Source organism: Canis lupus, chromosome 26 (genome assembly GCF_003254725.2).
Source record: "Canis lupus dingo isolate Sandy chromosome 26, ASM325472v2, whole genome shotgun sequence".
Lineage (NCBI taxonomy): Eukaryota > Metazoa > Chordata > Mammalia > Carnivora > Canidae > Canis > Canis lupus.
In genome coordinates, this window is record NC_064268.1 from 14,258,854 (window position 1) to 15,412,286 (window position 1,153,433).

Genomic DNA, 1,153,433 nt, shown 5'->3' on the forward strand with positions numbered 1-1,153,433 from the left:
CTATATCTGTGCTCAACATGATGGTCCAGGCAGTCCTTTCCAAACCCTGTGGGATGACATTTGAGATGAAAATCAGGTGTTATTCCTGCCCCCGAGGGCCATCTTGAGGAGAAGACATTTCTAAGCCCTTGGTCACTAATTTCATGACCTCAGATGATTTCCCAATGACATGAGGGAACCCCCAAACCCTTCTAAAACTGCTGAAAACAAACCCCACCCAAAGCTTGGCTGCCTCCCCAAACACAACTATTTCTGGGAATTGACCTTTCTGGAGCAATATTTGCCTAATATCCCTAAATTGCAATTCTTGGCTCTCCCTCTTCTAAGACGTACAAAACAGATAAGGCAATCTACCTTCATGGGCGTGCCTGATTTTAAGGCTGTGAAAATATTTTGCAGAGAAATAAAGCAGCGTGATAGCTGGTGATCACCAGGACTGCCACCTCCCAGCAGTCCCTTCACAGTGTCAGGCACAGTGTGAAAGAGGGCAGATTGGTGGGTGTAGACCCTCATGTACCTATGGAGACTCTAGGTCCTTCTCGCCTGCTCATGAAAGTTTCCCAGTTACTGAAAGGGACATTTTTGTGGGGACCTCCTAGAATCTGCTCTGACTTGTCTTGAATCAGGTCTTTATACACTCAGGTGCTCTAGCGTCTCTTGGTGGGTCCTGACACACCACCACCCCACCTTGGAGGGGAGAACCATCACCCTCAGCCATGAGACCAGAAATGACCTCTCTCATCCAGGGCCCTGAGTCTCTTCCCCAGTAGCTGATACAGACAAGTATATACCATGTGTACTTGCTGAGGAGTGCAATCCCAAATCCTGAGCCTCTCTCCTGCACCACTGGAGGAGAGCATCTCCTGGATCTGCCCAACTGTCGCCATCCCGCCCTTTTCTGGGAATAGCACCCTGCTTTCCTTTGGGGAACAATATTCCCCCCTTCCTTTCATTGCCATGAGATTGGTTGAGAAGCAAGTGGCTCCAGCCAGGGCAATCAGAGGATCAAGCACACATCAACTGCTTCCTGCTCAGGACTCCCCAACACCCTCCCATTGCAATTATTTTAGAGAGTTTATTATCCTAAGTTATTTATTGTCTGTCTCTTCCACTAGAATGTAAGCTCCAAGAGGGCAAGAGCTCTGTCCATTTTGTTTACTGATGGCTCCTCAATTCTTAGAACAGTGCCCAGAACATAGTAAGTGCTCAATAAAGATTTGTCCAGGAGTAAATGGTGACTCAACTGTGGCTCAAGTGATGAGGAAAGAGAGCCTCTTTTTCCACTGGAGTTGCTATACTGGTACCACAAGAGCCTACCTTGAAACAGAAGAGAATGCCTCCATGGGGATGAAGAAGGCACAGAGGAAAGCAGATCTAAGTGAACGGAGAAAGATCCCTGATGACAAAACCACCTGGATCCAACTGTGCCTGAAGCCCCAGCTTGGAACTACAGCATAGGTGGCCGTTTTTCTCACTCTATTATGTGTATAATTCATTGTGCTGGGTAACATGTTGGTAAATAAAACACCCATGGTCCCTATTTCCATAGTTCAGAGTAGGAACTAGACAGTGTACATGCAAGCAAATGAACAAAAGGTATAATTACAATCCACAATAAGGGCTATGAAGAAATACCACAGGGTGCAGTGAACAAGGATGACCAGGGAGACTTACTTCAGTCAGGTATTCTGGAACATTTACTCCGACTTGAAATGTAAACTTGAAGGCCAAGAATGAGCTCCCCTGCCCCTCAGGTGAGGATGGAATATTCCAGGTAGAGGACAGGGCATGTGCAAAGGCCCTGAGGTTGGGACAAACTTGGTATGTTTGAGGATGCCAAAATCCTGATGTGGACAGAGGGTGAGGGCCCTCATGGCTCAGGATGAGGCTGGATAGGTAGACACGAGCTCGTCACTTAGATCATCACTTAGACTAGAACTTAGAGGTCAAGATGAAGCATTGAGATTTTCTCTGGTGTGCACTGAGAAGCTCCAGAAAGATCTGGAACAAGGGAATGGCAGTCAGTCTGTCTCTAGACAGATCCTCTATGGGATACCCATTCCTAGTCTGTTCCCGAGACACACTTAGTCATTTCCAGGCCTGGCCTCCCAGACTCATTCTCTTACCTGCTTTTCTCTCTGTTTTTTAAGCTCTTCATTACTTCCTAATTGTCCTGATTTCAGTTCTTTCTTGTTCTTGTCAAACACCAATTTAAAAAATGAGTCATCATGAACTTCACGCCACTCTTCATTTATAATTAGGCCCATTTCCCCGCTCTTCCTATCTCTCTCTCTTTTTTTCTGCTTCAAAAAACCAGGGAAGAAAAAAATTATTCTTTTTGACATCCTTTTTTAAAACATCTCTTTTGCTAGCATAAATGCTGTTGGCTGTTCGGTTGTCTCACTGGTCCCTTCTGTGGCCTACCTAGGCAGCCTTGTGCATTGGCTGGTTTAAATACTACATAGATCACATCTGGGGATCCAGGAAGCCTCCAGATGTCTGGGAAAGCAGTGCACTTGACTCTGCCCTTTGATGGCTCCTGGGGGCATCTATCAGTGAGCCTGACCGCCAGGCCTCTGGATTCAGTTTCCCAAACTGGCCAGCTGAGGAGCAAGTCAAGCTGAGGCTGGATTTCTGGGGACATGAGTCCAGTGCTCACCCCAGGAGCAAAGCTGGCCTGACTTTGAGTCACCTACCACCTGGGAAGTAACCCTAGGTGCTTTCACTTGTGGCAACTCCAAAGACCAGGAAGACAGCTACTTTAAGGGGGTTAACTTCACCTAGCCAGTTAGCAAACATTGATGGCACATCTAGTGGGTCGCAAGGCTCCATTGGGAGGGAAGGCAGGATAGTCCAGTGGTTAAGGACAGGCTTTGGATATAGGCTATAGGCTGTGTGTTTTGGAGCCAATGTCTTAACCTCTCTGAGCCTCATCTGTAAAATGGCAGAAATATAAACACCTTCCTTACAGGGCTGTTTTGAGAATTGAAATAGATGATACAGAAACCTGTGTCTGGCCCAGGACAAAGAGCAGTAAGAGGATCTTACTTATGCATCTTATAGAGAGGAAGAGGCACAGGGAGCTGTCAATGGGTATAGTCACCTGTGTTCTCTGGAGGGAGTTTTTTTGGAATGAATGAGAAATAAAAAATACACAGTCCAACTATCAAGAAGGAACCTATGGCACAAAGACAACATCCTGTGTGTTTCCGCCTTGTCAAGTTCAAGAAGAAGGACCCCATTCCTTCCAGAATAGTAGTTACCTCAAGGGATGGGTTATTGATTATGGGGGCTCGTGAGGTAGACTGTAGAGTGCTGGAAATGTTCTGCATCCTGATCTAGGTGGTGGGAAAACAGATGTGTATCCATGTAAAAGCCCCCCAGTCCTGTGGCTCTAAGATTGGTATGCCTTACTGGGCCTGCACTATACCTCCATTCAAAAGAGAGAGCAGGAAATAAATAGAGAGTCTGGAGGAGACTGCAGAAAGGGCCAGGATAGAGGAGAAAGGAGGAAAAGCTCAGGGACCTGGCTGAGCACCTTTGACTCCAGCCATACTGATGCTTCCTCCTCTTACCAGAGCCACCCCTCGATGACACAACTAGGCTCTGAAGGTGGTTATGGAGCAGGAGCAGGTGCATTGGATGAATGTCAAGTAGGAACGTGTTAGAAATGCACATTCCTGGGCTGGCTCAACTTGCTGGATCTGATCTCAGATTAGCCCACCTTACACCAAGCCCCTCTCAGGGGAAGCTTAGGCTCTGATGACCTCCAGCCACATGAGAGACCTTTCTCCTCTGATTTTCACAGCTGCCCTATCCTGGCCTCTCCCTGTCCTGTGGACACCTCTTCCCGTGTCATTCCATACATGTTTCTTTGTTCACAGTTTCCTCTCCATCACCCTGATTTTCTCCCTTCTGCCCGCCCCCCGAACTTTAGCCATCATAAACCCACTGTCATGTCCCCAGACTATCCCATCAGGCCACACCTCTGTCCTGAGCTACCAACATGTCCCTAGACCCCTGCCCGGGCTGAGCCTCAGCTTCACTGCACCCAAAACAGGGGAGCCTGGCACTTAATTTTATTCCCTGGGTGTCAATTGCTTCACCTTAGAGTAGAAATAGTGATGCTACCTCATCAGTCTGCTCTGAGAAGTAATGGAGCTAAAATATGGATTCCGATCCTCATTGTGCCGCACAGTGCCTGTGTGACTCCCCGCTGGACCATTCTGAGCCTGAGTTTCTTCATATTAAATGCATACACTCAGTGGAGCTGTTGGGAGCCCTTCTTAGTGCCTGGAGGGAGATAAGTGTTGGCTGGACTTTGTTATCTATGATTTTGCTGAAGCCGGGGCTGTTGGCTTAGTTGGGGTAGACTTGGCATTAACTTCAAGGTATTTGGGGAAGGAGGCAGCTATTTTACAAGGTAGGGGCCAGCCCCAGACTGCCCCTCATTTAAAAAAAAGATTTATTTGTTTGTTTGTTTATTTATTTATTTGACAGAGAGTGAGAGAGTGCACGACTCAGGGGAGGGGCAGAAGGAGAGGGAGAGAATCTCAAGCAGATTCTCCATTGAACACAGAGCCTGATGTAGAGCTCGATCCCAGGACCCTGAGACCATGACCTGAGCTGAAACCAAGAGTCAACTGCTTAACTGACCGAGCCTCCCTGGGTGCCCCTACCCCTCATTTAAAAATGAAAGCCCTTCCAAAGCTTCGGAGGCTTTAGTGTAACTCCTCTTCCCTTGTCTCCAAACCTGGAAGTACCTCAATTCCAGCAGAAAAACAGGCCGTGGGCCATGATGAAACATCTACAGTACACTTAGTTATGTGAGCAATTTAGATTTAATAAGAGGGTTCCTGGATTGTTTAATAAAATACAATGAGTGGGTTATCAGGTGAGGTCTGATCTCTATTTAATTAGATGCCAGCTTCCTGTGGCTTCGGGGGATGGCAAAGGACTTCTGGGCTGGATGATAGCTTTTGCAGCAGGGTCTGTGTTCCTCTTCAGGTTATCTGTTGAAATTAGCAATGAAATATAAAAATGAAGGGGAAGACTTTATCAGGTTGTAAGCTAGGGAAGCATGGCATCCACATCACCTAAACTTCAGATAAATTATGCAACATAGAGTATAGATGGGATTAAATTGGAGGGAGGTCTAAACATCCATGGAAGGTCATATGTGAAAGAATAAGTCAGTGTCGAGTGAGCAAAAGAGACCCCAGAGCATACCACTGTCAGGAATGGGGAGTAACAAGCAGCTCAAGTAAGTCCAGCTGGTACCTATGGGAAGGGTACAATATAGGTCGCCATGTTATGGAGAATCCCAAGTGGGCACTGCATGGCTGGCTGCCACTGAGGAAAGCCAGGCTTGGCAAGAGACTAAGGGCATTGCCTCAACTCTTTCCTTGATTCCACTATTACTAGAGAAAAGACACTATTTAACCCAAAGCTGAGCTTCCCAATGAGGTTGCCCATGGTACAACTCTCTACCTTGTGCTCCCAGGTGGCTGGAATCCCAAAGCAGAAATGTTCCACTGTAACAACTTCAATTTTCCCCTTCTTGTTTCTACTAGGCCCCAAAGTATCAACAGGTTGCATAATCTTAGAAAAACCACATTCAACTCCCTACTACACTGTATCCCCAGAAAGCTCCTGTAGGAAGAATGAGTAAGCAGGAAAAGATGGTGGACCCAAAAGAATGGGACAGCATATTCTTATGTAATGGAAGGATCAAAAGCAATCAGGGAAAACTGTCAAATTTCTAATTTGTGTTCTTGAAACTACTCTAAGGAATGTTATGTCTGAGAACCCATAGGAAGCATTCTTGAAAGAGGCATTTCTGAGATTAAGGAAGACTGGGGAGAGGCAAACATGATTGCTAAATTAAAAGCTACACGGGAAACAGGGAACAGAAGATGAAGTATTGCCAAGAACTAAATCAGAGAATAAAGGACAAGCAATAAGCACATGAAAAGGTGTTCAATACTGATCAGCAAAGAAATACAGGTTAAAACCACACCTAGCAGAATGGTTGGAACAAAGCAAAAACCACAAAGCAGCAATTTTTAACTCCTGCCCCCCAGCAATTATAAGAATTGTTCAGGATATGGAACAAAATGTAAAATGGTCTAACCACATTGGAAAAGTGTTTGACAGGTTCTTACAAAGATAAACATTAGTGTGCCTATGATCCAGCAATCCTGTTCCCACATGGGTACCCCATGTCCACAAAAAAACCTACATGAGCATAGTAGTCCCAAACTGGAAACCACTCAAGTGTCCATCTATAGGAGAATGGAAAAGCAAACTGGTCTATTAATTCAATGGAACACTACTCAGAAGGAAAAAATAAAAGGAATAAACCAGTGATACACATAACAATGTGGATGAATCTCAGAGACATTGTGTTGAGTGAACAAAGCCAGACATAAGAGACCATACTGTATGATTTCATTTATGTGAAGTTCAAGAACAGACAACATGAGACTATGGTACTATCGGACCACATCATGTGGTGGGTTGAAGTACAAATACAAAGACCACAGGGGAACATTATGCAGTGGTGGTGGAAATATTTTATATTTGATCTAGTTGATGGTTACATGGTTAAAGTATTTGCCAACATTTTATTGAATGGTGCACTAAAGATTTCTGTTTTACTGTATGTTTATGATAACTGAATACAGTACTTTCACACACATCCATGCATGTGTGCATGCACACATGCACACATAGTTCTGGGCATGAATTCTAGTCCAAGAATTCTGAACCCTTCAAATCGCCTTTATGTGTTAAGGCATCAGAAATACATTCTTGCACATGCACAGATTTGAAAAGTTTGCCATCTATGTGTCCTTAAAAAAAGTACTCAAATATAAGCCCCAGTTGACCCAATAATGAATCAAAATAAATAACCCAAGAATGGATGGGACTGTGGTTTTAAGCACTGACACTGAGTGATAAACAGGAAAATGAAAAGATAAATCTATTTTTTTTGTCAGTGGTTATTGACAATGCAAAGACAAAATAATTACCTAAAGCAAGATCCAGTCTATGAAACTATTTAATTATAATTTGAATCTAAGCTCCCTAGAAACAGGGGAATCAAGGGAAGAAATAAAATCTCAAGAAAATAAACAGACACAGGACAAAGGGTGAATGTATAAGGAGGATCAAGTTATTGACCAGAGAGAGGAAACAATGTGTTTGACAATAGAGGACTGGATGGTGGAATATTATGTTCATAAAACTATGTCCTCTTATCCTCTTACAGGTTGGGAAGCTTCATGTGAGTCCCTTTACCTTTGAGTCTTAGATTTCTTGTCTGTACAATACGATCATTCATTCCAATCTAACAGGGTCATTCATCATCAATCAATTGTTCATTCATTCAACAAATATTTTTTGAGCATTTACTAAGTGCCAGGGACTGTGCTAGTTCCCAGGGACACAAAGTGGACACACCAGGTACTTGCACTTGTGAAGCTGACATCTGACACTTTAGTGTGTCGGGAGGTGATGGTGCTCTGGAGAGAACTAGGGCAGGGCAGGGACCTGATAGGGACAGTGGATGCTGGGTGGTTAGTAGAGGCCTCTTGATGAGGAATCACTTCTTTTTTTTTTTTTTAAAGATTTATTTATTTATTCATTCAGAGAGAGCGAAGAGAGAGGCAGAGACACAGGCAGAGGGAGAAGCAAGCAGGCTCCATGCAGGAAGCCCGATGTGGGACTCGATCCCGGGTCTCCAGGATCACACCCCGGGCTGCAGGCGGCGCCAAACTGCTGCGCCACCAGGCTGCCCAGGAATCACTTCTTCATGATCATGTATGTAGATGAGGGAATGAGACAAGTGGACACTTGGGGGAATAGGGTCCTAGCTAGAGGGAAGAACCAGTGCAAAGGCCCTGAGGCATAAGCATGTTCAGTGAACTGGAGAAACAGCAGTGTGATTTGAGACAAGTCAACGAGAAAGGAGATGTGATAGGAAAAGACCCTAGAGATAATGGGGACCTAATGAACCATGGCAAGGACCTTGAACCTCACTCTGAGTTTTCTTGGACATCACTGGAAGGCATTGAGCAAGCAGTGATGTCATTTGACTCCTATTTTAATAGAATCCCTCTATGTGGGAGAATAAACGTAGGGGCACTATAAGAATATAATCGACAACCAGGGTCATAGGGAACACACATGACACACAGGCACACTTAATAATTTTTTAAACCTTACTTCCCTTGTACACAGGAGGAAGCAGGATTCCTTTTGTAGTAAGGAATGGGAAAAGAGGAGGCACTTTAAATGTCTATTTGGTGCCTTGTTTTTCTAATCATGCCTCTTCCGGAGGGCTCCAGCTATGCAGTGACTGTTTGCAAGGCCCAATGGACATGTTGTGCTTTGCTCCTGTGGCTCTGGTTTCTGCTAAGCTCTGAGCAGTGCCTGGTACAAGGAAGTATATAATAAGTGTGAAATCAGTACAAAAGGTCCAAATTGGTCCCTGTTGCTACATGCCACGCTGACACCAGAAAAGAGGGCAGGGTGCATTTGATCTGGAGGAGGCCAGAGGGAACAGTGGTTTTGTCTCCCCCTCCCCAGGAAGAACCCTCTGGCTCATCTATCTGGTGTGCATGTTTTTGTTTGTACCCCTCCCACACCCTGTCCAATGTCCTGGACTATCATGGAGACAGCAGAGTTGAAGGGACATGGTGTAGCCAGGAGAGTATGAACTTTAGAGCCAGACATGCTTGGTCTGAATCTTGATGCTGTCACCTCCCAGCTGTGTGACTTGGACAAATCTTCTCCCTGCCCTGGGCCTCAGCTTTGTTATCTGCATAATGGGATGGTAATAATGGCACTCACTTGGATAGATTGTTGCACTATTAACTGAGACCATTCCACACCTCCCTGAGCCTCCTAGACTGGACCCCATGGCAAGCATAGTGGTACAACAGCGAATGGGTCAGGAATAGTCCCCAGCCTTGACCAGGGAACACTGTCACAGAATGAGCATTTAATAACTAAATGACAGTGTTCATTCTCTCTCCTCTGCTCCAAATAATCCAAAGACCCATTACTCCAGTGGGGATAATCATGCTCTTCTTTTAGCACCTCTGGCTTCAGTGTCCCCAGGCTTGTGGGAGGCTTGCTGGATGATCCCTGGGGTCCCTTGCATGAGGGTCACCATGCCTTGAGCCAGCCTGATACTCCCATCCAGGAGGACCCAGCTCTTTCGTGCCCTCTCAGGACTTGTAGCCTACAAGATGTCCCAGAGCACACAGGCTATGTTTATTAAATGAGAGCCTTTGCCAGTGAGAAGGGTTCATTGAGACAAGTTCAGGCCAAGGAATCTTAAAAGTTTGTTTTCAGACCAAATAACAAAACCATAAGAGGGGCTCTTGGCCAATGCTTAACATTCAAACTTGAGAAAAAAGGTCTTGAGATTTTCTGACAAAACCACTTGGGTTTTCCCTGGGAAAGCAGACAGGAGGATTGATGGAGAACCACTGGAGGCTTGTCAAGCTTTGGCTACTGATGAATTATAGGAGACTCAGCTCAGGGGGAGAGATGCACGTGCCCAGCGTGAACAGCCGGCCCTCCTTCTGTTTCAAGGACAGATAATGAAATAATAGGCCTTTCGTTCTCCACTATCTTATTTGAGCTTTATGACACTCTATGAGACTGGCAGGATGGTTATATTTTACCTTTAATATAAATGGGGGAAAAAAAACCCCAACCACTGAGGTTTAGTTTCTCTGGACTTCCCAAGGCTACATAGCTAAGTAATTGACAACTTCTTAGAACCAGGTTAAGTGCTGGTGCCACCAACCATGAAGATTCCAACTAAATACCTGACCTGGGCCTGGAAGGAAAATGTCACTGTGGCAGATCACAAAAATGACGGCAACATTGTGTGACTCTTCCTGCTAAGAAGTTGCATTTATTTCCCCACTTGTTCAATCTGGGCTGGTCATGTAACTCGCTTTGACCAATAGAAGGCAGCAGAAGTGACATTTCTCAGTACCCAGTGTAGGTCTCAAGAGTCCTTTGTAGCTGCTAACCTGCTCTTCAAATCCTGCCCTGCATGTTTACAAGTGCAGACTCACCTGCTGGAGGATGAGAGAGCAGGTGGGGCAGAGATAAGCCATCCTTGATCATCACATTTGAGACTGAACTGTTCACATTCTTAAACACTCTTAAAATGGTTAGCTGATCACAGGGCATCAATGAGCCCACCTGAAACCAGAAGTACCACTCACCTGACCCAGCCTACACTGCCAATTTGTAGAATTACAAACTTCAATAGCGACTTAAAATAATAAGCCTTTACATTTTGGGGTGGATTGTTACACGGCAAAAATTGACGGATACATCTTGAGGAGAGACTACTTCAAAGGGCCATCACTGACCCTACATCTGTCCGAACTTGGAGCATCCATAGCAATAGGACCTTACCCCATCCGAGGCCAAGGCCTTGGTAATTGCTGTCTGATAGACAGTTCTCTTGGGTCTCCACCCAGCCTGATTTCAAGTTGGGATCACAGATGCCTCTTAGGCAATGAACAGGTATACTTGTATCTTGTTTGGAGTAAGCATTCTAAAAGCTGTTCATTGGTTGACTAATCTAGTATAGTATGGGTTTTTTAAAAAATGATTTTATTTATTATTTATGAGAAACATAGAGAGAGGCAGAGACATAGGCAGAGGGAGAAGCAGGCTCCCCGTGGGGAACCTGATGTGGGACTTGATCCCAGGACCTCAGGATCATGACCTGAGCCAAAGGCAGATGCTCAACCACTGAGCCACCCAGGCGTCTCTAGTGTAGTGTTCAAGAGTTCAGTCTCAAATGTGATGATCAATAACACTACCTCTCCAAGCCTCACTTTTTTTTTTTACCTGCAAAATGGAGAGTATTAAGATTCCCCACCTTATAGGGTATCTGTGAGAAAGCAATAATCTAATCACATAAACTGCTCACTACAGGCCTAGCACAGAGTAAATGCCAACATGCATTAGGTGTTAGCACTTCTGGGCCTCTCTCTCATTGTGGGCTCCCAACAGCAGCCCACAGCAGCATCTTGACTTCTCTTTCCTATGTTTCCAGGAAGAGAATGCAACATCCTCACACGGTGACAAAATAAAAGAAGTGGTGAGACACATAGCCCAGGGGCTCTTAACCTCAGAGCTGTTGACATTTGGGACCAGATAATTCTTTGTGAGTGGGGGAGGGCTGTCCTGTGCCTTGTAGGATGTTTTCCAGCATCTCTAGTCTACCCACTGGATACAAATAGCACCCTCTACCTCAGCTGTGACTGCCAAAAATGTCTCCAGGCATTGCCAAATATCTTCAGTGGGAGAGAGGGGGGATAAAATTGTCTCTAGTTGAAAACCGCAGACATAGCCACTGTCTAATGCCCACAAACCAGGGCAGAAGTTCCTCCATTGCGGAGGACAGCAGAAGGTGGAGAGAGGCAGCTAAAAATAGCGCTGCCCAATCAAGGATCATAAATCACCGCAAAGGGAGCTCTCTCACCCAGATGATGCCATCTGCTTCCAAGTTGGTGGTGGAGGTGCCTGAGTGAGCCAGCTGGGAGGGGAAGGCAGAGTAGGGAGGAGGTGGGGAGAGCAAGGAAGCAATGGAACCAGGTTGAGAGGGAGGGGCATTTGCAAGGCTGAGATGGAAAGAGATACTGCCTTGGTTGTGTTCCCCAGAAGCAGACCCTGAGATGAGGATATGCCTGGCAGTGATTGATTGGGACATGTCTCCATGAAAAATGGTAGGGGAGAGAGGGAAGTAGAAGCAGGGAGGGAAGGTGACCAAGAGGATGTGGTATCAGTAAAGTCCCCAGAGCCTGGTCTCATAGGGAAGAGCTGTAGACAGTGTAGACAAGACCCCAGAGTTGTCCCCATTAGGGCTTGAGGAGACAGCACTCCTCAATCACTGGGTAGGGATCACCCCCAGGAGGATGTAAATTCCCAGACACTTGGGTTCTCTCCCAGGCATAGCAGGTTCTGGCTGTTGGGAGCAAATGCACATGGAGAGCTAGCATGCAGAAACATGGTAAAGAAATCTTTGTGGGATTGCATCTGCTATAGACACTTAGAGAAAGAACTAGACTGAAGAAATAATAATGCACAGATGCATTTGTATTTTTTGGAATAAAGTGCCAGGTACTGTGCCCATTCCTTTATGAAATGGCCCTGTCCCATCCCCATGAGGTGGCATCATTATTGCTCCTGCTTAAGGGGAAGAAGGGAACTCAGCATTTCCTAGCACCAAATTCTGAGCTGTGATTATGGGAAAGGCAAGTAAGGGCAGAGGTGAATAAGTGGAACTGAGAGAATTGCTTTGGATGAGACAGAAGGAAGTGCTGGGGTTGGAGTTCCAGCCTTCTCTTTCCAATCCCTTCCCTCATTCCCTTGCTTCCCTTTGTCTGGACAGATTACAGTCCTTTGAACCTGACTCAGCCAACCTGGCCTCTGGAGAGCAGCCCCTCCAGGTGGGGCTAGAAGGGGTGGTTGAGAGCTTAGGATCCCCCACACAATCACCATAGATACCTCATTGCACCAAAGGGGTGCTGATCAAATATGTGTGGTAGCAGGAAATAGGGTGACTTGTGGGGTATGTTGGAACCTTGACATGGAGGGTCCCAAGGTAGGGACCCCAGCCCTCAAGGCCTCCTGGGGCCAGGCTGTGTACATATAAATGAGAAAATGGGCTGAGAGTGAAGGGCAGATTGAACTGGAGAGCCTATTCTGCTGTCTACTAGCATACCCATGGCTGCCCCTCAGCTCTGGTCAATCATATGGGGTAGGAATGTGGGGCCTTTAGAGTGGCCAGATTATCTGATCTTTCACAAGAAGGTAGAAAGCTAGAGTTTTGTACTTTTATTATAAAATATCCTGAATTTTAAATCTGGTGACTCATCCCAAAAGCAAATCTAACAAGATATAACACTGCAGACTAAACAAAATGTGCCCACCTGAGAGCCGTTCGTGTGTGACAACTGGCCTATTTGATTGAGGACAGAAGGACCATGGAAATGGTGAGACTATAATGCTATCCTTTACTTTACAGTATCCTATCCTTTTTTTAAAAAGTCTTTTCCTCTTCTAGTTTTCTTCTATTTACTCCCCATTCCTATTACCTTCTTCCACCAAAACTGTACACAGGACCAACTTTCCAGCCTGCCTCAAATCAAATATATCGTTGCCATTTTGCAAATCTGTGTCTTTGTTGTTCCCTGTGTGTGGAGTGCCCTCCCTCACCTTTCCCCTCTGGTTTAGCCTCTACTCATTCCAAGAGAAGCAACTCATTGCAAATTCCTCTAGACCTACACAAGACAGAGTCAGGCAAGTTCCCAACACCTCTAAAACAGAATATAACTCCCATTATTGTAATCTGCTACTTACTTGACTTTTATACCCTTCTCTTTTCCCCATATTTAACTCTAGGAGATAGGAATGAAATATTTCTTGAGTAACACAGTGCCTAGAAGTACAGTAGGTGTGTACCCAATATGTGTGGAGTAAATGAATGAATGAAAGACTGAATGAGTGTAAGAGAACACATTCTCCCTTGGGTCCAGCAGATTGGCCTAGTGGCGAATCACATGCTAATAAGGGCCAAGGTAAGGGTTCATGTCTACATTATGTGGTCAGGGACCCATGTGGGGACAACCAAAATCCTGGGAAAGCCTGGACTTATGATGAAGACTGGCACTCAAAATTAGTCAGGCAACCAGATCTCTCCCTTGGGTACTAAAGCCCCCAAACAGTCAGCAAAAAGTTCTGTATCAGACAGGGAGGAGCTGGGATAAGGAAGCAGTCAGAGGTGCCAGAGCCCAGAGATGCTCAGAAGACAGTGGTGGGTCCTCCTAACCTTGAGTTATCCTTTAGCCGTTGGCACTGGAGCTTAGAAACAGCTGTCCTCAGTCGAGCCTTCAGATGAGATCTGTTTGCTGGCTGATACTCTGAGTGCAGCCTCATAAGGGATCATGAAGCAGAGGAACCAGCTGAGCCATACTCAGGTCCCTGATCTGTGGAAACTGAGACCATATCTGTGTGTTGTTTGTTGTTTTAAGCCATTAGGTTTGTGGTGATTTTTTTATGCAGCAGTAGATAACTAATATATATATATATAAAACAGATAATTATGTATGTTAATTGCTAATGTTTTTAATAGTTAATATATATATTATTTATTGATCTATCTCTTATCTATATAGTTCTGATGCCTGGCACCCACCTGCTGGGCTCTCCAGGAAGAGGAGTCATTATTTTTCACATTATTATTTTGGACGGGAAAGAGAAGCCACAGGCTTGCCCATGCAATGCTCGACCCCTGTGTCCTTTCACACTTCTCATGACAAGCAACCCAATCATTTTGCTTTACTGTATTTTCCACTTTGCTAACAAAGGACACAAAAACATGCCAAAAAAAAAAAAAAAAAAAAAAGCCCCACATTGGCATTATCTGTAAGTAAAGCAAGTCTGGCTGAATTGACTTTGGGAATTAAAGACCAAATTCCTGAATATACCCAAGAGGACTCCGTCTCTGTGTCTGCCGATGCACCTCTCCATCCTCAGCAGTACTACCAAGGGCTCCAGGCCTCTCTGGCCATTTCGTGCTCTTCCTTCCTCTGGGAGTCCTCTTTGTACCCTTCTTTACACGGCTCATGCTTGTTCATCTTCCAGGTCCCAAATTAGACCCACCACATGGCCCCCTGGTTTTCCCAGCTTGGGTGAGATGTTTCCTTCATGCTCCCATGGTACACTGCCTCATTCCATGGATGAGGGATACAAAACAGAAAATTTACCTTCAGACCAGAAGGCTGGCCTACAGCCTGCAGAGTTCCGATAAAGATCAGATACGTGTTGGTTGCTACATTCTTCAAGGGGCTCATGACTGCCTGTACATCTCACAGATAGTTTGTCCAACTGAATGATAAGCACCAATCTTGCAAAAGCAGTTTATAAGGAGATATTGGAAGAATACATTTATGATCTACATGTCCCTCTGCATGTCCCTTGCCCCTTGAGCTCTAAGCATAGAACCACCAGCTTCATACAGCAAAAGTGCAGCCCTTTCTGCCCACAAGTCCTGTCCCCGTGCTACTCAAATAAACTTACTAAGTTGCCCCATACAAGGTCTCGAGAATTCTTTCCCGTGCTCCGCAGCCCTGCAACACAACCACCTCTCCTACGTCCACTCACAGAAATTCCACGTCTCCCTAATCACCTGCCTGGAGGCCTTGCTCTGCAGGAAGACAGTGACCTCAAACCCACATACCTGACCTTATCTCTGAACCGAAGTGACTGTGGTCACTCATAGTCACCGAGATACAGTGATAGGGTCCCAAGCAGAGACATTCATTAGCTTTTAACTTCTACCCAGCTCTGGGCTATGAACCGATATGTAAAACAAGTCCTCATGTTTTCCTGTGACCAGCATACTGGCATTGCCCTGTTGTGGGTGGGTGTTAAATGTCCTCCCATTAGTTCCCTGCAAGTGTTTAAAGTACCATGGCAAGTTTTCAACACCCTGTTTAGAAATTTCCTCATTTTTCAGTCTACTGGAAGTCTCGGGAAGTCTGATCTCTCTAATGAGTGCTGAGCTGTCCTGTTCTTGGCTCCCACTGTTGCTCCCTCTAGGAACACCTTACTGATTCCCTTCTGCCACCAAACCTGCCCTGACCCCTCCCATACCCACGATGGGCAATTTCCTTAACCAAATTCAGACCCTACCCAGGCCCCTTGGGTGGGTGGTGGGTACGGAGTCTTGGCAGAGGGCCCCTCCCTACAAGGCAGGAGGGCTGTGCTCTTCCCTGCCCAGGCCTCCTACCTGCTGAGACCCTTCAAGGCTCCTCCTCTTCCTCCTCCTTCTGGTTAGGAGCTGGGCGGGCGGATCCTGTGGGCACTTCTCTCCTTGCCTCCTGGAAGCCTGGCACTGAACAGGACTAAACCCTGACCCCAGTAAGCCCTCCCTCCCAGGGCTCCAGGCTGTGAGAACCAGCCCAGGTGTGTCCCCTGGGGCCCTGTCACCCGGGGCCCAGCTGTCCCCATGATCCTGGAGCTGTACCTGAGGATTCAGGGCTTCAGCTGAGTGTAGGGGAAGAAGGTGGAGCTGGAGGCTCACCCACCCCTGGGCAGCACACACCTAAACACCCCTGGGGTCAGAATGGGGAACTTGTTACACTCAGGGTACCTTCATGGGTATCTCCAGGAGGGTTCTAGAAATCTGTATTTTTAACAGGTGCACCGGAAGGTCTCACAGTTGGGTGAGTTGGGGCAAGAGTGAAGACAAGTTATGGGAAGGAGCCTCTGGGGGAGCAGGATTCTGGGGGCTGCTCCCAGCTGTTATCAGGACAGACAGAAATCTCAGGAGAGGTAGGAACACTAATGGATGGATGGCCAGCTAGATGGACAGATAGGCAGCAGCCTGAATCTTTGCCCAACTTGTGATTATATAATTGTGTGTTTGTTTACTTATTATTGCTGTGTCTTGCACTAGAATGTTAGCCCTAGGAGGGCAGGAACTGTGTCCGCCCTGTTCACAGCAACGTCCCAGGCTTATCCCAGTTCCTGGCACATAGTATGTGCTCAATTACTATTTGTGGAATAAATGAATGAATTAATGAAATGGATGCATGAGAAGAAGGACTGATAGATAGGCAGACAGAAAGGCAGGTGGGTGGATGGATGGATGGATGGATGGGCAGATGGGCAGAGGGATGGAAAGGTAAATGGACAGGTGGACGGATAAGCACCAGGACTAGTGCTCCAGGTGGGCTCCTGTCCAGTCCTCTGCCTTATCTCTCCATCTTAAGAAGGCCCCCAAACCTTGAGGTAGCTCCCACTTTCTTTATCAACCTGGCCCAAGATCCTCCCACTTCCTTGGCAGCTCAGCTTCTCCGTGTGTCCACTTCAGACAAAGAATATCTACTCAGAGAGAGAAGGTGCCTCCTGGATCATGTCAGAGAGTTCCACAGGCCAGGCCATAGCTGTCCTGAACAGATCTCGAAGCATCAGACCCAAAGCTGAAGGGTGTGCTGAGGGCAGGGCTCTGATTCTGCAGCTAAGGCCCCCAGGACACTACCTCACTGCCTTCCAACATCAAGATGGGTGTGTGTGTGTGTGGTACATTTAAGAAAGCACAGATAATAAAATAGCCATCCCACATATTCCTGCTATGCTGCATGAACCTTGATTAACAGAAAAAAGGCATTCTAGCATTTTTTTCTAGACATATCCTCCTTTAAAAAATAAATTTTATTTTTTAGGGTGGTTTTAGGTTCATAGCCAAGTTGAATGGAAAGTACAGAGTTCCTACAACCTCTTGCTCCCCACCGACCTTCCCCCAAGTCAACATCCCACACCAGAGTGGGACACTTGTTATAACTGATGAACCAACACTGACACATCCTCATCACCAAGTTCATAGTTTACATTCAGGCTCACTCTTGGTGGTGTGCATGGGTTTGGGTAAACGTATAATAACATGTATCCACCCTCAGGGTATCATAATGGATACTTTCCCTGCCCTAAAAATCCCCTGTCTATTCATCCCTCCCTCCCCACTAACCCTTGGCAACCACTGATCTTTTTACCTTCCCTCTAGTTTTGTCTTTTCTAGAATGTCCTATAGTTGGGATCACATGTTCTGTGGCCTTTTTAGATGGGCTTCTTTCACTTATGGCATATCCATATCTTTCGTGGCTCATTTTTCCTCAGTGCAAAGTACTATTCCATCCTATGGACAGACCACAGTTTATTTATCCATGCACCCACCCATGGGTATTTCAGTTGTTTCCAAATCTTGGTAATTATGAGTAAGGCTGCTATAAAAATTTGACTGCTTTTGTGGGGTTTTAGTAGGGACAAAAGTTTTCGACTCCTTTGAGTAAATACCAAAGAATGTGATTGCTAGATCTCATGATAGGAGTAGACTTAGGTGTGTATTTAAAAAAAATGACATTCTTAATATGTATATACATTGTCCTTCTAAAAACGTGGCTGATGTTATTGAGCACCTCACATACACCAGGAGGGGTTTCTATGCATTTTATACGAGTTATCTCACCTTATCCTCACAGCATTGAGTGCCTAGTGTACGCCAGGAGGTGTTTCGGTGCATTGTATACAAATCATCTCGGGGCACCTGGGTGGCCCAGTGGTTGAGCGTCTGCCTTCAGCTCAGGGTATGATCCAGGAGTCCTCAATCCTGGGATCAAGCCCCACATCGGGCTCCCCACAGGGAGGGTCTTCTCCCTCTGCCTGTGTCTCTGCCTCTGTGTATCTCTCATGAATAGATAAATAAAATCTAAAACAAACAAACAAACAAACAGACAAAAAATCCCCCACATTATCCCATGTCATCCTCACAGCCACTCTTTGATATAGGCATTATTAGCTCCATGCTACAGGAAAAGGAAAGCAGGACCAGAAGGAATTAAGTTACTAGCCCAGGGTCACACACCCATGGGGCCAAGATGAGAACCTCAGAAGTCTGACTTTGGAGCCTATGCTCTTAGTCACTGTCCTGGGAAAAATTAGAAAATTATGGATAAAGCCAAAGTCTCCTTTGACCCCTAGCCTAGATCCTGGTCCGTCCCAGCCTTCCTAGCAATGGGGTACCAAGGGCAGGGCTGAGGGGGTGGCCTACTCTGAGAGCAGGCAATAATGAGCTGCCTGTAGAAAAGTTTACAGTAATAATAAAACAGACTGAAGTCGATCTGCTTTTTATTATCACTGAGCATCATCTATTCTAACCAAAGGTAGTGATCAAATGAATACTCCCCCCTGAGAAAGTATTTTGTTTGTCTAAGCTATTAGCCACTGCTGCTAAGCTTTACGAATAGGCTTAAAATTAGCCCAATTTTATTACTTATCGTTTAATGAATGTGATATTCTATCTGAGAGCGATTTCAGAGAACCCCCTGGTATACACTGGCTCCTGACATAGGCGGACTCAGCTACACGTGATCATTTAGGAAGTTCCTAACAGCTTGAAGTTGTTCGAAGTCACTTTGGGCTCGATTTGTATCTCCTGCCTCTTGGATAACATATATTCCTATATTTAAACAGCAGATTCAAAATAAACAGTGGTTATAGACACAAAGAAATAGCACTTGAGTTACTTCAGTCATTCTTTGTCACTACCTGGAGTGGTATTTAAAATGTATCTATTTAAAATTTAAGAGTAAAGTGGAGTATAAAATGCTAGGCGTAATATTTTTTGTTTTTTGTGAAGCACAAATGTTTAGTTCATTCACGATCTATTTTAGTGAATTTGAATATATCTCTGACATTGAGATTTTTTATTCTTTTAAAATTACTGGTTTAAAATCAAAGACCAAACCATGGAAAAAATAATTATTAGTATAGAATTACTACAGCAAATAATCTTGTCATAGAGAGGAGAGGAGCGTTAAAAATGATCTGTATATCAGATATCTTCTAAGATTAACTACTTCCCAGAATCTCTCTATGCTGTGAATTTTCTAAATATTTTTAAAGATTATTTATTTATTTATTTATTTATTTATTTATTTATTTATTTATGAGAGACACACAGAGAGAGGCAGAGGATGTGTCTGAGATCTCATCATGTGAATGCTTACAGATTGATTTCTTTCTTTTTAAATTGCTATATCCAGGAAAGAAACCATATTTTACTTATTCACTCCTCTCCTGATGGGCATTTGGACTGTTTCTAGTTTTTCTTTCTTTTTTTTACTATTATGGACAACATGCCCCTTGGCTGCTGTTGCTCTAGACCTGGCAAGGTCAGAGGCAGGAGGAGTTCTCAGGTTAACAGGTCCCATCAGGTGCCTTCCTGGAGGCTGTTCCAGCCTGTGACTTCTGACGGTCCAGGGCTATTTGCACCCTTGCCCTTTTCTCCGGACGGCCCAGGGCCAGGCAAGGCTCAGAATGCCTTTCTCATCTAAGATGGTCCCTCCTGCTCAGATCGCGTGATCCTGTGGCTGTCACAAACCCTGCACCATGAGCCTCGTGATCTGGGCTATTTAGGCAACCTCATCTATCCCAGCGTGCTCGACACACACACACACACACACACACACACACACACACACACCATCCGTTGGTCTCTCCGTGCCAATGAGAGATTTCCAGGCCCGATCATGTTTCTCTGCTCTGTCTGCGTCCTGGGCTGGCAGCTGGTGCTGGGGATCCCAGGGGCTGTTCTCATTGCTCGTCTACACCCGTAGCTTCTTTCTCTTCCCCCAAATACTCCCCTGGCCGTTGCCCATGCCTACGAGGTACACTAGATGTGATTCACTCTTCTCTTCCCTTTATATACATGTCTCCCCCCCCCCCCACTAGCCTGTGACATCCTTGAGAGTAGGGACAGTGTCTTGTTCACTGGGTCCCCAGATGCGGCACAAAATAGGTGCTGAATCACTGGAGAATTAACAATTGATGAGTGAATTGAGTACAGTGACTCTGTGTGGGGTCCTTGGTCTATTGGGCATCATTCTTCATGTATATTTTCTCATCTAATCCTCACACAGCCATAAGAATAGATGCTGTTATGTTTCCTGGGAGGTAGGTAATTATCCTTATTTTATGGTTGAGAAAACCAAGGCTCAGAGAGCTTAAGTGGGCTGCCTAAGGCCACATAGCAACTTCCTCTGTGACCAGGATCTGAACAGGGATGTACCTGACCTCCACTGGGGATACTCTCTACCCCCTGCCATCTGACTAGGTTGAGTTTCGAAGCCCAGAGGTAAGACAGGCATCATTTTATCCTCAATTCCTTAGCCATATTAGAAAGCCTTAGGCTCCCACCATCTCTCACCAGGATTGCTGTGAACACCTGCTAACCGGTGTCTTGCCCACTCTTCACTCCCATTTAGCCAGGGAGGTGGTTCTAAAGTGCCAATCTGACTTCATCTCTCTCCTTCTGTAGCTCTAATCCTCCCCTTGACTCCCCACTGACACCAAACTCCCTAAGATGTCTGACGGCGCCTCCTTGACCCAGACCTGCCTTTGTCCCAGGCTCACTCTCTTTACCACCTGCCAGCCCCCATCCCCGGCTCTATGTTCCAGCCACACCTGGGTGCCTTCAGTTCTGAGATTGGTTGCACCTCCCTCTTCCTCACCCCAGGGACTTTGCACATGCTGCTCCATCCACCTGGAGCACATTCCCCCTCTCCCTTCCTCTGCTGACTCAATCTTCAGATCTGTCCCATATAAGCTGCTGAGTTTCTCACTGGAAGGAAGGTCTGGCCCCTGTTATCAAGCTGCAGCCCTGATCTGGGGTTTGGTATCAACTGACTCTCCACCCTAGGGGCTTGTCTTAGTCAGGGGAACATAGAGCAGCAGCGGCATAGGAGGGAGAGAAAAGCCAAGGTGGCCCTGGCTGTGAGGCTGGATGCCACCCCACAGACACGGATTTCTTCTGTGCCTGCGTGGGGATCCCCCAGGAGCTGCTCTGGAAGAGATCTGCAAGGGAGAAAAAAATCAATGCTTTATTTGCCAGATGCTGGGAGGAAGACACCCACCAGAGGGACAGAGAGAGGACCAGGCAGGAAAGTGTCCAGTCTAGGACTTGGCTCAGTGGATCCTTAGAACAGCCTATAAGATAAGTAGTCTGGTCCCATTTTATAGATGAAGCATCAGAGACTCAGGAAATAGAAAAAGATGGGATTGGTGCAGCCTCATGGCCAGCAGCCCCTCTTTGGTTCTCCTCTGAGCCATGGACACCTCATCACTCAGACAGAAGGCCCTGGGGCCTAGCTCTGCCTCCAGGACAGCCAGTGTTCATGGGCTGGTTGCTGGCACATGGTGTCTGTGTGATGGGAAAAGACTCAGATCCAGCTGGTGACAGATGGGGTCTGGGGCCAGGGTGAGGAGGGGCCTGGCTAGCAGCTCCGGGAGGCAGGAGCCCCCAGTCCCAGACTCTCTGGGGGGCCTCCCTGCCAGTGGTGTCAGCCCTAGGCTTCCAGTGGCCATCGGCAATTCTGGATTCAGTGGCTGTGTGAGGAGACTGAGGCTGGACAGGTGGCTTCTGGGGCCCCCAACGCCATGCTTCTCGGGCCCCCTGGAGAAGGGTCTGTTCTTCGCAGGCAGTGGGGAATTGTCACTCTAGATACCCTGGGAGCCACTCTGCCTGATGTGGGCCTGGAGCTGGAAGTGGGGCCTCATCTCACACCTGGGCCAGCTCTGGCCACCCCACTACCTGCAGAGGCAGGTGTCAGAACGGCGGGTCCTGCCGTGGAAGGATGATCATACAGGTGGTGAATCCTCCATGTGGGTGATACGCCGTGTGGCCTCATGTGATGGCAGTGGTACCGACCAGCAGTGACCAAAGGTGAGACGGGGCTCCAGCTGCAGGTGCTTGCAGAGCGACCACACCCTGGGCCCCATGCGGGCAGCCTCAGCGGATGCCCTCGGGCCTCTCCACCCCAGGGACCTGCCCGAGCCCACAAACACGCAGGCTGGGCCTCTCACCCAGATGCACGCTCGGCCTCCAGCCTACAGAGGGGACATGAGGAATCCGGTGGCGAACCACTCCCCCACCGCTTTGCCTCGCTCTGTGGGTGTCCAGGGGCAGTGGGGGCCAGCGGCTGCCCCCCCACCTGGCACAGCTGCCCGTCTGGAACTCTGGCTCCAGGCTCCAGCAGCCGCGGGGAGCCCACGGGCCCCGGGTGGGGAGTCCACAGCAGGACCGGCCCTGTAGACAGGCTCCCCCCTTCAGAGCCTCCAGCCCCTGCACCCGGCCCACTTCAGGTAAAGTTTGTGTCTTTTTATCTGGACTCTAGATTCTAAGGGTGAAGAATCTTATTTCTGGAAATGGTTTCAGTTATATCTAACTTTTTTTTTTTATCTAACTTTTTAAACAAAAGGGTAAAACATTATAAACTGGGGGTTTTAAATATTTTCCATCTTTCAGCTTCATCATGAGATTTCCCTTCCACCAATTTTTAATAATTTTAAATACATTTTTAATGAATCTGCCCCTGCTTCTTGAAAATTAAAAAGTAACTTCTGATAAAAACAAAACACCAACAACCAAAAAGCTGGAGTGGGGCCAAGGTGCCCTTGCTTGAGGCTTCTTGAACTCTGAGGTACACAAAGTTCACCTGGGGCTCTTGTTAAAATGCCGATCCTGATTCGGCAAGTCCAAGACAAGGCCTGAGATTCTGCATTTCCTTCTTATTTATTTATTACTCTCCAGCTGTGACTGACATGCCACAGACACTGTGTAAGTTTGAGGATAGCTTCTATATTGCAATACGATCAGTTAACACCTCTACCACGTTGCATGATTATCGTTTCTTGTTTGTGGTGGGAGCGAGCGTGATCTTGTCTCTTAGCAACTTCGAAGGTTATAATACAGTCCTGTGGACTCTCATCACAAGGTGCTGCACATCTAACCGGCTCTCAGGTGGACCACACTTTGGGCAACGAGGTATTCGATAAGGCACTTTTCAAATGGAACAACAAAACCTCTTTTCCCAAATGTGGGCTTGTGCCCTTATGTTCCTGAGGAATGCCTGTTATGTCAATCTTAAGATCCCTGGTAGAAAGTTTAAAAGTTTAAACTTATTTAAAAGTCTGTGAAGCAAAAAAGCAACTCCCTAAAATCAACCCGTTATTTATTGAGCACTTACTATGTGCCAAATCCAGCCAGGCGAGGCTTGGGCCCATTATGTCTGTACTGGTTTCCTGAGGCTGCCACAACAATTAGCCACAAACTTGGAGGCTTAAGACAACAGCCACTTATTGTCCCACAGCTCTGGAGGCTGGGAGTCCTCCATCAAGGTGCCTGCAGGGCCACATAGCCTCTGAAGGTTCTAGAGGAGAATTCATTCCCTGTCTTTTAGTTTCTTCTTCTTCCTTTAGAAATATATTCATTCCTTTTCCTTAAAAAAAAAAAAAAACCTTCTTATTTGGAAATAATTACAAATTCATAGGAAGTTGCAACAATTGTACAGGGAAGGGGGGATCCTGGGTACGCTCACCCTTCCTGTGTTTGCTGGCTATCCTTGGTGCTCCCTGCGTTCCTTTCTTCTATAAGGACCTCAGTCATTACATTTGGGGCTCACCCTAAATCTAGGATGATCTCATCATGAAACCCTTAACTTAATCACATCTGCAAAGGCCCTATTTCCAAATAAGATCCCTTTCACAAAGGCAGCCCAGTGGCTCAGTGGTTTAGGGCCGCCTTCAACCCAGGGCCTGATCCTGGATTCCCAGGATCGAGTCCCACGTCGGGCTCCCTGCATGGAGCCTGCTTCTCCCTCTACCTGTGTCTCTGCCTCTCTCTCTCTCTGTGTGACTATCATAAAAAAAAATCTTTAAAAAAGATCCCTTTCACAGGTATGGGGGGCTAGGACTTGGATATATCCTTTTTCTTGGGGGGGGGGACACTGTTCAACCCTTAGCAAGAGATAAAGATAAGAAGGAGAATTAAAAGCATCCAACTGGATACTAATCCTATTGATGGGCTGCTGCAGTGAGCTGTGGCTTGAGGTGCCTAAATCGACCACTACCTTCTGCAGGAGGCTCCCCAGGATGGGTCCAGGTCACAGCAACCTTCCCTCTCTCCTCCTGAACCCTCAGGACTGATTACATTGTCTCATTCTACAGAATATAATCTTTTTCTACAGAATCTAAAATCACTGACTGGACTCCCAGCTCCCAAGTTGTGGATCCTCGGCCTCTGGAATGATGTGATTTTTCACCTAGAACTTCTCTGGGTCCATAACCAGGTCAGGCAGAGCCAAATCAATCCCTGTGGGTCTAGTCATGTGATGAGAAACCCATCCCAGTGGTGCTGGGATCAGGGCTTGGGCTAGGGCAGGGGGGCCCAACATCTCTTCCTACTTGGGGAGTGTCAAAGGTGTGCCCACCTGGAGGGTTGGCAGTTGGGATGTGGAGAGATTAGCTGGTTGACCATTGCTCAAAGGTCCTCACAGACCTGAGAAAAGTCCCTCATCTTTCGGCACTGGGTGGGGACATGCTGGCTACTTTTAGCCCTGGAAGATCCTACGTAAGCATTCCTTGTCAGTCTTTACTTTTTCTTTATTCTTTTATGTTCCATGTTAACTAATTATCCATCCCCTCAACACGCCAGGCATTGGGATAGATCTGACCCCAATCACAGGCTCAGCGAGAGGACTGGAAAGGTCAGACCCTCTCTTGGGCATGGCTTCTCTTGAAATCCCAGGGTGTTCTCTCCTTGGAGCTCTCTGGTGTGGGGTCCCTTGAACATGGTGCTGAGGATGCCGCCTGGAACACTGCTTGCCCTGACTTTGCGGGGGATCCTAGCTGTTGACTTCTTTTTAGCACCGGAAAGGTACATTGTTCATTCAAGTTCCACCTTCCTGACATCTCTTTGGGGTGAGCCTTAGTCAAAGTCACCCACAGATTGTGTTGGGGCTTGTGAGTCGTGAGTAGCTGAGAGCCGAGGACCCAAAGATTGTCCTTTAGACTCTACCAAAGTCCTCTCCAGCAGTGGGAGAGACAGGGGCCAAGTCCCAGGGGTTACCCCTTCTCCACCTGCCTCGAGGGAGCGTGGAAGGAGGGATCTTCCACAAGGCAGCCTTTCAACAGTCTGAAGGTTACTCTTACACCTTTCCTGCCAGGTAACATGTATAGAACCATCTTTAAGAGATTGGTGAGGAGTAGGATGGTCATGCAGCCCAAACCTGCATGTCCAGAAAGCTCCTGCAGCTTCCCCTCTCTGGGCCAGGTATCTCCAAGGATGGTCTGTAGCTACTTGCACCATAATCACAAGGACTCAGTAAAAGGCAGATTCCAGGGCCCCACCCAGACTTTCTGAGTCAGAGTCATGGGCAAGTAACCTGTGTAGCTACATAGCGCTTCACACTTAGAAGGGCCCTGTGCGTCTGCTGTGCTTTGCTGTTGCTGTCTTGAAATTCTATTAACTTTTGAACGAGGGGCCCCACGAATCATATAGTCCGTCCTGGTCAGAATCTCCAGAAGTGGAGCCTGGAAGTCTCCTTCTCCTTGTTTTACCAGGTCTGCAGGTGGATCAGATTTATGCTGAAGTTGAAGACCTGTAGCTCTAGGGTCCTGAAGTAAGTGTGTGTGTGTGTGTGTGTGTGTGTGTGCGCGCATGCACGTACACACCTGAAAGTAGGGGGACAGTTTCAGAATCCTCTCATTTAAAAAGGCAAAAGCAAGATGCCTGGGTGGTTCAGTGGTTGGGCACCTGTCTTTGGCTCAGGTCGTGATCCCAGGATCCAGGATCAAGTCCCATATCAGGCTCACTGCAGAGCCTGCTTCTCCCTCTGCCTCTCTCTCTCAGTCTGTGTCTCTCATGAATAAATAAATAAATCTTTAAAAAAATAAAAAGGCAAAAGAATTGAATGCCATTTCTGTTTTTAAACCCCCAGAGCATGGGGATCCCTGGGTGGCGCAGCGGTTTAGCACCTGCCTTTGGCCCAGGGCGCGATCCTGGGGACCCGGGATCGAGTCCCACGTCGGGCTCCCGGTGCATGGAGCCTGCTTCTCCCTCTGCCTGTGTCTCTGCCTCTCTCTCTCTCTCTCTGTGCGACTATCAAAAAAAATAAACCCCCAGAGCTTCTTTGTCCACCATCTTTGGCCACTCAATTCCCTTGTCTGTAGTGGTGTCTTCTTTCATATAAAGGAATCATTCTCAAAATGCACAAGCACCTCACTCGCTTTATGAGAGTAGGAGGGAGGGGCGAGAGAGGAGGGGGAAGGAGGGAGGCAGAAAACTATAACCCAGTTCTGGAGACAAGCCTGTGTCCTTTACACTCAGGCTCTGCACATTCATTCGTGACCACATTCTCCCTCCCCACCATCCTCTTTCTCCTCATCCATTTATCTGTTGGTTGACTGCTTACAGAAGGGATGACCAGTCCTCAAGTGTTCTTCCTAAGTTGCCGTGGCATCCTGTCTTGTGGCTGAATTGTGACCATCCCCCCCCAACTTCTAATTAATTCACATATAGAATTCACATAGAGTCCTTACTCTAGTAACTCAGAAGGTGACTTTATTTGGAAATAAAATCACTGCAGGTGTAACTACTTAAGATGAGGTCCTATCTTAACCCCTAGGTGTGGGGGGACAATTAGATAGGACTGGTGTCCTTACAGAGAGAGCACACATGAGGAGCCAGACACACAGAGAGGAAGATGATATGCAGTCAAGTTAGGGACGACGCCACTTTTAAGTCAAGGAACACCTGCAGCCCGCAGGGCCAGGAGGGAGGCAGGCAGCAGATTCTTTCCCACAGCCCTTGGAAGGACCCATTCCTGCTGGCACCTTTCCCTTGGACTTCCAGCCTCCAGAAATTTCTATCGTTTATGCCTAGCCATCCATAGGAGCTTGCTATGGCAGCCCTAGCAAACTTACACATCTCTTATTCAAGATGGTTAATATCCCACAGGCCAACCGCAAAGTAGGCACTGCCCCTCACATTTCGCAAGTGGGGCCGTGGTACCCAGAGATGTCAATAATGTGCTTGGCCTCCCCCAACACTTCCGGGCCTGAGCGAGGGATGGGCTTGGTATATTTCTGGGCTGCCTCTGTCCTCCTTTCTGTGGTGATGCATCGCCCACTTTCCTGGGGTGCAGGTGACAGAGGGAGACAAAGCCTCCATGCAAGGGCTCTAATTGGCATAAGCTGGTGGTTCAGGCGCACCCCCTGTGGACGGCGGCCAAGCCCACCCAGGGACTGAGGCCGTCCCTTCACTGGGTCTCTCCGCCTTGTGTGTGGGAGGACACCCCCCTCGGGCTGACAGCCTGGTGCTTCTCTGCCTCTCAATGTCATGGTGGAGAAAAACCCACTACAGCATCCCTTCCAGGAGACAACTGGGCAACTGATTTCCGATGACTGCACGGCCCAGTGCTTTCTCCTATTATTAGACAGTTCCAGAATTCGAGGAATGAGACTGGCCATTTGATGAAAGGATGCCCATGTGCTGTCATTAAACTGTCCTCCGCTGTTCTCTGCCACTGTCAGAAGAGCAGCCCATGTATCACCAGCCTGGGAACCTCAGAGGGCTTTGGAAGAAATGGGCTTAGGGAGCTTCGGGTCAGTGGGCAGCCCACACAGTGGGTCCCAGGGCAGGGGGCAGAGCACACTTGGGTGAAGGTCACTATGGCCACCTCTGAGGTCTTACCAGAGGGGTGGGGGTTCTCGCTGCATCCACCTCTGCTTCTGCTCTCGCCCTGTGAGCTCTGGTCCAACAGGGACAACGACTTACCATGTTGATCTTTGGGGTGTGAGCAACCACTGGCCCTAAGTCACACTAATCATCTTATACTAGAAACACGACAATTAGAATTAAAGGCATCCACATTCGAATCCTGGCTCTGCCACTTCTTGAATGATCCTGGGCGAGTAACTTCACCTCTCTGAGCCTCCATGTCTTCATCCATAAAATGGGGATGAACTGAGATGATTCTGTTCAGAAAATGCTAATGAGACTAAGAGTCTTTGTGTCACACTTAGACTGTGGGAAAATGTTCAAGCATTGATGGTGGTGGTGGTGATTTTTATCAATTCATAGATGCTTCAGAGCATTTCCTTGCTTATCTCTAGGGAGACTTTCAAACTAGGTCATCCATGGTCCGTTGGGTTTCCAAAATCCAAAATCACCAAAATGCTAACGTGAGTAACTATATGACTTACACCTTAGTGCTAAGACCAGGAGGTCTGACTTTGCACCTGCACTGGTGTGCTAACCTCCTAAGATGGCATACCTACCCAATTCAAGGTATATATACATTTTTTTTATTTTAGAAAAAATTTCTGGCTGTTATCAGATACTCAAAGGGGTTCTATGTCTACAAAGGGAACATCTCTGAGAATGATCTGAGGAGGTTGCTTGTGCCCAAGAGTCAGGAGAAGGACCCACCGTTTACTGAGCCCTACTATGTGCCAGGCTGACATACATCATCCCCATACAGACAATTGGGCAAAGTAGACACCATCATTTCCACTTTCCAGATGAGGAAACAGAGGCTCTGAGAGCTCAGACTGGAAGATAGACACTGGGCTCAGTCACTCACCTGTCCCATGGCTGGCACAGGCCGGGGATTCCAGCTCAGGCCAATCTGACCCCAAGCTGGGCCCCACATCCTTGGCACCATGCTGTGTCTGGGGAAATGGAGTGAGGTATCCTAACCGGGGTGTGCATGCCCTGCCCTTGGTCAGAGGCTTAGCTCAAGCTTCACACCATGGAGCTCACCAGGCACTGAGGTATCAGGGATCATGGGACAACCCCTCTCCAACTCTGTGAACGATGCCCCTCAAGTCCACAGAGAACCCACCATCCTGAGTGAAGTCTCTGCCACTCGTCTAGGAGGAGTTCGGTACCTGGCTTAGAGCGCTCTTGGTCCCCTCCTCGTGCTCTGCTGCATGTTGTGGCAGGGGCCGTGCAGTTGTTTGAAGCCTGGTCCTGGAAGCAGGGAGAGTTCTGGCTCTGCCACTTAGCAGCTCCCTGCCCTTGAATTATTCCACTAACCCCTCTGCACCTCACTTTCTACATTTACACAGTGAAGTTCATAGCACCTCCCTCACATGAGAGGATATTATATTTTTCTTGTGCTTTCTCCCACCAGGGACACTCTCACTTCTTTCTTTCTCCATCTGTGTTCTCTTCTCCTTCTAGTAAGACCTCAGCCAGTGGCAGGAACATTGACTGCCAATGTCAGTGTCATCATTAGCTGAGTGCGTATTTACATCTGCCACGTCTCCCACACTGGAAGCTCCAGGGAGGCAGTGATGGTCCCCTCCACATCCTGGCACTTACAATAGTTGCTGGAGCATAATATATCCCTAGGAGATGTTTGTTGCTGAATAATAAATTCAAAGAAAGTCCTGTGTACACCATTGATAATAGACATCTAAAATTTAGAGCTCCAAAGGCACCCCATAAAAATATAGGTTCCAGGAAGGTTGAGAGACATTTTTGAATGAAAGATCCCTCATGCATTACTGCAGGGCTGGGAGAAGTTGAAACATGAACTTAAACTCAGAGCTACATGAAATAAGGTCACACAATAGGGCATATGTTTTGATGTCTCCATCAATGACAGAGTTTTAGGATGACAGAAATATGATGTTTGTTCCCTGTGGCATTTCTTATTATATGAATCCTTAGCAGGGACCAAAAGGTCATCTACTATCTGTCCTTTCAACTCCTAACCTTTTCACTCACCTGCATATCCATCCATCCATCCATGCATCCATGCATCCATGCATCCATGCATCCGTGCATCCATCCATCCATCCATCCTTCATCTGTCTGAATATCCACCCAGTCATCCCCTTGTCCATCTATTCCTCCATTCCTCCAACTATCTATCCATCTATCTATTAGATCATCTATCCACCCATAGCCCATGGTGAACATATGTACCAAACACTTTCTACCTTCCAGGCACTGTACTAGGCACTGTTGTGATCTAACACTAAATGACATACGGATTCCACTTTCAAGGAATTGACATTCTAGAGGAGGAGACACAAATAGGTTATCTTGATTCGATGGCTGTGGGTTATGATAGGGATGCATATGGAGGCTGTGTCTTCCACAAATCTGCAAGACTTTCTGGCAGAGGTAATGTCTGAGCTGAGGCAGGGAGGTCCAGGAGAGGACACTGTATGGGGAGAAGGGCCTTCCAGGCAGAAGGAAAAGCTTGTGCACAGACAGAAGCAAGAGAAAGTATGCCAGGTTGGGGAACTGTGAGGTGCTCTGTAGGGTCAAATCATGGGAAGTAAACATGGAAGAAATGAGAGAGTTGTCTAGAGTCCAGGCCCTCGGGTTGAGTTTGAGTTTGGACTTGGTCCTGAGACACTGGGAAGTCTTTGGGTGGATGTTAGAGAAGCCTGAGTGAAGAGAGCAGGGGCAAGAAAGGTCTCTATCACAGGAAATAGATTCCCTTTTGAACAGGAACACTACGTGGGAGGCAAGTCATCAAATTTACAAAAGATCTGAAAAGACTCCTTCCTTCTGAAATTTGGTCTTGCTGTCTCCTCTCCCAGAGCCATTTTATGCCTGGCTGAAAAATCTAGTGACACTGGCAGGAGGGAAACTAATGATTCAGACAGTCATTAATAGTCTCCCCGAAGAAGCTTCCTTGAAGCTCTAGAGGGAACTTCAGACCCAAGACCAGGAGAGGATTCCTGTAGTGCATAATTATGGGCAATGATGTTTTTTGGCCGGTTGAGAGGGAGAAGCTTACATTGCATCAGTCCTGCTCTGTCCCCTGGTCATGGTGGTGGCTGGGGGCTCATTGCCCACACAGGTGGCCAGGTTTTGGGGTGCATACAACTGCCAAGGGGCAGTGCACAGACTTATGCATCCCAAGCACTGTGCTGGGATACAGGAGAAAGCAAGCCAGATCCTTGCTTTGCAGAAGCTTGAAATGACATTAGGTAGACAGGTCCTAACGTTAAAAAGAGTGGGTTATCAATGTTGCCAGCGGAGGGAAAAGGGGGAGAGGAAAGGAAGGTAGACTACCAACCTCTCATCTGAAATAGTGTGGAGTCAAAATCTACCGCCTGTAGTTGATGGAATAAGAAGGAATAGAGTGAAGGCATTTCTTAAAGTTGCCAAGGTAACCGGTGTGGACCTAAAAATAGTGATAGACCTCTATTAAGACGACAGGGTGGGAAATGTTGATAGATAAGGTCTAAGGTCTGTCAATCAATAAATATCAGAGATTTGCAGATAAGCACAGAAGGGATAGCTAGGAAACATAAGGACAGTAGCTCCTAGGAAGCAGGCAGAGTGGAAAGAGGTGGGGTGGGCAACTGCTCCCCAAGGTAAGGCTTACTCTTTCACTTGAGTATTTTTTTTAACCGTGTGTGTGCTTAGAGAAAAGATTTTGAACATTCAAAGAGACATAAATTGTCGCTTAATAGAGTCAGTGGCCAAAAGCCAAATGCATGGCACAGGCAGTTAACACCACTGGATTTGGAGCAAAGGGTCTATGGGTACAATTCAGAGAGGTCATGAACTTGGATAGGAAAAATAATTACATCTCTATTTTCCTAACCCCTCACTGAAACTCAATACTTGCTTTGATTACGAACACAGACAAAAAGGCACGGTGGTACTACCAAACCTGTGACTCTCTCACCAATGAAAATCATAGGTATTTTCATATAGCCTTATAATTGTTGCAGATATCTCGAGATATTTATGCTCATCACTACTTCAAAATGAGAGTATTTGTTGCCCTCACAGCTTCCCTTTAATGCATCGATGGAGAAGCACACTTTCATCATATGACATTTGTTTCTTTAAAGTACATTTTTCATAACTATAGTTAAATATGATTTGTTCTTCCCAATCCTGAGCATTTTTTGTTTTTATTTTGTTTTTGCACTGAAAAACATTCTTCAGAGAAGGAGTCCATGGGCTTCACCAAACTGCCACGGAGTGTATGGCATGAAATAGGTTGAGAACCTCTTTTCCCAAGAGGAGAAATGCCAAGTAAGGCATTTAATAAAGTCTTGGAAGCAGAGAGCAGGACCCATATATTGAGGGAAGCTAGGATCCAGGCTGATGGAGAGGCAGATAGCAGGTGCATGAAGGATTACAGCTGATGGCACAACGGTACAAGCATGTAAAGACATCAATAACTCTAATTTACTGAGCTCACAGGTTCTGGACACTGCCCTAAGCCCTTTGCAAACAATATTGGGTTCAACCGTGAAAATAATTGTAGGAAGACAAAAATGCAATTTCCCTTTTACAGCCTAGGATACACATCCCCAGATGTGTTTAAGGTCTAGCCTAAGGCCCCATAGCTGGTAAGGCGTAGAATAGAATTCAGACTTTGGCTGGCTGGACTCCCCAGCCTGTGCCCTTAAGTAGTCACCTACACTGTCCAGTATAAAGGAAAGTCTTGCTCTCGTGTAACTGATAAAGAAATTGAAGATGAGACGAATCAAGTGCAGCCAAGCCCAGGATCCTAGTGTTCTTGGGAACAACCCAGCTGTTTTTCCCTTGCCCAGCTGCTTGTTTATTCCTTCTTCATGCCTCATGGTTCGCTAGGGCTCTGGGAAGCTCAGGGACCCATGCCAGTTCCCTGGGCATCTGGACCAGGAAGACTCACATCCTGCCTACCTTCCGTTGGCACACGATTCAAATCTTCCTTCCCATTCTAGCCTTTGGAGCCCTCCCGGCATAACATCTTCATGCCACCATAGCCTCCTAATTAGGTTCCCCAACTTTGGTGCACACTGCCCATGACTGCTCCATGCACCTGCACTTGAGTTCCTGAAATCGGGGTTCCTTGGGGGGTTGTATACTACTGTGATTGTGTTAGAAGAGTTATAACTGTGCTGTGGTCCGTAGGACATTACCACCAGCCTTTCCTGGACTCACTGATAACCATCTTATCACTAAGAATTACCACCTGGGCAATTCAGTGCCCAGTGACTGCTCTATTATGACGGTAACTGCTGCTTTAATCACAGCACAATAATAAGAAAAGGCTGCAGATGTGATACAAGAACGATTCTCTCCATGCCTGGTGAAGGCCAGAGGCCAGAAAGCCACATTGTAGGGACAGAGGATCCGCAGCAATGCATGGAGCAAAGAAATGGCAGGAGATTGAGTCATCGTGGGGCCCACCTCCAGGCCCGAGAAATCTAAACAGACCTCTGGGCAGCATGTCCTACACTCACATGCTGAGCAAAACATCACTCTGCCCATGGCACACAGGCTTTGAATTCAAATTGGATTTTTTTTGCATTGTGATTGCATTTAATTTGTGGATTCGTTTTGGTTTTACTGCGATATTAGGGTGACGAACTCATACCTGCGGCTTTGCCATAAGCACTGAAGCCACATCATAATACCAATATTTCATGGTAATGTTGGGAGGGAAGTATCTGAGAGAATATTCTGTGTTTGAAAGATACTGAGCCACCATGCTGTTTTGCAGGCCATACCCCTTGCTCAAAAATTGTTGCCCATTTTGAATTAATATTCCAAATGCTTAGCCCCGGTCCCTGTATCCTGCTGGTCAACATGGGCAGGCCCTCCACACCAGCCAACAGGTCAATTTAATACCCTTCAACTAGTTGGTGCTAGTTCCCAGCCGTGGTAGGTAAGGCTGGGGTGCGCCAGTGGCTCGTGCAAGCACCTAAACTCTGATCAGTGCCTGATGACTACTCAAGTATTCCTCTATCTCCTGGGGCTTAGGGAAGAGATGTCTAATAGTATAAAAATACCCTCTTTTGGTGTTCCTGTGTCCATCTCTTACATCCTGGTCAAGAAAGTAGAAGGAAAATGGAGATAAAGGTGTCAGTCAGAGTGGAGAAACACCTGGGAAGGAGACCCGGGGACTCTGTGATGCCATCAGAAGGAGCATTCTGGACTGGAAAACACACAGTCTTGAGGGTAAGGCCCAGCTCTGTGTGACCTTGGACAAGTTAAATAACCTCTCTGAGCCTCTGGCTCTCAATATGTTAATGAGGACAAGGAACCATTCCAGCCTTGCCTACTTCCAGGAGCTGTTGGGAGGACCAAGGGCTGCCATTATTGTTGTAAGAGGGACAGTGCAAGGCAGAGTGGGAGAGATGCTCAGGAGCCAGTGAGGAATGAGAAGACAGAGAGAGGGAGAGAGAGAGAGAGATTCCCCTCATCCGTGGGAGTCGCTGACCAACAGCACTGCCAGCTTGCTTAAGACTGAATTTGTTTTCTCTGCTTTGGGGCTTGACTCTGTGAAAATATTTGGTCTTCATTTGAGATCATTTGTTTTTCTTCGTAAGCATTAAATGTCTCCTTTATAATGCATTGTTCTCAGGGAATCATGGGGAGCATTGCAAACCAATTTTTTTCCCTAACCGTATTTTCTTGAATAATGAACTCCACTTTGGGTTAAACATTTTTACCAGAATTTTCCTCTTAATTGAAAAGTGATTTCTAAAATGCATTTGGCAGAGCGGGGGGTGAGGGACGTTAAAGTTACAGTCTCATTTATTCTTGGTGGAGTGGAAGCAAAGTGGAACCCAGGGGAGAAATCAGATAAAAAAAGAAGGTAATAGAATCAACGGAGAAAAGAAATAATATAATGAATGCACGTGGGCTCTGCATAGGCATCTTGTTACGTGCATAAGCACTTGAGTTAGAGGAGATACGGAAATGAGTAGTCAGAGCTGACATCTGGCCAAAGACCAGTTCCCATGACTTAGAGGCACTGCCATCCCCTTGTGGGTCCCCGGGTCTCAGTTTCCCCATCTGTGGAATGGGATGAAGCTGTCTTCAGAGGGCTGTGGTGAGGGTCCCAGAGAAGAATGAGTGGGAACATGCAAGCTATAGGGTGCAGTGCACATGTGAGGTGAGTGGTTATTTGGGCAGTGGGGTCCAGGGGAAGGTCGTATTGAGCAAGCTTCAAGACTCTTTCTAGCTCTAAGAATCCAGATTTTGATGAAAATGCACTGACACAGTACACACAGGTACACACACATGTTCAGATACAGATGCATACTCACACATAGATCTATACACACACCCCCTCGCACACTCATTCTCACACACATGCAAGCTAATTCATATATACCCTCACACACCCATATATACACCATTAAATACACACCGCCTCACACATATACCCCCATTCCCTGCGCACACACTTATATGCTTACACACTTATATGCACACACACATTTTTGCACATAGCTCCCCACAATCCCTCACATACAGACCCTCTCATAGATAACACCCCTACACCATCACACATGTCCCCCCAACACCCCCTTATGTGCACCCTCACACCCATGTATCCACTGTACCCCCACCTGAATCCTCCATACACAGCCCTACACACACACACACACACACACACACACACACGTGTTCTTCAAATTAGACAGTCCCTGCCAGAGTTCCATGTCTCCTCTGCCCCTTTCCAGCTGAACTTGGGTTGAAAGCAAAGCCTGTCCCCTGTGCTGAGCCCATGTCCTCACCGTCTCGCCACCAGGTTCTGCCCCACGATCCCCAGAAACTGCTCAATGCTTTCATATTCTTGGCAACATCCCTCCTTTTGTCCTCTATCCTTGGCATTTGGTGACCCCTCCTTCGTCCCACTGTGAACTTTGAGCTTCATAGTATAGGGATCTTTTCTGCCTTATACACGAGTGCATCCTCAGAGCCAGGGACATACTGGGTGTAAGAAGTATGATTGAATGAATGAAAGAGACCTAGGGAAGGACGTGGTGTCCTCAGACCAGGGCTCTGGGCTTTGGAGTAGGCCTGGGGAGGGGACAGGGCCTGCCCTTTGGTCAGTCTCAGTGCTCTGCTCTCTCTGGCGCTCAGTCAAGCTCTGAGCCAACTCTGCTCCATCTGTGCACATCCCACCTTTGCCTCCTCCTCCCGAGGGACCCAAAGTGCCAGTAATATTTGGGACCTGCCCCTGGTAGCCATTCCTGGCTCATGTCCCAGGGCCTCCCAGGTGCCCGCAGAGTTTACAGGAAGGGCCCAGGCTCCGAGGGAACACAGGTTCTTTGCTGTCTCACCTGACCTCCGTACACACACTCACAGGCTCACCGGCACTGCCACCTGCACGGTCCCAGTAGGTTACCACTGCCAGAAAAGGGCTGCTCCATTCTCACATGAATGCTGCCAGGTAGTCTTTACATCCCAGAACTGAGCAAACCCAGCCTCCAGCAGGGAAGCAATTGGCCCAACGGCATGAGCTGGCAGGTGGCAGTCCTAGCATTTGAACTCTGGCCTCAAATTCTTCAATGCTGCATTTCCCTGACTGCCCACACCGGGTCTGCGCCCCCTCCTGGGTTCCCTCAGCTTCTGTGCTTCTCCACTGGGGCAACGCACCTTCCACGTCCTCCTATGCTCACTGCCCATCTCCCACGCTGGGCCAGGAGCGACCCGGGGGCAGTGAGGTGGACGACTCTGGTGCCTTGTCCCGGTCCCCTTTACCAGGCCAATGCACCCATTCCCCAGCTGCTGACTTTTAAACCATATTTTTTTTTTTTTTTATGATAGTCACACACAGAGAGAGAGAGGCAGAGACACAGGCAGAGGGAGAAGCAGGCTCCATGCACCGGGAGCCCGACGTGGGATTCGATCCCGGGTCTCCAGGATCGCGCCCTGGGCCAAAGGCAGGCGCCAAACCGCTGCGCCACCCAGGGATCCCGCTGCTGACTTTTATTCTGGAGTATTGCCTTATATAGGAAAGCTCTCTTGCTGGGGAGATGATGACACCCCTCACCCCAACTGGCGACAGCCTGAACCAGTGACTGGAGGGCATGGGGATATACACCAAAGGCCTGCCCCCCTTGTCTCAAGGTGGGATCACGCTCCAGAGCTCCTCACGGGATCCAGCTGCGGCATCTCCAGCTGAGACCCCAGCCTTGCTCAGCCCCTTCTGCCCTCTCCTCCTTTCCTCACTCACTCTTTCTAGAAAGCTCTCCTTCCAGAAAATATGTGCATAGGATATCACGTCTCAGGCCCTGCTTCAGAGCCGGGAGAGGCCAGGACAGCCTGATAATCATTGAGACCCCAGTGTCAAGGCATTTGGGAGTCACAAGCATTTATTGAATGAACAAGCCATTTCTCCTACCTTCTTTTTTTTTTTTTTTTTTTTTTTTTAAATTTTTATTTATTTATGATAGTCACAGAGAGAGAGAGAGAGAGGCAGAGACGTAGGCAGAGGGAGAAGCAGGCTCCATGCACCGGGAGCCTGATGTGGGATTCGATCCCGGATCTCCAGGATCGCGCCCTGGGCCAAAGGCAGGCGCTAAACCGCTGCGCCACCCAGGGATCCCCATTTCTCCTACCTTCTGTGCAAAGTCTCTGCTCCAATCACATGGGCCTCCTCGGTCAGGCCATGCAGAGAATCAGCTCTTGGCCAAAGGGAGGAGCTTGATTTTCTGTGGTCCCCACTGCAACACTGGGGCCTAGACCAATGCCTGGCACAGAGTAGGAGCTTAGTGAGCATTTGCTGAATGAATGAATATTGACATGAATGACCATCTGCTTTTCCGAATTCCTGTTAATATTCTCTTCAGACCTTCAAGGCCACCTCTACCATCACCTTTCGGGTATCCTCACCTGCCATGTTCACCCTGGCTGGCTTTGACTTCATACCAAAGCACTTTGCTAGCTGCCTGCATACCTCAGAGGTTCACCTAGGGTCCTCAGGTGTCCCCCGAGGGCAAAGGATCAGAGGGGGCCTAGGGATCAGTGTTTCACACAGAACAGCTGTTTGGCCTATATCCATTAGGTTTTGTTTGGACGAAAGTGCTCGGTGGCTTCAAAGACTAAGAAGCCCCTCTGCTGTCTTGCATTTTCTATCTGCTTCCAACTCCCATGCCTCTTGACCTGGGGCACACCCTCCCTCATGCTGCCCTGTCCAAACGCTGTGTATTGACGTCCTCTTGTGTCCCTATCTAATCGAGGACTCTAGGTTGAAAGCACAGGTTTTGGAATCAGAAAGGCCCTGGGCCAATTTATTTATTCCCTCCTAGCCTCAGTTTCTGTATCTATGAAATGGGAAAATAGCAGAGCTACCACCTGAAGCCTGGGCAAGAATTCAACAAAATGGATCACGTGATGTGCTAAGCCAGCGCCTGGCTCCTGGCATTTGGGGGACATGAGCAATTACAGAATGAACAAGCCATTGTTCAAAAATAATAAGTGGTACCTTCTAGTATTTTTTCATTAGCCAAGCAGTGCTCTGGGCATGCTTAGAAATTAACTGTCAAAAGTATCATACTTTACTTTGGCAAGGGGAGCTCAACCATGGGTATGTGTGAAGCTCATCTTGTCCTGTTCCAGAGCCCCAACATGGTGTATCACGGCCATGATCACTGGGCTCTAGCAAAAGCCACCCATCCCAGGTGGACACTGGGGACATTCCAGGTGGCAGCTGCATGGCTAAATAGAGCCCTCATCCCTTGCTGCAAAGGGACCAGAGAAGGAACCCTAATGTTCTTCTGCTTCTTAAGCATCTGGCTTTCTCCCAGACCCAGGCTCGTTGTGTTTAGACACAAGGAAAAGTTGGAAGAGAAGGTGGATTCTCATTTCCCAGATTCGCTGGTGCATCTGCAGCGGCTTGCCGAGCTCGTGCACAGTGTTTGCTCAGTGAGCATCGCGGAGTGAATGCAGGCACAAAGGAAGGAGCGAATTTGAGCTCTGCCATGTGAGCTCAGCACTGAGGATAGGTGTCTCTCAATAAATGTTTTGGAGTGAATGAATGAATTCTAGTTTCGCTGCCCTGTTCTCAGTTCTGAGCCCACATCCCAGCACACAGGCGGGTGATGAATATTTATGGAGGAAATGAACCAGATCCAGTGTTTCCCTGGATCATAACTGGACTTCAGCTGTTATTCTATCTTCCCACTTGCCCCAGCGTCACAGATGTGGGTTCTAGGAATTGAGCCCCTGAGTCCAGCCACCAGCCCAGCTTGGCCTCAGCCGGGTAGAATGTTTTCCAGCCAGATCTGGAAAACAGAGCAAGGGAAGCCCCCCAAGGCGCATAACTGGGACACTGTCTTGCCGGTATGCTCATAGGTTATTCCCTTGGGAAATACTCACCACCGCCCACCACCACCACCATGGACTGTGCTGGAAAGAGCAGAGCACAGTGACCCGGGGATGCTTCCAAGGAGCCCTTGCTTGCTTGGCATTGGCATCGATATTACCACACATGCACACACAGATGGGGACATGTGGCCATGCTCCACTGGGCACAGAGTGCTCTCCTGTGACCCATCCTTCCTCCCCAGTCTACATGTCGGAGCCACTGTCCAGAAAGGCTCCAGAGATCCACACAAGTGATCCTATTCATCTTCCAGATGCACCCCAGGTGGTACAAGCATGTGGATACACACCCATCATTGCCCCTGAACCCATCACTCCTCCAACCTCCTCCCCCCCCCGGCCTGTCATCCCATCCAAACACACCTTGCCTCTACCCCCAGGCAGACGGTGGCCACGGACCACCCTGTGGTCCCACCAGGAGATAACACCACCTGTCATGAGGGACCCCTTTCATGGATCACAGAACCCCTATCAGCCAGGAGCTGAGGCTCAGAGTTCATAGTGCAGAACCAGAAACAAGTCATGTGTCACCTCATTTCCTGGAGGTACCAGAGCTGTCCCTCTCTAACCCTCTGGTCTGTGCCACGGGCAGGCAGTTGCTCCTTCCTTTGCCACTACTGGCGTTGATTCTCCCCGCCCACCCCGGGAATCAGGAGGTGGCTCAGCCCCTATAGGATTGCCTGGCCTGTGGGCTGGACTGGTGTCCCCAGAACTATGTGGATCCTGGGCCAGGGCCCTACTTGGCCCCCCGCCGGGCTCCAGGACGTGTGGTGCTGTGAAGCCAGAGGCCTCCTCCCGACCTCGGGCTTGCAGTACAGCAGCCTCCCCATGCCTGCTTCCTGCAGGGGTCTCTGGCCAGCCAAGCAAGTGGGGCTACCCCATGGCACGAGCTGGCGGGGTGGAGGGACACGGCCTTCGATGCCCAGACAAGCAGCACAAAGAACCAGCTCCTCCGGCGATGATGAGGAGGCAGCTGGGCACACTCAGGCCCTTCATTCAGCCATCAGGTTCCCCCTAGCCATGGTCTGGGGTTGCCCCTGCAGCCGCATGGCCCCAGGGCGGACGCTGGGCTGGCATCAGGTCCCCTTGGGTTCCCTTCGGGTTGGGCGGAGGCGAAGGAGGTCGGGGATGCTGGGAGGCCCCAGAAGGCCCCAGGAGAACAGAGCACCCGGGGGCCCTTCCCGAGATGCCCAAGCCGGGTTGGCCCCGCCTGCCCACTGGCCCCCCGGGGGAGCAGGGCCCCCCGCCCGGTACTCACCGGCTCCGCAGAGGCCTCACCCGGCGTGGTGGCAGCCGCCCCCTGTCAGGCGGTGCTCCCCATCTGGAGAGGCCAGCGGCACTAATCAGCCGCCTGGCGTGGTGCGGCCGAGTGGCTGGGGTTTAATTGACACCAGGTGGCCCCTCCCCAGGGGCAGGCTGGGAGGCGGCTCTGCCCAGCAGGGAGGCCAGGCCCCGGGCAGGGCAGGGGGGCTGCACCCAGGCCCGGCCGGTTCGGGCCTCCCCTGGGGAGACGAGGGCGGTCAGGCAGCTGCGGGCCACTCCTCCCGTCCTCTCCTGCCTGCTGCCTCCATAGCACGCCCCAGCCCCGCTTCCCTAGGCTCTGACCTTTCTTTCATTTCAGAGACAGCAGGGACAGTGACAGCGTCTGCCCAGGAGGAGGGTGGCTCAGGTTTCTGCCTGGCTGGCCGGGGGCAGCAGGGAGTGCATGCACTAGGTCTGCGGTGGCCAGGCCCGGCCAGCGGGATGCTCAGGAGGGCCACCCATTGTGGCCGCAGAGGAGTCCCCAAACCCTCTTTTATTGATCACTTACTACATGCTGGGCCCCGCATGGTGCCTGTGCGGTGCTCGGAGAGGTGGGTGGTTATGAACTCCACTTTGTCGGTGGAGAGACCGAGGCTCAGAGAAGCCAAGCTTCTGCCCTAAGTCACACAGCCAGAGAGACACCTAGTCAGGGATTTTAGCCCCCACCTGCAGACTAGGGCACCCTCTTTCAGATAATTGGGGAGGCCAGTTCTCAAGGTCACACAGCAGAGTGTGGAGTTTGGATTCGGCACCAGATGTGTGGAGCCAGGCTGCCCAGAAAAGCCAAGTCCGCGGCTGAAACATAGGCCTTCTCTCCTGACCTACGTGCATCCCTGCTTATATTAGGTCTTCAAGTGAGCTGTAGCTGGGGTTTAGGGGAAAGAACATCAGATGTGGAGTCAGAAGACCTATGTTTCTGACTGTGTGACTTTGAGCAAGTTACTCTACCTCTCTGGGCTTTGTGCAGCTGTGGTGAGCGCCAAATAGGACACCACGTGGAAAGGGCGTTGTGACTGGGACTCACTGGGCAGGGTCGGGGAGTGCTGAGGTGGTCTCTAGTCTGCCTCAGTAGCCTTTCCCAGGGACCTCCCCTCCCTGGTTTCTCCCTTTACCACCAGAGGCTGTAAGACCCAGCAGTTAAAAGCACACAGTGTCTGTAATAATAGACATGGGTCCAGATCCTGGCTCTGGTCTTCACAGGCCACTTGGCCTTCAGAGGTCACTTCACTTCTCCGGGGTCTCCATAAGGTGCTCAGGAGCCCTGCCTCCCCACCTGGGCTATGTGAGGACAAATGAGAAACTGCACAGCACCTATCTCTTTATTCAATAATGTTTATTGAGCATCTACTATGTGTAGGTCACTGTGCTGAAGACATAACGGTGGGCAAAATAGAGTCAGTCTATGCCCTGGTGGTGGATAATAAATAAAAGAGAATAGTAATAACAATAAACAGATAATAAAAGAACACACAAATAAATATGTAATTCCTTGTAGCACATCCTTGAGAAATAGAGGAAGCTATTGTTGTTTATGCACTTAGTCAATAAGAGCACTCGTATGTCTACTATGTGCCGGATACCGTGATGGACACTGGACATGTAGCAGTGAGCACTGCAGACGGGTTCCTGTACACAAGAAGCCGGCATTTTCTAAAAATTAACCGTGATAATATGTAGCAATAATAATTATTATAATAGTGTTCTCAGGCAGGACAGGACTCCCCTGCCCTGTGTTCTTGGGGGCACAGAATAACATGACTGTTTGCTAGGTCTGTCCCTTGGGGAGCTCCAAGGTACAGTGTGGGATTCCAGAACATTCCTAGGTCTAATCCTCAGTGAGGCTCATGGGCTCCTTTTGGTCTGACTTCTGGGCACCCTGGCAGGCAGCTCATCCCCCTGGCCCAGACCCAGACCCCACGTGGGTGGGGAGGAGCTAAGCCCATGACTCAGCCTGCCTGGCTTGTCAAGCTGAGAAGGGCGCAGGCAGCTGGCCGGGTTGCCAGCCATGAGGCCTTCATGAGCCAGACGTGGGGCAGGTGCCCAGGGTACAGACTGGACCGGACTCTTAGGATGGCAAGAGAAGGGCTCTGAGCTCAGGTGACTGCACCCCAGCTCCCGGCAGTGCGTGTCACTAGTAAAGAGAATATTCTGGTACAATGTACTGAGAAATCATGGAGCAGCCTGCCTTGTAAGTGAGTGTCAGCCAGAGGGTTCCAGCGGGATGTTGAAAAGGGGACTCCAGAAATTGGGAGAGAGTTCTAGAAAAGCTAGTTGATTTCTATGCCACCTTCAGGCCTAATTTCGGACATCACCTTCCCCTGGAAGCTCTTCCTGAGATCATCCCCCACCTAGGCAGGTGCTTCCTCTGAGCTCCCATGTTCTGGGCCTCCCCCTGCCTTGGCACTCCCATGTTCTGGGCCTCCCCTCCCCCACACAGCCGAAACTGCCTGTTCATGTGCCTGGTTAAGCCATAAGACTGAGCTCCAGCTTCTTGGTCCCATACACACCATTACACACCGCCCATGCACTGAGCAGCTTGTCCCCTGTGTGGGCTCTCTGGTCCTGCTCTGTGCCTTCCTGCAGACTCAGGGACTGGCACTCAGTAGGTCAACAGAGCAGCGCCACCCCGTAGAAACACACTGTGAGCCACGGACCTAGCTATAAGTTTTCTAGTGGCCACATTAAGAAGCTAAAAAGAAACAGGTGAAATGGATTCTAAAGTACTTTATTTAGGGGCATGTGGGTGGCTCAGTCGGTTGAGTGTCTCTTGATTTGGGCTCAGGTCATGATCTCAGGGTCCTGAGATGGAGCCCCGAGTCAGGCTCCCGTGCTCACCGGGGAGTTTGCTTGAGATTCTCTCCTTATACCCATTCCTCCACTTGCTCTCTAAAAATAAATAAATCTTAAAAAAAAAAAAAGGTACTTTACTTAACCCCATAGGGTTAAAAATGATCATGTCCATGTGTAATCTATCTAAAAAATTACTAATGAGATATTTTACATTCTTTCTGATCTTTTGAACATCTTAGAAATGTGGTGGGTATTTCAAACATCTCAATTTAGACTTGCCACATTTCAAGGTCTTGATATCCACATGTGACTAGTGGTTCCTGCATCAGGCAGGCCCAAAAAGTTTTGTTGACTAAGAGAATGAGGATAGGGGGTAGGATATTCTCAGATCAGTGGGAAAGGTGTCCCTGAACCCACAGATCCTGTGGGTTGCCATGCTATTATTTTTTCATTATTCATCTCTCTCTTTTGCTTGGCTGAGGACTCCTCTCTGTTCTTTCTGTCCTTAAAGCCCAGCCCAGTGCTGAACTGGATATGGACCAGCTTTTCCAGAACTCTTTCCCAATTTCTGGAGGCCCCTTACAACATGCCGCTGGAACACTTAGACTGACAGGGAGCTCATTCACTCATAAGGCAGTCTGCTTAATGATTGTTTACTGCTTCTTACCGAATATTCTCTTTACTACTGATACTGGGTCACCCAGTAGAAGAGGTGGTGTGGTCTGAGCCTCAATTTCCCCACATCATCTGTAAAGTGGGGATGATACCACTTTTATCTGATGCATTGCTGTTCAGAAGGACTTTCTGCAAGGATGGACATGTGGACACTAAGGTGGTAGCCTCTACCCACAGGTGGTTCTCAAGCACTTGAAATGTGCCTGACATGATGGAGGAACAGATTTTCAGATTTTACTTGACTAATTAAATTTACATTTAAATAGCATATGGTGGCTATTGGCTACTGTATCAGAGAGCACAGCTTCCCAATGTCATGGGAGGATTGAGGATAAATTCCCGAGCACAGAGCAGAACTTCACCTGCTGCCTCGTTTACCTGGCTGGTGTGTCTACAAAGATTGTAGCAGCTCCTCCCAAGTAATCACGAATCCTGATGGTGAGTGTAAGGAAATCACCCAAGGCTGGGAAAGAAGTATCAAGGGGGTTAAAGATGCAGAAGGTGCAAAACCCCCTCAACTCTCAGAAAAGCCTCCTCCTCCAGACATGTTGGGAGGCGGCAGATTCCTTCCAGCAAAAGCCTCGAGTCTGAAAAGTCAACTTTTGATGAGGCAATGAGAAAAGAAAGATGGACCAGGTAGCTCGCAGACTTGGGGGAGGTGGAGGCTGCCGGACTGTTTACACTGTGACAAATGGAGACAAAGCGATGACTTGGAAATAGCACCGACCTTTGACTAGTGGCTTATAAAATTGCTCACCATAGCTATCATTTATCCAGTTTACTATGTGCCTGGCTCTGTGGTAAGTGGTTTACATGTATCATCTCACTTGATGCTCACAATGACCCTATGGCATAGAGACTACTATTGTCTCCATGATATGAATGAATGGTGAAACCGAGGCTCAGAGAGGTCAAGCAACTGGCCTAAAGTCACACAGCTAGTGAGCAACAGAGCTGGGATTCCCCCGTTAAGTCTGGCTGACTGTGAAGCCTTGCTCTTTCTCCACAGTGTGATACTGTTCCCCTGTCCAACCCTCTTTATGTTTCTATAGCTCCTCAGCAATTTTGCATCAATCTTGACATTCATCCTTTAAGATCATGTTATATCCCCATTTGGCAACGATGAAAAAATTGGGCCACCAATAGGCTCAACAACTTACCTAATAGAATATTAGTTTAAGGGCATCTTTAATGAAATTGTCTCAGAAATCATTTTGTACAGTTTTCTTTTATATTTAAAAATATAGTCAGTCATATTTTGCTCTGTTCAGATCTTTCTAATTTACTTAGGGGGTAATTGTCTCCATCTTCTTGGCTCTGGATGTTTCACAATAAATACCTCTTTGCAAGGAGAAATGACATTTTGACCTGACTTGGTATCATACGGATCTAGAGCAGAGCTCTGGGCTAGAGACCAGGTCCCTCTGGTTTGCTTGGTTTGCAAGTGACTGAAAAAGATTCCAGTTGAGCTTTGGAGGAAAAGAAGAGGAAGGGGCAGAATTGATTAGAATATTGAACATCTGGTGAATCCAAGGAATCAAGGAAAAGCAGAAAACATCTCCTCAGGGGGTGTCAGCAAGCAAAAGTTCTCAGACCTTCTTTGAACAACAGACTTAGCTCCTAATACTACCCAATAGCCCCTGCAAATCCCAGGTCAGAATTCTAAAGTCCCAGGAAAATAAATCTGATTGGCCCAGCTTGGGTCACATGCCTACCCCCTGGCCCAATCAGCTGTGGTGGGCAGGCAGATTCATGCAGTGCTGTCCTAGACAGGGCTGCTGGGGACTCTCGCACCTGCGGGGAGGAGAGAAGGTGAGCCACCCGGCAACCAGAGCCAAAGAGAGAACCTTCCCAAACCCAATCCACTGTGGCTGGATGACCTTCCATTGTCCCATCCTGAACAGGCTTGTCTCCTCCTTCCCTAGAGAGTGCTGACACGTCTGTAAATGCAAGAGTCAGCAAACAATTTCTGTAAAGGGAGAGACAGTAAATATTTTTGGCTTCGCAGACCATACCTTGGGCATGGCTGTGTTCCAATAAAATGTTATTTATGGATGCTGAAATTTGAATTCCATATAATTTCCATATACCATGGAGTATTCTTCTGATTTTTCCCAACCACTTAAAATATAAGGATCAGTCTGTACAGAAATAAGTGGCAGGTCAGACGAGGCTTAAGGGGCTGTAGTTTTCCAACTCCTGCTGTAATGAAAAACAACATTAAGTCCGTTGATCTGAATTTTTACTTTGAGATAGAGAAATCAGCAATAGAGGCGCATACCATTTCAAATATGTTATAAATGAAAAATGAAAGCTAAGTGGGCCTTAAAAGGACTTAATTTCATATTTAATAAAGTAATTGCAAACGGCGTCAGTGAGTGATACGGATCAATCTACCCCTTTCCCTGTCAGTGTCCAGGGGATTTCACCCTGCTGTGTTTCACATCTGCCTCCTTGTCAAAGTGGCATCAGCAATTAGCAGATTCTGGTTTCCTGAAGAACTTCTAGCCGTTGTCCCTTAAGATCTGACTTTCCTTTCTTAAAAAACAAACAAAAAAAAAAACAACAAAAAAAAACACCCCCTCAAAAACCCCCTACCTCATTGGGATTGAAGAGTGTCACACAAAACAAAGAACCAGGATAGAGCTGGACTAGATAGAACGTCGCAGGTCTGCTGCCCACCTCCTCCCCACCAAGCCCGACCCCATAGTCACGCTGCTGGTTTGGAATCAGATGTTAATATTTAAAAAAAAAAAAAAAAGAGGAAGAAAAATTTAAAAAAAGATCAAAATCCTCAGATGTTTTGTTGGAGGTGTCGAAGCTCCACTCTTTCTGAATGAAAAGTCAGTGGGGAAGGAGCCGGGTGCTAGAGGGGACTTGGAGCCAGAGCTTCAAGCTCCAGGCCCTGTCACCCTGGTGGGTAGGTGGAGGGGGGCTTGGGGAGGCTGGATCTGCAGCTTCCAGCTGGGATCCCAGGTAGGTCATTCTTGTACCAAACTGATCTCTTGGTTTTCTAGACTAGGGAAGCTGCTACAAACCCCAAAGGCACATAGGTTCCCATAAAATGTAAGAACAATGGCAAGTGCCAGCCTTTCTTGATTAGGAGCTAGGCTCCCTGCTAAATGATTCACATAGATCTCTGCCTGTAGTCTTCACTCCCAGCTAGGAAGGTAGGTGAGATTATTAGGGTGCATATCCCCACATGGCGCCCGAGGACACCGAAGCTCGGAAATTGCATAAGGTCTTAGTCTGGGTTCTCCCAGAGCCTAAGATGAGGAGCCAGGTGCAGCCCATTTATTAAGGAAGTGTTCCCAGGGGAGATGGGTAAGGGAGGGGGCAAGCGAAGAGCTATATCAGGGGAGGTCCTAGCCTTAGTGTGACACTGCAGGGAGGGCAGGGAAGGGGCTTGGAGTGTTAGGTGCATCTAGGGGTCAACCCCCTTCAAGGGTTCGTCAGTCACCACTAAGGGCTGCCCTGGAGGCATTTGGAAGCACCTCCAGCACCCCAAGGACAGTCTTCCCAAGAAGTCACAGGAGCAAAGACACACAGAGGAGGCCAAGGGACACACATAAAGGCAACGACTCAGGGCCAAGGTCCTTGAGTGGAAGATCTGGGTTCAAAGCCCTGGCTTCCAACTCCAGAGCCTGGAGCTTCAACTTGAAGCTGGTGCCCCGCCCAGCCACACCTCTTCCAAACACTTATATATGGACTCCTGCTGGTCCATGGCAAAGTACTCACCAGGCTTTGGAGAAACAAGGAAATATACTAGTGTATTTGCACTTTTATTCCTCAAATTCTGGTCACTCAATTTTAAAAAATGTTTTTTTTTTGTAATAAGCTAGGTTTTCTTTTATAAAACAATGATGATAGTAAGTTGCAGAGATCCTATCTGGGTTTTGCTTTTTTTTTTTTTTTAATGTCTCTACTTGGTAAAATAAAAAGCTAAGACAATATATCAGCTTCCATAAGTTTTTTTTTTTTTTCCTTTTCATTTAATGGTCCAGGACACGTGAACCATCAAGGTCTAAGAATATACTTTGATTTTTTTCCACGGCTGAGAGCAATGTTTCTCAAAGCATTCCATGCAACACGAATCCTCTAAGATACAGTGAATAAAAGGCTCTGGGGACAACTAAGTTGTGAAACTTATATACTTTAACTCCCTCTGGGAGAGTTTATAAGGTACATGAGCATAGTAAAGACTCTGACAAGTCCTGTAGCAAAGAAGTGTACTTAACTTAGTTTCACCCAATGCGCTTTTGCCGTTTGATCACACTCATTAACCTGCCATGAACATATTTCAGGAAAATTCCATATATTGGCTAGAGTCACTCTTTCTGGGGCCCAAGAATGTGTTTTTCCTTGTTTGGCTCATTAGTGGCTGAGGTGGCGTTTCACTTGTGCGTAAAGCCCCAGGAGAGCCTCCTGAGTTATAAATGGTGCAGGGGAAACAATGACCCAATTGCCAGACATTGTGGTGATTTAGAGCCCTTGGAAGGCAGGGACATTTATGACATGGCATAGAGCTGGAGGCAGGCAAGTGCCAGCCTGCCTGCCTGTAGCCCCAGAACCAGCAGCCCACTCCTGGAGCAATGATCGTGGATTGTTCAGACAAGCAGTGACCTTCAGGCATGTCTTAGCAACACAAATGCGGAAGTCAAATAAGGCTTGCAGGTACCCAACTGCAACCAGTGGGAAAGAGTGGGGTGAGGGAGTGGGGGGGGTGTGGGGATCAAGGGGTGTGTGTGCGCGTGTGGACGAGCAGTGGGAATTTGAACAGTCTGCAAGTGGGGGAGTGCAAGAATGTGTGAATGTGTGTGTGCACGCTCATGTGAACGTGGGGAGGTCAGCTCTGGAAGGTAAAGCAGGGGCTTGAGGGCGGTACACCCCTGGGACCTGTAGGCTGATGAGAAGGGAATGCAAGCCAGGGGCCAGAGCCCCTCCTTTGCCCAACTCCACTCCTACTGGAGCCTGAGCCACCTGCACAGGCCATACCTTCTTCATCCCCAATTCAGTGCTGCCTGGACCTCTTGGAGCATCTTGGAAGATGTAGGAAAGGTCAAGGGGCATCCTTCCCCCAGGATGTTTGTTTCAGGAAGGAGGGAAGCTCACCCCAGTGCTCCGTGAGATTCACGTGTCCGAGCACTTCACATCAACTGACCGGTGACCCCTTATTCCCACAGCTCATCAGGCCCAGCCCCCAAAACCCCATCCTGTCAAATCAAGGCCTTCCACACATGTCCCCTATCCAAGTCCCAACCCTGTTTTCCAGAATGTCCCAAACTAAAACATGCCCCGAGGGCCTACCCTGTGCTAAACACTTTCAGTAATTTATGCCACGTCACCGAGTCTTCATAATGATCTCAGGACAGAGACCCTGTCCTCAGGTCCATTTGACAGATGAGCGGTGGAGGCTCTAAGAAACGAAGTGACTGCCCCAAGGTCGCAGAGCTGCTAAGTGGTTTACAACCCAGACTCAAGTGCAGATCCTGGGGTCACCCACCGGCCTGTGCATCGGGGTGCTCCGGGCGTAGGCCCACCTGCTTGGGGGGTGACAGACACCGGACATCGACATCCTTGGTTTGTTGTTCTCATGGCAGATGACCGGAGAACCAGGTTCCACTCTCAGCTGGGCCCCTCTGGCTGTACAACCCTGAGCACATACACAACCGGCCACCTCCTGGGGTCAGCGTCCACCACACAGCACGGGGATGACTTCCTACCTCCGAGGACTCTGATGTAGCAGGTTAATGTCTGAATGAATGACTTTTATTTTTATTTTTTTGATTGATTTATTTACTCATGATAGACACAGAGAGAGAGAGAGAGGCAGAGACACAGGAGGAGGGAGAAGCAGGCTCCATGCAAGGACCCCGATGCGGGACTCGATCCCGGGACTCCAGGATCACTCCCATGGGCCAAAGGCAGGCGCCAAACCGTTGAGCCACCCAGGGATCCCCTGAGTGAATGATTTTTAATGCATGGATTGGTGGCCTCCATGCACCATGCCCGCCATGTGGAAGGTGTTTAGTGACTAATACCTGAGTTTGAATCTGTCCCTTAGCAATTCATATGGCTTCTCTTGCCCCATCTATGACATGAAAGTTGAATTGCCTTTTTCCAGGAAAGCTTTCCTAACTGCTCCTCCTTAGACTCAGCCAGAGCTCCCCTCCCCGCTCTAAGCCTAGCACTATTTGTAGCAGGGTTTCTTGACTTTGGCAACACTGACCTTTTGGGCTGGATAATTCTGCATTATCTGTGTATGTGAGATGGTGGGGGGCTGGGGGCCTGTCCTGTGCATTACAGGATGTTGAGCAGCATCCCTGGTCTCTTGCCATTAGATGCCAGTAGCATTCTCCAGTGGGGCACTGCCAAATGCCCCGGGGGGGCCACACTGCCCCTGGGTGAGAACCAATGATTCATGGCAATTGCTTGAATTCATTGCAAACTGTCTTGCATGGAGTCCATCCAGCACTGCCAATCAGAACGTGGGTCCCAGGTTCCTATTGTCAGGATTTGGAGCCTGGCTCCATGCTTAGCATCGTACTGTTTAGGGTAAGTCAGCCTCTCTGAGCCTCAGTTTGCTTCATCTGTATGAGAGGGACAATGTAGTATTTGCTTCACAGGACAATGGTGATGATTAAATGCAATGACAAATATAACTTGCTTAGCATGGTGTCTGGGAACAAGCTGATAGGAGGCGGGAGATGGGGGTGGGCTCTGGAGGGTCTCAAGTGGGGCAAACGTGAGGAGGAACCCAGGGGCCAGAAGGGACTGAGAGCCCTTGTCCCTGCCACCTGGGCAACTGGGTGGCCTCCTCTGTGCCTGGCTGCTGGCTCCCAGGTACTTCCCCTGCAGCTCATGCACGGAGGTTAATGAGCTGTTCAGTTCCGCTGACTTGCAAGGCCTCCTTCCCTCAGTTCAACACCTGCTGTGCCTGATTAATGGTGGCCCTGCGGCCACAGAGGACCACAAGCCAGAACCGGGACAGTCAATTAGTTCCAGGCCCCAGGGAAGACTCTGGCCCCTTCTCTTTGCTTGAAATAGGAGCAATGAGGATGGAAGATTCTGGTTTTATCCCACACCTCCTCCCCAAGTCAATACTGACCCGGAGCTAAATGTCAGATCTGGGCTTGAAATAAGTAATATCTATTGGTTGGTGATGCCAGGAATGGTGTTAAGTTTTTTTTTTTTTTTTTACCTGCTTTCAATTCTGAGTACAGCTCTTTGAAGTGAGAGCAATTATCTCAATTCCACAAATAAATCAGAGCTCTGAAAGTCGACATCCCCATCCAGCCAGGTCATACCACTGGCCTGGGTAGTGCAGCCCAGGACTGAGGTTCAGATGCTGCATGAGACTTTCACTTTATGGAACCTCAGTTTCTCCATCTGTAAAAATGGGGCCCCTCAAACCCACCTCCCTATTTGATCATGGTGAGTGGGAAGAAATCGTGCTCGTGAAAGTGGAATATTTCCTGCCTCCCTGACTGATTTTCCACATTAGAAGAGATCTTGTTTCATAGAAGCACTTTGTAAAGTGGCTTCAGCAATCCAAGGTACCTAGGAGCCGCTGTGCTGTGTGTATACTCAAGAAAGCATGAGCTTCAGGTTCTTGCCTTGGGTTGGGCCAATTATTTCATCCCCTTGCACCCAGCTTCCCTGTCTGTCAAGTGGAATTGGATAGTTGTAAGGATTAGTGAGACAATGCTAAGTATTTTCTGATTTGGGCACAGAGCAGGTGGTCAATATGCAGAGCTGTATCTGCGTGTGGGTATGTAGAGTGTGTGTGTGTATGTGTGTGGACTTATGAATCATACCGTATTACCTCTAGGGAGAAAACTCACCTGTGGCTGGCTGGCTGGAACAATACTTGGCCAGGCAGTGATAAGCCACATTACTGTTCAGCAAACACTCACTTTCCTTTCCTTCCTGGTCTGAGTGAAGTTTACAGCCCCATCTTGTTGAAAGGCTGGATAGGGACACTTGAGTGGCTCAGTAGGTTAAGCTTCTGACTCTTGATTTCAGCTCAGGTCATAATCTCAGGGACATAGATCGAGCCCTACATTGGGCTCTGCGCTCAGTGCAGAGCCTGCTTGAGAGTCTCTTTCTCCTTCTGCCCCTCCCCCTGCTCGAGCATGCATGCACGCCTGCTCTCGCTCTCCCTCTCTCTCTCTCTCAATAAATTAAAAAAAAAAAAAAAGAAAGGCTGGGTCATATGATTTGCTTTGGCCACTGAAATATTAGCGGATGTAATCTGAGAAGATGCTTTGAATGTATTCGTGCAGTTTGGCTTGGCTCTTCTGATCTGATGATCGGCTATAGGACGAGCATGGTCCAGGAAGGTTTTCCTTCAGCAGGGGTGCTGAAACAGAGAGACGTGTGAAGCAAACTTGAAGTTGACCAGAAGCCTAAATAGGAGACTTGGTTAAGCAAGTCAAAACCTACAGACCCAGGAGCATGAGAATAAATGCTAGTTGTTGTAAGCAATGGCGTTTTGGGAAAATTTGTTATACCCCATTATTGCAGCAAGAACTGGCTAATATACTGGCCACCGTCACATCTCAGGATTTCTTTCTTCTGTACAACAAACAACAACAGAATTCACACCTGTTTTGGCGGCAGTGTGATGCAGTAATTCTCAAATTCTTTATTGGCATAAATAATTCAGACAATTGGATTCTCACTAAACATTGCACTAAACACAAGAAACAATAGGCTTGCCGGCTCAGAGGCTCACAACCTGTCCAACAGCCCAAGTTAGAAATACTTTTTTGAGAAGTGTAGAAAACTTTATAAATGATTCTGTACAAATATACACAGTGGACCCTCCATCCATCTGGCCTTCTTTTCCTGGATGGCATCTGAATCGACTGTTCTTTCTCAGCAATGAGACATTGGCAATGAGTAAGAGAGAGACAGAGACCGAGACAGACAAAGATAAAAAGGGAAGAAAAGAAGTGGCCCCAAAAGGAAAACATGAAACCAACTTCTTACATTAACTCATTCTGCAACAGTCAGCACAAACACAGAGAAAACAATTTGGACCACTGGTCCATTTGGTCTGTACAAGAATTCATCTTTATATATATATATATATATAATATATATGTATAATATTTATAGATATATATACTTTTTGTATAGAAAAGGTAACAGCATAATTTACATAGAGAGAAAGCCTTTTTACAATTGAGAATTTTCCTAACTTTGAGAGTAATCAACCGAATGAATCATGCGGTAAAGTTCGTGGAGTGGACCCTGGTGCAAGATCAAAGCACAGGGAGAGAGAAACAAGCTCAGGGTAGAACTCTATGGCCCAAGTTTTGGATGTTCTCAGCCTGGCCCAGCCACAGACAAGGGTGCTCATCACGTGTGACCAGTCTCATCTGGCCTCAGTGAATGCCCTTGGCCTCCATCTTGGGGCCTTGGAGGGAACTGGTCTTCCAGAGGCTCTCCAGCTTCCTAAGTTTGAGCCTCGCCCTGATGCATGCTGATTCCACAGCAGCTGGAGGGTGTCTTTAGGAGTCTTGGGTCCCCCTCCCCATGTCTACCAATGCACCAGCACCTAAGAAAATGGGTGATACCCACCACCTCTCTATTCCAATTCTCCATTTTGTTTTTCAGGAACATTTCCTTAGAGGTGGAATTCCTGGGGATGTTTTGGTTGGGCTATTGAGAAAAGAAATCATGTTTCCTGAGCACCTACTGTGTGCCAGGTATTGTGCAATTCTATTGACATTCATTATTTCATTTACTCCCTCCAATAATCTTGAGGGTTAAGGATATACTAAGTGCTAGCAGGCTGCATGAAGCTAAGAAAAATCCACGGAAGGCTTTGGGGGAACTGCTGGCGCTGAGAAATTGATGGTGAGGTCATTATCCACAACAGGGAGTGGCTTAAGAAATGCATGTTGAGTCAAGTTGAAGCAGGTAAAACAAGCCCTGATAATTTACAGCAACCACACAGACACATACCATGAGATCAGCAAAGGAACTATGTTTCCTATCCTTCAAACCCTGACATACATTTATAAGGACAGTGGGACACCATCCCATCAAGAGGGTTGACACATTCCCACATTTTATGCTATATTACAGACTTGGCTTGTGGCCCACTATGATCCCTAGGTCTTCTTCAGCTACACTGTAACAAACCAGTATTTTGCCCATCACACCTGTCATGGTTAGTTGGAAACCCTTAGAGTAGGGTCTTTCCATCAGTAAATTTCCATGTCCTTGACCTCAACACTCCAGTGGCCTATGCCACAGAGTGACATAGACTCTCCAGGAAAGAGGCCAGGGTGAGATATCTTTCTGGCAAGACAGTTGTGTGGGCCTCAGAGAGATCAGAGACACAGGTCACAAGAGGAGGTAGAAAGGGTTGTGAAGCAGAAGCAAAGACAGGGAAGAAAATGCTTTAGAGGGAGGGCTGACTGCTAACCCATCCACGGCAGAGATGCCCATGGTTTGAAGAACCCGATGAAGAGGCACTAAGACCCAGAGAGAGCAGGTGCAGGCAGTCAGGGACACGGAGGGAGGCCCACGGGGCCAGAGAGAGATGCAGAGAGGATCTCAGGCAGCCTAAGCAAGAACTGACTCTAGCAAGTATAAAACTCTCCCAGGACATCATCTTCTCCAGGACCTGAAGGCCAACTGCCAGGACCAAGACATGGTGGGAGACGTTGAGGTCTCTATGCCTGAGCCAGGACACCTCCTGTTTGGGAATGGGGAGGTCTCCCAGGACCTGATGCCATGTTTGGGGGACTGGGAACAGAACAAATGCCCAGTGTCAGGCTTTCAACAAATCATGATCTTGCCTCTACACATGGGCTGTTCCTCTACCCAGCACACTGTTCCCTACTTCCCACTCCCACTCTCTACTCAAATCTCAAGTCAATGTTCAGAAGTCCCCTCCTCTAAGAAGCCTTGCCAGGGTCAGGTGCTCCTCTGGGACCTCAGGACCTCTCTCAGGACTTGTCTGTCCCTTCCCCTGGACTCAGTTTTCCTTGAAGGCAGGTGTCACCCTTCTTTCCTATTTTCCCAGGGGTGCAGGAGGCAATTAGTAAATATTTGTTGAATGAATATATGACCTGCAGTCTCAGGAAAAGAAGGCATAAGGGTTGTTTGATGCTGGGGTCAGCAGAAGATGTAGTGAGTGTGGCTAGAAATACGGGGAAGATTGTTCTAGAACCCTTCAAGTAGCTCAAATGGTGGCACTTAAAATCCACACATAGGCCAAAAAAGTTGGGAGTTTCGGTGGTGCCAGAGGACCATGGCATGGCAGCAGCACTGTGTGGATCGTGGGACCGATGTGGGGAGGCCCATGAGGAGCACAGGCTCTCAAAGCCACCACCATGCTCAGATGACCGCGTGCCCAACATTCTGCCCTTTGGGCTTGTGGCCTCTGTGCGCCAAGGCCTGGGCTGTCTGCAGATTTATTTCTGACAGCAAGCTTGGGAGGTGTGCATGGGCTGGGAGAGGAATAGCCCACAGCACTCCCTGGGGCAGGGAGCACGGGGGCCCCAGGGAAGGGGTGCTTTATCAGGGGGAGGAAGGAGCCAGAAAAGACTTTGTGCATCTCACAGTTGTGCTGGGGCCGGGCCCCGTGTTACTGCCCGCTCCCGCCAGGCACTGCCCCGCTGGCTGCCCGGGGTTTGCAGGGCGCTGCTCAGCGCTCCCTAGGAGGCTGGTCGGAAAGCCAGCGGGCCAGGGTGGGAGCCCCTGCTGCGGCTGGACCAGTCCATGAGGGTAGCCTGGTGTCTACACTGTAGCTACATAGCAGTTACTTGAACTTACACGAGTTCATAAGTACCCATTTTATTATTAATATTATTATTAGCAACACAGATAGAAAAATAAACAAAGGGAAATGGCTACAATCTTGGATGACCAATGCATTGCATTAATTGTCCAAGACACACTTAAGCTGCCGCTGCCCCAAGTCGGGCAGGGCTGGGGTGGGGAGAGGTCGGCCCCCCCAAGGAACAGGACCCCAATTGATTCTGCATCCTTCTTGGAAGGTGCTTGGCTGAGTATCCCCAGCTTCCAAAAATGGCTTTCCCAGCCCCCATCCTTTGCATGCCTGGCTGCCCTGCCCCCCAGTCCTGGGACTGCTGGAGTCCGTGGGATCGGATTCTAGGGGTAGAGCCATAGGCCCCACAGAGCTCATCCACACCCACTGCCTGCCACTGTGCCCACATCAGCCACGTGGGATGGGATCCAACTGCCACCTCCCATCCATACCATCCATTTTACTATATCGTCTCCACCAGAGACAGCCCTGTTAACTCTCTCCTCAATAGTAAAGTAGGGGATCGGAAGGAGTTTGGTGTACCTGGGGACTCTCCTCTGAGGAAGACAGAGGGGACTTCCCTGAGTGGCTCCAGAGAGCTGCGTTAGGGTTGCCTGAGGCCAAGGTCGAGGGAGGAACTGCTTCCTAGAAGGACCATGGGAGGATGGAGTGGACCACCATGGGAGGAAGGGGAGGATGTGACCAGGAGAGCCTGAGGGTCACTTCCTACCCCTGTGAGCTGCGGTGTCACGCCTTGTCTATATAGATGGAGAATGGCCAGTCAACGTCCTCCTTCCCTAGGCAGCCTTCAAATCTCTAAAGATGCTAAATATTACTTTTAATACCAATTTCTGTGTTATTGTCACTCAAGAATCTTCCTTCTTGAGATTTCCCATCTCTCTCTGTCTGATTTCCTTTTTCTCTGCAAGGCTGCAGATGGCAGCAGGCTGGACCTGGACCCTAGTGATCTGGCCAGGAGACAGCCTACTCAAGACCTCATGCCTTGGCTCAAACCAGTGAAGATCAGACAGTGACACGGCATTCCTGAAACTGTCCCCTCCTCGCCTGCCCACCCAGGGCTTTGCCACTGCCCTCGGAAGACCTTCGAGACCTTCCCCAGCCCGGATGCTCCAACTCTCCAGCCCCCCTGCATAGCTCATCCCTTGTCCACCCTGCTCACCGGTCCCCTGGGGTCTTTGTGTTTGCTGCTTCTATTGTCTAGAATGGTGGTGATTCTATACCTCCCCACCTGGTGCCCCCTTCAGTCGTCCCCACCTGGAGGACATATGGCAATGTCTGGAAACATCTTTGGTTGTCTCAACTTGGGGGTGAAAGAAAGGGAGTGTGCCACCAGCATCTAATGTGTAGAGACCAGGGATGCTGCTCAACATTCTGCGGTGCACAGGACTGCCCCTCCACCACAACAAATGGTCCCAAGCATCACCAGTGCCATGTTTGAGGGACCCTGGCCTAGAATGATCATCCCTTCCTCTTTCTCCTCCTTGAGATCTCAACTCAAATGTCACCTCCTCAGAAAGACTTTTGCACCTGCTTCCTCCACAGTGGGTGCCCCCCCCATCTCCTGTTACTGGCCCCCTGTTGGTTTTCCATCCACAGGGCTCCATGAGTTGTGATTCATATATTGCTGGGTGGCTCCTTATCCATCTCCCCTGCTGGACTCTAAGGTCAAAATGACTTTGTTTCACTCATCGCTGAATGCCCAGTGTCCAAGATATAGTAGATGCTCAATAAATAACCCATGAAATACAGCTGATGATGAAATAAGCCCACTGCATTCCGAACCCACCTAGACAGACAGACGTCGGCATCTGAGTGAGGACGCAAAGGCCCCTCCCCCACCTTCAGCACCTCATCACTTACCACTCCAGGAAGGCCTCTCTGTCTATTGTCTGCCTGCTATCCTAGCACCAGGCTTTCCAAAATCCTCACTCTAGCTCTGGAAGTCGGGGTATTTTTAACCAAGAAGAACTAGCCAAGCTGGTGGGTTGTTTTTTTTTTTTTCCCCTCTTAAGTGGTGAAAAAGAAAAACTAAGATTTGCTTTTAATCATTAGACTTTCAAATCTAAGAAGGCACGATGCAAATAGCACGTTGGCATAAACAATTGCTGCCCGCTCAATGGAGGGAGGGAGCCTTTCTTCTGAGCTAATTTAAGCTGAATACATGGCAGCTATTTTTCGTCTCTACTATTGTGTGATTTTCTCCTCAGCTCACGGCGGGGGTGGGGGGTGGGGGGGGAGATGTTATCTGGCAGGAGGTGGTGGTGGTGGTGGATAAGGGGAGGAAGGAAGTGAAGAGCCAGCAGACGGAGGGTACTCTTAGCCACCAAGCTGGTTCCTAGGGGCATTTCAAAGCTCAGGAGTAGAACTGGTGGTCCACTAGGACCCCAGGGAATTCCATCTGGATGAAAATTTGATTTTGCGCCTTCTTTGCAGGGAAGAAATCCAAAGCAACTGGAGTCAGGTTCCTTTTCCTTCCCTCCATATTCAACATTCTGTAACTTCAAGATGTCCAGATTGAACCACAGAAAGTTTTACAAACTGCTCCAAGAACAGCCCTTCCTGCTTCCCGGCCTAGTACCATATGCACACACACACTATATTTCCTGAAGGTCCCGGGGCCTTCCAGCCCAGCTGTTACGTGGTTGGTGGTAGCATTCTGGCCTCGAGGAGAAGCCGTTCCTTGGAAGATGGATGGTGTTTCTCCAAGCAGGCAGATTACCAAACAGGCTCATACCCTGGGTCTTAAGAACAGAATCTTTCTGCATTTTCTAAATTTCCTGCCTGAAAAGGAAACCTCTGCAAGGGCCTTATAGACAATCACCAGCTACAGCCAAGACTTCAAATGACTGGGTTTTTGGAAGCTTCCAAGGCCTTAGGACTAAACCCACCTCTGCCTCTAAGAAAGGAATCTAACTTGGGAGAGTTTACCTTCCCCACTGGGCCGGAGTTCTTTCTTCTCTGAAAGGAGGGGTGTGATGAATCAGGGATGGTTACCTGTGCCCCCATCAAGTGGCAACTCTGATGCCCCGAGACTGCATCTGGGCCCAGCAGAAAGGCGTGCTGTGATTGATTAGCGATGTCTGCCAAGTGTACAGGATAGGGCAGCGGTGGCAGAAATGGCACAGATTTGCCCTCCTTGGATTAGATCTTCTAGATATTCATCCCAATAACCTAGTTGAGATAAAAATTCTGGTGATGGGGCAGCCCGGGTGGCTTAGCGGTTTAGCGCTGCCTTCAGCCCACTGAGCATGATCCTGGAGACTCGGGATCGAGTCCCACGTTGGGCTCCCTGCATGGAGCCTGCTTCTCCCTTCTGCCTATGTCTCTGCCCCCCCCCCCGCCTCTGTGTCTATGAATAAATAAATAAATAAATAATCTTAAAAAAAATTCTGGTGATGACCTAGCTGACCCCCCCCCACCCGAGGGCAGGACATGTCTATTATTTCCATATTGGTCTCCAAGCTGTGATACGTTGGGACAGTCACCAACACGCAGCGGATTCGGCTCCTCCACTGAAAGACACAATCAGCCAGAGTTTTCTAGTTCGTGGCATCCTTGTGCATGGAACCACACTGTCCACATGCATGGCTAGGTGGTCGGGTCCACCACCAGCAGGCCTGCACAGCATGTGTGAGGTGGCAGGAGCAAACTTTTCTGGGGCTCAGGGTTTCCGACCAGTATGGAATGGAAAAGCAAGAGCACTGGTGGCCAGTGGCCATCCCCCACCTCATCTCTCTGCCCAGGTTCATCATTCACAGTGCCAGCCTCCCAGGGAGGCCAACTTTTAGCAAGTGGTCTGTAAATCCTGGTGATTAGCTGCTCTTTTCTGGGGGCCAGCACACTGGCCTTTGCTCTCAAAGTACCGTGCAAGATATCAAGTAAAATTCACAGAGATTAATCTTTGTTGTAGATTTAGAAATCAGCCTGGGAAAGCTTGGGAAGAGCAGCCTGCTGTCAGCCTTTTAAATATTTTAACCACACAGTGGTATGCTTCAATGCTCTCCTAAGTCCTGCAACCAAGAAATAAATTTAATCTTGGTTTGCTTAAACATTTCCAATGCATATTTGTCCCTGGACCCTTCTAATAATGCAACATTATTTCTATCTAGTCTGCTATGATATTAAAGGTCTATGGAACATGCTTGGTAAACTGGGTCTAACCTGGATCAGGCAAGCTCCAGGCAAATCTCATTTCCTCCAGCTCAGTCCTCAACAGAAGGAGAGCAGCCATCTCAACCCCATGGAGATGGATCCTTCGTATTCTTGGAATTAGGCTGTGTGGTCCCAGTGAGCAGGAAGGAAGGAGCCCTTCCCACTCCTGAGAGAGAGGGGCCCTCACTGCTGAGTTTCTTGGGACAGGGGATCACAGTTAAACATCCAGTCCAGTATGAGAGAGGCAGAGGGCTGGGCTGACGGTGCAAGCTGCTTGAAGCAGGGGAGCTGGAGGGACCTGGGAGCAGCTTTGCCAACCTAGACGCACACTTTCCGGAAACCCAGGCCGTTGCTGGCAGCCTGTCAGTCTGGGAATGCAAGTGAGAGCTTCCGTGCAAACCCCTCCAAGGGTCCGCACCCTCTCCTGTACCCTCCTTCAACCACTTCCTGTTTTCTCTCCCTCTCTCCTGGTTACAAGCTACACATGACGACAGAGGCTGGTACAGTAACATCCCAGTGGGCATTGGGGCATAAACCACTCAAACGGTGGTGGGTTCCTCAAAACGCATGGGTTCAAAGACTCCTATTTAAAATGTTGGCCCTACCTCTTAGTAGGCTGGCTTGCGTTTCCCACAGTTTTGTCACCTGTGAAATGGGGAGAATGGTTCCTCCTTCCCAGGACTGTCCCATCATGAGGATTCAGTGGTGTTGGCACATAGGAAGTGCTCAGTGAACAGAGGCTGTAAGAGATGGATTACTACTCTGGCCTCACAGGGCTCAGATGCTCTGGGACACCTGCCAACGGGTCTCTTTATGAGTCACATCCACAGAACCTGGCAAGTTCATGTGGGGTGATGTGGGACCCATAGCACAGAGCCTGGGAATCCCATTAGTGCCTGGCCCTGCCTGTGGAGTCCCTCTGCCTTCCCTGCAAGGAGGGGCATCTGGCCCCCTGTGCTAGTGCTTGCTCCCCCTCTGCATTCTGTAAGCATTTACTGAGCACCTACTACGTGCCAGGAAGTATACCAGGTGGTAGCACATAGATAAGTCGAGGAGCTCAGGATAAAAACCTCCCCCAACTCTCTGCCCCAGCTGTTTAGAGCAGCATGGCTGGCAGGGCCTCAAGATAGGAACCAGTCATTTGAATTGATCGTCAGGAGCAGTGACTAGAGAGGAACGTGGCCCACGTGGCATGACATGGAGAGACTCAGGGAGAACAAGAACCTTCAAGACCCTGGTCCCCATGTTCTGAAGCCCAGACCTCATTTTGCTTCTCCTTCCCCTTAGAGGTCAGGACTTTGCCCTTACAGGTGTGTGCAGCTGATGGCTGTGGTGGGGGCAGTTAGGGGAGGCTGGGACCTGGGGGGAGGATTTCCTGAGCCTGCTCCAAACTTCCTCATTCACAAGCACAACCAGAAAAGGACACCAGTAGGTGCACAGCTCACCACGATCTGTTCCTCTGCCGCTGAACATGAGCAGCACAAATAAAAGCAAACGTCATGCCATCAACCATGTCAGACTGGGCTGAAGCACATTCATTCAGCGGTCAAGTGACCATCACATCACAGACGCGCCACCCACCCTCACCCTCACCACTTTTGGACTCAGTGATGAAGGCATCAAATTTGATAAGATCAACATCAATGTCCTGACCCTCATGGCCCAGGGGCTCTGGGGCCATTCTCCCAGGAGGTCTGCTGGGGAGGGACCGCAGTGACCAGTCAAGGCAGGAGAGAAAAGCTCCTTAGAGAATGTTATGAGTTGACTCGTGTCCCCTCCAAAAAAAAAAATGTTGAGGTCCTAATCCCCAGTCCCTCAGAATGTGACCTTACTTGGATACAGGGTCATGGCAGATATAATTAATTAAGGTAAGGCCAAACTTGAGTAGGGAAGTGTCCTTATATGAAGATGGCCCCGTGAAGACAGCCGTGCAGGAAGGCCATGTGATAGAATCAGGGGCGGAGAGATCCACCTGCAGCCAAAGAATGCCAATGCTGCCAAAGACGGCCAGCCAACCACCATAAGTTAAGAGGAAGAGGCCAAGGAAGGACTCCTTTATGGGGGACGTGGGGGATCAGAGTGGAGCCCTGCTGACACCCTGATTTTAGGCTTCCAGCGTCCAGAGCTGTGAGAATCCATTCCAGTCGTTTAAAGCTGCCAAGCTTGTGGACTTTGTTATAGTGGCCCCGGTCCACAAACACACAAAAGAGGGGCCTGGGTGGTGGAATAGTTGAAATAAGACCAGTCCTTGGGGGCGCGGGGGACGGTGAAGTGAAGGCTGGAGGGGGATGAGAACAGGGAGGACCAGTCCGGGAACTCAAGGTTGAGAACAGCGTGGAAACAAACAGCAGGAATAGGAGTGTTGCCCAGAAGGTCCCTACAATCACAGTCTCAGGAATATCAAGGGTCTTGGTTAAGGAACCGAACTGTGCCCCCGGCCACAATACACACCCCACCCCAGCCCCCCAGATCCCTGTGTTGCAGCCCTAACCGCCAAGATGATTACTGGGATTGGAGACAGGGCCTTCAGAGAGGTAATTAAGATTAAATTAGCTCATGAAGATGAGCTCCCATCCAATCTGACTAGTGCCCATAAGAGAGACAGACCCCGTGGATTGAGTGTATAGCAGGAGGCAGGGCTGACCTAGAAGCCAAGGAGGGAGGGCTTAGCAGAAACCATTCCTGCCGACACCCTGGTCTTGAACTTCCAGCCCCCCGAACTGTGAGAAATCCCTTTCTGCTGCTGAAGTCTCCTATCTATGATATTTTTTGTCTTCCAGCCTGAGCTTAGTACAGTTTTATATAGAACTGTCCTTGCATCCCCCAAAGCTGGTGCTCCCTCTTTGTCATGCCCACCAAGCAGCCATCCCCAAGGACAGGGAGCTTCCTACCTCCCCAGGTGGCCCACTGCATCTTGAAGCAAGCTGTCAGAAAGTTCTTCCCTCACTGAAACGAGTCCTCTGCCCCTGTAACTCCCAGCCTGACTTATGTTCCTCCCTCGGGAGCCATATGCAAGTTGGCTGCTTCTTCGGTAAGACAGTCCCCAAGATCAGAGGTTGGAAAAGTCTTCCATAAAGGCAAGGTTAGAAATGTTCTTAGCTTAGTGGGCCACACGGTCTCTGCTACAAGTAGTCCACTCTGGCGCCCTAGCACACGAAAACCCCACACCAAGCCCCGAGGTTCATATGTAAATGAATGGCTTGTGGTCGTGTGCCAATAGCAATTTTGTTTATTGACACTTGAATTCTATCGCATTTTCATGTCTTAGGAAATATTCTTCCGGATTTTCCCCAACTAGAGAATGTAAAAGCTATCTGGTGGGTTGGATTTGGCCCAGGGCCATCATTTGCGGACCCCAGTTCTAGATTTCTGAAGATAAGGATAGGGCTGGGGCCAAGGGTGTACCATTTCCTTTGTGTTCCTCAGACGACAGTCCACTGGCAGTGGATTGGGGTGGGGAGGCAAAAACTGTGGGAGCCGATGAAGTCTGATTCTGTGGGGGCAGGGCGGGAAAGGGGCAGAACCAGGGACCCTGAATACAAAAGTCTAGTCATGGGGCGCCTAGGTGGGGCAGTGAGTAAGCGTCTGCGTTTGGCTCAGGTCATGATTCTGGGGTCCTGGCATTGAGTCCCACATCCGACTCCCACAGGAGAGCCTGCATCTCCCTCTGCCTATGTCTCTGCCTCTCTCTCTGTGTCTCTCATGAATAAATAAAATCTTAAAAAAAAAAAAAAAAAGTCTAGTCATCAGAGATCAACCCAGGGCTTCTATGCACCAAGAATCCAGAAAGGAGGTGGGCGTGGGGGCTCTGTGGCCAGATGAGGTTTTTCCCTTTAACCAGAAAAGGAAAACAAGGACAAAACAGAATTAAGTAAGGACTTTGAGTCTCCAGCTTCGTGCCTGGGGATATCCCTACATATGGCCAAGGGGGTGCCCCTGGAAAGGGGGCCCCATGGTAGGAGTTATACGTGGCCTGGGAAGTTGGGTGGCATTCAGTAGGCAAATCCACATGCCCTTCAAAGAAGGCAAGGTCAAGGCTTCCCAGGGCATCTTCATCCTGTGGACTGGTGCACTGGTGTATGTAAGGGTTTGCTCAGAGCAGGGCATGGGGATAAGCAACTCGCTGTAGGGCATGGGGCACCTGCACACAGCTGTGACAGGGACAAGCATGCACACACACAGTCTTTGTGTGTGGATTCTATAGAATGAGTCACAGGCGAACCTGGCAATTACTATGTAAAAATACACACACCTCCCTTTTTTTTGCTCTCGCAAAAGATTAATGAATATGACCTCCTCCCAGTACTTGACTCATGAATAAGATTGAGGTCAGCAGGGAAAGCAGAGGTTTGGTTCTTCCTGAATTGAAATGTCTGCAAATTAAAACTGCCCTCTAAACAATTCAGGGTGGTGTCTCCAGGAGGAGGGTGGTAGGAAGGGGCTGGAAGCCTGGCTCTGTGGAGGACAAGGGAGATGCGGGCAAAGTAAGAACGTGGGGGAAGGGGGAGAAGTCAAGAGCAGGTGACGTCGGGCCAAGGACAGACTCAAGGAACCCTGTTTGGCAAAGCAGAGAAGCTCTTAGGAAGCGGGGAAGGCTGGGGTATCCCCCTGGATCCTTCAGACTTTGTGCTCACTCTTAAGCTGTTGTTCATGAACAGATGGAAAAATCAGCCTTTGGAGACCCCACCCAGCCCCCACCCCCCACCCCCCACCACCCCGTGTCTTGCCAAAGGCTCTGGGTTGCCATGTCAGTGAATTATGGAAATGGGAGCCGCAGGATGGAGCAAGTTGCTATCCTGGTGAGCATTTCGGCTTCAGGGTACCTGTGTCCTGTCTGCTCCTTCCGTTTCCCCATTTCCTGCACCCCGGTCCACAACAAAGGCTGCGGTCCGCAGACCCCAGAAGTCCTGGTTGGATTAAAGGGAAGGCAGGATTGGATTTCAGGCCTCTGGGAAGCAGCTAGGCAGGCCCGTGCCCATGTTCGGGGTTGGTCCGCAAGGGGGCTTGCCAGGATTTGTGCAGGTGTGTAAAAAACCCACTGTTGACTCCAAGATACACGAATGTTGAGTCAAGAGCCCCAGTTATAGGAGTCCCCAGAAGAGGTACATCCACTTAGGAACAGCCCTCGCAGGGGCCTTTAGTCTCTGGTCCTGTGCAGGTAGGGAGCCCATTCAGGAGGGTCCTCTGGGAGGCTCATGAGTATCCCCTGGACAGAGTCTCCAAAAGCATGACTATCTCATCATTTTTCCCAGTTTGGAAGTGGCTTGGCCCCCAGAGCATGAATTCGTCAGGGGATCACCCAACATGGGGAAGACCTCCTCACATCCCTTACATCAGGTGGGATGTTGAGTCTGAGCTCAGGTAGGATTTCTGAAGTCTTAGGTCCCCTTTCTGGGAGGGGGATGGATGTCAGGATAAGGTGGTGACCAGAAGAAAACCAAGCCTGGGCAATGCCCAGGGAGGACAGAGATGCTGTGGGCTGACCCTGGGCATCCTGGCTACTACCCAGCTGCTCTGCTACTGCCCTGCTGGGGGACAGGTTTCCTTTTGGAGCCAAGTCAGATGGACTTTGGGAACATAAGACATACCCTCATATGGGATGGAACATAAGAACATAAGACAGAGGCTCACTGCACTACTCTGCATGCCCGACCTGCTTCCTAGATCCTTTGTGCACAACACTTGGTCCCAAGGTGGCTGGGAAAAGCCACCAGCCCAGGAGGGAGCAAGAGGGAGGGATGGAAGGCATGGGCACTGAGCAAGCACAGACAGACCTCTCCCAGGAAAGCCACTCCAGGACTCCATACCAGGCTGGAGCTGAGAGCGTGAACCTCTACAGCTTCCCTCCTCACCTCCCCAACAGGACTTATTAAGGGTGAAAGGAGCTGGGGGTCCTTTGCAAACAAGATGCCGCACATATGCCATATAATCCAACACATGTATATCAGGGACCCGCATCCATCGCTGTGGTGGACAAACTTAGCTGGTGTCGATGCTAGAGCAGGAAGAGGAAAAAGGAACATTCTAGAACTTCCCAGACCTCCCAGTTCTCATGGCCCAGACTTCAGGGGGTGTCAAGGATGAAGGTGAGCTGCAAGGAGCCCCCAGAAGTCATCTTGGCCAGGAAGCCACTGTGCTTTTCGAACGGCAGGGGAGCATGGGGGCAGTGAAGCCAAAAGGGACGGTGCTCTTACAGAACAGGAGAAGGTGGCAGAAATGGGGAACCATACCCCAGAGAGACCCAGAATTCAAAGACATGCAAGACTGTTTTGTGCACTTTGGAGCTATGTGCAAAGGGACCACAGACCATGACAGGATTGGGTGGGGACTTCTGAGAGCAGAGGTTTACAAAGGAACAGCTGAGCCCCCCTCCGACCTAGGTCTTGGCCCCGTGGCCTCCATGAAGTCAGAGCTCAGCTCCCCACCCACCCCATCTTTCCAGAGCACAGCTGGAACCCGCCACCCAGGGACCGAGTCAGCCGAGGGGAACTCCAGGACTGGAGCAGCCTGGCTCTTGCTTGTCAAGGGGGATAGAGAGCAGACGATGTCGCGCACAGACACACACATGTAGGCACGCACAGACCGGTCCTGCAAGCCTGCCCACGTGGGCCTCCTGCCCTCATCTCCGTGGCCCAGGGGCTCTACGTGCAGCCTCCAGGTCTCTTCTCTACACCGCCCCTGGACCTCATGGATCAATCCCGCGTCTCCCTGGCTGGTCTCGGTAAGTCCTAGCTCAGGGGTCCCCAACCCTGCCCAGGCAAAAGGGCACGGGTCTGGGGCGTGGGGAAGCTGCCGAGCGGGGTCGTGCAGTGCTCCCAGGCCGGCCGGGGTCGGTACCCTCTGATGGTGAGCCTCTGGTCTCCTGAGCTGGCAGAGGGCAGAGCAGGGAAGGAGAGGTGGCTCGGGGGCTGAGGCAGCTGAGTGCTGTCCGTTTGTCCAATGGTCACAGCCTGGAGTGGGGAGAGAAAAGAGGGGCAAGAGGTCACTGGATACAGCAATGGCATCTTTGGTCAATGAGAACCCTCTTGGTGGCCTAGGAGGTTTGAGATGAGCTGCTCCTGTCCTCTATAAGAAAAGGTGGAGGGCGGCTGGCTCAGTGGTTTAATGCCACCTTCAGCCCAGGGCCTGATCCTGGAGACCCGGGATCGAGTCCCACGTCAGGCTCCCTGCATGGAGCCTGCTTCTCCCTCTGCCTGTGTCTCTGCCTCTCTCTCTGTGTCTCTCATGAATAAATAAATTAAATCTTAAAAAAATAAAACAAAAAAAGAAAAAGTGGAAGGGATACCCATTTATACTGAGGTCCTACTATATACTAGGCTCTGTGCAAGTGCCACATGTACCCGATCTCATATAAACCTGAGAGCAGCCTGTGAGATAGGCACCCTTTCTACATATGAGACAATGGAAGCTCGAGAGGTTAAGTGTTTTGCCCAAGGGTGCACAGCCAGGAAGCAGCAAGGTCTGGATTTGAACCTAGAACTCTTCCCATTTGAGCAGGTAGGCTCTAGGCTAGGGATGGTTGCTAGCAGGTGGGCTGGGCTGAGGCCACGTGTTGCAGCTGAGCATGCTAGATAAGGACTAGAAATACAAGAAGAGGAGGTGAGACCGGGATCCACACTGTACACTCCTGCTAGGAGCAGAGGCTTTGCCACCCACTGTTGAGCTGGGATCTGGGCATCCATGGCAGATGTTCATGCCCACTCTCCCAGCATGGTTCTGGAAAGAATTCTGAAGGTACACAGGTAATCTTTGTACAGAAGACAACAGAGTAGAGGCGTCAAGATCATGGATTTAGCATGATCTTGAACCCAGACCAACGTGGGTTCCAAGGCCTGATCCCTTAGCTGTGTGACCTCTAGGAAGGTACTTAGCCTCTCTGTGCTTTGGTTTTCTTCTAAGTAAAATAGTAACAGTGCCTGGCTTTTAGGAGGAGCTCTGAGGAGTCAGCAAGACAATGCAGATGGAATGCTTGACAGAGTGCCTGTTACACATGTTTAATAAGTGGTACCCAGATGATGGTGATCATGCTGGTGGTTGTGGTAATGATCTAGACCAAGGACGTGCAGTGGACATACAGCGCTATTTAAAAGAACTGGAAGCAGGGACTCCAACCGGTACTTGTACACCACTGTTACTGCAGCATTATTCACAGCAGCCCGAGTGCAAACAAACCAAGTGTCCACCAACGGATGGAAGGACAAGCAAAACATGGTACGTACATACGATGGAATATTAGTGGTGAAAAGGAGTAAGGTTCTCATACATGCCATGTGGATGAACCTTGCAGACACACTAAGCGAAGACCCCAGACACAAAAAGGACAAATACTGTAGGATTCTCCACTATGAAATATTTAGAATAGGCAAGTTCACAAGGGCAGGATGTAGGTGAGAGGTTCCGTGGGGGGCTGGAAGGAGGAGGGACTGGGCGTTACTGCTTAGCGGGTATGTACAGTTTCTGTTCAGAGGGGACGAAAGGTTTTGGAAATGGTGGTGGTGGTTGCACGACACTGTGAATGTGATCAATGCCACCAAATTGTGTACTTAAAAGTGGCTAAAGTGGCAAATTATATGTTATATATGTTCTACCACAATTTTTTCTAAGTAGGCTCCATGCCCAACGTGAAGCCCAAAATGGGGCTTTAATTCATGACCCTGAGATCAAGACCTGAACTGAGATCAAGAGTTGGACACTTAACCAACTGAGCCACCCAGGCACCCCTCTACCACAATTTTAAAAAACAATAATATGCCCAAGCCCTTTGAGTTGTATGTTTTAAGCAGGAGGATTAAAAGATATGTAAACTAATAACTCAACAAGGCTATTTTTTTAAAAAAGAAATGCCATGGAAGTCGTAAATTTTCTAGTCATATATTAAAAGGGTTTTAAAAAGGTAAACTTAATAGGATATTTTATTTTTTATTATTATTATTTTTTTTTTAATAGGATATTTTATTTAACACAATACACCCTAAACACCAGAATTTCAACATATCACTGTCCTATGTAATGGGACAAATTACTTTATGTTCTTTTTTTTTTTTTTATCCTACATCTTCAAAATCTTGGGTGGATTTTATACTCACAGGACATCTCATCTCACTGCATTTTGAGTGTTCAAGAACCACACGTGGAGAGTGGCCACTATTGGGCAGCATAGGTCTGGACCCTCGCTACTCAGAGGGTGATGTGGACCAGCAGCACCAGCATTGCCTTGGGGCTTGAAAATGCTAGATCTTGGGCCCCACCCCAGACATATACAATGGGAATCTGCAGTTCCCTAGATGTTTGGGGTGTATATTAAATTTCAAGATGCACTGCTCTGGAATGCAAGCTTGCCCCACGCCTGCCTCCAGTTTACCATGTGCTAAGGCATACTTGGGATTCTGGAAACCCCAGCTCCTCAAGTGTGACCCACTAGAAGGGTATACCCAAGACCCCAGAGGTAAGTTTGGAGTTTGCCACTCCTGTCCTTGCAACATGGTGGCTGCAGCTGAGACCTCCTGGTTGGTCTCCTCCACAGATTACAAAGGCCTAGATAGGACCCAGGTCCTGGGCTGAGTGTAGCTAAGCCCTCTGCCTGCTGACTTCTGAGAGAACTCCAACATTGAGCACAACACCAGAGTAGCCATCTCAAAGCCAGGTGAGTGTGACCAAGGGAACCCTAGGGGCTGATGTAGGGAGAGAAAATTTCAGGTGAGGGAGTTGAGCCTCACCTGTGTTCCCAGCTTTGTCAACAACACCCCCTGTAGATGCAGTTGAGTTTCTGAATGTCTCTGGGCCATAGTTCCTCCATATGTAAAAGGAGGTTGGGTCAGTCTGGAAGGGCCAATGGAGGCATTCCGTGCACTGATTCTGAGTTACCAGTGGTGGCTAGCAAGAGGGCTGCGTGATGGTGGATGTGCCATGGGAGATCCACCATGTCGGCCACAGGGGCAGGCATAGGGTATCCACCAGACAGGTAATCCCCAGGACTCTTCTACTTTGAAACCGAGAAACAAAGAGGACTTCTGTTCCCTCCTTCTGTTCATAGTGTCTTTTCATATTCCCTCTCCCCGAGGGAGGGGTTATGGTGTGGCCAACAAAATAGCTGTGCCAGGCAATAAACAGAGGGCCCCACGTGACAAAGTGGGTAGGGACAGACGTGGGAGCTGCCCTCAGCTCTCTGTACCCTCAAGCCCACCGCCAGCTAGTCCACAAAGGAAAAGCCCTCCACACCCCCCATGACCTTCACACCGTGGATGACCCTGGGAGGAGCAGGTGTGGGACCATGTGGCCTCCTGGGAGCCTTCTGGTTCTGAAAAAACTTCTGTGATGCTCTGTCATCCTCTGAACAAACCCTAACTCCCACCATGCCGACCTGGCCTCTGGCCCCCTGTGCGATCTCACCTGCCATGTCTCCCTCCTGGTCTCCATGGCCTGGTCACACCCACTTCCTACCTCTTGTGCCACTTCTGTATGCTCACTCCCACCTGGAGGGCTGGCTTCCTCTCAAGGGCTTCATTTTAACATGCCCTCCTCCGAGGGCCGTTCCCGGACCCGTCCCTTCTACCCAAAGCTCCCAGTCATCACTATCACCGACTTGTTTCATTATCTTTTCAATACGACTTCATCTGAAATGGTGACCCCTTTAAAACAGGTTTATCTGCTCATTGCACCAGCTCTGGAATGTGAGCCCTATGAGCTCAGGGACCTGATTGACTTGAGTCACCACTGCATTTGCACTCCAGGAACCGAGACTGGCACAGGACAGGTATTCATTACACACAGATGGAGGAAAAAAGTGAGTGGATAGGAAATTTCACTCCCATTCCGCCGGACCACAGGGTCTCCAGTTCCCTGTGCCTCAGCCCATCTGCACAGAAAAATATAGAAGAGAAGGTGCCCTGCTCTCCCTCCAACCAAGGGGCTTTAAGACCCTCTGTTAACTCCTGCCCTCTCCTCCTTGATCCCTGGGGAAAGTAGAGGCCACTGAGTGATGGCCCAAATGACACTCAGGTTTTGTAACACTGGGTACCCTGCCCAGAGCTCTGACACTCATGGGCCACCTTGCCTGCACTCCGTTAGCTGGAGAGAGTCCCCCCTTGTTAGAGCCTCCCTCCTTCCATTTTCACATTCAACCCATTCTCAGTTCTGGAAGGCCAGCAGAACACAGCTTGTCCTCCCTCTCGGCAGACAAAGGTTGCTCAAGGACACAAAACACCTGCCACGGGGGTAACACTGTACCAGGCGCCCTAGTGCATGACCTGACGGCACCCTCACAGCCCTCCTGCTAGAGCCGATGACCACCTTCCTTCTTTGGAGGCTGACACTGCAGCTCAGAGAGGCCAGGTAACCTGCCCAAGGCCACACAGCTATGAAGTGGTGGAGCGGAGGTTCCAAACCATGTCTGTCTGACCCGGGAAGTCTAAGCTCTAAGGAAGAGATCCTGCCCTCCCTGGCTCAGCAACCCCAAATGGTGGGGTGAGGGGCAGCTGAGGGCCTCCTGGGTCCTGTGGTGAGATGCTGACAACTACTCTGGTGTGCCTGCACACATAGCTGAGGGTTTGCACAAGCATGGACCTACATCTGCGTGCCTGTGTAAAGGCTTGTAGTGGTGAAGAGCAGGTGTGTGCGTGCATGTGTCAGGCAAAGTGTGTGCATGTACATCTGAGTCCACCTGCACGTGTGGGCTTGGGTATAGTGGTGTGTGTTCCTATAACGTTCTTGTGCGGTGCACACGTACATCTGAGTGCTCTTGTGTGTACATTTGCATAGAGGTATGTTTTTAGCTTAAGTTTCTGTGTCTGTGTGTATGTGTTTGTATGTGTGTGTGTACACCTGGCTGTGTCTGTGAGTGTACACAACCACATGTGCCTGGAACAGCAGGGCAGCGGGTAGCAGGGACCTCTCAGCAGCCTCATCTGGGCTAGTCTGGCTCTCACCTTCTGGAGAAACCACTGAGGCTAGGCCTAGGAGGGAGGCTCCCAGAGAGACGCCCCACACATTACCTCATGCAGAACCACTGATCTCTGTCCAAGAACAAGGATGGGGAGGGGCACAGCACCTCCAATGAGAAAGCCAGAGAGACACAGCAAGGAGAAGCTGAGAACCTTCCCTTCCCTGGTCATGCGACAGAGAGTTCTGGAAGCTGCGAGATGCCATGATGGGGAGAGGCTGCTGGCCCAGGGGGAAGATTTCCTGCAAGCCAGGCCTCCTGAAGGCATATACTGCTTGGTTCAGGGCATCACCTTGCACCTGATGTTTAGACTCACGTGATGAAGGAATTAACCTTCATTAGGAAGGGATAGGCAAGGAGGTAGCCATGGTAGCAGCAGGGACCAAGGACAGATGGTAGACTCTAGGACCCAAATCCCAGAGCAGAGTCCCCTGGACAGAAACCTGGTAAGGGAGGGTGGTGGCAGGGGGAGGGAGGTAGGTGGATGGAAAGGAGATGGCTGACAGAGATGTTGGGGAGGGGAGCAAGAAAGGCAGCAAAGGCAGCAGGGAGAGAGACTAAAGGAGAACACCTACTCTGCAGACTTCCAGAAATGTCCAGGGTGAGAAAGGCGGCGGTTTCGCTTTGGCAGTTTCTCCAGCATGTCCATGAGCTTAGTGAATGTAGGTCTTTCTTCTTGTTCAAAGGCCCAGCAAAAGAGAAGAATGTCCTAAAAGAAGTCAAAAAGTGGTAATTTAACATAAATGGTGATGTCTTGATACTCTCTGGTGCATCATTGGGTCTGTCCATTTGTCTATCCATTTGCCCCACTTGCATATTCCTCTATCATCCATCCATCTATCCAACCATCCCAATCATGCATTCATCCTTATCTTTTATCCATCCATCCATCCATCCATCGAATCATCTCAATTCATGCATTCATCCTTGTCTTTCTATCTTCTTTTTTCTTTCCATCCATTCATCTATCCTTCCATGCATTCAACTCATGAGCCCATATAGCAAACTAGGTATGTCCTATTCTAGAAGGTCTAGGATACACAGATATCAGTAATGCTCCCCAAGGAGCTCTTTGGCCATTTTTTTTTCTCAAAGGGAGGAAGGAAAGTAAATCCTGAGGTCTCTATCCACATCTCAATATCACAAATGCTCTTCAAAGTCAAAGAGTGGAAAGTTACTTTTAATAATCACCTCACTCGAGAAAGGAAACCTAGACACAGGTAATGCTTGAAAACATACCAGATAATAACTCCTTCCCTGACTTATCTGTCTTCTGATCAAAAGACAGCACTCTTCCTGCTGTGTTTTAGAGGGTGATTATTAATTTATTCTCAGGCTTCTCTGTTTGTGTATATCTTGTTCTGAGTTGGAGTATGCCTTAAAAATGTTTTTATCTAGATGCAAATGAAATTAGAATCATTAGTATATGTAATATTTTAGTGAATATCTTTTAAAAGTAACAGAAAAAGGGATTCATTGTTTCTACTTGATGCACCAACCATTGCTAGGGAATATCTGGCCAAGTGCTACTGCACCCTTGAGGCGCAAACCTGAATTGCAGGCACAGTTCAGAAACTTCACCTCCTAAACTCCAAATCACTATCTGACAAGGCTATGGGCAAGCTTTTGTACCACCCTCTGGGGAAGCATTCATAGCCTTAACACACAGGAGAAAGAAGGCCCAGAACTGTGTCTACCTTTTTCCTTGTCCCCCAGAACTGGCACTGTCCCAGGACTTACCGAGATTTCTTTTCCCATGCCGATCTGGCTGAGGTTGGGTTTCATGCCTGTGCCCATTTGCCAGATTATTGCCTCTGCTGGTTGGGTCTTGAAAGGCCACTCCCTGGCATGGAGTTCATACCAAATTGTGCTGTTGGCAGATGTTGTTAAAGAGGAGTTGATGTGCTGTGTCACTTCCAACCCTGTATCCCCTCACCCACACACACTGAGCCAGACCCCTGGCTAACCCCTTCACTCTCTAGTTTCTTCCTCATGGGCCTGGTGTTTTGCTAGCTGGGATGTGCCTAAATCTTTTTTTGATGTCTTAGAGGTCATGGTTACTCCAGGATACCTTCCCTGGTACCTGAATTAAAATGAGTCAAACCTAGAACCGGAAAGTTTAATAGAATGAAGCTAGGATTTCTGACCCTAGACTTGTAATTCTAGGAAACCACTGTAAGGAAATACTTAGAGATACAAAAACCACTTATAAGAATATTCTCTACAGCATTATATATAACACCAAAACAAGGAGAAATGAAACTATTCTTCAACAGAAGGAATAGGTTGTATATATTATGGTAAATTCATAAAACAAAATGGAATATGATATTATTATTGAAACATTTCAATGAAATTTTGCGACATGAAAAAATGTTTAATATGTAATTTTAAGTGAAAAAAGCAGGACACAAGACTGTATATAAGGTGATACTTACTCTTAAAAATCATATATGCATGGGCAAGAGAATAAAGGGACAGCAAAATATTAACAATGGCTAACTTGGGTGACTGCATAGGATTTTTTTTATAGTTTTGTTTTCTAAATATAAACCATCCCATGGAATAGTAGGGAAAAAAGTGCTGGGGCTGTGGGTGACAGTGAGGGCCTTGGCAGATGCCATGCAGTGCTCACAGGATGCTGGGGAACTGCTGAGCTGTACCATGGGACGAGGTCTCAGCTCACTGGGAACAAAATTCCCCAACTCAGGAAATATCTGAAACAATCCTAGGAAATGATCTTTCCTCTAATCTAAGATAATTTATGCAAATTTGCTTTAAAGAACATGAAGTGCTCTGTTATCTTTACTGATCAGAGGACTCTGTCAAACCAGCTATTTCTAGGGTCCCCCTTCTCAGCATATTCTCTCCCCTGCCACCGTCATCCCTCTGGGTTGAGGAGTGGTGATGCTCAGGTATTGAAGTGTTGAGTTAGATGGTCAGGAAGCTGTCACATTAAGGCGCTAGATGATGGCTGTTGTCATTGTAATAATCAGTAACACTTACTGAGTTTTTACTCTGCGGTAGGTGCTCGAAGCCCTTTGCATTTATTATGATTATGGGGGAGCTATATGAAGCAGGCCTTCTTATTTTGATGATTTGACATCTGGGGGCCTCCCTGACCCTGGAGGGATTGCCTTTCTCTCTGGGGCCAGCCTATTCCTAGAGATAGTAAAGGACTCTCCTGTGAGTTTGCACTTCATAATGCAAACTAAGCAATCCAAAACCCTACCCCCACCTCCAGCAGGCTTCCACTCAGGACAACTCCCCCACACACACAAATTAGTCAAACTAGCCAATCTTAGCCTGCTTACCCTGCCTCATCAGTTCCTCCCAAGTAAACTACATTAAAGGCTCTTGCCTGCATTTTCTTCCCACTCCCTCTGCCTCTTGACGCTGGTGCTTCCCTGTGTGGTATGATGTGCCCCTCCTTTTGGAAACCACAAACAACAAATCATCTTTCCAATGACTCTTGCCTCCTGATCTATTGCCTATCATCATACCTGAATAAAAATAAGACCTACATTTTCAAACAGGAGGCACGATCATCATCCCCATTTTACAGAAGAGGAAACTGAGGCTCTAGAAAGTTATATATCTTACCCAGGGTCACACAGCAAATGAGAGATACAGCCAGAAGCTGAATCCAGTTGTTCTGACTGCAGAATTGCACCACTGGCCATTATGCTACAAGAAACCCACACTCCATCCTATTCCAGAGTCCTTTATAATTGGGCAGTGAAGGATTTAGGGGAACGGGAGAGAACCCTATAGCTGATGTTTGGGGCCTGGGGAAGGAGGCACAGAAAGGCAAGGGCTCACGGGGGAGGGGGAAGGGAGCCCAGCAGGAGCTTTGGTGCAAGGGCTTTATAGGTGTTTTTGCATTTAATCCTCAGAGTGGGTTTATTATGTTTAATTACGGTTGAGGACAATAGGGGTTTTTTGTGGTGAAATGACTCTGAAGGTCTGATGCCAAATGCTCCAACTCTGGAGGTAGGATGTCCCAAGAGTGACTCCCAGATCTACCTCCGAATACCATAAGGCAAGTCACTGAGCCTGTTTCCTCACCTGTCATTTGGAGAAACAGCAATGGTACCTGCCACAAAAGATGCCTGTGAAGATTCCAGGAGACAGCACCCACAAAAACCTTAACACGGAGCTCAATATGCTTTTAAAAGTCCAGTTTTGTTCTAAACCATGTCTGAGCATGATGTTCCCAAGCAACAAGATGCACCTAATTGGCAGGAAACCAAGAGTGCCAGGTCCCTCGGAATTCAGCAGTGTCAGGAATAAAAGCCTCATTAAAACTTCCTTTCAAACCCAACTTCCAAGAGAAACTCACACTAAGAAAAAAAATAAATTGCTAAAGATTAAAACTCCAGTGGAAAACCGATTACTTACTTTGGTACATTTGTTAATTACATTCTTTTTTCTTTTGCTAAATTTATATGAAAATATACCAACTTAATTATTGTAGTTTGATTTCAGATAACAGTATCTAACTAGATAAAGTTCTGGACATCAACTAATCAAGGCAAATGACAATGCTTAAAGGGGTCCAAATGACAGACGCTGAGAATCCTGATGTGCCAGCAAATGTACCCCCTCCACCCCTCCTCCCCAAGATTTACAGAGAAGACACAGTAGGGGTACTTTTCCATGGGAGACAGTTTCTCTACCATCTCTTGTGGTGCTAAATCTAATTGCACACATCTGCAGGGCTGCAACTTGCCCAAACAGCTTCCCCAGCGTCGTCTCTGTTTGCAGCCACCAATCTTTGCAACCACCGCAGTAGACAGGCTAAGGCAAGGATTAGCATGGCTATTTGAAGAATGGGAGCCCAGAAGTCTTCCCATAAGTACCTTCTCAGAGTGCTCTGTCCCACAACTTGGGGCTGCATCCTGTTCTTCTCTACACTTGCAAAGACATCCCATTCTCTCTTACAGGTACAGTTTCTCTCTCTTTACTGAAAAGCCCTAAACTCTTTCCCAAAACTCTAGATGTGTAGATACAGCTGCCTTCTGGTTGGTTCCATTGGTCATCTCCAAGGTAGTCCAGACTCACTGTGTCCAAATCTGCTCTTCTTGCCTTCCTAGCATAGCCCAGGCATCCCCTCCAGGGTCTCTACCTTGGGAATGACACTAGTTTCCACTCAGTTGCTTAAGGTAGGTATCTGGGTACCACCTGCATTCAACCCATCATCAAACCCCATCCTAGCCACCCCCTAAATGCTTATGTCCATTCCCAGGTTCCAAACCCACTGGCACTGATTTAGTGGAGATGTTTATGTTCAGCATCTCCCCCTGGATTGGTCACCCAGCCTTCCAATCTTGCCCTTTTCCTTTCCATTCTCTGAACAGCAGAGTGATTGTTCTAAAACTCAAAATATGATCACATCACTCCTCTGCTTAATAACTATCAATGGCTCCCCAGTGCTGTGAAGATGAAGTGAAAACTCAACTCAGCCTCTTAGTCCCTGTAGGATTGACCCTGATTCCCTCTCTAGTCTCTTATATCACCACCCCAAGCTCATTTTATCCTGATTTTCCATCTCTCAGCTCCTTCCTCTGCCCCTTCCCCCACCCCCTCCCCACATGTTCCTCCATTGTGGGCAATTTGTTTTCTATTACCTTAGGCCTCTTCACATGTTCCTTCTATCTAGACACCTCACCCTACCCTCATCTGGCCCACTTATATTCAACCTCTAACTTAGGCTCAAGAGTAACCTTCTCCAAGAAGTTCTCTCTGGTCTCCCAGGCTGGATTTAGTTCCTCCTCTACTCTCACAGTCCTGTGTTTATCCTTAGCATAGCATTTATCACCCTCTGCTAAAACGGACTGTTTCCCTGTTGGTCTTCTACTAGATAAGATAGAGTAGCGGCCTTTGGTGGTTTAAAAATAGATCTACCAATTCTTTGATATTCCTTCTTGCAAAATCTACAGCTTCATTCAGAACCTCCCCTTGACTTAGTGACTTGTTTCTAACACACAGAATATGCTAGAAGTGAGGATTTGTAATTTCTGAGACCAGTTCATAAAGGCAATGCGGCTTCTAGGCACCATATCATGAGGTCACTGTAGCAGCCTATGAAAATGCCCTCATGGCAAGGAACCAAGGCCTCCTGGCAATAGCCGTGGGAGTGTGCCACCTTGGAAGTGGATCCTCAGCCCATCAAACTTTCAGACGAGACCGCAGCCCCAGACAACCCCATGAGTGATCCTGAACCAGCTCAGAACCATTCAGCTAAGTCACCCCCCAAATTCCGATTACAGAAACTTGAGATAATAAATATTGCTTCAAGCCCTTAAGTTTTAGATAATCTGTTAACAGTAGGCATTCCATAGATAGTTATTGCTTAACCAAATGAATGAATGGGTCAAGTAACTTGTTAAAGTCCATAACAAGTTAGAAGCCAGGCATGAAGGCTTGCTAAGGTCACCCTTTCTATTACACTCCATTTGGATACCCCCAATCTCACCCAGAAACGTAACCACCTCGGCCCCAGCAGATGGGTACCCCATCTCTTCCAAAAGTATGGAAGAAAGGCTTGGGCAATGTCCCTCTACCTGGGCTGGGGCTCTCCACAGCCAGTGTGGGCCACCTACCCGAGTGCAAAGACATCTGAATGCTTGGAGAAGGGGAGCTTGTCCTCTTCCGTGTCAGGAGACAGCTGGCGGATGATCTCTGGTGCCAGGTGGCACAGCCAGCCATTCTGGATGCGCAGCTTGTCCTCCCTCCTAGAGAAGCAAAACACAGAGTGAGCCCCATTTCACAGCCCAGGGAGGACTAATTCCCCAGCAGTGACCGTAAGTCTCTGGACCCCCTTTGCTGGCTTTCTTGTATCTCCCCCAATGGGCACTGCCTGACCTTGTACTTGAGGCTGAAACCCAGTGAAAGGGGCAGAGAAGACTGATCTGGAGAGACACACTCAACACTCAAACCCTCATTGGGTCCCTCTGCCTCTGAGGCACCCCCTTCTGCATATTCATTCAACCAATACAGCTGAGCCTTCTTATTCATGGTAGTCGTGTTTTATAAAGTCTCTGCAAATAGTGAATTAGCAAATAAAGAAAATTGCTCCTAGAGGAAATATGTATTCACACACACACCTCACATAAATCATAATCTTAAATCCTAAAAACAACTCATCCTAGTACATTCTATTTTCATTATTTTACAGAAGAGAAAACAAGGCTCAAAGTGTCATATAATGTGTCTGAGGCTGCCCCATGACCATTTGCCAGAGTTGCGAAACTCTGTCCAACTGGTCCCGAGGCCAGGACTTCCTGCCCTGTACTGCATGGCCCCCTCCCATTCCTGTCCCCTGGTCATCACTGTATGAGATGCAGAGCATCCCCTTGTCTGACCTCAGCTGGGAACACTTACATCAGGTGATTCAAATTTTCACCACCCTATGCTTGCCTGTGAATGACTGAGAAGGTGCTGCATTGATATTGGAGGTGCAAATAGATTTGAGTAGGCAAATTCACAAATATGGAATCCATGAGCAATGAGGATTCACTGTATTTTTGGAGAATCTACTATGCCTAAGCACCATGAACATAGCAGTGAAGGACACTGCAAGGTCTCTGCCCTCCTGGAGTCTGTGCTTTGGGAGGGGAAGGGGATGACAAATGAATTAAATTAATAGGAAAAATACAGAGAGAGATAAGCATTATACAAAATAATTTAAACAGGGGAATGTGTTAAAGATAAGAGTGAACTCACTTTAGATAAAATGTGAGCTAAGATTGACGGGACATAAAGGACCAAGCCATATGAACAAGGAGAAGGATATTATTCTAGGCAGAAGGGGAAGTTAGGATAAAGGTGTAAGGCAAGCCCTGTTTGGGGTGTTCTAGAAACCTAAAGGCAGCCAGCATCATTGGCACATATCATGCCAATCCCATGTATCTGTTAAAATGTATACAACCAATCCCTAGTTGATGGGCCTCCCTCTTTCATCAGTATAAACAATGCTGGGAAGAACATCATTTGGTAGCCACTGTGAATATATTTGCACCTACATCTATGATTATTCCTTAGGATAAATTCCTGGAAGAGGAAAGACGCTGGTTGCCTTTTTCACTATTGTAAGTACAGAGCTCTCCATCTGGAACTGGAATCTGAGCAGATCTCCCATAAGGTTCCCACTGATTCAAGATTCCCAGGAAAGGGCCAGTTAATTCAGGGAAAAGGGGCAGCTATGGGAGAGGGGGATAGATATCTCCAACCATTAGGAGTGAGATTGTGATGGTCCAGAGCCTCCTGAATGTGGGGGACCTGGGGCTGCCTAGATTCTACAGTTCTCCTAGGATGGCTTCTGAGCTATGTCAGGTGTGATGCCCTGCTCCCCTGATGATTATCTGAAAACCTTCTAGAGCAGCACTATCCAATAGAACTTTCCACGATGATGGAAATGTTCTCTGTCTGTGCCATCCAATATGGCGGCCACTAGCCAACATGACCCCTGAGCACTTGAAACCCAGCTAGTGCAGCTAAAGAATTAAACATTTAATTTTATTTAATTTTAATTAAAGTTAAAACTACATAGCCTTATATGGCTGAGAGCTATTGGACAGTGCTGCTCTTGACTATTATTTACTGCAAATGGGTTTTTTCATTTACTTCTTTACATGACCATATATGGGAACTAGCACTTTTTTAGTACTAAATTAATCTTAATTAAATTTTCATCTTCATTAAAATTAAGATGAAATATGCTTATTCATGCCATCCCTAAAGTTATCTTGTGGACCATGTGTAGGGGAAGGATAGAACCCTGATAAGAGAGCCTCTAGGAGTTTTGGGGCTGGATAATCCTTTCTGGTGGGGGCCACATGATTATTAGAATTGTGCCCTATAAATGTATTTTCATCCCGAGGACACAGAGATGAAGTTGAGCCTAGAGCCCAAAGTAAGAGCATCCTTCAAGAAGGGTGGGCCATGGCCTGAGCCAGCTAACACTCTCCAGGCATGGCCAGGCCATTGGGGGTATGATGAGATGCGGTGCTGTGGCCCAAATGGAGAGTACCCCAGTTCTGATCTCTTCCTGACCGTTTCTGCTGCCTATTCTAGACTTGCTGGCTCAGTGCAGGTTTGGAATTGCAAGATAGGCCAGAAGGAGGGGTGCTGGCCCCTTCCTAACCATCAACCCAGGATGGGAGGGGACCCACGCCTGGGAGGGGGCTCAATGCCAGGCCTGACCCAGACACTCCGGGATGTCCCGTTCCCATAGCGATGGGCCCATCAGTGACAAATTCAAATTGTCTTCATTATGGTTATTATTATGATTAATAACAGCCTGCGGGGGGCTGGCATGATGGTGCTGGCATTAAAAATGACACCTTTTCCCGACGATAGCAGAATAGCTGCATGTTGGCCATGCTGGGGACAGGCTCGAGGGAAGCCCCTGCGGTCTATCTGGATGTTCAGGGCATGCTCCCTTCACAGGGTAACCCCTACCCCTGTCCAGGCCCAGCAGATCTTCCCCTGCTGGGAACCCAGCACTGTGAATGCCCTAAGTCCCGACTGAGGCCAGAGCAGGATGGCAAGCAGCCCCCGCTGAGTGTCTCACGTGTGCCAGGTTATCCATTCCACTCAGTCCCACTAATCCGACGATCAGATGGATAAAATCCCTGTTCTGTGGATGAGGATACAGAGCTTCAAAACACTTAAGTGACCTGCCTGAAGCTGTAGATGTACTAAGTGACTCCAGAGACTCCCAACCACAATTTTACAGCAATTCCTAGAGAAACGCCCCCCTTACGGAGCAAACTGAAGTCCTATGTACAACTGTAGCAGGGAACATACAACAAGCACAGGAGATCCCTGATGGGGGGTAGGCAGCCAAGAAATGTGGATTTTTGTGGGAGAGGTCGCTGAGCACTCCCTGGCCTCTCTTGACACTGCCCAGGTTTGTTTTTATGACCAGGCTGGGCAGGGGTGGGGGTGGGGGGAGTGCCGGCTGGACAAGGCCAGCAGCCACTTTGCCCTTGACTTGAACTTGCTTGCCGGTTGACACTGGGCCCCTGTGAGTGAGGTAAAGGAAAGGATGCTCACGTCATTCCATTTCCTTTCTTCCTCTTTACCCTGAGGCTTTAGAAAACCAAGAACCAAAAGGGAGAAAATCAGAGGTCCTGCCTTCTTATCCTCCACCTTCAGGAGAATCCACTAGCCAGGAGAAAGGGAAGGTATGTGGACACACCTCCAGGAGGGAGCAACTGGATGATTTTTTTTAAAGAGCCTTGAAGTAGGTTCACAAAAGCATCTGCTAGACCTCTTTTTGTCTGGACACAAATATTTGAGTGCATAGTAATGTTGCCAACTGCTTTCTCTTCCTCTTAACCCCGGGGGGTTGGATGGATAGATGGATGGGTGGATGGATAGATGGATGGATGGAGTGTATGTGTATGTGAGCATGCATGTGTGTGCATGCATGCTTGCAAATTATATGTGTGCGCACATATGTGTACACATGCAAATTCTCTGCCAGCAAACCCACTTGTGAGTGCTGCTGGGAAGACCAGCGGAAGACGGAATGTGGTTCAGCCTTCCTGGCTTGTTGGGTTCTGACTCGATGGACTCTCTCCACCAATCTATCCACTGATATCTTTGTTCATTTACCTACGTCTTTTCTCATCTGAGGTGCCATAGATAGTTTGGGAGACCGCACTGACTCTTTTTTGGGTGGAGTAAAAGCTGAAGACAAACTTATGCTTTTGTTATGCTTCCTGTATCTAGATCACATAGAAGCAGCTAGATCAAGTGTTGCTGATTTTTGGAGGCTCTTAGATTTAAGATATTATACAGCTTGAATGAAATTCACTTTGGGTAGGGGGGAACCCTGGGGTGGACCTCAAAGAGATCAGTACCTCAAAGCAGCTGAAACTGTAGTAAAAGAAGAGTGTGGGGCTGCCATCCAGAGGAGACAGGTACCTCTTATAAAAGGCACGATTAGAGAAAACCGCAGGGTTTTTAAGTTTGTGTGAGTGCGCGCACGCATGCGTGCAGCTTCAAATTAAAAGTCACTGAGGGCAGACTTTCTGAATCATGGGTTGTTTATTTGGAATCAAGCTGTTTCTCATGGTCAACTCAAGGCAGCTTGCCCTCGGGTGAGTGGCTCCTGAGAATTAATTACTTAAGGATAGTTAATGATTCTCCTGGGTGACACTGGGGGAGGTATATGCAAATTAATAGTAATTTCAACAACTACTCTGTGTAGTGTGCTTCCTATGCTCTGGGCACTGTGCTGGACGCCTGATTGTGACATTTCATCCACACAATGATCCTACGAGGTAGGCATGATCACACTGTCATTTTTCCGGCAGACACAGAAACTAAAGGTCAGGGAAGTTCCATTTGTGTAACTAAAGTCACACTTATTAAGTGGCAGAGCCAAGTGGTGGGGGTGGGGCACAGGTGGGTCAGATTTTAAATCTCTTAACTGTACTCTTGCTGCACTAAAATGGATTGGTTCATAAGAAAACTCTGAGCAAGGACTCTTGGGTGATTCCAACTTCCAGGTGGGTACTCAGGGCAAAGGGTCTTCCAGCTAAATTCAAGGGCAAGGTCTTTCAGGATTCAGGAATGCTCAGTGTTCAATAATGCATGTGGGCTCAGGGGTGCCTGGGTGGCTCAGTGGTTGAGCATCTGCCTTTGGCTCAGTGTGATCCTGAGGTCCTGGGATCGAGCACTGCATCAGGCTCCCCACAGGAAGTCTGCTTCTCCCTCTGCCTGTGTCTCTGCCTCTCATGAATAAATAAAATCTTTGAAAAAAAAAACAACAACACGCATGTGGGCTCAAAAGTACTGCTTGCAAGACAGGCTCCCAGGGAATCATGGCTTGACCTGGCATCAGCACTGTAGCATCAGCAATAGCCTACTTAGCTGCTCAGCTAAATGACCTCTGGCCCAAGACCCAGTCTAGGTCACTGGTCATTTGGGTGACTTCTCACCCCTAAGTGTCATCTGTCAAGAACTCCACTATGCCCTTCTACTGCCACTCACCTGCCAGCCTGCAGCACCCCAGAAATGCTGAAGAGCCCGAAGTCTGTGATCACCACTTTGCCATTGTCATAGAAGACATTCTTTGACTTGAGGTCCTTGTGAAGGATCCCCTTTGCGTGGAGGTAGCCCATGCCCTGCAAGAAGCAAGGAAATAGGAATTTCCAGGGAACACCTGAGTGCTCGCTGCTACACTGGCTTGGGTTCACCCTCCTTGCCCTTCCAACAAGAGTGTCCTGGACAGCTGCAGCACTGGGAGCCCAAACACAGAGGCTTGGAGGTAGGGTGAGAGAAGTCATGGCAAGTGGGAACAGGCAGGGTCCCCAGGACACATGTCTGCCACCACCCCCGGATGACCACCACTATTCTTACCTAGCTTGTCTGCTTCCTGAAGAACAAACAAGGGAAGATGTCCCTTGTGGGGAAAAAAAAAATGAAGACAAAAACGAAGAAGAGGTTCCCGGAGAAAGGAATCCCATCAACCACCTCCCCACACTTCCTCTTTTAAAAAAATAACTCCTCTGCAGGAGATTTGTTTTATATCTACTTAACTCATATCAGTGCAGAATGGATCATGAGCCAATGATCAAGATCACAGAGAGTCTAGTGGAGGTCTCACTCAAGGGTGAGTCTCTAGATTTTTGGGGTTTTGCCTTTATGAGCAGTCACATTTTATCTCTTCTAACGGCTCAGTCCTAACACTTCCAAATGGGAACTAAAAGCCCCAGTCAACTGACTAACGAGGCACCTGCCAGAAAACACAGGATGTTCCAGTTTGTTTTAATCCCAAACAACTTGCAACAATTGGATGTTTCCCCAGCAGCTGCAGAGAGAGAGAGAGATGGTTTGCACTCACAGGAATTCAAGCATCTGAGGGGTAAGGGAATCTAGCAGCACAAACTTCTCCTGGTCCCTGTACATGCCCAATTATCATGACAATGAGGCACCAGATGGAAGTCAAACATCAGGAGACCAACCCTAATGGTGACATCTGGGCAAAACTCTTCTTCACTTGCAGTGTGGTATTTTTTAGGTCAAATTTAAATTTTTTTTTTAATCCAGACTGTTGATCTGAAGATAAACCATGCATCTCAGGAGGGAGCCCCAGACCCTGTGGTACCTTCACAATTTCTTGGGCAATCTGCCTCGTTTTGTTGACATCCAAGACGATTTTGGCATCCCTCACCACAGAATAGAGCGTCCGTCCCTTACAGAGGCTGGAAAGCAAAAGGACAAAATAAATGATTGGCAGTTGTTCCGGTGAGAGTGACCCACAGTAGTTGTTAGATGTGACAAATAAGACTGGATGTGCCCCTAGTTTGCCTATTGGATAATGAGCCTGTAACTGGACCTCAGACCTGGTTCTGGGATGCAGATCAGGGGCAAGTTCTTTGGGTTCATCACCAACACCGCCCCCCCGACCCCGGCATCATAGGATACCTACAGAATCTAACCCAGGCCCGAGTTCCATCTGTCCTAGGGTTGCACAGAAGGAAAGTTGCACATAAACCAGAAACTTCTGGGGTCCTCAGACACCACTTATCACTCTGCCAGCCACTCGTCCCAGCTGCTCCCACTCTCCAGAAGCTGCTGAGGTGGGGGGACAGTGATAAAACACCAGCAGAATGGTGGCTCACATCCACCAAGTACCATTGGCCAATGATGCATTCAAGCCTTCAGACGGTGGCCTGTCAACATCAATGCTCTTCCCCCCAAACCAGATGCCTGTCTACATTCTACATAGAGGGCTTTTCAAACCTTTTCAGCCTCATTGAATTCATTTTGAGGACCAATGTTTAAGATAAATAAAAAGATGACAAAGGACATTAATGCAGTGACAGTAACACCTCCTCATTTAGTTGCCTGCATGCCCATCCGTCTGTCCTCTCTGCAGCGGGCTCAGTTCCTGGCACGCAACAACAGACACTCAGTACGTGGTCACCGAATGAGTGAGTGAATGAATGAACTCTAGATTCCCCACCTCATCCCCAGCCCTTAGCACCACGTCTGGCTCATAGTATCCTGTGTTGGCCGAAAGAGGGAGGGATGGTATTAGGAAAGTTCACGTTCCATCTTGTGTCAAAATAATGGCTTGAATTTTTCTTTTAATCTAGGAGTTAATTGCTAAAAGACTCTCAGTCCCTCCTTTAGTATTGTTTGAGCCTTTGTCACCTGCAAGACTTAGCTGAGAAAATGTGGTTGGAGCTAGAACTGTGGCAGAGGGACCTCAGTTTGGATCCCAGCTCGGCTTCTTACTGTGTGTCTTTGGATGGGTTACTTAACCTCTCTGGACCTCGGTTTCCTTAGCTATCAAAGAGAATACCTACCCTTGTAGAGTCACTGTGAGAACTGAATGAGAGAAGGCATGTGGTGGAAAGTGTAGCAAAGCAGTTAGAACCGAGGTCTAGTCAAACTCTGTGGTTTAGAATCCTGGTTTGTCATTAGTGGCTGTGTGACCCCAGGCAGATGAGTTAACCTCTTTGAGCTTCATTTTCATTATCTGTAAAAGGGGGTAAATAGTTCCTGCCTTACGAGATTGTTAAAGAGAATCACATGAAATCAGGTGTGTAAAAGTACAGGCATCTCTCCGTGCTTGACGCATATTAAGTACTCACAAAATGCGGGCTGTTAGGAGAGGTGGCAAATGATCAATAAAATGGCAAATGCACGCACATCCTTGTGCAAATATGTGTAGTATATTTATACACGCATCACATCTGTTTGTCCATCTATTATATTTCTACCTATCTACCCAGCTACGTATTCACCCATCCACCCATCCCAAATGCTACCCATGATCTTTGACTAAGATGTGTTTCTTTATCTCCTTAAGGTGAGATTCTTAGGGAAGCTGACTCCCAGGGAGTCTGATTAACCTGTCCAAGGTCACCCAGTAAGCTGGCAGGTGGCAGCAACGGTGACTCAAGGCTGTCCCCTGTTGTTGCTGTCCTAGGGTACATTTGCTGTGGCTGCTGCAGGAGACGGGGAGACAGTGGGCTGTGCAGCCAATTAAACCATATTGACATTTAAATATTGGGGATGGTGGGGACCGTGGGTGGATTCTCTCCCCTGGATACTCAGTTCTTGAACAGCCACCTACACTCATTACAGGCCAGAGCCCAGAAAATACTGTCCCCACAGAGCAAATCATTGCAATAGGCTCCCGGATTCCCAGACTCTCCTTCCCAGAATAACTGCATACAAGTCGCAGGCTTCAAATATCCATCCCATCTTTCCCTGCTCACATCTTTCTCTCTAGGAGCAGCTGCTGAAACCTTTGCTTCTCTCACTACCCTGTGGTTTCTGGGGCTGCTGGAGAAACCAACACAGACTGGTGGTATGTAAATTTGCACGATCACAGCTTGGCACGGCTACCAACGTGAAAGATACAAATAACCCACGATCAGCAATTCCTCCCCTAAGTATATAGGCAACAGGCATGCATACTCACATTCACCCACAGATACACCAGAATGTACTACCACATTAGTAACAGCCCATTCATTACAGCCCCACACCGGAGCCAATCCAAGTATTCATCAACAAAGGTGGATAGATTGTGATGTAGCCATATAACAATATGTATATATTTGTACTGTATAACCATAAACTATTGCTAATGGCAAAAATCATAAATGCAACATTGAACCAGAGAAGCCAGGCACACAATACTCACACTGAATGATTTCATGTATATAAAGTGCAAAAGCAGACAAAACTGATCCAAGTGCTAGAAGTCTGTGCAGTGCTGACAGTTGGGGACTGGGAGGCTTGAGAGAGAATGAGGGGGGTGTGGGGTGGGAGGGGTGGCGCAGGCAATGTTCTGTTTTGATTTGGGTACCGGTACTGGAGTGTGAATTTAGTGGAAATTCAGCAGGTTGTGCTCTTAGGATCTGGACACTTTGCCAGATAGTCTTGCTTTCGACAAACAGGCAAGGATGAACAATTCACCGTGTAGAAATTTACCAGAGGATCTAAACCAACACGGATACCCCAGGTATCTGCTTCCAAGCAGTACAGTCCGAGAGGCAGTGTCTGCAGAGGAGTTAGGGGCTCCTGGCCTGGCTGTGCCTGCCAGGTGTGCATCAGGGCTGAGCTGGAGAGCAGGTGCAGGGAGAAGGCTGAGCTCTAAGCCGGAGCAGACATCAGGCAGGTGTCCAGGGCGGTTGAGGCTTGGATACTCCAGGCAAGTCAGTCCAAGTATCTTTGGCAACTGCTCTGAGCTTGGGGTTTCTGTGGCTAAAGGCGGTGCCCAAAAAGCTGCTTGTACGGTAGGAGGTGGGAAGGGAACGGAATAAAGGATGAAGGTTTACTGAGCATGTGTGTGGGACCTATTCACTTTCACAAATCCTCCCAGCAACGCTGCAGGGTTGACACCACTGGCCCATTCCCACAGATGAGGATATGGAGACCCAGAGGGGTGGAAGACCTGCTCACAGACATACAGAGATGGTGTCAGCCTTTTCCTGATCTTTCTCTCATCTCCTCCGTGGTGTGGATATGATTTTGGGACCATTTAAGAGGCATGCAGGCAAGGGAATCCAAATCTGACTCTACCATTTACTACTTGCTGGGTGACCTTGGGAAGTGACTTTGATCTCAGTTTCCTCATCTGTAAAATGGGGGTAATAGTAATAACACCAGCTAACGTGCATGAGCCCTTTCTATGTGCCAGGTGCCAGTCTACGCACAACAGACCCACACGGTGAGTGTTCTTTCTGTTTTTCATGGATCCTAAGATGTGCATTTCCTTGAAACTTAACATCTCTAAAATCAGAATGCATCTTATTCACGAACAGGTAACAGTTTTGCTCTCACTGTATTCTTTATAGTTCATGAATACATGGTCCATGTTGTGACTGATGGCATCTTGGATTTATTGAAGTCTTGGATCAGCCATGTTTTACAGAGAAGGAAACTGAGGCTCAGAGAGTTTAAGTGGAGCTAGGATTTGAACCCAGGCAACCTGGATCCAGAGCTTACGCTCTTTGACTCCCATCTTCTGCTCCATGACTTTTTCTGAGACTCTAGCACGTCGTACACTCTCAGTGAATAGTAGCCATAATGTTGCTACTAAGGCAATAAAGATTAATGAGGCCGCTGGCCTTGGTAGCAGTCAGTCTGGAGGTCAGGAGAAGATGTTTTAGTGGCTTCAGGATGTAGTTAGTACCTCTCTAGGTTCTGGGGCGGTAAGCATGCACATGTGGACACACACACACACATACACACATACACACATTCCCCTCTCAGTATCTCTCTGCGCAAGGATCACATTTCTCCAAAAAGAGAAACAAGGATGGGACATTTCCCACTTTATCTGCAGGCTGATAGGTCTCCCCAGCCTTGACCCCAGGTAACTCATTCACACAGTTCTGACCTTTGAACCCATGTCCCAGGTAACAGTGAGCCTTCTGGCCAGGATGGCACTGCATGTGTGAGATGCTTGTTACAAACCAGCCTAAAAGAGGATTGCTAGAAACAATAAGATAAAACCATCTACAAGGCTTATCAAGGACCTCTGTCCAAACTGGCTACTTTCTACCAAAAACAGTGACTGGGAGAGAAATCAAGATGTTGAGGCAGCCACTTCACTTCTCTCCTCCAAACCCCTTAGCACCAAATCTGGGGACCCAGGCCTGTGTGAATGAACCAGGCAGGGGGATATGTGCCTGGGGGCTACCTCCTCCTCCGACTGACAGATCGGCTCCCAGTCCAGCTTTGCCACCTCCAAGTCCACATGGCCTTGGAGACTGATCCAGGCACAGTGTCCCCATCTGTAACTGTGAGTGTGGTCGGCAAACAGTGATCCCCCAAAGACGTCTACATCCTAATCCTCAGAAACAGTGACTCTGTCCCTTACATGGCAAAAGGAACTTTGCAGAGGTGATTAAATTAAGACTTTTTCAGTGTGGGGGGTGGGTGGGGGATTATCCTGGGTTTTCTGGGTTGGTCCAGTGTCATCACAAGGGCCCTTAAAGTGAAGAAGGAGGCAAAAAAGAGTCAGAGAGAGATTAGAGTACGGAGGAAGGACTCAACCAGCCATCGCTGGCTGTGAAGATGGAGAAGGTCCATAAGCCAAAGGATGAAGGTCGCTTCTAAAAGCTAGAGAAAGGAACAGATTCTGCTGTGGAGCCTCCAGGATGTAATAGAGCTGCCACCTTGATCTTGGCCCTGTGAGGCCCATTTTAGACTGGTGACCTCTAGAACTGCAAGATACAGATGGCAGCTATAGGAAACAAATCCAGTGGGCAGCACGTACATACCGCCTGGCAGGAGGGCATGAGGTTGAAATGAGGTCATGCAGGTACAACGCTTGGCCCAGCATCTGGCCGGAACATGTACTCCTTCCAGCAGCTCAGATCGCTGCTAATAATATTACTGCTGATATTATTGCAAATACTACTACTTTCTTGCGTAGGTGGCCACAACTGCCCCTGACTGCCTCTCTGGCTTCCCTGATTTGGTCTTTATCCAGCATGCTGAGAGGCCGTGTCAAAATACAAAGCAGACCTGGCCATTCCCTGCTACAGTGTGTGCCCCCCAACTCTGCGCCCCGCCCCCTGTTCCCACTCCCCGCAGTGCTCTCTGGATACAGACCCAACTCCACCAGTGCCCACAGGTGCTACACAGACTGGCCCCACCCCTTTCTTGTTGGGATTTTTCCCTTTGCTCACTGAGCTCCAGCCACACATGCTTACCTCAAGGCCTTTGCATGTGCTGTTCCCTCAGCTCTCCCCATGCGTCCTTGAAAGCCTCCCCTGGCCTCCCCAACTAGTTCCCTCCTCCCCAGTAGGTCCCTGCAGCACCATGGACTTCATCTCTGCAACACTTGTCCTGGTTGGAATCATACGCTTGTTGCATGGAATCTTTGATGACAGGCTGTCTCCTCCTCTAGACTATGCTCCATGAAGGCAGGGTCTAGGTCAATCTGGCCGCACCTGTACTCCCACTACACAGAAGGTTCTGAAGGAATGAATGCATGCAATGCCTCGGGCTGCCTCACATGGCCAGACCTCCTCTTTCAGTATTCCAGGGAGTGAGATCGCCACCAGAACATCACATCCAATTAAACAGAAACTTCTCAAGGGTCTGTCTTCGTCTCTCCGGGCTTTATTTTGTGAGCTCTAAGGGCCTCTAGTTGAGGGTAACAGATGGTCCGTTGGTTTTGGAGGGGGCTGTTGGGCTTTCAGATATGCCTGGTCTTAAACTGGAATGTCCTAGACCTGGCATGCATGTTCTCCTCTGCCACACCTGCTCCCCTTCCTACAAGTTACACCTGTCTAGACCTCATAGTTGTTTAAGCATGAGGCCAGTGGCTGGCAAACCTAAATGTACTCAGAATTCCCTGGAAGAGCTTGTTAAAAAAAGATGGCCCCATCCTGAGAAATTCTGATTCTAGGGCAGAGAATTTGCATCTTGAACAAGTTCCCAGGTAATGCTAAAATGCTAGTGGTCCAGACACCCCACTTTGAGATCCACTGCTCAAGACCAATCTCATTTTACTGAGGCCCAGAGATAATCAGCTACACTCACCCCCCATTTAGTGAGTGCCATTGTGGGCACGGTAGCATTCTAGGGGTAGGTGATACTGTTGTGGGTATATGCAAGATAGGACCAGTCCTTAATCTCATGGGGCTGGTTGGCCAGGGGAGACATTGGGCAATAAATAAGTAAACCAAGCAGATAGATGAGATGTTCAGAGAGGCACAGGGGCTAAGGAGAGAATAAATAGATTTACTGGACAGAGAGTGATGGAGCTGGGGGCTACTTTAGCAAGGATGGTCAGGGTAAGTCTCTCAGGGGAGGTGATATTCATGCCAAGAGCTGAACGAAGAAAGAAGCCAGCCACATGAAGATCTTGAGGAAGAGAGTTCCAGGCTCAGACACCAGCCAGTGCAAAGGCCCTGAGGTAGGGTACACTTGAGTACTACAGCAAAGGCCATATGGCTGGGCTCTAGAGAACATCTCCCAGGGCCTGCCCCCCCCCCCCTCAAGTGCTGATCTTCCAAATAATAAAAAAAAAAAACAGTTGGGTGAAAACCATCCTTCTTAGCTCTGTCTGATTTGAGTCCCTAAGGCAATGGGTTTCAAAGTCAGCTGTTATTTTAAAAACACTCTATTCTGTCAGAAGGGATTTACAACCCTTTGCTTGTTCACTTACTTCTAAGCATCACCCACCACTCAAAACTCCAAACCCACTTAACTGCCCGTCTCCTCCCCCCTTCCCTTGAGCAAATAAATCACATTTCAAGCGACAAGTTGCATCCTCCATCAAATTCCAGCCGCAGGCAAGCTTTTAACTTCCAAGTCGTTCATGAATCTAACACTGAAGATATTAAACCTTGGGACTCTGGGGCTTTCTAATAAAAAATGCCAGGTTAGCTTCCTATTAAAAATGGGAAACGCCAGAAAGCAAGTGAGAAATGCCAGCTGTTTGCCACCTGCTTAACCCGACGTGCGTCCAGGAAATGAAGAGTTATAGAGTTCCATTTAGTAAGGGGTTGGTGGCAGAAGGCTCGTGTCCCAGCCAGACAGAAAGAGGATGGTGTCCTGCCAGATACTGGACCGTGTAGAGCAGGAGCCTAGCTGCCCAGGAAAGCGGGGCTTACTTTTTGCTAATGCACACACCCCCTTTCCAGCTTCTGATATTGCTGAAAAGCTTCGAGAAGTAGGGAGGGAAAAAGGAAGCTTAGACCCTACCTTACTGGATCTTTCTCTCCAGGGCTGGATCCAATTTTGCTAAGTGCAGAGGCTGCTGCTCTGAGTCCTTCCAGTATGGAGACAGGGTTGTGCCAATTAGTGAGCCCTCCTGCCCCTGACTGTGACCTCAGGCTTCTGGGTATCTGGTGACATCCTGCTCTTGGTGGTTCTGGGCTTCACAAGGGTAGGAGTGCTCCAAGGGCACAGGCAGCCAGTGGGGGAAACTGGAGCCTTTAGCTCACTACAGGAAGCACTTTCAGGAAATGGTAGCCTAGATGGTCCCCCTCTCTCCGGTCACATTGCGTCACATTGCGTGGTCCAGCTGCCATCTGAGACCTGTTCCTTTTGACCTTGTCCTAAAACATTCCAGGACCTGATCCTCCCTAACTCTGAAGCATATTGGTTTTTTAAAAATCATCTCCTAAGTGTCAGACGTGTATCTCATGGTGATCATTCCAGAACCACCTTAAGATTTCTGCCAGATGGGCCACCTTGCATTATTTATCGCTTGCTAATAATTTCATTTTGGTGCACTTCCTAGAAAAAAAATGTGTATTTAAAGAAATGTTTATCATTATCTTCTATCACTGCCAGGTAGAAAGCCAGTATCTCTAGCCTCAGATAAATGTAAAAGTAAGCATGGTGAAAGCCAACACGTTAAACAAAACGAAATCCTAGCTGGGTACTGTGGCCTGCCAAATGGTCTGATCTTGAGGCCCCTTCTTTGTTTTTTTTTTTTTTTTTTTTTTTGGATTTTTACAAAAAGAAATTTAGCAAGTCAAGGTTAAGAAGGTGTTGGATGCTAGCTTTGGGTGGAAACTTTCTCCTTTATGTCACCAGGAGGATGGAAAGAGAATAGAAGAAGAAAAGGGGGGGGGGTCTCACCCTCCATGATTCAATGCTATGTGGGGCGAGCAGTACCTGTCCTCCCCTCTGGGAAAACCTCATGTAATCCCTGTACCTGCAAACCCCTCTCTCCTGTCCTATGCACAGTGATAGGACAAAAAGGGTCATATCCTTGTTTTCAGGAAACTGACACGCTCATGGAGGAACAGACAGTAGCAAATAGAATAATTCTAAGTAGGACAATGGAGAAACTAACATGGGGTCAGAGAGACGGAGAAGAGGGAGGTGGGTGCCTCCATTCATAAGTGGTCAGGCTGGCATCTCAGGACCCCTCCTGAGAAGGGTGCCCCCCTTCCTGCCACATCATGCTGTCTTATGGCAAAGACTACATGGCTTTCTGGCAACTTTTCCCCACGTGCCCACCCAACCCCCCCAACCAGTCTCATCTCTCCAAGAAGGGCAGGCACCATCTTGTTCAGGATGATGAGCATCTCCTGAAGGCTGGCCAGGGGACCAGGACAGAGGCAAAAGGTTTCCAGGGATCCTCGCATTCAATGCTTCAAAGAGCTCTCTAAAGTGGGTAGGGTTCTTCGCATTGCAGGGATGGGAGACAGAGGCAGTAAGCCAGCTTGGATAGGAGAACACATTTCAGAATCAGAACCGCTTGGGATAAAAGTCTGCCCCTTCCTGGCTGTGTGATCTCAGGCAGGCTACTGGAAACCTCTGGAACTCACAGTGCTCTGTGACCTGTGAGGTGGGCTGAGGACGGAAAGGAGTTGCTTATGCATCGTGTGAGTATGTGTGTGGCCTCTGCCCCTAGTTTGAGAAGGAACTAACTGGCACTGCTTGGAAATGAGACAAGATGGAACAATGGTCTCTGTTACGTGGCTCTCTGTGACAAGGCACTGAGCTAAGCACTTCTCAGGCCTCTAGATTACAAACAAGGCAATTCATGTGCAGGAGGGTTATGGCACCAGCCCCAGGTCCCACACTCAGTAGGTGACAGGCTCTGGATTTGAGTCCAGGTCTGAAAGCACCACACCTTTCCAGGATTTTAGAAGATCCCTTGGGAAAAAATGATTTGGCCAAGAGGAGTGAGCTGAACCCACACAGGATGGCCCAACTTCTAAGAAACTTCATCCACTGAGCTCAGCTGAGACACCCTTTCCCCCTCAACCCCCCAGCTCAACCATCGTTCAACCCTCTAAATTCAGGGCCAGCCCAAGTCTGGCCTGACAGTCCACTTGCTGTTTCTGTTTGTGAATTCCTAGCCACCACCTGGAGATAATCACGGCAGGCCGAATAGGGGTGGACCATTTGAGGGGGTCTTTAGAGCTCTTGGATGCACCCCTACAGCATGTAGCTGAGCCAGGCCCAGGGGAGGAATTCCAGAAATGCTCCTAGGACAAGTGAATGAACCAACACATGGTTCCTACCACCTTCCTTCTTCCCATCACCCACTGTAGCTGGAAGAGCTGTGTTTAGTGCCAGGGCAGATCCTTCTTCCTGGCTTAGCACATGAAACAGACCCAGGGCCAAGCCAGGGTAAGTCACTGATGAAGCATGCAGCCTCTTCCCTGTCTGCGCAAGGTACCAAAAGACCACACAGACCGCTGGCCCTGCCTTCCAGAGCTGGATCGCATAACACATCAGTTCTTGCTGCTCCCTGACCAGACCATATATATATTTTAAAAGCTGAACAGTAAACTTAACTACCATTTAAAAAATGTATATGCATACCACCTAATTTATACACACTAAAAATCCAGAGAGGACAGACTCCAAGGTGTCAGCAGGGTTATTTCCAGGTAGTGGGATTTAGAGCTTTACAAGTTTTTTTTTTTTCCTTTGCTGCTTATCTCTCTTTTCTCATTTTTTCTCCCAATAAACACGTTACTTTTGTAAAACGAGAGAAAAAGGGGGAAAAGGCACCTCTGAGTCAGACTGCAATGAAACCACATGCATGTTTATCCTATAGACAGTTTGGAAAATACTGAGCTGGCCACAGACTAAAATGAGGATGGGGGCAGGTAGCTGAATGCATGAACTGCATCCATGCTCCAAGCAGCTCAGCCTTGGCCTTGCTCGGAAGGCTGTCCAGCTGTGACTCTTTCAAGGCAGGAAGCATTTTTTTGCGCCTTGTCCTCTGCACAGGCCTTAGCACATTCTGAGCATGCAGCAAGTGACTGGTCCTTACCTGAAAACCCCAACAGCGCTCTCTCCCTGGAAAAGTTCAATTCTTAATGAAGAGGGCAGAGTCAATGACCTGATTTTTAAAAATAACTGTGTGTCTGGTAGGAGGAGGAGGAGCAGACAATGAGTTATATGCATCACCCCACAAACTGCTGTGTCCTTTCTGCCTATGGGGCCCACCACCCAAGTGGGTAGAGGGAGATGGTGAGGTGGGGAGGGGTAGCAGCAGGGGGACGGGAGAGTCCACCTTCCCAGGAGATGGACCTCAATGTGGCACCTACCTGGCCATGATGTAAGAAAACATGTATAGAAAGTTCTAGAATTCAGGCTATAAACTAGTGTTATAGATCACTGGGTCCATCTCCTTCATGGAAGAAATGGGGATACCAAAATGCAGAGGAAAGTAGAATTTCCCAAGGTGGTGCTTCAAGTGGTACAGCCAGGCTTGAACCTCCAGATCTGCCTGAGGCTAAATTCTGCATTTGCAGCCTCAGAGCCATGCTGCCTCCTAAGAATCATCAATATGACGGACACTGAGGGGGGCACTTGATGGGATGAGCACTGGGTGTTATGCTATATGTTGGCAAATAGAACTCCAATAAAAAAAAAAAAGACAGAAGTGAAAAAAACTCATCAATATCATTCACTGAGAACCTTCCCACGAGCACTCTGATAAGAGGTTGACATGAATGATCTTATTTACAGTTGACCCTTGAACGACACGGCAGTCAGGGGCACCAACTCCCCACATGGTTGAAAACCCCATGTAACTTTGGACTCCCCCCCAAAACTTAACAGACCAGATGCCTTACAGATCACATAAAGTCGACGAACACATATTTTGTATGCTGTATACATTATATATGTATTCTCACAATAAGGTGAGCTAGACAGAAAGTATCAAGAGAACCATAAAGAAAATACCTCTGTTATACTGTATTTCTAGAAGCAAATCTGTATATAAATGAAATTGTGGTTCAAACCTGTGTCGTTCAAAGGTCACAAACAGATGCACTCCTGACTTCAACCTTATTAGGGAAGTGCAATAGCTATTTCAGATGGGAAAACTGAGACCCAGAGAGGTCAAGTCTCTGGCTCAGCTCATGTAGAGGACACCTACGGAGCAGAACTGGCTACCCGCCCCCGTTGTCTGTCTGACACCAGCGTCTTGTTCTCAGCCACTAAGCTACATGGCCTCTTTGGGGAATAGAAAGAGTAGGGCTGAGGGCTGAGGGAGCCAACATTTTTCAAGCTCCCAACATAAGCCTCACCAGAGCCCTGTGGGGGAACAGTTCATCTTCCTACTTTTCCAATGAGGAAGCAAAGGCTCAAGGGAATGAATGACTTGTCCAGGATCCTTCATGGCCAAGATGTGGCAACAGGATCGGCTTGCCCAAAGCTCCCTTTCTGCTGCTTCTCCCTTTCCTTGAGAATGGGACACCCCAGCACACATCCAACAAGCTCGTTGTTGACACTGCTCTAGGTTAGGAGTTCACAAAGAATTTGAAAAAGTGTAGATACACAGGCTTAAGAGACCAAGTACCCAGTAAACACTGTTTTATTGGAACACTGCCACACCCTTGTTTGCACATTGTCTATGGAGGCTTTCTTGCTGTAATGGCAGAGTTGCGTACTTGTAACAGACTCTGGCAAAGCTAAGAATATTTACTGTCTGAAAAAGATAAGTAAAAATTTTTTTAATTTAAAAAATATTTACTGTCTGACTCTACAGAAGATGTGTACTCAGCCTTGCTCTAAGAAACTGGGATGGGCCAACAGAAATAGGGCTACTAGAATTAGAGCTTAACGAGACATCTTGTTCCCCCACTGGAGCCCTCCCTGGCGGCCCCTGGGCAGTAGATGAGCAGGACAAATGTTCATCCAAGTGAGGCAAATCCCAAATTGCTTTAGAATATCTTCCTTACAGATCACTGGCTCTCACAGGGCCACCGCAGAGGAAATCACGGATCCTTTGCTGCCACACGATGGATCACTGTAGCTGAGTCAAAAGCCACAGGCATGACACATGTCTGTGTGTACCCATATGTATGTACACATTCTTGCTTCTATGGATGCCCGTGCTCTTCTCTGTGTGCATATGTTTATGTGTTCATGAATACATGTGTACACATGTGAGTGAATCTGTGTGTGCATATGGTGCAATGAGGTAGGACATGCATGCGTGCATGTTCGTGTAGCCATGCATACATGTGTGGGGGCATCTTTGCATTTATGTGTTCATCTATGTCTATCCCTGGGTATGTTTTTGTGACTGGTGTCGGGAGAGCCTGGGAGATATGACCATGCAGAAGTGCCAAAGCCTCTCACCTCTCAGAAAGCTCTCTGTGTTTACATTTCCCTTGGCCTTTGACATACTCCTATAAAACCATGGATTCTTTGTCTGAAAACTGGGAGTTCAGGTTGCCAGGAGTTGGGGGTTGATGAGGGTGGTGGTATAGAGTGACCATTAATGGATACAAGGTTTTTCTTTTTGAGGTGGTGAAATGTTCTAGAATTAGAGTTGGTGATAGTTGCCCAACTTTGCGAATACATACTAGAAACGACTCAACTGTATGGACGCTTTAAATGGCAACACCCTTTTTGAACTCGGCCACAGTAACTTCTTGCAAGATACATCCACGAAGGCAAAAGAAACAAAAGCAAAAATGAACTATTGGGATTTCATCAAGATAAGAAGCTTTTGCACAGCAAAGGATACAGTCAACAAAACTAAAAGACAACCTACAGAATGGGAGAGGATATTTGCAAATGACATATCAGATAAAGGGCTAGTTTCCGAGATCTGTAAAGAACTTATTAAACTCAACACCAAAGAAACAAACAATCCAATCATGAAATGGGCAAAAGACATGAACAGAAATCTCACAGAGGAAGACATAGACATGGCCAACATGCATATGAGAAAATGCTCCGCATCACTTGCCATCAGGGAAATACAAATCAAAACCACAATGAGATACCACCTCACACCAGTGAGAATGGGGCAAATTAACAAGACAGGAAACCACAAATGTTGGAGAGGATGCGGAGAAAAGGGAACCCGCTTACACTGTTGGTGGGAATGTGAACTGGTGCAGCCACTCTGGAAAACTGTGTGGAGGTTCCTCAAACAGTTAAAAATAGACCTGCCCTACGACCCAGCAATTGCACTGTTGGGGATTTACCCCAAAGATACAGATGCAATGAAACGCCGGGACACCTGCACCCCAATGTTTATAGCAGCAATGGCCACGATAGCCAAACTGTGGAAGGAGCCTCGGTGTCCAACGAAAGATGACTGGATAAAGAAGATGTGGTTTATGTATACAATGGAATATTCCTCAGCCATTAGAAACGACAAGTACCCACCATTTGCTTCAACGTGGATGGAACTGGAGGGTATTATGCTGAGTGAAGTAAGTCAGTCGGAGAAGGACAAACATTATATGTTCTCATTCATTTGGGGAATATAAATAATAGTGAAAGGGAATATAAGGGAAGGGAGAAGAAATGTGTGGGAAATATCAGAAAGGGAGACAGAACGTAAAGACTGCTAACTCTGGGAAACGAACTAGGGGTGGTAGAAGGGGAGAAGGGCGGGGGGTGGGAGTGAATGGGTGACGGGCACTGGGGGTTATTCTGTATGTTAGTAAATTGAACACCAATAAAAAATAAATTAAAAAAAATAAATGAGCAAATTTTAGGAGATATATAAATAAAATAATAAAGTTTTCAAGAAAGAAAATTAGAAGTTGACAAAAAATCCCCACTCATTTCTTCCTGTTGCATTGGCAGAGGTACAAAGGAGCCATGGTCTGGGAAATAGGAAAAACCCCTGATTTTGCAGACTTGTCAATCAGGGAAAGAATTTTGCCCCGTTTCTACAGCCCATGTCTCTGCCAGCCTGATGACAAAAAGCACTGTGTCCTTTGCACTGGAAGCTTTTTAGATAAAGCCAGAATGCTGAGGGGAGCTAAGGCAGGCTGGACGGGCAGCACTGCTGGGGTGACCACTTGGACAGAAACGAATTTAAGCTACCATTTCATTATCCCAGGAGAAACGGACACAGATCTAGAGACAGGGGAATGTGCTGGGAGTAAGTGTTCCTTTTACAGGCGGAAACAGAGAAAGAGAATGGAGGGGACAGAGACCATATCACGGAGGCAGTAGCACTTCAGGGCTAGGAGCTTAGAACTTGCAGTTGAGCAGAATGAAGTTCCAGGTCCAGTCTGGGTATTCTTTTTTTTTTTTTTTTTTAAGATTTTATTTATTTATTTGAGAGAAAGAGAGAGAAGGGGGGGGGGAGGAGAAGGAGGGGAGGGAGGGGAGGGGAGGGGAGGGGAGGGGGAGGGAGAGGGAAGAGAGGGAAGAAGACAAAAAGAATCCCAAGCAGATTCTGCACTGAACGTGGAGCCAGACACAGAGCTCAATCTCATGACCCTGAGATCATGACCTGAGCCTAAACCAAGAGTTGGATGCTCAACCGACTGAGCCACCAGGTGCCCCTAGTCTGGGCACTCTTAAGCTTCTGGGCAAGTCACCTAAAATAAATGCAGATGGACAAGCCAGAACCTGCCTCACAGGTCTGGGGGGATTAGATTAGAAAATGTGCGTGGAAGAGACAGTGCCACATGTCTCTGAATTCCAGAGATGCTTCAGAGATGCTCCCTCCAAGTGCCACTGGAGACCATGCTGCCCAGTTTCTTTGCAGTTAGGCAGCACCGGCTGACTGGTTCTGGCCAACAAAAGGTGACCCCTGCCACTTCCTGGCTGGGATACTGAGCAGCCCATCGATAATCTCTTTTTAGATGATAGGATAGAGCCGCAGACTGGAATATCCTGGGTCTCTGAGGGACTGCGTGGAAGGCAGCCCCACCCCCACCCCCACCCCCCAGAGCATTGCCCAAACTGCAGCAAATTCTATGTGAGTGAGAAGTAAACTTTCTGAGTGAGCCATGGAAATTTCAGAGTTGATTGTCACTGTTGCATGAACCTATCCTATCCTGACATAGCTCCCGGTTAATAATATACTAAGCAGGAAGGAGGAGGAGGTTTGCAGGTTTGGGGATTAGATGAATCAGGGTTTCCCAGGACACAAGATAGGTACCACCAGCCCCAAATAGCACTGAATCACATAGTTACAATATGAGTGAGGGCATAAGATGAGCATGAAAGAGAAAGAGACAACAGCAACATGCAACCAGGAGACTCTGGCCAGGGTCACACTAGCACAATAAACATCACCAGGGGAACCAGGATCTGTGATGGGAGCTGCATTTTCCTTGATGTTGAAGAAGCACAGTTCTCTTCCAAATGTCCACAGACACCTCCATTTGTACGTAACTGGGCAGCACAGTGGTTTCAAAGAGCAGAGGCAAATGGGAATCTGCTCGGTGAGATTCAATTTCATGTTTTTGTTAATAGCTTTCTCCTGCTTCTCACAGATAGAAAGCAAGTCACCCCAGGGATGTGACCTCACCTCTCAATCATTTAAAAACAGAAAATAAACGTCCAGAGAGATTAAAAACACAGGTTCCGTGCCCTGAAAGGTTGCCGTGTGACAATGTTGCATCTTCATGGGAAAGATGAAAACTCCATGTAATCCTATTACAAATATTTCCATTAGTCACCAAGCCTCACCTTGGTAATCTGTTTCAATTCAAAGCCCTGTCATTCCCCAAAACCCAATTTAGAAGGTGCACGAACAAAATGTAAGTTTGTGCCAATTTTTCAGAGACGGGCAAAAATTGTCACTCAAGTTCATTTGGGGTTCTTCCCCCCCTGCTTAAGCTCTTGACTCCAGGGCACCAAGAGAATTCCTTCCCGTCATTCACCAGGTAATCTTGCCCTCTCAGGCCTCCTTAAATCCCTCGCTCCTGTCTACAAAGTTTCCAGGGCAAAGATGCAGAGATTCTAGTGCACAAGGGTCCAGCCACCTCAACATGCAAGGGGCATGCACACTGGGATGCTCTGGGGAGGCCAGTAAGAGGGGATGTCCGGGCTGGGGGCTGGGATATTTATAAAGAGTTAGGACCAACCAGACCTCTCACAAGCTCAAGGCCAGAGCTCAGATGTCATGCCAGTCTCTAACCATCCTGCCCACCAGTGTGGAAGCTATCAATCACATCACTGCAAGCGCTGAGTGTTGGTGGGTATAGTCGGCCCCATTGTACAGTGAAGAAATGGAAGCTCAGGGTTTAACCCCAACCTGGAGCTGGCATGTGGAGATGCTGCTCACCCTCTAAAACCAGAGCCCAGACGTGCTACTCCTTCATCTCTGTGAGTTTCATCAGCCCTCCCCAGACTCCTGCCTGAGCAGACTTATGCTCCTGTGGTTTACCCCCGGGGAACTTGGGACAAGGAACGAAACTTCCTGGAGCTTGCTATAGACTGGATGTCCCTGTCCACGCCAAAAATCCTGTTGAAACCTCATCCCCACGCCAATGGTATTTGGAGGTGGGCCCTCAAAGGGGTGATGAAGTCATAAGAGGGGCGCTCTCATGAATGGGATTGGTGCCTTGTAACGGAGACCCCCAGAGGGCCCCCTTGCCTCTTTTTATCAGGTGAGGTGGCAAGGGTAAGACAGTCATCCGTGAACCAAGAAGCAGAGTCTCACTAAACATTGGCTCTGCCAGCACTTTGATCTCAGACTTCCCAGCCTCCAGAACTGTGAGAAATAAATGTCTGTCTATAAGCCACTCATTCTATGGTGTCTTGTCATAGCAGCTTGAATGGACAAAGACTGAGCCTGATCTATAAAAAGCTGATAAATAATCATAGTCACCCCCATGATTGGCTGTGAGCATTCATTAACACAAAGTGGCACTCAACAGTCTGTTCAGCACAGTGCCTGGCACACTCTAAGGCTTGATATCTACTCTTATTATTACTGATTATTTGTCCCTCCGGGTCAAAATACCTTAGACTTTGGGACCCACCATACCCCCCACCAAATTGGCACCATTACTTTCCTTTTTTGTTTTTTAACATCTTATTTATTTATTCATGAGAGACACAGAGAGAGGCAGAGACACAGGCAGAGGGAGAAGCAGGCTCCCTGTGGGGAGCCCAATGCGGGACTCCATCCCAGGACCCCAGGATCACGTCCTGAGCTGAAGACAGACACTCAACCGCTGAGCCACCCAGGTGCCCCAGCGTCATTTATTTCAATCCAACTGCACAACTGATACTTTTCCAAATGTGGCACCTTCTTTCTTGCTTTCGAGTACACAATCCCCTCCACCAAGAACACCCTTCCTTCATCTCCCACTTCTTTCAAAGGTCTTATTTGTCAGGAAATAGCCCATTGCCCCTCTCTGTGAGTTTTCATCATACCCTGCCCATACCCGTGTTTCCCCTCTTCCTCCCTGGTATAATGCTGAATTTCTTGTCTGTGCTGGATTGGGCGGCTGAATGGACGGCCAAGAGAAGGAACACATACATTAATGATTAACAAAGCCATTTTTGAAAATTTCGATTGGGGACACAGGTTTGGAATGTCCATAACTAGGAAGGAACCTTCAAAGTTGACACACATGCCACCGTATTGAGCCAACAAAACATCATTTCTATCAAAATTAGAAACAAAATGTCAAGGCTCTCAGATGTGATTTCAAAAATTATTTCAATGAGGCAGCCCAGAAGAATTAGTCTATGGATTTTATCGGTAGATCTCTAGAGAGATCATATGTTAACACTCTTTTTGGCAGCCTGAAAATGACATTTCTCTTCCCGGCCAATATCCTCTCTTTTCCCACTTAGAAAACATTGTTTTTGTTTTTTTTCTTTCTTTCTTTTTTTTCTGAGTTGTCAGTTTCAGGTTGTAATTTCTATTCCTGTTTAGCACATGTGAATGAGGGTCTGTTTGCTTCGGAGCTACCATCCTCTTGGTGTCAGAACAGCCCTGTTGTCCACAAAGCTGACTGTCACCTCCCAGTGCAGCTTCAAAAATCACATGGAAGATGGGAGAAGAAAGCCTGGTGTGGGGGCCTTTCCAGGAGAAAAGCAGACAAGCAGACCTTAGACTCTCTCCTATAAGAGGAGCAGCTGGACAGAGGCCCAGAGATAGCTCACGGGCTTCAGAGTGAATGGATAGGCTCTGGTGCCTCCCAGTCAAGGAACAGAGTCATGTGATTTAACCCCTTTGAGCCTCGATTCCTTATCTGCAAAATAAGAGTGACGGGACCATCCTCATGAATTGTCAAGGAAATGCCTAGATGTGAACCCTGCCTCTACCACTACATGTTGCTTTATCTTTCTTAGCCTCCATTTATTTCATCCATAAGCTGGATTTAATGAACCAAATTCACTGTTCTGAAAATTAAACAATTTATCTAAAGAGCTTACTGCTGTGCCTGGCACATGGAGAGTACCAACCAAAATACTGCTCTTCCTTATAAGGATTAAAAACAATTAACAGTGTGTTCATTTCCTGTCTCCCTGTAAGTAACCACTCAGGGTGTAAATTCATACAATAAACAGGTGACTCCTGGGTCTCAGGCTGAGTGCTAGACTCTGGGGTCAGTCACATAGCTCACAGAGACAATCCAGGCCCTCCTGGAACTTCTAGTGTAGGGGAGGACGCAGGCGTGAAAAGACCCTTGTCTGGCTCAGGCTACATGTGGGAGGATGGGCACAGAAGAGGGAGCAGAGCCTGCTGCGTGGGGGAAGGGTGGCTGTGGAGGAGGGTTTCTGGCAAAGGTGCAGAGAAGGCAAAGAGAGAGCATCTGCCATCATTAAGACATCATCCCAATATCATCAGGGTGTTGGGGCCCAAGGAGACGTCCCACTGCTGTCAGGAAGTTCTAAGGGCCCTTCTCAGTTGATGAACCCAATGATCCCTCACTGGCCTGCCTCCTCCTCCACTTCCCTCCCTCTAACCTGCTCTGCACACAGCAGGGAAATGAGCTTTGTGACTCAAAAAGGAAACCATGTTTGCGCCCCATCCGGTGCGCCAATACAAATCCTTCCAGAGTCCTCCATAGCAGAATGATGAAACCTTGTCCCATGCAACACGACTCCACCTACCACTACCCTGGCCTCTTCATGTGACCCTTGTCCCTTGTAACCAGCCAAAGGGAGCCCGAGACTGCTGCTGGGAGCAGGGAGGCAGTTATTCCTTCTGCATACTTCCAGAGCCCAAATGAGCAATTGCCTTCATACAGGTAATCACCTGAGTGACAGGTAAAGTTGGACCAGGGCAGTGTCTAAATCCAGGGGAAAGTAACTGCCAAGTGTCATGTCTGGGTGACTCAGGGAATGGCCATCTCTTCTAAAGGAGGGGGTAAGACAGACAGACAGGTGAGCAAAGTCTCAGCCAAGGCTGAGCTCCCAAGCCACATCACATCATGTCATGTCAGAGCCAATAGACGCTCACAGCGATGGTACAGCCAAACCCCAGCATAGTCTAAGAGATACATCAGCCACCTGGGAACTAACGTTCATTCCCTCCCTCATTCACACCTTCAAGTATTTATTGAGCACCTACTATGGTATCAGCTACTGTTTTAGGTAATAGGTTAAAAAGCAATGCCTCTGCCCTCATGGAACCTACATTTTAGCATATGGAAAAAAATGAAAACAAATGAATTAGGAATAAATCAATGAGAACAACAGTGGCATGGCTAACACTTAGCTATGCCCTGTGCTACTCTAAGCATCTGAATATTCAGACTGCTTTAATTTTCCACAGCCATCTGATCCTAATACCTAATACCGGACAGGGTATTAGGCTGTCCTAATTGTACAGAAGAAGAAAGTAGGGGCACAGGGAGGGGAAATAGCTTGCCCAAGGATGCACAGCAGTGTGGTAGAGGTAAGTTTTGGGGTCTGTGAAATCCCCAAGAAAAACAGTACAGCTGGACTAATCACTGTCTTTCACTAGCACTCCTTATGTGCACTGTTTCAAGCCCTTCACTGGCATCACCTTGGATCCTCTACATAATCTCATGTATTCTCATCATCTCCATTTTATGGGGCGGGAAAGGGGTGGTGGTGGTTGGAGGCTTGGAAACGGGAAGGGACTACCTGAGCATACTTGGCCCTAGTTCTCTTGAAAAGACAAGGTGGGAGAATGGTCTCCGCGCTTCGGCAGAACCGAAATGAGCCCAGGCACACGCCTAACCATCCCGGGCAGGACCACCATGGTTGTTATCTCTCTCCTCTCCAACTCACAGTGCAGAGGCTTGGGGCTTGGCTACTGGCCTCAATGCCCAGCTTCCCTGACTCCTCCCTGGATGGCACTAACCTTAGGTCTTTCATCTGTCAAATGGGAATAATAGTTGTACCTACTTCAGGAGGGTAGCTATAAGATGACCCCAAATCATTCAAGTAAAGGCTTTGGCAGGAGCCCTGATACCTAGTAAGTACCCAACAAACTGTAATTCTCCTTACTGTTGCTATTCCGAGTCTTCTGGTGAGAACTGTTTCTATCTATTAACACAGCTTTTGCTGCTCTTTAGAAACTGAATTTTATCTCTGAACTTTGTCCCAAGGAAGCCCAAAAGCTACTTGAAACTGGTATTTTATTGGCCAACCCGTGAGAAGTAACAACAGTGATGTTAGCTATCAGTTGTCAAGCCCAAGCTGTGCTGTTGGCATCAAAGAAACATACTTTACCTATGTTGTCGGATTTATTCCTCTTAATAATTCTGATAACTGAGACATAATCTGTCCTTTTTAAAGAACATAGCAGCCAGGAGGTTAAGACTCCAGGGTCCCTGTTACAATGGAACAGGGATTTGGGCGCAGGTCAGGGGAGAAGTTGAACATGGCTCACCTGGGAATTGTATAGTGGTTCCTAATCCTGGTTCCATGATGGAATTACCTGGAGAGCTTAAATGAAAGGACATCCAGGTCCCACCCCAGAACATTTGGATCAGGACCTTTTTTGGGGTGGAGTCCCAACATCATTCATTAAAAATTAAATTTTAAAAAGCTCCCCAGATAATCCCAATGTTAAGCCAAGGTTCAGAACTACTAGAAAAATGGAAACAACTCATTTTTCACTCAAAGGAAAAACAAAACAAAACAAAAAACAATGCCTCTCATTTTCATTGACATCCATCTAAAAAATGATCTGCCCTCACATCTGTTTCAAAAATTTTTTTGGTTTACAAAACACTGTCCGGTTTAATCTCCTGCTTGAAATATCTCCATAGCATAGGGATGTATGTATAGCATATGCATGTAGTGTGCCCATTCTACAGATAAGGAAGTGGAGGACCTGGCATCATCCAGCACCCAGATGGGAAAGCAGGTGTCCCAACTTCAAGTCCAAGAGGATGTCCTTAGATGAAAGGACCAGAGATCTTTAAGACATTTAAAGAAAACCATGGCCATTCATCTTACACAGGGGAAGGAGTTCAAGAGACCTGGTTTTGACACTTGACTCCCAAAGATATTCTTACCAGGGTTGACTGGAGCCTTTTACTGCAGTATTGAAAGGCAACACAGAACCAGTTGTCGAAACCGGGCCAGATGGAGCAGAGAAGGGGAGGAGATGCGTTCCTCAGAGAAAGACCACTTAGAAATAAAGTGAAGGTTTCTGGAATTACAAGGCAGGAACCATTAAGGCCAGTGGGTGTCCGTCTGTCCCCAGCAGTTCCATCTGCCTGCAGCCAGTGATTGTGCTGAGGCTCTACTCTGGTTGTTTTTTTTTTTTTTTTTGAGTGGGTTAAATCTACCCCCCTGTGATCTTGTTTGAACTGCTGATTTGCTTAGCAAACTCTTTCTCTATAAATAATGAATAACTCAACTCCAGCCTGCCACTGATACATTATTACAAGTTGGGAGTTAATGGGGTGTAAAGTAGGCAGGGAACAGCCCTGCCACTCATCCCTCTCCCCACCTCCAACCTTCAGAAAATGTGCTAAGCTACATTGGAGCCTACTAAATTGGCATCTTTTCTCCCCATCCCCACCAGCCCAAGACCTCCAGGTACTTCCAGGGTCTCTGCTTCCATGCTCATCAGCACAGAATCCCATAAAAATAAGACCAAAGGCAAGGAAACAGGAGGCAGAGATGATTCTTTCAGCCTTGCTGCCTGTTTTTTGTTTAGATGGTCTGTTTTCTTTTCATATCTGGGAATGTGCCACCCACAGTTCATTTCCATGGGCGTGCAGTCTGCTGCGATTACCGTCTATGGATGTTTCCCTACTCTACCCTTGCTTTGCTCCAAGGAGCTGGCTTTAATTATGACACACTGTCTGACTCCAACAGATCTCAGAAGGAAAGCTCTAAACTCTCATTCCCAGTGCCTACCAGTGCTAATGGGTTCTCAACAACCATTTGCTGAATGGCTAGATGGCTAGATCATTCTATATGAGTAGATGGGCTATGAGTAGGTGGATGGGCATATGAATATCTAGGCAGGAGATGGGAGGATGAGTTGGTAGGAAGAAGGGTACTTGAGCAGATGGATGTTGGATGGATGGATGGATGGATGGATGGATGAATGGATGGGGAAGACAGGGCAAATGCTGGATGGGTGCGGGAAGGAAGGGTGGTGATGTTGGATGGGTACATCTGTAAAGAGGGGTGGGGGTATGATATGGGTAGATGAATTGATGAGAAGGTGGATGGGTGGATGGATGGATGGATGGATGGATGAATTGAGGAGAGTATGGATGGATGGATGGATGGATGGATGGATAGATGGGTGGGTAGATGGGTGGAAAGGTGGATAGATGGATGGATAGATGGATAAATGAGTGGTCACTCACTCCTAAGGGTTCAACTTAGGCAAACCAGGCCCAGTCAAGGAGGAAAATGACCCAGATAAAGATGAAGTAGGTAATGTTCTAATCATTTCACAAACAGACAAACTGAGAGCTGGAAAGGTTAAAGGTTTGTCTGAGGTCACAGCAGAAGTAGTATTTGAACTTTTGGCTCCCTTCCGGCCCTTCCCTTGCCATACACAGCACATAATGGAAGGCCCATCCCTCCAGATGCCATGTCAACAGCACTCATTTTCCACCTCCATATTCTGTAACTGGATGAGTGAGATAAGCCCCAGGGATATCCCAGCACCAAGGCTGAAAGCTGGAGAGGAAGAGGGTGGGGCAGGGAAAGCAGAATTCCAACAGGAGGAACGCGTGCAAGGCCAGCTGGGCCCAAGAAACAGTGAGTTAACAAGATGAATAATAATAGCCCATTGGGCTAAGGTACAGCATCTTTTGCCTGAGAGCCTGTCAGAAGCACTTCTATTGCTTAGATAGAGATCGGACCTGGGTGCCAGACATGCAGGGACATGCCCCAGTGGTCTACATAAACTCCAGACAAGTCCACTGAAAATCCTTGATCTGGGCCTCAGTCCCAAAAGGCTGTACTAATAGTTGCCTAGGAGGGACTGGCTCCAGCTGGGGAAAGTCTGAAGATGGCTGGGACTCATTCCTTGCCTTTGAAGATATTGGGTCTGTTCCTGCTCGGCATTCCTTTGGGTCTTTTGAACACCTACAAGAAATGGAATCTGCTTTTGAAGAGGACTCAGAGACGAGCCTTTTGATTAGAGGCAAGAACAACTTCCCAACTCCAAGACTCTCTGTTTCTGTCAAAAGGAGAGGACAGCTGAGACCCGTGGCCCTATTTCTCATCTGTCAGTCATGGTAGAGGGATGGTCTGCCCGGGAGACCACTGAAGTACTGGACCCCAGGAAGGGGACACTGATTGCCGCTCCCCTCAGCTGCAGCCCCAGCTTGAAACTTGGGTCACTGCCACCTGCCAGTTCAAGAAGAAAATCCTCCTCCCCAGTAAAGTGCTTTATGTATACCCACTTTGACAACAGCAGACAGGAGCCCTGATCCCAGCTCCACCAGTACAGAAGTACCAACCTCACCTGGTAGCTGGGAAAAGTCAAAGTGCTTAGATCACCACCAGACATGTAGTCAATGCTTCATAAACTGTTATTATTAGACAATTTTAAAAACTAGTGCACATTTCTCTAATTCTGGCCATTTCATGCCCAGTTTTCAGTCTTGCCATTCCATACTGCTCCTCCTAGCCACCCAGGGAAACATACATGGTTATCTCCACTTTATAGATGAAAACACGGAGGCTAAGAGAGGGGGAGTGATTTGATCAAGGTCACACAGCCAGCATGTGACAAAGCCAGGACTCATAACTCCATGTCCAAAGTTCTTCCTCTTGTAGCATATGACAAGAGTGGTATTTGCATTGCCCCCTTGCATACTCACGATGCAGGGCTACTAGTAATAATCACTGCGGCAACGAGAATTGCCAATACTTACATAGAACTTCATGTTATTAGCCTTAAAAATAAAACACCCATTATTTTATAACAGCAAAATAGCAGAGAATTGCAACCCAGGATAAGCAAGCTACGGCAAAGCCATAGGCAAGTCCAACAAACAAAGAGGACGTTATTTTATGGAGAAGGAAGCGGAAGCTGGGAGGGGTTGTTTTGAAAGGAAAGTCCAGAGGAGAGAAGCAAGGGTTCAGGGTGAGGAGTTGCTCATCAGCTGAGTTCCAGGGCTAGTCGATCCTTGTAGGAGAAGCAATGTACATCTCTCCCTGCTGGGGTCTGGATTGATGATTCTTTCCTGTGGAGATTCTTTTGTTAGGGGTCTGTAAATTGATTATTCTTCCTGCCACTGACATTGAGTGGCACAGCTCCCCCTTCCAGCCTTCCCTGCCAGCATCCTGAGTCCACTTTAGTGAGGCTTTCCATTACCAATTTCTACAAGGTGTAACAGGCTTAGTGCCTTATATGTAGAAACCCACTTAATCCTCAACAATCCCTACCCACAAGGTAGGGGCCTATAATCTCCATTGCACAGATACAGAAAAGTGAGGCTCAGAAAGGCTTAAAAATTACCAGTCCAAACGAAAAACTTACATTGACAAACCTGTATTAAAGTCTAATTACTCAGATCCAGACAACTAGTAAACCGAGAGTTTTGGGAGCTTATTTTGGTGACTGTCGGCTTGTACTTTCTGATGACGCACGCGGCCGGGCACTGGGAGATGTACAGATTCTTGACTTTAACATGCAAGAATGCTTCCCCACCCCAGTTAAATTTTCTATATAGGGAAAATCCCCATAAATTTTACTCCATACTTGGGCAGCCCGGGTGGCTCAGCGGTTTAGCACCACCTTTGGCTCAGGGTGTGATCCTAGAGACCGGGGATTGAGTCCCGCATCAGGCTCCCTGCGTGGAACCTGCTTCTCCCTCTGCCTGTGTCTCTGCCTGTGTCTCTGCCTCTCTCTCTCTCTCTCTCTCTCTCTCTCTCTCTCTCATGAATAAATAAATAAAATCTTTAAAAAAATTTTACTCCATACCCAAGGATGAGAGAAGCGACCAGAGCATGACAGTGATCTATGAAACTCATTCAGAGAGCCTTGGAGAACAGTCACAAGGAATATTCGAACACAAAATTATGTCTGTTCTTAAGATGACACAGTAGAGCCTGGTAGTGTTAAGGCTCAAGAGAGCCTTAAGGATCAGAGAGGTCAACGGTATTGCCTGATTCAGACTCACACTAGCTGTAGGTCTTTGGATGAGCCACCTCATCTCCCAAAGTCCCAGCCTCCTCATCTGTAAAATGTGGACAACAATTATATGAAGCAATAGCTCTAAAGTACCTAGCAGAGAACTCAGCACGCAGTAGAAGCTCAACAAACAAGTTCCCCTTGACATCGAGAGTGCCACTTCACAACAAAGCCCTCTCTTATATCGACAAGGATTCAACCAAGCAACCAACTTCCCTTCCTTCCTTTTAGTTATGCTGAACATCAAGGATTGGTTTTGAAAACAATGCTGTGCCGTGCCCAGAAAGAACACTCCCGGAGCGGACTCACTTCCAGCCTCGGTGAATCCATACAGCCATTCTGATGAATTTCAGCTCTTTCCTGCTGTTCCTGGGAATGGATCTTCCAGCTGTGTGCCTCAGCCCCCTCTGAAACTATTACTAGCATCACTAAAATCGTCACCATCCTTCCAGTTCAGAGGGTAAAGAGCTCCATTCCCACGTGAACCTTGGCCCTAACCTGGAAGTTCACATGCTGTACACCTAGGAGCACAGGTGGGGCAGTCAAACATCCCTGGACAGGTAAACAGGGAAGTCTGCCAATGGGTGGAAAGCCACAACCCAACAAAATATTGAGGCTGCAGGAGTTCCAGGGAACACTTTTCCAGCTGCATCTCGCCTGGTCTTTCTATAGCAGCATCTGAGACTGCTGACCACTCTCCGTTGCTGAAATACTGTCTGCCCTGGGCTTCTACGATAACACCCTCCTGGTTCTCCTCGATTCTCTGGCCCCTCCTGATCAGGCTTCCTTATAGGCACACTCTACCTTCTTCTCACCTACATCTTTCCCCACTGCCCTCACTGGTTCTCAAAGTGGGGTTCCTACACCTACAATGTCAGCATCACTTGGGAACCAGTTAAAAATGCAAATTCTCAGGCCCCACCCAGGAGTTCCACTTGGAGAAGTGCTGCTCCAGGCCCTTGGTTCCTCGTTTCTCATAGCACAGATGACTGCCAGCTCTGGGCCTCACGTCCAGAACTGCACTCTGAACAGCCATTTATCTAAATGCCTACCTGACGTCACCTCTTGAAAGGCTCAGAGGTACCTTATGCTCAATGTGCCAACCAGACTTTTGATTTTGCTCCCTGTCCCTGACTGAGTTCAGCAATCTCTTCCTTGGTGGGGGTTGCCAGCCACTAAGCAGCCTGGTCTCCGTTCCCCATCACATCCAGGCTTTCCATCCTCTCTTTTCTTCCAGAGGAGGGTGCAGCCCACAGGCAGACGAGATTTCTGAGCACTCAACATTCAGAGAATGGAAAAAAAATACTAAATACCGTTTCCTTTAAAGCAGACCTTTCCTTGGATCTCTGTAGTTCACCAAAAAAAAAAAAAAAAAAAAAAAGTACCCAAGGTGTGCCAGGTACCATGCCTGCATCTAGGGATACTGTTTGTCTGTCTCGTCCTGCTCCGTCTCCCGGGTTCTCCCTCTTCTGCCAAAACAAACTCTTATTTCACATTCAAAGATATAGGCTCCCAATGCATATATTAATATACCTATTGATTTTCCTCTTGCCAGTCATTATCAAGATTTATTTATCCCCCTGGCTCCCCATTGATTGAGGAAAGCAGTATTCCCACTGGTCAATCAATCCTGATATAGTCCATGACAAAGAGTCAATATCTATTTATTATTTGATTTATGGGCTTAATTATCTTAAACATGACCAGGCAGGGACAAAGCAGAAGCTGAGAAGTGCTCAAGCAACCATAACCAGTTTGGGAATACATCAAAGCAAAGCCCAGGGCCCAGCAAGTTCCCAGAGCAGTGAAAACATACTGATCTGACACTTCCCACTCTCCACCCACCCACACCACCCTGGAGGCCACCACAAGGAGAGGGGAGGGGACGGACACATGCCAGGGTTACAATTTGCACCTGGCCACTCAACAAGTCATAAGCCAGGTAAGTTTGGTGGTTCAGACAAATGAACAGGACCTGGAGGTAGGTCAGCTTTTTCCCCCTGCCCAGGGGTGAGGACCAGCAGATCAAGGTTCTCAGAGGCCCAAGGGGCATTAGAAAGAAGGATGGACTTAGAGTTGGGAAGGGAAAGAACAGGAGGGAGTGGTTTGTTATGAACTCTGGTCTGAATTAGACAATCCTGAGTTCGAATCCTGACCATCCCCAGCATTATGTAACCATAGCCACCCTGCTTCATCTGCTTCCTCATCCATAAATGGGGGAATTGAATGTACCTACTTCAGACAGTCACTAAACCCATTCAAAAGACAGAAAATCCAGTATTTGCACGCAGGCCGATCAGATCGCAGAAAACCAGCTTTTAATTACAACCCTGATTTACTCCGCAAAGCTGCCCCCATGCTCCTGAGTCTGTTTAACCATGGCCTGCCAGCAAAGCTGAGGAAACCATCCCTCTGGTTTCTGGAACACATGTTAAGGACCTGATGTTGCCCACACTTGCCTTCAAAACATGGGAGCACAGCTGGCTATTTTTAACTTGGGTAAATAGTGAAAGCTGTTGAAAATGCCTTTGTTTCCAGAGGACTGCCAGCTTGCTGTTGCTCTCTCCCCTCAGGGAGTCATGCCAAGTATCTTTTAGAACCTAGGGCATTAAAACCCACATTTGTTCCCGCTGATGTCCGAGGAGGATTAATGCTGTCCACACCATTTTTGGAGGGGGGACGGGGAACAGATGGACAGTCCTGCTGCAAGCTCCTCTAAGGAAAGGGATCACCCCAAAGTGGTCTTTCTAAAATGTGAACTGGACTGTGTTACTCCTCTGGCTAAAACTCTGGGTAGTACTCCCTGCCTCTGGGAGAAAAGTCCAGATTCCTTAGCTTGGCCCATGAGGTCCTTTCAGACTATCTCCAGCTTCTTATCTCTTGCTAGTACCCAAATGGGTCCTATACTCCAGCTGCTGACTCTGCTGCCTCTTCCCTGTCTTGTTCCCTCCCAACGCCAGCCCTCTGCATTACAGTTCTTGGCTGTTAGGAATGCCAATACCTTCTTGTCCCTCTGGCCGGTTCCTTGGTTGGAAAAGGGGCCAGCTCCAGGTCCCCACAGCTCCCCAGGATCCTATTGCAGAGATTGTGACACTGAGAATCATCCAGTTACCTGTCTGTGAGCATCAGGGTGCAGGGGCCATGCCTTCCCTTCCTCATTTCCACCATTACACCCAGTCTCTTTTTGTATTCTCACTTACATCACATAGTTGGCATCTTTTGCTTTTGGTCCCTGTTAATTCCCCCACATCCTATAGCCACCCCCCCCACCAGTTTGTACTACATTTTACTTATGTCCCACTCATTTCTCAGTGATTCCGAGTAAACAGTACCATTCATTGTTTGCTGCTACACTTGCCTAGAGGAGCAGGCTGTGATAATGTGTGTGAATATATTTTTGGAAATAGTTATTCACTCATTCAACAAGTATTTAAGGAGGACCCAGTGTTTTAGAGACTGGGGATGCAGAGGTGAGCCAAATAGCTGAGGTCCAGCTTTCCTAGGGCTTATGTTCTAGGGTGGGGGAAAGGATGTAGGGAAAAGAGACAAAAAGCAAGCAAACATGAGGAAGATATCTTATGGTGAGAAGTGCTCTAATGAAAACAAAACAGCGATGGCGTACCAGGGAATGGGGAGGGGGGGAGGTGGGCAATGCAATACCACTTTGGATTGACTCCAGGGCCTCATGCTCTTCTAGGCTCCTCTAGTCCTGCCAGCTTCTTCTCAGTCCCCTGTGCATGGTGACCCTTCCCCACCAAGGCACCCTGTGCGGGTGGAGGTGCTCTAGGCTCTGTCCTTGGGTGACCTCAGCTTCCACAGAAGCCCACAGCTTCAATCACCACTTCTTTGCAGATGACTCACACATGGTTATTTCCAGCCTCAACCTTTCTCTGAGCTAGAGACCAGGATATCCAGCTCCTTTGTCAACATCTCCCTGTGGACAGGTCAAAGCTCAGAGAGGTTAAGTAACATGGCCAAGGTACAAGCCAGGAGCAGCACTGGACCATGAGTCCAAGGGGTCAACCTATAGCCATCACCTTGTATCATTTGATGTTATAATAAACATAAAACACCTGCTGCTTGTAGTGCCAGGGATGCCTTGGCACCCGGGAGGAAATACACCACTACTGTTAATTGCTATCACTATCATTATTGCCATCATCGTTAGAGTAGCATCATTATTATCATAGCAACTGGGAGATACAAGGTATTGAGCACCTCTGGCTATTGGAGGCATTAAGCTATAGCTTGATCTCTAATTCTTATTTCTACCTTGCAGGAGGGAAAAGGGTCATCCCATTTTATAGGTGAGGAAACAGAAGCACACAACAGTAAAGAAATTTGCAAAAAACCAAAATCCAAAAAATGGAGCATTCATACATATATTTGGTGAAAGTAACAAAGTCATAGAACAGGATTGCCAGATGAGTCTATCTTCATGGGATAGAAGATCTATCCATAAAAGTGTGCGTAGTCAAAGATCTGCTGGCTCTTCACCAAAACCCATGTCAGTTTCCTCCTGGGAGTACAATTGGCTCTTCCTCAGCTTCCCTTACAGCCTGGTGTGGTCAAGGAAATGTGCCAGCCCATAACACAGGTAGAATGATGTGCATCACTCGTAAGTATGGCTCATGGAAAACATCCCACACAACTTCTATGTACTTTCTTCTTTCCCCAGCTAGATGCAGAGCACTCTGAGCCCTAGGGTTGGATCCAAAAGTTGAGATTGGCCTTAGATCCCTCCACACCTGAGGAAAAGCCACCTACATTCCAGGAACACCCATCTTGGACTTACCATGTGAGCAAGAAATGGACTTCCATTGTGTAGAGCCATCTAATGCTTTACAACTTATTTGTTACAGCAGCTACTGTTACCCTGACAAATACAAACCATCAGTTTGTATATATATACATACACACACATATATATACACATATATATACACACACACACACACACATATATATATATGGAAACTGCATATATATATTGAGAAACCTGCCTGCAAAGATATATACCAAAATGTTAATGTGATTGCCTCTGGCTGTAGACCTTACAGGTGAATTTCATTTTCTTTTTGCTGATCTGTATTTTCAATAAGCTATCACTTGCCTAATAAGACGCCCAAGTGACTTTTTAAGTGATAACAGATGGCCCACACAGTAATTTAGAATCTTTGAGATTTTAGGAATGTGGTGGCCAGTGGCGAAGCCTTCACCCAGGCAACTCCTCTGCTGGTCATATGGTCATTTACCAACAGGCATATGCAATGTACATGAGATGATGTTAATAATAATGATGATAATGATGCAGTGCATTTATAGCGCTTCCTTCACAAAAGTCCCGGGGTGCTTCACATTCCAGCACAATTAAAGGCAGCCACAGACAAAAAACCTTTTCAGCTGTGCTTTATAAAGGAAAAGCAATTCAGCTTTTTGAACATAAAAGGAAGACGATTCCACTAGATGATGGGGGGGCGGAATCTTCATGTGCTCAGCGCCCCCCCACCCCCACTCTTGTATGTTATATTTAGGACAATCAAACTGGCCCAAAGGGGGGAAGAAATCAGAAAGCCCACAAGTACAGAGTTACTGGAAAAGGAAGTCAAAATCTCATTCGGGGATGGAGTTACTACTGTCTTAGAAGGCAGGGTCCTCTATTTGTCTGTCAAATATTGCAGCTTGGCGCTGTTATATTTGAAAGCACAAAAAACAAGAACTGATTCGGAGCTGGACGTGGTCTATTAAAAAGCTCCTGATATTTACCAGACTTAGAGTGCTGTGCAAATGAGGCCCCACGGCATTTCATTACTACCTTGCCCCAAGGGGTTGTTGGAGTAGGGGGGTGGGTGAAATCCAGCCAACCTCACATGACATCACAACTGCATTCAGACTCTGGGCACCCAGCGACTGAGGACACTTGCCCAATGAGAAATTTTTAAAAATCTTCCTGAAAGCAGTGGGGAAGTCCTTCTCTTTCCCGGGGTGTATATCCCAAACCCCTCTCTCACGACAAGATGTCTCTGGAATGCCCCTTATTGTCCTGATCCCTCCTATTCCCACCCCTGAAAAAGCCTCTTAAGTTTTTGGTGTTCCCAAACACAGAGGAACCACTCAGGCACCTATTCTGAAGCCCCACTCAGGTGGAAACACCACAGCGATGTCCAGGGCACCCCAGAATCCCATTTCCTCTGCTTGCATTCTTTGGGGCTGGGCTAGGTTGGTGCTTTCACTGCTCTCAACCAAATGAGTTTTGACACACTGAATTGACGAATGAGCAGAGTGTAAGAGGAGGCAGCAGGCAGCCAGGCCATCAGGAAACTTGCAGAGTGCTGTGAGTTAGCTCCTGTTTAAAATCTTTCATTGGCTTCCCCCTGCAATAGAATAAATTCTACACCTTTATTCACACCTTTGAAGCCCTGCAGCCTCCTTCCTGCCTCCCCGTAGTCATTCACATACTTCCTTCTGGTCTTCAAATGTGCCTGTCTCATTCCCACCTCAGGGCCTTTGCACCTGCTGTACCACCGCCTGGACCACTCTTTCCCTGCTGCTCCTCTTCATTAGGTCTCAGTGCAAATGTCAGTTCCCCCAGACACCTCTTCTCAACCCCTCCTCAAAGTAGCCCTCCTGTCACTCTGACCCATCCTCCATTTGTGGTCTTCACAGCTCTTAAGGCAATGCTGTAGTTATCTTACTTGTCTAATTTGTTACTGACCGTCTTTTCTGCTGGAATGGAAAGTCTTTGTAGGACAATAGGAACTGTGTTCTGAGAACCTAGCAGGCAGCCAGGCACTCAGCCAGGGTCCCATGCACATCTGTGAACACGCGTTAGCACTGAAGCTAACGGGTGGCTCTCAGGCCCCTGCTGGTCTTCACTTTGGGACATTTTGGGCCCTCCTTCTTCCTGGGCCCAGCCACTCACCAATCCGTGCCGCCTGGCAAAATGGTTCGTTGAGGCCGCAAGGAGGTTTCAAGGGTGTGCAGCTCTTGGCAGCAGAAAAGCCTGATCACTCAGGGTAGGAAGTGGGAGCCGGTCTCTTTAGAGCGATGGCTCTGATCTTGAGCACATAGAGACTTCCTGGAAGGCTTCTTAAACTCAGAGAGTGGGCCCACCCCCAGACCTTCTGATTAGGAGAGAGGGAATTCTTTATCCTATATTTGTCTTTCTAAAAAGCTCCGAGGTGATGCTAGCCAGGGGTCCACGCTATGAAGCATGGCTTTATTTAAGATTTTATTTATTTATTCATGAGAGACACAGAGAGAGAGGCAGAAACACAGGCAGAGGGAGAAGCAGGCGCCACGCTGGGAGCCCAACACGGGACTCGATCCCGGGTCTCTTGGATGAGGTCCTGGGCTGAAGGCGTCGCTAAACCGCTGAGCCACCCGGGCTGCCCTGAAGCATGGCTTTAAATAATCTGGAGATTCTAGGAAAAGATTGGAGGAGGGAGGTGGGGGCTTGTGGGCTATGGGATCTTCGTCAATTGTTATTGTTAATACTACAAGTCTTTTGCTGGGAGAGAGAAAGTGAGTGTGTGTTTTATAAGATAAAGAGCAAGACAAAGAGAAGAGAGAGTGTGTGATGTAGTGTATATGGAAGAGGCATGTGTGTGTGTGTATGTGTGTGCTGGCCCATAGCAACTTACAGGATATGTTAGTACATAAACAGAATCAAAGCTACAAAAAAAAAAAAATGAAACCGGTTTAATAAGCCAGTGGCTCTCAAAACACAGTGTACCAAATCCTCCAAAACTTAATTAAAAAGACAGAGGCTTTGGCTCATTGATCTAGGAGGGAGCCTAGCTCTTGCATTGTTACCAAGTCCCGCAGGTGAGTCTGGTGTGATCCGGGAAATCCTGCAATGTAGTAGTCTTGCCTACCCACCTCGCCCTGGCGGATGCAGCCCGAGGCAAAGAAGGAAGCCGCTGGGCTAACATCAGATCCATGTCTGCTCAATTCCAGGTCCTGCCAGTCTTGTTCAAGGGCTTCCCTTCCCTGTCTGACCCCAGTTTTCCCACTTGTAATATGGGCACAGTCACAAAAGGAATAACATCACCATGCCCGGCCCGAAGCAAGGCACTTGCTGAAGGCTGGTGGAACCTGTTGCTGTTTTGGTGTCTTTGGGGGGGCTCTGCCTTTATCAACATTAAATAAATACCTCTCAAGGCAGGGAGATGGTTTCAGACATGAGGATCAGCTGTGCCCCGTTTAGCTTCCAGGAAGGGAGCCCCTCGATGGACCCGGTCGTCTCCGCCTGGCCCATGAGCACACTGCATCTTCCTTTCCAGGGACAGGGCTGGGGCGGAAGCTAATAAGTGCACTGGGACATGGTGATAAACCTTTCGGGAAGAATGGGGCGGCTTCTCCCTCCCTTGACCCACCCTTAGTGACAACGAGGGTGGAGCTGCTGGTACAGACGCACCCCCGGCAGAAGGGCGACGGCGCAGGGCCGTCATAACGCAGTGCTTCCCGGGCTGGCCAAGGGCATCGGGACGGGATGAGGGACCAGGCACTGGCGCCTGGTGAAGTCATCGGCACCGACCAGAATGGGAAGTCAGGGCAGATACACTGGCATTTCCCACAAGCCCCCACCTCCCTCCTCCAGATAAACTGCCTCGGCAGCTGTCAAAATACTCTTCCTGGGCCACCACCCTCTATTTTGGGTTTTTCTTTTCTTTCTTTTTTTTTTTTTTGTCCTTTAAGACATTAGTTCCTGACCCTGCTCACAAACCCTCCAAGGGCTACCCTGAGCATAATAAGATCCAGACCTCTCGTCAGGCTTCCAGATCCTACAGCAGAGGGTCTCCCAGGTGCCTCGTAGAGTCTTATGGGGGAAGTTTTGTACTGAAACCTGTGGCCTCTACAGACTAATTAAACCAGAGACTCCCAAGGAGTGGTTCTTGACTGGGGGTGACTTTGCCCCAGGGGATATTTGGCCATCTCTGAAGACATTTTTGGTTCTCACAACTAAGGACTTGGTACTATTGGCATCTGGTGGGTAGGGGGCAGGGATCCTGCTAACCATCCTACAATGCATGGGCCAGACTCCTATAGATGAACAATCTTGCCCCAAATGGGCTGGTGCCAAGCTGATGGGCTGCTGTAGGCATCAGTGCCCAAGTCAACCAGGCTCGAGCACCACTCCCCTCCCCAGTCTAGCCCCTGCTGGCTTCTTTCCTCACCTCCCACCCTCTCGTCCTCACTGACCATGTTCTACCACATGTAAGTTGCTGTAAGTTGCTATGGTCCAAAGCACACCCTGCTCATTCCTACCCCCAGGCCTTTGCATGTGCTACTCCCTCTGCTAGGTGTGCCCTGCCCCATGTCTTCACAGCTGGCTCTTTGCACTCAGGTCTCTGCACGAATGCCACTTCTTCAGAGAGGCTGCCTGGATCCTCCCTCCCATAGTGCACACCTAAAATAACTCCATCCCCAAGTCTCTCTATAGCACTGCTCTGGCTTGGTTCCTTCAATATGCTGGGACCTATTCAAATGGTCTCATTATTACTTAGCACTACTCTGTCTCCCCCACTACAATGACAGCATTCTGAGAACAGGGTCTATGTCTGTCTTGCTCACCGTCATCCCCTGGCATCCAGCAAAGTGCCTGGTACTCAACGTGTTTACTAAGTATCTGATGACTGAATTAATGAATGGACAAGGATTGGGGGAGGCTAGGGTTTTCAAGCTGTTGGAGGATAAAGCTAGCTGTTTTCAAGCATTGCTAGAGACCTTGTGTTCCTGTCCCAGCCCCACTTTCTTCTCCTGGCCTCAGTCTCCATATCTGTAATATGGCCCAGATGAGTTCAATGGGATCAGGCTCCTGCTAATGAAGCCCTCCTGGAGACATCAGTGGTAGTGTTTTGCTTTGGTCTGGTCTCCATGGCACCTAGCTAAGGTAGGTTGGTCCTGGCTCCTGTCACCAGATTAATAACAAATTTCTTCCCACTGAGATCCTAATTATTTTGTAATTTTGTCTGGTCTTTTTTTTTTTTTTCCCAAAAACTTTCCTGTTTTCATTTCCCTCTGCACTAGCTGGTTTACATCGGCATCTGTGCTAAGCACACAGTAGGTACTCACTGGTAATATGCCCCAGGGTATGGTTCCCAGATATTAATCAGATTAGAATGGGCTGGGGAGCTTGGTTAGAAAGTCTTAATCTACAAACAGGCTTAAATCATTAGGTCCAAGGTGATGTGATAAACTAAAAACTGAAGCCCAAAGATATCCAGGTTCTAATCCCTGAAAACCACAAAAGTTATCTCAATATTGCCAAAGGGGGCAGCCCCGGTGGCGCAGCGTTTTAGTGCCGCCTGCAACCTGGGGTGTGATCCTGGAGACCCGGTATCGAGTCCCACATTGGGCTCCCTGCATGGAGCCTGCTTCTCGCTCTGCCTGTGTCTCTACCTCTCTGCCTCTGAATAAAATATATATATATATATATATAGCCAAAGGGACTCTGTAGATGTGATTGAAGTTGAGCATGTTGAAATGGGAGAGGTTTCCAGATGGATAGGTCCAAGATGCAATCACAAGTATCCTTGTAAGAGTGAGATCTGACCACAGAAGGAGGCTATGTGATCATGGAAGCAAGAGGGTATGCCGCTAGCCTTGAAGATAGGATTAAGGGGCCACAAGCCAAAGAATGCAAGGAATGTTCTAGAAGCTGAAAAGACAAGGAAATGTTCTCATTCATAAAGGAGAGCAGCCCTTGGCTGTAGCCCAGTGAGACCTACTCCAGACTTCCAACCTCTAGCACTGCAGAACAATAAATGTGTGTCATATTACCACCCAAGTGTGTGCCCATCACAACATCCCTAGGAAACCAATACAGGAGCACCCAGGTGCCTGCATTTGAACGACCTTCCTCCCTTTGCTGGCTCTGATGCAGGAGATCCAGGTGGACTATATTTCAGGGAGTACCACTCCAGAGCTGTTCCAGGCTGCTTTTCAAACCAGCCCATTCCTAGAGCTTTTTGTCAGAGTTGGAGGGACCCTGCCACAAGCACCCACTTCTGCCTCATTTTGCAGATGGGGACACTGAGGCCTTGGGAACTCTGCAGCAAGGCAGAAGGATGAGAGATGTTTTCATTCAGCTCTGTCGGCTTTAAATTCCACTTGGAGTTTTTAAAATGAACGATTGTGCAGACTGCCAATAGCTTTGCAATAATCTCATAATGACCCAATCGTGAAACGATTTAGCAATCCTGCTGCTAATTGTATTTGTGGATATAGCAATTGGGTAACTAGTTGGTTATTACTCATTCCCCAAGAGCCATACACATCGTATTACAAGGAAGCTAATCTTAGAAATACTTGTTAACTCCGATGATAATTACTAAGTAATTGGCTAGAACACGCCATTGTGAATTTAGTTGGAATATGCCAGGTAATTATCTGGTCTTATGTTCCCTGTAAAATAAATCCAGGGTCCCAAAATTGTTCCAGTTGGTTGGCTATTGTCCAACCATCGACCTCAGCCAGCCAATTATGTGGATGCAGGTGATTAATCAAATTACTCAAATATCAGGTTTCAAACTGAATGTTCAGATAAAAGGCCTGACGGTCAACAAGTGGATGGTGCTACATGGGAGAATGGGGTTCACAGAGCATCCCCCAAGATAAAAAAATAAATAATGATACAATAATATGGAATAAATGCCACTTCTTTGGGGCTCATCTGGCTTCTTCACACAAAATACCAAAACACTTCATACACCAATTACATGTCCCAAAGCTGCAGAGTCTTTATCACGGTGCCAGGAAAAGGCTGTGCTATTTGTGAAATCTGCAGGCAGTTACGGTGCTCGGGGAGTAGGGGGGCAGAGTTTGTACATAATAGAAATTTCAGGCCCCAAATGCAGCTGGCTTACAGGATGAGTGACACATTTTCATAATGACCACTTATTTCTCAAGGGTGGCTGCTAACTGAATCTGTCCACTTCTAATTACCCAGCCCTTGGGAAAGGGGTGAGGGAGGCTTGGGGTACTGCGATCCATCAGTAACACTGAGAAAGTCAGAGGGCGGGAGGCGAGAGGTCCTTAGAAGGGCCAGGCAAAGGACAGGAGATGATGGGATTCAAAGTTCTAGTTTGGGGATGTCAAAAAGAGGGGTTACTGGAAGGTGAGAAGCTGACCGGAGAGAAATTTGGGGTGACAGTCTGGTGGAAGCAGTAGAAAGAAGGCCAGTGAAGGGAGGGGAAAGACCGCCTTCCAACCAGATGTACACATCCCAAAATAAAAGGCTATGCAGGAGGATGATACATTCTGGATAATGAAGAGAGGAGGAAAGGAGCTGTGGCAGGTTGTAGAAGTAGCCACAGGTTGTCCCTCTCCCTGCATCTATGCTCCTGCCACATGACAGCACAAATCCTCCCATGCTGAGGTAAGGTCTGTTTCTCCATGCCTCAAATCTAAGTTGACCATGTGAGTTGGTTTGGCCAACGTTCATTGATCAACACAACATGACAGAGGTGTGAAAGGCACTTGCCCATCAGGGCTCAACCTCTTGCAGCACTTGGAATCCTGAGACCACCACAAGAATGAGCCCAAGCTAGGCTGCTGGGGGATACAAGGCCATGAAGAGGAGAATCAGGGCACCCCAGCTGCCAACCTGCCAACCTGTGGACACAGGAGTAGGGACATCCAAGAATGACCAGCTCCTAGTCTGACCTGCCAGCTAACCACAGACACATCCATGAGCCCAGCTACTGGGCCTGGCTCAGCACAGAACTGTCCACAGAAGAGAGGAAAACTCTCAAGCATTGGGGGTAGCTTGTTACTCAGCACAAGCTTATTGATACACTCACCTCATGAGAACAGCTCAGCCCCTGCATACCATCTGAGCTGGTTATTTGAGAGCCTCTTCTTTTCTGTTCAGGGTTGAGAACTAACATGTTTACCCTCGTTTAGGAAGGATTGAAGGGCCACTTCTCAATCTCCAATCCTTTGAAAACACTCACCATCTGACACATGGATTCCAGTCAATCCATCATCTGCACAGTCAATGCTGACAGACAATAACACACCTTCTTCTGACCCCTGAGATCTTATAAGTGGGCTCAAAGATGCTTTGTATCACAAGGGAACCAAAGACCCACTGGCTCTTCCTGAGCTCACAGCTCCTGCTATGACACCTGTCAAGATGAGAGGCTTGTGTATTTGGGATCTTCTCACTGGAGTTGAGAATGAGAAGGAGAGAGATCCTAGCTGACTCTTGGCATCACAGGCCACACCAAGAATGGCATGAGTATGGCTAGCCCTAATGCAACAGGGGAGCAACAGCCAGAGTTTAAAAACACACCAAAGAATTGAAACCAAAGCTATTTTTTTTTTTCAATGCCCCATGTCACTGAGTGAGGCTAGAGATCAAGTTCTGGAAAGTTGCTATCACCTGACATTTTCTTAATGTCAGTTCTCACTATGTCTCTTGTGCAGCTATAGATCATGGTTGTTGGATATTTAAGATAGCAATGGTAAAGTGCTGCAAATGTTTTCTGCTTCTTGAATGAAAGAAGTCATCATGATCTCAGCCCAGGGTTGGCCAAACTAGGGCCCAAGGGCCAGATCCAGCACATCACCTGCTTTTATAAATAAAGTTTTATTGGCACTCAGCCACATACAATCATTTACATCTTGTCTGTGGCTGCTTTCACATCACAGGACAGAGTTGAGCAGTTGGTACAGAAACTGTATGGCCCATAAAGCTAAAATATTCATTCCTGGGCCCCTTACAGAAAAAATCAGCCAATTCCTGATTGGATCCATTCAGCTCAATTTAAATACGGAGACAGTGAATCTCAGTGATGTTGTTTCACAAATCCTTGGAGTACATGGGGACCAGAACCAACTTTCCTAACCTCCCTTTTATGGTGCCCTTCCTGTGGCACCACTCTGCCAAAGGATTTTGGCATCAAAAGTATTTTCTGGAATGTCAAATCTTAAAACCACACCATTGTAAATGGTAGAGCCAGAAGAAGCGCCATTTACCAGAACAAGGCATTAACCAGAACCCCTGCTTCTCAAGGCCACCAGAGGCAGAGCTCTGGGAATGGATCCATGGGTGGGAAGCCTGGGAAGGACTGACCTGGTGATGATGGCCAGGTGAGGTGGGCTCATGCAGGCGCCCATGAAGAGCACCACGTTCTCATGCCGCGTCTGCCTGTAGGCCATCACCTCTCGCTTGAAGGCCTTTAGCTGTTCCTCGTTGTCCCTCTCGATGTCGATCAGCCGGATGGCCACCTCGCCATGCCAGCGGCCATGGTATACCTGCCCAAAGCGGCCCTTGCCAATGAGCTCGCCGATCTCCAGCTGCTCAAAAGGGATGTCCCACTCCTGCAGGAAGATGCTGGTCTGGCTGGCCTTGCGTGGGAAGCTCCTGGCTGAGAGCAGGGACAGGTTCATCTCCTCAAATTCATCCTCCGACTCCTCGGCCTCATCGTGGCCCTCTTCATTCTGTGGCCGGAAGGGGAGAGTGATCAGAGTGGCTCCTGCCCTGCCTTCCCACAAGGTCCCCCAGATCTGGACATGTCTCTATGTGCGTTTTTGGCCAGTGTGGACATATATCTATTTGCCCAGGTCACTCTTGTCCAGAATCATATAAGGTGGAGCTGAAAGGGAGATCATGGTTATCCAATGCCCTTTTGCTAGGCGAGAAACTGAGGCTCCCAGAGAAGAAATGCTAGAGGACCACCCATGCTGGTTTGCTGGACTTTCCTGGTTTGGGCACTGAATGTCTCCTGGGGGAGGGGACACCTAGCTGGCTCAGTCAGGACAGCATATGACTCTTGATCTCGGGGTTGTAAGTCTGACCCCTATACTGAGTGTAGAGAGTAATGAAAAATGGAAGTTCCCTCTAGAAGCCCCTCGGTCCTGGCAAACAGGGATGGTTGGTCATCCAGGGAGGTTGCCCAGCTCTGCATCGCACAGCCAGACAGAGCTCGGGTTAAGATACAAGTGTCTCAACTCCTAATATCCAATGCTTTCCTATTCTACCATGATGTTTTGACCTGCCTACTCATGCATGTGTAGTGAAGACAACAGGCTGAACTATGGGTGCATCAGGTGTCTGCATGGACATGTGACAACCCTCAATATGCAGTGCCTTTTGCTTCCCCCAAGAAAATTGGAACTGACGAATCAGAAACGGGAACAGGTCAGAGCTACTCTGCACAGGCCAGATGACCAGGCTTCCTCCAAAGCTATGAGGGCAAAGGGTGGGAGGGAGGCTCATAGGATGGGCTTAACAATCAGACAAAATGAGCTGGAATCTGGCCTCTGTGTGACCTTGGGCAAACTGCTTGACTTCTCTGAGATTGCCTTCTCTCATCATAAAGTAGAGCTAATAAAATTTGCCCCCGGGGACGGTGTGAGGTTTGCAATGAAATGAAAGCCTCATAAATCCCTTGCACACATCTGACCACCTGTATCCAACAGCCACTGGGCTTCCTGAGAAAATGCAGATTCCTGGGCCCTCCCCAGAGCTACTGAATCAGAAAAAAAGTAAGGCCAGGGTCAGAACTCTGCATTTTTGTCCCACACTCCTGCACGGTCCAGGGGCCTGTCTTCCCAGAGCGGTGGTTGCAAATGCTCTGCCCCTTGGGTTCTTTGGCTTGAGTGAGGGAACAGCAGGAGCCCCAGCCAGTGGGATTCCCAGAGGCGTGAGTCCTGACAGCAGCCTGAGAAGGTGGCCTCTTGGCTGGCCACAGATCTTCCTGACCCCAAACCTGAGCAACCTGTCCCTCATGGCACACTCTGGAGAAATGACACAGTTTCCGTTGGCTTCCCCCAGGATAATTTTTCAACTAGCGCAGTAACTGCAGAAAGGACTTGATTTTTTTCTGGAAACACTGGTTCTACTCCCTTCGCTTCAGGACACACCATTAGGGCTGAGGAGTCCATGGTTCTTTCCCAGGACACTCCATTTATTCCTCTAGTAGTTTTGGCACATGGGAAGAAGTCCTAGAACATTCTCAAAAGCCTGCCAAGCTCAGTGTTCCCGGAGATTCTACCTCCTCCAGTGTATTCTTTGGAAGGCATTGGGGGCACATCCCCCTTGGTATTCACCTGGCCCTAAGCTGATTTTTCAATGAAGAATGCAAATCTCTTGCCAACTTCTGCACAACTAGCTTTTCCATGATGCACACCATATAATACCCCATTAGGCTTGGTGCTGGGAGGAGCCCCCCACTCGTTAGCTGTCCTGGAGTTAGAACACCCACCAAACAGGGTCCCCCCACCTCCACCTGCCCCCAACCCTCTGCATCATTAAAGTCGGCTGTTAGCTCTCCAAGTCCTGGGCAGCCCCAGGAAAAAGGTGTTTTTCCCTCTCCGAATCTCACCTCTGAGGTTGGCTCCACTTCAATTTGAAGTAATGGATTTCCTTCCAAGCTTTAAAGAAAGAAAAATAAATGTGACCCTCAGGTGAAAAGGTAGGTCTGTGTATTGTTTATCCATGTATGAAGAGTCTGAATGAGAAGCCCTCACCATCAAGGCTTTATCTCAAAATTCACTCCAACACTTGCATCTAAAATAATCCATAACCTCACCATGAAGAAGCAATGACAAGGACACTGCTTTAAAAAGATTTTCTGGACTGCTCAGGGTTCATTTTTATTGCTTTGGTTTCCACTAATCTAGCAGCTTCCTTAGAAATTGGCCTAAATGCCATGGGCAGAAGAATCCTCAGCTCTGGGTGTTTGCTAGGAAAGAATTAATGAGATTGCTAAAGTTCGCTTGGGTTCGGAATCCTATGGAAGAATCTTAGTGTTCGGGATTACAGGTACCTCCTGCTTTCTGAAAGCTGGCATCGCGCCACTTTGCTCTTAGGAAAGATCTACATTGGTGTCTGTTTTGCTAACCAAAAGAAATTTGAAGAGGATTTTGCTTTTATGAAAAAGGGTAAAAAGTGAAATTGCATTCAGCTTATGTTTTGCAGCGAGTCGTTACAGAGGCAGCGTGCATCCAGGGCAGCCTGAGTGGGTGCATCCAAGCTCCTTCCCTAGGAGCGACCCTCAGCATCTCAGCATCCAGCCATCAGAGCTTTTACTTGTGTCTATAAGCATCTGTTTCATCTCCATTTATTCTGTGCATCCATTAGCAAGGTGTGTCCTCAGGTATCAGAAAAGCCAAGAGAGGTATTTTTTTTGGGGGGGGGGTCGGGGGAAACTCCTCAATTTTTTCATATAAATGAGTAATAATTGCTTCTTTGCATCACGCCATTTTGGCTCATGAAAGTTTTCATAGGAATGCTCTACTTTCAGATAGCGGGGGAAAACTGCATGAGACAGGAATGGGGTGAGGCCATCAGAGGGGACACAGAGTTTGAAACTGGCATGGATCCTAACTTTGAAGAATACTATATATCACTACTGAAGGGACTAGAGCAAGTGCAGAGATATTGTGCAGAAAGGCTAAAAATGACAAGGGCCAAAAGTTAGGTACAAATTGAGTAAATGGAGTCTGATGGAAATGCCCCGGAGAGATTACTGGATGTGTTTTGAAAATTCTCCGTGTTTGAGCTAGTTGGCTGTTGCCAATCACATGGAATCAGGATGTGTAGAATGAGAACGAAGCAAAACTGCATTAGACAGGTGTGTATGTGCATGCATGGGTGTGCATGTGTGCACACGCACATATGTGTCCATGCACGAATGTGAGGCAGTCATGAGCTTGCGAGCTGCAGCTGTGCTAAGCGTGGGCACAAGCCAGGTGTGGGTGCTGGGGGACACAATGTGTTTGTGTGTGTGAGTACTAAGTATATGTTGAGTACCATGTGGGTATGATGGGATATGCTCTGTGCAGGGGTTGTTCTGGGTGCATGTGAGTTGGGTGTACCTCCTGGGGATGTTGGAGGCATGCCATATGTTGACAGTGTAGCTGGCTATGTACTGGGGTATGAAGGGAGTATGGGAACACATGGTATGTGATGGGCATGTGGGGTACAGTGTGTGTTAGAGGTGTTTCTGGGGGTGTGCTTTCAGAGGAGAGAGAGAGAGAGAGAGAGTGTGTGTGTGTGTGTGTGTGTAGTGCAGTGGGGAGACAGTAACTGGGCTGCTAAAGGCAAAGAAAAGCTGGACCCAGGGGCAGAAAAGAACCACACCTGCCCCCTTCCTATTTCCCCTGGGCAAGCTCGGCAGATCCCCTTCCCACCCCTCATTTGAAGGGCCACTGCTCTCCTGACTCTGAAACCCAAAAAAACTGCCTACCCTGCAGAAAGAGCCAGTCCACTTGCTGGAGAGGCTCCTGCAGACAGGGATCCTGAGAGGCTGTAAGAATTAAAAGAAAAGGAAAGAAGGGTGGACCGCAAAGTGCTGTTTGCTTTCATACAAATGAGTTATTTACAGTACGGCTGGGGAGGCGGAATGCAACCACACAGTGACAGCTGAAATGCTGGGAACCTGATGACTTGGGGAGATCTGGGTGGAATAATGCAGCTGGAGTCCCTCCTCACGCCCAACAACAGAACAGGGAGCCCTCCTCTGCTTGCATCAAGGCATGATGATGGTAGCCTGGCGATGAAATTATTTCCTTCTGCGAAGAGTTAGTGCCCATCACTTTGTGCATGTTTAAGCAGATCACAGGCATTTCGCTGGCACTCCCCGACTGCCATTTAATAACCTGGGGTTCGTCTTACACAAATTGTAGAATTGGTTTATGTGCAGCCAAGAAATGATCCGGAGCTAGATGTCGGCACAATATCCCCAGCAAATTGCTGCTCTTTTGATTTCACAGATGTACCATTTGGGTCTTTAACAAAATCCATAACACGGGTCAGAAAGGATGGAGTAGTTAGGGGAGCCCAAAGAATAACCAAGTAGGCAAAAATGGGAAGAGTTGGGAAACTGGTTGAATCGAAATCAAGTCCCTAGCATGCCTCACACTCTGGCCACAACCAAAGAAGTTAAGTCAAGGAAAGTGGTTTCACTTGGGTGCAGAGAACAGACCACCTGAAAAGAGAGGATGCTAACAATGCCACATCCTAAGACACTCGTTGCAGTGTTATTTATGACAGTGAAATATGGGAAGATATGAGATCTGGCAATAAGGAAATGTTAAGGACAGTTTTCTACATCAATAATGATATTTTACAGCCATTAAAAACAATATCTATAAAGGGTCTGGAATAATACAAAAAAATGAGATGTTATAGCTTTCCAGGATAACAAGGCAGGCTGGAAACTGCATAGATCATGAATCATATGTATGTAAAACAGGAATAGAAAGAGCACACATCAAAGTTCTAAGAGTGGTACAATTGTGAGTGATTATTTTTCCCTTCTTTTTTTTTTTCTAGAAGAGTCCACATTTTCCAAAATTAGCTTATATTATTCTTATCATGGTATAAACCAGAGGTCAGCAACCTTGGTCTGTAAACAGATAGGAAACATTCTGGACTTTGCAGGCCATCTGGTCTCTGTTGCCACTACTCAGTTCTGCTGTTGTACTTTGTTTTATTTTTATTTTTATTTTTTTTATTGAAGTTCAATTTGCCAACATATAGCATAACACCCAGTGCTCATCCCATCAAGTGCCCCCCTAAGTGCCTGTCACCCAGTCACCCCCACCCCCCACCACCTAGCTTTCTACCACCCCTTGTTCATTTCCTAGAGTTAGGAGTCTCTCATGTTCTGTCTCCCTCTCTGATATTTCCCACTCATTTTCTCTCCTTTCCCCTTTATTGCCTTTCACTATTTTTTATATTCCCCAAATGAATGAGACCATATAATGTTTGTCCTTCTCTGATTGACTTATTTCACTCAGCATAATACCCTCTAGTTCCATCCACATCAAAGCAAATGCTGGGTATTTGTCGTTTCTAATGGCTGAGGAATACTCCATCGTATACATAGACCACAGCTTCCTTATCCAGTCATCTTTCGATGGACACCGAGGCTCCTTCCATAGTTTGGATATTGTGGACTTTGAAACCCATGATAGACAGTATGTCGTAGCAAATGCACATGGCTGTGTTCCAATAAAACTTTATTTAATAAAAAACAGGTGGCAAACTGGATTTGTCCCATAGTCTATAGTTTGCTGATCCCTAGCATAATCCTAAATCATGCTTTTTATGCTTGCACAATTTGTGCAAGATGAACCCCAATTATGCTTTTTAAAGTGGGGGGGGCAATGATGTAGAATAACTGTTCTTTCATTAAGCTCTAACTATTGCAGAAAATTATCTTCCTGATTATAGAAGAGCCTGGGCATCCTAAGGAAATGTCCAGCCCCTGGAAATCAGACTTGACAAGCAGGGCCAGGACATGAAGCAGAGCTGACTTACCCCAGTATCCCACCCATCAATTTCAGGAAAAGAAAGACAGAAGACAGTGACCCTGACTGGGCTGAAGGCCCAGGACAGGGGAGGGAGGTCTCCATTCCACTTACATTGGATTCGAGGTCACTGGATGCAGGATGACCTGGGGTGCCCGGGTCGGCGTCTCTGGCACCGGCACAACATCTGAGAGGCAGACATGAGACAGTCAGAAACCCAACGTGGGGTCCACAGCATCCCCCAAGAACCTGGTTCCTGGGAGACGGAGTAGCTAGTAATTTTGCAAAACATCACAGGTCCTTGGGGCTGGCCATCCCCTTTCCCTTCCTCCATCGCTTGAACTTTTCCTGCTCAGACACAGCAGGGTTCTAAGATGACACAAAACACCCCCCTGTTGACTACAGGGTGGCCAGCACCCTCAGCCTCTGACCGGAAGCACCCTGGTCACCTCCAAATCACCCCCTACTCCTGAGTTCTCTTCAGGATGGTGAGGCCACTTGGTTTTATGGCCCCCGGTGCCCCACTCAGGCCCTCTGACTACCTCTCCCTTACCCCCTCTCTCCCTCTGCACCCCTCCTCACCCTGGCCCGTCCCTCTACTGCTGACCACCTTCTCAGGCCTTTCTGTTTGCCTTGGGATCTCCCAACCTCTCCTCTTCCACCTCCACGTCCCACTATGATCCTGGGGATCTGGTGGTTCCACTGCCACCCTCTCTCTGAGCTTGACCACCCCGAGAGCCTTGCCTTCATCCATTCCAGCAACACATGTCCCTCAGCAGGCTTGCTCAGGACTCACCTGGGAAGATGAACTGCTGCTTGTATTTGTAGTAGTGGGATGCTTGCAAAACAATGAAAACAGCAAAGTCAGCGCTGCCCTGGGGGCTGTCCCTTCAAATAACAAATCTGGTCCCACAGCAATCATGTGAGTTCCCTGCCCACCCTTGAGGGTTTCCAGATCTCTGCAGACACCCTAAATGACAAGGGACTGGGAGGATGTATAAAGGAACCAGAGCTCTATACATCCAATGCCAACCCTCCCACTTGAAGCCCCCTGAAAACAGAGCATCTCAACTCGGAGGGTCACCCAGAGCACAGTCCCATTTTTGTTAACTGCATAGGGACACACACACACACACACACACACACACACACACACACAGAAAAAGTCTGTGATTTGCCAGAGTGATTACAGAGGCTTTCAAAAAATCCTTTCTAACACAATGAAATATTCTCATGTCTGTGAAGATGTCTACTATCAAAAAGACAAGAGAGAAGTGCCAGCGAGTGTGGAGAAAGTGTGTAGGGCATGGTTGGTGGGAATGCAAACCGGTACAGCCACTGTGGAGAACAGTTTGGAGGGTCCTCAAACAATTAAAATCATTATGTGTTGTGTGCCTTAAACTTATACAATGTTATATGTCAAGTATATTTCAATAAAATTAGAAAAAATATGCATTTCCTGTGTCTTCCAAATTTTCTGCCTTGAGCATCATATTAGCTTTCCTGCTGCTGGTGTAACGAATTGCCACATACTTGGTAGCTTAAAACAACTTCTTATAGTTCTAGAGATCACAAGTATGGAATAAGTCACAAGGGGCTAAAATCAAGGTGGCAGCAGGGCTGGTTCTTTCTGGAAGCTCCAGAGGAGAATCTGCTCCTTGTCTTTTCCAGCTGCTAAAGCCTACATTTCTTGGCCCAGAGTCCATCACTCCAGTCCCTGCTTTCGTCCTGACATCACCTCCTGCTGTCTCTGGCCTTCTTGGCTCCCTCTTGTAAGGACCCCTATGGTTACATTTAGGATCCATCTGGATAATCCAGGGGAATCTCCCCACCTAAGGATCCTTAACTTAATCACATCTGCAAAGTAAAGTCACAGATAAAGTAACATATTCACAGATTCTGGGATTAGAGCCTAGCCATCTTTGGGGTACCGTGATCCTGCCTACCACGAGCATGAGTTGGTCTCTATATTTAGGGACAAAAGAAATGTCCTCAACTTGATGCTGCTTTCCCTATGATTCATTTAACTTTCAGTCCACTCAAAAGAGGCCAGCTGCTCCGGACATCCCCGAGATTTCTAATGTTACCAGTTCCTCCAGTGGGGTCAAGAGGTATCATGGGCAGTGGGGGAGGTCACACAGAGCTTCATCTCCCTGGACAGAGGAAGTGAGCAGGAGTGGGGTCAGATAGGAGTCTGAATTGGTGACTATGCTTCTAGAAACAATTTTGTTACCTCCAGGGACAACCTACAACCGCACGTTGACTCACCAAGAATTCACACAGTGGTTGACAAACCATGGCCCACGGGCCAAATCCGTACCATCAGCTGTTTTTGTACATAAAGTTTTATTGGAAGACAGGCTCACATTCATTCAGTGGCATGCTGTCTTTGGCTGCCGTTGTGCTACAATGCTACAACGTCAGAGGTATTTGCCACAATGGAGGGGATACGGCCCACAAAGTCTAAAATGTTACTATCAGGCCCATTATAGAAAGTCTGGTGACTTCAGGGTTAAAGCAAAGAGGAGCTGCACAGGAGTAGGAGGCTGATCCTAGAGGGTCGAATCCTTGCTCTTCCTTCGGCTGCTTGTAAAAGCTTCGGCAACTGTCTCCTGAGTCTCAGTTTCCATGTGTGTAAAACGGAGATAATAACAGTCTCTCCCAACCAGGGCTGAGATTATCATTACATGAGATCACAGTGCGTAGAAACGCTGAATAAGCATTAGCCTCAACGAATAAGCCAGTATCTTTCTAAGCTCTGTTAATAACCAGACAAGAATGACTTATAATTAAGAGAAAATCAATTTCAAAGAGCGAAGTCATTAGCTGCCTCTGAGGTTGGAACTGATTTATAAACTCCCCCAGGACAGAGAACAAACCTTGGTATCTCAGGATCCCAAGGGCCCTTGGACCAGTGGGTGCACAACTCATGTTTGTGGAGTTAATCTACTCTCTTCTAGCACAGCGGTCCCCAGATATCCCAGACAGTTGGAATCCAAACGGATGCATTTTCTGATTCGGCAAAATGAGGTGCCGGGGATGAGAAGCAATTCATTCGAAGTCCAGGGCAGAGCTTTAAAAGAAAACCAACCCCCAAGATTTCAAGGACCTTCTTCTGTTAGATAACTTAGGTTTTTTTCATTGCACACAGTCAACAAGGGTCTAAAATTAAAAAGGAAGAACCACCCGGGGTTCTCAAGAGGCTTAGCTGATCTCTTCCCTCCCCAACTGGGACGGGATTCGGTGTCTGCAGAAAAGGCTAGCTGGCAGTGATATTCTTATACAGAGCAGCAGCTGGGGGAGGGAGCAAGCACTACTCTGAAAATGGACAGGTGTCAGGCACAGGGACAGTGGCAAACGTCTCCACGCACAGAGCCCCCCTCCCTCTTCGACTGCTCTGCGTGCTGGAGAATGGCTCACTCTTGATGACTGCAAGGGAGAGAGTGGCCAGAGAGGAGTCAAGGCGTCACTGTGAGCCCTGTCCTTGCTGCCAACAGACACCAGCAAGGAGCCGCTCCAACGGGAAGCCAATGAACCTGAGTGGCCTGTTCAGGAAAGCTGAGTGGCTCCCCGCTCTCTGGAACTCAAGAGGACTTGGGAACTGAGAGGCTGCAGGTGGCCAGAGGCCAGAGAGATAAGCAGACCACTTTGAAGGCACTTCTACTCTGAAGCCCTTCTTCCTCCCCTCCTTCCCCAAGGCCTTCCTCCAAAGCAGCCTGGATGGTTTTCTGGAAGGAAGGATCTAGAAGGAAGAATGGAGGAGAAGTCATCTCTTGCCCTCACCTCTTAGATAAAATCCAGATTGCTGTCATGCCTTGCAAGGCCCTTCCAGGCCTCCTCCCTGCAACTCTGAGTCTTGCCTGGTGCTGTTTCCCCTTATTCATGGCACTCAGGTCACAGGGACATTTTTTCTGCTGTTTCCTGGGGCAGGGACTTTGCACATGCTCTGCTCCCTCTACTGGTCAACTCTCCCCCATCTTTGGAACTCAGCCACTTCTGACCCTTCAACCTAAACTTGCTCTCCTCTCGAATTTGCTGTAGGGCTGCTCTAATGCTATGCTTTTCCCGTCAAAGCACTTGTCATAACTTATTTGAGGTGTATGTCTGTGTGGCTAACCCATCTCTCTCACTAAGCCATAGACTCCATGAGAACAGGGACGGTGGCAGGTGGAATAATATCACTCTGCCCAAGAGGTCCACATCCTAATCCCTGGACATTGTGACTACGTCCCCTTCCATGACAAAAGGGCCTTTGCAGGTATGATTCAGTTAAGGGTCATATCCTGGATCCTCTGGGGGGGCCCCAAATGTAATCACATAAGTCCTTATGAGAGGGAGGAGGATGGCTCAGAGTCAGGGAGAGAATCAGATATGTGAAATCAGTGATAGAAATAGGGTTGAGAGTGGTGTGGAGCTCTGTGCAAATGGGTGCAGAAAGCCACGAGAGGCTGGGAAAAGGCGAGGAAGTGGATTCTTTCCTAGCACTTCCCAGAGAAACAGCTCTGCGGACACCTTGATGTTTAGCCTGGTGAAACTGACTTTGGACTTGTGACCTCCATCACCGTAAGATAATAAACTGGGGCTGTTTAAAGCCACTAAGCTTATGGTGATTTGTTACAGCAGCCACTGGAAACTCATACTGGGCACTCCCGGTTTGTGTACTGCTCCATCCCTACTGCCTCGTGTAGTAATGGTACAAAGTAGATGCTCAGTAAATATGTGCTATGGAAATAGATGGAGGAATGCAGTCTGAGGGCTAGGGGATGACTTGAAGACAGAAAACTGCAGCCCTGGGCAGTTCAAGAATCTCAAGTCATTCGTTGATTCATTCAATTACTCCCTTATTTAAAAAAAAAAAAAAAACATTTCATTAGTGCCTTTGGCAGTAGGCAACATTCTGGGTTTCAGGTATAGAGGCATGAATGAAGCAGACATGTTTCTTTGTCTCATGGAGCTGACAATTCTTATTGTCATGAGGACATGAACACTAAAGTTAATAAATGAACAAGTTCATGGCAGGGAAGGAGGAGCACTGTTGAGCATTAAGAGGGAATCAGGGCAGAGTGAGGGGAGGTTGAAGGTTTTGAAAGGAGGAAACACCCACTTGCCACTCACCATGTCAAACACACCCACATGATTTGGAAGTGAGTAGCAGAGAACAAGGAGGTCAATCACAAACCCTACCAAGCCTGTGTCTGATGCACTTGGTTTTCCAACTAAAAACCCTCCTTTCCTATGTCATGAGGTTAACAAGTGAGTCAAATGTCTGTTTCCCCTACAAACCCTTTTGCAAAAGAATGTTCTAGATCAGTCCATGTTGGAGACATTGTTATACCTAGGCATTAGCTGGAACAGTCTTTAGAAAACTCAATATCTGGCAGGGAACCATGGTCAGAGCTGCCTCTCCCATCAGCAAAGGCTCACAGTCAGGAGTGTGACAAGTGACTAGGACTTTATGTGAACAGGACAGGCACTTGTCATCCTGAGAGAATTTTGCTATAATCTTCTAAGTCAGGAGAGAAGATTTGGCAGCTCTTCGGGATGGTCCTATTTTGCTTTCCATTTCAATATTGCATTTTACCATTATTATTCAATTATAAAACTGGTGCATGCTCCTTGGTATTCTATACATTGTAGCAATGCATAAAATAAAATTATTCTTCTTAGAAACACCTGCCATGAAGTTCTTGCAGACTTTTTTTGTGCGTGTATAAATACACAAGTTTATATATACACACATATAAACATACAACTATATATAATTATTTTAGAATAGTAGGATGTTATTATACCAACAGCTTTGCAAATCACTTACTTTCCCACTTAAATGACATTGTGGATATCTTTCATGTCAGGATAGCTACGAGAAGTCACCCCATTCTTTTTAAGGGAGGCTGAATATTTGATTATGCAGATATATTACAGTGTATCAGGGCCTCTTGATTGCCAACCATTCCCCACTTGGGTTGAGTCCAGATTTTCCACTATTGCAATGAAATCCTTACATACAGATCCCTGCGCCCTACGCAAGCATATCTGTATATAAAGTCTTAGAAGTGATATTGCTGGTCTAAGGAATGTACATATAAAACTTTGACAGACAATGCAAAATTACCTTCTCAATGGGTGATTCAATTCCTACTCCCAATACCAGAGTATATGAGGATTTCATCTTTATTTCCATAATTCTGATTAGGCCCATATTAACCAGCAGTGATGGAGAAAATGCCAAAAATGGTAGCCATGGTAGTTTTGTTTTTGTTTTTGTTTTTGAGAGAGAGAGAGAGAGAGAGGGTGAGGGGCAGAGGGAGAGGGAGAGAGAGAGAATCTCAAGCAGGCTCCACACCTAGCATGGAGCCTGATGTGGGGCTCAATCTTACGACTCTGAGATCATGACCTGAATGGAAATCAAGAGTTGAATGCTCAACCAACTGAGCCACCCAGGCGCCTCAGCATTTGTTAAGATCTTCAATGAGACAGGCACTCTGCTCAGCTCTGTACATGTATGATGAGGTTTAGTCCTTCAATGATTCTATGAAGTAGATACTATTATTATTTCCATTTTACAGATGAGGAAGCAGAGGCACAGAGTGGTAACAGATTGGCTCAGTATGATGCAGGTATTAAGTAGTAGGGCTGGAATTTGAACCCAAGCAGCCCAGGTCCAGAGCGGATACTCTTAATACTGTTTTAAAGTGCCCTCCCTCAGAGGATCCCTTGGCCCACTCCCCAAATGTCACAGTCATGAGATGCTCTGGAGTAGATGCAGATCCACTGGCAGGCTACCAGCAAATCAGCAAGGACTCCTCAGAGACCGGACCGAAGGAATGAAGAAGCTCAGGGAAACAGTGATCACTCCTGGTTAGCTGGGTCTCTTGTCTACAGATGCCAGCAGAGTTTTTTAGGGACAGAAAGAGCCACAGCTCTTTCTGGTTCTCCCTTAAGAGATCCTTTCTCAGCCCCTAGCCCTTATGCAAGCAGCAAACAATTTCAGGGAAAATACCCTGAAGTCAGTGTCTGGGGGTGTGGTGGAGTAGCTCTAAGAAAGCACCCAGACCCACTACCCTCCAGGTTTGGGGGGTCATGAAGTACCAACTGGTCTTTCTTCCATTCACCCCCTTCCAGTGAAGTAGAAATGGACCACCCTGGGGTGGCACTGGGAGCTCTCTATCTGTGGACATAGAGGACAATTTTGGCCTAATTGACTCAGGGAAGCACACACAGAGATGCTTCCAGCTGCTGACTCATGTTATGGTCCTTGGTGGCTGCCAAGTGAGTGGCCTTCACACCAAACAGATACAAGACTGTCTTAAGCTTGAACTTAACAAAAAAATCTCAGTTTTGCCAAGACTTCAAAATGTGCCCTACTCCTATGGACATAGCCCAGATCAAAACAGTGTGGGCAGGTGACAGCTTGTCCTTAAATCCAGTAGCTGTATCGGGATGTTGCCTCGGTGTGGGAGTGGGCTTCCACCTGCCTACCAGCCATGCCCCCATGGCTGATTAGGCTTGGAAGTGTGACCTGTGACTAAGGACCAGGAATTCCTCCCCCTGCATGAAGCTCCCTGGCTCAGGTGAAATCAGCCCCCAGATCAGCACCATTCAGTGGAATTTTCTGTCATGAAAAAAATGTTCTATAGCCACACCGTCCAATATAGCAGCCATCAGCCATAAGTGGCTACTGAGTAATCAAAATGTGGCTAATGTGACTGAGGAATTAACATTTTAATTATATTTAAATTTAATTCATTTAAATTTACATAGCAACATGTGCTATGGGTACCATATTGAGTGACACAGCTCTAGATTCCGGTTCCCATTGACCAAGCCAGACCTCATTCCACCAGTCTCCTTCCTGACATCAGCTGTGGGGCTGAAAATATGGCCAAGATGGAAAGTCCTTAGAGTTCTAGAAGAGGAAGTGGACTGGGCTAGACCTCAGAAGAGATGGGAACACTCTTAGATCCAGTTCACCTGAGCAGAGGAAGATCTAAGTCTAATGACTAAGGAGGCTCAGCAGCCAAACATCTCGTGAGTGGCTTCTCCAGCATTGCATAGCCCCGTGCATGGTTGCAGGTTAGCAGCCAGATGCCCTGCAATTTGTGAGCCAGGAGAACCTTTTGGATCCTCTCATTCATTTGTACCCTTTCTGAGGTGGGGAAGCTGAAGTCAGAGGTCAGGTGGCATGAACAGGACAGAACTGGATACTGAATCCAGGACTCCAGCTGCTCATTCAGGGCCCTATCCTGACATCTGGAGTAAGACTCTGTCTAAATGCAGCCCTGCATCAGGATCCTGATGCCAATTTCAAGCTATTTAGCTCATGAGACCACTGCCAGCTCGAATACATGTCCAACGCTTAGTTGGAGACACTGAGTTGCTATTGACCAAAAGTCCCTACCTCTCTGAGCCTCAGTGTCCTCATCTGTAAAATGGAGTGGAGAAGACTTATTTTGTGGCTAAACTAAAGATCAAATATGGTAATATGTGGTGATTCCCTGCACATGGGAAGGCTCAACTGCATGTCTTCAACCTGTTGACTGCCCTGGACACGGCTCTGATTTGAACCCAATCCCTCCCGCTTCGGCGACTCCCCAGTGCAGAGGTACCTGGCAGGTTGAAGTTCTTCTGCTGCCTCATGCACTGCGGGGAAGGGTGCAGGGGAGAAGGCGGTGTGGCGCTGGGAGGGAGCGGCGGTGCTGGCGAGGAGGGTGTGGAGGACGTGGTGGATGAGGGATTGCTGCTAGAGTCTGGCTGGTAAGGGACAGGGATGTGGTCCTGCAGAAAGAAAACAGGGCAGGAGCCAGGGGTAGGCAGAGAAGCAGAGACACAGCAGTGAGAGAGAGCAAGGAGGAAGGAACCCCCTGCCCAGCATCCTTAGCCCCCCTCCCCTCAGCCACGACCCTTCCTATGTCCCACCTGTTTCATCATCCCCACCTGCCAGCTGGTTTGCATCCAGCTGTGGAAGGAACAGTTTCTGGCATCAATTTCCTGTCCACTGTCTGGACTCCAGAGCAAAAGGTTACCACATAATGAAAAGCCACATAGGTGACAGCCATGCTCCCTGTGCCTTCTGATTTTGGAAAGTCCCACGCCGAGGTGCCCAGAGTGCTCTTCCCATCATAGCACTTCTCCTCCCGAGTGTTTATTAAAGAATCGACAGCCTGACAGCTCAAGAGAGAGAGTGTGAGCCTTTGGCTTCTTCCCTCACATATCATTTGGAGTGAGCCCTGCCTCACCTGGACCTCAAACCTGCTCTAAGCAAACAGGAAGACAGATCCATGTGTGCACCCTCAGGACAGACCCGGTGGCGGTGGCATCAGGAGCAGTGTTGTGGCTTGAATAGAGTTCCCTAAAGGATCTGCCTATTGGGAAACTCAGAATGACCTTATTTGGAAAAAGGTCCTTGCAGATGGAAATAAAGATCTCAGGAGATCATTCTGGATTAAGGTGGGCCCTAAATCCAGTATCAAGTGTCCCTACAAGAAATGGGAAATGAGAGACACACACAGAGGAAAAGGCTATGTGAAGACAGAGGTAGAGATTAGACTGCTGCATCTATAAACCAAGGAATGACTAGGATGGCCAGAGCCACCAGAGGTTTGGAAAGACGCATGGAGCTGATACTCTCTCAGAGCCCCACAAGGAACCCACCCCACTGACACCTTGATTTCAAACTCCTGGTCTCCAGAACTTTGAGAGAAATAATATCTGCTACTTTAGCTACCCAGTTCGTGGTCATTTGTCACGGCAGCCCCAGGAAACTCATACCAGCAGCAACCTGAGTCAGGCAAGCACAGATTCAAATCCCGCAACCACCTCCTCCCTCTATGTCCTGGACAAAATGCCTAACCTCTCCATCCTTCAGTTTTGCTCACTGTAAAATGAGAATAATACCAGCAAACCTCCACATCCTATAAGAGGGATTCCTGCCTCTCTAAGCCAACAGAACTAAGTGTTTTCAGAGGCAACTTAATCTGTCCACACACAAGACAGCAGTCCCTTGGTCCCCACATTACTCAGAGGTCCATCACTCTGACCTGCTCCGGGTGCCTGAGGACTCCATTATTTAACAACAGGTGTATTTACCTGCCAAATTCCAGAGTCAGCATAAAAACACCAACCAGCATAGGAGGGCAAGTGGGAATGGGACATGGACATTTTCCATCTAGATGCCCAAAGGGTGCCTGTGCTACACGTATCACCCTCCCAGGACCCGCTCACCCCCACTGCCTCCAAGTAAGCCACTTCACTTCTGTGAGTTTCAGTCTCTCCTAGTCCCTCATGGGGGCTAAGAACATCCATGTGCTGGGTCTGCTGTGAAGTTTAGATGAGGTTACGGATGCACCTATAGCCCTCGCGTTGGGCCGAGGCATTTTGCTGTCAATAAATGGTAGCAATTACGTTGATGACATAATTTGCTATTAAGGTTTTTATTTGAGGTAAGTGCAGATTCACATGAGTTTTAGGAAGTAACAGAGGTCTTGTGCATACTTAGCCAGTTTTCTGTGATGATTACATCTTGCAAAATTATAGCACAGTATCATAATGCAGACATTGAGTTGACATAGTCAAGATACAGAACATTTCTACCACCACAGGGATCCTGCACGTGGCCCTTTTATAGCTATCCCATTTCCCTCTCTTTCCTTGCATCTCTCCCTCCCATCTTTAGCACTAGACACCACTAATCTATTCTCCACTTCTATAATTCTGTCATTTCAAGAAAGCTACACAAATGGAATCATACAGTAGGTAACTTTCTGGATTGGCTTTTTTTCCCCCCAGAAGAATTCGCTGGAGATACATCCAAGCTGTTGTGTGTATCAAGTGTACACTTGTGTGTATCACTTTATTTTTAAAGATTTCATTTATTTATACATGAGAGAAACCTAGATAGAGGCAGAGATATAGGCAGAGGGAGAAGCAGGCTCCCCATGGGGAACCTGATGAGGGATTCGATCCCAGGACCCTGGGATCATGATCTGAACCAAAGGCAGACACTCAGCCACTGAGCCACCCAGGTACCCCAAGTTTCTGCCTTTTGATCGTCGAGTAGTATTCCATGACATGGATGTACCACCGTGCGTCTGACTATTCACTCATTGAAGGACAGCTAGGTTGTTTTTCCTTTGTGGCTACTGTGGATAAAGTTGCTCTGTGAACATTCTTGTACAGGTTTCATATGAACAATAGTGTTTATTTCTCCAGGATAAATACCCAGGAGTGCAGTTTCTGAACAGCATGGTAATTGAACTGCATATTTAATTTTTAAAGAAAATGCAAGAATTGTTCTTTGGAGTGACTATGCCATTTTATACAACACTGTATGAGTGATTGATTTTCTCTGCATCCTAGCCAGTATTTGGAGTTGTCACTGTGGTTTATTTTAGCCATTCTGATAGGAATGTAGTGATATTTCACTGTGGTTTCAATTTGCATTTTCCTAATGGTGAATGATATTGAACATCTTTTCATGTGTTTACTTGCCATCTGTATATCCTTTTTGGTCTTGATTACTGTTAACTATATAATAAGCTTTGAAATTGGGCAAACTGATTCCTCCCACTTCATTCTTTTCCAAAATTGTTTTTAGCTATTCAAGTTCCTTTGCCTTTTCATATAACATTTAGAATGATCTTGTCTTTATCTATAAAAAAAATCTTGCTGGAAAAAAAAGTCTTGCTGGGATTTTGATAGGAATTAGGTATCAATTTTTGGCAGAGCTGACATCTTAACTATGTTGCATCTTCCAATCCATGAATATGGTATGTTTATTTGCTTCCAAATTAGAAAATAGGAACAGCGGTTTATGTCTTTTGCCAATTTTGAGACGTTTTTGCCCATTATTTCTTGCAGAACTTTTTAGCTCTGCCCTCTTTCTCTCCTCACAGGACTCTAATGACACCAACACCATGCCTTTTATTGTTGTCCCAAAGATCCCTGAGGCTCTACTCATTTTTTTTCAGTCTACTTCCTTTCTGTTACCAGACGGTGTACTTTCTACTGCTCTATCTTCAATCCCACATATTCTTTCCTCTGCCCCTCCATTCTGTCATCAAGTCTCTCCACTATTTAATTTTAATTACTGCATTTCCTAGTTATATGTTCTAAAATTTTCACATGGTTCTCCTTTATATCTTCTTTTTATCTGCTGAGACTTTCGACTTCTTTGCAGTGATCTATTTTTTCATTTGTTTCAAGACTGTTCATAATTACTTATTGAAACATTTTTATGATGACTGCTCTAACAATCTTTGTCAGAGAATTCCAAAATCTTACTCATCTCATCTATTGATTGTCTTTTTTCATTCAGTTTGAGATCTTTCTGGATCTTGGTGTGATGAGTGATTTTTCACTGAAGCCTGGACATCTGGGTGTTAGGGTGTGAGACTCTGAGTCTTATTCAAACCTTCGGCTTTAGGGGCACCTGGGTGGCTCAGTGGTTGAGCATCTGCCTGTGGCTCAGTTTATGATCTTGGGATACTGGTATTGAGTTCCACATCAGGCTCCTCACAGGGATCCTGCTTCTCCCTCTGCCTATGTCTCTGCCTCTCTCTGTGTGTCTCTTGTGAATAAATAAATAAAACCTTAAAAATAAATAAATCTTCGGCTTTAGCTGGCTTCCTGTGACACTGCCCTAGCAGGGAAGAGGGTGTGTGCTGTCTTGTTATTGCTGGGTAAGGGCAGATGCCTAGGCTCTCTGCTTCTATTGGCCTGGCCACTGAGGGCAGGAGGATTTCTAATTGTTGCTGGGTGGGGATGGGAATTCCAGCTCCTTCATAGGCCTCCACTGATACACTCTTGTTGGGAGAAGTAGGAGTGCCTCATTACTACTCCCCATGGAACCTCCACTGATACCAGGGATGGGGAATAGCTTCACTAAAGGTGGGTGGTAGTAAATGTCCTGACTCTCCATCAGGCCTCAGCTGACCCTACCTCATCAGGTGGGGGTGCTGCATTACTGCTGGATGAGGGGGCTCACAGTCCTCAACACAAACCAGGCTACTTCACATCTTCAAGACTTGGGACATGCTCTTATTCCTACTAGGAATATCTGTCTAGTCCTAGTCTGCCTAGAAGACACAGCTTACCTTTCCTATCTTCTGAGAAGCTCCCCTGACCCCTGATCCACCCAGTAAAGCACATCATTCGCTCTGAAAGCTACCTCTGCATTACTCCCTCAGCTTCAGCTATCGCTTCTACCTCGTCACTTCTCAGTCTACTTGTTTGTCTCATTCTCATTCTCTAGGCTGGGTGCTCCCTATTCTCAGCACTTAGAAATATGCCACAGTGTGGTCCTTCCATAAATATGTGCTAGATTAAGGAAAACAAGAAAGAGTTGGATGGATGAAGAGAAAGAGAGAGGGAGGGAGGTTTGAAAAGATCTATCTCCTCCTACTAGACTGTGTCCCATTCATCTAGGAATCTGCAGAACTTAGCACAGAAATAAAAATGTAAAAGGTAGTAATAAGTGCTATATGAATGAGTGAATTAATGGAAAAGAAGGAGAACTGGAAGGAGAGGGAAAGGGAGGAAAGGGAGGGAATTGTGTTTTTAGAAGGAATGATCTCTACCTCTTTGAGGGTAGGAATTAGGTCTTTCTCATCTGTTTAGCTCAGGGCTGCTGTAAATATACAGAATCATCCCAAGAGAGCACTGCATAGGTACCTACATTCCTTGGCCGAATTGCTACAACAGGAGGGGAAATTCCTTCTGCAGGTCAGACCCAGAGCTACAGCCCAATGGGACCAGCAACTGGAGGTTGCATTCCATTGAGAGGAAACTCACACTCTATCAGATCATTCCAGGAAGGGCTAGTGGCATAAATCCTCTTTCTGAGCCCAGCTGAGATGCAGAAGTATCCTTCAGAGACCTCCCAGTCCAACCCCTTTTTCTGTAAACAGGGAGACTGAGACTTGGAGAGCAGGGAATGACTTGCTAGAGTCATATAGAGAGTTGTGACCCAGGTCCTAACCTCCAGCCCAGCAGCAGAAACACAAGATAGTGCCAAGTCACAAGAAATCCACATCTGACTCTGGGAAGGAAACAGAAGCATGCTTATCTCCCAGGTCCCCACTCCACTCAGTTGTGTACTGGTCTGGAGGTGGTGGTGATGATAACTGCCTCTCTCATGGACTTTTCCTGAGGAAACTGTCCCTACCCTCCAACCCAACAGATTGTGCTGAACAGGTAGTCCTAAACAATCACACTTGTCTTGTGACTTCCACAGCTCATACCCAACACAGGACCACAGGTCAGAATGAGATTGCAGCTGGCCCATGACTATGACATGGAATGAAAAGATGAACTGGCCAATAGGAAAAAGGGCAAACAGCATTAGGAGCACAGCAGAGAGGAAATGAGGTTCAAAGAGAACAGAAAGAGCTACAACAGGCCAGAAAACAAATAAGCCGAGGTGATGAAGAATAGGAACTATATGGCGGCAGAAGCAATGGCATGGAGAGAGGGAGGTAGAGGATGAAGAAACCAGTCAACAGTAACAGCTTAGAGCAGACCCACAAAGAGTAGCTGAGTCATGGTTCTGATGGAAGAACAGGATAATGATCCATGGTCTTGTGGCAGGTCCAGGGAGCTGGCCCCAGCGCAAGACCAGTTGGAAAGGGCATGCCTGCATGCAGCTGTCTCAAATAGCAGCACCGGAGCAGGCAGGTCTTCAGCCTTGGACACCACTGCACATGGGGTTTTGATGCCTTGATGTGGAAGCATAAGTGGTGTAGACTGGCCCCTGAGTTGCTGGCAGATGCTGCTGTTCCCCCCCCCCCCCTCCTGTTCCTCTTCCCCTCCCCATTCTGTCTCTTTGTTACTGAGTATCCAGTGGCGGACTAAACCCTTCACACGTGTCATTGCATCTAATCCTTTTCACAATCCCAATCACGTCTGCTATCGTACTGTCCCTTTTATGGGGATTGGGTTGGGAAGGGGGGGATACCAAGGCAGAGAGAGCTTGCTGTGACCACTCAGGTGAAGGAACAAAGTTCCAAGCCCAGGCCTTCTAACTCCCAAATGCACCCTCTTTAACTATTCTGTTGGGAGAAAAGCTAAGGCTTTTCGTGAACCTGGATTGACTGAGCCAGACAGGAGAGGAGACAGAGCAATGAAAAGGAAGTCTTCAGACCAAATTGGCTCAGAAATCTATTGCACTAACCACATCATTGCCTGACAAAAAGAATCTGTGTGAAGCCAGTGAGAAGAGAAAGAGAGGAAAAAATAACCCAGCCCTGTGATAGATCCTGTCCACCTTCAAGTCAAAGCTGCTTTCTAAATAGAGGTTAATTTATTTCTCTTATCAAATTCTCCTGCTGGCAGACAAGCAGAACCATGTCATAGTCACTGATCTATCTGACCTGTGTTTCTGTCCCATCTGATTGAGAGGCTCACTGTGCCGGCAAAGCCAGAGGGGAAGGTCTCGAGATGGCTCTGAGCAACCCACCCCCTAAGATGTCGCAAAGAAAAGAATGGGTTATAGACACACACAGTTACTTCTCAGGAGCTGTACCATTTGAGCCCCCTAAGCACCCCCAGAGGTGGGGATCCCTTCTTCTAGAGACATCTATGTATCTTTTGCAAATAACAAAGAAAAAGTGGACCCAGCCTGACATTTGGATTGGAAGCCCAACATTGAATCTGATAGTGGTATCTAGAATTTCCTGGGCACTTACCATGTGCCAGGAACCATATTAAGTGCTTTTACGTTAATTATCACATTTCATTCCCAAAACAACTCTCTGAGGTTGATGCTCTTATTAGCCACCATGAATACTTTATTTTTTATTTTTTAATGATTTTATTTATTTATGAGAGAGAAAGAGAGAGAGACTACAAGCAGGGGAAAGACAGAGGGAGACAGAGGGAGAAATAAGCAGACTTTCCGATGAGGAGGAAGCTTGATGTGGGGCTTGATCCCAGGACCCTGGGATCAGGACCTGAGCTAAAAGGGCAGATGCTTAACCAACTGAGCCACCCAGGTGCCCCCGCCATGGGCACTTTAAAACAGGGCCTCAAACTCCTTGGACTCCTCCCATTGACAGGTGGGATCTATGCCTGCCTCTTCCCCTTGAATCTGAGTAGGAGCATGAGAGCCTCTATCAGTACAGTATACATATACCAACCCTTGGCTAGTGACAAATCAAGACAATGCACTGGCTTTTATAATGCTAGGTTATAAAAGCCCATGCAACTTTCACCTTGTTGGCTAAAACACTTGCTCTTTGAGCCCTGACTGACCTTGTAAGAGACCCAACTACCCTGAAACTGCTATATTCTGAGGAAGCCCAAACCATAAGGCAAGTCCACGTGTAGATGCTCCCACTGAGTCTCTGCTGAACCCTGCCCCGTGCACTCCCAGTCCAGACACCACACAGGTGAGTGAAGAAGGCTCTAGATCAGGGGTTGGCAAACTTTTTCTTGACATGACCAAATAGTAAATATTTTAGGCTTTGTGAACCATGTGTCTCTATTAGAACCACTCAATTCCCAATTGTAGTGTGAAAGCAGCCATAGACAATATGGGTGTGGCTCATTCCAATATAACTTTATTCACAAAAGTGGGTGCAGGTGCTGAACTGGTCAGGCCTATAAGCCACAGTTTGCCAATCTCTGTTCTAGAAGAATCTAGCTCCCAGAGGTGTGAGTTTTCCCTGTTGAGTCCCTGAACATCATGGAGCAGAGCTCAACCAGACCCACTGTACCCTGTCCTAATTCCTGACCCACAGACTCCATGAGCATAATGAAAAGGCTGTGGCATACCAGAAAGTTTGAGGTACTTTGTCGTGCAGTGGTGGATAACCAGAACATACCCATTTCACATACAGGAAACTGAAGCCAAGAAAGATGAATGGCTTGCCCAGAGTCTCACTGCTAATAAGTAGGAAAAGCCAAGGTTGATGGCAAGGTTTGCCTGACTGCAGAGGCCAAGCTCTCTACTGCTGAGATGATGCCACAAGGAGCCAGATGGTGAATGGCTGAGAGCCAGTAGTAAAAACGGTGGGTGATAGTGCATGAGAGAAAGAACATATGTGCTTTGGTGAGGAGGCATGCAAAGAGTGATCAGGGATGGAGGGAGGGACCAAATTACGCAGGGCCTTGCAGGCTGCAGTAAGGAGGTTGATCTGTTTTCCAAATGCAGTAGAAAGCCACTGGATGGTTTTTAAGAAGAGGGGGATGGGATTCAAATAATGTTCATTAGGAATCACTCTGGCTACTATGTGGAGGGTGGGTTGGGGAGGGGGCAATGCTCTCTCCAGCCTTATGCAGAGAAGCAAGATTGAGCCTTGCCAGGGAGAGGTCACTCAGCCATTGTGATGCTCACCTGGGTCCTGAACACAGGTGGTGACTTCCCACATGCTTGAGTTGATCGACACTTTACCCACCTTCAACACAATACATGAAAGCACTGGAGACTTTGAGAAATCACCTGTTGGCATGTGCAGCCTTTGCCTCCTACTGTCACAGTAGGCTGCAAGTCTCCCTGGGATAGTTCTGGTGCTGTCTGACCAACAGACCAAACACAGGATGTGGAAATCACCCTGGAAATTTCCACGCCATGGTGGAGAGAAAGATGCACAGAGAAGCTCACTGCTGACCACCATGTGAGGACCAGCCACAAGCCAACCAAACTGGCTGAGGCTCAGAGCTTTGGGCCCCCCTCCAGCCCATATCTATCACTGAGCCTCCAGCAGGAGCTCAGAAATAGATGCCCCATCCCTCGGTGGTCCAATTCAAAAGATGTGTTAGCCCAGAACCATCTGCGAAGTTCATCATGGCAGATGGCAAAACATCTCATAGGGCAAAGAGGGCAGATCTGGTCCACTAAGGAATCTACTCAGGCTCTCCTGCTATATCCCCACTGCCCCTCCATGAAAGACTCATTCATTCTCACTTTTATGTGCCCTCTCTCTAAATTAGACAGATTTCTGGCACACTGACTCTTCCTGTGATGGCTGGATGTCCCCCAAGCTTAGCTTGACACAAACAACACAGAACTAGGACACCCCAAGTGGACTGGGAGGCAAAGGATCCCAGAGCCAGCCATGCAAGCTCCCCCACCCTGTCTTCCTGCCCCTCCCAGGCAGTGGGCAGCCCCAGCCCCAGCATGCCCCAACCCAGCAGGACCCCAGCCTCACCTTGCTGATTTTGTTGGTTTTGGGGAGCGTCTGACTGATGTGCAGGTCCGAATACCGGGGTGGCTTTCGTAGAGGGTTGTTGATGTCACATGGGACGGACTCTGTTCGGACTAACCTTGCTGGATCCGTAGGGGTAAAAACAGCAATTTGGGAGTTTAAGTACTACTTTGATTTTATACGGTTATGCCAGGAGAACAGAGCTGGGACCCTACCCCGATGGTCTCCCCACCCCATCCCAGGACAGAAAGGGAATTCTCTAAAAATGATAGCCCTTGTGTCATGGTAGTAAGATCCAGTGTTCTCTGTGGGTTCTAAAATTTTTATATTCTCAACAAATGACTCGTCAATTAGAAATTTTCATCATAACACTGAAGCTATCCGGCTGTTTTCAATACCATAATTGTTTCACACTGGCATTCATTTCAGACTTGACTCTCCATTGAAATACAAGAGGTTCCTCTTGATTCCTTAAGGTCTGCAGTCAATGGACAAGTTCAGAATGACCACCTTTCCCCAGCCCCCATCGAACTCTTGTGTTGGGATCCTCCTTCACTGCTTGTGGGATTTTTCAGGCTGTCCAACCACTGGGCTCCTGAAGGGAAGGCTTAGTATTCCCAGACCTCCTCTCAGTGCCATCCCTGAAGCCACACAAAAAGCTGGGCTCATAGCTAATGCTAAATAAATGCTTCCTGATCCAAACCACATCATCCAAGCTCCTCTTCCTGTTACTCCTCTGTTATTATCTTATCAGGATCACAGGGAGGGGCACATTGAGAAGCTCAAATTCAAATTCAATGCCTGGCAGTGTTACTCATTAGCTTTTTTTTTTTGCGGGGAGAGCAGGACTGGGGTGTTAGTGGAAAAGTTAAAGCTTTGCACTGACCCAGGGATTTGCTTTCTCTGTTTAGCCTGAGTTACCATCTCCATGGAAACCAACTATATTTTAAACTTCCTATCAACAAGGGTGGAGGGTGAAGGGGAAGCAAGAAGCTGGTGGACTTCTGGAAAGAGCCATTGTTTTCGCCTGTACAGGCACCTGCTGCCTTTGGGCGAAGGGGACATGTCCAGGAAGGTGGGTGGACAAGCAGAGGGAGCCCCTCTTTAGATGTCAGCCTCTGAAAGTGGGTCACCTTGCAGCAGGTTGGTTCTGGTCTCCACATGGGAGTTGGGCTCCAGCAGAGTCCACTATGGAGAGGAATTTCCCCAATGAACCTGACTCAAGGGTTCAAGAGTTGTGAGAATTCAGGTTTTAAAATGGCCTCGTTGACTGTATAAAGTTGTGCAAGGAACAGATGGTTCTTAATTAAGGATGTGGGTGGGAAGGGGCAAGAGGGCCGATGACTTTTCCTTATTTGCAATTTCCTCTCCTTGTGGAGATAAGCAATGCAAAGATCATTGAAAACCAATGGCCCATTGGCTTCGGAACATATCCTAGGACTTTTGGCACCAATTGGCAAAAAGTCTTTACATTTCCCTTGGGTTCATTCTAAAACAGGGCAGATTCCTCAGAGCCTAGGCCAGGGGAGCTGCGAGGGACACAGCAGGGATGAGGAGGGACTCTGTCTCAGATCAGCAGGTTGCATATTGCAACATCGACTCCATGGCTCCATCTAACCTACAGATGGGGTGACGGGGAATTGGCCAGCAAAAATTTTAAAACGTTTAATAAGTTGTTAGCATCTTAATACAACTATCTGGGCTTTCCTTTGAACCATGAGAAAAATGCAGAGTAGGTGCAGATGGCTTCCATCGTTGCTGGAGTGACTGTCCTCTCTAGACAGTGCCTGGGTTCCCTCTCCACTTTCCATGGCCCCATCTGGCCCCCTTCTCTCATTTCGGATCCTTGCTTAGCCCTGGTAGGCATCCGAGTTTGCAACTTCTACTCTAGAGCTTTGCTTCTTAACTTTAAGGGGCAAGGGAACCATTCTCAGAAGCAGTTAAAAATATGCAGATTCTGCTTCAGTAGGTCTGAGGTTGGGCCAGAAACTGCATTTCTAAAGTGCTCCCAGGGGATTCCCATGTTGCCAATCCACAGACTGCACTTTGAATAGCAAAGGTTGGGACCAGTGATACCCAATAGAACTTTCTGCCATGAGGAAAGTGTTTGTTATCTGCACTACCCAATATGGTAGCCACCTGTGGCTACTGTGCCCTTGAAATGTGGCTGATGTGACAGAGTAATTGAATTTTTGCTTTAATTTCATTTAAATCAAGCTAAGTTTAAATAGTCAGATGTGGCTAGCAGCTACTGTATTAAAGAGCACAGGCCTTGAGAGTCCTGTGGTAAATGAATTGCAATGTAGACAATAAGGTCAGAGATAAACACCCCATGAGACAAGAGTCAGGGGAACTATTTTGAAAGCTGAACTGCCAGGTTTCATGAAGAAAGGCTTCCCATTGAGTCCTTGAGTCTCCCAAGGGTAGTGTTAGTTCCCTGCTTGGACAGTTTGGCCCTGACACTCCCAGAGCCCCCAGGGACAGAACACAGATGGCCCAAACTCACAGACCCAAGCCCGACTCCTCCCCATGCCCACCTCCACAAGGCCCGGTGATTGAGTCTGATGAGCCCATCATGGGGAACACTCAGCCAGGACTCTTTTTAAATGTGAAGTAACAGCAATGAGATTGGGGGAAAGAGAGGAGAGTGGAAATTAGGAGAGTAGACAAGAATGAGAGTAAAAGACTTAGGAAGGGGGAGACGAGTCTGGGGGCTAAAGTATCAGTGAGACCAGCAGAGGGGCAAGGAATAGGGAGAATGGGGTCAGGAGATGGAGGAAGGAGACAGAAGTCAGGAAGAAGAGTGTCAAAGGGAAAACAATTAGGCAAGTATCAGGGGATTAAGAGGTACCCAGAAATGGCCTGGATGGGACAGCTATATCAGAGGGGGAGCCCCTGCTCCACCCTACTTACCCCTAGGGCAGCAAGTGTTAAATACTTACCTCCTCGGTGGATGATCAGGAGATGACAGGGAGGGGCTTCTTTGGTGCATTTGTTGTGGCACTTTAACCTGCGGGAAAGACCAAGAAGGAAGGAAGGAAGGATGAATGGATGGATGGATGGATGGATGGATGGATGGATGGATGGATGGATGAGTGGATGGATGGGTGGGTGGGTGGATGGGTGGGTGGGTGGATGGATGAGTGGAGGAATGAGTGGGTGGATAGATGGATAGGTCGGTGGATGGATAGAGGGATGGAAGAATGGACAGGTGAGTGGAGGGATGGGTGGGTGGGTGGGTGGATGGATGGATGCATGGATGGGATGCCCTGGTGGTTCAGAAAGCTCTGGAAGCTGTGGAGATGAAATGGGGTAGCTAAAACACCTCCTTGGCACCTAGGAAATTAACTCTGGAGAAAGTCTATTGTCATTCCATTCTCACAGGTCAGACCCAAGTGGTCCAAGATGTATAGCAACTCTTTTACCAGCAGTGTCCACTTAGGTTTTATGCTTTGAAAGATATTTTCCCCTTTCAGTCTGTATTTTGTTTTCCTTTTTTGTTTTAGAGAGAGAGAGAGAGAGAGAGCTGAGAGCAGGGGGGTGGGGTGAGGGACAGAGGGAGAGAGAGAGAGAATCTTAAGCAGGTTCCAGGCCCAGCTTGGAGCCCAACACAGGGCTCAACCTTATACCCCTGAAATCATGACCTGTGCCGAAATGAAGAGCTGGGTGCTTAACCAACTGAGCCACCCACGCCCTCATCCAGTCTTTTTTTTTTAATCATCCAATCCTAATAATCATCCACTGTTTACTTATAGACTCATCTGCCAGCCATTGAACTAAACGTATTACATATACTATGTTATTGGATCTGTACAATAGCCTTACACAATGGATACTATTATCATTCCCATTTTACAGATGGAAACACAGATTAACTGAGCTTTCCTGGCAGAAAACATGGGTGAGTGGTGCCAATGGTGGTCTCTCCTTTTTCTGAAAGGCTCAAGCAACAGGAACCAGCTAACCAAGGCTTCCATTTAGGATGAGATTAGTGACAGGTATTCCGTTTTAGAGGTAGGAAGAGTTTAGAGTCACAATGTCCTCCTTTGAGACAATGCCACCTTGCTCTTCCCTAAAGAGTTGCCAGGCTTCCAAAGGATAATAAAAACCCCAACTAATTGTGATCTGGCTTTGTCTTTAGAGTTTTTGTCAGTAGGAGGAATACACACTGTGGCATATGCTATCGGTGCCTGCATCCCTTTGAATTCCCTTACAATTTTTGTGCACACCAGCCTAACTTGCAGCAGCCAGCATCTCTGCCAGAAGGCACCTTCAGCCTGCTTAGAGGTTTCATATTTAAAAACTCTCTACAGAGAGGTGGGAGCTTGAGATTTGCTCTCACCTTCTTGCCCTCTAGAAATCTGATAGTTCTCTCTAACAGAATGATCCGAACACCCAGTCATAGACTCAACTTTCACTCATCTAGCTCAGTAGTTCTCAAAGTGGAGCCCCAGGACCAGCAACATCAGCACTGGTGGTCTGGGGACTTTCCAGGAATGCAACTCCTGGGCCCCCACCCCAGATGTGATGAATCCAAGACTTGAAGCTGAAATGCAGTAACCTGTTTTAATAAGTCCTCCACCTGAGTCTGATACATGCTGAGGTGTGAGAACCATTGGTCTAGTTGATTGTTTTGGAAAGCCTATGCACGTTTCTCCAATTTTTCTTGTCTTCAGTCTTTTGTGGCCCTAACTGGGTACTCACTGGATTCCTCTCCACGGTGGAAAAATTAGACGTGAGACCCCCAGGAGTGCAGAGGGGCATCAAGGAGGGACGTGGGCAGCATGGAACAGTGCTAGCATGAATCATATGGCAAAAACATTATTAGCCAGTCTCCAAATCCCCTTCACTTTGACTGCAGCCGGGAGAAGGTTTCTGCTGCTAACACATCTTTACATTTCTCTACCACATGCTAACCACAGTCCTAGATTCAGATGGGTGACAGTATCAACAGAAAATTTAAATTTATTTTTCCACTTGATGTCTTTTTTTCCCCCTGGTTGCCTTATATTAATGGATTTTCCACTCATGGTCATAAAATGCATTTTCATCTTTAAATAAATTTATGTAAGCTAAAAAGGCCATAAATGGTAAATAAATAAAAATGAGACTGCTACACAAATATAACAAAATCACGACAGGGTGGTGTGTGAATGATTGAACTAGACTGGGACAAGTTGGCTTACATAATTTGTAACTGTCAGAAAGAGGGGGCAGCGCTTGGCACTCAAAAGCCTAAGGTGGTTGAAAAACATTAGGGGGTACTATCGGTCACGAATGTCACAAAGATGCTGTGACTCAGAGAAGAAGAAGAGCTATCATTTGCCCAGTGCTTGTGAAATACCAGGCAATGCCCCCAGGGCTTTACACAATTTATATCATCCTTGTAACAATCCTAAAAAGCAGCAACTATCATTATCCCCATTTTACAGAGTGAAAAACTGAGGCTCAGCAAATTTGGATAACTTGCCAAAGGTCAAATAGCCAGGAAGAGAGAGAGATGCCAAGCCCAGCTCTAACCAGCATGCAAATGCCTCCAAAACCTCCATAAACAGGAAGCTTCCTGGGATCTGTAACCAGCAAAATCAAAAGGGCCTCCTTTGAGATAAGCCGAAGATGTCATCTTGCTCTTCCCCCTACAGCAGCCTGACTCCACAAGGATAGTAAAAGTCCAACCTTACTGTCGATTTGTCTTTTTCTTTTTTCTAAGATTTTATTTGAGAGAGAGAGGAGAGCAGGAACAGGGGCAGCAAAAGGTGGGGGAGGGGGAGAAGCAGACTCCCCACTGAGGAGGGAGCCTGATGCAGGGGCTTGATGTAGGGGCTTGATCTCTGGACCCTGGGCTCATGACCTGAGTGTAGGTAGACGCTCAACTGACTGAGCTACCCAGGCATCTCTGTCTTTTTCATTTCTAAAGCTCCCAGACTCTCAGACCTACAGGGAAGGTCCTAGCCCCCAGGGAGGTCATGGGTATTGCATCCAAACCCTAACAGGAAGCTCTGCTGGATGAACAACCAGCCTCTCATTCTGCAAATACTTAATTGCACCTACTGGGCTCCAGGTCCTGGGGACACACAGGCAAGGGACAGGGCAGACAAAGCCGCTATCTTTATGGGGAGGGATAAAACACACCTAAACAAAGATCAGATCATTGCAGGTGTGGCAAATTGGAGGGAAAAAAATCATAAGGGAAACAGGATGGAGAGTAGGAGAGTGAGAAGGGAAGGGCTTCCAGCCAGTGCAAAAGTTTGGGGACAGGAACGAGCTTGGTGGATTCAGGGGTCAGAGGGTAAAGAGTGAATAAAGACACAAGGGAGGGGAGGAGGCACGGACAGGGCCCCGGCAACCCTGGCAAGGAGCCTGTATTTGATCGTGCACACCCTAAGAAGCCACTGGAGGCTTGTGACAACTGTGACAGGTCAGACTGATGTTTGGGAAGCCCTGAGTTGGGGAATCTGCTGATGTCAAACTGAGAAGGAACCAAGAAGTTTCTGCACTCATTCTTGTTTGAAATGGCTTGATTCCACCCTGGAAGCTTCCAGAAAGAAATGTTTCCTTTCTGCCTCTCCCGCCTACGAGTCTTCCCAAACAAGCCCAGCTGGAATGGTGACGTGCAGATGTGAGGAAGCCTGTTCGCTCTCGTGGGCAGCATTCTCAAGCAGGGACAGGCAATTTCACACAACCTCTGGACCATGCCCGAACCAGGTCGGGGCAGGTGTGGCCTCTCCTATGACCTCGGTCATCTCCTGCCTCCCCCTGGCATTTTCCTCTCTAGTGTCCCTTGTTGCTTGTCTTTTGCACTTAGGGAAAAGCCTTCCTTCATCTCTGGCCAAAGGGTGGGAGATGAAACACTTGTCCTTCCAGCCAGCACTTCAAAGGGCAGCACTGGGGACAGAGGCACAGCCACTGCTCACGGAGAAAAGCCCAGAGAACTGGCTTTCACACTAAGACACTTAACCCTTTGCACAGAGGCTCATCCGTCAAGAACTAGCGCCCGCGTGTCCAGGATCTGCTAATTGAGTTGGCAGGATTAGCCCAGGGCTGAAATTACACAGACCCTGGAGGGGAGGGGAAGAGGGATGGAGAGGAGGCTTTCGCACGATGCAGACACACTTACGAAGAATCGTTTTTCCAGCAGGAAACACACAGGATTCCACTCAAATTAGACTTTTTCTTTCACTGCCCATAGAAAAGAAAGCTCGCACCACACACTGCAAAGATCGACCACCTGCTTCCCCATCAGATCCCCCAGGCTCACCTTCCAAGGTTCTGATTCGGTCTGTGCTGGGAATGTGAGTTCTCAGCAAGCACATGCCAGTATTCCAGAAGTGCTACATGAGGAGGACACCTTCTACTTCCCAAATGAGAGATATCTAGAAACCCAGATTTGCTGGAATCCAGCACCTCTCCTCCAAAAGGAAAATGGGGTCAGGAGAGTACGGAGAAGGAATCTGGGTTCACAGCCTACTTGGCTGTGACAATTTGGGGAAGTTGCTGATCTGCTCCGAGCTACAGTTTCTTTATCTGTAAAATGTGGAAATCATAGTATCTATAGTTATAGAGAAATGTAGTATCTGCAGTTGCAGAGAACCCTAATGATATGACATGAGCAGGGTGCTGAGGACAATTACTTGAAGTAGCAAGTTTATCAGGGTAGGTTGTTACTGTTCCAAGTTTGTGCAATAGCTTTCCTCTCAGCCCCTGAGATCCTTCCTCTTGCTGAAATGTGGGCTGGCTACAATGCCTAGAGCTTTGAAACACCCATGGGTGGGAGCTGGTTGGGGACAATCCCAGTCCCTTCTCCCTTGGGTGGGACAACTCAGAGGTGTGTAGACATGGGATTGGACCCCAGCAGCCTAGAGCCCTTACCTCCCCTACGAGGTGCTCAGTACTGGCTGTTCTCTATTCCCTGCCTTGCTCCCCTGCTCCCCTGCTCCCCTGCTGGTGTGACCTGGATCACCTCTCAAACAAACCATTCACCCTCAAATCCTTGTTTTGAGGTCTTTAGAAAGAAGGGAGTCCAATCAGGACACCATGATGGTTAAAAGAGGTTCAAAATCCAATGTGGCCTGTCCCAAGCTCTCACACCAAGACCAAGCCCTCTGCTCCTTGTCCCTCGTGTGTCCTCAGCACTTGGTCCTCAATGAATTTGGTTTTCCAGATGCTCCGTTCCATGCAGAGGAAAGAGAGGGGTTGGGGAGGACACAGCTGACTTCCCAGGACAAAGCTCCCCATCAAATGTGGCCAAGAGGAGCACCGTGAATTAATGTGGTGGCTCGGAACAATGCCAGGCACCAGGACAAGGTCGGATGTGGTTCTAGAAATGGTGAGAAGCTTGGGCTTCTGAGTCAAGCTAACCTGAGCCTGAATCCCAGTTCTCTTCTTCCCACACCAAGGGGACATCCATCTGCCTCTCTAAGCAACATGTTCCTCATCTCCAAAACTGTGATGAGGATCTAACAAGAAAATGCCCAAGTAGGGTCCATTCAGACAGCAAACAGGTCAACATTTGTGCAGGCAGGGCTAAAACCCACTTGAGCGGACAAAGAGAATGCATGCAAACCTCATGTAGCCTGGAACCTTGGAAAGGACATATTTAAAAACTTTTCATCAAAGGGGGTTCATTTTTTTTTTTTTAACTTTCAAAGCTAAGAGGATAAGCTTCAGTTATTGAGAAAAGTTGCTTACATGGACTATCTCGTTCCCCAAAGGAGCTGCTAGCTAAATGAGACATCCTCTCCATCTGAAAATTAAATAAATGAGTTCATCTTGGGGGCATGATCTGGGTCTTCTTCATTTTTGTAAATCCTGTTCCTACGCCCACCCCCCTTCAGTGCCTGGCCTGGTGGCTGGTGTGTAAAAATGCTGAATAAACACTACGGACAAGGAGGGACAGAAAAGGAAGGAAGGGCAGAAGGGAAAGCCATCCCACACCACTGGTGTATGGGAGCAAATAGTCTCTATCTAAAGGCTTCTTGAAATGATTCCTATTTCTTACAAATGGTATCTCTTGAAGTTTGTGAAATGCAGGAGTGTTCCTGTCTGCATTCCCTTCTCACGACCTCCAGCGTGAGAGCAGGACAGGTGTTGGGCCAGAAGCACAGCAAACTTGCATGGACCTTGCCTGGGAACTGTGGGGGGACACATGGCACCTTCCTAAGCAGCTCTGCTATCTCCCTAATGGATCTGTCATGACCCCCAGCAGCCCCATGGGGCAGATGCGAGCCCAGAGCCTGGTATGGCACAAGGATCAGAACACTAGCCTTCCTGGAAAAGAGGTGGGCATGATTCTTGCTGGTGAACACAGTCCCGCCCATTTCAAGTGGTTCATTGAGCTACTGTGATCAATTTACAAGAAGCTGGCTCCAAGCAGCCCAACTCTCTAAGCCTGCCTTTCTCTCATCCACACCAGCTTGCTTTGCAACCCATCTGAGCAGGGCATAGCCTTTCCACTCCGGGTGCACATGGTGTGTTTTGAAACCCTGGTTCCCAACATCTGATGGAGGAAATGTTAAAGAAACACTACCTTTGGGCCAGGTGCTCTTACATAACCTGGTTGTTCTGAACAGCAACGCCATGAAGGGTGGATACCATCACACCCATTTCAAAGTCAAGAAGACTGAGGCTTGGTAAGTGGTCCAATCATAAAGACAGTAAAGGGCAGAGTGAGGGTCACTCGTTCATTTACACACCTCAAAACAGGATTGCCTTCCTCCTCTGTGCCAGGTGCTGTGTGAGGTCCTGGGTGTGTGTAATAACAGGGCAGGAATTCTTTCTTTAATCATCCCCCTTGCAAACGTCTAGCATGGAGTCCACCTTCCAGGTATGTGAACCTATCTCTTTCTATTTCAAACATGAACATCTCTCCACTCATCCCACTGCCTCAGAGTTGCCTCCTAGAAAGGATCCCCTACTAGGTTACTGGGGCCTTGGGTTGGCAAGAACCACTTTCCCTGTGGAGGTTCCTTTGGAGATCTATTCCACCAACAAATATTTACTAAGCACTTTCTGTGTGCCAAGTACCATGTTAGCCCTGGAGGTACAAAGAGTGAACAACACAGACACAGCTCTACCCTCATCTAGTTTAAAGTCCAGTCAGAGAGACAGGCAGGATTTGGAGGCCAACACAACGTGGTTACATTATACAGAGCGATGGTGAAGGGCAGGGGGTGGCACTTCAGACCTGTGGGAAGTCCAGGAGGGCTTCCTGCAAGAAGTGGTGACTGAGATGAGCCCGAAAGATAAACAGGAGCTAGCTAATGTGTGCAAGAGAGAGCTGGGCAGGAGCAAAAAAAGCATTTCAAAGCTGTATTGATTGGTAGGCATGTGGCCTGCCACAGGGGTCAACAGTTCAATGAAGCTGTAGAGCTCTGGGTGTGAGGAGAGAGGTAGTGAGACGGGCAAAGGGACAGCTGAGCAAGAGACAGTGCGGTGTATCATCGTGAGCCTGGATTTACCCTGAGAGCAAGGGAGAACCAAGGGAGGATTTTAAACAAGGAGGCAAAGGCTAGATTAGCATTTTGGAAAGCGGCCCCCCCCCACCGCAGTAAATGTCTACAATTAAAAGGCATCCCTCATTCATTATCTGACTTCCTGCCTCTGCTTTCTTTTTCCCAAGTCACTGCATTAAGTACTTCTCAAGGCTTCTTGCAAAATCACTAAACCAAATCATTGCCCCCTTTCCAATGGGACTTGTTTCATTGAATATCCCAACTGAGCAGTTTCGTCTCATCTTGGTTTCCCTGTGGTCTCTCCTTTGAGCCAAGGCTTCTAGAAATGCCCCCATATGCTGTCAGTGGAGGATATCAAATATCAAACGTTTCTTTCCCTCCCTGCTGACAACTCAGTGAGGCTGAGCTCTTTGGCCCATGTCTGGGTTCAAGAGAAAAAAACAACCCAACAACACAAACAGGGTCGGTGGGGAGTGTTTACATATAACATATGATTTGTATGTGTTAACATATGGTTATATGTTAATAAGTTCCAGCAAAATAATGAACAATGATCAGGAAAACTCGGCACTTCTCTCCATAAGGGGATATACTGCAGGACAGCTGTGCATTTCTTAGCTGGAGATGTCCCCCTTGTACCCCGCAAGAGAGGACAGAGTGACCACAGAGTCTTCTTGGCTCCCAGGGCCTGGAGGCACTCAGCAAAACACAAAAACCAGTTTGCCCTCTCTCAATTCAAGAAATTGGGCCAGGGTAGTAGGCTGGGGGAAGGAGGAGGGAAAGATGACTGCTCTGGTCCAGGGGCAGGTTGAGATCAGATCCTCATCTTCCATTCCGCCTGTTTAATTCAAGGAGAAGCGGAGTGAGGGTTAGCATTTGTTGCTGGTGGACTGTGTAGCTGGCCCTTTACCCATGTAAAGTGGTTAAGAGTCTCAGATCTTGAATCAGAGAGACCAGTTGTTTGAGCAGATCTACCTGCTGGGAGATGTGGGATTTACTCCTGAAGGCCTCTATTTCCTCATCTGTAAAATGGGGGTGAACAGACCCTACCTTCCACAGTTGTTGCAAGGATTATATGAGATCAAGCATGAAAGGTGTTTGGCAAAATGTCCAGCAACACTCACATAAGGTACCACATATTCCCATTATGATCGTTGCAAAAACAGAAATGTTTCTATTAATGGAAAAGTAGTTCAGGCTTTAAGCTGGTGATCCCTGAAATGCATGCTCATAATTATATCCTGCCAATATCCTGTGTGTTATACAAATTCCTGAAGCTTCCAGGAGCTTTGCAGCAGCTGTGACACCAGTGCTGATCATCTCTCCAGGTTTTCCTGGGTTGGGAAAATTAGTGCACCCACTGGCTCAAACCAACCATGGCTTACTTCACACCTCTAGCTAGCTCATCGCCTATGGTTGGAGTCACTGTACAAAACCAGGAAATTTTCAGATAAAACACTGCATTTTGATGCAGAAACACAGGTGAGGAGAATATATATAGGGCAAGAAAGGAACCAAGAAGCACAGAAAATCCAAAGGAAAAGATCCAACAATAGAGCAAAGCTGGACAAAAGAGTGCAAGGCTCACTCAAATGAAAATTATTAAAGTGACAGCTTACATAAAAAGACCTAAGTCCTGGGGGATCCCTGGGTGGCTCTGTGGTTTAGCGCCACCTTCGGCCCTGAGCGTGACCCTGGAGTCCCGGGATCAAATCCCGCATCAGGTCCTCTGCATGGAGCCTGCTTCTCCCTCTGCCTGTGTCTCTGCCTCTCTCTCTCTCTCTCTCTCTCTCTCTCTCTCTGTGTCTCATGAATGGATAAATAAAATCTTTAAAAAAAAAAATGACCTAAGTGCAAGCATGTCCAGTGGCCAGGCTACTGAAGGTAGGAGACAGGATGTGTATAAAGGGCATGGAAGCACTGGGATAAACTGGAAAATTTGTGCTGGTTAACTCAGTTTTCCAAGCTCATTCTTTACATTTCCAAGTAAATACTTATGGGCCTCACTCCTACAGAAGTGGAGTATGAAACGTTCCTACGTGCATAGATCTGACCCCAACCAACATGGGTCACCTGGGACGTGGGACTTTCAGCGCTAAACACCAGAAAGTCTCAGGCAAACTGAAATGTTTGATCACTCTGTTGAATATTTTAGTAATGGCACCCTAACGCTGGCACTCTAGAACTGAATAATGTATACCACAGTCCTACTGGTTGGCAATGACTGATCTGTTATATAAACCAGCCGTGCTCTACCAAGGGCAACCATGCGCCCCCTGGGAAGATCTGGCAATGTCTGGAGGTAGTTTTGGTTGTCACAACTGGGGATGGAGTGTGTGTGTGTGTGCATGCGTTTTGAGGGTGCTCCTGGCATCTGGGGTCCTGCAATGCCCAGGATGGCCACCTAGACAAAGAATTATCTGGCCCCAAATTTCAATAGTGCCAAAGTCAAGAAACCCTGGTATAAATGCTTAAACATGTCTCCCAAGAAGCTAGATGATTCAGAAAATTCCAAAAGATGAATGGGGAACAAGCATTACAGAAAAGGAGGGAAGGTGCTAAATTTTCCAGAACTTCAAACTCATTTCAACCCATGGAGGTGATTTAGCAAGTAGGTTTCTCTTCCTACTTTGCATTAACAGAAAATAAGTTTCTACAGTAAATAAGTGCTGAACAACTTATTTAAAGATTCTGATTTGAGGGAATCCCTGAGCCATTAATGTGACTGATGCACTCATATGTCTTAATACATCAAATGAATGGCTCAGCCTCATTTTGCTTCAGAGAGGTTTGGAAACTTCCCCAGAATCACACAGCTGGGAAGTGGCAAAGCCAGGCAGGACCCAAACTCAGCTCTCTCTGGCCCCAGGGTCCGGATCCTGCTATTGTTTTAGCATAAAGCCACAGAGCTGGGTTCCCCAGAAACAGATCCTGAGATGTATGTTCTAGTGAGTGATATATGGAGGGAGTTCTCCAAGAGAACTCCATTGTGTGGGGAGCAGGATAGGAGATGGAGAAGCTAAGCAAAGATGTGGCTTCAGGTGACAAGTCTCAGTCTGATCCCTCCAAGGCTCTGGACTGTGAACTGCACCACTGAGGGCATCTGCCCTGAGCAAGCAAGCTGGCCTTCTGTACTCCTACCCCAGTTAGTGCCTGACTCTGAGCTAGTGGGGGAGGAGAGGGGAAGGCTTCCTCCAGGCACATAGGGGCAAGGCAGCTGCAATCACCCAAGGGCAAACCTCCAGGGGAGGTCTCAGGTACAGGCTGTTGGCAGCGGTGCCCACAGCAACTGGTAAATGAGGTCACTTGGGAATATAAGCAGGACATCAAGACATATATGGATGGGGGAAGGCTGTGCTCTGTGGCCACTAACTTCATCATCCTGTCTTCAAAGTGGAGGAGTAAGTCCTCCTCCTTGGTTTTAGAGAAAAATGAGTCTTAGCATCTGCAAGGCATTCAGACACTCAAACCCTTCCCATCTCAGGCTGTAAGAGCAAGTGACCTGAAGAACATCAAGACTCCTGGCTTCTGCCTCCCACTCTACTGCCAGGAGAAAAGGCCACCCTGACCAACACTGTCCTCCCCAAGGCCTTATCCTTGGCAAGCGACTCCCTCTAGCAAGATGACAGCTCCAGAGTCCAAGGAATGGGGCTGGATGGGAGTGAGTGGTCCCTACCCAAGCCTGGAGCCACAAGTCAGAGCGGCAGGGCTTGGTACTGTGGCTGCAAAGCAGAACTGGTGTTCTCCGGATCCCAGGCCCTGCCTGGTACCAACAATGGCAAAATATCCTCAAGTCCCTCTAAGTCCTGACCCAAGCTTTGCCCATGCCCTGTCCTCACCCAGAACATCCTTTCCTCTGCTCCACTGAGCTAATTCCCACTCCTCCCTCAAGACTTCAGAGGCCTCCGGGACAGCCTCCCCTGATGTGCATCTCTCCCAGCCAGAGGCAGCCTGGGCACTTCCCCCTACAGTAATAATTACTTACCTGGTTCATCTCTCCTTCCAGATCCATGCTCCTTATTTATGCTTCAGTGCAAATCCGAAGCTCTGGGAGGTTTCTTAAAAATGCGAGTTTCTAGGCCCTATCCCCAGTGACTGGGCCAGGAAGTCTTGGGAGGGGCTCAGACAGGACAAGTTTAAGCTTTACATCACTGGCAGTGACTTTGAATATCTGGAGGACAGCAACTGTGACTCTCTCACCCTCACACCCCAAGAGGTAGCACAGAACCTCCCCCAGGGCAGACACTCAGCCAGGGGGATGCTGACCTGACCAGAACCACAGCACACTCTAAAAAGAGAGTGGGTGGAGGGGGATGCATGAGAGACCAACAATTCAGATGCTTCCCCACTGGCAGTTTTGAAAGACATTCCCTCCCTTCCACACCCAGTCCCTGCAGTTTAAAAAAGGGGGTGGGGGGGGACTTTGGTTCAAACTCTTGTTTCCTAGAGCATAAGCCACCCGAATTTACCACCGTGCAACTTTCCTGCAAGAAATGCAGATAGGGGGCAGCCCGGGTGGCTCAGAGGTTTAGTGCTGCCTTCAGCCCAGGGCGTGATCCTGGAGACCCGGGATTGAGTCTCGCGTCAGGCTCCCTCCGTGGAGTCTGCTTCTCCTTCTGCCTGTGTCTCTGCCTCTCTCTCTCTCTCTCTCTCTCTCATGAATGAATAAATAAAATCTTAAAATAGGAGTGGACAGGTTTCCAGGGACCCAAACCTCAGCTTTGCAGAAACCTGTGGAAAGACCCCAAGAAGGAGGAAAGATGCAGATAACACATGCTTAAGAGCTGGGAAATCCATCAGCATCCTCCTGCAGCTGAATCCACAGTCATCAGACAATACGTGGATTGTGCTGACATCCGACCACTTAGAACGAAACTCCATTCCGCGCTCATGAACCTATTAGATGAAAAGTCCTCAATTTAGATAACTGCAAATTGCTTTCTGAGCATAATTTCCTATTAGTTCACTAATCTCTCTATTCAGAACGCCAACAAGACAGCTGATGATAATTCCGGAGGAAGTGGCCATTAAGACGAAGCAGGAGGAAAGGGGGTTAGACGTTTGTGAGTATTCTGGCTTCCTGGGGGGGGTACCCCAAAATTAATCCATAAAGTTAGTAACAATATTAGCTTTCGTGTATGATGTCCTCATAATGTGCCAGGTACTGGGCTGAGCATTTTACCTTATTTTACCTCACTTAGGGTTTTTTTATTTGTTTGTATGTGGTTTTGGTTTTGGTTTTTTGTTTTTTAACAATCTAGTGGAGTAGATATTTTTTTTCTCTTTTGACAGAAGAAGAAATGGTGTTCAGAAGTGGTCACACAGCTGTTAGTGGCAGAGTCAGGATTCAAATGCAGGGGTGTGTGTGTGTGTGTGTGTGTGTGTGTCTGACCTACAATTCTGGGTTCCAATCATGCCTTATCTTTTTGATTTATCACACAAATATTTACTAGATGAATGTACTGGAGAGATAATGCTGAACAAGACTCAAGTTTACAGGAGGCCAAGAGATGTAATAATATAAAAGCCTAAAAAATAGTTAGCAAAGATTGACCACTCTATAAAAAAACAAAACCAAAACCAAACAAAAAATCTAAAAATAAAAACCAATAAAAAACAAACAAACAAACAAACAAACAAAACAACAAAAAATCCAAAAAACAAACCACACATGCTGAAATGTCAGGCTGGAAAATAAAGTTTGATTTTGTCAAATTACTACTTTTATGTAGAGCAGTGGTTCTCAAAATGTGATGCCACGACCAGTAGCATCAGCGTCACCAGGTAACTTACCAGCCAACAAATTCCGGGCTCCACCCCAAACCTGCTGCATGAGGGACTCCAGGGCAGGCCCAGGAATCTGTGTGTTAACAAACCTTCCAGGGGATTCTGATGCATATTCGAGTTTGAGACCCCTGATCTAGAGAAAGAAAATCAGCTCTAAAGGGGAATTTGGAGATCACTCAGAGAAATGCTCCTCAAACCTTACTGTGTACAAAAATCACCAGGACAATCTTAAAATGCAGATTCTGATACAGCAGGTGTGGGCAGGGTCTGAGAATCTACATTTCTAACCAGCTCCCAAGTGAAGCTGATGCTGCTGGTTTAGGGGACCACACGTGGAGTCCATGGGTTCAAGCCAATCCTTTTCACCCAGGGAGTTTCTGGCATTAACAGAACCAGCAATGCTCTAGGTTTAAAAAAAAAAAAAAAAAAAGCCATTGCCTTTAGGGCAGATTCAAATTCAAACTCATGCCTCTGGGATGCTTTGGGACGACAGGAAATGACCTGTGTCACAGACCACTACTTTTCCTAAATTCCCATTCAAGCATGAGAACTTCCCCGAGCCCTTTAATTAAAATCTTAGCCCTTGCCCTGGCCCTTCCTCTCTCCCTTCCCTGCTTTGTTCTTTTGTTTAGCACTTAGCATCCCCTGAACAGATGCTCTATTTCACTGGTTGGTTTCCTGTCGCTCCCCAACCCTGGCCTGTGAGTTCCATGAGGGCAGGGGCTTTGTGTGGGTTAGTCACTGTGATTTCGCTTCTGCCCAGAACAGTGCCTGGCACAGAGTCGGTGCTCAATACACAGCCGAGTAAATGAACAAACCGTTCTGCCCATTTTTTTTTTTTTGAAAAGCTGCCTCCGCACTCTTGGTACCACCTCTCTGCAATGTTACTGTCACGGCTCTTCATGCAAGCGCTTCGGTTCCACCGAAATTCATTCTCTCTCTGTGTGCCTTCCCCTAAGCTCCTTGACAATGGCCTCTGTGTGTTACCTATTTCTGTCCCCCACCCACCTGCCAGCCCATTAGTATGTCCAAAATCTTGCCAATGATTGAAAACACATATAAAAGACAGTTCAGGGGTCCCTGGTGGCTCAGTCGGTTAAGCGTCTGCCTTTGGCTCAGGTCACAACCCTGCAGTCCTGGGATCGAGCCCTACATCCAGGCTCCCTGCTCAGTGGAGACTCTGCTTCTCCCTCTGCCTCTGCCCCTCCCCATGCTTGTGCTCCCTCTCTCGCTTGCTCTCTCTCTCAAGTAAATAAATAAAATCCTTAAAAAAGTAAAAGTAAAAGGCATAATTCATGTAAAAAATGCAGGATCTGGTTCATGGAAGAGTGAATCCACACTTCAGCTGGTGATAGCAGTAAAGCACGCTCATTATGTCCCGGAGAAAACTCTAAGCTCGGTTGTAGCTACAAAAACACAAAATTGTAGTCACACGAGTGTCAAAAAACCGGAAGCATGCCGGACCTTCAGAGCAATACAGACTCCGCTTTCACTGTTCTGGCAGCTTCTCTACCAGCTGAGCAAGCTGGTGAGATCAACAGTGCAATCCAACCATGGCTTGAATTCTGCTTCTTACACACCAGGAGCCATTTCTGTGCCAGATGGAGTGAGGAAGAATGTTCTTTGGCAGAACATTGTCATCTGGGGCAAGAACATTTCACCGGCTCCTTCCAACGGTCCTGTGGAGGATGCCAGCATCACACCCACTTTGCAGATCAGAAAACTGAGTGCCGAGATGACTGAGAAGTCACTGGCTCAAGCTCATACAGAGAATGCAGCAGTGGAGCTGGGCCTCACACTGGGTTCTGGCTGCTTCCGAAGCCTGCGTTTCTCGCCCCGGTCCCCATCCCTTTCCCAGCCTCCTCCCCCAACCCCTGGCAGGGTCTGAGTCTTTGTTCATTACTTCTAGAACAGAGAGCAGGAGCAAAGGCCGCCTCATGAGTTCTGCCTCTAGGGCTGAAAATTAAAACGGCTCAGAAGGTGTTCAGCCTCACTGACTCCTGGCTGCGTCCCTGTCACCTAATTACCTGACTTCAAAGCCTCCACTCGGCAGGTGTGAGGATGTGAGAGCTGCAGCTTCTCAGAACACGGTGTGACTACACGTGGACGAGGCAGGCCCCCAGAGCCGCTGGTGGTGGTGGGGGGCTATCAGACAGCCCTCAAGGTGGACCGGAGGACCCGGCCTCGTGCCTCTCCGAGTCAGAAAGACCAGGGATCACCATGCTGAGGGCTCACCTGAGAGCCAGGGTCAGTGGGAGACCAAGGTGGGGATGCCGGTCTCTAAACAGTAATGCTTGGTCATTTTTCCCCACCTCCTCTTCTGCCTGGGAGCCTATGGCTCTTTAGGGTTGGAACTAATGAATCCTCCGTGACTCCAGGAGGGAAGGGAGCTCAGCCTCACCTCCATGCCTCAGGTGAGACACCCAGGCTGGGGGTGAGGGGGAGTGGGTGCCTGCCACCGCTGCTGTTTCCCCTCCATCAAGGGGCAGGGACGTGGGGAGGCTGGAAGGAGCCCAAACAGGAGTTTGCCAGCCTAGGCTGGACAAGGAAAGAACAATTCCTACATTCTTTTAAACTAAATGGCTCCTATAAAGCAGACAGAGGCATTTCCATTTGTCACCCTTAGAAATAGTTAAATGTTATTGACAATCTTATAGGATTTGGACTAGAGAGATATTTCACACATGTTTATGGAAGGAGAGAGCGAGGCCAGGCAGAAAGGCATTCGAGACCTCCGACAGAGGCCAGAACTCTGTGCCTGGCACCGTGCTGTGTCCTGGAGTACTGATTTACTGGGTGCTTACTACCACATCCACCAGGGATGATGATAATTCCTTTCGTGCAGATAAAACAAAAAATGCAGAACAGAAATGTGAGGTGACTTGCCCTAGGTCACAGCCAGAAAGGAACAGAGCCAGGGTATGAACCCATTTTATTCTGACTCCAGAGCCCACGTTGGACATCACAATTTTCTCTCCTACCGCCCTGCCTTTTGCCAGCCATGACCTGGCACGGGGGGTGGAAGTGGGGGAGGTTTGTGTGGTCGAGACTTCTAAACCAGAACTGGAGGCCAACATGCTGCTACGGAAGGGAGAGGAGTTAGGGGTCAGGGCTGTGACCTCGGGCAGGTGGCTGATCCTTGCCGAGACTCAGCTTTCACATCTGTAAGATGGGGAGAATCAAATACCCCCTCAGAGGGGAAACGACTTCACAAACTCTCACTCAGGAATTGGCAAACTATCGCTGAGGAGCCAAAGCCAGCCCGCAGCATATTTTTGCAAATAAGATGCTTTTGGAATAAAGAAATTTGTCACACCCATTTGTTTATATATTGTCTTTGGTTGCTTTATGGTCACTTGGCAGAGTTGAGTAGTTGTAACAGAGATCCTCAGCTCCACAAAGCCTAAAGTATTCACTATCTTGGTCAATTAGACAAAAAGTGTGTCAACCCCTAATCTTAGATGCTAGGAACATCGACTGGGCATCAGCAGACAGTGTTATTTCCAGCACCTTCCATCAGCTCTGGTTCTTATTCGGAATTATTCTCCTTGACCCCATGGCCAAGGGTAGAGGTTCACTCAAGACACAGTTCTGAAAAATGGAGCAAGCGATCCTCCTGAAAGCCAAGACACCAAACTCTGGTAAACTATTTCAAAGCCCAGCATGGCTCTCGCTGACACCAGGTACTGTGAAAACATGCTTCCAGGTACAGCCACTTACTTGCAATTTTTACACTTGAGGCCAAAAAGCATTCCTTTCCCACAGACTGTGCATGTCTGAGACATCCAGTACTTGGTGGAAAACCTGTGGAAAAGAGATAGAAAACATTCAAGGGCAAGGTGGTGGTGACCGAGCTGCTCTCTGGAAGGATGAGCTGCTTAAAGGGTAAGCACACAGGCCCTGGATTCTAGTCACGCTGCTTCTGAGATGGGTGACTTCATCAATTTGTTTAGACCACTCGAGCCTCAGTCTCCCTATCTGTAAAGTGAAGATGATAGCCAACCTCTATCATGGGAGGTTGCTGGGAGGACCAATGGGCCAGGTATGTCAAGAGCCTCACACAGTGCCTGGTGCATACTCAGCACTCACCCAGTGGGGTTGTGACTATATTGTTACCTGGACGTTTGTGACAGTCCTTCATTAGTTCAGCAAGTCTTGCCTGGTGGCTGGCTATAGGCCAAGTTCAGTTCTGGGACAGAGTGATGGATGGAGCTAGAATGTCCTCAGAGAACCACAAGCAAGGTGGAGCCTCTCAAGAGTCCAGGAGACCCATCGCCCCTCACTGCCCAGCACATCACCTGGGGAGCTTTGACAAGGACCTCCCCCAGAAGATCTCAGGCTGCAAACCGGAGAAGCAGAGTCCCGAAAGTGAAAGCCCTTGCAGATCGTGAGCTCATCCTCCTCTGCCACCAGCACCACTTGCTGCAAACATAAGGCAGTTCAGAGGCCTCCGATACACAGCTAGGAACCAGGCACCCACAGGAACAGAGGTGCCTTAGATTAACTCCCGGGGATCCTGCAGCTGCTGGGGTGCTTTCTTCCCCCAAGAGATACCAGGCGGCAGCGGGGCCAGGCCACAGAAAAGTATTGAAGGTTGCCGGGTCAGAGTTAATTTTCATTTTCAATTTTTGCCACCTTCAGCTGGAGTTGTATCTAATCTCGACTGCCTCCGAGTGTCAAAATGAAAATCAGAAGTGATTATGTAAGTTGGTGCTTGAGAATTTCGAGGGCAAGTTTGCATCCCTGTGCTCTACCAACTTGCTTGATTTGGGTCAGTCACCCTCCAAGTGGAATGAGCTGCAGCCCAAACCTGCATACCAAAGCCAAATAGCAATATTCAGAACAGAGACTCTTGTGGCTAAGGAAACCCCCTCCAGTCCTGGACTGGGGGGTGGTCCAGACTTTTTCTGCCCCTTCCACGGGGCCAGCAATTTTGGCAGGGTCTACCTTGTGGGATTTGGCAGCCCTTAGGAATGAACAGAATAGGCTTGTGTTCACCCCCCAGCCAGCAGCGTGGGGATGGAGGGCAGGCAGCGTGAGCCTCGTAGTGCTGCGTTCTCTTTCCTTTCCAGTCGTCTCCTATCTCTGGGATCAGCGCTCTCTCCTGAGCTCTGGCTGAGGGGACTCTGAGGACAACAGATGGAATGGGATTTTAATTTCTTTACCAAGACTGGGTGAGTCTAGGTTTCCCCCTTCTGGCATGGAGCCCTGGGGAGAAACAGGGTGAGACTAAAGAGTAACAGGGCATTCCAAGTCCCGGCTCCTCTAAGAAGACATTCCTGATGCCCAAGATCATCATCCTTCCCCTGGGAATCAGTGTTTGAATCTGAGGTGACACCAGATCTAACAGTAGGTTGCTAGAGCTGGGGGATGAGGCTGAGCCAGAAGGTGGGGGGGGGGGCGCTGCAAGGTGCGGGGGGAGGGGGGCAGCTTCAATCCAGGGGTGGAGCCGAGCCAGGGGTGTGGCCAACCTGGGGGAGGAGCTGAGCCAGGGGTGTGGCCAATCCCGAGGTGGGATGGATTCAAGTAGGGAACTGAGGGAGGGCAGTGGGGAAGCTGTTAGAAAAGGCCCTTCTTTGTGATGCCTTTCTCCCTGCATCTCCCTGCATCTCCCTGCATCTCCCTGCATCTCCCTGCTGACCATCAAGGCGTCTATCACATGTTTCTCACTGCTTCCTCCACTGATTCTTCATTTGAGTCCTAACAACTAGCCTGTCAACATGTTTCTTCCAAAAACTGTTGACGAGGTGCAATTCCGGGAGAGCGTGCTCATTCGGGCCTCGCCCCCCAGCCCCCAACCCTGTGGCGATGTGTCTGCCCCTGATACTGTCCCCGGCCTTGCAGCCCCGATCCCACGGACTGTCATGGGCTGTTAGCCGCCTAACCCTCCACAGGACCGCAAGCTCCCCAAGGGCACAGGCCCTACGTCTTGTGCCGTGCTGCTGCCCAGGCACAGAAATTCTCCGCGAATACTAGCACAAAGAATCCATGAATGAGTGAACAGCCCCGTCCACTAGTTCCCAGAGGCCTCGGTACAAAGAAAACTCTGAGCAGCAGTGTCCAAAGAACACAGAGGACTGAGGTCAGTTAGACTGTAGGCCTGTCACTTAAATCGTGCAGGGCCTCAGTTTCCCTATCACCTGGACATGACCACACCTGTGCTACTTACCCCACTAAGTTTGTGAGGAGGCTGTGAAGATAATGACATAAAATGTAGAAAGTTAAATCTGGAAAGTTAAAGAACTTCTTATAAGGGATGTCTAGTAGATACAAGTCTTCTTCCAGAAAGGACAGGTGTACCCCAGGTGAGATTATTTCCACAGACCCATCAGGGCTGGAGCTCTGGGCTGACCTCCGTTCAGCAGAGAGCGAGCGTCTCTGAGTTCAGTATGCAATCTTGCTTTCTAAGTAGGGAGGCCCAAAATTAGGATGTAAAGCGTTTGTCTTGACAATGATACCATTTACTGAATGATTATTTTGTGCCCTTTGCTTAGCACATTATGTATATTATCGCATTTGATCCTCATGACACCCCATACGTAGGCAGAATTATCTGATGAGAATACTGAACCTCAGAGAGGTAACTTCCTCAAGGTTCCTCAAGGTTGCAACACTTTGCTAGCTGGGACTGGAAGACAAGACAGTCAGACTCCAAAGCCCTGGCTTTTAACCATTATGTGCTTATTTTATAAGGGCCAGGTTAATAAGATGCCTTGATGATGAGGTTTCAGTTGGCAGAGGAGAGAGGGGCATGGTGACACAGGAGCTAGAGCAAAATATCTGCCCAGCCTTTGCCCACTCTGGCAGCCAGAGATGCCAGCCTTCACTGTGCCGGAGGTGGGCACCAGCGCCCACAGGCATCCAGCCTACCTGTGCTTGATGGAGTTGCCGAGGTCTCTGCGAGGGATCTGCGGGGACCAGCGCGGCACGGACAGTGTGTCTGCAGGGACAGAAGAGAGGAGAAGAGCCGATTACACAGAGGGTCAGAGGATGGGGCAGGCTCCAGCCAAACCCCCTGGAAGGAAGAGGGAGGCTCACCAGCGTCAGTGACCACTACCATCACTTGCTAAACCAAAGCTAAATGGAACATTGATTTAACATGTGTTCCTTGGACTCAAGCAAGTTCCCCTGGGCAGGGCAGCCAGGGAGTGCCTTGAAAGAAGCCAGCTGTGGAAGGCATAAAAATGAGCATTGTTTCCATTTATGGAGTGGTTAATGTGTGCCTGGCATGTGGTAAGTGACTCACATGCTTTAGTTCATTACATCCTCCAAACAACCCCAAAGAAAGGGTTTGTTAGCATCCCCACCCTCCAGACAATGAAACTGAGGCTTGGAGAGAGGAAGTCATTGCTACAAGGTCATACACCTTGGAGGCTGCATAGCAGCTGTGAATCTAGATTTTTGAGAGCCCCTTGAGCATATGCCCTTGTGTGCAAAGTTCTAACGAGGTAGACTCCAGACACCAATCATGCACGGACCACTTTCCCAGTTTTGTCGTGTCCCGTACAGTCCATAAAATTATTTACTTCCTATTTTTAGTTAACTCTTTGTTTAAATACATTTATTTTAAAAGCACACTCTATATAGAAATCTGATATCACTCTCTGTATATTGTCAGTAACTATGTCCAACTATGTACCATCTAAACTCATTAAAATAAGTGGATGGAGGGGTGGGTGGCTCAGTTGGTCAAGATTCTTGATTTGTCCAATTCTTGATTTTGGCTTAGGTCATGATCTCAGAGTTGTGAGATCGAGCCCTGAGTCAGGCTCCATGCCAGATGTGGAGCCTGCATAAATTTCTCTCTCCCCTCTTCTTCTGCTCCTCCCCCCACTTCTCTCTAAAAAAAAGTAAAGAAACAAGTGGATGGATTGAGGAGTAAAAGGAAGGGTGGGTGGATAGATGGATGAGTAGATGGATTGGTAAGTGAGTGGATAGAGGGATGGGTGGATGAATGTTTAGATAGGTGGGTGGATGGTCAGATGAGTGGGTAGATGGACAGATGGGTAGGTGGGTGGTTGGATGAATGAATGGATGGATGGGTGGATGAATGGATACATGGATTGGTAGGTGGATGGATGGATGAATATTTCGATAATTGGGTGGACAAGTGATTGGATAGGTAGGTGGAAAGACAGATGAATAGGTAGATGGATGGGTGGGTAGGTGGGTGGATGGATGGATGGATGGATGGATGGGTGAATTGGTGGGTGGGTAGATGTATGTATCTATAGATTAGATAGATAGATAGATAGATAGATAGATAGATAGATAGATAGGCTGATGGATGAATGGGAATGAGGAAGAAACAAAAAAATCACACAGATTTCATTCAGACTGGATGCCTGGCTCTGGTCTTTCCTTTCATGCCTGAGGCTAAATCCCAGGGACTTCTGCTATCACTCCACCTCTGACTGAGTTCTGGGACTTCTTCCGCAGATGCTGAGCACCAGCCCCGGCCTTCACTCCACCAGCCAGCCGCCCTCACATCCCTCCTCTCAGACCTCAAAGGCCCTGGGGAGGTGTGAAACAACAGCAGAAATGAAGCTGTGCTGTGTGTGAAATCTCCACCAGCGAGGGAGAGAGGAAGCGAGTGGCTGATCCACACACCAGCTCTCCTTTCTTAGGCCAGGTAGATGGAGCCAGCTCCCTGTTTTTGGGGCTACAAATACCTACCTCATTTTTCACAGCCATTGTTATGGAGTGGTGTGTTCACCCGGAACTGGGGATGTCAGGGAATATTTGACCCCCAACCCATTCACTCCTCTCTTCTGTCTAATGACGCTGTCGACAGCCACCTGAGAGCTGTTTCCAGAAACTCCAATTCTGCCCTTGTAAGGCTGGGACCCTTTCTGGGAGAGCTAGTGATTTTCCAAGCCCAAAGGGCAGAGAAAAGCTACGAGAGAGACAGCGTGATATATCAATCAGCATCATAGCCAGTGGAATTTCCTTTAGTATAACTAAAAGGAAGTCCAAGCCATTTTGCCACTTTTTCCAGTTTCTGAGGGAAACAAGAAAGACAAGAAAGAAAAAAAAAACCCAATTTTCAAAAAAGAGTCTTCTTTCCATTCCTATCTCATTTGGGGACTTAAGTCTGATTTGGGAAGACGGATGCTACTTGCTAATTCCTTAAAATGCTTTCTCCAGCGCTGGGGCAGGTGCAGATGGGACAGCTGGGCTGAAGAGAAAGTGGTAGTTAGCTCAGATACACAGCCTCGTCATGGGGAATCTACAAAGCTAGGAGTGCCGAATGGGCTTCATCTCATGGGACATTCGTAGTAGCTGTCTAGAAAAGTGTGTTGACAATGATTCTGAGACCCAATAGAAAAGAACACCAAGATTGATTAGCAATGTCTGCCACGGGTGAAGAATAAAGCGGTACCAACAAGTGTGCATAAATGGGCCCCTTCTGCAAGGACTGGGACCTCATCCTCATCTTTGCACCACCAGAAGCAACGTACTTCCTATATGTTTGCTGAGCCCAAGCGTATTATGATAGAAGCACTGAGTTAATTGATCGCTCAATATGTGTTAGGCATTATGCTGCACAGTTTAGACCTGGAAACTATGCCTCTCGCAGTGTTCTCATTATTCCCTACACAGGAAGACACTCAGGGCACTCAGAGAAATGCAGTGACACCCTACAGGTCACACACTAGGCAGCCACAGAACCTCGAGGGGTAATTCTGCAATTGCTCCTAAGTTCAGTGTTTTCAACCAAGGTGACTTTTGGCCCCCAGGGGACATTGGGCAATATCTGGAGATAATTCTGGTTGTCACAGTGGAGTGGGGAAGTGCTGCTGGCACCCAGCAGGTAGAGGCCAGGGATGCAGCTCAACATCCTACTATGCGCAGGCTGGCCCCTACATCAAAGAGTTAACCAGCCCCGAATGTCAAAAATGCCAAGGTTGAGAATCCCCCACCGAGATGTTTTCCACTTCCCTAGCCACTCGCCTCCCTCCTCCCTACCCCCCCACCCCAAGACGCCAAGACGGTATTTCTGAGGCTCAAGTCCGCAAAGAACAAATCCTCTTTTATTATAAGCACATCTCACGTTTAGATTCATATCCCGGTTATGCTGTTATTCTCAATTACAGCCCCTTCTCGAGAAGTAGAAGTAATTAAGTTGAGTCGTTTGGTTTCATTTCCCGGTATCTGGTTGGAGGGGTGAATTCCGTCAATTACACAGCACAGCTACAGCATCATTAGTCTCAAGCAATAATAACCAGCACACGGCTTCGGACGTGGGTGTGCAGATCTGAACTTAGAGATCCTCTCTTCACTTCCTTCGTGTGGATTTCATTAAACTTGCCAACTCAAGCCTTAAAGCAAAGGAAAACTGTTTAAAGGGAATGGGGGGGGGGGATCTATGAAAATCCAGGCCTTATCATAACAGAGAAGGCAAACAGCATTTACAGCAATTAAACTGATACAGAAACTTCTGTTTAACAATCAAAGCGCCTATTAAGATGTCTCCATAGCTGAACAAAAGCTTCTTTTCTACTCTAATTTTCTGATAACAAGTCATGCAGACACGGAGGCAGAATTGTGTGCGTCCCTGGTGCCTTCAGTCCCAGGGGTAGAATAATAGAAATCTGTTCTCAGATGTTTTCATTTCCAGTGCTCCACAGAGAGGGAGTGCTGGAGGGAGGGAGGGTTCTTTTCTCCTTCTGCAGTTCCCTGTCTATGCCTTCTCAGCAGCTCTCTCCCATACAGAAAGGGGCCTCAGTCTTCGAAACCCCCTCAAGAGGCCAGACGGATAGACAGACGCCTTGACACAAGGAACCAACATTAATAAAGCATGTGCATTACATAGAGCTTTGAAATGAGAAGCTTGGGCTCTGACCTGGTGGGAAGAAGCTCAGGCTAACAGAAGAGCCAGATGTGCGAAAAATATCTAGAAACATTTAACCCAGAGACACCAGGTAAAAACGGGATGATAAAGCCAAGGAAGAGGAGGGGCAAAAGTAAGAGAGAAAAAAAATGCTGAAGACAAAGAAGAAGAGGAGAAATGAGGAAAAAAAAATAGATATGCTTTTTGTTGAGCACTACGGTGTGCCAAGGACTATTGCCAAATAAACCCTTTACGTACATTACCTCATGTAATCCATCCACTGCATGTTGGATGGAACATAGCAGCTGCTATGATTATTACCCCATCACCCCATCACCCCAACAAATAAATCAGGAAGTTACACCATTTGCCCGAAGTTACACAGCAAATAAAGGCCAGCAGTGGGGTTTTTAATTCAGGTCACGGAATTTGGGTTTGATAAGTGACGGCTACTTTTTTCCCCATTTCACAGATGGGAACACTGAGGCTTAGAAGCAATACTCAATCGTCCATAGCTAGTGATTGAGTTGGGACTGGAACCACAGAAAGGAAGAACGAACCGGATGCTTCTAGTCGAGACTGCTCTCCAGATACACGGAGCTCAAACCATTCTAGAGTGTCCACGCCTCCTACCTCTGTCTGGGAGGAACAAAGGAAATGCTGAACATTGACCCTTTTAAGCTCAGGGAAGGGCTGCAGAGGCCTGCAGGTGATGTAGTAGGATGCTGTTCATTTCACCCCTGCAGTTAGCCAACAATATTTTGATGAGCAGAATAATGCTCACACCCCTCCCCAGGATGTCCTAATCCCTGGAACCTCTAGGTAAGTCACCTAACAGGCAGAAGAGAGTTTGCAGATGTGATTAAATTAAGGATTATCCAGATGGGCCCAAAGTAAGCATGAGTCCTCATGTATGAAAGGGGGAGTGGCAGGAGGGTCTGTGTTCAGGAAGGCAACATGACAGTTGCTGGCTGTGAGGATGGAGAGAGCTAAGAACCAAGGGAGCTAGAAAAAGGCAAGAGAATGATTTTCCCCTGGAGCTTCCAGAAGGAAGCAGTCCTGCCGACACACCTTGACTTCAGCCCCGTGAGACGAATTTTCGATGTCTAATCTGCAAAACTAAGGTAATAAATTGGTGTTGTTCCAAGCCATCAGGTTTGTGGTCATTTGTTATGGCAGCCATAGGAAACCAATACAGCACCTTTGTTGTGCGGGTGACAGTTTTAGGAGGTGGGTGTATGGTGAACAGGATAATTAAATTTTCTGAGCCTAGAGTCTAGTGAGGGAGTCAGATAGTGAGTAAACAAAAGCCCAAGGTAATTTCAAACAGTGATACATTTCATAAGGGAAATAAAACAGTACGGACTTTGGCATTTGTTTTAGGGCGATGGGAACCCCGAAGTAGGTCTGGGTGGCTCAGTCAGTTAAGCATCTGCCTTAGGCTCAGGTCATGAACCCAGGGTCCTGGAATGGAGCCCCACATCTTCTTCTCCTTCTGTCACTTCCCCTGCTTGTGCTCTCTCGCTGGCTCTCAAATAAATGCACAAAATCTTAAACAAAACAAAACAAAACAGAGGCCTGATGCTGGGGGTAGAGGTGTGTGTTTGGGGGGTGGGGGTGGTCTCACTCATTGAAGAGCTCCCTCTGGTGGCCAAGGGGAGAATAGCCCGTCAAGCTGTGGTTGAGCACCCCCATTCCCCCACCAAACCCTCCTCCCCATCCTCCAACTCCCCATCCACAGTGGTCCAAAGCATCAGCCCTGACCCTTACAAGGCCATTCTCTTCCCAGCCCAGGGCTTTCCCACTTGAGCTGTCATGATGCTAGCTGCAGGCCCCAATAAAAAATCCACACCCCAGAGTCATCAGTCGGCTGCCTGGCAAGCAGGGGAGCAATGAGCTCGGTTTTATTTATCGGTATGACTCCCAAGCGGGGATATGCCTCTGGAAGCCATTTCTTCACTTAATCCAAACAATCCTATGAGGTTGTATTCCTAGTTTAAACGTAAGGAAAATGAAAATGTGAATTATTCAGAGTCCCACAGCGGGTATTGGCACACTTTGGGGATTGAACTCAGTTTCCTTGCATCCCTACACCACACTATCTTCCCATAGCATGTCTTTTTCTGAGGCAAGCGTAAGAATTATTGTTTAAATGATATAGTTCTGGAGCTAGAAGAGACCGAAAGAAGCTCTCTGCTGCAGCCTCTGAGCCTCTCAACCCTCTCGGATAGAAGCTATGCTAGCCTTACATGTTTCCATGGAGATAAAGACCTCTGAGCACAGAAAACTATTAATAATCACAGCTAACATTAATTGAGCACCTACTGCATGGCAGGACTCAGATTAAGTGCTTTAGATGTATTTATTTCATTTAATCTCCATAACTCCATCTTCACTGAGCTGGGGCTTGAGCCAGGGCAGTCAAACCCAGAGAGCTCATCCTCAGAAACACCACAAATAAAATGGAAGTTTTTCCAGCTGCCCATAAGCTTCCAACCCAGGGACATGATAGGAGATACCAGAAACTAATAAAACTTAGACCATGGAACTTGTCTTTTGGGGTCATAGGCCAGTCGCCAGCTAAAATCCCCCCCCCCCAATTTATCCAATGGGCCAAACAATCCTCAGCTAAAGCTGCTCATGATATGACTCACATAGCAGGGAATAACTCTATTTGCTTTAATATCCAATTCAAATATGTCAGATCTCAAAGTTTTTTAATTATGTACTGTCTCTAAAGGTTACGGTTCCATGGTTCTTTGAAGCCAAAATGGGTTTTTCTTTGTGTCTTTGGACATCATTTCCTCCCTGAGACATCTAAACCCCCTTCCCAATATCCAGATTTCATTATCTAGGGCTGTCAGTGGCTATGGAGGCACCCATGGAGCCACCTGGTACTGGTCAATGCATACATCCCTAAGACTGCCTGAGGGCCACGTCACGGGGGAAGACTCGGGCAGAGGGGGCTGACTTGGGTAAGAGATGTGAGGAGTGAGCAAGGACAGTGCTGCTTGCTCCTGATGGAAGAGACCATTGGGAGGAGAGTCAGGGATTCCCATGGTATTGAGTCAAAGCAAAGAGCATGGGGAAGCGATCTGTCTAGAAATATGAAAACTGCAGGAATGGAGGCATCAGGACCACACCAATCCACCTGTGTAGGGCGTTTAAACTAGTGACAAGGCCCTGAATGTGGACCTCCTTTAGAGACAGGGGAGCCTATTTACAAGAAGGGCTCCCAGGTCATCAACTTGCCCAGTGGAGTGTGGGAGAGAGTGTGGGACTTGGCCGTAAGCAGATCCTGTGTCAACTCTGCCATTTACTAGAGAGGAGGCTTGAGGCACTTTGACCTCTGTTTTGCCTCCTGGGAAAAGGGAGTCATAAGATCTTAGGGGGACGAGGAGGGGTCATGTAGTCAGCAAGGGGCTCAGCTGAGTGCCAACTAATGTAGTTGGCACTACATTATTATTACCAGAAACTAATAATAACATTATTAATGTTATTATTTCTTCGAGGATTAACACACCAGTTAGAACAGGACAAAGTTCTCCAAAGACTGGCTGACTGGCTGGCCGGGCCAACTACTACCTGCAGGCCAAATCCAGCCCTGCACCTGCTTTTGTAGGTAAAGCTCAATTGGCACACTATCACACCCATTCATTTGCGCATCATCTGTGACTACTTCTACACCAGGACAGCAGAGTTAAGTGACTGTGACAGACATGGTATGGCCCACAAAGCCAAAAATAATTATTACCCGGCTCTTTATAGGAAAAATGTGTCAACCCCTGGTTTAAGGCTGTGTAACTCATTTCCTTGGGGGGGAGAGATTCCCTCCCCACCTTTTTTTTCCCCTCCAGTTTTACTGAAGTACACCTGACAAATAATAAAATTATAAGATATTTAAAGTCTACAATGTGACTATTCAATGTACGTATCCATTGTAAAGGATTCTTTTCTCTGAAGCCAGAAGACCTGGATTGTAGATCCACTTCCGCCACTTACATGGTGTGACAATCCTTGGACAAATGCCCTGCACTCTCCAAGCCAAAGTGTGCATCCTTCCACTCACCTCATCCTAGCAGCCTATGGGCTGTGTCATGTTAACACCTATATTACAGAAGAGAGGAGCGAGTCACGGTAGCACCAGTAAGCAGTCCAGCGATGATCCTTTTTTTTTTTTTTAAGACTTTATTTATTCATGAGAGACACAGAGAGAAAGGCAGAGACATAGGCAGAGGGAGAAGCAGGCTCCCTGTGGGGAGCCTGATGTGGGACTCGATCCCAGGATCCCGGGATCTACGACCTGAGCGGAAGGCAGATGCTCAACCACTGAGCCCCCCAGGTGCCCCTCCAGCTAAGATTCTGACCCATACCAGTCTCGCCCCGAGACTGACTTCCTAGCCCTCCCTCACTCCTGATAGAATAATCCAAGAGGAGGCAGTGTCTCTGATTACCTGCCACTGCTGAAATCCATGTCAGCTTGTGAAAGCAGAGGGGAAGGCAAATTAACTCTCTCTTCTTGCCACTTCTGACGGGGCTAATTAATATGATTATCCAGTTGTCACTTTATCAGGCAGAGAGAAGACCTTGAGGACGTATAAGTTACAGTTGGAGGGGTGGTGGTGCTGGTCATGGCCAACGGGGAGAGACGGAGAAAGTGCCTTCTTGAGAGTGTCTCAAGGCAGAAGCCTACCTCGGAAGGACAGATGAGCAGTCAGGGCACTGAGCAAATAAATGGTAGCACAGCAGACAAAGCGCTGGTGGGGGCAATAGGCAGGAAGGTGCGGACACAGGGTGGGAAGGGAAGACATGACAGGGAATCACAAAGTTCTCCACACCCATTCTTTCTGGCCCCAGGTCACAATTTTTTTTTTTTTTAAATATTGAAGACAAACTGGAAGCACCTTCGAGATAGGGGACAAACTAACATCATTCTCCCCCTTTAAGAAGCCCATTGCCACCTGTGTCTGAGTCTTGGCAGGTCCCGGCAGAACTGGGATCCCCTGCGTTGCCCACTAATCAGGGTGGGGACGGTGAGGCCATCACTCCCTCTCCCGATGAGGGACGTGAATCCCAGAGTCATCACCTGTGATTTATCTCAGCCCCCTCAGGTGGCCTCAATTAAATTTCACGGCCGGTAAAGAAAGAGAGGATGGCTGAGGGATTTAATTACATTTTATAATGTGCTCACTGCTGAATTTATTAAAGTGTATCAGGGATTTTTAACCTCGTAACCAAACAATGGGAGACCTGGGTGCCATATGAGTAATTATCTTCCTTGTGGGGATGATGGATGGAGAATCCAAGATGTTAACAGTGAGAGGCAGGGAGGAGGGGTGCATACAGGGAGGGGAGGGAGGTTGGGAGACGCGGGGGCTCATGGGGAGCATAACAGGAAAAGTGAGGCAATGGGCCTCTAAGTCCATAAGCCACCACCCCACAGATTGGAGTGGGGAGTGGCATTAATGATCAAGCTTCCCTCGATCCTAAAAATAAGATGTATCGGGGAAACCTCTCTTTTCTTCTCGTATTCTTACCCCAAACCCTCCCCACAAATGTCCTCTTGGTATAATTTTTCTGCTGTGGTGTGGAAAGAGGAGGGGGGGGGGATCATCCTGAAATGTCAAAAGAGGCTTATGTAATAAGATAATAAAATTAAAATACAAAAAAGGGAAGAAAATGGTATCTCAAAATCCAGAAGAATCTCATGAAGATAATGGACCCACCTTGGTTTATTTGGGAAATAAATTATCAATAAGGAAATACGTGCTGTTGGAGTTTGGTGTGTGTGTATGGGGGGCATGTGGGTTCCTTAAATCTGATCCTTTGAGTGGGCTTGGTGTATCCACAATTGTTGTCTCAAGGACCTTTGTTATAGGTCATATCTACCACTCAAGTGACAGGGAAAGGTCAGAGAGGGAGAAAGAATAGGCCGAAGCTGGCCAAAAAGGACAAAAATGCTCCGTGCATCTGGAAGGCAGCAGTACAGAGGAAAGGGCCAGTCATGGTGCTCATGGCCCCACAGCTGTCTCCAGCCCGCGCCCAGCCCTCCTCAAGTCACATTCACACCATGGATCTGCTATTTTGCACCTCTTACCTTCAAAGATGCTGTTCTCTCTTTCTAGAACATGCTTCTCTACCCCCTCCCCCAGTTCTCTTAGCCTGACCCATCCAACTCCTCTTCCAAGATCCAGCCCAGGTGTGGCTCCTCCAGGAAGCCCTCCCTGAATGCACCTCTGCCATGCCCCTCATGTAGCATACCGTGCTTACCCCTCCAGGCCAGTTGCCTCCCTACATGGACAGCCTCTGCTTAGGAATCTGTTCTCCCCACCACCCCTGACCATGAGTTCCTCGAGAGTAGGAGCAGTTAATGATTCATCCTTATGTGTCCAGTGTCCCCTGTAGAGTTTGGCTTAGAGCTGAGAGGTGAACGTTCTCCTTGTTAACTCCAGCAAAAATAAGCCAGCAGCCCAACCCTCTGAATGAGGCTTTACTTCTTCACACGGGCCCCACTCTGCCCTGACCACCCATCTACACCTCCAGCCCCAACCCTCAAGCTCTGACCAGGGCTGGGACCACAACTGGGCAGCAGACCAAACTTTAGCCCATCTGCCCCAAAATGGAGCCCAAGCACTTCCTCTCCCAAACCTTTCCCCACTTGCCTGTCTGTCCAGGGCTCCAGAGTTTCCTCAGCTCCCTCAGAGTTGGGGCCCCTGGACCATTTTCAGCTCCTCTTGACTCCTGCCTATAATGGGTACCACTGACAGAGCCCCTCCAGAGGGCAGACCTAGCATTTAAGTTAATTTGCACATTGATCCCATTTTACAGATGGAGAAACCGAGGCTCTGAGAGCTATCAAACAGAGAAGCAGAGTGATCAAAAGAATGGGATTTGGAATCAGGGTTATTGTCCTCTTTTTGGCCCTAACTGCTTCTCTGAGCCACATTAGTAAAACGAATAAGGGCTAATGCAGACCAGGCATTGCCCAGGTCACTTCCCAAAACTGTCAGCATACTGGAATCATCTGATGCCTGCCTGCACTCCTGCCCCATACTGTGGTTTAATGTAAGGGTTGGCAAACCCTGACCCCTGACCCCTGAACCCAGGGTTTGCTGACCCCTGGGCCATGCATCCAGCCCATGGCCTGTTTTATAAATAAAGTTTTATTGGCACACAGCCACGCCCAGTGTCTACGGCTGCCTTTGCACTGGAAGAGCAGAACTGAGGAGCCAGGACAGAGATATAGAGCCTGTATCTGGCTCTACCGTCACATTGGCTGACCCTTGATTTAACAGTGTGAGCTCTGGCCTGGCTTTGAAAATTTTAGAAGATCTCCAGGTGATACTAATGTGCAGTCACGTTTGCGGGCCCCCTGGCCTAAGTGTTTGGCACGTGTTTGCTCACTGGCTGTAATAATCATGTGTCCTTCATTCCCTCCTGCATCCTCCACAGCAAGCACAGTGATGGGCACAGAGTGGCACTTCCATAGATAATGAATGAATGAATGAATGAATGAATGAATGAATGAATGAGTGAATGACCTGCCCCATAAGTTAAGTACTAATGATCTCATTTTGCAAATGGGGAAACTGAGTCTGGGAGTCAGCTAAGGAAAAGTGTTCTCCTGGGATTGGAACCTAGCTGTCCTTCACTGGGGAGTCCTAACACTTATGAGCATCACTGTCTCTCCAGCTAATGAGGAAGAGAGCCCATTAGCAGAGTCGGTAAGGGAGTCTTCTTGTGCACTCCTCCTGGGAGAGAAGCCCTGAGGAGAGGCAGCTGGAAACCCGGGGAGCACTGCAGAGCCATCTCAGACCACACAGATAAAGGATCTGTCTCCTTGACCCAAAGGAAAATGCTAATTGGAAGAGGCTGGCTTACTGTGCCAGGCTCAGGCTTACATGAGGACAAAACAAGAGCTGACAGACAGAGGCCCCACGCTGCCATCACCACAATGTCCCTGTGAAGGGAGAAAAACAGCCAGCCCTGTGCTCCATCAATTTCAATTGTAAATGGTCTCACGTTGAAACAAACCAACAGAAACAGCAGTATCAGTGACAGGCATGGGGGGGGGGGGGGGGCAGCGGTGGGGGACATGCAGACCACAGGCTGGAATCTACAAGTTGGGCTTGACATCTGGACCCAGAAACGGGTGACAGGACCCGTTTGTGGATCGCAATGAATGCAGGCAACCCAGGCGCCCAAGCCCCCTCTTTTGCCCAAGAAGCAGAGGGACAAAATGGAATTAATCCACAGGGGCAGACCTGAATTGAAATCCAGATTCTGCTATAAACGTTGGGGTGCAGGTGTTCCGGCATTTCACTGCATCTGTATCCCTTGTGTTGCTTTGTCTCGTCTTCCCCCCTTTGGACCTCCTCCTCTGTAAAACAGGAGTCATAGCACCCATCTTGCAGTTTCCCTAAGGACCATCCATGGATATGGATGAAGCAAGTGCTGGGCACATAGTAGGTAGGCATTAAAAGGTGGCGGTTTGTTGGCAGCTTTGTCCAGTGGCCCTTCTCTCTGGCCTGAGAAGACAAAACCTGGGGATGAGGCTTTGTAGGGAACGAGGCCACAACTCAGCGGAGAACAGCAGTGAGTTATGGGGAGGGTGGAACTGTCTAGGTCCCTCTGGCCATTTATTCCCCTCTTCTTGTCCTGTTCTCAGAGCGTGTCCATAGCCCTCCCTATGGATGGATGTGTGATGGATGGGTCTTACGTTCCTTGCACACTACATCATCAATTACTTACATATTTATTGCCTTGAACTGAGTTTATGGATCTTAAATCAGAGCCATTCTGAGTCGCTTGAGCTGAAATTCTCCCCCAGTGGAAATGTGATGCTTTTTAATTATGCAGCCGCCCGGTAGCTAATGTTCAGTGGAACTTAATTGTCCGTAGAACAAAGGGCTGCTGAGAAGTTCCCCACACAGAGTCGTTCCTTGGGATTTACTGCCTGACTGGGCTCAGCAAGGATGGACCAGGAGAGCTTGCTGTGAGAGACCCTGGTCTAGCTTCAAGAAACCCAAGACATCCTGGGTCTGAACTTCACATAATAGATCCTCTCCCTCTTTCAGCTCCCTGACGCTCAAAGCACCAACCAGAGACGGGTCACACTGTCTGTGGCTTGCAGACTGTGGTGGAGACGGTCTTGTAATGGATCACATTCCAGCGGCAGGGCAGGGTGTCCATGCCCCAAAGCATCCCAAAATGGGACTGAAGTGCTGGAGATGTGACTGGCCCTGGCCCTGATGTGGCAGCTGTGGAAGGGAGGCCCCTGAGAGAGGGGACCTCAGCTGCCATGGGGCCACGGTTTCTCAGTGAGAAGTGTTGTCAGTTTGGGAGGGGGACCTGAGGAGGTACAGAGAAACTTCACTCCCCAAAACCTTGAAGATAAGCAAAGAAGTTGACCCTTCAAGAGTGAAACTAGCCCAACTCCTAATGGATCATTGGACAGAGAAACATTAACCGTGGTTCTCAGCAGTGGGTGTTGTTGCCCCTCCCCCCGGGACATTTGGCAATATCTGGAGACATTTTAGGGGGTAAGTGCTCAGAAGGGATGATGCTACTGGCATCTAATGGGTGGATGCCAGAGATGCTATAAAACATCCTGCAGTATGCAAATGGCCCCCAGCACAAGAACTATCCAGCTCCAAATGGCAATTGTTTTGCAGTTGAGAATCCCTGCCCAAAGAGTCGAAGGGATCTAGGTCCAGAGCCTGATACAACTGGATTAAATATACAGACTGGAAGAGGGGCTCAGCCAACTATGAAAGGATGAGCAAAGAAAGCTGCAGGGAGCTGCAGGGATGGGTGTTGGCTTGACCTTCCCAGCCCACCTGGGGGGACAGAGGTGATTGGTCCAAGGGTAGGCATGTGACCCAAGATGGGCCAATCAGAGTCCATGAAATGCCCTGGGACCACCACCCCCTCCCCCCCCCCCCCCGCCTTTTTTGGTTAAGAGGTCCTCTAGCCCTTGGAGTAGTTTAATTAAGCAGGTGGGTCTGCACACCTGAGGCCCAGGCCTTACCTGCTGGAAGGGCCCACCTGAGAAGGAAGCCATCACACTTCAAAAGCAGAGCAGAAAGACGGAGACAACCCAAAGGCTCGTATGTCTGTTACTGGTGCCCCTGGATCTTCTCCAGTTATTGTCAAGTCCTCATTTTTGAACATTTAACGTAGTTTGAGTTGTTTCACTTATAAGCAGAAGAAAGCCGACCTGATGCAAGGTCATGGAGACAGATGGGACTAGCAGATTTCTGACAGCTACAGTCCCTAGGGCAGCCCCACCCCAACCACAAGATAGCTAATTGCCACAGAGGTGGTGCAGCACACCACTTACAGGCCAGGTACTAGGCACGAGTACCAAACACTTTATGGGTATTATCTCATTTATTCTGCACAATAATCCTATGACATCCTCATTATTATTATCTCAAAGAGGGAAGTAGTTCAGAGAGGTTGAACAACTCGATTTAGGTCACACAGCTAACAAGTGGTGGAGCCCGGATCTAAACCTGGGCCATTCGCCTGAACTCTCAGTTAACCCTACTCAGAGACAGCAGGCCGCCCCAGCCTGAGGCCTTCAAATATTCCCTGCAACAAACTTCCCTTCTCCCTATTCCACATTCACCAGGAAACCTGCTGAAGAAAATCTGGCATCCAGGAAGGGCAGACTACAGAGAGGAAATAGGATAATCACCTGATACTTGAGAAAGGCAGTGCCTGTAATAGCAAGTTCTCATTGTACCTTAATACACAGATATTCCAGTTTTATACATCAGTCTCCAAAGTCTGGTTAATGTGAATCAGACTCTAGGAGAATCTGTCTTCTGAACGGGCAAAGTAAGATCCAGATTTTTGAATTCTGATGGATTGTCTATAGCAGTGGTTCTCAAACTTGAGCATTCATGGCAGCATTATTTATAAGAGTCAAAAAGCAGAAACAACCCAATGGCCATCAACTGATGAATGGAGAAGCAAAATGTGGCACATCCCTACAATGGAATATTATTTGGCCATAAAAAAGAATGAAGTACTGATTCATGCTACAACGTAAATGAGTCTTGAAAGCATTGTGCTAAGTGAAAGAAGCCAGACACAAAAGGCCACATATTTTAAGATTCCATTTATATGGATGTCCAGGATAGGTAAACCCATAAAGATGGAAAGTAGATTAATGGTTGCCAGGGTCTTGACGGAGGGACAGTAGGGAGTGACAGTTAATGAGTATGCGGTTTCTTTGGAGGAGTGATAAAAACATTCTGGAATTAGATAGTGGCGATGGTGGCACAGCTCTGGGAATACACTAAAACTCACTGACTTGTTTGAAAAGGGTAAACTTTGCAGTAGGTGAACAAGCTCCAGGGATTCTGGTGCCTGCTTAAACTTTTTTTTTTTTTTTAACAGCTTTATTTTAAAAATCTGAAGCAGGTATCAGAATCACCTGGAGTTTGTTAAAATACAGATCACTGGGCTCTACTGCCAGGAGATCAGATTCAGTTAAAGCTGGAGCAGGGCCTGAGGATCTGCATCTTAATGAGTTCCCAGGGGATGTGATGCCGCCGGAGGCTGAGACTCACAGGGTGGTGTGTGCTGCTCTTCATCAGCCATAAAGTGAGGAGCAGCACTAAAAAAGCAGTGGTACCTAGACACCACCCTGCAACCATACCTTAGTGCAAGGGTCTTTTCACTCTTGGGTCTCCTACAGCAGAATGTGTTTAGAGTTGCCAATGACTTTAGACAATGTGTGTTATGCACTGAATGTCTGGGTACCTCCAAAATTCACATGTTGAAATCCCAACCCCCAAAACAATGGTATTAGAAGGTATGGCCTTGGGGAGGTGATTAGGTCAAGAGGGTGAAGCCCTCATTAATGAGATTAGTGCCCTAATAGAAGAGACCCCAGAAAGCTCCCTTGCCCCTTCTGCCATATGAAGACAAAGCAAGAAGGCCAGCTACAAATCAGGTGGCAGGCTGTCATCAGCCACCAAATCTGCTGGCACTTGAATCTCAGACTTCCCAATCTCCAGAACTGTGGGAAATAAAATGTTTGTTGTTTAAGCCACTCCATCCATAGTGTTTTTGTTATGGCAGCCTGGAAGAGCTAAGATTGTGCTAGGCTGAGTAATGCCCCCTGCCCGAAGTTATCCATGTCCTGATGCCCAGAACCAGTGAATGGACTGCATATGGCAAAAAGTACTTTGCAGATGGGATTAAATTAAGGAGAGTGAGATGAGGAGATTATCCGAGTGGGCCCTACATGTAATCACAAGTATCCTTATAAAAGGGAGTAAAGAAAGTCCCAGGAGGAAGGCTCTATGACCTCACTGACCCCCGGGGGAGAAAAGATGATGTGAGGCTGGCTGTGAGCCAAGGAATGAGGGCTGTTTGCTTCTAGAAGCCAGAAAAAGAAAGGAAACAGATCTTCTCTGGAGTCTTGTGAAGGACATGGAAAACCAGTCCTGCTGACACCTTGATTTTGGTCCCAGTGGACTCATTTTGGACTTCTGTCCTGCAGAACTGCAAGAGAATAAGTCTGTGGTTTTGAGCCACTACATTTATGATATTGTGTTATAGTAAACTGCAACCATAAGAAACTAATACTGCCATGTGTCTCCCAGCTCTTCCTTCAAAGGACAAGTGTAAATGGGCATTTATGAACCTGCTCCAGGTCTGGGGTCTTACGTACAGGACTCTCCTAGCAACCAGAAAGACCAAGATCACATCCCACTTCACGGAAGAGAAAACTGCAGATCAGAGAAGTTCAGTAATTTGCCCAACACAGCCAGTGAATTGAGGAGTGGGGGACTTCTTGCCAGTTCTTTTATCAGGAATTTTTCATAGGAAAGAAACCCGCAAATCTGTTTATTTGCCTAGTGGCCTGAAGCAATGGAACTGGTATGGTGGTAATATCTGTGAACAAGATCCCATAAAAGTCAAAGCCCCACCCTTTCTGGAAGCAGTTTCATCTACCAAGCCCATAAGAGAAGGCACCATCCAAAGAAGCCCAAGGTCTACTCTCTCTACAGTCACTTAGCAGGTCTTAATTTACCTAGAAAGTGCTTGGCCTCTCAGACTGACACTGAGCCCTGAGGTAGAGAGGTAGCGATTTGTAAAATGATGCAACTTCAAATGCAACTGAGATACTCTGAAGTCAGAGTCACATCCTGACCATGTAAACCAGACCTATTGCTTCTCCAGGCCTTTTAGACCACAGATTGCTCTAGATCAGTGCTTCTCAAACTTCTTGCATTGGTCAGGACTAGGTGAAATACCAGTACTTTATCCCAGAGTCGCTGATTCACTGAGTCTGGGGTGGGGAGCAGAATTTGCATTTCTAACCAGTTCCAGGGTGAACTGATGCTGCAAAGGACTGCACTTTGAGAACAAATGTCCTAGATCAGGGTTCCTTGACCTTGGTATGGTTGACATTCGGGACTGGATAATTCTTTGTTGTGGGGGTTGTCCTGAGCATCACAGGATGTCGAATGGCTTCTTTGGCCTCTACCCACCAGATGCCAGCAGCACCCTGCTCCCCCACTGTGACAAACAAAAATGTCTCCCGATATTGTCAAGTGTCCTCAAGGGGTAGAAGGGCAAAACTGCCCCTAGTTGAGAACCACTGCTCTAGATCAGAGATACCAAGAATGCACAAGAGGAAGGAAGTCACTGAAGGTGACCCTCAAACGTGTTGAGGTTCTTGACCATAGTCTCAACTGTTTATCAAGGGCGTGGGCTGAATGGTGAGCATGGGGCAGGGGGTGGAGGGGACAAGTTGCCTAAGTCTGTCACTCCTGCAGACATCATGAGGTCAAGAAAGCAGCCATAGGTTCTACTAGCCAAGTGGCTCATTGACTTCTCAAAGTTTCCCCAAGTGCTCAGAAAAGCCACTGCTCCCAAGTGACTGACTCAGCCCAGTCACTAAGGACGGAACAGCCAATCTTGGCCAATAACTAAGGAATGAGTCTGAGCCACTGAAAACACCCAGGGCCAATGCTCAAAGACGGTCTGACTGCAAATATCAAAGAGGAAAACATAAATGCACAAAGCGGCCCCAGTTCCCAATTCTCAAGCTCAGCAAACCAAATCCAAAGGTGCAATCTTTTCAGGATTTTCAAAAGCCACGTGACTGATAGTCGGTGTGGAAAGGAAGAGGTGCCGAATCCAGGCCTGATGGATGGGTGTGGATGCAATCAGATGCACTTTCAGAGCGCCTTCGCTCTGACACCTGCCCCCATTCTCCATGGAGCTGGGCTCTGAATGCACCCCTGGGCCACACCCTCGTCTCCTCTACCTGGTGCTCCTATTCTTGTGGAAAGGAACACAACCTAATGATGGATGTGTTCAGTGTGATCATTCTCGCTTATGTACCAAACAAAGGCAAGATTGATGAACTCTGAGGAAGCACATTCACCGGCCTGATGGACGCCTTTTACCTTGGAACAGGCAGCGCAGCCTCCAAGCACATGTCAACATCTTTGCATTTGTCAATAGGACCTTGATTCTCTAAAGTCTGAAAGGGGTTTTCATAAGTGAATGCCTGGAGCCAGCTCAGGGTTTTCAGAGCCCCACTCAAAGCCTCCAGGTGACTTGTTTTGCATCTGCTGGCTCCCTTCATCCCTAGATATCACCCTCGAGTAAGGGCAGGAAAAAAAGATTTTCTCCACCCACCTAAGGAAGAAATGGGAGTGTTAAAGGCATGGGGGTTTCAGGGAGGGGCTGCCCCCCTATGCTGGTAAGAGCCAGGTCCTGCTTCCTGAGTTCCCATCTCAGCTTTACCCTGGCCGAGCCTCTCAACCATCGCTGAGATCATTCCCTTATTTACTTACAATATAAGAATTTAAACAGCAACCCTGCAAGGTGGCTGCCAGAGTTAATAAAAGTTCTGGAGTCAGTTGTGCTGCCTGGGGTTGGCATCCTGGCTCTGCTACATGTCAACTAAAACTTTGGGCAGATTCTTGCTTAATCTCTTTGTGCCTCACCAGTTCCTCGGAGGATTAACCAAGCACTTAGAACGATGCTTAGCACTTAGAAGGTGCTTAATTAATATTTAATTTAGCACTTAATTAATATCCCTCTCTGCTTATTCTACTCAGCTTCAGAGTGCAGCAGATAAGGCATGAAGAGCCTGGGCTCATTATTTAGAATCAAAAGTCTTGGGGGTGTCTGATGTACTGGCTTGAAGTGTCCCCCCAAAATGTATGTCCACTCAGAGCACAATAACACACAGAGGGAGGAGGAGGTGACATCACACAGAGAGAAATTGCTGTGTAAGGACAGACAGAAATTAGAACAGGGCATCTACAAACCAAGGAATGCCAAGGATGGCTGGCAAGCATCAAAAGTCAGCAAGAGGCAATGGAGGCTCCTGCCCTGGACCCATTAGAGAGAGTCTGGCCTTGTCAATGACTTGACTTCAAGACCTCAAGCCCCAGAGCTAGGAGAAAATAATTGTCTTTTGTCTTCAGCCACCCAGTGTGTGGTCCTTTGTTAGAGCAGCCACAGGAAAGTACAACACCTGGTATGGAGAGCGGCCTGTTTGTTCACCCCTCTGCCTCCAGGCACAAGCCCACTGACCCTCCCATCTCTCGATTCTCGTATCTGGCTTCTACCTGACTTCCCTCACCTGGTTGAGAAGGACCCAGAGCAGAGGTCAGCAACCTCGGTCAGTAAAGTACCAGGAATAAATATTTTAGATGTTGTGGGCAACACCGTCTCTGTCACAACTACTTAACTCTGCCACTGTAGTGCAGAAGCAGCCACAGACCACATGTATGGCTTTTCTCCAATAAAACTGTTTCTGGACACTAAAATTAATTTCACATAATGTTCACATGTCATTAAATATGATCCTTCTTTTGATTTTTATACGTATTTAAAAATGTAAAACTACATTCTTAGCTTTTCGGCCAGGCAAGAAAACAGGCAGTGGGCCAGATTTTTCTGTTTTAATTGAGGTGAGATTCGAGTAACATAAAACACTTTTAATATGTACAATTCAGTGGCATTTAGTATACTGTCCGTGTTGTGCAAATGTCAGCCTCTGTCGAACTTCCAAACCAGAATCAAAACCCCTCAAAGGAGACTGATTGGGCAGCCACTCCTCATTTGCTTCTCCCAGCCCCTGGCCACCACCAATCTGCCTTCTGTCTCTACGGATTTACATTTTCAGGACGTTTCGCGTAAATGGAATCATTGCTGTGTAGACTTCTGTGTCTGGCTTCTTTAAGTGAGCACAGTGTTTTTGAAGCTCATCCATGTTGTAGAAGATGTCAGTGCTTTGTTCCTTTTTATGGCTGAATAATATTCCATTGTATGGAGAGACTACATTTTGTTTATCCATCCACTGATGGACATTTGGGTGGTTTCCACCTTTTGACTCCTGTGAATGGTGCTTCTACAAACATTTGTATACAAGCATTTGTTTAAAAAACCTGTTTTCAGTTCTCCTGGGTGTATAGCTAAGGGTGGAATTACTGGGCTGTATTGTAGTTCTAATGTCTAACTTTTGTATGGTAGCTCTAACATAAAATGCCAAACTGTTTTCCACAGTGGCTGCACCATGTGGTTTTCAGTGGGCCAGATTTTATTGGCAAGCCAAATTGGTTTGCCAGTCCTTGATCCAGAGTGAGGACATGAAACCTCAATGCCTACAAGTTACACAAATGAGAGACAAGTCAGAAAAATAAAACAGGAGCCCTCTCGATTTTTCCCTTGTTTTCCTAACCTGCATAGACAAATGGATGAGGGAAATTGTTCATGAACATGAATACAACTGATATATTTACTATCAGCATACATAATTATATATTATGTATATTACAATGGTGTGTCTGTAATGCTAGGTGGCGGCTGGCATCTGCCTTGTTAATGGGGACACACCAGGAATGGGGGGAACTGTAGCAAGTTGGAGATCGTGGACCAATCTAAAGGAGATGACTAAATAAATAAATAAATAAATAAATAAATAATAAATAAATAAGGAGGGTGACCACTACTCAGCTCTGGTCCTTTGTGGCCAAGCAGGAATGTGCATCCAGTGTTACTGGGTTTTCTGGTTCTTCCAAGAGAAACCAGAAATTCAGACTTTAATATGACATTTCCTAATTTTTAATTAATCCAGGGGGAAAATTAACTCATTTGCTTGGACCAAGCAAAATGTATTTGCAGGCCATGTTCAAGACTTCTGATCTCTCATGTTTTCTTCTAATATTGGTGGCAGCTTCTAGAGAAGAAGTCAAACAGACTCACTGGGGCCTCCGTAGCTTTGCATGTTCTGAGGTTCTCCCAAGAGTCTGTCAATGGACAGACACATACACCCTAACTTGGAGTAAGTGTTACTCTGGCGATCTGGTTGATTTGGGCTTTCAGGACACTCTGTCTGCAAGCCAACCAGGGTCCAACATCCATAAAGTTCTTCTGGTGCTGACAAGGATCCCAGACTTGTTTACCCCATCACTCGAGGGCAGGGCGTCCGCTGGACTAAATTACAGTGGGTTTATTTTATGCCTCATGTGGATTCCAGAAATAAGCAAAAGAAACTAAAGAAAGAACAATGAGGCCCAAAGTGAAGAAGGTTCATCCATTAAAAGAAGGGCTCTTTAATGTTAGGGCAGGGAACTGGGAGCTCTGCAAAGAAGCTTTGCCTGTTGGCAAGAGCACAGGGCTGGGGTTTAGGCTGGTTTTGAGGGGTGCTCTTCTACTAACTAGAGCCAGTCACATCACCTCTCTGTGCCTTGGTTTCCTAAGCCGTTAGATGGAGACCATGGTAAGCATTCTCCCTGCTTCTCTGACCTGCAAGTTAAAAGCATTTGGGGTTGGCAGATATAATTCAGCCTCTTCCAGTATTTCTCACATAGACCACGCTATCCCTGAGAGATGCTCCATGAAGACAGTTATGATTCCATGATCATTGAATTTTGAAAAGTCACAATGAACATTAAGAATATTATAAGCTGGGGGATCCCTGGGTGGCTCAGCGGTTCAGCACCTGCCTTTGGCCCAGGGCATGATCCTGGAGTCCTGGGATCGAGTCCCCCGTCAGGCTCCCAGCATGGAGCCTGCTTCTCCCTCTGACTATATCTCTGCCTCTCTCTCTCTCTCTCTCTCTCTCTCTCATGAATAAATCAATAAATCTTAAAAAAAAGAATATTATAAGCTTTGAAAAATCCTGTAGTAAGAGACCTCATTTAACTTGTTGGAACCCAGAATTTTCAAATTTGTTTGAGCCTGGAATTCTTTCTTCTCCCCATGATGCCTAGAAACATCCCACGTAACTACTATTTAACTGACACAATGGAGGCTCAGGATTACCACTTCTTGTTTGTGGCTAGTCCACCTAGCCTATGGCCCCTGGAAGCTTCTTAACAGCTTCCATGTGCCCTGTGCTGACTTCAATCTTTTATCTCCAACTCCTGGATTCCTTCTCCAGCCATGACCCTCACCTCTGGAAAAAGAGGAAGGGTCACAGTGGCTCCTTCTAAGGAAGGTCAGGATGAGAAAAATCCTCCAAATCTACCCACTAATGAGGGTGACATCAAGAGCTCATATGTCGCGGGGGCATGATGAGCAAGTTGCTTCTCTCTGTTTTCTTATTGTGGATGGTAATGTCTGTACCCCAAGGTTGGGGGGCATGGCTGATGTGCAATGCTGTGATATAACTATACACGTAAAGTGTCAGGACAGAGCCTAGTGTACAGGAGAGCTGAACAGATAAAAGCTGAACAGTTACAAAACTTTAAATAAAGCAGCAAAGCCTTGGTATCCAAACAAAATATAAATAGTCTCTGCTATGGGCTGGATGTTTGTGCCCCACCTACAAATTCACATGTTGAAATCCTAACCCAGTATGTGATGAGTTTGAGGCAGGACCTCTGGGAGGTGATGAGGTCATGAGGGTGGAGCCCTCAGGAATGGGATTAATATCCTTATAAAAAGACAGAAGAGAACATGCTTACATTGTCTGCTGTCTGCCAGGTGAGGACACAAGGAGAAGGCGGTCATCTGAAAACCAGGAAATAGGTTCTCACCAGTCCCCAGGTCTGCCAGCATCTTAACCTTGAACTCTCAGCCTCCAGAGCTGTGAGGAATACACTTCTGTCTTTCAAGCCACCCAGTCGATGGTATTTTGTTACAGCAGCCAGAACGGACTAAGACCAACTTCTTGGTGACTTCTGCTGATATTCAAACTGCTTGTCTGTCTCCCTCTCTTCTTCTGCTGGTGAGCACTTGCTGACTCATGGCTCAGACACTGAGCTTGGCTCTGGGAACATGAGGTCACTTTCCTTAAGAAGCAAACAGTCCCTTCCGAATGTGTGTCTTAAAGACTAGGAAACGAGGAAGAAAGTGAAGAATGCAGTGATGAACATAGGGATGGGGACAGGGTGGACGGAGTTCCCCGCTTGAGAGGGAGAGGGTCCTGCAAGCTCCTCTCTGGCCACTCAGCTTCCCTGCCTGCTTCCCAGACTTCTGACCAGCCTGAAGTCCATGGGCAGGCATGTAGGTGGCAGGACCCTGGACACAGCCAGGCCCGTCCTGGGTTGGTGGGGTGGTGGTGATACCTGCAGGCTGATGTGTCCTGTGTCACTATGCCCAATGACAACAATCTCCTCGATAAGGGATGTGTCTGGCTCATCTCAGCCTCCCAGGTGCTGGCCCAGGATCTGTGTGGCTCCGAATGGTCTCGACTGAAGGTCTAGTTGCATTAAATTAAAGTCGGGTTAGGCTAGTTTGCACAGAGGAAATCCCCCTAATATTAACTAATGACATAACTGAGATGTGTTCACCATACTAAGAGCTTGGTATGCATGACCCCATGAAGTCTTCCCAATGGCGGAGGGGAAGGGGGCATGCATATCCCCCTTTTGTGGATAATGAAACTGAGCCCAGAGAGAGGCACAGCTGATAGGAGGCAAAGCCAGCACCAGATTCAGGATGGGCAGCCTCAGAAGGCTCCATATTGTGCGGTCTCTACACCAGCCTCCAAGGCTTGTGCCCCCTCCTGGCATGAGAAGCTGAGATTCTCTGGGTTTTTCTCGCCTCTGCAAGCCCCCCACCACAAGTCTCTTCTCCTATTCTCTAAGGGGGAATCGGGCAAAGCTCAAAGCTGCCTGGCCTCATGCTCCACCACCCACCTTACATCAGCAGACCTCCCTGGAAAGGAAACTTTGAAGAAGCAATGGGCAGGCTTGATGGGCAGAGGGTGACAGTGTCAGGCCATTCAGTTGACAGGAGATTAACCCGGGGGTTCTGTGGATCTGAGGCCAACAGACAGGTATGACAGCCGGATAAAGAGTTTCTGACACCATGGGTGCCCCTCTGGAGAGAGTGGAGCCAAGTCTGGGCACAGTGGCTGCCACATGTGAGACTGGGTTGTCCCCGAGGCCACTGAAGCATGAGCAATGGCTCCTCAACATGGACAACCAGCCCACAGGGACCACTATACCAAGGGGGGCCAGCTCGACTCTGCAAGGGGAGCATCCCCCAGGGATTGTTATCTAATCTCCCTGAGCCTCAGTTTCTTCAGATGTACAATGCAGCTGAAAATAGTGCCTCGTTAAATGACAAACTACCTACTAAGTGCCTAATGGTGGCTCACACTTCCCAGTGCTGTAGGACGAGCTCACCTGGACCACAAGCTCCTCAAAGATGTGGCTGTGTCTTACTTGGTGCCTAAAGGTATCAGGCACATAGTAGCTGCTCAATTGAAGGCAAAAAAAAAAAAATCTGCTTAATAAAGGAATGAGCAAACAAACCAAGGAAACTTCAGATCATTTTATCATCACCTCCTGATAGAAGGTGTCATTGTTACAATTTTAAAAACAAGGACATCTTAGCTCAGAGAATAAGGAAACCTGCTCAAGAATGTAGAGCCTCGTAGGTGTGACTTGATCCCAGAACCCTGAGGAAGCAGCATTGGAGCAACCACTCTGCCCATTACAGGAAAGACATTGCTGGGGACCCTCAAAAATGCTTTCGCTTTCATTTCTTTTTAAGTTAGAAAATAAATGAATGTACTAATAATGAGTATAGAATAATGAATCCAGCATAGATCATAGCTGTCTTGATGCCAATATAGTCACAAAATATAATTAAAAACATTTTTTTTTAAATGGAGGAAGGTGCAAAAGTGGCTCAGACCCACCCTGGACAGTACGAATCTGTCTATACTGGGAAACCGCATGGAGCTAAGCACTGTGAGGCCTGCGATGGATACAGTTGGGGATCAGAACCTCAGACTGGGGTGCACAGGGAATTCTGGGAGCCTCCTTCCTACCTTCTGACAACAGGAAGCAGTGTTTTCCCTGACCTTTTCCCTGACATGCTGCATTTCCCCACGACTTCCTACCCACCTGTCTCCCCACCTCTTATCCCCACTTCTCACGTTGGTCCCAAGCTCAGACAGACACACTGAGGCCTGGGGAAGGCGCATGTGACTTTGGAGGCAGGTGGCCTGCTGATTTCATGCCTTGCTCCAAAAGAGTTCAAATCCCAGCTCTGCCACTTGTCACTGAGACGTCCTGGATAAGTGATTTCATCTCTCTGCCCCCCACTCACCTCAAGTTCCTCATCTCTAAAAGGGGATAGGACCCTCCCACAGGGGTGATATGAGAGTGAACACGATGATGATCCAGGTGCAGTGGCTGGCATATAATAAACTCTCAATCAGTAATACCCATCGCCTCCGTCTGACAAGAATCTTCAAACCCAGTGGTTGGCAAACTGGCTTGAAAGCCTGCCATCTGTGTCTGTATAGTCTCCATCTAAGAATGGCCTTTCCACTTTTAAATGATTGAACACAAATTTTTTAAAGAAGATTGTGTGACATGTGACAAATTATACGAAATTCACATTTTGGTGCCCACAAATAAAGTTTTATTGGAACACAGCCATACCTCCTCACCTCTGTATTGTCTGTAGCTGCCTTTGTACTACAGTGCCACAGTTGAGAAGTTGTGACAGAGACCAGATGGCAGTGTTTCTCAACTGTGGCACCACTGACATTTGGGGCTGGATAAATCTTTGTGGTGACGGCCACTCTGTGCATTGTAGGATGCTGAGCAGCATCCTTGGCCTGTACCAGGAGATGCTCATGGCATTCCTTCCCCAGTTCTGACAACCAAAGATGTCTCCAGACACTGGGAGCAGAAAAATCCCCCCCTCAGTTGAAAACTACTGCCATATGGCCCACAAAACCTAAACTATTTACTATCTGGCCTTTTATGGAAAAAGTTTACCAATTCCTGAGCTAACCCAACTTTCCTGTTGCACAAAACAGAAAACAGCTATGGTGAGTGGGGGGTTGGGAGGTGGGGGTGGGAGGCGGTGTGGGGGCAGTGGGTGGGGAAGCACTCCATGCCCAGACATACCCAGCTGGAGAGCAGCAGAGCCAGGACTGACTGGCTTTCTTATTTTTATATTTTTTCTGAGCGTTCCTTCTACTATATTACCCAGGCTCCTAGGCGGGAAGATTTTTAGCTTTCAGAGAGTATAAATCATACAATTTTTGTAGGGTAATTTGGCAATATAATTCAATAGCCTTATAAATATGCACACTCTGTGACAAAGAAATTATTCTTCTAAAAATGCCACCTAAGGAAACGATCATGCATGCACACAAAGCTCAATAGTCATGTAGATTGTCTTGAAATTGCAGAATTATTTAGAATGTCCCCAAATTAGAAAACAACGTGAACGTGAAACAATAAGAAAATGAGTAAATAAAACACAGGACATATTTTGCTATGACATTATGCAGTCATTAAAATTTATCCCAATTAGAAAAATACACACAAATATATTTATATATTTGGGGAGAGAGAAATACAGGAGACATACACATTTCAAAATATTTAATAAGAACTCTAGGGGCGCCTGGGTGGCCCAGTTGATTAAGCATCTGCTTTCAGCTCAGGTTATGATCCTGGAGTCCTGGGATTGAGCCCCATGCTGGGCTTCCTGCTCAGCAGGAAGTCTGCTTCCCTCTCTCTCTTTCCCGACTCATGCTCTCTCTCACTATCTCTGCCACTATCCTTATCTCTCTAAAATAAAATTTTTTAAAAATTTGAAAAAAGAACTCTAAGTAGTGAGGTCACTTCTACACTATTATGTAAAGAATGAGTTAGTGTTGTTGATTATAAATTTTCAAAGAACCTGAAAATCATCTCTCTTCTCTTCCCTCCTGGTACCCTCAGCACCCTGTAGAGGATTGAAATGAAGCCGAGGGAAGTATAAGCCCTTGAAGGGGGAGGGGAGGTCCCAAAAGGAAGCCTGAGCCACTATGACTTGGTTCTCATGTACAAAAGAAAGCTTACCAGGGTCTGGTAAGGCCAGGGTTCACATATGGTCTCTAAACCAGTCAAATCAAGGTATGCCCCTGAGCTTGACACAGATCTATCAATACTTGGGGTGCCTAGATGGCACAGTTGATTGGGCATCCAACTCTTAGTTTTGGCTCACGTTGTGATTTTAGTGTGATCTTCAGGTTGTTGGATTGAACCCCATGTCAGACTCCAGCTCAGTGTGGAATCTGCTTGAGGCTCTCTCTCCCTCTCCCTCTGTCCTTCCCCACCTCTAAAATAAATAAATAAATTAAAAAAAAAGAAATCTGTCAATAGTTGAAAACACACACACACACACACACACACACAAGTGTGTATTCACTGCAGACTCCCTGCTATCAGCAAGCAGGTTGGTGAGTGGCTGGGTCATGGCATAGGAAGGCATTGACCGAGCATATGTTCATGGGAAGGGATATGGGGAGGGGAGAGGGCACTTGATCTGGCCAGGAGCAGGTCCTGAGCAGGAGTGACAGATGAACCAGTGGTCAAAGAGCAAACTGGAGCCTCTTCTAATAATCATTTCCGAAACGAAACCTATAGTCTACTGGAGAACCATATGTAATTCTAATCAATAATAATTCAAAATCACATGTGTGTTCAGCCTTAAAAAGGAAAGAAATTCTAACACATGCGACTAAATGGATTAAACTTGAGTACATTATGCTGAGTGAAAGAAGCCAGTCACAAAACGATAAGCCTTGGGGGCGACTGGTGGCTTAGTTGGTTGAATGTCTAATTCTTAATTTCAGCTCAGGCCATGATTTCAGAGTTGTGAGACTGAGCCCTGCATTGAGCTCTGCACTGGTCATGGAGCCTGCTTAAGATTTTCTCTCTCCCCTTCCCTCTGCGTCCACCCTCCACTCTCAATCTCTTTCTCTCTCTCTCTCTCTCTCTTTAAAAAAAAAAAAAAAGGTTGAGTCTTATGTGATTCCACTGATATGAAATATTTAGAGTAGTCAAATTCTTAGAGACAACCTTCTGTGTCTAAGCAGGTATTCAATACCACAGAACTGCACACTTAAAAATGGTTAAAATGGCACATTTTATTTTATGAATAATTTATCACAATAAAAATTTTTGGAAAAAAGGTCATATATGTGTTTGAGTGTGGAGTTCTTTGGAAGGAATAATACAATTCTTTTCAGTAGAAAGAGTCCTTTCTTTAGGTTAAATCAGGAAACTACTTCAATGTCTTTGTACTTCATTGTCAAAGCATCCTAGAAGCTCTTGAGGACATAGAAATTTTAGCTAGTTCTAAGATCTATGAGTGGGGAAATTCACAGAAGAAAATCCAACAGCCATGTTATTTATGAAAAATGCTGAACCTCGCTCATCATTAAATAATTGCCCATTAAAACTGTTTCCACCTATCAAGTTGGAAAATGTTGATGAAGATTGATAATACCCAGCATTGGTGGAAGGGTAGGAAATGACTCTCTCATGCTCTCTTGGTGGGGCTGTACATCAGTATGACCTTATTGGAAAGCAATCTGTTGGAATCTGTCAAAATTCCATGTGCACACACTTTCACCTAACAATTCTCCTTCAGTAGAGACTGTTGTTTGTCAGACACAGCACTGGCCAGATTCTCCCAACCTCATGCCTCTCAGACCCTCACCTGTTCACTCTTCCTCAGCTGCCACCCCCTAAGCTGATTCCGTCTGTTAGGTATGGTTTAGCCAGGTAAGGCGGATTAACTGCACATTCAAAGCCTCTGTGGAGTCTCCCACTCTGGACTCACAGGAGACACCAAGCCACAAAGCATGGGACCTGGCCTCTCTGAGCAGCTGTTAAATGGATTGGATGATCCAACCTAGAGATACAGGAGGGTTAATGTACTGTGGTTGAACCACGACCCCTGAAGACAGACTGCCAAGCAACTAGGCAGATCCATTTTCTCTCCCTTCCCTTCTTCAGTGGACTGTTCTTGAGGCATGGTTTCTTTGTGAAGCCTATCCTAGACATCCCACGTGGAAGAGCAGATGCACCTGCTAAATGATGGCTGTGTCTCTTTCTGGCTCACAATGAATTAGCTGGCTTGGGGGAAGGAGATAATGCATTACCTTGCCTTGCTTCTCCTTCTGCCTTTTCTGACTTCTCATATCCCTTATTCTCAATATCCTGGAACTGCACCTCCCAAATAAACTATTAGTACTTAATCCTTGCCTCAGGCTCTGTGTTCAGAGGTAGGGTAACACAACTAGCACTGTGCTCAGAGACCTAAAACAAGACACTGTGGCCCTGAAACAGTGAAAAACTTAGTAAAATAGGTGAGCAAATAGATAAATTATGGTGCATCAAAACTATGAAATATTGTGTTATTAATGCCATAAACATGTATGTATTGATATGAAAAGATGCCCCTCATATATTAAGTGAAAACACACAAGGTATAGAATAACACATATTTAATTCCATCTTAAGAGTAGAACACTGTGTCTATGGCCATACCACCCTGAACGTGCCCGATCTCATCTGATCTCGGAAGCTAAGCAGGATCGGGCCTGGTTAGTACTTGGATGGAAGAGTAGAACACTGCTATATACAGAAAAAAAATTCAAGAAGGATACCCTCAAACTAGTTTAAATGGACACATTCTGATAATGGAATTTGATCTGTTTACTTGGTATGCTTGTTTATTGTTTAAATGTCTTGAAATAAGCATAAACAATCTTTTGCAATTGAAATAAGTAAGCTGTAAAAATTTAGAGAAAACTTGTTCTAAGGAAAAGACACACAGAAGGAAGTACACAAATGGGTAACTGAGAATTGACTGTACTTGGTCAGCCTCAATAATAATAATAATAATAATAATAATAATAATAATAATAATAAATGCTCTGAAGCTCTGGAACACAGCTTCCTGGGTGGGCTGCTCAGAATTCTGGTTCCTAATCTGATAAAATGTGAATGTAATCATGCTATTAGGAGCAAATGATTGATCCTGTTGCAAAGGGGAATTAACAGAAGATAAAAGGGGAGGCTGTTGACATCTCCATGTGGAGAAAGGCCTCTTAATATCTTTCTTCCATCCTTTTTTGCATTCAACTGTAGGAACTTGGGGAGAGGAAAATGAATCAACATTGCAGGGCTGACTTTTAATTTACACCCATGAAATAATTCTGATGGTCGTTCATAAGTGTTTAACTAATGTTTATTCTGGAAATGTCACCACTGCCTCTGGAATTTACTTTGATATTCTCTGAGTGTTATCTCTCTATTAATATGTGAGCATGGATAGACTTGCTCTCTGTTTCCTGTCCTGACATCTTTTCTGATGTGCTAGGACTTGGCCTGAATTTGATAGTAATGGTGGCAGTTAAGATAGAATTTATCTTAAGAGAAAAACTATTTAGGTCTCTTCTCCTCCCACCCAAAACATACAATGGGGATACCCAGAGTACCTGTGCTGCTTGGGCTGTTCCCCACTTCAGTCTACCTGTGATTGGAGGATGAATCTTGGGGTAATAGCAGAGGTGACCCCTCCCACTCTGTCTTCTCCTGATGAGACATACCCAGAGTGCATGAGAACATGCGAGAAGCATGTTCCCCTTCTCTCCAGTTACACACACCCACACGGGCATCATATTCCATTTTGGTCTATAAAAACTCATACTTTAAAGGTTTTGGGGTAGCTCAGATAAGGGGGTTACATCCTGTCCAATGATTCAGGGATATCTACTAACCAACATTAAATGCATTGCTCTTCTTTGCTACTCTCCCTCCCCTCATTACCTGCTCACCACCACGCCTTCAGTCCTTAGGAAAATGCCAATTTATGGCTATGTCCTCCTTGTGAAAAAGCAGACTGGAGAGACCAATGCAAGGTCAAGACTAGCCTGTGTGAAACTAGTGCTGCCATGTCACAAGGACACTCAAGCAGCCCTAAAGAAAGATTCCCATAGAGCAACAAAGTCCTCCTGCTAAAAGTAGGCACCAATTTGCCAGCCATATAAGTCCACCATCTTGGAAGTAGACCCTCCAACTTCTGCCCTGATCATACGTTGAGATCCTAACCTCTGAAGGTGATGGTATTAGTAAGTGGGGCCTTTGGGAGGTGCTCAAGCATGAGGATGGAGCCCTCATAAATGGGATTAATGCCTTATAAAAAGTGGCTCTGGAAATCTCCCTAGCTCCTCCCACCATGTAAGGACATAGCAAGAGGGTACTGGCTCAAGAAGAAGGTCTTCAAAAAAAAAAAAAAGGTCTTCATCTATCCATGCTGGCACCATGATCCAGGACTTCCAGCCTCCAGAACTGTGAGAGATAAATATCTTTCATTTATAAACTACCAAGTCTGAGGCATTTTTTCATAGCAGCCCAGTGGATGAAGACTTTTTAGGTCGAGACTTCAGATGAGTCCACAATCCCAACAACATCTTGAATTCACTTTCATGAAAGACCCTTATCCCAGACTGCATAGCTCAGCTGCTCCAAAATTCCTTACAGAATTCCTTATATGAGAATAAATATGTTCTGTTTCAAGCTTCTAAGTCCTGAGATAATTGTCATGCAGCAACAGATAACACATAAAGATTTTAAGGAGAAAGAACTTCGGGCCAAGTATAAAAATATTTTTATAAATATTTTAATACTGATGAATCATGAAATGAGTGAATTTTGAAGAAAAGGGAAGAAAATAGTCAGCAAAAATCAGAATAGGTAATAAGTGTCCCTCTCACCCCTATGCCTGATAAGAGAAATGCACTGTCTTCATTCACATAATGTAAGGACTTAGGTTATTGTATATGGGTGTAAGAAACTGGGTTCTTACAACTTAGGGTTCTGAGTTCCCATGCCAGAGGTCTATGGCAAAAAAGGAATGGAAGAGATACCAGAGAGCTAATGGATACTGTGGTGTACCACCTAGATGCCCACTTCCAGCACCTGCCTTGCCTAAAGAAAGCAGCCTTGCCCAAAGTCATACCCCATCCCCAGGGACAGCCCAAGGGCTGCTCAGTGGCATCAATATAGAGACCTGGAGTCCTTCAGCCCAATTCTGAACAAGTCTGCATTGTTAGCCCAACTCCTGACCACTCTGAAGTCCAAAGAGGTCTTCACTGAGACCATATCACAGCCCAACTTCTCCTTCTGTTCAATTTTGCATCCTTTATCCCCTCACTGCTGTTGATTTCAAGAGGCTTCCTTAATAAACTTCCTACATGATAATTTCCATCCTAGATTCTGCTTCCTAGGAAACAACCTGCAACACATGGCAAACCAGGGAAAGAAAGCTAGACTCTATGACACACCTCCTTCCTTCCCTCCCTCCCTCCATCCCTCCTTTTCTTCCTTTCTTCCCTCCCTTCTTTCCCCCATGCACATTGGCAATGGCTGAGAGCCCTCTATGAACCAAGATTTGATTATGTAGCTCACTGGGCTTAGCAGTTTTACAAGATGTTCTTGGGTGTAGTTTTCTTTGTATTTGTTCTGTTTGGGGTTCAAGACACTTCTAGAAGCTGTAGCTAGATGCCCTTTGTCATTTTAGGAAAATTATGTCATTATCTCTTCAAATTTTGTTTTCATCCACTTCTTTATCTCTTCACCTTCCGGAATCCCAATTACAAATATATTAGACCATTTTGACATGTCCATAGGTCTCACATGCATTCTTTTCAGTATTTTCTATCCTTGATTTCCCTTTGTGCCTCAATATCCATATTTTCTTCTGACTCATCTTCCAGTTCATTAATTCTCTCTTCAAATGTGTCTGACTTGCTGTTAATTCCACATATTGAATTATTAATTTCAGTTATAATGCTTTTGAGTTCTAGAATGTACATATGATTTCTTTATAGTTTCCAGATCTCTGCTGAAGTTCTCTAACTCATCATCTAATTTCTTACCTATCTTAATTATAGTTATTTAAAGTCCATGTCTTACCATGAAATATAAGCAAAAGCAAGTAACAAACCACTGATAACTGCACCACACAGATGAATTTCAAAAACATTATGCTGAGTGAAAGAAGCCAAACACAAAAGAGCACATACTGTATAAATCAATGTGTGTGAAACTTGAAAATGTAAAATAATGTATAGTGACAGAGGGAAGATAAGTGGTTGATGGGACATGAGGAATGGAGGGATTGACTGAAAAGGAATATGAGAGAACTTTTTGGGGTGATGAAAATGTTCTGTATCTTCATTGTAACAGAGCTTAGAGAGGTATATATACTTGTCAAAACCCATCCAACAGTAAATTTGAATGGGAACAAGTTATTATAACTCAATAGTGTTGGTTTTAGAAAACCTAAATTAGACCTAGACCAATTGGGGAGACAGCTTCTAATTCTGGCAAATCCCAAAACACATGACTTAAAAAATTAGATCATTCAAAATACAAGATAAAGTCCATGTTTGATAACTCACATATCTGGATCTCCTCTGGGTCTGCCTTTTGCTTCTGGTTTTAAGTCATGTGGTTTTGCCTCCTAATATGCCTGGTAATTTATTTTTTTATTGAATTCATAAAATTGTGTATGAAAATTGAGATAATTTGAGTTTCTGGATGATGTTATTTTTCTCCAGAGAGAATTGAAATTTTGCTTTCGGCAGGCAGTTAAGAGAGGGCAAATCATATTAATCCAATCAGGGATTGAGCAGAGTTGAAGCTCGGCTTCATTTTTATAAGCACTGGTTTATTTCTATTTCTAGTTTACCCTTCCTCCTACAGTATAGCCCCTTGGGGTTTTTACTGGACACACTGGTATTTACCAGCATCCCTTCTGTTTATCTTAAGCTCCAATGTTTGTTCCTCAGCTTTGGGAGATGCAGGAAGTTCCCAGCTTCTCAGTCTCTCAACCACTATTTTGGAATTAGCCATTCTTTGAGGGGCAAAGCAATACTGAATGCTGGGCTCACTTCTCTGTGCCTATTTTCTTCCTGAAACCCTATTTCAGTAGCTTGCTGATGCCTTCAAATAAATCTTAAAAAATATTTTTGTCCAATTTCTCTAGTTATTCTGATTGAGAGAGTTGGTCCACGTAAGAAAAGTGCACCATGGCTGAAAGTCAGAAATTTCTGCTGGACCCTGGGGAGGCAGATTCAAAACCAGCCCCTACCTTCAAGAAACTTACAACTTCCAATTTTCATTGAGTTACTACAATGATGTATGCTAGCCTGCCAGACGACCAAGCTGGTGTGATTGCTCTCCCCCAACAACATTTCCTGTGTGCAGTCAGCTGCACAGAACAGTCTACTTCCAATTTTGAAAATGCTAATGATAATGCACACGTGTACAGCATGTCATAATGTCTTAAGTGATGCCAATTCATCATCTCACTTGAGCCTCACAATTGATACTTTTTTTAAACAGCTTTATTGAGGTAGAATTTACATATTGTAAAATTCACTCAGTTTAAGTGTATAGTTCAGTGACTTTTAGTAAATTTAGAGTTGGGATCATCGTCACAATCCAATTCTGGAACATTTCCATCATACCAGAAGACACCTTCTGCCTATCTCCCCATTCCCATCCCTTGCCCCAGGCAACTATTAATCTACTACTTTCTGCATCTCTATATTTACCTTTCCTGGGCACTTCATACAGATGAAATTGTGCGGTATGTGGTGTCTTACATCTGTCTTCTTTCATTTATCACAGCTGACTTTCAATGAAGGTATTATCCTCACTTTGTAGGTGAGAAAATTGAGGGTCAGAGAGGTTAAGACACTTGCCCAAAGTTAATCAGCTGGTCAATGACACAGACGCTGGGACTCAAACTCATGTCTGAGAGCTCTGTCCCTCTACAACACTGTAGCCATCACCCACAAGCTACCTCTGAGCCAGAGATACGTTCCCCTCGATCCTGAGTAGTGAGCACACTTTCTTTGCCTATCATGGGTGCACAGTAATTTTTTTTTGAACTGAAATCAATTAAATCTTACTTGGCCCCTGCCCCCACCCTCATTCACTATCTCCAGGTACCATTTTGTGCAACTTCATGTCACCCACCACTCGTTGATATTTAGCTAGGGACCACATATTTGTGTTATGGCTAACCAAAGGAAAATAAAGGAAGAAATTATGGAAGTACACCCAGAACAAAGAGTTTGTGGGCTAAATGCTGCTGAAGCTTACACACTCCAGAGCTGCTGGCGAGCAGATATCTGTGTCCTGATAAGAGATAAGTTGGGTCTATCATGGGGGACCCACCTCCATTATGGGCAGCAAAGGTCAGAAAGGTGGACCATTCTCTGCCTACATGGCTCAGGATGCTGGTATCAGGTTGAGGCACTTCTCTGTGGGCTATGACAATGTGTAGGTATTTCCCATCCTTTTTTCCCCCCAGATTGTTTCCTTCCTAGTTCTTGTGACTTAGACTCACCAGCAAATTCTGGAAGAGCAGGAGGAGCCAGTCTTGTCATACTGCATCATCCCAACCTATGAGCACTCAAAACTAAACCTAAATATGTAGTGATCCCCTACCATCGGCAAACTGCTGCAAGATTAGTATGTATGATCCAAATCCCTACTTCCAAGGAATTGTATTACTGAATTGGGAGGCAGTACAGAAGAAGTCATTCAGAGCACAGGCTCCAGAGTTACATTCCAGGTTTGTCTCATGGCTGTACCACCTACTAGCAGCATACTCTTAGGCAGATTATTAACCCTCTCTCCGTCTCATTCTCCCTATCTCTAAAATGGGGATAAAGACAGGATCCACCTAAAAGTGTTCTTAAAGGGATTTAAATGATATCAGTGCATAAAGGGGTGGGCACAGAGCAAGAATTCAGTTACTGCATCCACATATATGAGCACATAAGCACTGCAGACCTTCTTTTGTCATTTGGCTGATTATATCCTGCCAGTATCATTTCCCTGGCTTTGATGATGCACTACAGTTCCAGAAAATGTCACTGGGAGAAGTTGGGTGAAGGGTCCATGGAACTCTGCAACATTTTTGCATCTTCTCACAAGTCTGAAGTTATGTTAAAATACAGAAAAAGCTTTTTTCTAAAATTCCAAAGTCAAATATGAAATAATAATCACAATGCAGACCTTCTCCCTATTCATCAGCCTCTACCTTCTACCCCCATCACCTACATCTCTATGCTTTAGCCTCCACAATGCAAATTTGCAAAGGGAGATGGATAAAGGGACCACAGACATTCTGCGCACATCTTGGGGAGGTATCTGCATCCTATTCTATCAATTTAGGGAACTAAGGGATGATGATCTCATTCAGCACATGAAAGTTATATAACAGCTTTGGCCTCACAAGCAAGATGGTGCCAGTTGCTAAACTCAAGCCCATCTTGATGGGAGAGTCCAAGATCACTCCCAACAATGATTCCCAATACAACCTGAGGCATGTCCCCATATCTCTCTGCACTTCTGATTTAAAAATGGGATGGGGTGGGGGATAGGAAAAGAACCCAGTCCTCTGGGAATCCAGGATTTGGGATGTGATTTGCTCAAGATTAAATCATCATTTCCTGCATCTAATTTTACATGTGTAATTCAAGAGCTCAGAGAGCCAACACTGTTGAGATTTACAATCAGCCTTCCCAGCCTCTGCACCCAAAACATCTGCAAAGCAAAAGATTCTCTTGCAGAAAGCCTCTTTGATAAAACAACAAAAGTTACTTTATTCAACTAGCATCTCCTTCGGAATGAGTCTATTTGTGTAATTTGAGGGTTGTACAATTTAGTTACCAAGATTCTTTCTCCCTGTCCCTAACAGAAAAGGTCAAACAGGATTAAACTCCTGTTAATACCTTACCTTCCCCTGCTTTAAAAAGAAGTAACACCATGTCTAACTCGCACTGGTTGGAGAGGTTATCTTACCACCACAGAAAATGTCTAGGACATTATATACCGAAAAGCTTCGATTCGATAGAATGTTTAGAATCTTGAATTGTTTAGAAATGCTCTTTACTCCACTTTTTGGAATAAGAGAAAATTGTTAGCCAAACCCAGACCAAGCTGATACCTACTCCACAAATATTTCTTGAACCTAGACTATTATATCTCAAGCATGATGCCAAATGCCAGAAATACAAGAGGCAAGACAGGAATACTGCCCTCCTGGAACTCACAGTCAGGTCTCAGAGAAAGATAAGCAGCAAAATAATTACAGTGCAGTGAGGTAGGCAAGTGCTCCAGTGGAGGAAATTGAAGGTAGTGATTCAAAGCACGGATTTTAAAGAACAGAGTTGACCTTAAAACTGGACTCTGCTGGGCACCTGGATGGCTCAGTGGTTGAGTGTCTGCCTTTGGCTCAGGTCGTGATCCTGGGGTCCTGGGATTGAGTCCTGTATCAGGTTCCCCGCAGGGAACCTGCTTCTCCCTCTGCTTATATTTCTGCCTCTCTGTGTCTCTCATGAATAAATAAATAAAATCTTAAAAAAAAAAAACTGGACTCTGCCAATTGCTAGTCTGCAAGCTACCTCTTTGCAGCTCCTTTTCCTTTTCTTTGAATTCCATCATGTAAATGTAGTCACATAGCCCAAGGCCTGGCACCCGGCAGATGCCCCATGTGCCCTCAGGGGTGAACAGTAGTTAAACCATGTAACAAAACTTAACATTTGCATGTTTATTTATGCCTTCCTTCATTCTGAAAAGGATTAAAAGGATCACACTCATTAGAGAGGAAGAAAAGTTTTTTGAACAAGCTAATAAAAAAAGCTGAGCCAGAAGGAAATAGAACCGGGAAACAAATGTGAAACTAAGAAGGAAAACAGACATAACACCTATGCTGGCAACTGCAAGAAGCTGGCCAAAGATTTAGTTTTGAATCTGTTCGTGGACAGAGGAAAGAGGAAAACATAAATAGGTCACCTGACCAGTCACTGGCTCCATCATATAAAAAACGAAATAAGAGCAGGTGACAATCAAGACTCTTCCTGTTCCTGACACAAGAAATAAATTACCTCTCAAGGTCCTTGACAGTTATTACAGCAATCAACATCCTCAGCGATACCCCCTTGGAACTCTCCTGAATTGTCCCTCAGTTAAAGTGAAGACATATAGGAACCAAAATATAAGTAGTGAAGGCAATGCTATGGGGAGTCATATAGATGCAGCCTGGGCATCACCACAGAGGTGTATTTTGGCATATCAAGAAGAGCTATGTGCATCCTCCATAAACTCTACCTTTTCAACCAACCTTTCCCAAAGTAAGAAACTGAACCCCTACCAACTGAACTGTCCACAGCTTCGTGGAGCAGCCCTTCACTTCACCTTCAGCTCCCTGGGCCCACACAGAAGGGGATCATGCAAGTGCTCATGGGCAGGCCAAGGAGATCCCATGGAGATCAAGCAGTTTTGGGTTCCTCCAAGTGTACAGGGGAAGAAGCAAGGAAAACCCCAAAGTTCTAAGGCAGTGGTGCTATAATGTCTAATGTACGCCCATGAGTAATGTCTCTCAGTCTCCCCTTGTGGAAACACTAATCTGCCATACTCAGGCAGAAGGGCAACAAAGATGATCTGTGCTCACTTGCATCCCAGGCTGAGAGAAGGGCATGTGCAAAAGTCCTGAGGTAGGAGAGAATATAGGGGTATGAGGGGCTGGAAGAAATGAGTGTGGCTGGAAGAGAGGGGAGGTAAGGGAAAGGAAGAGAGAGAGAGAGAGAGAGAGAGAGAGTGTGTGTGTGTGTGTGTGTGTGTATAGGAGAAGGAGTTGGTGGGTTGGGGTTGTGGGAGGTACAGAGCAAAAGGAAACACAGGGCACCCAGAGCGTGGTGGCCATATTAAGGAGTTTTGTCTTTGGGGAGTCACAGAAGGGTTATAGGCAGGGAGGAGCTGATAAGGTCCTCTCTTTTGCACAGATCCCCTTGGTCGCAGTGTAGGGAACGACCTGGAAAAAGGCAAGCAGGGAGGCTGTGGCTGTGGTGGTCATGGCTTTGACGTAGCAGTGGGAATATGGATGGAAAGGAGAATTTGGGAATTAGCAGACGAGTGAAAATTGGCAGGCACTGGGGACATAAGGTTTTCTGGGAGCTGTGGTCATTGGATGGGAGAAGGAGAATGGCGCTAATGGGTAGTACAGAGGGAGGTACTGACACCTGGCAAAAGTGAAGGTCAAGATTATGCTTCTGTAAAAAGCAGAAATCCCACAATAAAGGACCACGGTACGGTTTCCTGTTAGATTCAATTCCCCCAAAGACCTGGGGATTTACAACCCAGGCCAAAGGGCTCCATGAGAGGTGAGAATGCTTCCCAGGCTGACAGGAGCCTGACACTAGAGCAAGCCCCTCAATAACTTTTTTTTACTTTTATTTATTTATTCATGAGAGACACAGAGAGAGGCAGAGACATAGGCAGAGGGAGAAGTAGGCTCCATGCAGGGAGCCCGATGCAGGACTCAATCCCAAACTCCAGGATCACGTCCTGAGCTGAAGGTGGACACTTAACCACTGAGTCACCTAGGTGTCCCAAATGTTTGTTGAATGAATAAAAGCAAAACTGAGTCTGGAGCTGCCACTTTAAAGCTGTAAGCCTAGGTGATGGCCTGCCCTCCTATTGCTATGACTGTGTTTGAAAAAAATTTTAGACTCTTATTTTACGATCAAAAACCAACTTTGGGATCCCTGGGTGGTGCAGCAGTTTGGCGCCTGCCTTTGGCCCAGGGCACGATCCTGGAGACCCGGGATCGAATCCCACGTCGGGCTCCCGGTGCATGGAGCCTGCTTCTCCCTCTGCCTATGTCTCTGCCTCTCTCTTTCTCTCTCTCCCTCTCTCTCTGTGACTATCATAAATTAAAAAAAAAAAAAAAAAACTTTGTCAATCTTCTTTGTAGTGATTAGGAATCTAGGTCTGCACTGAGGGAGGCAGGCACTTGACAGGATGAGCACTGGGTGTTATGTTATATGTTGGCAAATCAAACTCCAATAAAAAAAATATACAAAAAAGAAAAGAAACAATGTAAGTCAGAAAAAAAGGAATCTAGGTCTGTCAATTCTCCATCAGAAAAAAAAAATCTTAACTTTTATCTACATCTCTCATGCCTGATTATTTTTCTTCATCTATATTCCAATATGCTAAATATTGCGATAATAAATCTAGATAATCTTTGGCCAGCTCCTTTTCTAAGCATACTAAGTGTTCATTAATGCCCGGAAACCAAATGAAACTTCAGTGTTTTCTATGTACTCACAAATAAGATGAATCAAGTTACTTGGGGGTAGGATGGGGATAATTATCTTGATTTATCAGATGAGATAATACACAAAAAAGTACTTTTAAGCCAAAAAGCACTATACAAAATGTGAGCTGTTATTATCACTCATTAAACAAAATTCCAAAGTAAAAAAGGAAATCATTAAAGCCCTCATAAAACATTTATTTATTCTGATGGAAGGAGAAAGGCAGGATGTTCAAGATGGAGCTTTAAAGGCCCTCACATGCCTCAGGTTCCCTGGAGAGCCTGAGACCCCTGTATCCAGCAGGTGCTCCTTGGCCACCAAACCTGCACAGGCCAAACATGAACTCAGAGAGTTGCCAGGCCATGATTACAAGAATAGAAATTTCACTCCAAGCAGAAAGGGGGGCTACTGGGAGATGTCCCCAGAATAAAGTTAGATGGGAGTTACCTCTCCCAAAGGCTACTGTTCAAAGGCACCAGCAAGAAGGAATTTCTATTTCAAGTCAAACATCAGTTACCCTATGAATTAGCCATAGGGAAGGCAGGAACTCAGGGCTGCATCCCCTTAGACCAGCCATGCTTAGTGCCCAACACCCCAGAAATGATCTGCCTGCCCTGAGAAATCTGTGATCAACCAGGGTTACCTCTGAGTAGATGGTATTTGTGAGTGTGGAGACAAATCATATCCATCTTCCTAGATAACTTGAGTGGGACCCAGAAGCAGACCCTCCAGCCATCCTGAAGTAGGAGATGTGAGAGCAGTGAGCTCAAATGCAATAACTCCAGATACCCAGGCCATGGATTTTCAGGAGGTGACATCACACACATGGCCTGTCCCAGGAATCATGGAAGTGACTGCTTTAGCAAATCAAACATCATCTGCACACAGAGAACTACAGCCTGCAGAAAGAAGGTTATCCCACAGCCTGTCTCAGTAGGGGACTAGGGGCTTCCTCCTTTAGCAGAATCTGCTGCTAAAACTCAAGAGTGGAAGGAAGCAAGCCTCTTGTGCCCCCCATTCATGGGGTTTGCTTCTTAATGTCTCCCCATGACCAAGTTTTTCTACTCTTATAAACATAACCAAAAATTTTATAACATATTCACAAAGAAGAAGGAGGGAAGAGTGATAGATCTTTTTTAATAAGTATAACTGACATATAATAGCCTATTAGTTTAAGGCATACATCATAGTGATTTGGTAAATTTATATATTAGGAAATGATCCCTATGATAAGTCTAGTTAGCATCCACTTCTATCGACTATGTCCCCTGAGCCATACACTATAGCCCTGTGACTTTTTACACATCATAAGTAATGGAAAGTAGATGATTATGAAGAGATTAAAGCCGAGAGAGCAAATGAGGAGAGATGAATAACCTAAAAAAAAAAAAAACCTTAAAAATGAGTTAGAATTTCAATATGTAGGAGACATTAAGAATTTTTACCTTAAACAGCGAGATAAAAGAGAGGAGATTCTTTTTACAAATTGCCAGGCAATGAGACAAAGATATAAAAGATGGTAGACCAAAGAAACAGAAGATAAATGGTTTAAACCCCAGAGATGCTAAATTAACAATGTAAAAGTAAATATGAATTTAAGGATTTAAGAGAAGGCATTGATTACAAAAAAGGCAAAAAAGTTTTTTTTTTGTTTTTTTTTTTTAAGACATGGGAGAAATCAGGGGCACCTAGGTGACTAGTTGATTGTGCACCTGACTCTTGATCTCAGCTCAGGTCTTGATCTCAAGGTCATGAGTTCAAGCCCTACTGTGGGGTCCATGCTGGGCATGGAGGCTACAAGGAAGGAAGGAGAGAAAAAAATGAGAAACTTTTTACATCAAATTTTTATTTTAGAGAGGCTTCTGGGGGGCTCAGTGGTTGAGCGTCTGCCTTTGGCTCAGGTCGTGATCCCTGGGTCCTGGGATCCAGTCCCACATCGGGCTCCCCACAGGGAGCCTGCTCCTCCCTCTACCTATGTCTGCCTTTCTCTCTGTGTCTCTCATAAATAAATAAATAAATAAATAAATAAATAAATAAATAAATAAATAAATAAATAAATAAAATCTTTTTTAAAAAGTTTTTATTTTGGAATACTTTTCAACTGGCCACAAAGAGTGTCTGGAGAGTTCCCATCTACCTTGCACCCAGCTCCTGCTCATATTGGCATCTTCTATAAACATAGCACAGCTGTCAAAGCCAAGAACCCAGCATTGGTACATTACTATTAAGTCAACACCAGACTTCATTTGGATTTCACTAGTCTTTTTGCTAACATCCTTCTGTTCTGGGATACCACAGTGGATTTAAGAAGAACTATTTTTAAAAGAAAATCAGTGCAAAATTTGAAAAATGATCCAGATACCTACACAAAAGGAAATACAAAGCACAGAAATGAGTGACAGCTAGTGGAACAGAATAAAAGGCAGAGGAATGTTCCTGAGTGAACTCAGACCACCTGATCAATGACCAGTTGGCACGGCAGAACAGTGGGGGCAAGGGAATGCTATTTGATAAATGGTGTTGGGAAACCGGTTATCCATTTAGGGAGAAAAGAAAATAAGACCCTGCCTTATTCCATATAGCAAAGTCAATTCCAGGTGGATTAAGGACTTAAATATGAAAGGCAAGACTTCACAACTTTTAGAGGAATATCTAGGACAATATGTTTATGACCTCAGGGCAGAAAGAACTGATTAAATACAATTTTTTAAAAGCAAAAACCATAAAGGGAGGAATGATATATTTAACTACATTAATGCTAAAAACTTCTATTCATCAAAAGAGACACTCACCACATATCAGAAGAAGATATTTGCCACACACATAACAAAGATTTAGAATCTAGAATTTTTTTTTCAGTTCCCAAATATCAATAAGAAAAAGAGAGACAGACAATTCTACGGAAAGAAAAAAAAAAAAAAAAAAAAAAAGGCGAAAGACCTAGACATTTCACCGAGGATGAAGCATGAGAGACCAACATACTTGTGGCAAGATCTACAACTTTCTCAGCCATTGGGCAAATAATAACTGAACCTAAGCTGAGATGCCACTTTATTTTCACCAGATGGGCAAAATAGGCAAATGGTCTGGCCATAGGAAAGCTGGCAAAAAATATGGAGCAATGGGAATACCTACGCATTGCTGGTGAGCATAGAAATTGACACAACCATTTTGACAACTGACTAAACATCATCTCAGTCCAGTGGTTCTCAGCCAGGGCTCATTTTGTCCCCAGGGGGACATGTGGCAATATCTGGAGATATTCTGGTTTCTCTGGGGTTGGGGGAGGTGCCAATGACATCTCGGGGGGTAGAGGCCACAGATGCTACTGTACATCCTCCGTTGCGCAGGGAAGTCCCCACCACAAAGAATCATTCATCCTCAAGGGTCAACAGTGCTGAAGTTGAGAAACTCTGATCTTGTCAAGTGACATATAGACTCAGACCCAGCAGATGTTCTCCCAGGAATATTTCTGTGATCAGATTTTCCAACACTTCCCTGATAGAAATTAAGAAAGGCACTTATCTCAAGGAACTAAATCCCAGGCTTTGCCCCAGAGATTCAAAAGACTCAGGATGATCCAAGATCTATAAAGAACTTATTAAACTCAACACCAAAGAAACAAACAACCCAATCATTAAATGGGCAAAAGACATGAAGAGAAATCTCACAGAGGAAGACATAGACATGGCCAACATGTGACTGGGTGATGGGCACTGAGGGGGGCACATGGCGGGATGAGCACTGGGTGTTATTCTGTATGTTGGTAAATTGAACACGAATAAAAAATTAATTTATTAAAAAAAGACTCAGGATGAGACCCACAAATCAGTATTTTTAAAAATATTTTATTTATTTATTCATGAGCGACAGAGAAAGAGAGAGAAAGACAGAGACACAGGCAGAGGGGGAAGCAGTCTCCGTGCAGGAAGCCCGATGTGGGACTCGATCCCGGGTCTCCAGGATCATGCCCTGGGCGGAAGGCAGGTGCCCAACCGCTGAGCCACCCAGGGACCCCCCAAATCAGTATTTTTTAAACAAATGCTCCCCAAATAACTGGTACTGCCAGAGAAGTTTGGGAAACTGTTCTAGATGCTCAAGTACATGGGGAGAATGTCCAAGAATACTTCAGAGTGAAAAACTGGGAGAGAATCCAAATGTCCATCAACAGAGGAATGCATGCATTAGTTGTGGTCTGTTCATACAATGGACTATTACCATATTTCATTGACTTTTAAGAAGCTACTGAGTGTAAGGTCATTAATTTATGAGCCACTAAGAAAGAAAGAGGCTGCTGATTAATCTTTGGCACAGTGCTTTTTTATAGTTAAAATTTTTAATTTAGTGTTATTTTTCAATCTCTCTTAGATTGATTTAGACATATTTGACCATGTATCACACTGCTCTGTGCCCAAGCCTTTCTGCATAGACAAGATGCATAGAGAGTTTCTTGTTTCAAGGCCAAGTGAAAGTGTAATATTTTTGAAGACCTTTCAAACTCCAATTAAATTCAACTCATGTAAGATCAATAATGCACAATGCCTCAGAAGTGACGACAAAAGGAAGAGCTGCATCTCTATGTGCTGGACGGGCAAGCAATGACCACTATAGCCGACCCTGCCAGACAGACGGTGACTATGAGGTGCCAGAGACTGCAAAGCACAGCCCAATCTCAGAGATGCTAATCTGGGGGGAGGTGTAGGCGTTACAGAGTTGGCGCAACAGTATGAGACGGCATAAACATGAATGAACTACAATTATTCCCATAGACTTGAATGAATCTCAGCACCAGAATATTCATTGGAAGGAGAATACGTGCAGTATGATCCCATTTTTATGAAGTTCAAAAACATGCAAAACCAAACTATATGTTGTTTGCGGACACATATACGTGAGGTGCTGAACAAAGAAAAAAAGAAGTCATGGTAAAACAAGTTCGAGACAGCGTCATCTCTGGGGGGAGAGGAAGAGAAACAGGATCAGGAGATGCACAGAAAGGGCTTCCAGGAACTTGTGATATCTATTTCTCAAGTTGGAAGCCAGTTTCTGAATATTTTTATCAGGGGGAAGGGCAAGCAAGGCACAAGCTTTGAGCACAAAATTCAAGGGAGTGGCCAAGACACTTGGGTATCAAGGTAAAAATATATGTTTTTAAAGATTTTATGTATTTATTCATGAGAGACACACAGAGAGAGGCAGAGACATAGGTAGAGGGAGAAGCAGGCTCCCCACGGGGAGCCCAATGCAGGACTCGATCCCAGGACCCCGGGATCACGACCTGAGCCAAAGGCAGATGCTCGACCACTGAGCCACCCAGGTGCCCAAGGTAAAAATATTGTAATGCAATGTTTTTTAAATGAATGCAAAAAATTCATGAACTAAGTATCAAACATTTATAGAAGGACAGGATTCCACCCTGCTCTTTGTTGTTGTTGTTGTTAAAGATTTTATTTATTCATGAGAGACACAGAGAAAGAGAGGCAGAGACACAGGCAAAGGGAGAAGCAGGCTCCACACAGGGAGCCCAACTTGGGACTCAATCCCAGGACTCCAGGATCACACCCTGAGCCAAAAGCAGCACTAAACCGCTGAGCCACCCGGGCTGCCCTCCACCCTGCTCTTATATGACCTTGCCTTGCTAGCCATTCCCTAATCCCAGATCTGGTACAAATAAAACTTTATCAACAAAAATAGGCAGCCAGTGCACAGGCCACAGTTTGTCATTTGATTTTTTAAAGCATTACATTAAAATTTTATTATTCTTCAAAGTGTCTGTAGATTATAAACATACAAGCAGCACATCTACATACATATGGATATATGCAAATGCACTATTTTTTATTTGTGACATGTTTTTTTGTTTAAGATTTTACTTATTTATTTTAGGGAGGAGGGGAGAAGTGCCGTAGGGAGGGGAGAGGCAGAGGGGGGTGGAGAGAGAGAATCTCAGGCAGCCTCCTCGCTGAGCACAGAGTCTGACACGAGGCTCAATCCCATGACCCTGAGATCATGACCTGAGCTGAAATCCAGAGTCGGACATTTAACCAACTGAACCACCCAGGCACTCCTGTGATACATTTTTTTAAAAATATTTTGCAGAAAGAGAAAAGCCAGTGAGAAGAACATCCACACCCAAAGCAACAATGGGCTGAGATAGTTCTATTGGTCATTACCAGGAAGATCAAGTGCTATTTCCCACTGCAAACCCCAAGCAGAGGGTAAGGGGCTTCACTCAAGGCTCTGCCGGCTGCACCAAGGAACCTTCTCAGTCAGCCTTCCCCTGGGGGACAGCATTCTCCAGTTCAGAAGCCTTTTTGCCATCTGTTTTTAAATGTAATCTTTATCTTACTGCTGTGAGGGAGGCAGAGGAAGCCCCAATTTCCAGATGGGGAAACTGAGTCTCGGCAAGGTTAATTAACCTGGCCAACGTTACCCAATAATGGATGGCAGAGCCTGGCTCATCCAGGGGGTTTGGGATCCATTCAACACTCATTCTGTCCTATGCCAGTTGACTGGTGGCCTTTCTGGGTTAAGAACTGCCTTGCCTGGTTTACCATGAAATCAGAAAGTGGGGTGATGCCAGTAAGCAAAGGGAGTTCCAGTGAAGCTCTTTGGGCTACGCGAACGGTTTAATCCGAAGAGCCTGTTGCCACCGTGTCGCAGGAGGCCTGGACCCGTGTGCCTGAGGGTGGGTGGCAGCAGCTGTGTCTAATGGGCTCCCACCCCCTCCTCCACCAAGGGTCCCCATGGGCTGCCTGTCAAGAGACTCTTCCAAGGCAAACAGCCACCCAGGGAGCCAGTGGGGCATTGGGGAAGCAGCACTTAACTCTTTATGGTCACTAGGAGGCCATCTGCGGGGTGATCACAGGAACGCACTGACTGATGAGCAATTTCACAGCTGAGAAGAGCTCACCGTGTTTTCACAAAAAGCACCCCGTTTACTCCCAGACTGATTATGCAGTCGCCGGGAGACTGACTCACCAGCATGTCGGGGCTGAAGATGTACCTCTGAGAGACCCTGGCTAGGGGCTGCCGTCGCCAAGCGCCACGATCTGGGTGGCCTCACAGGGCACAAAGACATCCTCGCCCTTTCAGAGGCTGGAAGTCCGGCATCAGGGTGTCAGCGGGGCCAGGCCCCCTCGGAGACCCCTGACTCCTCCGCGGCCTCCCCCAGCGTCTGGGCCTCAGTCAGTTCTCGGGCTCCTGGGCCTGCAGCCGCCTCCCCCAGTCTCTGCCTCCATGGTCGGATTGTATTCTCCTTGCGTGTTTCTGTCTCTCTGCCCAAATTTCCCTGTTCTTACAAGGACACTAGTTGTGTTGGAGCAGGGACCCGCGCTTCTCCTGCAAGACCCCATCTTCACTTCATTAATTACATCTGCGACAACCCCAGTTCCAAATAAGGTCACACGCTGCAGTCCTGGGGGTTGGGGCCTCCACATATCTGTGAGGGGGATTCATTCCAACCTGTAACAGGCACACCTGTCAGGTAGCAGAAACTGCCACTGAAGGGGATGCAGAAACCGCACAGGTAAGGTACAGCACCTGAGCCGGAGGCTGGAAAGTTTCCCCCAGCACTGAGATTAAACCCCAGATACTAGGGCTCCTGGGTGGCTCAGTGGTTGAGCGTCTGCCTGGCTCAGGGCGTGATCCCGGGGTCCTGGGATCAAGTCTCGCATTGGGCTCCCCACAGGGAGCCCATTTCTCCCTCTGCCTTGTCTCTGTCTCTCTCTGTGTCTCTCATGAATAAATAAATAAAATCTTAAAAAAAAAATAAAAATAAACCCCCAATACCAAACTATAACCCCTGATGGGGCTCCTGCTCACCTCTCCCTCTCCCTCCTGCTCCATCCATAGACTCTTGTGCTCCTGAAACATGTCCAATGCATTCAGCACAGGGGTTCCTTCTGCCTTAAATGCACATCCCCCACCCCCGCACCTGTCATCTGGCTAACCATTCAAGCCTCTCTGTGAAGTGGCTAGGTTAGGTATCCCTGCTCCCCTACCATCCCTGCTCCTCTCTTTTAGTTTTCATAGCATCCTAGACATCCACTCATTGCCACTATAACTGGTTCTGTTACATCTGTCTCCCCTAGCTGTCTGGATGCTCCATGAGAATGGAGATCTTGAATGTCTAGTCATCCCCATATCCCTGGTACCCACCCAGAGAGTAGGCATTCAAAAATATTTCTGGTTGGATGGACAGATGGAGGGATGGCTTTTGAAGTCATCAACTCAAGAGTTACATTGTTCGGAAAGCCACAGTTCCTGGATACAGGTTTTCCTGCTCTCCGCAAGTTCACTGTATGCCACCTTGCTTTTACAAAAGACCCGCATTAGGACCTGTGTTCGCTAAGCGAAAGAAATCCAAAGAGGACTTTCATTTTTACAAAATGTCATTACTTCTTTGCTTCACACCATTTTGGCTCAAAAAATGTTTCAGAAGACTGTCCTAGTTTTGGATAGCAGGGGAGCTCATAATTCCAAAGCCCCTCCAAGACTCCAGAGCTGGCTCTGTAGCATAAAGAAAAGTGGACAAAAGCCCTGGATCTTAAGCAATCATATGTGACCCCAGGCCCTTCCTCCCTCTTGGTGATGCTGAGAGAGCCACGTAATTTCCCTGGACCATGTTTCCTCTTTTTCAAAGTAAGAAAATCAGACCCTACCTCCTCCCAGGACTATTATGATGGGGACTGCACTGCTTGGCACATACAGGTGCTAAATCCATATGGGTAGTGGGAAGGGTCTCTAATTTGTCAGTGAAAGTCAGCCTTGGAATAACTAAACTCAGTTAGGAATCAGGACTTTTGGAATATACCCTTCCCTCCTAAGGGCCCTGCATTTCCCCATTCATTCATAACATTTATAGAAATGCCTAGGGTAGCAGTTTCCAAACTGAGTTTCACGGAAGTGTCTCAGGGTCTCTACTGTCAGGGGACAGGAGGAAGGGATGGGGATGGGACACCAGGTCCCTGCTGCACACAACTCAGAACAACTCCTCTTTTATCTGCTGATTCATATGTTGGAGGTTTATGTAAGATGCTTTTAGAAGAAGGGGCTTGTTTCTAAATAAGATTAATCATCAACCTTTGGAACGCCAATCTCTGACTTGCATTTTATGGACCAGTAAATGTAATAAATAAAGGACTAGAGTTGCCAATGTTTATTTCCAAGGAAAGAAACTACATAAAAAACAATCACCATCTATATAATTACCCATCATTCTATTTTAAAAAGGACATTTAACACCAGAAAGATATGAAGGATATTCTCTCCAACCAAAGGGCTATGTATTTAGTTCACAAACATGGATGATGGAAACACTGTTTCTTGTTTTATTTTTCTCACCCGGCTGGCAGCTGGTTGAAAACATCACCAGGTCACAAGCCTGGTCTAAGGGGCTGGTCTCTGTGCCCTAAATCCATGGGAGCTTTTTGTTAAATCTCCACCCTGAGAATGGGGTAGGAATGAGGTTCAGACGCAGCTGATGCAGAGAGCCAGCACTTAGAACTACCTGTGTCTTTTGTTCTAAACCTTAGGTATGGCATTAACAATTTTATTCTGACACCAACACACAGCGCCTGACTTTGCAGGTCCCCCATGAGCATCTGCTGAGCGAATGAATGACCCCGGGGTGGGGGGCGGCGGGTATCTTAGGCACTCTGGACAGCTGTTGAAGTCTCCTCATTGGTCCTGTCCCCACAGCCTGATCTGTCTGTCATCTGCCCCAGGAACCGCAGCTCTGTCTGCATCTCACACCTGCCTGCCCACCCGCTTCCTCCACCTCTGCAAATGTGCATTCTGGGACCTGAGCAGATGCCTCGGTGCCAGAGCAGGCGAGGATGCAGCAAGGGGACCAGATAATCTGACAGTCATCAGCGGGTTAATAAGCAGGAACGGTGCCGATGGAATACTGCCCCAGCGGGGCTCCAGCACCTGTAAATCACATGGCATCACCTCACAGTCCAAAGCCTGTCTCCTATTTATTTCTGGGGCTCGAGATGAGAAAAGAAAGTTTGCAGTACCTACATGGAAGTCGTAGGTGTTCAGAAAATCCTGCAAAAGCTTAGCTTTACCCATGTAGAAGAGTTCCTGAATACACTGGCTACTCCAGCTGGACCAGTGGTTCTTGACCTTGGCTGCCATGTTGCAATCACCCCCAGAGTTTAAAAAAGTATTGATGCCTGGGCCCCACCCTCCATGGGGTTTGATTCATTGGACTGGGGTGCAGCTTGGGAATCAGAATTTTGAAAAGCACCCCCATCCTGCCAACCTCCCCAACTCCCTGCCTCACCCCCCAATGGTCTGAATGTACAACCAAGGCTGGAACCACCAGGCTAGAAGAGGTTTCTTCTTACTTCATGGCCAGCTGAAAAGCAATGATGAAGGGGAAAAAGATTCCTGACACCCTCCAAAATGGGAATCTCAAAGAAGCAGAAAGGGCAATTCTTATCAAATAGGTTTATGCTCCTCTTCTGAATTAATAATCATTCATATTTCCCTCTGGCTGCTCAATGAGAGAAGCAGATGGGAGCATGCATCACGGGTGTCCTACCCACAGACCAGTGGGATTTTATGAGGGGCACTTGTTGATCTTGCCTGCTCAGTATCCCTATGCTGGGAGTTATATCCCCCCAGGATTCCTCAGAGGTCCATTCCCCCTTAATTGCCACCCAACTGGACTCCACTCCATGGACTCAAGAATGGGCCAGTGACTAGGGCCACATAAGTGAATTCCATCTAACTGACTAGAAAGATCAGTTCAGGATAGACATGTGTGTGCTTTTGTCAGACCAATCAGAGCTAATACTGAAACTCTTTCTCCTGATGCACTTAGATCTATAAAAATGGAAGCCTGGAACAACCAAGGGCCACTAGGAATGGGGAGCCTAACTGAAAATGAAACCCACTAGGAAGAAAGCAGGACAGAGAAAGAAATAGAGAAAGAACATGCCCTGTTGATACTGAGCTCCTGGATCCAGCCATTCCTGACACCCTGTTTGTATCTAGATTTTCTTTTTCAGTACACAAACCAGCAAGTTCCCTTTTATTTGCTGAAGCCAATTATATGATGGGTGTCTATTACCTCCACCACAAAAAGCCCTGTCAAATGCAATCTTGAAGGTCTCTAAGTCAGGTACCCCTCTTTTGCCAATAATCCCCCCACTCCTCAGTCCAGGTTCTGTGGGATTTCCAAGAGGGAGAGAAACTGGGTAAGGGCAGACTGCCTCCTCTCTCTAGACTCCTGAACCCCCCATCCCATACATCTGCTTTCAGAATTATATTTACATATATGCAGAGACCATACTGTTTCTTGGGAGAATCTCTATTTCATTGTCTACCTCTCCACCCATCATCCCTAAAAACAGAATCTCAGACTACTGGGAAGAGGCTGTAATGGAGCAGTCACCTCAGTGTGGATAGGCTGAGCCGTGCGCATGGTGGTCCCTGACAGAAGAAACAGGGCCTTGGCTAAATCCATCCTCATGAGGGTCAAAGGTGAAGTAGCCTCATTAAATACAGTGGAACAAAAAGCCTCACCAAAACCCACACTCTTGGCTCTTCTTGCAATTCCAAATCTAGCACTGAAAAAAACTGCACCTCTTAGAATGGATGTGTGTGTGTGTGTGTGTGTGTGTGTGTGTGCATATATCTAATATATACATATGTTAGTAACATTATGTTAATAACAATTACTGATATTTATTACCAACTCACTACATGCCTGGCACTGTGTTAGAAGTGCATACACATTCTCTGATCTAATCTAGCCATCACCCTCTGAGATCTGACTATTCTAACTTTACAGGTGAGAAACTGAGGCTCAGAGACATCACTTACCTAAGGCCCCCTAGCCTGCAGGGGGCAGAGCCGGGATCTGAAACAAGGTCTTGTTCAGCTCTGAAGCTTAAGCCAAATCTGGCCTACCACCCACATTTATAAATAAAGCTTTATTGAAACAGCCCTGCCCACTCAATTATGTAAGGCTGCCCCTTAGTGAGAAAGTAGCCAACCCCTGGTGCTGGCAGAGGCACAGCCTCTGTGCTTTTTCAATTGCAGCATGCTACCCCCTACCCCAGAAGGTCCTGCTCAGCCCCTGTTTGGGTGACTAAACTTGGTTAGCCTCCCAGGGAGAGCCCGGCTCCTGGGGCTTCCAGACAACAGTGAGACCAAATGCTGCTGGGAAACAGAAAATAATGGGGCAGCAAGCTGGGTGTGCCAATGAACGGCTAAGGCCCTAGGAGCCAAGGGTCTTTCATGATGGGATCGGTAAGGGTGTTCATCCAAAGGAGCATGCCATCCCCTGCCCCAGACAAGACATCTCTGCCATCTGCCCCTGACTCCTTCTCCGCAGCACTTAGCACCAAATGCTAGGCCTTCCTCCCATGGGACAGGTGCTCTGGTTTCTGTGGGTGAGGAGTAGTCTTCCCTCCCTCCAGCACCCCCTACCATGTCCAGACTCTCTCTACCAAGGAATGTGGCACAGAGTGGCCAGCAGTGCTCAGGAGGCTGGAGAAGATGGGTCACCAGGACAGGAGGGAGAGGAGAGAGAGAAAGGGATGGTGAGAGGCAAATGGAGAGAAGAGATGAGAGACAGAAAGGCAGATTGGCAGAAAGCAGGAGGGGGAAATGGATGCGGGTGCCAAGTGCCCACCCGTGCCTGCCTGGCGATGCCCTGGCTTTCAGCAGAGGAAAGAACTGCTTTAACTGCTTTAACAGCCTCAAACAGCAGCATGGGGCCTGGTGAGATGCTTGCCACTTTCATCTCTGGCCAAGAGGAATGTGGCCTGAGATGAAGAGCAGGTTCTCAGATCCTGCCCAGCAGCTGGTGAGGCCTGGATATCAGAGCAAGGATGTGTGCTGGTAATCAGCCCGGGGCCCCAGCCACCGCTGGTGGGCTGCTGGGACGAGGCTGTCTGAGGGCTAGGAAGCAGAAGGCAGCCTGTTATTTGGAGAAAAAGGACTCTCCCCATTCAAAAGGAGAAACAAATAAGCAAAATGCCCAGGGTGAAAAATCAGTTTTGAAAGCTACACCCTAGGAGCAGATGTATATCAGGGAGGATAGTCTCTGTGGCACATGAGTGACAGTGGAGGTCAAGAGGGGGGCCCCAGGACACAGTCCTGAGGGTGGAAAGGAAGGCTGACTCCACCTCTTAAAAAAGTTCCTGTTACAAGAATTAGCAAAGGACATCCCAGGTATGGTGGGTCTGGTCACTAGTTGGTGGCCCCCCCATGCAAATGTTGCTTAACCTATGACAGAATTTGTAAAGCATTTCCTCCGTTGCCAATATGTTAAAAGTTGTGTAATTGCCCACAGAAGTCTGGCTTCTCTTGGAAAAATTGGATGATCTGGTGACACTTTGTCCACTTCCCATAGAGCAGCAATTGGCTATGAGTGGTGACTGCCTTCTTTAGAAGGGGTGGGTGCTCTGTGTTTTTCCACAGTCCTCACCTCTCCCTACTGCCTGACACCAAGGGCATCCTTCACCCCCACCATGTCCCAAATGCAGATTTACTGAGTAATGAGCATGTCCCTAGCAGGAGGCACTGGGCTTTATTTATTCATTCAAAACATACTTCTCAGCATCCACGAAGTGCCAGGCCTTGAGGATGCAGCCATGAACAAGACAGACAAAACATCGCCTTTCTGGAGCACACCACTTGGTGAAGAAAGCTGACCTTAATCCAACTAACACTTCATCTCCTATAGTCTATACAACAACCATATGATGACAATATGGTTACACTCACTTTACATACCAGGAAACTGAGGCTTGAGAATTTTCTTATGTTTAGAGAAGTAGGCATCTACATTTAGGGATGTCTGAGAATATTTAACAATCGTTATGGGATGGGCACTGACCAATCAGAACACACGTCCAACCAATCAGAACACAGGCCCAGCTAATCAGGAGATATGCTCAGCCAGTCAGAACACAAGCCCAGCCAATCAGATTAAATAGCGTTACAAATGCATAACAGCCCAACGTCTGCACCGCCTGTCTGTATTGCTTTTTACTGGGCAGAGATAATGACATTTTGTCCATCTAAACAATTTCTAGTTTTCAGACGGTGGTCACAGACCTCCCAACAATGAACATTCCCGTGAGATGGGCAGATAATCACTGGCATGCCCATTGGCCAGATAAAGAAACCAGGGCTCAGAAATGTTGAGCAATCTAGCAAGGGCCACATGGCCAGGGGTAGCAGCCCTGCGAGGAGAACCCAGATCTCCCAACTCCTGGCCTAGCGGTTTTGGCTGTGTCTCATGTGGCTTCTAACCAACCAGACTGCAAGTTCTCTGAGGTCAGGGACGGTAGCAAACATTTATTTGATGCCTCCATGATACTCAGTGCTATGATCTGAATGTCTGTGGCCTCCAAATTTCGAATGTTGAAATCCTAACCCTCAATGTGATGGTCTTAGGAAGTGGGGTCTTTGGGAGGTACTTCAGTCATGAGGGTGGACTCTCATGAGTGGAATTGGATGTATAAAAAAGAGGACCCAAAGGGCTTACAGGCCCCCTTCCACCATGTGAGAAGACAGTAAGAAAACACTGGCCAGGAGAGGGCCCCCACCAGAACACTACCATGCTAACACCTTGATCTTGGACTTCCCGGCCTCTAGAACTATGAGAAATCAATGCCCGGTATTTATCAGCCACCCAGTCTGTGGTGTTTTGTTACAGCAGCCCTAATGGACTAAGACCCTTAACATATCAGGAATTCAATCAGTACTGACTACCCCATTCAGACATGGCGGTGGGAGGAGTGATGTCCAGCAGAAACCGACAAGGATCAAAATTGACCAAAACCCAAAGACCATACAGGAGTGTTGATGACTACAACACTTAGGTAGTGCTTTTTACACACTAGGCACCATGCTCAGCACCCTCTCACTTCAGCTTAGAAACCATTCCACAAGAAAGGCATATTATGCCTATTTTAAAGATGGGGAAACTGAGGCTCATAGACGTTAGGTAAACAGAGATAAGATTCAAACCCAAGCTTGTCCAACTCTCAGCTTGGTGCCTGGCCAATAGTGGGGTGCTATTGGTCTTGGGAATGGCCCTGAGCCTCTCCCCAGCACCATGGGTTAACCTTCTCTGGGAGGCTGTGTGCGTCCTAGAGACTCCCAGGGAATGTCAGAGGGATAGTAAAGAAACTCCTTGCCAGGGATCACAGAGAAACACAGTCCAAGGGAGATGTTGGAGAACTGAAAGGGTTTTCTGCATAGCATGGAGACATGGCCCCACTAATTTGGATAATGAACTGACTTGGTCATGTGGATGTTCCTCAAAACCTCTAGGATAGGGATCCCATTATTCATTGTTACTCTAGTGGACACTGGTTATCAGCTTCCCTGGCATTCATTCTCCATTCTTAGATAAAACCCACAATTCCTAAGCCCAAAAGAAAAGATCAAAGCCTAGGATTAAGCCAATAAGTTAACATCCCACAAGTCTGACCCCACTGATTGGTTTAGAGGAGAGCACATGGCCATGTTGATTTGAATCAGTGCATTTCAGACCTAAACAATCTCACTCTCCCATTCTGTACCAGAGTAGGGAAGGGACCTCCAGGATCATCTTACTACCACATGGATCCTAAAAGTGAAAACATCCTGGGGAAGAGGCTAGTCAAGAGATACAGAGAGACTGAGTCCTGACATGAACTGAGCCCCCCTGATCCAGCCATACCTGCAGCCTACACAACCCCTGGACTTTTCAGTTACATGTGTCAATACATGACCTTATTACTAAAAAACAAAAAACAAAAACAAAATAACAAACGCACAACTTGGATTGTTTGTCACTTGTGAGTGTTAAGCTCTATATTAGTACTACCACCACCATGCAGTGATAAAGACTACCCTGTTTCCAATTAACAAAATGGTTTTTAGCAGTTTTGCTTGAGTGCCTGTTTCTTTGGTCAGGTAAGGCAGGAGACTACCCATAACATCCCAAAGACTGCATCAAAGTCCAACAACTTCAGCCCCTGCCTCAGTAATGCCAAATTCAGCCAGCACCACAGCTCTGGATGATAACAGAATCCTTTCTCTTTTGTCCTCTAGACCCTGAGTAACTGAAGGCTCACAGTGCCAGCTACAGGGTGAATGTTCAAAAATGTTGTTGTCCGTTCAAAAACATTTACATGTTCCAGCTCCATGCAAGGCACTGTGGATACAGTAACAAGCAAGAGCAAAGTGGTCACAGCTCTTGAGAAACTGATAATGGGGAACAGGACACTAAACAAATACTCATATAAACAAACAGATGGCTGTGGATTATGATAAGTGCTTCAGAAGGAAAGCACAAGAGACAAGAGAAGATGTAACTGACATAACTCGGGGAGTTAGGAAATGCTTTCCCAAGGAAGTAGTGATTGAGATGAAGTGACAACAATGACAGGGTATCCAGTAGCCCATGCATTCAAAACAGGAGAGGACGCAGTTCACTTAAGATCATGGTAGAAACCATGAGGGCCAGATCACTTTGGTGGACTGGATATGGGACTAAAATGGATATAGAAAGATCCATTTGGAGACTACTGAATAGTCTGGACCAGGGTGGTGGTGATAGAGGAGGAGATGGAAAGAACTGGAAGAAGAGAACTCACAATATATAACCCCTGAGCCAAATCTGGCCCCTTGCCAGGCTTTGTAAATAAAGTTTTATTGGAACACACATCCACACCCACTTTATTAGAAGACAGTCTATGGCTGCTTCATGCTTCATGGCAAAACTAAGTAGTTATAATAGAGACCATATGGCCTGCAGATCTGATAGTATTTACTACCCGGGCCTTTACAGAAAGTTTGTCAACCGTTATTTAGAAGGTCAACTCAACAAGACTTGGATATGGGGCATCATGGAGAGGAAGGGCCAAAGATCACACCTAGATAAAATACAGACTTGCTCAGTTGGGTAGATATAAAAGATGAGGCCACTAGAGATGAATTTTTTTCTTGGGGAGGAAAACAAATTTGATAAAAGCAACCCAGGATGGGTAACCTGGGTGGCTCAGTGGTTGAGTGTCTGCCTTTGGCTCAGATCGTGATCCTGGGGTCTTGGGATCAAGTCCCACACCAGGCTCCCTGCAGGGAGTCTGCTTCTCCTTCTGCCTATGTCTCCACCTCTCTTCATATGTCTCTCATGAATAAGTAAATAAAATCTTAAAAAAAAAAAAAAAGCCACCATGCCCCAACTGGTGTCTCCTGGAAATGAAGTCCGACCAAATTATGTGCAGAGAACACATGCGACTTAGAGTCTAAAGGTACCATGGTTTCTAGTCTCGGTTCTGATGAGTTGTATAAACTGAAGCCAAGCATGGATTTCCCCTCTTGGAATATCTGTTTCTTCATTTACAGAATGGGGATGCGGGAACATGGGTGAGGAAAATGAATACTGGGTGTACATCGCGTAGTTCTACAGCCACATTACTTGTTACTTCTTTTCTCGTTGCTATAAAATTGGTTGAAGTACTCAGCCAGGGGTTGGGGGATATTACTGGGACAAAGGTACAATCAGACACACTCCTGATGACAGGGAATGGGTCTGCCCATGCCAACAATGTGTACCTGACTAAGAATCAGGACTCATTCCAATAGATATAAATGATCCCCTGGCTGCTAATGCCAACCACTTACCAACCAGTTTTTGCTGCCACAATTCCTGATGGGAGCAATCATAACAAAAGGTCTAAGGTTGTCTATTGCATGCTGAGCCCAAACTGTTTGTGCTAGGGCAAGAACTGCAAAATTACAGAGAAGAAAGGGTTGATGATAAAAACCCAGAAGCTGCCTCACCTAGAACATTCATAACTAACTATATGCATGCACCACGCACACACACACATGCATGCTCACACACAATTACCAGCCCTCTGTACACACAAATGGTGTCACCTTTTAAAGAAAGGTACTGTTTCCTTCCTCTAGAGCACATTCAGTAGCAGCAGACTCTATAATTTTACAATCATCTTGGCATAATGGAGAAAACTATTAGTTAGGCATAAGGAGATCCAGGTTCAAATCTCAGCTCTGAAACCCTAGGCAAGTTCCCTCTACTCTCTGGCTTCAGTTTCTCCATCTGTAAAATAAGGGCTTAGACTCAGTGATTTCTCAGTTCCCTATTAGGCCTGAGCTCTATGATTTTAGAACAGAGGTTAAAAATTGAGAGCCCCAAGACCAAATACAGCCCACAAATCTGTGGGATTAATACCACCTCAAACAGTGTTAAAAGACTTTTCATTGGGTGTTAGCATTTTAAAATTGGGAGATTTCTCATAAAAGTCACAGTCTCAGGACACCTGGGGGGCTCAGTGGGTTAAGTGTCTGCCCTCGGCTTGGGTCATGATCTCAGGGTCCTGGGATGGAGCCCCAAGTAGAACTCCTTGCTCAGTGAGTAGCCTGCTTCTCTCTCTCTCCCCTTGCCCCGCAGCTTCCCCACCATTATACCCCCTGTTCGTGCTCTCTCTCTCTCTCTCTAATAAATAAATAAAACCTTAAAAAGAAAAGTCACAGTCTCTGACTTCTTTGGAAAAATTTAAACACCTAGTCCATAAAGAGGGACTGCCCTGAAAAGCACACACCACCACATAAGTAGAAATCCTGCCCAAACCGCACAGCCTGTATCTAACATGGAGAAATGCAGACAAACCCAAATTGAGAAACATTCTGTGAAGAAGCTGGTCCTCGCTCCTCAAAGATGTCAAAGTCACAAACAACGAAGAAATGCTGAGGAACTATTCAAGCCTGACACAAGGACTTAATGCAATATGAATCCTGGATTGGATCCTGTGCCAGAAAAATAAATTGCAATGAAGGATGCTATTGAGACAATTGCCAAAATAGGAATATGGTTAGATGAAAGTCTTGAATCAGTGTCAAGGTTACTGAACCTGGTGCCTCTGTGTACCTCTTACATAAGAGTGTAGATGATCCAGTCCCAAATGGTTGACAAAAATGAGAGAGAAAACAAGGTGGGGGATTACAGAGGAAGCAAATGTAAGGAGATGTTAAAAATGGATGAATCCCAGTAAAGGGGGTACAGGAATCCTTTGTAGTGTTTTTGCAGCTTTTCTGTAAGTTTGAAATTATCTCAAAATAAACAATTTTTTTAAGTTGTCATATAACCAAATGATTCTCAAATGTTAGTGTGCGGAATCCCCTAGAGTTTTGGTGAATATTCAGATTGCTGGACTCTCTCCTCAGAGCTTCTGATTCAGCAGGTCTGGAAGGGGGAAAGTAAGAATTTGCATTTCTAACAAGCTTTCAGGTGATGCAGACGCTGTTGGCCTGGGACACGCTTTGAGAAGCCCGGGTACAATCTAGCTTAAACGGTGGAAGTGATTATCAAAAGAACAAGACGCAGGATGAGTTTTTTTAAAGCAGGATTGACAGAGAGATGGCACAGGGGACTAGTATTCTGCATTACGAACCTTTGTGGATTCTACTGGTGTCCAGGTACACATATCTTAATGGCTATAAGCGCCCTAGACCAGCACCTGTCCCGCAAGTGGCACATGGTCAGTATGGGTTAAGGACCTGCTAAATTATAGCAAAATTTCTAAAATACAGCAAAGATGCCAGGCAACAGGGGTGCTGCCTTGTATCTGCTGGGGGGAGGCGAGATGAGGAACAGCACTTTTAACCTGCTCATTTGAGAAACATTCTCTGGGACCCTCCTATGTGATAGATGGGTTCCCCCTTGAAACTGCCACCATTGAGTCTGGCCAGACAGAGATTTCTCAAAAATCTCAAAATTCTGAGATGAGAACATGGTTCAGGCAGCAAAGTTCTGTCAAGACATGCACTTCTCGTCGTCCTCTTCAAGGGGTAATGAACCTTGGCCTCAAGCCTCATTAAACCCCATTATATAATCACCCCCATCCCGAGTCTCTTTATAACCCTCCAGTGGCTGGTTTCTTGGGACCATGTAGTTCAGCTTCATCAGTCTTTATTGCTACCTGCTGCCTCCCTCAACAAATCAGGCTTCTGACTCAGCCTCAAGGCACACGGGGACCAAGCCCTCAGCTGAGGGTCAACTCTGTCGCCTTGTGTCCATGAAAAAGCACAGGAAATGCTCAGCAAAGAGATGAGGAGAGCACGTCTGGTGAGACAGGACAAGGGGAGGGCACACCATCATTCAAGACACCTGCGAAGGACTATATTTTATAGGATGGGGGCCGTGTATAAAACCCCAGCTGGTGCCATTAGGACCAAGAAGGGGAAATCTGGAAATCATTAGTCATCTGTTCCCTTTGGGAGCTACTGCCCTGAAGTCCTAGACCCCATAGGCAGCTAACGAAGAAACACCCAGAAAACTGCAGGTGGGAAAAGTAGAGCATCATTCCTCATCTTCTACTAAAGATGTCCAGGATAAACGAGTTGCAGAAGGTATTTGCAACTCATTCTTTTGGCTGTGTTCTGCAGCTGCCTGGCCCCTACAGGCACAGCCACCACCTGGGACAATGGCCCCTGAATATCGACACCGGAGTCTGGCAGGGTAACAATTTGTCAGCCAGCATGGGTGCTGCTCTCTGAGTGAGCACAGCATGCTGATAAACGAGAGGCATCCTTGGGGCAAGGTGGAACCCCACAACACAATTCCCCAAAGAGGCAAGGATGCCAGAAGGGAAACTGGCACAAGTTAAGGTCCCTCCAGGATAAGCAACCAGGTCTCAACGAAGACAGCATGGCAGTTGTGTTCCTCAGCACCATCGAATGGGGACTTGAGAATGAAGGCAAACTCCTACCTGCCCTTGTGATCTTGGGCCAGCTACTCAAACCCTCCCAGCCTCAGTTTTTCATCTGGAAAATAGGCATAAGAATAGAAACTACCTGATGGAGAACTGGGAAGCTTATATAATGCAAGTAAATTGCTTTGCCTGAATTAACGGTGCCTGCAACATCGTCAATGCACAGTAAAGGCCAATTGCTATTATTATCATCATTTTCATCATTGTTACAAGTTATCCCATCATAGGACAGGCAGCAATCGCTGCCAAACCTACCCTTTATGACACTTCGTGCTCTAAGCACCAGCCCCTGTGCTGGGAAACTTACACCCATTCCTCATTTTGTCCTCACTACCTCCTTGCCAGGTTAAAACAGACTCAGGGGGCTCAGTGAGTGCCCAACGACATGTCAGCAACCACTTAGTTGCTATACTCCCAAAATCACTTCCACCAACTGGTAATGAATGATGATGAGTCATCACTCTCTCCCATCTAGACAGTATTTTCTGCATTCTGAAGAAGACTTTTATTGGGGATTATAGTGGCAGCCTGATACCCTACAAGGAGCCACCAGCACACAGCTTGTTGGACCAAAACTGGTCGGTGGGTAGGGGGCATCCGATCAGACACTATCTGGGCCACACGACATGCCCAAACAAAACACAGAAGAAATGCCTCAAGGATGGGAAGATAAGTCCATTGTTCTCTGCTTCTTTGGGAGGTAGGTTCACTCCTGAGTCACCATCTTCCACTGAGTGGTAGGGTTTAGTAACTTGTGTTTTGACCACAGTTAGCCTCAGAGAAAGGTTCCTCTGAAAGCTGGGGCTCTGACACTCCCTTCTCTACCCTGCTCGTCACTCCCAGACCAGGAACACAGGGTAAGCCCAAGGAGGGGAAGTCCTTCTCATGACCCATCGGAGGAAGCAGGGCACCCTGAGGGTCTGAGTCTCTGCCACTCTACAGGCAGATCTGTCTAATGCTCTAATGCTGTCCCCAGGTGTCTCCAGCAGGGGTAACAAGATGGTGGATCACAGTGCAGCCACAGCCAGATCTGACAGTGACAAAAGGACAGACAGACTCAGCCTGGTAGGGACACAGCTTCAGCAGCTCCCTCCACTGGGTCAGAGGGAGGAAGGCTGGCACTGGGACCCAGAGGCAGAAAGGTCTTTTCTGAAGCTCATAGTAAGGGGAGAACAAACAAGGGTGACCCAGTGCCTGACCCACGCATCCTCCCAACTGTCCCAGCCCAGAGTCCTCAGACCAGCATTCTAAGTGATCAAAAGATTTAGTAACCCAGGAAAAGCCCACTGGGTTAGCCTTGGAATCACAGAGTTTCTAAGCTTTGGACTGGACCCCTGTGGAGTCATTTATTATACAACGAGGGAAACTGAGACCCAGACAGAGAAAGGAATTCGCTTCACCAAAGAACAAGGATACAGACTAGAGTTGAAACTGGATTCAAAACCCACAAGGCGGGCAAGATCATTTGTTCTTTTGAGTCTCAGTTACCTTATCTATAGAATGGGAATTATAATGCATGTCTCAAAGTTTGTGGTGAGTTTGAACCGTGGTGAGGAAGAGACAGAGGTCACACAAGCAATTGGTGGCATCATGGAAACTCTAACAGAGAGCTTCTCATTGCCTAACCTGGAGCCTATTCTATTGGGCTACCTCTGTTTCCATCCTTCGTTAGGATCAGCGGAAGTGGGACTGGCCCATGGGATTCCAGGTAATATTTGGGATACACACTAATTCTCCTGCTAAGATCCAAATGTTACTTTTCTCCTTTACGGAAGATCAGAGGGCGACCTCTCTTCATACAAGGACTGGGGCCGTCCAAACAGTAAACTGTGCTTCTGTAGCCTCTTAATGCTAAGGGCTGATTTTAATTAAGGACTTTGCTCCTACTCACAGGCAAGTGGAGCAGTCTCTCCTCTTACATGGAGACCAGGGCAGGCATGAAAAGTCGGGAGCCATGGTGAATCTTCCCAAGACTTTCTGGCAGGAGAGGAGGGGTCTAAATGAATAAGTATGTGGTTTTTTAAGCAGGCTGAAGATGTTTCTGTTCTGGACAGAGCTAAAGTGCAGAGCTGTGGTCAAGCCCCCAGAGAGGGCCATGGTAATATCACTCATAGGACAGTGATGCCCAGAGACAGATGGCTGCTGGAGGCAGCCACCCGGCGTCATGCCAAGGTAAATTCCAAGCACCCTTAGGGCCATGGGGAAGTATGTGTGTATGCTGAGGGGGGGTGAACTGAAAGACATTTTCCCACAGCCCCCTAATTAATCATAAAGTCAGAGGATGTAAATGCTGCCAGGGAAAAGGACCTCATAAACATCATAACAACAGCTACCATGTATTAATAAGCACTTACCGTGTACCAGGCCCTGTGCAGCTGACTCGACAGGCAGGAGCCGATCTAATCCTCACAACCACCGATAGAATGCATCTACGGTTAGCCCCATTTTACAGATGAAGAAACTGAGGCTTAGAAAGGCTCTGTACTTGCTCGAGGTCAGGCACATGGCTCAAAAAGAAACAGAGCTTGGCACTGGTACCTGGCATCACCCTCCGGGGCCATGAAATCCTGCCTCACCCTGCTGCTATGACACATTTGATACGTCATCACCCCTTTTCCTTGTCTGGGCTCCCAGGCCACCCTCTGACTGCCACACGGGCCTACCCCCACAGAGTATTTCTGGTCTGACAGTGATTTCTCTCGACAAATTAATAAATTGGCCTTCTGGTGTTGATATGTGTCATGAGTCTATTTTAGTTTGCTTGATTCAGGACCTGTGCCCCCCGGGCACAGACACAAGCCAGACTAGCTAGAAGTTCTCCTAATTGATGTCCACATTGGTCACTTCTGTTTCTTCTGGTCCCTGCCGTGGATGCACAATGCACATGTGTGGACTGTAAACAGTTCACCATTCTGCCCAGGCCTACCATCCAGTGGGGCTAAAGCAGAGCATCTGAGCTCAACAGTCTTGATACTGGACACCATGGTGGAGGTACAGTGTGCAATTTTCCAAGGAAGAGGAATAACAGATTTCATGAAATTCATGGTGGAGGGTCCATAGCTTCCCTAAAAAAAGTTCAAAGACCCTTATGCATAGGTAAAGAAGAGAATCCCACATTTAGAGAAAGGCCCCCAGCTGAATATTTGAGGGATCTTGGATCAAATCACATGTGGTGGTAAAGCTTATCCATTCTGGAGTTAGGAAGAGCCAGCTTCCAAGCTTGCCTCAATGACTCAACAGCTGTGTGACTTTGTCAAGTTATTCAATGTTCCTGAGCCTCTGTTTCCTCATCTACACAATGAGAACAACTCGTCCGCACAATGGCTTGTTGCAAGAACCAAATGAGGTCATGCGTGGGGGTTATGAGCATGTACAGGTGCTCAGTGAACATTGCTTCTCATTTATCAGAGCAGCAGCATGATCACCCCATGGCTGTACTGGGGACCCAGGGTTCCTCCCTTCCTGCTCTAGCAGCCCCTCCTCCTCCTCCTGAATTCCCAGTCCATAAAAGTCGTTATCTGAGCTAGAGGACGGGTTGGGCTTTTTTTTTTCAGGGGCTCCCCTCTGACCACATCTGTGCCTGTTCAGCAAAATGGGCCTCTGGGCAGAAAAGATTAAACGTCTTCTGAAACCTCAGCCCTGGATCACCAGAAAGTTCCATTTCCGTTCCGAGTAATAACCACTTTGTCTCCAGCAGAAATTCGCGGGAGCAGAATGTAAAACACCTCAGGCCACGCTCAACTCAGTTTGAACCCAAATACATCTTTGAAATGAAAGGTTATATGTGTTGACCTGAGTGGGGCAAAAAAAAAATTACAAAATTTAATCATAGATGCCTTATCCACAGCAGCCCGAGAAAAATCCTGTGACCCGGCAGGCCGAGAAGCAGAGAGAAAAAGCTGATGTTTCCTTTCATGCCCTGCATGCTTGCTTCCCCTCTGTCATCCCTCCACACCTGCAGGCAAAAAGAGTAGGAACGGAGGACCAATGACAACAGCCAGTCAGCCTCCTGAGTACTAATTACGCCCCTTCCCTTCGAAACCATCCCAAGGGGCGTGAGCGGCGCAGGTGGGAGGTGATTGAGCCACGTTCAAAGTGTTTCAGGAGCGTTTCTCTGCAGAGAACACAGAGTGTGCACCTGGCAGACAAGAAGGTACAACAACCCCAGGCGGGCGGGTGGGTGACTTACTTGCAGAGAAGTTGGCCTCGGTGTGGACAGGAGGGGTGGAGGGCAGGAAAGGTGCATGTCCCACAAAGAAGGAGCGGAGGGAGCGCTCGGACAGGAGTGGGGAGCGCTGCTGAGAAGGAATGTTCTCACAGCTGCCCACGCTGCTGTGAATCTTGAGGTTCAATGGTTTGCTTTTCTTCTTGGCTCTGAAAGAGAGACAGAAGAAGAGAGGACAACATATCCATAAGTGCACACAGGCAGACCCAGTCTCTCTAACATGGCACCAATGGGGCACCTGGGTGGCTCAGTTGAGCATCCGCCTTCAGCTAAGGGCATGATCCTGGGATCCCGGGATGGAGTCCCACATCAGGTTCCCTGCGGGGAGCCTGTTTCTCCCTCTGCCTGTGTCTCTGCCTCTCTCTGTGTGTCTCTCATGAATAAATAAAGAAAATCTTAAAAAAAAAAAAAAACAAAAACATGGCACCAATGTCCACTCCCCAAACTGAGCTGGTCTGTTGGGGCTGCTCCGTCTCCCCTTCAGTTTGGTTCTGTGCTGTTTCTCACCTACAACCCTTTGCTGGCGCTGTCCCCACAGCCCAGAATAGCCTCCCCATCCCTGGATGCTTAATCTCCATCAGTCTTCTCTGACTCCACTCTGGTGTCCTCTCCTCCAGGAAGCTTTCCTTGATATTCCCTTCCCTCCTTGCCTGGACTTCAATTCTATGATATTCTGTGTGTATCCCTGTGGCTATACTTTCTTATTTTCCCCAACCTGTTCTTTTAGTTTTTGTCTCCCAAGTGAACTGTGGGTCTTCGAGGGCAATGATTCCGTATTGTTCATTTCTCTGTCCTCAACCATTAGCACAGAACCTGGCACACAGTAGGTGGTCATTAAAAGCCTATTAAATGATCAATCTGGATTATGACTGGAATTTAATCATGCTGCATTCTAATTCCTTGAGGGCAGGAACCCTGTGGTTTTCCTTCCTGGATCTTTCAGCCTCTGGCTTGGCACCAGCTGAATGGAATGAACCTCTGGAGCTGGTTTGGAAACGTTTCTCCCCTTCCCAAGGAGCTTGGCTGATCAGTTTAACAGAGTGTGATTTAGAACAGCACCCCAAAGTAACCATTCTACCCCCCCCCACCCTCCCTCATCCCCCATCTCCACCCCCCCCCAAGCCCCATTCAGGTCTAGCTCGGAGTTGGGTGCCATCTTGTGGCCAAAGTGAACCATCCTTGCATGTGTTCTCCTAGATGGAGAGCCCAGGAAGGTGCCTTAATGAAAGACTGGAGGCCTCCCACACAGGCAGCCTAAAAGTCATCCTCTCCAGGAGGCCCGCTGCTCATCAGCTATAAGGAATCCAAGTGCACCTGCAGAGTCGCTTCCTCACAGTGCTTGGGCTGGCAGCCTTGCTTATTATTTCCCTAGGGGTCTGCAACAAGGCCCAGGAAGGTACTTCCCGTTATAGCAGGGCACAGTGGCTGGCTCTCCCTGCCCATGGGTGGAGAAGAGAAACAAGGGAGTGTTATTTCATTCCACAAGAATCTCCAATGGTGGAGATTTAAAGAGGCATCTACACCGAGGTAGTATAATTTTGAAGTTGGACTCGCAAACTTTGCGGTCAGGGAAACCAGCTCTCGGGTCCTGGTTGTGACCTCAGGAAAGTGATCTCATCTCTTTGTGCCTCAGTTTTCTCACCTGGACAATGAGGAAAATAATAGTATCTACCTATAAGATGGATGTTGTGACAATTCGATGAGATACGAAATAACGTACTTGGCACAGAGCCCGGCACAGAGTGAGGGTTCAGGTTACCTGTTATTAATATCACTATGACCAGGTTAAACTGGGTGTCTCTTTGGTATGGAGTTAACCTGGAAGAAGCCAAAAGTTAAAGCTGAGCCATGTTTTTCATCTGAAACATCCAGCAGCTCTCAACCCACCACTACCCCTGGCAGATGAATAGGATGCAGTCATACCCTCTGGCAATAGATATCATCATTATTTCCAAAACACTGACAGGAGCCTTGAGGCACTGGGCCACCAAATGACAAGGCCAGATCCCTTGTATAAGGATAACCAAGCCCAACACAGCATAAGTTTAACAGTAGTTCAGTAACTACTACAAAGTCAATTTGCTTTACTAACTCAGGACCACAGATGGAGAAGAGAAGGGGAATATATAAATAAATGTTAGTTGGACAGATGGATGGATAAAAAGCTGGCTGCTGGCTGGCTGGCTGGGTGGACAGATGGAAAGAAGGAAAGAAAGAAGAAAGGGAAAAATGAAGGTAGGAAGGGTAGAAAGATGAATGGACAGATGAGTGGATGGATGAGGAAAAGGACAAAGGATAGATAGATGAATGGAAAAGAGATGGATAGAAGGATGGATGGGTGAATGGATGGATGGATGCAGGGGTAGATGGATGAAAAAGCTGAAGGACAGGAGGATGATGGATGGATGGATGGATGGATGGATGGATGGATGGATGGACGGATGGATGGAGAAGTAGATGTAATGAAGGAAAAGAGGATGGGAGGATGGAAAGACGAATAGGAGGAAACGAGGGCAGGAGAAAGAGAAAGTGGAGAATGAATGGCTATTTGATGAGGATAGATAGAAGGGAATCATATCACTTCCTGCCCACCAAGGAAGTCTTCATGGACAGATGTGGGATTCACCTTTACCATCTGCCCTCATTACCCAGCACGCTCAGAGGAGAAAACAAACAAAAATGACTGTCCAATGACTGTGACTGTGTATGATTCGGTGCATATTTTGCAGTATGACCTGCAGGTGTAATTAAAAAGAACATCTCCCCATGATCGCAGGATATTAGAAATCTATTACATAAATGTCTTCCCTGGAATCAGGGCCAGTTCTGGGGAAAGCAGCAAAACGAGGTGGCACAAAGCATCGGTGAGGGCAGCTCCATCCTTTGGGGCCGTACGAGCCAAGGGTGGACCGTGCTGCTGTCTGCGGGCCAGTCCGAGCTCCCTGACAGCAGGCGGTGCTGACAGCAGCCCCAGAGCCGGGCTCAGCTGAGGCGGCACATCTATGGAGGGAAGACACCCAGCTTCGTAATCTGTGCTTAGGGAAAATGCACTTGTTTTACCAGGTAGAGCAAAGGATTATTCATTCCAGTGGTGGAATCTAGCAAAGTTCTTCTGACCTTCCCGAAGCTTAATTTGCACAGAATATATCTGAACTAAAAGGATCCTGAGAATCCTTACTTCTTCAATGGTTTCCTTACTCTCCATCTCCAGCCTTAAAGCTCTGGTCCGAGCCACCTTCCTCCCTCACCTCACTTCAGCGGCTGCTGCTGCTGTGTGTGAATCAGACCCCCAATTCAGCTTTTGAATTTTTTTCTTTATTTTTGATTTTCTTTACTTTTTATTTATACTGAGGTAAAATTCACATTAACCACTTTAAAGTGAACAATTCAGTGGCATTAAGTACATTCACAATGTTGTGCAAACACTATCCCTATCCAGTTCCAAAATATTTCATCACCCCAAAACAAAATCCTGTACCTACTAAGCAATTCCTTTCCATGTTCTTCCTTCCAGACCCTGGCAACTATCAACCTGTTTTCTATCTCTATGGATTTGTCTATTCTGGATATTTCATTTAAACGGAATTAGACAATATGTGAACTTCTGCGTCTGGCTTCTTTGGCTGAATCTAATGTCTTTTTGGTTCATCCATGTGGTAACAATGTAGCAAAACTTCACTCCTTTTTATGGCTGAATAATCCCATCCCATCCCACTTTTGATTCTTCATAATCCATTCTCCACCCAGGCACCAAAGTGAAGTTTTAAAAAGTATACGCTGTATCATGTCACTCTCCTGCTTTAAAACTTCCAAAGGTCTTCTTATAAAAGCTTCAAGGGACCCTCAAGGATCTCTCTCTCTGGAGAACTTCTTGTATTATCATTGCCTTGTCATGCTCAGACTCTATCTTTCTGATACCAAATTCTCGGGTACCTCGGGATCTTTGCACAGGCTGTTCCCTCTGCCAGGAACACCATTCCCCATCCTGTTAGTGAAGAACTACCTTAGGCATCACTTATTTAGAGACACAGTCCTCAACCCTCAGAACTAGTCAGATCTCCAGATTACATATGCTCCTAGCACTATCTGCTTTTCCTTCACAGAATGCATCCCAGTTGGAATTCTGCTTTTACTTATGTGGTTGCTGTATGAATGTCTATCCCCACCCCCCCACCCCCTTCATGGCTTGTGACCAACACACACGGGATGAGCCTGCATCCCAGCAGCTAACACAAAGCAGGCAACCCACAGTTGCAGAGCCAAGACCAGAAGCTAGGTCTATAGACTCCCACCCAAGCCCATGTGCCCCAACTCAAGCAAAGACAACCTGGAATCTTCTGTCTTGGGAACGTTTTAAAGGAATGTAGCCCAGTTTTGACTTGCAAGTCAAGAGACCTGGTTTGGCAACATCTTCTCAGCTAATTCCAGCTATGGACTCCTTGAGGGCAGAGACACACCTGATTTCTTCTGCCAGCCCCTGGCCACCCCTGGCCTAGGTCTGGCAGACACAGCTCTGCACTCCAAAGGCTCTTGATCAAAGCCCATTTGTCACCTGCCCTTGAGAGCTTCAATTGCAAAGATCACTGAGGGGGTTCCCAAACTAATGATTAGTCTCTGCACCACTTCCTATTCCAAAACTTTGCTGCGCATTGAGTCAAGCAGAGCTGCTGACTCACATGGCCTCTTTACCCTCAGCTTCCTCGTGTGTGGGGTTGTGTCCCCTTGAACTCAAATGCCTTCACCCGGCCATAAACTTCAGCATCTCATTAACGGTGTCTGGAGCATCTGGCCCAGCCAATTGGGAGGAAATGGCAGAGCTGGGGGCAGACAAGCTCCTCGCAAGCATGGCTGGAGGACAGGCACAGCACACATTCTCACAATCGCTCAGTGGAGCAAAGCACTCATCCATCAATCATTTTCCCAAACAGGAAAAAATGCCCACTGGCCTTACACAGGAGAGACAGCTCACTCCCTCTCAAATGGGGCCAGTTAAATCCTTTGCATTTGACCTGATCTAATTACCCAAACTGAGGCCTCCAGGCAAGACCCTTTCAAGACCAAAGAACATTCTTGGGTGGGGAGGAGGCAGGGGATACACACAGAACTCAGGGAAGGAGAAGGTTTGGAAAAGCAAAGGCCTGGTAAGTCTAACATCAGGAGACTGTTTAGTAGAATCTGCTCTGCTCCTTGACCACAGGCTACACCCTTCATTTCCGGGTTGAACACATTCCAAACAGGGCATTGATCCACTGGACCTCTGGGAAAAAGGAAGCATGAGTGAGTCAAACACCTAAGTCGCACTTCCCCAGGTGTGGATGAATATTTAATGCTTTCAGACAAGACACAGGTGAAACTCTTTGTATTTTAATAGGTAAAATTTGAAAAATGAACTTGCATATCAACTCCATAATCCCACAGCAATGACTTCCTCATATACAGTTTTATGTGAAATATACTAAGAAGAGAAAGAGAAGAAAGAGGAAGATGGGGGAGAGGAAGAGACATTGATTGAAAAACATGTTTAACACCAGTGCAGGTCCCACCAAACTGGCTAAAAATGGAGTTGACAGTACCAAATGTTGGCAAGAAGAGAGTGACCAGAATCCACCCCTCCCCCCAATCCTGGTGAGATTATACACTAGTACAACCATTTTGAAAAGCTATCTGATTATATCTACTAAAGTGAACATACCCTCTGACCCCAAAATTTCACCCCTCGGTATGTACCCAGCCCAAATGAGTGTGCCCATGTCCATGAAACAACCCATGCAAGAATGTTCCTGGCAACGTTACTCATATGGCCAAACACTGAGAATAGTCTCAATGTCTGTCAATAATAGGATAAATAAAACATAGTGTGCTCATATGATTGATTACTGCATGGCAACAAAAAAAGAGAAAACTCTGGCTAGACTATAAACATGGCTTAATCTCAATGATAGTGCATTGGGTAAGAGAAATCAGCAACAAAAGAGCTTGTACTGTATGACTCCATCAGGATTCTGTTTCCACTAAGTTCAAAAACAGGCAAAATTATAATCTATGCTAGAAAGGGCAGAAGGGTGATTTTCTTTGAGTAGGTTATTGACTAGAATGAGACTCAAGAAGCCTTCTGGGGGCTGGACATATCTTCAGTCTTGAGTGAGTGGTGAGTACATGGGTATCACAATATATACAAATTTATCAAACTGTACCTAAAAACTGTGCACTTTACTTTTGAATGAAAGTTATGCTTTACAAAAAGTTTCTTAAAACAATACTAAAATAGGGGTACCTGGGTGGCTCAATTAGTTAAGCGTCTGCCTTCAGCTCAGGTCATGATCCCAGGGTCCTGGGAGCGAGCCTCATATTGGGCTCCCTGCTCATGGAGTCTGTTTCTCTCTTGCCCTCCCCCCACTCGTGCTGTGTGTCTCTCTCTCTCAAATAAATAAATAAAATCTTCAAGGAAACAATACTAAAACATACACACACACACACACACACACAATATATATATATATATATATATATATATATATATATATATATATATATATACACACACACACACACATATATAGGCAAAGGACTAGAATAGACATTCTCCAAAGAAGATATACAACTGGCCAAGCCTACATGAAAAGATGCTCCACATCATTAGTCATTAGGAAAATGCAAATCAAAAACCACAGTGAGATACCACTTCACACCCACTAGGATGGCATGATCAAGAAGTCAAAAAAGGAACAAGTGTTGACAAGGATGTGGAGAAACCAGAACCTTGTCCATTGCTGGTGGGCTTGTAAAGTGGTGCACCCATTGTAGAAAAATCAGCATAAGACCCAGAAATTCCACTCCTAGATATATACCCAGAAGAACTGAAACCAGGTGTTCAAACAAAAACTTTACACGATGTTGATAGCAGCATTATGCACAAGAGTCAAAAGGTGAAAACAACCCAAATGCCCATCAACACATGAATGGATAAACGAATTATGGTCTATCCATACAATGGAATATGATTCAGAATTATGAAGTACTAATTCATGCTATGATATGGATGAACCTCAAAAATATTAGCTAAGTGGAAAACACACATACACACACACAAAACCACACATGATGATTCCGTTTAGGTGAAATATCAAAAATAGGCAAAAGCACAGAGGCAGAAAACAGATCAGTGGTTGTTCAGGTCTAGGGGCAAGAGGGGGAATAAGAAGTGACTGTTTAATGAGCTTGCGGTTCCCATCTAGGGTGATTAGAAAGTTCTAGAACTGGATAGTGGTGAGTTGCACAAGGCTATGAATGTACTTAATGCCACTAACTCATACACTTTAAAATGGTTAAAATGGTCAATGTTATGCTATAGGTATTTTACTACAATTAGGAAAATATATAATAGTAACATAGGAACTAGATCTCTCCTTCTTACTAGCTGGATGAAGTTCATGACGTCATTTAACCTCTCTGAACCTCAATGTCCTGTAAAAATGCATAATAATTCCTCTACTTCACAAGATTCTATGAAGATCCAATGAAATAATGTGCTTTGAGTACCTGAGAGAGTGTCTGGCACCTGTTAGGTGATAGTCTTTCTAGCACTGGTCCCTTGTCTAGATACTTTCTTTCCTCTAGATAGACTGAAGTTCTTTATGGGCAAAGATGATGTAAAAGTCAGGCTCAAAATCAAAGGAAAATGGACAAGTATCCATGAAGAGGACCAAAGAATTCCCCTTCACCCTGGACCTCTTGCCTCAGGGGAAATACACAAAAGTCCACAGACCACATCGACTGGGGAAGGAGGATTCCCATCACTGGGATGAGGTGATGACCAGGCCAGGCAGCCGTGAAGCCTTCCTGGAAGAAGAAAAATCACAACAGGATTTTCAAAGTTATCCAGAGAAAAGGCTTGGCAAAGAATGCTTGCTCAAACCACCCCTCCCCTGTGTCTCCCTAGGACAAGAAAAATGCAACAAAATAAAAATGGGATTAATTCCAAAAATTAATCCAATAAATATCACCAGAACACTAAGGTGCTTGGACTCTAGTAGTGTAGGATGTAGATGAGAGCCATGCCCTGCCTGGGCTGGTATCCTGGAACAGAAATAGAAAACTGAACAGAACAGAAACAGAAAAACGCATAAAATAGTAAGAAAATACTGAGTAATAATAGGAGCTTCATGGAGAATTAAAATCAGGTGATGCAGTAGTGAGTGGGTAGTAAGGCCTTTGTGGACAAATGGTATTTAGGCTGAGAACTGGTTGTCAAAAGAAGTCAGATTTGCAAAGATCTGGAGGGAAAGGGGACCAGGCAGTGAGGCAAAGTCAATGCTAGGGAGTCCAAGACCAGGGCAAGTCAACTCATAGTGAGCGAAGGGAGGAGGAGAGAGGGAAGGCAGGATCAGGGAAGATGAGACTGGATTAGTGCGATCAAATGGTGCTTGCTGGTTGGATGCTTGCCCTGGAGGGAGGTGGGGTTTTGAGAGCCATGGATACCTGCCGCAGGTTTTAAGAAGGAAGGTGACAAAACCTAATTCTGTTCTCGAAAGACCACTCTGCCAATGTGTAGAGTTGACCATGGTGCAGCCAAGAATGGGATTCTGTAGAGGAGGCTGTGGCAGTCACCCAGACAAAAGGTGATGGCAGTGGTGTGGACCAAGTTCTAGGCATCAGAAGGGAAGGGAAAGGAAGCATCTGGAACACAGCTCTTCTAGGACTTGTTGGCCAACAGTGTAGTGGGGTCAGAGGAAGAGTCATCTGACATCCTAAATCATTGCGTTATGTAGGAGCCCAGTCTTAGCTGGATACGGTCCCATGTATAGAAACATTTTCTGGAAGGATACACAGAGGCAATTGGCAGGCTGGTGAGGGGGCTTGGGATCTGGGAAGTAAGTACTTTTTTTAGGCTTTGAACTTAGTAACCATTGGAACTTAGTACCAGGAGTATTCTTTGATGATAATAATAAAACATAATTGTAAAATGACAGAAGTATTTTTGGCTTGAATTTTTCTTTATTTTATTAAAAGAAAACAAACAAAAAAACTCTACTTCTAGAAAACAAAGGTACAGACATGAAATAATGTGGTCAATCTTTATTTAATATTTCAATGATGTTTCATTATTTTTTCAATAAGTTTTAAATTGAAGATCAAATTTGAGATGGATTTTGTTTCCCAAATGGCTTCTGTCACTGGGTAACTGGTATCTCAGATTTAGTTGACAGATATACAAATGTGGTTGTTTATAGATTCCTAGGAATTGAACATATACATATGTTTCATTATATATAGTTATGTATTATATATAAACTTACATATTTATAGTACATAGCATATAATGTATATAATATAGTATATTACAGTATAGTATTATGTATGTAAATTTATATATAATATATTCAAGCATAATATATAATATAGTATATATTATGTGTACAAATTTATATATTTATATATTATATAATAGTATAATATACAATATAGCATATTATATATTTATGTATATACATTTATATACGTATTATAGTGATTGGTTAAATATATGTTATATACAAATATATATACTTGAAAAACATGTAAAATATCCTAAGAATAGATACACAGTATCTTTTTTAAGATTAAATTTTGCTCAGTAACATATTAGCTCTCAATATCAAACAGACTTTCTAGTAAGACTTGATCAGGAGAAGCAAATTGTTTTACATGTATATCTAAACCAAAAAAAAAAAAAAATATATATATATATATATATATATATATATATATTTTTTTTTTTTCCTCTCTTGTCCGCTAAGACACCACTTCAGATCCTCCCAGGGTGAATGAGAGAGGAAGAAGGAAAGAGAGAGGACAGGAAAAGTGTTCTAGCGCAAAGGTCGGTGAATTTTTTTTCTGTAAAAGGCGTCTGCAAGCCATATGTCCTCTGTCTCAGCTACCCAGCTCTGCTGGTGTGGCACAAGATCAGCCTGGACAACATGTGCATGAATGTAAAAACTATCTACAGAACTAGTTTATCTGTAGATAAAACTATCTACAGAACTAGACAGTGGGCTGAATTTGTTCCTTGGGCTGTAGCCTGCCTGCCCTTGTTCTAGTAGGGTCTGGACTTTCCTAAAAGTAGGAAAAGTGAAGCAAACCACCTAAACCATGCTGCATCCCCCTCCCCATCACCTGGCTCACCCCAAGAGCTGCAGCTCCTGCCACCTGGGTCTTTCCTCATCCTCCCCATAGACTTGGCCTTCTCATAGCACCTATTCGTTTCTTCAAGCTCTGGCCCCCTTCTAGAGTACATCCCTGCAATTCTGATGATCTGATGAGTGGGGGCTCCTCCCACTCATGTAGGGATCATGTGTGACCTGTTCTCAGCACAGCCTCCAGCACAGGACCTGGGGCATAGTGAGAGTTCAATGAACTAAATGAACACATGGAAGTCTGTGTGCTTCTACTGCACCAGCACACGATTGCTGATGGGCTCCTGGTTCAGGTGGGTTGAGGAGGAGAAGGTGGTCCTCCAATGCATCCGCTTTGCCTCTAAGCTGTATTAGGAGGGGCCAGGCCAGCACCCCACCCTATACATTTACTTCTAATAGGAGGCATGTGCATCTGGTGGCTGTGGTGGGGGGTTAATCTGCAGGAGGTAAGCACCTATATTAGCCCACCTGGGATTGTGAATTCCAGAACTCACAGGGCTGCTGGCGTCGGCATTAAGATCTGCCTGGCTGAGGGATCCCTGGGTGGCGCAGTGGTTTGGCGCCTGCCTTTGGCCCAGGGCACGATCCTGGAGACCCGGGATCGAATCCCACATCAGGCTCCCGGTGCATGGAGCCTGCTTCTCCCTCTGCCTATGTCTCTGCCTCTCTCTCTCTCTCTCTCTGTGTGACTATCATAAATAAATAAAAATTAAAAAAAAAAAAAAAAAAAAAGATCTGCCTGGCTGAGATGCCAGGAGTAAGTGATGTGCTTGGGACTGCTATCTCATTTGAGATAGAACAATTACAACCCCTATTTTGCAGTTAAGGTAACTGGGGTTCTCAACAGTTAATGTACTCAGGTCACAATTCAATAAAGGCCTGGGGTGTGAACACATATTTAACTGACTTCAAAGCCTGTTCTTTTTTTTTTTTTTTTTTTTTTTTTTTAGGAAATTTTTTTTTTTTATTGGTGTTCAATTTACTAACATACAGAATAACCCCCAGTGCCCGTCACCCATTCACTCCCACCCCCCGCCCTCCTCCCCTTCTACCACCCCTAGTTCGTTTCCCAGAGTTAGCAGTCTTTACGTTCTGTCTCCCTTTCTGATATTTCCCACACATTTCTTCTCCCTTCCCTTATTTTCCCTTTCACTATTATTTATATTCCCCAAATGAATGAGAACATATAATGTTTGTCCTTCTCCGACTGACTTACTTCACTCAGCATAATACCCTCCAGTTCCATCCACGTTGAAGCAAATGGTGGGTATTTGTCATTTCTAATAGCTGAGTAATATTCCATTGTATACATAAACCACATCTTCTTTATCCATTCATCTTTCGTTGGACACCGAGGCTCTTTCCACAGTTTGGCTATCGTGGCCATTGCTGCTAGAAACATCGGGGTGCAGGTGTCCCGGCGTTTCATTGCATTTGTATCTTTGGCGTAAATCCCCAACAGTGCAATTGCTGGGTCGTAGGGCAGGTCTATTTTTAACTGTTTGAGGAACCTCCACACAGTTTTCCAGAGTGGCTGCACCAGTTCACATTCCCACCAACAGTGTAAGAGGGTTCCCTTTTCTCCGCATCCTCTCCAACATTTGTTGTTTCCTGCCTTGTTAATTTTCCCCATTCTCACTGGTGTGAGGTGGTATCTCATTGTAGTTTTGATTTGTATTTTCCTGATGGCAAGTGATGCAGAGCATTTTCTCATATGCATGTTGGCCATGTCTATGTCTTCCTCTGTGAGATTTCTGTTCATGTCTTTTGCCCATTTCATGATTGGATTGTTTGTTTCTTTGGTGTTGAGTTTAATAAGTTCTTTTTTTTTTTTTTTTTTTTTTTTTTTTTTGAGTTTAATAAGTTCTTTATAGATCTTGGAAACTAGCCCTTTATCTGATATGTCATTTGCAAATATCTTCTCCCATTCTGTAGGTTGTCTTTGAGTTTTGTTGACTGTATCCTTTGCTGTGCAAAAGCTTCTTATCTTGATGAAGTCCCAATAGTTCATTTTTGCTTTTGTTTCTTTTGCCTTTGTGGATGTATCTTGCAAGAAGTTACTATGGCCGAGTTCAAAAAGGGTGCTGCCTGTGTTCTTCTCTAGGATTTTGATGGAATCTTGTCTCACATTTAGATCTTTCATCCATTTTGAGTTTATCTTTGTGTATGGTGAAAGAGAGTGGTCTAGTTTCCTTCTTCTGCATGTGGATGTCCAATTTTCCCAGCACCATTTATTGAAGAGACTGTCTTTCTCCCAGTCTCTTCAAGAAAGACAGTCTCAAAGCCTGTTCTTAATGGCGCCGTTCATTCCACTGAAAGAGCTGATTGCATATATTCCCATTTTATTAGGGGTGCCTGTGCACACTTGGGGTTGTGTAGATTGTTGATTTCAGGGTTCACTGCGAAGAGCCAATCTTGCTCTTGCGAACCGGGCATCTTGCCACAAAGCTGGTCTCACCCAGTTCTTGACCTGCACATGGATAATGCTGCCTCTGCCCATTCTGGATTATTCTGGAATAATCCAGAAGCCCATGGCCCCCCTCCCAAGTGAATACCACTGCACAGCCCAGCCTAGCCTACCCCGACCCTATGTGAGTTCACCCAGACAGCCAACCTCACTTCTGCCTTCCAGGCCCGCTGATTTTCCTGCATCCCTATGATTAGCGACTAATCTTATTTTTTTGTTCCCCAACCCATAAATCAGTTACAGACCAAATATTTACACAGGCCATCATTTCCGACTGAACCAGGGCTCTGACAGCCCTCATTATTAAAAAGGATGACTGATTTTGGGCAGAGATTTCACAGGCATGTGGCTGGATGTTTTCTTTTAGGCTTCCTTCCCCTCCCCTTGCCTGAAGAAAAGACAATTTCCAAGATAAATTGGCATAGAGGTCTGCTCTTGCTGTTTCCCTGGGGCCAGTGGGACATGGGCGGCCTCCATCAGCCCAATAAGTGATGACCAGAACTGGCTTCCTCCCGCTTTTCTTGGCCTTCCCATGGGCAGGGAGTCATTTGACTCATAAACCTCCCCTAAAATCAGAGCCTCTAAAGGAGACTGAGAGGAGAGGGGCCAGGAAGGGTGAATCAGCAACACGGTTGCCCTCCGCCCATGACACCCACCCTACTGGGTAACCCTGAGGGAGGCCATGTATTGGGTTGATAAGATGACTGGGTAGAGAAAGAAGGAGGCTGAGTTCCTGACCTGGCTCTGTCATTATTAGCAAGTCACTATGGGCTTTGAGGCTGGTTTCCTCTCCCATCTAAAGCAGGGATTTGTATACATAAACCACATCTTCTTTATCCATTCATCTATTACTCAGCTTTTAGAAATGACAAATACCCACCATTTGCTTCAACGTGGATGGAACTGGAGGGTATTATGCTGAGTGAAGTAAGTCAGTCGGAGAAGGACAAACATTATATGTTCTCATTCATTTGGGGAATATAAATAATAGTGAAAGGGAAAATAAGGGAAGGGAGAAGAAATGTGTGGGAAATATCAGAAAGGGAGACAGAACGTAAAGACTGCTAACTCTGGGAAACGAACTAGGGGTGGTAGAAGGGGAGGAGGGCGGGGGGTGGGAGTGAATGGGTGACGGGCACTGGGTGTTATTCTGTATGTTAATAATTGAACACCAATAATAAAAAATAAAATAAAATAAAATAAAATAAAATAAAATAAAATAAAATAATTAAATTAAATTAAATTAAATTAAATTAAAATTAAAAAATAAAAATTAAAAAAAAAATAAATAAATAAAAATAAAGCAGGGATTTGTTGAGTGGTCTCTGTCCCTTTCTGCTCAAGGTGTCTTGGCTCTAATTGTGACAGCTGCCATTCATTGAGCCCTTACTATGTGCCTGGCCATGTGTTAAGCATTTTCATAAGCATTAGCTCATTTTATTTTTTAAGATGGCAAAATTATCTGTGAGTGAAGAAACAGAAAGGCTAAGCAGCTTACCCAAAGTCACACAGCCTATAAAAAAGCAGAGAGCCAGGCACACCTGGGTGGCTCAGTGGTTGAGTGTCTGCCTTTGGCTCAGGCTGTGATCCCAGGGTCCTGGGATCCGGTTCTGCATCAGGCTCCCCACAGGGAGCCTGCTTCTCCCTCTGCCTGTGTCTGCCTCTCTCTGTGTGTCTCTCATGAATAAATAAATAAATAAAATTCTTTTTAAAAAAATAGGTATTTTAAAAAGCAGAGAGCCAGGACTTGAACTTGGTCCTGTCTGACCCGAATGCTCGCAGTCCTAAGACATATTCCAGCCTCCTTAGGGCCTGGATTTCCTTGGCACACCGTGGCAAGGAAGCATGCTGCCATTCAGATTCTCAACACCCCGGGCACCTCCAGATAAAATCATCCAGGGTCAGCATCCTCAGCAAAGGCAGAAATTGACAAATGTCAGATCAAATGTTAAGCCAGCAAAGGGTCTTCTCTCGTGAGCTGGGGTTGGCTCGAAATATTTATTCAGGGAAACAGTATTTTGCCACCTATGGAATACTTCAAAGAAGCTTCCTTTACCCTAAGGAGAATTAACTGAGAGAGAATCTTTGTGGACATGCCTTAAGAGGCAAATCTGTCAACCTGGTAGTTCTATGAAATCCACACCGAAAAACTTCCATCACAGCCCGTGAGACAGACAGTAGCAGCTACCAGCTGTTGATGGGAAGGATTCACAATACTGGGGGCTAGCTGGTGCCCCAGGCCGGCCGCTCAACCCAGTGTGATCTCGGCATCCTTACTTGTAAAACAAGGCCAAGAGCAGGCCATCCTTAAAAGCTCATCCATCCTCCCTGTGATGATTCTGCCGTGAGGCTCCCTTTCCTCCAGACTAACAGCGTGACCTTGGGCAGGTCAGAAGCTATGAGGCTTCTAGTCTTCTTATTTATACGGTGGGATAACCTCTCCAGACCCTCCGTCTGCCCCTTGCTTCAAAGGGGGGCAAATGAGTCAGCATGAGCTAAATGGAGAACACAGCAAAATCTCAGCCGGTGTGATCCCAGCAGTGTGGGATTTCCAATAAATCATTTTTGACTATCCTACGGTGACTCCAAGAAGTAAGTCTGAACCTCTTTTTCCAGATAAGTTTGAAGAATTATTGCCTGAAAACACTGGGTTTTTTTCTTTTCAAACCAAGGCCTCTGACCTGCTTTCAACTTTTGCATCCAACAGTGACTTGTTAGGATATAAAATTTGTTTATTTGGAGATGAAATAATATAGAGGATGGATGGGCCTTTGGGGAATTGCAACTTGATGTTCCATGGCGAGGACTTACTCTGGCCACAAAGGCTTGTCATGTATTTAGCCTATGACCTGTAATGCTTCTTTGCAGTGGGTTGTTTGTGACCATCTAGCATTCAGCCCCAATCCCAATTTGAGAGAATTCTCTTTCCTTTGAGCACAATCTCATTGGGGGTATTGACCAGGAGAACAGATGCCACCCTCCCCATGTCACCAGATGCCAAGTCAGACCAGTCAGAATCTCTCTGGAAAACATGAATCATGAGTGGCATGACAATGATGGGAAAAAATCTTTGAATCTCAGTTAACCTACTGGTGGCTCCCTCCAAAACCTATCAAGTCCTTCCCGCTACTGAGAGTCCTCCTGGAATGCTCTGGATCCTGTTCCTTTCTGGGCTTTCCTGTCTATCCTAAGAGTTACCCTAGAACTAGAATCTTCCATATAAGTTCATCCTTTAATTACACCAACCAGAGATGGCTTCTGTTGTTTGCAGCCAAAGACCCCTAATGCATTCTTGAAACCACTAAAGCTGAATTTCTCTTTTAAAAAAAAGTCTACAGCTCAATTTTTCTCTAAGTCAGATAAGTATCCTTGACTCCAGAGTTTCTCAAGTCTTTTGATGTTTGGTAGGGCCCTGATCTCTGCATTTTAACAAGCTCTGTAGGAACCCCTCCCCACTCCTGAGAACCACTGCTCACTTGGGAAGTCTACATCAATGACACCTGCCTTCATTGATACCAGTGGGTCTGGCAAAAGCTGATGCTCTGGAATAAAATACCATTCCCATCGCTAGCATCTGCTCGGGCTCTCCACAGACCAGATGACAAGGCTGAGAGTTGAGGTCATGCCAGAAGAAAAGAGGTAACGTAGCAGCAAAGGACATTCTCTGGGACACTCACAGGGACATAAACCCTGTCCTGTACATTGGAAACCCAAGCTCCACCCCGCTCTGCATCAGAAAAGCCCATAGTAGTTATGATCATCCCAGGCTCCCCAGAGACAGCCCCACTTAGCAGATCCCCACTGGAGTATGTAGAGAGAGCAAGACCAGAGACATCTTAACATGAGATGGATTTAATAAAGCATGATGGATCTATAGTTCAGATTACTATGCAGTCATTAAGAAGAATGAGGAGGCTCTATGGCTGGGGTCAGCAAACTTCTGTAAAGAGCCAGATAGTTCATATTGTGGACTTTGTCTCGTCCATAAAGTCTCCAACACAACTACTCAGTTTTGCCATTGAAACACAAAGCCATCCTAGGCAATACATCAACACATGGGCATGGCTATGTCCCAATAAAACTTTATTTGAAGAAACAAGGGACGGGCCAGATTTGGCTCAAAGGCCATAGTTTACCAACTCTGCTCTCCACAAGCAGATATATCAAACTTCAAGACACGATGACTTTTGAAGAAAGCAACACATATAGTATGATCTCATTTGTACAAATACAAATAAATAAACATAAACGTGATAAATACATTTGCAAAATTGTTTTAATGTATTTCCTATATAGTCATATGATGTATTGAAGGTGACATAAAATGGGGCCATTAACATCAGGGGGTTTTAAAAAGAACCCAGGAGTCCATTAAGGAGGTGGCATCCTCACCAAGTAGAACCATGAACTTCTGAACCAGCCCAAATGGCAAATAGTCCGAGGACTCAGCTGGAGCACTTGCAACCTGCTACAGTAAGAGACTTTGCTTAGTGAAAGCCTTAGCAACCAATTATGTTCAGCCAAAATTAGTCTTCTGCCACCAACACCAATCAAAATTCTTGGTAAACAACGAACACAAGTGTTCTTTTCTGCCTTTAAAAGCCCTTGACTTGTGCTCCCTAGTGGGATACAAATTCGGTTGCTACCTGAACCGTGGCTCCCTGAATTGCAATTCTAAGACTCCAAATAAGTGCTTTTGTTTTATTTCGGTTCTGCCTCCTTTTTTGTTTGACAAAGGCCACAAAAAAAGAACTGGAAGGGTTTCTACTGGGAAAAACAGTGGGAAGAGGGGGGCCGGGGAACTTCCACATTGGACTGTGTGTGTCAATTTTTACCAAAAAAATGCCTACCATGAGTATAATTGTGTGTAGCTTGCAAAGAAGGAAAAAGAAGCAGCTAGAGAAGATGGAAAAGAAGAATGAATTGAGGAGAGGAGGAAAGAAGGAGGGAAGGAAGGTAAGAAGGAAGGTTGTGTTCCAATAAAACTTTATTTACAAAAACAGACAGGAGGCCACAGTTGGCCCATGGGCCATAGTTTTTGACATCTGGTCTAGACTATCAACTCCAAGAAGGCAGAGTCATGGCACTTTTGTTCATCTCCCTCTATTGACCTGGAAAATGAACAATTCAACTATTATCTTAAGCCCCTGACACAAGCATGTATAAAGGGAATTTGGCTGTGTGTTACTTATTTAAACATCTTGAACTAATTGCTGCCAGCACACAGGTTAATTAAATGGCAGTGATCTCAAAAAAAAAAAAATTTCATTTCTCATACTCACATTATCACATCAAAGGGGTCTCATTCTGTGGCACTTTGCTGGCTTAGAAAAAGAAAACCAGGGCAATGGATTCTGCTCAGCATCTAGAGATCTGCTTTCCAGATCCCACCAGGCTCAAAAGCTGGTCTGTGGTCATGCAGGTTCCCAGATCTGCAGGCAGATGTTTCTATCTCCAAGGAAACCGCATCTCTAAATGCCACACAGTGTTTTCCAACCACAGGCAAACAGATTCTGATTTGGAGGAAAATCTGCAAACCTTCTCTGGAAAACAGGGCTTCAGGGAGGACCTGAGATGGTTTGGCAATGCTGCAGGGGTGACTTTCAAAAGAATCAGGGCTGTATTTTCGAGGGGACAGGAGGGAAGAAGCTGTGTAAGTGGCTTTTTAAAGTAGAAAAAGAAAATTGCTGCACTTTTAGACACTTTGTTCCACGGAGGCCCTGGAATCAAGGGCAATTGGTGTCTCCACTGGTTAATCAGGGAGGCAATGTCAAATGCCATCTTGGAGTCATTGGAAAATGACACAACCTGAAGGCTTCCCAACATAAAGAAAGACTCTAGCCATGGCCATGGAGTCATTGGTCCTCACCTTGAGCCACAGGGCTCTGGGAAGCTGGAGAGGAGACTCCCCTCTTCCTCCTGAATATGCAAAGTCGCCTGCTCTTCTGGGGCTGCTGCCTTCCCTGTGACTCTGGCATAAAGATGAATTATGCATCAGAGAGGTTTAGATGGCTGACAGAGACAGACGGCTGCCCACCCAAGGCCATGCTGGGTGCAAAGACAGCCATCACATCAAGGTGTTGCAGAATCCCTATGCTGTATGGCTGTCTCTTGCACTCTCTAGTGCTCACCCCAGATCTCTGGTGGACTCAAAAGCATCTAGGAAGGGAGTACATGTCATGGCCAGGCCAGGAGCCACAAGTGAAATCGAGAAGCAGGAGTAAATATCAGGCTACTAAGAAATTTTGCCACCCCGTGGGAGGGGGGTGAGGGTCTCCTCATGCTGGATGCCAGGATGAACATGTCCCCCTTGTGACCTCCGATCTTCAGAGCCCAATGTGGGAGGCAGAGCACCATGTCCCCATTGTACAGATGGGGGAATGAGGCACGGAGAGTGAACACTGCTTGCCCCAGGGCCCACAGAGGTGGCCTTCCACCCAGTGTCTATCCTCACTCCTCTCTGCAGATGTCCCTGGAACAACCAGGCCACTGGGGCTCAAGGGAAGGAGGGATGATGGATGTGAGTCAAAGGAGAGTATGGAACAAACAACCAACCCAGTGGAAAACAAAAACGTACAAAAGACATGAATAGACATTTCCACAAAGAAGACAGGCAAACAGTGGCCAACAAGCTCACAAAAAGACGTTCCACATCATTAATGCAAATGAAAGCCACAATGGGATGTCCCTTCACATCCACTATAAGGTGGCTATAATTTTTTAAAAGATGGTAAAGAACAGGGGCACCTGGGTGGCTCAGTGGTTGATCGTCTGCCTTTGGCTCAGGGCATGATCCTGGGGTCCTGGGATCGAGTCCTGCATTAGGCTACCTGCAGGGAGCCTGCTTCTCCCTTTGCCTGTGTCTCTGCCTCTGTATGTGTGTGTCTCATGAATAGATAAATAAAATCTTTTTTAAAAAATGGTAAAGAGGGCAGCCTGGGTGGCTTAGCAGTTCAGCCCTGCCTTCAGCCCAGTGCGGGATCCTGGAGACCAGGATCGAATCCCACATCGGGCTCCCTGCATGGAGCCTGCTTCTCCCTCTGCCTGTGTCTCTGCCTCTCTCTCTCTGTCTCTCATGAATAAATAAATAAAATCTTTAAAAAAAATTTTAAATGGTAAAGAACAAGGGTTTGTGAGGATGTGGAGAAAGGTGAGAGGGGGTGTACGAGTTGACTCTGCTGATTAAGCCAACAAGCAGAGGGCTCGATGGTGCCCCTGACACACAAAAAGACCTTTCCCCTAGGAGAGAGCCATGTGCACGAGGGTCGTGTGGCTTCTGCCGAATTGCATTCAGGCCCAAGTAATCCTAGGAGCAGAGACAACATTTATTATTTCTCAGCCTGCACTCAGGGGCTCTTTCGGCTTGGCTTTGCCAACAGAGACCAGCCACATCAGACAGCCTTGAAAACACCCACTGGTCCCAGGTCTCGGGCAGGCAGGAAATAACTTCACACAGGCCACCTGCTGCTTGTGTGACCGACTGCAAGGGAAAGTGTGAGTTGAGTGAATGGGATATGTAGTGCAGGGGGACAGGAAGCAGTAGGAAAGGAAAGGGGAAACCAAGCAGATCACCAGATGCAGGAGGCAGCCAGATGCCACTCTGCCACTTACGAAGCTGCGTGCTTGGGTGAGTCACTCCGAGTACACCAAGCCTCCACTTCCTCGTCTCTACAATGGGGTTAGAAATAGCGCCTATCTCCAAGGCTGAGGATTAAATGAGGTGATGTGTGTAAAGAGCATGAGCCCAGCACTTAATTAACGCTTCCTAAGTGTTTCATGTTATTCCTGTTGGTGAAACATCACCAGTCCCTGGAGCCCCATATCCTACTGCAAACAGCACTATAATCTCTGTAAAATAACATTTACTCAGGGCTTCCTATTTGCCAGGCACCATCCTGAAAAAAATTTAATGTGGACTCTTGACTGATTCTCCCAACCACTCCCGGGAGGTAAGTACTGTCGCTGTTGAATCCATTTTACAGATAAGGAAACTGAGGCACTATCTAGTCTTCTATTCACTCTCTGAACAAATATTTACTGAACAATAGAGCAGAATACATGTACAGGGACATGGAGTAACATATCAAGGCACTTGCCTTCAAGCTGCTAACAATCTATTTGAGGAGCCAAGACAGATCCACTCCCCCCACCAAGAAGTTACACAAAACAAATAAATAATGACAAAGAGGAACACACAGTGTTATATAAATGCCCAGTGCCTGCTGGGTTTGGTTAATCAAGGAAGAATACAGGAGATGCTATAGACTAAGAATCAACATGAAATGAACCACCTGTGGGCAGCGAATTACTCCCAATCCATGCTCTATGAAAGCCCAGAGAATGGAGCTGACTTTCTAGAACACTCTTGAATTGAAGGAAGAAGCTCAATGTTCAAAAACTAGACTTCCTCCCCTAATCCCATCTCTGCTCTGGTCACTGAAGATGAATGGACACTTCTATGGACCCCAGTTCCTCAAGGACTGGGTTTTGAAAAGCAACAATCACAACCGACAATATGTGGCTCTGTGGATCCCCCCACACCTAACACCAGCAGGTGGTTGATAAATCCTGGGTGGATAAATACCCTCCACCCACAGTGATATTCCCAGAGTGCTTATCTCCTGTGAAACCCCAGGCTAGATGCTTTATAGGTACAAGCTCATGGAATCCTCCCTATTCCAGGAAGGAGGTCCTACTACTATCCCCATTGACAAGTGACACCTGAGGCTTAAAGGGGAGCATCATGTGTTCAAGTCATCTACCCCATGAGTAATACACTCAGGCTGCAATGAAACCATTTCTGACTCCTATGCCTTTGGGCCAAACCACTCCACTCTTCCTTCTCAAATAAATTACTATTCCCAATTCCACATTCCTTAAGCTACACTGGCTGAAGGGTCATCACTTGGCCCTTGAACTTTGTCTGCAGGGAGGGACCTAAACCTGCATGGAGGATAGGCAGAAACCAGAGCCCTCGTGCATTGCTAGTGGAAGTATAAAATACTGCAGCTGTTTTGCAAAAAAACACTTACAGCAATCTCTCAAAAACATTAAACACAGAATTACCATACGATCCAGCAATTCCCCTTCTGGGTATATACCCCAAAGAACTGAAAGCAAGATCTCAAAGAGATACTTATATACACCAGTGATCACAGCAGCATTATTCACAACAGTGAAAGGGTAGAAGCAACCTAAGTATCCACCCACGAACGGGTGGATAACACAACATGTGGTCTATCCATAGTGTGGAATATTATTCAGCCTTCAAAAGGAAGGGAATTCTGGTTCCTGAGATAACGTGGATGAACCTTAAAGCTATTATGTCAAGTGAAATCAGAAAGTCACAAAAGGATAAATCTTGTGGGAGGCCACTTCAATGAGGTACTTAGAGTAAATCCAAATTGTAGGGACAGAAAGTAGAATGGTGGGTGCAGGGGGGTTGGAGGGAGAGACAGTGGGGAGTTAGTGTTCATGGCTGTAGAGTTTCAATTTGAGAAGATGAAACAGTTCTGGAGACAGTAAGGTAGGGAGGGCTTCAGAATAACGTGAATGTACTTAATGCCTCTGAACTGTACATCTAAAATGGTTATAATGACAACTGTTAAACTGTATACATTTTATCACAATAAAAAAGATGTGTTGACAAGTGGATAACCCATCTTCTGATCATGGAAAGCTGAAATGGGGAGGAGGGTCCTGAGGGGGGGAAGAGAGAGAGAGACACTTGGAGAGGGAATTGCTTTTGTTTAAGAGGACCAAATGGAGGTCACAAGACTCACAGAAGGGACAAGGTGCCATCCCTTGGGAAAAAGAGGCTGAACCTGTGCAAGTGAACGCTGACAGCCAGCACAGCCAGCTGAGTCTGGTTCCCTTACACCTTCTCTCCAGCTGTTAAGTGTCTTCTGTAGCTGAGTGCTCTCCACCTGCTCAGATCCAATTTAATTAGAGGGTCAGGGCTCCCCAAGTACCAGAAGCGAATGCCAGGTTTATGACCATTAACAAAGGAGCTGTAAAACCCAGGCCGGCGGAGGACAGTGCAGCGCCACCTGCCACCTGCCACCCTGGGCAGGTTGCCGGGCCCCAGCTTGGGTTTCTTTGGGGTCCCACAGCACCCATGATTAACATATTATCTGCATCATAAGAAAACCAGTGGACAGTGAACCCCAAATGAGAGTGGATTTCCCAGATGCACAACTTGTACAGACTTCCAGAAGTGATCATGGCAGTAATTGTCCTAGAATAACCTGAGCTATCCTTACAGCTAAGTTTCATGGTGGACGCCAAGAAAAATGTGGATCTGGACTCAGGCAAACCTGGAATTTGCTTCTCTGCACGCTGGATTTCTCTTCTGTAAGAAGGGAGGACCTACATCTTCATGATCCTGGGGTCCTGAGATTGAGTCTCGCATCAGGCTCCCCAAGGGAGCCTGCTTCTCCCTATGTCTATATCTCTGCTTCTCTCTCTGTATCTCTCGTAAATAAACAAAAAAAAATTTTTTTAAAAGAAGGGAGGACCTACACTTTAATGCTTTTGGAGGTAGTATCATGAAGTCATCTGGGATTTGGACTCAGGAGTTGGAATAGGAAACAGAACCCACCTCTGCAGCCAACCAGCTACACAATTTAAGTGAGGCTGTTTAATCTCCCTTGTAAAGGGACTGCCTTGGGTTAGACAGTGCCATTCCCCAAAAAAGACCCTTCTTGCTCTAATCCTCCCGGAGACTCACTAGTATGTCAACTAATGAGTGATTCCAGACATCCAAAGACATCCATGACCTCCCCCTTGCCACATCTAGGTAATGTCGAGACAGCCCCTAAGAAATTGTACCCAGAAGTCACCTTACAGAGCCTCTGCCTTCAGACCTGCCTAATGGAACTCAGTATAGTTCCTGCTTCCCTGGGTGGTGGGGAGGGTTTCCTGAGATGGTACATGGCAAGCCGGATTCCTCGACCTTTTTAGCCTCCTGACACAGAAAGTGACACAAGGCGTACACCAGGGGAAACAGATGAGGAGCTGTCCCCAGCTGTCCCAGGGAGTCAGGGGCCCGAGATGATCAATACTTGGATGTACCTTTAAACCCTTCTGCAGGACAAGCGGTTAGGAAGCTCACTGAGAAGCATCCAGCATGAGAGCAAAGCTGGCTCTCCTTCCCCGGCACTGGAGCAATCTATATCAGCTCTTTCTCCTTGAGTGGCTAAAGCTCTTTATTTTTAAGTTTAGTTTGGTTTTATTGTAAAAGTAAGTCCACATAGTTTTCAAATATCAAAAACAGTATAGAAAGGTACACAGTAAAAAATAGAAGCCCCCCTCTGGAAGGCTTCTGGGGATTCTTGATGTGGATGCCGATTACCCGGGTACAGTCATCTGATGAGAATTCAGGCTGTTATACACTTACTAGTGTGTATGTTTGTGTACACATGTGAGATTTCAATAAAAAGATTTTTAAGTGCCCCTGTTAGGGGTTGTATTGTATCCCCCCCCAAAAAAAAATAAAGTTGAAGTCTTTTTTTTTTTTAATTCATGAGAGACACAGAGAGGGCAGAGGCAGAGGGATAAGCAGGTTCTACGTAGGGATCCTGATGTGGGACTCAATCCAAAGGCAGATGCTCAACTGCTGAGCCACCCAGGGTCCGAGGTTGAAGTCTTTAAACCCAATACCTCAGAATGGGGCCTTATTTGGAAAGAAAGTCATTGCAAATGTAATTAACTAAATTAGTTAAATTCAGATGCACTCATACCAGAGTAGGGCAGATCCCAAAATCCTATGGGATTTTTGTCCTTTATGAAGAAAAGGAAACTTGGACACAGACACACAGAGGGAGGATGACATGAGGAGATATGGGGAGAGGAGGCAAAGATTGGGGTGATGCTCCCACAGGCTGGGGAATACCCAGGATGGCCAGCAAACCACAAGAAGCTAGGTGAGAGGCATAGAACAGGTCTCCTCACAGCCCTCAGAAGGAACCTTAATGGCTGACACCTCAATTTGGGGCTTCTTGCCTCTAGAACTGTGCAACTATCCATTTTTCTTTGTTTAAGCCCACCCTGTCTGCAGTTCTTGCTCAGGAAGCCTGAGGAAACTAATACATTCCCTCTGTCCCTTCCTCGAATCCCAAGTCAAGCTCCTGAGAGGCTCCCACAGTAATGACCTCCTGTGTCATTTGTTTTAATCATTGCATCTGTCAACCCTTCCTAGCTTTGTCCACAGCTAGGCTGGGAGCGGTTATGTACACCTTGATTCGGTGTGGAGGATTCGGTGGATTCACAGAGTGGCGCCTGGTGGAGACTTTGGGACACCAACCCACAGCTAAGAGCAGCGTCCCTCCAGCCAGCTCCCCACCCCAGCTGAGATCGCCGTCACCCTCAACACCGAAGAGCAAAAAGGATGCTGCAGAGTAGCTCCCCAAAGCTAGCAGTCTAGAATGTACATAGCCCTGATAACAAGATCCTCAGGGAGACGTTCCATAACCACTTACCCCAAAGTTTCTAGTAGCCTCCCATGTTATGTTCTGAACCCCTTGCTCACCTCATTTTTCTCCTTGGTTATCCTATCACCAGCTGACATTATGGTACCTCTTGTTTAATGATCTCCTACCCATCTCCTGACTGGAGCCGTCACAGTGCTTACTGGCTACCTCAGGGCCTTGGCACATACCGTTTCCTTAGCCCGAAATACTCTTGCTACAGAAATCCATACAGCTTGCTCCATTATTTCATTCATCTCTGTGCCCCAGTGCGCTCTCATCAGAGTAGCCACCCCAACCACCTCATCTAAAATAGCAGTTTGTTCTCCAACGTTCTCTGCCTCCTTACCTTGGCTATTTCCCTAACGGCAGTTATCATCACCTGACATCATGCACATCGATTGATTTATGCACCTACTGTCTAGCCCCCTCACCAAGCTACATGAGCACAGGGCCGTTAAATGCCATGTTACACTTGCAGGCCAACTCCTAAGGCAGCACATGGCATGCGCTAGGCATTCAACAAATAACTATTAGAGCTTCTGTGTAAAATGTCAGGGATAATGATCACTACCCTTTTACGGAGTATTTCTTGATGCCTTGTCCCAGGAGCCCAATAAAGTAGGTATTCTTCTCCCATTTTATAGGTGGGGTACAGAGTGGCTCAGTGACCCACCCAAAGCCAACCAGCTACAGGCTGCCAGAGGTAGGAGTGGACCATGAGATGTCACATCCCAGAGCCCACAGGCTGGACCATCTGCCTTGCTCCCTCTGCCCACCTCCTATGCATTCCATGTGACCATGACTGTCACTGTCTACCTACTACTTTGCCTCCTCAGCCATGATCTGACCTGAGCATCAGAGCAGAGTGAGGTCCTTCATGAAATGCAAATTAAGTGCAACCAACAAGCACCAAATTGCCTTTCTTATTTATTTTTTCCTGCACAGGACTGTCCTGGTTGTTATTTAAAAAAAAAAATAATAAGCCACTGAAAAATAATGATGCTGCACGGATGCCATGGAGATATATGGAGATATATAAAGCCTGCCCGTGCTTTAATTGGCTTCCTGCCACCGTGTGCACTTAACTAGATGAGAATGCTATTAACTGCTCTGAAGAAAACATTTATTCATGAAAAAGCCACATAATGAGGGAATCGTCGACGCAGGAGCAAATGTCGGCATCTCTCAGATAAGGGAGAATGGCTCATTCAAACAGTAAAAACATCCTCTTTCCAGGTCTTTGTATGATCCTCAACATCAGGGCTATCGTGCAGGGTGACACACCAAAGAAGTGATTCAAGCTGATAAGGACAAACTTCCAGTTACTTCTATCTGCTTCTCAACATCCCTCCCCCCACTGTTTCCAGGACTCACAACCATCGCCTCTCACCAGGTGATGGAGAAAAACTTCTGGTCGCTGCACCTGAATGCCCACCAATCCTCTCTCCAAACTAAGAAGAGAAAACTTTAAAAGTTTAAATCTGATCATGCCACATGCCTGCTTAAAATCCCTCAGTGATTTCCCAAGGCTCACAAGATAAATACCAAGTTCCTCGCCACTGCCTCTGTAGTGGGTTGAGTGGTACACACACAACCCCCCCCCCCAAATACATATCTGCAGGGACCTGTGAATCTTGCCCAGTTTGGGAAAAAAGGGTCCTTGAAGATGGAGTTAAGTTAAGGATCTTTAGGTGAAATTATCCTGGTTATCCAGCTGGGCCCTAAATCTAATGACAAGTGTCCTTATAAGAGAAAAGCAGAGGAAACTTTGAAAAAGAAGAGGAGGGGATCCCTGGGTGGCGCAGCGGTTTGGCGCCTGCCTTTGGCCCAGGGCACGATCCTGGGGACCCGGGATCGAGTCCCACGTCGGGCTCCCGGTGCATGGAGCCTGCTTCTCCCTCTGCCTGTGTCTCTGCCTCTCTCTCTCACTGTGTGCCTATCATAAAAAAAAAAAAAAAAAAAAAAAAAAAAAAACTATTAAAGAAAAAGAAGAGGAGAAGACACAGAGGGGAAGGCTGTGTAACAGGGAAGAGAGACTGGGGTGATGCAGCCACAAGCTGGTGACATGTGGAGCCACCCAAAGCTGGGAGAGACAAGGAAGGATGCTCCCCAAGAGCCTTTGGAGGGAGCAGGGCCTTGATGATACTTTGTTCAGACTTCTGCTCTATGGAGAATGAATTTCTACTGTTTGAAGCCACCTGGTTTGGGGTAATTTGGTACAGCAGTGCAGGAAGGTAACACAGCCTCCAAAGTCTCCATGGGATCTGGCCCCTCACACTTGCTCTCTCCCCTGCCACCCTGCCCTTCTTCACTTACTCAAATGCAACATGCTTCTTGGACACCCCAGGGCCTTTGCACATGCTATTGCCGCTGTCAGCTCCTGGTTAACTTCTTCACCTTCAGATAGCAGCGCAATTATCATTCTCCTCAGGAAGCCTTTTCTGATGTCATTGGCCAAACATTCCCTGTTTGATTCCCTTCCCCATTAGAGACCCTCCCAACATCAAGTAGCTCCCTCCACTTAATACAGCAAAGGTGTGGGACTCAGTCACCTCTCTCATCAGAACTTGTCTGCAAGGGTGGGGGTCACATCTATCTCTTTCACTCCTGTCTCTGGAACTATGCATACAGTGCTCGATACATAATAGACCCCCAAATATTTGAATGAGTGAAGGGAAGAGCAATTTAGAGTATCTCAAAAACAGAAGCTATAGCCAGATATCAAATAAACCCATCAAGCTATAAAGGGAAACACAAACCAAAAAAAGGTCTCTGGGGTGAGCAGGCAATTTAGCCCAACTTGTTTTCCCAAAACCACATCAAAGTTTTCAAAAAAAAACAACTTCCAGAGCCTATGGATGGTGTCAACTCAGGACTCCTTGTCTTCTAGATTCCCCCAGAGTTAGCAGAACTAATTTCCTCATTAAGGACCATTTTTAGCCCTGCCCCCACTGAACTGGAATATTCCCAGAGTACAAGTCAAAGGCTCCAGCCACTTGCAGAAAGATAAAAATTCGGTGAAGTGAGTGGCCAGCACACTGTGGCCCTGTTAAAAGCTCCTTTCTGGCTAATGGGATGTTCAGCTCGAAATGAGAACTTCCAGAGCTCCATTAGCACACGTTTGGGGCCATTTTTCTCTGTTCATGGCTGGACACTCAACTGGAGGGGAAGCCGGCCAGCTCTCTGGGGGACTCAGGCAGAAACAGTGAGGAAGGACCATTTTTCAGCAACAGACTTGTTTCCTTCTCATCCTCTCCAGACTCACACTCATCCACCCCCTAGGAAAAGCCAACCCAGAAATGAAGGGGAACAGAAGAAAGCCAGGACAGAGTTGAAGTCAGGGAGAGAGAGACAGATGGCTCTGGACTCAGGCCTGGGTCAAATCCCAAACTCAAAATCTGCCAGGTGCCAAATCCTCAGCAAGTTATTTCACCTCTTTGATTCTCGTTTCCTCATTTAGAGAGCAGGGTTTAATTTGTCCATTCAACAGACCCTTAGGGAGGGCCAGCAGGGTGCTGGGCGGGGCCAGGCCCCAAGGGAGGGGAGTGGGTGCCATAGCGCAGCAGAATTAAGGGGCCTCTTCCCTCAGGCACATGCTCAACCCCGCAGTGCACACCCTGAACATCATTCCCCTTGATCTTCATGTGCCTGGCTCACTTTGGCCCTGGTGCTAGCTGCTGGGGTCCCCCTGACAAATACCACCAAGACCATTTTGCTGTTTTGCTTCAAGTCTACATGCAGAAGGGGAGGGAACTTGCCTACACCTCGTGACCCTAAACCCCTGGCCACAACAGAAACAGCAAAAAAATGGCACCTTGAAGTTCTTAAAAGGTAATTCCACCTCCCGCTGAAAAACCACTTGTGAGTCCCAGGCCAGGCTGAATTTATCAAACGCACACAGCTACCCAGCAATCTTCCCAGAGAGCAGGATTAGAGGCCGAAGGAAATGAATGCAAACAAACCCCATCAAGATCCATCCGGCTCTCCCAACTCTACTCTGCCAGAGTGTATGTCCTCCCAACCACACGGGTGGTCTAGACCGTCAGCGCTGAAATTACCTCCACTCCATGCGGTGTAAATAGGCTGAAATCAGCGAGTCTCTTTACTTTGCATGGAAACCATGGGAAAAAAGGACAAAACAGCACATTGCTACAATTGAGAGGTATTCACATAAACAGAAGAGTTTGGGCAATTTCTGGGTAAAAGCTGAGTCTTGTTTTAGGGCACGATTCAGTCTGACCACTGCTTCTTATGGGGTTGCTACAGAAGAATTTATAATCAATGGGATTATCTGGATTTTGAGGAGGACATTTCATATTCATGGATGGAGGAAATTTATACTCATACCTTTGCAGTGAATGGTTCCTGGGCTGCATGTGCACCTGGAAAGATCTTTGGCATCAATTGTCTTCAAGTCATGAAAACAACTAACACCAGACCCCACCCACAGCCACCTCCCGCCAAGTGGACAAGTAGAAAAGCACGTTTCCAGCATGGAAAGGGAAACAGGTCACGGGTACAGCCAAAGGAATCCAACTGGCTACTGATCTGGGATCTGACTTCGGCATCTCTTCAATAACCCAGCAACGTAGCCCAGACCACTGGGGAGAGAGGGAATCCCCAAAGAGCACTGGATTGGGCCCCTGGAAATCCACGAAGCAAGAATGTCAAAAAGCATGAGATCCTGAATCATACTCCTGGGTCCAAATCCCTGGCCCATTCTGTACTCAGTTAAACAAAATAGTCCTCATAGACCTTAATTTCCTCATCTGTAGGATGGGAATGACAGTGGTGTCTCTCTCACGGGGCCATTGTGAAGACTTCATGAGCAACCATGAACAGCTCCCGTATATTGGCCACGTTGGCCATCAGCGGTTCCAAGCAAGACAGACACCCCCACCACCTGCATTAGTTTTCTCAGCTGCTGTAACCAACCCCCCCCCCGCCAAAGTGGGTGGCTTAAAATCACAGAAATTTATTTTCTCACATCTCTGGAAGCTGGACATTGAAAATCAAGGTGTTGATAGAGCCACACTCCTTCCAAAAGATCCCTCCCTGCCTCGATCATCCTCCAGTGGCTCCTGGTGAGCCTTGGGGTTTCTCGGCTTGTAGCTGCTCACTCCCATTTGTTTCTCTCTCCATCTTCACATGGCCTTCTTCTCTGTGTGTCTCTGTGTCTGAGTGTCTCTCACCTCGTTTTCTAAGGGCACCAGTCAGCAGACTTAGGGCTCCCCCTAATCCAGAATGACCTCGTCTTCACTTGATTACATCTGCAAAGACTCTTATTCCAAATATGGTCCAGATGGACACCGTTGTGGGGAGATACTACTCAACCCATTCACCCCTGATGCTCTCTCTAATCCTGAAATTCACCAGAAAGGAGACCCCAGTGCCTTCTTTCAGCAGACATCTTTCAGATGCCCACAGCCCACACTAACCTGGTCTGAAGACTCCCACCACCAGCAGCTGAGTTTGCATGACATGGACCCACCTCTCCTTCCCCCGCAGCCACAAGTGATTTGATGAGGGTGGACTCCTGACCTAGGATGGGCCAATCAGATTCTCTCTCTTGGGATTTTTGGAGCTGGAACCCAGTGTATCTGGTTGGTTAGCTGCAGACATTGCACTGTGAGGACGCGTGAGCTTGGGGGTGAGGCTGCCACACTGGGTGCCCACCTCCTGCTGTGTGCACAGAGTCGAGGAGGCTGACCCGCAAAAGGACAGGGGGTCAATAGAGGAGCAGAGAGGCGAGCACCTTCCTCTCTCAGGCTTTATAATGCCAGATCTTCCCATTTTTCACCTACAGTTCTCTACATCTGAGGTCAGCAAACTATGCCCTCCCACCAGATGTGGCCCATCACTTGTTTTTATAAATAAAGTTCTATTGGTACACAGCACATCCACTCGCTGACATATTGTCTAGGACTTCTCTTGTATGGTAAGCATGGACATAGTTGCAACAGGAACTTGCAAAGCCTAAAGTACTATCTGGCTCTTTACAGAAAAAAGTTTGCTGATCTCTGCATTACACCAAGCTCAAGATACAACGGTAAAGAATCTCAAGCTGGAATGATTTTTAATTAGAAGCTAAGTCTACAAATTTAGTCTAAGATTAGAGAGGAGGGCACAGTCAGAAGGGCTCACGTGTCATTTAGTGGTGTGTCCCATAACTGTTCCTTATTAAGGGCCTTCTCTATGCCCAGCCCTGGGCTAGACACTGGTAATATGACTGTGAACTGGAGCACTCAGGCTCTGCCCCCAGGCTGCTTAGAGTTCATTTAAGGATGTTTAATTCCAACTATGGAAAGTGCTACAGAAGGGCAGTCCTGGGTGCTCTGAGAGCAGATCAGAGCCATGAAGCCTAGTGAAGAAAGCCTGGAAGACTCCCTGAGGAAGCTAAGGCCAGTGGTAGGGCGCAGAGACAAGTCAGACAAAGGACATTCCCCGAGGGGGAGACACATGTGTCATTTCTCCCCTGCACTGAAAAATGTCAGCTTTGTCCATTTGCTTCAGTGTTCTTCCAGGTATATGAAAGGCTCACTTATGTATCAAGACTCAGGGACATGGGACACAGGACACTGTGGTTCATAGACACCCTTTCCTAGCTCCTCTATGCACAGTGGCAGGTGCTCTGATGGGGCCCCTGGAGACAACAACCAGAGGTCCCTAACCCAGTCTTTATCCTGATAACTTAGGATCCTAAGCCACAGCCTCAAGCATGGCCTTGACTTATGGCAAACAGCTGCATGTGCCTTTTGCTGCTGGGTGACAGTTTCCAACTGCTTCATTACCATCAATACTCAGAAACCACATTTGCAGCTAAGTGCTCTCAGCTGTAATTGGTTCCTGACAGATTGGGCCATAACAAAGCACTTAGAACCCACCAGGCAGGCTTGGGGCCAGGGGTTGCCCCCCTCTTTGGGAATTCTTGCCGGGAAATCTAGCCTGCTGGCGAGGTAGGAGGGCCCAGGCTCAGGAATCTGCCTATCTGGAATTCATTCCCAGCACCTCCGCCCACTTCTCTGAGCCTCAGTGTGTTCATCTGTAAAATGGGGTGATGACGCTTGCCTCATAGAGCTGGTAGGACAAAGTGAGACATGACCCTAGTGTCTTCATCTCACTGAGTGCCTACCATGTGCTGAACATTAAGCTGAGCGTTTCAAGTCTATTTGCCGATGACAACTTCCAGTCCTGTAAAACCATCTACAGTGATCAAGCCCCTAGATAAAGAGGTGAGACTCAAAGAAGTGACATCACCTATCCACATGCCCATAAGGGACAGACATTTAGAAAGGGCAGCCTCTTCTTTTTCGGTATTAGTCATTCTGCTTGGAAAACCAATTTAAAAGTGTCCTAGTGGCATAGGTAGGGACAGAAAACAGATCAGCAGTTGTGTGCAGCTGGGACAGAAACAAGGATTAATGGCAAACAGGCCCAAAAGGTCTTTTGAGGGGTGATGGACATGTTCTAAAACTAGGGTATAGTGAAGGTTGCATATCTTGTAAATTTACTAAAATGCATTGAGTTGTACTTAAAATGAGTGCGTTTCATGGTATGCAAATTAACACATGATTATGGTTTTTAAAAGTAGCCTGGTCAACATAATGGCTATAGAAATAAAATAGACATTATAATCAATAAGAGGGTTAAAATGCATAGGAAAACATGTCCATACAAAATCTTGAGCATCGATGTTCATAGCAGCATTATTCACAACATCCAAAAGGTAGAAACAGCCAAATGTCCATCAACTGATAAATGGATAAGCAAAATGTGTTCTATCCACACAAGGGAATATTATTCAGCCACGAAAAAGGAAAGAACCGAAAGACGCCAGACATGAAGGGTCACAGAGTATATGATTCAATTTACATGAAATGACCAGAATAGGCAAATCTAGAAACACAGAAAGGAGATTAGTGGTGGTCGGCAGTGAGTTTGTAGGCACAGGACGGAGTGATTTCTCATGGGCACAGGGTTTCTTTCCAGGATGACAAAAAATGTCCTAAAATTGGATGACGATAATGGTCTAATGACTCTATGATGATACTAAAAACCACTGAATTGTACACTTTAAACAGGCAAACTGTATGGCATAAAGATTTTATTTCAATAAAGCTTTTAAAAGACAAAACAAAATATAGGAGAGTTAGTTGTAATCTTGGACAAACAGGGCTCAAAGCTATATAAGGAGACAGCACCCAGAATTTTCAAAGCTAACTTGGTCACAAACCAATTTTGAGAGCTTCTGGTGGTACTACATTTTGGCAAAACAAAACAAAACAAAATAAACAAATACAAACAAAAGAATCCCTTAGGGAATACTTGGGTGGGTCAGTGGTTGGGTGTCAGGTTATGATCCCAGGGTCCTGGGATGGAGTCCTGCATCTGGCTCCCCGCAGGGAGCCTGTTTCTCCCTCTGCCTGTGTCTCTGCCTCTCTCTCTGTGCCTCTCATGAATAGATAAATAAAATCTTTAAACCGAGATCTAGGGCTTCAATCAACCCCCCCACTCCGAGAATCTACTGTTGGATATTAAGTCAGAGAGTGACACCTGAAAACTCAAATCAGGACTCCATCCTCCCACTGATCCCAGTGCCAGGCTCTCTGCGCCTTATTTTGTGGGATCCTCTTGAGAACAGGGAGGTAGAGGCTGGAACCTCCCCTCCTCTCTAGTGATAAAGGGGCTTGCTCAGCGAATGAGCAGTTGTGTTGAAACTAGAACTTCCGTCAGGGGTGGAGCTGCACCTGAAGATGGATTGCTCCATACGCAACAAGGTCACAGCAGCATCGAACACCCTGTAGGGCCACTAAGGTCTCCACAGAGACTCCTGTCCTCTCCTGTCCACCACCTCCTGCTCCTCAATTGCGCGAGTCTCCCACTGTTGCTGTAACAATGACCACAACCTGATAGGCTTTACACAACACAGCTGTGCTACTGTACAGTCCCCAAAGTCGGAAGGTCGATAGGTTTTGCAGAACTAAATCAAGGTGTCAGCAGGAGCTCTGGGGGAAAAGCCAAGTTACCTTTTCTGGCCTCTGGAGCTGCCTGCATTCCTTGGCTTATGACCCCCTCCCTCCACCTTCAGATTCCAGCATCAGCTTCTGTTGTCACACTTCTGATTCTCATCCCCCTGCCTCCCTCTTACAAGGACCCATATTCTTATAATCTCCATTACAAGATTCTTAAGCACATCTGCAAAAATCCTTTTACCACGTACAGTAGCATATCTGCAAGTTCCGGGATGTGGACTTCTGCGGGGGGAGGGCATTATTCTCACTCCCCTGCCCATCTTGCCTCTGATCTTTTCTTCCCCACATGTTGGTACCAAGAGCACTTCCTTAAAAATGCCCTGTTCACTATTTTTGAGCTGAGAGGCTGCTTCTCAAGGAACCTCACCCAATGATCCTGACCCAATGGCTACATGCTCTTTATGTTTTATCAACTTCAGTGACCCAGTGGGGACTCCAACAGGTCAAGTATCTCATCTAAGGTCATCAGGCTAATTGGTAGCAAGTTGGCTTGACCTCAAGCATCTGTAGTGAGTTGAACTGTGTCCCTCAACAAGATACATCTAGGTGCCAGGCCCCAGTACCTGTGAAGGGGACCTTATTGGGAAATAAGGTTTCTGCAGATCTGATTAAGTTAAGGATCTCAAAATGAGGTCATTCTGGATTTAGGGTGGGCCCCAAATCCAATGACTGACTGGCATCTTAAAAGAGGAAGATCTGAGACACACAGAGGGGACAGCCAGGGGAAGGTGGAGGCAAAGATTTGAGTGAGTTGTTTACAAGCCTAGGAATGTCAAGGATTGCTGGCAACCACCAGAAGCTAGGGGAGAGGCATGTGACGGATTCTCACTCAGAGCCTCCAGAAGGAAGTAACCATGACACCATCTTGATTTCAGACTTCTGGCCTCCCCAACTGTGAGAAAATACATTTCTGTTATTTAAACCATGCATTTTGTTGTCATTTGTTACAGCAGTCCTGGGAGACTAATACAGCCTCCAACTCCTAGAATGTCAGTTCTTAACCTCTAAGTGATTTTTTTTCTTCCCTGAGAGAGAACTCTGAGGGAATGTCAGGGGATGGCAGTCAGCAGGAATAGAAGGCTAGGTCAGGAGGGGGCAGGTTACAGTACAGATGGGCCACTTGTGAGGCAGGGAGTTGTGTGCCTATCCACAATGGGTGGGTGGAAAGTGTGATAGGGTTCAGAGGAGGAGGGACACTGGCACACCCTGGGGAGAGGGAGTCAAGGAGGGCTTCCTGGAGGAGGTGACACCTGACTTGAGTGTTAAAGAATACGTGGCAGTTAGCCAGGGGAAAAGACAATAAAGAACATGGAGAAAGGACCAAGTAAAGGAAATATACATGGCTGAGGGTTGCTGGAGAGGATCATGGAAGGATGGGACATGAGGATGGAGAGGCAGACGTGGTGCTCCCCAAACTCCTGGCTGAGGGCAGCCAAATAGATCATTCGCTCAGCTAACATTTATTGGGCTTCTACTGAGTGCAGGAACCCAGGCTGGGGACATGGCCATAGACGAGATAGCTTCCCACAGGAATCACAATCTAAATGACAGTTCTTCAGACTCAGCACTGTTGATATTTGGGGAGAAATAACTCTTCATTGTGAGGGGCTATTCTGTGTATGGTAGGTTATCAAGCAGCATCTCTGGTCTCTATCTGTAAGATGCCAGTAGCATTCCCCTTCCCAATTGTGACAACCAAAATTGACTGCAGGCATTGCCCCATGACTCCTGGGGAGTAAAATCAACCAGATTGAGAACCGCTGGCCTATAGAGAGACAGATTCTAAATATACTTGATTGTAAAAGACTAGATTCATACCCAGTTCTTATCCTAGGGAAAAGAAAAAAGGTCACAGAGTGGGTTTGCCCCCAGCTCTCAAGGGGGTGGATCTGCATAGGAACCTGGGCATCTCAGAGGTGCTTGAAAAATCAACTGCAAGACAGCTTAGAATATTGAATCCAAGCCCCGAATCTAAAAAGAGAAACAAGTGAATAAAACATAGCGAGACCCGACAGGTAATGATGCTATTTGAATACGGCCTCTTGCTCCGAACCATCAAACCATCGCTTCTGTTTTGTTTAAAGAAAAAAAAAAAAAATGACCAACAGAAAAATTGGCAGGTGACATCAAAGGCCTTGGGGGCATCTGGATTTCATTATCTGCCTCTCATCTTTTATTTAACAAGGAAATGGGAATGTTTCCAGGCATTTGGGGAAATGGAAAGAATGGAGCATTTAAGCACATTGTGAAGACTGTATGAGGGCTGGGGTGGGTTACGGGGAGCCTGGGGTGCTCATACCTCCCCACACCCCAAGTGCCCTTGGACACTGGGGCAGAGGAATCTGATACAGGAACCCAGTGTAGACAGAAGCAAGTTTAAAAGCTTGGAATCCCAGGTTCAAATCTGATCTGCCCCTGCACGTTGCAGGGTGGGCTTTCGGCACATTACCTTCACCTCTGGAGGACTTGGTTTCTTCATCTAAACCCTGAGAATAATCATACCCATGGTTGGAAGAATTAAAGGAGCTATACAGAGCTTTTAGCTCAGGGCCTCACACATACTAGGGATGAGAAAAAAAATGTGAAGTACCATTAGCTGGTAGTTTTTCAGCAGATGCAGCTCTGTCCCCTGCCTACTCCCTAGCACAGTCTCCTCTCCTCATTCACCATGCTCATCCACACCAACCTTCCTCCTGTGAACACACTAATATTGCTCCTGCCTCAGGACCTTTGCACACGTTATCCCCTCTGGGTAGGGCAGTCTCGTTCCACTCTGCACTTGGCCAATATCTACATGTCCTTGAGAGCTGGTCTTAAATGTCACCCAGTCGGAGACACTTTCTTCAACTGTCCAGCCTAAGCCAGATCCTCCTGGCCTTATTCCTCATTGGGCCCTTTATTTTCCTTCCTATCTCTTATCACAACTTTAGGGTTTGTATAATTCTGTTTGTAATTAACCTGCTTACCTACTATTGTTGCCTCTATGTACTACAAGAGCAGTGACATGGGTTGGCCTACAGGCTCACAATCAAATACATAAAATCATTTTGAAGTGTCCCATGTGCTACGAAGAAAACACACAGGGTGCTGAGATTGAGGATGACAAGGTGGTCAGGAAACCCTCTCTGAGCAGCTGAAGCTGAGATAGGAAGGAGGATTAGAAGGAGTCAGCCATGAAAATAATAGAGGTGGAGATGGGGACGGTGTTCCAGGGAAATGTCCCAGGAAGGCATGTGCAAAGGCCCTGAGGCAGGAAGTGTTTGCATGTTCTGGGAGCTCACTGGGCATCACTGTGGCTGGAGCTCTCTGGAGAATGGCTTGGAGGACGACAATCATGATTGGGAGGCAGTCACAGCCAGCCAACGGACATGCCAGTGGGAAGGGTAGACGGAGTCAAGACAGGCCTGCTGTGTGCCCAGGAGGAGTTGGCCCAGTGGCATGGGGATGAGGGAGACTGACTAGCCCACCCCCTTTCCCTGCTCCTCCCAAGGCCTGCCCTGCTTGGAGGAGGCAGAGCTGAGCTCACGGCCATCTCCCTTTCCATGCAGGTTGCAGGCATACATGTGAGGCTTGCCAGGGCATGAGGCCCACAGGACCCAGGTGTGAGTCACCCACACCAACCCTCCCAGGCCCGGAAGAAGGCTGCTGGCAAGCTCGTGCATGTCTTATCCCCACATTGGCAGTGACCAGGACTCTAGATCCTCATTCTCTTCAGGTGGGGTAGAAGACCAAGGTTCACAAGCTTTCTTTATCCTCATCTTCACTAACAAGACACTCCCAAGCTCTTTTCCAGGGGATAGGCCTTGGGAGGTGATAGCAACTCTTCCTAAAAAAGGATGAAGTCTGGGGACAGGGTCTCAGACTGGGACTGGGGAGGGAGGAGGAGCCACAGAGACCACAGCAGCTCAGCAGTGGAGACCCTCAGAAACACCACTGGTGGGAGTCAGGACACGGAGCTGCTCCTCCCTGCCCTGTAGGGGGAACACTCTCTCCAGCTCCCACCTGGGCTTCCTTCCTTCCACCTGTAAAACGTGGCAATGTGTTGAGTCTCTACCCTCTAGAGTAAGTGCTACAGTGCTGTTAAAGGGCTGAACACGGCACCTGCCACACAGGAGAAACTTCTACCTCCAGACTCAAAATTGCAACATCAACTCCGGCCAAGACTGCCCACCTGCTGGCTTGCCTTGCAGCTTTGCAACTCGCCAGCCCCCACAACTGCATGAGTCAATTCCTTAAAATCTCTCAAGCAGAGCTAGAGAAAATATAGCTAGAGAGGTAGAGATAAAGAGATCTACACACACACACACACACACACACACACACACACACACACACACTCCCTATGGGTCTGTTTCCCTAGAGAGCCCTGCCTGTTGAGTTTGGTATGTTAGCTATCACTCTCCAAAAAGATGCACAGCAAAGGGTTAGAAGCAGTTGCTTAGGGTCTACAGTTGGGGGGGGGGGGAGACTTTCACTGATTAGTAAATAGACTGCTGTGCACTTTTGCATCATTTGTATCTATTACACCACCAGATTAATTACCTTTACAGTTTAAAATAGGGGAAGGTGAGAGATGGGAATGGGGGGACAGGACAGGACAAGAAGAGGAAAGTCTGTCCAGCCTCCACAGTTCCATCCTCTGCCCTCTCTTCCTTCCCAAGTTCTATCAGGCCTGATGAGCAGGTCCTGGAGAAAGGGCTTCCAGAGTGAGGTGAGATGGGGCTGCTCCCCAGGGAATGAGGCAAAAACACAAATTACTCCCAGAGGCTGACTCAATTTCAAGTGCTTGAGCTCCCCAGATGCCAGCAACCCACTGCTTCTAAGTCGGAATTAAATGAGTTCAGCACAGCATTACTTGTGATGTTTGGGGGCTGGGGAGGGCAAATTATTCCCCAATCTTTTACTTCATCCTTTTCGCATTCATCGAAGAGGTCAGAATGAAGAAGAGGAATTTTCTTGCCTGATTTGGGGGCAGGTCCGGGAGAGGCAGCAGCTCTTCATTATCAAAGCCCGGATCGTTAAATATTCATTCAAATGCCTGTCACCGTTCCAGGAGGATGAGTGGATTTAAGGTTCGAATCTCACTGATCTATTATTCTTTTTAGAGCTCCAGGTGGAACTCTTTCATGCAGCTGCAAATTATAAGACCTGCGCCATTCTTTGAAGGGAGCTTTAAGTAATCAAATGCAACTTTTTCTTCACCCCCAACATGTGACCTCCTGTGCTGAATCTCATGAAGAATGGCAAGAGAGGGAGCAGGGAGAAATTTAGGAGGGCGGCCCGTGCCCATTTGCCCCTAGAGATCAGCTAAGAGGGAAAAGGATTCTCAGAATCTGGGGACAAGGGAGGAAGAAGAAAAGGAGGAAGAGGAGGAGAAGGAGGGGGGTGAGGGAAGGGGGAGGAGAGAACAGCCAGGAGAGAATGAAATCATGCCATTTCTTTCTTTCTTTTTTTTTTTAATCATCCCATTTCAACTCTACAACAACCTTTGAAGCAGGAATCTGTTCCGAGAGGTTAAGTGACCTGCCCAAGGTCACACAGCTAGCCGAGCACACCCCAGGGATTTGAATCCAGTCAACCTGACCTCTAAGCCCTGTACCCAACAGCAGCTGCCTCCAGATTCACACAGACATCTGATGGGCCCCACTTTACCAGTGCTTCTCACCCAGGGATGGCTTTGACCTCCAGGGGACAGTGGGCAGTGTCAGGTGACCTCTGTGGTTGTCACAACTTGGGGAGGGGCACGCTACTGGCATCCAGTGTGTAGATGCTGGGGAAACTTAAACACCCACCACACAAGAATTATGTAGCACCAAATGCCAACAGTGTTGAGGCAGAGAAACTGAGCTATGTGGCAGGCATTCACAATCACCCTGGCTTCTGGCTTTCATCCTGGGAATCTAGAAACTCCACCCGGCACTCTTCTATTTTTGCCCAGTGCCCAGGACTTAAACTCACCTGGTCGTGAGCAGGTATTTGGGGAATTCTTGCCTCTCTGCGTTGCCCCTGGATACATAAATTCTCATCTAAATTCATGCTCACGCTCACAATTTCACGGTGGCAAGAGAGGCACAACTTTTTCATTAAGGGGCATAGTCTAAGTTTCTCTCTGCCTAGAGCAGTAAGAATCTGGGCTCCTTTGAAATGAAGCGTGGCCGTAATTAACGTTAACGAAAGCCCAAAGTCAGCCCACCAGCCAACACATCAACACTCGAGGATTATCACAGGCAGGTCTGGGAGCCATGAGGACCCCATCCTAGCCCTGGCCCCACCCTTGCAAATAAAATATAACATTCAGAAGAGAGGGGCGGGGACCCAAAGAGGAAATTCAATCTCCCATTTCAGCTGCCTCAGAACAGGAAAGGTCCACAGAAGGCTGGGACAAGGGCTCAGAGAAGGATTTGAGAGAATTCAGTAGGGGAAATGCAGCTCTTTTGAGTGTATATAGAGATTAGTGTCTGGGACAGACAAGGGACATCCTCCTCTGATTGAATCCTCACAACTGTTAAATGAAGTTAATCTTAGTGTTGTCCCCATTTTATAAATAAGAAGTCAACACACTTTTTTCAGTAAAGGGCCAGATATAGATATTTTTGGCTTTGTAGGCTATAGAATCTCTGTTGCAACTACTTAGCTCTGCCATTTTAGCACCAAGGCAGCTGCAGACAACATATAAGGAATGTACCCTTCTGTCCATCCAACTATCCACACATCTACCTATCCAACCATCCAAATGTCCAAACATCCATCCATCCATCCATCCACCCATCCCCATTCATCCAACCATCCATTCAATCATCCATCCCATCCAACCAACAGATATTCATTGAGAATCTACCAAGCATCAAGCACTTTGGATATCAGAGCAAACAAGTCTTCTCTAAACCATTCCCCAGATGGCTTTGGCCATACTGGTCTTCATTCAGTTCCTGGAACATGCAGGTGCTTTCCTACCTCAGGGCCTTTGAATATGTCTTCTCTCTTACTAAAACACCCTCTTCCATCTGCATCCCCCACAACTCTTTGTGTGGCCACTCCTATAATTCTTCTGATCTTAGCTTCAGTTGCACAGAGGACCTGACCCCTCTATCACTCTCAATCCCACTACCGTTTGTGTTTCTTTCATAGTCCTTGGGACAATTTGAAATATTTTATGTATTTCATTTTGAATTTGTTTTGTGGCAGCCTCCCTCATTAGAATAGGGATTCCATGAAGGTGGACATCAAGTCTTTCTCGTTTGTCATTATAACTTCAGCATCTGGCACATAATGTATATTCCAACACGTAGTTACTGAACTAAATTAATGAATTTAAACTCAGAAAAGTTGGTTCCAAAGTATGGCTTCCACCTATTCCATCTAGCACAGCTCAGATTATAGCACCCAACAGGGAAGCCACTGGTCACATCTGGCTACTGAGCAACTAAAATATGGCTAGTCTGAATTGAGATGTGCCATAACGACAGAGCACACACAGATTTTGAAGACTTCACACAGAAAAAAAAAAAAAAAGTAAAATACCTCAGGTTTTTATACTGATTATAGGTTGAAATGGTGTTTTGGATTTAGTGGGTAAAATGAAATAAATGATTACAATCAATTTCACCTGTTTCTTTCTACCTTTTTAAAATGTGGCTGCTAAAGTTCTTTTTCAGTTACATATGTGGTTTGCATAATGTGTCTATTGAATGGCACTGGTCTAGAACCTCCCCAATTCTATTCCCAGACTTCTTTGTAATTAGCTTTCTGATGTTGATTCAGTCAATTAACCTCAATAGATCTTGGTTTCTTTATGCAACAAATGAATATAAGAATATCTGACTTGCCAACCACATGGGTTGTGGCACAGCTCAAATGAGATAATGGGTATGAAAGTGCCCAGAAGAAAATCTATACTAATACAAGCTCTTCTGTAATGAGATTTTTCTGACTCTCTCCAAATCCCCTAGTGTGTTCTTCCCTCCCTCACTGGCTCTTGGATATGGCCTCGCTTCTATCTTTCCCATCTTCTGATCCTCATGGTCTGACTTCTGGAGTCAGTATTGGTTCTTCCTCTCAAGTGACACATTGCTCTGTCCTATCCAGCCCAACGGATGGGATTTCAGAGCTGAAGAGTTTGGCAAGACAAGCCCACTGTCAGACTCTTCAAGTTCACCAAAGTCATCATCTACTTTCCCGCCCCTCTTTGGGTGATCTTTCAAGTAATGATGGTGCCATGGAAAAATGTGATCAATCAGAAACAACCTCCTCTTACATTACAGCTGCACACTCTTAACTATACCTTCCAGAGAGCCCTATATATTTAGGCTGCCCAGGGGCTGAGGTTTTGATTGTTTTTAAAATATAGATGAGATATATTGGTCTAGTCTTCCTGCCACACATCTCCTTTGGTTCCCATAAATGCAAATCATTTTGCTTTTGAGGACCCACTCCTGCCTGAGTCTACACCCACATGGTTTGTGTAGAGCAGACAGGTGTGTGTATACCTGTGCCAACCAGCTTATTCTACCTCCCTGGACACAGCAATGGTTTCAAAGATGGACATGAAACCCAAGCTGACTTAGTGAGGGCTAATTCCAGAACTTTACAGGAACCTTCAAGAACCTTGCTTTTACCACTGAGGCTGGAAGCCTGGAACTACTTGAGACATGGAGTTGGAGGAACCAGACAACCACAAGAAAGCAAAGCTATCATGGAGAAAGAATCAAGAGGGAGTCCTATTCAACGTTGTTTAAGCACCTAGATCTAACTATACCTGATGCTAGCCATCCCTCTGAACTTCACAGTCACAAAAGCCAACAAATACATTTTGTGGGAAAAGCCAGTTTGAGACTTAATCACTTGCAACCAAAAAAAATCCTGTCTAATGCAAAGAGAGTTCAAGTACAATACATTTTAAAATAAATTTACTTTTATGACTTTTAATTAATGTAGTAACTCCCTCTGGATTAACTGAGTGTTGTCTAGAGGAGTTGCTAAGAATCTTTTATAACCAGGTTATGAATTAAGTATAAAGAAGCTCTTCCAAGGTCACTGGAAATGCACAGAGGTCCACAAGAAGGGTACTTTCTCTGACTATTTTACTAAAATCTCATTGTTCACTATCCGTGGAAGAAAAACTGTGCTGGGCAAAACCATACTTTAAATTAATGTGGTCCTCAGGGTTTTATTCTTGTTTCTTGAGACAAACCTCCTGTTAGAATGCTGCCTGGAAAAACCCCACCTTTACCTTGAAATCTTGGCCTCAGGTCACCTTGTCAGCCAGCCCATGAGACTAGGTAGGTGCCTCATGGACAGATGCAGATGGGGAAACTGAGAGTCACACATGCCCAGCCAGAAGTAAGTGTGTGAATTTCAAAGTCCAGCTTTACCCTCCAAGTCAGGCTCCCTGTCATGAAGATTAATGAGGTGACAGTTGTCAAGGGCCTGGTGGTTAAAACAAAACAGCCACCCATACACCTGAGACTATTTTCAGCCTCTGCTGCATGGGGCTTGAATCCATATGCCGACAGCACCCTTGGCAGAGCATGGCCTTTCAGCTGTGTCCTGATCTCTGCTATGTTCCCTCTGCCATATATAATTTGACTATGGAGATACTGACAAGGTCCAACATAATGACATAGGGTCACCATCTCCCTAAAAGAGAGGACTTCTAACCTCCTGACCAATTGCCCAGCAATGGACCCCAGCAGGCTTTCTACTTTGGTGGACTTCAAGGAAAGCATTTATTAAATGGGTTTGCAGGGATCTAAATTTTGTATGCAAAGTGGTGACCTACAGAGTAACATCTGGACAGTAGACAAATGTTAGCTGGCTCTCATGAGGTCTACATATGGATTTTGTTGGCAACATTTTTTTTAATAGAGAAATTTCACATTAGAAATTCCACACTTCTGGTTTCTCTATTCACCTCTAAGTTGAAATAATTCAGGACCTGCATCCTACATGGCAAAAGTGAGCAGGAGATGAGTAGTGGCTGCCCTCTCTGTAGATGGGGCAGGGGCTTGCCCGTATGCCCCACTCTCCACCATGCCCTCCTGCTACTCCTTGAGTTAGAAGCAGAATGTCAACTACCATTCATCATCTTACACCAGGGCCTCTTCATCCATTTGAATCTCCTGACAGGTCCCACTAAGTATTGGGGTTTGTAAGCTTTGCAAAACATACATGAATTAACTGCACAGTAAATTGTTGAGGTAAAATCTAAACAAGCAAGTAGGTGAAATAAGATGTTTAGGCCACTGCTGAGAAGCATGAGGAACAGGTGTGTCTCCCACCCTTAATGTTTCTTCCCATGTGCAAGGAACTCTACCAGCATCCCCTTTGGGGTCCCTCTGCACCCTCAATCACTCCCTCCCTTGAATAGATGGTGACTCCATGACACCAGTTTGGTAGAGGAGCTGGCAATGTAACTTCTCTCCGTCTACGTTCTTCAGACCAGGAGCACCTGCAGGGGTGAACCACCTGCAGAAAGGACAGATTCCCATCTTCCCTCCAGGCCTGAAGTTCTACAAGCACCAGGTTCACCCCTGCTGAGGGAGGGAGGCCTGCCCTGATCAGGCACGGACAGGGACTAGGTGGCCTTGATTGATGTTGGGGGTGGGGTGGGGAGGGTAGTTGCTTGTCCACAGATGGAAGTCACATTCTCCAATATCTCTGAGTAGCAAAGAGTATATTTTGATTCCCATCTGCATCATTATCTAAGTCATATTTCTTAACTGATTCAGAGCTCATGCAGAGAGTGAGGGAAGGAGGGCTAGTTACTGAAGGTCCCAAAAACCCCAACAATCATCCAGGCCGACAGTTCTTATCATTTTAAGGGTTCATTACCCCTTGCTAAATCCAATGAAGGTTGTTGCCCCTCTACTGCCTCCCCCTCTTGAATGTACCTATTTACACCACATCTCCAGATTGAATATCAGGGTGTTCACAGACCCCTGAAGCCCATTCAGAAGCTCCAGGCTTTTTTTAATCCCTGATTCGTTTCCATCCCCAAAAACGAGTCATTCAAAGTGAGATGAGACAGAGGATAGACTGATAAAAGCCCTGACATCCTGACTGGCATCCTCTTCACTCTGCAGCATCAGACGGATTTATTCATTCAACAAACTCTAAATGCCTATGTGCCAGACACTCAGCGGGCATGCATTGATGAGCACCACCATTAATCCTAACAAGGGACTTGAACATCAGAGCACTTATTACACAAATAAATGTCGAAGCACATCATGATCAATGCTATCATGGAAAAGAACTCTTCTTGACAAGGGAGTCTGACATTTGACGGTGGTGAAGTAAGGAAAGATTTCTCAAAGAAAATAACATTTCAGCGCAGATCTGAGATCTAAGAGTATATAGGAATTAATGAAAGAGGGGGAAGGAAGAGAGGAAAAGCATTCAGACAGAGGGAAGGGCACAGGCAAAGTCCCTAAACCGGTGGGAAAGCAAAGGGGCATGAGACGGAACTGGAAAGAAAAGATGTGTAGGTGGTACACAACACATGTAGTAGCGTTGACCAGATAACCCCTCTAGGTCCCATTCAGCCATCAGACCCACAACTAGTGTGTGTTTTGGGTGGCAGGGAGTGCTAATTTAAGCTCTGACACAGAGTTAAGAGGTTTGTAAATTCAATCCCACTTCCCACTTATGGGAAAACTTCTCCAAAGGAAAGAAATCACCAAAAGCAAGGAGCTAGATACACCAAGACACTCACAACGGTGCTCTCCATAACATTAAAGCTCTGGAAATAATGGAAATCTCCAACTAAAAGAGGAACCACTCAAGAACCATGGGCTTCAATATGATGCAATACTATGTGCCAATTTAAAAAAGTGGAAATTCTAGTCAAAGTAGAAATTTGGGGGAAATGCTGATGATAAATGAACAGCTATATAGGAATGTAGACAAGAAATGGAAGGTCGTATACATCCATACTTGTAGGTAAGTCTAGAAGGTTATACAGTCAGAATGATACTATTCATAGTAACAGTGTAATAAGATATCAGGTTTCTCCTATTAATAAGAATTATGGTTAATGCCCAAAGCTAAAAATAGAAGACATAAATGACTTCACTCTTTAAAGAGAGTTGCCCATGAGCCAGAGTTGGGACCAGGCTCCTTCCCACAAGGGTAACAAAGAGAAGGCAGAGTCAGCCCCATACCCTGACTCTCACTGCCCCTCCGCCCTAGGCTATGGAAGAGGAGGCAGGGGGATAGGTTTGGTTTTGGTCTTCCAATTGTGAGGGCATAGGATTCACAAAGAGAGCGCATTCCTGTTCTCCAGAAATGCCTGCAAGAAAGAGAAACTGCTATCTCATTTCCTAGTTGTGCAAAAGAATGATTACATATTTCTGGCATAGAAGTACTAAGTATATGCTTTAAGTAAGCTAATCATTTCCAGATCCACGAAATTCTAAATTTTTTTAATCTAAGTATTTTAGACTCAAAGCTGTCTTCAAAGCCTGCTCTTACTATTTATTTCAGTTTACTCTTTAAAACATAATATATTTGGGGGATCAGATTTAATGTGCACCTTTTAGACTCTACCTGGACATAAGCAGCAACACCTCTCAGATACTAAGGAATCAATACAGGTTCTGACCTGTCATTTGCTTATACAAAAACTGGACGTTTCCTGAATTGTGATGCAATGAGCAATATAACCTTTCCATTCAGTCCTGAATGGAGTCATGAGACTCTTTGTGGTTATGCTGCTGATAGCTACCCAACAAGCATCATCTCTCTGGATCATTAGCAAAAAATAGTCTTGGCCCCCTACGTTCCTTCTATGCAGTTTTGGGCTGTTAGGTGCTCCATGATCCACATCAAACAGGCAGGGGGTCTGCACTGCCATGACATAGCCAATGGCATCATCCCAGATGCAAGAGAACATGCCAAGAATAAATGGGAGAGTCAACAGAGACAAGAAACATTTTCGATCCCTTGTAGAGATGGCTGTGAGTATGCAGCCCTGGCTTGATGAGTCACTCATTAGGAAAGAAGAAACATGACCTTTTCCTACCGATTCCAGGAAGACTCATGGGTGGGTGGGGGAAGAGATTTCAAGAAGTCAATAGAGTCAAAGACGAGGGGAAGAATCAGACTTGGCCAACCTGTTTAGATAGGATGTTCTTGGGACAGTGAGAACAAAGGTGTTGACTGAAAAATAAGAAAACTGGTTAATAAGAACAGGGATGCTGGGTAAAGCCATTTAATTTTATTACTCCTGGCTTAATTTTCATACACACACACACACACACACACACACGGAGAAGATGGCAAGGGACATAGACTGCAAAGAGGCAGGAAAGAAGAAGAAATTCACTTTGTTTTTCTCTCCCAACTACTCAGCAAAAGATGGGAAGTTGAGAGAGGAAGAAACAGAACGAGGGGACAAGGAGAGAAGGACCAGAGTGTGTGGTACTGGCATAAGAATAGAACAGAATAGAGAGTCCTAAAGTAGCCTCACATATAAATGGCTAGTTTATATCCAACAAAGGTGCCAGGGAACTCAGTGGGAAGTGGGTGCTCTTTTCAACAAACAGTGTGGGAACAAGTGGATGGTCATATGGAAAATAATGAGCCTTGACCCTTAACTCACACCATATGCAAAAACTAACGTGATACAGATAATATGCCTACCATAAATGCAAAAATTATAAAGCTTCTAGAAGAAAACAGGAGACTACATCAGTGTCTTTGGGATTTGCAAAGATTTCTTAGGATAGAAAAAGCACTGAGCATAAAAGGAAAAAATGTGATAAATGGCACTCCCATTTATGGAAAACTTTGGCTCTTTGAAAGACTACCCTAAGAGAGTGATAAAGGAAGCTCCAGACTGCGAGGAAATAGGCACAATACATATCCTGACAAAGAACCTACAACACAGTAATGGAAACATAAGCAACCCAATTTAAAAGCAGGCAAAAGATATGAGCAGATAATTCGATAGAGAGAGAGAAATGGCTAGTTAAGTCCACAAAAAGACGTTCACCATCTTTAGTCATCAGGGAAGTGCAAATTAATGAATTAATTAATGCAAATGAAAACACAATGAAATACCACTTTCCATTGATATTTCAGGTTGAGTAATTCTTTCCTGGAGGGTAAAGGTGGGGGTGATTCTGTGCAATGTAGAATAGCTCTCAGCATCCTTGGTCTCTACCCCAGGTGCTAGATGCTAACAGCACCCTCCTCTCAAGTCAAGACAACCAAACATGTCTCCAGACACTGCCAAATGTGATCCAAGAGACAAAATTGCCCCATGCTGAGAACCACAGACATAGAGCCACGGACTTTTATGGTGGAGTAGTAAAACCCACAAGCACTCTGGAAAACAGTTTGGCAGTTTCTTAGAAAGATAAATACATTCACTATGTCCTAGGAATTCTACTGGCAGGTATTTACCCAAGAGAAATGAAAACATATGTTGACCAAAAAGAGAAAAACAAAAAAAACCTGTATAGAATGTTCCTAACAGGGCAGCCTGGTGGCTCAGTGGTTTAGCGCCACCTTCAGCCCAGGGCATGATCCTGGAGTCCCGGGATCGAGTCCCACATCGGGTTCTCTGCGAGGAGTCTGCTTCTGCCTGTGTCTCTGTCTCTCTCTGTCTCTCTCTCTGTCTCTGTCTATCTCTCTCTCTGTGTGTGTCTCTCATAAATAAATAAAATCTTAAAAAAAAAAAGAATGTTCCTAACAGATTCCTTCTCAATACCCCCAGACTGGAACCACTCCAGTGTCCATCAGTGTGTGTATGTAATGGGCTGTAGTGTGTCCTCAAAAGATATCCTGAAGTCCTAACTTCCAATACCTGTGAATGTGACCTTATTTGCAAACAGGGTCTTTGCAGATATAATCAAGTTCCAGGAAGATCATATTGGAACTATGGAAACTAATGACTGGCATCCTTATAAGAAGAGGAGAGAACATACAGAGGGAAAGAGACACAGGTAGACAGAGGCAGAGACTGGAACGATGTAGCTCTAAGCCAAAAACACCAAGGGTTGCTGGGAGCCCCCAGAAGCTGAAAAAGGCAAGGAAGAAATCTTTTCTAGATCTAACTGGCACCTTGGTCTTGCACCTCCAGCCTCCAGAACAGAGGCATAATAAATTTCTGGGTTTTTAAGCCACCAAGTTTGTAATACTTTGTTACAGTGGCCCCAGGAAACTAACACAGGGAGGATGGCTAAATAAACTGTGGTGTTTTCACACAATGAAATATTATTAATATAGAGGAATAAAGTAATACAAAGGAATGAACTAATACATATAATATGGATTAATCTCAAAAAGATTATGTGGAGTGAAAGAAGCCAGACACAAAGGTATTTGTAATGCATGATTCCTTTTATATGAAGTTCTGTACAAGATCTAAACTATGTGATAAAGATCAGAACAGTGGTTGCCTTCAAGGAGGGGGAGATTATTGGAGAGGAGAGGCATAAGGGAACTTTCCAGAGTGCATGAGAAATGTTCTGAGTTGACTGGGGTGGTGGGTATATACATTGACCAAAACTCGGGACATCTGGGTGGTTCAGCGGTTGAGCATCTGCCTTTGGCTCAGGCTGTGACCCCAGGGTTCTGGGATCGAGTCCCACATTGGGATCCCCACAGGGAGCCTGCTTCTCCCTCTGCCTGTGTCTGCCTCTCTCTCTGTGTCTCTCATGAATAAATAAATAAAATCTTTTTAAAAACTCATTTAATTTAAAACTTGTGTTTTTATTTGTATAGAAATTAAGACTCAATTATAGAAACTGTAAATCAAGAGGCTACAGAAGGGGGGAAAAACCTGGGGACCATGTGACCCTTTCACAACGAGAAAGGGCAGATGAAGAAAAGAAAGGGAGAATGCAAGGGGTCACATGAGAAAAAGACCAACTGGGGAACACCAGCAACTTTGTCTGAACACTTCCAGCAAGTTTTGTCATTTTATTACACCTGCACTCGCCACCACGGTTAAATAAACTCACAAATTCTCCACTAGAGGCCAAGTGTGCCCAGCCACTCATAACAAATTGGCCCAGGCAGACATCCCAGCTGCTGTCCATTATGACCCGGAACAGAACATTAACTTCTGAGAGGCCCCTCTGGCTCCCACAGAGCCCCTAGACACCCCACACTTCAGGAGTATTCTTGGAAATTCTTGGACAACTGAGAACAACTGGGAACACAGTGCCTGATGAGCAACCCATGTGCATTGGCAGGGCCATGAAACACTCCTAGTAGGATGACAGTCCTGCAGCCCTCACCCCTGGGATGGCACCAGGCTCTCATTTCATGCAATGCTGCAGACCTGGACGGAGTGAGCTGCAGACGTTATTAGGATTCGCGTAAGGAAGTAGCAGCCAGAGGCCAAAGTCTCCTATGCTGCCCCTACTCATAGCCAAGCCATGCCAGGAGCTCACTGCAAATGTGGGGAGAGGCCAAAATCATTAACTTTGGCTCTGGATAGTCCAGAGTCAAGTGCAGGCACTGCTTCTTCTCAGGGCTCCTTATGCCATCAATTCCTCATCTAGGAAACTGGAAAAACATTAAACCATGCATGCATGTCAGGGATGAGTGCTCAATAAATGCTGGTTTCTTTTAGTAAATGCAGTTAGAAGCAGCCTTAAATTATGTTGTAGATACCCAATGAATTATATCCCTTGCTTATAAAAGTGTACCCTGCCAGAGACTTCCTTTTCTGTAGCCTTGGCATTTGACAAAACACTTCTAGGCACATCACTGAGTCTGGCCTCAGAGCAGCCCTTTCAGAAGGGTGATGCTGCTTCCCATCTCCCTAGACTTCGTTTCCAGCTGGCTCTTGTGCAGATGTTTTGTAGCAGCTCTAGGGAAGGATCCCCATGAGTTCACACTCAGGGCTATGCTTGCCATTCAAGCCAATAAGTGTTGCTTGAATACAATGGCATTTTAGTAGTGTTCAGAAATTGAGTTCCAAGCAAGGACAACTCTAAGAGGTTTGTCAAAAAGAACAGTAAAGAATGCTTCCTCTGGCACTGGGCAGGTGCTTCCACATTACTTTGCCTGGCAGGACCAGGGCTGGAAATGATGAAGCAGGTGTCTTCAGCAGGGCCAAAGTTTCTCACCCCCATTCTTGCCTTTAAGGGAAATAGCTGAAAAAGGGCCATCCTGTGTAGCTTCTCTCATATTCACTGTATAATAGGGAAAGCACTGGACCAAGGGTCGGGATGGATGGCCTCCAATGATGTAGGGGGTTGGGAAAGTCATCCATCCATCCATCCACCCAACCACCCATCCATCCATCTATCTATCCATCCATCCATCCATCCACTTACCTATCCATCCATTGGTCCACCCATCTATCCACCTACTCAGCCATCCATCATTCATCCTTCTATCCATTCATCTATCCATCCATTCATTCATCCATCCCCTTACCATTCCATCCATCCATCCACCCACCCATCCATCTATCCAAAAAACATTCATTGAGAATTTGTACCCAATGCTGCATTAAGTAGAGAAGTGAAAGAAATGAGTAAGACAGGATCTCACAGGCTATGAGTCTGGAAAACGATACTTAAAACCTGCTGGATGAACAAATGATAGGGATGGGCATAGCAACTATAAAGACAGCCTACCATATGTGCATAGTCATGAGTTCAACCTCTGGGTCAGATTTGTATTACATCTGCCACTCCAGCTAAGGCCAGGCATCTGCAAATATTTTCTGGAAGGGCCAAACAGTATATATTTTAGGCTCTACAGAGCATAGTCTCAGTTGCAACTACTCAACTCTGGCATAGCAGTATGAAAGCAGCCATAGATAACATGTCAATGGATGGGTACAACTATGTTCCAATAAAGCTTTATTTACAAACATAGGTGGAGGGCCAGATTGGGCTCTCAGGTGGTTGTTTACCAATCCCTGAGAGAGAAGGTGTGCTCTTAGGTGAGTTATATAATCTCCTTATATCTCAGTCTCCTTTACTACATAAGAGAAATGGTGATAACGGCCCATAAACCTGGTAAGGATGAAGTCGATGTTAACTCTATTATTATTATTAATTGCACTATAGTATAATAATAGAAGTGTACACACAGAGGCAAGGTCAGCTCCATGTGAGAAAACCATATCTAACAGTGTGGCCCCGAGCCCCTCTACATTTACCTATTAGAACAACATCAAAGCCTAACTAACTTCCCCGCAGGGCTGGGTTGCTGTCCACAATGCTTTCTTTCTTTTTTCTTCCCCCACAATGCTTTCTGAAGACCAGAAAACCCTCAGGTTCTTGCACACAGTGTTTCTGTGACACAAAGGATATAAGAAAATGAATCTGTACCCTCCCAGAGCAAAGAACATGTCTCTTGGATAATCCTCCTCATCTTCACTGAAAACAAAATGTTTTAAGTCTCAACCTCTTGGAGAGTGAAATCCAAGCAGGTGCCAACCGCAGGTCCCATGAGATGACATCCACCACAGCTCCATCTCCACCCCCAGATGCATCCCACACCCTCTCAGCGATTAAAGCCCAAGTCGCTGAGGCTGTAACCGCTAAACCTGTGACCGATTCAATTGCTGGACACAGAAAGGCCACCCCCCTAATGTACACTTCATGATCCTGAAGCACGGCCAGGCTGGAAGGAAGGACCCAGCAACTATCTCCTAAAAATCATTAAGCACCACTCTAGAAAATTAACCTCATCTGCTCTCCTTGTAGCTTCCAGAAGCCCAGCCGTGGTGGAGGGGGCCCCAGCTGGAGGCCTAGAGAGTTGTTAATGTTTTTATTCTTCCTCTATTAATTCCAGTTAATAAATACCGCCAGTCCAAGGGGAGCAGGGGGAGGGGGTGAAGAGCTCACTGCAAGCGACCAGACAGCCCCTGGCCACATTCATTTCAAATTACAGAGTCCCAACGGGGACCGTCAGGAGCCAGAGGCCAGGAGGCCATCGGAGGTGACGCACGTGGAGAAGCGAGCACCACTAAAGGGGGGCCAGGGGCTCCCTTCTCTGCCACCAGCCACCAGGAGCAGATGGCACAGCCTCCCATTGACTTCTGCTCACCCGTGTCACCAGAGCCACACTCTCCTGTGTCCTGGAAGGCACATTGCATACCTGAAAGAATTAATTAATGAGAAACAGGAAGAAAAGGTCTCAGAGCAACTGGACTGAGGCCTTGAGGCCAAAACGCACCGCTCTGAAAATGATGCACAGGAAGTCATGCCCCTCCACACTGAGAGCCCTTCCAGAGGCTCCCTATTGCCTGCCTCCTGGATAAACTCCAAACTGCCCAAGAGCACTTCCCTAACCCTCCCCTCTTACCCACACCATGCCAGACACACACATATACACACACACGCACATCCACAAAGTCTAGCCCCACAATTATTTTCAATCTCCCAACCAGTCCTGGCTCCCAGGCCTTGCCACCAGCTAATGTCCTACCTGGACACTTGCCTTCTCTTCACCTGGCCAACTCTCACTCACTCTTCAGGTCTTATCTTAGTCAGAAGTTGGCAAAGTATACCCTGAGGGCCAAATTCGGCCCAACACTTGTTTTTGTAAATAAGGTTTTATTGGGACATCCCCACGCCTAGCCACTGGCAAACCACCTATGGCTGCTTCTGCTTTACTACTGCAGAGTTGGGTGGATGCAAGGGAGACCATAGGGCTGCAGTCTGATGTATCTACTACTTGAGCCCTTATATGGAAAGTGTTCCAACCCCTGTCTTAGATGACAGTTCTCCCAGGAAGCTGACTCTGGCTCTGTTGGATGTTTTAGGAGCTCTTCACTGGGGCTCCCTCAGCCCTAGTATTACTTCCTCTCCCCTAGACATTTCCCCACTGAATTATAAACTGATGTTTCCATCCTAGCCACAGCAATCAGACAACAACAGAAAGAACCAAAAGGCACCCAAATCATCAAGGAGGAAGCAAAATTTTCACTACTAGCAGATAACATGATACTCTATATAGAAAACCCATCCCTACAGACTCTACCAAAAAACTGCTAGAACTGATCAATGAATTCAGTAAAGTCACATGATACAAAACATACAAAACCAATGTACAGAAATCTGTTGCATTTCTATAAATAATGAAGCAGCATAACAATAAATTAAGGAATCAATCTCATGTACAATTGCAACAAAAACAATCAAATACCCGGGAATAAACCTAACCCAAAAGGTGCAAGACCTGTACTCTGAAAACTATAAAACACTGATGAAAGAAATCGAACATAACACACACAAAAAAATGGAAAGACATTCCACTTTCCTGGATTGGAAGAACAAATATTGTTAAGAAGTCTACTGAAGGGAAACAGTATGGAAGTTCCTCAAAAAATTAAAAATAGAGCTACGCTACAACTCAGCAATTGCACTACTAGGCATTTATCCAAAGGATACAAAAACTGTGATTTGAAGGGGCACATGCACCTCAATGTCTATAGCATTAATGTGCATAATAGCCAAACTATGGAAAGAGCCCAGATGTCCATTAACAGAGGAATGGATAAAGAAGACGTGGTATATATATACAATGGAATATTACTCAGCCATCAAAAAGAATGAAATCTTGCCTCTTGCAGTGATGTGGATGAAACTATAGGATGTTATGCTAAGTGAAATAAGTCAGTCAGAAAAAGAAAAATACTATAGGATTTCACTCATATGTGCAATTTAAGGAACAAAACAAATGAACACAGAGGAAGGGAAGGAAAAACAAAATAAGACAAAATCAGAGAGGGAGGCAAACCATAAGAGACTCAACTGTAGGGAACAAACTGAGGGTCGCTGGAGGGGAGAAGGATGAGGGGATAGGGTTAACTGGATGATGGACAGTAAAGAGGGCATGTGATGGGATGAGTGCTGGATATTATATGCAACTGATGAATCACTAAATTTTACCCCCAAACTAATAATATACCTAATATATGTTAACTAAATTGAATTTAAAATAAAAAATAATAAAATAAATAAAATAAAATGTCTATATTGCCCAAAGTGATCTATAAATTTAATGCAATCCCTATCAAAATACCACCAGAATTTCTAACAGAGCTAGAACAAACAATCCTAAAATTGGTCTGGAACCAAAAAAGACCTCAAACCACCAAAGCAACCTTGAAAAAGCAAAGCAAAGCTGGAGGCATCACAATTCTGGACTTCAAGCTATATTCAAAGTTGCATTGATCAAAAAAATATGATACTGGCACAAAACCAGACACATATATCAATGGAATAGAATAGAAAACCCAGAAATGAATCCACAACTGCATGGTCAACTAATCTTTGACAAAGCAGGAAAGAATACCCAGTGGGAAAAAGACAGTCTCTTCAACAAATGATGCTGGGAAAACTGGACAGCAAGATGCAGAAGAATGAAACTGGACCACTTCCTTACATTATACACAGGAATAAATTCAAAATGGATGAAAGACCTAAATGTGAGACCTGAAACCCTTAGAATCCTAGAGAACACAGGTGGTAACCTCTTTGATATCAGCTGTAGCAACTTCCTTCTAGATCTGTCTCCTGAGGCAAAGGGAAACAAAAGCAAAAATCAACTACTGGGACTTCATCAAAGTGAAAAGGCCTCTGCACAGCAAAGGAAACAATCAAAAAAACCAAAAGGCAGCCAAAAGAATGGGAGAAGATATTTGCAAATGACATATCTGATAAAGGGTTAGTATCCAAAATACAAAGAACTTATAATGCTCAATACCCCCCCCAGAAAAATGAATAATCCAACTAAAAAATGGCCAGAAGAAATGAACAGACAATTTTAGAAAGAATATATACAGACACATGAAAAGATTTGGTTCAATACCACTTACCATCAGGGAAATGCAAATCAAGCCTACCATGAGGTATCACCTCATGCCTATCAGAATGGCGAAAATCAACAACCACAAGAAACAACAGATGTTGGTGAGAATGTGGAGAAAGGGGAACTCTCTTGCACTGTTGGTGGAAATGCAAACTGGTGCAGCCACTGTGGAAAACAGTATGGAGTTTGCTCAAAAAGTTAAAAATAGAACTACCCAACAATCCAGCAAATTGCACTACTGGGTATTTACCCAAAGGATATAAAAATACTAATTCAAAGGGATACATGTACCCCAATGTTTATAGCAGCATACCTACAACAACCAAATTATGGAAATAGCCCAAGTGTCCATCGATTAATGAATGGATAAAGAAAATGTGGAAGATATATATATAATGGAATATTACTCAACCATAAAAATGAATGAAATCTTGCCTTTTGCAATGAGGTGGATGGAGCTAAAGAGTGTAACGTTAAGCAAAATAAGTCAGTCACAGAAGACAAATACCATTTGATTTCACTCATGTGGAATCAAAGAAACAAAACAAATGAACAAAGAGAAATAGAGAGAGTGAGAAGCAAACCAAGAAACACTCTTAACTTTAGAGAACAAACTGATGGTTACTGGAGGGGAGGTCAGTGGGGGGATGGGTAAAATAGATGATGGGGATTAAAGAGTGCACCTGTTGTGATGAGCACCAGGTATTGTATGGAAGTGTCAAATCACTAAATTGTACACCTAATATTGATATTACACCATACATTAACCAACTGGAATTAAAATTAAAACTTAAAAAAATAATAAATAAATCGATGCTTCTAGTCTGTCTGTCTCCTCTGAACCCTGAGCTCCACAAGAGGAAAGCTGGATTTTTTGCAACTCTGGCAGCCCAGATCTCTCACACATCGTAAGCCCTGAAAAATAAATTTGTGGAATGAATGAGCAAACAAGTAAGGGTTCTGATGCAGTGCCAGAGAGCCCAGTGACACCATGAAAGAGCGTACAGCTAATGTTCACTGCTGATGCCCTGATCAGAAGACCACATGGCAGCAGTATTTCTTCAGAAAGAACCAGAAAAAAAGGAGAAGCTCATCCTTTAGAACAAAAAAAGGCCCCAAAGTATCTCCTAGAGAACTGTTCCTGGAGCAACAGAAGGGAAGAGAGAGGGAAGGTTCATGAACAGGTGGGCGTAGACTATTATTCCAAGTTGGGACTCAAACTCTAAACCCTATCACTGCTTCCAAGCTAGCCCCACTGGCCTTCTGTGTCCTGCTCAACACATATTACTATTTTAATCTGCTAATTAATCTCTCTTTTCTGCTCAGTTGTAACCTCCTGAACAGCAGGGGTCATTTGCTCACCAGGGAATCTCTTCAGGACTTGGCATCGTGTGGGCAAAAATGTATGATCAATGAATAAAGGAATGAATGAATGAATGAAATAAAACTCAATCATCAAAGTCTTCCATCTGGCTTATAGTGGTACAGAGTTACAGGTGGACCCAGGACTGGCCGCTGACCCAATAAAGAACACAGAGGACTTGCGGTCACGACTGTTGAGGGTGTTCATGACTGTTGCGTGGCTACCTTCCAACTGGCATGCTGAGGCCACACATTTGGCTTTGAATAGCTTCTCCATCATAGCCTCCAGGTTCTGGAGGCCTTTCTGGGGTCTCAGCTGTCCTCAGCCTTGCTCCTAACCTCTACCTTGGCTTTCAAAGGTCTCACGTAATTGCCTGCCTCAGTGTGACCACTCCACGTGGTGCTAGTATCATGCCCCCAGACGAGCACCCATTATCTTAAATCAAAGCACTGGGCAGCTGCCCTCTGTGACCCAAGCTGCCATCCAGGAGCCAAAGCACAGTGGAGAAAGTGGTCCTGCAAAGAATTTGTGTGTCTCCCCATTTATCACACTAAAAGGCTCATTTCAAATTCTATCAACTAGGTCAAATATCAAGATAGAGAGCAGGGCCTTCTCTTTCCAGAAATGGCATCACTCTCTAGAGTGAGTAGATTTGGGCATTTAATTTGGCAACCAAGTGACATTCCCTCCCAGAAACCTGGCGCCTACCAGAGCAGAGCAAAGAGAGGGAAGCAGGAGAAGCAAAAACTCAACATGATTACCACAAGGATAGATAAAAAGAAACCATAAATCCTACGTGATGAATGAAGTCTCTCGGGAAGCTTTGCAGCGTCCTGTACACGAGATGGGTGTTTATTCCAGGGCACCTCAAACCGAATCTAATTCTCACGCTTTTCCTTTTATCAGGGCAATAACAATAACTATAATTATGCATTCAAGATACCAGCACCAAGCAAACTGTATCATTTCACTTGTGGTGAAGCAGCCTATGGTTTGCATAAACAACAGGCCTGTAGGATGATGCTTCTGGATGATTTGGGAAAGTGCATCTATGAGATAATCACAGCACCATAAAACCACAGGGTGCCCTAAATAGTAGCTAAAAAATATGTTTACCAGTTTAAGGATGACACTTTCCCTCTCCCTCCTTCCTTCTTACCTCTAGCTTGGTTTTGCATTCTAAGTCACATCCCCATCAAGAGAAGAACCATTTTCCCTACCCTATAGAATGAAGGGCCCTGGGAAAAGACAGAAATCAGATATTCATCAAACATTCCACATTTGACTGACTGGCAGCCACTTGCCTAGGATGCTGTGTTGAGAAGGATTCTGAAGTCATACTGGGGTCTGTGAAAAATGCCTGCCCATGGAACTGGACAGACAATGGCCAGCCTTAGACTTACCAGAAACACCAACCCTCCCTTTGGCCATCTGACCATAGTTGAACCAGGTCAAAACGGGTCCTGAAATGTCTCCCCATTTCCGTACCCAGCCAACTCTAATACCTCCCCATGAGGTCCCATTAAAATGTCACTTACTCACTTCTGCTTTCCTTGGCATAGTTCCCTTCTGCTCAGGGAAAATAAACACCCCCTTGTTCAAACATGTAAAGTGATCAAACCTGTAAACTCCACATCTGCTCTTCTCTAGCTCTTCTAATACTGACCTGGGGAATCTGCCTCCACATTCATCTCTATATCCCTATTTTTTTTTTAAGATTTTATTTATTTATTCATGAAAGACACAGAAAAAGGCAGAGACAGAGGCAGAGGGAGAAGCAGGCTCCCTGTGGGGAGCCCGATGCGAGACTCGACCCCAGGACCCTGCGATCAAGACCTGAGTTGAAGGTGGATGCTCAACCACTGAGCCACCCAAGTGCCCTTCTATATCCCTGTTCTTACCCCAGTGCCTGGTCCATGGTAGGGGCCTGGCAAATATTTGTTGGGTTCGTGTTCCATGTGAACAAATTCCATCACATCCTCATCTCATCCCGAGAATTTTTAAAACTAATAAGGGGTATGGATATACTTCCACAAAGAGGAGATTCCAACAAGCTTATTCCAGAGCAGGAGGGCTTTTCTTCTCCAAGAACTAGGCTCCACAGCTCAGAGGGAAGCACAGAAGTTCACAGAGCAGAGAGCCACAGGGGGAACCTGATGCTTCCCCCATCTGTGATCCAAACTCTTCCATCTACAACTCTTCCTCCTCCTACCTCTGTGAACTTGTGTCTTTCATCCATTTTTGAAAGTTAAATCTGATCTTTTGTGGTAGGAAGATAACTTTGAGGTGGTATTTCCCAAACTTTATTCCTTTTCTGAACCACTTCCTGAAGCTCTGTCTTATTTGCTTACTGATGGTTTAAATTTATTATTATTATTATTAGCTAGTCTCATCTTAAGCAACAACTTCTAATGAATCCTGGATCTGATGTGTCAGCCACACTTTTTTTTGAATAGCACTTAAATGCTGGCATAATCTGAAAGGTTTCAAGCAGTCCCATGTGCCTCCTAAAGTCATCTTGCCTGCCTCAGTGCTCGGAGTCCCAGAGTGTCCCAATAATAGCCCTCACAGATTGCTCCAGAAACACATAGATATAGCAAGGTAGCAACCTGTGCCTTCTCCCAGGGCTATCTATCGTCACCAGGGATTCAAACCCAAGGCTCTCTTGGGCAGAAGTCAGCACTATCCGGGAAGCAGTAGGGTACAGCAGCTAAGCAATTTAGAGTCAGGGCGCGGCATCTGAACTCTGGCTCCCACTTAGTAGCTGCGACCCTAAACAATTTCTTCATTCTCTCTGAGACTCAGCTTCTCCATCTCTAAGATGGAGATAATGACAATACCCACCTCACATGGGGTGCTGTGGGGATAAAACAAGAAAATGCCTGAGGCATCACTGGCACTCAATAAATCACTGATGCTGATAATATTATTATTTTTTAAAGATTTATATAGAGAAAGGACATTGGCGTGTGAGTGGGGTAAGGGCAGAGGGAGAGAGAATCCTCAAGCAAACTCCCCGTTGAGCACAGAGCCCAACTCAGGGCTCGATCCCAGGACCCTATGATCATGACCTGAGCCAAAATCAAGAGTCAGACACTCAACCAAGTGAACCAGTGTCAAGGGAGCTTGACACTGATACTATCAAGACCCACTCATTCAACAAATGCATACCAAGGGTCTGCTGAATTTTCACTAAGAAACTAGTGCTGAGAAAGACTGGGAGGGCCCTCACAAAGCTAAGATAACTGGCAAAGACATTCTAGGCAATGAGACAGATGGGAAACAACTATAGAAGGTGGCTGGAGATCAGGCGAGGTGCACCATGGGGAGCCACCACTGGGAAGCTGGGAGCCAACATAAGCCCTCAACCCTGCTCAGAGCACAGGATCAAGGAAGAGCCCCAGGAGGTAGCTGTGGCACGTGGTTAGACTGCCATATTTGGGATCTGACTATTTTTATTAAAACCTGGCATATTCCAACCAGGTAATAATGAAAGTGATAAAAAAGGATCAGAAAGACAATAATATTTGCCCAGTGCAAACAGTCTCCCATCAAGCTGGACCTAAGCAAATATGCCCATGGGGCAGCCCCTCTAGAAGAACCTCCAGTCTTGTCATCCATCTAGGATAAAGAGAAAGTAGTGAGGAGAGAGAAGGACACGGCTTTCCCCCTGTGGCTCTGAATACTTATGTGATGGCCAAGAGCAAAAGGCAAACAGGTGGCAGCACCAGCCTTCTAAGACATTTAGTTTAAAAGACTCCAGAAAAACCCCCCATTCCCAGCCTTAGTGCCTGAGCCTTCCTTTGATCCTTGAAAGCACTGCAATCTCAAAGAGATCCTCCTCCCCCCAAATGCAATTTTAATGTATTAAATACATTGGCCCAGCAATTTCACTTTGAAGGGTGCCTTTTAAAGAAACTAAGTCTGTGCACAAGGAAACACATACAAGAATTGCTATTGCAGTTTCAGTTCCAATAGTAAAGGTGTGGAAGCAACTGAGATGTCCACCAAAGGGGGAATCAGTAAACAATGGCATGTTCATACAATGGAATATTATACAGCAGATGAAAGTAAGTGACAAGAAGCTATGCTGAGTGAAGCAAGGCAAATAACAATGATATATTTGTATTTACATACCAGTTATGAGAAAAGATTAAAGTGTACAAAATAATACCTATGCATACACTGAAAAGGACACACTCTAAAGTGGGTTTGTTGCTGCCTCTGGGAAGAAGTAGCAGAAACGGGGTTGAGTTTTCAGATGGATCCTTACCTCACCTGTTAATTGTTGTTGTTAGGAGGGAAAAATGGCAAAGCAAAGAGGAAAAAATGTTCATGTGCATTTATTCTGAGTAGTAGACCTAAAGCTCCATTCTATTAGTCATTGCATTTTTTGATATACTTTATAATTTCTCAGAAAATTACACCCCTCAAGGGACAACCTCTGAAGACTGTATCACTGTGAGGTAAGGGTCTGGGTACCAGAAAAGAAGAGATACTGCATGCCTTTGTGACAGCCAGCTGTGTTCTAGCAGACCTGCCTGTCCACTGCTACTAGAAAAAGATCAAGAGGTCTGAGGGCCTGTCAAGGGCTAGCACATCATCATAATAGCAAATGATTCCAATCAGAGCCAACACTTATTTTGCACCAGGCACAGCACTAAGCTCTTTACAAATAGTATCTTATACACAAGAAGAAGAAGAAGAAGAAGAAAAAAAAAAAGGACACCTGCCTTCAGATGGAGGAGATTCCACATCTTCTTGCACCAGAAAATAAGTTAGTACTAAAAGAAAGACAAGAACATGTCTAAAGGATGCAGGAACCAGCTTGAAGGGGTTCCACTGGCCACGTCAAAGACAACTGAGCGTCAAAATAAATAATGACAGTAAAGGACTATAACCCACTGCGTAAAGTAGGAATCCATGAGACCACATGAATATAAACAAAGAAGGGAAAGTATTTTCCTTTCAGTAGAAAGCTGACTAGCAGGGTGCAGCCTGGGTGGCTCAGTGGTTTAGCGCTGCCTTCAGCCCAGGGCCTGATCCTGGAGATCCGGGATCGAGTCCCGGGTCGGGCTCCCTGCATGGAGCCTGCTTCTCCCTCTGCCTGTGTCTCTGCCTCTCTCTCTCTCTCTCTCTCTCTCTCTCTCTCTGTCTCTCTCTCTCTGTCTCTCATGAATAAATAAATAAAATCTTTTAAAAAAATGCTGACTAGCAAATATGGAAGAAATGATGAAATTAGAAATGACCCTTTGGAAACCATCATAATAATACTTGATTCAAGTCCAGAATTGTCAGAGGATGTGAAAATCAGTAGTGGAATTTTGAGGAGTAACAAAAGGTCTGCGAGGTTTCCAAGTATCTCCCCATAAGATACATACTAACTTCAATGGGTAGAATAGCAACTGCACGGTGCAGAAATCAGGCCTCCACCAAATGGTCATAATTAGCGCCACCAGTGATTGGCCAAATTGACACGTGTTTCCCGCTCCAATGCACTGAGGATACCATCACATCTCTGCTAAAATTGTTAACCCGAATCCAATCATAAAGAAACAAGAGACAAACCCAAATTGAGAGATGGTCTATAAAATAGAGCTCGTCTCAGGGATGCTTCCCCATCTAAAGAAACTAAGGCGTCACGATAGTATGATTCAGCACATGATCTGTATTTTTCTTCTGCATTAGAACAACTGAAAGCTGAATAAACTTACACAACTGGGAAGTGGTGAAGTTAGGACACAAACCCAGGCCATCTGGCTCCAGAGCCCATGCCCTTACCCTCTCTATCCTCCAGGGTCCCCGTGGACTTTAGGTGAGAACAAGCTGCAACTCTAGTACTTCATTCATCTGAATGAGCTTGGACAAACCATGTTCTTTCCTAAAGCCTATTTCTCTCTTGCAAAATAGTATTAAATAAAATAAACCAGGTAAAGCGCCAGCATACAGTAAGTGTTCAATCAGAGATGGCCATCGTGCGTATTACTAGGGTTATCATGCAATCAACAAACCTTTTAATTTAGTGAAAATGTGCAGGGTATCGAGCTTAATGCAACTCAATTACCTGTCTTAGTTTGGGTTCCCCAAAATATCAGACCTTAAGAGAAATTTTGGAGGTGCAAGCAGTATATTTGGGAGGTGATCCCAGGAAGTATGATGAAGTGGAGAGGGGAGGCAGGAAAGGAAGGAAAGCCCATAAAGGATGCAATATGGGGCATGAGGTAGGGGTGCAGGCTCTGCCATCACGGGGCTGACCCTTAGGGCTCGGTCCCTCTGGGAACCCTCCAAGAAAGTGTGTAGAACACAAAACAGAGGCAGGTGCCAGATAAGTAAAACTTCTCCACATATAATCAGACCAAATCTCACCAGAATAGTATCTTCAGTTATTCCTTGTAAATAACAAGATACTCCCAACGAAATACCATGTTACCTAGCCCACAGCTCACCTGACCACAATAATTTCTGATAAAATAAGCACACTGCTGAGCTAATTTTTCATGGTGGAACTTATAAGCTGCTATGTCAGTAGAAATGTGGTGATGAACGATGCCTCACTGGTGTTTTTATAAGCCTCTGGGGCAAATACAAGGAGATGATTCTGATGATATTTAGAAAACCAGACTTATTTTAAATGAGTCTCATGGCCTCATCACAGGACTGACAGATTCAGCAGCTTGAGGAGAAAAGAAAGGTCTCAATGAGGGTAGGAACCTATTCTTGCTCCAGACCTAGGAAAGGGAACCTGGAATCTGGGAGAGGGGACATTAGGTCAATGCTGGCCAGGAAGATGGGGCTGTCAACAGAACTTTCTTATGCAAAATAGTAACAATACCTTAAAAACTTGATAAGCATGGATTCTCCTGGAAATATTTATAAATTACATTATATATAATATACATATTATGTAATAGTATACAAATTACAAAAGATTTCATTAAATACCTCACTGATTCAAAATAAGAAATGCAGTGTGAATTGGTGACAATTCCACCTTACAAGATTTTTAAAGAGAAACTATGGGAAAGAGTGAACACAGCCTTTTCATCTTCCGCAAAAGGAAATTTGACCTTGAGCTGATTCTTTAGGTCTGATCCTCTGAATACCCCCTAAAGTGGAAATGTCAACTGTTTTAGCAGACTGCACTGCTTGTGGTTGAACTGCCTCTGGTTGGTAGATTGCTTATGGACTGGGAGCGCTTGCCATGAGCTTGAAATACCTGAGGACGGATCCAGAGCCATTGGGACCCTTGAGTTGTAGGACTCTCCTAACTATGCATGTTCCCTGCAGGGCTCCCTGGGAGCCACATGGATGGAGCGGTTACAAGAGCTACTACCCCTTGAGTCAGGATGGCTCCCATACCTCCTTAACCTGGGTCTCATCACTTTACCCTTGAACTGCCACTTAGAGCTGGGGACAAGGAAAAGTAGCCCCTGAGGACCTGCAGAAAAGACACTCGAGGCTGCTCTGCATCCTCCAAGGTCAAACTCATGCCAGGTGTGACTTGTATCACATGTCTGAATATTTAATTAGACCTAAAAGGACCCCTTGCATGACCATGGCAAAAGCCTTCCCTTTTTAAATGAATATACTATTATATACAAACTAATCACTCCACTCTTGCCCTTACAAATACAGTAGAGTTTGTTGTAATAATCAGCACAATGATCTATAGGAATGTGTCAGTGAGTTTGAGTGTTTTCTAATTAGTTTTCTTTTTTTTTTTTTTCTTTTTTTTTTTTTATTTATTTATTTACTTATGATAGTCACACAGAGAGAGAGAGGCAGAGACACAGGCAGAGGGAGAAGCAGGCTCCATGCACCGGGAGCCTGATATGGGATTCGATCCCGGGTCTCCAGGATCGCGCCCTGGGCCAAAGGCAGGCGCCAAACGGCTGCGCCACCCAGGGATCCCCTCTAATTAGTTTTCTAAGACAAAAAGATCTCTCCTGAAATCTTATGTACATAATTAACCTGCTCCTACTAATGATAAAGCCCAGGCCATGGACAGAATCTGAATTCGCTGGAACCAGAATGAGGATGAGGGTGGGTCTCATCCAGCCCAGTTCCCTTACTTGCTGGCCACCTGAGGGTTTCCATGCGCTCTCCCAAAAGGGTAGGGGTGAAATGTGTCTACGTATACAGTATAGAGGTCTGAGAGCAGAGGCATGTACAAAGACCCCTTCCAGATGTGGTCTGGGGAAAACAAGAGAATTTCTAAAAGTGTGAGAAGGTTATAAATGGAATATTCATATTTATATAGGACTGACCAAGAGAAGGCACCTTAGTAAATGTATAGAGTGTGGTTCTGATTATGAAGAAAGTAAGCTAAATATGTAATATATGCACATACAAACACAGTATGTGTGTTTATGCAAGGATTCCCATCAAAGTATTCCAGCAGTCACAGCCCCTCTCTCTACAGCAAGGGGAAAGGGGACTTTGACCTTGGATGGCTTACACTTTATATTGCTTGTATTTTCAAAATAAAGATGTGTCTGGGAATGCCTTTCGTAATTAAAACTGTAATTGACAATCACCTTTAAGAAAAGATTTGCAAGAAAGGGCGGGGCTCACAGTGGAATTCCTCTTGAATACTGAGTGTCTCCCATGCATTTACAATGGGATTAGTTTTTAGAAAGCCAATTTACCCTTTCAGATGCCCTGACAAGAGAAAGCAAGTCATTTGTATCACAGGCAGATAGAAGAACGTAAAGACATACAACTACTCCGGCATTGGAATTGTTAGGTTTTTCCTTTTTCCATTTGCGTGGCCATGGGATCCCTGGACGGAAGGTAAGATGACCAGAGTCCCTGAGATTGTATGGACTTAATTTTCCAAATGACTGACCATAAGGCATTGGCGCCAACTGAACCATGTAAGTGTGGCCACAAAGCCAGAGGGAGAAAGACCAAGAGGAACACTGGAGAGACTCTTGATAACCTCCAATGTCTAAGTCTACCTGTATTTACAGGAATATAGCCAGAGGGTCATGTTAGTGTTTTTCAATCTTCTTTTTTTTTTTTCATTATGACCCTGTAAGGAAACTTTTTGGATTTTTGTTCTGTCACCCCTAACCCCCAAGGAAATTTTAATACCACAAATATACCATATATCTGTTTCTGTAAGTGGCTTTTTGGAGGGCCACAAACTATTGTAATATCAGGTGGGTTTGGGTTTGGGTGTTTTTTTGTTTTTTGTTTTTTGTTTTTTGGGGGTTTTTTTGTTTTGCTTTCCTCCACCAAGAACTGACTTTTGCTCCCCTGGGGATGATTTCAGCCCTGTTGAAAAAACACTATGTATGTGTATATATGTGTATATACATTCTATACACACATGTACACACACCTGCATAGAAAACAAAGGACTGGCATATACTTTCCACTTTCTTCATCAAATTGCCTGTGTTGTCTCAATTTCCACAATAATCAAGTATTGCTTTTACCAAGGGGAAAAAAGAGTAGTCTCTTCTCCCCGCCACCCCCCCACACACACACGCATGTGTGTGTGTGTGTGCCTTTTACTAATACCATACAGATAAAGCCACAGGGATGCCTGTGTGGCTCAGTGGTTGAGCATCTGCCTTCAGCTCAGGTGATCCCAGGGTCCTGGGATCAAACCCCCCATCAGGTTCCCCTCAGGGAGCTTTCTTCTCTCTCTGCCTATGTCTCTGTCTCTCTACTGTGTTTCTCATGAATAAATAAATAAATCTTAAAAAAAAAAAAAAAAAAAAGAAAAACCACACACTTAATTCAGATAAAAAAGAAAGAAAGAAAGAAGAAAGAAAGAAAGAAAAAAGAAGAAAGAAAGAAAGAAAGAAAGAAAGAAAGAAAGAAAGAAGAAAGAAAGAAAAGAGTAAATAGGACTTTGAGAATGAACACTAGGCAGGAAAAATGGTTTTGATAAGATGACTTATAGTAGTTCTGGTATTTTCCAGCATACCACAGCTCCCAATGGAGGTGAGAGATGTGCTATGGCTAGTATTTTCTTTTCTTGCCATGCTTTTTTTCTGCAAATGCCCATGGTATATTATTGGGGACAGGAATGGAACTCAAACACACCATCTGATACACACCACCACGGATATGCTGTGGGTAAAGAGTCTAAAATCTAGCCTTCCACCAACCCGAAACCTACCAGGGTGTTGGGGCTTGAAAATTCACAAAAATCAACGGTCGTGCAAGACTCAGATCTGTTCAGAAAAACCTGTGACTTCTGAAACTGTTTCATCCATTAAGGGCAAATAAAGGTAGACTTGCGACAGTCAAGATGGCAAAAAAGAACCATGCCCAGCAGGGGTACAAGGTTGGAGGAGGGAAAAAAGCAGACATGAAACAGACAACTGACACCAGAATAAGGGCGCCTGGGTGGCTTACTGGTTGAGTGTCTGTCTGCCTTTGGCTCAAGTCATGATCCCAGGATCCTGGGATGGAGTCCCACATCAGGCTCCCTATATGGAGTCTGCTTCTCCCTCTGCCTATGTCTCTGCATCTCTCTCTGTGTCTCTCATGAATAAATAAATAAATAATCTCTTAAAAAAAAAAAACAGAATGAGTTGAGTAATTTCAGGATAAAGGGCTGGCTTCTCAAACCTTCTCATCTAATCCCTGATGGGTTTATTCTAGCATCAAAGCTGCCCAGAGTAGAAAGAACCTCCAGAGTAAGAAAGATATATAAACACACACACACAAATATATGTATGTGTGTTTCACAAAACAACAGTAATAGCCTCACCACATCCCAATATCTAGCCTAGGCTATTCTATTTCATTTCCTTAATGCTGGTCACAGCCCATTAAACTGGTGCCACCATCCACAAATGGGTCATGACCACAGATTCAATAGCATACACGTATTCCAACCCCTCTGGTTCAAAGATGAGAAAACTAACACTCAGGCTAAGCCCAAGGTCACAAGGCTACTCCCCTGCAGAACCAGGACTAGCTCAAACCAAAGCAAATATTGGCTGTTAACAGTCTACGTATTGGAACTCAACTAATGTCTCTGTAAAAACCTTTCCTAAAGCTCCCTGATTAGATTTAATCTCTTCCCCTGCTCCCCCTGCCCACACAGTCCAAAGTGCCATTGTCTCGGTCTTCGATTTTTTTTACTCCCAAAGGCCAGGTACCCTAATAGCCCTGTGGATCTAATGGCTTGGTCCAAGGCCAAGTGGTCACACTGCATCTCTACGTCATGAAACTGACCACTCTACTGCTTCCATGCCATAAATCTCAGCATCTCATGAGGTGAGCCAGGAGAAGTATTTTCTTCAAGGAAGTGTTGAACTTGCTAAACTAGACAGAAGAACTCTGATGGGCCAATCTGAACTTGGCCTGAAACCTGATAGACAATTTCTAAAACAGCTATGGTGGACGGGTCAATTTGAAAAGGCCTTGAAAAAGTAGATGATTCAACCCTATTCAGACAAAGTAAATCCCTCAGGGGTCTGGGGAAAGGCTCACATTTAAAGTGCGGTACTGGCATAAAAATAGACATATAGGCCGATGGAACAGAATCAAAGGCCCGGAAATAAACTCAAGTATATATGGTCAACTAATATTTGACAAGGGAGGCAAAAACACTCAATAAGGAAGGATAAGTGGCATTGGGAAAACTGAATATTCACATGCAGAAGGAGGAAACTGAATCCCTATCTTATACCATTCACAAAAATTAACTCAAAATGAATTGAAGACTTAAAGATAAGTCCCAAAACTATAGCTCCTAGAAGAAAACAGGGGAAAGCTCCTTGATGACTCCTTTGGATATGTTACCAAAAGTACAAACAACAGAAGCAAAAATCAACAGACGGAATGATATCAAACTAAAAAGCTTCTGCATAGCAAAAGAAACAATCAAAAAACAAAAAAGCAATCTGTAGAATGGAGAAAATATTTGCAAATCTGATGAGGCATTAATAACCAAATTATATAAAAAAACTCTTACAACTCAATAGCAAAAAATAATCATCATCATCTGATTTTTAAATAGGCAGAAAACCTGAATAGACATTCTTTCCAAAGAAAACATACAAATGCCCAACAGATAAACAAAAAGCTGCTCAACACCACTCCTCATTGATGACATGCAAATCAAAACCACAATGAGACATCACCTCACACCCATTAGAATGGCTATTATCAAAAAGACAAGAGATGACAAGTTCCGGTAGGGATGTGGAGAAAAGGGAACCATCATGCACCATTGGTGGGAATGTAAATTGGTGCAACCACTATGGAAAACAGTACAAAGGTTCATCAAAAAAAAATTAAAATAGAATTGCCATATGATTCAGCAATTCTATTTCTGGGTATATATCCAAAGGAGATGAAATTTCCATTTTGAAGAGATATTTGCAATCTCTGTTTATAGTAACATTATTCATAGTAGTCAAGACACGGAAGCAACCTACATGTCTATCGACAGATGAATGGATAAAGAAAATGTTACACACACACACACACACCCACACACACACGCACTGGAATATTATTTAGCTATAAAAAAGAAGGAAATCCTAACATTTGCAACTATATGGATAGACTTTGAGGGTCATTATGCTGAGTGAAATCAGTCAGACAGAGAAAGACACTACATGATCTCACTTGTATATGGAATCTAAAAACATCAAACATAGAAACAGAGTCAAATGTCATTGCCAGGGGTTGAGGGAAATGAGGATATGTTGGCCAAAGGATGAAAACTTCTAGTTACACAATGAATAAGTTTTGGGGATCTAATGTACAGCCTAGTGACTACAGTTAACAACCCTGTATTATATACTTGAAAGTTACTAAAAGAATAAATCTTAAATACGCACACCACAAAAAAACTATGTCATTGTAGTAATCATTTTACAACAATACCTCTGTGTGTTAAATCATCAGCTTGCACACCTTAAATGTACATAATATTATATGTCAGTAAAGCTAGAGAAAGCCCCCAAAGGTCAGCCCTTCCTTATAGAGCAAAGATCATGTGTCTACAGAGATGAGTTCTACCTTCTTTTAAGTTTCATGACACCTGGTGGTCAGCACAGGGAGGGATGAGGGAGATGCACCGCTGGGAGAAACCACAGCCTCAGACCATGAGTGACTATCATATGGGATCATGCCTTCCACCCTGAAGACCTTCCCAGTGCCTTATAAGGAAAAATCACTTTCGATAGCACGGCTTCTGATAGCACAAACTATAGCCTGTGGCACCAAACCCAGCCAGGCACCTATTTTTGCACAAGTAAAGTTTTATTGGAACATTCCCATGTCCATTTATTTACCTATTAACTCTGGCTGCTTCTGCTATAATGGCAGAGGTGCAGACTACATGGCCCGCAAAGCCTGAAATATTCACTATCTGGCCCTCTACAGAAAAAGTTTGTCAAGTATTGTAAATATATACAACATAAAGTTTACCATTTTAGCCATTTTTAAGGGTACAGTGTTGGTGGCATTAAGTACTTTCCCATATTGTACAACCATCATCACCACCCGTCTCCAGAACTTTTTCATTTCTGAAACAGAAACTCTGTGCCCAATAGACAGTCATCCCCATTTCCCCTCCCCCAGCCCCTGGCACCCACCCTTCTACTCTCTGTTTCTATGAATTTGCCTGTTTTGTGTATTTACACAATAGCTGTCCTTTTGTGACTGGCTTCTTCTACTTAGCATACTGTCTTTATGATTCATCCATGTTGAAGCATGTGTCAGAATTTCGTTTCTTTTGATGGCTAAATAATACTCCACTGGATACAGAGGCCACATACTGTTTATCCATTCACCCGCCGATAGACACTTGGGCTGTTTCCACTCTGGGGCTGCGGTGAATAGCGCTGCCTCCTGCCTAACTCTGGAGTCTCCTCCTGCATCACACACCTTGGTCCTGTAGCCACAGAGGCCTTCCATCACCTCCTGTCGATTCCTCAAATGTATCATGACCCCTTAACACCTCTTGGTGGGAAGACCTCCCACGCCCTCCACCTCCACCCCTTTTCCATCTTAACTGCTCCCTAGCCTTCAGCCTAAACATCACTTCTGGGAACTCTGTGTAACCAGACTCTCCCCAAGCCCCTCACTCACCTTCTTGCCAGCCCAAACTCGATCAGCTCCATCTGGTCATAAGCTCTGATGGTGCCCTGCACTGCATCTTTATAGCCTGTAACACTGTTTGTAATTACTGGACACAATTTTACAATATTCATGTGTGGTTATTTGATTAATGTCAGACTTCACAAGATCAAGGCTATGTCTTTTTTTGCTTCCCATCATACCCCCACCAACTAGCCCAGAGATGAGAATAAACCACATTTCATCAATTCTAAGACATACAAATTTTACATTTATCTCAGGATGCAACTTAACAATCAATGTATTAGATCCACCTGCATATGGTGATGAGAGCTCATAAGACACTGGCTCAAACAGTGAAGACCCTCACAGGCAGGGGCTACTCTGAAACCCCTGAGGGGTGATCGAGGGCAATAGAAGGGGTCAGGTGTGAGTCCCAGAGGATCCTGGGACCATGTTGCAAAAGTAACAGATGACAGCCACATCACGGCTTTCTATTGCTTGAGACAGGAGGAAGGGAGAAGGTCTGAGATTGGGGCAAGCCCCCTGACTCCCTCTGCATATCTGCTGAGACAGAGAGTCAGCCTGAGTCAAAGAGGAATGGGTACAGCTAAGGGGTGGGGGGTCTGAAAATCCCTGAGAGCCTTTGCAATATCACAAGAAGCCAAGTGAAGGTCAGGTGCAGCCAGCCAGTGCCTCTCCATTTTGTTTCCTACAGAAGCCTGGGCCAGACACTTTGTCTCTAGCTGGCCTCAGCCCCCACATGGGCCTTGGCGTGCAATGGAACTCTGTGCACTGATCCCCCACATCCTAGCTGCAAGGATCCCAGAGCAGAGATCCAGGACTCATATGTGACAGGTGCCAGACTTAGAAGCCTTATGGTATCTCCTAAAGATTATAAATTATCATTTTTCTGTTCTATACCTCAATGGCAATTTTGCTCAAGTGTAAATATTTAATACATCCTACCCACTTTCGTAAACCTGTTTATAGCCTTCCTTCCATTTTTAATATACTGAGAACCTCAAAACAATGTAAGGGACCCAGGCCACAGCCTGCCTCCGAGGGACCCTGCAGAGGGCTTCCCTGTCCATCCTGCTAGCCATTATGTAGCTACAGATACCACATCACCCTCTGCTGGCAGCAAGATCCACCCCCCAAAGCACAGCCATGTATATATTGCACCCACTTTGATGACTGTCTCCCCTGGGTGCCTACAGGTCCACCCTAAGCTTCTGTATGAAGTCCTTTGCTCTGATAGTCTAATTCTCCACTCTCTGACCCACCCCTGACCCCAAGCAGACCTGACCATGCCTTCTCTTTAGAAACACTGAGCATGTCCCACATACATGCTGCCCAGTACAGCAGCCACTTGCCCCCATGGGGCTACTGCACACTTAGAATGCAGGGAATCTGAATTGAGATGAGCTGTAGGTGTAAAATACACACTGGATCTCCAAGCCTTCATATGGGAAAAAGAATGCAAGACACTTCGGTGTTAATATTTTATATCAATTCTATGTTGCAGTGGTAATCTTTTGATATATTGGATTAAATGACACATATTATAAAGATATCACTTGTTCCTTTTTACTCTTTTTAAGAAAATATAAGGCTAGATATGCAGCTCACAGCCTATTTCTCCGGGCACCAACAGCTCCAGCTCCGCAGGAGCCAGTGAGCCTTCCCTGTCAAGGACCCAGATGGCAAATATTTTTGGCTTTGCGGGCCATCCCCATCTCAGCCAAGCAGCATGAAAAGCACGCATGGGACAACACGCACAGAAATGAACCTGGCTGTGTCAATAAATGCAGATCTGGCCACTAGGCGATGGTTTACCACCCCCTACGTGAGAGAATCCATAGTTATAAAAAGGATTGTTTCTGGGAAATGCTATTCATTTTCTCATGGGCCCTCCAGGAAAAGCCACCTTTCATTCCACTGAAGAGAGGAAATGCAAGTGCACAAGGGGTGGTCCTGAGGCCATGGGACAGCCCCTGACGGCCCCGGGGTTCAGGAGCCCCAGGGCACCCACCAAACACACTTACTTGGGAGTGTGGACCTCATCTACACGGTGACCCAGCTGGAATTCGTGAGACTTGCTTCGATGCAGGGCAGTGAAACCTGGAATCAGGTGGATCAGCTTCCGGGAGGAGGGCGGTGGGGTCCCTGGGGGCTTCAGCTTGTTCTTCCTCCTCATGGGTGGTGTGCCAGGTGGGGTCACGGTGGTGACGATATTGGGGGTGCGTGGCGGGGTGCGGACCGCGTGCCGCTGCCGGGGCGACGGGGGCAGGGAGCGGTGGCCTGATTCCAGTGGTGGTGGCGGGCACAGACCCGGGTAGGCATCCACAGTTAGCCTGTCCATGTGAGTGTACACGGGGGCCCCGGGTGAGGGGCTGGCATGACAGTAGTGCTGGACACACTTGGTCTGGACCCTGGGGCTCTGGGAGAGGTGGGTGCGGATCCACGGGGTGGGCTCCGGGGGGCACACAGGGTTGTTCTCCTTCCCCGTTTCCGTGGTGGGCCACTGGATGGTCCAGTCTTGTTTGGAAAGGTTGCCTCCTGAGTTGGAACAAAGGAGCAGAGAGACAACAGATAAGTCACGAGAAAGCCTGGCCAGTTATACTGTACGCACCCTACCATGTATGCATGTTACAGTGAATGTACCTTATGGCCTGTGCACATCACATCCTATATATACCACACTGTGCATACATGCTACCCTTATGCCCCTTACAGCATACATGTCTTATAGCTCTGCATCTTACACCATATGCACATGACATCCTATACACACTGCACTGTGTGTGCACATTACACTGTGTGCTCACTATACTGCATACCCATTTACATAAATTCATCTCCCCTCAGCCCCTCCAAAAAGAGAATGAAATCCTTCTCCCCATAATCTTCATTCAACAGCCCTGCCCCCCTCTCTCCTGTGGCTGTGGAACCCACAATTCAAATGTCCAGGCAAGCAAAGGAGTTAATTCTCGCCTTTTGAGGTTCCAAGGGTCCTACTTCCAGCAATTTCAAGGTGATTTAAAGAATTTTCAAGGATAACTTTTCCCTTCCAAAGCAATTTTACTAGCTAGCCCCAAATGAGATACATGAATTCTGCAGAGGTCAAGTTCGTCCCCAGTCACTCCCTGTCCACTTATTCGGCCACTGCACACTTCTCCCAACTCTGCTCTTGCCATGAGCTCAGGAACACCTTCACCCAACACCTTCTGAATGTGCCAGGCACTATGCTTGAGAAAGGTATAATAGATCACACCCAGTCCAGGCTCCCTGGTACCCTAGACTTAAAAGTTCTGTGAAGGAAAGACACGACAGACAAGAAAAGACACCCATGAAAGGATTTCAGAGGAGGATGAGTGCCAAGTAGGGAGTTGGGGGTGGGGTGGGGACCAGAATAGATGTGATAAGAGAACTGGCAAGATATGATAAGAATTGGTGGATGGTCACCAAGCTGTGGGGCATGTCAGTCACAGACCGCTATGCAGCCATGAAAAACAATGAACTATTGAACACATAGTAACCTGGGTGACTTTCCAGAAAACTGTGCTGAGTAAAGAAAGCCAACCCCAGGTTCCATATTGGAAGATCCTATTCATGTTCCATTTTTGAAGTGACCATGTTTTAGAAGGGGAGGATAGATTGATGGTTGCTGGGGTTTAGGGACGGAGGACACAGGCAGGAGGCAGATGGGTGTGGCCATAAGAGGACAAAAGCAAGGGACATGTGCACTGCTGGAACTGTCTGCTGTCTTCACTGGGGTGGAGGATATGTGAACCTACCCAGTAATGAAATTGCATAGAAGTAAATACACACACACACACACACACACACACAAGTATAAGTAAAACTGTGGAAACCTGAACAAATCCAAAGGATCAGGAGGTTGCAACGAAGTCAATAATCTGGTTGCGATGCTGTACTACAGTTTCACCAAAAGTTACCAATTAGGAGAAATTGTGCAAATGGTATAAGGGATCTGTTATGGGCTGAGTGTTTGATTCCTTCCTAAATTCTGACGTTGAAATCCTAACCCCCAGGTGATGGTACTTGGAGGTGGGACCTTGGGGAGGTGACTGGGTTACGACTGAGGTGGTACAGGTGGAGCCCTCGGGATGGGATTCGTGCTCTTACAAGGAGATGAAGACACAGGTGGTCCAAGGAAAGAAAGGCCATGTGAAACCTCAAAGGTGGTTGTCTAGAGGCCAGGAAGAAGATCCCCAACAAGAACCAAATCCACCAGTACCCTGATCTTGGACTTCCCCTCCAGAACTGGGAGAAGTAATGTCTGTTGGGTAAGCCCCACCCCCCAGTCTGTGGTATGTGTTACAGTAGCCTGAACAGACTGTAACAGAATCACTCTGCATTATTTCTTATGACTGGATATCAATGTATAATTAGGTCAATAAAAATTTCAAATGAAAAAATTAAAAATAAAAATGTTGGGGGTCGGGCTGACACTAAGGAAGTGACATGTAAGCTGGCATTGAGAACAAGAAGGGGATTGCCAAGAACCAAGGAAAGAGCATGGCAGGTGTGGGGTGAGGGGAGGACGATGTCAAAGGACAAAAGCACACAGGTAGGAAGGCCCCGGTTTAAGTTAAACCAAAAAAAATAAATATTAAAAATCCAATTGTGCATTAATTTTTTTTTACTCATTTGCCATATTGGAGGGGTAAATACCAATGTGGTCTCTGCACAAACTCCATGCTAAGAGATACAAAAGCATGAGGATCAAAGAAGACCAGGTAGACAGACTCCAAACCCATCTAGGTTAGGGCAGGCACTTTCTTAGGTCCCTTTTTGGGGACCTTTTAGGGGTGCCTTCTCCAAAGCAGTAAGCCCAAGGCATGGTGATAATGAGATGAGTGGCCCAAGGAGAGCGTGAAAGGACAGGTGAGGGACAGACCACCAGGACCACAGGCCAAACTGCAGTGTGGATTTCATGCCACATTCAATCAGAAGCCAGTGAGAGTTTTGATAGAAAGCTCCTTTCTCAAAGATCCTGTTTGGACAAGGAGAGCCCGTGAAGGGTTTTGCAGTGTGCCAGGCAAGAGATGATGCTGGTCCCCGCGTGGGGAGTGGCAGCAAAGATGGAGAGAAGTAGTTGGGGAATCACTGCACGACAAAGCAGGACCTGGTGGAAGGGCCCTCCCATCACAGGCCAAAGAAGAGAAGAGGGGCAGAAACAAATTCCAGCTCATGGTCGACTAGCAATAAACATAATAATTACTATAAGGACCATAACAAGAGCTAATTTATAGAACATTTGACAGTTTGCAAAGTGCTTTCATGAACACTGACTCACTGCCCCATTTTTAATTAAAACTACTCATTTGGTTATTATATATTCATTATAGAAAAATTAGAAAATTCGGATAAGGAAAAAGGCAATGTAGCTCCACAGCCTAACCACCATCCCTATTAATGTTTGGCAGTGGAGCCTGCCAGATGGTTTTCTGTACATATTTTTTTAAGAAATACCATAAGATCTTAATGATTTGTCATCTGCTTTCTTCACTTGTTATATTTGGACCGCTTTACATCTTATTTAATTTTTGTAACTGTGTGCAAAGGGCCATATTGATCTCTACTTTGTAAATAAGGACATAGATGTGCAGAGATGAAGATGGGCTCAAGGTCACACCGGATGAAGATGGGGGACTGGAGCTGGGATTCAAACCCAGGACCTGGGCCACCCCAACAACCATGCCCCAGGAGCATCTGAAACAGAGGGCTGGGACTTTATCAAGGATCCTGGGCCATCATAGATGAGCCAAATGGAAATAGAAACTGGAGTGAGGGCTCATTTCTGACACTGGTCTCCCTCTTCCCTTCTCCCAGACTTTGCCAGAACATTCTACCAAAGTCACCATCACTATGGTGGTGTGTAAATCTTCAAATTTAGAGTTACACATTGTGAATCCCATGACTAAGAGCCAGCTCTGGAGTCTTGTGACTTGGCCCTATGTCTGGCTACCCGCTTACTGGCTATGTGGCCTTAGGCACTTATCTGATCTGAGTCAGCTTTACCACCCGTGCAATGGGACAACAATAGGACCTGCCTCAGGGGAACAGTATGAAGATAAATGCAACAACACAACTGATGTGCTTACTTAGCCCAGCACCTGACACCTGCAGGAACTCCATGAATGTTAGCTATGCATATTGTGATTCTCAGCACTGAGGTTGAGATATGGCATTATCTCCCCTTTAAAGAGTGTGCACTTGTACTAAGAAGTGTACATGTAGCAGATGCTACCATCACCCTTGCACCTCCCAGAAGCTCATGCTCAGAGGGGCTGAAGAGCTCTGATTACTGGGAGCAGAGAAAATCAAGCCCAGGTCAGCTTCTCCATCACCCAGCAAACTTTGGATTGGTGTATTTGCTCAGGATATACAAACTCATCATCAAATAACCTAAATAAAACATGTTTAAGAGAGTAAATCTATTTTTTTAAGTTATCTTAATCATACACTGCAGTCCAAGGCCACAGAGAAGCACTATGGAGGTTATCGCTATGGCTCTCATCCCCACCCCTTGGGAACTGGAAAAAATGTGGGATTTGTGACTCTGAGAGATCTGGCTTAAAACTCTGATTCTACCATTGATGAGATGTGTGACTTTGGGTAAGTTACTTGATCTCTCTGAGCCTCAGTTTGGGGATCTGTAAAATGAGAATAATCATGGCCCCCTTGGTTGGGGGGTACAATGAGGATTAAATGCATTCATTCACCTGAGTATTTCACAAATATCTGAATGCCTCTCATAGGCCAGGCACTGCTCTAGACACCAGGAGAGAACAATGAATACCAAAAAGACCAAGGCCCCCATCCTCACAGAGCATATGTCTTTAGTGCAGAAAAAGAGTAAAAGGGGAATGAACAAACAAGTGACATATATATTATCCATTATATGCCATTTAAAATGCATTGTCTATAATAGTCAGTGGTAGTAAGTGCCATGGAGGAAAAGAAAGTGGGCAGCACAGGTGCTGGCAGGCTACTTCAGTCAGACAAGGGTGAGGAGGTGACAGTGGACACAAGCAAATATCAGAGCCAGTGAGGGGTGAGCTAATGAGATCAAATGAGTCATGCCATCGGGATGCCTGGGTGTGGCTCAGTGGTTGAGCATCTGCCTTTGGCTCAGGGCGTGATCCTAGAGTCCCGGGATGGAGTCCCACATCAGGCTCCCCACAGGGGAACCTGCTTCTCCCTCTGCCTGTGTCTCTGCCTCTCTCTGTGTCTCTCATGAATAAATAAATAAATATTTTTTTTTTTAAAAATGAGTCACATAATTGGCACAGAGTCTGGATCACCACATTGCACAGACCGATGGGCAGATGATGGAGGGTAAGGAAGGCATCTATTCTGGATGCCCGGGACTCATCCACTTTGCTCCTCAGGAACTCGCTCCATGCCAGCCCCTGGGATTGGTTGTCCTTCCTCTGCCTGCAAGGTGCTTGCAGTCTGGCAGGAGGACTGACAAGGAAATCAGCATTCACTACAATTCCACTCCCGGGTGGAGACCCAAAGGAAGTGAACACAGGCACTCGAATGCTTGGATGTGACTGTTCCCAGCAGCAGCAGGCACAACAGGCAGGAGGTAGAAACAGCCCCAATGTCCACTGATCTGACAAATGGATAAACAAAATGTGGTATGTCCCTATAGTGGAATATTATTATCCTGTAAAAGGGAACGAAGTGCTGCCATGTGCTACAATTTGGATGAACCTCAAACATACTACATTCAGTCAAAGAAGCCACACCTGAAAAGCCACATTGTATAAGATCCCATTTGTGAAGTGTCCAGGACAGGCAAATCTAGAGACAGAATATGGATTCATGGCTGCCAGACACTGCGGGTGGAGGGGGGACAGGGAGCAGTTGTTTAATGTGTACATGGATTTCTTTGGGGGTGATAAAAACATTGGGGAACTTAACAGAGGCAGTGGTTACACCACATTGTGAATGCACGAAACGTCACAGAACTGTTCCCTTTAAAATGGCCATTGTTCTGTGAGCTTCACTTCGATGAAGGAAATAAGTTAAGTCCCCACCATGTGGAACAGGGTATCCGATGTCAGAGAAAGGGCAGGTGTGTGAGAGCAGAGGCGAGCAACCCGGCTCCTGGTGAAAGGGTAGGGAAAGGCGTCCTGGAGGAGGTGGTGCCTACACCCAGAGCTTGAGGTTGAAGGAGAACTCGCTAGGAGAGGAATGGAATCCAGAGTGGAGGGGGGAAGGGTAGAGATAGGACAACAGAGTCAAGGCCAGAAGATGACCCAACATGATGAGTATGGAGGACTACAAGTGGCTCAGGTGGCAGGGGCTACCTGGAGGGAGAAAGACATTCAAGCTGAGGCCAGAAAGAAGGACTAAGGAGGACCATCCAGGGACTTGCTCTCCTAAGAGCAGGGGGATATAGAGAGGGAGGGGTCAACTCAACTGGTCCCCTGCTGCTGGCCTCGCAAAGAGAGGTGGTCTCCCACAGAGCTTGGGTCTTCAAACCTGCAGGAGCCAAGGGTGCCTGGCCATAGGCCAGGGAACGGGCAAGGCCGAAGCTCTGTCTGCCACATCGTGCAGCTGTAAGCTCAAGGCTTGGGCCCCAGCCCTCTGGTCCTGCCAAGGGAGCACTTGGCACTGCCCCAACCATAAATGATTGCAGCCAAGTTCCTGCCTGGCCATACGGCCATATCCACAAGACTTGGGCCCCCAAACCCCTGTTCACTCCAAGGGCTGGCTCTCCCAACAGGCGAATGCTGAGAAGTGGTGTGGGTGTGGAGGCCAAGGATCTGCCCATGATATCATTGTTATACCCCAGCCCCTGGTCACACCAGGGCAGGGGCTCGTATGTCCCTAATCATGTGGCTTAAAAATCACATAGCCCATTGGGATCTCTTTGCCAGCAAGTCCTGCTGGAGTCCAGTATTCTGGCCCTGGCCCTTTTTGTGGTTAAAGCTGTTCCAGAGACCCTGGGGCATGGGTTTTTTTTTTTTTTAATTCCAGTATAATTAACCTACAGCATTATACCAGGCTCAGGTGTACAATATAGTGATTCAACACTCCCATATATCACCCAGCGCTCATCACAAGTGCCCTCCTCCATCCCCATCACCTATTTCCTCCATCCACTCACCCACCTCTCCTCTGGTAATCATCACTGTGTTCTCTATAATTGAAAGCCTGTTTCTGTCTGTCTCTATAGTTGAGAGCCTGTTTCTCTCTGTCTCTCTCTCATTCCCCTTGCTCATTTTTTGTTTGTTTGTTTCTTCAAGTCCACATATGAGGGAAATCATATGGTATTTTTCTTTCTCTGATTGATTTATTTCACTTAGCATTATACTCTCTAGCTCCAACCATGTTGTTGCAATTGGCAAGATTTCATTCTTTGTTATGGCTAATATTTTGTTATATATATATACACACACAAACACACACACACACACACACACACCCCACATCTTTATCCATTCATCACTCAATGGACACTTGGGCTGCTTGCCTATCTTGGGAATTGCAGACAGTGCTGCTATAAACATAGGGATGCATGTATCTCTCTGAACTAGTGCTTTTGTATTCTTTGGGTAAATATCCAGTAGTGCGATTGCTGGATCACAGGGTGGCTCTATTTTTTAACTTTTTGAGGAACCTCCATCCTATTTTCCACAGTGGTTGAACCAGTTTGCATTCCCACCAACAGTGCAAGAGGGTTCCTTTTTCTCAACATCCTTGCCAACACCTGTTATTTCTTACGGTTGTTGATTTAGCCATTCTGGCAGGTGTGAGGTGATAGTTTTGGTTTTCATTTCCCTGATAATAAGTGATGATAAGGATCTTCGCATGTGTAGGCATCTATTCTCGCTCAACAGGACCCACTGCGTGTAGGGAAGAGTCACGATCAGATGAGCATTGAGGAAAGTTGTATCTAGCCAGAGCATGGGAAAGGGATCAAATAGATCAAAGGTAGCAGCAAGATCAGCCTGAGGCCACTGAAAACATGTGAATGGGAGATGATGAGGACCTGGGGCAGGGTTGTGGCAGCAAAGATGGAGAGAAGTGCATTGACTGGGCACAAGTAGAGGAGGAAAAACCAAAACAAAAAAAAACAGCTAACATTTACTGAGAACTTACCATGCTCCTAACACTGTCGTATAATTTACATGTACAAAATTATAGAGCTACACAACAATCCTAGTACTAGGCAAACATCACTCTATTTTCTAGATGAGGTTAAATGACTTGTTCAAGACCACACAGCTGGGAGGAGGACAGCTGGGGCTGCAGTCCCCATCCTTAAGCCTGACACTAAACCAAGGTTGACCTTCTGACTCCCAGCCTGGGTCACATGGTGGCTTGTGGCACTGATCACAGTGATAGGAGACACAGGACAAGGAAACAGAGCACAAAGGAGGAGGTAAGCTTAGGGTCACATAGGCTGAGCCTGGGGCTCCTGCAGGACATCAAGCAGGAGATGCCCGGGATGCAGTAGAACCTCCCCTGCACCCCCTGCCTCTCCCCAGGAGTTCTGAGATCACTGCTTAGGAAGAAGTTATTTTTCCAGGCTGAGAAAATGGATCATGAGATTCTAAAAAGTCTATCCAAGAGTCAGGCTCAGCTTAGATTTTTTTTTTCTTTGACAAAGACATGATGTTCATCTCTGTCTCCTCTCCCATTGGATCCCTGAGTCTCCAAAGCAGACATCTGTCCCATGGCCCTAACTGACAGGTCAGGATGGGGAGGGAATGAGCACACCACCCACTGCCTGTCTCCCTCAGAAGGAAGAGAGACAGCTCCGTGTTTAGAAGACTTGCTTTCTGAACTGCAAGAGTAAGAATCAATTCTAAACAAACACCGAGCAAGGAAGCAGGAATTTTTATATGCACCGAACACCTGAACTTTGCAACATGAAGCTTAGTACTTAACTTGCTCTGACCTTGCCTCACTGTGACTTAGCTGCTCCAAATGTAGACTAAGAATCACAGTAGAGCTTCCCCCCTAGGATTGTCATGAAGATTAAATAAGACAATGCAAGTAGAGCAGTTGGCATAATTTCTGGCATCCAGCCGCTGTAGTATAAATGTTCATGTAAAATGGTAGTAAAACATCTATTTCATATGATAATGGGGAGGATTAAATGGACTAGGGGTAGTGGAAGGGAGGTGGGCGGGGGGGGGGTGACTGGGTGACAGGCGCTGAGGGGGGCACTTGACAGGATGAGCACTCGGTGTTATACTATATGTTGGCAAATCGAACTCCAATAAAAAAAGTATACCAAAAAAAATGAGATAAGCACATAAATCAACTTGCATTCAAGTGACTATATCCCTGACCTTGTCCTATAGAAAGCAAACCCATGAAGCAAAAGCCAATGAGTATTTATTACAGTTAAACTGTATCCATCAAAAAGACATGTTGCAGTCTGAACCCTCGGTATCCATGAGTGGGGCCTTATTTGCTAATAGGTTCTTTTTGGATGTAATCAAATTAAGATGATGGAACACTGGATTGCAGGGGACGGGGGAGGGGACAGCTAAATGCAATGATCAGTGTCCTTATAAGAAAAGGAGGACCCCAAAGGAAAGACCATATGAAGACAGAGGCAGATATCAAAGAGATGTAAATGCTAACAAGGAATGCCAAAGATTACCAGCAGCCCCCAGGAGCTAGGAGAGAGGCACAGGGCAGGCTCTCCCCCAGAGCCTCCTGAGGGAGCATGGTCTTGCCGGTATCTTGGCTTGAAACTTGGAGCCCCCAGAACTGTAAGAAAACACATTTCTGCTATTTAAAACCACTACTTTGTCGTGGCATTGTAGTAGCAGCCCTAGGAAATGAAGACACTCCTCAGCCAGGAGCCAAGGACACTTACTGACATGACTGACGGGTCATGACATAAAAGTTAACATTTGGAGGGCACCTGCCGGACTCAGGGGATTCAGCACTCATCTTACCTGCCCTGCAAGATAGGTGTTATTGACCCATTTTATAAATGAGCTCTGGCTGAGTGATAGGACGTGGCTAATGTCCCATAGTAGGTAATAAATCTACACATTTCTCTTCCTTTTTTGCCACATGGCATTCTGCAATTGAGCTGGGACCTACTGCCCCACCTTTCTGAAGCCTACAAGTCCCTCCAAACACACACACACACCTGTACCAGGTTCAAGAAAGCACCACATTGCCCCAAGAACCCCTGCCCTAAAGTGGTTTTAAGTCTGAGAGATGAAAAGAGAGCAAGCACAGCTTTACCCCTGCCAAATTCCCCGCTCCATCAATTACTCTTCCTCTCCACCTCTACATTTCAAAATCAGAAGTTTGGGAATGAAGAAGCCAAGTGCCTCATTTCATTATCCAAATTGCCAGCTGCTCAATTGACAGGGATTCGGCTTCTCTCTGCTGAGGCTTCAGAAGTGCTTTCACTGATGGGCTGTATTATATCAACTCTTCTCCTCTCTCTTTTGATCCTCTTTTTAATAAAGTCTGAGGGAAAAGGGTAATTTTTCATTTTAAATAGGGAAGGTGTGGTACCAAGGTGCTCTGGGGGTTATTAATCGTGGCTCTTGCTATCTTGTCATCCGTTTCTGGAAAATCATTTTATTTCAAGTCTCGAAATGGGCGGGGAGAAGGGAATAGGTTTGAAGAAATGAAAGGTCTGAGGATTGATTAAAGACGTTTCAAGGTGTAGGGTTTTTCTTTTGACATTCTCCGATAAGGGACTAAGAGAAATAAAAGCCATTCTCAGGGGAGAAAATGATTTCAGAAAGTCTAGGCAAGTGTCTAACTTCTTTGTCCCTTCCCATTAAAATTTTATAAACAGGCAAACGGGTGACTTCGAACTTGTCTGAATTTCAGAGCCAGCATCAGAAGGCATAGATGCATTAGCTCTTCAGAGGCAGAGGGAAAAGTCTGCAATTCCAGCATCACCACTGCTTGTAATTTTCGGGACTATTTCAAAACCCTTGTTAGTTTAATCCTTACAACTTTCTAAGGAGAAACACAACTTTTAGATGGTGACTGAATATATTAGATTGAAGTCATTGGGGGAACAACAAAATCAGTTTTTTACTTTCAACTTCCTAAGTTTGCATCAAGAAATGAAACTTTTAGATGTTGGTTGAAACGTTCCGCTGGAGTCATTGGTAAAAGAAGAAAAGTAACAGTAACAATTATTATTACCACTAATGACTATTTATTGAGCACTTTGTGTCAGTTAGTGTCCTAAGTATTTTAGATGCATAACTTCACATTATCCTCATAAGACCCAGGGAAGAAAATGTTGTTCTTGTCTCCATTTTGCAGTGGAGAAAGTGGAAGATTATCAGAGAAACTGAGTTGCCCAAGATCACACAGCTAGTAAGTGGTAGATTGGGGTCTCCAGTCCAGGTCTGTATCCCTCACCATCATGACTTTCCAGGGAGCCTCCCGACACCCTCCAGAAATGAGAAAACCATCCAGAAAGCCCTCAAAAGGCTAAATCATTTTACACAGACCTTCTAGATCAGCACCGGGAGCAATGCTGTCCAATTCTCCAAAAGTCAAATATGACACTCGTTTTAGCCACAATTTCTGAAAGAGTGAAACCTGAACCCCAGGAAGAATTTCAAGTTTCTAGTAGTACTTGCAAAAAAAAAGAAGCAAATAAGGACAAATGAAAAACACAGTTGCCAAAGCATTTCAACGCTGGCAAGAATCTTAATCTAAGACCTCATTAATGAGCTTGGCATCCGGCCGAGCCGTGGCTCCCGCTGGGCACTGCTCTCCCCAACCCTGGCGTCCCCAGGCAGAACCAAACAAATGCACCGACCCCGGTCTGTGGAGGTCATCTGGGAGAATGGATGGGGCAGGGAGCTTGGGCTCTGACCCAGTAATGCCTCTCAGGCTCTGTTCTATACAGCATTTGCAAGCTTATTACCCACCAAAAGATCCCGTGAGGTCAACCTCCAGTCACTAATTTCAGGGGAGCTTTCCTGTTCTAACAAAGTTCTTTAAAAAAACTGGAGTGCATGGGGCACCTGGGTGGCTCAGTGGTTGAGCATCTGCCTTTGGCTCAGGTTGTAAACCCGGGGTCCTGGGATTGAGTCCTGCATCGGGCTCCCCGCAGGGCCTGCTTCTCCCCCTGCCTATGTCTCTGCCTCTCTCTCTGTGTTTCTCATGAATAAATTAAAAATCATTTTTAAAAGTTTTTTGAAAAAAAAAAAGAAAACTAGGGTGCACTTCACATTAACCATTTTAAGGCACAGAATTCAGTGCCATTTGGTACATTCACAATGTTGCCTCTATGAATTCCAAAAATTTGTCATCACCCCAAAAGAGAATTCCATGCCCATGAAGCAGCCACTCCTCCTCCCCAGCCCCCCTTCTCCTGGCCCCGGACAACCACTAATTTTCTGTCTCTTTGGATTGACCTATTCTGGATATTTCATATAAATGGCATCATACAATACATGGCCGTGTGTGACTGGCTTCTTTCACTTCGCGTACTGTTTTCAAGGTTCATCAATGGTATCGCATATATAAGAACCTTACTCCTTTTTGTGGCTGAATCAGATTCCATCATAGGTCTATACCACATATCGTTTAGCTGATCATCAGCTGATGGTCATTTATTGGCTTTTGGCTATGATGAACAGTGCTGCCACGAACATTTGCATATAAGTTATTTGTCTGAACAACTGCTTTTCATTTCTTTGGGGGATATCCCCCCAGGAGTGGAATTGCTGGGTCCCGAGGCAGTTCTGTGTTTAACCTTCTGAGAAACCACTGAACTTTTCTACAGGAGCTACACCATTTTGCATTCCCACCAATAATGTGCAAGTGTTCTGTATCTACACATCCTAGCCAGCTCCTGTTATTTTTCTTTGATGATGATGATGATAATGATGACTGCCATCCCAATGGCATTTACCAAATCACTTATAATAATGGCCATAGCTGATGCTCACGAGTGCTTACTGGGGCCACATTCTTTCTCATCCTCATGTGCCTTATTACATTTAATTCTCTTTAACAACTCTGTGAGGTTAGTGAGGAAATCAGAGCTTGGAAAAGTTGAAACACTTGCCCAAGGCCAAGATCTAAACTCCAGCCATCCGATCCTAAAGCACGTTCTCTTGGCTGTCACATGACACACAGCACATCTGAATTAATCCTCACAGCCACCTAAGGGGAGCCATATTATCAGCCCCATTTTTCAGATGGAGAAACTGAGTCTCAGAGAAGAGCAGGGACTTTCCCAATACCCACCCATGTAAAAAGTTCCAGGTCTATCCCACTCCAAACCGCGTGGTGTTTTGCCTTCACTGTATAAATACTCTGACAATATTCAGTGTTTTTATTGTCAAGAACAATTCAAATTGTGACTGGGCTCCTTCCTGTCTCCAGAATGAAGAGAGCAACGGGGACCATCTGTTGGGCATTTTAAACTGAAAACAAGCTTTCCTGGTTAATATCACAGCTAGATTCTATATAGGGAATTCTGCAATAAAACACATCCCAGGGCAGCCCAGGGCTCAGCGGTTTAGCACCACCTTCTGCCCAGGGCGTGATCCTAGCGACCCGGGATCAAGTCCCACGTTGGGCTTCCTGTGTGGAGCCTACTTCTCCCTCTGCCTGTGTCTCTGCTTCTGTCTCTATGTGTCTCTCATGAATAAATAAATAAAATCTTAAAAAAAAAACCACACACACATCCCAGAGAATCTTGTAGCTAGGGCAGTTGATACAGCAGTGAGCAGCAAATGCTGCAAGTGCTGACCGAAGCCCCAGTTCATACAAGTCCAGATTTATGGACACAAGGGTAGAGGTACTGTTCAGGGTGGCATCTTCAACACCCACATTGTTGATAGTAATGGGGTTTGACATTGGATGCCGCAGTCTTGTTGGAACCATGGTTCTGAACCTAGTGACCATCAGCATCACAAGGCAGCTGTAGGCAGCCCCACGTGGACGGCGAGCAGAGTAGACTGCACAGGGCACTAGACTAACATCAGGGTTCCCAGGATCCACGTGGCCTTGGGCATGGCCCTGGCCCCCTTACCACAATGCTGAGCGCTCATCACCATGAGTCATCACCTCTACTCTCCTCCCCTTTGTCCCCCCGCTCCCCTTTCATGCCCTCACACCCTCCCCACTCAGTGGGATTATTTTGTCATACAATCAATTCTTGTTATTCGCAGTCATTACCTGCTGAAAAGATGCTGCAAACACTGAACCCTCATCCCTCATGGAAATACAGGGTTAGGTTCCTAAAGACCTATGTCATATTTTTTTTAAGATTGTATTTATTTATTTGAGAGAGACAGGCAGAGATAGAAAGAATGAGCACCAGCAAGGGGGAGAAGGAGAAGCAAGCTTCCTGCTGAGCAGGGAGCCTCGCGTGGGGCTCTATCCCAGAACACCGGGATCAGGACCTGAGCCAAAGGCAGACACTTCACCAACTGAGCCATCCAGGCACCTCACCTCTGTCACATTTTTGTCAACAGTTCCATATGTCATCCTGTTTTACGTGGGTTTTTGTTTAAAGGCACTTTGTTTAATATAGATAGTCGACTCATTAACAGCAAACTCATGGCCAACAGCTCTACCACTTGTGATATGAAGCTGGAACTAAACTTATGTAACAATGTGTTTTTCTCCATAAGGCACATGGCAGGCTTCTTGTGCTCAGGACCTGGAGATAGCACCTCACCACCATGTTCAGGGGTCGTCTTGAACAGTAAATCACCAACCAAAACACACAAAAGCTGTGAAAAACACGGCCTAAATTCAAGACCACCAAATTCGTACTATGTTCGTACTATGAGAGCTTAAACAAGAAGCCCAAATGTCACCACGCTGGACCTCAGCTGAGGATGTAAGCATCAGATGACTCAAATATTTCACGACTCTGCACATGCAAGTATTGATGGGGGGGGGGGTACAAATACATTTTAGCAAGTAGGAGAATCTACAAATATGGAATTCATGAATGATGAAGACTGACTGGACTTATCATTTATTTGTTTCTCTTCCCTGCTAAAATACAAGGTCTCAGAAGGCAGGGGCCCAGCCTCTCTTACCACTGTGTTGCTCGGCACCAAGCACAGTTGTTTTTTTTATAACATATGTGTATATCAAATCATCACATGGTACACTTTAAACCTATACAATGTTATTTGTCAATTAAGAAATGAGGTGGGAAATGCCTTACCATAACCAAAATTCCATTCATGCCTGGGATTGTCCTGGGTGGATGAAGTCTTGAGAAATAAAGGTCTGGTGACCAAAGAAACCAGGTAGGAAGATGTCCTTATCTCAATCTTGTCTCCCTTTGCCTCTACATCCTCTGAGAAATAGCATGCCTTCCCTACCACTCCCCGCCTTCAGCTTCCCTGCAGAAGAACACGATGCCCCACCCATGGGCCTCTGAGGAAGGAGAAGGAGGCAGAGGCTGGGGAGGCCCATCTGGCCCCAATCAACTCTGAGGGGTATGGCAGGAGAGAGTCTACACCAGGAGAAGCCACATTTGAAAAGATGACCTCTGAGACTCTTCTCATTCCAGAACTCACCACCCTTTGAGTGACAGGCATGATATTAGTTTTCTAACCTCTTGTGTTGGCGAATTCATGAACACTGAAAGCAGCATTAGATCACCTCATGTGTTGCAAAGCACCTTATTTTTATCTCCAGACAACTGAAGTAGCTTTTCTCAATCCTTCTGTCTTCTCCCTCGCCATGTGGATTGAGCAGCACCAGCATCTGCCTTGCTCTCTCTCCCAATTTCCCTCTCCAGGGACAATGCTTGTGAAGGTTTGCAGCCCAGTGCAGCAGGAGGTCAATTTTTTTGAGGTTATACTCACAGTCTTGACCCAGAGGCAGAGAGAAATGCATATGCCTCCATGAGAAAAGGTGTTGGGTAAACTTTTATTATCTTTCTTCACCCCTGTTAACAAAGGCAGACATCTCCATGGGCTTCTCCAAGACATCTAGGTTTAGCATTTCCTGAGATAACTCCTGGCCAAAGGACAACAGAACCCAGCTGGGTGTGAATCCCAGCTCCAGCACTCACTAGCTGTGTGACCTGAGGTATGCTGCTTGACCTCTCTGAGCTGCAGTTTGTACATCTACAACTGAATGATAAAAGTACCCACTTTGCAGGGTTGTTCTGAGAATTCATGAAAATGAAGTGCCTTGCAAACAGTCAGTCTGCCATCACTGTTACTATCATTGCTACTGTTAGCAGGAATTCTGTTCCCAGCAGCAGGCAGCTATGTCTATCCATCTTTGGGTTGGACACCTACTATGGACAAGGCACTTGGATGCACAAGATGGATAGCTTCTCCAGCCACACAATACTTACACACCCTGCAAACCACATTAATGAAGACTTCACAGGAAAATAAAGTGAGATTGCTCGTTAATAATTGCTCATTATATTGATTACATATTGAAGTGGTCTCTTTTTGGAAATACTGGGTTACATAAAACATATAAAATTTAATATCATTCCTCAAAAGGTTAAAGATAGAATTAGCCCATGATCCAGTGATTCCAGTCAAAGAATAGACCCATGAAAACAGAAAGCAGGGACTCAGACAGACATTTGTACACCTGTGTTCACGGCAGCATTCATCACAATACCTAAAAGACAGACACAACATTCATGAACATTGAACATTCTGCTAAGTGAAACCAGCCAGGAGCAAAAAGAATACCTATTGTTAATATTTTTCACTTCAATGTGGGATCCAGAGTAGCTAACTTCAGAAGCAGAAAGGAGGTTACCAGGGGCAGAGGTGGCTTCAGGGGTCAAGTTTCAATCTGAGATGATTGAAACGAGAGCTAGGGAGGGAGAATGCTGGTGATTATAAAACACTTAAATATAGAATGTACTTAAAGTCACCGAATGTACACTTAAAGTAGTAAATTTTCTGTTGTGTACATTTACCACAATAAGAAAAATAATGTCACTTGTTTCTTTGCATGTGTTTTTTTATTTTTTAAATATTTCTATTTATTTATTTGAGAGAGAGAGAACACAGAGGGAGAGGGAGAAGAAGACTCCCTGCTGAGCAGAGAGTCTGATGCAGGATTTGATCCCAGGACCCTGAGGTCACAACCTGAGCCGAAGGCAGATGCTTCACTGACTGAGCCACCCAGGCACCTCTCCATGTATGTTTTTTAATATGGTAACCAGAAAATGTTAAATTACAGACATGCCTTGCATTGTCTTCCCTTGAGATATACAATGTCCCACACGGGTCTAGGAGAGGAGGCGGGTGCTAAACACAGGAACACACTTTAGTCGTTTAGCTATGACAGAACAGAAGGAGCTGAGGTTTGGGGAGAGGTGTCTAAGGAGTAATATTTGAGCTGGGGTCTGGCAGATGAGCAGGGGCAAAGCAGGCAAAGGAATAGGGCAATCATCCCAGGTGGGACCAGCAGGTGTGCCAGGATGGGACCCACTGGAGGAAATGCAAGGGGCCAGTAGGGCCAAGTGGGTGGGAACTGAGCTGGGGGAACTGGGCAGGGACCCCGGGCCAAGGTGGGGATCTGAGCATTTATCCAGAGGACAGTGCCATCTGTGCTCCCACAGCCCTGCTAACCACCATCAGGAGCCCACTGCACTTAAGTAGCAGATCCATGTCTGCAGTTTGACCATGAACTGCAGGAGGCCACATCCTGGCACCTTCCATCTCAGCCCCTGGCACAACACTGGCACCCGTAAATGTCTGCAAGCTTGATCTGGAAGAGACAAACACAAGTGGGTCCGTCCCCCTTGCACCTAACCATTCCCTGCACCCAGCCTGCCACTGGAACCCAAACACCATGTTGACGATGCTTCCAAAGGACATTTCTGAAAGCAGATGCTGCCAAGCCCAGAGATGAAGAACAAATGCAAAACTAAAAATGTTCCCCCCAGGTCTAAACAATAATTAAACCTTCTACGCTGATAAAAATCACAGACCAAGATGAAAACAAGCATGGCTAGATATTAGCAATGCGGATGCTCATGGTTAACAGCATCCTACCCCCAGTTACTAACCCCAGGGTGGGGAGTCTGATGTTGATAGATAAGTTGCCAAGCTTGAGCCTTCCAGTTGCTCATTCATCCCACAAACATTTCTGGGGCACTTACTAGGGAGCGGAGAGAGCGAGCATAGGGGAAGGTGCTGGAAGTCTCGGCCAGCTGTATCTGAACCAGAGCTCTTGTGTCAGGCCTGGAACAGCTGCTCTCCCACGGCAGCAGAAACTTCTGGTTATCGTTAATATGGTTCATAAGGAAACTAACATTTTTATAAAAGATTTTATTTGTTTATTCATGAGAGACACAAAGAGAAGCAGAGACATAGGCAGAGGGAGAAGCAGGCTCCCCACAGGGAGCCCAACGAGGAACTCAATCCCAGGAACCCTGGGATCACAACCTGAGCCAAAGGCAGCCGATCAACCACTGAGTTACCCAGGCATCTGGAACCCAACAGTTTTTAAGGACCTACTATGCACCAGGAAGTAGGCTGGCACCTTGCCCATACTATCTCACTTGACTTCTCATAGCAACATAGTGAGGCAGAAACAATCATTCACAAGGTATAGATAAGATTGGGGGTGGGGTGGGGAGTATTGCAGTTTTATATGGCTGTTAAGTGAAAAAGCCAAAATATGGACCCAGAGCTCCTCCTTACCCCTCTTGTGGTGGAGGAGCATAAGGAAGGAGAAGGAGAAGTTCAACTGCCCCCCACACACAAAAAAAGGAAACCGGGGAAAGAGCAGGAATGGGAACCAGGCCCCAGCCCACTATGAGCAGTGTCAGCAGTTGAGGCAGTGAAATGGCCAAAAAATGCTAATGTATTTATGAAATAAAAACAACAAAGTACAATCCACCGCATTTAAGGGCAAAATGGTTTCACAAAAGATTGAACTCAACAGGTATTTCAATACATATTTCCTGAGCGCCACTCAGGATGGGTATGCTGGGTGCTGCGCTGCTCAGTGCTCACTATACGGGACCAAGTGATAACAGTGACAATGACCACAGCTACCCTGCACAGAGTTTACTACTGTGTGCCAGATGCTGCTTCCAATGTTTAGATTTCTGAACCCAATCCTTGCAATGTGCCACAAGAGAGATATTAAGATTTCCCCCATTCCATAGATGAAGGACAGGGGGGATGGGGCCCCCAGCCCCAAGGGTCCCCTAGCAGGGGAGGGGAGGCAAGGTACCCAGGGAAGCAGCTTCAATGCCACGTAGATGCTTTAGGCAAGCATGACGATGGTCTGGATCCTGACTTCACTTTTCTTGGCCTCTGATTTTTCCCCTATAAAATGGGAATAGTATCACCTACCTCCTAGGATTGTTCTGAGCATCTAGCGAGCCAACGTTTATTAAATACCCACCCCAGTTCTGGTTCTGGCATTGGTGGAGTAGGCCCACCCAAGCAGACTGTCTTCCCCACTGGTGACAGCCAAAAACTCTGGGAAAAAAACAAAACAAAACACAAAAGCAGCTGCCTGAGGGTTCAAAGAATGTAAATAACAGCAGAAGAATAGGGGAGGACGTCAAAATGTGAAGAATGACCAATAATATGGCCATGGTGCATGTCCCACCAATTCCTAGCTCTTCCTTGAAAGTGAGGAGAATCTCGGAACTGTGTGCTGGGTGGGTGTGAGAGTCAACATCCAGGGCAGCCTAGATTTCTGAGCAGAGGACCAAAAAATGAGGCCCTGCATGCACAAGAATGTGCATGTGTTTGTTTTGTTTTTTTTTTTTTTTCCTCTCTCAGCCCTGCCCCCAGTTCAACTTAGCCATACAATAGCATTGACTTGACTGACACAGACACAGCACAGGTACCTAAACCCCCAGGAGAAAACCCATCCCTTCGGGGAAAGAGAAACCAGGAGTGGGGACCAATGTTTTGTGAATAGAGTCGAGGGAGAGTCCATGGGCTTTTCTCTCGCCATCTTCTCTTACCATTTCCCTGTGAGGACATGATCAGACATCCAGAACTACGCAACAGGGCAGGAGGCTAAAACTTTTGGCCAGAAGAACTGGAGAAAGAAGCCCCTGGGGGCCAGAGAGTGTGGAAGAGATCTCCAAAGGGAAAGACCCCAAGAGCTGAAAGAGCTCCCTAACTCTCTGTGTAAAACTCGCCACGTGATTAGAACGAATGCAAAGAAGCATCACAGAAACTCTGAGAACGATCTGGCCCCGAACCACCAGCCACAGAAGGCAAAACAGAAGCCTGCTTAAGAAAAGCAAAGTAAAACAAACAAATCAATATTCTCCGGAAGAAACTCAGAATCTCGCGACAGATACTCCAAATGTCCAGGAGGTACTCCCAAGCTACTCTGACATTTATTGACAGAACGCATACGGCAGCTCTAACATGAAGGAGGGAGAATGAGAACCACAATGACTGTCTTTATACCAAGCACAATATGAAAAACCAGCCCCTACTCCCTGGGTCCTTATAATCTAAGCCCGATTATAATGATGTGATCAAATAGAACTAAGAAACCAAAAGCAATGGGTTACAATGATTATCAGCTGTCAGTTCCAACATCAAGCATCCTTCCCAAACCATCTTCTCTGGGTTGGTCTCCACCCCTTGCGATTCTCCATTACTGCCTTCCCACTTAGCACAAATTCAAAAGTTGTTATTTATGGGTTGGTTTGTTGTTGTTTTTTTTTTTAACTTTACCATTGCTCTTCTCCCTATAGACTATGAGGTCCATGCCCATCAAATTGGTCTCGTTCAGCTTTGGCTCTGAAGCACCTAATAGATGCCTGACACAGAGTGGACACTCAAAGATGCTCGCATGAATGAATAAATGGGCAAATTAAAAAAAGGAAGTCAATCAAATCAATTGGTTCATTAGAGTGAAGAGCAGAGTTTAGAAATAGAAAGGTAAGTTAACCACGCGGCTATCTTACCACGTGGTTATCTTACCTCTCTCTCCTCTTAAGGAGCTGTAAGATAAGCAAAAATTCTAGACTTGATAATCAGAAAGGCTGTGATCTCCCCAGATCTTTAGTAATAGGCTGGACTATTTATTATCTGTCTCAAATAGATGGAATGGGGATAAACTACAACAGAAGATTCTTAAAATACCTCTCAGCTCAATGATAAATGTTTGTGTTTTGTAATCACTTCTATGAAACCACACGTGGCCAAGAAGCCATTTGAAAGAAGCAATTTCCCAGCACTTCACTAGCTACAAAAGTCAGATCGTGTCTAGGGGATGGGAACTGAAGAGAGGAGTCTCAGGAAGACATGGTGGATAGACAGGTGTCTTTCTTTTGTCATACAAAAGAGGAATTAGCCCATCCTAGGTGGTTCTAGGGCTCAGTGCTAAAACCCACAGGAGGAAATTAAAGGCAGGCAGATTTGGCTTAGTATAAGGCAAATACTAACAATTACTAACAGTCCCTCTTAAAAAAAAAAAACTATCAACTCCCTGTATCTAGATGCCTTGGAGGAAAGATCGAATAACCACATATTTAGAGATAGGATTGTCCATGAGAGATTGGACTAGATCCATGTTTCCCAAACTGTGTGCAATGGAATATGAATCCCAAAAGTATATGGGAGAAAGACTGCGTGCTATACCCCTCCACTGGAGATTCACAACAATATGCATATCAGCATATTAAAGGCTTTGAGAAGTGCTGCACAATAGGGCTTATGTTCTACGACACTCAGCATCTTTCAAACTTATTTGATCATGGAACCCAAATCACCTCATTTCCACCACACATGGGTGAAACTAATGTTCTACTGCACACATTTCAAATAACCTGGACTAGAAGATAACTCTGATCTCAAGTTGTTGAACATTCTGATCCTCTCTCCATTAAAGGGAAAGTAGTATTGGAGGCTGGAAGCTCTAGGCCAGTGGATCTCAAGCTTCAGCATGTATCGGGTCCCCTGGAGGGTTGTTAAAACACCTATTGTGGGGCCCACCCCCAAGGTTCTAATGCCTTTGGTCTGGGGTACAGTTTGAGGTTTCCCACCTCCAATGAGGTTTTCCCAGATGGTGCCAATGCTGCTGGTCTAGGGACTTTCCTCTGGAAACCATTTACCCAGACTTTGAGATTAAGACCTTTCAGTGTCTCAACCAACCCAAAGTCAGAGAGCTTCACACATCTCATTCTGGAATTAGTCTTCAAACCTTTATAATTCATTCCTTCATGGGAGGCCGAGAGGAAAGGCAAAAAAGGAATGTGATCCTTAAGCTTGTAAACAGTCTGCAAAGCTCTCTCCAGCCAGAGAAAACCCAGATGGGGGCCTGGGTGGCTCAGCGGTTTAGCGCCTGCCTTGGGCTCAGGGTGTGATCCTGGAGTCCCAGGAGGGCTCAGGGCGTGATCCTGGAGTCCCGGGATCGAGTCCCACGTCAAGCTCCCTGCAGGGAGCCTGCTTCTCCCTCTGCCTGGGTCTCTGCCTCTCTCTCTGTCTCTATAAATAAATAAATAAATCTTAAGATATATATATATATATATATATAAAAGAAAGAAAACCCAGATGGCATTATTAGGGGATGTCAAACATAGCCAGCGCATGCTCAGACCTCTCAGGGTCTAACGCAATCATACCCCTACTCTTTCCCAGATACCGTGTGGATGCTTTCACTCATGCAGTCTCATTTATCCCAGCAACTACCATGATGCCCTTCTAATTGGAGGTGAAACTAAGGTTCAAGAGGTGGAGTGGTTGGCCAAGGTCACACAGTAAAAAGATGAGGAACTGGAGTTTGGACCCAGATCATTTGAGACCATGTTTGGGACTCTTCCTACTGCATGACTCTCTTCTTGCCAGTAGGATACCCTCCTCTTTCCTATCTTTCAATCTCTGTCTTTATATCAGGAATATATTCTAGAAGAACCCCCTCCCTTCTACTGACTTGTCCTGTAATCAATTCTGCTCAATTTCATGAAGAACTACTAAGCATCAGGTACCTGGAGACACAGCCGTGGGGAAGACAGACAAGGCACCGATCCCTGCTGGGGTCAAAGTCACACAGAGAGACAACTGTCACCAAGGGTGCAATGCATCATCCACACTTAGATATGTGGCACATCTGGTGGCTCAGACAGGGTTTCTGGGAGGAGATGGCATCTTAGCTGAATCTTGGAGAGGAGGGAGTTAACAGGGTATGCTCTTCAAGAGGAGCCCTGGGTGGACCCCTCCACTGTCACCCCTGGACCCTTGCCATTCCCCCTTAGCCCCCCAACTCCATACAAAGCAATGCCATCCTCTCAGCTCTTGGGGCCAAACCTAGGAGTCATCTTGATGCATCTCTGTCCCTTCTGCCCCTCTGTAGAGCTCACACTACCTCTATACACACCCTGAATTCTATTCTGTCACTCCTGCTGTTGCCCTGTCCAAGGTACCATCACCTCATGCCTCCTGGCTGGCCTCCCTACCTCCCCTACAGCTCCTCTAAAACCCACTCTGCAACAACAACTCATCTGGCATGGTCCTATAATGGACCCTCACTCCTCTACTATAAACCTCAATGGCTCTCTATTACTCTTAGAATTCAAATTCCTTCCTGGCATACCCACAAGCCTACCCTTCATCAGGGCACAGCCTACATCTCTCCTTCCTCATTCTTGCCTCCTCCCCAACCCTCTCACCTCCTGCCACACTGGCCTTCCTTCTTTTCTTCGAATATATCAACTCACCTCAGGACCTCTGCACTTGCTTGTCCCTATTTGGAAAGCTCTTCCCCCTCAATCCTTCAGGAACTGCCTCCCTGTCCTGCAGGTCATTAGCTTACACATCACCTTCTCAGGGCAGCCTCCCCTCTCCTTCCACTCACTTCCTAGTATATCAAAGTTGTATTTTCTTCAAAGCACTGAGTCATTCTCTGATACTTTGTAGTTTATTCATTTACTGTCTGTCTCCCCCCACTGGAATGTAAGCTCCATAAAAGCAGGAACTTTATCTTGTTTACTGTTCTTCCACCTAGAACTGAGCCTGGCACATAAGTCTTCAAATATCTATGGAATGAGTGAGTGAGAGGCCAAAAAATGCTGCAAGTCCATCTGATGGGAAACTGGGCTGATAATGGAGGGTGGGGAGGAGCATGAGTCTTTCCCAAATGTACTTTCAGGACTCATATTCTATGGCACACAGTTTGGGAAACATAGATCTAGTCCAAATGGATTGTTGGCAGAAGGAGGGAAGGTAGGGGCAACTTGACAGCAGGAAGATCCTTCTGGAGACTGGCAGGGCATCCAGCAGAGAGACCAGAGCGGCCAGAGGGACAGGAGGAACACGCATCAACTCAAGGGACATCTGGACAGACGTGTGACCAATGAATGAGGGGGAGAAAGGAAAAGGAGCCTAACCCATCAAAACACCAGCAGTCCATCCCACTGCTCCGCCCAGAGGGTGAACTGTGTCAAGCACACATCGGCATTTTGTCTCCTCACTAAACTGTTCCCTGTAGATGAGCCAGACACACCTTTTCCACATCCCTCTCTGCACCTCTCTCCACCCCCAAGAGATAAGTTGCACAGCTCACTCAGCATCCACAGTGAGTGACCGTTTTGTAACCACATGGATGTTATCAAGGGGAAAGGATCAGCATTGCCACAATAAGACATGAGGAGAAGCAGTGGTTAAGAACGGGGACTCTGGGCATCTGGGTGGCTCAAGGGTTGAACCTCTGCCTTTGCTCAGGTTGTGATCCTGGAGTCCTGGGATTGAGTCCTGCATCCAGCTCCCCGCAGGGAGCCTGCTTCTCCCTCTGCCTATGTCTCTGCCTCCTTCTCTCTATGTCTTTCATGAATAAATAAATAAAATCTTAAAAAAAAAAAAAGAATGAGGGGTCTGGAGTCATATGAAGCCAGTTACACTCCAGACAACCCCTCGACAGGCTGCCTAACTCTGTGCCTCCAGTGGCCACACCTGCAACAGAGGGAATGGGAGCCCCCATCTTGGAGGACACCTGCACCAAGTCCTTGGGACCCCACATGCAGAGAGCTGGGCACTGGGCCATGTGCAGAGCAAGCCCTCCAGCAAGGGAGCTTTGGTTAGGAATCCCGGTCACTTGAGTCAAATCAGCTGCCTCTGGTGGCCCCGCGGCCCCTGGCCCTCTGGCTTTGTCCCCATGTCTGACTCACTCTGCATCTTTCCCATGTCTCCACTGCTGGTTGGCCACTGTTTCTCCAGAGCTGGGATATGTCATAATGTGATTGATGCACCCAATAGTAAAAATAACCAGTTATTTTGATGTTGGGTGCGTCATCCCTAAAAATAACCGGGTGTCTTGGAAGTAAAGGCACCATGGCAAATGTGGGGTTGCATCAGACACACACATTCACATCAACACACACACACACACCAACACACACACTCACATCAACACACACGACACACACACACACACACACACTAGTCACTTTAAATGGGATGGGAAAACACACCAACTTTAATCAAGGGGCAGAAGTCCTCTCCTCCTTTATCATTCTCATTGTGAGTTGGTGATGGTGACGTTTTACTAGCAGCTCTTGTCAGGAGGCAGCCGGACGGGGACAGAATGAGCAGCCTACCTACAGGATCAGAGAGCAGCGGTGGCAAACAGCTGTCCCCAGGCAGCAGCAAAGCACTGACTCCCAGCTCTAGCAAACTCCCTGGACTTCATTTGCCACAAGAGTGTCCCTTACTCTAAGGTGGTGTCATGCTTCCTTGTTTTAGCAGAGAAATGCCCCCCGGACATGTCACCCTGACTTGCACAGCAAAGGGACACTGGCTCATCATTCTTCAATGGCTGAAAATTTGTCCCTTGCTTTTGAAAGTGCCTGGGAGGCTAAGCCTGTTTGCTTCTCTCCTGTATACTCCAGGGGCTACTGGCACAGGGTTTTGAAACCTCTAGGTTTTTAAGAAAATAGATGAGGCCCAACTTGAGGCCTGGGTATCATCTTTCCAGCGACCCTATCCCCCTTGCCTCCTGGTGACACCCACCCCAGAAGAGAATGCCACCTTTTCACATAGAAATCCGCATGCCAAGTGAAACAGACTAGAACACCTGGGAAGACGTGACAAGGTTTGGATTGCCAGGACATGGAAACTCTTTGAGAGTGATCCAGAATCTTCACAGATGCCCCCTGGTACCTAGAGAAAAACCCCAGCCTCCAAGATGCAGGAAAGAGGCCACACCAGCCTGCTGGCAGGAGAATGTGGGTTTAGGATGACTGCAGGTCAGGGTTGGAAGCCCATGTTTAAAAACAAGCTCTCCTATTTGCTAGCTAGTATTTGTGAGCAAGGGATTGTGTGACCCTCAGTTTACTTGTCTGTAAATAGGGGCGAATGGTATCTACCCAGTAAGGTGATGAGTGACAACTCAATCATATAATGCAAGGAAATCACTCAGGACCACATAGTAAGGACCAAGACATCACCCTGATCACTTCTAATGAGATGTGTAAGGGATATAAGCTGCCCTGCAAATTTCTAGACTTGTGTTACATTCCTGAAAGGGAAGCTGTTTACCCAAAAGAGAACATTGTATTGGATAAAAAGTGCACCCTTCAGAATCCAACAGACTTGGGTTCAGACCCCGGCCTGCCATTCACCAGGCCTGTGCCCCTCATTTCTTGATTTCTTTCTTTTTTTTCTAAGAAACATAAATCAGATTGGTAGCTGCCAGGGGCTGGGGAGTTGGGGGGAAGGAAGCAGGGAATGGCTGTTTAAAGGGTGTGGGTTTTTATATGGGGTGATAAGAATGTTCTGAAACTAGATAAAGGTGATAGCAGCACAATATTGTGAATGTACTGAATACCACTGAATCGTTTGCTTTAAATGGTTAATTTTATGTTATGTGAGTTTCACCTCAATAATGATTAAAAAACAGACTGCATTATGTATAACGGAGTAAGTGCTTGGAAGCATGAGGTGCTATGGGCAGCATGAGGCAGCATGCCATTGTTCCTTGTGGCTGTATTCACAGTAGCCAAAAAGTGGACTCAAATTTCCATCCATGGGTGACTAGATAAATAACATGTGGTTTTCACATAATGTACTATTACTCAGCCACAGGGCATCCCTGGGTGGCTCAGCGGTTTAGCGCCTGCCTTGGGCTCAGGGCATGATCCTGGAGTCCCGGGATCGGGTCCCACATCGAGCTCCCTGCAGGGAGCCTGCTTCTCCCTCTGCCTGTGCCTCTGTCTGTCTGTCTCTCTCTCTCTCTCTCTGTCTTTCATGAATAAATAAAATCTTTTTTTAAATGTACTATTACTAAGCCACAAAAAAAAAAAAAAAAAAGAATCATTGACACATACCTCAACATGATGACCCTAGAAATCATGATGCTAAGTGAGATAAGTCAGTCACAAAAAGGCATATGAAGAAGCTAGGATAGGCAAATGTATAAACACAGAAAGTAGAATACATTAGCCAGGGGTGGGGCGCCTGGGTAGCTCAGTGGCTGAGCGTCTGCCTTTGGCTCAGGTCGTGATCCCAGAGTCCTGGGATGGAGTCCTGCATCAGGCTCCCCGCAGGGAGCCTGCTTCTCCCTCTGCTTAAGTCTCTGCCTCTCTCTGTGTGTCTCTCATGAGCAAAAAAATAAAACCTTAAAAAAAAAAAGATTAGCCAGAGATTGGGAGAGAAAGAATGGGAAGTTATTGCCTGAATGGGTAACAGAGTTTCTGTTTGAAGTGATAATAAAGTTTTGGGAAAAGCAGTGGTGATGGTTGTACAACACTGTGAATGTTATTAATGCCACCAAACTGTACACTTGAAAGTGGCTAAGATGATAATTTTACATAATGCATATTTTGCCACAATAAACAAATGTTAAAAAAAAATCATAGGCAATGAGCAGTCGTTGGCCTCATTTGTCCTAAAAGCAAAATTCAGAGAGTTGGTTGGTATCAGCAATCAAGCAGATCGGTGTTTGCTGCTTAGCACAGCCACCTCCAAGCAGTGTGACCTTGGACAAGGCACTTGACATCTCCGAGCCTGGTTTCTAACCTATAATGGTACCCTGGGGGCTGCAGGTGGTTGTCAACATGGATGCAAACCACCATGCCTGGCTCTTGGTGTTGAATAAATAGTGATGATTGTTAAGAACCTGAGGAGCCCGTAAGTAGCACCAAACTTCTTCTCCACCTCCCATAGCTGACTCTACTTGGAGACAGAGGAGAAATATCCAGAATCCATCTCCCAAGCGTAGGCACCTGCGGGCACCAGCCCTTCTGAAGGGCCTCAGGCACCACCTGCAATTACACAGCTCTAGGAGCTGATAGCTCACCTCGGGCAGAGGCACAAATAACAACAGGATGGAAGCTCCAGTTGCCTGCTGGACACCATTCAAAGGTGTCAAAGGGACTAGGAGCCGAGATGGCTGTTCTAGTAGCATCACAGGGCTCTCACCCCGTGCCCATCCCTGGGGCGGGAGGTCAGGGAGCACTGGGGCGGGGGGTCAGGGAGCTCTGAGGGTAGAGCTCCCATGGGTGCTTGCTTCCTCATCTGCTATTCTTGATTACCAAAGCATAAAACCACCAGGAGTCACAGAGGCCTGGGTGCATGTCCCTTGAAGAGCTGGGGAGGCCAAGCCCTTGCCACTCAGCTGAAGAAAAGCAGATCCAACCGGACGGAGAAGGAGTGGGAAGGATCCAGGAAGCAGAAAGCTCCTCTAGCTGAGGAAAGCCCATCAGACACCTGCGTTGGGCTCCCAAGGGGCCCTAGGCTGAAGAATTTTACCTCATCTGAGTTTCTTACATAGACATTGCCCTGGAGGAAAGGGTAACACAAGGTAATAGAAGGGGTGTGGGATGTGCTTGCAGAAGAGGTGTTGAGAGGAGCCCGCCAGGTCACCTCGGACAGGTACATTAGTCCCCAATTGCTGCTGTAACAAATCACCATACACTCAGTGGCTCGATGCAGCATACATGCAATATCTTTTCCAGCTTCTCGAGGACCCTGCATTCCTTGGCTCACCACCCCCTCCCTCACATTCTAAGCAAACAGCATCCACCTTGCCATCTGGCTCTCTGACTCTGACCCTCCTGCCTTCCTATCCGTCTTATGGGGGCCCCTGGGATGACACAGGAGCCCACTGGATAACCCAGGATAATCTCTGCATCTCCGGATCCTTCACTTAATCCCATCTGCTAGGACCCTTTGCTCTGTAATGTACCATATTCGCAGGCTCCCGGGATGTGGGTGTGGACATCTGTGGGGGCCCTTATTTGGCTACCACAGCAAGCAAGCACCTTCTCCACACTGAGCCTCTGTTTTCTCACCTGTAAAATGGGGATGAAAATAATAATGGTAATAATTGCACCAATGTCCTAGGTTTCTGTGAGGATGACATCAGGCATGGGATAACCTCTGAGCACGGCACGTGAAGCAGCAGGTGGAGGCGTGAGTTGGGGCTCCCTCCCCCACCTTTACTCTCCTCACACTTTCCCAGAAAACCCCGGGAGTCCTGTTGCATCTCTGAAATCAGGTCTGAGGCTCAGGACAGAGTAACATTTGACTTCCAGCCCCAGCTCTGACAAGAAGGTATCATTCTTCATATAAAAGTGAAAAAGGTATCATTCTTCATATAAAAGTGGGCCATCTTCACACCCACCTCCCCACCCCCCCATCTGGGAGCAAATGGGATTTTCTAGGCAGGCTTCATTACAGTGTTTTGGTGCCATTTGATTGATAATTGCATCGCGAAGCTGGAACTGATAAATCGCCTGTGCATTGTCATTACTGGATGTTTACCTGATCTGTGTGATGAATATTAATTCACAAAAAAAATATTTCCATTCCCGAACCAATTCTGGGCAAAATGATGCCCTTTCTTGGCGCCCCGCCCCTCGCCTGCCAGCAACTGCCCAAACAATGTAGAGAGTTAAGTAATCACAAGCCCTTGTCAAGGTGATTTATGGGATGTGAGACTGAGGAGGGAAAGACTCGCTTCTCCGTCATTAAGCAACACCTGGGCGAAAGAACGAGGCGTTCCTCCCCAGAGCCGGGGCGCACGGCCATCGAGAGGCAGAGTCTGCAGGCCAGGCCGGGGACAGAGTCTGGACAGCAGAGCTCATCGTCCTGTGGCCACGGTTTCCGAAAGAGCTGCCAGCTGCCTCCCGTGCACCCTGCCCCACGCTGCGGAGCTCACATGCGAGTACTCACTGCACTAGTCCTCACTGCAAATCTGGGAGATCGGACCCCGTCCCTGTCCCCATGTCACAGATGAGTGCGGCAGGGCGCAGAAAAGACAAGGTCCCACTGCTAGAAGGTGGCAGAGCTGTATCTGGAGCCTAGGTTTGACTCCCAAAGGCAGCGCTCTTTCCACTACAACCAGCAGCGGGCTATTTCTGTAGAATCGATGTTTCCAGGACACGGCCACATTCGTTTGTGTATGTATTGTTTATGGCTGATTTCACCCTAGAATGGCAGGGGTGAGCAGTGGCCACAGAGACTGTCCAGCTTTGAAAACCTAAACCTGGGGCGCCGGGGTGGCTCAGGGGTTGATCCTCTGCCTTTGGCTCAGGTCGTGATCCCAGGATCGAGTCCCGTGTTACCCGCTGGGTGCCTGCTTCTCCCTCTGCCTGTGTCTCTGCCTCTCTGTGTCTCCCATGAATAAATAAAATCAAGAAAGAAAGAAAAAGAAAAGAAATGAAACCTAAACTTTTTCCTTTAAAAAAAAAAAAAAAGATTTTATTTATTTATTGAGACACACAGAGAGAGGCAGAGACACAGGCAGAGGAAGAAGCAGGCTCCACGAAGGGAGCCTCTCATGGGACTCGATCCCGGATCTCCAGGATCACACCCTGGGCTGAAGGCAGTGCTAAACCTACCCAACCTAAACTATTTCCTGTCTGGTTCTTTAAGAAAGTTTATGGATACCTGCTACCCTCCCATTTGCCAGCACACAATCTGTTTGGAGACCCTACACTACACGCTCAGTAAATGGTGGCCAAAATCATCCTTATCCTCATTATTGCTGTTGTGGTTTTATCATCACTGTCATCATTATGCCACTCTTACCATCTCTCCCTCCCTGAGAAAGACAAATCTTTCCAACCAGCCCATCAAGGAACCAGACTTCAAGATAATAAGTGTTGTGTTTCCTGCAGTCGATCACAAGATCCTTCCACATATTCAGTAATATTTTAAGGCTTTCACTGTTTCTGGGTTCGTACTGGGAACTCAAATCACAGCTGTGTTCCTTCAACAGGCTCTTCCAAAAATGTAAGTTGCTTTCCTTCCCACCACAGACCAATGCCAGGGATGTCCAAAGGTACATAGTAGGAAAAGGTGGAAGCTATTTAAGTAGGACAGGTGGGAATAGCCAGAGTAGAGGCACCTTCAGACATTTTGCCTTGCTGGCCTTGGCCAACCTAGCATCCTCTAAAGCCAGAAAAGAACTCCTGAACTCTAAGTTGGAGCTCAGTCTAACTGAGATGTTAGTCAAGAACTGGGGGAGAGGAGACCTCTAGGGACATGGGACTCTCTACACTAAAACCAGGAAAGTCTCAGACAAACAAGAATGAGTTGGTCATCCTCAGCATGAGACATGGGGAGTTCACATCATCAGAAACAGATGGGAAGCCCTGAAGAAGCCAACCACAAAGCTCTCCATTTAGGGGACCTATTTAATGAATCGTAATCCATGGACCTTTGCAGGGCCTAACTAAGCTGTGCTCAGTTTGGACTCTGAATATCAGGGGGCTGTCTTTGCACCATCTTGGCACCATCTTGGGCCAAGACGTGCAGGGCTAGCCCTCCCCCATCCTCTCCCTCCCGGCAGAGAAGGGTAGAAGCTGAAAGTACAGACTCCCATTTCTGCTACTTCAAGCTGTACAAGTGTGGGCTAGTTACTCTTGCCTCTAAGCTTCAGCGTCCTCATTTGCAAAACAGGAACTATTGAAATAGTTATTTCACAGAACTGGTGTCAGGATTAAATGAGTTTAAATGACCAGAGGGCATAAGGGAGCCTGACACTCAATAGTCATTGATAGCACATTGCCTTGTGCTAGCTGGGCTTAAAAAAGATCTCTGCACCCAAATTGTAACTGTGCTGATTTCTCTGCATTTCAGACCCTGGCTAAGTGTGGTACTGGGACCAGCAGCAGCAGCAGGCATCACTCAGGAGCTGACTGCACGTGTAGATTCTCACACCCATCCTGATCCTGCTGAACCCGACCCTTCCTTCCCCGTACAGGATGTACATGCACATTAGAATATGAGGAGCACTGTTTCCAATTTATGGCATTTCCTGATAGTTGAGACTCAGGAGGGACATGGGTATAAAGAAAGAACACAGGATGGGAGGGTGGGATTCAGGAGATGCTTGCTCTGGCTCTGGTTTTGCTGCTTACCTGCCACTTTTTCTGATCCTCACTTCCTGCCCCACAGATCCCACCAAAGATCCTCTGGTCGGGGAGCTCAGGCAGCCAGGGTTTTAAAAGCTCCCCAGGTCATTACAACTGGAGCCTGGCCATTTCAGTTCAAACGGATCCCAAAACCCCTTGTTGGGTCCATGTCCCACCCTCTACATTGACGACGTCAGACTAAGGACTTTAAAAAAAAAAAATTGAGGTAAAATTCACATAATATAAAATTCACCATGTTTACATATACACTTTGGTGGTATTTATATTCACAATGCTGGGCAATCAACACCCCTATCCAGGCCCAAAATATTTCCAACACCCCAAAGGGCACGCCGTATCCAGCAGCAGGCACTCCTCAACTCCCGTCCCCAGGCGCTGGCAACCACAGATCTGCTTTCTGCCTCTATGGGTATATCTATTCTGGACTTTCCACAGAAATGGAATCACATGCTCTGTGGCCTTTTGTGACTGGCTTTGTTCACTCGGCTAGTGTGTTGGAGGCTCCTCCACACTGTAGCAGGTGTCAGCACTTCACTCCTTTTAAATCATATTCAGGCTCTAGTGTTCCGTGAATCGAAACTCAAATTAATCCCTGCGGAGGCTTAAAGACATCGGTTGGTCTTCAAGAACAGAGTGGACTGGCCCCCCACGCCTGTCACCAGCCTCCCCCCAGCACCCCCGCCCTGTCAGGATCCATTACAGAGGGACACGGGTCATGGGAACCTGTTCTGCTCGGCCCCACTCAGACTCAGACAGAGCAACTGTGACACTTCCTTTTCATGGTGGGGAATGTGCGGTGCCACAGGGAGGCTTCGGGGCCCTGATGAAACCTGACAGCTGATCATTCTCACACGCCTGTTCCAGAAACAAAGTGAGGAGAAAATGAAGCAGATGTTTCCTGGGTCTCTTGGGAAACTCACGGCTGTACTATATTATAGAAACCCTCCTCTCAATTCCACCTGACCGCCAGGATGTCCCCTCGCCACCTGAAAACCAGTGAGGGAGGGCCTGAGTATGATGTAGAAGAGAGACAGGGAGAGAAGATGCACAATAAAACCACTGTCGCTGTAGAACATTCCCCAAACTGGATTCCGCCAGATAATACTGCTCCACAACACATCAACAGGTACTATGGGAAAGACAGACATGAGGCTACTACCCCTTGGGGACTGACCACCAGTGAGCTGCTGGCCAATGGAAGCCAACAAACCCACCTGTTTTCCACCTCCCTGAAGCCAGTCGAATGACAAAGAATCCACATCATTCACAAGCTGGGACTCCATTAAACCAGATGCTGCAGTATCTCTATCAAACACTAGTTTCATATAAAATGAATCCTCTCTCAATTTTGGATGTGATACCTGACTGGCAAGTCAAGTAATTGCATCTTGGCCCTCCTCTTAACATTCCCAGCTAATATGCAGAGGAATAGAAGGCCAGCCACTGCCTTATGTGGATGAGTAAGCCATGCTTAACCATCCCAAACCTTCAGCTAATCTCGGTTTTGTTTTGTTCATGAGGAATTATTTTCAGTTGCTTTTAGAAAAGAGAAAACAGGAAAAAAAAAAAAAAAAGAAGAAGAAGAAGAACCAAACAAGTAAAGTTAATGAGCTAATGAGCTTAAAAGAACGAAGCTAAAAATAAATGAATAAATGAGAATAATGTTGTGAAACAGAATAAGATTAAATCAATATTAAAATGTGCTGGGATGTTTTTTTAAAGAGAGTCAAACTTGATAAATTGATGAGTCCTGATAGAATCCACCAAGGAAGGGATTTTTTTTCACCTGCTCTCCAACTAATACCAGGTCTCAACTCCAAACTTCTTGGTCACTGGTACTTTAGAAGTCTCTTGCATGGAGGGCAGGCCTATGAATAGAAAACTCTTCCTTTTACGGAGCCCAATTCCAGATAAGATGACTTCCACCCTCCTGCTCCTCCTGTGCCCTCTACACACACAGCACGGCCCCCTCTGCCCCATGACAGCCCTTCTCCTATGTGACAACAGGGGTGACTGTGTGCCTCCCCACTTCTGCTCCAGAATAAATATCTTTAGCTCCTTCAACCTTCCTGCAAGGGAAATAGTCAGAGGAAGGTGGAACTGTAGCTAGGTGCTTCTCACACCCTAACCCCCAGACCAGCAGCATCGGCATTATCTGGGAACTTGTCAAAAATGCAAAATCCCAGGCCCCGCAGCCCAGCAACCTGTGCTTTTTATAGGCCCTCCTGAGGATTCTGCTCAAGCTTGAAAATCACCGTTTCACACTAAGACAGCTCTTAGCAAGTTACTTTAACTGCTCTCTGCCTATTTCCCGTCTATAAGAGGGGGGTCTGAGAAGTATCCGCACCACAGGGTGGCTGTGAGGAATGGGTGAGATAAGGTCTATGATGAAGTTAACATGGTGCCTGGCACCTGGGAAGCAGGTTGGTAAAATTCTGATCACTGCTATTATCACAATCTGTTTGCAACAGGGTTTGGTAGCTACAAAGAAGGCAGATCCTAATCTTGTGGAGGTCTCCTTAGGTTTGTCTGCTCAGAAAAAGGAGGTGCTTTGGAGATTCTGCAGGAACTCAGAGCGTCTTCTGGGCAGCATCATGAATTTCTTAGCCCCACCTGAGAAATGGGCCTGGTTGTCCTGGTCTCCTTCCTCAGCAGGCCAGCTGGGAATGCCACGCAGAAGTTCCTGCCAGGCATCAGACCACTGAGCCAGGGTCCAGGGAGCAGCCAGGATTCTGTTTGGAATGGGTTAAAGTCCCAAGTGTGAGGAATGGTTTGTTCATGTTCATAAACTACGTACCCGTACCTGTGAGAGCCCTAGAGCCCTAGCAAATACAGGGAAATCTCCAGCCACACGTGGCCACAGAGCACATGAAATGTGGCTGAAGTGAGATGGGCCGTAAGTATACACCACACAGCAAAGACTTAGCATGAAATAAAAGAATATAAAATGTCTCAATCATTTTTTTCATCTTGATTACATATTGCAATAATTATACCTTGCACGTACTGAGTTAATAAAACACGTAATGTTACCTGTCTATACTTTCAGTGCAATCCCTATCAAAATTCGAACACATTTTTTTTTTTTAAATAGAAGGGGTGCCAAAGTGTGTTAGTCAATTAAGCATTTAGCTCTTGATTTCAGCTCAGGTCATGATCTCAGGGTTGTGAGATTGAGCCTCATGTTAGGCTCCATGCTGAGCATGCAGCCAGCTTAAGATTCTCTCTCCCTCTGCCTCTGCCCCTCCCCCTGCCCCCGCATAATCTCTCTCCCTAAAAAACTTAAACAATTTTTAAAAATTAATGAAAAAAATAGAAAAAAAATCCTAAAATGTATATGAAACCACAAAAGACCCCAAATAGCCAAAGCAGGCTTGAGAAAGAATAAAGCTGGAGGCGTCATGTTTCCCAATTTCAAATTACACTACAAAATCATACTACAAAATGATAGCAATCAAAAGAGTATTGTATTGGCATTAAAAACAGATCCATAGACCAATGAAACAGAACTGAGAGCCCAGAAATAAACCCATGCATACATGGTCAACTAATATTTGACAAAGCAACCAAAAACACACAACAGAGAAAGGATAGTCTCTTCAATACCTGGTATTGGGAAAACAGGATATCCACAAGCAAAAGAATAAAATTGGATTCCTATCTTACACCTATCACAAAAATTAACTCTAAATGGATGAAGGATTTAAATGTTAGACACAAAACCATAAAACTAGAAGAAAACCATAAGGAAAAAGCCCCTTGACATTGGTCTTGGCAATGATTTTTTTGACATGGCACTGAAACTACAAGCAACAAAAACAGTAAGATTCCATGAAACTAAAAATCTTCCATACAGCAAAAGAAACAATCAATTAAATGAAAAGGCAACCTACGGAATGGAAGAAAATATCTGCAAACCAAAGTATACAAGGAACTCCCATCACTCAATAGCAAAAAAAGTAAACAATCTGACTTAAAAATGGACAGAGGACTTCAACAGGCATTTTTCCAATGACATGCAGCTGGCCAATAGGTACAGGAAAGGGTGTTCTACTTGGCCCCACTCAGACTCAGAGCAACAATTACTTATCATCTGGGAAATGCAAATCAAAAGTATAGTAAGATATCACTTCATACCTATTAGAATGGGTATTACCAAAAAAAAAAAAAAAAAAAGGACAAAAGATAGCAAATACTGGCAAGGATGTAGAGAAAAGGGACCCATGTACACTGTTAGCGGGAATGCAAATTGGTGCAGCCACTGTGGAAAACAGTACGAAGGTACCCTCAAAAAATTAAAAATAGAATTACCATATGAGCCAGCAAATCTACTTCTAGGAGTTTATTTAAAGGAGATGAAACCACTATCTCAAAGAGATGCCTGTACCCTCATGTTCACTGTAGCATTTTTCACAATAGCCAAGCTAACCTAAGTGTTCATCAATTAATGGATAAAGAAATGTGATAGATAGATAGATAGATAGATAGATAGATAGATAGATAGACAGATAGATGGAATATTATTCAGTCACAAAAAAAAAAAAAGGAAGGAAATCCTGTCATTCACAACAACATTGATGAACCTTAAGGGCGCTACGCTAAGTGAAAGAAGCCAGATAGGGAAAGACAAAAACTAAATACCGTGTGATCTCACTCTTAGGGGGAATCTAGACATTAAACTCAGGAACTCAAATAGTGGTTGTCAGAGGCTGGGGGGTGGGGGGTGCAATGAGGAAAGGTTGGTCAAGAGTACAAACTTCCAGTTATAAATGACTAAGTTTCAGACATTTAATGGACAGCATAGTGACTACTATTAATGCCGTACTATATTCTTGACAGCTGCTATGAGAGCAGAGCTGTGATATTCTCACCATAGCAACAGAAATGACAACAAACGGTGACTGTGAGGTAAGGGAAGTGCTAACTAGCCTTACTGGGGTCAGCGTTTCATAATATATTTGCAAATTAAATCATCACATCATACACCTTAAACTTATATGGTATCACAGGGCAATTATAGGTCAATAAAGCTGGAAAATAATTATTAGCTGTTTTTTTCCTTTTTTTAAAGGGGCTTCTAGAAAATGCAAAACTGCATTAGTGTGGCACGAGGGGGGGGGGGGCAGCCGAGCTTTAAGTCAATAGCTAGCACCAACCTCCAGACATGAGAGTGGAGGTCAGCTTTTAGATGTTTCCAGCCCCAGACACCATGGAATGGAGACAAGCCATCCTCACTGGACCGTGTCCTACTTCCCAACCCTCAGAATCCATCCACACAATAAAATGGTTTCACACCGAGTTCGGAGAATTTGTTACAGAGCAGGAACAATAATAACATGTTACAAGTGTCTGATAGCTGCTCCTGTCTTTCCTTAGTCATCATGCAACCTCTGGAAGATCATGATGGTTGAGGGGGCAAGTCCTGGACCACACAGGTATAACTCATTCTATTTATCAGCATACACATCTGTCTCCTCTAGCAACTTGCTTGCTCCTTAGAAGTGAGTCCATGTCATACACCTTCCTGCATCCTCAGTCCCCAGAGCAGAAACGGACCCAATGGAACACATGACTGAGTGTTCACAAGGGGCCAGGCACTGAGCTCAGAGCGAGCTGCACTATTTTCTTTAATTCATGCAACCAGCCTGGGATATAGGGATGACCACCCATGTTGCAGATAAGGCAATGAGGCTTAGAAAAGTAAAGTGAGTGTGCCTGTGGTTCGTCAGCTCCTAAGTGGTGAAACAGAAATGGCAACCCAGAGCCCTTGGGATAGATGCGTAACTTGCATTATGAACCATTACACAACACACCATAAAGAAGCCTCTGGAAAAACATATGGCCAGATGGATACATCACTGCCCCCGATGGATGGGCCACAGGGCACAATGCCCTTTTGCCAAATGTTGCCAGGAATCCCCAAACTCAGCTTTCAACCAAGTTCAACAATTACTCATGGGCATTTTGATAAGCCATGGAAGACCTTTCAGAGTACCTCTCAGAGTCTTTCCATAGAAGTTTCTCTTTCTGTAGAAGAGAAAGTTTGCTGACAAAGAGAAGTCCCTTAAGATCTACTGTCGGCTCATGTCTGAATTTCTAAAGCATTCTAGCAAAACTTCATTAGACTCTGAGCGTGGCATGGGAGATAATGATCTGATTTCTCCCTCCCTCATGCACCCTCCTCACGTTCCCAAATAAGAACGGCATGGGAAATTAGACAGCTCTAATTAATGACTCAATAAATAGAGAAAAAGGGAAAAAGTTGGCATGACACTCACTCCAGATCATCGATACACATCTCAGCTCCTAAAGAGTCTCCCTCCCGACAGCAGACTCACTGCTCTTTAAAGGCGCCCCATTCCAGATCTGAGATGGGGTCCTCATTAATGGCTCTCTCCCAATCTCCTTTGTCCACGTGCCAACACTGATGCTGCTCACGACACCCAGAGTAGATGCCAGGGACTGTGGCAGTGGATAAAGAAAGATCGCTTCTCCCTGCTGAGACCTCACCCACCTAACCTCCCTTCCTTCAGCTGTTCTTTCAAAGAGAAGGTAAAACAGAATAAGGATCTGGAGCCACATTGATGAAGCCAAATCCCAGTGTCACCATTTGGCCTCAGGAAACTTCTATACCGTAATATCCTCACCTGAAAATCAGGAACCACTGCACAGGCAGTATAGTGCTTCAGTGGCTCCAACCACTGACCTTGGGGGTTTGAGCCTGGCTGTGTGGCCTGGGGCAAGTGACTTAACCTGTCTGCCTCAATTTCCTCATCATAAAAATGCCTACCAGAGAAGGTTGCTAAGAGAATTAAGTGAGCTGAGATGCATAAATCACTCATACCAGAGTCTTCACACCCCACGTGCTGTAAAGGATTGGCTCTTATATTGTTAGTGGGAAAACTAGGGGAACGAGTGCATGGAAGTGCTTAGTGCTGGGAAGAGAAGCATTTGAGTGTTGTTGCTTCATTGTGGTTACTGTTGCTTCTGAGCCAGCTTTTGATCCTGCTGAAAATGTCCTGTGGCTGGAGGAGGAAATGATAAAGCAAGGACTGACTGCAGGATTAGGCAAGTCATGTCCTCCAAGGTGGAGCTCTCAGTGTCCTCTTGTCTGAGCACACAGAGAACCAAGAGCAGGTAGGAGATTGAGAGGTCCTAAAGTCCTGCCCACTGAGGAATGGTCAAACGAACTGAAAATGCTTGGTCTAGAGAAAGAAACTGAAAAGAAGCAGAAGCACCTAGGTGGCTCAGTCAGTTGAGCAGCTGCCTTCAGCTCGGGGTCATAGTCTCAGGGTCCTGGGATTGAGCCCCATATCAGGCTCTCTGCTCAACAGGGAATCTGCTTCTCCCTCTCCCTCTGCTCCTCCCTCCAGCTCATGCTCTCTCTCTTGCAAGTGTGCTCTCTCTCAGATAAATAAATAAAACCATTAAAAAAAAAAACAAAAAAATTAAAAATTAAAAATAAATAAAAAGAAGCAGATAAGATGCTATCTTCCAAACAGCAAAAAGCACGTTAAACGTCACTTTCCATGGAGGTCCTCCCTGACCATGGCATCCCCACCTGCCCCAAGAAAGGCCAGATCCCCATTATAAGCGCTCATAGCTCACGCCGGGGTTAAATCATTATTGACACAATTAGTCGCTGCAAGTCTATCTTCCCCACCAAACTGAGCTCTGTGAAGGCAGGCACCAGGTGTGTCCCACTCACCACTGTGGTCAGACTATTTCACATCAGCCCAGTGGAAAGATGAACAGGAAAGGAGCAGCAATCAAGAGGGTGAGAGAAGTGGCACACTGTGTGGAGTCTGGGGTGCAGAATTACCAGAGGGTGAAAGATGTGCTAGGAGGCCAGTTTGAGATGGCTCCAGGGTAGACTGTACACAACAAGTCAGCCGTGGAAGGAGGCTGACTTATCTGGGAGTGAGCTCCCCATCACTAAAGGCATCCACGGAAAGAAGCTGCCTACACCAAGCAGAAGAAAACACCCACTAAGACATCTCCTATGTGCAGAACATGGGGATCCAGAGTTGCTGCGAACATCCTAGACCACGGGAGGTCATTTTAAATGCAATGAGGACAAAGGGACTCACAGTTTGGAGGTGGCAGGTACATTTTCTATCTTGATTCATCATGATGGTTTCCCTTGTGTATCATATGTCAAAACTCATTAAATTGTATACTTTGTGTGGTTCATTATATGCTGATCATATCTCAATGAAGCTCTTTAAAAAACAGACCATCTTTTATGTCTGGCGGGCTGGGTGGGTAAAACGTGAGACTCTTGATCTCAGGATGGTGAGTTTGAGCCCCACACTGGGTGAAGAGATTTCTAAAAAAATAAATAAATAATAAAACAAAACAAAAAAAGACCATCTTTTTAAAAAGTGAAATGGCAGTAAATGATACAAGGACACCACGATACAAAGATGTCAGGGTGGTGAACATAACCAGAAAGCGCAACATAACCAAAAAACAATGGTTATGCAAACTCACCATATCCACAAGAAGAAATAGGGTATGGCTATTAAATGTGATGCATAACCCCTCCTCAAAGAAAAAGAGTGAAGGAAAAAGGATATGAGACTCTATCATTTGATATTTTTCCTATTTTGTTAAAAATACATTTTAAAAAAAACCTGGGAATTATCACAGTTAAAATGGAATCCTGTGTTACTTGGGTAATTTTAAAAGCATTTTTGAATATTGAAAGGACCCACCAGAAAATGTGAATCTGAGCGAGATTATGAGTGATTTAGGCTTTCTTTTTTTACTTTTCTAGAATTTTTGCAAATAAAAATGTTTTTAGTATCAAAAAGGGGAAATAAATATCGCTTTAAAACAACAAATAAAAGGTAGGTAAAGTCTCCTTATATCAGTTCTTGGGGAGGGAGAATACAGAGGAGCCCTAACGTCCTGAAGACCAACCCCTACGGCCCCTTCCAATCTCCAGACGGAGGTTTAGGGGGCACAGAGGTTGTGGGCAGGAGGTAGGGGATGTGCTGCCTGACACAGATGCCGATTGGATTAGGGCTTGCTTCTGTTTCCCTCTAAGTAGATTACGCTTTTCTTGAACTTGCTCCAGTGGGTCCCGGAAATTCAGCCCAGGACAGTCCTGCGGTTCGTTTTCAGAGCTCCCTGGAATATGTTTAAGCACGTAATAAATACATTTAAGTCTAATCTGATAAATCACTAAATCAAATCGTTATCTTGCAATTTGAAAACCAGGCTCTAGCTCCAGATCCCAGGGGCAGGAGGAATGGGAAGAAATGGAAGGGCTCAGGCAGAGAGCAAGGTCACATTCCGACCCAAGACCACCCAACACGGAAGGCAGAGAAGCACACCACCACTGCCCCCACCAAACCAGATGTTTATCAGCTGCAAACTGCCCTCAGTTTTGCAAAACAAAAAGACTTAGCAGGCATCAGAGGAAGTGTGAAAAAACATCATGGTGCTACCCACAAGGCAAGACCTTCTGAGGAATGCCAGGGCTGGAGTTCCAGGTGTGGTTCATCTGGTATACCTCCCTGCCTCAAAGCAAAAGAACTTTCAAGTTCTCAGCCAAGACCATCTTTTTTCCAGTCTGGAAACATGTACTGAGCTTCTGTATGCTAAAACCCTATAGAACTGAGACGAAGGAGCAAGAATTCAAGAATCAGACATTTCTGGGTCTGGATCTCAGCTTGGCCATGAACTCTGTGTGAGAGCTAGAATAAGTTCAGGTTCCTGTGCCTCAGTCAGCTCATCTGTAAAATGGGGATAACAAGAGCACCTACCTCATAGTAAGTGCTGTGGGATTCAATGAGATAATACATAGAAAGCACCTTGTACCACGCCTGACACGGAGTAATGAATCTGTTAGATACTGTTGTTGTCTGAATTATCTTTATATAACTTCTTACCTAGTATATTCTTATGTGAACATACAACATATCCTCATATGATATAAGCTCCCTGAGAACATATTCATTTTATTTTAACAAATATTAACTGAGAGCCACTCTCCAGAAGAAGTGACAGGGATACAGTAGTAAACAAAGCAGAGACAGTTTTTGGCCTCAGGGAATGCTACAGTATTATGAAACCGAGGTTAAACAAATAAGTCTACAAATATATATATATATATATAATTAATATATATATATATATATATATATAATTAAAAACTTGGACATATGCTATAAAGAAAAGGAACAGGGTAACCCAAGAGGAAGTAGAGGGGTGCCCTTTTGAGTTGCAGAGACAGAAAGATTCCCCAGAGGAAAGAACTTGTAAACCAGAATGTAGAAGTTCAGTAGGAGTCAGCTAGGGAAAAGGAAGAGAGAGAATGCTCCAGATGGAAGGCACAGCATAGCAAAGGCCCTAAGGGGAGAAAAGCATTCAAAGATCTGAAAAATAAGGTCAGTGTGACTGAATGGTTTTGAGTAAAAGAGAAAATAGGAGATGAGACCATTGAGGTAGGCAGGTAGATGGAGAGTTCAAGCAGGGAAATCACATGACTCAATTCAGGATTTTAGGGGATTAATCTGGTTCCAAGTGGAGAAGACAGTGGAGGGGAACCAGTATGAAAGCAAGGAAACCAGATAGGAGGCTGTTGAAGTCTTCCAGGCAAGACTAGAGGACCGGCTGTGAGAAGTAGGCAGATTTGACATACATTTCAAAGACAGAATTAACATGACCTGGGGACATGCAGCTCCTGAGGAGAGGGAATAGGGTTGGAATCAGAATGACTCCCAGATCTGCAGCTAAACACCCAGAAAGATGGTGCCGCCCTTTATTAAGAAGAAAGAAATCTAGTGAAAGAGCAATTCTGGGTCCTAGAAGATGAATCAATTCTATTTTAGGCATGTAGGGCCTAGATAAGGCAGGAGTAAATCCAGGAGAGTATGGGGGGTTTTTTGGGTTTGTTTTTTTTTTTTTTTTTTTTTTTGGTAGCCGAGAGATGAGAAAATTTCCAAAAGGAAAAAGTGGTTAGTTGTTTATGCTACTAGGAGGTCAAGTAAGAGAAACAGATGTGAGGCACTTGGGTAGCTCAGTTGGTTAAGCATCTGCCTTTGGCTCAGGTCATGATCCCAGGGTCCTGGGATTGAGCCCTGAGTCAGGCTCCTTGCTCAGCGGGGCATCTGCTTCTCCCTCTTCCTCTCCCTCCACTCCTGCTCTCTCTTTCCCTCCTCTCTCTCAAATAAATAAATAAATATTTTTTTAAAACATGTGTCTAACATATAGTAGGTTGTCAATGAGTGTCTGTTAGAGGCATCGATGGAGGATGAGCACATAGATGGATAGATGCATACATAAATCGGTATGTGGGTACATGCATTTGTGCACAAATGGATGGGGGTGCATGGATGGACAGATGAATAGATGGATGGGTGCATGAATGTGTACATAGATGAATGGACAGGTGCATAGATGGTTGGGTACATGGATGGATATGTGTATAAATAAATGGATGGATGTACAGATGCATGGGTGTGTATGGATGCATGGATGAATGGGTACATGGATAGGGCATGGACATAATAGCCTCAGACACAGAGAATTCTAGTTAGTTCCTCAAGCAGGAACCCCTTCTCCCTTTCATGCACCATTCCCTCAGTCTAGAGAATTCTTTATGTCACTTGCTCTCACCTTCACATTCTTCAAAGCTCAGTTCAAGTGTTACTTCCTCATAGAAATCTTCTCTCTGACTACTTTAGCTAACATGGCTCTCTCACTACTTTCTTCAAAATGTTAAACAGGTTTTCAGATCATCTCATCTCTATGTTTAATGGTCTGTCTCCCTCATTAGACAGTTTGGTCCACAAGGGCAGGGGCCTTGTTCACAATTTCTACATCTCCAGGACTCAGCAAACCACCTGGTGCATAAAAGGGACTCTGTGCCCATAAAATAGATGAGTGTGGGCAAATGGATGAACAGGTGAATGCATAGGTGGGTAAAAAGACAAATGAGTGGGTGGATGGAATATGGGTAGAGAGTAAATAGATGGCTGGATGGGTGGATGAATGGACGGATGGAGAGATGTGTGGATGGATGGATGAACATTTGGATGGATAGGTGGATAGGACAGGTGGGTGGGTGAGTGGATGAGTGTGTGGATGGATGGATAGATGGATGAATGGATACATGTATGGATGGATGGATGGATGGATGGATAGATATATGGATATATGGATGGATGGATGGATGGATGGATGAATGGATGAACAGACATATGGATGTACAGATGGATGGATGGAGCAAAGGAGAGGACAGAAGAAAGGAGGGTGGGAGAGAGATGGAGGAAGAATGGATGAATGAGTAAATGAATGAATGCACCCTATTCCCTTCCAACCTAGGCTCAGGACACCTGCCCCCTTAACCTAGTCTTGCTCTACCTGTGCTCAGCCACCTGCTGACAAAGCCCACAGTGCTCACAGAGAAGATAGATAACCCTTCCAGGTGCTAAAGGACTTAAATTCTCTCTCTGCAAAGGCCAGGGCAATTCTGCTCTGTAGCCTTGGCCAGAGCTGCGACAACATCCTACCCCTGGGGAGTTGACATTAGCTCACTCCTGTTTTACTGTCATAGATAAGCAAGGCAGGGTCAGGCTCCCAGGCACTGGGAAGGAAGAAAAAGGGAGGTTTTAAGAGACAAGGAGGGAAAAAAACCACTCTAATGAGCAAACAAACAACAACAATAAAAGCATTTTTAAAATACACTGGTTCTTAGGGAGGGGGTCAAGCACCCCACTCACAAAAATATTCAGAAGATGACAAGCGAGAGACACATAAAATCTAAAGGGTGACCTCCATGAATCACTGCCTGACATTAGCAGAAGCAGGTATTAGCATTTGGCAAGATCTTTTTAAAAATACATACACACACACATACACACACACACAGAGAACTGATTAAAGTATTAGGGCTCACATTTTCTTACGGAAAGTAGCTCTCTCTTTTACAGATATGTTCTCAGGAGCCCTGAACTCTACTTCTGACTTCTAAAAGCTGTTACAAAGGCTAGAGGAGGAAGAAAGAGAATCAAGTCTGTATTTTTGAAAGACAGCAAGGAGAAGGTGTACCTCTTCCCAGAAGTCTGAACACCGGACCTGGGTGACCTCAGAAATGCTCAACTGAATGCAGCCAGCCCCCTCAGCAGCTCCTGGGCTCTCCCCTCCATGCCCACCTGCAAGCTGGATCTCTGCTTGGTGGCCACATCCTCCCTCCGAAATAAGCTCAACCACACAGGGATGGAGCAGTAATTAGGATCTCAGGCACTGGAGTCTGTTAACCAACTTTAATACTTAGTTTCTTAGTTATGTACCCCTGGAAGTGGCTTAACTATAAGTCTCAGTTTTCTCATTTGTTAAATGGGGATAACAATAATACCACATAAAGTCACTGTGAGCAGTAAGTTAGACAATCCGTGTAAAGTACCATAGTTGGTCAATGTTGGCTGTCATTATCATAACACTAACAAGTACTTTGTATATATGTCAGTGCCTTTATAACTCCTTAAATCCTCATAACAACCCTATGAGGTACTAGCAGTACTCTCCTCACTTGATAGAAGAAAAAATGGAGATGCAGAGAGGTTAAGGTACTTGCACAAGGCCACACAGGTGGTAGGTAGCAGAGCTCTCCAACCTCAGCCAATTGATTTCAGGGTCTATGCTCTTCACTCCTGCATTATGCTAGGTATGATCCTTCCACAGCCCAGTTCCATTAATCCCTTCCCAAGCCAGTATCTTATATGATCTTTCCAACCTCCTAGTAAGATAAAATGCAGCAGGGTTCATATTGTTCCCATTTTATAGACTCTAACATTGAGGAGTAGAGCAGCTCAGGACTCTCGTGTTCACTCTAGGGGCTATCACCAAAGTCCATGAGGGTAGGCCTGTGTTCACCCTAATGTTCTCAGTTCCCACCAGCACAGTGCCTGGCACAGAGGAAGTCCTCAACCAACAGTTTTCTTAAACAGCATTTACCAAAGCCTGCTTCATAAGACTGTTGTCTCAACATATGTGCAAGGGAACAAGGAAGCCAGAGCCAAGTCCAAATGGAATCATGATGTTATAAGTAAAATCATAGTGCATAGCATCATACTAACTAACCAAGAAGCCTATAGAAAAGAAATCTGTTTGATTTGTTTTTTAGAACTCCTAATATCATTTAGAAAATGCTTTCCTGAGCAGTTATTTAATAACTAAACCATATTATTGAGTGCTTACTATTACAAAGTACTTGCTTTATATATTGTAATTCACTGAATTCTTAAAAGAACCCCAAGAAGTATTATAATTGTCTCCATTTCACAGATGAGGAAGCACAGATCTCCAAACCTCATTATCAAAGCGAATGTATAAACTGTGCACCCACCCTTAGAGCCAAGCTGTCCTGAGTTACAAGAACAGCTAGCATTCAAAGTCAACCAATCCCAATCTTGCCAACTCTCAGACCTCTCAGCCCTGACCTCAGGCCTAGGGCATCCAGTATCCAGACCACACGGCTGTTCCTCTGGGACTTGCCCAGACATTCTATGGAACACAGCAGACTGCAGGTGTGTCCCCAGAAGCCCCCTGTCCTTCTCTCCTGGCCAGTCTCCCACTGCCATCTGCACTATGTTATGAAAAGAGAAACTGGGGATGCCTAGGTGGTTCAGCAGTTGAGTGTCTGCCTTCAGCTCAGGGCATGGTCCCGGTCAGGGGATAGAGTTCCACATCAGGCTCACTGCAAGGAGCCTGCTTCTCCTTCTGCCTGTGTCTCTGCCTCTCTGTGTGTGTCTCCCATGAATAAATAAATAAAATCTCAAAAGAAAAAAGAAAAGAGAAACTGTGCCTTGGATTATTCTAGTGCTTACATTTCTATTGGCTTCAGAAGGCAAGGAGTAAAACCAAAAAAAAAAAAAAAAAAAAAGGGATCCCTGGGTGGCGCAGCGGTTTAGTGCCTGCCTTTGGCCCGGGGCGTGATCCTGGAGGCCCGGGATCGAATCCCACGTCGGGCTCCCGGTGCATGGAGCCTGCTTCTCCCTCTGCCTATGTCTCTGCCTCTCTCTCTCTCTCTCTCTCTGTGTGACTATCATAAGTAAATAAAAAATTAAAAAAAAAAAAAAAGTCATTCTGAAGAGTCTGGGAGACCTCTGAGACATTTGGGATAGGTATAAAAGTAGAAAGCCAACATGAATCCAGATCAGTCAGCTCCAAAGCTACCTGCAGGTGAAGTGACATTGGGGTGCCCTCCAGTCTAACGAATCTCATCAACTACACACTGCCCCAAAACTGTGGCTTGGAGCTAATCACCATGGAATTAACAAACAGAAGTCATCATTCCTATTCATAGAATGCTCCTCACGTGGCCCTTCACCTATGTTGCCAACCTCATTTCTTTCCCTCATCCCCCAAGCCCTCTTCCAGGTTGACTTCCACTTCCTGAGCTGGTCTTGCTTTATCACAACTACACACCTCACCACAGGCCATTCTCATACCTGGGAGCTCATGGCCCCCCAGCCTTTAGGCAACCTCATTTTTATAGCCATCTCAAATGTCTCCTCCTCTATGAATGCTTCCCCAGCTTTCTCCCGCACTCAACCTCCTAAATACTACCTGCCTCCTCCTCTGTGCCACCACTGCAATACGGTCTTCTGTGCCCTACTGCTTTGCAATAATTCCTCAAAGACAAGAAATACTCCTTGTATGTAAACATGGAGCTTGGCAGAAAGAAAGAGTTTCCTAAATACTTGATGAATGAATAAGTGAAAGAGCCTACTTGTTTACAAGTATAGGCAGCAGAAAAAATAATAGCAGACCACAGCCAAGGACTTGAACAGAGACTGGCAAACATTCTCTGTAAAGGACAAGACAGTAATCATTTCAACTTTTGAGCAGTATGGCCTCTGTTGCAACTCAACTCTGCTATTATAGAGCAAAAGCAGCCACGGACAGTACATAAATGAGTCGGTATAGCTGTGTCCTAATAAAAGTTTATTGTAAAAAGCAGGCAGCTGACCAGACTTGGCCTGTAGAACACAGTCTGTCAACTCCTGGGTTAGATTACTCATTTAACAAGTTAGATTATTTAATACGTCTCAAAATGGCATAAAGGAGATAGGCTCATCCTTAGCAAGTCATTTTCTCTTTCAAAGATATCTGGCCAGGCTAGAACAGGGAAAGGCAGGAAGGATAGAAGGAGGAAGGGAGGGAGGGAGGGAAGGAAGGAGAGAGGGAAGGAAGACTTGCCAGCTCCTAAGAAAGCCTGAATCATTTCTGGATGATTAAAAAGATTTTCTCAGAACTCCCTTAGACCTCAAGCTTCAAATCCTTCAGGCGGACATGAAAATAAAATCTAAGTAAGCTACAAGCTAATGACAGATTCCTCTGAAGAGACAGAGGTGACTTCACAGACTTCAGATAACAGAGGATGTGGGTGCCGAGTGGGTTTTATTACCATTTTCTTCTGTTATTACTAATACTGTCATTTCCATTGATAAATTCTGCCCTGACCAATGTCTTAGGAAGGAAAGAAAACAGAAGAGAAAATTAGCTCAAGGGAAAAACCAAACTCGAAGGAAATTTAATTAAATAAATAGATTTCTTGACGGTGAAAGAAAAGAGATGTGACATGTCCCCAAATCCAACTTCCTCCCATGCCTGCCCCCGTCTCTAGGGGAACTGGCAGTGCATGAAAAATCCAAATACTTGTCCCAGAGCAAGAAACTCCCTGATATTATTGTCAATATGCCCTGGCCACATTAAATCACGTCCGCCCAGACAGAACTGGTTTTGTTTTGTTCTTTCTTTCCCTTCCCAACAAATGTACTCGGAAAGAAAATTTGGGTTATTTCTTAGCTCCTTCCCCTTCATTCTACTTTTTGGTTGACAATCTCTCTCCACCAGCACTTAGCCATTCCTTTCCTTAGATAGTAAGTGTCCAGCATCACACTGCCAGAACCCTCCCACCTGGTGCACCTTGCTGGAGGCAAGGCAAGGGACCCCTCTCTCTGCGGCGCTGAGATCAGGGCATGTGGCTTCAGCCTTTGTATTTCTTTATTCATCTACAAATTGGAGCTGTGAACACCAGGCACTTAATTCACACAAAAGACAGAATGTAAAAATAAAGTGGCATTGAAAGAGAAGTCAAATCATCCTTGCGGGACTCCCAGAAGCATGAAGTGAGATCAGATGGGTGAAGAAACCAAACGTAACAATAACGATAGCTCCCTAATAATAAGAGCAAGGACCAGATATCAGGCAGCCACAGTAACTCTGTGCCAGGCAGTGCACTTTGCATTTTTTATCTAATTTCGTCCTCGCAACAAGCCAAGAAGTAGGAACAGGTTGCTACCAAATTTTCATGCTTGGAATGGTGTCACAGAGAGATGAAGGAACTCGCCCAGGGCCACAAAACTGGGCTCTCTCACACAAGGCCAGGAACACAGTAGGTGTTTAATAAATGCTGGTTAAAGCTGAGTATACAAGTGAACTACACACTAAAATATCCTTGTCTCTTGACTGCCACAACCTCTCTAGATGGCTAACTTGGCTCTCTTTCCAAGGGCGTGCTGTTAAGGCCACTCGAGTGTGTTTCCACAAAGTCTGTATCGTGTCCGCATGTACATGTTTTGGGGGAGGCAACCAGAGGTCCAAGGAATTTATTTCAACACAGAGACTCTGCCCTTCTTTGCTAAAGGCCCCAGACGAAGCGGAGGCTTCAGAGCCAGCCATCATGGCTCCTTCCAATTCTCGCCACTTGACAGCTTGCAAAAGCACGTTTGGGACCTCACCTTGTTCAGTCTGCACCAAGATCCTGGCAGGAAAGGAAAACAAGAATTTCAATTCTCTCTTTTAAAGGGAAAAACCAAAGCTCAGGTGATGTGACTTCCTCTCGTGACCTAGGAAGTGGGTACAAGGGATTCAAGGCAGATTTCAGGTCCAAATCTGGGGCTCTCCTCCCTGGGCTGCTTTTCTGTCCTGGGAAACTGTGCCCACAGCCCAGGTCTGCGAGGAGGCTCGTAGGTCAGAGACAGAACGGCTGCTGGCTGCAGAATCCAAGACATTCTATGGCCCTGAGAAGCCATGGAACCCGCAGGATAAGTACAAAATGCAGAGCAGGTGGTGAGTGGTAGTCACACGACCTCTGTCCCTGCTCACCTTGAACTTCTGGCCCTGTGACCCATGTCCCCTGCCTGGTTTGCTGGGCCTTTTCCTGATGCTCCCTGCTCACACGGCCCTTGCTCCACAGACTCACACAGATGTTGGCCTCATCCCCATCGAGCAGATGGGAACACCAAGGTCCGAAGGAACAAACGGACTTCCCAAGGTTACAAGCGGGTAAGCTGCAGGAGCCCAGAGTCTGAGACCAGGACCACGTGACCTAAATGCTGAGCCGGTGCTTAGGGGGATGATGCCTGTTTTGTGGGACAATCTGACACTTTTTTCCTTCTACTCTCCCACCTGGTGGTGCCCACCCTAAGCTCTCAGCCGTTCCCTGGGCTCACCCCAGCTTGCCAAAACCGTGGAAGCAAAGCCCTGAGACTTCAAAACTGGCTGCGAATTCAACTCAGCCCACTGAGAAGGGAAAATATCATGCTCAGGCAGACCTGGGCAGCCCCCTTCACTACATGGACCCCCAGGCCTTCCCTTGACTTGACACCTCACCTAAAGACACAGTCCCAGCGGCCACTCTTACTTGCCCCTTGGAAAGCTCCGTTTGAACTGTGCCACTGGAAATAATATAGCCAAAGTAGCATCTGTTGTTTATTGAGCACATACTGTACGCCACGTGCTGAGCCATGAGCTCTCACATGCACCACCTCATGGCATCCTCCACCCTGCCTTTTAAGGAAGATACAGGCACCATTATTGTTTCAATTAGAGATCCAACAAGGTCAGGCTCACAGCTGCCTGAAATCACAGAGCAGGATACTCCTTCGGACTCCAGGCCTGTCCCAGCCTCCTCCTGACCTCACCTTGCCTCTCCCTCCTCCTCACCTACTTCTCCCTCCAGGCTCACCTGCTGAGCTTCTCTGGTCCAGTCTACTCAAAGGGCATCAAACTACCCTCCAGTATTACCTGGACCAGGGCCAGAAAGTCACTACCATCTCATGGTTCATGTTCCTCAAAGTCGGGTCTAAATGGTAAAGCCCACGGGCTTTCTTTCAGCAGATCTGAGTTCACTGGAGTGACTTCTGTAGAGCACCTGGGTTCTCAGTAAGTGCCACCCCCTTCCTTTCTCTCCTTCAGAGCTTCGGGGTGTGGCGTAATGCAGTGATCGCACACCAAAACCCCAAGTGTGAGCCTGCCTTCATGCCTTGTCAAAGCTGTGCATCCTTAGCCAAATTCATCCACCTCTCTGAAGACCATCTCCTCCCTTTTTACAAGAATGGGGCAGCCCTAATCCTACAAAGTTGTGATAAGGCTAAAGGAGGCCATCCATGGAAGTCCCTGCATGCAACACACCTAGCACATCATACACATGGACCGATGCCTCGTACATAGCAGGAATAACAAACCTTCATGCAGAAAGAGACCCACAAAAGATGGGAGCCAAGAGAGGGTAACTCCTCCTTTCCACATGCAGTGGCACCAAGAATATCTGGAAAAATCCACTGGACGCCAGCACCTCCTTCATACAGAAACCTCCAATCTCCTCCTCTCCAACATGTTTGGCCCTACACTGATGTCATCATGCCCCTTTGCCAAAATCTCAGCGTCTCATCAGAGAAGTGGCATAAGCCAGGAACCTGAATAAAGCCCATGGTCAAGGCTTTCAAGGAATTCCATTTAAACTCCTCTTTTACCTTCTGGAGTTCAGTATGAGGATCAAAGAAAAGTGGATATATTTAGGTAAGATTCAGGCATTTTTCCTACATACTACCTCCTTCTTTTAAAAAAAAAAAAAGGGGGGATCCCTGGGTGGCGCAGCGGTTTGGCGCCTGCCTTTGGCCCAGGGCACGATCCTGGAGACCGGGGATCAAATCCCACGTCGGGCTCCCGGTGCATGGAGCATGCTTCTCCCTCTGCCTGTGTCTCTGCCTCATTCTCTCTCTCTCTCTCTGTGACTATCACAAATAAATAAAAAATTAAAAAAAAAAAAAAAAAGAAGGAAGGAAGGAAGGAAGGAAGGAAGGAAGGAAGGAAGGAAGGAAGGAAGGAAGGAAGGAAGAAAGAAAGAAAGAAAGAAAGAAAGAAAGAAAGAAAGAAAGAAAGAAAGAAAGAAAGAAAGAAAGAAAGAAAGAAAAAGAGGGAGACACCTGGGTGGCTCAGTTGGCTAAGTATCTGCCTTCAGCTTGGATCAAGATCTCAGGGTCCTGGGATCGAGCCCCGTAATTCGGCTCCTTGCTCAGTGCGGAGCCTGTTTGTTTCTCCCTTTCCTTCTGCCTACTGCTCCCTGCCACTTGTGCTCTCTCTTGCGTTCTCACTCACACTATATCTCAAGTAAAAAAATAAATAAAATATTTAAAAAAAGAGAGAGAGAGAGATAGGCATAGTCTCCCCCAGAATGTGTATGTTACGGACTTTAGTACTGAAAGTCTACAGACAGCTTTTAACACAAAATGGTCCAAAAAGAAAAAGAATTTTGAGCTATGATAATTTGAAAGAAAGCACATCCACCCTGAGCAGATTTGAGATACGGCATTTGGCGGCAATAAAACAAAATAACCAACCCAAGAAGAAGCCCAAACACAGACTGTCACCCTTGGAACCACACGTAGCAGGTCTTCCCTCTAGAAAGTGCCCCCTGACTCGCTTGGCTGCATTCTCGCCTTCCCCTGGGCTCTCTCAGCCTCCTTGCTTCCGTGTCTACAACAAATAATGTGGCAAAGGTAATCATACTACTACTGTGTATTGAATGCTTCCTACGGCATTTGAGCTGGCACTAATGAGAAGGAGCCAGCCCATGGCCTCTGTTGCAGGCAGAAGAAACAGGAACAAAGATGGGGAGTAGTTTCCTATGTTCAAAGCATCCAAAGAAGGTGCCACTGAGCTGATATGGGGCCCGATGCAATAATAATTAATAACAGCAGCAACTGGGAGCCAAGGTGAGAGCCAAAGAGCTGTCTACTGAGGATGAGGACATGATTCCTGCTGTCAGTTCACTGGCCTGATGTGAACGTCAAATTTCAGACATGGAATTGCTGGGGATTTATTGACTATCTTTCCTGTCCCCGGGTATTTTATAGACCAGGACACCAGGCTCAGCCAGGCCATGTGGCTCGTCCAGACTCCCATAGCCAGAGAAGTCAGGGGAGGGCTAATCCAAGCATCTGGTCCTCCCACCCTGAGCAATGTCCACTACTGTCCCCTTTCACGGAATCTTTCCTCAAGGAAAAGGATGATTGGAAGCTGTTTGCCTGTAAGCCTGAAGTTGCAGCAAGGTCCCTGGGAAGAGAGGGGGAGATTGTGAATGCGAGGGTGTGTATGCTTGCATGTGGTATGTTTATGTGTGAGGGAGAGAGGGAGCCACATCAAAGCTCCTAGCTTTCATCTGGTTCCTGTAAATGTGACTAAGGACCCCTGGGAAAATCTTGCTCTGGGCTTGATAAGCCAAAGTCCAACTCCCAACTCAATTATGGTTTTCTGTGCTTTTACAGGGCCTCAGTTCACAAAAATCTCCTGGCTTTCGTCTGGCCTCAGAATACTTAAGTTGTCATCATCCGAGCCAGAGCATCGTCAAGACAGTAGCTCTCAACCGGGAACCTTCGACAATGTCTAGAGGCATTTTTGATTTTACAGCTGAAGAGTTGGGGCAATGGGGGAGGGGGGGAGGATATGCTACTAACATCTGGTGGGTAGAGGCCAGGGATGCTGCCAAACACCCTGTAATGCACAGGACAGCCCCCACCATGAAGAATCATCCATCCCCAAACTGTCAATGGTGCCCAGGTTTGAAACCCCAGGCCAGCCCTTTACATGCTATGATCCCCAAGATCCCCTATTGGGGACCCACTGATCTGGTGAGGTCTGATGGCATTAACAGGCAACCATTACGTTCTTAAGCACGGCTCCCCCGCCGCACAGCCTCGAGACAGAGCTCAGCGAAAAAGGACCACATGTAATCCCACAGACCCCCTGCCTAAAAGCCCCTTAGTCTAGAAGCTTGTTCACTTCGGAGGGATAAATATAGTCCCATGGTTCTATAAAAGATTATGGGAGGTTTTCCAAACTCCCAAATATGTTAAAGGAAGACTGTGATTGGTCGCTACCTTTTTTCCCTGCTCCAAAATACTAAAATAGTTGCAAAGCCCCCAGTCCTGCATGGGGCACCAGCTCTGTCAAATTCAGGGGCTCCACCAGACAAAGTCCCTGAGGCAAAACCCTCAGGTGGCCCCACTCATCACACAGCAGGTGGCACCAGCTCTGGCGCCTGTGGCCATTCAGCTCCAGAGGAACTGGCCTTCCCGCCTTCCCAGCCTTCTCAGCCTTCCCAGCCTTCCCGAAGGAGGCTGGAGGCAGAACAGGAGACCAGGGAAAGAAATCTTTGACTCGGCCCATTCATTTGGGTGGTTCAATTTCCAATTCATTCCAGCCAAAAGAACCAAAGTAAGGTTCTGTTCCAACAGGGGGAAGCAGCCCCAGACTGAGGCAAAGCGTACAGCATCTCACTTATTCGCAACAACACCAAATGATTAGGTATTTCTTAGGCCTGTTTCAAAGACAGGCTCTGGTGGGAGACGGGGCTGGACCAGGTTCTCTACAGCCTGGGGTCTCCTGTGCCAATTATGGCTCTGCCTTTTCTGTATGTGCCCCCAATGCTGGGCATGTGCAAAGGGGAAGATGCTGGTTTTAAGTCTGACAAGCTTTTCCCTGAGCCTATCAACAGGCTCTAGGAGGGCTCCTACCACAGGAGGCACCCCAAGTCTGCCCCCCAAGCTCTTCTGAGATGTCTCCTGAGGAAATGAGACCCCTGTCCCTTTGAGCTCCCTTTGCATTTTCACTATTATTTGGAACCTGCTTTTCAGGGTTGCTCATCTTCTTCTCTCCATTGGCCTTGCAGCGTGGCAGGGAGACCAACGAGAGAGAGCGACAATGACAAGTGCCCTGCAGGGAGGTTAGTGACAGCAAGACCCCTTCTGAGCCAACCGGAGGCAAGCAGGAACCGCGAGCCTGCTCTGATGTCTGTGCAGCTGGAAAAGGAGACCAAAGGTCCCCCAACCCACCTGCTTTCAGCCTGCCCAGAACACTCTGTGGATGACACCCAGTGTGTAAGCCAAGCCCACACTTGTTTCCCGGCCATGGTTGGGCCCTGCCTTTCTCCTTTCTGGGACTCCATTGTTCCTTATTTGAAAGTTAAGAGGATGAGACTGAGGTGTCTTGCCGTTGGCACATTGACATAAATCTTTCGCAGCGGCACCTGAGCAAATCCTTTGTCAGGGAGCACCTCCTGGTGGCCGTCAGGAATCATCACAAAGCGGCCCTGGTGGGATGATGTGTCCAGAGTGATAAATGCAGGGAGGAAAAAAAAGTATCCCCAAGTATCTCAGTGTTCGCAGCTGACCAGCTCTTTGAGCTAACTTCTTCAAGCAAGGAGCCTAGAGTTGAAAGCTCTGGATAGCCCTGCCTCTGGTTCCTCCGCCCTCCACGACCATGAAGGCAGAAGGTCTTGAGAAGGGACGAGCACCAGCCTCAGCCTCCAAGGGCACCCTGGTATCCGATTACAAAGCCTGTCCTCCTCATTTCTCTTCCACAAAGTACCAGACAGAGAAGGGAAAAAACAAAAGCGCTAAAGAAAGAAAGTGATCAGATGATAGAACTAAACTGAGCTCTGTGCCCAAGGACGGGGCTGACGTGGAGGCTGGAGATGGCAACAGGTCTTCTGGTATGCTGGGGGAAGGGAGGCCATTTCAGGTTTCTTTTCCAAGTGAAGGCTGAAGTCAAGAAGGCGATCTGGAGCATGAGACACAGCAATGCCCAGAATCCCAATGGGATAGTGGGGCACTTTGCAGGGCATTAGTTGGACAGCACTCTAGAGATCATAAGCCATGGTCCCCAACCCCAGAGAATCCACAGTCTGGAGGGGACAGATCAGAAAAGTCAGCACATAGGACACTGTCTGATGAAAGGACATCCTTTGGGTGAGACTGGCACGGGTTTGAATGCAGGCAGGCTCTATCGTGTCCTAGCTGTGTGACCCTGGACAAGTTACTTAGCCTCTCTGGGCATGCCCATCCTTCATGCCCTTTATTCCCTCCCCAAGGCACAGAATATTGTAAGGCATCAATAAATGACAGCTCCACATAAATGCTGTCCTGCTGTGTGAAGAGTAGCTCACCCTCATCCATAGAGTTCTCCACAGGTAATGCCCTCCCCTCCCCCAGGACACCGTTCCTTACTTACTCCCCTCCTCCCTCTTTATTTCGGGACTGAGGTCTCTTCTGGTTTCGACCATGGATGCATTTGTTTGAGCTGACATTCATCTCCTGCCTGGCCTTTTATAGCAAGGGTTACCGAACTGTTTCTGCAAAAAGAGAGTGTTTTAGGTTTTCTGAGCCATTTTGCTCTGTCTCTGTCATATCGCTCAGCTCTGCTGTTGTGGTGTGAAAACGGCCACAGACAGCATGTGAACAAATGGGCATGGTGGTGTTCCAATAAAGCTTTACTTACAAAAGCAGACGGAGGGCAGAACTTGCCTGTGGGCTGCTTGCCCATCTCTGTTTCAGAGAGAATTCTCTCTCATTATCTGCTCCTCATCTCTACCCCATGAGCCCATCACTGACATATAGCCAGAAACTGTCTTCCACTCATTTCTCTCTCCCGGGGCAAATCTAAAAATGCTTCAACCTTCTGCTCCAAGGGCGCAATTTCCATGATTCAATTATGACAGTTCATTTGTTTGTTAATTCATTCAATGATACTTTTTGCCACTGTGATGAGTACTTTATAGAAAACAAAAGAGGGCAGCCCGGGTGGCCCAGCGGTTTAGCACTGACTTCAGCCCAGGGCGTGATCCTGGACACCCGGGATCGAGTTCAGCGTTGGGCTCCCTGCGTGGGGCCTGCTTTTCCCTCTGCCTATGTCTCTCTCTCGATCTCTCTCTCTTTCTCTCTGTCTCTCATGAATATATAAATAAAATCTTTAAAAGAGAAAGAAAGAAAGAAAGAAAGAAAGAAAGAAAGAAAGAAAGAAAGAAAGAAAGAAAGAAAGAAAGAAAGAAGAAAGAAAGAAACCCTGTGTTCGTTGAGTGTGTGGGCAGCAAAGCTGACTGGCGCCCTCCTGCCCCAAGTTTAATGGCCACATGACCTTGGATCACTCGGTTCACCTCTCTGTACCTTTGTTCTATCATCTGAGAACCAAAGAATATGAATCCCTATCTCCTGGGGAAGTTCTTTTTTTTAAGATTTATTTGTTCATTTATTTGAGAGAGAGAGTGAGAAAGAGAAAGCTTGCACGTGCAAGCAAGGAGAGGGCAGAGGGAGAGGGAGAGAATCCCAGGCAGACTCCCTGCTAAGCATGGAGCCCTACACCAAGCTCCACCCCATGACCCTGAGATCACAACCCCAAGATCACCACTCAAGCCATAACCAAGAGTCGGACACCCAACTGACTGAGCCACCCAGGTGTCTCTCTCCTGGGGAAGTTCTGAAGTGTAACTGAAGTTTTTTTAAAATCAGCTTAGGATAATACCTGATACATAATATGCTTTCAATAACTTATTGTTGTTATTTTTATTGCTACTAACTGATAGTGCCTGCTACCTTAGGAATTTATAATCTTGTAGGGGAGATTTATATATCCAAACAACAAGTATAAGATAACTGCCAAGATGAGAGCAGCGGCAATCAAGGCAGGCTTCCTGGCAGTGGGGGCATTTATGTCTTGAGGCATTGTCAGCAGTTGCTAAGCCATGGGAAGGTTTACTTCAAAACATGCAGTCAGGAGGCTTTCTCTTTTGAACAGATGCAAAGAGGGGATTTAATAAATATATGAAATCATCCAGGTCTGCAGGGTCTGAGCATCCAGGCCCACCAGGTACCAGCAGCTGGGAGGAACACAGGACAAGGTGAACAGAACAAGGTAAACAACGTGGAGTTTTTTCCTTCAAATTTTTCTCTTTGAAGTTACACAATTACTTGTTTCTTTCCCAGAAAGACAGAAAATGCAGACAAGCAAAAGAGAAAGAATAATCACCCCTGATCCAAGACAACTATGCTAAATATCCAACTGTATCTCCTTCTAGAATTGTTTGCTATGTATTCATTTAGAAAACAAAAATAACCCTCAAACTTGGTCAGAACAGTGCCTTTCCAGGGCCCCTGGATAACTCAGCAGGTTAAATATCTGACTCCTAGTTTTGGCTCAGGATCTCAGTGTCCCAGGATCAGCCCTGTCAGGCTCTGGGCTCAGTAGGGAGTCTGCTTGTGGATTCTCGCTCTCCCTTTGTCAGCCCCCCCCCCAGCCCCGCCCCTTCAAAATAAATAAATAAAATCTTAAAAAAAAAAACAAACAGTGCCTTTTCTTCCTCCTTCCCCGAACAGTAGTTTGGGCACTTATCATACAAGACTATCAGTCGATATTCAGGAAAATAATTAACACAAAAGGCCACCTGAGTGCAAAGCATGACATAAGGAGCTGGAGCCATCTCCTTGTGTCCAGCAATGCTACATCAGAGTGTTGGGACATGGAGAGGGGGCAAATTTGGTTCCAAGTAATACCACTTCTCTCCACTCCCCCCACCCTCCCTGCTTCCTCTGGCACATTTACTGAACTTTTCAAATAGAATCACATACCCAAGGATCAGAGACCCACTCTCTTCCAGAACCATTGCTAAGAACAGGGCAGAAATACTCACTGAGGGAGACTAAGCCTTGCTGGAGGAAGGGGGAGAAGCCTCCCAGGGCTCCGAGGAGGCGCCAGGGACTGCTGACCTTCCCAGCCACACCCACCTCAGGGCAGGGTCCCAGCTCCGCAGCTCTGGGATTCAACCTGGAGGGGCAAGGCGGCCCCCGCCAGCAGCCCCAAACACCCCACTGTAGAAAGGGCTCTGTGCTGAGCAGCAGGAACAGGTGCTGCCGTTCCAATTCCAGCTCCATGGCAAGTCAGAGCAGCCTTCTGCTGGCCTCTGTTTTCTCACCTGTGAAATGGGTGCTTATCCTGGTCTGCCCACACCACTCATACATCTGTGAGGATGAAAATAAGACCATCTGCAGGCAGGGGCTTCTTAAAACCGAATGTGTTCTGTGCATATGCAATGTTGTTGTTATTCAGTATTTACATATATGCTCTAAATAATGTCTTTTTCTCTCATTTCTGGTTTAAGCTGCCACACCCCTATAAGCTCCCCAGAGGGGTGCACACTCCAGCTGAGCAAATGGAAATACATGGACCCTCCCCCCCAACTCCAGGGCTAAGGAGAAAGCCATCCCCACCCTCTGTCTTATGGGAGGACGCTTGGCTTGACAGGAGTCAGACCAACCTGAGTTCCAACCCTGGCTCTAACACACTGCTGTGTGACCCTGGTGAAAGTGTCTACCTCTCTGGGCCTCCGTTTTCTTACCAGTAAATAAAAAAACTAAGTGTATAAACCTCATGAGGTTGTCGAAAGGATTCAATGAGCTAGTGCTGCCTGTCGATGATCTAGCACATTGCTTCTGTCAGTAAGAACTCCACCAATTTCTGCTTTTACTAGTATCATGGGCCACTCTCATTCACTTAACCACTCAGTGACTACCTTTTACTCAACCCTTCAAAGCCAGGCTCTGGAACGGTTCTGGCACAGCCGTTCTCCAAGTGGTGTCCCCAAACCCCCAGCCACAGCAGAACCTGGGAACTGCTTATAAATGCAGGTGCCTAGGTGCTTCTCTAGAACAGCCACAACAGAAAATCTGGGAGCCCTACTGGGGATGCTGATGCACACACAGGTCTGGGAACCACTGTGCTAGTGAGGCGTAGAGAAACAAACAGACACATAAACAGAATCATTTCAGATGTCATAGGAACAGTGAAGAAAACACGATAAAGTAAGGGGATTGTGAATGGCTGGGACAGACGTGGGACTCGCTGGGGAGGTGGCATCTGAGCTGACACCAAAATGACAAGGAACCAGCCATGGGAAGATTGGGGCCACAACACTCCAGGCAGAAAGGATGACCTGTGCAAAGGCCCTGAGGTGGGCTTTTCAAAGAAAAGCAATGAGGTCAGGGTAGCTGGTATGATAAGCTAATGAAGCCATCTGGAGATGGACCACCTGGGAGCCTGGGGGAAGGGGCTTGGGTCTGACTCTAAGATGGAATGGTCAGTTTCAGTCTGATTCAGCTCGGCTGGTTAGTAAACATAGAACCCACAAGCCTCAAACAATTCGGCCCCTGCAGATTCCACGGTCCAAGTTCAGTCTCAGTTTGGAGCCTAATTCTTCTCACTCTGTACATCCAGAATGTAAGGAATACAGGGAGGGGGGAACCTTGGCTTGGATCAGACATGAAAGCCAGAAACCAGATTCTCTTTGTTCTCACTGGGAGGCTCCTACAAAAGCCAGGGCTGACCGCATGAAGTGGCGGGGGTCTAAAGAGACAGGCCAAAGGTGGCAAGCAAGAAAGTAAAAGTAGCAGCTATATTGGGAAGGGCAGATGAAGCCCTGGATGAGGTTTCTCAGCAGGGGTTCTCCTTCCCTGGCTATAAGACAAAGGCCAGGGGCAGGGCAGGGCAGAGGGTAGAGGGAGCAACTTAAAATAATGAAGATAACCATAGCCGACCATGTATTAGGCATATAATTGGCCAGACATCAGACTGTTTATTTGTATTAATTCATTTATTTTGTGGCAACGGTGCCACAAGGAAAATACTACCAGCATCCCCATTTTACAGATGAGGAAAGAAAGATAGAGATAAATAAGCAGGGGGAGCTGAGGCCAAGCCCAAGGGAAGTAGAACTAAGGGATGAAAAAGGAGGAAGAGAGATTGGCCAATGGATTGGAACTTGCCTAAAACCAGTTCCATTCACCCTTGCCTGATGACCTGAATGAAATCAAACCAAGACAATTCCCTTCTTAAAACCCCTCCAATAGGGCAGCCCAGGTGGCTCAGTGGTTTAGCGCCGCCTTCAGCTCAGGGCGTGATCCTGGAGACCTGGGATCGAGTCCCACGTCAGCTCCACGCCAGGCTCCCTGCATGGAGCCTGCTTCTCCCTCTGCCTGTGTCTCTGCCTCTCACTTTCTCTCTGTCTCTCTCATTAATAAATAAATAAAATCTTAAAAAAAAAAAACACACACACACACCCTCCAACAGCCTCCTATTCTGCTTCAAAGAAACCCAATTCTTGCTGTGGCTCTGAGGCTCCTGAGGAGCTGGATACCTGACTCTCTTCCCCTCCCTGTACCTTCCATGCTGCTGCTCGCCTCTCTTCCTGCTCCCTGCACTTCCCCAGTGTATTGTCAACTTGGCTATGCTGGCATCCACGTTTCCAGAATTTCCTTCTCTGTTGGGTCCCAGATTAGAGCTGGCCAAAGTCATATAAAATGTGAGAAGTGTAGGAAGCAGGAGACTCCAGTGGGGTCCACCTGGAGTGTTGTGGTCCAGGACAATAGGAGACAGATGTAGAGGTGCCGGTCTAGTTTATCCTTCGTCGGGTCCTGCTCCTTCATCCTGACAGTGGGCCCTGGTGACCAACAGTGACCTCAAATCTGACACCAGACACTTTCCTGCAAACTCCCAGAGGGAACAGCTCCAAAGAACCATAACCTTCCATAGGTGTCTACACTGGTCCCTCTTCCTGGTCTCCCTGCAACAGATGGACATGCTGGCTTCCAGAGGTCTCCAAAAACCCAGACTGGCTTACCCACATCAGGACAGGTTAGAGACCTTGCTCTGAATCTCCAGTCTCCCCTTATGAACTAATTCTATAAGAAACCCAAGTTACATGGAAAGGCAATATTTGGGTGCCCCAGCACACAGCCCGAACTAAACTCACACCCAACAATCTAGTGGCTGCTTGATTGGACAGTGTGGGTCTAGAATATAAGGTCCCTGAGCGCAGGAAGCTGGTGGGCTGTACCCACCACTATGTCCCTTGGCCCCCAACAGTGACTGAGCCAGGAAGTTGGATTGGTATTTATTGAATGAATGCATGAGCCACTTGTGAGTAAGGCTGCATTAAGTTTCTATCACTCGCCACTGAGAGACCCCAAGTGGCACCTTGTGTGCAAGGTGTTCCTGGGGATCTATAGCCCAGGGCTGGAGAGGGTTTGATGATCGAAAGAGGACATGGGCTCTGGAACACACCAGACACTGTGGTGGGCTTTGGGAGGGGCCACTCTCCCTCAGCCTCCCCAGTCAGCCCAAAGTTAGAAGCAACTGGAACAATAGGGCAATCAATCCTGCTCTCACTCTTTGTGCCAGTCTAAGGAAGGCTGTAGTGAAGGCAAGGTTCTAGTGGGCTTCATTCGACGCCCAAACCGGGAAGGAGCAAGAGAACATCTGAGGCTGTCCTATTTCAGGGCATTTTGTGTCCTGTTTTTCTCCTGGCTCCCAGTCCTCCCCCTGGACACGCAGGAGGAGGAGCTGGAGGGGGCCCCACAGCACAAGCTCCAGAGAGGCTGCTAGGGCATGGGGGTACCTACTGGCCAATTGTACCCCAGCCTCCTCTCTCTCTCCCTGTGATAAGGGATGGAAGCAGAAAAAATGTTCATCTTTAGCCCAGAAGGCTGGCCTACAGCCTGCAGAGTTCCGATAAGGATCAATATGTGCTGATTGCTACATTCTTCAAGGACCTCTTGACTGCCTGTATTTCTCACCAATAATTAATGTCAAGCTCAATGATAAGCACTAGAAAAATCTTGGGAAAGTAGTTTTAGGAGTAGAAATCCGAAGACACTTAGGATCTACTCCCTACATGTCCCTTCCCCCTTGAGCACAAAGCATACAACCACCAGCTTCATACAACAAAAGTTCAGCTTTTTCTGCCCATTTTTTCTGCCCCTGTCCCCATGCTACTTAAATAAACTTACTAAGTTGCACCACACAAAATCTCAAGAATTCTTTCTTGACCTTTGCATTCCACAACCCTCCAACACCCTGGAAGTCCTCGAGCCTCCTCCTGCTGCACTTACCAGCAACTCACTCTAAGCCACTCCCCTCCTCTGAAACCAGAGTGTTTGTCTGAAAAGTGAACAATGATCTGAGCATCTTCTGCTCAAAATCCCATTATGCAAGCTCTGTGCCAGGGTCCACTGTGAAGGCCGGCCCAGACTTCCAGTCACACAGGTCTGTCTGTGCTTGGAATGTAACATGCTGCCTCCAGCCACAAGGCACTTCTGCATGCTACCCCCCCCCACCCCCACCCAAGTCATTAGGAGAATTCCTCCTTGCGCTTTGGTTCTCAGCTCTCCACCCTGAAGCCCTAAAAGAGTCCCCAAGCCTGGAATCTAGCACAGTGCCTGATACATACTGAGTGCTTGATAAATCAGTATAGAAGAAGGAAAGGAAGGAAGGAGAAAATCAAGGTCTTCCATGATGTGGGACCTGGGTCTTTCCTTGGGAAAGCAAAGATGCAAATGATTGCCCATTATTAGTCTGAAAACAGTCAAAAGACCAAGAGTACAGACAAAGATGAAGCAGAAGAGAAAGAAAAGCACAGCATCTGTATTCTGATCTCTGAGCCTTGTCCCCTCCAAGTTCTTCTCTGATAAGCAGCTGTGACCCAGAGAGGAGAGTTCAAGGAGAGAGGCTGTGGTCTTCAGGCCTGAGGCCCAGTCTGGGGCTGAAGGGGAGAGGGAGCAAATGGCAGGAATACACCCTTCCAGCAATAAATCAATTTAACCCTAGGACCTTGGCTCTGTACTGACCATGATGGAGAAAATGGGGCCATGTGCCATGAAAAAATTGTTTGGGCTTTTCTGTTTGATGCTTTTGGCCAGAGGAAACGTGGGCCACCTCTAGAGAACAATCAAGTCAAACAGGGGGCGGGGGGAATAGGTTCTAAAGAAGCAGCAATGTTGAGGGAGACAGTGGCTCCAGGGGAAGGGAAATCAGAGAAACACAGAATTAGAAGCATAATTAGAAAACTGAAGGCCAGGGACCCTTTGGAGAAAAAAAAAGGGAGGAGTATGGCAGAAAGGTAGAGGGAAAAGAGTTGGGGGCAGAGAAAGGCTAGTGGACCCTGGTGATGGTAATAGTGGTGGTGATGGTGGTGATGACAATGTTAGTGATGGTGATGATAATGGTGGTGGTGATAGTGTAGTTGGTGGTATGGTGATGGTGTAGATAGCGATGGTGGTGATGTTGGTGGTGATGATGATGGTGGTGATGGTGATGCTGATAGTAGTGATGGTGGTGATGATGATGGTGTGGATAGTGGTGGTAGTGATGTTGGTGGCACTAATGGTGGTGGTGGTGGGCTGGTGGTGATGGTGATGATGATGGTGTGGTTGATGGTGTGGTGATGGTGTGGATAGTGGTGGTGGTGATGTTGGTGGCACTGATGGTGGTGGTGATGGTGTGGCTGGTGGTGGTGATGGTGATGACACAATGGTGGTGATGGGTGGTGATGGCAGTAGAACTTCAGCAGAGATGGTGGTAATGGATGTAGGACAGGGGCAGGGATGGTGCTAATGAGGACAATGACAGTAATGGTAACAAGAGGACTCATCATGTACCTAATCTGAGCCAGGCCCCATGCTTTGCCTGTGCCATCTTATGTAATCCTTCCAACAACCACTGGGTGGAAATGATCATCATCTTCATCCCACTACTTAAGAAACTAAGCTCAGAATCTGGAGAGGCCATACTGAAAATCACATAGTTGATAGGTTGCAGACTCAGAATTTGGCAGAGGCTGGGTTTGTCCAGATTCCACACTGTTAGCAGACAGTGAAAGCCTGGGAAAGGAGAGCAGAGAGGAAAACTGAATAGGAGGAAGGCCTGCCCTGACCACACTATTTAATAGGACAACCTGGCCACCATTCCCAGAAGGCTCTGCCAACCGCCCTGAGACTGCTCCACTTTTCTTCTTCTGTCCCCCACTGCACTTACTCTAACACACTTTGCAATTCATTTGCTTATTATGATCATAACGTGTCATCTGTCTCCCCCGCTAGAACGTAAACCCCCGAGGACTGACATCCAAGCCTGCATTTTCAGAGATCAGAACAGTCCCTGACACAGTGCAGGCATTCCACAAACTTTGTTGAATGACTGAATGTTTTTTTGGTTTCAGGCCACATCTGATATGATAAGAAAAGGTTAAGATATCATGGATTTGGGGTCCCCCGAGCCTGTTGAGGCTTCTTCAGTTTCAGGCTGAGGCTGATCTAACAAGCTCTGAAAAGTCAAGAATGGTTAATTTTTTTTTTTCCTAACTCAGGGGCTCCTTGGACACTGGAAAACAAAAATATACCCAACCCAAGGAGAAAACTAAGATTAGAGTCACACGTCTAAAATAAAGTTGCCTGATCCCCTAAGAGAGAGAGAGAGAGGCAGAGAGTATCCTCAGCCAGGCATAAAGCTTACTTGTCTCTATCTGCTTCCATGAGTTTCTCAATACAACTTGCATTCCCTCAGTCATTTAACAAACATGCATCGAGTCACCATTTACAAGCCAGAATTTAAAATATCTGACTTCACTGCCGTAGAAGACTCCAGCCCTCCAGCCGAGAGCTGGGGTTACCAGGGTGCATAAATATGGCATGATGCTTAAGAACAAGAGTCTCGTGGGAAAGACACTAGTTTGTTCCTTAGTTTGGGATAACATTTTTAGTTAAAGCGAAGGGCAGGAAATGATGGAATCATCCAGCTCCCAAGATAGTTAGAAGCTTCTAGGAACCAATGATCATTTTTGAGGGAAGATTTAAAAGAAGGATGGGTGCAGGATGGCTCACTGCTTCCCCTTGGTGGAGATTAGTGGCAAGCACATCCAACAGCATCCTGGGTCTTCCCTTAACAGAGACAACCCCAGCCAGGAGCTAGGTTTGTCCTGCACCTGCCCAGCGGGAGGTCACATTTAGATGAGGGAGCCAGGAAACTAACAACCACTGCAAGACATGGTCAGTTGGTGACAGAAGCATTCATTCATTCGTTCAACAAAGTGCAGAGGCTTTGAGGCAGGAGTTGAGTTTGAGGATAAGCAGGGGTTCCCTGGAAAAACAAAGAGAAAGAGAATTCTAGGCAGTGGCACTGGGAGCAAGAAATCCATGTGAAATCCATGCCTGGTCTAGAAAACTCTAAGTAACTAGTAGATTTAGCCAATAGTCAAGGCTTGAGGGGGAAATGTGAACGGTGGGGCTCCAAATAGAAGCCAAATCCTGAGCTTTCTTTACAACCCATGGAAAGGCCATATACTTTAAGCCATTGGTGATTTGCGTGGGCTACATGTGGGGAAAGGTGCATTAATTCAAAAATATTTACTAAGTTCCTAGAGTGTGCCAAATATTGTATCACATACTGATCTCTGGCTGGGAATAAAATGGTGAGCCAAAAGAGGTATGATCCCTGCCCTTCTGCAGCTTACAGTTTGGTAGGGAGATAGGCATCCTTTTTTTTTTAAATCACACCCCCCCCAAAAAAAAAGGTTAAAATTTAAATTAAAATGTGACAAACAACTATGTGGCATACAGGAAGATCAGACATGAAGTATGACACCAAGGAAATTCGGAGCTGGGTGTGTAGACAAGACAGAGCTAAGGGTCCCCAGAAAAGTAAAGATGAGACACAGCTTTCTTAACATCACAGAAGTCATGTTAGGACCCCAGCCGTTTTGTGATCGATGCCAGACCAGCACTATTTGCACAAGCACATTTCTTGCAGAACTTCTTGGGATGCATAAAAATTGCAGGAAAAAAAATAGATCTTGGTAGTTAATGATTTTAAGGGAACAAAAGAAAGTGAAAAACAAACAGCCACTCCCAAGCCAGGACATAGTCTGACCACTGCAGAGACAATAAATCAGTGGTAAAGCTCCCAGTGCTTTTTCAAAAGTAAAGACTGACCTAATGTCCACTCTTGTGTCATTTCTGCAGGATTTAAACCCTGTTGAGTACACAAATACTGGACTACCTGGAGCCAGAGCGCTGATGATGCTGAACCTGGCTGGCCTGTGACTTCAGTCAACTAGGACCTGGACTCTGCCACCTGAGGATGACTTTTGCCCCAATTCTAGCCTGAACCATCCTTTGTCATGCTCCTCCCTGAATACGTATGAACCTGCAGCTTAAACCCCTCCCCGATTTTGTTGTTGGGAGAGGCCTTGCTTGGAGAGCTATCTCCCTGCCTCCTTCCTTATAACAAGTAATAACAAGGTCTTCGCTTCCAACACCTACTTGGGTTGTGTTCAATGGAATGTACCCCACATGGCACTGAGTTGCGCTGCTCCCCATGGTGACCTCAACACTAAGTGCCATAGGATTTGGGCAAACGTGCAGCACTTGGCCACTGATGTCAAGGTCCCAGTGGCCATAAGGTTGGTATCAGAAGCAGGACATTGTAGATGGCATCTGAGCTGCCTGGGAAGACTTTGTAGAGGCAAAAGGATGACAGGGAGCAGAATTTGCTACCCCAAGATATGTCCCTTTAGCATAAAAGCTATTTGAGGCTGATTATTTTGAAGAAACAGTAGACACGGGTGAAGCTCTGAAACATGAGTAGAAGTTGCACTTTTGCAAAAGACATTGACATTTATACAGGAAACCTCCATTTATAAAGGTGTCTCCAACTCAGTATCAGAAGGGTGACTCTAGAAACTTCTTCCTCTCAATGGAGAAGGCAGAGACTTTTGCACACCCACTTTCCCTTTGTTATTTGTGCTTTTCCCGGTCACCTCCCACAACTGCCCCACCCCCCAACTGCCTCCTTTGTCTTTAACTAGAGATGCAATTGAAAGTGGTGTCTTGGGTCACTCTAAGGAGTTCCTCAGTTTCCCCAAGGCTCTTCCACACATACAGGAAGTAACCATGTTATTAAACTTTAAAACTTTTTTTTCTTCTGTTAATCTGTCTTTTATTACAGGGGCCATTTCAGCCAAGGACCCAGAAGAGTAGAGAGAAAAATTTTTCTCCCCACCAGGACCACAAAGATCGCTGTCTTTCAAACCATGGCTCACAATCCATAAGTGAGGTGTGACATGAAAGTGGTGGGTCATGAACAGCATTTGGTAAGTAATACAGGATAAAATAGGAAAGGATGCAAAATACCATGCATAGTAAGAATGTGTTTGATGGCCATTCTTTATTTCACGAGACTCGTTTCAGGTATGTATGTGTATGGGTGTGTGTGTGTGTGTATCTGTACAGAGTTGCAGTGTAAATCCGATTCATTTCTAGGCATCTTGATCAAAACTGGAAAACACAAGATTAGAGGCCCTCTCATGGTCTTGTCCAGCCCAGGATGTCACCACAGATGAGTGAAACACCTATCTCAGGCAGAGCTGGAGGCCAGCTCCATTTATAAGGACTTCACTGAACTCAGTAGCAGAATTCTGATGGAAGTTGTGAACTCAGAAAAGCAATTAAGAACCTAACATCAATGCTCACCCTCGTGTATTGTAGGGGGCAGGATCTGGGGAGAGGCATAAATTGATACAAACTTTCTGGAAGGTTACCTGGCCACGTAGACTATCTGGAGACATTTTTGTTTGTCATGACCAGGACTGAGAGGGTGCTACTGCCATCTTGTAACTGAGGCCAGGGTTGTTGCCATATATTCTTCAATGACAGGACAGCCCCTGATTCAGGGTCCCTTTTGATGATAACTTTGATAAGGCTACGCTAGCAAGAAAGACTACCAAAGGGCATGCAAGGGGAATCTGGGCCAATGACCTGTTCCAAATACGTTCTCTTGCATTCCCTGCTGTATCCCAGCCTGCTGGCACACAGTAGTCAGTAAATACTTGTTGAATGTCCCATGCTGAACCCGGTAAAGGCTTGTGCAGAAAACCAGCTGCCTGATGGGTCCAGACTGAGGTTCTGCAGCGACACCTTGTGGTGGAAACTGAAACAACTATGTGGATGAACTAATAACCCTTTGGCTGGTGTTATCCAGAACCAAATGCCCTACACCTGAGCTCTCCCTTAAGGAAGAGCTTCCAAGAGCTGCCCTCACCACCTCTGGCTTCCGAATCCAGGCCTCTCTTTTCTCTGCTCATGAGTGGTATTTAAAGCTGACTCTGTCTCATCCTGGCCTGCAGCTCAGGCACAGAAATCTAGAGGAACTGAGGCAGATGTTTTGGGGACGAGTCTCCATCCCCAAGGCCTGCTCACCTGACATATGGACGTTCCGGAGACAGGACAGGGAGGCATTGAGACGGGCACACTCCTCCCGGTTGGCTCCGTATTTCTCCACGGTCTCACACACCTGCTCATCTGTCATCTCCAAGAGGTCCTCCAGACTCAGCTGGCCGGGGGTGATTTCCTAGAAGAGGGAAGGAAGAAAGATGGTAAACACACCTCAGGTGCCCAGAGGGAAGGGTAGTGGGCTTAGCCTCCACACTGCCCTCTAGCAGTACCTACGTGCAACACCCAACCCTGTGTGAACTGCAGCTGAGGTCTCTGACTCTAGGGTCAGACAGACTTGGATTTGAATCTCAGCTTTGCCGCTCATTACCTTGGGCAAGTCACTTACGCTCTCTGAGCCTCATTTTATTCACCTGTACAATGGGAGTCTTAATGGCACCTACTTTGTAAGGTAGCACCTATTGTGAGCACGCAGTCAGTGCTTCATAGATGGTGGTGGTTAATTATCTGCCCTCCTCTGTACTCTCTGAACTTCTTATGGGCAGATCCCACTTTCATCATCTTTGGATGGCTCTCTGGGCCTCCTGCTTGGCTTGGCTTGGCTTGGCCCCAATACAGGAGTGAACTCAGAGCAGAGCCCAAGTCTCTTGATGGCTGTCCTCCCAAGCTACACATTCAAGGGTCTAGATTGGGGCCTTAGGAATCCTAAGAGGCAGTAGCCTGAGCATAGAACAGAACCCTGTCTGTAGTCCAGTGCTGGAAATGGAACTGGATTTGTGTCCCAGCCCACAGGGCACAATTTTGCATTCTAAGACAAAGTGCTAAGGCTGGGGTATAGCATAGGATGGGGACATGATACCTCTGGAGAGGGTAGGATTCCCAGATATAAATTTCCCTTCACCACCAAAAGCAACCACCCTCCCTTTCCCAAAATGATGTGTCCCTGAACACCATGATATGGATACACCTTGAAATTTGTCAAACTTCAATATTTATGCATCTTTTTGCATTTATGCATCTGTGTACATCTATAGCTATACATGTATATGAAACGAAGAGGCTTCATTTTATAGCAGTTAATGGTATCCATTGTTTTTACATATATTATTTAAGTAAGAATTTGAGATACCTAAAGATGGAGTTTCTAGGACAATGTGGAATATTACTGCCCTCTTGTGGCAATATCTGTGTATTACAACAAAATCAGACCACCACCACCACCACACCAGCCTCTCTACCACACATACAGGCATTAAACTGGCAGCCAAAAAGAGGAAAGTTTCTTTCCCCACCTCAAAACAGATGCAGGCCAAAGGCCACAAAGACAAATCAGTGCCTTTCCAATTCACTAGGGCAAGGAGCAGGAAAAAACAATATTTGAGTCATTTAGGGCTTTTCTCAAATAGAGACACATGGCTTGTAAAGCCCACTTTAAGAAAACTGATGGTCCAGGATCTGAAGGTACAAAACAAATCACATTTAGAGAGACTCACTGACAGCATAAAATAATTCTCTTCTTTGCTGCAGGATTTACTTGTGCATTTTAATCCTATCATTTACTCCCCCAAATACTCAATTTTCACTGAAATTTGGGGTCATAGAAAAAAAACACAAAAGTAATAACGACATTAAAAATGGACAAAGCCTTAAGAAATGCGGACTAAGAGACCAGATGCACTTCCTTCCAATAAAATGATAATAATAAACCAAAATGAAATGGATGGTGCACTGTTTTAAGGGCTTTCCCTGGGGTCTTTTTTACTATCACAAAGACCACATAAAGGAATACTTTCATCATCATCATCATCATTGGTCTGTAATTAGGACACTAAAATTCAGAGAGATTAGACCACTTGCCCAGGGTTGCTCAGCAAGTAAGTCTGAACCTAGGCTGTTACTTGGGAGCCTTTTCCTCCTCAGAAAGGGGACCTCTGGTGGACGCACATGGGAGCTACAGACAGAGAGCTGGAACCCCAGCTCGTCCCCATCTCCCAGTTAGTGGACTCAGGATTCTAACAGACTAAGGTAAGAGCCAGAGTTGGGGCACCTGCAGGCCACGTAAATGTAAATGAGCAAAACCGCTCACTAGCAGGAGCCTACAGGATCCAAAGGGGCAGCAGAAATCAGGTCATCCACTGCCACCAGACAGGAATTCAGTTCAGTGAGTTCCCCAATTGGGCTTTTTCAAGAGAAGCCAGAGATCTGGGGTTTTTTAAATTTTTTTTTTTTTTATAATAGTCACAGAGAGAGAGAGAGAGGCAGAGACATAGGCAGAGGGAGAAGCAGGCTCCATGCACTGGGAGCCCAACGTGGGATTCGATCCCGGGTCTCCAGGATCACGCCCTGGGCCAAAGGCAGGCACCAAACCGCTGCAGCCACCCAGGGATCGATCTGGGGTTTTTTAATGCAAACTCTTTAAGCTTTTAAATATTGGCTCAAAAAATTTGTTGCAAACACTATACCAAACAAACAAAAAATGTTTGTGCATCAGATACAAGGAAGAACAGCATGGGAACCACCAGTTTTCAATCCCTGGCTGAAAGGATTTTGTCTCTGTATTCATCCAGCTTGATAAATAAATGGTCCCAAAAGCCTCTAAAAAGTGGATTTGCCCATGCAAATAAAATGTGCTGTCTGTAGTTTCTCGTGACCTTTCATTTTAAGGAAATTCACATGAAATTACCATTCTGGGAATGAAAGGAACATAGAATTATACGTCAGCCAGTGTGCATGCATGAGGTTGGGGTAGGGTGTGATTGAGGAATGTGTGGGCCTTTCCTCTAGCTCAGGATCAGGTGGGTTCATGCTAGCTCTCACATAGAGGTCAACGTCTGAAAAGACAAAAGGTGGAAGACCTCTTCAAGAAGAAGGGTGCACCATGAGAAATGGCACTTGGTCCTGCAGGCAAGGGGGGCACTCCCTTGTCTGCCCAGTTCAGGGAGCCCCCAGCAACATCAAAAGGAGGAGAAAGCACAGTGCTTCCCATAGGCTCCAGAGTCCTACTGAGCTGCATTTTCCTGCCAGCCCCATCTACTCTAACAGGAGAAGTTGCTTCATCTCTGAGCCTTATATTCCTGCTCTGCACAATGGGGATAATTGTCCCCACCTCAAAAGGTCATTGCGAGCCTCAACAGTTGAGATCCTGGGTGTAGAGCCCTTAGGACAACTCCTGGCCCCAAACATTCAGTAACTAGTTTTATTTGGAAGAGCCAGACTAGTCACTGGAATCAGTGGGGACCTAGAATCCAAGAGGGTAGGAAAAAAAATCTCACTATCCTTGAGATTTTAAGGATGTGGTCCACTCTCGTTACTTCCAAAGTTTTCAATGGTAAGATGCCAGACTGTGAGCGGAACATTTTAGATGGATCTTCTCATTTTATTCTGGCTACTTCAGAAGAGGAGATAATCTTTACCCCCATTTAATGGTGGGATCCAATATGGTGGCCACTGGGCACATTAATTAACATTAAATACAATTAAAAATCCAGCTTATCAGTCACATGCACTCATCACAATTCAAGCACCCGACAGCTATGTACGGCATGCTGTCCGATGCAGTAGCGCGGACAGCATGGATATAAATTATTTCCATCATAACAGAAGTTCTGCTGGGCAGCACTGGTCTAAAAGGTAATGTGACTTGGCCAAGGTGATTGAGCTAATAAATAGGCAGAGCTGAAAGAGGATCCAACTGAATGTAGAGCCATATTCTTAACAACCCACTTGGACAGCATCAGAGATCCTCTGCGCCTTCATCCAACACATATTTGCGTCAGGCACAGGCAAAAACCTGCTGTCGGAGGGGCTGGCTTCTGGCCAGGAAGGGGCAGGGGGTGGGGGGCTGTCTCTGGTCACCTCCAGGACTTCCTTGCGCACATCGACGATCCGGAACCAGTGTCGAAGCTGGGGGAAGCCATCCAGCTCGGCGTTGCGCTCCTGCAGGGCCACCTTCTTTTTGCAGGACAGCTGTCGGCTGAAGTACTTTACCAGCTTGCTCTGTGGAGACACAGATGAGGACAGGGGATGGGTCACAGGCATTGCCATGGGAGAATAGGCAAGAATCTCCCCGCCCCCTACCCCCCCTCCCTGCCTGAACCCCATCCAACCCCTATTTCAAACACCAGTGTCACTGTAGGAAGGAGGGGCACACGTTGTTACCACTTTATTAGGGGGCTTTGGGGCTGCAATCATGTACATTTCCACTGCATAAGTCCTCGGACCCAATGCAATGATTGCACTTCTAGGAAATCTCCTAGAGGCGCCATCCTGTGCAAGGTGACTATAAAAGAATAGCTCTTACTGTTCTACTTGCAATGGCAAAAGATTGAAAACACCCTGAGGGTCCATGAGCAGAAGACACAAATGCGGGTACATGACACAAGGGAATTCTACGCAGCTATAAACTAAAATGAGGAAGTGTGCTATGTAGTCATTCAGAACAGTCTCCAAGATACGTTGATACATAAAAATAAATATTCTCCATGCATGTGGGCACTGTTTACATTTATATAGCTTTGTAAATGCAGACACTCTGGGAGGATTTCCAAAATGCTATGGAAGGGAAGGGGGGGTGGTGGGGAAGAGAGGTGGAAGAAACATTTTTTGTTTTTATTTTTCTAATTGTTAATTGAAGTATAATCAACATGCAATATTATATTAGTGTCAAGTGTACAACATAGTGACTCAACAATTATATACATTATGCGGTGCTCTCTATGGTAAGCAGATAAGTGTAGTGACATTTGTCACCAGATAAAGTTATTACAGTAGTATTGACTATATTCCCAATGCTGTACCTTTCAGGAGAGTAAGAGGTACAAACTTCCAGTTAGAAAATAAATAAGTCACAGATATGAAAAGTACGGCAGAGAAACATTTCACTTAAATCCTTTTGTAGGGATCCCTGGGTGGCGCAGCGGTTTGGCGCCTGCCTTTGGCCCAGGGCATGATCCTGGAGACCAGGGATCAAATCCCACGTCGGGCTCCCGGTGCATGGAGCCTGCTTCTCCCTCTGCCTGTGTCTCTACCTCTCTCTCTCTCTCTCTCTCTCTGTGACTATCATAAATAAATAAATAAATAAATAAATAAATAAATAAATAAATAAATAAATAAAATCCTTTTGTACTGGGGCACCTGGGTGGCTCAGTGGTCTGCTCAGTAGTCTGCCTTCAGTTCAGGGCGTGATCCCGGGGTCCTGGGGTCGAGTCCCACGTCGGGCTCCCTGCAGGGAAACTGCTTCTCCCCCTGCCTGTGTCTCTGCCTCTCTCTCTGTGTCTCTCATGAATAAATAAATAAAATCTTTAAAAATAAATAAATCCTTTTGTACTCTGTGAATCTTAATTCATGTGCAAATATTCACAAATTCACAAATACTTTTAGAATGAGATGGACTTGAACTCATGCTATGGAGAGATTCCATGACACAAGAAAGGAAAACTAGTTATGTGAAAACTAACATTAACAGTGAGATGATGGTAGTGGGCATCTGTTGCTTCTGTCCAGCTGATCTGCATTTCCCCTTTTGCTGAAAAGAATATTTCAATTTTCTTTGGGGGAAACTTCCTTCTTGGGATCCCAGTCCATATGGTTTTTGGTAAGGCCGGTCTCACCTACCCACTCCACTCGGGCTGCAGGATGGGCACATGACCCAGGCCTGATCACAGCATTTGGATCAAGGACAAGAAGTGAGCCAGACCCAGCCCCCAAGGACCCTCCCCAGCAACCCTTCCCAGGTGCTCAGGAGACAGCCCTCACTTCCCTCTAGAGTTGTTGGGGAACGAGGGGACACCATAAGAGCCAGAAGCTGCCCAGGCCAGCCCTGCTGCCATATGGGAGCCAGCCTGAGGCTGATTGGAAGGAATCAGAAAACTCATTTTTCAGTTAACATTAATTCTATTCACCTTACTAATAAAATGAAAGTTGTCATTCTTCTTGATAAAAAAAGCCTAAGTTCCATTGCAATAGTGGCACAAAAATCACATGAAGCTAATGTTCCCACACTTGTAATCCGGAATCTCAGTCTAGAGTTTTAAAATAGAAAATGTCCAAAAGAATGTTTTTTTTCTCTAATTCCCTAATCTGAATGAATAGGGTCTGACCTATTAATAGAGCAGAGTTTTTTTTTTTAATTTTTAAAGATTTTATTTATTTGTTTGAGAGAGAGTAGTGTGTGTATGCAAGAGAGAACACAAGCAGGATGGAGGGGCAGAGGGAAAGGAAGAAGCAGACTTCCCGCTGAGCAGGGAGCCCAATGCAGGGTTCCATCCCAGGACCCAGGGGTCATGACCTGAGCAGAAGGCAGACGCTTCACCAACTGAGCCACCCAGAAGCCCCAGAGCAGATCTTTCAACTAAGATACCTACAGACCTCTCCTGTCTGTCCTTTGTTTTATTTTCTGACTTGCTTTAACCATTTTTTTTTTTTGACTCAGGTACAAAAAAAAAACTACTTGAAAGAAATATACTTTGATGCATACACAGTCACTCTCTGAACAATTCCTCTCTTTGCCACATAACAAAATTGTCCAGGCTCATCTTGTTCTTTCCCTGCCACGGCTCTAGAATCAGTCCTCTCACCCAGGAAGCACTGCTTCCTCTGAACGGGAAATGGTATTTAGAAGCCAAGATTCGAGTGCTTACTGAATTTGGGGTGTCATTGTTTCCAGTCCCCTCTGCGGACAGCCTAGGCAATATATGTATGCTTGTGCAATGCACCTATGTATACATAGATACACAAGTTTATGCCTAGATTTTTTTATATGTATTGATAACCAATACTTCCAGTCACAATCCAATACCATAGGGTTTATTCTAACTTTTTTTATTTCCCACATCTGTATCACTCATCTCAGTGAGAAAAACAATCTTCAATACTTTTTTTTTGTTCAGTCTACCGATTTATTTAATTGACCACTGTCCTACTTGGATGCTCTCCTCATGGGCCTCAACCCCTGCTGCACTGACTTCTTACCCTAGCACCACTGCCTGTCTTACGGAGATTTCCATGTATGTCTGATTTGTACAAAGTTTTCTTACTTTTCACCTATTTACCTTAATGAATGACATTCCCCTTTTATTTCTCTTCCTTTCCTGAGTTCTGTTACCTCCTTTTTGAGTTTTCTGAATCCTGAGTTAAATTGTTTTTTCAGATGCTGACACATGCCAGGGGATGCTCAGATCCTCTTCGCAGACACACTCCTTTCCCTGCTTTGGTTTATGAGAATGAAACTGATTTCAGGTCTGCGTGAAATGTCCAAAATGGTAGTCCACTAGCCACGTGTGGCTAACTAAGCAGTCAAAGCATGGCCAGTCTGTCCACAGAATGGAATTTTAACCTTACTTAACTGAAATTTTAAAAATGTAAGCCATAGGGGTGCCTGGGTGGCAGAGCCAGTTAAGCATCCAACTCTTGATTTTCGGCTCAGGTCATGATTTCAGGGTCATGATATCGAGCCCCCAGTTGGGGCTCACACTCAGTGTGAAGCCTGCTTGGGATTCTCTCCCTCTCCCTCTTCCTCTGCCCCTCCCACTCATGCTGTCTCTCTCAAATAAATAAATCTTTTTTTTTAAGATTTTATTTTATTTAATCATGAGAGATACAGAGCAGGAGAGAGAGAGGCAGAGACACAGCAGAGGAAGAAACAGGCTCCATGCAGGGAGCCCGATGTGGGACTCGATCCCGGATCTCCAGGATCACGCCCTGGGCTGCAGGCGGCGCCAAACCGCTGCGCCACCAGGCTGCCCTCAAATAAATAAATCTTTAAAAAAAAATAGAAGCCTTGTAAAATGTTTTTCTGTTAAACGTAACTATTACTTTGATAGAATTACACTTTACTTCAAAACTGAAATTTTAGCATCTCAATTGAGAGGTGCTCTAAGTATAAAATCCATACCTGATTTCAAAGACTTAGTAGGAAAAAGTAATATAAAGTATCTCCTTAATATTTTTACACTGATTATATGTTTAAATAATATTTTGAATATGCTGGATTACATAAAATATATTATTAATATGAATTTAATTTATTTCTTTGTTAATGTGACTACTGGAAAATTTTAAATTACACATTTGGCACACATCTGTCACTTTCAATGTGTTTCTTTTTTATTTATTTTTATTTTTAAAAATATTTATTTATTTACTCATGAGAGACACAGACTGAGGGAGAGAGGCAGGCTCCTCACAGGGATCCTGATGTGGGACTCAATCCCAGATCCCGGGATCACAACCTGAGCCAAAGGCAGGCACCTGACCGCTGAGCCACCAAGGCGTCCTTTTTTTTTTTTTTTTTTTAAAGATTTTATTTATTTATTCATTAGAAACACAGAGAGAGGCAGAGACATGAGCAGAGAGAGAAGCAGGCTCCCTGCGGGGAGCCCGCTGTGGGATTCGATCCCAGGACCCTGGGATCAAGCCATGAGCCAAAGGCAGACGCTCAACCACTGAGCCACCCAGATGTCCCACTGTCAATGTATTTCTAAAGGACAGTGCTGCTGTAGGGTTTTATCCTAAATAAATAATTAAGAATATTCACATAGCTTTGCTTAAGTTGATAATAGCCAAGAAAGATCGGAAACAATTAAACTCTTCACCAAGAGGGGAAGATGTAAATACATTACAATATATCTATATGATGGTGTATCATTAAAAATAAGGTATAAAATATGTATAATATTTATAATGTACAAATAATCATAAAAATGTATACAACTATTTGTGTATATATGCATAGAAAAGCTGTGGAAGGGTATATTATAAAATGTGAACTGCAGTTATCTCTGATAGTAAGATTATGGGTGATTAAGATTACTAAGATTAATAATAATTACAACTAAGATTATTAAGATTATTAATGATGGGATTATTATTAAATATTCAGATTATCGATAGAGATTGTTTCTATTTGCTTCTCTACAGCAAAATTAGAAAATACAATGTATATGTATTACCTGCTTATAAATGGAAAAAATGTTTAGATGAGTTGGCAACATTTCTTTTACAAAGATACTATCCAGTGTCAGGAAGAATGGGAGACACCATTGAGAATGCCACTGGAGGGCCAAGGGATTTTAGTCTCAACATTTTAATAGTTTCACTTCTAGGACTCCACCCTAGAGGCATACTTATATATGCTTGTACATGGGATAAAGGCTTGCTCATTACTGCAGCACAATTAAGTTTTAAAACTTGAAAATAATGTTTAAAAAGGTACATGAACCCAGGGGCACCTGGGGGGTACAATTGGTTAAGTGTCTGACTCCTAGTTTTAGCTCAGGTAGTGATCTCAGGGTCATGAGATTGAGCACCATGTGGGGCTCTGCACTCAGTGTGGAGTCTGCTGAAGAATTTCTCTCCCTCTGTCTCTCCCCTCAGCTCTCTATTTCTCTCTCAAATAAATAAATAAATAAATAAATAAATAAATAAATAAATAAACTCTTTTTAAAAAAATGATAAAATAATGGGGCACCTGGATGGCTCAGCAGTTGAGCATCTGCCTTCGGCTCAGGGTGTGATCCTGGGGTTCAGGGATTGAATCCCGCATTGGGCTCCCTGCATGGAGCCTGCTCCTCCCTCTGTCTGTGTCTCTGCTTCTTTCTGTGTCTCTCATGAATAAATAAATAAGATCTTTTAAAAAAATAAAAACTATGTCTTTTTTTAAAATGATAAAATAATTAAAAGGTACATTACCCAAAAAGCTAAGTATGAATGAATTATAGCACATCTATAGGATGGAATATTATATAAACTTTCAAAAATAAGGTAGACTGATACATATTGGCTTGGGAAAATCTCCAAGATTTTCATTTTCAGTGAAAAAGCAATCTGCAAAGACAACATACGTATACTATAATTACATTTATATTTTTAAAACTCTATGTGTGTCGGGGCACCTGGCTGGCTCAGTGAAGCACAAGGCTCTTGATCTCGGGGTTGTGGGTTTGAGCCCCACATTGGGTGTAAAGATTACTTAAAAATAAAATCTTAGGGACACCTATGTGGCTTGGCTGTGGGGTGTCTGCCTTTGACTCAGAGTGTGATCCCAGGGTCCTGGGATTGAGTCCCATGTTGGACTCCCTGCAAGGAGCCTGCTTCTCCCTCTGCCTGTGTCTCTGCCTCTCTCTTTCTCTGGGTCTCTCATGAATAAATAAATAAAACATTTAAAAAATAAAATAGGGGATCCCTGGATGGCTCAGCGGTTTGGTCCCTGCCTTCGGCCCAAGGTGTGATCTTGGAGTCCTGGGATCAAGTCCCACGTCAGGCTCCTTGCATGGAGCCTGCTTCTCCCTCTGCCTATGTCTCTGCCTCTCTCTCTCTGTGTCTCTCATGAATAAATAAATAAAATCTTAAAAAAAATAAAAAATAAAATAAAATCTTAACAAATATATAAATAAATAAATCTCGGTATGTCAATGATGTAATTATATAGAAAAATATTGGGCAGATTACAATGAACTGCAATGGCAAACAAGCATGGGGGGAGGAGGGGCACTCACTTAAAAAGTATACATCTGTATACAGATGCTATTTTGATGTTTATAATAAGTACATACGGCTTTGCTTTTTTGATATTTGAAAGAATTTTTTTTAAGATTTTCTTTGCAAGAGAGAGAGAAAGGGAGAGAGCATGAGTGGAGGGGCAGGGGCAGAAGGAGAGGCAGACTCCCCGCTGAGCAGGGAACCCAATGCAGGGCTCAATCCCAGGACCCTGGGATCATGACCTGAGCCAAAGGCAGAATTTTAACTGCTTGAGCCACCCAGGTGCCCCAGAAGGATTTTTTTTTTAATTTAAGACTTAGTTTAGGCATCTTCTCCATGCTTTGCATATACCTACCTAACCTTTGGGTCACTCATTCATTCATAAAATATTTACTAAGTGCCCCCTATTCACCAGTGCACCAGGCACCTCGTTGGGCTCTGGGAATTCAATAACGAATATGATCAACCAAAAATTTGCCTTCCTTCTGATATTTCTGGTACAGAGAATCAAAGTCAGCTCTGAACTTCTGAAGATTTAGATATGAAATCTGTCTCCAGCAGTTATCACTCACTCTCTATCCATTTGAGGAAGCTTCAGGACAGAGGAGATCTCAGATTACAACTTTCTTCATCATGCAGAAAAGAAACTCCAGTAATTAAAAGCAAAATAGATCTCTCAGACCCTCAGATAAATGCCATCTTTGACTGGCAGTAAGTGTGCCTAGCAAGCTTGCTTGCTTTGCACGGTTTTAAGCTGAGGGCTTCCTAGTAATTGAAAAAATAGAAATGCACAATATAGTACCAGAGAAAGAGGACCATACTGTACAAATCTTGAATTTTGTTTTCCATGCCAGTGTGCTGGAATAAGAGGCAAGCCTCAGGAAGGAGCCAGAACTTTGGGCACCAGAGTCAGGCTAACTTAAGCTCCAATTGCACTGCACTCCTTAGTAGCTGAACCACCTCAAGCAAGTTTCAAAACCGCCCTGACCTCAGTTTTCTCACCTGGAAACTGAAGGCTATAACAAGCGTACCTACTTCACAAGATGGTGAGGAGAGTTAAAAGGGATTTTTCACACAAAGTGGTGCTGAAGAACCACTCCAAATGCCACACCAATAATGCTGATTTTGTACCACCCAAACTCACAAGCATCTGCCACAGTTACCTCAAAGGGGCTGTGCCCCCAATTTACTAACTCTCAGTACCAGGAAAAGTCTTTCTAATAAATTAAAATTATTCTGTTTTGGGATGCCTGGGTGGCTCAGTGGTTGAGCATCTGCCTTTGGCTCAGGTCATGATCTCAGGGTCCTGGGATTGAGTCCTGCATCAGACTCCCCATAGGGAGCATGCTTCTCCCTCTGCCTATGTCTCTACCTCTCTCTCTCTCTCATGAATACATAAAATCTTAAAAAAATAAAATTAACTTAATCTATTTCAAAATATATGTTCTTTAAAGATCAAACATATGAAAAAAAGATCAAACATATCCTTTCTCCAATGTTTAAAATGTACATTATACTGCAAAGAAATGTACTTTTAGTTGGATTAAAATGAAAACTATCTCCCAATTCATTATTTAAATCCTGATTCTGAAATTCATAGGATTTAAATCCAACCAACTTATAGAAATTGCTTAAAAAGTAACATATGCTTACTTTATTATTAACAATATCTATAAATTTGGGATTTTTGCTTACTGGCCTTCCTCAGACTTTTCACCTAAATAAACAAAGTTTTGCTGTTTATTATTCTATGTTTATATATGCCCATGTTGGATTTCAAATATGATGAAAGAAATAAGAATGTGTTTTCTTGAATAAATAAAAACAATATGCTTTCTTTCATTTGTTTTTTAAAGATTTTATTTATTTATTTATTTGACGAGAAAGAAAGAGAGCACAAGCAGGGCAAGTGGCAGAGGGAGAAGGAGAAGCAGGCTCCTGCTGAGCAGGGACCCGGACATGGGGCTCCAACCCAGGACCCCGAGATCATGACCTGAGCCAAAGGCAGACACTTAACCAACCCAGCCACCCAGGTGCCCCACAATATGGTTTCTTGACTTACAGAAACAAAGAAAGCCAGTGACATCATGTCTCCCATACCGTTATTTTTTTTTTAAGTTTTATTTAGTTATCTCTACCCAACATGGGTCTCGAACTCACAAACCCAAGATCAAGAGTCACACACTCCACTGACTGAGACAGCTAGTGCCCCAGTCTCTCATACTTTTAAATATTTTTTAAAGATTTTAGTTATTTATTCATGAGAGACACAGAGACAGAGAGAGAGAGAGAGTGAGGCAGAGACACAGGCAGAGGGAGAAGCAGGCTCCATGCAGGGATCCTGGGTCTCCAGGATCAAGCCCTGGGCTAAAGGTCACTCAGCCACCCAGGCTACCCTCTCATACTTTTAATTAAGCATTCATTGCCCCAGAAGATTGAAAAATTGGACTAAGCGTTGATACCGAATGGCAGGAGCAAGGGAGCCATGTCACTACCTTGCTCAAAAACCCATTCTTAAGTAGCAGATCTCCCAAGTCTGGGTAACACTGATAACTTGAGGCATTGCATTAAGTGACAATGAGTGCCACAGTAAACATGTCCTCTCTCCAAATCTCTCTTTAGCCATCTCACCATATATCAAGGAGACAGTCTCTGTTCAGTGATGCTACGTCCTTAACACCTAACACTTGCTGATCTCTATAAGAGACAGCAGGACACAGACTCACAGCCTTGGGCAGGTAACAATAGTGACTGTGATATAATGACACTACTGTTTGTATGGTGTTTATTTTCTTGGTTGCTTCCATTTATGGCAAGTGGTACTAGTTTTCTGTTACAATAGTTGAATAATGTTTTATTTTTAAATACATGTATGGGGGGATCCCTGGGTGGCTCAGCGGTTTGGTGTCTGCCTTCAGCCCAGGGCGTGATCCTGGGGTCCCGGGATCAAGTCCCACATCAGGCTCCCTGCGTGGAGCCTGCTTCTCCCTCTGCCTGTGTCTCTGCCTCTCTCTCTCTCTGTGTCTTTCATGAATAAATAAGTAAAACCTTAAAAAAAATAAGTATATGTATGTTTTCAAAAATTGAGTTGGTTTAGGGGCACCTGGGTGGCTCAGTCAGTTAAATATCTGCCTTCAGCTGCTCAGGTCATGATCCTGGGGTCCTGAGATTGAGCCCCGCATCCAGCTCCCTGCTCAGTGGAGAGCCTGCTTCTCCCTCTCCCTCTGCCCCTCTCCTCACTCGTGTTCTCTCACTCTCTTAAATAAAATATTTAAAAAAAAAAAAAAACTGAGTTGGTTTAAAGAACATATACAGATATGGCAAAAAGCACAATGGTGGTATCAAACTAATGAGTTTGGGAAATACTGTTCTACAGAAAAACGTTCAAACTCAGACATTATTCGGGGTTCAACTGTAGTCCATTTCTCCTTCCTTACCTCTTTCGTTTCCAATTCCCTAAACACATCACCTCAAATGTTGCCCCTCCATGATTTTGCTCAGGCTCCCCCATCTAGAAGTCCTTTCTATACCCACCTGTGGGTAGATTGTAAAGATGCCCCGAATCCTTCATGCCTCCTGCCCTGTACCCTTCACAATGTGCCCTTACAATTAACTCACAAGTAAGGCAGAGTCTGTGCCTACAACCCTGCAATCAGTTGGTGAAGCTTCTTGCCTCGGCCAAAATAAAAAGGCTTTGCATGGTTCTTCTTGCTGCCTTGGATCTGCCATCTATGTAAGAATGTGTCCAGGCTAATTAGTCAACTGAAGGATGAGAGACCATGTAGAGTAAAGCCAAGTCTTCCCAGACACCCTAGACAAAACCATCTCAACTCAGACAATAGCCAATTGTTGCCTAGCTGTGAGTGAGCCCAGTCAAGATCAGAAGAGCCAGGAATCTCCAACTGACCCCCAGATGCATGGCTAACAAGCATTTATGTTGTATGCAACTAAGGTTTTCTGGTCATTTGTTATGCAGCATTATGGGGGCACATAGCTGATACACCACCCCATCAACTCATGGAAATATTTTTCTCTGAAGTCCATCTCAAATGTCACCTTCTCCAGCAAGTCCTCGGCATTTTATTTTTACATGCTCTCTTATAACATTTATCACAGTTTTCCTTGCATTATCATCAGCTAATAATGAAGACACTGGATATCTCTCAAAAGGTTAAGGAGCCCTTTCTAGATTTGGAAGGATTTATCATTTGGATAAATGAAGTAAGCACAATAGTAAAAGTACCATTATTGAGCACTTCTATGAGCCAAGCCCAGGCTAAAGAACTAACACACATCATGTCAATATATTTACACATTCCCAGAGGCTAGATGCTGTTAAGATCTACATTCTATGGATGGGGAAATTATGCACAGAGAAGTTAAGCCATTTGTTCACGATCACATAGCTAGTAAGTAGAGAGCAAAGATTCAAACCCAATCTGATTCCAAGCCCAAAATATTGCAGAAAGGGTAACTTTATTTTAATGTTAATTATTTAACAAGCACGTGTATATCTTTTCCTTGTGGAAAAGTTGGACTATTTCAGATGAGGCCAAAGCCCCCTTTGCCCACTCCTACTAATGCTGGCCTTCTTCTCCCTAGACATAATGGAAGTAACAACAGAGACTAGGTTGGTGTCCATATTTCCAGACCTTTTTCTATGCCTCTATGCATGTCCATGTGTGTGTGTGTGTGTGTGTGTGTGTGTGTGTGTGTGTGTATAAACTCCACAGCACAGTTGGATGTGTAGGGTTATTTTTTTACACATAAATTATATCTTTACTTTTTTCACTCAGTAGCAAGCCTCAAGCATCTTTCTCTGTTAGTTCATACAGATCTAACTCATTCTTTTTAATCTTCTGCATGAGGGATTCCTTTGATCCCAGGGTCAAAAGCCCATGATGTGAGCAGTTCTGTGATGTCTGCTGGGGGCATCTTTGTCGGCTCTGATAAAGCGTTTTCAGGAACAACAGCCATGAGAGCAGCCACCATTTACTAAATACTTGCAGTGAGCCTGGCACGGTAGGACAAGTGCTTTGAATGTGTCTGTTCATTTCTAATCCATGCAACAATGTTAGCTGTGAGGCTGGTATTCTGAGCCCATTCTGTGAACAAGAAAACTGAGGTGTCAAGAGGTTAAATCACTTACCCAGATCCACAAAACTATGTAAGTTGGGGAACCACAGCATGATCCCAAAGTTCCCTCCCTTTTGCAGAATGTTGCACTATGAGTTGCTCACGGATCCTTCTCACTGAACTGGAAATCCAAAGTCAGGCCTCACTCATCTTGGGAAGGCTTCCAGGTATTGTGGGAGAAGTGTTTCTAAATTCTAGTTCTGAGGCTTTGGCAAGTCACATTAGTTCCCTGAGCCTCTACTCTCTCATCTGTAAAATGGGCACATACCACTTTTCCTCACAGGCCTGCTGAGGCATCACATGAGATACTGTCTGTGCAGAAAGCAAGCTGAGCCCTCCTCTGACATGAACATAGTGTCCTAACTATCTGCTGAAGGAATGCTTGAATTCTGGGAGATGTTTCCAGAGTCACCCAGAGACTGGACCTTCTATACCTGCCCAGGACCAAGAATCAAGGGGCATCCCCACTATGATGCATTAGGAATGAGGGGGAGATAGATGGGTTTAAGAAGCAGGCGGAGTAGGGAAGAAAGGCAGAGAGGGCAATCACAGGACCGAGGCTTCCCCTTGAAGCAAAGGGGAACCAGTCACCTTTCAGGACAAGAGAACAGCTAATCTGAGCAGGGAAAAACCCAGAAACCTGCCCCAAGTGTGAGGCTGGACAAACAATACTTCCCAAGTGGAACATATCCCCTGGGAATTAGCAGTTTCCCCCAGCGGGTCCCCAAGATTGATAGCATAGAATAATCGCAGCTGTCAGCCAACAGGGGTTCTCTCTGAGCCAAATGGTGTGATAAACACTTTTTGTGACTTGTCTATTTACTCCACACAGTGACATTGTGATATAGATCCCATCACTGCCCCCATTTAAAGTTAAGAAAAAGTTAAATTGCATCTCTGGATTATCATCAGTGGGATTTATTTGCTTATTTCTGTGCATGTATATCTTATAATTTTTCTATAAGTTTGAATTACTTATATGATCATTCATCACAAACCTCATGAAAATCTGACACTTAGCAACAATAAAGCTATGTGGGACATAGTCAAAGTCAGCCACCTCATTAAATAAGGTCTCCATTTTTCCTGCAGTTCGTTCTTAATCCATGCAACAATGCTAGCTGTGACAGTTCATATATACATCACATATATATACATATATATATATGAAGATTACATGAAATCATGTATAAAGCCCTTAGACAATATCTGATAAATACATGATACATATATCTCATGTATATGATACATGCAATGTCCACCATTTCATTAAATAAGTTTATATATAAAAGTTTATAGGGACACCTGGGTGGCTCAGTGGTTGAGCATCTGCCTTTGGCTCAGGTCATGATCCTGGGGTCCTGGGATCGAGTCCCCCATTGGGCTCCGCATAGAGAGCCTGCTTCTCCATCTGCCTATGTCTCTGCCTGTCTCTGTGTGTCTCTCATGAATAAATAAATAAAATCTTTAAAGAAAAAAAAGTTTACATATAACCCTATATTATGCATGTGATAATTATACTATATATAACTAAACTACATATATAATTATTATATACTGTATGTTATAAACAGTACAGGTATTCAGCTAAACATTTCATTTACCTTATTTCATTTAACCTTCATAACCCCAGAGATGTCCCCACTTTACAGATGAGGAGACTGAGAGCCATAGAGCTTTAGCAGCTCTCCAAGGTAGAAGATAATTTTACATATAAGCATCCATTTTCCCCAATTCCCTGACCATAAGAATCATCTAGAGGTATCTGTTCAAATATCAACCTTCCAGGCCCATCCCCTAGGAAGCCTGATTCACCAAATCTGGGGAAGGCCCAGGAATTCATAAAAACACAAGCACCCCAATGACTCTGAGGGTCAGGCAAGCAGGAGAAACATTCATCTACTGTCTGAATTACGTAATGAAAGCAGTTTGTTTCTCTGACAAGCTAAAGCATCGGGATCCTTGGACAACAAAACGGGGGCAGAAACCCAATTCCGGAAGTCCATGTGGCTTCTGGGGCTGTGGGCTCCTGTGGGTAGTAGGCATTCACCGAGCAGCTCTAAGGGAAAGACCCTGTCCAGGGCCCTGGGAATTCAAAGAGCAGTCTGCACTGGTCCAGGCCTGAAGGGGCTCCCAGGGGGGCAGACGAGACAGATGTGGATGTGCAAACACAAATCACAAGACCAGGTGAGAGGAGCCAGAACAGAGGAGCAGCCAGGCTTCAGTACAGGCACAAGGGTGCAAAATTAAGAGAACAGTCTCGTAGATAGCAATGTGCCATGATCACAGGATACCGGTGGGAGTTCTATGTTTATTCTAGGAGAAGGCCTGCCATTCATTCATTTACTGAGTGTGTGTCTTAAGGGGCTTTCTAAATACCAAGAGGGAGGGATACAAAATCAATGACCCATCCTCCCTGCCCCAGGGCAGGGCTGTTCAGCTATTCTAGGTGTGGCCTGCTCTGAAGGCTATGAAGGCCAGCCTCCTTCAGATAAGCACAGAAATTGAGAGCATTCCATTACTTTGATAGCGATTTGACAGAGTGCTTTTCTGTTCTTAAATCCAATGTCTTCAAAGTGAGGCTTGTATTTTGTTTGGATATTTCAGTCCCCTTCATTTTTCTACAAAATCATTTTATCATATTTTACCAAAGCATTGGCTACAAAGTACTGGGAGAACAGAAAAGCTGATTCTTCACACCCAGGGGGTGTGAGAGTCACTGTCCTCCACACTCAGGGAATTTCGGTGATGAAGCTGAATCCCCCTACATGACTAAATACATTACTCTGCACAAGGGCTTCAGGGATACAGCCTTAGGAGAGCACCACGGCAATGCTGAAGTGGGTGTTCAATTGTTATTGCCATGTTACAGACAGGGGACTAAGACTCTGGCCATTGGAATCCTGCCCGAGCTCATACAACAAAAGCAACACCCGATCAGGATTCAAACTCAGGCTCTGATTACCAGTCACGGGCCCTCTTCCCAATAGTCCTCTGCTTCTGCAGAGAGGCCTAGAGATCAAGGTTGAGAAGCACAGTTGCAAATGGGTCTTTGTATGTCCTCACCCTGCCAGGTGTCCTAATTTATTTTTAGGTCACCCTCAATTCAAGTCAATGCAGAGCTGAACGGCCCAAGGTCCAAAGGTACCACCTTCAAGTAAAGATAAACACAGGGCTCCTGGAAAGAGCACATCCATGCTGAGCCCACCACCTGCCCTCGCCCTGCACGGGTGCAAAACAAGGTCTCCGGACCTGGATGAAGTCGGAAGGATCCCCTGGAGTCCTGACAGAGAAAGGCACCCAGAGGTGTAGTTCTCCAACTCCACACCAGGGGGCAGCCTGGCACTTTCCACCGCAGACTGGAAAAAAAAATTTTTTCAGACCCTCCTGGATCTGAGCATCCTCAGTGCCTTATTACTGTACTTCGTATTAGCATGATGGTAAATTTAGTAGCATAAACAACAAGAAAAAAAAATGTTTAAAGTCAAGACATGTGACAGAACTATAAATAATCCTGTCTGAAATCTTTAATGTGTAATGGGGAACTTTGCACTTAGAATCTACACCAAGGTAAACCCTGGGACTGACCCATGGTTAAGCTCCTGGGGTTCAGTTTGCTGAGCCCCAGACCAGCACTGCTTGGATGCTATCTTGTTTTGTTTAATTTTTTTAAAGTTATCTCTACATCCAGCATGGGGCTCGAACTCACGACCCCAAGATTAAGAGTCACGCGCTCTTCTGACTGAGCGGCCAGGTCCCCCTTAGGTGCTATTCAAAACAAAAACAAAAACAAAACAAAAACCTAAAGCAGAGTGTGTGAAAGCTGGAAGGGAGACTGAGCATCTTCTATGTGATCTTTCACAAATCACCTCTGCTATAAATCCCACGGCAATGCCAAGGGGAGGGTCTCATCTCCCACGGATTTTACACATGGAGGAACTGAGGCTCAGAAATGTGGCGTAACTGGCCTGAAAATCTGACGGATGAAGAGGCGGACTCCACAGCGCTGGCCCTCTCCGGGCTGCCTGTCAGCAAACACCCTACTCTTGCTGCCTCGGGGCTGGCAGGCACCGGCTAGCAGCAGACAGCTGGAAGCCGCCGAGAACCCACGGGGGGGGGGGGGGGGGAGGGGGGGGGGGTCGCCCCGCGATTCTCCCCATTGCCCAGAGCTCTCTCCTCCACTACAGGCACAAATGGTACTTTCCTACCCTTCGGGCACCACCCCTTCCCAACCACCCCCCAGTGTCACCATCACACCACCCTGCTTTTTTCCTCACTAGCACTTATCCTTAGCCCACAAATGAGTCTGTTGATTGGTTTCCATGGTTACGCCCCCATCAGCACCATCTCTCTCTCACACACACACACACACACACACACACACACACCCATCAGAATGCCAGCTCAAAAGAGCACCACAGGCTTTGCCCCCAGCTTGCAGAGCCGCGCCTGGCACAGTCAGTACTCAGGACATTTTCTTGGTGGTTCATGGGGGCGTGGGGTGGGGAGGGCCAGGCCTCTCCCAGGAAGTCCCAACCCCTTTTCCAGTGGGAGCGAAGCTCATCCAGCAGCGGGGCCCTGGCTCTGCGGCCAAGGCTCTGCGTTCCCGGCTGCGTGGCGGGGGCCCAGCCAGCCGCCCGACGCCTTCCCGCGGTTGCCAGGGCAACCATTGTCATAACATCCCTGGTGCTCCACGGGGCCAGCTGACGGGGGAGAGAATTATTTGACTCGCTAACGTCTCAAGTAACCAGCTGATTTGCATCCGTAGGCAAATTCCCTGCTGAGGGCTGGAGGCCTGGGAGGTGCACCTTCCACCTCTCTGTCCTCCCTCTCCAGATCCATCTGGGCGGTGTCCCTCTGGTCAAAGCAGGTGGGACCCACCAGTCTGGGCTGTCCTCCACGGATGCCAGAAAATGCCCACTGCACACCACTTGGGAGTAAGGCCCTCGATGTTGCTAGTGGCTTTTCTTTACATCACTATTGCTATTGAATATTACAAACAATGGGGGGGAGGGTTTCATTGATTTAATGAGCACTTACTAGATGCCAGACCCACTGGTAACTTTCTCACATAGTCATCATTATAATTTTAATATTTATGCTGTAACAAAACATGCTAGAATACAGTAGTATGTCTATATACTGTATAATATATGTTCATATGTAAATCATAGGTAGGAATTTATAGGCATATAATACATAACTAGAAATATAAGATTATTTATATTATATAGCATGTAGTATATATTCCTAATGATAAAACCGACATTTGTTGATACTTCTTATATGCCAGCCTGCGTCTACCATTTTACTACACAATTAGGTTAATAACGATGCTGTCATCAATACACTAATATAGAATATTATAGTCATAAACATTATCAGAGCTAAGTTTTACTAAGCACTTACTACATGCCAGGCATTGTGATAAGTGCTTCATTAATATTTTACTGCATACACACACGGAAGGCTAAGAGTCCAATTACACCCATTATAAAGATGAGAAACTGAAGGCACAGAATAACAACCTGCCTGAAAGTCACATGGAAAGCAAGCAGGGCTCGAAGTCGCCCCCAATTCTTTCCTTCCACACCACACTTTAAAGTGGTCCAACTTAGCCTGCAGCAGAACCCCCTCAGGACAGCGTTAAAAATACACAGGCTGAGCCCCTGCTTCCCCCAACCCACACATGCAGAATCAAATACTCTCGGGGCCAGGGGGCTTCTCGTTTCTTTTAAACAAGGTCCCCAGATAGTTCTGACAAAGGCAAAAAGTCCAGAACCACCGCCTTTCGGTTTTTTTATCACTCATTACCAGTGCAGTGCCAATTAGGTGATCTGATTAAATTAATGAGTCTTGAGGGGCTGAAATTCCAGAGAGGGCAGTTTCAAGCGATGTATGTAGAACCAACAATCCTAAAAAGGAGAAGAAGGAGCAGGAGAAAAATAAGATGCAGGGTTCCCTAAGGCAAACTTCGGTTGGCCACAGGTGTAACCACTCCCAGCCTTTTTGGAACAAGGAGGGCCTGCATGAAGAGTAATGAATAATAACACGTGTTTTGTCCAGGGCTGATTTTAGGGGCACAAGGCCTAAGTCACCTTCTGCCCACCTCCCTGGTCCCCTCCTTAATTATTCACCAGGGACCAAGCTGTGCAGAGAAATATAAGCTCATAGGGTGGGGGTCCATCCTTCGCACCTGCATTTTGAACCATGAGACCTCCTGGCAAGTAACAAAGATAGATGGAAAAGAAAGAAGGAAGGAAGGAGGGAGGGAGGGACAGGTATTCCACTAGAGGAAGCAGAGCTGGGGAGGAATTAGGCAGAAATTCTGGGATGCCATGACTATGGTCCCTGGACAGCTGGGGGGGACAAAGCTAGATGCAATTAGTAGCCAAAAACATCTGTGGAGGGTCTTCCCTAAGCAATATGTTGCCTTATTATCCACTGCCTCCATTATAGGTAAAGTAGAACTAAGATCCCAGAAATAAAGACTAGATGCATCAGGGGAAAAAACATAAAACACACAGGCACTAAAAGTAAAGTCTCTTTGGGAGGGGGCACTTCTTCACATTGACCCTGGAAGCCTATTCTGTCCAGAGCCACACTGCTGGACAGACCAATCACTCAGCACATGTGGCTATGTACAGAGAAATTAAAATGGACTAAAATTACATAAATATTTCACAGAGAGAATAAACAAGGATAGGGCATCTTATGGGCACCACTGACCAAAAATCCAGAAAATGAGAAAAAAAATCCAGAAAGCATCCCTAATGATCATCATGGGATGTAGGCAATTAGAGAATTCAACTCCCAAAAAATGTCATGAGAATCTGAGCTGAGAATTATGTGAAACAAGCTAGTGTCCAGAATGGCTTAGCACCTTTAAGTCCTGGGAAAATCTAGGATGAATAATAGACATATTTAAGATAATTAAATCCATAGTATTAATATTTGAATTGAAAAGTCCATGCCGGGGCACCCGAGTGGCTCAGTCGGTTAAGTATCTGCCTTCAGCTCAGATCATGAGCCCGGGGTCCTGGAATCATGCCCCGCATCGGGGAGCCTGCTTCTCCCTCTGCTTCTCCTTCTGTATGTGCGTGCGCTCTCTCTCTCTCTCTCTCTCTCTCTCTTTCTGTCTCAAATAAATAAATCTTTAGAAAATAAAATAAAAAGTAAAGAGTCCATACCTTTGGAGTATTTATTTTCTATTTTCTATTCTCTTAAGATTTTAAATAATTTGGCCATTTAGAGCAAGAATTCACTTTTCTGGTTTGAAACGTGTAACTGAATAATTTAGCCATGAATTTGACATTGAAATTGTATACAATTTCTGTACATTATTAGGAAGGGCTTAAGGCCAGCATATTTGTAAGTCTGATTTTTTTAGATTTCTGTGTGCTGTGTAAACAGGTGGCAAGGCTTGCCTGTCAATAATTAGAGCAGTTTTTTTTTAATTCCTGTATATCAAATTTATAAATAGTTTAAGTTGTTTGGCAATGTTTAATTCACTACAGTTGTCGGTGGAAGCAAAGATGATGCAAAATCCCCCCTACATGTGATTGCTGGAATTTACTAGACTCACATGAACAGAATAATACTGTATATAAACTGGATTGAAAGTACAAGGAAAAGGGTGCCTGGATTGTTCAGTCGGTTGAGCGAGCAGCTCTTGGTTTAGGCTCAGGTCATGATCTCAGGATCCTGGGGTTCTGTGTTCAGTGCAGAGTCTGCTGGAGATTATCTCCCTCTGCTCCTCCCCTGTTCACACACATTCTCTCTCACACACTCTGTCTCTATAAGAAAAATAAATGGGGATGCCTGGGTGGCTCCGTGGTTGAGCATCTGCCTTTAGCTCAGGGTGTGATCCCAGGGTCCTGGGATTGAGTCCTGCATCGGGCTCCCCACAGGGAGCCTGCTTCTCCCTCTGCCTATGTCTCTGCCTTTGTGTATCTCTCATGAATAAATAAAATATTTTAAAAGACAAAGTAAAAATAAATAAAATCTTTTAAAAATATATTACCTAAAGAGCATAAGGAAAATAAGGGTATGGAACTTTTCCGTAAAGGGTATGGATTTAATAAATTAAATATTAATTTTAAAACCAAAGAAGAGTTACATAAAAGTGAACATTCAGTTCTTCAGTTGCACCAACCACATTTCAAGCACTCAGTAGCCACATTTGACCAGTGGCTGTTGTGTCGACCCCACAGATACAGAATACATCCACCATCTCAAGGGGGGGGGGGGTCCTCTAAACCACACATGCAATTGTAGCAGATCTCTTAGGAAATGAACACCCCAAAGCCCTTTACCCTAAATGCACAATATTACTCTCCCCAAGATTTGCAGATTGTCTCAATGGAAAACGCAAGCTCCTGAATGACAGGAGGCATGGGTCTACACAGAGCAGATCTGAGTGGGAGAGGTAGAGAACAGAGCAGGGAATCCTGGCCGTGAGATTTACCCCAGAACAAAGAGAATCCATAAAATCCTTTAGGAGGAAGCACAGAGGCTATAAACATATCCACTAACCCCTCTCCATTTTATTTTGTAAGGATTTTTGCCAAATTCTCAGTATTACTGTCATCTTGACCCTTGCCCAATACTGAGCAGCTTGGGATGGGAAATCAGGTAGTGGTTTAAGTGATTTTGATTTTTTTTTTCCCCAGTTGGTGAATTTCACATATACACAGGAAAAAAAATCTGACCCCAAAAACAGCTGGAAATTTTCAAGTTAGCTGGAAAATGGTCCAGCCAAGATGAACCATACAACATCACTATGTCTTTTGAATGCACAGGTGATGAAAGCCTAAAATCACAGGCAGAGAGTATGTTTTCATTCATTTGGGGAATATAAATAACAGTGAAAGGGAATATAAGGGAAAGGAGAAGAAAAAGACTCCTAACTCGGGGAAACGAACTAGGGGTGGTGGAAGGGGAGGAGGGCGGGGGGTGGGGGTGAATGGGTGACGGGCACTGAGGGGGGCACTTGACGGGATGAGCACTGGGTGTTATTCTGTATGTTGGTAAATTGAACACCAATAAAAAGTTAATTTATTAAAAAAAAAAAAAAAAAGGCAGAGAGTCCGGCATTCGACTCCCTGCTGTGCAATTAAGTTGCTGTGGGACCTCTCACAGACTCATTTTTCTCTCCATTAAATGAGAGGTTAAAAAATGGTTGCTCTCCCAGAGTGACTCCAAGTTCAAAAATCCCAGGATTATTCCTATAGGTGACACCAAGGGGGGGGAGGGCAAAAGTATCCTTTGTAGGTTTACACTAGTCTCAGCTTTGCTGAGCAAGGAAAAGCATTTTTGTGTGTCTCTGTGCTGCGCTGGGGACCTTGGCAACAGTGTTCAGAAAAGAACACTTGCCAGGCAGGTGGGGCTCAGGGTTGGGGGTGTGAGCCTTCTGGTTTTGCATTGCAACCAAACAAAGCTCCAGGCAGGGAGACTCTGGCACACATGGCTACCATGGGATTAGCAAAGTGAAATGATGGAGCAAAAAAGAGCTCCAAGCTGGGAGTTGTTCAGATGACCATGTTCCCATCTGGCTCTCTCCTGAACAAGCTGATCAGAACCATGCTCAGCAAATCACTGAAGCCAGGGCTGTCCAGTAGAACTTTCTGTGATAGTGGCGATGTTCTATTTCTATGCTGTCCAAGATGGTAGCCAGGGATCACATGTGGCTGTTGAGCACTTGAAATGTGGCTATTGCATGTAACTGAGGAGTTGAATTCAAAGTTGTATTTAACATTAATTAATTCAGCTATAAATAGCCACATGCAACTGGCCAGTGGCTACCATCTTGGAAGCAAGATGTAATCTTTTCTCCATAACATCTTTTCTCTCCATTTCCCTCCCCCTCAGCAAAAACCCACACATACTCCTTTCTACTTTCCAGGTATTTTGTAAGGGTTGAATAAAGGGATGACTACTGAGAGCTGAGGATTTGCTAAGAGAAGGTGTGAGATGGCTCTGTCAAGCCAAGCTTGGGACATTCTCCCTCTCAGATCTTGTTGCAGTCATGGACAAAGGCCCACAGTCTTGAGAATGTCACCCAAGACCTTCCTTACCCTGGCCTGCAGGGCCCTGCATACTTCTCCCCCATCTGGAACCCCACAACACCTGACCCAAGTCCATAAGAAGACCCACTGGATGAAACCATAGTAATGACACGGCCACATGTTTTTCACAAGATGATTCCGATGCATGTTCTGGCTTGAGGCTAGATCCTTCTGTGCTTCTGAACTGATCTCCTTGCCTTTTGACCTCCAGTCTAGCCTTCATGTTTGAGCTCAAATGCTCACTCTGCCTGGAAGCTCTATCTCTTTCCCACCCAGAAGTACAATTCACCTCCCTCAACTCTTAAACCACAGCGTTTATGCTTGCCACCTGAAATATATTCCCTTGTATCAGAATTATTTATGTTCGTGTCCTAATTCCCCCACCATATTTTACATATCCAAAGGCAGGGCGCCTTGTCTTTATTATCTCTGCCTTCCTCCAACAATGAATACAGTGGTTTCCCCTGGGAAGCCATTTAATCCATACAATGGATTCATGAATGAATGAAGGATGGGCCCAAATGAACAAATGAAAGGCCTTCACCGTGCACAAACCCCACAGCTGCCCAATCAGTCCTGGGTTTGGATTCCCAGCCTGGACTCCCAATGACTTTTTTTGTTTTGTTTGTTTTGGCTTGTTTTGGGGTACGGAGGGGGTTTGGTGAAAAAGAGATACAAACACAACAGATTGGCAACTCCAGCCATCTGCTACTAACCTAGCAATGAGGTTGTTGACAGCAGGGAGAAGTGAAAAGCTACTTTCCACTGAGAAAGGGAGCGAGATTCATTTCCTCTCATTTGCTGGTGCTACCACCACTGCCTCTTTTATTTGCTGGTGCTACCACCACTGCCCCATAGCCCCTGCTGTACCATCCCTCCCAAGTGTCTCAGCAGCTAAGAAATGGCAACAGCAGAGCTCCATGTTTCAGGCTCTTTACGCATATTCTCTCAAACCTACAAGGTTGGCCTCACTGTCAACATGAGGAAAAGAATAGGTCAATGAACTTGTTGGCACAATCTAGCTGATCCCAGGGCCATCCAACTCTGAAGCTGCAGTCCTTTCACAAGCTATGGCAGCCAGTCAAGCTGGTAAGGGAACCAGAGGCCAAACATTGTGGATTCAAGCCCAGCAGGCTTGGTTAGTGACTATGCATCTTAGAACAATTCATATCACTTAAGGTCATGAGAACAGAGAACAGGAGCCTGTATAGCATAGCTTAGGGGGCCCCACCCTCTGTACCACAATCCTATTCAGGATCCCTGTAAGGGGATGCAGTAGTGTTCTATGCACACTTACTAAGAACACACATTTCCCTGAAATCCAGAAGCAGCTATGGGCCTTAGCAGGAGAACTCCAGGCAGCTCTAACAGGCCAGACCACCAAAAGAGGAAAGCACCTTGCAGCTCCCAACAAGGCCCCCCTCTCAAGGAGCTCAGAATGTAGGGGAGTGAGTAGGTACACACAGAGCTCCTTTACCTGACTGTGACTGCAGGGGGCAGTGGGCACTACAGTAGAGGCAGAAGCAAAGTGTTCCAAAGAAGGAGAGATGATGTCCAGGAAGGACAATCTGAGATAATTCCCTGGAGGAGATGACATCCAGAACAGACCTTGACAGATACTTATCATTTCCTATGTTCCAAATCACCATTCCATTACTCCCTACACACCCACAAACACACCCACACTGGCTTCCACTTGAGCATACAGGAATCACATGTGGATAGGTGAGTCTTAAGATTCCTTTCAATCCTGGAATCCTTAATTTCAGAGATCTGGGGTTTAACTATTCTTCTAACCACTCATCCATCCATGCAACCAATCATCCACCATCTGCTCATCTACCCATCCAACTACCCATTCATCTAGCCATGCAACCATCCAGCTATGCAACCATCCATCCACCATCTGCCCATCCACCCATCCAACTACCCATTCATCTAGCCATGCAACTATCCAACCATGCAACCATTCATCCACCATCTGCCCATCCAACCACCCTTCCATCTATCCATGCAACTATCCATCCACCATCTGTCCATCCACCCATCTATGCATCCATGCAACCATCTATCCATCACATAAGCATTTCATTCATGGTACTTGCTTAGCACCATATAGTGAAAGCACAGGGAAGTCACGATTGACTCCCATTTTGTTTTTGTTTTTTTTTAAAGATTTTATTTAATCATGAGAGACACATGGCAGAGGGAGAAGCAGGCTCCATGCAGGGAGCCCGATGCGGGACTTGATCCCAGGACTCCAGGATCATGCCCTGAGCTGAAGGCAAGAACTTAACCACTAAGCCACCCAGGGATCCCTTGACTCCCATTTTGAAAGTGAATGACATCATAGTGGGCACGTCATGCTATGTGTAGCGGTTACATCCAAGTGATATAAATTCCTATTACTATTGTTAATAATAAGGTTAATTTATAACCAAATACACAGAATAAAATAATAAAATAGGATAATGCTTTCAGGTGCTTCTCTTATTACCTGGCACATAGACAACAATGAATGAATAGTTGATTTCCTGTAAGTATCAAGCACTGTGCTAAGGCCCGGGATAAAATGGTCAACAAGGCAGGCATGATCCCTGCTCTTACAGAACTTCCATTTTTGTGGGAAAAAGAGATGCCAAATAAGCAATAAATAAGATAACCACAGATTGTTGTGATAAATGCTATGGTTGCAATAAAGAGCTTAGAACCCATAATAAGAAAGGACGGTTTGTTAGCTGGACCAGTCTAAGAAGTCTCCCTACAGAAAGGGCCAGGTGGCCACATGCAGCATGTACAAAGGTCCTGAGGTGGGAAAACACTTGGCATGTTTCAAGAAATGAGAGCTGGCATATTGTGGGTGAAGGGAAGAGGAGATGAGGTCAATGATAAAAGCAGGGGCCAGCTCATGTATGTCCTATTATAGTCATGGCAAGGAGGTGTATTTCACTCCTATAAGGTGGGGAACTGCAGAAACTTTGTAAGGGTGGAATGACATTATTCGATAAAATGGGTAAAAAAAAAAAATTCTCATTTGTCCCGAAAACAACTTTGTGAGAGATGCTTCCAGCCAACGTCATCATCATGTCCATTTTACAAAGGGAGAAAGAGAGATACCAATTGATCCATCTGTTCAAGCCCTGTAATTTTATAACCCACCCAGCTAGCTATCTGGGCCTCCTCCTGCCTCTAAATGGTGAAACCCCTCTTACAGATGACACCTCTGGACAATCCTCAATCCCACAGCAAAATAACACAACAAAAGAGAGAAGGAGGCACGAGACCAAGGATGAGGAGAAATCCAGTCTCCAGTGAAACCTCTGCACAATGCTCATTAATGAGCACAGACTTAGGCTGGGATGGACATTTTGAGCTCCATTATCAGATAGGCCACACACCGCCCTCCCCCCCCTGCATAGCGCCAGGTGCCACTAGAACTAATAATTTCCCTTTGAGAAGGGGAATTTCTGAAATTCTAACACTTGGAGGGGTGGGTGGGGGTGGGGGAAGCCCTCCCAGCATCCTGATTGCCGGCCAGGCCCACATCTTCCATTTCCACCAAAAGGTGATTATCAGAAGAGATGTCATCCAAAATGCCACCTCCAGCTGAGGAAGCACAGTCTTCTATTTCTGATGGATGTGCACTTTGTTGTTTCTTTAGGAAAAATAATCTAGCAAGAATGAATGATTTGAGTTTAAAAACTCAAATCATATGCCTGTGGCCTCTGTAGCTCTTGTAGATTGAGTAGCAAGGAGAAATGTCAAAAGGCTGCATGAAATAGATCTCTAGACAACCCAGCTTAGAAAATGGGCCACGAGAGCTCCCCTCCCTTCTCTGTCACCATCTTCTCTACCACCTGCTCTAGTCCTTCTCTTTACATTAAAGCCTTCTCTTTACATTAAACGAAGGCCGCTGCAGCACCTGCCATGGAGAAAAACTGCACATAACTAATGCCTCTCTGTCCTCCTTTGCGAGGTGCAGTGGGTAATGGCAAAGGATGCTCCTGCCCGGAGGAGGGAGGACAAGTCCCAGCTGGGCATCCTTGGGCACATTACATATGCAGGCTTTGGATTCCACTGAGGTGGGCATGATCACCACAGCCTGTTGGGTACAGACAGGGAAGCGCAGGCTCAGTGAGGCAAAATGACTCCTTTGGGCTGACACACCTAAGAGGTGGCACAGCTAGACTTAGAATCTGGGTCTTTCCAAAGAAGGTTGTAGAAGTCACCACTGCCCCTCTTTCCTGAATGTTTACCACATGCTGGGCATCATGCAAAGCACTTTACATGTGTATCTCATACAACATGCACAACAACCTTATGAAGTAGATATTACTATTCATCACAACTGACAGATGAGGAAACTGGCACACAGAGAGGTAAGGCACTTAGCCCAAGATCACATAGCCAGAAAAGGTGGAGCAAGGAAATGAAAATAGAAGGTCTAGCTCAGGGCCCAGGCACCCAACCCCCTAGGATACCCTGCCAGGGTTATCTCTGAGAGAAAAAAGCACATGTGTTGCATTACATACATAATATACCTATAATCACACATGCATGTATACCGGTAATAATAACATGCACATTATACTCAGGGTGCCTGGGTGGCTCAGTTGGTTAAGCATCTGCCTTTGGCTCAATCATGATCCTAGGGTCCTGGGATCAGCCCAAGTCAGGCTCCCTGCTCAACAGGGAGTCTGCTTCTCCCTCTCCTTCTGCCCCTCCCTCCTGCTCATGTGCTATCTCTCTCTCAAATAAGTAAAATTTTTAAAAATATATATACATATTATAGTTACACATATATACATTTATATAATATACATACATTATATATAATTATGCACACACATATAGCTATGTATAAGTAATTATTATATATATCTCTTGTCTTTACTATATATATTTTACATCATAAACATCTACTACCCGGGCTATTAAAAAAATAGGGTCATCCCCTAGAAAAGAGAAAGAATATCTTGTCTTCTAAGAAGAGGCAGGGATTGGGGGCGGGGGAGGGCGGTGCCTATGATGTTTATATGCAGGCCAAAGTCTGCTCAAAATCCAATACACACAGGACACAGAGTACAAGGGTCAGTGTCCAATTCCTAAGAATCCAACCTATCAGTGGGATGCTCTGTTTTAGGGAACTAAAGACCTTATTAAAAGTGGCTTCAACAGATTTATCTTGTAGTTACAAAGCAAGAAATCTAGAAGCACAGCGGCTGCCAGGGTTGGTCCATCCAGTGGCTCATCAATAATATCAATGATTTCTCTCCTTACAGGCACAAAGTAGCTGCAGCAACTCCAAGTCTTGACCAAGACGTGCACAACATTTTCTCCAATATATCTCTGAATGAGACAAGCCTCTGCCAGGGGCCCTCTTCCAGAAGGCTTCTGCTGGATGAGGAGGGTCAGTTGGCTATGGTCAACCAATCACTGCAAGGAGAATGTCATTGGCTGAGACCAGTCCCTCAGTGAGCTGTTTCAGGGCATGCTACTCGATGAGAGAGAATAAAACCCGGATAGGATTTGGGAAGCAAGGAGGAAGGCTCATGGCTTTGGAAAGGCAAATCAGAGGGTCTGCCACACTGGGTGCTTGCCTCAAGAAAGGCTGAATGTTTGAGATAAAATTTCTAAAGATTTGCAGCCTCTTTCCCAGCCCCAAATAACTTCTGGCCTAAATCCCTATTGAGGATAACCATAAAACCACCAGCATTTTATTTTTTTTATTTTTTATTTTTTATTTTTTTTTAGTTTTTATTCAGATATTTGACCTTTGGCTTTTCCCTGGGGCACTTCCAAATTTTCCACCAGAGGTCAGACTCAGCCCAGACGAGGCTTCTGGGAAAACTCAAAAGGGATCGATGCTACAAATAAAAGCTTCCACTATATCAAAAGTATATTCTCCAAAAGGGCAGATATGGTATGATTGCAGTTAATATGAAGTACCTAGACTAGTCAAATTCCCAGAGGCAGAAAGTAATTTAGAGGTTGCCAGGCAAGGAGAGTGGCAGGTGGGAAGTATTAGGGACTGCTTGTGTCTCCCCTAAATTCATATGCTGAAGCCCTGATCCTTAGTGCAATGGTATCTGGAGGGGAGGGAGGTAATTAGATTTCGATGAGGTTATGAGAGTCAGGCCTCCATGATTGGATAAGCATCCTTATAAGAAGAGGAAGAGAGGCACCTCTCTTAAGCATCCAACTCTTGATTTTGGCTCAGGTCATAATCTCAGGGTTGTGAGATCAAGCTTCGTGTCAGGCTCTATGCTCAAAGGGGAGTCTGCTTGGGATTCTCTCTCTCTGTGTTTCTCTAAAATAAATAATAAATCTTTAAAAAATAAAAAATAAATTTAAAAAAAAGAAGGAACAGCTATCCTCAGAAAAACAAGAGACAACAAATACTGGCAAGGATGTGAAGAAATGGGAACCCTTATGTACTGTTGGTGGGAATGAAAATTGGTGCAGTCCCTGTGGAAAACAGTATGGAGTTTCCTGAAAAAATTAAAAACAGAGCTACCATATGAGCCAGCAATCCCACTTTTGGGTATGCACCTGAAGGAAATGCAATCACTATATTGAAGAGTTACCTGTACCCCCATGTTCACTGCAGAATCACTCACAATAGCCAAGATATGGAATCAACCCAAGTGTCCATTGACAGATACTGAATGGATAAAGAAAATATGGCATATACATAATGCAATACTATGCAGCCATAAAAAAGAAGGAAATCCTGCCATTTGCAACAGCATGGATGACTCTCAAGGGTGTTATACTAAGGGAAATGAGTCGAATACTCTATGATTTCACTTATCTGTATTATCTTTTAAAAAAACCCTCATAGATAGGAAAAGATAAAATATGTGGTTACCAGAGGTCGAGGGTGGGGGGAGTTGCCAAGTAAACCCTATGCATTCTTATTACAAAGAAAAAAATTGTTTTCTTTTGTATCTATATGAGATGATGGATGTTAACTTATTGTGTTCAAGTCATTATGCTGTACCCATTAAACTTGGTCTGCATGCTGATTCTATCTCACTGAAACTAAAGAGAGGGAAAAAAAGAGGAAGAAATCTATGCATGTTCTGTTGCCATGTGAGCACACAGGCAGAAGGCAGCCATCTGCAGGCCAGCAAGAGGGCTCTCACCAGAACTCACTCCTGCTGGCTCCCTGATCTCAGACTTCCAGTTTCCAGAACCTTGACAAAATAAATCTCTGTTGTTTGAGCTTCCCAGCCTGTGGTGTTTTGTTAAGGCAGCCTGAGCTGATAGGGAGCTATTGGTGAATGGGTGCAGAGTTTCAGGTTAGGATGTTGTAAAAGTTCTGGAAACAGAGGGTAGTGATGGTTGCACAACAATGTGAATCTACTTACTTCCACAGAACTGCAAATTTATGTTCCACAGAATGTAAAATGGCTAAAATGATAAATTTTATGTTATTATATAAAACATAATATTTTACCATAATAACTTTAAAAAGGATGTATTGTTCTGCCCATTTTACAGATGTAAACACAGAAACACAGTCAGGGCCCTAGATGACTTTCCCAGCATTTTCTGTGCAACTTAGCAGCAGAGGAAGAACTGGAACCCAACTCACCCAACTCCAAGGCACCACATGGGGACAATGCACCCTGTCCCCAGCCTCAGATGCTAGTTCAAACTTGGGTCTCATGTAGAAGGAAAATCCAGGCATGAGAGTTCACCAGCAAAGAAGACCTCTTCTGGTTATTATTAGCAGGGCGAGGCAGCCAGCTGTGGAGGGTACCAGCTGTGTGGCTTTCACAGGAGAGAAACCCAAGATGAAGTGGAGGGACCTCGTGCCCATACATCTGGGCAGCAAGCTCTGCAGCCATGGTGGCCTAAAACTTTCCACCAAAATCCCCATGTGCAGCTACTTAGCTCTTGGGGGAGAATTAACGCAAGTCCCTAGGGCTGAGATTTTCCATGTTTAGCTTCAACCCAGAGGAAAATTTTGTTAGAAAGTTTAAAGGGTGCAACTATTTTTAAATGAGACATCAGGCCACGGTGTCAGCATGCTCGCAAAGGTAAAAAGGCTCACATCTTGCCTCTTCGTTCTCTTTTTTTTTTTTTCCCTAACACAATTCAAATAGCCAAACAGCAAAAGAAAGTAAAAGATAATTAAGACGTTGAGCCTATCATAGGCCAGGAACTCACTTTACCCTAAGCCACTGGTTCTCAACGAGGGGTGATTTTTGGTCCCCAGGAGACAATAGGCAATGTCTGGAGACAGTTTTGGTTGTCACAACTAGGCAGGGGAGAGGTGGCTACTGGCACCTGGTGAGTGGTGGCCAGGCATGCTGCTCAACTCCCTACAGTGCACAGGACAGCACCTCCTCCCCTGCAACCAAGAATGATCCAGCCCCAAATACTGATAGTGATGAGATTGAGAAACCCACTCCTAGGCCAATGGTTCTCCACCTTGCCCGTGTATCAGAATTCCCTGGAGGGCTTGTTAAGACCGATTGCTGAAGTGGGGGGATGGGCAACATGGATGAAGGGGAGTGGAAGGTACAGGCTTCCAGTTCTCTAATGAGTGAGTCATGTGGATGAAAGGTATAGAATAGGAACTACGGTCAATGGTATTGTAATAGTGTTGTATGGTGACAAATGGTAGCGACATTTGTGGTGAGCACAGCATAATGTATAGGCCTGTTGAATCCCTATGTTGTACACCTGAAATTAAGGTAACATTGTGTGTCAATTATACTTAAATTTTAAAAAATATTTTATTTATTTATTCATGAGAGACACAGAGAGAAAGACAGAGACATAGGCAGAGGGAGAAGCAGGCTCCCTGCGGGAAGACTCGATCCTAGGCCCCAGGGATCATAACCTGAGCCAAAGGCAGATGCTCAACCACTGAGCCACCCAGGTGCCCCTATACTTAAATTTAAAAAAAATCTTCTCCCTCAAAAAATAAATGAGATTGTTGGACCAGGCAGATCTGGGGAGATGCCCAACTCTGTATTTCTGACAAGTGCCTAGGTGATGCTGCTGCTGCTGGGCCAGGGACTACAGTGTGAGAAGCACTGTCTTGGGTTATCCTCATAACAGTCATTGGCATTGGCACTGTTCTTCCTATTGCAGAGATGCAAGATCTAAGGCTTCAAGGGGGGTCAAGTGTTGTCCAAAGTCACTCCAGCTATTATCAACAGAACCAGTACTCAAACCCAGATCCGTACAGTATCCAGCCACTTTGGGTGCCCATAGGCTACAGTGTTCAGCCAAGTGTCCTAGGAGCCCAGGATGGCACCTTTGCTATGGGTTTTCTCCAATCATGATCATCCTCTGTTAATGAAACTTGTAAGTTTCAGACTAAGGGGCTCAACCTCAGAATTCCACCATCGCGTTCTCCTGGTAACACAGCTTGTAAATCTAGTCTTTTCAAACCAGATCACCACTTAAAAGATCCTCTCTGTGTTAAAGCCCTTTGCAGGTACTAGAAACTTTTTATAAAAGAACTATTTTATCCATGGTTTCATGCCCAATTAACTTTATGTGGAGACCCCCTCCCTCATGCTTCATTCAGATCCATCTTACTGCATTTAAAGTTGTTTATATATCCATAAACCATAGTGGGGTTTTTTTTCCTCTTCCCACTTGGATCCACCCTGGGACGTTTTTCTGCCAAACCTTGCATCACACTTGAATGGTGTAATGGAAATAATGCTGGACCGGGAGCCAGGAGATTTAAGCTCCAACAGATGGGAAAAGGAGGTCTCAAAGTGGAATATTGCAACATCCCATCTTCTACCTCGAAGGGCTACTGGATTCCCTTGTTGATGAGGAATTACCACTGGGTCACCTTGCTACATGGTAAAGCACTGTCATCTCTCGCTTGAGAAAAGTTAAATCATTCAAAGGTCACACAAGAAGTGTGCAGAGCAGAGGACATGAGATTCCTACATTCTTAGCCATACAGTCTCAATCGCTAGAGCTCACTTTTTAAATTACAAATGCCTTGTTACATCTAAAATGATTTTTAAAACATTGGTTGGGGGGAAGGAAATGAGAAGTTGCTAACCAACAGGTATAAGATCTCAGTTACACAAGATGAATACGTCCTCGAATCTGCCACACACCATTGTACCTACAGATATCTATCTAACGGTACTGTGTTGTACCCTTAAAATCTGTAAAGAGGGTGGATCTCATATCAAATGTCCTTACCATAATGAAATTTAAAAATAATAATTTAAAAAGGAAGACGAGGGGCTCCCTGGCTGGCTCAGCAGTTTAGCGCCTGCCTTCAGCCCAGGGCGTGATCCTGGGGTCCCGGGATCGAGTCCCACATCAGGCTCCCTGCTTGCAGCCTGCTTCTCCCTCTGCCTGTGTCTCTGCCTCTTTCTCTCTCTATGTCTCTCATGAATAAATAAATAAAATCTTTAAAAATAAATAAATAAATAAATAAATAAATAAATAAATAAATAGGAAGATGAAAATCAAAGGGGGAAGAAGGCAGCAGCTTCCATGTCCTTTTAAACATATCTGTTCTAACTTATGTTCTTTTTTCCTATTTAAAATTCAAGGATACATTAAAAGCAACTTCCCACCCCCCCAAAAAAACAAAACTATTGGTGACTGCTGCTGCTGCTGCTGCTTTTTAATTTCCCACTTCTCCTCATGCCTCCCAGTCTGGGGGCTCTCACAACACAATATTTCCACTTCTTCCATTTCTTCCCTTCAGGATTCTTCCTATTTTGTTTCCTGTCTTTCAAGATTCAGTCTTCTTCATCAGCCAATTTCAGACTCTTTTGACCATTTTCTTCTATACTGGCTTCTGTTCAAAGATACACCTTTCCCTATACATGGAGTCAGCAAACTACTGCCTGAAGGCCAAATCCGGCCCTCAACTTATTTTTATAAATAAAGTTTTATTGGAACACAGATATATCTATTAGTTCACATACTGTCTGTGGCTGCTTTTGTGCTACAACTGCAGAGTTGAATCACTGCAATAGAGACTACATGACCTGGAAAGCTTAAAATATTTACTATCTCGTTCTTTATAGAAAAGTTTGGGGCCTCCTGCTCTACATACCAAAAAAAAGTCAATTTCATGAGAAGTTGGTTTTTTTTTTGTTTTGTTTTGTTTTGTTTTCTTGAGAAGTTGCTTCTAAGTAAATTTTACCAAATAGTACAACATCTTTACTCCACATGTAGGACTGTAGCAGTTTGGTCCCTGCCCCATAATCAACAAAGACAGGACACACAGCCAGGCTCAAGAATTTTTTGCTGAGCCAAGTTAATGAAGTGCTAATGAAATTTAAGGAAAAACTGGAATGAGATTCTATGTAAGCTAAAAAAAAAAGCCTTTCCCAAAAAGAGGTGATTGAAGTGTCCAGTGAATTAGTGACTCAGGTTCAGTGTTCTCATCTGTAGATGGAGACCAACACCTTCCATTCTTTGTACTTTGCAGGGCTGGTTGAGGCTCATAAACTTGAACATGTCACAATCCCTCACAGGCAGCAACACAGCGCTGTAAAAAAAGCATTATCTCTGGGCTCAAAAATCTGGGTGCAAATCTAGATTGACCACATACTAGCTGTGTAATTTGGGTTACATCACATTATCTCTCTGAACCTCACATCTTCACCTATCAACTGAGGATTCTATCACCTACTTCTAATGGATTATTGCAAGAATGAGGTGTGATTCAATGAGATCACACTCAGTAACTAAACATGCCCAAAACAGAGTGAGTACTTCATTAAGTATCTGGCGGCAGGCAAAGGCAGGGCTGGGGGAAGGGTAAGAACAGTGAGGCATGAACCCCCAGGTGCAAAATTGAAGGAGGCACCCCCAAAAAAAGAACCAGTCATCAAGATGAGTTCTATTTTAATGCAATTAGTTTTTTAAATCAAAATTAATACTCCGCCCCAAAATCCATGAAGAACAAACTTTCACCATTTTAAATAAAGACAGGATTAAACTGTGCCAGGTCAACGGTGAGCAGAGGTAGGTAAATCATGCAGATACTACATCATAGGCTGTCTTTATAGAAAATGATGATGTTTGCGACTTCCCTGACTTGGGCCACCTCTCCAAGTCATGGAACCTCGCCCAGGAGCGCTCCCAATTAAAGCACTCTCGAACCTAAAAAGAAAGAGAAGAGAAGAGAAGAGAAGAGAAGAGAAGAGAAGAGAAGAGAAGAGAAGAGAAGAGAAGAGAAGAGAAGAGAAGAGAAGAGAAGAGAGAAAAGAAAATGATGATGTTTCATTTATTATGAATTTTTTATTTTTATTTTTTTGCTCTCTGCCCCTTCAACTTTTCACCCAAGGGGAGTGCCTAGTCCCAGCCCTGGGTGGAGGCCTACTAACTATCTCATTTGCACTACAAAGTTCTCCTGGCCCAGTGGTTCTCAAACCTGGCTGTACATGAGACTCAACCAGGAGAATTCAAAATACAATCATAACAAAAGCAATGCCTAAATCTATGCCCAAACCAATTAATCAGAAGTAGAGAGGCGGTGGTGTGGGCACTTGGTATTTTTAAAAAGTTCTCCAGACTACTTCACACCCACTAAGGTGTCTATAATCAAAAAGAGAGACAGTAACAAGTGCTGGCGAGGATGTGGAGAATTGGAACCCTCATACCCTGCTGGTGGGAATGTAATATGGCGTAGCCACTGTAGAACACAACTTGGCAGTTCCTCCAAAGCTAAACATAGAGTTACCACATGACCCAGCAATTCCACTCGTGGGGATATGCCAAGGAAATTGAAAACATATGTTCATACAAAAACTAGTACACGATTAAACACAGTAGCACTATTCACAATTGCCAAAAAAAAGTAGAAAGAGCCAAAATGTCCACCGACTGAGAAATGTATGAAAATGTGCACATCCATACAATGGAGTATTATTTGGTCATAAAATAGGACTAAAGCACTGACGCCTACTACGCCATGGGTAAAACTTGAAAACGTTATGCTCAGGGAGAGGAGCCAGATGCAAAAAGCCACATACTATATGATTCCATTTAGATGCAACTTCCAGAAAGTAGATTAGTGGCTGCCAGAGGCTGGTGGGAGGGAGAGAGAAGAGCAACTGCCAATGGGCATGGTATTTCTTCTGGGGTGATGATGGAAAGTTTCTGGAATGAAATTGTGGTGATGGTTATAAAACTCTCTGAATATACCAAAAACCACTGAACTGTACACTTTATAGGGAGGGGTATTTTATAGGATGTGAACTGCATCTCAGTTAAAAAGTTCCCCATGTGATTCAAACACGCAGCCAAGGAACTCAGTCTCCACCTTTAAAAAATGGGTACACTGGTAGTTGGCTCCCACTCGGCAAGGTCAAGGCTCCACTAGGGTTCAGATGCAGAGAGCTTGACAGGGCAGGTGCAGTGCCAAGCAGGGCTGAGACACTTCCCCCACCAACCAGTGGGTGATAGAGGGGAGCGGTTTCCTGCCCTTTGCCCTGTTCCTCTTTGCCCAGGTCAACAGAGATTGGTGCTCAGTTCGGGGGGCAGGAAGCACCCACACTTTTGTTATCAGGAATTAATGCTTTCATTAGTATCCATCTCCCAAGCTGTGGCAAATGCCAGTTTCAAGCTACATTATGCACAGCAGGAATGATCTGGAGGGAAAAAAAATACCCAAGGCATGGGTGCCAAGGAAATGCACTTGAACTAAGAATAGCTTTGGCACTCAGCATGCTGTACAGAAGAAAGGTGAGGAGGTTGTTTTCCCTGACCCAGCAAGTCTGAGATCTCGGCTTCTTTTAAGAGAAAAAGAAAGCACTCCAGTCCGCCCAGCAGCTTCCATTATCAGGCAGCATGAAAGGTTGACTAGGAAACCACACCAGCTTTGCAGTGTCCAAAAATACAATCAAAGCCTCACCAGCACCTCCTGTGAGTCCCATGCAAGGGGCCGCGTTCTGGCTTCCTCCTGTCTTCGGGCCGTCCCCATTACCTGGCTGAACAGACATGCCTTTGAGGTAGCAATGGCCTTCAGAGGAAAGGAAAATTCTCCACCTGCCCCCCTACCCCGTGGAAATCCCCTTTGGTACAAAAATAAGCACTGGGTTGATAATTTTCCTATATATATATTTTTTTAACGTGAGCTAGGTGACTTGGGTGCTAGCTTTGTGCAGAGCAAAGACACCCAGCGATGCCAGATCATTAATGCAGCAGAAACCACCGAGCAGATGCCCTACAAATATAATGGGCTCAAGTCCCCAAATTGTTGGGAATACAGTTTTATTTTGCAGTCTCCTATGAAAACACCCCCGCAGAAGTTTCAGTTGGCTTGAGAATATGTCCACCCACACAAAAGGGTTGGCAGTTGTTGTGCACACCGTGTGTGTGTGTGTGTGTGTGTGTGTGCGCGCGCGCGCTCACGCATGCAAACACTCATATATTACACTCGGCTCAGCAACCTGACACCTCTCCTGGGTCGCTTCCTGCGAACTCCAGCCTTCTGCACATCAGCTGCCTGCAGCCAGTCCCCAAGCTCGAGGGTTAGGAGAGCCAAATGCACTTCAAAAGGGTGATGGTGTTTGAACACAGACACTGATGGCCAAACCCGCACCTCTCCACAACTGTCTTAGCACAGAGCCAAATGCAATCACACTTCAAAAGTCCTCCAGCCTGAGAAGGGGTTAGGGAAGCTTTTCTTTTTCCACTTTCTTGAAGAAGACTGTAGGAGGTTTTTAAGGGGCTGTTTTGTCTCTTGGATTCTTTTTGTTTGGGAAGGCTAAGTTCTATCTAAAGTAAAATCCCTGCTTGGAGGTGGGAAGCAGGATCAGATGACCTCAGGCTCTTCCTTCTATGTCAATTCTTGTTAAAAGTACCTCCATTTCAGGTGCCTCAAAAAGCTAAATGTAGAGCTAACCTATGATCCAGCAGTCACACTTCTGGGTATTTACCCAAAGAATACAACAACACTAATTCAGAGGGACACATGCACCCCAATGTTTAGAGCAGCATCATTTACAATAGCCAAGATTTGGCAGCAGCCCAAGTGTCCATCGACAGATGAATGGATAAAGAAGATGCGGTCTATATATACAATAGAATATTACTCAGCCATAAAAAAAAGAATAAAAGCTTGCCATTTGCAATGACATCAATGGAGCTAGAGAGTATAATGCTAAGTGAAATACATCAGGGAAAGACAGATGCCATACGATTTCACTCACATGTGGAATTGAAGAAACAAAACAAACAAGCAAAGGGAAAAAAGACAGAGGCAAACCAAGGAACAGACTCTGAACTACAGAGAACACCCTGATGGTTACCGGAGGAGAGGTGGGGTGGGGGGCCAGGTAGGATGGGGGAAACGTTGGGGATGCAGGAGCGCACTTGTGACAAGCACTGGGGATCATCTGGAAGTGCTGAATCATTATATTGTACACCTGAACCTAATAGTACACTGTATGTTAACTAACTGGAATTTAAATAAAAACTTTTTTAAAAAGTCCCTCCCTTCCACAGGTCCTTGATCCTATGGGTCCCAACATCCTGTAAGCAGATTATCTCAACAGTTTTATAAATATGATCAGTACATAATGGACACTTAGCATGTGATAAAAACATCAAAATCTCTGCTTATCCTTAGGCCTCACGTTCACCAACTCCCCTCCCCTTTGAGACACAATCACAAAATAAATGTAAACGAAGTCCTATGAGAAGTTAAACAAAGCCCATATACTAACACCAAAGTGTTTTCCCCAAAGAGACTGTGGTTGGCAGAATTTTGAGATGGCCTCATGAACTGTTTTGACCTTGTACAAGTCCTCCCCTTTGTGGGTTGACATGTTGGCAGAACATGGGACAGGCTTTCTAACCAAAAGAATATGGCAAAGGTAATGGGATGTCCTTCCCATAATCAGGACTCATTATATAAAACTCCATCTTAGCAGATTGGAGAGAAAGGCTTCCCCGCTGGTCTGGAAAAAGCACACAGCCATGTTGTGAACTGCCTACAGAGATGGCCATATGGTCAAGGAACTATAAGTAACCTCTAGGATGTGAGGGTGGCCCCCGGGTGACAGTCAGCAAGAGGTTGGGGCCCTCCATCACAAACCTGCCAACAATGTGAACAAGCTCAGGAGCAGGTTCTTCTCCAGTCCAACCTTCTGAGGAGGATGCGGCCCAGCTAACACCCTGACTACAACCTTGTAAAGACTCTGAGCACAGGACTCAGCCAAACCATGCCAGGACTGATGGCCCATGGAAACTGTGACATAATAAACATAATAAGCCACTAAGTTTGTAATGATTTGTAGACAGCAATATAAAACTAACACAGAGGCCCTTAACTACTTACTCAGAGATTTCCTGACTCCTGCCTAATATCCAATACACAAGCTTATTGACTCTTATTCAAGACCTAAATTGAGGTGTATATTTTTGTGGAACACAATGAATAAGAAACATAATACTAAAAAGACATACCCATCAGGAACAGACTCTATAAGAAAGAGACTCTTTGACTATACGCAAAGGTGCTATAATTAGTCTTTAGCACACAGTGGGTACTCAAAGAACACTTCATGGATGCATCAAGAGAAAGGCGAGAAAAACAGGAAATACACATAAAACTCAAAATAATAATGACTACCATTTACTGAAAATCCAGCATGTGCCAGCCACAGTGCTGGGACTTTGTATACATATATAATTCATCTTCATGGTAGGCATAATAAGCTGGTTATCATTATTATTACCAATTGGGCTTTTGAGATATCACAGGTAGGCAAACTCAACCTACAACTTGTAACCCACTACATTTTATTATCTCTCATATCATTAGAACATCAGCATCATGACCAAAACCCATATTTAAGAATGCACCCCACACTGGGGCACCTGAGTGGCTCAGTCAGTTAAGCATCTGACTCTTAGTTTTAGCTCAGGTCATGATCTCAGGGTCATGGGATCTAGCCCCCTTTGGGCTCCATGCTCAGCAGGGAGTCTACTTGGATATCTCTCTCTCTCTTTCTCACTCTCTCTCCCTCTCTCTTTCCCTCTGCCCCCCTCCAGTAAAATAAAGAAATCTTTAAAAAAAAAAAAAAGAATGCACCCAACACTTATAAGCTGTTGAGTCAACTGGCATTAGACCATAGCATTAACTGTGAAAACCAAATGTGATGGGCCAGCATGTAAGGCGGACAAGCTCTGGGCTGCATGGATGCTTGATCTGACACAGCAAATTCATATGCCTCCAAACCAACAGTGATGCTGGCAAAGGCATCTTTTCTCTTCAAAGTGCTTAGAACAGCATGGCAAGGCATCAAATCATTAAGACCAAAAGATGGTTTCATCTTCCCCAGAAAAGAACCTATTGGCATAATAAATTCAGAAACATCAAGAGCTCTTCCAAAAAAGTCAGCTTGTGAAGAGACTATCATCAGGACAAATGCTCAAGAAGGAAAGAACACACCATAGGGTCACTGAAGTGGGGAACCAGGGCTCGGGGTGAGGCAAGTGAGTTACTCACCATGGGTGCAAAGTTTAAGGCGTACCAAAACATTTAGGAATACAATAAATAAATAATTAAATGCACATTAAATGTATAATGCAACACTAAATATATACAAAATTCTAAATAAAATGTACAATATTTGAGTGCAATGCTTCTCAAAATCCAAATCAATGCAAAAAAAATTCATGATGAACAAAATATCTAAATTTGTTTAAAAGATAGGCTGTGGTTGACTGTTCATTTTAAGATTCTGCATTATTGTGCAATAGGAATTGTCCCTTTTAGTTGGTCTCCTAAAGCCACGAGGTCATCGTGTCTTCTAGTAGGTTTATGAGGGTTGACAATCACAGCTGGCAAACACACTGGACAATGCAGGGCTTTACATATAGTGATGTTTTTTGATTGCAGAACTTTTACTAACTCTCCCACTTGGCTCAGGATATGGGAAGATGTTTTGATAAAGGTGCATAGGGGCACACATTCTTCCTCTTCCCTCCTGCCCTAATATGGCTCTGCTTAGCACTAAGAGAAACAGCCCAAACTACCCTCTGCCCCTGCCCCTGGCCAGCATTTCACAAAGATTCCTATCTTCATGAACACCCAATAGATAAATATAAGGAACATAATTTTGAACTTGGTTTGAAAATTTGAAAATTCTGCGTGTAACGAAGCATGTCTATGCTTGCTTGCTAAAAGTGAATTACCAGAAAAGGAAAAAGGGAGTCTTCAGTACAAACATCAAGAGACTCCTATTATGTCTCTGCTAAGCCAGCCCTAATAGAAAAATTCCTCCAAAGCCTCCACACATTTATTTACAGATTTATCACAAACATATACTGAACATTGCGGAGAGGTCAACCACTGGCTCTGGAGTCAGATTGCTTGGATTCAAATCCTGCTACCACTTATGAGCTGTGTGACCTTGGGCAAGATCCTTAACCTCTCTGAGCTTAAAAAAAAATAGAGGAAAATCCTGCTTTCTATTTACAGTGTTGTTGTGAGGGTTTTTAATGATACATTTAAAGCACTCTGAACAGAGTGAGCCGTTGACAAATGTGAGCCATATGAATCAGGGTAAGAGCTTGGTTTTCATACTTAATACATATTTATAAAGACATTTCCCTTTGATTTTCTTTTCAGTTGCATTAGTCGCCAGTTTTGATAAAATCATGGTTAAGAAAGGCTACAATTTATAAATACAGCACATCTAAAAATAAGGGTTTGACTTACATCTTATGATTCTCTGGGGTCATAAAACAGCACGGGTCAACAGCTGGCCCTGGTACAGGAAAGTGTGCCTTCTATCAAACAGTGCAGTAGCAAATAGTGTAAGGCTATAGAGTTGCTAGATTTAGCAAATAAAAATAGAGGACATCTAGTTAAATTTGAATTTCAAGTAAGTGAATAGTTTTTTTAACATGTCCCAAAGATTGCACGGGACCTCCTTAAACAAAACAAGAAAAAATTATTCATTGTTCACCTGAAATCCAAATGTAATTGTCCATTATTTATTGTACCTCGCAACCCTACCTAGGGAAAAAAAAAAAAAAAAAACCACTTTGAAATGCTTTGTTGAAAATGGTTAGCATGCTAGCCCCTGATAGAGCAGTCATCACATGCCAGGAAAAATCGCTGGCAAGGTATAGGACAGTATCCCTGACATGACACAAAGGGAACCCCCTTCCGCAGGCCCTGGGGGTTCACATCACAGGACACCAGCCTCACAGAGGAGTTCCTCCACTGGAGGAAGGTGCTTCTGCTATATTCAGTTTCTAAATACATTGATTGACATTGAAATTCAATGGATGGGATTATTGTGGGTGCCCAGTATATATACACATAGTCTCATCAGTTCTCAACCAGCCACATAGAGACTGAAATTATAGGAGAATTCAGAAGTCCAGCCCATGCCATTCATATTCATGCTTTCCACCTCAACGCTCTGCTTAAAGGCAGGCTAGGCTGTCTTTTAAAAAGTAAAAAACGGATTCCAGTAGCTTTATAACCCCCTTCCTCTAGTAAACACACAGGGGACTCATACACTGGGAGGAGGGAAATATTATTATTCACAATTATGAATGAGGAAACATTGTTTAAGGATGTTTAATGGCTTAGCCAAGGTCTCAGAGCTGGTAAATGGCAGATTCTGAACTCAAGCCCAGCTATGTTGAACCCTAAAGCTGATGCTCTCAAGCCTCTGGGTCAGTGTTTCTTCCAACCTAGCCACCTGCTCACCACCTTTACAACCTTTGCCCCAGCCACTGCTGTTTATTTGAAATCAGTGATTGTTACTTCTTTAAAACTTGTATTCAAGTTAATGCAGACCTGCTATCATGACTCATGTTAGTTAGCCTTATCCTATATAATACCTGAAAAGCCATAATTTTGATATGCTAGTTACGTATTTTCTAATACAAATAAAATGGACCACATTAAAATGCAAAATGTTATGCCCACATGCCACACCTCAGTCCCAAATCCCGATGTGTCCATTGGTGATCAGTGCAATGGACTCTGGGATGCTCGGAACTCCAGAACTAGTAATAGCAACGCAGGAGGGCAGGTGATCAGAGGAAGAAGGAGAAGAAGCTGGTGCGCTTTGTAGGCTATGTACCATAGTTATGGTACCCAAGCCATGAAAAATTACACAGAACCAAGAACTGCTGTGAATCTATTCTCTTCCCAATAAAGACAGCAACTTATAGCAGAAAAACACATTATGCTGAAGAGCCAAGTGACGAGGGTTGGAATCACAGCTCTGCCTTCTGCCTGAGGCTGAGACACAGAGCCATAATAAAAGGAAAATACTAAATAAAATCATCACAAAGTAGAAATCATGTATCCTTATCTTCCTGAAGAGATTTGGACTAAAACACACCAAGTTCCCCTTTTTCTGATCCGATCCCATGATTTAAAAAGTAGGGGGAAAAAATCAACACATCAATAAAAAGTAGGAAGATAGTATGTAATAATTAGTAATAAGAATGGCAATAGGGTGATCACGATCATAGCTAACATTCATTCATTCTACAAATATTTACTGAGTACTTACAATGCACCAGGCACTGTTCCAAATGCTGAGAATACATGGATGATATACATTTAAAAATCACTTGCCAGGATGCCTCGATGGCTCAGTCAGTTAAGCATCTGCCTTCAGCTCAGGTCATCATCTCAGGGTCCTGGGATCAAGCCCCACATGCACCCCCCTGATCAGCAGGGAATTTGCTTCTCCCTCTGCCCCTCTCCCTGCTCATGCTTGCTCTCTCTCTCTCACTCTCTCAAATAAATATATAAAATCTTTTAAAAAATGAAAATGAATTTCCTTCAATGTATAAAAGTGTTGAATCACTATATTGCACACCTGAAACTATTTTTTAAAATTTTTTAAAAAGATTTTATTTATCCATTCATGAGAGACACACAGAGAGAGGCAAAGACATAGACAGAAGGAGAAGCAGATTCCCTGTGGGGAGCCCCATGTGGGACTCGATCCCAAGAGTGTAGGATCACACCCCAAGCCAAAGACAGATGCTCAACCGCTGAGCCACCCAGGCGTCCCCACACCTTAAACTAATATAATACTGTGTGTTAATTATATTGGAATTAAATTTTTTTTAATTTCTTAAATCACTTGTCTTCAGACACCTGTGACCCTGGGCAAGTATAAGCTTTGGATGTGTCTGTGATTGTCTCACTGACACCTTACAGCAGTGGCTCTCAAAGTTTAGAGCAAATCACATCTCTTGGAAAGCTGGTTAAAACACAGACCGTGGGTATCCCTGGGTGGCGCAGCGGTTTGGCGCCTGCCTTTGGCCCAGGGCGCGAGCCTGGAGACCCGGGATCGAGTCCCACGTCGGGCTCCCTGCATGGAGCCTGCTTCTCCCTCTGCCTGTGTCTCTGCCTCTCTCTCTCTCTCTCTTTCTCTCTCTGTGACTATCATAAATAAATAAATAAATAAATAAATAAATAAATAAATTAATAAATAAATCAAACAAACAAACAAACAAACAAACAAACACAGACTGCTGGGTGCCCCCTCTAGACTTGCTGATTCAGTAGGTCTGGGGTAGGATCTGAAAATCTATAGTTCTAACAAGTGATGCTTATTCACACTGCTGGTCGGGTCCCCACTTCAAGAGCCACCGCCCTTCAACTATTCTATGAGGTCGGTACTTTCTTTTCCTCACTGGACAGTTAGGAAAACTGAGGCTCAGAGAGATCAAATTACTCCCTCAGATCAACACAGGAAGTGACAGCACCAAGATTCATGCTTGGTTCTTTCTGATGACATCTACGCAATTAGCCATTGCTATTTGTCTTTGTTTAGAATGGGGAGCTCTGCCAATGCTGATTCAGCAGAGACGGAACAGGTGCACTTTCTTTCAGCCAGAATTTATGAAATTCAAAGAAATGAGTCTTCTATCCTGTGAAGTTGGATGTGCCAGATCTGGGAGCCCAAGACGACACACTCGGCAGGCACCTCAGGTGAGATCTGGTCTCCAGGTGAAGGCACAACAGCTGCACTTCTCTCCCAACACCCTCTGCTAACTAATCTGCAGGGCTGGATTGACGTCAGCCCCAATGGAAACTGCTCTCCTGCCCTGACCTGTTTAGAGATTAAGAGAACACAGAACACGGGGCGGGGGGGGGGGGGGGGGGGGGGGGAAGCAAGGGAGGGAGAGGGAGAAAAATATCAGAAAAAAAGTGAATGGAAAAATCTGCACACAAACCAACCACCTCTAAGAGTACAAGGTTAACATAAGTTGACCTCACACTGTTTAGTCATGAAATGCAAATGAAGAGAAATTAATGATAGCTTTCCAGAAATATCTGGAGGGGGGAATTTTAGCCACATCTTTCTTGCATTTTTTTGTCTTCTTTTTTTCTTCCTGTAAAGCTATATAACACTGGCTTCATAATCATCCCTCCGCTGACCCTCTTTGGGAGCTGCCAACTGGCTGAGAAGGTATTCAATACAATGACAGTACTTGGCTTATAGAAAGAATAGAATCAAGTGGAAGCTCCTGGTGAGAGCTGGAAAATACTGGAAGATTCAGGTTGGCTAAAAGTGAAGTGATAATTAGTTCCCAAGAAAGAAAAAGGTAATAAGAAAAAAAAAAAACCACTGGGGGTGGGTATTTGTAAGACAGAGTGGTTGACAGCAATCAATTTGTATTTCATGTTGAAATGAAAGTGATTCATAATGGAAAAGCAAAGCACAGAATTGATTTACATGAGCTTGTCATATATCCATTTTACATACATTTCCAAGTAAACATCAGCCACGAATAACTAGAAAACTCATTAACTTTGGCTCCATGCATGCTTTTTTACAAGACTAATTATTTACTGAAGTTTAAGCTTTCTTCTGGATTACATTTTCTAATCCACTGGCATGTTTGCTGAGTGAGGCTGCTCTGTGAGAAAAACAAGACTTCTAAAGTCTGAATAAATGTGGAAATGCACACCCACCTTCACCTTTAAGGGACATCATCAAGGCAAAATATTCCTAAGCAACCAGCCTTTGGAGTAGAACTGTAAACAGAGGCACAACTCGTGAAAGCTGCCCTTCCTACTACCTGGAGGATGTCTACAGTGTAGCTCTTAAGAATCACTATGACGCAAATACATAAAGACAATACTCAATCTTTGGGATCTGAATAGAGAAACCATAGAATTCTGAGGTCAAAGAGACTTCCATGTGTGCTCTGACTCACACATGAGTGGGGGAGCATAGTGTATGAAGGCACATACTACTGTAAACAAACAAACCTTCTAACACGTTACAGAGAAAAGCTATCCACTTGGAATAAGTCACACCTGGGTTTCCAACCCAAGTTGCAGGGTATTATTCATTCGAGCTGTTCAGGCAATGAGGTATCTGAGCAATGAAATGTCCTATTCAGTTCCAGTATTTAATTCACTGTGGTCTATCACTATGTAGAATATTGAAATTAAAAGTGAGCCAACCCAATTTTGCAGGTAAGGAAAATAAGACATAAAGGAGGGGCATGCCATACAAAGTCGAAAAGCAAGTTTGTTGTCCCAGCACCAAGATTCATCCTTGGTTTTGATTCCCAAGACAAATATGCATGGCCTTACACTCATGGTTTTCGAACTGGGTTCCATGGATCCCTCAGGGTTCCACACAGAGTCTTAGCAGGCTGGATTCCAAGAACCCCAACAGTTTTAACCTAGCAGCTATACTTTACATATATGTAAAGTATATATAACTTTTATATATATATATAAAGTATGTAAAAAGTATAAAACATATGTAAACTTTATATACACATATAAAGTATGTAAAAAGTATAAAGTATATGTAAACATATAAAGTTGGAGTCTTGATAAGATTTCACTTAGAAAGAGGGACTCAGGGATCCCTGGGTGGCGCAGCGGTTTAGCGCCTGCCTTTGGCCCAGGGCGCGATCCTGGAGACCCGGGATCGAATCCCACGTCGGGCTCCCGGTGCATGGAGCCTGCTTCCCCCTCTGCCTATGTCTCTGCCTCTCTCTCTTTCTCTCTCTCTCTCTCTCTGTGACTATCATAAATAAATAGAAATTAAAAAAATAAATAAACATTTAAAAAAAAAAGAAGAAGAAAGAAAGAGGGACTCTACAGCCTGAACAAGATTTCGACATCACTTTACTACCCCTATTGTTGTCTTTCATAAAACAAATTCCCTCTCTACCACGTCTGTACTACCCCTATCGTCTTTTATAAAACAAATTCCCTCTCTACCAGGTCTAAGTTGCTTGACATTGTTTACCAGGATGGTGGCAAGGCCTCTCCAGTTCCTCTTCCACTGCTCCCAACCACAGCTCATATGTCTTCTAACTATCTTCATCCTCTATCCTCATCCCCAATTACCTAAGATGCCATTTCCCCAAATGTGGTGTGTGTACACCTGTTAATATCAGGGAATATTAGAAGCTGGAATGTGCATTATAAAACCCTGAATCATATGGTATAAAAATTGCTCTCTTTTTAAGATTTTATTTATTTATTCATGAGACACAGAGGGGGGGGTAAAGACATAGGCAGAGAGAAAAGCAGGCTCCATGCAGGGAGCCCCACGTGGCTCCAGGATCACGCCCTGAACCAAAGGCAGACACCCAACCGCTGAGCCACCCAGGTACCCCAGTTTCTCTCTTTTCTAATTCTTTTGCACTTACATCAAGTTCATACCAAGAAAGTCTCAATTTAGTGCTATTACATTCTTAACAACTCTCCAGTGGTTGCTAATCTCCTTCTAATCAAGGAACAGCCTCGATTTCCTCATTTGTAATAAGAATACTTGCCTTGTAGGAGAGCTGTGAGGTTCAAATTAGATACTGCATGAAAAGTGCTCAATACAGTGCCTGACATGGAAGAGTCTATGCTGGCCAATGGGATTTTGCTTTGGACTTACTCTTGCATAAGGCTCAGAAAGGATGGGTTGAATGATGCCCCCGCCCTCAAAGGGAATGCCCCCCAATGTTATCACAATTTAAACTTACTTGCCTTTAGAAAAGCTTTAGTATTTCACAAGATCTCTTGTAGACAACTAGAAAAATGCTCTGAGTACAATAGGCAGCACCAGATCTTCACCTGTATCCTCTTATTATGGGGCATAGCGTTATATAGCATCATGAAATTCTTAAAAGGAGGTTCTAGAGTGTGCTGCTTTGGGAAATTTTTCTTCAAATGTCAGTTTAAAAGGCAGGCATGAGTCTAGCAGGAAGCATACCATAGTGTGATCCTAAGAAAACAGGTGAGCATCTGTGTGCTCATCTATGCTGCTTTGTCACTGGCAAAGGGAAGGATATCATTCACAAAGACCAAAGAGCTCAATGATCTCCTACAATTGATCATGTTTGAAATTCACTATCAGAGGCCCCTGCCCTATCAGCCATATAGCACCCACCCAAGCAAGTGGTTGTAATACTCAGTACTTTGCCTTTAAGATACTACATGTTTCTATGCCTCCATGAATCACTCATGCCTGATGAACTTCTATGCATCCTTCAAAACCCAATTGAAGGCTATCTCCTCTGTTAAATCTTCTCTATGGTAGACTGTATTACTAATTGGCCAATATTCATTCTCTCTCTCTTTCTCACACACACACAGAATAATCCCCCACCGCACTAATGATGGGCTTGGTTAGGTAACTTGCTTTGGCCAATGGAACATGAAGTGACATGTTTGCCACATTGAGCATACACCTGCTTTGGTTTGACCTCCTGTACTGCTGTGATCTCTCATAAGAAGATGCCCCAGTAGCTGGTGTTTCTGTAGCCTGGGTCTCAGAATGAGAGTCCCGTGGAGCAGACTTCAACCCTAACCACAGCTTTACAGCACAGCTGCTGCCGTGACTCACAGACCAATGAGCAAGAAATAAGAATGCTGTAGTTATCACTGAAGTTGGGGACTATTTGTTACTGCAGCAAAAGCTGACTAGTACGTTCTCCAAACAAGACCTCCCTCTTCTGCTTATGAGAGTATATAAAGATATTTCCAATCAAGGACTTATCATACTTAAAACTCTTTTCTTTATAAGTCCATGTCCTCATGAGATATTTAATTCCTTGAAAACAGGAACCATATCTCTCTACTTTCTTATAAAGCAGATAGGTAGTCAATACATTTGCTGAAAATACATTGCAGTACTGACCAGACAAATACTATGATTCACAGTGATCACAAATTCTCAGTCTCTATGGGCAGAAGTAGCAAACACAGGAAAATTTAAAACACCCCAACATATTGCTTGACAAGAAGGCAGGGCTTATGCTTCTTCGACCAAGAGGACCACTTGTTCTGAGCTTTGAAGCCAGAAAGGAGCTGCAATTCAGACATCTGATGCCATCTCAAAAGGCCATGTGAATCATTAGTCACTGTATTATGTGTGATTAACATGTTGATTTTCTAAGTGAAAACATTTAAAATATATCACCAACTTGCAGGATTCTGTTTGGGTCTTTCCTCTTTTTTTTTTTTTTTTTTTTTTTTTTTTTTTTTTTTATCTTCTTTTTTTTCCTTTCCAAAAGAATGGGAAACGAAAAGAATAGAAGTGGCCTGGGCCTCTCCCCACCTCTAGGAGGTGATGCAGTAAACAAGCATCTTAGATTTCCAATGCCATTACGTACTAAATATGAAAGTTAACTTCTCCCAGGGTCTAACGAAGTAGCCACATTGAGCGGGAAAAGCTAGTTTGCTTTTGTCTGCTTGGATCTTGAACCTTGCTTTGTACTGTATCTTGGCCTCCTTGTTTAAATGAAAGTAGAGGGACACTGCGTGGCTCAGCAGTTGAGCGTCTGCCTTTGGCTCAGGGCTTGATCCCGGAATCCCTAGATCGAGTCCCACATCGGGCTTCCTGCATGGAACCTGCTTCCTCCCTTTGCCTGTGTCTCTGCCTCTCTCTGTGTGTCTCTCATGAATAAATAAATAAAATCTTTAAAAAAAAAATGAAAGTAGAGATTAATATTATTCAAATAATGGTATGTTATAGTGTGCTGGGAAACACAAAAATATATGCCTGTGACCTCCTGACCATCTGGAACCCTGTAAATGGCAAATCCATGCCAGTATAGAAGGATTGTGTCCTGATGAATGCCCTTCTGAAAAACTATAATTCTGTTGGTCCACGAGAGCTTTAGAGTTGTCTGAAAGTTTTGAAATGATACAAAAATGCTAATAAGGTGAGGTTAAGCCAGAAAAACCAACACTAAGCATTGCATCTAGATGACCCCAATATAAAAAGGGGAAAAAATACCAAAAATGTTTCAGCGCAGACTTTTGGGTGGTGGGATTATGGAATCATTTTGAAATTCTTACCACTTCTGCATACTGTCTAAATGTTCAACAAGGAGTCAGATTTTAAAACACAAAGTAGAAGGGAGGCTCAGCACCCCAGAGGACAGAACTTCCTCTGATCACAGCTCTTTTAATGCTGTATTTCAGGAGGAGAGCAAGCCAGGGCCTGGAAAGACAGTGAAATGCTAGCTAGGGAGGCTTACCTAGTTTAAAAAAATTCATTGGCAGTCAGTCCCCTCAGGGCAGACACTGTTTCCAGCAGTTCTGAAAACAATTTGTTCCAAATTAATCTTTTGATGAGAATCTCCTGAGGGCCCAGAGGTGAGAGGCCCTACCTGGGGCAGGGGAGCCCGGAATAAGGATGGGGTGCCTGTGACATCTTCGACTAGAAAATGAATGGCATCTCTTGACCCCTCCCCGCGTTGGCTTCAGAAGCAGAGTGCTTGATCCCAGGTGGCTCAAAAGGAGAAACATCCTGGGATTTGAACAGTAAGTTTCTAGACCAGGACGCGGGGACCTGGTTTCTTTCTGCTGTGAGCTGCTCAAATGTCAGGGGGTTGGGGGAGCTTCAAAGACCACCCCACACACACACAAGGAAGCAGTCACCACTACCAGCTACCATGGCTCCCTCCCCTTCCACGCCACTCCTCCCCTTAAATCTGTCTGTCCTACCACACTGGGTTTAATGTCTCCCCAAAATCCATGTGCCCCTGGGACCTCAGAATGTGACCTTATTTGGAAATAGGATCTTTGCAGATGTAATTAAGATACGAATTGAGAGGAGATCATATTAAATTGGGGTGGGCCCTAAATCCCGTAAGCATGTCCTTATAAGAGACAGAAATAGGACATACAGAGGGAAGAAGGCCATGTGAGGACACTGGAGGGATGGTGGCCACAAGCCAAAGGAGCCCCCAAAAGCCAGAAGGGGCAAGAAAGGATCCTCCCTCTACAGCTTCTGGAAGGAGACTGGCCCTGCCAACACCTTGACATCAGTCTCCCGGCCTCCAGAACAGTAAAAGAATACATTTCTATTGTAGTGAGCCACTGGGTCTCTGGAATTTGGTTTCAGCAGCCCCATGAAATGAATATGCCTACCCTCCCCCACCTCTTCCACCCCTAAGGGGGTCCTGCCCCCTTGCTGGCTATGTGGCACTGGATAATACACCACATCAGACTCTCGGTGCATGAGACTTCCCATCTGCAGACTGGCATTAATGGTATTCCGGGCATACACTGTTATTGCAGGGGTCAGAGAAGTAATCTCGTGCAAAGCACTTCAGCACAACACCTGACACTTCGGAAACACCCAACTGACTTTATCTCTTGTAATCAGTAATGCTTTTACTCAGCAGCTTATGCCCCTTTCGTTGGCACTGCCTGCTAGGTCCATCTGCACAGCCTTGGACAAAAGCAGAGCTGAGAGAAGAGTGAAGGATTCTGGGCTTCCAAGAATGGTGTAGAAAAATGTGCAGTTACTAAATCCTCAATCCCAGAAATGTTACCCCTTTAGAGTTTGCAAACTCCTTCCACTTTGTGATCTGTTCCAGTCTCGTAATAACTTTAGCGAAGAAGTCATTATTTCCCTTGTATGGGTGAAAAGAGAAAAAAAAAAAAAAAACAGAAGCTCAGATTGCTGAATTCAGATTCAACCAAACATTCATTGTGCGTTCTCTGCTTTCGTAAGAATCAGATTTGTTGTATCACAGAGATTACAAGATCCCTGATTTCTTTCCCCTTCAATCCCCGTGCCTGTCTCAGTACCTGGCAATAGCAAAAGTGCTTTGCTTCTTGTAGTAGTGCTTTGACACTACTTTGATGAAAGTGGCAAGGAATCCATTTTCATATGCATAAGCTAAATACAGTGTGAAGTCAGGGCTGGATCTCCAAGTGTGGAGGGCTGTGGGTCAGCAGAGCATCTCAGAGAGTCAAGTTCATGTAGTGAGGATCAGTGACATCACAAGTCAGCTGGGGTCATCCAAAGCCATATTTCTGTCCCAGGAATAGTCTGTGTCTGCAGTGGATTTTTCCCTCCCCCAAAATCAAGATTCAGGATCTGACAAGCTCCTTATGGAGCTATTAGGGCAGAGAACTTTGAACTGAGATGACCATGCAATCACTCTCTTAGCCAATATCCAACTGCATACTTGTAGGTACTGCATACATGTACCTACCAGACAGTGAGGAAATAGTAGTAACCAACACTGATATGGCTCTGACTTCTGCTGTGAGGCTGACCACAGGCTAAACTTAACCTCGGAAAGCCAAGGAAAACTGTCATATCTGTGTGTCCATGGAACCTGACAAATTTAGAAGCTTTGGCCGGAGATATAGCCTAAAAAGTTTTCCTGGTTTTTTTTCAAGACCTGATTCAAATATCTCTTCTTCCTTGAAGCTTCTCCATGACTCGAAGATTAATATCTCACCTACACACCCAGAACACCCTCCCACCATCTGCCCCACACCCAGAATTACCAAAACCTTCCCCACCACTAAGCAGACCTTGAGGAAATGGCCAATATATCAAGTCGCCAACTGAACGATTAGCAAATAACTCCACTACCATTTCTTGCTTTTATTTTTACCAACCCAGTGTCTTCTGATAGGGTCCATGTTAGTGCCCCTTTGGCTAGGATGCATAGAAGTTTCAGGAGTCTTAGGTGAATTCTCAGGGGTCTCCAAGTTCCCTACACAAATTTTTAAATTTTGAGTTTTCACTTCAAAGGTAATTTTTTTAAATGGAACACAGAGCATACAATACACCTGCCAGATGATCTGGATGCCCATTTATTATTTTTTTTTAGAGATTTTTATTTATTTATTCATGAGAGACACAGAGAGAGAGGGAGAGACACAGGCAGAGGAAGAAGCAGGCTCCCTGCAGGGAACCCCATGCAGGACCCAATCCCAGGACCAAGGGATCACAACCTGAACCCAAGGCAAATGCTCAACCACTGAGGCACCCAGGTGCCTCTGGATGCCCACTTTATAAACCAGTTCTCCTTGGCAATTTTAATGCCTATAATTTATGAGCCTTTTGGTGCCAAGCTGTTTTGCTTTAATTATCACAAGCTAATGAAAATAGATTATGAGTCCCCCCAACCCCCACTCAGTGAAGGCCAAATGAAGTCACACCTGCCATCTTCCTTCCTTGTATTACAGATGAACGAAGCCACCAAAGACAAGACAACCTGTACAAAAGTAGGTAGAGTCCCACATAAGTTTCAATGACTTTCAGCAAAATATCATTTGCCCCACTGATGTTATCTATTGGAATGTACTGGGCTTGCAAAATAATTTATGCTGAATTTTTACAAGTTTGCTTTGTCTTCCTAATTGTTCAACATCTATAAGCAAAGGACTTTCATACCCAGGTTTCTATAGGGGTTCTCCACACGGGCGTTGTTGATATTTTGGGCCAGACAACTCTTTCTTGTGGGGACCACTCTATGCATTATAGGATGTTGGTCAGCATCCCAGCCCCTACTCACTAGTTGCTGATAGCAGACTATGCTCCCCCAAATCATAACCACCAAAAATGTCTCCAGAAATTGCCAAATGACCTCTGGGAGGGGGCAAAATCACCCCTGTTTAAGAACTAGTCTTGTGCGTATCAGATAAAGGGCTAGTTTCCAAGATCTATAAAGAACTTATTAAACTCAACACCAAAGAAACAAACAACCCAATCATGAAATGGGCAAAAGATATGAAGAGAAATCTCACAGAGGAAGACATAGACATGGCCAACATGCACATAAGAAAATGCTCTGCATCACTTGCCATCAGGGAAATACAAATCAAAACCACAATGAGATACCACCTCACACCAGTGAGAATGGGGAAAATTAACAAGGCAGGAAACCACAAATGTTGGAGAGGATGCGGAGAAAAGGGAACCCTCTTACACCGTTGGTGGGAATGTGAACTGGTGCAGCCACTCTGGAAAACTGTGTGGAGGTTCCTCAAAGAGTTAAAAATAGACCTGCCCTACGACCCAGCAATTGCACTGTTGGGGATTTACCCCAAAGATTCAGATGCAATGAAACGCCGGGACACCTGCACCCCAATGTTTATAGCAGCAATGTCCACAATGGCCAAACTGTGGAAGGAGCCTTGGTGTCCATCGAAAGATGAATGGATAAAGAAGATGTGGTCTATGTATACGATGGAATATTCCTCAGCCATTAGAAACGACAAAGACCCACCATTTGCTTCGATGTGGATGGAACTGGAGGGTATTATGCTGAGTGAAGTAAGTCAATCGAAGAAGGACAAACATTGTATGTTCTCATTCATTTGGGGAATATAAATAATAGTGAAAGGGAATATAAGGGAAGGGAGAAGAAATGTGTGGGAAATATCAGAAAGGGAGACAGAACATGAAGACTCCTAACTCTGGGAGACGAACTAGGAGTGGTGGAAGGGGAGGAAGGCAGGGAGTGGGGGTGAATGGGTGACAGCACTGAGGGGGGCACTTGACGGGATGAGCACTGGGTGTTATTCTGTATGTTGGTAAATTGAACACCAATAAAAAATAAATTTATTATAAAAAAATAACTAGTCTTGTGTTGGTAGAGATTTTAAGTCACATTAAAATAATTAAGTCTATATAACATATCTGAAAGCCTTTTTGGGGTGCCTGAGTGGCTCAGTCAGTTAACCATCTGCTTCGGCTCAGGTTATAAGCCCAGGGTCCTGGGATCAAGCCCCATATCAGGCTCCCTGCTCAGAGGGAAGCCTGCTTCTCCCCTTTGCTTGTGCTCTCTCTGTCAAATAAATAAATACATTTGTTTTTTAAAAATAAAAGTTTTTTTCCTTTATAAGAGGAATATTCTTTGGGTTGGAGAAACCCCAACTGACACAGCAGCACCCATGGATGAATGTATCTGTGGGTATATTGGATGATAATCAATATTCTAAATCCCTCCTCTATATGGCCTGTGTTCCATTCTCTCCCCAGCAGCAGACGATGAAAATGGGCCACTACAGGCCACGTCCAGCCCACAAAAGTGATCTGCCAATTTTGCATTGGTTTTCCAACCTTTAAAAATGAGGAGAAATCACATAAAATCTGAATGTTTGGCTTCTCTTGAAAAACAACAGAAGATCTGAGAATTCTGAGTCTGCATTCCTGCATGGAAAGATCAGCTGGCACACAGTAGTGGCTGTCCCCAACTTCCCAGTGTGTCCCATCCCCTCCCTACCCCTGCATTCCTTACTACCTTACACCCAGTCAATGGCAACTCCACCAGGATGGCTTTCTGATCAAAAGAGGAGGCTGATCATTGACTTGAGCTGCCCTGTCCTAGCAAGCTATGTTACTTAGACTGTATGTTTATTGTAGGGGGACTCTACCTCTTTCATTATCATGGCCTCTTTGGCACTTACAAGTATTTGAGTGTGCAAACCAAAGCCCTACATGGTATCTCATGCAGCATCCTAAAACACACCTGTGATCATGCCACTCTCCTGCTCATGAACTTTCATTGGCTCCCAATGCCATTCTACTGAGTATTTAAAACCCTTGACAATATGGTCCCAGTCTCAATGGCCAACTGCCACACACTCCAGCTACAAACCTTACATACACTTCCTTGCCCTGTTTCTCACTTGTTATTCCTTCCTTCCCTCTTATCATGTCCTACTGACCTTTCAATACCCATTTCAAATATTGTCTCTTATAAACCTTTCCTATTCCTTCATACTAGGCATGCTCTTGCCCCTGCTTTGAACAATTCCTATGCTCTAACTGTAGATTATTGCTAAACGAGTCCCAGAGCCCCCAGGCTGCTCAGACCCCAACAATGAAGAGACTGTTGAGATTTCTATCTTGGTCCTAAGCATAGGATTACTTTGCAGAGCCTTTGTGTCTGTTTGTTGCTGTCCACTGCCTTGAACAGAATAAGAGGTAAGAGAAGCATTCCAGGGAATAGGTCAGGGTATCATCAGCTTTAAACACAATGTGATGGAAAGTAAATCCTCAAGTGAACAGGTACAAGGCTACCTGTTGCAGCACTGTGTATAATAACAAAATAAGTAGAAATTTCCTACATGACTTTTATTTTTTTAAAAGAGTTTATTTATTTATTCATGAGAGACAGAGAGAGAGAGGCAGAGACATAGGCAGAGGGAGAAGCAGGCTCCCTGCAGGAAGACTGATATGGGACTCGATCCCAGGACCCCAGGATCACTATCTGAGCCAAAGGCAGATGCTCAACCACTGAGCTACCCAAGTGTCCCTCCTACCAGACTTTTAACAGGAAAACGGTTAAATAAGCTACCTAACATCCACATTCTGGTTATTACATAATTCCTTGTTCATTTCTCATAAAAGGCTATTCCTCCCCATATCCTTTAAAGTAAAGCATGGCCATATGACCTATCCTAGCCAATGAAATGTGAGCAAAAATAATGGGTATCATGTCTAAGCATAAACCTTCAAGAGTCAGGGTGGGAGTCTTTCCCTCTCCTGTTTCTGCCTCAGTGATTAGGAGATTAAAGCTCCCTATCAGCCAAGACCCCTGCTGACTGACACTGAACATGTGAGAGGAAAACACACTTTTGTTATGTTGGGCCACTGAAACTCGAGGGCTGTTTGTTACTGCATCATATCCTAGCCCATGCTGACTGATACACGTTCCAAAGAATATAATGCAGTACTCTAAAAGATGAAGCTAATAACTATAAACATATATGCACCTAATGACACACCCCCAAAACACATGAAATAAAAACTCACAGAACTGATGGGAAAAACAATTTAATAACAATAAATACTGTTTATCCTTTCAGTATTTTAATATTTATCTTAATATTCCACTCTCAGTAAATGATAGAAGAACTAGACAAAATAGGCAAGAACAGAGAAGACTTGAAAAAGAAGGAATAACAGGAAATGTTACTAAGTGAAAAAAGAGGATTACTGAATGATGTGTATAGTAAATGTATAAAATACTCATTTATACACAAAACAAGGGTGTGTATGTAGTCTAGAAAGATACACAGCAAACTGTCAATACTAGTTAGTTCAGGGGAGCAGAGAACAAGCCCCCAGACCTGGAGGGGCGGTCAAAAATATTTTAGTGCTATCTGTAATACTCTAATTTTTAACCAGGAAAATGAGTCATGTATCCCATCAATAATTTTTTGATTTATTAGATGAGAGACTTAGATGAGAGAAAATAAAGGAGGTCCTATGATAGTGGCTTCAACCTGGAAAAGAGGAAGAATAAGACCATTACCTATATTGAAATAAAACAGATCAATAATAGTAATGCATTGAGGCCATTTATTGAGCACTTACTGTAGGCTAATAACTAAACCAGCTATTCATATGCATTAACTTGAAGCACAGCCCAGAATGGAGTGGAAGGGAGCACAGAGAAACAGAATTTCTGAATTTAGGGCCCACCTGGCTTCAAAATGGATTTGTGGACAACAGGTGGCAAAGTTCTGGGGCAGGGGTTGCCAAACTTATGAAACTGTGGGCTCACCATAGATGGACATACAACCCTCCCCCCATTAAATTACAGCTCCTTAGGTCCTGTTCTCACTCCTGAAACTGGAGTTTTGTTTATCTTTGAGAGGCAGTTAGCACTGTAGTAGTCTAGCTCAGACACCCTGGTGCCTGAGTCTGCATCCTGGCTGCTATTCCCTCACTCTGTGATTTTAACATCTCATTTAACCTCTCTGGGATTCAATTTCCTCATCTGTAAAATGAGTGCAATAATCAGACCTACCTCCAATGGTTGTTAAAATGATTACATGAGCCAATACACGCAAAAGCCTCAGAAGAGCATTGGGTACATTAAATGCTAAATAAATGCTGGCCACTGTTGCTGTGATTCTTAATTGCACAAATGCCACCTGTGGTGTCTGGCACATGATAAATTGTCCAGTAAATATTAAACAAGTTGAATAGGCTGTCATTGAGACCACAAAGAAAGACCTCTTCACAAGGAAACTTTTAGAGACACTTCTAATCGAGGTGGTTAGCACACAGGCTTTGGAGTCACGAAGTCCTAGACTCTGCCACTAACAGGCTGTGTGACTCTGGGTAGGTTACTTCATCTCTCTGAGCTTCATTTAGTCATCTGTAAAATGGAGATGTTGATATGATCTACTCAGAACTGCTCTAAGAACTAAATCCAATCAGCATTAAACTCCTTGCACCACGCCCAGCACATAACATATGCTCATTAAATGACACTATTAACAACTAAGTCAATACACTGGACTCACTTAACCCAACAGCTTTCCATAACAAATAATGTGATAATGGCAACCACAGAGAATGCATAGCTAGTAAAGTAGTTTGAACCTTTGAAAAGAAAAAGAAGTAATCAGTAAATAGTAGATGTTCTTCTTACATATATGAATGCAAATCCCTGAAGAGTTTTGCAAATGTATGTTTGTGTGACAGCTATTTATGGAGGCTGTATACTTTTATTTGCCTAGATTTTGATGCACTAAATGTAAACAAAGTATGATGAAGACTCTAATAGAAGCACTCCCCAGACAGAAGCCAGGGCTCCTTCCCAAGCTCTTTGGAAGCTTAGCTCCTCTGCAGGCATGTTGATGTGGTATATTTAGGCTGCTAATCACACCCAGAAATGTTCCCACCTATCTGAAGACAGGGCAAACCCAGCGAGTCTCAAATTAGCAACATCCTACAAAATCTCATCAGCCAATCTAATGCAAATGCTTTAACTTCTGCTCAGAGAAATTCTATGAGAAATTCTCCCTAACAGGCTAAAGTTCATGGCTCAAATATCAGCTATCAGGACAATGAGCTTCTTGGTCAGAGTCTGTATGGCTGAAAGAGTACATGTCCGTCAACCTGCAGCAAATGAAAGCACAGTTTGCACATATTAGTAGAGTTCCCTAGTTAAAGAAAATCCAGGCAGATCATCTGGTAGGGTGAACAACAGTCGAAAGTAAAGGACTTGGGGAATTTGGCATGAGCTTCACTTTGGGTTCAGTCATTTCTAAAGACCGAGACTTATTAATAGAGTTCAAAGCTTTGATGACTGATGTGTCAGACCAGTGTTATTGACAAAAAACTGCTATTGCAGAAGAGTGGAAATACATCTAAACCAAATTAAACACAAATATTTAGAGCTGTAAGACCCAGAGTAGAAACTATCCATTCTCATTTGAGGATTCGTTCATTTGTATTTTTAAGTTTCTCCCAGGTACAAGACACACACAAGCATGGTCTCTCCCCCTTTGAGGCCTATAACTTTGCAGAGATGGAGGAAAAAGAAAATGAATACAGGCAAATAAAATACAATCCATCCTCATTATTCACGGATTTCCTATTGCAGATTTGCCTACTTGTTAAAATGTATTTGTAACCCTGAAATCAATACACATGGTGCTTTCAGGCATTTGGGGACAAACGCAGGGCAATAAACCATTTGAGTCACCCACTGAGGTCAAACAAAGTGATATTCTAGCCTCTTGTTCCCCTCTTTCTATGGTTTATTTAGAACCAAATTTTTTTTCTTTTTTCTTTTTTTTTTTTTTTTTTTTTTGGTGATTTTCATTGTTTCAAATGGTCCCCAAGCATAGTGGTGACACACAGTCTAGTGCTCCTAACCACAAGAAGGCTATGATGTGCCTTACACAGAAAATTTGTGTTTGAGAAGCTTCATTTAAGCATGAGTAGCAGTAGTGTTGGCCAGGAGTTCAACATTAATGTACGCTAAATAAGGTGTTTTTGAACAGAAACACATATAAAACAAGGTTATGTATTGATCAGTCGGTGGAAACGTGACCAGACGGTTGCAGGAACCCAACCCTGTCTCCCCTGGAACAATGGTTCAGTTGCTCATTAATTCAGTGATGACTTTATAGAATATAACTACTGTGAATAATAAGAATCGACTGGAATTCAAATCTATAAATGCAATGAAGCAAACAACTAAGCTGAAATTGAACTAAACAGGGAGTGCCGTACTTTAGATTATTAGAGTATGTAGTGTTCATGGTAGTCCAGATTTGTGTAAGAAAGAGGTAGTATTAATTGATGTTTTTTTTCTTAAATTTTATTGTATTCATGAGACCCAGAGAGAGAGGTAGAGATACAGGCAGAGGGAGAAGCAGGCTCCCTGCGGGGAGCCCGATGCAGGACTTGATCTCAGGACCCCGGGATCACATCCTGAGCTAAAGGCAGATGCTCAACCACTGAGCTACCCAGGTAATACCCTAATTAATATGTTTTAATATATACATGCATATTTGTTTTGTTGATGAAGGCTAAAACTAAAATTAACTTTAAAAACTCAACAAAGGGGGCAGCCCAGGTGGCTTAGTGGTTTAATGCCACCTTCAGCCCAGAGCCTGATCCTGGAGACCTGGGATCGAGTCCCATATCGGGCTCCCTGCATGGAGCCTGCTTCTCCCTCTGCCTCTCTCTCTCTCATGAATAAATAAATAAAAAATCTTTTTAAATAAATAAATAAAATAAAAACTCAACAAAGGAAGTTATCTGCATGTCACCTTGGTAACTATACAGATGTTTCTTATAAAACAGTGTTTTGAGTATATATGTACCTAGCAGGATGTATCCCAATGACAAAAAGAACTTCAAAATTATTAATTGTATTAAGTACTATTTTAATTATTTCCTTATTTAATAGTAACAATATAAATATGATTTTGAGACATATACAATTATAGTATTATCTAAATTATATTATGTATTCTTATTTAAGGGCAGCCCGGGTGGCTCAGCAGTTTAGCACTGCCTTCAGTCCAGGGCCTGATCCTGGAGACCCAGGATCAAATCCCACGTCAGGCTCCCTGCATGGAGCCTGCTTCTCCCTCTGCCTGTGTCTCTGCCTCTCTCTCTCTCTCTCTCTCTCTCTGAGTGTGTCTCTCATGAATAAATAAAATCTTTTTTTAAAAAGTATTCTTATTTAAAAATAACAGTATAAATATCACTATTTTGAAACATATACAATAGGTATCCAGGTCAATGTAGTTAGAAGCCAAGATTCTTAGCTTAAAAGAAATAAGATACAAATAGAAAATCAATAGTTAGATAAAATTATATAATCTTACATTTCAGTTGAAAATAACATCTTGAATTCATTTTTCCCTTTCTAAAAAATATGTATTTTCCAACTCTATCTACTAAAATGATAACCCAGTAGCAATGAGCACCACTGGTGCCCAACTGTGGTTTCTAAATATCATTCTCTCTAAAAGAAGTCAGGGCTTCTTTCTTTTTAATATTTATTCATTTATTTGAGAGAGGGAGAGTGTGCATGCTAGTAAGGGGAAGGAGAGGGAGACAGAATTTCAAGCAGATTCCCTGCTGAGTCATCAGGGGCTCGATCCCACAACCCTAAGACTATGACCTGAGTCAAAATCAAGAGTTGAACACTTAGTGTGGCTTAGTGAACCCACTAAGCCATCCAGCTGCCCTGGAATCAGGGCTTCTTTTGGGAAACAGCTGGTCCCAGAGATAAGGGGAAACAAAATAATCTTGGGACAACTTATTGTACCAAAAGGCATGGAAACCATTTTAGACAACTGAGATCATATCCAGAGAACCTGTGAGGCAACATAAAGTGGCTCCCATTGGCCAAAAATTGGACATTTTGAGCTTCAAAAAGAATAATGGCCACAATGGGTTGAAACAAATCAAGTAAATTTTTTAATCCATTAACTTATAATAACATTCTTAAAAATCACTGGTCATCTTTGGATGTGCCAGTGTACCAACTCTATATTTGAAAAATTGGTAAGTAAAGGGAAAGAACAGGCATTTATCCTGCCTTTCCATATAAACTGGACTTCAAGGTAACCATATAGGTGATAAACAAAAGTTATTTATAAAGTAATTCTAGCTTCAAATGCAAGAGGAATGATAGAATTTGAAAAGCCTTATACTGCAACCCCTAACAGAGTAAGAGAGCTAGCTATAGTTGTCAGCAGATGCCAGTCATTGGGTAAAAGACCGTAGGGACGCATTATAAGGGGTAGATAAGACTGACAACACCTGATCCTACTGGATTAATCTTGGCATCACTAAAAGCACCATACCCTGGTACTGTGTGCCTTCCTGTGTAAGCATGACAAATACAGGTGAGGTATTCTTGCAAAAGAAAACTAAATAAATAAACCTGAATCTAATTGACCATCTCTAGATTTAGCTATCATCTGACAGGAAATAGAGGGATATAGGAACACAGTAAATCATACACCAAGGAAGCACAAAACCTACAGAACAAATGACTCCATTTCCTCAGCAAATAAGGGATGTGGGGAGAAGAGAGGGCGAACTATAGAGATTTAGAACTTAAGAGACTAAGCAACCAAATGCAATGTGACATCCTCTTATGAATCCTCATTCAAACCAATCAGCTGCAAAAAGACATTTTCAAAACCTCCAGAGAAATTTGGACAAGGACTGTGTATTAAATTATATTAAGAAATTAGGGGTTTTTTAAAATTTTGTAAGCTGCGGTAAGAGCTTTGTGTTTATATAAATGTCCTTATCTGTTCAAGATACATGATAAAAGTCTATAAAAGATATAAGTCTATAATCGAGATTTGCTTTAAAATTCTCTCTCTCACACACACACATACACACACAACACAGTGGGATGAAGACATATGAAACAAGATTGCCAGTGTTGATTATTGTTAAATCTGGGTGATAGAGACACAAAAGCTCATTCTCCCATTGTTTTTCTTGGGTGTTAAAATTTTGTTAAAAAGGACTTGAAAAATAATAAATTGTCTCCTATTAACCTTACTCCTTAAAGGAGAGTTCATGCTGATCATTTTTAACAGGTGGTGGTATTTTACATAATAATTATAGAATAATGGCAGAAGCCATAGGCTATTCATATTATTACTTCCTGCATGCCTGATATAAGGCTAACCATTTTACAGGTGTTATTTATTAAATTCTAGCCCTGAGACACCTGGGTGGTTCAGTGGTTGAACATCTGCCTTTGGCTCAGGTGGTGATCCCCAGGGCCTAGGATCAAGTCCCATCTAGGATGGGTCTTCCCGCAGGGAGCTTACTTCTCCCTCTACCTATGTCTCTGTCCCTGTCTGTCTGTCTCTCTCTCTCTGTGTCTCTTGTGAATAAATAAATAAAATCCTTTTTTTTTTCTTTTTTTTTTCTTTTTTTTTTTAATAAATAAAATCCTTAAAAAATAAATCCTGGGGGGATCCCTGGGTGGCTCAGCGGTTTAGCGCCTGCCTTTGGCCCAGGGCGCGATCCTGGAGTCCCAGGATCCAGTCCCACGTCGGGCTCCCTGCATGGAGCCTGCTTCTCCCTCTGCCTGTGTTTCTGCCTCTCTCTCTCTCTATGTCTATCATAAATAAATAAATAAATCTTTTAAATCAATCAATCAATCAATCAATCAATCAATCAATCCTAGCCCTGAGAGGAAAGTCCTGTGATTATCTGTATTCTACAGATGGAAAAACTGAGACACAGAGCAGTTCAGAGACACAGTGCTAATAAACAGCAAATCTGAGATTTGAACAAAGGACCGATTCCAAAGTGTGTGCTTATCTATGGTGCAATGTAGCCTTTTCAGAGACCAAGTAATGGCTGCCTACTGATCTTCCTCATGTACATGTGGAATTGAACAACAGAGAAAAGAGAAGAAAAACCAGCTGTCTCCCCATCCTAGCCTTGATTTTGCTCCTGAGGGAACTATGCAAAGCTTCACTAGCCCATCATATTTTCTGGAACAAAAACAGGAGTCTTGATAACTTGTTGACAGGGATGCTATGAGCACTGAACATCATGTGCAAAGCACCCCCAAGGATGACAAACACTCCATAATTCCTAATTAGCATCTCTCAATTAGGAATCTGGAAGCTGCTGCTTTGGAGGTGAATTACGAGTTTGATTTGCATATGTCAGGGCTGCTTCAGATGGAGGAAATTGGTTGGTCTCTCCCAGAAGGGACTCTCATGGTGCTGTTTCCAAGAGCACTTTCTGGCACTGAGGAAGTTTCCCTGAACATCCATTCTCCTCATCATGTGTTTACACCAACCCAGAGGAGAAAAATCACTCAGCAGCCACCGGCGGTGAGAGTCACAGATGGCCTTGCTTTTGGCAGAGGTGGCCTGGCGACCTTCACAGCACCCAGCCTCTCCCTGCAACATGGAGGCAGAATTAAGAGTGCCCCCTGGTCAACTGCCTTTGGGCAGGCAGCCTGGGAGGCAACACAGCGTGGCCTGTAGAATATCACATCGCAAGGCTCTAAAATCCTGCTTCCACCAATGGCTAGCTGTGTCTCTCAGAAAACATTTCATCTCTCAGTTGTCGGGTGTCAAATGTGATGGCACCCACCTCTCAGGTTGCCGTGTGGGTGAAAACAGGGTAACATATAGGAAGTACTTTGCCCAGTATCTGACACCGATCATTTACAAGTAATGATTTTTTATCATCATCATTTTATGTAAAAAGGAAAAAGAAGAAAAAGAACCAGGCCTTTCCCAGGCACTAATCAGACACTGCTACGGGCAAACAAGGTAATTGATGCATTCCACTACAATATCGGTACCTAGAATCCATTATTCCCTTCTTCTTCCTCCTATTTTTTTTATTGTAGTAAAAGATGCGTACATAAAATTTTCAATTCTAACCGTAAGTGTACAGTTCAGTGGCATTAAGTACATTCACATTGTTGTGCAACCATCACGTGACACCATCCATCTCCAGAACTTTCCATCTCCCCAACCTGAAACTCTGTCCCCATGAAACATTAACTCCCCGTTGCCCCTCCCCCAGCCCCAGGCTCCTACAATTCTGCCTCTGTAGATTTGACCATGCCAGGTATCTCATATAAATGAAATACTACAGTACAGCTGACCCTGTAACAACTGGGTTTGAACTGTGTGGGCCCACTCCCATGTAGATTTTTTTTTTTTCGAGAAATATAGTACAGTACTGTAAATGTTTTTCTCTTCCCTTATGATTTTTGCAACAATGTTTTCTTTAATTTACTTTGTTGTAAGAATACAGTATATAATACATACAACATAAAAATAGGTGTTAATTGAGTTTTGGTGTTGCTGGTAAGGCTCCCACTCAACAGTAGGCTATCAGTAGCTCAGTTTGAGGGGAGTCAAAAGTTATATGTGGATTTTCAACCACATGGGGGGGGGTCAGTCTTCTTAACCCCTGCATTGTTCAAGGGTCACCTGTATTTGTCTTTTGGTGCCCAACCTATTTAACTTAGCTTTAATGTTTTCTTGGGTCATTCACGTTGTGGTATTCTCCTGTTCGTGGCTGATTACTATTCCACTGTGTGTATCTACCACCTTTGGCTTATCCATTCATCCATCAATGGACATTCGGGTTGTTTTCACCTTTTTGCTACTGTGAATAATGCTGCTATGAACAACTGTGTACAAATATCTGTTCAGGCCCTTGCTTTCAATCCTTTTTGGTATATACCCAGAAGTAAAATTGCTAGATCATATGGTAATTCTATGTTAAATTTTTTTTGAGGAACCTCCTTATTTCTACTAGCAAGCAGAATTATTCTACTTGTCGAATATTTATACACCAGGCACTTGGATTATTTTTTTTCTTCTTTTTTTTTCTTCATTTAATCCTCCCAACCACTGCTTTGGACATCATCACCTCAATTTTACAGATGAGAAAATAGACCTTGGGACATACTTGAAATTGGGTAGGTAATGTGTCCAAGACACCCAGCTTAGCAAGGGAAAATGCTAGGATTTGAACTCAGATCTAAAAGACTCTGAAGCCCAAGATTTCCCACCAGCTGTGTTGTCACCTCTAGAAAGGAAGAAAAACATCCATCCTTCTCTTTAAGGTATATATGCATGTGGCCTTGGGGGTCAAGGGAAGGGACCACGTAAATCCAGAAACTTAGCACCACTCCTGAACAGCTGTGTTATTTCAGGGAAGTCCTTGTCATTTCTGCATCTTGCTCTTGTCATATGTAAAGGGAGATAAAACCCCTAGGAATATACCCAAAAGTACTGAAAGCAGGGACTCAGACAGACATATGTACCCTCATGCTCATAACAGCATTCCTCCCAGAGCCAGAAAACAGAACCAGCCCAAATACCCATCAACAGATGAGTGGCTAAACAAAATGGGGTCTATTCATACAATGGAATATTATTTGGTTGTGAAAAGGAATGGGGTGCCAATACACACTACAATACGGATGAACCTCAAGAGTGAATGCTAAGTAAAATAAGACAGACAAAAACACCGATAAGGTATGATTCCCCTTATGCAATGTACCTAGAACATGCAAGTTCATAAATACAGAAAGTGGAGGTTACCAGGTGCTGGGAGAGGGAAGAGGAGGGTGCTATTTCATGAGTACAGAGTTTTGGCCAGGGATGATAAAAACGTTTTGGGCAAAGCTAGTAGTGATGACTACACCACATTGTCAATGCACCTAACATCACTGAATCATACACTTAAACGGTTAAGATGATAAATGCCATGTATGTTTTGCCACCATACAAATTTTAATGGAATTAATAACAGTGTGTTCTGAGGATTAAATTGGTGCTTCTTAAACTTTAATGTGCACACAGATCACCTGGTTGGGTTAAAACGCAATTCAGTGAGTCTGAACTAGGGTATGAGGTTCTGCATTTCTCACCAGGTCCCAGGTGGCACCGATGCCACCCAACCCATGGACCACACTTTGGGCAGCCATGCACAAGAAGCTCAGGCGAGTGCCCAGGATTCAGTCAGAGCCAGGCAAATGCTAGCTATGGTTACAAGATAAACACTGAAGTTGATACAGACTTTTCCAACAACTTTGTCTTTCACTGGTAAAATGCTCATTTCAAGAAGAAAGAAGCACATTTTGATCTGCCTCTGAAATTTCATAACCCCCAAGCACATTCTTTTTACAGAAGCTACAAGAGCCTTGCAGAACAGAGACTTCAGCGGCTGTGTCTCCCACAGTCATCTAAAAACATTTCTCTCTAAGCAGCATATGGATAAAAACACCAAGCTTGAAAAACATTTCCATTTTAAATGATCTCAAGCAAAAAGAAGCATGCATAACACACCAGGGTGAACCTCGGGCTAGCCCTGTCTACCCCCTGTCCTTGGGCAGCCCCAAAAAACTTCTGAAGACACCAGAGTTCATTTCCACCTGTCCCCAGCATCTGCTCAGGGCCTACAAGTGAGAAATAGATGGAAAGAGTTAGGGACCAGGGCTACAGACCAGGGCTACTCAAAAAATGACACATGTCCATGGCTTGGATTCAAGGTACACTCCTATGTCCATCCCCCTTGCAAACCAGGGCATGCCTGCTTGGACTCAGGGTAGAATGTAGAGTCAAGACTGTCAAAATCATGCCCATTAAACCTAGAAATAACAATCCTCTCCTTCCTCCTTTCCTCCCCCAACTTGGAGCTGAAAGTTTCTCATACGTGACACGTGCAACACTGCATCCTGTCATTCTGCTTCAGGGGTATGACCTGCTAAGTGCGAGCCCAAACCAGAAGAACAATTCAACCAGAAAACTTTAAAATAGAGCTGAGAAATTAATCTGGAAAAGCAAACGCGGGTTATTCTAGACCAGCCAGATTAATCTCTATAGATTTACTATACCTACAGCAGCTAACACTTAAGAGCACTCGTCACAGGCCAGATGCTGAGCTAAGCACTTTGCACGTTTTAGCTAACCCTTATAACCACATTACGGGCAGGCATGTCACTTTTCTATGTGGACAAATGGGGAAACTGAGATGCTGAGAAGATGAAGTCCAATGTTATGGCACAAAACTGGATTAGCCAACACTGTTACCCAAAACTCAAACCTGAGATATCTCAAAATGAACATCTTTTAATGTGGTGTTAAAGGATTGACATAAAAAAAAAGAAAGGATTGACATAGGTATACAGTCAAATTCGAGAAATAAAAATTAGCATAAACCTATACTCAAGAGGTGCCTGGGTAGCACAGTCAATTAAGAGTCCCACTCCTGGTTTCAGCTCAGGTCGTGATCGCAGGGTTGTGAGATTGAGCCCTGTGTTGGGCTCTGCACTCAGCAGGGACTCTACCTCAGATTCTCTCTCCCTCTGTCACTCCTGCTCATGCTCTCCCTCTCTCAAACAAGTAAATCTTAAAAAAAAAAAAAAAAAAAAAAAGTCAAAAGACAGAACAAAATGTTCATTCGCATCCAATCTGAAAACATGAATGATGTCTACACTCCAGAGTACTGTTGTTCCTAATCCTAACATGAAGTGGTTGTCTCGGGGTAGTCATGAGTGGTCAGGAACAATAACAACACACTTGCCTTGTTACGATCGCTTAGTGCTACCAGATTTAGCAAATAAAAGGGTATTCAGTTAGATGTGAATTTCAGATAAACAAAAATAACATTTTAGCATGAATATGTGCTATGCAATATTTGGGCATACTTATATTGAAAAGCATTCATTATTTATCTGAAATTCAAGTTTAACTGAGCATCCTGTATCTTCCTACCTGGCAACTCAATGATGAGTGAATGTTAAGCACCGCTTAACCAGAAGCAATACTAAAACTCCTTTCCCTGGATTCCCCCTGTACCCTCTGTGGTTCAGTGCAGTTATGTAACTTGTCCAAGTCAGACAGTGGCAAGAGGGTGGCAGAGCTGGAAACAGGCACCTTGTCCTGGTCCTCCATCTAATTTCTGTCCCAACAAAGACATATGGTCCATCTTGGGAGGCCAGACATGAGAACATGCTGGAAGAAAAGGTTTCTTGGTCCCAGAATGGACTAGTGGAGTGGGGCTATTATGTAAAACCCAGCTGACTTCATGAGTACTGAGTTTAAAGGTCTCTGAAATGTTCCACTCTGAACATCCAGACACTCCCAGGGTATGCTTTACACTTTAGATTCCTACACCCTGCTTAGAACTTCCTGCATTTGCTAGAATTCTAGATTAAGAATTTCAGCTATGTTGGGATGATAGAATCTATTGTTTCCTCCTGAGCTTACTACTTTCTGGATTTAACATCCCAGCTTTCCTTTGAAGAACCTTCATTCTTGGTCCACGGGAACTTGGGAAGAGCTGACCTCCCTCCAGAACCAAACTAGGAGAATGCAGAACCCTCCTGACCCCAGAGTTGGAGAAATGAATCAAGTGTGACCAGCAAAAAGGACATCTGTCAGAGTCACCGGTAGATAATCATGCTCTTTCTCCACATGGAGGAGTGGCACTTCCGATGGCCATCCCAGCACCACGAGGAAGATGTCTGAATGAAAGCAATACAGCAAGAAAGCAGAGCTCAGGGACAGAGGGAAGGGTCCCTAACTACATTCGTCAAGTACCTGGGTACAGCCATGCTGAAGCTAGTGTTATCCTAGAAACTTCCAAGTTGTAGAAACAGAATTCCTATTTTTTGCATAAGAAATTTGAGGTACATGACTGTCACTTGCAACCAAAATGTTCAGGCTAACATAACCAGTAAATGCTATCATTTTTCACATCACTCAACAGGCAAGGTAAAAAATATATATATATATCTGGAAATCCTGACAGCATAGGGACTATAGTCAAGGTATTCTAATAGTGTTGTTTGGTGACAGATGATAGCTACCCTTGCAGTGAGCACAGCATAACGTACAGAATTGTCGAGTGCTCTATTGTACACCTGAAACTAATGTAATATTGTGTGTCAATGATACTCAAATAAAAAAAACTTAATCTGGAAATCTTGTTGGCTGTAATTTCTAAATATATCCAAAGTCCATCCATGGCTCACCAGTCTGACGTGAGCCACCTTCGTCTCTCACCTAAATAGTCTTCTAACTCCTCTGCTTCTACCCTATAGTCTGTTCTCAACCGTCAGCTAGAAGGATAATTTTAAAACTCAAGTCAGATCATGTTAACCTCTGCTCAAAGACCTCCAGTGCACCTCACTTCACTTAGTAAAAGTCTTTAGACTGGTCTTGTTTCGCTGCTCTGTCACAATCCTCAACACTCCAGTCCAGTCACACAAGCGTCCCGGCTGTTCCTCCAAGACCTCAGGACCTTTGCACAAGCTGTTGCATCACCATAATTGTTCTTCTGCCTGCCTTGGATATCTTCACTCGCTCACTTCCTTTAAATCATTGCCCAAATGTCACCTTTTCCATGAAGTTCACTCTACTTTTTTTTTTTTTTTTTTTTTGCTATACTCACCACTCTTGATTATTCTTATGTTTATGTATTGTCTCCTCTGACTAGGCACAACAGCAGGACTCTGCCTATTTTACTCAACGGATGTATTCCTCCACCCCCAGCCCCCGCCCCAGAATACTGCATGGCATTTTGTAGACATTATATGCTGGGAAATCGTGACCCAGGAAGAAGGAAACAGGTCTGGAAAACAGAAGAGCAGTGTCAGGGAGACGAGACAGAGGCTGGAGGACACGGGAGGGAGTGTCCAGGGACTCTTGCTCCATCAGACCCCAGTTTCAATGTGGCATCTGGGTTCAGCCCACCGTCTGCCAGCCTGGTTTCACCTTTGCAAAAAGCCCCTCGTTCCCATCTCAGCAGACAACTAAGGGCGACTGGCTGTGAGGAAATGTGATTATACACGTATGACTGAACAGTAAGGGGGAGAGTCCTCCTCTTAATCTGAGTTAATTTAAGACTGCTCTCATTATCGTTAATCTGATCAAACAATGACCAGCTTCTCAGACCTGTAGCACGCTCCTAATGAATTTTTCATAACTCTGTAGAGACATTTTCTGCGCTGCTGTTAATAATAAACCACAAAGCATGGGATTTGAAATGTATTTCCATTTCGCCGCCTCTTTCCTCCTGGCCTGATTCTGTCTCCCCTGCACCCCCTGCCCCTCACCGACCCCTCTGGAGGTCTTGCCCGTGTATTATTATAATGGGATGGCCTGTGTTTGTGGTGGTGTGGAAGGGCCAGCTTCCACCTTGGGGGACCAATAAATTCATGTTATGCTTTCAAATCGTATTTCAGAAATGGAGATCATAGATTAGACTTTTATTCAATTTGGCAAATGAGACCGCCTCATTTTTCTATAATGAGGAGGAGATGAGGCAGGAAAAGGATGCAAAGGAACCCCGTTTAGACAAAGGAGAAAGGGTTATCCCATTACCTCGCCTTCAAATGGTCCTGAGATCCTCTATACTCCAGCCACATTGGATGTACTTGGCCCCTCAAACACCCCATGATCTCTCTACCTCTAGGCATTTGCACACACCATCCTTCTACCTGGAACAGCCTTTCCTCACCTCTGATAATCCCATCTTTCAAGTCTTATCTTGAATATCACATCACTAGAACACAAGCAAATACTGTGTCCCAGGACCTAACACAGTACCTAGTACTTGGCACTCAGTACTTGCCCATGGGGGCAAGATGCCTCAGTATAGCTAATGCATTTAACACCAAGCGGGAGGGATAGAGGGCGGGTACATGCTGAAGCTAACCAACTAGTTGCCCTCTCAGAGCAGACACTGGAAGTAGCTGAAGACATAGCCCAACACCAGAGCTATGACTCTTCTCTTTGAGTTTCCTTTCAGACACTGTGCCCAGAACTCTGTTGTGATCCTCTTCAGTGGCAACACATCCTGTTCGTTGAGAGCAGACTTGAATATTTCTATGTTCTAAATAGACAAAAATCATTGGGACTCAAAGAGCCATCATGAAGGCTTTACCATTTGGGATAAAGACAAAAAATAAAGAGACTTGTTTTCTCGTAAAGTGACTCTAAAGACAGTTTTCAAGAACGTCCTACGTAATGCCAGCAGAACTAGGGCAAGGCAAAGGCCTGCCATTGTGGCTGCTTCAAAAGTACAATTCTCTTTTGTGGGATCCCTGGGTGGCGCAGCGGTTTGGCACCTGCCTTTGGCCCAGGGCGCGATCCTGGAGACCCGGGATCGAATCCCACATCAGGCTCCCGGTGCATGGAGCCTGCTTCTCCCTCTGCCTGTGTCTCTGCCTCTCTCTCTCTTTCTGTGACTATCATAAATAAATAAATAAAAATTAAAAAATAAAAATAAAATAAAAAACAATTCTCTTTTGTGTATAGGTATTTTGATTTGTGATTTAGGGAAATATCTAAGTAATTATTGGTGCAGTAACAGTCATCTGGTTGGGACACCTGGGTGGCTCAGTGGTTGAGCATCTTGCCCTTGGCTCAGGTCATGATCCCAGAGTCCTGGGATCAAGTTCTGCATCGGGTTCCCCACAGGGAGCCTGCTTCTCCCTCTGCCTATGTCTCTGCCTCTCTGTGTCTCTCATGCATAAATAAAATCTTTAAAAATAAGTAATAATTCAACAGAAAGTGTGCATTGTCAAAAACCAGACCTGCGTCAAGTTTCTCAACTCATTACAAGTTGATTCACAGATGCAGTAAAGAGACTTTATATATTTTTTATTAAGCCACAGATTTATTGGAACATTTCCCTCTTACCGTTGTCATTCCTGAAAAACACAAGGCGACACACTCTTGTAAACTCTACAAAGGCTATAAGTGGGGATCTTCCGAAAGGACTGTTGGGCCAGAGAGGAGGAAAAGCCTCATAAGCACGTAGGAATTCTACTTCTCGGGAAGTTTCTTAAAGAAACAAATAGAAGCACTTCACAAAGATTTCGCTTCAAAAGTAGTCATTAAGGCTGTGTTTCTGAGAGTAAGGAAAAAAACAAATAACTCACTGAAGGTGGGCGGTCAACTCAATTATGCTCTCTCTTTAGCCTGGAATGTTACTAGTCATTTGAAATGCTTTTGACAGGGACAGACATTCACATCTTAAATCAACTTTTAAGATGAAAAGAGACTACAAAATATATAAAATACAGTTATTCTTAAAAGTCACATAAAAACACAGATTTGTATGAGGGGAAGCCTAGAAGACTCTGTAACAAGGTATGAAGAGTGTTCATCTGTGGGTGGCAGGAGAAGTGTGTGCATTTTTAATTCTGCATATATTCTATTTTCCTTATGATGAATACGGTTTGCTTTGATGTCTATAAATGTCTGTCTTTACAATGACATTTTTATTTAATGACTTCTATTTCTGAGATCTGCATGAACAATTCATAACCAGGCATAGATAACTGGACTAGCCAACTAAGCACCCTTAAGAGCTCCCAGAAAGCATCATAGAGACCACCACATACAATTACCAAACGTAGGCAAGGAACCTCTGACTCTAGGGTTCCTTACCATGTTCCAGCCTGAACGTTTCTTTAGTTTCTGGCCAAGGAAAAATGGTTTACTCCCAAAGTGCCCCTGCTGCCCTAGCCAAACAAATGTCCACAGCTATTCACAATAGCCACAAGGAGGACACAACCCAATCATCCACTGATGGACAGATAAACCCACACGATGGAATCCAATTCAGCCATAAAAAGGAATGAAGTACTCATATGATGCTATGAATGGATGAACTTTGAAGATATTATGCTAAGTGAAAAAAGCCAGACAAGGAAGGTCACAGATTGTATAATTTCATCTATGTGAAATACCCAGAATAGAAGAAAAATGTAGCCACAGAAAACTGATTAATGCTTGCCAGGGGATGGAGGGCAGGGAAATTGGGATTGATGATAACAAGTAGGTAGGAACACACCTCATTCTATCGTGGTCACAGATGTTGTGTTTTTCATAAATTAACAGTTTGTAGCAACCCTGTGTCAAGCAAGTCTACCAGCCCCATTTTTCCACAGCATTTGCTCACTTGGGGGTCTTTGTGTCACATTTTGGTGATTCTCACAATATTTCAAACACTTTCATTATCGTTATATTTGTTATGGGGATCTGTGATTAGTAATCTTTGATATTACTACTGTAATTGTTTTGGGGTGCCACAAAACATGCCCATATAAGATGGCAAACTTTTTAAAAAGATTTTATTTATTTATTCATGAGTCATCGAGAGAGGCAGAGACATAGGCAGAGGGAGAAGCAGGCTCCCTCCAGGGAGCCTGATATGGGACTTGATCCTAGGACCTCCGGATCACAACGTGAGCCAAAGGCAGATGCTAAACGATTGAGCCACCCAGGTGTCCTAAGATGGCAAACTTAATTGGTAAATGTGTGTGTTCTGATTGCTCTACCAACAGCTGTTATCCTGTGTCTTGTCCTCTCCTCAGAGCTCCCCATTCCCTAAGACACAACAATGTTGACATTAAACCAGTTAATAACCTTACAGTGGCCTCCAAGTGCTCAAGTAGAAGGAAGAGTTGCATATCTCATCATTTTAAATCAAAAGCTAAAAATTATTAAGCTTAGTGAGGAAGGAACGTCAAAAACTGACAAAGGCTGAAAGTTGGGCCTCCTGCACCAACCATCTGCCTAGTTGTGGATACAAAGGAAAAGATCTTGAAGGATGTGACAAGTGCTACTCCAGGGAACACAGAAATGATAAGGAAAGAAAACAGCCTAATTGCTGATCTGGAGAAAGTGTGAGTGATCTGGAGGGAAGCTCAAACCTGGTGCAACACTACCCTAATCCAAAGCCTAACCCAGAGCAAGGCCCTAACTCCCTTCAGTTCTGTGGAGGCTGAGAGAGGTGAGGAGGCTGCAGAAGAAACATCTGAGGCTAGCAGAGGTTGGCTCATGAGGTTTAAGGAAACAAGCCATCTCCATAACACAGAAGTGCAAGGTGAAGCAGCAGGTGCTCATGGAGTAGCTGCAGCAAGTTCTGCAGAAGATCCAGTTAAGATCATTCATGAAGGTGGTCACACTAAATAATAATTTTTTAAAAGATTTTATTTATTTGAGAGAGAAAGAAAGGGAGACAGAGACAGACAAGTGGAAGGGACAGAGGGAGGGGAAGAGAGAGAATCCCAAGTAGACTTCATGCTGAGCATGGAGCCCAACGCAGGGCTGATCCCAGGACCTGATCATGACCTGAGACATTTAACCAACCGCACCACTCAGGTGCCCCCTAAACAATGATTTTCAATGTAGATGAAACAAGCCTACACTGGAAGAAAATGCCATCTAGGACTTTCATAGCTAGAGAGAAGTCAGTGCCTGGCTTCAGAGCTTCCAAGGACAGGCTGACTCTTGTGAGCGGCTTATGAGGCTGGTATCTCTGAGTGGAAGCCAGTGGCTCACTTACCATTCTGAAAGTCCCAGGGCCCTAAAGCAGTATGCTAACTCTACTCTGCCCATGCTCTGTAAATGGAACAACAAAGCCCGGATGTCAGCACATGTATTTACAACAAGACTGCCTGAATAATTCAAGCCAGCTGTTGAGACTTGCTACTTAGAAAAAAAAGATAACTTTCAAACTATTACTGCTCATTGACAATGTACCTGGTCACCTAAGAGCTCTAATGAAGTGGAGATGTACAACAAGATAAAGTTATTTTCATGCCTGCTAACATAACATCCATTCTGCAGCCCATGGGGCAAGGAGTAATTTCAACTTTCAAGTCTTATTATTTAGGAAATACATTTTGTGGGGCACCTGGGTCCTCAGTCAGTTGAGCGTCTGGAGTCTTGATCTTGGCTCGAGCCTTGATCTCACAGTCATGAGTTCAAGCCCCATCCTGGGCTCCATGCTGGGCATGGAGCCAACTAAGAAAGAAAAGAAAGATGGGCCAGGTGGGGGGGGGGGAGGAAGGGAGGAAGAGAGGGAGGAAGGAAGGAAGAGAGGAGTAAGGGAGGAAAAAAAGAAATACATTTTCTAAGGCTATAGCTGCTGTAGACAGTGATTCCTCGGATAGATCTAGGAAAAAAAATATCAAAAACCTTCTGCAAGGAATTCGCCATTCTAGATGCCATCAAGAACATTTGCAGTTCATGTGAAGAGGTCAAAATATCAAGAAGTTGATTCTTGTTGCTAGAACTCCTGAAAAAACTTGAATTGATGAGAGGAGTTGATTTTCACGGATGAGCAAAGAAGGTGGTTCCTTGAGATGGAATCTACTCCTGGTAAGAATGCCGTGAGGACTGTTGATATAACAACAAAGCATTCAGAATGTTCCATACACTTAGTCAATCAAGCAGCAGCAGGGTTTGAGAGGATGGACTCCAATTTTGAAAAAAGTTCTACTGTGGGTAAAATGCTATCAAACACCATCACTTGCTACTAAAAAAAAAAAATCATTCTTGAAAGGATGAGTCAATCAATGCAGCAAACTCCATCACTGCCTTATTTTAAGAAACTGCCACGGCCTCCCCAGCCTTCAGTGACCACCAGCCTGATCAGTTAGCAGCCATCAGCATAGAGGCAAGACCCTCCACCAGCAAAAAGATAATGCCTCCCTGAAAGCTTAGATGATGGTTAGCATTTTTTTTTAAGATTTTATTTATTTATTCATGAGAAAAACAGATAGAGAGGCAGAGACACAGGCAGAGGGAGAGGCAGGCTCCCCAGAAGGAGCCCGACATGGGATTCGATTCCAGGACCCTGGAACCACGACCTGAGCCAAAGGCAGATGCTCAACCACTGAGCCACCCAGGTGTCCCGATGGTTAGCATTTTTTAGTAATAAAGGATTTTTTAATTAAGATATTCACATTGCTCTTTTAGACATAATGCTATTGTACACTTAACAGACTATAGTATAAACTAACTTTTATGTGCACTGGGAAACCCAAAAAATCATTTGACCCATTTTATTGTGATATTCACTTTATTGCAACAGTCTGGAACTGAACCCGCAGTATCTCCAAGGTGTGCCTGTGCAAGGTATTTGTGTGTTTTGTGGTTGTGATGATGGCTAGAATTAAATAAATGTTCTAGAATTAGATAAGGGTGATGGCTGGGCAACATGAAGCATATACCAAAAGCCATTCCATTGCAGACTGTAAAGTAGTCCATGTGGTGAGTTTTATGTTATGTGAATTTTACTTCAATTTTTAAAAACCTAAAGAAGTAACAGCTGGAGTGGCTATATTAATATCAGAGAAAATAGTTTTCAGAGCAAGGATAAAGTTCCAGGAATGAATAGTAACTTATAGTACATGAAGCAAAAACTGATGGATCTGTAAGGAGAATGGGACAAATCCACAATGACAGCTGTAGCTATCAACACTCCTCTCTGTGTAATCAATATAAGACAATTTGAGAGAGAATCAACAAGGATATAGAGGGTCTCAACAATATTATCAACCAATTGGATCTAAATGATGGCTATATGACTGCACCTGTCAACAGCAGAATACACATTCTTTTCAAGGACACATGTTATGTTCACCAAGAGGGAAGATATTCTGGGTCATAAAATAAACCTTTAAGCACTTTAAAATAGTTGAAACCATACAAAATGTGCTCATGGACCCTAAATGAATTAAACCAGAAAATAACCACAACACTCAGGAATTAAAAAACACTCATCTAAAGAACGCAGGCAAAAAAATAAAAAATAAAAAAAAATTAAATAAATAAATAAAGAACACAGGTATCAAACAGGAAGAAATGGAAGAAATGAAAATATAACATCAAAATTTGTGGGATGCAGTTAAAGTAGTTAAAGTAGTCCTTCAAGGGAAATCTGTGGTGATAAACACTAAGAAAAAGAGAAAGGTCTCAAATCAACAATCTAAACATCTATCTTAAGAAAACAGAAAAAGAAGAGCAAAATAAACCCAAAGCAGAAGGGAATAATAATGAAAACAAAAAACAATCAAATTGGAACGCCTAGGTGGCTCAGCAGTTGAGCGTCTGCCTTCAGCTCAGGGCATGATCCTGGATTCCCGGGATCAAGTCCCGCATTGCTATCCCCCACTCCCCCTACCCGCTACCGCGGGGAGCCTGTTTCTCCCTCTGCCTATGTCTCTGTGTCTCTCATGAATAACTAAATTTAAAAAAAAATCAAATTGAAAAAATAAAACAGAAAATAAATGAAGCCTAAATCTGGTTTTCTGAAAAGAAGAATAAAATTGATAAACCTCTAGCCAGACTGGCAGAGAATCAAAGAGAAAAGAATACGTATTACCAACATCAGGGATGAAGGATCCTGCAGACAGTGAAAGGATAGTAAGGGAATACCATGAGCAACTCTGGGCATGTAAATTCAACAATTCAGATAAAATGTACCAATTCCTTAAAAGCCACAAACTGCTAAAATTCACCCAAGAACAAACTTTTAAAATTGAATTTTTAGTTTAAAAACTTCCATGTGTGGGAATCCCTGGGTGGCTCAGCAGTTTAGCGCCTGCCTTCAGCCCAGGGCCTGATTCTGGAGACCTGGGATCGAGTCCCACGTCGGGCTCCCTGCATGGAGCCTGCTTCTTCCTCTGCCTGTGTCTCTGCCTCTCTCTCTCCTCTGTGTCTTTCATGAATAAATAAATAAAATCTTTAAAAAATTAAAAATAAATAAATAAATAAAAACTTCCATGTGCAAAAAAAAAGCAATAACAATCTCGAGGTCTGGATAGTTTTACTGCTCAATTCTACCAGCATTTAACACATGTAAAGATGATATAACGCCAATTGTGTGTGTACTATGTCTTCCAGAAAACAGAAGTGGAGGGAGTGCTTCCCAACTCGTTTAATGAGGCCCTGATACTGAAACTGAACAAAGATGGTACAAGAAATGAAACTATAGGCAACATCCTTCATGAACAGACTCAAAATCCTTAACAAAATATTAATGGATTAAATCTAGCAATATATGAAGAGAATAATATTGCTTTTAGGATTTATCACAAAGCACTTTTGTCTAAGCCAGATAAAGGTAAAAATACAAAAAGTGACATCTAAACTTGTTCTGCCTCCTGGGCTGCCTGGGTGGCTCAGTCGGTTGAGTGTCCGACTCTTGGTTTTGGCTCAGGTCATGATCTCAGGGTTGTGAGAGTCAGCCCTGCATGAGGCTCTGTACTCGGTGTGGAGTCTGCTTGGGCTTCTCTCCCTCCCTCTCCCTCTGCCCCTCCTCCAGCTCTCTTATGTGCTCTCTTTATCTCTTGCCCTCTCTTGCCCTCTCCCTCTCTCTCTCTCTCAAACAAATATCATCTTTAAAAATGAAACTAAAATAAAATAAACTTGCTCTGCCACCTATTAATAAAAACAAAGCCCCTGGATTCCCTACTTGACTGATGAGTTCTTTTTCATACCTATTTGCCTCATTGCTTGAGTCCAAGCCACTCAATCCTACCTAAGCACCATCCTAGTGCCTTTGGGGCTGAGCTCACAGAGAAACATTCATGACTACGTCTGAGTGGCATGATACTATGACTAAGAGGTGCACAGGAAAGGGGAAATTCACCATTGCCTGTGACCCCAGATTCTGGAATTCTGGAATGGAACTAACACAGGACAGAATATGGAGGTGGTGGCTGCAAAATTTGGGTCAGAGACTTGTCAGGAGTCTGTGGGCCTGGCTATCTCTTGTCTATACCTGGTAGTTTCCAAATCTAGATACAGACTCTTCTTGAGACTATTTTTTTCAGCCAGAATAAGGAGTGGCCTCATTCTCTCTGTTCCAGAGAGTAGAGTCAAAGGCTAGAAGTCATCAGAGAACAGATCAAACTCAACAGAAGGAGATTAATTCTAACCATTATAACTTGCCCAGATCAAAGGGTTGCCTTGTGAAAGAACTTGAATAGACATTTTTCCAAAGAAGAAATAGAAATGGCCAATATGCACATGAAAAGATGCCTAATATCATTAGTCACTAGGGCACTATAAATCAAAACCACAATGATACCACTTCATACCCAGTAGGATAGCTACAATTAAAAAAAAAAAACTTTTTTAATTTAAGAAAATAGGAGATATAGGCAAGGATGTAGGGAAATTGGAACCCTGGTACATTACCAGTGGAAATATAAAATGGTGCAGCCACTGTGGAACATAGTATAGCAGTTCCTCAAAAAATTAAACATGGAGGGGTGCCTGGGTGGCACAGTCACTTTGAGTATCTGACTCTTGGTTTCAGCTCGGGTCATGATCTCAGGGTCGTGAGGTCAAGCCTGACATTGGGCTGTGTGCTCAGCAGGTGTCTGCTAGAGATTCTCTCCCTCTGCCCATCCCCCCTACACTAGTACATGTGTGCACATGCTCTCTCTTGAAAATAATATTTTTTAAAAATCAAACAGACACTCATGATATGACCCAGCAATTCCACTCCTAGACATATACCCAAAAGAATTCAAAGCAGGGACTCAAACAGATACTTGTACATCAATGTTTATAAGCAGCATTATTCACCATAGTCAAAGGCTGGAAATGACTCGAGTATCTATCAACAGATGACTGGATACACAAAATGTGTGTGGTCTATGCCTACAATGGAATATTAGTCAACCATTAAAAAGGAATGAAGCATTGACACAACTTGGATGAACCTTAGAAATACAGTGCTAAGCAAAAGAAGCCAGACACAAAAGGCACATGGTGTACAACTCAACTTCTATGAGATACTTCAAATAGTCAAATTCATATAGATAGGAAATGGAGGTGACCCTGCAGCTGGGGAGAGTTACTACTTAATCAGTACAGAATTCCTATCTGGGACTGATGAAAAGGTTCAGCAGATAGATAGCGATGATGGTTGCACAATGCTATGAATGTTATTTCATGCCACTGAGCTGCATACTTTAAAAAGGTTATAATGGTAAATTTATGGGATATATACTTACCACCATAAAAAAGATTTTTTTTTAAAGGCTGCCTTGGGAGATAGTGCTCACCCCAAATCACCACGCCAAAGCTGGACACTGGCTAAGAGGTAAGCCTAGCCAACCTCTTAAGGGTCCTCCTACCTTGAGAGGATACAATTTTCAAGCAATTAGATACCACAGTTCTTTCAATCACAATAAGCTTAAGGGAAGTTCAGGAGCTATGAGGCCCAACCCCATAACTGTTATCCAACTTAGCGTTGTGATGAGCACATGGTTTAAAGACTAAAGCCTGCCAGGCACTGATGGGAAGTGAGTCATCTGTGGGCGAATTCAAAGATCCAGACCTAGTATCAGAATCTTGTTCACTTACGTCACCTGCAGCCCAGCAGGTGTGCCATTATCCCATCGAAGGCTTCTATGGGTTTCTTCTTCTCACACCTTGCTCACACACATTGGGAGCTCAGTTAGATTCACTGAATAAATGAATGATACAACCAAAGATGGAACCTCTGGAAGGCTGAGATACCCTAACCTCCCCCTCCCATGCCCATCTATTGGAGGGAATGCTGTTAAGTACTTGCCATGTGCCAAGCACCTTGCTCAACAATTTAATGCATGATTCCATTGTAATCAGCATAACAATCCTAATAACCATGATCCTAATTTTAAAAGCAAGGAAACTAAAGCTCAGAAAGGAGAGCTCATTTCCCCCAGTTACTTAGCTAGTTTATCTTGAACTCAGACTGGAATCCAAGCAATCTTATGGTGGACCCCAAGGCTTGCACTAGGTTATACTGCTTTAAGGATCCACAAAAATTCCTAAAGACTCAATTATTATTTCTGAGTCTTCATCTCACTTTTCTACTGGTCCAAGCAAACTCAGGACAATGGCTGCCTAGTAACCCCTAGTAACAATCTCAGTCTTTACCAAGAACAAGATTTCTATTATGGAAAAATAGACAAATCATCTCAATGGCCAAAAGCAGCACTATCCAGCTGAAATACACAGTGAGCCACCTGTGTAATTTAAAACTTTCTAGTAGCCTCCAGAAAAAGAATAATAAGATACAGGTGAAAGTAATTTTAACAGATTTCATTTAACCCAATCTGTCCAAAATATCATGGCAGCATGTTGTCAATATAAAACATTATTAATAAGATATTTTATATTCTCTTCTTCATGCTAAAGGTTCAGAACTTGGTGTGTATTTTATACCAATGACACATTTCAGTCAGAAGTCACCACATTTCAACTGATCAAGAGCCAAGGTGGCAAGTGGTTGCCATACTGGACATCCTGAATCTGTTTCCTTCTCTTTGTCTCATCCTTACTTGCCTCTGTGGATGCCCTACTTTGTCTCCATTGGTTCTATTTTTCTCCCCAATAGCTTTCACCTATAAAAGTCACTATCAGAGACACCTGGGTGGCTCAGTGGTTGAGCATCTGCCTTCGGCTCAGGTTGTGATCCTGGGATCCTGGGATCGAGGCTCTGCACAGGGAGCCCACTTCTTCCTCTGCCTATGTCTCTGCCCCTCTCTCTGTATCTCTCATGAATAAAAATCTTTAAAAATAATAATAAAATAAATAAAAGTCACCATGAAATGAAAGTATCTGAGAGTATTGCACCATGATGATTTTCACTAACCTGATAGCTATCACCTCTGACCACCTCAGCATGATCGCCTGCACCTCCCCTTTGCCTTCTATTCACTCTTCCGTTCTTCTCTTCCAGGCCACGCCACCTTTGGGGAGCCCACAGCAGAACAGTAAACCTCTTCTCAGCCTCCAGTTTGGGTCAAATCAGTGACTCTAAACCTTAGTAAACTCACTTGTGAAACAGCAACCTGCCCACTGGAGAGATGTTGCAAGGGTCATGGAAACCCTACAGACAGTTATTCTCTGCTTTGACTTTCTCCTCCCCATTCTTTGGCTTCTCCATCCTCCGTCCCAGCTGCCATGTGTCCCTTGTCTTCTTCAGCTTCTGAACACCTCCCCACTCCCCAGCTCCAAAGCAGCACTCTGGGGGCGAGGAGGAAGGCCAGGTCCCAACAGTTGGAGCCCAGTGGGTGGGAGCCCAGAAAATGACTGATACTCTGGGGGAGGAAGAAGACTCCCCAGTTTTCTGCCCATTGGAGGAAGAAGGATACCAAGCTCCCTAACAGAATCCAATCCAAATACCCAGGGGGGAGAGAGAACCCTTCAGAAATAACTTCTGCCACTGACTCGGAGTTGTGAGACCACCCCTCTCCCCATATCTTTATAAGAATAAGAAGAAGGACGAGGCTTAGGTCTTTACAGGCTGGTCACTTTGTATGGAAAACCAAGTACTCCTCTTATATCTACAAGTCCCTAGGTCCTTCTCAACTAGAAACAGGAAAGATGAGATTCTAACCTGAGGCAGCTGCCTCCTTAACCTTGAGCTCTCAGTCATCAAAACATAGGCAACCAAAAGATAAACCATAAATTCAGGGGCACCTGGGTGGCTCAGTTGGTGAGGCATCTGACTCTTGGTTTTAGCTTGCCTTCTGGTCTCATGGGTCGGGAGACCAAGCCCCACATCAGGCTCCACACTCAGTGGGAGCCTGCTTAAGATTCTCTCTCCCTCCCCCTTTGCCTTTCCTTCCCTCTTCTGCTCGTGCGCTCTCTCTTTCCTTCTCAAATAAGTGAATTTATTTATTTTAAATAAATAAAAATAAGTAGATAAATCTTTAAAAAAAAAAAAAAAAGCCTGAACTTACACTGAGGAAAGGGGAAAACAGGCCCTTTTCACATGCGTGGTGAAGGGTAATCTGGCAAAACCTATCATAAGTCCTGAAACTTTGCATACCCTGGGATTTAGCAATTCCCCTGGAATTAAAGGACAGTTACAAATCACAAGAATGTCTACTAAGGTATTATTTATAATGTTAAGTCTCTAGCCTTCCTCAGAGCTGTAGGTTCGAATATTCAACTATCCACTTGACAAACGGAACGTGTCCAAACCAGACTTGTCTGTCAAGCTCAACCTATTCCACCTCCAGTTCTCACATTTCAAATAAAGACACCACCATTCACTCAGTTCGTTTTTTTTTTCTTTTTCACTCAGTTCTTAAGCCAAACACCTAGAAGTAATCCTCCATCCTTTATTTTCCCTATATCTGATTTGTGAGCACCTCCTGTGCACCTGACCTTCTGAATCCAGCCACCTGCCCCATTCCCCCAACCAGCATAACAGTCACTTCTGGCTTTGGTTTTTCCATGATCTCCCAAATTGTCTCTCTGCTCCCATTCTTACCCTCTATGGTCTATTCTCCCTGCAGCAACCAGAAGGACCTTCTAAAAACATAAATCAGTCACCTCCTTGTTCACACTTAGAACAAAATCCAAGTATCGTATCAAAGCCCTCTATGACCAGGACTCTGCTTCTGCCTCCCTTGTGTCCCTCACCCCTTCCCTACCCACCCACTCCACTCCAACCACAGTGGTCTCCTTGCTGTTCTAATAACATGCCAAGTTCATTCCCACCCAAGAAATTTGCATCTGCTGCTTCCTCTGCCTAGTGCATTCCAAAGATATGTTTTGGCTTGCTTGAGGGTACCTTTGCTGATCATTCCATGACCCTCCCTCTTTCCCATGCTATTTTGGTTTTATTTTGGATTTTGGGTTCTTCCCATAGCTGCAGTACATTGTTACATTAAATTGTTCATTGGCCCCCAGTGAACCACACTTCCTAGATTACATACCCTTAGATAGTAATTTCTACATTGACTCTGTGCTTATCCATTTGCTTTGGCAAATGGGACATTGGCAAACATTACGGAAGCCAAGGCCTAAGAGGGGCTGTGCAATGGGGCTTGTTCTCTTGGAACACTGATGCTTCCACCAGGTAAGAAATCTGGCTGTCCCACTGGAAAGGCCATGTGGAGGAAAACCAAGGTACCCTAACCAACCACCAGCCACGTGAGCAAGGCCATCTTGGACCATCCAGCCCAGCTGAGCCATCCGATGATGACAACCACATGAGTGACCCAGGCAACATCAGCAGAACTAGATCATCACCCTACAGATCAGAGACCAGCAAACTAGCTGTAACCTGCAGGCCAAAACTGACCCACTGCCTGTTTTTGTAAGGGGCAAAACCTAAGAATAGTTTTTACATTTTTAAATGTCAAAAAAAAATCAATAGGAAAATAATGTCTCTCTGGCATGTGAAAATTATATCAAATTTGAATTTCAGGATCCATAAATAAAGCTGCATTGGAAAACGTTCATTTGTGGAGATAGTTCGTCCACGGCTGCTGCACAGTACAACAGCAGAGCTCAGTGGCTGTGATGGAAGCTGTGTAACCCACGAAGCCTAAACTATTCACTACCTGCCCCTTTACAGAAAAAGTTTGCTGGCCCCTGCTGCAGGGCTATCAGACTAACCTTTAAACAACGTTTTATCGTAGTCACTCCAAAACCTTTGAAGACTTCAATCTCCTTCCTCAAAGGAATGAAATTTGGTCAGTCTGACTCCCTTGTCCTTAGTCAGATCTCAAGAGTCTGTGACCTAAATTCATTTTCTATGACATTCTTCCAGTATTCTCCATTCTGGACCAACTGGTCTCGAGGCTGCCCCATGAAGGCATGAATGGACACGATATGCCTTCATCTGGTTGGCTGTTCTTGCCGAGCAGGTTCTACCAACCTGCTGTGATCTCAACCTTCCCCATCCTTCTCTCCACTCAGGGTCCCCAGGTCCCCAACCAAGAAAGCTACCCTAACTGCTTTGCCAAATGTTTCCCTGGGTGTATTCTATGGAACATCAGTCCCAAGGGATATCCTTGGAGAAAGGAAACGCAGCAGACTCTATCCTCTCTTGGAGTCACCAGACACACATACCTGATAGAGTAAAGGCTCTGAGAAGTCTGTTTCCCCTTGTTTATTTAACTCAACCTTTCCCAGACGTTTGAACCAAGGAATTCATTTTGTTTACAGAGTACTTGTTAATTACCAGCATCTAATACAGTCCATGGATTTCAAGTACTTGTTGGAAGAATAAAAAATGCCAAGAGAAAAAAAAAATGCCAAGAGCCCACAGAACTAGGGTTCCACAGAACATATTTTGGAAATGCTGCTCAAACTCTTCCCTTTCTCCCTCAGATCTGAGCTGTTCCTTCCATGTTATCTACCCCACACCACGTAATGCTAATCATATCATCATCTGAACTATCATTTATTTGGCCCCTGAGGGCTGTGCTACACATAGTCCTAGAACTTTGAAAATATCTTCTCTTTTAATCCTCATAACCACCAAAGTAGGTAATGCTATTTTTTTCTTGCCATTTTGCCAAAAAATTAAACCATGGGTCCAGAAAACTTAAATCACTAGCCCAAGATAAAGTAGAAAAACTACAATTTAAAACTTTATTGGTCTAACTCCAAAGCTCATGATCTTTCTTCTCTCCCAGAATACCTCCTGGTAACATGCCAAGGCCAATGTTACTGGCTATCCACCCAATATCCCTTCGTGATTTCGTCCATGCCAGCAGAACCCTGATTTTGTATGGAGTGGCAACAGATCAACTGAGGCAATGGACCACGACTCATATAAACCACTCACGATGGTGTTCTCGCTTCCCCACCTCCCAGCCTTGCAGCTGGGACTAGCCATCTGACTGAGTCTGGCCGAGAAGACATAATTAAACATCATCTGCGGGGTAGGTAACTGCAGGTATCCTGGGGAAGTGATATAAAGACATGATGAACCCTTTATCCCTGCACACGCCTCACCTGGGTGTGATGGCTAAAGCTTCAAGAGCCATCTTGCAACCATAAGAAAGAGGCCATTGAGAACTCAAAGAGACATCGGCCCTGATGTTATTAACTTACTTGAGCCAACTCAAGCAGCCATATACCTCCAGACTTCTTGCTCCATGAGAAAAAGCAGCCACTGTTCACTTGAACACTGTGGTTGGATTTTCCAGTTCATGCGGCTTGAACACATTCCTCATGGACCCACATGCTGCCCTCCCATATTATTTGCTGTTTGGACTTGATCATTATTTCACATGTATATTATTAGCCTTGTCTCCCTAATCATGCAGGACACTTCGGGAAGGCTCACTCCACGCTGTATATTTTTGTTCCCATAGGGTCATATGCATGCTACTAAATTGTGCCTATTATTACGGTTTTCAGGGATGGTCTGTTCAATTCACCACTTACTTTAGTGTTTGTGAGCAGGAAGTGCTCACCATCAAATAGCAGAAATACACCATCTACCTCCTAATAGGTGGGTATTTCTCAGAGTGTCGATGTGAAAGCATGCATCAGAAACACCTGGACTGTTTCTTAAATGCAGATTTCTGGGCCTTCCCCCCCCTCTCCGCGCCCCCCCCCCCCCCCAGTCCCATCTGAATTAGAACCTCTGGGGTAAGAGGCTGAGAATGTGCATTTTAAATAAGCTCCCTCAGGGTTCTGGTGAAGGTTTGGGGGAATAAAGGACCTCTGTCTGGTCCAACACCTGGGAGAGGCTCCTAGGGACCTGGCTGTACCTGGAGTCACCACCCTTCCTCAGTGGCCCCACCCTTGCCCCAGGGACCTGAGAAGCACAGACTGGCCTGAATGCTGGAGACCCTTCCCTATGCAATATGGGGAAAGTGATTGTGAGGTTGCTCTGTGGCATCCTGGGACCAGGAAACTAACAATCAGATGCACTCTGAGTAATTGCTACCTTTTTCAACTCCATCCCCTGGTTTTCAAAGAAAACCACTGTGCAGGGAAGAAGCCACAGGGACCAGGGTCCACTGTGACCATCACCATCACTCAAGGAGCTATCAGAGGATGAAGCATGCTTTGAAAAGAGGTAAAGAAAATTGAAGGAACTTAGTGATACCAGAACTAGCACTTGGGACTCCTGGCACAAAGGACCAGAAGACGACTTTTCGGGTTACTTATTTATTCACTGCCTGCAGCTCTGAACAGAATCTTACCTTGAGCACTGCTCACACACACAATAGAAGGCTGGGCCAGGGCATCCCACACTTTTTCTTCCAGCAACAAAGTCCTAGCCTAGACTATTCTCCCGAAGCTCTGAGAAAGAAAATACCTGGCCTCCCAACTGAATTTCCACTCCTCTGATATCTCTTGACACTTATTTTATTTCATTTCTGAGGATCATCTTCCCAGATGACAGGTGCACACAGACATGTATTCTAAGGTAGCAAACAGCATATTACACGCACACACACTCCACTTTCAAATCGATGACCTTTCCTGTGTGCTGACAACCAGCTGAAGTTAAAATCATGGAAAGGGAAAAAAAAAAAAAAAGATTTTAAAGTGAATCAGAGAGGGGGGCTTATCCTAGGCCAGAACAGGGCTCAAAGATTCATCAGGGACAGAAGAGTTCAGGCCTTAGACACTCATGGGCTGTAAAGAGGGAACCTCCCAGCACTGCACATGCCCACTTCACCAGAGGGAGAACTTTCCTTTGCTCCCAGCCCCACAGCCACCACCCTCAGCAAATGCCAGCTAATGGGAGTTCCCAAATTTAATCAAGCTATGTGTACAGCTGGTTTGAGGGAGAAGTGAGTGGAACCCTTCAGATGTCTCCAACAACGTGGATGCCCAATGATTACGTGCACGCCAGACATTTTCTAAGGCTCTGGAAACCTTCCTCCTTTGACCAAATGGCCTTGGGAAGAAATAATTTCTATCATCTTCGTTCAGAGTAACTTTGAATCCAACTCCATCCCCCCAAACTGCTTCAAACTCCCCCTCAAGTTCCGTGGGAGACAACATTACAACTCGACAGAGGTAACTCCTCCTCCGACCCCTCTCCTGAACCGTCCCACCAAGATTCAAGAGTATTTTCCCACACCACTCGGGTGTGCTGATCCAGGCATATTTTATGTTCTTTTTATGCGTTTCAGGCCTGCAACAGTTCCCTGCATCAAATGATTTGATTGGAAATGGGGAGCTCAATGGGATTTTTTTCTTTCTTTTTTGCTTTTTTCTTTTTTTCCTTTTTTTTTTTTTCTTCTTGCCTCCTGACATGTATACCACTGAAATAAAACAAAAACAAAAACAAAAAGCAAAATCCAAGGGGCAAAATCGGGGCTGGGAAGGAGGCCGAGAGCAGAAGAGGTCTATATTTATAGGCAGCCCCATTCCGCGAGCAAAAACCACCTTTTGACCACCTGCAGAATGCGCAAGGTCACGTGGGTTCTCTGCAGCGCCTTGATGTCTTACCCAGCACACAAGCCCCCGTGGCATAGAAACAAATCCACAAGCGGAAAAAAGAGAGAACTCACTCCTCGGAAAGGAAGCGAATGATAATAACAGCCGCAAGAATAATAATACAGAAGGAATCACAATTACTACTACTACTACCACCACCCAGCCAAGCGTAGACGACAGCGGTACAGTAAAGGGACATCCAGTGCAGGCTTTGCAAAGAGGATAAATCACAGAAAATCAAATCGTGCCCACCTTGCTGCCCTTCCACACCCTCCTGCCCTCCCCCCCCCCCCAACCAACAGAATCCAAGGAAAGGGGGTGGTGGGGAGCAGGGAGAGGTAAGGAAAGATTGCTTTTTTTCCATAGGCAACACCTACCTCCAGGGTCCGGATCTCTTTTTGTGTGAGGTCGTTGGAGGTGGCACATTTGGTCCTAAGCCCTTCCAGGTTGGAGATGCTCAGGTCTATCATGTTTTGGACCAACTCGCACTGCTGTAAGGCTTTTTGCAAACTCAGAGGCTGCTGCTCCTCGCTTTTCGTCATGTTTTCCTCATCCATCGCTTGCTCGGCAAGCCCCCTTCCCCTCCTCCTCCTCCCAGAGAGAAAAAAGGGGGGGGGGAGTAGAGGTAGTCTACCCCCTACGCTCTCCAACCACTGCGACTTCTCAACAATGTCTCATGTAGAAGAAACCCAACATCTCACACAGGGTTGAGGGGGTGGGGTGGGAGGAGGGGACGAGAGCCAAAATTTATTATTTTATTTTGGGGTATCAGACAGACTCCATTAGAATGTCTCCTCTCTCTCTGAGTCTCTGGTCCCTGAAAAGGAGAGATGCTGTTTCTCAGAAGCAAACCAGGTGATGTGATGCTGTCTGTACACTTAGGGAGGAGGAGGAGGAGGAGGAGGAGGAGGAGGAGGAGGAGGAGGAGGAGGAGGAGGAAAAAGAGGAGGAGGGGGGAAGAGGAGGAGGAGGAGAGGAGGAGGCGAAGGAAAACAGCGCTCACTCTTTACACACCGGCTCCGTGAAGGACAAATGTATATATTTTTGGCTGGCTGGCTTTTATGTCAAAAAAATTCTGCTTTGCCCCCCTCCCAGTTGCAGTGACACGGCATTGTCCGCCGTTTGGGGTGCTTTAGCGCGTCCTCAAGATGCGGTCTGCATGGCTCGCGCGGCTGCGGCGGCGACTGCGGCTGGCTGCTGTCTCCTCCTCGCGCTGCTGCTGCTGCTGCTGCTGCCGCCGCCGGGCTCCGGGGGTGACGGCTGCTGCATTCGCTCCTGCCTCGCTCCGCACCGACATCTTGCCTGTCAATCAAAGCGCGGGCGGGGGGGGGAGCGCCGGCGAGGGATGGAGAGCGAGCGAGGGACCTGCGGGGAGCGGGTTGGTGGAGCGGCGCCGTGCGCGCAGCCGCCCCGGCCCGGCGCGCCAGGGACCCGCCGGAGGAGGCGGCCGCGGCGCGCGCAGGCTCGCGCACCTGCCCGCGGAGGAGCCGGCTCGGGCTGCGGCTGCGGCTGCGGCTGCGGCTCCGGCGCGGCCCGGGGCCCGGGGCCCGGGGCTCGGGCGCGGGGGGCGGGGACGGGCTTCGCGGGGCCGCGGAGCTCGCGTGGCGGAGTGCAGTTACTACCGGGCGTGCGTGCGTGCGAGCCGGCGGGCGGGGGGCCTGCGGGGAGAGCGCCCGGGCGCGGGGGCTGGGCGCGGGCGGGGGGCGGGGGCGGGGGCGGGGGCCACTACTACGGCACGCTCTCGCGAGACGAGGCCGGAGGACCGCTCAGCAGGTGCGCTCGGGCTGGGAGCAGGTGTGCACCCAACTTCAGCCCCTTAGTGCGTGCTGGAGAAGCGGCCGCGTGAACCTGGGCACGTCCTCTCTGGCTCTCTGGCTCGGGGCGTGTGTGTGTAAAACGAAACAAACCTGATCATCTTCCATGAGCCCTGTGTGTGTGCGCATCTGTTTGTCTTTTTGTTCGTTTGTTCTTTCTTGTTACTGGGGAAAAGAAAACAAACATGATCATCTTCCATGAGCTGTGGGAAGCTGCCTCCCAGAGTGCGTGCGTGTGCGTGTGCGTGTGCGTTCGTTTGTCCTTTCTTGCTACTGGGGAAGAGTAATGCAAACCTGATCGTCTTCCATGAGCTCTAGGAAGCTGCCACCCCTAGAATTGGTACCCTGGCCTGCAGTTACCTTGACGGGTAGCTTTCCATTCGGACGGCGAAAGGGGCTTTGCCTTAATCTGATTGTTACCAGGTCCTATGTACGATCTGAGCCCAGCCTACCTAAACGACCTTACACCAGCAAACTCTGGCCCCAGAGCTAGGAATGGTTATTATATTTTTAAGTGGTTGGGGGGGAAAAATCAAAAGATTTTGTGACGTGAAAATTATAAGAAATTCTAATTTCAGTGTCCATAAATAAAGTTTTATTGGACCACTGCCACCTATTCGTTTTATGTCTGCATTTACTGCTGTGTTTTAACAGCAGAAGAGAGTAGTTGCAACAGGCACTGTATGACTTGTAAAGCCTAAAATACGTGCTATCGAGCCCTTTCCAGGAAAGTCTGCCCACCCCTGACTAAATCAGCAAACATATTCTTGCCTCAGTTCTTTGCTCTCCATATCACCTCTGTGCAGACCACATTTCCCTCTAATTCTCCCCTGGTTGGTTCCTTGTCACTTGGTGTCGACTCAAATATCATCCCAGAGAGGCTTCATCTTCCTGATGGTCATCTTAACTACTAGTACTCCCAACACATTGCTCAAAAGATGTATTTAGGATAATTAGCAAAAGGCTCCTCTTTCTCCAGGTAAACAGAGCTCCATGGCAGGCAACTGGGTTTATAGAGCAGAGTGACTCAGAACACATGGTACAATATGTATCCCTTAGAGGAAGCCACTTGAGAAGTAGAGAGAATGACAGTGATGGAAACTTTTTTTTTTTTTTTTTTGGACTGTGGGCCATGAGGTTTTATGGCTCATACAGAGCTGACTCAGCATTTTCAAAATCCATCTGTGGATGAGGTGCTCAAGCAAGTTCTCTGTGTCCTCATTCTTTTGGACTGTGAAGTTCCTGGATTCCAATTCTCTGATAAAATTATCTTTTCCTCTATTTTCCCCTTCTTTTGCTTTGTTTCTCTTGAACATATTAATCATGATTTATTTTAACACCTTGGTTTTATTCCAGTACTTCAGTCACCTGCAGAGTCTGTTTCTATTGCCTGTTTTTCTATTTGTTTTCAGGGATTTGGTCCTGTCTCTTGGCAGGCCTTGTAATTTTTATTGAATGCATATAACATCTGTGTATGAAAAAAATATATATAAAGTCTCCAGGTAATATCTAACTCTGGGGAGGGCTCGCCCTTTCTCTGCATGCAGGTGGCAGGGGTACTAAGCATCTTAATCCAATCAGGGGCTGAGCTGGGTAGAGGCTGGGTTGCAGTTTTAATAAGAGACCATCTGACTTTGGCTCCCCCCTCTAAGGCCCTGCCTTTCAGAGAGTCCAACTGAGAACTTCAGATGTTCACCGAGGCACCTCCCCCTGGTCCTGTGCTCTAATTCTGTAGCCATAACATGGCAAGACTGCTGGACACTCTGCTCTGTTTTTCAGGGGCTTTCTGTTTGGCTTCTAGCCCCTTGGCCTGCACTGCTTCAGAATTTACCAAATATCTTAAGGGGGAAAATGCCAACATCAAGCTCACTTTTCTATCCCTCCCTTCTCTCTAGGATAGTCTCTCCAGTCCTAAGACACTGCTGAAATTCTGCTGGTTTCTCTGTCCCCCAGCAGCAGTATCTTTGCCCAGGAAAACTCTAGATTTCTAAGTGTCCAAAATTGCAAATGCCCCAGGGAAAAAGTGGCTGCAGTTTGTCAACTCACCTCAACATTGTTTCAGAATTTTGGCCCCTCTAGTTCTGGTTGATTCAGCAGCTTTCTGAATGCCTTTAAGTAGATGATGATGGTGATGATGGTGATGATGATGATGATGATTTGATTTGGCTTTTCTAGTTGTTCTCAGAGGAAACAGACATTTAAAAAATTAGCCCATAGTTCGGAAGTCATCAACTGGCAGGGTTGTAAGCAAGCACACAAAGGCATTGTTTGCCCCCACCCCCGCATAACCACTACCACATCTTTTCAATTAATTGCTATAGTGGATATTTGTTATGCTTTGCATCCAGCCCCCTTTGAATACCTTTCCTATGTTTGGAAAATACCTACATTATGAGTCACATCTCTCCATAAGAGAAACCAAAGCACTCCTCCAGAACCTTCCTTCGCAAGCAAGTTTCATGTGATCTGGGCTCTACCATTACACATGTCACATGAGATTTATACTTGGAAGTGAGCAACAAAGAGGAGTCTATCTGATAGTAAGCACAGCAGCCAATGCACCTGCTTCCAGGTGGACCGCCCCTGTGTAAGCATGGGGTCTGTGCCGAGAGGCATGGCATGGTATTCACAGGAGTGTCCGATTGTGCAGTTTGAGCATCATTCCCAGCTGTACAGTCTGAAACTAGCACTCTTGTCCTCCTGGAGATTCTACAGACTTTCTAACCACCTGTCTTAGTCTGCCTTGGCTAACCTAACAAAATACCATTGATGGATGGCTTAAACAAGAGAAATTTATTTTTCTCACAGTTCTGGAGGCTGGAGATGTTGGTGCCAGCATATTTGGGTTCTGGTGAGAGCCCTCTTTCTGAATGTCAGAGGGCATCTTCTTGATGTGTCTTCACATGGCAGGCATGACTCACATGGCTTCCTTTTCTTATAAGGCCATTCATTGCCTTTTGAATTAGAGCCTACCCTTTGGCTTCACCTAACCCTAATTACCTCCTAAGCATTGTAAAGGTACATTAAGGGGGTTAGGGCTTAAACATATGAATGTGGACGGGACCCATTTCAGTCCATAGTACCACCCTGTAAAAGCACTTTTACTTGACCCACCTGGAGTACATTGTGTCTCTGCCACAAAGGACCCTAACTGATATTCTTACCAACAATTCTGAAATCAGGAGACACTAGCAAAAATGGAGATTTCTGGCATTTCTGGGAAAACAGGAAGATCTGGCTTCATTGGCAACAATTGGCTAGATTTGAGAGACAGCTGTCCCTTTCAGATGGGACACAGGCTCTCCAGTTCCCCAGGGCCCCCACCTAACACCCTTCATTGATTATTTAGATTTGCTGCCCCTGGTACAACTTAAGGTAGTTTGCACCTCAGATCAATAGAAATCTCACCAATCACCAGCTTGGAGAACTGGAGCTGACTGCTCAGCGTTGTGCTGTGGTTGTTGGGACTTTGTTCTGGAAACTGCATAGCACTCTGGATGCTCCATGTCTCACAGTGCCTTTATCAATGGTGGGAATAAATTATTCTTACTGGGCTATGGAATGAGCTGAGCTTGGAAATATCACATCAGATCCTACAGCTTTTAGTTTCAACTATAAGAACAGTCTCATATTAGAAATCCAGTCCAATCAAAATTCTACTCTTATATGCAGTTTAATACCTCTCCCCCACCCACTCTGGTCTGACCCACAGATGGCTCAGGAATCTGCATGGAGACTAGGGCAGGTGTGTCCTCTCCTGCCCCTTCCTGGGTTGCCTTGCTGAAGTATGGGAGAAGAGGAACAAGCAGAAAGGGACCCTTTGCTGAGAACAGGTATAGTTCTCTCAAGTGTCACATGCCCCCCACCCCCTGCCATGTGCTGGCAAGCGCTCACGTGTATCTTTTACATGAGGCGCACTGGGGAAATGTTTGGAGAACTCTGTGAGAACTTTGTAGGGATTCAGTGCACATGCTGGGTGACTTCCTGCACTCCTCTTTTCCATTCATACCCCAGGAAGTACCCCCAAATTCTTTTTCTGAGGTTCTGGGTGAGTCTTTTCAGGATGACTCAGACCTACATACATAGTCTGGCCCGTGGGAAATAGGATGCACCTTTGCCCTCTGCCCTCATTTCTTGCTCCGCTGTCATGGGCAGCCCATGTGCTGGCAGGGAGATGCCAGCCACACCCCGTCTTGGTGCCCCCAGTCTTACGAGTGATTCTTCTTTGAGCTCTCCTCTCTTGGCTTGGCGATCAGAGGGGAGAAGAAAATTTCCTACAAAGACCTGTCAGAGAAACGTCCTCTGCAGAGAATCTGACCTTGTTTTATATAGGCTGGAGGCTGATGGTTATTGATGGTCAAGGGACCAATCTGACTGCCTCTGGACAGGAGGAAGTGTGGTTGCCCATTGCCCTCAGCTTTGAAGCTTCAGGTGAAGTTCTGGGTCAACAGGAAAAAAATCCCATCCCACATTTTGTTATATTAGTGATAAGCTGTCCCCGATATTTTCTAAGTTGCATTGTGAATAGGGACCCAAATGGGAAAGTGGCACATTAGGAAGTAGCAGGGTGGCCAATGCTCCTGGAACTGAACAAAACTAACACTGACTTCTCCTTGAAGGGTTTGACATACTGCTTTCCCAGGGCATTTTCCCCCCTTTTCCCTTTTTTCTACTAATTCTTTGGAGGGGGCATGGGAGTGGAGCGGGGGGTGGGGGGAGGTGGGCAGCAATCTCAGAATGCCAGCCCTCAGGACACAACCAAGTTCTCCTTAGCTGCAAGGGGACTATTATTATTCTGTTCTAACTCATTGATCCCCAAAACATAAATGGCTTTATTTTTTTTTAATTTTTTTTATTTATTTATGATAGTCACAGAGAGAGAGAGAGAGGCAGAGACACAGGCAGAGGGAGAAGCAGGCTCCATGCACCGGGAGCCCGACGTGGGATTCGATCCCGGGTCTCCAGGATCGTGCCCCGGGCCAAAGGCAGGCGCCAAACCGCTGCGCCACCCAGGGATCCCCATAAATGGCTTTAAAAAAATACCTTTGATGAGTGCAGACAGAATGCTCCTATCTTTAACCTTGTGAAGTCTTTCCAACATCAGAAAACTGACTTTTTCTAGAGTTCTTTCCCTTTTGGCCTTTTGCCTCTTTGTCTCTTAATTTTCCAGTGCAAACAAAGCAACCAGATCACTCTCTTGATGGCCAGATAACTTGAGCTCACAGTAGTGGACAATTTAGTCCAGTGATTTATGCTAGCTTTACAAATTAGGCACTCAACAATGCATTGTGAATTTTCAGACAGCACCCTCAGGATGGGAGAGGATGTGTACTGTGGCACTTGCCGACCACTTAGAATACAGTGAAGGAGTATCATTGACAATTACCTGAAAGTGATGCCATCGACCAAACTTGCTTACTTTTTACACCATCTTGTCTGCGAAGCTCTGCATTTTCCTAAAGGGTGAATCTGAAGCAAGCAGGTGCTCTGCTCAGGTACCAGGGGTCGCAGCTTGGGGGCAGAACACAGTCTGGATTTAGGACATGCCCCTCTCCTCCCAGGTCTGGGCACCTGATGAAGGAAACAACCTGCATGGCATCCATCTGCAGCAGCCCTGGTGAAGTTCCTGATTCTTTTGTTTTGTTTTTATTGTGGTAAAGTATACATAACCTAAAATTTACCGTGGGTGACGTTTATGACACTCAGCGCTGTACAACCATCATCACAACTCTGTACTTCCAGAATGTTTTCATCACCCCAGAGGAAAGTCCCATATGCATTTAGCAGTCACTCAGCATTCCCTCCTTTTTCCGGGCCTCTGGCAATCACAATTCTATTTTTTGTCTCTACGGATTTCCTATTCTAGATATTTCAGAGAAGTGGGATCTTACAGTATCAGACCTCCTATGTCTGGCTTCTTTGCATAATGTTTAGGTTCATCCATGTTGTAATCTGGATCAGTAGTTCATTCCTTTTTACAGCTGAGTAATATTCCATCATACGGATAGACTGCATTGTTTGCCTGTTCATCTGTTGGTGCATATTTGGGTTTTTGCACCTTTTGGCTATTGTGAGTAGCACTTCTGTGAACATTTGTGTACCAGTTGTTTGAACACCTGTCATCCATTCTGTTGGGCATATGAGAATCCCTTGGAGATGAATTTGGTTCCAGACCACCATGATAAATATTGCAAATATTATAATAATGCAGGTCAAATGAATTTTTTGGTTTCCCAATGCATATAAAAGTTACCTTTACATTGGATTGCAGTTTATTAAGTATGCAATAGCATTATGTCTAAAAAAAAGCAATGTACATAGCTTCATTTAAAAATACTTTATTGGGTCACCTGGGTGGCTCAGTGGTTAAGCATCTGCCTTCTGCACAGGGTGTGATCCTGGGGACCTAGGATTGAATCCCGCTATTGGGCTCCCTGCAGGGAGCCTGCTTCTCCCTCTGCCTATGTCTCTGCCTCTCTCATGAATAAATAAATAAAATCTTAAAAATAATAATAAAATAAAAAATAAATGAAATAAAAATACTTTATTCCTGGGGCACCTTAGCAGCTCAGTTGGTTAAGCATCTGACTCTTGGTCTCAGCTCAGATTATGATCTCATGAGTCATGTGATCAAACCCACATCAGGACCGTGCTCAGCAGGGAATCTGCTTAAAGATTATCTCCCCCTGCCATTCTCCCCCACTTCCGCATGTGCACACATGCTCCTTCTCTATCCCAAATAAATAAATAAATCTTTAAAAAATACTTTATTGCAAAAAATGCTAGCCATTATCTGAGCTTTCAGTGAGGTGTAATCACTGATCACAGATCACCATAACAAATATAATAATAATGAAAAAGTTTGAAATGTTGCAAGAATTACCCAAATGCAGTGTGGAGACATTGAGCGAAAGTGTTATTGTGCTGTATGAGATTAGGGGAGAGCTGGTCCCTCCAAAGGAAAGGGGGAAATGCTATTGTCAGAAGAGGGGATGGATGTTGGACAGACCAAAACAACAGTCATATTCCACTGTCCTTGAGGGAGTCATGGTCTAAGGGGGGAAACCCATGCAAGTGCATCCTATAACTATTCTATGCTCTGGGAATAAAGGAGAGGAGTCCTTTACCCTATACAAGGGAGGTCTCTTGGAAGGTTCTGTTGAGGACGTGATTCTGAAAGCTTAGATTAAACAACATGGAGGGACTGGTTGTGCCAAAGCACAGCACCCCGAAATCACTGGTGATTACAGACAACTGCAAGAAACATGTTTGTCACAATCAAAATACTAAAACCATTAGCCTTGCCTTGAGAAGGCTTTTGCTGGTGGATGGGATGTGGCACTGCCAGACTTCCCTCTAATGGTTTACTGGATGTGGGGCCTTCAATGGTAAAACCGGGACAATCCAAGGCAAAGTGGGACAATTTGGTCCTATAGTGAAGTCCCCGACTCTCGAGCACCTGTTAGTGTGCTCAGAGTTGAGATTAGTGCTATGGGGGTATCTGTTATGTGAGGATGATCCCTCTATTGAAACAAAACAAGCTCACAAATGTTCACAGCAGCACTATTCACAACAGCCAAAAGGTGGAAAACACCCAACAAACCATCATCTAATGAGTGGGTAAACAAAATGTGGCATATCCATACAATGGGATTGTATTCAGCTGTAAATAGGAATGAGGCACTGAGGCATGTTACAACATGGATGAACTTGAAAACATTATGCAAAGGGAAAGAAGCCAGACACAAAAGGCCACGGCCTGAACGATTCCATTGATAAGAAATATCCAGAATAGGCAAATCCATAGAGAAGCAGGTTGGTGGTTGTGAGGGGGCTGGAGAAGGGGATTCACAGGTATGGGTTTTCTCTTTGAGGTAATGAGAAAGTTCTAGAACTGGACAGAGGTGATGGGTGCACAACACCATGAATGTGCTTAATGCCACTGAATTGAACATGTTAAAATGATAAATTTTATGGAAAGTGTATTTTACCACAATAATAATTTTTTTAAAAAAGAAGAAAAAGAATCCCTGCTTCCCAAAAGGTGTAAAAATCAGGTGATCTAAAAGGCAGCCCACAAGACCAAATTTGGCCTGCAGACGAGTTTCATTTGGCTGCATGGAGGTTTTTTATAAAAAGTCTTTAATTTAATAAATAAATAAATAAATAAATAAATAAATAAATAGTCTTTAATTTGTGGCTAACGCTTCTAAAATGGGATATTTTACATACAAAAATTCTGATGAGCAATTTAGTTGGAAAAATCCAAAACCCAGGCCCCACTTGAGCTCCGTCTGCCCCCAGCAGCATCATGAGGAAGGCAGAACAGCTACTCAGCTTTGGAGCTGAGCTTCTCGGATCCTCTTCTGCCTTCTTTCCCCTGGGATCCTTATCTGCTCTATCTGCTTGGTCCTAGGGGCGCTAAAGTGCAGATTTCCAATACTTTCACAAAACAATTAGAAGAGAGGCAGATAATCAAATATGGAAATCAGGCAATCGATATGGTGATTTCCATTTTCATTCATCCATCAATGAGCTGTCAGTGGATTCATTTCCCCAAAAGTGTTACACACGACTTTCAAAAAGGTGAGGAAATTTCCCCTTAAAGCAATGATTTGTAACCTTCGCTGCACACGGGAATCACCTGGGAAACTTAAAAATGTTGGTGCCTGCACCCCCCGCCTCCCCCCCAAAAAAAATTCGGTCTGGGGTGTGATCCCGGCAGGGAGTTTCAGAAGCTCCCCGGGGAATTCTGATATGGAGCCAAAGTTGAGAAGTACTGTTTTACATCTTCCTTTTAGAGAATTGCACCTTTTCTAGCCTCAGATGTCACAGATCAAACTACACATGCGTTGAGAATCTTTAAAGCTTTGACTTTAAAGTAAATATCTTTTGTTGTTCTGGATAGCTACCCCTACAAACATATGCCATCTTCAGCTGCTCGACAGTTATCTTGACAGATACAAGAAACATAGGAATAAATAGTCTATTTTTTGTAGGGGACCCTGTGGCTTCATTATCAAAAAACAGCATTGAATGTACCTCATAAAAACCTGGAACTTAACCCTGTATTTGTTTAATTAGCATGAAGGGCTCTAACCTATGCTGTGCTAGAGACTAAGGAAGCAATCTGATAAAGAACATGTGCTGTTTACCCAGGCTGGAGTCTTAATGGTTTGTCATGTGAACACGTGTGCATTGTTCAAAGTGATCACCCCTTTCCAGAGTGCAACCGTGACGCAATTGCTGACATCCTGGCCATGCATTTTCCATGTGCTTCTGCTGGTGAACTCCTCCACCAAGCTCTCCAACAGTATAAAAAAGCATCTGCTGGCAGGAAAAACAAAACCTGTTCCATAGTCTGGACATATTCAAGGCATGTTACCTCCCCTTGCACACACCTTTCCCGCAGTCAGCAATGCCCAGGTCAGAAATGAAGCCCATGCCTGCCTTCCAGCTCACCTGTGGGCCATTTGTCTGGTCAGTAAAAGCAGAATGTGCCTCCTCTTCCCACCCCACCACAGCTGTCTGCAACTCGTGGCAGTATTAGCTCAGCTTCCAGCACCCCCATCTCTGACTTGGGGGTGGGGGGTAGGGGGAGGAAGAAAAAAGAAAAAAGAAATGTATGTGGTAGATGAACCAAATTGCCCACGTTGTCCTGGATGAGCTTCAAATCATCCACAATTTGATTTGCCCTCTGAAAGATACAGACCCTGGGTTTATTGGAACTCTTCTTATATTTCAGTCTGAAAAATTGAACTGATGGTCTTTTATTTATTTTTTTTTTTTTAAATTTTTATTTATTTATGATAGTCACAGAGAGAGAGAGAGAGGCGCAGAGACACAGGCAGAGAGAGAAGCAGGCTCCATGCACCGGGAGCCCGATGTGGGATTCGATCCCGGGTCTCCAGGATCGCGCCCTGGGCCAAAGGCAGGCGCCAAACCGCTGCGCCACCCAGGGATCCCTGATGGTCTTTTATAAGTCTCTTCTGTGACTTTTAGACTTTCTTCTTCTTTGAGGAAATGGGGGAAAAATTAGAAATGCTGAGTGGGACAGATCACAGGTTTTCCCCTATCTTGTGCTTTTGTGCACAGAATCAGATAAATCAGTACCGGTTTGTTTCACCTGGTAAATTAAGAATACTTTTTATTTTTGTCATAGGAAGTACAAATGTTGGCTTTTAGTTTTTAAAGACAGGCCTAATCCATGGTTTCAACTGAGCTGGAAGGTTAGCAGTCCTCAGCCCTGGGATGTTTACCTAGTCCAGATTCGTTCATTCATTTAATTCAATTATCAATTAATTTCTGATTATAAGTAGAGAGTCTGATCTCCTGATAGGACAACAAGAATCTACAGAATTAGAGGGGGTGATGGACCTTTATCATCACAAATAGAGACAAGTCCAGGTGAGGTAGCCGACCACTGCGGGTAAGAGTCTTGGCTCTGAGTCTGATCTGATGGTCACGTTCAAATCCCAGCTCTGGTACCTCCCAGCCCCATGACCTTAGGTGAGTGATTTTACCTTTCTGTGTCCAGGTTCCCCCACCTGTAAAATGAAGGTAATAATAGTATTTGCCTCCCCAGGTTGTGCTGGGGATGAAATGACTCAAAGTGTGTAAAGTGCTTACAGTGCTGCCTGAAAATTAGAGGTGACTGCTCCTGCCCCAGAAACAGAACCCAGTAGAATAATACAAAGGCAGAAGCATGCCCGCATCCTGCCAGATTTACATGCATGCAACATTCTGCCCCCATCTATTTCCAAAGAAATCTAAATCACCAGGGGCCTGGGTGGCTCCATGGGTTAAGTAACAGACTCTTGGTTTAGGCTCAGATCATGATCTCAGGGTCCTGGGATTGAGCCCCATGTCGGGCTCTGCGCTCAACAGGGTATCTGCTTGAGGACTCTCTCTCCCTTTGCCTTCCCCAAAATATGTAAATAAATCTTTTTTTTTTTTTTTAATCTATATTGGGTTCAAATGGGAAGATCCAGTTCAGAATTTCTTCAAATGCCATGTGCTGACCAGCTCATATCAGAACCACTTGGGTTGCTTAATCAAAATTGCAAAACTCAGACCCTGTCTTCAGACCTACTGAGGCTCTTTGGGGTTAAAGGTCTGGGCATCTGAATTTTTAACAAGCATCTCATGTGATATAATGTACCCTCAAGTCGGGAAAGTATGATTAGAATTAACAAAGAGTGATATCCATGGAGCCTAGAGACTACTCTTATGAATCCAGGAAAGTAGTGTCTCCCAAACATCATTCAAGTGTTACCTTTATTCACAAACAAGCGTCTGCCTTGGGCTCAAGTCATTGATCCCAGGGTCCTGGGATGGAGCCCTGCATTGGTCTCTCTGCTCAGCAGGGAGCCTGCTTTTCCTTCTCCCTCTGCCTGCAGCTCTACCTACTTGCGCAATCTGTCAAATAAATAAAATCTTTTCAAAAATAATTAAAAAAGGGAAATTTATTTCATTAGTGCAAATGAAAAATAGACATCTTGTCACAACTAGATGATAGCTGTAAAAGTAAATATCATTTTAAAAAAATAATGTGATTAAATTCCATATAGACACTGTTACTGGCTGAAGCTCTGAATCTGCAGCAGCATTTGTTAAATAGAAAAAAATCAGCAAGTGTCACAGAGGTGTTACAGATTTGGTACCACCGAGTGGAGACTTTCTCCTTGATGACATGATTGAGAGGGACTGAAGGGAGAGTAGCTTCCTCGCTGGGTGATTCAGTGTCATTGAATGTTGTGTCTAAGCACCACCTAAAGTCATTTCCTAGTGAGTCAAGGTGCACGCTTTGTGCAGGACTACAATAAAATCTTTGCCTGAAAGTCTACTGACTCTGGACTTGCAAGAATAAGAACAAAAACAAAAACAATGGCCTGGGCCATTCGAGATGCTGATAAGTACAGGACCTGTGGTCCATGAGTCTCCAGGACCTCCCTCAGATGTCACTCTCAAAGGGCAAGGGTGTCACAGATCTGGATTAGGCTCCAACTACCCACTCATCTGTGGTTTGTAACCTTGGGCAAGTCTCCAGAAACCTTCTTTGCTACAACATAAAATGACATACTTGTTTAAGCCAAGATGAAATCAAATGATGTTTGAAAAGCCTTAACACAGAGGATGACTAGTGGTTGATGTTCAATAAATGGTAGCTTTTTAAAAAAGATTTTTAAATTTATTTATGATAGACAAAGAAAGAGAGAGAGAGAGACAGGCGGAGGGAGAAGCAGGCTCCATGCCGGGAGCCCGACATGGGACTCGATCACGGGACTCCAGGATCACACCCTGGGCCAAAGGCAGGCACTAAACCACTGAGCCACCCAGGGATCCCAATAAATGGTAGCTTTTAAAAATTACCAAGACTTCATATTTTTAACCATTTTTGATAGAACTCTTTGTTTCCTAAATACAGTGAAGCTTGATGACTCAAGGTTATTATTTTGAATATCTCTGCAGTAATTTTATTGTCATTGGACACATTTCTAACACCTTCCCATATTCACCTTCTTCTTTGGCCATTCCACATATGAAGTGGGCTAATAACCAAGACAAATGTCCACCGATAGAGAACTGATTAAAACACAGCAAAATTACATGGGCATCCAATAAAAATGCAAAAAAAAAATTCTCTAATAGTAATCAAGAAAATACAGGGGTGCTCAGAGCCTGGGTGGCTCAGTTAAGTATCTGCCTTCAGCTCAGGTCATGATCCCAGGGGCCTGGGATCAAGTCCCATATCAGACTCCTTGCTCAGCAGGGAGCTTGCTTCTCTCTCTCCCTCTGCCCTGCCCCTTCCCCCACCCCCACTTTTGCTCATTCGTGTGCTCTCTCAATCTCTCTCTCTCTCAAATATATAGGTAAAATCTTAAAAAAAAAAAAAAAGAAAAAATACAAGTTCATGCAGTGAAGTATCATTGGTCCATCAGCATTGCAAATATTAAAGAGTGCAATATTATCTAAGAATATAGCAGATAAGAATGGTAGTGTAAATGGGTACAACTCCTCTGGGGGACCTATACTCTTTGACCTAGCAATTCTACTCCTAAAAATCCATGCAAGAGAATCTCTTCCTCATGGGCACAGAATAGTATGTGCAGAGCCCCAAGTACTGGTAAGGAGGTGGAGAAGTTAGAACCCTTGTGTGTCACTGCAGAAAACAGTATGGTACCTCCTCAAAAAATTACCATGTGATCCAGCAATTCCACTTTTGGTCATATACTCAAAAGAACTGAAAGCAAGGACTCAAACAGATATCTGCACCTGGATGTTCACAGCAACATTACTCATCATAGCCAAGAGTGGAACCAACCCAAGTGTCCAGTGACAGATAAATAACAAAATGTGGAATATACATGCAAAGAAGTATGATTCAGTCATGAAAAAGAACAAAGTAAAAAAAAAAAAGAACAAAGTAGTGAGAGATACTACAACATGGATAGCCCTTGAAAACATTATGCTGGGCAGCCCCGGTGGCACAGCGGTTTAGCGCCGCCTGCAGCCCCGGGCGTGATCCTGGAGACCCTGGATCGAGTCCCATGTCGGGCTCCCTGCATGGAGCCTGCTTCTCCCTCTGCCTGTGTCTCTGCCTCTCATTCTCTCTCTGTGTCTCTATAAATAAATAAATAAAATCTTAAAAAAGAAAAGAAAACATTATGCTAAGTTTATTTAACTTAGACGTAGAAGGACAAATACCACTTACATGACATACCCAGCATAATCAAATCCATGGGGGCACAAAATAGAATTGTGGTTTCCCAGGGCTGGGGCAGGGGGCAGTGGGGAGTTAGTGCTTAATTGGGGACAGCGTGTCAGTTTGCAAAGATGAAAAATTCTGGAGACAGATGGTGGTCATGGCTGCACAACAATGTGAATGTGCTTAATGGTACTAAACTAAACATGGTTAAAATGGTAGATCTTATGTTAAGTATATTTTATCACAATTTTATTTATTTTTTAAAGTAATCTCTATGCCCAATGTGGGGCTCAAACTCACAACCCAAAGATCAAGAGTTGTATGCTCTACCGACGAAGCCAGCTAGACGCCCCACCACAATTTTTTTAAAAAAAGAGTGCAGAGCTAAGCCAAAAACTGTCACTTTTGAGCAGAACTTTGATACTCTGGTGACTTTTTTCTTCTTATTTCATATTCAAGACTATGTGTAATAGGGGGACAGAGGACATCACAAATCTGGTCTCAAAATAAGCAGAATGTCACTGAGTTTATCTTTTATTTTTTCATTCTGTTTCTATTTGTCTTCATTCCTATAAAACTACTGACAGAAAACTGCTAATGTTTGTTAAATAATTAATAATCAAACAGTTAGGCATTGTGATAAGTTTGCTCTTCATAAAACTGACAGATTGTGAAGATTCAATAAGATAACATGTACAAAGAGCTTAGCACAGTTCCTTAGTTGTTATTGTTGTTATTTTTATCTCATTTAATTCTGAAATCATTCCTATGACATAGGTATTATTGATATCCCCCTCCATATAGGCAAGAAAAATCAAGGTTCAGAGAAGTTAAGTGATTTATCCAAGGTACATGGCAGAGTTAAAGCTAAAAAGCAGATCATTGAACTCCAGAGTTATTGCCCACCCACTATGCTGATAATATTTTGTCAAGTCTTCAATTTCATAAGAAGAAAGCTCTTTTAAGTTATGTGCTTTTCAACTATATTATTTTGTTTTTTTGTTTTGTTTTAAGATTTTATTTATTTATTCATGAGAGACACACGGAGAGAGAGAGAGAGGCAGAGACGCAGGCAGAGGAGAAGCAGGCTCCATGCAGACAGCCTGACATGGGACTCAATCCCGGGTCTCCAGGATCAGGCCCTGGGCTGAAGGCAGCACTAAACCGTTGAGCCATCTGGGCTGCCCTCAACTGTATTATTTTGAATAAAGGTTTATATTATGACCATATAAATTTTGTTTTCTACCAAACCTTAGTAAAGGTGGTTTGTTTCTAAGTATTTTCTAAGGGCTCCAACATCTCTACTATAGGTCTGTCTACAATATGTTTTCCACATTTCAAAGAATCAGTTTCATATTTTTCCTGGATTATTTCATCCCAGAGACTGTTTTCTTGCTCCAATCAGGATAAGTTGTTCTCTAGGGCCTGCTGCATAGCTGTCATTTTGAATCACCTCGTTGCCACCATCCTCTGAATTTCCTTTGCCTTTTGTCCATTTTGAATCTCCTCTTCCTTGAAGTCTTCTCTCACTATTTCTTATTTTGCTCTCATTTTGTTGGAGTACATTTCCAAAAGCTTATTGAAAGAGGTAGTTCAGGGATGCCTGAGGGGCTTAGCAGTTGAGCATCTGCCTTTGGCGCAGGGCGTGATCCGTTCCAGGGACCAAGTTCCACATCGGGCTTCTTGCGAGGAGCCTACTTCTCCCTCTGCCTGTGTCTCTGCCTCTCTCTGTGTGTCACTCAAGAATAAATAAATAAATAAATAAATAAATAAATAAATAAACCTTTTAAAAAAAGAGGTAGTTTGTGTCCCTGCCTCCCTGAAAATACCTTTGTTCTAATGTCACTCTTCAGTTATAGTTTGGCTGGGTATAGAATTCTAGGTTGGAAAGCTGGTGACTACTCTCCCCTCAGGTATGGTACATCTATGTCTAATACATACTTTTTTAAATTATTATTCCATAATGTTGTTTTATTTTTTAAAATATTTTTAAAAGTAATCTCTGCACCCAATGTGGGGCTCGAACTTACATTCCCAAGATCAAGAGTTGCATGCTCTACTGATGAAGCCAGCCAGGAGCTTCAACATTTTTTTGTCAGACTCTATGCCCAATGCAGGGCTTGAACTCATGGCCCCAAGATCAAGAACTACATGCTCTATGGATTGAGCCAGCCAGGTTCCACTCCTTAATGTTGTTTCAGTGAGGTTTTTAGAAGAGGCACAAAGACAAATGTAAAGTATTTGCTCTTTCATGTTCAACTGGAAATCCCTCCAACAACCTTTTGTCTCTCAATATTTGTTGAAATCTTTTATCTGTTATTGTCTCTCCACCCATTCTCTTTGTCCTTGTAAGTTAGTACATTTTCATCCCTTTATTATATTTTAGCCAGATTTTGGGAAGAAGAAGAAATAAAGATGTCTCCCAATATGCTAGTTTTAATTGGAAATTCCACAATGGTTTATTAAATAAAACTCAAATACCTTGAATCATATAATAAAATATCCATGCATATGAACAGAGGTGAGCCTTCCAGGGGATGGATTTTCTGCCCTCTTTTCTCTTTGTCTGAGGAGAGAAGATAACCTTATACTCTCTTGTGAGATTTATACTCCTCAGCTCAACTTGGCTAACACCTAAACAAGGCAAATTGCTTCCTGTGCACATAAATTACAAATGCAATCAGACTTGGTTTTCCTATTTATAAACAAAGTATAAAAAAATAAGCAGGATATGTGATCTCCAGGTCTAAATCAGATTTTTGCTTTTATCTCGATCTTTTTTTATTTTTAAGAAGGGGACAGAAAAGTAATTAAATACATTGGTGAAGGGATTATGATTAAAATACTAGTATTCCATATTTTAATTAATTAATTAATTTTTAAAGATTTATTTATTTGTGAGAGAGATGGCACACGTTGGGGTGAGAGGCAAAGTGGCAGAATCTTCAAGGTGACTACCTGCTGAGCACAGAGCCCAACACGGAACTTGATCCTTCAACCTATTAACTCAAACCAGAGCCAAAACTGGGAGTTGGAGGCTTAACCGACTGAGCCACCCAGATTTCCATTATATTCTGTATTTTTAGAGAAATTTAAAAGCTTTAAAAAACCCAGACAGTTAGAGATGCCAGAGTGGCTCAGTGGTTGAGTGTCTGCCTTCAGCTCAGGGATGATCCTGGGGTCCTGGGATGGAGTCCCCCATCAGGCACCCTGCAAGGAGCCTGCTTCTCCCTCTGCCTGTCTCTGCCTCTATCTCTCTGTGTCTCTCATGAATAAACAAACAAAATCTTAAGAAAGAAAGAAAGAAAGAAAGAAAGAAAGAAAGAAAGAAAGAAAGAAAGAAAGAAAGAGAAAAAAGGAAAAGGGAAAAAAAGCCCAGACAGTTAAATAGTGGTCTACAATCTCAAAGGCACTGTCCTTTACTCTCAAATGGGTTTCTGCTACAGGTTGATTTTTCTGAAAGAATACTGAAAGAATACTGAAACAGTTTGAAGTATAAAAGTTAGCACTCAACATTTGTGAAAAGAAGCAGGAAAAAGCATGTGAGATAATAGAAAATATACATGCTTATCTCTCCCTCCAGCTCCTGGCAGAGGGCTCCTGAAACCCTTGTGATTTCCTAAGTGATAAGAACTCTTGGACAATTTTTTGATCAAAGAGGTGACTCTCTCTGGCCTCCTGGATGAGCTCCTGGATGCAGGCTAGCCACTAGAAAGACCAAGCCAGGATTAGAAGTTTGGAATTTTCAGCCTCACTCCCTATTCTTTGGAGAGGGCAGAGGGGCTGGAAATGGAGTTAATAATTGATCATGCCACACGAAGAAGCTTCCATAAAATCCCAATGCTCTGGGATTTGGAGAGCTTCCAGGTTGGAGAAAACATCCACATACTGGGAGAATGGCATACCCCATACTCCTCGAGGACAGAGGCTCCTGCACTCCGGACCCTCCCAGACTCTCCCCCTGTGTATCTCTTCATCTGGTTCCTCATCTATATCTTTTATCGTGTCCTTTCATAAGTTGGTAAAAGTAAGTCACTGTTTTCCTGAGTTCTGTGAGATGCTCTGGCTAATTAATTAAATCTGAGGAGGGGATTGTGGGAAGTCTGATTTATAGCCAATGGGTCAGAAGTACAGTTGCTGAGCCTGGTTATTGCAACAGGCATCTGAAGTGGGGGTTGAGGGGACAGTCTTGTGGGATCTGATGCTACCTACAGATAGATAGTGTCAAAATTGAGTTGAATTGTAGGACACCCAGCTGGTATTGCAGAATTGCTTGGTGCAGGGAAAACCCCCACATATCTGTTGTCAGAAGTGTTGTGAATGTGGTAGTCCTGTGAAAGTAAAGGAAAAACACAGGAGGAAGAACTGGGGTTTTTTCTAAACAAAGCAGAATTGAGCAGAGAGAAAAGTCCAGCTAGAGTGGGCACCCAACAAAGCCTCCGCCCAAACCACAGGAGGCTCTGCAGCAATGATTGCCTGTGGGAGTTGTTGGACTTGGGCCGAAGTAACAGGTTCCTGGAGGCCGAAGTAACAGGTTCCATCCCACTCCTGCCTCCCTCAGCCAATCGGTATGAGCTTCCCCAGAAAGGACACGACCTTAGATGAGCAGCTTTCCCCAGCTGAGGCTTGAAGCCAAAGGAGCTAAGAGCGGAGCCCATCTCTTGATGATTCTCCTGGCAATGGGATAGTAGTCTTTCCTTGCATAGGATCTGGGCAGCCCATCTCACTGTCCATCATTACAGTCTGAGTCTCCTACAGCTGCTGTAACAAATTAGCAAAAACAAAACAACATACATTTATTATTTTACAATCCTGGATCATCTCGTTGGGCTAAAGGCAAGGTGTTGGTTGCCTCTAGGGGAGAATCCATGGCTTTGCCTTTCCCATTTTCTAAAGACTGTTCACAATTCTTGGCTTGTGACCCCTAGCTAGCAACACATTACTCCAACCTCTGTTTCCACAGTCACACCTTTACTGATTCCCCTGCCTCCTTCTTTCATTTATAAAGACTCATGATGACCAGGGGCCCACTAGGATAATCTAGGATAATCTCTGCATTTCAAGATCCTTAACTTAATCTCATCTGCAAAATCCCTTTTGTCATGTAAGGTACCATCTTCACAGGTTCCAGGGATTAGAATATGGATATCTTTGGGGGACCATTATTCTGCCTACCAAAGTTACCAAAGAGATATTTTAGAGCAGCTGGTAAGAGTAGCACCAACCAGGTACATTAATGTGATCCCTACATTTGTCTGCAATCATATCTCATGTGAATCCAGAGTTTATTCTGACTCAAGTACTGTGCTAAGTGCTCAACACGAATACCTCATTTATTTCTCTCAACAATTCTGAGATAGGCACTATTATTATAATCTTTATTTTGCAGATGAGGAAGTAGAGACCCAAAGAAGTTAAGCTATTTGCATTTGGTCAAACCCTCGGTAAATGGAAGAATCCTGATTTAAATCCTGGTCAGCCTGACTCCAAAACTGGTACCCTTGATCACGTCTTTCTAATCCTCCTTTGCTTTTTGCTAAGGTTGGGTCTTTTTTTTTTTTTTTTTTTTTAAGATTTTATTTATGACATGGGGATCCCTGGGTGGCGCAGCGGTTTGGCACCTGCCTTTGGCCCAGGGCGTGGTCCTGGGGACCCGGGATCGAGTCCCACGTCGGGCTCCTGGTGCATGGAGCCTGCTTCTCCCTCTGCCTGTGTCTCTGCCTCTCTCTCTCTCTGTGTGACTATCATAAATAAATAAAAATTAAAAAAAAAGATTTTATTTATGACAGAGAGAGAGAGAGAGAGGCAGAGACACAAGCAGAGGGAGAAGTAGGCTCCATGCAAGGAGCCTGACGTGGGACTCCATCCCGGATCTCCAGGATCACAGATGAAGGTGGCACTAAACCGCTCAGCCACCCAGGCTGCCCAGGTTGGGTCTTTAAATTGCCAGCCACAGCCACCATCCTTCACCCTACATGCCAGCTCGGGGTAGCACAGTATAAGGGCTCTATAAATATTTGTTGGATCGAACTCTGAAAAATGTAATCCCCTGCCAGTTTCACACAACCATTAGGCCATTCCCAAATTCCCATATTCTTATTCTCACATCCAATAAACTTTTATTGGGCATTTATGTGCCTGGCGCTGGAGAAATTCAACAATGAATAAAACATGTGGCTCATTTCCAGGGAGCTCACTTTTCAGGGAGGGAGTCATGATTTTGACCTCAGAGTAATTTTTAATTTCCCTCTTTTTTTATTCTTTTGCACAATCAGCGATGAATTTGAAAACAGGAAGCGTCATTGTTATTGTTTTTGGACAATTATCTACAATTGGAACCTGAGGAACAAGAAAAGGAGGCTAGAAGTTCTTTGGAGCTTTTTTTTTCATATTAATATATATATATTTACCATGCACACACATGTAGGTAGGGGTGATTTTAGGTTTTTGTTTCCATTTTTAAAAATGGAAGTATGTTCTATATATTATTCTTATGCTTGTTTTTCTACTTAGGAATGCACAGTGGATGCATTTCTAAGCTTGCTTTCTCTTAACTGTTTCATTTCCCTATTGATATTTATCAAAATAGTTTTGAGTGTTTTCCCCAAAAACTGCCAGGATAAGAACTTCCTTTTCTTTGTGGCTACAACAACCTTGAGATCTACCTTTTACTAAACCATCTGGTGCCTTGTCCCCAGAACGGTTTTACCAAAGCTTAAATTTGAAGGTCTCTTCTCTCCAAAATGTCCCCAATACCTACAGGATAAATCCAAATCTGTGCCCGTTGGTCTTGCAGAAAGTGATTTTCAGAATCTGGCCCCCAGGGATGCCTGGGTGGCTTAGTGGTTGGGCATCTGCCTTCAGCTTAGGGCGTGATCCCAGAGCCCCAGGATCGAGTCCCACATCAGGCTTCCCACAGGGAACTTGCTTCTCCTTCTGTCTACCTATGTCTCTGCCTCTCTTTCTCTGTGTCCCCGCCCCCCATGAATAAATAAATAAAATCTTAAAAAAAAAAAAAAAGAATCTGGCCCCTAGAGCTATTCAGCCTCCCATGGTAGACCTACACGTACAACCCATGCCCTCCCCGCCCCCCCCCCCCCACTGGCTTTCTTCATTCTTAGTGGTCTTCTTGCAGACTAAATGCACTGTCTGCCTTGAATCTAGGCCTTCCAACATCCCTCTTCCCTGCCTCTCTATCTCCTGAATTCTAATCACTCTTGGAGTCTCTGCTAAAGCATCACTTCCTTAGGTTTTTTCTAGGCCCCTCCTAGCCTGGGTCTTTGTTTTATTTCCTTCATCCTGCATCATGCTAGAAATGAACTCCACGTCTGTCTTGCCTGAAATTCTCTCTGCCCCACTGGAGGGTCTGTCTCCTTCACCTGCTGAACGCCTCCCCCATGACCTCATTCCAGGCATAGCACAGTTGATGGCACATTGCAGGTGTTGATAAATGTTTGCTAAATGAGTGATAATGAATGACTCATGGGGAAATTTTACCGCTTCTGGTTAATATACAATGCGTAGGTGCAGTCTCATGTTGAATATTTGGTTCCACTGACAACGATAAAGAGAAAAATCACTTACCAAGATGAAGACATCCTAGTTTCTTTTTCAAAAGTACTTCATCTATTTTAAGAGTTGTCCTTTTCTTGTGTTTATTAGTTTATGTGTGGCTTTAATCATTGGAAACCAATTTATTTTAAATGGGTCTTTAGTAAACCAATTATCTGAAGCATTTGGGATCTGATCTTGTTGTTTGTTGTTTCTGTTGACTCTTGCTCATGGTGAATTCTTTCCTTGTGTGTTTTGTAATTTCAAACACATAGATCTTTATTTGTGGGAATCCAGTACATCTAGACTGAAGGTTTGTCCTTCCAGAGTTTGTTTAGCTCATTTCTTGGTTTGAGGGTTCCTCATAGTGTGAATTTGAACCCCAAGCCTAAATTAGTATAGTCCTATTGTGACAAATTCTAAGGGGGTATTTCTTTTTTTTTTTTTTTTTAAGATTTATTTATTTATTTATTCATGAGAAGCACAGAGAGAGAGAGAGGCAGAGACACAGGCACAGGGAGAAGCAGGCTCCATGCAAGGAGCCTGATGTGAGACTCGATCCGAGTCTCCAGGATCACACCCTGGGCTGCAGGCGGTGCTAAACCGCTGCGCCACCAGGGCTGCCCTAAGGGGGTATTTCTTTCCCACTCTGGGTCCAGAATAAAGGAAATAAGCTTCCTTGTTATCTCCCTATGTTGGCTAGATGAAATTTTCTAGTCCCTCCATCCTTTTCTCTATAAGGGTGTAGCTCTTTGAGGGTCTTTGGGTGGAGGCCACAATTCCCTTCCCCCCAAATTTTGTCCCCTGTCTTTGGGACTTTTACAACTGAAACCCCTCCCCTGATGCATGTAGACAATCCTTACCAGTTTGGTTTTCACCTTCTGTTTTTCTGACTCCTAAAGATTATTCCTGTTTTCTGGTGGTGTTATATTTTATCCAGCATTATCTAGATGATTATTAACTGTGGGGAAAGTTTTTACATTATCTAGTCCAAAATAATGTCCCCAAATGGAAACTCAGTAGACTAGTTTATATTCTTTCCCTCAGTATATGTGCATGAACCTGTTTTTTTAAGTCACTTTGTTCTCCTGTTATTTTCTGTATATTTACCACTTTTCTCCTATTCTCTTCCTACATTTACAACAGTTACATTACAGAACAAAATGCCTTAAGCTAATAATGTCTTATGTATAAACTAGACTTTTCTTCCCTTAGTATTTGGCTCCTATTACTGGTTCTTTTTCACCTCCTTTCCTAACTATCCTTTTATGTAATTTTCTAGTGAACAGGCACCAAATATAGCTAGTATCTGATCCATATGTCACCTGCTAATTTAAATGTTCTTTTCTTAAAAAAAATCTATCCCAATTTTGCAGATAAAAAAAAAAAAATCCTGAGGTCGACAAAACTGCTAGCAATGTTTCCATACATACCATTGTCAAAATGCTGGCAAATTTGGTAACATGAGGTGGCCAAGTTTTTAAAAATTCAGTACTAGTATTGCAAGTCATATTTATAATTTGAATAAAAATTCTAACTTACTTAAAACATGTTTTAGGCCTAGATAAATTTCTTTTGGCCTTAGGTCTAGGAATACATGCAGACAAGCATTTCTATTGATATACAAGTATATCAAGTGTACTTTATACAGATTATATTAGCAGCCTAGGAGTGCTTAGCAGAGGGTCTGGTTTGTAAGGCTGTTCTTTCTTACAGCTTCCTTGAAATTTCTCATTTACATCATAACCAAGTGAAAATGAGATAAGTATTGAAAAAACTACTTTTGTCATTGCTATAGTCAAGGTTACATATTAGCTAACTTATAAATAAATCACTCCCCGTGACAGAATTATTAGCAAATAAGATTGTCTATAAGCATAGCCACAAAACTTTTTCAAAAGGACTTTAAAATTTCCCGTCATTATGACAGCATTGGTTAATGAATATTCTACTTGTCTTTTCCTTTCAACCTCCAAAATGTTTCAAGAGTTAGTAAGTCCTGGGACGCCTGGGTGGCTCAGAAATTGAGCATCTGCCTTTGACTCAGGGTGTGATCCCGGGTTCCGGGACCAAGTTCCGCATCAGGCTCCTTGGGGGAGCCTGCTTCTTCCTCTTGCCTATGTCTCTGTCTCTCTCTATGTCTCTCATGAATAAATAAATAAATAATCTCAAAAAAGAAAAAGTTGGTAAGTCCCAATTTTAATAGAAAATTGCCACTGTGATGTTATCTATTGCTGCTATATAATAGACCACATCCAAATGTAATGGTGAAAAATAACAACCATTTTATTTGCTCATGAAATCTGTAGACCAGGAACTAGGGCAGGGCTCAAAGGGACAGTTCATGTGTGTTTCCCATGGTGTTAGCTGGGGTGGCTCCCTGTGGGGCTGGAGGACCTAAGATGGCCTCACTCATAGGGCTTCAGCTAGAATGGCTTGAACAACTGAGGACCGCATAGGACAGCTGGGCTTCTTTCCTTGTGGTGTTAGCTGGACTCCCTCATGTCTCTGGGGCCTTCTGGCTATCATCTGAGTTCCTGGAGTCCCCCTACCTTGGCTTCTTTCTCCAGCAGAAAAGCCTGGACTTCTTGACACAGCAGATGGTATTCCTTCTAGCTAAAGGGTAAACTTCCAGGCCTCAGCTTGGAAGTTCTGGAATGGCACTGTCACCACATTCTCTTGGTCAAAGCAAGTCAAAACCAGCCTTCAAGGAGTGAGGAAATAGAATCCAGGTGTTGAGAGCAGGAGCTGCATGCAGCCCATTGGGACAGAAGGAATGGGCAGCAACCATCTTTGCAGACAATCTACCACGGTCACCTTATTTATGTATCTTTGTATTTTTCTTTTTTTTTTTTTTTAAAGATTTTATTTATTTATTCATGAAAGACACACAGAGGCAGAGACATAGGCAGAGGGAGAAGCAACCTCCATGCAGGGAGCCTAACGTGGGACTTGATCCCAGGACCCTGGGATCACAGCCTAGGCCGAAGGCAGATGCTCAACTGCTGAGCCACTCAGGTGTCTCTTTATTTATGTATTTATAAATAACTGGTACCCATTCTGTTTATAAAGTTGTTACAAATCAAAGGAGAAGTTATCTACCATAGCTTAGTACTAGTATTGGGATAGTTTGTAGTAGTTGGGATTAAAGATGTCAAGGTATTTTCCCAATAAAATATACTTAAGGCGGGGTTTGAATGTCACTGTAGTTTTTCAGCACTTATAATTTCAAGTGAGATGGTCTTGCTTGGTTAAAAACAGTAAAGCTTAAGCTAAAGTCGCCTAGTCCTTAAGACCTAGGAGGATCTTTAGTTCATTACCTCTGCGTGTGTCTTCTCCCTGGTGGTCACATAGGAGGAGTACAGGGACACATGAATACATGATCTTGTTTTCTTGTTCTCATAACATATTGCAGGCTTGGACCAACTTTCTAATCCCACTAATTGTTTTTTTAAAGAAACAACACGATTTTGATTTTGCAAATTTTATCACACCAAGTTCTCCACAATCGGGTACACCAAGATCTTACCATTGAAACCCTTCCTGGTGTTAAGCAGATGGATAATTTTGAAATATGTACGTATGGAATTAAGTTACATGATTATCCAAATATGCCAACTATTTCCATGGCATTTGGAATTATGCAATGGAAAACGTTTCTAGTGATGCCTTTTTATGTGTTAATTTAGCAAAATTTATTCTCAATTATAATTTCAAATCACCTGAACAACAAAAGAAAATTAGAAGCTGTAGCAAAACCAAGAGCTTATTTGAATTTAGCATTAAGAAAACATTTTAGGGGTGTCTGGGTGGCTCATTCTGTTAAGTGTCTGCCTTTGGCTCAGGTCATGATCCCAGAGTCCCTGGATCAAGAAACACTTCTGGCTCCCTGTTCAGCAGTCTGCTTCTCCTTCTCCCTCTGCCTCTCCCATTTGTGTGCTCTCTGTCTCTCTCTCAAAAAAATAAAATAAAATAAAATAAAATCTTAAAAAAAGTTTTTTTAAAGAAAGCATTTTAAATTAATTGGCATAAACTGAAGATAACCCACATTTAACGAGCCAGTTCTAGTTGACATTTGCCAAAATATGACATACTGAATATGTTGTTTTTGTCCAATATCCCTTAAAAATTTAAGAAAAAAATTAAAGCAGAGGGTACAAAATAATTTACTCCCATGAAATTCAGGAAACTTTAATTAGATACCCCTTTAAGAAAGGAAATTTGCTTTCATTAATTTTTTAAAAATCTGTACTTTAAATGACCTTTAAATTTTAAGACTTTTTCAAGACACAATTGTCCAATCTTCATATTAATGAACATGCCAGATATTCTAATTTCCTGCACATTTGCCAAGTATCTTCAGTTTGGAATAAGATTGATTTCTAAGCTGCCTCGCTTTAAAAACAACAACAACAACAAAACTTTCTCTTAAGTTGAAAGGATTTTTTAAAATTTTTATTTATTTATTTAAAAGATTTTATTTATTTATTCATGAGAGACACACACACAGAGAGAGAGAGAGAGAGAGAGAGAGAATGGCAGAGACACAGGCAGAGGGAGAAGCAGGCTCCATGCAGGGAGCCCGACGTGGGACTCGATCCCAGGTCTCCGGGATCAGGCTCTGGGCCGAAGGCAGTGCCAAACCGCTGAGCCACCTGGGCTGCCCAAGAATTTTTAAAATATATTTTGAACATCTAGATCTTTGGAACACTTAAAATATCTTCAAGTTTAAAAATTCTTCACATTGACTTGGGGAACCCTTGGTTCTTCAATTTTCAGTATTGCTCTCTTGTTTTATTTTTCAGTATTGCATTTATTTAAAATAAATGTATTTTGGGGCACCTGGGTGGCTCAGTGGTTGAACGTCTGCCTTTGGCTCAGGTCATGATCCCAGGGTTCTGGGATGGAGTCCTGCATCAGCCTCCCCACAGGGAGCCTGCTTCTCTTTCTGCCTAGGTCTCTGCCTCTCTCTCTCTGTGTCTCTCATGAATAAATAAATAAAATCTTTAAAAAACAAATAAATAAAATATGTATTTTTTTTTTATCACATTGCCATTGAACTTGGGCCAGATGCTTTGAAAGAGTGAGTTTAGGGAGATTGGAGGAACAGGACGAAATGTCTATAAATAGCAGTTCTTTGTATAGCATCTACTGTATAATAAAGTGTTGTGTAACTCTGCCATGCAACGTAAATAATGATAGTAATTTGCATTTTCTTATTACTATTCGTCCTTGAATTGAATCTGCAGTCTTTTGCCAATATTAAGGTCTATTTCTTACTTCACTACATCCCCCCCCCGGGGTCCCTGCTATGATGAGAGAGGGGAGAGAAACAGTCCCCTTGTTTTGCAACACAGACTGTACAACAGGTACACACCAACTGCTTTTTGCCTCGTGATTCTGTTGCATAGACCCAAAGGCAGTGTGGTCTATGGCTGGACCTACTAGACAGAGCCAGGATAATGTAACTACACTTCCATCCACTGCTTATGAACACCTTTTCCTCTTTTTTAATCAAGATGGCCCTAGAGATTCTAGCCCAGGGCAATTATGCTGGACTCAAACTGGAAGGAATCAGGAAGACTCTAGAAGAAATATTTTTAAAATTTCATCAGCCCAGAGGGCCTATTATTAGTATGACTGAGAAATTAGCTGGACTTACTTTCTACTGCAGACTCATCACAAAAAAAACTCAGGTTTTTTGTTTTGTTTTGTTTTCTTTTCTTTTCCCCAAGCAATTAAGCCTCTGAATCCTGGAGCATTGGGTTTGCCCAGCTCAGGGGAGCTTAGGTGCCTTGAAACTTTGGGACTTGGAGTTGAATTATCAAAATGCTAGGCGCTTAGCAGAGGAGAGGTGGGAGTGTACTGGAGAGACCAGTGGCCCTACTCTCTGAAGAATCCCACCCTAAAGATGCAGAACAGCGGTGAGGAGCAAGATGGTGGGAGAGAGATACATTATGTGGTATCTGGGGCTTCTCGGCTGAAATCTGCACACCAGCTGCTTGGAGACCTTGTTAAAATGCAATTCTGATTCAGGAGTCCTGGATTGGGTCCAGAGATTCTGCATTTCTAACAGGCTCCCAAGGAGTGCTTATACTATTGGTTCTGGAACCTCACTTTGAGTTAGTAAGCAGGCGAGGAGGAGAAGGTGGAAGAATTTCAGAGGAGGGGCACAGGGAAGTCTAAACCTCTAACTTTAGGACAAAGAGCGTCTATTCCAACAGACTACAGGAAAAACTGAAGACTAAAAGCCCTTCCTCAAATGTTCCGGCCCATTTCCCCACAACCTCTCAGCCTTCTTGGATGACGCCAGGCAAGGGAAGGGACCCAACTCCCACAGAATGAATTTCCAAACTCCCTTGGCTTGAGGAAGAGACAGTGGAGGACTTGGAGCCACATATTTAATTTAGAAAAATTTTAAAATGTGAATTTTTTTTGAGCCCCTGGAGAAAATTGATATGAATCACACTCTCAGTCTCAAACTTAAAGCATATCAGATTCAGGAATAAAAAAAATAACCATTTCTTAGTTATTCAATAACACACATTAGGGGATGATGAATGGATTTCCCTAAACTCTGACATGGGGCATTTTGAGGCTTCTGACAAGAGAAAGTCACTGAAGGGGAAACATGTCCCCAAGGATTTATGTCCCTTATCAGTCTTTGATTTTGCTGTGGTCACCAAAGAAGATGGTCCTTCCTCTACACAAACTCTTCAAATTGCCCTTTGGGATTTTTTTTTCCTTCTTCAAGTCCTTGTTCTTCATTTAAACATGATTTCACCAGTATAAACATGCTCAGGAGAAAGACCCACTTTGATTTTCTTCTGCCAGCATCTTCCAAAGATAGCCTCGCATCCCTTTCTCTCATAAGAACAAATCTTAAAAATAAACTAAGGCAGTAAGTGCTGTGTCTAAAGCCAAGTTTGTTCCAAAGCTGAGAGTAATAAAATCCAGGGCTCCCTTTCCCTAATTCAATTTAAGAGCAAATGTCTTTCGTTGGTAATTTTGTTTGTAACTTCTGATCCTGCCATCTCTAGGACCTGCTGTTTTATTAAAGCATTTCCAAATCTGGTTCTGATTACATAAGAAAAGTTTGTGCCTATGCTCATGAATGTCACAATTCGCATGGAGATACCAGCTTGATTTACCCTTAATTCCCCCAGATTCTTGCCCAGATTCTTACCCTTAATCTAGGCAGAGGGTAAGAAGGGATAATTCCATCTTTTGCCTGGTCATCTGTACTTGAGAAAGAAAAAGTCACAAAGTGATCCAACATATGTTCCTGACCAGATTTTTTTTTAATTAGTTGTCAATATTTAACATACAGTAGGGGCAGCCCTGGTGGTGCAGCGGTTTAGTGCTGCCTGCAGCCTGGGGTGTGATCCTGGAGACCCCGGATTGAGCCCCACGTGGGTCTCCCTGCATGGAGCCTGCTTCTCCCTCTGCCTGTGTCTCTGCCTCTCTCTCTCTCTCTCTCCCTGTGTCTCTCATGAATAAATAAATAAAATCTTTTAAAAAATACAGTAATTTCACAGAAAAAAATCTAAATTTATGATTTGCCTTTAAAAATCCTAAATTCTGAAAAAAATAAAATAAAATAAAAAATCCTAAATTCTGGCAACATTTGGCAGCCATCCCTCATAGCTGGATACTGGCAAAGTGGATGTTTGTGATCTTTTGTCGCCAGCATCTGACCCCTCTCCTATATTCAAGAATGTCCTCAGTTCACAAGTCTTGGTGGGAGGCAGACATTAGTCCTTGCCATTCAAGCTCTGTATCAGGGACTTGCTAGCATGCAGCCCCAGCCTGGACAAGCAGGCATATCTTCCCAGACTCGAAATGGGGTGCTAGTTTCAGTTAGCATCCAGGGAAGGAATGGGTGAATTCTTTCCGACAGTGGAAATGGTGAAAGCAACATCCAGTTTCCAGGGGCAGCGAGGGGGCAGGGGCCTCTGAAGGTCGGAAGCAGCTACACTTTCCTTACTGGTTGGTTCCGTGGTGTAATTTGGACTATGGTTTCAGTTCCTTGGCCTGTCTTTGTCCCATTTTCCAAGTCGGGGTCTCCAGCCTTCTGATGGATAGTGAGCCAGCCAATATTTTGTTATAGCATTCCTTTTCTGCTTAAATCTTCCATCCATCCCTCTTGCTTTAGATACTAACTCCCAGGCTGCTTAGACACAGGTGAGCTTGTAATTTTGGTCTCTTACCTCTTTCTCTTTAAAGTGACAAAATCTTTCTCCTGGGAGAAAGGCGAAAGACCACTCAGAACAAGCTTCCACAAAGTTCGTAAGAAGTTGTTTCCCAGAGGGCCCGCCCCCTCCTCCCCTTCCATCTCATTAGGCAGAACTGGGTCACATGCTCACCTTTATGCAAATCAGGGGACTAGGATTGCTGTGATCGGCTCAGGATGGGCCCTAGTTCGACTTGGGTTGACTCTCATCACCTGGGAAGCTTTTTTAAACTGCCAAGGCTTGGTCCCACTCCCAGAGGCCAAGTTTAATGGGTCAGACTGGATCTCAGGTATTGGAATTTTGTAAAATCCTCAGGTGCTCTTAATGTCATCTCTCAGTCTAGGCCAGCCTCCTACCCACGCCCATTTTACAAATGCCAATACTGAGGTCCAAAGACGTATTAAGTAACTTGCCCAAAGGACTATACCTCCGATTAATTCAATTAATAACAGAAACAAACAAAACCATACACACACACATTAAATGGACACCTCTGTTTTTCCAGAGTATGCATGTGAGCACCCATTCTCATTCTTAGAAAGTGAAGTGATGGGGACCTCAAGGACTGAGAAACAGTAGATCTCAAGGACTGAGAAACAGTGGAGGGGAGGGCAGTGGTTCTCAAACTTGAGTGCATCAGAATCCCCTGGAGGGCCTGTTACAGCACAGATGGCTGGGCCCACCCCCAGAGTTTCAGATTCAGTGGGTTTGGGGTGAGGAGAAGAATAATTAACATTTCTAACAAGTTCCCAGGGGATACACCTGCTGCTGCTAGGCCAGGGACCACACTAGCTTAGTGGCTATCAGTCTGGGCTATAGGATCACACAAAAGATCCGGTTGTACCCCTTACATCAAGTCACAAAACCTACTAAATTTTTGGGCAAGTGACCTAACATGTCTATGAAATGGGATTAATGACAGTGGCTTAGGCTTATCTTGACAACTGAGTACAATAAATGTAAAGCAAAGCACTTAGAATAGTGTCTGGCCCATCATAACTGCCTAATGAATATTAGCTATTATCATTCATTCATTCATTTATTCATGGAACAATTATTAACTAAGTGTTTCCTTTGAGCCAGGCACTGTTCCAGGCACCAGGTGTACAGAGGTGAATAAGTCAAAGCCTTGCCTCCCAGTGAGCTTACAATCCATTGGGGAGGCACACAATACATGACTTTGTAAATATAAAATATGTCACACAGAAGAATTCTACATCCCAAGCTGACTGAACAAGCAGGTGCACACAGAGTTTTACAAGAACTTTGTTCAGTCTCACTCATATCTTCCAGCTCAAGGAGGTAGTGGTATGTTTCTTTCTATTGCAAAGACCCCTTAGCAGAATGGCTATCTATATGTCAATTATATTTGTATTTATGTAGGCTTTAAAATATTTTTACATTATATATGATATATGATTTAGTTTTATACATTACATCAATAACATAATTCATATTATATTTTGTATTTTAAAATATTTTATATTTTTATATTCATATATATTCATTTTATATTCACATATATATATTCATCTTTTTTATATCCTAGGAATTGGCTGACATGATGTGGGAGGCCAAGAAGTTCCAAGACCTGCTATCTGCAAACTGAAGACTCAGGAGAGCCAAGCGGTGTCATTCAGTCTGAACCCAAAGGCCTGAGAATCAAGAGTGCTGATGCCTGAGGGCAACAGAAGATGGATATCCCAGCTCAAAAAGAGCAAATTCACCCTTGCTCTGCCTTTCCATTCTATTCAGGCCCTCAGTGGATTTTGATTCCCCCAGAACTGGTGAGATAATCTTTACTCAGGCCACCGATTCAAATGCCAAATTCTTTCAGAAACACCCTCAGAGACACAGCCTCCAAATATTTTACCAGCTTCCTGGGCGTCCAGAGTCCAGTCACGTCAACACATAAAACCGACCCTGGTGGGCATCGTCACACCAGCCAATTCTTGAGTAGGCTTTTGCTTGAGAGGAAACATTTGAAACACAAATAGGGTGGGTGGAAAGTGCTAGAAGGGAAGAAGAGAGTAAAGTGGCCATGTACCAGATGCCACACATGTGTTACTTGATTCTCGAGACACCTTTGGAGTAGAGGTTATTAGACTAGAAGAGAGGCAAGCTGCCCAAAGCTAAGCAGCAAAGTGGCACACTAAGGGCCTCAACAACCAGAGTTAGAGTTAGCCACAGTCATACTACAAACCACATCTGACCGCCCTCCCCACCTTCTTCTGAGTCTATAGGCAGGGGCTAGTGTGAAGCATAGTCACCATCATGTATTTGCCCAACTGTCCCTCTACTCTGTTCCTGGGGCAGGTGCCAGTGATGTAATAAGATGCAAGGAGCGGCTACTTAAAAAAAATTTTTTTTTTAATTTAAGGGAGAAGGAAAAGCAGACTCCCTGATGAGCAGGTAAATGACGCAGGGCTCAATTATCAGGACCTGAGGTGAAAGCAGATGGTGCTTAACTGGCTGAGCCACCCAGGTGGCCTAGGAGTAGCTACTTCTGGCATCTGTACACTCCTGACTCAGGCCAGCCTCATGTCTTCTCCCTTCTCTTCCTCATGTCCTTCTCAACATGTTAAAAAAATAACAACAAACAACTTTATTATGGATAAAGCATGTGATCTGTAATATGTAATACATATTGCTGGGAAATACAGATCAGCAAAATAGAAGAAAATAAAAGTGCTCCATAATCACCTCATTGCAGAAAAAATTTCAATACTGGTTCTCCTATCTTCAGATCACAGGGTCCCTGTCCTCCATGTTTGGTAACTAGCGCTTTCCAGTCACACACATTAACCTAACTGGAAGTTTATTTTTTGTTTTTCACTGGGGTTGCTTCCGGAACTTGGTTCTCTAGATTTTGTTGGGCGAGGGGCATGGATTTGGGAGGTAAATTGGAGTTGTGTGTGTTTGGAGTTGTTCATCAATTCGAAGTACTCACCTCCCAGCTTTGGGGCCAAAAGGTTTTTTGGAGTCTTTTTTCCTAGGGAATCGCGGTTGTTTTATCCTCGGGTTTGTTTGTCTTGTTTTTTAGGGCTGGACGCTCTCTGTTCCTCTGAACGGTGAGGGTTTGAACTTTGCTGGTAGCTGGAATTGGCTCTGGCCGTGACACTTAGTTTGTAAAGACGACTGGCGGCTGCAGGGGATGGCCTCGCCTCTCTAGCTTCCCGGGTTCCCGGGGCCCGGGAAGCTCCGTCGCGCGCGCGGGAGGGCAGCGGGGGCTGGAAGGGCGGACTCTGAGGGAGGCGTGCGGCCGGCGCCTCCCGGTAACCTGGTAACCGACCCCTTGGCAACAGAGAGGGGGCGGGACCCAGGGAGGAAGTCGGAAGCAGGAGGCTACATCTCGCGAGAGTTGCTTTTGCGCGCGAACTCTGAGAGCCAGGGTCCCGGCCGGGGTCGGCTCGCGGCCGGTAGCTGTGCGGGTCCGCGGGGGCCGCGACGACGCGGGCGGGCCCGGACGCCTCTCTCACCGCGCCATGGAGACCTCAGCGCAGCAGGAGCAGCAGCCCGCGGCGGCCAAGATCAGAAACCTGCCCTGGTAGGAGGAGGCCCGGCAGCCGCGGGAAAGGGGACCGGTGACCTCGCCCGACCGCCCCCGACCTGCGGCCGGCCGGAGCCCCAGAATTTCGCCTTGACACCCCCAGCGCCCTCCGTTCTTTTAGGCCTTTTCCAGGTCTTCCCGCTGCCCCACCCCCACCGCCCCCATTCCTGGTATTCACTGGGTGACAGCGTAGAGGTTTCAGTCCCTCCTCTTCTGACTTTGCATCGGCCTCGGGCCAAAGTAGTCTCTCCACTCTTGCCGGAATCCTCAGGCAATGTTGCTCAAATTCTCAACGGAAAGGACAACGGTCCTAATAATGCTCCCCAGTCGAGTTGTATTTAAATGGCTTCCTGTTAGATTAGCGGGGACCCTGTTAGATGCTTGATCTTTACAAACACCCTAGGAGGTAGGTCGTTATTCCCGTTGGAAAACAAAAAGGTTAAATGACTTACCTGAGGTCCAGAGCAGGAAAATAGGTTGGGATTTGCATCCAGGTGAAATCAGAGCTTGCCCTCTTGAGCATCCTACTTCCACGGCTGCATCTGGATGGTGTTTTAGAAACTGATGGGATTCAGCTTGAGTTCTTCTGAAAGCTCCAAGTTGGTCGGTCTTGTCTCTTGAGTTCAGTTTGCTTTTCTCATGGAAAGAACACATAACATCCAATTTACAGTTGTAAACAGTGTAAAGTGTGTAATTCAATGACTTTAAGTACATTGAGAATGTTGTGCTACCAGGTCACTGTCTAGTTCCAAAATTTTTCATTTTACCCCAATGGAAACTTCACACCTATTGGCAGTTATTCGCCATCTCCCCCCTCACCCCCAGACTCCACTTGCTGAAACCGTTAATCTGCTTTCTGCCTCTGGAGTGACTACCGTGGATATTTACATGGATAGAATCAGTATGTGGCCTTTTGTGACTGGGCTGCTTTCACAGCATCATGTTTTCTGGGTCCACCTGTACTGTTGCAGGTGTCATGGCTTCATTGCTTTTTATGGGTGAATAATATTCCATTGTATGGATAGACCACCATTTATTTATCCATTCATCTTTTGATGTATAGTTGGGTATGAGTTCAATTTTTTTTAACAAAGATTTTATTTACTTGAGAACGTGAGTGTGGGGGAGGAGCAGAGGGCGAGTGAAAAGCAGACTCCCTGCTGAGCAAGGAGCCTGATGCAGAGTGGGATCCTAGGACCCTGAGATCAGGACCTGAGCTGAAGGCAGATGGTTAACCGACTGAGACACCCAGGAGCCCCAATGAGTTCAGTTTTTAATTTATTTTGAAATAATAGGTGCCCATCCAGGTTGAGATTATTTATAGGCAGACAGCTGGGAAAGTGAAATTAGAGCAGCACTATTGGCATTTTGGGCTAGACGCTTGGTGGAGGCGGGCATGGTGACTGTCCTGTGCATTGTAGGGTTTAGTGACATCCCTGGTGCCTATCCACTGGAGGCCTGTAGCACCTCCACCCAATTGTGACAGCTGAAAATGTCTCCAGATATCACTGAGTGTTTCCTGGAGGACAGAATTACCTCTGGTTGAGAACCAATGGTCTGTATTCAAACTTAGAGGATTTTGTTTCTCTTCCTCTTTTCATTAGGGTAGGAAAGGATTCTTTTGCACATAACAGTGTGTTCTTGCATTGGTATATATTGTAATCCCTGCTAAATTGTCTTTCAGGGTTGAAAAATACCGGCCACAGACGCTGAATGATCTGATTTCTCATCAGGACATTTTGAGTACCAGTAAGCATCCATGTGTCAGTTGCTGTCATTCTAGTTGGAAGACTTGTATAAATTTCTTGGTTATGTCTCTGCTGAGTAATAACCTCGAAGTATCTGACTGAGCTGTATGGAATGTTGCTCTGTGAGCTAGGTCCTTCGGATTTTTCTTTCCTGCATCTGTCTCTGATTTGAACATGGGATTGAAGTGCATTCAGGCCAACCCCAAGGGCCCATGGTAAATCAGGTAACTCTTGAAACTGATGGGCTCTCTCATTCTTCCTCAGTTCAAAAATTTATCAGTGAAGACCGTTTGCCCCACCTGCTCCTCTATGGTCCTCCAGGGACAGGAAAGACTTCCACCATCCTGGCCTGTGCAAAACAGCTATACAAAGATAAGGAATTTGGCTCCATGGTCTTGGAGGTAAACAGGAAGATTATTCTTACTCAGCAAAGAACTCGAGTCTCTTACTTTTAGTATTCTTCGATTTACTTTACAAGTTAAGTTGCTGTACTGGAGGTGGGGGAAAGGAACAGACCTAGAATATTTCCAGTCACTTTTTATCTAGAATAGACATTTTGGTCTTGGTTGGCATCAGCTAGAGGGCAGTTGTAGGGCTAGGTATTTTTCTTTGCCTTTGCCAACTCATACTCAAGCACTCAGTGGTCACTCAGTGAGTGGTTGCTAAGTAGCTTGCTGTCTCCCATGTGCCTGTCCAGATTTCTCCTCCACGTGGCTCCACCCTGTTCTTGCGCTGGAAGGCTGTGCTGTATTGACTGCAGGCTGCCTTGTTCTTTGGCTCCTGGTTAGGTTTGGCCAATAGTGGCCCTGACTGGAGTCAGGGGAAGAGGAAGGATGCCTCGTCCTGTCTTGGGGGTCACCACCGGCTGACAGCATCCCCGCCTGCAGGGCAAATCACATAGCCTTCTCTAGGTGCCCACACCGCTCCCCCACTCACCTAAGACCTGGGGTCGGTAATGGGCCCTAGTCGTTGCAGAGGTATCGCAAAGCCCTTGCGGTTTCCCCATACCCCACCAACACCTTTTAAAATACTGCTTCATGTAATTCTCTTCAAATCACTGAATTTGAGTATGCCATCTGTTTGCCACTGAGATTTGACTGATACACTTAGATTTACAAAATTCTAAATATCATCTATTGCCGGGGGAAAAAAATGTTTAACTTCTTTTTTTTGTTAGAGATCTTAGAACCTGGCTGCCACCAGTATTCTTACCTCAATGTATTAAAGACTTGGTAACTTCTGGATCACTCTGGGTGGGTTGTGGTAGCTAAAATTAGCATGATTCTGCTCATGCCAGAGGTGCTCTTCACTGTGACCGGGCCAATTAATTATTCCTCCAGAGTATGTCATTGATTGTCTTTGAAAGGGGAAGAAAACACATTCATCTGCCTTTCAGAATGTAATGTAACGATCTAGTGAGTTATGAGTTTTAAATACAATTGTGATCGTGGTTTTTTAATAGGTGTTTATCTCTTGGCTGTTAGACTGAGAGACCTAGACCTAGCCTGCCTAGTGGGACTGATGAAGAAATGAATTAATTCATAGGTAGCACACCGGCATATTTCTAATTTACTCCGACTTCTCTCTCCCACATTTAGCTGAACGCTTCAGACGACCGAGGAATAGATATTGTTCGGGGACCAATCCTGAGCTTCGCTAGCACAAGGACAATATTTAAGTAAGAATTATTGGCATAATTTCTCTCCCTGGAGATTTTGATCAGTGGGATGACAGAGTTTAGTTTTTTCAATCCTCCCCTTTGCCAGTCTATAAAGGTTAAAAATGACTTTGTAAAAAGTAGGCATCAGAAAGAAAGTACAAGGACAGGAGTAGGAAAGAATGCAAGTATCAAAATATTATGTAAGTCTATATATATGTATCAGCACATTCTTTGGGAAGCATTAACTTCATTTTTTTAGTTAACTGAAGACTGATAACATCCTGAGACCGGATGAGGTGGTTTGAATTTAAACCAAAATGAATTGACATCAGGATGGATAACCGGGATGATGGTAAACAAAGTAAAAGATGAAAAGACAGGCATGAGTGAAGGGTGAAGGTGATAGAAAAAAGCAAGGCCCCTGAGGAGCAGGATACCTTGCGTGCGCAGAACAAAGGTGCATTTGCCAGAGGAAACGATGCAGCAAACATGCCGAAGTCAGACCTTAGTTCCTTTAAGAGCAGAGAGTAATGGGCGTGTCCCCTGTGTGAGCACAGATGTCTGAGGTCAAGGAGGAAGGGACTGTCCCAGCAGGGCCTCGAGGCACTAATGTAGGTTGGGCCTGGAAGTTGAGATGAGGTCGAAGAGATATGCAGATGGTACCATTTGTTTTCCTAGGAAAGGCTTCAAACTAGTGATCCTGGATGAAGCTGACGCCATGACTCAAGACGCCCAGAATGCCTTGAGGAGAGGTAAGAAGAGCTCCCAGATGTAGTGTGTTGGCTCCTGAGTGCATTCGAAAGAGAACTGGGAACTTTGGATGTGAGATAACAGCATGGATGATTGACAGTTTTCATTTATCTTCCGGCCCAGAGAAATCGGTTGACCTTTTGCTGTCAATCTAGACCAAATCTCTAATGTTGGGGTTTCCCTCTTTCAGCAGCTTAAAGATAAGGGCCTCACCTGATGGGACTTTTAAGTCTGACCAGACACTGGTGTCCCATCCTCCTCTTCCACGGGGTTCAATTTGGGGCTGGGAATTTGTATTCTTAGGTGAGGGAGAGGATGGGGTAGGGAAAGCCCGTGGTTCCTAAGCGGCTGCTGGGTAGACCCTTCTGCTCTTGGTACCCGGAGACACACAGTAGCCGGGAGAATAATCCAGGAAATGGGGCAGCACTCAGAGCTGACATGGCGCCTCTGTTTGCCGAGGGAGTATCATGTGAGTTGTCTGTCTTCAGGGACCTGGTGCAGGGGATTTCTGTGAAAGGACATCGGTCACCTCTCGCATTAAGATTCAGAGGTGATGAGCTAGGAGAGCGGGGTGATCTGTCGGAGTTCTGGCGAGACGAGTGGAGTGCAGGCCGGGTTTAAGAGGGGGGGAGGACAGTTAGAGCATCTTCTGATCTTAAAAGCTTTGGCAGCCTTTCTTCAGCATTTGTTCTGCAGAAGGACTGTCTGGGCAGATCCCCGGTGTTCCCTCAGCTTTCTGAATTCGAGTTCTCCCTCCGCCCAGCGCTCTGGGGCTTCCGAGGCCCCGAGACCGAGTCCCCTGGGAAGGCCGCGGACGGCCACCCCCTCCGCCGCTTCATCAACCTGCCGAGCGGGATTCTAGGCCAAAGGACAGGGGCCCCGCGTTTCGTAGCCTGATGCAACGGCGCAGCTCGAACGCCAGAGTCCAGAATCCGGGCGCGTTGCAAGGAACCGCTCCTACGATGGCGGCGGGCGGCGCGGACGCAGCTCCGCGAGGAGCCGGCCCCTGCGCCTTCGGGGTGCCCCGCGCCGCCCTCAGCGCCCGTTTCCTCTCCCCTGCCAGTGATTGAGAAGTTCACCGAGAACACCCGGTTCTGCCTCATCTGTAACTATCTGTCAAAGATCATCCCGGCCTTGCAGTCCCGGTGTACGAGGTTCCGATTCGGCCCCCTGACCCCCGAGCTCATGGTTCCCCGCCTGGAGCACGTCGTAGGAGAGGAGAAGTACGTGTGAGGAGAAGCCGTGAGGAGAAGCAAGCGCGGCCCGGCCGGAGCGGAAGGCGCTGCGTGCTGCGTGCGGTGGGCGGGGGGGCGGCAAGGGGCGGGGAGGGGGACCCCGGGAGGCCGCCGGGTCGGTGGGCAGCCCCCTCGCCGCCGCCGCCGCCCTCTGGCATCTCCTGGGCAGCCTTCATAAGGGCCCTGGGCTCTTCTCCTGATCCATCCTCCCCCTGGAAGCTGTCCCGATTTCCTCCTACTCTTCTTTTGTCACTGGAGACTGCAGGCTGCCAGCGCCCCTTCTGCCGACGCCTCCAGCCTTTTCGGGCCAGAAGGGAAGGTGCTGAGACGTTACCTTCTGTGTACTCAGCTGCCTCGCCAGTGGCGCCCGAGCTGCCGCTTTCTGAAAGGGGGCGCTCTGGCTCCGTGACCGGGGCCTCGCCGGGCCGGGCCTCGCAGAACAGCATGCAAAGCCGCTTGCTCACCTGGTCCTCAGTGCCTGGTCCTGGGTGAGGGCCTTTCCCAACCTGCAGTGGCCATGACTGCCAGCGTGCAGCCCACAGCCCTAAAAGCCAAAGTGAATTCTGGATCCGGCCCCGGCGGTAGATCCGGAGAGTCCTGTGAACTCCATCCGTCCCCTCTCGTTTGTTACTGGAAGCCTTCGTTGTTCTGGGGGGCATCTCGTTCCCTGGGTGAGTGCTGGTGCTCTCGGGGCCTCTGAATTCCTCCTGCCTCTTTCAGAGTGGACCTAAGTGAGGACGGGATGAAAGCGCTCGTGACCCTTTCCAGCGGAGATATGCGGAGGGCTCTGAACATTTTGCAGGTACAGTACTACTCGTAGCAGATCTCAAGCTGCTGCTTTGGAAGAGTTCTAGGTAGGCAGCAGCACAGCCAACCTACAAATTCAGAAATCTAGAGAGCGGTAAGATCTCAATTTCATCATGTACCAACAATCCCCCCCCCACCTTTGGGTTTTAAATAATTGAAAGAATAACGTGCTGCCAGTGAGGGAAAGCTAGGGCAGGACTCTGGCTGGCACACAGCAGCGGCATCTTCTCATGCTTCCAGCTGAGGCCAAGTCTTACCAGGTAAACTGTGCAGCGTTCGAGCTGACCTGTGCCCAGTCACTTTACTGCGCATGTGCAGTGCTGCCTCAGCTTCCTCCTGATCCGCCTGCACCGTGGTGGCTGCCGTGACAGCCACGATACTCCCTCTTTGCACAGAGCACCAATATGGCCTTCGGGAAGGTGACAGAGGAAACGGTCTACACCTGTACCGGGCACCCCCTCAAGTCAGACATTGCTAACATTCTGGACTGGATGTTGAATCAAGACTTCACCACAGCCTACAGGAGTATCCTTCCTTGTGTCCTGCTGACAGTAGGTGCTGTATCTCAGGCCCAAGTGTGACCTGGGAGCCCAGGGTGCAGCCAGTGCCTGCACCCTGCTGGCTAAACACGGCTACTCCAGAGGCTGGTCGGCTTGCTGTGGATGAACGGTGTCTGTGGGTGGAGTGGGTCCTGTCTTTAATGCCCTGAAGTTCTTCCTGAAGGAGTGTGACATAGGTCTGTCTTGAAGCCACCTTCCTCACAGAGGAGAGCAGCAGTCAGATCTTGGGGTGGCAGGTGTTACTCTTGTTTTGCTGTGAAATTAAAAGCCAGGGGCAGTGATAGGAAGCCTTCAGGGGAATGGGTGGGCTCTGTTCTCTACTAGGCAGAGACACAGTTCTGCCAGAAAGCCCTTGTGGAAAATGGGAAACATGGAAAAGGTAACAAGTGGAGTCCACCTCATGCAACTTCAGATTGAGAGAAACCACTCTGTTGGTTGGGGCTAAAAGCCCTCCTTCCCACTCACCGGAATCTGGGTTCAGAATTCCATGGTGTGTGTTTGTTCTGGAACCTGTGCCCTCTGCCTTAACTGTTCCTCTAGATATAATGGAGTTGAAAACGCTGAAGGGCTTGGCACTCCATGATATCCTGACAGAGATACACTTGTTTGTGCACAGAGGTAACTCTCGTTCTTCCCTAGTTGAGATGGGAGAGGAGGCGAGTGGAGTTAAGGGTGGGAGGGAGGGAGGGAACATGAGGCTTCGCTTTTGAAGCAAAGAGATGAGAATGAAGTATAAACCCTGGCCCTGCAGTCAATTTTCTTTAGTATTTAAAACTGTTCCAAAACTACTCTTAACCTCTAAAGCTCCTGAGGGAAGAAGCTCCAGAGGGCTGACTTTATTTCCTCCAAGGGTTTAAATTTTACAGCAGTAAAATAGTACATTTCATTCACATTTCTAAAGGTATTTTCCCTCAAAAGGAGAGAAAGAGAAGGAACTATCTTCAATGTAAACCAGAGCAGTCTTAACTAAACCATCTTAAGTTGCACACTTGGCCGTATCTACCATACAGAGAACTGGTTCTCCACCTTGGCAGCACATAGTAGTCATCCCAGACCAAGTCACTTGGCCTTTTGGGGGGAACCAAGCAAGCATCAGGATTTCCTCAGGCTCTCCGGGTGGTCTGTTCCGAGGCCTCTTCCATCAGGCTCTTTCCTCTGCCACAGCCAACTGCCGACAGGTCCATGGCTTGTTCTGCCAGTGCCTCCGTGGGCCTCCCCAGGGCCAAGCAGCAGGTTGATCGCTGCCCAAGAACATGGTCGGCTCAAGCCCAGCTCTGCACTTTGATTGTGGAAAATGAATACTTACAGATCGATGGATTTGTTTTTAAAACCTACCCTGCTGCTAAAGCAGCGTGGTTGACTCTTCCCTGTGTTCTTGTGATTGCTTTGGAACCTGTTCACCAAATAGGTAAAAACTGAAAACTCCTGCAGCGATCACTTCCTTAGAGGTATGGCACCTAGTGACCTCAGGCCTCTAGACAAGTTTTTTTTGTTTGTTTTTTTTTTTTTTTTTAATTTTTTTTAAATTTATTTATGATAGTCACAGAGAGAGAGAGAGAAGCAGGCTCCATGCACCGGGAGCCCGACGTGGGATTCAATCCCAGGTCTCCAGGATCGTGCCCTGGGCCAAAGGCAGGCGCCAAACCGCTGTGCCACCCAGGGATCCCCCTCTAGACAAGTTTAGTGTCTCCTGCTGTTTAAGTTCATAATTGTGTGTTTGGTTTTGTTTTAGTAGTAGGGGATGGCAGACCCTTGTTCACTCAGTTTTGTTTTTCCCTAGTTGACTTTCCATCTTCGGTTCGAGTACATTTACTGACCAAAATGGCAGACATAGAGTGAGTAAACCCCAATTTTGATTCTTTTCCCTTTTTTACCCTGTTGTGTTTTTTTTCTTTTTTTTTTTCTGCCTGGTTGGTTCCAACTTGCTTGTCTGCATCAATCCCCTGTGGTACAATCTAGTTTTTGGTGGGATCACTGAAAGAAACAGGAACGGTAGGATTTGCTTAAAGAACATGAATAAATACAAGGACAGGTTCAGCTCAGTTACATATTGTAGATAAAGGCCTCTCCTTACACCTCAAAGGCTTAGAGTCCACGTTGGTTCTAGAAGAGCCACTTGTGGGAGGCCCGCAGCTGTTACAACATCTCGGTTATTCAGGGACAACCAGCCATCCAGCTGTTATGAAAGCATTTTGGCATAGCAAACCATACTGGGGGGAGAGTAAACATAAATTCTGTTTTCCACTTTGCCTGGTTCCATAAATGCAGGTATTTGCCCCAGTGAAGCTAGCAGCTAGTATTTAGGTGGAGAGGAGCACTGGGTTTGAAACAGACACCAACAGAGAATCAACTCTAATTTGCTGTCATTGGCCTTCACATGCACACATTAGGTCACCACTTCCATGTAATGAGTGTCATGATTTTGCCTCCACTGACTAGGCACTTGAAAGGTGGCAAGATGGGGATGCCTGGGTGGCTCAGTGGTTGAGTGTCTGCCTTCAGCTCAAGGGCGTGATCCCAGGATCCTGGGATCGAGTCCCATATCAGGCTTCCTGAAGGGAGCCTGCTCCTTCCTCTATCTATCTGTGTCTCTCATGAATAAATTTAAAAATATATAAGTTTTTAAAACTTATAAAAAAGAGGAACAATTTCTCTGAATGCATTTTGTGAGTGAAGAAGTAAATCCTTATCATGTAAATTCTGTGTATGTCTATAGAGCCAGCATGAAGTTCAGTTCAGAACACTGTCATTGATAACTATCAATTTTTAATTTCCCCTTACCATTTTTTAAAAGATTTTATTTATTCATGAGAGAGAGAGAGAGAGAGAGAGGCAGAAACACAGGCAGAGAGAGAAGCAGGCTCCATCCTAGGTCACGCCCTGGGCTGAAGGCTGTGCTAAACTGCTTGAGCCACCCAGGCTGCCCTCCCCTTACCAGTTTGAATCGAATGTATAAATGAGAAGAAAACGTTAGGGCACATACTGAAGATGACTGTCTGGGATGAAGCTTTATTACCTGCTTTTCTCTAGCAAACTGTTCCACCTTCAAACTCTATCATTCTGTTGTCAAAAGGTTGCTGTCCATAATATTCCATATTCTTACCTTTCGTTTGCTTTCTCTTAGGTACAGACTTTCTGTTGGCACCAATGAGAAGATTCAGCTGAGCTCTCTCATTGCCGCTTTCCAGGTCACCAGGGACCTGATTGTTACAGAGGCCTAGAGGCTGAAGCCCGTTCACTGCGGTTCGCAGGCCCCGCGGTGACTGAAGAACAGGAAACTGAGTCACAGGATGATATGCTGCCCAGGCTGGATAGTGAAGCCAGTCGCCCCGAATTGTGGAAACCTCTGTCCCTGACACCGGCGGGGAAAGGTTGAAAAAGTACCGTGTCTGTGGCTATTTGGAGCAGGTACAAAACCATTGGAACAGACAGCTGTCTTACTGTGCTGCCTGTTTGTGTTTTTTACAGGGAAAAAGAAAGTGCAAAAAGTTGTGTGTGGGTTCTGTTGTTGTTGTTGTTAAGCCTTAAGGCTTTTAACCATTCAGTTGGTTGGGTGGCAGGAAATTGCCCTCCCTTATTTTGGTCTAGAACTTAAAAGGCTTCCAAACCCCCCCATGGTGCCATTGCCTCCTAACTCCAGGTAAACAAAGCATCTCCACAATTCAGGGTATAAACCTCAATCTGCATCTAAACCTCAATCTGCGTCAGTCTGTCTGTTCTAAATAGGTATTAATAGATTTCTGGCCCAAACTATTGTACTCTTATAAATGTGCTCAGTTCTCTTACTTTAAAAACGTCTTTTAATTTCTCCAGTGCTAGCAGGTTCCTAATTGTGGTGTGGACAGTGTGTCACTGTATGGCTGTGGGGGCAAGGCTGTATAGTACTCCCTTGTTAACATATGGAGAGCTGATGGGCTCGGGCCAGACTCTAAACCTCCAAGTGCTGAAAGGGTAGGCCCAGTGTCCAGTGTAGCAGTTTATTTTATAGCAAACAGACTGCCTTTATGATAGTGTTCTTCTCAATAAAAATAAAGAAGCTGGCATGTTGGCTGTCTTACAAGTGACTCTTTTCTTCACCAGTTATAAAGACACGGACTTTATTAAACTTGCGTTTATGTGAAAAAGCCTCCCCCATCTGATATCATAGAATCAGCTTACTCAGGAGGCTGTTCTTTATAAAGGTGGTAGGTTCTTATACTATCAAAAGGGAGAGGTTGGTTATTTCCATCATCCACATACAACTCACTCCCCAAAGATACCAAAGTTTGAAGCCCCTGGCCAAGTGGGACCTCTGGGGAGCCACCCAGAACCTCTCAGACTACACTGATATTTCAAGATAACCACAAAATTAAGAATTTGCCCAAGCCGTTCCCCACTGTCCTGTTGTACTCACTTGTTTTAAAAGGTGATTTTTTTTTCTTAGTGGAAAAAATGAAACAGTGAGCCAAGAGCTTTTTAACTTTTCCTTCAATGAAAGCCTCTCATCTTGAAAAGAAATGTTTTTCTTCAGCAACAAAGGTGGTAGAGGAGACTCTTGTACTTTTGCAACAAGTTTTATAATGTTAACACTGGCCTTCATAAAGCACCTAGTAAGAAAGCCAAAGGATAAGATGTTGCATTTCTTTTAAAATAATTTAAAATATATTAAATTTTCCAAAGGCAGATTTCATTTGAATGAGGTGTCTTGATCGATAACTACACACCACTGAAGGAGAACAGTACTTTCAAGGAGCTATTTTTGTTAAGGGGTAGAGTTGAAACTGGCTGATTAGTCTGCTGAGGTGAAGCAGCAAGTCAGACCGTACGTGAAAATCAGCCAAAGGGGTGACAACAATTCTCTACACAATGAAGAAGAGACATCTTCACAACTGTTCGACTTAAGAACTATGGTTTTTAGATACCACGGAGGAAAACACAGTTGTACCTTAACATCTGTTGAGAAAATACAAATAAATATGCTACAAATGGCAAACCACTGACAACTCAGTAGCCATTTGAACAGTCATGCAGTTTAGGAACACATCCTTGTGTAATCGGACATACACATTTGTCATCTCCTGCACATGCACACCACTGTTTATAAAAAAAAAAAAAAAAGCCATTTATAGTGTATCAGTCAGGAGTACGGCCTCTGAGTCACCTGTAATTTAGTTAATACCTCACAGCAGACGGCTCCACGAAAACTTGGTCCTGCTGGTCAGAGGGAGCTGGAGGAAGGAAAGCACTTGCCAACATCAAAGCCACTCTGACACAGCAGGAGAGAACTTTAAACAATGTCACCACTGCACCTAGATGTGATAGTGACATGTATGAGGCAGAAGCCATACTTTGCCAGTACTTGCCAGTCAAGGGAATAATCTGCCACTACAGAGAGGCTCTCAAGGCCTTGTTACTCTGCTTATCAAATCAACAGGAGTAACTGCGCTCTGAATCAAAATGACCTGGAAAAGCGTTGGATACTGCCGTCTCTAAGTGGGCTGAGGATTTCAGGTGAGGCTCTGCTGCCATGAAAGAGGAATCCTCTCCGTGGCTGAGTCCCACAGGTCACGGAGAGAAACGGATGACTAGTCCACCAAAATCTGCTTTTGCTACACTCTGTTCACTATCTCAAAGAGAAATTCTATTTCAATCCAAGACCAGACGTTTGGCCCATCGTTCCAGCTACTCCTCTGCCAGGAAGGCTTATCTTGCTACAAGAAAACAAGACTATGGCGCGTGGCTTAAAAAGTCCTGTATGTGAGGAACTCTTTCATTTTCTTGGGGATCGGCAGTGCTAGCACTTGGTAGGTGGTCAGGAAACTTCGAAGGGCTTTTCGGCATAAGTGCTTCAGTGAGGACAGGACCCGAGGAGCTGTCCAGAACTGGACGTGGCCATCCCTTGTCCTGAAACCAAAGAGAAACCAGCGCTTTAAGACAGACCTTAGAAATCCATGTTTTCACTGTGATGGATATTACTGTTTCTACTCTGACTTGCATTAGCAGGAGACACCCAGGGAGTGCAATGCAGCCCTTAAATGCAACCCTGATGGTTGAAATCAACGTTAAGGCTGTAATGCTGAATAATTAAGGCCACTGAGAGGATCGTAAGAACTCGAGACACCTTTGTTACCAAAGTGCTATCTGTGAGCAACGGCCCCTTCTCAATCACATTGTGAGTTCCAATGTATCAGAGGGAAGAGTGCTGCCTCCTGAATTATAGATGCTCCCTATAAGGTGGTCTCTGCCCTAAATGGTTTTCCAGCGATTCTGCATCATCTCAACTTACGCCTCCTTGTGGACTTGGCCCATTAAGTGGCACGAATCACAGTTTTTTAGTTACATTTAGATTAAATACTAAGAGTAAATGATAGCCTATAATGGCAGAAAAGAATATTAGAATTTTGTGTCATCTTGGATTTCCTTAAAGCCTTCATCATAGGCAAGAACATTCTAGATTCTTTCTTTCCTTAAAAAGCTACATGGTACACTCAGCAGAAACTGTTCTCCATCTGTTCAGCTATCAGACACATACATACCCTGTGGCAATAACTCCACCATGTGGAAAAAATGTGCAGCAAAGACCATTGGTCATAGGAGCAAATGCAATTGGAGTTTTCAGTTCCAGGGCCCAGATCCTGAGGAGTCTGGACAAGAAATAGAGAAAAGAAATGTTCACACATTAGTAGACCTGGGGCCAGACCCGGAGGGTGATGCTACAGTGACTTGCAGAGATTTGCTCTGAGGCCACACACAGAATTTCTCTTCATTACCTGTCATCTGCCACTGTGGCGAGGTACAAGCCTTCAGGAGAGAAGCACACAGATCTCAGGGAGCTAATGTGGACGTCGCTGTCATCCATGGGGGGGTCAAGTTGCGTGTGGCTGAGGAGAAAGAAACAGGACAGTAGGCCTGGGGTGACAGCCACTTTCCACCCTTCACCTTCATTCCTGGGCAGGTGGCCCAAATGCTGTGGCTATATGATAGGCTCAAAGACCTAGTCTTACCCCATATGGAAAACCTTGGGAAAAGCAGACTGGAAAAAGAAGCGTATTTCCTAAGTGTCTCATGGAAGGGGCTAAAGAGTTAGTCACACTCCCTGTACTAATTTCCTTACGCAAAGTAGGTCAGCCCTCACTTTAATGCCACAGTACAAACTGAAAGTCTTTTTTCAGCTAAGATACATGATAATTATAGGACTACCTATTATTTGCTTCAGAAAACAACAGAGAGGAAAAAGACCCAAGTTTGAGAGAACATGAAAATTCATTTTGGAAATACCAGTTTCAGTAAGAGGATCATTCTGAACTTGCTACTACAGTTATTAGTAAATGGAAAGAAACAGTCATTTTGAGGTTTCATTATCACTGAATCCAGAGAAGTACACAGAGCCTCCTATACTGGTAGCCTCGAAGGCACTTGGGTCTGATTTGAGAACATAAGTGACAATGGAGTGCCACTGCATGCCACTGTCTCAGAAGCAGCACTGAATGCACAGTGCTTCTTACCCAGGCTGTCCCCTTCCCTGCCCCGGACTCTACGAGGGCCGTGCCTAACCCAAGGCAGCTTTCTCATCAGTCACCCCGACCCCCTGCCCACGAAAGTCATCAGCAGGGATTCCATCCTTACTGGAGTAACCTCAGCCTCTCGCCAGTATAGGGGTCCCACATGATCACATTGGTATCATAAGAAGCGGTGACAAGCAAGGCGGAGTCAGGGGAGAAGTCACAAGACACAACACTGCTTTGGTGGCCCTCTAGCTTCCGGATTAATGTGTAGGATCGCATGCTCCATAGAAACACCTGTGGAAAGGAATAGGTGCCTGGTTAAGGGTGGCAATAAAGTGCTTAGAATGTGAACAGTGAGTGAAATGACATAGCAATGCCTACGTCAAACCCCACGGCCAGGTGAAGCCAAGCTCTCCACTTTTGTATAGCTCTCCCAGAATGCATCACAGCGGTTAAGGTAAAGGAATAGGTCTGAATTCTTGAGACACCCAACCAGTACACATGTTCAAGGGGCCTGCTCTGAGGGAGAATAAACCCAGCCAACCTTGGGAAGACCACCTGCCAAAATGTACCATTAGATTTCTGAGTTTTGCTTCTGAGCCCTGTTTGCAAAATCACAGTGTGTTCTGATGAAGACTCAAGCCAAGAACTATCTTGTCTTTTCAGTTAAAACCAAAAACAGGGGTCAGGTGAGCTCCAGGGCTCCCAACAAAGCAGTGGCACCTTGCCAGTACATTTTACACCATGTGTTTACAGAATGGTGGGAATCTGCCCTACAACTGTACATATGATCTGATGTGGTTCATCACTTGAAAGGTCTTTGAGAATCATTAAAAATGAGATCTTATTTTCTTCCCTTTAAACTCGATTCCACATCATTCCAAACCCTAAATAAATGATTAACCACCTGGCCTGTACCACATAGTGAACTCAACTTTTCCCGAGGTAGTCACAGCAAACAGTTCAATACAGATGTAAAATTTACACAAACTGTTTCCAAATTGTTCTTGAGTTTCTAATACTTTCTTAAATAAGAGACGTCAGAACACCGTTCAACTAAGTAACCATCCATTTTGATTTGAAATGGAAATCCAAATTACACAGATTCTAATTAAATTGTTCAGAGGGAAATCTGAACAGAGAAATGGGTTACAACTTCTAGAATCTGAGACTCCAAAAATTTTTTTAAAAAGCTGAGACTCCAAGGGGAAAAGAAATTTAAAAAGCACAGTTTTATTATTTTGTAAAGGCAAACAAACAGCCCATCTCCAGTGATGAGAGTAATCCATCTACTTAAACACCTCCTCTCTTTTGGTTTATGTCAAAATGCAAATCAAAAGAGAGCAGGAGGAGGTGCTGGCCCATAAGCATGCCTTCTGTTAGAGCTGGTTTGCAGATGGATTTTGAGGCACTGGGCTTATTTGCCCTCTCACACATAAGGCCCGTTCAGACCTCCAGGTCTTGCTAGACTCTGGCAACAGAGGAAATGGCACCCAATGTCCGAGCCTTACCGACTTCTCTCCAGCTGCAGAGCACAGCATGCTGCAGTCGGGGGAGATGGAGCAGCAGTAAACCCACTGCAGGTGGCCCGATAACACCTGAATCTGTTTACCTGGCACAGAAAAGGAGCAAACGGTGAACCAATTCCCATAACCATACAGCTAGGGGACAGGACTGGTAGTAATGGCCCACCTACCCAATATATTCACCTGGTTCTCTATCAACTGAGCCCAAAGGCCCACTTTCTTTAATGCAGAGAAAGAAATACACCATGATTTGTCATTTAAACACCTGATATCTATTAATACAATATTTTAATCCCCAAGGAAATCATTACCTCCCGTTTCACCAAAATCCACAAGATCAGTAGGATAAAGGCTGTACATAGATCAGATCCAACCCCTTTGATAGTAGAAAACATTCTTTTCAGACTACCCACCGCCCACCCCCACCCGACTACCTCTAGTACTTTGAAGCATCCTTTCAAATGTTAAGAATGTTCTATCTTCACTTCTGTAGTTTACACTCTAATGGTCTCGCCCTCTCCCAAGGGTCCCACTGCTCTCTCTCTCACCCTCACCAGAGTGTCTGGATAGTGACGGTGCAGAATAACGAGGACCATGTGCTCTGCAGTCAGGAGAACTTGTGTTTGAACCCTGACTCCACTGATTACTCAGCACATACCCCAGGCCCACTCACATAATTGCTCCAGTTCTGAGTTTTGGGAAAAAATTAAATGCCCATCCATAAGCATAAGAGACCATGTGGATATATGGAATACATCTACCCCATTAATTCAGATGGCACTAAGGATCTAGATTTTCCGTTTTATGGGGAAAATGTGAGGAACCCATTTTTGTGGAACAATATCCCAAAGCCCACAAATATAAGTGTCTTAAGTGTCTAAGAAGGATCATGCAAGTATAGAGGGAAATACAAAAGGTTCTTAGCATGGGTCATGATTACAGGGTGATTACAGGGAAGGCAGTGGTGGGGTGGACAAAATAGGGAAAGAGACGGAGAGGATGAAAACCAAAACAAAAAAGGGAAAAAACTTTTATGAACATAATAGTTATGCATATGCCTTTAAGAGTGTGTGTGTGTGTGTGTGTGTGTGTGTGTATGGGTGTATATAGTGTTATTACTAATAAGTCATGGTTTCTTCAGCCATCAAATAAGAATAGTAGTACCAACACCCACCCCCAACCCCCGGGGTGGTTGTGAATGCTGAACAAATTTGGGCAGGGCTCCATACCTACAAACACTACTTAGCCCCCTCCCCTCCTGAGAAAGTCCTAGTGCGCTTGCCAGCTCCCAGTCCCCTTCAGCTAGTCTTCCCTTCCCAACCACGGAAAGATTTAAAGTCACTTCAAGGATCTTCTTTAGATGGTGACAAGCTGCCTCTGGATACACGTTAAAAATGGTACTGCCTTGGAGAAGCCTTCCCATCAGCAGATCTATCTTGTGACTTCAAGTTCCACAGCTGAGGGCAGAGACTACCCAGAGTTCTCTTGGTGACCAGATCCTATCAGATGAGGATACCACAAGCACCAACTTGGCAGTCTGACAAGTCATCAGCCGTGATTCTAAGAGGGCAGGAGTAGGTCCCCTCATGGTTGAGGAAAGCTAGCAGTCATGGCTGGGGCAAGAGTACCGGCGCCTTGGTATTATTGGGGGTGGGTGTGCCTCTGTTTTACCTGTTCATGTTGCCATTTCCTCCTTCCACCGCCCTCCAGCCCCTGCGTCCTGCCCACATGGGGAATAAAGGGCCTGGCAATAAATTCCCCTTCCCTATGTCACCTTTCCAGTTGAAGATGTATGGGCCACCTCTCTATACAGTTCTGCCCAAAGCAAAATTCCACCAAAGTTGAACCTCTCTAGCTAAGAGGATTCTGGGCAAAGATTACACTTCACAAAGAAACTTCATTTCTAATAGGAAGTACCCAACATGGACGACTTCCTCTAGATCAGTGGTCCTCAACCTAGGGAGACTATGCCTCCACACGGACAGGGAGCAATGTATGGAGACGTTTTGGCTGTCACAACTACAGGAAGTGCTTCTAGCATCTGGTAGGGAGAGCCCAGGGATGCTGCTCAACATCCTAGAATGCACAGACAGCCTGTAACAAAGAATTAGTGTGCCCAAAATGTCAATAGTGCCATGGTTGAGAAAACTTATGTGACATCATCTATTTTCGACAGGGGTGAAAACTGATTCCTAGTAATCATGTACAAAGTATACATATGCATTCAGTGCATAAACAGTGTATTTTTGGTATTGATGTTCTCATGGGGACGAGGCAGGTGTGTGATTAGGAAAAAAGGTCTTAAAAGAGTCCTTAGGAAATTCAGTTGAGAAACACTATTCTAGATAAAAGTGATACTGGTAAAGTAGAGAAAGGGCAAATATAGTATTTTTAGAGCTACCAAGTAGTTCCATCACTTCCATACCATGTTTATTCAGGTCCCAGATGCGAAGAGTCTTATCCCGAGATGCCGAGACCAAAATCAAACTGCCACTGGGTGTGAAGCTCAGATCTCTCACAACATCTTGGTGGCCAGAAAGATTCAAAAGCAGGAGCCCTGGCATGGGAGCAGGAGCACTCAGTCAGTGGGAGAGGCAGCAGCCAGTCTGCTGGTCATGACTACGCCCCTCAACCAACGAGGAGGCTGGCAGCCTCTCTGGTCCCGGAGAACATGCACCCTGGGACCTTGTCCCGCCAGAAAAGACCTACCTGTCTGCACCTCCCAAATCTTGATCTGCCCATCATTGAGGCCTGTAGCAAGGATTAGGCAAGAGATGTCCGGCACTTGGGGATGGTGGCGTGCCCAAAGCTTCCTGCTAGGTGGAGAAGGCCACGGGCTAAAGGCCAAACCCCAGACAATCTGCCCACAATCCAAAGTCTTCTCCTTCGGGCTGCCTCGTCCTTTTGTATCATTTTTGCTGCTTCGGCTTTTGGCTTCAAACCCTTTAGGGATGCTGCAGGAAGCAGAGATTTCTTCGTAAGTCAAAAATTGCCACTGAGTCAACCAACTTTTCCTGCCATGATATTGGCATGCTGAGACATTAAGGTTCTAGAAACAAATTGGTCTTCGGTGAATTCTGGCATGACTTTTCATTTCTTTTTAGAATTCCCATAACAAAGACTTCACTAGCCTTAGTTCATACCGTTTGTGATAGTCCTGCAATGGGATGACCTGCCTTGTGGGATAACTAGATCACAGGAGCTCCAGGGAGCCATACGCTTCCTCAGAAAGTTCTCTCAGGTTTGGTGCATGGAAGGAAAGATGCACACAGTTTTTCCCATGAGGAAGAAAGCATGCTGTAGGTTTGGAACTAGGACAGATCTTAGAACTTGAATAGCCATCTGCTGCTCCCTGCCTGACGAGTCCTTTTATCTCTAGCTTAGAAAGCCCCAAGGAGCAAGAAAATAAAGCCTTTTTTGGCTCACACAGTTTGCTTGGTACAAGTTGGTTTCTACCTCCACTATGTTCTAACCAATTAGTGAGGTTCTTTCACTTACTTCTCTGGGTACATCCAGCACAGGAACCAACCAGCAGGGGGAAAGAGCCCACAGAACTGTGGCGAGCTACACTGACCTCAAAGATCCCATGGCCTGAACCGCTCCTTTTATGTTCTACTTATGGTGAAACACAGGCCCAGATGAGCTGCATGAGATTAATTCCCTAAGATCTAGACCCTGCCCATCACCCCCACAGCAGACCAAATCTAACAGGCTTGAGCAGTTGGTTAGCCCTGAGGCTCAAAATCGAAGTTTATTGTCTGCAGTATACTTTATCAGTACAAGTAGTAAGTCCTCCTTTTCTGTGTGACCCTGAACACACTCTGGGGTGTATTAAACTAGGGAAATGAAGATGACGAAGCTGGAACCCAGTTCCATGAAAAATCCTATATTCAATGTATATGTAACTAAGACCTCTTTATGCATTAGACTTGCCCCAAAGTTGTGAGTCATATTTTTGCCAAGTGTGTGGTTGAAATATTTTAATACTTCATATTAAATTTAACATTCTTTTAAAAAGAATTTTAACCAAGCTCACCAATAAAATTAGAAGGGAATAATTGAGGCAAACAGGCTCCATCAGCTCTAAAACTGTTAGTCGAAATCACAGGTTGGCAAGCTACGCCCAGGCCAGCAATCTGTTTTTATAGATAAGGTTTTATTTGAACACCACCACGTTCATTTGTTCACATGCTGTCAATGGCTGCTTTCACACTGTAACAGCAGAGCTGAGAAGTCTCAATCAAGACTATATGACTCCCAAAGCCAAAAATATTTCCCACCTGAGCCTTCAAAGGACAAGTTTGCTGATCCCAGGTCTCAAAGGTCAAATGTAGCTTGAAAACTTTGTCCTGACAAACATCTGAATGTGATAATGAATGTCTTTTTGACTGACCCTGCTCAATCCACATGCCTCCCAGAGCTGCCTAGGCCTGGCACAGGGGTCTAGGTCTGCTATCCAGGGAAGCCGTGTGGAAAAGGCAAGCCACAGGGAAAGCTCTGTTAGGACAGTTTGGTACCACCAAACCTACATTTATTTTTTTATAAAATCCTAATTTCTGCATTTGATTAAGGAAAAATCTGTAGCTACTTTATTGAAAAGGAATTAAGGCACATCTGCATATTAATTCATCTTAACATCATAGATTTAATTTCTCTAGAAAGAGATACTAAAACCTCCATTTTAGGTGTAGAGTTAATTTTCCTAGGCTCACAAAATCAGGGGCAGAACTGGAACAAGAACTTAAGTCCTGGGTATCCAAGCCTACTACTTAACAGATCCCCTGGACTTCAGAGTTTGCCAATGAATCAAGGGATGAGTTACGTGGGGGGTGCATGCACAGGAAAGGGATGGCTCAGGGCAGGGCAGAGTCACTGGGGGAATTTAACTTTACTGAAATTCAAGTTTCTAAAAGCTGCACAAGGTAGTACAATTATTTGGTTAGTACCAACTATTTCCTCAATACCAAAAGCACTATTTTTTTAAAAGTGTGCAGCACTTCAAACAAGAATCTAAAAACTTCTGATTGCCCCTTTTAAAGGACTTTTAAAATAACAATTATTTTAAATTATAAAAGTAATAAAGATGTGGGGAAAATTTGGAAGTGAGACAAGTAATAAAATAAAAATTACCCATAATCCTAACACTACTCTAGCCAGAGTAAACATTTCACTTTTGAGTTTTTATTTATGCATATGTACCTAAGTTTTTCAAAGACAAATTTGGGGGGAATCCCTGGGTGGCTCAGTGGTTTAGCGCCTGCCTTCATTTCATGCCCAGGGTGTGTGATCCTGGAGTCCTGGGATCGAGTCCCACATCGGGCTCCCTGTGTGAAGCCTGCTTCTCCCTCTGTCTGTGTCTCTGCCCCTCTCTCTCTGTGTGTCTCTCATGAATAAATAAAATCATTAAAAAAAGACAAATTTGGATATTACACATATGGTTTTATAGCTTACTTTTTTATTAAGTCTTATAAACATTTTCCTAAGTTATTATTCTTCAAAATGTGTGATTTTTCCCTAAAACAAGTAACTTCTCACTTAACATATTAAACAATAACATTTCTCTTATTATTTTAAGCAACAGATACACAAAATGGATTAATACTCAAGTTCCCTGAGTTTATACTGGACAGATAGATATATTTACCTGTAGTGACATATATGTTTGAATATAAGAATGATTTTCAGGAAAACAGAGTTTTCATTTGTACACTTTTAAAAAAAATTCTTTTTCAGACTCTAAATTTATACCAGACTGGATATAAAGTTGAGTTTCTTGCATTTAGGGTAAGATATCAATAAAAAAATTGAAAGACCTCAGCATTCTCATTAAACTGACCACAGAAGGAACTGAAAATCATGATTAAAAAAAAAGTCTCTGAAGGCTGCAAAAATATTCTATGACAATGCCATGATTTCCTTTACCATCCTTTCACTACCAGGTTTTAAGTGATTTCTGATTTTTCCCTACTATAGAACTAATTCCGTGATGAAAGTCAGTGTATAGAAATAGATGACCCCATTTCTGAGATTCCTAGTAGCAGGAAAAACATCTTCAAGGTCCTTGATGCAGAATGCCGAAAAGCCAGATGTACACCCCTCAATCCTAGTGGTGCCCAGAATACTTGTCTTAGCAAGCTCTTGTTGGTGGGACCTGTCACCAAGGCCACAAGTTCCAGACTGAACTTACAAAACACTTTAATCTAATGTGCAATTTATAAGAAATGCCTAAAGAAAAATAAATGGGACCCTCAAGGGGAGGGGCCACAGTGGGTTTATTTCAAGATTCCCAGCCCCTAGCTCAACGTCAGGCAAAGATTTCCAACAAATGCTGCCTGAATAAACACAGACCCATGTGGAGTTGCCCTGTCCCTGGTTGGGCCATCTGACCTGGAGCTCACACCATGCAGACGCTGGGCCCTGTCCAGCCCAAAGAAAGAAACCAGTGAATACCAGAAACAATTTGGCTGATAAAAAAAAAAAAAAAACAAAAAACAAATTTAAAAGTGGGCAAAGGATGTGCAATGGATGTTTCTTCAAAGAATATATACCACAAGGTGCTCCAAGTCAGAAACCATCAGGAAATGCAAATCCAAACAATGAGATGCCATTTCCCATTCTACTAGGATGGCTCTGCTAGAATGGAAAAGACAGGGACGCCTGAGTGGCTCAGTGGTTGAGTGTCTGCCTTTGGCTCAGGACGTGATCCCATAGTTCCGGTATTAAGTCCTGCATCGGGCTCTTTGCACAGAGCTTGCTTCTCCTCCCTGTGCCTCTCTCTGTCTCTCTCTGTGTGTCTCTCACGAATAAATGAATAAAATCTTTAAAAAAAAAATAAAATGGAAAAGACAGAAAATAATTAAAGTGTTGAGGATATGGAACAGGTGTGGAGGATATGGAAATCCCACACATCACTGGTGGGACTGCAAAATGGCACAGCCACCTTCAGCAGCAGTCTGTTTTCCAAGTGGTGGAATACTGCAAGCACGTGTCCATGCAAAAGAATGCCATCCATACATGTGCACAGCAGGATTATGCAAACAGCCAAAAAGGGAAAACCACCTTAGCGTCCAGCAACTGATAAATGTATACATAAGGTGAGCTGTCTCCATACAATGGAGGATTATTGGGCAGTAAGAGGAAATGCTGATACCATAAGAGGGATGACTGGAAACCTTATCCTCAGTGCAAGAAACCTATCACAGAAGACTATACGGTGTAAGATTCAATGTACAGAAGTCCAGAATAAGCAAGTCAACAAAGACAGAAAGGGGATTTGAGGCCGCTCAGGGCTGGAGATTGGAGGATGACAAGTGAGGGATGTGGGGCTGCTTTCTGTGGCAATGATAATGGTTTTGAGATTAATCATGGTGAGAGTTGCACAACTCCCTGCATATACTAAAAGCCACTGAACTGTGTGCTTTAAATGTGCAGATTGTATGGTATGTAAATTATATCTCATTAAAGCTGTTAAAAAATAACAGCAGGGCTAACATGATCTCCACAGAATTAATTTTCACACGAACTGACCGTGGGACTCTGGAAACCCCAATGATCAATTTCTGAACTGCTGGCAGCCATCCCCCCCTTCCTGTGCTCAGGCAGGGAGACCCCAAAGGGCAGGGAGTAAAGTGGGAACCCACTCTGGTTCCCCGCCATGAGAACTTCCCCATTCCTCTGGGTTTGGGGGTGTGAGAACTTACAACTGCTCCTCCAGCGGCCAGGGGATCAGCTTGACGATGCAGTGTCCTTGAGACCAAGCGAACCAGGAACCATCTGGGGAGAAGGCGACACTCCAGGTCTCACAGCTCGACTTCCAATCAAACTGATGGGGGCGCCCGGGCTTGAGCTCAGCAAGCAGCAGCGGTTCCTCTGAGACAGGAGACAGCATGCTTCAAATAAACACTCTCACTTCCAGGGGCGAGGGAAGTAGGGAGCCAGGCTCCGGACCACCTTGCTGACTCAGACCCAGGAAAGCCACCATCTCCCCACGGCAATGGGTGATAGTTTGGATTCCGGGAGGGAGTTGTCATTTAAATGACCTGCGGCAATCACAGGAGCCACAGGCCACATTCCAGCGCAGTTACTCAGCCCTGGCACTGGCCACTGCCGGTTAACCATGACTCAGAGTAACCTTTGTACGAGTGACCCGGGTGAATGGGGGCCTCATTTTCCTATGAATGCCTGAAGAGGAAGAAAGGAGAGCCGGTCAGGCTGGGACCAGGCTAGATGGTACAGATTAGGAAGCCTTCCAATGGATTTAAGGTCTCCCCAAAAGAACCTGCCAGCTGGGGAGCCAGTGCAAGAAGGAATGTCTGAAACTCAAAGGCTCCCGGTCACTCACCAGCATCCTCCTCCTCATCAAGGCGAAAATGTGCAGCACCCGCCATGCTTCCTGTCGTTCAGACCCCTTGATCTGGCCTCCCATTTCCATCTCTGCTCTAGTTTAAACTTCATCCCAATCTCGCCCAGAACTTTTATAAGACAGCCCTGATTTTCCTGGCCCCAGGAACTCTGCTAAAGCTGGAACACACATCACCTTTCCCTCACATTCCAAGGCTCCCACCTGGGTACACAGTGAGGGCAGCGGAGCCCAGGCCCGCCTCCTTCCTGTGACCTCTGGCCACCTGCCACACTCTGGCCACACCCCAAGCAGCTCACTCAGGTTCACACCTGAACTGATGAGAATCCCAAGCACATATCCTGATCTCTACCCAGGCAGAAATCAGTCCCATCCTGCTTACTTCATTATCTCCTATAGTTACAAATTACCCTCTACCAGAATTTAAGCACCCTGTTCGAACACCAAAATGATTTCATTTTCCTTTCCCTCGGGGCTGTGCATGGTGCCTTGTGAAGAGCGGGTGCTGCATTGGCGCTTCTTCAGCCACCTGGAGGGCAGTTTCTAGGTCAAGTCTCTACTCTAACAGAAGGTTCTCAAATGGCTGATGCAGATCATAAGTTAAAGGCATTCAGGGGGATCCCTGGGTGGCTCAGAGGTTTGGTGCTTGCCTTCGGCCCAGGGTGTGATCCTGGAATCCTGGGATGGAGTCCCACATCAGGCTCCTTGCATGGAGCCTGCTTCTCCCTCTGCCTGTGTCCCTGCCTCTGTCTCTCATGAATAAATGAATAAAATCTTTTTTTTTTTTAAGATTTATTTATTTATTCAGAGAGACAGAGAGGCAGAGACACAGGCAGAGGGAGAAGCAGGCTCCATGCAGGGAGCCTGATGTGGGACTCGATCCTAGATCTCCAGGATCACACCCCAGGCTGCAGGTGGCGCTAAACCACTGCGCCACCGGGCCTGCCCAATGAATAAAATCTTTGAAAAAAAAATTAAAAAATAAAGGCATTCAGAATTTTGATCACTAATTATGATTATGATACATACTCCTATAAAAACTGGCTTCCATTCCGAATGAGGTCACTTCCTGATGGCTACATTCCACTTCAGTAGTTTTGAGACCTTGACCCTTTTATGCCTGTCACCAGATAGATACTAATTTAAACAGCCCCTATTTCATATATTTTAGGATACACCTTTAGAGGTCTTCTCACACTTTGACCTCACTGAAATCAGGATGTGTCTTACACATGATGAATTTTTATAGTTAAATAGGCAGTATTTTTTTCTCAGTGATACATATAAACCATGGTATCTTGGGTTCAACGAAACAGATGGTAAACATGCATATGTAGTGAGAAGCATATCTGTATATGATATTTATATATGTATATATATAATACTTCCTGGTATATATAATATAGAAGATAATGTAGGTAACTACCTCATTTTATAAAATAAATGTGTTGCTGAAGATTCTGTCTTTAAATAGAATTTTAATCTATGAGACCTTTGGTGGTTTTGCCATTTAAAGAAAAATTAAGTTTCCTTGCAAAGAGAATATTCATTTCGAGGTTCTATGTATAAATCTAGGTTTTAATACATTAAGTCTATCTAAACTGGCATTTGTTTAGGCCTAAACAAAGGATTTCTCCTGAAATCTGTACGTTTGTACATGGCATCTTTTCATTTACACAATTACTGTCTGTATGAGCATATTCCTTTAGGTGGGAATATATGCATGTTAAAAAGTTATTTTACATTTTCAATCCAAAACAGGTCTCTCAATATTACCAAGCAACTCTGTTGCATTGTCTTCATTCTCATTATTCCTAGACATTTTCTTATGGTGATCTAGCCCTAAACTGTCAATACCTCCTTCATGCAATCCAGTGGTTCTGAAGGGATGGTGCCCCCTGGGGACACGCCGACATGTCTGGAGACATTTTTGGTTGTCATAATTGGGGGTGGAGCTACTGGTATCTAATGAAAAAAAGTCATGGAACCTACTAAGCATCCTAGAGTACACAGGACAGCCCTCCCTAACAAAGGATTATCTTGCTCAAAACATCGATAGTGCTAAGGTTGAGAAACTCAGATGTAGTCAAATATTAAATGACATCGATTGATCTGGAGGAACATTTTTATCTATTGGAGGATAGATATCTATTCCACCCTGATAATATTCACACTTGGTTCACCTCCTCCACAACAGGCTGTAGAAACTATCTATCCTCTTGACACCAAGAAGGCTTGGCCGATACAAAAAGGGGTCCTCCTTGTTTTCTTTTCCTTACTTCCCAAACCAAATCCATTAACAAGTTTTATCAAGGCTGTTTCCAAAAGGCTTGGCAAACCTAACCTCTCTCCATCTCCATGGCTACTATTCTAATCTATGCAAACCATCTCATCAACGTCATCTCTCACTAAGCAGCCTTCCAACTGTTCTAGCTTCCATTCTGCTCCTCCCCATCCATTCTCAAGTGATCGGTTTCAACCATTCTTAGAATAAAATTCAAGCTCCTTACCATGCCCCTGAAGCCTTGTATAACCTCACCCCAGGCTTTCATCTCCTATCTGGGCCTATAACTCTCCCCTCTCTGCCCCAGGCTCCAGCCTTCCTCACCCCCTGACTGTGCTCAATTAGTTACCACCTGAGGGCCTCCGGACAAGCTAGTCTCTTCACCTGGCATACCCTTCCATGACTGGCACCTTCTCTTCATTCGGTCTTGGCTCAAATAACTCCTTCGAGTCAATCTCCTTCACAACTCCTCACGTCATGTTATTTACAACACAGTCACCATTATGACTAGTTATCTATCTCCCCCCAACCAGGACAAATCCAGAGAAGCAAGGACCTCGTATGTTTATCCTCAGTGCTGAACAGAGTTCCTGGCAGAGAGCAGGCAGGCAGTATTTGTTGAATAAATAAACATGGTACACCTCTTTAAATATAAACAAAATGAAGCCCCTTAAAGTATTATGATGCCTATGCCAAACATTTCATATGAAATGCTTCTTAAACAAGAGCCATACCCAGATTTCACACTCTATTTCTGTGATTTGGAGATTTAATCTCCTGCTATTTCAGGCTCAGGAATCCAGGAGCTAAAAGAAGAAAAAAACTCAGGGACTCCTGTCTCTTCATTTCTAGAACTAAGGAAATTCTGAAGTGGAGTCTGGGCCCAAACTAAACTTGGCTGCTGGGGGCGAAAAGCCATAATTAGTGCAGAACTTAAAAAAAAAAAAAACAGAGCAGAGAGGATTCAGCTTTCATCTGGGACTGAACATGCCATGGTCCTTCATGGTGAAAAGGCCCACGGATCAGGGTCTTCTAGTTAAACATTGGGCTGTATTTGGACAACCAGGCTGAATGGAAAATATATTTATTATTGGCTTCTTCCACGCAAGGACATTCACCTGAACATAGAGATGGAAGCAATGGCTCACTCCAGCCAGCAAGAAGCTTGATTTTTCCTGCCTTAGCATCTTGACATTAGCTGTTTCATCTGACCCGGAAAATGGTGGGCCCAGATCTTTGTCTGAGGACTCCATTCAGGGCTTAGTGTTGATGTCACCTTCTTAGAGACCTTCCTGGCCTCACTATCTGAAGTGGCTCAGTCACTTTCCTTTCCTTCCGTTCAATTTTCTTTATAGGTACTCGCTCATCTTGCCTTGATTGCTTGTTTTTATATATTTACTGTCTATCTCTTCCCCACCCACCCCCAAACTTGCCTATCTGCTTGCTGCAGCTGTCCGATACAGTAACCGCTAGCCACACTTGACCACTGACCATTTGCAATATGCCAAGTCCAAACTGAGGCGGGCTCTTAAGTATATAACACACGTCATGCTTAGAACTTAGTACCAAAAAAACCTAATATATCAATAATTGTGATTACATGCTGAAATGGTAATATTTTAGATGTGTTGGATTGACAGATACAATTTTAAAACTGGTTTCACCTGTTTCAGTTGTTTAATGCTGCCACTACAACATTTTAAATAACAGTTGTGGCATTCTAGTTCTATTGGTCAGCACTGGCCTAGAGAGTGCCTGGCACACAGTAGATACTCAATAAATATTTGTCGAAAGAATAAATGAATTCTAACCAGTGCTCTGAAGAATATCTACTGTTGTCCATTGTAATCCCATTACAATGGGCTTTATTCAGTTTCAAAAGAACATAAAAGTCTCTAGCCTTTTTTTTTTTTTTTTTTTTTACAGCAACTTGGCAGCTCTCAACAGCTCTGCTCACACCCCAAAACACAGTCGTCAATCTTTAGGAAAAACTCAGAACTGGAAACAGATTCCAGCTAAAAAGGGAGACTAGCTACAGATCGCTTTCAGTTTTAACTATAAGGAGTCAATGGAAACAACAGCGGAAGCTATAAAAAGATTCACATAAGATTCAGACAAACAGTAGGGGCCATTTAAAAAGTGGTAACACTCACTGAAAAGAAAGCCCTTATCTAGATGGGAAGGCAGAGAGAGCTGCCTCTACACCTTTTACTGAATGCCTGACTACAGTAAACAAAGAAATGTCATTTCCCAAATTAAAAAGTTACACCACCCCAGGGAATACCCTGATTTGAACCTACCCACCCACAATCCCCAGCTCCATCAAACTAGCCAGGGAAACGCAAACATCAACAATCAGAATCCTTCAGAGCAAGACGAGGCTTGAACTTCACTGGAAGAGTACCAAGACATTCTGCAACAATTCTAAACCTCAGGCCTTGACCCCTTCTGAGAATTTTCTCTAAAAAAACTGCCTTTAAGCACGGGGGTATATTCAAGAGTTGGAACTCCCAGAATACATCCCAAGCCCACCCCAAATTTCTGTAGAGGGAGAGTTTAGAGGCAAAGTGGTTGGAAGCGAGAAGACAGAGGGATAGTCTGGAGGTTTTGCCTGTGCCTAATAAGCACACATAACAAGCACACTAGATCACACGTTCATTTGGGCCGACTCTCCAAGTACATCCGATACTCTGACTTCGACACTGTTTTCTGATGACAGCTGTTAACAAGGCATGCACCTCACCCATCAATGTATCCTAAACTTGCCCGATCAAACATGCCAGCAAGGATCAGCATCCCCAGCCCCACCCCACCTCTAGAATAAGTCCCCTCTTGGGAGAGACTCGCAATAGATATTTTTAAATAGGGACCCAAACCCCATTCTTACGAACAGGCAAGTTTGGGAAGCCCCCGACCACCCACCCGGGCAAGTCCTATTATTATCCCATTTTGCAGATACAAAACCGACCTGAGCGGCCGGTGCGCGATCACACCGCTCGCAAGGGACGGAGCGGACTCCCACCCACACCTGCAAGTGCGTCACCCGGCACCTGGGCACCCACCCCCGGGGTTATCACCCCCTGCGGGCCCGGCGGCCCCCGCAGTCCCCCTGGGCGTAGGCGTCGGGCCTCGGAGCCTCCCACGGTCCTGGGGGATGCGGACCCCCGGCACGCAGTGGCTCCAGCTCCTCGGGTGCAGTCCGCAGCGGGCGGGAGACCGGGTGGCGGCCTCTGACAGCGAAAGTGAAACAAAGCTGAGCGCCCGGCGCGCCCCCAGCCGCCGGCCCGCGCGGACAGCCCCGGCCTGCGCTCGCCCCGCGCCCCTCCCACGGCCGCGCCCGCGCCCGCGCCCCCGCTCGCCCCGGGGGGAAGGGGCCCGGCCCCGCCCGGCGGGAACCCGCGCGCCCCGGCCCCGCTCACCTCCGGCCTCCATGGAGGACGCGCGCGGCCCCGCGGCAGGCGGCGGGCGCCTCAGCCCCCCGGGCCGCCCGCCCTCATGCCGCCCCCAAACAGCCCGCCCCCGCCCCGGCCCCCACCCCGGCCCCCGCCCCGGCCCCCGCCCCGGCCCCGGCCCCGGCCCCGGCCCCGCCGCCGCGCCCGCCGCCGCCCGGAGAGGCCATCAGCTGCTTCCCGTCACATGGCGGCGGGAGCGGGCGGGGATGCGCGGGGGGCGGGGCACGGGGCGAAGGGGCGGGGCCTCGGGGGAACGGGGTGGGAGGGCGGGGGGGGCCGAATAAGACCGGGATGGGGAGGTACGGCCGACGGCTGGGAGGAACGCGGGGGCGGGGCCGGGGGAAGGGGGGGCGGGCAGGTGACTGCGGACCGGACGCATCCGGGGGCGGGGCTGAGGGAAGGCGGTGGGGGATGCAGGTGAGCGGGGCCGGCTCAAAGCCGGGGGCTGCGGGGACTGAGAAGCCGGGGAGGGGTGAAAGCCGGGTGGGGGCAAGCCGGGAGCGGAAGGAACGCGGCGACAACGGCGGGGGGGGCAGTAGGCGCGGGAGTTGAAGGCAGAAGACGGGGTGCGGCAGGGAGTCCGGGGTGGGGGGCAGGGCTGAGAAGAGAACCGGGGAGGGGGGCGGCGAGCAGGACGGAGACTGCGGCTGGAGAGCGAAGACCTGAAGACGCCAGGGATCGGGGGAGCTGGGGGGTGGCGGAGGGCGAGGAGAGAACTGGGGAGGGGGGCCCGGGAACCCCCTGGAGCCGCTGAGACGGGGGTAGGGAAGGAACGAGACTGCGGAATAAATGGGGGCGCTGGGGCCGGGGACTCGGAGGTTACACGGGAGCCGTGGCGGAGGAGCCTAGCTCCGGGGCTGGGAATGAACGAGGACCAGAGGACGGGGTGCGCCCCGGCTTCTAAAGCGTGGGAACCAGAAAAAGACCAGCCCAGCGGGAAATGGAGGGTGAAAACGAGCGTGTCCGGGTTAAAATGGGCGGTGAGGAAAGAGGCAGCGGGCCGGACCAAAAGAGGGGGGGATCCCAGAAGAGCGGGGGTCCAAAAATGGAGAAGCTGGGTAAACATGGGTGTGACCCGGGAGGGCTGGAGGTCGCGGAAAGAGGTGTTGGGGGACTGCACGGAGAGAAGTGAAACAGGGGCACGGTGGGGGCTCAGGAACCTTCTTGGGGGGATTAAACCCACACATAGGGGCACCTGAGTGGCTTAGTGGTTGAGCATCTGCCTTTGGCTCAGGTCGTGATCCCGGGGTCCTGAGATCTAGTCCCCCATCGGCCTCCCCACAGGGAACCTGCTTCTCCCTCTGCCTGTGTCTCTGTCTCTCATGAATCAATAAAATTAAAAAAAACAAAAAAAAAAAACAAAAAAAAAAACCCCACACATAGTCAAAGGGAGGGGCTGGGTTGAAAGGAACCTGGGATACTGAGGTTAAGGGTTTTGTTAGGGAATAAGAAGAGCTGGGGAGCAAAGTGGGGGGCAGCAGAGGCAACCTGGAGCGCAGTAAAGAAAGCGGGTTTGGTGGGAGGAGGAATGACCTAAGAGGGGGACTGAAAGCTTCCTCTAAGCACTGAGGTCTAGAGCAGGAAATCTGGAGGGATGTGTAGATGTTATAGGGGCTGCAGTTAGCTGAGTGCGGTGAAGAACTCCAAGGCCGCTCAGAGCTACAGGACAGCTGATAGCATTCATCATTTCAGACAGTCCAAGCAGATCCATGTTCTTCTCCCTGAAGACTGCTACCCTAGTCCTTTCATGTTAGAAAGCATGCAGTCTGACCAAAACCATGCGTATGCGGGGGGGGGGAAAGAAATGGAGAAGAGGCACCTGGGTGGCTCAGTGTTTGAGCATTTATTTGCCTTGTGCTCAGTCAGGCCTGGCTCAGGTCGTTATCCCCGGGGTCCTGGGATTGAGTCTCTCTGTGTCTCTCATTCATAAATAATTTTTTTAAAAATGGAAGAACAAGTTTCTCAGATCAGGAAAGGTGCAGGTGTCTCAGTGAGTGTGAGAGTATGTACAAACAATAAAATGGCAATGAGAATGCTATCATCACCAATACAGGTAAGTATTGGTAGTAAAGGTAGGAAAAAAAGAAAAACAACAACAAGGGGAGGCAAATCCATTTCTCCAAATCTTTGTTTACTAATCAAATCTAAATCAAGATCATGAAAGCATTTATTTAAAAATAACTTTATTCCATAATCTTTTTTAAAAAATCCATATTATACCTCAGAATAAATTTCTCTTGCCCATTCCCCCCACCCCCATCACACACCAAATATTAAAATGTAAATAATGCAGAGGGATCTGCTCATTCTTCTTCGCAACAGTTCCTGGTCAGTCCGTGGTGAGAATTACCAGTTGGTACTTCCTGCATCACAATAAATTTTACCTGGCAGGGATGATTTTGCAGATTTCGGTGCATGCATTATGGAAGTTTTTCATCATGGGCTATCTGCAGGAATAGGGCCTGTATGTGCTTGTGAGAATTAGAACTAATTTCAAAGCCACAGGATTGCCTTCTGAAATGTCAGTTGTGATAGCCCTTAAGTATTTATCTTCCTGGTCCTGATAAACAGATCTTGGAGTTCACAATACATTCAGATAAGATTGTGTAACAGCACAATGTAACAACTTGGACTTTGCCACACAGTTTGTAACCCACTATCAACATGTTTGTAGTTTGGGGTTGGATCATCTTAAAAGAAAGCCCTAATTCTTTAAAAATCCTTAAAACTTGAAGACCGCCAGTACCTGTGCTCTTAACTGGCCCAGCTATATCGATGTACACACAGGGCTCAGAAACAAGCGACAGAAGTTGTGGCTCAGCTAACCTAGGGTTTATAGTGTTTGGCAATAAGACCTGGAAGCCCCCAACTGCTAGTGGAAAAATCCTTCTCCAGAGATTTCCCATCATCAGGTGCATATGCAAGAGAAGAAGTAGTTATGGAAAGCATCTCAGTCATCTTTCAAATCATTCTCTGGGTTCGTATCTAGGGACTTCTTTTCCTGTTTCTTTTTTTTTAAATATGGTTGACTCTGTAGAGTGAACTCTCAAATTCACAGAATCACAGAAGATTCTAAAGGGACATGAGCTCAGAGTTCAGTGACTTTAGAAGCAACTCAAGTCTCCTGTTCTAAAACACTAATTTAGCCATCCAGAGGGATGAAGTACAGGAAGTACTAGGCAACAGAAGCCTGAGCACGCAAGAATTGCAGTTCGCACCTATTCCTGAGGGGTGGAAAGTGCAGTCAGCTCCTGCGATCCACAGGGCTCCAAGCTGGGGACAGGGCTCACTTCTAGAGATTTGCTCAGTACAGCGTTTTCATTCATCCAAGAAAATAGACCCCCTCTACACCACAGCTGCAGGGGAAGGCTGCAGATAACCAGTTTCTTATCTTACCTGAATCCCAGTCCCTGTTATTTGGAGAAAGGAAGCTCTCTCTGAAGCCCTAGGTCTTGCCTATTAAGCAGGATATGAGCATTAAAAAGTGCAAAGTCAAGTCAGATTTTCATGTTCAGCATACGTCTTTTGCACCCTTATTAGGTTTCTGACATTTAAGAGGCTTGGATGAAATCAGAGAAGAAAAATCTCTGGGCTGTATAGGGATCTGGAAACAGCTTAAACTCATCAGATGTTATTTGATTTAATTCAAAACTTAGTATTATTGATCAATGCATCCTCATAAGGTGTAGAGAAGCAGTAGGAAGGAAGCAACTTTTCCCATTCCTATTTCCAAGATGGAGAAACTGAGGCCAGATGAACTAGTCTGCCCAGGGAGTACTTATCACCAGATACTCCATTGCAAAACATTTCTCCTGCCTTCTTTCGGAGCCACAGGAAAAAAGAGGAGAATGGGAGAGTCTGAAAGCTACCAGGGTATCACCTAAGAGGCTTTTGTATTAGTATGAAGCTCTGCAAAATGAGAGGTTCTAATGAAAGGCACTTCCTCTTAGGGGCCCCTACCTCTTTTGAAAAGAATTATATACCTCCAGGGAAGCAAATATGGTCAGGAGAGCTCTGATAATGCTCTCCTCTGAAACCATTCTATAAAGAACAAGAGACCCAGGCAACAGCTTCTAATTTACAGTTGACATTGTTTCTTCCACTAGAGAGGGCAAAGTCCAGAGGGTAAGAAATTGTCTACTGAATACCTCCTGGACACTTTCACATCCACAGATACCTCATTCAGTCCCCACTGTGCCATAAGGCAGGTAATCACTTCACCTGTTTTACAGATGAGGAAACAGAGGCCCAGGGAGGGGTAAAGCAACGTGCCGGAGCCCAGGAACAAGCAAGTGACAAGGCCTACTCTCAAGCCTAGGTGTTTCCAGCTCCAGAACCTGAGCCAAAGTGCCTCCCTCTGACTAGCATCAGTGGCTGACACCTCCTTAACCTTTTCCAGGGGATGTCTGGTTTTCCAGCTTCCCTGCGCAGTGACAAAGGAGGCGTCTCTATCACTGCATGCTATTCCCTTGTGTATTGGGGCAAGCTACTCCCAGACCACAAATAGTGCACTGAGAGCCTGGAAGTCAAGTGCTTCCTCCTGCTCCTGCTACCTCCGCATCAGCATCAACCAAGATGAAGCCAGAAGTCACAGTGGAACAGGCACCTCAGGGGGCAAATGCATCTTTCCCCTATTGGCTACCCATCCCCAACACTTGTTAACATCCATGAGAAAACTTACAGCAAATCAAGCCAATTTGCGGGGGGCCGGGGGCGGGGGGGAGAAAATCCATGTTTTTTTGTTTTTTGTTTTGCTGAGAGTCCCAAACCATTTTAAGCCTTCAGGCAGGGGCACAAGTCAAGTCAAAGCAGAATGAAAAGCTCATCTTCGACATTGCTTTCCAAGCTTTTAGGACAGGATCGTGGAGGACAGTTCTCTTGTTCAAACAGGCCTGTCTTCTTCCTGAATGATATCACTCTGCTCCTCACTGCTGTTGTCTGGAGAGGAGGGAAAAGCAGATCCGCATCTGAGGGAGCTCAGCGAGAGGTCATTCTATCTACACCCTCAGTTTGCAATCACTGCACCTGCCAGTTCTTTACTGGTCGGCCTCAGAACTGGAAGTCATGGGGGAGCAGGTGGGGCAGATGCATGTTCCCCTTTTCTCCTGTTCTTTCACTCAGAATCCTCTAGACGTGCTTGATGCTATCTACCCTGCATAAACCTGGTGTGTGCCGTTCCCCTCATCTGGAATACTCTCTTGCCTTTCTGCTTCTTCAAACTCAACTGTCCTGAAAGACTTGCCTCATCTCCTCCTTCCGCCATTTAGCTTCTCCTGACCAAGGCAGAGCCCCTCAAGGCATTCACCTCTCTGAGGTCCTGTTATTTTTAAGCCGATCATTCATCTGGCAATAATCAGATTCCTCCTTGTGACGGTTTCTCTATGTTCTCTCACAGTGACGGTTAAATCTTGCTTCCACTTTAATTTTCCCCAAGTGTTCCTCGGTACACTCTAACTGATCTTGTAAAGCTCTCTGTGTACAATTACGATCGGTCTTTTTATATTCTCCTAACAATGCCAATATTGTGCCCTTCCTGGAGCAAGGCCTTGATAAATGTTTGCCAGTTTAATTGTAGTGTCCGGAGTTGACAGTAGATCCTAGATTAAACGTTAACTAACTTCCCCACCCTTTAAAAAAAAAAAAGGAAACTCAGAGCACCCGGGTGGCTCAGTGGTTGAGTATTTGCCTTTGGTCAGGTCATGATCCTGGAGTCCCAGGATCAAATCCCATATCAGGCTTCCCCGTAGGAAGCCTACTTCTCCCTTTGCCTATGTCTCTGTCTCTCTGTGTCTCTTGTGAATAAATAAAATCTTAAACAAAACACAACAAAAATGAAACACACCTCATAGAGAGATGCTCACTGGGAATCCCACTGCAACCCAGCAGAGTGCTTTGAAAGAAAAAGAGCTTACCTTGCAAAGCCTGGAGACCATTGGCCATCCAGTCAACATTCCCGTTCACCAGTGCAGTCACTCTATGAATGTGACCATGCTTAGGGATTTCTTCTGGTGACTCCTCCCCCTCGTTTGCTTCTTCCTCTTCTTCCTCCTCCTCTTCTGCAGCATTTTCCTCCTCTACCTCCTCCTCTTCTTCTGAATCCACCAAAACCATGACATCACCCATGTCTTGCCCCCTAATTTCCAAAGGGAGAGAAATAATCAAGACAGTACTCCATTTTTCTCTAACATCAGCCCTCGCCAAATAGAAAACACTAGATTTATGGCAACCTCTTTTGTAACATGGAAAATTCTTGTGCATTCAGCTCGGTTAAGAGAGAACATTGTGGCTATAATCTCTCAAAGAGATGCTGCCACAGATCCCTACAGAAATCACATATCATCCTAGGTGGGTTTCATTACTCCCCCCTGCTCCTTGGGCAAGTAGGACTTTTTGTTTCAGGGACCTACCATTTTAGTTCCCCCTGCAGCTCGTACACGAATGCTGTGTTCTTTTCCTAAAATGCCCCTTACTTCTCTACTTACTGAAATTTCACCTCCTACTCTTTATTCAAGGCCCAGGTAAGGTCCTCTTCCTCCCCGCAAGCCATGAACTATGATTGCACTTGGGAGTCCATGCCCAGGGGGTTAGCATTTAATTCTTCTCCAGTTCATTGCTGGCTCTGCCTACCCAATCAACCTGTACATTTCTTACACATGTGATGGGCCAGTCACAATGCTAGGAGCATTAAATTTTCCTGTAATCTTCACAGTCTCCTTCTGGAAAACCAATGAGGAGACAGAGGCTCAGACAGGGTCAGGGATTTTCCATGAACATAGGGCTTGGGAACGGCAGAGGCGCAATCTGAATCCAGGTCCACTAGTTCCAAAGTGTTATTCCACTATGCCTTGCTGCCTTCTCCTGTGAGAAATAAGCCTGGGGAATGAAAGATTCCCTGGGAAGATGGCCCTCAAATACAGGGCAGTAAAGGTAACATATTCCCATGAAAGATGACCCCAGAACTGTAATATCCCTTTATAAACTGGTTAAGAGAAACAAAGAGAAGAGTTCTTTGCTCTAACCCAGGATCTCCTTAGGAAATGAAATACACAAGTTCCTGGGGATCCCTGGGTGGCCCAGAGGTTTAGCGCCTGCCTTTGGCCTAGGGTGTGATCCTGGAGTCCTGGGATCGAGTCCCATATCGGGCTTCCTGCATGGAGCCTGCTTCTCCCTCTGCCTGTGTCTCTGCCTCTCTCTGCATGTCTCTCATGAATAAATAAATAATATCTTAAAAAAAATACACAAATTCCATTTAGTTACCTTGCCCCTAGGGGGCTGGTTCCCCCGTTGTTGTTTTTTTAAGTTTTTATTTATTTATTTTAGAGCTAGAGTGCACAAGCACAGGGAGGAGCTGAGGGAGGAGCTGAGGGAGGGGGAGGAGCTGAGGGAGATGGACAAGCAGATTCCACACTGAGCACATTGAGCACACTGAGCACTGAGTCTGAGGTCTCAATCCCACGACCCTGAGATCATGACCTGAGCCAAAATTAAGAGTTGGACGCTTATCCAACTGAGCCACCCACATACCCATTCTGAGATTTCCTTTTGGAAGGGGCTTCTGGGCATGCTCAGACTAATCTTCTAAAACATGCTATAAGACTATGACTTATTCTTTTCAGCTCCTTTTTAGAAAATTAAATAAAGGCACAAATGACTGGGCTCACGGCATACACACTGTCTTTATGCTTCAATGAGAGCCCAGCAAGGTGCCCTGCCCTGAGGTCTGGCATTGAAAAAAGAACATATAGACTTTGGAATCACTTAGACCTGGATCCAAACACAGGCACTGCCATTCATTTCCTGGGTGAGCTTGCAGAAATTACTTTACTTCCCTGAGCGTCCATCTCCTTATTGGGAAAATGCAGGTGCCACCACCAGGCTGAAGAAATTACAAAAGAGTTTCTAATAATGCCCAGTGAAGCCTCTGCACCAGTGTCTGGCTCATGCCAGGTCTTTAACAGTGGCTGCTGTTATTGCTTTTATGAAAGAAAACAAAAATGGCAGTGAAGACAGATCATGGAAATGGGTTTTTGACTTGACTCTAGGAACACTCACCTGAAAGTGTTTCCTACTGAAGGGAGAAAGGAAAAAAAATTAATATCCAGTAACATCCATTTCAGCCTCACAAAAGTTTTTAATGTAACATTTACAAAAGAACTGACAACTGAGAAAAATTGACCCAATGTGATAGGTGACAGACAGGGTGTTCAGGAATGATACTTAAGTTATTCATTATTGCACACCAGGACCCAGTGAAGAAGCCTATGGAACGGGATGTGAGGTGGGAGCACAACAGGGGCCTCCTTCCCCCACCCACTCCCTTTCAAGAAGCCTAAAAGGTAAACGAAGGGGGGACCCAAGAAATCCTTACCTTTCCAGCAGAACACAGGGCTATAATACAACAGAAGCCCTGAGATAATGGCCAGTCCCAGCAGCAGGAGGCTCACGATGGTTCCCACAATTCCCCCGATATTTAAAGGTTCTGCAAAGACAAATCACACTACTGGTTCTTCCACCTGATACACATGCTGGTAAAAGAGCAACACCTCCCTCCCTTCCTCTGCCTGGATCTTAGTCCTATTTTGGTTCCATGATCTTCAGCAAGGCATATGACCTCTCCATAAAGCAAGATAAATATCTCATTTCCCTCCCTCTGACAGTTTGTGGGTAGCAAATGAAGCATGTGATGCAAAAGAACATTGGAAAGTTAAAATCTGGGATCCCTGGGTGGCGCAGCGGTTTAGCGCCTGCCTTTGGCCCAGGGCGCGATCCTGGAGACCCGGGATCAAATCCCACGTCGGGCTCCCGGTGCATGGAGCCTGCTTCTCCCTCTGCCTGTGTCTCTACCTCTCTCTCTCTCTCTGTGACTATCATAAATTAAAAAAAAAAAAAAAAAGGAAAGTTAAAATCTCCATGTGTTTGTCAGACATCAAGACTTTATAAGGCCACAGAAATAAAAATGGGGGCTATTGGGGCTATGAGAAACAGTGATGAATGGGAACAGAACAAAGAATCCAAGAACAGTCTACACATAAAAAAAAATTTGATATATAACAGATTAGTCAATAAAAGAGGAATTATTCAAGAATGGTACTGTAATAAATGGCTATCCAAAATTGGGCCAGGGAGAAACTTGATCCTCATACCATTCACAAAAATCAATTCTAGACAGATCAAAGATTTAACTATGAAAGGCAAAATATTAAAACTTTTTAGAAGTATAGGATAGTATCTTTATGGTGTGGCAGAGATAAGATTTCTTGAGACATAAAAAAAACTAATGAGGTCAGATTCATAAAATCAACTACATAAAAGAATGCTAATCAAAGGATACCAGAAAGAAAGCAAAAAAAAAAAAAAAAAAAAAAAAAGATGAACAAACTAAAAGGAGATATTTCTAACATGTAAAACTATAAGGAATTAGTATGCAGAATTTCTAAAGAACTCCTACATATCTGTAAGAAAGGGGAAGATGTCAAAAGACATAAATGTGTTATTTCACAGAAGAAACACAAATAGCAAATAAACATGAAATAATGCTTAATCTTCTTAGTAACCATAGAAGGGCCAATCAGAACAGTAAGATTCCACTTAAATCACAAAACCTCAAAGCCAAAATATGGAGAAACTCGACACTCTTGAATGCTGATGTTCTGAACAGAAATTGGTACAACCACTTTGGAAAATAATTTGGTATTATCCCATGAAGATACAAATGTGCATAATCCTTCCTTTCTCTTCCTTCTGCATATATCCTAGAGAAATACTGGCCTGGGAACCTACTGTATATGTACACAAGGAGCTGGGTAGAAGATTTTCATAGCATCACTTTTGTTCATCACAACAAAATCAGAAACGATACAAAGGTCCATCAGCAGGAAAATTAGTAACTTAGTTGTGGAATCACAACACAGTAGATAATCCTACAGTAGTGAAGAGGTAAGTATAATTTACACAGTGGCATGAGTAAATCCTGGGAACAAAGTCTGGAGTGGAAGCAGCAAGCATTTCACATATGTAGTAAAGCTTCTTGAATTAAAAAAATTCAGGGACGCCTTGAGTGTCTGCCCTTGGCTCAGGTCGTGATCCCGAGGTTCAGGGATCTAGTCCCGCATTGGGCTCCCTGCGGGGAGCCTGCTTCTCCCTCTGCCTGTGTCTTTGATTCTCTCTCTGTGTCTCTCATGAATAAATAAATAAAATCTTTTTTAAAAAAAAATTCAGGATAGTACTTATCTTTTTTCAGGAGGCCCAGGATGAGACTAGAAAGGGGTCTAGAGGTAGGGTTGCCTGAAAAAATATGGTATGACCATTTAATTTACATCTCAGATAAACAATGAATCATGTCTTAGCATAAGTATGTCCCATGTAAAATGTGGGATATATTTAGACTAAAAAAAAAGTCTTTGTTTTTTCTGAAATGCAAATCAAGTGGGCATTGTTTTAGCTTTGTTGTCATTTTCTAAATCTGGCCATGCTACCTACAAATAACTGCAGCATTGTGGGCACTGCTCTGTATGTTAAGCAGGATGGCATTTCTCAGATATCCTTACTATCAGGCTTCATGACTCACATTTTTAATATTTTTAAAATACATTTTTGATACATACTCTTTGGCATGTAACAAGTTATTGTTTTTTAAGTTTTATTTTATCATTTTTTTAGTAATCTCTACACCCGATGCGGGGTTCAAATTCACCACCCTGGGATCAAGAGTTGCATGCTCTTCCAACTGAGCTAGGTAGGTACCCCAACAAAAATTCTTTTTTTTTTTTTTTTTAAAGATTTTATTTATTTATTCATGAGAGACAGAGAGAGAGGCAGAGACACAGGCAGAGGGAGAAGCAGGCTCCTTGCAGGGAGCCTGACATGGGACTCGATCCTGGGTGTCCAGGACCATACCCCAGGCCAAAGGCGGTGCTAAACCACTGAGCCACCGGGGCTGCCCAAATTATTTCTTTATCCCTATGCAGTGTTAGAGATTTAGGACTGGATAATAATTTTTCCACCCCATCAAGTCACACTCAAGCAGATATACCTGCTTCCCGATGGCAGTGACCTGAGTATAGGGAAGAACCAAACCATCCCTCCCTATGCCAGTGCCAGGTCCTCTGAAGCTCTCAAACATCTTACTTTGGGGCCACTTCCCTCACTCACCTTTCACACTCAGCCAGATGTCCACCTCTCGCACCCCCACGGGGTTCTCAGCCCGACAGACGTAGTAGCCCTCATCCACAACCTGGGAACAGTTGCGGATGGTGAGAGTAGAGCTCTGCCCATCCTGCGTGATGAGATAGTGGCCATTGGGCCGGATGACCACCTCAGGCTGGGTGAGGTTCCTCAGCCACAGGATCTTGGCAAGGGGGTAGGCTCCAGACACTTGGCAGGTGAGTGTCACATTGCCCCCCACGAAGCAAGTCTTCATGGGCTCAGAGAGAAGGGAGGGGCTCCCTGGTGATCAGAAGGTAAAGAAAGACAAATGTTCAGGGAGATTCAAGCTGTGGCCTGAAATTTTCAAGAATATTATTACCTGGGCAGCCCGGGTGGCTGGAAGGACACCACCTTCACCCCAGGTTTGATCCTGGAGACCTGGGATCGAGTCCCATGTCGGGCTCCCTGCATGGAGCCTGCTTCTCCCTCTGCCTATGTCTCTGCCTCTTTCTCTCTGTGTGTGTCTCTCATGAATAAAAAAATAAAATCTTAAAAAAAAAAAAAAAGATTATTATTACCTTCCCAGCACCTGGGTGGTTCAGTCATTTAAGGGTCTGCCTTCAGCTCAGGTCATGATCCCAGGGTCCTGGGATCAAGCCCCACAACTGGCTCTCTGCTCAGCTATGAGTCAGCTTCTCCCTCTGCCTCTTCCCCCACTCATTCTCTTTCTCTCAATTAATTAATTAAGAAAAAGAATATTTAATGAAGCAGCTCCAGGAATTTCTGTACTGTGCTTGGTGTCATTTAATAATAACAGCTAACATTTATTTAGCATCTACTATGGGCTAGGCACTATTAAACTTATTGACCCCATTTTGCAGGTGAGGAAACTGAGACCCACAGACAGTTATATAACTTGCTCAAGTCATATAACCAGGTAAGTATGCACTGAGGATCTGGGGTAACCAACTGTTCTAGTTTGCTGAAGCCTGAGGGGGTTCCTGAGATATGGTGCTTTCAGAGAAGTCTTGGGCAAACCAGGATGAGTTGGTTACTTTTTTTTTTTTTTAAAGATTTTATTTATTTCAGAGAGTATGCAAACAGCGGGGGTGGGGGGGTATGCAGGGAGGGAAGGGCAGAGGGAGAAGGAGAGGAAGAATCCCAAGCAGACTCCCAGCTGAGGGCAGAGCCAGGTGTGGGGCTCAGTCTCACAACCCTGAGATCATGAGCTGAGCTGAAATCAAGAGTTGGACTCTCAATCAACTGAGCCACCCAGGTGCTCAGAGTTGGTTACTCTTATAAGCCCAGACTATACCAGGCTTTTGTAGCCCACACCCCTCACGTCTATGCTATAGGCTTCCATAGCCACATCGCTCATACAAAAAAAAAATGGGTGCAGAGCCTGCCAAGAGCACTCGAGGGGACAGTAAGGCAGCTGTATTCACTTCCTAGTGCTTCTGTAACAAATTCCCACAAACTGAGAGATTTAAAACAACAAACATTTTTATTCTTTCATAGTTGTGGAGGCCAGAAGCTGGAAATGATCTTATGGGGCTTGAGTCAAGGTGTTGCCAAAGCTCATTCCTTCTGGAGGCTCCAGGGAGGGGTCCATTTCCTTGCTCTCTCAGCTTTCCAAAACTACCTGCATTCCCTGGCTCCTGGCCCCTCCCTGCATAGCTCCAACCTCAATCTGTCATCATGTCTCCTGCTACTGACTCTGACCCTCCTGCCTCCCTTTTAGAAGGACCCTTGTAATGACGTGGGGCCCACCCTCATAATCCAGGATAATCTCTCATCTCGAGATCTTAATCGCAGCTGCAAAGTCTCTTTTGCCATGTGAGGTAAAACAGTCACAGGGATTAGGACATGGACATCTTTGTGTGGGTAGCATTAGTCTGTCTATCACAAGTCTGTCCTAGACAGCGAAGCATCCCCATGGTCTTGGGGTCTGATCCGAGTGGGACACAGGGAACTGTAATGTTTCCTCCAGCGATCCATTTATTCTCTTTATGGCAGAAGCCTTTTCCCAAAACATACGCCCTCCTGGGAACGGTCTAAAATTCATCTTGGGTGATATATTAAGCCTATATTTTTGGCAGCTGAAGGATACCAAGTGGCATGTTGAGCTCCTGCCTGGGAGAATGAAACCCCACGCTTCCTACCAGCAGTTGTTCCAAGAGACAATCTAGGGTTTCACTGCTGGCACCCTGGGAGGAGAGAAGGGGCAATGAATGCATGTGGAGGGCAAGCTGGGAGTGTGGAACAGCTCAGAGCCTCTCCCCCTAAATCAGGTCAGCAAGAGAATCCTCTTAACCTAGGTTTGCTCAGGAAACTCATGTGTTACGCCCCTTTCTGGATCAACCATGAGGTCCTCCAATGTTGCTAAATCATACCTTCCCCTCTTCCTATCTCCTTTGGGGTCATAAAGCCTGAAGCAGTGACAAGCTTCATCAGTATGTTGGAATTCAGGGGCCCCCAAACCAAAGTTTGAGAAATGGCCTCCTCACCCTGTATAAAAAGCAAAACAAACTATCCACCTGGTGGCCCCTTTTGAGCTTTCACCCTCAAAAAGCCAAATCACCCAAATGGCTGGTATGGCATCTAGAAATTCAAAGAGTTTCTTTCACTTAAGACAATGCTGCGTGCAGGGATGGAGTCAAGGGTGGGATGCTGCGTGCAGGGGTGGAGTCAAGGGTGGAGGTTGTGGGGGGATGCCTGAGTGGCTCAGCAGTTGAGCGGCTGCCTTCGGCTCAAGAGGTGATCCCAGGATTCAGGATTGAGTCCCGCATTGGACTCCTTGCGGGGAGCCTGCTTCTACCTCTGCTTATGTCTCTGCCTCTCCCTCTCAATGTGTCTCTCATGAATAAATAAATAAAATCTTAAAAAAAAAAAAAAAAGGTGGAGGTGGGTGGCATGCAGGGCCCTTACATCTGTAAGAGATGGACAAAACAAGGGCCTTTACATCAGGGGCTGGTTAGTGCTTCCGCTTACCAAGGTGTGAGTGGTTTTCTTCAGCATAGAGGCTACCAACAATTCAAAGAAAGGTGTAGGCAGCACGAATCCCCAAAAGCATCCCTTTTCATCATTTTGGGGACTACACTGTTCTGCATCCCAAAGGTGGGCATTAATATCACGTTTCCTTTTTTTTTTTTTTAAAGTAAGCTCTATGCCCAATGTGGGGTCTGAACTCACGACCCCAAGATCAAGAGTCACATGGTCTACAGACTAAGCCAGCCAGGCACTACTAACATTACTTTTCAATGACTTACTGGTCCTCCCAAGTGAAATGATCTAGAGACTCCTTCTTCCCCAAGGGCTCTGCTGTTCAAAGTACGGTACCTGGACCAGCAGCATCAGCACTTCCTGGTAGCTGGTTAGAAATGCAGAATCTCAGGCCCATCCCAAACATAGAGAGTTAGAATCTGCCTTTTAACCAGACCCCCAGGTGACCTGGATGGACAGCAAGGCTGAAATGCTCTGGGCCCATGTGACCAAGAAGGGACAGGGGATAACTGGACAACGTCAGAGTCAGGAAGGTTCTAGGCTCTTGTGCCTGTTTCCTTTCTAGTCAGCTCTTTCCTCCAGACATATTTCTTAATTCTGAGCACATATTTAGATTCAAATTACTGGCCAAGTCTCAGAAGCCACAGGAATGGCGACTCAGGATCTGCAGAAAAAACTAAGGGATGGAGGAAATAACACCAAACCTGTCACCTACCTCTGCCATCTCCCCCTCTCTCAAGGTCAGTCGCTTACTTAGTCATGTCCTGGGACTTCCTGTCCATGGCCCATTTCAGAAGTCTTCATCAGACACCACAGTGAGCGTGTGTCCTCCTTCCTGCTGCAGAGGTTAGGTCAAGCCCATTGCCTCTGCTCCATCATCCGTAAAAGGGAACACACAGCGTCTGCCACAAATTCACATCCACCTGGAATCCCAGGATGCGACCTTATTTGGAAACAGGGTCTTTGCAGATGTAACTGGATAAGGATCTCAAGATGAAATCATCCTGGGTTTAGTGTGAGCCCTAAGCCCAGTGACTGACATCATATTACAATAGAAGAAGACAGAGAGAGAGACAAGCACATAGAGAAAGCCACATGGAGACAAAGGCAGAGATGAGAGGGATGGCAGCCACCAGCCAAGAACACCTGGTGGCATAAGAAGCCAGGAGAGACATGGAAGGGTTCTACCCTGGAGCCTTCAATGACCACACGACCTTGCCAATACCTCAGATTCAGACTTCTAGCCTCCAGAGCTAGGTCAGCATAAATGTCTGTTGTTTTAAGCCACCATGTTTGTGGTGCTTTGTTACAACAGCCCCAGGAAACTACTATGCAAAGATAATAGGAACACTCAGCTCACAGGGTGGTTGTGAGCACAAGCAAGATACTGTGTGGCAAATACTGAGCGCAGCACCTTGCACTCAATAACTGTTGATGTCACTATCCTTGTGATACAGCCACTTCCCTATTTCATGTTTCTCAGACTTCTCTCTCCAAGTAAATTTCACGTCCTTCAAAGGTCAGGACTCGGTATTCCTCCACAGTGCCCAGTGCCATGCTGAGTACATAACTCTTGCCCAGGAAGATTTGCTGGATTAGGTCCCAAGGAAGGGGGTTCGCAAGGGAGGCAAGGGTTCTGGAGTCAGACCACCCTGGGCTAAGTGCTGGCCCAGTCACCCAAAGCTGGGTGATCTTGGGTGAGTCCATTCATATCATGTCACATCTGCAACTTACAAACTGTCCTAACCTGCAGGTTATTGGGAGGGTGGAAAACAACATGTTAATGATTTGGAAACAGGAAAAGAACTTCAGAGCCCAGAAACCTAAAAAAAGCAGGTTATGACAGAGGTGACCTTCAAAATCAGAAATTGCTGAACACCAGCAGAAATGAGGCATAAATGTAGTTTAGGAGCCAAGGAGGACAGAAAAATACCTATGACACGCATGATAGTTCTATGAAATTAACTGACAAAGTTAATATAAAGTACTCCTAGGGGGTCACCTGGGTGACTCAGCGGTTGAGCGTCTGCCTTTGGCTCAGGGCGTGATCCTAGGGTCCTAGGATCGAGTCCCACATGGAGCTCCCTTCAGGGAGCCTGCTTCTCCCTCTGCCTGTGTCTCTGCCTCTCTCTCTCTCTCTGTGTGTGACTATCATAAATAAATAAAAATTTAAAAAAAATAAAAATAAAAAAAAATAAAATCTTTAAAAAAGAGAAAAAGTACTCCTAGGGAATAATAGGAAAAGATGAACCTAATAGAAAAATAGACAAGACATGAAGAGATAATTCATAGATGAGATATAGGGAACCAGTAAGCATAAAATATTGTCAACTCTGCTAGGATCAAAGAAACCCAAATCGAAATAGTTACGCCATGTCTTAATGAGCAAATAGGAAAAAAGTCTAAAAAATTAATGATAACACTCAAGGTCAGTGGAAACACAGGGAACTAAGTACTCTCACATGGTCTTTCTAGAAGGGAGTCACTGCCAGTGGGTAGAGGGCTTCTTTGTGAGGTAATGGAAATGTTCTGGAAGTAAATAGTGGTGATGGTAATATAGCATTGTAAATGTACTAAAAACTACCACCTTAGACACTTTGAAATAGTGAAGTTGAGGTTATGGGAATTATATCTCATTCAAACTAAAATTGCAAAGTATCAGTTGGGCTGGATTTGGCCCATGGGCCACAGTTTGCCAAGCCCTATTCTAATGCAGAAAGTGAATCTTGGTCTCTTATGTTGCCCAAGACCAGCCAGGTACCAGACACAGATGAGACACTCGGGGCATGTTTGCTGAATGAGTCAGTGGGGGAGTGTCAACCATGGGAATGCCACTTGCCTGAGAAAACCAGCATGTCCTGGAATATAGCAAGGCTTACTTCTCAGCAGGCCAGCTCTCCATGGCCACATCTCTGAGGATTATCCTGATAAACTGTGAGGAAAACCCTCAGCATGGCCAACAAAACCCAACACTCTCTGTCCTTGCTTACTATTGTGTTAGATTCCTGGGGCTGCTATACCAAAGTACCACAAACTCGGCATCATAAGACTACAGAAATCCATCCTCTCACAGCTCAGAAACTCAAAAGTCTGAAATCAGTGTGTCAGCAGGCTTGATTCCTTTGGAGGTTCCTGAGGGAGACACCATCCCATGCCCCGTCTTAGCTTCCAGTCATCACCAGCAATCATGGGCATATCGGGCTTATAGACACAGCACTACAGTCCCTACCTCCAACACCATGCGGCACTGTCCCCATGTGTCTGTGTCCAAATGTCCCTCTTCTTGTAAGGATCCCAGTCAGGGGAATAGAGACCATCCTAACCTAGTAGGACCTCAACTTAATGAAATCTGCAAAGACTCTTATTCCAAATATGGCCACATCTGCAGGTACCCAGGACTAGGACTTGAACAGATCTTTTTAGGGAGACACAATTCAATACACAACAGCCATCTAGCCTTATGGGTACCTCATGTATAATACTCTGGCTACACTGGCCTTCACTCAGTTCCTCAAGTGCCATGTACATTTCCAACTCAGGGCCTTAGCATTTGCTATTCCTTCTGCCAGGAATACTCGGTCCACCTGGTCAGATCCTTCTCATCCTTCAGGCCTCTGCTCAAAATACCACTGCCACAAGGAGATCTCCCTGCCCCCTAGGAAGAGTCTTTAACACACCCCACTTTATCCTCCTCACAATTATTATCACTATCTGAACCTACCTCACTTGTGTTTGGACTTTTTGCCTTCTTTTCACCCCCCACCCCACACAAAAGAATTTGAGCTCTATGAAAGAGGAATGGTCGTGGTTTCAAAAACACTTTCAAGGGATGCCTGGGTGACTCAGCGGTTGAGTGCCTGCCTTTGGCCCATGGTGTGATCCTGGAGTCCCAGGATCAAGTCCCACATCGGGCTCCATGCAGGGAGCCTGCTTCTTCCTCTGCCTGTGCCTCTGCCTCTCATGAATAAATAAATAAAATCTTTAAAACAAAAACAAAAACATATCCAAAAATTATTTGACACTCTTCCCTCCAAAAAGGTGGAGCCCAGGGGTGCCTGGATGGCTCAGTCAGTTAAGCATCTGCCTTTGGCTCAGATGATGATCCCGGGGTACTCCCTGCTCAGAAGGGAGCCTGCTTCTCCCTCTGCTGCTCCCCCTGCTCATGTTCTCTCTCTCACTCTCTGTCTCTCAAATAAATAAATAAAATCTTAAAAAGAAGTGGAGCCCAATTCCATCCATTCCCCTTGAAAGTGGAGCCAGAATGAGTGACTCATTTCTAATGAACAGAATAGGCAGTGGGGATGCCTTGTGACTACTGAAGCTGGGTGGTTCAGAGAAAAGATAGCTAGTGTCTGCCTGGCTTGCTCCCTCTTGCATCACTTGCTCTGGGGAAAGCCAGCACCATGTTGTAAAGACAGACAAGGGGCCTTGTGGAGAGGCCCATGTGGAAAAGAAGCCACCTGCCAGGCGTGTGGGTGAGCACCTTGGAAATAGGTCCTTCAGACAATTTCAACCCTCCCAACTAGGTCTTGCAGCTAAAACCCAGGAATCATAGAGCCACGGCAAACCATCCTCACTGTACCTTGTCTGAATTCCTGGCCCACAGAAATCATAGGATAAACAAACGATTTGTTGTTTTAAGCCATTAAGTCTGGGGGTGTTTGTTACATAATAGGAGATAGCTAATAAGTGAACCACACCCATATCATTCAGGCTCCATCTCCAATACCTAGAAATTGTATCTGGCATGTAGCAAGCGCTTAATTAGTATTTGTCAAGTGGAAAACAGTTTGGATGAGAACCAAGAAAGCTTGGTTAAGCATCTTTAAAGTTTGAAAGGAAGGAAACATAAAAGAAAAGAAGAAACATTCAATTCACTGTGACATCTTGGGATTTCTCTCCCAGACCTTGCAGATGGTTTTCTCAGAATAAAGATGGGTGGACCCCAACCCAAGACAAGGCAATCCAGACTCACTGATCTGTACCACGCAGCTGGCTCCCAACTCCGGCCCCACTATGTGGCTCCCAACACACTTGAACTTCTTGCCATCTGACAGCTGGGACTGGTTCAGCATCTTTACCCCCAGCTTTGACATCCCCACGACCACACCTCCTGGCTCTTCTGTCCACAGGAAGTCTGGGTCTGGGTATCCTCCGTCCCAGCGACAGGTGAGCTGCAGCATGAGCGATCCTTGTGACATCTCTGCCCAACACTGAGGGGCTGATGGAGGGGGAACTGAAAAACACCAGAGGATGTGGACTTAGTCACAGGCTCTAAGATCAGCCCTTGAGCTGGCTCTAGGGATTACAGAACCAGGGTATCAGAGAAACATCATGCCCAGTGAGCATACCCCGAAATAGATCCTTAGCACAAACTAGTTGTGTCACAACTTATCTCCTGGGCTAAGTGTTACATCTCCAAGGATGTGGGCCTCATTCATCTTTGCATTTCTCACTAGCCACAATGGCCTTTAAGTGTGGCTATTTGCATTTAAATTAATTGTATTCCATTACAAACTTAGTTCTTCCATCATACCACACACATTTCAAGGGCTCCAGAACCAGATGTGGTGGGTGGCCACTGTATGGAACCACACAGAATAGAACATCTCCATCATCAAAAAAGTCCTACTGGAGAGGGAGGAGCAAGATGGCGGAAGAGTAGGGTCTCCAAATCACCTGTCTCCACCAAACTACCTAGAAAACCTTCAAATTATCCTGAAAATCTATGAATTCGGCCTGAGATTTAAAGAGAGACCAGCTGGAATGCGACAGTGAGAAGAGTTCGCGCATCTATCAAGGTAGGAAGACGGGGAAAAAGAAGTAAAGGAACAAAGGCCTCCAAGGGGGAGGGGCCCGCGAGGAGCCGGGCTGAGGCCGGGGCGAGTGTCCCCAGGACAGGAGAGCCCCGTCCCGGAGACGCAGGAGCTGCACCGACCTTCCCGGGCGGAAAGGGGCTCGCGGGGAGTTGGAGCAGGACCCAGGAGGGCGAGGATGCCCTCGGGCTCCCGGGGACAGTAACAGCAACTGCGCGCCCAGGAGAGTGCGCCGAGCTCCCTAAGGGCTGCAGCGCGCACGGGGGGACCCGGCGGGACCCGGAGCAGCTGAAGGGGCTCGGGCGGCGGCTCCGCGGAGGGGGCTGCGCGGCCCCGGGAGCAGCTCGGAGGGGCTCGGGCAGAGGAAGAGGCTCCGTGCGGAGGGGGCTGCGCGGTTCCAGGAGCAGCTCGGAGGGGCTCCGGCGGCGGCTCCGCGGAGGGGGCTGCGGGGCGGGAGCGCGAATCCACCAGCGCAGGCTCCGGAGCACAGGGCGCCGGGACACAGCCCAGGATCCCGCCTCCCCCGGGACAGGCAGAGGCCGGGAGGGCCCAGGACAGCAAGGACGCTCCTGCCCCAGCTGAGCACATCAGCGGCCCCGCCCGGAGCCTCCAGGCCCTGCAGACGGAGTTCCTGCCGGAGCTGACTCCAGGTTTCCAGAGCTGCCCCGCCACTGGGGCTGTTCCTCCTGCGGCCTCACGGAGTAAACAACCCCCACCGAGCCCTGCACCAGGCAGGGGCAGAGCAGCTCCCCCAACTGCTAACACCTGAAAATCAGCACAACAGGCCCCTCCCCCAGAACACCAGCTAGACCGACAACTTCCAGGAGAAGCCAAGGGACTTAAAGTACACAGAATCAGAAGATACTCCCCGGTGGTTCTTTTTTGGTTTGTTTGTTTTTGTTTTTGTTTTTGTTTTGTTTTGCTTTTTGATTTGTTTCCTTCCCCCACCCCCCTTTTTTTTTCTCCTTTCTTTTTCTTTCTCTTTTTCTTCTTTTTTTTTTTTTTTTTGTTTTTTCTTTTTTCGTTTTTTTTTTTTTCTTTTTTTTTCTTTTTCTTCCCTTTTTTTTTTCTCTTTCTCTTTTCTTTCCTTCTTTCTCTCCTCTCTTTTTCTCTTTTTCCCAATACAACTTGCTTTTGGCCACTCTGCACTGAGCAAAATGACTAGAAGGAAAACCTCACCTCAAAAGAAAGAATCAGAAACAGTCCTCTCTCCCACAAGTTACAAAATCTGGATTACAATTCAATGTCAGAAAGCCAATTCAGAAGCACTATTATACAGCTACTGGTGGCTCTAGAAAAAAGTATAAAGGACTCAAGAGACTTCATGACTGCAGAATTTAGAGCTAATCAGGCCGAAATTAAAAATCAATTGAATGAGATGCAATCCAAACTAGAAGTCCTAACGACGAGGGTTAACGAGGTGGAAGAACGAGTGAGTGACCTAGAAGACAAGTTGATAGCAAAGAGGGAAACTGAGGAAAAAAGAGACAAACAATTAAAAGACCATGAAGATAGATTAAGGGAAATAAACGACAGCCTGAGGAAGAAAAACCTACGTTTAATTGGGGTTCCCGAGGGCGCCGAAAGGGACAGAGGGCCAGAATATGTATTTGAACAAATTCTAGCTGAAAACTTTCCTAATCTGGGAAGGGAAACAGGCATTCAGATCCAGGAAATAGAGAGATCCCCCCCTAAAATCAATAAAAACCGTTCAACACCTCGACATTTAATTGTGAAGCTTGCAAATTCCAAAGATAAGGAGAAGATCCTTAAAGCAGCAAGAGACAAGAAATCCCTGACTTTTATGGGGAGGAGTATTAGGGTAACAGCAGACCTCTCCACAGAGACCTGGCAGGCCAGAAAGGGCTGGCAGGATATATTCAGGGTCCTAAAGGAGAAGAACATGCAACCAAGAATACTTTATCCAGCAAGGCTCTCATTCAAAATGGAAGGAGAGATAAAGAGCTTCCAAGACAGGCAGCAACTAAAAGAATATGTGACCTCCAAACCAGCTCTGCAAGAAATTTTAAGGGGGCCTCTTAAAATTCCCCTTTAAGAAGAAGTTCAGTGGAACAGTCCACAAAAACAAAGACTGAATAGATATCATGATGACACTAAACTCATATCTCTCAATAGTAACTCTGAATGTGAACGGGCTTAATGACCCCATCAAAAGGCGCAGGGTTTCAGACTGGATAAAAAAGCAGGACCCATCTATTTGCTGTCTACAAGAGACTCATTTTAGACAGAAGGACACCTACAGCCTGAAAATAAAAGGTTGGAGAACCATTTACCATTCGAATGGTCCTCAAAAGAAAGCAGGGGTAGCCATCCTTATATCAGATAAACTAAAATTTACCCCAAAGACTGTAGTGAGAGATGAAGAGGGACACTATATCATACTTAAAGGATCTATTCAACAAGAGGACTTAACAATCCTCAATATATATGCTCCGAATGTGGGAGCTGCCAAATATATAAATCAATTATTAACCAAAGTGAAGAAATACTTAGATAATAATACACTTATACTTGGTGACTTCAATCTAGCTCTTTCTATACTTGATAGGTCTTCTAAGCACAACATCTCCAAAGAAACGAGAGCTTTAAATGATACACTGGACCAGATGGATTTCACAGATATCTACAGAACTTTACATCCAAACTCAACTGAATACACATTCTTCTCAAGCGCACATGGAACTTTCTCCAGAATAGACCACATATTGGGTCACAAATCGGGTCTGAACCGATACCAAAAGATTGGGATTGTCCCCTGCATATTCTCGGACCATAATGCCTTGAAATTAGAACTAAATCACAACAAGAAGTTTGGAAGGACCTCAAACACATGGAGGTTAAGGACCATCCTGCTAAAAGATAAAAGGGTCAACCAGGAAATTAAGGAAGAATTAAAAAGATTCATGGAAACTAATGAGAATGAAGATACAACCGTTCAAAATCTTTGGGATGCAGCAAAAGCAGTCCTAAGGGGGAAATACATCGCAATACAAGCATCCATTCAAAAACTGGAAAGAACTCAAATACAAAAGCTAACCTTACACATAAAGGAGCTAGAGAAAAAACAGCAAATAGATCCTACACCCAAGAGAAGAAGGGAGATAATAAAGATTCGAGCAGAACTCAACGAAATCGAGACCAGAAGAACTGTGGAACAGATCAACAGAACCAGGAGTTGGTTCTTTGAAAGAATTAATAAGATAGATAAACCATTAGCCAGCCTTATTAAAAAGAAGAGAGAGAAGACTCAAATTAATAAAATCATGAATGAGAAAGGAGAGATCACTACCAACACCAAGGAAATACAAACGATTTTAAAAACATATTATGAACAGCTCTACGCCAATAAATTAGGCAATCTAGAAGAAATGGACGCATTCCTGGAAAGCCACAAACTACCAAAACTGGAACAGGAAGAAATAGAAAACCTGAACAGGCCAATAACCAGGGAGGAAATTGAAGCAGTCATCAAAAACCTCCCAAGACACAAGAGTCCAGGGCCAGATGGCTTCCCAGGAGAATTTTATCAAACGTTTAAAGAAGAAATCATACCTATTCTCCTAAAGCTGTTTGGAAAGATAGAAAGAGATGGAGTACTTCCAAATTCGTTCTATGAAGCCAGCATCACCTTAATTCCAAAGCCAGACAAAGACCCCGCCAAAAAGGAGAATTACAGACCAATATCCCTGATGAACATGGATGCAAAAATTCTCAACAAGATACTGGCCAATAGGATCCAACAGTACATTAAGAAAATTATTCACCATGACCAAGTAGGATTTATCCCTGGGACACAAGGCTGGTTCAACACCCGTAAAACAATCAATGTGATTCATCATATCAGCAAGAGAAAAACCAAGAACCATATGATCCTCTCATTGGATGCAGAGAAAGCATTTGACAAAATACAGCATCCATTCCTGATCAAAACTCTTCAAAGTGTAGGGATAGAGGGAACATTCCTCGACATCTTAAAAGCCATCTATGAAAAGCCCACAGCAAATATCATTCTCAATGGGGAAGCACTGGGAGCCTTTCCCCTAAGATCAGGAACAAGACAGGGATGTCCACTCTCACCACTGCTATTCAACATAGTACTGGAAGTCCTAGCCTCAGCAATCAGACAACAAAAAGACATTAAAGGCATTCAAATTGGCAAAGAAGAAGTCAAACTCTCTCTCTTCGCCGATGACATGATACTCTACATAGAAAACCCAAAAGTCTCCACCCCAAGATTGCTAGAACTCATACAGCAATTCGGTAGCGTGGCAGGATACAAAATCAATGCCCAGAAGTCAGTGGCATTTCTATACACTAACAATGAGACAGAAGAAAGAGAAATTAAGGAGTCAATCCCATTTACAATTGCACCCAAAAGCATAAGATACCTAGGAATAAACCTCACCAAAGATGTAAAGGATCTATACCCTCAAAACTATAGAACACTTCTGAAAGAAATTGAGGAAGACACAAAGAGATGGAAAAATATTCCATGCTCATGGATTGGCAGAATTAATATTGTGAAAATGTCAATGTTACCCAGGGCAATATACACGTTTAATGCAATCCCTATCAAAATACCATGGACTTTCTTCAGAGAGTTAGAACAAATTATTTTAAGATTTGTGTGGAATCAGAAAAGACCCCGAATAGCCAGGGGAATTTTAAAAAAGAAAACCATATCTGGGGGCATCACAATGCCAGATTTCAGGTTGTACTACAAAGCTGTGGTCATCAAGACAGTGTGGTACTGGCACAAAAACAGACACATAGATCAGTGGAACAGAATAGAGAATCCAGAAGTGGACCCTGAACTTTATGGGCAACTAATATTCGATAAAGGAGGAAAGACTATCCATTGGAAGAAAGACAGTCTCTTCAATAAATGGTGCTGGGAAAATTGGACATCCACATGCAGAAGAATGAAACTAGACCACTCCCTTTCACCATACACAAAGATAAACTCAAAATGGATGAAAGATCTTAATGTGAGACAAGATTCCATCAAAATCCTAGAGAAGAACACAGGCAACACCCTTTTTGAACTCGGCCATAGTAACTTCTTGCAAGATACATCCACAAAGGCAAAAGAAACAAAAGCAAAAATGAACTATTGGGACTTCATCAAGATAAGAAGCTTTTGCACAGCAAAGGATACAGTCAACAAAACTCAAAGACAACCTACAGAATGGGAGAAGATATTTGCAAATGACATATCAGATAAAGGGCTAGTTTCCAAGATCTATAAAGAACTTATTAAACTCAATACCAAAGAAACAAACAATCCAATCATGAAATGGGCAAAAGACATGAACAGAAATCTCACAGAGGAAGACATAGACATGGCCAACATGCACATGAGAAAATGCTCTGCATCACTTGCCATCAGGGAAATACAAATCAAAACTACAATGAGATACCACCTCACACCAGTGAGAATGGGGAAAATTAACAAGGCAGGAAACAACAAATGTTGGAGAGGATGCGGAGAAAAGGGAACCCTCCTACACTGTTGGTGGGAATGTGAACTGGTGCAGCCACTCTGGAAAACTGTGTGGAGGTTCCTCAAACAGTTAAAAATATACCTGCCCTACGACCCAGCAATTGCACTGTTGGGGATTTACCCCAAAGATACAAATGCAATGAAACGCCGGGACACCTGCACCCCGATGTTTCTAGCAGCAATGGCCACGATAGCCAAACTGTGGAAGGAGCCTCGGTGTCCAACGAAAGATGAATGGATAAAGAAGATGTGGTTTATGTATACAATGGAATATTACTCAGCTATTAGAAATGACAAATACCCACCATTTGCTTCAACATGGATGGAACTGGAGGGTATTATGCTGAGTGAAGTAAGTCAGTCGGAGAAGGACAAACATTATATGTTCTCATTCATTTGGGGAATATAAATAATAGTGAAAGGGAAAACAAGGGAAGGGAGAAGAAATGTGTGGGAAATATCAGAAAGGGAGACAGAACGTAAAGACTGCTAACTCTGGGAAACGAACTAGGGGTGGTAGAAGGGGAGGAGGGCGGGGGGTGGGAGTGAATGGGTGACGGGCACTGGGTGTTATTCTGTATGTTAGTAAATTGAACACCAATAAAAAAAATAAAAAAAAAAAAAAAAAAAAAAAAAAAAGTCCTACTGAACAGTGCTGGTCCCCAGGGGGAGTTACAGGTGGGATTCACTCCCACCTCTTATTAACATATACCTCCTTTTTATTATATGCATATATTACTTAACATATATTTCCTTTTTATTAACATATACCTTTTTATTATGTGCATATATTACTAAACACATAAAAATTTAACAAGTTATAAAGTTAGAAATCCAATGTAACCCATGTGTTAATAACTATATATGAATGGGCCCCCAGGTGGCTTGGCGGTTTGGCGCTGCCTTCAGCCCAGGGCCTGATCCTGGAGACCCAGGATCGAGTCCCACATCAGGCTCCCTGCAGGGAGACTGCTTCTCCCTCTGCCTGTGTCTCTGCCTCTCTCTCTCTCTCTCTCTCTCATGAATAAATGAATAAAATCTTAAAAAAAAAACTATATATGAAAAATCACACACATTATATGTGTATATTATGTGTATCTATGTATATTATGTATGTATTATATATGTATACTATGTTTTATATATTTTATGTAATACACATAAATAGAAATAAATTTGGATCTTACATGGATGGATAGACACATATCATCTACAAAATAAATTATTGATAAGACACCAAAATGATGGTTAGAATATCCTTTTCTTCTTTATGCTCATCTGTTTCCTCTAACAAGCACCTATGACTTCATTTACAATGGCTGTCATTTATGACAGAGAACACAGACACTTATAAAGGTTCCAGACAACGTATGAATTAAGAAAGGTGTTATTATCCTGTTTGCTAATTTGTTGTTCTAAAGCTTCCTTTCATTAGCATGGATTCTGATGAGTCCGCTCTACACATTGACAATGCTTGTCATCCAAGGAACGTGTTTTGCCCCTAAAATAAAAGTTCATGAACTGCCTGTCCTGACAGCGCTAGAGGCCCTGAGTTCACGGACAGAAGGGGGACGGCCGCATAGATAAATAAACCGTGAGCTTTCCATACAATGGGATATTAACTCAATCACAGAAAGGAAAGGGGGACGGACACCTGCTACAACATAGACGAACCTTGAAAACATGATGCTAAGTAAAAGAAGTCAGTCACAAAAGACCACATGCTGTATGCGTCCAATGAGACAACACATCCAGAAGAGGCAAATGGAGGGAGACAGAACACAGATAGGCGGTTGCCAGGGAATGACGAAGAGAAGAGGTAGTAACCGCTCAGTGGCGACAGGATTTCCATTTGGAGTGATGAGAATGTTCTGGAACTAGACAGAGGTGGCAGTTGCACAACACTGTGAATATACTAAATGCCACGGAGTTGGACATTTTTAAATGGTTGTTATGTACTTTCACCTCAATTTAAAAAAAAAAAAAAAAAGCAAGCATGAGACTTGGCACTAACTTCTCTCTGTGGCTCACAGGGACTCTCCTGTATCCTTACTTAGCAGCTAGTTTCTAGAAGCGACTCCCTCTCTGACACACAGCCCTGGGTGTGTACATGTGCTGAGGGAGCCACAGAAACACGTTAGGACCCGTGCAGCAGGCATGCCTTTATAGACAGAAGGAAGAGGCACAAACATGCAGTTAGTTCATCAAGGGTCAAAGTGAGGACACATGGGAGAGGAGAGCGCTTCTTACGCACAGTAGACCAGCAGCTCGGTGGTCACCTTTCGCTGTCTCCTGCTACGCATGTTCGTGGCCAAACAAGTGTAGTTCCCTTGGAGGTTCTGTGACATCAGCAGCAGAGAGAAGCAGCTGGCAGTCAGATTGTTTCCAAAGGTCTCGGTGCTGGAATCTGGGGCCTGGAACTGCCATTCAACCATCGGTGGAGGCCGAGAGCTACTGTTACAGCTGAAGTCTACCTGGGAGCCCTTCGCTGCATAGAGGGTGCCATTGGGGAGTGCACCAGTGCTGGAGATATTGACTTCAACCTCATAGGGGCCTCCTGGGAATGACAAGGGGAATGGGGAAAGTATTAATTACTTAAGAGTGAACTTGAGCTCCTTACCAGATCTAGGAGACACAGAAATCATCAGTGAGGATGACGATATCTACCAAATACTCACTATATGACAAATGCTCTGCTAAATGCCATTATGCATTCTAATCCTGAGATAAATGTAGATTTATTGGGGCTCAATCCTTATAGAAAAGGGAAAAATGCAAATCATACCTTTTCAGAAACACTGGTGAATGGATGGGCTACCTGTGCATTAACAGAGTTAACATAGCAGGCCTGAGTCAGCTTTCCTTCAAAAGGCCTACTTGCGTGGCTGGGCTTGGCTGGCAACCACAACCTAATGTCAGGAGGGTTTCTGTCATTCACCCCAACTGACGAGAGTGAGGCTCACTGGGCCTGAACCATTTGTACAAACTGTGGTTATGCTGAACACCTGCCTCCCCTCTGGGAATCTGTAATTTTGGTGTGTCCTAGGCAGAGGGTAACTATGTGACTAGCCCCCAAGGCAAATCCAGGGTGCTGGGTGTCTAAGGGGCTTCCCAGGCAGACAACATTTCACACGTGTTGCCATAACTTGCTCCCAGAGGAATTAAGCATGTCCCATGTGACACCCCTGGGAAAGGACTCTTAGAGGCTTGCTCCTGGTTTTCCTTGGACTTAAATCCATGTGCTTTTTCCCTTTACTGATTTTGTTTTGTAGCCTTTCACTATAAAAAATTACATGCTGAGTCCTATAGGTTCCCCTAGAGAATCACTGAGCCTGGGGGTGGGCTTGAGGACTCCTAGCACAATTTCACTCTGAAAGACAAAAAACACTGGCTCCAGGCCGAACTATGGACTCCACTCACTAGTTGTGTGACCTTGGGCAGATTACTTAACCTCTCTGAGCCTCCATTTCCACATCTGTAAAATGGGAGCAATGCTAGAACCCACTGCAGGGGGTTCAGTGAGTACAGTAGAGCACTCAGAACAATGCCAGTCATGTTGGAAGCACTGGGTAAGTGCTGGGTCTTCTCTGGATCCCCCTAACATTTCTGAACTTCTTTCTCATCCCCAGAAATGCTCTCCAATGGCTGGTACCCAGCATACCCTGATGCATCTCTTTTGATCAGAGGAATATAACACCTATTTAGACTAAAGCCTTTGAATGTGTTACCTCTCTCAAGACTACCCCTTTTATTTTTTTTTTAAAGATTTTATTTATTTGAGAGAGAGAGAGCACGCATGAACAGGGGAGGAGGGGCAGAGGAAGAAGGAGAAGGAGGCTCCCTACTGAGCAGGGAACTCAATGCAGAGGCTCAATCCTAACCAACTGAGCCACCCAGGTGCTCCAAGACTTCCCTCTTTTAAAAAGAAGAATCCAGGGGATCCCTGGGTGGCTCAGTGGTTTGGCACCTGCCTTTGGCCCAGGTCATGATCCTAGAGCCCCGGGGTCGAGTCCCGCATCGGGCTCCCTGCATGGACCTGTGTCTCTGCCTCTCTCTCTCTCTGTGTGTTTCTCATAAATAAATAAAATCTTAATAAAAAGAGAGAAGAAGAAGAAGAAGAAGAAAGAAGAAAGAAGAAGAATCCAGAGGGTGCCTGCGTGGCTCAGTCAGTTAAGCCTCTGCTTTTGGCTCAGGTTATGATCTCAGAGTCCTGGGACTGGACCCCATGTGGGGCTCCTTGCTCAGCAAGGAGTCTGCTTCTCCCTCTCCCTCTGCCTGCTGCCCCCCCTCCCCCCGCTTGTGCTCTCTGTCAAGTAAATAAATAAAATCTTTAAGTAAAAAAAAAAGACTCTAGGAAGGGCAATGCTTGAACAAAGGAATACATCTATGACTGTAGAATTTGAACAGAAATACAGTAGTGAGAAAAATTATTCCGGGGAGGCAAAGGCTCTCCCAGAGCCCCTCAAAGTACAGCATCTACTTCACCTATGCCTGAGGCCATCATATAACTATAGAAATGGTAGGTTTCCCAGGACAATATTCTTAACAGTATGCTTCTCAGGTCGGAGCTGGCTCCTAATGGTTGTCTAGACCTCCTGGAATCCTGTCACCTCACATAGAGGGTCTGTGGATAAAATTATGCCATTAGTTTGGGAGGCACCATTTACTGTTGCTGGCTAGTTGGTTAGGTATGCAGACCAACAGGTAGCAGGGCGTTGGCAGTTGGCAGGCACCCAATGAAGCAGAGGGTATCTCTATAGTACTAACAGCCAAAGCCTCAGGTGGCAAAGTAGTACGTTAGATTAGACAGCCTAGGTCTTCTGAATTGTGGTCTGGAGGGCCACAGTGACCTGGCATGGACAGTGTGGAGCCCCAGAAACTGGCAGGGAGGGACTTTTGACCACCACAATTCTCAGCAAGAAACAGCATTGGATACAGGGCATGGATGAGAAAGACCAGGTGGAAGGATTAGAAAAATAAATCAAATGAGAGAACTTGAAAGGCCTCTTGAATTAAGTGTTCAGAGGTTACAGCTCATCTATAAACCCCTTGGGTTGAGTCTGCTTTCTTAATTAAAGCTGACACCAATTTCTTGATTCCCTGGGCCTCCTCCCCTGCTCTAACTTTACTACAAAGAAGGAGGTACCCATTTCCTTCCTTTCCATGGCTCTCTCCACCCATGTGATATTTATTCCCAAACAGAAACTCAGCAGCCCAGTTTTGCTTCCAGAGTAATGGTGGCAATCACTCAGACAGATAGATGGGAGAGGAGACAAGAGTAAGACACAAATTAATAAAAATATAGAGTAGTTACAAAGGTTTGATGTCTTACTGAGGCCTTGTTTATTACAGTTTGAGTTCTCAGCTTTTTCTTGGATTGATGCCTTAGCCTAGTGGTCATGCACTTGTACTCTGAATTCATAGGCCTGGGTGTAAATCCTATTGCCACTTATAGACAAACAACCTTGGGCAAGTGCCCATCACTCTCATTCTCTCTCATCTTTCCTATGAAATGAAAAGAACAGAAATACAGGAGACTGAGTGGCTCAGCTAAGGGTCTGCCTTCGGCTCAGGTCATGATCTCAGCATCCTGGGATCGATCCCCACATAAGACTCCTTGCTCTGTGGGGAGTCTGCTTCTCCCTCTCCGTCTTCCCCTGCTCATGTGCTCTCTCAAATAAATAAAATCTTGGAAAAAAAAACTAACAAAACAAAATGAAATAACACCTATCACTGGGGGTACTGAAGGACCCAATGAGAAAATATAAGCAGAACACTTGGCCTAGTGTTTGACATGTGGTCAATGTTTTAAAAATCTGATCTGGTATTATCAGTAATATACTTGTAGATTGACTCAGTAGGCATCAGCAAATGGTGGCCCACCATCTGTTTTTTTTCATCATTAAGTGAAATGTTATCCCCCACAAAAAGGAATTCCATTTTTCTCACTATACTACACTACAAAGAAAGCATTTATGATTATGATTATACTCTGAATTTTTGTCAACTAAAAAATGTGGAAATGTGTTTTTGCTCTTGTTAAGTTTTTATACAACATCCTTGACTTTACAAGTTGGGCCATAATATCTAAAATATTTATCACCTGGCCCTCTACAGAAAAAGTTTGATTCCTGGTCTAGAATGATCTACCACTGCCACTGCCCTTCCTTGTCTCTGCAGATATTCTTTTTTTTTTTTTTTTAATTTTTATTTATTTATGATGGTCACACAGAGAGAGGAGAGAGGCTGAGACACAGGCAGAGAGAGAAGCAGGCTCCATGCACCGGGAGCCCGACGTGGGATTCGATCCTGGGTCTCCAGGATCGTGCCCTGGGCCAAAGGCAGGCACCAAACCGCTGTGCCACCCAGGGATCCCTCTGCAGATATTCTTGACAAAGGAACTCACTTCTTTCCTTCCCCTCCAAAACCATAGTTTGGCCTGTCAAGAGTCTCAAAGCATTGACTTAGAACTCCATAAAATGGAAGATTCTCACCACAGTGTCTTGGGTTCTCTGCCAACAGGAAGAGCTGTTGTCAGGCATTTGTTCTTCATACTAGCATTTTGATTTGAAAAATGACCTAAGAATATATCAGGTAGTTTCTGCTAATCAGTGGGCATACCTGTAGTTCTAGAGTGGGATGAGATCCTTGGGGAAACTCACAGAGACTGTTTTGATATTACCTTTAGGGACAAACATAGAGATACATGCAACAACCCCATTGCCTCCGGATTTCCTGAGTGACTATTGATCTGTACAAAAAGCTGGACCACAGAGGTCTTCAGCTTCTTATAAACACCCATCTCTGTTTCAGATCAGCTTGGCAAGACTCAATCTCCAGACAACGTCCTCCATTTTCTGAAGGGGACCAACAATCTTTCTTCAGTGCACCCAACACACTCTGTCCCTAGGACCTTATGTTGTGATGAGGCTCAGCATCACCATCAGCATCATAGATCAAATAGATAAACACAATTAGGGGCACCTGGGTGGCTCAGTTGGTTAGGCATCTGCCTTCAGCTCAGATTGTGATCCCAGGGTCCTGGGATCAAGCCCTGCATCAGGTTCCCTGCTCAGTGGGGAGCCTGCTTCTCCCTCTCCCTCTGCCTGTGGCTCCCTCTGCTTGTGTTCGCGTGCTCTCTCTGTCAAATAAATAAATAAAGTCTTAAAAAAAAAAAGATGAACACAAATAGGAAACATGGGACTTTCTTTAGGCCCCTTTTCTGGCCTTTCCTGATGTGAAAGGTACATCACTTGCTAAATGGGAGCATTCCCCATTCCCCAAACCCCAGCTGACTCCAAAGAGATTCTTGGAGGTTGACACAAACCAGCTTCATCACAGTCCATATGCCATCCAGTTCAAATGCCCCCCCTTAATAGTTGCTTGGTCTAAGAAAAACAGACACAGGGAGAGTCTGTCATCATGCACACGAGGTCTGACTGTGGGCTTTCACGGGTTCATCTGATCACTCAGCTCCCCAATGCACGAGGCTGATATCTTTAAAGAACAAAGTCTAGTGGAATGCGTTAAGGTCACACCTTGCCGATCCCTCCAGCCTTCCTACAAGTAAACACACAGCAGGTCTAACCTCATGCCCACTCCAATTTGGAGGCAGAAGAGAATGGGTAAGTCAATGAAATAAATAGCCTTGGCAGCCCTGAACTTCTCTGGTCTAAAGGATTTCTGTATTCTCAGGAGCACCAGTCCCAATCTAGAGGGCAAGACTCCTCAACTGCACCATTAAATCAACAAGTAATAGTACAGTCTTTTGTCCTGAGACAAATAACAAAATCAGTTTGCAGTACCCATTCCAGGAATATTAAATCATCCCAGCCTACAGAAAACCTGATGCCCTGGAAGGCAGAGCCACCAAATGCCCCCTGATCAATAGGCAGAGATCCAAATGGTAAGAAGGGAGAAGCTACTGGCCCTTATACAGCCAGCTTTGTGTCTCTACAGCACCTCTGTCCACTTACACACTCAGAGTCACTTACAGATAATAATTTGTCACATCTCAGAATTTTTTCCCCTTGCTTCCAAGGCCACATTAGAATGTTTCCAAACTTTTCTCCCTATGAGACTAAGTTATCAAACACGTCAGTGAAAAGACAGGAAAAGCAAGATCTGGACACACAGAATCCCTGACCCACAGGAGGTACTGTTCAAAAGGCTTGGATGTTAACTGATTGCTGGGAACCTGAGATGCATTTTTCCCACAGGAACCCCATCACCTGCTTAACCAGTTGGTCGAGGTAACATGAACCAAGTGCATACCATGTGCCCAGCTCTGAGCATGTTAATCTCGTGAATGCACACAGAATGCACACAGTGAATCTGTTCCTGGGTTCTACTGCTACCCCTGATTCACGGACGATAAAACTGAAGTGAGAGTAGTTCAAGGGACTTCCTCAATGTCACAAGGACAACAGCCAGCAGCATTTGGATTTGAACTCAGGCAGCTGGTCCTCAGTGTATGCTCTTAGCTACTCAGCAGTATCGTGGCCTTCCCCTCCCAGAAATAGTGGTTGGATCAGACCTAATCCATATTCCAAAATCTTCTGCACAAAATGAAAGCAGAGTCTGATCTGCGATGTCAAGGCCTCCCCTTCAGCCACTGTCTGAGGAGGAGCAGCAAGGGGCTCCCTGATGCCCAGGGGTGTCTGTGCTTGCCAGAGTTTGTCCTAGAATGGGAACAAGATCTGAGATTCTGGAGGGCTCTGGTACATGTGAAAACAGAGGACATCTGTGCTACGGAGTGAATGCTTGTATCCCCTCCAAAATTCATGCTGAAACCTAATCATGAATATGATAGTATTTGGAGGTGGGGCGGCCTTTGATGAGGTCATGAGAGTAGAGTCCTCATGAATGGCACTGGTGCCCATCTAAGGAGAGACCCCAGGACTTGGTTCCTCTCTCTGCCCTCCACCGAGTAAGGACACAATGAGAAGATTTATCTACAAACCAGGAAGTGAGCCTCCCCAGACACTGGATCTGCCAGTACCTTGATCTTAGACTTCCCAGCCTCCAGAACTGCCAGAAGTGTTTGTTGTTGAAACTACCCAGCCTATGTTACTTTTGTTACAGCAGCCCAAACTAAGACAGTCAGCGTCTTGTTTTCACAAACAAGCCCACACCAGTCGGGGACACCGTATGTTTCCAAATGAAGAAGCTTCCATTATGTGAATCAAATCATAATAACTCAGGAGCCCCAAGAGCCATTTAAGTTTAGTGATTCTTTTAAGAATCTTTTAAGTTTCTTTTAAGATTCTTTTAAGTTTATGTTCATCATAAAGAGGCCTTGCATTTATCTCCCTCCAGGGCAATAATGAAATTAATCTACCCTCCAATAAACTTAGCCAATGATTAATCAATGTCTGATAAAGTCATCATAAACTGAAGAGAATGATGATTTAATTTTTTTTTAAATTTATTCATGATAGACAGAGAGAGAGAGAGGCAGAGACACAGCCAGAGGGAGAAGCAGGCTCCATGCCGGGAGCCCGACATGGGACTCGATCCCGGGACTCCAGGATCACGCCTTGGGCCAAAGGCAGGCGCCAAACCGCTGAGCCACCCAGGGATCCCCAAGAATGATGATTTAAAAAAAAAAAAAAAGGCAACAAGTTGTAATGCTATCTTACTCTGTGGTCAAAAGAGCAAGCATTTATTGAGGAGACGGACATAAGGAATTATTAATGACTGGCATTGGAGTAAGCTGTATGGGCTCATAGTGAGAACTAGACAGAGTTGGGCCAAGATGGCTGACATTTTTAATGCACCCACATTCATTCTTGGCAATTCAGTAATTCAACTGTGGCCTCTCCAAACACAAAAACACTGCACTCCCAAATTCTATAAGCCTTACAGGTTGGCAGAAACCTTAGAGACCATCCAAAAACCTACAAGTGTCCTTGAAACTTGCTTTTCTTCATCCTCCATGTCTAATCCGCCAGCAGGTCTTACTGGTCTACCTCCAAAATCATTTCTGAAGCTGTGCCTTTTCACCAAGGCCATTGCTACTACCCTGGTTCTGGCCACCAACATCTTGTGGCTCCAATTGGCCTACCTATTTTTAACAGTCCTTGAGATTACACACATACGTTCTGTGTGTGTAACTGAAATAATGCCACACATGCTTAAAGCTCCAGGAGTTTCCTCTGGCACCCACAACAACAACAAGCTCAATTCCTTGCCAGGTACATTCATTTCTTGAGGTTGCCTTTACAAAGTCCATCATTCGTATGATGGAAACCTCTTCACTTTACAAATGAAGTGGCTTAAAACAACAGAAATGGATTCTCTCACAATTTTGGAGGCCAGAAGTCTGAAACCAACATGTCAGGAGGGCAGGGGAGAATCCTTCCTTACTTCTTCCCTAGCTTCTGGGGGTGGCCATCAGTCCCTGGCATTCCTTGGCTTCTAGCTGCACCCCTCCACTTTCTGCTTCTGTTGTTATACAATATTCTCATTGTGTGTCTCTGTGTATACATGCATTTTCCTCTTCTTAGGAGGATGCCAGTCAGTTTGAATTAGGGCCCACCCCGATAACCTTATCTGAACTTGAATGCATCTGCAAAGACCTGATTCCCTAATAAAGTCACATTCACAAATACCAGGAGTCAGGACTTCAATATTTTGGGGGGATATATTTCAACCCATAACACAAGTCCCACCGTCTCACCCACTGACCTCCCACCACATCAGCCTTCTCCCCACCTGTACACACGCCACACCCAACTCATCTTGCACTGGATCTAGTTCTCCCTGGACTACTCTTACCTTTGCATAACTGGCTCCTACTCATCGTTCAGCTCTGTTGTTACTTCCTCCCAAAGGTTCTCTCTGCCCTCCCTACTTTAAAGTGTTTCAGAGAATCACCCCACCTCCATTCTCTGCATAGCACTCATCACTCTGATAGTGCCTGATGCATTCATGTACTTCCTTACTGTCTGTCTTCTACCACTAGGATGCCATCCCCATGCAGGCAGAGGCCTTGTCTGTCCTATTTGCTCCTGGGGCCCAGTGCCTTGAATAAGTGCCTGGCACCAGGCTTTCAATGGATAGATGTTGAATAAAAAAATAAGTAAATTATTTTACAGATGAGGAAACTAGGGAGCAGTAGGGATCACATGTATATTTCTACCAAATTACACACTCTGGATCTAGAACACTGTTATCTTTTTAAGCCAGTAAACAGCATGCTTTCTTTGTAAAGGGCTGTAGAGTAAAAATTTTAGGCTTTGCAAGCCATATGATCTGCATCACTGCCACTCAACTCTGCTGTGGTGGCACCAAATGCAGTCAGAGGTTAAGATGTAAATGGATAAGTGTGGCTGTGTCTCAATAAAGACTTCTTCACGGGCACTGGAATTTCATATCATTTTTACATGTCACAAATATCATTCATCTTTAGGGGTTTTTGCAACCATTTAAAAATGTAAAAAACAGGGATCCCTGGGTGGCACAGCGGTTTGGCGCCTGCCTTTGGCCCAGGGCGTGATCCTGGAGACCCGGGATCGAATCCCACATCGGGCTCCCGGTGCATGGAGCCTGCTTCTCCCTCTGCCTATGTCTCTGCCTCTCCTCTCTCTCCCTCTCTCTCTATCATAAATAGTGACTATCATAAATAAGTAAAAATCAAAAAAAATTTTTAATATGTAAAAAACATTCATAGCCTGCAGGACAGATATGGCCCACAGATACGGCTATAGTTTGCCAACCCCTATTCTAAATTCATATGTGTATATCAACAGGTAAGATACTGTTTTAAGGAAGTACAGCATGTAATCTAAGAATAGCTCATGCCAAGTAAGCCCTGTAGTGAGCATTGTAGCATAAGAGCACTGTATCTACCGAGGTCTGTGATATATTATCCCCAATTAACAAATAAGGAAAATTAATGCTCAGAGATATTAAGCAACTTACTTGAGGTGACACAGCCTAAGTGTTGGAACTCAGGCAGTCTGACCCCATCGTGTTATATACTCTGACTCAGGCGCATAATAAAATGGTATTCACAGCAAGGTTGATGCTAACAAGCTGTAAGTAGTCGCTAACTAATATGCCAGGAGCCATTAGCAGCTCCTTATCTACATAAACCAGAATCTAGTCTTCACAGCCTAGAACCCAAGAATTCTTTTCATCCCCATATCACAGATGAGAAAATCCAGGTGTGAGAGGCCACTGGGCTTGCAGAACCCAGGATGAAAGCCAGCCCTGACTCCAAAGCCCTCCTCCCGCCCAAGGCTCCGAGTGTCTGGCCAGCCAGCCTCAGTGCCCTGCCACTGCACTTACGGGCCATCTGTAGCCACACTCGGAACCACCGAGTCTCGTTCAGGACCTCCCGACAGGTGTAGTTCCCCTCATCCTGAGGCCTGAGCACCTTGATGTGCAGCGAGCTGGCATTTGCCAGAGAGAAGCGTGGCTCAGCTGGTGGGATGCTAGAATTGGAAGACAGGAGGAAGACAGGCTCCGAGTCATTCCGGTACCAGGTTACTGGGCCCCTTGGTCCCGAGATGTTGCCACAGCGCAGAGTAATGTTCTCGTGAACCTCTCCGATGACCAGAGCCTCAAACCCTGTATGAGGAAAGGTCAGGCTGTTACTACATTTCTTCATTTCTGAGCACCCTCCCTTGTGCACAGTCCCTCTACTTTAGGATTAAAAAAAAACAAAAAACAAAAAACAAAAAGCAGGTGTGTGTTTTTAAGAGGCACCCTGTGAGGATTATTGGCCAGTGCTGATGTCAATGAATCTGCGGTAAATGGCAATCGCAGAAACAGCCCCAAGTATCCCCTTCCCCCACTATCCATGTCCTTCACTGCATGACTGCTCTCCCATCCTGTCCTGACTCCCAGTGGGGTCACGTGGCTTGCTCTGGCCAGTAAGATGTTAGCAAATGTGATGCACGCAGAGGCTGAAGAAGCACTCATGTAACTGGGCTTGTACACTCTCACCTCCTGCCATCACCTGGAGAAGGACACGCCCAAGTTAGGTCTCAGGAGGAGGATGAAAGCTACAGATATGGACCCCAGGTGTCTCAATCATCTGAGCTGAGGCCATTCCAGATTCGTCCTCAGTTACAGAATGGACACAGTGCCATGTGCGGGTACCCAGACAAGATCAGCAGAGCTGACTCCAACCTCTGAGCAATAAGCACTTCTGGTCATTTTGTGATTGGTCTGCAGCACTACCGTGGCAATAAATAATCGATATGGAACCCAAGTGGTTTTGTTTGCCTGGAAATCCAGAAGGGATGGAAGGAAGAGGGCCTGGGCTCTGTTCCCACTTTCCTATTGCTGGCTCTCGCCACCTCTCAGCCGCAAATGATCCTGGAAGTCAAAACTCTCTTGCCACTCCACTTTTGGGCGTGCCCTGTGCTAGGCACCAAGGAGACAAGGATGGGCAAAAACAGAGAGAGACCTCTAGGATCTCATTGTCTAATGTGGAAAACAGACAATAAACTGGCAATTATAATACAGTGTGATTAATACCATGACAGGGCCTCAGAGAAGGGGCTCCTAAGTCCAGCTAGGGTGACTGCCAGGAAGGCTTCCTCCAGGAGGCCACACTGAGATCTGATGGACAAGTAGGAATTAGCCAGGTAGACAAGAAGATGGGGTTCCCAGGCAGAACAGCATGTTCAAAAGTCCAGATCAGCATTAACAGCAGCAGTAGCGCAATTAGAAATGCAAATTATCAGGTCCTATCCTGGAGCACTTAAATCACATAAATAACCTATCTAGGGGTGGAGTGGAAGTAGCGCTGCATTTTAACAAGCCCTCCAGGTGATTCTGATGCTCAGCCATGACTGACAGGTGCGAAGAGTGACTGATCTAGTACAGACTGCCACCAGGTAACAAGACACAAATGCAGCCCGTTTTCTGAGAAGTGTTGAAACTTTCCGGCCCCTTTTCCATAATCAATGCCCAAATACAAAAAGGCCACAGGCCTGGGAAGACCCTGTGAGGAGTCTTCCACTCATGCTGTCACAGTCAGTAGATGAGAAAAGTGTGATGCCAAGAAGGAAAGCAGGCTAAATCCAAATCCTCCAGTGAAAAGGTAGCAAAGTTGGACCAGAAACTAGACTTCTTGCTATCTTCCAGAATGTTCTCTTTCTACCACAAGAGAAATTTTCCTTTTTTATTTTTTTTTTAAGATTTTATTTATTTATTCATGAGAGACACAGAGAGAGGCAGAAACATAGGCAGAGGGAGAAGCAGGCTCCCTGTGGGGAGCCCAATGTGGGACTTGATCCCAGGACTCCAGGATCATGACCCAAGCCTAAGGCAGACGCTCAACCACTGAACCACCCAGGTGTCCCTGAAGTTTTCAAAGTATGTGAATACACTGGGGTTTGCAAAAGGTAGTATTTCATTACAAAATAAATTGCCTTCAACAACAGTAGAGGGACAAATGGGCATCCATGTAGAAAAGAATGAGGGTGGACCCCTTACCTCACATCATATATAAAAATTAACTCAAAATGGACCATAGACCTAAATGTAAGAGCTAAAACTATAAATACTTAGAAAAAAAAGGAATAAATCACTCTGAGTTAAACAATGGTTTCTCAGGATACTAAAAGCACAAGTGTCAAAAGAAAAATGGGTATGTTGGACTTTGTCAAAATAAAAACTTGTTTTTTTTTCATGTTGTCCTGGCATTTGGGGGTGGTGTGGCTAAGGCGGGAAGAGAGTTGGAATGTCCTGTGGCTCCAGGCTGCCTTCCAATCTTTCAAATGGAGCCCCTTCTAACCAGACAAAAGGCCAAAGACAGATCACTGTTACTCTTTCCTTTATGACAGGTAAAGGACACCATGAAGAAAGTGACAAGACAATCCACAGACTGTGAGAAAAATGTTTGCAAGCCACCTGATGATAAGTTTGTATTCAGAGCATATAAAAAACTCTCACAACTCAACAATAAAAAAATAAATACCATTTAAAAATGGGCAAAGGATCTGAATAGAGTTTCTTCAGAAAGACATACAAAAGGCCAATAAGCGCAGGAGGAGATGTTCATCATTAGTCACTAGGGCAATGCAAATCAAACCCACAATAAGACACCTATCACTTCACATCCACTAGAATGGCTAAAATCAAAGACTAATTTATTATTAGTAAATACTACCAAAGATTCGGAGAAACTGGAATCCTTATGCATCCTTGGAAGGATCTGCAAATGGTGCAGCTACTTTGGAAAAGAGCGGGTTGTTTCCTCCCAAGGTTAAAGTTACGGTATGACTCAGCAATTCTACTCTGAGGCGTAGTGTAGATCCAGGAGAAATGAAAACCTATGTCTACAGACTTCACATGCACATGCTTCACAGCAGAACTATTCACAATTGCAAAAGATGGAAACAACCCAAATGCCCACCAGCTGATCAATGGATAAATGAAATGTGGTATATCCATATCCGTGGAATATTATTTGGCCATCAAAAGGAATGAAGTGCATACTATAGCAAGATGAATCCTGGCATTACAGTCAGTGAAAGAAGGCACTCCAAAGGGACTACATCCTGTGTGATTCCATTTATATGAAATGTCCAAACAGGCAAATCTATGGAGATAGAACCTAGATTAGCAGTTGTTTAGAGTGGGGGGAGGGGGGCTTATCTGCAGGGAAGGAGGTAATGAGGGGTGACTGCTAATAGTTAAGCATATAGCTTTTTCTATTTTTTGGAGTAATGAAAACATTCTGGACTCAGTGGTGATGGTGCACAATCTTGTGAATATACTAAAACCCACTGAATTATATACTTTAAAAGAGTGAATTTTATGGTACGTAAATTATATCTCAGTAAAGCAGTAAAAAAATAAATAAATAAACTGCCACCTGCCTCTGAAAATCCTTCCCTGTTATAAAAGAAAGAGTAACAGTGATCTGTCTTTGGCCTTTTGTCTGGTTAGAAGGGGCTCCATTTGAAAGATTAGAAGGCAGCCTGGAGCCAGTGGACTTTCCAACTCTCTCACATCTTAACCACACCACTCCCAAATGCCAGGACAACATGGAAAGAAAAAAAAAAAACCCTCTAAGCAACTCACTGGAAGGCAGAGAATGTCTTCTAATGCTAGAGATTCCAACCCAGCAAGAAAGGCTTCTGAATAATTACTTTGAAAAGCAGGTGAGAGGGGCACCTGGGTGGCTCAGTGGTTGAACATCTGCCTTCGGCTTGGGTCATGATCCCGGAGTCCTGGGATCAAGTCCCGTATGGGGCTTCCTGGAGGGAGCCTGCCTCTTCCTCCACCTGTGTTTCTGCCTCTCTCTGTGTCCTCTCATGAATAAATAAAATCTTTAAAAAAAAAAAAAGAAAAGAAAAGAAAAGAAAAGCAGGTGAGAAATTATTCTTGAACAATTAGGCCTGAGAACCCAAGCTATCGGTGGCAATGCCCACAGAGGAGAGATGAACTGCAGTATATTACAGATGCGGCATGTGTTCATGAGACCTACAGACCTGCTCCTTCCCAGCAATTTGGTGAAGGAATAAAGAATGAATTTGGAAAAGCCCTTGGCAAAAGTCGAGTCCTAGAACTTGAGGAGTTGTCTCCTCCTGCAAGGAGAGTGACACAATCACAAAAGAAACCATTTAAGGCATTTCACTCCTCCTGGCTCTGCTCACTCCATTCTTTTTAGCCATTGAAGCTGAAGGTGACCTTGGAGGTCATTTATTCCTGAGATGTGGCAGTCCCGAGGGCTGGGCTCAAGATGAGGCAGGCTGAGCCCCCTCTCAGTTAATGATAGACACGCGGGGCGGTCCTTGAGGGTGCACTGGTTCCATGCCCCTTCATTTTACAGATGAGAAAACAGGTTCAGAAAGCTTAAGGGATTTCCAAAAGGGCCCACACAAGTCTGGGAGAGCTGGGACTGACACTGAGGTCTTCAATCCTTCGGGTCACAGGGCTTTATTCTGTTCCTCCGATCAGACAGGATGAGACAATAAGACATCATAGCAGTCTGTGTTCCTAGAAGTTGTCTACATGGTATCCGGAGGGTCCAGGGATGCCTCCGCACCCCCACACCACCTTAAATTCAGAATACGGACCTAAGGAGGGAGCAATATAAACAACCATTTCCCAGTGCTGCCCTCATGTTATCATTTACAGAGTTGAGATTGTACCCACTTTTCTCCTACCAACTTTTCCCCAAGAATGACAAAAGATTTACAATCTGAGGTGACAGTGCAGGCATGAAAATTGTCTGGAGCGAGGTTGACAATCATCCCCCCCAGGATAACTCTCAATTTGAAAAACAAACAACAAAAATTCACCGGTTGAAGGAAGCCCACGAAGGTGAACTTGGCCTCGGTGTGAAAAGCAGCTGGGCAGTAGAGGAAGAGTCCCTGCGTGTGCACTGCCACCAGACTAAAGCTGGTTCATTCCAGAATGATGATTTCAACCCAGGGTTCTGATGTCCCAAGGCCCCTGATGTTCACAGCTCAGTAAACACTGCAGACAGCACGGAGAAGGGAATCACCTTTAATTTCCAGAGATCCAATTGGAGACTCTCTGTCCTCCTCTCCAGGAAGCTCTGGGTGACCACAAGTCAAATGCCTGCAGGGGGGCAGCAGGTAAGGTCCCTAACTGGAGAGGGTGGGGTAAGTACAACAGGACAGGTGGAGCACATTTGGGGTCCCGTGCCCAGGATAGAAGGGGTGACCACTGCTCAGGTCCAGCTGGAAAAGCCCTGTGCTGCCATGTCATCAGATTTTTCCAGATAAACTGGAAACCTAGACTATGGGAAATTGTACTACTTGTAAATGATTACTGAAAACAAAACAAAATAGAAGGCTATGAGAGCCTAAGGCTTAGGGACTTTTGGCACTTGCTGCTAGGAAGCTCAGGGGGGAATTCCTTCAGGAACGTACGAGAATCCATCAGCAGTGTGTGCGGGCGACGGCTACACAGAAAATAACACTCCCAAGTATTCTTCCAAGTGAACTGCATCACTTCCTGGCCCCATCTCCTTTCCCTCTACCTGAGTCCTCCCTCTCACTGCTGTCACCCTGCCCTGCACACAAAAGGACGGCATTCGCTGGTGAATTAAATTCAAAAATGCTTGTTCAATATTTTTACATCCTATATATTTTTGTAAGCAACTCCGTAAACTTACTGTCACGAGAGAGAGCCTAGATGAAGCATTTAAGACCTTCTACCGGCAGTGTCAAGTGGAGGAGGTCATGTCAGGCGTAAGAGCAAGTTTTCTGAAAGTCTGAAATCACTTCAAAATAAAAAGGCTTTGGCTTTTTTGTTTGTTTAGGCGAAGGAGGAAGGCACGGTTTTGAATGTGCTAGTCTGCACAGGTCGGCTTGCAGGGGTGTGTAGGGAAATCCACAGGTTACCGGTGTAAGGCGAGTTCAACCGTGGGCAGAGGAAGGAGAGAAAAATAAAGGAGCCTCGAGTTTGAGCCCCAGCGCAGCAGGTAAAACCAGAACGCAAATTTAAATCCGACGCTAAAAGGAAAAAAAAAAAAAAAAAAAAACAGCAACAAAACACCACGTTCCCCCCCTACACGTGCCTCTTCAATTTTCCCATCTTCAAATTCCCCAGGTCTCCCATCACCTCTCCGCAGCCCTCTGCAGCCTCGCCCGCTGCCCAATCCGAGAGCCCGGGGCTCTGTTGCCCTCCATCAGGCGCCCGCGGATATTCCTTCCTGCGCCGGGAGCCGAGCAGCGGCAGGAAACTCCAGACCCTCCCGGGGCGGCTGCGGGGCGGGGGCCGGGGCGGGGGTCGGGGCGGGGGCCGGGGCGGGGGTCGGGGCCGGGGCGGGGGCCGGGGCCGGGGCCGGGGCCGGGGCCGGGGCCGCGGCCACCGCCACCGCCACCGCCACCGCCGAGTCCCCGCTCTCCCCCGCCTGCCTCTGCCGGGCCACACTCCACTCCTCGCTCGGGATCGCGGCCCCTTACCTGCGGCGACCCAGCGGGCCAGCAGCACCCCGAGGCAGACGAGGACCCGCGGCGGGCACGCCCGGGCGCCCGCGGCCATCTCGCCCCAGGGCTCGGGCCGCCGGGGTACTGAGCGCGGCTCCCCGGCCCGCAGAAGCGCAGAGGAGCCCCGCTCCCCTAGAGCCCACCAAGACGTAGGGCTGAGCCCGAGGTCCCGAGCTGCGAGCCGCGCGGGGCTCCCGGAGCGCCCGGCCCGGGGTGGGAGGGCGCACCCCGCCCTCCGCGCCCGCCACCCACTCCGCTCGCCGAAAACAACAGGAGCGGGACTCCCTCCCGCCTCCCATCCAGGCGGGAGCCCAACTTCCTCTACCTTGGCCGGGGAGGAGGGCTTTATGCAAAGGGCGCGCGCCCGGGCGCGCGGAGCCGAGGCCGGCCCGGCCGGGGGTGGGGCGCGGAGGCCGGTCCCTCGCCAAGCCCCCTCCGCCCGGGACGGCAGCCCGGAGTCGTGGACAGCCGGGCCCGGCAAAGCCGTGCAGCTGCCGCAGGACGGCCCCCCGGCCCCGGCCCCGGCCCCGGCCCCGGCCCCGGCCCCGGCCCGCCGGCCGCTTCCCCTCCCCGGCGCTCCCCCTGCCGCAGCCGGGACGAGCTGCCGAGCTGCCGAATCCAGGGTCCCCCCGGCGTCCCCGCTTGGCTCTGCTGGGGCTCTCCTGTGCTTGCCTGTGCTCAGGACGGACGCCAGGGCCGCCATGGCAGTCTTCTACCCTTTGCAGGACTAAGGCAAGTCTGGAGCAGGAGAAAGATGATCCCTTAGACCTCCAGCCAAAAGCAGCCACGAGACTCCCGTTTTCCTGTGAATTAGCTGAGACCACACAGCAAGATGGAGAAGCCAGGGGTCAGCAGAACTTGGTGCTCGGGAGCTCTCTGCACCCCCGCCCCCAACCGAAACCCCATACAGTCTGATTCCCAGAGAGCTGAAATCCCTCTTCCCTGCCACATCCTCACCCCATCCTGTCCTAGGAAAAACAAGGTTACCATATCCTCAGGAAAAGCTGACACTTGAAACTGCCCTAGGTGGAACTTCCTTTAAAAAAAAAAAAAAAAATCGCAGTTAGTACAGTAACATATTAGGGGTGGACTCTAGGAGGTAGGTGTATTGGGTGTTTGCCTTCTTTCAGCTTTTCCATATGTTTGAAAATGTTCATCATAAGATCTTGGAGCAGGATCCCTGGGTGGCGCAGCGGTTTGGCGCCTGCCTTTGGCCCAGGGCGCGATCCTGGAGACCCGGGATAGGATCCCGGTGCATGGAGCCTGCTTCTCCCTCTGCCTATGTCTCTGCCTCTCTCTCTCTCTCTCTCTCTGTGACTATCATAAATCAATAAAAAATTAAAAAAAAAATCTTGGAGCAAAACCCAAAAATTACTATTAAGAAACATCATCTGTTCTGTTGCCCACAGGCCCCTTATTGAAATACTTCTTCCATGATGAAATCCTCTTGAAACTAATAAAAAAAGTATGTTTTGCCTGATGAGCTGAGCCATAAAATTGCAGGGTTCTTCCCTTTACTGTCTTTTGCGAAAGGATTTAACTCTTCAGCCAGTTCCTGACAACTTTCCTACTTTCCCTTCACTTTCCTGTTTTCAGCTTTTACTTTGTGATGGAAGGTAAACTCCATCCCAGATGAGCTCTTCCTGTTTTTTCAGTGCCTGGCAGCTTATAACCCGCCCACTAAGTATTTGTTAAGTAAACAAAGGAGAGTTCACCAGTTTTGATACTGTAGCTTCTCGACAAGCTCCTTACCTCACATTCCTCATCCTGAAGTGCACAAGATAGAAGTCAAATCAATAACTGGCTGGTTTCCAGCAGAGGATCTAGAAACTTGTGACCCTGGTGGTACCTTAAGTGTGGAATTGCACAGAGCAGGCCCTTCCGATATATTTACTGAGTCAAATTGTGAAGTGCTTATGACCAGTTCTCCACCCCAGAAGGATCAACTTCTTTTGGGATGGTTTACAATGCTAATTAGTGTGCATGGCTGGGGCCTTTTTCCAAAGCCACTGTAGAAACTTAATCTCATTGGGCCCTCCCTACAACCCTTGCACCTAAGAAATCATGCAATCCCACTTAATGAATGAGATACCTGGTGCTCCAGGAGGGTAAGCTCCAAGTTACAAAGCTGGCTGATAAAGCCAGGACTGGAGCCCATCTCTGTCCCACACCAACTCTTGCCAAACAAAATTATTTCCTTATATAAAGGCTATCCTGGGCTGAATGCTTTGGGTGTCACTGGGCCAGCAGACATGGGCATGTCCCTAAGCAGGGCTCCAAGAACAGCTGTGTGGCCCAGGAAACATCCACCCTCTTTGGTCTGGGTCCAGGATGTGGCTAACCCTGAGACAGGAACCTTCAGGAAATGCCCGTAGTGTGTCAGGCTGCTCTGAACAGTAGAAAGCATCCTGTCTAAAACAGTGACCAGTGAAATGGGGGTTCACCATGGGGTTCCTAACAAGACAGGGACTTTCAAAGCCTTAGTTTTATGATGGGCTGTTGGAAAGATAAAGTGAGTTGACCTGCAGGAAGGGACTCAAAAAAATGTTGTTAAGGCATCAACCCCCATCTACAGTCATATATAAATCCTGAATCCAACAGTCACATGTTAAACACGAGGTGCAAACACCTCTCTGCTCAGGCTGCCACACAAGGCTGTTTTTATTTCATTTTGTGTTCACCTCTGATGAATTAAAAAAAAACTCCCCTCCACTAAGAGCTTTACATTAATTCACTCACTCCTCAACACAACCCTGAGAGGTAGGGATTATCACTCTGGATTTACAGATGGCTCAGAAAGGCCAGGTGGCATAGCAAGTGAATGGGGGTGGGGAGGAGTGGGGTGGGAGGCAGTGGCTGATCTGAGCCCAGATCTAAGGCACAGTTGTCTTCTTCACTCTCAGAGGGAGGGACAGCACGGGGCTCCCGCCTGACTCTGTAGCCAGCCCTCTACAGCCTGGGTCTCTGAGGCCATCAAGCTACTTATTATTTCTACCCCACTACTCTTCCTCTCCTGTCCTTTCCCTAGAGGTAATGCTGAAAGGTTTCTTAGCAACAACCTGCTTCTCTGTTCAACCTAGAGATATTCTCCTGAGGGCTTCAGAAAGAGCAGGCCAGTTGGGAACAGCTGGGGTAGCAGCCTGGCTACTCAGTAAGCTCTGCAACCCCCTCACTTCAAGAGGCATAAAGAGGTGGATGGCAGTCCTACTTATACACTGTGGAAAGGCCTGGGACCCACAGGCTGGCATCTCAAGGAACAGGGACAACAGAACCAACCTGGCCTTTCTCTGGAAAAGAATGCATGCTAAATTTTCCCAAAATACCACTTCTCTGCCTTCTTCCCAGAAGAAAAGAACTGGCATGCAGAGGCCATACCAGGAAAGCTCCTGAAATCAGGCAAAGTTCTAAGAAGAGGCTGGCAGGATGAGATAGGAAAATGGAAAAATGGAAAGTTGTCAAATGAGTCTACTATTTTTGACCAGAGCCCAGCCTCTCCTCTCTGGACTGGAGACCAGGAGGGTGAAGTTTAGTATCTCTGAGTGACAAAGAACCACAGAAAGTGGAAGGTGGACCCAAACCCAGAAAGCAAAATGGTGCCACAGACAGATGAAGGAAATGACCAGCCAGTTCCTTGAGAAACTGGCAGCTAGGGGGCTGAGGATGGCTCACCCACCCGGAGAGATGAATGCAACCCAGCAGGTAACCTGGTAAATGTTTAACCAGAGACTCCCCTGCTGGTGGTGATGGGAGGGGGGGGGGCGGGGGACAGGGGTAAGAGTTGATTTGTACTGATTGCCAATTTCTCTGGTATAAATACTTCCACCATAACCAATTCCAGGCTATCACTGTGAAGTGACCTCACAGTATGTACAATCAGTTCTCCCAAGCCAGCACCCCTGGAATACATCACTTTCCCCCAGTGAGACAACTCCAAGGTGGGAAACTTTTGACCAGATGTCCCAGGAACCAAACAGATGACTCAGGTAGAAAACATTCTTTGATCAGTGTCCTGTTTTTTTTTTTATCTCACCACTCATCTATTGAATGCCATTTGTTGGCCAAAATAAATGTGATTTTCCTACCTTCAAATTGAAACATACGGCTTGATAACAGCAAGTATATTTAATTTACAGCAAGAGAAGACCTTAGTAAACTCAGGATTTCCAGAGAAAACTTGGATGAAACATTTTTCCAAAGTTGACAAACCTATTTCTTAGATGGCATTTGCTTTTTCCTGATTATAAGCATACCAATCTCACTCTAAAATAATGAAAAATAGGAAATAAAGTGTAACCATAACCCAACTAGAAATAGTCACTAACATCATTAGAACCTTCTAGTCATTTCTGCTGAGCTCCAATGTGTGTGGTTTTGTTTTTACAAAGTTGTAATGACATTTCACCCAAAGTTTTGACTCCTGCTTGTTTCTTTAGCTTTTTAAGTATTGTTGTAATTTTTTTTTTTTTACAAGTAACTAGTCTTTTAAACTGGAAAAGTAATAAAACATTAATGGTAAAAGGGCACCTAGGTGGCTCAGTCAGTGGAGAGTCTTCCTTCAGCTCAGGTCATGATACCAGGGTCCTGGGATCAAGCCCTATATTGGGCTCCCTGCTGGGTGGGGAGCCTGCTTCTCTCTCTCTCCCTCTGCCACTCCCCTACTTCCCCTACTTGTGCTCTCTCTCTTTCAAATAAATAAATAAAATCTTTTTTAAAAAATAAAATACCCATAGAAAACTTTAAAAAATTTTTATGGGGGATCCCTGGGTGGCTCAGCAGTTTAGCGCCGCCTTTGGCCCGGGGCGTAATCCTAGAGACCTGGGATCAAGTCCCACGTCGGGCTCCCTGCTCCTCCCTCTGCCTGTGTCTCTGCCTCTCTCTCTCTATGTCTAGCATGAATAAATAAATAAAATATTTTAAAAATTATGATAAAAAAATTCAAATGAACCTTGCAAACATTGTGCTAAGTGAAATAAGCCAGTCAGAAAAAAAGACAAGTACTGTGTGATTCCATTTATTTGAGGCCCCTAGGGTAGTCAAACTCCTAAGACAGAATTAGAAGGGTGGTTGCCATGGACTGAGGGGAGAGAAATGGGGGTTAGTGTTTAATGGGTATGGAGTTTCAGTTTTGCAAGATGGAGAGGTTCTGGAAGCAGATGGTGTGTCAGTTGCACAACAATATGAATGTACTTAATGCCTCTGAACTGTATGCTGAAATAGATTAAGATGGTAAATTTTATGTTATGTATATTTTACCACAATTTAAAAAATTTTTTAAATGCAGAAGAAAATGGGGAAGTGGGAGAACGATGAGAAAAAAATAATACATACATGGGACAGAGAACAGAGATACTTTACTCTGTATTTGTGAATTGAAAGTGAATCAGGGACGCCTGGGTGGCTCGGGTTTACAGTCTGCCTTCAGCCCAGGGCGTGGATCCTGGAGTCCTGGGATTGAGTCCTGCATCGGGCTCCCTGCATGGAGCCTGCTTCTCTCTCTGCCTGTGTCTCTGCCTCTCTCTCTCTCTCATTCTGTGTCTTTCATGAATAAATAAATTAAAAAAATCTTAAAAAAAAGAAAAAAAGAAAGAAAGTGAGTCATACCAAAAAAAATCCAAGCAATTATATCTGAAAGGTAAGTCTTCTGCCCACCTCCCCCTGGTCCCAGTCGTCTTCCCAGTAACACCCAGTCTTGCCAACTTCTGGAAACTACAGTTTTTCCTGGTTACCTAACATGTACCTGTTGGAATATTATACAGCCATCAACAGTTGTATTTTCAAAGTTTATGTAATGATAGAAGATTTGGCTATTATGATTACCCAGATGTGTAAAGTTCAATGAGGGTTTTTTTCCCCAACAGCTTTATATACTATGAATTCATTCATCTATTTATTTATTTTTTTTAAATAGGCTCTTCATGGGGTTTGATCTCAGGATCCTAAGATCAAGACCTGAGCAGAGATCAAGGGTTGGACACTTAACTGACTGAGACACTCAGGCATCCCTGAATTCACTCAATTAAAGTGTTTGGTTCAGGGGCACCTGGGTGGCTCAGTTGGTTGGGCTTCCTACTCTTTTTTTTTTTTTTTTTTAAGATTTTATTTACTCATGAGAGACACAGAGAGAGAGGCAGAGACACAGGCAGAGGGAGAAGCAGGCTCCCTGTGGGACTCGATCCCAGGGCCCCAGGATCACACCCTGAGCTGAAGGCAGCGCTAAACCGCTGAGCCACCTGGGCTGCCCTGGGCTTCCCACTCTTGATTTCCACTCTGGTCATGATCTCAGGGTTGTGGGGTCAAGCCTCTCGTCGGGTTCCCCACTCAGCAGGGAATCTGCTGGGGATGCTCTCTCTCTCTCCCTCTCCCCTCTGCATATTCTCTCTCTCCAAAATAAATAAATAAATAAATCTTTAAAAATAAACAAACAAACAAACAAACAAACTTGGCTTCTAGTTGTCAGAGCAGTCCAGTTGTGACCACAAACAAGTTCTTACTTTTGCCACCCCAAAAGAAACACCTCACCCTTTAGCTATCACCTCCCATGCTCCCCACTCCCAGCCCCTGGCAACCATGAATCTACTTCCCATCTCTGTGGATTTGCCTATTCTGGACATTTCACAGAAACAGAATCAAACAGTGTGTGTTGTGTCTGGCTGCTGTCACTCAGCGTAATGTTCTCAAGGGTCACCAATGTTGTGGCATCTATCAGCACTTCATTCCTGGTTGTGGCCAAATTATATTCCATAGTACGGAGATACCACATGTTTATTTATCCATTCATCAGGTGATAGTCAATAAACATTCAAGCCACTATGTGACCCAGAGAACTCAGGGCACCTTTTTGCTAGTTTTTTCTCTGCCTTACTTACCCATCACTCTATGTGTGTCTTCTGGAAAGAAAGCATTCTTGCTGCCCTTGCTGCTCTACCACGAGCAGGCTGGCATTTACAAAAGCCTGCCTCTCTTTACCTGGCTTGAGCTCTGTATATTCCAAAGCACCTGAACAGGGATTCAATCAAGTAGCATTTTATGCCATTATTTTTCCTTTTTCCCTACTCCTTTGGAGATACACAGCCAAGAATTCTCAACTTTTTAGGGTTCCAGCATCTGATCATCGCTTGCTTTAATTCTTTCTCCCAAACCTGCAAAAGTTCCATCCTATTTCTCAAAGCCAAACTTAAGTCAACTTTAAGATTTTTGCATTCCTTGTCCAGGAGAACTTAGTCTTGCTAAACTGGTAGAGACATGGCAACCATTTGCCTCCTGTCTCTTTGGATGGCTGAGTTCCTGTAAGAGCTCCAGAAAATTCCCTCAGAACGTACACTATTTGCTCTTGCCAGGCCCGCTCTCCATGGAATGTCTCCTCCCATCCTCTGAGCAAACTTCTGAAGTAGGTACTATTTTTTACCTACATTTTACTCATAAGGAAGCTGAGGCTTGGAGAGGTAGAAGAACTTTCCTAATGAAGTCACAGCCTCAGGCCCATGTTTATAAAATGAATCACTCCTGCTCTAGGCCTCACATTTACTCAGAGGAGTAAACACTTGGGTTAGGGGGACACTTCAAGGATTCAGAACCTTGTGATGAGGGGCATCTGGCTGGCTCAGTTTGTGGAGCATGTGATTCTTGATTTCAGGGTTGTGAGCTCAAGCTCCATGTTGGGAGTAGAGATGATTTAAAAACAAAACTAAAATAAAAAAAAAAAAAGAAAGAAAGAAAAAAAGAAAAAGAAAAAGAAAAAAGAAACCTGCTGATGAAAACTTTGTACCCTCTCTCTAGGAAGATGCACATATTCCCAACATTTTTTAAAAGATTTATTTATTTGAGAGTTAGAAAGAGCAAGAGCATGCATGGGCAAGGTGGAGGGAGGGAGAGGGAGACTCTCCACTGAGCAGGGACCCTGGGATCATGATCATGAGCCAAAGGCTGATGCTTAACCGACTGGGCCACTTAGGTGCACCTATTCCCAGCATTTTAAAAGCAATTAAAAAAATAAAAGTAGAGATCCCTGGGTGGCGCAGCGGTTTGGCACCTGCCTTTGGCCCAGGGCGCCATCCTGGAGACCCAGGATCGAGTCCCATGTCAGGCTCCCGGTGCATGGAGCCTGCTTCTCCCTCTGCCTGTGTCTCTCTGCCTCTCTCTCTCTCTCTCTCTCTCTGTGTGTGTGTGTGACTATCATAAATAAATAAAAATTAAAAAAAAATTAAAAAAATAAAAGTAACTTAAAGGAGTTAGGAAAATAACAGACTGGGTTAAGTCTGTAGGTCTAAACTTTTGGCAGGGCCCAAGAGGTAGGTAAAAAGCTCACATACAAGCTTGAATCAGCAGGTGGAGCTCTCAGCCCTGAAAGGACTTGGGTCCCCAAGGCCAAGGTCTTCTAAGAGATATGAGTTGGTCCAAGCTGCATGGAACTCAAAAGAATTTCAGAGATTATTGGTTCAAACAGTAACCCTCACCACGTAGAGGAGGAGAGGAGGCGCAGAGTTGCTAAGGAGTTTGCTCAAGGTCATAGCTCACGGACAAAGCCAGGACTCACCCACTTATCTTTGTTCACATATTTCTGAAATGTATCACATAATTCCCTTACTCTGAACAGAACACAATGGACACAATGCGGTATTTTCTCATGACAATTCAAGCAATGAGCTTTTGTGTGTGTGTACATTGTGAACATTAACTCCTGTGCTGTGCTATCTGTACAAAACTAGGGGGATTTATCGCCCACACAAAATGGTCCTAGACTGCTGTTTCTCTGTTAATTCCACTCTTGCGTGAGGCACTGAACACAGGTGTTGGTCCTCCTGTGCGTCAGGTTTACTTATGTGTCTATGTGTCCTTAGGAATGTTATCTTCTTTCTGAGCCTCAGTTTCTGGGTGTTTTTTTTTTGTTTGTTTTTGTTTTTTATGATAGTCACAGAGAGAGAGAGGCAGAGACACAGGCAGAGGGAGAAGCAGGCTCCATGCACTGGGAGCCCGACGTGGGATTCGATCCCGGGTCTCCAGGATCGCACCCTGGGCCAAAGGCAGGCGCCAAACCGCTGCGCCACCCAGGGATCCCAATTTTTGGGTGTTTTTGAGTGGATTTCAAGAGGCATGTGCCAGTAAAGTGCCCAACAGGTAGTAGATACCCAATTAATTGGTAACTATTAATATAGTTATATTATTATAATATAGCTGGAGTTCTTGCTACTGTCAATATGCTACTTTAATTTGCTACTTTAACTGCTACTTATGTACACTCTTCCTTGGAACCTACATGACTAAGCTTATTAGAACAATCTGAAAGGGGTTCATGGGTGGCTCAGTTGGTTAAGAGTCTACCTTTGGCTCAGGTCCTGATATCAGGGTCCTGAGATTGAGCCCACATAGGGCTCCCTGCTCAGCAGGGAGTCTGCTTCTCCCTCTCCCTTTGTCCCTCTCTGTGTTCATTCTTTCTCCCTCTCAAATAAAGAAATAAAATCTTTTTTTTTTTTTTTTAAAGAACACTATGGAAAATAAGAATACATAGGCACTGAAGAAGAAAAGTTCCTGTTCCTTTAGGGACTCTGTGACAGAGGTTTTGTGGCTTGGCAGTCCCAGCTCCTAGCTGGGTGCTGGAGAGGCTGAGTGCCAGCTGGGTGCTTTCATAGGATAGAGAGCATGTGTGGGAACAGGAGGGAAATGGAAGATTAGACCCTGGAAAAGTAAGTTGCCCTGAGGTTCAATATCCCTAGATCTCCTTTTTCTTTTCAGCATGTATTTCTGACCATTCCAAAGGTAAAATAGCAGTGAAATTGTATTTTTACAACTATGAGACCCCTAGAAGGCAAAACCCCAAGGAGTGTGAAATTTCACCTTATAGCAGATTTGTTAATTCTTTTAAAGATGCACACCCGGGACACCTAGGTGGCTCAGTGGTTGAGCATTTGCCTTTGGCTCAGCGCATGATCTATCCCAGAGTCCCAGGATTGAGTCCCACATGGGGCTCCCCGCAGGGAGCCTGCTTCTCCCTCTGCCTATGTCTCTGCCTCTCTCTGTGTGTCTCTCATGAATAAATAAATAAAATAAAGTAAAAATAAAGATGCACAGCCTTCAGACACTCACACACTGCAGGCCTAGAGGCCAGCCCCTCCCCTCTGTTCCCTGTCTTTACTGGAGTTCTGACAAGGCACAGTGCTAGATACCAGGGAACAGACACGGTGTGGCCTCTGTCTCAAGGAACTCATCCCTATCCCCAAAGCTCCAGTCACATCAGACAACAGCTGTTTCAATCAAGCCATGTTTTCACTACATGCCCCTGTTCCCCAACCATGTTCTTGCTCTTTCTACTACAAGGGTGCCCTTCTTCATCTGGAACTCTTCAAGCTCAAGTGGTCATCTCTTCCAGGAAGTCTTCTATGGTGCATATAGGAGGTGCATGTGCCCTTCCTCTGCATTCCACTAGCACCCTGCAGAAATTTGTATCATAAGCCTTGCCACTCTGAGTTGTAATCACTGCTTTCCATGTCTGTCTTTCCTGCTCTAGGCTGGAACCTCCTTGAAGGTATGGATAGTGTCTCGTCTATTTATGGGTCCCCAGGGTCTAGCACAAGACTCGGCACATAACAGATGTTCAGTAAATAGCAAGTAAACCAATAAGAGTGTTGCTCTAGCCAAAGTGGACCTGAATGTAGTCCTTGGGAGAGGATTTACTTTGGCACTCTTGCTCACAAAACTCTACAATCTTACAGATGATTCTTGTTTGCCAGAAATTATCTTCTTGACCATCAGTTTGCTTTCTCTTTCCAGGAGACATCTGATCTCCCTTCAGTTGCTTTTTTTTTTTTTTAAGATGTTTTTATCTTAGAGAGACAGAGAGAGCACAAGCAGGAGGGCCAAGAAAGAGAGAAAAGAATCTCAAATTGACTCTGCTCTGAGCACAGAACCCGATGCAGAACTTGGTCCCACAACCCATGAGATTAGGACCTGAGCTGAGACCAAGAGTTGGAGGCTTACCCAATTGCATCCCTCCTTTTAATTGCTTATCTTCTCTGCTTCAGGGTACAGCCTGTGTTTGGGGGCCATCCTTCCTGGGCATCCTCATCTAAGTATATAGCAGGTCATGGGTTCATTGCTCATGTCCTCAACATCTACCTCCTTAGTGACTTCTTCATTTTCTTATGCACTCTTTTCCAGCCTGCATGTCAGTCTTTTCTAACCGACTACGGATAAGGCCCTGGATTCTGGTATCAAACACACTTGGATTTATGTCTAGCCCATTGCTTCTAAGCTACAAGATCTGAGCCTCAGTTTCCTCCTTTATAAAATGGGAATGAGGGGCACCTGGGTGGCTCAGGGGTTGAGCATCTGCCTTTGGCTCAGGTCATGATTCCAGAGTCCCAGGATCAAGTTCCGAGTCCAGCTCCCTGCAGGTAGCCTGCTTCTCCCTCTGCCTATGTCTCTGACTCTCCCTCTCTCTGTGTCTCTTATGAATAAATAAATAAAATCTTAGAAAAAATTTTTAAAATGAGAATGATAACTATTGCCCTTACCTGTTACCATGGAACCTGGCAAAGATGAGAGCTGCATAAATATCATCATGCCATCTGGGACACGAATAATATGTATATATTATTTTATTTTAATTTATTGTATTTTAATCATATGAAAACATATCAATAAAATATAATGCAATAATTGTATTATAAAATTATATTATGGCTCATAACTTACAGTCTTTTATAATGATAAAAATTATTATTTCTCTACATTTTGTATCTCAAATAATCAATGTTGTCATACTAATTATTTGGCTTACTTTAGTTTCCTAGCTTTTAAATCCCTTTGTGCTAGCAAGTCAGAAGCAAAAATATAATTTAAAACAATTGAGTCCAATTGTGAGAAGTGAAAGTCTCTGTAACAAATTTTAAATTCTGTATTCTTCTCTAAAGGGAAACCACGGTTAGCCATTTGTTGTTTATCCTTCCAGTTACGTATTTACATATATATGCATTATAGATGACATATAAAGATACAGCTTTTTAAAAAATCTAGATAAGATCATACACTATATATTTTTAAGATTTTTTTTAAGATTTTATTTATTTATTTGAGAGAGCATGCACCAGCTGGGGAGGGGCAGAAGCAAAAGTAGGCTCCCCGATGAGCAGGGAGCCTGACTCGGGACTCAATCCCAGGACCCTAGGATCATGACCTGAGCAGAAGGCAGGTGCTTAACCCACTGAGCCACCCAAGCAACCTGACACTTGCTTTTTTAAAAACCATTTTGCATCAAGTATACAATACAGTGCGTTTTTGTGTATTCACAAGGTTGTGCAACCACCACTACTTCCAGATCATTTTTATCACCTCAAAAAGAACCCCATGGCCATTGGCAGTCCTCCTCTCATACAGCCCAACCCCTGGCAACCACTAATCTAGCCTCTGTCTCAATGGATTTGCCTCTTCTGGCTGTTTCCTATAAATGGAATCATACAACATTGTCCTTTTGTGTCTGGCTTCTTTCAGTTAACTTTTTCAAGATTCATCCACTTCATTCCTTTTTTGTTGTTCATTTAAAAGTTTTTAGGGATGCCTGGGTGGGTCAGCTGCTGAGCACCTGCCTTCGGCCCAGGGCACAATCACAGGGTCCTGGGATCAAGTCCCACTTTGGGGTCCCTGCATGGTGCCTGCTTCTCTCTCTGCCTGTGTCTCTGCCTCTCTCTGTGTGTCTCTCACGAATAAATAATCTTAAAAAAAAAGTGTTTTTAAATTTTTAAAAAAGATTTTATTTATCTATTCATGAGAGAAACAGAGAGAGAGGCAGAGACATAGGCAAAGGGAGAAGCAAGCTCCCTGTGGGGACCGTGATGTGCAACTGGATCCCAGGACCCCAGGATCACACCCCTAAAGATGTTTTTTAAAGGCAACTGGGAAAAAAAATAAAATAAAATAAAAAAATAAAGGCAACTGGGGAGCTCAGTGTCCATTAAGCATCGGACTCTTGATTTCATGATCCCAGGGACCTGGAATCCAGCTCCACATAGGCTCCACGGTCAACGTGAGTCTGCCTGAGAATCTTTCCCTCTCCCTCTCCCCCTATCCCCACTCACATATGCTCTCTCTCCCTTTTTAAAATAAATAAATAAAGTCTTTTTTTAATGTTTTTAAATTGTAGTAAAAAACAAAACATAAAATTTACTATCGTAACTATTTTTAAGTGTACACTTCAGTAGCGTTAGACATATTCACATTGTTGTGTACATCAAAACAATCTTACCATCACAAATCATTAGAGCAATGTAACTCAAAATCATAATGATGGGCACCCTGGTGGCTCAGTTGGTTAGGCATCTGCTTTGACTCAGGTGTGATCCTGGAGGACCTGGATTCAGCCCAGCATGGGGTTCCCTGCTCAGCAGGGAGTCTGCTTCTTCCTTTCTCTCTCACCTTGGCTGTGCTCTCTCTCTCTCTCAAGTAAAATACAATCTTTTTAAAGAAACCACAATTAGATATCACTTAGCTCATTAGGAGGCTATTCTAAACCTCCCCCCAGAAAAATATAAAGTATTAGAGATGATGTGGAGAAATTGGAACACTCATGCACTGTTCTTGGGACCTGTAAAAGGATGCAATTGCTATGAAAAACAGTATGGTAGTTCCTCAAGAAATTACAAATAGTCCAACTACCACATGAACTAGGAACCCTACTTTTGGGTATATATCCAAAATAATTGAAAGCAGCATCTCAAAAAGATATTTGCACATCCACATTCATAGAAACTTTATTCACAGTAACCAAAAGGTGGAAGCACTCCAATGTCCGCTGACAGATGAATGGCAAACAAAATGCAGTATATACAGACAGTGGAATATCATTCAGCATTAGAAAGGAAGGAAATTCTATCACAGGCTACAATATAGGTGAACCTTGAGGACATGATGCTAAGTAAAATATGCCAGTTGCAAAAAGACAAATACTGTATGATTCCACTAATATGGGGTATCTAAAGCAATCAGATTCATATAAACAGAATGCAGAATGGTGGTTACCAGGGGCTGGAGGGAGAGGGAAATGGGGAGTTAGTGGTTAATGGGTATGGAGTTTTAGTTTTGCAAGATGAAATAGTTCTAGAAATTGGTTGAACAATGTGAATATACATTTGTTTTTTTAAGCAATCTCTACACCCAACATGGGGCTTGAACTCACAATCCCAGGATAAAGAACTGCGCACTCTTCCAAGTGAGCCAGCCAGGTGACCCCAATGTGAATACACTTCACACTACTGAACTATACACTAAACTGTACACAGTTAAGATGGTAAATTTTATGTTATGTGTTTTTTTTAACCAGTTAGTTTATTTTATAGTTTTTAAATTTAATTTATTATTATTATTTTTTAGTATTTCTATCTATTTGAAGCAGAAGGAGGCCTGCATCATTAGCCAGTGTAGCCATGAGGCTGATCTGATTCTAAATGGGATTTTTAATATCTGAGATATCGGAGTTTTCAAATTAGAGAGAGGAGACCTTTCTTTGCCTGTGTATAAAGAGATGTTCCATATGCTCACCCTTTCCCATCTGTAGACTACTTCGGATATTTTTTAAAATATTTTTTTTATATTTGTATGTCATCCCTACACCCAATGTGGAGCTCGAACTTACAACCCTGAGATCAAGAGTCCCACACTCTAATGACTGTGCTAGCCAGGTGCCCCTATTTGTGATATTTTTTACTGTGCAATGGAGGTACATTATCTACATATATAATTTATGTGAATGCCAATATATTCACTTAGAAGAGAGAGAGAAATTTAAGTTGACTTAAAAAGAAATGTGCTTTTTAAATTTAAATTTATACCAAATTAAATAGTCTGGGGGCTGGGGTGCCCAGGTGGCTCAGTCAGTTAAGAACCGGGTGAAAGCACCTCATCTCCCTGTTGTATTCCCTCTCCCCCCCCCATAAAATGGCACAGGGCAATTAGCACAGACATGGGGATCACCTCGCTGTTGAAAGCACCCCGAAAAAAGACTCTGGTAGTTTTTTGGATCCTAGAGTTTGCGGGCTGGGGTGCAGAAGATGAGGGAGCAGGGCTTGGAGTGGAAAATCACTGGTGCTGAGTCAGAGTGGAGGAAGTGTCTTCAAGGTCCTATCCTTTCTCCAGAAGGTGGCCTTGGCACAGGCATCTGAAAAGGACCTCTGGCCAAGACTTCAGATAAAGAGACCTAGGCGTAAAAGTGCCAGGGCTCAGAATACAAACACACACAAGAGCATGACTGGTCAGAGGGGTGTGAGTCCTTGATGCATCTCCCTTCAGAAACTGTCCCCTGCCTGCTGTGCACCAGGCCAGTGTGGGGAGGCCAGCTTTCCCCTCTGAGGCCCACCAGGTCTTAACACCTTTATCATTCATCGCCTATGGGCTGGCCTGGGGGAGTCACACGTAGGTTTTAAATCAGGAGCCTGACACTTCATCATCAGAAGCCCTGACTGGGGAATCAATGGCTTCCAACCTCTCTTGATGGTTGTTGGTAGGATTCAGTTCCTTGTGGGTTATTGGACAGTGGCCCTCAGATCCTCACTGGCTCTTGGCCAGAGGCCAATTCCTTGCCATATGCCTTTCCACGTGGCAGCTCATTTCATGAAAGCCTGCAAATCGAAAAGGCTGTAGAGAGTGTGTGCTAGCAAGCCGTAAGGCACAATTTCACGTAACCTAATCACAGAAGTGACATTCCTTTAGCACTGTGGTATGCTATTGGCTAAAATTGGATTACTCCAGGGGAAGGGATTATACAAGGCCATGAATACCAGGAGGTGGGGATCACCAGGGCCTTCTTAGAAACTGCTACCCCAGTGGCTTTCTGGCAACATAAAAGGAGAGTCTACCAGAGATTGAAACCAGGTCAGACAAACATTGTATGTTCTCATTCATTTGGGGAATATAAATAATAGTGAAAGGGAATATAAGGGAAGGGAGAAGAAATGTGTGAGAAATATCAGAAAGGGAGACAGAACATAAACATATTTATAAACATATTTCCTAACTCTGGGAAATGAACTAGGGGTGGTGGAAGGGGAGGAGGGCGGGGGGTGGGGGTGAATGGGTGACGGGCACTGAGGGGGCACTTGACGGGATGAGCACTGGGTGTTATTCTGTATGTTGGTAAATTGTACACCAATAAAAAATAAATTAAAAAAAAAAAAAAAGAAAAAGAAACCAGGTCAGAGGCCAGCAAGGCTGAGAAATAGAACAGAGACCCATACTTATGGTACCACTGAAGCCCCCAGACCCAGATACTTCTGAAGCCAACCACCTATTAGTGTTCCAAGACCTAAACAATTCCTTTTTTTTTTTTTTTTTAAGATTCTGATTTGCATTGGGGTTTAGTCACTTGAAACTGAAAGAATCCTGATTAACATAAAAATCAGTTGGCCAGAATCTTTGGGTTTCCAGAGATAGAGAGGTGCTGAGGTCACATCAAGGACAAGGTATTTGCTGAAAGGATACTGGTGGTCTGGCACCCACCTGGAAGCCCTGTTGTGGAAAAGGTCAGAGATCTCTCTCCAAGTGCTTACTTCTCTCTGGGAATCTGTTGTTTTCACATGGCTGTTGGGCCATTTTTCTTCTATCCTATATATACTTCTACCCAAACTCCCTGTTGCCTCTGGTTTCCAGCTTATGCAAGACTCTCAATGGCCCCTCTGCACCCTCTGAGCATCTTCTCCATTCTGGATTAGCACCTGCGCTTCATACCTGCCTGTCTCTCTTTATACACCAGCGCAGATTCCAGAGGTCAAGTCTGATTGGGCTGGGTCAATCTCTTGAGCTCTAGCTGGTGTCTGTTTTATAGGCGGTTTGACATGTTTGTGGATTGGTGGTCAGGTGGGTTGGGCGTGGACTCATTAGGGCTTCCTAGTTGCCCTGGGCATGGCAGGCAAAAAGACATGAAGCAAGCCATTTTCATGAAGGTGGTCAAGATTCCAGTTTGAATAACACTAATGTGATAGCTAAAGTCTGAATGAATGAAGCTTTACCAAATTTTTGCACAATTTGTGAGAACTGGTTTCTATTTCTAGCTCCTTTTAAATGAGGGGATCATCTGCATTAACTAAGGACTCTTTCTGTCGCAAGTGAACGACATCCAATTTAAACAGGCACAGGTCCAATATGGAATATGCTGGCTCATGTATCTGCAAAGTCCCAGGGTAGTTCTTGCTTCATGCTTGGCTCCATCCAGAGGTCAGTGTCAATGTTGTCATGGCATGAAGACTCTCTTGGTGCTACCTTCCCTCTGTGTTGACTTGTTCTCAAGTGGCCTCTTTTGTCTTGGTGACAAGATGATCACCTATAGCTCCAGGATGACATCCTTGCTCCACTGCAGCACTGGCTAGAAGGACCTCTTCCCAGTGGTCCTACCCAACGTCCCCAAGCAGAGTCTCAGTGGTCTGGTTTGGTCACCTATGCATCCTTGAACCAATGGCTCAGCCAGAGAGATGCAATGCTTTCTGGCTGGCCAGTATCTTGTCACATGACCATTCTTGGAGGCCCACCTAAACCATATGCCCTGAGAGTGACAGAAGAGTGATTTCCCCAAAGGAAAAGTGGGGTGCTCTTACTTGAAAGAGAAATGAATGCTGGCAAAACACCACTAGTGTCTACACTTGTTAATCTGTCCGTTTCTGTTTGCCAGTCTCTAAAAGCATGTACTATTTGTGGAATAATCCTGCAAACAACTTCTGAGCCTACCAACACATTTGCAGGGGACTTCTAGAATTTGCTTTTTTTTTTTTTTTTAATTTGAAGTGAGATTCCCATAACATAAACCTAATCATTTTAAAGTGAACAAAGCAGTGGCATTCAGTATATTCACAATGGTATGCAACTACCACCTCTATCTAGTTCCAGAACATTTTCATCCCCTCAAAATAGAGCCCCACGCCCATTAGACAGTTGCTCCTCAGTCCTTGCTCCTTGTATTCCTGGTGACCACCATTCTGCATTGTGTCCATGGACTTACTTAGTTTGCTGGATATTTCATATATATGGAGTCATATATACATTCTTTTTTTTTTTAATTTTTAATTATTTATGATAGAGAGAGAAAGGGAGGCAGAGACACAGGCAGAGGGAGAAGCAGGCTCCACGCACCAGGAGCCCGACGTGAGATTCGATCCCGGGTCTCCAGGATCGCACCCGGGGCCAAAGGCAGGCGCTAAACCGCTGCGCCACCCAGGGATCCCTATACATTCTTTTAAAAAAAAAATTTTTTTTTTAATTTATTTATGATAGTCACAGAGAGAGAGAGAGAGAGGCAGAGACATAGGCAGAGGGAGAAGCAGGCTCCATGCACTGGGAGCCAGACATGGGATTCGATCCCGGGTCTCCAGGATCGCACCCTGGGTCAAAGGCAGGCGCTAAACCACTGCGCCACCCAGAGATCCCTATACATTCTTTTTTGACTTAGCATTATGCTTTCAGGATTCATCCACATTGTAGTAAGTATGGGTGCTTCATTCCTTTTTATGGGCTAATATTCCATGTGTGTGTATACCAGATTAGCTTGCTTCTTATTTTATTTTTTGTTTAATTGTGGTAAAATATAGGTAACACAAATTTTACCATCTAAACCATTACTATTTTTTTTTTTTTTGAGAGAGAGAGAGAGAGAGAGAGAGAGTGCAAGTGTGGGGTGGGGGCAGAGGGAGAGGGAGAGGGAGAGAGAGAATCCTAAGTAGGCGCCATGTTCAGTGCAGAGCCAGAGGCAGCGCTCAATCTCATGACCCTGAGATCATGACCTGAACTGAAATCAAGAGTCGGCCACTTAACCCACTGAGCCACCCAGGTACCCCTACCATCTTACTCATTTTTAAGCACAGCTCTGTGGCATTAAATACATTTGCATTGTTGTGTAAGCATAGCCACCATCCATCTCCAGAACTTTTTCATCTGGCAAAACTGAAACTATACTCATTAAACAACCCCTCATTCCATCTCCTACCCCTTCCTCCACCCATGGGCAGCACCATTCTACTTTCTGTCTCTAGGAATTTGACTACTTTAAATATTTCATGTATGTTTCATATACAGTATTTGTCCTTTTGTGACTGACTTATTTCATTTAGCTTAATATCCTCAAGGTTCATCCATGTTGTGGTGTGTGACAGGGTTTCCTTCTTTTTTTTTTTTTTTTAAGATTTATTTATTTACTTGTGAGAGAGAGAGAGAGAGAGAGAGAGAGAACATAGAAGGGAGGAGCAGAGGGAGAGGGAGAGAGAAACACAAGGAGACTCCTGGCTGAGTGCAGAGCCTGACATGGGGCTCAATCTCATGACCCCAAGATCCCAAGACCTGAGCCAAAACCAAGAGTTAGAGGCTTCATTGACTGTACTACACAGGCACCCCTGGGTTTTCCTTCTTTTAAAAGGTTAAATAATATTCTGTGTCTGGATAGACCACATTTTGTTTATCCATTCCTCCATTAGTTCACATGGCGTGTTCCCATCTCTTTGCTATTGTGAATAAAACTGCTTTGAATATGATGTGCAAATATCTCTTTGAGATTCTACTTTCAATTCTTTTGGATATATACTCAAAAGTGGGATTGCTGGACCATGGTGATTCTATCTTAAATTTTTTGAGGAAAGAGAATCTGCTCATTTTAAAAATTAATTTTCAAAAAAAAATTAATTTTCTATTTTTTTCTACAGGTAATTTATGCAGAAGATGGCAGTGAGAATGTCAAGGGTGTTGTAAAATATGTAGAGGGGAGGCTGGTTGGCTCAGTCAGTAGAGCACGAGACTCTTGATCTTGGGGTTGTTAAGTTTGAGTCTCACACTGGTTGTAGAGATTACCTAAAAATATAATCTTTAAATATAAAATAAAGTGCTGGGGCACCTGGGTGGCTCAGTGGTTGAGCATCTGCCTTTGGCTCAGGTTGTGATCCTGGTGTCCGGAATGGACTCCTGCATCAGGATCCCTGCAGGAAGCCTGCTTCTCCCTCTGCCTGTGTCTCTGCCTCTCTCTGTGTCTCTCATGAATAAATAAATAAAATCTTAAAAAAAAAAAGCTTTGAAATTCCCATAGCAGAAAAGCAAAAATCTCAATAGAAAAAAACCTAACAAGGGGAATCCTGGAGAACAAGATCCTGGTCAACTTCCAGAATAGTATCTTGGTCCAGATTCCATGGCCAACAGCCAGCTTCTGGATCCCCCGGAGTCACACTTCCAAATCAAGTATGGTCTCAGCAACAATTTCTAAACTGTAGCCACAGGACAGAGCTTTATTTTAGTCTAGACCTCTCTGGTGAAACACTTTCTCTAGTAGAAGCACAAGGAGCAAAACTGGAATGAAGCCATTCCACCAAATAACCACATCAGTGAATTTCCTCTCCTCACTCAACAAACAAAAACAAGCTGCGGTTTTTCAGACTCATTCATTTGAGTCGACCCAAGGGCAACACCTACAGGAGACACACACACAGACGAATTACAATCCAGGAAAGGCAAGTATATAGCGAGTATGTGTCAATAAATATAACATTTCTTTTTCTCTGCTTTCTTTTTAAGAAATTGCTTTCCTCACCTCTTTTAATATGAGAACAGTGCTCTGAGTAGTCAGTAATTTAGGGCATTTGCTATATGCTAGGAGCCTCCTAACTCCCCCAGGGTTGGATTTTTAACCTGGATTTCTAGGGCACTGCTTGGTTTCTGGGTGAAAATAAGGCTTTCCTTAGGCATTTGCAGGAGCATTCGGCTCTCCCACTCTGGCTGGCAGAAGCTCTCTCTCTCGGGTGCCCTGCCTCTCTGTCCAGACCTGCTCTGGACTCTGCAGAGCACTCACCAGAGACCAGATGGTTCTCCTCTCAGCTGGATGTCAGCCTTTTTGGCAAGTCCCTGAAATTTCTGAATTTCTTGCACTTCTCTTTCCTCAGCCATCAAATGAGGGGGGAAATGAGAAACAGCCTCAATATCTAGTAACAAATGCATAATTAGATAATTCACAACACCATCATATTTTTATTTTTTAAAAAAAATCTTTATCTGAAATGTATTTAACATCAGAAAATGCTCAAAATGAAATGTTAAGTGGGGGCACCTGGGTGGCTCAGTCTGTTAAGTATCTGCTTTTGGCTTGGATACTGATCCTGCGGTCCTGGGCTCGAGTCCCATGTTGGGCTCCCTGCTCAGTGGGAACCTACTTCTCCCTCGGCCTCTACCCTTGCTCGTGGTCACTCTCTCTTTCTCTCTCCCGAAAGAAAGAAAGAAAGAAAGAAAGAAAGAAAGAAAGAAAGAAAGAAAGGGAGAAAGAAAGAACACATTTAAAATATTAAATGGGAGATAATGCAGAATTATGTATGTATTCTTATGTGGATAATATACTCTATATATCTATATAGATATATATAGTCAAAAACATGAAAATAAAACTTTGTGGAACTTGAAGTATTTGAAATAAATAACAGAGTAGACCTGGTTGATCACTAATTTCCCTTTCAACTTAAAAATCAACCAATCACAGACGCCCTAACCAGGTTGGAACACAGTCTCTTTGACCCATGACCCACTTTTAGGATTTTATCCTCAAGAGAAAACAAACCAACCAAATAAGTGCTCTGGTACACACAAAAGGATAAGCATTGCACAGATGTTTCTAGAGCATAATAGTGAGAATGCCTTACATGTTCCCAAAGGGGGGTTTTCATTTATAAACAAGGGACAATCCACACAATAGAATCCAGTTCAGCTCTTAAAATGTTTCTGTATTGGGGCACTTGGGTGGCTCAATCAGTTAAGAGTCTCTTAGTTTCAGCTCAGATCATGATCTCAGGGTTGTGGGATCGAGCCCCCTGTTGGACTCTGCCCTCAGCACTCAGATCAGAGTCTGTTAGAGATTCTCTCTTTCTCCCTCTGCTCCTTTCCTTGCTCATGCTCTCTCTGTCTTTAAAATAAATAAATATAATCTTTAACAAATGTTGCTGTATTTATTTATAGACATGATTGGAAAAAGTGAACAGAGGCAAATTACTCAACAGTATGTATGTTATATTGAAATCATACTTTCATATACGCATATTCTTATTTATATACCAAAAAAAAAAAGAAGAAGAAGAAGTCTGGAAGAGGGTGCCTGTGTGGCTCAGTTGGTTTGGCATCTGACTCTTGATTTTGGTTTGGGTGGTGATCTCTGGGTTGTGAGGTTGAGGCCTGCATTGGGCTCTGCACTGGGCATTTGAGATTGTCAATTTCAATTTGAGATTGTCTCCCTTGCTCTCGGAAGGAAGGAAGGAAGGAAGGAAGGAAGGAAGGAAGGAAGGAAAGAAAGAAAGAAAGAAAGAAAGAAAGAAAGAAAGAAAGAAAGGGAAAAGAAAAGAGGAAAGAAGTCGGGAAGTAAATGCAGCAAGATGTTCATTGCCTTGGGTGGTAGGACTACTAATGGGCTTAATGTTATGTTTGCTTATTTATGAGTTTTATATAATGAACATGTAATAAAGTAATAGTTTCCTACTTGGATGTGCCAGGCTGCGTGTGAAGCACATCATATGTTTTTTTTTTAAGGATTTTATTTATTTATTCATGAGAGACATAGAGAGAGAGAGGCAGAGACATAGGCAGAGAGAGAAGCAGGCTCCATGTAGGGAGCCTGATGTGGGACTCGATCCTGGGACTCCAGGATCACACCATGGGCCGAAGGCAGATGCTCAACCGCTGAGCCACCCAGGCGTTCCCGTATGAGTTTCACTCAATCCTCACAATGATCATTTCAGGGATGTTGGGAAACCCATTTTAGAAAGGGAGAAACTGAGGCTTAGTGAGGATAAGTCATATGCTCTATGAGTTTCCTGTGGCTGCTGTAATAAATGATCACAAGCTCAGTGGCTTATGATAACACAGATGTATTTTGTATTTTATTATTTTTTTAAAGATTTTATTTATTCATTTGAGAAAGGGAGAGTGTGTGCATGCACATGAGCTGGGGAAGGGGCAGAGGGAGAGGGAGAAGCAGACTCCCCACTAAGCAAGGAGCTGATTAAGGGCTTGATCTCAGGACTCCAGGATCACAACCTGAGCAGATGCTTAACCCATTGAGCCACCCAGGTTCCCTGACAACACAGATTTGTTATTTTACAGCTCTGGACAGTAGAAGTCTGAAGTCTCACTGAGCTAAAATCAACATGTCAGTACAGCTACATTCATTCTGGAGGCTCTAGGGGAGAATCTGTTTATTTGTCTTCTCTAGCATCTAGAGGCCACCTGCACTCCTTGACTCATGGCCCCTTCCTCCCTCTTCAAAGCTACAATGGCTTTCTCACACGGAATCACTCTGGTTTTGACAATCTTGCCTTCCTCCTCCCATTGAGGACTTTTAAATTACCTTGGGCACCCAGATAATCCAGAATAATCTCCCAACTTTAAGGGCATCTGATTAGCAACCTTAATTCCATCTGCAACCATAATTTCTCTTTGTTATGCAATATTCACAGACTCTGGGGTTAGGATATGGACATCTTTGGGAGGTCATTCTTCTGCCTCTCACATGGAAGATTTCATAGGTAATGGGTGAGAGATTTAGAATATGAACGTGTTCTGTTTCCCATACCCATGCCCTTAAATTATGCTATGTAACTGATTATCTGTGTATTGAGAAAAAAATTTAAACTTTTTATAGATTAAAAAAATAAAAGGATATTCCTTTTCCTTTCTCTTTAGCCTTATTCAGCCTTATTGCTATGCCACCCATCTGCCCCTACCTAAGTGCCCTATTCTAATAAAACCTGTCCATTGCACTGTTCCAAGGTCCAACACCCCAAGCTTGCCTCCACTTTAGCTTGTTTTCATACTATTAAACTTGGGAGCATCATTCTTGGTCATCTAAGAAGCTGTGCAAAGAACTTATTAGGGGAAATGGCTGTGCAAGTAAGAGGCACATTCTCATGGTTGCCATGTGGGGTCTTCATGGTGACACCTTTACTAGAGGAAGCTTTCTAGAGGCCAGATCATGACTGCCTCCTCTGTGATATCCTCCACACTCCCAGGTGGAGTGTGTCTAAGGACTTTGTGCCTTTGCAGCCAGCCGGGCAGACTTTCATCTGGTTTTGTCACTGACACCTTTCCAAGACTCAGTTTATTTTATTTATTTTATTTTTATTTTTTTTAAGACTCAGTTTATTAATCTATGGAATGAGGTAACAGCAGTGCCTCCCACATTGGGTTGGTGTGAGGATGAAATGAGGCGTGGAGTTTCAAGGCTTTCCTTGGGCCAGGGCCCCCACATGGCAGTGGTGATGGGCAATAAATGGCAGTGGTCGTGATTGGAGTACTCTCTGGCCTAGATTATCCCTAATAAGATTTTCCTGAAACTATCTACCAAGTGTTTCTAATATATGTGTATAACGATGTTCATTTCCTTGATATTTATAAAAAGGAAAAATCAACAAAAAGCATGAATGTCCAACATCAAGAGAATTGTTGAATAAATTGTGGTGCATTTAGAAGTCATTAAAATAATGATCTATTTTTTTATATAGTCTATAATGGTAGAATTTATTTTTTAGAAGGAGGCTTACAGGGAGAGAGATAGAATCTTAAGCAGGATCCACATCCAGCACCAGCCACAGGATCCTATGATCTTTAGATCATGACCTCAGCAGAAACTGAGTATGAGGCTTAGCCAACTGAGCCACCCAGGGTTCTCTATAACGGAGTTTAATGCAATTTTTTGGTGAATAAATGGAATGAAATTATTGTTACTGATGTTTATATCCAAATAGTGGAATAAAAATTTTTACTTTTAGGTTTTTTCCTCTGAATTTTCTACAATGAACTTGTATATAAACACTAAAAACAAGAGAATTTTTTAATTCCCTAGGCAGGAGAGGTTATCACTGTCAATAGCTGTCCTAACATCAACAGGATAAGGACTATTAAATAGTACCCATTATATTTAGTAAAAAGAAAGCATTTGTTGGCCACCGGGAGAGCAGTTTTGGCAGAGGTAGAGCCCCTTGTCAGCAAAACAGGAGTTAAGAATGGTTCGAAAATTTAATTAAAAAAAAAAAAATCACTTCCCAGGAATCTTGTTTGCACCAAGCAGGGGCAAGGAGATCAAATATATGTGTAAATATATTTGCGCGTTGAGAAGAATGCTCAAAAGTTCGACACAGGCCCTCTCATGCAGCAGTTACCAAAACAGTGAGCATGCGCAAAAGTACAGAGAGGCGAGAGCAAACAAGCTGGCTGTGAGAAGTGGGGAGAATAGCAAGGCTTTTTCTGCACTTAAAAAATAGACAAAGAATCCTGCAAAGTGGTAAAACAAAACAAAACAAAATTCAAAGCAATTTTTGTTTCATTTCTTGAAACAAGGGGCCTTGCAAACCGAGCCACAGCTCCCATGGGCCCCGGCGGCGGCGGGTAGCAAATTACTCACGCTGCGAACAGAAAGGCAAAACCTACGCGTTGACCCGGAGCACGAGACGCCTCGCGCTACCCGCTTTAACCAATTAGAGAGCAGAGTGGGTCGGGCCTCACCTGTGATTGCAGCAGCGGGTGGGGCGGGACTGGGGCCCTGCGCCTGCGCCTCCCCAGCGCTGGGCCCGCGCCTCCTCCGGCCAGTTTGCTGACTGCTGGCAGTCGGTGCTGCGTGCCTGTGTCCCGTCTGCAGAAACTCTTCCCTCTCATCTGCTCAGCTCGGCTCCGTGATGCCGGTGGACCTCGGCAAGTGGTCCGGGCCTTTGAGCCTGCAGGAAGTGGAGGAGCGGCCGCAGCATGCGCTGCATGTCAAATACACCGGGACGGAGGTCGACGAGCTGGGCAAAGTGCTGACGCCCACCCAGGTACCCAAGGGCGCAGGGGGTGCAGCTGCTCGAGGTGTGGAGCCGGCGGGGCGGGGGGCCGGCGGAGGTGGGGAGGAGGGTCCGGCCTGCGCGCGCCGGCTCCTGCGAGGGGAGGGCGTCGCGGTGCCCACCCCGCAGGCCTAAGGACACCTGCGGGCACCTGCGGGCACCTGCGGGCACCCGCACGTGGCGGGCGGGCTCGGCCTGCAGGAGACAGTGATCTACTTCCCGGGCACTTCAAGGCGTAGGCTGGGGCGTAGGCCCAGAAACAGCTCGGGGCCACGGGCAGGGGGCCTGGCGCGGGGGCGAGGAGGCGGCGGTGCCCGAGAAGTGCTGGGTCGTGGCCACCCCTTGGGCTCCAGACCTCCCCTCAGGTCTCAGGATTTTAGGCCTCAGTTTGGGGAGCAAAAGCCCCATCCGAAGGCATGTGACGCATTATGTAACCGGTGACCAGCATCGCTCAGCGATTCTTCCTTTTGTCTTCGCGGGCTAGGGCACGAAGCCACCCAAAGCTAAGCAAGCCTTGTGCAGCTGGAAGGCTCTAGGGCAACGGCCTTGTTCTGCCGTTTGGCGCGCGACCAGGTCAGGTTCTGGCGACCGCAAGTAGGAAAACTAAAGCGTCCAGTACTTGCCAGTTGTTGGTCGTGAAACTCCGGGACAATGATGTGAATCAACTGCGCTGACAGTTTATTGCTTTGGATATTTACACAGCTTATTGCTTTAGATGTTTAAATATAAAGTGCCCCTCTGGCAGCCTGCCATTTTCCCGGACGCACTGTCCAGTCTGGCCACCTCGACTTTCTCATTTTCTGTGCACTTTTAAGTGTCCAGTTAATTCAGATTTCACTTTAGCAGGCCCTAGCTCAGCTGCTGGTCACCAGATCTAGAAACTCGGTCATTCCATACCATATGAGGTTGTAGTTTGGAAGACTCCATCACCACCAGGGTTGAGATCCTTTCTGTTAATAACATGCCAGCCCTATACTGTTGTTGCAACTAAAATAAATTAATGTATATTGAATTTAAGCTCCTGGCTTTTAGCAGAGTCAATACTTTAGCGTTTATTAATAATCTACTGTGTTTTACCTCTGAAGAACCTGAAATCAAATAGCGTTGGCTTCTTTTTTTTTTTAAGGAGTTTTTTTTTTTTTTTTTTTTTTTTTATGATAGTCACAGAGAGAGAGAGAGGCAGAGACATAGGCAGAGGGAGAAGCAGGCTCTATGCACCGGGAGCCCGATGTGGGATTCAATCCCGGGTCTCCAGGATTGCGCCCTGGGCCAAAGGCAGGCGCCAAACCGCTGCGCCACCCAGGGATCCCTAGCGTTGGCTTCTTCAGCATTTTTCTTTTTAACTCCAAAGTGGTTCCTTCCTACAGGTTAAGAACCGGCCCACCAGTATTGCATGGGATGGTCTTGATCCAGGTAAACTCTACACCTTGGTCCTGACAGATCCAGACGCTCCCAGCAGGAAGGACCCCAAATACAGGCAAGTTGAGGAAAGATTGGGAAGCACCAGGTCATCCAAGTATGATCTGGTGCTTCCTGGCAGTGTGTAAAACCCTTGCTGGACATGCTGTGCCAGCAGAATTAGACCCCGTTTGGGATGGTTGCACCCACGCTTAAGCCATTTCCTCCTCCTTCAGTCCCTAGAGCAGGAGTCTGGAAACTATAGTGGAGAGCTACATCGGCCCAACACCTGTTTTTGTATAGCCTCAAGGGCTAAGAATGGTTTTTACATTTTTAAGTGATTGAAATTGAAAGAATAATACTTTGTTAACGTGTGAAAATTACATGAAATTCAAATTTCAGTGTGCATGGCAAAGACTAAAACGTTTATTGTCTGGTCCTGCGGAAAAAAATTTGCTTGATACTGCTTAGAGCATCTTGGAGGGAGAGAAGGAGGGAGGGGGGTACGGGGCCCTCTCTTCTACAGACCAAGTGAGGTTTGTGCCTACGAGGGCAGGACTCTCAGTCTCGTTCATCACTGCAGCCTAGTTCAGAGCATGTGTTTCATTGCATGTTTCACAGCATGCTGGCTGTGCAGTGAGTGTGTACTTACTTCCTGTGGTGCTGTCTTGTGTTCCTCGTCCTAGGGAATGGCACCATTTTCTGGTGGTCAACATGAAGGGCAACGACATTAGCAGTGGCACAGTCCTTTCCGATTATGTCGGCTCTGGGCCTCCCAAGGGCACAGGTCAGTAAAGGTTGCTTTGTGGGGGAGGTGGGAGTGGCAGTGTGTACACATTAGGATTGGCCCAAAGGGCTGCAAAGTTTAGTCTGGTTCTCCCAATCCCTTAGCCTAGCGGAGCTTTCAGACAGTGTAGTTCACCTTCCGGGCAGTGGCCTGCCAGAGACATTGACACCTACAGTAGCATCGGGTGGCTAGAATCTTGGGTTGTGGTCAGGTGGATTGTCCATTAGTACTGCCTCTCAGCCACTAGGTCTTTATATGCGGGAAAGTCTGAGAGAGGATTCTAAGGAAGCAGTGTTGCAGAAAGCTTGGAACAACTTTCAGGAGAGGTGGGGGCTGGGGGGTGGGGGGTAGGATGTGCTGCTGCACATGGATTGAATGCAGTTAACCCATCTAAGTTCTGTATTCAGCCTTTGACCTGTGGGATCTTTGAGTTTCCACTTCCCACAAAAGATCTCAGAAATGATCATAGTTTCCTAATTATAAGACATTGGCTTCTTTATCTCTTTGTAGTTCCGTTGTGTCAAAAATCTAGGGTGGTATCATCTTGAAAAGATTTGGAAGGCTTTAAGAAGTATACTAAAGATACACACATGGTATTGTGTTGTGTTATATATCATAATTCTATATACAAAGAGAATATTGCATTGAAACTCTCCAAGTCGGATAAGCTAATGATAGTGGAAGCTGCTCTGTTAATGCTTTACTGTGCGTTACAGGATGCTTTCATTTGCTGGAACAAGGAAGGAGTGGCGATGGGGAGACATGTTGTCTAGTCTGAGGAGGTATAAGAAGGTCCCTGACAGGAACAGTTGGCCCTAGACTCATTCTTTATCTGTAGACCTCAAAGCTTCTGATGGCTTCAGGCCCTCTCTTGTGTTCCTAAGAGGAAGGTAAAGGTACATCTTTCCCAGGAATCTATTAAGTTCTCAAGGGCAGTTATACAATTAGGCAGTTTAATTATGGGAAGTACACACATGAGAATAAAGCAATTCTCTCAAGTAGGAGCTTTGTTCTCATTAACAAAAAAAGCCTTGACGACTTTTTTCCCTTCCCTCTTGCTTTTTAAAAAATATCCTTTTAGAATAATTTACAGAGAATAAAATGCCCAAAGCATAGTTTTAGTCTGTGAATATTGACTGATAGATGGTGACCCATGTAAGCATCTTTGAAAACAAGATGTTTCTCAGCATCTTTGCTACTTAGTTGGTTAAAGTGAGTCTTATCAGGCACTAGGGTAGGTTCTGGGGTGAGAACGGTCAACAAGACAAACACCATTGCTTTATGCTAGAGTTCTCTTTCTAGTGAGAAAAAGTCAGACTTTTAGAGAAGTGTTACCATCACAGAAGTGAAAGGGGTGTTCACATGGGGGTAGTGGCTAGCAATTGGGTCCCAGTGGAGATGGGCTGGGAGCCTAGAGCACTGTGAGTAAGCATTGAAGGCTAGGTAGGAGGGGTGGGCAGCAGCCTCAGAGGTTGTAAGGCTGGGTGTGGACCTGACACCCATTGCAGTGGGAAGCTATTGGGTGATTGTCAGGAGCTGAATGATCTGATTCCTACCTCTGTGGGTGCTTAGTGTTCCTCTTGTAGATGGAGTGGCTGGGGCCCTCCACATTGGCATGTTTTGTGAAAATGGGGGACGTCTCCATCCCTGATGTGTTACCATGCATACATCTTCCTGCCTCCCTCTCCAGGCCTTCATCGATACGTCTGGCTGGTATACGAGCAGAGTGGGCCACTGAAGTGTGATGAGCCCATTCTCAGCAACCGATCTGGAGACCACCGTGGCAAATTCAAAGTGGCATCTTTTCGCAAAAAGTACGAGCTTGGGCCCCCGGTGGCTGGCACGTGTTACCAGGCGGAGTGGGATGACTATGTGCCCAAACTCTGTGAACAGCTGTCTGGGAAGTAGGGCAGTGCTGGGAGACAGTAGCTGTCCCAGAAGTCTCAAGCAGTGTTCTCAAGTTCAGTGATGCATGTAGATTTCTCCACTTTCCCTGTCCCCGTTCTCACAGGTGAGGCCTGAGCAATCAGATAGTGGTTTAGAGTGACTTTTCCTCCTGCCTATCCTTTATAATTCTAGAGAGTCACATCTCGGGTTTATGTTTTGATCAAAACTGAACTCCATTTTGGAGGATATTTTGGTACTATGTTGGGGTTATCAAATTGTTAATATAAGAAGAGCAACCCAGAATTTAAAGAAAGGAAAATTGAGGTGAAAGACCAGGTCTATAGTTAATAGGGCCAAGCATCAAAGAATCTTTAAGGGAGGTTTAAAAAAAAAGATTCATTGCCTCTGCTTTTGTCAGCCTGAGTCCGGAATTGTGCCCGATGGCACTTCTGGGTCATGTTTTCATGGCCGTGTCTCTCACCATGACAGCCACAGGCTGGTGTGTCCACTAACCCCCAGCGTGGTACATCTCAGACTGTTTACTCTAGGGGTCAGTGTCCTGCTCTGGTTTCTCTCAAGGGTAGTACTGGAAAAAAGCAATAGGGAGAGTTGCTTTGCAGTTGAGGCACAGCCATCTGGATGAGCTGCAGGGCTGATTGAGCGGGTTGTCAAAATCCTTTAGCCTCTGCCTGTTGAACCAGTCACTCTTCGTCTATAGAAAAGCTGATCTGGAGTTGCGGAATGTTGTGTTAATTCTGCTGTTTGCTTATAGTGAATAAAAATAAAAACATTGTGTGGATAAACCCAGTCTCCAGGTATTTTGCCCTTTTTGGCTATGGGGGCCTCATAAATGTGGGAAGTCAAGAGACAACCTCTAAGGGTGAGTGGTCCCTTTCGACCATTAGTGATGACTGGGACTTCACTCAGGGACCAAAACAGAGGATCCATGTTTGTACACATGCCATCAAACTACAGCAGAAGCAACCATTCTAGCTTGAGGGTTTAAAAAAAAAAAAAATCACAAAGCTTTAGGCCAGCTCCTCTTGCTCAAAAAGTACCTTTGCTTTTCTTAAGCGGTCCTTTCCACCAGAGTGTGAAACCAGTGGGAAGCCTTTCCCCTTGGTGGTGCTGCTCACAGGAATAGTGACTTAGAAATAGGCCACACCTCTCACTGTTCTGACTTGTTATCCATATAGAATCTACACCCAAAAGGTGAAAGGGTGGGTGGGGGGAGATTACAGCTGATCCTTAAACAGCATGGGGATTATGGGCACCCACTGCCTGTGCAGTTGAAAGTCTGTGTAACTTTTCATTCCCCTCAAACTTAAACTGCTAATAGTCTAGTGTTGACCAGAAGCCTTACTGATAACATAAATAGTTGATTAACACATTTTGCATATTATATGTATCATATACTGTATTCTTACAATGAAGTAATCTAGAGGAAAGAAAATGTCACTAAGAAAATTATAAGGAAGAGAGAAAACACATTTACAGTCTTATACTGAAAAAACTCCACATAAAAGTGGACCCTCGCAGTGGAAACCCGTTGTTCAAGGGTCCACTGTACCTTCATACCTTTTGATGTACCAAAAAGAAAGGAAAGGATTTGAAAGTATTTGAAAGTTCATATCACTGACCTGGTTTGTGTCAGAGAAGGGATCATGGATGGGCCTGTGCTAATTAAGCGAGGCTGGGTTTTTCTCCCAACCTTTTGCTGCAGTTCCTTCTCCAAAATGTTGCTTTGTGTAATCTTTATAGGGGGAAGATAGAGAATAATTATTTTCTAACTTCAGGGTTTTAAAATTCAATTTTTAAATAATTTGCAAGACAAAAATTATGTAAAGAAAACAACTACCCCGCTGACTTTATATTTTAAGTGGGCTCCACACCCAACGTGGGGCTTGAACCTACAACCCTGAGATCAAGTCGTATGTTCTACCTACTGCCCCTTGCCCTTTTGACTTTATTTTTTTAAATATTTAAGTTCGGAATCCCTGGGTGGCCTAGCGGTTTAGTGCCTGCCTTCGGCCCAGGGTGTGATCCTGGAGACCCGGGATTGAGTCCTGCGTCGAGTTCCTGGCATGGAGCCTGCTTCTTCCTCTGCCTGTGTCTCTGCCTCTCTCTCTCTGTCTCTCATGAATACATAAATAAATAAATCTTTAAAAAAATAAATATTTAAATTCAATTTACCAACATATAACACCCAGTGTCAGTCACAGAGACTGAAAAATCAATTAGGAATTATGGTGGTATGTTAGTTTTCTTATCTAAAATAGGTATAGACTCAAAAAATGATTCAGAAAAAAGGCAAACAACCCAACCAAAAAAGGTGAAGTGTATGCGGAAGACGTTCACATGAAAAGAATACATAGGAAAAGATATATTAGGAGGCATAGAAGCAAGGGGATAGCCTGTCTCCCCTTTTAAACTTGGAAGGTGAAGTGAACTTGCCCAAGGGCACCTAGTTGGGAAGTGGGTGATCTGGATTCTGAACCTAGCTCTGGTCTCAGAGCCCAGCTCATAACCACAAACCCACAAGTTCCCTTTGAGGCTCAGCCTCCTGTGGAAAAGGAGTGGTGGCAGGGCAGGCAAAGGCAGGGGATCATCAGTCTCCATATTTACCTCCAGGGTTGTTGGAGAACAAAATGGTCTTTTGTTGAGATGAAGTGAGTATGTGGAAATGATGAGGTTGACCTGATTCACACGTAGGAACAAAGTTCACAAATGACCAGCTTTCTTCAAGGCGCTTTCCTGTTTAGAATGTTTGCCAAAAATGTGTCTCTATATAAAGGGTTTAGAATGAAGAGATACGGGAGTCTTTACTCTGCATTACAGTACAGCTGGAGCAGCCCTGCCAGAGGCCAGTATTCTAACAACCCTGGAATCTCGGGAACTGGTGCTCATTCTGATTTCATGGCCAAATGTGTCAGATGTGGTCATTACTCTGGAAACCCTAAATTAAACCGGATCAACAGATGAGATCAGATCTTGGGAACACAAGGTTGGTATCTATCTAATACTTAGGCATGGCAGCCCATGGCCTATATCCTCTCCTGGGTCAGGGAGCAAAGGACTTCTATTCTTAAATTGGTGCTATGTCAAAGAGCCTCAGCATCCACTTAAAACCTGGCAGCTGTTTGAGTTGATCTGTGATGTAGACCAGATCCTTAAATGGCCTATGAGAGTCTATATGATGTGACCCCTCCCCCCCCATTTGCCTCTAGCTTCCTGTGGTTGTCTTCTCACTAAGCTCCAAACTTGCCAGCTGCCTCTCAGTTCCTTGGCAAGCCAGACTGGTCCCTTACAAACATTGCCTGGAATCTTCCTCTTCCACTTTCTTTGACATTATCCCATTTATCCTTTAAGTATCCCTTAACTGACCTTCAGGAAATCCTGACTAGGCTGGATTCTCCTGTACCACTGCATTGTAACATTTTACTGTTGTAATTTTAAAATAGTAAACGTGTCATTTTTTGTTTAATGTTCATCTTCTCCATTAGCCTGGAGCCTTCTTGAAGGCAAGGATAACTAATGTCCTGCTTAGTATTTCCAGCATTGGACATAAGAAATCTAATGACCATCAGTTGAAGGAATCATTGTAAAGAGGTTCTTCAGTTAGGGAGTATGGACTTCTTTATATTCATATGCCATATCCTAAAGGTTCATTCTCCTCTTCCCAAATGTATACTTCTACAAAAATTCACATACAACAGTTTTACAGAGCTCTCTAAAGCCCATTTATCAACTCTCTAATTCTGACCATAAATATCAGAAAGCTGATCTTAGTCTGGTGTTCCCTCTACTCAGGAATCTGTATCTTTTATTTATTTTTTTTAAGATTGTATTTATTTTAGAGCAGGGTGGTGGTGGGATGGCAGAGAGGGAAAGAGCAAGAGTCTCAAGCAGACCCCATGCTGAGCACAGAGCCCCATGCGAGGCTCAATCTCATGGCCTGATTGTGACTTGAGCTGAAACCAAGAGCTGGCTGCTTAACTGAGCATCCAGACGCCCCTATAATTGATTTTTTTCAACATTTAAAATTATATCTTCTTGGTACTCCTTTGCTCATTATGGATGTCTATCTTTGATAATGCTCTTAGTCTTGAAGTCTATTTTAGTTGATAGTCGCCTTATGCCTATTTGCATGGTACTCCCCTCCCCATTCATTTACTTTCAATTTGTGTCTTTTTATTTAGTTTGTCTCTTATAATCAGCAAACAGTCTTTTTTTAAATTCACTCTGTCAGTTTTAGCTGGACTGTTTGGAAACCATATTTAATATAAGTTATTTAAATTTAAGTCTACCATCTTATGTGTTCTTTTTGCTCCTCTTTTTATGGCTGTTTTCCCTTGTCCTACCTTCTTTTGGATTTATTGAATATTTTAATTTATCTATTGGCCTTTTGGCTATTATACCTCTTTGGGTTTTCTTTTTGTTTTTGTAGTTAACTCTGGGAGTTACAATATACATAACTAATTTTTCATAGTCTGCTGAGAATTAGAATGGTAAATTCTTCATGTAAAATGTAGAAGCATGGAAACCATATGCATCCTTTAACCCCCAGCCATTGTTATATTATTATGGATTGCATTTAGATACATCAAAACCCTCCCCAGACAACAATTTTTGCTTTCAATGAAAAGACTATATATTTTTATATACTTTAAGGATTATAGGAGGGGAAAAACTTTTATATTTATCTAGGTATTTACTGTTTGTTGTTTTTTCATTCCCAGAGATCCAGGTTTCGTTCTGGTATCATTTTCCTTCAGTATGAAGAACTCCCTTTGGCATTTCTTGTAGAATACTTCGGCTGACAGTAACTTCTTTTAATTTTTCTTCATCTGAGGATTTTTTTTTTTACCTCATTCCTCTGTGTAGGTGGCTTTTCCATAATTCACCTGCTTTTATTTTTTTCAGTGTCCTCAGATAGTTGCTTTTGCATTTGGTCTAGTTTTTAGTTGTAATCAGAGGGAAAAACATACTGCTATGTCAAACTAGAATAAAAATATATCTTTTATACCATTTCTATGGCAAAGTAGGTTACTAAATTAAAATCACAGGGGTATATGGAGTTCATACATGGGCATGTTTCCAGATGCCCCAAAATATGGTTTTTCAACAGATACATAATAATTTCAGATGGTGGTAAATTCAAGAAATATTTTTTTTTTTTTTTACTCAATTATATATCACTGGTAAGTGTTCGCTGATATTTCCTATGATTGTAATTGTTTCAGTTCCTTTGAACTCCTGGTAGTACCCAACTTGCATTGTCATGGCTTGTCCACTGTTGCTTAACTTAGTGCCTTATTTCTGTGGAGATTTAAACCATGAGCTCCAGCAGAGTAGTGACCCCCATCCACCCTATTTACGGCTGTATCTCCCCACCCCGGCACACAATAGATGCTCAATAAACATTTTTTGAATGAATGAGCTGATCTTGGCACTTTGGATATCTCCTCTGCTTTTTTATTTATAGCATGTATGACCACGTAAGATCATTTATTTTTTTAAATTGTGTCATCATTTTCCTCCTACTCCTAATGTAAGCCCCGGTAGGGCAAGGATCTTTTTTTTTTTTTTTTAGTTTTTTTTTATTGGAGTTCAATTTGCCAACATACAGCATAACACCCAGTGCTCATCCCGCCAAGTGCCCCCACCCTCAGTGCCCATCACCCAGTCACCCCAACCCCCGCCCACCTCCTCTTCCACTACCCCTTGTTTATTTCCCAGAGTTAGGTGTCTCTTATGTTTTGTCATAGGGCAAGGATCTTTACCTCTTTAAGATATACTGATGTATCTTAAACATCTGGCATTGCGGCAGACTTACAAGGTACTCACTGAATAAATAGTTACAAATAAAATATAAGCAGCCCTTACCAATACATATGACAAACCTGTAATAATTCTTTCCTTTTTAAACTCAGGGGAGATTAGTATATACTGGAGAGGGATCCCTGGGTGGCGCAGCGGTTTAGCGCCTGCCTTTGGCCCAGGGCGCGATCCTAGAGACCCGGGATCGAATCCCACGTCGGGCTCCTGGTGCATGGAGCCTGCTTCTCCCTCTGCCTGTGTCTCTGCCTTTCTCTCTCTCACTGTGTGCCTATCATAAATAAATAAATAAAAATTAAAAAAAAAAAAGAATTCCATCCTTTAAAAAAAAAAAAGTATATACTGGAGAATACAGGACACAGGCTCTCTGCTTCCACCCTTAGTATCTCTTTTGTACCAGTTCTTTTGCTGCCATTCTGGTCCTAGGCAGGTACTAGGAGTTGGAAGACTCAGGTGTTAGGAGCAGGGACTTACATTCCTTCTTTCCAGTAACTTTACCTTGCGGCACATCACTGACAAACTTGTGGAGGGGAACTTTTTCTAGAGATTAGCACTATAATTTCACAGAAATAAAGCTTTTTCACAAGTTAGCTAGATGTTTTTTGCTAGTGAGAAATGAAACAAACTATAGGAAGTTTTTCTGCCTTAATGATTTAGTCTGAGTGGCTGTGTGACCCATGCTTAGGAGTGTGGGTTCTGAAACCAGATAGGTCTTTTTTTTTTTAAGATTTTATTTTTCGTGAGAGACACACACACACACACACACACACACACACACACAGAGAGAGAGAGAGAGAGAGAGAGAGAGAGAGAGAGAGAGGCAGAGACAAAGGCAGAGGGAGAAGCAGGCTCCATGCAGGGAGCCCGACGTGGGACTTGATCCTGGGTCTCCAGGATCACGCCCTGGGCCAAAGGCGGTGCTAAACCGCTGAGCCACCCGGGCTGCCCAAGATAGGTCTTGATTCAGACTCCACTTCTACCACTTACCCTGGTCTGAGTTTATTTCCTCATCTGTAAAATGCTTAATGTTGTAACCCATCAAATAGTAAGCATAAGCATGCAACACAGGTTATGTTTTTAATGGACAATTATGAGTATTCTAGCCTTTTCCAGTGTTATTTTTGGATGGATCTAATACAGAAATGTCAGTGAACTAAGCTGCTTAGGAAACTTATTTTGGATACTCGATAATTATTCTGTTGATAATTATTGTATAATCTTTTAAGTATATCTTTCTGCTTTAGTCTATCATAGTGAACATGGCTGGTCATATTATCTAGGATGACTGAACAGCCTGTAGGATAAAAGAATGATTTTCAGGTCATCATGCTAAACATAAATTTTCATTGTCCAGGACTTAGAACCCTAAAAATAGGAGATCTTACTGAAATGGTCTTGACCCTAAAAACATATCTTAGAAGTTATATATATTACTACCTCATTGTTATGCACATAAAATTATTCTAAGAGAAGCAGAATATGAGAGGATCTATTATAGTGGGACTATTTCAAATATTTGGTCATAATCTCTAATAGCTTGCTTTTCCTGTAAGAGTGTATAACTTTTTAGCAGTGCATGTGCCTATATATGACTGGCACACATGCATGCACATGTGCCTTTTTCTAAAGGGCAAACAGGTGCAACTTACCACTTGAAACAGTGCAACATTATCTTCAGCTCCGTAGAAGAACTTGGAAGACATAGCTTTACCTGAAAATCTCTTGGAACAGAGATGGCTCTTCTTGGAACAACCAGGGCTGTGGAAAATGGTTTCTGGAGGGCAGGTCTCCCTCTGAATCATGAACTGCTGAACCTAGAAGGGAAACTTCCTGCTACAATAACACAGCAAGGCGATGTAATGAACATTTTATTTACAAATATAATTAAAAGCTCTGACAGTTATCATGCTCTTCCTTGGAACCTGAAAAATGTTTTTTTTTTTTTTTTAAAGTGCATGCAAAAGAAGTAAAGCCTTTTTTTTTTCATCATTTTTTATTGTAAGAAAATACACAGTTTGAAAGTGTGAATAATGCAATATTTATGACCAAGATATGGGACTCAGGGAGGGGAAGGGACATAAAGAAAAAGATCAAGATGATCTGATTGAGAGACAGTGTTGAACTCCAAATACTGAATTGGAAAAGGAGGGAGGTCGGGAGGAATAGGAGGAGGAAGTAAAAAAATTTGATCAGAGAAACAGTTAAAATACAATATGAAAATAAGTAATACCTCTCCTTAAATTCCTTCTATACACAAAATACACGATTTGCCAAAGCCCAATTTGTGCTACTGGGATTCTGTGAGCTCCTTAAGTGTATTCACATCCTCTGCAACAGCAGAAAATGATTATGATACAATCAGAATATGCTGAAGACAAGTTAAACTCTTGCCAGCAGGTTCTTAAAAATCACAAGATCTCTTCACCCCACCCACCCCCCATCCCCAAAAAAGTAATAATATGTCACCACTGATATGTACATCACAATTAGTTTCTGTAAAATGTATCAAATTTTCAATCTTTAATAAAACTTTGTTTTTTTTATTCCTGATGAATAAATACCAAAAAAATAAAATAAAATAAAATAATGCAGCAGCTAGTTAAGGTGTAAGGCTGCGGATATTGTGTCTCTCTCCCCCTTGGCATTTATTATTATTATTATTATTTATTTATTTATTTTTTTGCTTTACTTTCACAGATTGGTGGTAATGAGTGATTGCTTAAAGCAATATACATCCACTTTTTGTTGTTGTTGTTGGTTTATTGTTTTGTTAAAACTGTCTCCAAAGTTTTCACTGAAACATTTTGAATCACATCAATACTGTGACGTGTACTATGAATAGAAGAGATGGCCAGGTTTTGGCCAGCACTGAAAGTTGACACGGGGGGAGGAAGGGGCCCCTGATGGAGTAAGAATAAACAGGCACTAGTCCGACACGATGTCAGTAAGAGTAAGAGAGAGAGAGAGAGTGAGAGCAACGCCCGTTAAAATGGGGAATGTGGTTTTGCAGGGTCTGAATTTTTTTGTTTTCTTTTTTTTCTTTTTTTTTCTTTTTTTTTTTGTAAATGGCAAAAAAATTTAATCTCATCTATAGTCCTCCTTAGGAAAATCTAATGTAACCAAATTCCCAAATCCCATTCTGAGGCTCTCCATGTCAAAAGTTTCAATCTCTCGCTCTTGCCTTTCCAATAGGTACTTTATTCTCTCGCTGCGTTCCTTCTGAAGGGCAGCCAGCTCTTCTTCAATCTGAAATAAGCACAATGAGCAATTCTTAATGGAAAGGATCTCCCTGCAGGCACCCACAAACACACATGTTCACATACATGCACACACATAACACACAAGCACACAGGAACTAAGTGTAAACTAGACTGGGGAAGGCTGGGAGAATCCTGGGATAAATGTCTTGTATCTAATCCATTATATTTAAAATTTGCTCACAAGAATTAAAATGTTTGGGGCCCACCTGGGGCTAGCACTACCATTCTAGCAAACCAAGCAGCTGGGCTGATCTAGGTCAGTGTCCTGTCTCAGCAGGAGATGGCTCAGGAGAAGCTAAAAGATACTCAAGCACAATTAGATTGTGCTGCTTTCCCATAGAGAGCCAAATGCCCCCTGGGTCATTAGCAATTTAGTTCTAGAACAGGAGCTGTGAAAATAGTCTCTTACATTGGTCTCAGGGAAGTACCAGAAGAAAGTACAAATAACTGGTTAAGTAAATAAATGCTTAACAGCTTTGAGATACTTTATGAAATCTTTTCTACTTCATATTCTTCAGCAATATTTAAAGCAATGTATATTTCCATTCTGATAACATTTATTATGCATGGCAATATCAGCCTCTCTTCATTTTAATTTTTTTTATGGAGCCCTGCTGGTGATTTCTTTGGTTTAGAAATAGCTGAAAATAAAAATCCAATCTGCATTTCGCTTCCTTATACCGTTTAAGCAGTCATGCTATCAGCTCATAACACCTTTCACAAACGTCTTATCATACTATGCTTCTGGCTGTGAAGGTGTAGGGCTTCCTAGCAGAGTAATAGAAAGAGCTTAGGCTGTGGGGTCAGATTTATGCAAGTAACTTAACCATTTGGAGCCTTAGAATCCTGCCTGTCGAGTGGAGATGATTCGTATCTCTCAGGGAGTACTAGGAGGATAAAACTAGATAGGAAGTGAACAGTGCCTAGTTCAGGTATACAGGCAGGGCTTCATAAAAGGCAGTTCCCTAGCCCACGGTCCATCCTCCATCCAACTGTATGGGACCCAGAGTAACACTCTCATACCTTCTGCTCAAGATGTGCTCTGCGTAGAGACACCCTCTGCTCTAGCTTCTGGAGCTCACGTTCATGTTGTGCCTCTGTTTGCATCTTGATTTTGCTCTGGTAGGCGTTGAGCAGCTCCATTTCCTGCTGGAGCTGTAGCCTCAAGGCCTGGCATTCTGCTTCTTGAGCCTCATCTAGCCGTAACTGCGGGCACAAAAGACACACACTGTAATTCACTGCTAGTTTATGGCACCTGGTGACTGCTGGAAGAGGTTTCCTTGTTTGGACTGAAACAGGTCCCCTCAGAAAAACAGATGCCCCAAGTACATTCAGAGTGAGGAATAAAAAATAGTACATTCTGCCCCATGGGCTACAAGGTTCTTTGAATACGTTCTTTAAAGATTCTTTCTTAAGAAAACAAAACATTCTTAAGAAAAACTGGTTTTCTTAAAACCACACTAGCAGGAGTCAGGATGGCTACATGCTCCGGTGATTAAGCCTGTGGGTTTTGGAGGCAGACTCCTGAGCTTGAAATCTAGCTCCACGATTCACTCAGGTATGTCGCCTTGAGAAGTTACCCCTCCAAGTCTCACTTTTTTTTCTCTCAAACAGTAACTGTAATAGTTCCTACTGTCTAAGACTGGTATGAGGATTAAACAAAAAAATTCATATGAATTCCTAGGCATAGTTCTAGATGTATACCAAGTGTTCAGTAAATAGTAGCTGTTATCATTATTTTTGCTTTGACTAACCATTTCCATATTTATATATCTTTAACCCTTAAACCATCATACATTTAGATATCCTTAACTCTAAAAAAATGAGCCCAATCTCCATTTACACTTGGGGACATCCTATAGTTCCTAGCAAGTAATGTCAGTCCCTATTGTTGGCTATACACATTACCCTACAGGCCAGCCAATCTAAAACTCAAGCTGTTCAAAAATCTCTTCTCCGCAGAAGATAGCTTGGATGATCTTATGGGGCATGTTATGGTTTGAAGCAGTAAAGTCCAGATTATAAAGTAGGCTGATAGAGTCCTCTTGCTCCCAATAGCACCTGAACTTTGTATTACACACCACAGTACTGATTCTGTATGAGGAATGGGCAAAGCCAGCCATTCTTCTTTCAATGAGCATAATTGGAGGTTTGGGGCCATTAGTAGGACTTATGTTTTGGGATTGATGATCCTCCTGTCCCAGGCTTGGTTTTGTTTAAATTTATCAGGCCCTCAGTTCAGCTGAAACCATGAGATAAAAATCCTTGAATTAGACAGTTCTGTCAACTCTGAGCTTATCCACATGTTTCCATACAGACACTTATTCTCCATTTTATACTCTTCCCCCCTAATCTGTACAATTTGTGACATTTAACAATATATCCCAATATATTGATTAAAAAACTTTTGGAAATCTTTTTACACTAGTTTTAGCAAGTTATCTGCATGGTGTATTCTTTAGCACTTTTGGAGAAATATATCATATGAACATGAAATAATGTAATCATATTTCCAAAGTATTTTCTAGTAATCTTACCCAGCTTTCACTAAAATCTACTGAAGAGGATACCTCTTATTTTCCCAATGAGAAATGAAGGGAGAGGAGACACAAGATAAAACAGCCACTCCACAGCCTTACAGATAAATGCCAAAGGGTTTACTGGCTCCCAGTAAGATTTACCAATTCCCTCTTGACATGGGAGTTTCCTTACCAACAAAGGGAATGATAGTGTGTTCTTTTCTACTCATCTTTGTTAACTGTTATGAGTCCTGGTCAAATGGGTGAGAGGCTCTTCCTCAGCAGCTTAGACCATCTCTATCTTCTCTTAAACATCTCTATATTCTCTTATTTCTGGCATTCTATTACTAAGGTCCATAACTATGTTATTTTGTACTAGCTCTGACTCTGTAGAAGTGCCAGTCTAGAAATCAGAGAGGATATTCCGTTATCTGATATTCATCACCCCAAAGCTGCACATATCAAACCCATTAAAATGTTTTATAGAAATATAGGTAAATAGCAATAGCAGGTAGAAATACAGAAATAGTGTCTGTTTCCTTAAGTGGATTAACATGAATAAAAGGATGTGATGGCAGCCACATAATGTAGTATGACCAGACTTACTGGCTCCCCCATGAAATGGGGTCAAATCCCAGCTTCATCACTACTTAGCTAATTACCACTATGTGAGCCCCTAAGCCAGGAGTGGGCACGTTCTGGCCCAAGGGCCAAATCTGGCTTGCTGCCTATTTTTTGTCAGTAAGGTTTTATTGGAATACAGATGTGTTCATTCATTTACGTACTACCTAGGGCTGCTTTTGCACAACAAAAGCAGAGTTGAGTAAGTGGTGATAGTGACCCTGGGGTCCACCAAACCTAAGATTTACTACCTGTCCCTCTACAGAAAGTTTGCCAAATCTTGCTGTGTGGCTTTACTTCAATGAACCATACCTTGCAGGTAGAGTTAAAACAGTAAACACTTCAAAGGTCAAAGGGGTTGCACAAGAATGAAATAACACTTAAAACATACCCCTAGTGGTGGCTGGCCCATGGTAAGGAGTCACTAAGGATAGTAGCATTTATCATACCTACTTTTATCTTCTCCCTGCCTCAGGAAAATGGGAATTTCTCTCTTTTTATTCAAGGTCAATAGTGAACCTCTATACCTGATCCCATTCTGTCCATCTTATATAACAGGCACTTATTGAACACTTGCTGTGCACCAAGAATTGTTGCAGAGGCCAATGACACAAAGATGAACAAGACAAAAATCCTATCAGCCTTGGTGTCTCAACCAACTCTCTTTCCCCCTCCTCACTCTTAAGCTCTCCCTGCACTCCCATTCCCATCCTACCCTTTACTTAGGTGGCAAGAGGTCTTTATCTTATCTAACTCCCAGCAGCATTTAAGACTGTGGATTTCCCCCTTCCCTTCTGGAAATTTTTCTCTAGTCTTCTGAGATATTCTCTTGGTTGTTCCCTCCCTCCTCTCCTTTCCAGCCACTAAATATGGGCTCACTTCTTCTAACTTCTCTTCCTAAGGAATCTTATCTATCATCTAGATGTGGATGATTCCCACCTCTTCACCTCTATTTCAGACTTCTCTTCTGACGCCCAGGCTAGCTTCCCCAGTCTGCTAGAGACACCTTCACCTAGAAGGTGCCCAGGCCCCTCAAGCTCAGCATGACTACTAGGTTATCATCATTCCCTTCCCTCTTCCCCAAGCTGCTCCATTTCCTTCTTTATCATAAAGCTAAGTAGCACCGTCATCTACAGTTTTGTTCAAACTAAAGACTGGGAGTCGTCCTTAGTCCCTCATGCTCCACTTTACTCTGGAACTAAACGTTTTCACTTCTATCTCCTGTCTATCTCTCAAATTTCATCACTTTCTCCTTCATCTGATCTCCCCCCTTCTGGTCTAGCCACTTGCTTGTGCTCAGGTAAAAGCAGCAACTTTATATATGATCTCCTGAGATCCATCTGACCATCTCCCAGGCCATTCTCTGCCTGTCACCAGAGTGATCATTCAGAAATGCAAATCTGATGTCGGTCCCCTTCCTTAATGCTTTTCAATGGCCTCCCATTGCTTTTAGGATCCAGAGCAAAATCCTTAAGAAAGCTTACAAGCCCCTCCATGATCTGGCCCATTTACCCTAGTCTTATTCTCATTTGGTCTCTGTCTTGTTCTCTATATTCCAAATATAATGGACTCTGAATTTGTCAAAGTGCCATTATTTCCCATCTTTACCAATGCAGTTCCTTTGCCTAGAATGTGCTCTCTACACCTCAGCTTCAATACTTATTGTGTTAGGCCTTTCCTGACTCTCCAGACCAGCCTCCTCTCCTGGTTACAATCAGTTGGCAAGCTTGCACTTGGCTCTGCCATTACATGGAGTAGATTTTTTCAATGCATTTCCTCACCTTTCCATAAATTCCATGAAGACATGATACATGACTATCATTCCTCACAGTATCCCAGGGTGCCTGGGGCACAATAGAGTGCTCAAGAAATACTTACTGGATGAATGGATGAATGAATGGTATATGGATTCATACCCTCAACCTCACGTTTAAAGAACACCTTTAAGCCCTTCCAAAAAAACAGAATTCCTCCTTCAACTGTCTCCTCCTCTAGCTAGTTCTTTCTCCTTCCCTTCACTGATGAGCAGCTGGGAAAAGTAATCTTGCGTACAGTTTCTACCTCACTTTATAACGTATAGTAGTATGCACCACAATATATTTTGCTCCTACTACTCCACTGATTGACTGTGACAGTCATTGGACAAATCCACTGCTAGATCCAATTGGTCTCTCTGCCACATCTGAAATGATCAGCTAGAAGCTTTTGTTTTGGCATTTGTGATGTGCTCTCTCCAGTTCCCCTCCTGCACTGATTATTCATCTTCTTTGATCTGCTCCTCCTCCACTCTCAAATGGTGATGTCTACAGCTCTGCCCCTTGTCCTCTTCCTGATAAAATCTCCTGTCCCTAGAAGGCCTCAAGTATTCCCAACAGCTACAACTTCCCTCCTCTAACATGGATGCCTAGCTATTCGTCTTGTGTTCCAACACTCTTTTGAGATATAGATTTCCATTTCTGTACCTCTCTACCTGGATACCCACATAGCTCAGGTAACATGTCACAACTTAGTCAATTTCTTCCAGGCATCCAAACTTCTTCTTCTTCTTTTTTTTTGTATTGGTAAAATGATAACCCATTCTACTGTCATCAAACCTACTTCCCAAATTGGTCACTGAGCTCCATCTATCCTAACTCCTAAATATTTCTCAAATCATTCTCCCGCCTCACCATCTCCAGGAGCATGTTCTCAGTTCAGGGTTTCATTACTTTTTCCCCTAGGTTATAAAATAGTCTCCTAACAGGTCTCTTTACCTACAGTTGCCACATTACTGCCAGTATTTTTCTAGATGACAAATCTGATCTCATCACTCTCTTTCTTAAAATAGGCTTCAGCAGGCTACCCATTGCTTATAGAATGATGTCCAAACTCCTGACTTTTTGAGGATCTGATCCCCAACCATCCACATGCTTCCCTCTATACTCCTGCCATATCAACTACTCATTGTTCCTCAAATACACTATCCTCTTTCAGGCCTCATATCTTTGCACTCACTGGGTACTCTGCTGGGAATAACTTTTTCCTCTTCTGTCTGTTTGACAAACTATTACTCTTTAAGACTCATCTCCTGGTGAAAGCTGCACTGAATCACAGGAAAGCTCCCATCCCTGGGTTATCAAGACCTTTACAACCTTTCCATTTTGGGTTCCCATAAATCCTCCTTAAATTCTGGACTCACACCAAAGTTCTTTCAGGCCCCAAATACACACTTTGCAGTGTTTGGACCTTTGCCCATGTAGGACCCTTCCCATAGGGCCTGCTTACTTTAATACATTCCTTCAAGCTTCTTGGCTCTTGCTGGGAAGCTTTTCCTAGACCAGATAGTTATTCTTAGTTATCCTCCATAGCTTCCTGCACTTCCCACTTCAAAGCATTTATTATGCTTTTTTAAAAATTGCTTAATTATATGACCTCCTTGCTTGACTAACAAAAAGTGTGAAGACAGGGACCAATTGTTGTCTCTCTAGCTTATCACTCTCTCTCTAAGCCCAGCAGAGTGCTGAACACAGATGCTTAGTAAAAGTTTATTGAATGAATGTGTCTGTGTGTCTTATTCATTTGTGCCTGATGTTAGTTGCGCCAGTTTTGATGAATGAAAACATATTATATGAGGTATCTATTATATATTGCCCTCAAAGTCCCTATGTGCCACGGGTCTGATTGAGCATGTTACTCCTTGAGTTCCATCTCATAAGACATACTCCAGCAAGTATCCACATTGGCTTGGCTTTATTCAGCGTCGTCACTTCCTTAGTTCTTTGGGCAGAAAAAACACCAGTATCCTAAATTTGTGCAAGAATCATCTTGGGAACAAAAGGCTGGATCTTGAATTTTCTTGATTCCCAAAGCTCTTGAAGCTGTGGCACTGAACCTAACCACTTACCGCTTGAGAGGCCATCATTTCATTTATACTCTGTTCATACTGCTCTGCCAAAATGGCAAGTTTTCTTGTCTGCTCATCTTTCAGTGTCTTTAAGATTGTTTTGTGCTCATTCTTTGGAGTAACTTCCAACTGGTGATTCTTGAGTGCTTTATACTGTTTGGTCTGTACTTTGCAAGTGTCCTGAAACTGTTTTTTAATTTGCATTTCCATGGCCTGTGTAGAAGTGACAAAAGGAAAATAAAGACACATTACTAAAAACAGAATCCCTTCCATTTTAATAGTACAACACAGTGCCGGGACCAATTGTCTTTTGGTGCAGTGGCCTATATTACTAGTCAGTAATAATGAAAAAATAATACATATGACACAGACAAGAGTTATTTACCAATACTTTTGGCCTTCTGTTAAATGAGTAAAAGTAATTTTGAACTTATGAATGAATTTTAAGAAATGAATTATTACAAGGGGATCACAACTCCTAACAGATTGTAGAATGATATGAAGCTTAGTTTGTTAAGGGTTGTTCATTATTTTAATGGCTTCCTAGTCAAAATCTTCAGTGTCGTCTATTGTTTGTTGTTTTTTCCCCCCATTTTTTTTTTTTTTTGTCATGTCCTCCCCTACCCATTTCTAAGTGAGAAAGGGGATGGCAATGTATAAACTGGCTCTCACAGCTCTGCGTTTCCTTGGCAAATCAATAGAGGAGAACATCTAAAATAAATAAATAAATAAGAACATCTGGATAATACCTCACATCATGACCTATTTCCACTGGATTTCAGCATAAATGGAAAGGGAAAATGTGATTTTAGATTTCTTCCCCATGAAGAGGTTATACTTTCATGTAGCAACATCAAATATGCATTTTGGCTGTTTTATTTAAGTCCAGAAGGCACCCATCAGGTTGCCTCAGAGTTGCATGTGCATTTCATGAGTGCTTGAAGTTGTGATGACACAGAACACTAATTAGACGGGTTAGGATTTGGCTAGACAGGAACACGGCCAGTGCATTTGAGGTGGACCTCCTATCTGTGTTAATAACAACAACGACCGGGTAGCCTGGGTGGCGCAGTGGTTTAGTGCTGCCTCCAGCCCAGGGCATGATCCTGGAGACCCGGGATCGAGTCCCACATCGGGCTCCCTGCATGGAGCCTGCTTCTCCCTCTGCCTATGTCTCTGTCTCTCATGAATAAATAAAATAAAAAAAAATAACAACAACGACCTCCTTGAAATACAGCAATGGCTTAGTCCATAGAGCTTGTGAATTAGCAGTCAGCTAAAATTATCTGAGGCAGTAAAGGCCAAAGGAATTCCAAATCTCTAATGCAGGGATACTAAATGTCTGGTACATGTAGATTCACTCCTGAGTCCCATGTCCATCACAGATGTCACTAATAAATCATACTCTTTCCTACTCAGCTTGGATGTGGCTTTATTTAGTCTTTCTCAATATAGCAGCACTCAAAGTAGTTACTACTAATAAATGGCATGACAGATAAAATTTATCTGCCTTATACCTGTTAGGTAACTTTCTTATTTCCTGAGATTAGAACTATGGGCTGCTGTTTGTCCATAAATTACTATTTTAAAGAGGGCAGGTCATGAAGGCATCAGAGAAACTGTATGATGGATACAAAGAAAAATGGAGATCATCCAGTACAATGGTTTCCAGAGTCGCATCTGTTCAAGAGTTTGTTATATACACTCTTGTGCTTCACTTCCAGAGATTCTGATTCAATAGATGCAGGGCCCAGAAATTTGTAATTTTTGAAGAGTTGCCCAGGGAAATCTGACAGTCATCCAGATGCAGGAACTACTGATCCAGTCTAACTGTATCCTGGAGCACACATAAGGGGACACTTGAATTTCCTCTTACCTTTAAGTTTTTTGGCTGTTGCCGAAGTTCCATGACATGCTTTCTGTGCAGTTCCCTTTCTCGCCTCTTATTGTACTCCAGCTGGTTTTCCAGTTCAGTCTGGTGCTGTAGACGGATCAGATCCATGCGTAGCTTCTGTAATGTGTGCAGCTGCCTGTACTCTAGCTCTCGGGTGGACTCGTCGTGCCGGATTAGCATGGCATGCTCCATCTCCTTCTGGGTTCTCTTTTTATTTAGTTCCTGCATTCAGGAACAAAAGATAAATGGAGAGAGATGACTGGAGGTGATCTGGAAGGAATTCACAACAAAGTGAGAGATGGCAAGGAATGGTACTACTAACTGTCTCTTAATTAAACCCATTAGTGCTTGGCAGCATGACTTAATGAGATTAGATTAACAATCCCTGGAGGTTTAGGTTCTGTTTGTGGGTCCATCATTTATAAGATGGGCAACTACACTATCTGTAAAACGCGATTTTGCAGGCATCACAACCACACTATCCATAGAATGGGATTAATTCTATTTGACCCCTTCTTACCTCAGAGCTGCTATGAACTCTACATAGGTGATGCCTTCCGCACAGGTGTGAATAAATGTTTCTTTAGTCAAGACAGTGGCTCTCAATATGGGTTGCCCATTAAAAATCATGTGAGGAACCTTTTCAGACTTAAAGGTTTGTTTTAACCTTTATGTTTGAAAGAGGGGATGACTCTGACATCACTATTTTTTAGAGTTCTTCAGGTGAATCTAACATGTGGTCAGAGTTGAAAATCAATGACTTAAATTGGCAATGTCTGCAATGTTCTTAGTTTTCTGGGAAAAACCCTGTTTTTGCATGTGTTAGAAGTAGACCAATTATCTGCTTTTTAAAATCTCAGAGTAAGGGCAGGCTGGGGAAAAAGCAGATGAGAGCTCTCTCCTTCCATTTTTTCCATTAGTTAGTTTGATCATTTCTAGGTCGAATCATTCTGTTCTTTCTAGTTTTATTCATGTCTGTCTTTTCTTTCTCTGTCTTGTCTGGTCTGTCTTTAAGGGGGAAAGAAAGAAAACTAGAAAAAAAAAAGAGGTAGTTAGGCAAAATTTTTTCATTCGCCAGTTCAAGAATATTTCCTTTATGGCACCACATCCAAGATCTAAACTATGTGCTCTGGGTATATAAAGATGTTTACTCAGCCAGGATTCTGTTCTCAACTGGCTAACACTCTAATAGGGAACTGTACTACACATTTATTGAAGTACTATATGCTTAGCTCACAGCTGACTGAATCTATTCTCTTTCCTGGGAATATGGAATTGGGATTCAGAGACAGTAAGTCTCTGTTTGTGGCTGGAACTGAGGGGCATATAAAAACTACATATGTGGTAGCCATCCACTGCTACTAGGTGGGCTGAGGATTAGAGAAATCTGGGCTTAGAACATGAAGAATGAAGGAGGGAAAGACAGACGTGCAGGGAATATGCTGGTGCCCATGTTCATAACTGGGGATGATGCTGTATTCATAGCTCTCTCGTAGGCCCAGCTGTATTACTGCTACTGGATTTTGTGAAATATTCCTCTAGTTCTGTAATAAATTCCCTGGTTTTGGCTTAAACTCGCTCAAATAAATTTTAGTAACATGTAAACAAAAGAACCTTAATTAACACAAAGAAATAAGTTATATGTGTAAATTTTAAAAAAGAGAACAAGGTTAAAAATGATAAATGCTATAAAAAAAGGTAAAAACTTCTGCCATAAGATTTCTGAAAGGGTGGTATTACTACTAGTTAAAACAGTCAAGAAAAGGGGTGGCTGGCTGGCTCAGTTAGTGAAGCATCTGCCTTGGGCTCAGGTCATGATCCCAGGGTCCTGGAATCGAGCCCCACATTGGGCTCCTTGCTCAGCAGGGAGTCCGTTTCTCTCTCTGCCCCTCCCTGCTTGTGTTCTCTTTCTCTCTAATAAATTAATAAAATCTTCTTCTTCTTCTTCTTCTTCTTCTTCTTCTTCTTCTTCTTCTTCTTCTTCTTCTTCTTCTTCTTTTTAGAAAAAAGGTCAAAGGAAAAGAAAGTTTGTGAGCTGGACTTTCAGTGAGAACAAGAGTGACTCTCTTCTCTGATGACATCCACTGTGGGACAAAGTGTAAGTCATTTATTTTCAGATACGTTAATATCAATAACATCTGCATATTGGTTGTTGAGAATATCTTGCACACTTGGCTCTTTTAACCACTCGAAGAGAAGCCCGTTTATTTATTTATTTATTTATTTATTTATTTATTTATTTATTTATTTATAGAAGTCCTTTAAGCGGCACAGCATCTGTACCTGGAGCAAAGTCACTAGTCATTCATTCATTTATTCAACAAATATTTGTTGCACACTTCACATGTGTTAGGCACTGTTGTAGACAGTAGAGATACAGCCATGAACAAGTACATCCCCTCATGGAGCTTATTTTCTAGTGGAGAAACAAAGTATAAATGCAATTTACACTTGTCTTAAGGACAAAAGATAACCTAGAGCACCTCACCTCGCCCCTTCTTGCATTTTGCTTTCCCTTATTTTACTTTTACTCTGCCTAGGCCATTGAATGTATTCTTTTAAAAGTCACTAACTGGCCCCTAGGTGGCACCAAAGGATGGTGAAGTCTTCTCAGAACTAAAGCTATTCTAGACCAATGACCAAGAAAAAAGCCAAGGAAAGCCTTTAAATAGGTAAAGATCCTGTTCCTAGATTACTATATCTTTTTTAACTTTTGAGTACCAGGTCTCTCAATATTGAGTCTGGGCTGCCAAGAGCCCTAAAACTTCTGGGGGAAAAAAAGACACAAAGCAAACATTTTCAGAAGAAATCAAATACTTTGCTTTATGTTTCATAGGATGCTTCAGGATGCCACCCACAAAATACCTGCATCAGAATCACCTGGGCTACATGTGATTGGTTGTAATAACATGCCACCCAGCTAATTCTGATACTTACTAAAGTTTGAGAATCAATAGAAAAATATTCAGGGTATGAGTCAATCATGTATGATGTTGGACAAGTCTTTTAACATGCATTTTAGTTTCCTCAGGTGTAAAGTGAGGATAACAGTACCTATACCATGGACAATCATTCTTGTGAAGATGAGGTGAAAGGCCAGGAACAATCTTCAGAAAGGCTTCAGAACATATCAACATATTATTATTATTTTTCTGTATTCAGAAGTGAGAATCTGGCATATAATACCTTAAATCTAGTTTTTAATAAATGATTTAAAAAGGGAGATAAGCAGGATAATGAAATTGCTTTTCTGTTACAATTGTTAAGTTGCTCCCTTTACCTTTAATTCACACATCTAAGTTGCTGGGGTGTAAGTTGATAAACTGTCTACATTATTATTATTATTATTATTATTGACTCCCTATGAGTCTATTGCTGTGCCTACATAAAGATGTGTAATGTGCTTTAAATTTTTATTTATTTTTATTATTATTACTTTTAAAATATTTTATTTATTTATGAGAGACACAGAGACACAGGCAGAGGGAGAAGCAGGCTCCATGCAGGGAGCCCGACGTGGGGACTTGATCCCAGGTCTCCAGGATCACACCCTGGGCTGAAGTCAGTGCTAAACTGCTGAGCCACGCAGGCTGCCCTACTTTAAATTTTTAAAAGTGATTTCTTATATATCACTCAGTCCCACTTGCACCCCTATGAGGTGGTAAGACTGCAAGGGCTTACCCCTTTTCCATAGGATGGTAAGACATTTGGGAATTGAGAGACTAACATAAGATCATACAACTTCTATAAAGCAGAACTGAGTCTAAAACTCAGTTTTGGGAGTTTTCAACAGTTTCCATTAAAAGATGTCCCAACAAATGGTTTATATTTTCCTGTTTTATGCTTTTTTTTTTTTTTTTTTTTTTTTAGCCTGTGACACAACATTCTGAAGAATCCCTCTGCTCTGGCTAGACATGATGCAGTGGTTGCTTTGTCTGTACAAATGGCACAATGTGCAGTCACCTTCAGCTTATACCAATTACATAAAATGAGCTGAGCAAAAACAAAAGCAAATGTAATGGTATAGGTGATTTTGCCCACCATTGCTCTCCACATCTATATGCCCTGGAGGCAGCAGAAAATGAGAGACATGTGGGCTCCCCTTCCCTCAGCTCACATCACATGCTGTGTGCACCTTCCCCAAAGCTGAGAGGGAGCTTAGTGTCGAAACACATGTACTTTTCTTATGCTATGGCCCTTGAACAAATGACTGTATTTTATGAATTTACCTCCTGTGTAAGATGTGGATCAGGGTGTGTCCCATGACAAACCTTTCCCAACCATGACCCAAGTGCTACTACTTTAAAAGCAGTTGCTCTCACTCAAGTAAAAAATTGTGTCCTCATGCCTAGTGAGGTTGAGTTAAGAACTAGAACTTAAACTTTTAAATGGAGATGTTGTTAGCCTATCACATTCAATGCTTTCTTAGTTTCAGTTCTTGGTTTCATAAGTGGTAAGAAAATAGCCAGCATCTGTGTACAGTGATGATAGGGGAAGACTGTGTACAGTCTGTGGTGAGCCTTTTCAATGTTTTCATTAACCAAAAGGATCGCTCATACTTAGTTTTCGCAGACACAGAAAAACAGGTGGTCTTTGTTGGTGGGAGTATAAACCCCTCAAGGGCAATCTGGCTATGTCTATCGAAAATTTACACATATACATTGTGACCCCCAAATTCCACTTCTGAGAATATATCCTACAAAATATTTGCATATGTGTAAAAAGATCTGCATAAAAAGATGCTCTCTGTGGCACTGTTAGTAATACTGTAAAACTTCAACAAAATATCCACTGAGAAGTACTTCATTAAATAAATATTTTTATAGCCATACCCTTAAAATTCATTATTAATGGTTAAAAAAAAAAAACAGAAAGAGCTGTATGTCCTGGACAGTGAATGAGAAAAAGAGAAGAGTTACAAAACAGTACGGTGGACATTTTTGTAGGTTCAGTATCCATTTCCCCTTCTTTTATTAACAGGCTCCTGTTTTTGCTTGAGAAACTCCTCCACCCTATCTGTAATCAGAGTATTGAGTAAGGGACTAAGTGCATTGCCCAATCAAGGTCTCACTCCCCGAGAAATGTGAATCTTAAGCAGAAATGATACAAAGATTAAACATGGTAGGAGGAAATACATCCATATGGCAATGTTCTGAGGAATGTCCATTAGCTCTTACTCTCTAGGTCATGGAATTTACTTTTCCAGCTTAGGTCATCATCTTCTCTGGCTTGGTTCTTCAGCTCTGTCATCTAACTCATATCCTTTCAATAAATTCCTTTCCAGTCTTGGGCAGCCAGTGTTTGTTCCTATGGCTTGCAAGCCAAAAAAACCCACTGATACTAATGTAATCTTACTTTTGCAAAGTTAAAGTTATATATAAGCTGAATGTATGTATACATATATATAAAGAAAAGGAAATTTGGAAATCTAGATACCAAGTTAATGGTAGTCAGGTCAGAGACTGAGTGGAATGGGATTATCAACTTTCACTACTCAATTATGTTTTTCTTTTTTTTTTTTATGTTCTCATAAATAAAAACTTAGACTCTTAAGAAAAATACTCTTGTAAGAAAACTACTCTTGTAAGAGGGCTAGAACTTTGTCAGTTGGTTAGAACCTGACACTAATGAAGTCACAAATATAGTTTCTATCACTTTTGGGGAATAACTGTCTTCTGCAGTTTTTATTGGCACTAATTGTTTCTTTGGCCTTAGACTTCTTCCATATATGTGCTATCAGAACAATAATAATAGCCAGATGAAAAGAATCCCAAATATCTTATTTTCAAATGGCTTTTGGACTTTTTTCATTAGGATTTTTTTGCCTTCTAACAAATGACAGCATGTCTAATACAGAATCAATCAGTTTCTTATCAACACCTCTCTCTAAGCTTCTTGGTTTCTGCCCAAATTTACATGTAACCAAGTCCTGAACAACAGAAATAACTTTGATTCTACCTTTGTCTTTTCTTTCATATTCTATGGTATGCCAAGTCCTGTTTGTTTTATATTCAAGATATGCTTCCAATTTGCCTCTCTTTTTTAGCTGCCATGACCATCTTTGTCTATACCCTATTTCTTACCACCTGAGTACTTTGCTTCTTATTTCTAACCCCTAACTCAATGTTTCTCAACTTTTTTCCCCCTTTTTCTTTTTTTAATCATAAAGAGCCTTTCTAGACTTTCTCCTCCCCTGATCAATTCCATCTATGAAATGTGAATACCACCGATACACTGTATTATCTGTTTATGTACTGTGGCACTTGAGAGGGCCTGAGTCTTGTAGTATCTACGACCCTTCCCCTGCAAGAACCCATTTTCACTCCCTTAGGGACAGTATCACCTCTACTGAGAATGTATGCTTGAATCAATCTGTCCATCACCCACCCAAACCGGGCTGTTCTCTTTAAAGTAAGATTTTAAGGGTGTCTTGGTGGCTCAGTAAGTTAAATGTCTGCCTTCAGCTTGGGTCATGATCCCAGGGTCCTGGGATTGAGCTCTGCATTGGGCTCTCTGCTCAGTGAGGAGACTGCTCCTCCCTCTCCTGCTGCCTGCCGCTCTGCCTACTTGTGCTCTCTCTGTCAAATAAATGAATGAAATCTTTAAAAAAAAAAAAAAAAAAGAAGTAAAATTTTAGCCATATCACTCATTGCCTGGCTCAAAAATAAATGGTCAGCAGTTTCTCCCTCTTTCAGTGAGATGAGACATACAGATAAAGGACCTGAGCCTGACTCATCACACATGTTTGACAAATTTTAGTTTATTCCATTCCTTCTCCTTCCCAGTTGAATACTGCTCTCCAAAGAGCTTATTACACTGTACCAATGCACATTCCCATTATATATGCCTTCAGTGCTTGTTTCTCTTATGTGGGCTAACACGTTTTTTGTTTGTTTGTTTGTTTGTTTTTGCAAACTTTCATATTTTTACCAATGTCTTACTTAGTTCATTTATGAGGGTTTCTCTGATTACTCCAGGTCAAGATGTTTTCCTATGGAACTTTGTATCTACAACTGAATCACATTCTGTGCTCCTCATCTCAGTGAATAATGTCTTATTCATCCAGTTTCCCAAATTAGAAACTTTGAAGTCATTTTTGACTCCTCTCTCTTCTGAAATTCTGATGCCATTTGGTTGGAATTACTGTCAGTTCTGCTTCAGATCTAATCTCTCCCCATTGTCTCTTCCAGGTCAAGCTAGAGAAAGAATGTCCTAGCTGATCTCATTGTACTTTGCTTCTTGCTGCTGTAGCCTACTCTCACACTGATTCACTACTTCTTTCAAAGAAAACTCTCTTTGACCTCCTGCTTAAAAATCTCAAATGGCCATGCAACTGCCTTCAGGCTAAAATTGAAATAACGTGTCTTAACAAAAAAGGTTCTCTGCCTTCTGGTTCTAATTACCCTTGTTCTGACATTCCACTTTGTGGAAAGCTCAATTTCTCATCAGTCCCTGAGTCCTCCAAATTTTCTCAGGACCCCATGCCCAGGACATTTTATTTATATGTCTATTGTATCTGATGTGTTACATTGTAACTAATCTGTTACATGTCTGTTTCTCCTTTTAGATTTAGGGTTACTTGAAGGCAGGAAGTATAGCTCCTCCTGAGCCCTGGCATCTCCGGCACAGTGCCTAGCACTAAGGGGCACTGGATGACTAGATGGCTTAATTGTGGAGCATCATTCTATTACTTAGCATTTCATGTGGAGCAAAACCCCAGTGTTTGACAAGCAGGCTGAAAGCAGAAATTCTTTATACCTTTTGATTCTCCACCGCATAATATGGCTTATAATGGGTGCTCAATAAAACCCTATTACGTTTATTTGGAAAATGTTGATTCCTTACTCTGTAAATGGGCTTTCTCTTTCGTCTCAGTAGTGAATTTGTTCCCTGACTACTTTTGTACACCTACTTTGTGTCAGGCACTATACTAAAGACTGTAAAGGTTCAGGATGTAAGAATGGACACAACAGTCATGATCTTCACAAAACTTCTTGTCTCAGAAGTCAGTAATGATAGTAATGAATATAATAAATACCTCCCGAATGTTCTGCTGCTCCACCTCATGCCGCTTGATCATTATTTTCCGCTTAAAGAAACGACAGTTTTTGTCGTAGTACAGTCTCTGCTGGGTGAGAAGGTGGGCTTCCTCTTCAGCCTGTGTGTGCTGCAAGTTCTCTTTATGCTTGGATATCCGCTCTTGCTTTTCTTTCTTGGGTGTGCTATGGTCCTCATTCATCTCCTTCACAAAACAAAACAAAAACAAAAACAAACAAAATCAGCATGCTGGTCTCATCAAGTAAAAGGAACTAATAGTTCATTGCAGTGGCAGATTAAATTATTTGGAGAGCAACTGAGAATGTAAAGACAGAAAGACTTGGCACTGCATATCCACCCCCCCCCCCAACTTTTGTTTATTGATTAACTGAGTATTAAGTGAGAGGAAGGCTTATTAGTTCCCATGTCTCTGGCTTCTTTCTCTGAAATAATTGGTTCACTCATTCAATCAATATACACTTACTGAGTTCTTAACATGTGACAGGCACTGTGCAAGGCACAAGGATACAGTGATGAACAAAAGAACATGATTACCACTATCATGGGGCTTCACAGTCTAGAAGCAAAAATTAAAGAACAGAGGAAATGAACTGAAAATGACTGTGATAGCTGCTGTGAAGGTGAAGTACTTCATTTTACAAGGATGCTTAAAAGAACATACTTGGTTTTGGTAAAACTAAGTTGAAATTTGAAAAACCTGTAGGAGCTAACCACTGAAAAGGAGGAGGGGAGAATACTCTGGGTAGAAGGTATGTTAACTGAAACATGGTACAATCAAGAAACAGAGAGCAGGCCAGGGTGGTGGGTGCAGTGTGACATGAAATGAAGTAGGACCATCAGAAGTCTTACTGGCCAAATTAAAGACACTGATCTGTAGCATAGGAGACAAGGATTTTATACATGTTGGAATGACAGAATGAGATGCATCTCAAAAAGAAGACTCTTGCTGCCTTGTGAAGAACAGAGTGGAGGAGACAAGACCGGGAAAAGTGGACAGATTTCACAAATAAGAGGTAACTCAGTAAATGTCATTAGTTTTAATTTCAGGAAAAAACATTCTTTATTTGCTATTAGAGAGTAAATGAACTACCTATATTTCCAAAAAGACAAAATTCACAATTTTTCCAGACTATATGGATAAAGAAAAGAAAGCAGAGAATCAGAACACTTAAGATGATGTTAACTTTACGGAGAAAGAAGAGCATTTTTAGAGAAAGCACAGTGCACTCTTTTTTGTTCATACTGACAAGCTTGATGTATAATATTTGGTTAACTACTCAGTGAAAATCTTATTAATACTAATTAATACTAATCTTGTTAATACTTATTTTACTTAATGTTTTGTGATGCAGATATTACATACTATTTAGATTATTTTTGCACTTAGTCAAGAAGCCCTGGTAAATCAACTTTCAACTTTCCTATTCCAGTGAAGTCTTAAGTGAAATATCAGAATCAACAAGGGAGAAAGCTGTTTTGAGTATGGAGTAAGCTGGAATCACAACAGGAAGGCTTGGTGACTCATCTCTTGATGTTGACTTCACTACTATGTTTGGCATTAACCACTACATTGCACACCCAAGTTCAAATGTGACCATGTAAAGTCACTCCAAAATCAAGAATAAATTATTTCTGGACCACCCATCATCCATATTGCTCACATCCCCATTGTCTATCAAACAGTGGAAATAATGGAGTTTGTTTTGCTACCCCCAGGGCAATACCTTTAAATATATCAATGTCGGGATCCCTAGGTGGCGCAGCGGTTTGGCGCCTGCCTTTGGCCTAGGGCGCGATCCTGGAGACCCAGGAGCGAATCCCACATCGGGCTCCCGGTGCATGGAGCCTGCTTCTCCCTCTGCCTGTGTCTCTGCCTCTCTCTCTCTCTGTGACTATCATAAATAAATAAAATTAAAAAAAAAATAAATATATCAATGTCTAAATATACATGGCACCTTAAATAATCAGAACTGAACTTTACTTCATAAGCAGTAGTATTAGCTTTGCATAGAAAGGCTTACGGAGGCTATCTCAAACTGAGTTTAGGCTTGTTTTTCCTCATGAGAGTGTTGAAAGACTTGTAAGTTTAGGCCTGTGGTTTCCTGCACTCATAAATCTGAGTAACAAAGATGTCTGAGGATTAAGTGGGGATTCTCGAATGCTGTTCTGTGGGAGAATCTTCTACAGGTTGAGTTCATGCAATCTCCAAATACCTCAGTGCTAGAAAAGTTCAAAATGGTGGCTTCAGTCACAAAGTGTGGCCTATAGAGCATGAGTAAACACATGGTGTTAGAAATAAGAATGTAAGTGTAATTGAGAATATTTCAAAATTTCTTTTTTTTTTCAAAATTTCTTATAGAAAAATCAATGTTATCTCTGTGATCCAGCAATATCTTTCTATTATGATATAATAATTAGGCTCAAGCAATAACTCAGAGAAAATGGATAGAACATGAACTTTCTTAGTTGGGCTATTTCTCCCTACAGCCTGGTTTTCTAGACCTTTATAGCGTCAGAGATTTTCCCATTTAGGCAGTGTGGGTTAAATACAAATTTCTGTCAGTCTCAACAATCACCATGGCTCATCTGGGCAGGACTTTAGTCCTGAGGCTCACCCCAACCCACTTGCTTTCACTTCCTAAGTAAAACAGAATTGGAGAGGAACCTTGATAAGTTCCATTTGTTAACCTAGAATAAGAGCTCAAATAAATGATTTCACATACTGAAACCATGCCCCATATTGAATTTTTAAAAATCTTAACACACCAGTAATCTACAAATAAGAAATGCTAAGTCTTACAAGGAGCAAAGCTTAGGGAACTGCATGCAGGCCATTCACTATAAGCACTGGCGGGAGAACTTTAGAAACCTGAGCTTTCAGATCAAACTGCAGTTCATCAGAGGGCTCTTCATTTCTATTGGTGGACTTCAATCCAAGTTTTAAGAACCATTCAATAATTTATCCTCTGATAAAGACATGTACCAGGCAGGGATACAGTCACGGGGGCGGGGGGGAGGGGGAAGAGAGAGAGACATGGTCTCTGCTCTTATCACTTACTGGCTAGTAGGGTAAGTAACTAAAACAAAACAAAACAAAACAAACACCTGTAAACTAAAAAAAATGAAGGGGGGGGAATACTTGAAAACTAGTGTTATGAAACCAGAGGCACCTGTCTTGGTTGAGGAAGCAGGAAAGGCTTCCCTTAGGAAATGATTTTTTTTTTTTTTTTTTTTTAAGTAGGCTCCATGCTCAATGTGGGGCTTGAACTCATGACCCTGAGATCAAGAATCAGATGTTCTACAGATTGAGCCAGCCAGGTGGTCCAAGGTAGGGTATTAATAAATAATCCTAAATCTCACAAGAGGAGGGAGTAAGAATTAACAGCAGAGGGAGAGGTGGGGGCTGGGAGAGCATCCTAGTGGAAGAAACAGTATAAAGAAACACTCTTCTCCAAAGGCCTTGGAGAAAAGTGAAACTTGATGCATTTGAAGAACCAAAAGGTTACCACTGTGGCAGGAGCAGCAAAGAGTCAGGTGTGGGGTAAGCAGGTGGGGGTACAGTGGTGTGAGGTGAGACTAGAGGGGAGGCTGATAGCAGATTACTTAGGGACTTCTAGTATTTTGATCTATTCTAAGAGCAATGGGAAGCCAACAAATGTTAAAATCATGAGGAGATATAAGACTTAGAGTTTTTTTTTTTTTTTTTAAGCTTTATTTTGTGTGTGTGTGTGAGTGAGAGAGAGAGACAGAGACAAAGAGACAGAGAGAGAGAGAAAGCAGGGGGAGGAGCAGAGGAAGATAGAATCCTCAAGCAGACTCCCTGACTAGCACAGAGCCTGACGGGGGCTCAATCCCAGGACCCTGAGACATGACCAGAGCCAAAACAAGGATGGATGCCCACTGATTGAGCCACCCAGATGCCCCAAGACTTATGGTTTGAAAAGATCACTCTGGCTAAAGTGGCTGAAGAATAAACTGGAAGTAGGCAAGAATGGTTTAGAGTTAAATCAATGGTTCTTCAAATCTGATGCCTGGATCAGCAGCATTGGCATCACTTGGGAACTTGTTAGAAATGCACATTTCAAATTCCACCCAGACCCACTGAATCAGAAAATCAGAAAACTAACTCTAGTGAGTTGGCAATCCACTTTAATAAGTGCTTCAGGTGATATAAAGTTTGAGAATAAATGGTTTAGACTATTGATGACAACATAAGATTAATCAATTTTAAGTTTCAACCATTCTTTTTTTTTTAAGATTTTATTTTAAAGTAATCTCTACACCCAACATGGGGCTCAAACTTACAACCCAATATCAAAAATTACATGCTCCACCAACTAAGCCAGCCAGGTTCCCCTTAAGCTCTAGCCATTCTAATGGCAACTTGATGACAACAAATATTGGTACTCTTACCTCTTTTATTTTTTCCTTACAAATCTTATACTGCTTCTTCTGACTTTCCAAGAAAGTTGTCAAGTCTTTCTTCTGCTGGGCCAAGATCTGTTGCTGGAACTTCTTCTCATCTGCTGCAGCTACCTTTGCCTGATAAAATGACATACAATCTAGGATAATTTGTTTTTCACACAGAATTCAGCTGTCTATATCTTCCAATGCATGAAAGAGTCCGTAAGTGCTGAATAATGTGGTGTTTTTTGAACACTTAATAAAAAACAAAATAAATATTTGCTCTGATTCTCTTGTATCTTAAAAAAATGTGGAATTTTTACCATTGAAAAATACAATCCCAATTATGGGAAAAATATGAAAGCAAGCCATAAACATGTTTTATTGAACATACAAAATATACAAGGGATGAAAAGTGAACTAAGGATTCTAATAAAAGATTTTTTTCATAATGTTGGTAGCCCACAGATTAAATTATAAAAATGGTTAAATAACCATGACGGGCCAGTTTTATTTCAAGAAACTCACTCTAATTGATGAATAACATTTTGTTTTCTTAGGCACCTGCTGCAATCCACAATAGTCAGACACTGGGACATATCGAGGGATCCCAAAATGGATAGAACACAGACCAAATAAAGATAACCCAATAAACACTGGCTCCTGAAAGTGACCAATCTAAGTTTCTGGGACCATTAGATGCAACACATATGTAAGATGAGATGCTTCGGAGACAGGGAGGGAATTATGCTTCATGGTTCTATGTTATCTTTTCACCTTTAACTTCTATTATCAATAATTTTTCCATCATGAACAATTTTCTCTACATATTTACCAAATAAAATCCCCAAGAAAGAATCTGATTGGCTTATTTAATCAATATCATCCCTGTTTGGGCAGAGGTTTTCATGGCAGGCTGCTTTACAGCTTGATGGCTGTTGGGGGAATGCTTCATCTGCAGTTCTGATGTTCCCTTCCACGTGGAGAGAAAGCTTAATTACCAAAACACCCCTGGCACTCTGTCTCCAGTCACTTCATCCCCAAGGAGCATATGTTCACCCCTGCTTTCCCACGCTATGTAAGTCTTATGGGTGAGGCAGGGCAGCAGGGAAGGTGACTGGTTTAGCACAGGGCCAGTGCCTAGATAGGCAAGTCTGTTCAGTTTTGTACGGTATTATTAGTGCATTTCCCTTCAGACATAAATCACTTCTCCCATCTAACACTTATTAGTAATAAAGGTAATATTTTGACTCACTGTCTGCCTTAGCCTCTTCTTTGTTTAGAACATAGATAGGGAAGAGAGATGTCTTCTAGAAGACCCAAGCAATAGAGGATTAATTACTTGTTGCCACTGGTCAGGTGCCCATTCCTAGTCCAATCAGTGTAGGCAGGGATTATCACCACTGAAAGGGACAATCTGTAGAGCAGTATTCTTTTGAAGAGGACTGTGGGTGTGGCAGGCATGATAACAGGTCTGAACTGTGCAAGTTTCCACAGGATAGAAGCGACTTGTTTCTTTTTATATGCACCAGACCCCCTCAAGGAACTGACTCTCAGAATATATTTGAATAGACAAGAATGTAATATACGCCTGCAGTAACTATTTTAATGGCAATTTTAAGTAGCCCCACAAAATCTAACTCCTCTCAACTACCACCACCAAGGCAACATTGTTCCTCTATCACCAAAAAGCACACCCATCCTGCCTTTTGCTCATGTGATGCCACTGACTGAAATAGTCCTGGCTTCACTTGATCTTAGCCAAAAGGCCGAGAAGCGATTAGTCCTGGCTTGGTTACAACACAAAGGCATGTGTGTGCACACTGACCTCCTTCTCTATGATAGCCACTTGCTTCTTGGCCAGCTTCTCCAGCTCTATGGACGAGTTGTTGGCATGCGTCTCCACCTCCTTCTGTAGCTTGAGGCGGTGCTCGTCCATCTCAGCCTTCAGCTTGTTCTCCAGGGCGATCAGCTGCTTCTGGTGCTGGCGCCGCATCCGCTTATAACCTGACATCTGTTCCCGCAACTCGTTCTCCTGCTCATGCTCATGGATCTGTCGTGTAACCTGATTTGGGGTGGTGAACAGAACTCAGGTAACCAGATTCATGGAAGACAAACTTTCAAGGAAAGTAGAGGAGCCCTCTGGCAGAATTCTATCTATCACTGCCACCATCAATTTACCTATTTGTTGAATGCTCACCTGTATCAGGCACTATGCTTTGTCCTCTTTATATTCTTTATCTCTAATCCTAAAAACCAACTCATTCACTCATTCATTTTAGTCATTAATGAGGTTAGTTGTTACCACCTCCATTTTATAGATGAAGAAACTGAGACTTGAGGCAATTAACTTATTCATTCAGCCAAATTGAATTTACATATTTTTGACATATTATTGCATCTCTCTTCAAGGTCACATAGCTAATAAATGGTAGAGCTGAGATTCAGACCCATTTCTGTCTGGTTCCAGAGCCATGCTATTTCCCTTACACCAGGATTTCTCAATGTCAACACTATTGACAATGAACCAGGTAATTCTTTGTTTTGAAGGGCTGTCCTTGCATTGCAGGATATTTAGCAGCATCCCTGGCCTACCCACTAGATGCCAGTATACCTCTCAAGTCAAGGCAATCAAAAATGTCTTTAGACATTGGCAAATGTCCCTTGGGGGGCAAAATCCCTCTGGTTGAGAACCACTGCATTATATTACACCGCTTGTTTTTAAAGATATTTCTAACAGTCACAGGAATTTTGATTATATTCCTAAAGTTGTTTGAACAAGATTTATTTCTGATTCTTAATATGAAAGGTGGGGGCTGTGGGGGTGAAAGGAGGAAGAGGGAGAGAGGAGAAACAGCATTCTCTTCTTTAAAATCTCCCTCTCCCACCTCCCCTTCCCCACAGAAGAGATGTCAACAAATTATAATACATTTACTTGCTCTCCTAAAGAGAAAGCATTTCTATGATTTTTAGATGGCTTTTCTTAGTAATTTTTCCTTAACCCATTCTCAGGTGAATATCCAACAAATTCAAGATTGCAAATATGAATTCTGGCATCTCTTGTTTCTTTCTATTACGCCTTTTCTGATTTTCTACTCCTTCCTTCAGTTTATCACCCCTCTTTTTATTTTCCCTTTATTTTCTCTGCTCACTTCATTTTCATCTTTCCTTTTTTAGAAAAAAAATTACAAAATTATAACTTCAGCTTTGTTTATCGCTAAGCAATTTAGTCATTACTATCTACCATAAGCCAATTCTCCCTAACCTCACCCTCAAACAAGTTTTACTAGAAATTTCCATGCTGCTATTAATTCTCTTTACTATTTTCAGTTTATGGGTCAAAGTGCATTTTGTACAAAGAACAGTTTGTTTCTTTGCTCCTTTTAGAAGGTGTCCCTGCATACCAGACTGAGTCCTTACTATCAAGAGAGTGCTGTTCTGTAACTGGATAGTATTATCAAAGTACACCATTAAACATTAGCCGAACTTTGAAACCTTTCCAACTGAAACTAACACTAGGTTTCATATTCATTTCTCTTTTCTAAAGGACAATCCTCTTTAAAGTGTGAAGAATAAGAGCAGAAGATATTTCAAGACCAAAAGAAGGACAGCATCACCAAAGGGGCACCTAACACTCTAAAGGAAATCTATTTTGTCATCACAATATCATGTTTCTTTTTAATGGACTTACTTCATGACAAAAGGAAAGAAAGAAGTCATTTGAAATATATTTGTATATTTTACTTCCTCATGCTTACACCTTCCTCATGCTTACACCTTTCTAAAGTTCAACTATAGGGGACTACCATCTAGTCCTTACTAAATTCACTTGTTTTTCATACAAATATGTCAGTAAAGTGTCCATTCTAGGGTAATGCATTTGAGATATGTTTTATCTCTAAACTTATTTTTTCTTATGTTAGTATTCCTTCTTTAATCAAATTCCCCAAACTGAGATATGGTACACCCAAAGCTATCATGACACATTTAAAATGTGACAACAGAAGGTCTGACTAGCTTGTGGTCAATATTCTCAGGATGGCCATTTCCCTAAACTACGTACCTAAATCTAAAGTGAAAATGAATTGTGTCAAGAACATTTTTTTTTAAATATTTTATTTATTTATGAGAGAGAGAGAGAGGCAGACAGAGGGCAGAGACATAGACAGAGGGATAAACAGGCTCCATACAGGGAGCCCGATGTGGGACTTGATCCTGGGACTCCAGGATCATGCCCTGAGCCAAAGACAGATGCTCAACCATTGAGCCACCCAGGCGTCCCTCAAGAACATTTTCTATCCTAACTGGTGGGTGAGTCCCTGTGAAAAGGGTGGTCCTACTGCATACCAGATCACACAACTGTGTGGCTAAGACAAATTTACAAAGCTCAATGTGCTATCATTGTTTATCACTGAATTCTAGGAGAAACACTTTGCTTCTAATGCTTTCCATAATTTGGATAATCACCTTCTTAAACTCCTAATATCACCTTCAATATGTTGCAATGAAACTTTCTATGTTTCAACGTTAATTACCTTGTTGGACACAAATGGAGATACTGAGTTTTACAATCCCATACTCAAGCAAAGTAGACAAATTTAAATACAAGTCTGGCCAGATGCTTCATGTATGAAGTCTAACTAGAAACATATAAAAATATTATCTACAGTTATGTACACCTGCAGGTTTTAAGTTTATACTGCATGTCTTCCAAATACACTATTTGGTCAACAGAATTAAAAAATAGCTCATAATTTTAAATTTTACCATGTTTTATGGTTTACAATATACTTTCACATGCAATTTACCTCTAATTTTTATAAACCCTGGGATTTGAACTGAGGTCCTATGGTTCTTGAATTGCCTGAGGAAATTTACCCCATTAAGGCAGAGTGAAACTTTCTATTATTAAGTAATGGAAGGAATCAACACCCCAAAAAGTCAAAGCTGGACAGAATGGCAAGTCTAAACTACAAACCGAATAAGTCTAAAAATGAAAGGAAGTTACAGAAATGTAGTGACTGTAGTATTCACAATGGTAGTCTCAAAAATGTGATTAGTTGAAAGTGGGCAGTAGCATCTTGCCACACCTAGTAGGTTGCTTGAACACAATACCATTCTGTCCCTTACTGTATTACTGACCTTGGGCAAATTACTTAACTTCTTGAAGGTTCTCAAAGAGGAGCCACTGCTACAATGAGATCACTGATGGATAACACTTATGTCCAGCAAGATGTCTGACACATAAGAGATGTTTGATATATGTTGATTTCCTTCCTTGTCCTGCCAGGGTCTGAGTAGTATGTCTCTTTTTCCCTCCACCAAGCATTTCTAGTGATACGGACATAGATCAGAGGAGTGGATCCAAGAAAAAGGGCAAGTTTAAAAATAAAACTTAATTGTACCCAGGTCATGGCTTATAAAATAAGTATGCATAATCTCTGACTCTGAATTATTAACCATTTCACATACCTGGAGTAATATATAAAAGTTAAGAGCCATAAGGGACTGAACTTTTCCCAAAAAGTTTCTTTTTTTTTTTTTCCCAAAAAGTTTCTATAGCTATTTCATCTCATCTTATTTAATTTTGGCAAAAATTTGGACCTAAAACACTACTACGTCCAAAGTGTACTATCTGCCTACCAAGTGAAGAACACTGCACTAGAGGGCTAATAAGCAACTTACTGAACATAAAAGAGGAGCATAGCAGCTGATAATGTTACCCTCTTAAGAGATCAAAGCCAACTTACAAGATTAATTATGAGTAAGAATCAAAATAATGCATATGATAAAACTGCCTACCTCGGCTCTTAGAATAAATGAAATTTATAGCAAGTTCTTAAAAAGAATACACTGGGTCACAGTTTGACATTAGAAATTTCATATTCCACTCTTTAGAACACCTAGGGAAAAATGTTTTAAGTTCATAGCAAAAGTAATGATGGATAACAGGCAATTCTGTCTCATACAGAAACACTGAACAAAGCACTTAGAAATGTATACTTGCAAATCCAAATTCTCATGTGCTAGCAGGGCTAGAAGAGACTTCACTCATTCATTTGTTCATTCACTGATTCAACATGTTTATGGAGAGAGTTCGGTCATGCGGGTTGGGGCAGATTGACTGGGCAGCATAAATGAAAAATGCTCTCAGTAATGATCTTAGTGAGATTAAGAAGCCAAGGAAAAGGAAAGAAGAGCTATAAAATATTCTGACAAGCATCCTTTGGTACACTATCCAGGAAGAGAACACATCTTTAAGCCTTTAGAAATAGAACAGAGGGGCTCATGAGGGGTGAAACAGCATTTACTACAGAGGCTCTAATATTTTTATGTTTGTCTATCAAACTCTTCAGATATCCAATTTCACGATTAGCTGAAACTTAGGTTGCATTTTTAAAACTGAAATGAAGACTCCATTTTTATAGAGTCTTTACATTTCCTACTGAATGTAAAAAAAAAATTTTAAAAATCCGTATTTGTATGGAAAGAACATCATTTTTGTCTACATGCTTTACTAGAGATTAGAAACTAAGAGTTTTATGCCCCTGTTCCTAATGTGTGTGTGTTTTTTTTTTTTTTTTTTTTTTTTTTTTTTAAGTAGGCCCTATACTCAACATGGCTCTTGAATTCACAACCCTAAGATCAAGAGTTGCATGCTCTACCAACTCAGCCTTCCACGTGCTTCCTGCTCCCTGGACCAATATGTATTTTAACATAAATTCACTTGTTATAGTAAGACCACTCATTCCAGTGAGAATTCCTTCATAAGACCAAAAGCTGAATTGTCGGACAGATATGGACTTGTGCTCTTTATAGTAACATCTACTATGAGAACTACCATATGATCCAGAACATTATGAAATTTTAAGAAATGATATCAGATGTAACAACAGCTGAAAACACTCTCATGGGTCACTAATCCAATTAAAATATTAGGATTTCCATTTACCAACAATAAAAACTTAAGGCAGGACATCTCAAAGGCCCAATAAGGCAGATGAGTAATTCTGAAGAATTATATAAACAACTCCTTTCTCCAGATCATGAATCAGTCCATTATGAATTTTCTTACAGAAGAAGAAAAAGAAAGGATAAAACAAAGAAAGTTCTATAAAATGCCCTTCCTTTTCCTAGTTTTTCAAAATATGGTCAATAATTGCTGCCTTCAATAATTATAATAAAAAAATACATAATTCTAAAGTTTCCTCGGAGTTAACTCTGATATCAAGGTTCATAGTCCTTGCTTTTCCTTTGTTACAAATGTAATTGTGCAGTAGTCCATAGTAACATAAAAATCTCAGTTTTAAGGTGTCAAAATGGTAAAAACATCGAGCAGTAAAAGCCTGTAGCCCATGGGCTACATACATACACTGGTCAATGACCCATTCAAAAGCACAATGTAGAAAAAATGCCAAGGGCAAATCCCACAGATTTAGGCCTCTTTTAGGTTTATGTAGAAGAGGTAGGCTGATAAAACATATTTAAGAAACTATAAGTTTTTTTTTGTCAGTTTGCAAGTCTATTTAAAATGTACACTCATTTAAAAAATATACACTCATTACTTATTTATCTAATAATTTAAAAATAATTTCTACATTCTTTTTTCTTTTCACTGTTCACTTTGAATCACTCTGTGGCTTCTTAGCATTTCTATTTGAGGATTGTAAAGACTAAAACTAAACTAAAGAAATCAATACAGTATTATTACCACCTATAGGAAGTGAAGAGAGGTTTCAACAATGACTTGATTTTTCTTTATACTAGACTTTCATTTTCCCATGATCTTGCTCCTACTTTTATGTCATTTAAGTAACTTAGTCCTTTTCCTTTGAGCAGAGATCCATGAAAAGCAGTAAGATTCATGATATACTTTTAAAATTTAGATACTTCTTTTTGATATTCCAGTGTCCTGATTTATAAATTGGAGTTAGCCTTTAAAACAGCATAGGCAGTAGAACTGTAGTACTTTAAAATATTCACACTAATAATTAGATTGTCCAAAATGAGACCATATAGAATCATATCACTTTTCCCTTCTATTAATTCTTTTTTCTTCTTTAAAAACCACTGACCTTTGATAAACTTCCATCAATCCCACCATGACTCCCAAAGCATTACATTTGGAGAGAAGGTTATCCACATTAAACAACTTACTTTATAGTGGCTACTGCAACAGCCTATTAGCTACTCAGTTTTTAAATTAGTATAGGGACAGGGAGCCTTTTTAGCAAATCAACCGTCCATCAGAGACTGATCTCAGCTATTCTCTGGCTGGGCACTAGAAAGCCTATATGATTCAGAGGGGCTCCTAAGGACTTTGCCTATAGTCCTGAGGTGGCCTAGTAGGGAATCAGCTTTCATCAACCACAGAGAGGATTGTGATGGCTGATAGGCGCACAGAGTAGCCCTGGGTGAGTATATAAACGTGAGCATGAGATCATTGTGGTATAGCAGTAGTAACATCTTACTAGGAGGTAGGAGAGGTCATGAATATATGATGTGGGAATGAGGGTGTGGCAAGTGACAAAAGAAGGAAACCTGTTCCAGATGGGGAAAATCCACTTGGGTATAATGTTTGTTTCACATTCAAAACCTGCTTCTGGTGCTCTGAGTCTCAGTGGCTGCTCACTATTTTTCCTCTCATTTCAACATGAACATGTCTGGATAAAGATACAAGTCTCACAAGAGTCGGTGGTAAGTAATGATATTACATAAATACCATATTTTTTTGGTCAGGTATCATGACATGAAAATATTTATTAATAATTTCATGATGCTTTATTTAGACTCAAAGCATTTTTTTTTTTTACTTGCTTAGCAATCATTAGCAAATACATAGTGGACATTTTTATATCTCCATTACACAGTATAACATTCATGTAAAGTGAAAAATTGTACATTAAAGAGATAACAAGAAACTTCTATACAAAGGAACTTAAAGGTAGGCTTACTGATAAGCAGTTTCAATTAAATTGCTTGCTTTTATATAGCAGCAGGTATAGCAATATATGTAGGTGCTTTAACTTCCATTTTCCTTATATTTGGGTTTTTAAGGATCATAATCCATTATTGATTCCAAAGATAATTGAAGCCTTTCAAAGACTTGAGAGATAAAAGTGGAAATCAGGTTTAAAAAATAGGACAAGAAAAATAATTTCTGGGTCGGCCTTGGATGATGTCATCATAGGATCTAAATGTAATAGCCAGGCAGTGTACACTAACTCTTCCTGCCCATGTGACCTCTAACATCAATCTGGGCAAAACAATGAATATTTCAATAATTTTTTGGCTGAGAAGTGAGATTCAGAAGCAAAAGATTAAAGAGAGTTTAGAGTACCAAGGATGAAACGATGTGAGTGTGTGTGTGTGTGAGTATGTGAGCGCGCACGCGCACGCGTGGGGGGCCAAGGGGAGGAGGCATGAAAACTAACTCTTCCAGCACACACCCCTTTTGCTACTACAAGGGCATCCAGCAATCACATTTGCAATAGTAAAAATGCTGAAGGATCCTACAGTATCTTTTCTTCCACAACCATCCCTATCCTCTCCTACAAAGCCCTTCTTCTTGCTTTATTGGTGCCAGGAAATTCTTCAGGGGTTAAATGGGGAAGTGCAGCCACTACCATTGTTGCAATAAATAAATGAATGAACCAGAACGAACCAGCAATTCATCCCTAGGAAGCTAGTATCTTATTTTCTACAATTATATACATTAGCCAGCAGTGATACATTTTAAAAAATTCTTTTATCTTTTGATATGTGTGTATACATTACAAATACACATGCATCTATACAAAAAGAAGCCTAGTGCCCTGCATACACATACATCAAATACCTTTAAAATTTTTTTAGCATTATTATTTCAATGAAAAGACACATAGCTTTTAAAATATTGGATAGGTTAGCAACTTCATCTTAAAGGCCTTTTATTTTGCACATATAGCATATATAAATACACACACACACACACACACACACACAAAGGTTTTTTTCCATGCCGAAGACAATGCTAAAATATCTGAGAATCAGGTTGCCATGCCAACAGATTTTTTTCTAAAATGAATAAAATTATTAGGAGGGAGAAAACATTCTTGACTCCTTTCCTCCCATCCATGAAGCCGAGAGAGGCTCAGGGAGGGCGAGAGGCTGCCAGATGGGGAGGAGGGGAAGGAAGGGAAGGTGGGTAGAGGGGTGTTTGCTTACCAAAGATGCTGATTTGATCGTGGCAAAGCGCTCTCTGTTCCGGTAGTGGAGGGCCTGGCTCTGAACTGACTGGGTAGGCCGCGGCTCAGGCCTGGGATCGCCGTGGCCCGCCTCATCCCTTATGAATACATGATCCTGCAGAAATGGATAAAAACAAGGAGAAAGTCCAGCTGTGCTCTTTCCTCGCCGGCTGCCTCTCTCTCACCCCTCTTTCTGCACAAGCACTGCTGTTTGAAATGCATAGTTTAGCTCTCTGCTAGTCCCCGCAGCTCCCACGGTACAAAATGAATAAGCAACACATTGCAGCCTTCAGTTAGGAATGTCAGCTGATCGCTAGTGGGATGCCTTCTGAATCCCTGGCAGGCTTTTTCTTTACCTCCAGAATTACATATATGCAAAAGAAAAAAAGAATAGAAAAAACAATGCAATGTACAGACTCCTTAGAACAGTTTGCTTAAAACGCTGTAACCAAATAATTCCTTTAAAAATGTCATGTCCATGTCTAGCAAGGAGGATGCTGGTTGCTTTTAACATAAAAGCGAGCCTCCGCCTCATTCCCTTGAAAGATCTGCTTTCTCAATTTAATTTTATTTGAGATCTGTTCGGTAGGATCATCGTTCTGCCTAGAACCAGTGTAGGCTTGTGCTGAGCTGCCTCTCTGTCTTGTGCTGGGAAGATTCGGCAGTCACTGAGGGATCCTGCTTTCCAGTCATGATCGTACACAGTTCTAGCACCTTCTCTCTACAGCTTCTGAAAGGATTTTTTTTTAGATTTAAAGAGACAGGCATACAATTTTTAACCAAATGATACTTTCACAAATTCTCCCTCAACTCAGTCTCGATATGGTCACTAGAGTGAGTAAGGCTGGGATTTAATGTCTTTGGCTGATTTAATCAAATCTGTGCTTCTTGATAGGCAGAGATGATTAATCTTGTTGTAATGCCCAGTGAAAAATAACACTCCCTGGAAGGGTAATAATGGATGTTTCTTAAATGCAATTTAAATGAGTTTTAAAGGGGAAAATGCTTTCAAAGGGTGATGCTTTTCTCTATAAAAGATGGAGTGGTCAGTCAGTAAGTAGCTCTAACCCTTCAGGAAAAAAAGACACTATAATAATAGCTCAAAAACATGTACAACCATGGGGGATTTTTAAACAGTACATGTTCAGGATGGGGAAGAAGGAATTAATTTCCTAATTGCTCTTGGGTTTTAGGAGAAACCATTTGTGAGAAGTCAGTTTTGCATTTTGTCTATGACTATTTGAAAATTTTTTTAAAAAATTGCTCTTTCTTTTAGCAGAAAACAAAAATTGTCGAGGTTCAGAAAACACAAAATTTTATTACATAGTCTAAAATTTTGAAAACTCAAGACACATATATTCTTGAGGGAAATTAAATTTTATATCCAGGTTTTTAGGTAAAAGCCAAGAGGCAATATTAAATTTACCATTGGGCTGATTTTCTTTTTCCATTTATAAATTTAGAATGCTCTAGAATGTTGGGAAGGTATCTACCATTACATCTATATTTAGAGATTTTTTTCAATATACTGTATTGAGGTCTATTTTGTTTTTAAATAATGAAGGGACCTTTAATGCCACTGAGGACATATACATCAAATTCAAGGATGTTCTATTACTGTGCTGGAAGGACAGCCATAGCCACATGGATATTTAAATTAAATGCAATATAAAATTCAGTTCCTAAGTCACACCAGCTATGTTTAAGGTAGCCACTAACTATGGCTACCATACCGAACACTGCAGATAAGATCCTTTCCATCACTGCAAGCAGTTCCATTAGACAGTACTACAGGTTAAAAATGTGCCTCAACCCATATTTTTGAGATTTATTTTAAAAAAACCTTGATAGGCCAATTAAAACTTCTATACTATTTCCCAGGAAATCTAACCTCTTATTTTTTAGGGCAAAGAGAGATCAAGTATGGGACTAGAATTTATGCACTAGGTTTAAGGTTCTGAGAGGAAGGCACTGGGATCTACTGCCATTCACATTGCTGAGTATTTATTAATAAGTCACATTTATTGACCTTACCTAAAAAATTGATCTTACCTAATATTACAGTTCCAGAAAAAGAAGAAGCTTCTAAATGCCAACAATCAGATGAGACAGACTAAGTAGAGCCCTGTGGTTTCATTGAAGGCCTTAAGAAGTCAGTTTGGTGATTATTAATTAGCTAACATTAAGTACATTGACACTGAGAGGTAGCAGCTCAGTTTTAAATTGTAATAACTTGATTTACAAAGATAACTAGTGACACTAGAATCTATTAACAGAATAAAGTGAAACATATTCATGTACAAATATGTATAATTTTAATATTATTAGTGTGTTCTCTCTCAGATAAAAATTATGGGCTAGGACCTTGCTTAGCAAATTAAAAGTCACATTTATTTGCTAAGTTTTTAAACCAAGGATATTGGAATACACTGGGAAAGTTAAAATTCGAAATCACAGTGATTTTAGTTAACACATAGCTAATTCAATAATCCACTAAGGTATATATTTAAAATAATGCTATTTTATTATTTTTTGCCATCCCCCTAAAATAATGCTATTTTTTAAAAGTTAATCTGAAGAATAGGCCCAAGATTTTAATCTACTTCAAATACAGTAAATAATGTTAACAGTATAATTCTTTATTTCAGCTTAAAAATTTTTTCATTTTACAAAAGAATTCTTAGTTTTCCACAACAGCTTCATAACCTATCCCTACACTAAAAGTCTTCAAACATTATGCAAGAGATCACAAAATGAGGTAAAAAACAGTGAATATCCATTTCAAATGCATAGGAAAATGAATTTTAAAATATTCAATTCCATTGCATAAAGCAAGTTTAAAACTCTGAAGACAACTTAAACAATGAAGCAATTTTAAAATGAGGGAAAGTTGACTTGAGAAGTACAAACAAATGAAACTATTGACTTTACTGGGTATATTGTCTGTTGGTTATACTGCCCCTTCAAAATAGCAGTCCTTTTGAAAATGACCACCATATTTGGCTCCCAGACTTTCTGAACTGAACACATTTTAAGACTAATAGTGGAAAGAGTCAATTTGCTATTTTATGCAGTTAGGCATTGATGCAGATTATTTACAAATGATGTGAGGGTCAGCATATTTGATGTTAAAGAATGATTTTAGAAGATGAAGAATATTGGGGTGCCTGGCTGACTTAGTTGGTAGAGCATGTGATTCTTGATCTTGGGGTTCTAAGTTTGAACCTATGTTGAAGGTAGAGAATACCTACAAAAACAATTTTTTTTTAAAGAACAAATATCATGTTCTACTTTACCAAGACAAAATATAGGTCTTGTTTTAATTTATCTTTAAAACATTATCATCTGGGAATAAACAAAATAGCTCTTTGAAACACCAATATGGTTGAGGACCAGTTTTAAGTAATTCTATGTTAAGCAGGTAAATTTATAATGTTCTTTCATTGTAAAAAAATAAAACTTCTTCAGATTAAAAAAAGCTGTTGTAAATTTTGTTCAGATTTTAGCAAAAAATAATTGAACTTTTATATAATATACTGAAGTACATGAAACATGAAGCACCAACTTTACTATTTATACCCTGAACAGGAAGCTTTACTTTTATTAAAAAGTTTTTCTCTAAGTATCTATTAAGATTCTCAAATTAAGATTCATGGTATAGCTGCTTGTTTAGTTTCCAGATTAACTTGAAATTAACCCTAGAAACTACTTCTCTGGACCCTGTTATACTTTGGGTTTACCTTTACCATACTATCACATATTTCCTTATGTGTCTGTCCATGAGACTGTGAGCTTTCCGAAAATAGAGTAAATGTGGCTTGAAAAATCTGTCTCCCTAGGACCCCCATCTAGTGCTTGATACTTAGTAGGCATTCAGTAAATGTTTCCTGAATAAATAAGTTCAAGAATATAGGTCTGAGGGGGATCCCTGGGTGGCTCGGCGGTTTGGCACCTGCCTTTGGCCCAGGGCGCGATCCTGGGATCAAGTCCCGTGTCCGGCTCCTGACATGGAGCCTGCTTCTCCCTCCTCCTGTGTCTCTGCCTCTCTCTCTCTCTGTGTCTATCATAAACAATAAATAAATAAATAAATAAATAAATAAATAAATAAATCTTAAAAAAAGAATATAGGTGTGAGAAGATTGAGACAATGACATTTTCTCTTATATTATTTAACAGAATTCAAATTTGTATTTCATAAAAAACCTGCCAATCTGTACTCTAAGAAAGTTGTAAAATAGTGACAAGCACACTTTTACTTGGGGGCAGGAAGAGGATCTAAAAACGGCTTTTATTGGATGATGAGAAGTCTTTTTATTACTCCTACACTTTTTATGGTGTGGAGAAAGGATCAACAAACCCACCATCTCTCCTTTGTTTTTCCTCATTTTAGAAGTATTAAATTATTGTATAAGCCATTATAGCTATCAAAAGCTAGGGCTAGAGGAAGGGAAGAAGATGGATAGGCTATCTTTACAGGGTAGGATAGCTACTAGGGAGAAAAAAATGACTAGAATGCAGAGGATAATGATGCTACTATAGAGAGGTGGCTTGTATGACTGCTCTGTTTAAAAGACATTACATTCATATGTTAATTTACTTTTACTTTGGCCAATGTGAGTTGAAGAGTCAAAGAACCCACCCCTCTCTTCAGCAAAAAATGATAGGAAAGGCCCCTGAAAGAAAGCTAAAATTAAAGTAGAACATCCTATCCCCTCAAGGACATCTCTCTTTTTTTTTTCCCCACAAAAATGGTGAAAGACATTCTTTTTTCAAAGAAGAGGGTGGAAAAGAACATTGATGAATAAGAAAAAGGCCAAATAAAGTTTTAGAAGTTAGGATAGAGTGATTTTCAAAAATAATCTCTAAAAAGGGGTCACGATGACTAAAGTTCATTAGGCATACCTAAAATAACAGTGATTAATGACCAAACGCTTTAATATATTAAAGTCTTATGATCTATATTAATATAAGGCAGTAGCAGGCAAAGATAACTGATTTTAGACTTAAACAAGATAAAAGTGTACCTTTTAATTGGCAAATTAAAAGAATAGATTTTGTTGGTTACAATGCTATTAAAATCTGTTTGCTGGGATCCCTGGGTGGCGCAGCGGTTTAGCGCCTGCCTTTGGCCCAGGGCGCGATCCTGGAGACCCGGGATCGAATCCCATGTCAGGCTCCTGGTGCATGGAGTCTGCTTCTCCCTCTGCCTGTGTCTCTGCCTCTCTCTCTCTCTCTCTGTGACTATCATAAATAAATAAAAATTAAAAAAAAAATCTGTTTGCTGCTGCTACATCCACAGTGATTTTAAGTAGTAGGGTGGAGGCTCAGAAGGAGGCTAGGTAGTGGCAAAAGACCTAATCTGGATTTGGAGTTTGCTCTGGAGTCATTTGGAAAAAAATGAGAATTGAGGCACATGTAGAATTGTGTCCTATAAAAGTTCACCTTCATTTTAGTTCACAAAACATTTATTGGGTGCTTACAATGTGACAGACACTGTGCTGGGTGGTAGCAGAAGAGAGATGTCTTTGAGGAGGTAACAGTCTAGAGATATTCTTGTTACTCGAAAAAGCAGTGTGGCAACATTAGGAAGTGGAAAAGTACTTAAAGTTTGTCAGAATATACTTTTAGACTTATCAAGTCATTTTTGCTCACAAGGAAGATTAGATTAGGGTCCATTCAGAGCAGAGGTCAGGACTGGAGAAAAAGAAATAACCTGAAATTCTGATGTCAAAGGAAAATTTTCTGTGTCCCACTTTACATTTTTGGGGGCTTGATCTGTGATAGAACTGTCCTGCTAAAATCAGGGCATCTTTATTCTGGACGCAGAGCAGTTAATTGCAAGTCACATTCTTACTGGTTACACATGGCCTTTACTTCTTATATAAAATGGTCATCTGTTTCATATCTATGATTTGACTAATTTAAGATAATGTCTGCTTGATTGTAATAATCAAGATGTGTGTGTGGGGGCAAAAAGATCCCCCACCCTTATTCTTATATTTTGATATTTATTAAGCATGTTCTTACTGTCTGGGTGTAATTGTTGGAGAAATGCTATTTAAGTCTTTCAAACCATAAAGATAAGATTATTTAATTCTTTTAATCTATATGTTTAATGAACCAAAATAGCAATGATGTTTTCTATCTGGCCATTAATTCAGTCCTTGTGTTTTTTGTTTGTTCGTTCATTCACTCATTGCATACTTATTTACTGAATGCCTGTGCTATGCCAGGCACCGTTCTAGGTGTTGAGATACAGTGTGGAACAAGGTAGGCATAATCTTTGCCTTAATAACATTTACATTCTACTAATGAAATAATTAATTAATATATAATATTAGATAGTGACAAGTATTAAAAAGAAAATAAAATAGGATAATGAGTAGAATATAGGTTGTAATATGATAATTTAGTGATATATAGGCTTTTCTAAGATTTTGGTCACAAACCCATGCAAAACTAGTAAATGTTTTAAAAAATAATACTGATTGCTTTCTTTCAAAAATAATCTTTGTGGTCACAAATTATGGTAGGCTCAGAAATGCTCCACCTAGATCCGCCTCTAAGAAAAGATTGCTGCCAGAATCCTGGCAGTCAGAAGGGGCTGTTGGTCCATTTAGGGGCTGCCTTGGCTGCAGGGAGCAGCTGTGAGCAAGTTCACACTCTTCCCAGGTTATTCATATTCAATGACTGGTCTGGGTGAGGGTAACAAGGCCCAGCCATTCTGACTCAGTCTGGACAACTCTGAAGTGTCATTAGAGCCCCACAGCTCCCTTAGACTGCTAAGGCTGAGGCTGCTGTTAGGTCTGCATCTCACTTCAACTTTGCCCTCTGCTCAGTGCTGCTTCCTTCTCTCTTCCACAGGGGTTGATCCCAAAGGAAACTCCTAATAAGCAAATTGCTGCTTGAAACCGTCTCAGCTTTGCTTCCCAGAGAATCCAACTCATGACGTAAATGTTAGCTGTTCCTACATTTAATACAGTGTCACTGCTATGCCATCTGTGTGAAAAAGGAGGGACTGATCAGAACAGTGGCTTTTAGAAAAATGCCCTTTTTAAGTGAAATCTTAAGTGAAATCCAATCATATAACCTAAGAGATAAAAGCCAGTCTTATCCTGGAGGAGGTATGGATGAGGCCTGTTCCTGAGGTACCTCTCTACAAAACAGTTTGAAAGTCACAAAGATCTGCTGCTCAAAGATTACAGGAATAGAAAGGCAGAATTTGAGCTGGAAGGGATCTCTGAAACCATACAGAACAACTCCTAATTTTACAGATAGAAAAACTGAGGCCCAGAGAGGTTTGTGACTTGTCTAAAGTAAATGAACACAACAGTGTGGCAGACAGAACTATAAACTAGTTTCCTCATTCCTATGATTATATAAAATTTTCTATTGAGAGCTTAAGATCTTATTTCATTTATGTTCCCAAGTGGAAAACTTTTGGGAAGTCAAGTACCCCAACAAATATAAAGTTCTTGAATAATTTTTAAAAATTTTCTGTTGTGTTTAAAATGATACATTTTTAAGCCCAGGTATAGGATTTAAACGGGTCTCATGAAGATATATCATATTTAACATTCCAGTTTTCATAGATAACATATTCTACTTTTCCTGCCTGCTTAAATTTTCCCCCTTTTTATTGTGGAAGGAAAATATATATAATTTAATATATAAATTAACCATCTTAATTATTTTTAAGTATACAGTTCAGTACTATTAAATACACTATGTTGTGCAACCATCACCCCCATCTATCCCCATAACTCTTTCATCTTATAAAACTGAAACTTGTGCCCATTAAACAACTCTTCATTTCTTTCTTCTCCCCACCCTCTGGCAACCACCATTCTACTTTATGATTTTAGCTACTCTAAATTCCTCATTTAAGTGGAATCATACACTACTTGTCTTTTGGTTACTGGCATATTTCACTTAGTATAATGTCCTCATGGTTCATCCATGTCATAGTGTATATCAGAATTTCTTTTCCTTTTTACGGCTGAATAAACATTCCATTGTTTGTAAATACAGTATTTTGCTTATCCATGGGCAACCCCGGTGGCATAGCGGTTTAGCACCGCCTGCAGCCCAGGGCATGATCCTGGAGTCCTGGGATTGAGTCCCACGTCAGGCTCTCTGCATGGAGCCTCCTTCTCCCTCTGCCTGTGTCTCTGCCTCTCTCTCTCTCTCTCTCTGCATCTCTATGAATAAATAAATAAAATCTTAAAAAAAATTAAATATTTTGCTTATCCATTCATCCATCAATGGACATTTCGGTTGGTTCCACATTTTAGCTATTATGAATAATGCTATTATGAACATGGTTGTACAAATATTTCTTTGAGACCCTATTTTTGATTTCTGGGGTATATGTCCAGAAGCAGAATTGATGGATCATTTGGTAATGCTATTTTTAACTTTTTGAGGAGTTACCACACTGTTTTCCACAGCATCTATATACCATTTTACATTCCTACCAACAACACACAAGGATTCCAGTTTTTCCACATCCTTTCCAATTCTTGTCATTTTCTGTATTTTTTGAAAGTAGCCATCCTACTGGGCATAAGGTGGTATCTTATTGTAGTTCTTTTTTTTTTTTTTTTTTATTGGTGTTCAATTTACTAACATACAGAATAACACCCAGTGCCCGTCACCCATTCACTCCCACCCCCCGCCCTCCTCCCCTTCTACCACCCCTAGTTCGTTTCCCAGAGTTAGCAGTCTTTACGTTCTGTCTCCCTTTCTGATATTTCCCACACATTTCTTCTCCCTTCCCTTATTTTCCCTTTCACTATTATTTATATTCCCCAAATGAATGAGAACATATAATGTTTGTCCTTCTCCGACTGACTTACTTCACTCAGCATAATACCCTCCAGTTCCATCCACGTTGAAGCAAATGGTGGGTATTTGTCATTTCTAATAGCTGAGTAATATTCCATTGTATACATAAACCACATCTTCTTTATCCATTCATCTTTCGTTGGACACCGAGGCTCCTTCCACAGTTTGGCTATCGTGGCCATTGCTGCTAGAAACATCGGGGTGCAGGTGTCCCGGCGTTTCATTGCATCTGTATCTTTGGGGTAAATCCCCAACAGTGCAATTGCTGGGTCGTAGGGCAGGTATATTTTTAACTGTTTGAGGAACCTCCACACAGTTTTCCAGAGTGGCTGCACCAGTTCACATTCCCACCAACAGTGTAAGAGGGTTCCCTTTTCTCCGCATCCTCTCCAACATTTGTTGTTTCCTGCCTTGTTAATTTTCCCCATTCTCACTGGTGTGAGGTGGTATCTCATTGTAGTTTTGATTTGTATTTCCCTGATGGCAAGTGATGCAGAGCATTTTCTCATATGCATGTTGGCCATGTCTATGTCTTCCTCTGTGAGATTTCTGTTCATGTCTTTTGCCCATTTCATGATTGGATTGTTTGTTTCTTTGGTGTTGAGTTTAATAAGTTCTTTATAGATCTTGGAAACTAGCCCTTTATCTGATATGTCATTTGCAAATATCTTCTCCCATTCTGTAGGTTGTCTTTGAGTTTTGTTGACTGTATCCTTTGCTGTGCAAAAGCTTCTTATCTTGATGAAGTCCCAATAGTTCATTTTTGCTTTTGTTTCTTTTGCCTTCGTGGATGTATCTTGCAAGAAGTTACTATGGCCGAGTTCAAAAAGGGTGTTGCCTGTGTTCTTCTCTAGGATTTTGATGGAATCTTGTCTCACATTTAGATCTTTCATCCATTTTGAGTTTATCTTTGTGTATGGTGAAAGAGAGTGGTCTAGTTTCATTCTTCTGCATGTGGATGTCCAATTTTCCCAGCACCATTTATTGAAGAGACTGTCTTTCTTCCAATGGATAGTCTTTCCTCCTTTATCGAATATTAGTTGCCCATAAAGTTCAGGGTCCACTTCTGGATTCTCTATTCTGTTCCACTGATCTATGTGTCTGTTTTTGTGCCAGTACCACACTGTCTTGATGACCACAGCTTTGTAGTACAACCTGAAATCTGGCATTGTGATGCCCCCAGATATGGTTTTCTTTTTTAAAATTCCCCTGGCTATTCGGGGTCTTTTCTGATTCCACACAAATCTTAAAATAATTTGTTCTAACTCTCTGAAGAAAGTCCATGGTATTTTGATAGGGATTGCATTAAACGTGTATATTGCCCTGGGTAACATTGACATTTTCTTATTGTAGTTCTGATTTGCATTTCCCTAATGATTAATGATATTGAGCCTCTTTTTATGTGCCTATTGGTTATTTATCTTTAAAAAAAAGTCTATTAAAAAAATGCCTATTCAATCCTTTGCCCATTTTTTATTTGGGTTGTTTTTTGGTTGTTGAGTTTTAGGAGCTCTTTCTCTAACTGGATATTGGTCCCTTCTTAGATATGCAAATATTAGATATGCAAAGTATGATCTGCAAATATTTTGTCCCATTCTGTAGGCTGCTTTTTTGCTCTGTTGAAACTGTCTTTTGGTTAGCCTGCTTATATTTTCAGTTAATTTATTTAGTTTCATTTGCATATGTTTTTCAATTTTTTAATCTCATTTTCTCTATATATTTATTTCATAATAAAACAGAAATACATTACATAATTTAAGTTCTTTTTTTTTAATTTACGTTCTTCTTAACAAACATTTTGCATGGATCAAATACAATTACCTTCTATTTCAGAATATAAATTAATATCCTTTTTTAAAGATTTGTTTATTTTACTTGAGAGAGGGATAGGAAGAGAGAGAGACTCAATGTGGGTGGGGAGGGGCAGAGGGAGAGAGAAACTTCATCACTAAGCAGGGAGCCTGATGTGGGGTTCAATCCCATGACCCTGAGATCACAACTTGAGCCAAAACCAAGAATCAACCACTTAACCAACTGTGCCACCCAGGTGCCCCATAAATTACTATCTATTCTTAAGTAATTACACCATGCAAGAGAAAAAAGTATTGAAAAATCTATATTATCACAAGATAGGTCTGTACTATCACATAGCAAAATTAGAACTAAAATCTCCAATGAGTTCAAGACTAGGCTTTTCTTTCTTGTTGATATGCCAGTAGTATCTTTCTTCTAATTCTGTTCTCATTTGAGGAGTCCTGGAGTAAAAAGATCCAGTGGAATTCCTTTTCTTTTGGTCTCTATTCCCATGTAGGCTCAGAGGTAACAGAAAGGAAAGAGCCACATTCGTCAGGATCCATGATAGCTCCTTCCAAAAAAAGAGCCCAGCAAAAACCTTCTTTTCTACTCTTTATATATAAGATCACTTGCCCATGTTTAGAGAAGCCTGGCTGCCAATGCTGAGTTCTTAGCAGATTTCTGCATCTCTCTGATATCACTCCTTTACTCAAAATGCTTACATGGCTTTCTGATAACCTGGTCCTTGCTGTCTCTCTAGACTTCATTCACTTTTCATACTGCTCACCAAGCTCTAACCTCTCTGACCTTTCACCTCTTCCTTGAACATACAAAGTTCTTTTTGTCTCAGGGCCTTTGTGCTTGTTGCTTTCTGACTCATCCCCATCTCTCACTCCAACTTAGCTAACTTCAACATATCTTTGTAGTTTTAGCTTAAATGTCACTTCATTGAGTATGTTTTCCACTAGTCCCTGATAGATTAAATCCTTTTACCCAGAGCAGAAGTTTCATAATTACATGATATAATTACATGATTATATTATTATTTGTACAATTATTTTCCTGATTTCCCCCACAGATAATAAGTTTCATGAAGCAGTATGTCTGTTTTGTTTCCTACGCATCCACAGGGCCTAACCATAGTTTCTGGTATGTAGTAGAAGTCCTCACCAATTTTTGTTGAATAAATGAATAAGTTAATTCATTCAGAAGATAAATGTGTATACTTCCACTACTTATGACCAGGGACCAATATATTTTCTCCTGCCCTTCATCCTTATCTGTTCAATTTCCTTTTTGCCCAAAGGAAAATGCACCAGTTGAAGTCTAAGTGAAAAAAAATTCTTAAACATGCTCTGTCACTGAAATTAGAATGCAATCATGGGCATTTATCAAAATAAGTACATATTTACCTTATAAGGAAAAAGAAAAAGGGATTTTTTCATATAATTCTACACTGTAGACTGCGTACCTAAAGTCACTCAAAACATTTTTGGGACTTATTCCAAAGAATTATTGGTAATCCTGTAAAATACTCATAGAAAAATACTCTGAAGAATCCTTAAAACTTTTTTTCATTTTTTTCATGAAGTACTTCAACTTATGAACCATGGTAGGCCTGTATGAAAGGAAGATCTTTTTTTTTTTTTTTTTAAGATTTGTTTATTAGAGAGAGGGAGGGAGAGAGAGAGTGAGAGAACAGGGGAGGGGCAGAGGGAGGGGAAGAGAGAGTCTTAAGCAGATGCTGCATTGAGCACAGAGCTGGATGCAGGGTTTGATCCCATGACCCTGGGATTACAACCTGAGCCAAAACCAAGAGTCATACTCTTAACTGACAGAGCCACCCCCAGGTGGATCTTTAATTGGAAAAGTAAATTAAAAATAAAAAACAGAATCATTTATTCAAAAGTCAGAATATTTAACAAGACAGAGCTAGTTTTAGAATTAGAAATAAATATAAGAGCAATAGAAAAGAGTAGAAACTGTTTATAAAACAAATGGTATCTTGGGAATATACATTAAGAAACATACTTCTGAAAAAAAAGAAACATACTTCTGAGGGCATACTTCTAAAAGGGCACAACCAACAGCCTATACTAGGGAAGCTGTTAAGATTTATGGTATTAAAGTTATTGGTTTAGAGAGGATTTTATTAATTTCTTTGACTTGGAGATTTATGGATTTATTTTTATTTACTGATGATGGAAGACATCAGAGTAGCAGGAGAGGAAGATGAAGAAATAGGTCCAGCTATAGCTTTACACAGTATTTTACTATCTTTATACTGTAAGAGAACTATCAAGTGCTAAGTTTAGTCCCATATTTCAGTTGTAGAAAGGCACACTGAAATGTCTGGATACCAAGTGGCCTGAGGTGATTTCACGACAATTGACAAAACCTAGAGCTACAAAGGGGACAATGGAACCTACCTTCTTGGGCACAACAGAGGAACTGGAATTTAGAGTGCTTTCATCATCGTGCATCAGGACAGGTTCAGAGCTATTCTCATCCATGACTTCCTGCATGCTGTTCACACTGCTGCTCTGGCTGCCTGTGCTCACAGACATGCTTGGGATGGAATGGTTGCTGCCCAGGCTGTCCATTTCCCTGATCAGGCTGGTTCCATGTTCAGTGTCCTATAAAAATGGGGCATGGGGGTTAAAAAAAAAATGACTGGAGATAAAGTGCCAATCCATTGACTGAGCTATTAAGCACACTCAATTCTGCAGTGCCAAGTTGCTTTTCTGCCAAATCTGCAAAGATAAACTTTTTATGTAGTGACTCCAATACTCCCTCATCATTTTCAGACATCTCAAATTCACTTCTCTGCCTTCCTCTGGGGCCATTCTGGATATGGGTCATAAGGCTCCAAATGCGGCTATCCCAGGGCTTTCCTCTGTCATATGCAACTATCATATTATTGTTTTGCTATTCAGTAAGCAGAAATCAGGCCAGGTGTGTAAGAGACTTTCAGGAACATCAAGGTGCTAAAGAAAGACTGTAGGCAACTGAACAGGTAACTTCTGGTATATTTACAAATAGGGCAGTTGTCTTTGAAACTAAAATAGAGTGAAAAGAGTATTCAGAGATTTGACAAGCAATGTGTTCCTTCACAAATCATTATTGAGTAACTTCATGTCTAAGCAGGGATATTAATTCTACTGTCCTGGACAGGTAATTAAATTCTGCCTCCCTCAAGCAATTCTATCATGCTTACCTCTGTAATCTTATTAAATGTATCTGTTAAATAATACTGGTATTCATCACTGCTAGTCCAAAGACTACTATTTGAGAAGTGGTAAAATAATCAGAATATGTAATTTACCCATCACAGTGGGATATCTTTTGATATAAGATTAAATAATATAATTAAAGCAACTTAGTTCCCCCAAAATCCTATTTTCAGAGAACTATACTGTATGTATATAACTTTATGAATTGTTACTTAGTCATGGCACTATAAGGAATCACTGACATAGGTAATTTGGGTAATTTAAAATGGTAGATAGGGATGTCTGGGGGGCTCAGTGATTGAGCGCCTGCTTTTGGCCTAGGCATGATCCTGGAGTTCCAGGATCGAGTCCTGCATCAGGTTCCCTGCATGGAGCCCGCTTCTCCGTCTGCCCATGTCTCTGCCTCTCTCTCTCTCTCTCTCTGTGTCTCTCATGAATAAATAAATCTTTTAAAAAAATAAAAAATTGGGATCCCTGGGTGGCACAGCGGTTTAGCGCCTGCCTTTGGCCCAGGGCGCGATCCTGGAGACCTGGGATCGAATCCCACGTCGGGCTCCTGGTGCATGGAGCCTGCTTCTCCCTCTGCCTATGTCTCTGCCTTTCTCTCTCTCTCTCTGTGTGACTATCATAAAAAAAAAAAATTAAATGGTAGATAATACATTAATATTTTTAACAGATTTGTTTTCCCAATTAAAGGGGATCATTTGTATATTTGCAATCAAGAGATTTTAAAGTCCAATTCAGTTTTCTGAATTTCATTTTTATAATTATTGATAATTTTTCTTTTATGTTAAAAAGGTAAAATAAAATTCATTGTTCATTCTTTTCCTCTTTTTTAATCTAGTTTCAGAGGAAGTGGAGTCTTTTCTCTCGTTCAAGGTTCTAGTACTCTTACTCCTAGCTCATGTACTTCCAGAGATCCTACTTCTTTAGCTACATCTGTCTTGTCTCTAAATTCAAAGCTTTTGTCTCAGCTTCTGCCACTCTGCCTATGAATATGAAGAGACCTCCCCCATACTTACATACCTCTCTACATACTGCCCTTTGTCCCTTTTCCTTCTTAGCTAAATTTATGAATCTTAAAATAACTAACTTTCACTGTCTCTATTTTTTCACTTCTCATTTATTCTATAAACCCACAGTTATCTATTATTTATTGTAACTACTCCTGTAAAACTGCTTTTACGAAGGTCATCAAGAATGCCCTGCTTGTAAAACCCAGTTTAAATTCTACAAAAAAAACTTCTGTTTTTTTTTTTTTTTTTCTTTTTTTGGTCTTTGTGTAACTTGACTTGTCTATGGCATCTGATGATACTGGTTGTTCCATCCTTGAAGTCGTGGACTCTCAAACACCTCTGATGTTTGTTTCCTAGGGTCCCTCATATGGCACTGCCCTCTTCCCATACTACATTCAACTCCTGATTTATAATCATTTTAATGCTCTTGACCCCCAGCCAACCATCTACCCAGACCTCTTTCTTATGTTCTGGGTTTGAATTTCCTAACCAACTGCCAGACATCACCAGTCAGGTGTCTTGACTGTCATTACCCTTGTCTCAACCAATCCTTCTTAAGTTATTTGAATGAGAAACCAGAAAGTCACCTCTCCTTTGAAAACTCCATCTGCATACTATGTCAGCAGCATAGGATGCCAGGACTTTAAACTCAACAGGCACCAAACTGAAATCATCCTAAACCTACTCTTTCTCCTTGGTTCTTTTTCTCTGTTCTTGGTATTGTACAGTCACCTGGGCTAAAATGCTCAGAATCATTTTAAATTCCTCCTCATCTGTCACTACCACTTTTAATGAGAAGCACTGTATTATCACATCTACCTCTACAGTGTTTCTCAAAAGTGTTCCTTCCCCCCCCATCTCCATTGACATTGCCCTTATTACCTCTTGCATGGACTATTATACAGAATGTGACACATTCAAGTCTGCTGTAATACATTCTGTTGCCAGAATAATCTTCCTAAAGCACAATACTTTCCTGAGTCTAAAATGCCCTATGCCTGTCTCTTAGAAACCACCCACATCATGTCCTCTACACAAACTTACTAATGCCCCCCAGCAGGCTAATTTTATCCACACTATGGACCGCTGCATGGTGACATATCTCGATAGTATTTTTTATATTTTGTCTTATATAAGAGTAATTTTATGAATGTCTCTTTTGCAACTCTACATGTTGAAGCACAGAGCACCAATTACGTTTTTATCACCAAAAGTGGTTTTCATAGTGCCCTATCCAGAACCTTCCCATGTAGTAGGCATTCTATCAGTGCCTACTCAAATAAACTGAACCTACTTCTTCATCCTCCTGTGATTCATTTAAGGGTCCATTTCGTGTCTCTTGGAAAAGGATTTTTTTCATTTTTCGGTACTGTAGGTTATCTAATTCACGAACAGCATCTTTTGTCCTCTGTATGAGGTCAATTAGGACACGTAGTGGCCGGTCTCGTCGAACAAAATCGTGCTAGTTGAGGGAAGAGAAAAAACAGAAATTGAAAATGAGAAAACAGATTTTGGGGGGCAAGATTTACATTATAAAAGTAAATAGATATAAAGTAAGTCTATTGATTTTAAGAAATAGTAAGATATGATTCATTTCATATAGCCTTTCATTTTGTATAAATCTTATAAAGAGATAACTACGCTCTTCTCTTCTTCCTTAAACCCCATTTTGTGGACTTTGTCCAGAGTTTACTTGAGAATTCTTGAGGTTTACTTTAACACATAAGTAATAATGACTAGCACCTTAGAGGCTTGTTACTTTCAAATCTGAAAGATTTGAATATATATAAGTAGAAGTAATGTAGAGTCATAGGTACTATTGTTATAATCTGCTTCAATCCTCCTACCTACCCTACACTACCCTGTTGAAACAGACTTCTGAATATTTTGTTTTCTTGGGGTCATATCTAGTGTACACTTGAAAATATGGCAACTAATCAATTTATATAGAGATCATAATTTGGATAACTCCATTTGCCTCTACAGAGCTGTACAACCAGAAATAAGGGTCAAGGGACTTTGAGGAGTGAAAGTAACTGCCCCAAAGTTCATAAACTTTTATGGTACAAACGGCTCTTACTTTCAACATTATCAGTGATCTTTACACATATTCTGGTTTCTTGGTTTCTCAGCCTCTATCAGTTTAGAAGAAAGGAATAAAAGTGGGAGAATAGAGGACTGAGAGCTATTAGAACTAAGGTTATTTGTTGTAAAAAGAACTATCTTTTGAAAGTTCTTAGGCAGCCTGACAGTAAAGAAAAAGAGAGAAAAATCCATGACTAAGACATCTACTAACCAATCACATAAAAATGAACAAAGGTTTGTGGACTATTTTGCAAAGAGGAAGATACTCCTCATGTAGTCCTTTTATACTCCAAGAGTTGATGAAATACTACTGCTTCTGAGCCATCAAGAAGTGAAATTATGTTCATTATGCTTTCTTTAAGAAGGCAGAGAAGTACATCGTGTATTTTGACAAGATTACGCAGAAAATGATCAAAAGTGGGAGGAAGAAGTCTTGTTTTTTTAAAGGAAAAGTTTGTTATGTGGAAAATTCACTTCTGTGAAATTATAATTTTAAGACATTGGGAAAATGGGATATAATGTGGTAAGCCTTAGATGATACAATAGATTTCATCTCTTCATAAGTTAAATAGCCATAAAAGAAGAGTAGGGCCACTGTGAGAAAAATATGTACATGTCTTGTGGTTCTTCACCCTGACTTTGCTATCAGGGGAATTGTGGCTTTTGCTCCTGCTTTTATAAAATATCTCTTCCTCTGCAAAGAATCCTTTCTGAAAATGAAACACTATTCCCGGAAGTGAGTACAGCCTGCATATTTCCAGATGAGCATGAAAAGAAGAAAGTAAATTATTTTGCTCCTCTAGTGCTTGTGATTATATAAGAGCAAACTGGTTTACAGTGAATTTCAAGCTATAACAGGATCAGTGAAATTTAGAGCAGGAATAGCTCTTAGAAATTCTTTTGTTTTCAAGGTGTGGAAATTCAGCCATGGAGGGGTTAAATGATTTACACAACTAAGAGTTAGGCATGCAACTTACATTTCCTCATTTGGTGTTTGTTTCTGGTGGTCTACCACTGCTGTTATCTTTCTAAGACATAGATTTGATTGTGTCACTCATTGTGACAGACACTGGTGTCCCCCATTCCAACTCTTTTCCTTGCCTTCATTTATTGTAAGCACTAGAAAGTAAAAAGAGTTGAACTCCAGCCTTTTTTGTAGTTAGAGATAACAATATGACTAAAATCTGGTGAATGAGATACTGTAAATTAAGCTGTACTGTAGAGGCAGAAAAGTCCCTGAGGAAAGTTTTGTTTTCTAGAATAAAAAAGGCAAAGCATCTGAAGATAAGAGGTTTTCCACTCTGCCTTTCCTCCTTTTTCCCTCTTGGGATAAAGACGCGAATCCTGGAGATGCAGGAGCCATTTTGTGACTAAGAAGATAAAAGCCACATACCAAAAATAATAAAGTAGGAAAATGGAAGGAGCTTGGATCCATGATGACACTGTTGAGCTGCTTATAGTTCTGGACTGTTTATGACATCTCCTTTCTCAATGCCTTCGACTTATTTCACAAGATAATTAAACCCTTCCCTGTTTAAGCCTTTTAAAACTGATACACTCAACATCTTAAACACATGCTTCCATGATGAAATCTGGCCTTTTACAGCCAGGTTCATGGTTCTATTTCTAGGTTCAAACCTAGTCACTCCTAGTCCTTTTTCCCATCTAATACATATAGTACATTCTATATAGTTTTGGACTCATGCCATGTGTTTCACACCTACATGCCTTTGCTTATGTTCTTTATGCCTGCAGAAAGATTCAGTCCCATCTCCTCTCTCTTCTCCAAAGCTCATTATTCTCGAAACCCCTACAACTAAAATGTCCCCAGATCCTTATAAAATAATGGTTTTATTGTTCTTGAAAGTATATTTCTTTGAAATGTTTAAATAATACAGAAAAATGCATAAAAGAAAGTAAATTATTCCAAATTTCACCATCCAGAAATAAATATTGTTAAATTAAAGAATATCATTTCAGACGTTCTCTTTCAGGATAATAGATATCTAGAAACAATTTTACGTGGAAAGATTATACATGCTAAATTTAAGAAAATCTGTTAAATCAGGGTATACTTAAATACAGCGGAATTAGAAGACAATGAAGTTAAGCTTAACTTTAATTATAATTTCTTCACCAAGAGATACCAGTTCTTAAAAGACCCTCTAAAATGAACAACAACAAAAAATGACAGAGATTAGAGTTACTTTTTTTTTAAACTATGCCATTTCAACTTAGGAATTATTATTGACCATCTACTCTGAAAAATAGGAAAATTAGTACACTTATCTTTCTTTCCTACCCATAACTTGTTCTACATTAGTATTTTTACATCGTCAATGTTTACAGCATTTACATTCTGCTCTTTAGCCATATACATTATTTTACTTTGGCTTTATATTTAAATGGATTCAATGTGAAGGTGACATTTTAAAATGTCAGGAAGGAAATGTGAAGAAAAGATGAATTAACTAAAAATATTTGGGAACAAGATAGCCAACTGGGAAGAAACAAGTTAGCTTCCTTTATAACAATTTTTTGCATGACCTCTCAAAGGAAGCCCAGCAGAAAGAACACTGAAAGAGAGTTACTGATGACTGGTTCCATGGTATCTCTCTTCAGGGCTCTGCTTAAAAGTCATCTCCCAAGAAAGGCCTTCCCTAACTCCTCACTTAAAACATCAGGTCCTGGGGCACCCGGCTGGCTTAGTCAGGAGAATGTGCAACTTTTGATCTCAGGATCGTGAATTTGAGCCCCATGTTGGGGGCAGAGTTTACTTTAAAAAAGGATGCCAGATCCTGTCACTCTTCATCCCTGTCCCTGCTTTATTTTTCTGCAAAGAATTTACTATGAACTGATAAATATTTACTTGTGTGTTTAGTGCTTGGAACAATGTTTGGCACACTGTAGACAGTAAATATTTGTTGAGTAAATGGTAGTCTCAGGTGATTTTGTCCATCAAATCAAATTAAGACTAAATCAAGTCAAATAAAAATCAACATTTATTTCCAATAAAGTTTTCTTCAGTTACATCTTTAAATATCTTCTGCTAGATGTGCTTTGTTTTCTTCTTCGGGAATAATAGGTGGGGTATATGAGAACTCCTGTCTTCCCTATGTGTCATCTTCATTATGATCATCTTTACAATTTTTCCTCTTGCAATTAACTTTATTTCCCTACAACTTTCTGTCACTGGAAATACTCTACATGGGTTAGTTTACTACATTAGTTTGTTGTCTATGATTCTGTGTTTAAATTTTTCTCTTCCATTTCTTTTCTTACCTCTGCCCACTTGCTTTTCATACCTCTTTGGTGTCTGTGCCCAAAAATTCATTTCTGAATCCTTGTAGTACCTTTTTCTTTGAAATGCTTTTCCCGTTTGATTTTAATACCATCCCCCAAATTATCTTTCTTTCCCTTTATGGTAGTACTTTCTAATTAAAAAAAAAATCTTCACCTACTTCAAAGTAATAAAGATATTATTTTATCTTGGGTTACCTGGTGCTTTTGTTCTGGTTGTCATTTTCCCTGCAGATATGTAGAGCTGTTGCTAAGGCATACAGAGTAGAGTTCATGTTTAGAACATACGATAGCCCTATGCCAAAAGGATATTAAACAGAGTCCTTTGCCCTGTTGCTTCTGCCACCATATTCCTGTGGGCTGCTCTCTACAAGAAGAAATAACTTAATTTTCCAAGGAAAAACTAGTTGGCTTCAGACCTAGCTCTCTCTTCCAGAAAATAGAATAATATTTACAGAGTTCTCAGGAAAAGAAAATGTAAACCAAAAATGTGCAGCCTAGACAAGGTGTTCTTCAATTATAAAGGTAGCTGACAGTTTTAAGCTTTCAAATTTAGGCAATATAATCTTTCTGAGTTTTTCTTAAAACCAACCAACCAACAAAAAAGAGTTGAAAAAATATATATAGAAAGAGGTTAAATAAATCTGGATTAGTTTGTGCCAAATAAAAGACATTTACATTGTAGAAGTCTCCACATACCTCATTGATATTGATGGAGCCTACATATAAAGTTTATAATAAAATGTTACATGAAGGGATGCCCCAAAATAAGATGTTTAAATAAATGAAGTTAACATGATACTCTTGTCACCAACATGTATGATGTAATGTCATGTAGACGCATGTTTTGTATATTTATGGTACATCTTCACTGCTTGATGATTTGGCAACAACCTAACTGAAAATCCCTGAGTTGGCATGTGAACCATTGGCAGACTGTCCTGAAAGCACTGTATTGAAGTTCATGCAGATATTAGTCAATGGAACACCCTGACCAGAGCAAAGAGAAATACTTGTTGTCATAAGGCAGAAAAGAGGGTAGAGAAAAAAGAAAAGATAGAAAAGATGAGGAAAAAACTGTCCAAATGGAATATATAGCACCATCCATTGTGATAATCTTGCTATTTTTATGCCTAGCTATTATCTCTGGATAAATGACAAGGCAACACATTCTAATCCAGTTTGTTATGATAAGCTGCCACAGAAATGATTTACTATACTCTACTACAACATGACTTTAAATCCCCCTCCTCAAATATAAATTTGAAAAATTACCCGTAATAGCTCCGCTGACGTTGGCCTTTCCTGAGGTATTTTCTGCAAGCAGTAATCTACAAATCTCCGAAAGGAGTCTGTCCTGTATGTGCAAATACATCGAAAGAAAATAAAATCAGGTCTCTGGAATACACTGAGTACTTAAAATAATTCTCATTCATGGGAAAGTTTTACATTTTAAGAGATTTTTAATAAAATATATGGAATATTAGAAGTGGACAATTTTCAAGTTTATGGTATCTAAAAATTAATATTTGTTTTTTAAAAGACCTTATTTATTTCTTCATGAGAGACACAGAGAGAGAGTGGCAGAGACATAGGTAGAGGGAGAAGCAGGCTCCATGCAAGGAGCCTGATGTGGGACTTGATCCCCGGACTCTGGGATCACGCCCCGAGCCGAAGGTAGACGCTCAACTGCTGAGCCACCCAGGTGTTGCTAAAAATTAATATTTGGATAATGAATGTAGAGAGTTTCAAATTGGTCAACACCTAAACATATCTTAACATACAAGCACGGTTAAATCATAATTTATGTCAGAAAATGAAAAATACTATATTTATATATGTAATAGTTTTATATATATTTTTCTTTCCAAAGATAACAACTCTTATAAGTCTCAAGCCTATATTCTTCACTGCCAGTTGGTAACTTCTCCATCACCTACCACCATAACCAGGTAGTAAAATCTGAAGCATAAGGGAAGAGAATTTAGGAATACGGTTTCTGGATGAAAAAATGTCTTTCTCTTAAGAATTCCATTTTGTCCACTCTTCTTTAAAATTGCCCTTCTTCTATTACTCATGTGGCCCAAACAGTTATCAAAATGTCATAATTCTCTGTAGGGAATGATATGTCTTCTAAATAGATAGTGTATGTTCTGTGTCAACATATTTAAATATACATGTAATAAAAGAAATGACAACTGGAAAAATAATGACATCAGAGAAGGTACTTTATCTCTGCCAAGAAGTGATAAAAGCTGAGATGATCAATACAAGACTGTCAGGATATAAGAGAAGAGACTTATTAGGAAGATAGCAGGGTGTGTTCCCTGTAGAATTTCAGTTCCTACACACACATTAAGAACACAGTACAAATGACAGTGAGGGCAGAAATAAAAATGTGTGTGTGTGCATAGCCAGTTCACACCTATAAAGCACCACTGTCACTATAACATGCAATGAAAGAATGTATGGTTTCTAGGTCAGATATTTAAAATGTGATTTAATGAAAGTGCCTAAAACCATATGGTGATTCCCTTAAGAGATTTAAAATGAGAGCAGAGTCTTACCATTCATTAGACTGTAGCGTTGGGGAGTCATTCTGGGCAATGTGGTATAAGGCACTCATTGCATTCATGTTGAAAAGGGGTGGCTTCCGTTCCGCTGAAGGAAAAGAAACATGATTAAGTGTTCTTGAAAGAAATCAGGCAGATAGAGAAATAAGGATCTGTGATCAAAGCTTTGCTGCTAAATCATGGCTCGTTACTGTCCTCATGCCACATAATCCACTTATTTTAATCTCTAAGGTCAGCCCAGGATAGCCATTCAGAAGAAGCTGCTGGTCATCTTAATGTACATTGGCAAAGCTCCTAACAGAACCATTTCAAAAGATTCAGAAAAATTATTTTTTTCCACATATCTTCAAATGGCTGGTCTTGTGTTCACACAATAAGTGTATGTGTTTTAATTTAAACCTATGTATTGTATTCATTGAAAAAAATCCATAAGGTACAGAATAGAATAAGAAAAATTATTATAGAATGGAACATCTTCAACATTACTAATATAGCAAGGAAGATTAAGTACTCAATTCAATAAACACTGTCTGAAGGCTCATTCAGGCCAAATAAATGGTACAGGTGATAGTGGAGGGGAAATGGGTGGAAGTGGAGGATAAATCATAATCAAGACTTGATCCAGCCCCTTTTTAAGGGAAACTCAGGGATGCCTGGGTGGCTTAGTGGTTGAGCGTCTACTTTACACTCAAGGCATGATCCTAGGATTGAGTCCTGCATCTGGCTCCCAGGGGGGAGCCTGCTTCTCCCTCTGCCTATGTCTCTGTGTGTCTCTCACAAATAAATAAAATCTTTAAGGAGAAACTCAGTGAAATTAGGTACTTTTTAATAGATTTATTCCATCTCAGCCCATCATTGTCTCTTTTTTTGGAAATTCTATAGCTCTATTTTAGTATACTGTTTATTTGGCATGTGCTCTCCTACTGCACTTACATAAACATACAAATCTTTTCTCTCAAAAGAAATCATTAGCTCTATGAGTAAGACTTACAACCTTAATACTCTTATGCTTTTATTCCTCAAGCAATATATAATATTATTCACATATTAAGTGCTCAATTTGTTGACCAAAGGAAAGAAACAGGTTTTAGTTCTGAATACAGTTAATTTTATATTATTTACTAGTTAGTATGCCTTAGAAGATTAATCACTATCTCATTCTACCATGCTTATCTTAATGGATTCTTTACACATTTCCATCTTGTAATTTATAATTTAATTCTCAGATTTTATCAAAACATTTTGGTTTTTAAGCACTTTTAAAATGGTAAAATGGGCTTATTCTATGCAATTCTAAGAAATAAGAACTAAGAGCAGAAGTAACACAAAACACGTTTTCATTCACAGAAGGATGAACTTGTGAAAAGCCAGGGTGAGAAAACAAAAGAACCCCCCCCCCAAAAAAAAAACACTTGGAATGAATAATTTTAAAAGTAGTGAACTTTAAGGCACTGGCAGTATCCCAGCAGAAGACAACAATGGTTATTTTTCCATGATACTTTGGAGGGGCCTCTTATAGTCCTGACTAAACGTTCCCTGATACTTTTAAAACACATAGTCTACCATTCTACAAATATTTTTTATTAGCCTCTCAACAGGATACTATAAACTCATGTAATAGTTACCACTATTATAGGGGCATGGACTGTCCACAAGTAGAAATTTGAAAGTTGTAGTGTAGACAAATGGATTTATATCTATTTCAAATGTAGAAGAGTTCAAGTTTAGGTTCAAGTTTATTTTTCATGAGGTACACTCTGGAGAGTTTCTAGAGCTTGGCCTTCTGACATGTGGAACTAGGAACTCATGTCACCATCAACAATTTCCCATTATTAGGACCAAGTCCAGATCCTTACACATAGCCTATTTGCCTTTATTAACATGATCCTGGTGACCTCTAGCATTTCATTCTGAGAAGCAATGCTTCCCCTGTCTTCTCAAATCATCTTTTGCTTCACCGAGAGAACCAGCTTCAGAGCCTTTCACATATACTGCTTCTTCTGTCTGGACTTGCCTCTCACTCTGATTCCCTAAACTTTATCTGGTTAATTCTTGCAAACCTTTCAGGTTTCACCTTAAATATAATTGCATTTTTGCATTCATTTCATAAATATTTATTCAAGGCTTATTATACACTTACTAGGTCCTATTAGATTTTTGTCACTGCATGGGATCCCGGGGTGGCCCAGCAGTTCAGCGCCTGCCTTCAGCCCAGGGCGTGATCCTGGGGACCCGGGATGGAGTCCCACATCGGGCTCCCTGCATGGAGCCTGCTTCTCCCTCTGCCTGTGTCTCTGCCTCTCTCTGTGTCTTTCATGAATGAATGAATGAATGAATGAATAAATAAATAAATAAATAAATAAATAAATAAATAAAATCTTAAAAAAAAAGATTTTGTGACTGCAAATTATGTTTTCCCTTTCCACTATCTATTGCAACCATAATTATTTGTGTAATTCTTTTTTTTTTTTTTTATTTGTGTAATTCTTTACATTATGTGTGTCTAATGTGTGTCCTCTTTGCTAAACTTCATGAGGGCAAAGACAGTGTCTATTATGTTCATCTTTGCATTCCCACTGCTAAGCATAGCACCTGGTATATATTTTTGGTGGTCCAAAAATAACTATAAAATAAATAAATTAAGGTAAGGCAAATTAAAGGAAAGAAGAAACTTTGTCAACAAAGAATCTTGTGCAGCAAGAAGTCACAAAAATGACTAAGGAGGGACTAAGTCTTGGGGCTTACATCAGATGCTATGTGACGGCTTCATTCCTTGCCAGAAGGACAGGAACCCTCACTGGCAAAAGGTAAAAAATTCAAACTGCTCAGAAGAACACTGAATTGCCTGAGAGAAACAGCCAGGAAGGAGGACTAAAGGAAGAAGAAAAACAAATTTGGTATGAGGATGAAGGAAAAAAAGGCAACAACAAAACTCAATTCAGTAGTGACAAGAAAGGCAATAGCTCAGATTTGAAACAGGAATGGTGAGGTTGTAAGTAGCCAACATTCTGCTGTGAACGAGACAAGATTACAACCAGCCACATGATGATAGAAGAGCTATAGCAGAGAAGTACACGACTAAAGGTATTCTAAACAGCTTTATGGTCTCGGCAGCATTTGCTAAATATTAGTTTCAGATGGCCTCAGCTACGTTCAAATCCTTTGCTAGATGTGCTACATAATCCTCTGAGTCATGGGGACAGGACTCATTGCTAAGCCAGAACACCATAGAGCAAGGGTTGGGAAACTATGGTCTGTAGGCCAAATTTACCTAGAAACCCGTTTTTGTTAAGTTTTGTTGAATTACAGCCACATTTATTTATTAACATATTTTCTATGGCTGTTTTCATGGTCGAACAGCAGAGTTGAGTAGTTATGACAGAGAATGTATGGCCTGAAACACTTATCTGGTCCTTTACAGGAAGTTTGTCAACCCTTACTTTGGAATGTAATAGTCTGCATACAATCTTCCACAGAAGCAGCAAAATAGGAACTAGGAGCTACCTTATGATATATAATTCATAATTTCTCAAAATAAAGGAAAAGGGTGGGAGCATAAAAAAGCTGAGTTAAGTAAAAGAAAATAAAGATTTCTCTTTAAAGACAATGACCGGGATCCCTGGGTGGCGCAGCGGTTTGGCGCCTGCCTTTGGCCCAGGGCGCGATCCTGGAGACCCGGGATCGAATCCCACGTCGGGCTCCCGGTGCATGGAGCCTGCTTCTCCCTCTGCCTGTGTCTCTGCCTCTCTCTCTCTGTGACTATCACAAATAAATAAATAAAATTAAAAAAAAAAAATAAAGACAATGACCAAGTTTTTGTGGCAACAGATTTCTTATGAACAAATGTGGCTGAAAACCATAATAATTAGCAATAACAATAATTAGAACCATGTACTGAATTCCTACCGTAGGTTAGGCACTCACCACATGTTACATGTCATTCACGATTCTCAGACTAGCTTGACAGGATAAGTGTAATTATTATAAGCATTATTGCCCAGCTGAAGAAACGGAGGTTCAGCTAGTCTAAATAATGGAACTAAGTCACATGGTAAGTAGCTAAACTGGGATCTCAACCCATCATGTAAGAATTCAAGAAATGTGTTCTTTTCACAAGGTCTCAGTGCATCTTCAACAACCCTGTGCCATTTTATGAGAGATTGTACAGGTATTTAAAATAAAAGGGGGGAGGATGCCTGGCCGGCTCAATTGGTAGAGGGTGTGACACTTCATCTCAGGGTGGTTTGAGCCCCACACTGTGTGTGGAGATCACTAAAAAACTAAATAAACTTAAAAAAAAAAAAAAAGCAGCAGCATCAGCAGCATCAGCAGCTTTAAGAAGAGTAAATATGCCTGCCTCTCCCCAACAGCCATCACAACATTCATTTATTAACAATAAACAATGAGTGGCTAATGTGGAAGATGAAAATACCAGGCAAAAAACCTACATGACAATGTGTGTGTGTGTGTGTGTGTGTGTGTGTGTGTGTGTGAGATTTCTTTTTTTTTCCCTGGAGAATTCATTTTTGAGCACAGTAAATTCAATGCTAATGGACCATTTGTAGCTTCTTTAGTGACCTTTGCAGGTGAACTAAGTGTCTGCAGGTTAAACAAATGAACATCATATTAACTTCTTTTGAAATAATCTTGAAAAATAAAATATTTGCTGACTGGACAGTTTTAGTGTTCAAAGATTTGAGGATTCTTGCATTTAACTAGTTCTTTCAGCGGAAAATTAATTTAGCAAAAGATAATTTGTGGAACAGGCTTCACCACTTAGGAACTATAGAGATTCCTGCAGGAAAGAAGCACAGTGCCAGTAACATTATCATCTTCCTCCTTTGTGATATGACTTTAGCAATTTAAATTACAGATTAGGGAGCTTTTAAAAAAATATACAGTATTATAGAAGAAATGTCACAAGGAAAGCAACTTTCAAAGTAATTTCAACATTAAAAGTACAACTTAAAGTATTTCAAACATATAGAAAACTTAGAAAAATCATTGTTTAGGGTTTTATATGCAACAGTTTATTCTTTTTTCATGTAAAAAAATACCCTTCTTTTATATGTCCATTAACAAGACTAATGCTAGGGAGACAGATATAGATATAGAAAATATATAGATATATAGATATAGAAGAAAAGCTGTCAAAAAGATACTTGTATGGTCTATTGCATTAGCAATATAGTACATTTTAAAAAATTCTTGATAAGTTAAATGTCCTTGGTAACAATTTTACTTAATGAATATTAACTGAGCATCTACTACCATCTTTCTCTGATTCTAAGATGCCACTGACTATAAAATATTCCACTATTAAAATGCACTACTATTTTATGTATAACTTGGGGGGAAAATGCTACCAATGATAAAATGCTGTTGCCTGTCAAATATCTCCCAGTTTGGAAGAGATGTTAAAAGGTAAATTAACATTTTGGATAGGGGATCCCTGGGTGGCTCAGCGGTTTAGCGCCTGCCTTCGGCCCAGGGCGTGGTCCTAGAGTCCCGGGATCGAATCCCATATCAGGCTCCCTGCGTGGAGCCTGCTTCTCCCTTTGCCTGTGTCTCTAACTCTCTCTCTCTCTCTCTCTCTGTCTCTCATGAATAAATAAATAAAATCTTAAAAAATAAGTAAATAAAATAAAAATTTGGATATAATATGATATATATCAGGATTGTGTTGTTAGTGGCTAACATTTATTAAGTATACTATGTAGGGATTGTAATGATAAACACTTTAAATCCATATTTTCATTTAATCCAGACAATCTTGGTAAACTAGGGGTTCTTATTATGCAAATTTTATAGAATTCAAATAATTTGATGAAAGTCACGCAACTAAGAAATGTCAGAGGGACGCCTGGTTGGCTCAGTGGTTGAGTGTCTGCCTTTGGTTTCAGGGCGTGATCCCAGGGTCTGGGGATCATGTCCTGCATTGGGCTCCCTGCAAGGAGCCTTCTTCTCCTTCTGTGTCTCTGCCTCTCTCTCTGTGTCTCTCATGAATAAATAAATAAAATCTTAAAAAAAAAAAAAGAGAGAGAGACAGAGAGAAATGGCAGAGCTGGTATTAGAACTCAAGTTTGACCACAGAGTTTATGTTTTCAAGTATAATTCAATAGTATCATCTATCAATTTGCAGGAATAGCCATTGTGGAGGATAAGGCAATTCAGGAGGTGGCTACTTTGTTCTTTATTTCAAAAATTTTACAAAAGGCAATCAAAGTCTGATACTGACATCATGTTTTCATACATACTTTAATTCATTTTTGTAAAAAATAAAATCAGAAATTAAGCACATAGCAGGGGATCTCTCAAGAAAGGAAGTTTTAAAAATATCTCTGGGATAAGTACCTATATTTCACCCAGTGTGAACTGCTATTTGAAACTTCAGTCATTACTACATCTACACAGTTCAAAAAGTGATATGATATCTATATGAATCATCATAAGATACATGTTGTTTGCTCTATTTAAGAAGGTTGGAAAGGGTAGAATTCATATTACATTTAGAAAGACTATGTATGGTAAGAAAAAAATTTGTTAAAACAATGGGTGGACACTAATTAGCTATAAAGTTCAACTTAGGTAGTACATCCTCTTAAATTTTCATAACAGACGAGTTGCTACGGCTTCAGTGTTACAAGTATAATTTTTGTTCTTTTTAGAATATAAATGGCAAACATAAGGAATAATCCTACATATAAATGCAATTAGCTGTTATTGAGCCTTTGCTATGTGCTAGGCATTATGTTAAATACATATGTTATCTTATTGAAGTCTGACAATATCTAGGGCATGTGTATTGTTATTTTGACCTAGGTGAGAGAACTGAGGCTCAAGCAATTTGAGAGAGTTGTCCAAACTCTCACAGTCAGGATGAACATGCTACACAACTCTGAAAGGTGTCATTCACATCCTAGACTATGTGAATACGATGTCCTGCCAGCTAAGTGTTGGTAAAGCCAAAATTCAAATCCAGGGTAACTCATTTTAAAATTTATTCTAAAAGACTCCTAACTCTGGGAAACGAACTAGGGGTGGTAGAAGGGGAGGAGGGCGGGGGGTGGGGGTGAATGGGTGATGGGCACTGAGGGGGGCACTTGATGGGATGAGCACTGGGTGTTATTCTGTATGTTGGCAAATTAAACACCAATAAAAAATAAATTAAAAAAAATAAATTGCTAACTCTATGTTAGGCAGAGGACAGTGTTTTTTTTTTTTTTTTAAACCTCAGGAATGTACATTTATTTCTCATTTTTAAAAAGTTAAATTCTTTGTGGTACCTGGGTGGCTCAGCTAGTTAAGCATCTAACTCTTGGTTTTGGCTGGAGTCATGATCTTAGTGGTCATGGGATTGAGCCCCATGATGGGCTCCACGCTAGGTGCAGAGTCTACTTGAAATTCTTTGCCTTTCCCTCTTCCATTGCCCCTCCCCCTCTCAAATAAATAAATAAAATATTTGAAAAAAGTTAAATTCTTCAATATTTCATATGTAAAAATTTGCAGATGATACCTACCATTTAATCAGTATTTTGTGATATTTGTTTCAGAAGTTTTTTCTTCCCAAAGTAATAAAGTAGGTATAACTTTATTCTTCCTCCCTGCAGAGAATGTTCTATTCTGAAATTACATCTTTTACATCTCTGTTCTTATGCTTTATTAATACATATGTATGTACTAATATATATATTAACATACACTCAAATATAGAGAAGTGTTTATAAAACTTTCATAATTTAAAAGCACCTATACTTTTACAACTTTCTTTATTAAATACTCAACATTATGATTTTTTAATTTAAATTTAAATTTAATGTTAAATTAGTCAACATACAATGAAATATTGATTTCCGTAGAATTCAGTGATTTATCACTTACATACAACACCTAGTGCTCATCACAAAAAGTGCCCTCCTCAAATCCCTTCATCCATGTAGTCCATGCCCTCATCCACCCAACTCCATCAAACCTCAGTTTGTTCTGTATCATTAAGAATCTCGGGATGCCTGGGTGGCTCAGTGGTTGGGTGTGTCTGCCTTTGGCTCAGGGCGTGATCCTGAAGACCCGGGATCAAGTCCCACGTCAGGCTCCTTGCATGGAGCCTGCTTCTCCTCCCTCTGCCTGTGTCTCTGCCTCTCTTTCTGGGGTCTCTCATAAATAAATAAATAAAATCTTAAAAAAAAAAAAGTTAAGAATCTCTTATGGTTTATTTCCCTCTCTCCCTCTTTCCACCCTCCCCTTCCCATATGCTCATCTGTTTTCTTTCTTAAATACCACTTGAGATATATGGTATTTGTCCTTCTCTGACTTATTTCACTTAGCATAGTACACTCTAGCTCCATCTACATCATTGTAAATGGCAAGATACCATTCTTTTGATGGCTGAGTAATATTCCATTGTATATATAGATCACTCTTCTTTGTCCATTCATTAGTCAATGGACATTTGGGCTCTCTCCATAGATTGGTTATTGTTGATAATGCTACTATAAACATCGGGGTGCACATACTCTTTCAAATCTGTACTTTTGTATCCTTTGGGTAAATACCTAGTAGTGCAATTGCTAGGTCATAGGGTAGTTTTATTTTTAACTTTTTGAGGAACCTCCATATTATTTGTCAGAGTGGCTACACCAGTTTTCATTCCCACCAACAATGCAAGAGGGTTTCTCTTTTTCCATATCCCTACTAACACCAGTTGTTTCTTGTGTTATTAATTTTAGTCATTCTGATAGGTATAAGGTGGTATCTCATTGTGGTTTTGATTTGTATTTCCCTGAGAATGAGTGATGTTGAACATCTTTGCATGTATCTGTTGGCCATCTGGATGTCTTCTTTGGAAAAGTGCTCATGTCTTCTGCCCATTTCTTAACTGATTTATTTTTGGGGTGTTGAGTCTGATAAGCTAATAAGCTTTCTAGATTTTGGATATTAACCTTTTATCTGATATGAGGTTTGCAAATACCTTCTCCCATTCCATAGTTTTGTTGGTTGTTTCCTTCACTGTGCAGAAGTTTTTCATCTTGATGAAGTACCAAGAGTTCATTTTTGCTTTTGTTTCCCTTGTCTCCAGTGATGTATCTAGTAAGAAGATGCTATAGCCAAGATCAAAGAGGTTACTTCCTGTGTTCTTCTCTACGATTTTGATGGTTTCCAGTCTCACATTTAAGTCTTTCATTCTTTTGAATTTATTTTTGTGTATGGTATAAGCAAGTGGTCTAGTTTCTTTCTTTTGTGTGTTGCTGTCCAGTTTTCCCAATACCACTTGTTGAAGAGATGGTCTTTTTTCCATTGGTAGTCTTTTCTGCTTTGGTGAAGATTAGTTGACCATATAGTTGTGAGCCCAATTCTGGATTCCCTATTCTGTCCCATTGATCTCTGTGTCTATTTTTGAGCCAGTACCATACTGTATTGATGACTACAGCTTTGTAATATAGCTTGAAATCTAGACTTGTGATGCTTCTAGTTTTTTTTCTTTCAGGATTTCTTTGGCTATTCGGGGTCTTTTGTGGTTCCATACAAATTTTAAGATTGTTTGTTCTAGCTCTGTGAAGAATGCTGGTTTTATTTTGATAGGGATTGCATTAAATGTGTAGAAAGCTTTGGTAGCACAGACATTTTAAAGATGTTTGTTCCTCAAATCCATGAGCATGGAATGCTTTTACATTTCTTTGTGTCATCTTCAGATTCTTTCATAAGTGTTCTATAGTTTTCAGAGTACAGATATTTTACTTCTTCAGTTAGGTTTATTCCTAGGTATCTTACTCTTTTTGGTGCAACTGCAAATGGGATCTATTCCTTGATTTTTTTTTCCCACTGATTCATTATTGGTGTATAGAAATGAAACAGATTTTTGCATGTTGATTTTATATCCCACAACTTTGCTGAATTCATGAATTAGTTCTAGCAAGTATTTGGTGGAGTCTTTCAGGTTTCCTACATAGATTATTATTCGTCTGCAAATAGTGAAAGTTTGACTTCTTCTTTGCTGATTTGGATGCCTTTTGTTTCTTTTTGTTGTTTGACTGCTAAGGTTAAGATTTCCAGTACTATGTTAAATAGTGCATCATATGTTAAATAGTAATGGACATCCCTGTCTTGTTCCTGAGTGTAGGGGATAGGCTGTCAGTTTTTCCCTATTGAGAAGGATATCAACTGTAGGTCTTCCATATATAGCCTTTATGACGTTGAGGTATGTTCCATCTATTCCTACTTTGTTGAAGTTTCTTAATCAAGAAAGTATGTTGTATTTTGTTAAATGCTTTTTCTTCATCAATGTTACAATTTTTGAGATTTGTCCATGATGATACATGCAGTTAACAGAGATACAGTATTCCATAATTGATTTAGTCATTCCTCCTTGGATAAGAATTTAGTTTTTTTCAATTTTTTTCTAGCTTCTACACAAGGTTGCATTCTTGTACACATTTCCAGTGTACATGCATAAATATTTATTTAAGGAATATATTTTGAAGTGAAATTTTGGGTCACTGAGACTACTCGTCATCAACTTTACTAGATATTTCCAATTTATACTCCAAAGTTGTTAGGTCAATTTACATTTCTACCTATAGTCAATGAGTTCCTGTTTCTTTAGTAGCCTCCCAAAATTTATTTATTATCCTCAGACTGAAGAACTTTTGCTGTCTGATAAATGTGAAAGGTTTCTGTTTTTATTGTTGTTTTTTAAAGTAGGCTTCAAGCCCAGCATGGAACCCAATTCAGGGCTTGAACTCATGACCCTTAGATCAAGACCTGAGCTGGGATCAAGAGTCAGATGTTTGACTGACTGAGGTACCCAGGTGCCCCAATGTGAAAAAGTTTTAACTTGCACTTCCTTTATTACTAATGAGCCTAGTATCTATGAATGTTTGATGTCAATTTAGGTTTCTTTCTCAATGAACTTGTTGATCATTCTTTTTTTTTTTTAATTTTATTTATTTATGATAGTCACAGAGAGAGAGAGAGAGAGAGAGAGGCAGAGACATAGGCAGAGGGAGAAGCAAACTCCATGCACCGGGAGCCCAACGTGGGATTCGATCCCGGATCTCCAGGATCGCGCCCTGGGCCAAAGGCAGGCGCCAAACCGCTGCGCCACCCAGGGATCCCTTGTTGATCATTCTTGACTCATTTTTCTAATGGCTGTTTGTCTTTTTATTTTTAATAAAGAAATGTGATACATACGAGGCCTTTCAAAATTCTGGGCCAATACTCTGTTGGTTAGATATGTTGCAACTACTTTCTGTTAGCCTCTGGCTCATCTTTTAATTTTTGCATTTTACATAGCTTTATATTTTAAAGTACAAAAAATTACATTTGTCAATGCTTTCAAAATATTTTTAGGAAAATTCTTCCAATATCCATAAAGGTATGTACTCCTATAGTAATAATAGTAACAATAATTACATTTATTTAGTGCCTATTATATGGCTACCATATTTTATTTCATATATATAATTATATATATATGACTTCATATATCAACTATATCAACTATACTTCATATATATATAATTATATTATGCTATTATTATATATTATATATGAAGTCATACATATATAATATAATTATATATATATGAAGTATAGTTGATATAGGATTTTACATTAGTTTCAGGAGTACAACACAATGATTCAACAACTCTATACATTATGATATGCTCACTGTAAGTGTAGCTACTATCTGTCCCCATGCAATGCTATTACAATACCATTGACTATATTCCTCATGCCTCTGACTTTTATTCCTGTGACTTAGTCATTCCATAACTGAAAGCCTATAACTCCCACTCCCCTTCACTCATTTTGCCCATCCCCTACTCCGTCCCGTCTGGCAATCATCAGTTTGTTCGTTGTATTTATGGGTCTGATTCTGCCATTTGTTTATTAATTTATTTTATTTTTTAGATTCCACATATAAGTGAAATCATATAGTATTTATCTTTCTCTGTCTCACTAATTTCACGTAGAATAATACCCACTAGGTGCATCCATGTTGTCACAAATGGCAAGATTTCTTTTTTATGGCTAAGTAATATTTCTCTTTGTGTGTATGTGTGTGTGTGTGTGTGTGTGCGTGCGCACGCACATACCACATCTTCTCTACTCATTACTTTTGGTGGGAATGTAAACTGGTATAGCCACTGTGGAAAAGAATATAGAGGTTCCTCAAAAAATTAAAAATAGATAGACAAGACCATATGATCCAATAATTCCACTATTGGTATTTACCCGAAGAAAATGAAAACACTAATTCAAAAAGACATACACACTCCCATGTTTATTGAAGCATTATTTACAATAGCCAAGATACAGAAGCAGCCTGACTACCCATCAATAATTTTTTTATATATTATTCATCAATTTTCATAATAATAGCACCTACTTTGTAGCATTATTATCTCTTCTTTGCTGATGAGGAAACTGAGTCACAAGAGGACTTCTCCTAAAAGTTTTAAAGTTTTACTTTTCACTTGTGGGTATTTAGCCAATCTGGAATTTTATTTTTGTGCATGGCATAAGCTTGGGTCTAATTATAGTTTTTCTCATATAATTAACAAGTTGCCTATTACTTATCAAATGGGTGATCCTTCCCCCACTGATTTGTACTGTTTTCCTGTCTTACACCAAAATCTGACGTACACATGAGTCCATTTCTAGTGTGGTTTTTTAAAAAAATATTTTATTTATTTATTCATGAGAGACACAGTGAGAGGGAGGCAGAGACATAGGCAGAGGGAGAAGCAGGCTCCATGTGAGGAGCTTGATGTGGGACTCAGTCCTAGGACCCCGGGATCGTGCCCTGAGCTAAAGGTAGACACTCAACCACTCAGCCACCCAGGCGCCCCCCCATTTCTAGGTTTTATAGTTTGTTCTATTGGATATTAGTTTTTCCCTATATCAATTGTGTATTGATTTAATTATGATGGTATGGGTTTTGGTACCATGAATTTTTGTTTTTTTTTTACCATGAGTTTTCTGTTCAAATTCTACTTCTTCAAAATTGTCTGGAGTAGTTTTGGCCCTCTGACTTTTAAAACTACCCTGTCAAGTTCTATATGGTATTGTTGGAAGTGCATCATATGTCCTTTTTATTTTATTTTTATATATTTATTTTTTAAGATTTTATTAATGAGAGAGACACAGAGAGGGGCAGAGACATAGGCAGAAGAAGCAGGCTTCCCTCAGGAGCCTAATGTGAGACTGGATCCCAGGAATCTGGGATCACAACCTGAGCTAAAGGCAGATGCTCAACCACTGAGCCACCCCTCATATGTCCTTTGAAAAGTATGCCATTATTTCTGCTGGGTCTCCCCATCCCAATCAGTATGAATAAATTAGATTAATTTCCTTTGCAGTGAGAGAATAACACAATATTAGACTGTAAAAAAGAAATCTACCGCTTCAATATCCTTTAACAGAGGACCAAATAAATTATGGTATATCCATAATACTGGAGGAGTAAGAAGATGCCAGTAAAAAATAATGATAAAGAGGTCTAAGCTACCAATATAAAACAGATCTCTAAGATGTTGTTAAGTGAAAAATCAATGAACAGAACCACTTGTATATGTTAACGTGGGTGAGAAAAGGAATATAATACATGTATACTCATATTTGTTTATATATTTGCAAAGAAACTCTGGAAGGATATACAAGAAATTAGTAACAGTGGTGCCCTGTGTGTACTGGCAGGGGTGGGAAAGGAAATGGATAAATAGGGCCAGAGGTCTAAGAAGTTCTTTTGCTGCATGTCTTTTTAGCTTTTTGATTTATAAACCATATGAATATTACTTATTTTTAAAAATCAAATATTTAAATATTCTAACTCTCCTCCCTGAACTCAGTTTTTTAAAAAATTAGTATCTCTTCAAGTTAAAAAAAAACAAAACAAAAAAGAAGTCATGTATATCATGTGTTTCTTAGTTCAAGGAAGGGGAATTGGAAATTCACTTAGTTCAAGTGAAGCAATTGGAAATGCAATACAAAGTATACCAAGTTGTCTTTACCAGTTAAACAGGTAAACTGGTAAAGTTTACCTGTTTAGTTTTAGAAAAAAGAAAACTATAGTCTTAGAATCAAACTGAAGCTCAGAAATTCTTATAGGATAAATTTGGATACCAGAATAGAGGACATTAGCCAAAAAAACTAGATGAAGAAATTTTTTAAAACTGTTTTAGAAAATTAAATATATTTATATAAATTTTAAATAACAAATCTAGATAAAGGCAGTGTTGTGCCAAAGCCGGCTCTCAGTGGCTTTGAAAGGTCAATTGTGCATCCCTTTCTTCAACTCCATAGTAATCCTATCTCTCCACCACCTAAGAATTATTGGTTAAATCTGTCAAGATAGCCCTGGATAAAGGTAACTTTCAGATACATTAAAGTTCCAAATATACAACCAGAATCAAGAATCTGCGGTGTTTTAGACAATTTTACGTAAATACAACAACACTTGGGGAACAACTTTAAAGCAGAGGGTATCTTCTAACACAAAGTTTTCTTGAAGGTTGCTCTGTAAATGGGTCAAATACAGTTTTTACAGTCAAATCTTAGATAAGCCTGCTGTTACTTTTTCAGATTTTCCTTGTACATGTGGAAATTAAATTAATACTGGGAAGGAAGGACATAAGTTATCATTCATGATATGGAGAATGGGTATTTTTCAAATATTAATATTTACTATTATGTATTCCCACATTTGATATTTGCTCTATCTGCTCAAAAAAAGTTTTTTAAAAGATTTTATTTATTTATTCATGAGAGACACAGAAAGAGGCAAAGACGTAGGCAGAGGGAAGAGCCTGATGCGGGGAGCCTGATGCAGGACTCAATCCCAGGATCCTGGGATCATGACCTGAGACAAAGGCAGATGCTTAACCACTGAGCCACCCAGGTGTCCCTGCTCAAACTCTTTTAAACTAATGACATGAAAATGTAGCAAAGAGAAAGTAATCTTCTGATGTTATACAAAAGCATAGAAAAAAATATAATAAATTCATGCTGCCTGGCTCACATATAGCAGTGACCCATTAAATAATAGCAGGATGAATGAATTAACAATCATAGTAAGGAGTGATTCTCAAAAGTATAATAAAAACAACTCTTTTACGCACCCATTTCAATACAGGTGATTCCAAGTGACCAAATATCAACTTTCCCATCATACTGTCCTTCGTCCATAGCTAAGATCACCTCTGGAGCCATCCTGCCAAACATAATGGGCAAAACTTGAGTTGCAAATTAAAATTCATCTCATAAAGCAATTCAGTGAAATAGCTTTTTGTGCACAGTCTGAAATTTTGTCTAATAAAGATATTATTCCCTTATCCAAGTAATTTGGAGAGACACTGCAATATGATATTCAACTATTTATATGAAACACATTATTTTCAATAAGTCCTAGTTCCATCATTATCTATCAGTTTTACCTTGAATAAATTATTTAACCTCTGTGTACATCAGTTTTTCCAACTGTAATGTGGAGAGAATTCTAGTAGATACCTCCAAGAGATTTCTAAAGGATGAATATGTATGAAACACTTAAACAAGTAACTATAGACAACATGAAAAATACTTACGGATTTTTTTTTAAAGGATTTTATTTATTCATTCATGAGAGACACAGAAAGAGAGAGAGAGGCAGAGACACAGGTAGAGGCAGAAGCAGGCTCCATGCAGGGAGCCGGATGTGGGACTTGATCTCGGGTCCACAGGACCACATCCTGGGCTGAACGTGGCGCTAAACCGCTGAGCCACCCGGGCTGCCGTACTTACGGAATTTTTAAAAACAATATAATCAGATATTTCAAAGATATTAAAAAATATTACAACGTAAAACAAACAAACAAACAAACAACAAACAAACAAACAAACAGACTACGGTAATTGATATTGTTTGTCCAGAATGGCTTTCCATAGGAGAGAAGGGGCCTTATCAGTTTAATATGTTTTTTTTTCCTGTTACTATGTGTGACTGCTTAGTAAATACTTTCTGATGATCGTGAACAAAAAAATTCAATATAGTAGCTGATATATATATTTTTTTGTAGGTAAGTAATTAACCAGGGATATAAGTCATTCTCCAAGGTACAATGAAATTCCAGTTTATCTATGAAAAGAAGGAAAGGCATCTTAAATAGATGGGGTGAAATTTTAAGTTAGTGACAAACTATAGTAACAGAGAACTCAACAAACATGGGAACCTGGATTTCTTTCATTGAAAGGTAATATTTATGCTTTTGACTAGTTAGAGAAGGTTAAAGAAACTGCCTTGTCTTTGCCTAGAGATCCTGCATCAAGAGAAAGTTTCAAAAGAAACTTCAAATGAAATCTAAAACCTGAGCTTGGTCAGTGAGTTGATAATCCTATTCGGTTTACACGCAGTGACATCAACCTTATTTGAACAATTTAAAGTCACTGGAAATTTTATACTGTTTCTTTTTTTTGGAGTAAGATTTTATCCTTTAATGAAATCTCATTTGAGGAACATGGTGAGACACTGTCAAAAAACAAAACAAAAGCGGTGCCATGAGCTCATCTTGTTCATGTATGCTCATTTAAAATTCTAGTTTTTAAATTCTACATACCAGTAAGGTGTGCCCACGAAGGAGTTGGCAGGAGAAGCCATTGAGGCAGATCCAAAATCAGCTAGTTTCACCTGACCTGGCTCTGTTAGAAGAATATTTCCTGCTTTAATATCCCTATAGGACAAAATAAGAGGGTTAGAAAATTACTTTTCATCTTTGATTATGGAATAGGTCAGAGCATGCAATTAATAAGACAAAAAGTTTATTAAAAAGAATCTTGTTCAGTTAGCCAGAAGGGGATTTAGTAATTACTGCATGTTATAAGGGGGCCCGGATTCCTGGGTATACTTACAGGTAGGTCAAAGTAATTACTAAAAGGTAGAGCTTTCTTTAGAGGGAGAGAATGCAATGAGAAAAAAGGCAGACATGGCAGACAGGAAACCCTATTCAGTTGCTACACTTAAAAAAGCATATTCTAAAAAAAAAAAAAAAAAAAAAAAAAAGCATATTCTCAGATGCTAAATCCAGTCATCAACAGTATTCTTTATGCTGGGAAAACCGGTGCCATTTGTAATTGCCTTTTTTTTTTCCCCCAAAATTACAAAACATTTTTGGAGTCTAAACCAACTTTCAATAACTCTATATTGTCTACCTACCAATAAACCTCAACTACACACATACCTTTTCTTTCTTGCCTGTGACCCTTTCTCTCTGCTTTAATTGTAACTGCCAACTCTAAGGCATTTGAGGGCACATGTTATATAGAAGGTGTTATTTTAAAAATAACACTGTACAGTAAAAAGAAGACCCTGAAAGATCAAAACAAACAAGGATTAGGGATTAGGAAATTGCATTTCTATTGTATAGACAAAGAATCGCAAGTGGTTACTACTAAAGCTATTAGATATTGTATGCAGCAGAAAGTTTTTAAAATGATTTAAAAATACTCGTTGTTAAGGATGATAATTTAGAATGAAAAGATGTGGATGTACTCTTGATTCTCTTCCAAAAAAGCATGAGATGTAATGAATACTAGGAATCAAGATTTATAAATTGATGGGCCGTGGAAAGACAAAGAGAGAATGAGGAAAATTTAAATTGAAGATGAGAAGGTTCAAATGCTTCCAAAACAAAGTCTCCAAAAATCTTCTCTTGAAAATTCAGTTTCTTTACTCAAGATGACATTAGGTATTGTCAGAGAGAACTAAAAAAACATTCATTTCTCTAATAACAGAAAAATATCTTTTCTCTATTACCTTCAATTAGAACATTGACTTGTCATATCAAAATAATGAATCTGAGATGTGGTGTTTATTTTTAAATAGGGAGCAAATTTTAAAAGTTTTTTTTCCAACTTCTTTTATATAGCAAAGAAGATAAAGTATAATAGAGAATATAAAACATTAAATTAATGTGCAGATTTTGGTAACAAAGCCACAAAAAAATGAACCATGGAATTAAATAGGAACTGGCAAAATCACATATAAACAAGTTGGCATTTGGTAATGACATTTTGGTATCAAAAATATGTACTAAAATATTTTTTGTCAAATCCATAGACATTATGGTTAAATCCATTTTATCAACATTTATTAGATATGGTTAGGTTCATTCTATGTATTTATAAGTAAGCCAAATTCATGGCAGGAATTTTGGTCTGCCTATCTTGAGGAAGTTCTGTTTTTGTCATACCAGTAACTGGTAATGGCTATTCTATGGTGATTAAAGCAGAAGCAAAAGGGGAACCTACAATGTAATAGTTTCATTTCTTCCTAGTAAATATAAAAGTTTTTTCTTTTGTTTTTGAGTCATCTGAGATCCTTTATATCTACCTCATATTCCACTACTTCTACCCCCATTCATTAAGGTAACTATGCTAGAAGTTCTTTACTGAGAGAAGGAAAGATTAAGAACAACATTTTTATTTAAGACAAGTTAGTGGTAGGAAGTAGATTGGAGGAAGGACAGTGGAGTTGTGGTAGAGAAAATAAAAGGTAGAGGAAAACCTTGGATTAGGAGTTAAGAAATCTGATCTTCAATCTTTATTATGTAAAACCCGTGAAACTACGGGCAATTATTTAAATCTTTCAGAGTCCCAGTTTCTTCATCTGCCAAGATAAATACAATAATATCTTCCTAAATATCTATGTAGACTATAGAAATGCACAATGTTTTAAAGTGATAAAACAGCATATATTTATAGAGGATTGACTTGTTATTCGAAATAGGAAAAGGAGAAGAAACTCAGCTAGAAAATAAACATATGCAAGGAAGGCTAATTTTTTTTCTTCTTGGCATTGTATCAAAAGGCTGTTGGGCCCTTCCTCAAAATTCCCTGCAACAGCCAGCTTGGAGAACAGTTCCTGACAGAACAGAGGTGTAGAAAATCTTTGTGTACATCTGGGACAGACCAAGAGACAGGAGCTACATTCTGACAACCTTATTTCTTATATCCAGCTGCAGCAGCAGCAGGAGCAGCAATCTCTTTGCTCCCTATAAATCTACAGGCACCCTAAAAAGTGGAGCATGCACTAATTTTCAAGATTCCTTGGAGAGCCCTGTTACTAATATGTAACTGGTCTCTAATCTTACCTATGAATCAGTGCATGAGAATGCAGGTAGGCCAGCCCCTGCAAGGCACCGTGAGTAATGGCAGCAATTTCCACTTCTTGAAGTGGTTTCTTGTGAACTGAGAAAGGGAAAAAAAATTCAGAAATAGTAATCAATTGCATTCTTTTTAATATCTTATACAATTGTATCATACTGAATTACATACTCTCAAATGACAATTTGAGAATAGATTCATCATATTTCCTATAGAATTGCAATAAATAATCAGTTAACAGGAAACCCAAGTACAAAAACAAACAAATTCCTTAAAACAAAATAAAACGAAGCCTGATATTCACTGTAATGAATTGTTAATTGACTTGTCAGTTGCAAGTCAATGCCTCCACTGATTCCAATTGGCCAGGCCCAAATTTACCAGTCCTTTGTGACATTTTAAATGCCTAGAGTGTTTTAGGTTGTATTATTCTCCTCTCCACAGCGCATCTATAATTACCTCTTCTAACTACAGGTTTTCATTATTTGTGAAAGCAGCTAATAAGCAATTTCTATTCAGAGATCAAGGATGATATAAAAAAGGTTTTTTTTTAATGTAAATTTTTAACTCAATCTCTGTTTATAATAGCATTTGGAGAAGAGAACTGGGTCAGTCAAGATATTTGAAAGAGTTAAATATCAATATAATTTGATACCGTCTACCTCTCTTTCATACATACACGTGAATTTGACGTTTTTGGCTACATACATTAGATCACATTAGCCAAACATTTTTGTAAGTACTTGCCCTGGATGGGCCATGTATTCAACAACAGGAAGGCTACTAATTCACTTTCAGCCACTGTAGAGATAAAGTTTGCACAGCTCATCCACACAACCATTAGGTCTAAGTCATCATCCATTTGCTTTGCCCAAATAAATAAATAAACAAATAAACTTCATTTTAATATAGGAGTAGATAATATTCTGGTCAAGGCATAACAGAAAGGAGGGGATAGTGCTTTTATTCTTACCTTCTAACAAATCGGAGGCTGAGCCTAAGCAATATTCCATCACCAACTGTAATAGATTAAAATAATAACCAAAATAATCACAGTTAATAAGAAACTGCTAAAACCAACCAAGTAACCAAGGAACTAAGGACGCTAGGAGAGTAAGTATTCTGACCTACTTGAATCTGGATTAAATTTTGGTCATCCGACACTAATTGATTTTTATAACTTATCATATGGTTTTGCCATTTCCTCCTTGGAACTGGAATGTTCTAAGACTATAAGGGTACTGATATGAAATGGTCAAGCTGAGATTGCTACTTATTTACTAGGTTCTACACCATCTTGTTTCAAAAAGATTTAAGGTAGTTAGGTTACACTTTAAGTTAAATTTTGTACCTTGGAAAGTGGCAACCAAATACAATACTAATATAATCTATACTGGGAAAACTAAATAAAATAAACCAGTAAGTAGTAAATCCCTTATTTTCACATTTAAAACACTTCCAAACAAGAAAATATTATTTGGAACTCAATCTGAAGATGTACCTTGCTATGTAGCCTTACATTATCTTGCATCTCTGAAATGGGATATTTAAATTTTTATATTAAAATATTTCTAGAACAATCTTATTAACATACTATTGTTATTTCCTGGGTTTGCAATCTTGGGAAGCTTTTCAAAAGCAAAAAGGAGAAAATTCTTTTACTCTCATCTTAGATTTTTTTTTTTAGGTATCCCAGACTACTGATTTATAGACAAGGTCAGAACCACGAGTTCTCAGTGACCAATCTCCACACACATACACTCTACATACTATTTTCTTATTCTAAAAAACATCATTATGTTCCTTTTGAAATATAAATTTCCTAACATCATCTACACATAATCACTATTAACATATTAGCTCTTTTCATTTAAAATAATTGATGCAAAAATAGATGTTTATGTATTATGTATGTTGTATTACTGGAATAATTTAGAAGAATATGAGATAAAATTATATAATACATGATACATAATGTTATGATCATAATATTATATATTATTATACATAATAATGCATTATATAAGATTAATTTATAGTATCATATTCTTCTATATAAATCTAATAATGCCAGGTACATAATACATATTATATATCATATTATTATGTATAATAGAGACATATTTACATCTAAACTATTAAATTTGTTATGTATTTATATAGGTAACTAAATATATAACTATATATGTTAAAATTATTTCATTACCAGAATAATTTAAAACATGAGAAACATAGAAGTTTAAAGTTTTGAAATTTTATTATAGTTTTCTGCTTGACATTAAAATAAGCAGATTCAGAAACATTAATTTTATTTATTTATTAATAGAAGTATGGTTGACATACAATATTATGTTAGTTTCAGGTATACTTCATAGTGATTCAACAATTATCTGTTATGAAATGCTCACTACCCTAATTGTAGTTACCATCTGTCACTGTAGGAAGTTATTAAAATATTACTGACTATATTCCCCATGTACTTTTTTCACCTTCTTTATTTTAACTGGAAGTTTGCACTTCTTAATCTCCTTTACCTATTTCACCCATTCCCCCACCTCTCTTGTCTGGCAACTAACAGTTTGTTCTCTGTGTATATGAGTTTGTTCCTGGTTTTTTGTTTGTTCATTTGTTTTTTTAGATTCCACATATAAGTGGCATCATATAGCTTTTGTCTTTCTCTGTCCAACTTATTTCACTCAGCATAATACCTGCTAGGTCCATCCATGTTGTCACAAATGGCAAGATTTCATTCTTTCTTATGACTAAGTAATATTACGTTGTATATGTACACCACATCTTTATCCATTCATCTGTCAGTATCACTTAGGTTGCTTCCATACCTTGACTATTATAAATATGCTACAATAAACATAGGGGTACATACAGCTTTTCAAATGTGCCATTTGTTCTCTTTGAGTAAATACCAAGTAGTAGAATTACTAGATTGTATGGTATTTCTATTCTTAATTTTCTGAGGAACTTCCATACTGTTTTCCACAGTGGCTGTACCAATTTACATTCATACCAACAATGCACAAGGGTTCCTTTTCTCCATATCCTTGCCAATAATTGTTTTTTTCTTGTCTTTTTGATACTAGCCATTCTAATTGATGTGAAGTATAATTTTATTTCTTTGTGAAATGAAAGATTCCACATTAAATCAATATTATAATAAACATTAGCTTTTTAGGCGCACTATTTTGTTTCTTCTTTATTGAGGTATAATTGACATACACTATTTCTTTGTTTAACCAATTTTGATGGAAAGATTTCCTAAAGTAAGTAAATTAATATGCACATATAACTTCCTTTAACTGAGTATATGGAATATGAACATAGAACTTTAAAACCAAATGGAGAGAATATGTTTACAGTTATGGTTATATTTTTAAAAATTATATGTTAATGTATATTTTTGTCATGGATATTTTTTCTTATTATTCCATAACATATGGACACCTGAGCTGAGGCCAGTTGTTAATAGCTCTAGTTGCTCTACCTTTTTTTTTTTTAATATTTATTTATTTGAGAGAGAGAGAGAGAGAGAGAGAGAGACTGAGCCAGCAGGGGGAGGGAGAGAGAAACTCATGCAGATTCCATACTAAGGGTGGAGCCTGACATGGGGCTCAGTCTCACAACCCTGAGATCATGACCTGAGTCATAATCAAGAGTTAGACTTTCAACTGACTGTGCCACCCAGGCATCCCTCTATTTCTAAATTAGAAGTCTGCTTTTTAACTTCCCTGGTTTCTTCTTTCTGGTCAAATCAGTCTTGTGGCTATTTGTATGCATGTCTCTGGCAGTTTAGTTCCTATGAGCATCTTCTATTTAGCCTATCAAATCTGTTGTGGGCAGAGACCCGTTAACCAAGCTTATTAGCACTCTATGTAACCTACGAGTAAATAAGCTTTAAATAAGAGCTCAGAGGAATTTCTGAAGACTCCAAACACGATATTTAGCACTTGATTGTGTAACATTTATCCTGCCTGCTTAAAATCCCTTTCTTGACTCCTTTAAGGTGGCTGACTCTCCTCAGGAGAACTGACTGCCGGATAATGAGATACTCCTCTGATTAATTACTTTGGCTCAGAACAGAAGTGATGGCTCTAGATATCTTAAAAGATGCTTGAAAAGAAATGTTTAAGTATATTGTTTGGTTGTCTATCTGGGAACAAAAATTATATTCCCTAACTGGAGATCATGTATAGGAAAGCACTTATACTGGTAATTCTCAATAAATGAATTTCAATAAATGATAGATTGGACTTTAAACTGGAATTTAAGATTTGATACAGCACAAAGTATAGCATTTTCATGTACTAAATAGTGCCTAAGGTGCTAACCTAAAAAATACAATCATGTGAAAACATACTAAAAAAAGATAGAGTGAAACAAAAGACTTTTTGGGGAGTGGGGGAGGGGGCAGAAGGAGAGGTAGAGAGAGAATCCCAAGCAGGCTCCACAGCCAGTGCAGAGCATAATGCAGGGCTTGATCTCATGACCTGAGCTGAAATCAAGAGTCAGATGCTTACCTGACTGAGCCACCCAGGCACCCAAGACTGTCATTTTAATCATATGCTAGGCCCTTCTGATAAAACTTGGACCATGACAGTAATACTAAACATAATTCTAAATTTGGGGGGAATTGGAATGAGGAATGAGAAATGGCAATGATGAAAATTCTAGGATGAGAATAAAAGACTCTGCCTTTTACTTCTGCAAATAAATCATTATAAAACAATATTAACTTTTTACTGTTTGTTGATTGTTTATAGAATAAAATTTCTGATAGGCTAGATATCATATTTAATCTTATAGAATGTTTACCATATCACACACTAACAAATGTTAGATACTGATAACAAAAGTCAAATGGGACAGAAATGGGACTGATAATTCTGCAGATCAAAGAGATAACAAAAAACAGAAAAAATTTTAATAGGAAATAAGTGATAATACAGGTCCTTTGACTTACCCAAGCAGTGTGCTCTTTCAAGTAACAACCTTTATACTCAATGGTATTAGGATGCTTTAATTGTTGTAAAAACTTGACTTCCTTGAGAATATCTTGCCATTTCTATTGAAGTAATAAAGAAACTGGTATGATTTTTAGGCTGGAAATAGTATTTTATTATCAAGTATACATATATAGTATCCTTTTCATTATTTTAAATGGACAAGGTAAAGGTTTAATTAAGTGAAGAAGCTGTTTAAATTTGTGTTATTTCTTTAATTTTAGTATATGTAAATGTAAATCTATTACCAAATATTTAGCAAATCTATCATACTACCTTATGTTCTATTCCACAGAAATCCATATGATTGAGATAGAATATTAAGAATATTTATTATACACTTCACAAAAAAGAATAAAAAGAACTATGATAAAGAAATGTTTAAAGAACTTTGTTTCTACTGTCAGTTTCATACTAACTGGCTCATGTCAGTTTAGGTATACAACTGTCTTTAACATACCTCATGTGTCTGTTTCCCACTATAGGACATTTTTTTAACTGCCACCACTTCATTGGTGTGAGCATTTGTGGCCTGTGTTGAGAGAGCAGAAGAAAAAAAATAAAAAGAATGAATGATGTTTCAGCCACTTTAATGTAAATATTTGACTAGAGACTTTAAATAATATTCTCACACTTCATTATCACAGTTTAAAGATGCTGAAACTTCTCATAGGCTAGATAGACATTTCTACCCCACTGTAATGTATAGCTTCTCTTGATCCCTATCCATATATGTGCAAAGACTATAATACTACAAAGGACTGGAGTTTAAAAAAATACACCCAATCAAACAAAAATAAGTCAAATTTCCAAAATATCCATATTGGCTTCACCATGTAAAATGTCCATCATTGGAGAACCAGTTAGGTAATGTAGTACAATCATATGATGAAATAAATAGTTGAAGAATGAAGTAACCTATATGAATATACAGTATTATGGAAAGATATAAAAATATGACAAAAACAAGCTGCATATTATCTTACTTTTGCAAAACAGCACTAATGTGAGTGTATGTGTGGAAACAATGTGAAAGAATTTATACCAGAGTATCTATCAGTGATAATTCCTAGAGCAGTGCTGTCCAACAGAACTTTCTGTCTTGAGGGACATTTTTTATATCTACATTATATATGATAACATGTGAAACGTGGTTACAGTGACTGAGGAAATGGAGTTTATATTTTAATTAATTTAAACCTAAATAGTGGCTACTGCACTGAACAATGCAGCAGAAGGTAAAATTTTAAGAGGGGCTTTCACTTCCAAAAGTACTTATGTTTTAAATAAGAATGTGTTGCATATATACATACATGTGTGTAGTCATCTACAAAGACTGCCTTCTTTCATAATTATCTCTATATCTTTTGCTACCCAAAATATAATAGTTCACTGAGAGCACACATGAAAATAACAAATAACTCAAATAACAGTCTTCCTCCAAATTTACATAAGAGATTTAAAACTAGATATTTTTCTAAAAAATTTCAGAAAAATAAATATAAGACATTAAAAGATTATCTAATTTTGGCTTTCTTTTAATAACAGGGTTCTGTATCAGTGCCACACTCCTGATGTCAGTAAGCTATTTTGGTTCTAAGATATTATTATTGTAAACTAGTAAAGCTATAGCAATGGTTCTGAGGTAAAAGACTGGAATTCACTCACTGATAAAATTCTATCAGGTCACTGATTTTAGAGAAAAATGCATAATCACTTTCTTAAATACTCTTAAAGAAGCTCCTCAGGTAAAACTATGAATTTCTAATTTAAAAATTTTTATTTCTAACTTAAAAAATATATACATTTTTAAAGATTTTCTTTATTTATTCATGAGAGACACATACAGAGAAAAGCAGAGACATAGGCAGAGGGAGAAGCAGGCTCCATGCAGGGAGCCTGACATGGGACTCGATCCCAGGTCTTTGGGATGAGGCCCTGAGTTGAAGGCGGTGCTAAACCTTTGAGCCACCCAGTCTGCCTCAAATATTTTAAAATTAAAAATGAACAATAACTTGATATAAAAAATTCAACCCCAGACTCTTACTGATAAAATACTGAGCAAATGAACCCTTAATGAAAAAAAATTTTTCTACAAGCACTAAAGAAAAAGTACCTATTATAAAAATAAAGTATCTCCTAGTTAAGAGTTTTCAAATCAGTAGGTCTATACAAAGGCATTTTTTAGGTATATTGCTCATTTAGAAGGTACAGATAGATTTTTGCTAACAACAAAAGTCTCTCACATTTTGCTGGCTTTTAAAATTTAATGCTAAGACTGCTTATATGACAGCAGCAAAGACAAGCTGATGTGAATTCAGTATTACAATCAAGCAAGGTTAGAGTGATTATATCTGAAAAGTAGATTTTTGGGGGATGAATCTATGTACTGTGCAGCTTACGCACCCTGGGAAAGGTGCGTAAGGAAATGCTCAAGCAATGAGGAATTTTAACCTGTAATGGGGTTTTAAAAAACAAATCCTTAACCTTTATAAAAAGAAAAGAAAAGAAAAGACCCACACAAATGGAATCAGAAGGTATTATCTAATTGCTTATTAAGGTTATTTATAATCAGTGCTTGTTTGGTACCAGAGACTTGAAAATAAATCACCCTAGAATAAAAAGATATTTCTTGGGGTGCCTGGGTGACTCAGTCGGTTAAGCATCTGACTCTTGATTTTTGGCTTAGGGTTGTGAGATATAATCCCCAATCTGACTCTGTACTCAGGGAGGGAAGTTTGCTTAAGATTCTCTCTCCCCCTCTTCCTCTGCCCACTCCTTCGGATACACTCTCTCCAAAAATAAATAAATAAATCTTTAAAAAGCATATATATTTTTCCTTACATTTACAGAGTAATCATTACTTAGGACTTGGTAAGTACACTTGCTTACAGAACCTGTCTACTGGAGCACTGACTCAATATTTGAAAAACATTTCCATGTTGATTTTTCTTAGATGTGAAATTTATTTTTTTAAGTTTTTAAATTCCAGTTAGTTAACATACAGTGTAATATTAGTTTCAGGTGTAGAATTTAGTGATTCAACACTTGCATACATCATCCACTGCTTGTCACAAGTGCATTCCTTAATCTCTATCACCTGTTTCACCCATCCCCTTCTTCTCCCCTCTGCTAACCATTAGTGTGTTCTCTAAAGAGTCTATTTAGATATGAATTTTAAAAAAAGATTTTATTTATTTATTCATGAGCGACACACACAGAGAGAGAGAGAGAGAGAGAGAGGCAGAGACAGAGGCAGAGGGAGAAGCAGGCTCCATGCAGGAAGCCTGAGATGGGACTCAATCCCAGGTCTCCAGGATCACACCCTGGGCTGAAGGCGGCGCTAAACCGCTGAGCCACCGGGCTGCCCTGAAATTTTTAATATAATTTTATAGTGGTTAAAATTCAGAAACTTAAAAAAAAAATCAGTGTTTTAATACAGAGAAAGCTAACTATCAGTGGGGTCTCAGCTTTCCAGTACTTCAAACAATATTATGATTACAACCTCTACACGTTTCAAGTGTTGTGTTGAAGCTTACATTCATACTTAACACTTCCAATAGTCTCACTGATCTCAGTAACTTTAAGCAAGATCATTAACTCAAAAAATATTTAGATTCCTATGTGTTTGATATTTTCTTAACCATTTCCAGCTATATTTGATTCTCATCCACTTGTTGCTGATTTATAAAAAAAATTAAAAAATTAAAAATAAGCTTTTCTTTTTGCTGTTATTAAGTCTCAACTAAAACTAAAAGGTAATTATATCCAGAAGAACAGAACTAAATTATTAGCCTTAGATGGATTATAGAAGATACACTAAGTTCAACAAAGCAACACTAGAAATGAAGAACCTACATAGTCGTGTTAAGTGAATACAAAAATGAGCATGCTTGGCCCTTTTCTATTTTCCTTTAATATGATTTCTTACTATCTCATCTGTTCATGCTGCTAATTTCTGAATTATGTAAATCCAGACACACAGTGATATTTCATCAAGTTAACAGCTTCCATTTTTTCTAAATATACTCTCAGCTGATTGATCCTATAAGAGCTGAGCTAGCTTATAATTCACGTTGAACATACTTCCTGGCATCATTCTGTGTAAAAGCTATAAACTACAAAAATCTAACAGAATTATAGTGTTTAGGTATAAAAATGTTGGTTGCTAGAATCTGGTCTTAATGGCTTGCTAGCACGACCAGGATTCATGAAAAGTACTAATTAGCAGTGCTCCCAATTTCTCTGAGCTCTCTATAATTCATTCCTTCATTCAACAAATACTTATTAGGTATTCAAAAATTGTCAGGTATTGGGCTAAGAATTATGAGTAAATGTGTCTACTATCTATCTCTCATGTAGCAGCATAGACAGTAACAAAAACATTATAACCAACAAATATAAAATTGCAATTGTGACAGGTGCTGTAAACAAGAGTATGTGTTACTCTGAGAAAAAAAACCGGGGGATGTGACTTGGGCATGTCAGACAAGAGGTCCTTGAGGAAATGAGGCTTCAGCTGAGAGCTTAAAGAGAAACAGGAGTTAAGAAGGTGAGGTAAAAGGGGAAACACATTCCAGAGAGAATGGTTTATGCAAAGATCCTATGATGATGGTCAAAAGAAAGCTATAATATTATATAGCTAAGGCAATGAGAACAAGATATAGCTTCAGTACAAACAGGGACACATCGTGGAAGACCTTTTAGGCTGGGTACAGTAAGGGTTTTGATCTCAGGCTAAGAACGGAGAGCTCCTGAAGGCTTTATAGATAAAGGTGATGTGATCGGATTTACTTCTTTTTCTCCCAAGCTCACTGTAGTGCAGACAACAGACTAAAGACAGACCTAGAATGGACACACAAAGATGGGAGGATATTGCAGTTGTCCAAGGAAAAGACGATAGTCTTCTGGGTTCTCATGGTATGAGTAACTAGAGGAAGAATCTATTAATCCTGAGGGAGGAATTATACATAAATATTACTGTGGCCAGTGAGAACTCCATTTTTAAGGTATTACCTATGTGACCCTTATGAATGAAAGGTTTAAGCTTTTCTAAGTCTTACTGTAAAGTATAAGTTAATTCTTCTTTAATCTGTTTTTTACAGCTTTATGGGTTTCTATGAGCCTGTATTATTCATTTTGCATACGGGTGATACTATATAGTTAATGATTACATTTTCAAAACCACTCAGTTATGCTTATGATTTCTCTAGTCTATCATATCAACAAATAACATATATTTAGTGTCTGCTGTAAACAAGGCACTGGGCTAGCCTTTAGAGTTATAAAGAAATATTAGAAACGGTCCTCATGGGATCCCTGGGTGGCGCAGTGGTTTGGCACCTGCCTTTGGCCCAGGGCGCAATCCTGGAGACCCGGGATCAAGTCCCACATCGGGCTCCTGGTGCATGGAGCCTGCTTCTCCCTCTGCCTGTGTCTCTGCCTCTCCCTCTCTCTCTCTGTGACTATCATAAATAAATAAAAAATTAAAAAAAAAAGAAACAGTCCTCATTTTCAAAAGGCATATACTCTCGCTAAATAGACAGGACTTAGCCCAAACAGCAAATAGATCACTAGGTCTTCTGCAGCCTACTACAAAGTAGGTCTCATTTAGTCCTTAGTACAAAGGCTTGCAGGTAAGTTTCAAAACATGCTTGGTTTTTTTGTAGTCAAAGGTGAATTTTGAGAGGGCTCTAGCTGCTTTTTTAAAAAATTTACTTTTTAAAAATTTAAATTCAAGTTAGTTAATGTATTGGGTCTTTTTGGTTGCAAGGGTAGAATTTAGTGATTCATTAGTTGCATATAACATCCAGTGCTCATTACATCTAGCTGCTTTGTAAAATATTAAAGTCAAATAGAGATTGGAACTACTCTGACTCTGGCCAAGAAAGATTCTGAGAGGATGAATGGAGTTGTAAATAGAAGGAAAGTAAGAAAATATGACTGAGGAAAGTATCTTGGAGCAAAACAAATAGGTCATAAATAAATACATACAGGATATTTCTATTTTTTAAAAGTTCGAAACCAGGCAAAACCAAATTATATTGTTAAGATGCAGAAGAAAGTGGGCTCCATACAAAGAAAGGCTAGAAAATCATCACCATAAAATTCAAAATAGACAAAACTTAAGAGGGGCTTCCAAGGTGCTGGCAATATTCTATTTCTTGGCCTGGCAGGTGTTTATAAAGGGATTTACCTTTTAATTGTTCTTTAAGTTACATATTAAAATATATGGGGGGGATCCCTGGGTGGCTCAGTGGTTTGGCGCCTGCCTTTGGCCCAGGACGTGATCCTGGAGTCCCGGGATCAAGTCCCGCGTCAGGCTCCCCGCATGGAGCCTGCTTCTCCCTCCTCCTATGTTTCTGCGCCCCCCCCCCTCTGTCTATCATAAACAAACAAACAAATAAATAAATAAAATAAAATATATGGGTATGTATTTGTGCACACTTCTGTATGTATATTTATAATTTAAAAATCCTCTTTTTAAAAAAGCATCCCTAGGGTACCTGGCTGACTCAATTGGCAGAGCATGTGACTCTTGATCTCAAGGTTGTGAGTTTGAGCTCCATGTTGGGGGCAGAGATTACTATAAACAAACAAACAAATAAACTTAAGGGGAAAAAAAAAGCATCCCTTTGAATGAAGAAGACAGGACTTCGGTTGGGCCTTAAATAGGATTCTAAACTCAAAGACTAATATAGCACTGTTGACTAGAAAATCAGCACTCTTTTCAGCCCTGGAAGGCCACTTAATGATAAAATATACTTGAATAGAAGTCAAATATTAGATGTGGGCAAAGGAGAAGTGATGGTAGTGCTGAGCACAGACACAAAAGCATGAGAAAGTTCAGGGAAAATCCAGGCTGAAGATTTGGCTAGAAACAAAAAGATGAGCTAAAAAAGCAATTAATAAAATCTTATCTGTAAGGACAACTGAAGATAAGCCCTACCCAGATGCCAAAACATAAAGGATCACCTAAAAGTCAAATACCATTTAAGAAAAAAACCTATTCTATAACAGGTTTAGAGGAGAAATAAGTAATAAGTAGTATTTAAACATTACTTGCTTTAATGGACTAGGCCTCTTAAAAATATTTATGACTTTGATGAGGCAAACTTCTAAGGTTATATAAATAAATTAAAAAGTACATTTTCTGTAATGAATTTCAAGTGAATGAGATATGCTAACATTTCAGTCACTTCCCATTCTCCTCATCAGAAGATAATCACAGTCTTAGAATTCAAATTGACTTTAGGGTATAAACCTTATATCCTTTAACTTAAAATTATGACTTGACATGGATATTACTAAAAATCTTTGTTGGTCCATCTTTCTGAGTAGCCATCTATCCATCCATCCATCCATCCATCCATCCATCCATCCATCCATCATTTATTGAGTTCCTACTATTATCAGACACTATATAGGTTACTGGGGATATAGCAATGATAAGATAGACATAATCCTTACCCTCATGGCACTTATGTAGGAGGAGGGACATACATGAGTCAAAAAGTCTTACACATAATTATTTAATTATAACCATGATAAATGCAACAATATGCAAGCACAGTCTACTATGAGATCATAAAGAAAGTCTTAATTTAGTGCTGGACAGTTGAACAGGAAAGGCAATTTTGTGGATGTACTTAAGCTGAAATCTGTAGGATAAGCAGGAGTTAGGTAGGGATGGGGATGCAATGTGCAGAGTTTTCCAGGTGAGAGGAAGAGAATGTATAAAGGCCCTGAGGCAGAAAAATAGCTTGGCATATAGAAGAAATGCATAGGGCCAAAATTCAGGCTTATAACATTTTTTGGACTTCCTTGATAGCAGAGTCAGGTGGTGATAGAGATACCACTGACTTTAATAATGCCTAGAACTCTAGGACTGTTTTTTTCAGCAATGAGTATTTGCCTCTAGTGTAGACATTTAATTTGCAGAATAAACATTAAAACCAATATTTTACAAGTAATGGAATGTACAGAATTCAAACTTCTCTAACTTAATCTCTCTAAACAATTCTAAAATTACTTACAAAATAAACTGCTCCAAAACTTCCATGTCCAATTTCATGCAAATCAATAAAAAGTTCTTCAGGGTCGTCTTTGTAGAAGAGATCAGCAATCTCTGGGTCCTTTGGCACCCCTTTACGCATGATGACCAATATCTGCAAACGTCTTGCTTTTGATATCCCAGTCAGCCTTATCTCTCATTTATAAATATTTGGAGGGGGAGGTAAGTTTTTAGTACCTGTAGAAAAATAAGGTTTGACATTCACTTATTTCTAAAACATCTTGGTTGGTGGCAATATAAATTAACATTAAAAAATACCTTGGTCTTACAACTTCATAATAAAAAGACAACTCGAAAGAAAAATGGGCAAAGGATCTGAATAGACATTTATCCAAAGATACACATGAAAAGATGCTCCACATTATTAGTCATTAGAGAAATAAAAATTAAAGTCATAGTAATATACCATTTAAATCCACTAGGAATACTACTATCAAAAAGTCAAATAAATATTGGTAAGGACGTGGAGAAATTGGAACCCTCTAAACCTGCTGGTGGGAATGTAAATTGTGTATCATTGTGGGAAACAGATTGGCAGTTCGTCAAAAACTTAAAAATTAAGTTACCATTTGAATCAGAAATTCTACTCGTTGGTATAGGCCCAAGAGGAATAAAAACATATGTCCACATAAATACTTATATGGGCGGATATTGACCACAGCATGATTCATAGTAGCCAGAGCTAGATACAACCCAAATGTCCATTTGATGAATGAACAAACAAAATGTGGTACATCTGTACAATGGAATATTATTCCGGCAATATATGCTACAAGATGCATAAAACTTGTAAACATAATGTGAAGTTAAAGAAGCCAGTCACAAAAGATGACATAGTAAATAACTCCATTTATAGAATATACCCAAAATAACTAAATATATAGACACAGAAAGCAGATTATTGGTTGCCTACGGCTAGAGGAAGTAGAGTTTGGGAGTGATAGCTAAAATGTATGGGCTTTCTTTTTAGAGTGATGAAAATGTTCTAAAATTGATTGTGGTGATGGTTGCTCAATGGTTAATATACCAAAATCCACTGAATTGTATACTTTAAATGAGCTATATCTCAAGAAATCTGTTTTTTTTTTAAAGATTTTATTTATTTATTCATGAAAGACACACAGACACACACACACAGAGGCAGAGACACAGGCAGAGGAAGAAGCAGGCTCCATGCAGGAATCTCAATGTAGGCCTTGGTTCCGGGACTCCAGGATCAAGCCCTGGGCCAAAGGCAAACACTCAACCACTGAGTCACCCAGGCATCCCTCAATAAATCTGTTTTTAAAAGTATTTTGGTCTAATTAATATTGAAATAATAAAAGCTAAGATTTATTAAGCACATGTCAGGCAACACTAAATTCCATATATGTATATATTATCTTCTTTAATCCCTACTGCAGCTTCATAATGTAGGACTTCATTACTTTGATTTTATACAACAAACTACAACTGAGAGGCAAAACTACCCCCCCATAATCAGGCAGCTAGTATTTGTCAGAACTGGGGCCCAACCCCAGATCTAACTGTAAAGCCCAGGATCTTAATTAATATACAATACAGACATATAGAATAGGTAATTAAGTAACAAACTGCTCTAATTTGAAGATTATGCTAAATATTCACTTAAAGAAGAAGGTTATTCTGCTGCTACACAAAATATTCTGATTTTATAGTTTATATTAAAAAAAGGTCATATTTTGGGATGCCTGGGTAACTCAGTGGTTGAGTGTCTGCCTTCAGCTCAGGTCATGATTTCAGGGTCCTAGGATTGAGTCTTACATCAGCTTCCCTGCAGGGAGCCTGCTTCTTCCTCTGCCTAGGTCTCTGCCTCTCTCTGTGTCTCTCATGAAAAAAATACATAAAAACATTTTTATAAAATGACATATTTTGACATATATTAGTTGTTAATAGTTACATTTAGTTGGTATAGATCCTTTTTTATTTTTGGAAAAAAAACTGAAATATTAACTTTCCTCTGTTATCATAAATACTTTGCCACCATCAATCAATCACTCCAACACAGAACTTATCACCAGACAGTTTGTGTTTCTTCCTTGACCCACTAGATAAATACGCTAGACATTTAGTTATTGGTCAATAAAATTATATTTTTAAAAATGTGAGCCAACAAGCTTCATTCAAGGAGAGGAGAAAATGAGTGTCGTTAATACAGAAGTATCAGTAGTCAGTGCTAAGAAGCATTTTTCTCTTGTGACATGCATGAAAGCCTTAGGTGACCATGTACATTACTTCATATGGTTAGTCTATTTAAATAATTAGCATATGCAGGTCATCAACCTAATTATCCATCTAGCCAGGCAACTCTTTCCCTGACTCAACAAATATTTATTGAGTCCCTACTATTCTCCAGGCATGTACTGGATGTTGGTCCCATGTACAATGGGATATGGTCCCTGTCCTTAAAGGGTTTAGAGTCTTATGGAGGAATAAACAGTACAATATCATGATACAAATAACAAAATGGTTATAAATGATTATTATGATGAAAGGGCAAAAAATTTAATAGAAGATATAATAGGGTGACCCAGTCTATTTTTTCTTGGATATAAAAAAGCATGCCTTTTTAGGAAAAATCAAAGTAGATCATTCAATATGGACGTATGTAACAGGTGGAAGGAGAAAATATAAAGCTGGTGTTAAGCCAAGGAAAATCACAACAGGCCTTTTAGACCATATTAAGAAATTTGGACTTTATCCTGAGGGTAGTGGGGAACCATTAAATATTTTTTTAAATATTTTATTTATTTATTCATAGAGACAGAGAGAGAGAGAGGCAGAGACACAGGCAGAGGGAGAAGCAGGCATCATACAGAGAGAGAGCCTGATGTGGGACTCGATCCAGGGTCTCCAGGATCACGCCCTGGGCTGCAGGCGGCGCTAAACCGCTGCGCCACCGGGGCTTCCCCATAAAAGATTTTAAATAGGAAAAAAGGATTCCCCTGCAATACTACACCTATAATCCTGGGCACTAATCCTGACAATCCATAAGTGCCGACATAACCAAACGTAAAGTCAATATATCGATACTCTTGAAAAAGTAACAAAAATCTAGTCAGTCAAGTGACAAAAAGTACACAACTAACATTCAAAAAGTGCTATTGCTTTTATTGCTTATGTTTGAGAACAGAAAAGGGAAACTATGCATTAAATCAAAGATATGCCTTTTGGAAACTATGCCAAAAAAAAAAAAAAAAGCAAATTATGAGCTTGTCTTTAGGAAAAACAAAAAAAATCTGTGACCTTTCCAATCATCAAAATGTATTCCAAACTTTTAAATATTTTGGCTTTAGTGTGAATAAAGCTAAGTACTATGGATAATCATTAGGAGGAAACACACAGATGTCATACTCTAGACTAAAATGATTCTCAAAAGAGACAGATATTTAAATATAAAAAAGAGACCACAAAAACTTCTAAAATAAATTTCAGGTGAATCTTTAATCACTAAGCAAGACACCAGAGGCAAAAGTCATAAACTAAAATCAGTAAGTTTGATTATATACAATTATAACTTCTTTATCTTGAAAAATATAATGAATGGACTTCTGTTTCCAGCCAAGATGGAGTAACAGTGACTGGATTTATTATCTGCCACCAGAAACAACTAACATTACAAGAAAGAAAACAGACCAAAATTCTTTATAAATACAGATGCAAAAACTGATAACAAAATTATAGCAAATAAAACTCAATAATATTTAAAATGGATAATATATCATAAGTAGATGGGATTTATCTCAGGAATGCAATGTTGGTTTAATACTCAAAAATTAAGCAATGTAATTCCCCCAATCAACAATTTGATAAAAAGCCAAATGACCATCTCTAAAGATTTCAAAAAAAATCATTTGACAAAATCCAAAATTCAAACCTGATAAAAAACTCTGAGCCAACTCAGAATAGAAGGTAATATCCCCTACCTGATAAAGGAAATATAGGAAGCATTTATAGCTAATATCAAATGTAATGGTCAAATACCTAATTATTTCCTCCTAAGATCAGGAATGAGGCAATGAAGTCTGCTCTTAGCATTTCTCTTCAACATTGTGCTGGATGGTCTATAAAGTGCAATATGGCAAGAAAAAAATGAAATGAAAGACATCAAGATTGGAAAGGAAGGAGTTATACTTTTACTGACAAAGAACAAACCCACCTAAGTAGAAAATTCAATGCAATCTACCAAAAGCTACTAGAATTAATAACTGAGTTAACCAAAGTGGCAAAATACAAGCTCAAGATCAATATATAAACCTTAATTATACTTTTATGTATGAACAAATGGAAATCAAAACTTTAAAACATCATAATAGCATAAAAATATTAAATACCTAGGGATAAATCTGACAAAGAATGTGCAAGACCTATATATTGAAAATTATAAAATAATGGTGAAAGGACTTAAAGACAGAATGAAGAGAGGTAACTGTGGCTATAGGTCAGAAGAATCAATATTGATTTTTCTTTAGAAAAATAAATTGGGCGATGCCTGGGGGGCTCAGCGGTTGAGCATCTATCTGCCTTTGGCTCAGGATGTGATCCCAGATCTAGGATCAAGTCCCACATCGGGCTCCCTGCAGGGAACCTACTTCTCCCTCTGCCTATGTCTCTGCCTCTCTCACCCTCTGTCTCTCATGAATAAATAAATAAAAATCTTAAAAAAAAAAAGAAAGAAAAAGAAATTGAGAAGCTGATTCTAAAATGCATATGAAAATGCTAAAGGACCTAAAATAACCAAAACAACTTTGAGAAAAGGAAGACAAAGTTGAGAGGCTGACATAATCTAATTGCAAGATTTATCATAGGGCTACAGTTATCAAGATAGTGTGAAACTAGCATATATAGGCAAACAAATAAATGCAACAAAATAGGAAGTCCAGAGGAGACCCTCACATTTGTGGACAACTGAACTTGGATAAAGGTGCAAAGGTAATTCAGTGAAAAAAGTCTTCAATGAATGGTACTAGAATAACTGTATAAATATATACAAAAAAAAAAGGATCTTTTTTGATCCATACCTAAGTACACCATATACAAAAATTAACTTCAAATGGATCATGGAACTAAATATAAAACATACAATTAAAAAAAATCCTTGAAAAAAATCCAAGAAAAAAAAATCTTTCTGAGGTTGGGTTAGACAAAGATTTCTTAGATAAAAGAACAGAAGCATTATCTATAAAGGAAGTAATTGATAAATTAGGCTTATCAAGATGAAAAATATACACTTTTTGAAAGACTGTTCAGAGAATGAAAAGCCAAACCGCAGATTGGAAGAAATGTTTGCAAAATATATCTCATAATCTCACTTTTGTATCCAGAAAACATAAAGAATCCTCAAAATTCAATAAAAGAAAATAACCCAATTTTAAAAATGGAAAAAAAGAGGGGAACCCTGGGTGGCTCAGCAGTTTAGTGCCTGCCTTTGGCCCCAGGGTGTGATCCTGGAGTCCCGGGATCAAGTCCCACATAGGGCTTCCTGCATGAAGCCGGCTTCTCCCTCTGCCTGTATCTCTGCCTCTTTCTCTCTGTGTGTGTCTCTCATGAATAAATAAACAAAATCTTAAAAAAAATAATAAAAATGGAAAAAAGATTAGAACAGACACTTCACCAAGGAAGATATGTGGATGGCAACTAAACAAAAGATGCTTAATATCACTATTCACTAGGGAGAAACAAACTAAAATCTTACTAAAATTCTACACACACCTATTAGAATGGTTAACCTTAAAAAGACTGAGCATACCAGATGTTGGCAAGGATGTGAAGTAACTGTATTTTACATATACTACTGGTGGGAATGTAAAAATGGTAGTTTGGAAACAGTTTGGCAGTTTCTTAAAAAGTTAAACATGTATCTATCATATGATGTAGCCCTTCTAGTCCTAAGTATTTATGGAAGAAAAATGAAAGCATATGTCCATTCAAAGCCCTGTACACAAATGTTTGTGGCAGCTTTATTTTTAATAGCCCAAACTGGAAGCAACCCAAAACCCCATCAACAAAGGAACAGATGCAGGACGCCTGGGTGGCTCAGTGGTTAAGTGTCTGCCTTCAGCTCAGCACGTGATCCTGGAGTCCTGGGATTGAGTCCCACATCAGGCTCCCTGCATGGAGCCTGCTTCTCCCTCTGCCTGTGTCTCTGCCTCTTTCTGTGTGTCTCTCATGAATAAATAAATAAAATCTTTAAAAAAAAAAAACAAAAACAAAGGAAGAGATAAACAATCTGTCATACATGCAGACAATGGAATGCATCTTAGCAATAAAATGAACTATTGACACATGCTACAACATGGATGAATCTTAAAATAATTATGTTGAGTGAAAAGAAGATAGACCCCCACCAAAAAAAGTATGTACTTTATGATTGCATTTCTATAAAATTTTAGAAAATGCAAACTAATCCAAAGTAACAGAAAGCACATCAGTGGTTGCCTAGGAATTGGCTGAGTGAGAAGAGGTGGGATGGAGGGATTAAAAAGGAGCTTTTGGGAGTGTTGGATATATTTACTATCTTCACAGATATATATGATGGCATAACATATTCATTCAATATGTTCAGGTTATTGTATGTTAGTTATAAGCCAAGAAGGTTGTTTTAAAACAATGCAATAAACAAAACTGAAAGGCAAATAAAGTAGGAATGTTGCAAAATATGTGCTGGTTAAAAGTTATTCTTAATATCAGACAGGTGACTATAAAAGACTGATGAAACATACTGAAGATGACACAAAAAAAAATGGAAAGACATTCCATGCTCATGGGTTGAAAGAATCAATATTGTTAAAAGTCCATACTACCCAAAGCAATCTACAGATTTAATGCAATCCCTATCAAAATACCAACATTTTTTACAGAACCAGAACTAAGAATACTAAAATTTCTGGGGAACCAAAAAAACCCTGAGTAGCCAAAGCAATCTTGAGAAAGAACAAATCTGGAGGTATCAAAATCTCAGATTTCCAGATACACGACAAAGCTTTAGTAAGCAAAACAGAATAGTACTGGCATGAAAAGAGACACATAGATCAAAAAACATGATAGAGAACCCAGGAATAAACCCATGCTTATAGGGCCAACTAACCTACAACAAAAGAGGCAAGAATATGCAATGGGGAAAAGACAGTCTCTTTAACAAATGGTGCTGGGAAAACTGGACAGCTACATGCAAAAGAATGAAACTGGATCACTTTCTTATATCATACATAGAAATAAACTCAAAATGGATTAAAGGCCTAAATTTAAGACCCCAAACCATAAAACTCCTAAGAAGGAAACACATGCAATACTTCCTTTGACATTGGCCATAAAAACATTTTTCTAAATATGTCTCCACAGATAAGAAAAACAAAAGCAAAATTAAACTATTGGGACTATACCAAAATAAAAAGCTTTGCATAGAGAAGGAAACCAACAACAAAACAACAAGGCAGCCTATTGGATGGGAGAAGATATTTGGGAATGATACATCTGATAAGGGGATAATATCCAAAATATATAAAGAACTTACAGGATTCAACACCCCTAAAGCCCAATCTGATTAAAAATGAGCAGAGAACCTGAATCAACATTTTTCCAAAGAAGACATGTAGATGGCCAACAGATATATGAAAAGATGCTCAATATCATTCATCATCAGAGAAACACAAATCAAAAACACAAGAAGATATCACCTTACACCTGTCAGAATGGCTAAAATAAGAAACATGAGAAATAATAAGTATTGGTGAGGATGCAGATAGAAAGGAACACTCATGCACTGTTGGTAAGAAAGCAAATTGGTGCAGCCACTGTGGAAAACAGTACAGAGGTTCCTCAAGAAACTAAAAATAGAATTACCATATATGCCAGCAATTCCATTATTCAGTATATTCTCCATTACCCAGGGAAAATGAAAACACTAATTTGAAAAGATATAGGCACTTTTATGTTTATTGTAATGTTATTTACGATAGCCAAGATAGGAAAGCAACTGAAGGGTCCATTCATGGACGAATGAATAGAGGAGATGTGGTATACAAACCCATGCCCATGCACAGACACATGATGGAATGTTAACTCAGCCATAAAAAAGAATGAGATCTTGCCATTCCCAACAACATGGATGGACGGACCTAAGGGGTATAATGCTAAATGAAGTAAGTCAGAGAAAGACAAAAAATACCATATGATTTTGCTCATATGTAGAATTTAGGAAAAATGAACAAATAAAGAAAAAAAGAGACAAAAAAATTCTTAAATACAAAGAACAAACCAGTAGTTGTTGTGATAGGGGAGGTGGGTGGGTGCAGGGGTGAAGTAGATAATGGGAGGGGTTTGAGAGTACAGTTATCTTGAAAAACACTGAGTGATATATAGAATTGTTGAATCATTATATCATACCCATGAAACTAATACTGTATTATACTTCAATAGAAACATGTCAGACAGGTGAACCCCTACATATACATATACCTACACAAAGGTCATATATAAGAAATTTTAAAAAGAAATAGCAGTGGCTATTAATGATATGAAACATACACAGTTTCACTGGCAATCAAAGAAGTAAAAAACTAAAATAATAAGACACCTCATTTCACCTACCAAACTGACTAAGTATAGAGAAAAGATACTGTTTTTGGTGAGGGCATAAGGAAACAGTCATTTTTATATATTATTGGAAGAACAGAATGGATACATTTTTTAAAAGATTTTACTTATTTATTCATGAGCGACGGCGGGGTGGGGGGTGGGAGGAGAAGCAGGCTCCACGCAGGGAGCCTGACGTGGGACTTGATCCAGGGTCTCCAGGATCAGACCCTGGGCCAAAAGCAGTGCTAAACCGCTGAGCCACCCGGGCTGCCCAAATGGATACATTTTTTGACCAGGTAATATTCTTCTAGGAATTTATATAAGGCAATGTCTTTTTTGTTTTGTTTTAGCAAAAAAGTTAGGATATAAGTAAAAAGAGCATAAAGAAGGATGAGACCATGAAGATGGGAAATAATGGCTTCTTTCATCTCCAACTTTGGATTTCTTTACAGGCTTGTTTTATCTGAAATAGGTGTTGTGATTTCAGGTAATTTTATATTTCTTTCTTTTTTGCTTATATATATTTTCTATATTTTCTGCAAAGTCTATTACTTCTATAATCAGAGGAAAAGTGATGTGAAAAATTTTGTTACTTCAAAGTCTAATTATAAAGCACTACAACAAAAAAGCCAATATATATTTCCAGAAAATAATTTGATAATAGGAGGCAAGAAACTTTAGGTAAGGAGCACCTGGGTGGCTCAGTGAGTTAAGCATCTGCCTTTGGCTCAGGTTATGATCCCAGGCCCTTGGAATCAAGCCTGGTGTTGAGCTCCCTGCTCAGGAGGGAGTCTGCTTCTCCCTCTCCCTCTACTCCATCCCTGCCACTCCTGCTTATTCTCTCTCTCTCAAATAAATGAAATCTTTAAAAAACAAAACAAAACAAAACAAAAAACCTGAGGTAAGCTCATTTCTTTTAACCAAGTATTTCTCTAAATTGTAAGCTATGACTGAGAATAATGAAAATCTGTAAGGAAAGAATTTAAAACTAAAATATTTTTATAAAAGAATATTTTATCCTGATTTTATTAATATTTTACTTCCTATTTTTTCTTACAAATACAGTAAAAATTAATTATTGAAAAACTAGAAGATACTATATCTTTCCACTTTATAGGAGAAAGCTATGTCATTAATCTATGGACAATACCTTTTTGTGAATGGCACAAAATACACTGTATTGCTCAGATTCATCTTAGCAGCAAACTCTTTGTCCTCTTTTAAAACTTTAGTCTTTTGTATTTATGGTGTACCTATGGAAAAAGAAGAATAAAACATAATTATAATACCAAAATTAAAGAAGCAATAATTGATCATATGGTAGCTTTACAAATTTACACATGTAATATTACAAACTTAAAACTTTTATCTTCATATGTTTGTGAATGACAAATGCAAAATATAAGATTTTCATATCAACGACTTGGGCTACATTTTCACAGGAAATATCAGGAAACTGAAAGTGTCCTTATATTTCAGAATCTACATTAAGACTTCCTTTGGTTTGTTTGGGTCCAGGGAAACTCAATAGAGTCTACCAGTAGACAGGACTAATCTGATAGCATGTAGTGATGCTGCTGATTGTCAGTAAAGCTTATATTCTGAATTGCTTTTCCAATCAGCATGATGATTTACATCGGTTCATCTATCTCCCTGTTCATAGGCTCCCCTGTAACTAGTCTTCTTCATTTGGGGCATAATGTTTATTCTTTATTATCTATTAAAGAAGTATATGCCCAATATAGAAAATCTGGGAACTAAATATTGTTATGAAGAAAAATCTATAATCCTACCGAGGACAAAATCCATCAACAATTTGGCATACTTTTCTCTATGCTCATATTTATTTCTTCATGTTCATACTTATTTTGTTATATACAGTTGAGATCATTTGTACATATAATTCCACAATCTACCTCTTTTATCTAATTCTAGATTACAAACATTTTTGCCATGTTATCACTATTTACTAAGCTCATTTTTAATGACTGCTCAGTGTGTATCTCCCAACGTATATCTTGGGGGTTCCTTCAACAGCTCCTTCTCCACAATTAGAAACCAAGGCTATATTCAACTCTTTGTTGAACTATTAAACATTACTGTGTTTTGAAGATCTTTGTGTACATTATTTACGTTTTAGGGTTTTCTTTGGAATGGATTTCTAGAACTAGAGTTATTCAGTCAAAGAATATAACAATTTAAAACATATAATATGCATATTGAAATACTTTTTAAGTAATCTGACTGGCTTTGGAGATGAAGGCCTTATAGAGGGGGGGAAAACTAGAAAAAAGATAATGACTTCCACTTTCACATTTTTCCTGTTGAGGAATGAGGAATATCCCAAACTCCTCTCAAGTTTATACTTATAAACTAATCTTTCTCATTATTTTTATTATTCACTCTGATTCTCTGGCTGTGGAATGTTAGATTAAGTGGCAGCTAAAAACTGAATTCTGTACCACATTTTAACTAACCATCAAACCAATTGATAATTGCCATGTCTGCATATCTATCCTGCTAATCTAATCTGACTATAGCTTCAATAAAATATTCCTTAGGTTATTAGAGGAACACTAGTTGGAAGATTTCTAAGAAAGCAACTTAAAATAAGGCATTTACTAACATTCTCATTTCCTAATTTCAAATGCAGGATGAACTATTCACTTCATTTGGACATGCTATGGACACATACGCTCAGTATTTTTCTTTCTCTAAATACTTCCTCATTCTTACATAATTTTCTTAACATGTATTCTCTATCTTCAGTTGCATAGCTCTTTAAATATTCTAAAATAAAGCCTACAACTTCTAGGAATTACACTTTCTTGGTTTTATCTTTCTTTTTCTCTGTTGGAAGACTGCACATGCCATTGATACCGAAAGCTATACTGTGAAGTTTGCCCATTACACCTAAGGGATGTTCTCAGCTTTCTTTCATTCTACAAGCTCCCTTCTTTCTTTATAAAGGTCTCTTGAGTTCCATAAAACTATTCTTTCTTGTTTTTCCAAATTGTTCCTTCTACAATTTCTCTTCTCTCTGATCTCTAAATGAAAGTTCCTCCAAGTATTTGCCAGAAGCTCTGGGACTGTGAGCTGCTATCCTAATTTTTGTCCATTCAACGGTTTCCAGTAATATTATGGCATTACATGGTGCGGACCTCCTTTTCAAGCCCCAGACCTATATTTTCAGATATCTTTTTGGTTTTTCCTCTCATATATACCTTAAGTTAACTTTAACCTTTCCCTTGCCCTTGTCTCTGTTAATTCACAATTCTGTTTTAAGTATTTCTTTGTATCTGTATCTTTGCTTTCCAGTTCTGTTATCTCTTTCCTCTGCTTCCACTTGGTCAAACTCTAGTCTATCTTTTCTGGAATTCATCTTGAAAACACTATTATCATAATCATCTTCCTGAAGCAAAGGTCAGATAATATCACATCTCTGCTCAAAATCCTTCAGTGTCTCCCTATGGTCTATGGTATAAAGCATAACTTTACCTAATTAACATTCAAAACTGGCCTTAAACCACTACTTTAACTAAAACTCTTCAACTCTATAATCAGGAAAAAAAATGAAGCTACATTTTCATAGCTTTGTCTTTGTTTATGCTGTTCCCTCTGACTAGAATATCCAAATCCCAACCACTCTCACAGTCCAGGTGAACATAACCTCTGGTAAGAGACCTGCCATTTTCTCCCTTTAGTTTAAATACATATATATTAATACTTTAACTGGATGACAAGGGCTTCTTTAGAGGAGGATACATTTCTAAACCTATGTTTTGGTTAATCATTGTTTCCCATGACATCTTTTCTAAAAAGCCATTTTTTTGGGAGGGATCTAATTCACATACCATACAACTCACCTATTTATTTAAAGGGTACAGTTCAATGGTTTTTAGCATATTCACTGGTACTTGCAATCATCATCATGGTCAATTCTAGAATATTTTAATCACCACAAAAAAAGATACCCTATACTCTTTAGCTCTTACCCTACCACCCCTTGATTCCTAAGCAATCTCTGGTCTACTTTCTGTCTTTATAGATATCCCTGTTCTGGACATTTCCTTTGAATGGTCTTTTGTGACTGGCTTCTTTCATTTGGCATGCTGTTTTGAAGATTTGTCCATGTGGTAGCATGAATCAGTATTTAATTTCTTTTATTGCTGAATAATATTTCCTTATATAAATATATCACATGTTGTATATCCACTTATAAGCTGATGAACATTTGGGGCTGTTTCGACCTTTCGGCTACTATGAATAATGCTGTTATAATTGCTTGTGCACAATTTTTTTGTGTGGACATATATTTTCATTTCTCTTGATTATATACCTAAGAGTTGAATTGCTGGGCCCTGTGACATCTTTACATAGCAGGTACTCTATAAAAATCTGCTGAAATCTCTTTCCTGTTTCTATTCCAATCTTACTCTCAAAGTGATCTATAAATTCATCCTTTCCTCAAAATATGAACAAGGACATTTTTCCTTTAAGAGGATTGAGTGCATTTTAAGAATTAACTGAAGATGAAATGACATGCATGGAATTATTTTTTCCCTCTTCCTTGACCTCTGCAACCTCAGATACTGCATTTATAGTGAGAACTGAGAACTCTGCCAAGAATGCAGTATTTCTGGTCTTAGGCCCTTGGGCCAACTGAACAACCCAGCCAGCTTAGAGTAGTGGATTTCATCAGAGAAGTGTAACTGGAATAATTTTCTTCACTCTTTATTCTAAGAAATGGAAATCTTTCAACAATGATAATCAAGTACATTATTTTTCACAGATATCCTAATTTAATATAAGGAAGACTACTTGATACAGAGTAAAATATAAATAATTTTCATTATTTCCCTTTTCCCAGAAACTTTCAAGAAAGATGATTCATGGAAGATCTTAGTCGACTTTCAATGTTGTAGTCACAACTACTTCAATAATAAACCTGAAGCCAACTAGTTTGAAAAACCCACAACACTTCAGCATTAGGAAGTAAGAATGAATGTTTCATATTGGAAAGATTTGAGAGATCAGACATTTCAACTCTTTTTTTTTTAAACTGAATCTCAGGAAACTTAAGTGTCAAATCACACCTATGTAGTGGAGTTACCTCAAATTAAAATCTAGGTCTTCTGATCCCCACTCCAGAAAACCTCCTTCTGAACCAAGCTGTCTAAGTCAGACTTCAAAACAGTTAAAAGTTTTTTATTTTGCTATAGATTGGAGAGGGTGGTCAAGAAAAGTTTAATTAAACATAAAATCGGCCTTCTGTGTTATTATTGCTCCAAAATATTTTTCTTTTTTCTTTTTTTTTTTTGCTCCAAAATATTTCATAACACTTGAGTAAGTAGTGTAGATTCAGTTATGTAGGCTGAAGTATAAAAAAATTCGGGTATCTATTTAAGATAATTTTTTTTTTTTAATTCCCACACAAAAATAAGCGTTAGGGCCTCAGAAGGGGCTGGTACAAACAAGGGGCTCTGAAACTTAAACCTTACTCTAAATTAGCTTGTAAATTCCTATTATTTTATTCACTATCTTGCTCCCAGAGGGTAGAAGCAGGTAAAATCTTCATTTTACAGCAATGAAAAATGAAGTACAAACAGGTGATAGGACTTTTTCAAAGTCAAAACTAGTCCCGCTATTCTCCCTCCTATAATAAACTACCCACACAGACTTGAAGAGAATTGTTTTTAAAGAAAGAAAACTGTTGCTGCTACTCTCTGCCACTAATATGTAATCGTTATTCTGAAGTAAACCATTTTCATGGTACTTTCACTTTGAAAATAAAACTAGATGCTAGTTGCTTTTTACGCCATTATGATCATGTAGCCCACTGTGATGATATGTCATAGCACTTGATAACTGGAAAGGGACCTTAAAGTCATCTGATTTCTACTCAGCAAATAATGCAGAAGTGGCTGGGGTTTATTGATTATCATAACAATGATAACTGTTAGTCTACTTCTGGGTCAACTGATGTTAAATATTTTGAAGAGGACTCTTATGAGTCACCCTTTAAGACTTTATGTGTGGAGCACCTGCCTGGGTGGCTCAAGGTTAATCATTTGGCTCCTGATTTCTGCTCAGGTCATGATCTCAGTGTTGTGAGACTGAGCCCCATGTCAGGCTTCCTGCTCAGTGTGGAGTCTGCTTGAGATTCTCTCTCTCTCCCTCTCTCTCTGCCTCTACCTCTCCCCCCAACTCATGTGCATACTCTCTCTCAAAATAAATAAAATCTTAAAAAAAACCTTTATGTGTGCTAAAAAGTAAATATATTGTTTTATTAATGAATATCATTTTCCCCCTCCATAAAAAAATACATTTAGATTGAGAGAAAGATGGGAAAGGAGAAGCTCCTTTGGATTTCATAAATTTAACACTGAAATTTTTGTTCTGATATCTTGATATGAAGCTAGCAACTTAAAATCTATGATGAATCAAGTTGGGGAAAAAGTGATAGTTAATGTAAGTCAATACCAGTACAAAAATGGTGCTGGCATGTCTACATAAATCCTAAACTATTCTAAAAGATTTGACCAGGCTTTGAAGTCTTCACTTTGCACTTAGCCATGTGTATGGTATGAAAACTTTAAATAACTGTAATACATAATGATAATTTACTCTTTCAGTTTCTTAAACTTGATTAATATTCAAATCCCTCATGAAAAATTCTCACAGATCCCAAAATTTTCTTATTTTTAGTTATTCACTTTATTTACTTATTCATTCATTCAGCAAATATTTATTAAGGGCCTAACATATGTCCAGTACTGAACAAGGCTTTAGGTTCTTCCCTCTTCTCATAGAGCTTATATTTTAGTGGAGAGAAACATGTGAATATGGACATGTCAAGTACTAATAAATATTATAAAGAAAAATAAAATAAAACAAAGTTAGTGGTCAGGATAGATCTCTCTGATAAAAACTGACAGAGGCTTAAAGGCTAAAGGAAGTAAAGTAGAAGTTCTAAAGATACCTAGCCAGGAAGAGCAATCCAGGCAGAGAGCCTAGCAAGATTGCCTGATGTATTTCAAGAAAATTCAGGCCAGTATGGCTAAAACAGAGTGAGCAATGGGGAGTGTGGCAGGGGAAGAGATAAGGTATTCATAACATGATTAAGACCTTGGATTTTATGGTGAGATGGGAAGCCAATGAAGCATTTTAGGAGAGCGGTGACATATATTTTAAAGGACCACTCAAAAAAAAAAAATAAATGAAGGACCACTCTGACAACTGTGTGCAGTTTATATGGGAACACAGTTAAAAACAAAGAGACCTGGGGTGCCTGGGTGGTGCAGTTGGTTAAGTGCCTGACTCTTGGTTTTGGCTCAAGTTGTAAGCTCAGGGTTGTAAGACTGAGCCTGCCTCAGGCTCAGGCTCAGGCTCACACTGAGCACTGATTCTGCTTAAGATTCTCTGCCTCTCCCCCTGTGTGTTCTGGCATGTTCTTTCACTCTCACTCTCTCTAAAATAAATAGACAAATCTTAAAAACCAAAAACAGGGAGACCTGTAAAGAGCTGTTACAAAAGTCCAGGCAAGAAATGATGGTAGTCAATACCAAGGTGAAGGTAGTGGTGGAGCTAGTGAGAAATGGATTAATTCTGGAATGACTGAGAAGGAACAGACAATGGGCTTTGCTGCTTTTACTGAGTAAGAAAGAGGGGAGTAAAGAAGAGAGGACTCAAAAGTCTGTGGCCTGAACTACTAAAACTACCTATTTATAAAACTATGATAAATTTCTTATTTAAGCTTTTATACAACATATAACAAATTTACAAACCTCCTCAAATCCAAGTTAACAACACTGATTTAATATAATAGATGTATTATTATGTTGATATAGTAACCCCAAAACAAACATGGCCCTATGTTTACTCACCATGTGATGGCTTAATTCTCCCACCACTTTTCTCTAACTGTACTGCTGGAGAAAATTCATTTATACAGCCTGACTTGACATCATCTGGTCTTCACAAGGCAAGAACCCAACATCTGTGCATTAATATCACTTCTATACTTGTCTTATTACTCTGAGACAGAGTAGTACCACTTGGCACTGGGGCTACAGCAAACACAAACTCCTGCCCTGAAATAATAGCAAATCACAGAAGTATGGTAATAAAGTGGTTATCCACATGACTCACTATGCATTTTTTAAGGAGATAATCATCAAAATAGATATGACATGTAAAAAATCTCACAGAGAACTTTTAGAGCTATTTTCATGTATTTAAATTTCCGGGAGTCTGTGGATCTACTTGAAAACACTTTAGACTGTAATCATATATTACCCAAGGTGGTTAGGTACAAAGGTCGACACTTAAGGCCAAAACTTCATACAGTGCAGATTATCTTTGGGAATCCAGTATACAGTTGACTCTTGAACAACACAGGAGTTAGAGGCACTGACACCCAGTGTAGTAAAAAATCTGCATATAGATTTGACTCCCCCAAAACTTCTACTGATAGTCTACTGTTGAGTGGAAGCTTTACTGATAACAAAACAGTCAATTTTGTATGTATATGTACTATATACTGTATTCTTACAATAAAGTTAAAAGAAAATATTAGGAAAATCATAAGGAGAAAAGACATTTATCATATTCTGCTACATTTATTGAAAAAAACATGCATATAAATAGATCCATGCAGTTCAAACCCTATGTTGTTCGAGGGTCAACTATACATGGCTCTGTTTGTGAAATCCTTTAAATTAATTCTCATGCATAGTTAAGTGTTGAAGCCATTGAGCTAGTCTAATGGAGAAAAAGAAAACTATAAAAGTAATTCTTAAAAAACGTTTTCAATTTTTTCTAAATGTTTGATTTTTAATTTAATTCCGGTATAGTTAACATATGGTGTTATATTAATTTCAGTATAAAAATAATTCTTAACCTTTTCCAGGACATTGATCTCTTTGGCAGCCTAGTGAAGTCCACGTCCTTCTTCGATAATGTTTTAACAGAAAAAAATTAACCATTTGGAATTACAAAGGAAAGCAGTTATGCTGAAATAAAGTTACCAAAATATTTTTTATTTTATTTTATTTTTTTTGAAGATTTTATTTATTTATTCATGAGAGATACAGAGAGAGAGAGAAGCAGAGACACAGGCAGAGGCAGAAGCAGGCTCCATGCAGGGAGCCTGACATGGGACTCGATCCTGGGTCTCCAGGATCACGCCCTGGGCCAAAGGCAGGTGCTAAACCACTGAGCCACCCAGGGATCCCCAAAATATTTTTTAAAATTTGTGATATAGTAATATATATGCTGCTTTATTCATTTAGTAATGAGAGCTAGTAGGGAGTCTAATAACTACAATAATTTCAAAGAGCAATGAACATAAATAATATTTTGAGATTTCTATAACTATATTGTAAAATATCTATTGGTGACTGGTGACAAAGTCTCAGATATTGTTATACTTGTGTGGTTTGTTGCCAACGTTAATATATTAGAATTACTAAAAACAAAACAATGTTTTCTAACACCTTTCTTCATCTACAGAAATTTGGGCATTCAAACCATTCTCTCTTCAAGATAACCAGTATAAGTGGATATTAGTGAGGAATTCTAAAGAGTTCCTGCCTGTTTATAGAGTTTAATTCATTCTGTTTCCTGTCAAGCTTCTATAAGTTCTATTAATAGAAATTAATAGAATATTGTGAGGATTAAATAACATGCCACGCATGTTAGTAGATTCAGGAAGATTTGCTAGATGTGAATGTAATTCTTCCTTGATCACATTCATATAGCATACACTGTTATTTTAAAAATTGTAGAGAATAACTTAGCATTTTCCACTGTGGTTCCACTGAATAGCTCTCACTCCTATACCTTTTGGCTTTGGTGGTCTCATTTCTGTAGAATTTCACCTTTTGTTTTGGGAAATAGGTGAAATCCATGTATGATGTTGCTCCATTGCATATACCAAAGATAACAGTTGCTATGATGTCCTTGGTTGCAAGTGATAGACACCAACTCTGGCTAACCAAGGCCAGACTTTTTTTATAGGTGTGAATTTGTAATTTGGAATAAGAAATATATATTTGGTCTTCATCTGGTAGAGAAACTCTAAGAACCTTAGAATTTCCTAAGTGATAAGAGCAATAACGTAGAGAGTCTTGCTATTCATAAGAAGTCCTTTTTCAATTACTCCAGAGTTTCTGTTAATGAGGTGACTTTTGGAAAGCCCCTATAGATGGAGGGCTGATTACTAGGGGAACCAACCCTGATTAGAGGGTGGAAATGTTCAGCCATACCTCCTGACCTCTGGGAGGAGAGGGAGGCTGGAGATAAAGAATTCAATCACCAATGGCATGTGATTTAATCAATCATGCTTATATAATGAAGCCTCCATAAAAGCCTAAAAGGATGGCGTCTGGAGGGCTTCTAGGTTGGTGAATGCATCTGCATCTAAGGGAGTGACATATTCCATTTCCACAGGGACAGAAGTTCCTGCGCAGGGGACTCTTCCAGACCTCACCCATTGTACCTCTTCATCTGTATCTTTTATAATATTCTTTACAATAAATTGGTAAACGAGTAAATGTTTCTATGAGTTCTGTGAGCTGCTCTAGCAAATTAACTGAACCCGAAGACAGTGTTATGAGAACCTCCAATATGTAGCTGGTCAGTCTGAAGCAAAGGTAACAACCTGGACTTGGCAGGCATCTTAAGTGGGGGGTCTGGGGAGTAGTTCTGTGGGACAGAGCCCTTAACCTATGGGGTCTGACATGAGCTCCAGACACATAGTGTCAGAATTGAATTGTTTGTTGGTTTTCGAAAACACACATTAGAATACGCTATCTCACAGAATGAACCAGAAAGCTCAGAAAATGAGCCCTAAAAGGGCGAATGCACATTCAAGATCATTCTACAGTAAATGTCTGAGCTGCCACTGCTACTTGCTTTTGTTCTACTGAACTCTTAACCCCTTCACAACTGCCAAAACCTGTCTCTGTTGTGCCCTGAGCTATCAAGATTCATAGCCCTGGGTGGGAACATCTGATTTACCAAGGTCACATGTCCACATGTCAGCTGCCAGGCAACTGAGATAGAAATATCTACCTGTTCTTCTTCCATATCCATAGCAGAAGGAGTAACATGGCTTCCCTTCTATTCAAAACAGGATAATTAAGCAGTGGGCAACCCATACTATAAGTATCTACTCATTAATGATCAAAAGCCATATCACAACCCAGAAGCTAAGTGATAAACTTGGATTTGTAGCATTCCACTATCTAATTCTGTCTCTTTAATCAATTCCTTCTAACCTAAGTTTTATTTGTTTAAGCTTCTTCTGTATCTATAAAATCTTATTTTCATGAGTTTAGTAAGAGGTAAAGTGACCTTGAAGTAGTGCTCAACTATTCATTCATTCACTTATTCATTCAACATTTACTAGATATCCATTATGCTTAAGACATTGTGCTAAGTGTTAAGAAAAATATGTAACACAGAAACTAATTACTTAGAACCAGCGAATGTTGTAAGTACTATGGAAGTCCAAATTAGGGAAAGAGAACTTCCAACTCTATAAAGAATAGGGGATGGGGATGGGCAGGTGATTGATGGGTTCATGGAAGAGATGACATTTAGATTGCTCTGCAGAGAACAGGTAGAATTTTTAGGAAATGCTCTGAGCATATGATGGGAGGTTGCAGCATTTTAAGAAATGGCAAGTAACTTCGTTCTGCAGATTAGGGACAAGAATCCTTTGGAAAAAGACATAGAAGAGTCTATTGGGTCTAGATTTTCAAGGATCTTGAATATCACGCAAATAATTTTAAGCTTTTTTTGAAAATGATGAAAAAATATTTTAAATTAGAATCAGGCTTCAAGAATAATACTCTAATTCTCTGGCAGTAATATACAGGCTGAATTGGGAAGATTTTGTTTAAAAATACTATAGGAAAAAACTGATAGACTATAGGCCAAAATGTTAATAGTGGTTATCTTTGAGTATTGGGAACATAGGCATTTTGTTTTCTTTTTATCTTTATGTATTTTCTATATTTTCTCCAGTGAAAAAAGTAAGTAAAAAAATATTTTTAAAAGACTGAATTGGAATTAAAGGAGACTAGATCAGGGAGGTCAGGTTAAGGCTACGGAACTAGAAAGAATAATAGTCATATCCTAGAACGTTGGCAATAAAACTGAAATCAGGAGGCAGATACCATGACTCTGGATGCAAGAATAACACAATAACACAGCTTAAAGTCAGCAACTGACGCTGAATAGCCTGGAAAAGACATGGGAGTCAAAGTTAGCTCTGAAGCTGTAAGAACAAGTGACAAAAGAGATCACTGTTCTGTGAACAAAAATAGGGAATTTAGTAGAAGGAACAAGTTCAATGGTAGAAGAATGATGAGTGCTTACTTGCCAAATTGACTTTTAAGCGCTAGATAGGCATCCAGGGAGAGATATACAGCAAGTAGTAAGAAATGAAGTTGGAATTCAGGGGAAATGGCAGCTAGACATTCAGATGTGGAATTATTTGTATAAGGTAGATAAGAAATTCAAGAAGGAACTATAGTAATTCAGGTAAAGAATAGAGAGAAAAGAGAAGGCTGAGAATAAAATCTTGGGGAAATATCTTGTAGTTGAATTCTTAGTGAATGCTACACAAATGCTAAACTAATATTATATTTCTATAATTAGGCATTCTCTTCATTTTACTCCATTCAATCAAAAGGTTCAAAATTACTTCCCTAAGTCTAACAAATTGAGATGAATAGTCAAAAGAATACTATAAGAAATAAAATTTAGATTTTTATATGAATCTAAATTTTTACTTCATATCAATTATGGAAAAAATGTATTTTTTAAAAAAGAAAATATGTGCAGTATAGCAATAAAGTGAACCAACTGATCTTTTCATTATTAATATATTTTAAAATGTTTTTTACATTCATTTTGTAATCAGAATTTCAGATTTAGAATGTATTGAAGATGGGCTCAAGGAGGCTCTCTTTTAAGTAGTTTAATATTAATGACTTAGTACTATAGTCTAGATTGAATTCATGATCAAAGAATACTTGCCAATCATAATGGGGAACACCATTATGGTGCAGTGGAAGGACTCTGAACTGGAAGACAGAAATCATAGATCCTAGTCCCATATTGGTCCCTAAATGGCTTTGTGGCATTGATCAAGTTATTTAATTTCTCTAAACCTCAGTTTCCTGGTCTTGGGGCTGAGACAATTTCTAAGTTCTATTCCAACCCTAAAATTCTATGATTTTTGGCAAGTTGCTCGATTTAAAATCTTGTATTCAGATTCACATACACACAAATGCCCTGAGTTCTCTATAACCAAAATTCCCAGCAATCTTTAATTGTTCCCAAGTCAAACAAAAGAAAAACCCAAGATGTAAACACCTTTAGTCTCTGCAAATTTTACCTGCCACTGATCACCAAATACATGAAGGCACAGTGAGAGTCCTGTATTTATAACTTTTGACTCCCTGCTACAGGATTACAATGCCAGACACTGGAGATAATAGAACATGTAGAAATAAGAGCTTTGAAAATAAACCTTCTTACAACTAATGAAGGATTATCTAGCATGCAATTTCTCTAAAATGTCACAGCTATTAGCAAGTTCTTTTTGTGTTTGTTTGGAACTATTTTTCTCCTATCTCCACTTCATTGCCCTGAAAATAAAAGTTTTCATTAGCACAATCAGATTTAGGGACCCCAAAACTCCAAAATTAAATTGTATATATTTATATTTACTTTTTTGGAAAAGGTCTATTTAGCCTCTGCTATCAACTAAATTGTATCTTTCTCCCACCCCCAAATTCATATTTTGAAATTCCAACCTCTAAAATGACTGTATATGGAGATAGGGCTTTTGGGAGGTAATTAAGGTTAGATGAAGTTAGAAGGGTGAGACCCTAATTCGACAGGACTGGTGGCTTTTAAAGAAACAAGAAAGATTTTGATCTCATTTCTCTGTCTCTCTTTTTTCCCCCTCCTCCTCCTCCTCTCCCTCTCTCCATTCCTCTCTTTCTCTGTCTCTCACTCCCTCCACTTTCTCTTCCTCTCTTACACTGACAAAGAGAAAAGGCCATTTGAATACAACTCCAGAAGGTGGTCATTCTGCAATCAGGAAGAGAGATTTCACCAGAAACTTAATCTGTTGGCACCTTGATCTTAGACTTCCCAGAACTGAGAGAAAATTAATTTCTATTGTTTAAGCTACTCAGTCTGTGGTATTTTGTTATAGCAGCCTGAGCCTCCTCAGGGAATTTCTGGACTAAGATTTGGGCAATATTTGAATAGTTACTAAATTAAGAGTGAAAATATATTCTTTCCCAGGTAGCTAGACAAACTGATCCTTTGATAATCCTTTTCCTTTCAAAAATGTATCTTGGGGCACCTTGGGAGTGGCTCAGTCCATTAAGCATCTGCCTTTGGCTTGAGTCATGATCCCAGGGTCCTGGATGGAGCTCGCAGCACATCTGGCTCCCTGTTCAGGGGGGATCCTGCTTCTCCCTCTCTCTGCTGCTCCCCCTGCTTGTGCACGTGCATTCTCTCTCTCTCAAATAAATAAGTAAAATCTTTTTTTTTTAAAGCTGCCTAAAAGCAGAGGGAAAAGATAAAAACATTTCTTTAAAAAATATATATCTTGATACTTCAAAGAACTGAGGGGAAATACTCTGAATTACAAGAAAAAGTTTATGATGATTTAATAATAATAATAATAATAACATAAAAACACAAATGCAGAATACATATGCTTGATTAAGTATAAAATCCTGACCTAAAATCTGTTTCCAAAGACTCTTCACATTTATTTGATCTTTCAACAATACTGCCTCTGAATATGAATGTCAAATGTGTAATTTCTACAAGATAGAAGTGATTACAAGTACTTTCTTGTTTAGGTATTTAAAACAATTTCTTCATGATTGAGTGATTTACTTGAAATTTGGAAACTGAATGAACTCTATCAGTTCTCTATATACCACCTGATCTTAAAAACTCTTTAAAGCTGTTTGTGAATGGAATTCATCTCCTAAACTACTTGCCAGGCATCATCAACCTGAAAGGACAATATGACAATGCCATTTCTCCATGTTTTAAAAGCCTTGAATCCCATCACGTACAGGATATAAAATTCAAGCTGTCCGTAGGTAGATGGCAAACAAAACCCTCTGTGATCTGTTCCTTGTCTGTTCTTGAACCTTGTCCTTAGTAATGCCAGGGCCTCACCCTGGATGCCCTGGAGACTTCAAACCACTACCTTGGAATATCAAGAAGTACCTGTTGGCATTCTGTTTCTTTTCCTTTTTTCTAGATAATTAGAATTCATCCAAGAATCTGTTCAGATACTATCACTTCAGGGAAACTTTCCTGATTCTCCCCTAAGTTGGGGTGGGTTTTTTTCCCCAGAGAAGAATGTTGCAACATTTCTCATATACATCATATAGACACAAGATTTAGATTATCTTAGGTAAATGTCTCTGATCAGAACCATAAACTGTTAGAGGGCCTGGATCACATTTATATCACCAGTATCTAACATGCTGGCTGTCCTACTAAATGTGGCCAAAATATGCTCTTGAATTATAGTAATTCATATATCAAATATATTAAAACATTTTGATTTTAAGGACTACTAGAGCAAACATTTTTGTTAAGCAAGTAACCATCACCCCTTAATGTGTCTTTTAAATTAATATATCTACAGCTTGCTTTACCTAAAATGAACCTGATCTTTATTATGGAAATTTGGTATTTTATTGAACCACATGGTACCCAAATATTAATATCAGAATTATTAAGAACCGATCTGTTTTAGTGGTTATCTTAAAAAACTGGCAGTTGATATTATCCTATTTTAACATCTAGAAAAACCTTTGGAGTTCAAGTCTATATGTATTCATTTTAAAAAAGTTAAACTAACATTAAACAAAAACTCAATCCTGCTATGTAATATTTTTTCCTTATGCACAGTTATAATACATGATATTCTTACCCAAGTAGTTTAGAATCCATTACTTAGGCCTGCTTTTAGTCACCAAGTCCAAAATATCAGTTATATTGGTTTATAGGACATCATTCAGTATTTTATTAGGATTTTTTAATATTCCTTCATTGTTACCTTTGATAAATGAATTAATTTTAGAACTAATAGAAAGAAGTCATTTATTTTAGACTACCACAGGCACTAAAGGTAGAAAGGAGTTACTTTTTTTTTTTTTAAAGATTTTATTTATTTATTCATGAAAGACAGAAGAGAGAGAGAGAGAGAGAAAGGCAGAGAGAGAGAAGCAGGCTCCATGTAGGGAGCCCAATGTGGGACTTGATCTCGGGACTCCAGGATCACGCCCTGGGCTGAAGGCAGGTGTTACACCGCTGAGCCACCCAGGGATCCGAAAGAGGAGTTACTTTTGTTAGTAGGGCGTAGTTTAATGTAATCAACAGCATCATCAACATAGTAACATTTATTCAATGCTCAGTATATGCCAGGCACTGTACATTACCTCATTTAAGCTTTAATACAACACTACAAAAGAGTTACTATTATTTATCTCATTTCACAGATAAAAATCTGAGGTCAAACTTCACAGACCTCCTCTATGGTAGAGCTGGGATTCAAAGCTAGCCTGTTTAATCTCAAGGCTACTCTTGTTAACACTACAGCAGTTTTCGGTTAAATCACTGTATCAGAGATTTCAGAAATTAATGCCTTGATAAATAAAAAGGATTCCATCTAGTCTAAAATATTCCTGAATGTTAACTGCTTAATTATTGTGATTTGCTTTACCTAAGGCCAAACCAGAAGATTAAGATCCTTCCATCTAAAACTTTCTTTTCACTTTGTGCTTTTAAAAAAGTTAAAGTCATCCCTGAGAATTTCTGTTCAGTAAAAAGTAATGTGCCTTTTAAAGGCAAAAGAAGCCCGAGTATCTAAAATCTTCTAAGGTAATTCTGTCCTGGGACTTTCAGAGATGCACTTATATGCTAAAAGCATTTAAAACTTGAAACTCTTGCCTAATTTCCCATGTTGAAAGGGTAGCTCAGTGTTCTTAGTCACTTTTAATTTTGCTTTGCCACTGGCAGGTAGGGCAAGCACCCATACATGTTGGCAGAATACATGTTAGAGCAGTTTGCTCCTGTTGAGAGTTGCCTTATCCTGCTTCAGCAGTTCTCTCCTATAGGACTGCCTTCAAAAAAGTACGACTATCTCTTCAAGCAAACACTGAAATCCAATATTAAATTGCTTTTTAAAAGTAAACATTCCTACAACAACTGACTTGGGGTATTCTCAAAGTCCTTAAGTCCTTAAGACTTGGGGTATTCCAAAGTCCTTAACTTTGAAGGGGTAAAGTGTAACAGGAACCGGACTTAATATGCAGAAGAATGTTACACAGTCAAGTTTTATCCTTTAGCTATTTTATATGAAGAAGAAGAGATGAGTCACATAAGCAAAGAATGACACTATTTACTATAGTAAATTCAATTGTCTCCTAAGTTTTCTTGCTTTCAACCTCTCCCATACCTGGTCTGAAATGTCATTTTCCTGAGACAGTGAGCTCTAATAGTATCACTCGGCTATTCAAATATCTTTGATGAAGACATCCAAACTCCACAGAAAGATACTCAAGGCTGCTAAGATATGGTTCCAATCCAGGTTTACCAGCTATCTAGTTATTCCTTAAATGTGCTACATACTTTTCACTGCTTGCACCTTTTACTTAGAGTGGAATATCTTGTTTCTTTACAAGTCAAAAAATCCTACTGCTAATCCGACCTAGTTAAATTCCACACCTCTTCCTTACCTCTGACAGCTAAAATTCAAAATTACCATGGTACTTTATTTGTAACCTTATTATAATATATATCATCTACAGCTGATATTAAAAGAACAGTTTACTGTGAACATACTTGTTTTCTCAACTAGAAAGTAGGATCCTTGATCTTTTCCTCCACATAAAAGTGATTCTTCTCTTCCTGTGCTCTTTTGGAGCACAGTGTCATTTTTAAATATGTGATTTAGACAGGCTGACTTGAGCAGCACTTTCAATTTAATTCATAATCCACTAAACAATATTTATTTAATGCCTGACCATGTGCCAGTCTAAGTACTTCGAGAAACAAAACAAAGCTTCCTAACTTGTGGAGCTTAAATGTTAGTGGAGAGAAACAGATAATTAACCATAAACATAATAAAGTAAATTATGTATTAAAGAATGATGAGGGCACCTGGGTGGCTCAGTCAGTTAAGTGTCTGCCTCAGGGTCCTGAGATTGAGTTCCATATTGGACTCCCTGCTCTGAGGGGAGCCTGCTTCTCCCTTTTCTCTGCCTCTCTCTCTCATGAATAAATAAATAAAATCTTAAAAAAAAATGATGAGTGCTTTGGAAGAAAAAAGTAGAGCAGGATGGGAATCAGGAAGGCCAGGCAGGGGTATGGCTTTAAGATCTCTGCTCAGATGTGGCCACTTCAGAGGGCCCTCTCCCAAAGCACCCTTATTAAAGTGCTTTTTCTACCTCTCAGTGATTATCATCATTCTGTTTTCTTTACATCATAGCACTTAAACTTATCTGAAATTATTTTGTTTACATTGTTATTGTTTCTTTGCTGTCTGTTCGGTTCACTGCTACATTCTCTCATACTTTCTTACACATAATAGACACTTAACAAATGTTTGTTAGAAGAATAAAAGGAGATACCCAAAGTATATCCTTTTTTTTTTTTAAAGATTTTTTTATTGAGAGAGAGAGAGAGAGAGAGAATGGGGAAGGGACAGAGGGAGAGAGAGACAATCTCTCCTCACTGAGCAGAGTCCCACATGTGGGGCTCGATCTAACGACTCCATGATTATGACCTGAGCTGAAATTAAGAGTCAGTGGCTTAACCGACTGAGTTCCATATAGGAACCCAGGTGACCTTCAAATTATATTTTTATACTGGAATCAATCACATGGTAAAAAGTGATCTGTTAAATCCTACTGAAAATCCAAAAGAACTAGTGTTTATTCAGATATAGCATACTGTTTAAAGTATAACAAAAATATAATAATATTTGGGAATGTGGATAACACAGTTGGTAATGCCAGGGTATATGCCCAAATATAAGGTAGTTTTTATTTTAACCCAAACTATTTCTCAGAAACTGGGAATAACTCCATATTTCAATCCATCCTTACAAGCCTCTCAAATTCCAAAGTACTCTCACAATTTCTTTTTCACAGTAAGATATTAATTGGGAAAGACATATTAGTCTGAAATGACTCAATTAATGCTACTTTTACATGCTTACAGAGGTCACTAAAAATAAAAGGGAAATTTAGCTACTATTCCTAAGATTTTTAGTCTCAAACTGCAAGTCTTGGATCAGTATTTCTCAAACTTTGATGGACATCCACCATCTGAGTATCTTGTTAAAATGCAGATTCTGAGTATCAGTAGGATTGAGGCCAAAGAATCTGTATTTCTAACAAGCTCCAGGCCCTTATAGCTGGTCCATGGACTAACCTTTGAATTATAAGGCACAAAATAAAGTTGTAAAAACAATGCTCTTCTGTCATTATATTTTTATGATTTAAAAATGTATATTTCTATTCACTGGAAAGGAGAAGACCATGCTAGGCAGCTGAAAGCTACAAAGGGGATGTCAGTTTTCCATACAGCTGTGCCTATTAATTTCCCTTCACCCACTCCATGTCCCCATAAACGCAAGCCCATTTTTACAAAACTGGATTATTTTTTTCAAGGCAAGCCCTTTAATCAGAATTATTCAACTAATCAACTATTTAAACTTAATTAAATAAAAAAGGAAAAGTACATTTAAAAGCTCCATTTTTTTCTACTTTCCAATGCTCTAAAAAATTTCATTTTAATCAGTATTTATGGAAGTGTTAAAGTTAGAAAGGGAGCATTAATTTTGGTAGTTTAATTTGGATAATTTTACTAGTCAAAAATGGTTTTCTCTTGTTTTAAAACCTTGCCATTTCTCAGTAGGTCATTAACCCATATGACAACTTTTAAATACTTCAGTTATACTGGCCCTAGCTTTTGTTTTAAAGACCAAGTAGTTAGGGGCACCTGGGTGGCTCAGTGGTTGAGCATCTGCCTTTGGCTCAGGTCCTGATCTTGGGGTCCTGGGATGCAGCCTGGCATCAGGCTCCCTGCAAAGAGACTGGTTCTCCCTCTCCTTGTGTCTCTGCCTCTCTCTGTGTGTCTCTCATAAATAAATAAAATCTTAAAAAAAAAAAAAAGAAAAAGACTAAGTAGTTAGAAATGTAAGAATAAATTAAAAGGATAATTATGCTTTAAAAAGAAAAAAATAGAGTTCCTCAAATATATAAAATATTAAAATCTTCCAAAACCTTTGAAGAATATTCATTTATTTCAGCACTGGTTTTCTACTTCCCATAGGTAAACTTCTCTCAACTTAATACAAACACTTAGACTCATATGACCTTCACAGCTATCTTGAGATCAGAATATGGTACCCATGAAAAAAAATAGCTCTTAATAGCATATCAAAAAAGGCACAAATGTGTTTTGAGATGCTTTTTATAAGTCTAAGGTATTCAGGGTTTCTCACAATTTTGTGAACTATTATTAACACAATCTGTGTTCAGGTTGAATTACTAGTCTTAAGTGTTTATTCTTCATGGCTGGCAACTAGGGCTAAAAACAGTTATGATATAAATGTATTCTTTCTGCAAGTCTCTGTTGAGGGAGTCAAGCTGATTTGATAGAGCTCTGTTTGGGGGCAGTGGGTATTTTTTACTTTCTTCTCTATCCATCCTCTTAACCTTGTAAATTAAAACCTAATATGTACAATTTAAGCAGGATTACCCAGCAAGAGCTATTTCACGAGAGTATGAACTGCTAGTTAGTTCTAGAATATCAGCCGGGAAACATCATCAAAGGAAATCAAGGCGATTCCTTTGCTGATAAGGAAATTGTAAAGAATCTCTTTAGAACTAGAAACAGCAAGCTCAGTAATGCAAATGCACTCGTGTTCATCTGAACAACAATCTCCCCATTTACTATTTAGCAAGGATTGAAAGAGCAGGACCAAAAGCTCAAAAGATGGAAGGTGTAAAAGAAAGTCTCTTTTCTGCACATTTTGGCAGGCATAATACTGAATTTGCATCTGTCTGAGTGGTAACTTCCAAAAGTCTGAGTAAGTAAATGCGAGCTGAATTTCAAGTGATAAAAGAGATAATTCTCAGAGACTCTGCGTTTGTGTGTCGGGTGGGGACTGAGTACCAAAGAGGCAAGGATTAATCATAGAGAAGCCAGCTTTCAAACCTAAGATTCACTCTAAGTAAAGATGAGCCCAGAGCCGGTTTTCTAAACAACCTCATTATATTAAATGTACACACACTGAAAAATCTTTAGTAAAAAAAAAAAAAAGAAAGAAAAGAAAGAAAGAAAGAAAAGAAAAAAGAAAAATCTTTAGTATACTGAAGGATATTTTGCCAAGTGCTTTTTCTTTCTAAATTTCTGTTATTCTTTGTTCCTCAACAATTATATGTGTCTCATTCTCTGATCATTTTATGCCTTTTTAAGGATCTCTCCCATCCTCTTTTTTACCTCCTTCCTACAGCCAAAAATGACCAAATCCAGTTCTCCTTCCAGTATGGATATTTTAGTGAGTTTCACATTTTTGTTTCTTCTTCAGTAGTACTCCTATCCTGGGCCTGGGTTCTCTTGGCACTTGACAAAGTTAGATACATAGTATAATGCACAGGTAGAAGCAGATGTCATCATCCGGAAGGCTTGATTACAATAGCAAAGAGGTGGAGACATCAAAGCAAAATAGCTGATAGAAGCTGAAAAAATATCCTAGCACTTAGCTGACTGCCTGGTATAGAAGGAACTCAGTAATACATTTGCTTAAGTGTTTTCTTGAAGTTTTAAAGAACTTTCTCATCACAACTAATCTTGTACTTTGTAACTAAGACTCCTCCCCAAAGCAAGAATTCATGAAATTCTTCATGATTCAGCAAAAATGCTTTCTTTTTCACTTTGATTTACAGTTATTAAAGCCTGAAGCTGTGGTCAGAATTATGTTAGAGTTCAAAGCATGACAAGAATGAGTGCATCAAAAGTGAGAAAGAATGGATATTTATTTCTTCTCAGACTAATTCCCTTTAACTTTCATAGAATTACATTATATATGGACAAAGTGCTTCTTTTAGAATTTTTGTGTGCTTTCTGATGTTTTTCTAGTGGATGTCTTTGGTCACTATGTCTCAATTTACTCATATCTAAGTGGGGAAAATACAAAAAAAGAAAACATGGCTTTCTGTACAGATCAAGGAAACAATCTAGAGTGACATGTGTCATTTTTCCAGTTATGTAAGATACTGGAAAAAAAGTTTCCAATAAATATAAAATTTCCAACAGCTCTTAGTTTTTTTCACTGTATGTTTCTAAAATGACAGAGAACAATAATAAGTTTTTAACCAAAGGGAAGTAATGAAGACACTTCTCAGATTGACTTTACTATCTGTATCAGACACATAAGGATTAGTCATGTATTTGTGTAGCCCTTGGGAATAACACGGTATCAGCTGATGTGAATTAGGATAGGGAAATGGAAAAGAGAAGTTAAGGATGGTTTCAAGTCTGAGTGATTAGGATGATGAGAATGTCATTGACTAAATCACTAGAAGGCAGTACCATCTGAAGTTATATTGATGAAATATGTTTTAAACAGTTTGAATTGTAAGACAGTAAGACAGTCCAGAGAAATAGGATAGAACACCAATTCTTACAGGCATCCATTTCAATGCCATTAGCATACAACTGGGAAAAAGGATTAAGTGTTAAATAAAGATTTAGAAAAGATCATTAAAGCTGGCAAAATGGAACTCCTGATGATCTTTGAGAAAACTGTTTCAGTTAGCTGGAATGGGGTTGGGTTGGGACTGTGGTAGAAAGTGAAGGAAATGAAGGCAGGGGGAATATTTTTATAGGCACACCAGAGTAAAACAAAATAAAGTAGCAGGGTCAAGAACAGGTTTTTATAGATAAGTAGAGATCTATGCTTGCCTACAGATAAGAGGGAAGGGGTCGGTGGAGAGGAAGAGACAAGGACAGCTAATACTTAGTCATTTAAAAATTTTTTAAAAAAAAAATCATGGCAGGGATGCCTGGGTGGCTCAGTGGTTGAGGGTCTGCCTTTGGCTCAGGGTGCGTGATCCCAGAGTCTGGGGATGGAGTCCCACTCAGGCTCTCTGCATGGAGCCTGCTTCTCCCTCTATGTTCTGCCTCTCTCTCTCTCTCTCTCTCTCTCTGTATCTCATGAATAAATAAATAAAATCTTTAAAAAAAAAAACATGGCAAAGTAGGAAATGTTTAAATACACTTGAAAAAGCAAACATCTGCACATTAGTCACTCAATGAATGGACAATGCCAATAATTCAATGCCAAACCCTTGATCAACTTTGTTTTAGAGGGGTTTGGTAAGAGGTAGGCAGAGTTTTCTTAACTATGATTACTTCTCAAGATTTTAAGTGGACAGAGCAAAAAAAGTGAAAATGCCATTATCAGAAATATCATTCCATAGTAATGGAATGTAACTGTTTGCAGAGTTCAGGGGAAGATGAGTGGAACTGTGCTGTACTATCAGGGATAATATCTTACAACCATCACCCAATTTTATCTAAATGGCCAACTGACCCACCAAAAAGCCGTATGTACTTCTCAAACCCCACCCAAACAAATAAAAGAACACATCCAGAATCAGGAAAGGGATCAACAAAGTACCTGACACCATTCTCATTCCCTTCACTAAATTCCTTTCACTTCTTACTTCACTAAGGAGAAGAGCGTTGGCTCTGCTTCAACTTCAGTTTCTACAGACTAATACAAGTTTAATAAAAGATATATCACAGCCCCTACCTACCTTTCTTAAAATGGCAACCTCCTCCCCCATCCTGTTGCCTGTCCATCTTCTCTGCTTTTTCTTCCATAGCACTTATCAGCTTCTAAAATACTATGTACTTTGCATAATATGTATATTTTCTGTCTCCCCATCTAGAATGTAAACTCTATTAAGGGCAGGTTTTCTAGTTTGTTTTGTTAACTACTGCATTTCCAATGCTTGAAACAATATTTGACTATAATTGATAATTCTGCAAAAAATAGTTGATGAAAGACTGAATCAATCAATTCTATTACAAAATGATGTAAAATATTTTTGCACTGACTTTTAACGATGTATCATTTTCCTATGTTAGTCACTTTACAAATCTCATATTGTTTCATATGAATTGGTTTCTCTCAATTAGAATAACTTTCTGGAAGATGTTCCACATATTATTTCTTTATTGCTTTCATATTTTAACGCTAGCTAATAATAAAAAAGTATTGTTAACTCTTCTTTACATCCCTGGCCCTTCCTTTTTTGTGCCTCATACCAACTCCACTTTGCTCAAGAGAGTTTGGCCCTATTTCAGTGAAGTCATTCTCCACACTACTTTGTTATGAGATGATTGAATAGACTGCTGTTTTAAGTTGTTGAAACAGCAAGCAGTGTTTTTCAAACAAAATTCTTTTATGAGTTCCAATGCAATAAAATAGTTCAGTGATTCAACTGGCTGAATTACATTTCATTCACTTCAGGGGATATTCTACTAAAGAGAACTTCTGATTTTTACTCTCTAGAAATTTCACGTTTTGTGATATTTCTCATACTGAACACTAGAACCCTCAAAGCTCTCTTGTTAAATACGACTCTTCTGCTTACTACTATGATCTTTAGCCTGCTACTTAGAAAGGCAATCACAGTTAAGATTATGGGAATTGGACTGGAGCAGAACTACATTCAAGTTCCAGTCTGTCCCTAAGTAGCATGGGCAAGTATCAAAACTCCAAGGTTTAGTTTCCTCATCTGTAAAATGAATACAACCAATGTATTTAACTTATAGAATTGTTTCCTGGGGGAATTTAATAAGATAGTGCATGTGAAGTGATAGGGTGGTTGGCACAGAGCACACATTCAGTAAATTTCATCTATTACTATTAATAAATGAAATACTTAAATGTGAAATCTGTATAGTGCCTATCTATAAATTACAAAGTATTTGGCTGTTATTTTTTTACTATTCTATTTATGAATAGTAAATAGCTCAAAAAATGAGCTCAATTGGCATTCAATTATTCTCCCCTATTGCTCTGGATACAGTAATAACATTCATTACTGTATTAGAACTAAGAATTAGATAAACCTTCTTTCTTTACTGATGCTTAAATTTTATTATAGAAACCACTTTTAAGATATATTCAAGAGGACATATTTTCATAAAATAATATTGCATACTTTATAAGTACCCTGTGTCATTGTTTGAATTAGATTTTTCATGTTTTATTTTCTACCAATAACTTTAATTATATGAATACTTTCTCTAAATTCTTCATTTTGACTTATCCTGAAGGATTGTGAATAGAAAGACATTTTTCATTATCTATACATGTTTCCCTCAAGCCTAAAATTAACATCTATTTGTCCTTTTTAGTGGACACTGATTCATTTTAGAAGTATTATTTATGCCTAGAATAACCAAGCCACAATGGTAGACTCCATCTCTAAAAGGTCATCATTTTACATACTGTACTTTGGACTTCAGTCATTTGCTTGTAAACTAGATATGCTTAACATTATACGTTTGTTCTCAGTTTGTTCTAGATCAGTGCTTTCAAATAGAATGTTTCATCATGATGGAAATAGTGTATCTTTGCATTTGTCCAACAGGGTAGCCACTAACCACATGTGGCTATTAAGCATTTGAAATGTGACTAGTGTGATTGAGGAACTGAATTTCCAATTTTGTTAAGTTTTAAGTAGTATATGCCTAACAACTACTATGTTGGAAAGCACAGTTCTAGATAGTTTTTAAAAACATTGGTAATTATGATGAAAATGAATAATAATGATTCTTATAACTAGCTATAAAAGTTGTATCATTGCCTCAGGAATTGTTGACACAGCTCTTGACTAATTGAGCAAGAAGTACTGAGGTTTTTATTTTTTTAATAATAAATTAATTTTTATTGGTGTTCAATTTGCCAACATACAGAATAACACCCAGTGCTCATCCCGTCAAGTGCCCCCCTCAGTGCCCGTCACCCATTCACCCCCACCCCTCGCGCTCCTCCTCCCCTTCCACCACCCCTAGTTCGTTTCCCAGAGTACTGAGGTTTCACACTGTTTTACCACTTTAAGAATCAACCTTCTACCAGCCTCTCCCTCCCCCTTCCTGCTTTCATTAGTGGCCTCATACGCTTTCATTGAAATCATTTGTAAAACAAAAAGCTAAGATCTAAAATTCTAACCAGTAGTCTAACTCTAAGGAGGCTCCTAAGGGAATTCAGTTGTTTTTGGTGGCCTAACCTCTGAGGGATGGAGATATTGCCACTGATGCCTTGTCTTTCTCTAATATCTTCTCAGGCTGCTTACATTTAGTTAGCTCTGAGACCAGCTGTCTTTGTTTTAAACAGGAATGACCTCGCCTCTCTCTTTCCGCCATCTTGGAGCCTGTGGAGGCCTGCTGGGACCAGGACTCCTAAAGCGACGACTATGTCTGGAAGGCTTTGGTCCAAGGCCATTTTTGCCGGCTATAAACGGGGTCTCCGGAACCAGAGGGAGCACACAGCTCTACTTAAGATCGAAGGTGTTTATGCTCGAGATGAAACTGAGTTCTATCTCGGCAAGCGATGTGCTTATGTCTACAAAGCAAAGAACAACACAGTAACTCCTGGTGGCAAACCAAACAAAACCAGAGTAATCTGGGGAAAAGTAACTCGTGCTCATGGAAACAGCGGCATGGTTCGTGCCAAATTCCGAAGCAACCTTCCTGCGAAAGCCATTGGCCACAGAATCCGTGTGATGCTGTACCCCTCAAGGATTTAAACTTATGAAAAGTAAATAAATAAAGGTGTAGATTTGTTAAAAAAAAAAAAAAATAAATAAAAAAAAAAAAAAAAAATAAACAGGAATGAAAGAGAACCACAATAGGAAACAGGAACTATGGCATTTAGTTATCACATAGCAATTGGAAGGATGAGAGTATGTATGAATACGTGTTTTCACGGTCTAGAAGAGCAGCTATAGCTTCTCCTTCCTTCTTCCTGTTAGAGAAGTTTCCAAGTACTTGATAGTATAGTCTCACCAATAGCTAGAGGTAATGGTGTCCTCCCTAAACTGTTAACGAAGTTCAGGGAGTTCTTGCCTTAAAGGATTTCCAAAATGCTGAACTCTCTACCCAAGGAAACGATACCTTATTACTCAAATACTACAAATGTTAGGTTGCGTATTGCTCCAGTGAGTAGTTTTAAGACTTGTTACCATCTTTACAGGTCATAGTATAAAAGAGTTTGTCACTACAGGAGAGACTAAAAGAGACTGCTAGAATCAAGTTCGGTCTCCTCTATATTTTAACAAACAACATTAAAAGCTTACATTTGTATAAAGCATACCTAATCACATTTAATAATGTTAACATCCTAGTAGTATAGAAAGATCAATTGTTATTATTCTGATTTTTTTATTAGTATCTGATTTTTCATGTTTTCTAGTATACCAATACCTCTACAAGGCAAGAATGCTACCCAAAAAATGGCTCTGGGAAAAGTGCACACTGTAAAAAATGCCTATAATCTACTTCCTTATGATATTCACGTTATTAATTGAGCTCTCAAATTTAATTCCTGAAACTTTTCCTTTCCTTTCTTTGTATATTGTTTTAAAATAGAAATATGAAAGTTATCCATTGTTTTGCTCGGATTTCTATTGTATATTTAACATATATCCATTTGATATAATTTGTTCAATGTTTATAATCACCTTTCTATTGAATTGTTACTAGTCATATAAATAGATTTACCACATCTGCTTAGTGAAGTTGGTAGGTCTTTTCTTCTATTATAGGAGAGTATGGAGGAGGGATTTAAAGTATGGGACAGAAAGGAGTCAAGAATGTGTAAACTTTACAATGAGTATCATCTTAATATGTGCTGAATCTAGAGTTGTAGGGCAGTGGGAAAACTAATTGCATTCATAGGACATTTCACAGCTACATTATTTCCTTGGTCCATCTGTAAATAATAGCTAATGGCTATATCCACAAAATGTGTATAGATATTCACAGTCTATAACCTTACTTTTTCTTATAAATGTTTCATGGATATTTATGCAGAACTTTTTAAGTACAATAAATGAACTGTGTCCAGAAGAGATTTGTATTGGCCCTTTCTTCAAATTAATGCAATGAAACTGCAAATCCATGGTCTCAGTAAAAGTAAAGACTGAAAAACTCACAAATAAGTTTGTTATAAGGATTTCATCATTAAATAGGGAAAACACTTGCTGGCCTAAAACATGGCTTTGGACTCTTCCCCATGGGAATACCACAAGACCAAGGAGAATTCATCTCATTTAGAGATGAATAATTATAAAAAGGAAACTGTATCGGGTCTACCTAAAGATTTGTGAAAACGAAAACAAAAAGAAAACCAAAGGGAAATAGGGAAAAGAAATGGAAGGTGAAGAACTCTCTTCAGAAAAAAAAAAGAAAAAAAAAAGTCATACATTGGATGGAAGTTATGTCAGAACATACTGACAATGAATTAGAAAAAGAAAAAAAAACCTCGATGAAGTAGTTGATATGTGAAGCAGGAGCTCATAGCAGGGATAGAAGAGTTAATGGAAGATATCATGAGCCAAAAGGGAATGAAACATGAGTTGGCAGAAGTCAAGAGAGATGTGGGTAAAGATCAAACCACTACCAAAATAAAGCCTCCACTGGAAGCAGGACAAAGAAGAACCTGTAGTGTTGAAGAAAGCACGGTCACAGACATGGAATACAGAATTGAGAAAAATAACAAAAGGGCTGTAAATAAGTTTTTTAAAAATTAGGGAAAATTAATAAGGGAAGGGAGAAGAAATGTGTGGGAAATATCAGAAAGGGAGACAGAACGTAAAGACTGCTAACTCTGGGAAACGAACTAGGGGTGGTAGAAGGGGAGGAGGGCAGGGGGTGGGAGTGAATGGGTGACGGGCACTGGGTGTTATTCTGTATGTTAGTAAATTGAACACCAATAAAAAAAAAATTAGGGAAAATTATAGATACAAACGAACATATTCATGATAAGCATCCTTGAAGAAGAGAATGGAAATATAAAATTTGAAAATTAATATGATAAACTTTCTAGGAATTAAAAAAAGCTACAGTTTGAAAGGACACACAGTATACCAGAGAAAATGATCATAGAATAATTAAATACCAAGACAAGTCATAATTAAGCTACTAAATTCCAAAAATTAAAAATAGTCTTCGGGCAATCAGGCAAAAAAGGCTCAAGAACAAATCTGAGAATATTTTCTACCTGGAGACTACTGTCACTCCAATATTCTTCTACTTGAGTTACTGACTTAAAAATTAAGTAATCAACAAAACAGGTTTTGTGTGTATTAATTATTTTATACCAGAAAGACAAAAATCATAGCTATGAAAATTTAAGACAGATTTTAATCCCTTTAAGGATTAAAATTTTAAGAAAATCTAGTATCTAGTTTGTAATTTAACATTTATTAGGAATAATTAAAAATCCATTGAAGAAATATATAAACAATTGTGACTTTTAAAATAAACACCACCACCAACCATAATTATGGATTATGGTTGATAAAATTGCCCATGTTTCCAGAATCTGCAACTAGTCATGCCTTGGACAGTTTCTTTTTCTTTCTTTCTTTTCTTTTTTTTAAGACTTTATTTGTTTATTTATGAGAGACACACAGAGAAAGGCAGAGACATAGGCAGAAGGAGAAGCAGTCTCCCTGCGGGGAGCCTGATGCGGGACTTGATCCTTAGACCCTGGGATCGCGACCCAAGCCAAGATGCTCAACCACTGAGCCACCCAGGTGTTCCATGGGCAGATAAATAAAGGTATTTTTCTTGGGAGTAGGAAATTGGACAGTACTGAAGGACTAGCTTCTTAAAATAATTTATTTGTTATAGGTTATTATTAGCCAATTTGTAGGCATCACAATTTATAAATGTTTGATAATCAAATTATTTAAGAAATCCACAAGACAACTTCTGTGTCATTTTACAGATGAAGAAATGAAAGCAAAGCTAAGGGAAATGAATTGCCCAAAGTTGCATATTGAGTCAACAGAAGAAGAGTATCACTCTGCTCGGATTTTTTGTTTTTCTCTCACAGCTTTTGTTACAACCTTGCACTCTCACATTATTTTTGGCTACTGAGTAACACTGATCTTAACCAGAGGCCTGTAGTATCATGATCTAGCACAACAAAATCATAATGAGAGTGTTGAAAGACTGTGGAGGAAAAAAATACATTTGGGGAAACACAACAGATGTGAATTCCGTCAATCAAAAGTGCTTATCTGCTGAGGCTCTTTTCTGCTGAGCCTTGTATTAAAAACTGGAATGAAAATGAAACTGACAAAAAAAAAATCCCTATCATTAAAGAGAGGAAAAAATGCAGAAAAGAGGCTGAACAGCTATTGAAAAAGAATTAAAAGCAAACAAAATGAAATCTGTAAAAAATGAGCTTAAAAACTATATAAAAAGATAGCCGACCAACTCTAGGTAATACTGGATCCCAGCAGAAAGATTAGGCAAGACATTATGCAAAAAAGGTGTTTTCAGCTGTATTACAAAGAACAAAAGGCCGTCTCTTAGAACTTCACATAAGACTTAGGCACTCTAATATTTCAAAGATTATTGTCAATAGTAACCCATAAGGTTGTGTCAGATATTTCTTTTTGTTTTAATTTTATTTATTTATTCATGAGAGACAAGAGGCAGAGACACAGGCAGAGGGAGAAGCAGGCTCCATGCAGGGAGCCCGATGTGGGGACGTGGGACTCATTCGTTCCCAGGACTCCAGGATTACGCCCTGAGCCGAAGGCAGACTCTTAACTGCTAAGCCATGCAGGCATCCCTCTGATATTTCAATAGTAAACTTATACATAACAGCAATGTCTAAACTGCCCAGTAATCTGATGCTTAAAATTTAGAGAAATGAAAACCAAACCTTTTACATTAAAGGAAATCCAGAAAAACTTCTTATGAAGAACTCAAACTGGAATAAGTAATTGCAGCTCTATCTTATCTATCTTATTTGGTGACTAAGTTAAAAAAGTTATTTACTATCATTGCCCTTAAATCTGTCTCTTTGGCCTTTTGCAAACTATTTGATAAAACTTTCTCCTTTCCATGCCTTTATGTTTGCCTGCTTTTTCATGGAGTAGTAAAATGAATGATATTGCTAGTAGAGAAAACAAAGCCTAACATGGAAGTCCAGAGCCTTCCAAGCCCACAAAATGCAAATCTTTTAGCAGTGACATTTTAATTTCCATCACAGTACATATCATCTATATATCTTCTGGAGTAATAATTGTATATTTGCCTAGGATTTCCTGAGATTAATGTTACAGGAAGTCTCCAACTTGCAAAAGGGTTGGGTTCCAAATGTGCACTTCCAAGTTAGTTATCTATCTATAACTGTGTATGTTTTTATCCACAAATCAATGTTTCATATAGAATTTAGGTTTTGAGGTTAGTCCACAGAGTATATTAACTATAATCAAACCTAGTAATTTATTTTGCACTTAAAATACCTTTAAAAAGTACTGCTAAGAGCACAGATTAAAATTAGGGTTACCTATGTCGCAAGTCAAACATCCTGCCTCTGTAACATGTTCAATGTTACCCTACAATAAAGTTAATGAGATCAACAACAACAGCAAAAAAGTACTGCTGAAATACAACTAATTATGCAAATCAGAAAACATTTAATTGAGTAATTTAAAAATTATATCTTGAATTAAGAATGAGTACATAGGGGATCCCTGGGTGGCTCAGCAGTTTGGCACCTGCCTTTGGCCCAGGGCACGATCCTGGAGTCCAGGGATCCGAGTCCCGGGATCAAGTCCCGTGTCGGGCTCCCGGCATGGAGCCTGCTTCTCTCTCTGCCTCTCTCTCTCTCTCTCTCTCTCTCTCTCATTCTCTATCATGAATAAATAAATAAATAAATCTTAAAAAACAAAACAAAAAACAAAACAAAACAAAAAGAATGAGTACATAAAAATGACAGACTTGAAGACATTCTGAATTGAACTTTTGGATTATTTAATAAGGATGTTAGGGACTGCTGACATTAGTTCTTTATTGGATCCACTTTCGTTTAAAAATGTATGGCTCTTCTGTCTTTCGACATACAATATATCATCAGCACGAAAACCACAGAACATCTAGTTGGAAAAGACTTCAGAGATCATATTCAATCTGATCTTAATTTGGAGATGGAGAAACTGAGACTCAGACAGATGGAAAAAATACAAGGTATCCAACCAATTAGTTCTGGAGCTGAAACCCCATCCTAATTCTCATCCAGTGTCTTTTCCATTATAACAAGGCTTATCAGTCATGATCAACACCATATTTTGCTCACAAATAAAATTTAAAAAATTACCATAATCATTTTATCAATGAAATTTAGCAATATCTAGTAAGTTTGGAGACATGTACACTACATAACCCCCACATAGGCACATAAATATTCATTAAGGCATTGTAATGGTAAAAAATGACAACTTAAACATCTATCAATAGGGAAAAAGATAGTTGTGGTATAATCACCTCGTATAAATGCCATATCATAGTTTAAGGCAATGAGCTTAATCTAAATTGGTTAATATAGATAAATGTCAAACACATAATGGAGGAAAAAGCAAACTGAAGAATCACATGTAGGATATATTGAAATTTATTTCGAATTTCAACACAAAAACATTCATATTATTTGTAGAAGCACACATATAAGTACAAATGGAAGGGCAGGAATAAACACTAACCTCAGAAGAGTAAATGGATCTGGGACAGATGGTAGGAATGGGACTAGGAAGTGGTACAAAGGACAATTCAATTATATAACACTGTATTTCTTTAAAAAATTGAGAGGTTCATAGATATTACATTTTCCATTTTTGAAATATTTCACCTTTTTAAAAAAGAAAATAATCCTCCTCCCCTGCCTTCCTCCCCCAGTGCAGATCTAAACAGGGAGGAAACTAGATTGAATAGTTTATTTGAGAGTCTGGGGAAAGAGTGACTTGTAATATGCATATACATGTAAGAGAAAAAACTTGTTTGGGGTAAAATTGAACTAAATTTTAAGTGTAAATCACAACGCAAAATTGATAGAAGAAATTAAGTAAATAAAAGGAGATTGTGAATTCTGGACTAGATAATTCTCCAAGTTCACCATGAGCTGGTGGTATTGATAAAAACAGGTTGCTGCTAGGATATTTTCAGGATGGTGCAGTGAAAGGCAGGTTATTATGAGGTTTTGATATCAAGAAAGATTGCACAGGGGATGGGATATCACATATATATAACTTAGAAACTTAATCTTATTTGACTTCTTAGATATCTCCTCAAATTATTCCTAATGCTAATGGATGACTGACTCTGCTTTCCTTTTTTCCTCCTTGAAACATAACTGACATAACATTGTAAAAGTTTAAGGTGTACATCGTGATGATTTGATACATGTATAGGTTGCAAAAGAATTACCACAATAAGATTAGTTAATCATAGATCCATCACCTCACCTGTGTGTGTTATGAACATTTAAGATTTATTCTCTTCACAATTTTCAAGTATATAATTCAGGATTATTGACTATAGTTGCCATGTTGAATATTAGAGTCCCAGAATTTATTCATCTTATAACTACAAGTTTGTACCCTTTGACGAACATCTCCCAATCTCCCTTATTTCCTAGTGCCTGCTTAGCATCATTTTACTGTTTCTATGAGTTTCGCTTTTTTTTAGATTCCACAGTGAGATGAGTGTTTGTCTTTCTCTTTTCACTAAGAATAATGCCCTCAAGGTCCATCCGTGTTGTTGCAAATGGCAGGATTTCTTTCTTTCTTTTTTTTACAGCTAACATCTGTGTGTATGTGTGTGTCTGTCTAACATTTTCTTTATCCATTCATCCAACAGTAGACATGTAGACATTCAGGTTGTTTCCACTTTTGCCTATTACAGAATAGGCATTCTACATGGGTGATCTGCAGATGATTCTGCCTTCTTAATATATTTATATGCAGTATAATGTTTTAAATTAAAATGTTCAATTAAAGGAGTCTGAACAAAGGCTGATCATGAATCTGTCTATATAAATCTTATCATTTCAACTTCTCTTATAATTTCCCCTTTAACTATGGCATACCTATTATTCGAAAGAATTGGGTTAAATGCACTAGTTTTCCTTCAGAAATTTTATGTTTATTACAAGTGTTCCTTTTTAGAAACCATTTAGAAATGGTTCCCCAACTGAAAAAACAAAACCAAAAAAAAAAACAAAAAAAAAAACAAAACAAAAACCATAAAACTGAAGAGCTTCTACTTATTTGACATAAATTGTTTCTTGTTTTTTTTTTTTGTTTGTTTTTGTTTTTTTTTCTTACTCAGAGAAGATATGATGTTAAAAAAATTCTGCTTCAGGGTACCTGAGTGGCTCAGTTAGTTAAGCGTCTGACTCTTGGTTGCAACCCATGCATCAACCCATTCTGCCTTGATGACATGATTTTCATTCTAGAAAACCCCAAGGAACACGAAAAAATCTGTTAGTGCTAATAAACAGATGCAGCAAATCTGGAGGATACAAATAAACACACAAAATCAGTTGTTATTTCTATGAACTAGCAATGGATAATATGAAAAGGAAATTAAGAAAGCAATTACATTTACAGTACCATCAAAAAGACTAAAATACTTAGGAATAAATTTGATTGAGTAGATGGAAGACTTGTATACCGAAAGCTACAAAACAGCGTTGAAAGAAATTTAAGGAGGCCTAAATAAATGGAAAAGCACCCTGTGTTCAAGAACCGGAAGGTTTAATATTGTCAAGATGACCATGCTATCCAAAGCAATACACAAATTCAATGCAATTCCTACCAAAATCCCAATGGTATTTTGTGCAAAAGTGGGAAAGCCCATTGTAAAACTTCTATGGAATTTCAAGGGACCCAGACAGAATAGCATTTCCTTGAAGAAAAAGAACATAGTTGGAAGACTTACATTTCCTGACTTTAAAATTTACTACAAAGCTACAGTAATGAAACTAGTGTGTTACTGGCCTAATGACAGACACATACAAGCCAACGCTACAGATTTGAGAGCATGGAAATAAAGCCTCTTACATTGATCGATCGATCTATCTATCCCTGATTTTCAACAAAAGTACCAAAACAATACAATGGAGGAAAGGCAATTTTTGTTTTTGTTTTTGTTAAATAGCTGTATATCCATTTGCTAAAGAATGAAGCTGGACCCTTATCTTATACCACATACAAAGATGAACCCAAAATAGATCCAAGCTTTAAATTTAAGAGCTAAAACTATAATACTCTTAAAGAAAATATAGGGGCAATCTGTATTACCTTGGATTTGGCAAAGTTTTCTTAAATATAACATCCAAAGCACATGCAATGAAATGTAAAAACAAATAAAATGGACTTTATTAAAATTAAAAATGTATGTGCAAAGGATACAATATTGAAAAGATGATCCAGAGAATGGAAGAAAATTATATAATTTATAGTTATATATCTGATAAAGGTTTAACGTCTAGAATATAAATAATCCCTACATCTGAACAACACAATAAAACAACCTAATTTAAAAATGGGCAAAGGACTAGAAGAGACAATTGTCCAAAAATGACATAAAAATGGCCAATAAACACTTGAAAAAAATGCTCCACACTCTTAATTATTAACAATCACGTTTCCCTGATAATTAAGATACCACTTCACAACCATTAGGATAACCATTACTTTAAAAATGGGAAATAACAAGTGTTGTCGAAACCGTGAAGACTTTGGAACTCCCTTACATTGCTGGTGGTAATGTTAAATGGTACAGGAACATGGAAAACAATTTGGTGGTTCCTTATAAAGTTAAACAGAATCACCATTTATTCCAGCAACTCTATGCATAAGTAGAGTTGGGTGAACCAAAAGAATCAAAAACAAGGACCAAAGAGATACTTGTATACCAATGTTTATAACAGTATTATTGATAATAGCCAAAACGTGGAAACAATCTAAGTGTCTATCAAGAGATGAGTGGATAAACAAAATATGATGGTATACATACAATGGAACATTATTCAGCCATAAAAAGGAATGAAGTTCTGGTATATGCTACAGCATGATAAGAAGATCTTATGTTAATTGAAATAAGCCAGACAAAATAGGACAAATTTTATATGTTCCACTTGTATAAAATATCTAGAATAGGCAAATTCATAGAGACAAAGTAGGTAAGAGGTCACTAGGTGCTGGGCAAAGACAGCGGAATGGAGATTAGTGCTTAACAGGTACGGAGTTTCTGTCCGGGATAACAAAAAAGTTCTGGAAATACATGTGGTGATGTACCCATGATTAGTTCCTTAGGATAAATTTCTACAAATGCAATTGATTTGTCAAAAGGCATATAATAATTAAGACACTTAACATTAACTCTAATTTACATTTCTTTTTTTAAGATTTATTTATTTGAGAGAGAGAGAGAACATGAACAGGAGGGAGGGGCCGAAGGGGAGGGCATAGCGGACTCCCTGCCGAGCCAGACCCAGATATGGGGCTAGATCCAAGGACCTCGAGATCATGACATGAGCTGAAGGTAGATGCTTAACCAACTGAGACACTCAGATGCCCCTCTAATTTACATTTCTATATTATTAATAAAGTTAATAATTTTTTCACTTCATATGAATCATTTGTACTCTTATAATCACATGTCCTAGTAAACATAGGATTAGAGGTCTAGTGAAATTTTGAGATTTAATAAAGGTTAAGTGACTTAATTATATTTTGAAAAATAGGTTTACATGTATTTCAACCATTACTTCTTTTTTTTTCTTTTAAGGTTTTATTCGAGAGAGAGAGAGAGAGGCAGAGACAGAAGTAGGCTCCATGCGGGGAGCCGGATGCGGGATTTGACTAGGATCATGCCCTGAACCAAAGGCAGACTTTCAATGGCTGAGCCACCCAGGCGTCCCCAACCATTACTTCTTGAAGCTGATGCTGCTAGCACATATTGAATAATGAAACACGATAGCATATCCTGGAATGCCAGGATAGGATTTACATCCTTTTTTTCTTTTCCCCCTTTTCTTCCCCCCTTGTTAAAATATGTAGTTTTAGCCTACTAGATGAGAGATACGTTTTGGCACAAGCCCATCAATAAACAGCATTTTGCTACCATTTCATATATACTGTTTCCTATACTGGATTAATCAACCCACTCTCCCACAATCTGTTGGAAGCCCAAAGCAAGTTAAGTTTATTGGCTCATAGTAATGATTGACATTTTACAAACAACATTAATTAGTCATAGTTATGATCAACTGGGTATCCCTGGCCAACCATACTAGACTGTAAGTTCACTGTTAAAAGGGCTATTTTATTCTTAAAGAAACAAAAGACAGAAAGGACTGCTGGTTAGCACACTGCTTTAAAGTAAAGGGGCCCTTATCCTAATGGGAGTTCATGAAGAAAGAGGGTCCCTAAACTGGAATATTCTGAAGTCAGAGTAGATGAACTGAAAATGAATCATGCTGCTATTTATAATGATAATTACAGCATGGTTTGTAATAGAAAACATTTGGAAAAACCCAAATGCCCATCAAAGAGGAACTGGAACAATTACACACTTGACTACTATGTAGCTAATAAAACCAGAAGCAGATTTATATACTAAAATATCAAGTAAATAGTAATATGATATGTTTTTAAAAGTAGCATTAATAATATGAACAATGTTAAGAAGCATAAAGGAGAAATATAGAAGAATATTCTCAAACTGTCTATAGTGACTATCTGTTGTGGGAAAGGCTGGTATGATTGGGGATTTTTACTTGACTGGGGTCATCTACTTTATATATTGTGCATTATGGTATTTAAAATAGGAGTATATTGGGATGCCTGGGTGGCTCAGCCATTGAGCATCTATCTGCCTTTGGCCCAGGGTGTGATCCTGGAGTCCTGGGATCAAGTCCCACATCAGGCTCCCCACATGGAGCCTGCTTCTCTCTCTGCCTATGTCTCTGCCTGCTTCTCTGTGTGTCTCTTGTGAATAAATAACTAAAATCTTAAAACAATAAAATAGAAGTATATTTTTAATTTAAAATAATTTCAACTATAAATTATAATTTTAAACTAAATAATAATTTTAGAGTAATTTTGTCTTTGACTCACAATTAAAACATGTACTACAGAAACTAAGGGGGTGCCTAGGTGGCTCAGGTGGTTAAGTATCTGCCTCTTAATTTTGGCTCAGGTCATGATCTCAGGGTCCTGAGATCCAGCCCCAAGTGGGGCTCAATGCTCAATGGGGAGTCTGCTTGAGGACTTTCTCTCCTTCTTCCTCTGCCCCTTCCCTCCCATGCTCTTGCGTTCTCTTTCTAAAATAAATAAATAAATCTTATTTAAAAAAAAAAACTAAGATCACAAGACATTTCCAAAAAATGATAATGTAAAATTCCAGGTAAATAATTTTTTACCAATACCTATATTTGTACCAATTTCTTTCTTCTTTGTTGTTTCACTTACCTGATTGAGATAGCAAGATTGCTTTTTTTAAATTAATATTTTATTTATTTGACAGAAAACACGAAAGAGCACAAGCAGGGGTAGTGGCAGAGGAAGAGGGAGAAGCAGGCTTCTCACTGAGTAGGAAAGCTGATGAGGGGCTCAATCCTAGGACCCTGCTATCATGCCCCAAGTTGAAAGCAGATGTTTAACTGACTGAGCCACCCATGCGCCCAGCAAGATTGCTCCTACTCAGTGATGACCTTATGATACATCTTCACAATTTTATAATGAGTATATGTTTCTAATTTTTTATAAAGAAAATAGAATGGAAGAAAATATCTCATTCACAATTGTATTTACAGCAATCCAAAAAAATCCAGTTATATGGGATCCCTGGGTGGCTCAATGGTTTAGTGTCTGCCTTCGGCCCGGGGCGTGGTCCTGGAGTCCTGGAATTGAGTCCCACATCAGGCTCCCAGCATGGAGCCTGCTTCTCTCTCGCCTCTCTTTCTCTGTGTCTCTCATGAATAAATAAATAAAATCTTAAAAAAAAAAATCCAAGGGGGATCCCTGTGTGGCTCAGCAGTTTGGGGCCTTCCTTTGGTCCAGGGCGTGATCCTGGAGACCTGGGATTGAGTCCCACATCAGCCTCCCGGCATGGAGCCTGCTTCTCCCTCTGTCTGTGTCTCTGCCTCTCTCTCTCTCTGTGTCTTTCATGAATAAATACATAAAATCTTTAAAAAGGAATCCAGTTGTAAATAATGTACAGGAACCAGATGGAACAAATATCATAAATTCCTACTAAGAGATATAATAATAAATCTAAATAAATGAAAGAAGTGTTTTTTTCTTTGATGGTAAAATTTAGCATTGAAGAGATTATTTCTCCTTAAATTAATCTATATATTACATGAAATTCTAATAGATTTCCTTTTAATGGTTTAAAATTTGATCTAGAACAGAGGTCAGCCAACTTTTTCTATAAAGTATCTGTAATAATTTAGGTTTTGTGGATCATACCGTCTCTGATATAATTACTCAATTCTGTGTTGTAGTGTGAAAGCAACCATGGATAATAAGTAATAAATGAGCACATGTTCCAATAAAACTTTACTGGACACTGAGATTTTAATTTCATGTCAAGAAATTTTATTTTCATTTTCCCCCTAACCATTAAAAAATTTAAAAACCATTCTTAGTTCTCAGTTTATACAAAAACAAGCAGCAGGACAGATACAGTCTATGGGCTATCATTTGCAAACTTCTAATCTAGAAAATAAACATCTAACAAATTGCCAGGGAAATTTAGGAAGAAAAAAGAGTAATGAAGGAAGACTTATTCTATCAGATATTAAAACAAATTATAAAACTACAACAAATCAAATATTGAGATCCGGCATTGGAATAGAACAGAAAGGTCAATGTAACTGAAGGAAGGCCACAAAAATAGAACCAAATACAAATGGGTTTTTAATAATATGTGATACAGGTAGCATTTCAAATCAGTGTGTAAAGATGAATTACTAATTCAATAAAATGATGTAAGGAAAAGTGACTAATCATTCAAAGTGTAAAAAAATAAAAATAAAAATAAAAATAAACCTCTACCTCATTCATTACACCAAGATAATTTAGGAACATACATGGAAAAAATAAAACCATTAAACAGCTAAAATATGGATGAATATTTGTATGATCTCAGATTTTAAGTGTGACACAAAATATAGAAACTCAGAGAAACACTAATTATTTTTGCTAAATAAAAATGTAAATCTCTAAGATGATGCTGAAGGGAAATTTCAGGATAATTGTGTTCTAGGAACCACAAGGCCAGACTGGAGTGAAAGGATACAGGGATCCTGTATGGAAATCTTTAAGAAAAAGATGAAATAGATAGTTACCAAATATATTGAATGGATATATTGAGGGGTTATTTATCATTTGGCATAAAATATGGGAATTAATTAATCCATATTAACAAAAGAAAGTAAAACAATTATTTACCCTAGGGAAAACAAAATGTTATGCAAAAAAGGTAAATTTATTCAGAATACATTAAAAAAAACAGCAGCAGGGGCACCTGGCTGGTTCAATCAGTAGAGCATGAGATTTTTTTATCTCGGGGTCATGAGTTTGAGCTTCAAGTTGGGCAGAAAGATTACTTAAAAAAAATCATAGCCATGAGTAATATACACGGTAATGGAAATATCATATATTGAGCTAACCAAAAATTATGATATAACTATATCTAGAAGATGAGGGCAAAACCTATGTGTAAGAAAGTGAAATTCTCACCGTTCACCTAAAACTAAAATTCTGAGATGGCAGAATAAATATAGTCTTCAGAAATATGGAGAAGAAAATCAGAGAAAACCCCTATGAACCCTCAAAGTGGTTGCTTTAAAGAAGTGCAGGATTTAGAAATGGGAGTAGAGATATGAGGCAGGACACAATAATTTTTCATTTCAATCTGAAGAAAAATTTTACTTTTTAAACTGTATAAATGTATAATATTGATAAAAATAAAAGTAAAAATAAAAATTGATGCTCCTTTGGCATAAAATACTAGTAAGAGATAGACAATAAATGGGGAAAATACTTGTCTCATATACTACAGAGATAACCATTTTCCAAAATGTATAAAGAGCAACTACCAATATAAAGGGGGAATGGGCAAAAGAAGGTGACTAGCTAATTTACAGAACTATAGATAGCTAATGAACATGTGAAGAGTTTTTTTTTAATCACATTGATAATCAAATAAATGTAAATTAAATTATATCATATTAATTTATTCATACCAGGGCAGTACTGTGTTAGAAGGGGTAAAGAGGCAACGTATCAGACCCTGTGGGTGGGCGGTTGTGCAAGTCTGTATAACAAGAGAGCTTCACTGGTGGCCAAGCTGGCAATGTCTACCAAATTTTAGAACAGGGATAGCTTGTCATCCCAGCAATTCTGCTTCTAGACATTTGCTCTACTGAAATACACAAGAGAAATAGTAATGTTCAATGTAGTAAAGTAATGCAAACAACTTTTACTTTCATCAGTAACATTAGATAAATGAAGGTACTACAGGTTAGTGATTGAAAGAAGATAAGTACATATGTACTGATCTTATATAAATATATTAAGTGAGAAAAGCATGTTACATAATAGTACGTATAATAAAATCCCACTTTAAGAAATACATGCTTATGGGACGCCTGGGTGGCTCAGCGGTTGGGCGCCTGCCTTCGGCTCAGGTCGTGGTCCCGGGATCTGGGATCGAGTCCCACATCAGGCTCCCTGCGAGGAGCCTGCTTCTTCCTCTGCCTGTGTCTCTGCCTCTCTCTCTCAGTCTGTGTCTCTCATGAATAAATAAATCTTTAAAAAAAAAAGAAATACATGCTTATAATTATGTGAGTGCTTATGAATGTCCACAGGAAAAATTCCAGAAAAATATACCAGATCACTATCAATAAGTAAATGTCAATGGTGGTGTCATTAGGGAGGAATTTCATTTTCAATTTTTGTTGTGCTCATTTTTTTTTTTGTTGTGCTCATTTTTAACAGAACATACAGCACTGTCAGTTTGGATTCATTATAATTTGAGCAGCAAACTATCCATATCACTTCATTTTCATAATTATGGATATAACTACCAAAATTATTAGTTATGATAAAAAAATCACACTTAGATTTCACTAGGTTTCACTTAGGCAGTTTATTGGTTCTACTTACAGTCTTCATTCCACCAACTGCTGCCAAAACATTTAACAGTCTTTATTATAAGAGTAATATATCTCCAACAACATTCCAGAAGTACAAAGGGGTGGAGAAGGGATAGCCTCCCTATTCTCACTTCCCAAAGGTAATTACTCCTAAGAAACTATTGTGTATTTCTTTAATGATTTATTTATTTTATCTTTTTTTTAAGATTTCATTTATTTATTCATGAGAGACACAGAGAGAGAAGCAGAGACACAGGCAGAGGGAGAAGCAGGCTTCTTGCATGGAGCCCGATGCAGAACTCGATTCTAGGACCCTGGGATCACAACCTGAGCCAAAGGCAGATGCTCAACCACTGAACCACCCAGGTGCCCTGATTTATTCATTTTGGAGAGAGAGAGCACGAGGGACAGAGGGAAAGGGAGGGAGAGTCTCAACTAGACTGCATGCTGAGCACAGAGCCCAATGTGGGGCTGGATCTCATGATTCTGAGATCATGACCTACGCTGAAACCAAGAGTCAGACACTTAACTGACTGAACCACCCAGGTGCCCCTTGTGTATTCTTTAAAAATTTATCTGTAAGGACATATAGTGATCATACCCTTTTTATTACACAAATGGAGTCATACTATAATACCAACTGCAACTTGCTGATGTACATCTTCACATATCAGCCTAAATTACTACATGGTAACTGCAAAGTATTCCTTACTGGTATTTCATATTTAAAAGACACAATGATCAAACACAAACAGGCAAGCATAATACCTAACTCGATCCCAACATCTGGCTTTAATGACGCAAAGTATTGATTCTACCTTATCACTCATCTATCTACAACATGCATATTTAGTGCAAGAGGTTTTATGTATATTATATTAATTAATTCCCAGAAGAATCCTAATTGGTAGGCACTATTAACTCAATTTCACAGATGAGGAAGCTGAAGTTCTGGAAAGGTTAAGAACCAGAACTAGAGAAAGTTCATTTGATGATTTTCTAATCACAGCACGAAAGCTCAAGTCTAAACAAGTTTGAGGCACTTGTTCATAGAAGGTGAGCATATAACACTTGGAAAGAAAAGCACTCACGTATGTTGAGAAATACCAAAGGAAAATGTTCCAAACATTCATATAAAAGCTATGTTGAAGCTATTTTGACTTTGTGCCAAAAATAATAAAATCAATCTGTGTCAGACAAAGAGTTAAGTTCATTCAATATTATCAACTCCTTGGAGACTAGTTCTTAAACTCCAGTTTCCTTTCTGGCAGAAGATGAACCTTTATAAAAACCCTAAACCATAATGTTCACAAATAAACCTCAGGATTATTGGCATTTAGAGTTTCCATTTTATGTCTCCCTGAATAAAGATCTACTTAGTGACCACAAACACTATCCTTCTCAACTTCTATTGCTAGATAAAATTTGAAAAGTCCATTTGCTCTTTTTGGATTAATTTTAGACCGACTTTTCCTGATAGAGTGACCATATTATATAAAACTGACTGCAAATTTGTGATTTTCATAATCTAAACAGATTTGGATTATTTTCAGAAAGTATATTATATTTAAACAGTGAGTTTACTCTATATATTGGCCATTTACACTCTATCACAGAGTTCACACAAAGAACTAAGATGAATTTTAAATGATTTATTTATCTTTTTTTTAAGATTTCATTTATTTATTCATAAGAGACCAGAGAGAGAAGCAGAGACACAGGCAGAGGGAGAAGCAGGCTATTTAAAACAAACACACACACAAAAAATAAAATAAAACAAACACAAAATCTAGCTATTTCAGAAAAATCACATTAAGGGGTAACAGGTTATATTAATTATTTCCTCTGGGTAGATGACCTAAAACGTTTTTTTCTTCAAGGAAAACTGAAGATCTCTTACCAAGGAATCCGTTTTGCCAGTCCCTAATTTAAAATGTAACGAAATAGGGATACCTGGATGGCTCAGTGCATTAAGCATCCAATTCTGGATTTTGACTCAGGTCACAATTTCAGGATGGTGAGATTAAGCCCTGCATTGGGTTCCAAGCTCAGCATGGCATGTGCTTGTTCAACTCCTGCCCGCTCCTCCCCTGCCACTCTCTCTCTCAAATAAAAAATAAAGAAAATCTTTTTTTTAAGTGTTTAGAGGGTTTAAAAAAAATTTTTTTATTGGAGTTCAATTTTCCAACATATAGCATAACACCCAGTGCTCATCCCGCCAAGTGCCCCCCAAAATAAAGAAAATCTTTAAAAAATAAATAAAATGTAACCAAATAATCAAAACTTTCCATTTGTATAATGAAGTGTAGTACTAATCAAGATAACAAACACCTTGGTATAAGGGATTTGTAAAGGTTTTTAAATATGAAAGAAAATATGAAAATTATTTTTTTCCTGTAATTTTATTCATTTATTCAGCTAATACTTATTTAATATCTATTATATGCCAGTTTTCATGCCAGGTAGCAAAGATATAATCATGAACATGTTAAAAATCTCTGTCCTCAAGGAGATGACATTTGATGAAAAGCAAGGCCTGAAGTATAGACAGTAACAGAATAGTGTAGCACAGATAAAGGATATCTAATCTAGTCTCTTGAGAAAGGGGGTAAAGGAGTCCCAGAGAAACCAAAAAGTGTTTGAGGTGGGAGTAGTTAACACAAAAGCCTGGAGGCAAGACAGCATGACAGAGTTAATAACTAATGAACACAATCAATAGATTGGATAACAGAATATAGATGTTTGGGCCTTTAAACCTCCTTTAAACACTACGTGATATTTCCTAAAAGAAATTATGTGGTAGTCCCTTCTACTAAGAAGGTTGGTTTGTTTCTTGGGATTTGGATTATTTTCTCCAGAAGAACATGGGAATACACCAGGACTCTGTGTCCTGAAAGACTTGAATTCCAGAGCAACTCAAAACTTTCAATGTTTTAAAACCCAGCAAAAAAAAAAATAAAAAAATAAAAAAAAATAAAACCCAGCAAAATACCAAAAATACTATACATCATTTCTTTCAGAGTATAATTAGGAAAAGTAAAATGGAGAAAAAGAAGATAATGTACTAAGAATAAATATTGGCCAGAACCATAAGTAGCAAAAAGACTATATTCTATACCATGAGTTATTTTTCTGTATGTTCCATACTTACAGGGATTGGAGGAACAAGACTTTTATATCAAGATAAAAAGCTAGCTATATCCCATGACTTCGGCTTACACTAGGAAGAAGATCATTCTCTACCCATTTTCTTTTATTATTATAATTTTTAATGATTTTATTTATTTAAGAGAGAGAGAGCACACAAGTGGGGGACAGAGGGACGAGAGAGAGGGAGAAGCATTGAACAGGGAGCCCTGATACAGGGCTCTATCCCAGGAATCTGAGATCATGACCTGAGCCAAAGGGGTATGCTTAACCAACTGAGCCACCCAGGCACCCCTCTCTTCCCATTTTAAATGTGAGTAGTGTTCACTTAGCCACCACTGTAGAACTAAATAAAAACCAAAGGACATGTAAACACAAATATCTCCTCAATTTTGATGTCTTCCATATGAATCCAAGATGACTTCTCTGACATGATATTGGTAAAAACAATCAGAATTTGAATGAAGTGGCTATATAAAGCTACTGCTGCTGTGACTTGAAAATGCAACTCTGGTATGTAGCTGATCAGAAAGACAGAACAATAGATTATGAGCTTTTTAATTCTTTAAGCAATGACAGAAGAATAGTAAGACACTGTCAATGTTTGCCATTAAGTTAGAACTGTTTGTTCTCAACAGCACAAAAAAATATTTGGAGATTGTCAATATTTAGTGGGAAAAATACATTAGGGGATTCAATGGCATGTGCTTCCTACAAAATGACAGAAGTCCTAAAATAAAACCTGAACTCTCATTTCCTGTCTTTTTTCTTTTAAGAGAATTATGTCTAGAGACGTCAGGATGGGAAACAAAAAACAAAGCCCTCACTATAAAAAGTAAAAATGAAAGTTGAGAAAGTAAATGTAAAGATTATATTCAAGTCTATGAATGAAATTGTTTCAAAGTGGATTGCTTGATTTATAGTAGAATAGTGAGGTCTGATAAGTCTTTATCAACTTCCCTTGTGGGCAAAGAATAGCTATACGTATTTTTACAAAGCCAATATAAACGTATCTATTGGTGGTAGAGAAAAAAGTTCCATTGCTGAATGAATTTTAAATTATGCCAAAGTAGCTCTGTGTAATTTTAGGTATTGTTCACATTCTTGACCCAACTCAATTATCATAACTCAGGCCCTAGGCACCCTCCAGATAGTTAAGATACCATGTTTGTGTATATCTGGTCCCGGTTGATAGTAGGGCAAAGAGGAACCTATCACAAAGAGGAAGTATACTGCACTGCAGCTCCTTATGATTACAAAAGAAGGCAGTTGCTAATTAAACTTTAAATGTGTTCATTGATAATAAGCAAAAAAAGAAAAAGAAATCAAGGGGGGGGGATAGGAGGTCAAAACAAGCAAAGAGGGAATAAGGAAAGGAAAGAAGAAGGTAGAAAAAGAAGAGAGAGAAAAACATAGGGAAAAGTAAGTAAGAAAGACCCAGAAATGGGTAGAAAGGTGCAGAAGGCAATCTGGGTGAACAAAGAGCCTTTGGTTTGACAGTACTCATTTGTCTTTATGAGGTTCATAAGTCTGAAACTGCCATAAACCTCATGAAAATGTGAGACATCTGTTTCCTTTGGTGTGAAGAACAAGAATATGGAACTTATCTGTGACTAACTGCCACCTACCAAAAACAATCAAAAGTCAAATAAGCAATATAAAACTGTAGTTATGGTACACACAGGTCATAGTCTCATGTTTTATTGAGGGGGAAGATTTCTTGAAACATGCATACAGATAATTAGTATTTTTTATGAGGGAGTAGTTATTAAAGAATAGAAATGTGACTTGGAATTCAGTTCCATTTTCTCTAGAACAAAGTCTATAATAACATTTAACCTTTGAGTTTTGAATTGATGTAAAGAGGGAATGAAGATACATTGTACCTCATTAAATTAGAAAGCAAAGAGCTTAGTTTTGTCCTGGCCACACCATTTGCTTGCTTTGTGACTTTGGGTCAGTGGTTCACTCCAAAATAAGTATAATAACCTCAAATCTTATGACAGTCTTGGGGGTCAAATAAAATAATGCATGTAAAGGTATATTATAAATTGCTATAAATATTATATACTACTAGTAAGCAAAAACCTTTTAAAACTTAAGAAAGTAAAGTATGATTATTATCACATTACAAATAAATTTATTTTTAACACCTTTGATACCGTGAATAGGATAAAAAATTAGGGAAAAATATGTGTTTACACTAATTACTTTTAGGAACTAAGGATAGTCTTTCCTTATGTATTTTCTTCTTGTCATCTACTGCCCCTTCCCCCTACTATCCAGTCTTCGGTTTCTATCATATGACTTTATTTTCTCACACTTGGGTTATATACAAAGCTATTTTTTCTAAGGTATTCTTCCTTTGCTCCCCCCTTTTTTCTCTATTAGTAGACCTATCTTGTAGGATTCTCTTCTCCTTGTTTTCTTGAAATTAATTATTTTTAAAAAATACCACTACAGAAATGTTTCTCCTCTATTTGCAAGCCAACTAACATCTCAGCAGCACCTATATATCTTGTACTTCTTTTCCAGTATAAGTCTACAGTTTAGATCAGAATAAAGAAGTGCCTTCACTTTTTTTTTTTTTTTTTTTTTTTTTTTTACTGCATTCCTTCCTTAGAATACACAGAAAGAAGCTATGCTGTTGTCCTGTCATTAAATCAGTTAGTCATTCTCCACTGCTTGGTGATATCATTTTCCATAAGGAGAACTGCACAGTCTCTAACACAGTGGTGTGGGTAGGTGGTAGAATTAGATCATGCAATCACCAAGCAGTTTTTAAATTTAAATTAAACATTTGAAATCATGTAAAAGTAGATTAAATTCTCATTTATCCTCACCCAAAATAAGATTTTTTAAAAATTGAACTCTACTTTTATAAAATAGAGACAAATACTAAATAAACTAATATTACACACTTACAGATTATGTCACTTAATCACCACAAATTTAACTCAAGATCCTATTCTTTACTGTGCATTAAAAATGATATTCAGGAGCTTCATGCCTGTGTCCAGGAAACATCTCCAACTTTTGTGACACTCATGATGCTGGCCAGCTTGCTCCACTCCAGCTTAAGGAGAAAGAAGAGAAAGACCTGAAGAACCTCAGGTTTGTCATAATAAAAACTGGAAAATCGTGGTTCTCTTAGGATAAGGAAATGTTTAGTAAACTCACCATCTTCTATGCTGTTTAAACACACACACACGCACACACACACACACACACACACAACTTATACTTTGCAACAGATACATCATCAAAAATTCAGTTATGTCCAGTATTGTTTTAGTGCTGTTTGTACAGTATTTCTCTTTAAAAATCCATGTAGGTTTCTGAATCTGGGACAAGAGATGATGCATTTCTCCCTATTCTTCCCCCTCTAAATACAACTATACAATCTGGAAATGATTCAGTAGACACGATCATAAAGGACCCTAAACAGTAGAAACAAGAGTGCAGACTGGCTAGGGATTTCAGGACTTAAAGAGCACCTTGACTGTTTCCCTGAGGTTACGTTTTATCTCCCTTATATCCCAATCTGAGCCTGGGAAATGTCTACACTGAACCAGCAACAGACATATAAAATCAAAACCAAACAAACCAAACAAAAACCCCTGTTCTCACTGGCCAAAGGATTGGGAAAGAGGAAGCATATCAGGGACTTCACAGGAAGGTTCATATCTAGTGGCAGCAGTGGGACCCATTTTGCCACATTAGTGGCAACAGTGGAACTCAAGCAGGCTGATCAATTCTTGTCTCACAACAGATGGCAGCAGGTGTGCACCTCTATCCACTCTAGTGACCCCAAGAGGGCTGATGTCTCTCCGCCTCTACCCATTGGCAGAGAACCACCCAACACTGGTGGCTCCTGGCCAGTCACTCAGTGGCAAAAGCCAATTCAGGCCAGGTGTCTCCCAGCCCTTTACCCAACAGCCCAAAGCGAACCAGGCCTGGTCTCATATACTGTATCAAGTAGCAGAGAGCCACCTAAATCCCTTGGCTCCTGACCTTCCATCAGCAGCAGCAGGTGGCCCAGGGTAGATGCTTTCTTCTCCCAGAAGCACCATCAGAGACAGAGTGGAAGTAAAAGGGGGAAATCCAGCATCTTACACCCCCTACCTAATGACAATGGGAAGCCCAGGGAGGTCCAGGGAAGTGTCATCAATCCTCATAGGTGGTACCAGCAGGGATCCCAGTGGGGAGCTCAAGTGGAACCAGAAGAAGGAAGTAAGACCAAGATAGCACTGAAAGGACAACAAGTAAATTATCACTGAAACTACCACCCACATGGTAGGGGGAATGGGTGAAATAGGTGAAGGAGATTAAGAATATATTTATCTTGATGAGCACTGAGTTACATATAGAATTGTTGAAACACTATATTGCACACCTGAGATAAATATAACACTGTATGTTAACTACACTGGAATCAAATTTTATTTATATTTTTAGAGAGAGAGTACATGTGCTCATGTAAGTAAGCATGAGGAGGGGCAGAGGCAGAGAGAGAATCTCAAGCAGACTCTAAGCTGAGCATGGAGCTCCATACAGTGCTCAATCTCACGACCCTAAGATCATGGCCTGAGCCAAAATCAAGAGTCAGATGATTAACTGACTGAGCTACCCAGGCGCCCCTACAGTGGAATTAAAATTAAAAAAAGAAACTACCACCCACAAAAGTAGGATAGAACCTACACATTGAATCTAAACAGGGCAACTGCCTGGTGAAATAGAAGATTTAAATAGGATCTGTAGTTCCAAACATAATACTTACAATGTTCAGCATACCAAAAAAAAAAAAAAAAAAAAAAATCACTTGTTATACCAAGAGCCATGAAAATCACAACTTCAATGGGAAAAGACAATCAACTAATGCCAATACTAAGATGAATCAGAAGTTGGAATTATTTGACAAAGATTTTAAAGTAGCCACCATAAAAGACAGAGATTGACAGAATGGATAAAAACACATGACCTAACAATATGATGATTATAAGAAACTCAATTCAAATATCACATCATAGGTAGGATGAAAGTAAAAGCGCAGAAAAAGATATACTATCTTGAATCAAAAAAGGCAGAAGTAGTTATAGTAACATCAGATAATGCAGACTTCAGAGAAAAGAAAATTACTAGGGACAAAGAAGGACATTACACAGGAATACAAGGATGAATCCACCAAAAAGACAACAATCCTAAATGTGCTTCACCAAACAACAGCTTTAAAATATACAAAACAAAAACTGACAAAGCTATAAAAGCTACAAGAAGAAACAGATAAACCTACAGTTATAATTGAGGACTTTAACACCTTTACTCTCAGCAATTGATAAAACTACTGAACAGAAAATTAGCAAAGATATAAAAGAATTGGAGAATACCATTAACCAACGTAATTGACATTTATAGAACACTCTACCCAACAATAGCAGAATACACATTCTTTTTAAGTGCTCATGGAGCATTCACCATATCCTGGGACAACAAAACAAACTGTAATAAATCTAAAATAACTGAAATCATATAGAGTATGTTTATTGACCATAATGAAATCAAACTAGAAATTAATAATGGGAACACAACAGGGAAATCTTCAAACATTTAGAAATCAACACCACATTCTAAACCATGCATGGCTTTTTATTTCTCAAAGGAAATGAAAAATACATAGACCTGAATGAAAATAAAAACACAGCATATCAAAATTTGTGGGCTGCAACTAAAGGAGTACTTTGTGGGAAACTTTTTTTAGAAGTAGGCTTCATATCCAGCATGGAGCCCAATGCAGGGCTTGAACTCAGGACCCAGAGATCAAAACCTGAGCTGTGATCAACAATCAGACACTTAACCAACTGAGCCATCCATGTGTCCTTGACAGAAACTTATAATATTAATGCTTATATTAGCAGAGACGAAAGGTCTGGAAGTAGTGATCCAAGTTTCTACCTTAAGAACTTAAGAAAATATTAGTAAAATAAACCTTAAGTAGGCAGAAAGAAGGAAATAAGAGCAGAAATCTGTGAAACTGAAAATGTGAAAAATAAAAATCAATGAAATTTAAAGATGAATTTTTGGAAAAAATCAGTAAGACTGATAAATCTCCAGCAAGACTAATAAAAATAAAAAGAGAGGACAGATAAATTACTAATAATTATCCATGAGACAGGAGCTATTACAACAGATCACTACAGTCATTAAAAGGATAATAAGGGAATACTCTGAACAACTTTATATTCACAAATTGACAACTTAGAAGAAATGGACCAATTTCTCCAAAACCACAAACCACTAAAAATCCACCAACATTAAACTATAATTTGAATAGTCCTATAACCATGAAAAAAAAAAAAAAAAAGGACTTTGTAATGTCAAGCCTCCTGAAAAAGAAATCCCTGGCCCGCAGATGGCTGAATTGGAAAAATTTGCCAAATATAATTTTTTAAATTTTTATTTATTTATGATAGTCACATAGAGAGAGAGAGAGAGAGAGAGAGAGAGAGAGAGATAGGCAGAGGGAGAAGCAGGCTCCATGCACCGGGAGCCCAACGTGGGATTCGATCCTGGGTCTCCAGGATCGCGCCCTGGGCCAAAGGCAGGCGCCAAACTGCTGTGCCACCCAGGGATCTCAATTTGCCAAATATTTAAAGAGGAATTACCACATTTTATATAATCTCTTCCAGAAAGTAGAAGAGAGAATTCTTCCCAACTCATTTTACGAGGCATTGTCATCATATCACCAAAACCAGACAAAGGCAGTACAAAAAAAGAAACTACAAGCCAGTATCTCTTATGAACTTAGACACAAAAACTCTCAGCAAAGCAGGGGCACCCGGCTGGTTCAGTCGGTAAGAGTTGTGGGGTTGTAAATTTAAGCCCCATGCTCAGTGCAGAGATTACTTTAAAAAAAGGTCTAATAAAATTATTAAATATATTCATAAAATTTTTAAAATCCTCAACAAAATATTATCAAATTAAGTCTAACAATGTATAAAAAGAATTATAGACTATAAACAAGCATAATTTATTTAAGATATTCAAAGCTGGGATCCCTGGGTGGCGCAGCGGTTTGGCGCCTGCCTTTGGCCCAGGGCGCGATCCTGGAGACCCGGGATCGAGTCCCACGTCGGGCTCCCTGCATGAGCCTGCTTCTCCCTCTGCCTGTGTCTCTGCCTCTCTCTCTCTCAATCTGTGACTATCATAAAATAAATAAAAATTTAAAAAAAAGACATTTAAGATATTCAAAGCTGATGCAACATTTGAATATACTCTACCTCATCAACAAGCTAAAGAAGAATCCTATGAAAAAAAAAAAGAAAAATCCTATGATCATATCAATTGCTGAAGAAAAAGAAAAAGCATGTGTCAATACCCAACACTTATTTATGACTTTATTTTTTTAATGTTTTTTTATTTTTTTAAAATTTATTTATTCATGAGAGACACACACAGAGAGAGAGGCAGAGACATAAGCAGAGGGAGAAGCAGGCTCCATGCAGGGAGCTCAATGTGGGACTCGATCCTGGGACTCCAGGATCATGCCCTGAGCTGAAGGCAGAAGCTTAATCACTTAGCCACCCAGGCGTCCCTATTTATGACTTTTTCAAAAAACCCAACACTTAGAAAGTTAGGAATAGAGAACTACTTTAACTTGGTAAAGAACATCTACCAAAACATACATACATACATATATCTCATTATACTTAATGGTAAAAGACTGGATGTCCTCTCCCTAGGATCAGGAACAAGACAAGGATGTCTGCTCTTGCCACTTCTATTCAACATTGTACTGTAGGTTCTAGCTAAGGTGGCTAGACAAGAAAAAGAAAGGCCTACAGAGTGCTTGCTTCGGCAGCACATATACTAGAAAGGCCTACAGATTGGAAAGGAAGAAATAACAGTGTAACTGCAGAAACATGCTTGTCAATATGGAAAATCCCAAGGAATCTCAAAAATAAAAAACTAATAAGTAAGTTGAGCCAGGTCACAAAGATATGAATATGAGATCATACCATAAAAATAAATTTCTATATACTAACATTAAACATGGGGAAACTGACATTAAAACCAGCATCATTTATAATCACTCCAAAGAAAATGAAATACTTGAGAAAAAACTTGGCACAACATGGACAGAATCTGCATGCTCACAATTACAAAATGCTGATAAAAGAAATCAAAGATCTAAATAAAAAAGGAGATGTAATGTGTTCACAGATCAGAAGACAACATAGAAAAGATGTCAATTCTTTCCAAACCGATGTATAGTTTTAAAGCAACTTCTATCAGAACTCCAGCAAAGTTTTTTTTGTAGGCATATGCAAACTTACTCTAAAACGTTTATGAAAAGGGAAAAGAACTAGAATAGCTAAACAACCTGGAAGAATAAATATCACTTTCTCCAATATTACAGCTTAGTATATAACTATAGTAATCAAGACAATTTGGTACTGGTGGGGAGATAGATACATCCATCAATTGAGCAGAATTAGAAAACCCAGAAAAATACACATACAAATATGGTCAACTGATTTTTGGCAAAGGTGCAAAAGTAATTCAATGGAGGAGGAATACCTTTTTCAACAAATGGTGCTGAAGCAACTGGACATCCATAGGCTAAATCTCATACCTTATATAAAGTTAACTCAAAATGGATTACAGACTTAAATGTAAACATTAAACTATAAAATGTTTAGATATAAAGCATAGGTGAAAATCTCTGGGATCTAGCAATAGACAGAGTTCATAGATTTTACCCCAAAAGCATGACCCATAAATAGAAAATTTGATAAATTGTACCTACTCAAAATTTAAAACCTTTCTTTTGCAAAAGATCTCATTAAAAGGATGAAAAGACAAGCTATAGAGTGAGAGAAAATATTTGCAAACCACATATCCAACAAGAGTAATATGTAGAATATATGGAAAACTCAAAACTCAACAGTTTAAAAAAAAAAGCCAAAAATGCAATTAGAAAATGGGCAAAAGAAAAAGAAATTCCACTGAAGAGAATATACAAATGGCAAACAAGCAAATGAAAAGATATTCAACTTTATCAGCTATTAGGGAAATGCAAATAAAACCACAATGAGGTTTTATTACATACCTACCATAATGACTAAAATTAAAAAAAAGTGATATAACCAAATGCTAGTGAGAATACGGAGAAACTGCATCTCCCCTATATTGTTCTCTTACATATACAATGTTACAATCCTCTGGAAAACTGTGGCACTTTCTTATAAAACTAAACATTACCAGATGACCCAGCAATTAATTGTATTCCTGGGTATTTATCCAAGAGAAATGGAAATTTGAGTGGGATTTATACACAAATGTTCACAGCAGCATTATTTGTAATAGCCCAAAACTGGAAACAATGCAGTTGTCCTTCAACAGATAAATGATAAACTGTTATACATCCATACCATGGAATACTATTTAGCAATAAAAGGGATGAACCAGTGATACATGCAACAACTTCAAGAATCCCTGGAGAAATATACTGAGTGGGGAAAAAAGGCCCAATCAACAAAGGTTACCTACTATAGGATTTCATTTGTGTACTTTCTTGAAATGATGCAAAACAGATTAGTGGTTGCCAGGGTTTAAGGATAGGGGCTGGAGAGATGGGGATGGAGTGGTGATGTAGCCTTGTGGTGGTAGAACTGTTTTTTTTATCTTGACTGTGGTGGTGTAATACACAAACCTACACATGTGAAAAGTTGCACAGATCTAAAGACACACACACAAATATATATAGGTAGACATGTACCAGTGTACAGGGAAATCTTGGGACAACATCAATATCCTAGTTGTGGTACTATACTACAGTTTTGTAAGACATTATCTTTGCAGGAGACTAATAAGTAAAGAGTATGTGAAATATCTTTATTTTTTACAACTGTGTCAATCCACAAAAATCTCAAAATAAACTTTAACCTAACAAATCCGTATAGTTATACATGCATCACTCATTTTTTTTTTTTAATTCTCAGAGAGAGAGGGAGAGAGAGAGAGGCAGAGACACAGGCAGAGGGAGAAGCAGGCTCCATGCAAGGAGCCGGGTGCCGTACTTGATCCTGGGTCTCCAGGATCACACCCTGGGCTGAAGGCAGCGCTTGGGCTGCCCACATCACTCATTTTATTAAGCATTTACTGAGCCAATTCTTTAGTGTGAGGGGTTAGCTTCTGTGCTGGTGGGTGGAGGTGGGAAGACAGAGTGGGCAATCTACAAATATATGCGTCCTCCACTAGAGACCATGACAGTTTTTAAAAAAATATTTTATTTATTCATGAGACACACACACACACAGAGAAAGAGAGAGAGAAAGAGAGAGAAAGGGGGGTGGGCAGAGACCCAGGCAGAGGGAGAAGCAGACTCCACACAGGGAGCCCGACGTGGGACTCGATCTTGAGTTTCCAGGATCACGCCCTGGGCCGAAGGCAGGCGCTAAACCGCTGAGCCACCCAGGGATCCCCGAGACCATGACAATTTTAATTACCACTCTACCTCCAATGCTACAACAGTGTCTGGAACATAGTAACTTCTCACTTAATACTTGAACAAATGACTGAATGAAATAATAAATCAATAGAAAGGGTGATAAACACCACCAAGTGGTTAGAATATAGTACAAAAAAATAGTGACATAATGAAAAGTGCTTATGAAAACAGAGGAGGCAGTAAGAAGTGTTGAAACCATTTTAAGCTGAGGGAACAGGGCATTCAAAAGCACAATCATATCAGAAAAGCATAGGATTCCCTAGCAGCAACAAAGACTTTGTTGTGCTTGAGCTTAGCGTTCTCTCCTAGGAGAGGCCAAAAAAAGGATGAAGTTAGTGGCCTGACTCTGGATGCTACACTAAGGCAATATGGACTTTTGCATGAACAATGTGGGTGACAGTAGAGTTTCTGAAGCCAGTGAATGATGGTCAGATTTGCCTTTTAGAAAGTTAACTCTGATGGCAGTGAGCAGGATGCACACAGCAGCAAGAGGAGAGAGAGAGGCTGAGAAACCAAGACAAGGGCTTGAAGTGAATGAAGTCTCAGTTCTTCATAATATTCAATTTACCAAAAGTCAATTGTACTGCATTTGTGAAGTTAATTCTTTGTAAATTATTGGCCTGAATCTAACATTGTTATCTCTAAATCTGTGTAATGAATCATATCATAGGGCTGTGAAGTGGAGACATTTATTGAGAATTTTAGTTGTTCTTTTCTACAGATTCTTCTAATACAAACATGCTGTTTAGTTTATTTGAAATTCTCCTTTTTCTCAATTTCTAAAATTTTGAAATAATAAGCTATTCTTCATATTTCACAAAATCTTGCATATTGTGGTTAGCTTATTTTGATCATCAAAAATGACCATTTCTACAACTATTCATGCTAGTGAGAAATGACACTTATTTCTCTTAAAACACAAAGTGACTATTTTAGCAACAAGTTAGAGCTTTGATAACTAAAATATTGATCTTTGTAGAGAATAAATTATAAATTTGAATTGTGGAGATAACTATAAGTATTTTCCATACATTTCTGTGCATATATATATTTGTTATTATTACCTAATGATAACTTGGCTGCCTCCATCCCTACTCCCAAAAAAGGAGAAAACTCTCCACTAGGTTGGAGAGGGAAGAAAAGCAAAGGAGCTAAATATAATTCCTTCTGGGCACAATGAAGTGACTTTCTCCCCCCTGCTCTTTTTCTACCATGTGGCAATTTTAACAGCTCTTTGTCAACACCAAAGAGTGGATCAGGAACATGGACTATGAGGAGAAAATGGCAAGGTGTTGAATTTATTGTAGGTACTGCTTTTCTTCCGTTGTACAAGGAATAAAAAGGCATTTCAAATAGTTTTGTAGTAAAACTTCATAGAATGGGTATTAAATGTTATTTTTTGAAATTTTTTTATTATAGAAAATGTCAAATGTAAAGAAAAGTTGAACTGTGTCATGCCCAGCTTTAAATTATCAACTCATGACTTCGCCACTGTATCTACTCGCATTATTTGAAACAAACCCTGGATACGCCATTTCAACCATAAACATTTCAGACTGCACATCTAAAAAACTCTACTTTTGGGATTCCTGGATGGCTCAATCAGCTAAGCATCTGCCTTTGGCTCAGGTCATGATATCAGGGTCCTGAGATTGAGCCCCATGTCAGGCTCCCTGCTCATTGGGATGTCTGCTTCTCCCTCTCCTCCCTGCTTGTGCTCTCTCTCACTATATATCTATTTCTCTCTCAAATAAAATCTTAAAATAAAAAAACCTACTTTAAAAAACATAATAACTATTCCATCAGTATACCTAAAATTTAACAAAATTTTAATGTCATCAAATATAAGGTCAAATTTTTAAATTTCCCAGATTGTCTCTCTCTCTTTTTTTTTTTATCTTACTGTCTTTATATGAGTCTAAATTAGGTATAAATATTTTGGTTAGTTGATCTGGCCAAATTTTATTTTAATAGCAATAATACATCTTAAAATTTTTAATTAACCAGAAGTTTTAACTAATTTAAATAATTAAATCTAATATAAAAGGAGTAACCAGATTGTCACTCTGTTAACATGCGTGCTACAAATGTATGGGTGTGTGGTTAAACTAAGCAAACTTAGAAGAAAAGTAAGGGGAAGCGCTGATTTCATTTTTGCCTGTTTTCAAAACATTTCCTTCTTTGTTCACAGTTTTAACTATAAAACTGCCTATTATAATAGTTTTAATAAGATTTTTATCAAGGAAGTTCACTAAACCCTGCTAAAAAACTTATAATCCCTCACTTGCTTGTTTTAATATTTTCACTGTCTTACTTTAGCCAAAGCTTCCTTCTTTATTTGAAATTAGCTTGAAATCACAGGATTTCAGAGTTGGGAGGGACCATGTGGCTTCCTCGTATCAGTCAGCTTTGATGTTATTATATTATTGGTGCTTCCAGTGAAAAGCTAGGTTAAGAAATCAATTTGCTGATAGCTATAGACTATGTTAACAGAGCCTACTATGTAAATATGATCAGTAAAAGTTTTATTAGTACAAAATAAACTAACTTTGAATTTTACCCTTTTTAAAAGCTTGGTAAAGAATATTTTCTCCAACATGTTTAAAAGATCTTGTTATACAAGTAGGAAGGAAGTACATTTAGTTCAAAATTTGAAATAATAATGGTTAGAAACAAACAAAAATAATGGTTAGAAACTTATCATCCCCAGAAGCCTGAAGAAATCAACAAGTAAATGTCAGACTCTTCACCCAGGTAAAATAACAAAGAGTTATAAACTCGTGTGCTATCAATAAATAAAATATATAATACAATATAAATGGATGATACTCGGTTGGTTGTGAGACATTGTAAACCCTAACTAAAAATTGTAAACCCTACTTTGTAGAGTTTACAAACCCATTGTAACCCTTAACTAAAAGACCTATTAAAGTCTTCAAAAATTTGGATATCAGGTTCTATTCATATTTCTCAGGTTATGTACATATATAATAAATATATATATCTATATATATACACACACGTCAGGTTCTATTCATATCTCTCAGGTTATACACACACACACACACACACACACACACACACAGGTCCCTTCCACATATGTTGGTAGAATCTAGATAGCACTACATTGTGGGGTAAATTCATTAATTAACAGCAAAAATTTGTCATGGAATTTCAGGAGTCTCTGTACATTCCATATATGTGACACTTTATATTAAACCTAGGACTTATAATACCCAGTAAAAAAATTTAAAATACTGAGTGTTTGATATGTACAAGGAACTGCATTAGGTGCATTAGCAAACTGTAAAATAAAGTGTCAGAATGATACCAAATTAAACCATCAATACATTTAAACTTAAAGAAGTACTTAAAGACAGCAATTCAGAGATGGGAATTTTGGAGACTAGGTTTTCTTTTAAACCTAGAGATTCTTTGGGATACCTGGGTGGCCCAGTGGTTGAGCATCTGCCTTTGGCTCAGGGCGTGATCCAATCCCGCATTGGGCTCCCCACAGGGAACCTGCTTCTCTCTCTCTGTGTCTCATGAATAAATAAATTAAAAAAAAAAAACCCAAAACCTAGAGATTCTTTAAAAATTCCCTAGAACTTAATTTTTCCAAGTTCTGCAACATAAGAAATCCTGTATACACTTACAAATTTAGAACAGTGACAATGGACTGACTTCTGATCCTGTTCATTTTTGTTTTTTATATTGACTTCACTCATTTCCCCCCAGAGTCTCTAATGTACTAATTGCCCTTTATCCTGCATACATCTTTAATTTTTTTTTCTGATTTGGCAAAATACTAAAACTCAAGGTCTTGATTCTTTTTTTTTTTTTTTTTATGATAGTCAACAGAGAGAGAGAGAGAGAGAGGCAGAGACACAGGCAGAGGGAGAAGCAGGCTCCACGCACCGGGAGCCCGATGTGGGACTCGATTCCGGGTCTCCAGGATCGTGCCCTGGGCCAAAAAGGCAGGCGCCAAACTGCTGCGCCACCCAGGGATCCCGGTCTTGATTCTTTTAAAGCAAAGTGAAAGCAGGTGTCACAGTACATATAATCCACTAGGTTCAAATAAGGCAATTACAGAGCTGATTTGTTCTGTTAGATAAAAGTGCAGGTGTAAATTTCTGTTGATATATACAGCACACAGAACGCCACATTCTGACCGAACCATTCATCTTACCTGGCTCACAAGAAGAGCTTTCACATCAACAATACCTATTCATACACTGACAGTGATGGAACTTCCATCTAAGAAATGTGGTATCAGCAACTATCGCTTTATGATACGTTCAGTAAAATGAAAGATATGTGGCAATTAGAATGTTTTGATCTCACCTCTGTTTTTTTTTTTTTTTAATCACTTGCATACATCTCTTCTCTGTCAATACATATTAGAAACTAGTGGAATTCAGCTGAAGTCTCCTTAACTGCAACAGAAATCAAGCTCTATTAATAATACTATTTACAGGGATCCCTGGGTGGCACAGCGGTTTGGCGCCTGTCTTTGGCCCAGGGCGTGATCCTGGAGATCCGGGATCGAATCCCACATCGGGCTCCCGGTGCATGGAGCCTGCTTCTCCCTCTGCCTGTGTCTCTGCCTCTCTCTCTCTCTCTCCCTGTGTGACTATCATAAATAAATAAAAATTAAAAAAAAAAATAAAATAAAGTAAAAAAAAATACTATTTACAGTATTACAGCTTTTTAAATGACAATGGTAGTTTACTCTCCCATAATTAACAGGACTCTAACTAGCAAGACTATTTCTTTTTCTGCCATGCTTTTTGAAAGTCTGATGTCCTCTGCTGCAGTTCTTTTTTTTTTTTTTTTAAGTCATTCATTGAATCGCTTGGTTAACTTCAAGTCCTCTAGTTAACTTCTTGTTAATACTGAGGTACCCCTTCACCTTGTCAAGGACAATTACAACTTTAATTTGTTTTCCTACGATGCTAGCCAGTTAAGGATCACTTAGCAAATTTTATAAGCTTAGTCTACTCAATCACCTAGCCATTAAATAAAATGTTAAAAACTAAGCCTACTGAACCTACTGAACACCTTCTACACTTATATTCATATTTACTGTAGTAATATAAATTTAAAGTAAAAGTTTTAGTATGATGAGAATGAAAATATCTATATTTTACAGTCAGCTCAGGAAACAGTTTTTTAAAAAAATACAAAATAGAATAAATTAAGGAGGCTGAAATATAGCCTTTATAATAATGGGCATAAAATATTCACTAATTAAATAACTGTAGTAATTGGTTACTTTATACAAATCCAAAGTCTCCCCTCCCCCTCTTAATGATGATCTTGGCTTTTAACCAAGAAGTTTGAATGCAAAAATTAAACAAAAAAATCCTGAATAGGCAGGAATATAAGAGGAAGGAAGGCTGGTGATAGTCTAAAGGAAGAAGGGGAGCTGGAGTTCCTCTGGAGGAGATGAAGGCCAAGGAAAAAGCCATGTGTTTAGGGAGATAAGTATGCATCCTTTCAAACCCTTTTTGGTCGACAGAACTGTTATACGCTATTAGCTTGTGCTTCTAGCAGGTGGGGAAAGAGGACAGTTCTTAAGCATTGGGAGCCTTTGTTGGAACACACAGTATAATAATGCTATTCCCCTTTTTAGAAAACAAAATAAAACATCATCTTGAGGGACGCCTGGGTGGCTCAGTGGTTGAGTCAGGGTGTGATCCCGGGGTCCTAGGATCGAGTCCCACATCAGGCTCCCTGCATGGAGCCTGCTTCTCCCTCTGCCTGTGTCTCTACCTCTCTCTGTGTGTCTCTCATGAATAAAATAAAATCTTAAGAAACTCTAAAAAAAACAAAACAAAAACCATGATCTTGGAAATCAGGTTCTTATGGTCCATCTGCTGTAGAATCTTCTATGACTGTAAAGAAATCTAGAGTTTTAATGGAGATGAAAAACTAAGGAGCTATTTAGGATAAATTCTAAGAATAAAAACTAACCAAAAAAATTCACCTTGAATATCCATAAAGTAATACTGGTTTAAAAAAAAATATGGGGAATCCCTGGGTGGCGCAGCGGTTTAGCGCCTGCCTTTGGCCCAGGATGCAATCCTGGAGACCCGGGATCGAATCCCATGTCGGGCTCCCAGTGCATGGAGCCTGCTTCTCCCTCTGCCTATGTCTCTGCCTCTCTCTCTCTCTTTCTGTGTGACTATCATAAATAAATAAAAAATTTAAAATAAATAAATAAAAATATGGAAGCAGGATGCCTGGGTGGCTCAGTGGTTAAGCCTCTGCCTTCAGCTCAAGTTGTGATCCCAGGATCCTGGAATGGAGTCCCACATCAGGATCCTGGCAGGGAGCCTGCTTCTTCCTCTATGTCTCTCTCTCTCTCTTTCTCTCTCTGTCTCTCATGAATAAATAAATAAAATCTTAAAAAAAAAGGAAATTATATGGAAACAATACATTTGGGCATAGAAATATGATTATTTATGTGGTATAATGATATACTGCTGTTGAAGTTAAAAAACAGCTTATAAAACCATAAAATAATGCAATATAACCTTCTTAATCATTATTTTTTAAATGATTTTATTTTGGAGTAATCTCTATACCCAATGTGGGGCTCGAACTCACACGTTCAAAGTCACATGTTCTTCTAACTGAGCCAGCCAGGTGTCCCCTTAATCACTACATTAAAAAAAGTATATTTTAAAATAAGTCTGGGAAGTTATATGTCAAAATATATTTGAGTATAGAAGATAACTTTTACTTTCTAATTACTCATCTATATTTTCTATTTGTTAAAATGAAAAGCATATGTTATTTATATAGTTGTTAAAAATTACCTAAGAGCTATCTTGGGTCAAGGACTTCCCACCATTTTGTAGAGAATAGGAGAAAATATTAATGGGAACAAGGGAGATAGATACCTGCTTCCATTTCTACTCATTTACCAACAAGTGTTCTTGCTGGGAACTCCAAACTTCAGGACTCATAAGGAACTAATTCTGCAACATCTTACAACAGGAATGACTATTCATGATTATTACTGTTTTTTTCATCAATATTACTGTTAACCAAAAAAATATTGTACAGATTACAATGTTTCCACAGTGCTTGCTACACTATAATGGATCACTAACAAGTTTCTATTCTACAGAAAGCACAATAATATTAGTTTGGGGCATTTTTTAGAAAAAAATATGTAAAAAAAATTCAAACTGAGGACTATGAACTTTTAAATACTGTACTTGAGTTGCCAATATTAACACTAAAATACACATCTTGAAAAATTAGTAGAAAAATGGACTCAACAAGCATAACTGGTAGTCTATATATTGGGTCTCCTATGTTTTGGAGAGGAAAGCACATTTAAAAGAATTGGCAAAGATGTTCAGTACACAGATAAAAAAGTGAATATTAATATAAGATGGAAAGACAGAATTTGATCTTTCTACATAAGCTTGAGGTAATTCAAGATATTTTCTATTTCTCTTTTTTGAAGATTCTATTTATTATTTATTTCCCTAGGACTCACTAGCTCTAACTTCCTAGTCTCCAACAGGATCCTTCTCAGGTCGTACCCTTTCATAACCTTTATGAAAAATATCTTATTTCTTGGCTTGTGTGGCACTTTCCTCTTAGAAGTTTCTTTCCAACCCACCTTCTTGGCTTGTCCTCTTTTGCTCACATCTTAACACAAAGGTCTATACTGGGCCCCTTCTCTTCTCACTGCACTTTCTCTTATTGATCTGATTCACTCTTATGCTTTCAGCTATCTCACTCAAGCTGCCAATGTCCTCACTAAATCTCTCACAAGCTGCTTTTCTTCTTTGCATTGAGGCTGTCCTAATTCCAGAACCTCATTACCAGTCCAAGTCCTCATCCCAAATCCCTTTCTATCTTTTGGTTGCTTTACCAACTATTGAAGGAGTCATCTTTCAGAGGCTCTGATTGCATCAGTATCTTCTATTCAAGCACCTTAAATGGCTCTCCACTACTGAATGTTCAAAGTTCAAATCTCTTTGTACAGGATTCAAGGGCCTTTGATTTGCCACCGTCCCTAAGTATCCTATATTTTATTCACAATGTCTGAACTAGGCTAAGAAATACACAGATTATGCTCTACTGCACCTGCTGAAAAACTACCCAATGTTAAAGACTCAGCTCAAATTCTATCTCCAAGTTACTCCATCACCCTAGTGCGGAAGTAATCTCTTTGTTTCTCATATATAGAAAGTACTTCTTGTGGCATTGATGCCATTCTGCCTTACTTTGAAAGAACACGGACATTTCTTAATTCCATTAATTGAATATGACTAGCAAAAGAAATACTATTGAATTATTTGAACTCCACAGTATCTTGAATGTAGCAGGCAGTGTTGAACTCAGGCTACACTCACTTAGAATTAGAGACTTCTTGTCCAAAATCTAAGCTAGAGTTTGCCTCTGCCTTACTTCTGAAGAACAGATGTGGGAAACAAATTAGCGAAATAAACCATTCTGTGCATATGTGTGTGACAATTGTGAATAAAGAACTCAAAAGAAATAACTTCAAAGCACTTCCATTTGAATTATTTTACAAGAATAATTATGAGAAATTCTACTCCCAGGTATATATCCAAAAGAACTGAAACATATTAACACAAAAACTTGCATATGAATGTTCAGAGTAGCATTATTCATAATAGCTAAAAAATGGAAATAACTCAAATGTCCATCAACTGATGAATGAATACACTGTGACCTATCCATCTAATGGAGTATTATTCATCCATAAAAAGGAATGAGGCACTGACACATGCCATAGCACAGATGACCCTTGAAAACATCATGCTAAGTGGAGAAGTCAGACAATTCACATATTTTATGATTCCATTTATATTAGGTATCCAGAGTAGGAAAATCCATTGAGATAGAAAATCAGTGGTTGCCAAGGGATGGGGGTAATTGAGATGGGATGCTAACAGGTACAGGGGTTCTTTTTGGAGTGATGGAAATGTTCTGGAATTAGACAGTGGTGATGGTTGCATAACACTGTGGATATGCTAAAAACTTGAATTATAAACTTTAAAATGACAAATTTTATGTTATGTGAACTTTATCTTAACTAGAAAAAGGAAAAAACTGAGTTTTATCCCCCAAATAACTCAATTTGGATTTGTGGTTTAAAGGAAAAGAAGTCTAACCTTTAAATCAGCAAATCTGGGTTTAAGTTAACTCTGCCACTTACTTACTAGCTGACTAGCTGTGTGATCTTAAGTACATCACTTTTTTCAGCCTCAATCCTCATCTATAAAGTGAGAATAATACCTCACAAAGTTGTGAGACTCATGAAATAATGTGAAATCATTATATAAATTCTAAAGCCCTTTATAAATGAAAAACCTTGTTATTTTGTAAAATAGTTTTTTAAAATAATAAACTGTATTGAATAGCCCATAATTTTAGCTTTTTATCATTGGTAAGTTAGATAACCAGCTTTTATTGTTATATTTGAATGGCATCTTGGACTTATAGCACTTATTCTGTGGGCACTAACAGTACAATACTTCACAGAGTTATTGAACCTTAATCTTTGAAATGAAAGGTAGTATCTAAAACCAAGCATCAAAACAAATTCTAAAGCATCAACTTGGGACACCTGGGTGGCTCAGTGGTTGAGTGTCTGCCTTTGGCACAGGGTGTGATCCTAGTCTGGGATGAGTCCTGCATCGGACTCCCTGCAAGGACCCTGCTTCTCCCTCTGCCTATATCTCTGCCTCTCTCATGAATAAATAAGTAAAATATTTAAATAAAGTATTTTAAAAAATAAAGCATTAACTAGACATTTCCAAATATCCATACTTTTACATATGTAAAACATTTTGTATTTTAAAAGTTTTCATTTGGGTGTCCCTTATGCTCTTTAGCATCAATACAAAGGAAAGCATACATTAAAAACAAGTGGGAATGTAAATTGGTGCAGCCATTATGGAAACATGGAGGCTCCTCAAAAGATTAAAGACAGAGCCACCATATGACTCAGCAATTCCACCCCTGGATATATACTCAAAGGAAATGAAATCACTATCTTGAAAAGATATCTGTATTCCCATGTTCACTGCAGCATTATTTATAATAGCCAAGACATGGAAATAATATGTGTTCATCAATGAATGAATGGATAAAGAAAAGGTAGTATCTGTATACAATGGATTATTAGCCAAAAAAAAAAAAAAGGAAATCCTGCTATTTGTGTAACATGGATGAACTTTTAGTGCAGTATGATAAGTGAAATAAGTCAGAAGGAGAAACAAAATACTGTATGTATGTGGAATCTAAAAAAACTGAACTCATAGATACTGGAGACAGATTGGTAGTTGTCAGAGGCAGTGAGTGGAAGATAGGGGGAAATTAAGTGAAGGTGATCAAAAGGTAAAAACTTACAGTTATAGGATAAATAAGTTCTAGGGATGTAATGTACAGCATGGTGATAATAATTAACATTGTATTGTATATTTGAAAGATGCTAAGAGAGTAAATTTTAAAAATTCTCGTGATGGAAAAAATTTGTAACTATGTGAGGTGATTGGTGTCAACTAAATTTATTGTGATCATTTCACTATACATACATAAGTTATGTTGTACACCTTGAACTAACATGTCAATTATACCTCAATAAACTGGAAAAATAATGATGGGGGAATTTCTTAAAATTTTCTTTCATTTCTTCGTCCTATATGGTCTCTGGCATCAATACAAGAAGGCATGTATCATTTCTTTTTTTTTTTTAAGCTTTTTTAAAAAATTTATTTATTCAGAGAGAGTGAGAGAGAGACTGAGAGGCAGAGACACAGGCAGAGGGAGAAGCGGGCTCCATGCAGGGAGCCCGACGCGGAACTTGATCTTAGGTCTCCAGGATCAGACCCCGGGCTGCAGGCGGCGCTAAACCGCTGCGCCACTGGGGATGCCCAGCATGTATCATTTCAAAAGACAAGAGACTGACTAAAAATTAAAGCAATAGGCATCCACTTGAACTAACAAGTATTCTTATGTTTAAGCTTTTGAGTATATATATATTTTTCCCTAATAGAATTAACAGTTTTATGAGGGAAGGGATCATATGTAATTAACTTCAACATCCCTTCACACAGCCTAAAATTAGACATTTACACTTATGTCACTTAAAGAATTGGGTAGGAATACTCCTTGATTACATAAAATTTATTGATCATATTTAATCTATAGTGACAGCATGGAAAGTTGTTAATACCAAAACTAAACTTCTCTGAGAGTAGCTGGCTATCTCATTCCTTAATAAAGGAAACAAAATCACACATATATATGAATATCTATATATACACATAATTTCTTATAAAGAAAAGCAAACATGTCAATCTATAATCAGTTACAAAATTGTCTTCATTTGCCTCACATTTTTTTGTCAATGAAGTGACAGACCTGACTCAAATTGGAGAAACATTCAGGTCTCTTCAATACTAGGATTGTTGACTCGACTTTAGATAGGCAGGATGAAATAGATTTACTTTCTTTTCTTTTTCTTCAAATGAAGGTCAGGTACCTCAGCATTCTGCTAGGAACTCTGAAAGATTTAAGTGTAAGACATGGTCCTTGTACTCAAAGTGTTCACATCATTAGTGAAGATAAAACTGGATGATTTAAGATACTATGCACATTTGTGTTCGATGGTTTGCTAATTTAAAAATCTGGGATTTTGCAGCAAAATTGATTTTACTTCAAACAGGAAGTGAACTTTACACAGGATCTTGAAGAAAAGGTAAAATTTGAATAGGCAGAGAGAGCAGAGGAGGGCCTTTTTTTTTTTTTTTTTTTTTTGAGTCAGGGAGTGGCAGAGGGTGACCAAGAATCTTAAGCAGGTTCCACACCGAGCATAGAGTCCAATGCAGGGCACGATCTCACAACCCTGAGATCATAACCTAAGCCCAAATCAAGAGTTGTATATTTTACTGACTGAACCACCGAGGTGTCCCCCCAGGAAGGAGGGCTTTTTGAATGAAGGAGAGAACCAGAGGTGCAGATTTAAACTTGTATGGTGTGTTGCAGAAACAGACTGACTTCAATAGAGCAGAAAGAAGAGGCCAAAGAACATAGGAAATAAAGCTGGATGAGTAGTGTGGGACAGATTAGAAAGGACGCTGAAAGTCAAGCAGAAGAGGTTAGATTTAATGTAGCAGAAACATAGAACCAGTGAAGCTTTCTGAAAAGGGGAGGAGTAGCATTTAAAGAAGGTTAATCAGGATGAATTGGAAAAAAACAGACAGAAATTGAGGAAGGCAACTGTGGTAATCCAGAGATGAGGGCCTAACGGTCTAAGTAAGACAGTTGCACAGAGAAACTGTGTTTTCTAGCAGCAACATGCTGGGCCTTCAGACTATAAAATTAGGGGGTATCAGAAACAAGAATGAGATACAGACTAATGCAAAGGCTGCCAACCAGGTAAAGGGGTTGCGCTATAGATTAAAATCTGGATGGGGATCCCTGGGTGGCTTAGTGGTTTAGCACCTGCCTTCGGCCCAGGGCGTGGTCATGGAGTCCCACATCGGGCTCCCTGCATGGAGCCTGCTTCTCCCTCTGCCTGTGCCTCTGCCTCTCTCTCTCTCTCTCTCTCATGAATAAATAAATAAATCTTTAAAAAAAAATCTGGAAATTTCCAACACTAAAAATATACTCACAAACCTTAAATGTTTTTCAAATACCCTATAAGTAGTTTCATTGCTTTCTTTACTGCAGGTGCCCACCCCAATCTCACATCTGCTTTGTTAACACAGCCCCCATGAAAATCTGCTAATGTAAAAATTCGTTGTTTTTCAATACATAAAGTTAACTGACCCACTATTGGTATCAACCCCTGATGTTAAGACAAAACCAGAAAACACTCTTCTTTATACTCAAATGCATATTCTTTATTGTGTGGTTTTACCCAAGTAAAACCAAACCAAACTAGAACAACATTCCTAAAAAAACCCAACCTTTTTTTTTTTTTTTGAGCTGACCTAGAATCTTTAGACATGGTCCTAACTTTATCTGATGGTGATCCAGTTAGAAGAAAACAAACTGTTGAGAAAATTAATGACAAAATCAACACTTAGCCATGTTGCTTTCCTAAGCTGTGCTATATCCTATTGGGAGGAAATTTCTCTGAAGTGAAAAACAGCAACAAAATGTTGCTAAAGCTGAATTTGGCACATTAACTTTTTATACTAATGAATTAAATCTACAGTTGACTCTTCCCTTGTTTCCCCTCTCCCCTGAGGATAGGAAGTATATAATGTGGTAAGAGTGAAATAAATAAATAAGACCTATAGATTTCATTCAAGTGCTCCCATGGTGCTTTTTATTTTTTTTTAAAGATTTATTTATTTATTTAGGGTGGAGGGGCAGAAGGAGAAGCCATCTTCCCACTGAGCAGGGAACCCAATGCAGAGGCTCCATCCCAGAACCCTGAGATCATGACCAGAGCCAAAGGCAGACACTGAACTGACTGAGCCACCCAGGTGCCCCCTCCCATGGTATTTTTACATACTTCTACCATAATAAGACTGATTCTTTTTTTTTTTTAATTTTTATTTATTTATGATAGTCACACAGAGAGAGAGAGATTGGCAGAGACATAGGCAGTGGGAGAAGCAGGCTCCATGCACTGGGAGCCCGACATGGGATTCGATCCCCGGTCTCCAGGATCGCACCCTGGGCCAAAGGCAGGAGCCAAACCGCTGCGCCACCCAGGGATCCCAGTAAGGCTGATTCTATTATCTATACATGATTGCATGTATTGTTTTATATCTCTTCCCATGAATCATCTTCGGGTAGACTGTGAATAAGAACTGAAATGTCCAAAAAAACAGCAAAAATAACCATAGCTACTATCACTCACTGAGATCTCCCTTTATAATGTGCAGCCAAACTTGTTCCTTTAATATGTAATCTCACTTGATCCTCACAATAATCCATAAGGTAGGTGCTATGATTGTGTCCATTTTAGAGTTGAAGAAACCAAGGCTTCAAGAGTTAAGGGATTTGTATAAGGTCACAAAGCTGGTGAGGTGTAAGAGGCAGACATGTTCAGCTGATATGCTCTGTTAATTAACTGCCAGCCTCGGGGATCCCTGGGTGGCGCAGCGGTTTGGCGCCTGCCTTTGGCCCAGGGCGCGATCCTGGAGACCCGGGATCGAGTCCCACGACGGGCTCCCGGTGCATGGAGCCTGCTTCTCTCTCTGCCCCTCTCTCTCTCTCTCTCTCTCTGTGACTATCATAAATTAAAAAAATTAAAAAAAATTAACTGCCAGCCTCAAAACATATGGGACCAAAAGTAATAAAACCTGGACATGTTATTCACTGTACAAGAATTAGGGAGGGACATCTAAGAGCTGTCAGAGACCAATGAACAGATTTCTCGAATCACTTATAATCTTTCTTTATACTAAAAACAGTGCACTCTTTTCTTGAAGGAGTAGGACACTGCTATGAAATGGAAATTAATTGTCCCCTCTTTTAGTAGGACACTTATATTACTACTTGATGGTACTGATAGCATCTCAATATCTTCTCAGTTTGGTTACATTTTTGAAAAATGCTATCACTGAGATCAGCCAGCTCAAGACTAACTAGGCTGCTTGCTGGTGACATCAGAATGCTTTTAAAAGTATTTTCTTAATAGAATATCCAGTGACCTGAACAGCCTTTTTAACTTCTGCCAGCGACCCTGAAACAGAAACTAAACTTTGAGATACTTCTCATCACATAAAATATATTCATAAGAAGACACCTCTAAAAATAACTCTCCACTGTAATTCCCTCTTTATGCATCAGGGCAGAGATGTCATATTTCCTCTACAAAGCTTTCTTGTATGTTGAAAACAGTAGGAATCTCAATTTCAAACTGAACCAATATAATTGAGAACTACAATTTCCTTCACAAGACATTATTTTTATTTGTATTTTTACAGAAATTGCCAAATCTGATGGGATGCCTTACATTTTAATTCTAACACTTTTTTTTAATGATTTTTATTTATTCATGAGAGACACAGAGAGAGAGGTATAGACACAGGCAGAGGGAGAAGTAGGCTCCCTATAGGGGAGCCTGATGTGGGACTTGATCCTAGGAACCCGGGATCACACCCTGAGCCGCAGGCAGATGCTCAATCACTGAGCTACTCAAGCATCCCTAACTCTGTAACACTTTTAACTAGAAAGCAAAACAGTTAAGGTTTAAAGTTCTGTGCACCCCTCCCCCCCTTTTTTTCTGCTAACACACAGTCTTCCACAAAATAGTGTGATCTTTGCAGAGTACGCAAGGAATATGACCAACTAAAGAACAGAACATTAAGCACATATTAAGTGAGTCAGAAGTTTAATACTCATCATCAGTGTGAAACCAGCAAACAGTTAAAAATGGTTACAAATAAATATGTACAAATTAATAGGATGCAGTTAGTAACTTCCACTTTTCCAACTAGTGGCCTTTTGGCAGGCAGCCATATAATCTGCAATAATCTTGTCACTGCTGTGAAGCTCCATCTACTTCCTCTGCCCCACCCTCACCCCAGCTATGATTGGGTTACTTGTGGTGCTGATAGAACAATCAAAAAAGGCCTCCTGAACCATGAAAATTGAAGTTAAAGTACAACTTATGTTAAGTGTTTTATATTCATAAATCTTAAAAAACACATTGTAAAATATCACATTTCAAAGATTATTTGAAAGTTTTAATTTTCTTACATATCAGAGGAATAGTTCCCAAATCAGTAATATCTACTGCAATGTTCTTTTTTTTTTTTTTAATTCTATTTATTCATGAGAGATACACACAGAAAGAGAAGCAGAGACATAAGCAGAGGGAGAAGCAGGCTCCACGCAGGGAGCCTGACACAGGACTGGATACCGGATCCTGGGATCATGGCCTAAGCCGAAGGCATACGCTCAACCACTGAGCCACCCAGGTATCCCTACTGCGATGTTCTGAAATGAAAATTCATCCTACCTACGGTTGTAAGGCTTTGATTTACACATCTAACACGTAAAGTATCAGGAGTTTGGAAGTCAGGATTATATACATTTCATTTCAACCTTGTTTTAAAGAGCCTAGAGAAATTAGTAAAGAAACTATTAAGGCAGCTTTCTTTGCTAATGAAATATTTTGCATTACTTTTTCAACATACAAACTGTTAAATTATTTACTTTTCTACTTCATCTAATTTCATTTTATGGACTAGAGTAGTGCCATAAATTATTACCTCATGGCTAAGATATCTTATTTTTATATTTTAATAAGTAACTAATCTTATGTATTAAAACAAAAAAGTTACAGAACAAGATAAACATGATCCTATCTTCTGACTTTTCTGTCTCTAAATTTGGCATTATGTTCAAGAAACTGCTCTGTGTTCTATTCTATTTCCCTTCTGGAAAAGAAGAAAAATAGGACGTGGCCTTGATATTATTTAAGATCTCTAGGATGAATAGTGTGCCATTTTGAGCAGATTCATTTTGAAATACTGTTTTACAGGAATATCAATCATAAACACAAACTATTCATTTAATAAAAATAGCCTTCAGTATATCTAAAATTTTTGTTTAAGAGACTCTTCTGACAAGATTTTAATATTTTATTTGCAGCTGAGTATTTACCTTACTTATGCAGAAAAAGGGAAAAAATCAATTTCTGAAAAAAGTTCTCACTCATATTTATTTGTATAATATGAAACTACAAACTAAAATAAATAGAACATAGGAATCCAGTGATTTTTGAGGTTGATTACTCTCAGCTGGACTTTGAGCTAAAGCCATAAATATTCACATGAAATTCAACAAAGTTTATTAGCAATGCTTAGACACAAACCATATTTATAATAAAATGCTAAATGTAAAACAAAAAGTAAGCTTACTCACAGATCTTCTCAAATGCATGTCCTACATCTCCAATCCAACATACTAAAAACCTTAAAAATTCTTTATTTAGCTCCAGCAATAAGTAAGATTGCCCCAGAGATGACTTTCTTTAAAAAGCCGCCTCTTGTTCATTAGGAAAGATAAAACTAAGCTCAGCTTAAGTTGTAAGAACAACACCACGCTATCAGCACCTTCATTCCGAGAAAGGAAGTTATTATAGACACAGTTTTATAAATGAGGCTTCAAGAGAGTACTTCCTGGTCAGAGAGTTGACGTTAACAGCTCTACATTAACGTATACAGCTTTACATTTTGACATTTTGGAAAGAACTTTCTAAAAACTTTCACTGAATTCCGCCCCCCCCCCCCCCCCCCGCCCCCGGTCCTTACAAAAGAGAAAAACTTGGTCGAGCTAAACACATCTTATGTAAAGATCTATGAAATTCTACCAATAGCTACTGACACGGTATCATGTAAATATTAGAACTGCTTATTCCTATTGACAATAATATCAGTTTAAGTTTTAATTATTTTACACTGACGTACCCTCCATTTCCCCCCCTCCCTGTATGCTACCGTCAAGTTTCAGGGGACAGAACATTAGAAGGTAAAGAAAGAACTTACTTAAAGGAAGACAACTCACCAATTCCTTGACAATGAAGAAAATGGAAATAACCATCCACAATTTAGTTTTCAAATTTAAAGTGCATTCTCTTTTAAACATATATACATATATATGTAAACCTTGAAGAAATGTACAATCCTAATAAGGAACTGCAGATAAAACAGCATGTCCTGGGCGCTGCACACTACTATGGGTATTGCAAGCTAAAAGTATTTCCTGTTAGGACGCCCATTGGTTCCCACAGGTGCAAGTGCCTTTGGGTGTTGCCGATTTAACTCTTCCTTTTCTAAGTGAACCACTGAAGATTTCAGGTTGGCACAATCAATGCTAAGAACTATTAGGGTAGAACTACATTGGGCTAATTCCAGAGCTTCCCCCAATAGCTTGATTTTGAATTGACGATTATTTAATTCAACAGGGCTGGAGAAAATTCATTTCAACAGACTTTCATTACTTTTTTAAGATGCACTGTTTTTAAGAATGTATGTGACTTCACTCAAAAATGAAAATCCTCTCTCTGTACAAAGCACTGTTCTAGGCACCAGGAATATAGTAATGAACAAAACAGACAAAGTCCTTGTGGTCATTCACACACTATCTAGTAGACTTTTGATTATTTCATATATGATGAGAAAACTTCCATAAAGTCAGTGACTAAAAAAAATTGTATGGGAATTTGAAAAGTCAAATGTAGAGCTCATTACTATACAACATCGTAATTAAGGCCCTCACCTTAAACCTAAAAGAACTTTTCCAGAACATAGTACACAAAAGCAGGATTCTTTATGTTTTCAATGTTTCAAAAAAGCCAAGTTGGAGGCAATAGCATATGTTCCAGCAGGGAAAAGGGAAAACTCATCATGAGTCACCAGTGACTAAGTTCTTTTAATTCAGGCTTAAAGCACATTTCAACCCCAATCACTTATATATGCAGAAAACTGATAACTGATAATATCAGAAGCTTGACTGACCAATTTTCAGGGTTAATATTACCACCTAAGAAAAACAGCTGAAGTGATTTTAAGGGGATAATGCCTCTATACTGAATTTTATTATAATTTTGGTTTTACTATTCTTTAATGCCTAAGAGCTGTGCTAGCAAGTGTCCATTGGGTTTTGTTACAATGAACAGTTTTCTTCGATTTTAGCCAGACTGAGACACAGTCGTCTTGGATGTATGGTGTGGTAGCAAGAATGGCATTTGTTTGAAATCAATAAAACAAAAATATAGTAAATTCAAGGCAGCTCAAAGATAAATGTAAAATCCAGAGAGAGTAAGATATACAGATAAACTACTCTTCTAAGCTATATCTTACTTCCTTAGGATTTTACTTTGCATGTTTAAAATAACAAAACCGTCTTTTTAGCCAACAAATTGGAGGAATTCCCAAAGACAAATTGAGCTAGTTAGTCATTCAGTGTTTATTGAATACCTTCTACATGGTAGGCACTGTTTTATGAATTGGGATACAGCAATGAATAGAACAAAACTCTCTGCTTTCATACTTACATTCTAGTGTAAATATATAAGATAAATAAATAAAATATTTGGTATGTTAGAAGGTAGTAAGCACTGTGGAGAAGAATACAATATGGAAGTTAGAGATAATAATAATTTTATCTGTTAATAGTTGCAAATTGTTTATGTCACAAAGTAAAGAATTTTCTCTGGAAGAGCAAACTGTTAGATCTCTCCCAGACTCTACCTTTGACTCAAGTGACCATCTTCTGTTGCAAATGAAAGGAAATCTTATTTTATTTGTTGCTAATACCCAGAGAAAGTTTGGAAACTTCCGAAGACCTGAAGCTAGAACCTATTCCTTACAGATAAAAACAACACGTAAGGAAACAAAAATAACAAATCCCAAACACTCAAGAGTCAAAATTCACTTTCGGGAATATTATCAAGCCAAATATGAGCATACAACTTTCCAGTCCTTGGTAGCATTGGCATTGAATTTACCAACTGCCAGGGTCAGGAGGGAATGTTTCATTTAAGAATTCTCTCTGTTATCTTCACTGGGAGCAACAGTTATATTTAAATATTATTTTTGAACCTAAAATAAGTATTTAAATTTAATACAATTCAACAAATATTTACTGAGCAGATAATAGGTGCAAGATACTTAGTTAGATGTGTATGACACCATCCTTTTAAAACCAAGAAGACGGACATCTAGGAAAGACAAGTACAAACCTTATAATGTAAAATCAGAGGGAATACTAATGTAATAAGAAAACATACAAAGTACTTAAGGAATTCAAGGCAAGAGAAGCAAGGAGGATGATCAAAAAAGGCTTCAGGGAAGACGGCATGAAAGTAGGTCTGAAAAAGAAGAAACAGAAGGCATGCTAGGGAAAAGAAATGGCAGGAACAAAGACCTGGAGATGGTAAATCAGTAAGCAATCAACCAGTATGTAGGCCCATCTGGTTGGGGTGCAGGACACACACACACACACACAGAGATTAGGAGCAATAGAAACAGATCTGATAAATCTGGACAAATTCAGTAGACCATAGGGAATTATTAAAGTTTTGAACATGTGAGTGACAAAATCAGAGCTGTACTTTAGGTAGAGTAAGAGCAACCGTATAAAAGAGACTGCAAGATCATCACAGTAGTCCTTTAGCTCCTTCTTAGACCACTGAGAGGTATGAAGTGGAAACTGTAGTGAGTTGGAAAACCAAATCTATGTCACAGGGGTCAAGTTTACCACTGTCTGATCTTGGGAAGTCACTTACTCTTACTGTCTCTATTTCCTCATATGTGAATCTATTAATTATTCTTTTTGGAGTCAGGGGCCATGGGATTTATCAACTGATTAGATAATGGGAATAGAGCAAAAACAATAGAAAACAACAATAAAAAGTTGTTTCAAGTGATTAAAATAATAAGCAGCTACCATTTATTAAACACTTTCATGTGCTTGTCATTGTGCTCAGCACTTTATATAAACTTCATTTATTCCTTATAAGAATCCTGTGAAGTATGTATTCATATTTGATGGATGAGAGAATGGAGAGCCTTAAGACTTTTTTTTTGTAAATTTATTTTTTATTGGTGTTCAATTTGCCAACATATAGAATAACACCCAGTGCTCATCCCATCAAGTGCCCACCTCAGTGCCCGTCACCCAGTTGTCCCCCCCCCCATTCCCCCACCCCTAGTTCGTTTCCCAGAGTTAGGAGTCTCTCATGTTCTGTCTCCCTTTCTGATATTTCCCACTCATTTTTTCCTCCTTTCCCCTTTATTCCCTGTCACTATTTTTCAAATGCCCCAAATGAATGAGACCATATAATGTTTGTCCTTCTCCGATTGACTTATTTCACTCAGTATAATACCCTCCAGTTCCATCCACGTCGAAGCAAATGGTGGGTATTTGTCGTTTTTAATGGAGAGCCTTAAGACTTAAGTTATTTACCCAGGGAAAGCCAGCTGGCATAATGACAAAGCCAAAGTAGATGCCTAGGTCTCTCTGAGTGAAAGGTCCTTTCTCCTTCCAACGTATCATGCTGTTTCTTAGACAACAGATGAATAATGCTAACATTCACTCATGTGCTCCAACAGAATCCCTGTCTCTTTCGTATATAAGAAACAAAGTGTGAATGTAAATATGATCTAATAATTTGCTCATCATTAATTAATTCACTCATTCAATTCACATTTATGGAGCATCCTTCATACTTTCTGCCTGGTATTAAACTTGGCATGGGGGATGCAAAGATGAATACTACTCAGCTCTGCCTTGAAGTGCTCACAGGCTAGTAAAAGACAAATGCATGCAAAAAAGGAACTGGTATACAATGACAGAAGAGAAGTTTTGCACAAGAGACAATAGAAACATAAAGGTAATGAAACATAATATTGTTAATTTTTTATCTCTGCCATTAATTCTTGACCTAAATCATTTAAAAACTGTATGTGTTTTTTGGAAATATTTGTATATTTACACACACACTCTCTTCAAGAAATAAAGGCTAGGGCAGCCCCAGTGGCCCAGTGGTTTAGCGCCACCTTCGGCCCGGGGTGTGATCCTGGAGTCCCGGGATCGAGTCCCATGTCAGGCTCCCGGCATGGAGCCTGCTTCTCTCTCTGCCTGTGTCTGCCTTTCTCTCTGTCATGAATAAATAAAATCTTAAAAAAAAAAAAAAAAAGAAAGGCTAATGTCCACAACAGAATGGAAAATTGGACACAAACTACGACTTTGTTCTGTGTGTCTACTGCCAACACTTATTAGGTTATTAGTTTATGTAAGAAAGCATTCTGCCTTAATTAGTGCCATCTATTGTAACGGGTAAATAAAATCTATTTGAATTGTCATAAGCCTTGATTGTTGTGGACATAAGCCTATGTATGTCATGAGACAGAGCTGAAACATAAAAATAAACATGGTGCCCAGAGTCCTTGCTTAATCTGGAAATAAAGGGTTATCCCATTGTCCATCAGAAATAGTGGATGGAAGTAAAACTGAAGTCTTCTAATTGGTACTTCAATAATTGACTAAAATATTAAGAATAACAAAATGTATATTGTGGGGTTGAATTTGCTATCCATCATTTCACTGAGGCTAAGTGGAAGGGCCCCAAAGACTAGGCTCCAGCATGTAAATTCTCATGTTAGTACCTAAAGCCACATGGGCCACACCTCTTTGTTTAATGGGAGTGGTTTTCCTAGGCATAAAATATTCTTCCTAGATATAAAGTATTCCAAGGCCAATTCTCTTTCTCACTCATTCTACAGATGAAAAATGTGTATGTATGGGATAGCTGACAATGGTTAGGAGGCTGATCTGTGTAAACAAACCAAGAAACTGACCCCTAAGTCATTCTATTACAAAATAGAAATAATTTAGATTCAATGTCTCTAACAAATCTCAGGTCAGACAGAAAAAAAAAATCGCATTAGGTTGATTTATAAAATATTTAGGTAGATTTAATATAACATATAGCTGTAATGATCAAGTTAATTCCTGCTAGTTATCCTAAAAATTCTAAATAGTTGTTGTTTTTAATTTGATGTCTGTAGTTTAGAAATGAATTAGATCACATTTTGGTCCATAAACTCAATATACCTATCTATAAGGACAGCTAGACTGATAGATGCCACTTATGTTTCGTTTTTACTCAGTCTGAGTTTAAGAAACAGTAAGAAACTTTTAATATATCCTCATAAATAACAAAGCAACCAATTAAATGAATGATAAAGCTAAATAATCACAATCTAAAGCTCCTATTCTGAACTACAACTGCATAATATCTCACAACTCAAAACTATTTATTCAAAACTCCTCACTGGTTGACAGAATCATTGAAGATGAGCTCATTGAATCTCATTGAAGACTGAAAAGAAGTCTTCCCCTAGCAGAGTCATAAAACACTTTTGGGTAGAAGCTTTCTGTCTGTCTGTCAGTGTATTTTCTTTTGGGGGGCAGGGAGGAAACAAAGGCTAGAAGAAAAGATTATTAAAGAAAGATGCTTTCAAAGGAAACTCTAAAATGAAAGTATCAATAGTTTTCATTCATCTCTATACTACTGAAAACAACAAATATGCATACTGTCAAGCAATGAGAACATTTATTCTGGTTCCTTAAATATTGAACCAAAGCAGCTATCAAAAGGTAGATTCTGTGATGACAATGGTTTGATTGTGTATGACTCAAGTGGTAAAGAAAGTGTAAAATGGGTTATTGTATCTACTGGGTAGTACTTGCATCCCGCTAAACCAAGAGTAAGAATAGTTTAAGAACTCCAACAAATCAAAAGGACTTGCATTCTGTGGTTGCTACAATCATTCCCTTAGAAGTGGGAAGCTCCTTCTTAATTTCTTTTCAGTATATTTTTTTAATTGAAAAGAAAGCGTTTAAATGAGCACAGGTTCAATGACTTCACATATTTATAGTTTCTCATGGTGTCCTTCTATTTTGTGAAATAAATGAAAATAAATTCCCATACAATTCCTACCCTCCTATTTACCCACTCATCACCCCAAGGAATAAAAAAAGTCACTATAGGCCTTTTCTATCACTAAAAATTCTATTATGAAGAATCTCTCTTCATCATCTCTGGATCAATACCATAATGTAATGTGGTTGAAATGACTGCTTTAGTCATCACTCTAGGGAGTACCAGAACATTTTCTTTTCTTAAAAGGAATTAATTTAGTTCTGTCTTAAGAAACTACCACTGTACCAGTCAGAAATGATCTAACAAGTATGATCAAAAAGCTCATCTGCTCAAACATTTCTATTACTTTGCAGAATTACTGGTACTGAGATTCCCAATCCTTCCACAGACCGTTTCATAAGTTATAAGCACTACATAATGAATCTATGCACTGTGTAAATAACCCCTTGAATGAACCAACTTTATTTTTTTTACTTGAATTTGACCTAGAGTTCTGGAAAAATATATTTACTGTAAAAAATCATAATACATCTTAAATAAATCATAGTGTCATATTTTAAATTTGTATTTGTTGTTGTTGCTCTTCTTATGTCCCTGTTATTTCTTAGGGGAGGACTTCTAGTTGGTGGAATTTTCATAACCATATCCAGCTACACACTCTCTGCAGTCATATAAGAACTGCTCTGTATCAGGTAATATCAAATAAAATCCCCAAATGACACATGTCCTCTACTTATTATCACCCTGATGAAAATGACTTCAGTAATGTTTGTCTTGGATTTAAATAGGCAGTTCTATGTAAGCTTTCTCCATTATGTCTTGGGGAAATAAAGCAGCATTTCTTTCTTTCCCTTCGTTAAAGCTGCCCATTACTACATAAGGGTAAAAAGCTTCTAATAAGACACATTCTAAACCGGAAACAAAGAAGATATCTAAGTAACTGTGAAATGATAATGACATTCCTCTTTATTTTCCCCAAACCACCATTTTCTAAGTCTGCTTCTATAGAAAAGAAACCAGTCACAAAGAGAAGGGGTGAGGAGGAGCAACACATAGAGAAAAAGGTAAAAAGATTCAAGTGCAAAACTGCTTGGTACAACTGTGACAAAGCTTGTGCAGTCAAGAGAACATCTGGGAGGTAGTCAGGGCAGTATTAACATATCCTAACTACTATGAACAACTAGCCTGGTCATTAGTTTAATTTTCACATCCATCAAAGTAGGAAGCTGCCCCCCAATTCCCACCCCCTCTGGCTTTCCACTATTTTGTTTCAGCATTTTAATAGATGCACACTTGCCTCCTACCAGGGCACAATGTCTGGTTTAAACAGGCTTATCTCTCTCCTTCACTTGTCCTGGAATTACGCCTAAAGCTCAATCCTGGTAGCGTTTAGGATGGGAAATTTAATTGGAAAGAGCTGTCAGTTTAGGCACTCCAATACCTCCTTTCAAAATTTAGTTTGACCTCCCAAGTATCTCCAACACATCAAAGTTAAACAGTCAAACTTAGTGTATATAGCTCCTTTGAATCTGCATTGTAAATACTGATACCAAAGCGCTGCCAAATCCTAAAACCTATCTTAGTTCCTTGAGCTGGAATAAAAAATACCTGAGTCTATCACCACCAACATCCCAATAAATCCCAAACATGGGTCCTTCCCTTTCAACTGGCTTGTGGTGGCCTGGAGAAGCCCTGTCCAAGTTTTCAGGTTCTGGAGAAGGTATCAAGGTCGACGAAGCCCCTCACTTTCAAGGCATCCGCGCCAAACTCTGAGGAACACCTCGGAAGCCAGGGGGCCAGTGAGGAGAGAGGTCGGGCAGTGCGTCTCTCGCTCTTGCCGAGACCTCGGCGCTTCTGCCAGACCCTCCAGCCCTTGAGTTCTACTCAGGGGAGGTTTCATTACATAATCCCTGCTCCAGACTCGCCCACAGAGTCACGGGCGCTCGGGCTGTCCCGCGTCTCACGCAGCACGGTCGGGGAGATCCGCTGGCTGCGGACCCTGGGGGCAGCACGCGTCCCCTCACTGCGCGCCGCCAGCCTTCGGATCGCCCGGCGCAGCGACCCCAATCCAGGCATGCTCCCCTCTTCCACTTCCGCTCGCGCGCTCTGACCCGGTCTCTGGGTCCCCCTCACACTCGCTGTCCAGACCCCTCTCGAGGAGGGGAGTCCTCCCCGTCAGACCTGCTGTCCCGAGCCCTCTCGGGGTCCTCTCTCTCCAGACCCCCTGTCCCAAGTGCTCTCTGCGACTCCTAAACCCTCCGTCCTGGCTCCTCTTGGCGTCCCCCTATCAGATCTGCTGTCCCGGCCCCTCTGGGGTTCCCTCCCTTCAGACCCCCTGCCCAACCCTCTGGGTCCCCTCCCTTCAGACCCTCTGCCCCAGCCCTCTGGGGTCCCCTCTCTTCAGACCCCCTGCCCCAACCCTCTGGGGTCCCCCCTCCTCAGAGCGCGTCCCGAGCCCTCTGGGGTCCCCTCTCCTCAGAGCGCTGTCCCAAGCCCTCTGGGGTCCCCCCTCCTCAGAGCGCTGTCCCAAGCCCTCTCGGGGTCCCCTCTCTTCAGACCCCCTGCCCCAACCCTCTGGGGTCACCCCTCCTCAGAGCGCGTCCCGAGCCCTCTGGGGTCCCCCCTCCTCAGAGCGCTGTCCCAAGCCCTCTCGGGGTCCCCGCTCTTCAGACCCCCTGCCCCAACCCTCTGGGGTCCCCTCCCCTCAGGGCGCTGTCCCGAGCCCTCTGGGGTCCCCCCTCCTCAGAGCGCGTCCCGAGCCCTCTCGCGTTTCCCGCTCAGACCCGCTACCTCAGCAGCTCTCGGGGTCTCCTCTCCCCAGTCCCGACAAACCCTCTCCCGAACTCCCGCCGCTCGAGTCCTCCCGGACCTCACTCCGCCCAGGGTCCCCTTGCCTCGGCTCACTCTGTCACCGTCCCGCGCCCCAGTGCTCTCACCTCAGACCTGCTGTCACCACCCCCGGGCCCGGCGTCGCCGCCGCCTCCGCCGCTTCCTCTCCCACACTTGTTCCCGAGTCGCTCTTCTGCCGCTGGTCCCCCGGAGGATGCCCGGGTCGGGTCGTTGAGTGCCGGGTCCGGCCACGCAGAGCCTCCGCCCGCGGTCTCGGGGTCGGGTCCCACTCTTTCAGGCAGGACCCCGCCGCCGTCGCCGCCGGGCGCCACACGGACCCTCCCGCAGCCGCCGCTGCTGCTGTCCGAGGTGCGGCTCCTGCCAGGGGTGGCCAATCGCACCCGACTGCGCCGAGCGCGCTCCGCCCCACGGTCTCAGTTCGCCCGCCCCCTGCCCCCGACCACGCCCCCAGCTCGGCTCCAATAGGCTCTCTACTGACCTCCCCTGACCGCGGGGCACGGGCCTGGGGCCTGGCATAGGTACTCGATTGGAAGCGCCTGGGAAGCCGAGCCGCCGATGGCGCCTGAGGATTGGCGGAGTTGACGGTGGGCGGGACGAGACGGGGCGGGGTTTTCTCAGACGCGGAAGATCTGGCAGCTTCAGTTACCCCGCGGGCCCGCCTGGGGTGCGGTCCGCCTTGTTTGCGCGGCGCTGGGGTCAAAGTTCATGGCACTCCTCTGAGCCTTCACTTTTCTTGGGAGCCTCCCAGAGGCCGAGCCCTGGGACTCCGGGGTGGGGTGGGGGCGGGGTCCCACCGTGTGGGGAGTCTTGGAGGGGGTCTCCATTCTTCCGTCCTGGCTTAGTCCCCTAAGTAGTTGCGCCGTCAACTAATACAGCGTGCATTTACTCCGGCCTTGTAAATAGTTCCTGGATTTCAGTTCTTGTAGATCTTTGGCAAGGGAGGTGCCCTTGCATTGCGTTGGACACACGTCAGTTTAATGCTGTTGGAGGAGGGGAAGATCTTTATACGAGGTCTGTACTCTGCGCCAGGAAAGCCTTCAGCACCGTTGGGGCTCATTTTGGGGAGGAACAAGGACCAAACTTGAGAAATGATCAGTTTGTGGGTTTTGATAATCATTTCGACCGTAGGAACAGGAACTGTGTGGTAGGCTTCAGCGAGATTAGTCAGCGTATTCGTTTTTAGGGCTAATGTTGTCATGATTCTGTGTGAACTGATGGCCAAAGGGCAACCTGTGATGATCAGAGAGACTCGTCTGCCAGGGGTAAAAGGGCATGGGTCACTCAGCCCTTCTATACATATATATATATATATATATATATTTTTTTTTTTTTTTTGAAACTGGATATGTTAAGTCAATACCAAAAATCGAAATCTGCTGTCCTTATTCATAAGCCCCAAAGTTTATGGACTTCGACAATTCAGCATTTTTTGAAGAAATTGTTTCCTTTCAGGCACACTATTCGATCCTAAGCCTTTGTTAGATTTGCTCTCTGGAAACTCTCCCATCATGAACTCCTGTGTGTAACTCCTGCTGGCAAAATTTGTTTTCTAAACACTACGTGTTTTCCCTAGTGTTTTAAAATTACAATGCTCCCCTTTGAATTTGGGTATAGGGTATGCAGAGAGAGCCTGTGGAAATGAAGCTGGCAGGACTTCATTTGGGGTGAGTTCTGAAGTGGATGCTTCCAGAGCAGTGTTAGTTATTTTAAAGATTTTATTATTTATTCACGAGAGACACAAAGAGGCAGAGACACAGGCAGAGAGAGAAGCAGGCTCCCTGCAGGGGACCTGAGGTGGGACTGGATCCCAGGACACTGTGGTGATCATGACCTGAGCCCAAGCCAGATGCTCAACCACTGAGCCACCCAGGTGCCCCAGGGCAGTGTTGACTGGCATTTTGGAAAGGGATGAGGAGAGATTTCAAGGTAGTTCTAGGGGAACTTGATTTTTTTATAGGTCCAGGGAGACTATCCAAGATTATTTTATTTATGTACGTATATATATTTTTTAAGATTTTATTTATTTTAGAGGAGGTGGGGAAGGGGCAGAGGGAGAGAGAATCCCAAGCAGACTCCCCATTGTGTGTGGAACCCGAGGCTGGGTCAGATCCTATCAGCCCATATCACGACCTGAGCTGAAAACAAGAGTTGGATGCTCAACCGACTGAGCCACCCAGGAGCCCTGAAAATTATTATATTCAACAATTATAAAGGTCAGGTAAGGCTGAAGTCATGACAGAACTTTTTTGACTAGGTCCTCCTTCTTTTAAAGAACATATATTAAGAGCTCATCCTAGCAATTCTGCAGTTGGGAATATGGGTTGAAGAAATGTAAGTTTTCACTACCAGTGTTCAGTTGTGTCTATTCATATAAAAAAATGCATGACCATTAACAGATGTTATTTGCAATCAGAAGATAGAAAGAAAACATAAGCAAGATGAAAATTCCATATCTTGAAGAAACCAATTAGCAACGAAGCCAAATTTTTTTTTTTGGATTCATTATATCAATGAACTCTAATTTCTAAAATGGTGCTTTTTCTGGTCTATGATTATTGCTTCTGATGGAAACCCAAGTTGCTCAATATAGCTGATTCCAAATAAGTTAGCTGTGATCTAATATAAAAATAGAAATGACTTCATCCTTTGGGCAAGAGGCAGTTCTAAAATCCTAGTTTCAATACAGACGGTGGCTCTACAGTGAGCCTCAAGAATGACTCTTACTTAGAAGGAGCTTCAGAAGACCTCAGAACTCATGGAAAGATATTGCAGCAGTCCAGTTTGCAAATTGTTGTTTTGCTGGGAGGAAAAAAAATCTCCCACAAACAGAACCAAGATTTTCATTAAGACAAGGTAGAAAATAAATGTTGAAATAAATGGGATGAGAATAAATTTTTTTCACTTTGAGAAGACTCTGCAGGGTCCCCTTCAGAGACGAATTTGAGCACAAAGGATCTGAGAATCAGGATACTGGGGTCCACCCTAGCTTTTACATCTGTGTTCAGCCTTACTACTCATAAATTACTTATTTTATGGAGTCTTGGGAGCAACATGAAGGGGGCAGGGGTACTTTAAACAAATAAACATCCCTTTTCTTGTTACCCACAGCTAGACAAGGGACATCCTAAATTTGTTCATTAATAACAGTGTCTCCTACTCAGATGGAATCATATGCATTAATTTATGTGGGTATTCAGTTCTCTTTCTCTCTTTTTTTTTAAGATTTTATTTATTCATGAGAGACACAGAGAGAAGCAGAGACATAGGTGGAGGGAGAAACAGGTTCGCTATGGGGAGCCGGATGTGGGACTCGATCCCAGGACCCCAGGATCACACTCTGAGCCAAAGGCAGACACTCAACCGCTGAACCACCCAAGTTCCCCCAGTTCTCTCCCTTTCTAAGTTTCCACACAGCACCTTCCTTATGTCGGCGTAATTAACTTCCTGCAGGCAAAATGTTCTGCTTGCTCAGTTCGGAGTTGTTAGCAAGTTATTGGGTGGGGAAGAGCACCTTTTAAAAAATTAATATTCTAAGAAATAAGAGGCGGCAGTAATGTACGGCGCTTGGGTGTGATCATGTAAACAAGGCAGCCGGACGCTACCATTTTTTAGGTAAACGTTTTCATCTGTAAAATTGGAGAAATACCTTATTGAGTACACCTAGACAAACAGAAAGGACTCCCACGGACGGGGAAAAACATCCTTTTGCTGACCCACGGATGGAATATCAGCATCTTTGCCTTTTCGTTTTCAATAAAGCTCCAATTAGGGGAGGAGCCAGGCTCTGGGAGATGATCACAAAAACTCTAGATGTCAGCGTTTCCCAACCTATAAAGGGGGTGGTTCAAGCCGTTCAGCCGTTTCAATGGAAGGAGGTCACCTCCACCTCCCAGGACCCTTCAACCCCTCTGCCTCTCAGGTCGCTAAGGCTCCTCGCTTTAGTTCTGGCTCCCTGCGCCGCCTGGCGGCCATTTCCAGAAGTGGCCAGCGAGCTTCGGGGGTCCTAGCCGCGGCCAGGGACGTCCAAGGATTTGCCTAACTCTAGAGAACGTTGTCTCTGCCCCTCCCACCGCCCGTCGAGGACTTTTAAGACTGCGATGAAGTCGCTGAGGTTAAAACGAAGGGGGCGTCGGGCGGCGTCTCCTCCCCAGGGATGACGGAGTCGGGCGGTCCCCGGGCAGCCCACGACCCGGAAGTCGCCGCCGGCGCGAGGCCCCCGTTGCCGAGCGCGGGCGCGCGGGGCGGGGCTTGGCGGAGACGGGGAAGGGGTTCCCGCGGCGGCCGCGGCTCCCGCTCGTCGGCTCGGCGGCTCCCCCGGGGGCTGCGAGGCGGGCGTCGAGTCCGCAGGGCGCGCGGCCGCGGCCGCTGGGTGGGACGCTCAGCCGCGGCCAGAGGCGACATGAGCGCTGCAGGGCTGTTGGCCCCGGCCCCGGCCCCGGCTGGAGCGCCGCCGGCTCCGGAGTTCTACCCAGAGGAGGACGAGGAGCTGGAGAGCGCCGAGGACGACGAGCGCAGCTGCCGGGGCCGCGAGTCGGACGAAGGTGCGTCCTGCGGCCGCCGGGGGCGGGGGCGGGGGCGGGGCCGGGGTCGCCGCCGCCGCCGCCGCGGGAGTGAGGGCGCTGCCCGGAGCGCAGTCCGGGCCCGGGGGAAGCTGACGGGGCCGCTGGGAGGAGCGCGGCTGCAGGAAGTGACCCCCACGGGCTCTGGGGCCGGGGCCGCGGGGGGTCCGGGGGGGACGTCGTGCCCTCACGGTCGCGGGAAGGAGGGCCTGGGGGAGCTGCTGTCGGAGCCGGAGGGCCCTTTAAGGCTCCTTTCCACTCCCGCAAGCGCCTCTGGCGAGCCTCCGCTCCGGGCTTTGCTGGTCGGGATGAGGAAGCTTTCCTCAGAGTACCTTGAGGACCCGCCCCCGCCCCCGCCCCCTCCCCCTTTTAGGTCCGGAGAGGCTCCGGGTGAAGGCCAGTTTGGCCTCCAGGTCCCCAGCTTGCTCGCCCCGACCGTGCGGCCAGCCCGGTGCAGGTGGAGAGTTCGGGTTGCTGAGAAGGCGCTGGGACCAGCCAGGTCAGGGTCTCGGTTTGCCCCGCCGAACCCAGCTTCGTGACCTTAGGCCGCTTATTACTTGAGCTTGCGAGCCTCAGTTTCCTCAGCCCGGAGCGGGGCTTCCTAGCGCAGGCGTGTGGGGGTTAGAGGGGGCGTGCGGGCCGCGCTGGGCCCGGTCGGCCGAGGAGGTCTCCACCGCGCCGGGGAAGCAGGCCCAGGCGAAGATCGGGATTTGCCTAATGGTGCCCGGGTGTTGTGTCTTCAGCCCCACGTTCTTCGTGTTATCATTGCTGCCTTCTCAGAGCCTGGCTCTTCAGACTGGGCTTTTCGGTTTGGCAAGTGTGAGGAAGACTGTTTTGGAGGGATTGAGGAAGGAGCTTACTGGAGACGGAGAAAGGTGAGGGGGAAAAAAAAAAAAAAAAGACGGGAGAAGAGAGGAGATAGAGACCAGCATGTGGGTAGAATATTCTGGCTGTGGAGCAGAAGGTTGGGCTAGCTGCCTGGAACAAGGAACATGCTTGGTTCCTCTCAGTTCCCCACGGTGGCCGGCCGATGACAGGAGTTCAGCGAAGGCCTCCTGACTGAGAGAGAGGCCAGGGCTCTGTGGAGACTCGGAGCTGCAGCAGCCTTTAAGGAGGCAGAGACGTGTGCTCATGATCCAAGTCCAAGGAACTAATTGCGTTTGATTGAATTACATTCGAGGACGGGGCTTCACTAGGGGTTTTGAAAGTGAAACACTTGGGACCGCTCTAAATGCCCACTAGGGGGAGCCGAGAAGCCGAAATTGATTTTTATTCCCGGCCTGGAGTAGGGCTGTTGAAATAATGTAGACCCTTCACTATTGACATAGTCTAAGAACAGCGTTTGAAAAGTTCTGAAACACTTTCTCTTCGATCATCTTCCCCCTTTCATTGTAACTTTTTTTTTTTTAAGTTTTATTTATTTATTCATGATAGACACACGGAGGCAGAGGCACAGGCAGAGGGAGAAGCAGGCTCCATCCCAGGACTCCAGGATCACGCCCTGGGTCAAAAGCAGGCGCTAAACCGCTGAGCCACCCAGGAATCCCCTTATTGTAACTTTGAAAACATTTTAGTTTGTTAGGGTTCATTGGTTTGGATTCTTCTTTGTGTATATAGGGTTGTCAAATCTGCTGAAAGTTCCAAACTGGGGGTAGACCAGAAGAGAATGGACTCATTAGGTCATTTTGGAGTAACAAGCAAGGCCTGTCCGCCTGTAGTTGTCCTGACATTCGCAGCTCCAGATACTGAACTGCCAGCATGACTTCTCTCGTGAAGTTGCAGCCTTGACCATGACTGCCTACCTCTGAGGCACCGCACCCTGTTCTCTGGCTGCACTTCAGGTGAAGGCAGCTCGTTGCATAAATCTGGTCATGTCTAAACTGGAAAGGGCATTTTCTTTCCTGAAGTAACTGTAATATTTTTCACTGATGGCTTCATGCAGGCCTGCATTCATTTGACAGAAGTTTAAGTGTCACTGTGTCAGGTGATACCAACTTTATGAATTATGATTTTAACCTTTCTTCCCTGATTTTTTAGACACAGAAGATGCTAGTGAAACTGACCTGGCAAAGCATGATGAAGAGGACTATGTAGAAATGAAGGAACAGTGAGTATGAGTCTTAAATTTCTTGTTTGGAATCTACAGTTGACAGGGAAGTCATGACAGTGACCTTGTATTTATGATTTTGACCATAGAGCTTCCAGAGATCATGTGTATGTGTACAGTTTCCCCCTTAAATTTGTCCTGTTTAATCGATCTTCCTGTTAAAACAATCTTTTGAGGGTTGGCTAGGAAGAACCTTGAGGGAGATGATCCCAGGGAAATAAAACCATCAGGAGAGAACTGTTTCCCACTCCTTTGAGGTTTTTTTTTTTTTTTTTTTCTTTTCTATATGTGAAAACCATTACTCAGAGTAAAGGATGTGTCATAGCTATTTGGTTCTCAGATGGGGGTGACCCTGCTGAGAGCTGACGGTGTGCAGGATGCCCGGAGAGCTCAGGGAGTCCTGGACTGGAGAGCAAGACTCCCGACTCCTGCTCCAGTACTCTTTCCACTTGTCACACATCCAGGCTCAAGCCTTCTCTAAATGCGCCCAGAGAAACGAAAACCACTCACTTTTGTAATAAACACAGATGGAAGACTTTATAAAACATATTCCATAAGTATTTGATTAATGTATTTTGAGGATCTTGATTTAACTTTAAATTCTTTTACTTTAAACTAGATGATCCACATTCCTTTTTTTTATAGGTCCTATTTGCAAATGGTTCGTGAACATCCTCTGGATTCTGTTATTCTTTTCAGGCTTGGAACCCAAAAGGGCAATTCACCTAAAATCCACCAGTGCTGAATAAAGGATTACTTTAATAATTCATGTGATTTTTCTCATAGCTTCATTCCTGAAACTGTGCTTGCTTTTTATTCTCTTCAGGTTTTTTACTGATTTACCTTGAACCATTTCCACATACCTTTCCTTTCCCCAAATCTAAATTTGTTTCGCTTGTTTCTTTTTTTCTTCTGTTAATATTCCCTTTCAGAGACAGACTCAGAAGTCAAAGGTGTTGTTTCCTGCACTCGATGTGGCAGAAAACTGAACATGCTGGGCTCCAAATACTTAACTGTGTAGTTTACACATTGTTTCCCCTCCTCTTACTCGACATATTTAAGCCTTCTCTTGAGACCATATTTTAATTAAATGTGCCTCTTAATGTTGGATACAGAAAAACTTTTGATCAAAATTGAATGCCTTGTGTGACTCACGGTGGGTATTGAGAGCACATCTCAGTTGTCACTGATGTCTTGATCAGAGCTCCTATGTGACCCCCAGATTCTGCCCAGTGTTTCCTGTCTGTGTAGATAGTTGGGTTGTATTTACAGCCCTTAGTTGAGCAGTCAGAAAGCTATCCTGCTTGTTACCTGTTGGGCAGTGCGCATTCAGGTTGCAAATCTTGTTTTTGTCACTGTAAAATTGAGGGTGTTTTTCAGGTAGAAGCAAAAATATTGTTGAAATAAGATTTGCTTGTGGAATCCGCCATTCAAACAGACTTGCCAGAGTATATAATTGCTTATAATCCATTCGAGGTTGGGGCGGGGTGGGGGGTGGAGAATAACACGCTAGGCTCTTGTGCTTTGTGTGTGCTATGTGTTCTTATCCAGCTGGGGCTGCAAATAAATCCTGCATTTTAACTTTTGGTACTGAATTACTATTATTTCTCTGATCCTAAAAGAATAATGCTTTTAAAAATGACATAAAGGTTTATTAATTTGATGCTTACACAGCTATGCTGTCTATATAGAAAAACATGCCAAAGACATAATCTTATTCCTTTGGAATTTATAATCTAATTGTAGAGTTGATATGAGCTTAATGCCTTTGTTACATTTTCGTGTGCATTGTTTATACTTTTAAACCCCTAAGAAAATGGCATCACGCTTTCATTTTTCTTTGTATCTTCTTGCCTGTTTATCATTGTCATTTATTTATTAAAATCTGCGTGTCTTCATATTTGTAGATTTCAGACTGATTCTCTAAAGGTGGGATAACACAGGAGAATCTACAGAATTGGGATATGATTCAAGAACACAGAATCCTTGTCCCTTTCTGATCCCTTTAGCTGCTGGTACATTTTAAACCAGCTGGCAGATTTCAGTTTTCCCTGTCTCCTAAAGGACATCAATGACATTCCTGTAACAACCGAGGTAATTCCTGTGTGTAGATTATTTTGGAATTGAGTATTGAACGTTTTTGTCTTTCAACATGGTTTTCGTTTTTTTTTCTTTTCAGGATGTATCAGGATAAACTGGCTTCTCTCAAGAGGCAGTTGCAACAACTGCAGGAAGGTTGGTGTGTGGTTTAACCCTTCATTTCTAAATATACATAGTATTGCAAGCCTTTGAAATCTATGTATTTCACTCCCCTGTGGGAAATTTGAGCGGCTGTTTTTAGTTGTCCAGTATGCATTTTGCTATCCTCTGCTGTCAGTAAAGTGGTGGCTTTCAAACATTTTTGAACTCTAACCTAGGGCCTTCTGAAAAGCATGAGCTGAAAACAACTGTGAGCCTAAAGCTTGACCTTTTTAGGAAGGATCTTGTTTTCAAAGAATACATGAAATTTTACCATTCTTTCTAAACTAAATACTGATGAACTCTGGGTTATCCTCATGATGTTCTGTGTCGTTTGCTTGGTAAGTTAAAAGTGAATTTGTCTTATCCAATGCTATTTCCTGCTAAAGACAGTTCAGCATCAGGTTAAGAGCTATCATAGGCTTGAATTCTAACTTTACCACTTTCTGGAAATTTGACCTTGGGCACATCACTTCCTTTTGCTTAAATTTGTTTTCTGACCTTTGAACTTCGGAAAGCAGAAGCAGATGTGACTACCTATGACAGGTGTTTAGCACTGTGGGGTGGTGCACTGGGAATTCAGGGACAGCTGTGGACAGCAGCTCTTTGGCTTATTTCTGTGGAACCCTCACATCAGTGAAGCAACTTTCCAGTAGGTACTTACATTGCTTGGACTAGCCCATTGGACATTGATTTTTGCTTAATAGTGAAAAAATGTTCCCATGAGTTGCATTTACACATCTTTGTGGGTTTTTTTGTTTTAACCTTTCCACGATAATAGAACTACTACCAGAGAAAGAAATACATTCCACTCCAGCAAGTCTGTGAGGCATACCTGGCACGGTTGAGTGACAGATTTTGAAAAAGATACCCTACTACATTATGATCAGAAAACACTTCCCGCACTAATTGTGACCCTTGTCATTCGCTGCTTTTGGGTAAAACAATGACATGTGTAGACATTTGGTGAAGGTCTGTACCTGAGCTGGCCAGAATTGTAACTGGCCGTGTGTAGCTATTTAATTGAATAAAATTAATAATTTAGTTCCTCAGTTGCACTTGCTGTTTCAGGTGCTCAGCAGCTACGTATAACTAGTGGCTCCCATATTGGACAGTGCAACATAGGACATTTCTGCCATTACAAAGAGAGTTCTACTTGCACTAATCTGGGCCTTACTGAAGGAAATTGGGAAAGGAGGCCCATTGGCTCAAATTGTAGCAGCAGGTGATCCCAATCACTTGAGAAAGCCTGTGCCTTTCTACTCCCCATCACTTGCTAGAGAGTCTTAATCCACTAGGTGGGGTGATTTCTGCTCTGGGCCTTGGTTGAGAACCAGAGTCCAGTTAGCTTTGTTTGCACGTGCGTTTCTTTGGTTTGTGTTTTATTTACTCTGACATTATTAAAACAATCACTGCTGGTGTTAGATAGTTTTAGGAACTGAAATATAGAGCAGATTGATCCTAAAGTAAGTAACATTTTATTTTATAAATCTCTAAATCAGGTACCTTACAGGAATATCAGAAGAGGATGAAAAAACTAGATCAGCAGTATAAAGAGAGGATCCGAAATGCAGGTGAGGCTCTTAGGTGGAAGTAAATCATCTTCAGGTGTTCTTGCTTTTTGCTAATCAGCGATATAGCATGGCCATAAAAGCTGTTGTTGAGAATGCATGGCATATGTTCTCAGATGAGGTGGAGGGGAGAGTTTGATGCAGAAAGACTTCAAAGCTGCAGTTGTGTAAAACTGGTTCATCTTTTTTCCAGTGGCTAATGAATGGCCTGTGGTTGAGCTTATTTTAACCATGCTATTGATGTCTCCATGCTATTATGTTCCCACATTTACCCATGGCTGGCTAAATGGACTATCAGAGGAGCTACATGGGAAAGAACTGGAGCTTTTTTCACTCTTAACTGGAAGTTTGTTTCTTCTAGTATTCTCTGCTCTGGGAGGAAGGGGTGCTCTGTTGTTTTTTCTCTCAAGCATTATAAGCATTAGGGGAAGAGTATGCTTTGGTTTGTTGTACATAGTAAATGTATTCATTCAGTAAGAATTTGAGCACCTGCTACATCCAAGCTTTGAACAAAATGAAATGGGTGGGGTACATTGTCCTTGACTCGAGGAAGTGTGGGATTTTATTGACAAGACATACAACGTGGGAAAAGTTAAGGGACATTCTGAGGTAAATAATCACGCAAAAAGTAAATGTGATGACCATTCAGGGTATAAACACAGGTTCCCGGGCTCACAGGAACACAATGGTCCCATTTGGGAGCTCGTTGTCAGCCAGCATTTTGAGTGCAAGCGTGGTGCTTGCTCCTGTAGTGGTAAAAGTAACGCTGGGTTTTCAGATGAGGTCTGGGTGCCGTTCCTCAGGCTGCTGTCCTCTTGCTTTCTGATCCAGTGTTTCCCCAGCTTCCTTTCCTCCAGGGTGTAGATGTCCTGTGTATACCAACAGAGAGAAGGGGAGCTGGAGGGCGTGGGAGGTGCTGGGGAAATGGAAATATAGCCTTCTGCCTACCTGCATCCTGCTTGCCCCTGAGGTCACCCCCACTGCAGTCAGTTCCTGAGGCATCTTTTTTTCTAAGTAGGCTCTACGCCTAGAGTGGGGCTTGAACTCACAGTCCCAAAGAAGAGTTGTATGCTTCACTGAGCCAGTCAAGTGCTGTTCCTCAGTTAAGTTTCTTATTCAACATCTATTAATTGAGATCTAAGTTCTTAATCTGGAGTCCTGAAACTCAAAATTCTATGAAGTTACATGTGGATGTGCATATATATGCTTTTGTAGGAGACAGTAGAATCATAGGATTTACCACATTTGTGAATGAGAATCTTCCTCAGGAAGGGCTACGTTAGATCTGAAGCTTGGAATTACACTCGGACCGTGAGGGCGTGGCTGTACACGTGCAGCCATATGCAGAGGCTTGGTGGCCTGTAAAGAAAGCCCCAGGAGGGCTCAGAGCTTCTGTGCTCTGAGTTCTCCAGCAGTATTCATCCTTGCTACACATAGCCCTTCATACATGCTTTAAAAACATCCCTGTTGACTCTGCTCCTGGAGTAATTGCATTGTTCCTTCCTGACCCACCCTACCCTGTAGGACTGTTGGACGGCATGTACTGAGTGAAAGAAGGGATGCCTTTCGCTTTTATTTTGCCAGGGTAGTTTGTTTCCTGTTGCTTGTTTTTGCCCTTGGGCAGAACTGCCAGAAGTGATTCTGTTCAGGGCCAAATTTTAACTAGACATGAGTGCTTCTTGCATCCTTCCCCTTCGTGTATATCAACGCTCTACTGATGGAAACATTTGCTCTGTGTAACTGTGCTTTCAGAAAGCAATTACTGCTTCTAAATGAATCGTACCATCACTGTCTAGAAAGGTGACACAGCCTAGCGAGTCTAATTGCACGTTTTATCTCTTTCAGAACTCTTCCTCCAGCTGGAGGTAAGTACCTTGGATCTTCTGGTTTTGCAGTCTCTTTCAGAGACAGGAATCTTGCTCTCCTACCGGAGAACCTTTCCTTCTGTCACCAAAGGGACAGTTAAGAAGCCCCCAGCTGCAAAGCCTTCATCAGTGTTCTGTTTCACTAAGGGATATTTTGGGTCTCAATTTGAAATTACCATCTATTCATTTATAGGGTGGGCAGCCTCTGCTTATCACAGGGGGGCTAGGGGATACACCCCCCTCACTGCTTTCTTGTTAACTTTTATCTCATGTTAAAGCCACCTAGGAGTATGTCTGAATTCTAATGGTCTAATAAATATTAGTCCTTGATGTAGCCCAGTCTCTGAATTGGCTCAGTGGTTTTACAGCTGAAGCAGTCTGGGTCAGTAGGAAGGACGGATTTAACATTTTTCCTTTCCTACAGCAGACATCTGAATGTTGGTTCTTTGGAGGCACAGTGGTAGTACAGAGATGAGAGCCTGAATCTTGAATGATGATCTGTTCCTGGGGTGCTAGAATGTATGTGTGGGGGGAGTCCTGACTTTATCAGAACCACACACAAGTATGAGGAGGTCACATTTTAATAGAGCACATAATCGGAAACCATTTTACTACTGAAGTCAGCGCAACACACATAATCACTGTAAGCAAGATTGTGTGATCTGCAGCCATAGCCCACCATAAGCTCCCTTGTTCTTCACTTAATACAATGGTGAGATTTAAAAAATGAAAACTTTTTTATTTAGTATTATTTCAGTGTTTGTGTACTTGAGTGTTCAGGTATCTAACAGATCTACTCTAGTTGATCTTTATCTTGGCATAAATGTCAACAATTATAGTAACTTGGGCCATCTTAATTCGGGTTTTTTTTTTTTTTTTTTTTTTTTTAATTCATGAGAGACGTAGAGAGAGACAGAAAGAGAGGCAGAGACACAGAGGGAGAAGCAGGCTCCATGCAGGGAGCCTGATGCGGGACTTGATCCTGGGTCTCCAGGATCATGCTCTGGCCGAAGGTGACGCTAAACTGCTGAGCCACCCCTGCTGCCCTGATTCAGTATTTTGTAATCATAATTTTGAATGTAGGTATTTCATCCAGGATGTACTATTTTCCTTTAAAATTATTGTCTATAAAAGAGATTATTGTTTTTGAGAATCTTAAGTTTTATTTCAACATTGCTGTGCAATGTAAGATGTGGAGGAGGGGAAATATGAGTAGCAAGCAGGGGATACTCGTAAAGGCAAGTAGAAGTCATAGGGTTCATTTTATGCATTCTTGGAAAACTTGCTCCCAGACATCCTGTTCTGCCAGTGCACGTGTGAGTTCAGCTTTCCTGTGTTTCTCGTCAAAGTGTTTTCTGGGCTCCGGAGTGCAGAGCCAGACTTGGAGCCCTGGCTGTGAGGGCCCCATGGAAGCCTAGCCTGTGCTTTATCTTTTGCTCAGACAGAACAGGTGGAGAGAAACTACATTAAAGAAAAGAAAGCAGCGGTGAAAGAATTTGAAGACAAGAAGGTGGAGCTGAAAGAGAACTTGATTGCTGAGCTAGAAGAGAAGAAGAAAATGATTGAAAATGAAAAGCTGACGATGGAGCTGACTGGAGGTATGAAAGCACCCCAGAGCAGGGTCCCAGGAGCCCTGGGTAGAGCCCAGAGGGGTGTGACAATCACTCCTCTGTCTTAGTTCCTCCTCCGAGTGGAGGGAGCCCAAAGGAGGGCTTTGATAGGACTTTGATATGACAGCTCAGAGTTCCAACTCTGTTGGGTATTGGCTGTGTGACTTTGGTCAAGCCACTGAATGTCTCTGAGCTTATTTCCCTCTCTACAAAATGGGGCTGATCAGACCTCATCTCACAGGATTGTGCTTAGAAATGTGAGTGCCTAGCATAGTGCCCTATGCGTACCAGGTGTTCGGGAAATGGGAGACCCTTAGGAGTGGCTGCAACTTCTGGCTTGTGCTTTATTTAATTCCAGGTCAGCTGCCACTCTCATCTTGCTTATATTCGTAGATTCTTTATCCAAGTCCCTCTGTGGTGGTGGGAATCTGCTTTGTTTGTTTTTTTTTTTTTTTCCAGTCTGCCTTAATTACAGAAAAAGCATTGTCTTCCTTTGACCTAGATGTGAGAACAAAGGCGTTTGACTATATCATCTATGCTCTTAGATCCCTTCCCCAGGTGTTACTGTGAACATTTCAGACAGAGTTGGTACAAATTTGGCAGGAGTAGCTAAACTGAACTAGCTTCCTGTAAAGGTAGTAAAGTTACATTAGACTCTGTGCCAATCCCTCCCTTGCCTTCTAGGTTTTAGTCATCTGCATACAGAACTCAGCAGGTTGTAGGCAAGTTTAAGGGAGAAGCAATATGGGTTTGATTGTTCTGTTGCTATATGTAGACTGATGAATCCTAGAAGGATACAGGGCAGGAAGTGGCTTGAACTGGATATTTTGGAACTTGGCAACATTTCTATCAGTGAATACTGCAAGACAGTGACGAAGTTTGTCACCTGGACATGTAAGTGTAGGCCTTCTGCACAGCCCAGATTTGACTCTTATCATGTACTGAAGGTGGTCTGGCATGTGTGATTTTGGTAGGGGTCCATAAGAAATGCTTTGTTTTCATGTTAAGTCCTTGGGGACGGACTTTAAAAGTAACAGTTAAGTAGTACTTCCTTTTCTGTATTTCTGTTGCTGTGACCCAGCATGGCCATTCAGTTGACATAAACTTTTGGCCCCAACCCCCAAGATACACCTATGAGAATGTGGTGTGTCTGAAGTGGGAGGTCTCATTTTTGAAAGTCTCTTCTGGTAGCTTTCTCCTTGAAAGACTTGGCAGAAGGAATTCCTTGAAGGCCTCTGAAAGAGGCTCAGAAATTTTTTTTGCGGGGGGGAGGAATGGACGCTAAAAATAGCATCTTTAGACAGCACTGTCTTGTTCTTGTGGCCATGCTTTGTTGACTAGACCATTAGCACTGTGCTACCTTGTTTGATACCAGTCTCTCTGCCTGTTTTCTGAACTGTACACCATTTTCTTTGACGGTGGCTGTTTCTGGCACTGATGCCTCATCGCTCTCTGCTAGAGCCACCAGATGTTCAGGAGTCTTCATTAGGCTAGTGGGAAATACTGTCAGTTTATAGCTGCTCCCTTTCCATCTGCAGGGAAGGATATCATCAACTTACCTGTGATTTGGCATACTGATTATTGACAAGCAATAGACATTGTTTGGCCAGGCCATTTGCAGCCAGAATCTTAACTGGGATAGGAGGCATCCCCAGTGACTTGAGGCTGATCCTGCCAGGGTAGAAAAGACAAATAAATGCAGGGAAGTCATTTGTAACGCAGTAAAATAGATTACACAAGTGCTTAAAGCTAGCCATGGGCATTAAAGGTACTGATGTCCTTCCTCAAGCCATTTGGTACCCTTGGTATGGAAAGCTCTGCCAAGGTAATGATAGAGTGTCAGAAGAAAAGGCAGTGGAGCTAGAAGGATAATTAGCATTTCCACAGATGGTGCTGCTATGGTGCTGGATTAAAGGCCTGATTTCATTCCTCTCATTGAGTGACTTATTTCACCTTTGTGGATTGATGCCCAATATCAGCGTTGCCCAGCTCTGCCCAGGAAAGATACCTCTTAAAATCTCCTCTTCTGGTTCAATATGAAGATCTCTCGAAAAACAAAGTTTGAATTATAGACTGATGGGAAACTTAGACCAAATTAAGCCATTGAGAACAGGGAGATCAAGTGACCTGCTTTGTTCAGACAGGACCAAAAGCATTTGCAGACTCTGTGGGAATTAGTGGGAGGTTCTCTCACTGTGCACACTGCTTGAGAAGAACTTAAGGACAACAGGTTGTGCTGGTGGAAAGGTGTACTGTCGGTGAGGAGACTGGGATGAATTATTCATGCTCCCCCCGCTTGGGTGTGTGCATGAGTCAGCTGGGGGTCTTGATGATGTGCAGTTGCTGCTTCAGCTGGCCTGGGGTGGAGCCTATAATCCTGCATTTCTAACCACATCCCAGGGGCTGCTGATGCTGTTGGCTGGACCATGCTTTGAGTAGTCAGGGTGTAGGTGGAATTACTTGAGTGTGAGTTTTCCCTGCAATTCAGGCGAAGGTTATAAGTAACCCAAATAATCAGTGAGAACTCAGTGATTTTTCAAGTGTGGGGAGTCTTATTATTTTTTGTCAAGTTATCCTCTTCCTGTCTTGAGGATGGTTGCCTTTTCTTCTTTCTCTCACGAGCCCAGCAACCACTACATCATTTTCCTTTGTAAATTTTTGCCTCACTGGGGCATCGTTCAACCCTCTGGCCCCTGTGGAAGCTACTCATGACCTCATTTAGCCTGTGAGTTTCCTTTAGGAGATAACTGGATTTCTAGCTAGAGTTATGAGTATTGATAATATTAAAATCAAAATTATAATATCAAAACATAACGCTAAAAGTACTTACATTGAGCCAGGTGTTACATAAAAATGTTAGCACTGCCTCATTATCATTAGGCTGACATGTGGATGAATCCCAGCCTGTCTTGAGCTTGCTTTTGTGGTGGGGTTTTCTCATTTAGGAAGGCGATGGTCAGATCTACCTCGGAGGTTTAGTGTGTGCAGATCGGGTGAGATGGTACCTATAAAGTGCTTCCAAGAGCAGCTGGTGCAGTTAGTAATAATCACACAAGTTTTGGAAAGTTGTAATATCCCTCGGTTCCTGCCACTCCCTTTGACTTGACATGACAGAGCAACCTCAAAGGAACAGAGTGTTGGCTCAAAGTGCCCCAATGTGAGAGGGCTTAAGCCAGAATTGGTCTTTTTTTTTTTTTTAATTTTTATTTATTTATGATAGTCACACACAGAGAGAGAGAGGCAGAGACATAGGCAGAGGGAGAAGCAGGCTCCATGCACCAGGAGCCCGACGTGGGATTCGATCCCGGGTCTCCAGGATCGCGCTCTGGGCCGAACAAAGGCAGGCGCTAAACCGCTGCGCCACCCAGGGATCCCCAGAATTGGTCTTTAACCACCACAGTATACTGACTTTCTACCACGGAAGTATTGTGGCTTCATGTGGTGCTGAGTGATTCATAAAATGAGGCTAATAGGTGAGGTCTGTGTCCTCAAGGAGCCTGGGTTCTGATAGTTACAAGGCTGACATAGCTTGTTTGTCTTGCCCAGCATAAGGCAGTGTCCAGAAAGCATGCTCCTAATGAAGGTGAAGATCTCTCGGGCTTGTTTTTACTGATTGTAAAACCTTGTAGAGGTCTCTCTGGTTGTACTGATGCAGGCACAGTTTCACACAATGAGGAACAGATGCCAGAGAGAGGGGGGACCTTGGAAGTCCAGGTGAGAAGAAGCCCCACACAGATATCTAGGCGGGGAGAATGGAAGAGATGACTGGATTTTGGGCAGAGCAGGCTTGTCACCAAGATACTCTTTGCTGGTGCTGCCATCGTGGAATCTAGGTGTCTCAGGGTGCAGACGTGAGAAGGCTTGACTGGTTCACTCTCTTAACACCATTCCTGTTCTCTGGACAGCTTTGGCCTGAGGGAGATTGGGCCCTTCCTTCTTAACCTGGTTGGTCACTAAACAACTAACCTTGATTCTTCTCTCACTTCCCACAGGCACAGCATCCATTTGTGATGCTAATGAGTCTGCCAACCTCTTAGAGAGGGGCCTGGATGTGCTGGGTTTTGCTCTGGGCCTCTAGGCCCATGCCATGTTGCACTGCTCCTGCTTTGAGGGTAATTGACGATCTGCTACAGTGGTTACTCCACAGTGGCTTTTGTTTTGATTTGTTTTTAATTTTGTATTTGTGAGAGAGCATGAGCCAGCGTGGTGGGGGAAGGAGAGGGGAGGAGGGGGGGAGCAGAGGGAAAGAAACTCAGACTCCCTGCTGAGTGCAGAGCCAGAGTGCAGGGCTCTGATCTCACAACCCATAGATCATGACCTAAGCTGAAACTAAGAGTCAGATGCTCAACTGATTGAGCCACCCAAGTGCCCCTACATTCTTTTCCTTAAGGCTGCTGCTTTGAATCACTGCAACTGTTATTTTTCAGTAGCTGAACCAGCATGGGTTTGTTTTAATAACATCAAGCTTTTACTGCACACATGAGCTATAGATAGGTGAGCTGTTGGAGTGAAAGACAAGGCCCAGAGAAGTGTGGAACCCAAGGCCAGCAGGGAAGTGCTAATTGTATAGTAATTGCAGGTAATTAATGTTACTGGGAATATATCTCCCTAGGGATGGTGCTGTAATGGCTCTGCCCAGCACTGATTCAGCCTGCGTTCCCATTTCTTAGCCAGGATGCCCAGTGTGCCTCTCTCGGGTGTGACCATTCCTTCTGTCCTTGCTGGTAAACAGAGCAGAAGAATTTGCGTTATTAAATATCACATAGACAAGGTGGTTTGCGGGGAGCACTTGCTCAGTGTCTCTGTCTCTTGTCTGCCCCGCACACCGGCACCCTCCCCCCCCCATCTCTGGTGTGTGTGGTGTTCAGTAAGATCACAGAGAGTATCCCCAAGAGAACAAAATCATGAAGGGCCCTAGGTTTTCTGGGAGGCTTTCTGATTTAAGCCAGTTAGAGTTGTGTTGGGCTTGTCTGCGAGGAAGACTGATACTCTCCTCAACTGCTATCTCCAGGGGGGCCACCCTCCAGGGTCTGAGTGTCACTTCCAGAGGTTTGATTTTTGTGGTGGATTCAGAGTGAACTCCTTGGGACTCTTGCTGGCAAAACTCCAAGGATCCTGATGTCATAGACTCAGAATGCCAGCCTCTTGCTTCCCTTGAGAAATAGAAGTTCCAGGTAGTCAGCTGTCCCTTACCTCCGTGAAAAATCTAAGGCAGTCTGGAGCGAAGAGGGTGGAGTAGGTAATCTGCTGTGTAGTTTTGGGGCTGTGATACTTATATGTTGGTCTTCCTGTGAATCCCATCTTTCACCTGGACCACTGGCAGGATCTGCTCCCCCACTCCCTCTTTCCTAGATGGTGGTGGGGACAGGCCAGTACATTTCAGAGGTGTTTTCAGAGCACCTTCCTTCTGCTGAAGTTGTCTTTTGGATGACAACTGATTAGGTTATTGTGGTGGCTAGGCTAATAAAATGGATGATTTTCATTATTCCATAAGAAGAATTTGATTATGTTTTCTGATCTGTGAGTGATGCAGTTACAACTTTCTGAGCTTATTGGCCATGATTGGACTGGGTTATTCCTGTATTCTCTCAGCTATGCCTTTACTTGGCTTACTTCTGTCCGTGTTTTGCCTACCCTCCCCACCCCCAAGACTCGGCAGCCCAGAGGGCAGGGTACACTGGGCCATTGTCTTCAGTGGACAGAACATTCCATGCTGTTCATGTACTAGGTGCTTTTTCTCTAGTGGCTTTGGGTTGGGTAAGCTCCCTTTACACCTTATTTTCCTAATAAGGCGTGAATGTTGCAAAGTGTTGCAGCTGACATCAGTTGTCTTCAAGTAATTTCATTCAGCTCTTTGGCATCTTGACTTTTTTTTTTTTTAAGATTTTGTATAGTGTTCTCCTGGATGCAGATACAATAACAAAAACTAGTATCGAATTAGCGTTGCTGTGCCACGCACTGTGTTTAGGGCCTTACTGGTATCTTTTCCTATAACCCTCACAGCATCCTATGGGGGAAATATTACTGATGATTCCATTTTATAGATGAAGAAAGTTGAGACAGTGCTTACATAGTGCACCTTGAGTCACACAGCTGCAGCAGGGATTTACACCCACTGGCCAGTAAGTAACTGGATTAGGATTGCCAGCTCAGGAGAAGGTAGAGAGTTCTCGTAGAGAGGACAATTTCTCTCCTCACTTTTTCTCAGGGGCGAGTATGTTTGTCTTCCTCCCTCCTGCCCCCACTCTCATGCACATCTTTACAAACCCTCATTAGGTCTGTGGCTCTCATTGTTTTCCCTCCATATTTGGGGGAGAGATCAGTTTTGCTCATTTTCCTCCTTAAGAGCAACACACAGAAGTATTTTTTGAAGTATTTTTCTACATATTATTATATACTTGCAGATCCTGTGCATTGCTGTGGTGGAAGGGCTACACTAGAATTTTGAAAGGCTGTCCTGTCTGCTCTGCTGATAAGTTTGCATGGTCATGAATGGATGATCTTACCAGGCTTGACCTCATCTAGTCATTCTGCAGGAAACTCTTCTGTGAAGTGCCTACTGCATGCCCAAACTATTGCTAGGTGCTGGATCAGAATTCAGGTGTCTCTGGGGAAAATGTCCCCTACAGTTTGGTGCTTGGTACAGAGGTTTGCTCTGGTTACTTAGAAGATGTGTGATTCTGGAAGCTATCTTGAAACGGGGAGCCTTGAGCTGGTTCTTAAGGGATGTTGGATAGGAGTATCCTGAACAGAAAAGAGAAGACCAGGCAGAGGGGAGAGTGTGTAAAGGCTTTAGGGTGTGGTAAGGCATGCGCCCTTGGGTAAGAGATTTAGCCAGACGTTCTCACATGGTGTGTGTAAATGAAAAAAGCAAGACCAGAAAAGAGACTTGGCCTTTTTTTGGTAAAGCGTGGTGAGCCATGCAAGTATTGAATAAGAAGGGGGATGTGTAAAATGACCTGACCGGTGTCTTTGGAAGATTGCTCTGAGGGCAATGAGGATGGGACAAGGGGATGAGAGTGGATGGTGTCGGTGGGCATAGGTTGCCATTCACAAGGTTGAGGGAGCTGGCATTGGCGATGGAGGCTCACTGGGACACAGGCTGAGAACTGACTGGACTCCAGTGGTCACCAGCAGAAAGGAGCTAAGGAGGCAGATCAGGAGAGGAGAGATCTGTGCAACGGTGGGTAGGGGAGGAGAGATTTTAAGGCAAGGGGAAGAGTCAGCAACAAAGTCTGACTGCAGAGAGAAGTCAAGAGCTTTTATTATAAGCCTTCATTAGATCATTCTTGATAGTCAAATAGCTGTAAGAGGTTTTTAAATTAAATAATGGCCCAGTTTGTAAATGAACATGTACTATAAAGATGGTGGCACTGAGGCCATGGCCTCTCATGGAGCCTTGTGCACAAGCACACTTCAGCTCTCCTTCCTCCCTTGGTGGGAACAGCAGGAATTAGTTGACCTAGGTGATCCAAGGATTTCTGATCCCAGGAGCCTACCACTCTGTGGCTTCTTAATTTGAGGGAAGAGGAGGAAAATCCTAGTTTTTGGGATGCTGGAGAGATGTTTCCCCAAGTAAGATTGCATGGCTGGGCTACATTTTTGAGAGGGGCGTGTGCTGAGGCCAGCTAGTCTGAAACTTCTAACACAGCACTCTTTCTCAAGTTTGATACAGGTGTCTGGCTTGGGCCATGTGTGAACCAAATGTCCCCAGTAAAATAGTTCTGATTGGGTGGCTGTGGGGCAGATGTTCTTATAGCACAGTGATTCTTACTGACTTCAAGTGGGAGTTGGATAGATTTACCCATTCAATTCTTGCCACAGATTCTATGGAAGTGAAACCCATCATGACCAGAAAGTTGCGGAGGCGACCAAATGATCCTGTCCCCATCCCAGACAAGAGGAGAAAACCTGCTCCTGATATCCATTTGCATCAAACTTTAATCGTTTTTTTTTCTTGAGATTATTGAATCCTTTGCTTATCTGTTTGCTAGAATATACATGGCCATTGTCCTACAGAAATTGAATGTGATTGGCAAGCATGTGTATTTATCCCTGGGCTAGGGAATAGCCTTTTTTTCTTTCAAAGATTTATTTATTAGGGTGTGCACACACAAGAGGGAAAGAGAGTAAGGGAGAGAGAATCCCAAGTAGGCTCCATGCTAAGCACAGAGCCCAGTGTGGGGCTCAAACTCATGACTCTGAGAGATCTGAGATCAGACCTGAGTCTGAACCAAGAGTCAAGCTCTTAACCCCCTGAGCCACCCAAGCACCTGGGAATGGCCATTTTATTATCGAGTCCCCAATTGTTACTATTTCTAGTGGAAGGAATTTGTAGAGAGCAGTTATTTGGAAAGGTACTTTGTGTTGAAAATTCAACCTGTTTTTAACATCTGGAGATTCAAGGGCGACCTCAGATTTCACATGCTTTAATTTTTCTACCTGTAAAATGAGGTCAAAGATTTTGTACCTCTATTATCTATATCCTGTAAACAGTAGAACTCAAGTTGTTATGTTAAAGCAAATGAGATTTCAGTCACATAAAAAAGCCCTTTAATCATAAAAATAGAGGAGTGGGAAGAGGGCACACACGGCAAAGGTCTGTTTCTGTTCTCTTGAGAAGAGGACATTTATATAAAATGATTCAGTTGTCTGCCGCCGAAAAAGGGCTTAACTTCAGATTCCTTTGTCTTCACAACTGAGGGTTTAAGTTATTGGAGGAAGAATAAGCCCACATCTGTGTGGCTTGCACACATATGTGCAAGTCTTCAGATCTTTGAAACAAAAGCACTTCATAAATCAAGAAGGAAGTTCTCCTTGTATTGTGTCCTGTGCTCTCATTCTTGAAGTTGCAAACAACTTAGAGGCCTTTGAAAGAAATTTGTGAGTTCTTTTACGTACCTGGGCACTACAAGCATGTGCTTCTACATTGAGTAGAACCAGCAACTTGTGAGGGGCAAAAGGTTGTAGAAGCAGCATCTGGCAGAGTCACTCTGTAAATCCTAAAATCCTGGTACTGTGCTGTTGATTTCTGCTTGCTCAAAACCCATGCTTCTTGGACACATTCCTTTAACTCTCAACACCCCAGCTAAACTATTTGTTAACAGATGAACAGATCATGGAGGATCTGAGAACATTGAATAAGGTACAGTCTGATTTTCTGATTTATTTGACAGCTTAGGTTTGATTGATAGGTCTCTGCGCTGTCATTCACGTGTTACTTGTTAAATCGTTTTGATACCTATTGATACCTTTCGTTGCATCTGAAATGATCTGCTCTAAGATTTCTTGTTGTTTTTCCTACAGCTTAAGTCACCCAAGAGACCAGGTAAGTGCACAGTGTTGCTGGCATTTGTGCAGTCTCTTTTATCATGTTGTGGGGGAAGCATGCTTATACCTGACAGGGAATTGTTGCAGTTTTCAAAAATAAAATGTTCATCGTTTGCCTCAGAGTAGTCATTGTGAAAACTGAAGGGAACCTTATGTGCCCCACCACCCCCCGTTTTGGTAAAAGTTTCCTTCTGTGTAGGCATCAGGCATAAGATTTAAGTACACCCCCGTTTGTGGAAATGAAACCTGAAGGATTTTTCAGTATTACTTGCTTTGTGGACTTGAGTGCTAAGCACTGCTGTTCAGTGGCTTTTCATGTCCTGAGTCTGCTGAGGGACTGACAGTCCTAGCTTACAGAAGGGGCCAGCCCAGTATTCGAGGTGGTTCCTTCCAGAGTGGCACTCAAGTGCTAGGCTGCAAAATAGAATTCTGGAGGCAAGGCATTGTTATGGTTTAAGCACCATGATTACTCACATGTCTATCCACTCACCAAGTCTTGTGGAAGGAAACAAGATTTTTTTTTTCTTCTTCTCTAAGCAGTTTGCTTCTGAGAGCCACCGTGGTCCACAGAGAGGTTCTGTGTTTCTGAAGGCATGATGGGGAGGGGATTATGTGACTGTGAATTTAGATCCTTTGACACTGTATTAGCTCATAACTACAAGCCTGCTCTGTCTAGTAATAAATAGATCTAGAAATGACTTTAGTTTTAAATTTTTATTGTATTTTATTGTATTGTATTTTGTTTATTTAGTTTTATTTTATTTATTTTATTTTATTTTAATTTATTTATTTTGGATTTTACTTATTTATTCATGAAAGCCAGAGAGAGAGAGAGAGAGAGAGAGAGAGAGGCAGAGACACAGGCAGAGGGAGAAGCAGGCTGCATGCAGGGACCCCGAAGTGGGACTTGATCCTAGACCCCAGGATTATGCCCTGGGCCGAAGGCAGATGCTGAACTGCTGAGCCACCCAGGTGTTTTAAAATTTTAAAAAGATATTCCTAATTGCTGCCTCTTTGGGCTTCTGATGGACACTTGGGTAAATCACAGCCTGCCTGCATCCCCGGTTTCTTCTCTGTGCAGTGAGGTTAATCTTTGCCTTGCCTACCTCACAGGGTTGCTTTGAGGAGCAAGTTAGATATAATATACAAGAATTTTGTTGAATTCTCATTTTTATACCCCTGAGGACTTAGCAATCCTGATTATTACCACTTTTTAATGGCATTGCAGTTAAAGCATGTTAGCAGTTGGACCACATTCTTGTTACATGCTTAGTCATTGAAATATCTTTGGTACCTCCAGCATCCCCATCCTCTCCTGAACACTTGCCTGCCACACCGGCAGAGTCTCCAGCCCAGAGATTTGAAGCTCGGATAGAAGACGGGAAGCTGTACTATGATAAAAGATGGTATGTTATGATAAACACAAGATTATTCGTTAAGAGTCTCAAAAGAACCCCTTGGAAAGAGGGCTGCGGCTTGTTCTCATTGTTTCTGAGCATGGCTGCCGCATAGCTTATGTAGTACTGAAGCAGAATAACATTTAAAAGTACATCAGGACTGGGGAGGCTGGCTGGCTTAGGCAGTGGAGCAAGTGACTGTTGATCTCAGAGTCATGAGTTTGAGCCCCATGTTGGGGCTCAAAAAAAATTTTTTTTTTTTTCAGGAGTCATTTGATACTGCTCATTTGATCTCTGAAGGCAGTGCTTCCCAAAAATGTGTTCTGATGGGAGCTGTCCTTTTTCTCTGTGCCACTGGCATCAGACTAGAATTTGCTGGCATCCATTCTTTAGTGGTGCCCTGTAGACGGAGGCCAGGGTTTATGTCCCTCTCTGCCTTTTCTTAACTCTGCCCTTGTGCACTAAAATTAATAGCTGTTCTGTGGAAAAAAAGATTTTGTGGTCATGTGAGTCTGGGGGATGACCATGTTAATTAAATTAAATGCGTTTCTTCACTGTAGGTGCCCTTTGGGTTCTCTGATACACTTGTGCGCGCCGTGAATTTCTGAGATGTTAACAGGTATTACTGATTTGATCCAGGTTACCCTTTTTGTATGCATCATCCTATTATAGGAGTGTTATGAGAAACATACTTGGGGGAATTGAATCCTAAAATGTTACCAGTTTATATTAAAAATAGTTTTTTTAACTGCTTTTTGTGTATTATTATTTCATAGCTACATGTGAATATAAGGTATGTTACATTACTTTTTTTAATATGCCAGAAATACTTGTGAATAAAGACAGTTTAAAAGCTTGAGACCACCAGTGTTTCCATCAGGAGGAAATTGTAAAGCAATATGAGAGGGTTTACAAACTCATTCACTTATTCAACAAACATTACTATCGGCTCTGTAGCTAGGGATTGTGCTAGGTGTTAAGCCACTCCAGGTCTTACTACCTTGTCACAGCTCTTTAATTCTGATATATCACTTTATTCATTGTCCATATGCAGATATACTCACTTTAAGTCATGGTAGACACATATTTGCATTCTGAATTTCCACTTGTTTGTTTGGAAAATGTTTATCTGGTGTTATTTTATGCTCTGTAATGATCATTTATGACGGCTATCATTTATAATGATCTTTTGAGTTTCAGTATGTTAACCCAAAGTTCTAAACTTAGAGTAATGATTATTTTGAGTTGTTTGAGCTTTGTTAAAGAAGAAAAACCCCAAGATTGTTAGTTGATTACCTTAAAATAATACACTTCTGAAGTTGGCAGAAGTGCTTAGAAATCTAGTCCTCTAGTCATGCCTGAACTAAATCTATCTCCCAAAATATTAGGTTACAGTGAATTTTTTACCTGGTAAATGCTGAAGGCCGCCTCTGTTCTGGGAGCCTGATCTGAGTGACTTCTGCCCCTCTATTTGGTTTTCTTCAAAGAGGCCAGTTAGTGTATCCTAAAATTGCTTATCAGAACGTATCGCCACTGGGTGGCAGGCCCTAACAGCTCATCACACTGAGGGGCAAAGTAAGATGAAAAATGTTTCTAATAATGAAAACCAAATAACCTTTAAAGATCAAGCCCGCACATAACAGCCGTCTTCAAAAATGATGAGATTTATCACTAACATTTTTACGGATCTATGAGTCTTAAAGCTATGTGATATTTCAAATGATGTTCATTTTGTAATTGCGTTGCTTCAGATCTTTCTAAGGCTTAATTTTCAGACTTTATGAGACGTGAGGGTGAAAATGCAGTAAGGTAAAGTTCTTGTTTTTCTAAAGAAGGGATACATGGTGCCTGATGTTTCATAACATAAACAGAGTGGTTGCATTTGTTGTGCTAGACCTCCTAAGCATTTTGAATGAATTTCACTGTCTTTCTCATAGGGGCTGCAGATTTTTTTTTTTTTTTTTTTTTTTGAAATTTTTAAAAGAAGGTCTCTCGGAGCGTTTTCCTTTTTCAGTGAATTTAAAGTTGCTTATTGTTGAATATGGAGACTCTTGATTTTTCATCTGTTCTGTGTTTTTTCTTTTGGCCTTGGCAGTCAGAGTTGATGACATATTTGTGGGAAGCTGGGTCTCCTTTTCCTGCTACATTTGGAAGGTGTTCATGGGGGTCTCGGTGAGCACTGACTAGTGCATAGCTGGCCTCATCTCTCAGCAGGCTGAACCTGATATTTGGCCTTTGTGCCCTTTCAGTTGGGAGGCTTTCATTCTTCCTCTTTTTTCACTAGTCATGGCCTGTGGCTAAACAGGCAAGTGAACCGATTTATGCTCGTTCCAGGGGTATGGAGTATTTTGGTGCAATGTTATTTCTGGCAAAACATGTTTCATTGAGTTTTAAATGACTTCAGCAAACTGAGTATGATTCAGGCTTCCCATCTTGGCATGAACACTTATCAAGCTACATTTCATTTTGAAAGATAAGCATCTTCACTTTGCCTTGTTCTGGTAGTGCTTTTAAGGCATTTTATGTCCTGCTGTAAGTTTTCCTCACATTTTGATTTGGACTGATGACCCTTCTTAGAAAGTACCATGAAAGTAGCTGATATTTTAAAATAACTAACTGATGGTGCTGGTGGACTGGTTTATTTCTCACTTTAAATGTGGGGCAGCTAATGTGAATCAGGGATGAAGTCCCCTGCTTCCTCCAGCCATCAACTGACAGACTATTAAGGCGGTGAATATTTACAACTGGCATTGGGACTCAGGTTCCAGAGTTGTAACATAGTATTCATTTTTTTTGGGAAATGAAACGTTAATATCAGGATTCCCAGTAGGATATAAAATTAAATTAATTCTACCCCCCTCCTTTTTGACCCACCTTTTGGAGAAATTGCTTTCTTCTATAATAGTAGTGTTGATTCTAGTTCATTGGATTTAATAGTAGAAGCAAAGCTCTAAGAGCTCATTTGTTGGGATTCCCAGGTCAGGATTTCCATTAGTAATAAAGCAATAAAATCGATTTGACTTTTGGGGCTTGTTCTCTGAGGCTATTGAAAATATTTTTTTTCATCTCAGATAAGTTGCAGCTTGTAAAATGGGTTAATTGGCAAAAAGGTGATAATGTACATTTTTATTAATTAGCTCCATTGTTGCTGCTTTTTAACAGTTTTTATGTCTATTTATTTTGAATTCTTTCCCTCTCTTTTATTAGTCTTTAGAAATTAAAAAGTAAATTTGTATGGTAAGGTTGTCATAGAATTTTTAGTTTCATCTTGAAAATATGAATGCTAATTGCTAAAGGTTTTTTTCTTCTAGGGAATTCGGATAATTGAATAGATTTGATATCTAGGGATAATGGTTCTCCAAGACTGTTGTATAGTGTGAGACTCTGGTTCAGGAAGATCTGGGAATCTGTTGGCTTGGAAGTCTTGGAAGTGGGTTGCTTTGGGAATTCCACAGCTCTGCTGTGGAGCAGATGGTGACCAATGGTGGACATTCAAGTCGCCACCATTTGGTGACCCCAAAGCAGGCAGATTTGGGAGGTGGCCAGATACTCAAGTCCCAGACCACTTCTTGGGGGGGTAGTGTGAGGGTAATAGATCGATCTCATTGTTTACTTCCGGTATTCATATAAAAGCCAATCATAGGTGTTGGGGTTTGGGTTCTACACACATCTGAAGGAAAATGAAGCACATCTCATGAGAATTGTTTGACTAGCCTCCCAGAGTTAGCTGTTGTCCTTAACAGACATTAAGATGTTAATTGTATCATCAAGTTTTGTTTTTACCCGTCTTTGTTATTTAGGTATTTTCTAGAACCATGACTTATTTAATTTTTAATATGAGTAGTATCTGTTTATTTCAGTAAAAAGAAAGCCATGGAATAAAAAGAACACCATTCTTAATATACACTTTTTATTTCTATAAAGTTGTAATACACGTTTTATTATGCATCTTAGCTATATAACTTTACCCAATTTTTTGTATGTATGATACACAGGTGACATGCATTTTTCTTTTCTTTTCTTTTTTTTTTTTAATAAGCACAGGAAGGTAATGGACATAGATTCCTCTCCCCCTCCACATAGCAGTATATTGAGCATGTTTCCACACTAGTAACATACTCCTTCACTTCACTGTGACCTTTCTTTATTAAAGTATTTAGAAAACAGTATCAGAATGACTTGAGGCCAGGTGCATGTTGTTTTGTGTTTATTTCTTTAATAACTCACAATCCCCATAGAATAACTGTGAATGCTCTCCCGCTCTGTATTTTTATTTTAACCATCACTCGAGATGTTACTATTTACATAGGAGAGTTGGCTTAGATGGAGGAGGGAAACTGGAGGTTTTGAGTCATGCTGTGAACTAATTCAGCCTTGTCTCACGCACTGTATACTTCAGGCCTTGTGGATATTACATATTTAGCATAATGAAGGTCCCCTGACCCAGTTTACCAACTGATCTCTGGCCAAAAGCAACTTTAAAGCTGAGTCTAAACCAATCTTGCTGTTCTAATTGCATTTATGATTCGATTTCTTTTAACAGTGTTTTCAGGAAGTAAATTGAGTTGGAAACCTGAGTTTTCAGCTCCTAAGTAACAAGTTGAAGAGTACTTAGAACCTAGATTGGAAAAAGCTCATTTTGGAAGTGAAGTATATCTCTTACCGTGATATCCGGGCAATAGATCATTTCATTAAACCAGCAAAACAGTGTGCCTTTTTCCCCCACAGAAATAATGATAAAATGCCGTGCTTTCCTGGGAGATGCATTTTGGTAGAATTTACGTGAGTTAGTGAGTCTGTTGAGCCAGATCTGTGCAGCCAGAATTAACCAGAGGTTATGTTCTTGACTGACTGGGGTTGGCCCCGGCCAGGGCTGCCAGCCATAGCTCAGCTGATATTTCCAACTTTTGTAATCCAGCAGCTGCTCCTTCATCCTGTGGCAGCTGCTGTCTCATTTGGGCTTTGGCCCTGGCTTCCTCACTTTCATCCTTGGCCTTATCCATGAACTTGTAGAAGTTGAAGGTGATCCTGTGCTACAGGCCAAGAGGGATAGCTACCAGAGCTGAAATGGAGTGTCTGTCTGGTCTGCTCCATGCAAGGCAGCTCTCCTGACTAACCGGGCCAAATCAGATCCCTGTGGTACACCCTGACACTCAGAACTTCGCCTGGTTAGTACTTACCAGGTGGGATTACTCCGTATTCTTCACAGCTACTGGATTTGAAGCTGTGTGATAGCAGGGACCTGTTCACTATCCACCACCAACCTCCAACATACTCAGTGGTGTGGTACACAATAAGTGATGAATGAGCATTTGTTGAATGAGTGACCATAGTAAGAATTGATTTTGGCCTACCTTCTTGTGGATGACCTATTTGGATGCATTGAAAATAAATAATAGATCAGTTGTTCAGACCCTTCTATTTATTTTGTCCATCCAGCTGTCTTTAGTGTTTTGGGAATGGGCGGAAAGCAGCAACAGGTTTTATTTGAAAAATTATAATATACTTTTTGATTAAATTGGGTATATAGTCCAAGTAGAAAGTAAATATAAGTTAGCTTTCCAGACTTTCCTCCACTTCCTTTTTCCCCTCTGCAGAAGGACCAGGGAATATGTTTTAGATTTAGGAGAAGATTAGGAGGCCATGTGATCTAATCAAAGGATGGAGGCCTTCAAATTAAACCTGAAATCCAGAATTTTCCTCAAATGTAAACTAAGACTCTTGTTTTATTTATCTTTTTTAAAAAAAGATTTTATTTATTTGAGAGAGAGAGAGGGAGAAGCAGACTCCCTGCTGAGTGCAAAGCCATGCAGGACTCAATTCCAGACTCCAGGAGCATGACCTGAGTCAAAGGCAGATGCTTAACCAACTGAGCCACCCAGCTGCCCCGAGATTCTTTTAATTATATTTTGGGTGTTTTTCTTTCTTTTTTAAAATTTGTGCCTTCAACAGTACTGTACTACTGACTTAAAGTTTGTTAAAAGTATAGCCCTTATGTGAATGTGAAGTGTTCTTTTTACCAAAAAAAAAATATATATATATATATATATTATATTATATATATATTATATATATATATAATGATGAAGTGGGAAGGAGAAGACTTTGGGAGCAGTTGGATATGTTCGTGGTAGTGATGATTTCACGGGTGTGTATACTTATTCCCAGACTCGTTGAGTTATAAACAGTAAATCTGTATGGCATTTTTTTTTTTTTTTTTTTTTTACATGTCAGTCTTACCTTGATAAAATGGCTAAAAATATAAATAAACTGTTTCTTGTTTTTGACAGGTACCACAAGAGCCAGGCCATCTATTTAGAGTCAAAGGACAACCAGAAACTGAGCTGTGTGATCAGCTCTGTTGGAGCCAATGAGGTAGGGACTGAACTCCCTCCCCCCTCAGGAGAGCACAGTGTGACCAACCTGCAGTGCAGGTGCCACCACAGAAGTACAGGAATTGTGTGTTATATGTGGGTTAGGATCTAAGTAAGCACTTCCTGGCAGAAATTGCATGTAGATAAAAGGATCCCTGAAAATCCCTTACTTTCCTTGATTACCAACATAACGTGGATTTGTATATTCCTAATGGTACTGGTGAGCTCCACATACAGTAATTGAGTTGGGAGCCACTTAGACTACAGGAAAGAATAGAACGCGAGTCTGTGCGATCTCTATGTGTTCCAAGTCCTGCTGCTTTGTAAGGTAACTGTGTACCAACAATGGAACTTGCTTGTGGAGCGTACTCCATCTATGTTCTTTCTCTAGAGCTTTCATGTCTATTAAGAGATTTGTTTTATGCTTTGAGGTTTTAACCTGGCACAGGGTCTGGCACATAGTAAGTGCTCAGTAAATGGATGTTGGCCTGATCTGAGCTACACACTCCTCCTTGCCTGCTGTCTTTATGATCTGACACGTCCTGTTGTGCCTCTCAACGGTGAGCTGCCAGGCTCTTGCTCCCCTGGTATTGGTTTCCTTGGGTCTCTCCTGTAGGCTAGAGACTGGTTCTAAGTCAGTTCAGAGGGGTTATGCTCAAGGATGGGATGACTGGCGAGTGAGTTCTCTGGCCCTTCATTAGGGGGATGTCAGCAATGTGTAACTTGTATTGTTAGTAGTTTTTTAAAAGTTTTTAAAACTTTAATAGCTCAATTGGCTTGATCTTTTATCAGTCCACAAAATGTCTGCAAAGAAATTGATTTTTATGTGCCTACCCTCTATAACTTATTCGTGTCAGTGCACAGGAAATCTAATGAAACTGGATTATGAAATAACTTAAGCTTCTTCCATTCTCCTAGCTTCCGGAATTGAAAATGCCCTCAAATGTGACTAGTTTGCAAAATGATTGTTTCCTCAGAAGTTAGGGAGAGCCTCCCAGATGAATGAACATCTTTTCTCTCTGGGCTTGGGGGTAGGGGGTGTCTGTGAGTCATCCAAGTCAGAACATGGGATCTGATGGAGAGACCTGCTGTTTGTCAGCAAGAGGTGTTGTGACTTCACAGCAGAGTCCTTGTGCCCGGCTATGTGGCCCTCCTAGGACCCAAGCCTAACATCAGAACCAGTGTCTCATCTTCCCCATGACACCTCAAGATTTTTCAGGAAAAGAGAAAATGCAAGTTACATTTTTTTCTCTCTCTGTTGAAGATTGTCATCCTTTGACATAATAGAGTGTCAAAGAGGTCTGACAAGAAAATGATGACACTGAGCCCTGTCACCTGGAGGGAGGAAGCCTCAGTGCATCAGAGGCTTGCAACAGAGGGAAACATTTCTCACTTCTCGGAAGTATTCTGGCTGATTATTCAGGTCACTTCCTAAGTGACCCTGGAGCTAGTTGGCCTAGGCATAACTTGACTCCAGGCACATTTGTTGAGTGGATCTGTGCTTGGTGGTGAGCCCCCGCAAACACACATCAGCCCTTTGTGGGGTCATTTTTTGACGTAAAGTGCTTCTGCAAGGTCCTTAGAGGCTCAGCTTCCTGTGAGGCCTTTAACTTTATTTTCAAACCGGTGTATTTGACTTTAAAGTCTCTTGCCAAATAATCACATCAAAGGAAATGAGACTGAGGACACGCTTAAAACCTGAGAGCTGAACGGGGGAGGGAGAAGATAGTTTGTTCTGTAGACTTGTACTTGCATATGTGGGCGAGACGTGGAACTTAATCCAGCTTTTGGCCCCATCTGATGGCATTTTAACCAAAGGGATGAGGAACAGGTGAGAAGAAGAGTCAGCTGATTAGTAGACAAGAGAAAGCAAAGGGTTTTGAGAGCAGACACCAGGATTCACACTGGATGGGTTTGACCTGCCCTTCCTTTTCTATAAAATGGGGTGAGGATCTTACTTTTATAGGGTTCTTCTGAAGATGAAAAAGCTCAGGTGTATCAGGTGACTGAGGAGGTGGCTTTCTTCCCAGTCCTGGCCACAGGGATGACAGTGCCCTTGTCTGCTCTGGCGGTCACCCTGCTGCCAAGAGTTCATTTTCCATTCTATGCACGAATGCATCTGCCCTGTGAAATGTCAGACCTCTGATACTATCTGTGGGAAAAGGATATGGTTAGGAGGGAAGGGCTGTCTTAAGCTAATTTAGCCTTCTGATGATCCTAATTGGGCCTTAACTCAACTCATGGGGTTTTTCTTTTTTTCCTTGTTATTTTTTAGTTTTTCTGCCATGACTGGTAGCCTTGATTGCCAGGAACCCAGAGGAGTGAAAAACTGTAATATAGAAGTCCCTTGGGGCAAGGAAAATATTTCCAAATTTGATTGAAAGTTTATATTCATGAATATATGTATTTTGAATGTTGATAATGCTGTAATCAAACCAAATCAAAAAAAAGTCCTTAAGATCAAGGCAAAAATAGAACCTGAGATCACTGTGCTTTACATTTTCTTAATGAGAGGTGTGAGCAAGGGAGAAAAAAGGAGAAAGGAGGTCCTAGGGTGATGTTTGACTCTGCGCTAGAGGTTTCCTGGAGGGGGAAACCTGCTGGGAAGAGGTTGCCAGTTTTCCGCCCACACCTCACTCGTGCAGATATTTTGATGCTCTGAAAGATTCACTACTCAGAATTCACTCTTGGACCCTCTCATCTTGTTCCCTCTCCTTCTCCCCTGCAGATCTGGGTGAGGAAGACCAGTGACAGCACCAAGATGAGGATCTACTTGGGCCAGCTTCAGCGCGGGCTCTTTGTGATCCGCCGGAGGTCAGCGGCTTGACTTTCTACAGTGTTCTTCTTCCCTTGACCATTTTTCTGGAGTGGTTTTTGGTTTTGTTTTCTTCCAAATAGAAAGTTTTTAACTCGGGAATTGCTCCTTGGCCTTGGAAAACAGGGAGAGCTGTTGTGGATTCTGCAAGGCGCTTTTGGTGGCAGCCACTCCGGTGTTTGCATTACTCCTTCCTGCCTCGACCTCTTCCAGCCGGCAGTCACCACGAACTTTTATTTTTGGGAGTGTTGCGAGTTCGATTTACTAATTTCTTTGTTTTTTTGCTTATACTTTGCCTTTTTATTTTATTTTTTTTAAAGCCTCCTTTGAGTTTAAAGGGACATCTTTTTTTTTTTTTTTTTGGTCTTTAGGTCTTTCTACCAGGAAGGGATATACTTTGCATTGCATTTTCATGGTTTGAATCTGATTAGTGGATCACGTAGCTCTTTCCCTTGTCGAGCCCAATTCACTGTTTCTCCAGAAGCTTGGGGCAGAGGTCCTAGCAGAAGGAGATTAATTCTCCTGGCTCTCAGCTTTCTCTGAGAAATAAATGCCTTGTGTAACATCTGGCGTATGCCATCCATTCCACTGGCTGAGTGACAGAAAAATTTGCCTGGGTGGCTACGTGTGCTGAAGTAATGGGGTTGGGGGAGGGGGTGTCTCATGCTCCTCAAGTACTGAAGGTACTGCAGTGTAAATGTTACTTAATGTGAGTATTTGATTCAGGCACATTTGATCTAGCCTGAACCAGAACAAATAGTCATTTCAGAAGTTTTTATTTCTAATTCACTTCCGTTCTTTGCTCCTAAGGAGATGAAGTGGTACCTGGCGTGGGTGCATTGCCTGGGTTGTCTCTTGTAGGTGGGGAGGGAGGATGATAGGGCAGTTGTCAGTGATCTAGAGACTCTCATAACTCCACTCACACTCTTGTTGCTGATGCTGTTACTGCACACGGACTGTCTTGAGCCCGTGGAGCCTGGTTGTCAGTGCCCCCAGCCTCCCAGGAGTCTGGCCCAGGCTGAAGACAAAGGAAAGCTCTGCTGTGGCTGCCACTAACCGAAGGAGTCCTGGTGAAACAGCTTCCCCACTCTCCCTGCCTCCTGCCCCTCATTCCCAGCACTGGAGAAATGATTTGCTGGCAGATGGAGTTTTCTGTATTGTAGCTGCCACCTTAGGATATTTAGAGAATTTGGGGTTAGAGCAACTGTTAGCACTTCTGTGGGTAGTCAGTAGACCTTACACTTTCTAGGAAATATTTGTATGCCGTACCCTCGGACTCCGGTGATTCTCTCCGTGTTGTCTCTTAATGTATACACCCCAAAGCAAGTTGGGGGGTACATGATGAGAAGCGAATCACCTTCCTCTAAGTCCTGGCTTCAACAGAGACCAAACCTTACTGACTCAGAGTAAAGACTTGTACAGATTGGTTTTTAATTTATAACCCATTTGTTGTTTTTTCCTCTCTCTCTTTTTTCTGGTGTTGGAGTCTCCTTTAGAGAACAGGGTAAATGATGCTTGTTTATTTAGAGTTGCCTGGATGTTCTGTGCTTCTCCTCTGCCCGCAGCCCCCATTATGATTACTGGAGTGAACCAAGTCCACAGTAAACAGGGCCTTCATCTTTCATTTCTTCTTGATAGCCTTTGCTCCAAGAGAGGGCCTCTGTCACTTGAATTGTCACTGTGGTGTGTGTAACATCCCATCATAGGTGGCTGTCTGTCTGTTCTCTACTAGTGCCCTGCAATGGAAATTTATTTAGATACAGCATGTGTGGTCATCTAAGTTGTTTTTTGGATGATTGTCTTACTGGCTTCCTAGCAGTACACCAAAGTTTGTTGTTGTTATTATTTTTAGAAAGGCTTGTGTTGATAACTACTGGGGATTTAAGCATCAAAGCAACAAGTTGCCTTTTTTTCTCGCCTTCTCTGGTAGCACCTTTGTGCTCTTGTGAAGTAACTATTCATCTGAAGACCAGGGTATGGGCAAGTTGGACTCTTCTATAAATTTTAGGGTGATGAGGTCATGCTCCGGCCTCAGCCACATCACTGCCTTCTGCTTCTCAATATCCTCACAATCCGTAATCAAGACTGTGGGAATGAGGGCAAGTGGGAAGTAGACTTGTGACACAGCATAGTAAATTGTACTCTTAATCCCAGAAGGTTGAGTTTTTTCATCACTGCAGAGATGAGCTGAGCAGTTCAGCCCCTTGGACAGGCCCCTGTGGTGATCAGGGGTGGTCGAGCCCCCTTGTTAGGAGTTGGAGGTGCTTTTGTGATGGGCAAAACCAGACTGAATTCCTGATACCACCTGCATTCCCAGATTCAAACTGTTTCTTGCAAATAATACTTTGATAAAGGTTGGTCTAGACAGCTTTTAGGAAGAACCTGTATATGTGTGAATCTGGTCAAGAACCTGCACTTGTGTTATTTTGATCAAGAACCTCTATGTGTGTTTTGTTTGAGGCACTTGCCTCAGTATTACACACTGTGCTGTGGATGTATCCCAATATTTATTTTACCTCTGCTTGGGGGTTTGTGTTGCCTTCCCCACCCTCTGACTCCTCTTCCAAAGCCAGTGTCCTCTTGAACAATTTCCAGATTTTCGTAGCCATACCAAAGCTAGGATGTTTTCATTCATTTGAATACCAGTATTTATGGATATCTAACTACCTAACTTAATTTTTTTTTAAACTTTGAACTGGGGCCAGTGTAAGATCCCAGAGGCTGATCTGCAAATGAAGCTACTTGTATTTGTGTGTGAGACCCTGTGTTCAGGATTGGGTGACTTTTCTAAGAGAAATATTGGGGATGGGTTGGGGTTGGTTGCATTTTTTTTTCTTAACCTAACTTGGGGGTGGGGGGAAATCCTATTTTTTACAGTTTTTTTGTTTTTGTTTTTCTATTAACATTTCCTTTTAAGGCCTTGAATTTTTACTAAATTTCCTCCTGACTTAAAAATCTTCTAATCTGGGAAGTTGAAATCTCGGTACTTAATGTTACACCAATTTTTCCAAAGAGTTCAAACCACTTTAATACCAGTACATGGTAAAAATTTGCAGCCATTTCAAGCAGCTGGTGGGCTTTTTATATATCATCATTAACTGGTATCATTAAATGTTCTGAGAGGTGAATGTAAAATGTAAAAAGTATAGGGTTGTTTTTTTTTTTTTTTTTTTAATAACAATAAACTTTCAAAGAGAAAACCAGCATGTAGTCTGTGTTATATCCATTGACTTGATAAATGATTGAAATTTATTTTATGTTCCTCCTCCGCCCCTCCCCCCAGTGATTGTGGAGAAAGGAAATCGGGAAAGAGGGAGGGATATGCTAGATATTTGTTTGTTATGAAGAGTAAGATATGGAATGATGTCAAAGACAAGCTCTCAGTTTTGTAAAGAGCAGTCTAGGAGTGTTGACCCATAAATGTGGTGTATTCTCTCCTTGTTGGAGATGATAAAACAATCTCATTAAAAACTGAGTCAATAAAATTGACCTTAGATAGGGAAAACCTTCAGGTAGACTCTTGTGATTGAGGAGGATGTTGTCATTTGGTACTCTAGTGCAATATTTCTCAATTTTACTGGTATTTCTACAGCTCCCTGGTGACTAGATCGAGGTGGCTGCTGGCTGCCACAGGTGATTGACCTGGAGTGCTCACGACCCAAGTGTGGCATGCCATCAGGAAGGGCTGCTCTGTGCTTTGGGTATTGGAAAAAGGCAGTGGCTATTTTTAACATTTTTTATTGTAACATACCGTTTGTACAGAAAAGAGCGCAAATCTTCATTGTAGCAGTTGAGTTTCTTCAAAGTGAATGCGTCCACATAACCTAGTCCACATAGACTAGAAAAGAGTACAGCCAGCACTCACAGCCCTGAGCAGACTTTCTTCAGCTTGCTGCTACTCAAAGGGTAATGGTTAGCCTGACCGGTTTTCTGTATTTTAATCACCTTAATCTTCAAGCTCTTGAGCTGCTGGGTTCTTCATAGTTGTTTTGAAGAGCCAAGTGCCTGGTGGAGGCTAGGGTCCAGCCAAGGATGTTAGAGGATGGGGATGTGGCGAAATGGGGGAGGTGAAAACCCTCCAGGTTACTCCTGTTCCCTCCCACTTGTCGCCAAGGCCAGTGGGACTTGCCCTTGATGTGAATATCCACCTTCACTTGAGTTCTTTGTATATGTCAGGCACTATACTAAACCCCTTCAGGGCAGGTGTTCTCTCACTTAGCCCTTGTAATGATCTGAGTACTAATACTCACAACATATTTTTTAATGTAATTTGTTTATATATGCTACATTGTTGATATATTCATTAACCTAGTCAGTCTGAGACTTAATTCTCCTGTCAAACCCAGAGCTCAGCACTGTCCCTTTTCGTAGTAAGCGCTCAGTAAATGTTGTCCAATAACGTTAGTGTAAAATGATGTGCAGAGACAGGCAGACTGGTGAATAATAAGAACGCCAGCCCTAGGTGCTGTGCCCTTCACTGTGTCTCATCGAAGCGTCATAACAACCCCGGAGAAAAGACACTGTTGTTACTACCAGTTTTCAGAGGAGGAAACACATTCCTTTAGTCCCAGGAGATGGTTCAGTAATTTCTTCAAGGTCACACGCTGAGTTGCAGAGTCCCAGATCTTTCAGATTCCAAGCCAGGGTTCCTAACCACTGCACTGTGCAGTCAGTCTGTTCCTAGTTCCCTTTGTTAAAATTACATTCAGCATTTCCACCTTTCTCCAGCCCTTCCCTGGGAATTTGTTTTTATCTGCTCTCACCTCTTACACACAAGAGTTAGCAGATTTTAGAGGCAAAAACACTATTATTTTCTAGGACCCTTTCCCCTGCTGAATAACTCCAGGCTTCTCCCTTGGTAATCGAGCTGAGAGAGCCACAGTTACTAGCCAAGAGGTTGCTTTCCTCTGTTAACAGCATGGGTAGGAGTGTCAGAGTTCTAAAAACAAGGAACCATTTAGAATGTAAAGACTGAGTAGTCTTGATGGAGCCGACTTTATCTAATAAGCAACATGAGAGCCTTTGGAGGAAAACATGTGTCTTCCCCTCCCCCACTCCCCACCAGATCACTTTCTTCCTGCTTGTCCTTTTTATTTTTTTAAAAGATTTTATTTATTCATGAGAGACATGGAGAGGAGGAGAGACATAGGCAGAGGGAGAAGCAGGCTTCCCACAGGAAGCCTGATGTGGGACTTGATCCCCAGACCCAGGATCATACCCTGAGCCAAAGGCAGCTGCCCAACCACTGAGCCACCCAGGTGTCCCCTGCTTGCCTTTCTTGTCACCTCTGAAGTAAGAGGAGGAGGAGCCGTTGAACTGATTTCTAAAAATGTAGACAGCAGGACATCCTACATCTGGCTGCTCTCTGGATGTTAGTGGACGTTGTCATGTCATGTCCTGCTAGTAGAGTCACTGAATGAAAGAGCACACCAGTTCAATGTCACCTGCTTTAAACTGCCTGCTCAGCTCAACCAACAAACCGCATAACAACCAAACCCAGGGTTTGAGTATTTGGAGAGAGGCAGGAACGAATGCAATTTCTGGTCTCTTTGACTAGTGTTAGAGATGGCCCAAATCCATCTTGTGTAAAGCTGAGCACCTTTCCTGCTTTTAAAAGGAATATAGTAGATGGAATGCACTAGAAATGTGGGTACCAGCTTACTCTCTTTGGACATAATGACATGGTGAGAAATATATTAGCTTTAGGAATTTTAGTTTTTACCAGAGTAGATATTTTTGTGAATATGATTATTAAGACCAAAATATACATGTTTAGGAAGATCTCTATGGGAGCAAGGAAGATAAGATACAGCATGGGTACCTAGATACTTAATCCCTTTATCCATTTTCCCTAATCTGTGTTTGTTCAATTCCCTAAAAAATACAGATCTATAAAATAACAAAATTCACTTTACTGATACGTGTTTCTCAGAAGTTGGAGACTCAGCAGATGCTGCCCATCTGTTGGCACCATCTCTGCCTGCTGATGGTGTGAATGGGTGTGGGGTCATAGTAGGCAATATTTCGGAGCCTTCTAGGAAAGCACTACCAATGGGGGATAAACAGGTACTGAAGGTAGGACGACAGTGGCTAGGTTGGCAAGTCCCTACAGATAGTCAAGAATCACTTTTATTTCAACATTTTTTTTCCCAGCATTCTTTTAATAAGTTTTTGAGTTTTTCCTGAGATGCAGTGAAGCGTAGTAGCAGTGTGGCAAAGCAGAGGCTTTGGAATCAGTATTTGAATCCAGCTTTGCTACTTAAATTAACTAGCTGCTATGTGACTTTAATCTCTCAACCTCAGTTCCCTCATCTGTTAGATACTAATATCCACCCCAGAGCATGATTTTGAGAATTCTGATATTAATGCATAGAACACTTACGCATTTTACCCATATTAATTTAATGAATCCTTATAATGACCTTGCTAGGTAGCTCCTATTATAATTCTCACTTTGTAGTTGAGGGAATCGAGAAACAGGTTAAATAACTTGTCCCAAATCTCACAGCAGGTAAATGGTGAGCCAGGATTCTGAGCCCAGTTTCTCTAGAGTCCCTGCTCTCATTCACCATACTGTGCTTTGAGGGATATGTAACACTGAGGGAGTGCCCCATCTCTGGAGACTGTCCCTTCTGTTGTTAGTGCTGCTGCCATCTATCTGTTCTCTGTCTTTGGATGCTAATCTCCCAAATTCTACAAGACTAGAATGATTTCAGGAAGCTGATTTAGTGCCAACAAACTGTGAAGGTAAACCTGCCAGCTTTGGAGACCATGCTAAGCATCCGTTCCTACAAATGGGAGTGCCCAGTGCATTGAGTTGAGAAGGATTCTGAAGCCCAAGTTGGGTAAAATGGAGGAGTGGCTTAGTCAATTAACTTTGTCTGCCATGGGCAAGGGAGCCCATTGATTTGCCATTGTTGATTTAGCTTGACCCCTTAGTTTTGAACATGAAAACAGCTGAGACCCAAAGATGGTAAATGATGTGCCTAAGTTAATATGGCTAGCTGTAGGTAGAGAGGCGATGGGTGTCCTCTATTCATAAGCCTGGCCTGGCTGCTCCTTAACTTAGGGATATTTACTTAATGCCTGTGTGCGTCAGTGTTTGGGCGCACACATCCCAATGTACCTGGGACTTTTCTGGTTTTAGCTTTGATAGTCTTGCATCCCAGCAAGTGTCTTAGACCCAGGCAAACTGAGATATTTGGTCACCCCCCCTCAGTTTCCTTCTCTGTAAAGTGGGGATGAGAATTGGCCTTTTGCCATGGAGTTGCTGATTCCATGGATTAACTGATTTCTTAACAGCTAAAGTACTCGCAAGGAGTGTTTGGGACAGTAAATCCTTAATATAAGTTGGTTTATTATTCTTGTTTTCATTATCATTGGAACAAAGGATTCCTGCCATGGAATGGATTCCTGGGGAACTACAGTGTCATCCCAAGCAAGACAGGAGACCTCAGCATGATCATCTGGTCACGTGGAGTCAATTATTTGGGATGTTTCATCTTCTACTTGAAATAGTAAATAATCACAAGCCTGAGGATTGACATAGTTCCTGCAGTCAATCCATGTGACATTTATTGAGTAGAAGTCTAGGTTCTTATGGAGGATTCAGAAGTAAAAGCATGGTTCCTTTTCTCTGGGACACTGAGGATGGACAGCCATGCTTGTCAGTGTTCCTAGTTCCACCGAATAGGGGATAGATACACTTGAGGCATAGAGAGAGTTATGGAGCAGGTGGTTAAGTGCTTCATATGCATTATCTCATTAATAGTTTGTTGTGCCCTCTGAATTTGTTGTTATACATCTGGGATTTACAGCCTGGGACACTGAGGTTTGAAACAATTAAACTTGCTCAAGTTCTCCCAGTTTGATTCCAGAGCAGGTTGATGCTGATCCAAAGTCTACATTCTCCTGAACCAAGAGTGCTTTACAGTGTCTTCTGAAAGAAAATAAAATTAAACTTGGCCTGAATGCCGAGGCAGGTTGGAGCAGGGTCCATGGCTGGGAGCAGGAATTGCACAGGGAGGAAAAGGCTGGAGTAAAAGCAGAGGTGGGGGGTGGAATGTGTCTAAAAAGTTAAATAAGAGTGTGTGTGCTCAACAATAAATCTGGATGAATGAGCTTTGAACTTTAAAATCCGTTTGCTCTATATCTCTTTGTCCTTCCACACTTTGGGTTCACCTTCCTTTCCTGTGTGTCTCCTTTTCTCCCTTCCCTGGCCCACCTTGTTCCCCCCCTCCTCCCCCTTATATATCGCCAGTGCGGTGGCTCGTGGCAGTCTTGGAGTGACGCTTTCCAATTTCACACTTACATGCTCCTGAAAGTATTCGTAAACTAACTCGTATGTAAAACCAATAAAGGGCAACAGCACACATTCCTGTTAGACAGTAATTTTGTTTGACTCCCTTTCTTCTGTTTTGATCACTCATCTTCCTGCAAACATGGTGCTTTGACCTTACCACAGGTGGAAGTTTCAGGAATCCAAGCATGGTGGAGCACCTGTCAGTACATGAGTGATAGGAATACATAAGAACTTGTGCTTATTGAGCACTTACTGTGTGCCTGCCTGCACAAGTGCCAAGTACTTTACATTATCTTTTTTTTTAAAGATTTTTATTTATTCATGAAAGAGAGAGAGAGAGAGAGAGAGAAGGAGAGGCAGAGACACAGGCAGAGGGAGAAGCAGGCTCCCTGCAGGGAACCTGATGTGGGACTTGATCCTGGGACTCCAGGATCAGGCCCTGAGCCAAAGGCAGGTGCTAAACCACTGAGCCACCCACGGATCCCCTACGTTATCTTTTTTAACACACGCAACACCCATGTGAGGTATGTCTTGATTCCTATTTTAACAGATGAGGAAATTGAGGCTTGGAGGAGAAAAAGCTTCACCTCTGCACCATATTTATACATTTCTTCTTTTAACTTACCCCCTCCTACCATAAACTGCCCATGTGTAAAGGACGCTTAGTCATCATCTGAGCCAACCCCCTCTATGTTCCACACCTGGAAACAGACACTGAGAAGGGAAGCAACTTGCCTAAGATCACACCGTGATTAATGGTAGGGGAGAAACTAAATTCAGGTCTTGCAACCCCTTATCACAACAGTTGAGGGAAGACCCAGGCTGAGCCTGAAGGCTATGGACTTAAGATTTGGGTTTGAATTTTAGCTCCGTGGTTTTACAAGCTTTGTGATCTTAGGCAAGTCACATAACCTGTCTGAGCTCCCATCTAGAAAGTGGGGATGTTAATGACAGCCACCTCAGCAGTTCATTGTGGGGATTAAATGAGGTCCTGCAAGCTAAGCAGCCACGACAATAACCCTCCTGCTTGAAACTAGCCTGGGTCACTCTAGCGCTTTAGAGAATACATCCTCTGTTGCCAGCTGCCCATGTTAGGGGCTGTTGTAATTTCAGGAGTTGTCAGTCCCACCTGTTCCTTGTCCCAGCATGCTTTGAAGCTAAGCCTACAGCAACCTTCCAAGGGTACCCCTGCCACTAGCCAGGAACCTTGAAATTCAAGATAAGCAGATGTCCAGGCATCTGTTCTCCACCTTATTAACGCCTCACTAGAGAAGAGTTTGAAATTCTGTCCCGCACCCCCACCCCACAGGCTGTTTGAGAAACCTACTGACCTGTGAGGGAGGACAGGGACTGGGTCTTCTAGCCCCTTAATCCTCAGGGATTTGCTCGCTGTAGGCACTCTTTAAATGCTTACTGAATGAATGATTGGCTGTTGTCTCCTCATTTCTTAGTGTAGCATATTAATCTCTAAGATCAAACTAATGACATATGCAGTTAGAAATTAAAGGATTCTACAAAGTTGGCCATAAAATACAATAGTCTCTTATTTTCTGCCTCATTTCCCCTCTCAGAAGCAACCATTGCACCTTTCAGCTGATTTTTTTGGTATTTCACTTCTATCTCTGCTTATTACTAATGCTAGATATTTCAGTTCTATGCATTCTCTACTAAATTCTGGCCATGGCAGTCCTCCCCCAATATAGTTACTTCATAATTTTGATTAGGTCAATATTCAGTGTTTACATTATGACTATGTAAACGCTAGTCACAGCTGAGCCCTGTTGTAAAGTATGATTGCCTTTTTTTTTTCCTTGACAGCGTTCCCCCCCAGGAGTTAATAATTGTCTTGTATTTTGTTGTATGCTTGGTTTCCTAGGTGCTTATTAGGAATTCAATCTCAAAGCCTTCACCAAGTGTTTACATTCCCTTTAAGACACTCAGATGCGCTAGGTAGATTTCATCTACCCTGAAAAAGCTCCTCCCCCGCCCTGAGGATTTCTGACCTGGTTGCCCATTCTGGACTGGTCCCCTCCACCCCATCTGGCACATAGCTATCCCTCTGGAGTCTTCCTTTACCACCATCCTGGGTCCCCCCTTTGTCATTCTTTGGGTTTGGATCTCTCACTCATTTCCTTTGTCTTCTTTTTTTCTCTGTTTCACTCCTCCCATTTTGGCAGAATGCATCTTGCAATAACTTACCAAGCATGATTAAAAACACTTTCATTCTGCTCTCTTCATTGATGGTTTGGCTGGTATAACTACATTTTTAATTCCCAGAATTTAAGACCATTTCCAGAATTGAAAAGGCCCACAAAGCACTTAGCACTTACCTATATTTCAGCCAGCCCCTTCCTCCCTCAACCTTCGTTTTGAGAGCTTCCATGTGCTGCTAAATTCATTATTCTCAGGTTTCTCTGCTGTCAGTTTTAAGATTCAGGTTTTGTTTTAATTTGCTTTGCAGCTTCTAAAGTTTGGTTGTTTTCCTCTCCAGTGTTTTCCATTCTGGTGGGTTTAATTCTAGCTTGGAAATCATTTTCCTGCAGGATTTGGGAGGTGTTTTTTAACACTTTTTAACACACTTTTTAACACACACACACACACACACACACACACACAGTTCATGGATATAGCAACCAGCCTCTGAGATGGTGCCCTGATCCTTGCCTCTTGATAGTCATAGCCCCTGTAGAGTTCACTGTCATTATTGGACCAAGGTTAGTCTCCATGACCAGTAGCATACAGCAGAAGTGACAGCAATTCAGTTCTGAGATTGAAGTATAAAAGACACAGTGACTTGTGTTTGGTTGTGCCTCTCTCTTTCTCTTGGATCACTTGCTTTGGGGCAAGCCAACTACCATGTAAACAGCCATATGGGAAGGTCCATGTGGCAAGGATCTGAGGCCTCCTGCCAACAGCCAGGTAGGCACTGAGACTTCTGCCAATAGCCATGTGAGTGAATCACTTTGGAAGAAATCTTCCAGCCCCAGTCTAGCCTTCAAATGAGACTGCAACCTCATGGGAGACCCTGACCCAGAACCACCCAACTAAGCGGCTCCCAGGGATTCCTGGCCTTCAGAAACCAGGTGAGAGAATAAATGTCAGAAGCTACTGAGTATTTGGGGTAATTTGTTATATAGTAACAGATATATAATGGATGCTTTTTTCCCCCTCCATTTTCTCTAGTCTTACAGTCAGGGATTCCTGTTACTTGGATAATAGACTTCTATAATAGTCTTCAGCTTTTATTTCCTAGTGTTTCTTGTTTTCTCTTCATCTTTTTATTTTCTGTTCTGGGAGATTTCCTTCACCTTATTTTCAGAACTTTACATTGAGTTTGACTTTGCTTTTTCATTAAAAAAAAATTCTAAAAACTATTTTAGTTTTCTGATTTTAAATCCTCTCTTCTTTTTAAAGAGTGGTACCCATTTCAGAGTCCTTTCATCCAGAGACCTTTTGTTTTATCTTCTTTAGAGAAGAAACCTTGGGTCTGTGGCCAGGTTAGTCTCTCGGCAATCTTGCTGCATGAAGTAGGGAAGCAGAGCTCAGGAACTGACAGCTGCTTTTTTTTAAGTGTTCACTTAAATTCTAGTTAGTTCATACAGTATAATATTAGTTTCAGGTGTACAATTTAGTAATTCAGCACTTCTTATATCTCCCAGTGCTTATTGCAGCAACTGCCCCCCCTTCATCTCCGTTGCCTAGTTCCTCCATCCCATTACTCAACTCCCCTCTGGTAACCATCAGTTTGTTCTCTATAGTTGAGACTCTGTTTCTTGGTTGTCCCCCATTCTTCCCCATGCTCATTTGTTTTGTTTCTTAAATTCCACATATGAGTGAAACCATATGGTATTTGTCTCTCTCTGACTTACTTTGCTTAGCATAATATGCTCTACCTCTATCCATGTCATTGCAGATGGCACGATTTCAATCTTTTGATTGCTGAGTAATATGCCATTGTATCTGTATACTATATCTTTTTTATTTGTCAGTCGGTGGACACTTGGGCTGTTTCCATAGTTTGGCTATTGTAGATAATGCTGCTCTAAACATCCAGGTGCACATTCCCTTTGGATTGGTATTTCTGTCTTCTTTGGGTAAATACCTAGTAGTGCATTTGCTGGAAACTGACAGCTTCTTAAACTGAATTTCAGTTCTCACTGCCTTAACCCTCATTTCTAGAGAGTTCTTCAATTCTGATTGGGTGCTGCTAATCTAGGAGTCTCAGCTTTCTCCACTGTTAACTTAAGATTTTGTTGTGCTTTTTTTTAAAATCTACATTCAGATTCTACAATATGTTTTTTTTCCCCTCACCTATTGTCTCCATTCTGGTGGATTTAAGTCCTTAAAACAGAGTAAAACAAAACACTTTTATAGTTGTTTCAGTGGGATTTCATGGAAAAAAGAACAGATCTATCTATCTATCTATCTATCTCCAATTCTCTTTACCTCAGCCCTCATGCCTTGCCCACCTACCTAACCTCCCTGTCTCCAGGACCTTCTGTGATTTATTCAGCATCCTCGAAACAGTGAAGGGGATACTGGCTAGCTCACAGTCACTGTGGTTCTTAGGTCACAATCGATGAACAACTGCAGTGAGAACTTTAGTAGGTCATTTCCAAATAATCAGAACATTCTTATTTATTGCAGAGTTGCTAGTTTGTGTCTGAAGACCTGTCAGTAGCCTTTTACTGCAGATTTTGACTTCAAAACTGAGTGTCCAGATTTAAGAAGAAGAATTTACATAACATGCACCTTGAAGGTCTGAATGTGTGTATATAAAATAATGCCTCTGGGTTTATATGCATATATGTGCATAAACAACACATCTTGAAAATGAGCCTCCTTGCCATCCAAAACCCACCTTCAGACTCTGGGTGATTTGAGAAGCATGAAAAATGTTTAGCCTAAAGTATATTTAAATATTCATGACGTCTTCAAAGCAAAGCTGTTAGGAAAGACTAAGCCACCTGGAACACAGCTGTGATAGTACAATAAGGCATCTTGAAAAATCACATAGTGTCATGCAGGGCTGGGAAGAATATTCAGGTGACTAGTCCAGTCCCCTGCTGCCCACTGTAATAAAAACTCTTGAATATGTCCATTATTAGCAAGATCAGATTAATATTTAGAGTGTAGTACTATCTTGCCAGCTTGAAGATGATTATATTTTGGGTTATATAACTTATTTGGGTCATTCCTCATAAGATAGGGTTTTCAAGGTGGCATTTACATAGCATACGTATCATGGCTTTCCCCTTGTACCCAGGGAAGACCTTACTAATCAGTCTTGGCTCTCATTCTCCTTAGGCCCAGATGTGAGGATTCAGAAATCTGTCTACACAGTGCTCCTTACAGCTACTAGCAATTGACTGGGAATGAGGTGTAGTGGTGGGCTCGCCAGATGAAACATGTAAGCCATTTCTGGCTGGTTTTTTATCACCAATCTCAGTTGAACATGCTGTAGTTCACCTTACTTTATCCAGAATCAACATGGGCATGGTCCCTCCAGAGCAGACTGGGATAGAATTTTCTCTTTTGTGGGCTAAAATCATGTTAGCAATTTCATTTTTGTTTTTTGGGATCTCACCTACCATGATCATCCTGAGTTTTGATTTAAATTCCAAAGGTTTAAGTGCTTATGCACTTGATTTCTTCATCTGAACAGCGCACTTTATCTTATCACATGCCGTCATGTTTTTACTTTAAACCAAAAGTTAGCAAACCACGACCAATAGGCCAAATCCAGCCTGCTACCTATTTTTGTAAATAAATTTTGTTTGGAACACAGCCACACTTGTAGGTTTAAGTCCTATCCATGACTCCTTTCACACTAAAAGGGCAAATTTGAGTAGTTGCTGCAGTGACTGACCCACAAAGCCAAAAATATTTACTACCTTGCCTTTTACAAAGAAACTTCCCTGACCTGGTTCTAAATGATCATGCGGGCTTCTTTTGGCTCTCAACTATTATCTAATATTTTCTCTGTGGTGTATTCACCTCTTTCACAAACCCACTTAATTATGGTTCCATCCAGCCCACATTTATCATTATGCTCCCAAGGCTCTCCTGAATGGTGTTAAGTGCTCACTGCTATTCAGATATGCTGATAATAACACTTCCTACTCTTAGTTGAGCACTTACTATAGCCCAGGCAGTGCTAAGCATTCTATATCAATTGCATTGCATAGGATAGGTGCTCAACTATTTTTAATTTTTTTACAACAGCCCAGTGAAGGTATTACTAAAGAGTAGATTACTCAGGGTAGCCAGGCTGGCAAGTGGCAGACCCTAGAATCCAACTCAATTTGGACTGATTGACCTTTCCACTAAACCTTGTTATCCCTTTCTACTACATTTTCCTGACTTGCCAGTCTGGTAATCTGTCAAGCAATTGGAATAATGGGCACTATGTATATAAAATGTGTAGACATGGATGATGTAGTGTATTATCTCAGATCCTCCTAATAGGCAAATTGGATATTATTCCTATTTTACAGAAGCTGAGTCTGAGAGAATGTCCTACAGATAGTAAGCTGTCTGTTGGTACAGTTCTAAATTAGTATGAATCAAGATCTTTTACACCACACTGCTGTGATACACAACCACGGTATGGGGCTAAGCTGACGTATGGGGCAGTCTCTACAAAACATATTTATAGAGCACTCACTCCAAACTGGGTATTGTGCTCAACCAATAGTATATTTTTTTTTTCTGCAGTGAATTCTTCTAACTGCTCACAAACTAATTGTCTAATGTTTGTTTTTAATTTAGAGTACTTGAACGTATTTGGGGTTGCATTCTCAACTCTTCTAAAATGAATTGAAATCTGAGATATTTTTTTTGTGCTTTGATTTCCCCATCTGTGAAATGGGAAAGAAAATATCTGTTTTTTTACATCTTATGATTTCAAGTCTCTAACATTGCCAGCAAGAGAGTTGGCATTGAAAAGAGATGGCAGGGCAGCCCTGGGGGCTCAGCAGTTTAGCGCCGCCTTCAGCCCAGGGCCTGATCCTGGAGACCTGGGATCGAGTCCCACGTCAGGCTCCCTGTGTGGAGCCTGCTTCTCCCTCTGCCTGTGTCTCTGCCTCTCTCTCTCTCTCTCTCTCTCTCTCTCTCTCTCCATGTGTCTCTCATGAATAAATAAATAAAATCTTAAAAAAAGAAAAAAAGAGGGATCCCTGGGTGGCGCAGCGGTTTGGCGCCTGCCTTTGGCCCAGGGCACGATCCTGGAGACCCGGGATCGAATCCCACGTCGGGCTCTCGGTGCATGGAGCCTGCTTCTCCCTCTGCCTATGTCTCTGCCTCTCTCTCTGTGACTATCATAAATAAATAAAAATTAAAAAAAAAAAAAGAGATGGCAGGACAGCCTGGGTGGCTCAGCGGTTTAGTGCCACCTTCGGCCCAGGGCATGATCCTGAAGACCTGGGATCGAGTCCCATGTCGGGCTTCCTGCATGGAGCCTGCTTCTCCCTCTTATCTGTGTCTCTGCATTTCTCTCTTTCTGTGTCTCTGATGAATAAATAAATAAAATTAAAAAAAAAAAGAAAAGAGATGGCAAAGATAGAATCCAGCCTTTTGGCTTTCACCCAGTGAATTGTAAGAAATTGAGTCAATTAAGACATTTTTAGATTAGATTAAGAGATTTTTGAGCTTTTCTAAATAATGAGATAACTTTGCAAGACAGAGTTTGTTGTCCCACATGGATACATGGCTGGAGCTGAGTAGAAGCTTCTCCCTTTAGACAGAACACATGCTGTCCTAGTAAACAGTCCCATCATACTATTGTTCTCCCAACACTGAAGGCATGTCAGTTATTATTTAAAATGTCACATTTTAGGGACACCTGGGTGGCTCAGTTAAGGATCCAACTCTTGACTTCAGATCAGGTCATGATCTCAGGGTTGTTAGATCAAGCCCCATGTCGGGCTCAGTGTAGAGTCTGCTTGTCCCTCTCCCTACCGCTCTCCCCCTTTCTCCCTGTTTATGCACTTTCTTTCTCTCTCTAAAATAAATTAATAAATTAAAAATCTTTTTTTAAAAAGTCCCATTTTAATCATTTGCTTTGCCTTCCGATCTTTGTAGACTGTTGAATTTGTAACTTCATTCAATCAAGCAGAAGAGATTTCAGCTGGGTATAGGCAAGAATATCGACTACAAGGGGAAATGTGTTTTAGAACCTCGACTGAACTGAATCAATAGAAAACCTTCACTCTGACTCTATGTATTTTGATGGAATTTATCTTTAAATCTGAATGGGACATTTAAAATAAGAATAGATGAAAGGAAAGCTATTTTTAATCTATACATGTAACTATAGATTGTGATGTCCACCTACTTATTAAGGGCAAAATATTATCTTTGTAAAGTTATGGGAGAATCATAATTGTGTTCACATCCCAGTGAGGTGTACTGAGAAGCCACCAGTACCTTGGGCAGCACCATTCTGCTTCTTTGGCACAAGTTCATTCTGCAGAGGAAACACTGTACTTAGCTCACTCTTAAATTCCGACTAACTCTGGGCTCTTACTTTTTAAATGCTTGTTACTTCTATAAAAGAAAACAATAAATAAGAGAATGGGTAACTACCAAAACATCTATTCTTCAGGACAGTTTAATTATTTCCTTTCTGTACTTTTTTGACTTATTCACTGCTTAAAGGACTGAATGGTGGCAGGTTTTTTTTTCTTCCATCTTGAAAGTTATAAAGCATTTGCTTTTGCTTTCTGCACTGCTCTTTCAGTAGTGCCTGGAACATAGTGAGTGGTCAATAGTGCTCATAGAATGAATGTGTCCTTCTCCTATGGTGACATTTATAGTTGCTCATCTCAGTCACAAAAAGCATGGCGCTAATGGGAAAGAGAGTGTTTGATCCCTTTCTGGAAAGCATGTTCTGTTTGTGCTTTCTGAAATAGACTGCATTACTTCCCCCTGCCAGCTTTGTTCACAAGAATGAGTGATAGAAGAGAATCAAATCGTAGCATCCTGTCTCACTCCCAACACACACACGCACGTACTGCAGTTCAAAGTGTACTTCCCACAAAATAGGTGGCACATGTCATCAGCACCAAAGCCATTCCTTGAGTCTAGGTCCTTGCTGAGACTTCACATTTCACAACTCATTCTTTGGCAGTAAACTGGCAGCACTTAGATCTTCTGGGGCCAAGCAGAAATCTTCCCAACCACAATACTCCATATTAATATCATTCCTCCTTCAAGCTCTTAGCACTTACTCTCTACTACTCAGTTGGCAGGTATTCTGTTATTTAAAATCCTGTATTTAACCTTTCTTGTGTTGGTTTCTTTACCTCTTTTCTGATCATATGCAAATCAGGTATAACGAAATGTACATATTAGTGTGGTTCCCTGTGCATAGCAAATCTGTTTCTTACTTTACCCCTGAAGCATGCTTTGAGACAAATTTGGGTCTAGTTTATTTGTGAGGTGATCCGTTGTAAGTAGGTGAAAGAGTAGGAAAATGAGATAGGCAAGGAAGAAAGGCAAAAGGGTGTGGAAGAGAATGGGTTACCCCACTGGGCAATTACACCATCCCTCTGTGGAGCTTCTAAGATAGTATGGTCCAGTAGAAATATAATACAAGCCACAAATGCCAGCCACATGTATAACTTTTAATTTTCTAGCAGACATGTTAAAAAGAGAAACTGATGAAATTAATACATTTCACTTAACCCAGTGTGTCCAAAATAGCATTTCAGTTTATCATCAGTGCAAAATATTATGTGTTGACTGATTGAAAATCTCTGGATTCTGACCATGGCAGCCTTTTCACCTTGGCTTTGCTGTTGGCACTAAGGACAGTCATGTGGTTGTATAGATTGAGCACTGCATAACTCTAGGGGGCACCACTCACCTAGGCTTCCATAGACTGCAGTGGCACCCCTAAAGTTGTGCAGTGCCCAATTTGTATAACTCCTCATGTGAGGGCTGTCAGCCTGTTACCTCTTTATTTTATATGATTTTTAAAATTTTTATTCATGAGGTGGGGGGGCAGAGACACAGACAGAAGGAGAAGCAGGGCCCATGCAAGGAGCCCGATATGGGATTCCATCCCAGGACTCAAGGACCACACCCTGAGCTGAAGGCTAAACCACTGAGCCACCTGGGCTGCCCGAGCCTGTTACCTCTTGACCATTAGTATGCTCATCACTTTGGGGAAAAGAATTTACAATTCTTAGAGCAGACATATTCACTTGAGCTTAGCTACAATATTCTGTCATTTAAGGGTCACTAAACATTTCAAGCACCTGACACTATTTCCTTACAAGCGAGCATCATGACTAATCAGCAGAAGCCAGAACCCCCAGAGCCCTGCAATCACTCTGGAGTCAGCTTCACACCCACTGCTAATTTTAGCATGCAGTCTGCAGAGGTACCAATGAGTCTCTTTGCCAAGCACCTTTACAGACACGATTTGGAAGTAAATAGCCCAGACTGGGTATGGGAGGTGGTAAAGAGCAAAGTCTGTGGCCTGAAGCTTCCTTCCCAGTGGTAGGCTTCTCCACTCCCTCTTGCCCAGACCTCCCTTCTGTTGGGCTTCCTCACTTTGGTCACCCACAAGTTGTCTGGCTGCAAAAGTCCGTGAATTCTAGATGCCAAAATCAGTTGCTCAGTCACAGAGGGGCGCTGGGTTGATTTCAGTCCTCTTTCATTTGTTCCTCTGTGGGCAACAAGCCATGCAAACAGAGTCCAGTTGATCTGATTGGTAGCATTTAGGAAAAAAAAAAAAGTCAAAGCAATTTGCAGGAAGGAAGTCATGGAATTGATTGAATACAGAATTGGAAAAGTCATGCATTCCAGCCATTTCCTGTTACAGATGATGAATAGGAGAAACTGAGAAGTTGAGAAGCTTCCTCAGGGTCATACAGGTTAAATAGCAGAGGATTAGCTTCCTTGTGAAGACACTGTGTCTTATTTACCTCTCCAGTGCAACAAATGTTTGTGGAATGAATTAGTGCATTTTTATAATATCCAGATTACTGGAGGCCAAAAATATATACATTTGTTTCCCCATGTATCTGTGTAGTGCATATTTGCTGATGTTCACAAAACTAGCATCCATTACCCATCCTGCTTATAGTACCTCTGTCCGCTGTGCTGGTGGAGCCGTGTGATCCAAGCCAGACCAATCATAGCTGATTAGAACTCAGTTCTGGGACTTTGTTTTGGCCTTTCATTAAGAGGGGAAAGCCAGCTTGAGCATGAAGCCCATACAGAGGAAATTGGGAGCTGGAGAGAGCAACACTTAAGTTTTGGTGATGGCATTTAACCACCAGTATCCATGTGTATCTGAAGCCAGGGTCCATCCCTTCTTTAAAAAACAAACAAACAAACAAACAAACAAACAAACAAGTTTTTGTCTTTTGCATCTGAAACCAAATGACAAGTAAAGTAGTTTTGAAGTACTAATGAAACAACCTATAGATTGGTTAATACTTTCAATATCTCCTAGTGTTTGGGCCTTCACTCTCCTATAATAAGCTCAGGGAGGTGATCTCTCTCCAGCTTTATGGGATAAACTTTGATTAGCCTAAAATTAATATAGTGATTTTAGTTTTTGGCCAGTGACCATTTTAGGCATGAACAAGTGATTAAAACACTGGTGAATGAGACCCAGGGGGAAGTTTGCTATCTGGATGCTGAGATAGGTTTTCCTCTAGGGTGCAAAGAGGTAAATAAATGTCTGTTTCTTGCCTTTGTACATGGCTGTGTGGGGAAGTGATGCCTGGATCTGCAGCAATCAGCTTGAAGCCACGAGGAGACAAATCTGAGGATAGGAGCTGGAATGTCAAGGGTGGTAAAGCAGAGAGATGAAAAAAGCCTGTGTCCTTGGTGGTATTATTGAACTACTAAACTTCAATAGTTCCAGACTTTTAAAAGCTTGAGATGTGGGCAGCCCGGGTGGCTCAGCGGTTTAGTGCTCCCTTCAGCCCAGGGTGTGATCCTGGAGACCCAGGGTTGAGTCCCACGTCAGGCTCCCTGCATGGAGCCTGCTTCTCCCTCTGCCTGTGTCTGCCTCTCTCTCTCTCTCTCTCTCTCTCTCTGTGTCTCTCTCATGAATAAATAAAATCTTAAAAAAAAAAAAAAGCTTGAGATGTTTTATTTTTTAGCTACTCTCCATTTGCCATTGTTACTTGGAGCCAAACCAATTTGATGGAAATAAGAGTTTTTAAAATATATTTTTAAGTATAAAAGAGAAGTGAGAACTTTGAATGAAATCTTACAGGGAAGACCAGTATGTAAAATAATTTTATGGGGAGTTATGACAACTAAATATGTTTCTAGACATTGTCAAATGTTCCTTAGACTGGCAAAGCTGTCCCTAGTGAAATGAGTGAGAACTGCTAGAGTTACTTGCTTCTTAGCTATTTTATTTTTTTTATTTTTTTTAATTTTTATTTATTTATGATAGTCACAGAGAGAGAGAGAGGCAGAGACATAGGCAGAGGGAGAAGCAAGCTCCAAACACCGGGAGCCCGATGTGGGATTTGATCCCGGGTCTCCAGGATCGCGCCCTGGGCCAAAGGCAGGCGCTAAACCGCTGCGCCACCCAGGGATCCCGCTTCTTAGCTATTTTAGAACAGTAAGTTTGCTATCTTGTTGGGATAGTCTTGAGATGTTCTTAAAAATAAAGAGTTATGGAAGATAACAGGATGTGGAGAAACTGGAGCTGTTGTCAGCAGCTGCTGGGAGTAAAACATATTGCAGCCACTGTGGAAGACAGTATGATATTTCTTTACGAAGTTAAACATAGAAGGGTGCCTGGGTGGCTCAGTTGGTTAATTAAGTGTCTGCCTTCAGCTCAGGTCATGATCTTAGGGTCCTAGGATCAAGCCCCACATCGGACTCCCTGCTCAGTGGGGAGTCTGCTGCTTCTCCCTCTGTGCATTTTCTCTCTCTCTCTCTCTCATTCTCAAATTTAAAAAAAACTTTTTTTTAAAGATTTTATTTTATTCATGTGAGAGAGAGAGAGAGGCAGAGACACGGGCAGAAGGAGAAGCAGGCTCCTTGCAAGGAATGTGATGTGGGACTTGATCCTGGATCCTGGGATCACTCTCTGAGCCAAAGGCAGACGCTCAACCGCTGAGCCACCCAGGTGTTCCTAAAATTCTTTAAAAAAATAAAGTTAAACATAGAATTACCCTATGATTCAGCATTTCCATTCCTAGGTATGTCCCCCAAAGAGATGAAAGCAGAGACTCAAACAGATCCTTCTGTTCTAATGTTCATAACATTACTTGCTGTAAGTAAAACGTGGAAGGTACCCAAGTGTCCAGGGACAGATGAATGGATAAGCAAAATGTGGCATATTCATACAATAGAATATTACTCAGGTATAAAAAGGGCTGAAGTTCTGGTACAGGCTATATACAATATGTGAATTTCAATATGAACCTTGAAAACATGATGCTAAGTGAAAGAAGCCAGACACAAAAGGACGAATATTACATGATTCCACTTACAGCAGCCTCCCCTCATCTGCCGTTTTGCTTTCTGTGGTTTCAGTTACCTGTGGCCAACTGCGGCCTGGAAGCCGGTGATCCTCCTCATATATTGTCAGAAGGTCAGTGTAGTCTGATGCTAAGTCATCACATCTACGTCATACACCTACTCCATCTTGTCATGCAGGCATGGTATCCTCTCACACCATTCCAGGAAGAAGGATGAGTTCAGTATAGTCACATATTTCAAGAGATAGAGATCACATTCACATAACTCTTTATTACAGCATATTGTTATAATTCTATTTTATCAGTTATTGTTGTTAATCTCTCACTATGTCAAATTTATAAATTAAACTTTATCACAGGTATGTACATATAGGAAAAAACATAACTAGGGTCTGGTAATCTCTGTGGTTTCAGGCATCTGCTGGGGCTCTTGGAACATATTCTGCATGGATAAAGGGAGATTTACAGTACATAAAATATCTAGAACAGGCAAGTTCATGGAAACAAAGTGATGTAAAGGTTACCGGCGGGGGTGGGGTGGGGGGTGCCTGGGTGGCTCAGCAGTTGGGCATCTGCCTTTGGCTCAGGGTGTGATCCCCGGGTCTGGGATCAAGTCATTCATCGGGCTCCCTGCATAGAGCCTGCTTCTCCCCCTGCCTGTGTCTCTGCCTCTCTCTCTCTGTCTCTCTCTCTGTCTCTCATGAATAAATTAAAAAAAAAAAAAGGGTTACCAGGGGCTGGGAGAAAGGAGAATATGGAGTTATTGCTTAATAAGTACAGAGATTCTATTTGGGGTGATGAAAAATTTTGAAAATAGGTAATGGTGTTGGTTGCACAACATTGTGAATTTAATTAATGCCATCAGATTTCATGCTTAAATCTGGTTACAATAGCAAATTTTATGTTTTCTATATGTATGTGTTTTATAAAATACACATATATAAATATAAATATCTATTAAAATTTGTTTTTATTTAATAAATACAATTATAATGCATTCCTACAATAAAATTAAAAAAAAAAATGATGGGGACCCTGGGTAGCTCGGTTGGGCATCTGCCTTCGGCCCAGGCTGGGATCCTGGGATCCTGGATAGAGCCGCCCACCCCACTCCCCCACCCGGATCCTGCTCCCCGCTCACTGGGAAGTCTGCCTCTCCTTCTCTCTGCTCATACTCTCTATCTCTCTCTCTCTCAAATAAATAAATAAAATCTTTTAACAAAAAAACCCAGTGCGTTAAAGTCATCAACTTTTGTTAAGTCCTGTAGTGTTTGGTGTAGTGCATCACCAAAATGCCCTGGTACATGATAGAACATTTGAGGGGAAGGAGTAGCTGGGACTTGAGGGCTCCTGCCATGTTCTGGCCATTAAGACTAGACTCTGTGGACTTCCGAGACATCCATGCCATAGTTTGGAGGCTCTGTCAAGAACTTGCTACATACCAGGTGCCATACAAAGGTCTTCACACAGCTCACCTTATTGAACTCTTGGGATGGCTCCACAAAGTAGATGCTAATATTGCCCCATTCTCTGTGCGAATAAACTGAGGCTCAGAAGAAGGGGTGGAGCAAGTATTTACACAAAACCAGGGAGTTGGGACCATATGAGTCCCATGCATTTAGCCACTGGACTGTCCTTTCTGCTGCCCAAATGTCTCCTTTGGATTTAAAAGCCCATTTTGAGTATAATGAATCTGTTAGTGGCTTCCAAGCAACTGTGGTCTTTCTGACTTCATGGTTTTGTTTTATTTATTTTTTGAATCATGTTCTACAGAGATGTGTTTTCCTCTGAGCAATGTCTGTTAGACCAGGTGGGATGCCCAAACACGTGGGCTTTCTTTTTTCTTTTCTTTTTTTTTTTTTATGTGGGCTTTCCAGTGAGTGGGCTGGGGCACTCATGAGCTGCGAAGTTACTGTTTCCTCCTGGACTTTAGATGGCTATGTCTACATTTTCCTGTCTTACTGTCTTTCTGCCTTATTGAGGGTAGATTATGGCACTTGATGGCTTAATCTATGTAATCTCTAGACAAAACATGTCTCCACTTGCCTGCCAGGAAAATATTAATTTATTCTGCTTCTGGATCTAGAGAGGTAAATGAAGTAAGTGAAAATGCACTCTGTGTGTATGTCTGGAAGCACATGTGTGTTGGTACAAAAAGATTTGTGTGAAGAGAAGCAAGTGAACCTTAAATCTGGAGATTGTTTTTAAGATTTTTTATTTATTAATTCATGAGAGACAGAGAGAGAAAGAGAGGCAGAGACACAGGCAGAGGGAGAAGCAGGCTCCATGCAGGGAGCTTGATGTGGGACTTGATCCTGGGTCTTCGGGATCACGCACTGGGCTGAAGGCAGGTGCTAAACTGCTGAGCTACCAGGGCTGCCCAAATCTGGAGATTTTAAGTGGAAAATTTTTGAGTCTCCTTTAAAGCTTGCAACCCTTCTTTCCCTGACATTGTATGCAAAACTTTGTGTCTGTGGTATGATTATCTTTTTGCAGGGTGCACAATATAGCATTCATTAGAATCTCATTGGGGGTTTTGGAAAATGTCAGTTTGTAATTTTGCGATGTCTGAGCCTGGCACATCTTTCTTTTTGAAGAGCCACAATCATCTTAGGTATGAGTGGTACTTGATATTTAAGAAGCACCTTTATTTAGGTAAGGGACTAGATGCAGAAAGCAGCAGTGGGGATTATCTTGAGCTTGTTAAATTTGAAGCTTGAAAAAAAACACCCAGCCAGATTGAAATAAACTTTGGCAAAAGGAGCCTAAGGACACCAATCTACTCTTTTAACCATCAATTCCTCCTTCCTGTTCCTTCCCCACCTTCTGTTCTGCTGCTCTAGCCCCTGCCCACCTTATGTGCTATAGGCCTGGAACCAACATGGAGAATGGAAAGACCAGACATTTTCACTTTATTCAGCTTGTGTCTGGCACACAGTAGGAATTCAGCAAATGGTAGCTTAAAAAACACACACCCATCCAGATCTCTGTGAAATGGTAATTTGTTTGAGACATAGAATAAGGAGAGATTCCTGTTCTCTTATAACCTAGGTAGAGCCCATGGACAAGCTCAAAGATTACACATGCGTGGCAAATGGGAAGCCATCTGAATGTGAGTTTCCATACTTAAAAACAAAACCAAATATAATTTTCTGAGTATCACATTCCATGTTCTGTATGTGATCCTTCATGTATATTATCTTCACTAGGCATCACAGTGATCCCGGACCTTTGTACTCTCAAAACTGTTAAGAGAACATAGTTCTGTGAGAGAACTGAGAAGTTAGGATGTCAAAGCCTGCTTTTTCTCTGATGCTGTGCCCTTCATGTGAACCTAGCGTTTCTTCATTTGACCAGGAAAGACTTGTTGTGTGAGAAACACCATGAACTGAATGTTAACAAATGGGGTGATATATTAGTGGATGTGTCTATCTGTAATTCACTTGGGATTGAGCAGTCCTTCTCAAACTTCACTGTGTATACATAAATCATTAGGAATCTTGTTAAAATAGGTATTCTGATTCAGCAGTTGGGTGAAGCCAGGATGGAGCCCACACTCATATTTCTAACCAGTTCCCAGGTGTTGCTTGCTGCTGCTGATCTTGGACATTTTGAGTAGCCAAGGGATAGATACAATGTTAGATTTATAAAAGACTTGCTCATATGCAATCTAATTTGCTCCTAACCCAAGCCCTGTGAGGTATCCATCATTATTTCTACCTTTGAGATGAGGAAACTGAGAGTTTGATTAGAAACAGCTACCATTTTCAAAGGTGAGACATTTCTAGGGAAACAGTAACAAAGAAAACAGATACAGCTCTTATTTAAAGAAATTGAAACTCCATGAAGGAAGACTGACTGCATAATTAAATTTGAAAAGTTCTGAGTCCTCAATGAATGTTTGTAAGATGGATGAATGACTTGAGCTCTGGGTGTTGTCATTTATCACAGGAGGAGGAGAAATAGTCTAGGGGCAGGGGAAGATGATGTATTCTTTCTTGGACATTGTGCTATCCTGGTGTAGCTGTCTGGTAGGCACTTCTGGGTCTGGAGTTTAGGAGGGATATCCAGAGTGAGGAGAGTTGAAAGTTGGAGAGCTGGCAGGACAAAGGTGGTAATTGAAGTTACAGAAGATTAGAGTCAGGATACAGAAGAATGTGATGGAGAAGAATTTAGAGTGAAGAGTCTAGAACAGGCTCCTAGCCTAGGAATCTGTCTGGCCAGCAGTTATGGGTTGGCAGAGGAAGAGGAGCCCATGAAAAAGACAAGAAGCATCTACCAGGGAGGTAGGAGGAAGGCACAGAAGCCAAGGGAAGAGAGAGACCTTCAAGGAAGTGGTTTGTCACTGATGATGGGATGAGCCAGTATCATGTGTGTCCTGATGTCATGTACTGAGGAGGACACAACATCTCTTCTGTGATATTCCTACCCCAAAATGCATATCCAGAATCCAGTCATGAGGAAACACCAGACAAACCCAGATTGAGGGCCATTCTACAAAACTGAGCTGTACTTTACACACAAATATTTGCATCTTGGAAGATGAAGGCAGACTAAGGAATTGTTCCAGATAAAAGGAGACTAAAAGACAAGACAACTAAATGCAATATGTGGTTTTAGATTTGATCTTAGATCAGAAAAGTCACTATAAAAGAAATTATAGGAACAACTTATAAAATTTAATTGCATTTTTAAAGATTTATTTATTTTAGAGTGAGAGCATGCATGAAGACACATGTTGGGGGAGGGGCAGAGGGAGAGAATCTTCAAGCAGACACCCCACTGAGCACAGAACCTGATGTGGGGCTCAGTCTCATGACCCATGAGATGATGACCTGGGCCGAAACCAAGAGTCAGATGGTTAACCGACTGAGCTACCTTGGTGCCCCAATTTACAAAATTTAAAATGGGCTTTTAGATAGGAGTTTCTGTGGACTGAATGTGTCCCTCCTAAATTTACATGTTAAGTCCTAACACCCAGTGTGATGGTATTTGGAGGCAGGGCCTTGGGGAGGTGATTAGGTCATGAAAGTGGAGCCCTCATGAATGAGATTTGTGTCCTTATGAAAGAGACTCCAGAGACCTCCCTTGCCCCCATCCCTCATGTGAGGACATGGTAAAAAGACAGCAATCTAAGAACCAGGAAGTGGCTCTTTCCAGACACTGGATTTGCAGGCACCGTCATCTTGTACTTCCCAGCATCCAGAACTATGAGGAATACATTTCTATTGTTTACAAGCCACCTGGTCTATGGTATTCTGTTAGAACAGCCTGAACAGACTAAGACAGTAGTATTGCATCAATGTTATTTTTGTAGAATCTGATAATTGTGCTATGATGATGTAACAGATCTTTGTTCTTAGGAAACTTGAAGTATTTAGGAGTAAAGCATTGTGATACCTGCAACTTACATTTCCATGGCCCAGAAAACAAACAAAAACAGATAAACACATAATGCAAAAAAGATTAATTGGAGAATCTGGGTGAAGATTAGAGTATGACATGGGTATTCAATATATTATTTTTACAACTTTTCTATAGAAACATTTCAAATTAAAATGTAAAAAAAGAAAGAAGTAGAATACATAATGAGTTTTGTGGAGTGGTCAGGAAACATAAAAAGGGAAAAGTACCCCTTGAATTTAACCACATGGACGTAACCTTGCATTCATGGCATTTAAATTCTAGAAGGAAATTCATAAATGAATATATATTTACAAATTGGAATAGGGATTGGAAAAAAAAGAAAAGTGCGATGTGAGGGAATAGCATGCATATAATTAGTGCTTTGGTCAAACTGAGATATAAAGAACCATCACTAGAGGGAGAGGTGAGGTCCAGGTGGACACAGGAATCAAGGAAGGTTTGGGAGAGGTTATTTGCACAGAATATGGAATGATGGGTAGGGGTTCCCAGGGGTGTAGAGTATGTATGTTCTATGTAGGGGGAGCAAGGATGGTCACTGAGAAATCTGGTGTGTCTAGAGCATGAAATGTGGGGGAGGAGGGCAGGTAATGGAAGAGGCAGCTGAGAAGGCAGAGAGGGGGTCGATTTAGAAGAACCTTGTTTTTCAGGCTGAGTGCCTTGACCTTTGCCTAAAGAGATTGTACCTCTTTGTCTAGTGTCTCAGCCAAAAGATGGCTTCCAAAGCTTCTCTACACATAGGAAAATGTGTTTTATTTAACACTCCCAGGTACTCAAGCCAGAAAGCAGTGTACCTTTCTTGCCATCCACCTCCTTCAGCCCCCACACCCAAAGGATAGCAAAGCCTATCAGTTCTACCTTCTAAATATGTGTCTGTTACTAGTTCTCTACTGCTACCACCTGTCCAAAGACCATCATCACTGGCCTAGCTGACTCCCCTGCTGCAGTGCCCTTCCATTCATCGGACAATACAATATTTAACCATGTGTCAAACAAACCATATCACTGCCTCCTCCCCCTTCTCCAAAATTATTAAATGTCAAGATCCTTAACATGGCCTGTTGGGTCCTATATGTTCTGGCTTCTGCCTCTCTCTCTCTCTGGTCCTACTTTGTCCCATCCTTCCTTGCCTTTATTCAGCTCCAAACACTTAAGTCTTTGGGTTTTCAATTCTTTGATGGGGCAAGACTCTTTTCTGCTTCTGGTCTTTGCTCTTTCTGATCCCTCTGCCTGGACCTCTCTCTTCTTTACCTTGATCCTTTACCTGGTTAACCCTTGTATTAGTTTGTTAGGGCTGCCATGACAAAGTACCACAGCTTGGGTGACTTAAAAAACAATTTTCTTACAGTTCTAGAAGTCTGAGATCAAGGTTGCATCAGGGTTGGTTTCTTTTGAGGCCTCTATCCTTGGCTTGTAGATGGTTTTCTCCAAGTGTCCTGGTGTGGGTTTCTCTGTGTTGGTGTGTCTGTATCTAAATTTCCTATTATAAGGACACCAGCCCTGTTGGATTAGGGGCCATCCTAATGACCTCTTTTTAACTTAACTACCTCTTTTAAGACCCTGCAGTCACATTCTGAAGTCCTGGGGGTTAGGGCTTCAAAATGTGAGTTTTGGAGACACAATTCAGCCCATAACTATTCTCAGTGTTTAGGTTGGAGGTTAAATGTCACTTCCTGAGGAACTCCAATCCAAATTAGGTATCTTATTATTCTTGTATAAAGCACCCAGTTTGATTGTTTTTCTCCTTTAATCATTCCATTTTGTAATTGCATATTCACATATGGGTCTTCACCTAGAATTTAGGTGCCATGAATTCAAGGTCCATATCTTTTCTGGCCACTGCTATATCCCCAGTGTCTAGCACAGTTCTTGGCTCATAGTGAGCAGTCAGTGTGAATTTGCTAAATGAGTGAATTAATGATAAGTCTAGAGACTGCACAGGATGTAGCAAGTTTGTGTTTAGTTAAACCGAGACCAAAACCATTGAAAAGAGAGATGATTCTTATCCATGTTTAAAGATGTGCAGAACAAGTGATTTCACACCAGCCCTTGCCACCCCCCACTGCAGCCTTTTGGCATGAAATGTGCAAACTGTGGCTGGAAATCGATTCAAGCTCAGAGGTAGGCAGTTGGGGAGAACACATTTATAAAATTATTGCTGATGTGTGCTGTGACAAAGCCTAGCATGACACCACAGACCAACATATGACCAAAACTGATGACATTGGGCTTTTTGCTTAAAAGATAAGAAAATTCAGTCTTGAGGAAGGACTCAGAACAAATTTCTTTCTTGTTCAATTGTTTCAGCTATTTGGATTTAGACTATATTTGAATTGGTTTTCCAGGTGGATCCATTTAAAAATTTTAATATTTGGTAAGGTTTAGTGCATCAGTACAGTTTTCCTCTAGCATCTGGTTCCCAGTCTCTGGAATGTCACATCACTAAGACTCTCAGGCATTCTCAGGTAAGGCCATAAATTCTAAGAATCATCTTGCTAGAAGGTTCTAGAAAATTCTTTTATTCAGTCTTCTGCCGACAAAAGGTCTTTTGATTTGTCCAGGGCAGACTGTTCATTTATTTTTACTTATTTAGTAATTGTGCATTGAGTGTTTACTCTGCACTAAGCACTGTGGGTTAACAAAGAATAATAAGATATAATATCCACTCTCAAAGTTGCTCCTTGAGGGCAAGGGCCAAATCTTGGTCTTGTTTTCTCTTATGGGATGCCTGGTTCACTACATGGTGACGTTTGTCATTTTTTGGTGCCCAGTGTCAGAATCTCCAACCTTTCTGGAAAATTTCCCATTATATGAGTCTTAGTGGGAGGCAGGGCCCTCCTCCCACTAGAGGAGCTCCGAAGATGAGGTCATGGCTGTCCCAGTGTCCTTTGCAGCTCACGTATGAGATGTGACTCAGACTTGGCCCATCAGATGCATACATGCAAGACTTAGAAATGGGAGCAGTGTTATGCAAAAAAAGGGCCAGTAGAGGATTTTGTAGGAGCAGCAGTAGGCTTCTAGAGGCCAGTGATGGTGCCAGTGTCCACACTCAGTGCTCAGGACAGGAGGAGCAGAGGTCTGAGCTGTAGCCCACCCCAGTTCAGTGGCTGCTACTGTCCTGTCCTTTCTGATTGGCTCTTGTCACCTAGATCTGGCAGTGACTGTGGCTGTTGGCCAGCCTCTCTTTCTTTTTGTCCACTTCCCAGGCCTGGCTCTCCAGCCTTCTTGGTGGTTCTGTGAGCTCCCCACTATCCCCAGAATGCTTTAAGGAGCCAGAGTTGGTTTCTGTTGCTTACACCTAGGAAACTTGACTTGTCCACTAACCCAGAAGCAGCAGTAACTTCCTCACTTCTCCATAATTCACTCTAATTTTTATTCTGAACTCCCCATTATCTTGGGTGGCAGATACTTAATCTTAGTTAATTCAGGATCTCTTCTCCCCACCCATCTTTCTTTAAGATAACATCTAAAAGTGATTTTTAATATTATAAAAGCACAGAAAGATGAAAAATAGAGAAAAATGCCACAGATAATCCCAACTACTCTATTCAACAACTGTTACTTGCACTTTCATCTTCTTTATGTGTAATAATACAAACCATTCTCTATGCTGCTTAAAACATTTTTTTTTAATTTTTTTTTTTTTATTTATTTATGATAGTCACAGAGAGAGAGAGAGAGGCAGAGACACAGGCAGAGGGAGAAGCAGGCTCCATGCACCGGGAGCCTGACGTGGGATTCGATCCCAGGTCTCCAGGATCGCGCCCCAGGCCAAAGGCAGGCGCCAAACCGCTGCGCCACCCAGGGATCCCCTGCTTAAAACATTTTAAATGAATATTATCAGATCAACATTTTTCCTCATGATTTCTAGCATTTATGAGTTCTATTATAAAAAAGTATTTTAAATGTTTATACATTATTAAAAAATTAAAGCTATAGACAAAATGAAATAACAGTATCTTAAACACCCATATCCCCTCCCCCCTTTCTGGATTGTTAACATTTTGCTGGATTTGCTTTCTCTCTCGTGTACCTGTATGTTTTGTCAGTTGAATTATTTGAAAATAAGTTGCAGAAGTTCGAGTATTCCATCTCTTAGTAGTTCAGCATGCATTTTCCTAAGTAAAAGGACTTTTGTGATGTAATTGGAATACCATCATCACAGTTAAGAAAATAAAAATAATTTCATAATATCTAAAATCTAGTCCATATTCATAAATCCCCAGTTGTCCCAAGAATGTCTCACATAGCTGGGTTCTGAGATCATCTTTCTTTCTTAAGTTTCTGGAGACTTAAATAATATCTGAGTATTGGAGGTTATCAGGGGCTGAGGCATGCAGTCCTCTGGGAGGAACTCAGTAAGACTGTTTCATGTACCTGGATCCTAGCCATTTCCCCTTTTGGGCTCTCGCTGGTTTCTTGGGCGAACCACTAAGAGCACATATCCCTAGTACTCTGATTCCTACTGTGGTCTCTCTTATAGGGCTCGCTAGTGGACTGGGGGGCAAGTGCTCCCCAGTGCCCAAACTCCTCTGCTTTCTCTTTTTATCTTGTCTTAGAGGCAGGAAATCCTAGTCTGCCTCTTTGAGTTTATTTTTCCATTGGTCCAAGTCCCTTCAAAATTCAGGCTTTTGAAATTTTAAAGCTTTTTTTTTCTGTTTTCATGATCTAACCATGGTCTGACCCCTTGAATAGAGAATGGTCATGGGATAACAAGACATACTGGTAGTAGGAGAAAAGAACATCAGTTAATCTTTCAAAATATTATCCTGGTATATTTGTTCTGTGCAGACATTAGCATGTGTATTTAGCTGTTATGCCCCAGGAGGGCCATACTGGTGGTTGAAACATTAAGATACTTCTGACCTATACCACTAATCCCATCATCCTACAAGACAAGTTTTGCTGGTGTATATTTTCTTCATGTTTCTCCTATGTATACTTTTAGATCTTTATGAATTAATGTGGTGATAAATTAATACCATACAGTGATAAATAGCCACTTACCTGAGTCCCCTGGCCCCCAGGCAGTCCAGCCCCTCCCCCAGAACACTTAAGACCTTCAGTAGTCAGTGAGTGAATGCCCAGAAGAGCAGGGCACCTTCAGGACCCTGACTAAATCCATTGTGATGGGTTCAGTACCAAGACTTCCAGCCTGTTTTGAATATTCCCATGGAGAAAATACAAATTGGATCATATCACCTTCCTACTTAAAACCCTTCATTGAGGGATCCCTGGGTGGCGCAGCGGTTTAGCGCCTGCCTTTGGCCCAGGTCGCGATCCTGGAGACCCGGGATCGAATCCCACGTTGGGCTCCCGGTGCATGGAGCCTGCTTCTCCTTCTGCCTCTCTCTCTCTCTCTCTCTCTCTCTCTGTGTGACTATCATAAAAAAATAAAATAAAACCTTTAAAAAAAAAAAAAACCCTTCATTGACTCCCCGTTTCACTGGAAATTAAATTCTAGCTGCTTCACAGGGCATGCAGGCATTATAAGGTCTGGCCCTGGCTTTCCTCATTAGCTGCTGCTCTTAGGGTTTCCCCACCTGTTTCCTGTTCTGTCTCCTGCTCCTCACATCCTAGCTCAAATGAACCCACTTGTTCTTTAAAGATCCCATCTTTTTAGCTTCTGGGTCTTCTCATAGTTCCCTCTGTCTGGAGTTGCCTCACTAATTACTGCCAACCTTTAGGTCTTAGGTTAAAATGTCATTTCTTCTGGGAAGTGGTCCATGAACCTTCCTGGTCTAGGCTTCCTGTAGTTCTTTGAACTTCTTTTATGGTAGAACTTATAACAATTTCTTATTATTTCTATTTTTCTGCTAGGACTCTGAGTTCCAGAAGAGTTAGCATCCCTGCTTGTATTGCTCACATTTTACCCCAACTGCCTAGCCTGGTACTAAATGTACATTGGAAGAAATAATAAAGTTTACATATACATTCATAAATGTGTATGTGTATATATGTTTGCTCACACATGCAAGTATGAGAGAGGGAACAGATGGGAATCAGGGGACAATTTGGAATATGGCTAAAAATGTAATGATGTCACCATAAGTGTGCAAATAGGAACACTGGTGCTTGTGTGTAGATAACTCAAAATCTAGTAGCCTGGTGAAAGGAAGTTAACAGAGCTGATACAGATTGGGGCAGGAGATTGTTTTAATAATAATTCATATTGCAGGTGGTATTATCATGGCATCTTAAGGCCTCTTAGAAATAAAAATCCAGTGGGGTGTCTGGGTGGCTCAGTTGGTTCAGGGTCCAACTCTTGGTTTTGGCTCAGGTCATGGCCTCAGGGTCGTAAGATGGAGCCCCGTGGGCTGTGTGCTCAGCAGGGAATCTGCTTGAGATTCTCTCTCTCCTTCTCCCTCTGCCCCCCCCCCCCCCCCCCCCGCCTGCATGCTTGCTCTCTCTGCTCTCTTTAAAAATAAATCGGGATCCCTGGGTGGCGCAGCGGTTTAGCGCCTGCCTTTGGCCTGGGGCGCGATCCTGGAGACCTGGGATCGAATCCCATGTCGGGCTCCTGGTGCATGGAGCCTGCTTCTCCCTCTGCCTGTGTCTCTGCCTCTCTCTCTCTCTCTCTGTGACTATCATAAATAAATAATAAAAAAATTTAAAAATAAATAAATGATCTTTAAAACAAAAAAATGAAAGTCTAGAGAAAACTTGGATCGCCTTTACCGTTACAGTGTGAAAGAAATTAAGTGTGGGAAATCTGCCCTCTATGCCCATAAGCCCATTAACAGAGCAAAGAGAATCCTTTCTTGTCACTATTGGGAAGCAAGGCATTCAAGATTAATGTTCAGTCCTATCATTAGAAACATAATAATGAGGCTGCACCCCAAAGTGTTTTTCCACCTGTCAGTGCTTCCTACCTGCCATAGACCCTAGCTTCTCACCCTACCAAGTCCCATCTGTTTCATAAATGTTGGCCAGCCTGCCATGAGTAATGGCTGCTCAGTCATTTAGGGGACAGATGTTCCATTTGTGTTGCAATGATGGGGAGTCTGCATGGAGGTGTTATTCACCTCCAGCCAGCCAATGAAGTAGTCATAGGAGGTGGAGCTAGTCCATGCAAGGTGTCCCAAGAAAGGCAGTGACTGAGTAGCCAGAGCTTGGCATGAAAGTTTGCTTTCCAAGGAGCTAGTTTTCATTTGTGCCATAATATATAGAAAGTTTTGTTCATTTATTCACATATTTACTCTTTACTATAGTGATTGCAAGGCTAACTTCCAACAAAGAATGAATGTGATGTATGATGAGTTATGAATGAAGAGAAATGTATGTCCTCCCATCTAAAGGAGGCAGGTTGTTTCCCTGGGATAGATTTGTAATAGTGCTTTCTAGGCATCCCATTTCCCTCCTTGCAGTGGACTTTCTGTAAAGGGATTATATCCCCTCACCGTTGACTGGCTTTGGCCAATGAAATGTGGGTGGAAGAGGCTTGTGTCATTTCTGGGTGAAAACAGTAAACTTGGTTTGTTGTGTTTCTTTTTCCTTCCACCATGGTGACTGTCAGTGTTCCACATGGAACTCAGAGAGATGGGGAGCAGAGCCACGACTACCCACAATGGACATGTAGTGAGTGAGAAACCAGTCTGAGATTTTGGCCTTGTTATCTATAGCATTGCTCGCTTATCCTGACTATATATGTAGTATTCCAGACCTTCAGATGCTTCCCCCCACAACTGAGAGTAGCCATAAATCCAGATATTTTGTGTGTTAAATATGTATATTTAAAATTTTATAATTATATATAACATAACATATATAACATATATACATATATGCCATATATATGGCAACTATATATATAATTATATATAATATATAGCTATATATAACTGTATAATATAGTTATTATATATAATTATATATAGTATAGTTATATATAGTTATATAGTTAATATATACACATATATTATATAGCTGTATATTAATAACTATATAATATTATATATAATTATATATATATATAATTTGTCTCTCTCTATATAGACAACATTCAGAAGGTGGGCCAAAAAACATGTGTGGACCATTGGTTTCCAACCTCTAGGCAAGACATAAGGTACATCATGGTATACAAAGCAGACATGCTCCTTACCTTATAGGGCTTAAATGCTAGCCAAAAAAAAAAAAAAAAAGTAAAAATAATTATTGAGTGGTCCTTGTGATAAGCACTAAAGGAGAAGTATGAGGTAAAGTGAGAACTCTCTGAGGGGAATTAATCTAGACGAGGGTCAGGAAAGGCTTCACTAAGAGGTGAGAAAAACTTGGCTAGGTCAAGGGCATAGCACTGGGGCTAGGAACAGGTGAGAATGGTCAGGTGAAAGGCTCCAAGTAGGGAAGTAGAACTCTGACCCTAACCCCAACTAAGTTGAGGAGCTGAAAGAATTTCAGTATAGCTGGAGCTCTCAGTAGCAAGACATGAGGCTCAAGTGGTGAGGGAATCTTTATAGACCATAAAGAATAATTTGGGCTTTAGCCCAAAGGTAATAGGAAGCCATTGAATGATTCTTGGTAAGATATGGTCATATTTTGAAGTTGTGGGAAAGTGACATTTAATCATTTATTTTATTTTATTTTTGTTTTTTTTTTTTTTTAGAGATTTTATTTATTCCTGAGAGACACAGAGAGAGGCAGAGACATAGCCAGAGGGTTAAGCAGGCTCCATGTAAGGAGTTCAATGTGGGACTCGATCCCAGGACCCCAGGATCATGCCCTGAGCCAAAGGCAGACAGTTAGCCACTGACCCACCCAGGCATCCCAATCACTTATTTTTTAAATCATTTAATCATCAATTAGCTTAACTTAATAAGATTGATGATACATAGACATAACTATAAGTAAAAGTAGACAGTGGGGGCAGCCCTGGTGGCGCAGCGGTTTAGCGCTGCCTGCAGCCCAGGGTGTGATCCTGGGGACCCTGGATGAAGTCCAAAGTCAGGCTCCCTGCATGGAGCCTGCTTCTCCCTCTGCCTGTGCCTCTGCCCCTCTCTCTCTCTCTGTGTCTCTATGAATAAATAAATAAAATCTTAAAAAAAAAAAGTAGACAGTGGTATGTCATCATCCATCCATTTACTTATTTATTCAACAGACATCTACTGAGCCCTTACACATATATGTGCCAGGCACTTTTTGTACACATTGGGTGTATAGTGAGCAAGGCATTATGGATCTTACAGTTTAGATAACCTCATATAGCAAAGTTTCTTTTTTTCTAAAATGGGAAAGTATTTGCATCACAACAAGATTGTTAATGATTTTTACATGAGAGAAAGTGCTTAGCATAATGTCTGGAAGACAAGTGGTCTATAAAAGACAGCTCCTTACTGTTATTACTATTCTTATTATTACTTACCTCAAGGAAGGGAAGAATTCCTAAGATCAATATGATGAGAGGTATTGGATGTAGAGGGGTCAGCCAGAGAAAAATGAGTGGCTCCAGAGAGGCTAGAACTAATTAGGATGGGCAGGTGTGTGTGTGTGTGTGTGTTTGTGTGTGCATGCTTGTGTGTGCATATACATATGCCTGCCTGTGCATGCATGTTGGGAGGGTCATTGTAGCATGCCTTTGACAAGTAGAATATTCAGATTATGATTGGTAATACAACCTTCCCTGAGTTAGGAGAGGAAAGGAGAATATGGGGAATGAGGTTGAGAGGTAAAGCTGATGCACAGAGAGATTTATAGAGAACACAGGAAATAGATATGCAATCATTTCCTGCCTAATTCAGGATGTGTGGTCATTTGGAATGCATAACCATTGACAGGATGACCATAATCCTTTCTGAATAAATTAAGAGAATAAATAGAACATTTCCAAGGCATCTGTCACCTCTACTAAGGCCCTGCAACATTAAACTAAGTCAGGCTAAGACTGAGTCAAAAGGCACTCTCTGCATTGGAAGTAAGGGTGTTAGATAATGGGGCAGCCGTTTTGACACTGAATGAATCTTTCTAAGTGCTATGTAATAATAGGTGATAGATGCTATTAAAGGTGCTATTTTGGGCAGCCCAGGTGGCTCAACAGTTTAGCCGCCACCTTCAGCCCAGGGCATGATCCTGGAGACCGGGGATCAAGTCCCACATCTGGCTCCCTGCATGGAGCCTGTTTCTCCCTCTGCTTGTGTCTCTGCCTCTCTCTCTCTCTCTGTCTCTCATGAGTAAATAAATAAATAAATATTTTAAAAATTTAAAAAATAAAGGTGCTATTTTGGGGCACCTGGGTGGCTCAGTCAATTAAGCCTCCATCTCTTGATTTCGGCTCAGGTCCTAATCTCAGGATTGTGAAATCAAGCCCCTCACTGGGACCACGCTCAGCATGGAGTCTGCTTAAGAGTCTCTCTTTCCTTCTCCCTCTGCCCCCGCCCCCACTCTCTCTCTTTCTGAGAAATAAATAAATGTAAACATTTTTTTAAAGATGCTATATTATAAGCCAGGTTATAAGCATGTCATATGTATGTACTTGTATATTTTGCTAAAACATACAGTGTAGCACTGTCCAACAGGCATATAATAACAACCAAATATATGATTAACATTTTTCTAGTAAGCCGGTAAAAAGAAACATGTGAAATTAATTTTAGTATCTTATTTAACATACTATATCCAAAGGCAAATGTTATTATTTCAACATGTAATCAATATAACAATTATCTGTTAGATATTCTACATTCTTTTTTCATCTTTAATTTGAAATTCAGTGTGCATTTTATACTTAATAGCACGTATCTGTTTTGACCAACCACATTTCATTTTTTTTTTTAATTTTTATTTATTTATGATAGTCACACAGAGAGAAAGAGAGAGAGGCAGAGACACAGGCAGAGGGAGAAGCAGGCTCCATGCACCGGGAGCCCGATGTGGGATTTGATCCCGAGTCTCCAGGATCACGCCCTGGGCCAAAGGCAGGCGCCAAACCGCTGCGCCACCCAGGGATCCCGACCAACCACATTTCAAATGCTCAATAGCCACATGTGGTAATGGCTACCAGTACTGGGCAGCACAGAATATAGAACAATGACTTTCAAATGTTTTTGACCAGATGAAGAAACACACACATACACACACACAAATGAAGCAAAACTTTTATGAAATAATACTCAATCACACTATGAAACTAGCACTCTATTTTTTATTCCATTCTATTCAATTTTTTAAAAACTGCTGGTCATGACCCACTAAATCGATTTTATGACCACCTGTGGGTGGAGGCCTGCAGTTTGAAAACCACTGATATGGAAAGCATGTGGGGTTACGAATTGAATGGAGGTTAAAGGTGTAGGTTCTAGTGTTAGTGCTGAAGGCAAAAATCTTGTGTGGCCCAAATTACCTTAAATTGCCCTGGGTCTTTACAAGGGCAAAAGGCAAGAATTAACTTATCTTGTTTCTCTTTGCATTTTGATTGTGACCTTCCTTTCTCTGGGGCACTGGAGCCAAATTCTAGTGTGATTGGTTTTAAGAGCCGCAGGATAAATTTTTCTCTCTTTCTCATAATTGAATTCAGATAAGGTAAATGTGTGTGTTGCCAACACCCTGGATACAATAGATGTTCAATTGATTTACATATATCTTATTCTCCTATATAAAGTAAAGTCTTCTAGGATCCAAGAAATGGCCTTGGGATGAGGACCATGAACCACCCTGAAACTCTATGCAACTTAGAAATGTTGCATCTTGTCTTGCAAAGGGTCTTTGTTCCAACAAAACCTAAGAAAACACATTGGTCTAGTGTGCTTATAATAATGTGAGGTAGACTTTCCTCTACCTTCTAGGTTCTGCAGATGGGGCCTGCAAATTAGACAAAAAGCAGATTACCAGGAGAAGAGGTGAATTAATACATTTTTATATTATATTATTTATATATTTTAAGCATGCACAGAGGCCTGAGGCCTTCTTAGAAAAGAAATGTAGATCCAAAGAGGTGATTAGACTTGAGGGGCTTATATACTATCATAACAAAAGAAAGTACATTTGTGGAGAAGCTACAAGGCATAGGAGAAGGGGTTGGTCTTTTAGGTATAGTAAATTGTGGAAAGGCAAATATATGGGGGAAACTAAGGGAAGATAGGACTTATTTTAGTGAAGTTTGTACTGAAGGCCCATTTTGGTGCTCACACTCTGTCTCCAGTGTTAATGGTTGTTTTCTCTCCTGGTGCAGAAGGGAGGGGAAGACCCTCACATAGGGAAATGTATGTCCTATTCTGAGGTAGAAAGAGGGAGAAAAAAAAAGAGCGCTTTGTATTTGCTCCTCCTTAATTACTTTTACCTCCAAACAAGCCTCATGAGAAAGTAGCATATTGTGGGGTAGCATATTCTGATCCCCTTCAATACATATAGAGATAGCTCACTCATCTTGCAATCTTAATTATCTGAATCAATCCTGGGAATCCAAAGGGAGTTCAGAAAAGTCTCTGAAGATGCAAAATAAATGTCTGGACACTGCCTGGGACCCATAACTGAAGCCTGTTCATCCTTTGAAAGCTGTGCTAAAAAGCCTCTGACTGACCAGAAGCAAAAACTGGTGGCGGCAGTCTCCCTGGCAGTGGGAGACAAGTTTGAGGACCGTCTGAGGTAAAGGGAGAATACAGATGCTACAGAGACAGACTACACCTGACTTGACCACACCCACCTCTTTGGAGGCATCCCAAGGCACCTGCACAAGATGTGGTCATTCTCCAGGTTGCCTCTTCTCTCGTAGTCACAGCTGATTAGACTGAAGGTGGTCACTTGACTGTAGTTCAACCAATCGGAATCTTTGTTTCTTGAGAATTTGCATAAAGAGAACTAGATATCAACCATGTTGGGTGGTGGAGCTGTTAAATGGTGTGGGTATGCATGAGAGCCAGGGCTGGGTCATGGCAAGCTAAAGACCAGCTAGACTTAAGTTAGAGGAGCAGGAAGGTGAAACTGAGAGAGGAAGCAGATTTGTAGAGCAATTTAAGAAGTAGAAAGAAGCCAAGAGGCTAGAGTCCTGTGGGCCAGCAACTTTCTGGGTCATGTAAGGGTAGCACAGTGGTTCTCAACAGAAAGTGATTTTTGTACCCAGCATCCCTCTCCTCCACGGGGGTATTAAGCAGTGCCTGGAGACATTTTTATTTTTATTTTATTTATTTACCTTTTATTTGGAGACATTTTTAATAGACACGAATAGGTGAGTGGAATGTGGTTGGCATTTAGTGGGTAGGGGCTACAGGGATACTGCTTAAATATTCTGTAATGCCCACAACAGCCCCCACAACAAAGAATGATCTAACCCCAAATGTCAATAATGCCCTTTGGTGGTAGTATCTTTTTTTTTCTGGGCCCTTAAAATAAATTCCACCTTATTTAAACTCTTCGAATATATTTTTTTCCTCCCTCACTTCTGTCTCACTGATAATAATGCTAGCTAATGTTTGAGTGCTTAATATGTGCTAGTCTCAGGTTAAGCACTTTCTAGAGTTTCACTCATTCAGTCTCCCAAACCAACCTTATGAGGCAGAAACTCATTATTAATTCATTTTATAGATGGAGAAACTGAGGCTTAACTCAGTTAACTTGCCCAAGACAAGAGTCAAGGTCATGAATCCAGAAAACTTGTCTTCAGGACTTAGGCTCTTAATTATTATGCATAGAGACTAAGGCCAAAAAGCTATAAAAAGCAGCCACAGGAACTCAAAAGGCTCAGGAGCTTTGAGAGGGGAGCATTTAATTTAGGAGCAAAAATCCAACATGCTCAATAGCAACAGAAGAGAATACCATTTGGGAGTCCAGTAATCATAATAATGAACATTTTCAAGTGTTTACTGTGTTCAGTACTTCTCTGCTTTGCAAATATTGGCTTATGAGGCTGCTTTTATTATTATTTTACAGATGAGGAAACCATGGTATGGTGTAGTGAAGTAAATGTCACAGAGCTAATAAATAGCAGCTAAAATTCCATCCCAGATGATCTGGCTCAAAAATCTGCGCATTTTCCAACATACAAGGCTATTTTTCAGTACAAGCAAAAAGAAACATTTACAGTATCAAACATAAGTCAAGGCCTTTGTATTTTTAAAGATGCAAATTAAAAGGAGGGGCATAGGGAAGGAGAGAACAATGTGAGTTGAGATTTGTAGGTATGAAAATGCAGATTGACATTCAAGGGGGCCTTAATGCTGCCTTGACTGCGATGGGGGACTGGCATGGATGCTTCAGAGGCTTGACTTAAGACTGATGCAAAATGAACCTAAAGTGAATTTTTTAAAAATTTTTATTTATTTATGATAGTCACACAGAGAGAGAGAGAGAGAGGCAGAGACACAGGCAGAGGAAGAAGCAGGCTCCATGCACCGGGAGCCCGATGTGGGATTTGATCCTGGATCTTCAGGATCGCGCCCTGGGCCAAAGGCAGGCGCTAAACTGCTGCGCCACCCAGGGATCCCCCTAAAGTGAATTGAAGTCTATGGTGAAAGTTTGAGGCTTAGTCAGTTAGTCCAGAAGAGCCAAAGGTTTGGGGCAAAGGAATGATTATGATTAGATAAATTAGAAAGAGTCCCCTGTGGCAGTACAGAGCATACACTGGAACAGTAAGGAAGTAGAATCAGGGAGGCCTGCGACATGAGACTGACCTTCACCACAGGAAGGGCATGGTGAGGATATGAGAAACAGTTCAGGGGTAGAAAGGTTTGACTCAGCATATGGCTGAATATAGGGCTGAGAGAGAGAGGAGGTAAAAATGACAGTAAGATCCTAGGTGGGGATTTGGTGGTTGGTGAATCTGGAAAAGGAATATAGCAAATGGGACCCAAAAATGTATTTTTTAAAAGTAAAAGCAATACTGGGCACCTGGCTGGCTCAGTTGATAGAGCATGTGATTCTTGATCTCAGGGTTATGAGTTTGAGTCTCATGTTGGGCATAGAGATTACTTAAAAATAAAATCTTAAAAGAAAAAGTAAAAGCAATAGAATGTGACTTTTTAAAAAATATTTTATTTATTTATTCATGAAAGACACACACACACACAGAGAGAGAGAGAGGCAGAGACACAGGCAAAGGGAGAAGCAGGCTTCTGCAGGGAGCCTGATGCAGGACTTAATTCCAGATCCTGGGATCATGCCCTGAGCCAAAGGTAGATACTTAACCACTGAGCCACCCAGGCATCACATAATGTGATTTTTGAACATGGTATAAAGAGTAAAATTCTCTAATCCTAACCCCTAGATATAATTCACTTTTATTATGGTATAAAATATGTTGTTATGTTTGTGCATATGTGTGTGTATTAATCCTGGATTACATTATTCTGCATTTTTCCCTACAATATATTATGTGCTTCTTTCCAAACCAGTTCATATATGCTTATAACACTATTATTAATGGCTACATAATATTCCACTCCCTGGGTATATTAAGATTCATTTAGCCAACTGACTATTGATGGGAAATTTGGGTAATTTCCAATTTTCTGTTTATTCATATGTTTGCTATTACCAACAAAGCAATAGATGTCTTTGTATATCTTTGAATTTTTGTCCAGTGGATTTATACAATACATTTTTCACAGAATTGCTGGGTCAGAAGTTGAGCACATTTAAAATTTTGATAAATTATTTTAAATTGCCAGGTATCCAGGCTTTTAGGAAAAGTTAATGAGTTTTGGTTTGGTCAAGTTTTTTGGCCAAAAGCACCGTGGATGCCCCCAAATCATTAGTAATCCAGGTTAGGACTCTGAACAAAACTGACAACTAGAGATAGGCCAAAGGCAGAGCTATGAGAATTCTAAGCCCTCCTAGTGATATAAGATAATAAACTGTGCTTCAGGGATCCCTGGGTGGCGCAGCGGTTTGGTGCCTGCCTTTGGCCCAGGGCGCGATCCTGGAGACCCGGGATCGAATCCCACGTCGGGCTCCCGGTGCATGGAGCCTGCTTCTCCCTCTGCCTATGTCTCTGCCTCTCTCTCTTTCTGTATGACTATCATAAATAAATAAAAATAAAAAAAAAAAACTGTGCTTCAAATCTAAGTATATACTAGACACATTAATTATAAAAAGGTTCTCAATGTATTGTCAAAGTGTATATACAGCATAAGAAAACATGATTCCATCTTAAATTCACCATAAAACTAAGACATTAGCTATGGTAAATGTTAATTAAACATCCAAATGATGATCTTTCTTGCTCCTTTATATAAATTAGCAGTTCTTTTGGAAGAGGATGGTTTGGATCCCTCAGATCTCTTAAAAGACATTCACCAGGGGGATCCCCGGGTGGCTCAGTGGTTTAGTGCCTGCCTTCAGCCCAGGGCATGATCCTGGAGTCCCAGGATCGAGTCCCAGGATCGAGTCCCAGGATTGAGTCCCAGGATCGAGTCCCACATCAGGCTCCCTGCATGGAGCCTTCTTCTCCCTCTGCCTGTGTCTCTGCCTCTCTCTCTCTCTCTCTCTCTCTGTGTGTGTGTGTCTTTCATGAATAAATAAATAAAATATTAAAAAAAAACATTCACCAAATGTCAATGCCCTTCAGCTAAAGACCACTAGAAACATACTCAAAGTTGAACAAGCTGGGATTATCCTTCATTGTAGCACTGGGGAGAAATGTACAGTGGGACCTGTGGGTATCTTGGTAGGAGGGAGTTAGGAGAGACTTAGTCTAGGATGTGGACCCAGGTTGGACAATTTAGGGAGTGTTTAAGAAAATGGGGCTTTGCTCTGGGTTGGGTACTGACCCGAAGTGAGAGTGATTCTGTGTTTGGGCATGTTAATAAGTCAGAAAGGAGAAAAGACTACAGTGACATTCCAGGCAACTTGATAAATTGGTAAAGAGATAGCAGTCCCTCGTGTTAGACAGGATGGGGGAATTTTGGTGATTTTTCTTTGTGTTTGGTCTCAGTTACATAGTCTTGCTCTATTGTGGTCTCAGAGTGGCTTTGTCTGCTGTTGGTGTCCTGTGCAGTTGTTTCTTTTTAAAGGAGAAAACCAAGGGGCCGCCTGGGTAGTTCAGTCCATTGACCATCTGCCTTCAGCTCAGGTCATGATCCCAGAGTCCTGGGATGCGGGAGTATTGGGCTTCCTGCTCAGCAGGGAGTCTGCTTCTTCCTCTGCCCCTCCCCTTGCTTGTGCTCTCTCTCTTTCACTCACCCTCACTCAAATAAATAAAACCTTTTAAAAAAGAAAAAAGAAGAACACCAAGCCCTAGTTGTGAGTGCCAGGAGATCAGCTCACAGCAAGACCAAGGCCATGCTGATAGTAGTACCAGAGTCGTACCAGGCCAGTTTATCGACGGTCAGGGTGGCTTCTTTTTTTTTTTTTTTCTGTCAGGAGGAAGTTTCTGCTCTCTTTGCTTGGCTAATCCCTCCTCATCCTTCAGATCTCAGCTTAGAACTCATTTCCTAAGGATAGTCTTTTCTGATTCACCTCCTGAAAGTGAATAGATCAGGTCTTCTTGTTATACTAGCCTCAGCAATGTATGCTTCTCCTTTGCAGCACTCCTCACAAATGTCACTGCTTAATTGTGCCACGAATTATTCAATAACAGTGTCACGAGCTCACCTCTGGACACTGCCAAGAGTAGAGATCATGTCTATCTTGTTTATCTCAGTAACCTCAGTGACTCAGAGAGCGACTACACTCAGTAGGTACTCAAAACTAGTATTTGATGAGTGAATATTGGATAAATATGAGACAGTGAGCTTCTTGTGTGTGTGTGTGTATTGTACCTCACCCATCTCTGTATCCCAAAGCCTATAACAGTGCTTGGCAAGTAGTAGGCACTCAATAAATTTTTGTCAGCTTGCCCAGATAATTGATTAAATATTATTTCTGGGTATATCTGTGAGGATGTTTCTGGAAGAGGTTAGCATTTGAATTGGTGAACTCAGTAAAGCAGATGGCCCTAATTTGTTGAGGACCTAAATAGAACAAAAAGGTGGAAGAAGTTTAAATGAACTCTGTCTGACTGAGCTGCTTCTGCCCTCAGCACTCCTGGTTTCCAGCCTTCAGACCTAGACTGGAATTGACACCATTAACTCTTTGGCTCTGGGGTCTTGAACTACATGGAAGACTTTCCTGGGTCTCCACTTTATAGAAGCCAGGTTGTGGGACTCCTCAGCCTTGATAATTACAGGAGCCAATAGCTTATAATAAATCTCTTTATGTAGAAGAGATTTGTATGTCTTATTGGTTCTGTTTGTCTGGAGAACCCTGACTAAAATATGGGTTAAAGGCCTAATTCTTTTCCATTTATTTCATTCTGTGGGAGAAATCATTCCAGTGGCTTCAGAGTTTTCCCAAATAATTGAGTATGTTTGATGAAAATGTAGTTGGTGGCTCAAATGTGTGGAGTGGTTAGCTGAAAACCATTCTGTAAAATATTTGACCCAAATTTTCTCCTCTTTCCCTCACACACCTTTTTTAGTCTATCAGAAGCTCTACACAGTCTCAGATCAAATAAAGGCCCTCAAGAAACCAGTCATAGCTATCAGAGCTCTGCACACTTCATTGGAAAGGCATAAACACAATTACTAGATCATTAAGGATTGTAAAACAGAAGCTTTGAAGCAACATGCACAGAATTGCCTAGTTGGGCATGAACAGAGTCCTGCACATGCCAGTGCCTCCCTTTTGGAAGCCACCTAGGAAAAGACAAAAGATTGTGAACAGAAATGTCTTAGAGGTATAAGGAAATCTGATAAGGAAGACCCAGGTTCTACTCACAACTCTGATGCTCCTTGGGTGATACATAAATTGAATTCTGAGAGCCTCTGTTTCCTTTCCTGTAAAATAGAGTATTAAGGACTGATTTCATTAACACCTTAATTCTTCACCCCTTCTGTTAGGTTCCTAGGGCTGCCTTAACAAAATGCCACACACTGGGCAGCTTAAACAGCTGCAATCTACTGTCTTTAGATCTGGAAGCTAGAAGTCCAAGATCAAGGTGTCGGTAGTATTGGCTTTTTCTGAGGGCTAGTGGGTAGCGGGGAGTAGGGGGCTAGGGAATGTATTCCATGCTTCTCTCCTTGGCTTGTAGATGGCTGTTTTTCCCGTGTCTTCACATTGTCTTCCCTCTGGTTTTCTGTGTCCAGATTTCTTCTTCTTAGGAAGACACTAGTCAGATTGGATTAGGACCCACTCTAATGACCTCGTTTTAACTTGATTACCTTTATAAACACCCTATCTCTAAATAGCATCACATTCTGAGATAGTGGGGATTAGGACTTCAACATACATATCTTGGGCAGGTAGTTCAACTCAAAATACCACAGCCTTACCTGGTCCTCTCATAAAAGAGGTGGGGTCCATTTACCTGTCCTTTGAATCTATGCTAGCCACATGCCTTAAACTGGCTAATGGGATATTATCAGAGGTGACACAAGCAGAGCTAGTTTTTCTACGACTACCATGAGAAAATTTCTAAGCTAGCCTGCTGTGTCATGGAGCAGGCATTTCAGCTGAGGCCGTATTAGATCAGATAACAGCCAGCCAAATCCCAGACATGTGAGTAAGTCCTGCCAAAATCAACAGGGCACTTAGGTAACCAGCAATTAACTATAGACATGTGAGCAAGGCAGAAAAATCAGATGAGCCCAGCCCAGGTCACCTGAACTGCATATAAATGTTTATATATGCATTATATATGCAGGTGCCATAGGTGCCCTGGAGTTTTTTTGGTTGGTTGTTATGTAGCAATAGTGGGAGAATATATGACTGATACAGAATTAGTAACATCTACTTACTGAGTTGTGAGGACCTATGAGAAAGTACATAGTGCTAAATGACTTGTAGCCAAGGTATTATAGTGCTTTACAAACTCTTAAGTATTATGTGGAAGTAAAGAATTACCAATATACAATAACATGCTGTGTAATAATAGTGATAAGAGGTTTGGAATGAATAAAGCTAACAAATTGGGTGCTGAGTATAAACTACAAATATGAGTACATACTTATGCACATAAATCATTCATGATATTATATGATGTCTGCTCTGAGTGAATTCTTAGAGACCACCTCTGAGAAAAATGAGGCTTAGAGAATCAAAATGACTTAATCCAGGTCACATAGCTAGTTAGTGGCAGAACTTTCACCAGAATTTGAGATATTTATGATTTGCCTAACATGGGATAACATGGCATTTTCATATTTCCTCCTGAGGAAACTGTTGGCTTTAAAAAATGAACAGTGATGATGACTTTATCTCTGGAAAGCTTCTGTCTTGATTTGAAGCTTGAAGTTGGGGCAGAAAAGATTAGACATCAACCTATCCATCCATTTACCCATCTATCCATATATACCTCCACCCTCCCATCTGTCCGTCTGTCCATCCATCCATCCATCCATCCACTCATTCAACAAATAACTCTTGAGGGCCTTCTGTACATCAGACACTGTACTAAGCACTCTGCTTCCATCTGCTTTCCTTTCTCCCTTTGTCCCATTCTTTTTCTCATCAGTGCCTCTTCATTCATTCTCCTCTATAAATGTTGACGACAATGGATAAAAAATGCCTTACTTATTAGGGCAAGTGTGTATAAGATTGATGCTGTTGGCTTTAGTTCAGTTGAAGTGTTAACTGCTGTGAGCACTCCTTGACATACCTCAGTTTTGTTTTGTTTTATTTTGTGGTTTTGAAAGTCCATGCAGTATAGTGGTTGAGAGCATGCTGATAAGCACAAATACTCCATTGCAGCTTTCCAGATCCCCCCAATTGGAAGCCAGAAATGACATGTTTCTGAAGCTGATAGTTATTTCCAACCATTGTCCATCCATTCATCCATTCTTTTTGCCATTTTTTTTTATCAACCACCAGGTCAGGCTCTATATGACTGAACTGAACCTATGGGTGGACATCAGTTGTACAGTGGTGCACAATTACATAGAGCTTCTTATATGTTAACATAGTTCTAAATACTTTCTATATTTGTTTGGTCTCCACAACAACCCTGTAAGGTATGCACTGGTATTCTTCTTTTATAGATGATTAAACTGAGGCACGGGGTGGGGATGTTTACCTGGATGCATGAATGGTAAGTGACAGAGCTCTGACCTCTAGATCCAGAGTCTGTCTTCCATATTGCCTCTCTAAAACCTCTACTGGCATTACCACTGAAGGGTGTATCCTCCTCTGGACCACTATTGGGTGGGTTTGCAGTGCCACCATTCTTGAACATGCCAAATAGTGATGCCAGTAGAGATGTGAGACAGTGCTTCTTTCAGAGTGAACGTCCTATATATTTCAGCCTACAATGTGAATCCAGATCCCCTCCATTCTTAGACTCATCTATCAATCCCACGATCTTTCCAGTCCAACCTTTCGTCTCAAACTGACCTTCAGCAGAACATCAGTTAGTGCCTATCTTCAGAATAGAAGACAGCAGGGAGAGGAGGAAGAAAGGCAACTCATTTAAGCCTCAATCTCTTCATCTGTGAAATGGAAATAAGTTAAATGAATAGTGTGACATTAGGCTCTGACTTTTATTGAACACTTAGTATGTATAAACATTGTGCTAAATGCTTTGCCATTTGCACACTCATTTATTTTTAATTTTAATTAATTTTTAAAAAAGATTTTATTTATTCATGAGAGATGCAGAGAGAGATGCAGAGGCATAGTTGGAGGGAAAAAGCAGACTCCCTGAGGGGAACCCAATGTGGGACTTGATCCCAGGACCCTGGGATCATGACCTGAGCCAAAGGCAGATGCTCAACCACTGAGCCACCCAGGTGCCGGCATGCTCATTTAATCCTTAAAGCCACATTATGAATGGGGCAGGCCCAGAGCAGTTCAGTAACTTGTCCAGAGTTACAAAGCTAATGAGTAGGAAGTAGAGCCTGGATTCAAAGTCAGGCTGTAGAATATTAAAGATTTAACTCTAATACAACATCAGTGGTTCTCACAGAGGCAATACTACCCTCTAGAACTCTCTCCAGAAGTTAGTGGGCTCACTTTTGGTAGTTACACTTATGGGGAGTTACAAAATCATGAAGACATGATTTGCTTTAGGGGACCAGGTGAGCAGATGTTCAACAATGTAGAGGACCTGTCCTTTGTCCTGCCAGATCTTCTTGTGGGTGAAAAACTCATATATTGTCATCTGAGTGCTCGCTTCAGCAGCACATATACTAAAATATGTTGTCATCTGAGCCTGTTTTACATATGAACATAGAATATATTTTGCATCTTAAAAAAATTTTAAGTAACCTCTGTACCACACATGGGACTCAAACTCATGACCCTGAGATGAAGAGTCACATGCTCCACCAACTGAGCCACCCCTATTTTGCATGGTTTTAGCACACTCTGATTCTTCTAGGAATGTAGTTTACAGTGTGCATCAAGGGATGGTTGTAGTTTATTTTGCCAAAAACTTTATTCATAGTTGTATAGCAGTTCAGAAAAATCATATAAACAATGGAAAAGCTGTTCAAATTATTTGAGGTGCTCACACCACACCTCTGATTCAGCTTGCATTTGTAGCACTTATGCATACAGTGGTTCTTGGTTTATGTGCCAACATCGGACTACCTTACTGTGTCTTCTAGAATTCACACATGAAATTGATTTTTGAAAATTATACATGTATAGGTTGCATTATCTCAGAATTTCATTTCAGGATGATAAAGGGCACATTACAATATATTTGTTACAAAAGGGTGGGTAGAATGGATCATTGCTCCCACTTCATTCTCTTTCTAAATGGCATTACACATCAGTACCTTTTGCCATGTGACTTTGTAGTACCTCCCACTAGTGTAAATGGAGAATATTCTGTGCCTCATTAATTTGAGGCTTAGCCATGAGACTTGCTTTGACCAATGAAATGTGAACAGAAATGCAAATGTGTAAGTGTTGAGTCTGGTCCTCAAAGACATCATCTGTTTTCAGTTGTTCTCTTGTTTTCCTGCTATTTTCTATGAGAAAATCATGCTTTGGATGGCCACTGCTCCACGGAGAGTGGGAAGACCTTTAGAATGGGTATGACCCTAACCTAAAGCCTGGACCCAGGCTCATGGAATCCCAGATGAGCTCAGCAAAACCACAGAGTGAATAAGTAAAATATATAACCACAGACTCATAAATAAAATAATAAGTATTCTTTTTCTTGTAACCCACTGAGATTTTGAAATTGTATGTTACACAGCAGAAACTGACTGATACAAGGAGGTGTTGGTTCTGATAAGATTGGTAAGCAGTGCATTCTGATATTCCTTCTGTAAGCAAAGCAGTTAGTTCAGGTCTTTGCATACACCTGTGAATGCTTTATAACTAGGAGCTCTATTAGCATCAAAGAATGGCTAAATGATACTCTGATACCATGTTAGAGGGGATTATAAACACACAGTTTTCAAATCCTTAGGTTTAGAAGCTCTGTGGTTAACTCTTAAACACTCCGACCACCAGGGTAAATGCTGGTTCTTTGGAAGGATGTAAATTCATAGAGCAAGCAGGTCAGAGATAATTGATGAGTTCTCTTCTTTAAAAGAGAATCTGGCACCATGGAAATGACAAGCATGCTCAGGTTTGTGACTGTGGATTATAATTACCAAGTTATTAACCAGAGCATTATGTGAAAGATTGATGGTTCTTGCTCAATGTAATGTGTCCTTTAAATGCTAAATAATAACTTAAATGCAAGGAATAAATAAGTTCGATGGCTTATTTATGGGGTAATTATGAGATATTTTCAGCCCATAAACTAGGGCATCTGTAGAAACCCAATACTATGGAGGAGAAAGGGCCCTGAATTAGAAATCAGGAGACCTGGATTCTCTGCCACCTGCCAGTTAGTGACCTTGAACAGTTTATGGCATTGCTCTGAGCTCCAGTTTCTTCATTTGGAAAACTGAGGTGGGGGGCATGCATAAAAATACCCATCTCATAGGTGGTTGTGAAGAGTCATTGTCAAAGACATGATTATATAAGGTCCTGAACACAGAGCCTGACACATAATAAGTGGTTACAAATGTTAGCTATCATTTTATCATCATAGATGAAATAAGAGATTTGGCCCTTCTAGAAAGAGATTTCCTGTTTTATGTTTTCAGTCAATAAGCATTGATACAATTTGTAGTATCCCATCAATGGATTCTTATTTTGAAAAACACCCTTTATTTGTCCTTCCCTGCTTATAAAATTATCAGAAACTTGGGTAAATACAGGCAAGAACAAAGAAGAAAATATATATCTTCCACCTAACCCACCATCTAAATATAACCACTGTTAACATTTTAATGTAGACTCCTAGTCTTTTTTTTTTCACCCATGTATAGAATTTCTTTTTTAAATCTGAAATTGGAATCATGCTGTACATGCTGATTTGCCACCTGCTTTTGAGATGTTTCCAATGTCATTAAATATTCTCCTAAAACACACTTTTTAATGGCTACAGAGTAGGGTGTTCTTGAGGAACATTGTCTAAGTGGAAGAGTTATTCACAGAAGCCTACTTAGTGCATTCACTTAAATTATACTTTCAGACTTTCTGAAATCTTCGTTTCAAATTGGTCTTAAATGGGCCAGAGCTTGGCTTTAAAATTCCTCTCCACCTCCTCCTTCCTCCCCTAGCTGCCCCCAGGTTCTCTGTCAAGTAGTTAATGATGGTACTAGGTAGGGGAGCTCTCAGTTTAAAGGGTCTCTGTGGTGAGCCATTTTGTAAAAGGGAAGGATGTCATTCAAATAACCACCCTCTTATTTCTCTGTTCAGCTGAGTTTTTATTTTTATTTTTTTTTAAATTGGGTTCTCTCTTAAAGTCCATCTACAGGTAAAAATTTCCCTACTAACCTTAAACTACCTTATTTCATCCCAAGTAGCACTTTTCCTCTGCATTACAAAAAGAAATACTTCTTTCTGTTCCCTGTACCTCCTACAGTCTTTTGGATGGTTTATTGTCTCCTATTGGTGGTATTCAAGTTGAGCTTCAGGGACTTGTATGTGAACATTTAAAAGATTAATAGTTATGTACTTATTTTAATGTGGCTTAGAAACATATATAACATATAATACATAATATACCAATAGGTGATATGTATTATATCATATATCTTGTAAATCAACCTTGTGATTTCATGAATATTATTGTTTAAAGGTCAGGAAGAATTTATTTAAGGACAAAATTCATTTATGTGAAAATAACAGAGCAAAAAGTCAGAGATAGTATATGGGGATTTTGGCAATTTTGGCAATTGCCATGTTGCCACTGGTGTTTGGTAGTTGACATTGGATAAATGTTATTACAGTTCAAGCCACCATCATCTCCGTAGACTTCTAAAGCCCTCCTAACAGACCTCTCTGCTTTTACTCTTGTCTTCTTCCAAATCTCCTCCAACTGTTGTGTTGTTCTCTCCAACTATTATGTTGTTCTCTACACAACCACCAAAGTGATTTTTTTTTTTCGAAACAAATTATTCTCCTTATTAGTGCCTGTTGAGGGCTTCCCATTGTTCTTTTAAAAAGTTCTTAAGAAAAGAAGGGACTTTATCCCCTCAAGTAACTGAAAAGTCCAGAGGTAGGTCAGGGCAAGTCAGGATCTGGAGCCTAAATGATAGCAGGGTGCGTCTCTTCTTTTTCTCCATCTCTGCTTTCTTTGAGTTGATTCCATTCATAGGCAAGTTTTCCCTTTATGGTCTTATAATGTCTGCCAGAAGCTCCAGGAATACATCCTTCCCTATGTACACACAATGGGAAAAATAAGACAGTCTTTGTGGCACCTTTCCAGCAAACGTCCTATTAAATCTCATAGGCTCTCATGATTATCCCTGAACCAGTCATTTTAACCAGAGGATTTAATGTTCATTTTTAAATTTATTTTTATTTTTTAAAGACTTTATTTATTTATTTGAGAGAGAGAGTACACGCATGAGCCGGGGGAGGGGCAAAGGGAGAGAAAGAGGGATAAGCAGACTCTGCTGAGAACAGAGCCCCACACAGGCCTCGATCCCAGGACCCTGAGACCATGACCTGAGTTGAAGTCAGATGTTTAACCAACTGAGCCACCCAGGTGCCCCAGGATTTAATGTTTAATGCGCTAATTCAGTTGGACCTGGGTCCTGTGTTCTGACCGTGGGCTGGGGATGGAGCCCCACCTGTAGCACATTGGATGAGACTGGAAAGGTGGCATTCCCCAGAGACAATTCAGGATACTTTGTCAAGAGAAGAGTGAATGGATTCAAGTTGGCAAAAACTACAGAATTCTGACACTTTGGTCTTACCTAGGCACATAACCTTGAGCCTTAGTGTGGAAAATTCAGACTTGTGTAGGATAGGGAAAAAGTGAGTGGGTTTTGTACATTTGGAGGATGGCTACATGGGATGATTCAGAGTGGCTACATGGGATGATGGAGAGTGGCCACATGGGGTAATGGTGGCTCCTTTGGGTAAATACCAAGGACTGTGATTGCTGAATTGTATGGTAAGAGCATGTTTAGTTTTGTAAGAAATAGGGCTTTTTATTTAACTTCAACACTCTGAACTCTGTATTTCCTTCCCCTAGTGGTGAGAATCTTGATTCCCAAAGATACTATGATAATTATTTTTTTGCTTCAAAAATCCCTCAATACACACACCAGTCTAGAAATAGCAATATCATCATTTATACCATCAATTTGATTAATACAAATAGTTGAGGACTTTTTAAAATTGAAGTGAAACACATAACATAAAAAATCACGTTTTTATGCATTTAAAAATTTTTTTGCATTTCTTTTTTACCCACTTTAAAATATGTGATTCAGTGGATTTAAGTATACTCACAATGTGGTACAACTATCATCACTATTTAATTGCAAAGCACCTTCATCATCCCAGTAAGAAATCGAGTACCTATTCAGCAGGGACTCCCTATTCTCTCCTCTGCCCATCCCCAGGCCCCCTCCCCTCCTCCAGCAATCACTAATCCACTTCCTGTCTCTATGGAATTGCCTCTTCTGGACATTTCCTATAAAAGGAATCATGCATTATGTGGTCTTTTGTGCCAAGCTTCTTTCTTTTAGTGTATTTTCAAGCTCATTTATGTTGTAGGATATATCAGTACTGGATTCATTTTAATGGCTGAGTAATATTCCATTGCATGGACAGATTACATTTGTTTATCTGCTCATTCATTGATGGACACTTGGGTTGTTTCCATATTTGGCTATTATGAATGATGCTGCTGTGAACATTTTTTAAAAGATTTTATTCATGAGAGACACAGAGAGAGAGAGAGAGGCAGAGACATAGACAGAGAAGCAGGCTCCTCAAGGGGACCCCGATGCAGGACTCAATCCCAGGACCCCAGGATCACGACCTGAGCCAAAGGCAGATGCTTAACCACTGAGCCACCCAGGCATCCCATCCTATGAACATTCTTGTACATGTTTTGTTTGAATATTTTGTCTTCAATTCTTGTGGGTATGTTGCTTTTTGCATTCCTTTTTTTATTCTTGGGATATACTCCATGAGGGGTATCTAGTCAGATTTTATATTTTAAAGTTACTTGAAAAAATTCTTCCCTGTGTGGTTATATAATACTGAGTGAATACATATTTAGTTTCATTTATTTTATTTTACTTTGAATTTTTAGGAATTACTTTTAAATTTAATTTTGTTTGAAGGTCAGTTCAGGATAGAAATTCTCGGCCCACTTTTTTTTTACTTGAAGATTTTAAATATGATTCTATGTTTCTTTTAGCATAAAGTGCTATTAAAAAGACTAATGATAATCTGATTTTATTTATCCTATAAGTGACTTGATCTTTTAGGCTTGGTGCCCAGAGTATAATCTTTTTTTCCCCCCTTTCTCTTTTAAGTCCAGTAATTTTCTTGGATCTGTTTCAGTGTTAGGCATTTTGGGTTGATTTTCTTGAATTATGATTCTGTTTTTTCTGTTTTGTTGTTTTGGATTTCTTTCAAGGGACTTGTATGAATATTCTTTTTTTTTAATTTTTTTTATTCATGAGAGACAGAGAGAGAGAGAGAGAGAGAGGCAGAGACATAGGCAGAGGGAGAAGCAGGCTCCATGCAGGGAGCCTGACATGGGACTCGAACCTGGATCTCCAGGATCACGCCTTGGGCTGAAGGCGGTGCTAAACCACTGGGCCACAAGGGCTGCCCCTGTATGAATATTCTATAGCTATTACTTTCTTAATTTCTTTTAGCCCATTTTGCCGCATCAGGTTATAATGTAGTTTTCTTTCTTCCATTTTTGGTGGGCATATATTTCTGCCATGTTTTCCTTGTCTCTGTTTTTTTATAATTTTTAATGGTATTTTAATGGTGATCCTTTTTTGTTACTCACTTTTTTTTATATATATATAAATTTATTTTTATTGGTGTTCAATTTGCCAACATACAGAATAACACCCAGTGCTCATCCCATCAAGTGCCCCCCTCAGTGCCAGTCACCCAGTCACCCCCACCCCTACCCACCACCCCTAGTTTGTTTCCCAGAGTTTGTTACTCACTTTTTAAGTGAAGTAAGTTTTCCGATATTTCTATTTAGAAAATTAAGCTAAGATAGCTTTTCAAGCTTCCTGTTTCTAGAGTTCCCATCTTTAGTTGTTTTCACTATGTGATAAAAATGTGGCCCCATACTTTCAGCTGTGTGCTTTTTCTACCCTCCATTTCTGCTTATACTGGGCATTGTCTTTCCTTTGCTCCTGTTGTCCCTGCCCTTTTTGGAATCTACTTTTAGTGATTTCCAGGGCTTTGTCCTGGAAGGGTGTTAGTTTGCTTTGAGACCAGTATCTAGACCTTCTTAATCTTATGTTGATCCTTGCACTCACTTGAAGTAGAACCTGCAGACTCCTTCCCAGTTCCAGCTGTTGTTCTCAGGTCAGCCTGCCTTGCTTCGCTGTGATCATCAGTTGGTTTTGGGGTCTCAGAAGACCCCTTTTTCTTCCCTCTGTCCCATCTTGCAAAGATGCTGAAATCATGTGGGTCCAATAGCTACTGATGTATTGTCCCTACCCACTCATATTTTGGGATTTGTGGGGATAACTATCACCTAGTTTTGCTGTAGATCTTGTCTTGTTTTGCTATTTTGGATCATCCCTAGAGGCAGAGCCTGAGATAGGGACTCTAGTACATGTGATTGGTTAATTGGGGGAAGTGCTCTCCAAGAAAAGTAAGGAGAAAAGCATGAGGCAGCATAAAAAGGAGTTAAGTGAAGATGGGATCTCAGATGAAGAAGAGCATTAGCCTGATCCCACAGATGTTCTGGGGTATGACTTACACAACAGAGTTGTGCTGCCTTAAGGAGGGGGTCACATTTCTACCCCCCTTGTCACCCAGTTATTGGCTGTGGGTTGCCTCGAAAGGTGTAAATTCCTGGACAAAGGGCTCCCATTGGATTGAGAGCAATTCTCCAGAGAAGGGCGCAGCTGTGAGCTGTTAAAGTGGGAGATGGGTACATCATCCCAGTAAAGGGGTATGGGGGGCGGGTACCATTAGCATCCACTACACTCTCCCAGCTAGTCTTTGTTTTTATGGGGGCACTTGGGGCAGTTCTAAAACCATGTCACTGTCTTTGTCACCTTCCTAGAATCTGAGTTATCCTTTATATATGTAGTCTTTCCTTCTCCAGCAAGCACCTGATCCCTTCTTTACACAGAGCTCCTGTCTGCAAGAAACAATCCTCCAATAATAAATTAAGGATTATATAAAGATTTCTCTGAGGCAAGACTTTATGTCTTTTTAGTTCTGAATCCCTAGTGCCTTGCAAAGTGCATATAGCGGGTATTATGAGTTCCTTAGATGATTTTGACGTGGTAGGGTGTACGTAGAGGAAAGAAGTACATTGCCGGTGGACTCGTTCTTTCTTGACCTTGGAAGAAACCTCCGGCAGGGCTCACAGCTTTGGGGAACCATTCAGTTACAAGGACAGGCTCTTTGTAGTGACTCCAAAGCCTTATCTCTTTTCTAATTTAAATCTCTTCCTCCTCCTCCTCCCTTTGAAAGAGCAGAGCTGGGGGAGGGCACATGGGCTGACTTCACTGGTTCTATAGTTTCTTTTCTTCTCTTTGGCAGTCTGTGATTTCTGCTTCCCTCACCCCCGGTTGAAGGAGAGTGGGTGGAAGGAGAGATTGGTTTAGGGGATGGGATGGCAGAGAAAAAGTTGCAGCTGATCATGCAGCTGATGCTGTTGCAATCTGAGATTGCTATACCTGGGCAGAATGGAAGTCAAAGCTGATTCTCCTATGAGGTGCTTTTGTGGGTTCCCAGGAAAGCCTGTTCCCTGGGTCTCTGACTATAGACTCTGTTTTCAACCCTCTAGCTGTGCATTGGTCCCTGAGTATCTCCAAATGGTTCTCTTGGGCAGGATACACTTTAGACTGATGCCAACCAGCTTCCTTCTGTGGGAACCATATTAATGTCCAGGAAGCTCATTCCTTTGAGCTTCCCCATCCTGCCAGTGGTGGGGAAGCTTTATTCCACTCCCTAGCATGGAAAACTCCAGACACAGCCTTTTGTCTTGTTGCACTTTTGTTGAGGACCCAACACCCTGAGTTCACCAGACTCCAGGAAGTACATACCAGCTCTCTCAGGCCTCCAATGTTTGGCTTGAGATGAGATGAGAGGACATACTCCTTAGCCCTTGTTGTGAAGTGGCCAAGGGGCAGGAAGAAGTATAGCCCTCCAACAAATACCCATCACAAAATCCCCATTCCAGCTCCTTCAAACCTCAACCTCATAGTTGTAGCCTGGAAATGTGGCAGGGTGAATGCCTGCCAATCCAGTTTAATAGGCCCTTGGCATGTCCTATGCAAGTAGGATGGTACCTTAATTTAGGATGTCAGGGTGTTGGTTCAACTCCAAGAGTGGAAATTATTTTAATATCCTGTTCTATAGCTGTTCAATAAATATTTGTTTGGTGGCTTACTTGTGCAGGATTATGGTTTTTTTTTTTAATTTGTATTTATTATTTATGATAGTCACACACAGAGAGAGAGAGAGAGAGGCAGAGACACAGGCAGAGGGAGAAGCAGGCTCCATGCACCGGGAGCCCGACGTGGGACTCGATCCCAGGTCTCCAGGATCGCGCCCTGGGCCAAAGGCAGTCGCTAAACCGCTGAGCCACCCAGGGATCCCCGAATACAGAGTTTCTGTTTGGGCTAATAAATTACTAGTTTTCGAGATGGATGGTATGCTTGTGTTTACCCATTCCCCCAAATCCATATGTTAAAATCCTAATCCCCAGTGTGATGGTATGAGGAGGTGGGGCCTTTGGGAGGTAACTGGGTCATGAGGGTTGAGCTTTCTGACTGGGATTAATGGCCATAAAAAAGACATCCCAGAGATCTTGCTAGCCTCCTTCACCAAGTGAGGACACCACGATGAGGCTGAAACCTGGAAGAGATTTACTTACCAGAACATAACTATGCCTGTGCCTTGATCATGGACTTCCCAGCCTTAGAACTGTGCGAAATAACTTTATGTTGTTTATAAGCCACCTTATCTTGTTATAGCAGCAGCCTGAATGAATTAAGACAGTGGAATTAGTTACACAGACTGTGAGTGCACCGAATGCCACCTAACTGTACACCTGAAAATGGTTAAAATGTCAAATTTTGTGATATATATATTTTACCATGATAAAAAAAAATTTGCTCTTGACTTACATATCTTACTATCTCTAGAAAATACTGGTTTGAGATTAGGTGAGTAAGTAAAGAGGGAACCTAAGAGCGGTATGATCAGCCAGATTGGCATGATGGAATGATGCTATTTTCCTTATAAGAGAGATAGTAGCCATGTCCAGGATCTGGCCCAACAAGAGACCATTGCAGAGTGACCCAGTATTGCCAGTCATAGCATGATATTCCATTTTCTCCTTGGGATGTCAAGCAACAGAGTCAACCAACACCCATCCTACTGAAGAACAGCCTCCTCTCCTACCACTACCCCCACATTGAGATGTGAATGTTAGACAAGATGCTTTCCTGGGCTGCTTTATGTCTGGGTGTTATGGGCTGAATTGTGACCTCCCCACCATGTCTCCAAATTTATAGGTTGAAGTTGTAACTCCCAGTCTTTCAGAATATGACTGTGTTTAGAGATAGGATCTTTCAGGAGATAATTGAGGTTAAGTGAGGTCATTGGGGTGGGCCCTAAGCCAAAGTGATTCGTGTGTTTGTTTATAAGAAGAGATTAGGACACAGGCATAAAGGGAAGACCTTGATTTTTGACTTTTAGCCTCTAGAACTGTGAAAAAATAAATTTCCATTGTTTAAGCCACCCAGTCTGTGGTGCTTTGTGACGGTAACCCTAGCAAACCAATATGCTGAGTAACTTAAATAATTTACAGGCTAAAGGAAGCTTCTGTAGGGACATACTGACTCTTCCTAGTCAAGCCTGTAGAATTCTTGAATATTATTTAAAAAGAGATCATCAGGTCTCAAGTGGGTAATATTTATCCCAAAAGAGTATGTTGCTCATGGGAGAATTTCAAGGAAAGATCAGGAAGGTACTGATTTAGGTAGGGCTTTCTTTTAAATTATATTACCATATTTCACCTACTCTGGCCCTGAACATGGTCATGCATATATGAGTCTGTGTGTGTGGGTGTATGTGTGTGTGTGTGTGTGTGTGTGTGTGTATTTTCAAGACACAGGGAAAGGAGGGGCTGAAGAAAGAGAAAGAACAGACCAGACTCTTCTGTCCACAGTTGCCTTTCATAAGGAAGAGTGACCCAACTGGGATTTTTTATGACTGAATGTCTGTTTGAACTCAACTGGACAGGAATCATCTTTCAAAGCCATTCTGAGTTGCCTTTAACTCTCTCTCTGGAATAGCAACCACATCAGCAGGAGCTTTTGCAGGTCAGACCAACTCTGTTTCCTTGACAATAAGATCATCCTATGAAGACCCAGGTACTGCTAACCAAGTTAGATACAGAATAATTTAAAGCCTCAGCATTCTGGATTTGGAAATCAGCTGAAGGAATGACAGGTTAAGGGCTGATTTATGCCTTATTTGTCTTGAAAGGGGTAAAGGAAAGAATAATTGAGCACATGAGTCTTGGACAAAATTGGTATAAAGGCATATTGGAGAGGATTGCTATATTTCCTGAATCTCATGAATCTCATGATGTTACAGACTGTGCCTTCATTACCTGGACAGTATTTTATTTATTTACTTTTACTTTTTATTTTTATTTTTTTTTTAAGAGAGGGAGAGTAAGGATGAGCGAGGGGCACAGGGAGAGGGAAAGAGAGCATCCCAAGCAGGCTCCATGCCCAGCAGAGAGCCAGACATGGGGCTCAATCTCACCAACCCTGAGATCATGACCTTAGCCGAAATCAAGAGTCTGACACTTAAGCGACTGAGCCACTTAGGTGCTCCTACCTGGAAAATATTTTAATATTCATTCTGGTTACTCTTAGTGAAAATTTTTGTTCTATGTGTAAAATGCTTCATGCAAGTATATTAGAACCCTCTGAAGATCTGTTTATCTTCCCATTCATAACCAGCCCATCAATCCATCAATTCACCCACCCATCCATTCACCCACATATCTACTCATCTACCCATCTACCCACTTGCCTGTCCATCCACATGCCCATCTGTCCATCCATCAGCCACATATCCACCCACCTTCTAATATTTTTCTGATCTAGTAACTTCTTTCCATCCCAGTTTCCTTCCCTGCATGTCTGCAGTAGCCTCCTCCCTGGTCTCCTTTCCTCCAGCCTTTCCCATCTTGCATCTTTTGTCCACATTGCAGCTTGAATGATTTCTCTACCCTTCATTTTCCTCATTTGTAAAATCAAGGAGATAATATTTGTTTCTCTGGATTATCATACATGAGATCATCATTTACTCATCCAACAATGATGTATTGAGCTTCTACTTCATGCATCAGTCTCCATGATAGTCACTGGGGAGATAGCAGCAAACAGACAAACAGGTCTTGCTCCCATGGAGCTTTCATTCTAGCAGGAGAGAGACAGGTGGTAACCACATAATGCATGATGCGATTTCAGTTAGTGACACATGTTTAGAAGAAAAACAGTGATGTACATGAAGGGCTTAGTACACTGTCTAGCACATATTGATGTTAATGGTAGTCATCATATCACCAGTTATTAATATTATTAGTCTCTCTAAAGCCTTTTTTTTTTTTTAAAAAAAAAGACCCCATTCATTTATTTGACAGAGAGAGAGAGTGAGATGAACAGGGGGAGCTGCAGATGGAGAGGAAGAAGCAGACTCTCCACTGAGCAGGAGCCTGATATGGGGCTCGATCCCAGGATCCTGAGGTCATGACCTGAACCAAAGGCAGATGCTTAACCAACTGAGCCACGAAGGTGTCCCTCTCCAAAACTTTTCAATACGAACTATGATCATCAAGCATTTAATATGAACTATTATGCTAAGCACTTTAATCTCACAACAAGCCTATGAGGTAAATATGATTATTTTCCTTATATTAGATGTGGAAATTGAGGCACAATTTCTTGTTGTTTTCAAGGAAATGTCCAAACTCCTCATTTGGATACTCAAGGCCTTTTGTGATCTGGCCCTACCTGTCTCTCGGGCCTCATGTCTGGCTGACCTTGTTGTCTTTCTGCCTTTTTACACTCATTCTTCAAAGCTCAATTCAGGCATCAGTTTGGGAAGTTTGCACTGACCATGATTCTCCCCATTCCCTGGAGCCGTCCATGTGGTGCCACCCTTCTCCTATAGTTCTTATCACATGGCACTGTAGCCACTCATTCTGTGTCTGTAGCCTATGAGAGAATGTGAGTTCTACGAGGGGCAGAGAGGTCTTGACTTTTTCTCTTTAACCCCAGCATCCAGTTCAATGGTGGGCACATGATAGGTATGAACCCCCATTTTAATCCCTTGTCTCTCTGGGGGAAAGGCTCCCTTTCTGAGAGGTTGTATATCTCGGACAAGAATCGCCTGGGACCCAGTATATGGATCAGAAACCCCAGGAAAGGGTGATTCAGCTACTTAACCTCCATTTGCCCCTGCTGGATGGTACAAACAGATACAAGGTTGGTAGGGAAGTATTTTGCAGACAAACAAGGCCAAACAAAGAACCTGTTTGTAGCATTGATAAAAGCATATTTATTTAGGTCTGAATTTAATGTCCTGGCTTGATATGTTTGCCACAGGAAAAAAACCCAGATTTTTTCAGAATCTGAATTTGGAAGCCTGGAATAGATTAGAGGATGAAAGGAAAAAGGCTTCTTGACCTTTCTAAATAACCACTTCCCTACAACAAGCGAGAGTATAGCTTTTGTAACTAAATTGTCTAGTTTAAATTCCCTTTGTGCTGCTTACCAGTGTGAGACCCTGAGCACGGTTTTAACTACTCTGTGTTCCTCAGTGTTGCTATCTGTAAAATGAGGAAATAAAAGTTCTTGGTTCATATGCTCACTGTGAAGATTAAATTAGAAAATAATGTGTCTGAAGTGCCTGGTAGTACTTGTTTCTTTGTACTTATTTTAATGTGGCTACTAGAAACTTCCAAATTGCAAGTGTGGCTTTTCCTCCAGTTACACTGGACAGTGTTGTTCAAGACTGGTTGCTTTGAGCATACAAACTGTACTTTCCTCATCTCTGAACAATCTAGCACTTAGGTGGGACATGTGTGCTGAATATGTTCTTGATGAAATGTTTGACTTCACTGCTATCTTGCTTGCAGTTTGCTTAACTCAGAATCACGATTTGATTGATTTTGGTCTTGATTGCGGTTCAAATGGGGGGACTCCTTTTCCCGAGCCTCAGCTTGGGGAGAGTGGGTTGGAAACAGCAGAGGCAAAAATTTGGCACCACCACCCTCCACCCAATAAGGGCAGTCCAAAAACCAAGATGGTGGTCCCCAGAGGGACACCTCCAGGACAGATCTGCATCCCAAAGGTGAGTGGTCTGGCTTCAGGAGAAATAATCTATTCCAAAGAAACTCAGAGAGTAGAATTTGTTCCAGGGAGAAGTGTTGCCCTAGGCGCTCCCAGGAGAAACTGGAGAAGCAGCAGATGGGAAATGATATGACGGTTCTCATTCAATTAAAATATCAAATGGGAAAGTAATAGGAACAGGGTGTGTAGTGGTGGGCTTCAGATAAGGACCAGACTGAGCAGAAGATCAAAGTAACATTATTATCTCATGTGGGAAAGACATGGCCATGAATTTTTTTTCCCACTTAAAAAAGTTTTTTTCCCTTCTTTGTCTTTTGTAGGAGTTGATATTGACTTTTATTTGACAAGTCTAGTAACTATTCATAGTTGCTATTAAAATAAGAAACCTTTAAAATAACTATGAAGGGATCTCTGGGTGGCTCAACCGTGGGCATCTGCCTTTGGCCCATGGCATGGTCCTGGGATCGGGTCCTGCATCAGGCTCCCTGGAGGGAGCTTGCTTCTCCCTCTGCCTATGTCTCTGCCTCTCTCTCTTTGTGTCTCTCATGAATAAATAAATAAAATCTTTTTTAAAAATAATAAAATAACTATGAAAAGTCAGATACCATTTTCCCTCCTGGGTCTCGTAGTTTTTAATTCCTAACTCTCTGGCAGCCCTCTGGGTCTACCCAATTTCCTGCCAAGTGGGTCAGGAGCCTCTGGGTAACTGGACTGGAAGGAGAGAGGAGAAACCAGTCAACCCAATGGGCAAATATTTACCCTCCCCCTGAGGCAATGAGGGGCAGGCCCTGGAAACAGTATCCAGTGACTCAAGGAGTCTTGTATTTTCAGGAATCCTTTGTTTCCAAGGATCAGAAACCCAACTAGATTTGTTGAAGGAAAAGGAGTTATTGGACACTGAGAAATCTTGTAGGACCCCAGGGCATTATGGGGCAGGATTGTTGTCAGGTCACCATTTTGCTGGAGATGATTCTTTCATCTGTCCTATGATCCTTCCTGCTGAGTAATTTCCTCTCCCAGGAGTGGTCTGTTTAACTCAGTAATTTCCTCTCCTGCATTTTCTTCTCCCTCGATTTCAGTGTGGCCTTGGCCTGCCATAGAGCCCACACCAGGCCTGACTCAGGTTTTGTGGACTCAGAACATACCAGCCTTTGAAGATCAGTTCTTTTTGTGGTAGGAGTTGAATGAAGGAAAATCTTGATTTTTTTTTTTTTTTTTTTTTTTTTTTTGGTGGGGGTGATGAGAATTGGATATTTCACCACCTCTCACCAACTTAAAGATTATTTAAGACCTAAATTCCTAGTTTTTATAATCAATCTTGTATGTGGAAATAAATTTTTGTTGGGAAAGCCCCTGCTGAGAGCTATGCCCTATGGCGTGTCCTCTGAGAACAGACTTATCTTGGTAGTGGTTACTATTTATTTCTTCTCAATATGAATGTTTCTCCTTAATAGAACCCTAATCTTATTATATAGTCTTCCAATGACAGCTTTATGGATAGACCTAGATCAGGGATCAGCAAACTTTTCCAGAAAAAGGCCAGAGAGTAAATACTTTAAGCTTTTAGTGGTGAGGGGGTTTGAATATGGGCTCTGGCACAACTAGTTGTGTGACAACTCTCTGTTGTAGTGTAAAAGCAACCATAATATGTAAATTAATGAATGTGGCTGTGCTCCAATAAAACTTTATTTATAAAATCAGTCAATGAGCCAAATTGTGGCCTGCAGGTGGTAGTTTGCCAACCCTGATCTAGATTACTCTAAGGCAGGGTTTCTCAATCTCAGCACCATTGACATTTTGGACCAGATAATTCTTTGTTGTGGGGGACTGTTTTGTGCATTATAGTATGTTTAATAGCACCCCAGCCTCTACCCAGTAGATGCCAGCAGCATCTCATCCCCAGTGTGACAGCTAAAAATGTTTCAGACCATTATCAAATGTCACTGGGGTCATTTCTCTGGTGACTGTTATTGGTCTAGGGTAGTCATATGAATTTGAGCTAGTCCAAATGGACTAATGGTAAAGGGGTTATAGTCCATGATTTGGAGAGAGGCTCTGTCCCTCCCCTTAGACTTACACAAGAAAGCATCAGCATCAAGTGCTACCCACAACCGTCTTACAACCATGGCAGGCATTACACTCTGGATGGAGTCTGTGTTTGGCAGAGCTTAGGGACAGCAAGAATCCAATACTTCTTTGAGCAGTCAAATCAACCAGACCTGAAACCCTCCTTACATATGGACTTCCTGTTGGATAAGATGACACGTTTCCTTATTGTTTTAGATAGACTTTGTCAGGGATATGCAAAAGGGTAATTTGTCAGGGTGCACAGGATTTCAACATGATAACCTTTAGTATGCCTGTATTTGTGTGTGATGGCTGGATATCAGTCATATGGCACACAGGACAGCAGGGGCTGTCACTGGTATCTTAGTATCGCCATGTTTCCTTTTGGCTCCTTACAGGCCTGGGAGAATTTATCTTTTACCACCTGGCCCCTTGCAATGTGGCAGTACATGGCTTCTTTTCTGGCTCTATTGCAGAGGGAGTCCTCTGTGAACTTGTTCAGCAATATGAGTCTTTTAGAGGAGCTTAGGCTGCCTGATAGGTTACAGAGAATTTTTTAACGGTGTCTTCCTAGGAAGGCGATTTGATCAGAAAACGGTGGCAGTGTTTGGCCTGTATACATGGGCATCAGGTCCCGAATTGCAAACATAGTGGCTACAAAGATAACAGGAAACCAATTTCTACTCAATTCAAATCACAGTTCCTCTTGAGATCACGCCCTTACTGCTTTCAAGCCTCCCTTGTTTCCTCTCCACACCCCATTTCCCCTCCTCCCTCTCCAATTCTTGGCTGCTCCTGAGGTGGTAAAAATGCACATAGAACAAAATCCATAAAAAGAACACTTCCAAGAAGGTTTTCATGGTAAGCTATTGAGTGATGTTAGAAAGGCTAGTGGACTTAGGCTGAGAGGCCCTGGTTTCAGAATTTGGCTCTGAGCTTGCAAGTCATTTCATTTTGCTGATCCTCAGTTTACTCACCTGTGGGAATGGGTAGAATGGTATGTACCCATTGATTGAATGAGATAATGTTCGTGAAAGAGTTTAATGAGGCAGGAGATCAGAGGAGAGCTGCTTGAACAGAATAGGGGTGTGATCAGTGGATACTTCAGGCCCACATTCTTCTCCCCTTCTCTTTGGTGGGATCTATCCATTGTTTGATTGTGGTTGAAGTTTCCTTAGTCTGGATTGAGATTAGTGGAAGGTATGGAAGTGGGGGGTGTTCGCAGGATATTGGTGAAGACAAGGCTTTAGGCAATGGTTGAGAGCCAACATCTCTAGGCATCTTTCCAGGCTTCACAAACAGCTACTGGTAGTCCTGGGGTCCTCAGGGGATCAGAAGGAGAAGAAAGAGAAGAAGGAGAAAATATTACCAACTGGTCCTCCAAATGGGGAGCAAAGGGGTAGGATTTGTCTTTATCATCTGCCAGTCCTGAGTTTGATCCACTGTGTAAGCCTTGGGAAAATTAGTTAACCTCTCTAAGCTACATCAGTAGAATGGTGATAATAATAGGCCTTTCATCATAGTGTATTTGAGATAATTGCATGAAATATATGCCTAGTCCATGAGGAGTGTGCAAAATTCACCTGCTTTGGTTTTTACTTTTATTATTTGGAGGTTTGCTTCTTCCAGCTTTCCTAAAATGCCTCAAGGACTTATTATGGAATGTGGTTGTAGAGTGAAGAGGGGAGGGACTGGAAAAGATGTCACCTTGAGGACACTCTCTGGATAAAACTGTGAAAGCTGCCAGGTTTGGGCCAGGCTTACCACATTTCATCACCCACTCCTGAAAACCAACTCAGTTCCTTCCACCTCCTTGGCCTTTACACTCAAGCCATCACTAAGTTCTGCTGTTGGTTTTCCCCCAAATGTATCCTGAATGGAGCCTGTTTCTCCATCTCCCCTGTTCTCAGCCCTGCTGGAGCCACCATGCTCTCTTACCTAAAACCTGGTAGCAGCTTTCTTTGCTGGTCTCTGCTCCCGCTCCTGTCTCCCTGCCACCCACTCTCCCCGCAGCAGCTGGAGGGGAGGTTTGAAAATGTAAATCAGAACACATCTCCAATCCTTAATACCCTCCAGTGGCCTCCCACTGCACCTAGAATAACAGCCAACATTTCCCACGGTCTGGTGGAAAATGTTCTCTACCCACCCCCTTAGGGTGGCTGAATTTTTCTCATTTTCCGGTCTTCATTTCAGCGTTGTCTCTGACCTGTTTAAGTTAGGTGCTTCTCATCCCCTTTGTCTCTACAGTGTTTACAACTGGTAATGACAAAACCATTTGTGTGTTTATTCATGCAGCACTGTCCTTCCTACTGTACTGTAGAGAGTGCAAGGACTGTGTCTGTCTTGTTTACCACTCTGTCCTTGTACCTCACACATAGTAGGTACTTTATAATATCTGGTCTGGTGAATGAATGCCATCAGGCCAGTGATTCTGTTTGTCTTTCTTCAGGTCACGCCTTCTGAGGGGAAGAAGCTCTGTATATAGATGCTGTGGACTGCTTAATAATTGGCATCTCACTCCATGTGGTAAGAGGCAGGAGAGCTTAGTGGTTAAATATGTGCACTCTGATGCCATATCTTCTGGGTTCAAATCCCAGCTCTGCCTCCTATTACCTCTGTACCCTTTAGCAAGTTACTTGGCCTCTCTTTGACTCAGCTTCCCCCTTTGGCAAATAGGAATAATATTATAATCTAAGGTGGTGTTTGTGAACCAGTGAGAATGGCTAAAATTAAGACAGGAAACAACAAGTTTTGGCAAGGATGTGGAGCAAGGGGAACTCTTGTACACTGTTGGTAGGAATGCAAGCTAGTATAGCCACTCGGGAAAACAGCGTGGAGGTTTCTCAAGAAGTTAAAAATAGAGCTATCCTACAATCCAACAATTGCACCACTAGATATTTACCCCAAAGACACAAATATAGTGATCCAAAAAGGCAAATGTTCATAGTGTCAATGCCCACAATAGCCAAAGTGCAGAAAAAGCCCAGATGTCCTTCGACAGATGAATGGATAAAGATTCGGTACACACACACACACACACACACACACACAATGGAATATTACTCAGCCATCAGAAAGGATAAATACCTACCATTTATATCGACGTGGATGGAACTGGAGGGTATTATGCTAAGTGAAATAAGTCAATTGGAGAAATACAATTATCATATAGTTTCACTCACATGTGGAATATAAGAAATAGTGAAAAAGTCCATAAGGGAAGCAAGGTAAACTAAGTGAGGAAAAATTAGAGAAAAGACAAAGCATGAGAGATTCTTGACTCTGGGAAACAAACAAAGGGTTGCAGAAGGGGAGGTGGGCTGGGGGATGGGTAACTGGGTGATGAGCATTAAGGAGGGCACATGATGAGTTGAGCACTGGGTGTTAGACTGTATGTTGGCAAATTGAATTAAACAAATTTAAAAAGTGATGTTTGTGAAACAATTGGTAAGTGTCTGGCCAACTATGTGCTGAGCCATGGTGGCTGTGATTATCCAATACATATGTGTTGACATTTCCCTTTCTGAGTGAGTTTTACACCTTCTCTTCCAATTTTTTTGAAGTCAAAGCACTATTTCTTTGACTCCACTTTGAGCATCTATATCATGTTTGATTCTGAGCATCCAGAAATGATCCCACATATACAGTACCTGTTCTCATAGGGCTTACATATCAGCAGGGAATACAGGCTTTGAACAAATAATTATAGGTGAGATGAGTGAAATGAAATAGAAATAGTGTGCGGGGAGAATAAATTCCAGGTGAATGAAAACTTCCCTGTCTGTGTGGGAGCTTGGGTCAAAGAAGTTCTACCCAGGAATGTAGATCTAAGCTGAAGATAGAGCTAAAGATCCACCCGGGAGATAGAAGGCACTGTAGGGGTGGGGCGGGGCAAGAAGAGAGTATGCTAAGTAGAGGGAACAGCTTATGCAAAGGTCCTGAGGCTGCAGAGACATGGAACATTCATTACCAACATGTGCAAATAAGTACATAGCTGGAAAACCTGGTTATGGAAAACAATTTTTTTTTTTTCAGGGATCTTCCCCAAAGAACACCCAGAGATAAAGATTTGAACATAAGAGCTTCATCTGGGAGGTGATTCTGAATACCAGTTGAGGAATGGGGAGGTGAGACGGGGGAAGGAAGAAGCTGGGAAAGGATGCATAATCAAACAAGTTACTACTATGGGCAAGTGGGGAACTGTGGGGGCTTGAGTCAGACATGCATCTCAGTTATTCCACCCAATGGATGATGGAGCTGGGGTATTTATACACCATCTTCCATTAGTCATTGTTGGAGGGCTGCAGTCAGTTGGGGCAGGGGAAGATGTTAATTCCCTGGTACTTCTCTCCTGTCATGCATGTGAGCAAAAGTGGCTTCTAGTCACCAGAGAAAGCTGTCAAGCAAATGAGAGCAGGTGCTGGCTATATTGGAAGTTGGGCCAGTATGGTAAAGGCGAGACGACCCAGCAGGGAACCAGAGCCTCTGCTACATACCTCAAGCCCCTTTGATGCTTGAAGCTTTGGAGTCAGCCAGGAACAGCACGCGAAGGCCCTTTTGAACTGCTGTGAAAGATTTTGGACTCTATCCTCTGGGGAGCCACTGTTGGCTTTTAAGCTGAAGTGAGGCTTAATCAGACCTGCAACTTAGATCACTCTGGTCCTTGGGTGGAGAATGAGCTGTTGTGGCCAAGGAGCAAATAGAGAATTTAGGCAGCAGTCACAGCTCTCTATGCAAGAGATGGTGATGGCTTAGAGCAGGTGGGGTGGGGCTAGAGAGATTTAGGAGCTGGAATAGACCAGATTGAGTGAGAGTCATCTGAGGAAGGTGGCAGCCCCTTTTCCATAATATCTTCCTTATGCTAAATTAGACACAGGTGTCTCTGAGACTTGGCAAGTGGGGCTATAATTTCTCCGTGCCTGCCCCCTGCCCCCCACCCCCAGCTCCACCCCTTACCTGATAAAGCTTTGTCATCTGCTGCAGTCCTGCTGCCCACTTTTCACAGCACTTTCCAGGCTGCTAGGGCCAGCATAAAATCAAAAGCCCCTATTTCCCACCTTGCCAGCTTTCCTTCTGCCTCTCCCACCCTGCTGTGCCTAGTAAGGATTGGCTCCAGTGCCAGCTTCTGAACCAGCATTATTGTCAAGGAATGTGGAAGCAGCCGGGCCAGGGAGCAAGGGGCGGGGATGAGCATTCCATTTGCCATCTGTGGCTCAAGTGAGAGCCATATCGATGAGATCCAGGACCATCTCTGTGTGATCTGGAGAAATGCATTTCAGCTGAGTTGGCAAGGGGACATCATCTCTAGGCTCATGTGGGTATCCTGTGGGGTCACTGTGTTCTCGGAGTGTGGGGCTGGGATGAGGGGTATAGAGATCTGCTTTGTGCCCAAACCCAAGCTCCTCTCCGCAGGCCTTGCTGGGCACAAAATGCTGCCATACTGTTGTTCTTGCAGCTCTAGAATGGTGCCAGCCCTGGCCAAACATAGCCTCATTAAAAATCACTTGATTACCATACCATTTGACCATAAACACTTTATCTTAAGATTTTTCTGATTTATTTTATTTTTTTTTTTTTTTTGATTTTTCTGATTTAAAGGGATCTTAAGGGTCATTCATTTAACAAGTCTTTATTTCTGGAAAATTTCTCTTTTCTTCCAAGTAAAGCCCACCCCCACCCCAATTTAGTACTCTAATCACAAGAGCACCAAGAGAGCTGTTGTTACTGCAATGAGCCTCACCTTTGGCCTTAGATGAATAGACCCCAGACCCATGCTGGGCCCTGGACCTGTTAGAATAGTCCCCTGGGGTCTGGTCTGAGACTAAAGGAAAGGCAGTCCTTCTTACCTGAAACTGTAATGAATGGAAAATGGTGGATGGTTGTTTTGTTTTTTGCCCCAGAAGACTGGGAGAGAGAGAAATCTGTTTCCAGGGGAGGTGTAGGAAGAGGAGGAGAGGAAGAGAGAGAGAGGAGACCGACAGATTGCTGATTCTTCCTAGTCCAGGTATTTCCTATTCTTTCAGCTCCATGAAATTCGCCAATATTCTTATAATAAACTTGCCCTTTTTACTTATGCTTGGTTAAGGCGAGTGTCTTTTATGTGGATGAGAGGGGGAGAAAATATCTCTGCCCACAGACTGGCAACATTTTGGAACCCTTTAAAGGGTTAAAGAGGAATTTTGTCTTAACTCCTGATCCTGGAAATTTTTAGTCACCCTGGAAAGAGACCCTGTGCCCATGAGAGCTATTCCCCACTCCTCCCTGGAACATGCCCGCCCCAGGCCCTGGTAACCACTCATCTACTCCCTACATGTGTAGATTTGCCTACTCTGGGTATTTATAAATGGAATTGTACACTATGTAGCCTTGTGTGCCTGCCTTCTTTCCCTTAGCATCATATGTTCAAGGTTTATCTCTGTTAGAGCACATGTCAGTGCTTTGTTCCATTTATGGCTGAGTATTACTCCATTGAATAGGTAGACCACGTTTTGTTTATCCATTCATAAGATGATGGACGTCTGAGTTGCCTCTACTTTTTGGTTATTGTGACTAGTGCTGCTATGGACACTTATATAGTAGGTCAGAGCATGTCACTCCTATGCTGACTCCTTCATGTCTTCTAAGCTCAGAATAAACTCACAAACTCTCACCATGAGCTGGGGGTTCTACCTCATCTGGCTCATACCTCCCTCTCTGACTCCTCTCTTCTCTTTGCTATTCCTTGGACACACCAAGATGGGAATGTTCTCTCCCCAGGTATTCCCAGGACTCTCTCCTTTACTTTGCTGATATCTCTAATAAGATATCACTTCCTCAGAGAGTCCTGCTTATCCTTTACTCCTGACCTTGCTGTATTCTTCTTCATAGGATTTTCCATAAGTCATGTTGTATTACTTATGTGTTTGCCTCTTCTTGTTTTTTTTTTCTTTCTAGAAGGTAAGTTCTGTGATAGGTGGAATTTTTTTCACTGCTGTATCCTCTGTACTTGGCACATACTAGGAACTCAACCAATATTTGTTGAAATATAAATGAATGAATGAATGAATGAATGAATGAATGAAAAGATGGAACCTTGCAGATGACACATGAGAAACTGAGGCCCAGTTTGGGGAAGGGCCCGGCCAAGTTTACATGGTTAATTTGCTCTCCCAATTCCAGTCCTGCATTTGCTCTTCTAAGCTGCCCTTCTCTCAGATATTTGGATGCTGGGTAGTTTATGGTAATCCCAGGTACTTCTACTTTGGACTACTTTTGCCTAAGCCAGTTAGCAAATCAGAATCTCAAACTTTTCAAATTGGGCACAATTTCCATACCCCTCACAATTTCCATACCCCTCCAACCACCTCTCCCATCACTTCCCAGCACACCTTTCCACCCTCCCGAGGAACTTACAGTTCCTTGAGCACTAGATGTTCCCTCATGCCTCTGTACCTTTGCCCATGCTGTTCCTTCCATCTGGAACACTCTTCCCATAACCACCTTTTCTATGTGGCCAACTCAGACTCATTTTATAACCCGTGTGGCCTTCTATACTTTTAGGAAGACTTCCCAACTATGCTCTTCCAGCCAGACTGAGCAAGAAACCTCTCCACTGCATATGATCACTCCTGTTATAACCCTATCACTCTACTGAGATTGACTGGGTCTCCTCTATATTGTAGACTCTGAGTCTGCAGTGATAGGGTCATGCCTTTCAAACTCAAGACTTTATCCCCAACCCCCCACACGGTGCTTGGTACAGTGAAGGCACTCAGCAACCATGGGCTTATGTGAGTTTCTTTGTTTTGATCAAAGGAAGAGAAGAGGATGCAGCAGAGATCCATAGGCCTCCTACCTTTCAGTGTATTCTAGCCAGTTGTCGACTGCCAGGATCCATGTATGTGCTGGAACTTCCAGAATTCAAACTGCCCATGAGAGGCAGGCCAGACTGTCAAGAAATTAACACCTTCTGCTTCAAGAGCAGTCTTTGACCAGTGACTCTTGGGAGTTGATATATAAATATCCCAGCTCTCTCTCTCCTTGGGTGGATTATTTCATCTGAGACCTGAATGATGAGTAGGAGGGAAAAGATATGTTTTGCACCTGTCCTCATGGGGAAACAATGGGATTAGGTTCCTCTTGTCCTCTGTGGTAGCTGCTGTTTCCTCACTTCTCTACTGGTGCTTCCTCCAATTCATAAATGTACCACTTTCACTCAATTCCTTGTCCAATCCAATGGAATTGTCAGAATGCTGACACCACAGCCGAAGGCCCCAGCATGTGTGGGTTCCTTTTTTCTTCAAGACCATGATGACACCAGCCGGAATGTATCAGCCAACCAAACGAGCTCATAAATGCCAATTAGTTACATTGATGAGCAATGTTTATGGGTTCCTGCAAATCAATTCATAAATATTATAAATTGCAACAATTTCTAAATAATGCCCTGTGACTAATGGCTCTGGTTGTAGTGGATTTTATCACTTTGTTGGGTACCTAATTGTCCTCAGCATCACTGAATGTTTTTGTGACCTGCTGTAACACGACAATGACTCAGAGTCCAGCAGCTCCAAGGTCAAAGAGATTGCTTTTCTAGCTTCTGTCCTAAGTGACAGGGATCCTGGTATTTGAATTTTTAGTAGTCTAATCTTTTGTGCACATGTATATGCATGTGTGTGTATGGGTGTGTGTTTCATGGTGTAAAGCTATCCTTTTCCACTTAAGAAATATCATGTATTCTAACTTCTATCTGTTGTTTCAGAGGCTCACTTATTCATTCAACAAATATGTATTTGTGGAGCACTTTCTGTGTGCCCCACACTATGTGTAAATGCTGGGAATATAGTGGTGTGTTGGTCAGGATAGATGAGGTTGTACTGTTGTAACAAGTTAACTTTGAAATACCAGAAGCTTAAAATGACAAAGATGTTTTTTCCTCATTCATGCTACATATCATCCAGTGTGGATCAACAGAAGACAATCCTCCATGTAGTCACTCAGGGACCCAGGCTGTTGGAATCTTGCCAATCACTGCCTAGGGAAATTGACAGCTGGAGAGTTACTGTGCCAGTTTTTCTTTATGTCAGCTCAGAAGTGACATGTATCACTTCTGTACTCAACCCATGAGCCAAAATTAGTCACATGGCCCCAGTTTACTGTAAAGGAGGCTGGGAAATGTGGAGGGAGCACATGGAATATTTGGTGTGCTTAACTTTCCTTAGAGAGCTTGTGTTGTAGCTTGCATTGTCGGAGAAACAAATTATTGCATAAATAATTGTTTAACAGTAGGTGGGGTGAAAGCTACAAAGGAGACTTTGGGATGCTACAAGAGTATAAAATAGGAGACCTCATGCCTTCTAGGTGGTCTGGGATGACTTCCCCCAGGGAAGGGATGTTTCAGCTGAGACCTGAAAGGTGAGTAGGAGCCAGTCAGAGGGAGTGAGGCACCCAGCCGTCTCACAAAGACAGATCCCTTCAGGTTCTACTCTCAAAGAACTTGCAGTATAGTTTGGAGATAAGAGATATTTAGAAATGATGATAATACCAGCCACCAATGGTAGCCTACATGGTTGGGCATGTGCTGTGTTAAGTGCTTTCTGTGTACTATCTCTCTTAATCCACCCTTACAATAGGTTTAGAAACACACTGCACAGCAAGTGTCTGGGTGGGACTTGAACTCACCTGAAGTTCATGCTCTTTACCACTATGTGCCACTCCCTCCAGAAGGATTGCCTGGTGACTGACCAATTGAGCTCAGTTCTCAGTGACTTCAGGGGTATAAATTATCAGAAGCTCTCAGACCTCAGTTCATCATGGAAATGAGAACATTTGACTAGATCAGAGCTTTTCAAAAAAATATTTTAATGTAGTAGAATATTAAAAAAAAATACAATCCAATATGTAAAACAAGTAGGAGAGGTTGCTAACCTGGGAAGGATCCCTAAACCTCACCTCTACATCTTTCCATCTTCTTTAGCCATCTCTAGGGCCCCACTTGAGGGGCTGGCATGTGGTAATTGCTCAGTATACTGCTGGACCATCTAAAGTTACTTCTAGCCCTCAAGTCCGCTGAGTGTTCCCAGTATTATGATTAGCTGTGGCTATCTGTTTATAACAGCAGACTCCTTACTTGTCCCTTGTGGTAGGTAGAATAATGACCTTCCACCCCCACCCCCACCCTCACCCCCACCCAAGGATATCCATATCCTAAAACAGCCACCTCTCCCAGTCTTGAAGGAGTGGCCTTCTGTAGGGTATGAGCCTTCTCATTCAACCCTGCCTTAGCTCTTGGTTATCTCTCAAACTTTTGTGATTGTCCAAGTAGCCTGTTTTATTTTTATGGCTCCCAGTAGTCAAGGGTGTGCCAAGACATGTCATTGTCCCAAAGGACAGGATCTCAGTCTCTGCACCTAGAATCAGGCTGATGACAAGAAGTCAGACCTACAGGCAGCAGCTCTTAAGGTATATAAATATATACAGTCCTGGTAAACCCCATGAGCCACCAGAACCAGGTGATGTAGAGGTGTTCTCTAACAATAGATGGGAAAATTGGGATACCAGACAAGGGTATAAAATGCCTTTCCAGGAGATAACCAGCTAGTGGAGAGAGGCAGACAGAGAGTGAGAGCACAAAGTTTGTGCCCATCAGCTTCTGTTTCCTGAGAGCCTCTCCATAGGCTCCTAGCTGTGTGCTAGACCAGTAGCCCACCCATCAGGCAGAAACTTCTGCACAAGCATAGGCTTCTTCCTCAGGAAGATGGGGGTATGCTTGTCTGCTTTCTCTGCAGTATTCTGGGGGAGGTAGCCTGTCAAGGAGTGTCTCTGATTGTTACAATCCTGTGGGAGGTAGGCTGGCAAGCTTCTTTGGCCTCCAGAGTCAAGTGATAAAGGGGTGTCCCTTGGGCAGGCACAAATACCAAAGCACTGTATGCACATAAAAGCTCCTCCTGGGAGCTATTGGTGCTCTGGAGTGTGGCAGAGGCAGAGCCAAAGATGGCACCCGCCAGCCAGCAGGCCCCTAGGTATGTGCAAAATTAGATGCCTGCCCCTCAGGCCACCACTTTGAGATGAGCAAATGAGCCTCATTCACAAATGAGCCTCATTCACAAAAGTCTTGGCTTCCTGTGTGCTGGACCTGGGGCAGTGGGTCCACCAGCCTGTTCTCAGATCCCTGTAGTCCTGTGGGTCTAAGAGATGTCAGCTTTCAAAGTTAGATGTTTGGGGGGCTTGTCTCTCAACTGCAGGTCTACAAAGTTGGGGTGCCCAACATGGGCTTGAAACCCTTCTCTTCTCCTGGAGCAGCTCTGGGTTTTGAGTTCCCTCCTGATTATGGGTAGCTGTGCTGGGCGATGGGGTTTGTAGGGACATTTGGTCCCAGGCTCTCCTAACCATCTAGATGAAGGTCTTTTTCATTTGTAGATGAATAGGGTTTTTTCCTACAAGTGAACCCACCTGTGTTCTTCAACACACCTCTAGGCACTGCCTTCCAAGGTCTCATCCCGGAATCTATCCTGTGCTCTGGCTCCTGTTCACAGATTCTTTGCCTACAATCTTGTTCATGTGTGTGTGTGTGTGTGTGTGTGTGTGTGAAATATTTAAGGGATATATATAATGAATATCCTTTAAAAAAGAAAGATCTTTTTCGTGAAATTTGCTTTTCTTTTTGGCTACTTTATTCCCATATTTCTTTTCTTCTTCTTAAAAAATATTTGCAGCCTCCATTTCACTGCCCACTCAACCCCACCCCCAGGTAAATTTGCACCTACACCCCACCTCACCCACATATTCTGTTGCTTCCAAACTTTCAGAGGCCACCGGAGATCTTGGAAATGAAACGCTCCACTCTCCATTCTCCTTCTCTTTGTTTCGCAATTTTCTTCACTCCTATAGCTCGTTCTGTTTTTCTTTTTCTTTTTTATTTTTTTTATTTATTTATGATAGTCACACACACAGAGAGAGAGAGAGAGAGAGAGGCAGAGACACAGGCAGAGGGAGAAGCAGGCTCCATGCACCGGGAGCCCAACGTGGGATTCGATCCCTGGTCTCCAGGATCGCGCCCTGGGCCAAAGGCAGGCGCCAAACCGCTGCGCCACCCAGGGATCCCTCGTTCTGTTTTTCCTTTGCAAAATTCTTTCCCTGGTTTTCATGATGCTGTTCTGCCGTCTCTGTAACCTTTTACTCATCTTTCTCCTTCAAAATTCACTTCTTCCTCTCTGCCAAGAGCAAGTGCTCTTCAAGGTTTCATGCTTATTGTTCTTCTTGATGGCTACACCTGTGCTTCCCAAGCCTAGCTGTACCTTAGAATCACCTTTTTTCAAAAAATACCAATCCCCATAGTTTTAGGGCAGAGCAACTATTCTGTGTGATACTGCGATGTGGATACACATCTTTCTTTTTTTTATTGAAGTATAATTGACATATAATATTATATTAGTTTCAGGTGTACAACATAGTGATTTGATATTTATATGTATTATGAAAAGATCACAATTATAAGAGCAGTTGCCATCTGTCACCTTAATAAAGTTTTTACAACATTGCTTTGTTCCCTACACTACACATTACATCCCCGTGTCTTATTTACTTTATAACTGGAAGGTCGTACTTCTAATTTCTTTCAACTATTTGTCCACCCTTCCATCCCTGCTCCCCTCTGGCAGCCATCACTTTGTTCTCTGTATCTGTGAATCTGTTTATGTTTTGTTTTGTTTGTTCCTTTGTTTTGCTTTTTTAGATTCCACATGTAAGTGAAATCATACAGTAATTGTCTTTTTCTGTCTGATTTCACTTAGCGTAATACCAGCCATATCCATCCATATCACTCATTTTATGGCTCAGTAATATTCCACTGTGTGTATATATGTATATACATACTGCATCTTCTTTATCCATTCATCTATCAATGGGACACTTAAATTACTTTCATATCTTGGCTATTGTGAATAATGCTGTGATGAACATAGGGGTGCATATGTCTTTTCAAGTTGGTGTTTTCTTTTTCTTCAGATGAATCCCAAGAAGCAAAATTGCTGGGTTATATGGAAATTCTATTTTTAATTTTTAAAGGAAACTCCATACTGTTTTCCATAGTGGCTGCACCAATTCACATTCTTACAGACAGTGCATGAGGGTTCCCTTTTCCCCACATCCTCGCCAATACTCGCTATTTCTTACCTTTTAATAATAGCCATGCTGACATGTGTGAGGTGATATCTCATTGTGGGTTTGGTTTGTATTTCCCTGATGGTAAGTTATGATGAGCATCTTTTCATGTGTTTGTGTTGGCCATCTATATGTTGTCTTTGAAAAAATATCTGTTGAGGTCCTCTGCCCATTTTTAATTGGATTTTTTTGGTTTTTGTTTTCTGATATTGAGTTGTATGACTTCTTTATATATTTTGGATGTTAACCCTTTACTGGATATCTCATTTACAAATATCTTCTCTGATTTCAGTAGGTTGCTTTTCCATTTTGTTTATGGTTTCCTTTTTTGTGCAAAAACATTTTAGTTTGATGTAGTCCCATTTCTTCTTCTTAGTTATTAATTAATTAATTTTTAAAAGTACACTCCACACCTGATGTGGGGCTTGAACTCACAACTTAGAGACTAAGAATCAAGCGCTTTATGGAGTGAGCCAGCCAGTTGCCCTGATGTAGTCCCATTTAAAAAAATTTTTACTTTTGAAAAAAAAATTTTAAATTAAAAAAATAAACAATTTTTACTTTTGTTGTCTTGCGTGCAGAATTAGATCTAAAAAAATATTACTAAGACTGATGTCAAAGAGCTTACTGCCTATGTTTTCTTCTAGGAATTTTGTACTTTCAGGTCTCACATTTAGGTCTTTAATCCATTTTGGGTTTATTTCTGTGTATGGTGTCAGAAAGTGGTCAGTTTCATTCTTTTGCATGTAGCTGACCAGTTTTCCCAACACCATTTGTTGAAGAGACTAGATTGTCTTTTCCCCACTGTATGTTCTTGTCTCCCTAGTTGTAGATTAATTGACCATATATGCCTGGGTTTATTTCTGGGCTCTCTCTCCTGTTCCATTGATCTGTATGTCAGCTATTGTGCCAGTATCGTACTGGTTTTTTGTTTGTATTTTTGTTTAGGACCATACTATTTTGATTATCATAGTTTTGTAGTATAGTTTGAAATCTGGGAGTGTGATACCTTCAGCTTTGTTCTTTCTCAGGATTGCTTTGGCTAACTGGGGCCCTTTGTGGTTCCATACAAATTTTAGTATTATTTGTTTTAGTTCTTTGAAAAATGCTATTGGTATTTCCATAGGGATTACACTGAATCTGAGGTACATGTCTTTACATTTGTCAAAACCATAGAATGTGCAATACCAAGAGTGAACCCTAATGGAAACTGTGTACTTTGGGTGATAATGATATGTCAGTGTTGCTTCATCAACTGTCACAAATGTACCACTCTGGTGGGGGATGATAATGATGGGTCTGTGTGTGTGTGTGTGTGTGGCCGGGAGGTAAGTGGAAACTCTCTGTACTTTTTGCTCAATTTCACTTGAACTGAAACTTCTTTGAAAAAGTCTATTATTTTAAAAATGCTGATGCACAGGCCCTATGACCAGAAATTTTTAATTACTTGACACAATCCATGCTAAGATGCAAGGTTGAGAAATGCCAGGCAGGATTCTCTTCCTGAGGATTTTTCTATATAGCTTTACTGATCACTTTAAGGAAATGTCCAAATCTAACTTTCCAACTCCTGCTCTTTTCCCTGATTCCTAGATCTTTTTTTTTTTTTCAAGATTTTATTTGAGAGAGAGAGAGCACACATGAGCAGGGGGGAGGGGCAGAGGCAGAGGGAGAAGCAGACTCTTCACTGCTCACAAGTCCCAATGTGGGACTTGATCTCAGGACCCTGGGATCATGAGTGGAGCTGAAGGCAGATGCTTCACCGACTGAGCCACCCACGTGCCCCCTGATTCCTAGGTCTATAGCCTCCAATTATATGGATGTGTTAGATCATCTCAAACTCAGTATCTTTTTCATTTTCCAGATTCCTCTTCTGTCATTCCATTTTTTGATTGGCACACCCACCATTGGTGTGGCTGTTTGGGTTCTATAAACCTCAGTAACAGAGATTCTGTGAGTTCAAATCTCTAACCTCTCCCCAGGCAGATCTCCCTCACTCTCTCTCCCTGCCTCTGTGTGACTCTCTCTGGTCATGGGAGGGAGCTCAGTCTTTGGCTAGGATCATCACCTTTTCAAAAACACCCTAATTTTTTTTTAAGATTTTATTTATTTATTCATGAGAGACACTGAGACACTGAGAGAGAGAGAGAGAGAGAAAGAGAGAGAGGCAGAGACACAGGCAGAGGGAGAAGCAGGCTCCATACAGGGAGCCTGACGCGGGACTTGATGATCCCAGGTCTCCAGGATCACAACCTGGGCTGAAGGCGGCGCTAAACTGCTGAGCCACCCAGGCTGCCCATCACCCTAATTTTTTATTACACAGCTGATACATGTGGATTATAGGGGAAAATAATATTGGAAAGCATAAAAGAAATAAAAACCACCCATAATAGCATCACCGACCAACTACTATTAATGTTTAGGTATATAAAAGTAAAAATAAAGAAAAAAGGTTACATTGTGATTTGCCATTTTTCACTTACCATGACATCATAAATATTCCCCTATCATAAATACCCTTTAGAACCATTTAAGATCATTTTTACATTATTTTATCTGTAAAAGTAGCACATGTTCATTGTCCAAAAGTCAACCAGTGGGGAAGTCTGCGGAATAGGAAATAAAGGTGTCTCCACTTCCTCCAATTGGATTATCCAAATAGTAGTATAAAGGGGTAGGTGTGGGAGGTCCTCTCATTTTTCTTGTTGTTGAGACACAGATAATTTGATATTTCAAAGAAAGCATGTGTTGGCCTTCTTTATGCTTGTTTTCTGGATTTTTAGAAATAGAATTATATAATTTTACCAGAGCTCAGGGTTTTTAGAAGTTTTAAGCTGGCTTTTAAGGCTATTGCTCCCAGCTCTGCCACCACCTCCCTGGGGCTAACTACACGTAATTATTCCAACATGCTTTCTAAAGGCCAAGGCAACCTTTCTTTTTAAGGGCTGTCCTAAAGATTGGAAAGCTCTTCTCTGTTTTCTGTTGAAAACTGCTTCTTGTCCCTTTCACTCTTGGCCTCAGGGATTTTTCTATGGAGCTAGTAAAAGCCAAACAAAAGAAACAAAAAGACAAAACAAAAACAAATAAACAAAAACCCAAACAGTCCACTGACCTGACATCCACTCTCTGACTTGCATCCTTGTCTCCCTCTCCATCGAGGACTGATCCTTGCCTGCCTTTGGAGGCAGGATAAGGTTAAGAACACAGCTCCAGAGTCAGAGCTCGTGAACTCTTGAAGCAGGCTTCTTAATTCTCCGTGAGTCTCAGTATGCTCACCTGTGAAATGTGGCTACTACTGCAACCTACCTTATTGGGTTGCTGTGGGGATTAAATGAATAATATGCGTGAAGCCCTTACACCAGGCCTGGCATGTATGGTCCTCAGGTATCCACAGGGTCTGGATTCTCCACAGAGAAGGGCAAGGTGGTGAGATAGGCTCTGAGCCTCTCACCTGGAAAACCCACCTGGCTGCAGGGACCCTGTTTTCATTTGCATCTTCAACTTAGAATTTATTTTTGTGATTGACATGGTGTGTCTCCTTATCACTGCAGGGCCCAGAACTTGAAATTTTGAGATTGGTGGGAAGAGCATGGGGGACAGACACGGGACCAGGGAGAGGGAAGGTGTGAGGCCAGGGGTTGGAACACGGTGAGAAGAAGCAAGCCATCTAGACCTGACAGCTGCTGGCTCCAGTGCTTCATAGATGGGTGGATTTGGGCAAGCTAGTTAAGCCTCAACTTTTCTCATCTGCAAAATGGGTTCATTTATGTGTGATAAAGAATAATAACACACCTTATCTCACTGATTCAGTTCTTTTTTTTTAAGATTTTATTTAGAGAGAGAGAGAGAGAGAGAGAGAGTGAATGCAAGCAGGGATTGGGGCAGAGGGAGAAAGGGAGAGAATCCCAAGCAGACTCACACTGAGCATGAAGCCTGATGTGGGGCTCAATCCAAGGACCCTGAGATCACAACCTGAGCTAAAATCAAGAGTCAGACCTTTAACTGAGTGAGCCACCCAGGTGCCCCAGGTACCGATTTGGTTCTTATTTGGTGTCCATCCACCTTCATGCCTTTAAAACTCATAACTCCATGAAGGAAGGATTTTTTAAAATAATTTTTATTTAAATTCAATTTAGTTAATAAATAGTGTATTATTAGTTTCAGGTGTAGAATTTAGTGATTCATCAGTTGCATATAACACCCAGCATTCATTACATCAAGTGCCTTCTATAATGCCCATCACCCAATTACCCCATTCTCCCTACCTTCCCTGCAGCCACCCTCAGTTTGTTTCCTATAGTTGAGAAACAATGGTTTCTTATGGTTTGTCTCCCTCTCTGTTTTTATCTTATTTTTCCTTCCTTTCCCTTCTGTTCATCTGGTTTTGTTTCTTAAGTTCCACATATGAGTGAAATCATATGGTATCTGTCTTTCTCTGACTTCACTTAGCATAATACACTCTAGCTCCATTCACATCATTGTAAATGGCGAGATTTCATTCTTTTCAATGGCTGAGATGGGTTCAGGCAGGGAACTTGTGAGAAATGATGATGCTCAGCTCCACACCAGGGCTTCTCATTTCTTTAGTGTGGGCTGGGGGCCCTGCATGGGGAATTTTTGAAGTTCTCTACAGGTAGAGTTGAGATTCCAATCTGCAGGTAAGGTTGAGAAGCATGGAGTAGAGGGATTTCATCTTCCTCCACGCATGATTCTGAACCTCGGCTGCACAGTAGAATCATCTGGAAGCTTCTAGAGTCTGAGCCCATTGGTTTGAGCATGACTCACTGAGCTAATTAATGCCTATCAGATCTTACTAGGTGCCAGCCACTGTACTCACTCATTGAAGCCTTGAGTGATCAGCTCGTCCTGATTTGCTGGTGATTTTCCATCCCAAGAGCCCCTACCCATAGGATGTGAGCAAACCAGGAGGCTTGGTCACCCTATTTAATCCTTCCCAAAACCCACATTTCTTACTGACCTCATTCACTTACTTCACAACAAATCTCTGAGGAAAGTTCTACTGTTAAACCCATGTTACAGATGAAGATACTGAGGCACAGAGAGTATTCGTCATATAGTTAGCGGATGATGGCTACAAAATACCACCCTGACCAGTATTTCACTTCTTCTCAGGACAAGCTATTTGGTTCCACTTTGCAGACAGAGAAAATGAGTTTCACGGAGGGTAATGACACTCCACAGGTTAGATGTTAGATGGGAGGTCTGATCTTCTGATCCCCAGTCTGTTGCATGGCTTCTGTGATGCATGTGAGGATGAAGAATACCCCCTTTTTAGAGGCTTGAGGTTCATTGGCTCTGACACTCCTTTGCATCTGTCAGCAGATTTTGGGCCTCCCAGCCTCTTATCCTGTGTGAGCAGAGTGTAGACTCCATTTCCCAGGGGGCTTTGGGAGCTGCAAGCAAAAAGGCCAACATGATTACTGGCAGTTGGGTGCTGTTCATTTAGAACATCTGCCCTCAGGTCCCCAAGGCCAAGTCTATCAAAGGATATACACCTGTGCCAGGCACTGCCAGACACCGAAATCAGCCTCTTTCCTCTGGGGAGAGATCTAGGCAGGGCTGATCAGGCTGCCGAAATGTCATCTGAGGTGCAGAGTGATGAGGGACATGCAAGCAGAGAGGCAAGCTGTAGGAAGGATTGTTTTAGCAGAAGGTGGTGTTCTTAGGGTAAGTGGGGAGAGAACTGTGAGATACAAATGGCCTGGTTTCTCAACTCAAGGCAGTCAGATTTCTTCTCCCTCCAGAACAGGGACCAGTTGAGTCTTTTGGGAAGAGGGATAGGGCCCCTCCTGCCCTGCAGCAGTTCAGCAGCCTGTTTTGCAGGAAGATTTGCATATCTGAAGCATCAACGCAGGGATTCTCAGTGTATGAGCTGATTCTAAGAGGTAGGAGGACACGCTGAAAAATGTTCATTGTTATGTAATTATATTAATATAATTAGAAAAATATAACAAGGCACTAAAATAGAAGTTCAAGAGGGCAGAGACTTTTGTCTAGTTTGTTCATAGCTGTAGACTCAGGATCTGGGACAGCTTCGGCACATAGTTGGTACCTAATGAATGAATGAATGACTCTCCCAGCACATGTATGGTTTTATCAGAACATGGAATTTGAACTTTGGCTTATAGGATGGATAGGATTTAGTTAGGAAGAAATAAGTGAAACTGGAGGGAGGGAATGATCCAGGTGGGTCTAGGAGGATGAGCAAGGCCACAGCAGCATAACCTCACATCTATTAAAGCTTACTATACGTGAGACACTCAAGCGAGGCACTTTCATTTATGAGCTAATTAAATCCTAATAACAGTCCTCAGAATATCTCCACTTTGCAGATGGGGAAACTGAGGCCCAGACTGGTGAAGTATTTTGCACAAGAATAGGCTGTAGCCCTGGCTTGTTTGTTTACAAGAGTCCTGCAAGGCCACAGGCTCTCAGGCCCATCTGGGGCTCTGTGGCACGTGGAGCATGTGTCCCAGCTTGCAGGAGACCCGGGGCCACCCCAGCTCAGGAGGCGAGGGCCTGACGTCCTTTCTGCTCTCAGCCTGAAGGAGCCCGCTCATCGCAAACCAGGCCTGCTCTCTTTTTAACCCAGCTGCTGTTTTCACAGATTTCCATTTTTAGCTCCCTGGACTGGAACGCAGTGTTCAATGCACTGTAAACCTCAATGTCAGTTTGATTATATGAGAGGCGTGTGTGGGCTCCGGCTCTCTCGTTTCCGTGTGTAATAATAACCCTCCGGATCTCTCACCCCTTTTCTTCCAAGTCCCTCAAAGCGTTTCATAGGTAGTGTCCCATTTAAGCCGCCAGTTCCCCAGCGAGGCAGCTGGAGGCTATTACGTGAAACAGCTTTGGCAATGCTCAGTTCTTTTCGTCTGGAAAGGGTTCTAGTCATCGCTGTCTTAAATTCCCGGGGGAGTAAGGAAAATGCTAAAGGAGGCTGCTGTTTAATGAATGCCTCCTGTATGCGATTTATCTTATCAACCCTGGGAGATGCATCTTTGAATTGCCTATTTTTATGGATGAGAAAAATGGCTCAGAGAGGCGAGTGACTTGCTCAAGGTCACACAGCTAATAATTGGCAGATGATGGATTTAACCCCAGATTTACCTCCAAGGTGTTTGGCTTTTCCACTGCATCACTGATGCTGTGGAAATAAAAGCACAGTCAGATCTTAATTCTCTTGGCTCCTACACCAAGCTAGCCCCTGGCCCTTTCCTCAGAGTTTCAAGTGAGGAAATTATAGGTTGGAAGGATTATTTCTCATCAGTCACAACCATCTCTCACCTTCTTAAAAATATTGAAAGTAGAAAAGTACATGTTTGTTTCTCCTTCCATCCTCATTCATTCACTCATTCATTCATGCGTGCAGCAAGCATTTGCTATTTCCTTTTGTTTGAGCATGGATAGGATGAGATACAGTCCCATGGAGTCTCTTTTCCCAAAGGTCTTGATTTCTGCTAAAGCCCCTGTGTGATCTGGAACAAGTGACTGCATCTCCCTGAGCCCCTCATCTGAAGAATGGGGATATAATGGTTCTTATTTCATAGGGGCTGTGTAGGGAGCCAGTAGCATTTGAGAGTCAAGGAGTGGCTTAGCCTCCTGGGTGGATGTGTGGGCCCAGAGTAGAGTATTTGGGGAGTTGTTTTTGGGACAGAAAGATGTTGTGGGCATGAACTTATGAGTATGGTGACCTCCACTGTTAGGCAGCCCAAACTTAGTATATCTAGGTGCCACACATTGGCTGTTTGGGGGAGGCTGGAAAGCCAAGTTTATTCAAACCAAAAAGCATTGATTGAATACTTACTTGGTAGAGGGGCTGTGGGGAATTGGATTCAAGTCCCCAGCTCTGCCATATGACAGTTGTATGATTTTGGGACAGCTGATGCATCTCTCTGGACTTTAGTTTCTGCTTCTATAAATGGGAAATGATAATGTATGCAGGTTTCTTGTGAGGATTAGAAATGATTTGTAGAGGGTGCCTGGGTGGCTCAGTCAGTTAAGCATCTGGCTTCGGCTCAGGTCCTGATCCTGGAGTCCTGGGATCGAGTCCCACTCGGGCTCCCTGCTCATCAGGGAGTCTGCTTCTCCCTCTGCCCCTTCCCTGCTCATGCTCTTGCTCACCTTTTCTCTCTCAAATAAATAAATAAAAATCTTTTAAAAAGTTTTTTAAAAAGAAATGATTTGTAGAAAGGAGTTAGCATAGTGCCTGGCACCTATTGGTGCCCAGTAAATAGATGTTATTACTAATATTTGTAGGTGCTGATTGAGTTTCTGCAGTATCAAAGAACTTAAAATCTGTGGATTAGATCTTCAGGTATAGCTGGATCCAGGTACTCTTATGATGTCATGCCCTGGTCCCATTCCATACACCCTCAGCTCTGCTTTCATTCGTGTTGGCCTTGCTCCCAGGAAGTTCCTCTCCTCCTGGTGGCAAGTTGATCCCCAGTAGCTCAAGATTTATGTGCTACCCATAAACCCAGCAGAACAAGATCTTTTTCCATATAGCTATAGCAAAGTCTATGGCCTTGAGTCCTATTGGATCATCTTGGGTCATGTCCCATTCTGAACCAATCACTGAGGTTATGGTGGACAAAGTAAGTTGAATGTTATGTCTGGGGCATGTCCCTTGATCACACTGGCAGGTAGGGTCATCAGCTTTAAACAAACCACAGGGACTAAGAGTGGGAGAGGACAGTTCTTCTAAGGGAATGGGTGCTGAACAGGTGTGTTCAGTTGGGTTCTCTCAGGAGAAGACCAGAGATTTGTGTGCATGTAAATGATTAGGAAATGCATATGGGAGAAACTGGTGAGTGGGGGAAGCAGGCTAACAAAAGGCGAGGGAGTCTAGGTAGGGTGTGACTTCAGGTAAAGTCCCAGCCTTGGCCAGATCCTATCAGGAGCTCTGGAATGTAATTTATGCCTCAAGAATATGTCTCACTTTAAGGCACAGCTGGCCAAATGTACCCATGAACCAGTAATTAGCAATGGGCTTCCTTGGGTGTATGAATTCACAGGGACTCCTGGGTCTCTCCCAGTGGGGGACGCGGCTCCAGGACTTCAAAGACACTGCTTTGAAGAAGGTCACAGGTGCAAGGCTTTGGCAGCAATGTATACAGAAGCTTGAAGTTATAAAAGGGGGTCTGGTGTCCACGATGGTGGGGACAATCCACAGCTGTCTGCAATGGAGGGAGATGAAGGAGGAGCGAAGGAGGGGAGGCAAGGGGAGGAATGGGCATCAGTGAGGTGATGGGGAATATGAGAAGGTCTCTCATCCTCTTCTGAGTCGAAGAGAAACCAAAAAGCAGCCTCCTGGCTCCTCTGTCTTTCTGGCACACCATCACTGGCAATAGCCATCCTCACAGTGTCCCTGACCGTCCTCAGCAAAGTGCCGAGAACTCACAGTGCAGAAATAAGCGAGGATGTGATTCAGCAAAGGATGCAGGCAGCTGAGAAGCCAGAGGGGTTGTCTCAGTCCCCTGCTAGATGGATGAGGTTGGCATGAGGTCGTTGGGCCCAGGGAGCCTGGGGTACCTGCCCATGCCAAGGCCTGAACCTCCGGCAGCTGGAGGTCTGGAGGTCCAGAAGTCCTTCGGGCTCATTTAGCCTTTAACTGTCTCCTCTCACCCCTCCAAAGTCCTCTCTGTATATCGGGAGCAGATACCACCCTCACTGTACCAGCTTTCAGCTGTCACCTTCCTCCCCAAGCCATCTGGCACTGGAGCTTTCTGCAGAGGGAGCCGAGAGGCAGTGAGGGAGAAGTAAGTGGGTGTGCCAGGCCAAGTCAGCAGCTTCATCCTCAGGGTCGTGGCCACTGCTCTGCTAATTATTTTGAAGGTGATGAGGTGGTTCAGGCTGGGGATGACAAAGTGAGTCATTTACTGAGCACTTCCTATGTGCCAGGTTCTGTGCTAAGTGCCCCACAGCATGATCTCATGTCATCACACCCAATAGCCATAGGAACTGTCATACAGGGACTCTCCTGGTTATGAGTGATAGAAACCCAGGCTAATCTGGCTCGAGGGGAGAAAAACCTTTTGGCTTGCAAAATGGCAGAGTTGAGGGGAATTAGGCACAGCTGGATTCAGGAGTTTAAATAGTATCACCAGTCTCTTTCCATCATGCCACTGTGCCTTCTTCCATGCTGGCTTCACTCTCAGGCAGCCCCTCTGTTCTGTGATGGCAAGTTGGCCTCTCGCAGTAATAGGGGTGCCAGTAACCAGCTCAGCAAACCTAGTGGGAAGAGTGGGTCTCTTTTCCAGTGGTTCATACCATAATGGTGTGTCATTAGACCAAGTTGGATCTTATATTAATTTCTGAACCAATCACTGTGGTTGGGGGTGGAATATTCTGATCGACCTATTCCCATTTCATCAATGTGTTGATGTGCAACTTGGAATGATGACCTCAGCCACAAAATGAGGATAATGGTGTGTATCTGTGGTGTGTGGAAGTCCCCAGGGCGGCGCCAGGCCCACTGTAGACTGTCAGTAGGTGTTGGCTCTCAGGGCAAGGGTGTATTATTGCATTGATTCTGCATAAGGAAGTGGATACTGCATAAGGAAGTAAGTCAGGCACCAGGAAAAGAAAATTCAAACCAGAGCAGAGAGGGGAGGCTCGAGGAAATGGCTCAGCTGGTGCAGTGCCAGGACCTCATGAAAAGCAATGCATCAGAAATGCTTTGGTTACTCAAGTGAAAAAATCAAATTAAACTTTGCATCCGGGAGTAGGGCTGCTGTAGCCAGGAAACAATGTCAGCTTTGCTGAAAAGGACTGTGGCTCTTTTAGCCTGAGGAAAGCCAGGAGCTGCCAGAGAGCCAGCCTGTTACATTCTCCTGGGGTTGGTCTCTCTCCAGGACGAGGTGTTTCAACATCTCAGGTGGTTCCCTGAGAGCAGCTGTCCCTGTTTCCTCTCTGGGTGAAGCCCCTTCTCCCAGAAGGGGGCTTTGTTTATACCAGGCTTCTCTCACTCCCCAGAGAAAGCCAGGAGGGATGGAGGAGGAGGGAGTCTCAGGAAAGCGGCAAAGAAGGGTTGTGATTTTTTTTTTAAGATTTTATTTATTTATTTGAGAGAGAGAGAAAACATGAGCAGGGCGGAGGAGGAGCAGAGGCAGAGGGAGAGGGAGAAGCAAATTCCCCGCTGAGCAGGGAGCCTGACTAGAAGCTCAGTCTCAGGACCCTGAGATCATGACCTGAGCCAAAGGCAGGCGCTTAACCCACTGAGCTTAACCCACTGAGCTACCCACCCATTTTTCATTTAAAAAATGAAAATAAAAATTGGGGGCTGCAGGATGCTTTGGTCTAATGGAATCTTACTGTGACCTCTAACATGGAGAGTAGATGTGTCAAGGAGACCCTTAGTGTAAACACTCTGGATAGCATTTTTTGCAATATTTAGTAAAGCTCCATAAGCATGGGCACATTCTGTGACCCAGCAATCCACTTGTTGGTATCCCTAGAGAACCAGTCTGCAAACTTTAGTGGGCAGACAAAGCACTGGGAACCTTATTAAAATGCAGATTCTGATGCAGTAGGTCCTATGGGGGCCTGAGATTTGTATTTCTGGTTAGCTCCCCAGTGATGCTTGGACCACAGTTTGACTAGCAAGGCCCAAGGGAACTGTTTCTTAAACTTCTTTGGGTTCTGACTGCCAGTAAGAAATAAATTCTAGATGGCAACCTACAATGCACTTATCTATAATTGAAACAAAAGTTTTATGAAGCAATACTTACCCTTGCTATATGATGCACCCTTAGTCTTTTCTCTTCTCTTTTGTCAAAAACAAAAACAAAAAAACCCACCGCATTGACCACAGAGCCACTGAAATGATTTCATTATTCACCAGCTGGTCTCATGCCACATTTTGAGAAACAGAACCCTAGAGAAATTCTTACACATGCAGACCAGGAAACAGGAAGGCTTGCTGATGCATTGTCTATAATAACAATCACAAAAAATTGGGGGAAAAAACAAAAGAAAAGAAAAGAAAAGAAAAAAAACCCAACAACCTGAAAGTTCTATCCACAAGAGAATTTATCAGGACATTTGTGATAATATGCACATAGTGGAACCGTGAAAAATAAGTGAATTTGAATCACGTGCATTAGCATGTATCTCAAAACCAAAAGTCCAGTAAAAATACAAGCTGAAGGCAGACACATGTTCTAGGATGCCATTTTTTTATGTAGTTTAGAAACAGGCAAAATAATTCTATTTGTTATTTAGGAATTCATACATATGTAATAAAGGTATAAAAGCTCATAAGGGAATGATTAACACCAAATTCAGCAGAGAGTGATTGCCTCTTGGGGGAGAGAGCGGGCAGGGATGGGGTGCCTTTGGGGCTTCATTAGTATATGTAAAGCTTCATTTCCCAAGATGGGTGATGAGTCTATGGTGCTCATTATATTAGTCTCTCCTTTTTTTTTTTTTTTTTACAGGCTTGAGGCATTCCATAATAATTAAAATTTTTAAAAAGAAAGAAAAAGAAAAGAGGGGGGTGCTTGAGTTTAAATTCATTCATAGGGGCTTGTATTAGTTTCCTAGAGCTTCCATAACAAATTATTTAAAAGTCGGTGGCCCCAAACCACAGAAATTTATTCTTGCACAGTTCTGAAGACCAGAAGTTTGAAACCAACATAGGGTTTGTTCTCTCTGGGGGCTCTAAGGGAGAATATGTTCCGTGCCCCTGTTCTAGCTCTTGATAACCACTGGCAACTCTTGGCATGCCTTTGGTGTGGGGCCTCCTTTCTATACTGTTTGTCTCTGACTTCATATGGCCTTCTCTGTATATCTCATATTTCCTTCTCTTTTCTCTTTTTAAAAGATTTATTTATTTATTTTAAAAGAGACAGTAAGTGAGCATGTGCACACATATGTGTGCAGAGGAGGAGCAGAAGGAGAGAAAGAGAGTCTCAAGCAGATTCCCTGCTGAGCATGGGAGCCAGACAGGAGGCTTGATCCCAGGACCATGAGGTCATGACCTGAGCTGAAACCAAGAGTGCCAGATGCAGAATATCAGTCATTGGATTTAGGGCTCACTGTAAATGCAGGATGATCTCATCTGGAGAACGTTAACTCAGTTCTGCAGAGACCCTACCTCGAAATAAATTCACAGGTATCAGGGACTAGGACTTGGGCATATCTTTTGGGGGGACAAATTCAACCCATTATAGGGGTGTAAAGCCCTGCCCATTCAATCCTTTCCCCTTGAATATTATTATTATGATATTGCTTATTTCAATCTGAGCACTGTTAACATTTGGGTTAGAAAAGCCGTGGGGTGGTGGTGGTGGTTCTGTGCCTTGAGGGATGTTCAGTAGCATCCTTTTCCTCTACCCATTAGGTGCCAATTGTAGCTCTAGACATTCATTGCTAAATGTTTCCTGGGTGTAAACATTGTAAAATAAAACTCAGGGCCCCAGTTAAATATGAATTTCAGATAAACAATAAAGTTTAGTATAAGCATATCCCAAATATTTCATGGGACATACTTATATTAAAAGAGGGGATCCCTGGGTGGCTCAGTGGCTTGGTGCCTGCCTTCAGCCCAGGGCGTCCTGGAGTCCTGGGATCGAGTCCCACATTGGGCTCCCTACATGGAGCCTGCTTCCTCCTCTGCCTGTGTCTCTGCCTCTCTCTCTCTCTTTGTGTCTCTCATGAATAAATAAATAAAATCTTTAAAAATAAATAAAAGAGTATTATTGTTAGAACGCCTGGGGGGCTCAGTTGGTTAAAAGTCTAACTCTTGATTTTGGTTCAGGTCCTGATTTCAGGGTCATGAAATCAAATCCCTCATCAGGTTCTGTGCTCAGGAGCTTGTTTAACATTCTCTTTCTCCCTCTGCCCCTCCCCACTCTCTCTCTAAAAAAGAAAAAAAAATTATTATTGTTTACACTGGGCATCCTGTTCTACCCATACCCTCCAACCCCACCACCAAGTCAGGTAACCCTACCTAGGGAGAAAAATTACCCCTGGTTTAGAACAATGAATTGAGGACTGGCATTACAAATTCACATTCACTGAGTGCTTCTCTATGCCCACCACTGTGCTAAGCCATGTTCATACGTTACGTTTACTCCTCGAAACAACCCTGAGAAATAGGTGTTATAATTGCCCCCAGCAAATAAGTAGAGGGATTTGGTTTTGAACCCAGATCCACATTTTCATGGACAGTGTGAGTTGGGTAGGAGAGTGGCAGCCTGGCAGATTGTGAATGCCCCATGTGCTTAGGGGAAAATGGTGCTGATGTCTAAACCATCATGGTATGAGAACAAGACCTGCAGAACAGGATGGCCAGAAGGAAGGATGGCAGGCTACAGGACAATGGGCTAACATGGACAATCCTGGGATATGGGATCATTTGACAAGAAGAGAAGCAGCTGAGTAGCAGGCTGTGGCAGGACGATCATAGTAGCTAGCAGACTGGGCTTGAATGCCAGTTTCACCACCAGGCATGGCCTTGAGTAGATGCTGTAGTGACATTTATTCTGCACTTGATGTATGTTGGGTACTGCTGCTAGTGCTGGGCCATGATCTCATTTAACCCTGAAAATGACTCTCATGGGGTAGGTCTCCTCACACATGAGGTTGCTGGAGGCTTAAGACAGATTAAGAAGCATGCGCCATGTCATGAGCTAGTAAGGGGCAGCGCTGGGATTTCTACCAGGGCATGTGGACTCCAGCAGGCTCAGCTTCTCCTCTCTCCAATGGAAGTCCCATCCCCAGCCTCTTAGGGTTGATTTTAGGGTGAAATGAGTTAGTGTGCCTAAAGCCTGTAGTATCGGGTCTGGCACACAGTAACTAGCAGTGATTGTTATTCAGGCAGGGGAATGAAGCCTGAAGCAGGCTCGGTGGGTTTAGCAGGGATGGGGTCTCACTCATTAATGTTCATTTCATTTTAAAATCAATTTGCAGTGAGAACTTACTACTTGCCAGGCACTGTTCTAGGCTCTGAGCATGCAGCTAAGACTAAGTCATAATCCTTAGGGTTTAGCATTTCCCTACCAAGCCCAGAGCCTCTAGTAGGCCCTCAAGAAATGGCTGCTGAATGAATGACTACATGAATGAATGAATGACTACATGAATGAATGAATGCAGAGAGCAAGGGAGTCCTGCCTTCTTAATGCAGTCATCGATTCCACTACAACTGCCATGGCTAATTCTGGGATAATGGATTAGTACTGTCTTCTAATAAAGGTGATTTCATCCATCTGAAGGATCAGGATAATAATATATTCCTTGCAAAGCTGTTGGGTGGCTTAATTAGCTAATATTTATAAACTGCCTCCAAAGCCACAGATAAAAGCAAGGTAAAAACACCTTGTGCGATTGGTATTAATAATTTACTGTCCCCCTGCACCAGGCCTTTTCGATATTTTTCTTGAGACAGGAAGAGGTAGGGCCTAGTTTGGGGATGATTAAACCCTAGATAAAGATTAGCTACTCTTTTATTAGAGCCAAAACAAGCCCTTTTTCCTCTTTGCAGAGTCTCTCCATTTTTTGTCATACTCAGGTGAGCTGCCTTGTTTGGGGAACATCTGTTGTTGAGATAGTAACTTTCTCTCTTGTGGCTATCATTTCATGCAGGTATGTCCAAATGAAGTCTTCTTGGGGCCTCATCTGGGCCCTATAAAATAGTTAAAGGGCCACAAGAGCATTTGCATTACTAATTGATGATTTGCATACAACTTGAATAACCTCTCGGGTCTGTGAAGTTATATCTTATTTGATTTCTAAAAGCTTCGTCATTTCTATTCATGAGATCTTAAAAGTGGCAAAGATTTCAGACCCTACAAGGAACTCATTTCCCCTGAGTCCTTTGAGAGGTAGACGGTAGGGACATTTATTGAACATCTACTATGTGCCTACAAATTCATTTAATCATTGGAATCACCTAAGGAACTAAAAAATACTTATGCCTAGTCCCCATCCTCATAGATTATGATGTAATTGGGAGTAACTGTTGAGGGGACAGATTTTGAATCCCCCTAGGTGATTCTAAGATGCTGAAAAGACAGAACTATTTGTCTAATTTTCATTAAACACACACAAACACACACACACAAAACATGAACCACCCGTTTCCCCAGCCCCACCACCACCACGTTAAAGGTGTGGAAACTGAGGCTTGGGGCATTAGGGGAAGGCCATTCATAATAATAATGTTCATAGCTGACCATTTTGGTACTTAGGATGTGCCAGACTCTGTGATGAGCACATTGATGTGTATGTGTCTTTTTAAATTCTTGCAATGGCTCTTTGAAGCAGGGATTAATAATATCTTTCTTTTATAGATGAACAAACTGAGTCTCAAAAAGTATGTAATCTTCTCAAGTCTTCTGAACTGGCAAGAGATCATCCACAGAGGAAATGTGAGTGTGCTTAGATTAGGATTAGACTCTGTCAGGATTTGAATTTTTATTCCAACCTCTGGCTTATGCAGGATCCAACTTGTTTGTTCTTTGAAGATCCTGTCTCTGTCTTCTGTGTTTCTCTGAGCTTAGCACAGTGCTGGACTCTTGAAGGCACCTGCAGAATATTTAAAGTTATGGAGCAAATAGGGCTAAGGAGTGGACTTCCCAGGCATTAAGAAGCAAGACTTTTTGACCTGATCAGTTCTTCCTTCCTTCTCTCCAATATTTTTTGAGGTCTGTGCTGAAGACATAAGACAGACAAGGGCTGTTATGTAGCATCTATCATTTGTCAGCCAATGTTGGAGCTTTGAATTAACCAGCAGAAGGTGGGTTTTGCTTTTTTTCTCCCTGTAAAATGAACTGAAGCTGATGTGAGAAAATAGTTTCAGCACACCAAAGGGAAGAATGGTGACTGGTTTATTTATTTATTTATTTGGAGGTTTTTTTTTTCTCCCTCATCTGGAAAGTGGTAAGAGGAAAGAAATTTTATCACATTCATCCAGCCCAGTGTGCTCCAGACTAGTGAGTCATTTGGTGTCATGCTATTCAAACATAAGTTCACTCATTCAGTGCTTTTTGAGCTCCTGCCATGTGCCTGGCACTGTTCTAGGTGATAGAGATATATTATAAAATGAAGTAAAGTCCCTTAATTTTATTTATTTATTTATTTTTAATTTTATTTATTTATTCAGTGAGAGACACAGAAAGAGAGAGGCAGAGACACAGGCAGAGGGAGAGGGAGAAACAGGCTCCATGTAGGGAGGCCAACATGGGACTCGATCCCAGGTCTCCAGGATCAGGCCCTGGACTAAAGGCGGTGCTAAACTGCTGAGCCACCCAGCTGCCCCTTAATTTTATTTTTTAAAGATTTTATTTATTTATTCATGAGAGACACACACACACAGAGAGGCAGAGACATAGGCAGAGGGAGAAGCAGTCTCCCCGTAGGGAGCCCGATGCAGAACTCAATTCTGGACCCCAGGATCACTACTAGAGCCAAAGGCAGAGGAGGCTCAACCACTGAGCCACACAGGTGTCCCTTGGTAAAGTCCCTTGATCCATGATGACCTGAATGATGAGAAAAAGCAAGTCGTGTGTAGATCTTGAGAATAGAGGTGGTGAGAGAGGGAACAGTAAGTATGGAACCCTGACATCTGAATGAGCTTGGTGGGTTTAAGGAACAGTATAGGACAGAATGTGGCTCAGAGTGGATAAAGAGGGGGAGAAGGCATGAGGTAGACAGGGGCCAGATCACGCAATGCCCTGTAGCCATGATAAGGCATTTGAATGTTACTCTGTACCAAATCCTTTACTATGGTTTTTCCTCATGCTTTGTAATAGGACCTTCTGCTTATCTTCCCAGCTGCCTTTTTACTTTAGCTAAGCTGAACTTTTAAACGCTTCCTTGCTGTCTCTCATCTCTGTGCTTTTACACATGCTCTTGCATCTATCTGGAATACTCTCCAAGCTCCTTTTACTCAACCTTTGGGTATTATCTTGGATAGCACCCCTCTAGGAGCTATCTCCTGCCTTCTCATGCTTGGGTTCAACATTTCTTCTTTTTGCTCATTGTCCCCCCTAGGTCCCCCTCTTGAGCTTTATTGAGGCATAATCGACGAAGAGAAATTTTATATATTTAAGATGTACAACTTGATGTTTTGGTATACATATATGTTGTGAAATAATCAGTACAATGAAGCTCAATGTCTAGCCACTGATATTTTGGATGTCACTGAAACAAAGGCACAATGCAGAAAAGCACAGGCAACAAGAGCCAAAATAGACAAGTGGGATTGCATCAAGCTAGAAAGCACCTGAATGGCAAAGAACACAGCAGCATGAAAAGCCAGCCTATGGAATAGGAGAAAATATTTGCAAACCATATGTCTGGTAAGGGTTTCATATTCCAACATATATGAGGAACTCCTACAACTCAGTAGCAAACAACCAAGTAACCTGATTAAAAAATGGGCAGAGGATCTTGATAGATATTTCTTAAATGAAGACCAAAGATGGGACATCTGGGTGGCTCATTGGTTGAGTGTCTGCCTTTGGGTCAGGTCATGATCCTCGGGTCCTGAGATCGAGTACCACATCAGGCTCCCTACAGAGAGCCTGCTTCTCTCTCTGCCTATGTCTCTGCTTCTCTGTGTGTCTCTCATGAATAAATAAATAAAATCTTAAAAAAAAAAGACCAAAGATGACAAGGTGTTGGGGAGCATGTGGAGAAAAAGGAATCTTTTTTTGGTATAGTGTTGGTATGGAATGCACATTGGTGCAGCCACTATGGGAAACAGTATGGAGATTCCTCAAAAAATAAAAAATAGAACTATTTTACCACCCAGGAGTCCCACTTCTGGGTATGACTCTAGCTTTTCATAGCATTTATCACATGATATTTTTATTTGTGTCTCTTTCCCAGTAAGGGTTGAGTTTCATGAAGCCTTGGCCAGTTGTCTTGTTTCCCATTATAACCCTTATGACATTGAGTACTAAATGCACAGGAAATCTTTATTGAGATGAATGAATAGCTGAGTGAGCCTGGAGGTCATGGACAATGCCTAAGATGTTGATTCAGTTCTACAAAATGCTGGGAATTCAAAGATTCCCAAGAATCTAGAACTAAAAACCAGGAGCATTGCTGTTGCATGGGATAGACTCATAAAGTTCAAGAAAGAGAGTGCTGGAATGGAGATTTTATGGGAACATGGAAGAGAGAGCAATTAAGTTGGCCCAGAGCTAGAGATTAAAGAAACTATAGGAAAATAACTGATACTTAACCTGGACTTTCAGAGGTGACTAAGAATTTGCCTGCCAGGAATCTAAGGATGGGGGAGTTGAGGGAGGATCCCAGGGCAGAATAAAAACATGAAGATGAGAATGTGGGTGGCACATTTGGGGACCAGTGATTTGTATGCATACAGGGTTGAGCCTAAGTCTGTATTAGTTGGGATGCTTTGACCTTTGAGTAAAATAAAGCCCTACCAGAAGTGGTTCAAATATCAGGAAAAAATTGTGTTGCATCTCAAGAAGTTAGGAGGGAAGTGATTCCAGATGACTAATTTGGCAGCTCAGTGTCACCAAGGAGTCACTTTTCCTATATTCCCACATTCCTACATTGTCATTCCAGTGAATGAATTTGAGGCTATGTTCTTCTCTGTTGATTTGAATCTCTGTTTTTAATCAGTGAGGGAAATATTTTCCAGAAGGCCTGTCCCAAGTCCCATTGGCTAGGCCTGTGTCACATGTCTAAGCCTAAGCAAGTTCCTGGAAAGGGACAAGTGCCCACCATAACTGACTTAGGTCAAGCAAGACTTACATCTGCACCCAGGACTGAGGAGGGGCATGCAGCTGCTCAATTAAGGAGCAAAATCAAGGTCTTTAACAAGAATGGGAGGGCAGTGGGTCAGGCAGCCAATTTTTGGCCACCATGGAGACCTGGAGCACCTGTGCTCTGTCCAGGGTCTCTGCTACCACTGGGTCCAGCCCAATGTTGCCATAAGGGTGAGGACCTAGTGTTGCCAGACATTATAATTAAAAAAAAAATCCAGAACTCGAGATTTTTTTAAAAAGATGATTTATTTTGGCAGGGAGGAAAGGCAGAGGGAGAGGGAGAGAATCCTCAAGCAGACTCCCTGCTGAGTGTGGAGCCTGATTCAGGGCTTGATCCCAGGACTCCAAGATCATGACCTGAGCTGAAATCAAGAGTTGGACCTTAACAGATTAAGCCAGCCAGGTGCCCCTAGGATATTTTTATGTGAAATCTTAGGATTTCTAAATGTTGGCAACTAATTTAAATTAAAAAAAAACTTTCATTCAAATAAAATGTTTATGGGTCAGACATGTACAGATTCTAAAGGGAAAGATCTCCTTCATCATGCCAATTTTCTCCCTGTCTCCAGAAATGAACACTGTTAGCATTGTATGTATCATTCTGGATCTTTCTTTTTTTTTTTTTTAATTAAAAAAATTTTTTTTAGGGGGGCTTGGGTGGCTCAGTGAGTTAAGCATCTGCTTTTAGCCAGGGGTCCTGGGATCAAGCCCCCTGTTGGGCTCAGTGGAGAGTCTGCATCTTCCTCTGTCTACTGCTCCCCCTGCTTGTGTTCTCTCTGTCTCTCTCTGTACATGTATACAGTTTTTGGTATGTGTGTGGTGCACATATGTTTAACCTCAAGGGGATTTTATTATGTATATTGCTTTAAGGCAAACTCTTTTCACTTAACAAGAGGTCTTAGAGATCCTTCCATGTGAGTGCATAGATTTGTGAATGATACATGAGAGAGAGAAAGATTCATGTCAAGTATGACTGTTTAGAAAACATGGTCTGAGCATCTGCCTTTGTTTGGCTCAGATCATGATCCCAGGGTCTTGGGATCGAGTCTGCTTCTCCCTCTGCCTTCCCCCTGCTCATGATCTCTCTCTCACTGTCTCTCTCTCAAATAAATACATAAAATCTTTAAAAAAGAGAGAATGAAAATGCTGATCCTTACCACAGCCATGAAAGGAACATTCCTTGGCCCTCCAGTGTGAAAATCCCTTCATGGGAATTCTTTTGTTTTTAGATGGGGTGGTGGCTTTGTCCGTCAACTTGGTTAATATGAACTACTTGCCCCAGAATACTTTTCCTGTTTGTTTCAATATCGGGTGAGCCTCCAGGTAGATTCTTGGGGGAGGATATAGGGGAGCTCATACTTGTTCCTGCTGATCTGCTTAATCATGCGGGGCGGCGGGGGGGCGGGGCATGATGAGCAGCATCTGGGCCTGCAAACTGCTTTACCTTCAGCACCTGCCACTCCTGGGCCAGGTGTGTGTGTTTAGGTGTGCAGGTGTGTGTGTGTTCAGCTCTATGACTAAGGGCTCTGCTTCCTCAGGATACTCACACCACTAATACCAGAGGCACCAGGAGCCTGGTTTCAATCTGCCTTCATGGTGTTCCAGCATGTTCTTAGATCCCTCTTCTCTTTCTGACTGCCTGCCTGAGGACTTCAAGGTCCAGCATGAGATACGAAGACAATAGCCTTACAGCAACTGCCTAATCAGCCCTCACAATTGCATGAAGCTAATTCCTTGCAACAAATCCCTTTTGTTTTACATATATTTATATATAATATCTACACATACAAAATCTATATCATTATGTATATTTAAAACGTATGTGTATATCTACATATTTTTTTAACATGTGAAAATTTATCTATCATCTCATAGTGGTTTTGCTTTTCTGGTTGAACCCTGGTTGATACAGAAGTATTTCCATCAGAATAACAACAGGAACTACAACAAGAAACACTAATGGAGTGTTTTTTAAGTGTCAAGACTGTGCAGGGTACTTTATGTATATTGTTTTATTTAATCCTCACAGTAATTCTAGAAGCGAGGGCTATCATTCCCATTTTACATGCAAATAGCATGGATTTAGCAAAGTTAAGTACTTAACTGCCATCATAGAGCTACAGAGTGGCAGAGCCTGATGTTAATCTGGGTTTGTCTGACTCCAAAGCCTGGGCTTTAAACCATCGAACTATACTACTTCCCTTAAAAACCAATTCTAGCCAGATTTCACATTAGGAATATAGTTTATGGACATTCTGAGGCATGAACATTGGGGTACCCTCCCACTGCAGAGGAAGAGAAGAGAGTGTGCTTGCTTTGGAAACAGCATGTGCCTTGAACTTGAGGTTCACGATGTCTTTGAGAATCTGGTTTAGAGGCAAGTGTGGTGTTCTTGCTCACTTATAAAACAGGCCCCCTGTTTTGTTTCCTGGGAGTCCACTCAGGTTCTTTGAACAAAGTATGATATGTGTACCACTGGGTATGCACAGGGTAACTTGATATCACTGAACACTACATACAGTTGAATAACATATTTTCCTTTCAAATGATTTGCCTACTGATTGTAGAGGTGAAAAAGTATTAACACAGTGCTAATATGTTTCTAACACCTCTCTAACATTGACTAGTCTACCTTTGAACAAGAAAAGAAAGCAGGGCATAGCCTGAGAGTCTCCAGGGGCAACTGTAGCTATAGAGAATTTAGTAGAATTGGGTGCATTCTATTTATTTTTTTGCAGTTAACTTCTAAGAATGGCAAGGAATAGTGTTTTTTTTTAATGTTGATATGCTAGAATTTGTAAGTTAGAATTTTACTAAAAAGATATGAGTCAATTTAAAGAAATACTATAATAGTGCCTATGGTTTTGAAGAAAACTGTTAAGGTGATAAAAAAACTGAACTTTGTGAAGCAATGGTTGGATCAACATGAGGAACCAACCAAGTGATATTACTTTCATTGTTCTAGTCCTGTTGATGTTTCTAGGCCCACTCCAAACCCATTATAGTAGTTGTTCAGTAAGTATTTGTTGAATGAATAAATGAGTCCTTCTTGAAGGACTCATCTCAGCCCCTTTCAATTATAGGGACTCCTCCCATCTGGAAACTCACAGCACTTACTGGGCTAGCACTCATTCAGTAAGCATTTTTTGGATACCTACAGTGTGCCTGGTATCAAGAATGTCATAGCCAAACAAGATGCCAAATATTGGGCAATTTAACAAGTATGTTGTGTGATGGTGCTTATATATTTTATTATAAAACTTGTATGGTAATGTGTACCTTTTCCTGTGCAGACTCTGTTGTCCATATTAATTCTAACCGTAAAGCCAGGGTCCAAGTGACATATTGAGAATGTTAGGGGAAATAGAAAGAAAAAAGAAAGACAAACAAAAAATGAAATGGTGGTACAGCTAGGCCTATACTGTCCAATATGGTAGCCACTAGTTGCATGTGGCAGTTGAACACATGAAATACAACTAGTCTTAATGGAGATGTGCCCTGAATGTATATTGCATACTGGTTTTTAAAGGCAGTATGAATAAAAGATCTAAGATATCTTGTTTATACTTCTCTGTATTGTAACATGTTACAATTATTATATATGGTATGTATTGGGGTAAATGAAATATAATATTAAAATGACTCTCAACTATTTATTTTTTACTTCTTTAACATGGCCAGGAGAAAATTTAAAATTATGGATGTGGCTCACATTTTCTTTCTATTGAACAGTACTAATAGCTAGACTGTAGGGCCCCAAAGGATAGATAGCTTGTCTTCTTGTTTTACCACTGTGTTTCCAGCATCTAGCACAATACTTGGACATAGCAAGTGGTCAGTAAGCTTTTATTAAACCACATGTGAGTGATGCAGTGGTGTGATATTGTGATTTATAATAGCAAATATATGCTCCGCCTTAGTCCTGTTCCCAGCACTGAGCTCCTAAAAACCCTTAGTTCCTAAGTGAGGAGAGCCATTAAGGTTTTCTTTTGTTATCTTAATAAGTGACTTTTGGACTCAACCTCAAGATAGGGGCTGGTTGCCTGGAGAACCAACCAGATGATTTAGAGGGTCAGAACTTTCAATACCAGCCCCCCTCCCACCTCCACCTCTGGGCTTGGGAGAGGAGAGGGGCCAGAGGTTGAATCAATTGCCAATAGCAATGATTTAATCAATCATGCCTATGTAATTAAGCCTCCTTTAAAGACTCAAAAGGACAGGGCTCAGAGAATTTCTGGGTTGGTGAACAACATGGATATTTGTGGAGAACGGTGCCCTTTGAGAGGGCATGGGAGCTCTGAGGCCTCTTCCCATACCTTGCCCTATGCATTTCTTCCATCTGGCTCTTCCCGAGTTATAGCCTTTTATAATAAGCTAGTGATCCCAGTAAGTAAAATTTTTCTCTGAGTTCTGTGAGCTGCTATGGCAAATTAGTTGAACTTCTGATTTATAGCCAGTGGGTGGGAATTACAGGTAACAATCTACACTAGCGACTGGTGTCAGAAGTGGTTGGGGGCAGTGAACCCTTAACCTGTGAAACCAATTATTATCTCCAGGTAGATAGTGTCAGAATTGAGTTGAATTATTGGATGTGTTGTTGGATTTGTGAGGGGGGGGGGGAGGGATGCCTCCCTAGACACACAATGGAATTGATACCAAGAGTCCTAATTAAAAGACATAGAAGCTGCTTCAACAATTGCTTTAGTATACAACTAGCATTGCTATTTTTCACACTTAACTAATTTTTTTCTGCAAATCTTTAAGAATTCTACTTTTTTTTTAAAGTGCCTCAGATAATGATTTAATTTAGATTTAACAAGCCAGTTATTGCAGGTCAATTAAGTGCCACTTTATGATTTAAAACCTATTTATTCAGATTAACAACCATTAAATGGTTTTTATCACACCTCTTTTTAGTTAATACTATTTAAAACTATTTGCAGTTATTTAAAACATCATTTCACATCCATGGACACTTAAATCTTTTAAAGTCAAGATGATCTGTTTTTTTTAAAAAATCTCTCTGGTCATTTGTAACCCGATTTATTATAGAAGAATGTAGAAGATATAATTTACTAAGAAGCAAAATTAACTAAAATACATGTGAAGCTTCTCTAGACAATATAAGGTGACCAGGAAGTTGACAGAGTTGACTGGGCAGTGAGCTCATATTTAAGTATTAGTATTTTTTAAATAATAGTTTTCTTGAGCACCCTTTTTAAAAAAGATTATTTGTTTATTTATTAGAGAGAGAGGGGACAGGTGTGGGAGGGACAGAGGCAGAGAGAGAGGCAGAGAATCCCAAGCCAACTCTGCAGTAAGCTTGAAGCCCAATGTGGGGCTGGATCTCATAACCTATGAGATCATGACCTGAGCCAATATTAATTCAGTGGTTTTTGGTATATTACAGAGTTATGCAAAGATTACCATTTTAAATTCTAGAACATTTCTTTCATTCCAAACAGGAAATCCCTTACTTATTAGCAGAAAGTCCTAATTCTCATATCTCTCCATGCCCCAGCAACCACTAGTTGACTTTCTGTGCCTATGGATTTGCCTATTCTGGACATTTCATATAGGTGGCAGTAGACAATATGTGACTATTTGGCTTCTTTACCTGGCATAATGTATAATGTTGTAGCATGGGTCAGTATTTCCTTTTTTTTTTTTAAATAGAGCTGTGTGGGGGTGAGGGAAGGGGCAAAGAGAAAGGGGTACAGGGAGAGAGAGAAAGAGACAGAGAGAGAAAGAATCTTAAGCAGGCTCCATGCTCAGTGCAGAGCCTGATACAGGGCTGGATCCCAGGACTCCAAAGACATAACTTGAGGCAAAATCAAGAGTCCGAGGCTTAACTGACTGAGTCACTCAGGCACCCCTTTTTATTTCTGAATAATATTTCATTGTGTGGATATATCACATTTGTTTATCTGCTCATCAGCTAATGAACATTTGGGTTACGGAAAAGTAATACATTATAAAAATTACATGCTTTATAACAAATTTCACATGATGTATATGTGTTCTAATAATGACCATGAATATTTGTTGAGCACTTATTTCTTACCAGGTATTCTAAATGCTTGTATGTTTTAGCATATTTATAATATTCACAACCCTATGGGGGGGGTGGTCACCATGACCTCCATCCTTCTTTTTTTTTTTTTTTTAAGATTTTATTTATTTATTTATGAGAGACACAGAGAGAGGCAGAGACATAGGCAGAGGGAGAAGCAGGCACCTTGCGGGGAGCCTGATTTGGGACTTGATCCTAGGATCCTGGGATCACCACCTGAGCCAAAGGCACTCAACCCCTGAGCCACCTAGGTGTCCTGTTATTCTTTTGGGGAAATAATTCTTATCCTTATGGGGAAACTGGGAAATGGGAATATTAAGTTACTTATCACAAGATAAATAGCTAGTATGTTATTCAAACCGAGGAAGACTGACTGCAAAGCCTGCACTTTATTTTTCATTTACAAAATTATAATATAAAGAACTGACTTGGGATCCCTGGGTGGCGCAGCGGTTTGGCGCCTGCCTTTGGCCCAGGGCGCGATCCTGGAGACCCGGGATCAAATCCCACGTCGGGCTCCCGGTGCATGGAGCCTGCTTCTCCCTCTACCTGTGTCTCTGCCTCTCTCTCTCTCTCTGTGTGACTATCATAAATAAATAATATAAAATAAATAATAAAATAAAAAAAATAAAGAACTGACTTTTGGGGAAAGAGAAGCATACAGTTCTATGAATGTTAACACATATATATTTGTATAACCACTACCACCACCATCAGATACAGAACTCTTCCATAATCCCAAAATACTCTTTTGTGTCCCATCTTGACCCATCTTAACTTTTGGATGATGACACCACCAGTTAACCGGGGAACTAGATCTGGGCAATTGGAAGCTCACTACTCTTCCTCCATCCTTGGAATGTAGATCTCACCCACTTAAGATGTTAAGACTATGTAGACCAGGTCTGTCATGGAATCTTATAGTTAAGGCTCCTAGATAAACTTTTAAGGTTTTGGTGGGTTGTGTAGGAATCTACTTGGCTTTTGGCCACCTGAAACAAGCCTCTTAAGTAAGTTCCCTTGTTTATTAAATCTGCCACCTACCAATCTGGAGTGACCCACCTTTCTTCAACTTCCCCTTGCCCCAAGAGTCCAAGGACCAGTTTGCAAGCCCAAACTAACCCCATTGGTGACCACTGACCTATTCTCCATCCTATAGTTTTGTGGTTTTTTTTTTTTTTTTTTTTTTTTTTACAGAGACTGTCATGTGAATGGAATCATGTAGTAGGTAACTATTGAGACTGGCTTATTTCAGGCAACATAATGCCTTTTAAAAAATTATTTATTTATTCAAGAGAGAGAGAGAGAGAGGCAGAAGGAGAAGCAGGCTCCATGCAGGGCGCCCGACATGGGACTCAATCCCTGGTCTCCAGGATCACGCCCTGGGCTGAAGGCAGCGCTAAACCACTGAGCCACCCAGGCTGCCCAACAAAATGGCTTTTAGATTGGTGCAAGTTGTTACAGATGATAATAGTTCATTCCTTTTGATTGCTGAGTAGGATTCAATTGTATGGCTGTGCTACAATTAGTTTATCCAGCCACTTAAATAAGAAAGACATGTTAATTGAGGCATAACATTTCAAGCAGAAAGTGCACAAATATATGGATACCAACTGGTGAGTTCATGAACAAACCATGTAAGCACCTCCCAGACTAATAACTAGAATCTTGCCAGTGCCTTTATGCCCTCTTCCAGGTAACCTTACTTCTGTTTTTACTTCTCTCTCCATAGGCTACTGTGGCCTATTTTTGAACTTTATAGATATGGGCTCATATGAAATTTGTTCTTCTATCTGGGTTCTTTTGGCCAATATTATGGTTGCAAATATATTCATGTAGCTGTAATTTATTCTTATTGCCCTATAATATTCCATTTAAAAATATATTACAATGTATTTCTTCATGTTGCTGCTGATGGACATTTGAGTTGTTTCTGGTTTGGGGCTGTTTTCAGGAGTAGAGTTGCTGGATGATAGGGTGTATGTATGTTCAACTATATTAGATAATGCCAAACACCTTTTCCAAAGTGAATGTATCAATTTTCATTGTACTAGCCACTAGTGAGAGTTCTAGTCACTCTGTTTCTTTAACGACACTTGGTATTGTCATTTTAAAAGGATTAAGCTCTTTTGGCATGTGTACAGTGGTGTCTCACTGAAATTTTAGTTTGCATTTCCCTAATGATGAATGATATTGAATATTTTATGTTTCCTGATTATTTATATATTCTTTGTGAGGTGCCTGTTCAAGTCTTTTGCCCATTTAAAAAATGAATTGTCTGGCAGCCCCAGTGGCTCAGGGGTTTAGCGCCACCTTCAGCCAGGGGCGTGATCCTGGAGACCTGGGATCCAGTCCCACATCGGGCTCCCTGCATGGAGCCTGCTTCTCCCTCTGCCTGTGTCTCTGCCTCTTTCTCTGTCTCTGTGTTTCTCATCAATCAATAAATAAAATCTTAAAAAAATAAAAAATGAATAGTCTATCTCTTTTCTATTGATTTGTATATTTGATGGTGTATATTACAGCTATGAGGCTTTTCTTAGTTATGTGTATTGCAAATATCTTTCTCTACCCTGTGGTTTGCCCTTTCACCTCTTATGAGGTGTTTGGTTTTTTATTTTTAAATTGTAGTAAAATATAAACACATACAACTTATTATTTTTACCATTTTATAGTACAATTCAGTGACTTTGTGTACATTTACAATGTTGTATAAGCACATTCCCCCCTGTCAGGTTCCAGAACTTTTTCATCACTCCAAGGAGGAAACTGACTAAGCACTCACTCCCCATTCTTTTCTCCCCCAGCCCCTGGCAATCACTAATCTACTTTCTGTCTGCATAGATTAGTCTATTCCGGACATTTCCTATAAATAGAATCATATAATATGTGGCCTACTGTGTCTGGCTTCTTTTACTTCACATACTGTTTTTTAGGTTTATCTAAGTTGTAGCATGGATCAATACTCAATTTTTTGTGAGTCATTGGGGAAATGCAAATCAAAGCCATAAGGAGATACCATATCACATCCACTTGGATGACCATAATAGAAAGAAAGAAAAACAAAAATGCAATGAAAAAACAAGTGCTGGCAAGGATGTGGAGAGATTGGAGACTTTATACACTGCTGGTGGGAAAGTAATATGGTACAGCCACTGTGGAAACCAGTTTGGCAGTTCCTTACTATCTTGTTGATGAGTTTAATGAACAGAAGTTCTTAATTTTAATAAGTTCTAATTTATTTAATTTTTTAAAAAGATTCTCATTTATTTATTTATTTATTTGAACGAGAGAGAGAGAGAGAGAGAGAGAGAGTGTGTGTGTGTGTGTGTGTGTCTGTGTGAAGGAGCAGAAGGAGAAAGACCAGCAGGCTCCCCAGTGAGCATGGAGCCCAATGCAGAGCTTGATCTCAGGACCCTGAGATCATGACCTGAGCCAGAATTGAGTTGGATGCTTAACCGACTGAGCCACAAGTCCAATGTATAAATCATTTAAATTGGAAAGTGCTTTATAGGTCTGATGGAAAAAAATCTTGGCCCATTCTAGGTTTGTCTTTCAGAAGCTTTATTGTTGTACATCTACATTTAAGTCTATCATCCACCTGGAACTTATTTTTATTATTTTGTTTATAGTGTGAAGAAAGTTCCTTTTTTTTCCATGTGAACTTTCACCAAGTAGAACTGGGGACTAAGCCCCAGGTTTCAAAAATATTGTCTTACCTTACTTCCAATAGTGTCTGTCATAAATCAAGTAACAATATATTGTAGGCTTGTTTCTGGACTCTTGTATTCTCTTCCACTGATCCATTTGTCTCACTTTGAACCATTACCCCACTGTCTTAATTATTGTAGCTTTATCGTAATTCTTTTTTTTTAAGTTTTTATTTATTTAAGTACTCTCTATACCCACTATGGGGCTCAAACTCACAACCCCGAGATCAAGAGTCAAATGCTCTTCCAGCTGAGCTGGCCAGGTGCCCCTATCATAATTCTTAACATCTGGAAGTGTGAATCTTCCAATCTTGACATCATCAAGATTGTCATGGATATTCTTGGCCCTTGTTATTTCCATATAAATTATAGAATTAGCATATCAATTCCAACAAAAAAGAGAAACCCGTTGGGATTTTGATTGGGGTTTTGTTAAATCTGTATCTTAATTTAGGGAAAATGACTTTACAATATTGAGTCTTTCAGTCCATGAACATTATTTATTACTGCATTTCTTTAGGTCTTGTACCAGTCAGGGTTCAGTGAAGAGACAGAAACCAGACCAGTTACTTGAACAAGGATAATTTCACATGAAAGTGTGTTAGCTAGTACAACTAGTAAAAAGGTGGATAGTTATTTCAAAGGGTAGAACATGATTCTAAGGGGTGCAGAGGAGTAACTGGAGAAAGCAGTGAATAAGTGAAGATACTTAGAAGGACCCTCTCCTCATTGCTAGACTGAGATTCAGACCTGATTGGAGGTGTGGCTGCCATAGAAACATCCAGTCCACTAGTGATGGAGAACAGGAAGGTGTGGGTGACAACTGACCTGCAGGACTGGTCTTACTGGATAGAAGGAAGGAGGAGGAAGGAGGACATGGGCTGAACAGCTGGTCTACAGGACTTCTGATGTAGAGGTAGAAGTGGTGATAATGGACATTCTTAACTCATTCCCAGCCTGAGAGGAAATGTTCAATATGTCACCATTATGTATGATGGCTCTAGTTATTTTAGCTACCCTTTATCAAAACTGTCTTAGTGTGCTAAGATTAAGAGTATTTAACTCTTCTCAAATGCTTTTCCTCATCATTGAGATGAATCCTTTTTTTTTTTTTTTTTTGGTCCTTTGTTTAATATGGAGAATTTTTAGTGATTTCTTTGCAGACCTGAAACTTTGTACTCTTAGAATAAACCAGAGTTGGTCATGATATAGCATCCTTTTTATGGAAGTACTGCATTTGATTTCATAATATTTTGTTTGGGAGTTTTGTATCTGGGTCTATGAAAGAGATTGGACTGTAATTTTCTTTTTTTGCAATTTACTTGTCAAGTTTTGGTATCTGGGTGATTGTATCAAGGTCATGCTGACCTCAAAAAATGAGTTGAGAAATGTTTCATCTTTTTATATTTTCTAGTAGTGGTTTGGTGAGGTCAGTATTACATCTTTTTAAAATGCTTGGAAGAATTTACCAGTGAAGGTATCTGGGCTTGGAGATTTCTCTGAGGGAATGTTAATTACAGATTCAATTTCTTTAATAGATACAGAAGTATTCAGATGTTTTATTTCTCCTTGTGTCAATTTTGGTAAGGAGTGTTCTTCTAGATTGTATAGTTTTATATAAATTATTGAATTCTGGGGCACCTGGGTGGTTCAGTTGGTTAAGCAGCCAACTCTTGGTTTCAGCTCAGGTCATGATCTCGGGGTCCTGGGATTGAACCCTGCTTTGAGCTCAGCACTCAGTGGGGAGTCTGCTTGTGGATTCTCTCACTCCCTTTCCTTCTTCCCCTCCCACCCACTTGTACTTGTGGTCTCTCTTTCTAAAATAAATAAATAAATAAATAAATAAATAAATAAATAAATAAATCTTTTAAAAAATAAATACATCGTCAAGTTCTTTTGGCATAACCTTGTTTATAATATTCTGTCTCACTGTTTAGGATAATATTATTTTTTGCTATGCCTGTAGGATCTTGCGTGGCACTTACCAATTTTTATTAGCCTTTTCAGAGAACCAGTTTTGAGTTTTGTTGATTATCTCTATTATAAGTTTCCTTTTTATTTCATTGATTTTTGTTTTTATGTCTGTTGTTTCCTTCCTTCTAGTTTCTTTGAGTTTGATTTGTTGTTCTTTTATTAACTTCTTGAGATGGATACTTATATTATTGATTCCCATCTTCGTTTCTTCTCAGGCATATCCATTTAGAGCTGTAACTTTTTGTTTAACAAGAGTGGTAGCTACTTACCATACTTTCTCCTGTCTTATTTGTATAATCATTCAGTTTAAAATATTCCTAATATCCTTTGTGATTTTTTCTTTTTTGGTGATTAGAAAAAAAGGTTATTTATTTATTTTAGAGAGAGAAAGAGAGAGAGGGAGCATGAGCTGAGGGGAGGAGCAGAGAGAGGGAGAGAACCTCCAACATACTCCCTGCTGAGCATGGAGCTCAGCTTGGGTCTTAATGTCACGACCCTGAGATCATGACTTAAGCCAAAATCAAGAGTCAGATGCTTAACCAACTGAGCCACCCAGGCACCCCTGTGACTTTTTTTCCCTAATTTCCAATCAGGTTTTAAGAGATTTTTAAGTTGTTATTATTGATTCCTGCCATAATTGCACTGTAGTAAGAATATATATTCTACGTAATATTCATCTTTGCACTTTGTTAACATTTATTTTATGACCCAGTGTTCCAATCATTTTGGGTCAGTGCTCCATGTACACTTGAAAATATGTGTATTCTGGTATCATTGGGTGCTGTGGATGTTTCCCACTGATTTATTCCGTTTCATTAATCTTTCTTTTTTTTTTTTAAGCTGTGTCCAATCTCTTGCTAGAGTCCAATGTCAAACAAGTCAAATTCATTAATCATGTTGTTTAGATCTTTATACTCCTACCACTTTTTTGTCTCCTTTTATTAGCTCCTGAGAGAGGCTGTTAAAATATTCCACTACCATTATGGATTTGTCTACTTTTCTTTTTGGATTTTTAATTTGTATATTTTAAAAGTATGACATTATGTGCTTATGAATATAAAATTGTTGTATCTTCCTGGTGGATTAACCTTTTTATTAGAATTTTTCTCTTTATATCAAGTTACATGTCTTGTCTTCAAGTTTGCTTGGTTTGATATTAGTATAACTATTACCTTTCTTTTGGTTATTGTTTTATTTTTTTCCTTCCTTTTACTTTCAACCTTTTTGTGTCCTTATGTTTAGGGTGTATCTCATATGAGCAGCATATGACTGATTCTGATATAATCTGACAAGCTAGGTCTGTTAATTAGAGTATTTGGTCTATTTACATGTAATTACTGATATGTTTGGTTTTATATCCATAATATTGCTATTCTTTCTATTTGTTCTATTCCCCTCCTCTCCTTTCTTGCCTTAATGTGGGCCAATCAAAAAAAATTTTTAATTGAACCAGTTTTTCTTTTATTAACTTGTTACTTATGCCTTCTTTTTGTAGTTCCCCTGGAAATTAAGACATACCTCCTTTGTTTATTAGAGTCTGATATAAATCAGTATTTATACCACTTTCCAGACAATTCTAGGGCCTGTTACACTTTATTTTCCTTATGCCTTTTATGCTTTTAATTGTATTTACTTAAATGTACATGTATTTAAAACCCCACAGGAAATCATTGCTCATGTTTTCAATATTCATTTAGATTTAGTCATACTTTTTTTTTTCTATTGCTCTTCAAGTCTTTCCTGCATTTATGTCTGGGATCATTTCCTTTTGCCTTTAGAACCCCCTTTAGTATTTATTTTAGTTGGATCTGCTGGTGACAGATTCTCTCAGTTTTAATTTGTTTGAAAAATAACTTTATTTTACTTTCATCCTTGAAGGTTATTTTCAGTATGTGTAGAATTCTAACTTGGACATCATCTCCTTTCATTGCCTTTTCACTCCCATCACATCTGGTGAGAGGTCAGCTCTCACATAGTTGCTTTGATTCTAAACTGCCTGCCTTATACAGCACAAATGGGGGGAAATAGCTACAGTGTTTTTGGATCACTTCTCATTACATCCTTGCCTTGGGAAGAATAATTTGGGCCTTCAACTCCTACCTGTTTTGACATTCCCAAATACTAATTTTTGTCTCTCGCCCTCATGAAGCATCCTAACCACTTTGATAGCTTCTCTGCATTTTACTTTTATTTTATTTTTTTTGAGTGAGAGAGAACACACACGTGTGTATGCATACATGTGTGTGACCTGGGTGGGTGGGCAGAAGGAAGGAAAGAGAATCTTAAGCAGACTCTACAGCCAGCACCTGAGCCTGATGTGGGACTTGATCTCACAACCTGAGATAATGACTTAAGCCAAAATCAAGAGTTGGGCACTTAGCTGAGTGAGCCACCCAGGCTCCCCAGCTTCTCTGCCTTTGAACAGTGACCCTCTGCCCTGCCTCAGAGCCTCCCCCCATGATGCTTGAGAGTCATCAATGTCCTAAGGGAAAAAGTGATGTGCACAATGTCAGGCTCATCTCACTGAACTTTCCTTCTTCCTTTTTTTTTTTTTTTTAATGCATGCACATTAAAAAAAAAAAAAGATTTTATTTATTTGAGACAGAGAGAGAGAAAGAGAAATCACAGTAGGGGGAGCAGCAGGCAGAGGCAGAAGGAGAGGGAGAGGCAGACTCTCCGCTGAGCGGGGAACCTGTCACCGGGCTTGATCCCAGGGATCATGACCTTAGCTGAAGCCAGATGCTTAATTGACTGGCCCACTCAGGGGCCCCTGAAACTTACCTTTTTTGCAGGATTTTTGTCCTGCAAATACTTGAGGCACCCCAGGGATTTCACACACAATTTTTTTTGTGCTTGTGTCCTGTCTGGTTTTTCTAGTTACATGTGGTAAGAACGTTGGTCTGCCTCAATTACTCTATCATAGCCATACTTGGAAGTTCCATCATTTGTTTCTGCTTCTGAATGCTTTCTCTGACACACTTTGCCTTTTATTTATGTTTCTGGTCCCTTGCGACTTCTGTTTTCTGCTTGTTGTCTCCCAGGGCTGCTGGTTCTGCAACACAGGCTGTGCTTTAGCATAATTGACGTCTCCTGTGGTTGTGGCAACGTGATGGCCCCACAGTCCACCCTGTGAAGCCCAGCATGATATGGGTCCTGGCTTACTCTCCCAGTGCCACTTCCTATCCTTTCACCATTAAGAAGTAAGCTTACAACCCAGAATGGGTAGGAGAGTTGGATCTTCATGGAGGCCTTTCTTAACGCCTCAGCTTGGTGGTTTTAGCGAACTCTCATTAACGCCCTGCATCATTTCTTTCTAGCTCTTTTCACAAATGTAATTTGCGACTTATTTGTGGAATTGGCTCAGTAATTTATCTTTTTCCCTCCAGAATGTCATCTGGGCCATGAAAACAGTGACCTTGTCAGTCTCATTTATTGATATCCCCAGTATCCACCACAGTGCCCAATACATGTTTACTGAATTAATTTGAGGCTTATAATGATAGGAGATGAGAACCAGGTTGGGGGAACTAACATTTGTTACAATTTTGCTATTTATCTTATTTAGTTTGACCTTACCTCCTGGAGGCAGACAGTGTTGCTGTTTTGCATAGAGTAAACCATGGCTCAGAGAAATCCTGTTATTTTCCTAAGGTCACATCTTTGCTAAGTGCCTGATCTAGAAATCAGTCCCAGGCCTCACCAGTTCAAAGGGAACCTCAACTCTGGGTTGTTAAATACTTCTCAGCATTCCATCCTTTTTGTATTTCTTTACTGGCTTTTCAATCTTTATCTGGTACTCCTAGAATACTAGGTTATGGTCAAGGGCTTTACTTGAGAATATAGGAAAAATTAAAGCAGAGATGCAGACAATTTCTTTCTGTTACTTCAAAAACAGATGGTGTGCCTTTTATACTTCCACAGAAAGATTAAGGGGGTTAACCCAGATTGGCACGTAAACTTACTCCCCTCAAATGGCCTAGTTGAGGGGGAAACATTAATTTGTTTAACTTCAGTTACAGAGGTACCTAGAATCATAGCAATAACTATTATTTATTGAGCACCTACAGTGTGCCAGGCACTAAAATAGGCAGGATCCGTACCTTCTCTTCAGTCACCAAATGCCCCTGGAGAGTATCCATTATTATTTCCATTGAACAGATTTGGAAACTAAGACTCAGAGAAGTAAAGAAACTTGCCTTAGGAAGTTTTAGATCTAGAATTTTTTTTTTAAGGTTTTATTTATTTACTCATGAGAGACACACAGAGAGAGGCAGGCACATCGGCAGAGGGAGAAGCAGGCCCCTCTCAGGGAGCCTTATGTGGAACTTGGTCCCAGGACCCTGGGATCATGACCTGAGCCAAAGGTGGATGCTCAACCACTGAGCGACCCAGGCATCCCTAGATCTAGAATTTGAACTCCTTTATGGACTACTATAAAGACTGCTGCTTATCATTACATATACTGATCAAGGCATCAAGCCAATAGAAGGAGCTTAATAATTGTTGTTTGCTTTTTCCAGATTAGTGATGGTATGATGAGCTTCCTAGAAAAAGGTCACAATGTATTGAACGAAGGCTCTTTGTGTTTCTACAGTATCTCCAAATTGACCCATGGAAAGCTCCAAAGGTTTGGAGTCATGACAGCTTCCAAGTGTCAGGTAAGGATTATATTAGTCTCAACCACAGGCTGTATTCTGCTATTTGCTCCAAATATTTTCTGGTTGCAAATGTTATTGATCTGACAGTTTATTTCCCGAGACGCATTAGTTCAAACTGATGTGATATGAAAGTCTCATCCTAAGGAAATTGGCCTTGTGAACAGCTCTCCCCTGGGAAGAGCATGCTGCACTTATGACTTTACTAATATGATGAAGAAGCTGCAAATACAATTAGTGGGCCTGGTTGGTGATTTTCCAATAATGATGTTTGGGGTATATTATTGGTTTAGCAGTAATTGAGCTTAAGATGATCTGAAAATCTCTAAACTGTGTGAAAGTCATTCACAGCTTTGGCTCACTGTAATATTTGTGAACGAGAGTGGGTGTGGGGGTACTGATGACACTTGGATGTGCTGAACCTGGGGGATGTGTCCCTGGACAGCTGCAGCTGGTCTCTCAAATTCTGTGTCCTTTTACTCTGTCACTAGTAAGGTGATGACTTCTTCATAATCTTTTGCCCACTCCCAAATCTCATCCTGATCCTTATCATTTGGCACTCACTACATGTTGTGTAGTTCTCTTATTTCTCATGCAAGTATGATTTGTCTAGTGCACATTACAATTCTCTTTATTGATCAGGATAGTTGATGCTAGCTACCGTGGTAGACAAGACCTGAAATCTCAGGAGTTGAGCATCTCAAAAGTATATTTCGTGGCTATGCAAAGGTTGTCAAAGGCTCTCCTCTATTTGTTGACTCAGGAATCTAGATTCCTTCCATTTGTCATCTCAACAGAGGTTTTTTTTGGAGACCATATTCCCTGGATTTCATGGGTTCTTGTATGGTCTTTGTTTAGGGATGATTGAATAGCAGACTGAAGGTAGAGACCCTCTCTCTCCCTGGAGACATTCCAGGGTGATGAAGTTCTTTTCTCTTCCTAGAGGATATTGGCTTATGTTCAGAGGCAGTAAACCTAGAGATAACCCCCATATCCCAGAGACATGTACTTCCTTTCCAGGGTAAGGAGTTCTCTCTCTCCAGAGGGAAGGACAGGCAGGTAACCAGTAGCTTGGTAGAAACTCAGAGTCTCCTCTAAGTTCAGGGTTCTCCAGTGGTGCAGTAATCCATGTAGAGCAAGGTCACGCTCTGCTCACTCCATGCCATTATCCAGTTTCGTATATACACATTCTTCTGTTTCCCCATCCAAACCACTTTTACAGGGGGCTGTAATGGGTGCCAAGCAGAGCAGTTCCACATTCCAGCAGAGAATCATAATGCAGTTGATGACTAAAGGAAGTCACAGGTCCACTAATGGTGAGAGGATACACTTGAAGGTTTTTTCTTTGAGTTATCAAACATTGTTAACATTAATACTTGGCTGCTATATGATTATCAATGTAACTCTTTAACAGTGAGTGCAAATATAATACTATGGCAAAAGATATCTATCTTGAACCATAAAATGCAAAAGATTCCTTAGTAAGCCTGTCCAAGTCCACAAATATCTTTTGAGTGCCTATTTCATGCTGGGCACTAGGGCTACATTGCACCTAACAAAACAATATTGCTGCCTTCGAGAAGCCTATGGTTTAGTGAAGAACTCCTTGCCTTCACTACTGTGCAGAGTCAAACTGTCTTACATTAGGTTCAGTTAAAGGAATACACATCTGTTATTGAATCCACCCTGATTCCTGCATAGTATGGTTTAGGTTACCTGCCTAATTTGTTTTGTAAATGGTTCTTCCACTTTCCAGCTCTCTTTCTCAACCCTTTCCCTTTCTATTCCTTGGGATCTACAAGCTCCTTAATAATTAAATAGGGGCTATCTCTGTCAAGACTTGTTTGGTTGCAAGTGACAGAAACTCCCAACTGGCATAAGCCACCAAAGGGGATTTTAGTGGATTCTCTGAGTGAACTGACAAATGGAGCTTCAGGCTCAGATGGATCCAGGGGCTCAGCTGATGATTTCAGGACTAAGTCTTTCTCTTTCCATTTCTCTTTTATATTGTCTTATGTATTGACCTTTCCCACATGGTGACAACAACAGCTCCATTCCATGTTACCTTTGCAACACACATCTTACAGATGAAGAAATTCCCTGTACTTAACTTTAAAAAAGTCTAGCATTGAATCAATCACTCTGACTCGGGGGAAGGGAGTGTTTTGGCCAAATCTAGGTCAGGTTGTTATGGGCTGAATTGTGACTTCCTCAGATTCCTTTGTGGAAATCCTAACCCATAGGACCTCATAATGTGAGTGTATTTGGAGATAGGGCCTTTACAGAGGTAATTAAGGTTCAGTGAGGTCATAGGGGTGGACCTTAATCCAGCACGACTGGCATCCTCATAAGAAGAGGAAATTAGGAGACAGACACAGAGAGGGAAGACCATGTGAAGACACAGGGAGAGGAAGGATATCTGTGTCAGGGAGAGAGGTGTCAGGAGAAATGAGCTCTGCCAATGCCTCGTTCTCAGACTTCTGGCCTCCAGAACTGTGAGAAAATTTCTGTTGTTTAAGCCACCCACTCTATGCAGCCTTAGCAAAATAGTACACAGTTTCCTTCCTTTAAATTGGGGTGGATTTATTTAGTACCCCTTGAACCACCCTAGAGAGCAGGAGTAATTAGTCAAAGGAAACCCAAGGAGCTGTTACCATAGGGAAGAATAATGAACTCTTGGTAGGAAAAAAAAAAAGAGATGGATCATCTACCACTGGTCAGATTCATCATAATTTTTGGACATTCGTGATGCATTAGGCTTAGAAACACCTTATTGAAATGCTTAACAACCCCATGAGGTAGATACAATTATTGTCCTAATTTTACAGATGAGGAAACTGAGTCTCACACAGATTAAGTGAATTACTCAGGAACGTGCAATCAGCAAGTAGTAGAATCAAGATTGATATCCACACCTGTCTGGCTGCAAAGCCTTAGCTTTTTATCACTGTGCTCTTTGGAGAGCCAGTGACAGCTAGATTCTGCTGCTTTCCTACTCCAAGATTGAAAAGCTCTGACTTGAGGCAGGGGAAGGAAGTATGTTAATATGTTAATTAGGGAAAATTCACAGTCTGCAGAATTCGTGAGTCCATTTTCAGAACTATTTCTGATCTGGGAGAGCCTTTGACCCAGTCAAGTTAATGAACATTGCAGAACATGAAGTAATTGCTGTTGTTCCTCAAAACTGGGGGCAGGAAAATACCCAGTAGCCCAACCCACCCCAACCCTGACTCCTGAGGCTAAGGATTGGAACACCAAAGCCTCAGCAAGAAGACCCAATGGAGAAACTCCTCAGTTCATCTGCTCCTTCCAGTCCTGTGTGTTTACAGTGTGTTCTGTTCTGTGATTAGCTAGGCAAGCCCCGTCCCTGTCTGAACTGGGGGCGTAAAGTCTACAGCTAAGAAAGAGATCTGTCCTGAATTTTATAAATAGGATTTCTAGTTTGAAATGCAGGCTGATATTTGAATGTTTTACTAGGAAACAAATTCAGAGGCTGTCAGACTGATACATGGTCATCGTACTTTTTCCAAGTTGTTCTGATACTTCTGTTGAAATCATCTGGTGACCCTAACTTGTAAATCCAGCTGGTCTTTGTTAGGACTCAGTGGTAGCAAGAAAGGCCAATCCATGCAAGCCAGTTCACAAACAGGATTCAGGGTCTTTGTTACTGAGTATTTATCATCTGAGTCCATGACCTGGTGAAGTTGTACAGAAAAGCAAAAATTTGTCATTAAATTTTTTTTTCAATAATTATACAACTTCAGTTATTAAAGCTTTTACTGATTATATTATGTTCCCTAGCATGAATCCTTTTTTAAAAAAAGAATTTATTTATTTATTTGAGAGAGAGAGAGAGAGAGAAAGAAAGAGAGAGAGAGCATACACACCAGTGATGGGGGAGGGGCCATGGAGAGGGAGAAGCAGACTCGCACTGAACAGGGGGCTGGATGTGGGGCTCTATTCCAGGACCCTGAGATCATGACCTGAGCTGAAGGCAGATGATTAATCAACTAAACCACCCAGGCACCCCTAGCATGAATCCTTTTCTGCCGTGTTCACTCTCTTGTAGCTCAATTTCTCTGAAGGACCCCCTGAATTGTGAATGCCTATCATATGTCCTGGAATGGATTGCTGGTTCTTCCAACCAACAAATCCTGTCAAAGAAAATCAGTCTTTCACTGTCTGACCCTGGTGCTTATGCAATGTAATCCAACTGCAAATGGTCAATTGAAAATCTTGCCCAGGGCAGCCCGGGTGGCTCAGCGTTTTAGCGCCGCCTTCAGCCCAGGGCATGATCCTGGAGACCTGGTATCGAGTCCCGCGTCGGGCTCCTTGCATGGAGCCTGTTTCTCCCTCTGCCTGTGTCTCTGCCTCTCTCTCTCTGTGTCTCTCGTGAATAAATAAATAACATCTTTAAAAAAGAAAGAAAGAAAATCTTGCTCTGCCTTCAGCCTAAGGCGTGATCCTGGAGACCTAGGATCCAGTCCCACGTCTGGCTCCCTGCATGGAGCCTGCTTCTCCCTCTACCTGTGTCTCTGCTTCTCTCTGTCTCTCATGAAAATAAATAAGATCTTAAAAAAAAAAGAAAAGAAAATCTTGCCCAAGATGTAAAGTTCCATGAAGCTGATGAATGTGGTGTTGAAACATGCCTAAAGAACAGAAAAATCACAGCGAATCCAAGAGAATCAGGTGGCCTTTGAACAACATCACAGGGTCAGCCACACTGGCTGTTGTGGTCATTGCTCTGGTCAATTGATACTTGTCTCACACTGATTATTAAATATTTTGAATATCATATCAATGCAAAAAAGAGTTAACAGTTGAAGAAAAAAAATGACAAGGAAAGTGACATGGTGAACACATCAAAAGAGAAAGATTTAAATATCAAAAGATTCTAACGGGCCTTAGGAAAAATTGGTGAAGCCCTTGAATATTTTTTAAATGACCTTTTTGCTATCATGCTGTGAAAACCAAACCTGAAGTGAAGGATTTTGTGACAAAAATTACACCAAAAAAAAAAAAATTCACTGCTTAATTCATTTTTCGTTCTTCATAAGAACTCATGCATAGTTGAAATGGTAACCTGAATTTTGTTATGTTGATAAGCTCAGTTTCATTTTTCAAGATAAAGTTCCAAATCAAACCCCTTTTCTCTTCCATGATTTGCTCTGAAAATTTGGGCTCAGTATTATGTGAGTCATTCTAAATGTTTTCTATTGAATGGATTTTCCTCTCAGGGAGGTGGGGATGGGGGAGTCCTTCCTGCCTTTTCTCATGGAGCTGCATAGTGTTCCCTTCTACTTCTTGCTACACTGGCTCCATTTCCCTGCTTGTTGTCACATCTGTGTGCCTCCTCACTCATGGTGTACCTGGTAAGTTACCCATGTTTTATACCATGTGTCTTCCCTCCCCAGCCATACCTTCTTAGACCAGTGGTAGCCCATGATACAATAGCAGCTATTCTATAGCCTGGCCAAGGCCTAGACTTTATAAAAAGGACGTTAGATGCACTAACTGCATTCACTCTCAAGAGTCTCTAAGGACTAGAGTCAGATTTAGTAGGATACCATGATGACCTGATAGTAAATCAACACAACATAGAGAGTCCCTGAGGTCATGTTGGGCCAAATGAAAGCTTTGGGAGCAAGAGTCAGTAATTCAGTAGGATAGTCACAGGCTCCAGAGTCCTTTACCTAATGCTTTTCTACTGTGTCATGTACAGTGGCCACATACTCATCCTTCTCTGGTGATAGTACCCTAGATTTTCTCAATCCATAAGATTTGAGTGAAACCAACCCTATCAGATCCAAAGTCATTATGTGACCCAGGCCCAGCCAGTCAGCTCATTATCCCCTTGGCCATAAGAATTGGTTAAAGGATGGACATATTGCTCAACTTGGGCCAGTAACAATCAGGAGAAGGACCTTTATTTCAAGAGTTAGGAAGAGCAAACCCAGCAGGGGGTACACCTGAAGCTGCTTGCAGCCATCTTGTTGAGAAATGAAGCAAACTGCAGGAGATCAGGACCAAGAGGCAGAGAGAAAATAGGTCCTGCTGATGATGTTTGAGTTGCTGGATCCTGCCATGCCTGAAACTGGAAGGAGTCTCAGACTCCCGGCCAGCATTTCTCCTGTTTGCTAAGTTAGTTCAAATCGGGTTTTATGTCACTTGTTACCAAAAGAGCCGTACCTGACACAAATGCTTATTTGATTAGGATAACAATAATCCCTCTTAACCATTTTGAGGCACTTTTGTAGCTCTCATCTCATCAGATGCTTTCAACAGCCCTATGATGCACAGGGTAAGGATCTTCATGAAGGTTGCTGCCAGGTCCAGGGAGCTACAGCAGTGTTTTATCAAGTCCTTGGAAAGCACAGGGAGTGAAGATTGCCTTCTGAGAGTTACACCATGAAGTCAATATATTATAGATCAAAGCAGAGCAATGCAAAGTCACCTTAAAGAGACAGGATGGTGAGCCCTGCAAGACTTGTCTGTCATGTGATTGAACTTATTAACATATTTAAAGAAATACTGTATCCATCATGATCTGCCACAGAAGCCTGGAGGACAGAGAGTTGCAAATGCCAACCTTGACTGCAGCCACTACAGTTTGTTTCAATGGAGAAGGAGTCTTGATTTTTGAATATTTCTTGTTCTAGCAGCAAGGCTCGATGTAGAGAACTGCTTTCAACTACAAGCCATGGAAAAGCAGATTGATAACTATGGTCAATTAAAGGTGGCTGAGACTTTCTTGCCATCCTCCCATTAAAAGGCAGGATCTCTTTCCCTTCCTCCTGAATCAAGGCTCACCCTGTGACACATCTCAAATAAAGAGAATGAAGAAGTGGGGCTGTGTCATTTCCAAGCTGCAAAAAGTCTGCAACTTCTACTGTTGCATGCCTGGAAGATTACCTTTTGGAACCCAGCTGCTGTGAGAAACCCAGGCCATTTGGAGAAAGGCTGAGCTGTCAGCCAGCTGCCAGTCATGCAGATGCACTGCTTTGAGCATTCCTGCCAGTTGAACCTCCAGATGATTGCAGTCCCACCCAACCCCAAATGGGCAGAATAACCATCCCACTGAGCCCGGTCAACTCACAGACTCATGAGAGGTGTTAAATGGTGTTTGTTTTAAGTCACTAAGTTTTGGGGGTCATTTGTAATAGTGCAACAGATAACTGAAACAGTAATGGTTTAAGCAATAAAAGCATTTAATGAACTTCTCAGATGGAAATTCTGGATGTAGGAAGTTCCAGTTCTGGAGCAGTATGTCAACAATGTTATCAGTGATCCCATGTTCTTTCTTCCTTTCTATTCCATAGTTCTTAGGAAATTGGCTTTTCATTTTCCTCATGGTTTCAAGATGGCTGCTGCTGCTTCAAGTATCACATCAACTTTTAAAGCAAAAAGAAAGGAAAAGAGTACCTGTGAGCTGTTCTCTTGCCTCCTGTACCTTTTGCTGGAAGCCCCTCAGGTGACTTCCATTAGGTCTCATTGGCCAGAGATGACCACCCTTCTTTCCAAGGAGAGTGAATATATGCTTATCTAATCTCTACAGTATGAAGTGGCCATGAGAAAGGAGGTTGACAGTGGCCTTTTGGCAGCAACAAAAAAATATCTGCCACAAGATAGATGCAGATATTGCCAGTTGCCAGTTGACTTATGATAGTTATAATTCCATCTGGAAAAAAAAAAAAGCTCATTCCCAACCATTTCTGTCTGTTGCCACTAGACATTAAATGAATGCATCCATTTCTTGTCCCAATTTTATACATCAAGAAACAATATTATTATTCATTTTATCAGGCTAGTCTTCTTACCAGGAGATAAGGTACTGGTTGTATAGATTTTCTGAATCAATCTCTGTGATAGTAATCTCTCTTTGCAAATAAGTAAAGTAGCCATCTGGTTTATACATCAGTCTCAAAGTGTGGCTAATGTGAGTCTAACCCTGAGGGATGATACCCCTGTCAGTGTGTTGAGAGAGCCAGGTTTCCATTGTTTGTAAGGATCTGGGTATAATCACCAACCTTCATACTATCATATGAATCTCTTTGGGAGACAGCTTGCTGGTTCCTTCTTCTGATGGAGACACAACTGACAGCTGAGCAAAGACATCTGGAATTACTACAGAGATGAGATTGAATAAGGCTGAGTGGCCATTTGTTCTGTTCCCTGAAGGAATTCAGAAACCATGGTGATTTCAGGTTGATGGAGATGTTGAGCTCACCACTCAGGCTTTATGATTCTATCGTGAGCTAAAACAGTCTGTCTCATTAACCTTGAAAGTCAGTGTAATGGTTAAGAGCAACATCAGCTCACATGTGCCTGTTGGCTCTACTGCATACTGACTGTGTGACCTTGGGCAGATGTTTTCTCCTCTGTGAGCCTCAGTTTATTCATTTGTAAAATGGAGACAACATTCAGCCTTGCAAGGTGGCTATAAGAATTGACAGGTGTGATGTATGCATAGTGCTTGGCAGAGTATCTGGCTGGACATGGTACTCACTGAACAGTGGCTGTTTTTATCTCTATAGACCTTATGTCTGAACTGGAGGTTAGAAAACCTGGTCACCTGCACCTGTGCTGTCTACATCTCTAAAGGCCCTTTTCATATACCCAGTAGTGGTTCAGGGAATGACAGTGGTGCCCAAACCACCACCATTGCATTGAGTACGATAAAGAGAAGAAATGCAAGATGTGCTCCTTAGGCTCAGAGAAGTTCTATTGTGGTTGGAGAGGCAATATACAAAATCATGAAATGGTTAAGGAACCGCAAGCAACATATCAAGATGAGGGGTAGCCCCGAGTGCAGTAAGGGCTGACTCTGTCTCGTGCATCCTGTCCTGATATAGTGGGAATAGCATTGGACTTGAAGTTAGACAGCCCTTCCTGGACACTCCCCATCTCAGGCTGGGTTAGAGAACACCCACTGCCCTGGGATTCCAGCTGTGCTCATCACTGAAATGTAATTGTTCACTTGTCAGTCTCTTCTGTTAAATTGGGAGCAATGGAGGGCATTCATTCATTTATTAATTAATTGAGCAAATATTTATTGGGTATCTGCTATGCACCAACTACTGCTCCAAGAAATGAGAACAAGACGGCTATTACCTATATCCTTGAGAACCTCATGGGAAGTTGCATGAAAGACAACAAACAAGGAAATACGTAGCTACATACAATGTTGAGTGGTGGTAAAGCACTGGGAGAAAATATAGAGCAGGATAAAGGGTGTAAGTAGGTATGAAGATGTGCCACCCACATCCCCCTTCAAAGTAGGATTTGCTGTTCAGCTGCGGGGAGGGTGGTCAGCAGATAGCCCCCCTGCTCCTCCTCAGGGTTTGCTTGAGTGGCAGAGAGCCACCTTGCCCAAGCTCACACCTTTCCCAGGGCAACCTGTATCCAGTGCCAACGTGAGGCTGGGTATGAAAGCCTGGCCATTTCAGCCTGACTCCGGACATGCCTGTGGTGTATACTTGCTTGAAGAGCTTGTTGCTGGGGTGGATGGAGCTATGTTGAACGGATGTCATAGTTTATCATCCATCTTTTGTCCACACTTGCTTTCCCCTCAACACACCACACGCCATCTCTGTGTTTGCTTTAGGAAAATCCAACACGTGGCAAGGTGATGGAGCATCGTGGCATGGAGACGCTTGCAAATTTGGATGAGGTGGTTGGGGAAGTCCTGCCTGGGAAGGTGACATTTGAGCAGAGGCCAGGAGGTGAGGGGTCAGCTATGTAAAGATCTGGAGGAACAGTGTTCACAGGCAGAAGGAATAGCAGGTACAAAAGCCCTGAGATAGGAGTGTACTTGGCACATTTGAGCATCATCAGCAAGGCAGGCTTGTGGGCTGAATGCAGATGGAGAGGAGTCAGCTGTCCCACATGCCAGGACAGCTCTCCTTCAAATCCCAACTGCCGGCATGTAGTAGCCTGAATGTCTATTAAACTAACTTCCTTGTCATTCTAGCTCCTCTCCTCTCTCCACGTGTGGCCTTAGACAAGTAGTTATTTAACCTTTCAGTGCCTCAGTTTCCCTGCCTGTAATCAGTGGCAAAGGTGGGGCCCTTGAGCTCTGATTTAGAGATTTTGTTACCATACCATCTTCTCTTCTTTTGATCCCAATCTCCCTCTCCCCTCTTCCTCTAGGGATTTGGAGCACACCTGGTCCCACCTCCAGCTTCTCAGCAGATGGTTCCTACTAGATGGGCGACTGCTCTTGGCAGCTCATCCCTAGATCTCAGAACCCCTGAGCTGAGAAGCAGCCACACCGGGGCGGTGAGTGGGGGAGGTGGCAGAGAGGGAGAGAGAGAGAGAGTTAGATTTCTCTCCTCTGATAATAAATAAACCCGATTAAGGCATCCCCACACCCGTGGGGCAGGGTGCTCCTTTGGTGGGCCTTATTGCTTTGATAAAAACCGCAATATCTGAAAATTGTCTCCGGCACCCGAGAACTCCCATTTTATGACTTGCACGTGCCTGGGATAAATTGCTTTTGCTGCTTCGTTATATATAATTCAGGTCTTTATGGATGCTGGTGGGATGCATAGTGCTCTCCTGTAATGATTTATTCATCTGGGGGAAGCAGAGTGCACCCACTGGGTTCTGCCCAGCCTGTCTGACAGCTCGAAGGGTTGGCGCTACAGGCACATGTTAGATTTGGCTTGAGAAAGAGGAGCTGTTGTGGGCTGTTTGGCTTTCCCAGAAAGCAGACCTGGCTGGGTAAGGACCACTAATCAGTGTGAAGCTTCCTCTAAGGCAATGGCTGGCTGAGTTAGGGGCTTTGTCGGAGGCAATCTCAAGCCTCCTCACCTCCACCTTGGGGATGTAGGGTGCTTTACAGATGAGAAAATGAAGTCAGAGAAGTTATGAGACTTGCCCAAGGTCACCTGTTCAAGCAGTGAAAGCCTCCTCATAGCAAATGGGTCAGCCTTCATTTTGTCTGTTTGCATCAGGTACTGCACACACATAGATTCACACCCTCTGCAGCACCCACCTGTGAGATACAAGTGATCTACTTCTCCATTTTACTTTCTCATTGGACTGACTAGGTTTACCCTCTAGAAATTGGATGTCTGGGATTTTAACATAAGTCAGCATTCATTCATTCATTCCTGTGTTCATTCATTCATTCACCTCTCTGTACCTCATTTGTCAGCTGGGGAGAATATTAATACTTACCTTGTGGTGTCATTGTAAAGATTAAATGAGGGATGAGCAAAACGAGTTGTCACACATAAAGTGCATAGAGCAGGGTCTGGCCAACAGACAAATGTGCAACAAATTTTAGCTGTGATGGTAACTCTTTTGTCATTCACTCCTTTCGTTCCACAAGTATTTTTAAGTAGCCCACTGTATGTGGGAACTCTCCTAGGTACCCTGCACACATGAGCTTATTTTCAATCTCAGCACTACCCTACCCTCATCTCACAGTTGGAGAAACAGCTCAGAGAGATGAACTAATTGACAGTGGTCCCCAAGTAGGAGGTGAGTGAGTTTTATTTTCCAAAGGAGGTCAGCGTTCATTCATTAGTGCATCGTGTGTGGGCTAGGCACTTCATATATTTCTGTTGACTTATGAGCATGAATGAATGAATGCAAGGGTAGGTAAGCTTGGTTCCTGTCCTTGAGACACTTAAAATCTTTTGTGTGAGGTATAGGCAAGTAGACAGGAGATGACTTTATTTCATGAATTCTAAGATGCACATTTCCCCTCATATGAGCCTCTCTGAGATCTGGATGGATCTTCTAATCAATGGTGTAAAATCACCATTGACCAGCAACAGTCAGGGTGAGGTGCGCCTTGCTTGGAGTGGGCCTATATCTTTTAAGAATTCTTATATCTCTAATGCTCTAAATGGCATAGAGGATGACCTCTTGTACAAAAACCTGGACAGTGGGCACTCATGACTTTAAAAATGATTTAGAAGGCCTGGACTTTGCAGTGTAGATGTTTTTTTGGAATATCTTAGCCAATATATTTTGCTTCTTTTTTTTAAAGTATGTGTCAGCATGATATGTGATAAAACATTGATGTCTAAATTAAGTCTAAAAGCACTTTTTAAATAAGTAGAAATAAACATTCTCAGTGATAAGGAAGCACCATGACTCCTAGGCATATACCCAAGAGAAATGAAAAACTATGTCTTCATAGAAACACGTACACAAATGCTTATAGCAGCATTATTCTCAATTGCTCAAAGATGGAAACAACCCAGATGTCCATCCACTGATGAATAGGTAAAGAAAATGTGTTCTCTCCCTACAGTGGAATGTTATTTCACCCATAAGAAAGCATAAAGTACTGATACATACTACAATGTGGGTGAACCTCAAAAATGTTATGCTAAGTGAAAGAAACTAGCCACATAAGCTCACATATTCTACGATTCTTCTCATATCAAAAAATCTGGAGTAGAGAAATCTGGAGAAAGAAAGTAGATGAGTGGTCACTTACGACTGGGTAGGGATGAAGGGGTAGGGGCAAGGGGTTGCTAGCTAACAGATATAGGGTTTCCTTTAGAGGTGATGAGACCCATCTAAAATGGACAGTGGTGGTGATGGTTGCACAAGTCTGTAAATATACTAAAATGCATTGAAATGCATGCTTTCAGTGGACAACTTGTATGGTTTGTGAATTATATCTTCGTAAAGATGTTTAGTTAAAAAGGGAGAAGCATTGTGCCAGAGTCTTTCTTAGGGTTGCACACAATTGTGGTGGTGGCTTGAATTTGAAGAAATTTGGTATAAAGTAATGTGATCAGTATTATGTCAGGGGTAAAGATGGGGCTGTGGATGTACAGCTGGCTCCAGCCTGGGGACCAGGGAAGGCCTCCTGCAGGTGGTGATGGTGGCAGTGCCAGTGCCAAGCCTGTGAGGATAGATAGGGAAGTGGAATGAGAGTGACCCAGGCAGAGGAAGTAGCACATGCAAAACCTGGGAGGTAAGACTGTCCTTTACTTTGGGGATCTGACCTCTTCCTGCACAGATGGCTGCCCCTGGGGCAGGGAGTGTCCTAAAGATGAATAAGTTTTGGTCTGTGCTTTCCAGGAGCTTGTGTTCTGGCAGAGAGGATAAAACACATACACCCATTCTCCCAGGTCACTCTCAATCAGTGGTGCATCCATATGTTCAAAAGGTGGCTGGAGAGTCACTCCTGGCTGAGATTTTGAAAGCAGGAGAAGTTGTAAAAGGCAGTTTTCACACTGCTGTTGGGATAGTAAATGCTACAGCCTTTTCAGGGGACAGTTAACTTGGTAAGGGGCATTACCTTTCCACCCAGCTGTCTCACAACCAGGCATTTATCCCAAGAAATGGTCATGGTGACCCCCACTTAGCTAGCTATTCACAGGGATGTTCTTCAGCCCCGCTGTGTAACAAATGGCAAAACACAGAATCAATCTGGATTTATGATGAGGGAGCCCTCAACTCAAGACACAACAGCACTTTCATCAGGTGGGATCCCAAGGCCGGCAGATGTGCTGGTAAAGGGCAGACCCCCTGGATGTCAGATGCAACTGCATTGAAGCCAAGGCTGTATCCCAACCTTGGCCTAAGCTTCGGTTTCCTTGTGTGTAAAATGGGGGTGATGATAATAGAACTTACCTCTTAGAGGAGGATTAAAGGCTCAAAAACATGAGAAGCACTTAGGACGGTGTGCAGTGAATGAATTCTAGTGTTATCGATTATTATGTTATTATGGAGCTAATAAAACAGATGTACTTGAGGTCTAGTAAATGACACTGGAAGATAGTTAAGATCAGTTATTGAGTGAAGAAGCCATTAGGAAGAGACTCCATTTGTACTGTGTGTGTATGTGTATAATTTATTTATTTATAAAGATATCTCTATATTTTTTTCTTGTTGCTTTTATGAGGTTTCCTAAAGTTTTGAAAGAGACATCAAAGTCACATGTCTGACTGCAAGAAAGCAAAGCACCTCCCAGCCCATCATCCACCAGCACGTGGGAACCCTTTCTGGAGGCTTCCCCAAGCAGCAGGGCTCCAACCTGAAGTCCTTTTGCTGTGACACAGAAGGAGCGCAGTGCAGGCTGCTGGGTCTAAAAATAGGCAGAAGGAGTTGAGTCTGCCTCTGCTGCTCCAGCTCTAACAGTTCTGATGCAGCTCTGTGGTTGACAGAGATCAAATGTTGCTTAAAACCAGGCAGGGCTTTTATTCCTCCAGCAGCTTGAGACTTCTCGGTTCAGCTGGCAGACGTAGGGGAGCTGGAGCTCACCATTCTGGACCTCTTGCCAGACATTTCCAGTATTCTTGGGGGAATCCTGTCCCTTGGGGCTGTGGGTGCCGCAGAGTCACCCCTGGTTTGGCAGACAGCTTCTGCTCCAGGAGAGAGGGCTGCTCACAAGTCATGAGACAGAGCTGTCAGTGGCCCCAAGAGGCCAGTTTCACTTCCAGAATACCTGTTGTGTTCATTCTCTGCTGCCGGGATGAGCCATTCTCAGTTTTTCCTTTGTGTGTGTGTATGGGCGGGGGATATATATTGATTAAGGCTAAATTGAGGGCATTACTGAAATATTTCATGTGATTTTGTGGCTTGGAGAGAATAGAACAGAACTGGGAGTTAGGAGACCTGGATTCTGCTCTATATAGTTGAGGAACATTTTGGTTTGTTTTGTTTTTACTTTTAAATGCTTTTTTTTTTTTTTTGAGACTTATTTATCCATTTTAGAGAGAGCATGAGTGAGAGAGAGTACGAAGTGGTGGTGGGGTGTAGGGGAGAGACAGAGGGAGAGGGAGAAAGAGTCCCAAGCAGACTCATTGCTGAGCCTGATGTGTGGGCTTGATCCCATGACTCTGAGATCAGAACCTGAGCAGAGACCAAGAGTGGAATACTTAACTGGCAGTGCCACCTGAGTGCCCCTAAATGTCTTCTTTTAAAATTGAGATATAACACCTACACAATAGGGAGCATAGATCAAAGTGCACAGCTTGATGGATTTTACATAGGAATAAATGTGTATTTATATAGCCACCCCAGCTGGCTGTCTCATGCTCCCTCCCAGTCAGTATCACCCCAGGGTTGACCCCTCCCCAGTCACCTTTACTACAGGTTAATTCTGCCTGTATTGACTTCCTATAAATGAAATAAAACAGAATGTACAATTCTGTGGGCTTCCCAGCACACTTGGGAGGTTCATGCATGTTCTTGTGGGTAGCACTAGGTCCTCCTTTTTCATTACTGTGTAGTACTCCACTGTATAAATGTCCCACATTTTTCATATGTTCTTCTGTGGTTGGGCATGTGGCTTGTGTCCAGTTTGTGGCTATTATGGGTAATGCTGCTATGGGCATTCCTATATACCTCTTTTGGGGGACATGAGCCCTTATGTCTACAATCATTTCTTTAATTAAAAACTACAGGAGTCTCATTACTAATAACCCAGCTTCCACTGTTCCCCTGTTTAATCTATACTCTATAGAACAGAGTGATCTTAAATAAGATTGTGTGACCCAACTAGTTAAGCCTCCAAAGGCTTCCAGTGCACTTAGAACAAACCCCAGGCTCTCTATTCTGGCATGTAAAAATGCTACATGATCTGCTCCTACTTGTTATTCCTGATTTTTCTGGAACCATTCTTCCTCTCCCTGGGCTTCCATCACTGTGGTCTTCTCTCAGTCTCAGAGCCCAGGCTCCCACAGCCAGAACATGCTGGAATAAGTCTTCTGGTTCTATCTCTAGCTTCCATCATTTTCCAAATTGGATATATATTGTACCCTGAGAAAGAATTTGAACCTGCAACTCACCTCATTTTTCTGAGGGGCTGGACTGCTCATCCACACCTGAGCAGGTGCTCAGCCCCACCAGTCATGGGCTGGGGGTGCCTCTAGCATCCTTGGAGAGCAGGAAGCATTGTAAGTGATCACCCTGTTGCCTTTGCTCCCCTGCCCAGGCTGAGTTACTGTCAGAGATAAGCCGGCCGATATTTCATTTGGGGAGATATCATCTCTCTAGCTATTTCTCCGTAATAAGCTTCTAGTCATTGGAGATGGAGCAAACCTTATCTCCTTCTGCAGATGTGCCTACCTGCTTCCCAGCCCCTTGCACAGCTGTGTTCTCTGGAGGCCAAGATTCCACCCACCTACTTGAGATAAAAAAAAAAAACCAGTACCCCACCACCCTTTGAGTAGGCATTTGTAATGTGCTGTGTCTATAGGGATATGGTCTTGTTGGATGTCAAAATGTATTCTCTCAATGTGAGGTATCTAGGGACAATCTTTATGCTCAGATTTCAGTTGGGAAATATGAAGCTCAGAGAGGTCAAGTGACATGTCTAAAGTTATAGATGGAGCATGGGCTTTGAATTAAGGTGGGCAGGATAAGCAGGGATCAAGAGTTCCAAGAGAGATTCGGGTATGAATTTTGATTACTTTGCTAACTACTAAGTATTACTCTTGAAAAAAGGACTTAATTTTTTTGCACCTCTTGCATCATCCATGAAATAAGAGAAACAGAAGTTGCTATGACACAGGATTATTATGGAGATTAAAAGAGCTGATATTTTGAAAGCATATTCAGCACAGACTTTGGCACATGGTAGCTGTTCAGTAAGTGGGGTTGTTACTATTTCTTTTCCCTGGAGAAAAAAATCTAGTTTTCCTCTTACCTTAGGAAATGTCTAAGGTAAGTTTGGCAGGTAGGGTTAACAAGACAGGACAAGCAACAGGTTCATTTCTTGGTGCTCCAAGTGTGGTCTGCAAACCACTACTGGGAGCTTTTTAGAAATGCAGTCCCAGGTCCTCCCCAGACCTGCTGAACTAGAACCCACATCTTAAAAAGATACCTTGAGGAACCATGTGTGCCTTACGTGCATATCTAGATCTAGAGCTGGTCTTCTCAACTTGCCCTATGCATCAGGGTCACCTGGGGGAGTTTTCAAAAAATTGAGATGTGTGGGCCCCTCCCCCACAGATTTTGGTTCATTGGTTTGGTCTAGAGTCTGGGTATCCCTTTTTGGCTGGGGACAGGGTTGGGAGTGAACTTTGTTTTCTTTTTCTTTTTTTTTCTTTTGGAGAAGGATCATTTTCTTTTTCTAGTTTACAAGAGTTACATACTGAGCATATATTATTTATATGATCAGAAAAACATGTTATTTGAAAATAAAGTACTCATTCTGCAACTTTCTGTCAAATGGTACAAAAACTTATATATTTGCCATATGGCAAGATATTAATTGTATCATCTCAGTGGGAGGAATATGAAGCCTTTTTTTCTTTTATTGAAGTATAATTAACATACGGTGTTATATTAGTTTCAGGTGTACAATATAATGATTCAACAGTTCTATACATTACTCAGTGTTCACCACAGTAAGTGTAGGTACCATCTGTCACCAAACAATGTTATTGCAATCTTACTTACTATATTCCCTATATTGTACTTTTCATCTCCGTGACTTATTTATTTATTTATTTTAAAGATTTTATTTATTTTTTCATGAGAGACAGAGAGAGAGGCAGAGACACAGGCAAAGGGAGAAGCAGGCTCCATGCAGGAAGCCCGACGTGGGACTCGATCCCGGGTCTCCAGGATCATGCCCTGGGCTGAGGGCGGCACTAAACTGCTGAGCCACCCAGGCTGCCTATTTTGTAACTGGAAGTTTAGACCTCTTTATCTCCTTTGGGCATCATTATTTTATTTTATTTTAGTTATTTTATATTTTAAAGATTTTATTTCTTTATTTGAGAGAGAGAGAGAGAAAGAGAGAGAGAGAGCGCATGAGCAGGGATAGAAGCAGCAGGGGAGGGAGAGAATTTGACACAGACTCCCTGCTGAGTGTGGAGCCTGATCTGGAGCTCAGTCCCATAACTGCCAGATCATGACCTGAGCCCAAACCAGGAACTAGTGCTTAACCAACTGAGCCACCCAGATGTCCCATGGCATCATTATTTTTAAAAATCTCTCAGTTGACTCTAATGCATACATAGCAAAAGTTGGGACTCCCTAGTGTGGTGGGGGATGACTTGCTTTGGAATTAGACAGAATTAAGTTTGAAACTAAGGCCTTTCCACTTCCTAGGTGTGACCTCAGGCAGGTTGCTTAACTTCTCTGATTCTCAGTTTCTTCATTGTAACATGAGAGGAAGAATCCTCTCTCCTCCCTCTCTGGGTTTTTATGAGGATGAAATTACCACTAATCATGTACAATAACCTGGCAACAAGGTATTACTGTGAATGTACTTATTCTCTTCTGGGATCCCCACTGTGCTAATCCCAGACATGGTATACTGTTATTGCTATCTCTGTTAATATGATTAGTAGCAGTGGTATTGTCTTCAAATATGAAGGACTAGGAGCTCACTGGGGTATGGCAGGAAATATCTACGGGTGGGTTGAGAAAGCAGTCCTGGCAAGGTCAGGGAAATAACAGTCCTTGCTAGCATTTATAAAATGCTAACCATGCACTGGTCACTATGTAAGCATTTCATAAAATATTTTTTTTAAAAATTAAAGCTATACATGTACTTAATTTAGGTCAGTGTTTCTCAGTGAAAGAAGGGAGGTGATTTGGCCTCAAGCAAATATTTGGAAGTGTCTGGAGACATTTTTGGTTGTCACAATTGGTGTTAGTAGTGGGGGTGATAAGTTTGCTACTGACATCTGGTAGGTAGGGGCCAGGGATGCTGCTAAAATATCCTACAGTACACGAAACACCTCCTAGCACAAAGCATTATCTGGTCCTAAATGTCAGTGGTGCTGAGGTTGAGAATACCTGGTTTAGATTCAATTAGTTTTGCAAAGCATGTAATACAAAACAGCAGTTCCTCTGCCCCTCTCTCCCTCTCTCCCTCCCCGGAAGCCACCACCTTTGCCCTTAGGGTGGGTTATTTTGTTTACCTACAGGTCTCGAAATAGCCTGGTGATATTGTACCTTTTTGATGACTCCATTCCAGACTCTATCCCTTGGCCTCTCTCCACGGGAAAGTGAGGACTTAGCTTTCTTTCCTTTCTGCATCCCCACGGCTTCTGCCTTTAAACATGACACCCTCCCCCTCCCCCAGATCCTTTGTAATTTCTGTTGGATCAATATTCAGTGTTTGTATTACCCTAACTGTAAATGGGGTGCATTGCTGACTCTGCAGTTGATTCAGATTGCTTTCCCCTTTTGCAACACCTTCCCTTTTCCCTCAAGTTAATAATTGCCTGTTTTCCCCTTGGCTTTGTGATCTGCGCGCTTGCCCCAGACTCAATCCCCAGCTCTTTGCCAGTTGTCTAAATCTCCTTTCAAGGTATTCAGACCCATCAGGGAGGATATCTCAAGTTTCCCTTTCAGAAGGAGTCTCTCCCAGATCAGGCTGAGTGTTTCTGCAGGAATTGCTTTGTGGAAGATGCACCACCACCCTGGGAAGTAGGTACTATCATCATTTGTCATCTGGGGAAAGTGGCTCCCAGAGAGGTCATTTGGGTCATAAAATCATACAACAGTATGTGGAGGAGTCAGGACTTGACCAGGGGAGTGCACGTTCCCATGGCTCTGGGATTCCTCACGTTGGAGAAGGCCACTCCGGAGGATAGCCCTGTGAAATGCCTCCTGTAACCGGACTGTACGCTGCCTCCATGAAGCCACAGCAGTGCATTCATGTTGGTATCTGCAGCACAGCTCACAAGGACAGACTCTGAGGACTGTGGAATGAATAAGTAAAGAACTTCTAGAGGCAGTGGGAGGAGGACCCAGTGCTCCTGGGCAGGGGATCAGAGGAGCTGGGGGTTTGGTTGCCTAAGGGTAACCATGAGCTACTTTACTCAGCCTGTCTAAACTTTAGTCTTGTCATCTGGAAAGTGGAGCTGAGAATATAAGCTTCATGGGGCTGTTTGCGGGCAGCCAGAGGAAGCTAGTAAACTGCAGATTCTTAGGAACCTATAAGACACTATACAGGTGATGCACTGACACAGCAGTCACCGTGGGGGAGCAGTTTCTGCAAAGCTCCTCCCTTCCTTCCTCCCTCCCTTGTCTGTCCCTCCTTCCTCCCTTCCCTCCTCCTCCCTCCCTCCTTCCTTTCTTCCTTTCAAGTGAAACATGGCATAGTTAATTTAGAAGAGAGAAAGAAATGCCTTTCAGTTGAGAAAAAGTCCAAGCTAGTTTAATATGATAAAATATTTATACTAATGTGTCATAAAAATTGATTCACCCTCTCTTGCCTGGTATCATTAATGGGTAGATGTGTAACATCTTATTTTCTTGCCATCTCTCTCTCTTTCTCTTCCAGCAGTGCACAGTTTCAAATGACTATGAGGAAACTATTTTTCATGAATAACAGTAATAATAATAGGTATTTATTTAATTCTATGTGCCAGTAGTACTGCAAACCCTTATAGGTCTTAACTCATTTGACTCTTAACACACCCCAAGGAGGTAGGTACTTGCATTCATCCCATTGGACAGATGAGGGGACTGAGGCACACACTGGTCACTGGTTCAGACTTGTCCATTCTGACTTCAGAGCCTTGCTTCTGACCACTCCCACCATTTCTGTGTGCTGTGCCAAGCCAGCCTCGCAAGTCTCAAATAGAGGCAGTGTCATGGTTCTTTGCACTGGGGAAAGCCCCTAGTACAGACACTCCCTCACTTTCCATGGCTCAACTTAGGATTTTTCAACTTTATGATGGCACAAAAGCGATACACATTCAGTTGAAATTGTACTTTGAATTTTGGACTTGGATCTTTTCCCAGGCTGGCGATCTGTGGGACTGTATACTCTCGTGCTGTGGGGCAGCAGCAGGCAGCCACGGCTCCCAGGCAGCCACATGATCAGGAGGGCAAACGGCCCATGACACTTAAAGCTATTCTGTGTCTCGCTTTCAGTACAGTGTTCAGTAAATTACATGAGCTAGTCAACACTTTATTGTAAAACAGGGTTTGTGTTAGATGATTTTGCCCAACTACAGACTAATGTGAGCATTCTGAGCATGTGTAAGGGAGGCGAGGCTAAGCTGTGATGCTCAGTAGGTTAAGAATATTAAATTTCTGGCTGAAAATAGTTTCAACTTATGATGGTTTATTAGGATGTAATCCCATAGTATGTCCAGGAAGATCGTATTTGGTCTTTTCAGTTTGCAGTGAATAGATGTACCAATCACTCTGAATTTCTGCAGGTCAGATTTTAGGTAGTCACAGAGGGTCGGGGCAGGTGTGGAAAAATGGTGGCATTCCACTTCTAGCAGGCTTTCAGGTCCTGGGAATGCAGCACTGGCTCCCTGCAGGAGTGGAGGGAGGAGCCTCCTGAGGAGGGGGTGGGACAGCCCCTCCCAGTAAACCAGGTTTGCATCTGAAGACCCTGAAGGCTTTTCTGACTCCCTGGCCTCCCTTTCTCTGCCCTGCAGCTCCAGGGTGAGTTGTTCTTAACGGTGACATGCATGATGCCCCCAAGCTTTTCAGATTTGGACTCTTGTGGAGAAGAGCATGTGATGGGCTCCCAGCCCACAGCTGCCCCGAGGGCCAGCACACACATACAGAGATCCATACACACAGACACACAGAGACACCTTCAGAGGCACACATTTGCAGACACACACGGAGATATACCTTCACAGACACACACATACAGACAGACCCAGACACACAGAGATATACCTTCACAGATGTACATATACGCCAACACACAGAGACATACACAGAGACACAACATGGATACACACCAGGCACATTCACACAGGCCTATTCAGAGACACACATAGACACATACATATATTCATACAGACACAGAGACACACACACACAGACATACATTCACACACACACCAGGGCATACACACATGCACAAACACATGCAGGCACACACACACACACACACACACACAGACACACACACCCCTCTGCCATGCTTCCATTCATTGTTTCTTTGTTGCAACACCCCTAGTTTCTGGTCCTGCAACAAATGGCTGTTGGATGAATAGTGCACAAATGATTCCATTATTCTCTTCTTACCCCGTTCCTGAGTATTTTGGTATTTGGCATTTGGGCTGGCCTAAAGACACCTTGGAAAAGAGAACTAGAAGCAAATCTCCTCCTGCGTATTCTCCCTCATTCCTCACAATCCTCGGGTGTGTCCATTTCCACTTTCAGTGGTTTTTAATTTTTTGCAAGCCCTGATGAAGGTCATAGACCCACTTCTCTAGTATGTAGACATCTGCACATTCAAACAATATGCTGACTATAATTTCTGGGGATCCTTCCATCCCATTAATGAGTCTCTAAGGCATGCATAGGACCCCTGTGAAGGACCTTGGGGTTATAGGGTTAGGGAGACCCAGGGCAAGGAATTACCTTGCCGGGGATCATGAATGATAGAGTTGGAACCAAGACCTAGTTGTCTGGGTCTCAAGCTTAGGGGACCCTCTCACCATCCTGTGTTGATGAATGAATACCATGTAATTAGTTGATACAATAAACAATTAAATCAGACATTCTTCTCAGTCTTCTTCATCCATCAAACCCTCAGCACAGGCAGCTCTGTCAGGTGCTCAAATGCCAGTGGTTTCTGGAGTACAGCATTCTTCCTTGTAGTTTGCTATTTTCCTGATGATTATAAATGGGATTGATTACAGCAGAGTCCTGTTGGCTGTTCCACTGAGCGTCTGTCTGCCACATAATTGAGAAAACTCATGCTCAAGCTTGCAAACTGGGGTCAGGAGAGCACCCCAATAAAGACTATTCATCCCAACTGTTGTGACCTGCCATGTTCAGAACTCTGGGACAGAGACATGAAGTCAGCTCATTTTTCAATGTTTCATATGTCACTTAATGGCTCTGCCACTTCCCCAATTTCCCAAGCCAGAACCCAAGATATGACCTGACATATCCCTCTTCTCATCCCCCTCAGTCTGACCTAACAGGACTTGTCCAATCTATTCACTTCTGTCATCTTTGCTGCCACCACTTTTACAAGCCGGGCCACCATTATTTTAGCCTGGGGAATGGCCACAACTACCACAAGATGGGTGACTTGCTGAGACATTAGCTAGGGACTACTTTTCTATTCAACTTTGCCATCCTCTGTTTGAACCAGAACTGTGGTGTGTTAGTCAAGATAGGCAATGCTCTGCTGCTATAACAGAAGACCAGTGGGTTCAAAACAGAGACCTACTTTGCACTCATGCAAAGTTGGCTGCAGTCATGGTGATGCTCTGGGGCTGCTGTCCTCCTGGCGGCTTTGATCTTATGAATCTTTCATATCAAGCACAAGAAAACATGCTTCTATAACTGCTGCAGGAGGAGATTCCTCTGTAGCAAAAACATGCTTTCTCAGGAGTGCCAGGTGTCACTCCCGCTCCCATCTTACCGGCCCTAGGTAGTTGTAGAGTCACATTTAATTCACAGGAGCAAAGGAACAATGAAAGAAGAAGAACTGGAAATATCTGCAAGCAGCACTCCCATCCTTACCCCAGGGAGTGGGTTGTGGAATCGGAGCTGATAATAAGGGTGATGGTTTATCACCTCTTGAATCCAAATTTGGACCTAGCTGTGAGGCAGAAGGATTCAGGAAATCAGCGTTAACCAGATCCAGTTCCCCTCCTTCTATCTAAGGGTGAGTTTGAAGAGGAGGAAGAGAGAGAATTTTACATAAGTGTGCTCACTCTACCTCCTTGGGTTGAATTCTTGGGGTAACACTCTAAGTACAGGGATCTGAGGGTGAAGAGACACCTGTGTCTTGTTTGTGCCTGCTGCGACTCTGATAATCAGCAGCTGTGTTTTGTTCAGTGGCAAGAGAGCTAAAGGTCAGGGGTGGCTGGGAGGAGTGCTGGGCAGAGGGAAGCTTGACAAAAGCAGGGGATTGTGTGTGGCCCCAGGAAAGGGGGATGGTAAGGGAGTCAGCCCAGAGGAGGGATGGAGGGAGGAAGGGCTGGGCCCAAGATGATGTAACTTGTGCAGCAGAGGATGCATTGATGAACTAAATAGCTGAGGACCAGAAGAGGCTGCAAGACCAAAGGTCAGTGCAGGAGGGAAGACGAGTTCAAGAACAGAAGTGGCAAGTTATATCTAGGACAGAAATGGGTACTGGGCAGAGGCAAATACAGATCAAATGGAGCAGCCTCTTCTTTACCAAGACCACCAGGGCTGCAGTGTGTATGAGCTCCCTGACATGTGCCAGGATGGAGGAGGGTGAGGAGGGAGGGAGGAGAGTAAACACTCAACTATGTAGGAGTAGTAACCTGCAGGTTTACTCGGAAGGCCTGAGACTGTTTCCTACATGAGGTTGAACAGAGACCAGGTGTCAAACTGAGCCAGGTTCTAGAAAATAGAGTTGTTCTCTAGGTGGACAATTGAGCCTGTTTTGGGGACCTCGTTCATGCTACACCAGTGCCACTCAAAACTGTCATCTAGGTACTAGTGACAGTCAGCAAACTCTTACTGGTTCACAATAAGTCAAGAAATCAGAAGTGGTTTATGACTTCTATAGCAATTTGATGCTGCTGTGACATCCAAGCGAATTTTTGTTGTATTTTACAAAAGCATAGATTTATGATGGATTGAAGGAAAAGTAGTTGTTCCCTGCAGATCATCTGCAAAGCACTGTTCGAGGTTCCTAAATGGCTTTTCTCATTTCACATAGGTCCCTTCCTAATCTGTTTTCCTCAGTGTTCTTCCTAGAATGCAAACAGGATCCTGACGTGCCTTTGTCTACAATCTTCCAATGATTTTTTGCAAGCTCTTTTGCATAAAGACCAGCTTCTTTACAAAGCTTGTGAAGCTGTGCATCACTGGATCCCTGCTTGCCTCCCTAGCCTCCTCCTCTCTGCTCCCACACCCTTCTCTGCTTGCTGGCCATGCTTCCTTTTATAGATCTCATGAATTCCAAGCTCCTTCTGACCTCAGGGACTTTGCTTGTGCTATGTTCATCCACCTGGCACGCTTTCCCCTCTGTCTTGGTGGAGTTGACTCCTATTCTGCCTTCAGATCACAGCTCAAGAATAATCACCTCCTTAGAGAGGCCTTCTTGACTCCTGGGCTAGTGGAGGCTCTGCTTCTTGCCTTAGTAACACCACTTGCTTATTTGAATGTACCCATAAGTGACTTGATCTTCGCCTGCCTTCCCATAGGTCTGTGAACTCCCAAGAGGGCAGAGAGCTCACCTCCTCACATACCACCCTATTCCACAGGCCTAGGTCAGCTCTAGGTCCTCAGTAAATACTTGTTGAATGAATGGGTGAATGAATGAATGAATGAATGAATGAATGAATACAACTTTCAGTACTTGTGGGAAAGGATTTGAGATTGTGAAGTGTGTCCTTTGGGTGCCAGCCCTTTATTTCATAAAGCAGTTCCCATGCCTCCTTCCTCTGCCCAGAACCTGGCAGCCTGTCCTGAGCTCCTGCTGATAAATCATTTTATTGGCACAGCTGGACAGGAAAGGACAGAGTGAGTAATGGGAGTCGGGCACCGTGTCGTGGACAAAGGCCTGAGTTGACATGGTAACAACAGGCAGACCGATGTGGCCTGGGCAGTAGTCTGGGCCCTGGACATGTCTGAGAACAGGCCCTGGGCCATTTTTCCTCTGTGCTGGGGAGCGTGAAAAGGCCAGGGATGGGAAGTGTAGAGGGGCTGTGGACTCCCGATTTTCACTGTTGCAGGATGGGCTGGAAGTCCTGCAATTTTGGACATAAGAATGCCTTTTAATATATATTTTGATGTATAAAATATATTTATATACTATTAATTAAGATACTATTTTATATTACACTATATTTTTAAATTGCAAAAGTAATTTGGCACTTTTAACAGGACCCATAATGGGTAGCTATGTGTGTATTGGACATAGAGACTTAGGAACTTGGCTGGGTTCAAAACCTGACTCCATCGTCATTCAGTTTGGAGAACATGGACAAGTCATTTAATCTCTGTGTGCTTTTGTTTCCTCATAGGCAAACCAGGGATAAAGATGGCATGAGGCATGTCAGGCACTTAGCATATAGTAAACAGTAATGTCTGGGTTTGTAAGAACAGCCAAACAATTTTAAGATTTTATTTATTTATTCATGAGAGACACAGAGAGAGAGAGGCAGAGACACAGGCAAGCTCCATGCAGCGAGCCTGATGTGCGAATTGATCCCGGGATTCCAGGATCAAGCACTGGGCCAAAGGCAGACGGTAAACCACTGAGCCACCCAGTCATCCCCAACAGCCAAACAATTTAGAAGTGAATAAAGAGCAAGTCAAGTCTGTATCTCCCAGCCCACTTTCCAGATGTAAATTCACCTAGCAGTGTCTGTCTAGGTATTTAAACCTCTGCAGACATACGTAGATCAGGACTGGGTTGAGGCTAAGGCAAGCAAGGTATTGGGGTGCACAGTATAAGGATGTGCTCACTCTCAGGTCTGCATTTCATGGACCTGAGAGTGAGTGTATCCTCAAATTGCACACTCTAGTGCCTCACTTGCCTCACCCTAGCCAGACCCTGACATAGGTAAGGAGGACATTTCTGCTTCTGATAATGGCAGACAAGGTAATTTAGACCAGTCCCCCCACTAGGCAGATAAATATATAATTTATATATGTATAATATATATATGTATACATACACACACACAGTGCTTCAAGACATTATAGGGCTAAGACATAGTAAAAATAGACCAGAATCTGGGGAGGCTGGAGTTATAGGGAGATGACCAGTATCTGGCAATTCCAGGTGTGATAAGCAGCAAAGAGGCTCTGTGTGAATTTTAGCAGCCTCGTAGGGTCAGGGCACAGGGATTGGAATTCTGTACTTGTCCGGGGAAGAGAGCCTTGGTGAACCCTCCTTAATTTTGAACAGAATCCCAAAGGGCTGCACCCTAGTAGTAAAGGTGAAATGAAAATAGACAGGCTCTTGCAAGGATGGTAGTTCAGCAACTGCTCATCTCAATCCCTGCATTTGTATCGAGGTGACCCCAGACTGCTGGTTCCTACGGAAAACTGGAAGAAGCAAATATAAATTATCCTTGGAGAAAAATAACATCATCCTAAGGCCTCAGATTATTTTCACAAACAGGTTTACAAATGCAGTTTCTGGCATCCAATAAAACCATAATCAGGCACATGAAGAGATGCGCAAACTAAATAACAACTAGCGGAAACAGCAAATGAAACAGACCCCCAGAACCTCCAAATATTGAAGTTATCAGACACACTTGAGAATAGCTCTGCTTACTATGCATGTGACGAGTCAGAAGAAAATACTGTGAATCAAGAATAGGAAGACAAAAGGATGGTGTGTTCGGGAGAGAAGGAAGATGAGAAGATCGAACTGGAGTCCCAAGGACAGAGAAAGAGAATGTGGCAGAAGGAGATATTTGTTGAGATAGTGACAAAGACCTTCCCCAAAACTGATGAAAGGTATCAAGCCATCATAAGATGCCCTACAGACCCTACGCAGGATAAATATATAAAAAAAAAAATCAATACCGAGGCACATTCTAGAAAATTTATAGGAAACCAAAGCACAGAGAAAATCTCTGACCTCAGGATGGGCAAAAAGTACCCCCCCATCATCTCACACTGTAGGGAGGGTTAGGGGTCACCTGTCATTACTCACCATGCTGTAGGTCTGTCTTCTTTTATAGACTGGGAGAGTTGGGGGGTTGTGGGGTCAGGTTGTACTTCTCTCAGTGAGCCTCTGAGGTGGGTGTCTGACCTCAGAGTTCAGTGGCTCGTCTTAAAACATGAGGTTCTCAAGATTTCTTTGGTATCTGCTGAAATCATGGCTGCCATTTTGTTCATTCATTTATTCATTCAGTATATATTTATGGAGGACCTACTATGTGCGAGGCCCTAGACACACATTAGCAAACAAAATAGACTGAAATCTTTGTCTTCATGGCACTTACTTTCTAATAAGGTTAGACAACAATAAACACAAGAAATAAGCTGTTCTGTATCTTGGATGATTATGAGTGCCAGAGGGAAAAGTAAACAGGGAAGGGAGTGTTGCAATTTTATTTTACTGAGAAGATAACATTTGAGCAAGGGAATGAACTGGGCAGATATCTGGGGGAAAATCGTTGTTCCTACATTTTGTTCTGTTCTAAGTGTAGTTTGATTAAATATTACAAATCACAGATGAATACAGGAGTTAAAAGAGAGGAGTTGTTTCCATGAACATTATGTTAAATGCTTTGAAAAGGCTTGAAAAGTTGAGTTGCAAAGAAATGCTGTGAAACCAGGGGATGAAAACTAAGAGATAAGGAAAACTAAAAAAAAAAAAGAAAGAAAAAAAAAAGAAAATCACAAAAATCTAGAAGCATGCAGCAGTTTACTTTTCACATGTGCCTTCTTTAAAGTCCACCACTCCAAACAGATTGAAATTGGCTATCAGAAGTAATATATTACAGTTGTGATTTATGGCAAAAAAAGGGAAGGGAATTCCATTAAGACTCCAGCGCTCCAAGACAAGACCTCTCCTACTTCAAAAGATTGGCGAACAAATGACATTGCTTTGTTTGAGGTTAAACTAAAACACATAAGCTATGAATGCATTATGTTTTATGATTCTTAACTTTGGCTTTCTTGAATAACCCACCAAGTACCATTTCTGATGCTGGAAGTAAGCCAGTTTGTTGAACATCAGTGAACAGAAAGCTATTTTTCTGAAATCCAGTATGTCCAATTGGCATTCTTTCTGCTTGCCTAAATCCATCCAATTCTTTCTTGGAGATCACGGCAGAGAACAGGCAGGAGACAGAGGGAAACTATGAGACAAAGGCGATGGTGGGAAGTAGATGAACCAAATTTAGGAGACCTAGCCTGAGTTCAGATCATAACTTACCCTGAGAACTTGAGGAAGTCGTTTTATCTCTTAGAACCTCTCTCTCTTGGGGTGCCTGGATGGCTCAGTGGTTGAGTGTCTGCCTTCAGCTCAGGTCATGATCCCAGGGTCCTGGGATTGAGTCCCACATTGGGCTCCCTGCAGGAAGCCTACTTCCCCCTCTGCCTATGTCTCTGCTTCTCTGTCTGTGTCTCTCATGAATAAATAAATTAAGAATCTTAAAAAAACTCAAACCTCTCTCTTTATCTGTGACATGGACACAATAATAGACCCTATCTTATAGAGTTCTTGTAAGGATTAAATGAGATTGGTGCATTTCAGGTGCTTTGTACACTGCCTGGCATATCAGAAGTGTTCAAGAGTGAGATGATTATAATTTTACTCTGGACATGCATTGAAACTCAAATTGCTATAACTGCCTTTGGTGGGAGTTCATCACTCAGAGAACCTGGAGCAGACAAACTGGATCAGGCTCAAAGGGGAAGAGTGCCCTCCACCACCGGAGCAGAGTAAGCTCTAGGAGTTGACAGAGAAGCATTGACTTCAGTGCTAGATATAATGGTGGTTTGTGGGCTCTGACAGTCCCATGTGATCTTCAGCCAGAAGATCCTCATTTTGAACAAAGAACGGTCATTTCCAAACTTTGTAGGTCCTGGATGGGATTGGAATGTGGTGAGCAGAAGGCCCCCAACACCAGGACTTTGCAGGTGGACCCGTGAAGTTGGCACCATCTCCAGATGTACCATTTTGGATTCTGAAAGGTGGATAGAGAGCTCACATGCATGATGTTGAGGTCTTGGGTGCATCTCCTCTGGATCCCTCAGACTCCCCTGTGGTCTGTCATCATCACAGGATGACATCACAGGATGTCATTTTCATAGGATGCCCACTTACTTAGCCATTCCCCAGACTTGGATCTGCAGAGTTCCTTGAGATGCTAATGCACATTTTGTGTTAAAAGGTACCTGTGCCATATAAATCTGGGAAATACATGCTATAGTGGTGATGACAAATGGCTTATATATCTGGAGAGGAGGTAACTCATGTATGCCAGGAACCCTACTAAATATTTTACAGAGTTTGTCTCACTTAATTCTTTCTATGTCTTCATAAAGTAGGTACTATTATAATCCCCATTTCACCTGTGAGGAAATGAAGCATGGAGAAGTGATACTAAGACTAGTTTTACAAAAAAGGCAAGTGGAAGAACAAGGCTTTGAACCCAGGTCTTTCAACTCCAAAGTTGCTGTTCTTAACTTAATAGAATGAAGAGTTTTTTTTTCTGATCCATGACTTATAGTCGGTGATCAGGAAATGTATCCAATATCCCATCTGGGAGTATTTTGAGCAGAGCTGAGACCTTTGTTTTTCAAACTCAGAAGGATGATATAAAGATAAATGCAAAGCATTTAGAGGTATCTTCTATTTGAAAGGATAACAACTGTTTCCATCTTCAGAGTCAACCTGTGCCCTCTCTTCAATATTCAGTCCACCATTATCATACAAAAGGTTCTACAAGTCCTGCAGTAAAGAAACCTCTTTATCTTTCTTTAACCCAGTTTGTCCTGCCCTATTTTTTTCTCCAGAATCCTTTCTTTGCTTCCTATTTTCTTTCAGAACATACATTAACATCCATAGGAAGAGTATTCCATGAAACACAGTTGGAGTAATTCCCCTTGTAGGAGAAGCATTTAAGTCTGTGTGTAATTTATTCCCCAAATGAGTAAAAAAAAAAAACCCCAACAACCCTAAAAAACCAAAACCAAAAAACCCTGAACTACCCCATTTCATCGTGCATCCTTTGCTGGTAAGGAATAGGGCAAAAGTTCTTTCTTTAAATAAAGGGCAACATAAAATAAATGCAGACATACTTAGGAAAATCTTCTAAAAGATATTGTTCTAGGGATTAGCTACTTGGAATTTCACAATAGGGAGGCCTTTGGAAGGAAATGGCAAATCATGATTTATTAATGTACCCTAAAATTTTCAATGTGTCATAAAGGGAAACTTGACAAGAGGGAACCTCTTAAGAGTCTTGGATGACATTTGCTTGAAATTGGCTTATGGTATTTTCATATCTCCTTTGCAGACCTAGTCCTGGATGACTACATGAGTAATATCTTCCTTTTGAAAGCTTTTCATTCTTTATATCGTTTTCTTAGTCCTTGGCAAGATTGCATAGGGGGCTGTATTCATTTCTAATCCATGGAAAAGAAAGCAGGTCTCTCCCTGAGACTCCAACCTCTGTGAAGCATGCAAGATAATGATAGTGTCAAACACTTATACAGACTTTAAATAGCTATCAATGTAAATATAAAACTGTAAGGCACATGAATAAAAGCTCTTTGAATGCTCCAGAAGGGAAGGTAAGCTTCAGTGAACTTTTGCAAGTACTCAAAAGATACAGCCAGAATTATTGGATTTATTGGGAAGCAGTATGGCAGGAGTATTGGCTGATCACCAAATTTGTTTCCTTTCTTTCTAGGCTCACAGACCACATTTCCCAGCCTCCCTTGCACTAGGCATCACCATGTGACTGAGGTGTAGCCAATGGAATGTAAACAGAAATGATGTGGCCTGCCCCTATGCTGCCCATAAAAACCTCCCACCCACAATCCTCCTTGTTCTTTTCCCACCTTGTTAATCTTGGAGGCCATTCTGTTTTTGAAGATGGTGAAACCAGAAGATATAAAGTTCTGGGTTCTTGAGTTACTGTTTGGTAAGAGCTACCCTGCTGTTTGGGAAAACTGCTTTGGAATGTCACACATGTGAAAAACATAAATTTCTATCACTTTTGAGCCAACACACCTGTTGGGTGTAGTTTGCTGTCATGGCTGGAAGTCTGGATAGGGAGTTTTCACTTGGTAGTGATTGGTTCTAGTGTTGCTGTGAGATAGCATTGGGTCGCTGAAAGACTATAAGCTGTAAAATGAGACACATGTGGCATAAAGCTTTGCCTCTGCCATTCACTCAGTTGTTTGACCTTGGGCAGCTCAATCTCTGTCAACTTAGTGTTTTGCCTTTAGAAAATTACAATATTTCCCCTGCAGGCTTGGTTTGGAAGTTAAAGAAATCATATTTAAGGTGTCTGGCACAGCGATGGGCACATAGTAGGTGCTGATTCAGTGGAAGCTGTTGTTATTGACTTTTCCAATCACTTTAAAAATATATATTTATTTATTTTTATTTAAGAGAGAGAGAGAGAGAACGGGAAAGAGAGAGTATGAGCAGGGCGAGGGGCAGTGGGAGAGGGAGACAAGCTGAGCCCGACACACGGCTCAATCCCAGGACTATAAGATCATGACCTGAGCTGAAATCAAGAGTTGGACACTTAACTGACTGAGCCACCAGGTGCCCCTCCAATCACTTTTTAAAGAATTCTATTCTCCTGGATGGGCTCAATGATAGTGAGGATAGGAGGAGCAGGAGCCAATGGTGCTGAAGGCATCCAGGATGGCATAGGAGCCAGTTACGCAGGCCACACTTGAGGTGGTGCAGAAACAGGACTAGGGAGAGGGGGAAGGCAGAAAAGGTGAGGTGCCACCAGCAAGACTGGAGGGTGGATAAAAGTACAGAGGGCAGAGAAAGAGGACTCCCAGTTCTAAAGCTCATCAGCTTGGACAGATGAACAGATGCATGTTTTGCTTTTTTTTTTTTTTTTTTTTTGCATCAACAAATAAAAATAGGCAGGTCCATGTTGGGCCAGAGAAGACTGGGAACTTCCTGGAAACAGAAGGTGTTCTGGCAGCTGCTCGGAAACATTCCTTAAAGTCCCTGTCCTGAGGCAGACTAACCAGAGACAATTGGCTTTCCTTAGCATAGCCATTAACCGAGGAAATGAATGAAGAAGCCCCCACAGACAATGAGGATAACCTGGGTCTATTAGGAGGAGTAACAGTGAGAGAGAGTCAGCACCCCCTTCATCAGGGATGACCTGTGTTTCCTCCAGCAACCTGAGTTTATTAGGAGGACACCTGTTTAGACAATTATCATCCAGTATATCAGGAGGGGGGCTCACTAGCCTGGTTAGTGGCCAGACACATTCTGCAAGAGGCCCTTAGGTTGGGCCTAATTTAGGGTCCTGAATGCCTGAACACAGGTACCTCCATCCATTTGCCCTGCAGAAGAGATCTGATAAAACATATTGAAGCTTAATGTCCCATTAATGGGTCATTTTTCCTCAACTCCTAAGAGTACTGAGGCCATTCAGTGTTACAGAAGATCAGCCTTTTCTTAAATCTTGCAATCCAAATCATTTACAGTAGGTTAAAAGGCATCCAAGGGACATTCCTTGGGGGCTGAGAGAAGGAGATCCCATGCTCCTAGAAAAGTAGAGAAGGTCCATTACAAAAAAAATCTGCCCCCCCCAACTATTGAGTGGTGTCCCTCGTAGGATGTGTCAGAAGTTCCTAGTGTCCAAACAACTGGAGGTGTCCCTCAAATGAAATTGCTGTGAACACTACCTTGCCCTGTAGTAGGGATTGCCCCCCGTTCCCCTCCTGCCCTGCTTCTCCATTGCATTCTAGACTACAAATGGGTGCCAGTGAATGGACTGATATACCATGCCATGCCGAACATGCCATTTTTAATCCAGGGAAAACACTAGAAAAGTTTTACAAGGGGAAATTACTCCATGTTGTAATTTAAGTAGTAGGAGATGTTGACAAAGAGTAGTAAACTTAGAAATCCATCCTGGTCTAAGTGACATTCTAACACATGTAGTCTTTTACAGCTGCCTTCCCTAGGAAAGGGTCCCTGTTGGGTTTTAATTCAGTCGGGTACTGGTTTCCACTAGCTCCAAGCAGAGGCTTTATGGCTAGAAGTGGCTAGACCAGAGATATGGAGGAGATCACATTAGACCAATGACAAAGAAACCTAACACAGGAGTCTTAAGATTGACAGCTGTCCTGGTAACTTAGGTGGGTGTCCCATGTCTAGGATAGCCAGCTTTGTATAAGGACAAAAATGAAGAAAGGGCATCAAGTTTCTGTGTCTTTGGGACACCTGGGTGGCTCAGCAGTTGAGGGTCTGCCTTTGGCTCAGGGCATGATCCTGGAGTCCTGGGATCAAATCCCACGTTGGGGTCCCTGTATGGAGGCTGCTTCTCCCTTTGCTTGTGTCTCTGACTTCCCCCCGCCCCCCCCCCCCCCGTGTCTCTCATGAATAAATAAATAAAATCTTTTAAAAAGAGTTTCTGGGTCTTTTTTTTTCTTTTTAGATTTTATTGATTTGAGAGAGAGCGAGAGAGCGAGCATGAGTGTGGGGACCAGGGAGGGGCACAGGGAGAGAGAGAAGCTGACTCCCCACTGAGTGGGGAACCCAACATGGGACTCGACCATAGGGCCCTGGGACCATGACCTGAGCCAAAGGTAGATGCCCAACCATCTGAGCCACCCAGGCACTCCAGGGTCTTATTACCATTCCAGCCAGGGTACAAGTTTCCAGCCAAAGGCAGGCTTTTATTCCTCCCTGTAGAGTAGCCATGGGCTAGGGGATTGCAGCCTGAGCAGTTGGCATCAGAATGTTCCAATAAGACTGTATTCCTTGAAAAGTCCCTGAAATGAAAGTAAAGGAAGAGAAGAGGAAAGTACTGACCAAGTTGCACTGAGGCTGAGAATCCAGATGAGAATATTCAGGTTCCACATTGGGTTCCCCAAAATAGTGACCCCCTTCTAGCTCTCTCTTCAAGTAAACTAAACAAAAATACCAAAAACCTGAGCGAGGAAAAATTTGCTCCTGTCTGTTTTTAGTTCGCCATAGTTGTGATTAAATAGTTATTTGGAATAATGATCGATTTGGTCTCTCTTTCCCTTTCCATGCTCCTTGAAGGTAGGTGTGATGTTTGATTTTTGTCTGTGTGCCCAGCTTAGCACAAAGCATCACAAATAATGATGGTTCAGTAAATACTTGAATGCATGAATTGATAAGGATATGAATCCTCTACTTGTAAATCTTTGCAGGGCTCCATAAACACGCACAGGTAGGCAGAGAAGAAACACCACAAGGCCAACCATCTCAAAGATGTCTTTAGCACTGGCCTGTCTGAAATGATAATTTCAGAGTCACTCCTTGAGTTGTGAGTAGAAGTGATAAGGTGGTGGTCCCTGTACCAAATCCAGCTCATCAATGTATTTTGTTTATTCTGTGCTGTGTTTTAAAAGTTTAATTTATGACCAACATTTTAAACTGGGGAGATTTCATATAAAAAGCTACATTTTCTGCTTCTATTGAAAAAAACATAAGGTCACACAACTCTGGGCTTGCTTCTGGCATGAAGGGAGTTGGCTGGAATTGAGTGGCAATGCCCTCCTCCAGGTCACTCTAGCAGACCCACTCTTGCCCTCATTTTTGTTACCAGCCTGGCCCTTGAGTTTTCATTCTCCTATTATTATCCCTTAGTCCATTTGTTCATTCAATATATATTTAGATGTTAGTGAAAATGGGGATCCAAAAAAATACTATGCACATTTCCTGATCTCAAGGAGAGAGAGTATGGGGTGGGTATTAAGGGACATAAACATAGAGTCAATCCTAAAAAAATATGAATTAGTTGATAACCTAATATAATTGTAGTGAGTTAGTGTTCCCCCAGAATTATGTCTACTCAGAGCCTCATAATGTGACCTTATTTAGAAATAGGGTCTTTTAGATATAATTAGTAATTTTTACATCTTTTATTTCTGAGGTTCTGAAATGGGTAGGATCATCCTCATTTTATCAACAAGAAGACTGATGTTCTAAGGGGTTAACCAACTTGTCCAAACTCAATCTCCCCCCGCCCCAAGTCTATCTTTTGCCTTCAGATCTGTTACTCTTGCTATCATATGTAACTGGCTAGGTCTGGCTTATTCACGGCTGTATATTTAACTATAGTGCCTAACATGAAGTAGGTGCTTAATTAATACTTTGTGAATAGAATGAAACAAAGAACCTGAAAGCAAGACCTTGCTGCAAATGGGGCAGAAGATGGGAAAAGTCCTCCCTAATGGAGGGAGTCTGGAAGGGCCCCCTGCACAATGCCAAGGGTATAGTAGATGCTCAATAATTACTTGTTAAACACTGAATGAATATGATTTTGGAGAGCACTGGGTGTTTCATGTGGGGAATCTTTGGAAGGAAACTGCCAGACAAATAGTCTGCTTCCCATTTCTACCAGACCATACCTTGCCTTTTCTACTGCACCACTCTCCAGATCAGAGAACTTGGCCAAATCAAAATGTGCTAACTTCATCCCTGCCTGGTTTTCTGCCCACTTTCTGACACCTGTGCCATGTTAAAAATAGATATCGGTTGGTAAACGTTAAACAGCTGGCTCTGTGTGAGGCTGGCAGCTGGTGGCTAACAGGGCTGAGGTCTGTAGCATTTGAGCTGCCCCTGGGGACTTGAATCCCTTTGGGGGTAATTCTGTGGGCTCCTCATTGTGAAGCACAGAGCCATGCAGTGCTCTATTAGCTGCAATTTCTCCAGAAACATGAAAGAGTGATGGAGGGATAGGTGTCAATCTCATTTCATTATTTATTTTTGCTATAAAATGGGCCTTTCTCAGGTAACATACATCAAGAGGCCTTATCACACTGCTGCTTGGGTGACACTTCATATTTTGTTGAGCAGATACTCTCTTGGTGCCAAAAGTCCCTCTGCCTGATTTTTAACATCTCCTTCAACCTGACTCTGTGTGCCTTTCATGTCTCCCTGGGTCCCCTGTGGAGCTGCCTGGCTGGCTTCTCACCACTTTGACAGCTGACACAGAATGACTTCATTTCAAAATTCAAGGTCACTCCCTCTTGGTTACCCCTACCTACCCACACCCCCGCCACACACATACATATACCACTGAGAATGGTTCATTTGAAGCAGCCTCAAGATACAGCCTGCTGGCTGAAAAACTCAAAAGGCCCCTCCAGAAATAGCCTACACAACAGCTTCTAAAGATACCCAAACCTCCCAAGAGAACTGACATTGGCTCTAAGAGTATGCCCTATAGAAGGTGTGAGAGGGGGATGGGACTGGAGTCCCAGGCAGAGGGGGATGATTAAGAGCATGGAGTCACACATGCTGAGGGTTTGCTTTTCCTAAATGTATCACCTTGGTCTCTGAGCCTCAAATTCCTTATCTGGCAAATAGGGATAATAGTATCAAGTCATAAAGTTGCATTGGAAAGTAAATGAGATGAAATGGATGTAGTGCTTTGCACATAGTAACTACTCAATAAATATTAGCTCTATTATTATTACTCATAAAAATAATGATGAAACCATTTCCCCAAAAGTAGACCAAGGGAAGCATTGAAATTGAGGATGGACTGTAGATGGTACCCTTGGCTTACAATCTTGGAGGAAGAGTTATGCTCAACAACCAGGTCAGCAGGCCATGCAAGAAGTTAGAGACTTAGGTGTATGAGTAGGAGTTCAAAACAGGAGAACAGAAACCTTCTGAGGTGTTGGTACCAAAGGAGTTTAATGTGGGGAATAGATTACACAGATGAGCAAAGAACTGAGAAGCTTAAGAAAGTGAAATGGTGAGGTAGCTCAGTGATTGGCAATTGCAGGAAGCTCCTTCTGGCTCAGGCCCAAGAGACAAAGATAGGATGGTGTGAACAGGAGCCGAGGTCACCCTATGGAAGCTGGAACCACAGAGAGTCTTTTAACAGGAGCTGGACTTACAGAAGTGACATGTCTGCTACTAGAGATGCTGCCTGAGGCTAATAAGAAGAGGGGGAAAGATTGACTCCTCTCTTACTGTCCCCCACCACTATCTTACCTGGGCCTTTCACTGGCCAGTCCTAGAAGCCAGCTAGCAATGGTCCCTGGGAAATGTAGTCCACAGATGTCAGCCACCAGTGATAGAGAGGTGAGCAAAAGGCAGGGGCTGGGGCTGGGACAAATAGACCCAGGTTTGAAGAGCTTGAAGTATGGTTACGAGATAAAACACAAGATTCCCAGTTAAATTTGAATTTCAAATTGACAGTGATTTTTTTTTAGAATAAGTATGCCAAAATGAAATTGTTATTGTTCATTTTGACATACTAAAAAATTTCATTGCTTATCTGATTTCATATGTAACTGTATATCTTTTTTTAAAGATTTTATTTATTTATTTGTGAGAGACCCACAGAGAGAGGCAGAGACACAGGAAGAAGGAGAGAAGCAGGCTCCCTGTGGGGAGCCTGATGCAGGACTCGATCCCAGAACCCCAGGATCATGACCTGAGCCAAAGGCATATGCTTAACCATTGAGCAATGTGGTTTTATTTTTGTGTTTTATTTACTGCATTTTGTTACCCTAGGTTATCTTGTGTTTTATGCACTGCGTTTGATTATCCTAGGTTAAAGGTAATTTTGTACCCACTGGAGGGTCCTGGTTCTCAGACCAAATGAAGTAGGTGACAGGTTAGGAAGAAGAGGGAGAGAAGAATGTGAAGATACCAAATCAATGGAGTAATGCTGCTTCTGCTTGTGTTAAAGGGATCCATTCCGTTTTTTAATTCAGTTGTCTTTCTATCCATCCTTCCTGCATCCATCCTTCATTCATTTATCCCCTACTTACTGAACACCCTCTCTGTGCCTGGTATTATGTTGGGCATTGGGAATATATTAATGAGGAGACAGTTTCTTCTCTTGGGCAGTTTATATGCCAGATGAGAATACAGAGTTTTCAGTCATAAAGCACATGAAAAAGTATCTGTTAACAGTTTTAACCAAGTCTATGACAGGTTGTACAGAAAGCCTGGACACTCAGGGAAGGCTTTCTTGAAGAAGTATTATTCAAACAGACATGGGAGATTAGTAGTATTACTTGAGTGAGAATTGAGGGTAAGTGTGCCTGAAAGAATAGCATAGACAAGGTTGGGAAGGAATTTGGCATGTTTGGGGGCTAAAAGAAGGTCCATGTGGGTCCAATGTGGGGAGCAAAGGTAATGTGGTACAAATGAGGCTGGAGAGGTTGAGAGATGATGGCTGCTGTGTGTGGTTAGATAAATTGTATAGGACACATCTCCGCAGCACAGTAGATCAGAATCTAGAGAATCATGTGCCCTATAGTCATTCAGGATGGCTCTATATAGTATTTCCCCACCAGAAAACACAGGAACCTAGGAGCTGTGGTAACGACATTATTTGTTAGAGTGATGGGATGGCCTGACCCGACTTACATTTGAGAAGGATCCTTTCTTTGCTAGGTGGAAGATGGATGGCCATGGGCCTAGAAGAGACTGGGATAGACCTGTAAGGATACATTTATAGTCATCAAAGTGAGTGGTCATGGTGGTTTGAGCTGGAATGTTTGTGATGAAGGGAAGGGGGGTAGGCAGATCAGAGAGATTTTCAGGTGAGTAGAGAGATGCCATTTAGACACAGATTGGTTGTAAGGGTCATGAGCAAGGGAGATATCTCTTAAGTTTATGGCTTGGGAAGTTGGGTGGAAGATGGTGGTGGTATTCTGTGTGATGGTGAACCTAGCTACTGTGAAATCATTAGAGAAATAAAACATAAGCATCAAATAATTTCTTTAGTGAAAATTTAAATAAATTCAGCCCAATCCATCTTATACTTCATTTTATATTTAAACTGGAATAAGCTTCTCAGTTTTTTTTCCCACCAAAATATGTTCTTTACATTTTGGATTGTTCCTCTCTGGTTGTATGCTTTTCTCTTCCTAGTCTTAAGAAAGTATAGTCCTACCACATGGCCATTTTTACTGTATGAAAAAGCAAGATAAATACATTAAAATATTATTGCATTTTGCCGTTTCTAAAATACACATTAAATAGCATTGTGTCAGCTCAGAAATTGTATGCATCTAGGCATCAGTGGCATCTTACAATCCCTGCCAGCTGGACAGCCATTTTTATGTGGTTGTCATTGTCTTGAGTATTTGCACACTAGGCTCATATTCCTGGTGGCCTAAATGGATCACTTGGCTCCAGAATGCTTTTAGTCGCCCAGCCATTAAGGACCATTGAAGGAAGGACTGTGAATTCTGGTTATTGTCTAAAAACCTTCTATTGCTGCTTCTGTTAAGAAACTTCCAGCATCCAACTCTTCAGCCTGGGGTCATCAGCTTGGAGAAAACTCTGGAGACCATAGTGGTATACTCTGAAGAAAAAACAAATCACCAATGCAATAATATGATGAATGTCATTGTGTGAAAAAAGAAATGGACATTTTTGATTGTTAGTCAAAAGTGATTCAGAAGAACTGGATTCTTTTTTTAAAAGATTTATTTATTTATTTGAGAGAGAGAGAGAGTATGAGCAAGCACAGAGGCAGGGGTAGGGAGAGAGGGAGAAAATCCTCAAGCAGACTCCCTAATGAGCATGAAGCCAATTGGGGGCTTGATGTGGGGCTCAATCCCAGGACCCTGAGATCATGACCTGAGCCAAAACCAAGAATTGGACACTTAACCAACTCAGCCACCCAGGTGCCCCCAGACCCCCAGAAGAATTGGATTCTGAACACATAGGATTTTTAGGAACACCATACCAATATCTTTTGCTTATATTTTCCCTTTTTTATGAATGCATAAGAATAATATGTGATAAAAGTCTGAACAAATAAATCTAAAATAGCTCTTTAAGTAGGTATGAAATAAAAATTTTAAGTGATAAGAAAGCTTTGTGCCCTAGTTTAATTGGTAGTGTTTTTTCTTTCTTAGGGCTACATAAAATAGTGGTGAGTCAAGGATGAGTCTCACAAATATAATGTTGAATGATAGAAGTCATAAACAAAAGAATATATAATGTATGATACTACTTACATAAAGTTCAAAAAAACCAGACAAAACCAAGAAATAGTGTTATAAGTCAAGGCAGTTGTTACCTTTGAGAGGATACAGGGAACATAACAGTGTGGGGGCGGGGGTGAGGGGAGGACTTCTGAAAGGCTGGCATCCTCCTATTTCTTGACCCAGCTGGTGGTCACACAGGTGTTTGCTTTGTGATTATTCATTGAGCTATGCATTTGCGTCTATACACTTTTCTCTCTGTTTGCTATGCTTCAATAAGATTTTTAAAAATGGTGTCTTATAATTTCTAGCATCTTGGATTTGATGAAATGCAGAAATGTTGGGGTGTGTGTGTATAGTATTTTCTCATTTTCCTAGTATGTATGCTTTTTTAATTAGTCCAAGGCATCTATCTCACTTTGACAGGAATTAGGGTGGATATAGGAGGAACATAATCACACTTTTTTTTTTTTTTGGTTTACAAATAGGCTTTTGATAGTCCAGAGGGACGAGAGGAGCAGGGCACAGAGTTTATGTCATAACTGCACATGTGACATAGAATGGAGAATGAGCTGCAAAGGATGCATAGTGTCCACCAGAGATGAGAGTTACCATGCTGGAGGGAACTGGACATGGCAGTGGGCATAGATGAGGCACAGAGGAAAGGATTACACCTGGCAGAAACCATGTGTAGCAGAGTTGAATTCACATGAAGATAGAGCCAAGCACTCTCTGAGACCAGTGCCAGGATTGGTATATAAAAGCCTGGAAGGAGTTATGATGTTTATTCCTAGGTACTTGTATCACATGTATTTAAAAAATCATGCTTCCCTGTACTTTTGAAATCTTCCACAATTCACATATATGATGCTTATATTAAGAAAAAAGTTATTTTTAATTAAACAAGAATCTCCCTCACCCCATCTCCACCATGTGTATGGTCCTGGCACCTTATGGTGCCAGTGAATGCTCTTACAGTCTAGAGAATGTATTTATAGCATCTTAAATCCTCTACCCTGCATGCAGTATTCTGAACACTGAAGTCAAGGCAGGCACCCGAAGCTTCCAGTAGAGAGAGCTATATGTAGACGCATCATTCTGAATGGCCAAGCTTTCAGTTGCCCAAACTCCCACTTGATGCCTTTTGTCTTCTGTAGCATAAGTACAGAACTTTGGACAGATGCAATCTGTTGGAGGCAAACATGAATTTGGTTTAAAATGCTCCTTTTTCGCCAGTGGCAGCAGCTTTTCTTTCAACTGCTACCCAATGGAGCATATCACCATATGGCACCCACTTCCATCCCTCTGTGAGTGCCCTGAGGATGTATAGAAAAATAAAACATAGTTCACGCCCTCAGGGAGCTTAGTCTCCTAAAGGAAGCAGATTATATACATCTAGCCAAAATACAGTGTGATGATTATTATGACAGCAGAGTGGAGGGAACATATTTTTCTCCCTCCACTCCCATCTTTCTGTGGTAAATACCAAGGAGATAGATAATTTTAAGCCTAATAATGACTAGAGGATGAGGTAGTGGAAGATTTTAATCTTGGCAGTATATGTCTGATTACTTTTTGATAATCCACTGTGAGGGAAGCCAGGCTGAGTACACTTCCTCTTCTCCTTAAAGGATCTGGGCTCCTTCTTCATGCCACAATCTCCAGCCCAATCATTAAACAAAAGGAGGATTCACATGGCTGAAAAATTGCACTAGAAACTAAGCGTAAGAAGATTGAGCAATGGCTTGAATAAGCTAAGGGTCTGGGAGAAAGGGGAGGTAGAGAATGAGAGTCCGAGTGGAGGAGGCTTCCAAATGGATAATTCCTCATGGGGTATAATTCCTGAGGGGGAAGAAATTGACTTGTTGGCATTGGCAGAGTGTTATAACAGAACAGGGGAACAGTTTCAAAATCTTTATCCTCTTTGGAGTCTATAGGGATTGGAATATACCACCCAAATCCCAATAAGGAACTGTTTATAGTCTTCTGGATTTGATATGGAGGACTGACAGGCTATGCATGTTTGTTTATGAGCTTTGTAACCACACCCTTCTGGATAAAGAGCATAGTTACAGAGCTATAGTAAATATTTTTCCCCAGCTATATTTCAACATCTATATTGGGCATTTCCCATGTTCAGGGTGCTGTCCTAGGTGTTGGCAGTAAAGCTGGGAACAAGACGAATCCGGGCCTCTTGGAGCTTATACTCTATGGGGTGACCATAATTTTATGGCAGCACAAAGGTGAAAGTGATTGTTAGTGCTTGAGAGAGGAGGGGTCAGCAAGGCTTTCCACCAGGTAAACATTTGAGCTAGATCTTCGACAATGATGAAGGCATTGCCATGGGAGAAGGTGACAGAAGACAGGGTGGGAGGAAAGGCTTAGAGGCAGGTTGTCAGGTGTATCTACAGACTGTGGGTGGTTGAGCATGGGCAGACCTGAGAAGACTAATAATTGGTCACACCATGGGCTGAACTGGGCCACTGGTCATGTTTGGTTGAGTGAGCACAGATTTTTCAAAATCTGAATTTAAGTGTCTTTAGAGGGGCTTGACTCCCTATTCACTTAGTCCTTACCATTTCCTTACTATCCTCATAGCTGGCCCTATGACCCATGTCTCTCACATACATTAAATACACAGGTATTTGGGTTTGCAAGTCATTGGCTAGAATTGTTTGTTTATTTATTTGAATTATTTTTAATTAAAATTAAAAATTTAAATATAACCCAAATATAGCAAAATCACAAATCATAAGAACATGCAGTGCAATGAATCGTTGTGATCTGAACTTATCTATGTAACCAGAACCTAGATCAAGAGATGGATTATTGCAAGCGCTTGTCAATATCCACCATAACCCCTTTTGATCACTATCATCCCCAAGGTTATCTACTTCCTGTATTCTAACCGAATACATTATTTTGCTTGTTTTTGAATTTTATATAGATTGAATCATACACTAGTATCCTGTGTCTGGTTTATTTAGCTCAGCACTGTATTTACCATATTCATCCACATTGCTGTCTATAGTTTCTTCATTCTCATTACCACACTCCATTGTGTGATCATACCCCAACATATTTATTCATTCTATCCATTCTAGCATTGATGGGCATCTCAAGAGTTTCCAGTTTGGGGCCATTGTGAATAGTGATGCTATGAACCTTTCATGTATGTCTTTTAGTGAATATATGTGCATATTTCTACTGAGCATATACCTAGGAATGGGATTTTTAGGTTGTCATGTAGTACGCATTCAATGTTAGTAGACACCACCAAATAGTTTTTCAAAGCACTTGTACAAATTTATATTTCTACCATCAATGGATGAGAGCTTCAGCTCCTCCACATTTTTGCCTTGGGTAGAGACTCATTTGCATTGTGGAGAATGGAGAGACATACAACTGGAGAAATTGTCAGCAATATGATGTTGCAAGATTTTAAGAGAAAGTGTTAGAGCATTTCATTATTTATTCATTCCCTCTTTCAACAAATATGTGATGAAGACTTGCTACATATCTGGTGCTATGCTAGACTCTATAAAAGGATGGACATCTATAAAAGGATGGATAGAATTCCTGTCTTCATGGAGTTTATCATGTATTGGAAGAAGAAGCATCCATTGTCAGAATTGTAGTACCAATTCCTTATTTTCCAGTTTCAGTTCCATTTCTGGCCTACAGATGGATTTCCTTTAGGTTCTGTCCAATTTCTTTCAGGCCATGTCTGCTGGGCCCCAGCTAACTCGATTAGCTTCCCTGGGGATGATGATGATGATGATGATGATGATGATGATGATGATAATGGCGATGATGATTATTTGACGTCTGAACATTTTATTGGCCTGTTTTGGTGCCTCAACACCTCAGAATTTTGGTGTCGTTGGTGTCAGACACCACCTTGCTGTCTACAATCTTGTGGGTGGTGGTCTTCTGGATGGTCTGCAAGGAGTTGCTGTTGTCCAGAGCATCAGTAACACTGAAGTCCTCCCTGTCTTCCAATAGGTGATGGTAGGTGGCAATCTTAGCCTCTAGCTTGACCTTGACATTCAGCAGGGCCTCATACTCCTGGGCCTGGTGCTGCCCCTCTGCCTGGATTTGGGACAGCTCTGACTCCAGGTGCAGCAGGACCCTGTTGAGCTGCTCCATCTGCATCGTGTAGTGGGTCTCGACCTCCCTCAGCCTGTTCTCCAAGCTGGCCTTCAGGTTTCTCATTGAGTCCAGGTTGATCTCCAAGGACTGGGCAGTACATCTCAGCTCCATGAGGGTCATCTCAGCTTCTCCTATCTCAGCGGTCTGTGTGGTGACCACTGTGGTGCTCTCCTTGATCTGCTGGGACCAGTACTTGTCCAGCTTCTCCTAGTTCTTCTGAGCCAGCTTGTCATACTGGACCTGGATATCTGCCATGATTTTGCTCAGGTCCTGAGATTTGGGGGCATATCCAACTCCACCATCACCCCAGAGTTGGCAATTTGGTTTTGTAGACCCTTTACTTCCTCCTCATGGTTCTTCTTCATGAAGAGCAGCTCCTCCTTGAGAGCCTCAATCTCTGTCTCTAGCTGCAGTCGAGTGACATTGGTATCATCAATGACCTTGCGGAGCCCATGGATGTCACTCTCCACAGACTGGCGCATGGCCAGCTCCATCTCATACTTGACTTAGAAGTCGTCAGCAGCAAGCCAGGCATTGTCAATCTGCAGAACGATTCAGGCATTGTCCACAGCACTTGCAAAGATCTGAGCCCTCAGGTCCTCGATGGTCTTGAAGTAATGCCCCCAGTCTCTGACCTGGGGTCCCTTCTTCTCCAGGTGTTCCCGGATTTTCATCTCTAGTCTCTGATTATCAGCCTCCAGGCTCCTCACCTTCTCCAGGTAGGAGGCCAGGTGGTCATTCAGGTCTTGCATAGTCTCCTTCTCGCTCTGGATGTGCTCTATGCTTACCAGAGCCCCGGCCATCCCCGTGGCTGGGCCCCCGGACCCCCAGCTGCCCCGGAAGCTGGTGGAGTGGGATACAGAAATCCAGAGATCCGGGAGCCCGAGCTCCCCATGCCTGCATAGATGCTGGCCGCGCTGCTGCTGATCGGCCGGTCCTGGTGACTGGGCGACTGCATGGAGCCCAGGGACTGGTAGTTGGAAGAGAAGGTGGAGCAGGTGGTGAAGCTCATGCTGTTCGGAGAGCAAGAGGGTGACTCGGGAGGCCAGGACTCAAGCTTAGGCCAGGAACCTTCCCTGGGGATTATTGATTGCTTGGACATCTAGATTTATTTATTTATTTATTTATTTATTTATTTATTTATTTATGATTTTATTTATTCATTCATGAGAGACATGGAGAGAGAGAAAGAGGCAGAGACACAGGCAGAGGGAGAAGCAGGCTCCATGCAGGGAGCCTGACGTGGGACTCGATCCCTGGTCTCCAGGATCACACCCTGGGCTGAAGGTGGCACTAAACCGCTGAGCCACCTGGGCTGTCCAACATCTAGATGTATTTAGATTCCAAAACTCCAGTGTCATTTCTGGAGGTCAATTAGTGTGGGGACTGGATATTTGCAGCTTGGAAATGATTCTGGATTTCTGATTTATCATCTGCTTTTTTCTTACTGAGGGCAGTTGTAAAAGATTAGGTCTGTACCTCAGCCACAGAAGAGTCCTCATTAAATCCATATTTCTCCTGTTGATTAACCAAACCATTCTTATTTGTAGGAACTTCTGTTCCTTCACACACCACACTTCATAATTGGAAGTTTTAAAAGCCTTTCCTTACTTGAATCATTGAGTCCTTCTTCTGATGCTAAATGTCAGTTTTCTCACAACACTGAGGCATGAAAAGTCATCATCCCATCGACAAAAGAGTAGATCAGACAGCAGATCAGACAGCAGTAGATCAGTAAATCAGACAGAGTAGATTTCCTTGGTGAAGACGTTGTCTGTATTGCTTCAAAGTGATTACTGGGGAGTGCCTGGGTTTCTCAGTTAAGTGTCCACCTCTTGATTTTGGCTCAAGTCATTATCTCAGGGTTGTGAGATCCAGCCCCATGTGGTGCTCCATGCTGAGTGTGAAGCCTGCTTAAGATTCTCTTTCTCTAACCCTCCCTCTACTCTTCCCCCTCCTCATGCTCTCTCAAAAAAATTAAAACAAACAAACAAACAAAAAAGTTGTTGTTGGAGCTGGACCACATTGGAAAAGATATAGAGCATCATACATTGTGGATTTGGGGTAAATTTGTCTCCACATTTATTCCCCCACAATTTATTGAGTAACTGCCTTGTCCCATGCATTTGTGCTGGGTACTGACAGCATATTGGTGAGCAAATCATGGTCTCCACCCTTACAAAGCTTAGCCTAGTGAGGGAGACAGATCCATCAACCAAAAAATACAAAGCAGTATATAAAACATTACCAATGGAGAAGTTCAGCATGCTAGGGGATGGTAAGGAGGGAGCATCTACCCACTTTGTGGTGGAAGGAAGGCTTCCTGGAGGAAGCACCACCAGACTGAGACCTGAAGCTCAGACCTGAGCTACAGGAGTGGAGAAAAATGAAGAAGAATATTAAAAGCAAGGGAAACACCACATGCAAAGGCCTGAAAGGAAGAGAACATGATGAATTTGAGGGACATAAATAAGTGTAGTTTAACTGGGGAGGTCGTGGAAGATAAAGTGAGGTAAGGTCATGCTTTAGAGGTGGACCTTTTAAGCCAGAATGAGAAATTTGGACTTTTTCTTGTAACAGAGAGGGAGGCAGGATGGGCTTTTAAGCAGAGGGAGTGACATATTTGATTTTGTACTTTAAGGAGATCACTCTAATTGCAGTTTGGCAAAAGGATGATTCTGTGATAATTGGGCAGTTGAGAAGAGGAGTCAGAGCTGTTTTTTGTGATAGAAAAACCCTCTTTGGATTGCTCTTGGTTAACAATTTGGTACTTTGGCAGATAATCTTGGTGTCTGCTCATATACCTGTGGCACCACTTTATACATACTCAGCTCAAGGCTCCTAGGGGGCTTCACAGTGACTCTGCTTGATGGCTCTCTCTGGTAACTGGAACCCCATGAGCCTGTGTCCAGGACGTTAATGGTCCACAGGATTAGCTCTCAACCCATGACTGACATGGGTTGGTAGAGAAATATCTGAGCTCCCTTGCCACCCTAGGTGGGATAATCTGATTGCTCAGTGGTAACCTCTCCAATAACATACTGTTGATTGACTTCCTTCCTTTCATTGTCTCACTTACTCCACCCCCTACTGTATAGTGGGATACAACATGCAGATGTCCCTTCATTGAATGACTTGTTGCCCCAGATGCTGGGAGTGCTGTTGGCAGATGATTTTCAACTGTCAGCCCTCTAGGGATCATCTAGCTGCAGACAAATGCCTTGCCCAAAGACAAATCTCATTCTGGGGGAAGCCCACACCTAACAACTTGTGTGTGTATGGTTATAAGGCTTATCAATCCTAGCCAAGTTTTGAACTACTTACAGGGTCATTTGAGTTTCAGAGCTCTCTGTAATGTCGGGTCAGGTATGGCTGGGCCTGCATGCTGGCTCATCTCCCCCTGCTTTCCATCCCTGATTATTTCCCCTTACTTTTATAGGTGTTGATTTTAAGGGCATTCTTTAATAAACATCCTACATGCTAACTCCTTCACCAAGTCCACTTTCTGGGGAACTCAACCAGTGACACCAACTTTCCTGGAATCACCTCCCAGACTCCTTGAATAATTGTCCTTCTGGCTTTTTCTGGGAGAACCAAACCCAAGACAATACTAGATCTTGCTAATAAGCTGGGTAAATAAAGTTGGTTCAGTCTGAGTTCCAGGGCAGAAGGGAAAAGACATGAAACCCCAGTGGTTTTGGAAGAAAATGAGTAAGGACAGGGGGTATTTCTTTGGATATCAACACAAACTTTGTATCAACTATTTCCCCCTAGACTTGGTTGTTGGAATCTCTCACCATTTGTACATAAATAAACCTCTCTGCATCTTCTCTAAAGTACACTAAAGTATGTAGAGTTACCCCTGTGGGAAGCTATAATGCTGTGTTTTGTAGTATCTACACTTAAGACTTTCATTTAGGGGTTCATCTTTGAAACCACTGTATGTTTTCTCTGTCCACAGTTTTGTAATATAGCATATCTGGATAGTCACTAACTTCTTGCACTCCAGTGTCACCTACTCTGGGGCAAGGCTACTGCAATGGCTCCTGATGCCCCACTACTTATCCCCCTCAATCCATCTGGACTCATATGCAGCAATGGACAGTTTCCACCTGCATCTCCATCTTCTGCCCTTGGGTTTCCTTGGTACCAGGGAGAATGGTGTCAGATCTTAATGCCGTAGGTGAAACCCTCAACAGTATACTGGGGCATGATAATCATTGAATAGTCCATCGTCCTCATCCTCCAGAGAGACCATGTAGAGCTGTATTTCACATGATTTTTCATATGACTTTTTTTTTTTAAGATTTTACTTATTTATTCATGAGAGACACACAGAGAGAGGCAGAGAGAGAAGCTGGCTCCATGCAGGGAGCCTGATGTGGGACTCGATCCTGGGACTCCAGGATCATGCCCTGGGCCAAAGGCAGGCACTCTAACACTGACCCACACAGGTGTCCCTCTTTTTTTCTATTAAAGATTTTACTTACTTATTTGAGAGAGAGAGAGCATGAGCAGGGGGAATGGCAGAGGGAGAGGGAGAAGCAGACTCCCCACTGAGTGGGAAGCCAGACATGGGGCTCAATCCCAGGACCTTGAGACCACGACCTGAGCCAAAGTCAGACACTTAACCAACTGAGCCACCCCGGCACCCCTCATGAGACTTCTAAAGAGAATGAGTCCTTGTTGCCCATGGTGGTATTCAGTTCATCAGCATGCTTTGTTAGCTCTTACCCTTCTCTGGCTCACATTTCACACTTCCTCACTTGTGCCTCCTGGGTTCATCTCCCATTTAAACTACCTGCATCCAGGTCCACCATCTGATTTTGGGGGAACCTAAAGTCAGACAACTGCTTATGTGTAAATTCATCAACCTAATCTCAATTTTTAAAAAAGATTTATTTATTTTAGAGAAAGAGAGAGAATGTGTGGTGGGGGAAAGGGCAGAGAGGGAGGGGGGAGAGAGAAACTTAAGCAGACTCCATGCTGAGTTCAGAGCCCAACATGGGGCTTGATCTCACCACCCTGAGGTCAGATGCTCAACTGACTGCATCACCCAGGCACCTCTAACTAATTTCTGTTTTTTAGTTGATCAACCTAAACATACTTTCCAAATTTAGTGAAAACCTGCTCTGCTTTTTTTTAAATATAATGTGGTAAGTAAATAGGAAAAAAACCCTCTTAATTTTACTTATATAGATTAAAAAAAAAAGACTATATGAAACTAAGTCCTTCTCTGAGTTAGAAGTTCAGTCTTCGGATTGGACATTTGGGACCATGAAAACCTTCTTCTGTCCACAGACCCATTTTCCAGTCCAGGAGAAAAGAATTGAGTTTTGAAGTTTATGCCTTGTCTTGCTTATATTGACAAGGAAGTATCTAGCCATGACTGAGTTTGGAAGGAAGTCTGTACAGAAAATCATCAGCTTTTCTTTTCCTGTGCACTTTGTGGGGCTGCTTTTTCATCCCACGTCACAAATTTGGGAAGGCCCATCTGCCTGTTTGATTAATGAGCGCTCTCTGCAAAAGCAACAGAGATAAATGTCCTCCAGGAACCCAGCAAAGAGAAATGAAGAAATAGGATGGCTAATTTTCAGCCATTATTTTGGAGTCTGAACGCCTTCCACGCATCAATTTAGCTATTATTTCAAAAACTAATTAATCTTCACTCAGGCAGCTCCAAGGGACCCGTGTTTAGATAATTAACAACCCGTGGATTATGAAAAGTCTCACTTGCAAATTTGGCTACAGCATTTGGGTAGAAGAACACTTTTAGTATTATTCCATTTAAACCCTCTTCCATCCATCCTTCATTTCCTGACAATTAAGAGCAAATAATTAACCATGATGGATTTTGCTTGCCTACTTGCTGCTCAAATAATGTTCTCCCTTCGTCTTTGTTCTTAAACCACCTCCATCTGAGCATTTCTGACCAGCTTTGTAGATAATTGCGTTGAACCAGGTAACAGTAGGCTTCATTCGCAATTAACACACATCAAGAACATTTGGATTTTGCTTTGGCTGGGGAGTGGGAGGAAATTCCCAGGGCTCCGTCAGAGAAGTAGCTTGTAATTTGTCTCCTTGGTCCTCAAAAGATTACTGCATTCAGGTATAACTCCATTTGTAAAATGTTTTCTCTGCCAAGAGTGAGGAGGAACTTAGGCTAGACATTAGGGATGATTTTGTGACTGAAGAGGTTGAGGCACCCTAGAACAAGTTACCAAAAGAAATGTTAGTTGCTATGAAATTTCAAAACCACCTCCTCTTGGAAATGTCATTTGTTCAACAAATTGGGCACCCACTGTGTGCCAGTCGCTATAGAAATTTCTGGAAATAGGGCAGCCGGGGTGGCTCAGCGGTTTAGCACCACCTTCAGCCCACGGCCTGATCCTGGAGACCCAGGATCAAGTCTCATGTCGGGCTCCCTGCATGGAGCCTGTTTCTCCCCCTGCCTGTGTCTCTGCCTCTCTCTCTCTCTCTCTGTGTCTCTATGAATAAATAAATAAAATCTTTAAAAAAAATATTTTAAAAAAATAAATAAATAAAATCTTTTTTTTTTAAAAGAAATTTCTGGAAACACAGTGGCAAGGAAATCAAACACTCTTCCTACCCTCATGAAATGTATAGTCTAGAGAGGAGGTCAGACATTAATGAAATGACCCCCCAAATTTAAATAAAATTATATCTGGAGAAACAATAATATGGAGGCATTTAATAGGAGGAATGTGACTTATAGTGGAAATGGTGGTAATAGGTTGGAAAGGCTCCCCTGAGCAAGGAACATTTGAGCTGAGATATGAGGGATGAGTAGATACAAAAGCTTATAGGAAGAGGATTGTTTCCAGAGAGAAAAGCATGTACAAAACCTCTGAAATTTTTTTTTTTATTTTTTATTTATTTATGATAGGCACACAGTGAGAGAGAGAGAGAGGCAGAGACACAGGCAGAGGGAGAAGCAGGCTCCATGCACCGGGAGCCTGACGTGGGATTTGATCCTGGGTCTCCAGGATCGCGCCCTGGGCCAAAGGCAGGCGCTAAACCGCTGCGCCACCCAGGGATCCCAAAACCTCTGAAATTTTGAAGGCACTTGATGGACAGACATCAAGTGAAAGACATCTGAAGGGAAAAAAATCCAGTGGATTTAGAATATATGTATTTTTTATAAATAAGATATATTTTATTTTTAAAGCTTATATAGGCTTTTCCTCATTTAAAAATTACTATTCAGAAAATTAAAAGATAGTAAGGTTAAGGGGAGGGTGGAAAGTGGAACACAATCACACAGAATTCAACTGCCTAACTCCCTCTCTGGAACTGCAGAATCATAGACCTCTAGAGGTCAGCTGGGCCCAGACACTGAAGATCAGAAAGGGTAAGTGACTTGCTAAAGGCACACAGCTAATTAGTGGCAGGTATCCTACCTGCAGTGTGCATGTCATTGGGAGTATTCATGAAGGTTTTAGGAGGTACATCTACGAATAGTTTTTATTTGAATACTTAACATTTAATTAAATGTATCAGGAAAAATATAAGTGGTTCATCAAACTTTTGATCTCCTGGATGGTATTGTTTAGAATGAGGTTATGTGGGGGAAAAGTGAGTTGGTTTAAACAAAGATTTAATAATACTATAGTTGATACACAAGTATGGCAAAAACCCACCAACATTGAGAAAGTGAATGACAGATGGAAATGCATGCACCACACCATGCTGCTCAGAATTCTTTAGGGTAAATTAGTTAGGGACAAGAGATACTCCAATTAACCTCAGAAAGTCCCTTTCAGGACTTCTGGTTCCAAAGTACTTAGGGCTTCTTTTCACCTTGTTCTGTTCTTTGGTTTCCTCTCCATGAAAATATTCTCTTAGTTCATCTTTCTTCAAACTGTGGTGGAAGAAAGTAGAAGGTCACTGACTTCACATAATCCTAAAAATAATAGCCATGAATATAATGTCAGTTATGGCAAGTGAGAGATTTGTGAAGGAGCCTATCAGCACCTTTCCAAGACTGGGCAGTTAATGTGAACTTTGGAAGCAGATTAAGGTGCTCTGGCAGATAAGCCTTTTAGCAGGGAGATTATACTGATTAAGAAGCCCATAATTTTCTTGGCTTCTCTTTTCTCCAGGTTGGCTCTTCAGGAAAATTGGCTGCCTCTACTCATGAGCTCTCAGGTTGAGCTTGGAGGGTGGTGTGGAAGGCAGGCATAAGAATACTTGCTCATCAGTGGGCACAAGTTTCTGCTGAAAAGGGTTTCATCTGAGAGCAGGTGCAGTCAGGGCTCATTAATCCATTGGCACAGTAGGTGCAGTGTGTAGAGTCTACACAAATGTTTTAATTTCTCTTTTAAAAAGATTTCATTTATTTATGTGAGAGAGAGAGAGAGAGAGAGAGAGAGCAAGAGCACAGAGGGAGAGTGGAGGGGAGAAGCAGACTCTGCTGAGCAGAAAGCCCAATGTGGGGCTTGATCCCAGGACCCTGAGATCTTGACCAGAGCCAATGGCAGACCCTTAACCTACTGAGGCACCCAGATGCGCCAAAATATTTTAATTTCTTTTAAAATCAGAAAAAAAACCCCATGAATATAATCTAGCCAGCATTTATTTGTCTTTATACCGAGATAGTCATAAAATATAAATCTATATATTTTTATGGAGGAAGGGATTCTAAAGTTAAAAGTGCCTGAAATCCATAAAACTCATTATGTGGCCCTGGGTATCGTGAACATCTTTATTTTATCTGCTCACCATCTAGTCCCTCCTCTTCTGGTCACAGAACCTTAGTTTTCCTGTGGGAAACTACTCCTCCCATATTCTCCCACCTGTGAGTATCAGATGAATTTTGTCAATCTTAGCTCCAGAAATGGTCATGTGATTCAGGCCCCGCCAATCAGAAGCCCACGTCCCTTGTGATTGGTTCAGGATGAGTCAGTGACCTATGTAGGGCCAGTCAGGGCCAACAAAACTCAGTTAATTGTGGAGAAGGAAGAATAGGATGTGGGCTGAAGATGCTACTCATTATCTCTACCAGTATATGGGGAGAGTTGGGAAAGAAACTATCAGTAGAATAGCAGCTGGATCTCTAGCAGTAGGAGTTTGGTCTGTAAAGGAGTCTTTAACCTAAGGGCAGGGACACCTCCTTACACTAGACTCTATACGGAGAGGGTCTTATTGGTTCATCCTCAGTCAGATGTCCACCTCTGGGCCAATCAGCTGTGGTTAAGGGTGGGGTGGCAAAGTTCTACAAACATGATTGTCACGACTTTATGCCTTGTGGGAGTCTTGGGCTCAGGAGTAGGTGTCAAGTATAGGTTATTTGCTAGGAAGATTTTGTTCAGGTTAGGAAGCTGTGGAATGTCAGGTGATGTGGCTTGGCTTCTGATTTTGAGTGGGAGACTTCAAGAAGCTTTGATCTAATTCAAAATTTCTCAATTTGTGTTTGTGTGATAACCGGTGTCAGTGGGGATATTCAAAAGGATTTTATGGTCAAGTATATTTGGGAAGTAACAGCTTAAATAACAACATTGGAACTTCTTTCCTGCAGGACTTCCTAGATCTTTAATATGTTCGTGTGCATTCTTAATCTGCAGGGGAGGAGGAAGCCAAAGGTCCAATATTTCTTAAACTTGTCTGACCATCAAACTAGGAATTTCAAGGAATTCCTAGCTTTGAAGAAGACTAGTCATTTGAGGAATGCAGTTTAAGAAATACTAGTCAAGTTTATTAGCCTTGGGGACATTAAATACTATAAAGGAAAAACATTAAAAAATCTAAAACCTTAAAAAAATTCCTTTTTATGAGGATGCACCCAAAATCCGACAAGTTCAGTTTTTCCTACTAAGAGATGTGGAATCCTGTACCAGCTCCATCAATGTTAAAAATAATAAAAAGCAATGTGATCTAATGCTAATTTTAAGCCCGAGGAAGCTGTGCTAAGGGATTTATGTCTCATTTAATCTTCACCACAATAAAGGAGGTAGGTATGATTAGTCTCATCTTATAGCTGAGAAAACTGAGTCACAGAGAGATAAGTAACTTGAATACGGTGGAGATAAAATCTGAAGCCAGGCAATCTGACTCCAGTGTCCTGCCCCCAACCTATTTCTAATGCTAAAATAATTTGTATATTACATTGGGCAAGTCTCTTCTCTTAGTTGAATCTCAGTTTCTTGATCTGTAAATTGAGTGCATCAGACTAGAGACTTTGAAAGCAATCTGGCTCTATGTAGATTTTCCATGATTGTGCGATTTGATAATCTGTAAATTTACCTAGAGGAGAGTGGCCATCAGTCACATGGTTTCCTTGTTGCAAGATGAAGTGATTTAAGATATGGAGGAAAGTGGAGATAGGACTGGGGAACTTCAGACAATTGCTTAAGAACAGAGGCAGCAGCCCTGAATGCAGGTTTCACCACTGCAAAATGACACGCTGGTGAGGTAAGAACCTGTGAAAATGAGGCCTCCGGAGAGGTCTCTATTGATTGCCAGTCTAAATTTAACTAAAATATCAGATACCTGGACAGACATCAATGATTGTGCTAGAAGCCCTAGCTTCTTTCCTGGCATGCGGCAGATGGGAGTTTGAGCCAGTCTCAGCAGTTCACTGGTTTGCCATCCATCAACCTGTGGCAGGTGGGCTTTGAGTCATCTCGTGTTCTGGCCCTGCACTGCTTACATAGGACAGATGTCATGTGCCAGAATTGATGCTTCCTTCCAAAGGAAGATGGCAGGATGGAAGAGGCCTGTTAAGCAAACCCTTAATGATACTATGTATCTCTATTTTTTTTTAATTTTTTTTTTTAATTATGATAGTCACAGAGAGAGAGAGAGAGAGAGGCAGAAACATAGGCAAAGGGAGAAGCAGGCTCCATGCACCGGGAGCCCGATGTGGGACTTGATCCTGGGTCTCCAGGATTGCGCCCTGGGCCAAAGGCAGGTGCCAAACCGCTGCGCCACCCAGGGATCCCCACTATGTATCTCTAGATCACTTTATGCCTTCCATCTCAGAGGGAGCTATTGACCAAGATTAAGATAATAATATGAACCATTCACCAAATGCCAGATATGTGCCAGAAACATAAGATGTTATTGCCATTTTACAGATGGAGAAACAGGAGTAAACAGCTACCACACTGTGGAACACTTACTAAATGTCAATAGTCTACTAAGCTTATATGTACCTTAAATATATGTTTCCCAAACACACACACACACACACACACACACACACACACACACAATCGTATAATTCCTACTGATATATTTTACTATGTTGTATGCTCTTGAATTTGGATTTTTAAATTAAATTAAATTTTTTAAAGATTTGTATTTATTTATTTGACAAGGAGAGTGAGAGCACACGTGGGGAAGCTGCAGGCAGAGGGAGAGGAAGAAGCACGCTCCCCATGGAGCAGGGAACCCAATGCAGGGCAACAATCCCAGGACCCTAGGATCATGACCTGAGCCAAAGGCAGACACTTAACTGAGCCACCCAGGCACCCCATGTTCTTGAGTTTGGATTAAAATAATTTAGATAGTGAGAGATACTTCTATTATTAGTCTCATTTTATGTGATGAAACTGAGGCAAGTAGTACATAGCTCTTAATAGAGTACTAGACTTTAACCCAGGTGGTCTGACCATACTTAAGATGGCCATATAAGGGATCCCTGGGTGGCGCAGCGGTTTGGCGCCTGCCTTTGGCCCAGGGCGCGATCCTGGAGACCCGGGATCGAATCCCACGTCGGGCTCCCGGTGCATGGAGCCTGCTTCTCCCTCTGCCTGTGTCTCTGCCTCTCTCTCTCTCTGTGCCTATCATAAATAAATAAAAATTAAAAAAAAAAAGATGGCCATATAATTTACTGTCTAAAAAGCTGCTTTTATTGAGGAATCAGTTTCGTGTGTACAACATAATTTGACATTTGCTATACGCTGTGGACTGACCACCATGATAAGTCTAGTTACCATCTGTCACCTTATAAAGTTAATACAATATTATTGACTATATTCCCCAGGCTGTACATGACATCCCTGTGACTTAATTTATTTTATAACTGTAAAGTATCATTCTTTTGTGGGTGAAATGGGTGCTATTAATAATAAGGCTAGAATAGCAAGTGTATATCAGGGTGGACCTGTGTAAACCAGAATATATGGTCACTCTAGCTATATGGATCTCAATGAAATACTAAAATTAAATAATGGATTTAAAACATTTATCCCCATTCCTGAAACAAAGTATGTACTCCATATATTTTAGCTGCATTTATTATTACCCATAATGAGGGTCATCATGAGGATTGCCACATGAAACATAGTATGTACTCCATATATTTTAGCTGCATTTATTATTACCCATAATGAGGGTCATCGTGAGGCAGATTGCCACATTTTGTTTTAAAGAAATGGCTGTCTTACTCCACCCAGTGTTTTGTTTTTGTTTTTCCTGGTTAATAATGCCAAGAAAAGACAATGTCATGCCTTGGATTGTGGAAGAAGTCCTGGAAAAATTGACCTTGCATTGACCTGGAATGTCATTGGAAGGGTGCTCTCTGAGGTCCTGAAGGGTATTTGTTAACTATCTCATTTGTAACCAGAAGGGCATTTTGAGACACTTGGGTGTGTTTTGTGGCAGATGAATAGATGGTCTGTGTTCAATGAGTATAATGGCCCTGCAATTGAAAAATGAACTGAAATATTAATAGGTCTTACCAACTGCTGGGTGATTGCAGAGTCAAAAAGGCACAGGAAGCCTTTGAGACAGAATTGCTATGTGCTAGAAGAGAAATGTTAGGAAAGGAAAGATGCTGTGGGCTGGGAAGGGTGGCTGCCCAAACTGAGCTGCGCTATTGAGGACAGCAGACCACATATTCTGTATGCTGTTGGGTGAATTGTGCCCCCTTAGTATTATTAGTAAGCTACTTGTATCTGTGCTTGAGAAATTCACCAAGGACTGGGTTGAATTAGATGATAATTACAGGTAAAATAATGAAGTTTGAATGGTTTAGTTTTAGTACCTTCTTCACATCCTTCATATCATCCCCATGACTTAGATACAAGAACATATCCCCATGCCCTGGAAACTGCTATCTGGACCTGCCTGCTATAGCTCCATATTCTGTGGAAGGACCTGTATAAATAAGAATATATTTAGCTGCAGGTGAAACTCACCTGCAGTAGTGTATAACAAGAGGTTAGGAAGTAAGTGGTTACTGGTGTTGGTTCAGGGAGTGGCTTGGGAATGCCAGGGCCAGTGTATCTGTTCTTCCTTCAGCCTTTCCTTTATGCTCATTATCTTTTTTTTTTTATGCTCGTTATCTTAAAACCATGTGATAGCTGCTTTAGTTTCAGACATCACATATGTGTTCAAGATAGGAAGAAGATGAGAAAGGTTGAAAAGGCAAAGGCACTACACTATTACTTCTGTCAGTAGATTTTGCTTCCATTTGTAGAAAGCAAATGCTTTCTCAGAACTGCTCCATTAGTAGATTTTATTCCCATTTGTTTCCTGTACCTGGGTCACCTAACTAACCATCCTTAGCTGCAAGAGAGGCTGGGAAGAGGGAACAAGATGGTCATAATCAGTGTAGACCAATGACAACCCATTGCCTGAACTTAGTGCTTTATTTTTCCAAATGAAATTTGGTTTCATTATCAAAGAGGGGAGTAGATATTGCTGAGGCAATGAACAGTGTCTTCCATTGTCCCTTTTCTTTACAATTTGAGCTAGTGGTCCAGGGAAACTGATTTCTTTTTTTTTTTAATTTTTACTTATTTATGATAGTCACACACACACACACACAGAGAGGCAGAGACACAGGCAGAGGGAGAAGCAGGCTCCATGCACTGGGAGCCCGACGTGGGATTCGATCCCGGGTCTCCAGGATCGCGCCCTGGGCCAAAGGCAGGCGCTAAACCGCTGCACCACCCAGGGATCCCGGGAAACTGATTTCTATTATGTTTTTATACCTTAAGAATCTTGAACTGTGCTTATAGCTTCTTAGAAAATGTTTAAATGGATAAATGACTAGTATATTTCTGCTGAATTATAAAACAGGCCAAGTAGTCTCATTTTCTGTTAATATATTTTGGTTTGGGGCTAGGATTTTTATGAAAACACACCACAATTTGAAGATGTGGTTCTAATAATGAGAATTTCAGCTAAGAGCAGGTCAGCAAGGGCAAATCTCATTTTCATAGAGCATTGGAGTGTGCTTGGTTAGGACTTTTGCTGCCTTTCAGTTTTGTGAGGAGAGTCCTAATATATCAGCCCTGGAGGAAGTCTTGATAATGATAACCAATAGGTAGAATTTTTGAATACTCACCACCTGCTAGGCACTCTACTGGGACTTTAAAATTATCAATTCATTTCATCCTTGTGATGAACCTATGAGGTAGATACTATTACAATCCCTAGTTCATAGAGGGATTATGACCCAGAGAGATTTAGTACCCCAGTGAAGTTTATAAATAAACTCCAGAGCATTTGCTCATATTCCTTGGACAGAGTGGCCTCTCTGGTAATAATAGCTGTCCTTGGTTGAGAGTCTGTTTTTTGCATCTATGATATAGCATACATTTATGTAAGCATGTTACATATGCTTTCTCATTTGACTTTCACAACAACCCAGTGATTTAACTATAATTCTTATCCTCATTTTACAGTGAAAGAAACAAAGCATGGAATGGTTAAGTGAGTTGGCTCTGGATTAGTTTGTATAGTGTGAACTCCAGTTTATCTGGGCCCTGGACTCAGGATCTTTGCTTGTGTTGATCTCTATTTCTTGAGATCAGTCTTTTTAAGATTCATTTATTTATTTGAGAGAGAGAGAGGCAGGGGGGAGGGGCAGAGGGAGAGGAAGAGAGAGTTCTAAGCTGACTCCATGATGAGCATGGAGCCCAACGTAGGGCTCAATCTCAAGACCCCGAAATCACACTTTGAACTGAAACCGAGTTGGATGCTTAACCGATTGTGCCACTCAGGCACCCTAAGATCAGTCTTTTTAAATTCCTCATTCTAGAGGTGAGATTCAACAAAAACAGGATGAGGAAAACTCATTGAGGGTGGCCAGATGTTAGGTAGTCTGTGAGGTAAGGGTCATTACCTCGTTTCACGTGTATTGGTTATGTTACATGCTCAAATGCTATATCCAAGAGGCCCCCATATAGAGTGGTTTAAACATGATAGAAGTTTATTCTCCCTTATGTACTGGTGGAGTTTGGTGGTTTGAAGCTGGCTTCCATTATTGGATTCAAGGTAACTGTTCCACGTGTAATTTCTTAGCCATAAGAAAAAAGAAAGGGGATGTGGAGGGAAAACAGCTTGCTTTTAGGGGTGCAATATAGAGCTTCCACATACCATGCAGTTTCTCCTACTTACATTTCATTGGTCAGAATGTGGTTGCATGTCATTAGCTGCAAGGCAGGCTGGGAAGCATCTAGATGGGTGGCCATATGCTCAGGGAGGGGAAGAAGGGAATATGGAAATTGGGGGCCAACTGGCAGTCTGTGTCACAGTATAAGTGAGGAAGTGGAGGCTCGGAAGGGTAAATATTTGCCCAGTACCACACAGTGGCAAAAACAGAGAGTGCACATTTTGAGGAAGGCTAGATGTGGGAGAAGTGTCAGGGTGTGAGGAAACAGCTTAGCAGGTGAGGTAGTGGTCCAGAGAAAGCACACTACAGAGTGGCAAAAACAGGCCACAGTGAAAGACTCAGGTACTTGGAAGAGCCAGTCATAGAGGCTGGTCAAGTGACTAGCTGGGTGCACATGAATTCATGCTTATGATTGGACAGTGTGATTTGAGGCACTGACAGGAAGCACGTTTTAGGATCACTGAACTCTAGGGAATACCATTTCCAAACAGTACAATTGGAAATGTGGTACCCTGGAGTTAGGCAACATGTTGGCTCTGCCAGAAAGGTCCTTCTACTGCACTGTCATGGGTTAGATTCCTTAGGCAAGCAGACTTCAAGATGGGTATCGGCATGCAGGGGGTTTGTTAGGGAGAGCTCTTGGGATCAATACTTATGGGAGAGAAGGAAGCAGGATTGAAAAGAGTAGGAAATCGAGCTGTAATTCAACAGAAACCTCAGAAAACCTAAGGGAGAGTTCTGAAGAGGGGGTGATCTTCCCAATTTGTCTCTGAGATTGTCTCAGCAAGAAGTCTGGGCCTGTATACTCTCTATTAATTAGTAATTTGGTGCAGGTTGCCTGGGAAAGGCAGCATGACCTTGGGCATGACCTTAGATGAGGTAGCTCTCTCCAGCTGAGGCAATCCCTGAAAGGGGCTGATTGCAAAGGACTCTCCTAAGAGCACTTCAGGAGTTGAGCTGTTACATCCTTCGTTTCTGAAGGGGGATCTTGGCAGCATCCACTGCGTTCCTCAGTCAATACACTGCCTGCTATTCCTTCATCAGAGAGTGTGCCTTGAAGAGCTCACTGTATCAAATCTCAAATATCCTTTGAGATTGGTGGGGAGGGGGTAGCTACAGTTTAGATTTTATTATGAACTAATCAACAGAATCAAAGGTTGGCTTAACTAGCATCCCCTCCTGGGGGTCTGTTACTAGCATCAGAGAACACTGAAGGGACAGGTCACACCTATAGTGGGTGGAACCAGTGACAGGAGGTCTACAGGAAGTAGAAGGGGAAGGCAAAGCCAAATTCGTCCTCTTCTCACCTAGCTCAAGGCAGATTCTGTCTCTGGCGGGTATCACAGGAAGAATGGGGGCACCGCATGGTTCTAAGGTCAGACTTTGCCAACTCGCATTTTGCCCAAAGCTGAGCCTACCCCAGACATTCCCTCTTTCTTTTGTTTGGATTTCTAATTTGCTCTTTACCAAGATGGCCATCTGTTCAGGAGAATGAAAGATCACAGTTTGATCTGGTTCAGAGTTTGATTTTTCTCTCTCTCCCTCTCAGCATAACAGCTCACGCATCTAAGGGCTACAGCTAAAAAGTGATTTTTAAAGACTTCTCATTGGCAAAGAAATCAATGGAAAGAAATCTCTCCCCCCTCCCTTCCATTGTGCTTTTAATTATTTTTCCTTTCTAATCCCCTGCTAGGAAAGTTTTGTCTGAGGCCATCTATCATACTTTGTCAGAAAGTTGCATTGTTAAGGATGGGGGTCCTGCTGGCTGAACTGAGGAGCTGGTGAGATTTCCCCAGTCTTGGCAATTAGCTCGAGGAAGGGATAGAATCAAAGAATTCCATCAGGAAGATGGAATCTCAAGGCAAAACTCATCTTTCAAGGGCAGGGTTATTGCAGAAATCTCTTCATAGCAGCCTCCAAGGAACAGGTTTCAGAGAGGGTAGGGTTAACGAAAGGGCCAGGTCCGAGAGAGATGACCTTTCAAAAATACTTGAAAGAAAGGACTTGCCATCCCAGATGCTCACACTCCAGGCCCCCCTGTTGCTCAAAGGTTGTGCCACCTTGGGTAAGTTGGCTACCTCTCTGAGCCTCAGTTTCCATATCCCTGAAATGGGTGAATACATTCTACATGTTTTAGTGAGATAAGGCAGTGGGAGAACTGGGAGTGAACACAGGCCAGTGTAAATAAAAAGAGACTTTAACAAAATTGTGATAAGAACACTTAACATGAGAGATACTCTCATAAGTTCTTATGTGCACACTACAGTATCATTCACTGTAGGAATAGTGTACAGCAGATTTCTCGAGCTTGTTCTTATCTTGCATAACTGAAACTTTATCCTCAGTGAACAGCAGCAACTCCTAATTTCTTTCCCACTCCCCCAGGCCATGGCAACTACCATTCGACTTTTTGTTTCTATTAGTTTGACTATTTTCATACTTCATATAAGTGACATCATGCAGTATTTGTCCTCTGTGACTGGCTTCTTTCACTTAGCATAACGTCCTATGGGTTCTCCATGTTCTTGCATATAGCAAGATTTCCTTCCTTTAAAAGGCTGAATAATACTCTCTCTATATCTATATCTATATCTATATCTATATATCTATATCTATATCTATATCTATATCTATATCTATATCTATATCTATATCTATATATCTATATCTATATCTATATCTATATCTATATCTATATCTATATCTATCTCACATTTTCTTTATTCATAGCAAACAAAACAAAACAAAAACCTCAAACCAAAACCAAAAAACCCTGATTGAAAGATGGGCAAAGGACTTAGATAGACATTTCTCCAAAGAAAACATATAAATGGCCATCCAGAATATTAAAAGATTCTCATCATCACTAATCACCAGGGAAAAGCAAAACAAAACCACAGTGACATTTCACCTCACGCCTGTCAGGATGGCTACTATCAGAAAGACAAAAGATACCAGATGTTGATAAGGATGTGGAGGAAAGGAAACCCTTGTGTGTTGTTGATGGAAATGTAAAATGGTATAGCTACTCTGGAAAACAGTATGGAGGTTCCTCAAAAAATAAAAAAATAAAATAAAATAAAATAAAATAAAATAAAATAAAATAAAATAAAATAAAATAAAATAAAATTATCATATATGATTTGGCATTCCTACTCTGGGAATGAAAGGGACTTAATCATAAAGTCCCTGGAACTAGAATGGAAAGTCACCAGAATCTAAAATAGTTCTGGGTGTTAGACTGTGTGTTGGCAAATTGAATTTAAATAAAGTATAAAAAATAAAAAAAAATTAAAATTAAAAAAAATCTCTAATGATCTCTTTTTTTTTTACTAATTCAGCGGTCTCTATCTTTACTTTGAGACTGTTCTACTCTCCTTTCCATACACCTACTTTATCTGTAATTCAGTTTCTGCTTACCAATATATCAGCTGATACAAGACTTTTTAAGGTGGCTCCATACTTACTCTGCCTTATGAACTTTCACCTTCCATTCCCATGAACAGATGCCTCCTTTTAATTCGTTCGCATTCCTGTGAGACAGGATCTGTTTGGTTCAGCTTATCTTTATGTCCTAGGACTTGGGATGGCTGCCTTTAGGTCAGGTGATTAAACCTAAGCCAATCAGCTGTCCTTGAAAGGGTGGGCTCATATTGCATCACATAGAAACTTATTGCCTAAGGAATTTTTACAGTTTTGAATGAGTGGTTGAATTTGACCACAGTGTTTGTGGTATTCTGTGGTGCTGCCCCCACCCACCTCTCCTCTCTCAGAACCACCTCCTGTGAATGACCACATGAAGAAAACAGTCAACGCTGCCCAAGCCAGCAGATTCACACAGAAAATCCAAATAAGTTCAAAGTGGAGATGAAATCAGTTCAATGTCTTAATATGGGGTCCTTGGCTTGGCTTTCTTTAGCTCTAATCTGCTGAAAGGAAGATAACTAAGGTTAGAAAGTTTTCTTTGAAGGGTGGAAGCTGGGGGTGGGGTGTGATGTATAAAGTACCTAAGTATGGCAGATTATATTTTCCAAAAGTGGCCACAACACTATCTCTGATCCCACATGTTTTAGAGCCTTGCTACTCCCCATCAAGAGTCCATGCCACTTCCCCTCCAACCTTGATCAATAGAATATCATGGAAATGGTGTTTTATGACGTCCCAGGCTAGTTCACAAAAATGCTATGCTCCTCCTCCTTGTTCTCTTAGGATGTGCACTTTTGGGATGTGGGCACCATATTGTGAGGAAGCTCAAGGAGCCTGTGGAGGGGAACCAAACTCTTCAGTCCATAGGTTTAGCTGAATTCCCTACTTAAAACCAGCACCAATAAGCCCGCCTGTGAAAGAGCCATCTTGAAAATAGATCGTCCAGCTCCCAGTAGAGCTGTCTTACCTAATGCTGCTTGGAGCAGAGAATAATCATTTCTGCCAAGCCCTATCCAAATTTCAGATTTGTGAGCAAAATAAATGGTTGTGGTTGTTTTAGGCACTCAGGTTTGGGATGTTTTGTTAGACAGCAACAAATGACAGATACAGCATTGAATAGATGCTCTTATGAACTTCCCTAGTTTTGTGTGAATGGGGAGTGAAAAGGGTTAAAAGCCAAATAGAGAAGAGGGTTGCGAATGGGCAAGGGGAGGTCATTGGCTGCAGAGCAAGGGGGATACCGCAACTCTTAACAATTGCCAACTCTTAATAATTGCCACTTACTGAGCACTTGCTATACGCCAGACTCTGAACTAAGGACTTTAAACTAATTCCTTATACCTCCCTGTGAGGTGGGGAATATTACTGTCATCATTTCACAGCTGAGGAAACTGGTGTCTGGAGAGTTTTAGTCTCTTCCATGGTCGTGAAGCCAGCATATCATAGAGCTCACATTTGAACCCTGAACTAATGAACTAATTCATTCTTAACCAGAGATCAAGAATCAGAGGTAAGATCAGAGATAAACCTATTCTTAACAGATGTATAACCATTCAATGGGGAAAATATTTTTCTTGTCCCCTTTGTGATTCACCATGAATTTCATAGGCCCTTCTAATATGTATTTAGTGCTTACTGTGTGTCAGGCACTGTTCTAAGCTCCTTACGTACATATTGCATTGAATCCTTGCCATAACCCTCATTTTGCAGATGCAGAACCTGAGATTCTCAGGGGTTAAATACTTGTTCAAGGTCATATAGATAGTAAATGGCAGGGCTGAGTCTGATACCAATTCCCTGCCTGTTAACCACTCCTGCTCCTTAATTTTATGAGTGAGGATGGGAGGAAGAAGGAAGAAACGGGGAGGAGGATAAAGAGTTAGAAACAGGAGGGAAGGGGAAAATCCTAAGGTGATACACAGAGGAGGGAAAGAGATAGAGACACAGCAGGTGGGTTTTGTCGATGAGAGACAGAGCTGGTCATTTCCAGATGGAGACATCTTGGTGGGGAAGGGGGACAAAGCTGTGAAGCCATTGTGAGGAAGACATCAAGTCTGGGGGTGGTGGAGAGGGACACTGGCAGGCTGACTAGAGCTTACCTCTTACAGAGCTATTCTTCTTCCTGTAATGTCGTAGAAATATATAGAGTGAAGGAGGAGAGTACATTGGAATGAAATACTGTATAATTCATTTGTCTTCTTTACTGAGGAAATCTCCCTATAATTTATCAGTAGGAAAGGTTTAAGTGAGTTTTGTAGTTCTTTTTATATGCCCTTAAGAGGCAGGCTCCACTTTGCCAATGGGGGCTTTTTCATCATTCCCTGAACCACAAGTGGGGATCATGCTTTAGAAAAAGGAGAAGAGAGCAGCCCAGGTGGCTCAGAGGTTTAGCGATGCCTCCGGCCCAGGGTGTGATCCTGGAGACCCAGGATCAAGTCCCATGTCGGGCTCCCTGTTTGGAGCCTGCTTCTCCTTCTGCCTGTGTGTGTGTGTGTGTGTGTGTGTGTGTGTGTGTGTGTGTGTCTCATGAATAAATAAATAAAATCTTAAAAAATAAAAAGGAAAGGAAAAGGAGAAGAGTTCTAAGGAAAGCATACAAGCCAGAATTTTTGTAACCAAAAGCTACATGCCCCAATGCAAAGAGAAAGCAAATTGTGACTCAGAATATAAATTTCTTTCTACCCTATACAGTATGAGCATGAGCACATACACACAGCCTAACACATGTGTATAGCCTCACACATAATTCCAAGTCTCTCTCTCTCTCTCTCTCTCTCACACACACACACACACACACGTTATACATGCATAGTCCTGCACAGACACACACAGACACATACACACCACTATGATTCCTTGAGCCCTGGGCTTAGGTGTCTCCTAAAATTCTATTGAGTTTCTGAGGCTAGTGGACCTGAGTTCAAATTCTCTTTCTGTTCCCTGCTGGCTTGTATGTATCTTTGGTCAGGCCACTTCTCCTCTCTGCACCTCTGTTTCTTTTTTCTTTTTTTTTTTTTAATAAAGATTTTATTTATTCATGAGAGATACACAGAGAGAGGCAGAGACCCAGGCAGAGGGAGAAGCAGGCTCCCTATGGGGAGCCTGATGTGGGACTCGATCCCAGGACCCTGGGATCACAACCTGAGCCAAAGGCAGACACTCAACCACTGAGCCACCCAGGCATCCCCACCTCGGTTTCTTTATATATAAAATGGACATAATAATATGTAATAATATGTCTAGTTCATAGGGTTACTGTGATAATTAAGTGATTTATTGCATGTGTGGTACTTAGAATGTCTGGTACATAGCAGCTCTCTGTAAATGTTGGTGATTACTATTGCTGAGAATTGGGTAGATTTCACTATTATCACTACTGTCATCATCTGTCATCACCAAAACCTCCCTTTTATTGTACCCTGCTGTGCTAGGCCCTGTGTCAAGAGGATTACTTGTATTATCTCAATGCTCAAAATAGCTGCATGAGGTAGATACTATTTTTTAAAAGATTTTATTTATTTATTTGACAGAGAGCATGTGTGCATGAACATGGGGAGTGGGAGAGGGAGATGAAGCTGGATCCCAGAGTCCTGGGATCATGACCTGAGCCAAAGGCAGATGCTTAACCCACTGAGCCACCCAGGTGTCCCAAGGTAGATTTTATTTTGACAGAGAAGGAAATTGAAGCCTGGAAAGGTTCAGTAACTTGCCTGAGGTCACACATGTGGGAAATGGCCAAACTAGAACTTAAACCTAGGTCTGCTTAATTCTAAGCCCTGGTTGTTAGCTGTATGCACTGCATGATCTCCCTATGGGAAGGGGGTACAGGGAGTGAGGGAGAGGGAGTAAGAACAAACCAGTGGAATGCTGGTGCCTGGAAGAAGGCAGACCAGACCATGGAGGAACGAAGGAAGTGTATTAGTCATATTATGTGCAACAGATAGATCTAGACTGAGAAATATGGGTTCATAGAGTAGGCTAATAATTTTGCACCCTTCAAACTGCTATTCTTTAAGTATTTTCTTGGCATTAATTTGGAGGAGATCCTGAGCCTGACATGGGGCAAAGGCCTCTGCTCTACTGACCCAAGCAATTAACTCCAGCTGCAGGATTGCATTTCCTATTAAGGAAGACAAAAACCCTGCAGTTAAAGAGATCAACCCTCAGAGGAGGGCAGTTGGAAAGCATTTGTTGTTACTCAAGCATGCCTCTTGGGGAGATCTCACTGTCTTACCCAGTAACTTATCAAAGTTTACTTTACAACTGCACACAGTACTATCCCTAAGAGGAGTTCTGGTAAACACAATTTTCTTCATCTTGTTACCTTTCCAGTGATGTTTTAGAGTTCCATATAGACCGGAGCCCTGGGCTGCTTCCTGGCTGCCCTACTAATTAATCACATCTAGGAGGAGGGAACATGGGGGAAGCCATTCGATTGGCTATTGCTGAAAACCTTGGGCAGAGCATGTCAGTGGGGAGGTGGAGAGGATGCAAGATTAAGCAAAGAGTAAATGTGTGCTGAGGAAGTGGAATCAGTTAAGTGTGAAGAGGCGATTTTGCGAAGTTTGATAGATTGAGGAGACAACAGCGTGAAAGGAAATGGCTCTCATTTTTCTTTAGTTGTAGCGAAGATCTGAAGGTGTTGCTCAGCAGAGGGAAAGGGTCAGTTAGACAGGGAGACTTCTGTGTAAAAAAAAAAAAGGAACCATTAAGGGGCAAAGAATGTCAAGAGGAGACAGGAGTGAGAAGGATCAAGAGGGGCTAGAAGCTTGGGCTTTGGACATTCTAGATTTGAATCCTGAATCTACCTCTCTAGCTGTGCATCCTTAGGCAAATTGCTTAACCTTTCTGGGCCTTGGTTTTCTTAACCCCAAAATGGCGATAATCATGCTTACTTCACAGAGTTGTTCTAAGGGATAAATAGATAATGTTTGTAGAGTGCTTAGCAGAGTGCCTAGCACTTAGTAATACTCCGTGGATGCCACTGCAATGAAAAACAAAATGAGAAGTGAGGCTAGGAGGAGATCTGGTGACATTGAGGAATGGAACCGATAGTAAGTACTTGAAAGTTTTACTCCTGGGAAGTTTTAAGAACTTTCCTGGCCAGTGAAATTTGAGGGAAATTTTTCTGGGTGCAAGGGCTTCTGAGAAAGGTTTTTCTCCTTCATGAAAAGAGAGTTGAGAAGATAAAGTCCTTTTTTGAATGCCTTTGGATGCTATTGTATGAGTTGCGATGCCTGGAGCTGTGGCAGCTATTTTGCCACCTGGAGGGGAGGAGGGGAAAGGTGATAGAGTGTTAAGCCTGAGACTAAAAGTCAACAGGAAGATGGTAGAGTGGAAAGGTGGAAAGAATGCCCATGATAGAGGGTTACTTAGTCTTGGGGAGTAGGGGGGAAAAAGAAAGAAAGGGAGGGAAGGAAAGAGGAAACAAAAAGAATGTTCTTGACATTGTTGAGCTGCTGAACAAACTAATTTAAGTTCCTAATTGTTTAAGCTCTTTTTTTTTAAATTTCTTTAAATTTATTTATGATAGTCACAGGGAGAGAAAGAAAGAGAGGCAGAGACATAGGCAGAGGGAGAAGCAGGCTCCATGCACTGGGAGCCCGATGTGGGATTTGATCCTGGGTCTCCAGGATCATGCCCTGGGCCAAAGGCAGGTGCCAAACCGCTGTGCCACCCAGGGATCCCTGTTTAAGCTCTTTATAGTTGGATATTTTGTTAACTGTAGTCAAATGTATTGGAAATGATCAAATGTCCCTGGAAGGGAGCATGGCATTTGCAAAACTAAGGAGGCTGGAGGCACATGCTCAGGGAACTGTAAATTGTTTGGCCACAGGATAGGGTGGAAGACAGGAAAGAATTCTGAGAAGAAAAGAAAAAATGCAATCATGGAAGGGAGAAACAGTGCAGTGTAAATGGAATGTTCCTAAATATTTAAAATATTAAATGTCTTGATGTTGAAGTACAAAGTGAGACCATGAAATAGTGACAAGGGCAGAGATACTTGCAGGGAACGGATCACAGGTGGTTTTGAACACCTTGTCAAATGGATATATTGGTTCAGTGAAGAGCCATTGAACAATTTTCAGCATTAGGGGCTTTTGTGAGCATTAAGAAGCAGAGGAGTGAGGGGAAAAGACTGACCTCTTAACCACTTTTTATTGTCTATTCCAGTGGCATGTGTTTTCCTTGTTCTTCCTTTGGGATGAAATTTTTACTTTTATTTCATGAACAAGCTGCTTATTTCTCTCATTCAGTCTGGGTCACAGATTCCAGGATAAATAGGAGCCCTGGTTTTATTCTGAGGATAAACCATAACATGTGTTAATCTTCAGCAATGTGATATTTCTCATGTACTTTCATTTAACAGCCTTGTCTCTTATTAAATCTAATTAGTTTCTCTGCTGCTAAGAGATCGAGGGCCTCCTCAAAATGAAAACATGTAGCCTGAGTCAGATTTAGTAAAAGACCTCATCTAGGGTTTTTGGTCACCCTTTCCAGAGGCCCTTAGCTTTTGGACTGAAGCTTGCTACCCACCCCTATCCATTGCCAATCATTTCAAGGATAAATAGACATTTTGGAAGTTGAGAGATCTTGGAATGTACATAGCCTGCCATTTTACCATTAAGGAAACATAATTTTCCCAACAAGGACAAATTACTTGCCTGATGTCACACAGCAAATTGGGACAGAAGTGGAATTGGAACACAGGTCTTCTAACTCCCAATTACTACCTTTATGACTGTATCAAGTTGAACATTAATTGTAGACTTTTGAATGCCATCAGTGCATGAAAATATTCACCAATGGATTGTCTACTTAAACATTGATCCCCATACATTTTTTACTCAACACTAGTCTGTCCCCACTCTCTAGTCAGTGTCTCAGTCAGCCTCTTCCCCAATGATCTGATGTTGTAAATGTCCAGTGGTGTTAAGGAAATATAATGCAAACTGGCTATAAAGTAAAACTGCAAATCTTGCATATAATGTGGGATTTCATGAAGCTGATGATGGTGATGCCTGATGAGCTGCTCACATCTCATGCAAAGCCCTTGACAGCTGAGCACCTGGCCAAGTTAGGCAATTAAGAAAGACAAAAGTCTACAAGGAGGACCTTAGAATGGGAACTGCAAAGGAGAGGGAGAAGAATAGCAGAGGATTTAAAAGAGATTTCTAGGAAAATTGATGTAGCTCATCTTCCCAAATTTTCTGTGAAAGTCCAACATGAGGTGAAGCATCTCCATGTTATGCTGGGATGTAATGTGGCTAGAAGAATTATGCTCTATACCAAATAAATCAATAATATATACTTAGTTTTAAGAATGAGCACATGGGGGATGCCTGGGTGGCCCAGCAGTTGAGCATCTGCCTTTGGTTCAGGGCATGATCCTGATTCCCAGGATCTGGCCCCGCATCGTGCTCCTTGCATGGAGCCTGCTTCTCCCTCTGCCTGTGTCTCTGCCTCTTTTTCTGTCTCTCATGAATAAATAAATAAAATCTTTAAAAAAAAAAAAAGAATGAGCACATGGAATAAAGCAACTTAATTACAACTTCAGGTTGTTTTAATATGAAATAAAAACATTTTCATGATGTTAAGTTTGATTTTAAATGCAGACTCCCAATCAAACCTTTTTTTCCCCTACTATTTTTATGAGGATTTTATTCAGCTGCAAGTAGCATAAACCTGACTACAGTGATTTAGTTTTTTTTTAATAATATGAAGTTGAGGAAAGGTGGTTTCTGGCTTTGGTGCATTGGCTCAATAATTTTAGAATGATGCCTTTGTAATTTTCTTGTATTTTCTCTCCAGGTTACAATATGGCTGTTGCTACTCCAGCCTTCACATCTGCACTCATTTCAAGAAGGGAATGGGGAGATGGCTGTGCTAGTCTTTTCTGACTCTGTATTAAATCAGAAAACCAAAGCCTTTCCCAGAAGCCTCATTAAATATTTCTGCTTATATTTAATAAACCATATCTCTCCTAGCTTCAAGGACATCTGGCAATTTAGTATTTGGTTTTCCAACTTTCAAGTAGTAGGAGGTGGCAAGGAATAAAGATATTGTGAATGATCAGTGTCTACTATAGTGTTTCATGTGGCCTTTTAAGAAACTCTAATATTAATTTTCTAAGATACTAGAATTCACCTGTACCTGGAAATTTACCTTCAAGGCCTAGGGAGGTTCCAGAGATCAGACTTTGGCACATCTTTTAGCAGGATCTGAAGCTAAAATGGAAATCGCTTTGGGCAATATCAACTTGACATGATCCTTGCTTTTAGAAACAGCAATGACTGTAATGTGCAAGCCGTTTATTTTCCATGTGTAGCTCATTTGATTCTTATAACGAGCCACATGAGGTACATAAAGGAGATACTGTGATCTTTCACATATCACAAATGAAGACACTGAGACTCAGAGAGATGAAGCAACTTGTTCAAGGCAACCCAGCTGAAGAGTGGTAAAGTTGAAATTTGAACCTTGGTTTGGGCTGACTCCAGATTTCATCTCTTTCCACCATGCTGAAATGACACTTATCAGCATTATCCAAAGCATGTCCCATAGAAATAGAGTTAAAGCATTCCATAAAAAGGGAGGAGGTAACATATGTTCAAATAAATTTGAAACCTTCTGTGATAAACATAGTTAGACAAAGGGCTTCTTGGATATTACATTGTAATTCTCCAAGGACAGATACACTAGGATCTACATCCTTCCTCCAATTACTCAACTATGGAAACTTTTAAATACAACATCCCATAGGACTATCTATTCATTTGTTCATCTAACAAAAATCATTAAGCTCCGAAAATATTGCAGGCATTTTCCCAGCTCTTGGTGCTGGAACATTGGTGATCAAGATAGACCTGGTCCCTGCCCTCATAGAGCTGCCAGGCCAACTTGTAGACCACATCTCTGAACATACTTTGGAAAAAACGGTGATCCTCAGTTGGGTTCACCTATTCCCAGAGAGGAGGTATCCCAAGAGCAGCCAATGACTAATTCGGATCATAGTCTTAACCCAACTTGATTTGCTGCCTGAAACCTGCCTGTTGGACTTCCAGGTATGAAAGGGGATATTTCCTTCCTTTCTTATCCCACATGGGAGGAGATAGGTGAACTTACAGAGTCAGGATGTTCTAGAAAGTTGATAAATAGGGGAAAAGTGGTTGACCGGATATTTTGGTAATGCTTCTGTCTCACAGGCTTAGAGCCTATGATGGCAGGTGCCCCAAGAGTTTGGCTGGTCCCCCTGTCTCTACTTACTGCCCCTCCCCTATTGCTTCCCTTCTCTCTTGTTGCTCTGAGTTGTTTGTTTTCCCTGATGACAGCTGACCTCTCTGTTTTCAATCCATTTCTAGAGTGAGAGAATGGCTATAAAATATTAAATCCTAGTAAATATTAATGCCCCATCACTGTCACATTAATTCAGCCTTGTGAATTGAGAGGTCAGGATTGGGTTGATGAGTAAGTTTTACCATGTTTACCCATTATCACCACTGCTGTCACCCCCACCACCCGTACTACCACCACTGCCACAATTGCCACTACTAGCAACTTTATAAGGTCTTCTAGTAGCCGAGAAACCATCCCTTTGGGAGGTTTAGGGACATTTCACTCTGCTTATTCTCTTCACCAACTACTTCCTAAGGCTCAGAAGATATACCCATACCCAGTAGGGCCATTAAATTTTAAAGATCTGTTGCTGAAAGGGTCACCTTGAAGACCCCAAGGCAAATTCTAATCTGGATGGTGAAACCTGTCACATCTCTCTACTTCATCCTTCTTTCTCATCACTGTTTACGTGGTCAACATAATTCCTAATAATACTAATGTGATGAATTGGTAAACTTAAAAGTGATTTTCCTCAATGTTGAGAGAAGTTGCTACATTTCCAGCTGCTTTTATTTGTAGGGGTGGAAACTTTGCTTGAGTGTGTTATGTAGATGCAAAGCATGTAAGTATTCATTGCTCCAGGGGAAAAACACATAGCAGGTATGTATGGGGATAGATAAAGCCTTTTTCTACCTCTATTCCTTGTTTTATGGACCTTGATGGCTTATGTGGAGGTGTTAGATAAATTTGCATAGGGAAACTCAGGGATTCTTGGGAAAAAACAGATTGAGGTTCATATTATTATTTTTGATGGACTAGGAAAATCTTAATAAAGTCAGCTATGTGGGGATGCCTGGGTGGCTCAACAGTTGAGCATCTGCCTTTGGCTCAGGTTGTGATCCTGGGGTCCTGGGATCGAGTCCTGCATCAGGCTTCCCGTGGGAAGCCTGCTTCTCCCTCTGCCTATTCTTCTGCTTCTGTCTATCACAAATAAAAAAGTGGAAAAAAAAAAAATCAACTGAGTGGACTCTGGGGGCTCTGATGGGAAACTCATGAGGAAGGGAGGGAAGAAGCTGGAATGGTGACTTGGTTCTATTTCAGGGCCCAGGTCTTCTTAGGAAATATTGTAGCATATGGATGATGTTGCCATATCTTCTGACCTACCTGTATTGGCACTGTGGGTATGCTATAGGACTTCTATGTGTTTTTGTATGTGTGTGTTTAAAGCAATTTTGTGATTAATATCCTTAATATGTATCTATGTATACAAACTATCCTCTAACATATTTATCTGTGTGTGCAAGTGTTTCCTTATAATTCTAGAAATGGGCATGCAAGATCAAAGGATGTATCAGTCAGGGTAGGTAGGATATGCAGTAATAACAAACAACTTTAAAAATCTTTCAACAACAAAGGCCTATTTCCCTCTCATCTTGTGTATCCAGTTGAGTTATGCTTATGTCTTCTCACTCTGTGACCAATGCTGGTGGCATTGCCACCATTTCAGATATTGATAGTCACCTGGCATGACGAAGAGTTCCCTGGGTGTTACACTGACAAGAAGTAGTACTTAACCACTTTTTTGTTTTTAGAACTCATTAGCCAGAACCAGTCACATGGATAATGACTAGGTAGATGGTAACTAGAAGACCATGAAGTTCAGTTCTACTGCATGTTTGGAAAATAGAAAGTCAGAAACATTGTGAACGGCATTAGTGACTATAGTCACTAAGTGGTCAGAAGGCTCACAAGATATACTCATACCCAGCCCTTACCAATATTTTTCAGACTTCCAATGCATAATACCAGATTATTCTCTGGAATGGTGTGTCAGTTTATCCTCTTACCTGTGAAACTGACCAGGACTTGTTTTAATAATATGCCATGCTCCACTACATGGATATATCATAAAATATTTCATCAATTCCCTGCTAATGAGCACTCATATTTTCTATTACAGTTATGTGATGAGCATTGTTAAATATGCATATATTTGTCCTCTTATTTCATCAGAATAAATTAATAGAAATTGGACTGTTGAATCAAAGTGTATGAACACTCTTAAGACTTTTGTTACAAACTCTTATATTGCCCTCTCAAAATGTTGTTACTTTTTCTATTCCTGCCCTCAGAATAGAGGAGTATCTGTTTCATTGATTTGAAGATAGTAATAGTAACAGCTATGAGTGTCTTTCAAGTTTCTTGATTCTAATTTCCAAGTCCAGATGCTCCTGACCTTGGATGTTTAGAGGCTGAGTTCAGATGTTTGGATCAGGTGAGGAATAGAGAGAGAAAGAGATAGAGAATTTATCTGCAAGAGCCATTTCCAGGCTGGGTAGGCATTGAGTGTTCTAACTTGCTTTTCTCTTAAGGTAGAGTGTCTGCCTGCTAGGTTTACCTTGAAACCTCATGTCAAATCAGCCAAACTAATGGATGAGGCACACTGGATGATAGAAAAACTAATGGGGCAGTTGTTCGACACACTACATCAGGAGACTGCTCAGTTTTCTCTGTGACAGTGGCCAAGTCAGCCCCGCCCTGCTGATCCGAGCGTGAGGGGAAAGGTCAACTGGCAAATTGAAGCCATTAATGGAGTAACTGGGGAAGGTCACATGAAGGGGAGAGAGAGAACAAGGACTGGTAGATGCATTATCTGACAATGGATTTATCACTTTGGGAAAAGTTGAAGAGCTGCATGCATTGAGACAGATCTGAGTTTGCTGTTTGAGACAATAGTGAAAATATAGAGTGTGGGGAGAAGGGATGCACACATTCCTCTGCCTTAAAGATTCATAACACATTTGGGAGAAGATGAGTTCTCAGATTATAATGTTACTGTTTGTTTCTCCCTCATGTTTTCTTTCTTTTCTTTTTTTTTTTTTTTGGTTTGTTTCCACAATAATGATGTTTAGTAAGGAGGAAATAAGAGAAAGCGTGGAAAATTTTAAGTAGAGGTTACTATAAAGCATCTATTCCTAGCTTTAGTATAGTCTTGCATGTGCTTGTATGCATGCATAAGTGTGCACACATAGGTACACACACATCTTTGTACTTCTCTCTAGTCCTGTAGTAATTAGGATGTTTTGGCTGTATAGAATAAACCTAGCTCAAAGTGACTTGAGTAATAAGGATATTTATTATGAATAGGGATATCATTTATCATTCAAGCCAGGAAACTATTGTTCGGTACAAATGCTGAAGCAGACAGTACACTGGCACAAATGTAAACTGGATCAGTGCCAGGAAAACCAGGATTGTTTTGGACTGAATGTGTTTCCCCTCCCCCCACCCAACCAATTCATAGGTTGAAATTTAATCCTCAGTGTGATGGTATTTGGAGATTAGGCTTTGGGGAAGTAATTAGGTCATGAGGGTAGAGCCTTTATGAATGGGATTAGTGCTCTGTAAGAAGAGGCCAAAGAGCTAGCTACCCCATGTGAGGATACAAGGAGAAGTCCATTTTCTGCTGCCTGACAGGAGATGTTTCTCGCCAGAACCTGACCATGCTGGCATTCTGATCTCAGACTTCCAGCCTCCAGAACTGTGAGGGATGAATTCTTACTGTTTAAGGTACTCAGTCTATGACAACTTATTATATCAGCCCAAGCTGATGAAGACAAGGTTGATCACCAGAATTGTCCTACATATCAAGATATCTCTAAACAGGATTGCTCTAGAGTCCATTGCAAAACATCGAGGCTCTCATAGTCTCAGTGGCTAGCTTTTGCCCTTGTACTTTTCCCATCAAGCTAAGAGATGGCTGCAGTAGCTCCAAGCATCAAAACATCAACATTCTCAAAGGTGTGGACTATAAGAACAAGGAATGCATTTCCCAGAGTCCCCAGCATACTTCTCATCGTGTCTTCTGGTGGGAATCATGCCACATGTCCATGCTCTAGTCACTGAAGGGCCAATGGAATTACTGATTGGTTTTGACCAGTCAAGACTTAACCCTCCCTTGATTCAGAGAGGGGTACAAGTCCAACTTCAATTGCTTAGCTGTTAGGAGAGTGAATAAAATCAGAGTTCTGCTGGGAAGGAGGAAAAGGGTGGGTGGTTGTTGGGTGGGCAACCAAGAGAGCCTGTCATTCATCCACTCTGACCAGATCTCTCATGTAGGGTCAGTTGTGAAGCAGAGCAGGGAGGCAGACATAGGTATTCAATGGAATGCAAAAGCCATTTGCAAATAACCAAGACCCTAGAGTATCTGTGCATATAATGACTTAATGTTACAAAGAACCTTCATTGTTTTCATCTCCTTAGCTCTCCACAATAATCCTGTGAGATTGGCAGCACAGATAATAGTGTCCTCAATTATCGGCAGCATCCAGGGTCCGGAGGCTGATATGCAATGGCTATATTCAGTGGAGAAGAAAAGTGGGGTTCAGAGTAGTTAGTAACTTGCTATTGATCCCAGAGCTACAATCCTTTCCAGGAAAGGATTAGAACTCAGTCCTATCTGACTCCACTGTCCATTTCATACTATGCTATGCTGATCTCAAAAGTCAAAAAAACATTTTTCTTTGGTTGGGGTGTCAAAGATACAGGAAGTAAATTGTGATAATGATAAATATAATTTATAATTGGGTGGGGAAGATGAGACTGATTGGGGTTGTGTATCATACCTGGAACTCTATATTTTTTCCTCTCACATATAAGACAGGACATTGGAATATAAGTGCCAGAGAATGATGTTATTAGAGAGACAACTTGAATCTACTTTATTTTTTTTAAGACTTTATTTATTTATTTGAGATATAGGGAGCACACATGAGCCAGGGGGAGGGTCAAAGGGAGAGGGAGAAGCAGGCTCCCCGCTGAGCAGGCAGCCCAATGTGGGGCTCAGTCCCACGACCCGAGATCACGACCTGTGCCAATGGCAGATGCTTAACCGACTGAGCCACCCAGGTGCCCCTTGAAACTACTGTACTTATTTTTTTTCAAGGATTGAAGAAAGGAATAGAAGAAAAGAGGGGAGAAAATCGTCAGACTTTTTTTTACACTGCTGTTATTAATTTTCAACCACAGTGGGGCTGCTTTGACCACATTTCATTATCAGTTTCTATACATTAGAGTGTGCCTGCCAACCCACCTTGTTGGAAACTGATGCTCAGCGAGTCACCAGTGGGTGGAACAGAAGGAAGGGAGTGGGAGGAAGTGAAGGAAATCTCAGTTCTTTCAAAAATACCCCACCTTGGACAGTGCTGTATATGTGGGGGACCCACAGTCAACTGCCACCCACCAACTCTCTTCTTCCATGCCCTACCTCTTCCCCACGTTTCTTCTTCTAATTAAGCCTACTCAGGACCCATTTCTAACAAGGGGCTTATGTGAGTGCTTCTTGATGAATTCATTTTCAACATGTCATGAGTCGGGAGGCAGTTGGGTGTGCAGAGCAGCTCAGATATGAGCAGTCCTGGCTAATTAGGTTCCTGGCTGCCTTTTTTCTATACCTACCACCCTACCAGTCTGCCACCCCATCACGCCCTCTGTTGGATTTCATTCTGTTGCTTGTCTTGGTTAATTTGCAGATCTCGCACAAAACTACACCATCTTCCACATTTATTAAAGGTTTCTCCATTGGAGCTGATAATGTCAGAAATAATTAGCAAACTCGACATCCTCTGGGGGCATCTCCTCCATGGGTAACCTTGTAGTGGTCAGGGAGGGTGGACACTGCAAAAGGTACATTTATTAATGTGTGTGTGTGGGGGGGAGCACCTTTGACAGACAAAGCAATGGACTAGGGGTGTTAACATGTAGTTGAGGTGGCCCAAAATGCTAAACTTCTTGCAGAGTCAGCCCTACACAATAAAGAATTCTCCCATATATATGCCCATAGAAACTCACTGAAAAGCATTGCAAAGTACACAGCAAGAGAGATTTTTAGCTTCAACTGCTCCCCTTAAAGAGGCTTCTGATGGGGGAATGGGGTGGGAGAAAGGGAGTTCAACTCTCTCTCTGAAGGCGCTTTGGGCACTTTTGGTTTGTTCTGTTTCAGTTTCATCTCTGAGCCTCAAAGGACCCCACACAGTACCAGGCACATAGTAGATGCTCAGTCATGCACAGTGAATCTGATTTCTTCCTGTTGTTTTCTAACCACAGAATGGTCCCTGGCCTCAGTGAATGTCTACTATGTCATTAGGAAGATGGAAATCACATTAGGTATTTTAATAGAGAGAGTTTAATATAGGGAATTGGGTGGACAGTGTAGGAATAATGAAAAAGCAACAGCAGAGCAATGAGATAGTCTGGGTGTAATGACTACGGGAAGCAGCTACTGCCCCTATAGCTGGTGGAATAAAGGGATGTGCTTACAAAATCCAGAAGCTGGGGGCACCTGGGTGGCTCAGTCAGTTAGTTAAGTGTCTAACTCTTGGTTTTGGCTCAGGTCATGATCTCAGGGTCATGGGACTGAGCTCTGTATCAGGCTCCCTGCTAGGCAGGGAGTCTGAGGTTCCCCCCACCCATATATATCTTAAAAAAACAAAAACAAATGCCTACAAGCTGGATGAGCACAAGGTGTTATATGTAAGTATTGGATCACTAAATTATACTCCTGAAACTAATATTACACTGTATGTTAACTAACTGGAATTTTAAAAGCCCCAGAAAACCTAGAAGCTGGGAGGAGAAGCCCTTGGATCTGGGGCTTAGACCTCTGCTAAGAGGACATCTCTGGTGGCTGCTGATACCTGTGAAAGACCACCTGTAGGCTGATTTGGGGAGTACTGAAAGCAATTGGAGACTAGACACCTGACCAAACTGGGATGGGAATGGGGTGAGGGGATTGGGAGGTATTGCTTTGTTAGGGAGGTGCTCAAAGGGACAGGACACCAACAGGAGAAAGGAGCAAGTCCTTCCTCCCTCCTCTAGCCTTCATATTTCCCCCCTCCCACTGACAGAAATAAAGAAATCTAGTTGGCAAAGGAGAAAAGTAGTTTCCAGGTGTAGCAGCAGCAGCACAGGGTAGAAGACTGGGAAGGGTGGATGTAGATCTGAATGACGAGAGCTAAAGAGAAGCAAAGCTATTATGTACAGATTCCATGTGAGGTCTTGGGAACCCAGAGGGGACCCCTGAGCCTGGAACCCAGACTCAGAGCTTCCAGTCCAGCATTTACAGTTCCAGGACATTACATGAATAATTACACACACAGTCACCATTATGATACATATATATTTTTTGAAGATTTTACTTATTTATTTGAGAGAGAGAGAACATGAGCTGGGGAGGGTGGGGTGGAGAGGGAGAAGCAGACTTCTTGCTGAGCAGGAGCCTGAGGCTAAGAGCTCCATCCCAGGACTCCAAGATCTTAACCTGAGCCAAAGGCAGATGCTTCACTGACTGAGCCATCCAGGCACCCCAGCATTACAATACACATTTTTAAGCCACAAGCACAGGACACAGGGAGGTCATATAATATGGGACATGACTTTGCTTGGGGCTGAGATGCTTCTTCTGAGATGAGGAAGACTCACTTAAGGTGTAGCCTGAGAGGTAAGGAGGAGAACTTAGCAAAGTGAAAGACAGGAACAGAGGAACCAGCATGCACAAAGGCTGGAAGGTGAGAGGATTTGGAGCATTTGGGGGAATTGAAAGGAATAGAGCACATGAAGGGCACCAGCGTTGTTCAGAGCTCCAGTCACTCCACCTCTCCTCCCCCTCCCAGTCCCTCTCCCTCTTCCTCCCCTGCCCTCTCCCCTCATCTCCACCTCCCCTTCCCTTGGTCCTCCTCCTCTTCTAGGTCTGTCTTCCAGCTTCAGGACAGACACTGATCCCTTCTCTCCTGAACTCAACTTTGACCTCCTCTAGCACTTAGTTCTGTGTCAACTCTTGCTGCCTCTTGGCTTGCTGTCTCCTACTATATGGTCCTTCTATTGATAAATGACTTTCTAGCTGTTACCACCTCTCCCAACTCACCTTCTCTTTGCTGATCTCAGAACAGTTAATAGGTGATTGATTTAACCTCACTTATAATACAAATTGCAAATTCAACTATCCTTGAAATGTCATCTCTCAGCTCTCAAATTGAAAGATATGTAAAAAATGACAGCATCCAATAAAAGTACAAATGTGAAGAAGTGGGCAGTCTTATATAGCCATGTGGGAGGGTAAATTCACACAAATTTTATAGAAAGGAAATTGATAAAATGTATCTAAAGTCATATATATATACATATATGCAAAGCCCCCAAGAGTGAAATTTCACTTATGGGAATCTATTCTAAGGAAATTATCACAAATGCACTTGAAGCTATAGCTCTGAAGATGTTCATAGCAGCATTTTTTATAATACTGAACTAGCTAAATGCTTAACAATTAAGAGTTAGGATTGGGTAAACAAAATGTGGCATATACATATAATGGCTTTTGTTGATGTAATAGAAATATTTAATGTTCAGAAAATCCTTTTATGATGTATTTTTGAGTGAAATGAAAACATTTTAAAACAGCAAGATCACAATGTAAGAAATTATCTTTTGAAAAAATATGTATGTGTATATGATATGTGCATGATATATAGCCTATGATATGCACATGTATATGCACATGAAATATATTTGACATGTATGGCATATGGCATGTATATGCACACAGAAGATATACATGTATATGAATATGAATATTAACATATGTATATGAGTATATGCTAATGGTGTGCATATATGTGATGTATGCATGTGACATGTATGTCATGTGTCACACCTATATGTATGTCTTATTGTATGGATAAGCGTGTGTGTGTGTGTGTGTGTGGCACCTGGGAAGTAAATACCAGAGTAGTAAGGATGAATATTTCTTTTTTTTTTAAAGATTTTATTTATTTATTAATGAGAGACCCAGAGAAAGAGGGGGGCGGGGCGCAGAGACACAGGCAGAGGGAGAAGCAGGCTCCATGCAGGGAGCCCAAAGTGGGACTCGATCCCAGGACTCCAGGATCACACCCTGGGCCAAAGGCCAGCGCTAAACCGCTGGGCCACCCAGGGATCCCCTACATATTTCTTAATGATGGGATTAGGGTGAATTTTCTCTTTTGTGTTTTGCTTATTTGCATTTTTTCAGTTCACACTATGTATGTGTATTGACTAAAAAGAAAGAAAAACAGCACATTATTTTAACAAAACAGATATTTGAGAAAATGAAACAAACTAGCCAACCACATGCCTGCCTCACTTGGGGACATTCAGGGATCCTTTGGCTCAGAACTCTACCCTAGTTTGATTTGTGAAGATTAATTCAGCACCTATGGGAAGTGGACACTCCTTGTCCACAGGACACTGAGCAATAATGGAGCCCTCTTTTATATATGAAAAATGGTTGCAGGGTTGGCAAGAGTGCCCATCACTTAGTCCGTTATGAGATTCGAAACCTGAGTTAAGTGCCTAAGCCAGGGCCTGGCACAGAGTTGGCTCTCAGAACATATGAGGCCCTTTCTCCTTCCACAACAGTGGCTCATGTCTGGGTTCCTATCTGAGTCTGGGTATTTTCTTATCTACTTGTCTCCTTTTACATCAGCCATCACAGAAGCTTTTTAGTGACCGTTTGTGATGTCTCTGCCTTGCTGGGAGTCTGGGGAGCACAGAAGGTTGTGCTAGGTTGATGGGACCTAGGTTGTGTAGTTGATGGGAACTGAAAACCCTTCATCGACTTCTTGATGACTTACTCTGTGCCAGGACCTGTGTGGGGCCCTGGCGTGCAAACATAGACCTTGCCCTCTGGAGACAAATAGTCTTCACTTTGGTCATGCTGAGGCACTAAGATTTTGAGGAGGCAGTCTGGCTTGTTGCTCTCTTCCCAGTTTCTAGAACAGAGCCTAATACATAGCAGGGGCTCACTATATTTTGAATAAAACAATGGGGGCCAAAGAAGGAGGAAGGGGCAAATGAGTAAAACGAAGAAGCATCAGAAGAGTGGATCTGCTGAATTCCACCTCAGCAGGTGTCTGGTCAGGGTGCACAGCCAAGCATTCTCTGTGACAAAGCTCTCATGTGTGGCCTAGTCCCCGGAAGACAGTCTCAAGCTCTGGACAGCTCTGTACCAGGGCCAGTTTTGCCACTATTTGAGTAGACGGGGGAAAAAAAAAAAAAAACCCACAAAACTAGTTTCTGCCCCTAGAAGAGAGGTTAGTGGTCCCCAGAAACTCAATAAACTTGAATCCAAATTCTCATTCTGCAATTTGTCAATTTTACTTTTTATCTGGAAAAGCCATTGCATTGAGTTTGCTGGAGCTTTTGTTCCCTTGTACAAAGGGGAGGACTGTATCTTCTTTGGTGGGGCTGCTGTGAGGTTGAATGTGATGATGTGGGTATGGATGAGGAGTGAAGCTTCCACCTTTGTGGGGATTTTTTTTGTCCCTGAAATACTCAAGCTCACCTTTTATCCTAGACTCTCTTTAGATCAGGTCTTAGCCTCCACTGTCCTAAGGGAAAAAAGGAATACAGTGACATCTGTAGCTTTGGAAGTCCAAAAGGCTAAGGTCTTGATAGTAACAGAAGCTTGGGAAGATTTCCTAGGGAGCCATTTATCCCCAAACTCCCCAAACTCCAGACTGGAGGAAGGGAGGAGAGGTAAACACTGATATGCATGTGAGACTCTGAGCAGTGCATACGGTGAGGCTTTGGAAGTGTGTTAGGGAGTAGGACTCCACTTCTAGTTTTGAATTCTGTGGATGTCTCATTGCTCTGTGAAGGTGAGGCTTTGGAAGTGTGTTAGGGAGTAGGACTCCACTTCTAGTTTTGAATTCTGTGGATGTCTCATTGCTCTGTGAAGCCTGGATGTCTGGGTTCAAATACCAGCTCCACTTCTTGATGGCTGCATGATCTTACATGGGGGATGTACACTTTTGGACTTTAGTGTCTATATCTAGGATAAGGGGACAATAGTGGATCTTAACCTGCATGGTTGTTCATAGGAGTGATGGAGCACATCCTGAAAAGTGCTTAGAACAGTGCCAGAGAAAGACTCAATATGTTGTGCAAGGAAGGAAGGAGGAAGGAAAGGAGGGAGGAGGGAAGGGAGGTGGCAGGTCTCATGGAGGTGGCAGGAAAGCACCCAATGCCCTTGTGGAATCGTGGTATACTAGCTGGAGAACACATGGACATGGTGGGTGGTATGGCCAGGCATATGAAGTCCAGAGAGAGAGAGTGTGTCCTGCCAATGTCATGGAGTATCATGATCCCTGGCCCCTAAGTGGGACTTGGAGATGAGGAGGAAGGAAGGGAGAGAATGAGACAGGAGTCGTGCAAGGCTTTCCCTGGTACAGGGACACAGGTACAGCAGCAAAGGTGGTGAGGACGAGATGAGTTATGGAAACTAATCCCAGGGGTCAACCAGTATGGAAAGTGACACTGTGGCATGAGTTATGTCTCAATGGATGCTCTAGAGGACATGGACAGATGAAAATACAGACCCGGTTACCCCTGTGCACGGATGGCTTGGGGACATTTGCACACCCCTTGGAACTTGGCATCTTCTCCATCAAGAAGAAAGAAGTGAGAAAATCTACAATCTGACTTGGTCTAACTTGAAATCAGTAAGAAAAATAAAAATCACTAAAATGACTGTGTTTAGCTGGAAGTGACAAGATTAAATGTTCTGCCTCAGAGCATTTGGGGGGCATAAGACAGAATTTAAGTTGAGTGAGACAACACATCCATATCTAACACACAGAAGCTAACAGGTTTTCACTCCTGAGAAGATGCTAGGGAGTTCATAGTCACTGCATTTGCAAAGTGTGTGGTCAGTGGTCCACAAATGGGACATAAATACATGAGTAATAACATAAAACAGTCTGTCTGTGGCAATGGCTGGCATGTCCAGTTGACGGAAGGGATGGGGGATGAGAAGCAGACCCCGTTCTCTCCCTCCTTCCTCCAGACTAGTCCCATTATTGGGCCACACCTCCTCCTTGCCAATCCTTGAGAGCAGAGCACAGAAAAGGCAGTGGACTCTGAGTGCATGCCATCCCATAAATACTTCCAGTGGGAAGAGAGATTTATGGTGTTATAAATGCCAGCGGCAGGCCCAGTTTGTGTTAATAGCCTTATTAGTTACATTGCTATAAAATCCAGATCTCCACACTGTTTAACAGCTACGGTTCTGCTCAGCAGCATTAATTCAATAAATCGAGGCCTCTTGACATAAATCTTAAAGCCCCTGGAACCTGATTAGGAAATCCCTCCTGATGGGTTAGAGATGGACAGACGGAGGGAGGCCAGTGAGGTTCTAGCAGGAACAGGGAGTCTCATGACACAGCTGTCTCCTGAGGCTGTCACTGTGGGTCATTTCCTGTCCATGATTTCTATGTGCTTGACCTCGACCTTGAATATGGAGTGGCTGAGAGGGATTGCTGAGCATCTATGGGAGTTAACTCAGAGCCCTGGTTAGCCCCTACAATCCTTTGTTCAAATTAGAAAAAGATGCTCCCTTCAGGTGCATGACTTGGTGGAGGAATGGCACCTCTGTGCTAATTAGAAAAAGGCCAGGGACACCTGAGTGGCTCAGTCCGTTAAGTGTTGGGTCATGATTTCAGGGTTATGAGACTGAGCCCCTCATCGGGATCTGTGTTGGGCATGGAACCTGCTTAAGATTCTCTTTCTCTCCCTCTCCACACCCCACCCCACCCCCCGCCCCGCCAACTCACATGCACATATGTGTGTACTCTGTCTCTCTGTAAAAAAAGAAAAGTAAAGAAAAAGGCCAGGCAGCCTGGATGGCTTAGTGGTTTAGTGCCGCCTTCGGCCCAGGGTGTGATCCTGGAGTCCCAGGATCGAATCCCATGTTGAACTCCCTGCATGGAGCCTGCTTCTCCCTCTGCCAGTGTCTCTGCCTCTCTCTCTTTGTGTCTTTCATGAATAAACAAATAAAATCTTAAAAAAAAAAAAGAAAGAAAAGAAAAAGGCCAGAGGAGCTCCATGCTGCATTCCAGCCCCCCACCTACACCCTCAGTGGGAGTCCTTATGTACCAAAGAGCCCACACAAGGTGGCCTGGGTGCACTCATAAAGTTCAACTACATTAAAAGAAGCAAGCGCCTATAATTAAAAGACCTGGAAATTAGAAACTTAAAGACAAGCAAAGCTAAATAATTTCTTGTTAGACATATATATATATATAATGAAAAATGAAAGAAATATATGTAATGAAAAATGAAAGAGAAAATCAATGGGATGATTAATCCAACATTTCATATCATGATTACCTTTAAGAGATAAAGAGAGAAAAAAAAGAGATAAAGAGAAAGGCAGGACATGGGATGGGGATGGGAACACAGTTAGATGAAATGATTGCTAAAATTTAGATTCTTGGTTTGGGTGGTGAGTCCATGGTGCTCATTATATTATTTAACAAATAATAAATAAACAGGTATTCACTAGCTGGTGATTAATCTGATTCTGTGTAGCGGGGAGGGGAGGCAGGCACAAGAAGGAAACTAGAGAGACTGGAGGCTAGATCTGATGTTGTCCCCATTTCCCTGGCTTCCTTTCTTATCCCTAATGACAACCCATTCAAACTGACCTTCACTCATCACCCTGTATAATCCTCATAACTACCCTCTGTGCTTGCAGAGTACTGGGGTCAAATCCTGACTCAACACTTACAAGCTGTTTGATCCTGGGTGAGTTAGCTAGTTACTTTGTGTTTTAGTTTCCTCATCTGTGAATTTTTTTTTTTTTTTTTTTGAGAGAGAGAGGGCAAGCAGGAAAGGACAGAGAGAGAGAGAGAATCTTAAGTAGGTTCCATGTCCAGTGTGGACCCTAATGTGGGGCTCGATCTCACAACCCTGAGTTCATGACCTGAGCTGAAATCAAGCATTGAATTCTCAACTGACTAAGCCACCCAGGTGTCCTGAAAAGGTGCTTTCTATAGTCTAAATTTCTCAGTTGTCTCTTCAGAGTCTTAAGAGTGATAGTCATAGATAGATTGGCACAGAATTTTGAAGCTCTTTTGAATGGATGAGGTCTCCAAAGGAAATACCTCAGAATAGCACAAGGACTAAAATTTCAGCAGCCTAGGGTTAAAGATAAGATGAAGAAAAGGAATAAATGGAAAAAGAACTGTTAGAGAGTTTAAGTATGGAGTGTGGATATGTCAATAATTATTTTTCAGTTTTTCAAAAATTGTTTTGCTCAAATACTGCCAACTCTGTATAAAGATGTTCTTTGTTTTTTTTTAAAATATTTTATTTATTTATTTGAAAGAGAGAGAGAACATGAGCAGGGGGAGGGGCAGAGGGAACCTGATATGGGGCTAAATCCCAGGACTCTGGGATCATGACTTGAGCCAAAGGCAGATGCTTAACTGACTGAGCCACCCAGCTGCCCCTAAAGATGTTCTTACGATATCTCGTTGATTATAAGAAGGATGTTTTCACATGTTTCATATTTTTTAAAGAAATTTATTTATTTTTAGAGAGAGAAAGAAAGAGAATGCATGTGAATGGGAGAGCAGGGGCAGAGGGAGAGAAACTCAAACACCCTCTGTGCTGAGTGCCTAGCCCGTGGGGCTCCATCCCAGGACCCTGAGATCATGACCAGAGATGAAATCAAGAGTTGGACACTATCAGATGGAACACTCAGGTACTTCTCATCTGTAAATTTTTAAAAAATAACTGCAAAAATCAAGAAACAAAATTAGGGTGAGTTTTGAGCCTAAATATAGGCAACAAAACCAAACAAAGTGCAGATAGCTAGGAGTAGCTAGCTGCTTTGAGGGTATAAGGATTGAATAAGATCTTGCATTTGTTCCTGTGTTTGACGCATAATAAGTGTTCAGTAAATGTTAGCGATCAGAACATCATTATGCCCATTTTACAGATGACGAAGAAAGATGCTCTGAAAGGTTAGGTAACTTGCCCAAGGCTGCATAGTTGGCACCAAATGCCATTTCTTCCCTCCCTTTATATCCAGTCTATTCTCTTTCCTCTCTTTCTAGCTTATATACAAAGTACCTGATTATTGAATAAGAGCCAAGAGGTGTGCTGGGTTATGAAGTGCAGAAATGAAAGGGTAATGTGCATCCTTTGCCCTTAAGGTCCTCCAGGCTTTGAGATTCATGTGTTAGTGAGGGTCTGGGGGGCACTTCTGAGGATGTAGGATTCCCCAAGGATAAGGGAGGAGTGGCCTGTCCTGTAGGCACTGGCTGCCTTAAACTCCTTACCATCACATCCCCTTGTGCCAGAGGCAAACCCTTGCTTTACCTCATGACTAAGGGGGGCAGGTCTGGGAAAAGAATGGGGCTCCAGAAGCTCTTAGGAAGACAAGAACTGATTCTTCTGCCACATATGCATGGTTTGCAGGCATAAGGTTGGAGACCCAGCTTCCCAGATATTTCAAGCAATCCCAGTTTTACTGAGAGCTCACCAGTGTCACCTCCAACTCAACTTGTCCCAAATGGCAGCCTTTCCCATTGATTTCCTTAGTGAAACACCACCCTTGTCCTCCAGGTGACTCTAAAGAAAATCAACAAACCTTTTATGTAGAAAGAAGGGAAGCTGGACCTTGTAATCAGAATTCCCTGAGTTTCACTTTCTCCCAAAGGATCTCTCCCTAAAATGCCATTGTCAGCCCCTATATTAAGCCACGATACAAGGGCAGCTATGCAGAGTGGTTAGTCATACAGAACCTGATCCCAGTGTGGCCTGGTTGTTCTTTAGCGGCATGATCTAGAGCATCACTTCGCCTCTCTAAGTCTGTTTCCCCATCTGTAAAATGGAGATAACAAAAGAACTTCTTCATGATGTTGTTCAGAACAATGAGTGAGTTAATGCTGTGACATGCTGAATAATGACCTCCAGAGATGCTCACACCCTAATCTCCAGAACCTCTGATTGTCACTTTATATGGCAAAAGGGACTCTGCAGATGTGACTGAGTTTAGGACCTTTTTTTTTTTTTAAAGATTTTATTTATTTATTCATGAGACACACACAGAGAGAGACAGAGACACAGGCAGAGAGAGAAGCAGGCTCCATGCAGGAGCCTGATGCGGGACTCGATCCTGGGACTTTAGGATCACATCCTGGGCCGAAGGGAGGTGCTCAACCACTGAGCCACCCAGGCATCCCAAGTTTAGGATCTTGAGGTGGGGAGATTATCTTGGATTATCTGGGTGAATCTAATCGTAATCACAAGTGGCTTTAAAAAGGGGAGGCAGAGGGAGCTCTGAGTACAAAGGAGGACACCAGGATGTAAGGGTGGAAGAAAGAGGTTGTTATGATGTAAGTAGGGGCCGAGAGCCAAGGATGCAGCAGGTCTCCAGGAGCTATGGAAGGCAAGGAAGAGGATTCTTCCCTAGAGCTCTAGGTAGAGCCAGATTTGCTGACACCTTGAGTTGAACACTGTGAGACTGGTTCAGATTTCTGGCCTCCACAACTGTAAAGAGGATAAATTTGCATTGTTTGAAGCCACCAGATCTGTAGTAATTTGTTACAACAGCCCCAGGAAACTAATACAGGTGGTTGGCACTCTTCCTGGCATGTATTTAACATGCAATGAATGGTTATAAGTTTATTGTAATTTTTTAAAGATAAGGCAGGGCACTCATAGCTCCCTCCATAGAAAAAAGTCCAGATTATCCAAAGGAGCCAGCGATTGGGTAAATTTGAGAGAAGGGAGGAGAGAAAGCCTGGTAATGAGGTCCACTCACCTCTTACCATGTGGAAATTCACCCTTCCCCTGGCCACCTTGAGAGATGGCTTGGCTTTATTAAGGCAAGTGTTGGATTTGCTAAGAGTATCCCTGTTTGCTTTATTGTGTTATCAACAAATACTTGATGAGCATCTGCCATCAGCCAGGCCCTGGAGAGGTAGTGCTAAACAACACAGTTTATCTCTTTTCCTCCTGATGTTAACGTATATGTAGATGGTGGAGGCGGGTAAGCGAGCAACCATGGAGATAAGAAAGTAGATGCCATCACAGAAGAAATTGGGAGGGGCATTTTATCAGTTAGCCATTGCTACATAATAAAGCATTCTAAAATATAATGGCTTAAAGCAAACAGTTTGTGATTCCCAACTGTATGGGTTAGGAATTCAGGCAGGGCTCAGTAGGATGGCTTGTCACTATTCCATGTGGCCTTGGTTGGGGCAACTGGACTGGGACGGGAAGATCCTATAGATGGCCTGTCACATGTGTGGGACTTCAGGGGGATGGTTTGACTGTCCAGAGATTTGCTGGAGTGGCTGAGCCATTCTTCTCATGGCAATTGGTTCTCACTCATTGTCTGGGACTTTGATTCTCCTCCCCATGGTCTCTCTCTCACTCTCCCTCTCTCTCTCTCTCTCTCTCTCTGTCTCTGTCTCTGTCTCTCTGTCTCTCTGTCTCTCTCTCCTGGACTTCCTGAGTGAAAGCAGAAGCAGCTTCGTTCCCTTTTAAGGTCTGGAATCTGAAGCCTTAGAAAGTCACTTCTGATGTACTCTGTTGATTAAAGGAAGTAAAAAATCAGCCTGACTGAAGGGGTGGGGAAACATTATGCCTCACTTTAGGAGGAGCACTGTGGATGCATATGGAGATGGAGGAAATGTTGGTGCCATTTTTGCACAATCTCCATGGGCATCTCATCCATTCTTGAGGGGTGGTGGTCAGGGAAGTCTTCTTGGAATAGGCAACATCTAATCGGACACCTACAGTATTATAAGCAGAAGTAGGCCAGAGATCATGGAATATTGAACATAGAGGAACAGCATGTATGAAGGCCCAGAGACAATAGGGAACTTGGAACTTTGAGAGAATGCAGGTGAGCAAGGAAGGGAATGGGAAAAAGAAAAAAAAAAAAGAAAAAAAAAAGAAGGGAATAGGAGGGGTAGGAAATGAGGTTGGAGAGGTGGGCAGGGCAGCTAATGAAGGGCCTCGTAGACATAGTGCTTCATCACAAGGACAGTAAGGTGTCATTGGAGGAGTTTGAATGTGGGAGTGACAGGACCTGAATTAATTTTAAAGAAGGTTCCTCTGGTTGCCCTAAGGAGAATAGATTGCAGAGAGCCAGAATGGATGTTCTGAGGTCAGTAAGAAAGGTGTAGAGTTGTCCAAGCAAGAGGTGGAGGTGGTGATAATGGGGATGGAGGGATGTGGGTGGCTAGGGAAGGTTTATAGAAGGTTAGGATCATGGCAGGATAGGGCCAGGACATCCTTCCAATGCCCCTTGGCTCAAACTAAAAAGAGTTGCCTTCTCCCTTATACTCTGGTCTGATCATTCCCCATTGTTCTAAAACTTCCTCCTTCTGTCTGTTCTATTCTATGGCAACCACTGGGCCTCCCTACCCCATGGCTGGGTGGTTCCAACGATCTCTTAATTAGTCTCCCTAGCTTCTGGGTCTCCCCCTTCCAATCTGTCTTGCATAGTGTCACTAAAGTGAGTGTTCCAAGATACAGCTTTACATCCTACTAGCTCTCTTGGGAAAACAACAGAGCCATGCCAGGGCTCCTGATCCTTACAGGAGAAAATAACAAGTCTTTCATGTGGTGTTATGGATATTCCTCAGTGTGGTCCTTTAAAATGTATCCCCTCCTGTTGTTCAATGGTGTTCCATCTGCCAGATATAAAAACATTGCCAGCAGTTAGGGAATTCTTTCATGTCAATGATAATAGTGACAATCGCGAGGTATGGCCATAGTTATCAGAATTCATTATTTGCCTTTTAACTTGGTAAGGTGCATGTGGAGATATGCTTTTCAGATCCCGCTTCAAGGGAGGACATGCTGCCCTGCTGTGGGGAGTGTGGTCAGCAGATGGCTTCTAGCTGTCAGCTCCTTTGACAGTGGCAGAGAGCTCCCTCACCCAAGGTCACGGCCTCCTGGAGCAGTCAACTTCCCGTTATGGAGCACAACAGGGTAGGAGGCTTGGCTGTTTGGGCTCAGCCATTCTCTGCCTGGTTGACTGGCTTTCTTGAGCTGCACTGCAGTTTAGACTTGTTTGCCTGATCCTGCTTCTTCTTCCCTTTAATATCTTTTTGTATCACTTAATTGAAATATAATGTGCAAACCACATAATATACCTATTTAAAGTATACAGTAAATTTTTAATATATTCACAGAATTGTGAATCACGATGTTAGAACACTGTCATCACCCCAAAGGACACCTCATACCCATTGGCATTCATCCCTCATTTCGTCCCAAACTTCCAGCCCGAGACAAGCACGAATATACTTTTCTTTTTTTTTTTTTAAGATTTTATTTATTCATTCATGAGAAACACACACACACAGAGAGAGAGAGAGAGAGAGAGAGAGAGGGGCAGAGACACAGGCAGAGGGAGAAGCAAGCTCCGTGCAGGGAGCCCGATGTGGGACTCGATCCTGGGACTCCAGGATCACACCCCGGCTGAAGGTGGTGCTAAACCGCTGAGCCACCCAGGCTGCCCTACTTTTCATTTCTAAATAATTGCCTCTTCTAGACACTTAAGATACATGGAATCATTTAGTCTTTTGTGTCAGTTATTATATTTAGCATATTGTTTTTCCAGTGTTTATTGATGCTGTAGCATGTGCCAGGAGCTCATTCCTTTTCATTGCCAAATACTATGCTATTGGTTGGTTGTGCCACATCTTATTTACCCATTTATCAGATGATGCACATTCGGGTTGTTTCCACAGTCTTGGCTATTATAAATAAGGCTTGTGAACAGTCACATACAAGTTTTTGTGTGGACATATGTTCTTAAGAAACACTTTGCAACCTAAACTCTATCTTATGGTGTCTTTTCCAAAAAATCCAACCTGTGACACCTGGCAATCTCCCCTTCAGGAATGTATCCTCCAGATACCCTTGCCCAATGCAAAGTGGCAGTGGATTTACAGCAGCATTATTTGTAATGATAAAATGTTGGTAACAACAGGATTAGAAGATGATTAGCTCAGAGTGATCAGAGAGGTGAAGTGACCAGTTAAGTAACACAGCAAGTGAGTATCGGACGTAGGATTTGATCCCAGGCCTTGTCTCCATAGCATGTCCTCATTCTACTGCCTTCCATCTCTCTCAGCTGAATTTTATGTGGACTTTGTACACATAGCCCACGAACTGGCTGCCTTCAGTCTAGAAATAGCTTGTCTTATGAATGTGTTTAGATTGGACTGTACAAGTGTGCAATGTTTAAAAGTCTGGAGATTGCACGTGAAAATGCAGGCTATGAGTTTCTTTTTTGGAAACAAAAGGGGGCAATCTGCCAACACTGGACTTGTACATCTCCATGGCAAGGCTGGCTCATGCTGAGAAGTGTCCATGGCTTTTCTATGAGGCTCTCAGTTCCCACCTCTCCCTTCCCTGCACAGCCAGCATATTTCACACATTTCGGTTCCCTGCCTGGCTCTTTCATGCATTTAAGTTTGAGACCTTTGCAACTTCATGGTTGCACTCATTTGGGGCATGTGCTGTTTTGAGAGGCCAACTCTGGCTGGTGACCTAACCTTCATGCTTGGGAAACTGAGCTCCTAAGTTTTCTCCTTGCTGATTTCTTTCTTTCTTTCTTTCTTTCTTTCTTTCTTTCTTTCTTTCTTTCTTTCTTTCTTTCTTTCTTTCTTTCTTTCTTTCTTTCCTTCCTTCCTTCCTTCCTTCCTTCCTTCCTTCCTTCCCTTTTCTTTCTTTCTTTCTTTCTTTCTTTCTTTCTTTCTTTCTTTCTTTCTTTCTTTCTTTCTTTCTTTCTCTTTCTTTTTGCTGGAAGGGTGGAGGGGAAAGGGGGGAGAGAGAGGGAGACAGTGTTTTAGTCAGGTTGGGCTTCCATAAAGAAATACTATAAACTGTGTGGTTTAAAGAACAGAAATTTATTTTCTCATAGTTTTTGAGGCTGGAAGTTCACTACTGGGATCCTGGCAGGCTTCTGTTTCTGGTGAGGACTCTCTTCTTGCCTAGCAGACAGATGCCTTCCTGTCATGTCTCTTCTTCACCTTCTAAGGGCATCAGCCCTGTCAAATTAGAGTCTGACCCTTTTGATATCACTTAACCTTTGTCATCTTTTTACCAGCCCTACCTCCAAATATAGTCATATTGGGGATTAGGGCTTCATCATATGAGTTTTGAGGGAGGACACAAATGTTTGATCCATAACAGACAGATGATCTTTTTGGTTCCTATGGCAAACCAATGTCTAGTTACAGGTGATTCCTGGAGTCCAGCTAAGTCCTTGCCTATGGATACTGTGACACCCTGCTATCCTTCCTTGTGACAAACCCCCTTTGTTCTTAAGCTAGCTTCAGTGGGTTCCTGTTACTTGCTACTGAGGCTGATAAGTACTATGATGATGGGTACTAATGCACAGTGGTTAGAAGCATGGACCTAGGAGTCACTTGACTTCTGCCACTCAGTTGTTCCCTACCCACAGCCAGTGACTTGGACTCTGGGATCCTCAGTTAACTTTTCTATAAAGTAGTATAAAGTACCAAATAGGCTGGGTTATTGTGACGATTTAATGACATGATGAATGTAAAGTCTCAGAGTATCTAGTACACAGTAAGTACTAAATAGATGATTGCTCTTATCATTATGATGATTATTTTTACTATTGTTCAGTGAGCCAGCTGGGCCAGGTAATTTATAAGATTTCTTCCCATCTTGATGTTCTCATCCCTGGGTTTTAACTTAGCCTCAGAATGGGGTTTTTGGAGTATATACTATGCTCTCAAGATTGTATCTAACATTTTGTGCAAAGGTATTTTTTCTTGGCTTGACGGGTCCAAGACTTTTCCTTCAGATTCTTAAAAGGGTCTGTGATCCTCCCCCCACCGCATAGTTATAGGTCACTCCTCAAGAATGTAAGGATTCCACATGTCAGGGTGACATAGAGAAAGCCGAAGTGGATGCTCCTGAGGATTAGGTTGATACTAAGACAGATTTTAGACAGATTTTAGTCCAAAGGCTTAATGTAACTTCCAAAAGCTCAGAAATCTGTGGTCCATAATCAACTTTATCAAAGCAATTTAGCAGGGATGTAGCTATCTCCTCATAGTGTGTGACCCCATAGGCAAATACAAATTTGATGTGAGTGATGAGACTCTGGTGTCCTTGGGAAAGGTCAATTTATGTGTGAACAAGTCTTGAGTTGAGTGAATGAGTAAGGTGCCTGGAGTATTCCGGAATGGCATCACAGGTTTAACCTCTTATCAAGGTTCACATGGGATTGCAGGGACATTTGCTATAACCCTGAGCCTGGAAATTGTGGAGAAAGGGAATTGTGGCCCAGTTATGTTCTAAACATACAGTTAAGATCAGGTTACACAACTCCACAAAAATCTCTCATGCTGCCTCTTTTTAAAGCCATATTCTCAAATGGGGGCACCTATAGCCCTGAAGATGAGTGACAATGAACCAGGCAGAAAGCCACACACACACACACACATAACTAAACAAATATTTTTGTTTGTATTTGTATAAACAAATAATTAAAATACATATGCATGGGGGTGCCTGGGTGGCTCAGTCAGTAAATCATCTGACTCTTGATTTTGGCTCAGGTCATTATCTCAGGGTTGTGGGACTGAGTCCTGCATTGGGCTCCACACTCAGTGCAGAGTCTGCTAGAGAGTCTCTCTTTCTTCCTCTGCCCTTCCCCCTGCTTGCGTGTTCTCTCTTCTTTCCTCTAAAAATAAATAAAAACCTTTAAAAAAACCCCACATGCATGTACACAAGCTAAGACAGATGTTGCTGGGGAAATCTTATAGTTGAATTCATGAGCTCAGCACTTTAGGAGGGATAACTGCTGATTTGTTTTCTGCTGTTTGTAGGTACTTGGTGAAAAAATTGGAGATGCTCTTAACTTCTTAGCAGAGCATAAAAGGCTCTTCACAATTCGACCCAAATTGCAAGAAGCATGATGCCCTCAAGCAGCTGTAGTCTTACAGTCTACTGACTTAGTCATACAATGAAAGGGAACATTGTTCCCCAGTGGTTTCAATCAAAGTCCTAGAGTTGCTGTGCATTGACATTAATTAGGTCATGTGCATATCTCGAAATAAATTCTGTGATTTTGATTGCCCAGGCGTGGATCTGGGGCATGGGTCATCAGCTTCATCTGAACATCATGGGCTAAGAATGCCTGTGTGTGTGTGTGTGTGTGTGTGTGTGTGTGTGTGTATGTGTGTGTGTTCCTTGAAGAAAACCAGGATACTCTTCTTGGAAGAGGGTATGAATGCTAGGCAGGCCAAGCCACAAACGAGACCAAACCTCATTTATTGTATGAGGTCTGCTTGACCCCAAAACCCATACTTTCTTTAATTTTTTAAAAGATTTTATTTATTTTAGACAGAGAGAAAGAGAGAGCATGAGCAAGAGGAGGGGCAGAGAAAGAACAGACTCCCCACTGAGCAGGGAGCCCAACATGGAGCCCAGTCCCAGGACCCTGAGATCATGACCTGAACCAAAGGTAGATGCTTAACTGACTGAGCCACCCAGGCACCCCTCATACTTTCTCTCTCTGTCCTTTTATAGAGGCAGGAACTGAGGTCAGAAGGGTAGGGCCTTCCTCAAAGTACACATTACTTTAGCAGCAGAGATGGGTTTGAAGCTCTGGTGTCCTGATACTTGGTGAAGGCTACATTCTGTGTTGTGCAGAATGTAGCTAATTCACTTGGTGAGCATGGGGAATGGTCATGATGCATGCCATCATAATCCTGTATATTACCTTATAGATGTTAGGAAAAACAAGAAGATAAACAGCAGGGAAAACTGATTGATTGGATGGCTAATGCTGAGCAACAGCCTTAACTCAACAAGTGGGGCTGTTAATATGCCTTTGCAGGCGGGTGTAGAATGTCTGCTTTATGAGTGAATGAGAAGCTCCTGGAAAATTTGTGAGTCTGGCACAGCACAACATCTTCTGTAGACATTCTCTTTGCCTTGTTGCTATAACATGGCTTTGCCCTGAGGATGCACCTTCCCCCAGAGCTTCTCAGATGTTTTTTCTTGCACTTGCTTCTGACTCTGATAGTACTTTTGGAGGGAAGATAGGCATCCTCCTTTATCATGCATGCTGCTTCTCAGTCCCCCCTCACCCCCCACCCTGCCCCCTTACTCCTTGCCCAAGCTCTGGATCTCCTGTTATCTCTCCATCACCTGCTACCCACATTGTTGTAATTATCTCCCTCACTGGCCCTCTTCCTCATTGCTTGATGGTTTAATGGCCTACTCATCATCCACACTTGGATGTCTAATAAGCAGTTCAGATTTACCAGGTTCAAAACCGAGCTTCTGACCTTTATCTTCTGCCCAGTTCATAGCCAGCCTTCCCCCAATGTAATCCATCTCAGGTGCATGGCAACTCCACCCTCTAGTGACTCAGAAGAAAATCCCCAAATCCTCTCTTCTCATGCTCCATCAGCAAATCCCATGGGTTCCATGATGGTACAATGGCATATAACACAGCAATAAAAAAGAACAAAGTATGAATACATGCAACAATATGATGAACCTCGGAGATGTAATAACAGGTGAGAGAAGCCCGATGTGAAAGAGTTCTGTCTATATGAGTTTCAAAAACATCTAAAACTATAGAAGTCAAAAATATAAAAGCATTTATAAGAATCTAAGAACGTCTAAATATATAAAAGTTAAAATGGTTCCCTTAGTGTGGGCATTGCCTTAGAGTGGGTACAATGAAACCTTCTGGGGTGCCGAGCATGTTATAGAAGGCACTCTGCATGGTTTGTATATGGTGAATACAAATGTAAAAATTCATTGAGCTGTATGCCAGAGGTTTGTGTATTTTATTGTATGTATATTACACTCCAATAAGAAATAAAAAATATGTATATATTCAGAACCTAGACTTAGCCCTTAAATCATCCAGTATGACCTTCTGGGCCTCTTTTTCCTGTTGCAGTGACTTGAAGGAGAATTCTTCTCTTTCATTCATCCTCCACATTCAAAACATAAGTCTTATCAGCTCTCCTGTCAGAAACATCTAGAATGTGTTTCCTTTGTTCAGTCTTCACTTCTCCTCTTTAGTGCAAGTCGTGATCTGTCACTGAACAATGAAATAGCTTTGTTCCTTTTGATGACTGCCTTGTAGTCTTCATATACTGTATGTCATGAGCTGAATGGTGTGGCCCAAGGATATGTACATGTCCTAATCCTTGGAGTCTTATCTTCATCTCCTTGGGCTACCACAATGAAACACCATAGATAGGTCACCTAAACAACAGAAATTTATTTCTCACAGTTCTCAAAGTTTGAAATCCAAAATCAAGGTGGCAGCAAGGTAGGTTTCATTCTGAGGGCTCTTCCCTTGGTTACAGATGGCTATTTAGTTGCTGAGTGCTCACATGACCTCTTTTTATGTACACTGCAGGAGAGAGTGAGCAAGTTTTCTGGTATCTCTCCTTATAAGGGCACTATCCTATCTTGAGGGCTCTACCCTCATCTAACACTGATTTCCTCCCAAGGTCCCCATCTGCAAATACCATCACATGCTAGGGATGGAGGTAGCTAGGGTTTCAACTTGTGGATTTGTGGGGGGTGGAGGCATGCTGTTCAGTCCATAACAAACCTGTAAATGTTACTTTATTTGGAAAAGAGGTCTTGTAGATGTGATTAAATTAAGGGTCTTGAGATGTGGAGATCATCCTGAATTATCCTTGAGTCCTACATGCAATCATATGTATCCTTGTAAGAGGGATTCTGGAGAAGATTTTATACACAGGCACATACATACTGGAAAGGTTTGTGTGGAGATGAAGCAGAGAGAGATGTAGCCACAAGCCAAGGAATGCTGATGGCCACCAGAAGCTGGCAGAGACAAGGAATAGATTTTCTGTTTGAGCCTGTGGAGGAGAGTCTGGCCCTGCTGACACCTCCATCTCAGACTTCTGGCCTCCAGATGTGAGAGAATGCATTTCTGTTGTTTCCAGGCACCAAATTTATGGTAATTTGTTACAGCAGCTCTGCACTGTACTGTAATTTGTGTGATCATCCCTGGTTGGTGAACATTGGGGTTACTGTAAGTTTTCTCTATTTCAAACAACATTACAGCAAATGTTTTTGTACATTGTCCTCTTATCGGTGTGCACATTTTTTTGTTGGAGAAACTCTTGGAAATATAATTACTGGGAATTAATGGGCATTAGAAGTTAAAATTTTGGTAAGTGCAGGGGGCCTGGGTTCTTTAAAAAAAATGCTCCTATGCTGTGCACTTCACATACATATTGGTATTATTACTGTATACTCCTCTTACTGGTTGGGAAACTGAGGCCAGAGGGGTTAAATCTTTGCCCAAAGTTACGCATTTAGGAAATGGTTGTATTAGGATATAGATACTGTATCTCTGATCTTTTTATTTAAAATGATGAATATAAATCACTTAGCACCCTATTTGGTACTGACTCAATATTGACTGGAGTTTTTCAAGGTATGTTATGAAACTAGTATCACATATGATGAAATCAATAGAATTTATCGAGCACTTACAATGGACAACATGTAGAGCATGATGCTGGGGGTACATCCATGAATAAATCCAATATGAACCTTGCCCTCTTAGAGCTTATATTCCCTCAGAGAAGACAGATTTCTAATATTCTAAATGTGATGAGCATATGGGGGAGAAGTGCCAAACTGAGGAGGTACTTTCGGAGTAGGAATCTTGTCACCCCTTGTCCCTCATACATGAGACAATTTGGCTCTCCGCACTGGCTTCTAGCAATCTTCAAACATCCACTTAAGTAGAACCGTACTGAGAAATGGTGATTTGTCACTATCAGGCCTTGGGGGCCTTTCCTGGGGTCTAAATCAAATTCAGAAGCTGAAGAGCCAGCCCTGAGTTTAGTGTGGATTTTACAGGTCAGTGAGGCTGAACAGCAGCTCCCCAGCTGGTGATAAATGTGTTGAGATCTCTCTCTGGCTCTGCCAAGGCCACTGTCAACTCAGTGTCTTCATTTCCCCAGACTGTTATAGAGAGGCTGCAAACAGTCATCAGGCTGCCTTCCTATCATCCACCGGGGATCTTTAGGAGAACTCTGGTGGGCTGGGCACTCATTTCTGGTCTGAGTCCAGGGTAATCTGGGGCATCCTCTATCCTGGGAAGTGACTGAGGTAGGAGGAGATGACGGTTAGCTCCTAAGAGTAGAGACCACATATTAATTACCATTCCTGTGTTCCTGTGCCAAGAATTGTGCCCAGCACAAATAAATATCTGTTGAATTTATTAGCAAAGGGAAGATGCTTTCTGTAACAAAGCAGAAACAACATTTGTGAATGTCTGATTATAATATTTTCCTCTTCCCTCATTCCCTCAGGATGATTTCTGGTAGCGCTCATCTAGCACCATTCCCTGTCTCCCGACCCTAGGCTCAAATGCAGAATGTGCTTATGCGTGGATGAGGAACTGGAGACATGATGGTGGGATTTTATTCTGAAAAGATAGGCTTGTCAGAGGGTAAAGAGAGCAGAGCTCTATGAGAGAAGAAGGGTATGTGGTGGGTAGGGGGCTTTGGAGGTGGGGAGGGATTCTGAGTAGTGAGAAATGTGCCAACGAGGTATAGGGGAGAGCTGGTGTGTTTGACAAAAGGATCCTATAAAGAGAGTTTCAGTAGGTCATGAATTGGATCCTCATTATTTCTAACCAAGAGATGGAGGAAGACTGGCCTGGAGTGCTTTTGTTGGCTGGACTGAGTGTCTCTAAATTCTGTAGTGCTGCAGGCATGGACATGTGGGAACCTGTTTGATTAGGGTTATGTGAGTTGGCTTAAATCAGCTAAAGTTCCTAATAACAGCTGGCCTTGAGCATTCTGAGCCTACCTCCCCGTAATTGTTGGTGGTCTTGAGTCTCTTGCCCAATAATTTCAATTGCTAACAAACAGCAAGTAAGTGCCAGATACTTCCAGGCTTATTAATGCTCATGACAATATTTCAAGATAGACATTATTTTATTATTATTACTGTTATTATTATTATTATTAATTTCCAGAGGACAAAACTGATGAAAGGTTAGGCATCTTGCCCAGGGTCGCAGCAGTTAGTAGATAGTAGGGTAGAGCGTGCACCTACCAATCTGATTCCAGGATCCGAGCTCTCACCTTCTTCTATGCAAGCTGTCTGGGCTCTTGATTCTCACGCTGCCATGGTAGCTTAGTGCTCTGTCAGGAAGTGAGAAGACAAATTCCCCATCCTTTTTACCCTTGAGATTTTACATCATTATTTCTGAAAGCTCTTTTTCTCCCCAGGGCAGGCACACACACACACACACACACACACACACACACACACACGCACACACGCACACACATCACATCATTTGGATTAGGGTTAGTTCCAGCTATTGCATGTTCCCCAAACCTCCCGCCTCCTTCTGCCCTTCAGACTTTGTTGTTGAGTCTTCTCTGGGCCAGTCTCCTTTTCCTTTTAGGATGAAATTTCTCTCAGGACCTGAGCCACCCCTCCTTAGAAGTGGGTTTCTGATACCTGCTCCACTTTGTCCATTTCTCTGTCAGGCCGTGTTCGAACACGTGTATGTCCCAACTAGGGATAGGCTTCAAGTTCTTTTTCTCCCTGTCTTCTATTATAGTCAGATGTAAATAAATACTTGGAGGGAACGAGCATTACTCATCTCCACAGGCAGAACTCTGTAAATCCCAGTCCTGACCCTGCTGGGTTCCCCATGAGATTTTAAATAAGTTATATGTCACACTGTAAGCAGCCTACAAGTGGAGTTATTAATAATGCATGTATTTTTGTAAATAACAACCAGGATCAATGTGGATGTTTGAGGGAGAGCTTCGTGCTTCATGAATGGAAGCTGTGGCAGACACTTGTGCGCCCAGTATCTAAATCCCCCTTCCTCCTTGATAGAACATTTTGCTTTTAAACAGGTATGAGCCGTGATGACTTGAAGCCAGCTATGACCCTCTTGGTTCTTACTTTGCCAGCATCCCTTGCAGGTAGAAGTGATACAGATAAGGTCAATGAGACCTAAATGGATGTCTGCTGTATGTACTTCTGGGAACAAGGGTATCTCCCAATAAAAGGGAAAACACAGTTTGCACCATCTCTCCTTTCTTTTTCTGCTCGGATGCAGTGTGTGCAGATGCAGTAGCCACCCTAAAACCATGAAGTGCAAAGCATAGTGATAAAAGCTGATGTACTGAGAATGGCCAGTGGCCCCAGGTCTCTGATGAGTAAACCAATCCCCTCCCCCTCTTTTTTTGGTCCAAGCCCCTGTTAAGATTTTATGTTACTTGCAGCCAAATGCAAGTAATATTCCAAGCTTACACAGAAGTGATTTCACTTTCTTGTTGACAAATAATAAATGCTCATTTTTGAAAAAAATGTTTAAATGGGTAAGCAAAAAAAAAAAAATCCATAATCACCACTGATATCCTTTGAAACTTTTCTATGACTAAGAAATATTTAGTGAACATTTACTGAGTATGCCTATAATGACAGGCACATGTTATGTATTTTACTTCCTTTATACCATTTTATTTCCAAAACAATCTCTTAGGTATGAATCATTACAATTCAGAAAAAAATGTGCACCTGTCCCTCTAAATGCCCCTCCTCTTATTAAAGTTAACCATTGTTATTGATTTGTTCTTATGATACGAGGTATTTTTCCTATGCAATTACATGCACACTGAGAAGGTTTTGTATTTTGCATAATAATTAGATCATACCAGGCATGCAGTCTTTTCACTTGGTTTTTGTGCTTAATAATTTATCTTTGAGATTTTTCTGTAGCAGTTCAAACAGATCTATCTCAAAATTCTCAACCGCTGTGCAGTAGGTAAGGCAGCTCTCTTTAAGCATCAGAGCTGTCCAAAGCTGGAGTGGGCTGCTTAAGGGCTAATGATCTTCCTGTTCCCAGAGGAACCAGTTAGAACCATGGTAACCATTTGGCGTGAGAGGTTACATCAGAAGACTGTGGTGGCCTTTGTAAGGGACATACTTACCTGAGGTCCTATGACTCTCTGGCTTGACAATCTGTTTTTAGTGGCCAGGAAAGAGGTGTTTTTTTGTTTTGTTTTGTTTGTTTGTTTTTGTTTTTTTAGTTCTGGGGCATCAAAGAATAGTGGTTGAAAGCACAATTTGCTAGGAATGTGATCTTGTGTAAGTTATTTTACCTCTGTGAGCCTCGGTTACTTCATAAGCAAAATAGGGCATTAAGTACACTTGGTTCAGCAGTTCTGGCCCTTGGCTGCATATTAGAATCACCTGGGAGGCTTTTTAGTCTACATCCAACAAATGGATCAGCTGAAAACAAATCTTTGCAAATGGGACCTGGGCATTAGTAACCAGGAGTGAAAACTCCCATGACTCTAGTACAAACTTGGAGTTGAAAGCCATTAACCTGGTGTGTGGGTCACCTGGAGGTCATTCTTATATCATCAGGAACCTTAAGATAAGTGGTGTCCATGTCACAGGCAAGAAAACTGAGGCATGGAGAAATGAGTTGGCTTGGCTCAAGAGGTGGGGCCAAGATTCCCACCCAACTCCGGGTTTTGTTATTGATTATGAGAAATACACGACCCATTCTTGGAATCACCTAGAGGAACTTTTAGAAATCTTGATGCCCAGGCCATATCTCAGACCAATGGAGTGAGATCCATTCATGAATACTTTCTAAAATGTCCAAGTGATTCTTGACATGTAATCAAGGTTGACAGTCTCTGGTGTAGACACAGTGGATAAAGCATTCCTTTGATGACAAGTGAATGACCCCTCCCCACACTAATAGTGTTGCTTATCTTTTAGAGAGGAAATACAGCAATTGAGGTTGACTATATGAGCTTTGGAATCAACCAGGCTTGGCTGGGGTCACTCTGAAATTATACTGGCACTTTTGAGTGGAAAGGCCTGGCTGGGCAAGGGCTGGTCTCTGAGCCTTAGCTGCATGGTCTATAAGGTGGGGATAAAAATAATATGGCTCCAAACATAGTGATTGCAGTGAATAGACAAAAGAATATATGAAATGCACTGTACACAGGATCAGAGTGAACACTAAAATGCTTTTGGCAGTGATTAATAAGAGTTGAGCCAAGGTGGTGCATTTTTCCAAGCCTCAGTTTTTTCATCTGTGACATGGACACTGTGTATCTGAGAGACTTCTTGTGAAATGAAATGTGTAATGCATAGCAAACTGCACAGAGTATATGTTAAATAAATGACCACTTGAATCGTTGCACACACACACTGCAGAGGCTCACACATCTCTCTGGTTTCCCCATCAAATACATCTAGTTTTAAAGCTGAGATCATAGTTGGGCCTACATTTAGCCATAAGGTGATTATTTGACCTGAATAGTGTTTATAGAAATATTTATATTTATTTATTTTATATATACAATATTTATTTTACAATTTATATTACAATATACAAAAGTGTTTTGCAATATATATTACAACTATATATATGTGTGTGTGTATATATATATATATATATTTTTTTTAAATAAACCTCATTTGTAGAGGAGTTTTAGGTTCACCAACAAAATTGGGTAGAGTACAGAGAGTTCCCATGGACCCCTTACCTCCATTTGTGCAGAGCTTTCCCCTTTAATCAACATCCCCACCAGAGGGGTACACTTATTACAACTGATGAGCCTGCACTAATATACTGTTACCACCCAAAGACTAGAGTTTGCTTTCAGGTTCACTCTTGGAGTACTACATTTTGCGGGTTTAGACAAATGTGTAATGACATGTATCTACCATTCTGGTATACAGGATAGTTTCACTGCCCTAGAAATCCTTGGGCCTCTGGCTTTTCTTCCTCTCTTCATCCAAATCTCTGATACCACTGATCATTTCACTGTGATTTTATATTTAAAATTTGGTGCCATTTCTCTAAAAAATCAGGAGCTTGCATGTCTATTTCTGGATGCCTGGTTTCTCTTGAAATATGGAGAGATCGGATAGTAATTGTGCCCAAATCCACAGGGCATACTTCCTAAAGCTCAATAGTAGCATTTAGATGACATCATACTCCGTCAGATTCAATGCCCCTTTTTATAAAAGAAAAAAATTTTTATAACATGCTCTTTACTATCCAGAAATGAATTTCACAGATAATAGAATCTATATATACCCATAACTTCAAGAAATCAATATAATGTCCTAACAATATCCTAACGGAGAATAAAGTGAAAGGAGTCTGTAATAAGATAGTATATATTTCAATATGTAAATGCTTAGATATGACTCCTATAAAACATAATGATGTAGCCAGATAATTGCTTCTATATATAATCACTGTGACTGTCACAGCTACGAAGGCAAACTTGTACAGATGTGCGGTGTCACCTACAAAAAAAATACCAGGCACAGTGCTGCAGCCCACGACCCAGTTTCCCGAAACGGTGCACTCTGGTAAAGTTCTGAGTAGGGCAAAGAACAACCGTTGCTCAATTAACCTGGTAGCTGTATTCCTTTTAAATCCAATGGATGCTTGAACCATGCAGGAAATAATTTTTTTTGTTTACACATACAAAGAAGTTAGAGCTTGGCTCACCTGACTATGTTTATTTTTCATGGAGTAAGTGTCTGGCGGGGAGGGCATTTATGTGAATACATTGTATACCCCAAGCCTAGTGGCAATCTAAAACACATACCCCTACCACCACCACATTTCCAGATGCTTCTCTAGGGGGTAGCACCACTCCCACTGATTACTTCTGCTTCAGGACAAAGGGTACTTTGGGGCCCCAAGGCTTTTGTGGGACTTAATTCTTCGCTGGAGCTGTTTCACCAGACCTTACATGTCCACTTATCCAGTACTTTCAGTGGAAGGATTATGTGTTTGTTTGCTTTTGTTTTTAACGATGAAAGGCATTTCTTGGGGTGGGAAGAACTTTTGTCCTCTGGAGTTAACTGAGGGAGCAGGAATTTATTATCCCAGGCAAGGAAAGCCATAAAAATAAAAGATCTGTCAAAAAGCAATTATTTACATAACAAATATTTAATCATGATCGCTGCAGTGGCTCTTTCTCTTAATTTTTAGTGCTATATAATGGACACATGACGTGTAAGTCTAAGGTGTTGACTATATACATTTATATATGTCTCCCCGATGCTGCTCCACCTTTTTTTTTTTTTAAGATTTTATTTATTTATTCATGAGAGACACAGAGAGAAAGTGAGAGAGGCAGAGACACAGGCAGAGGGAGAAGCAAGCTCCATGCAGGGAGCCCGACGTGGGACTCAATCCCGGTCTCCAGGATCATGCCCTGGGCTGAAGGTGGTGCCAAAACCACTGGGCCATCGGGGCTGCCCACAACCTTGTTTTTCCATAGCATTTCTCACCTTCTAAAATACTAGTTAATATACTCATTTATGAGGATTATTGAGTGTCTCCTTCCTGATAGGTAAGCAGCTCAGGGACAGGATTCTTCCAGTGTTGCTCATCAGTATGCTCCACGTGCCTAGGATGGCGCCTGGCACGTGTGGGAGATGCTTCATAAATGTTTATTGGATGAATGAGTAAATTTCCTGTAATCCTCCCATCACCCTCCTGGTGAAGCTTTTATAATTTCCGCTGTGCAGTTGAGGGAACTGAGGGTCAGACACGTACAGAGGTCTGCCTGAAACACACGGTGAGTGGCCGAGCAGTGCTTGTGCCTGGTCTCCTGACTCTCCTGCACTCCGTGTGTAATTGCTCGGTTGGTTATGAGTGCAGGAGCTGGGGTCAGACTGCTGGGGATCAGGGCCTGGATCGGACTGGTCCAAGCTGAGTGGTTATTTACTCTGCATGACTTATATGATTGCTTTAGGCCTGTTAGCACACCTGTAAAAATAAAACAAAAAGACGAACTCGTTAAACATGGTATGATCATAACTCAGGAGTCCCATTAACTCCTTCCTCTCCCTCAACTCAGCATCAAATATGAGGTCAGGTCTCAACTGTTCTATCTTCAGAGTATACCAGAGCACCTTTCCATCTTCACCTTGAACACTCTAGTCTAAGCTACTAGGATCTCTTTCCTGGACTATTATAGTAACATCCTGGCTGGCCTCTGCTTTTACTTCTTGCCTAGGAATTATCCTCTACATAAAAGCCAGAGTCCTCTTTTTTAGTAAATCAGATCATATTATTCCTGTGCTTACTACACTTTATTACCTTTCTGTCAGGCTTAGGATAAAATCGGGCCTCCTTACTTGCCCTACTCAGCACTGCATGACCTGGGGCCTACTATCCTCCATGGCCTAACTGCTTCTCTCCCTCCCTCAATACACACCAGTTCCCCTGGCCTCTGTTACTATTTACAACCCACCAGAATTTTTTTGCCACAGGGCCTTTGCACTTGCTGCTCCCTCTACTCAATATTCTTTCCTTGTTGTTTATAGCCTGGCTCAAATGCAATCTCCTCAGAAGACGTGTACAAAACAGTAAGGCTTGGTGATGGTGGTGGGCATCATAGCAGGTGATGGGACTGCCCCCCTTCACCCTCCTCTGCTACTTTTTAAGCATCCCGGATCTACCCTGTGTCTCCTCACCATATGTAGAGTCCCATCCAACTGGGGCATTAGACCTTGGACAGGTGACAGATTTAGCTCCACATCTGCCTACAGATGAAACTGCCCCCTTTCTTCCCTCTCAGACAGTCTGTCTTGTTTTGCTAATGTTCTGCTCAGTGGTGGTCATGTCATACTTGTTTAATCAGAAGGCAGTTGAGCATGGCATTTCCCTTTTCAGTGAGTCTGGTCTAGGGCAGTTAAGGTGGAGCTTGGTGCCCCTCACAGGGGGCTCTGACACAAATTCAAGTGGAGGGAGCCGCTTGAGGTAAAGGCCACCAAAGACCTGATGGTACCCAACAATGGACTCTCAGGTTAGGTCATCTGGACAGAGAAAGCCTCCCCTGCTGCATCATTTCCATCAGCTCCCCCAGGTGTGTCCTGGTCCTCAGTTGCTCTGCATTCAGTGCTGTGTATTCTGCTTGGGGGGCTTCCCCTTCTGTCCACCTGGAAAATGACTTACAGGCTCCAGATTTCAGCTCAAAAATCACCTCCTCCTGGAAGCCTTAGAGGACCTGCAGTTGCATTCCTATATGCACTTCCTTAGTTCTTTCTATGTGCCTTTGCTATTCTAGCATTTAGTCTTAGGCTACAGCTTGTTTTCAGCCAGTGACTTCGTCCTCTGTATTCATGTATTCATTTGTCACATTTATACTGAACACTTGTTATGCACCAGGCAATGTTCTAGAACATTTCTCAACAGTCTTTTTGGAGAACTGCCTACTTCAGAATCAACTCACTGCACTCCATAACACGTACTTCCTTACTCTAACTGCACATGTAACACACTCCTCCTTGTTCCCTGCTTCAGCTATACAAGCCCCCATTCAGTCTCTGCTACTTCTGTGCTCTCTCCTGCCACAGGGCCTTTGCATATGCTGTTCCCTCTACTTGAAATAGCTTTCCCTCCATTTTTTTATGTTGGTAATCACTACTCTTAGTCATACCCTAGCTCGGTCATCACTTCCTCAGAGAAGCCTTCCCTGACCTCCTTTCTAGGTCGGTTCCTCCTACATAGTCCCTCTGAGCACCAATATCGCTCCTTCTAAGCACATGTATCGCCACAATTATACATGTGCATGACTCTTAGATTAATATCTGCATCCCTTGCTGATTTGAGCTCCGTGAGATCAGAGGCCAAGTCTGTCTTGTCCATTACTGTATTCTCTTTAGTGCATGGCATAATAAATATGTAGTGAATGAATAAATGAGCAATAGAAACCCTCTTGACTTCTCTATGCCTACAGCACATTCGTGTGTGTGTGTGTGTGTGTGTGTGTGTGTGTGTGTGTGAGTGAGAAAATTAAGCCATTGAAAGAGTGATAGAAGGTCTGCAGGAGACAAAGGGCTTGACCTTTCCCCTCCCCCGAGGCTGAAAGTTCCATGAACCCTGGAAATATGATAGTATGAATGGTACAGAGCCCAGGATTGGAGTGCAAACAACCTAGATTCCAATCTAGTCCCTGCACTTGTTAGCTGGGTTGTATTGGGCAAGTCATTTCATGCCTACAAGCCTTGGTTAGTATCCTCATCTGCAGAATGGGTTAATGATACCTACTTCATAGAGTCATTGTATTAAGTAATACACACTAATGTTTAGGAAGCATTAACCACATACTTATCTCACCCTTACAATAACCCTTCAAAAAAGGTACTGTTAATTCTATCATCCCTGTTTTACAGATGAGGAAACTGAGGCCCAAGTCCAAACAAGCAGTGAGTGGTAGAGCCAGGGTTTAAGGCAGTCTGGCTCTAGATCCAGTGCATTTAATCACTGAGCTATACTATCAGGTGGCTTCAGCATGCCTCATTTTGTCCAGCAAAGCACTTAGCACAGCACCTGGCATATATAAACACTCACTAAATGTATTCCCTTCTTCTAATTGTCTCCTTGGCTTGAATTGGGGGTGAGAGGGGACCACCCTGGCATTGATTCATGGCCTGGCTCAGTCTAGGAGATAGGGTAAAGGACTGAGCAGTGAACCTCAGCCTTTGAGATGCTTGGCACGCTTCTGTCAGCCTCCCGGCCCCACATCGAAAGGCATTTTGACAAGCATCTTTATTACCAACATGAAAGAGACCCTTTTGTGCCTGGAGATTGGTGTGCAGAGCCTAGCTTTCCAGCTGTCTTTACTGGTGACCTGGAGTGGAGCATTTAACCCTTGCTCTTTCAGCACTTCTTGTTCCTTTTCACGTTTTCCATCACCTCAGCAGATGTTTTTTTAGCAGCTACTGAATGCACAGCACAATGCTAGGCATCATGGGAGATGTAAAAGAAATGGGAGGTGCATCCCGTGCCCACCAGGAGAGTACAGTCTTTCAGGGTGGGCTCTAGATTCAGGTAGGCCTGGTGACTTCAGATGCATGACTTGTAACCTCACAAAACCTCAACTTCCTCGTCTGTAAAATAAAGATGGTAATAGCACCTTCTTCAGAGTCCTGTTATGTGCTAACAATGTATACAGTGCTCAATATCAAGAGTGGCCGAATGGAATTGCTAAATAAGTGTTAGCCATTAGTGATGGTAACGATGGTGATGATGGTGATGGTGATGAAGGTGATGGTGATGAAGAAGGTGATGAGGATGAGGATGGTGATGATCGTGATGGGTGTGATAGTGATGATGGTGATCATGGTGATGATAATGAGGAGGAGGATGGTGATCGTGATAGTTATGATAATGATAGTGATGATGAGGATGGTGGTGCTGAAGATGATGAGGATGCTGATGACTGTGATGGTTATGATAGTGATAGTGATGATGGTGGTGGTGATGATGAGGAGGACAAGGAGGATGGTGATCGTGATATTTTTAAAGAAGGATGAACACCAGACAAGTTGCCTACCACAGCCCAGCTAAGACCACACACTTCCCATGAGCCAGGCCCTGTGCTGAGTGCTTTCCATGTGTTATTATTTACTCCCCTACTAGTCCTCTGAATTAGGTCCTGCTTTTATCCTCATTTCAAAAATGAGAAAACTGAGGCTCGGAGCCACACAGTAATACAGCTGAAGTTATACAGGAGGAAGCAGCAGAGTCTTTATCTAGCCTACTCTGTGCTACAGTGTTCCCCAGGAGCTGCTTCCAGGTCGATGTGCTCTTGCTCTCTGAATCTTGGAGGACAAGAGGCTCCATCCCTTGGTGAAACGCTGACTGCCTGATGATGATTCTTATAAAGTTAGAGCACCTGAGTTTTGATCACTCAGCATTAGTTATGCTGGTCATATTCTGTATTCCAGAACTGTGTTGAGAAATGCAATTTGTAGCATCCCAGGTGGAAAATTTCTGATTCTCTCTGACGGAGGATGCCAAGGAGAATTGGTCTCTATCCTGGTGGAAACATAAACATCAATTCTGAAAATGAAGGGGGAAAATGAGGTCCTGGAAATTGATGGAAAGCTGGCTGTTTGGCATCTTGAAATTAACCAGGACTCTCCCTGTTGCTGGTTTCTTGGGCTCTGTCCATGAGTTTCTGAGACACATTTTTTTTTAATCCTCTTGTCATTTGATTTGACCTGGAAAAGAATATAGATTGTTAGGTGCTCAGGCTGTAGAATTTACACAGAGGGAGAATTGACCCAGTGGGGACTGATGTGGCTGTTCAATCACCGACCACACAGTTTCATGTGCAGATGATGGACGTGTCCAGGACATTGGCTAGCACACAGCATGGACTCGATACATGTACATTTTCTTCCTTTGCTTTCCTTTGGAGTAAATCTCATGTTGACTTTGGGAGGCTATTTGTTGCTACTGCCACAGCAGAGGGTGCTGTGAATGCATTTGGTGCAAATTGAAGAGAGGTCATTCTAGGGAGGAGGAAGTAGTACAATATGATGAAATATTGCCCTGCATGGTAAATATATTAATAGTTCATGTTTCCCCAGGGCACATTCTTCCAGATTTTCAGCAACCAGGTATTACACACCTACCATGTACTTGACCCTGAGCTAGCAAGGGTGTAATACACCAAATTATTCTCTCCTTCCACCAAGTATAGTGAAGCAGAGCCTTCAGTTTATAAGGTTAAAGGAGACAGGTTAATAAAAGCTGTAACGTAATAGCTGTTGTTTGTCAGGCACTTACCATGTGCTACACATTGCGCTAAATGCTTTTGTATATTATGTCACTTAAGCCATCCTTCAACCCCAGAAAGCAGGCATTTACAGAAGAGGAAACTAAAGTTTAGAAAAAGAAGTTAAATAAATACATTTTTGGATGGTGGGATTTCAGTACAGGTATGTATGGCTTCAAAGTCCGTGTGTTAAGTGGCTTGGACAAGTATTTTAGGCAGTAGAGAGCTGTGAATTTAGGAAATGAGAAGAGTACCTGTTCTTTCATCTTGGTGCTTTAAGTACCCTGGATATTTAAGGTTAAACTGTATGCTTCTGGGCAAGCTGATTTAGGTTGCTATAAAGGACTATCAGGTCTGTAAGAGCATATGCAAAGCAGGGAAGCAAGGACACACACACACACATGCGCACGCACACACATGCACACACACCCACATCCCATTCTTAGGTCCCTCAGAGTAAGAGGAGCAAGGGTGGGAGTTTGCAAAGAAATATGGTCTTACATGCTCCTATCCCCCAATATACATGGTCCAGTGCACTCTCATCCCCAACATTTGCACATGGATTAGATATTAAAGATTAGATGATGCTTCACATTCATCTGGATATTAGTTACCTATCTGTTTATTTATACCGAGCTTATTCCCCAAAATATTCAAGGAGGCTTACAAGGAAGTGCAAAAAGCAGCAGATTAAAATAAATGAAAATTAAGATAAATAGGACAAAGGAAGGAAACAACCCAGAAAAATTAGATGGATTCAGGAAAGAGACTAGTGCATGAATTACAAGGCAAGTAGTACTTTCCTGGTCTGTAAACTTCCTGCAGCCATTGCAAAGAGGGAAATATGTCAGGTACAGAATGCACAAGAGTCACAAGGCAGAAGAAAATTTGGTGGCTCAAGAGAGACACATCCATTATTGATTCAAAGATCAGGGAGGCATTCCCCTCCCCCCCCCCGCACCCCCCCAGAGCCTCCTAGAGAAGACACGATGTAAAATAATGAACAGGGATGCCTGCATGGCTTAGCGGTTGGGCGTCTGCCTTCTGCCCAGGGCGTGATCCCAGAGTACCGGGATCGAGTCCCACATCAGGCTTCCTGCATGGAGCTTGCTTCTCCCTCTGCCTGTGTCTCTGTCTCTCTCTATGTCTTTCATGAATGAATAAACAAAATCTTAAAAAAAATGAACAATATCCTCAACAATGTTCTTACAGTAAATACAGTTTCATTTGACTGCTTCACTTTATGTCCCACCAAAGTGCAATTCAGAAAAGCAAGAGGGTCCTAGAGAGTGAAGGTAGTATGATAAGATGTCTGCTCCATGATGATATATGATGCCATTAAGATTGTGTTGTTAGGGACATGAGGAGGAGGCATTAGCTAAGGAGATTACTATAATCATGAAGACTATACAAGTAGTGTGAACATACAGGTCCAGGGTTGGAAAGTGGTTTAATCTTGCCTGGCAATTAGTAGTGACTTGATTGAATCAATGGGATGGGAAGCTGTGTCTGGGGTGAAAGTGTGCTATCATTGATTAGTGATGTATGCTATGAGTGATGTGCATCATTTGTGCTGAGAATTTTTTGTTGGCATTGATGCTAGGACTGTCATTGGTACTTGTTACAGATCCTAGCTCTGAAGGAGGAGGTCACAGGTCACCATAGTCACCATTGCCCATTGCTTCATGAAGAGTTTTGTTCTTAATTGACCCCATGCAGATGGGTATCCTTATTTTTATATTCTTCCTAAATTAGCCAAATGTGGTATTCCCTGAAGCACTGGAGGAGAGTCAATAAATCCATTCTTGCGTGTACATCCCATTTTGCCTTCAGTTGCCTGGGACCACAAGAGAAATCTCAAGTGACCAAACTTTATCCTATCACAACACAGAACTGGGGGAAGAGTGGTTATTAGAGTGCTTTGGGCAAGAGAAGTAGCTTGAAGAGGAGCTGGGTTTCTGGAGCTCTGATGTCTCCAAATTGGGAGGAGCCCTTCATCCTCCAGGGTTTTCATCCCAGCCACAGCAATTTCCTGTTGTAGGTACTGCCTCTGGAATGTTCACCGTCACAGATGATCAGAATTGTGCAGTCATCATTACTGACAGGAATGACCCCTGGCTTTCTCAAATCATCTCCCACAGCAACATCCAGGAGAGAAAACCATGATATTCAAGTACCAAAAGCCAGTATAAAGGAATGTGGAATCATAGATATTCATTCATTAACACTTTTTGTGCATCTACCATATGCCAGAGGATTGAAGATACAAATATAACTAAGATATCTTCTCTGTTCCCCATGCTCAGACCCTGCCAGGGTAGACAGGCATAATTCCAGTGCAGGATGGCAGGTGCCAGAGGTTTGTTCAGGGTACAAAGGAGAGAATAATGAAAAATAATAATGATAGGCATTTACTGAGCACTGCTTACTATGTGCTGGGCACTGTGTGGAGTGAATATATACATATCATAGTAATACTACTGGGTATTCATAACAACCTACAAAATAGGTAGGCACTAGAATTGTCCCCATTCCATAGATGAGAAAATCAATGCTTATGGTTGGAGGTGCCCACAGTACCAAGCAGCAGAGCCAGTATTTGATGGCAAACTATCTTTAGATACAGTGGTGGGACAGGCATAGAATAACCACTGTGAACGTCCTTATTCACAAAGAGGAAAGAATGAGGCACACAAGAGTCACTGGCCCATAGAAATTCTGAAATCCAGCTAGACAAATTAACAATTCCTTGCTTCAGACACAAGGCTTGGGAGTAATTCTCCATGGTTCTAGGATCTCAGTTCCACCCTCTGAGTCATCCTTTGTTTTACATAAAGAGTGGTATGTGTTTGCATGGAAGAGTTTTCTGTTTGCCATCTGCTTGTAGAAATTTGGTGATCTGAATGTCCCTTTTCACTTGGTATTCTCTCTGTCCCTTTTGTTTCAAGATTACAGTGTTTCTTCAAATATGATTCTTTTGAGAACTTTGTATGTCTCCAGTGAATCTTATCTAGTTTAACCCTTTAGTATTTGTGCACAAAGTACTATGCTACACTGCAAAGTGAGCAACTTTGCCTAGAAGGGCAAAGCTTTCAGGAAAGAAGCCACAGAGAAAGATGAGACCTTTATTATCTCCTTTTGTGAGGTCTGGAGCAATGGCAGCCATCTTATAACTATGAGGCCAAGAGATTGTAGACAAGTTGATCTAAGACCCTTGTGTGGTTGATCCACTGAAGCAACTCTGGATCATCTACCCCTATACTTCTTTTCTATGAGGGAAAAAAACCCTACAAAACACCCTCAAAACAACCACCCTGTTTTTTAAGCCAAAACAAGATGTAGGTGAAAGTATCCTGACTATTCATATGCCTACTTAAAATTCTCTTGCTACTAATTTCTCTTTGCCTTACAAGACTCAGATCCCTTCCTTCCCTGACCCCTTTTGACCTTCTTCACCCCCATGGAGACAAGAGGCCCTTTTTCTGGGCTTTCACAGCCCCTATGCTCACTTCTCTTATAATACCTATCACAGTACATCTGCTCCTCAGATCTTTTCTGTAGAAAGCCAGGGTTGAAATGAATAGTAGTCATTATGTGATATTGTAATCAGAAGATTAGTTATCTGTATGATCTTAATGTCCCATAGAATGAGTCCTGTCTTTTTCGTCTTTATTCCAAAGCCCACTGGCCAACACATGGAAGGATTTTTAAATGTCTTTCAAATCAAAGGGTGGATGAAAACAGTGCTTATACTAACTCCTCCCACAATCAAGACATGCACTTTCTCTGTGTCCATGACACCTGGAAGGAAAGAAAGGGCCAGGATTCCTGATCGCATAACTAAAGTTACTACTATCTACCTCTGTACTTCCTGTAATGTGATTAGAACAAACACATATTTATCTACTGTGACTTGCAACCAGATACATTCTAAGCTAAATTTGAAGTGTGCTCTCTTCTTTTCTTATATGTGATTAATAAATGTTCACCATAGGAATATTAAAAAAAAAAAAAACACCAACCCACAGCCATTTAAGAGTAGACTAAAAACTGATTGCAGCTGAGACAGTCACCTGTCCTCACTAAACCTGGCCCCTTAGCCATTATGTATGACAGGAAGAAGATCTTGGTCCAGGCTGAGAGATCAAGCAGAGAATTGAAGAGGAGGACCCTGGAGTGAGAGAGATGCAGTCTAATTCCTGACTCTACCACATGCATTTGGACAAATGACTTACTTCCCTTCTCTTTTCTCCTCTCAAGTGAGGATCCCCCAATAGTGCTTTACTTCGTAGAGGTCAGTGGAATAATTAAGAAGGTGCATGTAAAACTCTTGTCCCATAGTAAGGAGGAAATAAATATTTGCTCTTGTTATTAACAATTGCTGTGTGTCTGATAATGAGATAAATGTTATAGGATGGTTTCTTGAACAAAGGTTTCTCTTGGGAGGTGCTGCACACTGTGTCCCTCTCTTGGAGGTTCACAATGCCCCTTGAAGGCTCTGATTACTCCTGGAATAAATGTGTTTCTCTCTCTGTTAAAGTCTGTATCACATTAAAAGTTTGAAGAAACAGTGTTGTAAAAGATGGGCTAGATCCTTGCTACCTCAAAGCAATATTAATATCACTTGGGAACTTGTTAGAAATATAGAGTCTCAGGCCCTACCCAAGACCTACAGAATCAAAATCACCTTTTCACAAGATTCCTGGGGGACTACATGAGACATATGAGCCACAGTCTCAGCTCTCAATGGGGCTCCAAGATCTCATAGACCTAAAGCCAGTGCATAATGTTAGAAGAGGAGGCTAGTGTTTGCTGCAGACTGGGTGTCATGGGGATATAGGGATGAGAAAGAGAATATGTAGCTTGCAAATGCCTAGGAAGGCTTCCTGGAGGAGGTAAGCATAAAGCTGAAAATCAGAAGACAGGTCTGGTGAGAATGGGTGCAAGGAAGGGCACTGCTAGTTTGAAGAGGAACGCAAAGAAAGGTTGGTCCAGTGTAGACTTACGGGCTTGGAAAGGTTCACCCTGACCTCTGCTCTCTAGAGAGGAGGCTCTGCTCTAGCCTGTCAACCAGTTATCTAACTTAGGACCATTCTGTGTTGGCCCTTGTGGTCTTAGAGGCCCTTAGAGTCATGCCCAGGAACTGCAAAGATTGTAACTAAAAAGCCTCCATTTTGGCTGAGAGCAGAACATCCTTTGGTTCCAAGATACTCCTGGTCCTGGGCTGAGAAGCCTCTTTCTCTAGGTTTCTGCTGTTATAGGCATCGGCATGTGATTTGCATCATAACAACATTTACCATGTATTGAACACTTGCTATGTGCTGGCACTTTTCACATATTATCTCTGATCTGCACAATGACTATGTAAGTCTTATTTATTCTTAAGTGTAGCTCACTAGAGGTTAGGGCCTTTATGCTTCCCAGACCCTCTGACCAATGCTGAGGAAGATGGGACAAAGTTCCTTCATTTGGGCCATCCCCAGCTATTTTTCTTGGCAACCCTGAAGTTTCAGTTCTTTAGATCTCTCCAGGGACAGTTCAGATCTCTCCTGGATCTTCTAATATTGTTAGAGGCTCAGCGGTGATGAAACTTGGGACTGATTTGTTTTGGTGCTTTCAATTATCTGTACCCTCATCCCTACTTTATTCTGGGTAAAAGAATAGCAAGGCCAGGGATATTGTGGGTTTTTAGTGGACTCCTAAAGGTCATTAATCCGCATCTGTTTATTAGGGACTGGTTACTAAGAATCCCTTTAAAGGATTATTTGCAAGAGTTGTTTTCATTGGCATGCTGGTTTTAGGCTTCTGTTAAATAATGCCCTGGTGAGTGAGTTGGAGGGAGACATCATTGTGTACTGGAAAACAAGTTAATCAAAGGTACTGGTGCAGACAGAGTTGGATTAAGAAGCAGGTAATCAGGGCAGTGGTCCAGTTTCAAGAGGGGCTAAAACATCACTGGACAGAGAAGACGACTGAGAAAATTGTGTTGGCCAGATCATCTCTCAGAAAGATTCCAGCATATGGTTGGAAGGAATATCTGGACAAGTTGCTTTGGTGGGGGTAGGGGCATACTGCCATAGCAGTAGAAACTCACTCAATTGCCTTCTGGGTAAGTGGGGTTTCATTACCTGATGGAACTTGTCTAGTGGAGCTGAGTTCCCTGAATGTTAGGAAAGAGGCTTCAGTGATAGAGAGGGCTCTTAATAAACTTGTTCACGCATTTATTCATTGCATTAATCATTCATTCAGTCATGTGTTCATTAAGTCTTTATATGGCTCCTACTTTGAGCCATGTACTATTGTAGATGCTGGGGATAAAAAAATGACCATAATGGATAAGGTTCTGGTCTCTCAAGAACATTCTTGGGGAGATGGAGGCACACAATAAACAAATAAATGAATAATTTTGTGATTTCAGGTTTCACTAAGGGGTGGGCTGGCCAATGGCCTCTAAACTGGCTTTTTATGGAGATTGTTCAAACAGAGATAAAGATGAGTCCCTCCACCAATCAGGTCATTTCTCTTGGGAATTTGAACTAGAGACATGGGCAAAGTTGGTCAGCATGGAGCTGCAGGAAAAAGAAAAATCTCATCCCTCTCCTGTCAGGTCTACCATGGTCCATTACAATAACAACTTCCACCATTTTGGAAGTAATAGGGAGACCTTCAGCCCATCCTTCCCCTCCCTTTCTCTCTACCCAGTAGGAGTGAATGTTGGATAAATCTCAGTATGGCTCACTCAGCTGCTTCTTCAAGTTCTGGCTGCAGAGTGGTCCTGTTGGAAGGCTCTTGCTTGCCATAGTGAAATGACCTTTTCTGCATCCCTCCAGGGTCTCTTCTTGCTGAGCTGGTGTGGGGTGGGTCAGCAGGGGAGCCCATACTGTGTTCTGGGAAGCTCCATTGTATAGACCTGGGGGGAAGTAGTAGAATCCCTACGTCTCGTTACAAGTCTATGCTGTGCTTTCTAGCCCAGATTTACCACCTCTGAGTCTGGTACCTTCATCCTATCTTGATTCCTGTGACTCTTTCTCATTGGGATCAAAACCCTCAGGGGGAAGAGATGTGACTGGAAAGAAACTAGGAGACTTCAGTGGGACCAAAATGTTGGACAGAGAGGCAAGACAGAGAGAGAGAGAGAGACAGAGAGGCAAGACAGAGAGAGAGAGAGAGAGAGAGAGAGAGGCAAGACAGAGAGAAAGAGAGAAGAGTTATGGTAGTGATAACTCTCTAAAGGGAAGATATGAGAACATTCCGCAGTTCAGGGGGGTGACAAGTAACTCAACTGCTAGGATTGTTCTTGGAATGGGAACCACCCCCGCATTCCCTGATTATGCTCCTGCCTTGGTAAGGTCTGCCTGGCCAGTTGCCCTAGTTCCCCGGAGATGCCCACCTCTGTTCCTGTAGGTACCTCCTTGAAACAAGCTTCCTTACTTGTGTTAGCTTGAGTGAGTTTTTGGCAACCAGAGGAACCTAGCATGGAATGAAAGGGATTAATATACAGCCCTTCTTCATCCCTAGAGATTCAGTGTGCTTCAACCACCAAACATTTTTTGAAGCCCTAGCATATGCCAGGTTCTCTGCTAGACCTTGAGAAGAAAAGACCTAATATTTATAGTGTTTTCTGTGTATTAGGCACTTCTCCAAGCATGGCATTACTCTTCTCATCCTCAATCCCATAAATAAAATTATTCTTATTTACAGATGAAGAAACTGAGGCACAGAGTTTAAGTAATATGCTCAAGCTCTTGCAGCTAGCAGGGGTAATGCGTCTTCATTTGGATTGCACCAGAGCAGCTCCTGAGACAAGGATTTAAGTGCAAGTAGAGAAGCCAAGGTGAGGGAGTAGGGGAAGGCTACTGGAATTGTATTATCAAGTACAGTTTTTTATGTGTCAACTAGGTTGGGCTAAGGGATGCTTAATAGATAGAAGCTAAAACATTAGTTCTAGGTGTGTCTATGGGGGTTGTTTCGAGAAAAGATTAGCATTTGAATCTATAGACCAAGTAAAGATGTGCCCACCAGTGTGTGTGGGCATCATCCAATCCTTTGAGGACATATTTAACACAAAAAGTGGAGGAAGGGCAAATTTGTTGTCTTTCTGCCTGAGTTGGAACATCCGACTTCTCCTGCCCTTGGACATTGGCACTCTTTGTGCTTGGACTTTTGGACTCAAACTGAATTACACTATTGGCTCTCCTGGGTCTCCAGCTTGTAGATGGCAGATGGTGTGACTTTCCAGCGTCCATAATCACATAAGCTGATTCCTATAATAAATATCCTCATATAGATAGAGACAGAGGTTGATAGAGATCTATATCTATAGACTTTTTCTATCACCATCTATTGGGAGACATAGATACATCTATTGGTCCTATTGGTTCTGTTTCTCTGGGGAACTCCTGTTCTCCATTACCTCCAGGGTCTCTTCTTGCTGAGCTGGTGTGGGGTGGGTCAGCAGGGGAGCCCATGCTCTGTTCTGGGAAGCAAGTACATCACCAATACATCAAGCCAGCTCCCTCTGTGGGCAAGTGGGGCTTGATCAGGGCTGAAGAAGCTCTGGGAGGGGGGTAGAACACATGTCAGAAATCTCCTACCTGAGGGATGAGAGAATTAGAGATCTCTATATTCATTTCTGGCAGGCACTGGTTGAGTGCTGCTCCTGGGTGGGGGTGGGGGTCAAGAGGGGGACATTTGTTCACTGACTTCCTCCCAGCCCTACAGGTAGCAAAGCAGACTCAGTGATGAAGCAGACGCCCTCAAGTGAAGATGTGCAGGTGTTGGCAGGAGGAAGTGGTAAAAGCAGGAATGTGTGGGGTGGGACAGCAGTGGCAGTAGGTGGACCTAGAATTTGAACCCAGGTGGCCTGGCAGGAGATCTGCACCCTTGACCACTGTGCTATGTGACTAAGGAGCTTCCTTCCTTTGAGGAGCTCACTGTCGGGGAGCCAGGTAAGAATCCCAACTGCCTTCTCACCAGATGGTTGGTTCAGACTTTGATGGGATGGGAGGGAACACTGGGTGGGAGGAGGTGGAAGCTGTGGGATCAGGGTAGGGGCTCCGGGAAGCTTCTCTGAGGAAGTGACCTTGGGGCTGGGGATGAACAGGATGAGCTAGGAAGTGAGAAAGGTGCAGAGAAAAATATCCCAGCTGCAGCTGAAAGGTAAGAAGGCATGGCAGTGTTTGGGAGGTGAGGTATGAAGTTGGCAAGAGCAGAGAGGTCAGGCTGAAATTGCAGGTTAGTGCCAGAGTGGACAGAATGACAGCAGTAGCAACAGTAGCAGTGCTGAGTGTATTCACTGAGGACTCACTCTGTGACAGGATTTTCAGGTAGATAATCTCCCTTAATCCTCCCCTTCTCCAGCTGCAGGTCACTCTTTAATTCCCATTGTGCAGAAGTGGAAGGTGGGGCTCAGTGAGAGATTAGGTGATTTCTGAGGTCCTGCAGCTGTCAGGGGGCCTTGTTAGAGCTGGAACCCAGATGGGCTGGCCTGTGAGCTCCCTCTCTTACTCTTAACCATAGTGATGCACCATTGCAGGGCCTTGTAGTTCATAAAAGAGATCTGAACGTGACTTTTTCCACCTGGGGACTGATTTAAGAGACTTTTCTTAAAGTGGTGGGGCAACAAGACATTGTGACCAACTAAATATGGGGAGAGGATGGGTGACCCCAAGGTGGTGCTGTGGTCCCAAGCATGAGGTCCTCCCACTTGGCAGGGTTTGGGGTAAGTTCTGCACAGCATTCCCTGCCAGGCAAGGGAGCCCCGAATCCCATAGCTGGAAACAATGCCTCGGTGCCAGTGGGCGAAAGACAACAGCTGCCCGGATTGCCAGATACAAATGAGATGAGCTGTCATCCCCTGGGGACTTCCCTGCTTCTAGAGGGACACAGGAGGGATCCCTGGGTGGTGCAGCGGTTTGGCGCCTGCCTTTGGCCCAGGGCACGATCCTGGAGACCCGGGATCGAATCCCACATCAGGCTCCCGGTGCATGGAGCCTGCTTCTCCCTCTATGTCTCTGCCTCTCTCTCTCTCTCTCTATCAGAAGTAAAAAAAAAAAAAAAAAAAAAAAAAAAAAAAAAAAAAAAATTAGAGGGACACAGGAGGCTTGAAGAAAATCCCCCGGCCAGAGGAAGGGGCTGCGGAGCTGGAGAACCTCAGGTCTGTCTTCCCATGTGACTGTGTTTGTACACACCGGCTGGAGAGTGTTGGTGATGCTCAAGGCATTTTCAGCAGAGAGAGGGGAAGAGGATGTGGGGCTTAGGACTGGACCCACAAAAAATTGATGTTTATTTGTTTTTCAATTCTGTCTTGACCTAGTTTTGAGGCCCTGGCTAGAGGCTGGTCAGTTTTTCTTCTTGAGCAGATAATTAAGTTCACACTCCAAGTAGTTCCCTTATCGGGCTTCATGCCCCAGGGTCACTATGCACCTGCCCTAATCAAGCCAGGGCCAGGTACCAGACAACTAGAGAGGGCCTCTGTGCCCCAAAGCACCCCATAAATTACTCAAATTAGCCAACTTCCAGGGAGCCCAAGAAAACAAGATAACCCCATTCTGCTTGCCATAGGGAAGCTGTCCCTACAGCAGCTCCAGCTCATGTTGCCCTGTCCCTGGACACAACCCTTACCTGGCCTTGCATGGTGGCCTCTTCCTGTTTGGAGCTGTAACAAAGACCTCTCTGCCTGTCATCTATCCAAGTGTCAGTATGTTGTGTCCTGCCAGTAAGAGAATGGTGATATCCTCTACAACTCTCTCTGGGCTTGAATCTCTGGTTCTGCCACTTAATCACTGAGTGATCCTGGGAAAAGCGCCTCACCTGTCTGAAGCTCAGTGTTCTCATCCATGAAATGGGATCAGTAATCTATGTCATGAATGGGCTGAGGAGAGGAGTCGATGGACTGATGCAGACAGTCTCTGGCATATGTTAACTCCTTCAGAGGGCTGTTTGGGCATGAGAAAGCAGGTCTGGGGAAGCATTTGGGGCTTGGAGTTTGGTGTCGGCAGAGAGACTTCCCAATGACCTGGAAATCCCAGAATAAGAATCTATTTCAACCATCAGGAAGACCCTGGCCACTTCCTGCCTTGTAAATACCAGCAAATGAGATTCTCTGGAGGGTGGAGGATGTCTTGGGAGGCTTGGGGGAGGTGCTCAGATAAACAAACTATCTGCGCTGTGTGTGTCCATTGCTTTCTTGGCCTTGCACACCTCTCGGCCCACAAATTCCAGAACACAATTAAGTGTGCCTCTTCAACTTCAGAGATGCTTATGCTACAGGACAGGAAGCACACCACCTCCAAATGGCTGTTGTGGGGGGAGACACTGCAAGGAAGAGCCTAGAGCCCCCTCCACCTCCATCCCACTGTCTCCTTCCCCCATGCAAGCTGTAGCAGGAAAGCCCCGTGAGACCGTCAAAATGAAAAACACCAGCCTGTTTTCCACACATGGGGGGATGTCAGTGCGTCCGGAATCAGCTATTTTGCAACCTGTTTGTCCGGGATCTTATATCTAAATTATGTTCCTCAAAATTTAATAAATGAGGTTTAATAGAATGCACTCAGGCGGCACTGATGAAATCTGTCGCGGAAAATATTGCGATTTCATTGTTTTTATATAACCTCCTTGGAACCTGCTTCATATTATTTCTGCGCCTCCCCCTTTCCTTCCCATTTTCAGGTTTTTAAGTTTTTAGCTTAGCTGTGGAGTCCGGGGAGGCCCCTGGAGAGTGATTCCCTCTTTCTTTCTCTCCTCCATTACCCACAGCGAGGAGGGGCTGGATGCCTTGGTCTAACCCTTGCCAGGAGTAAACGAAGTTGTAAACGGTTGTTTTTAAAAATAGTTGGTTTCAGATGAAAAATTTCTGTATTCAATTTCTCCTGTACTAGAAAGCCACAGGAGCACATTTCCTCCAGGGAAAGACATTGGATATTTCAGCATTGGTATGCAACCAGTCACCAATGTCTTGGCAATCCTGTGCTGGAAGGAAGAGAGGAGGTTATCTCACCCAGACACAGAGAGTCACCTGCTCTGTGCTGGGCACTGTGCATTAGCTTTACTTGATGTTTAATCCTTATGACAACCTGAAGTAGGTCCTCTCATTGTCACCAGTTACTGAAAAAGAAATTGGGGCTCAGAGAGGTTTAGCTACTTGCTCAAGTCACACAGCACCAAGTCGTGGAGGCAGGATTTTAACTGAACTTGGCCTGAATTATTCAAAGCCTTAGCTTCCTGACAACACTGCCTTCTACCGTCTCATTTTTTAGAGAGGGAAACTGAGGCCCAGGAAGGTGAAGCATGGGTTTGTGATGAAGAACCTAGGTTCTAGAGGTCAAATTCACCCTGTATCTCTCACCTGGAGTGCATTACCCTCCCTGATTCTCAATTTTCACATTTGTGACATGGATGGTTACGGGGAGTTGGAGAAAATCGATGTAATGTACTTACATGCTTGTCATGGAGAGGATGCTCAGTCAATATTTATTTTGAAAAGCAGTGACTGGCTCAAGGTCCATCAGAATGACATGTGGCCACAAGTAACTGAAGACTTGACATCTCGGTTAGGGGTTTGACTTGGCCCGTGAAGCAGGAAGCTTGCTGTCAGACCCTCAGGATTTTATCTGAGAGCACATCTCTGGGACCCAGGCTCCCTCTGTCTTCCTGCTCTGCCGTTTGCCATCTCATGGCATGGCTCCCTTCCTCATGGTTGCATGATGGCTGCTCCCACACCCTCATGCATCACATCCATGACCTGGGCCAGAGGGGAGAGCAAGCAAGGTCCCAGGAGGGTTGCTGATAGACCCCTCATCATGGGGACACGAGCGAGAGCGGGAGCCAGTTTTCTGCCTTCCAGTCCAGCCTTTCTTTTGTGCCAAGCGATCTTGCCAATGAGGATTTTATGTTTACATAAATGAAAGCCTCTGGTTTTAAAGTCCAGACCTTATCTTCAAAGAAATAGGCCAGAGGATGTGACAGAGGCTGGAGGACAAAGTCATCTCAGGGGCAATGCCAGCCTCAGGCAAAATCATTAGAGAACCCTTCTCTCCGCCTGTTTTTCAGACCTGGAGCTCTGTGGTGCACACTCAGTGCCCCGGACGGCCCCTACCCCACTCCTGGGCCCCACGACCCGATCAAGTGTTGTCCACTTCTGTCCTGTGTCCTCATCCCGTGGAACTCTGCCTGCTGCTCTCACAGGGTCTCCCCAGTCCCACACCCCTGTGGGCATCAGCGACATTGAATGAATCAGTACATGAGCTCATTTGATAAGTGAACTTTGCAAGTTCACATGAGGGGCTCTCCTCTGAAAGGGCATTTTAACAGGGGCCTCCTGCTGATAGTTCCCTCATGCAGGGACTGAGTCTTCTAAGCAAGGTTGTGATTCAGACACAGGTACTTGGAGTGGGAGAGACATTTGGGGAAGCCTCTAAGGATTTTCAGGGTCTCTTGTCTCCTGGTGAACTTCGGCTTGTTGCCCAACTTGTTTCTGGCTGGGAGGTTGGGACAGGATCTGTAGGGGCTTTGCTCTCCAGGGGGCACCTGATCTGGAAAGGGGTGGGACTAGAGGTATTGCCTGCAATGGTCTCCAGGGTTGTGTGGGTGCAAGGGTGCATGAGAAGCTGGGAGACTTTAATGGAGGCCTCAGCCACACTGAGCACCAGTCAGGTTGAGGGGTTGAGGTGTGGACTCATGTAGTTGTGTCTCCCAGGATGGTAGTGTGTCTTTCCTTACATGACCCTGCCACAAGCACGTGGCAGGATTGTTATGTGCACACCCCTGTCCCCCCATTTGCTCAGACACTTCTAGTGGGAGTCCTCTCAGGAGGATATGGGACATTTGGTGGAGATGGATCTTTAAAATATTTCACCATGTATTTCTTAATGTAGCAGTTGCCAGCAAGGACTCTAGAATCTCCTCCCTTGGCTCAAATTCCCTTCACATCATGTATTGCCTGGCCTTGGGGACAGTCATAAAGGTAATCTCATCTGACTGTTGTAGGTTTTGAGTAAGATAATATACATCTTTTAGCACCTAATACACACTAAGTGTATTAGGTTGGTTTGTAATAGCAGCTAGCAATGCCTTCTTACCTCACACAAGGTATAACATGCCAGAAACTGCTTTCCTCTCTATTTGCACCTACTGATTTGTACTAGAGGCTTCTAGAAAAACTAATTCCATCAGCCCCAATGGCTGGTATTCAGACACACCAAGAATCACACACACACCAAGAATCAGCATGGAGTGGGGAGAGGAGGCTCAATGAGAAGAGACTATAAAGTAACAAAGAGGTCTCTGTTCCAGTGAATCCACCAGTAGGGAAAACATTCATGGGCATAGTGACCGAGTCCTAACCCAAAGTCCTGGGAGTTGGAGGAAAGACTACCTGGGACACACACACGTGCTCTTCCTTTAGTCATCCCGGATTTGGCACTGTTGAGAGAAGAAGGCTATGCAGTCTTGCGAAGTAGGATAGTGCTATGGTCCCAAGCATGAGGTCCTCCCATGTGGCAGGGTTTGGGGTAAGTTCTGCACAGCATTTCCTGCCAGGCAAGGGAGCCCTGAGTCCCACAGCTGGAAACAGTGACTTGGTGGCAGTGGGGGAAAGACAACAGCTGACTGGAGTGCCAGATACAAATGAGATGAGCTGTCATCCCCTGGGGACTCCCCCACTTCTAGATGGAGATAGGAGCCTTGAAGAAAGTCGGGGGGTCTTTCCCCGGCCAGGGGAAGGGGCTGCAGAGCTGGAGAACCTCAGGTCCGTCCTCCCACGTGACCGTGTTTGTACACACCAGCTGGAGAGTTCTGGTGATGCTCAGGTGACCCCCACACCACGCAGCGTATCATTACATGCAAAGTTAACACAGAACAGCCTGAGCAGAGAAATACCAGGGGGAATTTATAGCAGAGGAGTCACGGGGACGGTGGTGGGCTCAGCCTCGCTGCCTGAGGACACGGGGAGATGGATTGTGGCTCTAAAGCTCCGCAACAACGCCGGCTGGGGCAGTCCCTTTACCTCTCTTTCTTCCTTGCTCGAAAGTGCCTTTTCAGACCTAGCTGTCAAGTCCCTTCCCCTGCCATCTCTCTGCAGGAAATCACAGCCCTCCTCCAGCACGGGTGTTCCGTCTCTCAGCAATTCTTAGCTGCTTAGAATGTGAACAGAAAGGGAAAATGCAATTTAAAAAAAATATACGTGGCTGTAACTGATTTATTAATAGCCCATAATGCTGGTAATAGGCGATCTATAAGTCTGTTCTTAAGAATTTATAGGGCAAATATTCCAGAACCATATTAAAGACACCACTCATAAGTGCCTGTGAGCCTCAATCTATTAACTTAGGTGGTAGGAGAATACCATTATCTGTAGGAAAACAGAGATCCAGCCCCCAGCTCTGATTTCCTCAGATGCTCCAAAAAGCACACAGTAAGTAACCAAATTGTGTGACATGCCGGAGGCGGAAGTATTCTGTGCATAGCAATCAGATGTTGACTTTCTTAATATGTGTGTGTGCTTTTCAGAAAGAGCCTGGGCTTGGGGGAGTGCAGGGGGAGGGGTCGTGAGGTCTTGGCTGGTGCGGGTGGGACGGGAGAGCAGCAGAGGCTGGGAATCAAGTGAGGCTTTAGAGCCTTTGTTCTTTTTTTCTTTATTCACTGATACTTCAAATAATTCTGAATATAAAAGTAAACCATGCTCACTGTTGAATATTTGACAAATATTGTCAAGTGTTAAAAAAAAAAAAAAGGAAAACAATGACCCATAATTCAACCATGGATGACCTCCTTTTAAATCTTTGTGCCTGGGGCACCTGGGTGGCTCAGTGGTTGAGCGTCTGCCTTTGGGTCAGGTTGTGATCCCAGGATCCTGTGATTGAGTCCCGCATGGGTCTCCCCACAAGGAGCCTGCTTCTCCACCTCTCTCTGTGTGTCTGTCATGAATAAATAAATAAAATCTCTCTTTTTTAAAAAAAAAAAATCACTGTTCCTGGGGCGCCTGGGTGGCTCAGTTGGTTAAGCATCTTCCTCTGGCTCCGGTTGTGATTCCAGGACCCTGGAATCGAGTTCCAGGGAGCTCCTTGCTCAGTGGGGAGTCTGCTTTTCCCTCTCCCCCTCCCCTCTGCTCATGCCCTCTCTCTCCTCTCTCTCTCTCTCAGATAAATAAATAAAATCTTAAAAAAAAAAAATCACTCTTCCATACAGAATAGGGTGGATAGGTCACTTGCACCTGGATTCCTAGGAATTGGAGGCAGAGACCTCATTAAAAGTTATTTCCAGGCCCCTCCCAAATCTACCGAATCAAGACTATGTGGAAGTGGGGCTTTGGCATCTGTAGTGTTAGCAGGTGATTTCCAGGTGATGGTGAGTGAGGCACACAGAAGCTTGAGAACCTTGCTCTTTTTAACTGATAATAACCTGAGTACAGTTACCGAATGGCAACTCTTAAATTAGTGAAATAAAAATCACCTAGGGATAGCACTGTTTGCAATCACTGATGGGTGAAAACCATCTGAATGTCCACCAGCTGAAGAATGAATAAGAAAGATGTGGTCTTTCCATGCCATGCAATATTATTCAGTCATAAAAAGGAATGAAACACTGATTCCTGCTTCCTGCTACCACATGGATGAACCTTGAAAACGTTATGTGAAGTGAAAGAAGACAGACAGGAAACAATGAATATTGTAGGTTCCATTTATACAAAATAACCAGAGTGGGCAGATCCATAGAATCAGAAAGCCAGGGGCTGAGGGGAGGGGGAAATGGGATGTTGGTTTCCTTTCAATGGGTAAGGAGTTTCCTTTTGGGGTGATGGATGTATTTTGGTACTAAATAGACGTAGTGGTTGCATGACATTGTGGATGTGCTAAGAGCCACCATACTTTAAAATGGTCAATTTCATGTTACGTGAATTTTACTTCAATGAAAAACAATCGCTTGAGGAAATGAAAAAAAAAAATCTGATTTCCTGGCTCTGTCCCCAGAGATTTTGCTTTAGGTTATTTGGGGCAGAGCCCAGGATTCTGAATTGTAAAAGGAGACAGCAGCAGGTACTTATAATGCGAGACCAGGTTTGGGTACCCCTAGCTGAGCTGGAATTATAGCCATACAAATCTAGAATGAAGACAGGACCTATCAAAAATGGAAGCCACCTGCAAAACCATAGTCTCCTTTTTTCCTCCCTTGCCCATTACTTAGATCTCTGGTATGGACTTAATATTTGTGTCCCTTCCCCCAAAATTAATATATTGAAGCTTTAACCCCCAATGTGGCAGTATTTGAAGGTGTAGTCCTAGGTAGGTAATTAGGCTTAGATGAAATCTTGAGGGTGGGGCCTCCATAATGGGATTGATGTATTCTTAGAAGTGGAAGAGACAGGAGTTCATTCTCTGTGTGCCATATGAAGACCTATTAAGAAGGCAGGCCATCTGTATGCCAGGAAAAGAGTCCTCACCAGGGGCCAAATCTACTCATGCCTTGCTCTTAGATTTCCCAGCCTCCAGAATTGCGAGGAATGAATGTCTATTGTTGAAGCCACCTAGCCTATGGTATTTGTCAAAGCAGCCCAAGGAGGCTAACAGTCTTTTTTTTTTTTTTTTTAAGATTGTATTTATTTTAGGAAAAGAGGCTGCACATACATGCATAAGTTGGGGGTGGGGGAGGAGCAGAGGGAGAGGGAGGGGAAAGAATCTCAAGCAGACTCTCCACAAGCCCAATGCAGGCTCAATCTCTTGACCCTGAAATCATGACCTGCACTTAAACCAAGAGTCAGATGCTTAACCAAATGAGCCACCAGGCACACCCCAAGCTAAGAGTCCTTTAAGGCTGACTTCTACACTGCCTTCCTGGGGTGCCCTCCTTCTCCTCAACCTGTCCAGATTTACCCTAAACCTCAGCTCAAGTGCCGACTTGCCAAGACTTCTAGAGCAGCCTCCTCCCTTCCAGGGCTTGGGTGTTTCTTTACCACCCTCAGAATTCAGCACATTATGTTAAGTCTTCACTAGCTTTTGCTTCTTTCTGATCCAGTTCTGGCTGCATGTGCTTTTCATCCTATACTACTTTCACTTTTGTTCATTTTTTTTTAAAAAAAATATTACTTTCTTACTTTATTTGGGGTAAGAATTCATCTGTTTCCCTCACTCAATTCTGAGCTTCTCTAGGGCAGGGTTCCTGCCCCAGGTTTCCCATTGAGCCCCCATGTATCCCAGCGACCCCTTTTCTGTAAGGCTCACGCTCAGTCAGCAGACCACTTTTCTTTCCTCAATTCCTGCAGTAATAACAAGTGATAAAAAAAAAAAAAAAAAAACAAGAGTATTAACGGTGTGGTTTATTGAGCTTGCATGTCCCAGGAGGCATTGTGTCAGTTCTGCACACAAAACTTCTCCTCAGATCCTTAAGACAAACTTACAAAGATATTTTTACATTAAGGAAACTGAAGCTGAGGAAGCAGTTTGTTCGAAGATAGCAAAATCAGCAATGAGGCAGAGCTTGACCTTGAACTCAACTTTGACTCTCGAGTCTGCTTCTAACTGCTACCCATCATTGTCTTCTATGGTCATTCCTTGTGCCTCAGTTGGGTCCTATGGTTTCCCCAGCCAGCACACTTTGCAAGGCAATGAGTAAAGTCTTAAGACACCCCAAGGAGAAAGATTGGGATGAAATCCCTGCATAACATTGGAGATTGATTTCTGCTCTTAGTTCCTACACCTGTTGTTCATGACCAGCACCCACTTTACTTCACAAGTTACTTCTGTAAATGGGAGTAACCTCCCCCACTGGAGACAGTATGGCAGGGCCATAATTGGAAGCTCTGCTCTACCCCTGACCAGGGGTGGACCTGTGCCCTTAGCAAGGTCCATGACCCACTCGCTAGAATTTGATTCTGAGCAGAGGGACAAGGCACCTGGAAGTCAAGGCTCTATTTCCATCCCAGCAGTGGCTTTGTGCCCAGATTCTATTCCTTGGCTCCCTGGAGCATCTTTAGTTCATTCTCAAGGCCCAACCCAACCTCAGATTGATTTCTTGAGTTCTGACATCGTTCCAATAAACTCCCTTGTTGTTTGAGTTAGCCATAGGCTGTCTCTGTCACTCACGACCAATGAGCCCTGGCCTATTCAGAAAAGTAGTGTGTAAACCGGGTGCCCATGGCAGAAGCACCCAATTCAGTTTGAAGGGGTCAGGGAGCATCTTGGAAGATGTGACATCTGAACTGAATCTTGGAGGATGAGCAGGAAGGATTGAGCTATATAGAAGGGGATGGGGCCATGGTGCACAGACCAAGTGAAAAGTATGTTCCCAAATACCAACAATCAGCAGCTCTTAATCAGGCACTTTCTCACTTAGCTGCCACGAGGATCCCTTGAGGCTGCTTCTGCTCCCATTTTATAGCTGAAGCTCAGAGAGGCAGTGTGCTTTGCCCACAGCCACCCAGCTAGTGAATAATAGAGATGGGATTTGAACCTAGATCTTTCTAGAGGTCTGATTTCACAGTAGAGGGTTAGCGGCTGGTCCCCAGAGAGTCCATCAAGAAGCCATTCTTTCTGATCTGTTGGCCTCATCCCTCCTGGGGCAGTGGCCTTCTGGTCATGTGATTCCCATCTCTGGCAATTTCTGAGTCTTCCTAGGAGAGACCTGATCTGCATACATGTGGTTCTAATGGCTGAGATGTTTTTATTCTCCTCTGAAAGAGTTATCACTTACTTCTTTTAAGGAGTGTGGGCAATTAGAGGAGCCAGGCAGCAGGCCCTTGCTAATTGCCTTTGTCTGTGGATCCATGCAGCCTCCCCTGTGGCCAGGGTGGCAAGGCACTGGCCTCTGGGAGGATATGAAGTTGCTGCCAAGAGCAGAGAGAGTGTGGCATGCAGCTAAGGGCAGGGCCAAGAAAGGAAAGGAGGTGTGTGTGTGTGTGTGTGTGTGTGTAGGATGGATGTGGGGGGAACATTGGGATTCTACAGTCTGAATTAATCTCTTCCTAGCTTCTTCCTTTCTTCCTTTCTAATCCTTATCAATTTCTTCACTTATTTTTCTCCTTTTTTTTTTTAAAGATTTTATTTATTTATTCATGAGAGACACAGATAGAGAGAGGCAGAGACATAGGTAGAGGGAGAAACAGGCTCCGTGCGGGGAGCCCAATACAGGACTTGATACCAGGACCCTGGGATCATGCCCTGAGCCTAAGGCAGACACTCAACCACTGAGCCAACCAGGTGCCCCTATTTTTCTCCTTTCTTACACAAATATCGTAAGCTTTTTTGGGGGGAGAAATATTCAGTTAGGAAAACAGGGAAAAAATGGGACCTAAATTCATTATCCCAAACCAGCCATGGTAAACAATTTGTGATCCCCTAGTTTTACATACTCTCTTGTAATCTGCCTTAAAAAAAAAAAAAAAAAAAAAAAAAACTAAGTAATACCTCAGAAATATATTTCTATGGCAAGAATTTTTGTTGGCCACATAGTATTTATTTACTTTTCCAACTGTTTATTGAGTGCTCAGTGTATGACAGGCAGTGTTTTAGATGTTGAGGATGCGTCAGTGAATGAAAAAGGCAAAAATCCCTGCCCTCCAGCTAAAAGCTAAAGTCATCACTGTAGCCCACCAGATAGACCCTCCACGATCTGTCCCTGATGTTTATCCAGTAGCTGACTTTCTCCCTCAGCTCTGCTTGATAGCAGTGGAGGAAGAATGACATCACCTATTTGGATTGGCCAATAAGCCAGGGACCAGGAACCCTTTGAATCCTTCTCTTTCCTTTCTAGTCTAGCTCGACTCGACTCAAACAAAGAAACTCAAGACACAGACCGCAAAATGGACACAGTTCTTATCCTTAGGGAGCTCATAGACATTTAGAGAGCTTAAAAATTTTCCCATTAATAATGTGCTGCAGGGAACACTAGAGGGTCGTGTTGGTGGAAGGTGAGAGAGGCTGTTGGCCTGGAGATGTGGAAAGATGGGCTACATGTGATTCTCCACTAGGGAAACAGCCTGGGAATATTTCTCCCAGAAGAAAGAAAGCTGGACTTGGTTGCTTGTTCATCCCCTAATCCTGAAGTCCTGGGAACACCTTGAACAAAGCATTCTATCTTTCTGAATGCATCTCAAGCCTCCTCTGTAAAATGGGAATGCTGACATGAAGTGCAATAATTTTCCCCAAGTGGGATGGACTTTCTCTCTGGATGACTGCTTCTCATTCAGAAGGCTATCATGCCTTTTCTCCACTACCTCATTTGTTCTGGTTATCATTTATTGAGCACCTACTAAGCACCTGGTATTGTTCAGACACTTTATGGAAGCTATCTCATTTAATCCTGTGAGGTAGGAATGATTACATGTCTTCCTTTAAAGATATGGAATCTAGACCTTAGAAAGTTTGAATAACACATCCAAGGTCACACAGCCAAGAAAGGGAAAAGCCAAAATACTTACACAGGGCTGCTGAGTGCAGAGCAGGTGTGCTTTCTTTCTTGCTAGATCTACTGAAATAACCAGTTCCTTTTATTCGACAACTCTCTCAGGATGAAGTACAAAACTCTTCAGAAAGAGCTTAGCATTGCAAAACCAAGCATCCTGGAATGAAACAGTAAAAAACAAAACAAAACAAAACAAAACAAAAAGACACATTTCAAAAGAACATAACAAGGTTTTTAAAAAATGTGTCTCTTTTCATTGTTTTTCTTTTTTCCTCATTATGAAAGCAATTCATATTCACTGTGGAAATTTGGAAAATACAGAAAAGTATAAAGAAGAAAATAAAAATCACCCTAATCTTATTACAGAAAGAAAATTGCTGTTAACATTTGTTTTATATCCTCCCAGTATTTTTCATATGCCTAAATGTACATATATATATTTTAACATAATTGGGATTGTCCTGCCAAATTGCTTTCTGGAAAGGTTGAGCTAATTTACAGTCCCACCAACAGTGTTTCAGAGTGCTTTCTTCACTCTGGCCAGCATAGAGGTTTTTCTTTTTTGTCTTTTTTTTTTGTGTGTTAAACCTAATTTAATAGGTTTAAAAGGCAGTATCTTATTTCTTCTTGCATTTCTTTGATTACTGAAATGGCTGAGTTTTTTTTTAAAAACTCATAAGCTTATTAGACACATGTATTTATTCTACTGAGAATTGTTTTTCATGTCGTTTTTTCACTATCTTTCACTGGAGCTTCAGTGTTATATTTCTTATTGATTTGTAAGAACTCTTTATGTATGACAGTTTTAAAACTTGTCTGGGGGTAAGTGGAGGCAGGCATACTTTCCTCTTGGGCGTCTATATTTATTATAGTTTCTTTCTAAGAAGTTGGCTGTTTGGCTTCCTAATTTGGCTTGTGATTCTGGGGGCAGCAAAAAACATCTAGGTTTTTTTTTTTTTTTAAATCATCACCAAATACATCATTATTTTCCTTATGATTATAGTTTAAAAAGATAGATTTAAGACTTTACCCTATCACCATATATTGTTCACTAGCCCTAGTTTCTCTAGCATAGTGGTCATCAAAAATAACTGCAAATCAGAATTGCTTGGGGTTTTGTTTTTGTTTTTAATTCTCAATGCCTAAATGATACCCCAAACAAATTAAATCAATCTTAGGGCAGGTGTTGAACCTGGACATCAACTCTTCAAAATCTTTCCAGTTGAGTGCAAAGGGCAGCCACACCTAAGGACCACTGCTTTATTCTCATTTTTCAACCCCGCAATGGGAAGGCTCATTGTAGTCAGTTGGTATAGTGTAGTTAGTAACCAATAGAAATCAGTCTTCTTTCTTGGAGCAGAAAACAGGGTGTGGTGAAGCCAGGCAGATATTGGGGGATGGGAAGGGCACTGTATTCCATGGGGGAAAGTGGATATCCTCTTCAGAAAGATTGAGGGAGAGAGTCTCTCATCTATGCCATTTGGAGAGAAAAGGAAATGCAGAGGGAGGAAAAAGCAGTTCAGAGGACTGGTTTTATTATCTTCATTTTGCTTTCGAAGAAACTGAGCACCAGCAAGGTTAAGTAAGTTGCCCAAACTCACCTAACAATTTGTAGGCTGAGTCTCATGTTCTCATTTTTGATGAATGAGGAGGCACTGGGTATTGTGCCATCTATCCACCCTTAGGAGGGGACTTGATGGGAATCTTTCCTTCCAAGGTCTGGTCTGCATTTTGAACAACTGAGGATGCTGGATAAGTCATATCTCCTTTCTCATTTTTCACATAGGGTGGTTAAGTTCATGAAAACAGTTAAAATTAGTATGCTATTTTTGGTTATTTTTCTCTAGGATTGCCCAAGCCACCAATACTTTCGATGACACAAGAGTTAAAAGTTGGTTATGGGCTATCGTGTTCCATTTTTTTAAGGATGGAGATATCTATAGCTAGGTTGGCAGAGATGAAGGTGACCTTCCTGAGGCCTTACAGAGTCTCAAGCACAATGTCCTGACAGCTGGAGGCCAAATTGGAGCTTATTTGGATGCATGCACTATAATAGGACTTGACTCGATCTTCACAACAGCTGTAAGAAGCAGGTGGCAGCTTTATTCCCATTTTACAGATAAGGAGACTGAGGCACACAGTGTAAGCCACACAAAGCTCAAGGGTCACCCATGCTGGCAAAGAATGGAATAATCTGCCTGCCTGCCCCCCCAACCCAATAGCAGCAGACCTCCAACTGCATATCTTTCACCACCTTTTTCCTCTTTTCATCACCTTCCTACCACCCTCCACCTGGGAGACCTGCCTCTCAAAGCCTGTTCCTCATCAGAGGGTGACAGTGTTTCTCTCTAGAGCAGCTCTTGGCTTGTAATTACTAATCAGATGTAGGCAATCAAGCTGCAATTCCATCCCCCCATTTTCCTTGCCTCCTCCCCTCAAGGGACACCTTTCTGGGGGGAAGGTGACTCCTTCAGGAATTCAGATTAACATCAACAACAGGGGTGGGGAGTGGGGAGAGAATGAAGAAAGGCATCAAACTCGTTTGCAAATTGCAAATGACAAGGCATCTTCTGAGATGGTTTGCTCTCTGCTATTTTAAGGGGCCTCATTTAGCATAATATTTGCATCGTTTGTGTCTTACCCGATAATTAGGAGTAGAGACAAATTCTTCTTGTTCTCAGACTAAGGGTATTGGGGTGGAGAATTAAGGAAGCTCTGGAGATGGCACTAGGCAATAAAGCCGTTAAAAGTTATTCCCTACAGCCCTCTCATCCCCACCTACTGTCTTGCTAAAATTCCTTGGACACCGGACTTCTGAAGTGGGGTCATTGCTCATTGTTTGGCTCCAGGGAGCCTATGACCTCCCTGAAACTCTAAGCAGAATTCAGTTTATGAAACTGTTTGCATTTTTTCCCCTTCATGGTGGGGAGGTCCCTAGCTTCCCTCAGTCCCAGTTATCTATAACTTTCAAATTAAGAATGATTTACAGTGGGCATCAGTTTTACTTCCCTAGCATCCATCCATCCTTCTTTGGGTCCCAGCATCTTGATTTTCCTTCGTGAAACCAACTCTCCTCCATTTTCATTCCATGTTATGGCTGTCCAGTAGAACTTTCTGTGACGATGGAAATGTACCATCTAGTCCGTTTTTCTTTTTTTTTAATATTTTATTTATTTATGACAGATACAGAGAGAGAAAGAGAGAGAGAGGCAGAGACACAGGCAGAGGGAGAAGCAGGCTCCATGCACTGGGAGCCCAATGTGGGATTCGATCCCGGGTCTCCAGGATCATGCCCTGGGCCAAAGGCAGGCACCAAACCGCTGCGCCACCCAGGGATCCCAAGTCCGTTTTTCTACTCAAGAGGGCTCAGGAGCTATATGCTGGCTGAGCAGTCATGAGGGTCCCTGGTGGTCCACATCTTGGCCTGATTTCTCTCTGAGCCTGAAAAATTCTTCCTCCTCTTCCGATTTACTTGTCTTTCTGATGGCTACTGCAGTAATGAGTCAGTGGCTGAGTATATTTAAATGCTAAATACCATTATCCTTCATTAAAAGGCCTGTCACCACTGGCCTTCCTGGGAGAGAGTGATTATGCTATTAAGAGCCCCTTGACATATGGCCCAGGAATGACCAGTGTGTCCCAGGGCTCCTGCCTCCCTTCCTAGGATGATCATCTTCTGACTCAGCTGCTTATGCTGATGAGGGCAAGGCAAAGCCCTCTGAAGTCAAACTTCTAGAGGGGGAGGATGCCAAGGACTAGGGTGATGCTGCCTCATTTTCACCAGCCTATCAGGTGTCAGGGAAGCATCCTGTTGCCTTCTAGAGGAGATCCATTTCCTACCTCTCTCATCATTGGATCCTTAGCCTGACTTGAAATTTTTCTCTTTCAATATCCTTTTAGAAAATGTGACTCACTTTAAATTGTCCAACATTCGACTTTTAAAGGTCTAACTGGTGCCTAGTTGGGGATTGACAGTAGTTAAGAGCAAAGGCTTGGAGTTGGACCTAACCTTGCGTATAGTTCTGCCACTTATCCACTGCATGGCAGTGGACAAGTTACTTAACCTCTTTAAGCCTCAGTTTTGTTCATTTCAAATGAGATAAGTCATGTGGCAGACACTGTCGCTTCCCTAGCCAATAGCATGCCTCATTTTTTTCTTATGCCATCCTTTCACTCTAGAGGTTGAAAAAAACAGATGTGTTTGTAGCCTCCTTTGTAGTCAAGGGTGACCATGTGACTTGAGTTTTGGCCAATGAGATGAAAGGGAAGTTGGTGTAGAAGATTCTAGGAGTGATTTTTCTCCAGTAAAAAAGAGATTTTTTTACTGGATAGATCTCTGGCTCCCTTTCCTCCTTTCTGCTTTGAATGTTGTTGTCTGGGGTTATGATGTCTGAGCCATAGTTGTGATGTTGTAACCATGAGGCAACAAACCATGAATGAAAAACCAGCACTCTGCCAATGATAAGAGAAGAATATAGGAGCCTACATTCTTGGTAATATCTTTGAGATGCTAAGTCAGCAGTGGGATGTCCAACTTCCTTGTTAAGAATGTTCTTATTGCTTAAGCCATTGGTAGTCATTTACTGGCAGCCAAAAGGATTTATAAATGATACATCAAGCTCAGGCTCACAGGTTGTTGTGAGGAATAAATAAGATAGTGTATGGAGAATTTCCTGCATAGTCCCAGGAACATGATGAGCATACAACAAAATAGCCTTTATGATTGGCAGGAATAACTATACCCAGAGATCCACAGGTGAGATTTGAGGAAGCATTGGGAAATCTGTGATGTGTAAAATTTGGCCCTTCCTTCCTACCTGGATGGATATTGGAATTGTAATAGGTTAGCACCAGAAGGAAATCTTTGATCTTAAATTCAGCTTAACCTCTTTCATTTTAAAAACAAGACATTGTTTCTCAGAATGGGGAAGAAACCATCCCCATGTCAGGTAACAAATTAGTGGCAAATCATGGCAAAGGCAGGGCTAGAACTTAACATTTCTTGGACTTAAAGGCTGAAGTTCTTTCATTCACACTCAAGTGTTGCCCATTCCTATTTTAACAAGCTCAAAGTTTGTTGTGGGGGAGGGGAGAAGAAAATGAGACATCACATAGGGAATGATCTTGAAAATTTTGGGAAGTGCTCCACATGAAGAGTTATGATTCTTAGTGCATATGGTTGAGCATTTAGCCACTTTGTCAAATGGGCAGGAGATGTCATGGGAGTGGGGGACTCTGTGCCCAGCTAGGTGGTGCACCTATATTTATTCATTCACTGATCCACTGATTGATTCATTTATTCAAGAAATAGTCACTGAGAACCTGTTATCATCTAGACACTGGGTAGATTTTGTTTAACATTTGTGGGAATGAGTTGGGCAGAGGGTACTAAGTGAAACTCCTACCCCCACTCCCAGAGCAAAGCCCTGTAGTTTGCTGAATTAAATAATCACGTGCAATAATTGACTTAGGATCCACTTGTCTTTGGACACTTAAAGATGTGCTTTAAAGCCTGATGATAGGCAACCCCGGTGGCTCAGCGGTTTAGCGCCACCTTCAGCCCAGGGAGTGATCCTGGAGACCCAGGATGGAGTCGCACATCAGACTCCCTGCATGGAGCCTGCTTCTCCCTCTGCCTGTGTCTCTGCCTCTCTCTCTATGTACCTCTCATGAATAAATAAATAAAAATCTTAAAAAAATAAAGCCTGCTTATATCCTTCATTGCTGAGATCACTTTATTGGGACATGTCTTGAGAAGGTCTTAGTGACTTAGTAGTAGTTTTAGGGACATTCATACTGATTTACTGGCCTCTTCCTTTGTGGGGCAAGGAGCTACATTGGGATGGGCCTTGGGCCTGGAATTTTTCTTGCAAGGAGGGGAAAGATCTGAGAATGGAGATGGGTAGTTCAAGACTGAGGGCTGATGGCAGTGGGTGAAGTGTGGATTGAATTGTAAGAACCTAATCTCAGGTCTGAGAGGCTTGCATTCAAACTCTGCTCTGCTCATTCCTAGCTGTGTAATGTATGGTTAAGTCATTTACCTTCCCTGTGTCTCAGGTATCTATGAAATGAGAATATCAGTTGTACAGATTAAATGAGGTGCAATATGATATATATATTGAGAGAGAGAAGGAAAGACACGCGAGTACTCTTTGCATAGTGGCTGGTACACAGTATTACAGGACAAGGATTTGAATGCAAGTGGTTGATTTGGCAGATGGCTTTAAGGACTACTAGTAGGGAAGTGAGGAAGTGACATAGGGAAGGGGGAGAAGGGAATAAAGGCTTGTTATTGAGCATGTCAATGCTGTGGACAATTGGAACTCAGCTCATTGGGGACTCTTGGGAGAAGTGTAGAGCACACATCAGAGCTATCCCATTTAAGAAGTTAAGAAGCTGGGGTTTTTATCTTCCAGCTCCCACCCATCAAGTACTGCTATTGGGCATTAACTCCTAGAACTCCTAGTATGTCCAGAGTGGGCAGGGAGAAAACCCTTGGGTAGAACCTTGCAGTAGAAAACTCTCAAACATATGTTGGAACAGTGAATGCCAAAGGGATATGGACAGGTCAGTCTAAGTTCAGAGTCATATTCAACCACTTATGACTGGCTATGTATTCTTGGGTAAATCATCCAATCTCCTGGCTATTCAGAGTATAGTCTATGGGAGCACAGGCATCACCTGGGAGCTTTTAGAAATGCAGGTTTTCAGGTCCCATCCCAGACGTATTATCTATTACTGCATAACAAATAACCCAGAAATTTAGCAGCTTCCACAATATACACATAATGTCTAGCTAGCATCTGCTTGCTTTCATGGCATGCATGGGGAATGCTGCTTTGGGATTAAGGAGAAGGGATATTTGGAGCCAGGGAGGATTGGGGAGGGAAGAATAGAGTAGTAAGTGTAGTCAAGTGTATGTCTCTTCCCTTACCCATGACCACCCACACATCTAGTTAATGGCCTCATTTTGAGCTCCAATGAAGTTAGCAGTTGAGTTGGAAAAGTCAAAGTTGTCAGGTTCAAGACCTACATGAGATTCGGACCTAAGCAGGACTTCCTAGGGTTAAGGTGGAGCCCAACTTAAGGAAAACTCTATCTCCACTGCTCTGGCCACTGAGGATTCATGGTGGCTCCTAGTGGATATATCCATGGCTTTGACCAACCATGAAACTCAGCTTTCTGCTCTCTGTCCCTTCTCCAGTCAATGGCTCAGGACCTATGTCAGCACATGTGGGCTCTAAGTTATAACTGCCCACTAATTTATAGCACTATTTTAAGCCACTTAGATGTATTAAAACATTTAATTCTATAACAACTTCATGATATAGGTTTGTATTATTATCTTCATATTTTATATGAGGAAAGCAAACCTCAGAGTGGTTAAGTAAGTTGCCCAAAGTCACACAGCGAGGGAGTAGCAGAGCCAAACTGTTAATGTGGCCTCAGGTTTACTTATGAGCTGCAATTCTGACATGGATTGCACACCTGTACATCGTCAAGCACTTGATGATTATACCTCAGGGTTGATGTTGGTTTTGTTTTTGCCACAGTTACCTTTTTTCCTTTTAGCCATTTCTCATAATGTAAATTTTTATACTTCTGTTGACTCATTTACTCAGTAAATGTTTATTGAGTGCTTACTATGTGCCAGGCATTAGGTAAAGGACCAGGCAAACAGAAGCAAATGAAACACCCAAAATCTGTCTTTGTGGTGTTTATGTGTTAGTTGGTAATGGACAGATGAGCTACCTAGCATATTAGAAAGTGACAAATGCTGTAGAAAAATAGATCAGGGGGCACCTGGTGGCTCCATGGTTGAGTGTCTGCCTTTGGCTCAGGTCGTGATCCTGGGGTCCTGGGATCGAGTCCCTCATCAGGCTCCCTGCAGGGAGCCTGTTTCTCCCTCTGTTTATGTCTCTGCCTCTTTCTCTGTGTCTTTCATGAATAAATAAATAAAATATTTAAAAAGAAAAAAGAGAGGAAAGGAAAAAAATAAATCAGGGTAAGATGATTGGTCATATGTGTTGCAATTTTAAATAAGGTGGTCAGGAGGTGAGGGAATGAGCCAGGCAGCTACCTGGAGGAAGAGCATTCCAGTCAAAGGGAACAGCCCATGCAGAGCAGATGGCCATAGTATGCTGGGAGCATTTTAGGAGCAGCAAGGAGACCAGTTTGATTGGAACAGGGTAAGCAAGAAGAGAATAATGAAAGATGTGCTCTTTGATTAACTGGACCAAACAGGTAGGGCCATGTGGAGACTTTGGCTGTTATTTTGAGTGATTTGAGGAATCACTGGAGGGTTGTGAAAAGAGGAGTGACTCGAATCAATTTGATTCTAAAGGAACACAACAGTATGACCAGGCTATTGTATTGAGGATGTATTGAGTATAGAACCAGGGAGACCAATTAGAAGGCTACTGAAATAATCCAGGTAAGACACAGGGCAGGTCTTGGGCCAGGTGGAGGTGGTGAGGAATAGTCAGATCCTGGATACAGACACTAAGAGTTTTCAGCAAACATGAGATTAAGGATTTATCTGCCCCACACTTCACAGCTGGTCAGGTCATGAGGACTTGTGTAACTGGGATCCTTTGGTTCTGAAGGCAGCTAAGACCCTTGACTCCTCCATGGGGGCTGCACATATCAGACATGTCAGCATCAGGAGTTATTGCTGGCAACATCTTTTGTCTCTCCAGCAGGAAGATCAGTGGAAGCTTTTATCTTAATTAGGTTACACAGAGCACCATCATCCATCCGTCTTTCCCAATTAACTTGGGGGAGAATACGAGGGTGATGGTGGAAGGGAAGACAGCCCCAAACTGATAAATATGAATCAGAACAGACTGGTTGGAGTGTCTGAGGACTCATCAGAAAGGAGGAGGGAGAGGAGTAGGATTTGTCAAAGATGTTTTAGTGGAGAGAAAGTATAGAAGGCTGTTGTGTGTTAGGGGATTGATTTAGGGATTGCCCCAGGGGGCTAAGCCTGCCTTAATGGGAGAACTACACCTGTATTTTCCAGACTTGGGGCATTGTTTATTCGAATATCAAGATTCTGGAAACTCTACTGATGGCTGCAGTAGGAGTGGCTTGTGTAGGCTGCCACAGCTGGATGTGACGTGATGTCTCATCACCGTAGATTAAGCAGTGGAGAGAAGGAACTGTGGATCGCTGTCCCGGGTGCTGAATCCTCCAGGCGCTCTGCCTTGATGCTCCTTCTTACTTTCTTCATTCAAATTTTCACACTTATTTATTGAGCACCAATCACATTCCAGGCCCTGTTATAGAGCCAAAAATTCAACAAGGAATAAAACTGACAAAGATACCTGCGCTCTTGGAACTTGTGTTCTCCGGGGGGGGGGTGGGGGGGGAAGGAGAATTAGACAAGAAGTTAAAAAAAAAAAGAAGACAAATTCAATATTAGGTGAAAATGCTTTGGAAAAAGTAAAATGGGGAAATGGAATGGGGGGGTGTGGACAGAATTTTCACTGCAGCTGCAAATAGGGTGATAAGCTAAGGCCTTGAATAAACACATGAAAGAGATGAGGAAGTGAGCCATTCAGATTTGCCTATAGTCACACTAACCAAGTGGTATTGCTCATGTTTCCCATCAGATTTCTGTTCTTTCTCACATCAATGCTTTTGCTTATGATGATCATTATTCCTGGAATTCTCTTCCCTCCAACACTCATCATTATTATGTTCAAACCTATCCTTTTAAAGAAGACTATATAATTATCACCTCCCTTAGGAAGCCTACCAGAGTTGTCCATTGATAGGAAGTGCTGTATCTTCTCTATTAACCTTTACAACACCTGAAATATATTGCTCTCTGCTTCTTTTTTATTTTTTAATGGTGTTTCTGTGACTGTTAAGGTCCCCAGTTTGTTCTTCCATTACTCCAGGAGTTATACAAGGATAGAGACTGCATCCATGGTTAAGATCACAGTGCCTGGAATTGAAAGACCTGCAATTCACATTCCAGTTCCTCTGCTTTTTTTCTGTGAGGCTTTGGGCAGTTGAGGTTTTGGGCAAGTTACTTCATCTGTGTGGACTTCAGTTTACTCATCTGTAACTCGGAGGTAATAACATTATCTGATTTGGGGGTTGTTGTGATAAATTAAACATTAGTAAATATAAGACTTTTAGCAAGATGCCTGGAATATGATTATCACTGAGGTAATGGTAGTCAGCATTAGAATTAATTATCCATATTTCCCCTGGGCCTGTCATAGATGCCGGCATAAAGCTTGAGAATGAAAGCTTCCCTTTGTCAATCTTAAAGAATGGTCCCTTGCGGTTTGTACAGGAATCAAACAAGGGAGCTTATTAAAATGCAAATTCCAAAAAAATAAAAATAAAAATAAAAAATAAAATGCAAATTCCTTGGCTCTCTAGGCCTCCTGAACTGAGAAGGCAGGGACCCAGGAATCTGATTTTTAAATCATGCCTTGGGTGATTCTTGAACACATGAAAATTTAAGAACCACTGATGATAATCATATTAGTTATGGCCTAGAGTTTTTTTGGAATACACCTACACTCAGACAAGTTTGATATACTGTGAAATATACAAGTGAAATAAGTAAATATAAATATAGCTTAAATATAAACATAGCTTAGAAGACCGCTAACTGGCACACAGTGAGTCTTTGTTATTATTTTCTGTTTGTGAGCAACCTCTGTGAATAGTCAGTTCACATGAATTTGACCAGAGGGCTCCTGAGCTTGCTTCAGAGGCCTCCTTGCCTTATAGTCTTGTTTTGCTCTGTATGCACAGCTGTTCTAAAGACATGAACCTCAGACAGAGAGGGAGCAAACCCAAAATGAGCCTCAAGCACTTGCCCTGCTGTTGCTACTGCTGGTAGAAGAATAGTGTCATCTCTGTTCTTTAAAGAATTCCTCCGGCAGATGTGCACACAGCTGTTCTGCCTCCTTTCTGCAGGCAGAGAGCAGGCGATACTGCCAAGAGTTCAGGAAACCATGCTATAACCAGCTCATGCAAATAAGACCCACGGTGGTTTCCCCTCCTTCTTGCTAGTCTTCCCTCCTCCTCCTTCCCATCCTGTCCAAGGAGGCTATGGGGTGGGAGACATCCCTTAGTTTTAGCTGCTTCTAGAGGAGGAACTCGAAGGGGAGAAACTCCAAGAGTGGGGAACTTCCAGAGGGCAAAGGAGATGGAGAAGAGGATGTCTGAGGGGCTGCCAGGACGCAGCCAGGTGTATTCATTGAGTTTAATCCCAGCAACACTGTCTTGCTATGTGACCTTGGGCCAGTCATTTCCCTTCTCAGATTTTTATCCTCAGCCAAGCAGCACTTTACAGTTGAGTAAGCATAAGTATTGGAACCCAATCTATGTAGGGCATAACTCTGGCTCTACCAGCTGTGTGACCTTGGGTTAGTCTGTTTTTTCTTTTGCATCCTTAGTTTTCTCTTTAAGAGAGAGGTTTGGGAATATTGTACCCGACAGGTTTACCATAAGGATGAAACAGCTTAGGAGGTATCAGAGCCTATCTTAAGATGTGAAATGCTAGACGTATGGGAGGTGTCCTTCATTCCATCTACGGAAACTTGGCTCCCTTATCTTCTCAAGTTCAGTGTAACATTGTGCTGGACCAGAAAATTTAAGACAAGCCACCAGAAGAGGGGGTGCCTTACTAAGAGTGCTGCCTACAGGATGATCAAGTTTCAACATGCAGCACTCCACTTGCTCACATAGCTCCAGTCATTGGCAGGAGGGACAGGCATGCCTCTGACTCATCATGTCCACTTTCACATGCTCTTTGTTGGAAGCATTTGGAGTAGAAGCAGTTTAGTTCAATGGTTAAGCACAAGAGGCATAAAATGTGTCTAGTTTCAGATTTCAGTTCTTAACGCTCACTAGCTATGTGATTTTGGGTAAATCACTTGACCTCTATGAACCCCAGCTTCCTCCACATTTGAATGGGGGATAATCATTACTATCTCACAGTGTCATTGAGGATTAAAAGGGATAAAGTATAAAGTATTTTGCTCAATGTCTCATATATAACAAGTGCTCAGTAATCAAATTCTAGATTTATTTATTTATTTATTTATTTGGCAGAAGGACAGCTTTCTCAGGTTTGCCAAGTGATCCTATAGCCACTAATGCAAAGGGTGTATCAGCTAGAAAGGTTAAGTGTGTTTCAAAGGGCCTCAGATTTGGGATCACTATGGCTGGGGTTGACATCTGCTGGACTATGTGACTTTAGATGTGTCCCTTCCTCTAAATTTTAATTTTCTCATCTGTAAAAGAGGGGAAGTGGCCATTATCCATCGCCTCACAGGATTGTTGTGAGGCTCAGATAAGTGAATTCAATGTCAATCTGAAAGTGCTGGGTGGCTGAAAAGAGGGAGCTTTCGTGTATGAGAGCTAGGTACCATTTCATCACCATTAGCTGTCTCCTCTTTACCATTCTGAATCTCACTGTGAGCCAGGCAGACTAGGCCAGATGGAATTTGGCTTGTCATAGTCAAAATACCCTAGAAATAGACTGCCATAGCCACCAAGCCACTCTTCTGTGATGAGATCACATGGGACATCACCAAGACTGGCAATTCCTTAAAGCTCATCCCACTGGCAATTTATCCATGTAGCTGAGCCAAGACAGTCCAACTTCTCAAGAACAAATTAACATCTGGCCTCTCAACCCCAAAAACACCCCCTTAATACTCAGAGCCCCATGAAGAAACAGAAAACTGGGATTTTGAAGGACATTTAATATAAGGCTTACTCACAGGGGAGTAGGCAAGGTTGGGAGGATGGAAGAGGATAGCTGAGACACCCAGAGACTTGCCAGAGTTGGGAGCAGTTAGCCTTGGTTTGAATATACAAGGAGAGGAGTGGGCTTCCAGAACCTGGTAAAAGGTGGAGCCAGGGAGGTGGTACTAGAAGGAGCTGTGGCCATGGAAGAACCTGACCTCAGCTGGAAGCATAGTACTGAGGTGGGGAGCAAGTGGGAGAGGCAATGGGAGAAATACCTCCAACTCTTTCTTCTTTCTTTCTAACCCCTCCTGGTGCCTCCTTTTGACCAAGCCCACTGGGAAGCTAGAGGTCAGGGTGTCCACTGAAGCCATCCATATGGGTCAGCCTCTGGAGACATAGAAAGTGTAGAGAATGCAGAGTGGATCTGGTTGGGTTTGGGGTATATCACAAGCAGAGAATAACCAACCCACTTTCACATACTCCTTCTTGGTTGCCTATTAGGCTCCCAGAATCTTAGTGAAAGGCGTTGTCTGCATTCTTCTGAAGCCGTTTTCAGAGCATCATTGTCTCTCATGAGATTGGACCCCTATCTAGGGAGCTGACACAGAAGGAATTGGAAAGTTCTGAGACAGGCCAGGATGTCAAAGGCAAAATGTTGGAAGAGCTGGAGTCAGAATGCTTCAGCCATAGGCTGGGGTGGTGAACTCCATGAAGGCAAGGTCAGTGAACACTGAAGTCCTAACTCTCCCAGGAATAGTTCTTCCCTTCCTGTTTTCATGCAGCTTGAGGAGTAGCCAATTTTCTCTGCTATAGCATAGCAATTAAGAAGAACATGGCTTTGGCTTCAGACAGACCTGGCCTTTCTGCTCCTGGCTGCTTAAACTTGGACATGTTTGTTAACCTCTCTGAGTTTCGATTCTGTCATCCATAAAATAGGAATAAATCTACTTCATAGAGTTGTTATGAAGGCTAAAAGATGAGAGGCTAAAAGCAAAGGATCTGACTATGCGGGAGACTGTCAGGATAGGATAGCTAGAATATTCTCCTGTCACTGGAATATGATTCCCTGGTGGGGCTCCCATAGCTGGGGTGCAGCATCTTCTCAACCCCTGCCTCAGCATCTGTCCCTCTATCAGATGCTCACTGCTGGCCGTGTGCCCCCGGGAAGGGCTGCTGTCTGGCTCCGCTGCAGAACACTGGGCAGGAGAGGCTGGAGAATGCAAATGTGGGCTTATCTGAGTGCATGCAGCTGCTCCCTTCCTTGAGTCCCTCGCCAGGAACAAGAGCAGGCTCTGGGACCCCCAGGGTGCTCCAGGCTGCTTCTGGCCCTGCTGAGTCTATAATATCAGCAACAGTAATAGCCAGCACTACCTCAGGCTTTCCTATTTGTGGTGCGCTTCGACTTTTATGCTTTCATTGTACTCTCACTATGACTCTGGATTATGGTGATTATGGTTACCCATGACATTGTACAGTAGGGGAAAACCAAGGCTTAGAAGAGTCAGGAGACTTGCCCAAGGTCACATGGCTAATTGTTGGTCGAATGGAGAGGAGAACCCATGCAGTCTGGCAACAGAATTTAGCGTTTATCGTATTAGTGAGGGTGCTTCTGGTTGCAAGTAATACAAACCTTGACTCAATGTACTTAAGCAAGAAGGACTTTCATAATGCTCCCTAACAGGCATTCTGGGGGACATCTGGTTCTATGGTTAATCAGCATTTCGCAATGTCATCTAACCTGGGTTCTATTCATCTCTAAGCTCATGGAATTGCCCTCAGCCTGCTCCTCTCAAAGCCACAGGATGGCTACTGTGGTACCAGGTGTCACATCAAGATATAACATCAAGGGAATGTGAAAGGATTTCTCTTGATGATGATAAGAAGCTTTCCCTCTGGAAGATATAAATTGTAGTGGGTGGGCACCCTACCTCCAGGGTCAGGTTTCCAAGCCTGGGCACATGGCCCTGAGCAAGCCTTCCCGAGCTCCATCCTTTTTCAGTAAAGGGTGCCTAATAATGGCCTATGTCTTTAGACTATAGTGAGGATTATACAGAAAACAGTGTCATAGTGCCTAGTGCATAGTAGATGCTCAATAAAAACCAGCAAGTATTATGTAGGTGTTAAGTTTCCTCATCTTGGGAGTTAAGGGGTTTGTGAAATGTCCCTTTTAGTCTGTGTAGCCTATGAATCCTATCTGACCTTGGGTGGGGACCCTGACTTTGCATGTAGCCCTTTGGTCAGCTTAAATCTCCTGTTTCCCTGGAAGAAGAACTCCAGAAGGAGCTTTTCCAGATGGCCATTATATACAGCCCTATCTCTGCTGAACTATTCCACAGTCTACACGCCATGCAGAAAATCCAACTGACATTCCCTTTGCCTGGTCATTGCTATCTGAAGCTGGTGTGAAGGGGCCTGGAGACCACAGCCTTCCTCAGCAGCATTTCCTTTCCCTCTGAGGAGGTGGGGACAGCAGGTGACACTTAGGAGTCAACTGAGTTTGCCCTCTGGCTGGTGAGTGGCTCATGCTATTGTCATCCTGGAGCAGGCATCCAAGACTGGCAGACTGGGAAGAGTATGTTACAGCTGAAGCTTCCAGCATCATGGATCCAGGTAGGAAATGTCTGTAGCATGTCAGCCCAGCAAGAAAGCACCATCAGTCAGCAGGCCAAGGTCCAATTCACATCCCAGCTCTGTGAATGTGACCTGTGTGATTACACTCAGCACACCGTCTTGTACAGCCCCAGTCTCCTCACCCGAAGCAGTGGTTCAAAGTATGGATTCTAGATGTTGCCTCCATCCAAATCCCAGCCTTGCCGCATCATGTGTGACCTTTGACCTTAGACAAATCCATCTTGACTGCCTCTTTAAAACAGGGATGCAGATCCAGGGTAATTTCCCTATTTCCAAGACCTTAACTTAGTCATGCCACAGAGTCCCTTTTGCCATACGAGGTGACAGACACATTCAGAGATTCTCGGGATTAGGACACGGGCATCTTGGGGTGGGGGCAGTGTCATTATTCTGCTTATAATAATACTGCATGATGCCATTTATATAAAGTGCCAAACTGGCTAATCAGGATAGCAGTTAGTCTTAGGGACACATGGGGGCCTCTGATCTGGGTGCAGGTCACACAGCTATGAGCACATTGCAAAAATTCATCAATTTATGCATTTATGATAGGTATACTTTTCTGAATATAGGCTATACTTCAATAAAATAATGTACTTAAAAATTTTTTAAATTCTGTAATCCAAATGGTAACAATTTCATTAGGAGGTTGGGGGGTTAAAAAAAAAAAAGGAGGTTGGGGGGTTAAGTGTGGTCTAACTTATTAAACGCTTACTCTTAGGACAAGGGATAGAGGGTATAATAATAAAATGATGAATTATATTATAATGACAAATTCACATAAGGAACAGGGCATTACCAAATGCATAGCTTATTTTTTTCAGCAAACATTTGTGTAAAAATAGTTCATGCACAAAAAAATTACATAGGGTGCATTTGTACCATTCAGAGCTTTACGGAAATTCCATTATTAAAGAAACTTTAAAGGAAAAAAAGAAATTCTTTTAAAATGGTTTTTATTTTATTTGTATATGTTTATATGGCAACAAGACTAAAGTAGTGAGAAATAGCTGAATGAACATGTGGTTTTTAAAATGTTCCATAATAAAGGAGAAAGAACAAGGAAAAAAAATAGGATAATGCCTGTGACAGAGAAAAAGTCAAGGTCATTCAGGTATTTAAAGAAAATCCATGAGGGAGTTGGGTGGCTCAGTTGGTTAGGCGTCTGCTTTAGGCTCATCAGGTCATGATGTCAAGGTCCTGGGATTGAGCCCTAGCATAGGGCTCTGTGCTCAGCAGGGAGCCTGCTTCTCCCTCTGCCTGCTGCTCTGCCTACTTGTGCTCTCTCTCTGTCAAATGAATAAAATCTTAAAAAAAAAAAGAAAATCCATAAATGTTGACACTTGGGCAGTGAGGAATTGGGGCCAGTTATCTTATGTGTGTTAAGTGACAAGCACTTTACTACCTTCTATGTCAGTTGTCATCTTCAAAACCATCCTACAGGGAGGTATTTTATTATGCCAATTTTGCAGATGAGGACCTGGAGCTTCAGAGAGGTGAAGCCACTTTCCCAAGGTCTTTCAGCTAAAGAAAGACCACCCTGGCGGTACTGGTATTTGAACCTCAATCTGGCTCGCTCCAAAACCCTCTGTGCTTACCTGCCCTGCTTGTGTGGTTCCCTGAACTCCAGATGTACATCTCCCACCTTGGCCTTCCATCATTAAGTAGAAATGTGGTAATTGGGAGTTGAAGGTGATCCAAAGCCTAAATTCTTCCTTTTTTTGACCAGGCTGGGGTACCACCAGATGCTCTGATTTATCAAGGCTCTAGACATCTCTGCCTGTCTGGGACTGTAATTTCTCAGAGTTTTGTGAGAGCCTCTATTTTTAAAAAATATTTTATTTATTTATTCATGAGAGACACAGAGAGAGAGAGGCAGAGACAAAGGCAGAGGGAGACCTGATGTGGGACTTGATCCCAGGACCCTGGGATCACGACCTGAGCTGAAGACAGATGCTCAACCACTGAGTCACCCAGATGCCCCTGTGAGAGCCTCTTGTGAGGGCTATCCATGTGCCTGTCTGGGCTCAACTGGCTGCTCTCTTTTTGTGGAAAATCTGCTATTGACTTTGTTTGTGCTTGACAAGTAGGTGCAGAAACGGGTGCTATGTTTTATTTAAGCCAATGTGAGATCTGGAAGTTCAAGAAGGGGTTTCTGAGGGGCCCATTGGGAAGAAAAGCCCCTCTGTCTCTACAGCTGTTCAAGGGAGGGAGAACTTATGCCCATGGCCGTCATGGCAGTATTTATTGAACCTCTCTCACATGCAGGTTCTGTGGTCTGGAGTGTGGCTTGAGCATCAGGAATTTTGAAATCTCCTCAGGAAATTCTGATGGGCAGCCAGAGTTGAAAACCACTGGTCTAGAGGAATGGCACAAACAGAGGGCAAATGAAGCCCCAAAGTGGTGGATGGTGCCACAGAATCTCCTTCCAAAGGGTGGTTCCAAATCAGTCAGTTCTTCATCCTTACTTTGTTAATTCCCCTCCCTTTGTTAATTGGCGACACCCCCAGGGTCATCTCATTATCATTCTGATTGTAGCTCTGCCTTCTTGGAGTACTTACTGCACTCAACATGTGCGAGCTTTGAATATATCATCTCATTTTATCCTCAGAAAGTCTCGTGTTAGCCACTATTATCACCCCCATTTTGCTGAAGACAATAACTGAGTCTCAGAGAGGTTAAGTAACATGTCCAAGGTCACACAGCTGTAGAGACAGGCGAAGAATTCAAATTTTGTCCTTCATTTCCTTCTTTTCTTCCTATTTTCTTTCTTCTTTCCTTTAAATTGCCTCCCTCTGGTAATTCTCATTTTCTCCCCTTCTTTCTCTCTTTTCCTTTACTCTTCCCCTTTCTGGCCATTTCTTTCCTTCATTTGTGCAAGTTGTAAAACCTCAGTGGGAAATACAAAGGAGATAAATAAAGCTCATGTCCTCAAGACATTTTTAATCCTGCCATGGAAGCAACACCTGCATTTGTTCACGCATTCATTTATTCAACAATCTTACTTTGGCACCTAGGATGTGCCAGACGCTGTCCTACATGCTCAGGCTCCAGGAATAAACAAACAGAAATCTCTGTCTCATGAACATTACTCTCTAGTGGCACATAGCCATGGGAAATACCACTGTCTTAGTCAGCTTGGGCTACCATAGCACGTACCATAGATGGGTGGCTTGCACAACATACATTTTCTCACTGTTCTGGAGGCTGGAATGCTGGGACTAGGGTGCCTGCAAAGTTAGTTTCTGGTTACAGCTCTCCTCCTGACGTAGATGATCACCATCTTGCTGGGTACTTAGAGGTTTGGGGGAGAAAACAAAATCTCTGGTGTCTTTCCTTATAAGGGAATTAATCCCTTCATGAGGGTATCACCCTTGTGACCTCATCTAAACCTCCTGGAAGCCCCACATCCAAATACCACCACATGGGGGTTAGGGCTTCAACATAGGAATTTTGGAGGGACATAGCAACTATGTAGCAGTGTAAGGCTGTATTACAAGAGCTGCCACAATATAGCAATGAGGACTAGACAAGCCATATAAAGAGTGAACTGAAGGTGCTCAAAGGAAGAAAACTTAGGAACAGAGGGGCTGCTGGGGCAGAAAGTGAAATCAGTTTGTCAAATAGGCACAGTCTGTCCATTTGGTGGCCATGCATCTTTTTCTGCTCTCAACAATATCAGAAATTGGAGTCCATGGGGTACAAAATCTTAGCCTATTTCCCTCTTTCTGGGGAGGGTTCTTGTCAAGCTGAGTCAAGCTCTTAGACTTTTGAGATCTAGGCTTGTAAGAACACTTTTTGGTTGCCCAAATAATTTTTTAAAAATATTTTATTTATTTATTTAGAGAGAGAGCAGGGGGAGTTGCAGAGGTAAAGGGAGAAAGAGATCCCAAGCAGACTCCATGCTGAGTGCAGAGCCTGATGTGGGGCTCACTCCATGACCCTGAGATCATCACCTGAACTGAAATCAAGAGTTGGATGCCTAAGGGACTGAGCCACCCAGGCGCCCCTGGTAGCCCAAAGAATTTTAATGGAAAACCCTGGACTTATTGGACTATTTAAGCTTTTCTAAACAGACAAGAAAGCTGAAGTAGTACCAAAAAGCTTGTACAAATATTCTTGTGTTTTCATGTGGAAGCATGTGGGCATGTGAATATATGAGTGGCATGTGGAACAATTCTGAGTGGTTTGGGAGCATTATATGTGTGCATTTCTGTGGGACTGTCTTAGGCATGTGTGTGTGCATGCATGCACACTTATGTATGATTCTGTATGTGGATATGTGTGTGAGAGTGTGTGGGCATCTGTGTCTATGAAGATCATGGAAGGGTTTGTATCTGATGATGCCTATGGGTAAGTTTATGAGATGAAACCATGGGTGCCTACTGGGTATTTATCCCAAAGGTATAGATGTAGTGAAATGAAGGGGCATCTGTACCCCAACGTTCATAGCAATGGCCACAATAGCCAAACTGTAGAAGGAGCCACGATGTCCATCAACAGATGAATAGATAAAGAAGATGTAGTATACACAGTGGAATATTACTTGGCCATCAGAAAGGATGAATACCTGCTATTTACATTGACATGGTTGGAACTGGAAGGTATTATGCTGAGTGAAATAAGTCAATTGGAGAAAGACAATTATATGGTTTCACTTATATGTGGAATATAAGAAATAGTGAAAGGGCCTATAAGGAAAGGAGGGGAAACTGATTGAGGGAAAAATTCGGGAGGAAGTCAAACCATGCGAGACTTTTGACTCTGGGAAACAAAATGAGGGTGGCTGAAGGAGAGATGGGGGATGGTAACTGGGTGACAGTCATGAAGGAGGGCACCTGATGTGAAGAGCACTGGGTGTTATACTATAAGTTGGCAAATTGAATTTAAAGAAATAATAAATAAAATAAAGTGCTGAAAAAAAGAAATATGGGTGTCGGGCAGCCCTGGTGGCGCAGCAGTTTGGCGCCGCCTGCAGCCTGGGGTGTGATCCTGGAGACCCGGGATCAAGTCCCACATCGGGCTCCCTGCATGGAGCCTGCTTCTCCCTCTCCCTGTGTCTCTGCCTGTGTGTGTGTCTATGAATAAACAAATAAAATCTTAAAAGAAAAAAAAAAGAAATACGGGTGTCTATAGGTACATGGGAACAAAAATCAATGGATATGAGAAGATATCTGAATATATTTTTTCAAATGAATTAATCAGCTATTACTGTGATAATGCTGTGGAATAAACTGAATGCAAAAACCCAATGCCTTACAACAACTTGCATCTATTCCATGTATTGGAAATTTTTTTCTGTAAAGGGACAGACGGCTCTGTTGACCATACAGTGTCTGTTGTAATCATTCAACTCTACCTTGCTGGAATGAAAGCAGTGTAGACAATACATAAATGAATGGACATGGCTGTGTTCTAAATAAACTTTATTTACGGAAACAGGCAGAAGTCCAATTTGGCCTATGGGCTACAATTTTCCAACCTCTAGTGTAGTCTGAAACTTATAAGTCTGTGAGGCAATCATGGTGTGGCTCATCTAGACTGGGCTCAGCTGGGCAGCTCTACTCTAGGCTATAGATCCAGCCTGGCTGAGTTCATAGCTATTCCATGTTCATTGTGGGGCCAGGCTGAAGGGGCATGCTCTACTCCTGGCAGATCCCTGGAGATTAAGAGAACAATCTGAGGCTCACCACCCTATCTAAATCGTTCTGTTCACATCTGCTAGCATTCCATAGGCCAAAGCAAATCATGTGGACAAGACCCACCATCAATGGGTGGGAAAAGAAACTACATCCACAATAAGAGGAAGTTACATGACAGGGGGCATGAATGGACACTTAAAACAAGGAGGTTTTGAAGAATTTCAAACACTGTTTTGAGATACTGCAACATGTATGAAGACTTCTGTGTGAGGCTGTGTGATGGTACGCATGTAAGAGGGTGTTTCATGTGTGAGGAATCCTTGGGATGAATTTGTGGCTACATGTGTAAGAAGTTATCTGAGGGGTTTTAGACGATATAATGTGTGTGAGAAGCAGTGTATGTGAGTGAACCCATGTGGGTATTTGTATATCCGTGTGTCTTGGTGCATGTGCTTACCTATGAGGGCATCTCTGGGTGGTGAGTATGTGTGTCAGGGTGCATCTGAGTATATATGTATGGCTCTGAAAATGTCTCTGTGCATATGTGTGTGGGCTGGTGTGTGGGGAAGGTATATGTATTAGGGTGTGTATGTGTATGTGTATGCGTGTGTGTGTGCAAGCCAGGGATGCACATGGGAGCACCGCATACTGCTCAGGAGTGCATAGGCATACACTGGTTGGGGATGGGTGAGTAAAGGCAGAGTAGGAGGGGAGGTTGCACACGCTCCCCTTCCCCTGGCACCATCTCAAAACCATTCCAGTCTCACAACGTGAGTTCTTTGTAGTGAAGATTAATTTTCTTATTTAGCATTTATGTGGCACTTTGGATCTGAAAAGTGCTTTACAATCAGTTTTATTAGTTGTGCTTTTGTGTTATATATAGAAGCAACCTCAGCTGCACCCAGAGTTTCTTCAGAGACGTGAACCAAGCAAGGCAAATTTTATCCTCTTCCTCGAGCTTTGCCAATTTCCCAGGAACTGTCAGCTCTCATGTGAAAGGGGGCTGTTGGTGGTGCTGATGCTGTGGGAAGGAGTGCTCCTTTGGAGTTGCCCCCAAAGGCTTTCCCTTTCTCATGAGAAATCAGTGAATCCAATCACTAGAGTACTTGCCTGGCTCAGTTCATTGACTTGCCTGGGCTAGTGGATGAGGGCCTATTTGCAAGACTGGCTTAAACCTCCTTCCATTTCTTGTGATAATGCACTTGTCCTTTGCCGCTTCGTCCCTTGTAGGATGGCTACTAACCCATTGTAGTGTGAGTTCTCCCTCACCTCCCTCACCACTCCCACACTCTGCCCCCTGCGTGTTAATTCCTTTACACATGTGGGTTGAGTCTACTTATGGCCAAGCAAGGTCCTCTGCTGCTGGAGGAAGTCCTCAAGTTGAGAACAGACTGACATAGACCCTCAAGGTGGGAAGCACTTACATGGGAAAATTATTGGCTGTGGCTCTGGGTGAATTCAGGTGGGCCAAGGGCATATGGGGTTGGGATCAGGCATTTGCTACACACCCTTGAACTTTAGTAAAACCTTTATTTGAAGGTCGTAAATTCCATTAGCAAGTTCGTGGCTTGTCCACATCTGCTATAGCAGCTGGCTGTCCTGTGAGTCTGTACTGTCCTGGTTTTTCTCTCTTCCCAACTCCTCTCTCTCCTGATTCTTCTCTGTTTCTCTCTTTTTCCTTCTCCCAAATATTTCCCCAATATCTTTGTGGTTTTTTTTCCTGGGCCATGCAAAAGCTCATCAAAGTCCTATGTGGCATGCCATATCAGAAGGTGTGGCCTCTGCCTCTCTTTCCAAGTCCTGGCCCTGTGTTTACAACCACCCCATTGAAATAGTCATTTGAGAATCACTTCAGCAACCCAAACTTGCCTTGCAGATCTAACTCATCATCTTTGACCTCATGCTCAGATGAGCTGAATCCTTGCTTCTCAAGTTTCCTCCAGGGCCAGCCACAGTGGCGTCATTCAAGAGCTTGCAGATGCAGAATCTCAAGCCCTGCCACTAATTCAGACCAACTGAACCAGGATGTGCATTTTTAACAAGCCCCAGGTGACTTGTGTACCCATTAATGTTTGATAAGCATTGGTCTACCCTATTGATTCTCTGGATTTCTGTTAATGGCACTAGCATTTTACTGTGATCCAGTCTTAAAATTGCAATTATTTGAATCCTGGGAATAAATATCCACTAGCCTTCTCAAAACCAGGATTTCTATGGGACTGAGGTCTCAATTAAGCAAGTGATAATAATAATGTAACTGATATTAATATGGTTCAGTTGAATAAGTCTGTGACAATGATAATACATCTATAATTTCACTTCAATAAATATTTATAGAGCTATTGCTCAAATGATTGGCTCCATAGTAAACTGTGATGATGTAACATTGAACTAGGTTCAGTTCTTACCCTCAAGGAGTTTATCTTTCAGAGGAAGGAGACAAAAATAGATACCAAATTACAGAGGATGTCTTGGAAACCAAAAGAGGGGTACTTACACAGCCTGGGGATTAGAGAAGCCCTCTTGAAGAGGAGACATCCAGGAAGAAAGAGTCTGTTGGACCCAGCCAGTGAAGGCAGGAAAAATAAAGGGAGTCAACAGGATAATGGCTATGCACACACTGGCAGGGAGACCAAGGTGCATTTGGGGACTCTGCCCTATTCCTAAGTTTGAAAATTGAGGGAAAATCACTTTATCTCTTCTGCTTCTTTTGCCTTAACTTAAAAATGGGGAGAACACATTCTCAGGGCCATTATAAAATTACAAAAATTAAATAAAAATGAGTAGATTCTAGGATGGGTAACTACTTGCTCTTCATCAATGCTGATTGAATATAAATTTTCAACAACGAGAGGTTGAAGTTTAATTATAGAAAAAAATAATCATGGGATAGTGGGTGGAATGATGTGCCTCTGCCTGCCCCCAAGGATATGTCCTCATCAAGTTCTTGGAACCAGTGAATGGGACTTTGGAAAAAAGGTCTTTGCAGGTGTAAATAAGGATCTCGATAGGAGATCACCCTGGATTTTCTAAGTGGGCCTACATCTAACCACAGGTGTCTCTAGAAGACACAGAACAGGGGAGAAGACCATGTGAATATGGAATGATAGAGCCACAGCCAAGGAAGATCTGTTGCCACCAGAAGATGAAAGAGGCAAGGAGAGGCTCTTCCTAGAGCCTTTGGAGGATGGCTCTATTGACACCTTGATTCTGATTTCTGTGTTAATCTGTCATAACTAAGTCGCAGGCAACTAAAACACAGTTACCAATTTGTGAGCTTTCTCTGCATGTCAGGTGTGGATTACTCTTCATCGATCCTTTGAAGTGATGCTATGATTCCTGCTTTCTGCATAAGGAGTATCAAACCTCATGCAGGTGAAGCAAGTCTTGTTAGCTTATTCCTTCATTAAATAGTGACTGACTTCTTCACTGGCCAGGCACTGTGCGGAGAGCACTGGGGGGCCAGAGTGGTGAGCAAAGTACATGCCTTTGCTGAGGTCACAGGCCTTGTAAGTCCAGAGGAGAAATAATGATCTGTGCTGAGTTGAATAGTCTCCCCCCACCCGCCCTCTGCAAAATTCATGTTTACCTTGAACCTCAGAATGTGACCTTATTTGGATATAGATTCTTTGCAGATATAATCAAGTTATGATAAGGACATTCTGGATTAGGATGGGCCCTAATCCAATGGCTGTTGTCCTTTGGGAGAAATTTGGACAGAGAGACACATGGAAACTGCCATGTAACAGTGGATCAGAGTCATGTGTCCAGGAGCCAAGGAATGGCAAGGAATGCTGGCAGCCACCAGAAGCCAAGAAGAGGCAAGAATTTCTCCCTAGAGCCTTTAGAGACCATGGCCTTGCTGGCACCTTCATTTCAGACTCCTAGCCTCCAGAACTGTGAAACAGTTAACGTCTGTTGTTTGAAACTACCCAGTTTGTAGTAATTTGCTACAGTAGCCCTAGGAAACTAATATGCCACTCAAAAACATTATATATATATTATATATATAATATGATAATATAAATATATAATACATATATATATATATATATATATATATATATATAATTGAACACGTGTACAACACAACATAGGGAGCTATGGTAGCCAGTGAAGGGGGTGCAGGAGGCTTCATCCCAAAGGAGTGTTGGAGCTGGCATCTGAGGGTGGGAATGGGAGTTGAGTGTGCAAAGAGAAGGAAGATCTGGGCTAGAGGGAACAGAATGTATCCTGGTTCTGTGGCTTAAGGATTACCTAGATAGGCACCAGAAGAACGGACAGAGGGAAGGTCAGAGCCCAGAGCGGCGCTCTGCCAGCAGTGGGGCAGCCAGGGCCACTGCCCTCCTAGCCTTCTGGCCTGTGGCTTCTCTTCTAGGGGCTGTTGAGTCACTGTGTCTGTGAGTCCGTGTACCCCACCTTCCTCTCTCCTTTCCACCGCCAGCTTGCTGCACAGATGTCAGAGCGTGAGTCTGGAGATCTCTGTGTCCTTGAGCATGGCACGGCGGGAGTGCCGAGGAAGCACAAAGGTGTTTTGTGCAGCAGCACCCAACAGCTTCTGCGCCGGGGAGCCGACTGCGCAGAGAATGGGCCGCGGACAAAGGCAGCGCCGCCTGAGTACCTGTAATTGGAGCATCCACGTGCGATGCAAGGGACAAAAGGGAGACGAATGGCCGTGTCTTAGGCTGCCCGTTGCTATGGTTTCACTGGGGCTGCTGGGGAGGGCCGTTACCAGGCAACGGGAAAGGGACCTAGACAAAGGAGCCTGTGTGAGGGAGAGGTTTCGGGCAGGTGTGAGTGTATGGGGCGAGGTGGGGAGGAGAGGATGTGGGAGGGGTGGAGGCAAACAGGTAAGACAGAGGGAGTCTAAAGAGATGAGGGTCAGACAGAGACAACAAAGAGACAAGGTGAGGCAGGGAGGCGAGAAGCAGAGAGATGCAGCGCAGAGAGAGACATTAAAACAGAAGTAGAGACAGAGAAAAATGGAGATACTCATCCAGCCATGAGCACCTGCTGTATGCCCTCTGGAGAGAGGACTGTTAGCAAGACGGACGGACACCATTCTATCCTTGGAGCTCACAGACGCAGGGGGAGAAATGGATGCTTTCGCGGGACCAAAGGGAGATGCTTCTTCCCCCTTCAAGTGGCTGGGATGTACTCTTTAGTCCGGTGTCTCTTTAAGGCTGGTGACCCCTGGATTGGGCCATCGCACCCCTCATTCCAGGTGGCTTCATTCCTCGGAGGCTGTTTGTACCAAGCGACTCTCTTGGTCAAATGACACTCAGGCTCTCTCTAGTAGCTCTTCCTTTGGTCCATATCGTGATGCCCAAATTTCCTACCATCCAGGTGACCTGGGACAGGTTACTTCACTTAATAATTATGTAGCTACAAAAATGCTTTTACATGCTGTACTCATTTGATCCTGTGTGGTTGGCATCATCACTACTACCACTTTACATGAGTGGGAACTGAGGTCTGAAGGGATGAAATGCTTTGCTGGAGGACTCGTGGTTGCTCAGTGGCAAAGTCACCAGGTCTTCTGATTCTCAGCCCAGTGTTCTTTCTTCTGCTCACATCTGCATCTGGGTCAAGGTTTGTGTTCTGCAAGGAATAGAAACCTATACAAATGAACTCTAGTAAGGGGAGATTAATGGGAAGGACAGGAAAGGTGCTCCTGTAGGACTCAAGCTGATTCTACAAGAGACTTCATCCAGGCACTGAACAGATATCTGAAACCAAGAAAACCAATCTTTTCTTTCTGTCTTTCCAAAACCACCTAGTGACCCCCTCTCTGCTTTTCTTTGCACACTGGCTCTGTTTGTCAGGATTGAAAATGTGAAAAATCACCCTCAAGGAAATTCTTTTTCAATTCAAATTCTCAAGAGAGAACCTGATTGAGTCACTTAAATCACACATACAGCCCCAATCTAGTCAAATATGGGCAAGTGGAGAGGCTTTTAGCATTTATAACATGACTGGCTACTTGTGGCCAACTCATTAGCAAGGTCTGTCAAATAAAATAAAATGGGCACCCTGAATTATCTGCATAAATATACTCACTTCCATCAAGGGGATACCAAGATTAATCTTGCCTGCTTTCCAGGACTGTTGTAAGAAGTTCATATTATTGAAGGAGTTTGTAAGCTATCAAGTGTTATTTAAGTGGAAGGGGCATCTTTGAGGCAAAACACTTACCTTTGCCAAGAACAGACCTCTTTTGCCCAGATCACAGCCCTGACCCAAGGGGCAGCATGCAAAAAATTGTTATTGAATAAGGAGTGAAGGAGGATAGGAAGATCTCAGAGGATGGGAGAGGACAGATGGGCTAAGATGTGTATTGTGGTGGAGTGAGGATGAGGAAGGAGATGCCATTCATCCATTAACTTATTTATTCACTAATATAATAAGCTTTGTGAGCCTGCAGTGTGCCAGGAGCCATGCCAGATGATGGAGATACAATGATGAATATGACATAGCCTCTGTTTTCCAGGGATGTATAGGAGGGTTGGGTGACAGGCACATAACCTGCCAGTTACTAAGTATCTTGAAATGTGCTGTATGAGAGAGATGATGGGATCAGAAAGTGTGACTTAACTCAGCCAGAAGCACCAAGGAAGGCCAAGTGCAGGTGAATCCAGAAGAGTGTTTGAAGGATGAGTAGGATTTTGGAGAGGTGGACATTAGAGTGGGGGGGTGGGCATAGGCATTCTGGAAGAGTAGATGCATGAGTGAATGTGGAGAAGGGTAGGAATTTCCCATGATGGGGGTGCATGGAGGGTGGTGGGAGTGGTGGGAGTAATGGCAAACAAGTCTGGGGACCATTAATGAGTTAAATTATTTGGACTTTATCCTAAAGACACTGGGAAGCCATTGGAAGGTTTTAAGAGGACTGCCACTTCAGATTTGTCTTTCAGAAAGATCTCTCTGGCTGTAGTGTGGAGTAGATTGAATGGGGAAGATGTGGGCCCCGACAGAGGGTATTTCCCATGAGAGTGGGGGGATGTTGGGCAGCACCTCTCAAATTTTATTGTTGTAACATCCCTCCCAGGAAAGTTGACTAAAATACTGACTATGGAGCCCTGCCCACCAGAAATGGATTTAATCTGAAATGGGGTGCATGAATCTGCATTTTTAAGCAGTACTGTGAGAGATAGGCAAAAATGGTCCCCAGACCACTTCTGTAAGACACTTTGGTCTCAAGGGCAGGAGGTATAGGCATGAATCAGGAAGTACCTTAGAAATGTCTTGCCAGCTACCACTTTAAAACCAAAGACCATTCTATGGCTGTCATGGATTTTCAAGAGAGTGAAAGGTTGTAAGTGGTCCATTTTTATCATTTTCCAAGTGTATCATAGTACACACTCAACTGCCAACATCTATCGCTTGTAACCAGGGGCTTCAGGATGAAACTTTGATAGTTCTTATCCTCTCTATTTTCTTCTCTGCCTTCCCATAGCCTTGATGTGGTGGGAGTAGTGGAGGGAAAGTTTGTTTATTGAATACTTCCTGCAGTTTTGCAAGGTCACAGAACTGGCTTGGCTTCCAGCTCCCTCTCTTATGAACTGTGTGATTTTGGGTGAGAGACTACCACTGAGCCTCAGTTTCTTTTATGACAAAGAAGCTAATTAGATCTTTCTTCATAGGCATTGAAGTGAGGATTGAATGAAAGAACTGAAATAGTTATTTCTATCCTTATGAATTCATAGATCTTTAACATATTTGATGTACTTTATTATTACTGCTCAAATTATCTCATCTTTGGCTAGTGGGAGATTATTCAGGTTGGCTTTTGAGTCCTTTGGAAATGACCCTACTATATCAACAGCTTTTTTACCCTTTGGTATGATAAAGCTTTCTGGCTCATTTTGTATATCTTCTGCCCAAGGCCAGGAATCAGCCATTTTTCCAAGGAGTTTGGATGTCTTTGAGTAGGAAAATGATATTTAAAACCATGGTCTAGGGATGCCTGGGTGGCACAGTGGTTGAGCATCTGTCTTTGGCCAGGGTGTGATCCCAGGTCTGGGGATCAAGTCCCCACATCCCCTGCAGGGAGCCTGCTTCTTGCTCTGCCTGTGTCTCTGCCTCTCTGTGTGTCTTTCATGTATAAATAAATAAAATCTTAAGAAAAAAAAGGATCATAGTCTAGGTGCTGGAAGTGCTCAGTGCTCCTGGGTTAGCTACTGTTTCAACGCATTTTAAGAGGACCGTTAGGAAATGCATATGTTTTTTAGGAGAAACTATATCACAAGTTCATACTATTATTTCTAATTCAACTGAGGACACATTGTTTTTTATTTTGATTTTATATTTGTATTTCTTTTAAACTGAAAACTTTGACTCCTAATGACATGAAATAAGCTGCTTATTTGCTTTATTTTATAATACAAATATATTGTTTCAGAACTATTACAACAACCTATGATTATCCAAAAATGTTTATTTTAAGAAGATTACTGGGTGCTCACTCTTTGTCAGGCACTTAATCTCAAAATGAACCAGAGGGGAAGGTGTGATTATTACCCTTGTTTTTCTCATAAGGAAACTGAGGCTCAAGAGGTCACAGAGGCAGAAGTCAGTAAGTGATAAAGGCAGCACTTGAACCCTCAAGTCTCTGATTCCATCCTCTCCATTGCTTTGGGTTCAATTTTTTTCCCTTGCCTTTTGGAATGAATAATGTGCCTGCTCTCCATTTACATTGGCCACTTGGGTATTTAATACTCTTAAAGATGACTTGACATTCATTATTTGGAAATGCACAGCTGAGAGAGAGAGAGAGAGAGAGAGAGAGAGAAGAGAGAGAGAGAGAAGCAAGCAGTTTCCTGGTCCAATATTATTACTAGAATGGAAAGCTTCCTGAGAAATGTGTTGGTTTATACTTTCAAAGTGACAGATTATTGCTTTCAGTTTTATTAGCTGATGGGTTCTGTTTAAAAGTGTTGAGTATTTCTCTGCTGCTGCCAGATCGTTGTAAGTGGGGCAAGCAAATGGGAGGGGTCATGAGGGTCTTGAGAAAGATATTACCAGGCACAGACTTGAACTCATCAGGGAAGCTTTAAAGAGGTCACTGGCTCCCTACCTTTGGGTGTTGGCTCAAGTAGGTCTCCTGAAATGGAGGATCTGCCTATGCAAGCAGGAGCCAACCTCAAGGACCCAGTTTCTTTTGGAAGCTTTCCTTGATCATACTAGCCTGCAATACTGGTGCTATCTGTAAAGTGGTTATACTGAGCAGCATAGTGTCCCTGCAAAATTCCTATCTGCCTGGAAACTTCAGAATGTGATCTCATTTGAAAATAGGGTCTTTGCAGATGTAATTAGTTCAATAAGATCATACTGGATTAGGTTGGGCCCTAAAGCCAGTGACTGGTGTCCTGACAAGAAGAGGAGAAGAGACACAGGCAAGAAGACTGGGTGAAGACAGAGCAGAAGTTGGAGTGATGTGGCCACAAGCCAAGGGCAGTAAGGGCAGTCAAGGAACACCTAGAGCTCCAGAACCTGGAAGAAACAAGTGAGGAATGTGGCCCTGCTGACACCTCGATTTCAGATTTCTAGGCTTCGGAGCTGTGAGAGAATAAATTTCTATTTTAAGCCACCAGTTTGTGGTAATTGGTTACAGCCCTACAGAACTAGTACGGCACCTGACTCCACACTGGGGAGGGGGACAACAAATGGGAAGTCTGAGGAGGATCTGGAAGGATGTTTAGGGTCATCCTGGTGTAACTGAAGGATAGGAGGGGACAAAGGAGATTCTAAGTGCAGGGACAGGAAGACAAGTCTGGAAGAAGACAAACAGCCTACAGTAGGCAGGGAGCTGCATGCTAGTGCAGTATTTCTTGAATGACTCGAAGATGACTGTGACATGAGCTGGGAAGATGAGAGGGGCCAGGTCCCTCAGGGTCTTTTAGGCCACCCGGGAAATGTCAAGGCAGCCATTTGAGGCCTACACAGAGGAGAGACACAGCACTAACAAACCCTGAACAGGTCTGGAGGTTCTAGAGGGTGAGCTCCCTGCAAGATGGACTTCTCTCCAAATTGGAATCCAGTCCAGCACCTGAAGGAGACATGACATTTCTTCCCTGAGTGGGGCCCTGCCTCTGGGCCACCCCCTAGCCAAACTTGTACCGAGGTCAGGTAGGTGGTAATGGAGCCAAGGGTGCCTCAGCTCCTGGCCCAACTGTATCAAGTCCATCTACCCCACAGCCTCTGACCTTGATTTTGTCATTTCAGACGGTTCTTTTTTTTTAAGCTTTTTTATTTTTTTAAGATTTTATTTATTCATGAGAGACACACAGAGAGAGGTAGAGACACAGGCAGAGGGAGAAGAGGCTCCCTTCGGAGAGTCTGATGTGGGACTCAATCTCAGGACTCCAGGATCACGACCTGAGCCAAAGGCAGACACTCAACCACTGAGCCACCCAGGTGCCCCATTTTAGAAGGTTCTGATTTAATATATCTTTCTAGCCAAAAAAGCCAAAGAGGGGACTCCCCAGTGGAGGTCCCTACTGCTGCCTTGTCAGGAGAGGTAGAGGGAGGCATATAGCTGGAGATAGTTGCTCAGTCTCCAAAGAAACCAAGGGATCTTCCTAGTTCTGCATTAATTGGTAGTTCCAAGACTTCGGGACATACCTGGGATAGGCCTGGAATTCCTTCTTTGGGGAGAAAGGATGGGGAGGACAGAGAGATGGAGGGTTGGTCCAGTCCATTGGTCCTGAACTCTCTTCTCAGCTAGGCCCTGGCTTTTAGATTTCTGTGTTCCTTTCCACATTTAGCAAGAACTCTGCTCTGTTAGTTTAGTCATCCTTGGTCTCCGATCACCCTGACTGTGTGCCTCATCCTCTGCCATCCGCCAGGTGGTGTCTCATCATCCTGGCCTGCCTTCAGCAAGAATTCGAATCAGTCTGTTTAGCCAGAATCTCCTCTCACTAGTTTTCCCTTCACTGAACTGCTCCTGGGCTAGAAAGCCCCGTGTTTCCTTGTATTGACCCCCCACTCTTTCATCCTTACTGTAAAATCCCACTGCTGTGGTCCCTATACTATGGTAGTAGTTCCCCCTGAATAAAGCCTGCCTTACCATTTTTTAGCAAATAGTAATAATTTTTTTTCTTTGACACAGGTCGGGGAAATTTGTTGAATAGGTATTATATATAACTCAACAGAACTTAGGTCAAGGAGGCTCTGGAGTTAGGACAGTTGGGTTCATATCTCAGCTTTGACATTTTCTAGCTGTGTGGCCTTGGACACGTGGCCAACTTCTCTGTGCCTCAGTTGTCTCCTCTGTCAAGTGGGGATAAGTACCCACCTCCTGCAGCTGTTGTGATAAGAGCATGCCTGTGAAAAGCTTAGTGTCTTTCATATCTTAAATGCCAAATGCATGTTAATTAGTCTTAATGACGGCGGCTGCTTTTCTTTCAGAGAATGGAGATGGTTGAATGAACCAGCACTTAGAGATAGAGATAAAAAGACCTAGTCTCGAATTCCCACTTTGCTGCTTAATTGCTCAGTGACCTGGGGTTAGCTAATTTGACTCCTCAGGCCTCAGTTTCTCATCTTTAAAATGGAAACAAACACACCTAACTATCAAAGCTGTGCAGATGAGGATGAGAGAGAATGTTTATAAGCACTCTGGTACTTAGCAGGGGCTCAATAACTGGTTGGCTCACTACCTGGGCAAATGCTTCCTCTCCTGCCTTAGTCCTATTAGACACTAATAGTACCTATCTTATAAGCTCACTGTGAGGATTAAAGGGTTTATTTTAAGCAAAGCTCTCAGAGTAGTATCTGGCACTGTTAAATATTATTATTCCTATTCTCCTTCCCCGTAGTCATAAACGTTAATGGCCACCATTTATTAAGCACTGACTAGGTGCCAGGCATTGTACATGACAGCTCTATGAAATAGGAGCTCTTAGCAGCCCCACTTCACAGAAGAACAAACTGAGGCTTAGAGACGTAAGATCATTTGCCCAAGGTCACCCCACACCTGTGATTAGCAGAGTGACTGTGCCATTGCCCCAAGAATGAATACAGTAGTCTGGATATGTGGAAATAGTCACCAGAACCCAACAGGATAGTCATCCTTATGGTTCCATGCTCTCCAGGGCCCATGACCTCAGGGAGAACCAGGCTGCAGGTCAAGCCTGGTTGGGATGATGGATGAGCAGAGACAGCTCCTGCTGCGGCATAAACACAGAGAAATATAGGTCAGTTCTGGCAGCCAGGCCCCCCTGCGTGTTTTACCCCAAAGCCAATCTTGTCAACTTGATCTTCTGCCCTGAACTTCAGCTGTCCTCGGGATGTTCTTGTGTTTCATGAATTATGCAGACTTAACAAAATGTGCGCTCCACAGATTAAAGACTCTATTCTCCTGACTGGAAAGCCTTTCTTTCCTCCACTAGAGTTTTTTTTTTTTTTTTTTTCCTCTTCCTCTTGCTCTCACAGCCTGTTTTTTAGTTACCCTGTAGAGCACCTTCTCTCTTCTTGCTCTTAACAGTTCACCTTACAATGCCCCTGCTTTGTGCTAGTCTCACTACAGATTCTTTGTTATCAACTAGAAACACTTTTGGGAATCCCAAGGGGTCCTGGATGAACACCTGGGAATTTTTCTAGGTAAGTTTAGTGGATTAGAACTCAGCATGGCCGACTCTGATAATATGAGTCCAATCTGTATGTAGTGGCAAATTGGTTCTTCTGTCAAAAAGAAAGGCCCCGATTTGTAGCATTTGCCAATTTCCGTGGTGTCAATCCTCCCATCATGGTGGATTTCAGGGTAACCAGTGTAACCTCACTGGATGTGAATGTGAGAAGAGATGTCCAGAATCAGCTCTCACAAGCTTGTACAAGTTGGCTCCAGTACCCTGCTGATTCAGTTCCCATGACTGGTGGAAGCAATTATTACTTGTGGTCTAGGTTTGGGTCCTGACCGTGCACCCCTTTTGAGCTGTGTAAAGTTGGGCAGTGCACTTAACTAACCTCTAGGAGTCCCAGTTTTCTCATCTGTGGATGGGTATGATAACAGGAACTCTGTGTGGAGTTGTGATCAGGGGTAAAAGAGTTGTGGTAGGTGAAGCGGTTAGCACTTCATCAGACACACAGAGCTCAATGAGTGGTAGCTACACTACATCAGATTGGGAAGAGCCTGTGTCAGTCAAGATGGCTAAGTGTTGCCATAGTAACAGATAACCCCAAGTATCAGAGTCTTAACATAGCCAGACTTCATTTCCTATTCATGTAGTGTGACAAAGGCATATTTGGCTGGGAGGTCTTTGCTTGTCCTAACTTTGCAGAAAAGCAGGTTAATGGAGGTCCATGTTAATATGTGTTCGTGATCACCACAGCATGAAGAGGAGAAACATGCTGAATTGCATGCTCTCTTTTAAACCTTTTGCCCAGAAGTGGCACACATCACTTCCACCAATATTTTATTGGCTAATGCAAGCAAATTATCTAATTTCAAGAAAAGTAACCCTACTATGGACCCAAAGTCCTTGGTAAGTAGCCTTAAAGATTATCAGAATCTTCTTAGATATTTTCTTTAGCGGCTCTGATTTTTCTTTCTTTTTTTTTTTTTAATTAAACAGCCATTGTTAAAACTGAGCAGAGAGTGGGTAGGAAGCCCAGCCCTCACAGTATACCAGTTGGGTGACCTTGGGCAAGTTACTGAACCTCTTTGCCTTCAGTTTTCTCATCTATCAAGTGGGGCAGTGCACTTAACTAACCTCTAGGAGTCCCAGTTTTCTCATCTGTGGATGGGTATGATAACAGGAACTCTGTGTGGAGTTGTGATCAAGTAAAAGAGTTGTGGTAGGTGAAGCGGTTAGCACTTCATCAGACACACAGAGCTCAATGAGTGTGAGCTCTCACACAATGAGCTCAATGAGTTTTCTCATCTGTTAAGTGGGGAAAATAGCTCCTTCATCTTCCAGAGTTGTAGTGAGGATGACATGTGTTAATATACATAGTCACTGTAAGCGCTGTGTCAGGTATAGATGACCGTTATTATTAACCCACAGCAATTCTATCTGGTTTTACAGTGACCACCTCTTTTTGCAGATGAGGACACCAAGGCTCCAAGGAGTGATTTCACTTGTCCAGGATCACACAGTTGGGAGTTAACACTGTCAGAATTGGAGTTTATACCTGTCTGACACCCAACACTCCACTTTTGACGGTCCTAGTGCTTTTCTGAGAGGAGGCCACCAGCCCCTCCCCCACCTGTTGTATCTGTACCCAGAGGGATGTTGTTGGCTTAATCTTGGGGTCCTTCTGCAGACCGGGACTGTGATGACTGAACGAGGCAAGAAAGTAAACACTCATTACAATGCGAACACACACGTGGGGTTCCTGCCTTGCTTAAAGTAAACGTCTCAATTAACACAGAAGACCTTTTTCTTTCCATAGCTGCAGGCTAGTTCATCTTTTGGATCAATTAAATTGTTGACAGTCAGCATAGGAGGGCTACATACGAATCAATAGCCAAGGTGCCTTTTGGTGCAGATTTGCATGCACTCCAATGGAGCTGTATGAGCTGGGGATGGGCTAGAGTCAGGTTCAAATATTTTGATGTGATCCTTGGTGAGAAATACATTTTATATCACAACAAGTGCATGGCACAGATGCACATATTGACGCACATGCATGCACACATGCTCGCACACAGCTCCTGAACCGAGATGTTTTCCATTCTATTCCAATCTGTGTAATTCCACTCCAGAAAGAAATGTTGGTTTCAACCTGCTAAATTAATACTATATCACCAGGAATAGGATGCAGCCCACATTTTGAAAAACGTTGGACTAGGCTGTGGTTGCCGGACTCATGTGTGGGGCACTTGGATGGTGCCTTTGATGTGTTACTGCAGAGTTAAGGACAGGTATGTCCACAGGAACGAGACAGATTCTAGCACTAAATATTCTTAACATCCTACTGCAATTCACAAGTCCCGCCTTTCTCCTTGACACCCTTGTCTTCCTCAGTAACCTCCCCTGCTACATTGCCCTCTTTGCTCTTTGTAATACATCAAGCACATCTCTATCTCGAAGCCTTGGCACTCAGCTGATTCTACCGCTCTGTGCTACCCTCCCTCCAGCACCCCCAGGCCCAGCTTCTTTTAGCTCTGATTATCAGAAAAACTTTCCCTGGCCCATCCCCTATAAATGGCAGCCCCCCTCCAATTTTCTGTGTGTTTTTCCTGCTTTGTTTTTCTTATTAATACTTACCACTACTTAACATTATTTATATAGTATATTAATACATTAATACATAATAACATTAATATTTATAATATTACCAGTGTAGTATTTATTGATAATAGCAATAAATATGTATTTATTGTCTACTTTTCTCTCCTCCAACGTAAGCTGCATAAGGGCAGGAAATTTGTTTCATTCATTGTATCTCAGAGTTTAGAGAAGTGCCTGGTGCGTAGTGAGTACCTCATAAGTCTTTTTTCCAGGTGGTATACACAAAATAAACACTTAGGAGATATTATTGGTTATTTTATCTTCTAGGTTCCATCTTTTGTATATCTCTCAAAATATTTTAATAACAGCTATATTGAGAAGTCACATAGCACATAACTCGCTCATTTAAAATGTGTAGTTTTTAGCATATTCAGGGATATGTACAACCACACTACAATTTTAGAACATTTTTATCGCCTCAAGAAATCTCAAACTTTTTAGCTATCATCTCCTCAAACTCCCACCTCCCCAGCCATAAGCAACCACTAATCTACTTTTTCTCTCTAAAGATTTACTTATTCTGGTCATTTTATATAAATCATCTTTTCCTATGACTATTGGCCATCTGGATGTCTTCTTTGGAGAAATGTCTATTTCTGTCTTCTCCCCATTTTTAATTGGATTATTTGTTATTGGGTGTTGAGTTTTATAGGTTCTTTATATATTTTGAATAGAAACCCTTTATCAGATATGTCATCTGCAAATATCTTCTCCCATTCCATAGGCTGACTTTTAGTTGTGTTAATGGTTTCCTTCACTGTGCAGAAGCATTCTATTTTGAGGTAGTCCCAATAGTTTATTTTTGCTTTTATTTCTCTTGCCTCCAGAGACAATATCTAGAAAAAAGTTTCTACAGCTGATTTCAAAGTAGTTGCCACCTGTGTTCTCCTCTAGAATTTTTATGGTTTCAAGTCTCACAGTTAGGTCTTTAATCCATTTTAAATTTATTTGTGTTTATAGTGTCAGAAAGTGGTTTAGTTTTTTTCTTTTGCATGTTGCTGTCGAGTTTTCCCAGCACCATTTGTTGAAAAGACGGTCTTTTTCCCACTGGTTATTCTTTCCTCCTTTGTTGAAGATTAATTGACCATTTAGTTTTGGGTTCATTTTCAAGTTTTTTGTTCTATTCTGTGTCTGCTTTTGAACAGTACCACACTGTTTTAATCACTACAGCTTTGTAATATAGCCTGAAATCTGGAATTGTGATGCCTCCGACTCTGCTTTTCTTCTTTAAGATTGCTTTGGCTTTTTGGGTTCTTTTGTAATTCCATACAAATTTCAGGATCGTTTGCTTTAAATTTTATATAAAAGTTCTTTTTTGCAATTTATTTTTCATTCTGTAGCTTGTTTTTTCACTTTCACAAAAGGTTTTGAATTTGATGTTCTATTTATTAAATTTTTCTTTTGTTGCTTGTGCTTTTGGCATTATATCTAAAAGTCCATTGCCAAATTCAAAGTCGTGAAGATTTACCCTTATCTTTTCTTCTAAACGTTTTATAGTATTAGCTCTGACGTGTAGAATTTTGATCCATTTTGAATTAATTTTTGGGTATGGTAGAGGTGATTCACACTTCGTTCTTCTGCATGTGGCTACCCAATTGTCCAAGCACTATTTGTTGACAAGACTATTTGTTGCTGTTTGCTCACTTAACCAGGTTGGTGGCTGGCTGAATTAGTTCAATAAAGTCTGTCCGCCTCCCTGTTGCAGTGAATGATGCTTATCATCAAAGAGGGCAGCCTGGAATAAGCCCAGAGTCACACTAGAATGACAGTGCTTTTGGCAGAGCAGCCTTTGTTTCTTTCCCTGACCACACTAAATCTTCAATTCCATTAATTGTTCTATTTAAGCAGGTTTCAATAATGCCCTAGGGCATAAATTGCTCCACAAACTGATACAATTAAACCTGGGCTCTTTTGAAGGGATGCTTCCTGAGGTCAGTGTTTGAAATTTGTAATGACAAAATCCTCCCACATGTCTTTTCCTTTTTTCTCCAGCAAAAGAAAACTACACTAGCTGGCCTATGGTTTAGCCTGTACCTCCAGTGAATCCATCAATAGCCCAATGAAGCCCAGTAGCTTTTCGCCACCTGTACTGTTTTTTTTTTAAAACACCTTAGGCTTGACCTTCAGACTGTTGTAAGTGGACTTGGTTGCTTTGGGAAGAAACTAAGAGCCCTTCTTGCTCTGGTCTACTTCTCTTCCCCGGGTATGACCTTTGAGTAAGTGACTATGATATTGGGAGTAGACCATGCTGTACTTCACTCTGAGTGACACCTCTGTTCTGGAGGTTCCAGGTCTCCTTGGCTTGCCTCTCTCACCATGGAAACCCCTCCCCTACCTCATGAACTAGGGCAGGGGTGCTCAGGACCCCAATATTTCCAGCAGTGCTATGCTCAAGGTGGAGCCTCTGTCCCACCAGCAGGCTGTGCAGAAGAAGCCTCTCAGCTGCATTTCACTAGAACCTAGCTTTAGCAACAGGTAGCTGGCAGCCAGATGAGAAATGCTGATGTCCTGCTCCTTCCAGGAAGATAGCCCTCTGACTGGGAACTGGGGAGAGAAGGAAGCTTGTGTTCTTGACTGTTCCAGTTTGGAGTGGAATTTCTATCTTGCTGAGCTGGGCAAGGGGAGGGAAGGCATGAGTCTAAGTTCAAATACCACTGACCCTCACTTTTCCTACCTAGTTTTAATAGGATTTCTTGAATAACTGTTTCTTTACTTGGTGTATGGACCATTTGCAGAGGTTTAACATTTTAAAATAATTTTCACCAATCTGTCAGGGAAGTGGGTTCACAGAGCTGCTCACACTATCATGCTAGAGTTGGAATCCTCTAGGTTAAACTTAAAATTTGTTTCATTCTGCTTAAAATTCTCTTTCCCCAACCAACTAGAAAACTCTCATAATTTTTCAAGTCTCAGTTTAATTTCTTTCTCATTTCCACCCTCCTCTTCCCTACAGAGGGCTTTATCATTCTTCTCATTGTGTTATTATTACATCTGTCCACCGTATTGTATTGCAATTGCTTGTCTTGTCTGTGACTTCTCTGCTAGACTCTTTTCTCCTCAAGGGCATCTACTGTTCATCACTGCAGTCATTCCCAGCATGAGGGTTTGCATGTATTATATACTCAACTAATGAATATTAAACAGATTTCATGTGTTGGCCACTTCTTTTGCATTTCTTTTGTGTGTATGCGTGTGTATGTGTATCTGTGTGCTTGTGCATCTGCAATCCATGAAAATGGAGGCATTAACAGAAACAGTTGTCATTTGTATGTAGTAGGTACTGTTCTAAGCATTCCTTACATGGATTCATTCATAAGATAATCCTCACAGTTATTATATATCATTTATTAGGCTTAACCCTATTATGTCTTATTTACACTGAGAAATTTGAGACACAGAGGTTTTAAGTCATTTGGCCAAGGTACATACTAATAAGCTCTCGGGCCAGTATTTGAGTCCAAGGAATCTAACCCCACAACTGTTATGATAAATTGTCTAAAGTGTATACCAGGTGCATAGTAAATGCTCAGTGAATAGAAATTAGTAAATGCAGGCATCAATGAACCCAATTGGTCCTTGCTTTCCTCCTTAAATGAGATCTGAGACACCTTAAACTATCATTGCTTGCTACCTGGCTGATCACCTTGCTCCTAAGAAGACAGGCACCAGGCCTGTCCAGCCCCATCTTGCACCAGTAAACCCAAATTCAGGCCCTTCCAAGGTCAGTAATCACCATACTGTTTTATTGGCACTTGCATCCATTTAATTTTTAAAAGTATTTTCATTTTTGCTGCTCTGCCATTTATGGAGAGCACTCACTGCCATGGCTTTTCATTCATTTCCTAGCGACACATTTGTATATGGATTGAATCCTCCCATAGGTGGGCTCCAGTAATGTCCCACTTTCTAATTAGGGTCGTGAGTTCTTCTCATTTGGGAAACCACTGCTGCCTTGATGAGCTGGTTGGGTTCCAACGCCCTGCACTTTCCTGACAAAATCACAAGTGTTACCGTTTCAGTTCTTAGCTACCTGCAAACATGGTCACCTTCATGGGTAATAATTGAAATCATGACCAACATGCCATCCCAGTATTTTGGTATTTATTTTATATGGTGCTAAAGTACTGGCATTTTATTTTTTAAAATGTGAGATAGACTTGCCATGATATTTATGATTTTTTTGATTGAGGGATAACATAAGTGTAGAAGTCTTAAACATATAATCATTCTCCAGTGAATATAGAGAAGATTCACAGCATCTTGGGAGGCACCATCATACCTCTTTCCAGTCAATACTCAACTCAGAAGTGATCACTCCTTTGGACTTCTCTCACTACAGATTCATTTTGCCTATTTTTGAACTTCATATAAAATAGAACCCTACTGTATGTATTCTGTTATGTCTGTCTTCTCTTGGCCAATCATTATGTCAGTGAGAGTCATTCAATTGGTTGAATGAAGCAGCAATTTATCCCTTCTTATGACTGTATTGTGTTCCATTGTATGGATGTACACGATTTATTTACCTATTCATCTACTACTATACACCTGGGCTATTTCCAATTTCTGGTTTTTATAAATAAAACATGTACAAGTCTTTGTATGAATATGTTTTTCTTTTTTGGGAAATTGTTAAAAATTAGTTTCCTTGGGTTACAGAATAGATGTATGTTTCATTTTACAAAACACTTTAGCTCTTCCATCAAAGTGGTTGTATATTTTTATATCTCCATTTGAAATGTTTGGAACTTTTGGTTGTTCTACATCTTAGCCAACATTTTATGTTGGTTAGATTTTTAGAAACCATTCTGATTGACATGTAGTGTTTTTTCAGTCTGGTTTTAATTTGCATTTTCCTGATGACTTTTGATACATTTTCACTTACTAAGTGGTTATTTGTTTATCTTCCTTTGTGGAGGGTCTGCTCAAGATTTCTTGAGCATTTTTATTAGACTATTTTTCTTTTTTTTATTGAGTTGTAGGAATTTTTTTATATTCTGGAAACAAGTACTTTATCAGACACATGTATTATGACTATTTTCTTCTAGTTTATGGCTTCCCTATTAATTTCCTTAATGGTGTCTTTTGAATGAACAGAAGTTTTAAATTTTTATGGCATCCAATTTATGAATTTTAAAAAAATAAAAATAAAAAAAATAAAAAAAAAATAAAAGAACTTATGGTTAGTACTTTCTGTATCCTAAGAAAGTTTGCTTATTACAGCATATTCTGCCATGTTTCCTTATAGGAATTTTATAGTTTTAATTCTTATGTTTAGATCTAGGAGTCAACTTGAATTGATTTTTTGGTATACGTGATATAGGGATTGAGATTCTTTTTTTTTTTCATTTGAGTATCTAGTTATTCCAGTATTGTTTGTCAAAGACTCCTTTTTCCATAGAATTGCTTTAGTGTTTTTGTAGAGAACAAATTGACTATAGCATATGCATCTATTTCTAGAATCTTTATTCCATGCCAGTGATACTTGTATTCCTTTTTTATTTATTTATTTATTTATTTATTTATTTATTTATTTATTTATACCTTTTTATTTTATGTATTCATGAGAGACACAGAGAGAGAGGCAGAGACAGAGGCAGAGGGAGAAGCTGGCGCCCTGCAGGAGACCGTTGTGGAACTCGGTCCCGAGACTCCAGGATCATGCCCTGAGTTGAAGGCAGACACCCAACCACTGAGCCACCCAGGCATCCCAAGTAATGTAAGTTCTTCAAGATTGTCTTGGCTTTCCTAGGTTGTCATTTATCCTCTCAAAATTCATATGTTGAAGTCCTAACCTGCATTACTTCAGAATGTTACCTTATTTGGAGATAGGGTCTTTATAGAGGTTTTTAAGTTATAATGAGTTATGTAGGTTGGATCTTAAGCCACTATGACTGGTGTCCTTTAAAAAGGGGGAAATTTAGATACAGTCATACACCTGGGGAGAACATGTGAATATAAAGAGATCAGGGTGATATTTCTACAAGCCAAGGAACATCAAGGATTGCTAGCAAACTGTCAGAAGCTAGGGAAGACATGTGGAACAGATTTTTCTCTTACAGCTCTCACAAGGAACCAGTCCTAGCAACATCTCAGTCTTGGACTTCTAACCTCTAGAACTCAATATGTAATGTTTTGTTATGGCAGTCCTAGCAAACTACATAGGTCTCTTGCTTTTTTCCTGAAATTTTAGAATTAGTTTATTAATTTTCAGTCTGATATTTTGATTGGGATTGCATTCAATTTGGGGGAGAATGGGCATCTTTACAACATTGAGTCTTCTAATTCATGAACATGGTATATCATTTCATTTATTCAGGTTTTTAATTTCTTTTAGCATTCTTCTTTGGCTTTCAGTATAGAGATCTTGTACCTTTTCACTAAATTTATTCCTAATTATTGAAATAAATAAATAGCATCTTTGCTGATGCTTTTGTAAATTCTATTGTTTTTCTAACTTTGCTTTTTTAAATGTTGCTAGTAGAAATGAAACTTATTTAAATTATATATTGACTTGTACTTCATGACTTTGCTAAGTTCACTTATTCTAGTAGATTTTTATATGTGTGAATTCGTTAGAATTTTCTACATCCACAAGCATGTTGTCAGTCATGACTGCAATTTGTTTAAAGTAGTTTGAATAGGATACAGCAGTGACTTTTTCTATGATCTTGGTCAGGCATCTAATCTCTCTGAACTTTTAGTGGTTCTCATTATAGAGAAAGATTGTTATATGGACTTGTCTTTGATATTCCTTTCAGATATATGATAAAGAAACTGGCTCTGTCATTTACTTATTTGTAAGTGGGTGCAGCATTGTGACCCTGGGCAAAAATGCTACATGTCTATGAGTCTCAGTTTGTTCATTCATAAAATGGTATAATAATAATAATAATATTTTCATGTCATAAAATCATTTCAAGGAATCAATGAAATAAAGCATATGAAGTGTTTATCAGGGCACTTCGAAGATTTCAGGCACTCAGTGACTGTTACATGTTGCGGTAGAATAAAATATATATTTGGTGTTTGTCCCTAGTTCCTGGTACAGAGCTTCTAAAACCCTTGGAATTTCCAAGGTAATAGGGGTGCTTTTTGTTATTTATAAATTTCTTCCTCTTTCTAGACATTTGAGTTTATGATGATGAGGTGACTCAACGGGGAGCCCCTAGAAAACCTCCTGATGGGACTGGTCACTTTCAGCTTCTCCTATCTCTGGGAAGCGGAGGAGGGCTGGAGAGTAAGTTATAAACACTTTTGAACAAGATGTGGAGAGTTTCTAAGTTGGCGAGCACATCTACATGCTGGGAGAATGGGACATCCCAACTCCATTGACACAGAGGCTCCTGTGCTCCTTCTGGACCTTGCCCCTAAGTACTTTTTCATCTGGATGTTTATTTGTATCCTTTATAACAAACTGTGGTCATAAGTATAGCACTTTCCTGAGTTTTGTAAGCCATTCTAGAAAATCATCAAACCTGAGGAGCCCTTGAATTTGTAGTTGAATTATTGGACACCCAGGTATTTTCAGAGTTGGAGAATTGGTTATGGGTGTTGGAAAAAGATGCCACACCTATTAATAATGATGATGCTGTTAATAATGACAATGATGATAGCACTATAGTGCTTTCCAGCTTGTAAAGTATTTTTACATTTTATATCTCATTTCATTACCAAAAGGGCCTGTTGGCTAGGCAGAGCTGAGATTATTAACTTCACTGTATTGATTAAGAAGCTCCAAGAAGTTAAGTGACATGTCTGGAGCCATTCAGCATTTAAGAGACAGAGCTATGATGTGGTTTTCTGACCTTGAATCTTGTATTTCCACAAACAAGGACAGGTTGGACAAGGGAGGTTTTGTAGAAACCAGTCCCAGTCCATGGGGACGCCATTACCAAGCATGCTCTGAGGAGGGTGTGTGTGTGTGTGCAACTTCTCTCAATCCACCAGATTAGGACAATATTTCTCAAACGGAAGTGTGCCTCAGAATCCCCAGAGAAGCATGTAAAAATACACGTTCTTGGGCCCCACACTCATAGATTTTATTCATAGCTCCAGAAGGGCCCAAGAGACAAGAGTTTTTAGCAAATAGCCCATGTAACTGTCACACTGTTCTTCCACTGACCAAAACCCTTGTTTTAAGCAGTGGTTCTCAGGCCAGGCTGTGCATGAGAGTCACCTGGGAAGTTTTTAAAATTTACAGTGCCCAGGCCCTCCCCAGGGCTACAGAATCAGAATCTCTGGCAAGTGCAAAGAACTGTTCCAGATGAGCTGATCTACAGGATTACCTACTCATTCCATTCCTCTGCATCCTTACCTTTCCTTCTCTCTCCACCTTGTGCACCTCTTGTTCAGTGTCTCTGTGATTTATTTTGTTTTAATCTCCCACATTTATTTGTATCTTTGTCTGTGTTTTTCCTTCTTTAGTCCATCTGTGTCTCTGAGACTCTCTCTATTTTATGTCATCTCTTTGGATGAATGTTCTGAGACTCTGCCCCCTCTGCCTCTATTCTGTCTCTCCCTTTTCCTGGGTCTGTTGCTGTGTGCATCTCTGTGAGTTTCTGCCTCTGATTGTTTTCTGTCCTGGCTCTTGCTCTGACTCTGGGTCTCTTGTTTCTCTGGTCCTGTCCATCTGTGTGTGTGTGCGTGCGCTTGCGCTTCCATTATTTGCTCTCCATCTCCAGTCCTTTTCTTCTCTCTTCCTCCCACCTCCCAGCCTCTCAGCTCTGCAGCTTTATGTGAAATCCAGAGACTCTTCTCTGGAGAAGTCTGAAATATCCTGGGTCAGACCTGAAACCACTGCAAATCTCAGAATGTTTGACTCTAATCAGGAGCCCCCTCTGGGTCTGTTCACTCACCCTCAGGGTTTATCTGGGGCCCTCAGTTTCCTATGCTGCCAGAGATAAGCTGCCCTTTGTAGCAATTGCCTTGGGCATGACCCTCAAAAAGACTAGATAAGTATCATAGCCTTTGGGATCCTGGAGTGCCCTCCACTCCTCCCCAGGCTGAAAACTGACCTTCCTATCACTGACCCTCAGTATCCCAGAATACTCTCAGGGTCTTTATGGCTGATCCAAACAACCCTTAGGAGATCAGACTAACTTTTATCCTCAAGCTAATATTGTTAATTCATCATTAATTAAGTAATTTATTTACCTGGTATTTATTAAACACTGTGTAGCAGATTCTGTGCTGAGAGTATAGCAGTGAGGATAACAGGTGTAATATTATAAATCTTGGCTCTCATAAGAACTATTATAGCATGGATTAAGCACCTATTATGTTCCAGGAGCTTAATTTATATAAGGAACTTCATACCAGAATTCCTTACTGGGAGACAATTGCCTCTTTCATGCAAAGTACTCTAATTATCAGCTCATAATCATTATAGCTATTAATTGATTATAGCCATTAATACACTGGACATTTAAGTCTTCTGTATTCAGGGGTGATATTTAACATGTTTAACAAATGACCAGTTGACCAATAAATACATTTGCCCCACTCCTCACTTCTATTGCAATTAGTTGCATAAACATCAAGTCTTCTGTCATTCATTCATTCATTTATTCATTCATTTTTTCATGCAATTGTTCATTTATTCTTTCTTTCAGCATATTGTGAAGGGCCCAACAGATATCATGTACTGTGTTAGGAACTGAGATGCAGCAAATAAAGGACATCATAAGGGACTGAAGGAAGGGGATAGATACAGACATTGATCAAGTTCATGGAATGTAACAAAGGAAAAGTTCAGGAGTATATATCTAACCTAGTTAGAGCAATGAGGGAGGGCTTTGTGGAGGAAGGGACTTTCTTTAATATGAAGACTTAGGGGTACCTGGGTGGCTCAGTGGTTGAGCATCTGCCTTTGGCTCAGGTTATGATTCTCGGATCCTGGGATCAAGTCCCAGGATTGGGCTCCCCACAGAGAGTCTGCTTCTCCCTCTGCCTATGTCTCTACCTCTCTGTGTCTCTCATAAATAAATAAAATCTTAAAAAAATACTAAGACTTAAACAGTGAACAGGGGTTAGCCAGATGATGTCTCTTTCTTGCCAATTTTTTATGTTCTGTAGGACAGAACATGGTGCTCTGAGCCTAGTAGGGCTCTACCAAATCAATAGGTAAATAAAACACAATGACCTTGAAAGCAGTTTTCTGGCTGGGTGCTAATTGGCTAAGCAAGCCATAATGAAGATGCGTTATCTTTTCTAGCAACACTTGCTGTTAGCACATCTTTTGTCAGTGCATGTACCTAGCACCTGGCTAAGAATCAAAGACAGTTGTCTCCATTCAAAATTCATGATGATGTTAGAGCTTTTAACAAACTCCCTATTCACTCTCCCAGTCTAAGAAGATGATTTAGAGCTCAGGAAAGTAGGCCTAGGAGACAAAACTTGATGAAAGAGAACAGTATGAGGTCCTAGTTCTCAAACTCATACCTGTAGGCAACATGTTTTAGAGCTGTGGTCTGTGTTTCTAAAGCTTCTTCTGTTCCTTTAGAAGAAATCAGAAACCTGAATTTTCATGTAAAACCTTTCTGATTTTTGTGTTGGAATCTCATTTAAAAATTAAAGAAAAAAGGCATTACCTAACCAAACCAAACATCAATGTGCTGCTGTCTTAGTCTGTTCTGGCTGCCATAACAAAAATACCATTGACTGTGTGGATAAAACATTTATTTGTCACAGTTCTGGAGGCTGGTAAGTCCATGATCAAAGTGCTGGCAAATTTGGTGTCTGCGGGAATCGGCTTCTTGGTTCATAGATGGTTGACTTCTCCCTACGGTGTCATATGGTAGAAGGGGTGAGGGAGCTCTTTGGGGTCCCTTTTATGAGGGCAGTAATCCTTTTCATGCAGACTCTACCCTCAGGAGCTAATCACCTCCCAAAGTCCTCACCTCATAATACCATTATATTGAGAGTTAGGATTCAAAGCATATGAATTTGGGAGTGACAAACATTTAGCTCATAATAGCTGCCCTTCCTGGTTTAGAAGCTATTTCTTCAAAATGAGAAGGAATCAGAGGGACTTCTGTTTACCATGCAGAATGTGGCTCTAAACATTGTACTGCATGTTCTATGGATCTTCATTGCGAATATTCATCGCATGAACATCTCTATTATCTTTTTTAATCTTTTTATCAACCTCACAGGGCTAGTATTACCATCTCTTTTGAGGAAGATTGCCAAATTAAGTCTGCAGGGACCCAATATTAGCCATGAGGAAGCTAAATATTCAAACAGAACTAAACTAAGAAGAGGAGAAAGTTGTTGAATCAGAGACTTGATTTTGTAAGATATTCCCTTCCCCAGGTGCTAAGGGCCTTGAATAACCAGATGTTTGTCTAAAAACTGTCATTGTGTTGGTTGGATGTCTTCACTAATTGCTCTAAATACTGCTGCCCTTTTCTGCAACTTTCTTGCTTAGTTTTAACATGTTGGTATGGGGAGCCAGTTCCCTGTTATGTAAAATGTGTGTAACCCACAAAGTGATTCACTATTAATTAATGTTGTATCTGTGGTATTCAAGATCCACTCAGCTAAGCAACACTGTTAGACTTTCAGTTTCTGATTTTTCCACGCTTCTGAAATAGTTCAACCACATCTTTAAAAAGACATTCAGAAAACACTTCCTTTTACCTGGACTTCTGGAATTTTTGTCATTGATGTGAGCATCCTTGTAATCCTAGAGTATTAGGGCCTCTGTACCAAAGAGGTTTCACTAGGTGAACTCCCAAGGCCCTTCTGAGTATCTCCAAGTGGGATTTAGTGAGGTGGTGAATCTTCAGGCTAAACTTTTGGAGAGATTGTTGGAAGATGTGAACCCCATGAGCAATCACATAAAAGAGCTTATCTATCTCAGAGTCACTGGGAGGTCAAAAACTGAATGGAGTAGCCATGTTGCTTAGCAGAGTGGGCTTTAAAATTCTGGAATGCATGAAGCCATCAAGTTGCTTGTTTGTAGATTCTTTATCGCCAGTCTCCATTCTGATTCACTAGGAGTATTTGTCATGGCAAAGGGCTAAGATATTGTATGGCCCCATAATAGCATGACTTAGAGAACACAGAACCTACTTCTCCCACACACATTACAATCCAAGTGAGTGTTCCTTATTGGTAGGTATACTTGTTTCATGAGATGTGGATGAGGATGACCATGTATTTGACACTCCTCTCGTTGAGAAATGAGGTTGATGTCCCCTCCTCTTGAATCTGCACAGTCTTGGTGACTGCTTTGACCAACAGAATGTTGTGAAAGTGACACTGTGCTAGTTTCTGGGCATAGCCCCTAAGAGACTATAGACTAATGCTTTTTACTCTTGAAACCCAACTACCATGCTGGGAGCCCAGAAGCCTGTGAAGCAGCATTTGTGGAGAAGAGCTAAGGTTCCTGGTAGTCAGCCCCAGCTAAGCTTTAGGCTGAGAGCCGGAATCAACTTTCCTACCACGGGCATGATTCACTACAGAAGTAGACTCTCTAGTCCAGTGGAGCCTTCCCACGTGGTGCCATCCCCATCAATCCCTGCTCAAATTATAGATTTATGTGCCCAATAAATGACTTCTACTTCTGAAGTGACCAAGATTAGGGTAGTTGTAGAGACTCAGGTTTCTCCCATCATGAGGCTCCTCTGACTTCTATAAACTTGTCCTCCTCTCCTTGGTCAAGATCAAGTTCCTACCATGTCTAGGTTCTAGTCAGTGGGAGGGGCTAGAGAAAATGCATCTATTTCATTACTCACCTTGGCTTAGAGTTGGCATCTGTTACTTTTGCTCACATTGCCCTGGCTAGAACTTGTCACATGACAATCTAATTACAAAAAGGACAGGGAAAATAGACTCTAGCTACATAGCCATTTTCCCAGCCACCAAGAAAAATGAGATGAGAATGAATTCTGTTGGAAGTCTCACAGTCTGGACTAGGGCACAGAGCTCTGCATTTCTGCAATTCCTGCTCCCAGGTGACTTTGATGTTGATGGTCCCAGTATAGCAATGAAGAGTATGAATTTAAAACTCAGTGAGATATGAGTTGAAAACTAAATTCTACCATTTACCAGCTGGGTGACACCTCTGAGTTTCAGTTTCCTTGTGTATATAAAAATGCAGAAAATAGTAATTCTAACCTCAGGGGGTAGTTGTGCAGATTTGCTAATGGCCTGCATGAAAAGTGCGAACGTAGAACTGATGCACAGCAAGATCTAAAAAGAAAAAAGAGAAAGAAAGGGGAAAAAAGAAAGCTTTTATTGTTAACTGAATCAAATGTTCTTTTTCTCTTTTAAAACCAGCACATCAATGCACTCAGTCATTATACTTAAAATCTCTCTTTTTACAACCCCCCTCATCAACTCTAATCTTATCCCCATTTTATAGACAAAGAAACTGAGGCTCAGACAAGTTAAGTAAGTAGACCAAAAATACTGAATTAGTAAGTGCTACTGTTGAGCTAAGGAAATTAAAATTTGAGCTAAGATTTATTTCTGATGGAGTTTGATTACAAACACTGTATTTTTTAAAAAGTGAAGAGCTGTTGATGGTTTAGGGGCAAGGAAGTGACATATCAGAGCTCTGTTATAGACAGATAAATCTGAAAGTGTTGCCATGAGCTGTGTGGAATCAAGGAAAGCTAGAGACAGGAGGACCACGTTTAGGAATGAGGTGAGCAGGTTCACAGCTAGGGTAATTGAAGTGAAGGCTCAGCACGCGCCTGCCCCATCCTCTCCACTTACTTACTTCTAAGGAGGAAATCCCAGATACAGTAATTCCATTCTTCACTTGAGCATGCCTCTGCAAAACTAACTAGCCAATTCCTCCACTCATGCTGGATGTGGCTTACAATGTTTAGCATGGATTGCAGCCCCTAATAGGAGTTTTTTGTATGCCTCAGTTTACCCATGTGGAAAATGGGGATTACAATGCCTGCCATAGCTATTTCATAGAGATTCTATAAGGAAATGAATTGGAATATATTTTGTAAGTTTAAAGTTATCAAATTCTTATTAAGGTTTACTGTAAATTGAATAAAACAATACAGTACAAAACATTTGCTTAGACATTTCTTGATTAATTCTTTGAGTCTTAATTTTATAAATTAAGAAGTTTAGATATTAAAGGAGGAGGTAGCAGAGAAAGATTGAAAGGTATATTTTCTTGTGTTGACTTCCATGGTGACAGACTTGCAGGCATCAACTGGCTGAAATATAGGTAAATAAGAAAATGATTGCAAAGTATTTTACACAGTGCCTGGCACATAGTCAACAATCACTATATATGATATCATAGTTACTGCCTCTATAAAAGTAGCCTAGACATAGATGCTTTCCATGAAGAGCATCATGGGAAATTTCCCCCTCTTTTGGAATGCTTCAGACTGCACATTCTGAGATTTTAAAAATGTTCTAAGGCTGTGAAACTTTATGGGAGAAAACTTAGACAAGGGCTTTGACTTACGAGTTTTCTCATTCTGAACCACCTGCACAATGAGGCTTCACCTACCCAAGTTCCTTTGTATCTTGTTTAAGACATCTTTACCCACCTCAAACTCTAGATATTCTCCTTTATTGTCTTCAAAGATGTTTATTATTTTTTCTTTTCACATTTAGATCTACAATCCACTGGAATTGATTTTTATGTATAGTATGATATAGCGATAAAGATTCAGATTTTTCCATATAGATGGCCAATTGACCTAGCACCATTTATTGAAAAAGCCATTGTTTCTCCATTGCTCTTCAGTGGCACCTTTGTTATAAACCAAGGGTCTTTACATGTGTGGATTTGTTTCTGAGTTCTCAATGCTATTTCACTGGTCTATTTATCTTTCTTGTATCAAAGCATGCTCCCTTAATTACTCTGGCTTTATAATATCCTGATATCCAGTAGTGAAAACCAACTGACTTTGTTCTACTTTGAATAATCTTGACTCTGATTTTCTATGCATATTTTAGAATTACCTTATAAATTTCCACCCAAACGAAAACTTGCTGGGATTTTGATCAGGATTATGGTCTCTAGGTTGATTTGAGGAGAAATGACATCCTTACAATATCAATTTATTTTTTCACAATAGCCCTATGAGGTAGGTTCTGTTGTTATCAGGTACACCCTCTGTCCTGTAGGTGGGGCACCTACAGAAATGTGAACTAATCCAGCAGCCCACTTAGGAGGAGGGATGGGTATGGTCTGCCCAATCCAGAAGGTGTATTGTATCATTGACTTTATTTGGAATTATTGGCTCATGCTAATAATTAAAGCAGAGTGATTAAAGTTGGTTTTGTTATTTTGCTTTTAAATTCTCTATTAATCATACAGTCTCTTACCTCTTTGCAGACCACTCCCACTGCCCTTGGCATGCCATTGACTTAATCCCACCAATTTGATTCACCTGTGCAAAAATTCAGTTTGGCAGTAGGCGATGCTGGCCAGCAGGTACAAGCTGAATCCATCTTTGAGTGAGCATGGCAGACACACCACACCCAGCTTTTTAGGGGCAGCAGGGGCAGAGAGTGATGTTTCACACCCAGAGTTACTGATATTAGCTGAGGTGTCTGTGAGAAGTAGTGGTAGCAGTTGTTTTTGTTGAAGGGATATAGATTGGGTTTCATTCCTGATCGTGATTCTTTGGCCCTCACTGGAGATGCCAGGAAATTCTTGATATTATTAAAAATTTTTCTTCTGTTAAACTGGTAGAGGTACTTTGATTGTTTGCAACTAAAGGTCCTGATGGATAGCGTTATGATTGTGATTATTACTAGTCATGCCTCTTCTGCCCAGTTTATACACTGCCATCTTTCTGCACTGTATGCTAGCCCAGAGTTCCAGAATACCAAGTCTTGCCCAGCCCACAAAAGCAAGACACCTGCTTGTCCAAAGCCAAGGATTAGACAAATACCAATTAGGACTAATATTGTCAAGCTGGAGGGTAAGGAATGGTGTCTCTGTTTGTAGTGGCCCCACATTAGGATCGACTCCACGTGTTAGGGAACCCTCCAACTCCCTTCCATCTGGCAAGAGTTAAATGACATCATGCAGGAAGAGCCAGCATGCTGTTGGCTGGAGGACCAATAAATCATGCTGTGGATGTAGGGAAACAGCAAGGCCTTCCCCGGAAAGGCTTTCTCGTCCAAGGTACCATTAGTAATGCCACTATTTGCCATCATAATAAAAATAAAAGTAATAGGTAAACCACGTTGGGGCAATTCTACTGCCTACTGGATTTTTAATTTTCTTGAGGATGCCAGAGGCAATCTTGAGCCCATTACATCTAAGTGAGGCACATTATAAAAGGCTTACAAAGTTCAAACTGCTTTTACAGCCATTAATTAGCCAGACTTCTAAAGAGACCCATAAGACCAAGCTTGGGTATGGTCTGTGGTCTCTGGAATAGGGGTGGAGTAGGGAGAGGAGTCAAATACCATTGGTCCAGTCATGGCTCTTCTGTTGTTCTCTCTCATCTCGGTTCTAACAGATGTTGCCTGTACGGGGGGAGGTGGAAAGAGAGGTTACTACGTAACCAAGCACCTGATGAAAGTGCTCCAGACTTTTCCGCAAGGCTGTGGACAGCTTGGGCACCGGGACTACTAGTGTCTTTAGTTTCTGTACCTACAGCATCTTGTGCACAGCAGGTGTAATGAGCCAGGCTTCTTGGTGGCAAAGGACAGAAACCTGGCTCTGGCTTTTTTCAACTAAAAGAGAATATATTAGAAGGATATGGGGGTACATGGAATGAATAATGGCCTAGAGGAGCAGGCTTGCAGAGGCAAACGATCGACAGCAGTAATCAGTTCATGACTTTAATCATCTCTATGTCCTTCAGTCATGGGCTCCAGATTCCAAGTCCCAAGAAAGTGTGTGGCCAGAGGGACCTGGGTCATTCTCCCCTTACACCTTCCATAGTGGTTAGGGGTACTTATCTCAGGACTACTCTGGATGGGAATTTGATGGGGGAAAAATGAAAATCAGTGTGCTAAGAGGAGGAGGTGTTGTATACCAGATAGCTCCTGATGGCAAATGCCTCTGGTCTGATATAGTCAGTAAATGTTACACATGTTAAACTGAATTTGCTACCCTTCCACCTTTGCATGGAGTGAGGTGCCTCCCTAAGAAGGAAGGAATAGGAAGATGTGATCATCCTCTAAGGCACAGACCAGACAGAGGCTTATGAAGTACCAGAACTGTACTAAGCATTGCCTATACATTATCCTCACAACCTGTGAAGTAGAAACTGTTAACAACCCCATTTTACAGATGAGGAAAACAAGGCTCACAAAGGTGAAATCACTTGCCCAAGCACACACAGATGGAGACATATTCAAACCTAGCTTTCTGTTTTTTTTTTCCCCAAACCTAGATTTTTGTAGACCCCAAAATCCACTCTCTGAATCATTCTATGTACTTTCTCCTCCCACTTCTGGTTTTGGTTTTGGATAAGACACATCCTAAAAAGACAAAAGGGCCTCCAGGACCACAAACCTGATAGTTAACAGTGTATGAACATATCTAAATGTATAATACAGTGCTCTCCAAAGGGAATGGTGAGCCTGGAAAACAGAAGAAGAGGTGAGTGAGAGGCAGGTGTTGGCCAAGTCCATTCCATACTCTTCAGGAAGTAGGAGGCCATAGGCCACAAAGCTGAGCCTCTGGCTGGTGGGTGCATATTGGGTGTATCATTTTGCAACTTGCTTTTTTTTAGTTCAAAGGGAAAAAATACATTTTTAAAATTCCTTGAAAAGCAATATGACTTTTGGAGCTAGATGGCTTGAGTTTATTTTATTTTTTTTTTAAGTTGAGATTTTTTTTTAAGATTTTATTTATTTATTCATGAGAGACAGAGAGAGAGAGAGAAGCAGAGACACAGGCAGAGGGAGAAGCAGGCTCCATGCAGGGAGCCCAACGTGGGACTCGATCCCGGGTCTCCAGGATCAGGCCCTGGGCTGAAGGTGGCACTAAACCGCTGAGCCACCCGGGCTGCCCCTTGAGTTTAAACACCTGTGTACGTGATGATCCTGGACAGGGCTATTTAACATCTTGGCACCTTAGTTGCCCTGTGAGAATAATCAGAGAATCCTCTCACGGACTGTCATAAGTATTCAAAGTTTCAGGGCATAGCCCCTCACCTGGCCTTCCACGTTGTGATTCCTCCCCTGTAGATGGATATTAGATCATTTTCCACCTCTTGGTTATTACAGGCAACTCTGTTGAAAATCTCTGTGTATCCCTCGTTGTGCACATTACATCCATTTACATCCTCTTCTAGGATAGATGCCAGGAAGAGGTATATCTGTATCCTAGGACACATGCATCTTTGAGTTTTAATAAGTGCTACCAAATAGCCCTCCCAAGTGGCTGAAACGAGGTGCACCCATCGGCAGTCTGTGACGATCTAGTTCTCACCAGGTTGAATCTGCCTTTTTCCAGAAACCCAGCCTCTCTCTCACTCATGAAGCCATATCTGTTTTCAGAGCTCTGCTGACATCTCTGGCTGCTCCCTTCTTTGTGATTCCAGCTTTGTGTCCTCAAGCAGTTCCTTGCTATTGTTGTCCTTCCTGACTCCTTTAATGCTGCCAAGTGCTTTTGGAATCCTGGGTAATAATGGCATACAAAGCGCAGAATGGAACGTGGAATTGGAGGTGCTGAATGTAGCTTTTGTCGGGACACCTTGGCGTGATTTCAGCCTGAAATGGAGCACTTTGCACTCAGTTTAAATTGCCTCAATTGTACCTGGCGTGCTGGTTGTGCTGCGCAGACAGGCTGGTGGTTTCTCAGGAGGAGTACTGGCTGCCCTCTCAGGCTTGGAAACAGGACACCAGCTCACTAGGGGGAATGGATTTTAAACCCAGTGTGGGCTTCAAATACACTCTCCTTTCAGACCCTTATGGATTTCCAAAGGGCCTTTTCTAGTAACCTCAGGGAAGTAACTTTTCAACGTAAAGAAAAAGGGTAGGGGTATTTGGTCATTTAGGGCCTAAATGGACCATGATAAAATCCATTTTATTTATTTACTATTATTGTTTTGAGGGTGTAATATTAGCAAAGCAGAGCTTTGCAAGCTTCTTCTTTAGAGAAAGCTTCTCTAAAAATACAAATAAACAACAGGTCCCAGGATAAAATGAATTTATTTTACTTTTTTTTGAAGATTTTATCTATTTTATTCATGAGAGACACAGAGAGGCAGAGACATGGACAGAGGAAGGATCCCAGGATCCTGGGATCAAGACCTGAGCCAAAAGCAGATGCTCAACCACTGAGCCACCCAGGTGTCCTGAGAAGATGGATTTAAAGCTGCTCAACCACCGAGTCACCCAGGTGCCCCGAGAAGATGGATTTAAAGCTATCTTACATTTTCTCATTTCTTCTGGAAGTTTGTACCCCAACTATCTTCACAATTATTGCATTTAATCAACTATCTGCCAGGGTAACTATTTGCTCAATTCGCTTTCTCTGATTGAGGTGGGGGTGGGGGGTTGAAAAAAAGGTTTTGAAATAAATGTCTGCAGTGGTGCCTTGCATTCAAAGGCTAATGAGATGGTGAGGCAGAGTGTTGGACACTAAATGTTTACATTAAAATGGAAATATGTAATCGATTTTTCAAATAGGGTCTCCTGTTCCCTTTTGAAATACATTTCACAGGACTAAAACAAAATGAAAAAAATCACTGCCTTTAAGTAATATTGGCTGAGGCAGCAGCTTCTGGTGAGCTACAGCCCAAACCAAGTATAGAGATAATTGTTTCCAATAATGCATCGGTACACCATTGTCTTTGTTATAATAAAAAGGGAGAATTTATTTCTTAGCAAGGTGTGAGATTATTATCATTTTAGGTGCTTTTTCTAATTGTGGTGATTCTTCAGGAATGTAATACGTACTCTTCAGGGGACAAACTTTTTAAAAGTTGATGTTTCAGAATGAATAACATTGAAGTTGTATTTGTTCACTTGATCATTGCTAGATAGTTTGAGAGAAAGTGGGTTACGTGCTAGTGTTTTGGAGCCTGAGAGATGTGAGTTGGTATCCAAGCTCTGCCATTTACCAGCTGTGCAGCTCAGGATCCCTGTGGGTCTCTGATTCCACATTAGAGATGTTGCCCATGCTGAAAGAAGGGCTGAGTTACCAGAAAATGTGGAGAAAACCCACTTTAGATCATAATTCAAAGTATCTTACTATTATGGGAATAACATATTAATAATAAGATTACTCATATCTATTGAGTGCTTATTATGTGCCAGGTACTATTTAAGAGTTTTGTTTGCATTAACAATGTAATTCTCCTAATTACTTTATGAAGTAGATACTATTATTAAGTAAGTGCTAATATTCTGACAGTTTTAAAGATATTGGTTAATTTATTCAACAAATATTTATTGAATGTGTTTGTATTTCTCTGTAAAATAGGATTAGTTGATTTATCCATGACATATTTATTTTGTATCTACTGTGTACCAGGAGTATACCTGCTATATTCTAGAGCTGTGTTGCTGATTAGAATTTCCATGGTTCTAGTATTCATGGAAGTTAGATCTCAAAACTAAGTAAATTGTTACAAAGCAAACAATATGTACAAGTCAGAACGGCTCCAACAAAGTGCACTGCTCTATGCTTGGGGAAGAGACCTGTGCTGTAATCTGAAAAAGGTGTTGGAATTAAGTGAGGAGGAGAACGAGGGGCTGTGTGTGTTGCAGGCAGAGGGAGCAGCCCTTGCAAAAGTCCTGTAATGGGAGGAACATGTCAGATGAGCAAGCTCTCCTTTACCCATTTCCATCTGTCTCCCTGGTTCTCTAAAGTGGTAAGAATCAGGGCATTTTTCCAGCACTTGGCCAAGTTTTTAATTAAAAGGGTTACTGTGCTTTGTGGGGGAAGAGGAGAGGTTCACTATCACAGCTGGGATCAGGAACATAATAATCCTTACTCTTGTTACAAAACTTTTCTCTAGGGGTTTGGGCAATCTTTTCTATACATCTCTAGAAGCTGTGAGACCCAAGTCAGAATGATGGTAAGAAACCACTGTAGATAAAGGCTGAGAACCAATATGGCAGCCCTTTGGCCACTGGTGACATAGAAAGCCTTGAAGGGAGTTCTTGTTTCAATCCTTGTGGAACATTCATGCGACACAGTTCAGGAATGATTGAGAGGACCACGTGACTGACAGGTATCTTATTGCACCATAGCAGATGTGGGCAGGAGCACCTCCTAATTGCAGTTCCTCTCACAGCTGGAGAGTATGTATGCACATGCTAATGAATTAAAGTCTGCCAAGCGTTTTAAACCTCTTGAAACAAAATGGAATAGAAGTGTGAGATTTTGTGATTGTGATTGTTACTGATACTTTGCTTCTCAGCAGAGCCAGAAAATATTCTTGTTAAAATGCCCTGTGTTCTGTCAGAAAGACCAGAACACGTGTTGGGATGTTGCCAGTCACAGAGGCCTTTCTCAACAGTGTGTGTCGTGGGTAGCTGGGTGGGTGGGTGGGTGTGCGCATGCGTGCATGCACATGTGCATCCTTAAGGGAGAATTGATCTGATTTGTAGAGAGAGCTCAGAAATTGCCACTGGAGCTTATTTAATTGGGAAGTCTCCTTTCACTGAGGAATGAACATGAAATTGTTTTACTTTTCTGAGTAACTACTATGAGGCCAGTCTCTGGTACACCTCCCACCCACATCCCACCTTCCTGCTACCTGGTAAGTCAGTTGGATTCCATAACTTGTCAGTCTTCTTGGGCTAACAAGAACCTGGACACCATTCTGTTTTTCAGCTTCAATCTTAGATTTCATTCTGAGCTTCCCCTTCTGTGTCCTGGCCTTGGCTGTACTTAGGTCTGCTCTCTCCGCTGCACTCCACACTTGCCAGCCCCTTTTTCTTCTGATTGAAGTGGGAAGCAGAGAGAGAAGAGGAGGTTTCTTTTGCTTTGTTTAATAAGCTTTTATTTTTTTAGAGCCGTTTTAGGTTTATAGCAAAATGGAGGAGAAAGGAGAGTTCCCATATATCCCTGCACCCACACCTGCACAGCCTTCCTCATATCAACACCCCTGGCCACAGTGATGTATATTTGTCATAACTGATGAACCTACATTGATGCATCATTAAAACCCAAAATCCATGGTTTCGCTTTTGGTGATGTACATGCTATGGGTTTGCATAAATGTATAATGACATATGTCCCCCCTTATGGTATCCTACAGAACGCTTTCCCTGCCCTAAAAATCCCCCTCTGCCTAATCATCCCTTCCCCCACTCAATCCCTGGAAACTATTGATCTTTTTCCATAATGTCATATAGTTGGAATCATACCATATGTAGACTTTTCCAGTTGGCTTTTTTTACTTAGTAAGATGCATTTAAGGTTCTTCTATGTCTTTTCATGGTTTGATAGCTCAATTCTATTTAGCACTGAATAATATTCCACTGTGTGGACAGACCAGTTTATTTTTCCATTCCTCTTACTGAAGGACATCTTGGTTGCTTGCAGGTTTTGGAAGTTATGAGTAAAGCTGCTGTAAACATCAGTGTGCAGGTTTGTGTGTGGACATAAGTGTTCAACTCAGTGTGGTAACTGTCAAGGAGCATATTTGCTGGATTGTATGGTGAGAGTGCACGTAGCTTTGGAAGAAGCTGCCAAACTGTCTTCCAAAGTGGCTGTACCATACTGCATTCCCACGAGCAATAAATGAGAATTCCTGTTGCTCCACATCTTCTCCAGCATTTGATATTGTCAGTGTTTTGTAATTTTGCTATTCTAATAGGTGTGTAGTAGTATCTCATCATTGGGGTGTGTTTTGGGGACATGTCATTAGTGAGCTCACTGTCCTCCTCTCTGTTCATTCTAACTCCCGTATCCACGTAGGAGCATCCCCACACTAGGAGTGCAAGCTGTCCTCTTTCCATTGGTCATTTCCTTTGGTCTGGCTCAGTATCCATGGAATTAGTGCAGATGGATGGAAGCCCCAGCAGACCTTCCTGGTCATGGACTCCATCTTTACATGGTGTTTTTGCTTTTGCTCCTCCTGGGCCTCAAGAGCTTCAAAATCCAGATTTATATTTATGTTAATTTCTTGGCTGAGAATTTCCATGTCACATGGGAAGAATAAAACCCAGGCTCCTGTGCCATGGTGCATGATGCTTGGGTTTCCAGTTTCTTACCAGGGACTTGCTCCCCATCATAGAAGATACCCCATCCTATATCCCTTTTATCTGCAAGAGTTTTCCTTTGTTGCAGACATACCCAAGCATGCTGCTGGCAGCTTTTTATCCCAATTGCTTTTCTTCTTCTCTGCCTAAGACCTTGTCTGGCTGAGGTCTGGTATAACCTTTAAGCATAAGAGAGGTTAACATTCTCAGAGCAACCTCAGTGATTGGGGGATGCACATTTGTGGATAAATGTATCATGCCCTACCCTCCATGGGACAATTCCAAGGTGTGTTCTACAGTCTCCCAGGGGTCTCCAGCAGAACCAAGTCTGTTTCCCCCAATAGTAATCTGCTTCTTATGCAACCATTACTGGCTTTCCTCCTTTTTCTCTCTTACTTCCACTGCTTCTCCCTAGCTTTCATAAGCTCCCTAGTTTATTGACCTCCTCAATAAACTACCTGAACCCAAGTCCTTGTTTCAGGATCTGCTTGGGAGGAGCTCAGGGTAAGAGATCACCAAGAGCCCAGACAGAGAGCACATTAGTCTGCAGTTTCCTAGCTGTTGGGAAGGTTGTTTATTCTCTTTGAGAGTATGTTTTTATGCAGGGGTCTCCTCCCATCCGGCTCTTCTCCTTGCATGGCCCCAAGGCCATGTCTCCTATTGTCCTGACACCATTAAAATGCCGGCCTCCACCTCTTGGGGCCTGTGTTCTAGGTCTGATACCTCCTTATGGCCTGGCTTTTACCTGGAACTTACTGCTATAATGTCAGGTTTCTTCTCACTTCTGACCTCTTAGGATGTTCTTTTCCTTATTTTTGAGTCTGACTCTGTGTGATCTCTTTTTTGTCCTAATATTATGTTTGTGGCATGGGGGTTGTCCATACCAGTCAACATACCATGCTGCCAGAAGTCAAAGTCTTTCAGTCAACAACATGGTCAGACACTTCAACTCACTGGGGTTGCAGTAGTGAAAAAGCAGAAGTCCCTGTTATCATGGAGCTTAGATTCCAGGGGGAGGGGAAGACAAATAATAAATAGGTAAATATGAACATTAAAATATATAAATAGGTAAATATGGAAATAAATAGGTAAATAGAGTCAGGAGATGATCAGTGTTATGAAAAAACTAAAACAGAGCAAGAGAGGATGGAGGAGTAGGAGGAGATAGAGGATTGGTAAGGGGTTGCCATTTTACATAAGGGTGGCCAGGAGAGTCCTCACTTGTAAAATAATGTGTGAACAGAGACCTGAAAGAAATGGAAGAAGGAACTATGTGGCTATCTGGAGGAATAGCATTCCAGGTAGGGGAAATGACAGGCACATAGACCGTAAGGAAGGAGTATGCATGGCATGTTCCAGGTCAGCAGGGAAGCCAGAGTGGCTGGATGGAATGAGGAAGGAGGAGCTGGAATCGGTGATGACAGAAGGTAGCTGGAGTCAGATCCTGTTGGGATATTGCAAGGACTTCTTCAGTTTGTGAGTCGGATGGGGAGATATAAGCAAAGACTTTTGTCTTAAAAGGATTCCTCTGGCTGCTGTGTTAGAAATTGAACTTAGGGAAGCAAGGCAGATCAGTGAGGCCAGTTGGGAGCCTATTGCAATAATCTGGGTGAGGAGTGCTGGTGGCTCAGATCTAGTCAGCACTGAAGTGTTGAGAAGTGCCAGACTTCTATAAATGTTTTATAAAGTAAATTGGTGATGGTTAAGATGTGGAATGTGATGAAAAGAGAGGAGTTAGAGGCTTTTGGCTTGAACAGCTAAGTAGATGGAGATGCTATTTGTTGAGATGGAAGGGACAGTTTGGGAGGGGGAATTAGCTCAGTACTGGACGTGTTAAGTCTCATGTGTTTATAAGCATCAAAGTGAAGATGTCAAGAAGGCAGTTAGTCATAGGACTGTGGGACTTGGGAGAGGCCACATTATGGGAGATACTGGTAGATAGATAGGCAATCTATTCCAAAGCAACATATAAATGTGGCCATAGAGTGAGTGCAGTGGATTGTAAATGACCCAAGAAGGAGCACAGACCTGTGGTGTTGGATAATGCTATCAGAGTATGTGATTTTTAAAGCTGTGACCTGAAGATCAAATAGGACAAGCCAGGTGAAAATAGGAGGAGAACATATTTTAGGCAAAGGGAACAGCCTATACAAAGGCCCCGAGTGATAAGGGAGCTTGTTGCCACGTTGAAACTGAAAGTAGGTCTACTTCACTCAAAGAAGACAGTGATCAGGGGAAGGGTGGAGAAAGAAACATGAACTGGTCCATGCAGGACCATAGAGGCCATATTAAGGAATTTGGACTGTTTCATGAGTGTACAAGGCTATTACTGAATATTTTCAGGCAAGCTACTGATGTGGTCAGATTTAACAGATGCTTCTCCTATAGAGAGACTTTCCCCTAGAAATGTTTTGAGCCAGGTTCTGTGAGTGCATCTCCCTTGGGCCCCTCCCCAAGCCTGCCTTCTTGTCCATCCCCATTAGCTTCACTCCCACTCTGATCAGGCATGACACATCTAAGTAGGTCAGGTCAGGCAGAGAAGCTCCCTAGGGACTTTGTCTTCTAGTGACCAGGCCCAGACTCAGAGGGAAATAATCTGCATGGACAGCTTGGCTTTATACACTGAACAGAGGGCACCCAGGGGGAAAGGTGGACTGGGTGCTTCCCAGGGCAACCTGAACAGAATGATTTCTTTTTCTTTTGATCCATGGGTTTTCTCAAAAAGCCTCAGACTTTGGTGGATACGATTGATTAAAGTCTAAGGGTCCAGTTTGATGCTAATGTAGGTGATTTTTATCTTGGACAGCTTTTTATCTCCAAGTTCCTAGCTTATGCCAAATACTGGAGCATGTGGGCATTTAAAATGTGTGTGTGCCATTTTTGGAAAGATCTGTAGACAGTTTCCCTGTGGCTTTGGAAATAAGATAAATCTTGATGTTGTAGGTTGAGAGCAATTGAGCCTTTCAAGACCTGAGTATATATTTGATCTCTCATTTATTATAAGACCTGGGGTATGCCAGTTGTCCTATCTAAGCTTTAGTTTCTTCACCTTTTAAATGAATGGGTTCAGTTTGACAACTCAGATGAAGTGTATAAATTCCTTGAAGAATATAAATTACCAAAATTAATAGAAGAAATAGAAAATCTAAATAGCCCTGTGTCTAATCTAAGAAATTGAATTCACAGTTTAAAACTTCTCCTTGTCTTCCATCCCCTACAACTGAGGCCGATTTTATCAAATATTTAAAGATGAAATAATGCTAAGGTTATACAAACTCTTTCAGAAAATAAAGAAGAGAATTAAAAAAAAATAAATAAGAGAATTGTTTCCAACTTGTATCATCAGGCCAGCGTAACTCTGACAAGAAAATCTGATGAGGACATTATAAAAGTATAATAGACTAATATCTTTCATTAACATAGACACAAAATTCCTTAGCAAAATATTGTCAAATAGAATTCAGCAGTATATAAAAAGGACCATCTGAGATCAGAACTGTGGGCATGTTGCATTCCACTCTCCCAAATCAAATCCTTGGCAGACATCACTAATTGATCACTTTTCCAGCTGAATTATTCTGTACCTACCCCTTCATGCAGCCACTACCAATCAATTAAAGTTGGCATGTGTGAAGAAATCTATTTTACATGAGTGAACTGAATGGATCCTACCAACATAAGGTAGAAATGCTGTAGTTCTATTATCCTCTTACAATTTTGAGGTCATTTTCAGGCATTTCCTTCAGTGTGGGATGATGTATTCCAAACTGGGTGTGAAAGAACAAGGGTCAGATGTTCTCAGCAATCCACACAAAGAAAGAAGTCATAAAATATCAAATGCCTACAAGGATCATAACCTTTTTTGTTCTCATTTACTGCTGTATCATCAGCCCCCAAGGACAATAACATCCAAGACTGTTGAATGAATGAATGGATGGATGGATGGATTCTAAGGGAAGCAGGTAAGTGGTTTTATCTTCGTAGAGTTGTTATGGCTACCACCATTGAATCAAGGATAACCAGTCACAAATGATAAGATCTAAAACCATTGAATGAATGATTGAATTCTGTGGGAAACAGACAAGTGGTTCAATTTTTATAGAGTTGTTATGGTTACTGCCATTTAGTCAAGGATAACCAGCCACAAATGATGAAGCCAGGGATTGGGGTCCAAGTCAAAGGCTGCAATGTCAGGGTTGAGGATCTATATTTTATGATTCTTATATTAATAACTTCATCCCTTGCCTGCCCTCTGAATCACAGATATGAATATCCAGCTGCCTTCTTGATATTTTTACCTGGCTGCTTCAAAGACAACTTAAGTTAATATTCTATTATAGAGAGTATTGTCTTCCTACTCCCCTGCCCCCAAACCTGGTCCTTCTCCAGTGTTTCTTGTTTCAATGAGCATAATAACCATCCATCTGGTTATATAGGCTAGAAATTTAGAAGGTAGTCTGAATACATTTCCCCTCTTCCCATCCCACATCCTAATTAGCTCTCAGGTATATTCAGTGTTTTCTGTCTCCCCCCACCCTCAACTGAGCTCCCACCATCCCTCACCTGGATTATGGTAACAGCTTACAGGTCTCCTTGGGTCACCTTTACACCCCCTCTATGCCATTCTCCACCTTGTAGCTTGAGTGATATATTAAAAATGCAAAATGAATAACTCATTCCTTGCTTAAAGCCTGTTGGTGGCTTCTTACTACTCATAAGAGAAAAACCAAACTCTCTAAACTGGTCTTCATACATAGCCCTGGATAATCTGGTCCCTGATGTCCTTATGAGCTACATCATACACCACTCACTCTTTACTTTCTGTGTTCATTCCACTGACCTTTTAGTTCCTCCAGAAGAAAAATGTTCCTTTCTATGTCTATGCTTAGAACTCCCTTGTCCTCTTTATCTACTTAACTCCTACACATCCTACATAATTCTTGTCACTTCATGTGAAAGGCTCACCTAATCTCTCTCAGAGAATAAACTCTTGGAGAATCTGTTCCATTCTTTCATTTATCTTAGTTTGTCATGAAATACTCATTAGTGTGATTCTTTGATTAATGTTTGCCTCTCCAAGTGAACTATAAAATCCATTTGAGCAGAAATTGTACTTATGTTTACTTCTATTTTATTCCTAGGGACTAGCACAGTGTCTGATACTCAATAGACTTTCAATAAATCTCTGATGACGATGAATGAATGAATGAATAAAGCAGCCTAGTTGCCTTTTGTGGTAGATTAGGGTTTCTCAATCTCAGCACTATTGACATTTAGTGGGATATGGGATCAAATCTCAGCACTATTGACATTTAGTGGGATAACTCATTGTTGTGGAGGACTTTCCTATGTACTATAGGATGTTAAGCAGCATTCTTGGCTATTCTATGGACTAAGAGCCAGTAGCATCTCTTCTATTATGGCAGCCAAAAATGCCCCCCAGGCATTACCAAATGTTCCCTGGGGAACAAAATTGAGAACCATGGTGTTATATTATATTAAGTATTCAAAATATTTGCTTGGCATTTAGGGCTATATAATTCTTTGTTGCCCTATCCATTGTAGGATGTTGAGCAGTATCTCTGGTCTCTACCCACTAGGTGCTAGAGACCTTCTCTAGTTGATGGACCCCTCCCTACATCCCTTTCTTGTGTCCCTTCTAGTGGGATAAATATCCTCTCTGCCCTACTAATGTCATACTTGGCCATACGACTTTCTATGGCCAATGGAATTTCAGCAGATGTGGAAGTCCTGCCTGAAAAGAAATTTTAAGATCCAACAGTGATTCCACTTGCTCTTTTCCTTCGAACTCATGACTGAGAATGGGCCTGCCCTTATTTGGTTCTGGAGTAAAGAAGATGTTGGCAGAGCTAAAACCAATTTGTAGATGACATGTGTATCAGCAACAAATGAATGTCTGTTGTTGTAAGCCATGGCCATTTTGGACTTGTTTGTGATAACAGTAGCTTAAGGAAAGCTGACTGCTTAAGTGGTTTGGTGAACAAAGGCTCATTATTGGATGGTAATTAATCCAGTTGTAGCCTCTGTTTTAGGACATATGACGGGTAGGTGAACAAAAGAAAGAAAGATCATTCAGATTCAGACTTTTGATGTATTTATTCAGGTTTCTAATGAGGCTTCAGGAGTTCTGGACCTAGCATAATTGCTGAGATAATTTTATCTTATTTTGCACATCTTTATGTATCCTTTCAGTAATCTCTGTTACCAAACCTAACTCATGCTCTTTTTTTGCAACCCGAAGGAGCACACTAGGTAAAGAATATAAACACTGTTTGGGCAGAGACAAATCTGTTTTATTCACTGAGATATATTTCCCCAGCATTGGTATACTGTTGACAGGAAGAGGTACTCATTCGATGTTTGTTGAGTGAATGATTGACCAGTAGAGATTGCAAATATTCCACATGCTCACCGACATTTCCCAATTTTCCTTCCTTGCAGTTAGGCTATGGCCAATGGCCGGTGAGCATAAGCAACATGTCACTTCCTATCTCTTCCTATCTGAGAAGGTTAGAAATGGGGAGATCTCCATTCTGCATCTCTTCCATTCGCAGGGCAAGAAGCAAAGAGCTTTGGGATTGCAGAGTTGCAGAGGCAAACATCTTGGGTCCCTGCGGCACCAGGGAAACTCATCAGAGAGAGGTCATGACTCATCTCCAAATTCTTATAAATGAGAAATAAACTTTGTTGTCTTAATTCAGTGGTTCTCGACTGGGAGGGATTTTGTCCCCTGGGAGACTTTTGGCAATGTCTAGAGACATTTTTGTCACCAGTAGGGAAATGCTACTGGCATCTGGTGGGTAGAGACCAGAGATGCTGCAGAACATCCTCCAGTGCACAGGATAACTAAGAATTATCTAGCTCAAAGTATTAATTAGTGCCAAGATTGAGAAACCCTTTTCTAAGGCACTGAGATCTTGGATTTATGTTAGTACAGCATAACAGTTCCTTTCTTCACTAATATAAGGAATAATTGAAATATTTTACACATCTTGCTTTTTAAACTAGCAAGATCTCTATATTTTTCTTAGAGCTGGAGTCTTCAAGAGCTCAATAAAGGAATTATAAATGAGTTCAATAAATTAAATAACTCCATGAAGAGCCAGCACGTTTTCTTTTTTTCTTTTTTTTTTTACGATTTATTTATTTATTCATGAGAGACACAGACTGAGAGAGAGAGGCAGAGACACAGGCAGAGGGAGAAGCAGGCTCCTCGCAGGGAGCCTAATGCAGGACTTGATCCTGGATCCCGGGTTCACGACTTGAGCTGAAGGCAGGTGCCCAACCGCTGAACCACCCAGGCGTCCCAAGTTAGCATATTTCCTATGTGGAAGTAGACAAATGGAGTACACTGTAAAGTCCAAATGGGAGAGTTAATGCCATAAGACTATTATGAGTAGAGGTTGTCATAGTGTGGTCCATCAACCAAACTGGCCTTCTGCCAATTTGTGTAAATAAAGTTTTATTGAAACACAGCCATGCACATTTGTTTATGTACTGTCTGTGGCTTCTTTTGCACTACAAGGACAGAGGTGAGTAATTGCCAAAGAGATGGTATGGCCTACAAAACCTAGAATATTTACTATTTGGTTCTTCACAGAAAGTTTGCTGACTCCTATTAAGAGCATGGGTTTGAGTCTCAGCCCCAACACTTACTGGCTGTGTCACCTTGAGAAAGTCATGTCACCTCTCTGAATTTTAATTTTTCATCAATCAAATGGAGAGAGTAATAAGACTGGTCTCATATAGTTATTGAAGGGTATAGTGAGCTCAAATGCTTTGCACATTGCCTGGCACATGGAATATGTTTAATAAAATGATAGCTATTTTTAATGAGTTAGTACTATGAACAGTGAATAATAATAATAAACAAAACCCTTTTTGTGCCTTGGGCAGAAGTAGATACTTCCCCGAGGCCTGGCACTAAGTTTTCTTCCTTCATCACAGATGCTCTGGCAGCCCATAAGGAAACGTGTTTATCTTGAAAGCACCTGGCAGAGACAGCATGGATAGAGCTGAGCTAGTAGAAAGACCCCATTTCTCAAACCCAGCTTTCTACATGGAATTATTCAAAGGGAACCCTTATCAAGCAGCCTTCCAGCTCCGGTGTCATCCATCTTCTAAAGGTAATTCAATAGCCCTTGGTAGCTGATGATTTATGGGGCGAGTGGCCGCGGGGAGGTTGCTCTTTGTATTACAGCCTGTTTTTATCAATGACCAGCAACCCGCTGTCTGAGTCCAGAAGCAACAGGCTCTTTGTTTAATCCTATTAACCAGGTCTTGGCTACAGCAAGTTCTGGGCCAGCAGAGGGCTGCTAGCCACTGGGCAGATGAAGGATTTGGATCATTCTGAATTGAGAACACCAGTTGTTATAGTAAGACTACTGTGTCTTAACAGTAGTAGAGCTCTGTCTCCCATACAAAACTGCTTTAAGCCTCCAAACCTCATTTGATTAATGCTACAGTCCTGGGAGGGAGAGCTTGTCATCCTTGCTTTATAGATGCAATGTTGAAGCTGGAAGGTGGTTACTCATCTGGTGCCTAGATTAAGATCACCAAGGCAAGTGCTCCTATCCTAACAGGATACACGTGTCACTGGTGAGGAAGCCTAGGGTATGGGCTGGCCCCTATGTACTAGAGCTAGTGTTTGTCCCATTGGTGCCTTATTCTGAACATGGGAGTAGGACCTTGCTCTCTCATTCATAATTTCATTCTTAGGACCTGGCAGGAAGCCTAGCATATAATAGGTGCTTAGTAAATATATTTAAAGAACCAGTGGTACCCTGGCCCTTATTTGTGTGTTTCCTCTTTCTGAAATACCCTCCTCATCCTCTTTGCCTAGTTAATTCCCACTTGTCTTTAAGGTTACATCTTAGATGTCATCTTGTGCCAGTTGATGTCTAATCAGGAAAAAGAAATTATATTTATTAATTTGAGAGAATTTAATAGGGAGTTGGTTAAGTACTTATTGAAACAGGGAAAAGGTAAAAAGACTACACTGAGTTTACAAGGATAGTAACCAAAGTGCATTAGTTATCTACTGCCACATAACAAAGTAGCCCACAACTTTGTAACTGAAAACAACCATTCACTATCTCATATTTTCCATGGGTCAGGACTCTGGGCATCACTTAGCTGGACCTTCTGCTTCAAGGTTTCTCATGAGGCACCAATAAAGGTGGCAGTTAAGGCTGGGTTCTAGACACTGTGACTGTGGAAGGATGTACTTCCATGCTCACTCAAATGGTTCAGTTCCTCGTGGACTGTTGGGCTGATGCCCTCAGTTTATCCCTGTCAGTTGGTTGGAGACCTCCCCTAGGTCCTTGTCACATGGATATCTCTGTAGGGCAGTTCACAACATGGCAGTTGGCTTCATCAGAGCAAGTGAATAAGACACTCCTCATACTCTCTTATTATTTAATCTCTCAAGTGATATTCCATCACTTCTGCTGTTTGCTAGTAAAGTGAGTCAGTAAGCCCTTCCTGCATTTCGGGGGAATGGATCACACAAGGGTATGATTACTAGGAGCAATGCCAGACACTGCCCCTCACAGGCAGGAAGAAGCTAATACCCACAGGGCTAGGGGGACAAAGGAAAGAGGCTGGGGCTTTAAAATCTAGAAGTTTGGAAGAAGGTCCCCATGGGGCTGAGATTGCCACTGAAAGGGTGGCCCTGTCCAGCTGATTGTAGTGATACTGGTGGGATACAATGAAGCTGTTTCTAGGAGTGCAAGAAAAAAAAACAACACATGGAACAGAGGCTGGCTGCTGTTTCTGGAACCAACCAGGGGGAACCACTGGCACCAATAGGAATGGGATATAGGCTGGAAGGATGGAAGGAACAGTCCCTTTTGCCTCTGTTATGGGTTAAATCCACACTCCCATTCATATGACGAAATCCTAGCCCTCAGAACCTCAGAATGTGACCTTATTTGGAAATAGGGTCATTGCAGCCATAATTAATTAAGATGAGGTCATATTGAAGTAGGATGGGCCCTTTATCTAATATGATGGTGTCTTTATAAAGAGAGGAAATTTGAACACAGATACAGTCACACAGCCCTTGGGAACATGAAGGCAAAGATTCCTACTATAAGCCAAGGAATGGCAGTGATTGCCAGCAAACCACCAGAAGCTAGGAGAGAGGAATACATTTTCCTTGACAACCCTCAGAAGGAGCCAACCCTGATGACACTTGGACTTCTAGGCACCAGAAATGTGAGACAATAAGTTATTTGTTTAAACTACTCATGGTACTTTCATGGTACTTTGTTACAGCAGCCCTTGGAAACTCTTGTAGTCTCCTCCACCCTTGTTGTCTCGTCTGGCATCATCCTACCAAGAATCAGGTGGCAAAGCCAGGATGTAGTTGCAGCCCACATGGAAGCTGGAAGGGTGGGTGATGAGAATGGCTAGCACACACCTCTTAGGGGAAAGCTTTCAGTGACCCCCACTACACAGGCCCTGGCTGGTCTCCTACCTTCCGTGTGTCCCCTGTGTTACTACCCTCTTGTTCTAATTGACTATGTGTCAGTATCTTCCTCTGGACCATGAACTTCATAAGGGCAGGCACTCTGTTCTGTGTTCTGTACTGTATCACTCGTGCCAGCTGTCCTATCACCTAACCTCATTTAATCCTCAAAATAACCCTGCAATGCAGATATGTGTATCCCCATTTTGCTTATGAGGAAACTAAAGATGAGCTAAAATGGTAGAGCAGAAGCTTGGGTCTCCTTCTTACTCTCTTACTCCATGCTCCCCCCACCCCCACCCCAGAGTTCTAAAGCCACCATGTGTTAAAGATTTATAGTGTAGCAGGAACTGGGTTAAATGCTGTTTGTGTATCTTTCTCTGTCTCTATGTTTATATTAGCTACATTATCATTTAATCCTCATTTCATAGAGTAAGTAGTGCTGATGGAGAGCTAGAAACCCAACAGAATATTCTGGTTAAACCCAATTCCACTGTGCAGCCAGACAGCTGAAAAGCAACCAGTGTCCCTCCACTAAGAGCAGATTAATAGGTTGTTGATACATCTAATGGTTTGTTTAATTGATGGCTTTTGCCATTATTAGGGGAGAGTTTAGAGGGGTTTTTATGCTTATAAGACCCACATCAATTAGCCTTGGAAACAAGAATGTAAATATAAAATGTTATTTGTTCTGTTGCCAAGCAAAATAAGCACCTATATTGGGAGACAGAGATTTAAGAATTTATTCAGCAAATATTTGAGCATGTATTATGTGTTTGGCAAAGTTCTTGCAGCTGTATAGCTGTATATAACAGTATAAGATGCATTTCCTGTCCCCAGGGACCTTGCCATGGGTTAAGGAAAGAAGATATGCACACATGAGATGTTAATTAACAAAACAAGGCCATAGGGGTAAATAGCAAATTAGTGGAATGGACAATAGGAAAATCGTGCTTATGGGAATTCAGAGGACAGAGTGATAATGACGGTAATAAAGAAATTTGCTACCGTTTTCTTGAGCATTCATTGCATTCCAGGCATAGTGCTAAGTGTTTGTATGTGTTAGCATGTTACAGATGAGGAAACTGAGCCTTCAAGAAGTTGAATGACTTGCATGAAGTTGCACAGCCACTGAATGGTGCAGCGAGGATTTCATCCTGGGTTATCTCACGCAGGAGGGGACTCCTAACTACCTGCTATTCCATATTCTTTTCTTTTCTTTTCTTTTCTTTTCTTCTTTTCTTTTCTTTTCTTTTCTTTTCTTTTCTTTTCTTTTCTTCTTTTTTCTTTTCTTTTCTTTCTTTTCTTTTTTTAAAGATTTATTTATTTGTTTGAGAGAGAAGGGGGGAAAGAGTGGGAGGGGCAGAGGAAGAGGGAAAAAGAATCCCAAGCAGACCCTGCACAGAGCATGGAGCCAATGTGGGGCTCAATCTCACAACCCTGAGATCAAGAGTCAGACATTCAACCAACTGAGCCACCCATGTGCCCCCTGCCATTCTATATTCTGAGAGTAGATGGTACTCTGTATGTCCACAGAAAGCAGTGGTTGGGGAAGTGTATGCAGATCTTAAGAGCTGATGACATTTAAACTGGGTTTTGAAGCATGAGTAAGAGTTCAACAGTTGGAGAAAGAGAAGGCATTCCAGGCAGAAGGAACAACCTATGCAAATCAAGTAGGTTTGTTCCCTATTTTATTTCCTCTGTCACTTGCTATGCTCACCACACTGCCTATTTATTATTAATTAATTAATTAATTAATTAATTAATTTATTTATTTATTGCTTGCTTGCAGTGGCCAATATAAGTCACCCTTGGTTTCTAATGCCTTTTCTTTGAGGGAAGGGTTTGGAGTTTTGGAACACTTACTCTTTGACTCTGCTGACACTGAACTGTGGTTCTTTGGGAGAGACAAGCCTCCGTGATTATACAGCAGACCCAGATAGCATCAGTTATTTTGAGTACTTGGAAGAAAAGGTGGTGGGACATCCTTTTTCTCTTCATAGTACACACACCTATTAGAAACGCTAGGAACATGTTGTTGAGTGAACAATCCTTGGGAGGGCTCAAGTGCTTATTGCCAATTTAAAAAAGGCATTCTGAGAGAAAACTAACACAGATGGAAATAAATTGAATTTTCTGCCCTAGGAGATCTTGAGCAATGAAACCCATGTAATTGACCACCGGTTTTCAGAGGGGGATGAATCTGAGAAGTGAGAAGGGAGGAGGAGTAGTTCAGAGGAATATTTAAAATGGAGGAAAAGATCATTTTGTAGAATGAGGGGTGCAGTTCCCTGGAAGATCTGTGTTCTTTCCACGAGGCCATAAGAAATGTGTTTAGGATGCCATACATAGTAATGTCTCAGAGCTTCAGTTTTCCCATCTGTTAAATGGTGGTTATAGTATTGAACCTTTGGGATCATACAAGACAAGGTAAGAAAGTGCTTCCCTTGTTGTCTGGCACATCATAAGAGCTCAAAAAGTTAGCTATTATTAATGGTAGTAGTGTGTTAAGGAGTGAGGTATAAGGTTTATATCTTAGGATGGGTTCCCTAGAAGCAGAGTATGACACTAGGGTGATACATCGAGCTCTCAGAAGCAAGGGAATGGGGAAGGTGGGAAAGGGAAGGAAGAGGAGCTAAGCGAGGATGTGGTTTTATCTGGAGACTAGCTATAGTGTGATCCAACAGGGAGCTCTCGAGTATGAACTATGCTGCAGAATTGATCCCACCTCAAAGCAATGAGGTGAGCCTTTTTTAAACTCCTGGGTCAGTTAGTCATTGTATATAGAATGACTTGGGGGAGGTCCAAAAGGTACCAAAGTGGGCTTTCTGGGTGAGGTGGCTCCTGTTTGAGAACAGTTCTCCCCTAGAGCATAGATGAGGCTGGCAGCCAATACTCACAGCATCTGGAGATGGATGCATTGGGCTACTAAAGGGCATCAGGGTTGGGTGTGCCCCAATGGGCTCCATTTCAATTGTCAGGGTGAAAGATGTGGAATGGGAACTCTGGACAAAGTGTGTGTGTCAAGACTGGTTTTATGTAACATGAAGACAAACCTCTGGACACAAAGATGCAGGGAAGACCCACCCTGATGTAACCCAAGATATTTCCCACTTATTCCTCATGGAGATTGTCACAATTTCTAGAATCCCACCTTTACACCAAAACCTATCTTAATTGTGCTCCTGTTCAAAGATAGGATGCTTGCTTTTCTCATCTGAGGAGAATATGATGCCTCCAGGACAGAAATTATATTTTTCTTTGTATCCCCTATGGTGCCAAGTATGGTGCTTTGTATATAGTTGATACTCAGAAAAATATAATTGATTGAAGAGCATCTCTTCCAGGCATTCTTGGGGATCCCAGGCTGCCAGCTTTTGGAGGGGTGGTTAAAGAAAGTACCTTCAGTTGTGAGTGTATAAACTTCTTGCTTTGGCATTTAAGGCTCCCACACCCTCTTGAGCTGGCCTCCAGGATTATTGCCAATGACCTTCTCACCCACCTTCACAAGTCTCATGCTGTTGTCCAATCGTTTCCAGTCTCTTCCTATTTTCTCATGCAGTGGTATTATCATCTACCCAATAGTCCAGGCTGAAGTCCTAGGAATGGTTTTTTATTCCTTTCTTTCTTTTCCTGACCCTTAACCATCAAATCCATCAGCAAGTCTGATTTATTCTACATTCAAAATATGCCCCCAATCTGGCTACCTTTCATCTTTTCCTTTGTTACCATCCCCATCCAATCTCTACTTCAACCTAAACCCAGGTTATAGCATCCTTATCACTGATCCCCGTGTTCCAACTCTTGCTCACCAGAGCAAATTGTGTCTAGCATAATGCCTGGCACATAATGGGCTCTCAGTTAATTCTTGTTGAATGAATGGATAGGGAATCATGATGTTCTCTTATGACAATAAAAAAATTTCATAGATTCGCAAGATATCAGTTGATATTTTAGCATATTTTGCTCAAGAAACTATTTGTTGACCAAGTGCCTCTATGAATTCAGGAATGCTTTTGAAAAATAGATCTACAGACTTGAAAAGTAGTTCTACTAGGGATGAGACATTGGCAAATGGGCTTATAAATTGGCAGATACCTTGCAATACCTCTAGAGCCCTTTAGGAGGCCGTGGCTCACAAATTGGAATTCACTATGTATTCCGGTTAAACTAGGTCTT

General features: G+C 43.1%; 8 protein-coding genes, 4 long non-coding RNA genes and 1 pseudogene across 42 annotated transcripts; 7 read left to right on the forward strand and 6 right to left on the reverse strand.

Moving 5' to 3' along the window:
- Window positions 1–64,996: 64,996 nt before the first annotated feature.
- On the reverse strand, window positions 64,997–507,466 carry KSR2 (kinase suppressor of ras 2). 15 transcript variants are annotated; one of them, XM_049102044.1, is made up of 28 exons: window positions 506,038–506,176; window positions 484,134–484,248; window positions 483,827–483,998; window positions 480,058–480,242; window positions 478,080–478,189; window positions 476,718–476,842; window positions 474,765–474,836; window positions 473,861–474,222; window positions 473,235–473,674; window positions 385,039–385,179; window positions 381,211–381,361; window positions 311,775–312,288; window positions 238,334–238,518; window positions 172,989–173,058; window positions 169,839–169,922; window positions 152,823–152,890; window positions 149,884–150,002; window positions 140,347–140,515; window positions 132,534–132,575; window positions 131,852–131,924; window positions 127,804–127,852; window positions 125,550–125,917; window positions 85,340–85,436; window positions 84,223–84,356; window positions 78,819–78,950; window positions 73,954–74,083; window positions 72,789–72,922; window positions 64,997–67,225 (listed from the first exon to the last, which is right to left on the reverse strand). In XM_049102044.1, the coding sequence occupies exons 9-28, from the start codon at window positions 473,412–473,414 to the stop codon at window positions 67,219–67,221; spliced, it is 2,847 nt and encodes a 948-aa protein (XP_048958001.1). In that variant the 5' UTR covers window positions 473,415–473,674; window positions 473,861–474,222; window positions 474,765–474,836; window positions 476,718–476,842; window positions 478,080–478,189; window positions 480,058–480,242; window positions 483,827–483,998; window positions 484,134–484,248; window positions 506,038–506,176; the 3' UTR covers window positions 64,997–67,218. The 15 variants fall into 15 exon arrangements, 14 of the variants coding, with proteins under 14 accessions (XP_048958001.1, XP_048958005.1, XP_048957998.1 ...); XM_049102048.1 differs by lacking the exon at window positions 506,038–506,176 and adding an exon at window positions 507,115–507,466 and having other exon boundaries at window positions 473,235–474,222; XM_049102041.1 differs by having other exon boundaries at window positions 473,235–474,222.
- A 110-nt stretch (window positions 507,467–507,576) lies between these two features.
- On the forward strand, window positions 507,577–518,534 carry RFC5 (replication factor C subunit 5). Of its 3 annotated transcripts, none has more exons than XR_003146639.3 (11): window positions 507,577–507,711; window positions 509,399–509,463; window positions 509,727–509,863; window positions 511,061–511,140; window positions 511,801–511,874; window positions 512,936–513,095; window positions 513,828–513,909; window positions 514,310–514,439; window positions 515,015–515,092; window positions 515,639–515,882; window positions 516,255–516,309. XR_003146639.3 is itself a non-coding variant. In XM_025474116.3 (11 exons), the coding sequence occupies exons 1-11, from the start codon at window positions 507,650–507,652 to the stop codon at window positions 517,693–517,695; spliced, it is 1,020 nt and encodes a 339-aa protein (XP_025329901.1). In that variant the 5' UTR covers window positions 507,577–507,649; the 3' UTR covers window positions 517,696–518,534. The 3 variants fall into 3 exon arrangements, 2 of the variants coding, with proteins under 2 accessions (XP_025329901.1, XP_025329903.1); XM_025474116.3 differs by lacking the exon at window positions 515,639–515,882 and adding an exon at window positions 517,599–518,534; XM_025474118.3 differs by lacking the exons at window positions 515,015–515,092; window positions 515,639–515,882 and adding an exon at window positions 517,599–518,534 and having other exon boundaries at window positions 514,310–514,469.
- Window positions 518,535–518,924: 390 nt separating this feature from the next.
- Window positions 518,925–537,674, reverse strand: WSB2 (WD repeat and SOCS box containing 2). Of its 3 annotated transcripts, none has more exons than XM_025474115.3 (9): window positions 537,547–537,674; window positions 531,185–531,353; window positions 526,194–526,438; window positions 525,910–526,041; window positions 523,470–523,570; window positions 522,080–522,252; window positions 521,224–521,334; window positions 520,990–521,097; window positions 518,925–520,357 (listed from the first exon to the last, which is right to left on the reverse strand). In XM_025474115.3, the coding sequence occupies exons 1-9, from the start codon at window positions 537,557–537,559 to the stop codon at window positions 520,195–520,197; spliced, it is 1,215 nt and encodes a 404-aa protein (XP_025329900.1). In that variant the 5' UTR covers window positions 537,560–537,674; the 3' UTR covers window positions 518,925–520,194. The 3 variants fall into 3 exon arrangements, with proteins under 3 accessions (XP_025329900.1, XP_025329899.1, XP_025329898.1); XM_025474114.3 differs by lacking the exon at window positions 537,547–537,674 and adding an exon at window positions 534,512–534,749; XM_025474113.3 differs by lacking the exon at window positions 537,547–537,674 and adding an exon at window positions 531,826–532,440.
- Window positions 537,675–539,745: 2,071 nt separating this feature from the next.
- On the reverse strand, window positions 539,746–582,902 carry VSIG10 (V-set and immunoglobulin domain containing 10). 5 transcript variants are annotated; one of them, XM_025474122.3, is made up of 9 exons: window positions 582,669–582,902; window positions 575,362–575,643; window positions 565,322–565,624; window positions 556,703–556,963; window positions 548,731–549,024; window positions 545,948–546,058; window positions 545,632–545,647; window positions 543,492–543,712; window positions 539,746–542,517 (listed from the first exon to the last, which is right to left on the reverse strand). In XM_025474122.3, exons 1-9 carry the CDS (start codon window positions 582,697–582,699, stop codon window positions 542,462–542,464), a joined length of 1,575 nt encoding a protein of 524 aa, XP_025329907.1. In that variant the 5' UTR covers window positions 582,700–582,902; the 3' UTR covers window positions 539,746–542,461. The 5 variants fall into 5 exon arrangements, with proteins under 5 accessions (XP_025329907.1, XP_025329905.1, XP_025329908.1 ...); XM_025474120.3 differs by lacking the exon at window positions 582,669–582,902 and adding an exon at window positions 581,973–582,305; XM_025474123.3 differs by lacking the exons at window positions 548,731–549,024; window positions 582,669–582,902 and adding an exon at window positions 581,973–582,308.
- Window positions 548,228–556,764, forward strand: LOC118352453 (uncharacterized). The gene is made up of 3 exons (XR_007406166.1): window positions 548,228–548,314; window positions 549,606–549,661; window positions 556,633–556,764. It is a non-coding gene; the product is annotated as an uncharacterized LOC118352453 (long non-coding RNA).
- Window positions 582,903–607,156: 24,254 nt separating the features above from the next.
- PEBP1 (phosphatidylethanolamine binding protein 1) lies at window positions 607,157–612,664 on the forward strand. Its single transcript, XM_025474126.3, has 4 exons — window positions 607,157–607,780; window positions 609,157–609,266; window positions 609,874–609,974; window positions 611,665–612,664. Exons 1-4 carry the CDS (start codon window positions 607,646–607,648, stop codon window positions 611,880–611,882), a joined length of 564 nt encoding a protein of 187 aa, XP_025329911.1. The 5' UTR covers window positions 607,157–607,645; the 3' UTR covers window positions 611,883–612,664.
- Window positions 612,665–619,550: 6,886 nt separating this feature from the next.
- TAOK3 (TAO kinase 3) lies at window positions 619,551–798,919 on the reverse strand. 5 transcript variants are annotated; one of them, XM_025474127.3, is made up of 21 exons: window positions 798,598–798,919; window positions 717,384–717,486; window positions 707,601–707,815; window positions 700,025–700,096; window positions 699,525–699,626; window positions 695,523–695,568; window positions 694,537–694,633; window positions 692,005–692,118; window positions 690,532–690,623; window positions 675,407–675,500; window positions 674,115–674,196; window positions 668,749–668,916; window positions 665,635–665,841; window positions 652,545–652,679; window positions 644,167–644,403; window positions 642,348–642,476; window positions 637,915–638,118; window positions 629,859–630,098; window positions 627,983–628,195; window positions 621,983–622,165; window positions 619,551–620,945 (listed from the first exon to the last, which is right to left on the reverse strand). In XM_025474127.3, the coding sequence occupies exons 3-21, from the start codon at window positions 707,718–707,720 to the stop codon at window positions 620,784–620,786; spliced, it is 2,697 nt and encodes an 898-aa protein (XP_025329912.1). In that variant the 5' UTR covers window positions 707,721–707,815; window positions 717,384–717,486; window positions 798,598–798,919; the 3' UTR covers window positions 619,551–620,783. The 5 variants fall into 5 exon arrangements, with proteins under 5 accessions (XP_025329912.1, XP_035562216.1, XP_025329913.1 ...); XM_035706323.2 differs by lacking the exon at window positions 798,598–798,919 and adding an exon at window positions 789,775–789,932; XM_025474128.3 differs by lacking the exon at window positions 798,598–798,919 and adding an exon at window positions 789,133–789,311.
- LOC112676639 (60S ribosomal protein L35a) lies at window positions 742,727–743,174 on the forward strand. The gene has a single exon (XM_025474130.3). It carries the CDS (start codon window positions 742,804–742,806, stop codon window positions 743,134–743,136), a length of 333 nt encoding a protein of 110 aa, XP_025329915.1. The 5' UTR covers window positions 742,727–742,803; the 3' UTR covers window positions 743,137–743,174.
- Window positions 798,920–802,746: 3,827 nt separating the features above from the next.
- On the forward strand, window positions 802,747–835,580 carry SUDS3 (SDS3 homolog, SIN3A corepressor complex component). Its single transcript, XM_025474132.3, has 12 exons — window positions 802,747–803,052; window positions 805,108–805,177; window positions 807,357–807,412; window positions 808,918–808,989; window positions 810,832–810,851; window positions 812,293–812,449; window positions 820,286–820,381; window positions 821,545–821,606; window positions 821,768–821,789; window positions 823,092–823,197; window positions 829,479–829,563; window positions 832,291–835,580. Exons 1-12 carry the CDS (start codon window positions 802,911–802,913, stop codon window positions 832,387–832,389), a joined length of 987 nt encoding a protein of 328 aa, XP_025329917.3. The 5' UTR covers window positions 802,747–802,910; the 3' UTR covers window positions 832,390–835,580.
- A 91,319-nt stretch (window positions 835,581–926,899) lies between these two features.
- Window positions 926,900–979,170, forward strand: LOC125753718 (uncharacterized). The gene is made up of 3 exons (XR_007406167.1): window positions 926,900–926,971; window positions 946,695–946,758; window positions 977,997–979,170. It is a non-coding gene; the product is annotated as an uncharacterized LOC125753718 (long non-coding RNA).
- An 11,919-nt stretch (window positions 979,171–991,089) lies between these two features.
- LOC112676319 (keratin, type I cytoskeletal 18-like) lies at window positions 991,090–992,395 on the reverse strand (annotated as a pseudogene).
- A 72,856-nt stretch (window positions 992,396–1,065,251) lies between these two features.
- On the forward strand, window positions 1,065,252–1,069,500 carry LOC112676642 (uncharacterized). Of its 3 annotated transcripts, none has more exons than XR_007406245.1 (5): window positions 1,065,252–1,065,413; window positions 1,065,715–1,065,847; window positions 1,066,727–1,066,961; window positions 1,068,102–1,068,169; window positions 1,068,577–1,069,500. It is a non-coding gene; the product is annotated as an uncharacterized LOC112676642 (long non-coding RNA). The 3 variants fall into 3 exon arrangements; XR_003146642.3 differs by having other exon boundaries at window positions 1,066,727–1,066,787; window positions 1,066,872–1,066,961; window positions 1,068,102–1,069,500; XR_003146641.3 differs by having other exon boundaries at window positions 1,068,102–1,069,500.
- A 56,280-nt stretch (window positions 1,069,501–1,125,780) lies between these two features.
- Window positions 1,125,781–1,134,210, reverse strand: LOC118352364 (uncharacterized). Of its 3 annotated transcripts, none has more exons than XR_004809361.2 (3): window positions 1,133,756–1,134,210; window positions 1,132,055–1,132,114; window positions 1,125,781–1,128,841 (listed from the first exon to the last, which is right to left on the reverse strand). It is a non-coding gene; the product is annotated as an uncharacterized LOC118352364 (long non-coding RNA). The 3 variants fall into 3 exon arrangements; XR_004809360.2 differs by lacking the exon at window positions 1,125,781–1,128,841 and adding an exon at window positions 1,129,411–1,129,833; XR_007406098.1 differs by lacking the exon at window positions 1,125,781–1,128,841 and having other exon boundaries at window positions 1,131,839–1,132,114.
- Window positions 1,134,211–1,153,433: the final 19,223 nt, after the last annotated feature.

Excerpts from the sequence above, each read along its gene's own strand:
- LOC112676639 (XM_025474130.3), top strand. The coding sequence starts at position 742,804 with ATGTCTGGAAGGCTTTGGTCCAAGGCCATTTTTGCCGGCTATAAACGG.
- KSR2 (XM_049102042.1), bottom strand. The coding sequence starts at position 473,414 with ATGGATGAGGAAAACATGACGAAAAGCGAGGAGCAGCAGCCTCTGAGT. Across the intron at positions 85,437-125,549 it reads CACCTGGCCATCATCACCAG|CCTCTGTAAGGGACGGACGC; the intron begins GTCAGTCCTTCC and ends TTTGCTTTCCAG. Across the intron at positions 74,084-78,818 it reads TCAGATGTCTTTGCACTCGG|CACAATTTGGTATGAACTCC; the intron begins GTAGGTGGCCCA and ends ATCTGCCAACAG.
- PEBP1 (XM_025474126.3), top strand. The coding sequence starts at position 607,646 with ATGCCGGTGGACCTCGGCAAGTGGTCCGGGCCTTTGAGCCTGCAGGAA. Across the intron at positions 607,781-609,156 it reads AAGTGCTGACGCCCACCCAG|GTTAAGAACCGGCCCACCAG; the intron begins GTACCCAAGGGC and ends TCCTTCCTACAG. Across the intron at positions 609,975-611,664 it reads TGGGCCTCCCAAGGGCACAG|GCCTTCATCGATACGTCTGG; the intron begins GTCAGTAAAGGT and ends CTCCCTCTCCAG.
- WSB2 (XM_025474113.3), bottom strand. The coding sequence starts at position 531,871 with ATGGCGGGTGCTGCACATTTTCGCCTTGATGAGGAGGAGGATGCTG. Across the intron at positions 526,042-526,193 it reads GATTTGGGAGGTGCAGACAG|GGCTCCTGCTTTTGAATCTT; the intron begins GTAGGTCTTTTC and ends CTCCCATGCCAG. Across the intron at positions 522,253-523,469 it reads CTGCAGCTGGAGAGAAGTCG|GTGTTTCTATGGAGCATGCG; the intron begins GTAAGGCTCGGA and ends TCCTTTCCACAG.
- TAOK3 (XM_025474127.3), bottom strand. The coding sequence starts at position 707,720 with ATGCGTAAAGGGGTGCCAAAGGACCCAGAGATTGCTGATCTCTTCTAC. Across the intron at positions 644,404-652,544 it reads CGATCAAATCAGCATCTTTG|GTTACACGACAGATCCATGA; the intron begins GTAAGCAAACAC and ends ACCCCAAATCAG. Across the intron at positions 642,477-644,166 it reads TGGCTATCATAGAGAAGGAG|GCAAAGGTAGCTGCAGCAGA; the intron begins GTCAGTGTGCAC and ends TCATTTTATCAG.
- VSIG10 (XM_025474120.3), bottom strand. The coding sequence starts at position 582,051 with ATGGCCGCGGGCGCCCGGGCGTGCCCGCCGCGGGTCCTCGTCTGCCTC. Across the intron at positions 575,644-581,972 it reads GGCCCGCTGGGTCGCCGCAG|GGTTTGAGGCTCTGGTCATC; the intron begins GTAAGGGGCCGC and ends TTCCTCATACAG. Across the intron at positions 565,625-575,361 it reads AGTGTGGCTACAGATGGCCC|GAGGCCCCTATGAGGTTGAA; the intron begins GTAAGTGCAGTG and ends TGTCATTCCCAG.
- SUDS3 (XM_025474132.3), top strand. The coding sequence starts at position 802,911 with ATGAGCGCTGCAGGGCTGTTGGCCCCGGCCCCGGCCCCGGCTGGAGCG. Across the intron at positions 803,053-805,107 it reads GGGCCGCGAGTCGGACGAAG|ACACAGAAGATGCTAGTGAA; the intron begins GTGCGTCCTGCG and ends CTGATTTTTTAG. Across the intron at positions 821,790-823,091 it reads TAAGTCACCCAAGAGACCAG|CATCCCCATCCTCTCCTGAA; the intron begins GTAAGTGCACAG and ends TGGTACCTCCAG.
- RFC5 (XM_025474116.3), top strand. The coding sequence starts at position 507,650 with ATGGAGACCTCAGCGCAGCAGGAGCAGCAGCCCGCGGCGGCCAAGATC. Across the intron at positions 509,864-511,060 it reads TTGGCTCCATGGTCTTGGAG|CTGAACGCTTCAGACGACCG; the intron begins GTAAACAGGAAG and ends TCCCACATTTAG. Across the intron at positions 511,141-511,800 it reads AGCACAAGGACAATATTTAA|GAAAGGCTTCAAACTAGTGA; the intron begins GTAAGAATTATT and ends TTGTTTTCCTAG.